The sequence below is a fragment of the Podarcis liolepis genome (assembly GCF_965112155.1).
Source record: "Podarcis liolepis genome assembly, chromosome: 3".
Taxonomy (NCBI): Eukaryota; Metazoa; Chordata; class Lepidosauria; order Squamata; family Lacertidae; genus Podarcis; species Podarcis liolepis.
This window is the reverse complement of record NC_139557.1, coordinates 22,965,258-24,118,690: the sequence shown is the minus strand read 5'-3', so window position 1 is coordinate 24,118,690 and position 1,153,433 is coordinate 22,965,258. Positions and strand designations below refer to the sequence as shown.

The following is a 1,153,433-nucleotide window of genomic DNA, read 5'->3' as shown; positions in this document are numbered from 1 at the left end:
CTCCTCCAGTCTCCAGAGCATTATTGGATGCTGGAAAGCAAGTACACGTATTAAGCATATAACATAAAGGATAAAGCGTAAAGGTACCCCTGACCATTAGGTCCAGTCGTGGCCGACTCTGGGGTTGCAGCGCTCATCTCGCTTTATTGGCTGAGGGAACCGGCATACAGCTTCCGGGTCATGTGGCCAGCATGACTAAGCCGCTTCTGGCGAACCTGAGCAGCGCACGGAAATGCCGTTTACCTTCCCGCCGGAGCAGTACCTATTTATCTACTTGCACTTTGACGTGCTTTCGAACTGCTAGGTAGGTAGGAGCAGGGACCGAGCAACAGGAGCTCACCCCATCAGGATTCGAACCACCGACCTTCTGATCGGCAAGTCCTGGGTCCCGCGTCCCATAGCATATAATATAAATGCATTCAAATGGCCATTGTATTTGAAAAACCTCTAAGAAAACTTCTGCAGAGCTGACTTTAGCCTTGTACTATTCTCTCTTCTGCCTCATTTGTTTGAAGCCTTTCAGATTGTTTACCTTTTAGATCTGGTTCATAAATTTGGTTTCCTTAAAATACAAGGTTGCTTCCAGCTTTTTAATTGTTTTTCCACACTCCTCTGATAGCTGACACTTTTAGAAGTGCCCCCCCCCCCGACACTGGCAAGTGTTCAGGATTTTATTTTTTTCCCACATCGGTGCTGAGGCTAACACAGCTTGTTTACTTGTTTGTGCACTAACTTAGGAGATAACATCAGCAGAAGCACGCAGAGTTTTGGAAATATGCTTAACAGGCTATCTTTAGGCCTTTGAGGACTGTAATGTCCTGTATAGGGCATGGTGGTTTTGCTTAAAGAAGAAGAAGAAAACATTCTGAATTGATTCTGTGTTTATTATGTTTGCATAACTATATTTATAATTATTTGTAAATACAAATGGACCTGCAATAAAATATGTGCAGTGAAGAGTGCAGCAGTTCAGCTAGCCATGCCTTATTTCAGTCGTCCCCCCACCCCCGTTTTCCTTCTTCTTCCAACAACCAGTCAGTATGCTCAGTCCCCATTGGGCTGCTGTGATTCCTTTTTTCTTCTTCTTTTTGTGCTTCTGAAAAATATGCATGCCAATACTGTCTTCGTGTGTGTGGATGGTACTGTTTTAGCTACATTAAATAAACTCCACACTTGGGGAATGAGTTTGCTTGCAGCTTTTTTTCAGCTGGAACTCAGTTCTGGCACCTCTCAGGTGGGCGCCATTGCCGTTCTAAGAGAACAAGGATGAGTTCTGGCACCTCTTTTTCTAGAAAAATAGCACTGAGTATATAGAATCATGGCAATCAATGATGGAGTAAAAGTTTGTTCATATCTTCTCAGGTTCTGAGGCCGTTAACGATTAACAGCAGGTAGCATCCCTGTCACATTTTAAGCGTGTTGCTTTCAGTTCTGTGCATACGGCTTGGGAGATTTTGTTTAAAGCGTGGGAGCTAAACCTAATCAACCTCAGAGAAACCCCCTGGAATCGCAAAATCGGGGACTGTGAAGTGCTTTAGTTGGCGTTAGCTGGGTCCTCTTCATTGCTGGTGTCACACAAGCTGGAAAAGACAGCCTCTGGCACCTCAAAGGGTTAATTTAATTCAGATACTAGAGAGCAACCAAAATTGTCTTTGGCAAAAGTTAGTCCTCTGTGGTCACACTGTCATGGTGCCAGAGGCTTTGGCCTTGTGGGTGACCCGCAGGCTTGTCATTCTCAGAATTACTATGGTATGAGGTTCGACACACACACAGGAAAGCAGGCTAACCAGATCTCACGCTGGTGCCAGGCTCAGAGTATCTTTGGCCCTCGTCATTCTTTTCTTTCTTACCCACATGGATAGGCAACAAACTGGCCTAAGCCTACGCATACCTGTTATAATTATACTTTATACTTGGAAAGAATCTGAGGGTCATTGCGGAGGTGGGGGGAGGCTCACCAAAAAGGAAATTGTTTCTCACTGCAGCAATTAGCGTCTTCTACTCCACTTACGGTTTGGTGTAGAAATCATAGAGAACAGGCTTTGCACAGTCTCCCTCAGATCGTGTTGCTGTTTTTGCAGGAACGAGTTGTTGGCTGTGGCCGTGGCCAGCTGTTTTTCTAGTTCTTCTATTGTGGAGTTCTGTCTGGACACGAGTGACTGGAGCTTATCTTTCTCATCTCTAATCGACTGTAACTGGGATGTATGCTTGTCTTCTATATCAATAACTTTTTTTTCCAGAAAGCTAAAAAAATTAGAGGGGGAAGAAAACACTGTTATTGGTTTAGTACTTTTACGTGGCTAAAAGGGGGGGGGGGGAGAGAAAACTGAGCCAGCTAAGGAACCACAAGTTTCCACTGTAGGTTCTGGTCACAAGTTACTTGCCATACAAAGTCTGGTGAGACACCCGAGTGCCTTTCCTGTTCCCCAGCTCCTAATGGTGATCAAAAGGTAAAGTCTTTTGCAAGCTTATACCATGGTTATTTGAACGTAGTACCTAATTCCCTGATCTGTTCCTTACAAATAGTAGTGGGTTTTGCGGTGGGAGGAGGCTCACAATGCCGTGTTTCAGAACATGAATGCATAATAATAATAATAATAATAATAATAATAATAATAATAATTTATTTATACCCTGCCCATCTGGCTGGGCCTCCCCAGCCACTCTGGGCGGCTTCCATAAAAACCAAAAATACAGTAAAACATCACACGTTAAAAACTTCCCTGAACAGGGCTGCCTTAAGATGTCTTCTGAATGTCAGGTAGTTGTTTATTGCTTTGACATCTGCTGGAAGGGCGTTCCACAGGGCGGGCGCCACTACTGAGAAGGCCCTCTGCCTGGTTCCCTGTAGCTTTGCTTCTCGCAATGAGGGAACCGCCAGAAGGCCCTCGGCGCTGGACCTCAGCGTCCGGGCAGAATGATGGGGGTGGAGACGCTCCTTCAGGTATACTGGACCGAGGCCGTTTAGGGCTTTAAAGGTCAGCACCAACACTTTGAATTGGGCTTGGAAACGTACTGGGAGCCAATGATGCGAATTCAGCACAATATACACAATAGCCTTTTATTTTGGTCAACTCTGCAGCTTTTAATTTTGCTTAATTCTGCAACTTTGCATTGTTTACTCTGATTCTGACAGCATACTGTAAAAGAGAATTGGGATCTGTGAAGGCCACTAAAGCCCTACCCCAATGCCTAGCAAATCTGATTCAACTGCCCCTCCGGCAGCTGAGATTCCAGCAGCCGTTGCAAACTTGCTTTCAAATGCATCTTCAGAACGCTGACGCTACACGGTTTTAGAACTGGGCAGGGGGGATGAAATTTGAGATTCTCACGATGCTGAATTCCGCAATCAATGCCACGTTTGGTTTTGCTGTATATGCATAAATCAAGCAGTCCTGCTGTATATGTCCTGCCCTGAAGACACCATATTCAAATAACTGCTGTTCAGCATCGATCGCGTGCATTAGAAGCTGTGTTGGATCAGCAGACCAGATTTCATTTTGCACTTCTCCTATGTACGCTGAGAAAATCTTTCACAACTCAGGTCCCATAGTATACTTGTTCTACCAAAGGACAAGTGTGTTCAAGTGCTATCCCTGCACTTGCCGCAATAAATCACATTGCAATAGTGAGCCCATATTTTCTTTGCTCCCCTTGAGTAAAGTATCTTGTTTGCATAAAACAAACCTTGCAGGAGCATGCACAAATATAGCAAGGGAGTGAAGACAAATATGAAAACATGCCCTTTCCCTTCAGCACTCATGTTTACCAGAAATGAAAGTCCTTTCAGCACAGGACTTCAACTGAATCATACAGCTTGGCTCATTTTACATTCAACCCCACATTGTACTGTTACAGGCACAGGATGGCAACCCTATGATTCGAAACATATTTCATCTTCACTTCAGAAAACAATTCCCCTTTCTCTGTAATATAGCTGTTGACACATCAGCCTCTCCCTGTGAGGACTGTTAAGCCGAACAGATGGGCTGTTTATGCATTTACTATTGAAAAATTGTGTCGGTAGCAGATTACAATCCAGTTTGGAGAACAGTAAGGTTGACTTCTCTTCCATGTGAGACTATAGCCAACTGCAGATCACGCATGAGGCTTATGGAGTAAGCAAAGTTCACAGTTCCCCCTCTTTTTTCCAGCTAGCCTGGTGATCCCAGCTCAGCAAGAAATGTTAACAGTTCTGTTGGCCAGCTGTCATTCAAAATGTTCTGGGTAAACAAAAAGAGCCTCAAAGTCCTTTGATGTTGTACGCTGAGCATGGATGCAAGCAGGGATCATGTCTGGCTCTCAATTAATACAAAAGGAAGCCAAGAGTGGAATCAAATACTTATCTCTTTGGTGGTTTGAAAATCACAGTAACATTTTTGCGGCATCCAGCGCAGCTGGGCAGCCAGATTTTGCCTGGCAATCAAATAAGCGTTCTCATTAGGAATGAAGGGTGAGTTTCCCCCCTTTTGGTGGGGGAAATGGTAAATAAAGGAGATTTCAAATCCACCATCTTGTCACGCCAGGTAGGTTTAGAATATGGCTCTAGCGAAAGACACACAGACAAGAGATGGATTGTTTTGTCCTCTGATAGGCAGGAACTCATTCCCATTATATTCCTTGGTATGATCAAGTGGGTGAGATACAACTTGGCACCTGTTGCTAAATAAATAAAACTGCCTTCTGAGTGGGAAAGGCAATGGGATGCCTTTAATGAGCTCAAGAGCTGATAGTCATTCCTCAGGTTCAAAGGAATTACACATGTTAGCTAGGTTGGCATCCATTGATTGCTTATTATTCTCTTACGGCTCCCATTACCAACCTGCCCCCCCCCTGCAAATTTTTTTAGACTGCAACTCCCATCACTTCAGCCAGCACAACTGTGGAAAGCTAGGGGTGATGGGGCTTGTAGTCCAAAATATATTGATTGGTGAAGGCCATCTTTACACTATTGCTGAAGTGACTAATCTGCGGAGCTATTCTCCTTTTCCAAATCGCATATCAGTTTTTGTTATTTGCTTATCTATAGGTAGGAGGAAAAGTGGGGTGTCCTAAAGAGGACTATAGTGAGGGTGAAGACTAAAAGCTACAGAGCTTTTGCAAGCAGGAGAAAACTTAGATCTTATTTTAAATGATGGTTATTTTCATTTCTTCGACAGGACCTATGTGCATGCCATTTTTATTCCATATAGGGCACACATGGTCTTGGGAATGAAGATTGCAGCCCCATAACTTCTGGCACATTTCAAATTCCATGCATACAAATAATATTTCCTGGTGTTAAGAAAGTCATCTCCATTTCTGTTGATTGAAACAAAAGGCTTGATGCTCATTTGAAATATCCTGAGGTCTGGCAGATGAAGGTGATGGACTATATGGAACTGGCAGAAATGACTGGCAGAATCCGAGACCAGGGAGAAGAGTCGGTGGAAGAAGATTGGGAAAAGTTTAAAGATTATCTACAGAAATACTGTAAAATTAATGAATGTTAGAATGATGTTGGATAGAAACTAAGTGATCTTTAGCTGTAATGCTATAAGAGAGTATGAGAAAATGGTTATTAATAGGTAAAGATTTAATGTTATAATATTTTGAAATTGAAGATTAAGATGAATGAAGAGGGGAGGGATTTGCTGAATTAACAATTTGAACTGGAATACAGAAAAGGGAGGCGTGAGGAGGTCCGGGAAATAAGCAAATGAAAGATATGTGATGGAAAGACTGAATTGTTTTTAACTATTTTTATTTTGTATTTTTCTTTTTTCTTTTTATTTTGAAATTTCTTGAAAATCTCAAGAAATATCTTATTAAAAAAAAAATGAAATATCCTGAGGTCATTTCAATTCGTCATCTCATTATAGATTTCCCTGCTGGGAAGAAAGCACATTTCAGAACAATAATACATTACCAGATAGGAAGAGTTATTACCTGTTTTTTTCTTGCAGTTTTCCTATCTCGCTGGTCTGATCTGAAATCTGCCTTTCCAGTTTGATAGTTGAAATTGAATGCGCCTGAAGCTGAAGCTCAAGCCTTGTTGTCTGATTCAGTACCTACATTTTGAGAAATGCAATTTTGGATCATGTTTGAGAGAATTCAGAATAATTTACAAATTAATCCCGTCCTAAAATACCTAGACTATCATCACTATTTACCTGAATGAAAGGAAAACAAAAACCTCTTGAAGGTTTGATAAAATGTAAGTGACATTTACTTATGTCTATGTTTGCAGAAGACAAGTTGCAATATATGTGGGCCGTATCAGTCTTGTGTGTCATGACCGAGCTGTTCCCAGTTTTATGAATGACCAAAGGCATCCACAGTTGTAGCCTCCTGGATGTGACAGCCACTTTGTGGATGTGGTGGTGATTTTCTAAGTTGCCACACTGACTGGAGTCACTTCTAGGTCACTGTGGGTGTACCTGCAGATAGGTTTATTTTTCTTTCTTGATTAATCATTCCATGGTTCCAAGTCAGTATGATATCTGCTGCTTATTCTTGAAGTCTCAAGAACAACATCTGTTTTTAAGAATGAGGCAGCAAAATTGTCACATGGACTGTTGCTTAGCATTCCATTCTGCTGCATGCTCCTCATTGTGTTTTAAAATAACTCTTTTAATTCATCAGAATTTGGCTTCAGTTGGCAGGAGGAATTTATTACTCACATCCTTCATGTTGAATGGTCATTGAGGACATGTTTTCACACTTAAGGGTATTTCCAAATTGTTGCAGAGGAATTCATTCATTAATTAGAAGATATTACACACACACACACACTGCCCTTTATCATATCAAGTTCCAAGGTAACAGACAACACAAAATATTAAGAAAAGAGAAGATGAAACTTCAAAACGTTCCAAAACTTGCACAATTAATTCACTAAAGTCTATTAAAATGCCTCAGAAAATCAAAATGATTTTGCCTGGTACCTAAATTAAAGCCATGTTGGTGCCAGTGATCTTCTTGAGGGGACATTCTATCACTGAGGATACACTGCCAAGGAAACCCTCTTCCTTAGTAATAATATTTGTCCCTCTGGTGAAAGAGGAACATAGGAAGGGCTTCTGTAGACTATCTTAAAGAGCAGCAACAGGTTGAAATGAAACACACACACACACGCTCCTGAAATTTGGGCCCCATACCATTTTGAATTTTAAAGTAGGAACCAACACCTTCAATTGGGCCCCAAAATAAACTGACAGCCAGTTCTGTTAAAACTGCTGTGATATGGGTAAATTAGGCCGCACTAGTCAATATTCCGGCAATCTATTCTAACTGAGGCTCCTCAAGCTTCTGAGAACTGTCTCCAAGAGCAACTCCACAAATAACACATTGTAGTAAACCATTTGGGAGATAACCAGAGCATGTGGCCAGAACTAGCGTCTTTGAAAGAGTAGTTATTTACTTAATCCTCTTACGTTGTTAATTAAACCCAGTACAAACCCAGTCACCAGCACAAATGTTCAGCTTCTAAGCTAATGCTGACTATAAAAGCATCCTTCAGACATATAAGTTTGCAGTAGTATGACATTGCACATGGTTTGAAACTGATTCACATGACTTTTCGGAAGCAGTCAAACAAATGTGTCATTGACTCTGCTACTCACACTTTTGACCTTGGACCACTTTGGACATGAATAATGGAATAAAGCGGGGATGATTTAGTATTGTTCTGAAGTAGAGATTTAAGTGTTTCCGTCTTTATAGGAAGCAACATTACAGTGCAAATATAGTAGTGATCTGAGAGTCATTGTGTAGCAGAACCCTTTCCCTGGTGTACTTAGTTTACCACATATGGTGAACTACTACGTTGGAAGATCTTTTGAAAATATAACCCCACACCGTGAATCTGAAGTGGTGCATTCCAGAATTTTCTCACCTTGTTTTTGGTCCTGTATAGAATGCTTTTGGTTTTTATACTAACCAATCGCTATGTGCTAACGCTAGGTTTTCCTCCCCAACCACCCTTCACTTTAGTTTAAAAGTCTGGAAAATAACTGTAACTATACACAAGCTCCACTCGAAAAGCTTACTTAGCTTATTCTAAGAATGTAAGGAGTTCTGAAATGAATTTATTATTTCAAAACATCTATATTGTTTTTTCTGTGAATATAATAGTTTGCGGTTACTCCATAATAACCATATTTTTGGATGAGATCTGACTTGAAATCTAAAATGAAGAGCAATTTTTGTTGTTGTTCCAATCTGAGTATGGGAATGTCTCTGTTCCCCACAATTGATTTGGGACTTGAACAACAACTTGAAAAAAATGTGACAATTTATTTTTCTTTGTAGCTTCCTGTTACTCCCTAACCTTTCTCCCACTCAGTTCAATCTTTTGATTTATCCTGCAACTAAATTATAACCATTGAAATGCTCAGGCTTATCCAAGTTCCATTGCAGACTATGCCTTGCATAAGGGGTGCATAACTTAGGTCACTCCAAGTTTTTGCAGCCTGAGTGCTGCAAATTGGACTCAGCTCTGAATTTTGATGCTAGTTCGGATCAGAACTTCTCGGTTTCAAACATTAGTTTGACCACTGTGCTGGTGAATAGGAATAACAGTAACCTTCTTGAAACACTTTGCAAATTAGAGTGCTATGTAAACAGCAAGCCTCCATCTGCAGTATACTTTTAAAGCAGTATCATACCATGTTAAACAGTCATAAAGGTAAAAGGTAAAGGGACCCCTGATCATTAGGTCCAGTCGTGACTGACTCTGGGGTTGCAGTGCTCATCTTGTTTTATTGGCCGAGGGAGCCGGCATAGAGCTTCTGGGTCATGTGGCCAGCATGACTAAGCCACTTCTGGCGAACCAGAGCAGCACACAGAAACGCCGTTTACCTTCCCACCAGAGCGGTACCTATTTATCTACTTGTACTTTGACGTGCTTTCAAACTGCTAGGTTGGCAGGAGCTGGGACCGAACAATGGGAACTCCCCCCGTCATGGGGATTCTACCCGCCGACCTTCTGATTGGCAAGTCCTAGGCTCTGTGGTTTAACCCACAGCACCACCATGTCCCACTGTGCTAGTGAATAGGAATAACATTAACCTTCTTGAAACACTTTGCAAATTAGAGTGCTATGTAAACAGCAAGCCTCCATCTGCAGTATACTTTTAAAGCAGTATCATACCATGTTAAACAGTCATAGCTTCCCTCAAAGAATTCTAGGTGCTGGGAGCTGCAAGGAGACCAGTTCCCCCTCACAGAGCCATAGATCCTTATGGATTCTCATAATTTTTATAATAGATCCCCTCAACAATTCACAGGTCTCCCCTGTGTCCAGAAATGTGTTCTATGATTGGTTGGTTGGTTGCTTTGTTATTATGTGAAAAACACAAAGATCCACGAAGATTTGTGATTAAGATCAGGATTTTTGTGGTGCTGTCAAGCGTTGGAGCTATGATTTATACTGCGCAGTCTACTAGTGTAAGTTTTAATTGACTGATTAGTAGGGCTGGGCGATAATATTGTCCCAAACTGGTTTGAAATCCATATCGTGATATTGGTTTCATAATTTTTGACCTGGCAATATATCGTGAATCATGAAGTTTGTTTGCCTTGCAAAAATCATAATGTTAGAAAAAAACATGAAGCCAGCCAATGTCTCTACATAGTTCTATCCTTAGTTCAGACATTGTGATACATCACAATGTTGGAAACCAAATATTGCCCAGCCTGACTTAAAGCATACAATATAGGGCACACGAGTCCTTTGAGTTCAGAGTTAGCTTCAGCTTGAACGACTGGTACTTACATGTGCTTCAACATCTGTTAATTTGCGGGTCTGTTCAGCGGTTTGATTTAGCAGATTTGTGCCTATTTCAATCATGACTGCCGTCTGGTTCTGCACTGCATTCTGCTGGATCTCCACCATTTCTTTTTTCATGTTATCCTGAATGTAGCTTTCGAGCTGCATGTCGGAAGAAGAAGAAGAACGTTTTATGTTCATGTGCTGTTTTGTTTATTTATAAACACGATTCTGGAGAGTTTGCTAAGCGTTTCTTAAATTACAGATGTTTCCCCTCCGTTTCGTGGGAGTGGGGGCGAGAGAGTTTAACAGGCAAAACAAAATGGGGAAGCCTCTTACAAATCAGAGATCAGCATCTGAAGATGCTTGAGCCAGCTCTGTCATTAGGAATGGGAAGCCTGTCCACTCAGGCAGCTGGTGCTGGTGTGTGCAAGACAACTACAGGCCCGCACTGTTCCCAAGGCCCCCTTGCACACCCATTGACAGCCTGTTGTTTTAGGTGGATGTGGTCTTGTTACCAGTGATGAGGTAATATGCAGCTACCAGTCCAGTTGAGTCCTATATGCAAAGCTGTCAACTTACAGATTTGAAAATAAGGGACCAGCAGCCTTGAAAATAAGAGACCAGCAGCCAAAATAAGGGATTTTAGTCAACCAGTTAATAGGGACCAGTTAATTTTGGAGAGCAGCGCCGGTTTTTAAGCCCTTCGTTTCCAGAGGTTGCTGCTCAAGACACCAGCCGATGAAACACTGCAATTAAATAACTACAAGCAGCAACCACTTTTCGCGCAAAACGAAGTCCAAGCTACGAAGATGCTGCTGCAGTTCTGTATCTTTTCCCTCATGCTCCATCTGCAGCTCTCAATTCCATCAGGTGGGGCGGGAGGAAGGGGGGGGGAATAGCGTCCAAAGTAAACCCGCAAATCAGACCATCTATGCTAGTCTACCACTACAAATCTATGGGAGAAGCGCTTGCGGTCCTTCCCTTGTAGCCCTTGGAACACCTGCCCGCCCCTCCGCCTCCCCCTCCTCTCTCTGAACTGCTTTCTCTATGGTTGCCCTCGCTCTCCTCTCAAGGCTCCTCATCAATTCATAGACCATGCCAGGCTGCCTATCTCATCTGGGTCCTTCGCGGCACATATATATATATATATATATTAAAAATGTGCTTATGCCTCAGCCTGAACTAGAGCTTTCCAGAATTCTTCAATATCTCCATGGAAGGGGAAACATCTTTAATCTCGTGTGCGTGCCTGTAAGTGCACAGATTATGGATGCAAGACAAGCATCATCAATTTAATGAAACAATAAGTAACCTGTGTTTCAGAAGCTTAGGCTCTTTTACAGTTAATACATGAAGCAGCAGGTGGTAAAGAGGGGTTGGTCACGTGCTGGTGCTCAGTGTGGGGATAGAGTTGCAAATGTACAGGTATATATTCACCCATGTGTCACTGGGAAGAGTGCATTGCTCACACACTTTGAGAAGTTTAGTAACTGACTTTTGATATACGGTTGCTTCCACCCATTGTCACCTCTGGTGGCCCTGTGCTGGTGTTAGCAACAGTGGGAATTTTATTTAGATATAAGAGCAGCTTAGACAAAGGCTTAGGAGTTTAGTCACCTTCCTGAACCGAGAGTTCAAATGTTTAAGAGCATCTTACACTTTCATTGTTAGGGATTAGACAAGAAGTCTGGTATGCTGTAACAATGCTGTTTGCACATTGTTGCTCAACTTTTAGACAAACAAAACATAAAAAGCAAGGGTGAGAAACGACGTCTTCCTTCTAGGGATGCCAAAATAACAATTGTTTCGAAAGGCTCTCCGGGCACGTCGGCATAATAACTGTTTAGCAGATCTCGCCAACCCCATAGTCCAAGGCTTTAATTAAGCTTTTTATTTAAAAGGAATAAAAATCCTTTTTTGTATTATGGATTAGCAAGTACAGTGACTTTGCTTAGACCTGAAAGTCTCTGAAAACTGAACACAAACACCATTTTATGATTTCTGAGAGATGTTTTAAGGTCTCTCCTGTCCCCAGCCAAGTTCTCAGCAGCTAGAAGCAGTGGTGTAGCGTGGGGGGTGCAGGGGGGGCCGGCCGCACCGGGCACAACATCTGGGGGTTAGGGTTAGGGGGCGCAAATCCACGGGTTAGGGGGCGCAAATTACTTGCCTTGCCCCGGGTGCTGACAGCCCACGCTACGCCACTGGCTAGAAGCACTCTCATCTCTCACCATTCAATTCCCAGCTCAAGCTAGTTATTCAGTAAAGTCTAATTCCTAATGGGAAATATTATGCTTAATTGTATCTCCTGACGATATTTGTGGGCCATGACCTTTTCTTCTCTCTTCCTTCCCATGTTGCCATTATCTCCTTTGAGCTCCTCTAAATAGGAAACTGTTCTTTATGTATCGTCTTATTCTAATGCCAGGGTATGCTGCAATGATGTACAGTATAAGTTTTTTTGCTATAAATCTCTGAATTGCATGGCTTTTATTTTGATTAAATTGGTTCTTGGGACTTACTCTTAAGCACGCAGTCCATCCTAATAAGTCCTTTTTAGTGCTAAATTCATTTCCCTGGATGCCAGAAGATCATATATAATCACTTTTTCTTCTCTGAAACCCAGATATCGTAGTTGATATCTGAGCTTAATTTAGACAGCTAGTTACAACTTTCCATCTGAAGACCCTGCATTTTGTCATTTACTGTTTCTACAAAGCTTACCAATTGTTCACCACCCCAGTTTTGCTTAACGGTAATTTATTGGCCTGTGGAAGTTGCCTTGTAGACTCAAGTAGGATGAGTCTCTTGTACTTTGTTACTTACAGGTGAACTGGGAGAGGTGACAGTGACTGGGGGAGTTCATCCCCAATTCAAAAGATCCGCCAGCTATTTCTCTGGGCCTTGCCTAACCTGAGGGAAATAGATGGCGTGGACTTGTGTGCTTTATGGTTGTTCAATCAAAACTGTATGTACTCAGTCTCAACTGCATGTTTCCTTTTATTTCCTTGCAACTGTAAGCAGTCCAGTCCCCATTCCCCTGAAAGTGTTGAGTTGATGTCTTTAGAGAATTACATGCCACTCACCTTCTCTCAAAAGACATCATCTTGACACTTTCAGGGGAATGGGGACTGGACTGCTTACAGTTGCAAGGAAATAAAAGGAAACATACAGTTTAGATTGAGTGCATACCATTCCTTGAACACCAGTTGGAAGTACATTATTAATCATTTTTAAAAATAAGAATGGATTTGCCAGTTCCTGTCTGAAATGAAGACTCTCCTTGAACCTTCTTGTTTACGTCTGTTTCAAAGAACAAGTCAGGCACCAGACTAACAAATGGGTTGTGCTTTTCTTGAGACATTTTAGTTGCTCATCCATGTGATTTATAATTCCACATCGGTGAGGAATAACTAAAACCTCGCATTTATGAGGACTGAGTTTTCCATATATATGCATTTTGTGTTCTTGGCAGAAATGATTGTTGTATGCGCAACTCTTCATTTTTGCCAACTAAGTGCCACCATTTACAGAAAAGTGAATGCTGAAGTACACGATGCAGACGGCTGGTGGGAGTCATAAAAATTTAAGCCTGAAAGTACTGAGTGACTTGGAGATAATTAGGCTGGAATTTAGAAGGTCCTGGGAATGTGCATTGGAATTTTTGACTTTTCTTTAAACAGCAGATCCTCATACACTCCTTCATGATGCCCAACGGCTTGAGGGGGAAAGCTGCTGTTTGAAAGCCCACTCCCTCATGTGAAACTAGTTGCCCATTTCCTCAGATCCCAGCCTGAGAACAAGTATTGAAGGAACTGCTTTAGGTACCCAAGCCTGAGGGTATTTGGTTCCAGGTTGTCTTGGAGATCAGCCTTTAAAAAGTGGGGGCTTGATTCTGCCTCCTTGATGCACTCTAACATGTCCCTTCTGTGGATTAACCGCAGAAGAGAATTGTGTGAATGTAAGGTCTAAGATAGGGGTCAGCAAACTTTTTTCAGGCTGATCCACTGTCCCTCAGACCTTGTATGGGGCTGGACTATATTTTGGGGGGAAAATATGAACGAATTCCTATGCCCCACAAATAACCCAGAGATGCAGTTTAAATAAGAGCACACATTCTACTCATGTAAAAACACGCTGATTCCCCGACCATCCGCGGGCCGCATTTAGAAGGCGATTGGGCCGGATCCAGCCCCCGGGCCTTAGTTTGCCTACCCATGGTCTAGGGTAAATGACAATGGGATGGATCACAGGCAGAGAGGTTTTCTTTCCTGGAAATCCTTTTCATCCCATTCCATAGCCTTCTCCCTCCACCTCCAGCTACCGCGTTAGCTTCCAGACTTTCACAGTGAGTAGTCCAAAGTTGCAACAGAGCTTGCATTTGAACCCAGATCTCCTTGGTCCTGCTGCAGCACCCTAATCATTACAGTAGAGATGAGAAGTGCAAGTATTAGCCCCGCCGAGGGGTGGAACATGGCAGTGGAGAGGAGAAAATGCTGCCAAATGTCATTTGCTCCCCTCATCCCTGGATTCTCAGCCTGTATCAACTGCTCTTGAAAGTCTTGTGAGTTTTAAAAGCTTCCATTGTGCCACACAAGGATGCAGTTGGGGTGGGGTGTGTGAACACAACCTCCCTTGGGCATGCAGAAACTTCAAGTAGTTCTTTGGTTCCTAGGCAAAGTTTATTTGCTGTATGTGGCTTTTGGTGCTTCTTCCTCTTTTTATCCTCATGAAACCCTGTAGGCAAGTCAGGCTGAGAGACGGTGAAAGGCCTAAGGTCACCTGGTGAGCTTCACTGCTGAGGGTTTCCTCAATCCTTACCCTGCATTGCAGTCTAACCGCTGTACCACGCTGTCACTCTGAAGCTGTATTCCAGTGAAGGCTTGTTTATGAGAAGTACTTTTTGGTGTTTTCATGAATCAGCTCTGGAGTGACCCAACTCCAAAAGATGGATCTGAGAGGCTAAGTAAACAAATAAACAGACAAACCTGGAACAAGATTACGAAGTGGAGTAGCTGGGTTCACTTCTACAGTGGTGCCTCGCAGGACGAAAAGAATCCGTTCTGTGATTCTCTTCGTCTAGCAGTTTTTTTGTCTTGCAAAGCAAGCCCATTGAAGGATTAGCGCTATTAGCGGCTTTTAGCTGCTTTTAGCGGCTTATCTGATGATCGGATCAGCTGATAAGCGGCTTAGCGGCTTAGAAAAAGGGGGGAAGGGGAAAAAACCAGCAGGAACTTGCAAGACATTGTCGTCTTGCGAAGCAAGCCCATAGGAAATTCGTTTTGCGAAGCACCTCCAAAACGGAAAACTCTTTCGTCTAGCGAGTTTTCCGTCTTGCGAGGCATTCGTCTTGCGGGGCACCACTGTATCTGCAATCTTATCCCAGGTTTACTGAGTTTTAGTATCACCAGATGGGTCCAGAAAAGTATAGCTTTGACAAAGTATATTCCAGAAAGTTCAAAACTACAATATAGTGGTACCTCAGGTTAAGTACTTAATTCGTTCCGAAGGTCCGTACTTAACCTGAAACTGTTCTTAACCTGAAGCACCACTTTAGGTAATGGGGCCTCCTGCTGCTGCCGCGCCACCGGAGCACGATTTCTGTTCTCATCCTGAAGCAAAATTCTTAAGCCGAGGTAATATTTCTGGGTTAGCGGAGTCTTTAACCTGAAGCGTATGTAACCTGAAGCATATGTAACCTGAGGTACCACTGTACCCATGTACTAATCACTCAGTAACCTTATTGTCTAATTTCTGCCTAATTTCATGCTGCGTGTCTCAAATTCAGTCCTGAGAAACCACATACCAGAACAATTTTGCATTATGTGGAAGAACGTACATGTAGTCTTAGAAAAATCTATGAATTTGCTATAGGTTACTATGATGAGTTGTACAGGAACAGCATGCCACAGTAATATGCTTGGTTCAATTAGAGGCTTCCCACCCCACAATTTACAGGTCATATAAAACCAGAGCAGACATATTAAATACATGAGACTTGGATAAACAAATAATAGTAAGGAAAGGTAAAACTACATAGGTGAGTTAAGGTCATTTAAGGTTTCGTTTCTTACTTTTGTAGCCAAAAAAGCACAGTTAATATGCCCATAGCATTTAACTACTGGCCTCTGTTTTCTAATGCAAAGCAGAATGTTAAAGATGTAAAAAGGTTTATTGAAATACAAAAAGCACAGCCCTTCTTTAGGGGCAGATCTTTAAAAAAAAAAACCCTATTAAAATTACTATGAGAGGCTTAATAGCATTCACATTTCTTTTTTCTTTTTTAATTGCAATTAGCCAGCAACATTATTTTAAAAACACACAACATGGTGGTGACAATTTATTATTCTGAAAGTGTTCACAATTGATTAACCGGAGTGGACTTTTTAGAAGCCTTCTTCCGTCTAGGAGGCAGGATTTTTGTACAATAGTAGGCATTATCATAATTGTGTGGGTTTTTTATATGTGCAGCTTGTTAGTTTACCATTCTGTAATGTTGTTAGTCCAACATTCTAGGGTATTATAAAGTTAATGAGGAGTTCATCATTTTTTTCCAGATTATTCCCCTGAAAAACTGTGCGGTTCAAACTACAGTGGTGCCTCGCAAGACGAAATTAATTCGTTCCGCAAGTTCTTTCTTCTTGCGAGTTTTTCGTCTTGCGAAGCACGGTTTCCCATAGGAATGCATTGAAAATCAATTAATGCGTTCCTAGGGAAACCGCTTGCCAGGCTGGCGGTGCGGAGAAGGGCTTTTCTCCGCACCGCAAGCCTTCAGGACAGGTACGGGAACAGAGGGGAAGGCGCGCAGCGCTTCTCCTCTGTTCCCGGGGCTTGCGTGGGAGGAGGGTTTTTCCTCCCCACCGCCAACATTCAGAACAGCATTCTGAATGTTGGCGGTGGGAAGGAAAACCCTCCTCCCACCCCAAGTCTTCAGGACAGCCATCCGATGCCGGGCTGCGGGAGGAGGCGTTCCCCCCCCCCCGGCATTGGAGCTTCGTTCCGATGTCCGTTGGAGGGAGGAGACGTTCCCACCCCGCCAGACATCGGAGCTTCGTTCCGATGTCCGGCGGAGGGAGGAGACGTTCCCCCCCGCCGGACATCGGAGCTTCGTTCCGATGTCCGTTGGAGGGAGGAGACGTTTCCCCCCCCCCCGCCGGACATCGGAGCTTCGTTCCGATGTCCGGCGGAGGGAGGAGACGTTCCCCCCCCGCCGGACATCGGCGCTTCGTTCCGATGTCCGTTGGAGGGAGGAGACGTTTCCCCCCCCCCCCCCGCCGGACATCGGAGCTTCGTTCCGATGTCCGTTGGAGGGAGGAGACGTTCCCCCCCCCCGCCGGACATCAGAGCTTCGTTCCGATGTCCGGCGGAGGGAGGAGACGTCCCCCCCCCCGCCGGACATCGGAGCTTCGTTCCGATGTCCGGCGGCGGGAGGAGGTCTGAGGACAGTGGGGAAGACGCGCTGCGCTTCCGCGCTGTCCCGGAGATTTCCCTATGGGCTGTCGTCTTGCGAAGCAAGCCCATAGGGAAATTCGTTTTGCGAAGCGCCTCCAAAACGGAAAACCCTTTCGTCTAGCGGGTTTTCCGTCTTGCGAGGCGTTCGTCTTGCGAGGTACCACTGTATGTGGACTCCCAATTTTTTATTGGTTGAACCTTCTGTGAAACATTAATAGCATGCCATCATCCTCTTTCAATGGTTTTCTTTTCTTCATAGCATGTTGATCATGCTGTGGGAGTTAGAAAACAATAAAACTAATCTAGAGATTTTCCTGAGGGGAAAATAGGATATTTGGCCATTTCAAGTGGTGTTCTAAAATTGCTTACGAAGTGCTATAAAAAAGAACAGGTGTGTGAATTATATCTTTATATTCCTATCTCAAAAGAGCCCAGAGAACATGGTTCCACTCCCTTTTTTTTCTATGCAACAACTTTATGTGGTAGGTCCTGCTGTGAGAGTGAAGTCACATCCGCCCCAGATATTTATAGCACATGGTTTCCCCTAAGAAAAATGAGAACTGTTGTCTACGTATCACAGAGCTACAATTCCCATTACCCTTAACAAACCACAGTTCCTAAGATTATTTTGGGAAAGCCCAAATATACGGTGTGCATGTGACCTAGAAATTTTTCCATGTCTTCGCTTTATCAGAAAAGAAATGATATCTTCTCACCACCAGCCATCTCCAACTTGTTTTCGTCAAGTCTTCAGTCAGAAGGGCCTTGGCAGATTATATTTTCTTGGCAAAGGGCAATGCGCAGTCACTAATTTGTAATCTATCCTTTCGGATAATTGTTGGTCTTGTCTCGGTGTTGGATTTTTTAAAGTCCACAAATCCTAGAGAGATACTGCGCAGGAGATACATGGAATAACTTGATTTTGAGAAGGGGCCATAACTCAGAGGCAGAGTGCATACTTTTCATGCAGACAGTGGCTTCCCTTAGTGGCTTCCCCTAATGCTAAAGTCACCCAGTTCTAGGAAGCTGGGCAGCGATGGCATGGGATGAATGATACTGTGGACTCCTCCTTCAGAAGCTTCTGACCTTGAAGGTGGTGTGGAAAAGTGCAGGATTACTAAGGTGATGTGAGAAGAGTGCCCAGGATGAGCCCCACTGAAAATCAAAGGGCTTCCTATGTATAGAGTCATAGCTTGGTGATGTGATTTATTTCAAAATGAAGCCTTGCATTTATAGTAAAAGTCTAGTTTAAAAGGATTGGCCTAGAGGGGCTGCCATTCTCAATGGCCTCGCTTTATGCCCCATTGCAGTGGGGATTCCAGCATTTGCTCGCTGTTATCATATACATCCAGTCTGATCTACCAGCTGCTTCAACAAGTATATTCTTAAACCTTCTGAATTCTGTTTGAAGTTCATAGGGTGAATTCATCCTAAACACAGAGGTTCTTGCTTCAGTAGCTTGTTGACTTTGAAAGGGGACACCATGTTTTAGCAACTATCTTTGGCCACGTCCCCATGCGATGTGGAGGGGGGATTCAGCTGCCATTTATTATTTCACGTGAACAGAAAAATATGGTTCTTAGCTTGCTGCTTAACTGTGTTCTCATTTTATATAATGTTTTAAAGACAATTAATGCCAGTGCTTTATTTACAAGAGTCCCCAGCCCACAAATCGTTTATGATATCCTCTTTAGATACTGGCTTTAGACGGCTGGGGAAGGGCATGGTTTTCCTAAAAGCACTGGAAGCCAGGCTTATGGGTTTCATTAAGGGCTTCCCTTTCCCCCTGAAGCAAATGTCACCCTCTATCAGCTTGCCTGTAATCCTTCCAATTCTCTTCTGCAAAGCCTAAAATTAAAAGAATTATACTTTCACAATTCACTTTTTTTTTCCACAAGAGCCTGTTATTTATTTTCTGTCTCTTGTTTTCTGTCCTCTTAGTGTTAGATAGATACGTGGATCTATTGACATAGATAGTTAGATTCCCAGTAACAAGAATTTAGTCTTGTGAAATTTGCAGCCTAACAAGTACATAACTCCAGGCTGGAAGAGAGTCAATTTAAAACTGGTTTGCTGCCCTTTATAGTTCGGGCAGGAAGTCCCTGTAGACCTCTGTTGTTTGTCAAGAAAAAACAATCCTCTTGAGAATGCAGATGGGAATGCTTGAAAAGCCTACAGTATTAATTTTATATACAGCCTGCTGAGAGCGTCTCTGTCAGTCCAGACCTCCAGCTAAGCTTGCCTCTCTTATCTCCTTTTCCTGTCAACAAACGAAAAAGGTGAAAGTAACTAAATGAAAACTAGCTAGACAGACATTGGGATAGATTGGAAATGCTCAGGGCAACAACCACATGTGTGTGGCATGTATATAAGCACAGACATATACCTTCCAGAAAGTTTAAGTGATAAGTCTTACAACAGTAAACAAAGATGGAAAGCAAAACGCTAGAGAGGGGATCGTCTTAATGAAAACCATTTGTGTGCTAAATTGAAAGGAAAGCTACCGTCTTTGAAGCCATATGTCTCAACTATGTTTGATTGGTTATTTGAAAATTCTTCTTTGCGATGGTATTCTGTGATTCCGAAGGCTAGAAAAGTGTAACTTGGACTTGCTATTTATTGGTTCTTGAAAGCACCCGTTGACCTTAGAGTTTGTTTTGGCAGTACTTGTATGCATTATGAAATTGTGGATCTACCCATACATACACTTTCTCTCTGCATAGTAGACGTCACTGCTCAGTATGAAAAATTCCTGGGGACGCTTAAGTAGGGAATAATCCCCACTGGACAGAAGAGATTTACTTCTGAAGTTGAACAAACATTCATCATCTTCACCAAAGGCCTTTCTCTGGCTACACTCCGTACCTTCAGAGGTCAAACAGGTGGTCTGTGGTTAGACCCAGACTGTGGAATCCTCTCTGTCAGCAAGTTTGCTGTGTGTTTTGTCTGCCATCTTTGATACACCAGTCAAAATCCATCCTATCATGGGTTTATTGTTGATTTTTTATTTATTATATATTTAATGTTATTTTACATTATTTTATCAGTTGTTTTAACTGCTGGCTCTGCAGTTTTGTTCATTTAAGTTTATTGTTCCAGGGTTTGTTTCTTACTTTATTCAGTTATTTCATAAAATTTATCCGCCGCTTGAATATTAAAAACAAAAACCTCAAGACTGTGTACAAGAATATAAAAATAAAACGATAAAATCATCAATAAGGAGAATTAACAACAATTACTGAAGACTTTCGAGAACATTAGATGCAGAACAGGGTATGGTACAGTATCTGTGTGAAAAATCATGACCTTTTAATCATTTCACAGCATTCCAAACATTTACAATATTTCTTTAAGGTTCTGCCTTTGGAACAAAACGTGTGTGAGAATTAGGCAGTTCTTAACAGCAATATGCCAGACACAGCATATCACATTTCCGTATGTTGTGCCCACAATGGCTTCTCCAGTTTGCAAACATGCCCACGTGCCCACGAAGTTTAGCAGCTCCTGTTTTCAAGCATCCATTTCACTGTGGTTACACGAGCTCTTAATAGAATGCTAGTAAGAAAATCCTGGGAGCTAGCTGAAGTCTGCTAATGCCTGGATATAGGATGAATTCCTTGGTTTGGATACTAATATGTCATAATCCATAATCATTTTCCTCGTATCAAAGAGTAGCTTGGTATATGTTTCACTTTTTCCTGCTGTTGGAATGAATGCTGTGCTTTTTACAGCATTTGCTTTTTCTTAAATTACTCATATAACTGAACCAGTTTGGGTATTAGCGTTGTGCCAAAAAAAATTATCCTGCATTTTTTGACATTTCTCCATCAGTTAATACGGGAGGGGGAACGTATTTGAAAATTAGCAACAGTGAGAGAAAAATGTCAGTGCAATTCTCCTGGGAGGGATGTAAGCTTTCTGTTGTGCCTGTGTTACTTTTGAGGTGCCTAAGGGATGTTTAAGGGACGTGGGTGGCTCTGTGGTCTAAACCACAGTGCCTAGGGCTTGCCAATCAGAAGGTCGGCAGTTTGAATCCCCGCGACGGGGTGAGCTCCCGTTGCTCGGTCCCAGCTCCTGCCCACCTAGCAGTTCGAAAGCACGTCAAGTTCAAGTAGATAAATAGGTACTGCTCCGGTGGGAAGGTAAACGGCATTTCCATGTGCTGCTCTGGTTTGCCAGAAACGGCTTAGTCATGCTGGCCACATGACCCAGAAAAACTGTCTGCGGACAAATGCCAGCTCCCTCCACCTATAGAGCAAGATGAGCGCGCAACCCCAGAGTCATCCGCAACTGGACCTAACGGTCAGGGGTACCTTTACCTCTACCTTTAAGGGATGTTTAGGAGCATCCTTCTTCTCATTCTCCAAATCACCTCACCAGTGATCTGTACTTTGAGGCTTTCCCAGGTTCCTGGGCCTCAGTTAAAAGCCCCTTATGAGGTAAACATGTCTCATGGGCCTTCTTCAGATCAGGAGGCATGTGGTGCCAAGGGCAGCTGCAGGGTACTAGAGAAATGTTCATGGCGAGTGGTGGAGAGACACTACACACCATCCCCAGCCTCTTCAGAACAACTGAAATTCTAATAATACTGAACTTTAAAGAAAGTGAGGGACAGGACAGCACTGGTATTAAGAAAATGGTGGGCACATAGTACATGCAACAAGTCAGAAAGCTGTTGAATTTTCCATTCTCTAATAGACTTTGTCAACCATCGTCATGTCTATGTCACTGGTTTATTTTTCCATGTAAAATTGATTTCATTCAGCTCAGTTTCACCATTAAGAAGCACTGAGAGATTCCACCTGGGCAGAGCTTAAGGTTCACTACGCACAACGTAAAACAGAATAAAGGGGAAACTCACACATAGACTGTAAGGTCAGCGGAACAGCTTCCCATCTGATGTCAAGGGGATGAGTAATTCTATCATCTTTAGAAGACATCTGAAGGCAGCCCTGTATAGGGAAGCTTTTGAATGTGCAATGTTTTATTATGTTTAATATATGTCGGAAGCCAGCTAGAGTGGCTGGGGCAACCCAGTCAGACGGGCGAGGTATTATTATTATTATTATTATTATTATTATTATTATTATTATTATTATTAAGCTGTGACCATTTGCTGCTCTCCATCATGTGTAATGTAGAAAGAACAGCAAAAAGCATTTTCTTATGCACGTGGGAAGGTCACATTCCTCGGCTGCAGATCCCCATTTCGCATCACGCTCAACATTAGAGCTTCTGGGGTGGTTTTGTGGGTGCGTATAGGAGAAAATTAGGGAGAAGGTTTAGTAAAGAATGTGAGTTGTGCAGAAATCCTTTCTGCTCGTGCACAGGGATCTTTGTATCCAAGCCACAATGCCTAATTGGCGAGTTGAGCCCCCTTCTATTTATGCATCACAGGATATAAATTGCCTTCAAAGATAATTTTATATGCCTCCAGCCCCTGACTGTGAAATGCCTCGCATTCTGCTGCTGCCTGTTTTTGTGGAAAGCCGCTTAGTTGGTTTGGCTTTTGTGCCTGTTTTTACACAGCAATAAAGGGACTGCTTTGATTTCCCAAGCATGCTGCTTGTGTTTTAGCTTCCTAAGGGTACCTATTTGTTGGTAGCCAAGCATTAGACCCAACTTAAACAGTATTGCACTTGAAGGAAATTGCTCTCAAAATAACATGCTTTGAAAGAATATAAATCTCTTTCTGCCTGCTGCCCCCTGAGCACAGCATTTCAGAAGCTACCAAACTATTCTTCCAAAAGTTCATATTGACCTTTCTTAAATATTCACAGGGGTTGTTACGCAACAGGTGGACAAACGTTTCTCAAATATCTGCAGTGTTTTCTACTGTGGATGCACATCTGCTATTGAATAAGAAACCTTTTTGCTAGAGAAGATTGGAGCAACTTGCAAAGGCAGAGACAGTTCGGTGCGAACCAGTCCTATATGTTCCCAGCTTCTTGGATTTATTCTGCCCGATAATCAAATTTAAGAACAGAATTGATAATAGCTTACTTTAGAATAGTAATATATTTGCCCAAGCACATATCGTAAGAGTATAAATTCAATATGTCATGAGAACCTACTTGTTGCATTCAAGTCTTGCAGAAAGTGCACTTCACTTGGAGCTAAAATGATTATTACTTATAGGCTGACTTAGACAAGTGATGTTCTACCCTCCACACTGCTGTTTCTTCCTTTCTTTCTTCTTGGAAACTTTTCCATCTGGCTAAGCTGCTTTAACTTCAAGAAACGGGTCAGTCCATAACCTACAGTTTCTAGGCAATAAATAATTTAAAAAGAAACGGGTCAGCGGTCTGATAGGATTCAATCTAATAAGGGAATAAGTGGATCTGGCTGTTGAAAAATATATTTCCTTCCCTAATAAATGCAAGCTTCAAAGCCTCCACCCAGTCATTTCCAATGGCATCTGAAGCCACACAGGCCAAGCAGAATATATAAAATTAATACATGTTAGATATGTAATGCAGGGTAATTCATAATGAAGTATGCTGTTTCCATTTATAGTAAATGGAAACTGTATACTTCATTATGAATCACCCTGTACAATAAAATCAGACTTTGTACACATTGTCTTGCCCTATATGATCATACTGAGTTACTGCAACAAAGTACTTAAGGTCATCTTTAACACCATGGATTATCAACTTAATGAAACTCCAAAATAATAATATTGTCCAGTTTAAAGGTTATTTACTGCTAAGTAGGAAGGTTACTAATTAGTGTAATAATGTTAGGATACCATAGGAGTAAGATCCCCACCACCAAGCTCCCTCAGTATGTTCTGATTATCTAAATCCGGGTCATCTTTGATACCACCTCCATGCATTTTCTCTGTCCAGTTCTATATGACACATTTGCACGATGTCAGACAGTGAAGCATCCTTGGCAATGTGGGGGAAATAGCACAAGTCACGCAGTGGCATAACCTTGGTGCTTCCTCCTAGAGCCTTATTTGCTTTGTAGATGCTTGTTGCATTGGACCATTTGCTTCTCAAAATCTCTGGTTGTGTGGCCAATTCAACAGAAACTAGGTAAAGTCAAGAAACTCTCAAAAGAAGGGATATGTGCCAATGAACTGAAGTATTTTTTAAGAGAGCAACTGTTTTACACAGGCTTTCTTATGCATTATGTATCTGTTCTGGGATTTTTTTACCTCTTCTTCACTTGGTCATCTTCTACCAGATTTTGCTAAGTTTTTATACTCCCATACCTTAAGAATTTGTACCTTGCTCTACAGCTCACAGACTCATATGTTGTGTAATGAGTCACCTAGATACCCTCTTTGTATAGATAGAGAGAGGTTTCTAAGGTCAAAATCTCCATCCACACCACTTGTGATGTCACGAACAAAAGCTGAGCATTTTCGTGCTATTGAAAACTATATGTGGTTGGTGGCATTTGATGGTACTGTCAGCTAGAGACAACAGTACTTTCTTTAACTGTGGGCCAGAGACCAGCTCAAAGGAAGCTTGGATAAAAATAATCACTAATGGTTTTGCATCACCGCGGAGGATTATTGGTAGACAGGGGAAAGCAGCGTTGCTGACATCTTGCTGTCTGACACAGCATCCAGATGACATTTGGGTGTATTGGACTAGGACCTGGGAAACCAGGGTTCAAATCTCCACTGAGTCATGAGGCTCACTGGGTGACTTTGTCCAGTCACCATCACTCAGCCTAATCAGCTTCACAGAGCTCTTTATGAGGATGAAATGGGAAGCAGGAGAATCATGTATGCCATCTTGATCTCCTTGACAGAAAGGTGGGATAGAAATAATAAATGGATAGTAATAACTTGCTAAGTTAGGCTTGCAAAGATATATAAGACTGAATCAGGTAAGTGCTGGAGATGCAAAGAGGTAGAGGGAATGTTCTTTCATATGTGGCGGACCTGTAAAAGGGGTAAAAGAGTATTGGGAAATAATCCATAATGAATTGAAAAAATGTTTAAAAGTACTTTCCAAAAAAAGAACCAGAATCCTTTCTGTTGGGGATAATTCAGAATGAAATTCCCAGGTGTCAGAAAAGGTTATTTGTGTATGCCACTACTGCAGCCCGTGTTTTGTTAGTCCAAAAATGGAAAATGAGCGAGGTCCCAACTAAGAAGAATGGCAACTTGAGCTGACGGAATATGTGCAGACTTAACATATAGAATAAGAGAATAAGAAGAACATACATTTAGAGAAGATTGGGAAATGTTTATTGAATATATGGGGGGGGGAATTGTTTACACTTGAAAACATTGGCAGCCTTAAGATAACTTCAACAGTGTAAATAAATTTTGATGGATGTAATAATGGAATACTGAATGGTTTAGTTTATGTAAAAGATGCAAGGATTTATGATATGCAAAATGAACCATGGAAAGAGAGGAAGGGAAGTCATTGATATTTTAAGGATGTTTAAATGAGTATTCTAAATTGTAAAACAGAAATTTTAAGAAAAAATATATATAAAAAAGATAGTAATAACTTGAAAACAGTACATAAATAGAAATAAATTTTGCTCCCTGAAGGAAGACTCCACCCACTAGAATAATTCCAAATCTCACCAAATTATTCGTACACCAATTCCTGCCTTCATCTATTTCTCCCACCTCTATGGTGGTACTTGAAACAGGTCACTTCTGCCTGCTGTATGAAATCTGTTATGCTATCTCTCATTCTTGTACACCAAACAATGGTTTGAAATAAAAACCATTGGAACTATTTTGTCTCATAGCTAATAAATTTTATGGTAGTGTGGAGCTTAACCAACAACGGATTGGCCTGTGGGGTCTCCTCACATCTCAAAGATCTCAAAATTATGTTAACACTAAAAATTATATTAACAGCTGTACTGTAACAGTGTAATAGCTGTATAGTATGGTATGTATTTTCTCCATTAGACTATTAAAGGATTTGAAAAGGTCAGTGATTTATTTACACCAGTTTTTTCAAAGCATCTAAAGTTTACCCGGTTAAGTGAGCCTATTCCACTCAGGAAGCAAACTGGCCAATGGACATTATACAAAGAGCTTAAAGTAAAAAAATATATAATATATATTCCAGGCTAAAACTGCTTTTTATAAAAAGGGCCTTCTGCTGTACACATCAGTTGTCTGGAATTTTTGTATGCAGCCGTTTTAACTAGAAGCTCTTGCACAACTTAACTAAAATACTTTTTGGAAAACAGAATGTTTTCCCACAAAGCTGGACAAGCCCAGTGGTCTATTTTGTGATCTAAAATAGGGTGTGTTGAACTTTGGTCCAGTCATTTTAGGTTTTGTCACAGGAGCTCCTTCGTGGAGCGCAATTGAGTGAGATGTTGCCATTGATCCATCTGTCTGAATGGCAGTTCCATCAATAATTGTAATAAATAAGCTCACCTTCCATGTGCAAAGTAACAGGGGAATGAAAAGTTTGCCGGAAGTTGTGCTTGTTCTCAGGTCTGTGCTATGGAACAGAACGGTCCAAAGTATGGCTGAACGCAGATGAACATGCCTGATAACTGAGTCAGAGCAGTTGTCTATCTAGCTCACTATGTCTGGTTTAACCAGCAGTGCCCTCTCCAAGGTCTTTCCCAGCCCTGTGATCTGAGATTCTTTACTGGGAAGTGCCAGTGATTAAATGTGAGACAGTGAAGCATCTACTCTACCACTGAACTGAAGTTCCTCCCCAATTGGCTGCCTGTTACTCTGAGCATGGGGAAATATTTCCAGATATTCCATGAAGCCAAGAATGAGTGTGCAGCCAGGGGCATCAGCTCCTGGGGGCTGCGTCCTTTTGGACTTGTCTATATTTCAGGAGTAGGGCCCCCTCATGCCCCAAAAGTACAGAGCCAACTGCGGCACAGCTCCAGTGGCCAGCTCCTTGGGTTGAAGCAGTCTCCTGCCAGTGATGGCACCAAGAGGAGGTGGAGGATGAGCCAGTGGGTGTTGAAGCTGCGTGGCCACCAGGTTTGGTTCTGTCCCTAGCTCCTCCCAGCATCCGGACACCATGTGTGTGAGATCACACACACCCCTCCTATTGCCCTTGCAAGCTGGTGCCTCTGGTAGCAGCCTTGCTTATTACTGCATTTTGATGTCACCTGACAGCAATACTGTGGTACCTCGGGTTAAGAACTTAATTCATTCTGGAGGTCCGTTCTTAACCTGAAACTGTTCTTAACCTGAGGTACCACTTTAGCTAATGGGGCCTCCCGCTGCTGCCACGCCACCGCCGCTCAATTTCTGCTCTCACCCTGAAGCAAAGTTCTTAACCTGAGGTACTATTTCTGGCCTAGCGGAGTCTGTAACCTGAAGTGTCTGTAACCTGAACCGTTTGTAACCCGAGGTACCACTGTAGTACAAGTGTGTGAGTGAATGAACGTCTTCTGGAGATCTGCAGGAGTCATGGGTCATGCTCCCTGATTTAAGAGTGGGCATTACCAGCCTGCCAGCTTTCTCAAGTGAGCTTGTTGCTGTCCATTTTCTCAACTGTTTAGCGAGCATCTCTAAACAGGAACAAGGCCTTTGGCATTCAGGAACACCAGGAGACGAGCCCATTAGAGATTCAGCATAGTGGTCCTGGTCTAGACTGCCAGGTAGCTGGGGAATGATGATTGCACATTTGTGTAGGACACTGCCATACCCTGTGCTTTGCATCCCAAATGCATGCTGTGTGGCTGCACACAGCGTCACCTGTAAAAGAACCAAGGAGATGGCCTGGGCTGTGTGGCAGTGTGCATTTGGTGACCTTGCATGCAGCTGTGTTGATGTCCCAGAAGTCATGCAGATGAACCAGCAGTCTCATTGCAGAACCAGAGCTTCATATGCAGTGGTCAAACAACTGCCTGTCCATCACAACCCAAGCCACCTTTCAGACAGGGGCAAGAGAAAGAGCACAGCAGATCCCATGGTCTCCTCTTTTCTCAACAATAATGAATATTGTCCTTATATTTTTCTTTTCTTAAACTCCCTTTATGCAGAAGGAACGCTAGTCAAGTACCTTTATTGGCATCACAATATAAAACGTTTCAGATCACTGGGATAATTAAAGGACAAGGTTGAAGCTATCAAGGGGTAGAGGGTCACACTATGGCCGTGTGCACTAGATATTCTGCTACGCTCGGTCTATTTCCCGAAGGGATGGTTCGTTGGGAACCCTTTCGGGTAAAATTGTGGCTAAAAAGGAAGCTACTAGAGCAGTGGTATCTTTGTCCCGATCTGCCAGGAGAAACCTCATTTGATTTCTCCTCGAGGTTGTGGGCCAGAGGTCCAACATTTTACTCAGCATCAGTTGGCGAGGTCTGCTACGTAAAGGACAATCTAAAAGAATGTGTTCCATTGAATCTGGTGCTTCTTGGTTGCAGGCACACAAATGGGCTTGATATGGAGTGTGTGAGAATCTGCCTTTAGTCACTGCAGAAGGGAAAGCATTTAATCTCGCGAGCATAAAGGCTCTTCGATGGGAAGGGAGTAGTAAATCCTTTAGGTATTTGGCACAGGTTCCGTAGGGTGTTGTAATACCTAAGGCCTCCAGAGAACAAGATCTCGGAGTGGAAGGAACTCTATTCGTGCTTAAAGGCACTTTGTCCTAGTTGCCAGGATGATTATAAACAAAAGCTGGCACAGGTCAATTGCATTTGCTACGGTGTTTGCATTTGCTATGGAGAGGGGGGGTGCATTTTAAAGCTTCCGGGAGGACCTGGCCTCTGAAATCTTACAGAAGACAGCAGTTTCTGCAAATAGCTGAATTCTCTATTCCCCGCTCACTGATCAGATTGTGAGCAGGGCTATGCCAGCTAGTCCCACCCCTGACATCAAGCATGCTGGCTTGTCCTGTCCCCTGCTGTCTGCGCATTTGGCATGAAAATCTGCATCAAGAAAGCTTGCAGATATATGTGAAGGCTTCCACACGATTGGGTTCCTGGTCCACTGAATGCAGAGATAGTTAAGGCAAGCCAGCATGTCTGGAGGTGGGGCTAGCTAAGCATGGCACTGTTCATGCGAAATGTGCTAAATACCTGACTATTGCCTGATGAGATGTAAGTGGTATTTAATGGATCCATTGCCAGCCCTCCTTCAGAAAGCCACTTTCATCACTCGGGGTAGGAGAGATACTTTGTGGAATATGAAACCAAGGTTGCGAATAGGCTAGGTTGCTCTCCCTGAGAGAGATCTCCCAAATGCTTCTCTCCTGTCAAAACTACATAGGAGAGCATTTCCAGCAGGGCAGCCCATACACAGCCTTCCTTTACCTTTGCATCGTCAGCAACCATTATGCCAGCCTCATCTTGTGCACTCCTTTGATTACAAGGCCCTGCACTAACTGACAAGCAGCTGCTGTGCCTTCCATGCCGATAAATAAACAGGTTCCCTAGCAACACCCACACCTCCCTTGAATACTACAAATACACCCCGGGGCTTTTAATTACATGCTCCCTATCAATGATGTTCAGCAGAGGATATAATAACGGGATGGAAAGCAATATTATTGTAATACACGTTAGGCTGTCAATATGCTGAGATGTTGGGGAGGAGGAAATGGCAAGAGCCTGGGTGAGGGGCAAAGATTCCTCTGTATAACAGACATGAGGGGGGGAAATGAGCCTACAGAAGTGAATGTGAATCTGCACAGCTAAGTGTCAGTTAGGGCAGACATGTCCAAAGTCCATTTCGGGGGCCTAATCCGGCCCATTGGTTGGTTCAATCTGGCCCCTGTGGCAGTTAATTTCCTGGGGTAAAATCCTAAAAAAACAACAACAACTTAACAACTTAAACCCTCAACAACTTCAATCCTAAAAAAGCTCAAAAACACTGGAGTTAACAACTTTAGTCAGCCCATTGGTCGGCCCTCACGGCCCTTCACTTCATCAAATCTGGCCCTCTTTGAAAAATGTTTGGACACCACTGGTGTAGGGTTTGGGGAAGTAGAGACATATTTGCCAGCATTTGGCCAGTTTGAGTGGATATATGTACTGTAAGCTTATGTACATGGAATAAAGTTTGTGTGAGAGAGTGTGCAAAGATTTCTTGAGCCATTATTTTGTGGGCATCTCCACAGTTGGTTTGCACGGTCCTTTCAGAACAGCTAGCGGAAAGTTAGTTTATTCTCCATCACAGATAACCTTTAACTATTTCATGCCTCTCTTGAGAGAGTAGCGCATCTCATTTGTCAACATTCCTAGCTGTAATAATGTAACTACACGACCATCAGATCTGTCAACCCCTTCGTCTGATATGTTAGGCTATTTCTGTGAAGCAGCTGTGAATCAAATTAATGGCTGTACCTGTTTGCAAACCACACCAGGGTAAAAGCCTCATTTTTCCATATCTTGAACCTACTGCAACTGTAATCTAACAATAGCAACAGTTGTTTCTTGGAAACAACATTATATTATCAAGTATTTTAGAAATTGATTACAAGGGAATGTAATAGATTGTTTAGCCTATAACGAACTCAAGCAGGCTTTGTTTTCCTCCTGCAATACTGGGAAGACTTAAATAAAAATGGAAAATTCCGGGGTTGTGGCAGACTTAAAAGGACTATTGTGGTGCAGAATCTTATATGCATTATAGGATTCTACTTCCTCTTAAATTGTGATTTGCTGGAACATACCGTATGAAATTAGCCTGTTCTTTTGGTACGCCAGATATTAGTTTTGCTCAGACGTCAGACAAATTGGTATTTTTAGAAAAGGGGTTTTAAAATATATTGGAAGATAAGGTGGTGTGCTAATAATAGTAATCTCATTTTAACTGCAAGCCCTTCCATGGTGGTTGTGGTTTTCTAGGAACGTCTGAAACACTGGCCTTGGTTTTCTGTTAGTTTCCGGAATGCACAGCAACTCTGACACCTTCCAGCTTCCTATTGTGATTGCGAGGCGTCCACAGTGATTTCCACTCTCTTCCATTCAGACAGTTTGGTGTCCATTCAGAAAGATAACATTTCCTTTTGATGACTGACTGAAGGTGGGAAATGTGATACTGTGTGAGGATGTAGAATGCATTTGAAACAAAGATTTTGTGCATAACTGGTGCTAGAAAGATTTTTATGCTGGCAGTGTTATTTCAAGCACCCTTCAAAAATAAGTGGTTCCTAGGGTTTAGAAAGGCTCACTAAAGGGAAAAGGGAAAATTAAATTTGTCAGATTTTTCCAGAACCAGTTGAAATGGTTACAAAGTGGCATTCAAGGTCATCCATGTGTTATGTACATTAATTTGCCTTAGCATAAATAAAAGAGTTTATAAATAATGAATTGGAATGATCCCTATGGATTTTTCTTCATGTTATTCTTATTTACTAGGTTTCATTAGAAAAACAATTTGGGACATAAGTTGCTTGAGGATAATGAGGGTAAGATAGCCTAAGTGCCATATGTTAAAGGAATGACAAGCCAAACACAAAACCAATGTCATCCAATAGAAAGTTAGGGTTTCGTTTAACCCAATGGACCTTACTTCTGCACAATTGCATTGTCAGTTGATAAAATGTAGAAATAGAATGTTTATTTGTTTTTCAAATGGATTGACTGACCTCCAAAAGTAAGTACCTGGTTTTAATGACGTTGCTAAATGTGCTTGTCATAAAGAAATTCCCAGAGATTTATAGGAAAAAGCAATAAATAAAATTGCTGACCTGAGAAATGTGTTGTGGCAGTCTTGCAATTGATCCTGACTCTCCTAGTTATTTTAGTTTTTTACTTAAAGTAAAAGGGTGGGGGTGTAGAAAGTAAACTTTTTTGTAATTCAGTGTTGTTATTTAAGTAAATATAAAAACAATGGACATAAACTTGGGTTCTGAAACCCATTTTCTATCCGTCTATCTACCTACCTTTCCTGTCTATATGAGTGGTGGCATGACATTTATGTTAAACATTTTGCAGCTTGAAGTTCAATCTTACCAATGCCTACTCAGAAGTAATGCTCATGATGTTCAATGTTCAATGGGATTTGCTCTAAAATAATCTGTATAAGATTGTAGCCCATCTATCGGGAAGTAATGTCTCATTTAACTCAATAGGACAGATATGCTTTTGAAAGGACATACCTAGGATCGTTCTGCTGGATACACAGCTATTTAAACAACCTTCCCCAAAGCATATTTTAGATTATTAAATGCAGTTTTAAATTCTCTCACATAACTGTTCAGTGTTACTTTATAATCTTATCTGCTTCTTATCATAGGAAGGTGTGGGACACATTAGTCTGCAATAACAGCTCATAATACATGTTTGATTAAAAGCTTCAAACAGGGCCTATATTGATTTTAATTTTTTGTGATTCTGCATTAGTGAGGTGTATTCTAAGTATTTGCAGCCTTATCTGTAATGAATATACTGAATATACTGAGATATTAAATGAGATCCTTTAAAGCTTCGGTCCTTAGCAAGGACCCTAGAGAATTAATCTAACTGAACTTAATGGGACTCACCTCTGAATCAGCAGGCTTAGGTTTTCAGCGCATGTATTTCATCCTCAGAAGACACGTCTTGTATCATGTGACTTTGCAAGGATATCAATGCAGCTAAGCAGCACTTTCTATTCAGTTTGTCTATGATGCCATCCTTTGCACACTTACTTTGAAGTAAACCCCAACTTCAGAGTAAACATGAATAGATTGAACTGTCACACAGTCTAGATAAACTGTTCGATAGTCTAGAAAGTGATTTTGTTAGCTTTTTTCATGTAGAATGCTTGTTCGCAAGTCCATTTAACCAATTATCACATATTAATCCATCATAGTCTAGTGGTGCAGGAATTACACAGAGACTTTTAGAACAAAACAATAGTTATCCGGATGCCACCCAAACTAACGTTATTTCACACACAAAACTGAATCCCTGTATCAAAGTCAGTAACTTAAGACATTCAAAATGATTAAAATAATATTCACAGATATATTCTGTACCAGTCCACAGAGCTGTTGTTCAAGAATACTGTTGCCAAAGTCCCATTCAAATCTTTGGGACTCAAGCATATCTCATTTTAAATCATACGTTCACACTGTAGGAAGCCACAATTAACTTTGATTCTTCACAGCCTCTACACAAGAATGATCCCCCCCCTTGCACATTATACGCTAGGCTATGGGTACACACAGTGTAAAACTGGGCTTCCTGCTATTTTTTCACGGTGTGAATCAGACCTTAATAATGCTAACTATTGCCTGCAGTGCTAAGCAAATTTAACTGGAAGTAAATTCCACGTATGAAACCTTCATATCTGACAGTTGCGTGCATGTGAGTTTGCACCCGCCACATGGCATTCTGAAAATATAATATGGATAGAAACAAAGAAGCTGTTTCTAGCTGTTCATAGCACACAGGTTTGAAAGCTTTTTTTTCCCCTCCCTGAAAAACATGGTGCAACATTTTAGAACAAATAAATCAGTTAGCCAGTTGCTCTAGTTCAGGAAACAAAATTCCTCACGCTGGATTTTTCACATGGCTGTAAATAGCATGCAGTCGTACTAAATGTTTTCGACAAAGTTATTTGTCAAGAGCAAGTGAATGAAATGTTCCGCAACTCAATGTACTCACTCGTCAAAAGAGAAAACAACAAATCAGCAAATTGCGCTGCTGCAAGAACCCACATGTAGGATAGAAATAATACAGGGGTTTTTTTTTTACCTTCATTAGCCATTGCGTGTTGTTTTCCAGGATGTTTTCAAGAAGTTGGAGCCTTTGTACGGAATCATCATAATCTAAAGGTGCATCCCTCTGCACTGCATTGGAAACGTAGGAGGTAGAGGAAGAAGAACGGCAATTTTCTGTTTCAGGCAAAAGGAAAGTGTAGCTGCACAAACCATGCTGGACTTGGTACTGCTTTTTGCCCAGGGTCTCTATGTTTTTCCTGAAGGAGTTGAATCCCAGAACGAGAGCGAGATTGCAGCTCAGTATAAAGCAAACATGCCGCCACATTTTCCCCTTTATAAATCAGAAGATCAAACGCTGTTAAAGAGCGAAGGTTATCTAGATAGCGTCTTCCAGCAGTCAGTGCCCCACTGACATGTGCGAATCTGGCAGGGGGGTGGGAGTTGAGTCCCAGTTTCTTGTTGAGTCCCAAGCTTGGTTAAAAAGTTGTCAGGCAGATCTGTCTCAGCTGCTGCTGGCTCTGTGGTCCATTTTCAGATGCTGCGTTTTTCTTTTTGAAAAGGATATAATCATCTGCTATTCCAAATTATGCAGTGTCCTTTCCTTCAGCTAGATTGAGAAGAGGACTTGAACATGTGCAGCTGGTAACATTCCTCTTTCTTGTATATCCGTTATCTTCCTGGTGAGGGTTGCGTAGTGAGGCAGCATGACTGTTTAGAGCATGCTGTTTTATGCATTTAGCGTCCTGCAGGAAGCCTCTCTGGGGGCAAAAATGATCAGCTAAAGGAGACTCATGAATTTCCTAAGCACCTCCCCTATCGAGGGTCTCCAGGATGTCTCATTCTCTCTGAAAATCTCTGTGTTGTGGGGTTGTTTTTTAAAAAAACTGAGACTGTATCTGTTACTTTTAATACTTTAAAATTTACAAACACAGTCACAGGCATTCCTTTGCTTCCTGCTGGGGAGATGTGAAAAGTCCCTTTTGAGCTTAATCTTAAAGTCAACATTGTATGGTTTGCTTAGCATTTTGTGCAAATGGAAATCTTATTTCCAAACAAAAGCAGACTTCGATACTGTTGGAAACACTTGAGTGAATATTTAGCCCAGAGTATTAAGAAACCTCGGATTATCTCTTAGGCAATACAGAATGCTGAAAATTGGTTTGGGACCATAGAAGCAAGACATTGAATATGTGTTGGCTCTGTAATAGGCTTTGTGATAATACACTCCCACCTCCCACTGCATTCTATTAATTTCTTTTTGGGCGAGTGCAAACCATAGTTTGCCGTGACATCCAAATCCAGCAAACTATGGTTTGCACAAGCTACAATCAGCACCCATGATTTCAAGTGTATTCCCAGTTTGGATGCAAACTGTAGTTTGGTCACACTGTAGTTTGTCACAATTTGGGATGCCTGGCACCCTGTGGTTTCTGTGAAACAAGAAATGAGTGTGCAGTAGGGAGTACATGAAACCCATGATCTTTTTGCTGCTTCCTTACCTAAATGACGATATGTTCCCCACACTTCCAACTTCAAACCAGAAGTTTGCTTAGGAAGCACATGTTATCTGTGCTTACATCTCATTTCAGTCCCAGAGTACCACGTTTTTCAGATACCTGTCAATGTATCCTCAAATGGCCCAGATATTCTGTATGCCACCTATGCTTCTTTCCATTCCCTCACTTGTACTAAAGCACAAGTGGCCACGTTGTATCCCATCTGACCCCCAATTTAATGCAACCCCTGACACCACATGAAGCTGCTTATTGTTCTTGTTCTGTCCCGTCCCCCCCCCCCACACACACTTCTTAAGTTTCCCTTCCCTCTTTCTGTGTAGTCTCAGGACAATTGGAAGGAGCACTATTGTGTTTGATAAAAATAAATTGATTGTATTTTTATGTTATTATTTATTTACATTTTTCCTGGCTGTATGGCTTGGGGAATAGGAATTTCTTTTTCTCCCAGCTGTCTGTTGAGAGCAAATAGGTAAGTTTCTCCCATTTATAAAAGTGTGTGTGTGTGTGTGTGTGTGTGTGTCATACTAAAATCCGAAAGGCATTACTTTCACTCACATACCAATATTAGTGTCATAAGTATAGGAAGCCGGCAGAACTTCTGCTGCCTTAAATTAAAATGGCATAAATTATCTGTTCAGAAGCAGGGCTACTGCCACCTAAGCCTGACCGGGGTGGGGTGGGGGAGTCTTTAAAAGGTTGGTGTGCACCACCCTTTTTTGCAAACTTAGACCTCTGGGTAACCTCTGAGTTACCAGGTCATGTGACTGAACTGAATGAAGTTAGGATCCAGCATATGCCCAGTCCCACTTCCACCCATCTTCCAGAGCACCCTCCCCCCCCCACCCCCACGAAGGGCTTACACCAGTATAAAATTCACCAGTCTCAGCTTAGGGGGCTCAGCCCTGGTTGAGCTGGGAGGGAGGTGCATCTCTCTGCCTGAGCCAGGGTGTGGGACTTATGGCAGCATAGCCTGACTGCGCCAGGTATTGGCAGCTGAACCAGACATCTGTTGGATCCCAACATCATTCCAGTGACTCTTTGGTTTACGTTGCTCCCTAAGTCTGCTGTTCCAGGGGAAACAACCATTATATACTTGCTTTAATGTAAGCCAATCAAATCCAGTCGGAGTTACTTTTGAGTAGACCTGCACAGGCCTGGGAATTCTTATCTGAGGTAGTCAGGGTGAATTAGCCAGTACTCGTTAGAAGTTTCCAGAGCAGTATCTTTGAGGGCAAGAGAATTTCGCACAAAATTATAATTGCAGTATATTTAAAGAAGCGCAAGAAATAAAAGAAAGAGCAGGCAAAGAGTGTAGAGGGCATCCAGTGATGTCTGTCTGCTTACACAACAGAAGTCCGCTTGAGCAATGGGATTTCCTGTTTCCCTTCATCTTTCCTCCCGCGCTCCCCCCCCCAAAAAAAAAACCCTGCTCTAGATGGTTCTCTGGAGCACATTTGTGAAAGAAAAAGCAATCATCCAAGGGCAAACTGCATGCTAAGTATCACATGCCGTTCGGACCTGAAGGTGGGACCATAGCTTCATGGAGAAGCAAAGGTGTTGCAGGTGCAAGATCAGGGGTCGGCAACCTAAGGCCCATGGGCCACAAGCAGCCCATGGGGTTGTTTAAGCGGCCCATGGACCCCCTGCCACCAGCTCGGGACCCCCCCCCCACCCGCTCGGTTGGCTCCCGTGCACTGCGCTAAACCTGTGCTGAGCAGAGCAGGGAACGCCTTCTGTTAGGGTTTCGTTTAACCCAATGGACCTTACTTCTGCACAATTGCATTGTCAGTTGATAAAATGTAGAAATAGAATGTTTATTTGTTTTTCAAGTGGATTGACTGACCTCCAAAAGTAAGTACCTGATTTTAATGACTTTGCTAAATGTGCCTGTCATAAAGAAATTCCCAGAGATTTATAGAAAAAAGCAATAAATAAAATTGCTGACCTGAGAAATGTGTTGTGGCAGTCTTGCAATTGATCCTGACTCTCCTAGTTATTTTAGTTTTTTACTTAAAGTAAAAGGGTGGGGGTGTAGAAAGTAAACTTTTTTGTAACTCAGTGTTGTTATTTAAGTAAATATAAAAACAATGGACATAAACCTGGGTTCTGAAACCCATTTTCTATCCGTCTATCTACCTACCTTTGCTGTCTATATGAATGGTGGCATGACATTTATGTTAAACATTTTGCAGCTTGAAGTTCAATCTTACCAATGCCTACTCAGAAGTAATGCTCATGATGTTCAATGTTCAATGGCCGGCTTCCCATTGGCTGCGGGAAGCTCCTGCAGCCAATGGGAAGCTGCGCACGCCTCCTCCGCACCAGAAGGAGTGCCGGAAATAGCGTTTGCACATGTGTTCGTGTGTGCGCACACACACACACACTGGCCCACCGCGGCGTCCGTGGGGCCACAAAAACTTTGCCGACCCCTGTGCAAGATCCCTGATTCATTCCCCAGAAATGCCATGGAAAAGAGGACCTCGCAGCCAACGATGGGAGAGAGGTGTGCCTGAGATCTGCTGCAAGTCGGATCAGGCAATACTGGACTGGACCTGACATAAGGCAGCTTTCTGAGGCAGATCCATAGGCATCTACATATTCCAACAAGCTGGCAAAACAGTGAGAAATGCCAAGGGAAGTTTGCAGTAACTTCCCATGTGTTCTTCTGTACTGGATGCAAGCTTGTCTAAACACGCCCTGTAAAAATTACCCCATCCTGTGGGAATCCTAAAATTATTATTCTCCCAATAAGAGGTCCTCTTGAGTAGGCGAGCATTCTTTATTGAGCATGGTCATGTTTTGCTTGGCCAAGTGTGTTGAAGTTTGTGGTGAAGAATATGTTTTGTGGATGTGTCAGCCCAATTACACGTTGGCTTCCTCCTCCTGGTGTCCACAGAATGCCCCCTTTCTCATCAGTGTCATTATTAGATCCCGGAGGGAGGGGGGAATGGCTGGAATCTCCCATAATGTCCAGGAATGTATCCTGCGATTTTTACCACAGGACGTCATTAGGGTAAGAACAGTGAGGCCCATGGGGAGTTTCTTGGCCATATTCTCCATGGTCATGGATGGATCCTTCCCTCAGCCATGTGGCTATTTTGGATTTTCTGAGTCACATATGACTTAAGCTCCCAAACTGGTATGCCATTGATAGACCCACATCGTGATCTTAATATAACATGGGAGTAATTCTGGTTTCTGTACATGACAGAGCAACTGCCTAACCGTCGTGCCCTCACCACCACCTCTGCAGTTTCACTCAACATCCAGCCTGGAGAATGCCTAAGCTTCCCTACTATTTTGTGGCATTTTAGTTGGTCCAAGTAAAGATAAATGGAACAATTTATTTAGCAAGTGCCCAAGATCTACTGGGGCATGTGTGGCCAACCTGTGGCATACCTACATAGGTAGCACATTTTGTGGCATGGATGGGCCAGAGCTGGAGAGCTTTGGGGCCAAAAGCACAATCAGACTTGCAATCCTGTCTATCTTCCTCTTGACACTTTGCTGCTTATTCTATATAGAGTAAACCCCATACATAGTGCTGTGCTTGATGAGTAGCACAGTTAAAATTTTAACTTGTGAAAGCAATGATTGGTAGAGGAAAGACCTACAAGTTCTGCCAATATACTAACTCTGCAAAAAGTTTTCTAAAATACCTGCAGCCAAATGTTCTTTAATATCCTTTCTCCACACAATTCAAAGGGTGTAGTAATGGTTTACTAATCAATCTTGTCTTCAACATTTCATTTAGCACTGACCACACCATCTTCCAGTATCATCTTGCCTCCTGACATCACTATATATGGAGGAAAATCCCCCTTACCGTCTTTGCAGAAACAACATTTGTCATTACCTTCATCTTATTGCCTTTTTACTCCTCCATGCTATTGTTCAGCTATTTTAACTTAATTTTATCTAACATTTGTTGCTATTATGAAGTTGGCACCAGTGCTGAATAAAAAATTTCGAAGTTCATCCAGGATTTTGTTCTGCAGCTCTTTTGCAATAGATCTGTGCTAGTCTTGGGAATTGTTTGACTCCAGTTCACACACACACACACACACACACTCATTCAAAAGCTACAGTACAGCTTTTTCCACTGCCATAATATCACAGAACGATCACTCCAGTCCTCAATCCCACATCACTGTCATGTTGGCTCGCCAAATACCAACTACCAATCTGGTTTATTAGACATTTTCTAATCAACTTTTCAAACATCTCCGCTCTGAACTCCTACCTTCAGTCTAATCTGTTTTTAAAAGATCTTATTTGTACACAGCATACTGAAATATGGGAAGCATTACTAACAATTTCTCTTTTGCTCATCCACATGTCTTTTCTAGACTTCATAGTTGTGAATACCATTCTCTTTCCATCAATCCCCCAAATCAAATGTCCAACAAAACTGAATATCTCATCCTCAATTTCTGATGCAATTGGTAATGTACCAGGTGCTAAATAAGGCTGTTATTTCTCATATATTGTTATACAGACATTACCTATAAAACTTTGCCCACTATTCCATTTTTCTTCTCTTTTTGGACATCCACAATATACTTCATACTGTAAATTCTTCTGTGGGTCTTTTTTGAACCAATTTGTTGTCCCTGAGAGTGTGCCTTTCTCATAACATCATTCCACATCTGGAATATTCAATCTGCCCCTTCCACAGTTCTTCTCTCTCCCAGTGATTCGGTCCACCCTTGCCTTCTTTTCTAACCAAATAAATAATGTTATCAAATTTTGCCATTCTAGTAGAGTCTTTTATTTGAATTGTTTGAATTGTACAGAACAGTATTTTCCGTTGGAGTGTGGAAGCATCGGGACGTCACTGTTAGTTGTCAGATTTTTGGTACACTGTTGTTGTGGTGCTCCTCTCCAGTCCTAGAGAGGTGCACATTTTTATACATGGTTCCTGCAGAACATTTAAAGAGAAACAGGATAGAATCTAGTCACTATTACCTTCTCCTTCTTTTAAAATGTACATTCTCTTTGCAGTGGGTAGAGGAGAAGCTGCCTCAGAGGTCTGTTACACAGAAAGGCAGGATATTTAAACATCTTAAAATAAGTAAAGTAAGAGAAATCAAAGCCTTTTCTTAGATTGTTTGCCTTTCAGGGATGGAACTACCGTGGTACCTCAGGTTACATACGCTTCAGGTTACGTACGCTTCAGGTTACAGACTCCACCCACCCAGAAATAGTACCTCGGGTTAAGAACTTTGCTTCAGGATGAGAACAGAAATTGTGCGGCGGCGATGCAGCAGCAGCAGGAGGCCCCATTAGCTAAAGTGGTGCTTCAGGTTAAGAACAGTTTCAGGTTAAGAACGGACCTCCGGAACGAATTAAGTACTTAACCCGAGGTACCACTGTATTAACATTAAGATGGGGGCAAGGGGTAGGAGCACCGCTGTTAGCTACTCTAAAGCCACAGATAAAAAGGTAAAGGACCCCTGACAGTTAAGTCCAGTTGCGAACGACTCTGGGATTGTGGCGCTTATCTCACTTTACTGGCTGAGGGAGCTGATGTTTGTCCACAGACAGTTTTTCTGGGTCATGTGGCCAGCATGACTAAGCCGCTTCTGGCAAACCAGAGCAGTGCACGGAAAGCAATGGAAGCTCACCCTGTCACTGGGATTCAAACCGCCAACCTTTCGATCAGCAAGCCCAAGGCTCAGTTGTTTAGACCACAGCTCCACCCACATCCCCGTGAAGCCACAGATATAGTGAAATAGAAATCAAGTAATTACACGATAAACCATTTTTGTTTTGTTTTCATATGTAGGTCCTTCCCAGCCCTCCGGTCATCTCTCCTCCTGGCTCATAGCCTATGATGAGCACCTAAACAAAGTCTTTTGAGTCTGAGTTCTTTAATTTGCTTCATATTTAATTGTGTGTGTGTGTGTGTGTGTGTGTGTGTGTGTGTGTGTGTGTGTTTCAGACATAATCTTTTCATCTTCATGTTCAGCATGTTCTTCAGATGGAACAGTCATTTTTTTTGTACTGTGATTTCCTGCTTGTTTTTGATTGATTAAACACTTTTAGACATAAAATAGCAAATACTGTCTCAGTATATTTAAAGCACAAATTAGATCTTTCCCATTTAAAAAAAAAAAAGTTAAAGGGTGTTCACTCAACATAACTCACCTTGTAAAAGGGATTAAAGATATAGTTTGCCAGATGTGCTTCAGGCATTTTCTTTCCTGGGAAACACTAATTTCCCCTTCCTTAGGCAGCCTTTTTTCCTCCCCTTTAAAAAAATCCACACAGTATATTACTTAGCTCTTTTAAAAGAGATGCCTGGATCCCACTGCTATTATCTTTTTACTTCCAGCTGCATAGCCTCTGTTTGACGGGCACTTCTGTGAGATCTTTGGTTCCAACACAGAAAGCATAAACATTTGGGAAGTAGTATAAAACTTGGCAGGCTGGGTTACATGCAGATCCTCAGCGTACCTCCTTGTAATCCGTCCCGTTGATTTTGAGTGAGCGTTCATTCCAGTAGAATTTAGGTTGCAATACCCTTCCCATTTATTTGTTTCTTTAAAACACTTCTATGCTGCTTTATATTCAGGAATTCCAAAGGGGTGTGATAAATCCTTTTCTAAATAAAAAAAATAAAACTTGGTACTAAGGTTAGTGGTCAGTAAGTGCCAGTTGTGAAGAAAGAGATTTAAAGTACAGTCGATGCTCTGGTTGCGAACGTGATCCATGCGGGATGCATTCATAATCTGCGCATGTGCTGGTTGCGCGATTCAGTGTTTCTGCACATGCGCAAAGCACGATTTAGTGCTTCTGCACATGCGCAACCGCCAAAACCCGGAAGTAACCCGTTCCAGTACTTCCGGGTTTGGGCGGTCCGTAACCTGAAAAAATGCAACCTGAAGTGACTGTAACCCGAGGTATGACTGATGGAGGATTGTTCCATTTGGAAGGTGCTGGCCTCTTCCAAGGTGGTTGTCAGATAGATCCTTGGTTGAAGACCCACCAAGGGGGCTTCATCTAAGAATCTCAGTGAACAGGCAGGTCTGTACGACAGGAGGCACCCTCTCAGGTAACCAGGTCCCAAGTTGTTTAAAGATTTATAAACTAGCAACCAACCTTTCAGCTTGACTTGGTATGAAATTGGCAGTCCGTGCAGTTCCTTTGTTGTAAGAAAAACTGCACCTTTTCCCTTATGGGGAATCCAAGAGCCCGTATAGAGTCCTTAAGTAGGTTCCCTATCGGAAGGAGAAAATAACAGAGGCCAACCAGAGAATATTGAGAAGCCAGGCAGCTAGTAAGCCTGATCTTTATTAACTGTTGCAACAGGGTGCTCACTGCCACACACAGGAGGCAGAAGGGACCCCAAACAATGGTGTGCAAACCCTTATATAGACTTCTGAAGTTGCCCACCCTGTAGCCAGAGGTCACCCCCAAAACATCATACATACATCACAGAAAGAAGCGGTCTACAACAGAAATTCTTTCTGCCAGGATACCTGATAATGGTCACTGATTTCATTACCGAGACAGCCCGGCCATTCTTTTGTGATGGTAAATACTTTAATTCCTGAATCCAGGTCACAGGCTCACCTTATTCACCCACACAAGTACACCCTTAAGACAGGTAAGCAAAAGACAATGGAGAGACTTTCCCATTTCCTTCCTTCTTGCAGAGAAATATTTGAGGTCACTAGGAGAGTCAAAATGAATTCAGGATTGTTCTCCTGTACTATTTTAGACACTTGGTTTATATACTTATGTATGTGTTTGCCTTGTAAATTTATGAACGTTTATTTTATATTTGGGACCTTGGAATTCTTTGTTGTTGTTTAGTTGCTTAGTCGTGTCCGACTCTTCGTGACCCCATGGACCAGAGCACGCCAGGCACTTCTGTCTTCCACTGCCTCCCGCAGTTTGGTCAAACTCATGCTGGTAGCTTTGAGAACACTGTCCAACCATCTCGTCCTCCGTCGTCCCCTTCTCCTTGTGCCCTCAATCTTTCCCAACATCAGGGTCTTTTCCAGAGAGTTTTGTCTTCTCATGAGGTGGCCAAAGTATTGGAGCCTCAGCTTCACGATCTGTCCTTCCAGTGAGCACTCAGGGCTGATTTCCTTAAGAATGGATAGGTTTGATCTTCTTGCAGTCCATGGGACTCTCAAGTGTCTCCTCCAGCACCATAATTCAAAAGCAACAATTCTTCAGCAATCAGCCTTCTTTATGGTCCAGCTCTCACTTCCATACATCACTACTGGGGAAACCATAGCTTTAACTATACGGACCTTTGTCGTCAAGGTGATGTCTCTGCTTTTTAAGATGCTGTCTATGTTTGTCATTGCTTTTCTCCCAAGAAGCAGGCGTCTTTTAATTTTGTGACTGCTGTCACCATCTGCAGTGATCATGGAGCCCAAGAAAGTAATATCTCTCACTGCCTCCATTTCTTCCCCTTCTATTTGCCAGGAGGTGATGGGACCAGTGGCCATGATCTTCGTTTTTTTGATGTTGAGCTTCAGACCATATTTTGTGCTCTCCTCATTCACCCTCATTAAAAGGTTCTTTGATTCCTCCTCACTTTCTGCCATCAAGGTTGTGTCATCTGACGCATATCTGAGGTTGTTGATATTTCTTCGCAATCTTAATTCCGGCTTGGGATTCATCCAGCCCAACCTTTCGCATGATGAATTCTGCATATAAGTTAAATAAGCAAGGAGGCAATATACAGCCTTGTCGTACTCCTTTCCCAATTTTGAACCAATCAGCTGTTCCATATTTATTACGGGAGTTACCTTCTCACAGTAAGTCGATCCACTCAGCAACCAAGCTGCTGTATTCTGCTCCAGCTGCAGATTTGAAACTGCCTTAATGGCAGCTCTGGGGCACGGGTGGCGCTGTGGGTTAAACCACAGAGCCTAGAACTTGCCAATCAGAAGGTCGGTGGTCATAGGCGCCGACTCCATGGGGCTTGAGGGGGCTCGAGCCCCCTCAAAAAAATTTTTGGGGGGGCTCAGCCCCCCCAATAATCTCGGGCGCCCTTCCAGCAGAGCGCCGCCGCCGTCCCCCGCCTCCTCCCCACCTGCTCCTTCGTCAGCCAGCCAGCCAGCCGCGCGCCCTAATGGCGGGGGCTCCTGCCTCGCTGCTTCGCAGCACCACCGCCACTGCCAAGGCACTGCCGGAAATCCCGCGAGAACAGGGGAATCCCGACTGGCCACACCTCCCAGCCAGCCAATCGGCTGGCTGGGGGGGCGTGGCTTGCCCTATTTAGGGCCGGAGCCACTTTATTTGCATATTCATGAGCTTATTAATTATTCATGAGCTTTCCCGGGCCCCCCCAATATTTTTTATAAGTCCGCGTCCCTGTCGGTGGTTCGAATCCCTGCGACGGGGTGAGCTCCTGTTGCTCGGTCCCTGCTCCTGCCAACCTAGCAGTTCGAAAGCATGTCAAATGCAAGTAGATAAATAGGTACCGCTCTGGTGGGAAGGTAAACAGCATTTCCGTGCGCTGCTCTGGTTCGCCAGAATCGGCTTAGTCATGCTGGCCACATGACCCGGAAGCTGTACGCCGGCTCCCTCGGCCAATAAAGCGAGATGAGCGCCGCAACCCCAGAGTCGACCACAACTGGACCTAATAGTCAGGGGTCCCTTTACTCTTTACCTTTAATGGCAGCTCCACATACAGAGCATTTCAATAATCTGGGCTTGAAGTTACCAGTGCTTGGGACACTGTGGCCAAGCTGTCACTGTTCAGGATGGCTGTAGTTGGTGTAGCAGCTGAAACACTTTTAGAAAAGCTTAAGTCAATTGACTGTGGATTAAAAAGAAATTGTGCTGTGTTTTCTCCACAACACCAAGCCATTTTTGTTGTCGATGTTGAATTATTCTTTTCCACTGGATGAGATGGCATTTTGCCCTTGCGCCAAGAGAGCCAAGTTCTCAAATATCCTTTGAGCTACTTGACAGAAACGTACAAAGATGCCCAAGAGAATGCACAAAGCAGCAGCAGAGTGCACACAAAGCCCCACTCTTCAAAAGAGAAGCAGTGCAAGAACTCAGGAGACATCTTGGTGAGATGGCATCTGTTGAAGGCGCTGCTTTTTTCACAGTGGTTAAAATAGTGCGCGCAGTTCCTAGCAGCCTTGTCATGTACTATAAACTGCATTAGCATTATTGCTATAGCAGGGATGCAGAATCCAGATGTTTGTGGACTTCAATTCCCATCAGCCCCAGCTGGCCAGCCAACATCTGGAAGGCCGCAGGTTCTCCCTTTCTGCCATGTTGCCCATGGTCTATCAGTCCTTGTTGAATTCTGTCTCTTTTTCCCATCTCACTCTGTTTTAGCTGTACAGTGGTACCTCGGGTTAAGCACTTAATTCGTTCTGGAGGTCCGTTCTTAACCTGAAACTGTTCTTAACCTGAGGTACCACTTTAGCTAATGGGGCCTCTTGATGTCGCCGCGCCGCCGGAGCATGATTTCTGTTCTCATCCTGAAGGAAAGTTCTTAACCTGAGGTACTATTTCTGGGTTAGCGGAGTCTGTAACCTGAAGCATATGTAACTTGAAGTGTATGTAACCCGAGGTACCACTGTATATCCCTTTGCACCTCATTTTCCTACAAGTGTGACAAGACCAAAGCAATTGCTTGTTTCTATTTCACATCAAAAACTGCAACTTTAACAAGATATGTCATCATACACAAATACTCTGAGGCAGTTAAATTGCTTTTCAGTATGTGGCACTGAAGACTATTGTATGGTTGAAACATGTTTGGGCAACTGAAAGTTTTGCTTATCAGTAGTAGGCTGTTGTTACTTTCTCTTCTAAGAGCATTCCTTGTAATTTATCACTTGGTACATAAGCTGTTTTATCTCATTATCTTTTATCTTATTTCAGGGCGACTGAAAATACAGTTTACCTGTGTAAATCTGTTAATGTTCTACTCCCTTCTATCTTTTAATAACCATTGAATTTTATCATTGTGTTTCTCAGCTGTTTCTTCTTTTTAAAAAAATAGTTATATAATTAATAAAATTTGCAGAATTTCTTGCATTTTGCTCTGGTGTTGGGTAGTCAAAAATTCTTATTATTCGTTTGATTCTAGTTTCACTTTTGCATGGCTTTACTAGGGTCTGTTTCCATCTACTCAAGAGAGTTAAAATGTTGTAATCCTGAGGTTTACTGCTCCGTTCTTTTAAAATACAGCATTTGTTCAGATGGGCTAAAGCAAATCTGTCTCATCTTTGAATGTCTCCAACATTATCTTGCTAAATAAGTCTCATGGAATTTACCTCCCAAAATACTTTCTTCACCTAAAAGGATTCCCTGATTCTGGATATTTCCAAGTGGTGCACCTGACCTTTAACCCCTGCTAGTTTCAGTCCTTCACCTCATAAGGAAATCTCAGAACAGTTAGTCAACTGCTGGAGAAACAGGAGGTTTGCCTTGTTGTAGACTTCCCCTGTTTTCTTTAATCTCCTGCACACCTCTGAATACTCCATATTAGTATTTATTTGTTTAAATATTCCTAGCAGTGCGGAATACAATGTACAAAATTACAATAAGATCAGTAAAAACATCAATAAATACTGGGCTGGAAAAATAATTCCTGTTCCAAATGCTGTTAATTAACTGGCGATGAATTAATGTTTATTGTCCGCATATATTTTAGCCATTTAGACTTAAGTGGCACAACTTTATGAATGTCTAGTAGGAAGTAAGGCACACTGTGTTACATGGGGCTTACTCCAAGGTAAATGTGTATGGGATTGCAAATTAAAACATAGGGAGAAAGAAGTTTTGTAGCATTAAGCTTCTTGCAGTTGTTTGGATGCAGGTTATTTGTATATTTTTTTTTAAAAAATGTATTGCTTATGTATCTATATGAAAATATTATAATACATTCCTGTTTTTAGATACGTTGGATGCCACTCGGTGTAACAAGTGACTTACAAGTCTCATAAAAATAAGATTCAGAATTGGACTAACCAACCTAAATATTTCTTGCAATATGTAAAATGGGTCAAAATACATGCAACCGAAAAAGAATGAAAATTCAAAGCAACACTTTTCATGCTTCCCCTAATCGTCCCAAATTTATTTCTGGTTTAAAACAAAACTTACCCAACCGAAAGGTTTTGGTCCTTAGTTTAGATTTAGAACAGATGGAGGAATGTACTTGAATGAGAAAACAAAGTGCTCTGTATTCAAAATAATTTTTAAGAATGTTAAATCTAAAAATCATTTGGCCAACATTATACAGAACAGGGGTGGGAAGCCTTTTTTAACCCAAGGGTCATGTTCCCTCACAGGAAACCTTCCAGGGGTCGCATGCCAGTGGTGGGCGTGGCCAGAGCAATGGGCGTGGCTCCTACCGTTGTATAAGACGCCACATTTCAGCCACACAAACTTCATAGGTTTAGATGCATGTGCTCAGACACCTCTCTTTTCAGTCAGGCAAGAGGCATTATTACAGTTCAATGACACATTCCAAGCTGGTTGGTGGGGTGTGGGGTAGCTTTGGAAAATAGGCATGGCAGATAGGTAGATGGATGATAGATAGATAGATAGATAGATAGATAGATAGATAGATAGAGATAGATAGATAGATAGATAGATAGATAGATAGATAGATAGATACGATTCTGTTAAAAGGGACGTGGGTGGCACTGTAGTCTAAACCACTGAGCCTCTTGGGCTTGCCGATCAGAAGGTCAGCGGTTTGAATCCCCACAACAGGTGAGCTCCCGTTGCTTTGTCCTAGCTCCTGCCAACCTAGCAGTTCAAAAGCACACCAGTTCAAGTAGATAAATAGGTACCGCTGCGGCGGGAAGGTAAATGGCATTACCATGTGCTCTGGTTTCCGTCACAGTGTACCGTTGCGCCAAAAGCGGTTTAGTCATGCTGGCCACGTGACCCAGAAAGCTGTCTGTGGACAAACGCCGGCTCCCTCGGCCTGAAAAGCTAGATGAGCGCCACATCTCATAGTCGCCTTTGACTGGACTTAACCTTTCTTGTAAATATAGAACTATTACGGGGTTTATTTTGTTAAGGTTAAGATCATTTTCAGTTGCTGTCGAAGCTGAGCATTATATTTTTGCATTTCAACCCAGTCTGGTAGTTTATGCATTAGGTGTGATCCAAGGTTTGCAAATACAGCAGTACCTCGGGTTACATACGCTTCAGGTTAAATAAGTTTCAGGTTACAGACTCCGCTAACCCAGAAATAGTGCTTCAGGTTAAGAACCTTCCTTCAGGATGAGAACAGAAATCGTGCTCCGGCGGCATGGCGGCAGCAGGAGGCCCCATTAGCTAAAGTGGTGCTCCAGGTTAAGAACAGTTTCAAGTTAAGAACGGGCCTCCGGAACGAATTAAGTACTTAACCCGAGGTACCACTGTATACAGAGGCTTCCCCAAGACTATCCATTGCCCATGAAACACTTTCCACTACTTTTCATAACACATAGCAGGGCCGGCGCTACCATGAAGCAGAACGAGGCAGCTGCCTCAGGAGGCAAATTCAGAGCGGTGGAAAGTGGCTAGAAAGGTGTACCATGTGGTCTTCCCTGCAGCCCCTAAGCTCTGCTTGCTGCCCTGGCATGACCAGTGCGCCAACAAGGCAGCCTGCCTTGGGTGGCATGCTTCTCCCACCCCACCAGGGTGTGGGCCTGATTCTGTAGGCGGGGTGGGGGAGCATCAGTAGCGCATCTTGCCTCAGGTGCCCAAAGCTCTCTGGCCAGCCCTGGCACATAATTTTACTTTTAAATAGGCCTCATTTCTACATTACGTGGTATATTTCTGTATTTAGGCCATTTAGGCTGCAGTGCTATCCTCACATTTTGGGAGCAAGGCTCGGGCTGATCTGAACCAAAATAAAATTGTTCTACAGCACTTTGCCTTCATGCATGCTACCTCTTAAACAGGTTTCAAGAGAGAGAAGACGTGCATTGTTTTGTACAGGCATGTTTAATGATGGATTTTAAAGTCCTTTCAAAGTATTTGCCTTTTTAAGTTGTTTTATTTCCAAACACCTCCATCTCCGCCGCTTAGGAAGCCTCCCATTTCAAGCTGGCATTCATGAATCAATCGGTATAAATACATGTTACCTCAACTCTGGAGTCACACGACTCATTAAAAACTGATGTCAGAGAAAATAAAAAGGAAGTGAGAAATTGGGTAAGAGGAATAAACAATGGTTTTAGAGCAAAGGACATTTGTGGCAACAGCAAAATAATTAGTTCCTGACATCTGTTTCCCTAACAGAAAAAGCAGTTGTATGTTAACCCCTTTATAAATGCAAGCAGTATGTTTGTAGAGAGTTCTGATATGGACGTACAAATAGTGAACAGAGTTCCTATAAACTAAACTTCTCATCACAACAAGTGAATACAGCCCCCGGCCCGATTCTTATCAGCTGAGCTCTGGTATTTTCTAGCCTGGCTCTAAAGTATAAGTACCAACAACATGTTCTGATGTACTAAACGTGCCGCGTTTGTATTGACCATTTCCTCCCTCTGTTTCCTTCATGTTGAATTTTAGATTGTAAGCACCTTGGGGCAGAGCCTGCTTTTTGTGTTTCCCCCAGGTAACTCTGTTAATACTCAGGAGCTTGTTTTATCCACTCTGGCTCACACCCTAATGCATAACAGTGTTCCTTCACAGTGCCTGAAATCCAAAAGACTGTCTGTAGTGCTCATATGTGCAATGGAGCTTTTCAGGGACCCCTTCCCAACACAGCCATTCACAAGGTTTCCCTGGGGTCGTATTCAATCAGCCACTGCTTGTAAGTTGTTTAAAACCTTTTCTTTAAAATCATCAATCTTTATTATGGTCCAGGCAAAATTTCTATGATCTCTGCTGTAGGTACCCAACTCCATACTTCTGTTAGAAGCTGGTGAATGCCCAATTTCAACTAAAGCATGGTGGGCTGCCCTGAAACATTGGCTCAGGATTTCAGTGTTTGATCTAGGGAAGGGTTTGTACCAACACCTGACCAATGAGGAATTTGTCAGCAAATGCAGAAAACCACGGCTAAAAAAGCCATCTCTATTGGTCTGTCACCCCACCCCCCAACTGTATTACCTGGGTTATGAAGGCGCCCTAAAGACGTTAAAGCAAAGATTATGGGATAATGCACACAGTGACTTGCGATCTTGATCACATGCAGTCTGTAGTCCGCTGGCAGTAGGAGTACAATATGGGCATGTCTTTAAGTTAACATCTTACATTAAAAACCTAACAGCCTTTTCTTTTTTAAAAAAAGTGTGTGTGTGTGTGTGTGTGTGTGTGTCTGTGTGTGTGTGTTAACCCACCTTGGGAACCTTGGGGTGAAGGGTAGGAAATAAAGAAACAATTCCACAGAATAAGGCCAAAACCAAAGTGGGATAACCAGAATGGGCATCCTCAAAACAAAATACAGTTAACCCATTTTAGTTTTCAGCATCCATTTATTTTCCCTTCTGCTTGCCCTGCTATATGAAGTTTCCACATTTTATCCTAATGTCCCAGGTTCAGTCCCTGGCTCTGGGTAGAGTAAACAAAAAGCTCCTCCCTAAATCCCCAGAGGGCTACTGCCAGTCAGTGTAGCCATATTGAATTGATCTAGGAAAGCCATGTGGTCTCATTTGGGATCAGGCAGATGCCTGCGTTCATTTAATGTTTGATATTTTACTAGGTTTTTATATATGCTGTAAGCCGCCCAGAGTGGCCGGGAAAACCCATCCAGATGAGCGGGGTATAAATAATAAAATTATCATCATCATCATCAGTGTGCTCTACGTGGGCTACCTTTGAAGGTGACCCAGAAACTACAACTAATCCAGAATGCAGCAGCTAGACTGGTGACTGGGAGTGGCTGCCAAGATCATATAACAATGGTCCTGAAAGACCTACATTGGTTCCCAGTACGTTTCCGAGCACAATTCAAAGTGTTGGTGCTGACCGTTAAAGCCCTAAATGGCCTCTGCCCAGTATACCTGAAGGAGCATCTCTACCCCCCATTGTTCAGCCCGAACACTGAGGTCCAGCTCCAAGGGCCTTCTGGCGGTTCCCTCACTGCAAGAAGTAAGGTTACAGGGAACCAGGCAGAGGGCCTTCTCGGTAGTGGCGCCAGCCCTATGGAACACCCGCCCATCAGATGTCAAGGAAATACCGTATTTTTCGCCCTATAGGACGCACTTTTTCCCCTCCAAAAATGAACGGGAAATGTGTGTGCGTCCTATGGGGCGAATGCAGGCTTTCCCGGGCTTCCTGCAGCTCTGCGCCACCCTCCGGATCCCGGCGCGAAGCCACGGGGGGCTCCGGAGGGTGGCGCGGAGCTGCCTGCGCTCCAGGGCTTCTTGCAGCTCCGCACCACCCTCCCGATCCCGGCGCGAAGCCGCGCGGGGCTCTGGAGGGTGGCTGCCTGTGCTCCAGGGCTTCCTGCAGCTCTGCGCCACCCTCTGGATCCTGGCGCGAAGCCGCGCGGGGCTCCGGAAGGTGGCGCAGAGCTGCCTGTGCTCCAGGGCTTCCTGCAGCTCTGCGCCACCCTCTGGATCCTGGCGCGAAGCCACACGGGGCTCCGGAGGGTAGCGCAGAGCTGCCTGCATTCTGAAGCCTGGTGCACGCTGAAGAGCACCCCCGGGCTTCTCTCACCTCTCCGCAAGCCTGGGGAGACCGGCGCAGCTCCCTAGGCTTGCAGATAGCAGATTGTTCTGGGGGCTGGGGTCGGGGGAAGCTTGGGCTTCCCCCACGCCTGCCCCGTGCCTGGAGAGGGGAAAAAACTTTTTTCTTTATCCCCCCCCCCCCAAATTAGGTGCATCCTATGGGGCGGTGCTTCCTATGGGGCGAAAAATACGGTAAACAACTATCTCACTTTTAGAAGACATCTGAAGGCAGCCCTGTTTAGGACAGTTTTTAATGTTTGATGTTTTATCATGTTTTTAATATTCTGTTGGGTGGGGTATAAATAATACATTATTATTATTATTATTATTATCATCATCATCACTATTTCTGGGCTCATGCCCAACTGAGCCACGATGCACCAGCACAATAGATAACTATTTCATTGATGAGTAAAGACAATTACATTAGTCTATAAACTACCAATTTTATTTTTGTGAGGTCTGAATTATTGCTGGTCTCTCATACATGCATGTGTGAACATGGGCGTGTAGTACTTTGAACCCCCAAGAGTTAAGTCTTGTAGCTCAAATCTAAACTCTCAGCTATTAATTCTGTTGTCTGTGCACAATTCTATTAGAATCACAATATGGTAACAATAAACAATATTATTTAGCAGGAACGGTTTGGGTGAACACTGCAGGGTAGCTGGAATGTACCAAATAGGCCACAGCAGGGAATGTCATGGTATTTGACCCAGTGTGAATGCAGCTGTTTCTGTGATGGGTATAGGACTCCTGGCAAAGGCTTTGCGCGCTCTCACTCTCTGTTTTGGTCTGTTTCAAATAATTTTTTATATTACAAGAAAGAATGATAGAAAGGGCAATGGCTGTTGGCCTGATCTCTCTTTGTTTATCGGAATGGAAAGTTACAGAAACATTTCCCAAACAGTTCTGACCTCATTCCAGTTTTTATGTATGTACAGAAAGTCACGAGGAGTGTAAATGTGAATTAATACCATTTCTGTTGGATGCAGAGAACTGATAACTTTTATGGTCAATTAATATGTGAGAAGCTTATTAAGCCTTGTGAACTGCAGTTCTCACTGCAACTACTTCGACACTTTGTCCAGAGGGTCGGCCACAAGTCAGTGTGACCTTCAGCAGACCCTCCAAGTGACCCTATTTTCCAGGAATGGTCCTGGATTTACAGAAGCCATCCCAGTTTCTGATCCTAGAATGTCCCTCTTTTCCTTAGAACGTCCCTACTTTCATCAGAGAAGTGTTGGGGGGTATGGTAAAGGTAATGGTAAAGGTACCCCTGCCCGTACGGGCCAGTCTTGACAGGCTCTAGGGTTGTGCGCTCATCTCACTCTAGAGGCCGGGAGCCAGCGCTGTCCGCAGACACTTCCGGGTCACGTGGCCAGCGTGACAAACTGCATCTGGTGAGCCAGCGCAGCACACGGAATGCCGTTTACCTTCCCGCTATTAAGCGGTCCCTATTTATCTACTTGCACCTGAGGGTGCTTTCGAACTGCTAGGTTGGCAGGTGCTGGGACCGAGCAACGGGAGCGCACCCCTCCGCGGGGATTTGAACCGCCGACCTTTCGATCGGCAAGTCCTAGGCGCTGAGGCTTTAACCCACAGCGCCACCTGCGTCCCGGGGGGGGTATGGTAGGACGTCCCTATTTTTGTTGGACAAATGTTGGAGAGGACACCTTTATTTTCACCAGAGAAATGTTGGAGGGTATGCCTTAGCCTCCCCAAAGGGTTAGCCAACCCTAGGCTAGAGAAATCTATACAGGTCAGAATCAGCCACATTATCAGCATGCTGGGCCCTGTGTACCTGTGGAATGCTATTCCATTTAGCTTTTAAAAAGTCAGATTTTCAGAACTGGGAGGGGGAATTCCAGAAGCCGAACATGGGGGGGAAAGGGGGGGAGGGTTTTTTGTTCATGACATTGTACAGGTGGCCCATAAAAAGTGTGTGAACAAAGTACATGCGCAGCACTGAATCAAGCTGAAGGGCTGCACCACCATTCATAAAAAGTAAAGGTGTGGGAAACCACATAGATGCAAGGTTCATATTTTAATATTTTCAAGTATAAAATATCTGAACAAATAAGGAATGATATGTGATTAAATCCCAGTGCATTTTGAGTATCACACTTCTTCAGCTGAGGAAGAAGGCTTGGCCAGGATCCAACCCATTATATTTAGCAGGGACAGTTTGGGTGAACACCGCAGGGAAGCTGGAAAGTACCAAAGAGGCCACAGCAGGAAATGTCATGGTATTCGACCCACGGCAAATGCAGCTAATTCTGAGATGGGTCTTTTGTTGGCTAAGCCATTGCTCCTTCTTTGTCTGTTTGAAATATTGTTATTATTTTAATTCTAGAAGCCCAAAAGAGTGATGGAAGGGGTAACTGGCATGAGTTCTTGGTGTATATTGGAACAGTAAGCAAAAAAAAAAAAAGTTTCTCAGCCAGCCCAAAAGTAGACTCATTTCTATCTCATTTCAGTTTTTATGTTTTCTGGAAAGTAAGCTTTAGTGAAATCCATATGGGGAATATAAATATTAATTATTGGTGTGTGCATTGAATTCAGAAAACTTAAACCTTGTAAGTTATGGCTAGTTAATGTATGAAAAGATGAGGTCCATGAAAAAAAGGGGGGGATAGTCAGGTTTCATATCAGGTATGTTGATTTATTGAGAAAAGAAGAAGCACTAAGTTAGACAAACTCCAAACTCCTTCAACCTGCTACGCCCACTACCTCCCAGTGAATGACCCTCCGGAACATTAGGGAAAGTGATGAGGGGTGGGGTTGCATCAGCATCATTTTTTTTCCCTCTCCTCAAAAAACATCATGCTCAAAGCGGCTTGAAACAAAGAAGCAAAGAATACATCTCAAGATCAACCATCGCAAGAACCATTTCATAATGGCTTGCTGAAACTGCAACATAACAGCAAATATAACATCCAAAAACAACATTTCAGTACTATAAATATAACAAGATTACACTGGCAACATTATACCTCCTGGCAACAAGGAAAAATAACAAGGGAGCTTGACACCTTGCTTTCGTCTTGGTCCTGGAAACACCTGTCCCTTGATGTTGCTCACAGTCCTTCTCCAGCAGCAGCTTCTTAGAAGACTTCCAAAAAGAAGACTTCCAAAAGCAGGGGGTGGGGTAGCTGGGAACACCCCTCCAAAGATGTTGCAGGAAGAAGGGGGAATCTGCAGAAAATCATTTTTCCCCTCCTTCCTCCAGCAGCAGCCTTCGCTGCATCTCAATCCCTTCGGTGAATGCAAAGAGCTGTTCGTCATCATCATCATCATCATCATCATAATTTATGCCCCGCCCACTCTGGGCAGCTTCCCAAAAGATATTAAAATACTGTGTTACATCAAACATTAAAAGCTTCCCTAAAGAGGGCTGCCTTCAGATGTCTTCTAAAAAGTCTGGTAGTTGTTGTTCTCTTTGACATCTGGTGGGAGGGCGTTCCACAGGGAGGGCGTCACTACCGAGAAGGCCCTTTGCCTGGTTCCCTGTAACTTGGCTTCTCGCAGTGAGGGAACTGCCAGAAGGCCCTCGGAGCTGGACCTCAGTGTCCGGGTAGAACGATGGGGGTGGAGACGCTCCTTTAGATATACTGGACCAAGGCCGTTTAGGGCTTTAAAGGTCAGCACCAACACTTTGAATTGTGCTCGGAAACGTACTGTTTCAGTTTTGCCGAAGATGAGCCTCATACCAGCCCGTTGTCTTTGAGGAGGTGTCGGATAATAGGCAAATCTTGTCTTGAATTGTTTTGTTCTTCAATGGCCGTTTTACACATGTGGGTCCCCACTTAAGTACTGCAGTCATTGGCAAAGAAGCATGTTTGAGCTCATCTCTCCAGCTCGGCCTGATGAGCACATAATAATAGATAACTCTTTACTGGCAAGTAGCAATTAAAAAGTTGATAATATATATGCATGTGTAACATGAATTCTTCTTCACTTGACTGTGGGTTACGTCCCAAGCTTTGAATTGTGTGAGATCTGAATTTTTGGCCCATCTCATATTTTGAACCAATGCAAGTTAAAAACATAAGAAGAATAGAATTGTAGAGTTGGAAGGGACTCTTGAGGATCATCTGCTCGAAGCCCCTGCAATGAAGGAATATGCAGCTGCCCCCCATACGGGGACCGAACCTGCAGCCTTGGCATGATCAGCACCACGCTCTAACCAACTGAGCTATCCAGAACACTGCTACATCACACCAAAGGCCCATCTAGTCCAGCATGCTGCTGTTCTTATAGTGTGCAAGCAGAAGGTGGTGGAAGCCAGCCTGAAAGCAGGCCTTGAGCACAACAACGCCCTCCCCATTTTCGGTTCCCCAGCAACTAGTGTCCAGAGACTTACTGCCTCCAACAGAGCAGCTAGTAGCCTTTGAATCTCCATTAATTTCTCTAAACTCACGTATGCTTGTAAAAGTCTTTCGTAGATTAGGTTCAATTCCAAAGACATCCACCTGAAAGTGTGTTTAGGATTGCAGCCTTAGCTTGTATTTGGAATACAATAATGCTGTAGTTAAATCAACTGCAATTCACTGTTTGTGTAACTTTACGCATCAGTCTGAGAAATGACCCTTCTTTACTTTGATTTTTTTAAATTTTACATGTAAATGAAAGGAACTTGACATTACCTTCAAATGTCAAAGCAGTATGCGTTAAAGCTTCTGATACAAAATGTGTGAATATGAGTGTTTATCTTTTGGGTTGAATCCTGGTTCCTTGGTTCTTTTAATAGCCTATATTCCACAATTTACTGCTGCTTTAGATAAACAGCTGGAGAAACAGACCTTCAGAGCTTACTATTTATAGTTGTCTTAAATCTTACAAGAGAAAAACCGTAGTTCGTTAGTGTTAGGCAGCTGTTTAGGAATCTTTATTGGCTCTTCCTTATCATTCATTTATAGTAGTATATCTAGCAATAAAAATGATCATAAATCTGCTTTGAATATTATGCGGACAAAATTGATCCCCCCCCCTTAAGATGTTAGTACTGTTTTATATGGAAGGGAGAACTGCTGAATATTTAGACTAGAAATCTGCCTCACGCTATAAATGTTCGCATATCTGTTGGACACTCACAAGTTTTGAATGGACAGAATTTCAGCTGTGAGTCTCTAGAGAATTTTCCCCCAGAAACTTATATGTTAAAATTCTAGACGCAAAGCTAACTTGCACTCCTTGTTCTACACACGAAGGGGGTTATTCTGTGGCAATTAATTATTCCTGTTGTTTCTGCAAGGTGCACAGAGATGTTTTCCAGCCCAAGACAGGAAGAACATTCAACAAATGCCTCTTCTCACTCATTGGCGATAAACAATGCAATAATGATAATGAATTTGCTGCCTCCTTCTGCCCAGCGGTGTTCTAATGTCCTATGTGAAGAGACATGTGCACAAACCAATAACAGCGCTCTTTATTTCTTCCCAAAGAGTATATAGCCCTATCTATATGCAGTTATTATTATCATTAATTTAATTTCTTGAGTCTGCCCTACACCCTGAGGTCCCAGGGCAGCTTACAACAAATTAAAATACAAAGAATTCCATTTCTAAGGCTGCTCATATAAGGTCTGCTACCTATCAGTTTCAGGCGGTGACAAATTTTGTATTCTTAGCTGATTATTTTCCCTCCCCCATTTCCTAACATGCTTCCCACCCATAGTTAGCTAGTATGAGGACCACTCATTTTCATTTGCTTGCCTTTTCACGGCTCCCAGCATTTGCAGAAAGCAGATTTATCTTTCCGTTTGGCATGCTTATTAACATGGACAGGATTCCTGTGCCTGGCAGGGGCTTTGCCTAATAAACAAGGGAGCAGCTCTTGGGTGTGTTCAGCACATATCTTCTCTGCATTGTGGGGCATGTGGAGACGTGGATCAGCCCAGTCCATTCAAATGAATGGGCAAGCCATCTGTGCTTGAAACAGTAAATTGGATTTGATAAAAACAGTACAGGGGGCAGTCCTTTTGCATGCATCAATTGACGCATGGCCGCTGACGTGTAGGTCCTTTTGAACCTGGAAGAGGGTGGAATGGAGAGGGCGAAACGGGGTGGAACTGGGGCAAAGCAGGCTTGTGCGCACTCTGTCAACATGTGCGAGGGCCAGGAATGGAACCCCCAGTCAAAATGGTTCTCGGCCTATACAGTGGTACCTCTGGTTGCGAATGGGATCCGTTCCGGAGGCCCGTTCACAACATGAAAAGAGTGCAACCCGCAGCAGCGCGTCTGCGCACGCGCGGGTTGCTGTTCTGCACTTCTGCACATGTGCGTGATGTCATTTTGTGCTTCTGCGCATGCGTGAGCGGAAAAACCTGGAAGTAACTGTCAGGGGTTTAGGAGCAGAGGCACGGGCAAGGGAGGAAACAGAGAGCGAAGGGGAGGAGGCAGAAGAAAAGATGAGTGATGACGACGACCCGAGATCTCCTAGTCTTTCCAGTGAATCAGAGGATTCACAGAAAGGAGCACCAGTGGCCAGGGCAAGGGGGGAGTCTAGGGGGGCACCCCAGGAAGATAGAGCCAGAGGGGACTCAGGGGGGAGCAGCTGGAAATCGGGACCAGCGTCACCGCCAGGGAGCAGGGAAGAGGAAGGGAGCCAGGGGGGAAGCGCTGGCAGCTCACCACAGGAGGGAGGGCATGAGTCAGGAGTGGCCACACCTCCATCGGGGAGCGAAGAAACGGTTAAGAGGAAAGTGGAAGGTTGGGCGCGCGCGCCAAGTTCAAATGCAGAGGAAGGCGGCGCAGTAAGCAGCCCCGAAAGGGAGCCAGGTCCTAAAGCCCGGCGCAAGGAGGCAGGAGGGTCCGGGTCAGCGTCAGAAGAATCCCGGAAGGAAGAAACCCCGGGGGGTAGAGGGACCCAGAGGAGGACAGTCAGGCGGAAAAGGTGGAGCAAGGCGAGGATATTAAGTTGGTGCACACGGGGCGGAGACTCAGACGGAGCTTCGCCGATCTAGCTACTAGACGTAGAGTTGCGCGCAGCAGCGTGAGAATGGAAACTGTAATTCAATAAAGACTTTTACTTAATGATCGCTGGCTAGCGTGATCCTCTGTGAGCTAGGATCTTCAAGCAGCTCTGACAGTAAGCTCCGTCTCACGATTGTGGGCATCTACAGCCTCGAGGAGGGGAGAGAAACAGGTGCCTACTAGCGAGCTCACGAACGGCAGACGACATGACGGCTGAGCAGCAGATAGAGGAACTCAGAAAAGCAGTGGCACAACTGAATGCCGAAGCTCTCGCATCCAGGAAGAGAGAGGAGGAGGCAGCTGCCGCCTGCAGGGATCTCCAGGTCAGGTTAGACGTGCTGACAAAGCAGACACCCCGGCAGGAGGGAATTGGGTTGGCGAGACGGACAGGCGGGCTGGTCTCTCACTTCGATGGGAACCTGCAACAGTATCCCAACTTTAGAGCCGACGTACTGTGCGCACTGCAACTGCTGCATAAAGACTTTAGAGATGAGCAAGAGAGAGTGGGATTCATCATGTCCCATTTGCATGGGGATGCTAAAGCATGGCTACGCAATTTATGGAGAGATAAGGATCCGGTGCTCCAGAATGCAGATGCCTTTATTAAAGCGATGGATGGGTGTTTTTTATCAAGTATTGACGTGGATCTTGCACGGAAGGAGGTGCATGGGCTGAGACAAGGGAGGGCCAGCGTCAGGCAGTATCATGCCCGCTTTTTCGCCTTGGTCAGTGCCCTGGAATGGGACAGAGATTCGGCTCCTGTAAGAGACCTCTTTTGGGAGGGGCTGCACAACTCGATTAAAGATGAGATCGCGAGGGGGGAGAGACCCCGAACCACCCAGGAGGTCGTTCAGAGGGCACTGGCAGTGGGGGTGAGGCTGGAAGAACGTCCGTGGAGCAGGGACGAAGGGCGTGGAGGGCGCGAACCAGCCAGGGGCCCCTCCTTCCTTCCCAGAGAAGCAGCGCGGGCGCAATCCACGCCTCCGCCAGGAGGAGGAGCCGAACCTATGGAGGTTGGAGGTGCAAGGGCTCAGTCAGCAACCAGAGCCCTAGCACCGGCAGCAGTGAAAGCGAAGCCTCCTAGAGGGAACAGGAAGTGTTACGTCTGTGAGGAGCCAGGGCATATGGCAAAAGAGTGTCCCCAGAGGCTCCACAAGCTTACTGCAGCCTCGGCAATGGTGACTGCAGCAACGCAGCAAGGAGGACCACAGCAGGGAAACGACGCAGTCTGGCTGGAGGAAGAGGCCCTGGGGCCCAGCCAGACGTGTTAGTGACGCAGTCCCCAGAGGTTTTACAGCCCGTGAACCCCCTCCCGCCCAAACCAGTGGTGAGGCTCACCGCATCTCTCCAGCTGCCCAATGGAATCACCATTGACGTGCCCATCACAGTTGACTCGGGCAGCAACGCGGACTTTATAGGGCAGGACTTTGTCGACAAGCACGCTATACAGTTGCTGCCGGCCACACTGCCCCTGCAGGTTGTCACGGTGGATGGCAGGGAGTTGCTAGGGGGGCAAGTGGTGAAGCAGACGCCGCCCATGGCGATGCGACTTGGAAATCACAAAGAAATCATCAGCTTCAATGTCACTCAACTATCGGATACGCCCATTGTATTGGGAATGAGTTGGCTGGACAAGCACAGCCCAACGCTGGCTTGGTACCAGAGGCAGCTGATCTTCGGCTCTTCCTTTTGTGCTGAACACTGCATCGTGCCCCGGCAGGAAGGAGAGGAAGAGGAGTCACAGCTGCTGCTAGGCACGCTGCAAGCGATTCCCCACAAGTACGCAGAATTTTTGGAAGTTTTCTGCGAGAAGGAGGCGGACAGGCTGCCCCCTCACAGACCATATGAGTGCAAGATTGACCTACTGCCGGGGGTGGCGCTGCCTAAGGGGAAACTGTATTCCATGTCAGAGGACGAGCTGCAGGAACTCAAACAGTTCATAGATCATAATTTGGAGCGCGGTTTCATCCGAGAGTCCAAGGCAGCGGGGGGCAGTCCAGTATTCTTTGTTAAAAAGCGAGACACGCCCCAAAAAAGACTGGTCGTGGACTATCGCATTTTAAACAATGGGACCAAGCCGTCGGACTTCCCCATGCCCCGAATCGACGACCTCCTGGCGAAGGTGCGGAAGGGAAAAGTGTTCACCAAGTTAGACCTGCGAGGGGCGTACAACCTCATTCGTATGCGGGAGGGGGATGAGTGGAAGACGGCCATGTTCACGCCACTGGGTACCTACGAATACAGAGTTATGCCCTTTGGATTGCAAAATGGCTCCCACATTTTTCAAGCTTTCATGCATCACGTGTTGGCGGGACTTCTCTACAAGACGTGCGTCTGTTTCTTAGATGACATCCTGATCTTTTCGGAATCGCAGCAGGAGCATGACAGACACGTCAAGGAAGTGCTGACCAGACTAAAGCAACATAGGCTCTACGCCAAGCTGGAGAAGTGCCAATTTGACGTAACGGAGGTGGATTTTCTGGGCTACAAGTTGTCTGACAAGGGGCTCGCCATGGACAGCGCCAAGGTTCGCGCGGTATTGGATTGGAAGAGTCCACGCAACCGGAAGGAGGTCCAGAGGTTTGTCGGCTTTGCGAACTTCTATCGCAAGTTTATCAAGGGCTTCGCTATGCAGACAGCGGCCATCACAGACACGCTTAGCTCCAAGAAAAAGAAGTTCGTTTGGACAGAGGAGGCGGAGCAGTCCTTTCAGGCACTCAAGCGTCTCTTCGCGTCGGAAGAGCAGCTGCTTCACGTCAACCCCAGCAGGCCGATGAGGGTGGAGACAGACGCCTCGGACAGAGCCGTGGGGGCGGTCCTGCTGCAAAAGGACCAGCAGGGGGTGTGGCGACCGGCAGCGTTTTACTCCAGGAAGCTCAGCAAGTCCGAGCAGAACTACACCATCTGGGACAGGGAGTTGCTGGCCATTCATGCAGCGTTCAAAGCGTGGAGGCACTTCCTGATCGGCGCCAAGCACACGGTGCAGGTTTGCACGGACCACAAGAATCTGGAGCACTGGCGCACGGCACAGTTCCTAAACCAGAGGCAGATACGTTGGGCTGAGTTTTTTGCGAACTTCGACTTCCGCATAGAGTATGTCCCGGGGGACACTAACATCATGGCAGACGCCCTCTCCCGTAAGCCACAGTATCTGGAGGACGCAACGCCAGCGGCCGCCATGCACATCTTCGCACCAACGGTATGGGCGTGCGCCGCGGCCACCGTGGACCTGGAGGCGGTGCGACGGGCGTTGCAGGATGACTCCTTCGCGCAAGCAAAGATGGCAGAGGTGCAAAGGGGCACGGCTGCGGCCGACGGTTTCCAGCTACGAGATGGATTGCTCATCCGTAAAGGGGCCATCTACGTGCCGGGAGACGACCTTCGCGCCAAGGTGCTGCAGCAGCTGCACGACGCGCCCACGGCCGGGCACTTTGGCAAGGAGAAGACGGTGGAATTAGTAGCCAGGGATTTCTGGTGGCCTGGAATGAGAGGGGAGGTCGCAGACTACGTGGCGAGGTGTGACACCTGCCAGAGGGCCAAACCAGTGCACAAACCGCCGGCCGGACTGTTGGAACCGCTGCAAACTCCGGTCGAACCTTGGTAAAGGGTGGCCCTGGACTTTGTCACGGATCTGCCCAGCTCGAGGGGCAAGACGGCAGTGCTGGTGGTGGTGGACCTGTTTTCCAAGATGGCGCATTTCATTCCGTGTGCTAAGGTGGCCACGGCGGAGCAAACCGCCAAACTGTTCATAGACCACGTGTTCAAGGTTCACGGTCTGCCACGGTCTATTCTGTCCGACCAGGGGCGGCAGTTCATCTCGAATTTCTGGCAGAAGCTGATGGGCTTCCTGAACGTCAAGATCAACCTGGCGTCGGCGAGACACCCGCAGACCAACGGGCAAGCGGAGCGGGTCAATGCCATCATGCAGCAGTACCTGAGATGTTATGCAAATCAACAGCCTGTGACGTGGGTGGATTACCTGCCGCTTGCCGAGTTCGCCTACAACAACACGAAGCACGTGTCCACGGGGGTCACGCCGTTCTTCGCCAACAACGGGAGGCACCCCAGAACCTTACCGGGACTGGAAAGAATGGGGGAGGGGGAGCCGCAGACAGCAGATGCGTTCGCGTCGGAGCTGCAGGAAGTCCACGATCAGCTGAGGCGCCACCTGGAGCTGGCCAAGCACGCATACAAGGTACAAGCGGACAAGCACAGAAGGGTTGGCGAAGAGCTCCACGTGGGAGACTGGGTCTGGTTAGCAGCCCACGCAGTGCCGGCCAGGTCGTTGGCCAAGAAGAAACTAGGGCATAAACAACTGGGGCCCTACCAAGTCGAAGAGCAGGTCAACCCGGTAGCTTTCAGACTGGCACTTCCGGAGGGTTCCAGAATGCATCCGGTATTCCACAGATCGGTGCTCACTCCCTACAAGGCACCGCACAGGTTCCAGGAACCCGGAACGGCGCCGAGTCCGGTCAGAGACAGAACAGGGCACGCGGGAGTGGCACAGAAGGAGCGCATCAACGAAGTCACGGAGATTTTGGACTCCAGATGGGGGGAAGAGGGGGTAGAATACTTTCTCGCCAAGGAGGGCACCCCGGCCAGTGCGAACAGCTGGGTGCCGGGCTACGCCTTGGACGAACCTCTCCTCAAAGACGAGTTTCATGCCCTCTTCCCCCATAGACCTATGCCAGCAGACTTTTTCGACGACTGGCTTTTCACGCCCACGCTTTCGGCCAGCACTTTCCGGGGGTTCGACTCGGACGAGGACCCGACACAAGACGTCCGTTCCCCGGAGGGGTCACCCTCGGGATCTGCATCAGAACCCTCGTATTGGTGGGACGATAGACCAGAGGAGCAGTTCCGCAGAAGGTGGCTGGAAGGCCCAGGACGAGCAACGCCGCCAGGAGGAAGTGAGGGAGAGACGGACATGGACGTTTTCGGGGACGACCCTGGTTTCGAGCACGGCGGCACAGAGATGGAAGCGGAGGTGACCGTTGTCGACGAGAGCAGGGAGGAAGACCCGCGAGACTTCAGATGGAGGCCCGCCACGGGAAGCGACCGATATCCGACGTTCGTCCCTTTGCAACAGCAGCCCCCAGCTCCAGCACCGGAAGGAGGGGAGGGGGGAATGGGGGACTTCGAGGGGGGGATGGATGTCAGGGGTTTAGGAGCAGAGGCACGGGCAAGGGAGGAAACAGAGAGTGAAGGGGAGGAGGCAGAAGAAAAGATGAGTGATGACGACGACCCGAGATCTCCTAGTCTTTCCAGTGAATCAGAGGATTCACAGAAAGGAGCACCAGTGGCCAGGGCAAGGGGGGAGTCTAGGGGGGCACCCCAGGAAGATAGAGCCAGAGGGGACTCAGGGGGGAGCAGCTGGAAATCGGGACCAGCGTCACCGCCAGGGAGCAGGGAAGAGGAAGGGAGCCAGGGGGGAAGCGCTGGCAGCTCACCACAGGAGGGAGGGCATGAGTCAGGAGTGGCCACACCTCCATCGGGGAGCGAAGAAACGGTTAAGAGGAAAGTGGAAGGTTGGGCGCGCGCGCCAAGTTCAAATGCAGAGGAAGGCGGCGCAGTAAGCAGCCCCGAAAGGGAGCCAGGTCCTAAAGCCCGGTGCAAGGAGGCAGGAGGGTCCGGGTCAGCGTCAGAAGAATCCCGGAAGGAAGAAACCCCGGGGGGTAGAGGGACCCAGAGGAGGACAGTCAGGCGGAAAAGGTGGAGCAAGGCGAGGATATTAAGTTGGTGCACACGGGGCGGAGACTCAGACGGAGCTTCGCCGATCTAGCTACTAGACGTAGAGTTGCGCGCAGCAGCGTGAGAATGGAAACTGTAATTCAATAAAGACTTTTACTTAATGATCGCTGGCTAGCGTGATCCTCTGTGAGCTAGGATCTTCAAGCAGCTCTGACAGTAACCCTTTCCAGTACTTCCGGGTCGCCGCGGGACGTAACCTGAAAGAACATAACATGAAGCGGACATAACATGAGGTATGACTGTACAGTGGTACCTCGGGTTAAGAACTTAATTCATTCTGGAGGTCTGTTCTTAACCTGAAACTGTTCTTAACCTGGGGTACCACTTTAGCTAATGGGGCCTCCCGCTGCCACTGCGCCACCAGAGCATGAGTTCTGTTCACATCCTGAAGCAAAGTTCTTAACCCGAGGTATTATTTCTGGGTTAGCAGAGTCTGTAACCTGAAGCGTCTGTAACCTGAGGTACCGCTGTACTAGTTTTGCCATATTTTGAAAAGCTTCTACTTTTAGCTATAGATCTCTAGGACGACTCTCATTCTACACACCCATGAAAGAGAGAGCATGTCCTGCAAAAAGAGGACATATGGCAAACCAAACTAGCTCAAACAGTGTAACATTCACTCAAATTCAGATGCTTGAAGGCTCCAATGCTACAGACACATATCTTAAAGTACACCTTTGTCAGTGTCCCTACAGTGGGACTTGCTTCTTAATAAATACGTGTAGGGCGATTGCTTTTATAGCCAATTATTTTATTTTATTTTCCCCTGCTGTGTTATCATTTGACTTCAGAAAAAACACATATTTAAACACACATTTAAACCAGCAGTGTTTTGGTTCCTGAATGTGGTAGATTGTAAAATTCAAAACAAAGATATTTGCACATGCTTCCTTGCTTTATGTTTTCAGGTGTTATCTTTTAAAAAAAAGTTAGATTGCTGGGCTTGATATCTTCTTCTTTCATCTACTGATGGTAGGGAAGTGTGTGAGAAAGCTGCTCCTGAGGGAGAAAAAGCTTGTGATTCCCTAAAACCACCCATCTCGCCTTACTCCTGAAAGGGATTCAAAGATCTTGCGTTGTACTAGATCACCTATTAGGAGTGTTCGCGTGTTACATTCAACAATAGTTGAACTGTGCAAATCAACAAGTATGCACTCTTTCACACAAAATGTGAACATTTGTAGAAATGAGTGCAACATGTGAATAAGCTGGTGGTTTTGTAGCAGTAGCAGTAGCAGTAGCGGTTGCAATTGCATTCCCTGTAGCTTTGCTTTTAAAAGAATGTGCCCCCATCTGCCACTTAAACCTAAAAGGAAAGTGACAATTTGTTCATACATAATGATTGCAATGTTATTTTTTTAATATACTCTACCTTGTATCCCTCCCCCTGCCCAGTTTCTGGTTAAAATGACTGACTATAGATCACTCACTCTCTTCCCTTTGGACTCTTCCACTCATCCTCTCAGTATGTTGTTTGTTTCCCCCATGCACCCCCTTTCCTTTCCTTCCTTCCCCTCTGTCTATTGTTTCCCACCTGCTGTGATTTACATCGGTTTGTGTCCCGTGGTATCCTACTGCTGATGCAAGCTTATTTCATTGAGTGGAGGCTTCCATCAGTGGAACAGGGAAGGCTGTGATTTTTGCCAATCTACCCTCCACCTGCCACTAATGCTTTCCCAAAGGGCCATCAAACCCTCTGAAATGGTGGTGCAGAGGGAGAAGGAATCAAACGAAAATCACCTCCATCCCTGTGTATGGGTTCCCCCTCCTTCGGTCTTGTTAAGTTTTTTGATGGTGTGAGAACAGTCTTTAATGTCCCGAGAATGTTGGGAGGAGGCAAAGCCCCCCCCCCACACACACACAGCTCCCTTAATCAGTTGTGGAGGAGAATGCTGGTTACCTTCTTTGATGTTGGACATTGTTTTGAGAAAGTGGGGCATTGGGAGGGGGGTGGCTAATGGATGATCTGCACGTCGCCAGTCTTGGAAGCCACACTGGCTATCTATAAAATTGGACGGTTTGGGCAGAGTTTCTTTGAAGCTCGCGCACGGACTGATCAGCCGCAGGGCCATGCAAACTGAGGCTACCTGGGGGAGTCGCTTTGCTGCTTCTTGAGGGCTTGCTTCAATCTTCTCACTCGCTTGTGTATTTTATATCGCTTCTGAACCACCATGCCTTTGGCAAGACACCCCGGTCTGTTGGTGGAGACCCCTGCTGCCTCTAAGAGCTTCCTATCAACAGGTTGCTAAAGGCTTTTGTCAACATGTGATGAAAGATACCCCTTGGAGCAAAGACCAGTATATGGCCTACTCAGTTCTGTAAGTCAGTGTATCGCATTTCTGGTGCTGAATAATAAACGGTGTTATAAAGTGTTCTGGGAGCATCTCTGCCTACCTAAAACAGAGGTAGCCTATGCCATTGCCTCCCAATGTTGTGGAATGCTGTCACCCACCATGACTAATGCTCAGGGATGATAGGAGTTAAAGTTCACAACATCTGCAGGGCGCCATGTTGGCTACACCTATTCTAGACCATCCATATGGCAAAAGTCATTTTCTCTTCAAATTCAATAAGAGAATTCGCCAGTGCAGTGTTCTTTCAGATGTTTGCTACGTCTGTGATGAATGATGCTTGTTTTTCTGGGCTCTTTAATTAGAGTGTTTCTACATTTGCCAAAGAAAATGTTGGAAGGCAGACAAAAACTGAAAATTATTGATGTAATAGCTTATTTGTAAAGGAAACTGAACTTGTTTGGTATTTTATTGAAACAGGAAGTTCAGCAATCCGTCCGCAGGACTAACAAAAAATTCTCAGGTGCTGGTTGAGTCATCTGTTGTTGAGCGTAATCACATTCTCCCCTGATTTGCTTTTAAAGTTCAGTGCAGTTTTTTAAGGAAGGAAATTAAGCGTGGATTTGTAAATCTGTCTTCTAAGAGCTGCCAGCTGAAATAATTCGGCACTGTAAGCACCATGTTGTATGGATTTCTGCTAGACCTTTCTGTTTTAATACATGCCAGGATTCTACAGGTTTTCAAGGTTTTTTTTGGGGGGGTGGAATTGCAAAGAATGCAAGGATTGGCTTTAAACTAGACGTCGAACTTGAAGTTTGAAGCTGGTTCTTAATCCTTTGCCAAAACTCATGTTTATTCATGTTGACCTTGATGCCATTGTTTCCCAACAGCCTCCAGTATTGAAAGACCTGCTCTCATTTGTTGCATGTCACTGTAGATGTAGTTTTAGCAAGAACACCTTTATTCAGAGAAGTAGCTGAATGACTTCAGCCTTTAGCTTGGAATCTGAAAACTTAAGGAAGGTGAACCTATGGTGGCTAAGGCCATCCTAAAGCATGAAAAAGTGGGGTATGGAGGTTTTTAAAAAGTTATTTGTAGATTCCCAAGAGGATGGTGTTCCCTTCCCATCACTTATTCTAACATTTGCAGCACAAATGATGCCTGAAATAAAAAGAAAATGTTTGGCACACTATGAGGTACTGTTACGCGTCTTAATGGCATCTCAGCTAAAATTAAAGAATAAAGAATGTACCCGGACTGTGCTTTTAATAATTGTAGTTTGTTTTAGATAGAACAGAAGGTCTAGCATAATGCGTATTTTTGGTTAATAAAACAAAGTGCAGCTCTTAATGTAGTATTCCATTTATGATGAACTTTGGGAAAGAAATCTTTGAGGAGCATGTTTGCCAGGCTTTCGCTTTCAGCAAACTCTCTGATAACTGTTATTATTGGAATAAAGCTCTTTCAGTTTCAGTGCACCACAGTAATAAACAAACATACAAATATTGTGCGGTAAGGCAACACTGAAAAGACCAAAAAAAAAGGTTTCTTCATTAGAGAGAAGCTCCCTCGCAATCGCCATACGAATTCTGAATTCATATATAGCTTTTAGAAAATCACTTTCAACTAGAATATAGGCACACGTACTTCCTTCTGGTAGAAATTGTATTGCTATGCAGGAAAAAGTGATTCAGACATTTTCAATATGAAATTGAAAATTTGCCAGACAATAGATTCATCTGCCAAACACTTTCGCAGAGTGTTCCCACTGGAAGGTTGTATTTCAGACAATTATCGAAATTAACTTTTCTTATCAGTGTGTGAGAGTATTAAGGCTTATCTTGCAACATGCAGTGGAAAGGCACATTTTAGTTAAATTGTCCATGCTCTAGTTTGTTCTCCCTCCCCTTTCTTCTAGGGCATGGAACATACTTGAATGATACAAACAAAGAGAAGCAATAACTAAGGGGGAAATACACTTAATATAGCACATTAGTTTTCAACTGGGAATGGACAAATGGTGGAACAGCACTCTTGTCTTCCCTTAATTTCTTATTTGTGAATTTAGCCTGTATACACCATGACTCAAGACTTTATTAAGTATTATAATGGATGCTGAAGTAATCTCACAGCTTTGCATTCTAGAACTGTAATATGTGAGTTACTTAATATGATCTGGATGTGCAAGAGAGTGGCGGGCCTTTTTGAAAGAACCTGTAAAAGGGTAAAAGAGTATTGTTATGTACTGAAGTTCTCACCCTGGGCCAGCAGGGGGATACTGTAGATAGTTTTCACTCAGGTCCGCATATGCAAATAAGGAATTGAAAGTGACGTTCAGTGATTGGATAGTTACAGAAAGTTGTTACTGTTGCTTTTGTAGTGGAGCTACAATTTCAATGAATTGAAAAAAAATGTTTAAAAGCACCTTTCCAAAAACAAAAACAAAAAACCAGAGTCCTTTTTATTGGTGATAACTCAGATGGAAATTTCCAGGTGTCAAAAAAGGTTATTTATGTATGCCACTATGGTGGCCCATGTTTTGTTAGCCCTAGAATGGAAAATGAGCGAGGTTCCAACCAAAGAAGAATGGCAACTTAAACCGATGAAATACGTGCAGCTTGCGGATCTAACTTACAGAATAAGAGAACAAGAAGAACATTTGTTTAAAGAATATAGGAAAATGTTTATTGAATATATGGGGGGAAATTGTGTACATTTGAAAACGTGGGCAGCATTAAGATAAATTCTACAGTGTAAATAAGTTTTGATGGAATACTGAATGGTTTAGTTTATATAAAATGTGCAGGGATTTATGCAATGCAAAATGAACCATGGAAAGAGAAGAAGGGGAGTCACTGATACTTTAAGGTTGTTAAAATGAATACTCTAAATTGTAAAACAGAAAATTTAATGAAAATTATACACACACACACACAGAGACAGAGTGGTGGGCCTTTTTGTATTGGACTCATTTGGGAACGTCTTACCAACCCAAGTTCGTAAAAGACACTCCTTCTCACCAAGGATACCTGTGGCTTCAGTAACCGAGCTAAATCCAGATACACCCTCACATTGCGCATTTGCTTCTTCGGGGAGAGCGCAACCCTATCCAGGGAACTGGGAACCACTCACCCCTGAGCCTCCATTTTGCCAGGATTCAGTATTTTTGCCTACATCCACCCCAGCAAGTTCTGGCTGAAACACTACTCTGGAGTTAGTGTTGCAGGAGGAGGGTAGACTGGAAAAAATCACATGGTTTGATGGGGCATTGGAAACGTCAAAGTGTCCAGCAAGCAACTCACAGAGAAGGTCTCTGAAGCAGTGGCGTAGCGTGGGGGGTGCAGGGGGGCCGGCCGCACCGGGCGCAACTGTCGGTATCTTCAGCTCACAGGCAGAGGTACCTGGCCTCCCCCGAGGCAATTGAGCGAGATACTGTGCTTACCGTCCGTCTGCGACCTCGGCAGGGGGCGCAAATCCATGGGTTAGGGGGCGCAAATTACTTGCCTTGCCCCGGGTGCTGACAACCCACGCTACGCCACTGCTCTGAAGTATCCCATCTTACTTTCTGTCTTTCTTGTAATTTGTGCTGGCCTTCATCATGCATGTAAAACATGCACAATAATAATTTTGGGTGTCATACATAGAATATCATACAAACAAAAAGTTGGCCCGGTTTTCAGTCCGTGGATATGCTACTGAAAATGATGCTATTTCACAAGTTACTTCCCTGGTCACTGATAGCACATAGGAATGACCACCAGACAGGGATGTTACAAGTTGAAAGAGGGTTGGTGGTGGTGGTTGTTTTCAAAATTATAAACTTAGGTATGTATGGGCAAGTGGACTAGTAACTTCCATGGGCATTTAATTTTGCATGTGCTTTTTTGAACGTGGGTGGAGGGCACCACACAGGAAACTTTTCTTTTCTGGATTTTCAATTTTTTAAATATGGCAACCCTAGCAAACCTACTCTTGTTGATGTCACCTTTTCAGGTGTTCATAGTAGGTGCAATATGGGAAAGGGAGCCTCATGCCCTGACCTACAGGTATTCATTAACATGTGTGTGAGAGTTCTCACAGCTAGAAGAATGGAAGTAGTTTAAAACACTATCCTAAACTCATATATATATATATATATATATATATATATATATATATATATATATTACTTGATTGCTGTTCCATTGATTTAATGGAGCAAGGAAGCATACATTTTTATTGCTTTTAAATGTGAACAATTTCTGTAGAAACTGAAGTGCAGTGTCTCTTTCAAAGAATCTGATTGCCAATTCCAGTTTCAAATGGACAACTCGCTCCATAGGCTCTGTTCATAATCTCAGCACTAGCCATCCCAGCTGTGCAGCATGTAAGTATTTAAATGTACAACAGCCCTTGACATCATGGTTTAGAACTTTTCCTCTCTGGCATTTCCTGATTTTACGTCTTTATTGTGAAACATAAAATAGAAGCCATTTCTTTTTCCTTGTTCAATTTCCTTGTCTACTCGAGTACATTGCCAGTACCACTGGAACCACTGTGAAAACAAAATGACTTTTTGTTACGACCACAACAAATAAAAGCTTTCAGGAACAATGCTGAACAAGCCGGAATACAGCAGGCCCTTTAAATCATGTCCTCCAAAATGTGTAAAACAGCAGGATTACAAAGCAAGTTACATTGTGTGTATGTTCTTTCTAACAAACTCTGGCTCTTGCTGGCTTTTAACATAAACAGAGCTTGTCACTTCTAATCAGTGTCAGGTTAGAAGCTTTAGCGCCACAAAAGCGATGGGACAATTTTAGCACAATCTGGTTTGATTATTAATTTTAGATAAAGCAAAGCTAGATTAATGTCTCTTGCAGATCGTTTTATTTCTCTTGGATTTTGCTGATTAGCCTAAATGTCTCTAAAGGCAGAGAAACGCTATTTCGTATAATTGAAAAGTGTATAAATTGCATTTATCCTGAGGAGGTTCTAACATTTAAAAGAGTGTGTACGTTATCCATGTTAACGTAAATGTTTAACCCAGGGTTGGAAAACCTGTGACTCTCCAGGTGTTTTTGAATTTCAGCTCCCAACACCAGCAGCAGCCACCAACCATCACAACATCTGGAGGGCTACCCCGTTAACCGTTTAACCAAGTCACTTTGTATTTTCACGAATAAACATTTTTCACTTTTGTTAAAGTCGTTGTAGAGACCTCCCTTTGGCAACTTGGTGCCCGCCAGAAGTTTTGGGCTGCTCATTAGGCCATAACTCTCATTAGGCTAAGCCAGCATGGCTGATGCCTGAAAGGGTGGAATAGATTTAGTGCATACATCACTCTATCAATATCTTAACCACAGCTTCAAGATCAGACTCACGTGCCTTCTCTGTATCCTCTCTCTGGTATGAATTCCAACTCCCTTCCCAGCCTGTAGCTCACTATAATACGTGCACTGGTACTAGCCATGGTTTATATACTAACAAGTATTCCCAGTATAGTATCTCAGGGCATTATGCATGGTTCTCTGCCTCTTTTTCAAAATATAGTCCGGCCCCCCACAAGGTCTGAGGGACAGTGGACCGGCCCCCTGCTGAAAAAGTTTGCTGACCCCTGACTAACACATTAGCTCCATCCACCTAAGGAATTTGTTAGCATTTGTGTTGTATTTGCATTGCAAATGTATTTCACAAAGAATAAATGGTATTGGGGAAGAAGGTGGCAGTTGGTTATTCTCTTGGTTGATTCTTTGACTCAGAACCTGGGAGTGTGGCGACTTCGACACTGCCTGGAGGTTTGTGAGGAGAGGCAAGCTGTGGATTAATAACTTGTACACAGTTGGGATGGAGTTTTGAAAACAAAAAGGACTAAACCCTCTCTTGGGTCCAAGGGAGAGAAACACATTGTATTCATTCATGTGTGTGTGTGTGTGTGTGTGTGTGTGTGAATGAAGAATACTTGTTGCTCAACTGTTGCCAACCTACAAGTAAAGATTTATCTTCAAGTCTTGTGTAAGGTATCTATTTTATCACAAATAAAATAGAATTCACCTTTCATGCCACACTAAATCTGTTGGCCTGGGATTCAGTTTATCCAAAGCCCACCCTCCTCCCCCAGCACTTTCCTAGACTGGATCCCTTAACTAACCAGCCTAAAGCAGGTTTTTGGGAAAGTGGTAGATCATTCGCTGCTTAACTCTCCACCCTCCGCTTCACTTAGGAATGTTCTGTACGGCCACAATCCTATCTTACCTGGGGGTAAAATTCATCAAGTGCAGGGGAATATACTCCTGAGCAAACACATATTGTACTTATTTATTTATTTATTTATTTTAAAAGGGGGCATTTTGGTTCATTTAAATATCGCTGTGTGTAAAATATTTTTTTTAAAAATGGGTTGGTTAATATCAATGTTGTCCTGACTTTGTTTTCTAAAAATTATAGAGCCCTCTATCAATGTCCTATGGATCTCTTCTAGTCTTAGGTATGAGACTTTGGTATATAACTATCACACTTATATCTCGGTTAGCTTTAACTCTAAGACTCTGCATTGGTAGACTTCATGTGCACGTGAGCTGTTATGCACAAAATTCAATTTCTAAAGAGTGCATCAGAATAGCTCCTTTTTTCTCTTCAAACAGATCTGCAGATTTCAGCGCTACCTTCCAAATAGAGAAGTTCACCAGAAACTCTTTTCAAATCATCCTGCAATGTTCATATCTCCTGCTAGTCAACCACCCTATAAGAAACTATGTGAGCTGGTACAGCTTTGTGGGGGGAAAGTGTGCAAAACTCCCCGTCAGGCTAAAATCTGCATTGGAGAATACAGGCTTAGAAATAATATGGACATACAGTGTTTATCCGAAAAATGGATTCTAGGTAAGTGATCTGATTATTACTTTTTAACATAAAACCATAGCTGTGTGTGCACTTAAACGTAAGCAAATCTGCACCTCATCCACTCCCAGGTTAACATGCCAGTATACAATACACACATAGAGCTGTCTCACAAAACTAGTTCTTCCTATGCACAAGAAATGATGATCCCTGCTCATCAATCGCACACAAGTCGTCCATAATTTAAGGGAAATGTGAATGTGTGAACTTGACAGTGCATAGATATTGCTTTTCTTATTTCAATATCCATAGTCAAACACCTTCCATTTTCTTTGTGCATAAAAATTCCTCTGACTATATCCACATAACACTTCAGCCCACAACGACATTTCCCCATCTGATCACACATGTGTGTGTGGCAAAGAAGAAGCCATGCCTGCTGGCACTTAGGAAAAACTGACTGTGTGACCCAACTGCTGCTATTTGAACTGCCTACCAGTCTAGTTGGGATGCGGGTGGCGCTGTGGTCTAAACCACAGAGCCTAGGGCTTGCTGATCAGAAGGTTGGTGGTTCGAATCCCCGTGATGGGTTGAACTCCTGTTGTTTGGTCCCAGCTCCTGCCCACCTAGCAGTTCGAAAGCACGTCAAGGTGCAAGGTAAACGCCGTTTCCATGTGCTGCTCCGGTTCGCCAGAAGCGGCTTAGTCATGCTGGCCACATGACCCGGAAGCTGTCTTCGGACAAACGCCAGCTCCCTTGGCCTATAGAGTGAGATGAACGCACAACCCCAGAGTCGTCTGCGACTGTACCTAACTTTCAGGGGTACCTTTACCTTTAACTTACCAGTCTAGCTGCATTACTGAGCCTGCCTATCCCTACGCATTTATGTGCATGGAAATTCTGAGTGGGCCTTACACTGTTCCACTTTCTTCTCAGTGTGTATAAAAGAATATTCAGAGTGAGGAATCCTACAGTTATCTGAATGCAGGCTCTCCTTTTAGCTCAGTCTTGAACCTACTAGGCCAGGTGGGTTCAACATCCAGGCTGAAAGGTGATTCTCCCATTCGGTGTGCAAATAGATCTCCCAGTTTAGTGTCTGCTTCTATGCAAATCTGTTGGTCCGCTCTAAATAATATCCTTCATTTCCCATCCCCACAGATTCAGTCACACAGAACAAGATCTGTCCGCCTGAAAACTACAAATTTCAGAGTAAGTAAACAACACCAGAATCTTTGGACTTCATCTAGCAAATCGAGCAATAAATACTTCACACTTCATAAATGTAATGAAACATGCTTACTTTTTTTAAAAAAAAATGCAAGAACCTTCAACGTTGAAGTGGCAAAGGACATCTAAGCCCTACACTCAGTCTGTCCAAAGATATGTGAATGAGCATCACACAGATGTAAAGCCAAACAGCAATGTGGTTTCACAACCACGTTAGCGTCACAAACGCTACAGTGGGCTGCAAATAGATACTTTTGTTTATGAAATCAAAGCCTATAAAACATGAAGACGGGGTAGATGAATTTCTAACTTTGCCAATATTTTTGCTCTTTATGCATATACAATTTTATTTGCTCCTTTCATACAAATGGCAATAGAAGACTCTCTGGAAACGAGGAACCACCTTTTACAGACAAGCATATGAACCCCTTTATTAGGAAACTTGCTGCCAAGACAGCAATATATCATGGACTGAAATAGAAATAAATAAAAAGTGGCATGTGAACACATGGTTCCCAGTAAAGAGCAGAATATGATATCAAAAATTATTCTTAAAAGTTTGTGTATCATGATCTCCTAGCCCTCTCATAAATGTTTTATGCACAAAAACCTGTCATCACTAATTTATGTAACCCAACATACCAAATTGATTTTCTCATAAGTTGTCTTGAAATGAAATTTCAAGTCATGTACAGTGCAACCTCCTGGGACAAATGTTCATTTTTATTAGGTGCATATGTAACAGACTTTACAGTGGGAGAATAAAGATATTTACAACAAACGTATTTAAATGACGGAGACTGGTCGTCTTTGCTTTAAAAAGACATTTTCTACTCACTCAATAGCTCTGTCAGGTTTTATGCGTGCAGCTTCTTTGTTAAACAGCTCTGATTTTAGCCAAATGCAGGAACATTTGACAAATTGGGAGTCACCAGAGTTTACACTGTTGGCACATGAGTGAAGAGCTTTTCTAATATATATGCAGTGGTACCCCGGGTTAAGAACTTAATTTGTTCTGGAGGTCCGTTCTTAACCTGAAACTGTTCTTAACCCGAGGTACCACTTTAGCTAATGGGGCCTGCTGTGCAGCCGCCGTGTGATTTCTGTTCTCATCCTAAAGCAAAGTTCTTAACCTGAGGTACTGTTTCTGGGTTAGTGGAGTCTGTAACCTGAAGCGTCCGCAACCTGAAACACCTGTAACCCAAGGTACCACTGTATATATTTGCAAAGATACTCAGAGATCCTTACAAATAAAAATCTCCTCCTGCAGGGAATACTTGGCCCATTTCACACATCGCACAGCAAGAAACCAGGTTTGCTGCCAAGCATACAAGGCGCTTTAGCCAATCTTAACTCCGTATTGACTGCATCTGTGTAACTCGTGCGTTTTTAAAAATACTGGTTTGTTGCATTCACACTTTCGCGTCCTTAAAAATGCAGTATATGAAAAGGTTCTTGGTTCTCTCCTGTAGATGGAGAAATTTGTGGAAACATTAATCCGGAATGCATAATCTTGTCACTCTCTTCTGCGCTTCACTGGGAGGGGGGCACTACAGTGAAAGCAATATTAAGGAATGTTCTTTGGCTACAACTCTCATCCATCATTATGGGCCATGCTGGCTGGGATGGGTGTTTTGGCTAAGTGTAGTATCTGTTCTTATCAGTTTAATGCTGGCTGGGATGGTGGGAGTTGGCATGCAATAACCTCTCAAGAGCCACAGGTTTCCCATCCCTGCAGTACAGCGTAGGACTTAGCGTAGGATCAAGCAGTTGGTCCCTTACCTTTCCCGCCCCGACCTGGCCACAGTAATCCATGCGACGATCACCTCCAGGCTTGACTACTGTAATTCGCTCTACGCGGGGCCGCCCTTGAAGCTGCCCCAGAAACTCCAGAGGGTGCAGAATGCTGCAGTGAGGCTCCTCACGGGGTCTCTGCCATGGGAGCATATTCACCCAGTGCTTTTCCAGCTGCACTGGCTCCCAGTGGAGTACAGGATCAGGTTTAAGGTGCTGGTTTTGACCTTTAAAGCCCTTTACAGCCTAGGACCCTTGTACCTACGGGACCAGTATGCCCCACGGAGGACCTTAAGGTCCATAAATAGCAATAACCTAGAGGTCCCGGGCCCTAAGGAAGTCAGATTAGCCTCAACCAGAGCCAGGGCCTTTTCAACTCTGGCTCCGGCCTGGTGGAACGCTCCGTCTCATGAGACCAGGGCCCTGCAGGATCTGATTTCTTTCCGCAGGGCCTGTAAGACAGAGTTGTTCCACCTGGCCTTTGGCTTGGAATCAGCTTGATCCCCTTCCCCTCTATCTTTTTTCCTCCTTCTGTGATGGAACTCCTATTTGGGGACTTCCTTGGCTTTTTTTTATGGCCCACGTAGGACCAGTCTGGATAGTTGGCTTTGGTGAAGATTTAATGTTTTCATCCAAAAAAAATTTTTGATTTGAGTTTCTACTGAAAAGAGGCTGCATTTTAATGTTGTATTTAAATCTGTTTTCAAGTTGTATTTCAATCAATTGTTTTATATCTGGCCCTGAGCCCGGTCTTGGCTGAGGAGGGCGGGGTATAAATAAAATTTATTATTATTAGAGGAATCCTGAATCAGTATTGGGGTCTGTGGAGTGAGAGAAGCATAGCTATTGGCCAGCAATCTGAGCCAATTCCCCAAAGCTGTCAGAGCGTCCCCATTTCCCAAAAGCTGGCAGAGCTTTGCATCAATAGAACACTTCATCAAGAAGTACGGCAAGGGATTTCAGTAGAGCAGAGCTGTCTACCTGTGCCTAGGCTGCCTTTTAGTAGGATGTTGCATTAGATTATGTTTGTATCACTGCTGTTTGCTCGAACGACAAAAGTGGGATATCGGAATCCAGTGGTAAGTTCTACCAGGTTATAGATACCTTTCTGAATGTTTTCCAAATAGGTTTGCTCAGTGCTTTTTTCTGGGGGGGGGGTGTTACACGGGGGTATGCATACCCCTAAACATTTTGTGAATCTAAGTTTGGCCTCATTGAGGAGCAGGAAAATGAGTAGGGAAATGAGAGTGTCCCTAAACATTTTTTAAGAAAAAAATGCATTGGGTTTGCTTTACATGTCACATATATATTCTTGCCATGGCAGTAGGATTTCAGTGCTATCATCAAGAGACATTAAGGTTATTACAACCCAGCACTTAAATATCATTCCCTGGATGAACATCATTCAAACACAGGTCAATGTTTGCAGAAATTCAAATAATTTCAATATATATTAGCATGTGGACGGCATGTAGCTGGTTTGGAGTCAAGGTTTTGCGGGTCCCAATAGCATGATAGCATTTACAGCTTTCAGTTTCTGGGGAAGGGAAAGCTTCTCTTTTTACAGTTCACATTTGGAGTCTGCCTACATGGCCAGGAGAAGGGAACTTCCATCATTCACCTTTCCTTAAGAAGACCATTATTTCCAAGTACCTATTTCCATTTTCTCAACATTATACTACTATTTGGGTTCATGAAGTTCAATAGGATATATAAGAAGTGCACTAAAATATGGCTTTGCAACATAATCTTGATACCAAAAATAAAACTCGTTTTTTCTGTTCAAAGCAACTATTATTATTTATTTCATAAGAATAAGAATACATTTATTGTCATTGTACAACCTGTGTACAATGAAATTAAACAAGCCTCCCTCCCACCACCCCCAACACTCAACCTCTTATCAAACAACACATCACCTGGCAAGTCAATTTCACTATGTTATTTTTCATTCAACAGCCTAACAGCCCACGGATAGAAGCTATTTTTTAGCCTGTTGGTACAGCTGATTATACTTCATTATATCTCATTTCTATACTGCTTTATATTTTAAGGAAACAAAGCTCAAAGAAAGCTACATTAAAATATCAAATAAAGCCATCCAGAATAAAACAGTACAGAAGAAAGTCAAATATAAAGTATAAATTGGGACTCTCCTGAAATAAACTTCTATATAGGCATCTCCTAACAAGCATATGTAGAATGTCAGACATAAGAGGAAATGCTACGTCTCTGCAGAAGGGATTGTTTTATTGTTTCTTAAATAAATGGCACTGTTTCCTGACCTTTTAATTCCCCATAACTGTTTTCCATAAAATATCACAAGAAGCAGAAGGTATTAATACTTAACCTTCCACCTAATCGGGCTTCCTGAACTGAAACCACTGTTCTGGGAAGACAGTGTTCTGAATGCCTCAATCCATACATTGTACTGAGGTCCTTTTCATCATAAAGAATAACTTCCTTCCACCCACAGCAGCCAGTAATAATGATAATGAGCTTGCCTGGGGATGTTTGATGGCAAGGCTGAAAACTAATAAGGGGGTGGAGCTGTCGTCTCATTTGTGGCGCAGGGTTTTTCCGTTCTAGAGGCCCCCAGGCAGCACATATCATGGATAACAAGCTAGTAAATGACTCTTTTACTAAAGTAGGAGGAATCTACAGCCTCTTCCCTGGGGCACAGATTTGTTTAGGTATGTATGCTCCCTTTTTCTTGTCGCGTTCTAGCCAAACCTTTGAAGCGATGGTTTCTACAGTAAAAATATTACTTGAGACTGCTGCTGTTTTGGGGATTCCAAAATAATATTACTATTACATTTGGGGTCAGGAATAATACCGGCACCCAGTGTATGGCTAAGCATTTTTACAAGCAAAACATCTGAACTGGAGGTGAGTTTCCAGGTGCATTCTGCAACGATTCTGGCATGGTCCCACCTTGTTCCGTAGGGAACAGTATTCTCCTATATACCTGTCTGCAGGTGCCTTGGGATAAATTATTGGAATGAGATGTCTTCCATCCACACTTACATGTATGTATACAGGGACTGCTCCTTATGGAATTGATTTGTCTTTATAGTGATTTCCTATGCCCATGTAGCTTAAATTTAAAATGAATCCGGAAATGCTTATGAAGATAAAGTCTGGAAAGCATAAACAGATGTGCTGCCTGATCGCTCTCTGCTTTAGCCACCACGCTGCAAGCCTCTGCAATGCGCTGGAACAGTTAATGTGGCACCCTAGGCAAATCAAGAGGGGCAGAGCAGTATCTGAGCTGTATAAGTAGTTGCTGAAATCATTATGACAGGGGGAACTTTAAAAAAAAAAACAAAAAAAACTCCCCAGCTCCAGATTAGAAAATAGCATGAAAAGCTTTCAGGCAATATGGGAAAAACAGTGGTCCAGGATATGACTTTTATAGCCTTCATTCATTAAAGAAAACACATTGCATGTACACGTGCATCACTTTCCATCCTGTGACCAGGCAGTCCTGTGTCAGTAGGAGCTTAAACTTGATATTCATATCAAGGAAGTTCTCCCACCTTTGTCCAGGCCATTTCCTCCCTGTTTGTAATCCATTTCAGCTGGGGTGCGTTTGATATTTAGATGTAAATATCCTGTGTCCTGTATCACGCAGTGGCATGAATGATATCATATTTTGAAAGTATGTAAACATCAAAAATTCCTCAATTGACTCATCACAAAATGAGCTCATTACTTTCTGTTTTCTGCATAATTTTGTTGCTGTGAATGAGCCTTGCTGGGATAAGCCGTTTACATTAGAACGTTGCTCAGATTTTCCTGGCTACCTCTGAGACATCTATAGCCGTATGAACCTAAATCAGTTTCCACATAACAATGTTGAAAAGTGAAAGGCCCATTCAATATAATGAAATAATTAGGAATTTCCTTATTGCATAGCTATTTAAAATTCCCAATCATTGCAATTCATAATGTGCTTATCCAGCACATTTCAAGCATTTAAAAGAGCAGGTACTATCTCAGTAATCCTTACAGCAGCCTTGTAAATGATTTCAGTATCCTGCACATTACAGAGGGAAGATTAAATGTGAGGAAATTTGGACTTTCAAAAACCCCCACAGTAGACTCATGACAAATAGGAATCAAACCATGAGTTTCCTTGTTCACATTCTTAGTTGCAAAGCTTTTACTAGTTTAAAGGGGGAAACCTTGTCAGGTGTCCAATGATCATAGCTGTCAAGTGTTCCTTATTTGAAGGGACAGTCCCTTATTCCAGCGCCATGTCCCGCTGCTGTCCCTTGTTGATGGATGTCCCTTAAATGATGTCCCTTAAATTTCAAAGGAAGCAGCTCCTCCCCCTTCCTCCCTGCCAGCCAGGGAGGAGGGAGGCTCCAACTGTGTTGCTTGGCTGTGTTGCTCACCCAATAAGAAGTCTAAGAAAGACTGGGGGGGTGGAGCTTGCATGCCGTTTGTGTGGCTAGTTAATGCAAGCTGAGGGGTTTTTTGAATGCTGGGCGCCATTTTGTTGCACGTGCTGCTGCAAACTTTGCAGTGCAAAGCCAGGCCAGGGAGGCATCTTAAGTTGTGGCTGCATAGGCCTTGTGGTGCATGTGATTCAGATTCTATTCAGTTGAACCTCTGGTTACAAAGTTGGTTGGACAGTGTTCTCGAAGCTACCAGCATGAGTTTGACCAGACTGCAGGAGGACAGGAAGACTGGAGTGCCTGGAACAGGTGAGGCTGCAGGTCCCTTGTTTTGGCTGCTGGTCCCTTATTTTCAAGGCTGCTGGTCCCTTATTTTCAAATCTGTAAGTTGACAGCTATGCCAATGATGCCAGCTCCTGATGTTGAACCTGAACATGCAGTCATACCCATTAAAAATGGGTCCTACTGAGGATCACTAGTTTAGAACCTAGTGTTTCTCTAGAGCACAGAGAACAGAAGAATGTGTGTCAGACCAGCAACTAGTAGGTCTTGGAATAAACTCACTCATCACTGCACAGAGCTTATGCACCGGAACAGAAAGAAGTGCTTTGGTGAGATACCTCCATACTGGCTGTGCAAGTCCACCCTTATAGACAGGCTTCCCCCTCCTTGTCTTACAACAGCTCATTTTAATTGTACACAAAGATTGTCAGTTGCGGAGCTGGAGGGCAAAATGCTGCTGCTTTTATGGCAGAGGATTTATATTTTCTCTGACATTGCCCAGGCAACACACACCCAATTACAAGGAAAATCAGAGTCTGGGAAGCAACGATGTTGTTTTGTTCCCAGTAAATTCCATATCTTATTTACAGTCTTTTTTTGTTTTTGTTTTAATGATGTTTCAGATATTTTGATATCCAGTGTAAAAAGTGTCACAATGCTTGATGACAGAAAGCAAGACAATTGGACTTTCCGAAGGAAAAAAGCTCTTTAGAGTTCCCTCTTCCACAGAGGTCCCTTCCACAGAAACAAATGCCACCCATACTCAGGGAAATAGCACTCATGATATTTTTCTACGTTGGTCATACATAGTCCAGAAAAGTAAGCCAAGGGCACTTTCCCATTCACTGATATATGAAAACTAGGAGCTAAATGGCACCTTCAACCTAGGTTATGGGCGCAACAACGGAATGTGCACTTTTTTTATAACAATAATACAAAGCTGAAAATGAACTGCAGCTAAAATATTATGTTCATTTTTCACATGGTCTAGTCCTTCCTCTGCTCACCCCCTAATATTCTTAAGACAGTCTCTTCTCCAGTCTTCAGAGAGTAGCTAGTAGTGAGGAGGCAGAAAAAAAGTCCTCCTTTCCTTCCACTCTGCCATTTTAATCTGAAATCTTAGGTGCAGTATTGCGCCCGGAGCTCAAAAACTGCTCGCGCTAATGAAATGTCCTGTCGCAAAATGCGCCCAGAACAATGGGAGTTTTGAACACTAATGTGGGTGCGTCACTTGATGAACAGTAACTGAGTGTGTGAACTGAGTCCTGAAAACACTTCAGGTGATATGAAAATGGTGGCGGTGGTGTTAGATCTGTGATAGTGTATTCACACATGAAAGCCCCCACCTGGTGCTGAAGATAAATTTGTAAACATGCCTCAGTTTTGCACTACCAGTGGTATTTCTCCAAAAAATGCAAGAGGCATTAGCTGTGTTTATGGTCCCTTACAGAAAATTAATGACAGCAGAGGTAAAAACCCATTGGAGGTTGAATGTGTAGACCGTGCTATTTCCATGCGCTTTGCGTAAATACAAAAAGTACTTTCCATATACTGTTTGTTAGAAGTAGTACAAATGCTACACTCCTCTATAGAATTACAAATGAGAGAAATGGGAAAACGATGGTGCTGGAAATCTGCCAGTCATCTATCAATGGTGGCTACACCATGTTTATGAAGTGTCCTAATCAATTGTATTTTACACCCTGCCTTTCCTCTAAGGAGCTCAAAGCAGTGTTCTCTTACTGCTGTTGTACCCTCATGGCAACCTGGTCACATAGGTCAGATTGAGAGAAAGGACCCAACCCAAGAATAACCTTGGGTGCAAACTTCAAGAATGAATAGGAATTTGATCCTGGTTCCGCTGAGTCCTAGTCTTGGACTTCAAGCACTTCAGATGTTACAGCAGCAGTGGGATCTCCTTTTATGTAGTATTGAGATACAGTGGTACCTCTAGTTAAGAACTTAATTCATTCTGGAGGTCCGTTCTTAACCTGAAACTGTTCTTAACCTGAGGTACCACTTTAGCTAATGGGGCCTCCCGCTGCCGCTGCACCACTGCGTGATTTCTGTTCTCATCCTGAAGCAAAGTTCTTAATCTGAGGTACTATTTCTGGGTTAGCGGAGTCTGTAACCTGAAGTGTCTGTAACCTGAGGTACCACTGTACAATATATCTGGCCTCACATGGGTAGGTCCAATCATGCAGATCTTTCCAACCTGGTCATTGACCAAGGTCCTAAAAAGATGGTTCCATGCACAAGAAGGATTCATTTAAAAGGTGCTGTGGGTGAAGTACACAGAAAAGCAACTTCCACACTCCTCCTTTAACATATTGAACTGATAGGAGCGCATCCGTTCCCCGTTATCCTGCCATCCCTTTTTCAAGTTGCTGGAATCCGAGGAATCAGCTGTATCTCAAGTTGGATCTTATACCGTACACAGACTCCAGAATCTTGGAGCTGGTTCTTTGTGTGTGCTGTATTACAGCTTTTAGTCAAGCTAAGTGAGTATTTTATAAGGGCTCTTTTGTTCTTGTAGTTTCTACATGGCTATCTTAATATCTTCTGGAAGGTTATCACTTGTAAGTGACTGATAAAAGCACATAAATGATTTTGGCTACAACTTTTTAACCAAAATAACCGCTATAAATAGGCAGATAACGTCTGGGATCTCCACAGCCTAAGTGCTATAAATAGTTCTTAACATTTTCCCACTTCATGCTTTTGAAAAGAACATTCTCCACTTCCTTTCTTCAAGAACCCTGGGGAATTATACTAGAGCACCACTGCTCAAATATATATATATATTTGGAGAGTTACAAAAACATGGTTAACGAACTTGATAACAGCCACTACAAAATCCATTGAAGGAGGTCAAGTACACTGAGCTAGCGCTGTTCAAGTCATCATTCATACTAAACTGTCTAACCCAATTATTTGTCTTCAGCTTGGTTGTTACTTTCTAACCTTTCATTTAGGGATTTCAGCCATAGGAATATGGAATGCAGTTGATGTTCTTTAAGAATTAAAACAAACCATCTAGACCACTAAAGATCTTCTCTTTAGAATGCCCTTCCTGGTGGCATCAGCCTGATTTCAGCAATAAATAACTCAGGTAGGAAAGATGGGCTGTACAATATTATTTACGTTTTCTGTACAGTAGTTGTCCAAGGAAAAAGACTCCATAGGTGCAGTCAAAATGCCTGATCGATAAAAAACTAGCAGCTGCCAAAGTTCTAGCACACCCTGCTGGCTGAGACATTAAGAAAAAAGCTGCAACAGATGTAAAACTGGGTTAAGGAACTTTGGGCAGGTTTTTCAGGTTTCGTTAGCATTCAGAAATGCGTGTTGAGTCATCGTATTGTCATGTGTTATAAACATGGCCCATGTTTTGCATTCAGACGTTCCCAGCTTCACCTCCAGCGGCTGTTGTGAAAGACCTTTGGCTGAGGTCCCATGCTGAGGTCCCGTACATTTAAAGCACTCTTAAACCAATTCCCCCAGAGCATCCTAGAAACTGTACTTTGATAAGGGTGCTTAGGGGTCTCAGCAACTCTCAGCACCCTTAACAAACTACAGTTCGCAGGATTCTCTGTGGCTGGCCAAGCGGTGCAAGAGTGCTTTACATATATGGTGTGGATGTGACTTTGACCCTGGACATCTGCTGCCAGTCAAAGCAGACAGTACAAGGCTAAACAAATAATCGGACGTGGCGTAAGTCCAACTTCCTCTGATAAGCCATCCCTGACAGTGCTTAAATGAATGTCGCTGCATGAGCAACAGCGGCTACAGAGGTGCTAGAGGTGGCAGAAAGTGAGCAATGGAGACAAACAGGAAATAGACACACAAGACTGAAATAGCCCACTGATTCCCATTTCCATCTCATAAAAGGGGTAGTGTGGGATTGAATGATGGGAAACTGAGAATAGGCCAGAGTGTGACAAGAACTCCAGATTTCCACACACACCCCAATACTGATGGACCTTGTAATAAAAAAATTAAGGTCTTATATATGTTCATAAATGTACCAACCAAGCACGTACATAGATATGTGGAGCACATGTCTGGAGCAGCACAGGAAGACCATCCTGAAACCATTTTGACTCCCCAACTGACCAAATGTTTTCTCTGCAAGGAGGGAGGGGGTGAGGGAACCTTCCCATTGTCTCAGGAATTGGGTAATCACCATCTCAAAGGAATGGGCAGACTACCAGGAAAGGCAATCAGATAAGGCATTATCAGATAACCTGGCAGACAGGGAAAACAACAACATTCAAATTTATGTTGTAGACCACCTTTTCTGTGATGTAGGTATGATGTTTGTGGGGGGTGGTCCCCCCTTCTGTGATAGATGTATGATGTAAGGAGGGGTGGTTTTGAGCTCCAGGGCAAGGAATTTAAAATGTCTATATAAGGGCAGGCACACCTTTGTTCTGGGTCCTCCTCCTGCGTGTGAAGAAAGCACCCTGTTGCAACAGCTTTAATAAAGATCAGGCTTACTAGCTGCTTTGCTTCTCAATATTCTCTGGTTGGCCTCTGTTATTTTCTCCTACCGATAGGGAACCCACTTAAGGACTCTATACGGGCTCTTGGATACCCCATAAGAGAAGAAGGGCAGATTTTGTTTACAACGACCTTTTCATTGAAAAGAAAAAGCAGTGATACCAACTGAACATTCCTCAGAAGCCTCTTTGCCTTAAGGCCCATATCAAAAGCAGTCCAGCTTTTTCAACTGTGGGTATGTCATGCTTCTCATGCTCCCCTTTTGTTGCAGCCCTATGCATCAAGAGAAATGTAAAAAGACTTGTATCTCCTGGTTTTCATTCATTGTTCACCTGTTTGCGCTTGTTTGCTTCCCCACCCCACCCCACCCCATGCTTTGTAAATAAAATTACTTTTGGTTTAGTCTTTGTTTAGGCCAACTCAGCCAGGACTCCATCACAGTCAATGCAACTTGTTCTATGTCAGTGGCTTGGAAAATTACTCTGAATGGCTTAATGAAGAAGCATCTGCAAATGCCATGCTTTGTCATCACACGTAATATAGCTGCTGGAGATGTTCTGTGCCTTGCATCTGTGAAATAATCTGGGAGGTGAAGAAGGCAAGGTTCAGTTCAGTTCATATCCCACCTTGTCTCCAAAGATATCAAGGTCGTGTCCATGGTTTCCCCTCTTTTATTTAATCCCCAGAACGATCCTGTGAGGTAGGTTAACCTGGGAGGCAGTGATTGGGCCTAATTCAATCAGTAAGCTTCATGGCCAAGAGGGGATTCAAACTCATTGTTAAGTTGTGGGTGAACATATCAGATGACACAGCGATTCTTCAAACAGCTCTTGTTTATTCACAGGCCAGAACAGAACTGAACTGAAGGATTCAGCCAGCCTGCTTATATAGAGCTCCACTAGAACGCAACAGTAACCATTTTCTGTAACTATCCAATCACTGAACGTCACTTTCAATCCCTTATTTGCATATGTGGACCTGAGTGAAAACTACCAACAGTATCGCCCTGCTGGCCCAGGGTGAGAACTTCAGTACATAACACCCATGTCTCCCAGGGCCCAGTAAAATACTCTAAACACTACACCACACTGGCTGTTAGGTAAATACAACCTGAACCATACTCTGTCCCATTCTGGTTCTGTAATGTACACAAAGTCCAAATTTGGAAATACAGCATTTTTCTTTGTCAAAGTTGAGATGTTGGAGGGCTAAGGATCTGATACAAAATTATCAGCAACCCTCCTAACTAGACTTCTCCAAGATTCATATGGCCAAGAAAGATTAGTAATGATATTGTTCCCTGTCGTAGTCTTCATACGGTAACCCCCTGTTATATCATCCATCTAGGACAACGGAGGGCATAGCTTGAAAATGCAGCTCAGTAAAAGCGAATCAAAGTGAAGCTGGCCAGGGATTTGACAGGTAACTGGTTCTAAAATGGACCCTTTTTAGAAGGAGAAACCAAGGAGGCAAAATTACCGTATTTTTTGCCCCATAGGGCGCACCGGCCCATAGGGCGCACCTAGGTTTTTTTGGGGGGGAATAAAGAAAATATATATATTTTTCCCCCCCCCCGGCGCGGGGCTGGGGCGGGGGAAGCCCGAGCTTCCCCCGGCCCCAGCCCCCAGAACAGGCTGCTATCCACAGCCTAGGGAGCCCTGCAGGAACTCCCCAGGCTTGCGGATAGCTTCCTGAAGCCTGCATTCGCCCCATAGGACGCACACACATTTCCCCTTCATTTTTGGAGGGGGAAAAGTGCGTCCTATAGGGCGAAAAATACGGTGTAATAATTTTAAAGCCTCCTGAGAACTGGTGCTAATTTAAATATAACTTATTACCACTTCGTCCATTTTTAGCACTGCATTTTGACCCAAGTATGAAGCAAATATATATTAAACCATTTATCTAATCTTGGGCAAATGGTTTATTGTCCATTGGTACATTGGAATGAAGTACCGGTACCAATATTCTGGTAAAAGGTGGCTTGCGGCTGCATGAGAGCTGAATTGCCGATCAAGCTTAAGATCAATCTAACTGTTTGCTGAAGCTTTCAAATTCAAGGATGAGCAAACATGCTATTAAAAGCAACGTATTAAACCCTTAATGCTGGCTTTGCTGAAGAAATGGCATGATTTGGCAGTTGTCCTATAATAGCAAAAGGATTATTCAGACATATATAATTATTTGGATCAAAATGGGAAACTACAAATAGCAAAAAGAAGCTGGCAAACAGCCAGATGTGGGAATGGACCTGAAAGATGGAGAAAGAGAAGTCTCAGTAAAACTTAAAACGTGGCTTATTGTAAAAGCAAAAGAAGTTGCAACTTACATATTAATAACAAGCTGGATCCAGACTTAATCACACTTAGTTGCAAGTAACATAAGTTCAGTTGATTTCAATGGGTCTGTTTTAAGGATTTATTTATTTAATAACATTTCCATACTGATTAATATTTTAAAATTCTCTAAACGCTGTAAACACTAAGTCTAGATGCTTTTTATGTTAGAGGAAATTATAAAATGGTGTCGTATCTTAATATCATGCAGTCCTATTCTTGCACACATTTAAATACAGTGGTACCTCGGGTTAAGTACTTAATTCGTTCCGGAGGTCCATTCTTAACCTGAAACTGTTCTTAAACTGAAGCACCACTTCAGCTAATGGGGCCTCCTGCTGCTGCTGCGCTGCCAGAGCACGATTTCTGTTCTCATCCTGAAGCAAAGTTCTTAACCTGAAGCACTATTTCTGGGTTAGCGGAGTCTGTAACCTGAAGCGTATGTAACCCAAGGTACCACTGTATTATATTATTTTTGAAATTTGTTAGAGGTCTTTTTTGCCTAGAGGGTGCCCAATTAAGCCTAGAAGATTTCCAATTAGTATAGAAACATATTAGCAGGAACAAATAGTCTCCACACACAAAAATAATATACATAGCATTGAGTTTTTCACATCATTTTACATAATCTTGGGTTTTTTGCGGAGACTGTATTAAATTTTATTCAATCATTTTTTTAAAAAAAGGAACATATAGAAGTTGCTCTAATTTGCCTCTGTGTATTTCAGTGTTGAGCAGCATACTTATTCTAATGTGACATTTACCAGTATCTTTTTCAGCCCTTACAACAATGTAAAGTATTACATGCAGTAACGTCAGAAATCATAGTTTTTCAACTTCCCACCCACATCTTGGCTCACATTGCTTGCCTAAATAACCTTAATTCAGCCCTGAGAAAACATCCAAATAGCAAATATGCGTCCTAAAAATAAAATAAAACCAAGTTGGCATTGATGGGCAAGGCTGTACTTTCTTGATGACTCAAGGCAGGTTACCCTAACTCGGTAATTTTTAAACCGTGATACAGTAAACTGAAAAGCGCACAGCTACCCTGTCTAAGGATCACAAATAGCTGAGCAGTATAGCATGCTTTAAAAGCTAGCCATTCCAAAGCAGCTGTTTTTGGCACTAATAGTAGCTGGCCTGGCACCCTAGGGGCTCTGCCCCATGCCCCCCACTGCTGTGAGCATGCTCTTTATTAGAGGAGAATGACAGGCAGATCCAGCTCAGGCTGAATCTGACATCATGACCTCATGGGAGGTCAAAACAAAGCATCAGTAGGTCTGGCACAATTCGTGAATGTGTGCAGTGCAGGTGTGAGATGCTCACGTCTGAATAATCCATGTAGACTTCGTTGTTGCTTTTTAATGTACCGTATTTTTCGCTCTAAAGGACGCACTTTTTCCCCTCCAAAAATGAAGGGGAAATGTGTGTGCGTCCTATGGAGCGAATGCAGGCTTTCGCTGAAGCCTGGAGAGCGAGAGGGGTTGGTGCGCACCAACTCCTCTCACTCTCCAGGCTTCAGGAAGCTATCCGCAAGCCTTTGGAGTGCGGCGGGAGTTCCCACCGGGCTCCGAAGGCTTGTGGATAGCAGCCTGCAGCCTGAAGCCCGGGGAGCACAGCTCTATTTATTTAGCTGGGCTTCGGCCAGCTAAATAAATAAATAAAAATTTCTTTATTCCCCCCCCCCCCCGCTAAAAACTAGGTACGCCCTATGGTCTGGTGCGCCCTATGGAGCGAAAAATATGGTACTTATATCCTGCTGTATTTTAAAAGGAAAAAAAACCAACTTACAACATAAAACAAAAATCAGTAAACTGCTTACAAGTGGTGTAAAACTATGCCTAAAGTCTATCTAAAATGTTTGAGGGTTCCTTTTCCTCTTAAAATATGATAACTCCCCCTGTTTTGGTGTATTTATCCAACCACTGTTGTATTTATCCAACCACTGTTTCTATGTTTTTATTAACGGGCAGAGCAGACACTTGGTTATGAGCTATCGGACAGTAGACTCTTAACTGAGTGGGGAAACCATTAAGATATCGGAGATGATCTGCCAAAAAAGCTGAAAAACATCTTCATGTATGCAACAACGGCCGCAAGAGTTTTAATAGCACAAGGATGGAAGGCTGAAGAAACCCCAACTAAAGAATCATGGCAAGAAAAATTGATGGACTTTGCAGAACTGGCAAAACTGACATACAAGCTACAGGACAAGGATAACTGTGACTTTAAAGATGAATGGGGACCCTTTACAAAGGATTTGAAGACACAACAAAGCGAACTGGACTCCTTGGCTGGTTTTGAATAAACATTCACAAACTTTTTATTGATAACAATCAGCTAAATAGTTTGAGGATCTATACAACTGTGTAACATGCAGAAAACAGCATTTTTAGAGAAATCAAAGACTGGAACTGAGGGAAGTCGGGGGGGTGGGTGGGTTCTGTGGGGGGGAGGGAGGAAAAATGGGGGGGAATAAGGATGATATGTTTCTGGATAATATGTTTTGTTTTAATTTTGAATAAAAAAGTTATAATTTTTAAAAAAAGATATCGGAGATGAAACAAATGTCTCTGAAAATTGGGATGATGGTCTTGAGCGAAGTGTGGTTGCAGGGGAAATGTTTTCTGAACGGGTGTCAGAAAATACACTGCAAGTTTTGCAGAAGTAGTAAAATTATGAAGCTAGCAGAATGCTTGATGCACGATGTCCCTGGGGTAGCAAGTAAGCAATCAGTACAAACTGTATTTTACACTTTGTGAAAGAATTAGCGAGTTCAGTTCCAAAATATTATTGGAGTGGGAGAAAAGAAATTTATAGTGGCAAAGATTCAATAAATATTAAATGTTCAGCTAGTTCATATAAAGGTTTTCAGAAACTGTGACTCTCCGGCTGGAAAGTAAATGTAAATAAAGGTGACAGATGTGCAAATATATAATAGCCTAAATTAATACTGTTACTGTTTGCTTAAAAGAAATTACATTTGTTGGTTGACTAGTCATCAGCATATGATGAATCTATTTCTTATTAGATTATACTACAGTGATATTTTAAAGTATTTTTCTGTTTTCTGCTTTGTTTTCATCTGAACGCGAATGGGTAGAGGTTGAAAGAGATTCTTAAAACACTTTAGACAAGGCCTTTGAGCCATAAATTGAACTTCACCGATTTCCTTTATGACACCAGAATAAATTACAATTTTATGCTCTCCTCCTCCCTGCAACTTTTCCTGAAGATTGTTTATATATTGATGGGAATCATCCAGCAAACATATGGGGTTCTATCCCAGCAAACAGCATTCCCTAAATCACTATCCATAGAAAATTCCTCAGAATATACAGGTAAAAAAGCATATTTGTTGCTGTATCTTTTCTACAATGTTGCTGTATTTTCTTTGGGCAAGCCAGAGAAGTGTAAACTTCTCTTTACTGCTATTCAACAGATAAAGTGGAGTCACCCCAAAAAAGTTTTCCATGATCCACAAAACTGTTTTTCTTTTTCTTTTTTGCTATGCAAATATTTGTTCTTCAGAGGTGATCCTCTTTCATAGAGCTCCTCAGATGGCACTTCTCCAACATTTATTTTGTCTGAGCTCCCCTCTTTGAGTGGAATTCAGTAGGCTGGTTTGTTACTGATTTTATTTTAATTTCCATGCTTTAGACTACATGCTGATGACTGGTAGCCACGTGAGTGAAGTAATGAGACCAAAAATGTTAAGAGGTGGCATGAAATAATATCTGTGGCAGTCCTAACTTCAGTAAAAAAAAAAATACTCTTAGGTGGGTACAACAATCCATAAAACAAAACTACAAAAAAATGTCAGCAGAAGTGTGGGAATGTTCAGGGAGGCAGGAGAGGATATATTGTTTAATAATATCCTCCCTAACTTGCGTTAGCAAGTTATATAACCTAGTTTTACATTCCCCTTTTAAACGCACAGCGGTTAGCTTGTTGCAAGCTTGTTTAAGTTTATCAATATTAGATTCCTGTTCATTTCCCCTTTTATCCCTCTGAAAAGAATAGACACAACACAATCTTGTGTAAAGTATACAGTGGTACCTCAGGTTAAGTACTTAATTCATTCCGGAGGTCCGTTCTTCACCTGTTACTCTTAACCTGAAATTGTTCTTAACCTGAAGCACCTCTTTAGCTAATGGGGCCTCCTGCTGCTGCTGCGCCGCCGGAGCACGATTTCTGTTCTCATCCTGAAGCAAAGTTCTTAACCTGAAGCACTATTTCTGGGTTAGCGGAGTCTGTAACCTGAAGCGTATGTAACCTGAAGCATATGTAACCTGAGGTACCACTGTATATAAAAGAGGTTTACTCACACATTCAGTTCACAGATGGATCTCTGAAGGCACTTCGTTATGGAGTATATACATGTGGAATCTATCCCATATGGGAATAGTCCCTTTGTCCTCTGTTGGCTAAAAAGCTGTTGCTCCTACAATGGACAAAATGAAATAGACGGTGTGTACAGCGTGCCTGTCCTTTTGTGTTACCTGGGCAGGTAAAGTCACACCCACCTCTAGTCACATGCAAAAGGAAGTATGTCCCAGTCAGGAGGAAAGTTTTCTACTGACTGGACCAAACATTCCCTGCAAGTTCACTCTAGGAAAACAAGGAATGCTGTACTTGACTGCTATCTATGTATCACATCCCACATGAAGTAGAATAAAACAGCAGGCTAAAAACAAGACTGCTGTTTTACAAAAAGATGTAACTCAGTGGCGGAGCATCTGGCATCAACAGAAAGGACTGGGAGGGACCTTGTCTGAAACCCTGGACAGCCATTGTCAGTCAATGGACAACACTGAGCTAGGTGGACCAGTGGTCTCTCTCCATATGTTCCCATGCCTGGGTCTGGGCCAAAAGGAAGACAGGCTTATTGGGAACGGCATTCCATTCCTTTTTGCCTTAGCCAAAAAAGACGGTATCGAGAAGTAGCAACAGGTACCACTTCATGCAACATATAGTCGAACTATGAAACTCACTCCCCCACAAGGCAGGGATGGCCAACAATTTGGATGGCTTTAAAAGAGGACTAGATGATTTCATGGAGAGGGGTATCAATGGCTGCTAGCCCTGGTGTCTCTGCTCTGCCTGCACAGATGGAGACAGAAATGCTTCCGAATACAGTGGTACCTCAGGAATTACTTTTATAATGAAATGATTTTAGAATGTTGTACTGTTTTATTGTTGTTAGCCGCCCTGAGCCTGGCTTCGGCTGGGTTGGGCGGGATATAAATAAAATTTATTACTATTATTATTATTATTATTATTATTATTATTATTATTATTACCTCAGGTTAAGTACTTAATTCGTTCCAGAGGTCCGTACTTAACCTGAAATTGTTCTTAACCTGAAGCACTTTAGGTAATGGGGCCTCCCGCTGCTGCCGCGCTGCCGGAGCACGATTTCTGTTCTCATCCTGAAGCAAAGTTCTTAACCTGAGGTACTATTTCTGGGTTAGCGGAGTGTGTAACCTGAAGCGTATGTAACCTGAGGTACCACTGTACCAGTTGCTGGAAACCATGGGAGGGGAGAGTGCTTCTTGCGCTCATGCCCACAGGTTCTTGCAGGAAATGATGGAGCTCCTTGTACCCATTTCAAACATGAACAGATGTTTCCAATTTTCCTCCTAATTCCACACCTGAAATCACATTTTCTGGTCTTCATGGTAGTCTGGTATTTTAGATTTCCCCACAACTTGGAACAATATAATAACAGTAACAACAACAATAATTTTATTATTTATACCCCGCTCATCTGGCTGGGTTTCCCCAGCCACTCTGGGTGGCTTCCAGAAGAATACAAAAACATAATAAAACGTCAAATGTTTAAAAACTTCCCGGTGCACCTGTGTCCCTGGCAAGAGATAAGAAAACAGCCACATGTGCTGAACCTTGAGTCAGTCCCTTTTATAGGAGCATAGCATTTTGAATACAGGCTTGCTCTTTTGAGACAAAGAAGGACAAAAAGTGCTGGGGCATAGTAGAATTGTTCCTTTTTGTTACCATCTGTATACAGTAGCCTAAAGTACAGTATGTGCTTCTAAACATTACACCATAAACAGAGTGCATTCCCAGAGGAGCTTCCCATGCTTGGTCCAGCAATGAATGTTGGATAATAATTTTTTTTTTAAAGCCCTATATGCCAGAATACAGTTGCTGGAGTGGAAAGGAGGCAAAGCAGAATGCTTTATCTGTTGAGTTTCTGCCTGTCTCTCAGCTTGTTAATTGCACCATAAACGCTGTGGGTTAAACCACAGAGCCTAGGACTTGCTGATCAGACAGTCGGCAGTTCGAATCCCCGCGAAGGGGTGAACTCCTGTTGCTCGGTCCCTGCTCCTGCCAACCTAGCAGTTTGAAAGCACGAAGTGCAAGTAGATAAATAGGTACCGCTCCAGCGGGAAGGTAAACGGCGTTTCTGTGCGCTGCTCTGGTTCGCCAGAAGCAGCTTAGTCATGCTGGCTGTACACTGGCTCCCTCGGCCAATAAAGCGAGATGAGCGCCACAACCCCAGAGTCGGTCACGACTGGACCTAATGATCAGGGGTCCCTTTATTTTTACCTTTTTAAACCTGCCAGAAAATGAAACCTAAGTTCAAACTCCTGCCAAGTTATGGATCTCCAGTATAGATACCTTAGATCACCATGTGCAAATCTCTCTCCTACCTTGCATGACTTGGGGGGGGGGGATACTTACAGTTGGTATTCTAATTTATCTTGAGCTCTTATGAGGGAAAATAAAAGGTAAGGAAATTATGAGAGAGAAATGCCGCACTGGTCTATTATAGCAAGGCAAAAAGTGGCACCGTGGTACAATTGCTTCTAGAAGCTTCAGTGTACACGAGGGATGAGTGACCCATAGTGTCCCAAATACTGATGGGCTACATCTCCCATCATCCTCAGCATTGGCCAGTGAGATTTTGAATGCCAACCCCATCCCTGGCCTACACAACTGAGACTATCACAGCTACTACAATCCAAAAAGTGTCTGTCAGCAGTATCCTTGTCAGGACATTTCCTGATTTTTTCTCTTGCATGACTGATTCATTTACCTTATGCAGTGCTTCCACAAAGGACTGCAGGACAGTGCATTTGAGTGTTTCCCCAATTTAGCCTCATAGCCTTGTTGATGTGTAGATCCTTCACACCACTTTGCTATCCGGTCCTTTTAACTTGAGGTGACAGGGTCTGAACATGGGACCTTTTGTTTCCAAAGTATGTGCTTTACTATTATCCCTCCCAAACATTACCCATTAAGTTTTATGGCCAAGTGCGAACTTAAAAACACAGGTCTCCTCTGTAGAAAAACCAACATTCTGACCACAGCAAATGGTTTTTGTAAGTGCCCGGCCAAATGAGACATCTATGTGAGCTTTACAGCACCATTAGTGTTTGCAATACCAACAGTCCATGGATAGTAAGCACATAATAAAGTCCCTTATCATTTCTTGAATTTATATCCTGATCTATTCTGTGGACTCAGTGCAGCTTATAGCTGTCCCCCCCCCCCCTCTCCCTCTCTCTCTCTATATAATATTTATTAAATTTTCAATTATACATCTCAAAACAAACATTTTACATACTGTTAAATATCCAACAGGGACGCGGGTGGCGCTGTGGGTAAAACCACAGTGCCTAGGACTTGCTGATCGCATGGTCGGCGGTTCAAATCCCTGCAGCGGGATGAGCTCCCGTCGTTCGGTCCCAGCTCCTGCCCACCTAGCAGTTCGGAAGCACCCTTAAGTGCAAGTAGATAAATAGGTACCGCTTTATAGCGGGAAGGTAAACGGCGTTTCCGTGTGCTGCGTTGGTGCTGGCTCGCCAGCTGCAGCTTCGTCACGCTGGCCACGTGATCCGGAAGTGTCTTCGGACGGTGCCGGCTCCCGGCCTCTTGAGCGAGATGAGTGCACAACCCTAGAGTCGGACACGACTGGCCCGTACGGGCAGGGGTACCTTTACCTTTACCTTTTTAAATATCCAACAACTTCCCTCCTTCTCCTTCCATGGTTCATTCTGTTTGTCTTTTGTTCCTGCAATATTTTACTATAACCATTTTATTCAGTTCTCCACTTTTACATCACTCAAGATTAACGACACTTGATTTTATCTTAATAAAACTTGACTTCCTTCCCTCTCTTTCTGCGGTTCCTTAAATATATTTTTTAATATCTTCCACATATCCAAATTAACTTAATTTGCTCATTTATTCATCTACTTTAAATAAATACTCTTATATATATATATTTTTATAAATATTTTTATTACAAATTTCAAACAAAGAAAAGTCACCAAACATCTACAATCCCTTCACCAAGAAATAACAAATAAAACCATACATAAACAAGAACATAAATCTAAAATAAAAAAAGAAAAAAAACATCATGACTGTTTATAACACATTTTTCCATACCCAACTAGACTTCCTCACATCTCCCTTCCCTGCATTCTCAATAATAAAGTTATAGACAGCAATTTATTACCTTGTTTCAGTTCTTAATTTATACTTCTCAAATATTTTGTCTCAAACTTCAAATAATTTTTGTCCAATACTTATCAGTTTAGTTCAAACATAATATCACTTCAAATTTCATCTTTTTCTTAAACATCACTTAGTCTCATATGCCTTTCAGCTAAGTTGCTGGTACCATGTTCTTTTCAATCGTGCAGTTTCTTAACATTCATACAGTTTATGCTGTTTTTGTAAATAGTCCTTAAATTTTTTCCAGTCTTCTTCCATTGTCTCTTCTCCCATTATAAAAATGCAGGTTATTACAATAATCCTGCCAATGTTCTTTTCTGTTTACAATTCATCTGTCAATATTCCATAAACCATTTCCATTCTTTTATTGAATGGTGGTATATAGAAGCACTGTTAACGAAGCAGCAACTAACAAAATAATAATCATCATCATCATCATCTAAACCCAGGGCTGGATTTACGGTAGGTTTGATGAGGCCCTAAGCTACTGAAGGTAATGGGGCCCTTTATATGTCCAGCTGTCCTCTGTCAACAACAAATTGTCACTGCTTTTGTGTTGAATATATGCTATATGGTAACTTATGAACCTAATAGGTATCTAAAGCCATTTGCACATGCAGAATGTAGGCACCCTATATATAGAAATGAGCAAACCAGTGATATTTTAGGGAGCAGGTGGAGCCCATTGCTTACATCCCAGGAGCCTGCACAACACAAAGCACTGTTGCTGTATGCAGGTTTTACTTTATTTGTTTTCTATCTTATATTTTGGAAATGTACATCCAATTTTGTTTTCTTTTAAAAAGTTTGGGGCCCCCAAGAGAGTTGGGCCCTAAGCTATAGCTTGTTTAGCTTATAAGTAAATCCGGCGCGCTTAACAGCAAAAAAAGACTAACGAATTAATGCGGCGTTTGGAATCTGCAAAACATTGACAGGAGGAGCAATTAAAAAAGATAATGAGCGAAGCCCTAAAGGCGCCTTTACGCGCGCCTTTTCCCTGCCGGGCACGAGAAGCGAGAGCGAGGCGGGGAAAGGCTCGCCTCCTCCGGGCAGGCGGGCGGAGCAAGCCTTGGCCAACCCCCGGAAGTCTCCGGCGAAGGGGAGGCGGAGCTGCCTGGTCGCCGGCGCCCTTCTCCTCCTCGGTGCGCGGCCAAGAGGCACGGGGGTGGCGGGCAGGTGAGGGCGTCGCGTGCGCTTCCCGAGCCGGAGGAGGAGCTCCCGCTGCCGGCTGCTCCTTGCTTCTCCGCTGCGCCCTCCCACGCTGCTTCCTGCCTGGGCCACCCGCGGGCCATGCGGCCGAGCTGCGGAGCCCTCCTCTTCCTCCTCGGCGGCGCCTGCAGGCTGCGAGGCGTGAGAAGAGGCGCCGCCTCCTCCTCCTCCTCCTTCTTCATGTGCTAGCGGCGTCGCGAAGCCCAGGAGCCAGATCTTCATTCCTTCTTCTTTCTTTCTCCCTCCCTTTTTTAAAGTCATCCCAACTCTGGCCGGAAAGATGCTGCTGTCGCTGGTGCTGCACACCTACTCCATGCGCTACGTGCTGCCCACCGCCCTGATGATGGGCACCGCGCCCACCTACGTGCTGGCCTGGGGCGCCTGGCGCCTGCTCTCCACGCTGCTCCCCGCGCGCGTCTACCACGAGGTGGATGACCGGCTGTACACCCTCTACCAGAGCATGGTGCTCTTCTTCTTCGAGAACTACACCGGCGTGCAGGTGAGGGCGGCTGCTGCTGGGGGCGGGGGGGGCTGGCGGAGGCGCCACGCCTCCTTAGGGGGGCTGGGGGAGATAGGAACCCACCCCCTCGTCACCTTTCTCTCCACCACCTCGCGTCTCTGGATGCCAAGGCGGAGAGGGACTCGGGCAACTTGGCTACAGGTGGGCGAGGCTGCGCGCAGGTGAGCGAGCGGAGGCAGGGGCTGCGCCTTCCTCGCAGCGCTCGCGCTCGCTCTCTCCCTTCCCAGCAGAGACGGGGGTTTCCCCCTCGGTTTGCTCACCTTTCCAGGCTCTGGGTGGCCTCGCAGGTGGGAGCGATCCTTCCCAGGCAGCGCTGGGGCTCTGCCTACTTCCTCGATGCTGGTAACACCTAGGTTGAGTACAGCACAGTGAAGGTTGCGCACAGCAAGCCTAATTTGCACTGGGGAGCCAGCAGAGTTTCATTCTGGGAGGGTGGAGGAAAAGGGACCCTTCTTGGTAGTCGCATCCGTCCTGTGGAACACCTTCCCACCAGATGTCAAGGAAATAAACAACTACAGTGGTACCTCGGGTTACATACGCTTCAGATTACAGACTCCGCTAAGCCAGAAATAGTACCTCGGGTTAAGAACTTTGCTTCAGGATGAGAACAGAAATCGTGCTCCGGCGGCACGGCAGCAGCAGGAGGCCCCATTAGCTAAAGTGGTGCTTCAGGTTAAGAACAGTTTCAGGTTAAGAACGGACATCCAGAACGAATTAAGCACTTAACCCGAGGTACCACTGTATCTGACTTTCAGAAGGCATCTGAAGGCGTATAGGGAAGCTTTTAATGTTTGGTGTGTTTTTGTTGGGAGCTGCCTGGAGTGGCTGGGCTAACCCAGTCAGATGGGCAGCATATAAATAACAAAGGTGGCACAGTTGGTCTAGTCTTCCTTGTAACTGTGGCTCCCAGAAAGAGGTGATCTACCAGAGGCGGTGGCTGCTCCTACCAGTGTCTGCCTCCTCATCATAGCTTATCTGCCATACCCCTTTGAGTGGCACGTTCAGTCCGATGCACCCAGCCTTTGCTGCTGTCCATTGTGACGGTGCACTTCTGCCATTCCTTTCTAGCTAGTACAGGGGTGAGTGATCGAGGAAGAGAGGTAGCTGTCAGGAACAGCCCTGCCTCGACTTGCTCTCCACTCTCTGTGGGTGGTAGAACAGGGAGGAATCTCTGCCTGTTGAACCCAGTCCCAGGTTGCACAACCTAGAGAGGCTGGCAAGCAAGCAGGTGGGAAATGAGCAGAGGTAGCAAGGAGCAACAGTCAGCTCTTCCTTTCCACCTCCATGCCTGGGCTGGGCTCCATTCTCAGCACAGAGAGAGGGCAGTTGAATGAGGATTGCTGGTGCTCTTTTGCAAAGGCCACTGTTTACCCACGTTGGTAGGCGAGCAGGTGAACAAACAGTATCTGAATTGGCAACCTTTGCCTTTTTCCAGCAAGACCTCCACCTCTCTAGGGTTAAAGGGGAGGAGCAGATTCTTCCACCCCAGCAGAGTCCGAGCCTTCCAAGATTAAATCCTGCCAACCTTGGCGGTTGTCAACTTGGCTTTTAAAAATGAGAGATTTGACAGGGTATCTTTAGGGCAAGTGCATGTAGTTTCATTGGAGATCTGGAAGTGATAACTTTTTTTGGCTGCCGAAACATCTGAGGGCCAAACCTCAAGGATCGCCTCTCCCCATATAAACCGACAAGGACCCTGCAATCATCACCTGAGGCCCTTTATTTGTGTCCCTCCATGAGAGGCCCAAAGTGTAACAACATGAGAATGGGCCTTTTCTGCAGTGTCTCCCTGCTTGTGGAAGCTCGCCTGGCACTTTCATTATATATCTTTAGACGCCAGGGAAAAACATTCCTCTTCCCCCAGGCCTTTGGCTAATTAAACATCTAATTAAATCGAAGGCCTCTTAAATTGGGCTGGGGCCCAGGGATATTGTTTCTGTTTTTTTGTTTTTTTATATATTTTTGTGTTTTTGTAAATCGCCCAGTGATCTTCGGATGAAGGGCAGTATATAAATTTAATAAATACATAAAAATAAAATAATAATACAAGACGTTTAAACAAACAAGCAAACAAAGATCTTTTGAGATGAATGCTAAATGGGATGGTAGTATCCTGATCTTTGGACATGCCAGTTTGGAAGCCAGTTCCAAGGAAGCTTGTAGTTGGCCAATTGTATTTAGGCAAATGTTTTCAAGATCAACTGTTCATTTCAGCACTGTTGCCAGCAAGCAGATGTTTCAAGCTAAGGGTACCAAACTGATGTTAGATGGCCCTTTCATTGAGTATGCTTGACTAAACTCGTCATCCAGAGGTCAAAGACTTCTGCATCCTGTTAACCTTTTCAGTTTTGTGCTTAAAGTACTTTCATCACTTTCTCTTCATTCATGAGGTAATGTTTTCCTGTTTCCTCCCCTGCCACTTCTATCTTTATGATAATAGCAAAATAAAAACCCAAACCTCTCTCACTTGTGTACCTTACCTCAATCAGGTTGTGTTAAGAAAAATATATTTTACATATTTGGATCCTGTTTGCTTTATAAATATGCATACATGTTTGCTACTAATTCCACAGGAAGATCGGGAGAGTGTGCTAAAGGGGTTTTATCTTTTAAAAGGGATTTCAAAGATGGAAGCTAGGTCTCTGTTTAAAGCATAATACATTCCCTCACGTGAAATAATTCCATTATTTTCACATGTTGGTTCTTGATCTGATCAGGTACTGATTGTTACATAGAAACACTTAAGACAATGTCTGCTGCCATTTTTTTACTGTTGCTTCAATGGGTATTGCGTATGACTTTTGCTGTAATTGTATTTTTGTTTTGTTTTGTTTGTAAACTGCTTTGAAATTCATTGGAATAAATAGCAGCCTAGAAATACTATGAATCAAATCAGTATTAAGACTTTACCTGAACCGCACTAACATGATCATGTCATGATTTTGCAAGATAAACTTTTTCTCTCTCCTCTCCTTGTAAAAGAATGATTGCATGTAAGAGTACACTTTTATAAGCCAATTTAGTTGTACATCCCTTCAGCTTCATAGACTCAGGTGAATGCTTAAGTTATACATGGTCATTCTGACTTCAGTAAAGTGCCACATAAAGTCATGGGTAGATTAAGTTGGGGCATCAAGGTGAAAGAAAGGGAAAAGGTAGTCCTGTCATAATGTGGGAATTGTTAAATCTTCTCTCTCAAGAGTTTAAATAAAATAAAGCTTGATCCTAGATTTTGTTGGTGTTCTTCAGGCTGTTAAATCAAGTACCTTTTTTCTTTCCTAGATAATTCTGTATGGCGATCTGCCAAAAAATAAGGAGAATGTGGTATATATATCAAATCATCAGTGTACAGGTTTGTATGCAATTTCCTTACCTGTAAGAGTTTTTTAATTAAATAATTATTAAAAGCAAAAACAAAAAGTGTTAATATAACCACTGAGAATGAAATTCTCTAGATATAGATACTTGGGATTGCATGTTAAGATTAAATAAACAAAAATACACGGTATGATCCTGATAGATCAGCAGGATAATGGGTCTTTTAAGCTGTTTCTTTGCAAAACAGCCCCCACATGCTTCCTAACAAGGTGCCTCGAATTTGGAAGTGCTTTTGAACCAACACAAACAGTTGTATCCAATGGCGGCTCTTGCACAAAGCAAGACACCCATTGGTTTTTTCCAGTCCTGCTCATGGCAGCCCACTGAAATGCCACCCCTAAGCTTGGGAGGAACCAATGGAAGAAGGTATTGTAACGCTCAAGAGGGATGCAGTAGGATTGGTGAAAAATGGGGGGGGGGGTTCTGCCTTTCATGAGCAAAAGTGATTTCCACTGGAAATCTGCGTACAGTGTTCAGTTTTAATTGTGTGCTGCTCATATTTTGCCAAGTGTCTAATATCTGTTTTGAACTTGGCTGATTAGCAAATTATATTACGCCACTTTTCCGTGTATAAGACAATTTTTAAAATTATAAATTAATGTTTGAGTGATTCTCAGCAATCCCCCCCCAAAAAAGCTCAGCAACTCTCAACTCTTTTGTAAATTTGGAGTCCCCCAAAATAGGGGTCGTCTTATACATGGGGGCACATTATACACGGGAAAATGTGGTAAATACTGGAACCCTGGGGGGTGATTTCAAGAAGTCCCATTAATTCTAGTTCTTCTGATTCTGGTTTTAAGGGCACATTACTTAACATGAAGGTGTATTTCTGGTTCGTTGTCTGTTGAGTCAGTGTTTCTCACCAGATCCTTCGAGATATGCATCTATTCTGTGTTGGCAGGAGATTAAAAGTTATGTAGTGGTATTGTGCAAACAGTACAAGCTTTGTTTAAAAAATGAAGAAATGTGTGCTAAAATACGAAAGGGTAATGGGGGAATATGATTGTGGAAAGAACTTACCTTGCATTGCCACTGACCGCAGTTCATCTTTCATGTTCATAAGCACTAGACGAGCATTAAATAATGTTGGGAAGGATTTTGACATTAGCCTAGGGACATAAATGTTTGAGTTTTGTTTGTTTGTTTTGCAGTTGACTGGATTATAGCAGATATGTTGGCCGTCAGGCAAAATGCTCTGGGACATGTTCGATATGTTTTGAAAGACGGGTTAAAGTGGCTTCCTTTATACGGGTGGTATTTTTCTCAGGTAAATCCTAATCCTTTCTCCACGTCACATGAAATAACTAGTACCTTCTGCTAAATTTTGATATGCCTCAATCCTGAGCATATTTACTTGGAAGTAAATCCCATTTATTTCAGTAAAACTTAGTCCCAAGTACTGTAAGGCATGCTTGAAGTCATGTCCATGCAATGATTCTGTCTTGCTAATGTGTTTTTGTTTCATATTTGAAACAGAATAGTGAAACTTCAACTCTTTCTAGTTAGCAGATTTTATCTGGTAGGGTTAGGAGGGTATCTTTGGCTCTCCAGTCAGGTGTTAAGCAAACTAAAAGTAACTCACTGAACTTGGGACAATGCCCGCTAAGATGCAAAAACCACCTGTCTGTGTCCTACACAATTAACAGTGCAATTCTGGCATTTATTTATTTATTAGAAGTAAGTGACATGGAGTTCTCAGGTAAGTGGGTCCAGGATGAACCCTAAGACAATTTCGTGTATACTGAATTGAGTCCCACTGAATTCAGTGGTGTTGACTTCTTAGTAACCATGTATAGGATTGCACTTGAAACATTTATCCTTTAGTTAAATTACTTACATATTTCAATCTGCCTTTAATCACATTTAAATTTGGGTTTGGGTTTGACTCAGTGCATGGATTGTGTTTATTTATGGGATAATATCCTTGCTGTTGCACATATTCATAACATGTTAGCAAAATTGGGTTGTGTTTCCAAAGAAAGCAAGAATAATTTGATAGATGTCTGCATATGCTAAAATTCACTGAATTGTGGCTTTTATGTCTTTGTCACCGTGAAGTTTCTGATTAAAAAAAAAATCAAGTAGCCCTTTAATGTCAATGACTTGATTTAGATATGTTCTTATATTTTCTTATTCTCTTTCCTTTTTGCTTTTTTGCTCCTCTAGTTGAGCTTCATATGGATTTTATCCTAGTAGGCTATCAGGGTGATCTAGTGAGCTGTGTTCCATTAGACACAATAGTTGAAATTCAGAAGATCTTTGGGAGACAAGGGGTAGTGTTTCTCACTAGGTGAGTGTGGTTCCATATCTAAACTCGTGCCATATATTTTAAGCAGAGAGAGATAAGAGCTATAATGACAGTTTTCCACTTCTCTGCATATGGTCCCATAATTCACATCTTGTGTCCCGAAAGTCACAAGATGTTGGTTCGCAGATGCAAAAACACAAGCTGCATAGCACATACATCCATTTTTTGAACGCCACTCTATACAATCACTTTAAATGAATGAACCCCTTCTATATTTGGAGTAAATCTGGAGTTGCTTTCTGCTGCCAGGTGGGGATGAGGGGTAGAATTTTCATACATTAGTTTCTTGTAGGTTCCCCTTTGTCATTCGTTCAGACTAGGCCTGCCATACATCTGGACATTACCGGGATTTCAAATGCGGAATTGATGTCTGGAGGGGGGTGGGATTACCGAAAGGCGGCGCTTTGTCCTGGATCTTAGGCAAGTCAGTCGGAAAAAACCCTTTGAAATATGGCAACTCTAGTTCAGACCGGGTAGTGACTGATCTTCCATGGGTGTGCTGCCATAGAAAATATTAATTATCAGGGTGAGTTGTGTTTTGCCAAATCCAATGTATGAAATGGCCACCATAAGAATCACTTCAAATGTTACTGCTTCTGTGTGAAGGCCACTCAAAAACTTGGCAGTAGATCCCTGGAGGGATCCAGCCTGATCTATGTGGTCAGTAAACCTGGGATTATTCATATGGTCACCCTGGTGGTAAGTAACCGCACACATGTTACAGTTCCCCCATAGAAACCTTTTTTTGGTTGCCTTCTCTTAAGAACCACAGTGTTTGACTCAGACCTACAAGTTTGGTGAATGGAAAATAGGTTCCCCCTGGAGGAAGCTTTCAATTGTTCTTCATGGCTGTTGCTTCTGTGGTAAAATCTCACCCTGCTTGCTCATAAACAATATGTGACTGCTCATTGAGTGTGTCACCGTGTGGATTGAAAAGCTTGAGAAATAAGATTGGCTATTTTTCTCCATAGCAATAAGTTTAAAAACAAAACAAAAAACTTCTTACGGGCATAAGAAAATTGACTCCTCTGTATGACAAGCGCTGCAGAGAATGATTTTGCAAATCATTCCCACATGGTTGTTAGTTGGTATGCGCCAGCATTTGATCTAGTAGGTGCACTGAGAGAAAAATGGACCTTTGGTACCTCATGGTAAACAATATGGCATGAACTGCAGTAATTTACTTGCTGGTGTACAAATCAGGCCTTGAGTTGAACCAGTGAAGTTGTTTTCCTTTGGCATAGGGACAAGGAAGGACAGCATTGTTTTTACATTGCCTCTTTTCCCTTGTTTCTCAATACAGGTGCTGCAATCCTGTCCAATTTATCTGTTTCACTCCAGAGATATTGAGCTATTTGCAGATTTTTAAAAATCTTGCAATAAAATCCAAAAATTAAATAGTCCCACAAATCCTCGAACTGCTTTAATAGTTCATAGGTTTTTCCCAAAGAATCCCAAGAACCGTAGTTTTAGGTCCTCACAGACCTAAAATTCCCAGCAGCCTTAACAAACTACTGCTCCAAGGATATGGTTCCCCACCTTTTCTTGTCCATGCCCCTCACCTAAGCATCTCTTAAATCCTGATTCCCCCCCACCCCCCCGTGACATATAATTCTTATTATTCAAAAAGTGAACTCCTGTTTACGTGGAGGAAACTAAAAGGCCATTAACTTGCTCTAACTCATTCTCAAATTGCCCCCCTTGAAAATCAAACTGCCCCCCCTGTGGGGCCTGTGCCCCACGTTGGGAACCACGGCTTTGGAGGAATTCATGTGCTTTAAATGTACGGTGTGGTTGTGACCTCAGGAAGTGGTTTTCAGGACACCCCGTGGCTATGTATTTTTCATCCTCAGGCTGAGACCACATTGTCCTCCTCCTCCTTGCTCTGTAGCCGTGTGATAACAGATTATTTCATCAGAATAATGCTCTTGTTGTTTTCTGGAAGGGAAGAGGCAGCAAATTAGCAACGCAAGAAGAGCCCTCCTGGATCAGGCCGAAAGCCTGTTTAGTCCAGAATTCAGTTTCCCACAGGAAACAACCAGCAGCTGTTGGTTTTCTTGCCAGTGGCTATCACCAGACTGAAAATGCCCATTCCTGGAGCTCCCTCTCCTCTTGGAAGCAACCCCCTTCCTCCTGACAAGCGACTAAGGCCAGGTGGTTCTTCTTCTGTCTTGTGCAATCACAGTAAATGATTCTACTTGCTGTCATTTTAGGATAGGTATTTTGTTTACTCCCCATAGTTGTTCAAGATCATTCATCCGCCGTTTTCCCAGTTAACTTCCAAAAAATACTAGTCTGCCGAGCAGTCTTATTCCCATGGATGATGAGGTGATAAAAAGCTGGGTTTTCCTTTAGATCAGCTGTTCTCAACCTGTGGGTCCCCAGATTTTGTTGGACTACAACTCCCATCATCCCTGAGCTCTGGCCTTGCTAGCTAGGGGTGATGGGAGTTGTAGTTCAACAACATCTGGCTGAGAAAGGCTGTTTTATATCATGGGTTGTGGATGCTTTTCATGCTGTGAATATGAGAATTCACTGGACACCTTGGCCAACATTCAGTGTCGCAAATCACAGTCTGCAAATTATGGCACTTAAAGGTATTTAAAGGGAAATTCTATTGATAAGGATATGCAAAGTATGTGGAGTCAGTTGGCAGGTATTCTTTTTTAAAAAAAATTCTCCCTGACATGCCAAATGGTACAAAAACAAAACAAAAAACCACTTCCTCCTCTTCCTGTTGATACTGTGTTGGTGATGTCACTCGCGCTCCACTAAAACTTTCCAGTGACAATTAATTACAGAATTGTGATGGAATGCATATTTCCTACCTCAGATAAACATCCTGTTGTGGAATATATGTGTGTAGGATCTGAGTATGTAGAAAGCAGAACACAACTTTTAAGGAAAACATGCTAGTAAACACATCTGTATGCTTCCTCCCCAAGCACAAAACACACTCTTAAAGCATTAGAGAATAAATATGAAAAAGCTAATATGGTATTCATCAGCTTCTTGGAAATGTACTCTAACACTCTATTGATTCTCAGTTTAATCTTGATTCCCAGAAAAGTCCTACATACACAACACAGTGCCATGAAGTGAACATGTATGTAGATAAAAAGTAATAGCTTAAAATGTGGCAGAAAAATATCACCTGATCCACCTGACTCTAGAGAAAATTGATCTCTCAGTTGAAAACATTTTTACTTGGAAGGAAGGCCTGAGGATTTCAGTGGAATTTAGAACTTGAAAACATGTAGTAACTTCATCAGAGGTGATGGTTTTAACATTTGTCCTTTGTGAGATACGTTATAGCTCCCTGTAATTATTTTGTTTCAACCCTCTACTTGTTGTTATTACATGTTTTACCCTATAGCTGGTCAAGCCCATTTATAATAAGTTTCCTATGTTAAAAGTTAGGGTTGTGTTTGGCAAAGTCATAGAGTAAATCAATGGACATGATAAACTTAAGTCCTTTGATTTCAGTGGGTCTGCTCTGAGTTTGACTTAATCAGATACAATCCAGTATTGTATGTGTGCCTGTTGCTTTTCTCTTGAGTAGGCATTGCACGCTGAGCCAGCTGTCTTTGTTTTGCAGACAAGGGCTGCTGAATGCTTTGAAGCAGTTGGCCAAGGCTGAAATTAGGGAACAAAGCGATAAAGTGATTAAACATTAGCAGCTTTTCGTCTTAATTGATTGTAATAATCATTTTATTACTTGTATGTGACACCTGAGGTCTGCTATAATCCTGATTCTGAGGCAATCCCTCTTGTATTCTCTACATCAGCCTTTCTCAAGCTTGGGTCCCCAAATGTTGTTGGACTGCAACTCCCATCATTCCTAGCTAGCAGAACCAGTGACGATTGGAGTTGCAGTCCAACAATATTTGGCAACCCAAAGTTGGGAAAAGCTATTACGTACTAAACAGGCCACATCTATGTCCAGTTCTGGGTGGTGTAATTTTAAGGAAGACATTGACAGATTGCAGCATCTCTAGAGGATGGTGACAAAGATGTTGCGGGATAAGAATTGCAATTTATTTGAGGAACAATTGAAAGAATTGAGTATATTCAACCTAGAGAAGACTACAGCGAGTCGTGATGGCTGTCTTCAAATACCTGAAGGGCTATCATGCAGAAGATAGAACAGTTTTGTTCTCTGTTGCACCAGAGTACTGTACCAGCAGGCTGGGGAATAGAATCCTTTAATGCCATACTTGAAATGTAACTCTTTTTTTGTTAACTTGGCACAATAGGACATTTTATTAATTAACTGTTATGCATGGATGTGTTCATGAATTCATTACAACTGCTTCTTTTAAGTCAAGGCATCTGGTATTAACTGAAGCCATCGGCCTTTCCCTTTCCTTCTCTCTCCTCTCAATTTTGCGCTTGGGGAACCAGTTCAAGAATTAGCCAATATATCTGCAGTTCTGAAAATGGGTTGCATTCAACGTAGCACTAAATAGTGCTTTGCACAAATAGAACAGCTTCTTCTTATCCCCCCCCCCCATGCCTCACCCCTAAAACTGTTCTGGATTTCCCCCCCACCCAACCTTCTAGAGCAGATTTGAGAGAGGATAGCCCAGGCTGGGGATGGAAGGTGGAGTACAGATGGAGTCCCATTGTACACTCATAAGTTATTGCACACTCCTGCATTTATTTAGTTGCTTACTGCCCACTGGTTTAAAATATTTCTAGCTTATATAGTGCCACCTTTTTTGGTTTTATTTCATTGTAAGCATGTCTATAAACATAAATGTGGGTGTGTTCAAAGGTGGGTTGCTTGGTTTAACAGCATTTTGTAGTGTGACTATGCATGCATCTAGCTCAGGGGTCGGCAGCCTAAGGCCCATGGGGGTCATTTAAGCGGCCCATGGACCCCCGCCACCTGCTCGGTTGGTGCCCTTATGCCACGCTAAACTGGCACGGAAGCTCCTGCAGCCAATGGGAAGCTGCATACTCCTCCTCTGTGCCAGAAGGAGTGCCGGAAATAGCGTTTGCGCCTGAGTGCACACACTCTGGCCCATTACGGCGTCTGTGGGATCGTGAACAGGCCCAAGCCACAAAAACTTTGCCGACCCCTGATCTAGCTGATATTATTTGCTTTGTATTCCATTGGGGGAGGGGGAAATATCATACTTAAATAACTTTTTCTTGGAATGTTTGATTAGCTGTGCTTTTAGAAGAATACAACCTAGGTGTAGTTCATGAAGCATAACTTGAAAGTGTGCTCCCATTTACGCTCCATCTGCACTCTACATTTAAAGTAGTGTTACAGTCATACCTCTAGTTGCGTTAGGTTCACATTGCATTTTTTTCTGGTTACGAATGCGGCATACCCGTAAGTGTTTACTTCCGGGTTTGCCACTATGCGCAGGAGCGATCTATCGCGTCACATGCAGAAGCGGCGCTCTATTTACAGACTTTTCAGGGTGCGAATGGCACCCCAGAACAGATCGCATCCGTAAGTAGAGGTACCACTGTACTTTATCCTGAGAGTCCCAGCTTGTTAAGAGTGCTGAGAGTTCCTAGGAAACCCCCATTCCCCCTCACAAAACCACATTTCCTATAGTTCCCTGGGAGGAGGGATTAGCTGTTAAACCCCTCTGAGAATTGCAGTTCTGTGAGGGAACTCGGGGTCTCCTAGCAACTCTCAGCACCCTTAACAAACTACACATCCCAGGATTCTTTGAGGCAAGCCATGACTGTTAAAGTGCAGGTGCAGCCTTAGACAAAGCTAAGTTGAGGAGTTTAGCAAGTTGACTTATGCTAGACTTATTTGTCCATCTAGCCCAATATCAACTATTTTGACTGGTAACAGCCCTCCAGGATTTCACCCTGGTAATGGATCCTTTTAACGGAACCTGCCAGGGATTGAACCTGGGGTTTTCTGTATGTAAATTATCCATAGTCCTTCACCTTAGCAAATGGCAACACAGCCTCTCTGCTTATCCCTCAGCTCCCTGTCAGTGTCCCAGCTCTTCTATTACTTTCCTGATTTCTCTGCTTTCTCTCTCTGGAACACTCTGTTTTCTTCAGGAGAGACTGAGCATCACCAATGAATTTTAGCTCTTTAATATCCTTGCTACAGTTTTACCTGTTGGTTCCAGTTTAAGCTGTTGTGTTCATATGGACACAAATGTGAGTTTTGCATTAAGTGTAATAACAGGGGTCTTTTTAGAGGGACCTTATTTCTATCTATTTTAAGAAATTGGCATTTCTAATTTCATGTTTTTTAGAGTATTGAAAATCTGTGTACTTTGTTTCATAAACTATTGTCATCAGTATATTTTCCTTCTTTCTTTGCTAGCATGGAGGAGTCTATGTGAAACGAAGTGCCAAATTTAATGAAAGGAAAATGAGGAACAAGTTGCAAGCCCAGATAAAGGCTGGAACTCCAGTAAGATTATATATTTCCCGTGTGTGTGTGTGTGTGTGTGTGTGTGTGTGTGTTCTAACTGCCATGAGAATGAAAGTGACAAGAATGCTTGTCTCATATGTTGCCCCAGATGCATGGGTCACCTTTCTTCCCCCTGCTGAACAGATGAGTGGCTGGATTGGGTTGTTCGTTTGTTTGTTTGTCTGTTGGTTGGTTGGTTTATACACCATGTGCATGCCAAAATGGCTTCCAGCATGGAGGAGTCTTATGTTTGCCTTACACACTTTCGTTTTCTGTGAACTGATGTCTTCCACATGGTTAGTAGATAACACTGTACCCTCCCAGAAAACTCTTGGTGTCGGAATATAAAACCTATTTCTGCAGTATCAACTTTCTCTGAATTAGGACTGGTGGTTGTTGCTGTTTTTGCAAATTAAATAATGACGCTTCTATTGCTCAGCTAATAGGAAGTTTCATATAGGCTAAAAAAGGAGGTGATTGCTGTCATAACTCCCAATAGAGTGTCATGTGGATTCTCAGTCTTACAGCTTATCTGGAACCTTGTAACCGAGTGTTCATCATACCCACCAAAGCATCAGTTTTTGCATGTTGGGATCAGGAAGAAATCAGCAGCATTCCTTCCTTCCTTCCTTGTCAGCTGAGTGTCATACAAAGGATAGCATGTTCTCTTTGCTTGCCAATACCTATAGCTGTCACATACCAAACAAGGTTTGCTAGCCAGGGCTGTTAGGTTAATTTGTTCTAGTTGAGAAGGCAGCTTGTATTTCTTGGCCTTTGTATTATTTAAAGTTGCAGTACATTCAGTTGCAGCTGGTTAGGGATCTCTGGACAGGATATAAAGAGAGAGAGATTTGCTCACTAAACTGTGTTGGTTTACTTTCTCTGACTTGAACCATTTAGTATGTTCTTACACACAATTTTTGTTGCTTCTGCTGCTTAATTTTCCCTTGAAAATTCGGATTCCTTGAATATCAAGATTGCTCATCTTAACTGAAAACGACTGTTATTGCATATCTTTATAAACATGTCCTCTGTGTTTTATCCAATCCTTTTCTCCCCTCCCCATTGCGTGCACACATACTGTGCACACATACTTTGCTGTCATACTGTAGCTTAGAGATCATGTTGTGATGCTTCCTTTTAAAAAAAAAATTGTGCATATAATTTTTTTTTAATTCCACAGATGTATCTTGTGATTTTTCCAGAGGGAACACGGTACAACCCAGAACTACCAAAAACCATTGCAGATAGTCAATCATATGCTGATAAGGCAGGTAAGGTGAACTTCAAAGAATTTTGGGAAGCAGGGAACTTCGAACAGATAACATTCACTGTTGCGTAGACGCAGCCCTCGGTTTAAGGATCACCAAGGAGAAAGGGACATTAGTTGAATAAGAGTGAGGCTTGACCATAGGTGGGTGCTGAATATACACATAAAAGTGTGTGGTCTTAGTGTTTGTTCCTTTTCATTGGTACTGCAGGTAGCACTAATGTTTAAAGTATAGTCAAACAAGGAAACTTCACAAGGGGTATGTCCTTTGAGAGATTCATTGCAAGCAAACTGTGCTTGCTTGCAATAAATATTGTGCCCACGCGATTCCTCTGGCATGAGCTTTGCAGAGTACGCAATGTCATTGGAAGCCAATTGAAGTCTGAACGCTGTCTGTCCTTTTGGACAATGAAGGAAAGAACACCTTGAAAGCTACAACTGGTGTTTATTGTAGTCAACAGTAATAAACACATAGATTACTATATACAGTGGTACCTCTGGTTACGTACTTAATTCGTTCCGGAGGTCCGTTCTTAACCTGAAACTGTTCTTAACCTGAAGCACCACTTTAGCTAATGGGGTCTCCTGCTGCCGCCACACCGCCGGAGCACAATTTCTGTTCTCATCCTGAAGCAAAGTTCTTAACCTGAGGTACTATTTCTGGGTTAGCAGAGTATGTAACCTGAAGCGTATGTAACCTGACGTACCACTGTACAGATACAGAGTATTAACAGCATGTACACTATCTTAGCAAACTGCCATTAACCAATCCCTCACACTATAACCACCACAGACAGAGAGACTCTCTCAGAATGCAGGCATATACATATAGCTGCTCTGTTACAGTATAACACTGATTGGCTGAGCGCTCTGCCAAGAATATCTCACATGTCCGTGTGCGCACATATATATATTTGAGTCAGTATTTTAAAAATGGCAACTAATCCAAAGGACAAGATTCACCTAACAGGACCTTCTAGCAGAAGCCTTCCCTTGTGGAACGGGGCTTCCCCCGCTGCACCCCCTGAAATTTGCTCATGAGGAGACTTGTTCCACCTCGCAAGCTGAAATTCTTACACAGATGAAACATTTATCATAGCGCAACATTGAATTACACCCAAAGAGCTTAGAGTAAACATTTTAAAATGCAATTTGCCAGGCATTTTTGGGTGACCATGCTCCTTTTTTAGAAGCTTTAATACACTGAATATTTCCACGCTTCTGAATATTGTTAACAGTTTTCGATGCTTTCGTTGAGATTCCTGCATTGCAAAGGGTTAGAATCCCTTCCAGTTCTGCGATTCTGTGATATATTAATATTATTATTTGCTGCGCTTAATTAGTCACTTATTTAATGAAAAGTAAACTCAGATGAATATAAACTGGACCAGGCTTTCCTGTAACAAACTCATGCACTTTGGTAGTTCAGAAAACAAGGTTCAACTTTCCAGGCAACAAACCTGCTACTTGACGTCTTTGTACGCTGAGTACATAAAGGCTTAGCTGCAAGTTCTGATAATCATGTATCGGTTTCAAGAATCACCATCTAGTTGGCAAGGCAAGAGGCCAGGCTCTCTTATCTTTTTAATTTTTCTGCAGTTGTAACATTCAGCCTAACAGTACAAGCTTTGTACTACAGAGCTTCATTGCTCTTCACTTAGAATATATTTTCAAGTGGAAAGAAATTGGAGCAACAGCGGCTGGTTATCGGACTTCCTTTCCTAGTCTAAACACAATAAAGCATTCAGAAACTTTTAATTGCTACAGAATTACTGCTGCTAGCATTTTGGCTGGGTTTAGGCTTTGAGAACATACTAAACCATTTTTTTGTCCTGCATTGAATGCTAATTGGCTTCTGGGCTGAAATCAAGGTGCTAATTTGACTTTTTAAAGCCAACTGCATTGCGATACCTTGGGTGTCTCATTTTTCTGCTTTGTTTCGTCTTGAACACACTGTTCAGGATCTGAGTTCTTGCTGCAGGTTCCACTAGCCTTGTTTTAATTATATGTACTACCTTAATGACTGGCACTTGTTTAAATTTGTTCTCTTCTTATGTTTTACTATTACGTGTTCTTATGTGAGCCACCTTGAATCCACCTTGTGGGAAAGAACCATTTTTAATACATAGGTGTCAGGGGTTCAGGAGCAGAGACGCAGAGAAGGGAGGAGACAGAGAGCGAGGGGGAGGAATACGAAGGAAGGATGAGTGGGGATGACGACCCGAGATCACCGAGCCTGTCTAGCGAGTCCGAGGATTCCCAGAAGGGAGCGCCAGCAGCCAGAGCAAGGGGGGAGAGCAGGGGGACACCCCAGGAAGAAGGGTCCAGAGAGGGATCAGAAAGCAGCGGTTGGAGATCGGGACCCACGTTCCCAGCCGGGAGCAGCGGGGAGAAAGGGGACCAGATATCGGGCTCCGGAGACTTTCAGAAGGAGGGAGGGCATGAGTCAGGAGTAGTCACGCCCACCTCGGGGAGCGAGGAAACGATCAAGAGGAAAGTGGAGAGTTGGGCGCGCGCGCCAAGTTCAAATGTAACGGAAGCTGGCGCAGTCAGCAGCCCAGAGAGTGAACCGGGTCCCAAAGCCCGCCGCAAGGAGGCGGAAGGGTCAGGGGGGTCCGCGTCAGAAGAGAGTAGGAAGGGAGAGACCCAGGGGGGCAGGAGGACCCAGAGACGGAAGGAAAGGCGCAGGAGGTGGAGCAAGGCTAGGGTATTAAGCTGGTGCGCTAGAGGCGGAGACTCAGACGGGTCTTCGTCGTTCTGACCTAGAAGAAGTAGGGCTGCACGTTGCAGTTTGGAAATGGAACCTGTAATCCAATAAAGACTCTTTGAAACTGAACGCTGGCTGACTTGGTCCTATGTGAGCTGGGACTGGGCGGCAGCCCTGACAATAGGCAAATCTGGTGGTTCACAAGGCTACATCACAGACGAAATAACATTAGGAATAAATATGAATATCAAGGTAAAACTTATTCAAACAGAAGCAAATAAACAACAGAATGTTTTGAGAGCCTCCATTTAGAACACCAAAAATTAAATGCTCAGTTCTCAACAACATGTTTGGTAATCTTGCCAGTTATTACGAAGGCACAGAGCTCTGTTAAAATTCACAGACAGCTTTCTGGGTCATGTGGTCAGCATGACTAAACCGCTTCTGGTGCGATGGGACACGGTGACAGAAACCAGAGCGCACGGAAATGCCGTTTACCTTCCTGCAACAGCAGTACCTATTTATCTACTTGCACTGGTGTGCTTTCAAACTGCTAGGTTGGTAGGAGCTGGGACAGAGCAACGGGAGCTCACCCCGTCGCAGGGATTCGAACCGCCGACCTTCCGATCGGCAAGCCCAAGAAGCTCGGTGGTTTAGGCCACAGCACCACTCGCGTCCCTTACAAGTATTATTTAGCAACATGGCAAATAATGGGGGGGGGGGTGATATCTACTTGTTTCCACCCACCAAGCACCCTTCAGAGCAGACATGGGGGGTTGCAGGGACAGGAGAGGAAAGGGAATTCCTGTCAAACAATTGGACATGGGTTCCTAAAATAATAAGCAGATGTTCATGGTAGTCAGTGCTTACTGCCAAATCAGGCTTGTAATTTGACTAGCACTTTGTGACGCATGTCCAGAACAGCAGTCCCATTCTTGCATCATACATCTGGAAGGCCACAAGGGATTCAGATATGTATGTGCTAAAGTTGCAAACCTGTTCTTTGCAAGTGAGGTACATATTTTTCCTTGGTTATGCTGACCTTCCTAGCCATTTTCACGTGTGGTTTCTTGTGTTATTTTGTGGATGTTTTATCGAAAGCTTGGGGCAATATTAGCCGAACTGAATGCTTGGTAATAAAAACAATTGCTGTCATAACACTGCGTCCGGCACACATGGGCTGGAACAACATCTCAGCAACACAAACACCGTGGCACTTTTGATAGAAAATTCACATGCTAAAAAGCTGTGTTAGGTTTCAAAATATTTGCATAGTCTTGTATTGAATAAGCAAACATTTCTGGAATGGCTGTGATGGACCTGACATCAGTGTTGTCCTTGGTTGTAACAAGTGTTGAAGGAATACAGTTTGGTGGAAGCAGTAAAAAGAGAAAAAGAGAAATATTGTTTGCAGGAAAGTTGGTTAAGAGATGCAGCACATTCCTGTTGGTGTAGAAAATGAACTGTCTTTTAACTACTCTGTAAATGGAGGATTTGAAGCAACCCTCTTTTATTCCAGTTGCTTTGTATGTAGTAGAATCATTGGAGCACTGAGCTGTAACCTAATATATCATGCTCACAGTCATGTTGTCAGATTATTATTTTTTACACAAAATAAGGGCAAGACTGAGACCTCCCTATTATTTTAATATTGATTTTGGATGGTGGCATTTTGTTAACAGCAGGATACTGGAATTCCAGTTAATGTTTCCAAAAATAAAATCAGGCAGTCTCTTCTTTAACTAAAGAACTTTTGTCTTGCTTTAGTTCACATTTTAAATTATTTCGTTTTCCTCTTGTTGAACAGGTTTTATTCCTCTCAGTTGTATTATGTTGTTTTATGTTTCTCTTGCTTAGGACTTGCTGTATTAAAACATGTACTGACACCACGGGCGAAGGCTACTCATGTTGCAGTTGATTCGATGAGAACCTACTTAGATGCAGTTTATGACATTACAGTAGCATATGAAGGTACTGTGGACCAGAAAGGACAAAGGAAAGTGGCTCCATCCATGACAGGTGAGTTGGTGATGTTGAATTAATTTAAGCAAGAATGGGGAGTCTGTTTTGGACAGCGGGTTGGACCGAATTGTGGCCAACCCTCCACAAGCCATATTTGACAGGTGGGCGGGGCCTAGTATACAGGGATGTGAACAAAGCACTTGTGGAAGGTTTGGGCCAATGATGTATCTCAACTCTTTAAAAACCAGCCAGAAGAGGTTGATTGGGTTGGTCTAGAAGTTAAATGCTTCTGTGCCAGCTGCCTTAAAGGAGGCAGTGGTGTAAGCCCTCAAGAGGACAGTCCTGAGGTTTGTGACAACTACTGCCCAGTTGCTAATATCCCCTTCTTGGGCAAGCAAACTTGAGATGGTTGTGACTGTTCACCTTCATTCAGTGCTTGGGGGGAAACTGATTACCAGGTGTCTGAATCATCTTCATGAGAGGTTTTTTAGCAGAGACTGGGTAGCAACAGATTTCCTGCAATCAGCAAGTGCGTGGCCTCTGAGGTTCTCTGACCAGGTATTTTAAGTTCATGTAGGCTTTTCTGCTCGTAATTTTTAGCTGTCTCAAAATGGGTTTTATGAAGATTTTGACTTAATCTTTTGTTCTGATTATTCTCATCCATGGGGATGAAGGATGGTCCAAAATATTTTTTAATATACTTCTTGTTCAGGAGACTGGTGGGAAGTCACACGCTCTCCCTGTTCTGATGTTAATTTTGGTACTTAATGTCCATCCCATTATTCCTGACTAGAACGTAATGTCAGGTCCATTTACCTCAGACCTGGGGGACTGTGGCCCTCCAGGTCTTGTTGAATTGCAGCTCCCATCAGCAAACATGGCCAGTGGTTGTTCAAGAACCTTTGAAGGGCCAGTGTTTCCCCACATCTGATTTATCTGAACCTTACCCCCCTTTTTCATTGTGGGTGATCGTGGGGTGATTCGTAGCATATTTCAATGTGGCAGTGATAGCCAGGGTGACTGCAGCATCTACCCTAACCTTGGGAGATTAAACCCTCTTTAAAGGATTGTGGATATCTGTCCCTATCTCCTGGGTCACTTCTCTGTCTCAAAATACTAAAAACTTTGAAATCATCCCTCTCTCCTATTGCACTCTGCCTTTGGCATACTTGCAAGATCTGACTAGTGTTCATTAATTTTGGAAAACAGCCCTTCAATCACCGTTTTGGATTAAAACCTACATGTCAACTCCTGGCCTGTGATGAAATCGGGTGCAGGGGCTACCAATATATTTAAGAATATCACCTCTTTTGTCAAAACAAATGGGTGAGTTAAGTGATTTTGTGTGTACTCCTAGGCGGGATTTTTCCTGTTTCAAAAAACGTAATGCATTTAAGCTAGTTTATATTTTAGTATTAGTCTTTTAATGTATCACACAAAACATAAACCCATTTGACAAGACTCAAACTACTACTTGTCTCTGAGCCTGTAACCTTTTGGATAGTTTTGTACTTTGCTTTCTTTTTATCCTTCTTTGGAGATAATGGATGAAGAACACTGTGTCACATTACGATTCATTCCCATTCCTCAGTACCAGTAGTAGAAACATTGTAGTGCTAATGGTTTTGGTGTTCTTGCCATTTAATCTATCTGAAATTATCTTAGTTTTTCCTCCCGTTTCTCATGATTATGGTACTTCTGCAAGCAAACACAGATGCTCATTGATGTTTAGTTTCTGCTCCTTTTATTTCCTATGACTGAAAGCTATCCTAGAAATAGTTCCTTTCAAGTTGGTTGCGCTTTTGTTCCCATGAGAATTTGCCTAACACATTCTAATCAGTTTCTGATTCACAGCAAGAAACTTGTCCCCAATCAAAAGCTTGAGGGGTAATGTATGATTCTTAATTATGTTGCTTCTTGCGGAGGGAGCATTTTGTTTTATTCGTCCTTCCAAGAATAGCCTTTTGGCAACTTTGGAAGAATTAAGCAACCCATCAAATGCTGGCATTTCAAGCCAATATTCCTGAAGTTGGATGTAATTTGTACTTAATGAATTGTTGCAATGGGGTTTGGTTTTTTTAGCTTAATTACATAAGCCTTTGGGGAGTTGAGCCGATGTGAAATTAAGGGTCATGGGACTACGCAACCTTTAGTGGCTCTTATGATAGAATCCAGCTGTTCCTCCGCAAAAACAGGAATGCCATAAATTGTTCTTATCCACTGGTAAGCCAAAGTAGTTACAGTGACATTGTGTCTTTTGAAAAAAAATGAATTAGTCTCGCTAAGATGAACTGCGTACAATTAAAATAGTTCCTTGGTCAACTGGATATAATCAAGAGTTTCGTTCTCGCAACTGCATTGACTATTCGTTTTTTTTAAAAATTAGAATGGTATTAAGGCTAAGGGTAACATAGTATGCAGAAGTGATAGTGGCAGTTTCTCCCACAGTGGTTTCCACACTTTGGACGAAAAGCTGGAGGACTGCCATGAGGCCGTTTTGATTTTATGTTGCGCCTTCCCTTTTGCTTTATCCCATGAGTACAGCACTGACACGGTTGAAACGGTGACCCAAGATATAATGCGTTTCAAGGATTTGCAGGGCAAATTGGCACTTGGATGGCGAAGAGCTAAATGAGATTGCTTTGCATTGCTTGCACCTGCCCAGGACCCTAAAATAACCTCAGCTAGGGCAAAGGCAACATTCAACTCTTGTAATGATCGATGCTCCTGACCTACCAGTGTGTGGCAGAAGTATGGAGAGGCACATACCTCAAAATACTCGTGCGAGTTAAAAGGGAAGGAGTGCAGAAGTCCCCAGTGTCCACTTTTCTTCCATGTTACATTCTGAATAAAATCAGAAGGATGCAAATTATTATTTATATTGTTCCTGCAGAATGGTATTTTGTGATTAATGGACATCCAAAACACACAAACCATCAATAAAAGTAAAACTAAGGTCATGGTTTAAAATCCTTTCAGCTGTGCCTAGTGCTCTTGGTATCAGAATTCACTTAACGGTACATACTACAGTTCTCGTGTTCCGTTTTCTGCATTCCTGAATTTCATTGCGACTTACAAGTCATATCTTGTTCCTGCTGGCTCTGAACTTTAACCCTGTGGAATTATTCGTGATTCTCTCCTCCCTTCCCTGCCGCCCGAAATACTACTTTATACTGTGATTCTCAAGATCAAATGGATCTAGTAGCTTTCATATGCGAACCTGAAGTTGGGTTTTGAGTTTGTGTGTGTTGATTTTCACAACTCCTATACTGAACTGTAAACCATTAGGCATCTGGTTGGCCGCTGTGGGAACAAAATATTGGACTTGATGGGCCTTTGGCATGATCCAGAAGTGCTCTTCTTATGTTCCTAACAGTTTCATATATTTGTGCAAGTTTTCAAAGAAGGTGGTGATTTTGACTTCAATAGCCAAAGAAAGAGAGAGAGAGAATGTATGCGTCCACTTCAGTGGCACTTATGAAAGTAACACTCCTACCCTCTATTTTTTAGATTGGAAAAGTATTTTAAAAGGGGGAAAATGCCGTATTTTTTGCTCTCACTTTTTCCCTCCTAAAAAGTAAGGGGAAATGTGTGTGCGTCTTATGGAGCGAATGCAGGCTGCGCAGCTATCACAGAAGCCAGAACAGCAAGAGGGATTGCTGCTTTCACTACATAGTGATCCCTCTTGCTGTTCTGGCTTCTGAGATTCAGAATATTTTTTTTCTTGTTTTTCTCCTCCAAAAAACTAGGTGCGTCTTGTGATCTGGTGCGTCTTATAGAGCGAAAAATACGGTGCATTTCATACATTATTTAAGGTTTAAGCAGACATGAATGTCTCTGAACATGGATGGAAACAGTGGTGTTATACTCTGCCTTGTGAGAGTACTTACCTTGAAAAGCAGCCTAAATTTTTTTTTTTAAATAAAAAAATAAATAAAATGAATTGTGATCTTGTTACTCAAAGTTCCGACCTTGGAGTAATTTTCAAAAGCCTGTTTCTTTTAAAGAATGCCAAATAACACTGCACAATTACTGGACTTGGCTTTAATTTTACTGAACGACAGTGGAGTTGCTGCTGATGGGACAAGTGTATTCATGATGCTCTTTTGGGTTTTGTAGACTTCCTTTGTAAGGAGTGTCCAAGAATCCATATTTATGTTGATCGCATTGCACTCAAAGATATTCCTGAAGAACAGATGTATATGAGAAGATGGCTTCACGAACGTTTTGAAATCAAGGATAAGTAAGTAAATACAGTGATGTGACACTGCTTCTGGAGCAGCATTAATACGGCTTGAAAGTTCCACAGAACTCAACAAAATCTTAACTGGTTATTGCATACCATCAGTGAAGGGTTGGATCCAGATTTTGCCTTCCATGGTTGAAAAGGCACCTTCTGGAAAAGCTTCTGATCCAGCAAAGGGGTGCTACTGGTGGAGAAGGTAGAGACCTCTTTTGCCTGTTCATCTAGCACCCCCTATTACGCTCTTCTGAAAGGTTGGAGAACCTTCCGGAACAAGAAAGAGGTGGTGCTCTATGCTACGGGAGGAGTAGGGAAAGTAGACTTTGCTTTCGTTCAGGGGGTACTTCTGCTGGTGGGAACAAAGTTTGGATCCAATCTAAAATGTTTCCCACAGACCTTTTGCTTATATTTTATAAATGTGTGGATGCCCACGAGTTAATATAGCCAATGTGGACAAGGAGTTGGATTTGGATATGGGAAGCAGAGCTTCAAATCTTGGTTCCTATAGTAAGCTTCTTAGTGGCTATGAGTCTGCTCACCTGCTGTCAGGTTAAATTTACTTCCATGGGTGTTTCGGAGTATAAAATTCTCAAGCACCAAAAACTACAAAGCACAATGTTTTTAGAGCATACATTTTAGGATAGAGATAAACTGTTGAATTGGGACGCAGGTGTCACTGTGGGTTAAACCACAGAGCCTAGGGCTTGCCGATCAGAAGGTCAGCGGTTTGAATCCCCGCGACAGGGTGAGCTCCCGTTGCTCGATCCCTGCTCCTGCCAACCTAGCAGTTCGAAAGCACGTCGAAGTGCAAGTAGATAAATAGGTACCGCTCCGGCAGGAAGGTAAACGGCGTTTCCGTGCACTGCTCTGGTTCACCAGAAGCGGCTTAGTCCTGCTGGCCACATGACTTGGAAGCTGTACGCCGGCTCTCTCGGACAGTAAAGCGAGATGATCGCCGCAACCCCAGAGTCGGCCATGTCTGGACCTAATGGTCAGGGGTCCCTTTACCTTTACTTAAACTGATGAATAGTGAATTATCTTTGCTTGCTATTCCAGGCTGGATTTACATGACCATTTGCTACATAGCCTACCTGGGCAAAGCCAGGCTGTTCTCCTCACTTGAGTCTATTTTGCCCACTTGGGAGGAAAAAAGTGTCCAATTCACATAATGAAGTTTGCCAGTCCAACAGCTGCCTCTGCCCAATACTATTTGCACATGATAACATGTGTGACATTTGTGTTCATCACGAAACTATGATAAGCCTGTTACCTTTTTTTTAATCCTTTCTTTGCTCCTAGGTTGCTAATAGAATTTTATGATGCAAAAGATTCTAAAAGAAGGAACAAGTTCCCTGGGAAATGTGTCCGTTCCAAACTCAGTCTCAAGAAAACTTTGCCATCTTTGCTGTTTTTAAGTGGGCTGACTGTTAGTATGCTGCTGACAGAATCTGGACGGAAACTCTACGTGAAAACATGGCTCTATGGAACTTTGATTGGCTGTCTGTGGGTCAGCGTTAAAGCGTAAGGTTCTGCACCTACAACCAGTGACGTTATTCTCCTGTCTTGCACATCACATCAAACTCTCTCCTGAATTTATAAAATGTAAATAAAGCCTTATTAATGGAACATTTGATGAATTGAGACTTGTGACCTAAATCTGCCATGGTCAGTGCGGAGAACATGTATATGTAATTATGCTCCTGATTTTTCCCCTCAGAAAAAGCAGCAGAGAGCCAGAATTATAATGCATTTTCCCTCAATGGGTGGATATCTATCTGCACATGATTTAATAGAACATGTGATTATAGATAAACAGCTGAAGTGGACCTCTGAATGTATTTACGGATATTACTTTAGGTTTATATATTTATTCCTGACCCACGTTCTTTAGTTCACTGTGGAAATTATCACAGCTGCGTCACAAACTAAAAACCAAAGCTAATATCTCCCAACACATTTGTTTTCTATTTTTTTTCCTTTTTAAATTGAGTTTCTCAAATTTACAAAGCAATTGGTAGAACATGAAAAGCTATTTTTAAAGAAAAAATATAGCTAAAAACTTCACGTGGAAATTACTTTAACATATGCATGATTTAATTATATAACTAGATGGCTTAGTTTTTGTTTGCAACATGTTTAATTTTATTCTCGAAAAGGCTTGTGTTCTTGATTTAAAACACCCTGTGTTGGTGCATAAATGATTTTATATATACAATATGTTCAATTAGTAAGTTGATAATTGAGGCTGTCTTGGTTGTAACCTACCTAGATTCGCAAAGAGCATATTGGTACATTTCAGCTACACAGTTAGTTTAAGTCATAATATGTGTGCCATAAACAGCAGTGCGCATTCCAGTTTCCTGTTACCCCAGGACCACTTCGCACGGGGTGTTTTGTCCACAAAGAAGATGATTGCTTTTATCAGGAGCAACCATATAGTGTTACTTGTGAATGTTCTGCTGTGAATACACCAGCTGGGAAACAAGTGTTGGTAAAATACTGACTTGTGTGAAGTGGTCCTGAACTACATGGAACCAAATGAATGTGCCTTGCCATGATTGATGCTGCTGTGCAGCTTGGAGTATATTTTATGGTAACAAGGAACATCAATGTGTTCTTGCCAAAATGTAGACTATGTGCCTTTTTAATCTACTGATCTTAAATTTAACCTAATATTTCACAGCCTGATCATTTAACACTGTAATTTTGGGGTATTTCCAAAGCTTTTCACAGTTGGCGTGCACTTGAACTTGAGGTATGCAGTTTTGCACTGTAGAATAATAGTGAGAGATGCATATTCTATTAGTATTTAATCCACTCACCAATGTGTTTTGTAAGAACCAGTGGTTCTTGTTGCTATTTGGTGATATATTGGGAAAATATTTCCTGTTGTCATGGGGCTAATTATTCTGTATCAACTAAGGGAAGGGATTCTATTTCGTATCTATTATTTTGTAAAAACAAAAAATCTAGATTCCACTATCAAAATGGAAAAAGATTAGAGGCTATTTTTATCTTTCTGAGTTTTTTTCACAAGAAGTTTCTGTTGGCCTTGGAATTGTTTAAGACCCAACATGAACTAAAATGCTTGTCTTAGATTTTTAAAATATTAAATGCGTTTAGCTTCAGCTATGATGAGTAAGAAACACCTTGTTCTTGCGTGTTCTCCTGGAAGTGTATAGTATACTTCATTTCAGATGTTCATCTACTTCATTATTCTGCCTTCTGGTTCCTAGAGCAGACTTGCTGGTTAATGGAATAATCTATGGAAGAACAATGTGTTGGGTTTGTAGCCTCTGAGAAAGGATATGCTGTCAATCTCTGTGTCCTAGACCTGCGGAATTGCCTTCCAGTTTTACTGTAAAGCTTTTTTTGTTAATGGTTTGCCTATCAAACCTATGGGTATCGTTCAACTCTACAACTAAAACAAGCTGCTTAAATTTAATGAGGCAGAACAATTCTTTGGAAGTTGAACAGAAACATTTTAACTGTTCACAGATTCCAGATTATCTGGGACACAAATCATCTCCTTCGTGAAGCTTTATTTTAAACTTAATATCTTTGGCAAGTTGATGTAGCTTCCCCCATGGTTTGTTTATTTAAAAATTGCTATTAATTTGAGGCATTGGCTGCTATTTCAGAACATAAGTAGATATTGCCTTATAATTTTTTAAAAGCGGTGTGGCAACCTACTGCCTGTTACTATTGTTTCTGAACTTTCAGAGTTTTAATACCTTACTCTATATAGACAGGTCACCACTAACCTTTAATGTAAATTGGGTCAATGAATATATCTTTATTGGATGTCCTGCTGCTACAGCAGTCGAGATACAAGTTTTCATCCGTTGGGTTGTAATTCTGCAAAAACAGAGAACATGCACACCCTTCAGACTTTCACACTGAATGGCTCTTTTGACATCTGAAGAGGGCCTTTGTAAGAGAACAAAACTAAGGGCAGACAATGTGATTGTCCCTTTGCCTTGCCTGACAGGTATACTAGAACTGAATCGCCTAATTTTGATGGAGCATTTATTTGTGGCAAGGCCACATTCCACATGTAGCCATAGACATATGGGAGTCGCTTCCTCATGGTGTGATCTCATGCTGCAGAGGTTTGTGTGAATCAAGGGACCATCAGATTGGCAACACTAACTGAGCCAGGAGCAAAGTGATTGGGTACGAAAGATGCACATAATTAGCCCCACCCCTATGGTGGATTGACCCTCATGCTTCTCACTAGCATGAGGTTACACCACGAGGAAGCAAGTCCCACACTGTTGCAGAGCCAGATGAGTTTTAAAGGCATGGATGCTATTGGCAACTTGGAGTGCAGTTGACTTAGTTGCCTGTTCTGCTCTGGATAAATCTTAGTATTTTTGTATTTCACATCATTTTTTAAAAAAAAATGGCTGTGAAAGCTTCAAAAGTCACTTTACCTGAGACCCCTGGTTCTAATTTGCTTAAATTCCTTTGAGTATCACAAAGGCATAATTAGAAAGGGGGTTGTAAATGTGCAATGAAAATAGGCTCCTTTGAAAATGATTTTTTCCCCGTGCCAGCATTACTCAATAATAGTTGTGTTCACCATATTCATTTGCTAATTGGTGTTTCTGGTTTGGTCTCAGTTGTTCGGAAAGAGTTTCACTCTGTAAATGGTTTCGAATATTGCACTTTTATATGTGCTGGCTGGTAATAAGTTCAAACTGCAAACTGCATTGCAAAAGCAATGAGGTAAAAGACAAGTACCAAAGAGCGGTTTGGTGATTTTGCATTCATAGAAAGTCTCTATTTTGAATTGGGGTAATTATGTAGTTCACAGAAATGTTTCTTGCCGCTCACATAAATATTTCTTTGGGAAATGAACTGACAGCTTCTCTTGTCAGTTTAAATGTGAAATCTCTCCCTCTCTCATTGAAAGGGTTATGATCTGTGCTTATGGAAGAGATACTGTTTGTTCACATTCTGGAAACTTAAAGAGTTGATGCCAGGATTAAATTAAACATACATTCCAGTAGAAACTTCTTTGAAGGATTATTTTATTGATTTTGAATGTATGTGATCGTAAGTAAATATTGAAACTGGAACAAACTTTCGCAAATGATTGCTGTGTCTGGCCCATTCTGTCATGTGAAAAGTCAGTCTCAATAGTTACAAGGCGTTGCTTGGTTTTAAAGTGCACTTTAAGCCTTTAACAAACATGTATATTGCATGGCACGGCTGTGCTGTTCCAAGGTATTCAGAATTTCTTTCATGGCCACTACATTGGCTGAACTTGGTTTGGTTTGGGTGTTTTCTTTTTGGAGGTGTTTATCAACTGTGTTGGCCTGCATAGTGTTCATCATTATCACAATTGTACACATCCACAATGTGAAGATTTACATTGTTTTATTCTGGTTCAGAAAGTGGGGCTTTAACAGAGTTTGGGTGCTCTAGAGCAGTGGTTCCCATTTAGGGATCTGGGGACCCCCGAGAGTCTGCAGAACACACTCAGGGGGTCCACGGCACCATCCCCTGCCAGGGACTCACTTTCTTTGTTAATTGCACAGTGAAAGCCACAACCTCACTCCAAATAAGTAATGTTTTTAACTAATTAATCGCTTTAAGCCTAGGATGAAATTTGCACAAATTAATAATAACAAATTACTACTATTAAAAGGGACGCAGGTGGCGCTCTGGGTTAAACCACAGAGCCTAGGGCTTGTCGATCAGAAGATCGGCGGTTCGAATCCCCGCGACAGAGTGAGCTGTTGTTCAGTCCCTGCTCCTGCCAACCTAGCAGTTTTAAAGCACGTCAAAGTGCAAGTAGATAAATAGGTACCGCTTTGGCGGGAAGGTAAATGGCGTTTCCGTGCACTGCTCTGGTTCGCCAAAAGCAGCTTAGTCATGCTGACCACATGACCCGGAAGCTGTACGCCGGCTCCCTCGGCCAGTAAAGCGAGATGAGCACCGGAAACCCAGGGTTGGCTACGACTGGACCTAATGGTCAGGGGTCCCTTTACCTTTACCTTACTACTACTACTATTATTACCAACATTACAACATTTCTCCTGTTTTCCACTCAGTCTTCACGAATACTTTATCAAGCCCTGACCATGCCTTCATCTTTGTCCCTGAAGGATCCCTCAGTTAGCAGAACCATATGCTGCAATGTTTTCCTAAGGTATACCATCTCAGATTACAAGTAAGGAATAGCATGTTTAATTTCTCATATAAAAAGCCTTCTACATACAGAACACTTACAAGTTGGGGACGCAATTGCTTTTCTTATTATTCCGTGAAGCAATGGAGACAAGTTTTTCCTGCTGCCTAGGGGTAGGCAATTTGTGGTAATTCCACAACTTTCATGGTCTGTTTTTCAGTATACCCAAAACCCTTTGCTTTTTAGGGGCCACCCCACATCTTCTTCAAACAATTGCTTTGCACAGGTAACTACCATAGAGTTATCAAAATTTCCAAAAGTAGAGAGTCTGTGGCTTGGTTTTTGGAAAAATAAGGGGTCCTCAGTAATTAGCTAATTGGGAACCACTCTAGAGGCATAAGTTGACTTGCAAAGGAAACATTGCTTATTAGAGCAGGAACCAAAGTAAGAAAGATGAATCTCCCAGAAAGGTTTTGTGTTCAGAATGGAAAGCTCCTTTGAATACATCAATGTAATGTTCCTGGGGCAGCTGGGAGAGAGCGAATAAAATGCTGTGGAAATTTCATTGTAAAAAAATCATCAATATTCTGAGGCAAGTGTTTCCTATCTTCAAAGTAAGTCTTTTAAAAAATTGTTTTGGGCAACCCCCTGCATTTCTACAACATCACCCTTCAAACAGTTACTTCCATCAGAAATGGACGTAGCATTCCTGCCTCCCCGGAACATAGGAAACATTTTGTAGAGAGCCCCTGAGTAGCTTTGAAAGCTATTTGTACAAAAAGTCAACCACACACTGCAATATCCGCCAACACAGCCAAGTGAAACTGCAGGGGAAATTAAGCAAGGCAGGATTAAATTTCTAGAAGAGTACTTCGCCAGAACACTGCTTTGTATTGTTGGCTTTTACAAAAAAAGGAGGGGAAAGTACTGTGCTATTCAGCTACAAAGAGATTCGAAGCTCTCCAAAGCAGCAGTCTGATTTTGGCACTTTGCTTTAATGCACCTCACATAATAGACATACATATTATTTTTATTATTTAAGAACTCCAATTCCTTCACAATGCACCCACACCATGGGAGTGCTGCTACTTGCATTGTGGCAGCGCCTGCAAAAAATCTTGCAGTTGTTATGTCAGCATTCTGAAATTAAGCTCCTTTAACTGCAAAAGTGGGGAAATGTTATTGGAGAGTAAGCCTTGTCTTTGGATGTTGACCCAGTTTGACACTGGGCTGCCATTTAATTGGAACCTATTAAGAGGACATTGGATTGCCAAGGCTTAAGTTTTGGCAAGATTGTTATTTTTTTCTTCTTCTAAAAGGAACAGGCAACCTGGATAAAACAATATATGCTTCAAATGCTTTACAAACTGGATGCGAGTTGACTTGCAAATATGGAACTGTTAAGGCACTTAGCATAAAATATGTTATGTTGTTGTTGTTTAGTCGTGTCCGATTCTTCGTGACCCCATGGACCAGAGCATGCCAGGCACTCCTGTCTTCCACTGCCTCCCACAGTTTGGTCAGGCTCATGTTTGTGGCTTCGAGAACACTGTCCTACCATCTCGTCCTCTGCCGTCCCCTTCTCCTTGTGCCCTCCATCTTTCCCAACATCAGGGTCTTTTCCAGGGAGTCTTCTCTTCTCATGAGGTGGCCAAAGTATTGGAGCCTCAGCTTCACGATCTGTCCTTCCAGTGAGCACTCAGGGCTGATTTCCTTCAGAATGGATAGGTTTGATCTTCTTAAATATAGTTCACCAGATAGCATTCGTACAAGCATTTAAGTAACATTTCCAGAATAGCAAATTCTTTCAGGAAGGAGAGTCTGGTATTCATTTTAAATTCTAAGGCCATGGAGGTTATTTCACACTGTTCCTTCCCATCTCCTCCTTGGTGAGCACTAGATTTTCATCACCTATTTATATAAGTTATTCCTAAATATTAGATTAGTTGATTGAAAAATATTGATATGGCTCTCCTTCATCCTCCTTGGCTTGCGTATCCAGTAAAATGAATATAGTGAATCCAATATGTTTCCTGGTTTTTGTTTTTTGCCCAGTGCAGCAGAACATCAATGTCTTAAGTCTACAGTGGTCTACCAGCGTCTTACAACCACAGCCTGGTTGCTCTTAATCGAGGGTCAGCAAACTTTTTCAGCAGGGGGCCGGTCTACTGTCCCTCAGACCTTGTGGGGGGCCGGACTATATTGGGGGGACGGACGAATTCCTAGGCCCCACAAATAACCCAGAGACGCATTTTAAATGCAAGCACACATTCTACTCATGTAAAAATATGCTGATTCCTGGACCATCCGCAGGCTTAATTTAGAAGGCGATTGGGCCAGAAACCGCCTCTGGGCCTTAGTTTGCCTACCCATACTCTTAATATTTCCTACATATAACTGGGTGGGTGGGGAGGATCCTATAGAAATAGAGTCATATTAGTATACTGCTCTTCTTCAGTCTTTTTAAATCTATTTCATACTTGGCACACATCTGCAGGAGAGTTCTTTTTTTATTTAGTTTTTGGTTACAGGGACCAGTCTCCTTCCCGCATTGTCTTTTGCCTCACAGACTGCCTCCCAACATATATGTGAATTTGGGGTGTGGATGGCGGGCTCCGTGTGAGTACAAGACCTTTTGTACTCTTGTGCACAAATGCATGAGAATTCAGGCTTGTTTAGTGCAGCTTTAAATAAATCCAGAAAAGATGTTGGTTATCTCCCACTCCCATGTGTGCGCACATCGTTAAATCAGCTCTGGGAGCAACATCGTTGGACAGATCTGGCACCACTTTTATGGCTTGCAAATGGACATAACTTATCAGGGAAGACTAGAAAATCCCTGTTATAAAGATGTAAATTAAGCTTCCATCAGCACGTTTTTTTGTTAATTCCCAATACCTCTTCCCTTGCGAATCCTGAATCTTAAAAGTAGTGATGGGAACAAATTGATACATTTAATCTATTGTCGTTCGCTTCCATTGCATCTCAAATGTTACTTAATGGCAGATTATTTCCTTCTTCTTTTTTCCCTTTTTATTGTCACGTCTAAAAACAGCCCCATGTTAGGACTGTGGCAGATCTAGCAACTTTATTACAACGTGTTCTGAAACAAAATTAATTTGGCTACGGGAAGACTAAAAGCGGCAAACCTGGGAGTAAGCCCCATTTAGCTCAGTGGGGTTTACTTCTGAGTAGGCGTGCGTAGAATTGCACAGACAATAATTTTTCAGCATGCCTTCCAAGGTTTTTTTGTAACTAGATACAGTATGTGCCCTCAGCTTACGGTCTATGCAACATAAAACTTGCACCGTAAAAAAAAAACTTCAGTGGCTCCTAGAACATTTGGTGTGGAGTTTGTTTTTGAGTTTAGGTGGGCAACAGATTGCCTCATTTTAGGCATCCTCCAAATACTTCTTTAATCTGCCCACTGGAACAACTTTTCTTGACTTTCCAACATTCTTTTTTCCTTGTTCTATGTAGTATCAGAACAATTGGAAGGGGCATTATTTCTTTATGATAAATTGCTTTTTCTCAGCTGTGTGACTGGGGGGGGGGGGAGTCCATCCGTCCTGCAGTCTGAGAACAAGCTGGCAGGCTTCTTTTATATGCCTGCGTGGCACATTAAAACTGGAAAGGAATTCCTTTCCCTTCCCAAATGGTATATGTATTTGTCAATTGTACTGATATATATACAGTGGTACCTCGGGTTACAGACTCCGCTAACTCAGAAGTAGTACCTCGGGCTAAGAATTTTACCTCAGGATGAGAACATAAATTGTGTGGCGGCAGCAGGAGGCCCCATTAGCTAAAGTGGCACCTCAGGTTAAGAACAGTTTCAGGTTAAGAACGGATCTCCGGAACGAATTAAGTTCTTAAGCCGAGGTACCACTGTATAAATTTTGAGAGTAACCCCATGGTTTACTTCTTAACAGATGTGCATAGGATTAGGAAATCTAATCCGAGATAGCCATGGAAAAAACCAAAGCAGGGTGTTATTTATTCTGAATTAATCCATGCTACTTTTGTCCCTAGATCCACCCAGCATCAGATCTGGCCTACCTACTGCCGAAATGTGACTTATTGCAGATAACCCCAAAGTAAATGCAGCCCTTGATGGGGAGAAGGAGGAGTTGCCCACAAAATGCAAAGCCTAAAGGGGAAAGTTGAGTTCTTTGGTGCATTATCTGACCAAGAAAACTTGACTGAATGAAAACCTTATTCCCCTCGGTGCCTTTTTGCCCTTCAGAGAAGGCATGCCAAGAAGCTATGTTTAAACCCTGGCTCTTAACACTGCTCAACTAGGGAGATCAATTGAGCTGTTTTCAATGTCAGTGAGTAACCTGATGTCTCAGCAGGCAACCCGTCAGGGATTGCTGCTGGAAAGAGAGATCATCCTCCAGTTTCTCGTCTCTCTCAGTTGTCACACTCCACTTCTTTTTGGAGCTGCTCCAAACAAGCAGATGTAATGTGGGAAGCATTGGTTTAACTGGCAAAATGCACATCCTTCACTGTGGAGTCAAAAACGTTTGCTGAAACTGAACTGAAACATCTCATAAACATCAGCTATCCAAAACTGCATTTTCAATGTTGGAAGAGCTTTAATGTCTCCTAAGGGCGTTCCCAGAGTTCTCTTCAGGGTTTTCTTCCTATTTGCTGTTCATACTTTAACTCAGCTTCCGCCAGCCTCCCGTCAGCTGCAGCAGATATGGCCAGGGCTGGATTTAGGTTTGATGAGGCCCTAAGCTACTGAAGGTAACAGGGCCCTTTGTCAACAAGCTGAAGGGTCCTTTGTCGAGAACAAATTGTCGCTGTTTTTTTTGTGTTGAATATACAGTGGTACCTCGGGTTAAGTACTTAATTCATTCCAGAGGTCTGTTCTCAACCTGAAACTGTTCTTAACCTGAAGCACCACTTTAGCTAATGGGGCCTCCTGCTGCTGCCACGCCGCCAGAGCACAATTTCTGTTCTCATCCTGAAGCAAAGTTCTTAACCCGAGGTACTATTTCTGGGTTAGCGGAGTCTGTAACCTGAAGCGTATGTAACCCGAGGTACCACTGTATGCTATATGGTAATTTATGGACTTAATAGGTATCTAAAGCCATTTGCACATAACAAAATATGTATTTTATCAAAGAAATTGTTGAACTGAAATACAATTAAGAAGAAGTATATTAATAGTGAAATACAAATTAGAAGAAGTATATTAATAGTGAAATAATTATTAAGCTCTAACTTAAAATGATTTTTTTATTCATAAGAAACTTAATAATGCAAACACATTGGCATTTGGCAAATCAAATGTTCCTTTAGAAACACAATTTACAAAGACTCATAATTTTTTTTGTGGGGGAGGGCAAGAGAGTGGGGCCCTAAGCTATAGCTTGTTTAGCTTATACGTAAATCCGGCACTGCCAGTGGTGAGAGATGAGGATAATGTAGACCAGCAACATCTGAAAAGAGCTAAAAGCAGCATCCCTCAACCGTGTGCCTATCAGAGGTCCTACTCATGAATCATTCCAGCATGTGAGTGGAGCCTCACCAAGTAGGGTGGCCTCTTGATTCCTGCATTGCAAAGGTTTGGCCCCTTCCAACTCTACAATTCTATGATTCTAATGCTGTTCAGTCTCACTATCCCCCTGATGGTGATTTCCCCCTGAATACCGTAAAATTGCAAAATGGAATATCTGTTAATTCGGAGTGATAAGTTGTAGGTTTATGAAATCCTCAACAGTTGCATATTTAAGGCAAAACTACCTTGCTAGGGGGACGCGGGTGGCGCTGTGGGTTAAACCACAGAGCCCAGGACTTGCCGATCAGAAGGTCGGCGGTTCGAATCCCCGCAATGGGGTGAGCTCCCGTTGCTCAGTCCCTGCTCCTGCCTACCTAGCAGTTCAAAAGCACGTCAAATTGAAAGTAGATAAATAGGTACCGCTCCAGTGGGAAGGTAAACGGCGTTTCCGTGCGCTACTCTGGTTCACCAGAAGCGGCTTAGTCATGCTGGCCACATGACCCAGAAGCTGTACGCCGGCTCCCTCGGCCAATAAAGCAAGATGAGTGCCGCAACCCCAGAGTCGGCCACAACTGGACCTAATGGTCAGGGGTCCCTTTACCTTTACCGTGCTAGGAGCAAACAGCTGAAGCTACCTTGTCCTGTAGAAGTGGCACGGTGTACTTCAAAATGCTCTTATCTATTTAGGGATTGAATCCATTGGACCCTAGTCCCATGGAGAATCTGTGACAGCCTCCATTATTTCATGCAGTCATGGAAAACTGTTTCCAGATTCTCTGTCAGAACACACATCTGGTGTGCCAAACAGCTGCTAAAAAATAAGTATTGGGGCAAGTGTTGCATTTTTGTTGGGAGTGCTGCAGCAGTGGAAGAAACAGCTACAAAGATTTGTGCCGATTAAAAACACTTCTCAGGGAACAACTCCTAAGGAGAGTACTCTTTGAAGAGAGAGAGAGATGCAGGAGGTGAGAAATAAAGTACCATGTTTCCGGTAAGTCTAGGTTTGAAAGTATTTTTTAAAGCATTTTAACGGAGTGGAAGTGAAAAAGAGACCTCAGGTGTAGAAATCACAGAGCTGTTATTCTTAGCACCATCTGGTGGTAAGCTACACATACAAAAAAAATAAAATTTTTGCTGAATTCCGCAGCCGACACAGCAGAAACATAACTATAATCTATGGTCTTCTTCTTCTTCTTCTTCTTCTTCTTCTTCTTCTTCTTCTTCTTCTTCTTCTTTTTCTTTTTGCATGAGAAAGTAGTAGGAAATTATGACATTGGGAACACATATTGAATTGGTCCAACATTGGGAGGTGGTGGTGCCCAGGAATGCTGGTAAAAGCTGGGAAGACAAAGGCCACCTTTGAATACTGAAGGGTTCATCACTTAGCTGATAGGAAGATGCCACAAATTAAATTAGGGTGATTAAGTGTTGCCATAGAAGTACAGCTCATCCATAGACTTGACACACATTACATTTACTTCTGGTAGATAGGGTTTTAACAAACGAAAAATCACCAGCTTATCGGAATGAGAAGGAAATGCATGCAGTCACCCTGGATCACATAGATATACAATGCTACCTCAGGTTACATACATTTCAGGTTACATACGGACACTGGAGGTCGTCTAGTTCAACAGTTGGTAGAGTGTGAGACTCTTGATCTCAGGGTCTCTTCCAACTCTATAATACTATGAATCCCTGTGCTCAGTGTGGGATTTGCAATGCAGGATGAAACTACAGCATCCCTCACAGAAGGCCACCCTTTGCTTTTGTTGTTCAGTCATCTTAATCGTGTTCGACTCTCCGTGACCCCATGAACCAGAGCATGCCTTGGAAATTCTCACTTTCTTCTCAAAACTACTCCTTTTTATGTCCTTGGAGCTTTCCTGGCAAAATACTGGAGTGGTTTGCCAGTTCCTTTTCCAGGTGGATCACATTTACAGTGGTACCTTGGGTTACATACGCTTCAGGTTACATACGCTTCAGGTTACAGACTCCGCTAACCCAGAAATAGTACCTCGGGTTAAGAACTTTGCTTCAGGATGAGAACAGAAATCACGCGGCAGCAGTGGGAGGCCCTATTAGCTAAAGTGGTACCTCAGGTTAAGAACAGTTTCAGGTTAAGAACGGAGGTCCGGAACGAATTAAGTTCTTAACCCAAGGAACCACTGTATAGATACTGTATACAAATACCCAACTTGAACTAGGGAATTCCACTGAATGTTCCCTGCAGGGTTGGCCCTACCATTGGGTAGAGTGTGGTGTTGATGGTCAGGACTGTGTGCCATGCGACCTGCCTTCTCCTTCCTCAGCTAATCTGCCTCCCTCAGCTGTATTAGGGCAGGGGTGTCCAACCAGTAGATCGCAATCTACCGGTAGATCCCTGGCTGATCCTGGTAGATCACAGGATCCTTATAGTGTACAAAAGTTACGGGGGGAAGCTAAAAAACTCTGTGCAATCCTCCCCCCAAAAAGCTCAATAACTCTGGGCAATCCACACACCCCCACACATGCTGCTGCTCCCTCCAATGACAATGGGTAGATCACTGCCAGTTTTTTTATACTGGGAGTAGATCACAATCTCTTGGGAGTTGGACATGCCTGTCTTAGGGGATGCAATCCCACAGCCGATGTTGATGTAAAGTCCAGTGGCTTCTGTACGTGGGATTGCCATTCACCTCAGGCAGCCAAATGTCTTGGGCCGGGCCTCAGTACTTAAGAGTTCTCTTTCCCACTGCCTTTTTAAAAAGCTGTTGTGCTTAATCTCTTTGAGAACAAGGACTAACACTATCTGCATGGTCTCTCGTATCATGGAGCCATCCCTCCCCATTTCCCCCCTATACTTTTTCTGATGAATTGCTTGCTTTCACAAAGTGCATAAGGGTTCAGGAATAAACTATAGCTTGAATCCCACAAAAGGTGCAAGCATACAATCAAGATATGGATAAAATTATTAAAATACAATGCTTTGTGATCTTGCCTATGCAGAATGATGCCTCAATATGTAACTGAAAAGGCAAGCAAAGAATAGATTCATACGATAGAATAAAAGCAGTTTGACTAAGGGGTCATTTTGAGTGGTCCAAAAACTGGATTTTGCAGTAAGAGTTAGCCACTTGGCTGAACTCTACAGATGATAAGGTGAACTGACTAACCTTTAAGTTACTGAGCACACGTGGTGAATATGAAGATAGCTGACAAAAAAAACTGGTGGTGTTTTGCTGCTAGTGCCTAGTCACTCATATATTTTGGGACACCCTCCAGATCTCAGATTATAGATTGCCAGTTATCGTGCATTCTGTAGAGAGAAATTGTACCATTCTAAATTTAATTCTTGCTTGCCTTTGGAGACATTTAGGTTAGGTTCCAGCCAATATTAGCCGTGTTTAGGTCCCTCATTGTTAAAGAGGCGGAGACAGACATGCCCAATGGGATATTAAGTGGTCAGCAGGGCTGGGTAGGGTCCTTTGTTTAAAGCTGCTCAAGCAAATTGCAGTGTCTGCACAAAGTTTATGTTCAGCAGGACACAGTTGCCTCTGTCGCCACACAGAGCAGCCTTTGCCAACCTGGTGCCCTCCAGAACTTTTGGACTTCAACTATCAACTGGGCTGGTAGGATGCTGTAGACCAAAAACATCTGGAGGGCAAAGGCTGTTGACACCTCCAGCAGCTAAGAGCATATTTGGAACAGGGCGAACTGTGGTCAAAAGCAGGAAGCGTATGAAAAGCGGGAACCATTCTTCGAAGAATGTCCCTGGATGATAAATCTAGGATAGTTTGTTTATGGAAAGACTTTCGGCCTGTATTGGACTATGCTGGAAAAGAAGAGCTCAAGTAACATGAGATCCCTAAAAATAGATGGCTTGCAGAAGAATTAAGTGCACTTACTGTGCCCTCTGACATACACAAACACTGCTTATCTTCATTTCCTTATCTTGTCTGTTTGACACCTCATTTGATTACATATTTATTCATTTGGCTCCACAGTCCACCTCCTGACAGTTCAGTACTGATACTGTTCGCAGCCTGAGGGAGGGGTCTTTCTGTTTAGGAGAGCAGGGGGTGGGGGTGGGTTTCTATTTTTGAAAAAAAGAAAAGAAGTAGGCAGATGCTCAGCAAGCATGGCAATTATTTTAGACGGGTACCAGCCTAGTTTTGCTGGGCTTTTGGTACTGCTCTTTCTTTTTCCTGTATGGATTCAGGGGCTTCAAAATGTGCTCTTCTGAGGCAAGACTTGGGACAGGGGCATACCTGAGGGTGCTTATTGGTGAAAGCAATGTATATTTCAGGAAGCAGCTTGCAAAAATCTATATTAGGTGCGCATTATGAGAAATGTTCACAAAACTTCATACACATTTCTGTGCAGTTTTTTTTAAAGACTCAAAACTGCTGCAGAAATTGACTGAACCGAAATAAAGATTGCAGTTCTCTCTTCGTTTGCAGTGCCCAAGAAGATTTGTAAACCATTTTGAGTGGGGGGGGGTTAATACAATCAAGCAGTAGTATATAAAATTTATGAAATAAATAAAATTAAAATGCCAAGTTGCTGCTTTGGGTGTTATTCGTTTCACTAATAACATTCAGTATTCACATCACCACTTACTCTGCTGCTAAGATCAGGGGGTAGTATGTCCAGAGCAGTCTAATCCCAAGATTTTTTGTGAGGGACATGGTCAAATGTTTCTATAGCTGCAGAATTCTGATCAGAGTTTCCAGCTTTTTTTCTGCCTGAAAAAGGCTATCCAGCCTCCTATTCTCACAGCAGCCAATCAAAGGCCCATGAGAAGTGCACAAACAGAAACTGAACACAAAATACTTATCCCTCCTGCCATTTCAAGCAACTGGTGTTCAGATGCATTGCTCAGGTAAGAGATGGCCCAGATTTCAATGTGCACCATTGTGCACTCGATCTATTTAGGAAGAAAAAAAATATGAGCAGTGTTATCCTTGTTCTACCTCTTTGGTACAGCAAAGAAGCTATTCAAATTCCCTCCAGCCCAGGCAGCTGATCAAACACCGTGTTGTTGAACTGCGGAAACTTTGACCCTGGCATGGCACACAAACAATGGGGAAGAATATCGCACCTGTGGCATCCAAAGCACCAGAAAACTATACAATACATGTGCTGTGGGAAACAGAAGAGCCAGCACAAGGAAAATCCATATAGTTCTGTCCCGGTAGACTGCCGCACAGCAGATCCAGGAAGTATTTATGCATTATGTGACCACAATTAGCAGCGTAATTAGGCACAGCCGGCTAAACCAACTTGTTTGTGCTGTAAGCAGACGGGGAGCTGTTACTCTCTCTCTGCATAATGTAGATGAGGAACTGCTGTAGATTTCAGAGCTCGCTCAAACATGCACACATGGGACTAATTTCTCTTTGTTAAAAGTCAATTTGAAGCGTGAGCACTTTTGCTTGAAGCAGAGTCCATTAGTCCACCCTAATCGGGTTTTGTGCAAACAAGGACTAGGAATTTTTACACCCTCTCGACCAAGGCGGTAGGTCTTAAAGGCTGGGTAAAGGTAAAGATAAAGGGGCCCCTGACCATTAGGTCCAGTCGTGGCCGACTCTGGGGTTGTGGAGCTCATCTCGCTTTATTGGCCAAGGGAGCCGGCATACAGCTTCTGGGTCATGTGGCCAGCATGACTAAGCCGCTTCTGGTGAACCAGAGCAGCACACGGAAATGCTGTTTACCTTCCCGCCGGAGCGATACCTATTTATCTACTTGCACTTTGACGTGCTTTCGAACTGCTAGGTTGGCAGGAGCTGGGATCGAGCAACGGGAGCTCAGCCCGTTGCGGGGATTCAAACCACCAACCTTCTGATCAGCAAGTCGTAGGCTCTGTGGTTTAACCCACAGCGCCACCTGCGTCCTGGGTAGGAGGAAGCAATTCAGCAGCTGTAGTTTTTGTGATAAAGGTAGAAAAGACTCTACAGCCTGAAAGAAAGAGATAATTCGCATACAGTAGTACCTCAGGTTACATACGCTTCAGGTTACAGACTCCGCTAACCCAGAAATTGTGCTTCAGGTTAAGAACTTTTCTTCAGGATGAGAACAGAAATTGGGCTCCGGCGGCGCAGCGGCAGCGGGAAGCCCCATTAGCTAAAGTGGTGCTTCAGGTTAAGAACAGTTTCAGGTTAAGTACGGACCTCCGGAACAAATTAAATACTTAACCCGAGGTACCACTGTACTTTTGTAACATAAGAAAAATTATTTTTTGAAAATATGTAAACTAGCATGATGCATTTGGGGGAACCTTCTGCTGATTGGGGCCCTGGATTTCTGCTCTGTCCTTTATACTGTACCACCAAATGAAAGACCTTTGATTGGGAAGTGAAACTGCTGCACGTAAGCTGTCAGGAGTTGCACTGGGATGACATCCTCGGTGTCTGGTTCCACCTCTGTATTACTGTGAGAGTCATGATACTCATGATGTGTCATTAGAGACCTTGCAGATGATTCAGCTGAAGTTTTGGCTTCCTGATCAGATGAACCCTGATGCAAATGTTACCATAGTGCAGAGCTTTCCAAACTGTGCGTCGCAACATGTTAGTGTGTCAGCAGCATTGTGTAGGTGTGTTGCACGAACGCTCCCTGCGCCCTTCCAGGGGGGCTGGAGAGGGGTTAGTTTAACCTCTGGTTTGCTAGTAAAACCAAATTACTGTGTTGCAATATGATGCAAAACTGAATTACTGTGATGCAGATGCGTGTAGGCTTGACAACCATATGTCAGGAGTGCTCTGATGGTGTTTCCTGCTTGGCAGGGGGTTGGACTCGATGGCCCTTGTGGTCTCTTCCAACTCTATGATTCTATGATTCTATGAAATGATGCATGCCCCAAAAGTGTGTCACCGACTTGAGAAGTTTAGAAAGCTCTGCCATAGTGTATTTGCAGAGCTATGCAAAAAAAAAAAAAATGGTGTTGCAGTTGTTGTTGTTAGCTCAAACTTTATTGACAATCTTATACAACAAATATAATGTATATCTTCTTAACTAAGACAAGAATAAAACCATATAAACAAAAAGCATATACAAGTAATACTCCATTTGTTTACAGACACTAAACTTATTTTATATTTTTACTATCTCTTATTTTCTTATCTATATATTTACATAAATTTAAAAAATGTCGTTGGACTTCCTATCATTTCCCGATGTGTATTTTCTTTCTGATGTTGAATGTACCTTACATTATTAGCTTATCCTTTGTTATGTTTTCTAATACATTCTTACAACAGTTTGCACCTTTTGATTTCTTTCGTTTGTGTTTCATTAGACAAGGTTCAATCAAATGCTGCCATAGGCAACATACCACTATTATGATTTTGTATATATCTCTTACATTTCCCCCATTTTTCTGTAAACACTTGCCTTGTATTGTCTCTCAAGCTGTTTGTCAGTTGCGCCATTTCTGCACATTCCTGTAACTTGCTTTGCCATTCCATTATAGCTGGAACATTTGTTTTAATCCTGTTATTAATCCATACCCAGAGGCAACTACATAGGCACTTAGGGAAGAAGAAAGTTTGAGCCAAACTTTAGGACAAGGTGGAGGTTAAAGAATGCATTTTGAAACATACGAATTTAATTAACAAAATGTTTGAGAGCAGAGAGGTACAGTGGTACCTCAGGTTAAGTACTTAATTTGTTCCGGAGGTTCGTTCTTAACCTGAAGCACCACTTTAGCTAATGGGGCCTCCCGCTGCCACTGCACCACCAGAGCACAATTTCTGTTCTTATCCTGAAGCAAAGTTCCTAACCCAAGGTAATATTTCTGGGTTAGTGGAGTCTGTAACCTGAAGCGTATGTAACCTGAAGCGTATGTAACTCAAGGTACCACTGTATAGGCCGATGTCCGCCCCACCCCCCCCAGTTCCAGCCCAGATCTGCAAGATCTGTACTGTAGCGGGAAAGTTGACAAGGTCAGTAATAGTAGATAGGGAACTGATGCCACAGACACCAATCTGACCTCTACATAGTCATTAGCACTAGTGGAATCGTTTCCCCAAGACCTGCCTCCCTCAGGTACCATTTACTAATGAGATCTTCAAAACCAAATCTCACCCACACGTATCAAATATGGACGCAAGGCCCAGAATGGAGACAAAAGTTCCCAGACAGCCTGCTGCGGAATATATCTCTGTGTAAATAAATCAAAGGGCTGTTTTTTAAGAACCATCAAACTGTCAGCAGGAGCTAGTTGTTTATTTTTAAATACAGTATATTTTACAGATACCCTGTTGCACCACTGAGACAAGAGATCTTGTTTTATGAATGTCTCTCAGTGGTGGGGATATGGAAATCTTGAATTATAATCTCATCTCACTGAGACCTGCTTGAGTTTCCGCAAAGACCATTAGCGGGAAAATCTCTCAACAATGTCCTGAAAAGGGCTTAGTAATTTCTTTGGAAATTCATCCCATAGGGGATTTAGACTAGACAATACAGAGACATACATATATTGCCTCTGTCATGAACTCAAATTGGTTACAAATTCCATCTGCATGATCCACGGCGTCTATTGACACTTCCTTGGTAACTTTTTTCATCTTTTGTATGTATACTGCTTGAAGATTTTTAAATGTTAAATTAACGTTTTAAATTTCATTAAGAAACATTTATTTTCTTCAACTTTAAAAGTTGGTAAATGAATAAATTTAAATGCATTTCTAAACCTCATAATACTTAAATGCATTAGTCTTTAAGGTGCCATGAAGCTCTTGGTATATCAGGATCCGCCCGGTCCCTGCATAGTATTGTTACAGATTTGTGGGTGCCCCGACTCCTCTGGCTTTCTGGGTGCCCTGCCCCCCCCCTAGATTCCTGGGTGCTGGGGTTTAATCAGTGTTTAGACAATTAAGGTGAGCTAACTGACGTTGAAATTAGCAGTGTAAAAATACCAGTTTTCCTGTTCAGGGGATCGGCTGATAGAGGTGCCATTAAGAAACGAAGAGAGGTGGTCATTGAGAGACATTGACAATGCAAATATTGTCCTTTTCCTTCCAGCCATGATTAGTGGGCAGAGACAAAAGAGTTGGGAGGGGAAGGCTGCTGGGGTTACAGGGGGCATGATCTTACCACAAGAAAATAGTGTCCTTTTGCATGAGGTTTTTGGAAGGAGCAAGAAGGATGGGAGGGGGCAGAAGTCCATGTGGGCTGGCTGGGATAGACTAAACACAGAGACCAGGGACCGTGGCTGGCTTCTACTTTGGACTGAAGCTATGGGAGAAGCAACAAGAGACACTCATGGAGTATAGTTCTGCACTCCCTCCATCAAGGTGTACATATGTGTAAATAGAGCCATAAATCTTAAAGACACTGCAGTCTCCTCTGTGCCTATTTCCCCTGCCCAAAGGGGAAACACAAGGCCTGGTTAAGTGCCAAGACTGCTGGGGTGGCCTGTAGAATATCTTGCCAGTTTCATTCTCTCCCACACATGGAGAGAGATTCTTTCACTTGAAGATGGCCAACTGATGTGATCGGTCAGGTCTGCTCCCTTGAGGGGGCGGGGCTTCCTGTTCATTCTGCTGAGTTCTGTCCTAAAGTCCTGTTCTGATGCCACCACTGCATTAAAAAAAATCTGTTATGATGGGGAAACTGCTCCTTGGAATGCCTGCAGTGGATGACCCAAACCCAGGGTGCAAATGTGCAATATTAGTAACTGTAATACGTATTGCCCCCCTCACCACTCATCAAATGATTGATCTATTTACTGGGAAGAGAATGGTTTGCACCCGCATCAGACTGCTGGGCTTCTCCTGACTCAGCACTGTTGAGATAGGTAGGTAGATGCCGTATTTTTCGCCCTATAGGACGCACTTTTTCCCCTCCAAAAATGAAGGGGAAATCTGGGTGCGTCCTATGGGGCGAATGCAGGCTTTCGCTGAAGCCTGGAGAGCGAGAGGGGTCGGTGCGCACCGACCCCTCTCGCTCTCCAGGCTTCAGGAAGCTATCCGCAAGCCTTGCGGACAGCAGCCTGCAGCCCGAAACCTGGGCAGCACAGCAGAGCACACCCCGGGCTTTGGGCAGCTCTCCGCAAGCCTTGGGAGCCCGACGCGACTTCCTGCCAGGCTCCCAAGGCTTGCGGACAGCAGCCTGCAGCCCAAAACCCGGGGAGCGCAGCAGAGCGCGCCCCAGGCTTCGGGCAGATATCCGCAAGCCTGGGGAGCCCGGCGGGAGTTCGGAACCCAGCTGCTTGCGGATAGCAGCCTGTTCTGGGGGCTGGGGTCAGGGGAAGCTCGGGCTTCCCCCACCCCAGCCCTGCGCCTGGGGGGGGGATTTCTTTATCCCCCCCCCCAAACTAGGTGCGCCATATGGGCCGGTGTGCCCTATAGGGCGAAAAATACGATAGATAGATAGATAGATAGATAGATAGATAGATAGATAGATAGATAGATGACAGATAGATAGAATGCCACTGACACCAAAATCTGAGGTGGGGGGAAGGAAACAAAATTGCTTTGCCTGGACAGTTTGAACCCCCAGTCTGAGGCTTAACTACACCTGGTCTACAGCATAATACTAGAATTAACGTCTGTTCTGAAATCCTGGAGGAGAAAGGCAGCCACTCTAAATGTCCCCGTGTTCAGGGAAGAAGTTGAAAAAAACTAATAACTGGGTGCAGGTTTTTTGGTGATAAGCATCAGTTTCCAATAGATTCCCCCCCCCAAAAAAAAAACTATTTTCAAGGAAGGGGCATCCATTTTAGGACAGTTAAAAGCTTTAGGATTTGGTTTTAGAATGTTAAGAGGGATTATTTTTCAAGTTCCCATTTTTGTGCCAAGGATTATATTAATAAATCAGATCAGCGGATGATGAGAACTCTTTTCCTTTCTCTTTTGTTTAGACCATTGCCCTAATCTTAAGTGTATAACTGTACTGGAAAGCTGGAAGGTCTCCAGAAGCGGTCCTTCCTCCTTAGACCACTTCCGCTGCCGCTCATTCGCTCAAGCCACGATATTTGGCTTGGGCCAAATTCCAGCTGAAATACATGACATGAAAAGCACCAACTGTCTCTCAAAAAGCAAACACTGTTCCAGATTTAAACTTGAACTGTAAAACGGGAATGTCAGAGAAATAGCCAAGGGAATTAACAGTAGTTGGGATAGGGGAACTACTTCCCTCCCACACCCCTCCTGCTGCTGAAAACAAGGGAAGATTTGATGCATTAAACGGCTTTTCTTACCTACTTAACATTTGTTTTCTTTTCCAGGTCTCTCTGCAGACTAATGAGAGGAAAGTATCTGTTTGCACAAAGACTGAGCCGCCTGGAACTTAGAAGTGTGTTTGAGGCTGCAGCCTCTGCGAATCAAGCTCTTACTATTTTCCATCTTGATTCCACAGCTGAGACACGCTTCATTCTATGCATTCTTCACGTATTGGAAAGAAAGACATGATAGTTGCAGCACAACCTCATAAATCTCCTCTGATTTCAATTCTGAGTCTATGAACTCCAGCAAAATTCTCATGAGAAAACAGTATCTGTCTATAAAAACTCCTGAACTCCCCATGGGAATTGGCTGGTTTAGAAGGGTTCAGGGGTTGAGGGCTGTGGCTTATTTGCAAAGATTTTCTCAGTAAATACATCATGGCAACACAGGATAACAACCACTGCACTCCGCGCGAGGAATGTCCATCCTTCTTTTTATAATGCATGAACTTTTGAGCCTTCCGACTGAAAAACAAACTTTGAGCAACTGGATTAAATGCAAGCATATCCTTTCAGTAGGAGATGCTCAAATTATTGGTCAGGGATTTGCTTCCTGTTACAAGAGAGCCTAATTTCACTTTGCGATAAACCAGATTATGAGAACGGATTTGTCAGCCAGATTTGTTTGGCTAAGACATGACTTATAGCAATTCTGTCAGCAGTGCTTATAGTTCTTTCAGAAGGGCGACGCTTCCACTAGCCATCCTGCGGTGACTCTCTTTCTGCCATGAAATGCACAGCCGATCCTAACAATGCATGGAACACATTAACTGGATTCTGTAAGATGTCCTAGGAATCATTTTGATCAGTTCTCTTGGTGAAGCCCTAGGCTGCCACCATGGCAAGCATGATCACAGGTTCATAAGAGTTGGAATGGACACTGGAGGTCGTCTAGTTCAACAGTTGGTAGAGTGTGAGACTCTTGATCTCAGGGTCTCTTCCAACTCTATAATTCTATGAATCCCTGTGCTCAGTGTGGGATTTGCAATGCAGGATGAAACGACAGCTTCCCTCACAGAAGGCCACCCTTTGATTTTGTTGTTCAGTCGTCTTAATCGTGTTCGACTCTCCGTGACCCCATGAACCAGAGCATACCTTGGAAACTCTCACTTTCTTCTCAAAACTTCTCCTTTTTTATGTCCTTGGAGCTTTCCTGGCAAAATACTGGAGTGGTTTGCCAGTTCCTTTTCCAGGTGGATCACATTTACAGTGGTACCTTGGGTTACATACGCTTCAGGTTACAGACTCCGCTAACCCAGTAATAGTACCTCAGGTTAAGAACTTTGCTTCAGGATGAGAACAGAAATCATGCTCCGGCGGTGCGGCGGCAGCAGGAGGCCCCATTAGCTAAAGTGGTGCTTCAGGTTAAGAACAGTTTCAAGTTCAGAACGGACCTCCGGAACGAATTAAGTACTTAACCCAAGGTACAACTGTAGTCTAAACTCTCAGCTATGACCTGTCCATCTTGGGTGGCCCTGCATGGCATAGCTCATAGCTTCTCTAAGTTATTCAAGCCCCTTCGCCACGACAGGGCAGTGATCCATGAAGGGGGGGCTCCACCCTTAGCCAGGGACTAATTCCATTTGCTGCTCTTAAACTATGCAATGTGACATGACACAAGCAGTCAAATACAACATTTCCTGTTTGCCCACAGTTGACACACAAGGGAATGTTGCTCCAGCCAGGAGGACTTCCTGGTCTGGAGCATCCTCCCCCTGCATGTGACTAGATAGATGGGCATGACCCTGGCAGACCCTATAAAGGGGCTACTCACGCAGCCATCTTCCTCTTCCTCTTGACTCTCTCACTCTCTTGACTATCTTGATGTTTTTTGCTGTTGCTGGCCCTCAGCCAGCAGCACATGGGCTCATTCCTCACAAGAGGATGAACTCACACCTTTCTCTGCAGCCGTAACTAAAATCTAAAGCCTGTCTTCAGGATCATACTGTGAACTGAATGTAAGTAAACCTTATCATTACTTTCTAAAGGAAGACCGCCGTGTCGTTATTGTTTTTAAGAGGGGACTAAAGGGAAAATTTGGGACTTGGGTGGCGCTGTGGGTTAAACCACAGAGCCTAGGACTTGCCGATCAGAAGGTCGGCGGTTCGAATCCCCGCGATGGGGTGTGCTCCCATTGCTTGGTCCCTGCTCCTGCCAACCTAGCAGTTCGAAAGCACGTCAAAGTGCAAGTAGATAAATAGGTACCGCTCCAGCAGGAGGGTAAACGGCGTTTCCGTGCGCTGCTCTGGTTTGCCAGAAGCGGCTTAGTCATGCTGACCACATGACCCGGAAGCTGTATGCCAGCTCCCTCAGCCAATAAAGCGAGATGAGTGCTGCAACCCCAGAGTCGGCCACAAGTGGACCTAATGGTCAGGGGTCCCTTTACCTTACTAAAGGGGAAATTTACCAGGAACAATCCAATCTGAAGCCAGACTGGATTGCTCAATTTATATGATTCCAGTGAACCCATCAACTTGCTTCTGGGAATGGGCTCTGCTATTAGCTCACTTGCATGTGTGAGGAAGGATACTATTTAATCAATATAGCCTCTTCTACTATCCTCAACGTTCCCACACAAACACCTGACTAGCACTGTTGTAGGCAAGGAGGTGCACATTTTGTGTGTGTGTTACCTCTCACACGTCACACACATGCGTGACAATGCGTGTGTGACACAAGAGGCTGAGGGCTCTGGAGGAGTCGGCCACTGAAACTGCATTGTGTGTTGCGCACGTGACTTCACACATGCGTGACGCACTAAGATTGATGTGTGGATTGGACTGCATCTCTTTGTTCTGAGAGGATGTTTGCAACAACACTGGGATGTAAAATTATTTGTTTTCTGCTTAAAGTTCAGTCTTATGTAATCCAAGGAATAACAGTGCCTCCTTTCTTTGACCAAAGTAACACCTTCACATCTTCGTGTCCCTGTTAATAAGATTTGTTTAGTCTCATGGATAAAAGACTGGCATCACATTTCAAAAAGCCGCTCCTAAGTACAAATCTTATTATTAAAAAGATTTACCTTTATCTTATTATTAAAAAATTCTTTGTCTCTTTCTGATCTTCTGATCTTAGCCCAGAACATTTAACTAAAGTCTAAGACCTGGATTACAAGGATAATTCGGAAATATTCAAGAAATCTTTTTTGGGGGGTGGGGAAGAGAGGGAGATGCAAGGTATTTTATTAGTAACCCATATTGCGCTGCACTGGAAACTCACAGAAATACAGGAGGCAAATATGATGTTCACTTTGATAATATTTTTATTATTTATAAAGGGCAGTCATATAGGTAATGCCGTTTTAAAATGTGTTGGGGGGTTATTGGGTTGTTTTTATTTTGATTATGTTATCTGTGGTTTTATATTCTGATATTTTTCTGCCCTGAGACCTGCATGTATAGGGCAGTATAGAAGAAATAATAATAATAATAATAATAATAATAATAATAATAATAATAATAATGGTGACCAAATTCATTTGCTGCTTCTCCAGAGGGTGAGACCTAAAACAATGGATCCACATTATGAGAAAGAGGATTTCCATCTATGTTATACTCAAAGTAGACTCACTGAAATTAATGGACCAAAGTTAGAAATCTGCAGAGCCTCAAATTAGTGCTTATAATGGAAACACTGACAAAGTATTAACTTTGGCATGGCAAACACAACATGCTAATTATACCTCTATTCTTAACTATAACTTTTGTGGCTGAAATTATGGCTAGAACATATTATGTTTCATCATGGGATAGTTCTGTCCTTAGCATACACATGTAGCTCCCAGATAAAGATTGTTTTGCTTTCTTTCCCAGCAAGACTTCCATGCATGGCACTGGTTTTATACTGGCCCCAGTTGGGTTTACTGCCAATTGTAGACTTTGCTGAATGCACCTACACACACTCATTTTTTAAAATATTGAAATAAGGAGTCTGAATTCATCCATACTAGTATTCTTCTAATACTAGATAAGGTGAAATGGGTTCTGTAAGACATTTAAGCAAGAAAATGTTCAACCAGACAACAGGAGCACTCTACAGTATTGACCTAGAAGGTAAAATGGCCTTGCAGAAGTACTGAATGGATGAGTTAGTTAATCATTTCCTTATTTCTTATCCTTTAAATTACTATCAGTATTCTCATGATCGCTGTTATATTACTGTGTTGGCTCCTTTGGTTGTGCCTAGTTTGTTCTCTTTTTCGATTCTAATTTTGCATTTCCCTGTAACAATAAATTATGAACCGCTTGGGCATCTTATGAATTGTGCCCAACTAATTTCATCTCATAGTAGGACGTTAAAATAATGGACCTAAGTTAGACAGGTCTGTTAATTTGAATAAGTCTGCTTTGAGTATGGCAAACACTGTATGCAATTCTATATATTTTTGCAGTGTTTATAACTAAAACACATCTGGGTACTTTTTCCTTCCTTTCTTTGTTTGTTTGTTAAAGACAACAATTTGAATACTTTTAGAAAGTGATCCCCAAGACTTGGGGGGGGGGGTATTTTAGGAGTACATTGTATTTACACACACTTTTAGAAGAAATGCTAACTTTGTTCCATCAATAAATATATATACATATATATATATATGTGTGTGTGTGTATATATATATATATATATATATATATATATATATATATATATGCTTTCGTAGATTTTCACGGGTACAGGAATGCAGGTTTTGGTGTCTTCGGGTGTCTTCCCGTGTAAGAGTTGGGGTGTCTAGGCGACGTTTCGACGAGGTCTCACTCGTCATCTTCAGGCTGGTGCTTTCGGCTTCTTGTTACTGGAACAGAGCAGGATCTCAGTGTTTGAGTTCCTATAAATACTGTTGAGGGGGTGTGGTGTATAGCCTCCAACGTTCTGGGCAGAGAGGAAGTTCCCAGGTTAGTGTGCCTTTTCTTCTTTTGTTCCTTAATTGCTTGAGGGACATCTTGAGTGATTTCTTGAGTGATATTCTGAGTACCACTTAGGTGGGTCATTAAGTGTGGATTAGTTGCTAAAGCTTTCGTGTCTTGACCTCTTGAGCTTGTGAAGAGTTTTTCTGAGAAGATGGCTGTACTGCACTTAGTTGTGCTCTGGCTTGGCTTCGTGTATAGGGGCGAGCTGTGGTTTTGTGCCCTGTGCCAGCCAGATCTGTGTAGGGATAGCAGGGGGGTGCAGCATCCGGAGGTGCCACTATGGTTTGGCTACTGGATGGTGTCTGTAATTTATCTGTGGAGAGGGTCTGGGTTTGGGTCTGGTGTGGTTGATTGGTGATGGCGTTCTGTGTGCCTCTGGTTCTGGTGTCGGTTTTTGTGGGGAGGGCTAATTTCCAGATGTCTGGCAGGCGGGACGTGTCGTCACGCTTGTTCATGTTGTGAGGGTGTTTCTCTATCTCGATGGCTTCCATGATTATTCTCTTGTGGTGATGTTCCATGTTAAAGAGCAATTTGGATTCTGCAAAATTAATTTCGTGTCCTGTTTCTTTCATGTGTTGGAAAAGAGAGGAAGTTTTTTCTTCTTTTTTGACGGCATTCTTGTGTTCTGCGATACGTGCATTTATTCGTCTGTTTGTTTGTCCAATGTACGTGGCTGGGCAGACTTTGCAGGGTATTTCATAGACCCCTTGGTTTTCCAACTGGATTTTATCTTTGGGGTTTCTGAGGATATTGGCTATTTTTTGGTTGGTGCAAAAGGCTGTTTTGATATTGTGTTTATGGAGGATTTTGCTAATTTTATCTGTAGTGCCCTTGATATAAGGAAGGAGGGCCATGCCATTGTTTTCTTCTGTGTCTTGGTTTTTGGGGGGTGTTTCTTTTTGGATTAGCTTCGTAACCCTGTTTTGCTGGTATCCATTGGCGATTAACACATTTGAGAGATTCTGTAACTCAGTTGTCAAGTGGTCTTTGTCAGCCAGGCGTTTGGTTCTGGAGATGAGAGTCTTGGCTACGGAGTTTATTTGTGCAGGGTGGTGGTGTGATTGTGCATGTAAGTAGCGGTTGGTGTGTGTTTTTTTCCGGTAGATAGTGTGTCCTAGGGAGCCATCAGGTTTTTTGTAGATTAGGACGTCAAGGAAGGGAAGTTGGTTGTTGGCTTCTATTTCCATAGTGAATTGTATTTTGGGGTGTAGGCTGTTGAGATGTGTGAGGAAGCTATCTAGTTTTTCTTTCCCGTGTGGCCAAATTACAAAGGTGTCGTCAACATATCTGAGCCAAAGTTTGGGTTTGTGTTCTGACTTGTCTAAAGCATTGGTTTCAAAGTGTTCCATGTACAAATTTGCGATGACCGGTGAGAGGGGTGATCCCATAGGTGCTCCTTCTATCTGTTTGTATCTTTGTCCATTGTGGATGAAGTACGTGTTGGTTAGGCAGTGGTTGGTCAGGTCCAGGATGTATTCGGGGGGATTGTATTTGTTTTGAATGGCTGTCAAGGCTTCATTAATGGGCACTTGTGTGAAGAGAGATACAACATCGAAGCTCACAAGTAGGTCATCGGGATGTAGGTTTTGCTTCTTTATTGTTTCTATGAACTGGAAGGAGTTAGTAACGTGTGAAGCGATGGATTCTGCATAGGGCTGAAGTTGCTTAGCAACTTCATGTTAAAATTGCTCTTTAACATGGAACATCACCACAAGAGAATAATCATGGAAGCCATCGAGATAGAGAAACACCCTCACAACATGAACAAGCGTGACGACACGTCCCGCCTGCCAGACATCTGGAAATTAGCCCTCCCCACAAAAACCGACACCAGAACCAGAGGCACACAGAACGCCATCACCAATCAACCACACCAGACCCAAACCCAGACCCTCTCCACAGATAAATTACAGACACCATCCAGTAGCCAAACCATAGTGGCACCTCCGGATGCTGCACCCCCCTGCTATCCCTACACAGATCTGGCTGGCACAGGGCACAAAACCACAGCTCGCCCCTATACACGAAGCCAAGCCAGAGCACAACTAAGTGCAGTACAGCCATCTTCTCAGAAAAACTCTTCACAAGCTCAAGAGGTCAAGACACGAAAGCTTTAGCAACTAATCCACACTTAATGACCCACCTAAGTGGTACTCAGAATATCACTCAAGAAATCACTCAAGATGTCCCTCAAGCAATTAAGGAACAAAAGAAGAAAAGGCACACTAACCTGGGAACTTCCTCTCTGCCCAGAACGTTGGAGGCTATACACCACACCCCCTCAACAGTATTTATAGGAACTCAAACACTGAGATCCTGCTCTGTTCCAGTAACAAGAAGCCGAAAGCACCAGCCTGAAGATGACGAGTGAGACCTCGTCGAAACGTCGCCTAGACACCCCAACTCTTACACGGGAAGACACCCGAAGACACCAAAACCTGCATATATATATATATATATATATATATATATATATATATAGGCATAATTACATAAAAATACCAGGTAGGATTTAAATAACGCTTAAAATTCTCAGCCTCTGCTGAAACATTTCAGAACAAAGGAATTGTCATATGCACACAAAACAAATAACAGGGACCGATCTTGACAAATATTTTCTCAGCTGAGTACAAATGGCTTCAGATGGCTCATTAAAAAAATAAATAAGAGGTTTTTAAGGGTTGGCTCTACTCTTTGTACTTTTGCCTGGCTTCTGCTTCTGATCCCCCAATTGCAGGAGGTTCACTAGTGAAATATTTACCACTATGTCAACATTTGCTACCAGAATTACTGTTGTTGGCAAGATAGCTCCTAATAACTGATGTGATGCTTGGCCCACCCAGAGGGAGTTCTGTGTTTCTTAGGGGCTTCTGGCTAACCACTGAATTCAGGATACAGGACAAGAGGAACCTCTGGTTTGCTCCGACAACACAGTTCGAATGCTCTTGCATGCCACCAAAATGGGTAGCATTACATGAGCAATAGTTGTGGATTGTTGTGGGAAAATAGCCCATAGCATTGCGTTTGCCTCAGAACTACCTGAAGTTCCTTCATTACAAGCATACAGAGAAATCTACTGTTCCAAAATGGGATGCGGGTGGTGCTGTGGACTAAACCACTGAGCCTCTTGGGCTTGCCGATCAGAAGGTCGGCGGTTCGAATCCCCATAACGGAATGAGCTCCCGTTGCTCTGTCCCAGCTCCTGCCAACCTAGCAGTTTGAAAGCACGTCAGTCCAAGTAGATAAATAGGTATGGCTGTGGCGGGAAGGTAAACAGCGTGTCTGTGCACTGTGGCTTCCCTCAAGCTGTCTGTGGACAAACGCCGGCTCCCTCAGCCTGGAATTTGACTGGGCTTAACTGTCCAGGGGTCCTTTACCTTTACCCTATTGTTCTCTCAAACAAGCAAAAGCAAAGGCTTATAGGGAAAGAAAGAACACACTTCCTTATCTAATAGTACAATGCGTTTTCAACATAAGAAATATCCTTGCGGTTACAGAACAGCCTGAATGTTCTCAAAACCTTATTTTCCTCATCGAACCTCCCACCCCTTTGCCACATACATAGTTGTCCTAGACTTCCCCACTGCGGAAGGATGTGCAGATCAGGAATTGGCCTCTACGGTATGGTTACCAGGTTTTTTTCAGTGAATCTGGGGACCCTTTTTTTTGGGGGGGGGAAGCTGAGTAGCAACAGGAAGTCAGGAGTGGGGATGGTGAGGCAAAAGACCCTGGGCCCAAGCATACATGCATATTGTATAAAGGTGCAAAGCCCTTTTGCGCCATGTGAAACATAAATGCACAGAGTTTTTTTAAAAAGCTGGGAGACGGCACACCGCCCGCCCATGACTCCCAAGCCTTCCCCGATCTCCTTCCCCCTTCGTTTTGACAGATCAGGGGAGGCTTGAGAGTCATGGGCGGGCGGTGTGCCGTCTCCCAGGGCCAGCCTGGTAGTGCAGTTGGCTCTGGCTGGCTTCAGGAGCTGCTCGCTGCCTGCTGCTGTGCCGCAGGGGAAATGGCGGGTGCCACAGCAGTGAGCCACTCCTGAAGCCAGCCAGAGCCAACTGCGCTACCAGGCTGGCTCCAGACTGCTGAGGCTGCCGCGGCCACATTTCCTGGGGACAGATTTGCAAATCCGGAGACTGTTCCTGGGAACCGGGGACATCTGGTAGCCCTACTCTATGGTCTCTTGCGGACAGACTGTTAAGACCATATCCATGGAAGCCAATCTTACTCGGCTATGAGTGATCGCCAAAGAAGATGGCCGAGAAGCAGCATATAGCCCTCATAACTAGTAGTCTCCACGAATGTGTCTAGCCACATCTAAGCTTGGGGCCACTGTGATAGTGTATTCCTCGGCTTAATAACATCCTCAAGGTCCCAGGCCTCAGAGAGGTTAGGCTGGCCTCGACCAGAGCCAAGGCTTTTTCGGCCGTAGCTCTGATCTGGTGGAACGCTCTGTCACAAGAGACTAGGGCCCTGCGGGACCTGACATCTTTCCGCAGGGCCTGCAAGACAGAGCTGTTCCGCCAGGCCTTTGGTCAGGGCGCAGCCTGACTCCCTCCTCTGGCAACCTGCAAAGAATTTTGCTTAATTGGTTGCCATCAATTTGATTTAATTAATTTTTATAATGAAATATTTTTAGATTGTGTGACTATTTGACTGTTTGATTATTTGATTGTTGTTAGCCGCCCTGAGCCCGGCTTCGGCTGGGGAGGGCGGGATATAAATAAAATTTATTTTTATTATTATTATTATTATTATTATTATTATTAATGATGTATTGTGCGAAGAATCATTTCCTTTTGCCAGTCCCGAATATCCCATCAGTCAGCTTTATTTGATGATACCAGCTTCCTTATTGTGAGAGAGGGAAGAAAACTTCACTGCATCCACTTTCTCCCTCCATCAACTTGTATAATTTTATTGTACAATTATTATACAATTATTATACAATTATTCTCTAATCCTTTTAGAGTTATTGGTGGTGGTGGGAATACAAAGAAATGGGGAATATAATTTAAAAATGGACTGCCAAGCAGAAACAAAGAGAAGAAGAAAAACACAATGTTTTTCTTTGGAAGAAAGATTAATTGACTGTTCTAGTTATTTTAAAGCATTTGCATCCAAGGCCTGCAAATATACCATATGCTTTATGGTCCGGACTCCAGGGGAAAATAATAATAATAGGGGTGCAAGCTTTAATTGGTATGCAGCTTGATGATGCATGTGTTTATTCATCAGCATTAATCAGCTGATTTATCAGAGAAGGCTGAGATGGAAATTATATTTGGAGATCTATTTTGGCCGTTTCATGAGCATATCCATAACACACACACACACACATTTTAACAGAGTGTTAGACTGCATAGAATCTACAGGTCCTTTTTCATAGGTGGAACATTATCTATTTTTTATATCCCACCACTTTTTCTCCAATCAAGGCAGCATACCTGGCTCTCTCTCTCCCCATGCTGTCCTCACAAGAACCCTGGGAGGTAGGTAAAGCTGGGAGACAGTGTTTGGCCCAAGGTCCCCCAGTGTGCTTCGCGGCCGAGGGGGGATTTGAACCCTGGTCTTCCAGGTCCTAGCCCAGCACTCTAACGATTATACCACACTGGCTTAGCCTAGGCTTGGCAACAGTCCTTCTCACCACTGACCATGGAGACGTGCCGTGGGATTGATATACAGTGGTACTTCGGGTTAAGAACTTAATTCGTTCCGGAGGTCCATTCTTAACCTGAAACTGTTTTTAACCTGAAGCACCACTTTAGCTAATGGGGCCTCCTGCTGCCGCTGCGCTGCCACGGCATGATTTCTGTTCTCATCCTGAAGCCAAGTTCTTAACCCAAGGTACTATTTCTGGGTTAGCAGAGTCTGTAACCTGAAGCGTCTGTAACCTGAGGTACCACTGTACTGAACTTGTTCAGCAAGGCACAGGTGGTATTTGCCCCTATTTTGCAGGGACTGTCCCGGATTTACAGAAGCCAACCCGATTTCTGATTTGAACCCAGAATGTCCCACTTTTCCTTGGGTAAAGGTAAAGGGATGCCTGCCCATTAGGTCCAGTCGTGGCCAACTCTGGGGTTGCGGCGCTCATCTCGCTTTATTGGCCGTGGGAGCCGGCATACAGCTTCCGGGTCATGTGGCCAGGATGACTAAGCCGCTTCTGGCGAACCAGAGCAGCGCACGGAAACGCCGTTTACCTTCCCACCAGAGCGGTACCTATTTATTTACTTGCACTTTGACGTGCTTTCGAACTGCTAGGTGGGCAGGAGCTGGGACTGAGCAACGGGAGCTCACCCCATCACGGGGATTCGAACCGCCAACCTTTTGATTGGCAAGTCCTAGGCTCTGTGGTTTAACTCCACTTTTCCTTAGGACGTCCCTATTTTCATCAGAGAAATGTTGGAGGATATGCATTAAGAGTCTCACCAGATCTCAACCTGTGACTCCCATTTACACTGACTTCTTTAAACTGACTTCTTTAGAACCACCTCCTTTTAGACTTGGCACTTTCGCTTTCTACTTTCACCCACGCGGTGGCACTGTTGCCTCGCCTTGAAACTCTCCGGCCTCGGTCAAAGGAGCAAAAAACCCGGGCAAGAAAATAAAGAGGACGTACTAGGAAAGGTCTCGGAATTACGCCCACCCTACCCCACACCGCATCGCAAACCCGCCCCTCCGAGGGCCGTTGCTGCCTTGCAAAGAGGCCCGCGAAGGCACACCCACCCATGAAGCCTCCCTCGCACTCTGGGCCAGTAGGAGGCGCGCAAGAGAGCGCAAAGATGCGGATGGAGGCGGAGGCGGATCCCGAAGGCGAGGGAGGCGCTGCCCGCACTGCGAAGCCAGGTAGGTGGGCAGCGGGAGAAAGGAGGTGGGCAGCGGGTGAAAGGAGGCCGCGCGGGGCAGAGGCTTGCTATGCGCCCCCCAGGGAGATGGGGGCCTGGGAGGGAGAGGGCCAGGTGGCGGCAGCAGCAGCAGCAGCAGCCTTTGCATGCCCCGCACCGTGCACCGGACTGACAGCAGGGCGCGCCAGCCCAGGCTGGAGCTCCCTCCTTCCCCTTCTCCGGTAAAATAGCCTCGCCTGGCCTATGGCAGCCCGCCGGGCCGCGATTGACAAGCCCGGCCAAGGCCGAGGGCCTTGCAGAGCCGTCACTTCCTCCTGCTCCGGCGTGGGCTGCTCGGGTGCCTCCCACTCCCTGTTGCTGCTCCGGGTGTCGTTTTCGCGTGAACTCTTTGCAGGGCAAATGGGGGATGCCTCGCATAGGCGCCGACTCCATGGGGCTTGAGGGGGCCCGAGCCCCCTCAAAAATTCGTTTGGGGGGGCTCAGCCCCCCCAATAATCTCGGGCGGCGGTGGGCGCGTCCGCGGCTTTTATAGGGCGCCCGGCGCGCACCAGCTCCATAACGGGCACCGGCGCGGCGGGGGGCGCCGGGCCGGGGGAGGGGGGCGGCCGGCCTGTCTCCTTGGCAACCCCATTGAGCAGCGCCGGCTCCCCCGGGAGGGCCACCCCCCCCCCGCGCCGCCGATCGCCAACACCGCCGACGCTGTGGCTGCCCGAGCCCGAGCCCGAGCCTGAGCCCGAGCCAAAGCCCGAGCCCGAGCCAGAGCCAGAGCCCGTCAGTCAGTCAGTCAGTCAGGAAGGAAGGAAGGAGAAATGGGGAGGGAGACGAGGGAGGAAAATTGCTCGCAGGGTGAAGAAAGGAGAAGGGCGAACGAGACGAGCTTCCAACCCCAAAAAGGGCTGGAAGACTGGGAGGATGAAGGATCGGGAAAGAAAGCGACGCCTTCCCCGCCCGCGACGTCGCCCGCTTGTCATTGGCAGCGCAGCGGGCGCCCAGAGGGGCTGGGCACCGGCGCAGGGCCGCTCCACAGCCGCGGAGGACAGCTGCGCGGCTAGCAAGGTGTGCCGCGTAGAGCGCGGCCCTTGTGTGGCCCAGTGGCCAGGCAAGCTCGGGCGGGGACCCCCATGCAAATCTAAGACGGGAGAAGAGGGCAGAGCAAAGGGGGTCCCTTCCCCAACCTCCGGCTCTGAGACTTCCCTGAGCCCCAGAAAAGCGAAAGGATTTTCTCTTCTTCTTTTTTTATAAATATTTTATTAAGTTTTCAAATACAAAGTTAGAAACATACACTGAAGAAAAAAGTAAAAGAACAAAAAAAGAAAAAAAAAGAAGAAAAGAAAACCAATCATTCAACACATTTTTTATATAACTAACTGGACTTCCTCGCATCTCCCTTACCCTGCATTCTTTATAATAAAGATATCAGCAAATTATTACCTTGTTTCGTACCTTATTTTGTACTTTTCAAATACTATACCTCTAAATTTAACATACTTTTCATCAGTTACTTATATCTTAAATTAAACATAGTATTACCTTAGATTTTGACCTTTTCTTACTTAAAATATAATTTCCTGTTTCCCAAATCTAATTGCTGAAGCTATAGTTTCCGAATCGTTTAAATTTTTAACATTCATACAACTTATATTGTTTTTGTAAATAGTCCTTAATTTTTTTCCAGTCCTCTTCCGTTGTTTCTTCTCCCAAATCTCGGATTCTGCCAGTCATTTCAGCCAGTTCCATGTAGTCCATCAATTGCGTCTGCCACTCTTCCAGTGTTGGCAAATCTTGTGTCTTCCAATATTTTGCGATAAGTATTCTTGCTGCTGTAGTTGCATACATAAAGAAAGTTCTATCCTTCTTTAGCACTTTCTGGCCAACAATGCCCAAGAGGAATGCCTCTGGTTTCTTGGGAAAGGTATACTTAAATACCTTTTTTAACTCATTATAGATCATTTCCCAGAAGGCCTTCACTTTTGGACAAGTCCATCAGAGGTGAAAGAATGTCCCTTCAGCCTCCTTACATTTCCAACATTTATTATCAGACAGGTGATATATTTTTGCAAGCTTGACTGGGGTCATGTACCACCTATAAATCATTTTCATAATATTTTCCTTCAAGGCATTACATGCCGTGAATTTCATTCCGGTGGTCCATAACCTTTCCCAGTCCTCAAACATGATGTTATACCCAATATCCTGAGCCCATTTTATCATGGCTGATTTGACTGTCTCATCCTGAGTGATTTTCTCTTCAACCTGCCCTCCATCCTCTTGCAGAAAACTCTTTGCCTGCCCTGCCCGTATCTCGTTTTTGCTTTTTAATTCCACACACGCACCCTTCGGACTTCGTGGCAATCGGGCGCGCGGGTGCGTTTCCTAAGAGAGTGAGGACCCCCGCCTCCTCCCCACCTGCTCCCTCGCCAGCCAGCCAGCCGCGCGCCCTAGCCGGAGAGCCCCGGCCGTCCCCGTCGCGCAATCGGCTGGATCTCCCTTCAGCAGGGCGTGCTCACAACTCGGCCCAGGGACCCCCAGCAGTGGATCTCCGGCTCAGCTGAAGAATCCGGCAACAAGCCCCCTCCTCCCCAATCGCTCCGCCGAAATACGCTCCAAAACCCCCCAGATAGGCCGCCGGCCGCCAAGTCTAGTGGCGCCCTGAGCGAGGGTCTCTCCCCAACACCGCCACCTCGAACTGCGTTCTCCCGGCTATCCGAGCGAACCAGCGGCAGGACCCCGGTATGGGCCCCCCCAATATTTTTTATAAGTCGGCGCCCCTGATGCCTCGCCCCCGCCACCGGGGATATGCGGAAAGAGCAAAGGGAAACTTGCAGGATTTGGGGGGTGAAAACCTGGGCTGGGGGGAGAAAGAGGCCCGGCGCGCCCAGATAATGCCTCTCAGCTGGTGGTCAAACATGGCAGGCGCGCCGCCCGTGTTTTCCAAACTGAAACTTTTGCACGCGCTCAGAAGATCGGCGGAGGTCGCGTTTTGCAAGAGGTGTCACATGTGTGGGTTATCTTCCTGCTGCTGCGCAAAGTCATCCTGAGTCCCGAGCAGCCTTTCTCAGCCTTGGGTCCGCGGATGGAACAGGCTCCCTCCAAACGTGGTGGGTTCTCCATCCAGAGGAGGTTTTTGAGCAGACGTGGTGGGTTCTCCATCCAGAGGAGGTTTTTGAGCAGAGGTTGGATGACACGGGTGTAGCTGGGGGGGGGGGGAGCTGCCCCGCCCCCTAAATAAATAAGAAATATTTAAGGTAAAGGGGCTCCTGACTATTAGGTCCAGTCGTGGCCAACTCTGGGGTTGCGGTGCTCATCTCGCTTTATTGGCCAAGGGAGCCGGCGTACAGCTTCCGCGTCATGTGGCCAGCATGACTAAGCCGCTTCTGGTGAACCAGAGCAGCACACGGAAACGCCGTTTACCACCGGAGTGGTACCTATTCATCTACTTGCACTTTGACGTGCTTTTGAACTGCTAGGTTGGCAGGAGCAGGGACCGAGCAACAGGAGCTCACCATGTTGCGGGGATTCGAACCGCCAACCTTCTGATCAGCAAGTCCTAGGCTCTGTGGTTTAACCCACAGTGCCACCCGCTAACTGACAAATCGTATTGCAGATAGCTCAGTTCTGCCGCACAGCCCAACGTTATAGATCCTGGCTACGCCCATGCTGGATGGCCATCAGTAATGGATGTTTTTGTTGAAGTTCCTTCACTGCAGAGACTTGGATCAAATTCCATGATTCTTTGACTACAACTCTCATCGTCTCTGGCCTCTGGTCTCGCTAGCTCTAGGGCTGATGGGAGTTGTAGTCTTACAATCGGATTCTGCAACAGGGCTCCCCGTTCTGGTCATTTTGGGAGGGAAGCTTGCATCCAAGGGCAAACTGAAAAAGTAAATAACAAAAACAATTTGGCCCTGGGAAACAGTAAAAAAAGTTTCAGAAGTTAAATTGCTAGGTAGGAGGTTGACCTCCAGGCTAGACTTTTGAAGAATGTTGGGTGGCCAGTGCGCAGCCTGGAAAAACTGCAAATTCTCCATGATTTGTAGGGCAAGTGGTTTAAGTTTATTATGCTCTGGAGAGCAGTTTGGGATAAAGGGCCAAGGCGCTTTAGAATTAGCTAAGAGCAGTGGTCGAATTTGGGCTTTCATATTTCAGCGGCATCCTGTGCAATGCCAAAATTCGTTGCCCTCTCTAGGCCCTCACCTTCTGTTGTTTGCCATTGTTGCAGTGTCCCCAGTGGCACCCTCTGACCTCAGCACCCCCCAGTGCTGACAAACCAGTCCTGCCCCCCCCCCATCGCTCTCCACTAAGAGCTAGTTTGCCCCTTAACACCTGCCACGCGGAGGCTGCTGTTACCATGTGGTGAGCAGTTTTGCGTACAGCGGCAGGACAGGGCAGACTGCACCATACTGTATTTATTCATTCATTCATTCATTCATTCATTTATACATGCTCTGGGCAGCTCTCAACAGTATATTAAAAACATGCTAAAACATCAAACATTAAAAACTTCCCTAAACAGGGCTGCCTTCAGATGTCTTCTAAAACTCAGATAATTGTTTATTTTATTGACATCTGATGGGAGGACGTTCCACAGGGCAGGCGCCACTACCGAGAAGGCCCTCTGCCTGGTTGCCTGTAACCTCATTTCTCACAGGGAGGGAACCACCAGAAGGTCCTCGGAGCTGGACCTCAGCTGAACGATGGGGGTGGAGACGCTCCTTCAGGTATACTGGGCCGAGGCCATTTAGGGCTTTAAAGGTCAGCACCAACACTTTGAATTGTGCTCGGAAATGTATTGGGAGCCAATGTAGGTCTTTCAGGACCAGTGTTATATGGTCTCGGCCACTCCCAGTCAACCAGTCTAGCTGTAGAGCTCGAAAACTCACTTTGTCTCTGGTATTTGTAATATGGAGACTGGTTTCTTAAGACAGCTTGAATGAAAGACAGGATTTCTTCTAATCCTCCAGTTTGCAGACCTGACCATGGGTGCATATTGGTTTGCTGGGTGGACAGAGCTGACCGCCATGTCCAGGAATGTGTTTTCCTTTAATTGTTGGGTGTTCACAAGAACACTGGGTCATAACTCTCTTTCCTCCTCTTTCCCTGAGTTTTTCTATATTCTCACTGGTAACTTGGTTTTCTGCCCTATAGATTTTTCATCATGAGTGTGGACTGGATTGGCTTTGGTTATGCTGCGGTTGTGGCTCTCGGAGGTGCTGCAGGATATATTCGCAAAGGTAAGCACTGGAATTGTAGAATACGCACACACAAAAATGGAGTCTTCTTTCCCACTTCTCCTTGGATCACATTCCAGTGGTGTAGAAAGAATCATGTGAAACACTTCAGTTTCCCGTTTAGGGAAGGTTTTAATGTTTGATGTTTTATCATCTTTATAATATTTTGTTGGGAGCTGCCCAGAGTGGCTGGAGAAACCCAGCCAGATGGGCAGGGTATAAATAATAAATTGTTGTTGTTGTTATTTATTAAATGACTAAATAAATAAATATGTAGGGCTGGAGGAGAGGGGGTTACTCCCCTCAGTGCCATCATGGTACAAAAGCTCATTTTCTGTCTATACTTTACCAGAGTGTTTGATGTGAGACGAGCCTAGTCATTTAATAATTCTGATTTAGTCTTCAGGTAAGGCCAAAAATCTAGTTAGTTAAGATACTTATGGAATCCAACTTGGTGGGCACCCCACCAGATTTTGAGGTTCTGCTGAACCTCAGCCAGACAGCTTGCTTTTCACTTCACTATAAAAAGAAACTAAATTAATACGTGAGCGTTCTCTCCTACCAAAAGTGCTCCTTCTTTTAAAGTTTTTTTTTTAAAGATGTCTTTGAATTTATCTTGTATATTTATTTTCTCTCACACATACATACATAGCACTTTTGCACAAAACTGGTTTCAAGACTGAAATCCATAAAGCCTTTCAGATTTCAACCAGATCAGAATAAAATCTTAAATCTGGTCTGGTCAGATTATTTGATTGATTGATTGATCTTAAATCTTGGAACAGCTGTAGAAAGGAATGGAGGGAAATCTTAACATGCAATATACATTTTAAATACAGTCATACCTCGGGTTGAAATAGCTTCGTGTTGAGCATTTTCGGGTTGCGCTCTGTGGCGACCCAGAAGTAACGAAACCTGTTACTTCCAGGTTTCGCCGCTTACACATGCGCAGACGCTCAAAATGACATCACACACATGCGCGAAAGCAGCGAATCGTGATCCGCGCAGACGCGGGTTGCATTCGCTTCAGGATGCAAACGGGGCTCCAGAACGGATCCTGTTCGTATCCAGAGGTACAACTGTAAATGTATTTTAAGTTTACCAAAAAGTGACCGTCATATTTCAAAAAGACATTGTAGAAGCATTTCCGTTTCTTTTTCAGTTTTCTGCATATTTCCTTTTTTTCCTCTAAGCTTGATCTATTGTGATGTCATTGTTACAGGCAGTAAAATCTCCTTGGTGGCTGGCCTCTTCTTCGGCTTGATGGCTGCTTATGGCGCATATTGGGTAACTCACGACCCCAGAGATATAAAGATATCGTTGTGTAAGTATCCTGCTTTCTGGAAAAGGCATTGCACGGCAAGTTTAACAGGAAATTGAAATCTTGCTTTGAATGTAATCATCCTAAAACAAATGATCATAAACTGAAAACAGATAGCCATAAAATGGGAAGTACCTTTGTAACAGCTGCAGGTATTGACTCAAAATAAGCAGTCACCTCCAGTTTTAACTGCTTCATTTGGCTCCAGGGGGCATTTGGACTTCCAGTGAGGAAATGCAACAGGCTGAGGTGAAAGCAGCTCCCCTGTTCTCTTTAATGTTAGGAAATGTTTCACATTTGGCACACTAATCGATGGCGCAGCTCTTCCATGTGCAGAGCTATAATCTATTTACATAGCACCAGGGTGGATTTGATTTAAATCAAATCAGTTTAAATCACGATTTAAATCACTAGTCAGTAAGATTTAAATCATTTTATTTTTTTACGGAAAGGCTCATTCTTGCCGGTATAATCTTAATATTTACAACCAGGTGAAGGTTTCATTTTTTGAATAATTAATTTTCAGAGTAGTTTTTACAGTTATATAAAAAATTACTGATTTGGTTATACATAGACAGATAATTATGAAGTTATTGTGAGGTTTGATAAGTTAACTGTTTGTATTTGGACAACTTTTCTGCTGTACTTTATTGGAAGGAGAAAAACAATCATTTCCTTAATAACAATTTAAACAATTTATTTAACTGAAACACTCATATTCTAGCATATTTATCCATGTTTGTTAGCTGATGTGGTTAAACATTTTTTGAAAAAACAAACAAACCTCAGACTGAGTTTTAGCACACATGAAAAACTTAAAACAAATCCTTATTTCCTGATGGATAGCCTTTGGACTATAATGTAACTTAAATAGAAAACTATCTTTAGAAAAAAAATTCCTCCGAAAGCATTTTATTTTAAAAATCCAATTTAAATTTTAAACTTCCAATTAAAATTTTTAAAAATCCAATTTAAATAAAAAAAACTGATTTTTTTAATTAAGAAAAACTTTGATTTTTATCACCCTGCATAGCACTCACCTGAGCCTTGCAGAGCTGTGCATCATGAGGATAGAGCAGTCTGGTACCCTCAAGATCTTTGGGACCACAACTTCCATCATCCTTGGTCACTGAGCACGCTCTGTTGTTCTTACGTTTTGTTGTTGTGAACCACCCTGGAAACATGGCTGAAAGGCAGCATTTAAAAACCCATAGAATTAATAATAACCTAATGCTTGTATGTATGTTTGCAGTCACAGCTTTCCTCCTGACAGTTGTAATGGGAGTGAGGTTTAAGAGGACCAAGAAGCTAATGCCAGCTGGAATCATAGCAGGCCTCAGGTAGGTAAATAAAGAGAGAGAGAGTCCCCTTTTTTACTCAGCTGCAGTCCAGTCAGCACATACCTGAGAGAGCAAGCATCCCTGAACACTGGGGGACTTACTCCAGAGTAAGTAAGCATAGGATTGTATTGCACACAACTTTAAACCATGGTCAGAGAGCTGCTGGTTGCAAATCTGTCTCTTGATTATAGAACTAGTTTTTAGGTGACAAAAGTCATGGCAGTTGCATCCAGACTGTCCCTTACACAAGCAGAAAAGGTCCATCTGTGAGGTCATGGCAGAAACTCTTGCCAGAAGAACAGGAGGCGATTTGGGTTGATCCCAACTTTTCCTCCGCAAGCACTTTTCCTTCCACACTGTTCCCTTCGGAGCTGGCTTCAGGGAGCAGCAGGATATTGGGGAAAGTTTGCCTCTTTCTGGTTGCAAACCACAGCATTTCATAGTTTTCTGAGACCAAATTCTGTGTGTTCTGTGATTTTGCAGCTACACTGAGGTACATGATCTTCTATTGGAGATATCGTTTCCAGTATAGATTTTATATTGGAGATATAGTTTCCTGACCTTAAAACAAACAAGCAAGTTTCTTGTTTTTTAAGAGTAGGAAGCTAGGATTGAGAGTGCATCATCAGTAGGTTGAGAGAATGTTATTTCATATGTGGTCAAAGAGTATTGGGCAGTGGCGTAGCGTGGGTTGTCAGCACCCGGGGCAAGGCAAGTAATTTGCGCCCCCTAACCCGTGGATTTCAGCAGGGGCAGAGAGCTGCGAGTGCGAGCACGCTCCCCCCCCAGATGTTGCGGCCGGTGCGGCCAGCCCCCCTGCACCCCCCACGCTACGCCACTGGTATTGGGAAATAATTCATAATGAATTGGGGGGGGGGAAGGTTAAAAGTACTTTTCCAAAAAAACCCACACCAGAATCCTTTTTGTTGGGGATAATCCAGACAGAAATTCCCAGGTGTCAAAAAAGGTTATTTATGTATGCCACTGCTGCTGCCCGTGTTTTGTTAGCCCCAAAATGGAAAACGAGTGAGTTCCCAAATAAAGAGGAATGGCAACTTAAACTGGTGGAATGTGCGCAGCTTGCGGACCTAACATATAGAATAAGAGAACAAGAAGAACAAACGTTACAAGAAGATTGGGAAATGTTTATTGAATATTTGGGGGAAATTGTGTGCGCTCGAAAACGTGGGCAGCATTAAGATAAATTCAACAGTGTAAATAAGTTTTGAAGGATGTAATAATGGAATACTGAATGGTTTAGTTTATGTAAAATATGCAGGGATTTATGATAGGCAAAATGAACCATGGAAAGAGAAGAACGGAAGTCTTTGATATTTTAAGGGTGTTTAAATGAGCATTCTAAATTGTAAAACAGAAAATTTAAGAGACAGAGAGAAAGAGACAGAACATCATCAGTGCCTTGTAAAACTGGGGAGAGGGGTAGGGGGGCAGTATTGGCCAGCCCCCCCCTTTTTTTTTGCTTATCTCTATGATTTGAAGAATAACTAAATGCACTAACTAAATAACCAAATGAATAACATTTGCATACTTTGTGCAGTTCACAGAATTCAGCTTTTCTGAGCAGGGACGTTGGGTTACCTTGGTGTAGGGTTTTGTTTTTTAAAAAAAGATTAGAGTATACATAGTCCTAGATATGGAAATGTATCTTTCACGTCTCAACTGGCAGCATGCTTGCTAATTTCACTCTCTCTCTCTCTTTTAAACATAGCCTTCTGATGATCTTGAAGCTTGTTCTTCACCTGGTATGAGAGACCAAAGCAGGAAGAAACGGCATTTGTATAATTTTACATGAACAAGAAACAATTCCTTTGTATTTTTCAATGTATATGTAGGAAGATCAAGCACTTTTGGGGTTAATGAATACTGCACAAAAGGCGGCGTTACTTTTTTGTGGATTTGGGGCTACATTCTTTAAGTTGCATTAGTGTTTTCTCTAAGTAGCATTTTCTTGGGCTGTGGTCCTATGCCCCTGGGAGCTATTGACCTCAATGGCATTTATTTCTGATTAGAAATGTATACGATTGTTTGTAATTTTTGTTGACATCTATGTTCTTGTTTAGACAAGTGATTGACTTGTCCTTTAATGACGATCCTAGTTATTATTTTTTTATTTCTTGTGGAGCAGTGAGATTTCAGTGATGCCTTACTCTTAACAGTAAGAAGTACACCATCCGAAATAATGGGAATCACAAGACCATTGAAACTCAGACTCCTGCTCTGTGGCATATGCTTTGAAATTCATCTGCAGCCCTGAATGACAATTTTGCAGACATGGAGATTTACAAAACACGAAATAGAGCATTGCGAACATGCATACCTAACAATTTTCATTATACGGATCTTCTTATGTTGTACTGAAGCTCCCTGATTAATAGACATATCTGATGCATATAGAACTAAAAACATTTTTTATTGCCGAAACACAGGAAAGCTTTGTTTCCGTCCAGAAATCCAGAATATGGAAACTGCCAAAACTGAAATAAAGAAGTTTAATATATTGAAGGCACGTTCCCTTGTCTTAATTGCTGACATTGAAAAACTTCTTGAATTCTTAGGATGATGAAGTATAAGTAACCAGAAGAGAGCTTTTGTGATTTTACTACTAGGTAAAGGTAAAAAGGTTAAGTCCAGTCAAAGGCAATGATGGGGTTGCGACGCTCATCTCACTTTCAGGACGAGGAAGCCGACATTTGTCCACAGACAGCTTTCTGGGTCATGTGACCAGCATGACTAAACCACTTCTGGTGCAACGGGGCACTGGCGGAAACCAGAGCGCACAGAAAAACTGTTTACCTTCGTGCCACAGCAGTACCTATTTATCTACTTGCACTGGTGTGCTTTCGAACTGCTAGGTTGGCAGGAGCTGGGACAGAGCAACAGCTCACCCCGTCGTGTGGATTCGAACCACTGACCTTCCAATCGGCAAGCCCAAGAGGCTCAGTGGTTTAGACCACAGCGCCACCCACGTTACTACTTGGTGTGACTTATGTTCTGTGTCCTTCAAATGTTGTATTGTCACCACTCGGGAGTTTTCAGGTGAACTTTGGAAGAGTTCAGAATCAGGCCATAGTCCTCACCAGTTCATCATCCCGTTGTCACAGTAATCAGCCAGATGCCTATTCGAACCCCCAAAACAGGAACTGAACACAAGCACTCTACTCACTTGCGATTCCCAAGTCTGGCATAGAGTTTGCCCTAAGTACCATGTATGCTTTTCACATATTTTGTTTAATTTTTTAAAAAAATAATACCATGTGGAGGGATCAGGTCCATGGCACACTGGAAGAGAATTCTCTCTGCTGAGTCTTGATGGAAACCCATTGCCACCTGCCAAAAGATGCTTCCTGCATGAACGGCATATGGGGGGCATAGTACCTCGGGTTAAGAACTTTGCTTCAGGATGAGAACAGAAATCGTGCTCCGGCGGCGCGGTGGCAGCAGGAGGCCCCATTAGCTAAAGTGGTGCTTCAGGTTAAGAACAGTTTCAGGTTAAGAACGGACCTCTGGAACGAATTAAGTACTTAACCCGAGGTACCACTGCACTCAGATTATGATCTGAAAGGAATTGTACAATTCCTTTCCCTCTTGTGTTTCTTTAACTTGAATTAACCACCCTGTTTTCTTGCTTGACTTAGACACACTATTTTCATTCTCTCCCCCCCCCCCATCCCAACCTTTCACCCAGTCAGACACTTGGTTACATAAGTGCCAGGTTGCTAGGCTAATCATTTGGTGCCCCACTGCAAAATGTCCCCCTGTGTCCCTTTAACATTCCGTGAACCTTTGCCCAGACTGTGCAGAGCAGGCCTCTGAAACCAAATGCAACCGTTTTGTAGCATCCAAACACAAAATGGCGGAACATTTATTCACTCTGCTCGGTCAGAAGCCCATTGGGTTCAATGGGACTTGCTCCTGATAAGTATAGGAAGGCTGCCTGAGGAGGCTCAGTCATGGAAATGCTATTCACCCCCCATGTTCACTATGTCGGCGTGACAATTTACAGTGGCACAATGACACACAGAGCTATATATAGTGGTCACCAGACATAAGCTTTGCCTCTCTCTCTCTCTCTCTCTCTCTCTCTCTCTCTCTCGTGTGTAAGTGCTCTCAGATTTATCTCCAGAATCGATAAACAGCAGTAAGACAGTCCTTTCTGCATTTGTTCTACAGCTTAATTTTAAACCAGCTATTAAACTGCTGAGTTGTACTCATTGTATCTCCAAGGCCAGAAAAGTTGATAATTAATTCATGCAGTGAGTTTTGCAACATTTTTTTGAAAAAGACAACAAACTAACTGGATAGGGTCAAAACAAAACAAAACAAAAATCCTTCCAGTAGCACCTTAGAGACCAACTAAGTTTGTTATTGGTATGAGCTTTTGTGTGCATGCACACTTCTTCAGATACACAGTGTGCATGCACACAAATACTCATACCAATAACAAACTTAGTTGGTCTCTAAGGTGCTACTGGAAGGATTTTTTTATTTTGTTTTGACTACGGCAGATCAACACGGCTACCTACCTGTAACTAGAACTATAGATAGGGTCAGCCACTAAAGTCTGGCAGAGCACCCAGTCATTTTCCCACTTTGCATAACAGACAGAACTTCAGCAGCTACAGTTTTCCATTACTTCATAGCGAATTTTGCAGCTGTTGAAGGCCACATATTTAATAATGTAAGCTGGCGTATTCCATGCATTATACTGAATGCACACAAGGCGGGGAGCGTGTCCACGGAACATGTCCGTGCTGCAGGTGGAGTTAGCTCATGTAGTCCTATTAAGCCATGTTCCAAAGATTTATGGCTCTAAATCGGGGTGGGAAGCCTGTGGCCTTCCACATGTTGTCAGACTCCAAATACTGTCAACCCCCATCCAGCATGGCCAATGAACAGAGATGAGGGGCGTTGGAGTCTGACAACTTCTGGAGGGCCATAGGCACAGAAATCACACATCAATACTTTTATTTCTTGTATTTATAAAGTGTGCAACCTACTTAGACATTCCAAGCCGACAGTATTATTGTAGGTCATGTGTAAGGTGGCAACTCTGGCTGAGGTAATTCCAGGATAGAGTTTACAAACTGAGATTGAATTTCGGCATCCTTTTAAATGCTGGTTAGAATTCACAGAATTCTTTCACCCCTTTAAACAGTAAACCCTGGGGAGCTACCAAGATAAAGAAGCAGCATAAACTGGAAGCTCCTAATGCTCTGGGTAAGTGGGGGAAAGGATAAACACAGGTTAAATGCAGGCCCAGTCTTGTTTGATGACACAAGGCTGACAAATTAACAAGGCTGAGAAGTGGGATTCTCTAGTTTAGTAGTCTAAAGCAAGTATATTCCATTACAGGGATTAATATAGTACTTCTCTGAAATGATCAGAGCAGTAATCATTTGCTTTGTGAATATTCCAGTTCTCATACTGTATCATCTATTTGGCTGGAGGGTGAAAAACAAGCCCAAGGAGTGGCTCAGTGACTGCTTACCCTGGTATAATACTGTTGTTTTAAACAGATTAGTTCCTTTTTAAGTGCCCATGGCAACTCTGGAAAACAAATAAATGTGGGAGAAAAAGAAAGCACTTTTCTTTACAATATTCTACTTCTAAGGCAAATCTACCGATTAAAACTTTTAAAGGCATGGGAGACGTGAAAGTTTTGCATCACAAGTGTAACACTCGTCCTCAGGCCCTTTTTGCAGAGAGGTGAGTGGTGGTCATGTACCCATTGCTGAGAATAGTCCTCTGTTTTGGGGGGCTGGGGAACCTGTGCCTCTCTGTACATCCAGTGGCGTAGCATGGGTTGTCAGCACCCAGGGCAAGGCAAGTAATTTGCAACCCCTAACCCGTGAATTTGCGCCCCCTAACCCTAACCCCCAGATGTTGCGCCCGGTGCGGCCAGCCCCCCCTGCACCCCCATGCTACGCCACTGTGTACATCAGCTCTTAACATCTCTGACCATCAGCCACATGGGCTAGGCTTCCCCGTTCTATTCAAGGGACTGACTAGTTCAAGCCCTTCAGATATAAAGAACCCTAAGAAAGGAGAGCAGGGATCTTGGAGGTGCCCATCAGAAGCTGGCACATGGGCAATGTTTCTCACTTGGCAGCACTCATTGATGGGGCTGTGGGATGTAAGAATCAGGTGCAGTCGAACACAACCTGGGTAGAGTAGACATGAAGGTTCCCTCAGTCCTCCAGCCAGAACTTCCTGCTTTCCAGGACTGAGACGAAACTTCCTATATGCAACTTGAGATGGGCGTGGCCTCTCCTGAAGTAGAAAGAACCAGAACCACAGGCTGGCGACCATCTTGTCTCTCTTGTCTTTATCGATGCCATCTTAACAACAGCACTACTAATATGCACCCTTGGCTCAGGGCCAAGAGAAAAAATAGGGGGCTTTCTCCCATAAGGCAATAGGTAAAGGTAAAGGGACCCCTGACCATTAGGTCCAGTCGTGACCGACTCTAGGGTTGTGGCGTTCATCTTGCTTTTTTGGCCGAGGGAGCCAGCGTACAGCTTCTGGGTCATGTGGCCAGATTGATTGGCCAATTCCAGGATTCTGCTGTAGGCCAGTCAGGTTGTGGATTCACTTCCACCTGGAGCTGGATTGGGTGGCTCCTGTGGACCAATCAGACTGCTGCATTTTGGATCCTATTCAACTCAGTACGTAACAGGTTTGCATGCATTTCTCTGAACTATATGGCTGATTAGATGACCTATATTCACTTGCCTGGGAGTACAGCCCACCAAACTCATTGGGATTCCCATTTAAGTCAACATGTATAGGATTGTGCTGTATGATTGAAAACAAACAACTGTCCCTTGAATTGCCAGCCAAATAGTTTTATTACTTGGGACAGAGATTTTCCATGCAGCTAGGGTTGCCATACGTCTGGGGAAAGCTGGACATGTCATCTTTTGGAGGGCCGACATGCTGCTGCCAGCCTGAGCTGAGGACTAAGAGGCGCATGGGTGTGGCGGCAGCCCCAGCTCAGACTGGCAGTGGCTCGAGCTGTCCTCCTTTTTGCTCTTCAAGATATGGCAACCCTAGATTAACATCAGAGTCTTGTGGCATCTTAAAGCTGCCTAGAGTGGGTCCATAAGGAGATAGGTAAAGGTAAAGGGACCCCTGACCATTAGGTCCAGTCGTGACAGACTCTAGGGTTGCGGCATTCATCTCGTGTTTTTGGCCGAGGGAGCCAGCATACAGCTTCTGGGTCATGTGGCCAGCATGACTAAGCCGCTTCTGGAGAACCAGAGCAGTGCACGGAAACGCCGTTTACCTTCCCACCGGAGCGGTGCCTATTTATCTACTTCGCAGGGACCGAGAAACGGGAGCTCACCCCGTCACGGGGATTCGAACCGCCGACTTTCTGATCGACAAGTCCTAGGCTCTGTGGTTTAACCCACAGCGCCACCCACGTCACCACATTTAAACTATGTTGTAACCTTTTAAGTCTGCCTTCTGGGAACCTTTGTGTGAACAGATGATCACTTGTGAATAAACGTTTTATGCTTTACAGAAGACTGGGTAGCGCCTTATTTTAGTGGGGATTAAATGGGGAAAATACCAGGAAATATTTACAGAGACTCTAAGGAGTCTGAGCAAGCTATCTGCTGTGGGAATGTTAACTCTGCTGATTTTGTTGAACTTGTAAAGACAAGTTGGGATAGGATATCTCAGACAATACATCCTCCCCCGCATCCCTAAACATTCCCACAGGGGCTGCCCCTTCTTGTACAGAGCTCAACTCCCCTGCACTCACCAGAGCCTTGCACAGCTTTGTATTCTCATCATTTCTGACCACTGGCAAAATTGACTCTGGCTGTGACTTGCAGGTTTCCTTTGAACTGTGGGTGGAAGGGAGATGAACACAGCTTCTCTATTCCAGTGTGGACTTTGACTCCCCAGCTGAATTGGGCAGCTTCCAAAGCACTTTACACTTGAGAGAGGCCATTTTCTAAAATGCCAAATTGGAGTCGGGACCAAAATCTGTGATCAGCACATACTGAAGCGTGTAAGATCATGAAAAGTAGGGAGGAAAACCATCTGGGTTGAGATCTAAGCATGCTTACGTGAAATGAGTAGGATTTCCTCCTAAAATCCATGTTTCACAGAGAGATGCATGCTAGTAAACAGTAGTAATAAATACAGCTCAACAGAAAAGAAAGAAATGCATTTTAATTGTTAAGGCAGTTATCCTTGGTAATGATTGAGCTACTACATAGTAACAAATTCAGTGCCTGAATAGATTTGTGTCGTAGGTCGAGGAAGACAAAGGATAATTTAGTAACATAGTAATAATCACTAACAGTACATGACATGATTCCTACATTTCTCCTGCTGCTGCTCATCTGAAGACATTCTAAGTGGCACATAACCAATTGTTTGTTGACCCTGGCAATGTTTTCCAACGATGGACAAAAATTTAATTTAAACATTTTATTGGTATATGAATGCATAAAAATCGAAAGGCCTCTGAGTAATCTGCCTAAATCTAACTGGATGTTGGGGTTGATATTATAGTACACAACAACAGATTTCTAAAAATTAGTACATAGCCCTGAAATTCGTGCAAAATGTTGTAATTCAATTTTAAGGCCTTGTTTGGATCTACCTGGGTTCTCAAGCATCAAAATCATAGACTCCCCACATGTTTAGCATAAATCCCTATTAATGTAATTGAACTACTTTTGCCACCAGCAAGTTCTATTTCTGAGCTAATACTGAAAACGTACTTTTAGTCTGGATTGAGCAGCATGAAGGGTCTATATAGCCCCATCATTTTCTTATCCCAAACTGGTTTGTACATTATTATTACCCATGATTATGCCAGGTTTCTGAAAGCATGCCCCCTTACCAGAATGGATTTAAAAGTTGAGTTAGATGTGGGAGTAACTTTTCACAGAATTTGTAATAAAATATCAAGGTGGCTGACAAAAAAATTAGCGAAGGTGTATGTGGAGAAGCAGTATAAATCAAGAAAAATAAGGCCACTGTTTGCAGTGATTGCCGTAGCTGAAGTGCTCAGAAGTTGAAAATCTTCCTGATCTGTACAATATACTTTTCATCAAATGGGGGCTTCCTCTGGCTGCCAGGCTGCAAGAATTTCTTAATTGTAGGGATGTTGCTTACTCTTGTCTTGAAGGCCTAGATGAAAAAACAAGAATCTCCTCTAAGAATAAGAAAAACTTCCCAAGATAGATGGGCTTACATTTGAGAAAAAGACCCCATCCATCAGCTTCAAATGTTTGCTTTCCTCTTCCCTCCCCATTCCACTTTCCTTTTGAATCATTGTGAACTTTGGGCAGGGTTTTTTAAAATGTTATATGTTTTCACATGCATTATTATTGTTGTTGTTTCTAGACATGTACAGTGGTACCTCAGGATGTGAACGGGATCTGTTCCAGAGCCCCGTTCGCATCCTGAACAGAAAGTAAGACGCAACAGCACGCATGCGCGTGTCGCGTTTCGCTGCTTCCGCGCATGCGCGTAACATCATTTTGACTGTCTGAGCATGTGCAAGCTGCAAAACCCGGAAGTAACACGCTCCGTTCATTCCGCGTCGCTGTGGAGCGCAACCTGAAAATACTTATCCTGAAGCGTATTTATCCCGAGGTATGACTGTACTGAAAATGGAATTCTTTGATTGTCAAATTCTGAGTGGTTGAAATAAAGTTTTAAGCACTATTATGACATGGGAGTTTTGAAAAGCAACCAATCTGCTTAATAATAAGCAGGGGCATATTTTTACAAGCATTGTAAAAGTATTCAGAGATAATTATAAACATGAGTCTAAATCAGTGGAAGAATGCATCTATGGAAAAAGATCTGTGGTCCCATGGTTGTTGAATCCACATGTGAAATCTGAACTTTCTCCATAGTCTTTCTACAAGGCCCCTTCCAACTTTATAATCCAGTGAGCCTTTTTTTGGTCAGGTTGTCTTGTAATGCATCAAACTAAGGCAAGTCTAGCCAGGAGATGAAGCACTTTTATCATCAAGCAAAGGAGATGCAGAAGTCTAGATGCCTGACATAAGGACATAAGACATATCCCCCAGATGGCCACTTGGACTTGCTCTCATACACCACCATAATCACCATCATAGAGATGCTGACATGCTAAGTGCGGCACACTCCTATGACTGAAGTTTATCCAGTTCCTGTATTTGCACTCTGTGAATACACACAGCCTTACAGTTTCCGTTCCATCTCATTTCTCAGAACATGTCCTAGTTCACTCACTTGCAGCAGAGGAAAGGCAGAAAGAACATCAGGCTTCATCTCTTCGACCATCAGAATAGCTTCAAGCAGATGGACATCTGCCCAGCTGAACTTCCCACCAACAAGGAAATCTTGTCCATGATCTTTTAAAACCTGTGGCATACAAAGAAATAGAAGTCAGTGTTGAGGGTTTGTAGACCCCTGGCTCAGACTGGGCCACAGAGGCTCCTTGTGGATTATTTCTGCTTCTTTTGTGTTTCAGACATGTAAGGCTGAGAGGCAGGCAGGGACTGTCCCATGAGAGTAGCCACTTGGCTTTTTCATTCAAATATACATTTTACACACCTGCATGTATCCCATTGAATAACACCGAAAGGCCATCACTGCTGTGATCCTCTGCTCAGTAGCATTGGAACTTGACATCTGGGGTGGGAAACCACATATTTGCTGGACTCCAGCTCCCATCAGCCCAAGCCAGCATGGTCAGGAATTAGGAGAGTTGTAGTCCACAAAGAAATGTTGGTAGACTTGTAGGTTTATTATTCCACATTTAAGTGCTGCTGCAGAATTTTGCTACTGCTATAGATGGTTCTCCCCATACACCTTCAGCAGTTACGATCTAACTGCATATTCTACGTTGCTACCTGACAATCCCTTACCTTTTCATAAACTGGGAAGTATCTGGTTGTGGACCTCTCAAAAATTAGGCTGGTCTGCTTTTCTTTGTTCTCAGGGGGCTGGAAAGGGAGCGACATTATCATCCCCATCAGATCAGTTGTTCCTTCCACGTACATGTCAATCCTGAAAGAAGCCATTAGAACAGTTACTTTTTTTTTTTGTTCTTCTTGTTGTTGTTGCTGTCAATCAAAATACAAGAAAATCAAAATATAATTACAGCATATTATACGCCCCAAAATTAGAAATACATTAACAATATAACGTATACAGTAAATAAAAAATAGAAACAGATTCAATGATGCTGTTTATCCAAACAGAAATATATATATATAATTACTTATGTGACTTTCACCATTCCTAAAAGTATATGCAGGTGAAAAATCATGGCCAGCTCTAATACATTTCAGCAGCCCTGTGGAAGGACATATATTTGTGCAACCAGTCAGTTGCAACCCAGCATGAATGATGGGATCTTCCACACATGTATGGAAGGTTAGCATATGGAAGGTTAGCAGGCATGATGCATGATGTGTTTGGCATTATCATGTTATTAGGCAGTTTCCCTCCCCAAGGAGCTTTAGTCTAAATGGTCTTCTAAGAATCACATTGTGACATATAGCTCTGGGAATATAGAGATGCATAAACAGAAAGATGATTGAATGTTTGCAGTTCAGGGCAGACATTCTGTGTTTTCAGCTTCTGTCAAGAGCTGGCGTTCTATTCAAAAATAAACCTAGAGTGAATTCTACATGTTCATAAGTACAGTGCTCTCTCCTTCAGGTCCTTCCCGTAGAGGTTGTGCTTTGCTGCGATGTAGCTGAGAATAGCTCGCGTCTGCACCATCTTCATCCCATCTATTTCCACCATGGGCACTTGCTGAAACAGGAGCTGTCCATCTTTAAAGGAGAAAAAGATGGGGGTGAATGATTCAGTTCTCACAAACTTAGTATTTCAGATTGATTCAGCCTGCCTTCTTTGAAAGTTAAAACTGAAGTACTGCAGTCTCTAATAAGGATCACATCTCGGCAGAGCAGCTTTCTTTAGGAAAATGTGGCTCCCCGTTGGTTTGTATGATTCAAATAGAGATGCAAAAAGACATCATTTTCCATTCCAGCCTGTATTCATTCATACACTGTTCCTATTCATCATTCATTTCTCTCTCCATTGTAATGGGTTTTAAAAGATTTTTTATTGAAAATTTTCGAGATACAATACAATAAAAGACAAAGTAATAAAAAAGAGGAAGCAAAAGGAAAACAAAATGACAAAGACAAAGAAAGAAAGAAAGAGAAAGAAAGAATACAAAGCCCTCTTTAGGTGGATCTTAACCTTTCTCTCACACAAAAGTGGATGGACCATCCCATCTCTCACCTGGGGACCCTCCTTTCCCTGCCTCTCACGCAGGATCATTCATCAGCAATCCATTACTTTCCCACTGTGATAAAATTATGTAACTTACAGAATTAGTTACATAGCTTACATTGGTGTTACATCACGTCATCCCATTCATTTTGGTGCAACCTAAACTCAACACAAATGGGGTGTTTGTAAGTACTTTCAAACTGTTTTCAATGTTGTGTTTTAATATTGCAACCCCCTCTTTGGGGCCATAGGGTGAAGAACGGGCAGGAAATAAATAAATATAAATTATGTGTCATTTGCGGACAGAAAGAAACAACAGTGAATCCCAGTCATATTAAGCGGATTGATTTCCATTCTGGACATGGGTAAATACACCAAGCTGGCAATTTCTGCTCCCACTTCCATTTCTGTTGAAATTCTATGACATCCCCAAATCCAAATTCCTTTGTGTTTTTCCTGTGCAAACGAAAACCAAACCATTTTATTTATTTTTTACCCATGAAAATAACAGTATTTGTAGACTCTGATGTGGATCCCAACACTAAGTGGTCTCTGAGGTTTTCATTTAAAGAATCAATGGGGGCTCCCCCTTAATTCTTTAAATATATCAGTCCCATGTAGAGAATACCTTCACCCATAGACTTACTTTTCCGTAATTTTTCCAAGTCTTCATTTGTTTCAATGAATTGTTCTTCAAACTGAAACAGAATAGAACAAACAGAATCATGTTTGTTTTTCATGTCCTAATTATCTTGAGAGAAATAGATGCTTATCATTTTCCTTGACTTTAAAAGCACCTGGAGTTTGCGGGACTGTTTTGAAAACCTGCAAAATGCAGTACAGCCATTAAATTCCTTTTTCCCTGCCTCACTGCTGTACCCTCGTATTGATTCATATTACAAAAAGGATGGTTGGGATGAAAAGGGCCCCTTTGTCTTGGCAGAAATCATGCGCTTGGTCAGTATACAATGCAGAGTTTCTTTCCTATGTTTATTTTCAGCGTGCCACACCATTCATACGGTTCTGTTGCTTGAAAGGACTTCAAAAGACAAACCGTCCAACCCACTGAAATAAGATCATGTTGAAGATTCTGAATCATTCCCAGAGACACATTTGTCTTGGCCTGCCCTCTGTAGCTGGGGAGTGTGATCCCTCTCATTTACATATAGCATTTTCTATTATGCCAATAATAATAATAATAATAATAATAATAATTTATTATTTATACCCCGCCCATCTGGCTGGGCCTCCCCAGCCACTCTGGGCGGCTTCCATAAAAACCAAAAATACAATAAAATATCACACGTTAAAAACTTCCCTGAACAGGGCTGCCTTAAGATGTCTCCTGAATGTCAGGTAGTTGTTTATATATTCTAAAATATACCCACAAGTTCTCTGTTTTTAAAATATACTCGGAGTCGAGAGTGGATTTCATGCTCTTTATTCAGGTCATAGTGGTGAGGAGGAATGGAAGCCCCCCCAGAATGTTTGCTTTATATACATTATTTACATAATGGGCCCCACGTGATTGGCTAATTCCGGGATTCTCCTGTAGGCCAGTCAGGTTGCGGATTCACTTCCACCTGGAGCTGGATTGGGTGACTCCTGTGGACCAATCAGACTGCTGCATTCTGAATCCTATTGTTCTAGGACCAATCAGACTGCTGCATTTTGGATCCTATTCAACTCAGTACATAACAGGTTTGCATGCATTTCTCTGAACTATATGGCTGATTAGATGACCTATATTCACTTGCCTGGGAGTACAGCCCACCAAACTCATTGGGATTCCCATTTAAGTCAACATGTATAGGATTGTGCTGTATGATTGAAAACAAACAACTGTCCCTTGAATTGGCAGCCAAATAGTTTTATTACTTGTGATAGATATTTTCCTATGCAGCTAGGGTTGCCATACGTCTGGGGAAACCTGGACATGTCCTCTTTCGGAGGGCCGACATGCCCATCCAGGGGGATTTTTACATTTTACAATAAATGTCTGAGTTTTGGGGGGGAGAAGGCTTGGGCTTTGGCTGCTCTGCATGCTGTGGCCGCTGCCAGCCTCAGCTGGGGTCTAAGAGGCACATGGGTGTGGCAGCAGCCCCAGCTCAGACTGGCAGTGGCTCGGGCTGTCCTCCTTTTTGCTCTTCAAGATATGGCAACCCTAGATTAACATCAGAGTCTTGTGGCAACTTAAAGCTGCCTAGAGTGGCTGGGGCAACCCAGTCAGATGATCGGCATATAAACAACAACAACAACAACAACAACAACTAATAATAATAATAATAATAATAATAATAATAATAATAATAATTTTAGTATGGCATAATTTTTCATAGACTACAGTCCACTTCACCAGATGCTTAAAACATTCTCCTGAGTTGCAGCAGGAGTGTATGTGTTTGTGTATACAGACACACAAACGTACAGAGAGAATTGTGTTGATAGCACAACATACTGCACATATATTCAGCTGTGTGTGCAAAAGAGGCCATTCATCTTAACTATTGCTAGTTCATTCATCCAGCGTTGCCTCCCCGCTTTTATGGTCACACAAACCTCCACTCCAGCTGCTGCAAGGAGCCAGCGTATAGATTCCATCTTCCCTCTCCCTCGGACATAGTGCAACTTGGGTTTCCCAGCCATCTTTTCAGCCTTCTACTTTGTCAAGTACTGCACAACTGAGTTTCGCAGTAGAACAATGTTATGGACTGTCCTAAAATGGAAGATACAGAAAACTGGGGATCAAACAGACAGAATATTGGAAGTGTTGGGATACAACTCCACTTGTATTGGAGGCTGGTGGGTCTGCACGGAGAAAAAGAAGATAGAGAGGAAACCTCATGGCTTCCTAGATTGTCCTTCCTTTAATATGTGCTAACCTTTCCTCAGGTGCTAGACTGATGCACTCACTCTAGCTGACCTCATTTCCTACGGCTCCCACTCTTATCTTGAGAGAGGAGACATTGTTATGTTTCTCTTGCTGAGAACAAAGAGCAGGCATGGCGCTCTTTTTCTCCCTCCACTTTAGTTAGCTAGAACTAGGATCTTTTCTATCAAGCATGTACTGTATTTTTCGCTCTATAAGATGCACCAGACCACAAGACGCACCTAGTTTTGGGAGGAGGAAAACAAGGAAAAAAATATTCTGAATCCCAGAAGCCAGAACAGCAAGAGGGATCGCTGCGCAGCGAAAGCAGCGATCCCTCTTGCTGTTCTGGCTTCTGGTATAGCTGTGCAGCCTGCATTCGCTCCATAAGACGCACACACATTTCCCCTTACTTTTTAGGAGGGAAAAAGTGAGTCTTATAGAGCAAAAAATACGGTATTTCCTTTAATAAACCTGTCTTTCCTAAACTCAGAGCCTCAGTGTGATTGCATCAAGGGTAAGGCATGCTCCTCATTATTAAGCTCAGCTTTTAATGATCATGCACTTAAACTCCGTCTCCCATCATTCAGCAGGTAGACTGCTCTGACTTTGTGCTGGGCGACAGTTTTATCTGTCGAATTTCCACCTCTCATACAGTTGTTAAAGGCACAAAGCATACAGTTATCTACCTTTCAGGCCTTGGAAATAGAATGGGGATGTATGACTAAGCAGATCTGAGCAGCTTAAAACTGAGCTGTTGAACAAGCACACATAGAATCATAGAATCTTAGAATTGGAAGGTACCACTAGGATCATCTAGTCCAGCCCCCTAAAATGCAGGAATCTTTTGCCCAACATGAGTCTCGAAACCACAACCCTGAGATTTAGAGCCTCATGCTCTACCCACTGAGCTTTCTCAGACCCTCTCTGCTTCTCAGCAGTTTCTTTGTTGATTTTGGATCTTTCTCTCAGGTCAGATACACAGAGTGAACTATGCCACCAACCCAAGTTCTTGTAGCTGCTCCCTCTCTGTCCTTCTTCCAGCTTTGGAGTGGCTATGGAGAGGGCCAGAATTTATCTCAGAGGCTTGCAGCTGATGATGAACTGCCCCGAGACCTCCAGGTATAGGGCGGTAAATAAATGCAATAAAGAAATAATAATGGTGATGATGATCTGTTAAATATAATCTGGATTTTAGTATGCTGCAGCATGACCTTGCAATTAAGTTAACCATTTACCTTAAGTATGGGTTTATGTACCCTGAACCATTTGATAGTGATAGCTGTTGCAACCAGAGCGGCCAACTTTTGAACTGAACACAAAAAGAGTTCTGCTGGATCAGGCCAATGGCCAGCATCTTGTTCTACAGTGCCTAGCCAGATGTCTATGAGAAGATTGCAAGCAGAACCTGGAAAAAAAAGTACTCTCCCCTCATATTGTTTCCAGTAACTGGTATTCAGAAACAGGCTGCCTATGACAGTGGAGGTAGAATTACCTCTGTGTGATCAGACCGTGGACTTCCTCTTGAGCTCACCTTTGCTTATTACATTGCCTGAACTATTGCCTCTGTGTGACCTGACCTTGGACTGTCTCTTGACATTGACCTTGCCTGAATTACTAGCTGGGTGTCCAGTACCTGGACTGCTTTGTGGCCTAATTAAGGACCCTTTCCAGCTGGGAGACCTGGCCTGGAACTCTCCCAGTCTTCAGCTTCATTGAATGTCCTCAAGTTCCAGCATTATGAGTGTGTGTGTGTGTGTGTGTGTGTGTGTGTGTGTGTGACTCCTCTATCCACTTTCTCTACACCATGCATAATTTTATATATGTCTATCATAATTTTATACACCTCCATTTGCTCCTGTAGCTGTGCCTTTAATGGTCACGTGATGTCCTATAATAGCACTACTCTCCTCTGCCTTGTATCCTGGAGTACTGTATCCAGTTCTGGACACCACAGTTTAAGAAGGTTATTGACAAGCTGAAACGTGTGCAGAGGAGGGTGGACAAGTTGATACAGGATCTAGAAAGAAAGCCTTATGAGCAGGCATAGGCAAACTCAGCCCTCCAGATGTTCTGGGACTACAACTCCCATCATCCCTAGCTAACAGGACCAGTGGTCGGGGATGATGGGCGTTGTAGTCCCAAAATAGCTGGAGTGCCAAGTTTGCCTATGCCTGCTTATGAGGAACAGTTGAGAGAGCTAGGTATGTTTAGCCTGGAAAAGAGAAGACTGAGAGCCCTTCAAATACCTGAAGGGCTGCCACATGGAAGATGGAGCAAAATGTGCCCAAGGCCCTATCAACTAGGGCTTGTCATTTGATATAGCATGCCTGTTCATTCAGCTTTCATTCAGTCTTGAACCCCTCCCGGTTCACTACAGTTTCAGCACTTTGTTGTTCTTGCAGTTTGCTGTGCAGCAGGGCTTGTAATCCATTTAGAAATGTTTGAGCCAACTTATGTAACAAGGAAGTGTCCACTTACGAAATCAGCTGGGTTCTGTAACCTGACTTCTCTGACTCATATCAGATGTGCATATATACTGCATGGGTTGCAATGTGAATATGCAGAATACCGTCTTGATACATTCCCCTTTCGTTTCCCCGCAACCTGCTGTCTGAGTGTGTTCAATGTGTTTGGTCCTTTGTGTTTTCTTTTTCTTTTTAATAAATATTTTTTATTAATTTTCCAGCATACATTTATAATATCCAATCTAAATTTATCACATATTTTCTCTTTTGGACTTCCTTCAGCCTCTCTAACAATCATCCATTATTCAATTTTTTAATTACCAGTACACATTTCCTAATTTTTATATTGCATTTCATATACCTTCCCCCTCTTATTTTTCTTCAACACAATATTCCTCAAACATTCACAGAGCTTCTTGATCGTGTTTTCTGCTTTGGGTTCAAAAGAGCACTTGCTATTCTTGTTGGAAGTGGTCTAGACACCTCAGGTTATTACAGCTAGCCAGTGGGGGACAGTTGCCCCACTTTTGTGGTGCCTATAGCCCCTCTGGACAGCAATCATATGGTAGCACTGGGAAAACCCTGCAAAACAAACTCAGGCTGAATAAACCCAACACGAATGCACTATTATTGTTTCAGAACATACTGCGCAATACAGCCACAAAAAACCACCAGCAGTCTGGAGGGGTCTCTTGTCTCCCAGGTCCAACACTTTAATCGCTACACCACACTGAAAGTTGTTTGTAAGAGAGGATTTTAAAAAATAAAAAATAAAGGGAGGGAACACATTCTTCCCCCACAGATTTATAGCTTGTACAGAACTATCCATTTGGTAATATGTATGTGTGAATTGAAAACTGTGCGCTTCCTAATTTGAGAAGAAATTAAAATTTTAAACAGCAAATAGAACTTCTGAAACAATTGGTTTCCTTAAAGGTCATGGAAGGAAAGTTTCCCCTCCTCCTCCTCCTCGCAGTCATCTGACACTTCCCCCAAAAGCTTCCAGGAAAAGTCATCCCTAACCGCTTCCCCTCTCTCTTGGCATATTACTATTGTCAGCTTATTCTTGTAGCAGTTGGTAAATTGTTCCAATTAATTCTCTGCGAAGCCCGCCTCACTTTCTTCCCTGCAACATACCACGAAACCCCAGAATAGTGGACCTTGTTTGCTTTATCCAGCTTCTTCCCCGTTCCTCTTTTTTCCCTCTCTGTCCCTCCCAACACCCTTCACAGCTCAGGAAAAGAAACTCCGGTGATCCAACGTCTAAGTTTGCAGTTATTTCCCAGCCACGATATATTCCCTATCAAAGCTGCCTATCCAATTTGCTTACCCAGCTAGATTTAATTCTTGCTAACATTTGCCTTCACCTTTTTAGATTCTACTTCTCGACTCTCTAAAATCCCTCTTTCCCCTTCCCCTTCCCCAGCACAGCAAGCTAGCAACATGCAAACTTTGGCAGATGTCAAGTTTATTTTAAACAGCTGAACTCCTCGCCCCATTTCCCCTCCCTTCCAGCCCTCATTTATATGGCAGGAAAGTAGCGTCTGATCCTGAACAGTTTCTTCCAAGCTTCTTGTTTTGACTTCCCTTCCACCCACTGTACTGTAGTTTCTGCATTCTGCTTTCCTTTTCTTTCCCTCCACGCTTTAAAACCCCACCGTCCTGCTTTCGAAAAGAAAAAGAAAAAGCCCTTGTTCTCCTTTGCTCATCTCTACTGCAGCTAATGTCTGCTAAAGTGGATTTTTTAAAAAATGCAAATCTGTCACCCTTGCTGCACTTCTCCCTGGTTTAAATTACTTCCCACATAGCTGAGTGCAGAAAGCAAAGCACTTCACATTTTCCAGTACTAACCTCCAAACCTGAATCCCCTTCCAGGGTCTAGGCAAAGAAACTTCAAAAGGCTTTGTTTGGTTTGGTTTTGGTTTTTGTTCCACCTTCTCTGAAGATTTGCACGGGGGGGGGGGGGTTATCCTGTGACAAGGCACAACGCCTACTGCACAGATCCAATCAGCTTTGCCTGAGTTGCCCACAACTTTCTGACACTTGAGTCTCTCTCGCCCACCCTTGCAGACGGGGAGGAGGAAAACTCTGCAGCGTCAGGACTCAGCTGTACAGTAGCCCTATAAAATTCCTGAGGCGTGGCTCCGCTCTCCAAGAGAATATTCTGGATACTAGTTTATTGTGGACAGAGTTCACTTCATCAGACACATTCTATGTTATCCTTATGTGTGTATAGTTCGTGTGTGTGTATGTGTGTAAAAAAGATAAAAATTGAAATGCTAATACACAGTGCTATTTTTGTAGAAAAACAGGTGCCGGAGCTCACCATAAACTTCCCCCCATGTTCTCTTAGAAGGAGGTTGGCACCCACCTGAGAGATGCTGGAACTGAGTTCTAGCAAGTTCTGGCTGCGGGAAAAAGCCCTGCTCATATGCTGATAAATTGTAAAATACCTCACTGCTTCCCTCTTCCAGCACCCATTCCCCTATTGCTATTGAATTTGTAATAAACAGTTATGTGGGTGAGAAAACCTGACTGACAAGACTTGTTTTGCAAGGTAGTCATTTGATTGGATTGGAAAATAAAAATATTGCTCAGAGAAAAAGGGAAGGGGAGAAGAAAGACCTTATAATCAAGGCTTTTTTGTGTTGAAGGTGCTTACTGGTATGGAGTAGTGGCCATCTTTTGCTGCCCGTGGCAGCCATTTTGCGCTGGCACCCATGGCACTTTTGTCAGTATATGAGTACTGGCACCTCTCTTTCTTTCTTTTTCAACCAAAAGGTTATGATACTACGATCCTACTACGTGTAGCCCCGCTGAATCCAGTAAAGCAATCTTGATTATTGAAAAAGACTCCTTTCATTCCTCACTTGAAACAGGCAGTATTGATCCCACCAGGAGGAAGAGAGGAGCAGAAGCCGGGACAACTGTAAAGCAGGTAAATGTTTTGCCACCATTTCTCTGCTTTGCTCCCTTCTGAAGGGAGAGGGGAGATGTTGGAGCATCCATGAAGGACCCTAGACCCAGATGTTAAGTTGTGGGTGAACATATCAGACGACACAGCGATTCTTCAAACAGCTCTTGTTTATTCACAAGCCAGAACAGAACTGAACTGAAGGGTTCAGCCAACCTGCTTATATAGAGCTCAACTACAAGGCAACAGTAACAACTTTCTGTAACTATCCAATCACTGAACGTCACTTTCAATTCCTTATTTGCATATGTGGATCTGAGTGAAAACTATCTACACTATTCCCCTGCTGGCCCAGGGTGAGAACTTCAGTACATAACACCAGACACTGCCGATTTGCAGCAGCTGGCCTGATGACAGACTTCTGGGCCAGGTTAAAGCGAGGGAATTGCTGGGTTGAAGGGGATTGCGGGATCTGACTTTCCATTTGCCTGCACCACATGCAATTGCATGTGGACCAGATAATGCACTACCATCACTGAACAACAGCTGTTCCTAGGCCTACCTCTTTTTGCCACTCCTAAGAGGGTATTTTCAGATGTCAATGTAAGTACTTTCCCCGTAATTTCATTGGTGTCGTTTTCTACCCCGTACGAAAATAGTAACAGGGCGTAATCCTGTGATATAATATTGTGGTCAGTGCAGCAATGGAACAAATCATGTGCTTTTCATGTGAAAATAAATGATCTGAGCATTATTTTTAAAAAAACAACAACCCATGCCTGTCATCAGGGATTTGGGTGAAGAGAACATGAAGGGTGTTTCACGCATGACGCAGAAGGAAGCGTCTGGCACCATATTTATACCTGGCAGGAAGCCACAGGTCCTTTCAGTCTGATAATAGTATAGAAGGTGTAGCTTTGGCATTTTAAAACTGAATGGTAAGACAGTGGAAAGAGACTTCACCAGAGTAGCTGGAATTTCCTGGGCTGTAGGACGTTTTAAGGCACAGTTTCTTTCTGTGTGGAGAAAGAGATCGGATAAAGCAAGTCTTTGCAAGAGGTTAGTACTGGATGTTTGAAGTAAGTGACTTTTTTCAGCCTTAGCATGTGCAATTCTATACAGGTCTACCACAAAGTAAGCTCCATTGCAGCCAGTGGAACCCAGTGTGGATATAGGATTGCAGTTTAAGATACTTTAAATTATCTGCTGTGTGGGTTATGAGTTAAATATTAACTTCAAAAAGCTACTGGAGCAATGCAATAATTTTTTGCAGTTTGCTGACTTTACAGTATGTTTGCAGAACTTTGACACAAGGAAAGAGGGGAGAATTAATTGCATTTTAATCTATGAAAGCAGGACAAGTGAAAATAAAGCATTGGGCGGATTAGCCAGGGCAAAGAGTGAAAGCACAGGATGAGGGAGAGGAAGGGAAGATAAAGAGCGGCTGAAATTCAGCAAAGAGAAGGGGCTTCGGCATGAAATGTGGTTCAGAATGGCATGTTTTGCTCTGAAGCAAAGCCACAGGTCAGAGAGGAATGTTCCCTCGTGGTGTGAGAAGGGGAATTTCATATGGTTTTCTGTTGCTGGAGGGAGCGGAAACATTGTTGGAGCTCTTGTAGAAGAAAGGCATTGCTGAAAAAAGCCAATTTGGAACATACTACCATCATTTTAGGGACGTGGGTGGCAGTGTGGGTTAAACCACAGAGCCTAGGACTTGCCGATCAGAAGGTCAGCAGTTCGAATCCCCGTGACGGGGTGAGCTCCTGTTGCTCGGTCCCTGCTCCTGCCAACCTAGCAGTTCGAAAGCACGTCAAAGTGCAAGTAGATACATAGGTACCGCTCCAGTAGGAAGGTAAACGGCGTTTCCATGCGCTGCTCTGGTTCGCCAGAAGCGGCTTAGTCATGCTGGCCACATGACCCGGAAGCTGTACACCGGCTCCCTCGGCCAGTAAAGCGAGATGAGCGTCGCAACCCCAGAGTCGGTCATGACTGGACCTAATGGTCAGGGGTCCCTTTACCTTTACCATCATTTTATGGGGCGAAATAAAGGCTGTAAAAATCCCACAACATACTTTTCTGGGAATAAGTACCATTGAATTCTGTGGCCCTTGTTTCTGTATAGGACTTGGCTGCATAAGACAGGAATCCCTAAGCACACTTTCCTGGAAGTGAGTGACACTGAGTTTCATGGGACTTGCTTCCAGGGAAACATGCATAGGATTGTGTTGTAAAAGGGGGGGGGAGTTGAGTTTCCATGTCACCATTTTAATATTATTATGCACCATTATTTTAAATCTATTGCAAAATGTCCTTAAATTCAGGATTGCTTTATGCATACAACAACACCTGTTGATTTGATGTCTGTACAGCTTGCAATCAATAAATAAGAAAGAATATGTTGATTTTCTGCATACTGGTAAATGCAGATAATACAAGAATGGAACATGTGCAGTTTTTGAATTTTTAATGCAAGCCAAAACAGCTCATGACCCCCCGAGAACAACTTGGGTCGCCCCTCAAGGCTCCTTTCAGTTGGCCCCAGCTGCAAATTTTCATTGTCCACCCAACCACCCATCTGGGTCCAGCTGCAAACCTCTGAATCGCATGATCTGCCAAGAAAGCATCAGCATGTGAAAACAGCTAAAGGCGAGGGAGTATTTCTTTAAGGTGAAATAACTAGATGATCTCAATGAAACCAACTTTACATGTTAAAAGAATGACAAGGCTCACAATTTTGCAGCTGCCGTACTGGATTTGGACCTTAACAAGTCCTAAACTGCCTGCAGGGGGACTGTTTGTATTGCCTTTTCACTTACAATTACATTTAACCTTTCTGTTGTGCTGTGGATTTCATTCCAGTCTTAAACGATGCGCTGCCTGGGCATGCAGAGCTGGTAAAGAGCTTTTGAGCTATGACATGTTTGCAGAACAGTGATCTCGTTCATTCATTTTTGAGGGCAATGGAAATCTTGGTGTTTGCTTTAGGTTAAGTTTTCATCAGCCTTTGAGCATTAATACCTGTGACTCAGCCTCGGTTGACTTGCTAACTCCCAAGTAAATCCCAAGCCGCTGTTCTTTTCTCCCTCCAGTGTTCTCCTTTGTGTCAAGTATAAAAAGCAAGATGATGTGGCTCAGACATAATGATATTGAGCTGAGAAACCACCCTAGTCATATTGTGTTTGTAAGCAGTGTTTAAAGCAGAGTTTCCCAGCTCAGACACCATGGGAACGTTGTTTAACGTGTCAGTATATAAGCACTGAAGGCAAACATGTGAAGAGAGGAAGGGAGGAGGAAATACACATTGCACATGCACACTGCTCATTCTCGAACCAGTAAACAATGGTTTGTTGTGTCTTTGTCGTTTGAACTTGGTTTAGGGGGATGGGGACTCAACTGAGGGTGCAATCAGATGTGGGGAATGCGCATTTGTTTTCCTGATGATAAGGCTAGCACTGCTCTCCCAAATTCTAAGGTTCCATTTATACTGCATTACCTATTGTGTTGGACGCAGGTGGCGCTGTGCGTTAAACCACAGAGCCTAGGGCTTGCCGATCAGAAGGTCGGCGGTTCAAATCCCCTCAACAGGGTGAGCTCCCGTTGCTCGGTCCCCACTCATGCCAACCTAGCAGTTCAAAAGCACGTCAAGGTGCAAGTAGATAAATAGGTACCGCTCCAGCAGGAAGGTAAACGGCATTTCTGTGCACTGCTCTTGTTCGCCAGAAGTGGCTTAGTCATGCTGGCCACATGACCCGGAAGCTGTACGCCGACTCCCTCGGCCAATAAAGCAAGATGAGCGCCGCAACCCCAGAGTCGGTCACGACTGGACCTAATGGTCAGGGGTCCCTTTACCTTTACCTTACCTATTGTGTTGTGCAACTGGCTTTTTGATTAAGATACCATCATTAAATTTTAAATGGGGGGGGGCTGTATCCCAGAATACTGCCTCAAATTTCATCCCGTGAAATTACAACACAAAGCTCCAGGAATTTTTTGAGTTAACAGGCTTGTAAATGGTTTGTTTCTGGAAGAAAATAATACAGAAGTGAGCACTGAACTTCTGCTAGTTTTCCAGAAGTGGCCTTTACACCTTGTGAACGATAATGTAAAATGTGGAAGTTAACAGGTAAGTACCGTATTTTTCGCCCCATAAGACGCACTTTTTCCCCTCCAAAAATGAAGGGGAAATCGGGGTGCGTCTTATGCAAGCCTCGCGCGCCCGGCAGGAGGTCCCACCGGGTGCGTGAGGCTTGGGGCGGCAGCCTGTCGCCCGAAGCACGGGGAGCCCTCGGGAGGGCTCCCCCTGCTTCGGGCGAGTGTCTGCAAGCCTCGCGCACCCGGCAGGAGGTCCCACCAGGTGCGCGAGGCTTGGGGCGGCAGCGGACTGCTTGCGCGCACCTAGAAGCTTGGGGCGCGCTGAGCTCAGCACGCCCCAAGCTCCTGGTGTAGCGCAGCGATCCGCTAGCCCTGGGAGAGCCCCGCGGCTCTCCCAGGGCTAGCGGACTGCTTGCCGGCACGCAGAAGCTTGGGGCGCGCTGACCTCAGCTTGCCCCAAGCTTCTGGATTAGCGCAGAGGTCCGCTAGCCCTGGGAGAGCCCCGCGGCTCTCCCAAGGCTAGCGGACTGCTTGCGCGCACGCAGAAGCTTGGGGCGCGCTGAGCTCAGCACGCCCCAAGCTCCTGCTGTAGCGCAGCGATCCGCTAGCCCTGGGAGAGCCCCGCGGCTCTCCCAGGGCTAGCGGACTGCTTGCCGGCACGCAGAAGCTTGGGGCGCGCTGACCTCAGCTTGCCCCAAGCTTCTGGATTAGCGCAGGGGTCCGCTAGCCCTGGGAGAGGCGCCCGGCTCTCCCACGCTAGCGGAGACCTTGCCGGCACGCAGAAGCTTGGGGCGCGCTGAGCTCAGCACGCCCCAAGCTCCTGGTGTAGCGCAGCGCACCTGGGGGGGAAATAAATTTTTTTTCCTTTATTTCCCCCCCCCAAAAAAAATCTAGGTGCGTCTTATGGGCCAGTGCGTCTTATGGGGCGAAAAATACAGTAAATGTTGGGAAAACAAAATAAATTGCTGTCTGAATGGAGATCAAGTTCCGTCCTGACCTACTTATTATAATTTAAAGCCTCTAATCCATGGGTAGGCAAACTAAGGCCTGGGGCCCGGATCCGGCCCAGTCGCCTTCTAAATCTGGCCCACAGACGGTCCGGGAATCAGCGTGTTTTTACATGAGTAGAATGTGTCCTTTTATTTTAAATGCATCTCTGGGTTATTTGTGGGGCATAGGAATTCATTCTTCTTCTTTCCCCCCCAAAATATAGTCCGGCCCCCCACAAGGTCTGATAGACAGTGGACCGGCCCCCTGCTGAAAAAGTTTGCTGCCCCTGTTCTAATCTGAACCAGCCTTCACCAATCCGACACCCTCCAGATATTGTTTGACTCCAATCCCATCGTCCCTGGCCCTTGGTCATGCTGACTGGATCTGATAGGAGTCATTGTCCGAAACATGTGGGAAGGACAGATCTAATCCATACAATTCAAGTTGTTTCCATAAATTTGTGAGCATCATTAGCATAAAGAATATAAACAAGGGATTGAATTATAATAAATGTGACAGAAAGCCATGCCACAATTTCAGACCCAACAATATCTACCTACGGAGCCCATTTCAACGCCAATGAGTTTGTAGGTTATTATGGCTAATGACTTTTGAGATTTTGTGCTTGGGCACCAATATAAGATATTATTTATTTCATAAAATGTATACACCATTTGATTGTAAAAACATTGTTTACAGTGTTCTCCCCTTAAATGTCCTTTGGACTATAGTCTTTGGAAATCAGACAATCCTTCCATGTCCTTTCCCTGTTGTAACCACAAGAATACTCAGCCTTTCCATCTGTGCATAATACATATTCTCTTCATTTTGCTCCACCTAATCAAACTTTTCAGCAAAATCATACCTGCATGGTTGTGTACACAATTTATTTAATTAACCTTTTTCTTCTCCCCATTAAATGGCACTCATCAGGAAACCAGCAGCTTGGAAATATGTCCGGGAAACCAAAACTGACGTATTTTGAAGGCAGAGGAAGAATGGAGTCCATCAGATGGCTCTTAGCAGCAGCTGGAGTGGAGGTTGGTTGCTTATGTTTGGAAAACTCCCCTTACACCAGATTGCTTGTGAAATTTGCACTATTGTGTGCTTGGAGCTTTGAACAGGAGATTTCACAATTCACAGCTCACTCTCTTAGCTATTTCTGTATCTACAGAAGAGCCAGTGCAGTACCTTTATGCAATGAAAAGAACTGGCATGACATAGGAATGAAAATAACTTGATCTGTTTTCCTGTCTTTTACCAGTTTGAAGAAACGTTTTTGAAAACAAGAGAACAGTATCTGAAGTTAATCAAAGGTAAAACTCACGGTGCAAACCTATATATGCCTATTCAGAGGGGAACCCCACTAAATTCAGTGGGGCTTATGCCCAGATAAGTGAACAGCTTTTTGCTACCCATGTATCTTTTCCTCCAAAATCTGAAAATACCATTTGACATGTTTAACAAATATGTCATCTGAAACGACAGTCAAACTCCATTCATTTGTTTAAGGATAACCTTGCAGGTGGCTTGCACGTCCCACTAAATCTGAGCAAATGCCTGAAGCTTTACTTATAACCTGGATTTAAAGCTGTTGACAAGGGGGTTAAATTGATTGTAACTGCACTATACTGTAAATGCTAAGTCTTTATCAGCATATATGGTGCAGCTATGATCAGTTAAACCACTAAGAATAGGCTTAAATCTTCCAGGTTATAAATGGCTTAAATCTAGGTTCTTAAGTGGATTGTTTGCTCAGATTTAGCTAGATGGCCAAACTACAAGATTGTCCTTGGAGAGGTTAGTGGAGTTCAACTGACTTGCCAGATGACATACTGACAAAGGGTACATGAGCAGCAAAAGCTACCATGGGTGGTTGTTTCCTGGCACCTTGCATTGCTTATTTTCCTTACTGTGGGCAACTCATGCATGCATCTGAGTTTTTATATTGAATGTTGGTGCTGTAGGTGCAGACAATGTTTCATGAGAACATTCATCTATAGATAACATGCAGTGAGGAATGCACAGAGATTGCTGCTGTTTCTCACAACTGTTTGACTCTTATGTCACTATTTTTATTTCAGCTAGAAGTAGGTATGTGGCTGAACTCTTGGGCTAGCTAGACAGTTGTTGAGTTTTTTTGAGAACTGAAGGTAGTTTGAGTGAGACCTCAGCATCCATAGGTCTGCACACACACACTTCTTTTGTCCCACTATTGTTACCCCTGGTCAAACAGGTTTTGCATGTTTTTCTGAAGCCACAAAATGTTTACCAAAGGCAAAAGAGCAATGCCCACATGCAAGAAGCAGCAAAAGAAGCAGAATCTTTCTTTTGTCCAGCCAAGGGTGTTTTCACACATAAAGCACAAGTCATGCTGTTGCCTCTTCTGCTCCTGAATGTCCCACATATAAAATATAAAATGTAAAATCTATATTGGTAGGAATATATTGGTAGGCATCAGGCTTGTTTACACATTTTGTCTACTTGAAGAAGCCATGGTCCGATCTGAAAAATACAAATATTAAGGTTACAAAACTATACAAATAAAGAAAATTTGAGCTTGCAAAACAATAATTACCACGTGGTTAGGGTAGAACAACGTGTCAGTATCCACTTGTCCCCAGTGTAAATATGACATATCGGCAAAAGTCGGAAACTGAAGGGTAATAGCATGTACACGAAAATCAATTTCAGATTATCAGCATTGAAAGAACGTATAAGAACAATTGAAAAATCTCATGCAACAGAAAATGAAAAAAAATAAATGTTGAAGATCTGGACGGGGGAAACATAATTAATATTCTCCCCAAAATGTGTAATATTCCTCAGTGCAAAAGATCTTTCAAATTTTATTGCATGTTACATAATCCAGGCTGCAATCCACAAGCTCTTCCTTGAAGGCAGTTTTAAATGAGCTTGAGTACCTGGGCTGTGGGATAGAATATTGTAACATGCCTCCTTGGAACAATTAGCTTTATTTTGCTTGGTGTATTCTTTGGGGGGTGGTAGATTATAAAATGGCCCCAGGATCTGACATTCAAATGGCCTGAGCATGTAGAAATCTGTCCAGATTTAAAGGTGTGGTTGATTCTTGGAATGCTGCAGAACCCATGGGAAGCTGGAGGTTTGAATCATATGCAAAACAGGGCCTGGGTTAGAAAATTTACTGCTTAGCAATGTTTTCGAATCCTTTCAATTATTTTAAGCATTGTTTAGCCAAAAAGGTTCCCAGAGTGGCTTACAGATCTTGAAAATAAACAAGACAGTTCCTGCTCTCAGGCTAACAGTCTAAAAGATGTGACACAAAAGGAAAAAGGTGTTGGGTAGAGAAGAAAATAAGCAAAAAGCTGATACCAGTTCTTGGTGCTACTAGGTAAAGGTAAAGGGTCTCCTGACCATTAGGTCCAGTCGTGACCGACTCTGGGGTTGCGGCGCTCATCTCGCTTTATTGGCTGAGGGAGCCGGCGTACAGCTTCCGGGTCATGTGGCCAGCATGACTTAAGTCACTTCTGGCGAACCAGAGCAGTGCACGAAAACACAGTTTACCTTCCCACCTAGTTATCTACTTGCACTTTGACGTGCTTTTGAACTGCTAGGTTGGCAGGAGCTGGGACCGAGCAACAGGAACTCACCCCTTTTCGGGGATTCGAACCGCCAACCTTCTGATCAGCAAGCCCTAGGCTCTGTGGTTTAACCCACTAGTTTCTTCTACAAAGCCAAAAGGAGCTGGTCTCTCTGCAGAACTAACATAGGAGCCCTAGCAAAGCACTTCTTGCTATGCTGAGCTGATTTCCCCCAACTCTGCAAACTGTGTAAAGTATTGGTTGTTTTTTCTATCTCAGGTTGTGAGCTTGATGCAATCTTGCGTTAGACACTCACACAGGTGGTATCTGGGAAAGGTAGGAGAGCTTATTCAGTGAGTCGAATGTTGGACTCATTAGTCACAATAGCAGGGAGAAGTCAGCTTTTCTTCTCTGACACCGGAAGAGCCTCCAGTCTATTTGGAAGGTTGCACACACATTCCAGGCATGAGATACGTTACTAAATGATAGTACCGTCGATTGAAATTTCTCTTGGCTGTTTGCCTTCTGGCATAAAGGGAGGCCACACGCTAGCTTTGAAAGTGCTTCACTGTGGAGGAATCTTGCCACATTTCCTTAATCTCACAGAATAGCTGTTTTGGAAAGATGGATGACTTTGCTTTCGCTTTTTTCCTTTGCTTTCCTAAAGATGGATACTTGCTGTTTGATCAAGTCCCTCTGGTCGAGATGGATGGACTGAAGCTGGTCCAGACCAAGGCCATCCTCAACTACATCGCGGGGAAATATAACCTCCATGGGAAGAACCTGAAAGAAAGAGCACAGTACTGTATCATGGTTCACCATACTGTACTTGATAGCTGCATTAAAAGACTCCAGTGGCGTTAACAGTATTTGCACATGCTCACAAATTTGCATTGCCTTGGAAAGAGGAAAAAAGTTGTGAGAGGAAAAGATATTCTGGAAGATTTTGGCTTCTTTTTCTAACACCCATCCGATATGTGTGTTCATCCGGTGTGTTACATTTTATGGGTGATGTCCAGTGTTGATCACACTCAGAATAGACCCACTGAAATCCATGAGCAAAAGGCCACTGATTTCAATGGTCTCCTTGTTCTTCTATGTATGACTAACCTTGGCTTTTACCCTAACATCCTACTGTTATGTGCTCTCACTTTAGAGTGTCAAGGAGCAATATTTAGAGGTTCAGCTTCTTTTAGGATGATGGAGAGGGAACCCTGGAGGCTTATGTAAATAATGGCATTATTTACATATCTAGGGAAGCAGACAGCCTTTCCACTAGCCAGTAGCAGCTCCCTAGGCAGCTATTTCTGCAGCTTCCTTGAAATAGCTCCTAGGTTCAGCTAATTCCACTTAGAAACTTCCAGTTCTCTCTCTCTAAGGGGGTTCAGATAACCGCTAAGCATTGAAATAATGCATGAGGATAGGTCAACAGACCACATAAGCTAGACCCACCTCCCACTTTTATGTTCCTGTTTTCCCAAGAAGTTCAATCTAGCAGATTAATTTTCCTTACCCATGCCTGCCTTGTCCTCACAGCATTGACATGTATGTGGAAGGAACCATGGACCTGATGGGCATGATTCTGGTGTATTCTTTCTCTCCACCTGAGCAAAAGGAGAAGCAGCTTGCTTCTGTTCTTGAGAAGGCCACTACCAGGTACTTCCCAGTCTACGAAAAGGTATGACAACAATGATTCCCATTCGTAGCTACATCAGGGATGGGGAACCCAAAGCTGAGTGACACATTACCCAGGACCAGCCTGTGCCTTCTAGATCTTTTGGACAACAATTCCCAACTGGCAGGGTATTTCAAGGACCAGTCCTTACCCTCTCCTTCCAGGTCTTCAAGAGTTTATTTGCTGTGCCTTGTCCAACTTTATGTTCCCAAATCAATGGTTGGACTAAATCGATGCCTAGGGTTGTCCCTTTTTTGTTTTCAACTTCATCACTTGATAAAGATTTGCATAGCTGGGAATATAGATTGCAGGGAGAGGGCTAGATTTCTCCCTCCAGGCATTCAAGTCCCAGCAGGCAGGTCTTCTCAGCCTTGGCTGCCAAGTGATGGCAGTTCCACCAGGCATCACTTCTGTCTAGTAAGTCTCTCTGTAAACTAATAGTGATCTCAATTCTTTGAGTGCTGGTTTTTACGCAGCCAAAATGGCATCATGCAGACATATGAGGGAGGTATCTGCATGCTTTGGGGAACCCCTGAGGTTTTCACAAAAACGAAAGCTCTTTAGGTGGGGGACACACAAAGGGAGTTTTTAAAAAAACAAAACATATTGAAACACCGAGAAGGGGCAAAGTGTGGTGTGCATGGTGTGTGTTTTTTTTGGGGGGGGAGCCAAAAATTAGAATGGGTGGCTGGAATCTTCTACCCTGCAAATTCTGATGATTCCCTCACAGCTGGGGGGGGGGTTCACCTGCATTATCTCTTATTTGAGCCTGTCTCACCTGGTCCAAATATGCCTGTAAGGGAGAGGGGTGGGGAGGAAAAGCTATCAAGTTCTGCTTAGCATATATGACGTTTGAATATAAGTCAGCCACACTTTCCCAAAATTCCCAAAACTATCAGTTTACAGCAAAATTAAAAGTACATTCTTTATTTTTGTTTTCTAGGCCCTGAAACAGCCTGGACAAGAGTTTCTTGTTGGCAATCACCTCAGCTGGGCAGACGTACAGCTGCTTGAAGCAATCTTAATGGTAGAGGAGCTAAAATCTGATGTTCTTGCACCCTTCCCTCAACTACAGGTAAACTGATGGTCAAGTGCGTTGCGCATAATTCTGCTCTTGTCATGTCTCAGAATGTGTCGGTTCTGACCTCTGGATTGACGTGTGTAGAATTCAGCTAAGGCTAAACTTGACCCTTCTTTCTTTCTTCTTTCTCTCTTTGGCAATCACTCGTAGCCGAGTAAGATTGTCTTCCATAAACACAGTTTTAACAATGAGTCCGTAAGTGACTGTGGAGGCCAATTCTGGATCCACACGTCCTTCCACAACGGGGACATTGGTTTCTGGGTGGGAGTTGATCACGGTGTGGATTTGCCAAGTATGCCTTCCTCTTAGCACATTTCTCTCTTGCATCCTGAGTTTGAGTGTCTTCAAAGCCCATGGCACCTTTGGTAAAGGCTGTTTTCCAACTGGAGCGCTGGCCTGCGAGCGCTCCAGTTGGAGAACAGCCTTTACCAAAAGCTTGACCCTTACACAAGGGTCATTACTATAATGATTCGCTATCTGGGCAACTGATTCCAGGAAGCTGCCTTCTAGACTGTCAGTCCATCCAACTCAGCTTTGTCTACGCCAACTGGCCAATTCTCCATAATTTCAGACAAGCGAACCTCTGAGCCCCACTTGGGGATTGAACCTGGAACCTTCTGCATACAAAGCAGAGGTTGTACCATGGATTTATGGCCCTTCCTGCTCCTTCCCTGCTCCCTCTCAGCATGTTGGATGAAGGACTCTGGGCAGGGTACAGTGACCTCTCTTTGCTCCTCTTCCTCACCCCCGCAATCTTTAGGCAATGTGACCATGGTTCACTGATTTTTACAGTGCTTGATTGTTAAAACAACAACAACAACCCTCAAAGCTGTCAACTCAGTGGTGTTGATGTGATGAAGCGAGCCAAGGGAGAAACCAGACCACTGTGCCCACCTTCGCTCCCCACACTTCTCAAGTCCTGCTGCTACCTTGACGCAGTGGCTCTCTGACACTGTTCTTGGCAGACTGGCAGGGCCTAAGTGCCAGTGGTGTAGCGTGGGTTGCTGGCACCTGAGGCGGGGCAAGTATTATACCCCCCCCCGGTGGACTGGGCAGCTGGTGTGGAGGCACATGCTGAGGTGTGTGTGTTTGCACAGAGCCTGCAAGGAGGATGAACGGAGCCCACCTCCAACAGGCTCTTTGCTGGCTGCTTCCATCCACCTGTCCTCTGAACCAACCCACCCACTGCCATGCCTCAGCTGCTAGGGCTCTGTGCCTGTCTTGAGGGTGCCTGGTTGTGCCCCCTCAAACATGTGCACCCTGGGCCACAGTCCCCCTGCCTCCCCCAAAGGCACACTCCACAGAGCTGCTTCCCTGGGCACAATCCCCATCTTGTACTATTATGTTTGCGTCTCGAGGCCCCAAGACCCACCCCCAAAATAAATACACAGGGACACTTATATTAGTTTAAGTTTTTTTGGCAAATTTTGACCACAACTTTATTGAAATACAATCACGTGAGTGGTATTGGCTTAGGCATTGACTCCCCACTATAACTGACTCCACCTCTCAGGGTGATCGACCAATGGGGTAAACCAAACGAGGGAGCAAGGTCGATGAGGACCAACCAAAGCTCACCCCCGGGTTCCTGTGGTCCTGGCATGGCCCTAGCCCCTCAAGCAGACTTCAGACGAGATCCAGGACCCCCAGATTCCTTTACCGGAATACCCTATTTCTGGAGGGGCAGGTGATGGCCGCACCTCCCCTCCCCACAATCCAACTGAGCCAATGCCTAACCACCATCTTACAAGTTGTGACAATTTGCTAAGGGGTAGGCGAAAACCAAATGGCTAAAAGCCAATCTGCCAAATGGAAAAAAAATTCCTACCCAGCCCCTGTTCCAAAACAGGCGACCCAAACCAAAGCAAGGCCAAGTGACTCTACCTAAACTAAGGAGGGTGAGCAGGTGTTCAGCCATGCAAATGCAAGTGCCCCACTTGTATAACACTGCTGCAATGAGCCTGGCATGATCCCAGGGGAATGGCCAGGACTTCCTGCTCCTTCCTCTCCACCACCATTTTAACCCTGTCAGGTGAGCTCTTGGGTCCTGAGTGCAACCAGGACCCTCTGTTATGAGGATCCCATTTACTTGTTTACAAGTACTGGCAAAGGAGCAGCAGGGGTTGAAAGAGGTCATGGTTAAAGGATCGATGCCAGCTGGCAAGGCAGCAGAGAACACCAGGTTGGTGGCATCAGAGATCAAGAAGGCAGCTGGATGAGAGGGTGTGTTTCTGGTTCAGACCTCACGAGGCCGACAAGCTGCTGTCTGTTCTGAATCCAAGTGTACGGAGTCATTTGGATTACTTCAGACCTTCTGCCTGAAAGGGTTTCGCGCTGGTTTGTACATGAATTGAACCAGATTATCTTCATTAGTGCTGTGAATCAAGACTGGAGTAGGGATAGATGAATCTGTTAGATTCAAGTTGTCTCTGTTTCTCAGTTTTCCAATCTCAAGTGGAGTTTGCTACCTTTCCAGGTTTTTTTCAGCAGGTTTTTTTAGTGCGCATATTTCTTAACATGGAGATTATTGTATCCAGTGTAGTAGCCTAATACGCCCACCTTTGCAAGTGATTTCCCCTAATAGAAATCATTTGGGGAACTCATCGTCACTTACAGTATATGCGATTTTTGTGCACTTTTCTCTAAAAATTCCATTTTTGTGGAGGGGAAAAGTTCATTTGGAAAAGCGCATAGCAAAATGCAAAGAAGTGCAAATGCTGAAGGACAGTTTCTTGTTTCGTGGAACATGAATTATGCTATTTATCCTTAAAATGCAAATTTCTCCACTATCCTTAGGACAAATGGGAGGGGGGGTGGCAGCAGGAACATGTACTCAGGAAGATACACCCTAGGGAAGTTCCCACATAGCTCCAGCAATGTGCCCAGAGGCTTCCACTTATGCAACTGATTGCAGCATCTGGTTTCCTTATCAAAGAAGTGGACCTTTTTGGCAGATTTAGATGTTGGCACCAAAGAGTGGGATCTATTCAGCAGGGAGCAGCAACCAGACCTTGTGGATATTAGCTTTTTTTATATGCAGGGCAAGTCTCTCTTTCTGATGGTTGCTTTATATTGACACAATTCCTTTCTAAACAGATCTTCAGGTTGTATTTTCAAAAATCCCTTTAAAAGGATGTTGCTCTATACTCAAGAAGCTATTCTGTTGCTTGGGGGGGGGGGGGACTTCTTTGCTTTATTTGTTCATCTTTTGCTCTAGGCTTTCAAAGCAAGGGTAAGCAATCTTCCCGCTATAAAGAAATTCCTGCAGCCTGGAAGCCAAAGGAAACCGCCCCCTGACGATGCATATGTCGCAACTGTGCGTGAAGTTTTCGCGAGTGAATAAGAAGCATCGCATCAGATTTTTAAGTCACTATGACTGCTGAAAACCAGTGGGCCTGTAAATTAAATGATTGTTGCCTCTCATGAAAAAGCAAGAAGTGACGACACGGAATGTTGAGCAGATGTTGTTTCTGTGCATGGGGGTAAATTGATTTAAAGTATGTAAAGTGCCTGCATTAAAATATTCAACAAGAGTGTGTTTTCTTTTGTACTGCAAAACGACACGGCTATTTATTTATTTATTTATTCGTGCAAATATTTATAGCTTCCCATCTAATGCATTCCTTTTACTCAGAATGGCTCACAATAGTATTTTTTTAAAAAAACAACAAAACCTTGACATCCACAATAAAACAACTATATACAGTGGTACCTCGGGTTACATACGCTTCAGGTTACATACGCTTCAGGTTACAGACTCTGCTAACTCAGACATTTTGCTTCAGGTTAAGAACTTTGCTTCAGGATGAGAACAGAAATTTTGCTCAGACGGCGCGGCAGCAGCGGGAGGCCCCATTAGCTAAAGTGGCGCTTCAGGTTAAGAACAGTTTCAGGTTAAGAACGGACCTCCGGAACGAATTAAGTACCGGAGGTACCACTGTATTCCAACAGCCATAAGAACAACATCAACATATTAAAATAGGACTCTAAACAGGGTTCACCATAGAAAACTTCATTTTTCCAGCACAGTAGAAGTGGGCGAGAACAGGAATGTGTTCAGCAACCAATGGAAAGCAGCAAGGGAGAATGTGAAAGGAACCTCATTGTCAGGAAACTGACATCAGAGCAACAGGAGAAGGAGAGGCTCTCCGATTCTGCAGGGGAAGGTACCAGCACTAGGGGGAGACGCAGCTTGATAGAGGGGGAAGGAAATCAGCGTAACACCAGGGAGCCAGGAGAGCAAATGGGAGAAGAGGTGGAAGGGCTCCGGGATTCTTCCTTGGAAGTCAGTGAGGAGAGCACTGGTCCTCCACTACCCACGCCCTCCCTGCGCAGGAGACTCCCGCACAAAGAGAGGCGGAGACGATTGGGTGTCAAACAGTTTTTATGCTGGCAAAGGTTTAAGAAACGCCCACAGACAGATTCTGCTAGCGACTGAGGCAGCCACGCTGAGATGGGCTGTGCAGTCAAGACGGTTTAACCCAGGCAGCCAAGCTCCCAAAAGGGGACAGTTTACGCACGAGTAACTCCAAACCACTACACTCATGTATTCCAGAATTTGGATGCAGCCACTCAGAAAGCCCTTTCTTTTGGCCCAGCCAGTTGTCTCTCCAGTGTGGGGAGATGGCAGTTGTCTCCATGCCCTGCTTTCAGGTTTCCCATTGGCCCTTGGTTGGCCACTGAGACAGGATGCTGGGCTAGAAAGGCCTTTAGTGTGACCCAAGCAGGGCCCTTAAACAGGCTCAGATGCTCCTTCTAGTGACCTAGTCATGAGCCGTTTAGCACATCAAGGTCGTAACCAGCATTTTGAATTGTGTGTAGAAAGGAGCCAGAAGCCAGTGCAGCTGTTGTGCTTCTTTGTCTGGCACAATTTCTGCAGATTATATTTTCCCTTCCTATCCCCAATATTACCTAATTACTACTGTTTATTAAATTCTAATATTCCCGATCAGGCTCTATAACGGTATCATAGCCCACAGATGCTGTGTGTTGCTTTGCATGCATGGGGAGTCAGATTCTGTGAGCAGAAAATAATGCATTTGAGATGGGCTAATCTTACAGAATTTTGCAGATAAGGTAAATAATAGTACAAAAAGTGTCTTGTGCATTGAGGACTAATTGACTAGAGGTTTTTTCTCCAGTGTCCGTGTGACTGTAGCACAGATGGATTTGTTTCTCTGTGTGGATACATATATTTGGTATTTTCAAAACTTTCCACAAGGGTCTTTTGTGCTGCGCTGTGCTGTGGAACAGAGTAGCATAGCTACGCTTCAGGAATGTGAAAAGGCCTGGCCTTGGGGGGACGTCCTCCTCCCCCTCAGCAAAAAGGTGGGCAAGGGAAACCCCCCTGATTTAGCAGCCAGGCAAAACTGCTTGGACTTTCTCAGTAGCAGCAGCAGCAGCAGCAGCTTTATTTAAATCTTCAGAGAAGGTGGAACAAAAACGAGCAAAGAAAAGGGAGAGCTCAGTTTCTTTTGCCTAGACCCTGGAAGTGGATTCAGGTTTGGTTGGAGGTTAGTACTGGGGGGGGGGGATTACTTACACACTCAGTCATCTGGTAATAATTAAAAAGAGGGATGAGGAACCAAAGGTGGCAAACTGGCATTTCTATCCAGTTTGGCACACCTTAAATGCAATTCGGTTGCACTTTGATTTTAGTGGAGGTGAGCGACGGAGAAGCAGGGGGCTTTTAGAAAGCAGAAGGGTCGGGCGTTGAAAAGAGAGGAAGGGGCAGAAGGGAAAGGGGTTTGAGACGTAGAAGTGGAATCCTGAAAGACAACAGGGGCAATTAGTTGGGTCAGCAAGTTGGATAGAGGAAAGGAAATACTGTGGGGAAACTGCAAACGGAGAAGTTGAAAGAAGCAGAGGTTGCTCTCCTGAGATGTGAAAAATGGTAGGTGGGAAGAGGAGCAGGAAGTGGCTAGATAAAGAGAACAACACCCACCATTTTGAGGTCTGGGGGATAAGCAGGAGGAGTCCAGAAAATGAAGCATTGCAGGAACGAGCTTACATTAATAGTATATCAGGAGACAGGGGTGAGCTTTCCCTGGAAGGACTATTGTACTGTAACTGCATGGCAGCCAGAAATTCAACCAGAAAGCCCATTGCTTTGTCAGTGGGGCAGAGTGAGAGAAAAGCTGTTGGTTTTCTGGTGCTCTGGCTGCCAAGAATAGAAGCTCCTAGTTGGCAGCAATCACCTCTGCAGATTAAGAAGTCTAAAAATAATGTGTTCTAATGCTGTGAAGCTTTGTGCGCACACTTGAGAGTAGCTTGTTCTAGTGGTACTTTCTTAGTGAATACACTTAACACCTAGGCTAGGCCTGAAAATTATTATCAGTTTTAAGAGGGCTGGTTATGCTTTGCCCGGCTTGCATTTGCAGTGCCAAGAGAAGAGGGGAGCTTTGATGTTTATATTGACTTGGATTCTAAGGCAGGTTAACTCAAGAGAAATTCCCTATCCCTTGTAGGTGGTTGAAATATACTCGGAGTCGAGTGTGGATTTCATGCTCTTTATTCAGCTCATAGTAGTGAGGAATGAAAGTTCCTCCCCGCAAAAAAAATATCTGCTTTATATACATTATTTACACAATGGGCCGCAAGTGATTGGCTAATTCCGGGATTCTCCTGTAGGCCAATCAGGTTGCGGATTCACTTCCACCTGGAGCTGGATTGGGTGGCTCCTGTGGACCAATCAGACTGCTGCATTCTGGATCCTATTGTTCTAGGACCAATCAGACTGCTGCATTCTGAATCCTATTGTTCTAGGACCAATCAGACTGCTGCCTTTTGGATCCTATTCAACTCAGTACATAAAAGTGGTGTAAGGGATGGAAGGATTAACCAAAATCAGACTTCAGATCTAAGATAACTTAAGGAAGTTGATGGAAGGAAACATGGGCATAGTCAAGGGGGGGCATAGTGAAGGGGACCTTCTAGGTCCACAAATAATATTGAAAAGCAATTTGGATGCAGCCTCTCAGAAAGCCCTTTCTTTTGGCCCAGCCAGTTGTCTCTCCAGTGTGGGGAGATGGCAGTTGTCTCCATGCCCTGCTTTCAGGTTTCCCATTGGCCCTTGGTTGGCCACTGAGACAGGATGCTGGGCTAGAAAGGCCTTTAGTGTGACCCAAGCAGGGCCCTTAAACAGGCTCAGATGCTCCTTCTAGTGACCTAGTCATGAGCCGTTTAGCACATCAAGGTCGTAACCAGCATTTTGAATTGTGTGTAGAAAGGAGCCAGAAGCCAGTGCAGCTGTTGTGCTTCTTTGTCTGGCACAATTTCTGCAGATTATATTTTCCCTTCCTATCCCCAATATTACCTAATTACTACTGTTTATTAAATTCTAATATTCCCGATCAGGCTCTATAACGGTATCATAGCCCACAGATGCTGTATTTTGCCTTGCATGCATGGGGAGTCAGATTCTGTGAGCAGAAAATAATGCATTTGAGATGGGCTAATCTTACAGAATTTTGCAGATAAGGTAAATAATAGTACAAAAAGTGTCTTGTGCATTGAGGACTAATTGACTAGAGGTTTTTTCCCCAGTGTCCGTGTGACTGTAGCACAGATGGATTTGTTTCTCTGTGTGGATACATATATTTGGTATTTTTAAAACTTTCCACAAGGGTCTTTTGTGCTGTGCTGTGTAACAGAGTAGCATAGCTACGCTTCAGGGATGTGAAAAGGCTGTAACTCAGCACTGGCCTTATTTTGAGCTGTTACAGTTTGTGATCTAAGCCGCTTTTGCAGCAATGAAAGCAAGAGATTAGGGGCTGTTGCATGCGAGGACCAGGAATCCTCCATCAGGAAGCTGGCAGGGCCCCAACTCCATAGCAGGGTCCACAGCTGATTCCTAGCCAGGGATCCCCTTGTTATTTCCTCAGCCCAGTCCTCTGAGTAAACATTGGGTGACTTTGTCTAGCTGCCATTTTAATCTTCCCCAAAGCCCCTCCTCCAGGTCGTTGTCTCCCAATGCCCAGGAGATGCTGAGGATGGAAGATGGGAACTTCTGTATCCAAGTATCCATGTATTGTTGGCAAGCGCCCCCCTCGGGAAAGGCTGACTCCTCTTCCCAGGCTCTGAGGCCTCTCTCTGGTGGTCTACCCCGGCTGGTCTTCGCTCAGTCCAGGGAGACCGGTGATAAGCGACACCTCCCTCTTGAGAGATGCACACTCACTTTCCCCTTGCATCTCAGCAGAAGAAAGAAACAATCTGAAAGTTGCCTAGCACTCTGCTTTATTCACAGACTATACACGGAGCTAGTCCAAACATGTCTGCTCTCTCAGCAGCCTCCGTACAACTCACTCCTTCCTCCTTTGCAGCAACAACAGGAAGCTCTCAAGTTACACTGAGAACACAACCCTGAGAACAGCGTAGGACATCCTGTCTCACGCTCAGTAAAATCAGAAACATCACATGATGTAAACAATGTGCTGCTATCACGCAGCTGGCGAGTACTCATATCCCAACATGCAGATGCTCTGTAACTGAGCTATTATTATTGTTGTTGTTGTTGTTGTCATACCTCGGGTTAAATATGCTTCAGGTTGAGCGCTTTCAGGTTGCGCTTCATGGCGAACTGGAAGTAATGGAATGCGTTACTTCTGGGTTCCGCTGCTCACGCATGTGCATACGGTCAAAATGACGTCACGCGCATGCGTGGAATCGGCGAATTGCAACCTGCGCAGACGCGGGTTGCATTCGTTTCAGGATGCAAACGGGGATCCAAAATGGATCCCGTTCGTATCCAGAGGTACCACTTTATTATTATTATTCAAATTTATATACTGCCCTATACCCACAGGTCTCAGCCCTTTGTCAAAGGGGCCAAGCAAAGAGCACACTGGCCCCAAATCGTCTTAACCTGGAGCTGGTCTTGCCTTTTTTCCTCATCTACTCTTCAGAAAAGCAGCTGACACAGGCCTCCAGACTGATCACATATCCTCCAATATTTCTCTGATGAAAATAGGGAAGTTCTGTTCAACAACAACAACAATTTATTTACACTTGACCCACCTGACTGGGTTGCCCCAGCCAAAATAAATCTGGGACTGTCCCTGGAAAGCAGGGACACTTGGAGGGTCTGTCATCAGCAGGGAAGTCCTGTCTACTTGACCTTTCCCTGTATTTTCTAGCTAGCAGCTGCAGTGACTTCATGCTCAATGATAGAAGGATTTGGGCTGAATATACCAAGAGCACAAATGTTTGTCTTCAGTGCACCTGCATACATTTGCCCAAAACTGAGTTGCATCATATTATACACTACAAGCATGAGAAAACTACTCCCATTTTAATTAACTGACTGATTGTAGGTGAAAGCTGTTACGAAAGGCAAAGCAACTGTTTATTTCTATTTAAACTAGGGCGATACAGATAGGCTGTTTTCTTGTCTCAGAAGGTGGAGCTTCTGAGCTTTTATAACCTTGAGCCACACAAATTCAGGCCTCATTCTGCTTGAGAAGAACTTTCACATGTCCAGCAGGACTTCCAGCAGGTTAGTATTCTAAGGGAGACAATTACTTTGGAGAGTCATAGCTCAAGAGCAGCACCCTGGACAGAGCAGTGGTGCAGGGACAATCCCCAGAGACCTCACCTCTGCCCAAAGGTTTTCTTCTTCTTACCAGCAGAGTACTAAAGGTTTGTGGGTTGGGGAGGGGGGATACTGTAATCCTCAGAACAGAAGCCTTTCCTTTTGGACAGACTAAAGGCAGGAGCTGGGCAGCAGACAGAGTTCTAAAAATTAAATAGGAAGATAGACTTGATTGCACTTCAGAGGAAAAAGGAGTTTTGGGTAGGCACAGGAGACTGGACTTTGGAATATTCCTATGTAGCACCTTTAGAACGCTGGGTGGCACTTGGATCTAAATACATTAATACTAAAGATACTATCGAAACAATAACATCATTTCAAATAATATGGTACCACATGTCAAAAAATATATAATTTTGACCTTTTCTCCCACAACAAAAACCCGTCTTTAAAAATCAGGAAGGAATTAACTAGAAAAAAAGAAATGGTCATATGGGAGAGGTGGATGAATTTGGGTATATTAATGTTAGACCAGCTGATAAATGAAGAGGATGAATTTTATACATATTCTATTTTAAGAGACAAATACAGATTACCTACAAAGGCTCACTGGCAATATCTCCAGACAAAACACCTGCTAATCACCATCTACGGACCAGCAGCTTTTACAGCCTCGGAGACCCCAGAGATATTGAAGCAGCTGATTAATTCTTATGCAAAAAAAATAAAAAAGCGATCCATCAACATAAATAAATCTTTGTTACTAGCAAACCAATTTGATATACAGGTATTGAGGGAGGAATGGAATAAAGAATTGGAAGTCTCAATTTTGACCACACAGTGGTGAACGTTTTAAAGTGCTATAACAAGGGTGTGTCTGGACCTTAAATTGAGGCTCATACAACAAAAAATAATATTTAGAATATACTGGACCCCATTATGTTTGTTTTAAAAAGGGCTATCTAAGGTATCTAACTGTTGGAGATTCAACAGGAATAATGCTTCTCTAAAACATATGTTTTTCCATTGTCCTATATTAAAATATTTTTGGAAGAAGGTAAATGAAACTATCAACGGAACAACTTTACATTTACAGAGCAAAATATCCACAAAATATTTTGTGACAATATGAGATGACTCTCTGTGCCCTTACCATGGCAAAAGGACTGATACTGATAATTGGGAAAAATAAAAACACGTCACCCTTCTACGATTGGATTGAAGACTTATACAAACTTGCAACATATGAACAACTTGCGCATGAACACAGACTTCCCATGGACAAATTCAACAATATTTGGAATCCATTCTTACAAATACTGTAATAGGTTAGGATCTGGTGAAGTACAACAACAAATTTGTAATTTGTTGTTTTGGGTTTTCTTCCCCTCCTCCCTTTACTTTCCCTTCTACACGGGTGCTGTTTCTCTTTCTCTGTTTATCTCTTTTCTTTACATCTCACCATGTTTAGTGCACATATTTTTTTAAAAAGGGGGAAAGGAGATGCAAGGCAGTTGATGGCCATGGCAATGGTGCGAGTACAAGGGGGGAGTTGCCATTTTGTTTCTCTAGGAGCAAAGACAATGGCCATCTGATGGAGGTTAAATAGTAATGGATGTTTGGGAGGACGGGTTTAATTCTTGTTTCCTATTTTATCTGTGCAATACTATGCTACATCTGCTTGCGCTTTGTGATTATGAAATTGAGGTGTTTTTTTAAAAAAGCAGAAGGCTTTAGTATGAAATCCTTTCTTGCTGCAAGCAATCACCAGAGCACCATTTTGAATAGTTGTCCTGCTCTGCAGTGGTTTCCCTATCAAACATGACCTCTCAATCTCTCTCTCTGTCTCTCATCATAACAGGAAAGCAAACACTTAGGAAGATGGCTGGGAAACCTAAGCTTTACTACTTCAATGGAAGAGGCCGCATGGAAACCATAAGGTGGCTGTTGGCTGCAGCAGGAGTCGAGGTTTGTTTGTCTTCAGAATTTCTCTGAGAAAGCACCTTTCTCCCACCCCCAAAAAAGAATCAAGGGAACTGTTGTTTGTTCAGTGTTGTTATGTAACAAGAATTGGGGTAAACTACACCTCCCAGGATTCCTCGTGGGAAGTCATGTGCTTTCCAAGTGCTCTAAATGTATGGTGTGTACAGAATCTCCAAGTGTCCCTGTTTTCCAGGAAGGTCCCTGATGTAGAGAAGCCATCCCGGTTTCTGATTTGATCCCAGAATGTCCCGCTTTTTCTTAGGACGTCCCTATTTTCATCGGAGAAATGTTGGAGGATATGGAGTTATCTGACTCCCGAACTGTCTGAAGGCAATCCTGTATGAGGAAGTTTTTTAAAAATGTTTTCTTATGTTTTTATATGTGTTGGAAGCCACCCAGAGTGGCTGTGGCAACCCAGTAAGATGTGGTATAAACAATAAAATTATCATTTATTGGTGTTTTGCAACTTTGACCTGTTGCAGGACCTCAGCCGGACCTTAGCAGAGCATACACAGAGTTCCAGAAAGCAATCAGTTGCAGGCAGAATGGACAAAGCAGGAACAAATGTTGCTACTAGTAACTAGGTTACTTTGATGTGTTTATTATTTACAGCAGACTCTACAAGTTACTATATACAAGAACAGAAATGGATCTTAACGGTCTCTCTCTCAGCAAGCTCCAAACGACTCTCAGAACACCACACTGACCAACAACACATTCCAGTCAGTAGGTCATAAATCATTATGCCTGTGTGAGACTTCAACCAATGGTAAAGCTGTTCCCAGGCTTCCATATCTCCAGGCAGAATTACTCCTTTCTGCTCAGTCATCCTTGGCTGTCTGCCAATTCTTAATTGACTCTGTGTGAAGCTGAACAGAATAACACGTAGTCAAAAATCCCAACATCATTATGGAATGGGACGTCCCTATTTTCATCGGAAGAATGTTGGGGTGTGTGTGCATGTAGACTAAGAATCCATTTCTGGCAGTTTCTAATTTTGGTTCCAGCCCTACCATTTGCCAGGGGGAAGCACCTGCCTCAGGCGGTTGATTTTAGCTATCCTGGAAAGGGCAGCAGATTGTTGTGTTATTTCCATTCATTATTATTGTACTTTTACTGCTAAGGAGGGAGAGACATGATTGTAGGATTTTTTACGCTTCGTGTGCTAAGGTAACGTGACCAGCCTGTAGTACTAGTATCTACCTTGATTTCTGCATGGGAAACATTTGCTGTTTTGTCCCAGACAGAAGGGAAAAAGCTGGCCCAACTTTCACACCGAGGCAACTGCTTTTTGTTCCCAAAAAGTTGACTGTGAAAGGGGAGAGTACTTAAAAGGTTTTCATCAAATTTCCTTCAGTAGTTTGGAAGTAGTTTGGAGCCTGAAATTATTTCATGATGCCCCTGAAATATTTTGCCTCTTTTGTTTTCTAGTTTGAAGAACAACTTATTGAGGTGAAAGAAGATCTAGAAAAGTTAAGGCAGGGTAAGTATGTCATCTGAATGTTATATGAGAGAGAGAGAGAGAGAGAGAGAGAGAGAGAGAGAGAGAGAGAGAGAGAGAGAAAGTTTTATATGTTATATGTTATAACCCAGTTGTGGACTGGGTATTTTCCTATCCCTAGTCAGATCAGAATAGACCTCCTGAAATCAGTACACATGACTAATGCAAGTCTGTTGATTTCAGTAGGTCTGTTCTAAAAACGACTTTATAAGATACAACCGATAGAAATGGGTATAATTTCTATTTATTCACCTCTCAAGACATTTACAGTGATAAGCACACAAACCTCAGGATTGCAGTGAAGCCCTACCTTCCTCCTGTCCAGGTTTATGGCAAACCTCCAAAGTTAATAGAGCAGGGTAGATTCTCTGTACAATATGAAGAACAGATAGCCAACTCAGAAAAGTCACTGTGCAATTTTACGTGTGCCTACTCACATGTGGACAACACTGAGTTCAGTGGGACTATCTTCCAGGGAAGGGTGTATAGGATCTCAGCCTTAGTAGCAGATGTTTTCTAAATATACTTGTTTCTCCAGTTCTGCATTGTGCAGTCTCAGTTATGTGTGCACACTTTAAGGCAAAAATATGTGTGAATACACTATTGTGATCTGGTTATATTACTTTTATATACAATGTTGTCATCTGGTTATTTTACCACTCAACTCTGCATTCTGAAGAATGGTTTGTTTCGGTTTTTTTAGCTAGAGAGCAGAAGTAGCTTAAATAACATACAAAACTAGTTTCCACTGTGTGCTTGCTGTACAGATTTAACACATGTTCTGCAAAAAGGTTTTGAGGGGAAAGCAGAGGCAAACATGATTATCGCAAAGGCACAATGTAAAAGTAAAGTCTCAAAATCAAAGCATGGCTTGTGAGATGCTCCTGAAAATTTACTTTCCATAGTAATTAGCTGGGAGGATGGACTGATTTTTCATCTTCCTTTCACAAGGTGGAGACCTGCTCTTTCAGCAAGTGCCCATGGTGGAAATGGATGGGATGAAGATGGTGCAGACCCGAGCTATTCTCAACTACATTGCAACCAAACATAATCTCTACGGGAAGGACATGAAGCAGAGAGTATGGTACTGTAACATTCCTTTAAGTTTGGTTCATAAATGCACGTTTTTGTTTGCTGTATATGATATAAGAGGAAATCTGTGCTCTGTCATATGATCTACTGATGACTTATGAGTCAGTACGTTTCATCTCTACTGTCAGATTGAGCAAGAAAGGTTCCAGAGGAACCGGCATAAGCTAATTCGACCTCTCAGTCCCAGCAAAGTTCATGTGGATTGGTTCCTTTGAAATCAATGTGGTTTCTCCAAAGTTCATACTCTAGTCTTTCATGTAATCCCAATAGCCTGGATCAGTGGAGGGCGTTGTATTTTTCTTTTGCAGATGTATAAATGTGAGTTTTGGCATATGGCGCTTCCTTAGAAAAAAAGTGTAGCCGTTGAAGATCAAAGTACGCCAAGAAGCACATGTATTAAAACACAGAGAGAGGCTCTTTCCAAGGAAAAATGCCCCTTCTCCAACATACCAGATAATTGCACCTGTTTAACTGCTGGGATATCACACATTTTGTGTCTGTGATGCTACTAAAATATCCCATGCCCCTCCCCTCCCTGTCAGGTTTTTGGCTCTGTTTGTTTTACATTATCATTATCATTACTGCTACTGCTACTGCTGTTGTTTTTCTTGTAATTATCTGAATAACTGAGATGAGGAAACACCTTTCTACTATTGACAAATGAGTTTTATTATAACCATCACATTTCCAACTTAACAAAGCAATTAGCCTGCTACTGAGTGATCCGGTCATGGCAACATTCTCTTTCCTACAGGATTGATACATACTGTGAAGCTACTATGGATATGAATAAATCAATAACAATGCTTCCTTTCAAACCAGCTGACAAGAGGGAGAAGGCATTTGCAGACATTATTGAAAAAGCCACCACCAGATACTTCCCAGTCTTCGAAAAGGTACGAGGCAAAGAAAGAATGAAACTTACAACCCTTTTAAGAGAAATCACCTAGGCTCAACTGTAATGTTGATAGGACTGCTTGGTCCAACATAAAAACATAGAAGCATAGAATTGTAGGGTTGGAAGGGACCACAAGGGACATCTACTGCAACCCCTGCAAAGCAGGAATCTTTTCCCAACATATGATTCGAACCCATGGCCCTGAGATTAGGAGCCTCACGTTCTTACTGACTGAGCTACCATCTCCAAACTTCTAATCGCAACTATTTAGTTTTAAAAAGCTGTGTGAGAGAAGACCAGGAATCACACACAGTATTCATTTATGACATGAACTTCTTATCTCAGAATCTGCACCGCCCCATGGAAACAAGATAAGCAGTGATTTGGGGAGAAGGAAGGTCATGCTCCATCTTCTCTTTGTTGGGCAGTGGTTTGTTGGAACTCATATGTCAGAACTTATACAAATCCTCTTCATCTCATGATGCAATATTATCTGGATGTTAGATAATTCAAAAGTGGTTGGAATACACATTCTTCTTTTTGTGTAGTTTTGTCTATTTACCTAAAGTGCTCTCAATATATTTCATGCTGGCCACATAACCCAGAAAGCTATCTGTGGAGAAACGCCAGCTCCCTCGGCCAGAAAGCAAGATGAGTGCCACAACCCATAGTTGCCTTTGACTGGACCTAACCATCCAGAGGTCCTTTACCTTTTCTTTTTTCCTTTTACCTTATTTCATGCTCTGTAGGTCTTCAAAGATCATGGGCAAAATTTTCTTGTTGGAAATCAGCTCAGCAGAGCGGATATTCAATTGCTTGAAGCCATTTTAACAGTGGAAGAGCTGAAGGCTGATATTCTTGCCAAATTCCCTCTTTTAAAGGTAAGTAACACCATTTCACAACTTATTATAAAAGTGAAAAGATAGGCAGTGAACAGGTTCCCTGGCTCTTGTAAGTTCTCATTAGCTGCCAGGTCAAGAATGTGAAATCCTCCAGATATTGTGCAATGCAGCTCCCATCCACCCTGATCATTGGGTTTCTACAAGCCATTTGTGAATTAAATGTAGACACATACAGGTTAACCCACATATGATTATAAGCCTACAATAGAGCTCCCTTTTCAAAGGGACATAATTGGGTTTTGAGTAGATATGAAGTTTCTCGCTTGTAGTTTCATTATTGACCATGAAACTGTTGTAACCGTAGATGACAAATGATTATTTGGGAATGCCACCATTTCTCCTTTTCTCTTCTAAAATATTTTGCTCTCTCTCTCTCTTAGGCTTTTAAAGAGAGAATAAGCAACATACCTACAGTCAAGAAATTTCTGCAGCCCGGTAGCCCAAGAAAACCACCAATAGATGAAAAGGGTATTAAAAAGGCAACAGAAGTTTTCCACTTAATTGACGACTAGCATCATAGTTGATGCACTATTGTAGCCACAGGCAAAGCGCTAAAACTGAAATAGGACAACGCTGTTTCGCCTCAGCAAGCTGTCCTGAGTTATAAAAGAGTCCTTAACTGTTGACAGATGAAATAATAGCTTAATGGGAATTGTCTCATTTCATGTTGTTCATTTACTTGGAGCACAACCTCAGTAAAGCCCTTTGATTCCTTTAATAACAGGAGTTTCTGCAATAACAACTCAAATAATTTTTTGCAAACACTATCCTCACTTAAGCACACATGATGCAGGCAATAAGAACTGTTTCTCTTTATTGTTTGTTGCTGTTGCTTCAACCATCAAGGTCATATCAATCACCAGAAAAAGATAAAAGAATATACAACCCGTACAATGTACAATATTAAAACACAATATCTATCTATCTATACAACTAATACAAATAGGGTGTTGTTGTTTTTCATGCCAAATCAATTGTTTACCAGTCCACCATGTTATCCTCAAGGAATGTTCTTCTCAGTTTTTGGGGACTATTCCTGATATAAAACAGAAGCTCCCCAAGGTTTAAAATGCCCGTGTGTGTGTGTGTGTGTGTGTGTGTGTGTGCGCGCGCGCGCGCTTTGGTGTTGGGGCACACAGCATTGCATGGCAACAGGCACTTCTCCCAAACCTGGACTTGGTTGTTTTATAGGTTGAGAAGTTCTGGAGCACTTCACTGTTGTACCATTAATTCAGCCAAGAACTATACTTGCATCTTCAGCCCCCAATTATATGGATGTGGTGGGCCACTCAGTATGCTTACTGAAGCATAAGCAAAGCTCTAGTATGGCACTTTTATTCTTTGCATATCTAAAACACCATTGTCTCTGGATTTCTATTGCAAAAAGTCTAAATCACATAGGAGGCCCACATTCATGGATAAGCCTTTTGTGAATTAAATTTAGACACAAACAGGTAACCTACCTATGATTATAGACCTGCAATGGAGCTCGAACGTTGACCTCCTTTTCCAAAGGTACATGCCTGAAATAATTGGGTTTAGTGTACGTATCAAGTTTGAGTACAGTGGTGCCCCGCAAGACGAATGCCTCACAAGACGGAAAACTCGCTAGACGAAAGAGTTTTCCGTTTTGGAGGTGCTTCGCAAAACGAATTTCCTATGGGCTTGCTTCGCAAGACGACAATGCCTTGCGAGTTCCTGCGGGGGTTTCCCCCCCCTTTTTCTAAGCCGCTAAGCCGCTTATCAGCTGATCCGATCAGCAGATAAACCGCTAAAAGCCGCTAATAGCGCTAATAGCGCTAATAGCGCTAATAGCGCTAATAGCGCTAATCCGCTAATCCGCTAATCCGTCAATGGGCTTGCTTCGCAAGACGAAAAAACCGCTAGACAAAGAGAATCACAGAACGGATTCTTTTCGCCTTGCGAGGCACCACTGTACACATAAAGTTTATCACTTGTAGTTTCATTATTGAAGCATAGTAACTGTAACTGACAAATAATTACACCTACTCTCACTCTCACACACATTTCAAAGTATAATATCCTAATAAGTGTAAATAAATGACAGCCTATGTTTTAGTTCCAAAGTTTTAACCACAACTTTTCATGATTCATCCTATCAAACTAAGATCAGCCCAATCCTCCCATTACATCAACAAGTACCACCAGTGCTATTTTTCTAGAAAAAGAGGAGCCAGAGCTCACCACGAACACCTCCCTTGTTCTTTTGTAATGGCAATGGTGCCCACCTGAGAGGTGCTGGAGCTGAGTTCTGGCTGGGGCGGGGGGAGCCCTGCATACAGATATACTCTGATTGAGATCTCAGTTCATACTGGGTTCTGATTGCTTTAAGTTGGACTTTGACCAACCTGAAACTTCCATTAGTTGAACCTCTCTTGATGGCTGCTGAACATTGCAGACAACTCTTTCCCTTACTGCTAATTCCTTAGGGTAATTGGCATTTGACTCAGGCTCCCATTTTCTTTCCAAGCTTGTCATATTATGTGAGATGTACCGGATTTTTCGCTCCATAAGACGCACTTTTTTCTTCCTAAAAAGTAAGGGGAAATGTCTGTGTGTCTTATGGAGCGAATGTGTGGTCCCTGGAGCCGAATTGCCCAGGGACAAAAAGCAGATCAAGCTTTTTTTTTTTTTTTTAAAGAGGGAAGTGGGTGTTGAAACAAAGCCACTGATTGTTTGCCGATCGGGGAGAAATATAAGGGATGCTAGAGATAAAAGAGGCTGCCTGGGAGGGGGGAGGTAAAGACAGCGAACTTGCAAAGGGGGAAAACAGGAAGACTAAAGCAATAAGGAGAGAAATTAGAAGAAAAGGAGGAGCAAAAAGCTGCTCCAGCTAAGGAAAAGACACTAAGGCAAACAAGAGGGAAGGGAGAGTTGAAAGGAAATAGCTGATCAGTGGGATCAGAAGAGAGATGAGGGTTGCTAGTGGAGGCTGCCTGGGAGGGGGGAGGTAAAAGCCCATGGATCCTCAGGATTTTTACATTGGGTCACCCCAAATTCACCATCAGATCACATAGCATGTCCACGGCTACAGCCTGCACCAAAAAAATCACGCACCCACTGTTGCCTGGGGCTGCAATGGTGCAGAAACGTGGTTACAAAGCACGGATCCACATGGATCCTCAGGATTTTTGCATTGGGCTACCCCAAACTCACCATCAGATCACATGTCTGTGGACACAGCATGAACCACAAAAATCATACATCCACTGTTTCATTCAGAATATTTTTTTCTTGTTTTCCTGCTCTAAAAACTAGGTGCGTCTTATGGTTGGGTGCATCTTATGGAGCGAAAAATACGGTATGTATTCTCAATTCATGACAAGTTCAAGACAGGCCAAACAATACCCCATCATTAAGCAGTATATAAATAAATACCTGTGCATGTTTGCTTTGATGCCATTTTACCCGTCGCTCCTGTGTACATACACACAAAGGCTGGGACACTCAATGGCCCCCCTCTTGCTCACCCCACCCCAACTACGGGACTGGGTGAGACTACTCAGTTAATAATAATAATAATAATAATAATAATAATAATAATAATAATTTATTTATACCCTGCCCATCTGGCTGGCTTTCCCCAGTCACACTGGGCAGTTCCCAACAGAATATGAAAAACATGATAAAACATCAAACATTATAAACTTTCTTGAACAGGGTTGCCTTCAGATGTCTTCTAAAAGTCAGATAGTTGTTCATCTCCTTGACATCTGATGGGAGCACGTTCCAGAGGGCGGGCACCACTACCGAGAAGGCCCTATGCCTGGTTCCCTGTAACCTCACTTCTCACGGTGAGGGAACCACCAGAAGGCCCTCAGAGTCTGAGCTGAACAATGGGGGTGGAGACACTCCTTCAGGTATACTGGGCCAGAGGTCAGCTTTGAAGGTCAGCACCAACACTTTGAATTGTGCTCGGAAACATACTGGGAACCAATGTAGATCTTTCAGGACAGGTGTGATATAGGCTGCAAAACCACAAATCAGGGGCTCTCCTGGAGCTCGAGCTCCAAATGTCTATTCCTTGCTGGTAGAAACCGGAAATTCCTTGCAATAGAAACTCAAAACTTGAGCACCTGATAAGCCTTATCTAAAAGTCTTATACTAACTTTCATCCAAGTCAGGAGATCACAAGACTCTAGTGTCAAATATCGCTACATGCCACCCAATTTCCAAGCGGTGTGAGTTTCCAGGTGTTGAAGGCATTTATCCAAGATTGTGCTTCTTTGTCTGGCACAATGTCTGCAGATTATATTTTCCCTTCCTATCCCTGATATTACCTAATTACTACTGTTTATTAAATTCTAGTATTCCCGAACAGGCTCTATAACAGTATCATAGCCCACAGATGCTGTGTGTTGCTTTGCATGCGTGGGGAGTCAGATTCTGTGAGCAGAAAATAATCCATTTGAGATGAGCTAACCTTACAGAATTTTGCAGATAAATAAAGTAAACAATAGGACAAAAAGTGTCTTGTGCATTGATGACTAATTGACTAGATGTTTTTTTCCCAGTGTCCGTGTGACTGTAGCACAGATGGATTTGTTTCTCTGTGTGGATACATATATTTGGTATTTTCAAAACTTTCCACAAGGGTCTTTTGTGCTGTGCTGTGCTGTGCTGTGGAACAGAGTAGCATAGCTACGCTTCAGGAATGTGAAAAGGGCTGGCCTTGGGGGAACTTCCTCCTCCCCCTCAGCAAAAAGGTGGGCAAGGGAAACCCCCCCTGATTTAGCAGCCAGGCAAAACTGCTTGGACTTGTTCAGCAGCAGCAGCAGCAGCAGCAGCAGCTTTATTTATTCGTAGATGCAAATCTTCAGAGAAGGTGGAATAGAAACGAGCAAAGAAAAGGCAGAGCTCAGTTTCTTTTGCCTAGACCCTGGAAGTGGATTCAGGTTTGGTTGGAGGTTAGTACTGGGGGGGGGGGGATTACTTACACACTCAGTCATCTGGTAATAATTGAAAAGAGGGATGAGGAACCAAAGGTGGCAAACTGGCATTTCTATCCAGTTTGGCACACCTTAAATGCAATTCGGTTGCACTTTGATTTTAGTGGAGGTGAGCGAGGGAGAAGCAGGGGGCTTTTAGAAAGCAGAAGGGTCGGGTGTTGAAAAGAGAGGAAGGGGCAGAAGGGAAATGTGTTTGAGACGTAGAAGTGGAATCCTGAAAGACAACAGGGGCAATTAGTTGGGTCAGCAAGTTGGATAGAGGAAAGGAAATACTGTGGGGTAACTGCAAACGGAGAAGTTGAAAGAAGCAGAGGTTGCTCTCCTGAGATGTGAAGGAAGATGAGCGGGAAGTGGCTGGATAAAGAGAACAACACCCACCATTTTGAGGTCTGGGGGATAAGCGGGAGGAGTCCAGAAAATGAAGCATTGCAGGAATGAGCTTACATTAATAGTATATCAGGAGACAGGGGTGAGCTTTCCCTGGAAGGACTATTGTACTGTAACTGCATGGCAGCCAGAAATTCAACCAGAAAGCCCTTTGCTTCGTCAGTGGGGCAGAGTGAGAGAAAAGCTGTCGGTTTTCTGGTGCTCTGGCTGCCAAGAATAGAAGCTCCTAGTTGGCAGCAATCACCTCTGGAGATTAAGAAGTCTAAAAATAATGTGTTCTAATGCTGTGAAGCTTTGTGCGCACACTTGAGAGTAGCTTGTTCTAGTGGTACTTTCTTAGTGAACACACTTAACACCTAGGCTAGGCCTGAAAATTATTATCAGTTTTAAGAGGGCTGGTTATGCTTTGCCTGCCTTGCATTTGCGGTGCCAAGAGAAGAGGGGAGCTTTGATGTTTATATTGACTTGGATCCTAGGACAGGTTAACTCAAGAGAAATTCCCTATCCCTTGTAGGTGGTGTAAGGGATGGAAGGATTAACCAAAATGTTATGTACTGAGTTGAATAGGATCCAAACTGCAGCAGTCTGTTTGGTCCTAGAACAATAGGATCCAAAATGCAGCAGTCTGATTGGTCCTAGAACAATAGGATTCAGAATGCAGCAGTCTGATTGGTCCTAGAACAATGCAGCAGTATGATTGGTTGGCAGGAACCACCCAATCCTGCTCCAGATAGAAGTGAATCCACAACCTGATTGGCTTACAGTAGAATTCCGGAATTAGTCAATCATGTGCAGCCCATTGTGTAAATAATGTATATAAAGCAGATACTGTGAGGGGACTTTCATTCATTCCTCCTCACCACTATGAGGTGAATAAAGAGCATGAAATCACTTTGTGACTCTGAGTATATTTCACAAAATCAGACTTCAGTTCTAGGATAACTTAAGGAAGTTGATGGAAGGAAACATGGGCATAGTCAAGGGGAGGGGGAGGGCATACTGAAGGGGACCCTCTAGGTCCACAAATAATATTGAAAAGCATTGAATGGACTCAGTTATCTGAGGTTCTGTACACACACACACACACACAGCAGAAGCCTGCCCCCTGCCGCAATGTCCTATTTAAAGGTAAAGGGACCCCTGACCATTAGGTCCAGTCGTGACCGACTCTGATGTTGCGGCACTCATCTCATTTTATTGGCCGAGGGAGCCGGCGTACAGCTTCTGGGTCATGTGGCCAGCATGACTAAGGTACTTCTGGCGAACCAGAGCAGCGCACGGAAACGCCATTTACCTTCCCGCCAGAGCGGTACCTATTTATCTATTTGCACTTTGACGTGCTTTTGAACTGCTAGGTTGGCAGGAGCAGGGACCGAGCAACGGGAGCTCACCCCGTCACAGGGATTCGAACCACCAACCTTCTGATTGGCAATTCCTAGGCTCTATGGTTTAACCCACAGTGCCACCTGCGTCCCATAATGTCCTAATTACAGGGTATTTAAACTCGTGATTTCCTAAAGAAAACTCAATAACTTTGGCTGCTCTGCCTTCTAACAAGAATCCTGGCTACGCCCATTAGAAGGAAAGTTTCTAGTCCTCTTCATTCCCACATCAGCCACTCTTGCTGGAGCATTGTGGAGGGACCACATTGTTTAAGAGGACCCTCTGATTCTCGTTAAATACTTTGGAAAGAATATATCTATAACTGCCAAACATATAGGATCGATTACAATAGCAGACATGCAAAGTTAACAATCTTCTTTAAAACTTGGGGAGAGTCAGTGACATGATTACCTAAATAAAGGTGCTTGCTTGGCAGAAGTTGTTCAGAAGTTGGCAGTCTAGTTGCAATAGCTATCCCTATGAAATGGACCAGTTCATACATGCATACTTCTGGTCAATGGTTAACTTATTGCAATGTCATGCTAAAGGTAAAGGTAAAGGGACCCCTGACCATTAGGTCCAGTTGTGACCCCAGTTGCGACGCTCATCTCGCTTTATTGGCCGAGGGAGCCGGCGTACAGCTTCCGGGTCATGTGGCCAGCATGACTAAGTACTAAGACCAGGACCAGTACTGAGACCAGGAATGTTTGCCCTCAGTGCAGCTGTACAGATTTACAATAAACCGAGTTGCATCATGTTACGCAAGCGTGAGACAACCTTTCGCATTGTGAATTATCTTTGAGTGACTGATTTGTTGTAGGTGGAAAGTCTCATGAAAGGCAGAGTAAGTGTTTTTTTATTTGCAATAGGGAGTTTCTGCTACAGATAAGCTGTTCTCTCGGAAGGTGGAGCTTCTGAGCTTTTATAACCCTGAGCCACACAAGTTCGGGGCTCACTCTGCTTGAGAAGAACTTCCACTTGTTCAGGACTTGCAGCAGGTTAGTATTCTAAGGTAGATGATTGCTTTGGAGAGTCATTGCTCAAGAGCAACACCCTGGACAGAGGAGTAGTGCAGGGACAATTTCCAAAGACCTCACCTCTGCCCAAAGGTTTTCTTCTTCTTACCCGCAGAGTACTAAAGGTCTGTGGGTTGGGGAGGGGGGATACTGTAATCCTCAGAACAGAGACATTTCCCTTTGGACAGACCAAAGGCAGGAGCTGGGCAGTGGGCAGAGTTCTAAAAATAAAATGGAGTTGTAGTTCAGCAACATCTGGAGGGCCAAACATTCCCAAAGCCTACTGCAGATCAAAAGCAACATTTTCTGGCAGTGGATCCTTATCTAGCCAAAAGAGCACTAGGTAAAGGGACCCCTGACCATTAGGTCCAGTCGTGACCCCAGTTGCGACGCTCATCTCGCTTTATTGGCCAAGGGAGCCGGCATACAGCTTCCGGGTCATGTGGCCAGCATGACTAAGCCGCTTCTGGCGAACCAGAGCAGCGCACGGAAACGCCATTTACCTTCCCGCCGGAGCGGTATCTATTTATCTACTTGCACTTTGATGTGCTCTTTTTGAACTGCTAGCTTGGCAGGAGCTGGGACTGAGCAACGGGAGCTCACCCCGTCATGGGGATTTGAACCGCCTACCTTCTGATCAGCAAGTCCTAGGCTCTGTGGTTTAACCCACAGCACCACCCATGTCTCTTAATGTCATGCTACAATGTGCTAAAATTCAGAAGGAATGAATCCTCAGTCGGAAGCCTCTAAAATTACAGGTGCCCCCCAGAGAGATTCTATCTGAGCCTCTCCCCATCCAATCCAAATCTGGAAGAGGGACAAGGAAAGAGCAGCATCTGTGGCATCAGGCTACAAAAAGTTGGATGGGGGGCATAGTTCACTCTGTGTAAAGATCCAAAAACAATTTTTGAAAAAACAGCAGAGAACCAGACATGTGCGCAATTGTTCAACACCTCAATTTTAAGGCTGTTGCTGCTGGTGCTTTGTGCATTGAACAGCTTCAGAAGAGGCAAAAACCCAATGGATAAATTTCACCCTCAGCATGAAGCTAAAGTAGTGGGGGAAAGTCTACCTGTTGAAGCATGAGAGTTGGAGTTTAACTGTAGAAGTTGAGCTTAAAAATAAATCTCTGTTTTGGGGGAGCATGTTTTACCTTCGATGCAATTGCACTGAGACTCAATGAGTTTAGGAAAATAAGAAAGCCAAGTTGATTAATGGAAATAATGCTCACTGGAAGGACAGATCGTGAAGCTGAGGCTCCAATACTTTGGCCACCTCATGAGAAGAGAAGAGAAGACTCCCTCACTGCGGGAGGCAGTGGAAGACAGGAGTGCCTGGCGTGCTCTGGTCCATGGGGTCACGAAGAGTCGGACACGACTAAACGACTAAACAACAACAACATGCTTGACAGGAAAGATCGTACTTCTGTCTAACACAGGTTGCAAGGAGCCTCGCTTGTTCTTTGTTCTCAGTAGGAGAAACATATAAAGATGTCTCATCTCCCAAGGTAAGGATGAAGAAGTAGGAAAATAAGGTCAGCAACCATGAGAGGATCAGTTGAGAACCCGAGGACAGGTCAGGTTAAAGAACAGTCTAGAAAGCTTGAAGCTTTCCTCCTTTTTTTGGATTATATTTTATTACATTTCAACATTTTTAGCATATACAATCAAAACACAATATCATATTTTTGTCAACTTCCAATGTCTTTTTCCATGGAGTTGTTGTTTCTTTCCTTCTGCTCTCTTCTATCTATCAAATCTTAACCGCAATATTGTGTGCAAACCTACCAGCCTTTAGTACAAGCTGTTCGACTCATGGCCATTTCCCCCTATTCTAATGCATCTTTCTCCCGCTTCCATTTTTAGGACAGTCCACAATACAGTTCTACTGTGAAGCTGTTTCGTCAATTGTGTTGTGCTTGACAGAGTAGAAGACTACCCAAAACGATGGCTGGGAAACCCAAGTTGCACTATGCTCAAGGGAGAGGGAAGATGGAATCCATCCGTTGGCTGCTTGCAGCAGCTGGAGTAGAGGTTTGTGTGCCCATAAAAGGAAGAGGCGGGGCAATGCTGGGTAGATGAACCAACAATGGCCAAAATAAATGGCCTCTTCTGCACAGGAAGCAGAAGATGCCACAGATGTCTTATCAACATAACTGTGGGTGTGCATGTTCCTGTATATATTCTTATATGCATTTATATATGTGTGCTTCAGCTCAGGAAAACTACTGAAGCATATGATGAAATAGAGTGTAGTCTTTCAAAAAATATTCTCCTGCTTATGTCACTCAAGCAGTGAAGCCAATTTCCACCCACTTTTAAGGGTGTGGTTTTCTCAATTCTGGGCGCTCATACGCTGTATGGGAAATATCCGTCCCCAGAAAGCAAACACTTTGGCTGACAATTAAAATACCATTTTTTCATATTGACTCATACAGCGGAAGCCAATGCATGTTCACTTAGATGTGAGTCGCACTCAGCAGATATAGGACTGCAGCATCAATCATCTGCTAGGGATCCTGCGGCTATATTTTAGAATATATAATTTCCAACGTAACAGAAATGTCACCAGTAAGAGAGAGGAATCATAATGCAGTTATACCTCAGAAGTCAAACGGAATCAGTTCTGGAAGTCTGTTCGACTTCCAAAACATTCAGAAACCAAGGCGCGGCTTCTGATTGGCTGCAGGAAGGCACAGAACCCATGTCAGATGTTTGGGTTCCAAAGAACGTTTGCAAACTGGCCAAATTGTTCAGCTTGCAAAGTGTTCGACTTCCAAGGTACGACTGTATTCCACAGCTACAGAAAGAGGGCCAGGGGGAATTGGATGTCTGGCAATGGTTCAGAGTCCTCCGTCTGGGTCTTATTTCAATGGGTTGAATGGCTTGTCTTTTGAAGCCATTTTTAGGAATATGCTTATATGAATAGCGTGGCTAATCTGCACAATGAAAACAAAAATAGTAAAGAAAATATGCATTGTGTAGAGTCTGAGCATATGATTTCTGTAAAGACAAAGAGCCCATTTTCACCCAACCACTGCTTCTCTAATAGAAATCAGTTCAAATGAAGGGTACGGATTAAGAAAAATGAAATTTAAAAGCTGTACTGCATCTTGCAGTTTTTCAAAAATTCCAAGAAGCATCAGCTGCTCTTAAACTAAAATAAAAGATAAGTATCTGTTAATTATTCTCTGCAAGGTCAGCAAAGACTTATAAAGTTAGGATATATATATATATATTGGCTGCTTTGTTTCAGTTTGAAGAAGAATTTATAGAGAAAAAGGAAGACTTGGAAAAATTACGGAATGGTAAGTCTATAGGTGAAAGTGTTGCCCGCATGCAACTGCTTTAAAGACTGGCTCTGCAGCAACTGAATCTGTTAAAAATAAAAACCACTTTGTCCTGGGGTCCATGTCAGTGTCTACACATAGTTATTTTCAGGGGTGAGATTGGTTCAGTCTTCTCTTGAACTAGAAAAACAATAGGGAATTTAGATTTAGGGATGTTGAAGAATTTCAAGCAAAGTGGAAATGGGAGGGGAAATTGCCAGTGTTTGCTTATTTGTCTCATGTCCAGAAGAGAAATCAAACCAGTTAATGGGATTAAGCCTGGATAGCTTAGTTGGTTAGAGCAATAAACCCAAGATTGCAGGTTCCCCGTGTGGGACAGCTACACATTCCTGCATTGCAAGGGTTTGGGACAAGATGATCTTCAGGGTCCCTTCCAACTCTACAATTCTATGATTTGTATACACTGTTGTTGCTTTCTGTCCACAGACAATAAATAAATGATTGTGCCATTCATTCATTCATTCATTCATTCATTCATTCATTTCCTACCCTTCATCATAAGGTCCCAGGGTGGGTAACAACATTGAAACACAACATTAAAAACAATTTGAAACAATGTATACACAGATGAAGGGACACAGGTGGCGCTGTGGGTTAAACCACAGAGCCTAGGACTTGCCGATCAGAAGATTGGCGGTTTGAATCCCCATGACGGGGTGAGCTCCCGTTGATCAGTCCCTGCTCCTGCCAACCTAGCAGTCCGAAAGCACGTCAAAGTGCAGGTAGATAAATAGGTACCGCTCCGCCAGGAAGGTAAATGGCATTTCCGTACGCTGCTCTGGTTCGCCAAAAGCGGCTTAGTTATGCTGGCCACATGACCTGGAAGCTGTACACCGGCTCCCTCGGCCAATAAAGCGAGATGAGTGCCGCAACCCCAGAGTCGGTTATGACTGGACCTAATGGTCAGGGGTCCCTTTACTGTTTATACACACATGAGATGTATACACACATGAGACACACATTTGTGTTGTGCTTCCTTTGCATTAGAAGGAATGAGATGGCGTAATATAACGACAATATGATTTACACAATGAGTTATGTAAGTCACGTAATTTCGCCAATGATGAACAGAATAGAAATAGCGCATGGAACAAATACAGAGTGGAAATAAAACGATGCCTTTCCATGTTCCTATTTGAGCTGTGCAGACCAAAAGGGAGGCAGATTTTCCTGAAGAAAGATCTGTATCAGAGACTTAATACAGTGGTACCTCGCAAGACGAATGCCTCGCAAGACAAAAAACTCGCTTGACGAAAGGTTTTTCCATTTTCGATTTGCCTCGCAAGACGAATTTCCCTATGGGCTTGCTTCGCAAGACGAAAACGTCTCGCGACTTTTTTTTCTTTGTCTAAAAACAAAGACATGTTTTGTTTATAAAGTTAATTTATTTTCCCTTAAATTTTTGAACTGCTCTTTACAGTATGTGTGACTTTAAAGAGCAGTTAATAAACTGTTGTTGTACCAAATTTGGCTTTGTTTGGACTTTTTTTGACCATAGGAACACATTAATTGATTTTCAATGCATTCCTATGGGATTTCGTGATTCGCAAGACGAAAAATTCGCTAGACGACAAAAATTGCGGAACGAATTAATTTCGTCTTGCGGGGCACCACTGTACACCATTTTTAACTTTCAAAGAAGGCAGTCTGAATCGATCTGAAGTATTGGTTTAAGCTGCTTAAGTTGGTATCACTTATCCCACACCCGCCCTCTTTTTTAAAGATGGACAGCTCCTGTTTCAGCAAGTGCCCATGGTGGAAATAGATGGGATGAAGATGGTGCAGACGCGAGCTATTCTCAGCTACATTGCAGCAAAGCACAACCTCTACGGGAAGGACCTGAAGGAGAGAGCACTGTACTTATGAACATGTAGAATTCACTCTAGGTCTATTTTTTTAATAGAAAGCCAGCTCTTGACAGAAGCTGAAAATATGGAATGTATGCACTGAACTGCAAACATCCAGCTATCTTCCTGCTTTTGCATCTCTGTATTCCTAGAGCTAGAGCTAGCTATGTCACAATGTGACTCTTACAAGGAAATTTAGGCTATAGCTACTTGGGGAGGAAAACCGTGCCATAACATGGTAATGGCAAGCTTAACATAACTGTCAACTTTCCAACCACGTATGGAAGATGCCAGATTGAATATCAGAAAATGGAAAGACATTGCATATGTTATTTATAATACAGTATTATTTATTCTCTTATTTCTGTGTAATTATGATATGCTCTAATTATATTTAGATTGACCTGTACTTTCACAATAATAATTGGGTGGTAATTTCTTGTCTGAGGATATGCAGCGTTAAAATGGGAAAATGGGAAGCCCCGGGGGGGTTATTGTTGTTGTTGTTTAGTCATTTAGTCATGTCCGACTCTTCGTGACCCCATAAACCAGAGCAGCCAGGCACTCCTGTCTTCCACTGCCTCCCACAGTTTGGTCAAACTCATGCTGGTAGCTTCGAGAACACTGTCCAACCATCTCGTCCTCTGTCATCCCCTTCTCCTTCTGCCCTCAATCTTTCCCAACATCGGGGGGGGGGGTAGGAAGTCTAATAGGAATAGATGGAGAAAATATGTAGAATATGCGTATATGTATTGAAACTTTGGAAAAATAAAAAATAAAATAATAGTAATAATAATAAAGCAAAAAGGAAAAGAAATAAGAGAAACTAAGAAAACAAACCCTGAAAGTAACTGTGCTAATGGCTTCTTTCAGGATTGACATGTACGTGGAAGGAACAACTGATCTGATGGGGATGATAATGATGCTCCCTTTCCAGCCCCCTGAGAACAAAGAAAAGCAGACCAGCCTAATTTTTGAGAGGGCCACAACCAGATACTTCCCAGTTTATGAAAAGGTAAGGGATTGTCAGGTAGCAACGTAAAATTTGCAACTAGATCTCGACTGCTGAAGGTGTAAGGGGAGAACCATCCATAGCAGCAGCAAAATTCTGCGGAAGCACTTAAATGTGGAATAGTGAACCTACAAGTCCACCAACATTTTTTGGGGGTAGTACAACTCTCGCCGCAACCCCAAAGTCATCTGCGACTGGACTTAACTGCCAGGAGTCCTTTACATTTACCTTTTTTACAACTCTCCTAATTCCTGACCATTGGCCATGCTGGCTAGGGCTGATGGGAGTTGGGGAGTCCAGCAAATATTTGTTTTCCCACCCCAGATGTCAAGTTCCAATGCTACTGAGCAGAGGATCACAGCAATGAGGGACTTTCGGTGTTATGCAGGGGATACATGCAGGTGTGTAAAATGTATATTTGAACGAAAAAGCCAAGTGGCTACTCTCATGGGACAGTCCCTGCCTGCCTCTCAGCCTTACATGTCTGAAACACAAAAGAAGCAGAAATAACCCCCAAGGAGCCTCTGTTGCCCAGTATGAGCCAGGGGTCTACAAACCCTCAACACTGTCTTCTATTTCTTTGTATGACACAGGTTTTAAAAGATCATGGACAAGATTTCCTTGTTGGTGGGAAGTTCAGCTGGGCAGATGTCCATCTGCTTGAAGCTATTCTGATGGTCGAAGAGATGAAGCCTGATGTTCTTTCTGCCTTTCCTCTGCTGCAAGTGAGTGAACTAGGACATGTTCTGAGAAATGAGATGGAACGGAAACTGTAAGACTGTGTGTATTCACAGAGTGCAAATACAGCAACTGGATAAACTTCAGTCATAGGATTGTGCCGCACTTAGCATGTCATAATCTCGATGTTGGTGATTATGGTGGTGTATGAGAGCAAGTCCAAGTGGCCATCTGGGGGATATGTCTTATGTCAGGCATCTGGAAGTTTCTGTGGAGCAGGCATCTAGACTTCTGCATCTACTTTGCTTGATGATAAAAGTGCTTCATCTCCTGGCTAGAATTGCCTCAGTTTGATGCTGATGCTAAGACAACTTGACTGAAAAAGGCTCACAAGATCATAGAGTTGGAGGGGGCCTTGTAGAAAGACTATAGAGAAAGTTCAGATTTCACATGCGGCTTGAGGACCATGGGACAATAGGACCACAGATCTTCTCCTTCCCATAGGTGATTGAATGTGAAAATTATTGTTACTGTGTTCATTAATCAGTCAGGATCTTTATTTGTTTGTGTGGGAATGTTCAGGGATGTAGGAGAGGCTATATTGTCTGATAATAGCCTTTCCAACTTGTGCTAACAAGTTCACAATTTAGCAGAGTAACATTCCCCTTTTTAAACTTGCAGCAGATGCGTTTGCTCAGGCTCGCTAAAGCCTCTATAAAAACTGTTCTGGTATTTCCCCCTCATTCCCTCATAAAAGATAAGACACGACACAGTCTCCTATAAAAGTATAAAAAGGTTTACTCACACATCATTCAGTTCACAATAGGATCCCAGAAGGCAGACTTAGCTTATCGTAGAAAAGTAACATATACCTGGAAACTATCTCATAAGAAAACAGTACCTTTGTCCTCTCTTGGCTGGAGCCAAGAGAGCATCTTTGGCTAAGCAGATGTTGCTTCTTCGATGCATGTAGTCAAAAAGAGAGGGAGATGGCTGCCCTGCCCTGTGCTTTTGTTGTTACCTGCACAGGTGAGGCCACACCCACTTCAAGTCACATGCAGAGGAAGTCTGTCCCAGCCCAGAAGGAAACAGGAAGTTTACCTGCTGGCTGGACAAACATTCCTCCCCATGTGTAAACATGTTCACTCTAGGAATCTTGTACTTTACTGCTCTTGTGTTTCACATCCCACAGTTTGAAGGAATGGGATTTCTATTATAATCAAACCAGCCTTTTACCCAATTTTATTTTATGAATCTGAAATAAATAGGGAAGGGAACAAATTGAGACCCCCCACACACACATTACTAATAACCCCATGTAGTATTTATGGGTTTTGTTTTTTAAAAACTTTTTTATTAACACATACTGCACTACTTCATTAATTTAGACTCATGGGCTTAATTTTTTCTGTATGGTTTTTGAATGCTTGAAAAACAAGGTACCCGCTTATTAATGAACAGATAGATTGCTTTTCAAAATTCCCCCATCAAATGACCATTTAAAAACTTTGTGATTTTAAACTTTTATCCTATGATAAAATAACTGCTTAGAATGACATAATCTTCAACACATGCACACAAAGCACTGCACACATATTGAAAGTAAAAATGCCCCTTGCCCCCAAGCTTGCAATGATACACATGATACAAAAGGAAAAAGGAATGGGGAGGGAAGAGGAAAGCAAACATTTGAAGCCAATAGATGGGGCCAGGCCCAGTGGTGAAGGAACCCTCTCTGGCACCTGGGGTGGCACAGCCTGTACAGACTGTGCATGTGTGGCATTTCGCGCGTGTGCACTCCTTACGGAATGCCACACACGCGCAGTCCATACGGGCTGCCACTTGCCCACGGCAACCGTACGGGCTGCCACACAAGCGGTATCCCGTACGGACAGCGCACGAGAGCGGCAGCCCATATGGACGGCACACGCCCTCTGCCGCTCTACAGCTGGGGGGAGGCAGGGGCCATTTTGTCACCCCTGCCAGAGTGGCACCTGGGGCAGAACGCCCCCTCCCTCCCCCTTCCTACACCCCTGGCCAGGCTGGTCTTCTTCTCCAATATGTGAACTGCATTTTTGTGTAAGTCCATCTATGTTAGTACCTTTTTCTTAGAAGTGCTTCTTGTTTTTCAATCTAGGACTTCAAGGCAAGGGTAAGCAACATCTCCACAATTAAGAAATTCTTGGAGCCAGGCAGCCAGAGGAAATTTGAATTAGACAACAAGGCTCTTCAAGAGATCAGGAAGATTTTCAACATCTGAGAACATCTGCTATGATGATCACTACAAATACTGGCATGATTTTAACAAATCTGTGTGACTTCTCTTTTACTAGTTGGAGGATTAACAGTGTAGTCCTATTCATGTCTATTCAGCATTAGTTCCATTTGAATTCAGCGTAGCTTACTTCTGGGTAAATGTAGGTATAGGATTGGAGCCTAAATCCGTAAAATAGTATTTCCTCTTGGTTCCATAATCTCAAATGCTTTTGATTGCAAACTCTTGAAAAATGTAGTAGATGAGAACTCTTTGTGAAGATTCCGAGGCCTCCTTTAGATATTAGTCTAATGCAACCTTCCCAAACCTGGTATGAAACCTTCCAGGGGTTTTGGACTACTGCTCCCATCAGCCACAGCCAGCACGACCAGCAGTCAAAGAATGAAATTGCTAGAGCCAGCAAACATTTGATATTGTGCAAGGATTTTTTTTCAGCTGGAACTCACTGGAACTGAGTTCCACCACCTCTCTGGTGCATTCCAGAGTTCAAACGCTACTGAGTAGAGGATCACCATAATGGCACTGTGTAAATCCACAAAAGGAGATGATGATAATACTGTGTGATGGTACAATAAAATGAAATAAAGCATTCTACAGCGTTTGTACTTCAGTGCCATGTTTTACTTGAGTAGTCAATAACATATCTGTTCTGTCATGACTAGTTCCTGTTGTGCTTTGTGTAGATGTGATGGGATCTGTGTGGTCTGCTGGATTAGAGGCAAGCAAAATATATCCTATTAACGTACTCCCTGCCAGAAAATGACCTGTTTTCATAGCCTTCTACAGCAATTAGACTGACCAGCCATAGCAGCAGTTCTTTACCAGTCTACCATGCTATCCTCAAGGAACGTTCTTCTCAGTTTTATGGCAGCAACTGCAACTGTCACAAATTTGTCAAAGCCAGACAACAAATATGTGGTTTTCACTTGATCATCCGGATCAGGTATCTTACATAACAAATCAATAATAATTTCTGGATTGCCTGTAGAAATCCAGTTTTGCATACCTTTAATGGTTGTGATCTAGTCGCCCCAACCCCCGTCAAAAGGTGGGTGGGACCAACAGGGAAGCCCTGTGTAGTTGACCTTTTTCTGTATTATGTGGCTAGCAGCTGCAACCAGAGACGGCAGTGGCCTCCAGCCCAGTTATACAAAGGTTTCAGTTGAATATACAGTACTAAGACCAGGAATGTTTGCCCTCAGTGCAGCTGTACAGATATACAATAAACCGAGTTGCATCATGTTACGCAAGCGTGAGACAACCTTTCGCATTGTGAATTAACTTTGAGTGATTGATTTGTTGTAGGTGAAAAGTCTCACGAAAGGCAGAGTAAGTGTTTTTTTTTTATTTGCAATAGGGAGTTCCTGCTACAGATAAGCTGTTCTCTCCTCTCAGAAGGTGGAGCTTCTGAGCTTTTATAACCCTGAGCCACACAAGTACGGGGCTCACTCTGCTTGAGAAGAACTTCCACTTGTTCAGGACTTGCAGCAGGTTAGTATTCTAAGGTAGATGATTGCTTTGGAGAGTCATTGCTCAAGAGCAACACCCTGGACAGAGGAGTAGTGCAGGGACAATTTCCAAAGACCTCACCTCTGCCCAAAGGTTTTCTTCTTCTTACCCGCAGAGTACTAAAGGTTTGTGGGTTGGGGAGGGGGGATACTGTAATCCTCAGAACAGAGACATTTCCCTTTGGACAGACCAAAGGAAGGAGCAGAGTTCTAAAAATAAAATGGGGTTGGTCTTTGTTGCACCTCAGAGGAAAAAGAAATGTTGGGTAAGAATGGGAGAGAAATTAGATTCATTTTTGTTATGTACTGAGTTGAATAGGATCCAAACTGCAGCAGTCTGATTGGTCCTAGAACAATAGGATCCAAAATGCAGCAGTCTGATTGGTCCTAGAACAATAGGATTCAGAATGCAGCAGTATGATTGGTCCTAGAATAATGCAGCAGTATGATTGGTCAGCAGGAGCCACCCAATTCAGCTCCAGATAGAAGTGAAATTTTTGCTAAAGAAAAATTCTATCCGCTTCAGGTGGGAATTCCCACAAGGACTGTTATTTGACTACAAGGCAAAGAAGGTGAAAATAAGGACAATTCAAGATAAAGACAAATTTCTGGCAAGATACCAGGAGGACCTACAGAAGGGGACTGTGGACGTACTTGCAGAACAGAGGAGAGCACTGGATATTCTGAATCTCTCGATTGGACAAAAACCACCACCATCAGAAGAAGAGCAACAACTTGGAGCTGTTGGAGGAGCCTCAGAAAAATAGCAAGATGGCTCTGCAATTCCTTAGTTGGAATTGTAATGGGCTCAATGGGCCTTTGAAGAGAAGACAAGTATTTCATATATTGAATAGAGAACAACTGGACTTGATATGCCTACAAGAAACTCACATAACCAGAGCCCACAGGAGATTACTTATAAATAAAAGGCTAGGACAAGAATTTATTTCATCAGACAAAGTTAAGAAGAGAGGAGTCGTAATATATGTGAAGGAGAAATGGGCTCCAAAAATGATATTCAAGGATGAACAAGGGAGATATCTGGCAGTGGAGATACAATTACAAGGAGAAAGATTTCTAGTGGTTGGAATTTATGCACCAAATGAAGGCAAATCTGACTTCTTTAAGAGACTCCATGAAACCCTCACTGACTATCTGGATTACAATATGATAATCATGGGAGACATGAATGGCGTGGTCTCCACCAACATGGACAAGGCACAAAGACTAACAGTTAGCAAGGAAGGGAGACTCCCTAAGACTTTTTTCGAAATGACAGAAAATATGGACTTGATAGACATATGGAGAACAAGGAACCCTCTGGAGAGAGAGGGAACTTTCTTCTCCCAAGCAATGATGACCTGGACCAGAATCGATCAAATCTGGGTTACTAGTGGAATGGCCCCAAAGATCAAGAAAGTGGAAATCTGCCCAAAAACTTGCTCCGACCATAACGCCGTGAAGATGGAGATGAAACTCACAATAACTGGTCAATTTAGATGGAGAATGAATGACACCCTCTTTCGAGATAAGGAGATTCTCACGAAGGCCCAAAAGACCCTAAAAGACTATTTTGAAATAAATTTGAGGACCGACGTGGAGAAAAGAGTGATCTGGGACGCAAGTAAAGCGGTTATGAGAGGATTTTTTATTCAACAAAATTCAATAAAGAGGAAAAAACAAAATGAGAAAAAAGAGAAGATTTTGGAAATGATAAAGGAAGGAGAGAGAAAATTAAGAACAAAACCAAAATCTCAGGACATTTTAAGAGAGATCAAGTTATATCAAACACAATATATGGAATTGATGAACCAAGAGATTGAATGGAAGATAAAGCAAATGAAGCAAAAGACTTTTGAATCAGCAAATAAATGTGGCAAACTTTTGGCATGGCAACTGAAGAAAAGGCAGAAACTAAATACAGTTACAAGCCTAGAGGTGGATGGAAAGAATATATCTAAACCTAATGAAATTAGAAATTGCTTTTTAAGTTATTTCAAAAAACTCTACACTCAAGGCCCGCAAAATGAAGAAGATATAGACAAATTCCTTGGAAAATATGGATTACAAAACATCTCTCATCAAAGTAAGATGGACTTGAACCAGAGAATCTCAGAACAAGAGATAGAGGCTGCCATTCAGAATATGCAACTGGGCAAATCTCCGGGACCAGATGGACTGACTTCCAGATACTACAAATCGCTGAAGGAATGGTTGACTCAACCATTAAGAGAAGTTTGTAATGAGATCCTTGAGGGAAAAAGGGCACCTGAATCGTGGAAAGAGGCATATATTTCACTCATACCAAAGTCAGAGACTGAAAAGACCCAACTCAAGAACTACCGCCCAATATCACTCCTTAATGTGGATTACAAAATTTTTGCAGACATTTTGGCAAAAAGATTTAAAAGAGTCTTGATGGAGAAGATTCATAAGGACCAAGCAGGTTTTCTCCCTAAAAGACACCTGGCAGACAATGTAAGGAATGTAATAGACATTCTGGAAAAGCTAGAGGTGAATATAAACACTAAAGCAGTATTGATTTTTGTGGATGCGGAGAAAGCCTTTGATAATATTTCTTGGAGTTTTATGAGGAAGAATCTTCATGGGATGGGGGTAGGCCAGGGTTTTGAGAATGGTATGGCTGCAATATATTCTGAACAAAAAGCTAAACTGATTGTAAATAATGTTGTGACTGAGGAACTTAAGATAGAAAAAGGAACACGACAGGGGTGCCCGATTTCCCCATTACTTTTTATTTCAGTTCTGGAGGTGTTGCTGAACATGATAAGAAATGACCAGCAGGTCAAAGGTGTGCAGGTCGGAGCTAAACATTATAAGTTAAGAGCGTTTGCAGATGACCTAGTATTGACTTTGCAAGAGCCAAACACTAGTACAAAAAAGGTTTTAGAAATAATACAACAGTTTGGCCAGGTAGCTGGATTTAAGTTGAACAAGCAAAAAACTAAAGTTTTAGGGAAAAACTTAACAGATATGGAAAAGGAGAAATTTCAAGAGGAAACAGGGTTGACTGTGGTAAAGAAGGTGAAATATCTAGGGGTTTACCTAACATCTAAGAATGTGAATTTGTATAAGGACAACTATGAAAAATGTTGGTCAGAAATTAAAAAAGATCTAGAAATATGGTCAAATTTGAAATTGTCAATGTTAGGCCGAATTGCAGTAATTAAAATGAATGTATTGCCTAGAATGTTATTTTTGTTTCAGACCTTGCAGATTCTTGACAAGATGGAATGTTTTAAGAGGTGGCACAAAGACATTTCGAAATTTGTCTGGCAGGGCAAAAAGCCCCGAATTAAATTTAAGATATTGACAGATGCTAAAGAAAGAGGGGGTTTTGCCCTGCCGGACCTAAAATTGTACTATGAGGCAGCAGCTTTTTGCTGGCTGAAAGAATGGATGCTCCTCGAGAACACGGACATCTTGGATCTGGAAGGTTTTAACAATGCTTTTGGTTGGCATGCATATCTTTGGTATGATAAAGTTAACAGTGCCTTTAAAAATCACATTGTTAGAAAAGCATTGTTTAATGTTTGGATAAGATATAAAGATCTATTGGAAAATAAAACCCCTAGATGGGTGTCACCAGTGGAGGCTAAAGCAGTGAAGAAGCTCAATATGGAGGTCGGATGGCCGAAGTATTGGGAAATTTTAGAACAGGATGGAGATAAGTTCAAACTACAAAGTCAGGAGAAATTGAAGCATAAAGTAGAAAATTGGTTCCAATATCGTCAAATAATGGAATTTTTTAAACAGGATAGGAAAATTGGTTTCCAGGTGGAAAAATCAAAATTAGAAACCGAATTGTTAGAACCCAATACTAAGAATTTATCTAGAATGTACAACTTGCTGTTGAAATGGAACACACAGGATGAAACAGTTAAATCGGCTATGATTAAGTGGGCACAGGATGTTGGACATAACATTATGTCAGCTGACTGGGAATGGTTATGGAACACCGGTATTAAATTTACGGCATGTAATGCCTTAAAGGAAAACATTATGAAAATGGTATACAGGTGGTACATGACCCCAGTCAAGCTGGCAAAAATCTATCATTTGCCCGATAATAAATGTTGGAAGTGTAAAGAGACTGAAGGTACCTTTTATCACCTTTGGTGGACATGCCCGAAGATTAAGGCCTTCTGGGAAATGATCTATAATGAAATGAAAAAGGTACTTAAATGTACCTTTCCTAAAAAACCAGAGGCCTTTCTATTGGGCATTGTCGGCCAATTGGTGACAAAGAAAGATAGAATTTTTTTTATGTATGCCACAACAGCAGCAAGAATACTCATCGCAAAGTATTGGAAGACACAAGATTTACCCACTGTGGAAGAATGGCAGATGAAAGTGATGGACTATATGACACTGGCCGAGATGACAGGCAGAATCCGTGACCAACGAAAAGAGACGGTGGAAGAGGACTGGGAAAAATTTAAAAGCTATCTTAAGGACTACTATAAACTTAATGAATGCTAAAATGTTGTGGTTTTCAGAAGCAAAAGGGTACAGGGATATAAGGCTAGACTATAAAAGAGGACTAAGATGATAAAGATTGGAAAGTAACAATTGGGAGTTGCTAGTTGAATTATGGACATTGGGATGCAGAGAGGGGGGGTATGGGGAAGTCCAAGAAAAGAGGTTTATGAAAATATGTTTGAAATTATACGTGTATGTTTGTCATTTTTAGTGTTTGTTTGTTTTTCTTAAAAGTGTTGTAAAACCAATAAAAATTTTATAAAAAAAAAAAAAAAAGAAGTGAAATTGCCCGGGCTCTCCTTGCACCTGAAGACGTCGCTACTGTTCCATACAAAACAATAATGGAACAGCTGAAGGGGCACTTTTCGCCTCAGCCCTCAGTGGTAGCTCGTCAAAATGCCTTCTACACAAAGCGGCAAGCCCCTGGGGAAACCATAACTGGGTTTGTGACCTTTCTCCACCAAGCCGCCTGGTTCTGCAACTTCTCAGAGTTGGAGAACATGCTTTGTGACTGCCTCGTCGGTGGCCTGAAGGATGAGAAGCTGCAACGACGCCTCTATGTTAAGAAGGACCTAACGTTCCAGGTCGCCCTGGAGGAGGCCCTGGCAACAGAAGCTGCCGAGAGGTCGACGCAAGAGCCACGACCAAGCCTGCCGTCCCAACCGAGGGTCCACCACGAAGACCTCACCGATGACTCAGGATCTGACAGGGAGGAGGTGCACCGAGTACAGCAGCGCACTCAAGCAGCACACAGACCACAGCTGCCTCGACGAGAAGGAGGGAACTGTGCAAGATGCGGGGAAAGTCACAAGAGGAGGACCTGCCATTTCCGCAACGCAGAGTGCAGGCAGTGCAGAAAATCGGGACACATCGCCCTGGTGTGTTGGGCTCTGCCCACCCGACACCAGGCATCAGATGATCAATCCAAGAGCCCTAGGTCCCAACGCACCAAGGCAACTCGACAGGTATACCAGTTGCCCCACCCCAACGTAGATAAAATTTATGTAGAGGTACAGATAGAGGGGGCCCCATGCCGCATGGAGCTTGACACGGGTTCAACTCTATCCATAATCTCGGCAAGGACCTTAAGGAAACGGTGTCCTAGTGGGGGTCCCAAACTCAGGCCGGCCCCATTCACCCTCCGGGACTTCCAGAAACATAAGGTCCCCACAATGGGGGTGGGGACCTTCAGGGTGCAATATCGAGGGCGGACGTGGCAACTGGACTTGCTTGTGGTCAAGGGCCCCTATATTAGCTTACTGGGATTGGCATGGTTTGGACCACTGGGGCTAGCCGTCACCGGGGTGAAACACTAGCTTACAAGTGGACGTGGACGCCATATGCAAGGAATTTCTGGGGGTTTTCGATGGGAATTTGGGACAGTATACGCCCCCCCCATTGCTCTACAGCTTGACCCCGCAGTACGACCTGTCAGGCTCAAGGCCCGCCAGGTCCCGTTCGCCCTGAAACCCCGTATAGACGAGGAATTCGACCGGCTCGTGGAGCAAGGAGTGCTGGAGCCGGTGCCTAATGCCCCCTGGGAAACCCCAATCGTCACACCCGTCAAGCCTAATGGTTCGGTCTGCATCTGCGCAGACTACAAATGTACCATAAACAAGGCCCTCACGACCCACGCATACCCAGTGCCAGTGGTCAGCCATGTCCTTGCCACCTTGGCTGGGTCAAAAAAATTTGGCAAGCTGGACTTGGCCCAAGCATATCAACAGCTGCCAGTAGATGAGGCCACAGCAGAGGCACAGACGATTGTGACGCACAGAGGAGCGTTCAGGGTAAAGCGGCTGCAATTCGGTGTCAGCGTGACACCAGGCATATTCCAGAATCTAATGGACTCTCTCCTTAAAGGGATTCCTGGCGTCACCCCCTTCTTCGATGATGTGTTGATTGCTGGGCCCACACCAGAGGAGTTTGAGGACCGCCTCTGCACCGTTCTGCACCGTTTCCAGACGGCGGGTCTCAAGGTGAAGCGGGAAAAATGTCTACTAGGAGTGCCTTAGGTGGACTTTCTGGGATTTATGGTGGACGCAGAAGGGGTCCACCTGACTGGGGACAAGGTACGGGCCATTTGTGATGCCCCAGCGCCCAAGAGCAAGACTGAACTTCAGGCCTTCTTGGGACTATTGAACTTTTACCATTCCTTCCTTCCCCACAAGGCAGTGGTAGTGAAGCCCCTACACAGACTCCTGGACAAGTGGGCCCCTTGGGTGTGGGGCCAGCGCCAGGAGGCCGCATTCCAGGCAGTCAAGAACTTGCTTGTCTCAAACTCGGTCTTGGCACACTTCGACGAGAGGCTGCCGGTGGTGCTAGCATGCGATGCCTCGCCCTATGGCATTGGCGCTGTCCTGGGACACCAACTCCCGGATGGAAGAGAGGTACCGGTGGCATACTTTTCCCAGACACTCAACGCAACCGAGCGGAACTACTCGTAAATCGACAAGGAGGGTCTGGCAATCGTGAAGGGAGTAAAAAAATTCCATGATTTCTTGTACGGGCGGCCCTTTACCATGATGACTGACCACAAGCCGCTGCTTGGCTTGTTTACCCCCAAAAAGCAGACCCCCCAAGTACTGTCTCCTCGTGTCCTCAGGTGGTCAATTTTCCTTGCCAGCTACCAGTATGCACTGATTCAACGCCCTGGGAAGGCGATGGGCCATGCGGACGCCCTCAGCAGGCTACCACTACTGGAAACAGGCCCTGATCCAGCACCTGCACAAGAGCTTATGAGCCTGGAGCTGCTTCCCGACCGTCCTAATCAGGCACAAGAGGTTGCACACAATTCCAAGAAAGATAGGGTCATCTCCCGGGTCCTGGACTGGGTGTGGAGGGGATGGCCCAGCAGCAGCCCCAGGCCAGAATTCGCCGGCTACACAACCCACAAACATGAACTATCGGCCCACAAAGGGTGCCTGTTATGGGGAAGCAGGGTCGTTGTTCCCCAGCCCCTCTGCAAAAGGGTCCTCACAGCCCTACACGAGACACACCCAGGGGTAGTGAGAATGAAGGCCCTTGCCAGGAGTTATGTGTGGTGGCCGGGGATCGACGGAGAGATAGAGGCCTGGGTCAAACACTGCCAGGCCTGCCAAGAATCCCACCCAGATCCCCCAAGGGCCCCAGTCCAGTCCTGGGAGTCCGCCCGAGCACCATGGTCACACCTGCATGTGGACTTCACTGGCCCCTTTCAGGGGAAAACATTCTTCATAGTGGTGGACTCTTACACCAAATGGCTGGAAGTCGCACTGATACAGTCCACTTCCACGTCCGCAGCCACCCGGGTACTACGCAGGCTGTTTGCAACCCACGGGCTCCCTGACACTCTCGTCTCAGACAACGGGACCACATTTACGTCAGGAGAATTCCAAATCTTCACAGCACAGAACGCCATCCACCACATCCGTTCAGTGCCATTCCACCCTGCCACCAATGGCAAAGCAGAACGCATGGTGCGGACCACCAAGGACACCCTCCGCCGCATGACGCAAGGGGATTGGGAGTACCGCCTTGCCACATTCCTTCTAGCACAGCACAACACCCCCAGCCCAACGACTGGCCGGAGCCCTGCTGAACTACTAATGGGTGCTTTGCAATCAGATTGGACCACCTTCACCCCGATAGAGCTCAGGATGAGGTAGTGGTGGGGGAAGGCAGGAACCCCCAGACCTTCATGGCCCAGGACCCAGTGTACGCAAAGAATTTTGGGGCAGGCCCAGCATGGGTACCCGCCACAGTCACCAGGGTCACTGGCCCCGTGTCGTACGAGGTGCTAACAGATGGGAGGCAATGCTGGCGCTGCCACTGTGACCAGATACGGCGACGATTCCCGGGAGAAAACCAGGAGGAGGAAAGGTCAGAGGAGTCCCAAGGGAACAGTGGGGCAATGAGGCCCATAGAACAGGAGGGGCCAGCAGGAGAGGCAGAATCAGTAAATACAGAGAGGACACGCGAGACCGAAAGGACACCGGAACCAGAACCACGACTGAGCGAGCTGGTTGCACCAGACCAAACGGCCCCATCACAGCCAGCATCCTTGGAACACGAGCCAGAATCTGAACCCCGGAGCAGGGAACACCCCAGGCCGCAACGCACACGTAGGCCGCCGGCGTACCTTGAGGACTATGAATGTGACCTCCCGGGCAGGACTGGAACTTAGAGGGGAGGGGTGTTATGTACTGAGTTGAATAGGATCCAAATTGCAGCAGTCTGACTGGTCCTAGAACAATGCAGCAGTATGATTGGTCAGCGGGAGCCACCCAATCCAGCTCCAGATAGAAGTGAATCCACAACCTGATTGGCCTACAGGAGAAGTCCGGAATTAGCCAATCACGTGCAGCCCATTGTGTAAATAATGTATATAAAGCAGATACTTTGAGGGGACTTCCACTCCTCCTCACCACTATGAGCTGAATAAAGAGCATGAAATCACTTTGCGACTCTGAGTATATTTCAATTTTTAAAATAGTAACTCACTAAATTTCATTTTCCAAAAAACATAGCTATCCCTTGAAATTTGACTGCAGTTCTCCAGCCAAACAATGTGCAAAAACACATATGGTGAGGTAAAATGTGCATATAAATGCATATATTATTGAAAGGAATGTAGAAAATGGGTGTGGTTCTCCAGGGTTGAGGAGGGTGTAGATGCCATCCAACTGTCTTAGGGACTCCAGTCTGGATTTGCTTAGGGTTTAATCCTTAGCCTTTTCTTCTTCCTAAGATATCCCACAAGGCAATGGAGGTTTAGGGTCAGAGGCTACCTCCTCCTAGATGGGTTACCTTCCCAGATTGATGAGCCCCACCTGCCCCTCACTTCCCTCTACAGCATGTGCAGAAACCGCCTTCTTGACCCTTGGACCCACTGTTGGTCTCATCCCTCAACCTGCCAGAGCCTGTCCTTGCGTAGAGGGGAGGTGCCTAACTCACATGGGTTTGAGACCCACCAGCTATCCTTACCTGGTTTAGCCAGCTAGTCAAAGAGGTGGTGCTTCAGATGTGATTCATCACTACAAAGTCCCATCATCCCTGGCGGCTGGCCATGGAAAGCCATGTGCCTGAGGAGATGAGAGGCAGCTGATGGCAATGGCAATGGTGCGAGGACGAGGGGGAAGTTATAATTTTGTGGCTCTGGGAACATGGACCATGGCTGTCCAAGAGGGGGTGATAGTCATAGATCATGGGTAGGCAAACTAAGGCCCAGGGCCCGGATCCGGCCCAATTGCCTTCTAAATCCGGACCATGGATGGTCTGGGAATCAGCATGTTTTTACATGAGTAGAATGTGTCCTTTTATTTAAAATGCATCTCTGGGGTTTTTGTGGGGCCTGCCTGGTGTTTTTACATGAGTAGAATGTGTGCTTTTATTTAAAATGCATCTCTGGGTTATTTGTGAGTGAGATGCCTGCTTTATTTGTTAAAAAATAAACCAGAAGGCTTTAATATGAAATACTTCCTTGCTGTAAGCAATCACGAGAGCACCATTTTGAACAGTTGTCCTGCTCTGCAGTGGTTTCCCTATCAAACATGACCTCTCAATCTCTCTCTCTCTCTCTGTCTCTCATCATAACAGGAAAGCAAACACTTAGGAACATGGCTGGGAAACCTAAGCTTTACTACTTCAATGGAAGGGGCCGAATGGAAAGCATAAGGTGGCTCTTGGCTACAGCAGGAGTCGAGGTTGGTTTCTCTGAGAAAACACCTTTCCCCCACCCCCCAAAAAGAATCAAGGGAACTGTTGTTTTTCCAGCATTCTTATATTTCAGGCAGTTTCCAAATTTGGGCCCAGCATTATCATTTGTGAGTGAGGTGCCTGCTTCAGGCAGGGGATTTTATCTATCCTGGAAGGGGCAGCTAATTGATGAGTTATCTTCATTCATTATGATTGTACTTTTGCTGCTAAGGAGGGAGGGGGAGATATGATTGTGTGGACAGGCGGAGTCACCCAAACCCTGGGCGGCCCCCGTGTGGAATAACGACTCAAGACAACGTGCTATGGGATTAAAATTGGCCACAACTTTATTATGTTTCAGATGTGGGTAGACCTTGGCTCAGGCAGTGGGCATTTATCCCTCCCAGTCCCCCGCTGGGGATCTGGGGAACATCAGGGTTATCCATGGGGGGGGGGAGGATGGGCTGGCTCTGGAGAACATATCTTCAAGCAGAGAGAGCCTGCCTCTGTTATGCCGCCGTCGCAAGGAAAGCAATGACAACCTCCAGGCGTACAGCCGAAGCCTCCCCTCAAACAACCCCTTTAACGGGGAACCCTGGTATCGCCGCTGCAAAGAGTAGGGGGGGCGTCACCGCTGAACGCCCCCCCCCATTTAGGGAAGATAGACTAAAGGATTCCACCCAAGGCCTGATACCACCAAAGTTGTGACGTTTTGCTATGGGAAAGGCAAACCTGCCAATGCAGGAGAATTCCTTTCCGGCCGTTCAACAGCAACCTTGACGCAGCAGCACCCACATACCTGTGGAGAAAAGGTTAACCTGCAAAAGAAGTCTTAACTGAGGGTGGGGAGGGTGGGAGAAGCTCTGGAGCCAACTGATGATTCCCAGGTAAGATCCTCCCCCTACTGTGTGGGCAGGTGGTCCCTCAGCAACTGGCTGAGGTAGGCAGAGATCTCCAGGTGTCCCACCTGGGGAAGGCCAAGCCAAGCCTGTGCTAATGGTGCCACATAGGGTCCAGGGGGCTTCACATGACCACGCAAAGAGCACCCCCATTTAATGTGGGGAGCGGTCATTGTGGGATTTACTGCTTCAAGTGCTAAAATGATATGACTAGCCTGTAGTACTTGATTTGTGCATGGGAAACATTTGTTGTTCTGTCCCAGACAGAGAAGATTATTGGGTGGGCTGGCCCGGAATTCGGCTGGGAAAGGGGAGTTTTCATCAAATTTTCTCCAGTAGTTTGAAAACTTGAAAGGCCCTGTGTCATTTTTGGAGCCTGAAATTATTTCATGAGACCCTTGTAATATTCTGCCTCTTTTATTTTTTAGTTTGAAGAACAATTCATTGAGACCAAAGAAGATCTAGAAAAATTAAAGCATGGTGAGTATGTTATCGGAATATCAGTGGGACTGTCTTCTAGTACAGTAAAGCCTTATAGTCTTAATAGCAGGGGTTTTCAAAGTGGACTTGTTTCTCCAGTTCTGCATTGTGCACACTTTCAGGCAGGAATGCATGTGATACACAGTTGTGATCTGGTTATATTGCCTTTCCCCCTCTTCTTTGAAAGAAAAGAGAGTTTATCCAGATACCCACAACACATACCACTCCACTCTGCATTGTGCAGAATGGTTTGCTTATTTTTTAGCTGGAGAACAGAAGTAGCTTAAATAACATACAAAACTAGTTTCCAATGGTTGATTGCTGTACTAATTTAACACATGTTCTGCAAAAGGGTTTTGAGGGGAAAGCAGAGGGAAACATGATTATCGCAAAGGCACAATGTAAAAGTAAAGTCTCAAAATCAAAGCATGGCTTGTGAGATGCTCCTGAAAATTTACTTTCCATAGTAATTACCTGGGAGGATGGACTGATTTTTCATCTTCCTTTCACAAGGTGGAGACCTGCTCTTTCAGCAAGTGCCCATGGTGGAAATGGATGGGATGAAGATGGTGCAGACCCGAGCTATTCTCAACTACATTGCAGCCAAATATAATCTCTATGGGAAGGACGTGAAGCAGAGAGCACTGTAACATTCCTCTACGTTTGGTTACTAAATGCATACTTTGGTTGGCTGTACATGATATAAGATCATCTCTGTTCTGTCATATGATCTACTGACGAGTTATGAGTCAGCATGTTTCATCTTGGGCAAGAAAGGGTCCAGTATGAGGTAATTTGACCTCCCAGTCCCAGCAAAGTTCATGTGGACTGGTTCCTTGGAAATCAATGAATTTTCATGTAATCCCAATAGGAGATTGGGAGGTCATTGTCCCTTCCCAATGTTTGGTTTTTGGGGTGTTTTTTCTTGAGAATGTATAAAATTGATTTTTGATATAAGGCTTTCTTTATAAAAGGTCTAACTGGTGAAGATCACTATACTGGCAAGCACATTATAGGGGCTTTTGTTGCATAGGGAGAGGCTTTTTCCAGGGAAAATGCCCTTTCTCCAACATACAGGATCCTTGTACTTGTTTTTCTGCTGGGTCATCACACATTTTTGCCTGTGACACTACTGCCCAATTCCCCCACAAGGTTTTGGCTCTGCATTATCATAATTAGTACTATTGCTGTTGCTGCTGCTACCACTACTGTTTTTCTTGTTTCAATTTTTTTTATTAAATTTTCCAAATTTTACACAACACAAAATAACAAAAAACAAAACATACAAAAAACAAAAACAAAAATACATTCAAAACTTCTTACAGATAAAGATCCAAATTACATTCCATTATTGAGAGACTTCCTCAAATCCTTCCTAACTGATTTTCATTAAATCTCATTTTAGCAATTTTCCAATATCCACTTTCTAATAAAATTAACCTGTTCAAATTACTAATTTCCTTTCTTTCCATATTATTCTTAATCCATAATCTTATACAACCACTACTGTTTTTCTTATTATTACCTGAGTATGAGAGAAGGAAACACTTTCTCTTTCAAATAGGATTGATATGTATTGCGAAGGTGCTATGGATCTGAATGAATTGAAAAAGATGATTCACTTCAAGCCAGCTGACAGCAAGGAGAAAGAGTTTGCAAACATTATTGAAAAAGCCACCACCAGATACTTTCCAGTCTTTGAAAAGGTATGGGGCGAAGGAAACTTACAAACCTTTTAACACAACAAAGTCACCTATGCTCAGCTGGAGTTGGCAGCTGGTAATGTTGATAGGACTGCTTGGCTCATCAGAAATCATTTCCTTATTCCTTGTATTTTCCAAGCTTCTGAGCTAAAAGTAAAAAAATTAAAACAAAAAATTAGTTGTGTGAGAGAAGATCAGGAATCACACACAGTGTTCGTTTGCCATGTGAACTCTGATCTCAGAATCTGCCCTGCCGCATTGAAACATAACAAGCAGTGGTTTGGGAAGAGGGAATGTAATGATCAAGCTTCTCTTTCTTAGCCAGCAGTTTGTTAGAAGACATGAATCAGAACTGATACAAATACTCTCGATCTCCTGATACAATATAATCTGGGAGCATGATATTCAAAAGTGGTTCAGATATAGAGTCTCCATTTTGTTTATGTACCTGAAGTACTCTTCGAACATTTCCTGCTCTATAGGTCCTCAAAGATCATGGACAAAATTACCTGGTAGGAAATCAGCTCAGCAGAGCAGATATTCAATTGCTTGAAACCATTTTAATGGCAGAAGAGCTGAAGGCTGATATTCTCTCCAAATTCCCTCTTTTAAAGGTAAGCATGCTTACTGAAGCATAAGCAAAGTTCTAGTATGGCACTTTTATTCTTTGCATATCTAAAACACCATTGTCTCTGGATTTCTATTGCACAAAGTCTAAATCACACAGGAGGCCCACATTCATGGATAAGCCTTCTGTGAATTAAATTTAGACACAAACAGGTAACCTACCTACGATTATAGACCTGCAATGGAGCTGGAATATTGACCTCCCTCTCCAAAGGTGCATGCCTGAAATAACTGGGTTTAGTGTACGTATAAAGTTTGAGTACATATAAAGTTTATCACTTGTAGTTTCATTATTGACTATGAAATCATAGTAACCGTAAGCGGCTGTCAGGGGCTGCCTCAGGTCTCAGCTCACAAAAGACCAACGCCAAGCTCTTCATATACAGTGGTACCCTGCAAGACGAATGCCTCGCAAGACGGAAAACCCGCAAGACGAAAGGGTTTTCTGTTTTGGAGGCGCTTCGCAAGACGAATTTCCCTATGGGCTTGCATCGCAAGACGAAAGCCCATAGGGAAATGCTGGCGGTCGGGAGCAAAGACTTTCGCCCACAGCCGGCCTTCAGAAGAGGACCTCTTCTGAAGGCCGGCGGGGGGCAAAAGTCTTTGCTCCCCCCCGCCTGCCTTCCCCCCGCCTGCCCCGGGCAATCTTAAAATGCTGGCGGGCGGGAGCGAAGCGTTCGCTGTCGACCCCCAGCATTTAAAAATCTCCAAGGGACAGCAGAGAAGTCTCTGTCCCGGGGAGATTTTAAAATGCTGGGGGTCGGCAGCGCTTCGCTCCCGACCCCCAGCATTTTAAAACGCTGTTCCGAAGGGGGGGGCGGGGACACCTGCCCCAGCCGCCCCACTTCGGAAAGCTGTTCCGAAGTGGGGAGGGGGGGCGGGGACGCCTGCCCCAGCCGCCCCACTTCGGAAAGCTGTTCCGAAGTGGGGAGGGGGGGCGGGGACGCCTGCCCCAGCCGCCCCACTTCGGAAAGCTGTTCTGAAGTGGGGCGGGGGGCGGGAACACCTTCTGAAGGCGGGCAGGGGGCGAAAGTCTTTGTCCCCCCTGCCTGCCTTCCAAGGGGCTTTTAAATCGCCCCGGACAGCGGAGAAGTCCTCCTCTGTCCGGAGCGATTTTAAAATGCCGCCCGCCAGCATTTTAAGATCGCCCCGGACAGCGGAGAAGTCCTCCGCTGTCCCGGGGTTTTTTTAAATGCTGGGGGTGGGAAGAAAAGCCCTTGTCCCCCCCCACCAGCCTTCAGAAGAGGTCCGGGGACAGACTGTCCCCGGACCTGGTCTGAAGGCGGTTTCCCTAGGAACGCATTAATTGATTTTCAATGCATTCCTATGGGAAACCGTGCATCGCAAGACGAAAAAACCGCAAGACGAAGAGACTTGCGGAACGAATTAATTTCGTCTTGCGAGGCACCACTGTATACAAGGATGTTTATTGCAGTTCATTATTGGTTCCACAACCGAGGCGCGCAGCCCCGCGTCTCTAACGTCAGACATTTGAAGTCCCCTCTGAGTCGGTCCCGCCTCTACACCAACTTAAGAGGCTTGTGCTAGACCACCTCTTCCTGTCTTTCCTTTTCCGCAGGGTCTTTCTGCCCCCCTGGGTTCCTTCCCTCCTGCTCTCTCCTGAAGCGGATTCCTCAGATGCCTGTTCCCCCCTCCTTCGTGCTTTGGGGCTAGGCTCCTCCTCCGGGCTTTCTCCATTTACGCGCGCCTCCACATTTGAACTTGGCGCGCGTTCGCTACCCCTGACCTTCCTTTTGACACTTACGCTACTCCCTGTACTACTCTCCGCCTCTTCCGGCAGGACGTCCTGCCCCGATCTCCTTCCCCTGTCTCTTTCCTGCTCCGCTCCGTGTGTCACACTGGGAACTCCCCTCTCTTCCCTTTGTTCCTGCTGGGAAGCCGGCCCCGATCTCCCACTCCCGCTCGGGGTTTCCCTGCTGCTTCCCTGCTCCTGGCAGGTCCCCCCTGTGACCCCCCTTGTCCTGACTAGGGGCGCCCCCTCCTAAGAATCCTCCGATTCACTTGAGAGACTCATGGAAGATCTCAAGTCATTGTCATCCTCTTCCTCACTGTCCTGGGATTCTTCCTCGTCGCTCTCCGTCTCCTCCCTCACCTGTGCCTCTGTCTCTGAACCCCTGACATCCATCCCCCCCTCGAAGCCCCCCCTTCCCCCCTCCCGCTGCTCGGGCGCAGGTTCTGGGGGCTCCGTCGTTGCGGAGGTCGCTGCCGGACACAGGTCGTCGACGTCGATCTCCTCTGCTTCCAGTTCATTGTTTGTGTACTCGAACCCATTGTCCTCTCCCAACATGTTCACGTCCTCCCCTCCCCCTGTTGCCTGGGTGGGGTCTGCTTGCCAAGGACCCACCTGCCACCTCATGCGCCAGTCCTCTTCTGGTTGGTCGTCCCACCAGTAAGAAGGGTCGGTGTCCACCCCCGAACACGATCCCCTTGGAGGGCTCGACTCTGGCGTCGTCTCCTCTGCGGAGGAGAACCCTCGGAAGGTGCTGGCGGAAAGTGTGGGCGTAAAAAGCCAATCGTCGAAAAACTGTGCTGGCATGGGCCTGTGTGGGAAAAGGGCATGGAACTCGTCCTTGAGGAGGGGTTCGTCCAAAGCGTAGTCCGGCACCCAACTGTTGGTGCTGGCCGGGGCGCCCTCCCTGGCGAGAAAATATTCTACTCCCTCTTCCCCCCATCTCGAGTCCAGAATCTCTGTGACCTCGTTGACTGGTTCGTCCTTAGGTGACCTCCCCCTCTTGGGCGACTCCCTGCTTGGTTCTGGTGCCGTCCCTGACTCCTGAAATCTGTGTGGGGCCTTGTAGGGGGTGAGCACCGACCTATGAAAGACCGGGTGCATTCTGGAACCCTCGGGGAGGGCCAATCGAAACGCTACGGGATTGATCCTGGCCTCAACTTGGTACGGCCCTAGTTGCCTGTGTCCTAGCTTCTTTTTAGCTAACGACTTGGCCGGCACCGCTTGGGCCGCTAACCATACCCAGTCTCCCACCTGGATGTCTTCCCCCTCCCTCCTGTGTTTGTCCGCCTGCACCTTATAGGCTTGTTTAGCTAGCTCTAAATGTCTCCGTAGCTCGTCGTGCACCTCTTGCAATTCTGCTGCGAAATGGTCGGCTTCCTGTGGCGCCCCCCCCCCCCGTCGTTACGAGCCCCGGGAAGGTTCTGGGATGCCTTCCATTGTTAGCGAAGAACGGCGTCACCCCCGTCGACGCGTGCTTCGTGTTGTTGTAGGCAAACTCAGCCATCGGCAGGTAATCCACCCAAGCCGCGGGTCGCTGATTGGCGTAACATCTCAGGTACTGCTGCATGATCGCGTTGACCCTCTCTGCTTGGCCGTTGGTCTGCGGATGTCTCGCCGACGACAGGTTGATTTTGACGTGCAGAATCCCTAGGAGCTTCTGCCAGAAGCTGGACACAAACTGGCGCCCCCTGTCGGACAGAATGGACCGTGGCAACCCATGCACCTTGAACACGTGGTCGATGAACAGTTTGGCTGTCTGCTCCGCTGTCGCCACCTTCGCGCAAGGAATGAAATGCGCCATCTTGGTGAACAGGTCTACAACCACAAGCACCGCCGTCTTGCCTCGCGAACTGGGCAGATCAGTGACAAAGTCCAGCGCCACCCTCTCCCACGGTTGCAGTGGCGTTTCCAGCGGTTCCAGCAGTCCCGCTGGCTTCTGGTGCACTGGCTTGGACCTTTGGCACGTGTCACACCTGGCGACGTACTCCGCGACCTCCCCTCGCATCTGGGGCCACCAAAAGTCTCTGGCCACTAATTCCGTCGTCTTTTCCTTGCCGAAGTGGCCAGCGCTGGGTGCGTCGTGCAACTGCTGCAGAACCTTCGCGCGGAGATCGTCTCCCGGAACGTAGAGAGCACCTTTACGGGTCAGCAGGCCGTCGCGTATCTGGAACTCGTCGTCCTTCGCTGTGCCCCTCCGCACCTCTTCCATCTTGGACTGTGCGAACGGATCCGCCTGCAATGCGCGACGCACCGCCTCCAGGTCCACGGCGGCTGAAGCGCACGCCCACGCCTGCGGTGCAAAAATGTGCTTGGCTGCCACCGGTGCCGCTGCCTCGAGATACTGCGGTTTCCTGGAGAGCGCATCTGCTATGACATTGTTGTCGCCTGGGATGTACTCTATCCTGAAATCGAAATCCGCAAAGAACTCCGCCCAGCGTATGTGCCTCTGGCTCTGTAGCTTCGCCGTGCGCCAGTACTCTAGGTTCTTGTGGTCCGTGCGGACCTGCACGGTGTGCTTGGCTCCAATGAGAAAGTGCCTCCACGCCTTGAAAGCTGCGTGGATGGCCAGCAACTCCCTGTCCCAAATGGTGTAGTTCTGCTCCGACTTGCTGAGCTTCCGGGAGTAGAAAGCACAGGGCCTCCAGTTTCCCTGCGGGTCTTCCTGTAAGAGGACGGCCCCCACCGCTCTGTCAGATGCGTCAGTCTCAACCCTCATGGGCCTGCCAGGATTCACGTGTAGCAGCTGTTCTTCGGACGCGAAGAGACTCTTAAGTCTCCTGAAGGACTGCTCCGCTTGGTCCGTCCAGGTGAACTTCTTCTTCTTGGAGCTGAGAGTGTCCGTGATAGCTGCCGTCTCCTTGGCGAAACCCCTGATGAACTTGCGGTAAAAGTTGGCGAAGCCGACGAACCTCTGGAACTCTTTCCGATTTCGCGGGCTCTTCCAGTCCAACACTGCGCGGACCTTGGCGCTGTCCATGGCTAGTCCCCTGTCGGACAGCCTATAGCCCAGAAAATCCACCTCCGTCACGTCGAATTGGCACTTCTCCAGCTTAGCGTAGAGCCTGTGCTCCCGTAGCCTCTGCAGGACCTCTTTCACGTCGCTCTCGTGAGCCTCCGGCGATTCTGAGAAGATCAGAATGTCGTCGAGGAAACATACGCACTTCTTGTAGAGGAGTCCCGCTAGCACGTGATGCATAAAAGCTTGGAAAAAGTGGGAGCCATTTTGGAGACCAAACGGCATAACTCTGTATTCGTAGGTGCCCAACGGCGTGAACATGGCCGTCTTCCACTCATCACCCTCTCGCACGCGTATGAGATTGTAAGCTCCGCGGAGATCCAACTTGGTGAAGATCTTCCCTTTCCGCACCGTCGCGAGCAGGTCGTCAATCTTGGGCATGGGAAAGGCCGCGGGCTTTGTCTTAGAGTTTATGAATCTGAAGTCTACGATCAGCCTCTTTTGGGGCGTGTCCTTCTTCTTCACAAAAAACACAGGACTGCCCCCTACAGCCTTCGATTCTCGGATGAATCCCCGCTGCAGGTTGTGATCTATGAACTCCCTGAGCTCCTGCAGCTCCTCCTCGGACATGGAATACAGCTTCACAGGCGGCAGCGTTGTCCCTGGCAAGAGGTCAATAGCGCAATCGTAGGGCCGGTGAGGTGGCAACTGGTCAGCCTCCTTTTCGCAGAAAACCTCCAAAAACCCCTTGTACTTGAGGGGTACTGCTTGCGCCATGCTGAGACGTAGCTGCTGCCCCTCCTCTTGGCCCTCCTCCTCCTGACCGGTCTGGATGCAATGCTGCGCGCAATAGGACGAGCCGAAGGTGAGCTGCCACTGGTACCACGCCATGGTCGGGCTGTGCCTATCCAGCCAACTCATGCCTAACACTATAGGCGTGTCTGACAGGCGGGTGACGTTGAAACTGATGACTTCTCGGTGATTGCCAATCTGCATCACCATGGGCGGCGTCTGTTGTACCACTTGCCCCCCCAGCAGCTTCCTGCCATCCACTGTGACGACGTTCAATGGCAGCGTGGCTGGCAGAAGCTCTATGCGATGCTGCTTGACGAACTGCACCCCCACGAAGTCTGCGTTGCTCCCACTGTCAATTGTGATGGGGACCTCCAGGGTGCGTCCATTAGGTAGCTGGAGGGTTGCAGTGAGCTGCACTACAGGTTTGGGTGGCAGGGGGTCTGTAGGCTGCAAAAGCGCTGGGGACTGCTCTACTGACTCGCCTGGCTGTGCCCCAACATTGCTGATTCCAGCCAGGCATTGTCGTTTCCCTAAAACTGCTCTTCATGCTGTGCTGCTGCAGTTACTGTTGCCAAGGCTGCAGTGTGCTGCCGGAGCCTCTGGGGACACTCTTTCGCCATGTGCGTTGCACTGTCACAGATGTAACACTTCCTGTTCCCTCTAGGAGGCTTCTTCTTGACTGTTCCGGACGCTGGGGCTCCGGCCACTGACTGAGCCTTTGCACTCCCCAGTTCCATAGGCTCCTCCCCTGGCTGCAGCTGAGGGGAGAGACGCGGACGTCCTGGATCTCTGGGAAACAAAGGAGGCACTCTAGACGGTGCGTGAAGCTGGCTACCCCCCTCATTGCGCCAAGGGCGTTCTTCCTGGCGCACTCCAATGGCAAGCGCTCGCTGCACCACGTCTGCCAGGGTTTTAGGTCTGTCCCCCCTAGCCAGTTCGTCCTTCACAGGGCCAGAGAGCCCCTCCCAAAATAAGTCTCTGACAGCCAAAGAATCTTTCTCCCATCGCAGCACATTCAGCAAGGCGAAAAAGCGAGCATGGTACTGACGTACTGAAGCCTTGCCTTGCCTTAAACCATGGATCTGCTGGCGTGCCACATCCACATCCACGCTAGACTGAAAGCAAGCGTCCATGCATTTGATAAATTCATCAGAGTCCCTTCGAGCAGGGCAATCCTCGCGCCACAGATTGCGCAGCCAAGCCCTCGCTTCCCCATGCAAGTGGGACACAATGAAACCCACCTTCTCCTCCTCATCTTTAAAGTCGTTGCGAAGCAAATGCAACGCATATTCTACGTCTGCTTTAAAACTGGGGTATTGCTGCAGGTTCCCATCGAAGTGGGCTACCAAGTTGCCCCCTCTTCTGCCCAGTGCTACTCCAGCAGCTTTGGTCCCCGGGAACCCCACTTGGCATGCATGATCCCACCTGGCTTGCAGATCTTGGCACCGCTTTTCCGCCTCTTCCCCCTTCTTCTGGGAGACCACTACCAAAGTGGTAAGCCGGGAGACTGCGTTGCGTAGCTCAGCTATCTGCTGCTCCATACTCATGGCTGCCAAACTTCGTGAGCTTTGCAAAAAAAAAATTTGCGTAGTTTGTGAGGGGACTTACTGTCAGGGGCTGCCTCAGGTCTCAGCTCACAAAAGACCAACGCCAAGCTCTTCATATATACAAGGATGTTTATTGCAGTTCATTATTGGTTCCACAACCGAGGCGCGCAGCCCCGCATCTCTAACGTCAGACATTTGAAGTCCCCTCTGAGTCGGTCCCGCCTCTACACCAACTTAAGAGGCTTGTGCTAGACCACCTCTTCCTGTCTTTCCTTTTCCGCAGGGTCTTTCTGCCCCCCTGGGTTCCTTCCCTCCTGCTCTCTCCTGAAGCGGATTCCTCAGATGCCTGTTCCCCCCTCCTTCGTGCTTTGGGGCTAGGCTCCTCCTCCGGGCTTTCTCCATTTACGCGCGCCTCCACATTTGAACTTGGCGCGCGTTCGCTACCCCTGACCTTCCTTTTGACACTTACACTACTCCCTGTACTACTCTCCGCCTCTTCCGGCAGGACGTCCTGCCCCGATCTCCTTCCCCTGTCTCTTTCCTGCTCCGCTCCGTGTGTCACACTGGGAACTCCCCTCTCTTCCCTTCGTTCCTGCTGGGAAGCCGGCCCCGATCTCCCACTCCCGCTCGGGGTTTCCCTGCTGCTTCCCTGCTCCTGGCAGGTCCCCCCTGTGACCCCCCTTGTCCTGACTAGGGGCGCCCCCTCCTGAGAATCCTCCGATTCACTTGAGAGACTCATGGAAGATCTCAAGTCATTGTCATCCTCTTCCTCACTGTCCTGGGATTCTTCCTCGTCGCTCTCCGTCTCCTCCCTCACCTGTGCCTCTGTCTCTGAACCCCTGACAGCGGCAAATGATTATTTGGGGATACCACCATTTCTCCTTTTCTCTACTAAAATATTTTGCTCACTCTCTCTCTCTCTCTCTTAGGCCTTTAAAGAGAGAATAAGCAACATCCTGACAGTGAAGAAATATCTGCAGCCTGGTAGTCAAAGAAGACCACCAGCAGATGAAAAGGCTATTGAAAAGGCAATGAAAATTTTTGCCTGAATCATGGCTGAGGATCACAGATGATGCACTATTGTATTCACAGGCAATGGGCAAAAACTGAAATGGGACCACAATGGCACAGTGTAAATCCACAAAGCTACAGTAGGAACCCAAATAACTAACAGAACAATAGGAAGTAGTGATAATACTGTGCTGCACTACACCAAAATGAAATAAAGCATTCTACAACTTTTGTATTCTGGTTGTTTTAGTTCCAGTATGACGTCATTTACATTAATCTTAAACAGCAGGGGAGCTCCTAAGCAGCCTTGTCATACTTGTTGTTGTTGTTGTTGGAATTGGAGCTGACCACCAACAGTTTACACCTACTCTCACTCTCACACACATTTCAAAGTATAATATCCTAATAAGTGTAAATAACTGACACTGTGTTTTAGTTCCAAAGTTTTAACCACAACTTTTCATGATTTATCCTACCAAACACTGCTGCAAGATCTACAAAGGTTGTAGATAGATCTTAGGTCCTTTACCATACTTCTTAATCTGATAGTTTAAGACGTAACATTGGTTTATATATTGGGCTAAGTGTGCATTTATGAATATTTATTCTATGATTGAGACCTTAAAATTCTTGTAACAATCCCCCATTTGGGGCAATAATTTAACTAAAATTGTTGCCCCACTAAACAACCTGATGTCCACTCTTCCCAAATGTTGGTACGGGGTATGTTTATGTAACCCTGAGGAGATTTGCATGTCAGGTCTCTCTTTTTTTCAATTTTTAAACAAACAAACAAACAAACAAACATACCTCTTAATTGTACTAAATCCAATCTTAATAACATTGTTAAGTGACTTTCTCAAATCCCCCTGGCTGAATTTCAGTGTATATCATTGTAACAGTTTTCCAAAACCAGTTTTCTTATAAAATTAACTTAATCACTTAACATCTTTCTTTCTTTCCCTTTTAACTTTAAACATGCTATTCTCTAACATTTCATATTTAAATCCTAAGCCTATCTGGTATTTGCAAGTTTTTCCAATTAAGTTATATTAACATATTTAACTAAATAGTCTTTGAATTTCATCCATTCCTCCTGGTAGTCCTCCTTCTGGTCGCGGACTCTTCTAGTCAGGTCAGCTAGCTCCGAAAAGTCCATCATTTTCATCTGCCATTCCTCCACTGTTGGGACTTCTTGTGTTTTCCAATTCTTAGGTAACAAAATTCTAGCTGCAGTTGTGGCATACAAAAACAGTCTAACATCTTTTTTGGCCAATTCCAAACCTGTTATTCCAAGAAGAAAGGCCTCTGGTTTCTTAATAAATGTATGTTTCAACATTTCTTTCAATTCATTATAAATCTTCTCCCAGAAGTCTTTCACCTCGGGGCAGGTCCACCACATATGATAAAAGGTACCTTCTTTTTCTTTACATTTCCAACATAAATTATCACTATTATGATATATCTTTGCCAATTTTACAGGAGTTAAGTACAATCTATGCATCATTTTCATAATATTTTCCTTTAACACCGTACATGCAGTGAACTTGACCCCTTTCCTCCATAACCTCTCCCAATCTTCAAACATTGTTATGTCCCACATCTCTTGCCCAGTCTATCATCACAGATTTAACTTGTTCATCCTTTGTATGCCATTCCATCAATAAATTACACATTTTAGACAAATGTTTAACTTTAGAGTCCAACAACTCCGTTTGCAACTTAGTTTTTTCTAAAACAAAACCATTTTTCTTATCTAATTTATACAATTCATTAATCTGATGGTAATGTAATGTAGCCAATTTATTTTATCTTTAATTTGATCAAATGGTTTTAATTTATATCCTTCTGTCAGGGGTTCAGGGACAGAGGCACAGGGGAGGCAGGAGATGGAGAGCGATTGGGAAGAATCCGAGGACAGCGAGGAGGAGGATGACAGTGGCCCGATGGATTCCATGAGCCTCTCCAGCGAATCAGAGGATTCCCAGAAGGGGGCGCCTGTGGTCAGGACAAGGGGGGTCCCAGGGGGGACGCATCAGGGACAAGGGGCCAGCAGGGAATCCCAAAGCGGCAGCTGGGAATCAGGACCAGCTTCCCCTCCAGAGCGTGGCAAGGGGGGGGGAGTTCCAGTGTGTCAGGGGAAGCAGCTCCGTCAGCAGGAATGGAAGGAAGGTCAGGACAAGCCATCCTCCCGGAAGGAGAGGGAAGCAGTGAAGGGAGTAATGTAACGATCAGAAGGAAGGTTGGGAGCTGGGCGGGCGCGCCAAGTTCAAATGTGCAGGCGCGCGGGAAAACAGAGAGCCCGGATGGGGAGCCAGGTCCTAAAGCCCGCAGGAGGGAGGGGGAGCAATCTGGGGATTCGGCGTCAGAGGAATCCAGGAGGGGCGAAACCCCAGCGGGCAGGAAGACCCTGCGGAAGAGGGAAGAAAGAAGGAGGTGGAGCAGAGCAAGGCTCTTAAACTGGTGCAGGGGAGGGACTGACTCAGAGGGGACTTCAATGGTCTAGCGTAACAGACGTAGGGCTGCGCGCCGCGGCTGTGAAGTGGAAAATGAACTTTAATAAACATTTCTGTATATAAAGAGAAACTGGCGTTGGTCCTTTGTGAGCTGGGACCTGAGGCAGCCCTGACACCTTCTTTATCTTCCACTGACAGATCAGAGTATCTCAACCACTTGGTTTCCATATTTAACTTTTTCTGGGCCTTTGCCTCCATTGGCGGAAGCCATCGGGGTGTTTTCCTCTCTAAGAGTTCTTTGTATTTTTATCCAAACATTATATAAGGATTTTCTAATTACATGATTTTTAAAACCATTATGGGCCTTTACCTTGTCATACCATAGATAGGCATGCCATCCAAACACGTTATCAAATCACTCCAAGTTTAAAACATCAGCGTCATGCATGCCGGGTCTCTTAAGGCTATTCACAAGTGTAGCAGTGCACATAGCTGGACATAGGATTCTGTATCATATAAAATAACACCATCTGGTTTTGTTCTATTCTTAAAATACTGGTGGCCTTCTAACACTTTGAGAGAAGACTTCTCTCCCTTTTCGCTTTTAAAATGAGGGTCTATGCTTTGCATTCCGGGACGTAGGTGGCACTTTTGGTTAAATCACAGATCCTAGGACTTGCCGATCAGAAGGTCGGCGGTTTGAATCCCCGCGACGGGGTGAGCTCCCGTTGCTCAGTCCCTGCTCCTGCCAACCTAGCAGTTTGAAAGCACGTCAAAGTGCAAGTAGATAAATTGGTACCGCTCCAGCGGTAAGGTAAACGGCATTTCCGTGCGCTGCTCAAGGTATGATCAAGGTAATCATAGACCACACCAAATAATTGTGGGGTGGGGGAATGAAAGCAGAATTTCTTCCATGAAGAAAACACTGTATATTTCCCAGACAATGGGTTAGATTCTACTAAATAGTTGCTATAGTGGGAGCTGGCACAGCGATTCATGCTAGCACAACAAGGATTCCCACCCCCCCACGTCCTCCATGCCTTCCCAAACAGCTCTGGGGGTAGGTCAGGAGAACATCAGGATGACACACAGAGGGAGGAGAAGGGAGGTCATTCTGTCTGGCAAGAAGCAATGTTTGTGTTGGCAAAATGATCGTAATAGCGCAACACTGAACTCCTCCCAATCGATTGTATCGAACCCTGCCATTCCACTCACAAAGCAGGAACAACTCCTCTCCTCTGCAGCCACCATGCAACCTCAAAATCTGCTCCGGGGTGCTGGAGGAACCTCCCAGAGCAGATTTGGGAGGGGACATAGGGAGAGGACACACATCCAGGGCACACACCCCTCTCTCCTCTTTTGACCCATGCAGAAAAGCTGAGAAGAGACATTATCACCCGCCCAGGAGTGGGAGGCCTCTTGGGCTTGCTGACCGGAAGGTTGGCGGATCGAATCCACACAATGGGGTAAGCTCCCATTGCCCTGTCCCAGCTTCTGCTAACCTGGCAGTACAAAAGCACACCAGTGCAAGTAGATAAATAGGTACCACTATGGCAGGGAAGTAAATGGCATTTCCGTGCGCTCTGGTTTCCATCATGGTGTCCCGTTGTGCCAGAAGCGGTTTAGTTATGCTGGCCACATGACCCGGAAAGCTGTCTCTGGACAAACGCCAGCTCTCTCGGCCTGAAGCAAGATGAGCGCCACACCCCATAGCCACCTTTGACTGGACTTAACCATCCAGGGGTCCTTTACCTTTAACTTTTGCTCTTCAGTAGAATCTAAAGGTGTTTCCAATAAACAATAAGGCTTGACTTCACAGGCTCTTGGAATGAATGAAAGTAATAATCTATTCTGCCTGAGATATTTGGCTTCAGGCCTCTGACACATTTTTATTTTATTTTAATATAATTATCTCTGCTTTCCTAGAGACTTTGTCCTCTGCTGTTGATGAACCATTATAATAGATCAGGATTTCACTTTAAAGCATAGCTATATACTCCAGGGAAGCTATTTATTTCCATTATCCCAAGACAGTAGCATCCCCGCTGGACCTTCCTGGTCTCTGCTTCCTGGGCTCTAGGCATTTAAAGGTTAGCTGTGCGAGTAAGCTGTGTGTAGATCAGAATAACATCAGCTCCAGAGAGCAATTTTCCTGCCTGGTTGAAGATAACCAACACTATGGTAAGCATCCTTTCCTATTCTCTTGCTTTGACAACCACAGCTAATGAAAGGAAGGGAGGCAGATATGTACAAAACGTATTCATGGTGTAGAGAAAGTGGATAGAGAGAAGCTTTTTTTGTCCCCTTCTCCTAATACTGGAACTGACAGCCAGCCAATGGAACTGACTGATGGTAGACCCAAGACAACACACAGCTCATTTATGGAACTCACTGCCACAAGATGTGGAGACATGGCCACTAGTTTATAGGATTCGGAGACATCATCACTGGGGAATGTCTTATCAATGGCTACAAGTCATGACAGGTATGGGGAACCTCTAAATTCAGAGGAGCATGTTGTTGAATACCAGCTCCTGGAAGGAGAGGGCTGTTGCCTTCGCACTCATGATTGTGGGCTTCCCAGAGGCATCTGGCTTTGCCATTTTGGAAACAGGACACTGAGACGGAAAGGACTTTTGATCTTATCTGGCAAGGCTCATTTTGCAATGTTATGTAGTAGCAGGCTAAAAAAAGAAAGGTATAAGGGCACAAAAGACTCTGTCATTCTATGTAAATGACTACAAAAGTCAGATGATTTGCCTGTCTGTCTCTTTCTCTCCAGTACGGATTCATCAACACTTGCCTGAAGTCTCTTCTAATAGAGAAATTTGGTGAAGAAACCTGGGAAAATCTCAAGTGAGTATGTGTACCTTTCCGACATTGTACAAGTGAGATTTGAAAACTTAAAAGTCAAGCAGGGGATAATTCTTTCAGTTATGGACACACTAGAGAGAAACACACAACAAAAGAAGATCCTCGTTGCACCTTAAAGACTAACAGATTTATTGTGGCATAAGCTAGTGTGGACAATTGTCCACTTCATCAGATTCATTCAGAAAGATGCATCTGACATGAAGCGAGCTCTAGTGTGAAATTTGTTAGGTCCACAAATATTTAGAGTGCCACAGTTAACATTTGGGAAGGATAAAAAAAAAATTCAGAATGAGTTCAGCAACATCTCTGGCAATTGCAGTGGTACATGCGCCCTATTTTTGTTTTATACAATGCATGCATGTTCATGCATGTTTCACAGTAGGCTCCATCTTAAAAGAGGCATTCTCTCCTGTTTGAGAGAGAAGGGGAAATTCCTGTTTTTAAGAAGGTGCCTGCCAACTGTGGGTTTGTAAGCACTTGAAGAACGATTTTACTGGGTTAAAAAAAACCCAAAAAATCTCTCTCTAATTCATTTTGTGTTCATTTTAAATGGTTTTAAGAAAATTATGCAAGTAACATTGCAGTCTTCCTTAAAAGTTTTGCATTGATATATTTTTAAGTAGATTGTACACATCGCACAATAAATCATGCTCTCCGTTTCGTTTTATATTCAGATGCTGATGTTAGTTTTGATGCTTTTACAGGACAAAAACTGGGATTGAAGACACCTTTATGACATACACAGTTTATGATGATGCTGTCACAATGAAGCTGGTCCAAGAAACCTGCAAAACACTAAGTTGTGAAACATGTTCTGGTTTCATTTATTATCTTTGCATTATTTTAATTTTGCCTTTTTAAAATTCACTTTCTCGCTTTTAATTTACTTTGATGTTATGTTTAACTGTATTATTTGGTTTATATTGTTTTATCTTATGGAATAAGCTTAGTTTAGGGACAAAGAATTGTGCAACCCAATTCTGAATGTGTTTTCTGCCGCCCTGGGTTCTTTGGGGAGGAAGGGAGGGATAGAAATACAATCAATGAATAAATAAAATACTGATGGACAAGTAAAACATGCAACATGATCCAAGGAATGTTTACTCAGAAGTAAGCTGCATTATGTTCCATTGGACTTAGTCCTAGGAAAGTATGTATGGGGTACAACTTAAATTCAATTGCAAATTGCACTTGTTTCTAGGCAAATGGGCATGCATATATATATATATATGAATGTCCTGAAAGTAAGTCCCATTGGACTTATTTAAAGTGGGCCTGTCAGTTTCATCAGTGGAGCATGGTGCCTCTGCCTTGACTCCAGATGAAGGCCATGGGGTATCCTTCCCATTCAGGGGTGTGGAATCTGTGGCCCTCCAGAAGTTGCTTTCATCCCTGATCGTTGGGTTAGCTGGCTGGAGCTGGCTGAAGTTGCCGTCCCATTACACCTGGGGGGGGGCTGCAGGTTTCCCACCCCTGCCTTAGCTAATCATTCAGTTCCCTCATCAGCTGCACTTTTTGCCCACCAAAACAGCTAAATGGAGCTCCTACTGAAATGCAAGAACTAGCCTTGCTATTGGCGTCTCTGCTGTCCCGCCCATTGCCCTGTGAGAACTGTACACATTTCTCTGAATGGAGAAATTTTGTGAAGAAAGTCATATGATACTGGGGGCATTAACAAATGCTAGGGTGTTGCGTTGAGGGGGGAGGGGAACAGGCAAGTCTTCTTCATGGGAAAAGGTATACTTTCTGTTGTGCACAGGTATGTCTCCTTCCTGTCCTCTGCCAAATGCAATATTAGTGTTATGCCATGCCACACACTCTCCTCACATCACCAAACAAGGGGTAGCATTATTGGAGAGGGTAAGGTAAAGGTAAAGGGACCCCTTACCATTAGGTCCAGTCGTGACCAACTCTGGAGTTGCGGCGCTCATCTCGCTTTATTGGCCAAGGGAGCCAGCATACAGCTTCCGGGTCATGTGGCCAGCATGATTAAGCCGCTTCTGGCGAACCAGAGCAGCACACGGAAACGCCATTTACCTTCCCGCCGGAGCGGTACCTATTTATCTACTTGCACTTTGACGTGCTTTCGAACTGCTAGGTTGGCAGGAGCAGGGACCGAGCAACGGGAGCTCACTCTGTCACGGGGATTCGAACCGCCAACCTTCTGATCAGCAAGCCCTAGGCTCTGTGGTTTAACCTACAGCGCCACCCGGGTAGGGTCGACCATACGTTTCCTGGCAAGAGGAGAAGAGATCTTTCTGAGCAGCTGAGAGGTCTCTGCATTCAGACTAGGACGTTGGCCAGGCTTGTGATCTTTTGAGAAGGTGTAATGGCTGGATTTTGCTCATGCTCAGTGCTTAAGAGCGATTATTCCAACCCTGTTATTATTTGTTCATCTCATTTATTTCCACTCAGAGCTGTCAGAAGAGGCAGTGCTCAAACTTTTTGGGGAATACTTTTTCAGTTTCTGTAAGATGTCTGGATACGACAGAATGCTACGGACCCTAGGAGGAAATTTGATGGAATTTATCGAGAACCTTGATGCCCTTCATAGCTATCTTGCCTTGTCCTACCAGGTACCTCCTTTGCTGTGTAGACACAATTCTGAAAAGCCCTTTTAAGAAAATACAAAATAAACAATTTTAGAAAGGGGGGGGGGTAAATGTGTGACCTGGACCTGGCCTGCCAGTCCCTGGCAAAACTGAGGGCTTCTTTTCCCTATCACAATGCTGAGGTGAGGGTAAAAGTTTAATCTGCTCATTCTACCTGGGATGATGTGATACAGCACTGTTCTCTACTGGGGCAGTTTGATAAGTTTAAAGTCCACCTCTCAGTTTAGTACTGCGACTGGGAAATCTACAATGACAATACAAGAATTACAATACAAGAATTGATCAGTCTGGACACTGAGGTCCAGCACCAAGGGCCTTCTGGTGGTTCCCTCACTGTGAGAAGTGAGGTTAGCAGGAACCAGGCAAATTACCTTCTCAGTAGTGGTGCCCAACCTGTGGAACTCCCTCCCATCAGATATCAAGGAGATAAACAACTAACTTTTAGAAGGCAGCCCTGTTTAGGGAAGTTTTTAATGTTTGATGTTTTATTGTGTTTTTCATATTCTGTTTGGAGCCGCCCACAGTGGCTGGTGAAGCCCAGCCAGATGGGCAGGGTATAAATAATAAAGTAGTAGTAGTAGTAGTAGTAGTAGTAGTAGTAGTAGTAGTAGTAGTAAAAGCAAAACTGAATCCTTTTTCATTCCTCCTCTTGGCCACACAAGAGAAAGAGAGTAGAGGGAGAAGTATGTGATGTAACATGAAACTGTGGTTAAGCATTACAACTGAACTCCACACAGGCATTTTGACTCTGAAAAGTTGCCTGGGAAGGGAATGTGGTCCTTGTTTGGAGAAAGCCCACTTCCCCCCCCCCTAACAGAATTGTCTCAGAGGCGCTTGTCCCAAGGATGTTAGGAATGCATCTTTTAAGAATGTTGAGCATAACTATTGTGTGTAGGATTCCCCCCCCCCCCCAGAAAATAAAGCAATGGTTTTTCTACTTAGGAAATGAATGCGCCATCATTCCGAGTAGAAAGAACCGATGGGATGTTGTTGCTCCACTATTACTCCGACAGAAAAGGCCTGTATCATATTGTCCCAGGTATACTACAATATCTTGTTCCTTGTCAGGTTTTGCTCTGGAAACCTTTCCATAGAGGGTAGAAAATATGTTTGCACTAATGAACTACTTGTTTCCTATTTTGGGACAATTCCTCCTTCCTCTCCAGTGGTCCTTATGGCCCATCCCACATTGTTCAACAGGGTTCCCCTCCCTGACTGCAGTCTCCATGAAGAGAATTCCACCTAAAAAGCCAGAATGCTTCAACCCTAATTGCTAGAGGAGAGGGAAGTCTGGGCATGTGTGAAGAAGGAAGTATGGAGCATTGTTTTCATCCAGGAGCACCTCTTGATTAATGCCAATTGTCCGAATTATGGAGGAGCCAACCACAAATCATGCCTGAGGTGGAGGCTGGTCCATGGCAGCAACAGACTCCCAGGCCGCACCCGCTCTGCCTTTCAAGTTGGCAGACACGGGTTAGTGTGGCACAGTGGGATGCAGTGAGCTCCCCAGACCCCACTGGGGAACATTGCCAGGAATTTTGCCTCATAAATCCTGGCTTTCCCCCTGCCTGAACCTGAGGAGCAACCACCATTGACTCATGACGTGACCGGAAACACAAACGATTATTCTTTCTTACACAGGAATCCTTGAAGCTGTGTCAAGAGATTTCTTTGACAGCGAAGTGACACTGAAGATTCTTCATCAAGATGTAGAAGAGGAGCGCACTGGGAAGAAAGAACACGTGGTGTTTTTTCTTTCGCAGGATGAGAAAGAAGCAAAGAATGGGATCGAAGAAAAAATAGCCTCTGCAGGTGAAGACTGTCAAGAGGATGAAAAGGTGACAAAATTGGTCCTGTCAAAAGTGGGAGGGGGGGTTAGTTTTGAGTTAGCAGAAACATTTGTGGCTTAGAGAGGGGGAGCAGCCTTGCAAGTCTCTTAAGATATTGTAATAGATGAATCACTCTCCATGTGTACAGCAAAACTGATGTATACAGATTTAATTATTGTGCTTTATACCTTCTATGGCAACCATGAGGTTGCTCTGTGTAAATGGCTTTAGAATATGAGCATGATTCAGTTAATCTTAATTACCACGATGTACCATTTTTCTACCAATGTTCTATTTAGAGACTGGGTGCTGCTTTCCAGAAAGGGAGGGAAGAATCTGTGTTGCACCAACTAGAAAAGAAATCTCACTGGGACATTGTGAGGCACATTGTGAAATTTAGGAGAGGTATATTAAATCCTTCTTAACCTCAGCATGATTATTGAAATGAAAGATGGGCCTCATCAGCATAAATTAGAGGTTGTCTTTGGATGTAAGTATCCTTACAGAAAACTGCCAGATGATATAATAGATTGGTATAATTGGAATGTGATGCCTTGCTGCTTCTCAATTACACTGATCTATGCTTAAGTTCAGGTAAGTGAAAGCCTGGAATTTTATTACATAGACAAAGATACCCACCCCTTCTGACTACACACACCAAATCTTGTGTCCTGCTCCAAATTTTGATGCCATGTTCTCCCCCCCCCAATAAAAATCAGATTGTGAATATGTTAGAAACTGTGTGGAACTGTTTCAGTCAAATTCTTTATTATCCAGCAAGTAGAGCTTCACAACCTCCAGAATAATGAATACCAAGGTGTAGGGGGGCTGCGGGTTCCTTAACAGCTACTTGTGTCTTCCAAACCAGAAATAGATGCTGGTCTGGCCCTACCATGCATTACCCCCCTAAAACGGTGAAGCATTATCCCACTACAAAGGGGGATAACTAAGGCAGGAATTGATATCCGAATGGTATAACAAGACGTTTTCCAAGCGTTGGCCACAGCAAAGGAAAGGATGTATCAATGGAGAATGATCAAATTACTATATACAGGTGAAATGTGGAAATTCAAGAAAATATTCTCTCTTTGTAAATTCACTCTGTGTGTTGTCTATCACTCTGTGTTTCATAGAGGACCTTATTCGTACCTTGGAGCCATTTTTTCCTGAGAGACTTTGGGTTGAGGAGAGAACTTTCTGTTGTGCGTTTCCTTTCCACATTGTGTTCGATGAAACAGTAAGTTATCCATTGGCCTGAATCCTTGTAGCTGGAATAGAGATGCTTGTTGAGTTGGTCTCAGACTATCTGTGGTTGAAGTGTATGCAAAGTTTTAAAATTACGAATATATGTTGGCAAAAGGTGCTGTTGTTTTTTGTTTAAAAAATGATGTAAGTAGGATCACACATGAAGGGTTTTTTTTGTTGGTGCTCAAGAGAGTTTGAAAACTTTCCTTTTAGTCATGAAATTATGCAACCTTTCTATCTGCTCCTCAGCTGACGATCAAGCAGGCTGGTGTGAACATTCAGAAATTTGTACCAGGCTTGCAGATCTATGGAACCAGATTAGATGAGTATTTCTCTATTGTTCACCCACAAGTTACATTCACAATCTTTAGCATACGGAAGTTCATCAACAGCCAGTTTGTTCTCAAGATACGAAGGGATGCGCTGCCTAACTTGTGGACGAGACGGCCCATGCTAAAGCTCAGAGGTATCAAACAAACTTGCTTTTTGCAGACATCTGAATGCTAAGGACCCTCATGCTAGCACTGTGGTGGCAAGGAATCTTGAGAGATGGTCACCTGCAGTTTTATATAAAAATGGTTGGATGGCTTTGGAAGACTCCCACATTTCTAGAAGTTAGTTAATCTATGTGATTCCATTGATGGATTGCTTCCCGTAAGTGTCTTGAAGTGATTTCACAGAAAAATATAGAGAGAGACAATTAAAAATAATTCCATATTTATAAACAATTTAAAAGTCAATGCAGAAATAGACAGGTATAAAAATAACTCCACTTAAAAGGCTGGCTGAGATACAAAGGTCTTCAATAGGCACCAAAAAGAAGAAAAGAAAGATGGCACCAGAATAGATGCAACCACACTAAGGGCCAGATTCATATATAGTAATGTAGTACCGGTAATTTGGGCCTGTAAACAGTTAATCTGAACAATTAAGATCTAATATCCATTCATTCTGAGTGGTGGTTGCACAAGAAACCAGCATTTAATACTTGGGAGCAAAGACAATATAGCCTGGTGTCTCCTGATCCTATGAAACTTACTCACAAATCATACAGAGACTTTCCTTAGCAAATGGAATACCACCATAACTGCTTGTATGCAAGGCAAAATACAGTGGTACCTCGCAAGACGAATGCCTCGCAAGACAAAAAACTCGCTAGACGAAAGGTTTTTCCGTTTTCGATTTGCCTCGCAAGACGAATTTCCCTATGGGCTTGCTTCGCAAGACAAAAACGTCTCGCGACTTTTTTTTCTTTGTCTAAAAACAAAGACATGTTTTGTTTATAAAGTTAATTTATTTTCCCTTAAATTTTTGAACTGCTCTTTACAGTATGTGTGACTTTAAAGAGCAGTTAATAAACTGTTGTTGTACCAAATTTGGCTTTGTTTGGACTTTTTTTGACCATAGGAACGCATTAATTGATTTTCAATGCATTCCTATGGGATTTCGTGCTTCGCAAGACGAAAAATTCGCTAGACAACAAAAATTGCGGAACGAATTAATTTCGTCTTGCGGGGCACCACTGTAAAACAAGGAAACAGATCTACATTTGGGGTGTACAGTATACATCTCTGCTATAAATTTGTGTCTTGCATTTACATATTTTATTAATATGGCAAATGCCAATTTAAAAAATGTTGCCCACCTCTCCCTTAGGAGCCATTCCTCCTTCCTTAACTCTTCAAGTGCCTCACAAAAGAATTCAAAATTCTGGACCCAAGTTCTAAACCTCTGTTACGATCTGGTGACGAAGCATTTGCAAGATTTGGGGGGTTCAATGTGTACAATAGGTTTGTGGTGGTGTTGCTGTTAGGGTGTGAAACCTAAGACGCTGGCAAGTTAGCAATGTCATGTGACTTTAAGTAGTCAAGCTCGTTAAGTTGTTAAGTTGCTCAGTATATAAAGAGTGTTTGTTTTCTCTGCCTGGGGGGCGTGAAGCAAAATGTCTGAAAGCTCCGGAGGTGTTTCTGTTATCTTTCTGCAATAAACCTGTCTTTGGAAAGACAGGCTTCCCTGTGTCGTTATTTCTTTGCTGCTGAGACTCTGAAGCCTGTACTGCAACAAGAATCTCTGCACTGGACTTAATTAATGCTCTGCAAAGAGAGCTGTTGCTGGTGGCGCAGCAGAAGCGTTTACTGGACCAGTACACAAACTCTCTTAGGTTATGGACCCCTTCTACATTTCTACAGCTGTATTGTGTGCAGAGAAAGTGAAAGCAGCATTCGGATGAGAGACCGGCTTGGTCGTAAATCCAGCTCTTAAAAGGCTTCAGAGGAGGCTGGAGGCGTCTGAAAAGTGAGTAAGACAAATCCCAAGGGGAAAGAGAAGAAAGGGCACACAGAGGGAGTAGCAGCAGACCCCAAGAATGGCAGTGGAAAATTTCCAGGTTCCCTTTACAAAGTTGAACTCTGCTAATTACCTGCAGTGGTCTAAGAGGGCTCAAGTCTGGTTGGAAGCCAAAGAAGTGTGGGCTGACTATGTCCAGAGGCGAAAGCCATTTGTGGCTGTTGCAGCAGATGCCACAGCAGAGCAACAGGCTGCTGCACATGCCCAGAACAGGGAGCATGATAAAATGGACACTAAAGCTAGATGCATGTTGATGGTATCGATAGACGATTCCCAATTACCTCATGTGGAAAATTTAAGGTCTGCATTTGAAATTTGGGAAGCTCTTAGGCGAATTCACCATAGAGCCACGCCCGGAGAGAAGGTGAACATTATACGTGCTTTGTATGAGTTGAAACTGAAGCCAGGGGATAGTGTGGTTGAACACACGTCACAGATGACTGAGTATTTCAACCGACTGTCATCTTTAGGTGTGAATTTTCCTGAAAATATTAAAGTTTATACTCTGCTTAGCAGCCTGCATGCAGGGTTTGAAAACTTAGTACTAACTTTACAAGTTTTGCCAGAGGACCAGCTGAATATGAATTATGTGACTGGTAGATTGTGTGAACAAGAATATCAACATCATCGAAAACGTATTGATAATTCAAATACCCCAAGGGTTGGATGTTCAGATAATTCCCAGCGTGGGGAAACTAGCAGGCAGAGCTGTAAGGAAGCCTCACAAGTGTCTGCTATGGCCAGCAAGTCATGTTTTCGATGTGGCAGCAGGTTTCATTTGATAGCAAAGTGTCCAGAAAAGCAACGGGAATTTCAACAGTCCAAGGCCAGTTTCCGGAGCTACAGGGGAAGACGACGTGAGAACTACAAGAATCAACGATCCAGAGGGGGAGCAGGTGCTGATAAGGGACTATCTGCAATGGCAGCACAAAAGAGTCCTAAAAGGAGCCAACAAACCTTGAAGTGGATAATTGACAGTGGAGCAAGTCACAGTTTAGTTCCAGCGACATCTAGTGGCCGCTTGATGAACTGCAAGACATTGCCAGTTGCAAAAACCGTGACTATAGCAGACAATAGTAAACGAGAAATGAACCTTAAAGGCACAATTTATGTTAACTGTTTGCAAACTAACCTTCCTGTTTTTGTTCTTCCAGGAATGAAGAATGGACTTTTGAGTGTGTCATGCCTGGTAAAAAGTGGTTTTAAGGTTGAGTTTGAAAATGATGTGTGCATCATTTCGAAACAGGGGAAGGAGCTAGTTAAAATTCCCTGTGAGGATGGGCTTTTTGTTTTGGATGAAGAGCAGCTAGCAGCAGGTAGATGTTCAACAGGTGAAGCGCAAGCTAAGTGTGTAAATAAGGCTCCTCATACAGGTTGTGCACATCTACTACACAGAAGGTTAGCTCATATATGCTTTAAGTATGTAAGCAAGATGCCAGATTTAGCTGAGGAGTGTAACATTAAACCCTGTCCAAATTTCCTGGATTGTTGTGCTTGTAAACATGCTAAGGTTAAGACATGTAACTATCCTAGATCTGATAGAGTAAGCAAGAAACCCTTTGAACTTGTGCACACAGACGTGTGTGGCCCTATGCCAGTCAAATCGCTTGGAGGTGCGAGATTTATGCAAATTTTGGTGGATGACTTTTCAAGAGCTAGTTGGGTTTTCTTTCTGAAAGAAAAATCACAAGCAGCTTCCATCCTGATGGATTGGATTGAAGAAGTCGAATGTAAATTTGACACCAGGGTACGTAAAATACAATCAGATCGTGGTGGGGAATTTGTGAACCACACGCTGGAGACGTGGTTAAAAAGGAAAGGTATAGTTCATAGACTTACCAATCCCTATTCACCACAGGAGAATGCAGTTGCCGAAAGAAAATTTCGAACATTACAGGAAGCCATTGCTGCTTTGCTGTTTGATTCTGGACTTCCACAGCGTTTTTGGGCTGAGGCTGCACTGTATGCGAATTATACTTTTAACAGAGTGTACAATAGCACAGTAGGCAACACTCCTTACTTCATGCTATTTGGAAAAAAACCAAAAATTGATCATCTAAGAGTTTTTGGATGTCGTGCTTATGTGCTGGTGCCTAGGGCACAACGTAGGAAAGGTGATCCTAGGTCTAAAGAAATGTTTTTCTGTGGTTATCAAGCAAACACAAAAGGTTGGAGATTTGTGAATGTAGAAGGCAATCAAACGAAAATCACAATCAGCAGAAGTGCGGAATTTTGTGAACAGGATGGTTGGAATAAAATTCATGGAAATCCTGACATACTATTTGATGTGGTGAACAGTAGCAATGAAACTCAGGCCCCAGGGCAGGTATTAGTTCCAGAACAGACTGAGAAATTTAAGTCTGAGGACGAGGGTGAGAAATCGTCTAGCTCACCCAAGTCTGTAAAGTCAGAATCTTCTAGCTCTAAAAGTTCACCTGTACAGCAAGAGAGACGTGTAAAGTCAGAATCAGAAAGTTCTTCAAATACTAGTGACAAACAGGTGACGACTAGTGATTCTGGGTCAGAGGGGGAAACTGAAGGAACATCGCAGGAACTGTTAAGGCGTTCTAAGCGTACCAACAAAGGTAAACCTCCTGAAAGGTACCAAGCTATTAGTGTTTGGGCTGGTTTGGCAAATTGCGAACCTGAAAGTTTTGAGGAGGTTGAGCAATTACCCCAGGAGGAGGCCAGTAGGTGGCGTGAGGCCATGCAAAAGGAGTTGAATTCTATGAAAGAACTGGGTGTGTTTTCCATCACCAAACTGCCAGAAGGTACCAAGGCAGTAAGTTGTAGGTGGGTGTACAGGATAAAGACAACAGTGATGGGGAAACCAGAGTACAAAGCAAGGCTTGTAGCTCGAGGTTTTACGCAAAGAAAGGGGTTACATTATTCCGAAGTCTATGCACCCACTTCAAGGAGTGAAACCCTACGGGCACTATTGGCAGTTGCTGCTCAGAAAGGGTTCAAAGTGAATCAATTTGATGTCTCTACAGCTTATCTTCATTCAGACTTGGCTGAAGAGCTCTATATGGAGCTACCGCCAGGATTGAAAGTTGGTAAATCAAATCAGGTGTGGAAACTACATAAATCTATTTATGGACTCAAGCAATCTGCTCATAATTGGAATGAGTGTTTGAATGACGTTTTGGTAGGCATTGGTTTTAGCAGGAGCAAGGCTGACAATTGCTTATATTTCAGAGGTTCAGGAGATGCTCAAGAATCTTTGCTTGTTTATGTAGATGACCTGATTTATACTTCAAAGACACAAGAACAAGTAAAAAAACTAGCCAAAGAGTTAAATAAACACTTCAAAGTTAAGAATCTTGGTGATGTGAAGGTCTATCTTGGTGTTCAGATAGATAGGACCAAAAATGGCAGTTTTCTACTGAATCAAAAAGGCAAGATATTGCAAATGTTGAAAAAGTTTAACATGACGGAGTGTGCAGGTGTTAGAACACCAATGGAAATGGGTTTTGTAAAAGACAATGAGTTCAAGGATAGTGCTGAATTCAAGCGTGCTGAAATCTTTCAGTCAGCACTGGGAAGCTTACTTCATATTTCGCAATGGAGTAGACCTGATATTGCTTACGCTGTTAACTTACTCAGCAGAGAAGCTTCGAAACCTAGTGTAAATGCATGGAAAGGAATTCAAAGAGTGTTAAGATATTTACAATACACCAAAGATTTTTGCCTTGAATTACCTGCGGAAGGACAAGCACAGATTACTTGTTGGGCAGATAGTGATTGGGCGAATTTAAAGGATAGAAAATCAGTGTCTGGCTGTGTAATAAAATTTGGTAACTCTCTGATTGGGTGGAGATCCAAGAAACAGAACCTGATTGCTTTGTCGTCAACAGAAGCTGAGTTCTGTGCCTTGTCTGAGTTATGTAGAGATCTAGAATTTTACAAATGCTTGGCACAAGAGATGTATGAAAAGGCCATCACTCCAATCACTGTATGGGGTGATAATCAACCGTGTCTTAAGTTAGCACAAAATGGGCAGTTTAAAGGTCGTACAAAACATTTGGATATCCGCTTTCAAAATGTTTGTCAAACGGTAAAAGCAGGAATTGTTAAATTAAATTACTGTCCCAGTCATGAAAATCAAGCTGATGGTTTTACAAAACCGCTTGGGTTTCAGCGGCATGAAAACTTTTGTGAAGAAATGGGTCTGAAGTAATTTTTGTTTTTTGTATTGCCAGCGAGAGGGGGTGTTAGGGTGTGAAACCTAAGACGCTGGCAAGTTAGCAATGTCATGTGACTTTAAGTAGTCAAGCTCGTTAAGTTGTTAAGTTGCTCAGTATATAAAGAGTGTTTGTTTTCTCTGCCTGGGGGGCGTGAAGCAAAATGTCTGAAAGCTCCGGAGGTGTTTCTGTTATCTTTCTGCAATAAACCTGTCTTTGGAAAGACAGGCTTCCCTGTGTCGTTATTTCTTTGCTGCTGAGACTCTGAAGCCTGTACTGCAACAAGAATCTCTGCACTGGACTTAATTAATGCTCTGCAAAGAGAGCTGTTGCTGGTGGCGCAGCAGAAGCGTTTACTGGACCAGTACACAAACTCTCTTAGTTGCAAGTAAGATTCAGCTTAATCAGTAGCTTTAAACACAAGGGAATATCATTCTGTAACTTATTTCATTTTTTTAAATGAAAAGGACAAATGATCTGGATGGATTCCATGAAGTGCATGATGTACTTGTGCTCACCCAAGTTGCGCAGTTTGGAGGAACTGGAAGAGCAACGGATGCACCTCTCTGACATTGCACAGCACGACACAACAAGGGATCTCATCCTCTTCAACCAGCAACGGCTGGCAGAGATAGAGCTATCTAACCAGCTAGAGAGGAAGAAGGAAGAGCTAAGGATTCTCTCCAAAAACCTGGAAGCGGAAAAGAAGAAATCGGAGGCTCTGCTCTATGCCATGTTGCCAAAACATGTGGCCAATCAGCTTAAGGAGGGCAAAAAGGTGGAAGCAGGTAAATGCTTTTTATTGTCCTTTCATGCTTTAGTGGCAGCGAGGATATCACTGTAATGTTTTGAAAGACTGGGCAGCTACCCAATTTCAACTGGGAAATTCTAATAAAGCAAGACAGAGGAGGTTCGGCAGATAGTCTGGGGGAAACTGGCTGATACTCTAACATTGCTGATTTGGCAGGTTTGGCCTTGGTTGGTTCCCCGAGTTCTGCTGGGAACTCAAAATTAGAGTGGGGTGTATGTCTCATAAATAAATATATTACAGTATGATGAGCTTGAGTGATTTCAGCTGGAATGTGGGGTTATAGCTTGCTGTTTAAAGTGTGTCAGAAGTACTGCCACCTAAGAGATTCACCTCAACGCAAAAGGATTCAGAGGATATGTTATTCTTTCTTTGCATATTTTTACATTAAAAGCAGATTTTGAGAACTGAAAAGTTCTGTCTGAATGCATCCTGATTAAAAGTGTCCAGGACCACGTGCAAAGGTTTGCTGCCTTCACTGACAAACCCAGTGGTTCAATAAAATGTAACACTAGTCTAAGCCACTTGAGTCCATCTTGAAACAGAAAGACTTTTCACAGTCTGAGGTTGCCAAGCTTTTTTGGAATAGAGGGAGCATTTTGAATTTTGAGAGGGTGCTGGGGACACAAGTCACAAAATGGCTGCCGTGGAGGGGGTGTGGCATAGCACAAAACAAAATGGCTGCAATTGGGCATGTAGCATAGCACAAAATTAAAGAGACAACCACCCCTGACTGCCTTATTCTTACCATGGGAAGTCAGCATGGTCCTAATGAAGGAGATTGCACATGTACCAATGGTGTTGCTGTCTAATGATAAGAAGGAATATTCCTCAGTACCAGAGGGAATAGTCAGGGTGGCCATACCACTATCATTTCACTTAGAAAGTGTTTGCATGTTTTGCCCCTGAACATCCTTTCTAGGAGGACTGGAGACTTCCTTGAAAGATAATGAACACTTAGAGTTTGGGGCACCAGCCAAGGGTACCACTGGAAGCCTTCATGGGCACCATGGTGACCATGGGCACCAGGTTGCCAGCCCCATGTCATGCAGGCAGCTGCTAGCTTCAGTGAGACAGCTGCTTCAGGCGGTAATCTGGGGACAGCCAAGAGGAACAGCCGACCTGGGCCCCTAAGGAGCACACTACTCATTGCCTCCTGAACTTGTCACCCATAGCCACTGCCTAGGAAGAGTGGGGCCATTACTGCCTTCTCCTCTCTGCTCTACTTTTCTCTCTCCTGCCACAGGAGTTTCCAGTCACCTCAGGCAGCAGCAGTGGTGTGTGCATGTGGCAGTGGAGGCAGCAGCGACAGGGCACCATTTTCTGCTTTGCCTTGAGCGGCAAAATATATTGGGCTGGCCCTGAATGTGGGGATTGGTTTTTCATCTCTACCAACAGAAGGACCGAAGCAAATGGCACTGTCAACTGCGTTGGCCTTACAAACAGAATGGTGTCTTGTTTTTGTGGCTTAAAATAAACAAAACAGACTTTCCAAAATAGCCATTCTTCTTTTAATTATTCCCTAGGAGATTTTAGTTGCTGCACAATACTTTTCAGTGATGTCGTGACCTTCACAAACATCTGCTCTGCCTGTGAACCTATTCAGATAGTGAACATGCTTAATTCCATGTACTCAAGATTTGATCGGCTAACTAGTGTCCACGGTGTTTATAAAGTAAGCGTTCTTGCAATTTACACACATTTTCATCACTTATTCTGCCTTTCCTGCTCATCTTGCTGTTTATAGCTGGTTGTATCAAGCCCTATCGCTATGAAAAATTGTTTTAGAATGATGGACACAAGTATGAGAATGAAAACTGAAGACTATTAACTTGTCAAAAACATTAAATTGGCAAGCCTTTCCAGACCAGTTTTTCCTTCATATCATTTCCCTCTGCAGCATGCCAGTATTCTTTCCTCCTTTTATTCCTGTAAATATTTCCCCTGCTACCTAGAGCAGGCATAGGCAAACTCGGCCCTCCAGATGTTTTGGGACTACAACTTCCATCATCCCTAGCCAACAGGACCAGTGGTCAGGGATGATGGGAGTTGTAGTCCCAAAACATCTGGAGGGCCGAGTTTGCCTATGCCTGACCTAGAGGATAAACTGCACTAGTGCAACCTTTTAATTGTGGTGGTGGTGATAATGTATTATGTTAACTATCCGGGACAAATTAATGTCTCCATCCAACATTGCCCACATAGAAACATAGAGTTGGAAGAGACCCAAGAGGCATCTGGCTCAACCCCCTGCAATGTAGAAATCCCAGCTGAAGCCTTGCTAAATGGGGCAACTGGCTGTGGGCCCTCATGAGAGCAGCCCCTGAGCTATAGGTGAAATATAGGAAGGACATCTCTCTGCGTGGGACAGGAAAGTGGGGAGCAGTCATGGCACGTGTTGGCCAAGGAGTTTTCTGTCTTCCCATCCCTACAATATGTCTCTCTATTGCCTTACAGGTGGAAACAATAGGAGATGCCTACATGGTTGTAGGAGGGATCCCAGTGCCTGTCAGCAGTCATGCTGAAAGGGTGGCCAATTTTGCCCTGGGCATGAGAATAGCTGCAAGAGAAGTGATGAACCCACTCACAGATAAGCCTATACAGGTACATTTGATCTCAACTTCAATTGCATGATTCTATGGATGCCTAACTCAGAAGTAATTCCCGCTGAATTCCTGCAGTTGGCAAGGCAGTTGGATGGGATGACCTCCCAGTTCTCTTCCAACTCTGGATCTCAGTTCCAGCACCTCTCAGGTGGCTGCCATTGACATTGTAAGAGAACACGGGAGGCATTCATAGTGAGTTCCGGCACCTCTTTTTTCTAGAAAAATAGCACTGTTGGAAGGTGTCACTATTAGTTATGCCTTTAATTGCCCTCCTGTGTCTGGTGAGACACTAGGACATTGTTCATGGAAGACAATCTTACTCGGCTACAAGTGATCACCAAAGAAGAAGAATCCCATATATTATTTTCCCAAACGTTCCGGAGTATTTCAGCCTGGTTCTTCCATTGTTGAACTATCTCTCACCATGCTGCAGTCAGTAGGAAGCCGACTAGTTTGCTGTGGTGCAGAAAGTGTTTTTGAATGATGGCCTTGCTAAATGTCTTGTTATACTGCAACAAATCCAGGAGGCTGAATGAAAAACAACCAACTATTTCTTTCAGAGCTGTAACACAGAACGCATTTTCCTTTGTTGTGTTTATGCCAGCAGATTAGAATTGGGGTGCACACTGGACCAGTTTTGGCTGGAGTGGTTGGGGAGAAAATGCCCAGGTACTGCTTGTTTGGCGATACAGTCAACACAGCTTCTAGGATGGAAAGCCATGGACTTCCAGACAAAATCCATCTGAGCCCAACAACGTTCAGGTAAGAACCTGCAAGTCAATCACAACACAAGGAAAATTCTCCTCTTGTCTTTTCTACATTGGCAGTACCAAGCCTATCAAATCCCAGACGTTTTGTGGGATCTGTGCTGTCCCTAGGACCACTAACATGCTCCACATCAATTATCAAATTATCTTCAGGGGTAGGCAGTGAGAACTTTTGTAGGGCAAAGCAGATGACCTACTGATGGGTACTACTGCCTTTCTCATATTCCAATTGTCCACTCTATATATCAGGTGTGGGGAACCTCCAGGTGTTGCTCAACTACAACTCCCACCATTGGCCGCGCTTGCTGGGGCTGATGGGAGTTGTAGTCAGCAACATCTGGAGGGCCAAACGTTCCCAAAGCCTACTGCAGATCAATAGCAACATTTTCTGGCAGTGGATCCTTATCTAGCCAAAAGAGCACTAGGTAAAGGGACCCCTGACCATTAGGTCCAGTCGTGGCCGACTCTGGGGTTGCGATGCTCATCTCGCTTTATTGGCCAAGGGAGCCGATGTACAGCTTCCGGGTCATGTGGCCAGCATGACTAAGTCACTTCTGGTGAACCAGGGCAGCGCACGGAAACACCATTTACCTTCCCTCTGGAGCGCTACCTATTTATCTACTTGTACTTTGAAGGGCTTTCAAACTGCTAGGTTGGCAGGAACAGGGACCGAGCAACAGAAGCTCACCCCATTGCAGGGATTCGAACCGCCGACCTTCTGATTGGCAAGCCCTAGGCTCTGTGGTTTAACCCACAGTGCCACCCGCATCCCTTTAAAAGAGCACTATCCACACAGAAAATGGAAATATCAGCAGGCTTGGGGGAATGGCAGAGTTTGCAGAAGCACAACCAATAGTTTGGGGGGACGACAGTAAAGTGGGGGGCAGGCATGCACCACATAAACAGCCAGAGAGGACTGAGAATGCTCAGGGGGAGAAAAAATGCTGATGGACGTGGAGATAAGATGGAATGGTGGACTTTGGGAGAGGACATGGCTCCACACGGCAACACTTGTTGCGAGTCCCACTTGTAATTTCTGTTAGGGCTGTGTACACCCTATATCTTTAAAGCACATTCTTTCCCTCGAAGAATTCTGAGCGCTGCAGTTTGTTCAGAGTTGCTGGGAACTGAAGCTCTACAAAGGGTAAAATACAAGGCCCAGAATTCCTTGAGTGGGGAAAAACACATTCTGAACATGCTTAAAAGGTATGGGCTGCACACATCCTTAGATGCATAAGCGTCAAGGAGGGTAGAATTTGGCAGCGTGGAATCGGGTGGAGGAGCGGGCAGTATCATGAGGGACAGAGGTGTTGGACACCTGAGGATTTTGGGAAATGGGTGAATTGTGAGCCCCACATTTGCTGTGCTTCTTGCACTCAACAGAGCATTATCACACCAAGTGTTTGAGATGGTGGAAAGGGGAGAGATACAGGTCAAAGGAAAAGGGAAAATGACAACGCATTTTCTGAGGAAAAACCTCCATGCCACCGAGAATGAAATAATGGGACGATTGGAAGAGACATCTGGTAATGGCAACGGCAATGGTGTGAGTCTGTCGAGGGACAGAGAAATTCTTACTGTTGTTTAATATTTATAGCATCATGTAAGGTGTCAGTTCTGAAATGAAATAGCTCTGCCACCATCTACATTGTGTGATGTATTTACACTAAGAGGGTGATGTATTTATCTCTATATTCTTGGATTTAGGTTCCATGGGCAGGCCTAGTTCTTATGAAATCAAGCGTTGTTTTTCCTACACTTTATTTTTGAGCCTCGCTGTGCAAAACTGCTTCTATTTGTAAATGAATCTACCAAGTTTCAAGGCCGCCATGGATTTGAAATAAGACTCCAGTCAAAAGCTCACGTCACCTTACAATTAGCCTTTTGAACGCACAAGATTCTTACTTGTCTTTTCCGTAACGGATTAATCTTGCTCATGTGCTTTGACTGGTGAGATACAAAAATGGAATCCTCAGCTCAAATTCAGAGAAAACCAAGCAAAAACTAACAGAGAAACAGGCATTCCAGTTGTTGTTGTTGTTTTTAAATGCAGTAATAATAATTCTGCCTCAATATGTTGGTGCTGGAATTTCCAAGCTGATGCACTTTTGATGGTTCTTAAATGCTTTAATTTTTATTTCATTTTTAGCTGTTTGTTTTGGTGCTTTGTTGTTTGCTCCCCTGGGCTCCTTTGGGAAGAAAGGCAGGATAGACTTTTAATAAATACTACGACAGTGGTACCTTGGTTCCCGAATGGCCTAGTTGTCAAACAAATTGGCTCCTGAACGCTGTAATTGTTCCGGTTTGCAAACATTTTTCACAAAGCCGAATGTCCAACGCGGCTTCCGATTGAGTGCAGGAAGCTCCCGCAGCCAATCGGAAGCTGCGCCTTGGTTTTCAAACAGTTTCGGGAGTAGAACGGACTTCAGGAACAAATAAAAGTTCGAAAACCAAGGTACCACTGTACCAGAGAGTGTGTATTATGAGGAGGTGTGTTAATTTGTATAGAATTTACACAATACTAGCCCTTTTCTCTTTTTTTGTTGAAGCAGACACTTTGGAAAGCCATCATCATGGCAAGAATGTTGTAATAATGAAGTATGCTGAAGATTCTCTTACAGCCAGGGACACAGAGCATAGAGAAGATGCGGCAGGTTTGTTACAATGTTCACCCAATGCACAGAAACTGTGGGATTAGTATTGGTTACCATACTCATGTTTTCCTCCCCAATTTTGGAGAGGGAGGGGGGAAGTGAATAAACTCACCATCCCTCAAAACTTCTAGCGGCCTCCAGTAAATCTGCTGCTATAGTGAATCCAGAAGGCTTGATTCAGTTGGTGCAATTCTATAAGTGCAAGGGCTTTTGAACCTCAATGGAAGAGAATGGGTTTTTTAAAAAATCAAGTATTAAATAAAGGAAACACATGAGATAAAATTGGATGGTATAATAGAATATGCAGCAGAATAAGGGTTGCATAGAATGCCATGGAGAAATGAACAGGGAAGTGATATGTGATGGGCAATGTATGTGTGACGAATGTAAAAAAACAGTGGAAAATGCACATTTAAGAGAGAGAGAGAATGGGATTTTTGCCGATTTCCCCTGCCTCTTGGAACTGTTGTCGCTTTGATTACCTAGATTCAGAAACATGCACATTCCCTTTCAAAAATGAGAGTTGAACTGAATTGGAGGGGGGGATATTGCGTGAACTATCATTACCCATGTGAATTACTGTACTCCCGTGCGGCAGCAGACAATAATGGGGCTACCTCTAGGATGGCTAACAAATTGGCTCTAAATTAGAATATTCCTGATTGTTTTTCTCACACCTTTTGTTTCCTTCTCCCTGGTTACCTGTTAGGGGCTGAAAGTGATGCTCCCCGCGGAGAGGATTCACAGCAGAAAAAAGAAGTCTCACTTCCTAATCTGTCAGAGAGTGCGGCTCCCTCAGCACTTTGCATCCTGTTTTAGAAAAATGGTCATATGAGGAATGAAAACTCAATGGGGGGGGGAGGAGAGAACTTCTGCATGTTACCTACACCACAGCTTGGAACGTAACCGTGTGTGATGAATTAAAGAAACGGCAAAGGAAGGGCAGGCAATGTTTTGCTGAGAACAAAGGTCTACTTCATCCTTCTCTTAAAGAGTTTTCACTCCTTACAGGCCAAGCATGAAAGGCTTCATTTCATTTGAAACTTCTTTCCTTCTTCTAATCTTTGGCCATATTGGATAGGATGAGAGAAGCCACAGGAAGCACAGTTCTCCTTTCTATGCAAAGCTATGTGATTGGGGGAGGGGGCTGTTTGTCTGTATGTGCATAAATACATAATTGATGAATGATACAGGTCTTATATATTATTTAATGGTATATTTATGATTGTTTTAAAAGGTGTTCTAAGTCGCTTGGAGACCTTTGGGTAACTAGTGACCAACAAAGAACAATAGACAATAAACTGTCCGTCAGAAACAGGGCTTAGCTTTAATCACCATTCTCACAATTCAAGATGAATTATCTCAAATTTATTTATATGAATAATCACATCTGACACAGTGGAATTAAATTATAAAGTAAAAAAAACCCCACACCCCTACTTTTTTATTCACAACAAAACCTCTGCCTGAGTCTTTCCTTAAATTGTTGTTGTTGTTTACTGCAATTATTATTACAATTATTACAATTTGTTATCCGCCCTTCACCCTAAGGTCTCATGGCAGGTTACAGCAATTAAAGCACAACATTAATGTTAAAATTATTATTATGCAATATTAAAAGCAGTTTAAAAATGAGTTAAAATTTTACAAAAATAAGGCAGGTCCTAAAATAAAAACATACATCTCAAGAGTCAAAACATTAGCAAGTCCCTTTTAATTGGAGTTGGCAAGTCTTTTCCTGATCAGCGATTTGGGGACTACAAAGGGCTTCATGCCACATGGACAACTTTCTCTTCAGGCTTCCTCAGGGAAGCTGCCATTAATAATCAGCAAAGGGCAACAGGCAGTGCACTAGCTTGCCTTTCAGGTGGCACTAGAGACTAAAAATCTCTCTCCCACCTTTCTTGTGATTCAGTATGCCCAAAACCTTTCCTTCCCAAAAGCCCTTGTTTAGAATCAGCATGGACCCAATTACCAGCTCCTGGCACTTTCTGAAATAAGATTTACCACTTCTGCTGGTGCTTGACGAACGATGAGACACATAGCTTATTGAGTTCTTAGAGCAAACTGCCAGCAATTGACACTGTTTATTTAACGCCATGACTGTGCCAGGTGTTCCTGGGGTGTTAGGCAAGTGAGTAAGCTGGTAAGAAGCTGTGGTGTTTCCCATTTCCTGAGGTAAATTTCAGGAGGAGCTGTACTCCTTCGATTTCTATCTCTTTTCCTCCTGGTGTGGGGTTCTGTACATAGTATGCTTAGTGGTAAGGTTTAGATTCATTATAAGTTATTGTAAGTTTAAGTTAGGTCTGCTGCAACTGGATTTCTTATGGACAGTGCCAATCCTGAATGTATTGGATTTGTGACCATTATGCTCATTTGCCTTCAGTAGCCGTAAAGCTCTGCTGGATTAAATATAATTGTCTCTGGTCTATTTGGGGGGGGGGGGGATTCTGCAATGTGTTTAAATTTTTACTCTGCTAATTAAACATTGGAATCTGTTCTGGATCAATAATGAGTAGAATTGCCTGACACAAACACCACTCTGTAACTGGAAAGATGTGCTGTGCTCCATGGTCTGTCAAAGCACATCTCACTTACATTTTGACTTTAATTTGCACAAGACACTTTTTGGTGCCTGATATACCAAGAATACTAGGCCTGAAATCCATTCTAAGAAGTAAACCCTCTTAACACAAGACATAGTTCTGTATAAATGTGCCTAGGATGATAGAGGTGTCCTATCAAACAGAGCCAGGACATAGCTTCCAAAAAACTGAAGAAAAATTAACCAGACACACATTTAAACAAGATGACCTGGTGGAGGACAATGGGAAGTTTTACGGTTTGTACTTTCTTCTAAATAAGGTACACCGGAGTTTGCTCGGGTAGAGGAACAGCATACAGCTTCTAAAAATTCCATTTTCTTCAAATAAATAATAATGCGATTTGAAGGGAAAGTGCAGTATCGCCACAACAAAACACCTGCCTTAAGGGAAGATAGGAATCATGTGTGGGGAAAGGTGCATCTTTATTGTGAAGGGAATAATCCAGGGTAAAGGGTTCTTTGCATAGTCCCCGGTTCATTAAACGACTTTTTAAAATTGACATATCAACTTTCAACAGAAGTTTACATGGCAGAAACCCAATAAAAAGTAAAAAAAACACACAAAAAACATTAACATTAAATTGCTAAAAATAAAGAAGAAGAAAAGCACACACCCAGCCATCAGAACAGTAGTACAAGTAGTGCAAGAAACAGTAATAATATATCAACCTTTCAAAGTTCAGGAAGTTAGTGAAGCAGGCACAAGCCAAGTATCTCTGAGTTTCTCCCAACCAGGGAACCACCACAGAAAAGGCACTGTCTCTTGTTGTCATCTGCCTCCATTTTGAAGGCAGAAACACACAGGCAAGTTTATTTGGGAGCAAGTGGTCCTTCAGTTACCTTTCCTCCCATAGGCACAAGGGTTAGATGTTGTGCTTTTTCAGAAAGGAAAATAAATTACCTATATAAGCCCTTAATAAGATTAAACAGTACAGTGGTGCCTCGCAAGACGAAAAGAATCCGTTCTGTGATTCTCTTCGTCTAGCGGTTTTTTCGTCTTGCGAAGCAAGCCCATTGACGGATTAGCGGATTAGCGCTATTAGCGGCTTTTAGCAGCTTATCTGCTGATCAGATCAGCTGATAAGCGGCTTAGCGGCTTAGAAAAAGGGGGGAAAGGAAAAAAACCCTGCAGGAACTCGCAAGGCATTGTCGTCTTGCGAAGCAAGCCCATAGGAGATTCGTTTTGCGAAGCACCTCCAAAACGGAAAACTCTTTCATCTAGCGAGTTTTCCGTCTTGCGAGGCATTCGTCTTGCGGGGCACCACTGTATTATCTAGAGCTTGCCCACACCAGAGTTTGCTGTAGGTTTGCGTTCACATGTAATTTGTGTAGTACCAGAACATTAACCTCAAATAATACAAATGTTGATTGGTAAATTGCTGGAAATTGGACTCCAAACCATTCCATTCAGGGTCACAGATAATTTGTTTTGGTAGTTTGGGGTGGATGGATCAATTGTCACTTTTGGCTAACCCCCTTCCACCCCACTGCTTCCTTAGTCTTTTCATTTCTTTTCTTGTAACTATTTCTGGTACATTCATGAAGGGAGGATATTTTTTTTCCTTTTGATCCCTCAGATTTGCACAAAACCAGAAAAATGTACAAGGAAATGGCACTAGCATTAGCCTCTCCCTCTTTGTGTGTGTATAATTCTGAACCATCAGGTTTGCTGAAAACTGCACAAGCAAATTTACAATTGCCTGGCTATGCCTACTGCACACTTCTTATGCAGATTTTTCAAATAAATAAAAAACCCAAGGTGCACAGCTATCTGTGCACGTTCCCTGTTGTTACTTAATTGGCATAATAACAAATGAGAAGACAGGTTCAAACAGAAAAGGCAACTCCTACCAGTATGAATGCGAAAGACTGTGGTTTCTCCTCAGAAACAAATTCAAGTATGCACAAGTGTGGAATACTCCAAGTTAATTTGGATGGGAAAAAGTGGATTAAGAGATAAATAATGCTCACATGTGGACAAGCCCCTCAATACATTTGCTGAAAGCAGACAGCAGTAAGCAGACAAGGTACACCAAGCCAGAAATGCTCAAAGGACAAGGAATAATTGTACTAGATCAAAATCTAGAACTTCAAGCAAGAGATCCCAACCTCATACCAGAAGGGAAATTGACCTCATCGAATTCCAGCTCTACCAGCGAATCTCACCTGGATAACAGTCTCTAACAATACAATTTGCATTTCTTTAAAATGGTTTTGGGAATGTTCCACATTAAAACAAGGCATCCACATTTCCTTTCATTCCCTTCATCTCTTCCTCTGGTGACGAGCAGACATCTAGTGAAAGAAAAAAGCACATCTATAAATATTATTACCCAGATGATTTGTTAACGAATGTATTTGTAACACTTTGATTTTGACAGTTCAGTCAGTTTAATAACATTTTTAAAAATATTTTTTACTGTTTTATTTTCTTTTATTGCTATTGAATTTTATTGCTTTTAGGCACCATTTTACATTTTTTTGTAACATTGTATTTCAAAGTCAGTTTCAAACAGCAAACTACTCTCTTTTCCCATAAGTATTTTGGTACATTTGGCGCAATTTTTAAAAATAACCTAAAACACACACACACACACACAAATGCCACCTTTTAGTAAACGAGGGGCTCTGCTGAAAATGGATTCATGACGACTGTATCGGTGTTCCTCTGTTTGAATGAACAGAGTCAGTTTAACAACATTGTTACTGGCTTCTGTTTTAACACACACACACACACCGTACTTTTCCGTCTATAGGACGCCCCCATGTATAAGACACCGCCTATTTTGGGGGACTCAGATTTAAGAAAATCGGGCGAGATGGCGGCATGTATAAGGCGCCCCCTAATTTTTGACATTATTTTTAAGGGGGGAACCTAGTCTTATACACAGAAAAATACAGTGTGTGAGTGTGTACACACCCACACCCATCTTTCCTGATAAATTTACTCCCACACAAAATGTGTGCCATTTTAGATTGGCAGGAAAAAAACTGTTCTGGAGGGTCCTCTAACCCGCTGGGACAGATTTTGAAGATGCACTGATGGAGGGAGGAGCTACAGGGGAGAGGAAAGTTCGGTTGCACAAGCTGTTTTAACAGAACAGCAACATTGGATGTGATCCACTGTCACTATATGGAAAATTATTTGGCCAACTTGTAGTCTTGCTGAGAGCTACTTTTCCATTCTAGCTAATTAGGAGATGTCTCCAAACTCAGCTTGTGTAACTGTATATGAGACTTTCTTCCAATAAGTGTCCAACTCTCTTTAATAAACTTTTATGTTTAAATCAGCAGACTCTCTAAAACGATGTCCCTTAAAATTATCCTTATTTCACAGAAAGAATCACTGATATTCTTGAAGCAAGGATCACTCACAACATGGAGAAAACATGTTTAATCATGTATCACATCACTTTTCTTGAGAAACTGAGATTAACCATACACTGAAGCATAACAGCTAACAAAAAATCCAGCTCACAAATGTAATAAGCAAAATGCTGCCATGTTAATGGCAAAGTGTATTAGAATTTGTCTAGTATTAGTATATCATTAATTCTTAAAACTGAAAAGTGATTTTAAAAAATGTGCTCTTATATCCTAATGACACTTATTTTCTTTAGTTTTTGTATGCGTTAGAAACTTATTTCCCCCGCACTTTGTATTTGTTAATATTTCGAAATTCAACAAAAACCATTTGGGGGGAAAAACCCAGTTCAGGTTTTTTTGAAAAAGGAGGAAACATTTGGCATTTCCCTAATCCCCATCCATTAAAAAGACAAGAAACAAGAAATATCTGTTTCAGAAATGAATTTATTTTACCTCATTACATTGCAATGTACACCTTACAGCTTAACAGTGCTAAATAAACAAGCATATTGGCTGATATGATAAATTACCAAAATTAGCTTTCCCAGTGGGAACTACAACAGGCTATCCTGACTTTGTTTTACACAATATTAACTTTCACAGTACTGTTTCTATTTTTGAGCCCTAACTTTAAGTAAGACTTGGGGGGGGGGGGGGAAGGAAGGGAAGAAATGAAAAAGAAGCTGGCCTATACAAAAATAATTACTGTATCAAAAGTCTCATTTTGTTGTTTTAGTTTTTGAACTAAAGAAAGAAGACATTGTTTTCATGCCACTCTTGTCAACTTTTGCCAGGGCCTTTTGAGCAGCTGACATCTTACTGTTTGCCTGGAAATAAGAACAGAGGAAAAAGTTAGACTAAAGTAAAGTTTCCACGCAACGTCACATGCCTATCAAGCAGAAACCACACATATCCTTTAGCTATTGTATATCCCTTCACACCATGTGCCTAAATATTTTATCTGGGGGATAATTTGATAAATGTAATCACATGGTTTGCAGATCTGGCTAATATAAAAAGTTGACATTTGGCCTGATCCGGACAACATTTCTTCACATTTAGATAGGTGGGATGTTTCATCAGTTAGACGGCACAAACATTAATGAAAACATCAGACACCAGAATCCTGATCATGCTGGGAATACATTGAAGTTAAATGCATGGTTTTTTATCCTGGAAACGCTACAGTAAAAACAAGTATTAATATACACATCTTTAATACACATCCACACATGCAGTGAACCGCCTGAGATCTTGTGATAAAGGATTGTATATTTTAAAAAAAAGGTTAAATGAAGAAGTAAAATTAGACTACTGTTGCTGCTTGAAATTCCTCACTTTGAAACTCTGTGTTTCTCAGGTTATCCAACATCTTTTATGAGTAAACTGAACTGAATTATGAGGACTACTCAACTCTTTCCACATCTTAAATACTGTACAATGCCTGCTCCAAAATTTTGTACTGTGTGTGATTCTCGAGTTCCTTTTTACTAAACTAAGAGTGTCACCTGTAAGCTACACTCCAGCCCTAAGCCTTGATGTCACAAACATCCTAACTGCTCGGGGTGAATATGTTAGAAAATTGTTCCTTAACTAGGGAGGCTTGCTGTCACCATCAATGGAATCAGCAGTGCTACGGCCTCCCCTAATGGGAACTCCATTGGGGCAACTGACCCCTGCTGAAAGCAGGACTTTGTTTTTCCTTTATAGCAAGGCTTGGCCTCAAGCTGTGCTATGAAGGAAAAATGGGTCACCTGATGTCATAGTGATGTCAGGTGACTGGCAGGTGGGCAGAGCCTCTCTCTCACACCCCTTGCTTAAAGTGGCCCACTGTGGGTGGAGGAACTCAGGGAATGGATTCAACATTCCAGGATACAGTTGTAGCAGATTTATTAAAAGCTTTACTAGTTCTTTAGTCCTAGATAGCCATGAAAGCCTTTTAAATTCCCGCCACCAATATTTTCACCATTTCTTGAACTAGTTAGAATATACTATTCTAAAAATTAATGGGTTTTTTTCCTCACATATAGAATTAGGAGGTTTTTCCAGCCAGAACTTCCTGGAACTCAATTCTGGCACCTCTCAGGTGGTTGCCATTGCCATTCTAAGAGAATGAGGGAGGTGTTCATGGTGAGTTCTGGCACCCCTTTTCTGGAAAAATAGCACTGGATAGAATGTACTGTACATGCTTAGAATATGCATTCTACTTTCTCCTGAGTAAAGTAGCATCCTACAAGAAAATGAGGCTGCTAGTCAAAAAGCTAGTCGGAAAAGCGATATACAACTCACCTTTTTGCTTTTCAGATCACTAGTATTAAACTTGGTGTAATCTTCTTCTGCTTCCACAGGGGCATCTGATAATTTCCTTTTCTGCAATGTTAGAGTGAGGATTTGCTCCATAAAAATCACAGTGTATTGCATACACCGATCTTCAGCGTAAACAAAAAACGTTCAGGCTTAATGTGAGCAATGGTGATAAAGTTATCCAAGGCAGTATCGCCTGTCCTCTAGATTAAGTGGGAAAGCCGACTGCAGAACATGCAAGCAGAGGTGGGAAAAATGCTGAGTGAGAATGGTTGGATAAAGGAAGAAGACTATGAGCAGAGGAAGCAGAGATCTGAAAAGTGGAAGTAGTATGGACCTGGGGAAGTGAGAGGCCAAGGACATTAATACAAAAGACACAAGTGTATTTTCTTATCATGCATGCATCCGTATAACTCTTGCTTTGAAAACCATAGGCATAATTGTAGCACTTCATTGCCAACATATACTCTATGTACTAGACAGCTTGAAAGGTCTTCCTCATTTGATTGGTGAGTAAAAATAATTGCACATTCTTCTTACATCTTGCCAAACACTGTGACACTGTTTCATGCTTTTAGCTCGATGCTTTAAAAAAGCCCAGTTATCAATGGGGTGGGGAGTTTGTTATCAATGGGAAAAGAAGTATTTCAGGACTTGACTTCCTCTCCTCTAAGGATTTCTCTGGTACAGCATTTCTTTTTCACCATCTCCAGGGTTCCAGACCATGGTCTGAAGGCTCACAATGCACCCACCTCGCTGAGGCTAAGCTCACCTGAGTCTGGCCAATGCCTGAACAGGGATCTGCCTGAAAACCCCATGCAAACTGCCCTCAAGTTCCGCGATGGAAGGAACGCAGGGCATAACTGCATGAAAACAATACGTATCCAGAAGTACCTAAATTTCCATTACCTTGGATGCTGGCTCCGCCGGAGGACTTGCAATCTGTGGGAGCCTGGAAAGCAAAACAAAAAAGAAAAGAGGTTAAGGTAATCAAATTTTAGAACTATCAAGCTAGAATATTTTATCAGTAAGTGCCTCATCTATTTATTTTGAAGTATTTGTGTGGGAGACAAGCAAGAGTGAGTTTTTATCAGGGTGGGAGCCTGGGGAAAGGGGGAAACTTTCCAGGTGGGAGCTGGGGATACTCAGTTTTTGTATGTGGATTGAAGATTAGGGTAAAACTGGAATATATATATAGCCCTGCATTCGAGTTTTACCCTAATCTTCAATCCTCTCCTTTCTTTCTTCTTTTGCCTTCCTCTCTTGGCTTTTGCTCTCTCTCTCTCTCTCTTTGACTTCGTTTGTTCTAGATATAATTTGATTGCATTGTGAAAACTTTAATAAAAACTTCTGGGCTAGAACAGCCATGCACCACAAAAAAAAATAATAAATCTACTTTTATTTCAAAGTTGTATTCCCTGTGTGTCAGTTCTGAAACAAAAATGCCAAAGCCAAATGACAACAAATATTAATTCAGATGCAACCTAATAATCAAATGATAGAAGCAGTGGGCAGGAAGACTAAAAAACATAAAAGTAGCATTAGGATAAAATGTAATATGTACAAAAAACATTCAAGTTGCGCTCCGCGGCAACCCGGAAGTAACAGAGCACGTTACTTCCGGGTTTCGCCACTTCGCATGCGCAGACGCTCAAAATGACATCACGCGCATGCCCAGAAGCGGCGAAAAGCGACGCGCATGTGCGCACACATGCCATCACTAGTTACGTTTGCTTCTAGATGCGAATGGGGTTCCGGAATGGATCCCGTTTGTATCCAGAGGTACCACTGTATGCAAAGCAAATGTGAAACTTAGTCATGGGTGTCATATTTTCTAAGTGCTGAATCAACTGAAAGTGTACGTACTTTGCAAATTGGAAAGAGAAAAACACACCCAGCAAAGGCAGAAAGAGCAGTAAGTAAAGCAGCAATTCCAGTATTTTATTATAATATTTTATGACAGTCTCAATGCCATCTGTACTTAACTAAATCAGCGATTCTCAAAGTTTGCGCCCCCGGGTTCCAAATCAACTGGCTGAAAATTACAGACACAGATGGATCCTTTCCACCTAATACAGTGGTACCTCGGGTTAAGTACTTAATTCGTTCCGGAGGTCCGTTCTTAACCTGAAACTGTTCTTAACCTGAAGCACCACTTTAGCTAATGGGGCCTCTCGCTGCCGCCGCGCCGCCGGAGCACGATTTCTGTTCTCATCCTGAAGCAAAGTTCTTAACCTGAAGCACTATTTCTGGGTTAGCGGAGTCTGTAACCTGAAGCGTATGTAACCTGAAGCGTATGTAGCCGGAGGTACCACTGTATATAAAGAGCTAAAGCATGGGGGGGAATCAGACATTGTCATCAAAGTTATCCTTTACAACATAAAGCATGAACACTCACCTCAAATACTGAGCTAGTGCAGTACTCAGCTCTTCAGAAATATATTCAGTTATTAAACCATGAGCATAGCGAATATAGTCCTCTGAAAGAAAAACAAAATAAATGCTGTATATTATTAAAACATCTCTCCTTTAGAATGTTCAGTCTCCAAATTAACACTGCCCCAAGTTTACCACTTCTATCTGTGATGAGTGATCAGCACCTTTAGTTTCGTGGTGTTCCCATCAGTGCATCTCACACACCCTTTGGCCTAAACCAGATGTGGGGAACCGCTGACCCTCAGCAAGCATGGCCAATGGTTAGGGCTGGCGGGAGTTGCAGTCCAGCAACAGTTGGGAGGGCCAAAGGCTTCTCACACCTACCCTAAACAGAATCAATACTTGCAAAGAGCAGGCACTGAATGCTATAGACAGCTTGCAGCATGCCAGCAGTACTTATGTCCCGAATGTCACTCATAATTAAAATGCAGCAGTGGTTGTCAGCTTCGTATTGTGGAGTTTGTAACTGACAGGGTTAAAACTCCGTGGTGTCCTGTATCTGGGAGGAGCTTGTCGCAGAGAAGTGGGTCACAGTCTGTGTCACTGTTCAGACTTGCTTTCGCTTCTGCCTAAGACGCAGCTCAGCTCAGAGGCTGCGTGTGTGCTTTTGGAGCACAGAGAATGTCGGAAGTTTCTGATGGATTTACTGCTTGTAAATAAACGCTTCTAGAGATAAGAACTGAACTGTCTCCTGACGTGATTTATCCCTCATCTCACACGGACGCAGGACCGCTGCTACTCTGCTCTTCCTGCCAGGTCAGCTCCCGAACAGAGTTGCACAGGGGCAGCCTGACTGGACGCAGGATTAATTTTCCCAAACGTATTGGTTGTGTCTTGGGAAAAAATAAAATTGGAAAGGGATGGAAAACCACACAGATGGCCATGCAAATGTTCCCTATTGGTTTCATAAGCCCAGGCAACCAGATGGGTTATTTCTCCTTATCTGACCTTCTCCTCTCTTCCCAACTGAATACTCCTGAAGGCATAAAACTGGCTATAAAGTTATGTAGCAACTATTATCTGTTTTGCCTCAAAAGGATAGCAGTGCTGGGAACATCAACTAGTTTTGGGGAGGGAGATGGGTGCATTGTGGCCTGATAGTGTTTAGCAGCAGTGGCCTGGTAACTATAAAAACACCACACACACACAAAAATTAAGAGAAACTGAAAATAATGCCTGGAAAAGCAACTAAGTGAAGGAGGGGAAAGTGCAACACACAAGCTGATGTCATACGGGAGTTATTACAGTAAGGAAAATGTAAATACAGTGGTACCTCGGGTTAAGTACTTAATTGATTCCGGAGGTCCGTTCTTAACCTGAAACTGTTCTTAACTTGAAGCACCACTTTAGCTAATGGGGCCTCCTGCTCCTGCCGCACCGCTGGAGCACGGTTTCTGTTCTCATACTGAAGCAAAGTTCTTAACCCGAGGTACTATTTCTGGGTTAGCGGAGTCTGTAACCTGAAGCGTTTGTAACCTGAAGCGTATGTAACCCGAGGTACCACTGTACTGCAAGAGAAAATCATATGTGCAAACAAATTAAGTACTGTACAAATCTTACCAGCATAAATTTATATTTCACTTGGGACCTAAATCCCCTCACCTTCAGTGGCATCCGTGTTCCGTTTGCCGCTGATAAATGTAGCAGACTGCACCTTTCCACCCACAGGTATGTCATTGTCTTTTAACACTTTGACAGTCTGGTCGACCTGACAAAAGCCACAAAACAGAAGGGCTTATCATTGCTGCCGTCGTGCGTACATGCAATGTACCACCAAAGCCAAACCCTGAACCTACGAACTGAAATCTAGCACACGTTTGTAGCTGCTACCACACTGACATGGGTCACAATCTTCTACGGTTGCCCAAATAAACCCCCTTTTGGTGGGATGAATGAGAATTGTGCAAGAAAAAAGAGGCACTCCTGAGACATTTCCGTTCGTGTAAAATGTAACTGCTCAGGAGAAAATCACAGAGGACTGCATTTGCGACATGCAATTTACTGTTAAAATAGCTACAAACTTAGCAAATTATTGATACACTTTTTAAAAGTTTTCCTAACCAAACTTTTTCCCTACTGCAGCCAGCAAAGGCTCCTGAGGTATTCAATTTGTAGAGCGATCACAACTAAGCTAGCATAACTACAGCAGAAAAAGTGGGGATTTTAAGCGGAGATTGGATGGCTGTCTGTCAGGGATGTTTTAGCTAAGATTCCTGTATTGCAGGGGGTTGGACTAGATGACCCTTGGATCCCTTCCAACTATGAGTCTATGAGTAAGTGGAACGCAGCTTATGCTGCTCACAGAAAATGTGAAGAGAGAGGGGAGAGGAGAGGGAAAATCCTGCATTATATCTGAATGCCCCCCTTTTATTTTCAGACAAGTAACTATGCAAAGCAAATGTGAAACTTAGTTCAGGGGCGTCATATTTTCTAAGTGCTGAATCGAGTGCAGCATGAGAGCACATGTACGTACTTTACAAATTGGAAGGAGGAATACACACCCACCAGAGGCAGAAACAGCAGTCAAGCAGCAATTTCAGTACAGTGGTACCGCTGGTTACGAACTTAATTTGTTCCGGAGGTCCGTTGTTAACCTGAAACCATTCTTAACCTGAGGTACCACTTTAGCTAATGGGGTCTCCCGCCGCCGCTGCACGATTTCTGTTCTCATCCTGAGGTAAAGTTCTTAACCTGAGGTACTATTTCCGGGTTAGCGGAGTCTGTAACCCGAAGTGTTTGTAACCCGAGGTGTTTGTAACCCGAGGTACCACTGTATTTCATTGTTATATTTTACGACAATCTCAATGCCTTCGGTACTTAACTAACTCGGCAGATCTCAAAAGTTTGCACCCCCATGGTTCCACATGAATTGGCTGAAAATTACGGAAGTCCGCCAGTCACAAAATGGCTGCCCAAGGGTTGAACCAGTCACAAAGCGGAGGCAGGTGGAGGTGGAGTTTCGGATAATCTGCAGGAAATTACTGACAACTACCGATATCTAATCTGTCCCAGAAATTACATAGGAACATGGGACACTTACTGGGAAGGTTCCTTCTGATCTGGTGTAACTAAGACATCCAATAGTGCAGGTAAAGAAGAAGAAAGTCCTTAGAAATCGGCTGCATCCTTATAGCACTGTTACACTTTTTCAGTTTTAACTATAGTCCCTTGCTTTTGTACAAGGCAACATGTAATATTCAGAATTCATCACAATAGAAAAGAAACTCTTTTAACATAAAGATACCTTCTTCTTCAGCCACTTCAGTGCTTTCTCCTCGCTGTATTTATAAAATTTTCTGCCACCTATTTCTGAGACAAAAAGAGTCGCCTCGTATTTAGGTTTGTACTTTCATGACATTTATATATTTATTTGTTGAATTTATACACCGCTCTGACATGAAATAAGACATTGGAGTAGATATGCTATTTCAGCATCTGTACAAGGTTACTAGTGAACACATTTATAAACACACACACACACACACACACACACACACACTGCTTTTTTTTTGTTAAAAAATGTTTAGGGGTACTCTCATTTTGACTCAAGAAAATCACTATTTTATAATCCAAATCGAGGTAAATAAATGCAGTAAATACAACGAAACCAACCAATCACCATGCTAGATTCCAACTCCTACTTCACACATTAAACGCTCACTTCCATCTGAGATTCAGGAAACACCATGCCAGGAAATGAGGCCGTCATCAGAGGTAGCAATGGAACTGATGGTTCACCGTGCTAGAGAAGAAGCTTTTTTTAAAAAAAAAAAATTGTTTCTTCTCCCTTTAGATTCACAAAATGTTTAAAGGTATGCGTACTCCTGTGTACCCCCAGAAAAAAAGCACTGTACATATACACACACACACACACACACACACACACACACACACACACAACCTTATAAGCATTGGTCTATTTTGCTCATTAACTGGCAGGGCTCTCCTGTATTTCAGAGAGGGCTCTCTTCCAGTCTTACCTACAGATGTCAGGGACTGAACCAGGGACCATGTGCATGCAAAAAATGTACTCTACTACTAATTAAGCTACAGTCCCTCCTCTACAACTTGGGCATGTTGAACACACTCAGAGTTTCAGCTTACATTCCTGTAACTCACAATTGCAGAAACTGTCGTGAAAGTGTGAATACCCTGCGTTCAGTGGCCTCTCTCACACAGACCCTCTATAGTTTCACATGGTTCACTGGGAGTTACATGTATGGCTTGTGAGGTCCTGGGAAGGCTGACTGTGACAAACCTTCACTGGCCTAACAGCATGAACTGACAAAGGACTGTAAAACCTGTATCAAATGCTGCTTGCTCATTTTATTTGTCAGATCTTGTACCTTTTTCATCTACTAGGTGCTGAACAGATTGCGAAACGTTCTTGCAATTTAGCAACATTGCACAGGAAGAGAACTCTTCGTCTACCAGGAACTGATCCAAAGGCTGAAACTTTCCTTGCTGGAAAAAGGGAAGATAAATCAAAATGGTGAATGGATTAAAGTGATTCTAAAATATTTTGCCAGAAATATATGTTTTTTATGGCCAGGTAATTTCAGCTAGAGATGGATGGATGACAGGTACTACCAAAAGCTGCTAAAAAATTAAAGAACAGCAAAGCATTAACAGTTATTTCAAACTGATAAAAAGGCAACAGAATTCTTTAATGAAGGGTGTTTAAATAAAGCTTTTTTTAAAAAAAAGTCAGTATTTTAAACTCCTAGTGACTCTTTGTTGTGAAGGATAAATGCAAGTTCTGCAAGTGAAAATGCACCAACAGGCAGACCAAAAGGCAACAAGATTTTGAACTCTCTCTTTCACTAGCAAGATTTACAGACAGAACTCTGGAATAGCCAATCTTTCTTCCTTGCAATACATGTTCCAGTTTGGCTTGAAGCCCTACAGGAGTTGTTTTCTACATGATTTAATAATTTCAAGTTACAGCCATGCCAACCTAACCAGCACATTATAATATGTAGTGGAGTCTACTGACTACACTTGAACACCTACCTACTTTAGAGCATTAATTTACTGTTGTTTTTGGAGAAAAGCAATATAATGTCATCCTTAAAAATTTCTAGTTACCTACCTCTTTCTCTGCCTTGGTAAGGTAAAACAACAAAAGAAATAAGGGATCCACTGGTGTAGCAAATAATAGCCGTCCATCTAAAAGTATATAAAAAAGCATCATTGTGACAATAGATAAATAATTCTAATGGTAATTTCCCTTGATAAAGACAATCTTCCCCTGAATAAAGAAATAGGTTCTATACCCCAAATAAAATATTGCTATATTTGATTTTGGGTGCACAAACCTATTTCTTTATCCAGGAGCAAATCCATGTAGACAATTTTGAGCCACGAGGCCTGACTTGGTGTAAGACAGCTTCCTATGTTCCTGTGTATATTCTTATACAGATCTGAACTGAGGGCAATGGAAGCATAAAGCTTCGCCCAGGTCGTTACATGTAAATGAGGATAAACTAAGCCGCAGTAGCTCAGGAATCTGTGTATGCCTAAAATCACGAGGAATCGCTGCTTGAAGATCAGGCTGCAAATGGGGAAAGAGGACACTGCTCACCATGTTGAACAGCTTCGCCTATAAACCACGACCGGTATTCTTCATGAAAAGCTTTCACTTCAAACACCTGACGGCCATCACTTCCGAACAAGTAAAGGGCTGCTTGTCCTGTTAAAACGACGACGACACAGGTATTGGTTTCGGATTTCTGAAGCTGCCAATAGCCACCCCCAATCAAAAGAAGAAAGTAAACTCTCAGGAGAATGCCGGACTATATGCAAACCTTAAGTGCAAAAGAAACTCAGACAAATAGAAAAGTTTAAGCATCACACTCAAACTAGGGATTGCCAACTCATGCACCCACAGAGACCTTCCCAGGGACCCGCTGAGTCCCCTCAGTCTGCGAAGAAGCATTATGTTGTAGTTAACAATTGGCTGCTGTGCACGAACGGGTGAAGTGGGGGGGGTCACCATTGTTTCCCTGCTTTGCAAATGTGCCCATGGGTCCAGAATGGTTGACAACTCCTGTGCCAACCCATGGTTTAGGAAGCTTAACTATCGTTTGGCAGGGATCACATCTGGATGTAATGCTAAATGTAGAGAGAAACAATAAGCTTTGGCGGGGAGTTGGAACACAAACACTGGTTTGGACAGAATGTCAAGCCAGCCAACTCTGTGGTTTGTTTCCTTGCTCCAGGAAAGGAAGAGGGAAGGAAGACTCAAACTGCGTGCACAAGCAGGCAGCTCATAAAAGTAAATGTACCCCTGACCGTTAAGTCCAGTCGCGGATGACTCTGGGGTTGCGGTGCTCATCTCGTTTTATAGGCTGAGGGAGCTGGCATTTGTCCGCAGACAGCTTCCGGGTCATGTGGCCAGCATGACTAAGCCGCTTCTGGGCGAACCAGAACAGTGCATGGAAACGCCGTTTACCTTCCTGCCAGACCGGTACCTATTTATCTGCTTGCACTTTGACGTGCTTTCGAACTGCTAGGTTGGCAGGACACAAGCTAAATTTGCTTAACGTGTTCCATCTGAATGTAAGCATCATGTATAAACTGGCAAGCCATGGTTTGCAGTCAGCCAGCAAAGCAAAACTGAAAATCATGACCTGAAGTAGATTTACAAAACCATAGTATTAACTATAAAAGGTAAAGGGACCCCTGGACATTAGGTCCATCGCGGATGACTCTGGGGTTGCGGCGCTCATCTCGCTTTATTGGCCGAGGGAGCCGGCATACAGCTTCCAGGTCATGTGGCCAGCATGACTAAGCCGCTTCTGGCGAACCAGAGCAGCGCACGGAAACACCGTTTACACCGTAGCGGTACCTATTTGTCTACTTGCACTTCACGCTTTCAAACTGCTAGGTTGGCAGGAGCAGGGACCGAGCAACAGGAGCTCACCCCATCGCGGGGATTCGAACTGCCGACCTTCTGATCGGCAAGCCCTAGGCTTTGTGGTTTAACCCACAGCGCCACCCGTGTCCTGGTATTAACTATAGTTTGGCATGATGTCTGAACCAAGTCTGTTACAGACATCATGTGAGATCAACGTATCAAGGTCTGTTGACCCTTGGGAAGTAATTTCAAAGAAATCTGACATGGATCTGGGCAGCCCAGGACTTCTATACACATTGCCCAGGCTTGTGGTGCTGCTAACACAGTGGTTTGAATTCACCCCCAGAGGCATACTCCATTGTCTCTCGAGACAGACGGATGTCAACAACAATATCCCTTGGATGTAGCCATTGTTTTATTAGCTCTGGGACAGAGGAACAGCTGGCAGCTTAACTCAGCCCCCCCAAACCCATGTATTTTACAGCAAAACACAATTCACAACATACAGACATAATCTTACAGAAAACATTTACTGAATAGACAAAAAGCCCTACTCTTATTAAGCACATCATTTTAAAGCTTCAGTCTACAAAGGAAATACAGTGGTACCTTTGTTCTCGAACAGAATCCGTTCCAGAAGTCTGTTTGAAACATTCAAAAACCAAGGTGCAGCTTCTGATTGGCAACAGGAGCTTCCTGCACTCAATCGGAAGCTGCAGAAGCCGCGTTGGACATTCGGCTTCCAAAAAGCGTTCACAAACTGGAATACTCACTTCCAGGTTTGCGGTGTTCGGGACCCAAAACATTCAGGTCACAGGTGTTTCAGAACCAAGGTACGACTGTAATTTAAATTTGAAGGGAAGGGAAGAATTACAATTTCAGACTTGCCTGTACTTGGATTACGCAGTTTTGTAAATAAAGGCTCAGAGCCCGGCTTCTTTGGCAGATTAGTAGCAGATTCTGAAAAAAGTTAAATTCCAAAGTGAGATATACCCTTCATATATTTAAAAATATTCACATCTAACTACTATTACTGTAAATATGGTTGAGGCTTCCGTTGTTACCTGTGGAGAGTAAGAATTGCCCCGAGGAGATCAGGTGAGCCCCTGTCTTCTGAATACAGTGGTACCTCAGGTTAAGTACTTAATTCGTTCCGGAGGTCCGTATTTACCCTGAAACTGTTCTTAACCTGAAGCACCACTTTAGCTAATGGGGCCTCCTGCTGCTGCCATGCCGCCAGAGCACAATTTCTGTTCTCATCCTGAAGCAAAGTTCTTAACCTGAGGTACTATTTCTGGGTTAGCGGAGTCTGTTACCTGAAGCGTATGTAACCCGAGGTACCATTGTACAGACTTCTATTAAACAGGGTTGCAATCTAGAAGCTGTGCACTCAGATTCACCAAGTCGACATCATCATCGCTCATAGGAATGGAGAGAGTATGTTTGAGCTGCCACAACATTTCATGCTACTCATCCTAATTTTACCTGAAAACATAGCCAGGCACAGCCATTGCTCTCTCTATGCTTTCTGAAGCTGGAAGGCAAAGCAGAAGAAAGGAGGAGAAAAGAGAGAGCAGTACAAAGCACAGCAACAGCCAAGATGAAGAGAGAAGAGGCAAAAAGCAGGACAGGGGAGCAGCCCTCATTCCCCACAGTTGTAGGCCTAGTTCACACATGCAACGAAACATAGCAATAAGAGTTGTGATGTGGTAAAATATTGCGTGGGCTTGAATGCCAGCTGACATAAAAGAAACTTCACACCAATGGGAAACATGTTGGACCACAACATCTTTCCCTGATGTGCTAGATCTTTCCTTGTGGGGATTTGAGTGTTTGTTTTGCCACATGGGATAACAGCCTTAACTGGCAGGCTCCCACTCCTGCGGTTTGATATGTTAAAGACTCATGGGCATAGCCAGGAGGGCAGGGGGGCAGCTTCCCCCCATCAAGTAAATGAATAATAATAATAATAATAAATTTTATTTATATCCCGCCCTCCCCAGCCAAAGGCTCAGGGCGGCTAACAACAATAACTAGCTGACCAATTGCATTGCAGATAACTTGGTTCTGCCCCCCCCAACATAAAGCCTGCCCCCCACTGAAAATAAATCCTGGCTACACCAGGCCATGTGTACATGGTCAGAATCCCATCTCAGAGGCAGATGAAATGGAGGAGAAAGAGGTCAGATTGAGAAGATCAGGAGGACACGGAAACTTGCGTGACAGGGGAAAGGCAGAAAGAGGAAACCCTTGCTTCCTGTGTCTCATCCTCCCACACTTTGTGTGAGATGGTTGTGTGTGTGTGTGCACACTCACACTCACACAAGTTGACATGCATGCACGTGCATGTGTGTGCCAGAGAGAAGGGCACAACTGTGAGAAGGTCCTCTCTGATCTATCTTCTCCACCCATTGCAAATATTGGCAAACCCCGTTGTTTTTTAAATCTGCAATGTCTGCATGTCACAGAAGTCAGTTCAAATGCTGCAGCATTTTAATAGTGGTCTCCACCGTTGCATTCAAAGAACTGGCTTTATCGTGAATTCCCACTCATGACTGCGACCGCCACAGAAAGACAAACCGGTATGATTATGGCTGTGATCCAATGAGATGCTAGAGCAAGACCTTAGGGATGCCCTTGTTGTTGTTTAGTCGTTTAGTCGTGTCCGACTCTTCGTGGCCCCATGGACCAAAGCACGCCAGACACTTCTGTCTTCCACTGCCTCCTGCAGTTTGGTCAAACTCATGCTGGTAGCTTCGAGAACACTGTCCAACCATCTCGTCCTCTGCCGTCCCCTTCTCCTTGTGCCCTCCATCTTTCCCAACATCAGGGTCTTCTTTTCTCATGAGGTGGCCAAAGTATTGGAGCCTCAGCTTCAGGATCTGTCCTTCCAGTGAGCACTCAGGGCTGATTTCCTTAAGAATGGAGAGCTTTGATCTTCTTGCAGTCCATGGGACTCTCAAGAGTCTCCTCCAGCACCATAATTCAAAAGCATCAATTCTTCGGCGATCAGCCTTCTTTATGGTCCAGCTTTCACTTCCATACATCACTACTGGGAATACCATAGCTTTAACTATATGGACCTTTGTTGGCAAGGTGATGTCTCTGCTTTTTAAGATGCTGTCTAGGTTTGTCATTGCTTTTCTCCCAAGGGATGCCCTTAGTATATATATTTATGCTCTTTCCACACACACACACACACACACACACACACACCAGCTCTAAACAGCAAATCCTCTGGGGCCATATCATAGCTGTGCCAACGTAGCACAGCAGTAAACTGAGGAAAACAAGTCCAGACCCCCTTGGACACGTGTAAGAGCAGCTCTTTGGATCGAGGCCTTTATCGGCCACAACTCATTTAAAAAAGCGATCATATTTTCATTATCTTGCTAGCAGGCTCCACCACCTCCCCCTTTTTTTTTTAAAAAAAAAAAAAGCACCAAGTGCTCCAGGAAGTGACTTCCAGTTTCGTTTCTGCAAATTCTCGCCGAGGTGTTTTCTGTTCCTTTGGCACTGATCAGATCCTCCAGAAATGCCTTTTAGGGGGATACATATATACATACATACATACACGCGCGCACAGAGACACGCGTTGCCCCAAGAGGGCAACTTAGCTTCAGGACAAGGGAGGGAAGATCCATCCATTCAAATGAAAAGAGATTCCACCCCCCACCCCAGAAAAGAGCCCATCCTTTCACAGCTGCAGCAGACCTCTCCCCGCGCTTCTTTGCAAGGAGTTCTTTACCTGGCGCAACGATCACCCATTGGCCGCCGCTGCCTCCGTTCCCCGCGGAGGCTTCCAAGAGCCGCTGCCTCCCAGCCGGCATGTTGCCTTCTGCTCGCTGCAGGCCCTCCCCTCGCTATAACCCTAGACATACAAAAACAAAAAGAGGTGCACAAGCGGGCCAGCTGGCGGGTCGCCGCATGGGAATGTCCTCGCTAGACTTCTTCGCTTGGCGTCCACGCGCAAAGACAAGTTTTATACATATTAGTTTTTTGGTCGGTGCTTTTTTTCTTCTAGGGAATGAAGTTGTTACACTAAAGGTGCCGGTTGAGTTCCCCCGGGGGGGGGGGGGAGCCCTGTTTTTGTTATATTTTCTAAATTTCTGATAATACTTTACTTTTATATTTTTAAGTCACTTCTTTTGGATAATTGAAGCAAGTCATTTGGCAGAGCAACAGCAGTGTGTATATTTTTATATACAGTATTCTGTATGTCACTTGGAGAACTTGGAGATCTTTCAGTGACAAGGCTGGGTATTGATTGATTGATTGATTGATTGATTAAATTTGTAAACCACCCTATACCCGGAGGTCTCAGGGCGGTTCACAGAACAAAATCAAAATATAAAACCACTATATATATAATCAAAATAAAAACAACAACCCAATAACACCCCCCCCAAAAAAAGGAACCAGATTTTAAAGGGGCATAGAATGTCAATCAAATCAAACAAAGACCTGGTTTAAAAAGAACGCTTTTGCCTGGCGCCTAAAGGTGTATAATGAAGGCGCCAGGCGAACTTTATACTGTTTCACTTTGTAAAATTTGGAACTTTACACATTGTTCCCTATGGGCAGGCAGCAGCTAACTTTGTCAGGGTGTGTGAGACATAGAAGGGACCACGAGGGTCATCTAGGCGAAGCTCCTTTTCACCCGACGTGGGGCTCAAACCCACGAACTCGAGAGTCTTATGCTCTACCGACTGAGCTATGCAAGCTAAGATCCTGGCATCTAAGGAACCAGACTATCTCATCTTCAACCAATGGAGTTATCAGTCTATCATTATTGCTATTGTAAGTCTGTGTTGCTGACTTTAGGCGGAAATCCAAAATTTCCCGCGCAGGCTTGGGCCAGCGACGCCTGGCGGAATAATACCCCCAAAGCATTTAATCGACAATACACTGTGCGGCTACCCTCTTGTGGCTAAATCATATCATTTCAGGCTTTCTGAAATATGTCTCTCGGAAACACATGTTTGCACAGTGCTCTTTACTTAACAAGCTTTGGGAGAAAGTGCTGGACTGTGTAACTATATGACTGTGCAGAAAAAGTTAAATCTTTCAGCGGAGAATATTTTATTGAACTATATACCTGCAGTATGGAAATTGTCAGCGGGACAACGGAAGTGGATTTTCCATGCCTTAACGGTTAAAAAAGAATGTTTTTGCCTGGCACCTAAAGGTGTATAATGAAGGCGCCAAGTAAACTTTATACTGTTTATACTATACTTTATACTAACCCATTGTCTGGGAAATATACAGTGTTTTCTTCATGGAAGAAATTCTGCTTTCATTCCCCCACCCCACAATTATTTGGTGTGGTCTATGATTACCTTGATCATATTTCATTTTAAATGGACCTTCCTGCTGAATGTAAAGCATAGACCCTCATTTTAAAAGCGAAAAGGAAGAGAAGGCTTCTCTCAAAGTGTTAGAATGCCACCAGTATTTTACGAATAGAACAAAACAAGATGGTGTTATTTTATATGATAAAGAATCCTACGTCCAACTGCTACACTTGTGAACAGCCTTAAGAGACCTGACATGCAAGTCTCCTCCGGGTTACATAAACACATCCCGTACCAACATTTGGGAAGAGTGGACATCAGGTTGTTTAGTGGGGCAACAATTTTAGTTAAATTATTGCCCCAAATGGGGGATTGTTATAAGAGTTTTAAGGTCTCAATCATAGAATAAATAAGCATAAATGCACACTTAGCTAAATATATAAACCAATGTTACGTGTTAAACCATCTGATTAAGAAATATAGTAAAGGGCCTAAGACCTATATACAACCTTTGTAGATCTTGCAGCAGTGTTTGGTAGGATAAATCATAAAAAGTTGTGGTTACAACTTTGGAACTAAAACATAGAGTGTCATTTATTTACACTTATTAGGATATTATACTTTGAAATGTGTGTGAGAGTGAGAGTAGGTGTAAACTGTCGGTTGTCAGCTCCAATTCCAACAACAACAACAAAAAGTATGACAAGGCTGCTTATGAGCTCCCCTGCTGTTTAAGATTAATGTAAATGACGTCATACTGGAACTAAAACAACCAGAATACAAAAGTTGTAGAATGCTTTATTTCATTTTGGTGTAGTGCAGCACAGTATTATCACTACTTCCAATTGTTCTGTTAGTTATTTGGGTTCCTACTGTAGCTTTGTGGATTTACACTGTGCCATTGTGGTCCCATTTCAGTTTTTGCCTATTGCCTGTGAATACAATAGTGCATCATCTGTGATCCTCAGCCATGATTCAGGCAAAAACTTTCCTTGCCTTTTCAATAGCCTTTTCATCTGTTGGTGGTTTTCTTGGACTACCAGGCTGCAGAAATTTCTTCACTGTCGGGATGTTGCTTATTCTCTCTTTAAAGGCCTAAGAGAGAGAAAGAGAGAGCAAAATATTTTAGTAGAGAAACGGAGAAATGGTGGTATCCCCAAATAATCATTTGCCACTTACGGTTACTATGATTTCATAGTCAATAATGAAACTACAAGTGATAAACTTTATATGTACTCAAACTTGATACGTACACTAAACCCAGTTATTTCAGGCATGCACCTTTGGAGAGGGAGGTCAATCTTCAAGCTCCATTGCAGGTCTATAATCGTAGGTAGGTTACCTGTTTGTGTCTAAATTTAATTCACAGAAGGCTTATCCATGAATGTGGGCCTCCTGTGTGATTTAGACTTTGTGCAATAGAAATCCAGAGACAATGGTGTTTTAGATATGCAAAGAATAAAAGTGCCATACTAGAACTTTGCTTATGCTTGCTTACCTTTAAAAGAGGGAATTTGGAGAGAATATCAGCCTTCAGCTCTTCTGCCATTAAAATGGTTTCAAGCAATTGAATATCTGCTCTGCTGAGCTGATTTCCTACCAGGTAATTTTGTCCATGATCTTTGAGGACCTATAGAGCAGGAAGTGTTCGAAGAGTACTTCAGGTACATACACAAAATGGAGACTCTATATCTGAACCACTTTTGAATATCATGCTCCCAGATTATATTGTATCAGGAGATCGAGAGTATTTGTATCAGTTCTGATTCATGTCTTCTAACAAGCTGCTGGCCAAGAAAGAGAAGCTTGATCATTACATTCCCTCTTCCCAAACCACGGCTTATCATGTTTCAATAAGGCAGGGCAGATTCTGAGATCAGAGTTCACATGGTAAATGAAGACTGCGTGTGATTGATGTTTTACTTTTAGCTCAGAAGCTTGGAAAATACAAGGAATAAGGAAATGATTTCTGATGAGCCAAGCAGTCCTATCAACATTACCAGCTGCCAACTCCAGCTGAGCATAGGTGACTTTGTTGTGTTTAAAGGTTTGTAAGTTTCCTTCGCCCCATACCTTTTCAAAGACTGGAAAGTATCTGGTGGTGGCTTTTTCAATAATGTTTGCAAACTCTTTCTCCTTGCTGTCAGCTGGCTTGAAGGGAAGCATCATTATCAATTCATTCAGATCCATAGCACCTTCGCAATACATATCAATCCTATTTGAAAGAGAAAGTGTTTCCTTCTCTCATACTCAGGTAATAATAAGAAAAACAGTAGTGGTAGCAGCAGCAGCAGCAATAGTACTAATTATGATAATGCAGAGCCAAAACCTTGTGGGGGAATTGGGCAGTAGTGTCACAGGCAAAAATGTGTGATGACCCAGCAGAAAAACAAGTACAAGGATCCTGTATGTTGGAGAAAGGGCGTTTTCCCTGGAAAAAGCCTCTCTCTATGCAACAAAAGCCCCTATAATGTGCTTGCCAGTATAGTGATCTTCACCAGTTAGACCTTTTATAAAGAAAGCCTTATATCAAAAATCAATTTTATACATTTGCAAGAACCCCCCCAAAAAAAAAAACATTGGGAAGGGACAATGACCTCCCAATCTCCTATTGGGATTACATGAAAATTCATTGATTTCAAATAAACCAGTCCACATGAACTTTGCTGGGACTGGGAGGTCAAATTACCTCATATTGGACCCTTTCTTGCCCAAGATGAAACATGCTGACTCATCACTCGTCAGTAGATCATATGACACAACAGAGATGATCTTATATCATGTACAGCCAACCAAAGCATGCATTTAGTAACCAAACTTAAAGGAATGTTACAGTACCATGCTCTCTGCTTCACGTCCTTCCCAGAGAGATTATATTTGGCGGCAATGTAGTTGAGAATAGCTCGGCTCTGCACCATCTTCATCCCATCCATTTCCACCATGGGCACTTGCTGAAAGAGCAGGTCTCCACCTTGTGAAAGGAAGATGAAAAATCAGTCCATCCTCCCAGCTAATTACTAGGGAAAGTAAATTTTCAGGAGCATCTCACAAGCCATGCTTTGATTTTGAGACTTTACTTTTACATTGTGCCTTTGCGATAATCATGTTTGCCTCTGCTTTCCCCTCAAAAACCTTTTGCAGAACATGTCCTAAATTAGTACAGCAATCAACCATTGGAAACTAGTTTTGTATGTTATTTACCGTATTTTGCGCCCCATAGGACGCTCTGGCCCATAGGACGCACCTAGTTTTTTGGAGGGAAAATAAAGACAATTTTTTTTATTTCCCCCCCAGGTGCGGGGCTGGAAGAACCAGGTCGGGGAACAGTGGGAAGGCACGCTCTGCCTCCCCGCTGTCCCCCGAGCTTGTGGGGCTGGCGATGGGGAGAAGTGCGCTGATCCCGGGACTGCAGGCAGCTCTGCGCCGCCATCTGGAGTGGGGCGGGACTTCGCCCCCGGCTCCTGGTGGCTGCGCAGAGCTGCGCTGATCCCGGGACTGCAGGCAGCTCTGCGCCGCCATCCGGAGCGGGGCGGGACTTAGCGCCCCGCTCCCGATGGCCGTGCAGAGCTGTGCTGAGCTGGGGACTGCAGGCAGCTCGGTCTCCCGAGGGTTGCGCAGAGCTTCCTGAAGCCTGGAGAGCGAGAGGGATCGGTGTGCACCGACCCCTCTCGCTCTCCAGGCTTCAGCGAAAGCCTGCATTCGCCCCATAGGACGCACCCAGATTTCCCCTTCATTTTTGGAGGGGAAAAAGTGCGTCCTCTGGGGCGAAAAATACGGTAAGCTACTGCTGTTCTCCAGCTAAAAGACAAGCAAACCATTCTGCACAATTCAGAGTTGAGTGGTATGTGTTGTGGGTATCTGGAAAACTCTATTTTCTTTCAAAGAAGAGAGAAAAATGCAATATAACCAGATCACAACTGTGTATTGACACATATTCCTGCCTGAAAGTGTGCACAATGCAGAACTGGAGAAACAAGTCCACTTTGAAAACCCCTGCTATTAAGACTATAAGGCTTTACTGTACTAGAAGACAGTCCCACTGATATTCAGATAACATACTCACCATGCTTTAATTTTTCTAGATATTCTTTTGTCTCAATTAATTGTTCTTCAAACTAAAAAATAAAAGAGGCAGAATATTTCAAGGGTCTCATGAAATAATTTCAGGCTCCAAAAATGACACAGGGCCTTTCAAGTGTTCAAAATTTGATGAAAACTCCCCTTTCCCAGCCGAATTCCGGGTCAGCCCACCCAATAATCTTCTCTGTCTGGGACAGAACAACAAATGTTTCCCATGCACAAATCAAGTACTACAGGCTAGTCATATCATTTTAGCACTTGAAGCAGTAAATCCCACAATGACCGCTCCCCACATTAAATGGGGGGGGGGTACTCTTTGTGTGGTCATGTGAAGCCCCCTGGACCCTATGTGGCTCCATTAGCACAGGCTTGGCTTTCCCCAAGTGGGATACCTGGAGGTCTCTGCCTACCTCAGCCAGTTGCCCAATCCCGCCTGGGGAGGCGTTGCCAAGGTGATCAGGCCAGTTAGGGGGAGGGACCACCTGCCCACACAGTAGGGGGAGGATCTTACATGGGAATTGTCAGCTGGCTCCAGAGCTTCTCCCACCCTACCCACCCTCAGTTAAGACTTCTTTTGCAGGTTAACCTTTTCTTCACAGGTATGCAGGTGCTACTATATCAAGGTCGCTGTTGAAGGGTCGGAAAGGAATTCTCCTGCATTGGCATGTTCTGCTTTCCTGTATCAAAACGTCACAACTTTGGCAGTATCAGGCCTTGGGCGGAATCCTTTAGTATATCTCCCCTAAATGGGGGAGGGGCGTTCAGCGGTGACGCCCCCCCTACTCTTTGCAGCGGCGATACCAGGGTTCCCCGTTAAAGGGGTTGTTTGAGGGGAGGCTTCGGCCGTACGCCTGGAGGTTGTCATTGCTTTCCTTGCGACGGCGGCGTAACAGGGGCAGGCTCTCTCCGCTTGAACATATGTTCTCCAGAGCCAGCCCATCCCCCCCCCACTGGATAACCCTGATGTTCCCCAGATCCCTGGCGGGGGACTGGGAGGGATAAATGCCCACTGCCTGAGCCAAGGTCTACCCACATCTGAAACATAATAAAGTTGTGGCCAATTTTAATCCCATAGCATGTTGTCTTGAGTCGTTATTCCACACGGGGGCCGCCCAGGGTTTGAGGGACTCCGCCTGTCCACACAATCATATCTCTCCCCCCCCCTCCTTAGCAGCAATAATAATGAATGAAGATAACTCATCAATTAGCTGCCCCTTCCAGGATAGATAAAATCCCCCGCCTGAAGTAGGCACCTCACTCACAAATGATAATGCTGGGCCCAAATTTGGAAACTGCCTGAAATATAAGAATGCTGGAAAAACAACAGTTCCCTTGATTCTTTCTTGGGGGTGGGGGAAAGGTGCTTTCTCAGAGAAACCAACCTCAACTCCTGCTGCAGCCAACAGCCACCTTATGCTTTCCATTCGGCCCCTTCCATTGAAGTAGTAAAGCTTAGGTTTCCCAGCCATGTTCCTAAGTGTTTGCTTTCCTGTTATGATGAGAGACAGAGAGAGAGATTGAGAGGTCATGTTTGATAGGGAAACCACTGCAGAGCAGGACAACTATTCAAAATGGTGCTCTCGTGATTGCTTACAGCAAGAAAAGATTTCATACTAAATAAAGCCTTCTGGTTTATTTTTTTTAACAAACTCTTTTTCATAATCATGGAGCACATTTTGAAAAAAATATATGAACGAATTCCTATGCCCCACAAATAACCCAGAGATGCATTTTAAATAAAAGGACACATTCTACTCATGTAAAAACATGTTGATTCCCGGACCATCCGTGGGCCGGATTTAGAAGGCAATTGGGCCGGATCCGGGCCCCGGGCCTTAGTTTGCCTACCCATAATCTATGACTATCACCCCCTCTTGGACAGCCATGGTCCATGTTCCCAGAGCCACAAAATTGTAACTTCCCCCTCGTACTTGCACCATTGCCATTGCCATCAGCTGCCTCTCATCTCCTCAGGCAAGTTGGGGCACATGGCTTTCCAGCATGGCCAACCGCCAGGGATGATGGGAGTTTGTAGTGGTGAATCACATCTGAAGCACCACCTCTTTGACTGGCTGGCTAAACCAGATAAGGATAGCTGGTGGGTCTCAAACCCATGTGAGTTAGGCACCTCCCCTCTACGCAAGGACAGGCTCTGGCAGGTTGAGGGATGAGACCAACAGTGGGTCCAAGGGTCAAGAAGGCGGTTTCTGCACATGCTGTAGAGAGAAGTGAGGGGCAGGTGGGGCTCATCAATCTGGGAAGGTAACCCATCTAGGAGGAGGTAGCCTCTGACCCTAAACCTCCATTGCCTTGTGGGATATCCTAGGAAGAAGCAAAGGCTAAGGATTAAACCCTAAGCAATTCCAGACTGGAGTCCCTAAGACAATTGGATGGCATCTACACCCTCCTCAACCCTGGATAACCACATCTATTTTCTACATTCCTTTCAATAATATATGCATTTATATGCACATTTTACCTCACCATATGTGTTTTTACACATTGTTTGGCTGGAGAACTGCAGTCAAATTCCAAGGGATAGCTATGTTTTTGGGAAATGAAATTTGGTGAGTTACTATTTTTTCAATGAATCTAATTTCTCTCCCATTCTTACCCAAGATTTTTTTCCCCTCTGAGGTGCAACAAAGACCAACCCCATTTTATTTTTAGAACTCTGCCCACTGCCCAGCTCCTGCCTTTGGTCTGTCCAAAGGGAAATGTCTCTGTTCTGAGGATTACAGAATCCCCCCTCCCCAACCCACAAACCTTTAGTACTCTGCGGGTAAGAAGAAGAAAACCTTTGGGCAGAGGTGAGGTCTTTGGAAATTGTCCCTGCCCTACTCCTCTGTCCAGGGTGTTGCTCTTGAGCAATGACTCTCCAAAGCAATCATCTACCTTAGAATACTAACCTGCTGCAAGTCCTGAACAAGTGGAAGTTCTTCTCAAGCAGAGTGAGCCCCGTACTTGTGTGGCTCAGGGTTATAAAAGCTCAGAAGCTCCACCTTCTGAGAGAACAGCTTATCTGTAGCAGAAACTCCCTATTGCAAATAGAAAAACACTTACTCTGCCTTTCGTGAGACTTTTCACCTACAACAAATCAGTCACGCAAAGTTAATTCACAATGCGAAAGGTTGTCTCACGCTTGCGTAACATGATGCAACTCGGTTTATTGTATATCTGTACAGCTGCACTGAGGGCAAACATTCTTGGTCTTAGTACTGTATATTCAACTGAAACCTTTGTATAACTGGGCTGGAGGCCACTGCAGTCTCTGGTTGCAGCTGCTAGCCACAAAATACAGAAAAAGGTCAAATACACAGGGCTTCCCTGTTGGTCCTACCCACCTTTTGGCGAGGGTTGGGGCGACTAGATCGCTACAATTAACGGTATGCAAAACTGGATTTCTACAGGCAATCCAGAAATTATTCTTGATTTGTTATGTAAGATACCTGATCCGGATGATCAAGTGAAAATCACATATTTGTTGTCTGGCTTTGACAAATTTGTGACAAATCATAAAACTGAGAAGAACATTCCTTGAGGATAGCATGGTGGACTGGTAAAGAATTGCTGCTATGGCTGGTCAGACTAATTGCTGTAGAAGGCTATGAAAACAGGTCATTTTCTGGCAGGGAGTACGTTAATGGGATTTATTTTCCTTGCCTCTAATCCAGCAGGACCACACAGATCGCATCACATCTACGCAAAGCACAACAGGAACTAGTCACGACAGAACAGACATGTTATTGACTACTCAAGTAAAACATGGCACTGAAGTACAAATGCTTTAGAATGCTTTATTTCACTTTATTGTACCATCACACAGTATTATCATCATCTCCTTTTGTGGATTTACACAGTGCCATTATGGTGATCCTCTACTCAGTAGCATTTGAACTCTGGAATGCACCAGAGAGGTGGTGGAACTCAGTTCCAGTGAGTTCCAGCTGGAAAAAATCCTTGCACAATATCAAATGTTTGCTGGCTCTAGCAATTTCATTCTTTGACTGCTGGTCATGCTGGCTGTGGCTGATGGGAGCTGTAGTCCAAAACCCCTGGAAGGTTTCATACCAGGTTTGGGAAGGTTGCATTAGACTAATATCTAAAGGAGGCCTCAGAATCTTCACAAAAGAGTTCTCATCTATTACATTTTTCAAGAGTTTGCAGTCAAAAGCATTTGAGATTATGGAACCAAGAGGAAATACTATTTTACGGATTTAGGCTCCAATCCTATACCTACATTTACCCAAAAGTAAGCTACACTGAATTCAAATGGAACTAATGCTGAATAGACATGAATAGGACTACACTATTAATCCTCCAACTAGTAAAAGAGAAGTCACACAGATTTGTAAAAACATGCCAGTATTTGTAGTGATCTTCATAGCAGATGTTCTCAGACATTAAAAATCTTCCTGATCTCTTGAAGAGCCTTGTCGTCTAATTCAAATTTCCTCTGGCTGCCTGGCTCCAAGAATTTCTTAATTGTGGAGATGTTGCTTACCCTTGCCTTGAAGTCCTAGATTGAAAAGCAAGAAGCACTTCTAAGAAAAAGGTACCAACATAGATGGGCTTACACAAAAATGCAGCTCACATATTGGAGAAGACCAGGGGTGGCCAGGGTGTAGGAAGGGGGGTGGAGGGGGCGGTCCGCCCCGGGTGCCACTCTGGGAGGGGTGACAAGATGGCCCCTGCCTCCCCCCAGCTGTAGAACGGCCGAGGGCATGTGCAGTCCGTATGGGATACCACTCGAGCGGCAGCCCATATGGACTCTGCATGTGCGGCATTCCATAAGGAGTGCACATGCGTGAGATGCCGCACATGCGTAGTCTGCACGGGCTGCACCGCCCCGGGTGCTGGAGAGGATTCCTCCACCACTGGGCCTGGCCCCATCCATTGGCTTCAAATGTTTGCTTTCCTCTTCCCTCCCCATTCCTTTTCCCTTTTGTATCATGTGTATCATTGCAAGCTTGGGGGCAAGGGCCATTTTTACTATCAATATGTGTGCAGTGCTTTGTGTGCATGTGTTGAAGATTATGTCATTCTAAGCAGTTCTTTTATCATAGGATAAAAGTTTAAAATTACAAAGTTTTTAAATGCTCATTTTATGGAGGAATTTTGAAAAGCAATCTATCTGTTCATTAATAAGCGGGTACCTTGTTTTTCAAGCATGCAAAAACCATACAGAAAAAATTAAGCCCATGAGTCTAAATTAATGAAGTAATGCAGTATGTGTTAATATAAAGTTTTTTTTAAAACCCATAAATACTACACGGGGTTATTAGTAATGTGTGGAGAGGGGTCTCAATTTGCTCCCTTCCCTATTTATTTCAGATTCATAAAATGAAATTGGGTAAAAGGATGGTTTGATTGTAATAGTAATCCCATTGCTGCAAACAAATAAAGATTCTGACTAATGAACACAGTAACAATAATTTTCACATTCAATCACCTATGGGAAGGAGATCTGTGGACATATTGTCCCATGGTCCTCAAGCTACATGTGAAGAAATATAAGTCAGTGTTGAGGGTATGTAGACCCCTGGCTCATACTGGGCAACAGAGGCTCGTTGTAGGTTATTTCTGCTGCTTTTGTGTTTCAGACATGTAAGGCTGAGAGGCAGGCAGCGATAAAACATCTGTGGCATCTTCTGCTTCCTGTGCATCTAAGGAACCAGACTATCTCAACTTCAACTAATGGAGTTATCAGTCTATCATTATTGCTGTTGTAAGTCTTGCTGCTGACTTTAGGCGGAAATCCAAAATTTCCCGCGCAGGCTTGGACCAGCGCCACCTGGCGGAATAATACTCCCAAAGCATTTAATCGACAATACAATGTGCGGCTACCCTCTTGTGGCTAAATCATATCATTTCAGGCTTTCTGAAATATGTCTCTCGGAAACACATGTTTGCACAGTGCTCTTTACTTAACAAGCTTTGGGAGAAAGTGCTGGACTGTGTAACTATATGACTGTGCAGAAAAAGTTAAATCTTTCAGCAGAGAATATTTTATTGAACTATATACCTGCAGTATGGAAATTGTCAGCGGGACAACGGAAGTGGATTTTCCATGCCTTAACGGTTAAAAAAGAACGTTTTTGCCTGGCGCCTAAAGGTGTATAATGAAGGCGCCAGGTAAACTTTATACTGTTTATACTATACTTTATACTAACCCATTGTCTGGGAAATGTTAAGTTGTGGGCGCACATAGCATATGACACAGTGATTTCTCCAGAGGAGCTCTTTATTGTAAGCTGGACAGAACTGAACAGCAAACAGCTCAGCCGGCCTGCTTTTATAGGCAGCCGGCTATCAACATTGTAGCAACAACAACCCAGGGTTTCCCGCCTAAAATAACTGATGTGGACCTGAGTGAAAACTATCTACACTATCCCCCTGCTGGCCCAGGGTGAGAACTTTAGTACGTAACAGGAAATATACAGTGTTTTCTTCATGGAAGAAAATAGATGGACAATGGATATGCTTAACGGTGACCAAAAGATTGATACTGAGGAATTGGAAAAATAAAGATATGCTATACCCTTCAATCAATGGACTGACAATATGACATCAATGGCAATTTATGAACAGACTGCTTACAGGGGCAGACTCTGTATGGATAAATACAATAGCATTTGGAATGAGTTTATGCGAAATTTAGTAGGCTATTAGCATTTACATAAGCACTAGGGCAGGCATAGGCAAACTCGGCCCTCCAGATGTTTTGGGACTACATCTCCCATCACCCCTAGCTAACAGGACCAGTGGTCAGATATGATGGGAATTGTAGTCTCAAAACATCTGGCGGGCCAAGTTTGCCTATGCCTGCACTAGGACAATAACACTATACCAATTTATATAAGAATGTATGGGAATATCATATACAGTGGTACCTCGGGTTTACATAGGCTTCAGGTTACAGACTCCGCTAACCCAGAAATAGTACTTCAGGTTAAGAACTTTGCTTCAGGATGAGAACAGAAACCATGCTCTGGCAGCAGCGGGAGGCCCCATTAACTAAAGTGGTGCTTCAGGCTAAGAACAGTTTCAGGTTAAGTACGGACCTCCGGAACGAATTAACTACTTAACCTGAGGTACCACTGTATTGCTACCTTTTTTGTATATTTTCGTTTTTATATGTATCTGTGTTGTTGTTTTTCTCCCTCTCCCCTTTCCTTCTTCTTTTTGTGTATCACTTTATTTTTTTTAAACTGAAACACAAAAGAATGGCCAGGCTGCCCAGGTAATATAATCAGAGACAATTATCAGATATCGACGAAACCTCAATTTTTACATCAAAAACAAAACAAAACAAGAATTACGTAAGTTCCCATGGACTTCCTCCCTCCCCTTTATAGGTTAACTTTTTCTCCTGCAGTAAATTGCCTCCTTCGGCTGCTGAGCTTTGGACTTAAGCAGCTTTTTCAAAAGAAGAAGAAGAAGAAGAAGGGGAGGGGAGGGAGAATCAGCAGCAACTGGATCCGCTCCAGATTATCCACCCCATCCCCAGCCACTCTTATGGCGGAGCGTCGGAAGTCAGACGTCATATCCGGGAGAGAGGCAAAGAGAAGCGGATGTTCCCCGCGCACCTTCTTTCGGCGCAGGCGCAGGACGCGGTTGTGGCTGTACTGAGGCTTCGCGGCGCTCTCGTTTGGTCAGTCGCGGCCCGGACGACGCTCCCGTTTCCCTCAGCAGCGGCAGCAGCTTCCCACAAAAGGCCGCCGCCATGGCGATGCAAGCGGCGAAACGCGCCAATGTAAGCTGGGACCCGCCTTTCCCTTTCTCCTGTGCGTGGCGGGGCCATTTTGCACGTCGGCTGCCCTTTCCTCGCTTCCGACTCCGCTTCTCCTTTCTGCCTCTCTCTCTTTCGCCGCCTTCCGAGTCTGGTTCTGCGCCTCTTCCTCCTCCACCTTCGGGACATTCAGGAGGGCGCGTCACGTGGGAAAGGGCGTGAAGCGGGTCCGCTGGGGTAGCCTCCTTCGGGCTGGGGGGTGCACTCCCGTATGTTGTGCGGCTGCCATTATTATTATTATTATTATTATTATTATTATTATTATTAGCCTTCTTCGGGCTTTGCGGGGCACCCCATATGTTGTGGAGCTGTCATTACTATTATTTATTAGCCTTCGGGCTCGGGGGGGCACCCCCATATATTGTGGGGTTGCCATTGTTATTATTAGTCTTCGGGTTCAGGGGGCACCCCTGTATGTTGAGGGGCTGCCATATTATTGTTATTATTAATTAGCCTACTTTGGACTGGGGAGGCACCCCCATATGTTGTGGGGCTACCATTAGTATTATTAGCCTTTGGGCTCTGAAGGGCACCCCCATATATTGTAGGGCTGCCACTGTTGTTGTTGTTGTTGTTATTCCTCACCCACTTGACAAGTTTGCCCCAGCCACTCTGGGTGGCTTCCAACATACCGTATTTTTCGCTCTATAACACGCACCCGACCATAACACGCACGTAGTTTTTAGAGGAGGAAAATCCGTAGGCATGCCACCCGTAGGCATTCCCTCCATAACACGCACAGACATTTCCCCTTACTTTTTAGGAGGAAAAAAGTGAGTGTTATGGTGCAAAAAATACGGTATATAAAAACACAATAAAAGATTAAACCCTCCACTAGGCCTTTATGGTTTTTCTCCCGAAGCATCTCCTCTTGTGAACAGATGCCAATTTTCATTTCAACTCCTATAGTCCTGTCCTCTATGCTAGTAAATGTTAATTGATTGATTGAAATAAAACATCTAAAAACTTCCCCATACAGGGCTGCCTTGGAATGTCTTCTAAAGGTTGTATAGTTGCTCTTTTCCTTGGCTCAGGAGTCGCATAACTACACACCCTCCAACCTTTCTCTAATGTAGAGACCAGGAGTCATGCTTTTTCTGTTAGCAAAGCTGGCTGGGGATGACCTGAATAGCACTCACAACAAGGCAGAGTCATAGAATTGCAGAGTTGGAAGGACCCCTGAGGGTCATCTAGTCCAACGCTCTGCAGTGCCAAAGTTAAAATTATTCTCTGATTACACATCTACATACCATACAAAGAAATCATGTTGCTAATTTGTTTCTGGTTTGTAATTTTTACCGACTCTAGATCCGTCTGCCCCCTGAAGTGAATCGAATTTTATATATCAGAAACTTACCGTATAAGATCACAGCAGAAGAAATGTATGACATTTTTGGAAAATATGGACCGATTCGACAAATCAGAGTGTAAGTCTGTTGTACGTTGCCAAACAAAGCATAGAAATCAGAATTTTCTTACTTATGTCAAGTAGCTTTCTAGTTGACTGACAGATCATTATTGCAGCTTTCAATGTAAAATAAAGCAGTTGGGGGTCTAAATATATCAGCCCACTTGATTTGAATTCTGTTTGGGGAACAAACCAATATAGGCAATGTACATAGAGACATAGATAATATGGGGGATAGTCCATGAGTGAAAATATTAGAATTATGTAGAGAGTTTGGGTTGTGTGTGTGTTTGGGTTGGGTTTTTTTGTTTTGTTTTTTTACAGGGAGGATAATTAATAGACCCGAAAGGGAGCAATTTGTTGTGAGGAAATTGTTACTTTACGCAGCCCAATCTAATGCACAGTTTCATTGGGTTCACCTCCAAGTGAGACAGCATAGGATTGATGTCACTGCCTTTCCTAGGGTCAGAATGTAACAGTGACTACAACAAAGAGGTGTAAATATTAACATGATTTTTTTCTTAACTTTTGCTAACATTAATTTTTTGTTTTGTTTTTTGTTACAGAGGAAATACTCCTGAGACTAGAGGTACAGCCTACGTTGTCTATGAAGATATCTTTGATGCCAAGAATGCTTGTGACCATCTGTCAGGATTCAACGTGTGCAACAGATACCTTGTTGTCTTGTACTATAATGCAAACAGGGCAAGTACAAGAGCTTTTCTTAAAACATTTGAACATGAGATTAACTTTTTTATAAGAACATTGTGAAAACAGTGCTGGAATAATTCAGTATAAATGAATTGGGGTGTTTCCTCTTTATTTGCCCTCAATAGCAAGGGCTTGTATGAAGGAAACAGGACTCTTCCAGTCCTGTTTATTTCTAATCAGATTGTGTGTCCCTTAAGGTTCTCTAAAGCAAATATCCTCTAAACTACTTCAGCTGAAAATTGAAGTGAATCTGTATTTTGTGTAAATCAAAAAACCTGAATCATTCTTGAAAAGTGTTTTATCAAACTCGGAACAGAACAAGTTCAATACAGGCTGCATATTCAGAGCAAGGTATTGACTGAATGCCCCAGCCAGAGTATTCAGAGTGGACGGGAAAATACACAATCTCACAGGATTTCCATACGTGTTAGGCTTGTCCAGCCCACTGTATGGACGAGGAACCAGCAGGCAGGATGGAGGCTTGTTGTTTCAATGCTTTAACTCACTGTTGCAGACTCTGAAATAACTTTGTGGGAAAGGTCTGGATTTCTGTGTACCACAGAAAGAAAATGAGCAAATGATTTGAATGGTTTGACTCCTCAGTCTAGCATCTTGGTTTTGAGCTGCTTTGGCTACTAACATAACTGGCATTTATGTTCAAGTCTCTCTTGAGGCTCAGAACAGGTACAAAGATGTCAGGATTTTAATCTGTGCATTGATTGATTGACTGAATCTGTGCAGATCTTGATATGTCTCTTAGAAGCCCTGCATCTGTCTTGTCTATGGGACAAATGTGGGGGTTTTCCGCAGAAGTTAAAATGCCAGCAAAAAGGGGGGCGGCGGAATGGGGGTTAGTTTAGTTGCTTGTACCACATTGATGTCTTAAAACAAAGAAAGGGATCACATTTCTTTCATCCAGTTCACAAAGCTTCTTTGCTTGGTTACTTGGAGGTGAATCTTTCCACAGATGATGAGAGGAGATGCCTTATAAAAGCCTGTTAACAGGTGTGCCTGGGGGCACCCAGTAATTTCTCCTCTGTTCCACCTCCTGATTTGTGAAAATCTTAGAGCAGCATGGGCACAACATGAGGCTGCTTATGCAGTATTATTTAGGGTCAAGCTGTTCTTTCCCAAATACCTTTCCTGAGGAATTAAATAAATGTGTTTTGGAACATAGTTATTATAAAGTGTCCGCTTTTCTTGGTAGCAAGGCAAGTTGCCAGTTTATCATTTAAACTGATAAGATAATCATTTAAATAAAAAAGTGAGATTGCTTTGAATTAAATAGATGGGATGAAGCTGTTTTGACTAAAGAGTGTTCTTTTGTTAATAATGTTTTTGTTTTTTTACAGGCATTCCAAAAAATGGATACAAAGAAGAAGGAAGAACAGCTCAAACTTCTGAAGGAGAAATACGGAATAAATACAGACCCACCAAAATAAAAATTATAACCTCTATGAGGAACTGGCTCTTTTGGACTTTTTTTTTCTTTTAAAAAATCCTATCGGTGTTTCTAAACTAAGTGCCCCACAAAATGTGCATGATTAGTTTGGAGCAAGGACATTTTGGGATGCTAGATTTAGTGCAAATATAGCTTTATAATCCCAGTTTTGGAAAGACTCGTGACTGCCCTGCCTTTGAAATTAAGGTTAGCCATAGAATTTGGTACACTTTTGTACAAATCTCCTACAGCTCAGAGCCTTATAAAAAGGCTTTTTGAATATTTAATCAATATAATCATTACAGTTGTGAGAACATGTAAAACATTCCAGGATAAAATTCTGTATTTAATCTGTTAGAAAAGTACACTTATTTTGTGTTTTGGTTTCATAAATGTATTTTCACAATTTGTTTTTTTTCAGTGGCATGAAGACATTCTTTAGAAAAGAGCTGCAAGTAGGGAATGAGGTTTGCAAGTGAGATACTATGCCTAGTGTTCATCTAACCTTAGGGAAAAATTCAGCTTAATAATGTCTGATGCAATTAGGGTAGTGAACTGGCTCCAAGATGTATTTTAAAGAGCTTTGTTACAGAGAATATCAGAGTTCATTTGGCATTTGCTGCAGTGGTCTATTTGCCTGGCCGTCTGTCCTACTATCTTGGGTTTTGAATCCATAGTTCATCTGCAAGGACAACTAAAACGACAAACTCATCTCTACAGTGAAGCTCTTCAAAAGATGAAAGAAGTTCTAGGCTTATTGTGTCCATCCAGAGACAGTGTCAATTTTTTTTTTTTGACAATGTTTTTCTGGTCTGGCTTTTCGTTTTGCTGTTAATATTGCTTGCTCTTCTAAGTGACAGAAATAACTTTAAAATTAAGTTTTAACTTTGTTCATTTGACAAATAAAAATAGTATGCCATTTTCCTTTTAATTTTTGTTACTATGTGTTTATTCAGATTTTAATGTTTCTTTGGCTCTGAGAATATAAAACCAACTGTTCTTAGTGCTGATTACTCAGCAAAGCAGTGTCTTTGGGGTTTCATTGACAGAGGAGATTCACAGATTGCTCTTTAGAGCTTATTTTAGGGGCCCTGTTTCTCTGTGTGCACACAAAGTAAACAGTTTTTGCTTTCCGCACAAGGATATGGAAAGCAAGTGCCTAGAGGGTTATTTGGATGAAATCTCTTCAATATTTTCCTTGTGATGCAACAGAATACAAGGAATGAGACCAATTTAAAAGGAATGGGGGAAAGGGTGGCTTGCCAAGGTATTAATGTCCTTGTACACTTCTGTTGATGCAGTTGAATTTAAGGTGTTTTTTTTTTTTAGGCTACACCAGAAACTGTGCCCAGAAAGTAGCTTATCCTTCTAAAATGCTTTTATGTTAACAATGGAAGGAAACAGAATTCCCCTATTTGAAAATTACACTGGCATAATTCAACAAAGCTGAGAGGAAAAGAGCACAAATTAATGCTTTGGTTGTCTTGATGAATATCATACTCCTTATATATATCTGCAACTTGTGACAGTACGTGGAATGGGGTGCACTGATATAACTAATCTAGTTGCCTAAGCTTAGCATTTAGGTAAGCCTCAGATCAAGAACTTAAAGATTAGCTCCTGACCCTCATGATTGTAGGGGCAGAATGCTCAAACCAGAAAGTTCCTGAACAAAGCTAATTTTTATTGAGAAAGCAAGCCAAAGCTTATATGCTAGTCTTAAGGCTTCTTCCTCCACGCCTGGCTCCTGTCATTTTATTGCCTCCTGCTTATTTGAGGCATCTATATACTTCTTAATTATTCACATTTCTAAGTGGTGTGCATCAAAGCAATCCACAGAAAATGGGACAAATACAAAAATGATCACACAACACTACGTTAAAATGCTGTTAAAACCTAAAGTTTAGCAAGGCGGGGGGTACCAGTCTCATCTCAGGAGAGCATTTCACAGCCTTGACCCCACTATGCTGGCTGCATAGGTAATAGTTACGGACTGTTAATCTGAGCCAGGGGGTGATCAACAACACAGACTCCCCCCCCCCCCCGAAGATCTTTGTGATCAGGCCAGGATATAAAAGATCAGGTGGTTTTTAAGATTTACCGCCCCCATGTTAAGGTGCTTGTAATTTAATTTTCCAAGAGGAAAAACCCGCCCCAAATCCTGCACAGGGATTCCACTCTAGCTTCTGTGTTTCTACTAACCTCAAGTGTGAAAGCTAAGCGGGTATCATTTTGGTCAGCCTGAATGGGTTCCATCACTTACAGATTGCCTAGCTGGGCTTGTATGGCATATGAGTTCCAAAAAAAAGAGCAGAGAGATAAATTCATATGGGAGGAATTGTAGCTCAACAGTATAAGAAGGCCCAGGTTACAATCGGGCACATCATCAATCAAAAGGACCAGATAGCAAGTAATGGGAAAGGACTCTGGCTGAAACCTCAAAAAAACACAGCTTGTCAGAACAGATGATGATGAGCTAGGCAAGTTGAGCTATCCTGTCCTTTCCCTTTCAGTACCCGCTACATGCACACCTCCCCCAAATCTTCTGGGGACATACAAGGGCCCACAGCTAGGAGAAAATAAAGTCTTGCTGTGCAGAAAGAAATCTGACGACACTGGACGTGGCCCATTATTTACAGAGTATATTTTGAGTGTAGAACACGGTATCCTTAAATACATTTTGTACAGAGTTTTAATTATTCAAATACAGGCAATCCTTGTTTTGCTCGCATTGGCAGGGCCCGCGTAAAGGGTTTGACCCTTTTAGTGACGTTTTTGTGTCATTTCCAGGTTTGGCACTAGGTGTGCATGCGCGATTGGACGAACATCAGTCGGTCTTTGCCTGTAATACATGAAAAGCACTTGTTTCTGGACTTCAACTACAGCACCGAAGCTCAGTGGCAGGACACGTGCCTTGCACGCAGAAGGTCACAGACTCAATCCCTGGCATCTCCGGGTAGGGCTAGGAAAGAGTCCTGCCTGAGAACCTGGCAAGGCACTGCCAGTCAGTGTAGACAATATTCAGAAGAAGAAGAGTTTGGATTTGATATCCCGCCTTTCACTCCCCTTCAGGAGTCTCAAAGCGGCTAACATTCTCCTTTCCCTTCCTCCCCCACAACAAACACTCTGTGAGGTGAGTGGGGCTGAGAGACTTCACAGAAGTGTGACTGGCCCAAGGTCACCCAGCAGCTGCATGTGGAGGAGCGGAGACGCGAACCCGGTTTCCCAGATTACGTGACTACCGCTCTTAACCACTACACCACACTGGCTCCCAGGTAGACCAATGGTCTAAATCAGTAGAAGGAAGCTGCCTATGTGCCTATAGTAAAATTTTGGTTATTAGATCTGATTATTCAAAAACTGGAGCAATATTACCAGTGGAGTGAGAAAGAATTCTTGCGCTTAAGTTTTTTAAACTGCTTAAAAAAACGAGAAAGCACAGAAATCCATAAAGTATCAAGATTTTATTTTTCTTCTTGGAAAGTTATCACGTGAGATGTTTTCTTTAAAACAGCAGCAAGCAGAACATACAAACTGAGGGGAAAGTGGCAGCGCAGGTAACTTGGTTTGGCTAATGCCCACTCGTGTACGAAATGCACACTGGATTTCTGAGCACCCTTGTGTGTGATTTTCTTTAAGTGTATAAGGCAGTGGTTTTTCAGTAAGTAAACTTTATATATTTATAAGTTTATATATATATATTTTTATATATTATATATAGTTTCAATCACAATTTTGGAGCTTCACATGCAAATTAAAATAAAATGTACAACTCAGATGTAACAGCCATCTTTTTTTCCTGTCTCTACAGCAAAGAAGCATCTAATCGGGGACAAATTCCAATACTAATAACAGTAAAAAAGGGAGGAAGAAGTGGGGAAAACAACCCTCAGACGAGGCATGGGAGGCATGAGAGCTTGAGTGAAAACGATGGAAATTCTAGTGAAGGGTGGTTATCAACAGGTGCTTTCAGTCAGTTGCCCCTCTTTACTCTATCCTAAGTAGCTCCACGTCAAAAATCAGAGTAGCGTTGGGAGGGATGACTCCGGGATGCCCCATGGGTCCATACGCCATGTCAGGTGTACAGGTCAACTTTGCTCTTTGTCCTAGGCTCATCTGGCATTTTTTTTAAACGAGAGCAAATGGGAGAGAGAAAACGAGAAGCAAAAGAAAAGATCAGAACATGTCAGCAACGCAAGCATTTCAAGATGTGCTGTAGGTTAAAAAAGAGTGGTTCCAGTGAGGAAGTCACAGGTCATAATCACCATCTTTTAAGTAATAGGGGTCAAGATACCATGCAGGAGGGGCGACTAACCTGTGGCTCTCTAGGTGCTGTTGGACTACAAGTCCCATCATCCCTGACTACTGGGCTGCTAGGAAATGGAGTCCAACAAACTCTGGAGAGCCAAAGGTTCCCCATGCTTGCCATCTAGCAACCAAACACCACCAGAAGAACGCAGGAATTTGCAGTAGTGCTATGCAGAATGGTACTTTGGCCAATCTGCCAACAGGTGGAAATAATATAGTAATGGCATCACAGTAATTCCCAATGCAACAATCCACTAGGTGGAGCCAACAGACACTTGACCAAGGCAAGCAATTAATTGAAGGATATCAATGAGAGGTTGGATGTCTTAGGATGGCAGAAACTGCACTCCTAGAAACAATTTCATTGGCGTAAGCATGACTGAACATAACGGAATGAACCTCTGAGTAAAACACACATGAGGGTGGAAAAGTGCCGTCTTAAAAGTAAGGTATTCCTCACAAACACTGAATAATTTTCTCTGCCACACTCTACCTGGAGGTTGTATATTTGGTAATATAGCAGCTTCAGGAATCTAAAAAGTAAAGCTCTGCTCCAGGAAGAGCAGAAGCAGCTGCAGAGGCACTCAGTTGATTTTACACCTGAGGAAGATACAATCATGAACAAATTCACTGCACTAAATTCAGACTTTGCCCAGGATGTTTAAGGCCTATTCACATTGGCTGTATGGACTCCCAGCTGACTGAGCCCGCAAGTAGGCAGTTGCCAAGCATGTTGCTTAGACTGAATTTACGATGCACCACTGCGAACCTAAATCACTGGTCGATTAATTTTAAAAGGTGCTATTTGAATTAATTCATTCCTTAAATTCCTTAAATTAAATTCATTCCTTAAATTACTGCAAATGTAGGTCCTGGAGCATTTTCAGATGTGCAGCAAAAGTTGATCTCTGCTGAATTTATGGTGATAGCGGGAACATAGCCAATTGATGCTCCGACAGGCTGAAGCAGGAAGTGCTGGAGTCCCCTGGGTTCCAAAACTTTAAAGGGCAATCCTAGGCATGTCTACTCAGAATCAAATCCCACTGAGTTAAACTGGACTTCCTATCAGGTAAGTGTGTACATAGGATTGCAGCCATATCCTGCTGAATGCTGTTTATATTCAAAGCAGCATACAAGTCCATGCACATTACGCTCCGCTCTGAGACTATAAATATGACACTCTTCCCACCCTCCCTATGATGTTAACCCCTCATTATTGTACTTGTTCTATCGGTTCTGAAAAGAGCATCAGCATAATCCTGCATACATACCTGTGCAGTACCTTCCTCAAATCCTTTAATGACCTCTTGCCTGCCGATCTTGAACCTGAAAGGCTTGTTTCGATCTCGGGAGGAATCAAACTTCTTTCCGTTCTGTAGCATTCCTGCCAGAACACAAAAACAGCTCCTGTTCCAGTCAAGCCTGCTGAGTTTCTGAGATGGTGGCACATTTGAAAAATGGCTGCCGAAGTCTGAACAAAACAGGTATGCTCTGCTGGTCTTTAAAGGCTAGGCTAGGAAACCCACATACGGAGGCCACTAAGAATTATCTGCAATATCCCCATGACAGTGGTTTGTTACTGTAGTTATCTGTGTGGTGGTAATTCAGGCCTAGAGGTCACTACCAAGCCTTGGGTCACCTAACGCTGGACACTAAAAAGCAATATTTTGCTCCCGGTGCTGGTCTGTTGCAAGACACTTCCAGCTGCACTATAACAGGACTGCATTTATCCTTCAAATTCCAGACTATTGAGGCATCAGGCATAAGCCTGCATTTTATTAATGTTTGATCAGGGCTTGTATATTAAAGAGGGCTTAGATTTTCAAATGTTTCATGCCAGGCAAGAAGACCAGCTGCTTAAGAAAACACTGGCAATGTTTTCTTCCTAGACAAGGGGCCCCTTGATTGATAGCAGAAAACAATTCTCAAAGTCGTAAAAGCTGAAATTACAGACTGAGTAAGGACACTGACCCTACATGTTACAGAAGATAACAAAGGCAGAGATAAATATAATTAGGAATGAGTAAATAGTAAAATAATGCCAATGTGCCTCCCAGTAAAATGAGCCAGATCTTCTTTCTAAGGTTAAAGACCAAATGGAGAAACATCTAGCTGGTAGAAAGAAAGCATTTTTTGGGAAGTCTTTTAAAGCTGTTTCTTTCTTAAACTGAGAGAGTTTAAGGGCAATAAATGTTGGGAAGAGCTAAGGGGAAAGCAGCTGGCTGAAGGGGGGGGTGTAAACTAAAGAGGTTTCTTCTGAAACTGTTTTAAACTGAGTTCCTTCTTTACAAAGACCTTATTCCTTTTAAGAGGCTACCTGTGTTGTGTATTAAATATATTGTCTTAAATGTAATTATGCAAAGGATTTAAGAAATGCTAGATTTCATATAGCTGTAAGAGTTGTATTTTGTAATTAAGTCAGCCAGCAGCCTAGCCCCCCTGCTAGACAGGAAGACGCCAGTCCTGAGCAGTCCTGATATATAGCTGTCAGACATTTGTTTAGAAACCTTCAAATGAAGGAGATCTTTCAATGTTGATGTGAAACTCAAGATCCTTGACATATGTTTAAGATAAAAATTTAAGATTAACCATTTGTTTTAGAAGGCAATAGGGCAGGGAGGGCAAGAGGTGAGCTGGTAATTAAGATTCCTTGTTGAGACACATGTAAGATATATTACTACTTATTTGTCATTTATAGATGTAACAATATATAGCTCTTTGTGTTCCATATAAGGACAGGAGAATATGGGTGTATCTTTTTGTGATTGGTTCTAGCAATCAGCCAATAGGAAATCCAACCAGGCTGATTGGACAGAGGCAGCCACAGGAGGAGCAAAGGGGGCTGGATTAAGGGAATATAAGGGCTGGCCATAATGGCAGGAGAGCAGGCCAGAGCTTGGTAACCATATACCACTGTGCCTCTCATTTATTTGTCTGACAAATAAATTATTATTTTAATTTCTCTGTTGCTGCGTTGAATATTTCATTCCAGCTAAGCGTTAACCACAAGCAGGGTGCTACACTATGAATGAGTGACCAATTTCTTACAATTGCGTAACCCTCCCAGCAATGCTGTTGCCTGAAAGACCCCCCCCCCCAGTGTCATCCAGACAAATTGGCAACTAGGGCAGCCGACACAAGACTATCCGGTTACAGACAAACAAGCTGCACTTTATATATTCAAGAGAAAAGATGACACAAGCAAATAAGTAAACAAAAAACAAAAGTTCTCAATATTACTACTTCCAATAAAACAACAGAGGCTTTTAATTTTTTAAAACACTGGAATATGAATTTTGTATATTTATGCCAAAACGCTTGGGAGCCATGATGGACTTTCTAATGTGAAAAGAGTTAAAATTCTAGGCGTCAGCCAAGAGAGAAAACAATGATAAATAATAATTTTATAGACTGCTGTCATGTCCCTCCCTTGCTTGCCTTTGTTCTAAACTAACGTGTGCGTACATTTTAATCAAATTGATTACATAGCAATACCGGCATGTTTCCCTTTCAAATAGCGCATGTTCCTGAAATCAAGAACAAATAGAAATTGGCAAGCCAGAATACACTCTGTAAAGTCTGACCTTGCATTATGCAGGTTGAAACAAAGCCTAGAAACTTCAGTGGACAGCTGCGTAATGTATAAACTTTTTCTACTAAAGGCCACACTCAGCATCACTAGAAACAAAAGAAATGTGCAAGAGAAACCAGTGGAAACACGATAAAATGGCACATACATATATACACAGCATAACAAACACACACAAAATATAACGACAGAAAAAAATAGGAAAAGGATTAAGGCTTTCATTAGCATTCCCAAAATATATGGGGTGTTCCTGCCAGTCAAAATGAGTGCCAGGTGAGCCTCTGTGCCTGGTGGAGCCAATAAAAGTCTTTTTATCTAAGCATAAAATGAATCATACCTAATCCAAGATAATCTGCCATCACTTAAGGGAGATCATCATTTAAGTGGGGAAGCATGTTCAGTCCAAAGGGGCCGCATTCCCTTGTGGGCAACTTTCTAGGGGCCACATATCTGTGGTGGGTGGGGCCAGAGGCAAAATTGGGTTGAGCAATGAATGTAAACTTTACCTTTCTATATTAGAGTAGTTTCTACGCATATTCTATCCTCCATTCAGGAAAGCAAGAGGCATGATCAGAGCAAGGGTAATTGTGTGGCCTAAGGGGAGTCCTGAGGGCCAGGCAGAGAGGCCTGAAGGGCCATGTTCAGATTCCAGGTTCCCCATGCCCAACATAAAGGCATGGAAATAGAGGTTTCCCCAGCTGCATAGTGGAAAACTTTGCTGTGGGAGATATCGGGTGATGCCCTAAAGTGGCCCGGTTCTGGATGGGTCCTGGGGAAATCCTTAAATTTCTCAGCTGCTCATGCTTTACTCAATTATATTCCAATGCTGTGGGCCTTAACGAAGGGGCAACCTAATGTTCTCTGCACTCTCCCACCTGAAAAAGCTATCCTTAGCAGGTGGCATAAACAGAACAAACATTTGGACATTTGAGATCCATACTTGGAATTGTCTGAATGAAGTAGAAGCCCAGAGGCTCTGCTGGAGCCTATTCCGCGCCCTTTCCGCCTCCCTTCAAACAAATGTCATGGCAAGAGACTAGAAGAAGCAAGAGACTAGAAGAAGCATAGGTAAATATACCTCACCAAGAGCTTCCAAAATTAAGTGGAACTTAAGAGTCAAAATAGATGTGACATGGTAGCCCCACTGGTGCCTAAAGAGAGGGGTAATGCCTCTCAGTTCATTCATAGCCCACATTTCCAACAAGGAGCTCAAAGGGCATACATAGTTCTCCTTCTCCCCATTTTAGCCTCAGAACTACACTGAAAGTTAGTTTAGGGAGAGACTGTGATTACCAGACTACCAACTGCGTCACCCAGTGAGCTTTATGGCCTAGCAGGAATTTGAATCCTGGTCTCCCAGGCCCTAGTCCAACACTTTAACCGTGACACCTCGCTGGTCCATTCTACTCTGAAAGATATCTATGGCCGAGGGAGCCAAACACTCCCTCATCTTACCTTCCTGGCTAATGTCATTCAATAAAAAATTTCTCAAACATGGTTCCAGTGCTAGACTTGAGCTGGCCTTGGAAAAAAGCATCTGGGGTGACAGAATGTGAAGTAGTAAGACAGGAAAATTTCCACTCCACTCATCCACACATCCCTTCCTTGTAAGTGAATGGAGCATGCTTAATATCAAACACAGCAGCGCCCCCTCCCCATCACATCTTGCTCAGCATATGACTAATTCCTTAGCTAATACTGTCTTCTGATAATATGGCTGAAGGGCAGTCACACCTCAATTAAGGCTGAGATGCTTAACTGTACCAGATACAGCTGCACTGGTGACATGCTGACTCATCCCAGAAACTCAGAAGCTCAAGGATACTTGAAAAAAAATTATCTGCAAAGAGACAGTATGAACATCTGCCAAAAATCCAAATATAGCTGCAGCTGTTTTGAACCACAGTCTAAAGGAATGTAGGAACACAGACCTTTTTGCTTCTATTCTGAATACCGTGAGTACGTGCTTTACCTGGTCAGGGGAAGTTATTCACTCATGCTGTTTCCAGGTAAGAATCTCATTTTTGCAAATCTCAATTGCAATAAGAATACATTGTCGGTTGTGATTTTGGGAATGACTATTCTGCCACTTGCTATTAATAGTCCTTGCTGAGAGCCAATCAGCATTTTAACAACCCAATATGGCTTCGGCTTCTGAGTTGCTTGTCATCTCCAGCACAGACAGTCACCGAGTGCAAGTTTTTGCAAGGCTTGCAAGTTAAATGCTCCTGCTCATGTCCTCTTTTGATCCATGCAGCACGTAGGGACTTTACATTGAGCCTGTGCCTTTGGCTGCTTTGACAACTTTGCTTCAGAGACATCAACCAGCAATCCTGCAGCACTGGATAATGTGTCTGTAATTAACATTATGAGAGGCCTTGGGACATTTAGGCGCTGAAAAGGGAATATGATGAAATTAGGTGGCGGTAGAGCTCGCTTTACAGAACAGGGTTTCAAATAATTCACCAGGATGGTCAAAATATGCTTAACATTGCTGCGTTTCCAGTCAATTTGATATTACCTTCCCTTTATTTATTGAAAAAAAGATTTTACTCTCCTCAGTTGATTATATTGTGTTCATATACGCATAAACAATCCAACCCAATCTTTATAATGATCACTTATCAGCCACTAAGTTACAGTCAAACAAATATGATTATAAATTGCAATTTACCAGTCAATATAAGAATATTAGAAATTAACAACATAGCAAAAGAGAAGGATATGTGTGTGCATTGTCACACATTCACAGTCATACTTAGAATGAGTTATTGTGTGCTAGTATCGTTGGTAAGAAGATTTAATATAAGCAGTAAATGTAAATATAAACTGTGGACGCCCCACTACCCCAAGAAAATAAGTGAGGCAGGGGGAGAAGAAATAAGAGAGAGGTTGCAGGTCTCGTTCAGATGACAACATGTTGCCAAGCATCTCAGGAAGACTCGGGTATGCTTTCTTTGAAATATTCTTGCATTTAGCCCAAGACAGGACACATTTGACAGATCACATAAACCTTGACTTAAATTGTTTTTATACATTATTTTCCCCCATTTTGAGGGGGGGGGGGGAGATCAAGCTGGATTATGAAAAATCAGGAGACAAGTAAAACCAGAAACTAATCATATAGAGGAGGAGGAGTTCAAAGAAACCCCTAGCATGTCAACACCACATGTGAGAAGTCTGCAGAATCATGCCCCTCACTGCCCATTTTGCTCCATTTGCATTCAGCTAGGCTGCAGAGGAGCCCTATAGACAGGCCTACATTTATGCATGGAGTTCTCAAGGCAAGGGGATTCTGGGTTCTCTCACGTGGAAGAGAACACATTGCACACACAGTGGTAGCTGCTTACTTTGGGTCTCTTCTCACGTTGGCTGAATGCCTAGTGGGGAACACGGCCAGAGAACGCATCAACAATGGGCAAAGTTAACACACAGCTCCAGAGCCCTTCTTTCTCATGTGCTTTTAAAATGTGAATGGGTGAATCAGAACTTCTGCCTGCTATATAAAGATGGTCGTGTTGACACCTCCATATCCCTGGCCAGAACTGATCGTGCAAGGACTAAGAAGTCCTACCCACCTTGCACACGGCTGCCATTTAAATTTTAGTGATGGTGCTGATCCCTTGTTAGGGCAGGGGGAGTTTAACTCAATCACACTCCCCTCCCACTACCGAATCAGGGACAGGTCTATTTAACTATATGTAGCACTGCTTTGTTCATGCATAGCTGCCATGAAATGACAAGTTGTGGCAGAGAAGTAAAGTTCCTTTGACCACTGTGTTGAATCAAGCACCATGAATAAGCTACATAGCAATGAGCTGAAAACTGGCAATACCAGATTTTAAAGGGAAAGTATTTGTTATTTCACCTGCCAACTTGCCCTTTGCTCACTCATCTGTGAGGCCATTGGGTTGGGACAGGGAAGAGGATGTGAGTATGGTGACAATGGAGGGAGCTGCCATCTTTTCTCTTGGCACTGATAATGCCTACAGTCTGATCAACAGAGCTGAGATGCTCTTTTACAGCAGGTTTGTCTGGGCAAATCAGGCCTGAGTACCATGTTTGCAATCAAACCCACAGTAATAGTAACAGTATTTTATTGATCCTCCCAGACTATGACAGTCTCCAGTTCTCTCTAGACCACATGCAGTAAACAATACCAATAACCAGCTGGACTGATAGTCCTCTAGTCTGATATCTATTTAACGTATCAACAAAAGTTGTTGACTGACAGTCTTGATTTGTTGTACACAGCAAACAAGCAACTGGGCACTTTAAAATGCATATGTGGTATGCACAGCTGATGAGACCAGTTAAATGGATGACACCTTCTATTGCAGTGTGAGCACAGAGTGGTAGTTCGGTGGTTAAGCAAATTATGAGGTTATTCTACCTTGAGCACTGATGCAACGTAACTGCCTAAAAAGCACAATCTGGGAAAGAGTTTAGTCACAATCAACTCATCCAGGGGTCTCAGGTAAACCATGATATCTAAGCCATAGCCCCTACTGTCTTCTGCAAGAAGGGGATAATATGATCCTACCTGAAAATGTTGTTGTGAGAAATAATGAGATTATGGAGAATGTTTTGAAAACTCAGGACTATATTAATGTGAGGTATGAGTTATTGTTACTGAATACTGCTTGTGGCATGATTCAGAAATGTGATTTAACCCTTGCGACATTTTGCCTTGCTGCAATCTGTATTTTCATTGTTGTGGTTATAAGCAGCTGCTGCTCGGTTATTTATTTATTAGCCTAATGGATTCCTAACCATGTAGGAGACAGTTACAAAGCCATGCAAGACACACACTTTAGTGTTTCAGGAAATCCTAATCTGCACTGCCAGAAAACATGATGTTATAGACCATGTTTTGCAAATATGCAAAGAAGGAGCTACACTTTTATTTGAACCTGCCAAAATTAGAAAGTTCAGTCTTTTCCATTTCTCTAGATAATGATGTCAGTCAAAGCCACATATCAGAGTCCTAGGTGGTCTATTGTTTCCCAGCTTTAATGCAATCTCTGGGTGGGTATATAGCAATTTCACCACACATACGCATGCATTTGATGAGGGCTTCCAATCTCTCTAACTATTTGGCAAGATAACACAGGCAAGCATGCTATCCTGAGGTTAACAAGCTCACAGGGGGAGGGGGTGAGTATGCCTAAAAGGTAAGTAAAAAGAGGAGAGTTTGTATTTTGGAAGGATTTTTTATGTCCTTGACAGACAGACATAATCCTCTCCAGGGATGAACTTTGGGAAACAGCTTCTGCTACTCTAGATGGCCCTTTCACCAGAGCAATTTTGTAGCATTTTTAAAATGTGCTTTCATTATTTTCTTTCTTTCTTTTTACAAATAAGATGACAAATGATTTTTGTTGTTGCTTAAGATGAACAGGTGTGTCATTTTAATAATAACAAAAAAGAGGACAACAGCCCACCTGAAAAATGAAGGAAAGGGCAAGGCAGACTACATAACCAGAACTGCTGGAATGTATCTCAGCCAGAGATATTAGGAAGACAGGAGGGAGGCAAAGCGGAGCCAAACTATCACTTTTGTATCTTACTTCTCACCCCAAGGAAGATCAGACCTTCATACAAACTTGTGAAGTAGTAAAGTTACCCAAAGATATATAGCCATTTCCAGAGCTATCCTTTCACAAGCAAGAATTGGGAAAGAAAATAACCCCCCTGATTTGTTAATGAAACAATTTCTTTGATTCAATTCACACAGGAAGAAAAAAGCATGTTGTGTGGGAGATCTGTGACTGGATCTCTCAACACTGTGAACTGCATCCTTCTCACAGACAACGGTTTACCAAAGAATGAGACAAGGGTTTTTGTGTAAGGAGTTACCATTGTCTTTTGGGCTTGCTAATAGGGAATACTGCCTGCAATGGTTTGAATGGGGAGCTAAAGGTGTCACTCAAAGGTTGACTGGGCAATTTCATCCAGGCACTGAACAGACCCAAACCTGCTTAGCTTCAGTAAAATATCTTCGGGTTATGCTGCTGGCCTGGTTAAGAGAAGGAATGAACCATAGGATTACTGTTAGGAGGTCATGGGTCAATACTGGCCCTTACTGGGCGAGTCTATTCAGAGGCTGCTTGAATGTCATCAACTGGTAGATCACCAATACAACTTCTGCTTCATAATAACACCAATGCTACATCAGGAGATTGGCAGCTTCCTGAAGACAACAGGAATACAAAGACATTTTCAAATGACTAGGTTTCCCAAAATGGCTGCATACACATTTGTGGGAGAAGACAACAACAGTACACACTGTGGGTAGTGAAATACTAATTTTCTTATAATAACTGACTCACATGTGGGGGTGACACAGCGGCATAGCATGGGTTGTCAGCACCCGGGGCAAGGCAAGTAATTTGCGCCCCCTAACCTGCCGCCACTGCCAGCTTCTTCTTGCTGCTGCCTGGGCTGGTCTGGTGTGGTTCTCTCCCGCGCTCAGCGCTGCACTGGGCGGCCGCTGCACTCAGTTGCGTAGCGTGGGTTGTCAGCACCCGGGGCAAGGCAAGTAATTTGTGCCCCCTAACCCGTGGATTTGCGCCCCCTAACCCGTGGATTTGCGCCCCCTAACCCTAACCCCCAGATGTTGCGCCCGGTGTGGCTGGCCCCCCCTGCACCCCCCATGCTATGCCACTGGCTGCACTGTCCCTCCCCCAGATAGTCCCTCGCTCTCTCTCCGCACCGCAGTGGCACCCCCTCCACAGTGGGCGGCAACCCAGCGGCTCGGATCGGATTCACACAGCCAGCACTGCAGTGAGAGAGAGTGAGTGAGCCAGGTAGGGGCAGAGAGCTGCAAGTGCAAGTGCCCCCCCCCGATGTTGCGCCCAGTGTGGCCGGCCCCCCCTGCACCCCCCACGCTACGCCACTGGGGTGACATTCAATCCAGAAATTCACAAGCAGAAGGTGTTGTGTTGCATTTGTCTCATTCACAAAAATACTCTAGACTTGACACGAAGATGTTAAATCTATGGATCAAAGCTACTCTTATAATTCTCAATTAGCAATCTCTCTCGCAGCTGCCACCCTTCCTGGTGCGTCTAAATTATACACAATTTCAGCTCATGTGCAAATCATCATTTCAAGCTTTGCTTGATTCGGAAGGGGGGGGGGGAGGTGTAACCACAGAACTCTGAAATGCCACCTGCCAACTAAATGGCAGATAAATATTTTAACAGCAGCCACTTCATGCTGGGAAACTTGGCATGGCTGTTGAAGACAATCAACAGCACCATGACAGAAATGTGCATCCTGTATGGATTAGCTGAAGAGGCATGCTGGAGCAGGGCGGGGGGACTCTGACAAGCAAGACAGGATGGCGTGTGCTAAAATGACAGAAAACAAAGTACCCTCTGGTTTACAGCAGTGGCAAAAGCCTGTCTTGTGGAAATTCCTGCCTAGCTTAAAGAAAAACATCAGTTATTACTGGGGACGGGGTAGGGGAGAATCTGCCCCAGGCAGTGAAAGAGGCCAAGATGCTTAGGTCTAGCTTTCACTGGCACAGAGCCATATATGCAATGAAAGGCTTAAGAGAACTTTCAGCTGGTGTCTCTGTGCCAACAATAGATATGAGCAGCAAAAATATTTACAGAACTAAAGTGGGATGAGACCAGAAGGTGGGAAGTCATGCTGGCGCTTAATATAAACACAAGAGCACCATTAGAGAGCCTAGTTGTAACCCATGTTGGCTTACCTCAACCTGTGGGGAGCGTCTGCACAGGGAGCCCCGACAGATGGGGAAGAATGACTCAATCCAAAGTTCATGTCACCTCCTAGCACAAGATCTCTTTTCACACATGCTGTTCTGCCCAGGCCACCCCTTGCCACAAGGGATATATTAATAGCAACATGTTCATACTGTACATACTGTAGAAACGCAAGCACTTCCATAGGAAGGGTGAAGTCAGAGCTGTAGAAACTAAAGCAAACCATTTTTTTTTTTAATGGCACGAACATCCTCCGTTAGAATCTCCCACCCCAACCTTTTGATGTGCAATCCAGTGCTTTTTCAAAGATGGCTTTGCATGGAAAGGAAATCCAAAAAGCTCAATAATGTTTTGCTTTTGGAACAAGCAGGCCAGGAGGCAGCTGTACAGCAAGCAACACTAGAAATGTCTATATGTAGTGTTAGAAACTGGGATAGAAAAGCTAGGGGGCCAAATGGCTTCTGGGACCTGAGTTGTGGGTGCCAAAGCATAATGTCTAGTCACCAGTGGGGGGGCGGGTGTCAGCAACACTTTTTATTTATTATTTTGATAAACATGAATTAATACCCAATTCACATAAGTGACACATTGTTAATATCACATTTTAGCAGAAGTTGTTAATACATGTTGAATTTGGTGTTTACAATAAAAATATTGGTACCGTACTTTAGTTTTCAAATCATTCTACTCTTTATTGTTAAACTCCTTAACGTATTGTTTATCCTTAACATACACTTCGAGGCTTCAAAGCACATATATTTCGGTAATATTTGAGTATCGGCCAGGTGCAAAAAAGGGCACCAAGACTTTTTGAGGTTCTTGCAAATGAAGACTCTTTAGGCACAAAATGCGCCTGGCACCCTGCTGATTTCGAACCCTGTCTATATGGCATGCTATTCTCTCTTAATTTTTGTTGATTTTTAATTTTTTTGGGGGGGTCAAACACGTATCACAATATGCCAGTCAATACCTACAATGGGAGGCCTATGCAGGAAAAGGGCCTTGATTCAGTGACAGAGCACATGCCTTGCATGTACAGTGGTGCCTCGCAAGACGAAAAGAATCCGTTCTGTGATTCTCTTCGTCTAGCGGTTTTTTCGTCTTGCGAAGCAAGCCCATTGAAGGATTAGCGGATTAGTGCTATTAGCGGCTTTTAGCGGCTTATCTGCTGATCGGATCAGCTGATAAACGGCTTAGCGGCTTAGAAAAAGGGGGGGAAAGGGAAAAAAACCAGCAGGAACTCGCAAGACATTGTCGTCTTGTGAAGCAAGCCCATAGGGAATTCGTTTTGCGAAGCACCTCCAAAACGGAAAACTCTTTCATCTAGCGAGTTTTCCGTCTTGCAAGGCATTCGTCTTGCGGGGCACCACTGTAAAAGGTCCCCAGTTGAAACTGAAGCTCCTGTTATTTTTGCTACTGGATGCTGAATGTTGTAATCTTGTTACTTTTATAGCATTGAAATGTGGGGGTTTGTGTGTTATGATTGCTATAGGGATTCCACTCCAGATTTGTGTAGGGCTCTCCTCTCCTGAAGATCTCCCGCAAGGCAGCCGAGGTTTAGGGTCAGAGTTTTCCTTGTCCTAGATGGACTACCTTCCTAGGCTGAAGAGCCCCATCTGCCCTGGCTGGATGGTGCCCTGTATGCCTCCTTCGGGCAGCTCCTGTAGCCAAGCTGGTGCTGAACGTATTGCTCTGCTTTCCTTTGAACCACATCAGCAAGGCCAAGATAGGAGTCTTGTCATCTGGGCAGCCCAGGACCTCCATGCACACTGCCTAGCCTTGTACCCCGGGGACGTCACTTTGATGCTACTATCACAGCAGTTTGACTTCACCTCCAGAGACACACTCCATTCCCTCTTGAGACAGATGGATGCCAACAACAAAACAATTGTTTTGCTACATAATTATGAAATTGTTACTGTGTTGTTTTGCAGTATATTACAGTATACAGTGGTACCTCGGGTTACATACGCTTCAGGTTACATATGCTTCAGGTTACAGACTCCGCTAACCCAGAAATAGTACCTCAGGTTAAGAACTTTGCTTCAGGATGAGAACTCCGTGCTCCGGTGGTGCAGCGGCAGCAGGAGACCCCATTAGCTAAAGTGGTGCTTCAGGTTAAGAACAGTTGCAGGTTAAGAACGGACTTCCGGAATGAATTAAGTACTTAACCCGAGGTACCACTGTATTGCATTGTATTTCATATATTATTATGAAATTGATTTGTAGTGCTTGCTTGAACTATTTCCCTCTTTGCTTTGCTGTAAGCTGCTGTGAGCATGATTTATTTTGGGGGGTGGGGGCGGAAAAGCTGCAGACACATAAAATCAATGAATGAATAATCTCTGGTAGACCTTGTGGGTTAGTAACTGGAAAACCATTGTCAGTGTCACTCTATATTTGGCAGTTTCCAATGCTTCACATAAGCAGATTCCTCTATGACTAAGGACATGTGCAAGGACTAGTCATGCTCCACTGAAGAGTAGCCTTCTTGTACCTCTATGGGGAAAAGCAGGCTACATGGATCTACAGTATATTTTTAAGGCCATAGCAGCCAAGCACTGCAGTGTGAATGTAGCTGCATGAGGGCTATGAGAAAAATGAAGAGGAAAGACTGAAGTTAGGGGAGATCCCCTCTTCTACACGTAGAGGAGAATGGGTCATGCCCAGAGTTATGCAGTGCTGACTATAAGGGTTAAAGCCACACAGTCAAATTCTTGCCTTAAGTTTCCCCACAAGTGAACAGATGTACAAACAGCAATAAAAGGTAAAGGGACCCCTGACCATTATGGCACTCATCTCTTTACTGGCCAAGTGAGCTGGCGTACAGCTTCTGGGTCATGTGGCCAGCATGACTAAACCGCTTTTGGTGAACTAGAGTAACGCACGGAAACGCCATTTACCTTCCCGCCAGAGCGGTACCTATTTATCTACTTGCACTTTGACGTGCTTTCAAACTGCTAGGTTGGCAGGAGCAGGGACCGAGCAACGGGAGCTCACCCTGTCACAAGGATTCGAACCGCTGACCTTCTGATCGGCAAGCCCTAGGCTCTGTGGTTTAGACCACAGCACCACCTGCATCCCACACAAACAGCAATAAATGCCACTTATTAAAACTTTGTAAAACAACAACAACACATGCACAAAATTAGGACTGCAACTTTTAAAACAGAGAAATCTGTCAAGTCAGCAGGTGCCAGTTTTAAATGACGACAACAGGTTTAAATTGGTGGAGATGGGAGCTAGGATCACACTTTTAACAAGTTAGTCATGTAATGCTGCTGTAAAAACAGGGGATTAAAAACAAAATATTAAAGATGGGGATTCAACAAGAGGCGGTGTGTTGCAGGAAAAAAAGGTGCAGGTAGTGCATACCCTTGAGTACTCCCAGAAAAAGCACTGGATTAAAGCAACTCAAGGATAACTATACCGCAAGAATGCAGAATGCTGGTTATTATGATGCTAAAAGCAATATAGAGCAAGTAGAACCATAAGAATTTATAAAATCTGCCAGTGATTCTGGAGCAATATTTCATTTTAATTAACCAAATTATAGAAATATGTGTTTCACAGGACCCTAATATATATACATACATTCCTAATATACATATACAAGTATTGCAAGATAAGCTTAGCCGACACAGAATTTTGCTCAGTTTCTGCACCATGAGATATGCATGGTGACCACAAATTACACAAAAGCTCTAGCTACCTTTAAAACTGCAAAAACCCTGAAGACATATTATGTAATACATTGTCTTCAGCAAAGCACAGCATCAAATACAAGGAACCGCTTTGGAGGTCCATGCAAAATATGATTCCCACTAAAAGTACAATATTGTTTTTCAAAAGTGGTTATTTAGATACACAATCCCCACCCACCCATTTTATCCTCACAACAAAACCCAGTCAGGTAGGTTAGGTTGAAAGTTACTACAAAAATCTCTGTGGAGAGGATACTTGAATTGACAATGCATAAATAAACGTATTGCTTGTGTACTGTGTACTGCATATCCAACTTAATAAGAATGTACCACTGGACAAGTTACTGCAGCTATATGTTGTTCTTGTATTTACCTGAAAATCAATAAAAAATATTTGGATTTTATTTTTTTAAAAGTTACTGGCCCAGGATCATTCAGTGAGCTTAGTGGATCAGAAGGGGGAGGGGGGATCAACCCAGGACTCCCAGCTCCCACAATCCATCATTCTATAACCACTACACCACACCATAGACAGAAGGATAATAAAGCCTATTCCTTTTTATTGTTTGTTTAATCCAGGGTTTCCCAAACCTGGGTCTCCAGCTGCTTTTGGACTACAATTCCCATCATCCCCAACCACTAGTCCCACTAGCCAGGGATGATGGGAGTTGTAGTCCAACAACAGCTCGAAACCTATGTTTGGGAAACTCTGGTTAATCTACACTTCACAGAAAAAACGGCAATGAGTAATTTCCACTATCTGCCATGTTGATTGTCCATGCTCAGAAACAAAAAAAGACCCATTCATTAAAAAAAAAAATCCTCACCCCCAAACACAGCTAAGAAAGTGAAAATGACGGCAGGATCAGAATAATTCCGTCTCATTCCTGTTGGCCAGTATTAACTTCCCTTGTTCTACTGACTCAGTAGTTCTGCGTGCCATATTAGCAGCTGTCCATGCTAGCTCTTCAGGATGAGAGACAGATTGATGCACCAGGAGATACTTAATCGCACCAGTAATTATTCACATGTTATCACCTCTGTGACTTATTTCCAATCACACATAGATACATTTCACGCTGTGATATATTTTTCACACATAGGCTGCCCCGATGGAAAGAGCATAAGGGACAGCTGCCAGCTCCACAGCTAGAGAGGCCGTCTGTCTTCTGGCAGGGTTCCTGTACACTGAAACAGCTGCACAGACAGGCAGAAGTCCAGCAGGTACAGTTTTACCCGGCAAGGAGACGTAGCGAAAGGGGAATCGGCAGCCACTGAACTGTGCCTCGCATGCTGCTGTTCAAGCAACCCTGACAACGTTGCAACCTTATCCACAGCTCACCCCCAGTATCTCAAATGTTACAGCAGCATCAGGACTGATTGCTTAACACTGTCTTTCGCACTTACAATGTCTGATACAGTATCCAGGTCTAAAATAGAACTTGGATGTGATGTGGTTAATCAAACCAAACACAGTTGGTGCAGGGCTGGCCCCAGACATTTTGCTGCCCGGGATGTAATGGCATGTGCTACTTCTCTCCCCGCCCCCCGCCCCCGCCAGCTCGAAGGGCACAGCACCAAAGGCTTGCCAAGTCATTTGGCACCAGTGGTAGAAAATCCCACATTTCAGGAGTAAAAACACAACTCTTTTATTCATTCATTCATTCATTCATTTTCTATCCTACCCATCCTCCTGAAAGAGCCCAGAGTCACAAATATGATGATGATGATGATGATGATGATGATGATGATAACAGTTATCCCAGAGTGCCCAGGAAGGGTGTACTGTAGCCATCAAATGCCTGGGTAAACAATAATCTTTTTAAATTTCTCCTGAAAGTCAATAATGAGACACATGTCACCAGAGAAGACTTTCCACAAATGGAGAACTGCCACTGAAAAGGCTGTGTTACAGGTCAATGCCTGCCAGGCAGCTGCCAGTAGTGCAACGTCCAAGATGGTTGATGCTGGGGAGGGCACTCTTTTTATGTAGGTTCCAAGATATTTAGGGCTTTGTATACTAGTACTAACGCTCTGAATTGGTCCTCACTGGCAGCCAATGCAGCTTTCAGGACTGGTGACACAGGTTCCACTGGGCTGCCCCACTTATCACCTGCAAGATCATCTGCAGCCTCTGGGCCCTCTTCAAGGGCAGCCCTACATATAGCCAGTAGCCAAGATGGGAGCTCACCAGAGCACGAGGAACTGAGCTATCACAGTAGCTGGAGAATCAGCTTAGGTTAGGCATAAGCACTCCTAGTTACAGAAGTCGCTTGAGACCCTAATGACAAGTTGGAATCCAGAAGTACTTGTTTCTTCAGTGGGGAGCTGCAAACCTTCCAGAACAGGTTGTACACCTTAATTTCTGGACATGGGAATCACCTACCCGCAGTGCTTCTGTCTTATTGGGATTCAGCAGTAATTAATTGGCCCCGATCCAGCCCTTCACTGCTTCCAGACACCTGTGGAACACTTCACAGTCCCTCCTGATTGTGATGGAATGGAGCTAAAGCTGTGTGTCATCAGCACATGGGTGGCACTGTGTTCCAAATCCCCAGGTGACAGCTCCCAACTGTTTCATGTAGATTTTAAATAGCTCAGGAGACAGAAGAGACACTTGTGAGACATCAGAGTCCCAAAGCCACTGAGCCGAGCAACAATCTCTGATTACTACTTTCTGGTAGCAATCCTATGGGTAGCAGCAGAATTACAGTAATACGTTACCTCCAGTTTCCACCTCCTTGGGTTGCTCCAGAAGAACACTATGTTCAATGGTGTCAAAAACCACTGAGATGTCGAGGAAAACTAACAGGTTCACACTACCCTGTTTTACTCCATTTGAAGGTCATTTATAAGGGTGACTAAGGATGATTCAGCATCCAAACCAGAAAGGATCTTGATAATACACTTCTTCCAGGCAACTCCTCACCAGATTACTTCAGACAGCTTAGTCAGGGAGGTAGTTGGGCAGTAGGGAAGACAGTATACCAACATGACTTGCCTCCCAGCACCAAGTATAAACCCTCCCATCCAGTTCCCAGATGGACTGACCTCCTGGTGAGAATGATAAAACTTTTATGGGTCACTGCCCAGTCGCCTCCACATCTCTCTAACCTTGACTGAATCTGTACCTTCAGGACACCTAAAATGAGCTGCCTGAGTGGCCACTCCACTCTACCTCATGGTAGGGTTTGGCCCTATGAGAAAAACTTCAGCCTTCACCTTCCGTAGAAGAAAACTAGATCTAATCTTCACCCCCCAAAAAATTAGTTTCTTGGTAGCTGATTCAGGCACCAGCATGCTTATAGTTGCAGAAGCTCAATAGCATGGCTCACTCACACATATATACATCCAGGGTCGGCTCAAGACCACAAAATGCTTCCTTCCACCAGGGAAGAAGGAGTGAGTGATGATCTACATCAGGAACAAGGCGGTAATAAAGATCTACACTGAGAAAGATGCGGGAATAAGGATCTACTTTAGGTACGAGAAGTGGGGGAAGGCCTACTTTGGGGGGAAAGGGTGGGAGAAGACCAAGAGTGCTTCCTGTCCACCAAGAGGCCACTCTAGAGGCAGCATTGATGGGGGGATGCCAAGGAAGAGGCAGATCTGGCCTCCAGGAAGTGTATCACAGCTGTCACTGACAATGTAGCAGTGGCGAGGCATTCCTTGGAGGCTGGATCTGCTGCCACTGTGAATCCTGCCACCCAAGGTGATCACCTCACCTTCCCTCATGGGTGGGGTCAGCTCTGCATGCGTCTCAAGGCAATTTACAAGCATACCATATAACCAGTTTAGAAACAGTACAAAAGACAACCGAAGAGAGGTTGGAAAAACAGTTCAAAATGAACACCCAAGGCAGAGCCCTTTTCATCCAGCTGGAAAAGCTTGTCAAAACAAAAATGCCTTCAACTATTTTTCCAGGAAATACAGTGAGTGGATGCCTGTCATATCTCATCAAGGATGCTGCTCCACATGGTTTATCATGCTGTATATTTCCCCACCTTCATACCCTATTATTGGTGGGAGGGAAAATGCCCAACATGACGACGCTGAGACAGGGGAAGTTTTGCTACACTATGATGAGGGAGAGGAAGCCTGAGACACAGTTGCTGCTTGGAATATTCAGAAAATACTTGGTTAGAATCAGAAGACATTTATGGAGTGAAAGACATGCTACTCTATACTTAATGCAGTGCAGAAATAACTTACGGTACATTATTTCAGGAATACAGAACAGGAACTGGAGGAAAAGAAACAACAAGGAAAAGAAACCCACAACAACAGGAGCCAGTGAACAATCAATGAGCACTCTCACTTACGAAATATTGCCAGAGTTGTCTATTTTGAACAAAATCAATTTAGCCCAAGGTGCCTTTCCATAATGAACCATTCACAGACAGTGGTCTGCAATTACTTTCTTTTCTGGTGGCACAATCAATAAACAGTAATGTTTTCTAATAAAGTTGCCTTCCTTACAATTCCTAATTGGTTGCAATTGATGGGCAAATTTTTCCCATTAAAGTCAGTGTCTATGTTTGGTGGCTCCTTTTTTCTAATCTTAAGTGCACCGTCCCATTTCCACATTAGCTTGCAGTAATCCTTTTTTAAACTCTGGACAAAAATATACACAGACTGGGGTGTAACAGGGTAGGGCATACTTATGTGTGCTCCACCAACACGCACAGGGTCTGGGAACGGAACCCCAGCACAAAATGGTAGCTGCCTGTATGTATTTTTATGTATGGTACATTTCTCCCACACATTTTTGTATGCAATTTTGCCTCGTAAATACATTTTTGCACAGTATCGAGTGTGCACCCTTTCCCCTCAGATAAAGATTTGGCATTTTTAATGTTTGGCAGGTTAACTGCATTGCAAAATTCAGAAAAAATGTGAATTCCTGTCACATTCCCATGGGTGCCAGGAGGTATAAGTCTCTCACCAAAGCATTCACTAAGGATACCATTGGGGGGTGCAGTGTAGTGCAGTGCAAAGAAACTGGGGACAAACACAAGGTTCAAAACATGATCCAGAGACAACCCTCCCAAGATCAGTTAACACAGGGTGTCCCAGCACCACGTAGCTTAGCAATCATAGAAGACTAGGTTTAGGAACGAAAAGCCTTTCCTCCAACAATTGGATGGCTCAAGAGGGAGACCTTTAATACTGCAGTCTCCTAAACTACATCCTAACCTCAGCAGCTGATAATGAAGCAGCTTTGGGGATTATTTACTCACAGGGAGACACCCTCACTCGCAACCCAAGGTCCATAGATGTATACTATGTTGCTGCTCTTTGTCTCAAATCTTTTGGTTTGGGCATTCTCGAGAACTGTGGAGGGTGACTCCACCTCTTCCTCTGCTCTTCGGCAGGTCTTCCCACCACCAGGAGGCCCCTCAAGGAGACCCTTAGCACTGTTTCCAAGGGACCCTGCCTGCTCCTCAACACCCTTGACCTGTGTGGAGTCTGAGCCATCCTTTCAGGACTCAGTGTCTGGTACCAGGTCAGTGCCAGGCTTGGCAATTTCACAGCAGCAACTCCATTCTTACGTGGATTCAGGGACTACAATTTAGGTGGGCTCAAATGGAATGAATTTCTACTTCATCCGTACTCAGAAGTTCTGCTTCTGAGAAGTTCACGCCATCACCACCAATACAGTTTCTGGTATTGGACTTTACGATTAAAATGGCGGCAAATAACACAAGATACCTAAACATGAAATAAGAAAAAGTTTATTTATCCAGAAGATTTCTGTGAACTCAAGTATGCTGAATTAACACAGCAAGCTGCTGAATACAAAGGTCACTGGATTAACATGGCAGCAGATTTACAAAAAATCAAGTTGAGTTTTACTTATCCAAGTAATTGTTCACCTGTCAAAGTGTGAGTCACAAAAGAAGGGGTAAAGAGCACTGTGGAACTGAACAAATTCACCCATGCCGCCACATTTCTGTAAAGACATTCAGAGTAATCTGGTTTAAATATGTGGTTAATAATAAATTGGTATCTCTGCATTTTGGGTTGGTTTCCCTGCCCCACTTTAAGGAAATTCTAATATGGTAGCCATGTAGCCTGAAGTCTTCTAGTCTGCTCCTTCTTTCCATTACCAGAATGGTGATAAATATATCATCATAGTCATCTCAAGGGAGAGTTATTTTTTGCCACTTCTTGCAAGTTTCTGCCAGTTATTGCAATTATATTAATGGCCACAGCAGCCAAGTTTAGCTCACTTTACAGTGGTTCCCAGAATCAAGAAAAAAGCCGGCTAAAAAGGGATTATAGGATCATAGTACAAGAGTTGGGTCTTTGTATAACTCCATCAGTAATGACATCTCAGCATCACACACATACTATTCTCCAGCTATGTCAGAAGCGAGGCACCTCCTCCCAGATCATCAGAACTTCTGCTGCATGGAGACAGCACTCAGATACCTTTTTGGAGAGCAGTTCTTACTCTTTACTGACTCTGACTGAACCCAGTAAATACAACAATAATCTATGAATCATTTCTAAATCCCGATTTCATTCTGTGCTGAGTCAGCGGTTTTGGTAATAAGAACAAGCAGTTAAAGGCACACAATATAAAAAAACCAATTTCATTAAGAACCTAACAACTTGAGGTTGTTAAAAAGAAGAAGCAATGCTTAAAAATACTTCTCTTTATGTCAACATTTGTCAAACGCGAGATATGGTTTGCAGTGGCTTTACATGACAGAATTCCTGTTCTTCTCTTAGTGACATGGTAATTTTCAGTTGTCTCACAAGGACACACTTGCAGAATTGGGCTTCAGAACTGAGCAAACTTCACCACCGTTGTATTGTCTTCTGCCAAGTAATGTTCCACAAGATCTTTCTGCGAAGCAACTGTCTGGGGGTTGGGGTGCTTTTCTCTGTGTGCCACATTATAATGGCAGGAAACCCCCCCCCCCAATCATCTGGATCTACCTGCGGTTGACTTTTGCACCTTTTTCCAGAAAAACCACCGGCGTACATTCAGCACAACGCAGCTTCCTGTTTTCTGCCATTGCAGCAATCACAGTTCACAACAACACATGCAGAGCCTGCGTGAAAACAGTTGTATGTGCATGATGGCCAGCTCTTACTCAGTGCTGCAACACTATCAGCTCTTACTCAGTGCTGCAACACTATCAGCAGCAGTAACAGAGGTGGGGACAGACAAAGGTGGCTCTGCAATCTCTGTGGGCTACTACCTGCACACTCACCGTCCCCAGGCACACACATTAAAATTGCCCTACCCACTAACATGACACTCCACTTCTTCATGCTGGTTTTCTTTTAACACTCTGCTTCTTCAGACTGCCTCAACCCACCCCAGATTCTTGGGTTCCACCCTTTTTAATGCTGGGCTCTGCCCTGTAGCCTATGGCCATTTGAAAGCAAGTCCCATATTTCAGGTTGGGATTACAGGTGAGTCCCAGCTCTTAGTAAGCTGAAGACCACTGCACCTGAACACTGACAGGCTTTCTAGCTACTTTCCACAAATAACATCATAAGTGTTCAGTATGTACTGAGCAGTAGAAGAAAGGGTAAAAAACAGCAAGGCAGGAGTGGAGTCATTAATGCTGTACTGAAGAAATCAAGCTTCTGCTCTGCTTTCTGTAGTGATGACAACATGAATAGCTAGACTACAACCTCTGGTCCTTTTTATGAAATGGGTGGGGAGAGGGAGAGAAAAGCCAGAAGGGTCCAGGGTACTTCTTTTAGTATAATAACCTGAGCAACAATTATCTGAATTCATGTAAATCAATAGCATTTTGGATAACCTGAATGCCGTTATACAAAGACATCACGAATCAGTATGGAGAAATAAATATGGTTGGACTGCAAACAGAAAATAACAATCTGAAAACACAAAATGGTCTATTCATAATGGAACTCACCTGTATAATGGACCACACATGTCTGGCCTTTCTTTGGAAATGTCCTTCCTGTTTAAAAACATGAACAAACGCATACGTTAAAAATGCTGTTGAACATCCTTTTAGAAAAGTGCATGTTTAAAAAGAGTCAAAGCAGAATAAACTCATTCATATTGAAACCTACATTAAATACAAGATAAAATGGAAATTGAATAATTTGGGTTTTCTGTGTTAAAAACACCGACCAGTGTAAGAAAACAAAGGTGTAGAGGCAGAGATGGTGTCATGTAGTGTGAATGACATTATAATCACATACCTGTAGCTTATGCTAGTCTCACCCTCCCAGAGAGTGGCTTATATGTGCCATTTGGAAAGAAGGGGGAACAGGTTTCAATTTTCAGTGACCATCAATTTAAACGATACAATTGGGATCATTCTTTTACTACTGTGTTTTTTTAATTAAATGACAACCATGCCTAAAGAGGGCCCACAAATATGATTTCAAAGAGCAGTGACCAAAAGCTTAATTTCGGCCAGCTTCTAGTTTGCTTCATCACAGGACCATTTTCAACAAAGTTATCAGTGACATGGGGAGGCAAACAGCAGAAGAATGTGCCTCATATTGGGATCACGGTGCCTTCCACTTTGTCCCTGTAAAATCCTTTTGTTGAGCATCTGGTCCACAAGGGATACACTTACTTTGTATCGGCTACCTTGTGAACAAAAGAGCAGCCCTGCTCATTCAGACCAAAGACCTAGAATAATAGAATTTTAGACTTGGAAGGGGACCCGAGGGTCATCTAGTCCTCTGCAATGTAGGAATATTTTGCCCAACGTAGGACTGGAAGATATTTCAAAAAGTTCCAAAGTTGTTGAGCAAAAATACAGTGGTACCTCGCAAGACGAATGCCTCGCAAGACAAAAAACTCGCTAGACGAAAGGTTTTTCCGTTTTCGATTTGCCTCGCAAGACGAATTTCCCTATGGGCTTGCTTCGCAAGACGAAAACGTCTCGCGACTTTTTTTTCTTTGTCTAAAAACAAAGACATGTTTTGTTTATAAAGTTAATTTATTTTCCCTTAAATTTTTGAACTGCTCTTTACAGTATGTGTGACTTTAAAGAGCAGTTAATAAACTGTTGTTGTACCAAATTTGGCTTTGTTTGGACTTTTTTTGACCATAGGAACGCATTAATTGATTTTCAATGCATTCCTATGGGATTTCGTGATTCGCAAGACGAAAAATTCGCTAGACAACAAAACTTGCGGAACGAATTAATTTCGTCTTGCGGGGCACCACTGTAAATAAACTGGAGCTATTTTTTCAGGTATGGGACACGGGTGGCACTGTGGGTAAATCCCCAGCGCCTAGGGCTTGCCGATCGCATGGTCGGCGGTTCGAATCCCCACGGCGGGGTGAGCTCCCGTCTGCGGTCCCAGCTCCTGTCCACCTAGCAGTTCGAAAGCACCCCTAAAGTGCAAGTAGATAAATAGGTACTGCTTTATAGCGGGAAGGTAAACGGCGTTCCGTGTGCTGCGCTGGTGCAGGCTCGCCAGAGCAGCGATGTCACGCTGGCCACGTGACCCGGAAGTGTCTCCAGACAGCGCTGGCCCCCGGCCTCTTAAGTGAGATGGGCGCACAACCCTAGAGTCGGACACGACTGGCCCGTACGGGCAGGGGTACCTTTACCTTATTTTTTCAGGTAAATGATCAGAAATGACACTGCCGACATGACTTGCCATGCATCCGGATTTCCCCGGACATTTTTAGTGATTTCTGCAACAGACACTGTTTCCAAATGTAGTTTTCCGGCTATGTCCAGGAAATTCCAGAGGTATGGCAACCCTACTTGAACCCACAATCCTGAGATTAAGAGTCTCGTGCTCTACTTTCTGAGCTATCTAGTCAAGCATCCTTTTCCCATGGTGGCCAATCAGATGTCTCAGGCACTTACTCACCTGCCAAAATCTGTAGACTATTGTCCACAGTAATTATATTCACCAGTCAGGGGCTGTAAATCTGGTGAAACTGAAGAGTTATGCCTGGCTGAACACACTGTAACCATTTTAGAATGAGCAGAGCATTTGAGGTTTTACAGGATTCTTCCTCTGTGCTGTGAGCTGGGCTAAACTGCCATCGTTCTATTGTATGTTCTCAAACCGAGCTGCACCCACAATGAAGACTTCTTCAAAGTCAATGTCTGGCTAATGACTAAGTGGCACACATTTCCTTCATGGCAAAAAGCTATCTCCACTTCATGGCAAAAAGCTATCTCCACATGTTACTGTCTGCCACAAAACCCTGCTAAATCCCATTCACCGGTCACCCCCACCCCGTAAAAACAGGAGTTCTTTGCTTTGCTAGCTCTGCAGTTGCAGCAGCGGTCTCTTCAATAAGAGCCTTCTCCAGGTTTTCACAGAGGAACAAGCCTGAAGCCTGAATGGAGAGGCTCACATTTTAAACAGGGAAGTACAGCGTACTATAATTTGCTCTTGTTACTAAATTACTTCACTGCGCTTGGATTTATGCAGCTGTCAGCAAATGCCATTTAAATATCCCTAATCGCTTGTGGCTGCCGATGCTGCTGCCAAAGAAACAGAAGACTGCAGCCCACCGATCCACAGAGCCCTCTGGGCATTTTCCCTCATTATGTTGCTCGGGACAGGCACCCTCCACCATATTCTAAGCCAGGGAGTCTCAGGTTTCCCCCCACCTGACAGGAGGAAAACACCGCTCCCATCCCCCACCATATATATATATATGTAGGTATATTTGCATTTAGCATTTTTTCCACGCATTTTGCATTTTACAATTCCTGTTCCAAATATCCTGTAGGTTCCACTTTCTCCGATCCTCCCTGATTCAATCTCCTGAGACAGCCAGAGAAAGAGACAGTCACCTACCCATTCAGCCCTCTGACCTCAAATATCCCTCTGAAGTGATAGGAAATCCAATCCCTTCGTCAGCCGCAGTTGGGCTGAAATATACTTTACAAGCTTGGCAAGGTGGACAAGAGTGATGGCCAAGGCAGGAGAGAGCCGAAGAACCACAGGGTACTGGCCAGGGTGTGGAGAACAGGAGGACGCGCTGCACCTCAAATAAGGTACCCAGAAACCCTGAACACACACCTGCATTGCACCGAGCTGGCCATTAACAGCTCCGTCGGTGGAGCCTGAGGCTCTTAAATCTCAGAGTCGTGGGTTCGAGTCCCACGGCGGGCAAAAGATTCCTGCACTGCATGATGATCGTTGGGGTCCCTTCCAACTGGACAATTCCAGAACTGATGTTGCTCCACCGTTACCAGGAGCACCCCTACTTGGTACCACTCCCTGGCCAAAAAAAACTCCCCTTCCAGTTCATTCATCGCCTTCTCCCAACCAAATCTCCTCCTCTCCTCTTCTGAGCAGCCAGAGGCTTCACCACCACCACCACCCTCCTTTCCCCCATAGGCACCCAGCTCCTCCTGCAGCTGCTTTGCCCTGCCGCCCCTCTCTTCCCCGCGCCCCTCAGCCCGAACCCGCGGCGAGGGGGGCACCGCACCGTCTCCCGGCGTGATGGTCTCCACTTCCACCCCCATGGCCGCCGTGCTCCCGACGCGGCGCGCTCCCGCTTGGCAACCTGCTCCGCGCACCACGCGCCGCCGTCCTCCTCGGCCGGTCCCGGCTTAGCGAGACCCTCCAGCCGGCGCATAGCTCCCCGCCCCTCTCCGCAGCTGACGGACAAGCGCCTCCGGAGCTGCCCATCAGCCCACCCGGCCAATGGAAAAGTGGGGAGGGGGGCTGCAGGCGCCGCCGTCGCCCAATCCCCCCGCGAGGTGGCGGAGGGGAAGGCAGGGCGAAAAGCCTCCCGTGGGGAGGAGCTGGGCGGCGGAGTAAGAGGGCGGGGGACCGCACAGGCAGGCAGGGTGCGCAGCTTGCGGAATGAATGCAGTCCTGTTTCCTTGGGGGAAGCAGGCGCTGCTCCTTTGGCAGCGCAGAGCCCGGCTTGCCAAACGCGGGCGTGGAAACAATTCTGCATTTTAAGTGGAGGCTGGGTGGCCATATGTCATGTGAGATCTCTGCATTGCAGGGGGTTGGGCTAGATGATCCTGGGAATCCCTTCCAACTCTGTGAGCCTAAGATTCCAATCGAGGGCTTTTATGCACTTTTTTTTTTTTTACTTTACTTTGCTCCGTTCTATGCTGAGTATCAAGCCCCGTTTCAGAGGCGGAGCGCTAAGGTGCGAAGTTGCTCCTGTAAGAGGCTGGTTCTACTCAAGGGCCCCATCTCCCCATATGAACCAACCCAGACCCTGAGATCTTCCTCGTGTGCTTCCTCCACAAGAGTTCTGGAATGGTAAAACAAGAATGGCCATTTTCTGCAGTGTCCCCCCTCCCCTGTGAAATTCTCTCTCCAATGAGGCTCACCTGGCACCTACATTAAATATATTTAGGCGCCAGGTGAAAACCTTTCTCTTCAACCAGGCATTTGGCTGATTAACATTCTGTGGGCTTTAAAATGTGTGAATGGGGGAGGGAGGGTTATTGGTTTGGTTGTGTTATGTACTGAGTTGAATAGGATCCAAAATGCAGCAGTCTGATTGGTCCTAGAACAATAGGATTCCGAATGCAGCAGTCAGATTGGTCCTAGAACAATAGGATCCAGAATGCAGCAGTCGGATTGGCCCACAGGAGCCACCCAATCCAGCTCCAGGTGGAAGCGAATCTGCAACCTGGTTGGCCTACAGGAGAATCCCGGAATTAGCCAATCACATGGGGCCCATTGTGTAAATAATGTATATAAAGCAGACATTCTGGGGGAACTTCCATTCCTCCTCACCACTATGAGCTGAATAAAGAGCATGAAATCCACTCTCGACTCCGAGTATATTTCAGTTTGCTTTTGTTTTATTATGTATTTTGTGTTTCCATTCTCTATTTTTATGTTGTGGACTGCCCTGTTATCTTTGGATGAAGGGCGCTATACAAATTTTAAGAATAAAAAAAAAATACCACAGAGTAAGGATCCAGGCCTACCAAACAGAACTGAAAAAGCTGCAACCACGAGACTCGTTTCCAGAGAAACCCTCTCTGCCTGCAGCCTCAGGTAATAAAGCAACAAGGACCCTGCAGCTATCATTATACTGGACAAGAATAGAAATGAACCTGTAGAAAACAGGGGTGTTGTTTTTTTTAATAGGGAGGCACCATTGCTCAGCAGTAAAGGCAGCAGCTTTGACTGCAGAAGGTCCCTGGGAAAGATCCTTCCAGTTGCAGAACTTGGGGTCTCAAATTTCAGCAGCGCCCTGTGCGATGCCAAAATTGGGTGCACACCCCTCACACTCACTTCTAAAGCATAGTTTGCGCCTCTGGCAGAGTCCCCAAGGCTTCATGCCCAGTGCAATTGAATCAGTTGCATTCCCCTACATCTGCCTCTAATCCTCTGCCTAAGGCCCAAAGAGCAGATGCTTGGTGAGGAAAAGCCTTAGCTCAGCGATGGAGCATTTGTTTTGCATGCAGAAGGTCCCAGGTTCACTCTCCAAGAGCATCTCCAGGTAAGGCTGGGAGAGACTTCCTTTCTGAAGCCTTCATGAGCCACTGCCAGTCAGTATAGCGCCAAATTGGAGCAAATGGCAAGAGATTGCTGTTTGTTCCGATTTAGCGCTAAAGAGCAGGTTTTCTGGGGGAAAGCAGTGGAGGAAAGGCAAAACAACTCAGAGCCATACCTAGAAAGCACAGGACAAGTGGAAAACTGCTCAGATCCATGCTTTCTAGTCACAGGGCAAGCGGAAGTGCGGGTGAGCCCTAAGTGTAAAGCAGTTTCCTAAGAAACTGAGAAAGGAGCTCTGCTTGAGCAAATCAAGGTTTCGTCTAGTCCTGTTTGAAGTATTGGTGCACACTATAATTTCTTTTTTTTAAGGAGGAGGATAAGGCTATCAATGGCTGATAATCCTAAAGGCTATATACTGCCTCCATGATCAGATGTACTGCACCTCTAGATTCCATTTGCTGGGGGACAACAGCTAGACAGAGCATCTGACTGGCTATTAAGGAAAACAGGATACTGAATTACACAGATCTTTGGTCTGATCTTTGGTCTTTTTGTATGCGCTTATGTTCTCTAACCAAAGGTTTTTCAAGGTTAGAATTGCTTTATATATAAGAAAGCAAAATGCACAGAATCCTATGGCAATATCAAGCTTCATACAATTCCTAAGCACAATAGGACTATAACAACTGTATAATGCAAGTGACATATATATGTAATAAGTGACTCAGATTTCTGCCTTCACTATTTACAAAGAATTAATGCTGGAAATTTCCCCAACCCTTCTCTTGCTAGTTTAATTTAATTTTCACTAAATCAATTAAAGAAACAGTCCACAAAATCACTTTGTTTTATTCTTATTTCTTTTAAATCACTGTCCAGGAAGATTTACTTTAATATATACTGTTTACTTGCAAAAATGGTTTGGAAACAAATACTTTTATTCCTCCATCCAATTCCTCCCCCCCCCCCCCAGTTCAGTAATTCAATACTGTAAGGTTTTGAGGTCCTCTCGGGGTCTGCCCCTGGCACTCTTAAGTGGTAGAAAGCTTTGAGACAGATCTAGCCCAATACATTTTGCTGCCTGGGGTGAAGGACAAGACGACAGCTCCCTCCCTTCCTCTTCCATGTACTGAAGCCTGCTAGACTTGCATTTGGATATTCCTTCAGCCCTGGTGATGGGACAGTATCAATCACGACATTAGGGCAGCAGGCTAGCTTAGGGGCTGGAGAGCAGGTCACATAGCACAAATAGCTATGTTGTTCACCTCACTGTTGCCGCCTGCCCATCACCACCTGCCACTTGAGGCAGATGCTTCACTCTACCCAGTGGTAGGGCTGGCTCTGCTTTAAGAGACAGTGAAAGGAAGGAGATTAGATAGGATGAAAGCCCCCCATTCCTCCAGGAGCTGTTGGCTCCACACATGCAGAATGAACTGGCATGGGAGCACTTTTTGACAAGCAATCCCCCTCTCCCTTATTTAGATGATGTAGTTCTTTATGGGAAACTGTCTTCAGGCACCACACCCACTAGGGTAAAACTCTGTATTACAAAGATGTCTGCAAATGTGGAATGAAGGCTGGCAACATCAACTCCATGATGCCTGGAGACAGTCAGGTCATGTATGCATAGCAGTGATCAGAGGAGGAATGACCACTGGGAGGAGCTTCATCCACCCCAGCTGCAACAAAACATGTCTCCCCCCGTATGTCTACATGTCTACAGCCACAGAAGGCCCTGTAACCTTTCAAGTTTGACTTCGCCCCCCAAGGCGCACTATGCTAACAATTTATGTGGAAGACAACAGCACCATCTGCCTTGCTTAATGTCTGAATCAACTTACAAGCACTGAGTCATTTATTGGTGCATTTGGATTTCTTTCAGCATGTCCAGTCTGTGACAGACAGACAGACACACACACAAAACAAACAAACAAAATACACAAACACACCCTCCAAGGGTAAAAATGCTGAGAAAATAATTTGGATGTGAGAATGCTCTCTCAAGTATTGTATTGCAATATGTAACCTTCTACAGAGTGACATAGTTTTGATAGCCCACATTCTGCACAATGCACAGACATACACACACAAAGTATTGTGCAGGAAGTGGGGGCCTGAACAAAATGTGTTTGCTTTCAAGTTCTTTTTGTAACTTCACAAAGAGATCAAGGCCAAGCTGTGGAAACCATTGTAACAGCCCTTAATAAAAAGGAAAGTGTCTAGCTTAATTTACAAGTCAAGGCTGCAGTCTGATACATGATTTACTGACAAGCAGCCCAATGTGTTGAGGTTTTGTGTATTGGGCTTATATTATTATTATTATTATTATTATTATTATTATTATTATTATGCATTGTTGCTATATTTCACCTATGCATTATTTTACGCATGTGATACTGTATCTTTGAACTGAAATTATGTTCACAATATTTTTTGTGAATACATTAAAAAAAACAAGAAATAAAGATTTCAGGTAAAAGGCGGAGGAGGGTTGAAGTACTTCTCTACATTTCTGTGAAATATTGGTAGTATTCAGCTGCTGTATTGGTAGTATTAAATTTGAAGTTGCAACAAGGTTTATGAGATCTGAGCCCAGCTTAGCCAGGGGAACAATTGTGAATTGGAGGAAACCTGCCCCCCCCCCCTTTTCAGGTCACCAGTGTATGCCACAAATAACTAAAACCATTCAAGTATTTTGTGAACAGGGAACTTTTGCAGACATGTCTGCTAAAAGGCTGCTTTAATTGTGCCTGTGAAACTGTCAGAGGCGCCATCTGGTGGCTGTTTCTACTTTTGTGAATTGATGTAGTACTCCAGCCAAAGATACAGAATTGATGTACAAGCCATAATGGGATCTTGGATGAAGTGCATTTCATGTGGTATTCCTTCTGCTCTGTTGTGGGAAAGAACAGCCTAACTGCTGCACTGGGTGCCTTTTGTGTCAGTTAGTGGGTACGTTCAGCTCTATGATTCTATGAATCTATTATTCTAAATAAGGTCAGCAAGATGGGAGGTAGTTGAGACAAGGGAGTAATGTAAAACATGGACAAGAGATGAACTGCACCGCTTTGAGTTGGCTTCTACAATATCTTATTCATAGCAAGAAAGAAATTCATTGCAAAGCCTTGCATCTTTTAATCATACAGTATTGTGAACATTTATTTCTCGTATTCCTTCTAAATGCTGGGATTCAGCACTCAAATGTGTGAAATAAAGCTAATAAAGATAACAGTGTTTCTGAGCATGTGCAGAGCACATTTCCTTCACCAGAAAGTAATCACAGGTAGCCCATAAGCATCTTTAATTACCATCAGTGCTTCAAGATAGTATGACTCAGGCTTGAGGCCCAGATTTTCTCTTTTTATGACCCTTCAGTTTGGATTACAGAATAAAGTGAGAAAAGAGTAAATGCAGAAGAAGAAAAGTCTGGAATCAATTGGTCTGCCACTCACAGAAACCAACACCTTATTTCTGTTGCTCTTGCTTTTGTTTCCTGTCACTCCCATTACTTGGTTGGAACTACTGGCAAAACTGAATACTGCCCTTCTTTCCTTATACTTCAAGAATGTGATTAAATATTCTTAGTGTTCCCTTCAGGGGCTGTGAAAGAAAAAGTGTCAGGTGATTATTTCTTGCTGCAGCTGCATTGCTTCTAGTGCGTAAGAGCTTTCCTCCATTCAGTGAAGAGACCGTTATTCACTGAAGGTATTAAACTGCTATTTTAAAACACAGGCCCAGCCCTTAAAGAGTTAAAAATAGGCTTCCAAGAACATGTCATCTCAGAGAACAGTAATTAGCTAAACCTTATTAGATGTCACATGTGTCTGTGAGAGACACAGAGAGAGAGAGCACCTCCCCAGAAAAGAGTATGGTTAGAGCAGCTTTGATGTAGATCTATACATCAGCAGAGCTACGTCGCAGAAGACGCTTGAAAGAAAGGGCATTGCCATAGGGAAATCGGTCTTCGGTCAAGGAGCATTTGCTTTGTCAAGCTGTTCTGATGAATCCTGTGGAAAATCAACTTTGGATCCAACCACATTAGCGAGGAGGGCTGAATAATGGAACTGGGGAAAGCGAAGCTGCTGAGAACAGGCCTTAATGCTTTGCACCAGGCCATACACCCTGTGCATGGGATTGCGTGGACAGATGGCAAGCAGGTGGCACTGACTGGCCTGCACTTTCACAACAAAGAACTGCGGCTTGGCGACTCAACTGTTATTGGTCAGTTTGAACACGTCCATGGACTTTACTGGAGCCCATGTTACTCGGCTGACATGCCAGCTCTGCTAGCTGTTCAGCATAAGAAGCATGTCAGCGTTTGGCAACTGAGCCACGTTGCCTCAGAAAAGAATAAGCTCCTGGTTTCTCAGACCTGTGAAATTGGCGAGCCTTTCCAGTTGCTTCCTCAGGGATGTGTGTGGCACCCAAAGAGGGACGTTTTGTCTGTACTTACCAAAAGGGATGCTTCTGTTTTATATGCCGTTCGTTCAGACAACTCCAGGATTAAAGCAGATATCAAAAGCAGTGGTCTCATCCACTGTGCTTGCTGGACTAAGGATGGCCATCGCTTAGTCGTTGCTATAGGCAGCGCTCTTCACTCCTATATATGGGACGATGCCCAGAAAACATTAAACGCTTGCTCCTTTTGCCCAATATTTGACGTTGGAAGCTACATTTGTGCTATTGAAGCCACGTTGGATTTTCAAATTGCTGTGGCTACCGAACTCCCCCTTGATAAGATTTGTGGCTTAAATGCAGGCATCACATTTGAATTGCCTGTAGGAACGGAAACGGGTTCTTTAACTTCGCAGTCTACACTGGTGCTTGGGGATGAGGAATACTCTATGGATCTGCGAAGAAAGTCTATAGATTCGGACAAATCAGTAGCCGTTGATTCAGTAGCTTCATCTTCCTCGGGCCCAGTTGATTTAACCCACATCCTTTCAAATCACCGGAGATCTGATCCCAGTCCTCTCATTCCTTTGAGAAGGAAGGATTACCCTTCAGGAACTGGCCAAGATTCGTCACACTTGATCTTAGTGACTTTTGAAGGAAAGGTAACCACAACCAGGAAAGTCAGCATTCCAGGAATTTTGGTCCCTGATATAATTGCTTTTGACCTTAGAGCTCAGATTGTGGCAATAGCTTCTAACACTTGTAACATTGTTTTGGTCTACTCAGTCACCTCATCCTGCATGCCCAACATTCAGCAAATCCAACTAGAGAAAAGCGAACGACCCAAGGGTCTGTCCTTTTTGACAGAGAAACTCTTACTAGTTCTGATAGGGAAGCAGAAGTTCACTGACCCCTCACTTATCCCATCATCTAATTCTGATAGATATATCATCCGACTGATGATCAAAGAATTAATATTTGAGGAAGAGCCATCAGCAAAATCTGATACCGCTCACAGTCTGCCATTCAGTTTTGAGTCCTCTGTGAACATTCCTGGGAAAAGAAAGTATTTTGAGAATCTTGCTGCAGAGGATCACATTGTAGGGCGGGAGCTCTTAATCCCAGGCAGAACGATTATTCAGTCACCTAGTGGCAGGAGACGAATGCTGGAAGAAGTGAAGAGTCCTAGTTATGAGCAAAGTTCATCATCTAGTGTGAGCGATTTTGATGAGAAAAGAGTCTTAGGTGACCCATCCATTGCACTGGAAACTTTGGATGCAGAACCAATTAATCGGTCAGTAGCCCTGTTTGGTCTTGGAACGCCTACCAGGTTTTCCAATAGATCAGTTTCTTCTAAAGTGATGCAGGAAACTTTGAATTCTCCTAAAAACAGCAGCTTGGCTAATGAAAAAGGAGCCAGTCAAATATCCAGGAATTTGGAAAAATTGTGTGGCAGCTTCAATGACTTACAGTTGAGACTTCTGGAACTAGTAGATTTCACAAAAAATGGAAAGAGACTATCTGTAGCTTACCCATCTTCTCAAGAACCACCTTTTGTTCACATCACCTACCAGGTAATTGATATACCATTCTCCAAAGTAGTTTGTTCTTAGAAACTTCATTACAGATCTTAGAAACTTCATTACAGGATTTTGCTTAATTAGTAAGTTTCACATGAGCTTCATGCTGTGCTTGATTTAAATGGTGAAATGATAGTTATTAGGAGCAATGCTTATGTCTGATATTCTGCAAAGGAAAATCCAGACCTGTGCTTCCTTTACTGTTCAGCTTAATTGTCATTGATGTATTATATATGTCCATTTGTTCTAAGTCATCTGTTTCCAAATCTTAAGGCATTTTTTTTTACTACAAGAGATAACTGGCAGCTCTATATGTGGCTTTTGAAATGCTTTGAATCTTTTTAGAGAAAGAAGATATCAGACCAACTTCTGTAGATAAGAATATATAAGCTTCAAAGGATCATGGGTCCCACAGCATAAAAGCATTCAGGAAATATGGGATATTAATATTTGATTACATAATGAAGCAATTTAAGAAAATCAAAATCCATGGATTAAGGTTCCTGTTTCCTCAACAGCAATTCTTTTCTCCTCCCTTGCTTTTTCATGAAATAATTGTCACTATTTTATTAATTTGATTGCTAGTCAATGTTGTAGTGTTTTGTGGTACAACACTAATGGCAACAAAAATTAGTCAATAATTTAGATGTGCTGCATTAAGCAAGCTGGAGCATAAAAACCATTATTTGTATTTCTTTAATAATTCAGAGTACCTTCCATTAATATATAAAATATAGTGCAGTAGCAAGGCACATATCTATCTTCCTCCTTCCACTCTTTTCTAAGAAACTTCTGTAGAATTGCTATTGATTTTTTCCTAACAAATTATATTATTATTATGAAGCAATAGTTTTTTTAAAAAAAATCTCTATGATATGAAGCTTGACTCTGCACTCTCTTATTCCGATGACCCAGGCAAAAAATTGTGGTGTGTTGAGGATTTGGGGGCTGCTTTTAGATTAGAGGTATAGCAGTGGAATGATTTTACGCTTTTTGTTTTGCTGTGAGTTAATTTTATCTAAACCAGTCCATCCAGAGTGTATATGAGATATTTGGTCTGGGAGCTGCTGCTGCTGCTTTCGCTGCCATTAATCCTTCCAACTCATGGTTGACTTTTCAACTACTGTTGTTGCCTTCCTCTTCCATTCCACCCCGTTCCACCCACACAACCACTCCAGGGGTGCATTTTTCAGGCCTGGATAAAGTCACTTTGCCAGCCTTTAAGCACAGCTGCTTTTAAAGCAGAAGCTACTCAAAGAGTAGGGCTATGTACCTGTCATGGGGGTGCCTTATTGCACCCCCTCAAAAATATGCAGCTGGGGACATGCCCCCCGGCTCTCCCCCCCACTATGCCTCTGTTTCCCAGTGACCAGGCTCAGCCTTGCACATAGGAGCCAAAAACCCACAAAACTTTTTTGAGGGGGCCAAACCCCCACAAAGTTGATGGGCATTCCCATTCAAATGGTGTGTGTGTGTGCACTGCGTCATGTGATTGATTATGTAGAGTGGGGCTTACCTGGGCCCCCACAATATTTTATTTAAGTTGGCACCCCTGACCTTGCCATAGCTGTCAACTTTTCCCTTTTCTTGCTTGTGAGGAATCCTATTCGGAATAAGGGAATTTCCCTTTAAAAAAAAGGAAAAAGTTGACAGCTATGGACCTTGCACCTGGAATAGGTATAAATAGGAACCTAGATACATCGGGCTGGTCTGCACCGATGGCTCTTTGATGCAGATTGTCATGTCAGTAATCTCTAACGTGCTTTCCCCACACTGAGTTGTGGGTTGTCTTTTGGCTCAAGTAACTTAAAAATAAATAAATGAATACATAGATGTAGTCTAATACAAATTAACGCTTTGCTGATGGTAAAAAAGGAGAGGCCTTGGCAGTGGCGTAGTGTGGGTTGTCAGCACCCGGGGAAAGGCAAGTAATTTGCGCCCCCTAACCCTTGGATTTGCGCCCCCTAACCCTTGGATTTGCGCCCCCTAACCCATGGATTTGCGCCTCCTAACCCTAACCCCCAGATGTTGCGCCCGGTGCGGCCGGCCCCCCCTGCAACCCCCACACTACGCCACTGGGCCTTGGGGATCTCTAGGAGTCATGGTTGTACAAGAACCCCCTCTCTCTCTGACACAGCTGTACAAGTTAGTGGGGATTCCTGAATGGGTTGGATGTGAACAAAATAAATTGTGGAGTGTGCCTGATAGTCAAGGAGGAGGGCTGAAGCAACGGCTGAAATGAAATGAAGGGAACTGCAATAAGTTTTTTCCTCCAATCTAAAATACAGAAGCCTGCAATACAGATAATAATACTTAATGCTTTTTGATGAAGACTTGCAAAGTATGAGAATGCTCATTCATGGTGGGCCGTGAATGCAACAGACATGTACTTTTCTGTATGTAAATAGCAGCCAAGAATCTTGATTCTGCCTGACACAGTTCAGCAATATTGTGGGAGAGAAAGAGCTAAATTCCTGCTCTCTTCCACTAATGGTCCCAAGCCTGCTTTGCAGTGGTTGCATATGTTAATTGCCTTCATGCAGTTAACATCCCTTCAAGTTTGGCCCTTAAAAGCACTATATATATAATGGAAGCATGCTGTTAGTCCAAATGGACTAACATGTTCCCACGTGACATTAGACCTCAGTGAGCCTACTACCACGTAGTGTAAGCTTCTAAGATGGGTTGCTGTGGAAGGGCTGCGTAGGTGCCCATCGATGCAGCAAAACCCTGTTACCCACTGCTGACTACCTTGACCCTGTTAACCCACTCATCTCACTCCTTGATGGACCCTTGGACATGCTTTGCAGGTGGGTGGGGTGGTAGTGCTTGGCTCCAATCCTGCCCCATCTTAACCACACTGCAATGGCCAACCCAAAGGCCCAGGTGAGTGACTAGTGTCAGAAGCATGAGTTACCAGGGTCACACCATTAAGGAATCAGTTCTTCTGACCAGATTTTCCCCCCCAAGCCGGAACGCACCAGAACTCAGTTCTGGCACCTCTCTGGTGGGCGACATTGCCTTTATAAGAGAACAAGGCACCTCTTTTTCTAGAAAAATAGCACTGCTTCTGACCATGCTGACCCCTTAGGGTAGACCTGCATACACAAGCAGTGGTGCGAATGTGAAACATATATGGCATATCTTCTGTACCATTACTTCGCCTCCCAACGTAACATTCAAGAGTCATTTTACATATTGTGTAGAATGATGACGACGATCGTGCTTGTTCACTGCAGGGGAGCATTAAAAAACATAACTTGCCCACTTGCTGTCCAATTTTTTTCACTTAATTTAAAGTGCACCTTTATATTATTTGGGAAATCTGTAATTGTGATCTTCTAATAGCAGTCACAAGGGCCCCTGAATCAGATTGGGACTCTTTAAGGAGCGCACACAAACACACACACATTTTCTGTTTTCCCAGTTACAATACAGAAAGGGGGGGGGGGGAGATGCCATTTGCCCTGCAGGACAGGCTCACAACATTTTGCAGTCTACTTTAGAAATAAAGCAATATTTCTACAAACATATTCTTTTAACCAAAGCATCTAAATGAAAATAGCTAATTATTTTGTGAAAATTTGTTTCCTACTTAGCAGCCTCCTCCCCAATCTGCAATCCTAGGATAAATAGGCTGGCCTGCCTTGTTCCTGTAATGTTAAGGGTTGTTGAAGCTATGTGTGTAATCACTATATAAATCTTTATTCTCATTGTGCAGTTCAGTTAACATGGAAGTATAGTCCTCTCCCACACCTTGTATCTAAGCCTGAAACACAGGAAGCAACCTTAGATAGAGTCAGCATCGGGCTATGTAGCTCAGTATTTTTCAGCTAGAATATATTAATATATACAGTGGTACCTCAGGTTACATACGCTTCAGGTTACATATGGTTAGATTCCGCTAACCCAGAAATAGTACCTCGGGTTAAGAACTTTGCTTCAGGATGAGAACAGAAATCGTGCTCCGGCGGTGCAGCAGCAGCAGGAAGCCCCATTAGCTAAAGTGGTCTTCAGGTTAAGAACAGTTTCAGGTTAAGAACGGGCCTCTGGAACGAATTAAGTACTTAACCAGAGGTACCACTGTAAAAGTAAGAAATTTTGCATATGGAAGGTGAGAAGTTAATACACAGATGATGTGATCCCTGAATCATCAGAGGTGCATAGTGGTTTGGCACTATTTTGAAAATTCAAATAAAATCCTTTACTTACTTAAGGGAAAGTAAATTACAGACATGTATAATATAAGATGATACTAAAGAACCAGGGGAGGGAATCAGAAGTGAAGCAACCTGTTCCAGTACTGGATCTGAGACCTTTTGCATGCAAAGCATGTGCTTTAAGGTGTGGCCATTCCCAAAGGATGTGGGGAATCAGAACTGGACACAAAATGTAGTGCAAACCAGTGCTACTCAAAGGAGTGGTCCGTGGACCGGCACCAGTCCGCAGGCTATTGGCTGCTGGTCCCTGGTGAATACACCACAGCCTGAGTGGGATGTTTCAGGGACCAAATATGGTACTGATCCCTGGTACATTGGGGTGGGGTGGGGGGAATTGCTGGTCCACAACATCAAATAGCTTGAGAAGCACTGGTGCAAACAACACATGCTAAACACAACAATAAGCACAGAGGTCCAAGCAACAAGTGCAAGCACACAATTCAGACTACACATTAGCCTGATTACTGCTTCTTCCTTATAATGGACCCAGCCACAGGATGGGGTGATCTATAGCAGAGGGGTGCTTAGCCACCCTTGCTGGTGCACCCTCATTTCATGCTTTGCTGTGTCTTGTAGAGTGCAAAGCTTTCGTTAGGGAAATAAACAAAAATCAGTGTGTGTGATGAATTAATTTAGGAGAAGAAGAAACAGTTGTGGTTTGGACAAAGATGACAGAGTTGGGAATAAGTGTGTGTGCCATGAGCAACTGAGGGAAGTTATTGTAATAATGCATGTCTCTAAGTTGGTAAGGTAAAAGATATTTGGTATAAACAGCTATTACAATGTCCTATTTAAGAGACACCGAGGAGCTGAAGACATTTAATGTACAGCATCAAACCCTCTTTTTGTGGCAAAGTGATAATTTGCTCCACCAACAGTAAATGAAACAGAATAGGAAGGTAAATTTAGGGAAGCGTGTTAAATGTACACAATAAAGTTGAGAAAGATAAGAGGCAAACCTGTGATAAACAGTGAGAAAGTAGAGGACAGAGAGGAAGGAGAGACTGGAGAAGTCAATAAACTGAGCCAAGGAGCAGGTGAATCATCACAGAGGTCATCTTTAATAAATCCACAAACCATTCTTATAATCGGGAAGGCAATTTTGAACTAGATTGAAAACATAAAAGGAGTCGTGAAAACTGATGAAAGATGAGGGCGATATGGCTCAGCTTTATAGTGTGATAGACTAGTCAGACAGTTTTGAAAGCAAGATTTAAAAAGCCTGTTAAGAAGTAGAAATGCAGTAGTCAAAACAGGGGATTAATGCTTGAAGGCATTAAAGCCCAAGAGGACGGGGTGAAGAAAGGGCACATTCTAATAACGTTCTGATGAGACTGAGCACCCACAAATAGAAATTCTGAATGAAAAACAGTACTCTGTATTTCGAAATTAGAAGCACAGACTTCTCACTTCTGTGAAGGTCCTGGTTACTAATTCTATGATGTTCTATAAAAGTTCCTTCCTCTCTGGTTGGTAACCTGATTAATCATTCAACTAGACTCTCTTCAGGGGATAATAGTGTTCTGTTTGGTAAAGATCCCCATTACTGTGATTTATGGTGTTAATAGCCTGCTAACTTTTGCAAATGAGGGAAGAGTCCTGTCTTTGAAGCTAAACAAGTAGAGTGAAGCAGGAGAGATCTTTAAAGAATGTTACAGTGGGTAGATTTGAGGGGGGAGCAGGAGGGAGCCGAGGGGGCCACCCAGCACAGCTGAGACCTGACACACATGGTGGTGGCATCGGTCATAGTGCAAGAAACGTGTGACGAGCCATGCCAAGGCACCGAAAGGGGTGGGAAGCAAGAGGGTGCTCCACCCCATCAGAGGAAGGCCTGACCAGCTGCCTGCTCTCCACGCGCAACCCATAGCCACCCAGGGGCCGTGCATGCTGCACACACTGCGCAATACCAGACCAGAAAAGGGAACCACCTCCCTCCCAGCCTCATGGCACCTTCGGGACTTCTGCAGCCCAGTTGTGCCTGGGCCAACAGCCCCTGCTGCCCGCCCCCCATGCTACGACTCCAATTATATTCATTTGCCAAGCATTTTCTGATCAGTTATAGTCTTGTCTGCTGTATCTGTACATTGCAATTTGTTTAATGTGGTTTGTTTGAATTGTTTCATATTGATATCGTACACCACCGTGATATTTTCTTTTGAAAGAAAAGTGGTATAAAAACATTTTAATAAAAATAATGATAAAATTGCATAGGATATGGTAGAAATGACATACTTTTTTGGTTACTTTTACTCTTGTTATTCAAGAGGTTATGTTGATATAAAAATGAAATGAGGAGGAGAAATTTAAGGTGCCACACATAATGCCCATTCCACATTTGTAAGATCAACCTTTTAGTGTTGCAGCACTGACACTTTGGAATTTCCATCCATGTTGACATCAGGAGATGCCATCACTGTACGCTTTTTGGTCACTGCTAAGAACATTTTTGTTTAAACGAGCCTACTCAGATATGTTGATTTGTATTTTTATCTGTTTTCAGTTGTTGCTTATCTGAATTTCTTTGAATGTTTTAAATAGTTGCTTCTGTGTTTACTGATAATTTTATTGTTTTATTCTTTTTGTAAACTGCTTTGAGGTTTTTTACACTCAAGCAGTGTATAAATTTTATGAAATAAATAAATAAGAAAAAAAGTGTACTATCATAAGTAAGAAAACACAGTATTACTGAAATCTAACAGTGACTCTGGGTGATTGTACTGATGGTATAGCAAGATATCCTTTGATGGCTCATTCTTGATGGCTTGTGCTTCTGATGCTATTGGGGCAGTCATACATGATCCCGCTGGCAATAGCATTTGCACCAGCAAAGATTATTTATTTCTTTAGAGCATTTGTGCTCTTTGTCCAAAGTCTCCCAGAGCAGCTTACATACAACAAAAACAAGACAGTCCCTACCTGCAGGCTTGGGGGAGGGGGGAAAGCGAACACACAAATGGAAAGTAGAGTTGCCATATGTCCGGATTTCCCCAGACATTAGCGGGATTTCAAAGGCGGAATTGACGTCCAGGGGAATTTCCGAAAGGTGGAGCTTTGTCTTGGATCTTAGGCCAATCAATTGAAAAATCATGTAGGTTTTCCTAAAATAAAAATAAAAATTGGGGGTCTTCCTAAAAATAAAACAACCACTCAACAACCTTCAGGGTGTCCTGGTTTTTGAAACATGGCAACTCTAAGGGAAAGGGACAGGGAACAGAAGAGGAAAATCAAAATTCAGGCACCCTATTTGCAAATACAACCAACCTCTTTTAATCAGTTGCTTTTGATAATTTATACAACATTTTGCGTGTTAAGAAAGCCCAAGCTTAATGGGTTTTTCCTCCTCTATAAATGCACAGTCCGTCACGTAAGAAAAAATAAGAATCTGTGCCAAGGTAGTGGTTATTACCTGTCCCACCCTCTCACAGAAAGTAAAATCTTCAACCATTCATGGTTCCTACCTCCCCTTTCCTTTACAATATTTCTATTCAGAATGTATAGTATGTGGTTAAGGTTTCAGTCTGAACTACTAGAAAAGATTTGGATTCTGTTTGCAGAAGCATAAAGCCAGCTTCTAATGAGGTGGTGAAGCTGTTGGTAAGGGTAACAACATAATGGTGTATTCCCACATGAAAAACTAGCATGCAGTGAAGGATAGGCTTTTGATCTCAGGTTCCTTCCCTATGTACACAATATTTATTGTACAAAGGAGCATTCAACCATGTGAGACCCTACCTGCTTATGAAGTAGTATAAACCAGACACAGATTTACCACATTTTCCTGCTGTTTGTGAGAAAACACAAATATAAAAATGGCCTTTAAGTGAAAGAAAATGCACATAAGAGGAGGGTGCTTATAGGATTTTGCATGGTGCGTAGGTGCCCATTGATGCAGCAAAACTATCTAAGTCGCTGACAGAGCAAGTGAACCTGAGTAGAAACCAGCACCTGTGCACTAAAGGAGATTAGGAGACATTTATTTGTACTGAAGGTTAATTAAGATGAGGAACAGATTACTAAAAACAGAAACAGAAGATGCAGCTGTGAGTCTGCTGAAAGGGAATGTTGGTATAAGTTTTCAGTATCAGGATGGAAACACTGCAGAACCACAGCAGAATGAGATCTATATTACTTTGATGGTCCTGATTATTTTCCCGTTAAAATGCCTGTGACACTGCATTTTATTTCTTGTTTAATATCTGGAGGACTAAATAGGATGTTGGTGTGATTTACGGTTGGTGCTAAATTGAGAAGTGTTGCAAACAAATACCAATTACTTAGTGGTGAGGGAATAGGATGAGCCCTGGATTGGTTAGGAAGTCATGGAGTGAACTCCAAACAGTGTGATCCTCAGCACTTTTACTGAGAATCAGAGCATGTTGACTGGGGACTACCTTGTGTATTTAATGCTGAAGCCAAAATGAGTAAAGACAGGGGAGGAAGATTTAATAACAAAACCATTCTTTTTATTTCCAGGCAGGAATGTGTGGGGTGTTAGGGAAGGGGAAGTACTTCTGGTGGGGAATAGGTCATGCTACTTCTGGAGTAGTTTACCCACCCTGCACTCAGCTCTCACCTGTGGCTCTTGGAAGCTGTCAGTATGCAACAGTGGCAACACCGCAGAAATGACTTTGTCTGGCTAAACCAGGTGGGGGTAGCCAATGGGTCTCAAACCCTCCACGTTACTGGTCCAGAACATCACTACATTTACACACATGCTCTTGAAGTCACCATCTCTAGCCTGAGATGACTGAGCCAACAGCATTCAGAGACTCACAACAACATCTGAGTGGTCCTAGCAGGGTTGTAGCCCCATACTTTGGGAAACCGTGAACCTTTCTTTAAAAAAAAAAAGAAGTATCTTATAAACAAGTTGTTTTTATGCTGTCCCACCCCTTACTTTTGGGCATGTGAAAATATGGAAAGCAGAATTCATGAAAATTGCTGATTCATGGGGCTAATTAACAATAATTAATGTAAATGTGACCAGTATTCTAACATGATGTTTATCCCAATATGTTTATGTGCCTGAAGAAGCATTTTTCAAACGGAGCTATAGCTGAAGAAACAAGAACTGTTCTCCTGTGTGATGGCAAGGTTCATCTGAATTTAGTCCAACGACTTTTTGATCTGCCTATTGTTGAAATGAAACATGGTAAGTTCTCAATTACTATAATAATAATAATTTTATTATTTATACCCCATCCATCTGACTCGGTTGCCCCAGCCACTCTCTCTCTCTTTTAAAAAATGCAAGTGTTTATTATAATAGGTAGTACTTTGGGGGAATATAAGTTGTGCTATTAAGGGATTATTTACATGTACATCCTCCAATGTGATGGAAGTTTAACTGAGTTCTATTCCCTCTCCTGGCAAGCTTATTCTCCTCCTGAGTACATCTCAACACTTGCCTGACACTGATCAAGCCCTACTCAGTTGGTTCACAGGTATCATGACCTATACCTACAATAGATGGTCAGTTTAATCCTCATGTTTTTTCAGCAGAATGTTGTTTCTACCATTGATAGAGACCTTCTTGTTTTGTCTCAATGTCTGTCCTTAGTCATATATTAGTTGACTATGTCCAGAAATATGCTACATATTAGTAGGCTTCCCTTCTTGCAGCAGAGCACCCAATCAAGCTACTAATTCTCACCTGGGTCTAATGTCATGTATCATAAATGGGGAAGTTTAATATTTAGCATGATTGTTCAGCAACCCCACAACCAAAGCAGGCTGGTTGCTGCCTTTGCTTACTGGATTAAGTAAGTAAAAAAACAAAACTCCTAGGAAAGATTTCCTAACAGGTGTGCTGACAATTGAATGCCTTTCTGTATCAGATACAGACACCATATACTCAGTGATACTTAAAACAGGTGTATCAATTTGTTATGCTCTGGATTAGTTTAATCTACGCTGAGAACAGAAGGAGCTCACCAACATAATCTTCCAAACTCCCACCTTTGATTTACTTGTGAAGGTAGGGAGCAGTCAGAAAGATCTTTATACACAGCTTCTTTGTTCGTGCCTCTATGTATTCAATGATTTAACAACTTCAGCAGCAGCTCAACCATTTTCAGCCTATAATGTTTTCTGCTTTATCATATACTGTAAATATATACTGTAAATATACTGTAAAAAATATACTGTAAATATACTGTAAAGTAGCTTTATCATATACTGTAAATATATACACAATGCATTGAGGACACAGGGATTGTCCACACTTTTGCTTGTTCCATACCTAGAATGGGTCTAAGCGGTTTTCTACTTGCCCCATGCTTTCTAGCACGGGTCCAAGCAGTTTTGTCTTTGCACCACCACTTTCCCCCAGAAAAACCCACTGTTTAGCATTAAATTGGAACAAACAGCAATCCACAGATAAGTTTATAGCTGTTTGTTCCAAATCAGCACTAAAGATCGCAAAAGAGGTGGGGCAGATGGAGGTGTGGAAAACCCAGGAGCCCAGCGGGGAGGGGGCAGCTGCTTCTCAATCAAGTAAATAAATAAGAATACTTGACTGACCAACTGTGTTGCAAATAACTCAGTCCTGCCCCCCCCTAAAATAAATCCTGGCTATGCCAATGAATAACCCCCAAGAGAGAAAAGACAGAAAGAGGAGAAAGTGTAACTAAACGGTAGGGCATATAGGAAGGGGTTAACATCACTAGTTTTTGCTACTGTACATCATTTATTTATTTAGTATACTCAAGAGATACAGTAAAATTACCCACTCTCAGAGAAGCCTGCCCTTTCTGTCTTGGAATGAGTAGTTGCTCTCAGCTTACCTCCAATGAAGTCACGAAGCATCATGCTTACAATAGTAATAAGCATGGACAAAAACATTCTCTCAGGCGTTTGGCTAATTATACAATCTATGTGGCCTTTTAAACTGTGTGTGGTTTTTTTGTTTTGTTTGTTACTATGTTATGTATTTTCATGTTTTTATATCACAAACCACCCTGCGATCCTCATTGGGCAGTATAGAAATCTAATTAATAATAATAGTAACTTGAAGGGAAACATAGGGGCAGACACTTTTAAGATTAGGTAACTTTTGAGTGTTTTCATAGCTTTGCTTTTTGAATGCAAGTGAGAGTCCAACTTTAATTAAGAAAAAAATGTATATCTTTAGGAAACACTGCCCCAGCCCCATACAAAACACAATGTGAAGTTGAACATATCATTTTGAATTTAGTTTTTTTACTAAAAAAATGTAATTCATTAAGGAAAACTGTTCTTTCCTCCTTTTTAAAGAGTTATGTGAGCATTTAATCACCCATACTTTCATATACTATGGCTTAGATCAGGCATAGGCAAACTCAGCCCTCTAGATGTTTTAGGACTACAACTCCCACCATCCCTAGCTAACAGGACCAGTGGTCAGGGATGATGGGAGTTGTAGTCCCAAAACATCTGGAGGCCCAATTTGGCCATGCCTGGCTTAGATATTAAGATTAACTTTCATTCAACTTTCTTTACCCCATAACAAGCCTCTCTGAAGGAGAAGGGCTGTTCTTAACAATGTTGAGAGCGGCAGGGTTGCTGGAGGAGCGGAATTGCCCCAAACTGGGCAAAAACTGGTAAAAGCCACAGTTGTCCAACTCAGACAACTAATAAATCTAGCTCTTTAGTTATACTCTGAAATAAAAAATAATTATTGATATTATATTCTTATTAGGCCAACCATGTTTAGAAATTACTAAAGCTTTTAACCCTTCAGTCATATTCTTGTCCATCCAGATATGCTTCAATTTACAATCTAGATTTGTTAAATGCTTTCTCCCTGCTAAACGAATTCTGTACATGCCAACTCAGAAGCCAGCTGTACTCAGTTCAATAGGACTTACTCCCAGGAAAAGGTATATAGGTTTGCAGCCTTTGTTATTCTCTAGTAAGTTTACAAAAACACGGTTTACTCTCAAGTGAGTTGATTGCATTGCAGGCATAATAACATTTATCTGTACCCAATGCAGAGTGTTAAACTATTTTGGAAGAACCCCCCCCCCCATGTTTTACATATAAGGTTAGCGATGTAATTGCGTAGGTTTACATGACACACACTAACACCCAAGCACAGGGTAGTTTATAGAATCAAAAGTCTGTCCAGAATTAGAAAGAAAGCATTAACTGCAAAAGATTAAAAGTTCATGCTTGGTAACAGTAATCTTCTTATGACGCGGCAGACAACACGAAACAGCAAAGCAACATGTGTAGGTGTTTAATTAATAGATTTAATGAAAAGAACTTTCTGTACTTTCAGATACAGTATTATAAGGAAACAACACATTTGTTTTGCTTTAATTGGTCAAATTGGAGTGCACAGTTTATTATTTCCCACCAAACCTTATTGGGTACAAGATACCATCATCTATAAAAGGTAGCTGTTCTGATTCTAGGCATGCACATTAAAAACACACACACTTGCTCTTGGTAGAAATTAAAGCTACTGAAGTTCTAAAACACAAATGTCTTAGCTCCTTTGTTTTAAAATTCAGAAATTAACTTGAACTGTGAAATGGATAGATTTGACCCATGAATAAAGCAGATCAATTGGCTTGGTTTGCAAGTTATGGTAAGCCATGGTCTGAAACAAACAATGTCTTAGGGCTCACCCACATTTCTGCTTGTCCTGCCACTTTCCTCTGGGAAACCCACTCTCTACAGCTGAATCAGAGCTAACGTCAATAGGGTTTTCCATTGATTGACACTTGCTCCGATTCAGTGGTAAAGAGCAGGTTTTCTCAGGGAAAGCAGTGAAGCAAATGGAAAGCCGTGCACAGAAAGCACAGGACAAGCAGAAAACTTCTCTGGCCCTTGCTTTTTAGGAGTGGGACAAGCAAACAAGCCCTTATTACCATGACAATGTGCTGGTGTAAACACTTCAATTTTTGTCCACTCAGGTGCTCCCTTTGCAAAGCCAGGAGTACAAAAATAACAGCAATGCCCTAGCATTACATGCAAAGCAGCACTCATTGTTTGTTTATCTCCAAACAAACCACAGGTGGCAGCCAAAGTTTGTTCTTGAATTACCTGCACATAAATTATGATTTCACATGCAGAAGTTTCTCTAAACACAACTTGACTTCACTTGCATGTCCCTGCATGAGAAAAAATTCCACATGCCAAAGAGGTTTCTGAGAGTTTAACTTGAGAAAGTGTACAAGGAGCCTTTGAGTTCAATCTACCCCGCACACACACACCAATTCTCCATGCAAAGCTAGTGGAACAAAGATGGTAAAACTATACATGTTCAATATTTTTACTAGGAAATCATCCTTGAATGTTAAATTTTTTAGTTAATCCTAGAAAAGTCTTGATATGTGAGTTGAAATCATGGTAAACAAAAAACATAATAAACTGGTGCTTCATTGTCAGTTTTCCCCAGGCCCTTGGTGTACACATTTTCCGATTATGAGGTTTAGTTGTTCCTTCTCCTGCCCCCTTCTCCATTACCATGCCAGAACAAGTGGAGCCAAATGAAAATACCAAAAAGGGGAAAAAAAATACTGAAAAATGGTTTGTCCATCTTGGTTCAAAACCTACATCAGCATGGTAACCCATTGAGCTTTGCAACACTGTAGGAAGAAGAACCTATGAAAAAGACATGAACAAAGCATGAATTTAGGGTGAATGCTAACATTTACGTAGGCAATTGCATTCCCAACATAATAATGATTATACATATATACACACTGATGCTTTCCTTTCCTTTCCCTTTAGGTTCTTCTTGGATTGTTCTTACTGCAGATGGTGAAGGTTTTATACCATTAACATTTAAGGCAAAGCAAGAGATCATCATAAGGGAGGGGAGTGATAGTTTGGAAGCCTGTGGAAGTCACTCCTTCAAAAGAAACATTTCTTCGCAACCACCGAGCAGCGTGACATAATGAGGCAAACCAAAAAAAGATGTACTTCAACATAAATAACTGCATGAGTAGAAAATGATCAGCAGGGTTTTTGACTGCATTTTAAACTATAACTCATGTGGCTTGTGTTCCATGGTAGCTAGTCCTCCTCACAGTAATCTACTGGATCAGATCTAGTATGTCATGTCTGTATCCACTGAGGCTACAGACTGAGATTCCTGGCACTGAAAAGGAGAATACTGAACTAAAAGTAATGTCACGACAATGGGTAAATATTGCCATATTCAGATTTGGTATATATTCTGTGCATGAAAAGTTAGCATTAATGAAGTTCATGTTTGCTAAAGAAAGGCTAAGTTTGGTTGGCTGACTAACTGGCCCTAAGGATTCTGGGGGTGTGAAAAACATGCATTAGTTTGGAGTCTATACAATGCCAAGATACTGGTGCAGAATGGTTTGGTCTGTTTTAATTTTTCATGTGGCAAAGCTTCTCCCTAGATTATACTCAAGAACACCAAGAAACAACAAAGCGAAGAAGAAGAAAATACAATGGTGTGTTTACTAACTTCCAGTGAGTACAACTCATTCACAGGAAATGCCCATTGGCAGAAAGAAATGGAAGCAGATTTCACCAATATCCCCTTCCCACAGCAGCCCCCTGTGCCCTCTGTGGTGTAGTGGCTAGAGCGCTGGACTAGGACCTAGGAAAACCAGGGATCAAATATCCACTTAGCCATGAACCTACCAGTCACTGTTTCTGACCTAGAAGAAACATGAGCACCTTTGAGGAAAGGTGGGATATAATGGTAACATTAAAAAATTGTGGGACCTTCTGACATACAGATTTGGGCTGCAGAGGAAAAGGAGAACAGGCAAAAAACCTCCCCCTTTGGCCTGTTAGTTCTGCTCTAGGCAACTCTAAATCCAGTCCATATGTGTTTATTTTGCCACAAATGCAGTGAGATTGACACATGTGCATTTATTATACATGACATAACAAAATGTATGTGTTCTACCTTTTTCCTACATGAAACCGAATTATGAAGCAATTATTAGACTGTACAGTGTTAATTAATTAATTATTTTTTTACACAATGCATAATGGTTTCTGTAAACCTTTTCTTTATTCCTGACAACCGCATACAGTCTACACATACGATGAAACACATATGGCAGAATATAAATTGTTGCTGAGAATCTTCTTCCGATTCTTATTCTAGCATTTCAAGTTTCTCCCATATGTAAGACCAACTGGCCCATATTTCCACTCTATGAGCCAAACTGAATGTGACATGGAAGATCTCCTTTGATACTTGTATGCTTTTCCACAGGAGACAAATCAACGCTTTGAGTGATTTAAATTAGGAAAATGATGTGTGGAGAAGGATTAAAAAGTAAAACCCTTCTCCTAGCACCACAACCACAGTCCAAACTGGGGTGAGGGTGGGATTTACTGCTTTTAATTAGGAAAAAAGATGGAATATCCTATTATCATCTCTCTTACATTGCATCTAGTTTGGCTCTTAGTCTAAACTAATATCCCCCCCCCAACAGATGGGGGGCGGGAAATATTTTCTCCAGAGTTCAGTACAAAGGTATGCTTACATTACAAGCTTAAATTGGTTTCAGTGACAAGCTTCCCTCCCCAGAACATTGGAAATTGTAGTTCTGTGTTGCTGTGAAGGCTGCCACAGAATGTCTGAACCCTTGGAAGAACATTTCTAGAGTTCTGTGGCCAAAGTAAGGCCAGCTAAAAGCAATCAACCAATTTATTTCTACCTGTAGCATTATACTGTAAAACAAGAATTCTGTGGATCTTGAAATTAAAAAGAAGTAACTTTAGATTATTATTTTTTCCAAAGCTTCTATTTTTGGACTTTTGATATGAAGGCAGCTTGCTTTCGATTACTGAAGATGAGGCGCAAAGGTGGCACTACCAGCCTGATTATGAACGAACTGCCATAATTTATGAGAGACTTTACATATATTGTACAATGTGACATTCGCTAGCATATATATATTTTCTCTACTTGTATTATATTTACATAGTTAAAACAGAATTTTCAAGAAGTAATGCTGCATCTGTGCCAGCAAATATATATATTTTTATAAACACGAGAGATGTATCGACAGACAAATATGCAGATTATTAAATGTGTTTAATTCATGCCATGGAGTTATTATGCTCGTTATTTGGAAGGAGGGACTTACTCATTTCCTTAAGTAGTGGATTGCTGCTTTTAAAAATATGATCCAGTATATTACCTGTGCTGGTTCATCCATATAATTTGGGATACATATGGGGGAAGAAACTAGCCCTTTCTCTTCTAACTGTAATTCTAAGTCTTACCTCTTCTCCCTCATCGTGGCTTATTCAATATTTGCTCGGAATATTGTTCTTCCTTCCGCTACCGTCCCTTTGCTCCACCACAAGCCTCCAAGAGTTCTTGGAATAAGGCTGCACCTTTTCACAAAACAAAACTGACAGGGGGTTTCATTCTGACATTGATCTGATATTATTTCTAATCATTTTTAAACAGGGAGAGATGCGTTTAGTCTCTTGCCACAAGAGCAAGAGTCCTGCAGCCCCTTAAAGACTAGCAAATATCTTATGACATAAAATGTTCGCCATCAGATTGTTATCCCCTTGTTACAGGTAACACAACATACATGGTAATGTATGAAAATGTATACACGGTACGTGTGTGAAAAGAGCTCAGAAGTACTGAAAAAGCACAGACAGCAATAAACCACGGGGATTCATAAACGCACAGGGAAAGTCAATTCATCTGAACCCGATCTTATTAATAGCAAAAAGGTGAGAGACCTTCATAGCTTACCAAAAAAGGGGCCAAGACAAACAGGAAAAACACCCAGAGCTCCTTCATTTAAAGACCTCCCAGAAACCCAAAGACTGCACATATGTGTCTTCTTATTTGCTATACACTTGTTTATTAAATTCAGCGGTTGTTTTTTACCAGGACGAGAGTTTCAGAGGCAGAGCTAGCTACCTACACATGTAACCTGCTATTTCTACGAAGAGGTCGGGTTATACTCACAGCAACCTTACGCGCTAGGACGGAGACTAGCGGCCTGCGCCCATGTGCATATAAAGTCCAGGACTTGCCCCCCGACCCAGAAACGTGGGAACGGTAGCTCTGGAAGGGGGTGAATTATAGCTTCTGACATTCTTGGTGGTGGTGTTTGGTGCGTGTGGGTAACCTCAGCCTGACGCGCTTCGTGGCCGAATGGGCGTTTGAGGCAGGCTTTCAAGCCGGAAAACGCCACTACTGTATATATATACTGTATATATATAGAGAGAGAGACCTAATGGTCAGGGGTCCGTTTACCTTTATATGTATAAATAAAAAAAATCCTTCCAGTGGCACCTTAAAGACCAACTAAGTTAGTTCTTGGTATGAGCTTTCGTGTGCATGCACTTCTTCAGATACGTATCTTCAGTATCTGAAGAAGTGTGCATGCACACGAAAGCTCATACCAAGAACTAACTTAGTTGGTCTTTAAGGTGCCACTGGAAGGAATTTTTTTATTTTGACTATGGAAGACCAACACGGCTACCTATCTGTAACTTTATATGTATGTGAGTATACACACAGAGCACTTGTTTTTATTGTCAGGCACATAAAGTGTATTGAGAAGCTTACGAGCTCCTAATGAACAAACAGGGGAAGGTTGCCTCATAACGGCCAACTGAGGCCCCGAGGACGAGGCGGGACCAGCGCGTCTCCTGGCCCCGCCTCCCTGTCAGAAATTCTCCTCACGAACCGCACGCGCCGCCTGCCACCCAACCGCATAGGAGAAGCTTAAGCCACGTGAGAGAGGCTTCAAAGAAAAAAAGGGGGAGGGGAAAGCAGCTCCATTGTCGCGAGAGGGCGTTTGTTAGATCATAGAGAGACCCATTGGTGGTAAGTAGAGCGCCGTCGACTGAGGAGCGTAGACAAGGGGAGCTGACGCGAGGCGCCCGGCTTAAGGCCCCGCCCCTTTTCCCGCCTACTGCTACCACCGAAGGCCTCCCGCAGGCCAGCCAGCGCCCCTGGTGGCGGCTCGGGAGCCAAGCAGCTCCTCCTCCTCCGCTCGCGAACTAACAGGAATGAACAGAGCGCCGAGCGGGTGCGAGAAGAGGCCGATGTCGTTATCCCGATTGGCGACCGAACCGCGTTCCCTTATAAGGTAAGAGCCTCCCGCGGCGGGGCGGGGGCGGGCAGGTAGGCGGGGGCGATGGAGGAGGAGGGGGCGGGGCCAACGGCCCGAGGGGAAAACCCCAAGGCGCTGCGGTTTTATAGTGGGTGGGTGTGTAGCACGATTTAGGCCGCAGTCCAGTATGCCTGCTTGGCGTGAGTCCCGTTGAACTTCAGTTTAAAGAAAAGCAAACCCACGCGGACAGTTCTCCTTTCATGGGATCGGAAGGGATCCTGAGGATCATCTAGTCCAACTCCCTGCAAGGCAGGAATAAGGCAGCGCCGGTCCCATACGGGGCTCGAACCTGCGACCTTGGGGTTATCGGCATAGCTGTCAACTTTCAGATTTGAAAATAAGGGATCAGCAGCCTCACCTGTCCCGGGGAGCCTCGAAAATAAGGGATCAGCAGCCTCACCTGTCCCGGGGAGCCTTGAAAATAAGGGATCAGCAGCCTCACCCGTCCTGGGGAGCCTCGAAAATAAGGGATCAGCAGCCGCACCTGTCCTGGGGAGCCTCGAAAATAAGGGATCAGCAGCCTCACCTCCGAGGGTCATCTAGTCCAAGCCCCTTCAGTGCAGGAATCTTTCGACTCGGGGCTCGAACCCACAACCCTGAGATGAAGGGTCTCGTGCTCTACCTGACTAGGCTGCTATCGTGCTGGAAGAGAGATTTCTGCTCTCATGCAGCAGAGTTAAGCGTGACTGCGGTTGCTCCAAGCGCATTAAAAACTGTCAAATTGGAAGGGACCCCATCTGGTCCACATTTTGCCCAGTGTGTGGGGCTTGAGTCTGCAACCCTGAGATTTAAGAGTCTTACGCTCTGCCAACTGAACTAGTGAAGAAGCAGGCATGCGGGTTCCAACAATTATGTATGCTTGTAAAATGTTTTGTTTGGCTATTGTATGCACTTTACAAGTTCCCTGCCGCCAAGCAACTGGGTTTTTGAAAGACTTAACAATGATACCAAGGCCAGTGCAGCGTAGCATAACAAATCAAGCTGGAATTGTGTCACAAGCATAAAGCAAGAACTATGTGCAGACATCCCTGCTGTGGTCTATACATCAAGTCTCACACATGCAGCACTAGTTTAGTTTGCTGCCTGATAGGTGACAAAACGGGTTCTGGGCCACAAGTGTTTATGCCACAATTTATTACTTCGGCACCCCAAGACTCTTTGTTATATGTGGAGTGTATTGTCAAGTAATCACTCCTCAGTTGTCTCCCAGGACAGATGGATGCATTTAGAAGACATACTAGAAAACATACCCATTTCACAGATGGGATCACTAAGCCAGACTTGGGACGTATCACTGGCTTGGATCATTTTGAGTGTTCTGCATGTGTTCTGAATTCTCTACCGTAGATACTCACTTATTCACCTTTAGCGAATATCTATAGGACAGGGAATACAGAACACATGCAGAGCATTGAAACTAATCCAAGCCTATGGCAGGAAAGGCACAATCTGCATTATATAGTCAAGGTTTTAAGCTTTTACCAAATATTTTTCTGTTGCACACTTCTCCCAGCCACTACAAACACTTTTTTAAAAAAAAAGAAATGGGAAAGCAGCTGTACCCCGAGCAGTAGGGCTGATTATTTTTCACTCAGATGGTAAACTTAGTACAAAGTGCCCCCTCCTCTCCCCAGCTTCTTATATTTGCCTTATGCAAGGCAGATTTGGGCTTGACATGAAGTATATACTTAGCAGGGAGCTGTTACCAATCTTGACTGTGGGGAGAGTACCTGTCTGACATAGATGTCAGAAAACACATCCCACCCCTCCCAAAGAATTATGGGTACCGTAGTTTTGTCAAGAGTTGCTGGGATTTGTACCTCTGAGGGATAAACTGCAGTACCCAGAATTCTTTTGAATGTGTTTCAAATGGGCTTTAAAGCTATAGTGTGTATGCAGCCTTAGAGATAAAAATGGGTAATGTGAGAAGAACATCAATATTCTAGCATTTGTTAAAGTTGTTATTGTCTATTACAGTATTGTAACAAAATAATATAAATATTTTTTAAAAATTGCAAATAATACCTACTGATACACGGGCCCCTATATTCTTGGACTTTGTTATTTTAACCCATGTGCAACTATACTCATTCCATATGCCTATTTTATAGTTTTGCTTTTCATCTTTTTATTTTTATTCATTGTTCTTTTATTACGTATATACATTGTAAAGTGAAATTTAAAAAACTATGGAAAAAAGATACATGAACCTCAGTTGTATACTGTGTTTACTTTACTCCCCTTTTTGTTATTGTCTCAAATCACTAAAGAATTTTTTAAAAAAAGATGAATGCTAGAAGAAAACAAGAAGCCTTGATGGATATAGGCAGAGATTCATCCAGCATGCTTTTTTCAACAGTGAGCCCCAAAATGTTCCTGGGAATTTACCTTTCGTATTTGTGTCATTATATGGCATAAAGACAAATTAGCAACAGCAAAAATGTTTCAAATAATGATTTTGTTTGCTTGCTTTATAGATGTATTCCTTCAGAACATAAACATGGAGTTGGGGAAAGGAAAATTGCTGAGAACTGGCCTCAATGCCTTATACCAGGCCATACATCCTGTGCATGGGATTGCTTGGACTGATGGAAAGCAAGTGATCCTGACTTCGTTATATCAGCATAATGGAGAACCTAAATTTGGCAACTCGAATGTTGTTGGCCAGTTTGAACACGTTCACGGACTTTACTGGGCTCCATCTTGTGCCCCAGATCTCCCTGCACTCCTTGCTATCCAGCATAAAAAACACATCACCATGTGGCAGCTATGTTACAGTGTTTCTGAGAGAAACAAACTGATGGTTTATCAAATCAGCGAAATTGGCGAGCTGTTTCCCATACTTCCTCAGGGCTGTGTGTGGCATCCGAAAAAGGAAATCTTGGCTGTGCTTACTACGCGGGACACCTCTGTGCTACACTCGGTTCGGATCAACAACTCCAGAATAAAAGCAGATATTAAAAGCAGTGCGCTCATCCACTGTGCTTGCTGGACTGAGGAAGGCAACCGCTTGGTGGTTGGGATAGGCAGTGCCCTCCATTCCTTTATTTGGGATGATGAACAGAAAACTTTGAACGCATGCTCTTTTTGCCCAATATTTGACGTGGGAGGCTACATCTGTGCAATCGAAGCAACATTAGGTTCTCAAGTGGCGGTTGCTACCGAACTTCCACTAGATAAGATATGTAGCTTAAATGCGGGCATTTCGTTTGAAATGCCATCTGAGGCTGTCGGAAACTCTGTTCCCTCACAAACTTCCTCATCAGCCTGCAAAGAAGAGCTCTCAGTAGACAGTGGGAAAAAGTTAACAGACCAAGAAAAACCTGGGTCCATTGTAACTTCTACATCTTCGTCGGTGGATCTAACCCACCTCACTGCAAGCAAGCAGCAGTCTGATAACAATTCTCTCCTTCATCTAAGAACTAAGGATTACTTAACAGGAAGTGGCCAAGATGCCTCACACCTGATCTTGGTGACTTTTGAAAGAAAAGTGACAGCTACCAAAAAAGTCAGCATCTCAGGGATTCTGGTCCCAGACATAATGACTTTTGATTCTAAAACTCAAACTGTGGCAGTGGCATCCAACACTTGTAATATAATTTTGGCTTACTCTTTGTCTTCATCTCACTTGCCTAACATTCAACAAATTCAACTGGAGAAAAGCGAAAGGCCAAAGGGATTGTGTTTCCTGACAGAAAAGCTATTGCTGATCCTGGTTGGAAAACAGAAATTAACAGACCCGGCTTTTCTTCCATCGTCACGCTCAGACAAGTACATTCTCCGTTTGATGGTCAAAGAAATTGTGCGCAAAGAAGACTCTCTTGCCTTTTCAGGGACTACCCAGGTTTGCTTTGCAAACGTACCAGTAAAAAAAGAGGGCATAGAAATTCATTCTTCAGAGCCTCATGTCCTGTGTGATGGATTGCTGATGCCAAGTAGCACAGCGATCCAGTCTCCTAGAAACAGAAGAAAACTCATAGAAGAAATTAAGAGCCCTGCTAATGAGCAAAGCGTGCTGACCAATGCAGTTGACTTCCAGGAGAAAAAGATTTCCAGGGACTTCCCTCAAGTCCTGGGAAGTTTGGATGCTGAACCAACAAATCGTTCACTTGTTCTTCAAGGAATCGAAACCTCTTCAGGATTGTCAAACGTATCCATTTCACCAAACAAGCATGTGCATAGTTCTACGGACATGTCAAATGCCTCAAAAACAAACTTGCTGCAAATTGAAAAAGAACCCTCTTACACCTCTAAGCATCTGGAAAGGCTGTGCTGCAGGTTTGCAGAATTGCAGCATCAGCTTTTTGAACTAACTGAGCTTTTGAAATCGGGGAAAAAACCTCTGCTGGGATATCCATCTTCGCGTGCTCCCTCTTTTGTTAACATCACTTATCAGGTACCTTTCGAACAAAAAGTACATGTATTCATGTGCTTTATTGTTACCAACTAGGCTTAAAAATACTAGCAATCTTGCTTCCTATCTCTGGAGAGAAGCAACTTTTGTATAGCAGCATGGGCTAACACAAACTCACTGAAGGGAGGCAAACTATTTTACTGTCCAAAATTAGCTGTGTGACACTAAGAGCATCTAGGGATGGGAGCCTGTGGCCTTCCAGACATTGCTGGACTACAACTCTCATCATCCCTGGCTATTGGCTATGCTGCCTGGGGCTGATGAGGTTTGGGAGTGCAACAAATCTGGAGGGCCACATCCATAGAGCAACAGCTGGGAAGGAGACCTCTGGAAATTCACTGGGCATTCAGACATGCTTGGAATTCTCGTGTGTACAAACAATGCATAGATCTGTTGCACTGGCCTGCAGATCCTTGAATGCAGTCCCAGACTCTGGGCATCTGTTTGATTTTGGCAAGTGCTGTCCAATTTGAGTGCTTCTGCTAATTACCTGTAAAGGGCAAATCAGCAAAGAGGTGGCCTGGATATAGTTCCCCCGCTCCTGGGCCAAGCAGGTGATCAGCACAGGCTGAGTTGGAACATTCAGCAAATTTAGATGCATGCAGATCAGATTTGTTGCAAGGTGCCTAGGAATGGGGCGAAATAAGTCTTGATCACGCTAGTAGTTTGTTCTTAATTTACAGAAGGATTGTTCCGGAACTGTTACACCTGAGAAGCGAGCTGTTATCCTCTGCGATGGCAAACTTCGTCTAAGTCTAATTCAGCAGATTTTCAACCTGGATCTTGTCGAAATGCAGCATGGTAAGTTCTGTTTGTCAGAAATATGGTATTTAGTGAAAATATCTGATTGATCTGGAAGGAAGGCAGTGTGCCAGTGGGAAAACAGTTGTGCCTTTTATTGTGGGTGTTACATTTGGTTTACTTTAGAATTCAGAAACAGAAGTTGCTTTACTTTTTTGTTTACAAGAGGTGAGGGTGCCAGAGCCATTGTTTTCAGCTAGGGTTTGTGCTTATTAGAAGAACATTTGGGCACTCAGATACCATTTGGGAAATCAGAGAAGGAATACTGATTTCTTCTGCATAACTTGTATCTTCTGTGTCATTTCTCACAATATCACCTATGCTTTAGAGGAATGTTTATTTCAGTAGCAAGTGTAAAGAAATATTTCTGAGCATTAGCTCTGCTTTTCCTCATAGGGAATTTCATTTTGATTACCCTTTTCCAGCTCTACAGTATCCTTTTTGAGGTGCTATGACCAGAATTATACTCAGCATCCCAAGTAAGGTAAAGGGACTCCTGACCGTTAGGTCCAGTCGTGGCCGACTCTGGGGTTGCGGCGCTTATCTCACTTTATTGGCCGAGGGAGCCGGCATATAGCTTCTGGGTCATGTGGCCAGCATGACTAAGCCGCTTCTGGCGAACCAGAGCAGCACACGGAAACACCGTTTACCTTCCCACCAGAGTGGTACCTATTTATCTACTTGTACTTTGAAGTGCTTTTGAACTGCTAGGTTGACAGGAGCAGGGACCGAGCAACGGGAGCTCACCCCGCTGCGGGGATTCGAACCGTCGACCTTCTGATCGGCAAGTCCTAGGCTCTGTGGTTTAACCCACAGCGCCACCCACATCGCTTCAGCATCCCAAGTACAGTTGCCTAATTGCAGACATTTTACAAGTTAACAGCACTATCAAGGCCCAGTAAAAAAAACCCAGAGTGCACCCAATTTAGCAACACCCCGTTCCGTACCCAGTGGCTTCAGCACGCTTCATTTGTTGCTTGCAAGAACTCCCAAATGGCATTTGGAATAATTTAAGAAAATTCTTACCGTTCCGTTCAAATAGGCAGTTACATTCTTGCTATCAATAGTGATTTTCAGATTGATTCCCCTTACTCAATTATGAAAGTAAATCTTATAAATTGCGACTTGCCCTGATTTTACGTGCACAATTTCAGGGTGGGTTATTAACATGTCTACAATGTGTTACATATACTGGCTCGTTTAACTGTGCCCGCAGAGATATTTTGAAAGTCTTGTGCGGCATTGGCCTTAAGTTGAGTTCAGATAAAGCATTAAGCAGAAAGATTAAAAGTTCACATGACTGTAAAGCCTCAATCTTCTCATGATGTCACTTGCCGCATAGTGTTACATAACCCACAAATGGAGCTGCCAGTAAGAATTGCATTTCTAGCAGTTCCTAAAATTGTGGGTAGTGAATGATGTCGCTGTGTCGATAGAAAATTTGCGAAGTACTGCATGATTGCTAAAAGCTGACGACACCTGTAATCCAGGAACAGTTTTACAGTTTGGAACCAAGTTCCTTTGGAAAGGCTGCTTTACAAGGTGCCGGCAGAACTAGACATTTGGACCTGCCAGTTTTCGCCCTGATTGTGCTGCAGTCCTTTCAGGCGGAGGTGGTTTGGGAAAGCTGTTTACTGCCCTTCCTGACACCTTTTACAATAATGCCCCCCTTGCATGTCTGCGAGTCTGCCTCCCTGTTTCTCCTGAACTGCTTTGCTGATGCTGGTATTATTCTATCCATGCCCTACCCCAACTCAAGCTGGCATGTACTGTCTGGTTTTACTCCCCTTCCCTATTTTACCTCCTGCTTTTTAAGCCTGTGACCTGAAAAAAGCAAGCCTCCAAATGCCTCTTTAATAATGATGATGATGATATATTATTATTTATACCCTAAGGGATGCGGGTGGCGCTGTGGGTTAAACCACAGAGCCTAGGACTTGCCGATCAGAAGGTAGGTGGTTCGAATCCCTGCGACGGAAAAAGCTCCCGTTGCTCGGTCCCTGCTCCTGCCAACCTAGCAGTTTGAAAGCACCTCAAAGTGCAAGTAGATAAATAGGTACCGCTCCAGCGGGAAGGTAAACGGCATTTTCGTGCGCTGCTCTGGTTCGCCAGAAGCGGCTTAGTCATGCTGGCCACATGACCCGGAAGCTGTACGCCGGCTCCCTCGGCCAATAAAGCGAGATGAGTGCCGCAACCCCAGAGTTGGCCACGACTGGACCTAATGGTCAGGGGTCCCTTTACCTTTATTTATACCCTGCCACCTGGGGTATAAATACTTTGGAATGGCGTTGGGGGAAATGGCTGCTTCTACCTGCTTTAGGAAAGCAGAGGCATGCCAAATGTTCTTAGTTCTATCAAGGCTAAGATCATCTCCCCAGTGTTTCCATGCACATTCCAGGAAGAACACCCTCCACAATCTTTAGGCAGCTCACTAACATTGCTGTATCAATGGGCTGAAACTGAGATGAAAGGGAGGAGGGCCCTGAACGGTACAGCTAGGTAGATATAGACCTTGGGCTTAACAGTCATTTCACACCCACCCACCCTCCACCATTTCATTCTTTACTTCCAACATTCCTGCTGTGTTGGAAGAAGGCGGAGGGACGGGACCCCAAACCAAAAGCAGTTTGGTTATCCTGATTTTTTTTAGAGAAAAATACTCTCGAGCATCTGCAGCATTGCATTTTCAGACTCAGCTAAATTGTAGTGCCATCAGGACTACAGGGAAAAAATGGGAGTTTGTTTCTGCTGCTCAGCAAGAAACATCTGAAGTCATTGGCAGCCAAGCTACAGAACAGTGGGGTGTGTGGCCTTGCTTGACAACAGGAGGGACCCTGGCTACAGCATAGAATCCAACCTTTGTTGCTGTTTAATTCTCCAGTACTGAAGTGCTGCATGCTTCTCTGCTCACTGGGCTACAAGCTGAACCAAGACATGGATGGCTGTCAGAGTGGAGTGGTCACCCCCAATTTCTGTTTGGTTTGCTAGTACTATCCCTTCCCTTGGGAGTGTTCATGTCTTACTAAGCTTGTACCAGCCATTCAGAGATTATAATCACTGTATTGAAACACCACCATTTTCAATGTACAAGGTAGAAGCTGCAATGCAAGAATTGTTTGAATTAAATGCTTCCAGCCAAGAATTGCCCAAGTGTCATTTTGATACAATCGCATTTTAAAAGTTGTCTGTGACTTGGAAGTCATGTCAAGATGACTTGCTGCTTTCTGTGTATGCAAAAATTAATCTAACATTGCTAGCTAGAAGCAGGAGTTCTAGCTTGGTCCCACGACCATGGATGCCCGGGGCAGTGGGCACCCTTCATGGGGAATTTTGTGGGTGCTCGGGCACCCAGGGCCCTGGGGAATTGGCACCTATGGCTAGAAGTGTATTGCATAATTACATAACTGTTGCGTCTGATACCGTTAAGCTAAATTCTGAATTTAGGCCAGCCAGCCAGCTCCTGTCGTTTTATATCGCAAACAGTGTAACAAAGATCACTGTTTTTCTGTTATGCTCGTGAAAAATTGTATGTATCTAATGTCTTCAACAGGTTTGTCCTGGATTGTGCTCACTTCAGACAACGAAGGTTTTATTCCATTAACATTTGATGCCCTGCAGGAGATAGTCATAAGGGATGCCCACTCTAGTGATATTGCCAGCTGTAACGATAGCAGCACTGATTCTTCCAAAACACTGAAAACTATCAGTTCCACAGGTGGTGGATACAGGAAGATTTCCTCCCAAAGCTTGGATCGTGATAACAGTTCTATGGAAGTAATGGGAGAACATTCTTCTCAGTGTCTGGTACAGAGCAATTCTTCGGGCCAAACCAGTACGGCTTCATAACCAAATTAAAGTCGTTCCGTCGGGACAGTTTGTTAGTTGTCACTTAGACTGAAAGTTTTTACTGCCCATAATTAAAAGTTGCATTTTCATGGGGGGAGGGGGGAGGGTTCCCTGCTTTTACACTCCTATGGTGTTTCACCATTTTGTACATCTTACCTTGTCGGTCTTTTTTAAAATATAGTTTACAGCTCTGCAAACTTCAGGTTATTTTAGTAATGGATCCTGGTATAGTTCTGGAGACCACATCCACAAGTTTACTCAGTCTCTTATTTTATTTATTTGTTTATAAAAAGTATATACTGCCAGGGCAGTGTACAGCAACAACCCTGTTTATTAACAAATTTATATTTTCAGATTTCCTCACCAATTATGTTTCTCTACTAAACACAAAAGTCAAATTTTATCCAGAGCATTGGTCTTCAGGGGGTTTTGTCATTAGAATTTACTCAGGAGATATCTCAGTGGCATGAACACACTGAAAACTATGTTACTGGTGGTATTTATGATTCTAGAAGCGGAAATCAAAACTGGCTCATATTTATTGCTGTGCCATATAACACACTCCTCCTGCTACAGTTTCTGTATTGTTATACTAATGTATTTGTATTTTACCAGTGCCTGGAAATTCCTATGCACTTGAACAAGTGATTATTTAAATCCACTTACAGAACTAGTCACTAATTAGAATCATGATAAGAGTAACTGCATCTAACCTTAATGTATCTCAACTGAAGTCTTCCTTCAAAATGTCGAAGAGTATGCATGTATTGAAGATAAACAATTCTAAGCTATAATAAAAAGTAGATTTGTTTAATTCATAACAGCTATGGAGACTGATTGCTGGGTATTCTAAAGTGATATCACATACCCTAGGAGGTGAGGGGCAGAGTTAATATTTGGGAACTGGAGATCTCAAACATGATGTTTCGCTGCTTTGCAGTGCTGTTTAGACCTTACAGGTGAGTGGGTTGGTGGATGTTTCAAGAAAGAAGACTAGGAAAGGGGCATATAGAACATATTAAAAACCCTAATCCATTTTTATAAAATCCTGGTTAAAATAAGATGTTAAAATAATAATGGAGAAACTGTTAACTTGACAGCTAATATTGCCAGTATATATTTTCATTGCACTGCTAGCTATTATCTTACATATACCAAAATATTTTTTAATAAACTGATTCAGCTTCTCCAAAAAGCAGCAGCTGCTATCTCTCCTATGCTAGTCAGCTGAACAGCATGTTTTCGTTCTGGAATACGGCATGTCCTATTATAATAGTAATTGTCAAAAATATCCTCTGTGGCATTTGCAGGTCTATCAGCAGTTTGAGATGATTCGATTATTTATTTAATTTCTATACTGCTTAATAGATTAGACTTTTCTCTAAGCGGTGTACAAAAATCTGAAGCAACAACTTAAAATATTGCAAAAATACACAATGACATATTAAAATGTTACAGAAATACAAAGTTGTGAATATATCCATAAACCAGTATCAATTCATTTTCCTTCTGACGCACCCTTCAGCCTTTGGGTTCTCACCCAGGGTCCAAACAAACTCTCAGCTCAACAACAAAAGTCTCACAATTAGAAGACTTCCTGGAAACAGCAGGCATGTGAAGTTTTAAAGGTTTAAAAAAAAGTGCCTGAAAGGCAGTTCAATAATTTACCGTATTTTTCTCTCTATTAGACGCACCGGATGATTGGACGCACCTAGTTTTTAGGGGAGGAAAACAAGAAGTAAGAAAGGAACGCAAAGCATCCTGAGCTAAGAGGCTTTGCGGTGCTACCCCTGAAGCCAGGAGAGCAAGCAGGATCGGGCACACCGATCCCTCTTGCCCTCCTGGCTTCAGCGAAAGCAAGCCTATTGGCTTTCCTCCCGCAAGAGCCGTGCACTCTTTAAAGGGAGTGCGGCTCTTGGGGACTTTTCTGGGAGGTGGGGGAAGGGACAGAGCCGCAAAAGCCAGGGATAGCCGCACGAAGCCTCTGCAGGGCAGCGGGATGAAGGCTCCCTGTGCCCTGCGGAGGCTTCGCCCGGCTAAGCCAGAAGCTAGAACAGCCAGCGGGATCCCGCTCGCTGTCCTGGCTTCCTCTTTAGCCACGCGCAGCCTCATCCCCCTGCCTGGGAGAGCCTGCACGCGACTAAGACTCCCCCAAGAGCTGCACTCCCTTTAAAGAGCGTGCGGAGCATGTGTGCGGCTCCTGGGGGCTTTTCCCCGAGGAGGGAGAAGGGCAGCCCTTCTCCCTCCTTGGGAAAAGCCCCCAAGAGCCGCACACACACTCCACGAGGCTCTTTAAAGGGAGCGCTGACAGAGCCTCCTGCCTGCATTCGCTCCATAAGACGCACACACATTTCCCCTTACTTTTTAGGAGGGGAAAAGTGCGTCTTATAGAGTGAAAAATACTATCTTCCCTTGTAGTGTTCACCTACAGGGGAGTGTTGAATGCATACTGGGGCGTGCTTTCAGTTCCAGAAGGGTTTTCACAGGTTTAAAAACTGGTATGTGGCTGCTAGGGATGTATTAAGACATCGTTTTCTGTTGTGTCTTGTATTTGTGGCATCCACTGCAGCTTGCCTTGCACCAAAAGCTTTACTCATATTGCTGTCCGCTGCAGCAAAAATACAGAGCCTATGTGATTTCTGGAATAAATTACTTTGTCATTGTTATTCCATCCCATTCATTTTAATGCAAAGCAAGCATAATGCAAACGGGGGGAAATATAATCAAATACATGTTGGTTGAAGACTAAAAGCATCAACAGTGACATACCATTCGGGACATGGGACAAATAAGCAAACATGATACTGATTTCCCCTTCAGCTTCTGCCAGAATTCTCTGACATCCCTTGTGGCTGCACAGAGACCGTAAAGGAGGACAAGCTTTCTTGGCAGCAGAAAGATTGAAATTCCTTGGGTTACTGTGTCATCTTTGAGACCCTTAAACAATACAGTGGCCTAGTCTCGTATTTTGTAGGCTTAATTTCCACTATCTAATGGAAGAAGCGTTTAGTTTCCACCACCCCATTCAGCTCATATATAGCTTGACAACTCCCAGGTACATTAGGCTTCAGGATTAGATACAAAAGCAACTTTTTTGCTTTGTTGTGAGGTATCACGGCAAGCAGTGCCAAATAGCATACTTTTTAACATTTAAATCCTCAAATCTACTCATTCATTGGGGCCAGCTGATGATCTGCTTTCAATGGGTTGTGCTCCAAAATAACTTAAATGTGCCCGTTCTAAGTGTTCAGAATTTTCCCCAACCCTGTGAAAGCTTTTAAACTTAAACTTACAAACACTACAGTTCATTAACAAAAATACATTCTCCATTTCCAAATACATTCAGCTATACACTCTAGCCATTAAAAGTCTAACATGTACCAGGTCAGACTGAGAGAACCTGCTCTTCACTGTAAAAATAGTGCAATTTCTCTGCCGACAGCTAAGTGTGATAATGGGAGTTTTGTACTTCATCATATCCAGCCAACACTGGTCACAAAGCCTGCCATGTACCATATAATCTGCCCCCCGCTTAGATTTCCTAGCAATGCTACATGCTGCATTGGATATTTTTAGCTCACTAAGAACGTACCTGGAGAGTCAATTTACTTGCAAGCAGAGGAAGGCAACACATGTAGCCGTGTGCTCTGCTTTTGTACCTCTTTCTATGTGTGGACTGGCTTCAAGTTGAAAGTTTCATTAATCTGGATGACAGTTACAGAGTGACATTGGGAGACAATAACTTAGCACATTGTGAAAGAGAATTCCAATATTCTGTGTGCACAGGCAGACACAACACTGACTAATCACTCCTGTCCCAAGCATTTGGCACCTGAACGGATAATTATTTACATTATCTGGAAACTTCTGTGGAATCTGCCGCGGAGCTCATGAGCAGGTGGTGTTCATTTGGAGATGCTATTAATAGGAACTGGTGCCTCCATCTGAAGGCTGTATGCACTTCTGCTGCAATTAGAGTCCTAGCAGCTCAGAAAAGCGCCATAGAAATTACCCAAATTGTGACTCCAATATGAAGGTGCCAATTCAAAACAACAACAACAGAACCTCCACATGAACATCTGACTACAAAATCAGTGGTGGACCATGTGGTACTCCCAAAGAGTGTCAACTATTTTGTGCAATAACCTCTGAAAGTCTTGACTTTCAGAATGTAGCAATCAAAAGGGTTCTCCCAATAATATAGTACCTGGAAAAAATATGGTTTTCACCTGATTAGTTATTATTTAAATAAACTACCTCCAACCCTCTTGCACACACTATCATACCAAGAAATGCCAAAAGTAATAATGCAACGGAGTGGCAATTGTCTGAACCCTTGATTTTGAAGAGCCACACTCAATATTATTATCTCCAGGTAAATAATCATGGAGCTAGCCGTTCACTTAGGATAGCAAATCTCCAACATTTTACAGGAGCAAATACACATTTAAAGGTTTTGCTCTTTTCTTTTCTTTTGGAGCATCGTGCTGGATTACAGATGCCCTTGTTTTGTCACAGCCTTAATTTGATAGTTTAAATATGGGCTTGAATTTAAAAAGCACATGAAAAGCAAGCCTTTCTATTTGGCAATATGTTTTTGCATAGAGCCACTTTTAATGGGACATAACCAAGTGTCTATAAAAGTCTTGATTTAGATAAGTAGAAGGTGAAAAACATTACATTTTAAAATCATGAAAACATGCCGACACTTTGAAGGGTTGATGAAGAAAAGAAGATCCCCCCATTTTTATTTTTGCTCTAATCGGTTATTTATAACAAATTGTGAAAGGGGATTGTTTGATGAACAGAGAGTCTGCGTAGGCATGGATAACGTGACCTCTTAGTTGAAATTTTGAGGACTACCCATCCTTGGAGACAGACCATCGGGCAATACTTAGAAGGCAGCTTGTTTTCCAATCTTCAGTATAGCTGTAGATCAGTGGAAAGAGCAGCAAGCAGTTTCCCCAGTGTTCTATACATACAAGTTCTAAGCATTCCTCTCCAAACTATGCTCCAAGTTACAATGTGTTTTGAATTCATTTAGCCTTGATAAATAGATGTGTGTATCATCCGTGAAATAAAGCTTCGGTGGAATAAGGAACAGCCTTTTATCCCACAAAGCACTGCTGCCTGGTTAGGTTTTCGTTACCACAAGCTATTCGGCTTTCAAAGAGGAGTGATTTCTTCATTCTCACGGAAAATGCTTGCACGATGCCTGTTTTAAAAAATGCAAAAGAACCACACATGAAGAAATGTGCTTTCTGTGGTTGACATAGTAACATAGGTGCTAAGACAATGACATCTAATAAAGGTAAAAAGTAAAGGATTCCTGGATGGTTAAGTCCAATCAAAGGTGACTATGGGATGCGATGCTCATCTTGTTTTTCAGGCTAAGGGAGCTGGCATTTGCCCACAGACAGCTTTCCGGGTCATGTAGCCAGCATGACTAAACCGCTTCTGGTACAATGGAACACTGTGACAAGTGCCAGAGCGCACGGAAACGCTGTTTACCTTCCCGCCACAGCGGTACCTATTTACCTACTTGTACTGGTGTGCTTTCAAACTGTTAGGTTGGCAGAAGCTGGGACAGAGCAACAGGAGCTCACTCCGTCACATGGATTCGAATTGCCGACCTACCAAATGGCAAGTTCAAGAGGCTCAGTGGTTTAGACCACAGCGCCACCTGCATCCCCGGAACCCAGCCTTTTTGAAGTGTTTCGTTTCAGTTATGCATCATCTGAGATTGTTCCTGAGGCACTGGGAACCTGGCAACTATTCTTCCATGCTTTTGTAACTTTCAGGGCGGTTACATGGTCCTGCCCCTTTGTAGTATTTGAAGTGGCAGCTTGTAGCTCAGAGGTGGGGAATGCTTTTGGACCGGTGGGGCCTCTCCCCTACTGCTGCTTTAGAGTGTTGATGGACCCTCCAGAACACTGTAGGAGGTGGCCCTGAGAAGTGCAAGGCGAAGGGGCAGTCAACAAAAACCACTTCCCTTTGCACTTCCCTTTGCAGCTTTGCACTGACATTATTAACAATGCAAAAATGCAATAGCAGGGCATTACATCATACCATAGGGACGCGGGTGGTGCTGTGGGTAAAAGCCTCAGTGCCTAGGGCTTGCTGATCGAAAGGTCGGCAGTTCGAATCCCCGCAGCGGGGTGCGCTCCCGTTGTTCAGTCCCAGCGCCTGCCAACCTAGCAGTTCGAAAGCACTCCCGGGTGCAAGTAAATAAATAGGGACCGCTTACTAGCGGGAAGGTAAACGGCGTTTCCGTGTGCAGCTCTGGCTCGCCAGAGCAGCGATGTCACGCTGGCCACGTGACCCGGAAGTGTCTCCGGACAGCGCTGGCCCCCGGCCTCTTGAGTGAGATGGGCGCACAACCCTAGAGTCTGTCAAGACTGGCCCGTACGGGCAGGGGTACCTTTACCTTTACATCATACCATATGGAAAGCCTATAGAGCCTCTGCTGAAATGAAGCCAGAAAATGCTGGTAGTCAAGCAATGTAGTAAGATTTTCAAAGTAAAAGGCTTTGTTTTCTAGGTCAGTAAAGGGGTTCTCTGTATGCAGCGTAATACAAGGGGTTTGCTTTTGAAATAGCCTCTCTCTTCCATAGTGAGCACTAAGAGAATCTGTTGTAGGTACATACTTACCTTCGTCTTTCAAGGGCATGTTTTGTTTCCTGTCGAGTTTCTTCATTGATTGGATAGAAAATGAGTATAAACAAGCCTAATGGCACGAGAATAGATGGGACTGCTCCAACCAAGACTTTCAGCATGATAACAACACTGTGAGACTGTTTGCAAACCCCTGATTTGAAGCCTGCAAGACTATTAAAAAAATAAATACAGATGTTACAGTCGTATCTTCATACTACTATTTACTCTGTGTGTGTGTGTGTGTGTGTGTGTGTGTGTGTGTGTAACCTCTCCCACCCACAATGTAGAGCCTTCCCCATAATTTTTTCCCCTGGGGTTTCACTGGCTCCTTGATATCATCTCAGCTTCCTTGGAGATTGTTTTTCTTGCTGATGCCAGATCTGAGTAATGAAGAAGGCAGGGGCTTACAGATGAAACAGAGTCATGAAACAGACCTTTCGCTGTGGTCAAGACTGAAGCAATGAGCCAATTATTACCTACATTCTGTAGCCGAAATCTTCGGCAAACCAGTTTCACATTGTGGAATTAATTTATTTCACCCTGTACAAGGACATGTATTTATTAAACTTTGTATCCTATGAAACTTTTTTGACATTTTTAAGCAAGCAGAATGCAGTAGAATTCATTATCTGCTAGAAATTCTGTGAACTATAAGTTCCCTGTCTGCAGACACTAAACAGGAGTAGAGCATGTTCACTGCATTGAGGCAAGACTTCATTTTAAATTGTCTTGCACTAAAAATTGCATGTGGAGTCTTTGCTACTCACTCAAACACTAGCTGGATTTTGTGACTTTTTAACTGATGCACTTCCTATTTCACATCAAAATGCACATTCAGGCAGTTCAATGGAGCTCTGATGAAATTTGCAATATAAATGCACAGGGGTCCACAAACTTCAGGTGGCTGTGGTAGCAACCAAAAGGAGCAGAGACTTTACCCAACTTCAAACTGCATCTCGGAAAAACACAGTGCAGGATTAAGGACAGTCCTATTTCCCTCCTCCCTCTCTAAGCTTGGGTATAGGGAAGGTGTAAGGAATCACCTTTGCAGTTACACAGAGCTTCTGGAGGCCTCTGACCAGCTCTGGGGCACAACATCACTGTTGGAACAATTCCTACACACTTGGGAGCGGATCCGTTTGATAGAGAGGACTGAGGCTTGTAGTTTGTGCTTCATAAGCCCAGTATAACTGTGGGGATGATACCCAACCCCTTTCCCCACTTTCAAGGTCAGTAGGGAAAGGTGAGACTCATCATACTAGCCATGGAAAGTGGAATTGTACATCTGTGCAGGTTCGCACAGCACCCCCAACAACAATTTGTACATGTGAACTGCTTTGAGGTTTTCTACAATCGAGCAGCATATAGATTTTATGAAATAAATATAATTTGACATGTAGGAACTTGTCTCTACACACTGCTTCCAAGCTGTTAAATGAGTGGTGTTGTTTTCAACCCTCATTAGGAAAGAGCCAAAATCCATAGCTTGCATATTCCAAGTAGGTTGAAAACTAAGCAGGACTGGCTTTGGATTCCAAAAGGCTTTTTGTATCAGGTAAACAAATACTAATTTTCACATTTAGATTCCGCTCAGAATGTCATTCGAGGGTCTCCTGCTGCCTATTTTTACAACATGGCAGGTTTGCAATCTGAGAAATTGAGACTCGCCTAAGGTCATCTAGTGAACCTCTCTTTTTGGTATTTGTTTGTTTTTCTTTTTGCCCAGCAAACCTCATGGTGAGGATTTTAACTTGGATGCTCCTCAGACCTAGTTTGACTCTTTAGCCACCTCACTTGACTGGCTCTCACTAGGTTTGATACTCAGAGATTCACCACTTCCTGCTTACTGATACTCCTGGGTGTGGATGCTGGTTCTAGTGGTAATAAGAGCCTTGAACTATAAGTGATACTGAGAGTTTAACTGAACAAACCCCACATTAGTTTACCATGCCCTGGGTTCCTATGTACCTAAAAGAACCCAGATACTGACACATGGATATTTATAATGTGGTCCTATATCTATGTCTGGAGCAACCATGTGTGTGTGCGTGTGCACACGTTTTACTCACTTCAGACTAGCTGCAGAAATTCCTAGTCCAATCCCAGCTGACATCTTATGAAAAAAGGTATATGAAGCATAAAAGATGGTTTCATGTCCTACTGAATTAGGATTTTGCACCCGAAAGTAGTCGACTACATCAGGCAACATGGACCTTTAACCAACCAATGAAAATAATTACACATCCATTAGATATTTCTGGAAAAAGATGTGACATTTTAATGAGCAGCATACAGTACTTTAAAAGAAAGACGTTTTCATCTTTTGTGGCACAATTAATAAATATTATACCACTTATGTAAAACATGGAGGGTTTACAAACTAATTAGGTCAGGTCAGGTAGGAATCCCGAAGCAATTAATGATCTCGCAGGTTAATGGATAGAAACTTAACACTGGCAGAGGTTTGCTATTCTGGAATAAGCATGAGGGAGGGAGGCTGGGACTGCACTCTTGATTAACATCAAATTTAATTACTTCTGCTGATAGGTTAGTGATGTCTAGAACAACAGAGAATAAAACTGAATGTGTAGCATATTCCCCAGGAGGACTTTTGTAATGAGTTACAGTAAGAGACATTTGTAAAACCTCTCAAGCCATAATGAGAGAGACAGAGAGAGAGAGGTCCCAAATATCTATGCTCCTAACAAGATAGCAGATTTTCAAAGCATCTGCAGGTATTATACTGGCTGAAAACACCACTGCGACTCTCAAGAAAATTCATTCCTCTGTTTGAACAGCTCTTTGATCTGCTCTCAACCAATACAAATTATGTTGTACGTTTATTATTATGTTCCCATAAACCTTTTTACAAATGCAGTAGCCATCTTAAGGTGTGCTCTCTATAGGAGATGAATAAATGTAAGTTTAAGTCCTTCTTAGTGATGACTAACATTTCAAGGAAGTATTAATATGGCAGAGGCTGCTTCTCCTAAGGTGAGGATTAAAGAGAGAAACAAGACATTTGTGCAACTCTTCTCACATCCCCTTTTGCATATTTCCACACCCAATCCCTTATCTATGCTAGGGGGAAAATAGCATGAAAAGTGGCTTTTAACTTCAGCTTAGGAAGCTGCTTTCACTGCGTGCAGGCGAAAAAAGAACTGGCCTGTGAGTTTGGGCGAGTAAATGTCTGCTGTGATACACTGCTCTTTTTCTTAGTGCCCTGATACAGGGCACAGGTAGGGCATAAGCGCATACCTTACAGAAACTACAAAGTCTGATGTCCCGCACATCCTACTGTGTAACAGATATTTCCTTTTAAATGCTGATAACTGTTGGTTTTGTACCTGGTACACATACGTACACACACACCTATAAGACTGTCCTACCATGGCAACAGCAAAGAGGCTGCAATGCTAATCCCTGAAACACCAGCCGAAAGGTAGGCAACAGCCGGTTCTGGAAAGAACACCAGCAAGGTCGAAGCAGGAATCATCAACTGGAAGAAACGGAAATCGGGAGAAATGTGTATGGTTAGATCAGTGTTACTTACTGTGGAGTTGAGAAGCAGGAGTGGGGGACCTGGCTCCCATTTGGCCTGCAACGCTGTATCCTACAAATGGTGCTCACCTGCCTCATACCTGCTATGTCTGATGTGGATCAGGTACGGACTTTGTTATAAAGGAACAGCTGACAGCTTAAAGGGAGCTTCTGATTTGTTCCTTTGCAAGCAGGGCTCCCTGCCAGTTCCCATCAGCTGAGCAATGCCGACAGGGAACTCCGCTGAGATTGGGTGCGCTAAGAAGTTCCCTGTTGGGAACTCCCTAGGAGAGAGCCTGAGGAGGCTGGAGGATGCATTCTGGGTCCAAAAGGCTTCTTCCAGCGCTCTGAATCCAAACCGCTTTCCCTTGCACCTGCAACCCTGCCCTCGGTGGTGGCATGGGTGTTTTGGTGGAGGCTTATATCGTCTGTTAGTGGACCCCAGTTCCTGAGGACGTCCCTTGGATCGTGACAACTGCTTGCTTTTTAACCATTTAGTCTTAAATTTATCCAAGCATGGGCACCTGGACCTTAACTACTCTAAATCGAAAGGCTGACTACCTTCCCTGCAAACAACATCCAGAATTACTAAGCCCAGTCTTGCACCAAATGCAGTATTGTCAGCCTAAGATCAGTTGATGAAAACCATACATTTGGTTTGCAGTTCATGAAGCTTGTGTTTTTTTCATGGAACAGGGTGGGCATTCGGGGAAGACCCTGGTTTTCGCGTCTGTATGCAGGTAGAAATATGACCTGCTTAAAGCCTTTTGTCATTTGGAAAGACAATTACGGGGAGAGCTTCACCTGTTGACACTCTGAAGTCAAACCTCTTATTACATGTATTTGGGCCCTGATTTATTTTGGGGCCCTCTGCCCCACCTGCAGAAGCTATAAATCTGCACACAACAGACACACTTGTGCTTTCTATATGCAACATGTGGTCATCCACTCAAGAGGTTAAAGATGCAGGCTGTGTTTGCTGCAGGGGAAATCATGGACTTCCTGCCTCTGCCTCACACAGTGCATCTCGTATCCACCACAGTGTAGAACACACCCAGTTTGCTCTGTGAGGAACATATCTGCCAATCCATGTTGACACCATATCTTTCTAATTTTATAATTTCTTACAGGTGTGCATGGGCCAGACATTTCTGGCTCATGCTCCCCATGCTATGCAAGCATCAAATATATACAGTCGTACCTTGGATCTCAAACACCTTGGGTCCCGAACAAACTGGCTCCCGAACGATCAAAACCCAGTAGTTAGTGTTCCAGTTTCTGAAAGATTTTTAGAAGCCAAACATCCGGCGCAGCTTCCGATTGGCTGCAGGAGCTTCCTGCAGCCAATCAGAAGCTGCACTTTGGTTTCCAAACATTTTGGAAGTCAAGCGGACTTCCAGAACAGATTCTGTTTAACTTCCAAGGCATGACTGTACATAGCTGAGCAAGCTCTGCTTAGAAGCGCTGCCTAATCATTCATAAGCAGACACTCAGCTAGACAGCTCTGCCTATAATAACCAGTGTTTCTAAAACGAAAGAGTCAACAATCAACAGAACTCTGAATGAGAAATACACACACTTGAATTAGTCTGTAGTGCTCAGCAATAGATCTTGTTTCACCACAAGAGAGCACTCCAACAATACAAGATTGCCATGTGCACACATTAAGCACAGGAGCAGTGTTTACCCACTTGGAAGCCAAAGCACCCAGATATTTATAAACCAATAGTGCCATAAAATGGGATTTTCTTGTAAAGAAGGAGTATGACCCAACATTCCAGAGGCTCACACTAATATTCTTAAAAGCTTTGCTAGCATAAGCAGAGAAGCAGGAAATAAATTCACGGCTGATGTATCTATGCTCTTTGCAGACAAATGATTGTAGGTAGTGCTTGCTCTTAGCCTTCTCGTTAATTGTAACAGAAAATCTGCACTTACAAAGTATCTTCCTCCCTGACACAGTTCAGGAACTCCTGATATGCACAGATTTTATAATTAGCTCATTTGGGTAAGCAATTATATGATATTCTAAACCAGAGTGGTGACAGAGAACCTTGATTAAAGGCATGAGAGAATAAGCCCTTAGGAAAATAAAATGCTCTAAGACTTCATGTTATAAATTTCAGAAAGATAAAAGTACCAGGTTGACCAATTTAAGAATGTTCTAAGCGTGCTTTATACTATACCAGCCAAAATCAAGCAGTTTGCCATCGTCAACATTCCCTGTGGTTAAAATTAATCAAGATTTCCCTTTTACTGGATTAAACAATGGCTTCAAGGGAAACACTGGGTAGTCTCTTGAAGACTGCAGGAAAGAATGCAATGTTACCAGAAGTAGCCTTTAATTAACCTTGCATTATATAATCTACATACTACCTATCAAGGCAGAGTATAGCCCATAGTGTGAAGGAGAGAATGATCCAATCCAAAGTAGGAGGGAATGCAGGAAAAATGAAGACAAATCTGAACGATAACCAGAAATTGGGAGCCTATGCTGGCCTGGCTAGGCAAAGAAACACAAAGGCCAAAAGGGGGGAGGTGTCTCAAGTTTCAAAAGCATTGTTAAAAATGTTTGGTGCAATCCCAGAAAAGGCTATTTCTAAAGTACAAAAATGCCAGCTTGCATTTAGTGCCTCAGTTGCTTACTTACTGATATCCCACCCGCTGTAGTCTTTTTGCCAAACTTGTTCAGAAACCATTGCCAGCATGGAACGCTCAGTGCTGCAGATATCTATGAATGATGAGGAAAAACCATTACAGGAGAAAGCATGCTTCATATCAAGGGATTCAAGGAAGCACCATATGAATAACTGCACACATCACAAAAAGGGAGGGGCACAAACTAGGCCTTATGGGTTCACCACAAAGCAGTTCTCATAGAATCACAGAACTGTTATCTACTCCAACCCCCTTGCAATGCAAGAATCCTGCCCAAAACCATCCCTGGGTGGGCTCGAACCACCAACCTTCTGGTTAAAAGCCAGACACACTAACCCACTGCACCATCTCTATCATGTGAACTCGATAAACATGGGTCAAAAAGCTGATCAGAGAGTTAGCAAATCATGTTTTTAAAACGCAAATCAAACTCAATGAATTTCACACCCTGTCCAACTTCCTAGCTGCAATCCAGATCATTTACTTGCCTGATGACATGAAATTAACCCTGGGTGTGGCATGATCCAGGGTCTAAATAGTGATATGCATACCATATTATGAAAATAAGAGCTTAAGAGCAACATACTTTGCAAGGAGGCTCTGCTTTGTCCACATGCTTACCAAGACAATCAGCACTAAATAATCAATGTGGTTGTGAAGATTAGTTGCAGCAGAACAAAAGAGGACAAAGTTGTTTTGTACAACCTGGAGAGTTGAAGACAAGAGGAGGAACAAAACGATAAATTAGTCACAAAGCAAACGTGGAGCAGGGTTGATTAATCAAGGCCATTTAAATGGTTTAAAACCAGATTTCCCATTTACAAATGCTGAACAAGAGCGCATGTGAACTGATTGCTATAATAATTAAACACATGCTGGCTGGCAACAAGACAAAGCTGCTACTAGCAGGGAGCATAATCAAAATCTCTCATTATGCATGCCATTTAAACAATGCAAATATATATACATGCACTTTTTGAATATATTAAAAACAACAAAATTTGTTCCAGTACAGGTACATCCAACATAAACTAGCAGTTGTGCAGTTAGGTAATTTTAGACTATCTATGTACAGTTACATACGCTTCAGGTTACAGACTCCGCTAACCCAGAAATAGTGCTTCAGGTTAAGAACTTTGCTTCAGGGTGAGAACAGAAATCTGGTGCTCTGGTGGCGCGGCAGCAGCAGGAGGCCCCATTAGCTAAAGTGGTGCTTCAGGTTAAGAACAGTTTCATATTAAGTATGGACCTCCAGAACGAATTAAGTACTTAACCCGAGGTACCACTGTAATGGTCTTATAGAGAGTTTCCTCTATAGGTGGTAGTGGATTAGTTCACTAACATCAGATAAATAACCCTTCATGTGTGCAGCAAACAGAGGGTTATCACTGGCTTATCTCCCAACTTTCATCAAAATGCCCAAAGAAATACAGCATAGTGAAAAGGTGAGACCTGTGTCTTCCAGGCAGAGGCTGCCCAGTTTATGTCACTGATAATTAACATCTTTTACTCCAACGAGGATATATTTATGTGGGAGATCGTTTCCAGTGCCACCAATGAACTGGACAAGATCCACTATAAAAGTATGACAGACCCCTAAAGTCAGTCCACAATGACTGGCAGTGTCTTGCCAGGGTTATTGCAGATTGCACAGCTTGAAGCAACTGGATGCATAACAACTGGTTCATTTTGGAATAAGCCGTTGTCCAGACCCATGTTTGATTCAAAGCTTTACATGCAGAACTTTATTCAAAACAGAACAAAACACAGTAAATGATACATCCAAAATATCCATACGGTCATGTGCAATGGCCAGCACAGGCTCAGCTTCTTAGAAATAAAATAACATAATCAGAGCTGACAAACATAGCTCTCTCTCAAAGACTCCATTAGCCTGTATTCCAGCCCCAAGGCTGTTGAGCTCATTTACGTATCCCTACCCCAAGGAGTCTGGGAAGAAAGACCAAAGGCCACTCCCTTTCAAAATGGTGATTTGCAATTCAATACCTCTCATGTGATCTAAGGTTAAACACCAGGTGTTAGCTAGCAAGAGAAGAGTAACAGTAAATTATCAACCCATCTAGGAGCTTAGAGAGCTTAATATAGCCCCATGGAAAATCCCCAAGTTAAAGCGTTCAGTAAAACTCACACTCTCCTGTGTGAGTGTCTGAGGGCCCTGCTCCTTCCTGCCGTTTACCACCTGGCCCGGGGGGCCCCTGAAGCCTCATAAGGACTGCCGCGCTCTGCTGCCCAGGAGGACTCTCCTGTGTGAGTGTCTGAGGGCCCTGCTCCTTCCTGCCACTCACCACCTGGCCCGGGGCGGGGCCTGAAGCCTCATAAGGACTGCTGCACTCTGCTGCCCAGGAGGACTCTCCTGTGTGAGTGTCTGAGGGCCCTGCTCCTTCCTGCCACTCACCATCTGGCCCAGGGCGGAGCCTGAAGCCTCACAAAGACTGCTGCACTCTGCTGCCCAGGAGGACTCTCCTGTGTGAGTGTCTGAGGGCCCTGCTCCTTCCTGCCGCTTACCACCTGGCCCGGGGCAGGGCCTGAAGCCTCATAAGGACTGCCGCGCTCTGTTGCCCAGGAGGACTCTCCTGTGTGAGTGTCTGAGGGCCCTGCTCCTTCCTGCCATTTACCACCTGGCCCAGGGCGGGACCTGAAGCCTCACAGGGACGGTTGCTGTCACTGCTGCTGTGGCCCAGGGGGATCCGGAGGGGCGCAGAGTTCTTTTTAAAATGTTTTAAAATTTTCCTTTTCCTTTTTATTTTATTTTTTTGTATATGCGGGGACGGGGATGGGGTGGGATGGATGTTTAGTTGCGAATTTGTTTGATTTTAATGGATTTGTAATTTTTATAGTTTTTTATTTGTATTGCTTTTTGTTTTCTGGGGTTTTTTGTTTTGTTTTGTTTTGTTTTTTGTTTTTATTGTTTTAAGGTCTTATTTTGTTCTTAAGGGGAGGGGTCAGGGCTGCCGGGGAGTGGTCCCAGCCAACAAAATGGCTGGGGCATGTTCCACAGAGGGGATGCGCTGGGACAACCGATCTCAGTGATCACGGGTAGGAGGAGGAGTTACGCTAAGACCAGACCATGTCATTACAGAGGAGGCAGGTTTAGTCGTTGTCTGAGGACTATCCCTGCCTTCGGGTCTGGTCCTGACCGGACGGATACTAGAATCAGCAAGGGATACCCACATGACCTGAAGGTGCTGCTGTGCAATGCCAGGTCAATGATTCATAAGACCACTGCCATCCATGAATTGATCATGGATGGAGGATTTGACCTGGCATGTGTAACAGAGACTTGGTTGGATGAAGCAGATGGGCCTGTTCTTGCCGCTGCTTGTCCACCAGGTTTCTCTTACCAACAGCAACCCAGGCCTTGTGGGCGGGGAGGGGGGGGTTGCAGTGATTTTTAGGAAGTCATTAGTTTGCACCAGGCGTCCTATTGGGAAGACCCAGCTCTCTGAGTGCATGTTCTGGAAGTTGGGCAATAGGGGCAGTACAGGATTCCTTTTGGTGTACCGACCTCCCCGCTGCACCAAGGATTCCCTGCCCGAGCTGCTTCAGGTCGTGGCGGATGTTCTCCTGGAGACACCTAGTTTGGTTGTCCTAGGGGATTTTAATATCCATGCCGACACAACCTTACAAGGGGCCGCTCGGGACTTCGTGGAAAGCATGGCCTCCATGGGGCTGTCCCTGAATAGGTTTGGCCCAACCCATAGCCACGGACATGCCTTGGACCTGGTGTTTACCTCCATGGATGTTGGTGATCTGACACTAAGTAAAAGTGAAACGAAAGAAGTGCCATGGTCAGACCACTTCCTGGTGCAACTTGACTTCTCCGCGACCCTTCCCCTCTGCAGGGAGGTAGGATCGATTCGGATGGTCCGCCCCGCCACTTAATGGATCCGAATGGTTTCCAGAGAGTGGTAGTGGATGCTTTATCCCATGTTGATGGCCTTTCAGCTGATTCCCTGGTGGCCCGCTGGAATGTGGAGTTAACCAGGGCTATTGACTGTTTGGCTCCGAAGCGCCCTCTCCGATTGCATGGAGCCCGGACAGCCCCGTGGTTTTCCACGGATCTGAGGGCAATGAAACAAATTTTGAGATGGCTAGAGCGCCGGTGGCGGATGACCCATTCTGAAGCTGACTGGACACAGGTTAGAGCTCAATGTCGAGCTTACCAAGTAGCGGTAGCGACGGCAAAGAAGACTTTCTTCACCGCCTCTATTGCATCTGCAGAAAACAGCAGCAGGAGACTTTTTCAGGTGGTCTGCAATTTAGCAGAACCACCTGCTACATTGGTGCCCAGTACGGGCCACATGATCTCCTGCAATGATTTTGCAAAGTTTTTTGCAGATAAAGTCGCTCAGATTCGGGAAGAGGTAGACGCCACCGTGGGAGCAGGGCCGGGGCGGGAGAGTGCTAGAGTCCTCTCTAGTCAAATTGCGTGGGATCAATTCCAATCTGTTACCTCCGAGGATGTGGACAGGCTGCTTGGACGAGTGAAACCAACCACCTGTCTCCTTGATCCTTGCCCATCCTGGCTTATAAAAGCTAGCCGGGAAGGGCTGGGCGATGGGCTTCGTGGGGTGGTGAATGCTTCCCTCCGTGAGGGAGCCTTCCCAGACCCGCTGAAAGAGGCGGTTATTAAACCGCTTCTTAAAAAAACATATTTAGATGCGGCCACGATGGCCAACTATCGCCCAGTCTCAAATCTTCCATTCTTGGGCAAGGTGATTGAGCGAGTGGTTGCTGAACAACTCCAGGCACGCCTGGAAGAAGTGGACCATTTGGATCCCTTCCAGTCGGGATTCAGGCCTCATCACGGGACTGAAACTGCCTTGGTCGCACTGGTTGATGATCTCCGGCGGGCTAGGGACAAAGGTGAGAGCTGTTTCCTAGTTCTGCTGGATCTCTCAGCGGCGTTTGATACCATCGACCATAACATCCTTCTGGACCGTCTTGAGGGGCTGGGAGCTGGGGGCACTGTCATACAGTGGTTCTGCTCCTTCCTCCTGGGCCATGTTCAGAAAGTGGTGGTGGGGGATGAGTGTTCAGACCCCTGGGCTCTCACTTGTGGGGTGCCTCAGGGTTCTGTCCTCTCCCCCATGCTTTTCAACATCTACATGCAGCCGCTGGGAGAGATCATCAGGCGGTTTGGGCTGGGTGTTCATCAGTATGCGGATGATACCCAGCTCTACCTCTCTTTCAAATCAGAACCAGTGAAGGCGGTGACGGTCCTGTGTGAGTGTCTGGAGGCGGTTGGAGGATGGATGGCGGCAAACAGATTGAGATTGAATCCTGACAAGATAGAAGTACTGTTTCTGGGGGACAGGAGGCGGGCAGGTGTGGAGGATTCCCTGGTCCTGAATGGGGTAACTGTGCCCCTGAAGGACCAGGTGCGCAGCCTGGGAGTCATTTGGACTCACAGCTGTCCATGGAGGCACAGGTTAAATCCTTGTCCAGGGCAGCTGTGTACCAGCTCCATCTGGTACGCAGGCTGAGACCCTATCTGCCTGCGGACTGCCTCGCCAGAGTGGTGCATGCTCTGGTTATCTCCTGCTTGGACTACTGCAATGCGCTCTACGTGGGGCTACCTTTGAAGGTGACCCGGAAACTACAACTAATCCAGAATGCAGCAGCCAGACTGGTGACTGGGAGCGGCCGCCGAGACCATATAACACCGGTCTTGAAAGACCTATATTGGCTCCCAGTAAGTTTCCGAGCACAATTCAAAGTGTTGGTGCTGACCTTTAAAGCCCTAAACGGCCTCGGTCCAGTATACCTGAAGGAGCGTCTCCACCCCATCGTTCTACCCGGACACTGAGGTCCAGCACCGAGGGCCTTCTGGCGGTTCCCTCATTGCGAGAAGCAAAGCTACAGGGAACCAGGCAGAGGGCCTTCTTGGTAGTGGCGCCCACCCTGTGGAACACCCTCCCACCAGATGTCAAAGAGAACAACAACTACCAGACCTTTAGAAGACATCTGAAGGCAGCCCTGTTTAGGGAAGCTTTTAATGTTTGGTGTATCACAGTATTTTAATATTCTTTTGGAAGCCGCCCAGAGTGGCTGGGGAAACCCAGCCAGATGGGCGGGGTATAAATAAATTATTATTATTATTATTATTATTATTATTATTATTATTATTATTATTATTATTATTATTATATACATAGGCATTCTCCATTTCAGTGTGAATTGAACAATTATACTTAACAAGGGTTTCAGGCAGTGGACATTTCCAGCCCCACAGGGAGATGCCAGGTATTGAACCTTGGACCTTCTGCATCATCATCCATCGCTGAGCTAATTGGACTGCTTTTGGATAAGCTGTTGTTCAGTTATTGTTATATTTTAAAATGGTATTTGTATTTGTTAAAGATCCAAAGAATGAGTTTGGTAGAAGGAGCTCTTGAGATGGTCCAACCATCTTGAAGTGGGGGAAAATCCACTACAGCTTCCAACTTAACGCCAGTGGTTTGTAACTAACTAACTAACTAACTATATATATATATATATATATTTGCTTTCGTAGATTTTCACGGGTACAGGAATGCAGGTTTTGGTGTCTTCGGGTGTCTTCCCGTGTAAGAGTTGGGGTGTCTAGGCGACGTTTCGACGAGGTCTCACTCGTCATCTTCAGGCTGGTGCTTTCGGCTTCTTGTTACTGGAACAAGAAGCCGAAAGCACCAGCCTGAAGATGACGAGTGAGACCTCGTCGAAACGTCGCCTAGACACCCCAACTCTTACACGGGAAGACACCCGAAGACACCAAAACCTGCATATATATATATATATATATATATATATATATATATATATATGACCATGTTTCTGTTTCACAGTTGATGTGGGTTCTTTCATAGTTCAGGTACAATCTATGCTGCTGCAAATCCTCTTATGAACTAGAATTACCTGAACAGCTGTTGAAATCAGGAGAAATGATGCTGCAAGTTTCACATATGGTCCACACATCAGTGCAAGTTTGTGTCCCTTAAGGAAGGGAATTTGTTGGTCTGATTTTAAGGCATAAGGATCTATAACGGGTGGAATAAATAAATAAATAAATAAATATATAAATGCATATCTGACACCTTGTTTTTAAAGTAGGAAAGAAATGTATTAGGAATGTTTGTTGCGATTAAATAAACTCACCTACTTTTTCTCTCACTCCAGTGCAAAGGGCAATAATGCCAATGATGTATAATACTGATATTGTTCCTCCTGCAATCATGTAGAGTTTTTTGTTCTAAAAAATAAAAATAGGTTGTAGTGGTGATGTGGGGTGGAAAAAGGGAATCAAATTTCAATAAGACTATATAGGTGAAAAAATGCTTGATACAAACAAAATGATTTTATATATATATATATATATATATATATATATATATATATATATATATATGAAAATCTATGAAGCACAATGGGTAGAGGGGCGAAAGGATTAGTTTCTAAATTGTACTCTGTTGCTTAATGTAACTTACGGATCTATGGAACCTCTTAAAAAGATATGGGAACTAGATACTGGCACATAAATTTTCCCCAAAGATTAGAATAAAATTTGGGATTCACAACCCTTAAAATCTGTTTCCAGTTTTCTCAGAGTAAAAACCTTAAAATTGTTACACAGATGGCATCACACTCCTTTCCAAATGTCAAAAATGTTTTCTTCTGTATCACTTAACGGTTGGAGAGGTTGCAATAAACTTGGCACATATTATCATTTATAGTGGGAATTGGTACAAGATTTTTGGAACATAAATTTGATAGAAATGATAAACATTACTAAATAAATTGTTGTTTGCTATCCGAAATTAATATTACTGAGTATTTTTTATGATAACAATGTAAATATATTGTCAAAAGAATTGGTCTTATATATCATCTTGGGAGCATGAATAGTAATTGTAACTTAATGGAAAACAACCCCAAATCTTAACACTGGACACTTCGTACTGATCACTCTGGAATATAGCTATAATGGAGAAAATCATGCAGAATCTGAGGTTTTGACAAAGACTAGAACCTCAAGAAACATTTTATATGATTTGGCTTTCCTTTATGACATATATAGTGCAACGGAACCATCATTTTAAATACAATCCTTGTCACAAGCCAGCAAATCTGGAATTATACTTGATCTGATAAAGTTGATAGTCTTTACCCAGACTTTATTATTTTAACTCATGTACAACTACTCATTCTATTTTATATTTTAATTTTCATCTTCACCTTCCAATTAAATAAAAAACTTTACACTGAAACTTTACTTTACTCTGAGCCAAAATTCCACCTACATATGTAATCTATAAAGTTGTGGCCATTTTAAATCCAAATTGTTGTCTGTTTCAGTTTGTTCTATCACACCTCACTTTAGTCACTGCCTAGGGGAGGGTGGCACTGCGACTGGGACCACAACTCCCAGCACACATCAAATGCCAAACATATTTTATTTTATTTATTCAAGATTTGTGTGTGTGCACACACGCACACACACGCACAAACAAACATAGTGTGTGTGTGTGTGTGTGTGTGTGTAAACCAAAGCTCAGTGGTGTTGAACAGATAATTGAAAAAACAAGATTAGCAGACAATAAATGAAATACTAAACATCCCTCAGAAGTAATGAATCCCACTATCATGTTTAGGCTCAAAGTTCATTTTAGTAGGGTTACCATATTTCAAAAACTGGTTGGCAAAGATGTTGAGCTTCACCTTTTTTGTCAAAGTGGTTGAGCTTTTTTGGCAAAACTGCCCCCCCCCCCCAGTGACAATCTTGAGCTATTATTAAGGAAAATCAGCAAAAACAACACTGCTGACATAAGTTGCCATACGTCTGGATTTTCCCAGACATTTTCCCAATTTCTGCCCAGACACTGCTTCCTACTACAGTATTCTGGGTACGTCCAGCAAATTCCAGACGTATGGCAACCCTAATTTTAGGAAAGTTCCTGTCCCAATTCTATTGCCATTACTATTAAGAAAATCAGTAACATATCTAGACAGTAGGATGGTGAAATACAGGATGATCCCTTCCCACCTACCCCAAATCTTTTGAAAGCTTTTCAACTTACTGGCTCAGACATGTCTGGAACACTGGAACTGTTTCCGTACAGATTGGTGGGAGAGTCCATGTTATCCACACTATCGTTACAGTGGTCAGAGCTGTGAGCATCGGAGACCATACTGACCTGGAGTGTAGCTCCAAGCAATGTTCCAAGACCTTCAAATCCCATTCCTAAAGTAGGGGGGAAAGCCCACTTCTTTTTAAACCTGAAATGGTGGAACAGCTGCCAACAAGGCTCAGAAATAACTGAGCACTCCCCTGTTGTGATGTCAAAAGGTTTTTGTGACCCCCCCCGCCACAAATATTGCCTTTTACATAAAGAAATAAAACTGCCCCAGCTATTCTTGCTTGGTGACACCCACTAGGGGCTAGGAGGGTTGACCATGTGTCAATGTGACTCTTAGCTCAAAAAAGAAGCAGCTACCCACCCCTCCCTTAAAGATTATGAGCTCCTATAGACAAGAACAGACTTTCTGGAGTCATCTGTCTTCCAATATACAGTGGTGCCCCGCAAGACGAATGCCTCGCAAGACGGAAAACCTGCTAGACGAAAGGGTTTTCCATTTTGGAGGTGCTTCGCAAAACGAATTTCGTATGGGCTTGCTTCGCAAGACGAAAATGTCTTGCAAGTTCCTGCGGGGTTTTTTTCCTCCCCCCCCCCTTTTCCCCAAGCCGCTAAGCCGCTTATCAGCTGATCCTAAGCCGCTAAGCCGCTTATCAGTTGATCCGCTAAGCCGCTTATCAGCTGATCCGCTAAGCCCACTAAGCCGCTAATAGCGCTTATCCGCTAAGCCGCTAATGGGCTTGCTTCGCAAGACGGAAAAACCGCAAGACGAAGAGACTCGCGGAACGGATTCTTTTCGTCTTGCGAGGCACCACTGTAGTTCAAACTATGTTACTAGAGGCTACATTGAGCCATGATTCCTCCTCTCCCTCCATCTTCATGCTTCAATTCCTTCCCTGCATCTGAAACAGGGGGAAACAAAACTGAAACCAGCTTCAAACCATGACTTCCAGTTCTAATTTGGAGGGCAAGTGTTAAAGGAATTTGCTAATTTGGATATAATAGTAGCAACTGTGGTTTGCCTGAAACATTGAGGCAGGGAGAGAATCAGGGTGTGAAAGGACAGGAAGGAAGGGGATGGGGAATCATGCAATTCTGAGGCTTGCTTACAAAACACCAACCCATAGTTTGGCAACACAAGAGAACTGAGCTTTTCTGTTTTTCAACACTAGTCTCCACCCCTTTGCCACAGCTCCCCCAATATGTTTGAGGGGAAGGGAGTCTCCAGAGCAGCATGTTACATGCAGCATGCTCAGTAAGACTCACGGTATGCCGTTGCTGAATCTCGTTCCTTCTGGTCTGCGCTCAAAAACATGACGAGAGCTGTATATGGTACATGGAATAGCTGTAACGAAAGTACACACACACACACGTTAGGAAAATGCAGTGCTTTTTTCTGGGGGGACGCAGGGGCACGCATACCCCTAAACATTTTGTGACTCTAAGTTTGGCTTCATTGAGGGGTAGTATTTCAATATGAGTAGGAAAATGACAGTACCCCTAAACATTTTTTTAAGAGGGGGAAAAAAGCACTGGAAAAATGTATCACTTTAGCATGCTGCTTTTCATCGTAACCAGAAGGCTTGCTATGTAGTTAGGCCCAGTAACATAGGCGCCGACTCCATGGGGCCTGAGGGGGCCCGAGCCCCCTCAAAAATTCATTTGGGGGGGCTCCGCCCCCCCAATAATCTCAGGCGCCCCTCCAGCAGAGCGCCACCGTCGCCCCTCCCCCAGCCCAAAATGCACAGGGTCGGGCTGCATGCCTCCTGCCCTCCCTCCCGAGCAAAAGCTCCACCCAATTTCCTTCGGAGCTGATTAATAGGCGCAGCACGCTCTCCCCTATTCGCTCACGAGGAGGCGGCGCCACTTTATCTGCATATTCATGAGCTTATTTATTATTCATGAGCTTTCGCGGGCTCCCCCAATATTTTTATAAGTCGGCGCCCCTGCCCAGTAATCCTGCTCCTTATGAGGCATGCTGTACCTTTCTCCTCCAACCTTCAAATGTGCAATAGCTCAAAAAGGAAGTAAAAGGAGCCTTAGCCGTCCTTGGAGGCAGGAGTTTCTTCGCTCAACTCCCCGACAATTTTTTTCTGGTCCCCAAAGACCTCACTCGTTTTGACGGTTGTGGCTGTAGGATAATCAGCCTCATATAACCAAAATTCTTAAGTGTAATTAATGCACGAAAGGGTTAGTGCCAGAATAAGCTGTCCTGCCGGGCTTAGCTAGGTCACATACACCCTACTTTGGCAGAAAGGAAGTCTAGTCTATTGTTCCCTCAATCTACCATGCGAACTCTGGTGTGTAAAGAGGTCTGAGCTTGGTTCCTACAAAGCCATCTTTGTGTATCTATACAAATTATTTAGGAACTTCCACCACTTTGGAACTAACCTAAGTCTTTACTGCCTGTGTTTTCTGAATGCTGTATGGAAAAGCACATGATTCTGACCTTTGAAGAGTTTGTAAGTAAACCATGTTAACTTACCAACGGATGGTATTTTTTTATTCTAAGGGAAGTGGGAAAATTTGGAAGGAACTGAGAAGGGCATATTTTAAAGGTATAATGGCCTGTATTTCCGTGCTTTACCTTGCTGCATGTTTTGTGATTTTAAATCACACCAAAGAGTACTCTCACCAAAGAGTACTTGCCCCAAACCTGGGTCTGGACATCCAGGAATTCTCCTTTTTATACCTATCTTTTCCTTTCCCAACCAACAGTGGCAAGGTAAATAAATAGACACAGTGCACTGTGCACAGTCAAGTGAACTGATGGGGAGGTAGATCACCCCCACCCTGGTCTTCAAGGGAATCATTTTGTAAGTGGGGACAGAAAGATACCCCCCAGCTGCTCTGCATGGCTCAGTTGATGCTTTGTGTGGCAGAGTATGGGTTGGCCACACGCTTCAAAAGCATATATCCCCTCCCCCCCCCGTTGCAAAAAAGAGGAGTTGGCAAAAGGTGAATGCAGCCCTTAGACCAAAAATGGGTTAGCTACCCCTGCTCTAGAATTTCCTGAAATGCTGCTCTGCAGGAGGCACAGATCCCAGGTGTCTTGACAGAGGTCTCCTAAACACAGGATATAACCTACCAGGAAAGCTCCACTGCTCATCCTTGATTTAAAACTTTTAATATTTGAAGCAAGCATTTATGGTAAAAAAAAATGACAACATTACTATTCAGAAAAATTAAGGGCATTTCCAAATATGAACTAGAAGAATGTTCTGCATTTCTTATGCCTATAATGCTAATAGAAAACCTGCTCTAGCTAGAACTAAGTACCCATTCAAATTAAAAATTGGCCTTCCCCTTTCTATCCCGATCAAGCATGCACAAAAATGATGAGATAAATACAGGGGTGCTGTTGGTATATATCCGAAAATGCCCACGCATTGCCTGGCAAAAGGGTATGAGGAAGTTTCTTATTCTTAATTCTTTTTTGTAAAGATGAATATTTTACCCCGGATGACTTTTCTGTTCCAGCAGATTCCCCCGCCCCCCACGAATCAAAGAAGGAAGCTTCAGGATTGGCAGAAGTGTTAACTGCTGAGATTAAAAGGCCCAGAGCAATATCCCAGAGTCCTCTTAGATAGCAGTCAGGCTGTGGCACCCCCTTGTGAAAGTACAACGTTTCCAAAACCTGAATAGGTTCTATGGAGGCCTTAAGGAAATGAGTACAACTAAGCACAAATATGGGTACAGAAAGTATAATAAGCTGTGAGGCATATTTGTACTGTGCGATGAATAGCATTTCGCGAGGGTGGAGTGCACCTTCATCCTAAAAGAACAACAAAAAGTCACTCTAATGGAGGGCATTGTTGTTTGTTGACCTATTTCCAAACAGATTTATAGCAAGGCAACTGAGTAAATATCTCAGATGAATAAAGAAACACAAACTCATCTCTTACTTCTAAAAGCCCATTGTTACAGTATAAAGGCATGAGAATTTAACAGAATTTAACAGCTGTACTGAACCTCAGGCATATATGCTTATATGTTAACTAAGAAAGCCAAACAATCACTGGTGGCTCCCAGCAAATATTTCTTTGTCTTTGTGACATATTATTTCACGAATGTTGTCTCACTGATGCAATAGGATCTAGAGTACTGTTTGTATCTTTCCAAGATATGCAAAAAAGCCTTTGCGATGTGGTAGCAGATCTACATTAAAATATGATGTACAGCAGCTTTCATTAACTGGCCTGCTGAAATCCCTCTGTACTTTCTAAATTATTCAAGTTACACTGCAGAGGTGCAGTTCCTCACTTCCTAGCCTATATGACCAAATAGTTGTCTCGTTCTATATTAGAAATAATTGTGATCCAACGGATGCGATGTCCAGAAGCATCTAATTGCAGAGGAAAAGGGTGTCAGTATTGATCAACTTACTGTACTCAATGCCTGGAAAAGGCAGAAGAAAGCCATATACCATACATCTTTTGCTTCTATAACGCTTGGGCAGTACCACAGGAAGAAGTAGGACACAATAAGGAAAGGTGTAGTACCCAGTAACCTGGAATAAAAACAATACGGTGAATACCAAACATATCTATGAACCATTTTGATTGTTAAAAAGCAAAACTAAAAAGGGGATAAAATCTGTCCGGTTCAAATTCAATACTGTATTGTCTGCACCATCTCACTTGTCTAATTTTTTTAATATTCTCTATGGGCAGGGTTATTATTATTTCTTTACATATATTTTATACAGCATCTAACAAATTTAGTGGCTTAATAAACAATATGATTATTTTTACTACTACTACCTCACTCTGCTTAAGACACAAGAAGGGCTCACTATTGCTCTATTATCTATTAATGTAGACGAACAGCCGTATAAGAGACGAAAGCCTTTCTATCACTGGCACCTAAATACGGTCCCTCTTTAGTTATCCCTGTGTTTTACGATGCTGGAAGCGATTCAGCTGTCATTTATTTAAATGGCAATGACTCCGAGGAAACACAGACCAGCCCTTCAATAGTAAACATGGTTCTAAAGGCAACCGGTAAAGTGACACTCAGGGCTGATAAGCTGCATGTCATTCAAGGCTTGTGTAAAGCTGGGAGACAGAATCTAGTATATTCTAGCTTTGTTATGTGCAAGTGATGGGCAGATGCAATTAATTCCACAGAGTGTGACCTCTAACTACAGCAGAATTCTCCAGTGTACTTGTAAAGCAGCCGCTACACAATGTAATTAGATGACCACCGACACTATTAACAAAACCCTGAAACGAACAGACAACACAGATTAATCCTTTCAGAAGAGTGCTATCTGCACAGTATTTTCTTATACATTACATGAATGGGACTGGGTATGTCAGCTGATGATTTGCAGCAGGGGATTGGCGAGGGGGAGGAAAGAGGTGGAATGCACTAATTCAGTATAATAGCTCTTCCATTCTGTTGTAAGGGATACAAAGGCATTGTTAGAGGCTGGCAAGGAAAGCAGCCATGATGTGGAGCAGGGCACTGAGGTTAGGTCAGGGTGGATCATTAATCCACCACAACTAAGTGTGACAACACAGCATTACTGTATCCCATTCTAGATTTGCTAGCCCAGCAATTCAGAGGGAAGGCCATGTATTTTACAGAAATACATAATTTCCACAGTTCAAGTCATGCTCACGGCAGCTTACATCATGAAAAAATACATAACTACAACGTGACAAAAGTAGCCATCAATAGTAAATACCAAAATACAAAATACAAAACCAAACTGAACAATTTCCACATAAATCACAGCAAAAGATACCAAAAAAAAAAAAGCAGCAACAAGAGCAACAACTCCCTCCCCAACAACACCTCAGCTGCCTCAAGGCCCTGCCCTCCCAGGTCAGGTGTAAAAAGGCCAGAACTTTGTGGGATGCTCATTTCCAGTAGAAGAGCCAGTCTGCCCAGGTTAAATACCTTAAGACAAGGGCCAGCATCAAGGATCAGCATGAGTGGCATCTGCTGAGGGCTCACACTCATGCCACACTCATTTTACAAGGCATTGACTGAACTTCCTTGCTTTGGTCACATTTCTTGTGCTATTTTTGCAGAGCTTTTTTTTCCAGCTGGAACTCGCTGGAACTCAGTTCCAGCACCTCTCAGGTGGGCGCATAGAAAAATACCACTAGCTATTTGGATGCAAGTTATATTTAGGAATAAGATGCAACATTTATCTGGTGATTTAAAACAAACAACACATAAAACAAATAATCCAATATAAGATTATGGGACAACAACAACAACCTACCAATACCAAATCAACACTGATCATGCAAACAGCAGTACTAGTTGGCACTCCTGTCAGAGTGGGTGCCACCAGCTACCCACTGAACCTTATTTGGCAGTAGCATCTGGAACAAGGCCTCAGAGACTAAGTGGAGAGTACAGGGAGGAAGATATCTAAGATGGTGTTCCTTAAATACCAGGTTCCAAGCCATCTGGGGCTCTAAAAGTTCAAAACAGCACCTTGAATTTAGGTTGCAGTTACAACAGAGCTAATAGTGGGAAGGGAAGAATGAGAACATGTTTTTCTTGCCTCTCTCTCAGTTTGTTATTTCACATACCTGAAATGCAAGTGCAGAACTTAGCACATGGTACAGATCTTTCTGGGCTGTATTCCCCCGATTGTTGTTGCAACTTCATATGTAAAGAAAATTTGCACACAGAAACCTAGCACATCTGGGAATGCTAAGACAGAACCCTTCTCCCTGATTTCCCACCAGTTGCATGTGTGAGAAGTTAAACTCAGGGCGCATACATGCTGCAGGGTAATGTGCATTCAGCGCTAGATGGTAGTGACATTTGGGGATGCTACGCACACAATGCCATCCCCATTTCGTCCCTGCCCCACACTATTTGTCAATCTAGAGTGCAATCTGCTAGAAGAGCTATAATCCGCTCTGTGTTGAGAATGCACTTCTCAAGTGCTTGGTGCATACATGTGCAGCCTTGCATCACTCCCGTGTTCAACTTCTCCATGAATGAAACAGGCAAAATTGGAAGCAGTAAAGTAACTTAGTCGCTTTTGTATATCGATACAATGGAACCTCGTGTTACGTACTGTCCTCCTTGCGAACACTTTGGTAGATCCTCCCGGTTGCAAACTTTGCCCCGGGATGCAAGCGGAAGTCGCGCACCAGTGGTGCGCTGGCAGCAGGAGTCATTAGCGAAAGTGCGTCTCATGTTAAGAACGGTTTCAGCTCAAGAATGGGCCTCCGGAACAAATTAAGTTCGTAACTGGAGGTACCACTGTATACATATCCTCGGCATATCATCATACCGGCTTCCAGGCTTTCAAAAGACTGTGAAAAATACACATATTTTTAAAAAGTCTATGTAAACTATAATTGAAGGAAGGGGGATAGAGAACACCATTGTCATATGCTAGTTTGGAAAGATGCCCACCTGTGTACAGTCAACATGGATAGTAACTGCCACTTTCAGATGATTTTATCGCACAAAGGTGTATACAACGACACACACACTACGAAAGCATACTGCAATAGGCTACAAAGAGCTAAATTTAATGATGGCTCTGTTTAGCTCAGCTAAATTATAGACTGGCTGAAACTGGCTTCAACCGATTCAAACTGGTCTGAACCGGTTCCAACTGGTCTAGACCGGCTGAAACTGGCTTCAACCAGTTTAAACCGGTCTGGACTGGCTGAAACGGGTTTCAACCGGTTCCAGCCGGTCTGGGCAAGTTCCACCTGGTCTAGAAAGATTACAACCAGCATGGACCGGTTCCAACGGATCGAGACTGGATGAAACCGGGTTCAACCGGTTCAAACCGGTCTAGACCAGTTCCAACTGGTCTAGACTGGTTCAAACCAGCTTCAACCGGTTCAAACCGGTCTGAACCAGATCCAACAGGTCTAGACCAGTTAAAATCGGCTTCAACTGGTTCAAACCGGTCTGGACCGGTTCAAACCCGTTTAGACCGGTTCAAACCGGCTTCAACCGGTTCAAACCGGTCTGAACCGGTTCCAACTGGTCTGAACCGGTTCCAACCGGTGTAAACTGGTTCCAACCAGCTTGGACCGGTTCCAACCGGTCTCAGCCGGCTAAAACTGGCATGGACCGGTTCCTACCAGGTTCAACTGGTTCTAATCGGTTTGGACCCGTTGCAACCGGTCTAGACCGGTTCAAACCAGCTTCAACCGGTTCAAACCGGTCTCAACCGGTTCTAACAGGTATAGACCGGTTCCAACCGGTCTGAACCGGTTCCAACCGGGGTAGACTGGTTCCAACCAGCTTGGACCGGTTCCAACCGGTCTCAGCCGGCTAAAACTGGCTTGGACCGGTTCCTACCAGTCTGAACCAGATCCAACCGGCTTGGACCGGTTCAAACCAGCCTCAACCCGTTCTGACTGGTTTGCACCAGATTTAACCAGTCTAGACCGGTTCCAACCAGCTTGGACCGTTTCTAACCGGTCTAGACTGGCTGAAACCGGTTCCAACCGGTCTAGACCAGTTCCAACCGGTCTAGACCAGTTCCAACCGGCTTCAACCGGTTCAAACCGGTTTCAACCGGTTCAAACCGGTTTCAACCGGTTCCGACTGGTTTGCGCCATATTTAACCGGTCTAGACTGGTTCCAACCAGCTTGGACTGGTTCCAACCGGACTAGATCGGTTCAAACTGGCTTCAACAGGTTCAAACCGGTCTGAACCGGTTCCAACTGATCTAGAGAGGTTCCAACCAGCTTGGACCGGTTCCAGCGGGTCTAGTCCGGCTGAAACTGGCTTCAACCAGTTCCAACCAGTCTGGACCGGTTCCAACCGGTCTAGATCAGTTCAAACCGGCTTCAACAGGTTCAAACCGGTCTGAACCGGTTCCAACTGATCTAGAGAGGTTCCAACCAGCTTGGACCGGTTCCAACGGGTCTAGTCCGGCTGAAACTGGCTTCAACCAGTTTAAACCGGTCTGGACTGGCTGAAACGGGCTTCAACCAGTTCCAACCGGTCTAGACCAGTTCCAACCGGCTTCAACCGGTTCAAACCGGTTTCAACCGGTTCCGACTGGTTTGCGCCATATTTAACCGGTCTAGACTGGTTCCAACCAGCTTGGACTGGTTCCAACCGGTCTAGATCGGTTCAAACCGGCTTCAACAGGTTCAAACCGGTCTGAACCGGTTCCAGCTGGTCTAGACCGGTTCCAACCAGCTTGGACCAGTTCCAACCGGTCTAGACTGGCTGAAACTGGCTTCAACCGGTTCAAACAGGTCTGGACCGGTTCCAACCGGTCTAGAATGGTTCAAACTGGCTTCAACCGGTTCAAACCGGTCTGAACCGGTTCCAACAGGTCTAGACCGGTTCAAATCGGCTTCAACCGTTTCAAAGCGGTCTGAACTGGCTGAAACCAGCTTCAACGGCTCAAACCGGTCTGGGCAAGTTCCACCTGGTGTAGAAAGGTCACAACCCGCTTGGACCGGTTCCAAACTGGTCTAGACTGGCTGAAACCAGGTTCAACTGGTTCTAATCAGTTTGGACCCATTCCAACCAGTGTAGACCGGTTCAAACCAGCTTCAACCGGTTCCAACCGGTCTCAGTCGGCTAAAACTGGCTTGGACCGGTTCCTACCAATCTGAACCAGATCCAACCAGCTTGGACAGGTTCAAACCGGTCTAGTCCGGCTGAAACTGGCTTGGACTTGTTCCTACCAGTCTGAACCAGTTCCAACCAGCTTCGACTGGTTCAACTGACTTCAACCAGATCAAACCGGTCTAGACTGGTTCGAACCAGCTTGGACTGGTTCAAACCGGCTTCAACCGGTTCAAACCGGCTTCAACCAGTTCCAACCAGCTTGGACAGGTTCAAACCGGCTTCAAGCGGTTGCGGCTGGTTTGCACCAGATTTAACCGGTCTAGACCGGTTTCAACTGGTCTAGACCGGTTCAAACCGGCTTCAACCAGTTCAAACCGGTCTGAACCAATTCCAACTGGTCTAGACCGGTTCCAACTGGTCTAGTCCGGCTGAAACCGGCTTCAACCAGTTTAAACCGGTCTGGACCGGTTCAAACCAGTCTAGACCCGTTTCAAACAGCTTGGCCTGGTTTCAACTGGACTACACTGGTTCCAACCTGCTTGGACAGGTTCAAACCGGCTTCAACCGGTCCAGACTGGTTTGGAACAGATTCAACCCGTCCTAACCGGTCTGAACCGGTTCTAACCATTCTAGACCGGTTCCAAAGAGCTTGGACCGGTTCTAACCAGCTTGGACCGGTTCCAACCAGTCTAGTCCGGCTGAAACTGGCTTCAACCAGTTTAAACCTGTCTGGACCGGTTCCAACCAGTCTAGACCAGTTCCAACCGGCTTCAACCAGTTCAAACCGGTCTGAACCAGTTCCAACTAGTCTAGACCAGTTCCAACCAGCCTGGACCGGTTCCAACCGGTCTAGTCCGGCTGAAACTGGCTTCAATCAGTTTAAACCGGTCTGGACCGGTTCAAACCGGCTTCAACCGATTCAAACCGGTTCCAACCGGTCTAGACTGGTTCCACAAAGCTTGGCCCGGTTCAAACAGGCTTTAACATGTTCAAACCGGTTAAGACCGATTCCAACCAGTCTAGACCTGGTCCAACCAGCTTGGACCGGTTCCAACCGGACTATGCCAGTTCCAACCTGCTTCAACCGGTCCAGACTGGTTTCGACCAGATTCAACCGGTCTGAACCGGTTCCAACCAGTCTAGACCGGCTCCAAACAGCTTGGACCGGTTCAAACCAGGTTGGACAGGCTCCAACCAGTCTGAACCGGTCTGAACCAGTTCCAACCAGTCTAGACCGGTTCTAACCAGCTTGGACCGGTTCCATCCGATTTAGTCCCGCTGAAACCAGCTTCAACCAGTTTAAACCGGTCTAGTCCAGCTGAAACTGGCTTCAACTGGTTGAAACCGGTTCAAACCGGGGTGGACAGGTTCCAACCAGCTTGGACTGGTTCAAACTGGTCTGAACCGATTCCAACCGGTCTAGAGAGGTTCCAACCTGCTTGTACCAGTTCCAACCGGTCTAGACCAGATTCAACGGGTCTAGACCTGTTCCAACCAGCTTGGGCCGGTTCCAACCGGTCTAGACCGGCTGAAACCGGCCTGGACCGGTCTGGACTGGTTCAAACCAGTTTGGACCAGTTCCAACCAGCTTGGAGCGGTTCAAACCAGCTTCAACCGGTTCCAACTGGTTTGGACCAGATTCAACCAGTCTAGACCGCTTCCAGAAAGACATCTACTTCTGCTTCATTGACTATGCAAAAGCCTTTGACTGTGTCAACCACAGCAAACTATGGCAAATTCTTAAAGAAATGGGAGTGCCTGATCACCTCATCTGTCTCCTGAGAAATCTCTATGTGGGACAAGATGCTACAGTTAGAACTGGATATGGAACAACTGATTGGTTCAAAATTGGGAAAGGAGTACGACAAGGCTGTATATTGTCTCCTCGCTTATTTAACTTATATGCAGAATTCATCATGCGAAAGTCTGGCCTGGATGAATTCCAAGCCGGAATTAAGATTTCCAGAAGAAATATCAACAACTTCAGATATGCAGGTGACACAACCTTGATGGCAGAAAGTGAGGAGGAATTAAAGAACCTTTTAATGAGGGTGAAAGAGGAGAGCACAAAATATGGTCTGAAGCTCAACATCAAAAAAATGAAGATCATGGCCACTGGGCCCATCACCTCCTGTCAAATAGAAGGGGAAGAAATGGAGGCAGTGAGAGATTTTACTTTCTTGGGCTCCATGATCACTGCAGATGGTGACAGCAGTCACAAAATTAAAAGACGCCTGCTTCTTGAGAGAAAAGCAATGACAAACCTAGACAGCATCTTAAAAAGCAGAGACATCACCTTGCCAACAAAGGTCCGTATAGTTAAAGCCATGGTTTTAATACAATTTAATATAATATTTAATACAATTTGATTTTATCCAGCACTAGAAAAGCTTCCTACAAATGTGAAGGTAGTTTACCAGGAAAGGAAGAAATTCCCCCCTTATCCCATTCCAAACCTTGAGTAAGCTAGAAGAGTATCAATGTTGCAGCATCTGTTTCCTGTCAGGGCCTCATATATTTAACATGCTCTTGGCTCTGGTGAATTTGTCTAAGCAGAGATAAACTACTGGACACATCTATTTTGGCAAGCCATCACCCTTACCCACAAAGGGTCTCTTGGCCATATATGCTTTGCTCTATGCAAGGCAGATGTGGAGGTTTTTGGGTTTAATCTACAAGTCCATTTTCTAACTTATTCTCAGTCTGAAATGTAGAAAGAAAACATTTTTTATTTTTTCCTTCCCTTTCCATTGGCCACAACTGGATAGTTTTGTTTTAAGCTAGCACCTCTTTCTGTCTGCACAAGCTTGTTTAAAAAAGAACCTGGAACTAATACAGTTTCCCCAGGGGCAAAAAGAGATGTGCAAGAGTTAGTTTGTTCTGCAAGAGGCTCATAAGAATGAGCATAGCCAGCGTAAAAGGTAGACAAATGCCAAACTTCAGCAAGGATGGCAAGTACCTGGCCACCAATTGCTGCTATGCAGTGTACTTTTCCTTTTGCAAATGTGAAAAATGGATAGGTTTTACAATAACATGTTCATAAAAATAAACCGTCTTAGGGATCGGGCATGCATGTAGAATACAAAGGAAAATATGTCATTATAAGCAATCAGCAAAAATCAGCTTACCAAGGCATAAGTAGGCCCATTTTGGTCCGTTTGCTTTTACTAATAAGATAGCCGGCAACAGGGTCTGCTACTGCCCCCCATGTTTTGCCAATAAAAAGCATCAAAGAAGTCTGAAATGGAGTAATCTGAAAAACAAAAAAGGACACCTACCTTAAGAAAGGCGTAACCATTACAAGAATCAGAGAGCACAAAATAACTCTCCAAAAATGTACTTCAATACATTATATAAAATGAGGGAAGAATTCTATCACTGTATTTTGTTGCTAGAGGTTTCATTTGTGCTACTGCTAGTTGGTTTTACTGTATATTTTGGCATCATTCTAGTTGTATGGAAGCTTGATTATATTTTAAGAAAAGTGAGATAGAAGATTAAATAAACATGGACACAACACCACATGCCGGTTGCTACTGAAGGCATCAAATAGATGACTCTCCATCATCAGTGAGGAATAGCAAGCTAGCACTATGCTGATAATGAACAAAATAGCACAGTGATCCATAAACTGTGCTCCATGGACAGCTTTCAGGTGGTCTGTGAAATGGCACCCAAAATAAAGAGGTAAATTTAGGCCTTTCCAGAACAAACAATGACAAATACTTTTAAGCATTACTAGCTAGTGACTGGGCAGTGATAGAGTCATGAATGTTCTGTCACTGAAATTCTGTCAGGCAAGAAGTTACAACTCAAAGTTCTTCTCCAACCCCAATGTACAGCTTCACTTCAAAGAAATTGTGTCACAACCCAGAAGACTTTCAGGAAGTTTTCTACATAATGTATGCAATTACGGTGGTCTTCAAAGGATAGTCTAATCTATTATAATAGCACTGTTAAGAATTACTACTACACAGCATTTGAGGGCTGATGCAAACATTTTCACAGCAGTGCAAGGGGTGTTCCTATAAGGCTGAATTCTGGCTGCATCTGCATCATACCTCGGGTTACGAACGCTGCGGGTTGCGCGTTTTTGGTTTGTGGACCACACCGAACCTGGAAGTACCAGAACGGGTTATTTCTGGGTTTTGGTGCTCGCACATGCACAGAAGCGCAAAATGACATCACACACATGTACAGAAGCGCCAAATTGCATCATGCGCATGCGCAGATGCGGTGCTGCGGGTTGCGAACGCTGCAGGTTGTGAACGTGCCTCCTGCATGGATCATGTTTGTAACCCGAGGTATGACTGTATATGCAGTAATCATGTGGCTCATGCAACTGGGGAAAAAACCAGGAATAGACTGCAGTTTACATGTCAATCACTCATTTGACCGTTTAATCACAAATTTGTCCAAAGGTCTGAAATGGCATTGGGGGGTAGAATCAAGCTCTCCTGTGGAGACAGCCGCAACTTCAAATGATTTGAACTTTACATTTTAAACTTTACATCTTAAATGAACCTTCACCACATGGCTGTTAGGTGAGCAGTGGTCCATAGAAAGGGTTAAACAAAAATCCACAAAACTGCACACAGGTACGTGAATTATCCAATTCTATATACAAGCTGTGAGACATATTTGTGCAACTGCACTCAGGAGACATGGCTTGGGGGATCCATGCTAGCTGAGCATGCTGAACCAACCCAAAGTCCTAAACAGATTACCGGAGGCTTGGTTTGGGCTGAAGAGAAATGGCATCCTGCGACTGTTCAGGGGGTGGAAGAGAGGGAGACAGGCTGGTTCACCATCACTTTGCTACCTAAATGATTTTGGGGGAGGAAGTGGGGATTTGGCTCCCCCTCTAACAATCAGTATATTGTGGGATGCGAGGCAAATATTCTTCATGCTCTTTTCCTCCCGTTCAACAATTCTTTGGTAGCTCCCACTCATTAGTAAGACTTTTTACTCCTAACGAGTTCAGCAAGTGCTTCCACAAATTTTCCTAACTGGAGATGTGTAAGAGCAAAGAGAGATGTTTACAAGCTCAATTATCTCAATATTATTAATTTTATTTTTTTAATACCACCCTATACTCGCAGTTATCAGGGTGGTTCACAAGATAAAATCACTACAGTGGTGCCCCGCAAGACGAATGCCTCGCAAGACGGAAAACTCGCTAGACGAAAGAGTTTTCCGTTTTGGAGGTGCTTCGCAAAACGAATTTCCTATTGGCTTGCTTCGCAAGACGAAAATGTCTTGCGAGTTCCTGCTGGTTTTCCCCCCCCCCCCTTTTCCTAAGCCGCTAAGCTGCTTATCAGCTGATCCGATCAGCAGATAAGCCGCTAAAAGCCGCTAATAGCGCTAATCCGCTAATCCTTCAATGGGCTTGCTTTGCAAGACGAAAAAAACGCTAGACGAAGAGAATACAGAACGGATTCTTTTCGTCTTGCGAGGCACCCACTGTATATAAAAACACAAAGTACATAATAAAAATTAAAACCACCACCACAATAATCCAATAATCCCCTGCAACACATTTTAAAAGGGTATCGGATGTCAATCAGCCAAAGGTCTGGTTAAAGAGGAACATTTTTACCGGGTGCAAAAAATGTACAATGAAGGCACCAGCCTAACCTCCCTAGGGAGAACATTCTGCAAATGGGGAGTCACTGCAGAAAAGGCCTCCACTTGTGTTGCCATCCTCCAGACCTCTTGTGAATACCAAGTTGACACACATGACACCGGCAAGGATGACATTCTCTAACTTGTGCCTGGAGCTTACAAAACTACTTACCATGGCTATATCTAAGAGAAAGATTTGCAGAAAGAAAGAGGTGGCACTGCTAGCAGCCTGGTTTGGAGCCCCTCCAATGCCATAGCACAATTTGCTGCACACCGAAAGCTTGTCTTCATTGCTGAGCTGAAAAGGTGAAAAGACAGGCCAAGATCAAGTACAGAAAGAGTGGCGATCAAATTTCAAAAAGTTATGAATAGATTCCAACCGCTTGCTTGCTCTCTCTCTCTCAACAGAATGTATCTGCTCACCTAAAAAACAACTGACAGAGAAACAATAGGTCTGAATCACCTTTAATCAGGAGCCCACAAATATGGTTGCCATGGAGATCAACTGTGCACTGCAGCTCTGTTATGTACTGAGTTGAATAGGATCCAAACTGAAGCAGTCTGATTGGTCCTAGAACAATAGGATCCAAATTGCAGCAGTCTGATTAGTCCTAGAACAATAGGATTCAGAATGCAGCAGTCTGATTGGTCCTAGAACAATGCAGCAGTATGATTGGTTGGCAGGAACCACCCAATCCTGCTCCAGATAGAAGTGAATCCACAACCTGATTGGCTTACAGTAGAATTCCGGAATTAGCCAATCATGTGCAGCCCATTGTGTAAATAATGTATATAAAGCAGATACTGTGAGGGGACTTTCATTCATTCCTCCTCACCACTATGAGCTGATTAAAGAGCATGAAATCACTTTGCGACTCTGAGTATATTTCAAGCTCCTAGCCATAAGAAGGAATTTGTCTGCCCTTTTTTGTTTGTAAAGAAAATGTTTAAAATAAATTTGCCAGACCAGACTCTCCTACTGTCACTAATCTCGCCACACCTGTTTCTGTACCACCCCTTGCTGAGCAGAAGCAGCACTGTTTTCAAACAGGGGTTTTTTTAAACAAATAATGAAAATAGTGGCAATTGCAAACCCTAATACATATATTTAGTTTGTGTATTTTTGAAACATTGTTACCAAGGAACTATACATAGACGGGGTTATTTTGAGCTACTGATTTCAAAATCTGCCAGTCCCATGTTGTTGCTGTTTCATTATCAGAAAGGACCAGGATTGAACCAGCAGAAGTTTGAAAAGAAGGAAAAAGAACTACAAAACATGGGACTCAGAGATAAAGCTACAGGCTGGCCTAATCAATGAGAAATGAGCACTGGAAATTTTGACAAACTCTCTGAAATTATCTTGTGAGCATTAGTTGGTTTCATGCTTTCCAGCCTTCTAAAATCCAACCGTTTCCCATTCTCTTTGCATGTACAGTACTTGTTGCAATCCACAGAATTTCCAGTGTTCCATTCCTTCCTCGTCTTTATTTATCTATTTCATTGTTCTAAGGAACAAACTGGCTTATTGATGGATTAACTAAGTGGTTCTCAAACTTTTTTCTCTGGGCCACCCTTTTAGAATAAAAATTTGCTTGCAGTTTTTTTATTGATAAGAAATAAATTGGGAAACAACTAGGAATGTCCTCAGTATCACATGATGCTCTTGATGCATTCAGTAATACTGCATTGCACACAACACTCCTACAATTGTACTATTTCAGGGACAACGCTTTTCCAGGTACTAGACCTAGCATTCAGTGCTGCTAAATAAATATTGAAGCACACCTGCTGTATCCAGCTCCTTCCGTCTCTGAACAGTGAAAACAGGAGGGAGTAATAGGCAACAGGACACAGTGGGAAGGACCATTGGTGGTGTGGAGAAAACATACTAGCCAAGAGGAATGTTGTCGGGGGAGGAGAAATAATTGTATCTGAGTTAGTTTTACTGTTGTACCTTGGATTTCAAATGCCTTGGCTCCCGAACAAATCGGCTCCCGCACAATCGAAACCCAGAAGTGAGTGTTCTGGTTTTCGAAGGATTTTTGGAAGCTGAAAGTCCGGCACGGCTTCCGTGGCTTCCAATTGGCTGCTGAATGTTTCTGCAGCCAATTGGAAGCCGTGCCTTGGTTTTCGAACAGTTCCAGAAGTCAAATGGACTCCCAGAACGCATTCTGTTCGAGAACCAAGGTACAACTGTAATTTACTTTAAGGATTATTTTGAATTAGAAGGTGGGGTAAAGTTAATAAATAAACAAATAAATATATATTTTTTGCAAGAAAACAATTGAATACAATATCTTTTGAAAAAATTGTACATTTTGCAAGGAGTGATGCTTTTTATATTAAGTTGTTTGCTCAATATTCGCTTCATTTGGAAGTAACCAGAGCATATTTTAGGCTGCAGTCTGATGCACATTTATCTGTCCCAATAAACTCAGTGAGGCTTATTCTGAGTAAAATGTACAGGATCGCATATTGTAAGGAAAGTGCAGGTTTTGTACTGCAAGGCTTTTTCTTCACATTCTCTCACCTACTCATTGAATGAAAGCAAGACATTTAAAAGCCGCTCGCTCTCCTTGCCCCACATTATTCTTCTCCTTCTTTTTCTTCTTCTTCACCTTTACTTTTCTCTAAGTTTGCAGGGGTTTGGATTATGGGTGTGTGATGGTTTATCACAGAAGAATGGGCAATTCTGTAGATGCATATTGTTTGTATTGCAATGTTAAACCAAAAAGTCAAATAAGGTTTACATTTTTAAAACAGGCACCTATCTATAATATTTTGCAATAAATTTAATTTACAGAATGCAGTATTTTAAATTCAACTGGAGTTTCACGCCGTGTGATCTTTTTGTTTTGTTCATTCTTATTCTTAAAACTTCTCTCTATACTCAGAAAAACCTTACGCAGCCTTCACAATAGGCTAGCTACCACTTCATAAATCAGTTGGTTCACATTGATGGTAAAAAAAGGCTTCCCCACTCCTGCTCTTTCCTTACACGTTTTGAGTGAGAAGAAAAACTATATTATTATTATATTATTATATTATTATTATTACCCTTTATCCATAAATGTCAGAGTAGTTCAGAGCATTTTGAATACCGATCAAGAAAGTCAATAACTTCCGCTGGCTTAATTTAACCTTGAAGTTGTGATCTTCAGAATGACATGTGAAGCTATGTTTTTGTGAAGAAAGAGATGTGGGAAATTTATTATTATTATTATTATTATTATTATTATTATTATTATTATTATTAGCCTTCGTCACTTCTGGCTTAATTTAAGCTTGAGGTCGTGATCTTCAGAATGACACATGAAGCTACATTTTTCTGAAGAAAGAGATGCGGGGAATTACTATTACTGTATTTATTATTATTATTATTATTATTATTATTATTATTAGGCCCGCCTTTATCCCTGACGGGACTCCAGGCGGCTTACGGGTTAAACAAAAACAAGTCTTGCCCCCGGGTTAAATTAAGTAAAAGCACTTGATGGTGAGACTTCGCGGTGTTCCCTGCCTCGACGTGGTGTTTTTTCCTCCGAGGGACGGACGAAAGCGCAGGCAGCTCTCCCCTCGGGGCGTCCCGGCCAGGCGAGGGAGCCGGGACGCCGCTCCGGGTGGAAGAAGGGAACTTTCTGGACTCACCTGTTCGTCGCAAGCTCCCTCCAGCCTCGGCTCGGACAGCAGCGCGCCGCTAATTCTCGCGCCGGCCGTCGCGCCGGCCATCGCGGCGGCGGCAACGGCAGCCCTTCGACAGCGGAGCCCCGCGGGCGCTGGTTCGGCCAGGGGCGGGGCCGCCCGCCCGGCGCTCTAGCCTCCCTTCGCCCGGGCGGGCAGGGAGAGAAGCGGCCCACCGGGTGGCCCCTCGCCGCTCAGCAACCTCCCCAGCAGCACCTATCAGATTTTACCACGGCAAAAAAGACTGATACTGATGGACTGGAAGAATAAAAATGGGGTTCCCTTGTACGAATGAACTGAAGATTTACACAAACTCCCAACATATGAACGACTTGCATATAAATGCAGACTTGCCATGGACAAATTCATCATCATTTGGAATCCATTCTTACAAATACTGTATTAAGATCTTGTTAAGTACAGTAACAATTGTAAAGTATAGAGTTTGGGGTCCCCCCCCCCTTTACTTTCCCTTCTACACGGGTGCTCTTTCTTTCTCTCTCTTTTATTTACATCTCACCATGTTTAGTGCACATATAATTATGTACTTCTAACTTTCAATAAAGATGTCTGATAATTTTTTGTTTTGTTTAAAGACGTATCAAATTTTAAGCCATGTGTGAATTACAAGGACAAACTATAGCCAAAGACAATTCAGGCTTGAAACAGGGCTTTTAATAGTATTCCACCACCCTCTCAAAAAACAACCACCTAACAACTTTTATAAAAACAAATAGTTCTACAAATAGCCCCCTATTAATATTGTGCCTCATCTTTCCAGTTCGGTACTGTGCTGGAAATATGTTTCAAAGTAAAATCTTCGTATTGTGCTTAAAATCATAACAAATGAAGAGTTTAAACTGCATCCAGTCTAAAAATTGCAGCTGCAACCTAAGCACACACCAGCTCCTTTTGAGAAGAAGCTTGCTTTGGTGATGGCATGCATAGTGACTGCGCTGTGTATCCTGCGTCTGTAGAATCCCATTTTCCAGTCTTCAACTCTCTGGATGCCACAGTTCTCTGGCTGCAAGCCTCTAACACACTGGGAGCAAGTCCCGTTGAACTCATTGAACTTACTTTGGAAACAACATGTATGAGAGAGCACTGCACATTGCTATTTCTATGGTGATCTGAACAAATGGGTCTGTAAACGGGTTTGGGCTAACCATGGTTGACACAGCTAACCACAGTTGCCTCCAAAATTGAAAGGTGGTAGGAGAGTAATGCCTGCAGGATTGTGTTTGCCTGCTTTTCAGCTCAGCAAGTTAAAGCAATCCTTATGTCTCCTACCACTTTTTAAGAACTGTAACAGGAAGGTTATTGCCTATGCTAAGTCATTTTCCAGCAATTTTAAGAAATGCACTAATTAATTTGCTTTATCATCTAAAATTGAACGCCCAGCTTCTTGAAACAACACTGCTCATCTCTTATTACCAGGCCATTTTGACTTTGCTGCATATTATGATATTAAGGCACTAAGTTCAAACAAGTATTATTATACTGGAACACTATGAAACAGATACTGTACGTGTGATTTTCAACATACTGTATATAAAGTTGATGTTGTTACTGGATTGGGTGTCCTACAGTTCAACGCATAGCTACGTAAAGGTATGCATATTAATTAACGTCGACAGTTCGGTATCAATACATAACTTTTTTCAGGGGGAAATACCATCTGGTTCTTTTAATACTTCAAAAAAACAAATCCTTCTCGCATGAAGAAAAAACAATATTAGCAGGCACTTGCTTTCTTAGGATCTACGGTAAACAAGACACAACAATGAGTTGCTTTGAGAAATATATACAGCATTCCATGTAGCAAAGATCAGAGAACACTATCCAGATTTTCTAATCACTAAAGCAATTAGTAGATTGGATAATTCTATATATTGTTCCATGCTTCACTAACAAAATACGCTGTTTCTATGAACAGTACAAGTGCATCATAGTAAACATACAAGAAGATTGAATATATAACTTTGTGCATGTGTGTTTGTATGTGTGTATACACACACACAAACAAACATACATACTATATATCAGGAGGGCCCATGAACACACTTGCAAACATCCTGGCCATCACACACTCTGCAACTTATACTATTGGCTACAATAGAATACTTCTTTCAAGCCTAATTTCAATGGGAGAGGGTAAGGGGAGAAGAACTGAAGGGCTCCATGGGTACTTGTGTACCCACCTCACAGGCAAATATAAATGTCAGCATTTATTTATTTTTTAGTGGTTTCGTGCAAATTTGGGTGAGCTTTTGTAACGAAAAACGAATGTCTCTGCGTGTATAAGGGCTGCTTAACACAAGATGAAATATTCCACATGGAAAAAGGAAAGTGTGAAAGTCTTGTGCGAGGTTCCATCAGGTATAATGAACAGACATGTCTATTTTACTGAGAGAGTGTACAGATTGGAAGTCCCCATTAACGCACTCCAGTAAAACACATTTCCATTTTTATACAAAGAAGGTAACTGAAAAACTGTCAGAAATGCGATTTCTCCTATTCGTTCTTTGATTTTTTTCCAAAAGTGCAGACAAATACAGTCAATACCGTTTAAAAGAAAATAAGGACTTTCAAAGAGAGATTTCTCTTAAGAGATGGTGTTGACAATAACACTTAATGTCCATTAGTTACGGCTCTGTTATGTTTAATCTTTTTAAAAAATATATATAGAAAAAACATTATTGGGGTATGTGTTTAAATAAATAAAAAAATAAAAACCAGTTTAATATTCCAAGAGGCTTTCAAACCTGAAGGCAATATAAATCTACATTCATGGCATTTAGAGCATTCCAGTTTAGCTTTCCTGAAATGAGCTAAAAATTTAAGTACTCATCTCCCTGTACAAACTCCATGTTGGCTATGGTAATCAGATCAAACCCTGTTCTATTTCCTTATTACAGAAAAAATGACTAAGAGCAGTGTTTAGTTAGCTGAATAATCTGGAATGACTCACCTAGTGAAGTCAGAAAATGTGCATTCCTGATAATGTTCTGGTTTTAGTAAAAATGGTATACAAATATCAATAATAATAATAATAATAATAATAATAATAATAAAATAATAATAAAATAATAAAATAATAATAATAATAATAATAATAATAATAATAATAATAATACCATTTAAATGCTCCAGATATTTGGAGTCAGGGAAGGGAGATCCTTTGAGGCTAAGGCATGGTTAAATTACAGAATGACCTTGTGAAAAATACAATAGAGTATATAGGCCTTCATGGATCTAAAACAGAGTTGCATGGAGAACAAAAAAATAAAATAACTGTACCCTTCAGTATGTCTGAAGAACCCTTTGACAGGTGGACCGCCCACCAAGAATGGCAACTCACAGATAAGGCTGTTTCCCATCCTCCAGTAGTATCTGTTTGCGACAGTCTTCAGAACCAAGATGCAGATAAGCAGCGCCCTCAAAATGCGATTGCCACCTGTTTCTGACAAACATTCCTATAACTAGAAGATGAGAACTAACGTCCTCGTTGTTCAGTGCCCTTCCTGCCACAGAGTGGGATGGGGATAAAAGCTGCTATTTTTGGAAATCAGGCAAATTCATCCTATAAAGATACATAAGCCTAAAAAACCCGAAAACACCTTAAAACTCTCCTCTGCTTCCTGCATACGTCTGGTTGTATCTGCACTGTGGGCGGGCAGGTGAAGAAGAAGAAGAAGAAGAAGAAGAAGAAGAAGAAGAAGAAGAAGAAGACGAGGAGGAGGAGGAGGAGGAGTTTGGATTTGATATCCCGCTTTATCACTACCTGAAGGAGTCTCAAAGCGGCTGACATTCTCCTTCCCCTTCCTCCCCCACAACAAACACTCTGTGAGGTGAGTGGGGCTGAGAGACTTCAAAGAAGTGTGACTGGCCCAAAGTCACCCAGCAGCTGCATGTGGAGGAGCGGAGACGCAAACCCAGTTCCCCAGATTACGAGTCTATCGCTCTTAACCACTACACCACACTGGCTCTGGTGAGACGCCATGGCTTGACTAGGACTAACATGGCTCTTTGTTTCCCAGACCTGTCTTCTTCAATGACCATTCCACCGGGTCATGAAGCAGCTGTGAAGAATTAATACCTGAATTTCTCTCTATCTCCTTACCATAGGGCAGAGGTTTTCAACCTTTCTGAGTCCGCGGCTCCCTTGACCAACTACATTCTTTCTGCGGCACCCCTGTGTGGCTCAGGAGCCCAGTTAGGTCACCCCTTGCCTGCAGAGCTGCCAGCCTCTCGCCCTTTTTCGAACACCTTCCCTTGTGGAGGGTTCCCTCAGTCTCCTCTCCTCTCCCCTCTCCCCTTGGGAGTCCTCTGGGCAGCGGCTGCTGTCGCCCCTGGTCTCTGAGCTGCCCCCCCTCCGCCCCAAAGAGAGGTGCCTCGTCACACTGACCCACGGGACTTGTTTGTCTCCCTTGCTTGCTTACTCCGAGGCCACTTCAGCTCCTGGCAACCAGCACCCCCTGGACCTGCCCCAGAGGCAACATTTGCCTGGGGAGTTTGTAGCCAGGGCTGCTGCAACAAACAGCTGTGCAAGACTTTGGGTGGCAGAGATGCGAGAGGGCATAAAAGCAGGGAGGGAAGAAAAGAGGGACAGAGGCCATTGTTGCCTGCAGCACCCCTGACTATCATTCAAGGTAATTAATTAAATTAAATAATAATAATAATAATAATAATAATAATAATAATAATAATAATAATAATGTTCCCTCCAGAGGAGGGGTGTAATCCAGCAACACCTGCATTCTAACTCTTAAAAAGCAACATGCTCAGATAAGCCCATGCCAAATATATCTGATGGTTTTAAGACAAGCTTCAAGGTGAAAACATGTTCCTTTTATTCAGTGAGACTATTCAGTTGTGACACGGTACAATCTCACAATGAGAACGTACCATTTCATAATGCATGTGTGATTAGTTGTGGGAAAGTGCCCACAAAACTTCCTGACCTGTGGCAAACTTACAGCTAAACTTTTGCATTAATACTTCTCAAGACAATTGGTTGTTCATCTCATATACATACTTCCATCTCACTAGCTAAAACTACTATCCCAAGAACATGAGTGCAGAAGTTCTATTGATATCAGTGGAGTTCAGTTTCAAATAAATTTTTCAAGACTGAGCATAATGTATGGATCTAATGGCACAATACGAGATTAAGGCTGCAGTCCTACACTCACGTAAGTGTAAGCCCTGCAGAACTTTTACTTCTGAGTAGAGATGTATAGGATCGCATTGTAAGACATGAATCGGCAGATATGTTTTCAAGGAAGGTAGCAACTACTTCAAAATTTAGAAACTACCGCCTCAGATGTTAAAATTAGTTTTAGCTTTAAATGTTAATATTAGCCTCCCATAAATTTTGCACTGTGGCACTGAGGAAACAATAAAGCATATTGGGCTATAGCAGAAAGCAAGAATAGTATCAACCGGCAGTACCTTTGAAAAGCAAGGTGCATTTTTTTTTCCAGTTTGTAACTAAAAGTGCGAACAAAAGCCTAGGAGTTTCTCTAGAATGCCCCTTTGCAAGACTATCACAGCTATCTAGCTGACAAAACACACAGCTTAAGATGGCTGGCCTGGTGAATTATTGCCCGTTCTATTCTAGTTAGGTTGATAAATAGAAAAAGAGAGAATGCACTGGAGTCAGTACAGCACATGCTATATGACTTTTCCAACAAGCGCTGCAGATGTTATACACCACACCACAAATATTGCTATTGATTTCTTTTGGGGGTTACATACACCTCCTGAGCTTTGGTAAAACAAACCCAGCCGAGCAATTGTTTGGTGGGTACCATCTGCTTCTTCTCCAAGACTCCACCGCTAATGTATCTTAGGCAATCTTCAGAAAGGATGCTAGGACAAACTCTGAAAAGGCTCGCCATTTTTTTTAAGTCTCTGAACAACAACAGCATTTTTTAAATTAGCCTCCTCTAAGGTGAGAGATTCATTCAGCAGCTCGTGAAAAGGAAGCGATGTGGTCAGCGTGAAAGGACTTCTTCCTTGATGTCCTTGGTAATTTGCTATGAAGTCTCTGACGTGCCATATTCTAGGAAGAAAAGCAAATATATATATATTTAAGTCTGTGGGTGGTATTCAACGAAGTTCTACTCATCGAGTCGACATATTAAAATTAATGAGCGTGAATAAGTTAGGTCTGTAAATTTCAACAGGTCTACAATGGTAAAAACCAAGCTGTATACCACCGTTATTTTGAATCATTTAGGGTACAAATACAGTAAGGAAAGGGTGGTTCAGGGAAACAAGTTTTTGACAGAACATTTACATTGCCCAGTGAGTGGCATGTCCACTCAGAATCTGGTTTGTGTCAACTCAGCCTCCTTCACTGCTAGGTTAAGTGTGCAAAATGTTTATGAGAATAAATTCATTAAACATTTGCCAGTTGGTTCAATTGAAGAGAGAAGCTCTGATCTTTGGCAATTCTCATAAACTATCCAAACTGGTATGTAAACAGCTTAGAGATTTCTTCTTTCTTCTTCTTCTTCTTCACTTTATAAATTTTGTTAAATAAATAAATAAATAATCCAAATGAACTAAGCTGCATACTGATGGATTTTACTGTAGAGCTGCTAGTGTCGCTCTTTGAGAATATGCCCAACCATTAATAGCAAGAAGGATAATCCTTTATCACACTCAAATCTATAGATTACCCTTCCCATATAAACAAAATTTTGCCACTGCTTTATGCACAATAATCCAATAGGAAATGTAATAACGTGTTTAACCTAAAGTAGACAAAGTGCTTTTCTTCAGAGCCTCTTCAAACTTTCAAATAGGCTGATCCTACGCATGTTTATTCAGAAATCATTCCCAGTAGGTTCAACAGGACTCTCTACGTATGCATGCACAGAACTTCATACCAAAGTAACTAAACTAAACCTGAGAAATAATAGGAACAGGAGACAAGGGGAAAGTTTTGTTCTGTCTGCAGTAGAGAAGAGAATTCTGCCAACCAGAATTTTCATTGTTAATAAACATAAGTCTTCTGGTACAAGCATGCTTGCAATCAGGGATATCTGTTCATATAGTACCCCCTTCCTTACCCTGCAATACTTGTAAGATGACAATAGATGGTGTGATCTGAACAAAATGATGAAATGATGATGGCAAGGCAAAGCACTGTTAGTCCTTATGTGAAACTATGTAAAAACAAGTTCTTGGTGTTATGAAACCAAGAAAGCAGGGTTTGCAACACTGGATATAACCAGAACATTGAAAAATATATGATTCTAAGCTGTCACAAATCCAAAGACTTTGTGCTAACTGGCCAGCACAAAACAAAACAGTAAAGGTAAAGGGACCCCTGACCATTAGGTCCAGTCGTGACCGACTCTGGGGCTGCGGCGCTCATCTCGCTTTATTGGCCAAGGGAGCTGGCGTACAGCCTCCGGGTCATGTGGCCAGCATGACTAGGCCGCTTCTGGCGAACCAGAGCAGTGCACAGAAACGCCGTTTACCTTCCCACTGGAGCGGTACCTATTTATCTACTTGCACTTTGACGTGCTTCCGAACTGCTAGGTTGGCAGGAGCAGGGACCGAGCAACGGGAGCTCGCCCCATTGTGGGGATTCGAACCGCCGAAAACAAAACAGTACTGTACTACAAATTTTCATTTTGAAAACTATCATGTTTGGGACTTAAGAAAAATGGTATTAAGTCAAAACTAAATGTCTGGTCTTGATGACTTCATTCTGAAAACCCAGATAGATCTGAGATTCTTTCCATGGAATTCTTTCCATGTTACAATCTCTTCCTCTGTAAGCCTATATGAACATTTACCTGGGAGTCCTGTTGAACTCAACAGAGTATAATTCTAAATAGACATGTACAGGATTGCATTGCACTTGTAAGGGTGTGAGTTAATACGATCAGTTCTTACCTATGAGAAATATTAAAGTTTTGTACTATCCTTGTTCCATCTGCTAGCCAGATCTGGATACTAGTAATGGGTTCTGAATGATTTAATACCACTGTTGGTTTTCTCTTTTCAATTTCTTCTACATCTCTTTTTACTTTAGAAATTATTCTTGGTGTGGCACTGCAAAGTAAAAGAAAACAACATGAACTCAAACAAGGTGATATCACTTCTCCAAGAAGGGTCAGGCCACACACTGGCTAGTCTTATTTTCTGATGACTTCAAAATGCTTCTAAAGGCTAGATAGCTTTAATCCCGTCAACAACAAATAGATTAAACAACAGCATTTTCATTACATTCTTAAAGGATGTTTAAATTAAAAGCAGACAGAATTTTTCAATCTATTTGGTAATGTTAAAAAAAAGTGCATTTGAGGCTGGCAGAATAACTCAAGAATGAATATGTAAAAACTGCTATCTCATTAAAATCCCTGTTCTGCTTTTAAGCTAGTAGGCACTCTAATATTCCAGTTCCCTCTTCACGGGAGCAGTGATTTATAATTTGCCTCTTTGTGGCTTTATTGTTTGAAATAGATTCTCGTTCTACCTTGTCACGGACTTTATTTGGAAAGACAAAGATACTGTATCACTATTTTAAATAAATATATCATAATATATTCAAGAAATCTGAATGGCAAAACTATGCATGAGAAAAAACAATTTCTAAAAAAAAGAGAATAAGCTCTATCAATTGATAAGATCGTGTCTACCTTCCCGAAACTTTGAAATCAGGGAGAACTTGTGTATTTTTTTGATAACCCCTTCCAGTAAAAGGAGCACACTTGGGTCTGTGCCATCGTCAAGTACAGAATGGCTCCCAGAAGTAGCATTTTAACATTGCAACCTTCCTTCCTCACCATACAAACTTCATTTTTAATGGAAAGCATAGGACAGGTTCGCACATGTATGGTGGAGCCGACCTGTTGCCTTGTACATGTAATGGCAGAGGACTATTTCCTAATCAGAAGTAGATCTCCTCCCCCACTATAAGTCATACCTGCGACATATTTACAATGGGACACAGTCCCAATGGATCAGCATAAGGGATTTCCCCCCCCCCCCAAGTGACCTGGTCTGGATAGGGTTCAATATCTTCCCAACAACAATGGCTAGTCAAATAAACAGGTCGGGTTAACGCGGCTAATTAAATATTGTCAGAACAGCAGGACCAATCAGGCATCCTAATGAACTCTTGCCCTGCACTTTGAAAGGGAATTTGCACAGTGGTGATTGATAAAGGAGCTGTTCCGTTGCTACGGTTGTTGCTATAGAAGTTCTACATTTACTGTTCTTTTTGGCGTCAATCCTGTACTCACTTTGCTAGGAATATGCCTCATTGGACTCAGCAGGAGTCTGCTTCTGAATAGATGTTTAGAATTAGACAGTTAACATCATTACTAATGATTTGTTAGTTGCTGGTAAGGTAAAACCAGGCAGAGGGCCTTCTCGGTAGTGGCGCCCCGCCCTGTGGAACGTCCTCCCATCAGATGTCAAGGCAATAAACAACTACAGTGGTACCTCTAGTTACAAACTTAATTCGTTCCGGAGGTCTGTTCTTAACCTGAAACTGTTCTTAACTAGAGGCGTGCTTTCGCTAATGGGGCCTCTTGCTGCTGCCGCGCCGCCAGCACATGATTTCCGTTCTCAACCTGGGGCAAAGTTCTCAACTAGAGGTAACTCTTCCAGGTTAGCAGAGTTTGTAACCTGAAGCGTTTGTAACCTGAGGCGTTTGTAACTCAAGGTACCACTGTATCTGACTTTTAGAAGATATCTGAATGCAGCCATGTTTAGGGAAGTTTTTAACGTTGGTTGTTTTATTGTGTTTTTAATATTCTATTGGGAGCTGCCCTGAGTGGCTGGGGAAACCCAGCCAGATAGGTGAGGTATAAGAAGTTGTTGTTGTTGTTGTTGTTGTTGTTGTTGTTGTTGTTGCTGTTGTTGTTACTACTACCCTGTGCTAGTCTAAGCCGAATGCAGCAGTAGCCACCATAAGAGGGCTAGGTCTTAAAGAAAGTTGCCTGTCTCTCATTTACAAGTTATAATCAAAATCCTGAGAGGCAGGAAAAACCTATGAAAAAACCCTGTTGATATTGTAATCCTATGTATGTCTACTCTGAAGTAAGCCCCACTGAGTACTCCCAAAAAAGTGAGTACAGTGGTACCTCAGGTTAAGTACTTAATTCATTCCGGAGATCTGTACTTAATCTGAAACTGTTCTTAACCTGAAGACCACTTTAGCTAACGGGGCCTCCTGCTGCTGCCGCGCTGCCAGAGCATGATTTCTGTTCTCATCCTGAAGCAAAGTTCTTAACCTGAAGCACTATTTCTGGGTTAGCGGAGTCTGTAACCTGAAGCGTATGTAACCTGAAGCATATGAAACCTGAGGTACTACTGTATTGGATTGCAGTCTCAAAGAAGGAAGCAAGAGCATTATAATTATTTCCCCAAACCATTTTTTAGTTTTATAGAAATATCAGGCTCTTCACCTTCCTAATCTGTAGCCTTGTCCAGAGAAAGGATGGAACGGTGGCTTCCTCAAAGCATACACCTCGTTCTTCTTATCGTCTACCTTAATGTCCACCTCTTCTTTATCACAAATCTTCTGCAACTCAAGAGGCAGCTCCCTTTAAAATAAAGAAGATTTTAGTTGAAAGGAAAAACTCACGATAGCCACTGTTATAGGAATTCTAAGGTCTCAAATATAGATGTTTATAATTGCACAAGGTTAATTGCACACATACATAAGTACATAAACCATGTCTAAAATAGTACAGGAGAGCAATCCAAAAGCCATCTTTGCTCTCCTATTTCCTCTGCCTCCTTAATTTCCCTTGCCTGAGAACAGATAGCAATCAGGGGAAGTTCCTGAAAGGATTCCTCTCTTATATCTTTGAACCTCTTTCGTATTAATTGTCATTGTTTGCTCTGCACTGAGGGATGTCTGACCAGAATCCTGATTGTCTAATCAAATGCTGATGTTTTGTGTAAATTGTGTCTGGAACTATGTGAAACTCGCTAAATCCTCAGGAATATCATACCTTGGCCTGCCTGAGCCACAGTAACCCCACCTTATGTGTGATGTAATTTCTGACTGTTTGTAGAGGGGATGCCCTTCTTCTCCGTGCCAAAATGCAAACCCTTAGAAGAGATGTTTCTTCTTGGTTCTGGGTCTCTCTTGCCTCCTTGCTAGGAGGGAGGGAATTCTGTTGCAACAGAATTTGCTGCATCCTGTCTCCAACAATTCATTTCTGACTGACCGATCATGGACTTAGCCAACCAACCCTATTTTTCTATATCACCACAATCACATAAGAACAACAAAATAGGCCATGGTTTATGGCAAACATGGGCTCATGGTTTGCCCCCTTCAGACAAACTATGAGCTATAATCATGGCTTATTCCTGGGTTCACAGTTCACAGTCTGTCTGGAGCAAGCCCAGGTTCATACATTACACTAATCCTGGAGTGGGGGACTGTCCAGGCACACAGCAGGCATTCTCAGAGTTCAATAACATATTTCAACAAGGCAAAAACATGTGAAGGCAGGACAGTGAATGGCATGACCTAGGGAGAGGGTGCACATGGCTGGGGAGGTGGTATGGTCTAGGAAAAATCCCAAGGGCCAAATCTGGAAAGCTGCATTTGCCTCCCAGGCCTCCTCATCTCTGTGCTAAGCCAGAGCAGAAACAAAGCTGTGCTTGTGCAATTTGGCTCAACATACAAAGCTGACTTGCCCTTTTTTAATCGAGTCCAAGAAACGCCTGTTTGCAACATCTGTGTAGCTTCGGAGCTCGCCATCATTCACCGTGAACCCATTTTTCCATAATTTAATTGTTGTATCAACCTGCAATGCAAAATAAACTCAAATGAACATTATATCACAACAAGCAAGCAGCAGGTTCATAAAACATATCCATTTAAAACAGAGGAGAGTAGCACAAGAAACAGCCTTATGCCAAGTCATTCACTGGCCCACCAGCTCAGGGTTTATTTACACCAGGGGTCAGCAACCTTTTTCAGCCGTGGGCAGGTCTCCGCTGTCCGGGGCGATTTAAAAGCCCCTGGGAAGGCAGGCAGGGGGGACAAAGACTTTCGCCCCCTGCCCGCCTTCAGAAGGTGTTCCCGCCCCCCGCCCCACTTCGGAACAGCTTTCCGAAGTGGGGCGGCTGGGGCAGGTGTCCCCGCCCCCCCTCCCCACTTCGGAACAGCTTTCCGAAGTGGGGCGGCTGGGGCAGGTGTCCCCGCCCCCCCTCCCCACTTCGGAACAGCTTTCCGAAGTGGGGCGGCTGGGGCAGGTGTCCCCGCCCCCCCGCCCCACTTCGGAACAGCTTTCCGAAGTGGGGCGGCTGGGGCAGGTGTCCCCGCCCCCCCCGCCCCACTTCGGAAGAGCCCCAGCATTTTAAAATCTCCCCGGGACAGAGACTTCTCTGCTGTCCCTTGGAGATTTTAAAATGCTGGGGGTCGGCAGCGAACGCTTCGCTCCCGCCCGCCAGCATTTTAAGATCGCCCGGGGCAGGCGGGGGGGGGGGAAGGCAGGCGGGGGGGAGCAAAGACTTTTGCCCCCCGCCGGCCTTCAGAAGAGGTCCTCTTCTGAAGGCCGGCTGTGGGCGAAAGTCTTTGCTCCCGACCGCCAGCATTTCCCTATGGGCTTTCGTCTTGCGATGCAAGCCCATAGGGAAATTCGTCTTGCGAAGCGCCTCCAAAACAGAAAACCCTTTCGTCTTGCGGGTTTTCCGTCTTGCGAGGCATTCGTCTTGCGGGGTACCACTGTACTTGAATTTGTTCAGTACAGAATAATGTTTATTCTGGATGGTTTTGTTTGATATTTTAATGTAGGTTGTAAACCACTTTGATCCTCCCCCCCTAAAATTATAATGCGGCATAGAAATGAAATTAAGAAGAAGAAAAAGACAGCTTGTAGTACTGCATACGTTAAAAGAAAAACTTTAAACAAAATTGTACACAACAATTGTAAACTCACATACTCTGTTTTTAACTTGAGACTGTTGCGTGCATACAGCTCCAAATTTCTGTGCTTCTTCAAAAAGGTCATCAATAAAAAGATCACAGCCTTTCTGGTCTGCACCATCATGAATTTGGTCATCAGTTCTAGGTTTGCAAGCCCTGCAAAAAAGGGAAAAGGGGGGGGAAGGAAGGTGCATATGAAACACATTGCTTGACTTAAACCACATGTCTATTGGCCTGTCAGTTATGTTAAATCTGAACCAAACATTCTTGTAAGCATTCCAGAAAATTATGAGTGTGCACCTTGTCCTAAATAGTGCGCAGTAAGATAGGATAGTGTTCTCGAAGCTACCAGCATGAGTTTGACCAAAGTGCGGGAGGCAGTGGAAGACAGGAGTGCTTTCTCCCTCTTCCAAAATAAACTTTTTATAGAATGACGTTTGGTTAAATTGGTTTTTTAAAAAATAATAATCTCAGCTTGACTCTGAGGCTTCCCAAACCTGCATGGTTTTTTTCAAGGAGTCACCAGAAAAAAGCAGCCACTGCCAATGAGTCTCTGCGGCTGCCCTTGTTACATGTCCTGCCTGGTCTGCTCCTTTGGCTCCTTGTCAAAAGAGCATTTTCCTCCTGGGGTTGATCTTGAACCCTTGCCCCAGGAGGTCTTTGCGCTCTCTCTGCAGACCCCCTGCCTTGGGAGCTATGTGTGTGCCACATTGTGTAGGCCAGCCTTTCTCAACCTTGGGTCCCCAGATGTTTTTGGCCTACAACTCCCATCATCCCTAGCTAGCAAGGCTAGAGCTCAGGGATGATGGGAGTTGTAGTCCAACAACATCTGGGGACCCAAGGTTGAGAAACACTGGTGTAGGCTCTCCTACCTCCTCTTTCTATATTGCGTTCACAGAACAGCGGCTAGTAGGGCCACGGGTAGATTCCCACTAGGAATGCTGTGGCATTGTATGTTCTGCATGTTGTGATAGAGGAGGCAGGCTGTGACGGTTGACTAGTTAAAAAGGGCCAAAGCTGCACTTACCCCAAGTTTCCAATAATTTATTTATTTATTTTTATTACAAGCAAGTTACAGGGAACCAGGCAGAGGGCCTTCTCAGTAGTGGCACCTGCCCTGTGGAACGCCCTCCCACCAGATGCCAAAGAGAAGAACAACTACCAGACTTTTAGAAGACATCTGAAGGCAGCCCTGTTTAGGGAAGCTTTTAACCTTTAACACACCACTGTATTTTAATACTTTGTTGGAAGCCGCCCAGAGCGGCTGGGGAAACCCAGCCAGATGGGTGGGGTATAAATAATAATTTAATTTATTTATTTATTATTTTTATTATTATTAGGCAAAGGAAAGGGAAAGAAGCCCTATGCGGTGGTGTATCCAGCTAAATAGTTCCACTAGTTCAATGACTTCCGTGCACCACCCCTAAATATTTTCTGGGATTTCCTCCCACTCTTTGAAGCAGATTTAGGGGTTGTGCAGAGAGAGAGGAGAAGGCAGAGAACATACATTGTTCAGCTCCAAGTCCAACTATGCAACTGGATACCACCCCTGATCTTTCACATTTACTTGCAAACATATATGCGCAATTACACAAAACATTTAAGAGAGCATTTAACGCTCCTAAAATATACTGCATAGGTACAAGTGCTGGGTGCGTGGGTGGGGGTGGGGTGGGAAAACCCATTCATCTGCTCCACAAACAAAAGCTGTTTTGGAAGGGAAATGTTGCTTTTGCAAAGCAAAAGATCAGAAGAGAGCAGCTTTGTTCTTTAACAGCAAGCTTACCTCGGCACTTTATTATAAAGGAGAAGGCTTAATAACGTGGCATGACAGAAGCCATAGCGCTCACTTCAGCCTGCAGCTGCAGCAGCTGTGTCCTTCAAGAGGAGAGGAAACCGTGAACAGGAAGCAAACTAGCCTGACAAAGCATTTAAGGCTCTGCAGGACAAAGGATTTTTAGGACACGCAATGTATTCAACATTAATGATTAAGGCCTTGTTTCAGCCAGGGCAGGTTGAGACTAACACGACTAGCAGCCTGTCTCACAAATTTAGATGTCATAGTATGGGCAGAGTAGCCAAATCATTCAAATGCCAGTGTTTCCCTTGGTCTAGAATCTAGATATATTTATATCAGTGGGCCGATCAGATGGACAGAACCTCTAGGCCTGGATCTGTCCGCTAGTCCCCAAGCACACCCCCAAATTCAGGTGTTACTCAGAGTAAGCCAACTGAAATTAATGGACCTAACTTAATTTCAATGGGTCTGCTGCTCTCATGGGGGCTTAGTTGGATACCACCAGAGCTTTTTTTCTGGGGGGACGCAGGGGTACGCATACCCCTAAACATTTTGTGAATCTTTGTACTTTTGTCCATTTACTGTATTTATTTCCCCCGATTTGAACTATAAAATGGTGATTTTCTTGAGTCAAAATGACAGTACCCCTAAACATTTTTTAAAGAAAAAAAAGCACTGGATACCATCCTTCAGCTTTCATTCAGGCACCCAATCTCTTCCCTGTAACAATTCCCCCCTCCCTCTTATTCTGTACACAAGCTCCTTCCCTAACAGAAAACCCCTCTCGCCTAGCCTTCCATGGTAATTATTGTGCCATCAGTTCCAAGTTCTCTATGCTATGGTTCATCTCTGCATGGGCTGGATCTTCAGTTCCCAGTTCTCATGAGTTGCTCCCACTGGTTAGAGGATGTCCCCCTGGTTAGGGGATATCTTGCGCTGCCCCTTATATAATGAAGCAAGAGAAAGATTTTTAGCACCTATAATGACAAGGTCCCCTGGCCAGAACCCCTCTGACATGATTTTATATCTCCTCGCAGACACAGATAAGCATGTGACCTGGCGTGTAGCACTCTTTGCAACTGCCGCTAGGAAAACTAGAGCAAATTATATAGCCAAGGTAGCCACCAACTGTAAAGGAGATGAATTTATTTGACCCTATCTACATCAAGCTATAGTTTATCTTTATCACCAAACTCCGAATATAATTGCGCATTGTATTAATTAACATTATTTTTTAATATATTAGTGGCCATGTGATAATTTTAGCTTATAAATTTTATTGTTTAATGTCTTAACTTGTATATTAAGGTACTTTTATAGCTCTGTTTAGAGTAGGTAATGTCTTGATAATATAAATGTTTTAAGTTTTTTGTATCAATCCAGTATATTTTCTTTTAATTGTTGAATGATTCTGTGTACACTGCAGCAGTAAAACTATGTACAATAAAACTGACTGACTGAATGCTCCCACTCGTGGAAGGTTGGGTAAAGTTAATTTATATTCATCCCTCCTTCCTTCAACAGCCCTACTGTAGATAGTCCATCCTGGAATAAAGACAGAGAGAGAGAGAGGGAGACTTCTCTATATGCCTGATGTATCTATGTCAGAATCTGTCTAGACTTTTGCCACCAGGGCAAAAAGCAACACTCCTCTGGAAGCACGACACGGACCAAATCAATAACAATGCCTGGGTCAGGGCCACAGCCGCCAGACAATTATTCCCAAGAACAGCTGGCATGATAGCAATTTGAAGCCCCCAGCGGATTTGTCCCTCAAAGTACGTGCCTCAAGAATCCGTTCCAACCTAAGCAATAATGGACCCCTAATTGCCCCACGGGTCACATCTCGACTCCATTACCAAAGGCTTATCTATTAATAAAAAATCAGTTTCGTTGTAAGACCGTATTTAAAAGGCATGAGATCACAAATGGCAAAAATGCAACGTAACCGAAAAATACCCACCATTCTTGTTTCAAAGTTTCAGACTTGTTGACTTCTTGCATTGTGCTGCACCTAGCATTGGGGTGAGAGAGAGAAAAATCGATAAAAGCCAAGCAACAGAGATTTTCTAGACTGAGTAAGACTTTGGAACCATTGAAGTAATTTGTTTGAAATACAGATTGCTTTTCCCACAAAGGTGTCCGATTCTTATGTAATTTGACAGGTGTTGACTTTAAAAAAGAACAGGAAGACACTTATGGGTCCAGGCGCTGGAACTACTCTGCTAGTTAACAAACCACCAAGTTCATTATTAATGTCAACCGTCCCTCCCAAAAACATTCCCAACCATAGCTGGGCATGTGAGGGACTGGAACACAAATGGGTACATATGGTGTTCTTTTAGAACATGTGGAAATTGGGTAGGGGGCAGAGGAGGGTGCCAGGCAACTTGCTCCCATTTAAACCAATAATAGCATTAGATCCCACACAATGCACATACCATAAAAGGGAGGCTTGCCTGATGGGCAAATCCCAGTAAACTCCCACTTTGCACTCAGGCAAGAAGCAATATGATTACCACACGTTTGGTTCATTGACACTGATAGACAACCGCGACTAGAGACAAAAATTCCCTAAAATATGTTCCAATGGAAAACATATATAATGCTCCACCCAATAAAATTGTTTCTCTCGGTAGTGGCTCCCACCCTGTGGGACACCATCCCTTCAGATGTCAAGGAAATAAACAACTACAATGGTACCTTGGTTCTCGAATTTAATCCGTTCCAGGAGTCCGTTTGACTCCCAAAACTGTTTGAAAACCAAGGCATGGCTTCCAATTGGCTGCAGGAACTTCCTGCAGTCAAGCGGAAGCAGTGTTGGATGTTCGGCTTCCGAAAAACGTTCGCAAACCGGAACACTTACTTCCGTGTTTGCGGCATTCGGGAGCGGATTTGTTTGGGAGTCAAGCTGTTCAAGACTAAGGTACTTGTACCACTGTATCTGACTTTTAGAAGATATCTGAAGTCAAGTTTAGGGAAGTTTTTAATGTTTGGTGTTTTATCGTGCTTTTACTATTCTGCTGGGAGCTGCCCAGAGTGGCTGAGGAAACCCAGCCAGATGAGTGGGGTATAAATGATAAAATTATCATTATTATTTATCATCATCATCATCCCTGACAAATGAATCTCAGTCCAGCAACTGAGCATATACAAGGAGAAATAAGAAGACGGTTGCTGTGATTCTTGCATTGCAGAGGGTTGGACTCGATGACCCTTGGGTTCCCTTCCAATGCTTCAATTCTATGATTGTATGGTTATATGACCAAAAGTGTAAGGAGTGAAGTGTGCAGAAAGCAGTGGCGTAGCGTGGGGGGTGCAGGGGGGGCGGCTGCACCAGGCGCAACATCTGGGGGTTAGGGTTAGGGGGTACAAATCCACGGGTTAGGGGGTGCAAATCCACGGGTTAGGGGGCGCAAATTACTTGCCTTGCCCCGGGTGCTGACAACCCACGCTACGCCACTGGCAGAAAGACAACTCTCTCACACACCCCTTAACACAACCATTCCTTTTTCAAGTGCAAACCACTGAGTGCCATTACAGTGGTACCTCGGGTTACATACGCTTCAGGTTACAGACTCCGCTAACCCAGAAATAGTACCTCGGGTTAAGAACTTTGCTTCAGGATGAGAACAGAAATTGCGCGGCAGCAGCGGGAGGCCCCATTAGCTAAAGTGGTGCTTCAGGTTAAGAACAGTTTCAGGTTAAGAACAGACCTCCGGAACGAATTAAGTACGTAACCAGAGGTACCACTGTATTAATGTGCATCCCACCCCCTCCCTGCAAGTATCCATCCACTACTCATAAACATCCTCTAATTCAGGGGTCAACAGTGTCTCCAGCGCCGACTGTGTGGCGGGCCGGAGAGCGCGTGCCCATACGCTATTTCCGGCCACTTCCGGGTCGGAGGAGCACCGAAAATAGCTTGTGCGCATGTGCACAGGCCTCCTCCGACCCGGATGTGCACAGGAAATAACGCTTGCGCATGCATACAAGCTATTTCTGGTCTCCTCCGACCCAGACGTGGGCAGCTGCACAGTGCAGCGCTGGTAAGAGTGGGCAGCGGGCAGAGCTGCAGGCTGGATAAACAAGTCCCTTGGGCCTTATCCAGCCCATGGGCCTTAGTTTGGGGATCCCTGCTCTAACTGATGCCCTATGCATATGAGAAGCATGGATCCAAAAAGAGACCAAGAAGTAAAAGTAGTGAGTTGCCAACCACACAGCCATGATATTACTGTACTATCAGTGTCATCCTCTGTGCAAGTGTGTCTTGTCTGAGGGTGAAACTATGATGAATAGGATAACTGCTCCTGTCTTTCTTGTTCTTTGAACATTAATATGTGTTAAGTTGCTGTTGCACAAGGATAGGCCATCAATTAGAGTCTGTCTGTGTAGCCAGCTGCAACAGAAGAACCAGCAGATTGGAATTGGCACTCTGTCCTTATATGTGACAGATTATTTAAAATCATCGTGCCAAGCTACATGGTATATAGGAGGTGTGTGGCCAGAACTCTCTTTTAAATGAAACATAGCCATGGGTGGTTGCTGATTTGACCAAGAGGAAGGGGATGTTTCACTCCCCGGGGCAGTTTTCTCAATCAGAACTGCCATCACCCCTCAAAGATTCTGTAGGTAAAACAATACATCTCCACTCATGGCAAACAGAAGCTCAGGTTTGGAATAAATCACCATCATCATAATATTAATAAAGGTACTTTTATAACTGATAGGTGGGATATGGTAGCATGCACCAAAAAAGTACAATAAAAAGAATGAAACATCTATTAAAATATAAATATACACGGGGAAAGCACCCTGATATTGTCAGCTCCCTGTGGCTCCATTTCATTAAAAAAGAAAACATTGGGGCATCCAGCAACAGATCTTCCACATGGTACTTTGGCCCACTGAAAATTTAATACCTTGGTAGCATGAGAGTCCACAATGGCAATACCTACAACAGTGGAAACCATGTCCTGTGCCACCACAGCTGAAGTCTAATTTACCAACTGTTTCCCTGCCAACATGGAATGGCTGGCATAGGTATGTGTCTGCCCCAATGATTATGCCCATGGACAAGGGAGCTACTGTCTCTTCTAGCAATGCACTTCCACACAGAAGCAACACTTGCATTTAGCTCCTAGGTACAACGCTAGGATTTATCACCCATGTGCCTTCTTACGCCATTGTCCGGAGCACACACTGTGGTGTTTGCGTGGCAGTAGGCTTGGGCCGTATATTTCATCAATGGTCTTTTCTGTCTCTCCAGGCAGAAAAAAAGCTACAATACAACACAGAGACCGCAGGATATCCCTTGTACATATAATTGCAAACACAGAAATAACAGTGTAATCCAAACAAGAAAGTATGGCATCTCTCCAAAACATGCAGGGACCATGCCAGAAATAGCTTACATCTTCATCTGATCGGTATTCATACGGCCAGGAAGAAAATTCTTGGTTATCCATAATTATAAGAGAAATCTGCTACTGGGCCCATAAATGAACGGGAGCTTGCTGTGCTTTCCAGAACATTTTGCCCAAGGCATGGCAAGCCAGGAGAGCTTAGGAAGCGGCTGCACTTCAAATTTCACAAATTAACAGCAGCAAGCTAAACACACGCACAATAGCTAATCAGAATACTATTTTGTGTTCTGGAATCCTGTAGGCCGGGAAAGGTGCTGTGCAGAAATTAACCCAAATCAGGTCAAAGGAAACTGGTAACTGCTTGCATGTACAGTCGTCTTGAGGGGCTGGGAAACAGAATTCCCATCTATCTCCCTAGCCCAATCCATATGTGTTTTCATGGCACCAATAGGCAATGTAATGCAGCTAGACTTGGTTCTCTTAGCCCGGAATGGTCTAGAGAGCACTCTTCTAGATAAGCCTCTGGCAGATGTAACACCCACAAAAGCAAGAGCTTCCTAGAGCCAGTGTGGTGTAGTGGTTAAGAGCGGTAGTCTCATAATCTGGGGAACCGGGTTCGTGTCTCCGCTCCTCCACATGCAGCTGCCGGGTGACCTTGGGCCAGTCACACTTCTCTGAAGTCTCTCAGTCCCACTCACTGTTTGTTGTGGGGGAGGAAGGGAAAGGAGATTGTTGGCCGTTTTGAGACTCCTTAGGGTAGTGATAAAGCGGGATATCAAATCCAAACTCTTCTTCTTCTATTCCTTGGGTTGGCTCCGTTGCTGCGAAGCGCGAAAAACATCCTTATTCTAAATCTAATCAGTTCAGCAAAAAAGATCCGTAGAAGAATTAGGGCAGGTGCCCCCAAACTCGGCCCTCCAGCTGTTTTGGGACTACAATTCCCATCATCTTTGACCACTGGTCCTGTTAGCTAGGGATGATGGGAGTTGCCTGAATTAGGGTAAAATTCCGAGAAGGCCCACGTGGGAAAGAAAGAGCAGGATTTCCACCTGCTAAAAATAGTGCCGCTACTACCAGGCACAGCGTTTTGGCCAGTTTGGTACCAGTGCGAGTCCCACCGCCACCAAGGCTAATTGCAATGTGAGGAAGCAGATTTTTGTTGAAGTCAAAGCTGGGGAGGTAAGGGTTAAGCCTCTCCATCCTGTGTGCTGTGGTCCCAATGAAAATCACCCCATGCTTAGTATTAAACAGGAAAAATCAGAAGAAATGCCTGGTTTGGCCCTTTGGCAAACACCATGTTTGCTTTTCCCTACTTGTTTGAAAACTAAGCACTCTTAATAAAAAGAGCCTGGAACACAAGACTTTTTTAAGTAGCGAAAGAATATTCTGAATTAACAGAAGCCATTTTTTTAAAAAAATAGACTTACAACTTTGGGGCTTTTCTCCCCCCCCCCTTCCATTTCCTTCTCACTACAATTAGATTCATCCATCCAAATTTATATTTGCTGTTTTGCTGCTAGGATGCTTAGCAGCAGTTCAGAGACATGCCATCAGCACTGCAACACCAGCCAGTTCCCCTCTTAAAGGCACACCTGTCAATAAACCTGGGTATTGAACAACCCTACTAGATAACTGATCAAAACATTTCCATTTTCAAAATAATCACGTTCAAGCATAACACCTTCACCAGGTTAGCTACCGATAGTGGAAGCCCGATTACTGAGATGGCAAACTTTATTTCTGACATTACCCCTAATATGCTCAATCTGAAACACGTCAGGATTTGACACTTGCTCTCTAAGAATTTTGATACTTACTTAACAGCACAATTCTGAAGGCACATAGACACACTGCCTTAAGTAGGGCTGACCCGCTAGTAAGACTGACGACCTAAGAGTGCTAGCCTATACTTGACTACCTATATTTGTCTACTTAGAAGTAAGCCTCGTTAAATTCAATCAGACTTATTGTGAGGTAAGGATTGCAGTCTTAACTGGCTTTTCTAGATCATACTTGATGGTTTAGGTTTATATCCTTTTGGCTCTTTCTGTACTTTTACTGTGAAATATTTAAATTAGAAAATGTCATTTTATTCGGCATTTATTTCAGCAATTCATCATCTCCCCCCCCCCCTCTGCAGGTGGGGCTTGAGGCAGAGACTGGCTTACCTAGCCTACTTCCCAAAATCATAGCAGACTCCAGATCTGAACTGGGATCTTCCCGATTCATAGCTCAAGTTTCTGAGCTACAGCACTACATTACTTCCAATCAGCTTTATCATCAGCAGGTACTGACAGATCTTCCAGGTGTCAACAAAAACGAATTATGGCAGAACATGCTTCCAACATTTATAGACAGATGAAATGAGTTAAGTAGTACAAAGTAGTCTCTTCCCCCCAATGCCATGCATTTGTTTGTTTTTGTAACAAAGCAAGGCAAAAAAGTCAAGCGATAGAGCGCAAATATATGATAATCAAATGTGTGCTTGATCAACCTTTCCATAGAACTTTCTCTATCCATTTCCGGCACCTGCGGCAACCAATTTGTACAGTCAAATTTGCTGAATTCCAGTTTGGTAGCATTACATTGAAGTCTTCCTTTGAAACTTATTTTTTGGTTTAAGAATATCCTGTTGCTGGGATGAGGAACCTGCAGGTCTCCAGGTGTTGCTGGACTCATCTGTTCCGGGCAGCATGGACAACAGAACGGTCAAAGATCCATGACTGTCTTAGAGAGAACGTCTCAGAAGACTTAAATGCTCTCCTACTGGCTTCTAGGTTTAAGCATTTTTAGTCTAATTTGAGTCCATTTAACCTCTTCTACAAAAGATGGCCTGCAGCCTATGGGGCATCCTACAGAAGCTATAGACTGCAATCCCCATCACCCCTGGAGAATCTTGGAAGGTACTGATGGGAGCTGCAAGCCAGCAACATCTACAACAGCACTATGTGGCCTGCCAACAGGAGGGAACATTAGCGGAGAATGGCCTGCATCCATGAGCGTAACCTTGGCTACACCCATGCCCTGCATCACAGATGAACCAACTCCCAACGGCATGACTGGTGTCATACGGTTCCCCAAGAGTGTTGTGCAGCAGATAATGTGTTTCAAACAGCATATAAATCAGGCATGGCCAAACTTGGCCAGCCAGCTGTTTTGGGACTACAATTCCCATCATCCCTGACCACTGGTCCTGTTAGCTAGGGATGATGGGAGTTGTAGTCCCAAAACAGCTGGAGGGCCAAGTTTGGCCATGCCTGATATAAATAAAGGAACAATAATACCCCCAGCAACTCATTGCATGGCCAGAATGCAGGCTACGGTGTGACCAAAGCATCATGCAGTTCCTGTATCTTGTCATGTTTGCAGCTACCCTGACAACGATGAATCATGTGCAAAACAACAACATAGAAGGGAAAAGCAGCAAGTTGTCATGATTCCCTTATATGTCTTTCGCCACACATTTGCATTACTTCTACATCTGTGCAAAGGTTCTCGGAAAATCCCACTGCCATGTCAACAATCCTGTTTCCAAGCTACACGAGAGAAATAGCTTTGCCGCTAAGGTTGTTATCCAGCCACCCCCTTTAAAGATGTGGCTATATGAGCCTTCTGGTAAAAGGCAGAAGGGACATGGGGACACGATACCAACTTCCATTTACCAATCTAACCTGTTAATGTCTACACACTAACTAGTAACAGCTCCTCGGGGTTTCAGATAGGGGGTCTTTTCCAGCCTTTCCTGGAGATATCAGGGCTTGATTCAGGAACCTTCTACACGCAAAGCCCATGCTCTACAAAAGGCACCCCCAAACTAGGTCCTCCAGCTGTTTTGGGACTACAACTCCCATCATCCCTGCCTAACAGGACCAGTGGTCAGGGAGGATGGGAATTGTAGTCCCGAAACATCTGGAGGGCCAAGTTTGGGGGTGCCTGCTCTGTAACTACTGAATCATAGAACTGTTGAGTTGTAGGGGACCCCGCAGGTCATCTAGTCCAACCCCCTTGCAATGCAGGAAACCTGCCCAAAGCTATCCCTGGGTGGACTCGAACCACCAACCTTCCGAGACACAGCACTAGCAGGCTGTGACAATTTTTAAGTAGTCGGGCATGACCTCGGGTTAAGTACTTAATTCGTTCCGGAGGTCCATTCTTAACCTGAAACTGTTCTTAACCTGAAGCACCACTTTAGCTAATGGGGCCTCCCGCTGCCGCCGCACGATTTCTGTTCTCATCCTGAAGCAAAGTTCTTAACTTGAATCACTAGTTCTGGGTTAGCGGAGTGTGTAACCTGAAGCGTATGTAACCTGAAGCATATGTAACCCAAGGTACCACTGTATTTTAATACTACAACTAAACAGATTATCCTCAGAACGGCAGCACATTGTCATAATAAAGGACAATGCTGCTGGCTGCCACGTCGAAAATTTTCATAGTAATACTTAGCATGTATATTTTAGTACTGCGACTGAACAAACTGCACACATAATTGCAATAACTCTTATCGGTAGGCTATATTGCCATCTGCATGGAAGAGGCAACCGAGAAGTTTTGAAGCAGCTGTTGTGACTGCCGCCGCTCCTCTTCCAAGCGCCATTAACAGTGCTGGTTTTTATCCGAGACTACAACTCCCGTCACCCCTGACCACTAGTAACGCTGGCTGGAGCCAATGGCAGATGGAAACCACCATCTGGAGGGCCCCACGTTGCTCATAACATCTAGCTGAAAAATTAAAAAAAAACTGACAGCAAAAAGGCCACAGATGCTTGAACTTTGCACCTAACAAGGAAGCGCAAACAAGACAGGATTATTGCGTTGTTTTTATTTTGAGGTTTTATATTTTGATTTTGTTCTGTGAACCGCCCTGAGACCTCCGGGTACAGGGCGGTATAAAAATTCAATCAATAATATAAGTGAATGTGTATAGTGCTATAAAACCTCCGAAAACCCCAATGATCAAAGCCAGGTGCATTTATACCCAGATCCGAAGTTTGGTGCCTGCAATCCTATTTATTATGCGCGCTTGGGAGTAAGCGCCGCGTAACTCAATGGGAACGACCTTTAAGTAGACGTAAGGCGAGGAGGATCGGACGCTACAACCAAAACACATTTACCGATTCACTGAACGGGGGCGAGGGGGCTTACTCGTGAGCAAACATCCTTCCGGACCTGCCTGTAAGGGTTTGTTTTTTGGGGGGAGGGGGGACACTGGGGGAGAGACAGACAGCTCCTTGCATAACGCAGCAGACGCTATAAACTTTCTGGAACTTCAGACACCAGAACCTACAAACCCGACGGGGCGATCTCGGCGCAGCCCAAGCAGCCGCTCCATGGTCCCCGGCGCACAAAAAGGACAGATCGCCGTCGGCCCGGTGGGTGCCCACCCAAATCGCCCAAGTCTCTTCTCCCCCCCCACCCCGGAAGCCAGAAGCCCCTACCCCGCCTCTCCGGTGGAACATCGACCCTTCCCGCCAGGAGAAAAGAGACTCGCCTTCCTCGCTTGCGCGCAACTTGGCCGAACCCCCGAAGTGCCAAGTCATGCTGTCGCCCCGGGATGCGCCAAGTCCCTGACCCCCGAGGGCACCGGCGGGAAGAATTCTCCGGAGCTCCGTAGAGGGTGGAAACCCCCCAAACCCGGTTGTTTCCTCCTCCGCCTGCGAGAGGCCCGCGATCCCTTCGCTCTGGCCCTTACCTGCCGCCCCCTCTGCGGGAGGAGAGCAGCCCGATCCCCGCCGAAGCGGCCGCCACGCTGCAATGTTTCCCTTCGATTGCGCTATAGCGCCGGCGGACAGCGAGCCGGGCAGGGGCGGCACCGGCGGCTCCTTTTTTCCCGCCCACCAAAGAGGAGGGCCCTGGCGGGGGCGGAGCGGGAGAGGCGGCGCCAGCGGCTCGGGGGCGCGGCGCCCGTCATTGCTCAGGTGTCAATGGCGCGGGGGCGACGCGCCCCGGGTCGCCCCTTGGCTGCAATCGGCGGCGCGCGCAGCTGCTGCTGCACGTTGTTTGCAGCCAGGGATTTGTGAGCAAACATTCATAGGATCGCGATTTCTTCCATAGGAAGGGCTCTCGTGGGCAAATCAGCGGAGGAACGGTGGAGCTGTCCCCCATAAAGAGCCTGTCCTTCCTTCCTTGTTTATTATCCCCACGGATTTCCACAGGAGTCATTTAGCAACAAGGTGCAAGGCTCAAGGTTTTTGGTGAAAGCTTGTCCTGGAGATTGGGGTGGGAGGAAAATCCCAGTTGCACATTTATGTGACACAGTGAGCAGCCTTGACTTTTGACTCTACAATGTTTTGTAAAAACTACTGTAAAATAGACTAGATGCAGCTCAGATTAAGAGAGACAACAAATTAGTAGTGTAATGGAATATTGGTTGAGTTAGCATTATGAACCAATGTACACCTAGTGTTTCTGCACAAGAACTCTCTAGTTTGTGGGGAAAGTTCTACACTGTGTAGTCATATTTTTATAGATTGTGTGGTGTTGGCAGTCACTTGGCTGCTTATGTAAGTTATTACAAACTCTATTGAGATTTTTCATAGAATTGGAAGGGGCCACTAGAGTCATCTAGTCCAACCCCCCCACAATTCAGGAATCTTTTGCCCAACATGGGGCTCAACAGTGTCAACAGTGTGATGCGGCAGCAAAAAAAGGCTAACGCTGCTTCAACAGAAGTCTAGTGTTCTGATCAAGGGAAGTAATAGTACAGCTCAGGCCACACCTGGCGTACTGTGTCCAGTTCTGGGTACCACAATTTAAGAAGGATACTGACAAGCTGGAACATGTACAGAGGAGGGCAACCAAGATGATTAAGGGTATGGAAACCAAGTTTAGCCTGGAAAAGAAGAGACTGAGAGAAGGTATGATAGGCATCTTCAAATAGCTTAAGGGCTGTCACATGGAAGATGGAGCAAGTTTGTTTTTTTCCTGCTCTGGGGCGCAGGACTCAAACCAATGCCTTCAGGTTACAAGAAAGGCGATTCTGAGTAAACATCAGGAAGATCTTTTGGACAACAAGAGCTGTTCGACAGCGGAACAGATCCCCACGAGAGGTGGCGGACTCTCCTTCCTTGGAGGTTTATAAGCAGAGGCTGGATGGCCATCTGTCATGGATGCTTTAGCTGAGATTCCTGCATCACAGGGGGTTGGACTGGATGACCCTTGGAGTCCCTTCCAACTCTACAATTCTATGAATAGGTGGGTCACTGGTCTGATCCAGAAGGGCTCTTCTTATGCTCTTAGGTAGCTAGTTTGCTTACAGCAGCAGCTGGGAACCTGAGACTCAGGGACTAAGTAGAGACTGTCCCCAGGTGTTATGTACTGAGTTGAATAGGATCCAGAATGCAGCAGTCTGATTGGTCCTAGAACAATAGGATCGAGATGCAGCAGTCTGATTGGTCCTAGAACAATAGGATTCAGAATGCAGCAGTCTGATTGGTCCTAGAATAAAAGGATCCAGAATGCATCAGTCTAATTGGGCCACAGGAGCCACCCAATCCAGTTCCAGGTGGAAGTGAATCCACAACCTGATTGGCCTACAGGAGAATCCTGGAATTAGCCAAACACGTGGGGCCCATTGTGTAAATAATGTATATAAAACAGACATTCTGGGGGAAATTCCATTTTTCCTCCTTACCACTATGAGCTGAATAAAGAGCATGAAATCCACTCTCGACTCCGAGTATATTTCACCAGGTCATGCCCATCTCTAGGCCACACCCTCCACTGGCCTTTATTGCTCCTTCCTTGAATGTTCTTGTATGCCAAGAATGTGTTCTTGAACTGTGCTCATGCCTCTTGTTTGCCTGTGTGAAGAGATGTGTGTGCATGTAGAGAGCTCTGGCTTTTACATAGCTGGAATGTGGCCTATGGTACAAAGGTACATGTTGCTCCACCCACTTTTGTCTCTGGCTCCGCCCACCACTGGCATCTACCCCAAACCCACACAGACCTGCATGAACTCATCAGCCAGGGTGCAGAAAATAAGTCCTAACCCTTTTTACATGTCTCCCAGTCATTCAGAACACGGGAGGAAAAGCCAGCTATTAAGAAGAATCAGCCAACCTCCTTTTCTAAAATGAGGTCCCTGGCAATTATGCCAAGACTGATAAAGGGAATCTCCAGCAGTACCTCTGTTTCCATTAATCCTGTCCTGTCTAAATCCGTCTTAACAACAATGTCAATATCCATGCAGGTTAAAATGCCCGCTAGAGCCTAACAAGAGTATGTTTCAGTAAAGAGGGAACATTAGGATTTTCTAACAATCTGTTCGACCACAAGCACCTGAAGAATTGCACGAAGTTGCAGGGATTGTCATAGCTAAGTTTTTTTGTTTTCTGCGTCAGGAAGGGGGGGAAAAAACCTAGATTCTTATCCAGTAATGTGGAAAAAATGATCTACCACACATTTTAAGGACTCCTTTGTTTTAAAACAAAAAGCAGGCTGTAGTCAAACAGAACACAATACTGGCAAAAAACAATTATAACAGCCTATGAGATCACTAAACTCTGGGCCCATCAGTTTGTTTCCAGACTGCTCAGAAAATGATTCCCCCCCCTCACCATATGTTTCTACTGCTTTAATACACAGATTCCTAATCCTGAAAGGGCCTCTGGGCACTGTTCCAATGCATACTGCTTGCTTGAGAATTTGGAATACATGTTAAAGAGATTAATGTGCTTTTTTAAAAAAAGAAAGAAATATAAATCAATGCTAGGATCTAGTAAGGTAAAAAAGGTAAAGGATCTCTGGACGGTTAAATCCAGTCAAAGGCGACTATGGGGTGCGGCGCTCATCTAGCTTTCAGGCCGAGGGAGCCGGCTTTTGTCCACACACAGCTTTCCAGGTCCTGTGGCCGGCATGACTAAACCCCTTCTGGCGTGATGGAACACCATGACGGAAACCAGAGCGCACGGAAACACCGTTTACCTTCCCGTCACAGCAATACCTATTTATCTGCTTGCACTGGTGCGCTTTCAACTGCTAGGTTGGCAGTTGATCTAGTAAGACTCCAAGTGAACCATCACCAGCATAAGGTTGCTTGCCACTACCTTACACTGCTGCTACTAAGGGGTATGGAGCTCACAGTAGTGCAAGGGACTTATGTAGCACTGCTGTACCCGTGTAACTGTTCTAGCATGCCCTATGCAAGGATTTGCACAGCTGAGAAATGAGCAGAATGTCATGGCTTCACCTGACAGAGCCAACAATAATGTTAAAGGTAAAGGTACCCCTGACCATTAGGTCCAGTTGTGGGCGACTCTGGGGTTGTGGAGCATATCTCGTTCTATAGGCCGAGGGAGACGGCATTTGTCCGCAGGCAGCTTCCGGGTCATGTGGCAGTATGACTAAGCAGCTTCTGGTGAACCAGAACAGCGCATGGAAACACCATTTACCTTCCCGCCGGAGCAGTACCTATTTATTTACTTGCACTTGACATGCTTTTGAACTGCTAGGTGGGCAGGAGCTGGGACCAAACAACAGGAGCGCACTCCTTCGCAGGGATTCAAACTCCTGACAACAATGTTATAGCTACACAAAAGGTAAAGGACCCTTGGATGGTTAGGTCCAGTCAAAGGAGACTATGGAGTGTGGCACTCATCTTGTTTTCAGGCCAAGGTAACCGGTGTTTGTCCACAGACAATTTTCTGCATCATGTGGCCAGCATGATTACAACGACGAGTGCCAGAGCGCACGGAAACACCACTTCTCTTGCCACCGCAGCGGTACCTTGCACTGGCGTGCTTTCAAACTGCTAGGTTGGCAGGAGCTGGGACAAAGCAACGGGAGCCACCGACCTTCTGATCAGCAAGCTCAACAGTGGTTTAGACCACAACGCCACCCGCATCCCTATACAGCTACACAACACATCCATGCCAAGCACTTCCAAAAGCAAAGCAGCACTGATACACACACACACTATTAAACAAATAACTCTCTCTCACACACAGTGAACACCACAGCACAGAATTACAGCGTCATTCCTCTTACTGTGTCTGATTTTTCTATAGTGTAGGTTATAAAAAGACTTCGTCACCTTGCAGATATTACCTTTCAATGCGTTACTCTGACAACCCCATGTAGTGCTGTTGTTGCCAGGGTGGGGGGAGGAGCACATTCAGTAGATTTAATTCACAGATAATTCATAGATCGAACGCAGGATGGTAAAGTGAGGGGGATTGCCTCTCAGGTTCATTCTGGAACACTTGGGAATTAACTGTACTAAACCCAGGCCAAGCCTGTGTGAACCTCCTGGGAACAACTAAACTGTACATATGTGAGACAGGAAGCCAAAGTAGGGGGGTGTTTTTTGTTGCTTCCCCAGTACTGTACTTCACAGTCTTCAGCTTCCACCTATTAGCAGTTGTAATTGTTTTCTTGGTCATGCCATCTCAGGCATCAGTCCTGGGTAGCCCTATGCTACTTATACGTTTAATTGGAAATAAGTATCACATAGAGTTTAATGGGGCTTACCCTCACCTATGGGACGCGGGTGGCGCTGTGGGTTAAACCACAGAGCCTAGGCCTTGCCGATCAGAAGGTCGGCGGTTCGAATCCCTGCGACGGGGTGAGCTCCCGTTGTTCGGTCCCAGCTCCTGCCAACCTAGCAGTTCGAAAGCACGTCAAAGTGCAAGTAGCTAAATAGGTACCGCTCCGGCGGGAAGGTAAACGGCGTTTCCGTGTGCTGCTCTGGTTCACCAGAAGCGTCTTAGTCATGCTGGCCACATGACCCGGAAGCTGTATGCCGGCTCCCTCGGCCAATAAAGCGAGATGAGCACCACAACCCCAGAGTCAGCCACGACTGGACCTAATGGTCAGGGGTCCCTTTACCTTTACCCTTGCTTACGTTTGTCGAGCAGGGGTGCTGAATCGGCCCAAAATACATCACAGACAACCTCTTGGGGGACCACATACTAGTAGTGCAGGGGACCAATGGCAAAATAGTGCAGAGCACCAGATGTGACTCTAAACTGCTCGACAAGAAACTACATTCCAGATGTAAATGTAAAGTAAGGAGGGCGAGGGAAAAGGGGGTTTAAGGTGAGAATGGGGTTGCAAAAAAAAAAAAAAAAACTGACTGGAAGTGGGAGTGGGCCCGGCTGACCATAAAGGAGGGGCATAAAAGGGTTTGCAAAACAGAGAGGGATAGTGACTTCATAATTAGGTGGAAAGTGGAATGGGTGCTTAGTAACAGCAATGTGTGGAAGGAGGAAAATTGAGGTTACCATGGGGTGGTAGTCTGTGTGTTAGTGGGGGTTGCACATAAGGAAGGGAAGGCAGTAGCAGCATGGACATAGGAGTAAAGATGAAAGCAGGGTGCCAAGTGGGGCTGCAAAATAGAAAAATAGGTTCAGAAATGTGGTTGGAAAGTTGAAAGGGGAGCTTAGAGGTTGTGTAGGGTGGGAAAGAGACGGTCTAGGGAAGCAATTCCCAAACTTTTGAGTTGCGGAGCACTTTTCAGGAGAGAAATTAATCACAGAGCATTATCACTGCCCTTATGCCAAAGAAACATTTGTGCATTTTTATTTCCAATCTCTTTGCAGGGCAGAGTTTGGAAACTGCTGCTTTAGGGGGTTAATGTGGGCACACTGAGAGCCAGTGTGGTGTAGTGGTTAAGAGCGGTAGTCTCCTAATCTGGGGAACCGGGTTCGCGTCTCCGCTCCTCCACATGCAGCTGCTGGGTGACCTTGGGCCAGTCACACTTCTTTGAAGTCTCTCAGCCCCACTCACCTCAAAGAGTGTTTGTTGTGGGGGAGGAAGGGAAAGGAGATTGTTAGCTGCTTTTAGACTCCTGAAGGGGAGTGAAAGGCGGGATATCAAATCCAAACTCTTCTTCTCTTCTTCTCCTTCACAATGGCAAGGGGCTGTCCAGCAGACACAGCAGGGGAACAGACCCTAGTTATTGTGTGTTTCTAGAGCTTAATGCCCTGTCCTGGCATCAATGGAACTGAAGATGGCCAGGGTATAAATTGGAACAAATAAAATAGGTTGGCCACTGCGGGCATAGAATCCCTTTAGTGTGATCTAGCAGGCCTTGTCTTACGTTCTTATGATATAAATAAACATGTATATGATCAGGATGATTAGTGAGTTGTTCATTGGTTCAATTTTATTTATAATGCATTTTAAAAAAGAAAAATTGTATGCTGGACCAGAGTAAATGAAGGGGGGCAATTTCCTCTCATGCCTATTTCAATGAAGGCAATGAAGACTTACAGGTGAAGCAGGGATTCTTTCAGGTGAATTGGGGATTCTTATCTGTATTAGTTGTGAGAGCATTACTGGTGAGTTGAGCAAATTATCCCAGATTAACTAACAAGGAGCAGGAGTGGAGAGTGGGTTATCCTGCAGGTGGCCATAATCTGTATGGATTTTCTCCTGGGTGGGTGTGAATACTTTCCCTAGGAGGAATGAAAGGAAAGAATTAGATTTGGGGGGCTTTATTTCCTTGATCAAAGAACTACAACAGGCCAGCAATATTTCTTTATCGGAAAGGTGAAGAACCTCCCTCATCCATTATTTTGCAGCCCTGCCACATTCACCACAAAACACTGATTTTTAAGAGGACAGGGCTCCTGTACTTTTTGAGCTGCAGCTCTCCGTTTGTGGAATGCTCTCCCCAGGGAGGCTTGCATGGCGCCTTTGTTACCTATATTTCAGGTACCAGGCAAAATCTTTCCTTTTCACCCAGGCCTTTGGCCAATTAAGCAACTGATGGCCTTTTAAACTGCTGGCGGCAACGGCGAGGGGCAGTTTGCTTGTAACTATGGCACATGCTTTTGTGTTTTTATAGTATAAGCTGCCCTGTAATCGTCTGAGGAAAGGCTGGAACGGACTTTGGTGATATGGTGCTCTGAAAGAACACAAAATTTGAGGGTGGGCCCCCGTTATATATTTCTTATTTTCACAAGAATTGGTTTTTGTACAGTTGCTTTGTAAATGGATCTTCTCAATAGTTACCTATACAAAAATATAGGTGTGATGGTGATGTGCCCCCTCAGCTTGGTGCCCAGTGTGGGGCAACTGCCCTAAATCTGGGGTTGGAATAAAATAATAACAACAACAATAATAATCACTATGCAGAAGAGGGGTTTTAGGCAGCAACGAAATTGCCTCTGCCAAGCTCCCCTTTTCTGCATAACTACTGAGAGGTGCAGGAGCTCTGCCCTCTTTTGCACCTGGCCATCCCATCAAGAGACAAGGAATTTGTGCATGTGCTTTTGTTTATTACGTTTATAGACCATATTTTATTCCCAGAAGCAACAACACTGTGAGGCTGGTTAAGAGGCGGCGATCGTCCCAAAGTGAACCAGTGTGGTCCATGACTGAGTGGGGATTGCAAAAACCCTGGTCTCCCAGGTCCTAGGTCTGAAATTGTATTTTATTAAAAAGTATAAAAAAGTTAAAGGGACGCAGGTGGCGCTGTGGGTTAAACCACAGAGCCTAGGACTTGCTGATCAGAAGGTCGGCGGTTCGAATCCCCGCGACGGGGTGAGCTCCCGTTGCTCGGTCCCTGCTCCTGCCAACCTAGCAGTTTGAAAGCACATCAAAGTGCAAGTAGATAAATAGGTACCGCTCTGGCGGGAAGGTAAACGGTGTTTCCGTGTGCTGCTCTGGTTCGCCAGAAGCGGCTTAGTCATGCTGGCTACATGCTGGCTCCCTTGGCCAATAAATCGAGATGAGCACCGCAACCCCAGAGTCGGTCACGACTGGACCTAATCAGGCCTCATCATGGGACTGAAACTGCCTTGGTCGCACTGGTTGATGATCTCTAGAGAGCTAGGGACAAAGGTGAGAGTTGTTTCCTAGTTCTGCTGGATCTCTCAGCGGCCTTTCATACAATCGACCATAACATCCTTCTGGACCGTCTAGTGGGGCTGGGAGCTGGGGGCACTGTTATACAGTGGTTTCGCTCCTTCCTCCTGGGCCGTGTTCAGAAAGTGGTGGTGGGGGATGAGTGTTCAGACCCTTGGGCTCTCACTTGTGGGGTGCCTCAGGGTTCTGTCCTCTCCCCCATGCTTTTCAACATCTACATGCAGCCGCTGGGAGAGATCATCAGGCGGTTTGGGCTGGGTGTTCATCAGTATGCGGATGATACCCAGCTCTACCTCTCTGCCTCAGAACCAGTGAAGGCGGTGACGGTCCTGTGTGTCTGGAGGCGGTTGGAGGATGGATGGCGGCTAATGGATTGAAGTTGAATCCTGACAAGACAGAAGTACTGTTTTTGGGGGACAGGGGGCGGGCTGGTGTGGAGGACTCCCTGGTCCTGAATAGGGTAACTGACCAGGTGCGCAGCCTGGGAGTCAATTTGGACTCACAGCTGTCCATGGAGGCGCAGGTCAATTCTGTATCCAGGGCAGCTGTCTACCAACTCCACCTGGTACGCAGGCTGAGACCCTACCTGCCCGCGGACTGTCTCGCCAGAGTGGTGCATGCTCTAGTTATCTCCCGCTTGGACTACTGCAATGCGCTCTACGTGGGGCTACCTTTGAAGGTGACTCAGAAACTATAACTAATCCAGAATGCGGCAGCTAGACTGGTGACTGGGGGCGGCCGCCGAGACCACTTAACACCGGTCTTGAAAGACCTACGTTGGCTCCCAGTACGTTTCCGAGCATAATTCAAAGTGCTGGTGTTGACCTTTACAGCCCTAAACGGCCTTGGCCCAGTATACTTGAAGGAGCATCTCCACCCCCATCGTTCTGCCCGGATGCTGAGGTCCAGCACCGAGGGCCTTCTGGCGGTTCCCTCATTGCGAGAAGCAAAGCTACAGGGAACCAGGCAGAGGGCCTTCTCGGTAGTCGCGCCCGCCCTGTGGAACGCCCCCCCCCCCCCAATTAGATGTCAAAGCGATAAACAACTACCTGACATTCAGAAGACATCTTAAGGCAGCCCTGTTCAGGGAAGTTTTTAATGTGTGATATTTTAGTGTTTTTTGGTTTCTATGGAAGCCGCCCAGAGTGGCTGGGGAAACCCAGCCAGATGGGCGGGGTACAAATAATAAATTATTATTATTATTATTATTATTATTATTATTATGGTCAGGGTCCATTTACATTTACCTTATAAAAAAGTTATTTAATTTTCAGATTTTGAAATTTACAAATGTCAAGCAATCAAAACAAGAAGAGAATTCCGTAAATTCCCACGGACTTCCCTCCTCCCCTTTTGCGAGTTATGTTAACTTTTTTCCTCCTGCACCATCTCTATGAATCTCCAGTACAACCATAGCCCAACAAGTATCATTCCAACACTACTCGTAATTTTAATGGTTCACAATGTTGTGCTTTTTGAGGTAAATGATATATTTCCCCCGTTCCTTATTTAAGATGTTAGTCTCCCTGGTTTCTAATTCTTCCCCTTTTTTCTTTTCTTTTTTGCTATTTCAGTATAACCCATCAGTTTAATCTGCCATTCTTCTCTGGCGGCGACTACCTAGGTCTGACCGCTCTAACCACTACGCAGCACTTCCTCTTCCTGGGGGGGGGGGAACGGGCCTAGCGACCCCAATGGAGCCCGACCGGGCGGCGCGTTCAGTCGGAGGAGGCGGCGGCTGCCCTCCGCGAAAAACGGACCCGGCGGGCCAACCCTCCTTTGCGATTGCGCCCCCCCCCCCCGCCAACAACTCCAGCACGCCAGGCGGGCCTCAACCATAGAGATGCGAAAGGGCCCTTCCAACGTCGGCCGGAAGTTCCGGGCGCCGCGCGTCATCACGCTCTCCGTCGATCTCTCCCGCTCCCCCCCCTCACTTCTATGTTGCCAGGGGTAGGGAGGAGGCGGTGGAAGAAGAGGCGGCCCTATGAGCGGCGGCGGCAGACCGGCGCCCCTCAGCGGCAGCGGGCCGAGGAGGAGAAAGGGGGAGAGGGAACCAAGTAATGGCGGCCAGTTAGTGTGTGACTGAGCTAGAGGAGGAGGAGGAGGAACAGCTCCCCGCGTCCCTTCGAGCCCTTGTTCCTCGCCCGGCGGCGGCGGCTGAGGCGCCGCTCCCCAAAGCAGAGGCGGCGGCGGCGGCGCCAGAGACTGAGCCTCCCTCTCCGGGGCGGCTGAGGAGGCGACGGCGGCGGGAGGGGGGCGCCATGGTGAACACCCGAAAGAGCTCCCTGCGCCTCTCCCGCAAAGCGGCGGCGGCGGCAGGCTCCGGGCCCGGCAGCCATTTCATCTCGTCCAGGACCCGTTTGTCTAGGACCAGCGCTCGGGCAGCGGCGGCGGCAGCAGCAGCAGCAGCAGCGGCGGCCGCCGGTCAGGATGAAGAGTCGGCCCGGGTCAGTGGGGGGAGAGGAAGACGAGGCGGGTGCCGAGGGAGGGGGACTCGGGGCAAGTCCCGTAGCGACGGCGCTGGCGGGGGAGAAGAAGGGGCCGTTGTCGGTGTGGGTCGGCCATTGGGGTGGGGGGAGAGGGGCGAGCTTGCGGGGGGGGGGTGCGCTGGCTCATTGTCCCGCTCCGAGGGGCTGAAGTGCAGCGGGACCGCAGTGCCTCAGAAGGGAACCCCCCATAGAACCGATCCTGACCATGCAATGACGGGGACTTTCTCCCGGAGGGTGGCAGCAGGGGAAAGAGGTTGGGGAGGCTTTTCTGTGGTGGCTCCCCATTCGTGAGAGAGGCTCGCCTGGTACCTTCATTGCATAAATTCGGGCCTGGGCGAAAGCAATCTTTTCTCCCAATTAAACCATCTGTGTCCTTTTAAACTCTCGATGTGTTTGTGTGTGTGTGTGTGTGTGTGTGGGAGGGGGTGTTATCCATTTGTTGTTTGTGTTCCGCTTTAATTTCGCATGGTTTTTCTGTTGTGAAGCGCCCTGGGATCTTCGGGTGAAAGGGCAGTCTACAGATGTAATGAACAGGAACAACAACAAGAGGAGGGGAAGGGGCTCCGGCTGAACTTCTCCAGGGTGACTGACTGCTTGCGTGTTTTGCATGCAAGCACAATATTGTGTTTTTTTGTGGGGCTTCTGCTGCTCTGTATGTGTGCGGAGGCTTGTCTGGTTTGTGGGACTAAAGAAAGGCACGAGAGTCTGGAAAGGGGGGTGGTCCTTTACTTGTATCCGAGCTGGCCGCCTTGCTTTGGTGTTGTGCCAGAGTGAGGGTGGGTGGGTGGAAAGCATCGGGGCCTGTCTGGCTCTGTTGCAAGAGGTGGACGTGAGCAGCGAGCCGGGAGGGAGCTGGGGGGGGGGGGTTTGCAGCAGCTCTCTATGCGAGCGAGTGAGCGAACCGAGGTCATTTGAGGTAGGACGTGTTGTGTGAGCTTGCACAGCTGAAGGAGGACGCTGCTGGCTGCGGCCAAGAGCTAAGCGGGGGCAAAGTGTGGCTGGTTGGGCGGCTCAAGAAGTAGCTGTAGAGGCGGTTTCGGGCGAAGAAGGGGCAGTTGATAAGAGAGGGGAAACAAAAACCCCAATGTGCGCTCTTGCTCTCTTTCCTTCGTGCGTCTCCTGTATGTAGGAGGCGCAGATAGACTGGCAGGGTCTGCTGTGCCAGCCAGGTGTCTGGGGCACGGCGAGGCTCCCCCGCTGGCCCATGCTGGGACTGCATTTTAAAGGACAACATGGGGAAGAAGAAAAAAGTTTAGGCTTAGAACTGCCAATTTTGTAAATTTCTTAGAAAACCTAAATGGAGTGCAGTTTTCTTTATTAAAAACTGTTTCCTGTTTGGCAGGGTAGGGGAAACTGGGTAATTCTCTGACAATTTTGGATAGAGATGCAATTATTCCTCTGAGGAACGTATTGATAGCTCAGTCCGGCAGAGCATGAGACTCTTAATCCTAGGGTTGTGGGTTTGAACCCCATTTTGGGCAAAGGTTTCCTGCATTGCAGAAGGTCGGACTGGGTGACCCTTGTGGTCCCGTCTAACTCTACAATTGTATGACTCTATAATTAGTTATTTGCCTACATTGCCGGATATTGTTTTTTAAAAAATAATAATAATGACAATCAGTAATGTGGATAGGTTCTTCATCTACTCATTTATTAGTTTTCATTGGCCATGCACTACGTAAATGAAGGAAAAATCATTCCCCCCCTTCTTTGTCCCACATCTCTAGTCCCACACCTTTCTCTGCCACCCCAACCTTATGCTTACGATAGCAGTGTTTCACACTGAATGTAACTGACCTGTAGATAGTACTATGTGAATGAAAACAGCAACACTATATGTATCTTTGTTATCTATTAAAATCTATTAATGAAAACAATAAAAAATGACAAGCAATCATGAACTTTTAAAAAGAATCACAACTGAATCTTCTTATACCCTGTTCAGGGTACCTTATTCTAAATACTGTATGTGAGCTTTGTCTGTCAACCTTTCAAATATGAGAAATTATAAATTACTGGCATGACACATTCAGCCAATCCGTTGTTCCTGTAGGGACAGACATAGATGTATTAAAGTGTGTTGTTTCTGTTGCTTCTTTGTAAAGTCACAAAGTAGCCTGATCAATGGGTCACCAAAACTATTGTATAAGTACGGTATGTTATATATAAAATGTTCCAATTATTTTTAACTTAGAAAGAGCAGTCAAGTGATTCTGTCTGATAGCCTTGGACACTGAAGCACATCTTTTTGTTCTACTTACATAAACTAATGGGGTTTAGATCTGAACCTATGAACTAGTTTACAATGTGTGAATATGGAATATCTTTCCTAAAAGAGTTAAAAAAAACCTATTGAGTTAGCAGTTTACAGTGCTTTTTTCTGGGGGGATGCAGGGGTACGTATACCCCTAAACATTTTGTGAATCTAAGTTTGGCCTCATTGAGGGGCAGTATTTCAATATGAGTAGGAAAATGAGAATATGGCTAATTTTTTTTCTTAGAAAAAAAGCACTGGTGGTTATAAAGAATGCTTAAAGTCCCATTTAATAAAACAGCAGCATGATGCTATGCATGGCTACTCAGGTAAATCCCACTGAGTTCATTGGGACTTACTCCCAGGTAATTGCTATAGAACTGAAGCCTAAATTTAATCATAAGTATTTAAGATTGGTGAGTATGTATAAATTTGCTGACAGTGAAAATGTTAAAGATGTTTGCATCCATCTGTGATAACATGGAAAACTAATTTCAGATATATGCCTTTAAAATTGATTGTGTGCCTGTTCATATTTTTAGGACAGTTATGTACTTTCATAGTGCACCTAATATTTTCTAACTTTGGTCTCATAGAAAGAGATGCATATGATTGTGAAATGCGCCTAGTACTGCAGATATATGTATAAGTGTTCGAAAAATGTCTTTCAGGCCAGGCAAGTGAGTCTCTTAAGTATTCTTTCAAAAAATACAGATGCTATTTTTGAAATATTTGTATTGGGAACTAGATCCTGAATATTAGCCAGCTGTTTTAATGTGCTTATGGAGCTTTGCGTACATGCAGGGATTTTCTTGTTCTAGCCTGAGCTGTTGGGGGAATCCCCATGCTGTCTTCTTTCCATTGAAGAGGAGGGTTCTTTGGAAGTGCATCTTGGATTGTAGTCGTTTCTTGCCATTCTTCCTTATCTGTTCCTTGTTTGACAAGTGGAATGCTTCACAATATTGCCTTTTTTGTAGGCTTATTTCAATATTTTTTAAAAAAAGTTCTTTGCTTAGAAATATGATGATTCTGTTCAGCATTGTTTTCTGATGGAATATCATGCAAATTACATGCACTACTTATGTTCATTGCTGTTAAGTCTTATGTGCCTGTATGAAAGGGAAAAAATGCATAAAATGCGAAGTGTGATCATTTAGTAAAACCACTTAGATAATAGTTGTTGCCCCCCCCCCCCGTGAGATACCATACAGAACAAAGCTGACCTATTAAAATTTTCCTTAGAACTTGTATAATAGTTGATTGCATGCAGACATTTTGAAGCCAGATTCCAGGAAAAAAAACAATACAGTACATATAATAGTGATTGTTTTACAAATAGCACCTTGCTATTTTTATTCTGCCATGAGGTCATAATCCTAAGCATACATGCTTCAAAGTCAACTCTAGTGAAATTAATAGGATTTACCTCTGTAAATATGATTATAATTGACATATAAGCTTGTGCAACTTCTTGCTATATGCTGTTGAAACATTTTTGTTTATCTAGAAAAGAGATCCTTAGCCATTTTTGTTAGATACCTGGGAGGTGATTTTAGTGTTGGAAAAAGTAATGTTTAGTTGCAGTAGCCTAGGTTACAGATAACAGAATGAGGTTTTTCCCCAAGTGGTATTGTTATTGTATATTTGGTAGTACAGGAGTATTGTTCAGATTGATTACTAGTCAGAATGTTGCAGTTAATTTCTAAAAGTCATAGGGTTTTACTGTGTAATTCTAATACATTGTAAGTTCTGTCCTTAATTGTTAGGAAAAACAATGGTTTTAGCTTTTCATTCTGAAATACATTTGATTTTTAAATTGTTGTTACGCCCCTTGCCCCAGTACTCTGTAGTCTGATGAAGCTTGCGACTTCGAATCATTCAGCACATGCAATGATTTTAAAGCTTTTATCATTCTTGTAGCTTTCTTCTGGGCTGTGTCAATATTACAGATTAGGGGCCACTAACAATTTTTGGGCGGAGAGAGAGATGAAGTTATTCAATGCACACAATGCTGGGTTCTGCCCAGTATTACCTTGAAGAATATAACATTTAATGTCAGTGCTTAAGACACGTCACATAGATTGTGCAACATCCTTACCAAAGCAAGTCCAAGCTAGTCAGCTGTAATTTAAATTGAGCCCAATAGTTTCACAACCAGCTTTTGCCAAAATATTTTGTAGTCGTCTCCTAAGAATAAAAAAAAATGACTGTTGACAAAGGACTGTTAAGCTGTCTTGAAACAGTCATCAGAGCTAAACTAGAAATATATCTGGAAATCATTGTAGCTTGTGATAATTTTTTTTAAAGCTTTGTGTTTAGAAATACTTGTTTTTAATTACACTGAGCAATAAGCTGGTTGCTAAGTGTCTTCAGGCAATGATGCAACAGTTTTTCTGCCTTGTCTGCTTTAGCTAGTTCAGATCTCCCATACCACTCAAAAAACAGGTTTCAAACCAGTTGTGTAGCTTCATTTTCAACTCAGGACAGAATTACTCAGTATATTTAATAAAGGATTGGCCTGTGTCACTAGTATACTTCATTAATAGTGCAGGCACACCTTTGGGTTGTTCACACAGCGTGTACAAACATGGCTGTGGTCTGGTAGCTTACTGTTTAATATTTTAAATTATATAGTGAGTTAAATTTTTTTCTAAATTAATTAATTCTGTTGTCTATGTTCAGTATATTTAGTTTACAGCTCCGTGCAGACTTGATAGCTAAGGAGCAGTCAAAGCATTTATTGTAATGGTGTTCAAACTATATTCTGTGGAATTTGGAGGTTGTCAAGAAGATCACTAACAGCGCTTTTCTATTTTAAAAAAAGATAGCATGTCAGCCTTTCAGAAAGTCTTGAGTGTATTCCAAGGCACTTCCTTGGTTCTTTTTGGTTAAAGGTTTTTCTGGTGCCCTGAAAAAACTGAAAAGTATGTCTGGCATGGTTTTCACAGGAGAGGGATCCACAAGGAAAGAAGACCCTGAGGTTAGGAAACTTGAATTTTGTTGGCTTTGCAGGGAAATGAGGACTCTGAATTTCAATGGGATTTGAGAACTTCAAAGTACAAGTCCTTAATTTGTTTATTGTTGTAATTCATTGAAACCTTCAAAAAGGTTTTAAATTCCCAGTTGCCAGTAACTATTCTTCAGAAGCAAAGAAAAGCCATTTCAATGATAAAGAGAAGAGGGTGTGAAAATATTCTGCAAAAGTGATTTTCCTTGTTAGCTTGCAAATTATATTATTAATTAAAGGTTTTAGAGCATTTATGACCTCTAAATGTATCATGTGCTGTTTTGGGATGTATTGTAGTTTGATCAAAGGAAACGTTGGCTCTCCTCTCCTCTCTAATATAAATATTGGAGCTTGGTGAAAAATCTGATGCAGCCTCTGGAGAAAGATGTAAAGCAACTCTTTCATTTTCCTCATGTCTTCTTCCTACGATTAGATTTCAGTTTTGGCTTGGGTATTTACATGTATTTTGTGAAATTCCTGTGGGTTCACTAAAAGTAGTACTACAGTTGTCTGAACAGAAATGAATTGCCCATCTCTTTCAGATATGGTCCCTGAATGTTTCTTTACCGATGAGAGGTGGTTTAAAATCAGGTGGTTTAAAATGAGACTATCAGCTTGTCTTTTTCTTTCCCTCTTAGAGAGATGATGGTAGTGATGGTAGCTTGAGTGATAGCCACATATCTCCTCCAGCCAAACGTACCTTGAAACATGCAGATTCTGTATGCAAAGACAAATCAAAATCTCGCAGTACTGGGCAGCGAGAGGAATGGAGCATCTCAACTGGACAGTCCCGGTAAGAATGCTAACAGTATTCAAATATTTGTCTAATAGAGTTCTGCCCATTTGCTTGAACCCTGTAAATCTCTTGATAAAATGTCAAATCTCCATCCTTTTGCAGTGAAACATGTTACAGAAAAGTGCATCTACTGCTCTAACAGCATCCCCTTTAAAAGTTTTCCCCTTCCATAGCATAATAAAATGAGTCCTGTGTCCTGATCTTATGGTATTAATGCATTTCCTGGCAGTTAATTATGCGGTGCATAGACAATGCAATGAAAATGGGGATTATACCTGGAGGGGAAGGTGATAACTAGATTTGGAGTGTGTGTGTGCTTTTGCCGGTAAACGTGGATTTCTTATAATCTGTATAATTTCTCAATCAGTCACGTGCTAACGGAAGCTTCTTTGTTTAGAACTTTATAATAAAGAATAAAAATAAAGCTGAGGCTTCTGACTTCATGCATATGTCCATGAGACACAGCTTGTTCCTTCTCCCTCCACTCGACCACTTTATTTCAAATGACAAGCTTTGTTTGTGGAAAAACATCTGTTGCTTACATTTAAACATCTGCAATTCCTTGTGCTGTAAGTGCTGTAATACATTCCGTAAGATGAACTAGTTTAAAGCTCTATGCCTTAAAGTAGAAAGAATGTTTCGATCTCTCCCCGTTTGCTACATGACTGCCTGTCAAGGACTCCTCCTTCAGTCATTCTATGCTGAGCCGAGCCATTATTTGTCCTAGCGTGTTGTCCAAACCTGGGCTCGTATTTCAGCTCTCCCAGAAAAATCACAACTTGTAACTAATGTTTGTCCTATGCAATGAAGTCAAACAGGAGAAAGTTTTCTTGGTTGTATCAGCGTAGGGGGAAAAAAAACACTGTACAGAGATGATATATAAAACATTTCAATCACTCTATTTCCCACAAATGTTACTAGCCTACAAAAATGTTTACTAGCCAGCTGGGAGATGACAGAAGATGTGTGAAGAGCTGTGTCCCTCTTGAAGCAGCCCATTGCATTTCTGTGCGGGACATAGAGAATGCCGTTTTCCTCCTATGGCTTGGTTTATATGTTGGGCATGGAGGGATAGAGTACTCTGTCCCTCTCTTGCTAGTCTGCTCACTCGCCTGCATGCAGTTCCATGTTGCCTACGGCTACCAGTAGCTAGTACTTAAGTACAAAGCTGCTCTGTTTTCCTATTTGGTTCCCAGGATTGCAGAGATAGATGATAATTCCTTTGGGTTTCTGAAGTTAAAGTTTAAATTGAACTCACGGTCTCAGATGTCCGAAAATTGCACATCTGATATACATTGTTATTTAAGCTGATAAATAACTATGCACTGTTTATGCTGGTTGCAGTTGACATATAAATATCCTTATGCTTTTCCCCTACTTCGCCAAGGGAATAAATCGAAATACTGTTGCACACCACCACAGTAGAGAAGATCCTCCAATGCTCTAGTTGCAATCTTTAGCCTATCTTCAAGGGAAGTTCAGTATAAAGCTCATTACAATAGTCTAAACATAAGGTTACATGAGCACGCATCACAGTGGCAAGGTTATCTCGATCCAGGGCAAGCTTACAGCACATAAAAAATTGTAAAACATTAGACGTAAAAAATTTCCCAATACAGGGTTGCCTTCAGATGTCTTCTAAAAGTCGGATAGTTTTTTATTTCCTTGACATCTGATGGGAGGGTGTCCTACAAAGATGAATTAATAATAATAATAATAATAGTAATAGTAATAATAATTAATATATTTATACCCCAGCCACTCTGGGCAGCTCCCAACAGAATATTAAAAACACGATTAAACATCAAACTTTGAAAACTTCCCCAAACAGGGCTGCCTTCAGATGTCTTCCAGCAGTCAGATAGTTTTTTATTTCCTTGACATCTGATGGGAGGGTGTCCCACATGGTGGGTGCCACTATCGAGAAGGCCCTCTGCCTGGTTCCCTGTAACCTCACTTCTTGCCGCGAGGGAACTGCCAGAAGGCCCTCAGAGCTGAACCTCAGTTTCTGGGCTGAACGATGGGGGTGGCCCTGGAAAACCATTTTTGGACACTTAGCAGTAATGGTGTTGGTGCCCGTTCCCTCTCACCATTTTGTAGTGACACCAGTGGCTCAACAGGAACACCAGTAGTGTCAACTTGAAAATCCCCCAGAGCATTCAGGAATCCTGGTTCCATAATTCTTTGCAAATGGACCATCTTAACTGACCCATACCCCCAGCAGTGGAAAGTGGGGCAGAACCTGCTACCTTTGGCCTAAACCTGACAGGAAGTGGCTTATCCATGTTTGATAGAACATCTCCTAGCATCTTTACTTTTACTCTTTGGAGAAATATTTTAAAACTGAATGCCTAATGGTCCTGCCAGTCATTTCCTGTTCCAGAATAGAGTAAATGCTTCAGTAATTTTTCTGGCAAGAATCTTTTCCATTTGTCTACTGATAGCCTTATCATACAGGTGAAATACCGTGGTTATTTGTTTGCCTATGACCCATTTCCTTTGGGCTACATTATTTTGGAAAGTACTTCAAATTTGAAATATATTCTTACTTTTTATAATGGAAAATTACAGTTCTAGAGAATCAATGTACAGAATATTTATGTCTTATGAGTTTTTGAGCTGATCCATAGAATGGCTGTAAATTTTGTTATTTAATCCATTAATGAATAAAGCATAAACCTACAGTTGGTAAGAAGAGATGTAGTGTGTTTTGTAAAATCATTGTTCAGCTGATTCCCACCATTACTTATTAAATAGTTTTAACCTAAACTATGAGCTAATATGTACACTGCAGCTTAGCAAGACTCTTAAAAATCAATACAATTTGTTTTTTGTTTTAAAAAAAGACTAGGGAGGAGCACAGTGACTATGAGCCCCTCTATTGAAGCCTGTATGTATGCTAACCATGTTTTGTCATGCGAGCCAGGTCTATGTTTCACATTGCCTACATATTGGCTTTTGAGTCAGTTAGCTTTTGAGAGCTAATGTTCTGCAGATAAGGAGACAGTCTCATTTCATTGCTGATTCCCTGGGTGAACTTGGGCAAATCTCTAGCTCTGTCTCATTTCCCCATCCACAGGTGTTGAAGAATAGTTATCTATTGTGAAAGAGAGTGAGATAAAAAACTACTAATCCCAGAAGTAGTTTACTATGATACTAGCAGTGGTCATATTCAGTCTGTAACATTTAGGTGTAATGCAAGTTATGTGTGGCTTGTAACTCTTAATAGAACAAATGAATATATTTTGCAAATTTAATTATTTTGTAGGTTAACTTCTCAATCTGGTGCTACATTACCAAATGGACGTAGTTTATGTAAGTACTTCATTTTTTACCTATGACCTTTCCAATTAATAGTGGGGGTTTTTTTGTTCCCTTGTGTCTTCTGTCTTTCAGTGTCAGGAATTTGTTGTTTTTTCGCCCACGCAAACAAATGAATTACCAATAAGATTCCATGCAGCATTCTTTGCCATGATTTTCTTCTTATCACATTCACACATTATTATAATTGTCATCTAAAAATAGTTGCTACTCTAAAGAAATGAGGATAAATATAAATCAGTAGTGAAGTGGGAGGCTATGAAATGAAAAGAAGTGATTTTTACAAGGAAATTGCTTGTTTATATTATGAGCTCGAAGCAGAATTGATAAGGTGATTTTTACTTAAATAAAATAGAAAAAGACTAAGGATTTATTAAGGCTAAAAAATAGCTAGAGGATATTGCAGGAGGAGGAGAAGAAGAAGAGAGTACAGTATAGTGATTAGGATCTTGGGAGTCCATGGTTCAAATCTCCACTCAGCCATGAAGTTCACTGGGTGACCTTGGGCCAGTAATTGTCCCAGCCCTAGCCCACCTCACAAGGTTGTGGTTGGGATTAAATGAGGAGGGGGAGAACCATGATCTCTACCTGGAGCTCCTTGAATAAAAAGCGGGGATATGAATGCAATAAATAAATAAATAAATAAATAAATACATAAATAAAATAAGCAGAGAGACAAAGTGACTTACCTGAATTTAGGCATGTGGCTGATCTGTCAAGTTGGAATATAATAAAAGTGATCCCGCAAGGAAAGTGAGAGGGGACAAAGTATCTTCCCAGCTTTCTTACTGTGCTGTACTTGTACCTTTCATATTTTAAATTTATCATTATTAGCATATAATTCTTATTAAAACATTTAAAATCATTTCAGCTCTCAAAAGCAATTCTCTTCGTGGGGAGAAAAAAGTTGATGGGGACCATGCCTGTATAAATGGAGGTAGAGAAATCAGAAAAAGTTGCCGATCCAGAAAAAACAGATTTGAAAGTTTGAATCAAAGTTTACTATTTGACCAACTGGTAAACAGGTATGTGGAAATTTCCCAATAATGTTTTCTAGATTACTGGCTTTGTTGACATATTACATTTTGTTTTCAGATTGTGAGAATACATCCTTTAGCCATTCCTAAATTGCCGCTAATTAGTTTCTGATTTAAGTGTTTGATATATCATTAACAAATATATCCTAGTGCAGAACTGTTGGTCAAAATATTGAAATTTTTGTTTAATCAAACACAACCATGCATACAAATTGGTTTCCTTTCTGGATTATTTTAGTCTTAACTCCGTTTAACAGAGATTTTGATCTTTTTCTTCAGCTTCTAACATCCTATGGTTTTTGCAAAGTTATTGAAATTACAGATGTCAACAATGATGATTGAATCTACTATATAGTAAATTTCGTGCTTGGACATTATTATGCTCCAATTTTTATCACGGTTTTATTTCAGTGTAACTACTGAAGGCAGGCGCCTTTTATTCTCTTTGTGACCTATAAAGCAGGGGTGGCTATTTTTTTTTATAAAAAAATGCTATGGGCAATTGATAGCCACCCCTCCCAAGTACCAATGCCAGTGGTGTGCATGGCCAATATATTTGCAGACTGCACATGCAGCATTCATATGCAAAAGAGACCACAAAGTACATTTGCACATGCACACTCATGCAGTGCGCATGCAGTCATAGACTGTCTCTCACACACTAGTAACTTAGCTAGATTCTTATATGGTAGAAAAGGCACTAGCATTTCTCATCATATTTTCTTCTCTCAGAAATTTAGGCCGAGCTAGCATCCATTATTCATGCTCATGCAATTTATAACTGATTAGGTCATACAGCATTCCATGAGTACCTTGCATTCACAGAATACCCAAATCACAAAATCGTCATCTCACAACTTACTGCGTCAACACAGATGTTAACACAGAGCACACACACACACACTCTTTCTCTGCAGGATGAGAGTTATTATAAAGTTCTCCCCACCCTAGCAGTAAGGTGGTGGTGGGGAAAGTGAACCTTTTCCTGTTCACAGTAGGGCCCATGGAGTGTTCCCAAGACACCCTGTCCCCACATACCTGTACTAACATGAGGAAAATGCTGCTTTTTATTCTTCATCTCTAGAGAGCAGGTCGAAGGCTTTATCACCTGATCTTAGAGGGAGATGAAGAGATAAAGCACCTTTTTGCTTTCTCTTGATGGAGCAATTTCTAACAAGGATGCAGAGCTCTTAATCTCAGTGCTGAGTGCTACTGTTTGCATAGTAAACAGTATCACATATAATTTAAAAACAATGTTCATGTATTACAGCACTGCTGAAGCTGTTCTGCAGGAAATGGACAATATTAACATCAGACGGAATAGGCGATCAGGTGAAGTGGAACGGTTGCGCATGTGGACAGATACAGAATTTGTAAGTTCAAGTTTCCAGACCTCAAGTTATAAAAATACACCCTTTCAATTTTAAACATTGTGAATATGTTGTTTCTATGCAGCGCTTTAAACAGATGAATAAAATATTGACTCTTCTTTTAATTATAAATTAATATGTTTGATTCATTTGCAAATAATCATGACAGCGATGGAGCAAAGAGGGAGAGGTATGTGATATAGGCTTATATTAAAATAGCTATCAATTTATATTGTGTGTGTGTGTGTGGCAGGGGGTGGAAATCTAACAGCAGTAGTATACCGTATTTTTCGCCCCATAGGGTGCACCTAGTTTGGGGGGGGGTGAATAAAGAAAAAAAATGTTATTTCCCCCCCAGGTGCAGGGCTGGGGCGGGGGAAGCCTGAGCTTCCCCCGACCCCAGCCCCCAGAACAGGCTGCTATCCGCAAGCCTAGGGAGCCCGGTGGGAAGTCGCGCCGGTCTCCCCAGGCTTGCGGATACCTTCCCGAAGCCCGGGGTGCGTGACTCAGCGCGCCCCAGGCTTCGGGATGCAGGCAGCTCTCACCGCCAGCCTCCAAACCAGGTTGTGGAACAGCGGAAAGGCGCGCTCTGCCTCCCCGCTGTCCCCCGAGCTTGGGCTGGCGGTGGGGAGAAGCGCTGCTTTCCCCACCGCCAGCCTCCAAGCCAGGTCAGGTTTGGAGACTGCTATCTGCAAGCCTTGGGAGCCTGACGGGAACTCCCGCAGAGCTCCCAAGGCTTGCAGATAGCTTCCTGAAGCCTGGAGAGCTAGAGGGGTCGGTGCGCACCGACCCCTCTCGCTCTCCAGGCTTCAGCGAAAGCCTGCATTCACCCCATAGGACGCACACACATTTCCCCTTCATTTTTGGAGGGGAAAAAGTGCGTCCTATAGGGCGAAAAATACGGTAACTTCTGGCAAAACTGAATACAAATTCTGTGCGTAGCACATATTTGGCTGATCCATCTTTGGGTTTGCAAAGTTAATATAGACCAGTTCAGCTGTTGTTTTCTTCTACTGTTGAGTGGTCAGGGCCTGTATTGTTCCTGTGATTTCTTGAGGCCTCCCTCAAACAGTACAACAGCACATTTGAAAACTAGTAATAGCTCAGGGAGTTGTCTTAGTTCCCATCTGCCACAACTCAGCAGACTTGCACAACTGTTGAAATGCAATGGCAAATGGCTTGGTAAGTGAAAGCCAATTGATGAGGCAACAAGGCTTCCTCTTTTATGAGCTGGCTAAGTTGCAACAGCCCCACCCTCCCAAGCAACCCTATTGGCTACTGGGAAGCTGTAGCTCTGTATGGTGGAATCCCAGAGTCTCTGGCTCATTTCTGTGGCTCCCAGCCTTTGGGCAGCATCTTTGTGGGTGTCCCATTGCTGTATGGTGGCAAGAAGACCAAAGAATTTGAACAGAATAATTGGGGGCACTTGCACTGTGCACCACCTGTAAGTTCCAGAATGCTGAATGTGCTCCTTTCCCCAAAATGTGAACGCTTGTTCAATAGCAGCTGCTCCACTATTACAATAGCAAATATTTTTGTATGGCATAAATTTGTGAAGATAGATGCTGTAACAAATTTGTTTTGTTGGTCTTGATGTTGCTGTAGTAAGGAAATGGTAACATGCTCACTGTGTCTTCAGTGTCAGTAGCTGATTTATAATTGCCTATAGTCCCAAGCAGCACTTATTTCCCACCTTCAACACTTCCCTGATGATGTGCATTTCTTGTTTTACAATGCAGATCATGCTGATATTATCTTTATTCCAGGAAAACATGGATATGTATTCACGTGTCAAGAGGAGGAGGAAATCACTGAGGAGAAATAGCTATGGAATCCAGAACCACCATGAAGTTTCCACAGAAGGGGAAGAAGAAGGTAATGACAGAGGTTAGCTAGCTACCTTTGTAGGTGATATTGAAAATGTTTGTGTAAAATAGCCAATATAGGGGTTACAAGATTATATAGTCATGGAATTGCTGATATCTTTAAATTTGTTTGGTTATATCCCACAGACCAAAATAATCTCTGCTCTGAACATATTCAGTCAATTTACTGAATCTGTCATTACACTGAACAGATTGATTTTAAATTCTTTATCACCTGTGATAAAATTTATCCTGATATATTATAAAAATACTGTTTGTGACCAAATTTTATCTGTCTGTCTATCTATTAGAATCATTTTACAAATTAACAGGAATCCTTTTACAAGAGTCTGCAATGAAGTTGTATAAATTCTTTATTTGCTTTTTATTTCTAGAATCTCAAGAAGAAGATGGAGATATTGAAGTGGAGGAGGCAGAGGGAGAAGAAAATGATCGTCCATATAACCTGAGACAAAGAAAAACAGTGGAGAGATACCAAGCGCCTCCTATAGGTAAGAGAGAAGCATAAACATGCACACCACTCTTCCTTAACCTTAGTAGCTGTCAAAATAAAAAATTCCTTCCAGTAGCACCTTAAAGACCAACTAAGTTAGTTCTTGGTATGAGCTTTCGTGTGCATGCACACTTCTTCAGATACGTATCTTCAGATACGTATCAGATACGTATCTGAAGAAGTGTGCATGCACACGAAAGCTCATACCAAGAACTAACTTAGTTGGTCTTTAAGGTGCTACTGGAAGGAATTTTTTATTTTGACTATGGCAGACCAACACGGCTACCTATCTACTACTTAGTAGCTGTGTTGGCCAGGCTGTCTTCAATGTATAGCAAGAGAAATGGTACCTTTTTACCAGACTATTTTTTTAACTGCTGGAAGCTCAAGTTCCTTTCGTAATATTTTTCTTTTTGCACTGGATGTTCTTTGAGACATTATTGCCACATTTGCATGTTGCACTACAGCATAGTATAAGATAATAATCAATGAGCTTAGGCAAGCCTCGAGCTCATGTGCTCTTCCTTCTGAATGAATAGCCGGAAGGAGGTCAGGTGCTTTTTCGTAATTATGGCTTGTTTTAACATCTTAGACTAACAAACCATGGTTAACATAGACTGGTTTGTTTGAAACCATAGCTTCAAGTTAATGCTAACTTGTTGGTTTGGATAAAATGTCAAACCACAGTTAAGAAAAAGAAAAAAGCATCTAACCTTCCAGCAATTCAGAATGAATTATGTATGGTACTAACTGTGTGTCTGTTTCACTTACAATTCTTGTACAACCTCTGCCATTTAGGTATGATGAGATTAGGTATGATGAGACTTTGCTCTCCTGTGTGACTCCTTTTCTCTCTGCCCTCTTGATGTGCAGCAATGGTGGGAAATCTGTGTTCCTCCAATTGTTGGACTCCAGATCCCATCAGCCCCAGCTAGCATAGCCAGTGCTCAGGGATGATTGGAGCTCATAGTCCAGCAACAGCTGGAGGACAACAAGTCTCCCACCCCTGGTAGAAAGAACTGGTAGAGCCCACAATAAATTTGAATAGGAAATCTGCATGGTTGCACCTTTTAACTTGTATTTATACTTGTATATTTTGGGAGCAATCCAGTGGAAGTTGTAGTACATACGTCTTAAAGAAATGAGTGTGATTTGAGTAGTGATTTGCCATATGCCCAGAATTTCCCAGACATACCCAGGATACTGCAGCTGCAAGCAGTGTTCAGGCAGAAATTGACAAAATGTCTTGGGAAAATTTGGACATATGGCAGCCCATGCCAGCACTGTCACTTTTGCTGAATTTCCTCAGAAATAGCTCAAAAACATCAAATTTCTTGGCAATTTTGCAAATAAAGCTATTTTTTGAAATATGGCAACCCTAGATTTGAGAAAACTGGTTTGGAGAGAAGAAGAGGATGCTGGAGGTTTTTTTAAAAAAAATATTTATTTATTTATTTATCGCCTGCTTGCTTGCTTACTTATATAAAGGTCTCAGCTTTGCATAAAGGTTGTGACCTTTAGCAAGATACCTAACAGTGAGCATGTAGTTGTTTGTGTAAATCTGTAAGAAAATAAAAATAATAGTACGCAAATTTGTATTGCATTTTTTTCCAAATTGGTTTGTCTTCTCCAGTGCCCGCACACCAGAAGAAAAGGGAAAATGCATTGTTTGACATACATAGATCTCCTGCAAGAAGAAGCCATATCAGGTAAATCAGGGGTCACCAATGTTTGGGGGCATATAGGTACATTTGGAATTTTGAGAGAGTGCCATGGGCACCACTTTCTCTTCCCCAAGTCACTTCCCCCAAAAGATGTAAAGAGACAATGTTTCTGTGACACACACATAGGGGAGCAGGAAGTACATTGGCGGTAATAAACTTGGTCAAATTTATCATGGTTTATTAGATCAAGTCACAACAGAACCAGGCCATAGTGAAACATTTCAGATATAATTATAAACTAGAGCTTTAACTTCTGCTGTTTTGAACAAATCTTGCTTAAGATTAACCATAGTTAGTTAGAATTCGATAAAATGTCAACCTGCAGTTAATAAAAATGGAAGTAAAAGCTTCCAGTCTTGCATGCTGATGAAGGAGGGGGTAGTGTGAGGCTTCTTGTAACTTAGTCCTTTCACAAGAAACTGGTTTATCGTGACATCTGAGCTAGTTCAGTGTATGAAGATAAGGTGGTTTTCTCTGCTTATTACATTTTGTTGGTGTTCTTAAACTTTAGCATTGGAACGCTGAATACATGCTGTTCTTCAGTGAAATACTTTTGTTGCTTCCATAGGAGAAAGAAGCATGCTATTCATAGCAGTGATACAACCTCTTCAGATGAAGAACGCTTTGAAAGAAGAAAATCTAAGAGCATGGCAAGAGCAAGGAACAGGTAAATTTTTTTTGTTCTTTTCAATTTGGGGAATAATAGCTTCACTATACTTGGCTTGGTGAAGCTTGTCAGACATGCAAAACTCCCTTATTCTGACTCAGATAATTGGCTCATCTAGTCTAGTATTCTCTGCTCTGACTGGCAGCATGTCTGCTCCTTAAGTGTTTTTTAAATTAAAGATGCATGGGATGTAGTCTGAGACTTCGTTTGTAAACTATGTGGTTCATACTTCTTATCATACAGATTTTGTATCTTTGCATGTGTCGTACTCGTACTCCTTATTGTAAATTAGTCTTTTGGTTCTTTGTCCCTGACACATAGAGACACTTTTCCTCATGGTGGCTGAAGTTACTAGTATTATGTTGGGACATATTGAAACATCATATGGTTTCCCCCTTGACATACATCCATTCATTGGATGGCAACCCTGCTCACAATGAAATTGAATGTGACCTAATTGGGTGCTGTTTTTGTATCTGTATTGAAACAGATGTCTGCCTATGAACTTCAGAGCAGAAGACTTGGCCTGTGGAATCCTGCGTGAACGAGTGAAAGTTGGTGCAAGTTTGGCTGATGTAGATCCTATGATTCTTGACAAATCGGTGCGTTCCATCTATTTGTCTTCATAACTATACATCTATTTTACAACAAACTAATTGGAATTGCTAATCTGAAACTTAAATAACTGCATAATGAGTTGCCTAATTAAATCAGCACTCGTTGTGTTGTATATTGCTGACTCAAAAACAAGCAAACCAGGAAACCATAAATTACACTTCTAAAGTTTAAAATAAATTCATAGTTTAATAAACCTGGTTGTGAATGCCTACCTGTTCCGTACCTGACATAATACGTTAGATATAGGGCAAGTGGGAGCATGGGTACCAGAGAACAGTTGGGAGCCTTAAAATGCTCCTGTTTGTACCTTAGCTGGGGGGGGGGGGGCTTGCTGTCAGTGTCAATCAGCTGATCAGTGGTGACAGCAAGTCTACAGCAGTCAGCTGAGCTGCGGAGTACCCCATTGGGGCTGACAGTAAGCCCAAGTTGCCCTTTGCAGTGAATTGAATTGAATTGAAACCAACAATGCCAAAGGATCTTCTTCTATAGGTATGGCAGGTGCTGTACCTGCAGAATTTTTTTTCCTTTTGGGGTCCCTTGATGTCAGATGACTGACACTTGGGAGGCCCTGCCCACCTGCCAAAATGGCCATGGTGGGGAATGATCCGGGAGGTGAGGATCCGACCCACTGCCTGGCTCCTGTTCCTCACCCCTGTTCTAAGCTTATGTTGATTATACATGAAGCCAATAGCTAAAAAATACTATTTATCTCCCTTTTAGGTGCGCTTTGATAGCATAGGTGGACTGAGCAATCATATTCATGCACTTAAGGAAATGGTTATATTTCCTCTTCTTTATCCTGAAATATTTGAAAAATTCAAAATTCAGCCACCAAGGTAGGTAGTTTTTTTCCTTCATATTTGATGTACAGTATATTGTTTTAATATATTGTGCTTGAGAAGGAATTTAGCAGACTCTGGGATGTACTATGCCACTTTCCCCTAGATTGTCAACACAGAGGTGAAAGAAGAGTGATGTTGAAGGGAATATTTGGCAGGCTAAGTGCACCCTTCACTTATTTCTTGAAGAAACCATTCAGCACAACTAGTTGTAAAGTTCAGATTAAGTTAATTCCAATACATACAATTAGAAGAGCTATGTATTTGGTTTGATCCAATTGACTAGGAGCTGTGATGGGGTGGTGATTGCAAAAGTAATTTGAAGAGTGTACAACTTTTTTTTTTTAGTTTAGTTTGCTTAGAGTCTTAAATATGCCTAAGGGATTTTACTGGATAATGGTCAGGACCTCTATAGCTTGTTGCTGTGGTTAAAAAAGGAGAGTTAATGTGGAAGGACTGCTGAACCGAACATTTGCTTTTCTTTTGCGAATGTCTGTGTCAGGCCCTTTCTGAAGAATAAAGCAGAGGAGGCTTTTTATGTGTGGTCTAAAAAGCATAGTAGCATTTTGGATTTAATCTGACCAGTGAAAGAAGTTACTGCATTTTTGAAGATTCATGCAGTGATGTCAGTAGAGATGAGATGTGTTATTCAGAGCCTTTAAAATAACTACAAGAAGTTGGCATAAAAGGGTTTCATGACATGGCAAACTTGTGCAGCAGGAGAGACACAGCTTTTATAACAGAACCAATATGTTAAACCATAGAATCAACACTCTACTTTTCCTCTTGTGCCTTAATTGATTTCCTCTGCCCTTTCCCTCATTTTGTAAACTGCTTTGAGGTTTTTACAGTAAGGCGGTGTATAAATTTTATGAAAGAAAGAAATATTGGGTAGATTTGCATAAGGGTAAGAGAACTTGAGAGAGAGATGTTTGAATTGTAAAAACTTTTCCTCTTGGCAATCAGTCTTTAGAAATATATCTAATGCTTATTTTAATCTGTGATAATTGCACTATAACCCACTGACCTGGCAGCTGACACATCAACAAGAAGTGATAGACTTACCTTTCTCTTTAAATGATTTGGAACAGAGAGAATAATTATCACATTCTCAAACAAAAAATGAACATACATGGTGGGAAATGTTGGGCGCATCATTATTGGCACTTGTGCCATGTGGGTAACAAATACTTTCTGCATCGAACAAGAAACAAAGAAATAGTGATTACTATATTTATCCATTTGTCTTCAGGGGCTGTTTGTTTTATGGTCCTCCTGGAACAGGTAAAACCTTGGTAGCTAGAGCTCTGGCCAATGAATGCACACAAGGGGAGAGAAAAGTTGCTTTTTTCATGAGGAAAGGAGCAGACTGTCTCAGCAAATGGGTTGGTGAATCTGAACGGCAACTTCGACTCCTCTTCGATCAAGTTAGTACATAACATTATCTCTTTGATAGTTTCAGCCAAAACAGGATGGGAGCGCTTGTCAGAAACGTTTTCGTTGGAGGCTGTGATTCTGGAGGCAGGGATGTTAAAAGGTGGTAAAAATTCACCTATTGACACAGGGAGGGAAATAAAATACAGGGAGCATTGCTCTTGCTCTGAACGATCTTCTTTTGCAGTTGGTGAGGTCACGTTGCCAAATCGGATTAGCTGCATAATGTCATAGCGTCATCATATTTTCTACTGGAACTTTCGCTGAAATCACTGCAGGAAGAGAGGAAAAGGTTTTTTATTTAAGTAGCAGCAAAGTGTAGGCAAGAATGGCTTGATAAGCACAAAAAGGACATTAAAGCCAATTCTCCTATGTAGGTCTACTCAAAGCTAAGTCCCATTGAGTTTAATGGGGCTTACTCCTAATAAAGTAATGGTAGGATTTCAGCCTTAAGTTTGGGACACATCCTCCCCCTACAATTGCTTTCACTCTGTGAATCTCAAAACAGGCATAATTTCTCATATCCCTAGTTTCTTATAGCAGTGCTTAATTGCACTGTGTTGGCAGATGATATAAAAAGATACAAAGGAAACATTATATTATCTAGATTGTCTAAAGCTTTTGTTCACTAGCATATTCAATGTACTGATGGAACTCAGCAGTATGGAATGGAGCCTAATTTCTTGCTACATAAAATGCAGGATCTTCTGTTTACAGAAGGGGTCTTCCCAAGAACAGAAGCAATTATTCCATGAGCAGAGTGAAAACTAAGATCAAACTCTATAATTGTCAGATTTTGTTAGAAATAGTTTAAGTAAGCTATCGGGTTTTTCTTAGAATACCAAATGACAAGATCACTTAGGTGAATTCCTAGAATAGAAACGTACAAGAGGACAAATCATGCTCTGTGTAAATGAGAATTTGAGGCTTGTTCTCTTTTCATAGTGTGTTCATCAGACTTTTCTTTTTGTTGGATTGGCTGGGTGTACCTGCTTGGAAACAAATAGGAGCAGGTTGTTTGAGCAAAAAACTTGCTGCAGCTTCTTTTCACCTTGAATTAGAAGATGAGGGACGTTACCCTGACTGTTCATACCTCTCAGCTGAACACTGGAAGAGTTGCACTGCAGTGATACTCTGGAACATCTCATATGAACCATAGACCAACAATTACAATTCCCTCCAAGCAGATGAACTGTTGAAAGTGAATCTTCGCTCTCACAAAAAGAAAATATTTAATGGCACTTGTATGACTGGCATGAGACAGGAGGTAGACTTACGAATGTAATCTTGCAGAATTTGAGAAACAACCTGTTTATTTCCCCCTCTTTTAACAACATCCTGAATGTGTACTATTATTACTGTTGCCATTTAGTAAAATGCGTTTGATCAGTGAACACCTTTAGTGGGTGAACTTTAGATTTGTGACCAGAGTGGGTTTACCCAGAAGGACAGCAGTTCAAGTTAGACATTAATTAAAGGTACAGGTAGGCTTAATCCTTGGCATTATAAACAAATGCTTTTCTTGTGCTTTTTTAACTAATACTGTTTGTTGCTCACCAGGCATACCTGATGAGGCCATCCATAATCTTTTTTGATGAAATTGATGGATTGGCCCCAGTCCGTTCTAGCAGGCAAGACCAGATTCACAGGTAATCCTAGTGTATTACTTCTGAATATCTTGTGTTGGCTCCACAGTTTTGTTGTTCACACAGTGGTAGATCCGACACCTTTTCATATGAAGTGCATAGGGTGGGATTCAGGGGAGGGCTTTGTCAAGCACAAGGATTTCCACTTGCACAGTTGAGTTTTCCTGCACGCTCCCTGTGCCTTCCACAGATCTTCTGTGGAGGGTTGGGGGACACACCAGAACAGATTTAAGGGGTTTGCGGGGAGAGGAGAGGGAGGGGAAATTCTGTTATGCAGCCAAAGGTTCTTGTGCTAGTGGAAGCACTTTGTTGAATACCACCCATAAATATTTAGGTCAGTGAATATGATAAATAAAACGTAACATGAAAACTACTAGTAAGGAAATTGTCAGGAGAACGTTCTAAATTGTTTAACTGGATTCCCCGCACCCCAACTTTTATCTCCTGTGAACAAAATACTTTTTGTTAGCTTCTGCAAGGTAAGCTTCATTTTAATTCTAGCAACTTACTTGATCACTGATGTATAACTGATACAGGAATTGTGCACAAAGTGATGTGGCTGTGCTCCCTGGATGCTTATCAGTGGTACCTTATATGGTGGAAAGGGCTCTGGGGCTCAAATGCAGCTGTCAATAGATTGAAAATTCGCCCTGCAGCAGTAGTGATAGGCAAAAGGTGGCTGGTATATCTCTTTGGCTATGACAGTAAAGAGAAAGCTTTTCCTTCTTTTTTATTTGGGAGAGATTGAACAACAACAACAAAAGGTTTTCTCCAGACTTGGTGTAGGTGGGCAAGGATCAAACAGAAACTGGTTAAGGATTGCTCTTTACGTTGCTTCTCTGTGGAGCATTGTCAGGGCATAAAAGAAACTTTTCTTTGTTCAGTAATGGGATACGACATAACTTTGGGAGAAGACATATTCAGAATTATTATGCCTTTTGGGATCGAATGCTTGTCACTTGCATACTTAGGCCTTGTCTGTAATTCATTTCAAGTGCTTCACTATAGTGTTCATAACTATAGTGTTGCTAATCTTGGCTGGGATCCAGTCTCTCACAAGCAGTGTTTAACTCTGAACTCTCCTGCTGGTAGAAGGAGCAGACGATGATTTTTCTGACTTCCCTTCACAATGAAACAATTTCATACCCTCTGAAAATCTTCTGCAGAGGGTTAGGGGACCCAGCAAAAAAAAGGGGGATTTTACAAGAGAATGATTCTGAATTGCGTTCCCCTTTCTGCCAGCAGGATATCTCTGCCAAATCTTCCAAGGAAAGAAGGAACCCTTCCATTTGTGAATGGCTTAATTTGGTTCTGCCATACATGTCATGGTTATCCATGTCTTTTATTTAGGATGGTTAAAAACATTTTTAATGACTGTATTTACATATTTTGAACATATTTCCCCCTAAAAATGCGGTTGAAATATTGTTTTAGCTCTATAGTGTCAACTCTACTTGCTCTCATGGATGGACTAGACAACAGAGGAGAAATCGTTGTCATTGGTGCTACAAACAGACTTGATTCTATAGATCCAGCACTCAGGAGACCTGGTCGTTTTGACAGGGAATTTCTTTTTAGCTTGCCTGATCAAAAGGTAAGAATGTGAAGTTCTTATTTTATTTCTTATATCCCACCCTTCCTCTCAAGAGCCCAGGGCAACATTAGAAGCTAACTGAAAGCACAATACAAAGTACAGCAAAATAAGTCAGTGTTAAATGATACAAATTCAAATAGGTAAACCAGGACTGACCAGAGACATTTTGATGCCTGTTGCAGGTCAGTAAACAGCAACGGTAACAGTTTGCTGCCCTTCCAAAGTTTTGAGGGAACTGCCTCATCTGCCTAATGGTAGGACAGGCTCTCATGTAAACAAATTTTTTAAACTAAGAGAACCTAGTAGTGCCAGATAGTCATTTTGTATTACATTTGAAAAAAACCTTTGTAGGTAAACTATATCAATAAAAGTTTATGGCTTCCTTCATGCCAGCATTCTTATACTCAGCTTTTGTCTGAGAATAAATATAATTCACTTCTTCCTGATATGAATGGGTGTACATCTTAATAGAAATAGCCAGCAACATATATATTTATTTTTCCAGAATTATATTCTCCTATATTCTTTTGCATTAACTTATCTTTATTGAAGTCCTCCTTTGACGTATTCGTTTTCTATTATACTGTCTGAATAATCGTGTTCGTGGTATTTTTCTGCAGTAATAAACTGCTTGTTAAAAATTAAATGGGGAAGCACATAATTAGTTTGGATTAAATGAGAGGGCATAAATTAACTGATTTGCTTGTAAAAGTCTTTATATAATCATCCCAAGATTTCAGTTACTTTGGGAACAAAAGTGAGCTTGGAGAGACAATCTAGGGCAGTGATGGCGAAACTTTTAGAGACCGAGTGCCCAGACTGCAACCCAAAACCCGCTTACTGTATTTATCGCAAAGTTCCAACAAGGCAGTTTAACCTGAATACTGAGGTTTTGGTTTAGAAAAAGCAACTCATACATCTTTTGTCTTAAAAGAAAAACACAATAACAGAGCTTTCAGTGATACAAACAACTTTTTATTGAAAGGTAAAAGTTTGCATTAAGATGATCCAAACAAAGTAAGGAAAGCAATCCCAAATGCTTTCATTGACTTAAAATTATTTCGCAGAGAATTCCACACTTTAAGAATTCCCTGCTTTTAAGCTCCAGCCCAAGCAAGCAAGCAAGTGTTCTTGGTGTGGCCCTCTGAGCACACGCAGAGTGGTGCCCCCCATCACACCGTCCCCCTCATCGTGCTGCCGTTTCCTGAAAGGACCCTGGGGGCTGCCCTGTGTACTAGCCCTGCTCCCTCGCCGAGCCCCGACCAGCCCCTATGCAGGGTGTGTAAAGCCTCAACCTAGCAGGAGGAGGAGGAGGAGGAGGAAGGCGGCTGTTCAGAACTCTTGGCGGTCCACCAATGCTGCGCCCTCCCCACCCACAGCGGAGGTTCCCCAAGGGAAAACGCGCGCCCTGGGGGTTGTGGCTGTCAGCATCGCCCTAGAGCCAGTGCTCCGACTGGACTCATGCACCTCAACCCCGACTGGGCTAGGCGAGCTGGGTAGCACCGCCAGAGACCTCCTTTCTCACAGGAACAGGTCACAGTGCTGTGGACTCACAGCTTAGAGCTGAGAGCACCGGATTCACTGTCTCAATAATACAGGCGTTGCGCAGCAGAGTTTTGCAGAGTCTTGCAGAGTATAAACCACTCGGAGAGCAGCTCTGTAGAATATCTTCCTTTTATTCTATAACTACAACTATGATACAAAACTATATACAGAGCTGAATATTCTAAGCATAAATCAGTGCTACACTGAGAGTCTGCAGCTGCTCTTAGCAGCAATCTTATCTCTAGGATCTCTAACACTCTCACTCTCTCCGATACACTGACTGACTGACTTTCTCTCACACACAGAGAGATGTTGCTGGGCAGAATAAGTAGATAGGCAGGACACGCCTCCTCCTCTCTGTGGAGAGTCAGCAGAGACCATCAGGAGATGATCAGGAGATTCTTGGGTATGGGAGGGGTGAAATCTCCTCAGTGGCTCTGTTTTGTACCCCCCAACGCCCCATCTGAGGTGCTTCTATTCAGTCACAAGTCCCATGAGCCACGCCCAGCCTCTGAGAACAACATGAGCACCTGCTTGGGGATGGTGTCGTGTATCCGAATGAGACCAATGCCCCACCCTGCCCTTCCCTTTGCACCTCTCTGGCCACGAGGGCGCCTTCTCAGTCTGGGCATCCTGTGCGGAGCGGCTGAGCAAAAGGAGCCCTAAAGGCGCTGCAGCAGACGGGCCATTTTGCGGGTTTTGGCTCTTTACTGTCCTGCTTGTGCAGCACCCAAAACTGAGGGCCCACCATAATCATTGCCGGTGCTATTTCGCAACCCGCTCACACAAAATACTAATGGCCGCAATATGCTCCGGAAGCCTCCGCGCAATTGGGCGCACTGAACAATTGGGCCAAAGAATAGCTGCATCCCCCATTTTGGAGAGAGTCGGCGCCCTGATGGGCATCGCATCCCACTCCTGCCGCATAGTTTCCTGCGCCGACCTCCCGCACACATGGCACTCCTGCTGCCCAAGTTGAGCTGAGGACTCAACGCACCACCCTTGCCTTCTGACGGCTCTGTGCTGGGGCAACGGCGCACGTGCCCGCAGAGAGGGCTCTGAGTGCTTTCTCTGGTACGCATGCCGTAGGTTCACCACCACTGATCTAGGGATTGGGTCTTACCCATGCGTTTGCAAACTAAGGGCCGTGATCTGGATTAGGCCCAATTGCCTTCTGGATCCGGCCCGCGGACGGTCCGGGAATCGCCGCATGGATCTCCAGCCCGAATGTTCTTTTCCTCTCCGTCACACTGCGCCTGCGCCTCCTCCCTCCCTCCTCCTAGCTTCTCCCTGCCTTCCTAGAGGAGGAAGGGGGCTGGGCTTTGTTAGTGCCAGCAGCAGCAGCGCTTGAGCGGCTGCCATTTTAAGCAGCCCCTCTCCAGAGCTCTTTCGTGCGCCGTTCACCGTCCCTCCACCACTGCCAGCCCCTGCCTCTTGCAAGACACAGGTAAGCAGCCACCGGGGCTCGCGGTGCTCTTGCATCATCCCCCCTCCAGCCCCCCAAAAGGTCTGAGGGACAGTGGACCAGCCAGCCCCCTGCTGAAAAAGTTTGCTGACCCCTAGTTATCAATAGGCCAATAATACCCATATCTGTCTCTCCCTGTCAATTAATGCCAAGGAGACTGTGGAAGCTGTGCAGTGTTGCCTGGAAGCAGTGAAGATAGAATGCGGGCTAACAAGTTGAGTCTTTGTCTAGAGAAGGTAGAGATGGTTTTGGCCAGTAGATGGGCTAATTCAGGACTAAGAATGCATCTTGTCCTGGATACTTTTAAATTCCTATAAAGGTTCAGGGTCAGTTTGAGAGGGGGGCTCCTGATGTTCAGGTAACTTCTGTGACCAAGAGTGCCTTGTCTGATTCACTGGCTGCATCTCTTCCTGGAGAAGTTGGATCTGGCCGCAGTAATACATGCATTGGTCACCTTCTGGGTAGATTACCTCAACGAGCGCTGTGTTGGGCTGTCCAGTGTTCAGTAACTGTGGCTGATTCAATCTGCAGCCACCAGATCACTGAACTATATATATTAGATTAGAATATTTTCAGACTATATTACACCAGCCTTATATAAACTGTACTGGCTTCTTATTTGTTTGTGCTGTGACCTATAAGGCCCTAAGCGACTTAAGACACAATATTTGAAAGACCATTGCCTCTCGTGTGAACCTGTTCATAGGTTGAGATCATGAGCCGAAGTTAGTCATCCCCATTAACTTAAATTGATCAACTCTTGAGAAGAGCACCACTTCCTTTTCCCAGCACAATAAAGGATCTGGTTAGGACACGAGATAATGTCTTTTCTGTGGCAGCATCTCTGTTATGGAATTCTTTTTCTAGAGAGGTTAGACTGGTCCCTGAAGACTTTTGGGCCAGGAATAAAAGCATTGTACATTTCAACTGACTTTAAGCAGCTTTTAATTTTGCAGTGAAGATTTATACTCAGCTATTCTTGGTTTTAATGTTTTGATTTAAATCTGCTAATTGTGTACTGTATCCCCCCCTAAACCTAATGGTGGTTCTGGCCTGTAAGAGTCAAAAGGTGTTATAAAAGTAGTGTGTTAATAAAGAATAATAAGAGGGGGGTGTATATTTAAGTTAGTTGATTAACTTGTTCATGCAAGTGATAGGTTTGATATATTGTGATGCAGCTCTTAATACTGAATTTATTCTTTCTTTCCAAGGCAAGAAAGCACATATTCCAAATACATACCAGGGACTGGAACCCAAAATTGTCAGATCATTTTTTAGGAGAATTAGCGGAAAAATGTGTCGGTGAGTGGTATTATATTAGTGCTTTCACTTTAGATGTCTTTGCTCTTGAAAGGTTTTTTCCTTTACTTTGTAAGAACCCTTAATGTGTGCTTTTTAAATTATGTACATATGTCCTGTTAAAACATAGTAGAAAATTGAAATATATACTAATTTATTGCTCATATATTATCTTAACTGATGTTTCCTGTTACCACCACAGATCCTTTATAAGACAATTTATATGTTGAAAACTTTGGCATGATTGATTATCCCTTTATAGGACTGAACATGCAAAGCTACCCAGCTTATGGGATACTGGTCTTCCAGAGGACAATGGCAGCTCTTTTTATATTACAAATAAAATAGAAAAAAACCAATTTGTTTCCCTACATGTGTGGATGCTAAAGAGTTCTGTCTTTTTTATTATTGAAATGGTTTTTGGAAGGCAACTGAGCTAAGAATCCTCAAGACTTTTAAAAGTATACTAGTTACAGAATAGGTATTTCTCTAAAGTTGGACACTGGATATCTGAAACATACTATGGAGCACCAGACATGAAATACTGAGTAGTAGATTGGCTGTTCAAAATAAAAATAAGCCTTGCCATACTAGCAACTATACTATAAAATCAGTAGGTTAGAAAAAGTGAGATGTGTTAACATAATAAATCAACCCTAAACAAATAACCATAGCCTCTTCCAAACAATTTTTCATCTTCTGTCCATCTTATGCTGCTAGTCAACAATTTTTAGGAAAACCACAACATCAGGTCATTGGGTCTACTACATCAAAACAGTAAAATTTTAAATTGAACACCATCCATTCAGTCAGCTACTGTACATCCGAATTATCCTCTTCATCCACAGGAACACCTACCTTCGAAGCAGCATTCCTCCACTTTTGATCTGCAAAGACCCCAACATCTTCTGGTGAGAAGAAAACAAAATATCCAGCAAATGACAAATTAAGCTTTGCCTGGTGTAAGAAAGCATGTGCCAAACCCCATTTCACATAGATTCTTCTAGAGATTCTGCAAAAACCATTTAGTAGAAGGTAGATGATAACAAAATAGAATTTTGGTCCCTTCATGTTGTGACCATATTTCTATTTGAAAAAATATTAAGATTGCAATGACATGGCTTGGATATCTTATAAGAAAACGTGCCCTTTACTGTGGTGTAACCAATTGGATTTGAAAGGGAAATCTGTTTAATTAAACCGGAAAAATGTCCCAGAGCTTATGCTCTGCTTTTTCCTCTGAAATTAGATTTATATTTTAAATCCTGCAGTTGCAGTTCAATTGTTAGATGTGAAACTTGAAAGCTGTGGTGGCAGATCAAGTTAGACAAGAAATCTAGTTCCTATCATTTGCAAAGAGGTTGTCTCAAATTTTTCTCAAAAGGGCTTGGAAGGTGTAGCCTATTTATTCAGCATTTTCAAAATTCATTGGGACCATTTAAACACATGTTTGCTTAGCCCTTAATTTGATGCAGTTGCTAAACACTTTGCAGTTCACCCCTTGTGGGGTATCTTAAAGACAGAACTCTCCCAACTTTGATAGCATAAAGAAGAAAATGATGACTGAATTATCTGAAAACAATTTTGCTCAGCAGTCATGGATTGGGAGCATTCACTAGCATTAGGCTTAGACATCTTAATGCTTAGATTTGTTTTGAGATTTTGAATTCCAGGTTCTGTAGTCATCAGGGTTGGTTTCTTGAGGCTAACATACTTTGGTTATAAGCAGCGTTTGATTTGGGTTTTGTTTTTGTTTTTCAAGCTTGCACTTCAGAACTTTTATGTGGGACATTTAAGAAAAATAATCCAGTTTCAAGAAAAATAAATGCAAATTTGTGTGAAATCGTTTAAAAAGCCAATTCTGTCAAAATAAAGCAGAAGTAATCAAGTGGCAATCTGTCTGAAGACCAATCAAAGTATTTGAGATAGGGATCAGACTGGAAGGGATCAAAATACATTATCAAGCCCTGGACCTCTCAGTGTCTTTCAGCAAATTAACCCACCATAATCCTAGCCCTGCTAAGCCGCTGTCAAAACAGGTTCTTCAGAGGGCATAGCTCTAAAATGGCTCATGCAAGTCAATCAAGCCATACATTTTAATGAAAGCTGCAGTAACACTGTGGGTTTTTAATCAGTTTGGCACGAGGAAAAAATGTTCCTGCATGGATTTGGTCACAAACAAGCCTTTAGAATAAATTTATAAATTATGTTTCAATTTCTGTACCCAGCTCTTTTGAAAGCAGGATTTATTACTTGCCCAACGGTTCTCAAGAAATTATTCTAGAATTTTACACTTCAAATAGAAATCACTCAAATTAGCTCTAAATTTTATTTAATAATTAATTTATAGACATTAGTTTTCATAGTACAGATATCTTCAACTGAAATGTTCCTCTAATCTGTTTGTGGTATCATTCAGGCGTATTCACTGCAAGTGAATATCATCTGTGCCTTTTTTCGAACTAAGCAATCAATAAACACTTCTGCACTTAAAATAGATTAGAATATAGATAATCAGTCTGGTTGCTCCAGTGTGCAATAGCTTATGTTGGAATTGATCTTTCTTAATTTGGTACCAAAGCTAGATGTAAATATTTTTGCCTCGATAGGCTTGTTTTTTAGTGCATGTTCATGTGTTGAATTAAGATCTCATTTCCCCCCTGCCTTCCACTTGATAACAATGTTGTCAATTCTTTTTAACGCATAGCTTCAGTTTACTTCAGTTATTCTAGTTTCTGAGAACATCTGCTTCATCCTGTATAATGCCATTATGCTTCTCTATATTTCAGTGAGGTGTGGCACACAATAGGTCCTAGAAGCTGCTATGATCTAACCCTTGAATCTTATGTTAGCTCTCAACTTCATCAATGCAGCCCTCCTTCCTCCAGTAGGTTGTGAATGAAAATGGAATTAAGTAGCGTACAAAGCTGATCATTATGGAATTCTAATATTTGGATTTTATTTGTTTGGGGTGTTTGTAACTTTACATACTGCTCTTATATCCCACTTGAAGATGTGAATTACTTTTGAAAAGGTGCTTTCTCACCCTGGCATTCCAACTCAATGGTGTAATGTTGGAAAATGTCGATCATTTCTCCTACCTAGGCAGTTATCTTTCCACAATGGCCAGCATTGATGCTGAAATCCAGCATCGCCTGAGCTCTGCAAGTGTGGCTTTCTCCTGATTGAAGTGTAGATTGTTTGAGGACCAGGACATTCGCAGGGAAACCAAAATGCTTGTTTACAAAGTTATTGTACTGCCAACATGTACTGAAACATGGACCACTTATAAATGCCATCTCCAACTCCTTGAAAGATTCCATCAATGGTTTCTCCGAATTTTTTTTTACACATCATTTGGGAAGGTGGGCGAACTAATATCAGTGTACTGGAAGAAGCAAAGATCACCAGTGTTGAAGCAATGATTCTTCAACATCAACTTGGACTGGTCATGTTGTGCGGATGCCTGATGATCATCTTCCAGAGCAACTACTCTATTCCAAACTTTAAAATGGAAAGCGTAATGCTGGCGGTCAACAAAAGAGGTTTAAAGACTGTCTCAAGACAAATCTTTAAAAATGTAGTATAAACACTGACAACTGGGAAACACTGGCCTGTGAGCGCTCCAGTTGGAGAACAGCCTTTACCAAAGGTGTCATGGGCTTTGAAGACACTCAAACTCAGGATGCAAGGGAGAAACGTGCTAAGAGGAAGGCACGCTTGACAAATCCACACTGTGATCAACTCCCACCCAGAATCCAATGTCCCCACTGTAGAAGGACATGTGGATCCAGAATTGGCCTCCACATTCACTTACGGACTTATTGTTAAAACTGTGTTTATGGAAGACAATCTTACTTGGCTACAAGTGATTGCCAAAGAAGAAGAAGAGAAAATTCTTTTTGTGTTTTTATGTGTACTTGCCACCAAAGATATACTAACTAGTCCATAAATATAACTGCCTGGACTGCCTTTATTCTTCTCATATAGCTTGGCTGTCATTCTCTGTTCCTCCTTTAAGATTTTTAAGATACTTTATTGAGTGAAGATGTCTCAGCTTCTATTCTGTTCCACTTTAGGCAACTTTTTCAGAGTGAAAGCATTTGGTGCTATTCTTAATAAGCACCAAAGTGAAGTAACATTCAGTTCATCCTCCAAAGCTGCATGAGTTGGATGACTCGAAACATGCCATGATCTTGCAAGTGCTCCTATTATTAGCTTTTTCATCTGGTGCTTTTGTATGATAATCTCCCCCACCCCACCATACTCTTTCTGTGATGCCTGAATTAGGCTAATTATGTTATATGTGCTAACCACAATTGCCTGAAAACCATGTTTTCATAACCCACCAAACTATTGTTTCAAACCATGGTTTAGAGGTTTGCTTGTTTTTGAATTTCTTAGCAGAAATCTTCTTGGAAGAAATCAGGAAGTGAATGAGGAAATTGTCATGGTGAGGGTAGGGAATGTAGAATGTAATGTCCAGAGCGTGTTCGCTGTTCAGTTTACCAAACTATGGTTTGGAGGTTTGAAATAAGACATCTGAACTGGGCCACTTAGCAATTTGGTCATAGCCAAATCATTTGAAATAGATTTAATTGGCACAAGGTTTGGGTGTTCCAGTGGCCCTTTTGCTCTGTTGTCTTTATGCTCTGTGCAAAACTGATTCCACTTTTAATGTTTTAAAATATTTTCTTTCTACAGTACATTACATACCATATTCTGTGCAGATGTCTTCTATATTTCTACAGTGGTGCCCCGCAAGACAAATGCCTCGCAAGACGAAAAACTCGCTAGACGAAAGGGTTTTTCGGTTTTGCGTTGCTTCGCTAGACGAATTTCCCTATGGGCTTGCTTCGCAAGACGAAAACGTCTTGCGCTTTTTTCTTAAAGCCGCTTGAAGAGGCGCAGTTGCGACGGACCGTGCTTTGCAAGATGAAAAACATTGCAAGACGAAAAGACTCGTGGAACGAATTATTTTCGTCTTGCGAGGCACCACTGTATTTGCGTTCTGTCCGTCCCCCCACCCAAAGTCATCTTCGAAAATTTCCACATTGCATGATATGCTTTTTGTCAATAAATTTCTACACATGATCAGGGTACTATTTAAGCTCCATGTTCAGGCTCCATGTAATGATTCTTTTAGGGCAGCTATCTTCAACTTTTTCAGACCCAGAATCCGCTTTTAGCACAAACATGCCTTTGGGGACCCATTTCTTAATCTTACCTTATATTTGCAAGGTGGTAGTACTCCTGTTGTGACATACTTTGCATCAGGCTGCAGCCCATCTGATAGATGTGCGATATATATATCCCAATGAATACTCTCACATATTCATATCCCAATGAATACTCACAACCAGCCTTTGAACCTTGCACTTCCCCATTGAAATAATTGGTCACTAGAGATCTAAAACAATGTCCCTATTCTTAACCTGTTTTGTCCAACTTCTCTCACTATTTTACTTCCTTATCTTATCAGATCTCTCTTCCATAACCATATATGACTACTCTTCTGGTTTAAAATATGTAAAATTTGTTTGTCTTCCAATGTGAGATTATTCTCAATAATGAGATCCAACTTTCTCTATTGTAGCCTATATGATTATTTAGATTATTTAGAAAGCAGTTGATTGGACCATGTTTGTAATGGATACACCAAGCCCAATATCCCATAATAGCTTAAGGTGTCCAAAACATGCCTATCTAAGAATTGTTAGACATAATTCAAATTAAGACCTCAAACTAGCACACAGGGGTGTTTTTTTGTTTGTTTGTTAAATTGAAACTGTTCCCTGTCACTTTATGAACACCTTTTAAGAATATTTTTAATTAGCTGAAGTCTCCTACTAGCAGTGGTGACCTTGTACTCCAGTAAGCTGAGCTGAATATTTTTTTTGGTTTTAATATGTTTGAAGCAAATTGCATAGGGAATCTATTTCTGTACACTCTAGATCATAAGACATCTAGGGTGATGCAGCTACAAACAGTAATGGTGGAATAATTAACTGCAATCTTTTCCAAGATAAGCCAGTATATTTTCCTTAGGGAACTAGGAGAACTGTCAATGTTTCAATGTTTTAATATAGAAAATAAACAAATTAAAGCTCCAAACTTAAGTTTGTGCACAGGCCCTAAGTTGATTTAGTCCAGTGATGTTCCTTTTAAGTAGTAAGTAGCTCTCCCCTCACCCCCCCCCCCGGAATAACCTGTGTAAGAAAGCAGAATGGGCATTTTAATGTGGATTGTGTTTTAGGTAAGGAACAGTCTTCTCACTGGCTCTGGCTAGCCTAGATAGCACGTTCAGTCACAGAATAATGCTGATGGAAGAGGCTATAACTACTCTGTGTGACAATGGACAACAGCAGCCACAGTGTCTTTCTTTTACTAAGAAGCTTCTAAGTAGGAGCAGCCAATCAAAAGCAGAAGCTTCCAGTCTTGTGCCTGTCCTTGTTATGGTAAATCATGAGATGAGCATTAAGTGTATTCCACTAGGTATTCAATAAATTGTTTTGGTGAGTTCCTGGGAATGCAAAAAAAATAATGGGGTGTTTAGGAGCTGGGGGGTCATACTGCATTGCTGTTGAGCTACTTTTCACGCAACAGAGATGCTGCTAAAAACTCTGATGGTTAGCTATCACTAACACAGCAATGCATTTAAAAAGCGCTTAACAAAGGCAACATCAGTATCATGGTGGAGGCATGGAGACTGTAAATATGAGGGCAGGAACCTCCTAGTAAGCAGTTGTAAATGCTTAACAGGACAGGGATTGCTTGCCATTGGAAGTGAGCCCCCCCCCCATTAACTGTATGATATTTCAGACAAAATAATTTTTCTTGGTACTTTAGAAATTCTGCTTATGTGTCTGTTATATTTTTATGAGCAAAATAATTTTCACTTTCTGATTGCTGTAGAGCAGGGTGGCCAATTTTCTTGGGGAAGGGAGAGAGCGAGGGTCGCACCAACTGAATCACCCATGTCAGCTGCACCAAATTTCCCTAACAATTTACTGTATAACTTTAGACACATCAGCTAAACGTTTTCACATGCAGCCAACATTTTGCAAGAACAAAACTTACAGTCAGATCCAGAGTATGTTAGTGGCACTTACATGCCACTGACATTAATATTGACTAAGTAAAGTTACACTGATTTCATTAGGAGCTAAGTTCAGCAAATACGCAGAGTGACCATTCATAATATAGAGCATTCTGTACCGAATCTTGTAGAAATGTTCTGAATAGCACAGCTGTCTATAAGGCAGGATCACAGTAGTTTTGGCTGCTCAAAGAATGATGTGGAAAACCTGGATACCAGCACAGAGATTGTTTCCCAATCTCCTTAGTCATGATGGTCAGTTTACTTTCCATGGAAGGAGAGAGCAGGAATTCCGCAATACATGGAAGGTTTCTTCCCTGAAAGCCAGACCCAACATTGTTTCTAGTGAGTCTTGAGCCGATGCAGCAAGTACTTCCTGTCTTTTCACGAGGACTTGACTTTTTTTACCTCAGCGAAGGCTTTATTTCTTAGTTCCAATCCTCCTGAGATTGGATTCTGTGCTTACATAGTGTTCCTGCACGCCTGAGGTCCATACACCACTCGGGTAATGTCGAACAGTAATGTATTTACACTTGCCTTTGTCTCATAGGTTCTTTTGCAATGAATTTTTTTCAGAGCCTTGGTTATTCTTAAGAGAGAGTTTTAACATTTGCTTCTTCAGTTGCCAGCAGGTGGTTTGATTTATATTAAAGCTGCACATATTACTAAATGCACTGTGAATGAATCTGACAGAATGCTGCTGGCTGCTTTCGGCTTCAGGCGGGTGCTTGACATATGCAAAACATTGGTGCTGCTTTATGGAACCTTTGTACGTTTTCTTTCTTCTTTCCTGTGCCCTAGGGTATTGTGGAGCCGACATAAAAGCACTTTGCACTGAGGCTGCCTTGATTGCCCTGCGACGGCGCTATCCTCAGATCTACGTCAGTAGCCAGAAACTGCAGCTAGACGTCTCTTCAATAGTTCTCAGCGCACAAGATTTTTACCATGCAATGCAGAATATTGTGCCTGCCTCTCAACGTGCCGTAATGTCTTCAGGGCATGCACTATCTCCCATCATAAGGCCACTTTTGGAAAGAACCTTCAATGACATTCTGGCAATTTTACATAAAGTGTTTCCTCATGCCGAGTTCAGCCAGGCTGACAAAAGAGAAGGTATTTCCATCTTTTCACTCCAATCAGTCTTGTATCAGATTAGAAAACAAAACAAAAACTGTTTTAAAGTAATGTTTCGATGAAGACTATGGGGCATTATATTAAGTATATTCTTGCAAAAGGTTTCATTTCCTCCCTTTTAATTACAGCTTCCTTTTATCTTGGCCAAAATATATTTTAAGCACCCGTTTCATAACGTTTGAGGGAGGTGTCAGCTAACGTATTAATCGGCCTTTAATTTTCATTGAACAGATGCAACTAGTCTAATTTTGGACGATAGTGAAGATGAGCATGCTTCATCAATATTTGAGACAAGTTGCCAGTCGGGATCACCAAAGAAACATTTATCAGCTGCTGTACACAAACCTTACCTTCATTTTACAATGTGAGTAGATGTTCTGATAACTTTATCATCAAGACTTACACAGGAATAGCTGCTTGTAGTGCCTGCATAAGTTTGTGATTTGTGGTACTACTCTGGTATAGTCTTTGGTTTGCTCTGGTGTATTCTTACCCTAAAGCTTTCTTCTAGAGAGATTTATGGAATCAAGCAATAAAGATTCTTTGTTTATGTTTGCTTCTCTTGCAAGCCTGCCCCACCCGCCACCACCCATTTCCCTACACCTGATAAACCCCCTCTGCTAAGCTGACTTAACTCCCTGCTAGAGTGTCGGGCATGATAATTGCAGGTTTGTTGCTATAATTCATTCAACTTGCCCACTAGGAAGCGCTTAACGGTACTCAATGTATAGTAAATTTAAAAATTCATGGTAAAAACAGATCAGGTCTAAAACAAATAATGTTTTTGTTTCAGGTCAGCTTACCATCAACCCACCTCTTACCGGCCAAGATTACTGCTTTCTGGAGAGAGGGATTCAGGTCAGACTTCGCACCTTGCTCCAGCACTTTTGCACTCGCTCGAAAAGATTGCTGTGCACAGATTAGATCTGCCAGCACTTTATTCAGTCAGTGCCAAAACACCTGAAGAATCATGCGCGCAGGTTAGTCTGCCTTTATATCCCTTTTGACCTTTGACGCAACATGTCGCACGCAGAAAGTTTCCCATCAGCTTTCAGTGAAATAAATGTCAATAAGGAATCCCTCTTTGCAAACATACCATGTGGATAGGAAATTTTAAGTGTTCCTAGAGACACAGATAGGGGTTTCTGTGTGAAGCAGAAGCCTCAGTTAAAGCTGTGTCGGACAACTAAAAGGGAATCCTGTACCCATCTCCCTTTCTACCCAAGTCCACAGAATTAAACAGCAATGAAATCTTAAGGTGCCACAATACATTTCTGCTGAAGCAAGAAGCGTCACTACCAAGCTATGCATGCTTCTTCTCTGGTTTGAGACAAAGTATTTCCAGTCACCAGCTTTCAGAAAGAGACTGAGCTTGGTGGAATTTGTTAAAAATGTTTAAGATTGCTGTCAATTTATCTTGAATGGTGAGATCGCTACGTCACTTGCAGGGTGAGAAACTTTTTAAGTTTCAGGGCTGCCTTTCTTCTTGGTTCAACCATCCACCCTTCTTTTTACAGACTTGTAAAAAGCATTTTAGCTTTGGCATCAACAAGAGGTATTTTCAGTCCTAAAACCTGGGAGGGAGAATTTTGTGGGTTGAGTGGGGAGGGCTGTCAGTTCCCTATTCCCAGACCGCTGGGTTCTCTTTTAACTTACCTGTTGAGGTTGGATTAAATCTCCGCTTTGCAGAAACCAACATATCTTCTATAAAAACACTTCAGAAAACCTTCAGCTTCTCCAAATGTTCTTTATTTTTAGGCTGCACATGTAAGCTCTGTCATAGCATTCTCTGAGCCAAAGCCATGGCTGTACACTGAATATTTAATATTATTGGGGAGGGAATTGGCAATTGTTTAGTCCAAAGACTTCATTGTTAACTGTCATCTATAATCACAACCCTGCTATCTCATATCCATTTAAAGTATAGGAAAAACACAGAATGATATGTTATGGAGATGATTTTGAAACATGCCGCCATGCTATGTCTGAAGTTATTGGCAAGATGCAGAGCAACCATTAATTTCAGTTTAGTTAAGCGGTGGCATTTCAAAATTGAGAGAAAGCAATGTTTGAGAATATTATACCATTAAAAAAAAATAATCAGAAGAAGCAATAAAAAAGTGCCGTTTAATGTTCTTATGCAAGTTAGTGATTTTTGTGATGATAGGTATTAGAACAATGCTTTGTAGTTCTACTAATCCTTACTCTGGAGCCAAGTGAGGATTCCCAGGTAAGATCCTCCCTCTATTGTGTGGGCAGGTAATCCCTCCCCTACCTGGCCTGGTCTCCTTGGCAACGCTTCCCCCAAGCAGGATTGGACAACTGACTGAGGTAGGCGGAGACCTCCAGGTATCCCACCTGAGGGAAGGCAAAGCCAAGCCTATGCTGATGGAGCCGCTCCAGATCCAGGGACTGCGCGCGTCCACACAAAGGGCGCCCCCCCGTTTTTAAGCGGGGAGTGGTCATTGTAGTTTTACTAAGACAAGACCGAGATAATTTGGAGCCTTAACGTGAATGCATATGGAAAATAGCTATTTAAATCTAACCTTTAAGAAAGATACAGTTGAAAATACTACATTCTTAAATGTTTGTGTGCATAAAATACAAATAATTTTTTAAAAATTATTTTCTTAATATCATTTTAACATTGGTATCCTCTTAAATTAGATCTTTCGTGAAGCGAGAAGAACACTACCGAGTATTGTTTACATGCCTCATATTGGCGATTGGTGGGAAGCTGTCAGTGAAACTGTGAGAGCTACTTTTCTAACTTTGCTGCAAGACATACCATCATTCTCACCTATATTTCTACTCTCTACCTCTGAAACCATGTATAGTGAATTGCCTGAAGAGGTGAGCATGGCGTGATTTATTGAGAAGTGGAATCATTGAAGGGAAGAGTGAACCTGAATCAGAGAGGGACTTGAAATGTGCATGTAGGGATGTCCACTTGGAGGGAAACCTACCCCAATGCTGAAGTATCTTTTTATTCCTGAGGGTGTTTAACAAACCACTTGTACTGTGGCAAGAATGGGGGACTGCGTGTTAGTAAGAAACTTGATTGTGTGTATCGTTAGATTGGGATAATGTTGCTTCCTAACGTAAATCAAACTTTGGAAGCTGGCATTGCAAAATTAATTTCGTCTAGGTGGTGGTACCGCTGACGACGACACTTTAGAAAAATACCCTAAAACAAGAAAGCAAATGTTTCCCGTTCTAATTTGGAACTTCTGTCCAATGTTCTTTTCTTGCCCTGACACTGCCTTAATTGGTCCGCTAGACTCAAGCCCCACCTCTGTGATTGTCAGACTAGTTGTTTTTGTTAAATGCTATTGAAACAATGCTGTTTTTGATCCTAGTGTGTTCTTTACTTTCCTGCTGAGGATGTAACCAATTACTAGCTTCTGCTAGGACCTAACCAAATTGGCATGTGCAATTTAGCTACCCCATTTTCAGGCAGTAAAATTCTGAGGGTCATTTTGTCTATTTTACGTAGTGGGAGGGGGTGGTGTAGTAAAATTTGCTTGTTTTGTTCAATTAAGTAGCTTGATGAGATTTTCAGCTGCCTAATTCTCATTGATTTTATGTAGGTGAAATGTATCTTTAAAATCCAGTATGAAGAGGTTTTTTATATTCAGAGACCTAGTGAAGAAGACAGGCGCAAATTTTTCCAAGAGCTTGTCCTCAATCAAGCATCTATGCCTCCTCCAAGAAGGAAACAAATTGGTAAGTTAATTCTCTGTAAAGTCCAGAATGTATGTAATTTTCCACCTGAAAGCAGCACTACTTGTGTTAATTTTGAAATAAGATTAGAAATAGCAGTCGTTGGTGGTGACGGTGCATAGGATTAATATCTGCATCCACACCATGGTGTTACATGTTCATTGAATGATGTGGAATTAAGGATGGGCAGCAAAGTGACTAAGTTTGCATATGACACCAAAGTATTCAGGTTGGTGAAAATCCAAGATTGTGAAGAGCTCTAAAAGCAAAGTAACAAATTGAATGAAATGGGCAACAAACTGGCAGATGAAGTCCAATGTAAATAAACATCAGGTGATGCACATTTGAGAACAAAACAAAATCTTAACTTCCCATGTACACTGATAGGGTCTGAACCCTGCAGTGACACCAGGAACTCTTGGGAGCTGTGTTGGATAGCTATGGAAAGCCGGTCTGAAGCGTGTGACAGCTGTGAAAAAGGAACGCCACAGTAGGAATTATTACAGAAGACATAGACAATAAAAATTCTGGTGTTGTAATTAGTATAGAGTGCAGCCATATTTGTGACACTAAACCAAAAACAAACCTCATGGTTAAATGGTCGCATACCTTAGCTTTTTCCGATATTTGTAACGTTATGCAGTTCTGATCATCCCAGCTCCAAAATGATATTGCAGAGCTGGAAAAGGCGCAGGAAGAGTAGCCACAATTAACAGGAGGCTGGAGCAACTCTTCTACAAGAAAAGGGGGGGGGGTAAAGAAGGGTGGCTTTTTTTTAGTTTGGGGAAAAAAGACAAAATTGGTTGAGCAGGCCAGTTCCACCACACTCCCTCAGCTCCATTTTTTCTCTCAGCTATTACCTCAACATACATCCTGGAGGCTGGTTGGTTTCCCGAACGTGTTAGAATTAAAGGCAATAAACGGGCTGAATAGGCTGCCAGAATAGCATCTCAATGTGCCAACGAGCACCCATTTATATATTTTTATAACAGTCTTCATATCTAAACAGGTGGTAAAATTGTCAAGAGTTGTGGAATAGACTTCGAAACGGATAACAGCTTTGAGAGAAAGAAGGCAGCATGAACTGAGCAGAAATTTAGAGAGCTGCCCGAAACAGCACCCAATCACTAGATTCTGCCAGTGTGGTCTTGGATTTTCCTGCACCAGAAACTTTTTTACCCCTACCCCCATAGCCTGCTTATAGAACCTCCTAGAAGCTTGGCTGTATGTAAATCTTAAGGGGGAAAGACAGACAGTTTTTGTAGTGGCTTCAGATTAATTGGGGTTTGGGATTTGGAACATTTTCTTTGGCACTGAAAGGAAACCCATATTTCGGTGGGAGATGACTTACAACTTGGCAGGCATTAGTTGTGCTTTCCTATAGACTGAAGGAGCCAAAAATATATCTGGCTCTAACTTTCTGATAGCTGTGATAGAAGGCCAAGCAGGATCTTGAGATTCCTGCCACCCTGTCTCTTGTCAACCCCTCTTATTGAAGGAAAGGTGTCTGGTGCTGAGCAGGCTGTCGTTGTTCGCAGTAATTGTAAAGTCTCCACAATATGGTTACTTCAGTTTGGTGTGCGGAGCAGAGATAAGGAGTGCAGAGTTCTTGGCATTATCAAGTCTGATAAGGGTAAAAAGTAGGAAATTCACTGGGCCGTGTGAAATGTTCCAAGGATGTAATCTGCAAAGCCTGTTTTGCCTGACTTTTTGATTATTCTTATTTTTAAAGCTCTTTCTGATATGGAGGTGCTTCCTCTTGCACTACCATTTTCTACTCGCCAGCTGTCAGAGGCAGAAAAGCAGCGAATGGAGGACCAGGAAGAAAACACACTGAGAGAACTGCGGTTGTTTCTCCGGGATGTTACCAAAAGATTGGCCACAGACAAGCGCTTTAACATCTTCAGCAAACCGGTGGATATTGAAGAGGTCTTGTTTCAGTAACGTGCAAACAATGAAGTTGACCTTATTAGTGATTAATTAAGAATACATATATTAGTTGTTATTGCAGATATCCCTGATCTAACCTGTTTTGCATATTTACAGCAATTGTGGCTTAATTTTAACATTTGAAGCCATTGCTAACTTATTTCGGCAAGAATGCTAACCTATAGAATACTGTATTGTTCGAGCTGCTTCCATTCTGTAGCAAAAAATTATTTGTTCACAGGAAGCAGATGCAAACTGTTTTATCTGGAGTAACACTACGTAGCCAATGGGGATGTTGAAAGAAATTTATTGAATTGTAATGCCTCTGCCAGAATATTTCACAAATTAAACTATCATCTCTTTCCCCTTGCCTGTTTCTGGTCAAAGTGAAAATTGAAAATTTATAAATCTGTAATGACACCATTTGATCTGACAACTTGTAGTCAGCTACAAATATAGTTTTATGAAAAATAAGACTGAATTTGGTGACTTAAGTTTGAGTCACTGTTAAATTTTCTGGGCTTTGCCTTTAGAGTAAAAAAATAGTTTAATGTTCTGCATAAAATTAAGCAGTGAATGGCAAAGCTGCATTAACTATCTCTTGTTTACTAGAAAATCACTTTTAGTTCATGTTTACAAGCAAATTTGTGACAATCTGTCCGATTTTCGGTCAACTTCAAAGCTCAATTTTGCACAGATAACTTGAGAAATAGCCATTTGTGGTGATGTGCTTATAAAAATGTAATTTGCATTGTGCTAGCAATTGGGGGCTTGATAGTTCAAGGAATAGCTCTATCAAAGGTGCACTCTTTCAGATGGTCTACATGCGATCAATTCAGACCTCTGGTGATGGCAGTCTGTTTGGAAGGAAATGCCTGCTTTTTGTGCATTCTGCAATTTCCTCCTCCAGTAGCTCACTGGGTAAAAAGAAGAGAGCATGGAAAGAGAAAAGGAGGGGACAGAATTACATGGAGTGGCCCCATCCGCAGTTGTCATGAGACCATGACAGATTACCAAGGGAATGTGGCCGTTAAAAAAGAATGGTAGCCCATCCCTAGTCGAAAAAGTACTGTGGAATAGTAAATTACTGGCTCCATTTTGCAAATTTGTAACTGGACCACTGGTTAGGTTTCTGAGTGGTATCAGAGCAGTGGCAGCTATACTATTTAATATGAAAACACAGCCCCCAATCTAGACTAAGAGCAGTGAATATTGATATAAATTTATTGAGTGAGATCTAATGTTGTGCCAGCAGGCATGATGATAGAACTTACACTCCCTCTTTTCAAAATTGAAGCTCCTTGGCCCCATCTTTTGTTCTGGAGGGTTCCCCAACTCTCCACAACAGATTCTGAATGCATGCAGGAGACTACAGGGGAGAGGAAGAAAAGGGTCAAGTCCTGTTTGTGCAAGGGGCGGCCGGGGATGACGACGACGGATGGACGGGCACCACAGTTGAATATTGCCCTTTCTGTGCATTTGCTGTTTTCGAATACTACCTGAAATGTTTCAAGGTTCAAAACATATTCCTGTGTTGAGCCCTAGCTCAAATCAAGACTTGGATTATCACTTTAGCCATTAGATTTTTAAAATTCTGTATATGTAACCAATTTATTTCTTGTGCTTAAGAGGTGTTTTCTACAATACATTTTTAACATTACATGAGCACTATAGCAAGTCACTCCTGTCTAAAATTGTAAACTGACGAGTTTACTGATTTATTTGAAAATGTAAAAAATAGAAAATAGTTGATTCATGGGCATGAAGCAGGTCCAAGAAAAGACAAAAAAGCTGTGCTCGGAGGAGGACTTTCAGACAGGGAGGAAGGGACCAGTAGAATTCCTCAGGGACATTTTAAAAGTGATCCAGAGATTCACAAATGCACTTTTTAGTATGATTTAGTTTTTATTCCAGGGTGTATGTTTTTAGCATCCGCCCCAGCCTAAAGTGAGAGACAGGCAGGGTCTTGTTTCCCACATTGCACAGGCTTTTATATGGGCATTCAGAAGTAATGGAACAGTATTGATGCTTCAGAACTTTGTCCAGACCTCGGTGCAACTGCGGGGACAAACCTCAGCCCTTCTCCCCAGTGGTGGGAGCTCATTCCTTTGACTGCATGGAGCTCCAGAGGTATGCCAAAGTACTACAGCATTAAAAAAAAATCTTTTATTCCATGATTGCGTTTCACCTGCTGTAAAGGCCTCCTCTCAAGTGAGGATTACATACTGTGCCCTATTTGATAGGGGCACCTGTAGAAGGGCCTCAGATGCCTGGGTAGCTGTGTCTGGGCCAAAGCTATCTTCAAGGCTCTTTTTATTAAGAGTGCTTAGTTTTCAAACAAGTAGGGAAAAGCAAACATGGTGTGTTTGCCAAAGGGCCAAACCAGGCATTTGTCTTTAGCAACTTCTTCTGATTTTTGCTGTTTAATACTAAGCATGGGGTGATTTTCATTGGGACCACAGCACACAGGATGGAGAGGCTTAACCCTTACCTCCCCAGCTTTGATTTCAACAAAACTTGCTTCCCCACATTGCAATTAGCCTTGGTGGCGGTGGGACTCGCACTGGTACCAAACTGGCCAAAACGCTGTGCCTGGTAGTAGCGGCGCTATTTTTAGCAGGTGGAAATCCTGCTCTTTCTTTCCCATGTGGGCCTTCTCTGAATTTTACCCTAATTCAGGCACCCCCAAACTCAGCCCTCCAACTGTTTTGGGACTACAACTCCCATCATCCCTAGCCAACAGGACCAGTGGTCAGGGATGATGGGAATTGTAGCCTCAAAACATCTGGGGGGCCGAGGTTGAGGAAGCCTGGCTTAGAGTAAAGGCAAGTAAGTCATGATAGAAGCATACATAATTTATTCCCAGCATGAAGAAAGTGGATGGATAAAAGTTTTTGTCCCTCGTAACACTAGAACTCATGAACATCCATTTAAGCTGAGCTGTGCAAGACTCAGGACAGATGGATGCAGTAATGTTTCTGAATACCAGTTGCTGAAAATGGCAAGAGGGGAAAGGTGCTCTTCTGCCTGGGCTTCTGGTTGGCTGCTTTGAGAACAGGAAGTTGGACAAGACAGGCCACTGGCATCCAGCAATGTTCTTATGATTCTGACTGCAGGAACTTTCTAGTAGTTGTGTATGTCTTGGAAGCAGATGTGTGAATAAGGTCTTCTTCATTCATTGTGTTTGAAAGGTCCTGCACTTTTCTCTCTCTCCAGAATATTAAAAAATGAAAATTACTTACATATACAGAACAAAAGAGCTTTGACAGGAGTTTTCCTTGCCAGTTAAAAATCAGAGTGATGACTCTTGGGGTGAACAACTGTTGTTCCAGCATTAGTTCTTATCATGGTTTCAACTGTTTAGCATTACTGTGTTCGAAAACAAAATGATAGTGCTGAGTGTGTTAAAGTTAGCATAAATCTCTGTGTCACTTTTGTGTCACTCTGTGTCACTGTTTGATTATAGGTTTCAGATTACCTTGAAGTTATCAGAGAGCCGATGGACCTGTCTACAGTAATAAGTAAAATTGATAAGCACAATTATTTAACTGCAAAGGATTTCCTAATAGACATAGATCTCATATGCAGCAATGCATTGGAATATAATCCTGACAAAGATCCTGGGGGTAAGGATTTTTAAAAAAATAATAATCTTAAAACTTGACATCACATTTAATTGTGTATTCCGTTGCAGTTCAACTATTTGTATAAGCTGTGTCTTCTAAATACAAACTGGTTAAAAGCTAACATTACTCAATATTAGTTACTGACTGACTGAATGTAGCAGCATAGGCTACATCCTGCACTGTGAGAAAATAGAGAAAACTATCCAAATGACCTCCTGGGTCCTCACTGCTGTCACCTTCACTAAAACAGCTTTCTATCCTGTGTGATTTTGTTATTGCCCTACCATTGCACTATACTGCTGGTACGGCAATTAGGTGTAGGATAAAAGTCAATTATCAGACCAAAGTTAAGCCAATATCAAATTTCGTTTGTACTAAAGGTTTTAAAACACAGCTGCTGTTGTAATGCTATTTCTAAGGAGGTAGGTGTAGGGAGGTCTTAAGGCACTCATCTGTTTTTGCTTTTAGAACTGTTGGTGCTTTCTCAAGCAATTTCTGTTACGGAGTCTTACTGTTTAAGGAAAAAAGTAAAAAAAAAAAATCAATGAGCTCACCTAAATTCTTTGGCATGCCTAAAGAAGCATTTGGATCCCAATATGTATTTATTTAAAAGCTACATCTGATTGATTTTGTTGGGAACCTAAATGTGTAGGAATGCAGACATAATATTTAAACCCAGGTATTCTAAAGTAAAGTGTTTATTAGGCAAACTGGAAGCTGGAAGTATGGATTTTTTTAAACAAAAAGCTTTCAAGACAAAGCTGATAGAACTGATACATACATACATACATACATACATAAATAAATACATACATACATACATACATACATAGACACATGAAGTCTTTATAAATCAGACCTGCACAGCTTATGACCCACTGGTCTGAAGGTACCATGTATTTTGATCTTCCAGTTTTACAGAAAACAGTTCTTCACTGGCAGTTGAGTAGCATAATGAAGACATTCAGCTTAGAGTGCAAATTGTGCAAGCATGATACATATCAGTATGCCTGCTAAGCAGCACTAATGTTAAGTCTTAGAAGGCTGATTAAAACATATTTGTTCCACAATTGATTACTTATATGGATATTATTTATTTTATGGCTCTTAATTTAACTCTGAGCTGTTTTAAAAATTGTTTTCTCTTTTATTTCTGTCATTGTCTTGAGCGGTCCTGTTACACAAAGACAATAAATAAAGAAATAAATTAGATGTTTTTTATTGTTAAAAATGAAAATTACGTTGATTTTCCAGATAAAATCATTAGGCACCGAGCCTGTACTCTGAAGGACACTGCACATGCTATCATTGCTGCTGAGCTTGATCCAGAGTTCAATAAAATGTGTGAAGAAGTAAAGGAAGCAAGAAAAAAGAGAGGTATTTTTATAATTCTTTTAAAATACATTGACTATATATGATACACAATACACAAATGGCAATTGAATTCTTGATCAATAAATAGACAATCTCTAAGAAACCAATTATCACCAGAAAAAATCTGATGAAATGTTGCATTTCAAGGTTCCCGTTATTTAGATTTAGATTCTTTAAGTCCAGTTTGTAAGTTTTGGGGCCAGTTCAAGAAACTTTTTATTAACCCACATTTAGTTGCTCATAGCCACATTTTTAGTATTAATCTTCCTCAGATAGTTGTCAAGAAAAATAATGATAAAAGTGTTGTAAAATGTCTTGTGTACTGTAAATGCTATAGAAATTAGAATTCAAAGGAATAAGTAAATACGGAAAGTAAAACCATTTTGGAACGTTTTTTTAAATCAAAATTGAGTTCCATGTATAAGACTAGGTTTTCCCCCTAAAAAATAATGTCAAAAATGGGGGGGGGGCGTCTTATACACAGATACATCTCCCCATGTTTTAAAATTGGAGTCCTCCCAAATAGGGGGGCATCTTATACATGGGGGCATCTTATAGATGGAAAATAAGGTATGTTAGGAACCTTGTTGAGTTAAGTATTTAGCAATGCAAACTTCTCCAGATTTATTCAGAACAAAGTGTTTGAATGTAACCTTTTCTATAGAATCACTTGATGGACCTAGAGGTAATCTACCCCCCCCCCCCGCCACAGCCCCCTATCTGCATGACATGGTTAATAATACTGACCTATCCTACAGGGCGATTGTAAGGCTTGCAGCATAAAATAGTTGTGTTTGGACTTCAGGCTGATCCATAGGAATGAGCAGCAGCAAGCCTCAGATTCACATGAACCCACCTGCTGTGCTACCAGGAGTTCAGAAATTTTAAGGTCGGGTTGTTTGCAACCATTGTTTGCATGACATGTGAAACCACAGTTAAGAAAAGGCAGAAGCAAAATAACTCATCACAATTGCGAGGGGAAAGAGGCAAATAAGAAACCTTGTTCAAGCCCAAAGGCATGTTGCTATTCATTCCTGCTCTCATACACGTCACACTAAACTAAGGTTTGGCATGAGATGTGAAGGTGGTTAATTTTTATGATGTGCTGTGAACACTCTTCAAGCAGTGATTCTCAATTAGCTAAGTACTGGGTACCCTCAGGTTTTTCAAAAGCCAAGCCGTGGACCCTCTACTTTTGAAAATGTTGATATATCTGTGGTAGTTTTTATTATGTGAATGGTGCCACTGACCCCCTGGGGTCTGCAAGCCACCAGTTGGGAAGCCCTATATAAATGCTAAGTAGAATTTTCTTTGAAATAGAGAAGTTTGAACTGTCAGGTTTCATACTGCAGGTCTCATACATTCCGTTGTTGGGGAAAAAGCAAATATTCTTGATGTAGATGTTTGGGAGTATCTGCTGAAATTAATTTAATCACCGGAAGTTTTTAATGTTATACTTTATTCCAGGCTGCTTTTAATAACTCAGGCAGTTAATACTGCTGGGATTATTAAAATAGGTATGCTTATCTTCTGTACACAGGCTTATCAGTAACGGCAGACCAAATAAATCCTCATGGTTCCACTGTACAGAAAACAGAAACAAGAATTGAGGAGGCATTCCAGAACAGGCAAAAAAATGCAATGTCAGTTTGGCACAACTCTGCAAATAAATGTGCATGTGAGTATTTCAGACCATTTTATCCAGGCGATAAGCATAGCTCTAAACAAGATGAGTATACATATGGCACACATTTCCTATTACATTTTTTTTTAATGAAGCATTCACCTAATTGCTATTACTACTTCAGCTAGTTTTTATAAGATAGCCAGAATAGTACTCATCCGTTGAGTTAGGTGTCAGTTTACTGAAATTCCTTATGAAAGTGGATTGGAAGAAGGTTCGACTGAAACAGTTTTTCACTGAACAATTTCAGATATTAGAATTAGTATGAAAAATATTTTTTAAAGAAGCATGCTGTCCTGGTCTGGTAGTTAGTGTGGGTGGAATCTAGTTGGTATCCTTGCACTTATGAGAAGGCTTTTGAGCTAGCAGAGACATCCTCTAATGGAAGAGGATGGCCAAACTTGGCCCTCCAGCTACTTTTGGACTACAGCTCCCATCATCCCTAGCTAACAGGACCAGTGGGTAAGGGATGATGGGAATTGTAGTCCCAAAACTGATGGATGGCCAAGTTTGGCCATCACTGCTCTAATGGAAGAGGATGGGAGGCAACTTTTGACCATTTCCCCAACAGCCTCCCATGAGACCCGTTCTCTGATATCATCATCATCATCTCTCCAGATCCTGAATGGGGCTTTGATTCAGCAGGAGTTCTCCATTCAGTGTAGTGGGTCCAGTTCACAGAACCATAGAACTGGGTCATTGGAAGGGACCATGAGGATCATTTAGCCCAACCCCCTGCAATAGAGGAATCTTTTGCCCAACGTGGGCCTTGAACCCATGACCCAATGATTAAGAGTCTTATGCTCTACCAATTGAGCATGCATTTCTAACGGAGCTCCCATTAGAAATCAGGCAGGCAAAGTCCCTGCTAAGTTTCAGAGATCAGGTTAAAACGGATGTATTTTAGGAGACCTTTTGCACCATGAATGCTCTTCTCATGTTCTGATCTCTGATGTTTTAATCTGTCTTTTAAATTTTGTATATTGTGTGGTTTAATGGGACATAAGGGTGAAAATAGGGATGCAGGTGGCGCTGTGGGTTAAACCACAGAGCCTAGGAATTGCCGATCAGAAGGTTGGTGGTTCGAATCCCCGCGACGGGGTGAGCTCTCGTTGCTATGTCCCTGCTCCTGCCAACCTAGCAGTTCAAAAGCACGCCAAAGTGCAAGTAGATAAATAGGTACCGCTCCAGCGGGAAGGTACCGTATTTTTCGCTCTATAACACGCACCTGACCATAACACGCACATAGTTTTTAGAGGAGGAAAACAAGAAAAAAATATTCTAAACGAAACAGTGGGTGTATGATTTTTGTGGTTCATTCTGTGGCCACAGACATGTGATCTGACGGTGAGTTTGGGGTAGCCCAATGCAAAAACCCTGAGGATCCATGCTTTGTAAGCACGTTTTTGCGCCATTGCGGCCCCATGAAACGGTGGGTGTGTTTTTTGGTGCAGGCTGTAGCCATGGACATGCTATGTGATCTGATGGTGAATTTGGGGTGACCCAGTGCAAAAATCCTGAGGATCCATGTGGATCCGTGCTTTGTAACCACGTTTTAAGTGGGGAGGGAAGGAAAAACACTCAAGGGACAAAGAGCACGCGTGGGGTGTGTGGAGAAGGATGCTGCTAATAATGCAGGAGAAGCTCTTCTCCGGCTTTGCTCCTTTAAAACAAGCAGCCTCTGCTTCTCTCCCTCCTCCCCAGCAAGGAAACCACGATAGTAACCACTCTGAGACAAATCAAGAAAAATTGCGACCAACACTCTCCCCCAACAAGCGCAGTGAGGTCAAAACACACACACGCAGAGAACCAGCCCTAAAGTCGCAGGGCACTGGAAGTCGCAGGGGCGCTGGGGGAGTGAACGGGAACCAAGAGAAGGAGAAGGAGCCCACACACACACACACACACACTTGTTTTAAAGCAGCCAACTCCCACTCTGCTTCTCTCCCTCCTCCCCGGCTCCGCTAGCTGACAGGAGCCGCTTACACCCGCTTTGCTGTTTTAAAGCGAGCCACGGACTGCTCACGACTGCAGCAGATTCCCCCGCCATCTGTAGGCATTCGCTCCATAACACGTACAGACATTTTCCCTTACTTTCTAGGAGAGAAAAAACGTGTGTTATGGAGCGAAATTTACGGTAAACGGCGTTTTCCGTGCGCTGCTCTGGTTCGCCAGAAGCGGCTTAGTCATGCTGGCCACATGACCCGGAAGCTGTATGCTGGCTCCCTTGGCCAATAAAGCGAGATGAGCGCTGCAACCCCAGAGTTGGTCACGACTGGACCTAATGGTCAGGGGTCCCTTTACCTTTACCTTTAAGGGTGAAAATGGTAGTGTGTAAATTCCTTAAAATAAAAGCGAAACAGGTCTAGAGCCGAAAATGGGAGCTTCTGGAGAGAACCAAAGCTCTCTCTCATAATAAAATTTCTTCAGTGGTTTCACTTGCTATAAAAGCTATACTTAAGCCTAGACCAAAGATGACCTGTTGGACATATAACCATGTTGCGTTAGAATATAGCCCTGTAAAAGGAGGGATGAGGCTGCATGGATGTTTGTGTCTGTTGCCAGTTTGCCTTGCAAACCATTAAAAAATGAATCAAAGACTGTGGTCGCATTTGACCCACATGGAGGTGTTTTTACACAGGAAAGGCAGCATTGCCCGCACATGTTTTGAGAATAGAACATGTTGAAAATGAACTTTTAAAAACATGGGATTGTTCCTTGCTGTTGCCAGTAGATGGTGTCAAAAGCACATTGTTTTGCATCTTTAAATGGGTTACTTGATAGCTGTATTCAGTAGCTGTCTCTGGGAAAGATAGTTGTTGAACTACTACTTGAACATGCATTGTTCTATTAAATTGTTGAAGCGCAGTGACCAAAAAATTGTACTATTTATGTTAAGGCCCGCAGAATTGTGTTGCAAGAAATAAGACATGCTCCCAATTTTCTCCTTAGGGAGGCTTAACTCTCTCTTGGGAGGAGTGAATAGCCAGTGTGAGAGAACAACAAGGGTCTGCAGAACATTCCTTGGAATAAATGCCCCCTATAAACAGTCTCTCTCAGACTTGGCAACTGTTTAATTGCATAGTATTTAGATAATCCAGATAGATTTGGAAGGGCAAGGTACTGAAATATTGCTCCGTAAACACTAGAAATCTTTGTCAGCATTTCCCATTTATGTCACAATAAATCTGTTGGTCTTTTTATGGGCCCATAAGACTCTTTGTTGTTTTATGAAATGGATAAATAAAGTCAGAAACTTTTTAACATTTAAATTTGTTACTTTTTGTAAACTCAAATATACAAATGTTACAAGCATAAACAGGAGTTATAAGCCTTAGAGGGCTGTCTGTCTGTATTAGGAGTTTGTGTGCATGTGTTTTAAGAAAATGTTACTGTTGTATTTTTATGTTGTTTTATATCATAATTTGCTGCCTTGGGTGACCTTTGGGCCAGGCAGGGTAAAATATTAAAATAAATAGACTTGATTTTATTGATACCTTGCCCGTTGCTTACTAAGCAAATCTTTGCATCTCTAATGGAAACTTTTATCTCTTCATGATTCAGTTCGATTAAGGAGGAAATCAAGACGACGTTCACAGTGGGGCAAAGGCATTATTAAGAAGAGAAAAGTGAATAATTTGAAGAAAGACGAAGATGATGCCAAGTTTGCAGATGATGAAAACCAAGGGGAGGACAGCAAGATGCTGGAGAACGGGGAGCTTGAGGGAAGTACAGACTGCATTGAAGAGAATGGAGAGGAAACGGGCGATCTCTCTATGACAAATGATGAGTCGTCTTGCGATATCATGGATATACATGGAGAACAGACACTGAACAATGGGCCAGTCGGGAAAGAAAACAGTATTCCATCCACAGAAGAGAGCTCAAATGAGTCCCTGTTAGTAAGTAAGAAGATCACTCTGACTGTAGAAAAGGAATCCAAGGAGGAGCCCTTGTTCAAGGGGGACCATTTAAACGGCCAGGCCTCTGAAGGAGCTGCTGTCCCAGGGTGTCGGTATGGCGAATGTGAGTCACCGAATGCTATTTTGCCTCCCGCCATCCCTGACGTGTCCATTCCCAAACAAAATGCAACCGTCGATCCCCAAAAGGAAAAACCCGACGCTTCGAGCGACAGTCCCGACGAGGAACAATTAAAACAGTCTGGCACCGAGGTACCACAATGCAGCAATAATGAGAAGAAATTGCAAGGCCTAGATACTGAAACTAAAGAAGCTGAATCATCAGATAAAGAAGGTATGCAGTGTATTCATCATTTATCCCTGCTCTAATCCTGTAGTCAAGTAAATCTATACTACTTTCATTGAAACAGATGCTTCCTATTTTGGCAGAAAGCTTGTCTGTAGTGATTTAAAGCAACATCAGCTCGCTATTTGTTGGATAAAGATGTTTCCCATCCTGTGTTCTTGGAGCCACTTGAGACTTTGAAAATAAAAAAATTATTAATGGACCACATGAAATTTAACACTGCTGTTAATTGTTACCTTATGTGTCCTGATTTTTGATATTTGCTTTTTATAATACTTCAGGTACATTGAAAAATAAGAAACCTCGCAAAGTTGCTTTGGCGCAGGTTCCAGAGGAGGAGCAATTGGATCCCATACCTCCTGTCATTGTTGACCATGACAGATTAATGGTAAGGGTGGCTGGATAGGTAATCTTAAATCTTTAATAGCATTTCTTAATTCTTTATCCTAACACTTCCTTAAGTGTTTGAAGGAAATCTGATTCATACTTACCTTATAAATTTCACCCTGGATTATTGCCAATATCTCTTTATAGAATTTACTTGATGTGTTGGTTAAAAAAAGCGATAACCTGACTGTTGACCAGCTTGAGAGACTATACGCCCTCCTTAATCAGTGCATCTATCGGCATCGTAAAGATTATGACAAGTCACAGCTTGTAGAGGTACGTTTGCACAACATTTTAATGATTATTATTTTTTGTAACACGCTTCTTTAGTCAGTGTTGCTTCAGAGGCACCAAAATATCTACCAAAAGTCCTCTTTAGTTTCATTTGTTAGTGATTTGAACCACTTTGGGGAGGTCACAGCATTTGGCTTCTTGACCAAATTTCCCTGTGCAGAAGCTTTTTGTCAAGCCCTGGGTTCAGCGAAAGCCTGCATTCGCCCCATAGGACGCACACACATTTCCCCTTCATTTTTGGAGGGGAAAAAGTGCGTCCTATAGGGCGAAAAATACGGTAATTCCCTCTCATTTGTTGCAATATTAAATATTAAAACCTGCATATAGGCAATACTTGTAGAGAATAAATATAAAGATAATAGAAGGCAGATAAAAAACTAACCATAAAAAGAAAGGAGAAAATAGAGAAAGATAAAAAGATTCTTCTACTTCTCTATCGGCCAATTATATATAAAACAATTATTCAAAATATTTGACATGTGCACTCCAGAATAATTCTGACTGTAAATAATATTCTGCAAGATGGTATTTTCCCAAATTATCCCCCCAGGCCTTCTTCTTTTGTCACTCCAGAAGTCCAATATGCCTCTTCTTCTGATGTCCCAATTTAATATTTTTTCAGCTCTTTGTGACATATTTCTCTTAAGGTTTCCAACAAACCCTTAGTGCCGTATTAATCCACAGCCCGTTGTTGTTGTTGTTGTTGTTGTTAAACTATTTCCCATTCGTCATTTTCACTGAATAACCAATGCTCTGATTTCCTCTCAGGAGATGGAAAGAACGGTTCATATGTTCGAAACATTCCTGTGAACTCTTCAAGATGTGCAGGTTTTTCTTTTCATAAGCTGCTTACAGGAGAGCAGCCTACTGAGCCATTCGATTTCCAGTTGCACCAAGTATGTGCAGAGCCTTGGTCTTAACACGCTCGCTCCTTGTCTCGCTTTCTGTTATGAATTTGGTGCTATTGTCTCAGGTACCTGAAACCAGCCAGCCTACAAGAACCAAACGGAACTTCATAATATTTGTATCTTGATTATAAATAAAGAATATAATGCCACAACTTGGGAGATTTTTGGTGCTACAGAAACTGCTCTCATTTCTGCTGTCTACATGCATTGTCTTGTGAGAAGCTTCAGGCAAAATGGAACAGGCCAACAAACTGGATAAAGCAGATGTAATTGTTTTTAAGTGGGCAACTTTTAAAAGAATTTTACTTTTCCCTTTTTCTCTGAGGTAATGGACAGAAGCCTGTTTTTAAAGCTGGCAGTGAAAGAAAAAATTGTGGTTAGAAAAATGAATTAACTTTGGTATACAATAATGTGAAGATGAGGCTCTCTGGAGCTGCCTTCAATGTGCCTTTTTAGTCAGTTGAGGAGGAGGACAAGGCTATTAAAATGGTTGGGATTGTAGCCAATGACAGAGTTAGAAAGTTCTTTTCAAAAGCCTGTGTTCCCAAAGAACAGTTTCAGGTTCCCACACTGTCAAAATGGCAGCCAGTATTACATTTTAACATGTCTGTGTTGCTCTCTGGAAACCTAAATTATGGAAATAACCATGTTATCTAAAAATGGTAAGATGCATTTATTCCACATGTACATTTGTTTATCAAACAAATTACACTGTGAGGCTTTCACAGTAATTATTCAAAGTGTCTGTAGTTTATTTTTTTAATGTTCCATTTTATTTCTTCAGAGTTCTTAAAAACAGGTTTCTTTCTTTCTAAACGTCCATTATTTTGGAAGGTATAAGACTGGCTTCCATTATCTGGGAATGTAACTTGCTGGGTGGCCATAGGCAGAGAAGTGGCAGTTTTGCGCTTCAGTCCTTTAGCCTTTTTTTTAATGAATTACGCCAGGCTCATTCAGTAGAATCCATATGGAGCAGTATTAAGTAGAAAGCAACTGACCGGCCTTTCATTTTGTTTGATTTGGACCCCTGGAGACTGCAGAACTCTAGAGCTGAATGACATGACAACAGTTTGAAACATTTTCTTCTTTGGCAATTAAGAGGAGACACTCTTAGGCATCTCAAAGTCTGTTGCAAAAGGCCCTGTGCTCCACAAGCCCCTCTCAGATCTTTTAGAGGAACGTGGAGAAGATCAGGTGGATTTATGAGCTGATAAGAGGTAGTTATCCATTTATATATACATCTATATAATCTGAAAGAGTGTCTTCTCCAAAATACGAAACCCAGTAGGTTTTGCTTTAAGTAAAGAAAGACAGCCTTGGACTACTGCAGAGATACTCAGCTACCTCAGCTTTTTGTATTTTACTTACCACCAGTGTTTACGGAAGGCTGTAATCCACCATTTATGTGCCGAAGCGAAGGTACTTTGTCACTAGACCACTTCATAGTAACATGCTTGTGCTCTGAACCATACTCTAGCCCTGGGCTACTGCAGTAATCCAAAGTTTCCCCCCTCCTTCCCAGTCAGAATGTACATGCAAGCACCCTAATTTTAGCCAAGCCTTCTCCAGGCCCCCCTCAAACGCCACTTGTCTTCATTCCTAATGTGCATTTTAGTCACACCATTTTAAACGCGACTCCTGTAGAAGTGCTGTATTTTTGGTGGGAAAGTGCGATTAAAAATGAAAAGCATCTTGAACTAGTTCTTTCATTTTAGAAATTTGATTGTGGGGAACTTTTCATCTTTTAAGTTAGTATTTATTGCCATGACACCCGTCTAGGATATTTTTGCCGCCGTCAAAACCATTAGCATTTTGTATTTTGATGGAAATTGTTACAAAACTTTGAGATTTGATGAAATGAAATGTAGCAGATTTTTTGTAGTAAGTTTCTGGTAAAGCTATTTTTTTGCAAGTCTCAGGTTCTTGCAGCATTTTTTAAAAATATTGTAGTTTAAAGGTTCTTTTGTTCAAGTAGCAGCAGCACTTGTGAAAAGAGAGACTACATACATTTTTAACAGGTTACTAAATTTGTACAAGTTTAAATCCTTTAAATATAGTTGTCAGATAATTTGAAAAGAGTATCTTAAATTCAGATCCAACATTGAAAATGCTTCCAACTGGTCAGTTAAGGAGAAGAGAGAAAAAACTTTAGTAGTTTTGAATGTTGATAAGAAAGTGAGGACTGCTTCCTAAATGTTAGGTTTTTCGGAAGAATTAGCTTATATAAATGTGTTAGTGGGCAACATTAAAATTATATAGTCACCCTTTTTGACTCCAAAACCACACTAAAACATGTATTGCTTTTCTTTACTAATAGCTTAGTGGTTGTAGAGTTAAACCTGTTAATCTATCCATGTTGTCAAGTTGTTTACTCTCTGTATTTTTGTTACTATTATTTTGCCACATAAAATTGGCAATAATCTGTACAAATCAATTCCTGTTCCTTGTTATGAATATTACCAATGAACTCCTGTGCAAAGGCCTTTTCCTAGGGCCAGATGGAGGTTAAATTTCTGTGGGGGTAATGATGGAACTGCTCTAAGATGAACATGGCTGTGGAGTTAATTGTATTTGCAAGCTTGAATTTCACCTGTGATTAATTTATGTTTTGTGTCCTTGGTATTGTTGCTTGAGTTTTCTCATATGCCAATGTATTTATTATAGGGTTTTATTTTGGTTTTGGTTTTCTAATACCTTGTCTTACCATACTTTTTAAGTTGGAGGGTCATTTCTGGCTTCGTTTGATATTCCGAATGGCAGGTCTTGCAGCTGGTCATCAATTCTCCCTCCCTTTTTTGTGTGTAAATTCACCTTAAGCTTGAATCTGGGCTCCTTCTACCTGCTTCTTTTCTGTATTGTACATTGGTTTACTTAGGCAGTGCGGGGGTGTATTGTTGTTTGCTTTCATTCATGTGCGTCGGCTTTTTGATTAAGTAAGCTTACTTCATCAGCTATGATAAATTTTGGATTCTCTTATAAGTTGTGTTCAGGATTGTGTTTCACTTGATCTTTTTTTTTGCATCTTGACTTCATTCTGCATTAGTTAAGTAAATTATTTAATTTTTTTTTGAACTTTTGGATATTTTGGACATTTTACTGTAATTTGTAATATAACTGCTGTGAAATACTTGAATAAAGATGACAAGTAAAAATTCTGAGTTTCTCTTGATACTCCTTGCATTTAATGAAATGCTAATCTTGTGATTAAACAGTTTCGGCAGCATAATTTGTTATTGGAAAGATAATGGCCACTCTTACTTAACAAAATAATGTGGAAAAATCCAGTTGGCCGACATTCAGTGTGTGACTTTAGGCATATTGAAGGGCTTGGATGCACTTAATGGGAATGTTATACTTCTTTTGAATTTCCATCTATCCTCTCAACCTCTTAAGTTTAGAAAATGCCCTTTGTTGCAGAGGTTTTCCATGTGTCACTGGGGCTCGCTTGCTGTTTGAAATGTGTTGCTTGAGCTTGTGGAATTAGTCTTGCAGTTCTTTAGATCTATGTCGTTATGTATTAACAGCTGGAGATAACTCCATGAACAAAAGACTGCTGGATGATTGCAGAAACTCCAGGTGAAAATGTTGCCCTGGCATTCATCTCTGCCAAAGAAATCTTGTGCCACCTGTACAGCCAAAGTGCCTTGCTCTGAACTTGTTTCTGCTCTTAGGAGATTGTGGTACACATACAAAGTGAATATCGTAGCAACAGGGTACAACTGGGTGTGTGTGGGAGAATAATGTATGCTACCTGGAGCTAGTTGGAGGAAGGACAGGATATAAACGTAGTTGCTCCAAACAATTGTATGAGAAATGCTTCTTTGTGTAATGACTTACATTGGCATGTGGCCTCATAAAGGATGCGCAGTGTTCAGATAATGGCGGTTTACCATTCATACACTGACTTTCCCCTCCTTACTTTATGGTTGAGCTGTGTGAATGTGACATTGTAATGGCCATTAGTTGCACTAGACTTCTAGCTATGTAGTTATTGAAATTATTCGAGTAACACCTGAACTTTACTGAGCAAGGACTTTGAGTTCCCTGATCTGGAAGCATGTCAGAAAACGTACCTTCTGGAAAGTGGATGAGCTGGCATGGACTTCTTTGGAGCTTTAAGTGACTGCATTGCCTGGCTTCAAAACATATTTAGGGAGTTTACTCTCCACCATCAGTTGTGGCAGAGATGTTTGGAGGTGGTTTGACTCATACTTGCATGAGAAACTCACTTTACAGTGTAATGTATTAAAATGGTGTTGTGGAAGAGTTGTGTGGCTGGAGGACTTTTTCCCAGGATCAGCAAAGAGGGGACTTGTTGCCTTTTTCTTTTCCAAAAGATCAGTTTAAGCTCCCGTCTTCAGCCTAACGGCAGTATGTACAGTTGCAGCTTTGCCCGGTTTCTATCTATGGCTTGGTAGCTTTGAGTGCTTATGAAACTTTAGATTTGTTGCAGGACCTGATAGCTTCTGTACAATTCCAGAAACCCCCTGAAGGAACAGGTACGACTCAGCCCGGGAGTGCTTCTGGATCCAACTGGAGGCCCAGGTAACTTTAGCATCTATAAACACCTTTTACCAGTTGCAATTGTTGCAACTGCTGCAACCTGGACTTGTAACCTTGATCACAAGGCATTGATTAATTCAAGGTTTGATTATCGCAACACACTAGTGCAGGAACGAGCACTTCTGTTCAGATTAGCACTGGTTGCTCATTGGCTAGCAGGCCAAGTTCAAGGTGTTACTATTCATCTCTAAACCCCTTAATCACTTGCAACCAGTTTACTGTACCCCTAATCCATGCCCACTTTATTGCTCTGTTGGAGGTTCCTTCTGCACTTGTAAGTAACAAGACCACCACCTGTGTAAAAACATTTCCATTTAGGCAAGCCTACGAGACATATAGAATTTACCTTTACCCCCACTTCTTAGCCACTTCTGATTTTAATAACCCTTTGACTGTTTTTAAATACCTTAATTTAAAAATCAAGAATCGTAATGTGTTTCAGTTTTGAAAAATGCTCAGAAGCTTTGTTTCTATCAAGCATTATATAAATTTTGATAAATGTGTGGTTAGGAACAAAATCTCTGTTCTAGCTAAACTTGTCCAGTTGTGCTATACCACCAAACCTCAGAGCACTTTGCACAATCACATTAACAACCTACCATGACAAATGTGATACAACATTCTGAGACTTCCTGCTTGATGACAGATGAGTTGTGCCAAACTGTGAAGAGTACAAACAACCTTTTAAAGGGTTGTGCGCTACTCCTGTAGTAAAGGAACGGCTGGTGTCAATAAAAGGTGAAAAGATGAGCCAATCTATGTTTAGAATTTCTAAAAGCTTTTAAGGAGATTGCTTTTGCATCTCGTAGCAGATATGTGCATATGATTCATTTATCAAGAGGCTTTCCTCCAATTTCCCAGAGGAAACCCAGAATAATTTGCACATACAAGCAAAACTAAAATGCCCTCTGCCTTGCTCATCTTACCAAGTAGTATTGACTTGTGCTGAATAAGACATCTTCTCCAGTGTTGATAAGGTTGGCAGCTCCTTCAACTCACCCTGTATGGTTTCAGCAACTGAATTGAAAACACAAGTCACTTTCCTGGTGTTCCAGTTGAGCCGTGACACAAAACAAAAATGATTTAAATGACTGCAGGTTAAGATCTCAGAGTTTCACACTGTCTGGAGACTCACATTTTCCTTTAATGAAGAAACCAGACCTAATCATCTTACAAAATGTTCCACTGCTGAAAACAGCCTGCACAGCTAGAGAGCTTCTTGGGACCAGTTTATTGTACTTGGCTGGCTATTTGTTCCCACCTAGCAATTTATAGCTAACCTACAATGTTGAACTGAACAGGCAAGAAACCAAAAACCTGTTTTAAAGTTCGCAGAGCTGTGGGTTGCAATTACTCTGAGATACTGAAAATGTTTCACCAAATGGTAGAAGTGGCTTCCAATTTTAGTGTATTATAAAACAAGGTAGTACAAATCTGTGGGTATAGAAATGTTGACAAAGCTTGATAAGATTGTGGCAGAATATGTGTTCTAGAAGTTAAAGGAAAAGAATGCCAAAACAGCAGTTGTTTCAGCAGCTAGAATCCAGGTTAATTTCCAAGAGCTGTAAAGGGTTTTGTCACCCGTGCCTAGAAAGAAGCCTGATTAAGAACAACATAGAGTTGATCCAAGTGTTGCTGCTGGGTTTTTTAAACAAAAAATAGTCCAATTAATGCTGAATCTAGATCTAGAAATAGATTTATTTTAACAAGAACTTAACAGTAAACATATATACAGTATAATTACAGAAAACCCTGTGTTTTTAGTATTCACAGAAATAGCCAGATTTGTTGCAGTGTGAGAAAAGAAAGAAGATAAATTTGGAGAAGTTGAAATGCTTAGCAGGGCTTACAAGCTAGCGCCTCCTTTGGAGGCAGACACACACCAATGCTAAAAATCAACCTGCCCCAGGCAGTGAGGAACTTGTGCGCCAATCTTTTAGGTTCACACTTTGCACTATGGTTGACAAAAATACTTCACATGACTTTCCCCCCTTCAGAGAATAAGACAAAAACTGCATAAATTTGAACACTTGCTGTCCATTTCAGAGAGCTTAGTCATTTTATAGATTTGCTGCCTAGATGAGCATTTATTCTGAAATATGGCAAGTTACGAATTTCATACTAGCATCTGCATTGTATAAATTTATTCTTAACAAAATAATGCAATTGGCCAGCCAGCTTATTGTATGGTTATCCAAAACTTCCCAATTAAAAAAAACAACAAAAAACTTTTTGGGTATCAAAATCAGCTAGCCATTGGCTGCAGTTCCCTGGCTACTTAGAAGTCAGAGTAAGGCTGTGATTCTAACCACACTTTACTGGAAAAGGTCCACTGTAACCGACGAGACTTGTTTCCAAGTTAAGGTGCAAGAGTGAGAGCAGCTCTTGCATCTGACTTTGGGATGCTGCCACAAACAGCATCCTCTCTCCCCTTGTCCTTTTAGGGTTCAGGCAATTGCTGCATTGTGCATTTCCCTGCCCCTTCTAGCGCTGGTAATATAGCCCAGAGCAGGGAAATGTACAAAGCGACACACTGTTGCATGGGAAGCATCCCAAGTGTTACCAAGAGGATGCTGGGTTTTTTTGGATAGCTACCCATTAAGTTTGCAGCAACTTACTAGGTCACGTCCCCTTGGGAGTAAAATCTCGACGTCACTGATTTCAATGGCAAATATTTGAATGAAGATAGGATTTCGCTCTGTGATTACAGTATGTGGCATGCCGCACTTCTGATGTAAGTTTTCTTTCTAATGGCCGTGATGAAGTTTGGTGAAAGAGCATAGACAGTTGCGCCCATTCTGTTTCTTCCTGGCTGCTGCAAAGAAAATCGGCGCTGGCTCCGGGGTCTTCATAAGGTATGTTTACTGTTAGTATCGCAACCCTGTTGTCCCAGCTTTCTCCCATCTCACCTGCTCCGCTTTACAGTTTTATAAAGAAATGTCCACGTCACAATGCTTCTCTGAATATACAATATTTTAATATGCATATAAAAATATAGCCCTGCTGTGTATATACTTACAACTCTACAGAACCTTTTCCCCCACACACCCCCTCTCTAAAGTAGGAAATAACCTGATGCGTTTCCAATTATAGTTGTTAAACCTGTGCAGTGAGAAAGCTGCAGAAGCGTTTATTCCAAGAAAAGCAGCCACTGAAAGCCTCTTGGGGAGAGAGAGGGTTTCTTTTAAGACTCCCACATATACTTGGGAAAGGGGAGGGGGCAGAGCGAGAGAGTTTGAAAAAATAGATAGGATCTTGATTCATCTGACAAAAATATAGACAGTGGCATATATCCTGGATAGTGGACTGTCGTTCAGTGGCTATCTTAAACCCCCAATAAAAGGCATTGCCTTAAATAACTGGCTCAAAATAGGGAAACCCAACACAGAATATTCATTCTAAACTTTGAATAGATAAATAAAAGTTTAATAAAAGCTCCTAGATGCCTCTTGCTTTACAGAAATTTAGCTGTCATTTTGTTCATACAGTAGAAAAACAGTAGAAAGGGAGAAACAAGCCCTCCTCACGACCACACATTCACATTGGCATACAATTTCAGAAAACCTTTTCATTAAAAGGACATGGAATGCTAGTAGACAGACAGACACACTTCTATCCTTTTATTAGCTGTGCTCTAAGGAGCCGTAATAGACATCTGCTCTGGTGGAAGACTGACCTCAATCTACGCAGTCTGTCCCATAAGTTCTATCTCGGTCATTGGTATTGAAAAGCATATGTTGGTTTAAAAAGAAAAATGTTGCAATCAAAGTGGTAAGGACACTTTGACCTTCCTTTCACATAGCCCGATGCTTAATGTGTAATATAGCAAAACCTAATCAGTTGTTTTAAGAACCGAGCTTGCTCTCTAGGAGTGTTAACGCCGACTCTTCCTTTGCCCCTAGTTAAACAACGTATGGGAAATGCTATTATTGCACCTGGGTAAACCGAAACTCTGTCTGTAACAAGTGCCACTACGACATCTAGTGGCACACTTGTGTTAAGTCACACTATCGTACATAGCATGGAGCTGTCCGCTCCTTCACCAAAAGGTGAGGATGAATTTCTACATTCAATGTAGAGATTATTCCCAATTTTAGACAGGTTGTTTGCCAGTTATTCATTTCCTCGGTTTTTCTCTGTAGGACAGTTTCTTTTTCTTGCCTACTTTCCGCAGGCGACAGCCTGTTTGATATCCACGTCTTCATGGCCATCAACCACTCTGAATGTACTTTTTAATTACTACGCAGCCATGTCGGAAGACAGGGCATGGCATATTGGGCAGAAGCGTCCATGTGTTTGTTTTGGGGTCGTACGCTTCCATATTTCCCAGAGCAGGACCTTCGCTGCTGACAATTCCACCCGTGGCGTAAATTTTTCCATCCAGAACCACCGCACTGGGCAGAGAGAAAAAGAGAGACATGAAGTAAGTCATATTTCACTGAAGCACTCCTTGAACCCATTAGTCCAGCCTGCTGTTTGGAAGAAATGTTTACACAGCTTAATTATTTACCCAAACCCTTCTGTGCAAAAAAGCTCTCTTAAGTTTAAATATGGGGACAGCAATTGGTCTTGAGGATGCCCAGTGGGGAATAAATAGGGCATTCAATGTTTATGTGACTAAGGACTGCATCACACTTAATGTCACCAAACTGAAAAGCAAGGATTGCCTTCTCTGTGTGCTGCTGGCAACCAATGTTCCAATGGGGATGGCTAGTGGAGGACCAAATTTGCTCCTTGCTTCTGCTGGGGAAGTTGTTGAAGACCTACTTCTAAATAATAAAATACGTGGCTTTCAAATGTGCCGCACAAGAATGGAAGTCTTGTGTGAGGTACACAAGCACAGGATTACGGTGCATCTCCAAAGCATGAAGAATATACACAGGGAGCATGAGTTGAGCCACACACCCCCCACACACTTGCAGCATCACCTTGCAACCATACGCTGAATACAAGCAGCGGAGGGCTCTAAATCAGCATAATATTTGTGTGTGTGTGTGTGTGTCCCAGAATTTAGCAGATTGAATCTGTGCAGAAACCCCCTATTTAAATGTTACTTCAAAGTGTGTGAGTGTAATTGGCCCCGAGTTGGGGAAAGGCAAACAAAACAACCTAGCTTCCTACTATGTATAATACTTTACAACAGTTACAGATAGGTAGCCGTGTTGGTCTGCCATAGTCAAAACAAAAAAATTCCTTCCAGTAGCACCTTAAAGACCAACTAAGTTAGTTCTTGGTATGAGCTTTCGTGTGCAAGCACACTTCTTCAGGTATCTGAAGAAGTGTGCTTGCACACGAAAGCTCATACCAAGAACTAACTTAGTTGGTCTTTAAGGTGCTACTGGAAGGAATTTTTTTGTTTTGACTTTACAACAGAGCTTTCCAAACTTTTCATGTTGGTGACACACTTTTTAGACACACGTCATTTCGCGACACAGTAATTCAGTTTTCCTAGCAAACCGGAGGTTAAACTAACCCCTTTCCAGCCTTGGGGGGAGCGTTTCTGCGACACACCTACACACTGCAGCCGACACATTAATGTGTCGTGACATGCAGTTTGGAAAGCTCTGCTTTACAAAATGCGGAGATACTTGTGAGCGTGTGAATTAATGATGAAGATGAGAAAAAGTTAGGAGTCACGAAGAATAAACTTAGAGGAGTGCTGAATCATTTAAACACAATGGTGTTCCAAAACTAGAGTTCAACTGCATAAGCAATCTGAGACTGAAGGCTAAGAAACTTATAGACACAGAGAAGGGAGGAAAAAATAGAAATGGCAAAGTAAATGACACAATAGGTTGTTAAACTATTTGGTGAAAGTTTGACCGAAACACTAGATTAGTATGAATAGGCAAGTGGGACATTACATTGCCCCAAGATTTCAGTGGAATCCATTGAGTGACAGTAAATTTGCGTACTTCATGAAGGAAGTGGGAAGTTGTTTTTTTGGGAGAAGAAGTCAGAATAAGCAAGCTAGTTACTGACCCTTCTCCCAAAGACTACAGAGGTGATTGCAGACAACAGTTACTTATTTATGTCTTCAAAGACTCTCTTTTTGCCCCTCTCACCATGCTTCCACTACACATTTGTGTTTGGAAATTAGCATCCCTCCTTCACATTTGGAAACTATTCATTAAGCGTAAGGGGGTCAGTCTGCTTTCTGAAGAGGCTGTCCCTCATCAGGTGGAAAGCACACAGATGAATGCCCCGTAGGCTGCTTGGTGATTATTTTCCCCTAATAGGATGAGCAGATGAAATAATTTTAACTGCTCACAGATTGGGCTGGCTGGGCTAATAAAATTCAGGAGACTGAGCACAACCTCATTTTAAGCACCGTCACCTATTGGAAAACAGAAGTATCTATATGCCAGGGGGTGGCAAACCTGCTGCTTGACTACAACGCCCATCATCCCTGAGCATTGGCCAAAGAAAGAATTGGACCATGATGGGTGGGGCTAAGGCCTGCTAGGACCTGCCCTGGTACAGCCACATGAGTCCTTTCTTCAGTGGTTTCATGTAAACTGTCCTTTCAGTGTCACTGTTTAGTCCTATAGTTTGTTTCTAGGATTTAAGTGAGGAAGGAGTGACAACACACATTGAAAATGTTTTCCGGTTGCTATTAAGTGGTTGATTTTGGACAATGGCGCAATTAATTTAGCATGTATTTCTGGAACTGGAACTGCTGAAAATCTGCAGAAAGCTGGTAACCAGTTAGAAAACAAGGCCTAGACGAAATAACTGATGCTTCTTCACCAGCAGTTGTCAGACTATGCAACTCCCATGACTGTTGGCCATGCTGGAAGGGATTAATGGGAACTGAATTCAACATACGTGTAAACAGGTTGCCAAGCCCTGCTCTACATGCTGATATATAATGAAATGGAGGAGGAGGAGGAGGAAAGTACCAGTTATTTCCCTCTAGAAAGATGCAACTTCAACATTCTTCCATTAAAGCAACAACACTTTGGACCCTTGCAAAGGCAATATTGGTGGCTGCCATGTGAAGACAGTAACTAGAAAAATCAGGATCCAAGTTTGTTTCTTAGTTCTATTAGTACCTGTTGTCCCATAGAGGGGAAAGGTTAAAATATATATACCGTATTTTTTGCTCTATAAGACTCACTTTTTCCCTCCTAAAAAGTAAGGGGAAATGTGTGTGTGTCTTATGGAGCGAATGCAGGCTGCGCAGCTATCCCAGAATCCAGAACAGCAAGAGGGATTGCTGCTTTCGCTGCGCAGCGAACCCTCTTGTTGTTCTGGCTTCTGAGATTCAGAATATTTTTTTTCTTGTTGTCCTCCAAAAACTAGGTGCGTCTTATGGTCTGGTGCGTCTTATAGAGCGAAAAATACGGTATATTATTTTTTGCTTTGTATCCAGAAGACAAGGTCCCAAGCAGTGGGGGATACCAAGGCAGTCAGGGAAATTGTAACAGGGCTGAAGTGATTTTTGGGAACATATTGTCTTTTTAGAAAGAGATGGAAAGCACTCCCTACCCAACAGTGTAAAAAATATTAATACAATTTTTGACAATTCTTCAGGAAAGGGGGTGGATGACAAGTTCTGAAGGAGTCTCAATCTCTCTCCTCTTTTCCAGAGGCAAAACTGTTTTTTTTTAATTCTTCATTTCCACCCTTCCCCCTAGCCTAGCAAAGATTGCTTCAATAAAAATAGCACACAAAATATGAATACATGCCAAATGGACAGTCTGGAAAAGATCCCCATCTACTTGATCTTTCTCTGCCTCCTTGGGTTTCAAATATCTTCTGCAAGCTCTAAGTGCCCAGCAACATAGCAGGAAAGAACAAATGGGCCTCACAAATCAAAGACCTCCCGTAACAGGAGCCTCAACTCTGTGCCTCTTGACTTCACTATAAAAAAGCTTTATTAGCAACAAGCAACTTGATGGCGTTTTTATCATGGCCCATAAGGATGAATGGGTATGATACAGTGCTTAGAAATGTGAGCCCCCAATGGAGATCCCAGCAGCCATGAACGTAGCAGGCAACTAGCTACCATCAGGTTTCCACCTATATTATGTGGACAATAAAACTGCCCCACCTCACAGTGCTGTTTTAAGAATTACAGAAATAATGATCAGAAAGCGCTTCCCGGCGCTGCTCCAAGATGAGTCAGCCACTGTCCCCCCAAGGGATTGGAAGTGAGCAAGCATTACCTGGAGTGAGTAGGTGTTCGTCTCCACCAGCTCACTTGCAGAGTCTGCCGTCAGAATTATGGGCACCAGCCTATGCCTACCCGGTGTGAATGGGGTGGTAAGACTGCTGCCTGGGGTGAGAGTTGCCTGGCAAGGAGGGCACCGTTGGCCCTTGTAGTTACAGGGCTAGATGTATCATCAGTTGAAATCAAAATTTGCCTCGCTGCAGCTAGTGCCACCCTAGACAGCATTAACCAGCATTGATATGTTCTGTCGCTACTTGTAATGTTCTCAAAGAAAAAGGAAATGACATCAGAGGCACATATTACAGTGGGGGAAAGATATATGCACCAAGTATGTATCAAGAGCATGAGCCATCAGGACACAACATCATCAAAGCTAGAAGTCAGGTCATTCGTTATTCAGGTCTATAAATTCCCCACATTACTTTCTCATGCATGCTCTTTTGGGGTGGGGCAACTGGTTCTAAATTTGGTTCCTGTGTTTTGTTTTTGCAGGGTTGGTGTTTGTTAAAATGTTTAGCTGGTGTTGGTGGTTACAAACTAAACTATTATTGTTATATAATTATTGTTATTCTTGGTTTCTACTGATTTATTGGTTTGTTTGCTGCTCGTATAGGATATTCTGTTTCTAATGCCTGATGCTTTTTTTATATATGTTGTAAGTCGCCCAAAGTGGATGGGGAAACCCAGCAAGATGGTTGGGATATAAATTTTATTATTATTAGTCAGTGAACTGACCTTTCTGCTTTAGAACCCAGTGCTAATTCCTGCAAAGGAGTTATTGTCTGGACACAAAAATGCTCTAAATCTATTGATTTGATTAAGCAGGAGCTGTTCAAATCTACAAACACTGTTCAAAGAGGAGAAAGCAGTGGTTTACAAAATGTATACTTTTAGAGAAAGACAGATCTACAAGTTTAATGCCTGTCTCTTGGTGGAAATTATGTTTAAATTAAAGCAAGTGCGAAGCTGTAATGTCCTCTACCTTTCTGTTTTATTTGGGGGGGCATAGTGATTGGGGTATTTTGGAAATCTGAACAGTGCAAAGAATCTGGCATCCACAGACAGAGGCTGAAGCAAAACTTAAAACTCCCTTGTTCTGAAATGCCATCAGTGAAATATAAGAACTTGGGAATGCTGTCTACAGTTTTGACGCTATAAAGGCCATGTCTGAGGAGAATATCACTACTCTTTCTTCAAAAAAACCGAAATGCATACTGTTCATAATACAGTGGAACCTCGGGTTGCGAACATGATCTGTGCGGGAGGCACGTTCGCAACCCGCACCGCCGCGTCTGCACACGCGTGGGACACAATTCAGTGCTTCTGCACATGTGCAAAGCGCAATTTAGCGCTTCTGTGCGTGCACCAAAACCCGGAAGTAACCCGTTCCAGTACTTCCAAGTTTTGGCGTGTCTGTAACCTGAAAACGTGTAACCCGAAGCGTCTGTAACCCAAGGTACCACTGTACTAAATAAGGTTGTGGTAGTTGTTCTTTCTGCGATTTTTGATCAGCTGCTTTTGTCAACATTGACAACATTTCTCAAAATTGTCTACAGCACCCTCTCCCAGGCTGGTGCCCACCTGATGTCACTGACTCCAAATCACATCAGTCCCCAGCCAGCATTGCTAATGTTCAGGGGTTGTGGTGGGCATAGCCCACATCTGGGCAACATTTGGAGGGCACCAGGTTGACTACCCACCCCACTCTACAATACTGTAGAATAACTTGAGATCATATAATAGGGAGGTCAAAGGAAGAAGCGGGAAGTGCAAAAGTCCTGAGAGATGTTTTGCATCTGCAGTTCAGTCTGAAAGCTACACATCCATTAATTATCAGCCTTCCATGATCTTGCTTCACATTTCTGCCGTTTCAAATCCAGGTGAGTTCCCAACAGACATTAACATTGTCGTTTCAACGAGGAACATTGCATGATATGCATTGAACAATGGACTACACACATGGCAGAGGAAGCAAAAATATGGGAGCTTAACTGGGCAGGCTATAAATTACTGAGTGACAGTTCTGCTTGGGTACTGGCTTTTCAGAGGATTACTGCAAGGTCTTTCATTAGTGACCACTGAAAGCTACTGTTTTTAGACCAGATGCGATAAAACTAGCACTTCCAATGCCGAATGCTCATCAGCATCTGGTGAGGTGTTTTTCCTTGATGCTGAATCATCAGTATCAGGTTCACCTGGATCATTGGCGGCTGGTTATGTCTCAGTGGAATTCCTTGCACTGGCACCAAACATTCTTTACAGCCAAACCTCCTTCAGAAGCTTACTGCTGAGGGAACTTTTGCGATCTCAGTTTGACTTGGCCGTAAACATTAATCCTTGTCTAGATACAACATTTAAATGAGGAAATATCTTCTCTAGCTGTCCTTGAGGCTATAAAAGAATGTTTAAATGACTAAATTAGCATGCTCGTATGCACCACATTCTTCCTAATTCTCGCAACTAGTTTTAGTAACTGAAAACGGGCACGACGCCACACATACACTAATTTATCTGGAGCGCCTCCAAAGAGCTGTGAAAAAACAAGCCAGAGATTTCCTTTTAAAAGTTTCCTTTTAGTGTATTTACAAGAAAAAGCCACCCACAAATATTCCTGTGAACTCTGACCACCCAGGAAGAGGAAATTCAAGCTTCAAAATTTCTGAATTCTCTCTCTTCTCTTTTCATTTTAATTCTATGCCACCACCCACTTCTGTGTTGTAAAAATTCTGCAACACCACTGTCTTTCTGTGCTGAAAGGCAAGGAAACCCTGTAGCTATTGCTTCTGCCTAGTAGTCTCCTTCAAGATGTCAATGCTGAAAGGTATTCCCCACCTTCCTGTTTGCAAGCCTTTCGTGTGTTTAATATTTTGCACTAATGCCTGGAGGGTAGGCACCCATGATCTACCTCCAAAGCAATGTTCACATTAGCTTGATAACAGGCGTAGAGGGTAACCATTTATGCATTTTGCTGTGCTGTTGTGCCAGTGTTTTCGCCTTGTGTATCCTGGAGTATCCACTAATACAGATACGGCAATCATTTAACCCTCAGTTGCTCTACAGCAGCCACAACTCCAGCAAAGCCTTTCCTAAGCCGCATTTTCTATTGTCCCATCCCCACCCAAATCGCCACCTCCCCCCAGCCCCACTTTTCAGTTTCTGTCTTGTCTCAGTCTTACCCTATGCCCTGGTCTTGCCCACATAATGCAAGCCATCTGGGAACAGATTGCATCTGTGTGATACACATATCAATGCTAAACAGTGTTTGCTGTGGTGACAGAGCAGCCTTGGAGGTGCGTCAACTAGGAAGTGTGCCTGGTTCTCATACCAGCTGACTGCATGGCTCTTTGGCGCATAGTTCATTTGTGCTTGAGGTCACCGCAGTACATCTGAGGATGGTGGCAATTGACAGCGTCTACCCATACTTCACCATCACCATTATATACTGCAGGAGTCGGCAACCTGTGGCCCTCTTGGACATGCTACTGAAGGGAGTTGGAGTCCAGCAATAGCTAAGGGTCAGAACGATGGGAGTTGGAGTCCAATAGCATCTAGAGCACAATAGGCTCCCCACCCTTGTTCTAGTGCAATCCCAATGGTGGTGATGTTGCAACTGTCATTGGACCTCAACGCCCTATACTCACTGCCTGGCAGAGCAGCTCTTGGGAGTAGAATTGGCTATTCAAAACAAAAACTACACCAATTTGGGTAGGCTGACAGCTGCATTTTAGAATACTAGGTGGATGGCATAGCTTCCTTTTTAAAAATCCCATTTTCACACCTCATTTTTGAGTGGTTTTAATTGTATACCACTTTGAGATTTGGGGGAAAGAGGTATTTAAAATAGTATCAATTAAGTGAAATGGTGTATGTCTTAGGTGCCCTTGCCTTTGTATTAACTAGGAGTGCTGACTCGAACTCTCTGGGGATCTGGCCGCAGCCTACAGACATTTTCGTTAGTATCATTTATAAAAGTGACTAAAATACATTTAACTATTAACAAATTACAAAACCATGAAACAAGAGCAGAGGGGAAATCTTTGCGCTTAGATGGAAGACATTAAGAGCAGCAGAAACGTTAAAGTACAGGATAATTAATGTAGATGAATCAAAGGAGTCAGGCAGAACTTAAAAGGAATAATGTTGATGAGTAACGTTCATCACACTTGCACACCTTTCATCCACCCCCAAAACATACCTGCAAACGCTCCCTGGCTGCTCATTCTCTCTCATTTACCCACAAGGGACCAGGATGATAGATGCAAAGGTGACCTATTTTTCCACTGAGAGCCAGTGTGGTGTAGTGGTTAGAGTGTCAGACTAGGACTTGGGAGACCAGGGTTTGAATCCTCACTGTGCCATTAAGCTTGCTGGGTGACCTGGGGCCAAGCCAGTAACTCCCAGCCTAACCAACCACACAGAGTGGTTATGGGGATTAAATGAAGAGGGGGAAGAACCATGGATGAGCTCCTTGGAGGAAAAGGTGAGCTATAAATGCATTAAATTAAGCATCATCCCATTTTCTAGTTCACCTTTGCGTAAAAAGAACATAGAATGTGTTTCCTGTGCGTAGTCATAGCCTGGTTTGTTTAGGATTCAGGCAGCATGCAAATAGACCTGGGTAGCAAGAGATTGCTCACAGGGCGTCAGCAGCAGCCATGCGCTAGCGTGAGCAGTGCTCCCAGGGAAGATAATTTAGAACCAGCAATTCCCAGTTGAAGGTACCTTTCCCCCCCTCTGACAGCTAGCCTGGCAGATTTGTCACCCGGTCCTTCCAAATGGAACTCCTTAATAAAAAACGGAGGTTCAGGCTATACCGCACAATAACAACAGTGTGTGTATGTGAGATTTTTATTTCCTTTTTTTAAAAAATATTTGTTTCTGAACAGCAAAGCACGGCGAGTGCTCTGCTTCACTAATAGTAGGCGCTGCTAGCCCCCACCGTGGGCTGCTGATCTCCAGCTAACTCATTTCCTTATTATTACAAAATCAGGATAAGCTGGAGGCATTGCAAAAGGTAAAAGTAGATGGCTTGTTGAGAATGAGTGTGTAATCTCCATATGGATTGTGCTAGGAAACACCAGTTCTTAACAGATACCGGGTGTTGCTCAAGAGTAGGGTTGCCATATGAAGAAGAAGAGGAGGAGGAGTTCGGATTTGATATCCTGCTTTATCACTACCCTAAGGAGTCTCAAAGCGGCTCACAATCTCCTTTCCCTTCCTCCCCCACAACAAACACTCTGTGAGGTGAGTGAGGCTGAGAGACTTCAGAGAAGTGTGACTGGCCCAAGGTCACCCAGCAGCTGCATGTGGAGGAGCGCAGACGCGAACCCGGTTCACCAGATTACAAGTCTACCACTCTTAACCACTACACCACACTGGCTCTCTTTCATGGGTATGTAAAATGAGAGTCCTAGCGATCCATAGTTGGAAATCGGCAAATGTGTCCTCTTTTTTGCTCTTCAAAATACAGCATTCCTACCAAGAACCAAAAATTCTTCTTCTCTTCCCCACTCCTTTATTGCATTTACACCTGAACTTTTTCTTCATGGAGCTGAATGGTTCTTGCCCTCCTCAATTTATCTCCGCAACAACCCTGTGAAGCAGGTTAGGCTGAGAGGCAGTGTGATTGGCCAAAGGTTTTTAATCTTGGCATTTAGGTAGTGGGATCTACATCAATGGGTTTCAGCTCCCTGTTTTAATTCAGGTTCATATAACATTGCCGCTTGGCCCCCTACTGTAGGAAGAGGTGACCCTTTGCAGCCTCCATGTCGTTGAGGCCAGAGCATCGATGCTCCCCATTTCTATGCATCCTGGGAAAATAACATCCTTGGGATTTTAAGATAGTGCTTTGGCCATCCAGATGCTGAACTACGGCTGCCACCATCCCGAGCCTTTGGCAACGCTTGCTGGGGCAGAGGGGAGCTGTAGTTCAGTAACTAACATGACTGGGAGTGGCCGCTGAAACCGTATTACACTGGTCCTGAAAGACCTACATTGGCTCCCAGTACGTTTCCGAGCACAATTCAAAGTGTTGGTGCTGATCCTGAAAGCCCTAAACGGCTCGCACTCGCAGCTCTCTGCCCCTACTAAAATCCACTGGTTAGGGGGCGCAAATTACTTGCCTTGACCGGGTGCTGACAACCCACGCTACGCCACTGGGCCTTCTCGGTAGGGGCGCCCGCTCTGTGGAATGCCCTCCCATCAGATGTCAAGGAAATAAACAACTATCTGACTTTTAGAAGACATCTGAAGGCAGTCCTGCTTAGGGAAGTTTTTAATGTTTGATGTTTTATCACTTTATTATTATTATTATTATTATTAATATTCTGTTGGGAACCACCCAGTGGCTGGGGTAATAATAACAATAATAAATAAAATAAAAATACATAAATAATAATTTATAACACATGTTTTAAGAGGAAACTGTGTACTGCCTCCAGTCCTTGGGTCCAGTTATGCTGCTTCTATTTTGAAGTCCACTCCTAATTCTACATAATTTTGGCTTAACATTGTCATTTTAAAAAATCCCTGTTATTAATATCTGTTGAAGGTCCATTACATCATTATCGTAGTTGAGCAGAGGTTACTGCTATGCGAGAAGGGGAAACAAACATGTAAACAATGCTAACTGCTGCAAACATTTCAATGGACATTTAAGTATTGTTGTGCACATGTTTTTACTGGAAGGGTAGAATTTGTTTATTCCTTCCATTCCGAACATACAAATGGGATTGTTTCAAACTGCTGCAGTTTTGTCAGGGGGGGGGGGATATGTCTCTCAAACGTTGGATAAAGTCTGCCATTAGTGGCCAGATCCTAGACTATCAAGTGATCTTGGCCAAAGAACTGTAGTATTAAAAGCCTTTTACATGAAAGTAATTTTAATGTGGTTAAAGAAAAATTGTTTAAAAAATAAAAAAGATCCCACATAATTAATGCAATGAATTACCAAGGGAAGTTATGTCAGTTGTACTGCACTGTTTGCCTCTGGTTTACAATCTTGAGAGAAAAAATATAATTAACTACTGCCTGGACACAGTGGGGTTCTCCTACATTCAATTTCACTCTTGTTAACACAGAGGAACAATGAAAATCTGTAATTAGCACAGAAGCAGCAGGAACATAGTAGCTTTGGCTGGGATTTGGCCTGTAATTTTTTTTAAAAAAAATATGTAATGTAATGTTAGCTCCAGGACAAGATTCTCTTGGCAACCAAGAGAGGGCACTCTTTAAATAAAAAAGGAGATTCAAATATATAAATTCTGTTTGTGATGTATGGTTAAATACTAGCTTTATTGCCCATTCTACCTCCATTGCTGCTGCTGCTGCTGCTGCTGCTGCTACTACTACTACTAATAGAGGACTTTTGCTTAACTCATTGACTAAGTATTGCAGGTATGATGAATATTGGGATAAAGATCTAAGTAAGTTACTGGAACAGGTGAAAGAAAGTCAGGTTGCCACTGGTTCCCTTGCCTCGGGATTCTGAAAACTATTAAGGAAGGTTATTACATACCCTCCAACATTTCTCTGATGAAAGTAGGGACATCCTATTCAATAATAATAGTAATATTTTTTATTATTTATACCCCACCCATCTCACTGGGTTGCCCCAGCCACTCTGTGTGGCTTCCAACATTCATAAAAACATAAAAATAAACACTGAAAAACTTCCTTATACAGGGCTGCCTTCACATATCTTCTAAAGTTACTAATCTCCTTGGTTCGGGGGGTCACATAACTCCATACCCTCCATCATTTCTCTGATGAAAATAGGGACGTCCTAAGGAAAAGTGGGACATTCTGGGATCAAATCAGAAACCGGGATGGCTTCTGTAAATCCGGGACTGTTCCTGGGAAATAGGGACACTTGGAGGATCTGTTATAATCTGATAGGAGCTGCAGCTGCTATTAGGACTGCTGAAACCAGCAAAAGGAAAACGAGCGCCTTCCGAAAAGTTAAGATGCATTAAACTTTAGCCTCCGTTCCAGACTTTTTCCTTAGATCTCAACTCAGAAAACTTTTGTATGCCGTGCTTGCTCTCAGGTCTCATTCAGGCCCCCTTAAGGCCATCTTAGTGTTATGAGAATGCACTACACATTAGGCTTGTGCACTCCCAGCTCCCCTTCTTCTCTCTCCCGTACTTGAGGGGAGGAAATCTGAAGCTTCCAGTCAGAATTCAGAACAAAACACAACCACCCATTTCAGCTGAATAGGGGAAACTGTGGTTTGTATGAGTCATAGTTAATTAACTAGCCTAGGTATCAAACCAGTGTTACTCCCGGATTTAGCCAAACCAGGAAACTTCCAGCTGTCACAGAAAACTTTACATTTTGTTCCCTCATATGTGAAGGTTTTGTGGTGTGTGAGAGGCTGAGGCTTACTATGGGATGGGACCATGATGCCAAAACAAACAAACCATGGTTTAGCATTCCATCGGATGGTTGCTTCAGATTTTCCGTTGTTTCCCCTATACCGGTTGAAACACTTTACTCAGCAGAAAGCTAGCTACATGGAAATCACTATATACAGTCTTCACACCATTTCCTATACTTATAGCATATCCGTATGGCAAAAAGTGCCAAATAATTTTGTCAAAGGTGATACACTGTAAAAAAAAAAGGCATATTTTGTATATATTGACCATTGCAAGGGTTCTCTATTCTAAGAGCATGGAAAAATGCTTATAAGCCAAGTTAAAATATTTAATTTTTAAAAGTCTGAGAACTATCAAATCAGGGACACTAAAAAATGGAGAACATTATAATGAAAAATGGAATTGGGAATAACAGGTGTTGGCACTGGACCATTTATTCTTGTACAAAGTGATCATTTTGTGGGAAAGCTCTATTGGTGTAAATAATCAAGTTTTCTGGTTTTAATATTGAGTATTTATAAAAATTATTAATCAAATAGTGTTATAAGCATGTCTAATTTTATGCATATGCAGTTTATGATGTATAAAAATGTTATAACCCCATTCCAAAGACTTAACGCACATATATTGTGGATTTTGTGGATTAAAGCTCACTTTACCAGATTAATGAAATGTCTACTAAATTAATTGGCTTACATACACATAGGTTAAAAGGGAAAAAAGTTTAATACAGTTGGAACAAAAGGCAAATAATAATAATTGCAATTTGTAACAAAGCAGAGATTGCCTATGCCTGCCAGATGGGAAATTAATCCTAAATGGGAATCAGCTCTGAGCTGTCCAGAGAACAAACTGGCTCTTCCCCTGCCATTGTACAACAGGGATGCCAGATTTCATCTTTCTCTAACATGCTGTGACATAAACAGCAATCCATGAGATCAGTGATGTGCTTGCATTAAAGCCGCATTCACAGCTTTGATACAAGTGTTAAGCATGGGGACGAAATCTTAACACTTTCTTCTGCCTTGCTCGCATTTAATGTGAGATTCTACAGGTTCTATGAAAAAAGTGTGTTTTGTCCTCGGTCCCAAACACAAACCTGCTGTCAAAAATATTGCAGAGCGCACATCACTGGAACTTTGTTTATCTGAATTTAATTGATGCTTCTCGTATTCATCTTTAAGCAGCAGTTTCCCCCTGATTTTCTAAACATTCTAGATGTCCTCCAGGGCATTTTGGTGCATAACATGGGTAAGCAAGATAAGCTAGCAACCTATATGTAACTCACAAAGCTTCCTTCAGCCTTCACAGTCCTCCTCTGCTTCCAGATAGTGGTTCACCTGCAGTTATTTTGGTTAACCACTATAGAGTGATTTTTATAAGAAGCAACACTTGGTTAACGTGTGTCCATCTTATGCTAACCCCTATAACGTGGGTATCACTAGCCGTGTTTCAGATTTGGACAAAACACATGCACACCCAAGTCTGGCCTCCAGTTCTTAAGTATACAGTACAGTGGTACCTTGGTTTAAGAACAGCTTAGTTTATGAACAACTTGGATTAAGAATGCTGCAAACTAAAGAAGTAGGTGTTTTGGTTTGTGAACTTTGCCTTGGAATAAGAACATGTTTCGCTTCCTGTTGAGTGTGTTCCATTTGTAAATTGAGTCCCCCGCTGCTATGGGAAAGCACGCCTTGGTTTAAGAATGCTTTGGTTTAAGAACGGACTTCCGGAACGGATCAAGTTCATAAACCAAGGTACCACTGTACATAACAGGGCCTGTCAGTCTCACACCAGAGAGATCTTGATGTTTAGATACCAAGGGAAAGGATTTAGAGCGATGCATAGCCAGGTAATATTTCTATTAGTGTAGCCCAGAGAACACTAAAAGTCTTAAACACACATGCACTTCCATTCCCACTTTAACGTAATAATTTCCTCCAGAAGAAAAAAACATATTGAGGTGCTGGTAATTCAATTGTTTGTGTGTGTTTGGTCTTACCTGCAGAACTGCCTGGAGTGGTTCATGTTGGGGCCTGCTTTGATATTGCCTTTTTCCGGGTCATAGATGGTGGTCGCTCGTGCATAAGCTCCTCCAAGAATAAAGATGAAACCATTGAGAGTGACTGCAGGAGCATATTTGTTATCTGTCAACGGAAAGCAACACGGAGATCAGTTTACAAGCTTGGCGCTAGAATCCCTTTTTTTAAAAAAATAAATTCCCCTTATTTATAGATAAGTCACGTTTCTTGAAACCTCCAAGGCCAGAGAAAGAAAAATGAGGAAGTATTTTTGTTGCCTTTGTTGCTGTTTTTGTTCTTCACTCCTAAACTTCTCAAAGGCACTTTTAAAAGTTGATTGGTCCTCCCCATTCCTAGCATACACCAGCCTGCAATCCAGGATCATTTCCCCCTTCCCATCTAAAATTATACATTCTTGTCTTCAACATATTCCTCACCTAAGTCTGGTCCTTTGAAAGCACTTCTTTGCAGCTTAAAACGAGCATGCCAAATTGTTTCAAAACCGCAGCACATTTCAACACAACATTATTAATTCCCAAGCAGCAGATTCATACAGAAGTCTTCTCTGGTTGAAAATAGTGTTTATTTTGGATATTCCATCCTTTGCCTATAGGCGAGTCTATATCTGCTTTCTCATCCCACCCAAGGCACAATTTTTAACCTCTATTTTCCCCCACACACTGAGAGCTCAGCAGACAAGAACAGCTAGCCAGAGCAGCTGTGCTGGCAACAGCTAACGGGAGACGCAGTTTGAAACATCTGGAGGACATCAGTTTGGTGAAAGCTGGGCTAAGACATCTTTGGTTGATCAACTGGTGCTAGGACTGCTCATGTATTCATCTGTGTCAAAGTGAATGCATGGATGGGGGAGCAGGACAAGTTCTGCTTACAGATTCACCTGAAATAGGGATTTTCATGTGTGCATCCTTCTAAAAGTGAGCATGTGGAGGAGGCGGCTGATGTTGCTCCCCAGCCTCCCTTTGTTGACCTCCATCGATTCATCATTCTTTAAAGCTCAACGTCTGACCACACTTGAAACTTCCATCTGGAAGGGTCTGAGAAGTCTGTAATGAATCTGTTTCTGCTAAGGTTTCTTTCTAGGGGTGCAGCAGTTTAATGCCAATAAATCACCACCAGAATTTCTAAGAGGTATCTAAGTCAGGAACACTAAATTATTTCTTAATCCAAACAATCTGCCCTTACAGCATATGCACCAGAACAGTAAACGAACACAGAGAGCTTTCCAAGCTCTTTCTCTAGTGACTTACTCAATGTGAAGACACATGTACACACTGGAAACTGGCTCCCTGCTGCTTGCAATGCAGTAAGGTGAGAGCACAGAATGCATTTCCATGGATTCACATTGTTTTTCAATGCTCCAAAGATAGCTTTATGTCCAGTATCCTTTCTATATAAATTATGATAGGGCTCAGTATACACTAAAGCAGTCTTCCGCAACCTGGTAACTTCCAGATGTTTTGAAGTACAACTCTCATGCATCTAAGGCAGCATGGTCAGCGGTCGAGGAATATAGCCCAACAGCATGTGATTGATTGATTATATGTATATGCCACTTTCCCATAATGAGTTGTGCTCAAAGCGGCTTACAAAACATCAAAATAGAGAACACTGGAAATATAAATACACAAAATACTGAAAATCTCACTAAACTCAAAATAACAAAAAAATAAACAATTTAGCAAACAATAAATTCAACATCTCGAAAAAGAAACCATCTAAGCTAAAGTACATAAATTCAAAGCAAAATGAAAAGCCGACAAAAATGTTTTCATCTTGCTGCACTCTTAAAATACAGTCTGGAGGGGAGGGCTAGAGGGCATTCAGCTGGCTCCCCCATCTGACAGCAGCAAAAGGCCAATGTATGGGAGAGCAACAATGGTAAGTCTCTTTCCCAACCCCCTGGAAGTATTATTTAGGTAAAGTATGATTATTTAGGGAAGTTTTTAATGACTGATGTTTTAATGTATTTTTAATCTTTGTTGGAAGCCGCCCAGAGTGGCTGGGGAAACCCAGCCAGATGGGTGAGGTATAAATAATAAATTCTTATTCTTATTCTTACTACTACCACTACCAACTGCTGGAGCAGGTCACCACATTAGAGTAGATTGCACTAACCGCCACCCAATAAATCCATGTTTTTCTGCCAGGAAAGGTTAAAGTCTCATGCTCAGTGCCAATGATGCAACTCTGCATCATAAAAATGATATGCACAGTTTGCTATGGTTGCCAATATTTAGGTTTATTTAGAGTATTTTGGCAATGGTAGAGGGTTGGAAAGAAGAGGTAGTGTGAGCTGTTCTGGGTGGGACCAGGACAATCAGAGAATGAGGAGCATATATTTCGGAGCGAGACAGAAAGCACTGCAGGGCGCAGAAATCCATGACTCCAGCCTTCTCCAGGCAGCAGATACCGTTTACTCCTTTTAAGTCTGTAACTTGAAGATCCAGAACTTTGATTGCAAGGAAATCAAATTTCACCTTGGGTTTGTTTCAGCATGGTGCGTAAGAGGATGTGCATAATATAAACAATCCTCTATATATGCAAGGCTAGTCCAAGATATTTTGCTGCCTGAGGCAAAGTCAAGGTGGTGGCCTTCTCGTATTCCAGGTACAGAGGCCAGCCAGACTTGAGAACTGAATCTTGACTTCAACACCAGAGGCAGGACAGCGTCCTCCACCACATCCAATGACTGCAGGATAGCTTAAGGCAGGGTTGGCAACCTAAGGCCCATGGGGGTCATTTAACCTAAGGTTACCAGACCAGTCCCCGGACATCAGTCCCCATACAAAATCCATTGAAGTTGAAAAGTGTCCCCAGATTCATTGAAAAAAATCTGGTAGCCAAAGTTTAACCAGCCCCTGAGCCGCCCCCGAAACAGGAAGAGGCCAAATGTACACACAGGTCTGTCCTCCAGCCTCTCGATGTCACACGCTACCTCCTGGCAGTTGCCTCGTTCCAACAATATGTTTTCCCTTGTGTTTCTTAATGCAAACAGATCCAATTACTCTAAGAAGAGAATGGCTGCTGTCCACTGTAAATCTTCTTACAAAGCACAAACCATTAAGAAATACATTTGAGCACGTGGTAAGCACACCATGTACCGTATTTACTCGCGTCTAATGCGCCATCAAATCTAATGCGCACCTCAATTTTTCACAACCTTGAAACCAAAAAAAGTATTAGCTGGCAAATGTAAACCTTCCATTGACTCCAATGCACACCTTAATTTTTGCAACGTAATTTGGGCAAATAATGGTGAGCATTGGATTCGAATAAATACGGTATGTCAGGGTGTGGAAGCTGTGGCCCTATGGACATTGCTGGACTAAAATTCCTATCAGCTCCAGCCACAGATGACCCATCTCTAATGTACACATACATGAAGCTGTTTTTCTAAACTAGACTTCTGTTTGCTTCTCACTTAAGTCAAGGTATATGTGAGAACATGATGCGCATCATTCATATATTGGATTTAGGAGTAAGTCATGCTTTGGCAAAGATGGACTTGGGTATTTCAAATTTCAGTCTCCAGGTGACGTTACATCTCTGGGCATGTGCGAGAAAGATAATATCTTGTGTATCACTCAACACCAATCTCCCTCCTCACAGGACTGTGTGGAGAGAGAGAAATTACAAAAGACAAGAGCCCACTGCTAGATAAACTACACATAGAACACATAAATCAAAAACATAAAAACATCAATGAGGAGAACGCTGTGTGATTCCTTAAAAAGATAAACAGGGATTGAATCACCAAAAAGATAAAAAGCAAGAAGTTGGTGTTTCCCCCCCTCAACTACACCATGACTAAAATCTGACAGTCTTCTGAGTATCCTGTTCTTTCTTTACTGCTTGCAGAAATCAAAACTGCCTATGTCTGTTTTTGTTATTGACACAAAGAGCTCTCTCATGTGTGAACCCTCCTCGTATGCTGATCACATTTTCACAGACTCTTTTGAGCTAACACGACTTTTTGGAAGACACACTAATCTAACAAAAGAAATCTTGAAACTTAACCTCAAAAGTCCACAGGGATATTCTTCTGGGCTACCTCAAGGCAGAAACAATAGCTCCTCAGGAGGCCAATTCCCTGCCTTCATATGCCTTTGTTCTATAAAAGAAAGAACATCTCCCTTTGGTGTTTTAATAGCAGAATTTTGCTTTCATTTCTTATAAGCAGTTAGCATGGGTTCTCTGATTCCTTTGTAGAGAGCTAGCATTATGCTGGTTGTGATATCCTATAACTGTTTCTAATGTTCAGCCCATGTGCTTCCCCCAATTTCAGCTCTCTTGAAGAAATTTCTTAGGAAACAGTGAGAGGGAATGAGATCTCACTTCTTGCTTTTAGGAAGGAAGAATAGTTTATAAAATGACCTCTGGTCAGGACTTTTAGATTGCCAAAAAAAAAAAATGTGAGCAGGGCCAGAAAGACAGCACATTTTCCCTCCTTTTTTTGCTATTGTGGTATACAGTGAACCCCCCCAGATGCTCCAAATCTTATTTTTAATTTCTTCACGAAATTATGCCCACTTTCCTGGGAGAAAGCCCCATGGAACCCTACTTCTGAGTATAGGATTACAATGTAAGGCACATTAATATTAAAAGGTTTTGCAGTATCTATCTTAAGTTGCCCTCCCAACAAATTACACATCTCTATTACTGCCACTGAACAAGAGGGCGAGGGAGTGAATTGGAGCACAATTCAGTGCCCCTCAATCCAGACTTAACCCTTTACTTAGCCCTTCTGTTATTTTAGGCATTCAGTTGGGAAGAATGCGTCAGGTTCCTAGTTGTCAATAGGCAATAACCATAGTGTCAAAGTGTAAGGTTTAGGGAGCTGAAGCCCTACAAAGCACTTCCCACTGGTGTCAAGTTGGTTTGGAGCTTTGGGAGCCAAGTGAAGGAATTTCAACAAGCTTCCCCCCCAATCAGTTTTCTACTTTCATAGATTGCTTTTACTAAATGATTGCTGCGGCTCTCTCTATTTAAAGTAAATAATCTGAACTGCACCGACATTTACAATGGAAATTGTTTAAAGAGGATTATGCTGATTATCCCTCCAATGCATCCAAAAGTAAGCACTCTGCACAACCCCAAATATCTGCTCTGGAGAGTTGAGAGAAACTCCAGAATAGCCTGCAGTGGGAAGAGAGAGGAGATCCTTCGTTTTGGCAAGCAGGAATGCTTGCAGCGACAGAACCACAGACAGAATGATTGTGTCAGCATGACAATGAATCCCATTGGCTAAGTCTGGATTCGACTCTCTCTGTCTCTCTGCTTAACAAGACTTTGGGGGTGCAAGGGCACCCATACCTGCTAGAGTTAGTTCATGCTAGAAATCAATAAATGGTAGAATTTAGATAATATAGGGGTATTGAAGGGAAGATGCCAGACCAGTGAAAAATATATAGGATAAGCTTATTTTCCAGGTTAGGGCTTCGTCTTAAGAATGACTAAGAATGACAAAAGGTGCTGCGATCAAGTCATTACCCCATCAGTGAAAACCATCATCAAAGCAAGAACTTCCCAGCACAGAGAGGGGAGAATTCCCATGGTTACTGTGGGAGGAGAAAGGTTTAGGACTTCAGTTCCTATGACATGGGAAAACAGGAAAGAGTCCCTGTCATTTTACTTGAGACTTGGATCCCGTTGTGTCCCCCCCGCAAAGGTCTTTGGAAAGGAGAAGGCTGGAAGAAGAACTCCAGGCAGAGGTCATACAGGGACAGGATCCTCTTGGCAGCGTGGGACAGAGGCATGGAGATGGCGCTCAGGATGTCTTCGGAATGCAGTGCTGCACTGCTGGGGGAACAAGCCCCTCTTGAGATGTAATTCTCTGAACTCTCTTCACTGAAGACTTTACGTGTAAATATGTGTAAATAGGTAAAGGTAAAGGGACCCCTGACCATTAGGTCCAGTCGTGACCGACTCTGGGGTTGTGACGCTCATCTCGCTTTACTGGCCGAGGGAGCCAGCGTACAGCTTCCGGGTCATGTGGCCAGCATGACTAAGCCGCTTCTGGTGAACCAGAGCAGCGCATGGAAACGCCGTTTACCTTCCCGCTGGAGCAGTACCTATTTATCTACTTGCACTTTGAGGTGCTTTCGAACTGCTAGGTTGGCAGGAGCTGGGAATGAACAACGGGAACTCACCCCGTCATGGGATTCGAACCGCCGACCTTCTGATCGGCAAGTCCTAGGCTCAGTGGTTTAACCCACAGCGCCACCCGCGTCCCATGTGTAAATAAGACCTGGGTGAGTGCCTGGAGTCCCAGGAATCTCATGAAGCCACTTGGTGGAAACTGGGGTGACATGTAACAATATAACCATTCTGTGATGGACCGTTATTAATTAATTAATTAATTAATTAATTAATTATGAAAATCTGTTTGCAAAAACAAAGCAAAACCTCAAAGTGGTTTAGAAAAAAGAACATTAACAATGAGATTATCAGCAAAAGCAGTTAAAAACCAACTGTTCGAAACATTAAAAAAAATAAAAATCAACCGTGAGCTCAAAAAAGAGAAAAGATTAAAGCACATGCTAGCGTTCTACATATCAGACAGGCTTGTCAAAACAAAAATGTTTTTAGCAGGTGCTGAGAAGTGTTGTGTAGGCACCTGCCTGATGTCAACAGTTAGGGAGTTCCACGACATCCAAGTATTATATTTATATGAAAGAAACCTATAATAAAGAGGAAACGCAGAAAAGTGACTCTATATCTGCCTGGAGGCCAGACAGAATCGTAAGACAACCTTAGCCAAACAACCGACAGTAATGGGGGTAAGATGACCCTGGCTACTAGCTGTGGGACGGCAGCCCAATTCCTAGCATAGCTAAGAGAGGAATGAACTGCAAATAGGATAATTAGTAAGTGCTTCTAGGATTTCAGGCAGCTGGCAAGAGCTCTGGCTGCTCACTGAAGCCAAGACTCAGAGAGACCAGCTAGAAGCCTCTTGAAAGGGAGCACCCAGCATCAGACAAACGGGTGGGGCATTCCAGTGCATAGCAAACCACCCCCCTGGAATGGAAGCAGGAGAAGCAAACAATCAGACCAGTGGAGTACAAGGAGCCAATACTATCTGCACACAGAAGAAGGGGAGCTGTTTATTCACTTCCACCTTCCTCTCCCATCTGAAGAACGAGTGTGCTATCTGGTTTTCTGCAATTTAAGGGAATAGAAAATGACCCAGAGGCTTAAAACAAAAAAGCATCAACAACGTAAGCCCTCCATATTACTAGCATTCATAATGTTATTTGTGTGTATTTTAATGTGGAAGTCTATTATTGTAAATCCCATCTGGAATACTTTGTTTACTGAACCATATCGACTCCCCCCCCCCCAAAGAATTGTACACAAGGCAGTCAAGGGGCTTCCAGAGAAATACAACAAAATAAGGAAGAGAAGCCTTAGAAGAGAACACCACAAGTGGGATTTTTTTGAAAGCATAAATGCTAAAAGGTAAAATTCAAGGAACCAGACTTTTTTTTTTAAAATGTGGAACACGAAAGCAGGACAATGCTAGCAATAGCAATTTTCTGATGGCATCAGCTTCCTTTGATTAAGTTACATACTCACTTTTAACATATCACTCAGCAACAAACCACTGTCCAGGCCAGGAGTGGCGGTGATCCCAAGAAATTACTACCTTTTAAAGAGGTACAAAATAAACCTCTCGGTTTCTGGATTGCTTTTCTGCACAGAATTTTGGCACTGGCCATTTCTCCTATTTGCATTATAGTGCATTTGGTAGGAGTAATGTAGGAGCTACCGAAACACAAACTGCACCTTCCTTCTTTTTCAAAAAATACTCTGTGCATAACATAATAATGAATCACTGCAGTTGAACTGGAAAGGCAAAGATGGTTACAAAGATGGTAATTATCACTCAGGTGTCACTCAGGTGAAATTCATCCCTCACAGTGGAAAGTAGGAGAGTAGCTAGAAGAGCAGATAAATTTAGGGTTGAACGAATTCTTGTTTCTGAAGTATGGGGAAAACTCTCAAGGCAGGGATAGTGCATGATTTGCTGAACTGAAAGCTAAGAGAAGGTGCAGAACAATTATTATTACACACCCTAACCATCTGGACCCCTCACTTTTGTGTGTGAAACTGTATTTCTACACTCCCTGGTATTGTTGTATAGTGAACAGAGTGTACCTGCCTCCACCCTGCTTGGGCCAATAATATAGAACAGCAGTGGCAAAGGACTGGTCCATGGGTCAAATTAGGCCTTGGATGCGGTCTTAATGTGGTCTGATGTTTTTGTGCCGCCATGTCCACATAATGGACAGCACAGGTAAAGCCCCAGCTGCCTATGAGAAATCAGGAGAGCATGAGTGTCTAAATCCAGCGTCAAATGCAAGCCCCACTGCTTTCCATAGGGATCAGGGATTCTGATCGTATGACGGCAGCCCACAGAGAATAGGTCGCTTTTTAATCAGACCCGCCTGATGAAAGTTGTTCCCCACCTGTGATACAGAAAGTGAAGGGTAATGGGAGTTGGGGAGATCATAGCAATTTTGTTGTGTCTATCATCATGCATACCAGGGATGCGGAACCCCTATTCCTTTGGATAATGCCAGACTTCCAGCAGCAGCAGCCACCATGGCCAAAGGTCAGGAATGATGGGAGTTGTAGCCTAGTAACATTGAGAGGGCCATAGGTTCCCATCCCAGGTATATGCTAAGAAGCAACCTCAGTTTGCCAAGTGCTAGCCCTTATGAAGCCCAAACTGCAGCATCCATGAACATGAGGGACATATCAGAGGGATGGGAAACCTTAAGACTTACAGAACAACAGCAAAATCTTTGGGGGAAACATCCTGGAAGGAAAGCCCCCTCAAAAGCACTCCAAAGAGGACTGAAAATGCTCACTGAGCACTGAATGTTGGCTGACTGTTGGTGGGAGGAACAGGAAACTGGAGGAAGGGAAACAGAACAGAGCGGCTGGAACCTTCAACATGAAGCAATTCGGCGCTATAACATTTTGTTGCAAGGCCCACTTATCTAATTCTAGCAGCACATCCCGTTTTCATGGGAATGTTTCATTAAACTACATGGAAAAGTTGCATCAGGGTATCGTTTTCGAAGATACAATCCCATCACTAAGAACCAATATTCCTTTTTAAGATCCTGATTTGAAGACTGTCTATAGCAGAATTATAATGCGTGCTGATGCAAGTTTCCCATATGCACTTGCTGAAATGATGGCTCCAATGTTTATTGCAAATGAGCCCACAATATTGTGCAAGGGCTATTGCACTGTTGATAAGAAGGCTTAGGGGTAGGAGTTAGAGGACAGGACAGATGTTGCAATGAGTGTTCAGTGTGCTTATATTGCCATCACAGAATATTTATAGTGAGCATGCACAGAAATAGCCAGATAATTCTCTCATATGAAGTGGTAATGGAAAACGCAGGAAACCTGGTATTGGAGCTCTCAGTGGAATCTAAGCTGCTATTTACACAGGTCTCAGCATATTCTCACACACATCAATATCCACCATGGGATCAAAGAAATAAATAATGCCAAGTGTACCATCAGACCTAAATGCAAATGTCTTAGGCTAGCAGCTTCTCTGCCCTTTTTTAAAGTTGAGAGTAAGATCCAGCAACCCTTAATACCTAAAGACCCCCCTGAGAGGCAAGCTGGAATTACAGACTAGAATGCCAGCCACCCGTTAATGCATTCCTTAGCTGTAATTACTGAAGTGCCACACAACAGACTGGGATCAAGAAATGCTACTGCACAATTTCATGTTATTTAAGTGTTATACTAGTGGGAACTCTGACAAGGACCACGTTTCCTGGAGTGGAGCTTTAGGTGTCAGGAAATGAGGACTAGTCTTTTATTTTCAATAATACGCTCCTCTCAGTGTGAGCTCACCTTTTACATTACACCAGTCTTCTGCTTAAGCATGTCTTTTGCCAACTGCTCTTATTCCTGAAGACCAGGAGCAAACCCAAACCACCACTTATTTCAATGTGGGGCTGCACACAGTACAAAATGATGTAGCTTGGGGTGCATAGGATTCATAAGCAGTGTGGTTTATTGACTGCTTTGGATGCCTGTGCTGGTAAAATACAGTGGTACCTCGGGTTAAGAACTTAATTCATTCTGGAGGTCTGTTCTTAACCTGAAACTGTTCTTAACCACTTTAGCTAATGGGGCCTCCCGCTGCCGCTGCACCACAACCGCGTGATTTCTGTTCTCATCCTGAAGCAAAGTTCTTAACCCGAGGTACTATTTCTGGGTTAGCGGAGTCTGTAACCTGAAGCGCCTGTAAACTGAGGTACCACTGTACCTCTTGCTTGCCTGGATAGAGGATAGAAAAGGATATGTGAGTATATAGTTTGGGACCGTAAAAACTGAAGAATTCTGTCTCCCCTCAATGAGATCTATAGGAGAGACTATGCACAACCGACTGGCAAAGTTATTTCTTCAAGATTTTTTTTTGTACTTCTGCAATCCTTGGGCTTCATAGAACTGGAAGAGTTGGAAGGGACCCCAAGGGTCATCTAGTCCAACCCTCTGCAATGCAGGAATCTCAGCTATAGCATCCATGACAGATGCCCATCCAACCTCTGCTTAAAACCTCTGCCCATGTGAGGATGGTGCTGTTTCAGCTATAAAAATAATAGAGAACTGAGAGCACTATTACTATCAATGATGTATGCCACCCCAACTGTGGCCCTCCCTTTTTAAGGACCCCTGACAATGGCCAACATCTGTGTGGATTTTGGTTGTGCTCTTTTAAAAGTCTTGATTTATTAGTTTTTGGTTCCGTGTTTTATAGTTTTTATTATGTGGGTTTTATTTGAATTTTACTGTATACATGCAAAGCATGTTAAATATATGTCATAGATTTTGTTCTAGAATACCTTTTCCATGCTCTGGATTGCTGGTTAGGCCAAGATCTCAGTCAGTGTTTTCATACAACCACTGCTGATTCATCCAACAGAGCGACCTTTTAGGTCAAGAGTTCTCAAACGTTGCCATATGAAGCATCTTTAAACATTTTAGTTTCTCCAAGTGCAATGCAGGATCAATCAATATTTTTCTCAGTTGTGGTTTTTATCCTTTTGATTCTCAAAACTACGCTGTGTAGGTTTGGTTAAGTGGAAAAAGTTCCTAGCCCAAGGTCATCCAGTGGCCTTTGAGATTAAGGGAAAACTTTGACACTGGTCTCCCCGTAAAAACTCAGTGGTCTAAAATACTATGATTATTATGATTACTATGACTATTGTTCTTATTTTTGTTTATCCCCCTGTTCTTTCCAATGGGAGCCCAGACTGTTGTACAATATAATAAATACAAACCTTACAATAATTAAAGGTTAAGGCAAAGGGACCCCTGACCATTAGGTCCAGTTGCAGACGACTCTGGGGTTGCGGCGCTCATCTCACTTTATTGGCCAAGGGAGCTGGCGTACAGCTTCCGGGTCATGTGGCCAGCATGACTAAGCCTCTTCTGACGAACCAGAGTAGCGCACGGAAACACCGTTTACTTTCCCACCAGAGTGGTACCTATTTATCTACTTGCACTTTGACATGTTTTCGAACTGCTAGGTGGGCAGGAGCAGGGACTGAGGAACAGGAGCTCACCCCGTCACTGGGATTCGAACCACCGACCTTCTGATAGGCAAGTCCTAGGCTCTGTGGTTTAACCCACAGCGCCACCCGCGTTCCTTACAATAATTAAACACATTTTAAATTTCATGCCTAAAACCACACAAAAAATACATAATGCACAATAACAACAATTCACTGAACTTCCCAGGCAACCATTTATGACCGCAAAGCCCAGGCTGAAAAAACATGCATTTGGTTTATGTCTAAAGCATTATCAGAGTGCATATTGGGTGGAATTCAACATAGTGTTAAGTAGGGTATGTGTTAGGAACGAGGTCTGCTTGTACAATGTGACTTCCATCCTCCTTCAAATCTGTTCTTTGGGGTCCCTGAACCCTCAAGGGCAGAATAAGGAGTGCGCGCAGCGGGGAGAAAAGAAGGAAAGTCCTGTTCCAGAAGCAGAACTCATTCTGCACATTCGGCAGCTTAGCTGAATCCCACCCACTGGCTCTCATGATGAAGTTCAGTCTTGCTGTGTTTCAGCCTGTCTCCAAACTGTAACTCACCGTATTCTCAGAAAAATTCTAAGAGGAAGCTAAGCAACTGTGAGTTGGAGACATGCTGAAAGAATGAGATTACTAGGTCACCCTTTGGGGAAAACATCTCGGGCAGACTCCATACTACGTGAAAACAGTAAGTCAACAGACTTCACTACATACAAAAAAAAAAAAAGAGCATTAGTTCAGGTGAATTTAATATTCTAGGCCAGGAATTGGGTACACACACATTTAAGGAAAAAAGAGGAAGCAGAGCTCATAGAACTCCTATAGAATGCCATAATGTCTCCAAGATATAAACCTATGGAAAGCAAAATGTCTGCCAAAAATACCAGGTGTCTTTCGGTCAAAATAACCACAGCAGTGGGAATGGGATTTCTACCTCTTGGCCAACTCCAAGAAACATTCAAAACTGGTGCAGAAGCTTTGTGAACAAAATGAAAGTATCATTGCACTGTATTTTACTTCAGCACCCCTTCCCCAATCATCTAATAGCTTTAGGATCCCTTTTTTATTGCAACGATCACATTCCTAGTGGGAGGTTTGTCATCCTTGCCCTTACAATTTCTGAAGACGATCAATTTCTGATGACGATCATTGAAACTATGTATTCCACCTGTTGTCGTTTTTAAATGCAAATCAACTTACATTTATTTATCTTTGGGCAAAACAACAACAGCACTGAAATGTTTTCTCCTTCCAAGTATTGTACCGACATTAGCTAATTAGCTACTTTTATTCCAAGGAAGCATAAATCTCCTTTCATTATCTGTAATTCTGACATATTTTTGTTAGGGCATAAAGCTATTTATTTGCAAATGTACTTTGGGACAGTTGGAGAGTATTTTTCCCCCCAAGCCTGTATGGGCTGACAACTGCTAGACACTATAACGAGTCTAGGGAATGAGCTGCCGATTTCTGCAGCTCTTCTATTATTTTGGTAAGGAATAAGAACATCCCCCCCTGCTCAGAGTACACGAAAACCTCATAATGTCACTCAGTGGATTATATGAACAGTGGCACTGTATGCATGTGACAGAAAGAGCCAGGAAATGGGTTTGTTTGCACTGCTGTAATACATAAACATGACTGCCAGTGGATAACGTCCTCCTGCTGGGTGTTTCATACTGCATCATATGCCGGTCATGTCACGTTAGGCTGAACAACAAGAGCAGCCGGGGAACAAGAAAGGGCAATGTTACACCCGCAAATCGATGCTACAAACAAGCGCCAAATTGCTTCTTCCACAGCATCCGAAGAAAGGATGACAAGAGTTAACATAAGGACACGGCTTACTTTAGTTCACAAGTTTCAGGACTTCCATTTAACGCTTTGGAACTTTTCTGAGGACGGATTCATACAGCCATTGGAGGGTGGGGGCAGAAAGCAACTGTTATGTGGTATTTCCCATAATTGTAATGTGGAAGCCCACCTTCATGAGGGGGAAAGCAACATTATTATGTACGGAAGCATACCGTATTTTTCACTCTATAAGATGCACCAGATCACAAGACGCATCTAGTTTTTGGAGGAGGAAAACAAGAAAAAAAATATTCTGAATCTCAGAAGCCAGAACAGCAAGAGGGATTGCTGCGCAGTGAAAGCAGCAACCCCTTTTGCTGTTCTGGCTTCTAGGATAGCTGCGCAGCCTGCATTCGCTCCATAAGACGCACACACATTCCCCCTTACTTTTTAGGAGGGAAAAAGTGAGTCTTATAGAGCAAAAAATACAGTAATATCACATGCTACCCTTGTTTGAACGCAAGAGCTTCTAGATTCTGTTGTATATTGAACCCTTGCATTTTAACAGAATCTAGAAGCTCTTTCGTTCAAACAAGGGAAGCATGTGATTTTCCAGTATTACTGTGCCTAAAGGTCTGAGTGGAAAGAAAAGAGAAGTAACATCTACATAAGCTCAGGAAACACCTCGTGTTATAATCATATTATATTCGTACAGTACTTGAGTTCGCTTTCTTCACCTCTCCCACTTGGAACCAATAAACTTCAGGGAGTAACTAGCAGAGCTACCAATTGCACTAACTGAACTGCAGTTCGGCTTAATATGTACTGCTAATATCATAGACCCCCATTGCTTGCATATACACAAATTTGTTAGCCTGATTGATAATCCTGATTGATAACCTTACAAAAAATAAAATTGTTTCCATCATTGATTTCTGTAATCACATTAACCTTCGAAGACATCCTTTGTGAAATGTTGACCCCGTGTGCAGCTGCTGTGAAAAAAATCCGTCGACAGGGATTGAAAATAAAGCCGCCAATGTCATAATGCCATTATAAAAGTCCCCTGGTGCGAACACTCTTGGAACACTGGGAATGGTTCTGGTCAGCACATCTCAATAGGGATATTGTGGAGTTGGAAAATGTGCAGAAAAGGGCAACCAAAGTGATCATGGGCCGAGAGCAACTCCTCTTTGAAGAAAGGTCACAACATTTGGTGCATTGTAGTTTAGGGAAAAGGGTAGGAAAAAGAGGAGAGATTACAATTATGCATGGTATGAAGAAAAGAGATGGGGAGGGAGTTTTTCTCTCACTCTCATAATACTAGAACCCAGAATCATCCAATGAACAATTCTGGATGTTGGGAGATTCTAGACAAATCAAAGGATTTTTAATTGTGCTTAGCTAAACTATGGAATTCATTCCATAATGGTGGCCACCAACTTGCATGGCAGTTTAGGCATGCAAGGTAGTCAATGGCTACTAGTCATAGTGGCTGCATGATACCCTCCAATACTGGAGGCAGCGCGTCTCTGAATATGAGTTGCAGGAAATCATGGTTGGGGAGAGCTGTGCTCAGGTCCTGCTAGTGGACAGACATCTGATGGGCTGCTGCAAAAACAGGATGATGGACAAGATGGGTCTTTGGTCTTACCCAGCAGAGTTCTTCTTTTGTTGCTAGCAATTCAGTATCACGGTACTCATTGCTCTCTCCCCCCCCCAACCCCCAGTTATAAATTGAAATCTGTTCCGTTTACCTATCATGGGTGACTCTATAAAACTCCATGTATTAGTCTGAGGGACGTATGACTGAAGGACTCCAGCGGCACGGCCAGCCTCATTTACTCCGCCAAACACATAGATCTTCCCACCGCAAACGGTGGCAGCTGCAGAATGCACAGCCTTTGGCAACGGAGCGACTGTCTCCCATTGATTGGTGATAGTATCGTACCTAGAACAGAAAGACATATGAATCAGCCTAGATGCTACGGTGATTGGCACTTGCCAACGGCTAGTCAGGAAAACAGCTTTGCAAATACGTCTTTGCTCTAAACCCACGGCAATGGACAGAAGTTCTATATTCTCGGTGCAGACAGTGTCAAAGGAAGCAAGGAGAGTGGGAAAATAATCCAAACCTATTAACTATGTATTATCTCATTATATCCCAGGATTTAAAAAATAAATAAATCCAGGATACCTTCTTATTAAGGTGACTTCTACCAATTAATTTCTGCTAATTAGAACAGAGTGAGATTATTCTTGCAAATCAGTTCAGCGATATTCAACGGCAACTGGAGTCAGGCAAGTGTTAAATGCACTTACAACTGTTTAGGTTGAAGATCATCTGGTTTTCAGACATAATGCAACATGATAGCTCTCTCTGCCCTGGTAAACTAGCTATTTAATGTGCATGCTGGGGATGCACAAGTTGCCTCTGTTTAATTTTCACTGTGTGGACAAAGCTACCACACTTCACTGCAGGTTGCTGCAGATGTTGATGGGAAATGTGCAGCAGGAATAAGATTTCGCCGCTGCATCCATTTCCCCATGTAGCACCGAAGATAAGAATATGCGTTAGAGCGCTAAATTAGTTCTAAGGTCATTGGTATCAGATTTAATTAAGCCATTGACCATAAAGATGTACAGTTAATAAACCATGGATGAAGATTCATTTTAGACAATGTCACCAGTGCAGACACCTATTTTTTAAGCTAACATGGCAGTGATCCAAATAACTCCCGCAAAATGAGCTTGGGAGACAGTAAAAAATGATATGGTTGTTAGGCATCAATATTTCCATGGAATGGCAGCACATCTAGTTAAATAGCAGATTCGTGAACATAATAGCTAGAGCAGTAGATTACAAAAATAAATTACGACTCTCTCTCCCCAAACCGCTTCTCTCACACACACACTTGCACCCCCCCTAATGTTACTGAGAAATAGCAGCTAACAAACATTAAAATTGTTTGGATTCATGTTTCCTGACTCAGGATGATTTTTGTAATGAATTTCTTTATTGTTAATAAATACTTTATTGATTTTAGGTAAAGGTAAAGGGACCCCTGACCATTATGTCCAGTCGTGGCTGACTCTAGGGTTGCAGCGCTCATCTCGCTTTACTGGCCGAGGGAGCCGGCGTATAGCTTCCAGGTCATGTGGCCAGCATGATGAAGCCGCTTCTGGCGAACCAGAGCAGCACACAGAAACGCCGTTTACCTTCCCGCCAGAGAGGTATCTATTTATCTACTTGCACTTTGACGTGCTTTTGAACTGCTAGGTTGGCAGGAGCAGGGACCGAGCAACGGGAGCTCACCCCGTAGCAGGGATTCGAACCGCCGACCTTCTGATTGGCAAGTCCTAGGCTCTGTGGTTTAATGGTCAGGGGTCCCTTTACCCAGTTACCTTATACTATATTAAGTTTCTTGTAGGAAAGGTGGGGTACAAATGTAATGTACACATGGCCTACTTGCCTGAATTCATACAATAAGAAATCTAAAGTGTCCCTGATCCCTGAATTAAAACTTTCTTGATATTACAGTATTGAGAATGAAAATCTCTTTTCACTGCAGATGACACTACTAGTCAGATGTGAAGCAGCCTGTGTCTCTCCCCGCCCCCCCGTATCCCAGTGGTATCTAAATTTTCCAAGCATCCTGGCACTCATCACCAAAGCCCAACTTTGCTTAAGCCTGGTTTGGACCTAACATTCTTGGGTTATATACTTAGGCACATTCAAGGGCAGCATCAGGTTTATTTTCAGCAAAAGATCTCACCCCTCTTTAGGAGGTGTTCTTAAAGGAACATGTGGGCAGCAAATCCACAAGAGTGTTCCCAATAGATGTGTGCAATACTATTCATCAGGCAAGATGTTTCAGAAAGCAAGATGTGTGTGTGGCTGGGGAGTGGGAAGGAATGGAGGAAAAGCAAAAAGCTGAAAAGTACAAAAATTAGGTTGGATGTTGCTATCCATAAGGTCATCTTGTAAATTCTATTCCAAGATGGAGACTGCAGATGTTATCATAGGGGTAGAAGTTCCCTTTTCAGTACCTGCTCCTCCATCATTATAAAATTATTTTGATTTCTGCAAACCTTGGGATTCCCCTGGGAGAAACTCTGGGACAGCGACCTGAAATTTACAGCATGTTACTGACTGAAAGAGAATTATCTGAAAATGATTCATAGATGGCATTTAACTCCAAGTAGGTTGGCTAAGATTTATAAAACAGAATCAGATATGTATTGGAAGTGTGAAGACGTGGAGGGAATGTTTTTTCCACATGTGGTGGACATGTATAAAAAGGTAAAAGTGTATTGGAAAATGATTAATAACGAACTAAAAAATTTTTTTAAAACTACTTTCCCAAAGAAACCAGAGTCCTTTGTGTTGGGGATAACACAGACTGAAATTCCTAGGTGTCAGAAAAGGTTATTTATCTATGCAAAAACTGTGGCCTGTGTTTTGTTAGCCCAAAAATGGAAAGGGAGAGAGGTCCCCAGCTAAAAAGGATTGGCAACTTAATTTGGTAGAATATGCAGAACGTGCAGATTTAGCATATAGAATAAGAGAGCAAGAAGAACATTTACTGAATATATGGAAAATAACTGCATACAGCTGAAAACGCTGGCAGCATTAAGATAAATTCAACAGAGTAAATAATTTGTGATGGATGTAAAAGTGGGAAATGATTTGAATGGTTACAGTAAAATATGCAGGGATGTGTAAAATGAACCATGGAAAGAGAAGAAGGGAAGTCACTGGATATTTTACAGTTTGCAAAATGTTTATTTGGAATTGAAAAATTGAAAATTTAATAAAAAGCATTATTTTAAAAAAGCCTTGGGATTTCCCCAAGCCTATTGATACCTTTCTCTTGTGCATGGGTATCAAACAACAGCACTCACACCTGAACATAAGAAATAGAAAGATTTCTGTTACTACTACTACTACTACTACTACTACTACTACTACTACTTTAATAGCTTCAGTCTCTTTCCCCTCATTTCTGTCATTTTGTGTTTCTCTCTTTACACAGTCTTACTGTTAAAGGCTTTTTAAAATTTTACTCTGCAGCTCCCGCTGAGTGGGAAAGGGTCTGTGCATTATCAACCTCTCTTTCTCTCTCCAAATTGTATCTCAACACACATCAATTTTTCCTAGCCTTCTCCTCTTAATTTCTCTCTGTCTAGGTTAACAGCTTTATGGGCGAATGCTTTAATTTACTTCTGTTTCAAAGCCTTTGCACGATCATTATCTAGAGTTTATATATTATACCTTCACCATTATTCAGAGTACAGCTTACAGAAAAGCAGTCATGGAAAAATAAAGCTGTATTGTGTATCAAGGTGGTCTTTCCCTTCCCACATGACTAGTGACATTTTAAACCTTTGTCCTGACCGATTCAATTTTCTGTACGCTTTTCTCCTCTCCTTTCAAAGAATCTTCTGCCTGAAGTGTTACTGGTCAAGAGCTGTTTATAGAATTCTTTCTGAGACATCAAGGTAGCAAAATATTTGTTGGGAGAGTAATGAAAACACAGAAACACTATAAATCCCTTTAAGGGCTTCAGTCCAGTTCTGCATAATAAACTGAAGCAATCACAGCTCATAGGAATCCCCAGCCCAGTCCAGGTGCAGATCTTTATCTGATCTTACTTTTCACAAATCACACCATAGAAAGCAAGAGAGTTGAAGAAATCCCCATCAAAAGAACCTGCCCATCCCTGCTGAAGGAGAAAGCCTGTTTTCCTGATGGATAAGCATGCAGAACGTGTTTGCACTGAGCTTAGAATTTTATATTAATAGAGCCAGAGACATACTTCAATGCTGAAATATATGTATATATAATCAGGACTGAGGGATCTTCATCAAAGAGAGAGCTGGTACAGCATAGTGGGCATATCATTCCTCCAAGGATCTCCAAGCAGCATACACCCCGCCCCTTTCATCTTTACATCCACCCTGTGAGATAGGTGAGGCTGAATGTGCAAGTGACTGGCCCAAGGATACCCAGGGAGTTTCATGGCAGAGTGAGAAATTCATTCTGGGTCTCCTCAGTATTAAGGCCGACATTCTAACTGCAGCATCACACTGGCTCTGTATAAAATTTCCCAGTTCTAATCTCAAAATGCGGAGTAAGGGACAGGCCCTTTAAAATTTTCAGACAGCTCTCTGGCAAGTGGGGGACAGAGCCGCTGGAAGAGATCCTGCCTGTCTTCAGATCACTCTGGTCATTTACTGAAACATTGTTTTCCAAAGCTCAATCAATAGGGTTCTCTGCAACTCTCCCAGCCTGACCTGGCCTTGGACAATCTTACCACTTCTCCAAGAGCAGAACAGGGAAGCTAGCACTACTGACCTACCCCAGGGGTGCCAACTTGAATATAATCAATCGCATGACATGGCACACGGACACCATTTGAATGGCATTGCCCATCAACTTGGCCTCAAATATTTTATGGGAGGGTGAAAGGACCTTGGCCCCTAGGAGTTGGCTCCTAGGCAAACCTCATAGGGATGTTGTAAGTTTTGGAAGAGGATAATGTCTGCAAAGCGGTCCGAACCCTCTGCTGTACTAACAACAACAACAATAACGACAATGACAAACTCTTCAGAATGACTAAACTCACTCTGCCTGAGGAAATTTACATTTATATTAGCAACTGGGACTCCTTATTTTCAGGTCTTTCGCCAAGTTATGGTTCAGTGAGCATTTATTTATACTGAATTCTGCATAAAGAATGTGAAATGATGCCACTTTTCTCAACAACATTACGAATCAGCCGCGGGGGACGGTACATTAATGGAGCATCTTTACCTCTCCACGTGATCAACGTTGCCTGCTACACCAAGGCCTCCAATGGTATATATTTTCCCGTCATACACCAGGCTGTTGTGCCGACACCTCGGGACTGTCATTCGGGAAACGAGATTCCAGTTATCGAGTAGTGACATGTAACACCAGACGTCAGAGAGTGTGACTCCAGACTCCATGCCACCTGCCCTCGGTATGTAGAAGGGGAAAAGAACCAGTGACTTGGCGGGAAAACAGCTCTTGGAGCCTATTACAGTACAAGCCAGTTGCAATGCAATATCTTCTTCCAAATGACACTTGACTAATTAAAATAAATCACCCTCAATTGCAAGCATCTGTTCAGATGATGCAGATTGGTGTCATTTATTCATGTATCCCAAAGGGTTTTATTTTTATTTTTAAAGGCTGTCATGATATCAGACTAGGCAGGACATTTGCATATGGGAATATGCCCAGGCGGCATTCATAAATAACCTGCAGTCTATTCAATTACACATCCAACTGGTATGAATTGACTAAGCAGCTAGCTAGGCGCTCTCTCGTTGGAAACAGCAAAGTGTCACACCACTTAGAAAAAAGGATGTACAGAGGGGCCCTTCTCAACACCCCTGATACTGACACAAAGTTCGATAAGCGAGAACTTCCTTGAAGAGTCACATCCAATGCTATAGTGTATGCAAGTAAAATTATGCTACTTATAGAACATATTGTACAAATCAGTCGTCTAGGTGCTTGGAAAAAGGGGAAAATGTCAAGCACTGTGTTAATGAACTCTGCCAGTGACAAGAGTTTGTTCATTTTCACCGGAACCAAGAAGAGGGTTGCAGTTCATTTTCAACAAGAGATTTCAAAGACGAACCTCCTTGTAAGCAAATATGGTAAGTGTAGGTCAGGTATGCAACAGCTCAGTCAAACAGATTCGAGATGCAGAAACCTGTCATTTAGATCCAGCGCCCGCCAATGTTTTACAATGCGGTTGCAATAGCAAGGGGAAACTTTTCGCATGCTTGACGGGGTGTTGAGCCTATCCTTTGCAGGTTACAAGTGCCGAATGCACTGGGGAGGAAATCTGAGCTGATGTGAAATGGAATGTGATAAAAGGAAGTCTCTCTTTTCCCAGCAAGCTGGCACATAATTCATCCTCGTTTGGCCTGTCACACAGCCTTCCAAATAGACAATGCCCTTCTCACCACTGCTCACCTGAGAGATAGACGTTGTCTCCAGCGCTCACCACGCTGAAAAACTCCCTGTCATAGAAGGGCAGACTGGCCAGGGGGTACCATTTGTTGCTCTGAGGGTTGAAGCACGTTACTGCTGTTAAGGCGCGTTGATTCATCCCGATCATTTGACGTCCTCCGACGAGAACTATTACTTCAGCCACACCTAGGATGTAAAATGAAATATATGCATTTACGGTTTTATATGTCTGTAACTTGCCTTGCAGTTCATAACAATGAAGGGCAGGATAGATACAATATTTCAAACACCCCCCCCCTTTTAAAAATAGGTTATTGCTAACATTGAAAGAAAAAACAACAGTGATATTAAGGCTGTAATCCTATACCCAGTTTACTGGGAGTAAGCCCCATTGAACTCAATGGATTTACCTCTGAGTACACATATATAGGATTGTGCTGTAAATCAGCATAAGAGATCACCCTCAAGGCTAAAAGTTCTTTTTTATTCATTTAATAATCAATTTTTATGAAAGGTTTTCAGCGTAAAATACAATAAAAGCCAAACTAAGCTAAATAAGAAAAATATTGAATTGTCTTTTCCTTTCTGTTTTCTTCTGTTTGCTCTTTTTATATTTTTTCTAAAAGTTCTAAAGTACTATGCGATCGTTCCATTTTTCACCATCCCAAATGCAGATTTGAATAATTACTTCCTATTTACTAATAATGCAATCCTATGCATAATAATTCTGTGTTGAATGGGTTCACTGCTTAGCAAGTGTGTTTAAGTGCCTTAAGGTGCAACTGTGAACCAGCTTGTTAGAGAGTGAGCTTCTGGGTCAGGATACGTAGGTTTGAATCTAAATAAATGGAAAGTGTTCTGACAGGTATCTAAACCATGCAAAACGATCTAGTGAACTTCTTGAGACGCCAATGTGACCTTAGATAGCATAGGAGCCAACTCCTAAGGTCAAGGTCCTTTCAGGCCCCCAATAAAATATTTGAGGGGGCTCCCCCCCCCAAGTTAAGGGGAATTCTGATTCAAATGGGTGGGTGGGTGCCATATCATGTGATTGATTATGCAGGGCAGGGGTCGTCAACAACAACAACAACAACAACAACAACAACAACAATTTACCGTATTTTTTGCTCTATAAGACTCACTTTTTCCCTCCTAAAAAGTAAGGGGAAATGTGTGTGCGTCTTATGGAGCGAATGCAGGCTGCGCAGCTATCCCAGAAGCCAGAACAGCAAGAGGGATTGCTGCGATCCCTCTTGCTGTTCTGGCTTCTGAGATTCAGAATATTTTTTTTTCTTGTTTTCCTCCTCCAAAAACTAGGTGCGTCTTGTGGTCTGGTGCGTCTTATAGAGCGAAAAATACAGTATTTATATGCCACCCATTTGACTGGGCTACCCCAGACACTTTGGGGAGCTTCCAACAAATTAAAACACAAATTAAGACACAGTAAGAATCATAGAAGGCAATTCTAGGGGGCCGTGGATGCTTGGGCACCCACAATAATATAATTGTGGGGACTAGGCACTCACAAAGTCAATGAGAAAAGCCAGTAGGTAGCAGTGGTACTGCCTCCGAGAGAGAAGGAGTTTAGCTCCACCCTCTGCAGCCAGCCAGTGAAGCACCCTTTTCCATGGGAATGGGCTCAGACTCAAGAGACAGGGTCTCTCTGCCTCTGAGTCTGAGCCCCTCCCTGAGGAAAAGGGTGCCTCACTGGCTGCGGAGAGGAGAAGGAAGAGGAGACATGGCTGCCACCCGCCACAACGCAGATGTGTGACGTCACACGCACTTGCACGTAGTGCGTGCGATGTCACACACACTACGTGCAGGCATGTGTGTGTGTGATATCGCACGTCCGCGTTGCAGTGGTGTGCATCCACAAGCCTGAAAGCAATCTGGCACCCCTGGTAAGAATCAAACATTCCTGAGCTCACCTGCCTCCCCTCCCCCATATTTTATTCAAGTTGGCACCCCTGATGCAGTGCCAGGTACAATTTGCCCAGTGGGGCGCAGTCTCAGCAACAGTCTGTTACTGAGAGGGTGAGGGGCAAGGCAGCAGCAACACTGGGACTGTGTGTTACACCACTACACCATTAGAAATGCTGGATTGGCTGTGCTGGTGCACTGCACGGCCCTGACTTTGCCCCCCCCCCCCCATCTTGTCTGCCCGCCTCCCAGTAAGCAGCAGCACTGCTGCTTACTGGGCCATTCTGGGCCATTCTTACTGCATGCTTACTGGGCAGGCCATTCTCATGCACAGCTAGGTTAAGGGGTAAGAGGAAGACCAAAGCAGAATGTACTACAGTGGTACCTCTAGATGCGAACGGGATCCGTTCCGGAGCCCTATTCGCATCTAGAATGAAACGTAACCTGTGTCCGCGCGTCTGTGCAGGCCATGTTTTGGCGCTTCTACACATGCGCATGACGTCATTTTGAGTGTCTGCGCATGCGCATGCGGCAAAACCCAGAAGTAACGTGCTCTGTTACTTCCGGGTTGCCGCGGAGCGCACCTTGAACGCGCTCATCCCGAAGCATATTCAACCCGAGGTATGACTGTACTTATTGCAAAAACTGGAAAAAAAAAAAGTCAAGCCAACTGTCCAAAAATACCAAATGTATTCTAATCAAGGACAAAACATCTTCAGACATAAATCATTCATTGCACTGATTTCTTCAAACACTTTACAGTGGTACCTCTGGTTACGTACTTAATTCGTTCCGGAGGTCCGTACTTAACCTGCAACTGTTCTTAACCTGAAGCACCACTTTAGCTAATGGGGCCTCCTGCTGCCGCCGTGCCGCCGGAGCCCGATTTCTGTTCTCAACCTGAAGCAAAGTTCTTAACCTGAAGCACTATTTCTGGGTTAGCGGAGTATGTAACCTGAAGCGTATGTAACCTGAGGTACCACTGTACTGGCTTTGGTTGCATGAAAGTCAAGACTTCTATGTCATTCCTCCAAGGGTTTCAAGATGGAAGCGTACATGGATTTCCTTTCAATGCATCCTCATGACAACAACCCTGCGAGGAGGAGAAGGCTGCAAGAGAATGACTGGCCCAAGGTCATCCAGCCTTGTGACTGAATTGTGCAATTGGGGGTGGGGTGCTAAAAATTATGTGGGTCTAATGGTTAACCCAACCCTAAGAGCATGCACCCAAACCACTGTTTACAGTCTTTGTCCCATATATGTCAGAAACTGGAAAAGCAGATTTCTCTTGCATTATATTTGCATATGTCTTATGAGAACATAAGGAGATCAGGAACATTTTCAAAAGATGCCCATACATCCTCTGGTAGGAAGATGTCTATGTACTATTATCCTCTATGCATTTAATCACTTTGTAAAGTTATATATATATGAGAAAATGGCAGGAAAAACTCATCACCTGTGCCAAATCTAATGTGATTGTAATGAATGACCTCAAGAGGGCATTGCAAATACTGCAATACTCACAAAGGATTTAAATACCTTTTGCAAGTACATTAACAGTTCCACATAATTGGACTTCGACCTACAAAAATAATCACTCCTTTCCCCTTATCCCTGGAAAATTACTTTTCTTTAATCAACAAGCTTCTGAAAATAGCATGCATTACACCTATAATTTTATCTGCAAACATTAAATAGGCACTTTTCAAAAATACTTTCGACCAATAAACCTATTAGCCAACCCCTGCTAAAGGGTTTGAGTGTGGGCAGTTATTGAAAATCCTATGTGTTTCATATTTCCCATATATTCCCTGATTAAACAGTGTCTCTACAAACTAAAAAGGATGCAACTTGACATATAATTTCCTGCCGTTCTGATTCTGCTAGGCAGGAGAAAGCAACTTCGAAAAGGCGTTCTGTATTCCTTGCACATACAAATCTACCGTGCTATCTTCCAATTTAATAGGCGCACAGAAAAGTTTAGCATTGCTGTGGTAAAAACTGAGTTGTGTCTTCATATTCCCGAGAGAATAAGGCACGGCAACTGAAGCTATTCTCTTTTTACTGATTTATTTTCAGTATTTCTATCCTGCCTTTATATGAAAATATATTCAAAGCAGCAAACAGGTAAGAGGGGGGAAAATTAAAATAATATATTAAAAATGATAAATTTTCAATAACAGTAAAAACAGAGTTAATGGGGTGTGGAACCAACAATTGCTATAGAAACACCAGCAGTCAGAAACCGGTTTAATAAACAGTATCTGAAAATGCTGGCTGAAAAATACAAGTTTAAGTTGCTTGCTGAGAGGCGGAACTATTGCAAAGTGTTGAGCCATAATCTTCCTAACAGTGCATTTCTCTGAAGGTCTACTCTCAGATGAATGTCTACTCATACTGTAAATCATTCAACAGACTACTGAAAAAAATGATGGAGGAGAGGGCTATCAGCAGCTACTAGTCACAATGGCTATGCTCTGCCTGTCTCTCATTGATGAGTCTCTTAATCTTAGGCTTGTAGAATCGAGCCCCATGTTGGGCTAAAGACTCCTGCATTGCAGGGGATTGGACTAGATGACCCTCAGAGTCCTCTCCAACTCTACAGTTCTATGATTCTATTATACGCATATTCACACAGAAATAAAACCTATTGAAAAACGAGGCTGCAACCCTATATACATTTATCTAGGAGTTAAGTCCCATTGAACTCAATGTGGCTTCCATCTGTGTAAACATGCCTAGGTTCAGTCTGTTGTGTATATTAAGCATAACGGCTGGTTGTTTTGTACATTAACCACTCCACGACCCTAACATGCACTTTATAGGTCTAGATATTATAAGCATTTCTATTAATTGGCTCAGTTGGTTAGCGCATGGTGCCAATAACGCCAAAGTTGCAGGTTCGATCCCCATATGGGACAGCAGCATATTCCTGCACTGCAGGGAGATGGACTAGATCAGTGGTGTCCAAACTTTTTTCGAAGAGGGCCAGATTTGATGAAATGAAGGGATGTGGGGGCCAACCAAAGTTGTTGAGCCGGATTAAACCAACCGACAGGCCAGATTGGGCCCCCAAAATGGACTTTGAACATGACTGGACTAGATGATCCCCAGGGTCCCTTCCAACTCTACAGTATGTGATTCCATAATATATAGTCCATGACCTCCTCTGGCCCCACTGTTGCCCTCCTCTCCCCCTGCTCACTCCCCCATTCATGCCACTCCTTCCTGCTATCTATCTATCTATCTATCTATCTATCTATCTATCTATCTTCTTTCTTTCTTTCTTTCTCTTTTTTCTTTTTCTTTTTCTTCTCCTTTGCTATGTGATAATGGCACAATATAATATCACCAAGGCAACTATCTGTAAATAAACATTAAATGTCCATAAAAATGGCAAAAGTAGTTTCTTTCCCAAATAGGTTTTATCTTAAACAAGCGCAAATGCAGTAGATAAAGAGTTCAATTGTGATATACCAGTGGTTCAGTGCTTGGATGTTGTTCCGGTAATCCGACGTTTCGTCACTAAAGAGCTTAGTCTTCGAGCTTTGTAGTAAATAATATACAAAAGAAGATAGTATGCAAACGACTTAAAGCAGGGGGTATATCTGTCCCCATCTGCATGTTTCCATCAGGAGGAGCATAGGAAAGAGGACGATGGCCTTCAGTTTGTTAAACCTCCTTCCGTTTGTTTGTGACTTCTCCAGCACCTTGGCTCTGAGAAAGGGCCAAATGAGTGCTCTTCTTCAGAATGAGGTATGCTGGACAAGGTGGCTAGGAGAACGTTTGCATCGCAACCACAGTTTGCCACAACAGCTTCTTAAGCAGCTATTCTTTAGTGTTGACCTTGAATGGCCTCGGCCCTTTCTCCACCTCCATCATCCAGCCCAGACACTGAGGTCCAGCTCTGAGGGCCCTCTGGCGGTTCCCTCACTACAATATGTGAAGCTACAGGGAATCAGGCAGAGGGCCTCCCATCAGAAGTCAGATAAACAACTATTTGACTTTTAGAAGACTTCTAGAAGACATCCCCTGTTCAGGGAAGTTTTTCATGGTTGATGTTCTATTGTGTTTTTAATATTTTGTTGGAAGCCGCCCAAAGTGGCTGAGGCAACCCAGTCAGATGGGCTGCATATGAATAACAAAATCACTATTACTGTAGACAGCTTTCCTAACTGCAACAGCAATCAGAGGTGGTGGTGCAAGTATTCTCTTGGCCACAACACCTGGAATGCCAGGTTCTGAGAAGAAATGTACTACTGGCTTTTCCTCAGAGGGTCCCAAATGAGGCAGGAAGGGGAGGCAGGTGGTTAGACAGCAGTGTCTGCTCACCACTACCTGGGCCCAGCAGTTTGCAAACTGCTGAAGAGAATCCCTCAGCCAGTGCCTGACATGAATGACCTCTGGCACCGGACCTGTATGTAAAGAATATATGGTCTTGTTTAAGACAAACTTAGTATCTTCCATGATACAGGGGCTTTGAAAGGGGATCAATACCAACAATTGGTGTCTGACAAAGCAGCAAACATAGCTCTCCCCCCAACTAATGGCGCTGAGCTGTTTTGAAAATATGGCCGATTTGTGAAAGAAAGCCAACTGCTGGTGACTTAGCACCTGATTTGTGGTGATGAATGATCCCTCTCTCTGCCGCAGGGAGAATCAGTGTCAGAGCCTGAAGTAGAACTGCAGGGTTCCTGATTTCACAATCTGCAACTCAGGCTGTATCTTGGAAGTGCCACGGAGAGAGCGCGAAAAGGAAGTAATTTAATCTGGCAACCATATGCAGACTGTAAATAGTCCGCCTGACCTGTCCCTGTCCCATCAATAACTGCAGGGGGGAAAAAGAGAGAAAGATAGGCCCCAGAGTTTCAGCTCTGAAGCGAGCTGAGCTGTACCTGCTGATAACCTGGGTCGGGTTCTTGGAGTCTGCATCTCTTGTCGGGCGTGAGGCAGCATGTGATAACGCTTCGCTTCATTCACTAGATCCCGGCAGGCCTCTGAAGACTTTATCAACTCCTCATTGTCAACAACGTTTAGCAGATAACTGGGATGGATGAAGGGTAGGCGGACCACTGCCAGCAACTCAGGAGCATACTGCAAAAGCAAATGTAACAACTACTTTACACAACTGGGTTGTCAAGGACTCTTCGCTGCCTTTCCCCCTCCTGTTTGGGACAAGGTGACATTCAAACTGACCCCACCTTCAACTTTTGTAAAATGCATTTTCCGTGGCTCCCTCTTCTCAAAAGGCAATTCGGAGTCAGTTGAAGACAACACTCCCCCCCCCCCAACGAATCTTTCTACCTCTCTGCTTCACTACCATCAAAGCCTTTTTAGGTCTCACAGTGGAAAAATAATCTTCAAAAGATAGCAGCTCTTGTTCTACACTCCTGCACACATATATTTCAAACTAAAAACGGATGGTGAATTTATGCTGAATTTATACCCCTTACACAGAGGAGACCTGCTGTAATCTTTCCAGTTTCCTCCGTTAACCTTGAAATTTAAGACCGGCTGCTTGGTTTCAAACAAATAGCTATTCTAGTGGCATTTTAAATGTCAAAAAAGTTTATGTTTATAGAAAGTCTAAGGTGAATGGTTGAATGATGACATCGGTTTTGATAAAGCATGGGTTTTTGTTCACTGGCAAAACAAATATGTTCTTCCAGGTTTCGCTAGAAGTCAAACTCCAGGAGCTAATAATCAAATGCAGATGGCATATCTCCATCTTTCTGCATAAATAAAATAAACTTTATAGTGCAAAGGACATTTAAATGGCTGAAAACATCCATCACCAGCCAAGGCTTAACAGAAAGCAAAAGCACAACAGAGAGAAAATTGCACGTTATAAAATGAAGAATTCATGGAATGATTTATTTTTCTAACTGTTCATTCTCCTAAATATCACATACTGCCTCAGAGCAAAATGCGCACAGCATTTGGTGAATGTGCTGGCAGACAGAGCACAGGAAGAAAAAGCAGATTGGGACAAAAGAGGAAAGATGATTAAGAACAGTCAAGGATGTCGCTAGGACAATGCCCTGATGCACTGGAAACAGACATTTCTTTAAGGACCCCAGAGCTGCCAAACGAGCACCTGTGATCTTTAGGCAACTGGGAACATTCGGTATAATTCATAACTCCTTCCTTAGATAATTGTTCACCCTTAGAGAGAGGTTGACTTTAATGGAGAAAGGATGATAATGACTGAGAGTTGAAGAAGCTGAAAGATTTGTGAGGAGTGCAAATTAGTACCACACCTAATGCCCCAAACATGCATAATTCCAGTTTTCTAGACAGTGATTTAAAAATTGGATTCATAAGAAGTGTTCTGCAAATATGTGGTTAGTAGCTGCCGCCACCATTGATCAAGTAATTCCAAAAATAATTTGAATTCCCTCCCCGCAATAGGACATTAACCTCTCCATTTCCAGAGCTCCAATGGTCTGATTACAAACTATATTACTACAAGTAATAATTGGCTCAGTGAGACAGAAAGAAGATAGTTGGATACCTTTTTTAAAAAACAACAACACCCAAATAAATCCTGTTTAACAAACTGGCTGAGATGGAAATAAGAAGGGATTTAAAATGCTGCTTCTCAGGTTTTGCACCAAGCTAACACCCAAGTACTGAAACCTCTGAAAACCCACTTATTTAATTATTTGCCTATCTAACTAATAACACAAAAATGATCCATAGGACAGAATAGTGTCTCACCTGCCATCTTGCCACTGTAGCTGGAAAAACCTGCTGGGATTCAGATTTTAAAATCCCTTTTCAGAAGCAGGAAATGTTGCAGCACAAGGAGCAAAATAAGGACCCGATTCTGCATGGAGTTACTTCCTAAATGTACACAGTAAAGGTAAAGATACCCCTGCCTGTACGGGCCAGTCGTGTCCGACTCTAGGGTTGTGCGCCCATCTCACTTAAGAGGCCGGGGGCCAGCGCTGTCCACAGACACTTCTGGGTCACGTGGCCAGCGTGACAAGTTGCATCTGGCGAGCCAGCACAGCACATGGAAACGCCGTTTACCTTCCCGCTAGTTATCTACTTGCACCCGGGGGTGCTTTCAAACTGCTAGGTTGGCAGGTGCTGGGACCGAGCAGCAGGAGCGCACCCCGTAGTTCCCTGATTTGTAGGGCTCCAGAGACAGCATCTTTAAATCGTCTCACTACAACCTCTTCCAGGCTAATGGAACAAAGCCATCTTTCAATGACTGTTGCTGAAAGCCCACAAAGGATGTTCTCTGTCTCTTCTTCCAGTGTTAAAACAATATAGCCACATACTGCCTGGGATAAACTCTGGCAACAACTGCTGAAGCAATCAAGAAAAGAGCTCACCCAACTTTGTTTAATTAGATTAGTGAGGAAAATTCATCCTGTTTCTCTCCCTTTGTGTGAGCTTGTGCCTCATTGCGAAAATAATGATAATAATAACAATAATTAGAACATGTTGTTCTGTTTCAGTGTTACTTGTTTGAAGCTAATGTCATATGACTCTGATCTCCCTTGCTCCTGCGCAGTTTCTAGCAGTGATTGATCAATCTCTTAAAAACAAACAAACAAACAAACAAACAAACAAACACAAAGGTGTTTTAGAATATATAATCTCACTGCCCCTGAAAGAGGACAAAGACTTCTCTCATATATATATATATTATGTGTGGCATTGTGTGTTTTCTCCTTTCGGCTAGCTCTTTTAACCAATAAGGTTGAGGACAAATTTCATTTGGCTTTACTGATTTAAATACATTCATACGAAGAAGGCATTCCATAGCTTATTTCTCTCCATTCCTGACCTATGATTGCTTTTTTAGGGCTCAGCTGGCTTCAGTGGCTAGGAACCAGCTCTTGATGGTTAGGCAGCTATGAACCCTATTGGACCAAAATGACTTCATAATCTGCTAACTTCCAGATTGAATAATTATGATGTGTTCTATGTGGGGCTGGCCCTTTAAAACAGATTACTGGCTAGGGTTTCCCTTTAGTCCTCATATAACCTGTTTTAAAACAGCTGAGATGTGTACTTTAAGGACCCATCTTATTTCTGTGATTGTTGTATTAAATTGTTTCTAGCATTGTGTTTTAATTGTAACCCGCCACAGGACCTTAGGATGAAGGGTGGGTAAATACTACTACTACTACTAGTACTATTACTACCTACGTTTTGTTAGCTATGTATTAAATATCTTGTTAGCATAATTATTCTTACTGAAACCTGGAGTAAGCACTGTTTAGCATTTCAGCCTCCTTGCCATCTGCCACAACTTTACCATCACTCTCTTCTGTTCTTTCCTACGAGAGCTTAGTTTAACATGCTTTTCTTTACTTCCCTCTTCGTCTTCTTCTTTTTTTAAAAATATATTTTATTGAAAGTTTTCAGTGAGAAAAGAAAGGGAAAGAAAAGAACGGGAAAATCAAAACAACCAAACTGAAACCGTGATACAATTTTCAAAAGAGGATTTTGTAATATTCCAAAGAGCCTCCATCTTATGGATGCATTTTTATGTACTTAAGAAATCAACATGTTTAATTCTATATTTCACTGGTTATCTATATGCAGGTTGAGACTGGGTGTTTAGGGACCTGCAAACAATTAGGTCGTGGGCTACACAAAAATTAGGCTTCAGCTTCTTCAAAGTTCATACTAAAGTTCAGATAGGGCCTTGTTTCGAGGAATCAAACCAATTAATAATAATAATAATAATAATAATAATAATAATAATAATAATAATGCCCATCTGGCTGGGGTTCTTTGAAACAAAGAAGAAATGCTATTTCATGAGTACTAGCAGGTAAAGTTTCAATGAGCTCCATGTAAACCAATGCAGAAGCAATCTAATTAATGACATCAAATACCTTTTTAAAATCATTCTAAGATTATTTTTCTTTGCATTTCATAGCTCCTTTAGGCTACAGATCAGTAAGCAGTTAAGCATTCTTGAATCAGCATGACTTCAAAAACAACAATCATGTGCCAAATTGTATCTTCAATGTAGATTTTGTTCTTGGCAACAAGCCTAATGAGCTATGTTTACAATGGGATACTATACTCATTTTTGCAGTGGAATAGAAAACCGAGACATGGGCGTTTTCTCATGACCACCTCAAGGTGCTATGACTGACTGGGAGATATGAGCACAAATAGTCTTCCAAATAGCATGCAATCTAACCATCAGCTGGATTGGGCAACTTTTGTCCCTTTTTTGTGCAACTCTTCTAGCCATCCAACTCCCTAATGCAGAGATTCCCAAACTGTGGTCCACTGTGTGTCAGTGGATTTGTGACTGAAGAGATTCATATTGATTTGCATTGTATTTTTATTGCTTCTTTTATTTCTTATATTGTACTTTATTGTATTGTAATCTGAATTCTATGGAATTCCAATTGTAATAAAGGTAACTTGCACCTTATACAGGGGTTACTTTACTTTTTGCATCTTCAAATTTCCTATGGCTTAATATTACACTGGAAAGCTATTAAACTTTTTGACACTTTTGGCAGTTAATACCCTGAAAGGTCAAACTAATGTTTCCCTATTGTCTTAAATATCATCTCCCTCTCTCTTTTCTTTTCTACAGCTGCTATTATTCCATGCAAAAATGACCTTTGCTGCTGCGGGACTAAGCAAACATTAAGTAGCAGTCAAAAAAGCAGAAGCTAAATTGCATAAAAATTTACATTTTTATGTTTTACGTGACTACTGGTTCAGTTGTTTAGGCATTATACAAGGAGGCAGTTAACAAAAATTAAACTATGCTAGGGATACGGATAATCATAGAGATAAAGAAAACAAAAATACTATACACTTAAAAGATTACTCTGACCATTCCTATGGAATTCAAGTCCGTCCAAAACATTTGAAAACTGAAAACTCGATATGGAAGCCTCAATACAGAAAACTGAATACGGAAAACTCAAACTGGAAGCCACCTCGGAAATTTGACTTCTGAGGCACGTTCGAAAACGGAAGCATTTACTTCCGGGTTTAGGTCGTTCGCGTTCCGAAATGTTAGTCAACGGAGACGTTCGAAAACTGAGGTAGCACTGTATGTAGATGCTGGCCCTAATCCCTGTTTGTACTGCTGAACAGAGAGAGCTTTTCAACAGAAGCTGTATATTATCTAGATAACTTTCCCTAAGACTTTCTTCCCTGGTTTGAAATGGATAAATTAATAGGACATGAAGAAATGAAGCCACCTAGGTATACCTGGCTCTGGCGCCAGCTGTTGATTTCAACACCAACTCAGTAAGCCCTGCCCATAGATGCCACCTGTTTCAAATAAACCTTTCCATATGATTGTGTGTTAGGGAAGGACCAAGTAAAACATCTGTTCTCTATTTATACACTCATCCTCAACTTTATTTACTATTTATTGGCCTCCAGAATGGTTTCTCAAAATCGAGAGATTATCTCACACCAACTTCGGTGGTATCACAGTTTGAAGCGATATAACACAATGAGATGAATAGCTGGCATCAAGTCATGTTTGCCTCACCTGGGCTTAAGGAGACATCACTGAAAAGAGTTGTGCGTATAAATCTTAGGCATAACTGCCACATCCTGTTCAAATGAAGCTATAAGATGGCTTGTTAGTAGCAGCACAGATGACTAAATACAGCATTTATATGGAAGGAGCTGCTTTCCTGCTATTCTGCTCTCCAGGCTCTGCCTATGGCAGCACATTCATTTATATTTCTGGTACTAACTTGATGGGGAAAGGATTTTATTTTTGCATTATTATCATTAATACAAAAAAGAAGGGTTCATTCACTACGCTGTGGAGGATATCATCATCATCATCCCCCCTCCCAACTTTTCTCTGATGAAAATAGGGATGTCCTATATGAATAATAATAATAATAATAATAATAATAATAATAATAATAATAATAATAATAATACTTATTTGGCAATTACTTGTAGCCGAGTAAGATTGTCTTCCATAAACACAGTTTTAACAATGAGTCCGTAAGTGACTGTGGAGGCCAATTCTGGATCCACACGTTCTTCCACAGTGCATAGCTGTCAACTTTTCCCTTTTCTTGTGAGGAATCCTATTCGGAATAAGGGAATTTCCCTTTAAAAAAAGGGACAGCTATGCCACAGTGGGGACATTGATTTCCGGGCGGGAGCTGATTTCAGTGTGGGTTTGCCAAGCATGCTTTCCTCCTAGCACATTTCTCCCTTGCGTCCTGAGTTCGAGTGTCTTCAAAGCCCATGACATAATAATAATGCACCCATCTGACTGGGCTGCCCCCGCCACTCTGGGCAGCTTTTTAAACATTAAAAACTTCCCTATACAGGACTGTCTTCTAAAGGCTTTATCTCATTGGCTCGGGGGTCACATAACTCTATACTCTCCAATGTTTTTCCAATGAAAATAGAGATGTCCTAGGCAAAAGTGGGACATTCTGGGGTCAAATCAGAAACCAGGGCAGCTTCTGTAAATCCGGGAGAAGTCCCTGGAAAATAGGGATGCTTGGAAGGTCTGCATCGTTGGTTTAAAAAAAGAAGGAAGACCGAAACTTATTTTCCTTCTAAGCACGCAATGCACAAATTAATTTCCATACCCTGAAATTAAGCACAACGTTATTGCTTCTGAAAAGATGAAGCAGAGAGCTAGGCCAAAGCTATCTGCATAGATAAGGTATCAGGCCTGCACTGCTTTGACCTACTGAGCTGATAAAAAAAAATCTTGATTTTGCTGCCTACCTCGGAAAAGGTAAAGACGGCCGTTTGTCACGCACCTGGCAGGTCACACTGCGTAGCTGCCGCAGTGCTGAATTTAGTGAATCACAAGCTAGGCAGGCCTGCTGTTGGTTAAATGTCTTCTGAAGGGCACCACACAATGGCAACGGTAATTTTGCAAGCACCCAGGGGAATGCATGAGGGCAACGTTGCAATCATCTTATATTTTTTTTAAAAAAGAACTTGTCTGGATTAGCTGGGGTGAGGGTACAATGGGTGAAAAAATAGATAGGCCAAATTCATTATGTGTTGTGAATGGAACTGGGTAAGGAATGAGTCTAGAGTAGGTGAAAGGGAAATCATAAAGTGGTTGAAGAGAAGGCCATTATTGCCTTCTCCACTTCCTGTGGCTACTCCATCAACTGGACCGAACCTTCCTTTCTTCCACAGCAGGCTATTTACGAAACAAACACACCTTACTAAAAAGTGGGGGGGAGGGAGGTAGTTCAAGAATTGTCTTCTTCGTTATCATTTTTTAAAGCATTATGGTGCTGATTAGAATTCTTACCTGCCGTTTACTCAAAGTTCTATAAGCAGGTGACATAAAATACAAAATAAATATAATAGATATACAATAAATATAAACAACTCCACAGTAGACTACTTGGCAGGACTCAAAAAAGCAAAGGGCAAGTGGTTAGGGTTAAAACAACTTTCCACCCCACCATTTTTTTCTCTTTTGTTGTGTATTTGCGATCTCAGAATTGAAGAAACAGGTGAGCAGAAGTAGAATGTTTGTGATGGAGAGAGCAAGTTGTTCTGGGAGAAGGGGAATAACAGCACGGGGGGGGGGGGGTTAGCTAAGAGAAACCCTGCCCTCCTTTTTTTCCTGAAGGCACCCACCAAACCAAATATTTAGACTGCTGCCTCTTTGAGGGTATAGGTGTAAAATGACAATTAACCTACCCTGGGATAATCCAGGTTGTAAATAAAAGAAAATATCCCACCTCACCCCCCGCAAACAACAGAAAATGACTTGGGAACAAGGTTTTGGATATGTTGATATGGCAACATACAGGATAACCTTGCTTCTATTTCTCTCATTAATATAAAATAGAAGCCCGTGTTTGGGGGGCAGTTGGGAAAATAAAATAAATGACTAAAAACAAAATGAAATTGTCTAATTTTCAAGCACAGCATCTACTCTGTGGCCATGTACTCACTTTTCAAAATTAGGGTTAATTAACTCTCACAATTATTTTCAGAGTGGAGAGAACCCTCAAAAGACATAGGCCAGAATCCAGAAAACAGGTACACTTAAGATGATTTATTTTAGGGGATTAAATAGCCTCTCTCTGTTGGATGATGTTCCACACTCAGCAATTAAGGCAGCAATCCTGCCCAAATTATCTGTGGAATTAATTGGCTTCCAGTTATAAGTCACAAATATGCAAATGAATTCTGTATTCATCATGAGAAACTTTAGAAACACTGAATTGTATTTAACTAAGTCATCAGAGGATTTGGCTAGCTTAAGTCTATTGATTTCAGTGGGACTTCTTCAAGTTGGTTGGATACAACCCATTATATCCATATGTAGTTGCGGTGGTGGAAATATGGAACTAATTTTTGTAAGTTACCACTGTATTCCTCTATAAAAAAATCAAATATGATTTTTTTAGCATGACATGTCTATTTTATACTTTTTGTAAAGCTGTGCCACACACACACACTTTTGCAAAATATGCAGGTTGTGAAATAAATTTACCATTGCGGATGTGAAAAATACATTATTTTCTAGCAACAAAGTATCCCTATCAATTTCTACGCATCTGCTTCTGGAGACAAGTCTTCTGAATATTCAGTAGGTCTGAGATTATCCATTCCCCCCCCCCCCATCTCAGATCTGTAATGATCGGAGGAGAAAAGCACAAACGTTTCTGTTGTGCATCTAAATTACTGGAGAAAAGATGTTGCCTGTATGTAGAACTGTACAGTGGTGCCTCGCAAGACGAAAAGAATCTGTTCTGTGATTCTCTTCGTCTAGCGGTTTTTTTCGTCTTGCGAAGCAAGCCCATTGAAGGATTAGCGGATTAGCGCTATTAGCGGCTTTTAGAGGCTTATCTGCTGATCGGATCAGCTGATAAGCGGCTTAGCGGCTTAGAAAAAGGGGGGGGGGAACAACCAGTAGGAACGCGCAAGACATTGTCGTCTTGCGAAGCAAGCCCATAGGAAATTCGTCTAGCGAAGCACCTCCAAAACTGAAAACTCTTTCGTCTAGCGAGTTTTCCGTCTTGCGAGGCATTTGTCTTGCGGGGCACCACTGTATGTGGTTGGTGGTGATGATTGGGTGGGGGGCAACGGGAAGGAGAATTGTATGCATCAGGAAATGACTCCTAGACTGAAGTCCCATCTTTTCTTTTTAACTCCAACTCGCATGGTGCAATTTACTGCTGGCTCGTTCCTGACAACTTGAGAACAACTTATGAAATCATGATTACAGCAATTCTTATAGGAGCTACATAAATATGACAAACGTGGAGACAGTTTATGTTCCCATAATCCGTGGAAGTAGCTTTTCCATGAGTGTAGCTGGCATAAAAATGAGTCAACCATACAGGCTGATTAATTTGGATCCCAACAATGGGTGTGATACTCCACTAGGTTGGGGTGCCAAAGAAGAGACATATGAGTGACCCCAACCCACATGGTCAGAGCACTTAAGCATCATCCCAGCTGCAGAGGAGGAATTTATAGAAAAGCAGTGCCTGACAATCTGGTCCTTTCAAAAGACCATCAAATTCTTCTCATGTGAACTGACGTAATAAAAACATGTCTCCCAGAGTGGAAGGATACTGAAGGAATGATAACGGAAGAGGAAGAAAGGAAAGCAGTACAAGAAACATAAACAAAGGAAGAGAGTTTAAAAGCTCCCTGCTTACTTAATTTATTAAGTGCCGCTGCTAAGGATTGGGGAACATTTAGACAAGAATTACAGCTGTTTACAATAGAAAGCCTGGTTAAGGACATGTCAGATATACAAAAAATAGCAACATCCTTCAGCCCTGTGAGGACAGACACTTATCCATGCTTTCATTAACCTGAACACTAAGGAGGTGGGTAGGTGAAACCAAGTACAAAGCTCTATTCCTTAAACTTTAGATAGTTCATCCCTGTTCAGATGGTCTTTGTACACATTTGTTTCTCTAGATGTGCAAATGTGATCATGTCTACTGATAACATCCTCCCAAACCCAGTCTCCATGCACTGCACATCATATCAGCACAGTAGGTTACAAGAATACACTCCAGCTTTATAACTGCAATCTTGAAAATGGAAGGCACAGACTGCACAGGTGTGATTAGGGTTTGGGATGTTATTCCAGACCCTACTCCCACTCCCCACATATACAAACATTTGTTGTACTGCCTGGATGTCATCAAAGTGAGACAACGAAGTAGAGATAGAAGAAACTTAAATGTTCTTTCAAGAGCTTACTGGAAAGCAGCTTGTCAAGATGTTTTAGGTTATTATTATTATTTTCTAGAACTAAGGTCTGTTTTGAGCTTGAATAAGTTGTAACTATGGGACTGGCTCTTCTAGATAGAAAGAAACCTGCAACTAATTAGAAACATCAGTTTTCCTCCTTGGTATCTGCTCTTGGGAACAGAGCATTTTAGAGCTAGCTATCTGACCAAACTCTTGGTAGTTTCCTTAAAAAATGCCTTTATTGATCTGTGTTTCCAAGAGATGCCTATTACAGCATTGGATGGTCACTACAACAAGCCCCATACGCAGACAGACTTTGTATTTGTGGTCAACCTCAGGTGGAAGACATCATTCATTAACTGTTAGCTCCTTTATATAGAGACCCAAGAGATTGTTTTCTGAAACCTTTGGTCACACAAGCAAGCAGGGACACCCCAGTAAAAATGGTTGAGTTTCTTTTGAGTGAAAATAATAGCTTCATAACACACCAAGTGGCCCTCTATGCACTGGCTGCAAAAAACAAAACAAAACATAGAAATCAAGCTGGATTTTAGTTTGTTGGTGTCTCTGTTAACTTCTCTCTTTTACCTGAAGAAGTGTGCATGCACACAAAAGCTCATACCAATAACAAACAAACTTAAGGTGCTACTGGAAGGAATTTTTTAATTTTGTTTCGACTACAGCAGACCAACACGGCTACCTACCTGTAACTTCTCTCTTTTACATCATGGATGTTGGCAAATTGGATTTGCCTTGTTGGTCTCTCCATGTGTTGGGTGCTGGTGGCAGAGCGAGCAATGACAGTTTCACCCTTGTGCCTCACGGGGCTGGGGCCAATGCTCCTTCCTTTCAACACAGCAATGTATAACTATATCGCAATGTTGAAAAGCCTCGGCCCAGTATACCTGAAGGAGCGACTCCACCCCCATCGTTCAGCCTGGACACTGAGGTCCAGCTCTGAGGGCCTTCTGGTGGTTCCCTCGCTGCGAGAAGTGAGGTTACAGGGAACCAGGCAGAGGGCCTTCTCGGTAGTGGCGCCCGCCCTGTGGAGCGCCCTCCCATCAGATGTCAAGGAGATAAACAACTATCCAACTTTTAGAAGACATATGAAGGCAGCCCTGTTTAGGGAAGTTTTATTCTGTTTTTAATGTTCTGTTGAAAGCCGCCCAGAGTGGCTGGGGAAACCCATCCAAATGGGTGGGGTATTATTATTATATATTATATAATTATATAATTATATAATTATATAATTATATTATTATATTATATTATATATAATATAATATATACTATATTATTATTATTATTATTATTATTATTATTATTATTATTATTATTACTATATTGCCCAGCCCTAATTATGGCTTGCAGCCATTGATAAACTTATCCCACATGAAAGTGGTTCAATGTTTTGTGCACAAAATGGGGAAAGAGGGAAGTTTTCTGGAAGATAGCTGCCTTGAGAATCAGCAGTAGTGGGAGTTGGGGAACAGATATGAAGGAGTGCCTTGTAGCATAACAAAGTGAGCAACCAAGCTAAAGAGGTACGATGAACTGACTACTTGAGGGCTCTTAACTGATTGTTATGTATCATTCCAACATCAGTTTTGCCTCAATTTCAAACATGTGGTACTCCTACTCTCCCTGACATAAGCAATTTGATTTTCTTGGACTTTTATCTGTCATGTTGCCAAGCCAGGCATGTTCAGTTCTTGTAATCCTTCTTTTCAAATGAGCTCCTCGTATCCTTTAATCAATCACTTTGCTGTTCTGCAAATTACCTCCAGTTACTTTGCAAACTTTTGTTTTTCCTATGCCATTATGCTACTGTTTATACAGAGCCCTCTTGAAGGTATAGGATATCATAGGAAGTTCATTAATATGTTTTATTGCCAAACAATTCCATTTTATAACTGAGCATTTTGCCTTCCCGTGGGGCTTTTCAAAAGCCAAACGTGAGTGTGCACATAGTTCAAACCCAAGTGGGAAATTTCAAAATGACCATATTGCATTTATTTATAACCCTGTTCTCTAGGTGGCTTACAACAAGTAGAGAATCTGACAAAAAAAACACGTACATAAATAAAATGACAGAAGGAAAACAAAGCCCAGATAGGAATAGGAAATAGAAACTGATGAAATAAAAATAGAGGAAATTTTAAAATGCTCTTCACTTGGCATCAAAATGACAATAAGACAGGCAAGTCTCTCTCGGGGAAGGCATTCTATAGCTGGGGTGCTGCCACTGAAAAGACCCGTTCTTTTGCAGTTTCCCACCTGGTAAGCATAGTCAGGGATTATGGGAACTGGAGTTCAGCAACATTTGAAGACCACATTGGCTACTCCTAGTATAGTAAAGGTAAAGGGACCCCTGACCATTAGGTCCAGTCGTGAGTGACTCTGGGGTTGTGGCGCTCATCTCGCTTTATTGGCATACAGCTTCCGGGTCATGTGGCCAGCATGACTAAGCCGCTTCTGGCGAACCATAGCAGCTCATGGAAACGCCGTTTACCTTCCCGCCGGAGTGGTACCTATTTATCAACTTGCACTTTGACGTGCTTTCGAACTGCTAGGTTGGCAGGAGCAGGGACTGAGCAACGGGCGCTCACCCTGTCGTGGGGATTCGAACCGCCGGCCTTCTGATCGGCAAGTCCTAGGCTCTGTGGTTTAACCCACAGCGCCACCCGCGTCTCAACTCCTAGTATAATACTCCTAGTATAATCTGATGCAAAGTTGTACCACGTATTACATTCTACATTGGGGTGATTGATACCCTTGAGATGGTGTGGATTACAACTACCATCATCCCTGATCACTAGCCATGCTGGCTGGGGCTGATGAGATTTGTACACCCAACACCCAGAGGACCACTGATTCCCCACCCCGTTCTACACAATTAACCCACAGTGCTTTGCAAATTGCAATATCCCTTGACACGACGCCATAAATATTGCCACCCAGTCTTCTCACCACATCCATGAGCTTACCGGGGGGGAGCTATCTCTCAGTTATAAACACTTGCCATTTAAAATGGTGAACAGTAGAAAAACACCAAACACAGTCCTTCTAGAAGTTCCAGTTAGCTACAGGCTTTCCATTGCTTGCCAAATAATAAAAGGAATGACATCCAGGCAACAGTCTGCTCTTCCTACCACATGGCGCTGCCTAGCTAGCCTGGCAACAAAGCATTTAAGAGGTAGTTGCTTCCTCTGATTTTTTGTTGCCTGCAAAAAGAAAATTGAACAATCAGGGGTGCTTAGGTAACTCCAGAAATGTTACTACGTGCAGTTGGTATTCAGTTCCAAAGCACTGGGATATAGTTATTTACAAAGCATTAGCTTAATAAATATTGAGTTCTTATTTATTCTTCTACAAGCAGATTGATGACCTTTGAAAGAAAGCAGCAATCTCCCTTCCAAGCAACACCCAGCTGCTGTGCTATATAATAGATTAGGTCTCTCTTAAAACAGTCCAACACAACTCATGTAAATAGGATCCTCTGGACACCTTACGGCAGCAGGAAGCCAGATGTAGCTGGACTCCAGTTTCCACCAGCATGGCCAGTGCTCAGGGATGATGGCAGTCGCTTGGAGACTTCCCTTGCCTCAAGGTACTGGCATCACACATGGAACCCACATGGGTCAGAACAAGCCAATATGTAGCTGCTATGCAGATTCTGGCTGTGCCATTCATGGATATTTCTACTTGCAGCAAACCCTTTGGATGCCAAGGCCTTGGTTGAGAATCCTCTATACCCCTGCCACATCCAACCCCAATATTTTGCAGAGGGTTCTGGGGCATGCAGAGCATTGGCCAGACATGTACACCATGTATGCTGAGAGTGTAACAGAACACACCCAAAACCTTTCTGTGGATTCACACAGGCTACAGGGGAAGATTGGCAATGGCTGACAAGCCACCCCTCAGGAAAGCTTGCTGGCCGTAACTTCTTTACTCATCTGAGGAATCCCTTGGGTCCACTGCAACACAGTCTGAAAGCCACTAGTGTACAACCATCGGGCGATTCCCGCCTTTCCTCAACACACACACACTACTGCAAAAGGCCAAAGAAGATTACCAATCAGTATAGTAATTTGCTGTATGCAAAGAGCAAGCTGCTGCATGGCATGATTTAGAATCATAGAGTTGGAAGAGACCACAAGGGCCATCGAGTCCAACCCCCTGCCAAGCAGGAAACACCATCAGAACACTCCTGACATATGGTTGTCAAGCCTCTGCTTAAAGACCTCCAAAGAAGGAGACTCCACCACACTCCTTGGCAGCAAATTCAAAGCAGGTTTAAAACATGGCTGCACTAACAAGTGCACCAATGCTACTTCACAGCAGATTGGTAAGTGGCCCAAACAGAAATCGTGGCTTCCTACTCAAGATCACAATAATAGTTTGCATGAATCAACATATAAGACAGCAGGGGTGGCTTGTGTTCGTGCTTGAGGCAGGTAGAAACACTAACCACACTCCAGCATTTCCTACAGCTTTAATCTCAAATAGGAACTTGCCCTAAAACTCTACCTTCCACATCATGCAAGGTTACAAGGGCTTTGTAAACTGACTTGCAAGCTGTTGTGAGGCCTGATCATGTGGGTTGTTTCTTGCTGAAATTGGATTCATTATACAGAAGAAGAAATGGCTTTATGTCTTTTTGGCGGAAATCCCATGCAAAAAAACAAAACTGTAATAACCTGTACTTACGTAAGTTTAAAAGGTGTGTCAAAGAAACCACAATAAATAACCCTGGCTATGCACTGAATAAAACTTATGGGTTGTATACAACTAAGTTTTACTCAGAGTAGACACAGAAGACTTAATGGCCCCAACTTAGCCATGTCAATGAATTTCAATTGGTCTACTCTGATAGGGTTTTACAATGAATACACTTATAAATGCAGTAGAACAAATGCTCAAGCATTTCTTATGGCATGGATAGAAAAGGTGAGTGCTATTCTGCAAGGCACTGCACTGCCTCTGAAAAGTACAGTTGTACCTTGGAAGTCGAATGGAATCCGTTCTGGAAGTTGATTCGACTTCCAAAATATTCGGAAACCAAAGCGTGGCTTCTGATTGGCTGCAGGAAGCTCCTGCAGCCAATCGGAAGTCACAGAAGCCCCATGGTATGTTTGGCTTCAAAAAATAGTTCGCAAGCTGGAACAGTCCCTTCCAGGTTTGCAGCATTCGAAAGCTAAAACGATCAAGAACTAAGCTGTTCGAAAACCAAGGTACAACTGTACTGAATTCAGAATTCTAAAGGAGCACAGAGTTGCTCCACAAGTATCAGTGCTAGTCTTTGAACTGTATTTTCTGTTCACAAGGAAATGTAATTCATATACCCACATAATTCTTTTTAGCACACATGTTCAAGGATGTTGAGCTTGACTTTATACAAACACACACAGAGAAAAAATCTCTTCCTGAGTTCCTGAACCAAAAGATGCCATTATGAAATTTTAAAGGAAGACTTTTTCATGGAAGCATTCTGAAAAGGAACAGCTTCTATGTTTAGAAAATAAGCATCTGTGTGACTAGGAAGCCTATTACAAACCAGCAGGATACCGGGAGGTTGCGGGAGGAGGGAGTTAGAGCAGTCACCCTTGAAAGCTGATCTATCTGTGGCACATGAAAGCAACCAGCTACCCGTATTTAAACAGTAATTTAACTGCAAAAACACTTCTTTCTGGAGAAATAGATACATACACACATACACAAAATTTTGTGCTCCACAAAAAAAGTAAAAAAGGCAATTCATGAAACCAGATGCAAGGGCAAAACAAATAAAGATGCCATCATAAACTGAAAAAGCACTTCAAGAAGAAGAGGTGGAGAATGAAAAGCATTGCCGAAAAACTGTCAGGGCAGCATGAAAGGAAGAGTGGGGAAAGCGACAGTGGGGGGGGGGGAATGAAAGCCACCTCTTAACACTTAAATGTATGAAATCACCACAGCAGGAAGCAGGAGGGTATCGGCAGCCTTGAAAAAAACAACACCGTTTGCACAATGACTCTCAGCCTCAGTTTGCTCAACCCTATGCAAGCCTAGGACTTGCTGATCAGAAGGTTGGCAGTTTGAATCCCAGTGACGGGGTGAGCTCCCGTTGCTCAGTCCCTGCTCCTGCCAACCTAGCAGTTCGAAAGCACGTCAAAGTGCAAGTAGATAAGTGCAAGTGCAAGTACCAAGTGCAAGTACCACTCAAGCAGGAAGGTAAACGGCATTTCCAAGCGCTGCTCTGGTTCGCCAGAAGCGGCGTAGTCATGCTAGCCACATGACCCGGAAGCTGTACACTGGCTCCCTCAGCCAGTAAAGCGAGATGAGCGCCGCAACCCCAGAGTCGTCCATGCTGGACTTAACGGTCAGGGGTTCCTTTACCTTTACCTATGCAAAAAATAATCCCCCCCCTATAGGAATTCTTGCTGTTATCGATCATGAGAAAACCATCAATGGCTGATTAAATTCAGTAAGGACCTCTTCCAATATCACATCCATGGAATCAGTGGCGTAGCGTGGGTTGTCAGCACCCGGGGCAAGGCAAGTAATTTGCGCCCCCTAACCCGTGGATTTGCGCCCCCTAACCCTAACCCCCAGATGTTGTGCCCGGTGCGGCCGCCCCCCCTGCACCCCCCACGCTACGCCACTGTGTGGAATGCAAGTCTCAAAAAAAGAACAAGGTGCAACAAGAGTCATAGACAGGTTTCACTGTTATTCCAGGAGAAAGGGAGAGGGGCAGGCAGGCGCAGACCACCTCAGAGCCTGCACCATATTGACCCGCACGGTGTAGGGTTGTTCTACTGTGGGAATGATCATGATGGCTTTTAAATATGTTACTATTGTGTTTTTTAAAAAATGTAATTTAATGTGTTACTTTTAAGTTCCCCCCAGAAGGATTTATATTCTGAAAGATAGAATATAAATAACGGCAATTAATCACTCATTAAAATAAATATCCAATGGTGTTGTGAAATGGGAAATATATGGCTCAGTGGTACAGGGTGGGTGGGTATTGATCTGCCTTGTTTTATTCTTGTTTTTATTAAGTATTGTGCCTTTTTATTTTGTATTTTTATGCTGTGAACCGTCCTGAGACCTTTGGATGAAGGGTGGCATACAACATTATTTAACAACAACATTCATTTTGCATGAAAAAGGTATCAGCGCTCATCCCATGGCATCTTTAAGCTGGATGGATAAAGATCTGGAAACTTGTAGAACTGCCGCCACTCACATGTCACATATTCTGATCGGTGCCCACGACACATTCTCAAAATACCAAACTAAATGCAGAGAAACCTAAAACTGTAATAGCTGTTCATAATTGTGTATTGAAATTAAAGTGGATGTTCAGGATCTCAGAGATGAATGGAGCAGACACCACAGTGTCTCTAGAGGAAGAGATGGGTAAGTTCAGATAGATGTTGGAAGTATAGCACTGAAAGTGCCTCTTCAAGACATATGATGCAGGCATGTTTTGCAGTTTCTTTTTTATCTTGGAGAAATCATTGATATTTGCAGATGTTCAAACACTCTGAAATCCTATTCCTGTGGTGTCAGGACTAACAGATCAACAACAAAAGTGGGTTTTCTGTGAACCGTTATGGTGGCTACGAGACATATACGGCAAGGTTGGGAGGTCAAACAGCCACCATGTATCAGCCAGTGGTTTGAAGATCTCACTGCCTTTTTAAAGACTGAGTGCATGGATTACAATTGACAATTATATTTATATGTCTATTCATATCATAGAATCATAGAGTTGGAAGAGACCACAAGGGCCATCGAGTGCAACCCCCTGCCAAGCAGGAAACACCATCAGAGCACTCCTGACATATGGTTGTCAAGCCTCTGCTTAAAGACCTCCAAAGTAGGAGACTCCACCACACTCCTTGGCAGCAAATTCCACTGTCAAACAGCTCTTACCGCCAGGAAGTTCTTCCTAATGTTTAGGTGGAATCTTCTTTCTTGTAGTTTGGATCCATTGCTCCGTGTCCGCTTCTCTGGAGCAGCAGAAAACAACCTTTCTCCCTCCTCTATGTGACATCCTTTTATATATTTGAACATGGCTATCATATCACCCCTTAGCCTCCTCTTCTCCAGGCTAAACATGCCCAGCTCCCTTAAGCGTTCCTCATAAGGCATCGTTTCCAGGCCTTTGACCATTTTGGTTGCCCTCCTCTGGACACGTTCCAGTTTGTCAGTGTCCTTCTTGAACTGTGGTGCCCAGAACTGGACACAGTACTCCAGGTGAGGTCTGACCAGAGCAGAATACAGTGGCACTATTACTTCCCTTGATCTAGATGCTATACTCCTATTGATGCAGCCCAGAATTGCATTGGCTTTTTTAGCTGCCGTGTCACACTGCTGGCTCATGTCAAGTTTGTGGTCAACCAAGACTCCTAGATCCTTTTCACATGTACTGCTCTCAAGCCAGGTGTCACCCATCTTGTATTTGTGCCTCTCATTTTTTTTGCCCAAGTGCAATACTTTACATTTCTCCCTGTTAAAGTTCATCTTGTTTGTTTTGGCCCAGTTCTCTAATCTGTCAAGGTCGTTTTGAAGTGTGATCCTGTCCTCTGGGGTGTTGGCCACCCCTCCCAGTTTGGTGTCATCTGCAAATTTGATCAGTATGCCCTTGAGTCCATCATCCAAGTCGTTGATAAAGATGTTGAATAAGACCAGGCCCAAGACAGAACCCTGTGGCACCCCACTAGTCACTCTTCTCCAGGATGAAGAGGAACCATTGATGAGCACCCTTTGGGTTCGGTCAGTTAGCCAGTTACAAATCCACTGAGTGGTAGCATAGTCAAGACCGCATTTTACCAGCTTCTTTACAAGAATATCATGGGGCACCTTGTTGAATGCCTTGCTGAAATCAAGGTAGGCTACATCCACTGCGTTCCCTTCATCTACCAGGCTCGTAATTCTGTCAAAAAACGAGATCAGGTTAGTCTGACATGACTTATTTTTCAGAAATCCATGCTGACTATTGGTGATCACAGCATTCCTTTCTAGATGCTCACAGACTGTTTGCTTAATGATCTGCTCCAGAATCTTCCCTGGTATTGATGTCAGACTGACTGGGCGATAATTATTTGGGTCCTCTCTTTCCCCCTTTTTGAAAATAGGGACAACATTTGCCCTCCTCCAGTCTGCCGGGACTTCGCCTGTTCTCCAGGAATTCTCAAAGATGACTGCCAGTGGTTCTGAGATCACATCTGCCAGTTCTTTTAATACTCTTGGATGCAGTTCATCTGGCCCTGGAAACTTGAATACATCTAAACTAGCCAAGTATTCTTGTACTATCTCCTTAGTTATTCTGGGCTGTGTTTCCTCTGCTGAATCATTTGCTCCAAATTCTTCAGGTCGGGCATTGTTTTCTTTACCGGAGAAGACTGAGGCAAAGAAGGCATTGAGGAGTTCTGCCCTTTCTGTGTCCCCTGTTTGCATTTCACCATCTTCTCCTCTGAGTGACCCCACTGTTTCTTTGTTCTTCCTTTTGCTACGAACATACCCATAAAAGCCTTTTTTGTTGCTTTTAACCTCTCTAGGAAGCCTGAGTTCATTCTGTGCTTTAGCTTTTCTGACTTTGTGTCTACATGTGCTGGCTATTTGTTTGAATTTCTCTTTGGTGGTTTCCCCCCTTTTCCATTTTTTGTACACATCCTTTTTTAATCTTAACTCAGTTAAAAGTTCTTTAGATAGCCACCCTGGCTTCTTTAGGCACCTTCCATGTTTCCGTCTCATTGGTATTGCCTGAAGTTGTGCTTTTACTATCTCCCTCTTAACAAACTCCCAGCCATCATGAACTCCCTTTCCTTTTAGTATTACTGTCCATGGGATCTCACCCAGCACTTCCCTAAGTTTTATGAAGTCGGCTTTCTTAAAGTCAAGAAATTGAGTCCTAGTATGCTTGGCTGCTCCTTTCCGCTGTATAGTAAACTTCAGAAGAGCATGATCACTCGCGCCTAATGATCCTTCCACTTCTACCCCACTAACCAGGTCATCAACATTGGTTAGGACCAGATCTAAAATGGCTGTTCCTCTTGTTGCTTCTCCCACTTTCTGGACAATGAAGTTGTCTGCAAGGCCAGTGAGGAATCTGTTTGACCTTATGCTCTTGGCTGAGTTTGACATCCAACAAATATCCGGGTAATTGAAGTCCCCCATTACTACTATCTCCCTTCCTTTTGCATGCTTGGCCAACTGTTCCAGGAAGGCATCATCTATGTCCTCCGTTTGGCTTGGAGATCTATAGTAAACTCCCACAATGAGGTCTCTGTTATTCTTCTCTCCCTTAATTTTGACCCAAATGCTCTCACTTTGGCTTTGAGGTTCTAAATCTTGGATCTCTTCACAGGTATACACATCCCTGACATATAACACTACTCCTCCTCCTTTCTTGTCTGGTCTGCTTCTCTGAAATAGATTGTATCCCTCCATTATTACATTCCAATTGTGGGACTTATCCCACCAGGTTTCAGTGATGCCTATTATGTCATATTTAGTTTGCTGTACCAAGAGCTCAAGCTCATCTTGTTTATTTCCCATGCTTTGCGCATTAGTGTACAGACATTGAAGTCCATTAATCATCCCCCCGTGTCTCTTATTTAAGGATTTTTTCCTCCCACCACTAGGTCTGCGTGCTGTTTGCTCCATTTGGTCTATGACATTTGGATGATCATCTTCATCAATTGATAGACTCCTACCTTCAGGAGCACTGTCTCCCTCCCCCACATTAGTCAGTTTAAAGCCCTCCTGATGAGGTTTCTGAGATTTTTGGCAAAAACATTCCTCCCAACTGTTGTGAGGTGCAGCCCATCACTTGCCAGAAGTCCATCTTCAAGAAACTGCAGTCCGTGATCTAAGAATCCAAACCGTTCCTGTTTACACCATTTGCGAAGCCAGCTGTTCACTTCCACTATTTTCCCCTCTCTCCCTGGGCCACGTCGTTCAACTGGGAGGACAGATGAGATGACTGTTTGTGCATTTAATTGCTTCAATTTCCTGCCCAGAGCCTCGTAGTCTCTTTTGATCTTCTGGAGGCTATTGCTTGCAGTGTCATTGGTTCCCACATGAACCAAGAGGAAGGGGTATTTGTCAGTGGGCTTTATGATTCCTTGCAGTCGTTCAGTTACATCTTGGATCTTAGCCCCGGGGAGACAGCACACCTCCCGAGACATCTTGTCAGGCCCACAGATCACTGCTTCTGTTCCCCTCAGTAGGGAATCCCCTATCACCACTACACGCCTCCTCTTAGGTTTGGTCGGGGTTCTTCCGTGAGCTGTCCGTTCCAAGGTCGCCTGCACATTCCCCGAGGACTGACTTTGCTGCTCGTCTTCATATACCTGATCGGCTGTAATGAGGGAGAGATCCTCAAATGGAGTCTGTTCTTCGTCTTCCATGCTAGGGGAGAGGACTTCAAAGCGATTGTGTATTTCTAAACAATCAGAGCGAACCCTGGGCCTCCTACTTCTTTGAGTCACGTTTCTCCATATATCTGGCACCTGTGTTGGTGAACTAGCCTCCTTCTCAGGGGTGTCCCCTGTCTCCTCCTTGGTGGAGACGGTGTTCTCTGTTGCTTCCAAGAAGAGCTCCAGCTCTCTAATTCTTTGGAGCGTAGCTACACGTTCCTCCAGTTGCTGGACTTTGTCTTCTAAGAGGGCAATCAACATACAACTGCTGCAGGTAAAGCTGCCTGCAACCTTTGGCAAGATGGCAAACATTGCGCAGGAACCGCAGGCAACTGCAGCTGTTCCCTCACCCTCCATCTTAAAAAGCGTGAAGACAGGACAAATAACCCCCCCAAAAAAACCCTAGGTCTCCCCCAACAAACGTTTGAGACTAGCTCCCCTAAATCTAAAAGATGGATCAAACTGCGCACGCCGCCCTGCAAGCTCTGATAAGCTCCTCCCACAGCTAATCACCTGCCTCAACAGAAACCCTGCCCCGTCTGACCTTTGCACAGGGAGAACAGCTAACCAGCCACAAAGAAACACACAAGAAAACCCTTTTTGCTCCTTCTTCAACTGCTGCCCTGCTAGCTCTGATAAGCTCCTCTCACAGCTAATCACCTGACTCAACAGAAACCCTGCCCCCTCTGACCTTTGCACAGGGAGAGCAGCTAATCAGCCACAAAGAAACACACACACAAGAAAACCCTTTTGCTCCTCTTTCAGCTGCTGCCCTGCAAGCTCTGATTTGGACTCCATATATGTTTAAGGATTGGTTTATGCACTGCTAAGGTAGTGCTGGATTATACATGTAAAAATACTGTACAGCAGCAGAAATCTAGAAGAAAAACATCTGTGTAGACACCCAAGGGTTGGTAAGGGGTCTTTTGGGATTTGTTTGTCTTGGTCAACTCTGTTTTAGCAACAGAACCAGCACAGATATTAAAACTCCTGCTTGTGAATCTGCAGGCAGAAGAGAAGAGGGATTCAAAAGTCAGCCAAACAACTGGCAGAGTCATCTTGAGGCTGCTCAACAGGTGCTCTAATAAACGTCTAATTGTTGACATATTGCAGTTAAGGCCTTGCATTTATTTCTTATTGTTAGTTGTGAAAAACCTATTTTCTTCCTGGCCTCCGCCAGCCGGGTCTAAAATGTTAAATGAAAGGTTTAGGAGGTTTTATAAGACATCACCTGGACCACCAACACAAATATTTCGGGGGCCATAACATTTTGAATGGTTCACCTGGACTGTGACATAGCCAGCCTGCTGGTAAGTGGCCTTTGTAAACTCCATGCTGGCTACACTCAATAAGCTTTAACATGGAAAGGGAAGGCAGATGGAAACTGGAGGGTGGGATGGGTAATATCAGGAGAGGATGCTTGTGTCAGGAAGCAACAGGGGATGTCTGTATGGTTCTTCAAAAACCACATGGAAAATTCTTTTTTACCTCCTTGCCCCCCCCTTCATAGATTACTTTTTAAAAATCTCTAAGCAATGCACATAAAACTATATTGAATAATTATCACACACACACTGTTTTATTGAACTTAGCTGGCATCAAGTTGGCACTCAGCCCTCCATATTCAGCTGAGAATTTCCGTCTCTGTGCATTGTGGACGAACATGCACCAAGGTGACCCAAAGCCTCTTTATGATAGGCCCTTGAGGGTTGGATTGAGCCAGCCTCTCACTGGCCACCACTGGAGAGATGAAAGCAATATTCTGCATCGTTGAACTCCTTCTGTGTGGGCAGGAGGAAGGCCTGCTGCTTGCATCCCTGGCAGCAGAAAATCCAAAAATGGGATGTGCTACAAGGGCGGGGAGGCCCAAGCCAGCCAGCAATCCACTAGATCCCTCCACTGTTGCATGGTGACATCAGGTCTGATCTTCCTGCCCTCTACACCTTCCACTACCTCAGCCAGGGGCAACTTGGCTGTGGATGTAGTGGTTGCTCTACTAAGCTGGCTGTTTAGTCTTTAGTCCATCTGGGGACTGAGTCTCAAAGTGCCCCCTGCCTGGATAATTATATTCTATATTCCATGCTATGTCTGTTTCCTCCTCCTTGCTTCAGAGTGTTTCTCACAATATTTTCCCCTCCTGTATATTCTCAGCTAGTAGAATATATAACCTGAGATTACAACTCATTGTGAGTGATGACTAAATTGCAAGATGTGATGGAATAGGTTTGATGTCCTAGAACCATCTAACAATTTGACAAAAGCACAGAGAGGAGGCTACTTACAAATAAATGATTTAAAATTAAAAGATCATTAGCACTTATCTTAGAACGATGAACTCTCAGCTCTTTTATACATTGACAACCATTCAACTATTTTGACTCCCCAGTCAACAAGAATGCAGAAAGATATGAAACAATATGATTCCCTAATTCTAGGTGGATATCAAAAGAATCCCCACATTTTTATCCTGTAAAAATTATGAAGGTCATTGCTACCAGCTACATCCTTGACTACCAAGGAATCCCAGAACAATGAGAGCCAGGAATATATGTTCTGACTACTTCAAATTCCTACTAAAAGTTCTTCATTTCTTTCCCAACTATTGTACAATTAATCAACCAGCTTCTTTCCTGCCACAGGGCTTTCCACAATCCTCAATAAGATTGTGGATATGGTATGCATGCTTCCCAGCACTATTATTCAATCAGTCTAGTAATAGTGGTATCACACTATGAAAAGATTTCAGGAGGATATTACATTTGCAGCTAATTCTGAAACTCATAAACTGCATCTAACTGGATGACACATAAATTGCCTTCTATGTAAATGAAACAAGAATCACAGAGAATTGTAACTACAAAGAAAAGCTCAACAGTAACTTATATTTGGGGTTACAGATGGGTAGCCGTGTTGGTCTGCCATAGTCAAAATAAAAAAATTCCTTCCTGTAGCACCTTAAAGACCAACTAAGTTAGTTCTTGGTATAAGCTTTCGTGTGCATGCACACTTCTTCAGATACACTGAAACAGAAGTTGCCAGATCCTTCTATATATAGAGAAGGTGGGGAGGGGTATTACTCAGAAGGGTGGTGGGAATCGGAATCCCAACAGAACACTGACCACCAACTACCACTGAAAAAGTGTTACACAAAAAGGGACTCCACATGGACCCCTCCTGATGGACGCAATACCACACTGGACTTGTACATTGACTGCTTCCGCCACAGAATCCAAACGGATGTAACCAGAAAACACCATCGCTTACAACAAAATCTAAACCATGCTGAAAGGAGAGCCATTGATAATCTCAGAAACAACCCAAACATTATAATTAAAGAAGCAGACAAAGGGGGAGCTGTCGTCATCATGAACAAAACTGACTACATTCAGGAGGCTCACAGACAACTTTCCAATACCGCCTTTTACACAAAATTGGACTCAGACCCCACACAAGAATACAAGAAAGAACTGAACAAGATTGTTAAGGAGCTACCCCCACACATCCAAGAACAGATCCTCACCAACACACCAACAGAACCTCGACCAGGAACTTTCTATCTTCTACCTAAAATACACAAACCAGGAAATCCAGGACGCCCCATCATTTCAGGTATTGGCACTATTACAGTGGGTGTCTCCGGTTATATGGACTCTGTTCTGAAACCATATGCCATCAGTGCTCCCAGCTATGTACGTGACACCACAGATTTTCTGAGGAAAATACAATCTTTAAATAACCTTCCCAACAATACCATACTAGCTACTATGGACGTGGAATCTCTATATACCAACATCCCACACAACGATGGTTTAAAGGCTATAAGGAACACCATTTCAGATAAAACCACAGCGGACCTTGCCACCAAACTCTGCCAATTTGTCCTTACCCACAACAACTTCAAATTCGGTGATGACCTGTTCCTTCAGATCAGCGGCACAGCAATGGGCACCCGCATGGCCCCACAGTATGCCAACATCTTCATGGCAGATTTAGAACAACGTTTCCTAAACTCCTACCCACTCAAACCTCTCTTGTACCTGCGATACATTGACGATATTTTTATCATCTGGACACATGGTCAACAGACCCTGGACACCTTCCACCAGAAATTCAATGATTTTCACCCCACAATCAACCTTACAATGAATAATTCTATGCAAGAAATACATTTTTTGGACACTACTATAAAAATACAGGATGGACGCATAGACACCACCTTATACCGTAAACCAACTGACCGACAAACATATCTACATGCCTCTAGCTACCATCCCAAACATACCAAACAGTCCATTGTATATAGCCAGGCACTACGTTACAGCCGCATCTGTTCCAATTCTACAGACAGAGACTCTCACCTAAGAGATCTACAACAAACCTTTTCAGAACTAAAATACCCAGCAGATGAAGTTAGACAACAGATCAACAGAGCCAGACTGATACCCAGAGAGAACTTGCTGCAAGACAGACCCAAAAAAGAAAATAACAGAACACCACTAGTCATCACATACAGCTCCCAAGTTAAAACAGTTCAACGCATCATCAGAGATCTACAACCTCTCCTGGACAATGACAGTTCTCTTTCTCAAGCTCTGGGAGGAAGACCTTTCATTGCCTACAGACAGCCACCCAATCTTAAACAACTCCTAACCCACAATAATACTACAACCAGACTTAACACGGACACTGGCACCAGAGCCTGCAATAAACCCAGATGCCAACTTTGCTGCCACATACACCCGGACAACACCATTACTGGCCCCAACAACATCACACATACCATCTCGGGACTATTTAATTGCTCATCGTCTAACATTGTGTATGCCATCAAATGCCAACAGTGTCCTTCAGCTCTCTATATTGGACAAACAGGCCTAACCTTACGCCAAAGAATAAACGGACATAAATCTGACATCAAGAATCACAAAACAGAGAAACCAGTAGGAGAACACTTCAATCTCCCAGGACATTCTATACAAGATCTCAAAGTAGCTGTTTTACTACAAAGGAATTTCAGAAATAGACTGGAAAGAGAAGCTGCTGAATTGCAACTCATTACCAAACTTAAAACAATGGAGAGACCTGGTCTGAACAGAGACATTGGATTCTTATCTCATTATACCTGACTAAGCCATTTCTCACCTCCTCACCCCTTGCCTTTTCCTGTAAGACCTATTACAGTCGTTAAGAGTCGTCAACAGGCTCATCAGGCTCATCTCAACCATCTGCCAATCTCCGATTCCCACCACCCTTCTGAGTAATACCCCTCCCCACCTTCTCTATATATAGAAGGATCTGGCAACTTCTGTTTCAGTGTATCTGAAGAAGTGTGCATGCACACGAAAGCTTATACCAAGAACTAACTTAGTTGGTCTTTAAGGTGCTACAGGAAGGAATTTTTTTATTTATATTTGGGGCAATAGCTCTTGAACCTATTAGCATTTAATTCATATTCAGAATGAATTAAATTTTGAAAAGCATTTTTGGAGGGAGTGAGATGCTAAAACACAGCAAAATGCACTGAGAGTAAATGGAACACTGTACACAGGTATATTTATTCCTTCCTATAAAATACCAAACACTCTTAAGAATATCACTTCACCAGTTTATCCAGGAGTTGAACTGAGAGCAAGAGCAAATGTGGAGCTGAACTGATAGCAGCTCAGATGTGGAGACTGCTTGATCACTGAGTCAATTCTCCTGCCTTGGGTCGATAATGTGTGAAGTTCGTTTGCTACAAATCTTAATCAGCTAAAGCAACTGGCAAATTTACGTGCTGCAGTTGCAATTCTTTCAGCCCAAGGACAACATTTTACTATAGCTGTCCACAAAACCAGGCAGTATTTATAACCGTTATCTGAATCCTTATCTCCGTTAAGGTCAACTGCCTAGCAGAGTAACAGTCTAGAGCAGGTAGCCCCAATAAATATTTACTGGCATCTGCACAGCCAGCACAGGAATAGTGAATACTCCTCTCAGTATACTGACTTTACAAGGCAGCCACATTATTAGTATTCCATGTCTAGAGCTCTTCTGATGATGCTTGCTTCTTGCCATTCCTGAATGCACATCATTTCTTTTTAAAGCTGCATTTATTTATTTTTAAGGCACATTATCACACAATACTAATCCTTCAAGAGCCATCTTGGACCAAGCTATTTTTAGTGAGATGCATGCAGCAAATGCAAACTTTTCAATTCTAATCAGACATGGGGATTGGGTGACAGAATTAAAGGAAGTTTCTGCATAGCCTGGATTTTCTCTTGGCTAACCAGCTCCCCCCACCCCACCCCGGTTTTGCTTTTCTGGTTAAGGGAAAAGTTGGGCTTAAAATGGCACAGAATAGCATTCCGCTATAATGAGCTATTAATGGAAGTGAGAAAGAGAAAACAAATGTCTAAGAGGAAGGTCTCACCCACCCTCTCCCTCCTGCTTACCTGGGCTCTGACCGCAGCATCTTTTTTAATCCACTTTATCACCGTTTCATAAACCAGTTCTTCCGTTTTTGTGTTCAGGCTGTCATTGGACATATAGGAAATGAAGTCGTCCTTCGAGATATTAAGAATCTCCTCTTGATTTGCCACCTCCGGAAAAATCTGCAGGGCATAGGCCTTTGCCATGTTGTATAGCTCGCTGCACTGCATCGCTTCAGCCATGGCTAATATTCCTAAGCAATTGCTAGCAGTCAACTGTTTTTCTACAATGAACATAGGAAACAGAAAGGGATGGGGAGAATAAGTCAAAAATCCAGGGCACCTATTTCCTGGTTTTGCAAGCTGTAAACTGCCACCTAAATTTGATAGGTAGGGTAGGAGTACAAAGGAGTGAATTAGATGACCTCTGAACTGAAATATGCGTAATAGGGAAACAGTAACAGCATAAATACAGAAATAAACACAATCCTCTTTTGACACCGAGAGCTCAATGCAACTTTTTCTTTCAAATTTTGTTCCCATAGAAATCAATGGGACAAGTTAGTCGCAATTTCAGTGCTACTGAATAAGATATCCAGTGATTAGGGAACGAACTATAAGGAAACTATATAACTGCTTTGGGACTGTAAATGTGTGTAATTGTAGCAGACCCGGGGCTAACAACAATTTCCCCCCAAACCTCTGAGCTTATCAAATTAAACTAATTAATTAAACTGAAGCCAAATTAAGAGCCTCGTTTTTTCTCTTCCAGTCATCTAGACATGTGGGTGTGCATGCCTCAATATTCCTTACATAAAACCAAATTTCCATTTGCCAGCAGCATGTGTGTGTAGTGCAGAGGTTCAAATCTAAAACCCATATTAATGTGATAAAATAAAACAGGGTTAACTGTGAGGAAACTGGGTTGCCTGAAATTCAAAAAAGCAAAAGAAGGGACGGTGTTTTGAACACATTTTGTACTTTCTAAATATTAGCAAGGGGAGGTTAAAAGGAGTATAAAACCATCACAAAGGATGTCAAGGCATAGTATACCCTGACAATCTCTATGAGGCTCAAGCCTATTATTCCAGAGAACTCCATATCCAAAGACTACAAAAGGAAGCTCAGACACCTCCCCTCACAATATTACAGACTCAGTTGTAATGGGGACGGGGGAGAAGCCTTCTGAATCAGGAAAATGGATGTCTACCCAACACACCTGGGACACAAACTAATGGAGCTCTTATAAAACTGGAACAGTGAGAGCTGTTGTGAACTGCTAGTGAGGGAAACTCCATTTTTCCTAAGAGGCATATTTCTCCATTTTTAGGTCCCTGAGGCCGTGGGCCATCCATTTCTGACTGGTAACATGGGATCAACATTTCATGGTAGATACTTTCTTTGCGAAAGTCTGGCCAGTTTCTCCCAGTCCTTACTTAGGTGACAGATGCAGCAATCCACATTTCTCCAAGACTGCCTGTCTCCTCAAACAGAGTTTGGCCCCTTTTAAAATGTCAACTGTTCATAGAAGGACGCCCAAAGACATCATAGCCAATGTAGGCCCAGTTTGCCACAGAGACATAACCTGCATAAAATATTATCCATATGCATAAAGAAAATAACCAACAAAGGGCATAAGTTAAGGGTGAGGAAGTGGGGAGTCCGGGATCATCTAAGTCAGTGTTTCTCAACCTTGGGTCCCCATATGTTGTTGGACTACAACTCCCATCATCCCTGAGCTCTGGCATTACTAGCTAGGGATGATGGGAGTTGTAGGCCAAAAACATCTGGGGACCCAAGGTTGAGAAAGGCTGCGCTAAGTGAACCATCCTGAGACCTGTGGGTATATAGGGCGGTATACAAATTTGATAATAGTAAGTGTACAGTGGTACTTCGGGTTATATACACTTCAGGTTACATACGCTTCAGGTTACAGACTCCGCTTACTCAGAAATAGTACCTCGGGTTAAGAACTTTGTTTCAGGATGAGAACAGAAATGTTCTGGCGGCTCGGCAGCAGCGGGAGGCCCCATTAGCTAAAGTGGTGCTTCAGGTTAAGAACAGTTTCAGGTTAAGAACGGACCTCTGGAACGAATTAAGTACTTAACCCGAGGTACCACTGTAGTACTACAACTTCCATCATCCCAAATCACTGGCCATGCTGGTTTGGCCTGATAAGATCTGGAGTCGCACTTTAAAAAGACTTGTAGCATTTGTATTGTAACAGGGAACTTGGGTGAATGTTTTGCCAGCCAACACATCATCCTGTTTGAAGTAAAGAGTTGGGGAAAATGTGGTTGGTGACTTGGATGTTCTTACTTGGCCTCTGCTTGCCAGTATTAATAACAGAACATTTGATTAAGATTCAAGGCAGGACATCTCAAAATGAAAAGGAAGATACGTCCGTCACACTAACAATAAATAGCGTGCGGAAATGATTATCCACTTGCTCATAAACAGCTTGTTCTCCACTCTCACAGCAGCACAATATATTCTGTTTGCAAGGCACTGTTTTATGTTAGAATGCTTAATAGGTCTCCAAGTGAAATTTCAGAAATAATGATAAAATATGTAACTTACTAGTCCTCGGGGTTGCTAAGGTGTTGGGTTTTTTTTTTTTTGTAGCACTACGGAAATGAATCTTAAATGACTCTTAAATAAATTAATTTAATTCTCCTGACCTCTTTCTACGATTTAAAGAGCCAGTAGAGTTATAATACTACCAGTCTCTTAACAGATTGCACATAGAGCAGCATAATCCCTCTCCTCCTACTGCTTTTTCCCTCCCTCATTTAACCCCTGGTTAAACTTTACGTAAATGTCAACTGTGGTTAATCAAAAGTAATTAAGGGAAAAGGTTTGGAAACATCATCTTAACTAGGAAGGTAATAAGAAGGGTTCTTGTTAGTGCTAACAGCAGTGCCAATGTAACACTTAAAACATGGTAGAAGAAGATAGGAAGAATTTGTGGAGGAAGTAATGATGTTAAAATGGTTAAAAGACAATAAGCATTTTATCTCTAGGGGCCCACAGTCAGCAATACAGTGGTACCTCAGTTTTTGAAAGTCCCGGAAGCCAAATGTTTCGGTTTTTGAATGCCGAAAACCCAGAAGCAAATGCTTCTGTTTTCAAACACACCTTGGAAGTTGAATGGCTTCCACTACGTGTACGGGTTATTTCCCCCCCCCCAAGTTTTCTGCAGACCACCCTTTGCTCCTTGGCTTTCAAACGTTTCGGAAGTCGAACAGTCTTCTGGAACGGATTACGTTCGAAAATCGAGGTACCACTGTACCAACTTCTGAAGTTCCTTGCCCCCCACTGGTCACCATAGTCAAGAATAAAGGTGGCATACTTATTGTTTCTTGAAGCTGTCTGCACTAGTTAGTATTATTATTTAAGTTATTCAACTTTTTTCTCGCCGCAGGCTACTCACAGTGTCTTTACAAAAACAAAACAAAATGAAAGGTAAACAAAAACCCATATGCTCAATTAAAACCAATGTGAAATCCCCACCCTTCAGATTATGTTATTTCTTCCCTCCCCCCCCACCCCAGCCCTCCACTTCAGGGTTTTCACTCGATTTATAGTCAAAGTTTTCATGGGAAAGTTCATTATCTGGGAAATCATGGTTCTTATTCCCCCCCAAAAATGTGCAAAATGCAAAACGAAAACAAAACACCAAACCAATCAATCTCTAGGCCAATTTGCCTCTATGACATACTAAGAACAACAAATGAGATTTTCCACAGGTGGCTCTTAGAAGAACATTAGAAATAGTGGTTTGCTTGTCTTTCTGCATTGTAAGATTCTTGGCTAGCCCGATGCAAAAATGAAAAATGAGGCCAACTGAAAACTCCACTATCTCTGAAGCTTAATCCAGTAAGAGCTATAAATAAAAATAAGCAATTATATTTTATGAATTCTCTAAATGAGAATATAAACCTCTAGTTCCCCATATATAATGAAACTTACAGCCAACTCTCCCAATTGCATAACCATAACACGGTTCACTGAATTCACATATTAAGTATTGGAAAAGGAAAATCTCACATTGATTTAGTGGAAATAAATGTATTTTGTTATAGTAGCTGAATCTTTAGAGATAATGTGCATGGATATGTCTGTGGATCATTATGAAAGCCATAAAATCTATTAATTTAAAACACACTGGAGGGCAGCTATTAAAGGAAATCTGCACCAGCACAGCAAATGCCATCTAATATCCAGTTTTGGAATAGATGCACGCAATTTGGACAAAACAGATGTGAGGGAAACAGGAAGCGCAAGGCCCTCAATCTTCTATGCTCACATCAGAAATTGAACGTTTGGATTATCCTTCAAGGTATAATGTGCTAGCGCATGATGGAAGGACAGTTTGAGCATCTCCCACCACAGGAGATATCAGAGGTTCACATTTAATGTTACAGAGCTATATCAGGAAAAGGAAGTTGGGAGTGCCTTGAAATTAGTGATGCCAACAAAGTACATGATTGCTTGGATCATAACACAAACTTGTCCCACTCATAATGTTTGGCTGTGGTACTAAGGAAAATCGGGAGCCTTGAAACTGGGATGCAGCAAGGAGCCCTGGGGTGCAGTGGCGTAGCGTGGGGGGTGCAGGGGGGCCAGTCGCACCGGGCGCAACATCTGGGGGTTAGGGTTAGGGGGCGCAAATCCACGGGTTAGGGCGCGCAAATCCATGGGTTAGGGGGCGCAAATTACTTGCCTTGCCCCGGGTGCTGACAACCCATGCTACGCCACTGCTGGGGTGTGCAGTTCCCAGGGAATACCCACTTGTAGGTTAACCCAATTCCAGAACTCTGAAGAAATTACATTTCTCGGGACCTTGAACAGAGGCCTTCAAATAGTCTGCATGGCTGGTACCACTGATGCCAAGTAAGAAGGGGGTAGTAGCAACGTGTGGGGGAAGTTATGTCTGTGTGCTTATGTAGTTGAGGGAGGCCTTTAGACCTCATTTTGTTTCAAATGATGTCATCTGCAGCGTGAGTGAGCCCACATTTCAGAATTAGCACCAATTCTAAACGGGATGTGGGTGGCGCTGTGGTCTAAACCAAAGAGCCTAGGGCTTGCCGATCAGAAAGTCGGTGGTTCAAATCCCCATGACGGGGTGAGCTCCTGTTGCTCAGTCCCTGCTCCTGCCAACCTAGCAGTTCGAAAGCACGTCAAAGTGCAAGTAGATAAATAGGTACTGCTCCGGCAGGAAGGTAAACAGTGTTTCCGTGCGCTGCTCTGGTTCACCAGAAGCGGCTTAGTCATACTGGCCACATGACCTGGAAGCTGTCTGCGCACAAACGCCGGCTCCCTCGGCCTATAGAGATGAGCGCCACAACCCCAGAGTCATCCGCAACTGGACTTAACTGTCAGGGGTCCCTTTACCTTTTACCAATTCTGAACTGAGGTGGGGGAGTTCACTCATCCAAACCTGTTATTCCTTGCCCCAGTTCTGCCCTAGCTAAAGCCATTCCGAAGGGCAGTTCTAGCATCTTAGAAGCTGCTCTGGTTTGCGGGGCAACCTACCCTATTGGTTATGGAAACCAACCTTGAGCTAGTTAATTAGCTCTCCTCCCTGCATATCTCCAGCCTTTAAGGGTACAGCGAGCTAAGTGGGAAGGGTATTTTTTTTTTTTAATGGAGATCACATCCCAGGGACAAAAGAACAACTCAATAATAATAATAATACTCAATGCACCAAGAAGACCCCGGTCACCTGTATATATTACGTGAAGTAAACATAATTTACTCTTCAATTTCTTTATGTTTCTGGCAATTAAGGGCTAAGGACATATATGCAGGACTCTGAAACCCCATACCTAATCACTGGACATCTTATTCAGGAAGTTATTCTGCATACAGAGATTATATTGGACATTGCCCATAAACTTCCTAGCATATTAGCAAGGACCAGACGCTTGTATTTTCTTTTCTATGTGAGTTGAGATTCTTGTGGAGGATGCCCAATAGCACATCCAGTGCTTTTTATGTACTTCTGCAGCCTCAAGGCGTGCACCCAGCCTTGGTAAAAGTCCACAATTCACTCAAGACAGCAATACTATTTGCAATGCAGCACACCATGATTGGATAGTAGCTGTACTTCAGGTGCCGTGATTTTAACAAGACCACACTGCACCTGAAGTACAGCCACAAACAAATAGTGGTCTGTCCTATTGTAAATGACATTTAACCACAAATTTTATAGAAGAGTTGCACATGGTGGGAAATTCTGAGGTTCGGAATCAAGAGAAAGAGAGAAACAGCACGAATTCTTACCTAGAAATGACACACAGACTTTGCAGAATGTATGAAATTGGAACTTGCTGGCAGCTTCCAGAAGAGTTTTGGCATTGACGGAATCTATTACTAAGGAACCTGTATAAACAAACTCCAGCAGTAATTCCAGGACATCCGCCGTGAGATTTGATAATTCCAACTCCAGCTTCTCACTGCTTCTGCTACTGTCCCGGGGTGACCTAGCAACAGCAGACAATGAAATTCTTACAGGATATTAACTTTCCCCCAGTGGTTGCCACTTACTGATGGCTTGAAAATCATACAACAATTCACTGACACAGAGTTTTGTTGTTGTTTAAGAATTGAAAAATACTGTATCTTTAAAAAAAATAATCAATGAACTTAAAAACACTTTATTACTGGATCTGAAAGAGAAGAGTCTTGCACACCCAAAAATACCAACACAAACATTATTGCTACTCTGCATATTCATGCAAAAAAATAATAATTTGCAAACCAACCAACCAAACAAAAATTAAGAAGAAGATGAGCCAACATTAATGAAAATGTGGAATAGGATTAACTTTCAAAGGGAAGCAATACATTTTCATGTTTACATTCTGTGTCTCTTCATCGTTGGATAGTGAAAACAAAGTTTCCTGTTTTCAAGAGAAAAGGTCACTTGTTTTTCACCCCCAATACTATATCCTTCATACAGAACATGGGACAATACCTTACAGGGTATTTAGGGATACATTTATGGACCTTTTCTATAAACCAAAGTAGGAGAGGAATAGTTGTTGTTCTGAGTTTGACATTCGAAAAGTTGTAAACTTTTTGTTTTATTTCAAACCCTATAAATTTTGTGTGCATATTTGTTTGACTTCAAAAAAATATATTGTTCCCTTTTAGGCACTAAAAGAAAAGAAAAACAAAAGAGGAAGGAAGGAGACCCCTCATGGAATTGCTTTGAAAACTGAATACAAGACAAGATAGACAGACAAAATGGTTAGAGCGAAAGAGGGAAGGGTTTTTTTTTGGAACAACAACAACCAGCTCTGCCACAGGAAGCCAGCAGCCATCCTCTCGAAGTTTCATGACCGTGGCCTACCGGTTTTTCCTGCATAAAGTGCTAAACAATTTGGTGATCAAAATATCGCCTGCATTTGAATTGTGCATTAGTGCTTGTGGAACTATCAGACAAAATATATAAATAAAAATAAAATAGATACATGGAGTGGGTGGTGGGTGGGAAGGGTTCAGTTCCTAACCGCTGGTTCAGGGTATAGCTGCAAAACACTAAAGTCGGGTTATACCTGAAAGACAAAACAAAACAAAAATAAAAATGCATTTGGTAACGTCAAGAAAAGGGGAGGAAAGACTGTTAGCGCAGGAAAGCAAATGCCTTTAAAATGGTTAGAGCCGCCAGGACCTTCTTTTGGAAGCGTTACACTGATCTCAGTGGAGGTACAAAATCCAGTTACTCCGCCACTGACACCCATTTCAGAATTCACACCAAAAAACTGTAAGTCTTGTTAAACTTTTCATAAAAGGGTCACAAAAGACCAGTTAGCTTTTAAGAGAAGCATGGAATGCAGCGACTTCGCAAGAGCCTTGTTTTTGAAGGTATGTATCTTGCTAAATAACTTTGACCAGCTTATCTCCAAAGAGTTGGGGCAAGATGAAGAAACATGGATCCTCCATCTTCTTCCTCCCCTTTCCACTTGTTTTTCCTCTACCCAGCTCCGGACTCAAAGCAATGGCACGAAATACCTCAGACATATGGATAGCCCTTTCTAAATGGAAGTTTGGTGGTTCTGACACAAAGGAGTCTCTGTTAAGCCATGGATGCTGCAGAAACTCACACACAGCTGTAAATGTGTGAATTAACAGTTTAGACCATTTCAACTGCTTGATAAAACTAAGTAAGCACACGAGCCTCTGAAAATTCCCAAAGCTTTGCAAATTTGCTAAATTCAGGGATGGAAAGGCACCTTCACTGGAGGCTGCTGCATTAGCAGAAATGGGCCGTGGCTCCTCAACCCCAACATGTCTCCACTTGTCTGCTTTCTCGTTTACAAACCAATCAGGGATGGCTTTGGCACCACTGCTTCCCTGCAGGTCCCAATGTTCACTAGCTATCCCTGGTTACCTCTAATGGGGATCTCTATACCTAACGTCCCCTCACCGTGAACTCTCATTTATTGGTGAGCATACACGCACTGAATGCATATCGATGGTGCAATATTAATTTCAACAATTTGCTTAGTATTTGGTTGTTGGGTTGCAAGTTGATAAATCTGCAGCAGTCCTTCCCCTCACTCAGCAGTGAAAACATGGGAGAGACTAATCTTTGCGCAATACTCAGAAAGTCTAAAACAGAACAAGGATTTAGGTGAAGGGCGTCTCTACTGATGCTCTAATCACGAGACCATCCTTAATGTTTATGCAAGTTCAGAGTACTAATAAGTAGTTGTCCTTGCTAAGCTTTCTCTGGAGATAACAGAAGCTAACAGCAGCGAGGAAGCTGTTAGCAGCCTTAGCTATGATTAGAATAAAGAAAACACAAATATTAGAGACAACTCCACCCTGGAATAATTCAGTGATAATCTCTTCTCCTTTGTAATACACCAAGCTTTAAACGGCTGTTGCAATTGATTAAACACCAAAACAAAGCTAAGGTGTTTAATCAATCACAAAAGCCTCTTATGGAGAGCATAATACCCAGCGGAGATTATTGATGTTACACAACCTGCCAGAAATGGAAAAGAAAATTGTATCCTTTTCTTCTTCTGGTGACAGTTTTGATATTGGCAAGATGCTGCAACCGGGATGTTCGTGCAGCATACAGATCATGGTAGGCACTGCTTAAATCCATGATTTGGATTCAAATACCGAGAAAGGGTCTGCCTCAGCTACCGCCAGAGAACAAGTTCAGGTTTCATGATGGTGAACTGACTTGCGCAAATTTTGATTAGATGCCAGATGAGTTACTGGCTGAAATTGTCCCTATGAGATGGGGAAAAGGTAGAGACACATTTCCCCATCTGCATCTATACTGGAATTGTTTTTATCATGTTTTAATTGTTTCGTTGCTTGTGTGTTTGCTACCCTAGGCTCCTTCGAGAGGAAGGGTGGGATTGAATTAAATAAATAAAATAAATGAGTGAATTTTCAAAAGGAGCAGAAAAGTTTTGTGTGCAAACAACCAGGACTAGATAAACTCTTAATTTGCAAACTCAGTTAAAATGTACATCTGTAAACAGAATTAACTAGGGGCTGGTTAACTGTTCTCTCTCAAACAGTTGGGTTTAAATTTCTTAATTTGTGTACAGGTCAGTGTGCTAAGCAGATTTCCCATTAATACATTGGAGGGCATGTTCTTCTCTCAAGTGAGAAAGTGAAACAAAATGGCTTTGTTGTCCTCAGGTAAGCAGCAAATGGAAGCAGGGCTGTAGTGACAGAGAACCAATGAAATGCTGCCAAGCACATGACAAACGCCCACCCCACCTCCAAAAAGCGCTAAGGGGAATCCACATTTAACAATGACTCTGGATGATAAACAAGTTATTTTTGCTTATCGGATTATCTGTCTAATGGAAAAATCCATATTAAATTGGGGGTGGGGGAGAGAGAGTACAGGCTGGTGTTTTGATGAGGATGCTACAAAAAACTTGCATGCATGAGTAGCACTAAATCTACCGTATTTTTTGCTCTATAAGACTCACTTTTTCCCTCCTAAAAAGTAAGGGGAAATGTGTGTGCGTCTTATGGAGCGAATGCAGGCTGCGCAGCTATCCCAGAAGCCAGAACAGCAAGAGGGATTGCTGCTTTCACTGCGCAGCGATCTCTCTTGCTGTTCTGGCTTCTGAGATTCAGAATATTTTTTTTCTTGTTTTCCTCCTCCAAAAACTAGGTGCGTCTTGTGGTCTGGTGCGTCTTATAGAGCGAAAAATACGGTACATTAAATTCCCATATGGACAAGCCTGGAGAGAAAGAGTAATTGCTAAGTCACTGCCCTGCTGCCACTGGAACACAGAGCTCTGCTTGAAATACAGAACTATAAGAGATTCTTGAACAACATCTCAATAAAACAGCAGTTGGACATTCCTAAGCTGCACAGGAAAAGTTTCAGCTACTTTCTGTTAATTCTGGCTGCACTAAATGTTTATTTCACTACACAGGAATGGTACCCTATGAGTTTTTCAATTGTTGTATTCATTTGGATTCAGAACTCCTTCCCCAGTCACCTTGCCTATCTAGTATGGAACTTGCTATTTGTGGAAACTATTAGTCACCTTCCCCACCCCTTTTGCTCTATGAAAATCAACTCAAAGGAGCATACAAATATATTCCGCTAGTTAGCATACTTTCCCCTAACACGGAAAATGTCGCTCATTGGTTCTGGGGCAATTTTATCAGCAAGATAGCTAGTACTTTCAATCCATCCCCATCTCCATCCTTTCGGACAACACATGTCCACTTAGGCCTCCAAGCAGGAAGATGTGCGTCTCTGGAAGACTCATCCCCTACCTCCCCACCTGCAATGTGGGGCTCTCACTGATTGAGAGGGTTGGTGTCCCTTTAAAAAGCTGTTGCCTGTGCTAGCTGAAGCTTCTTTACAATCAATTATGGGATTTCCCCCATCCTTCCTCCAAGCTGCAGCTGCAGCCTCCGTCCATCACTTCCTTCTTCTCTGATCGGCAGAGGTTATTGGACAATTGAAGTTATCTGGCTGCAGCTGTTGAGAACAATCACATTAGAAAATAAGAATTGGGGGGGGGTGGTGGAGGCTGGTTTGGCTGCCCTGAGGGTCTATTTAGGGCCCCAAAAAATCACTTATAAAAATCCTTACAAGTGTTGTAAATGTGGTACTATAATGCTGAAACGGGAAAAGTGCTGAAAGCCTTTGGTCTCCAAATATAAGTCCGCATTCTCCTGAATCACTAAATGCCAATTATTCCTTCTTAATACTTCATGGAAGATATAATGAATGCCAAGTTTTACAGTAGCAAAACATTGAATAATGTAGGTAGACATAATACACTCAGGAAGAAGAAGAAATGTCAAAAAATGAAATTTGTTTCCATACAATTTTATATGTCTCTGTTAGCTTGCATGTTCCAGAAATCAGCAGATGCATAAATGGGAACAGCTGATCAGTTTTGCTCTTTGCCCTAAAGGTTTAAATAGAATGATGTCATTTATTGGGCTTGTAATCACTGCTCACATTATAAAGGTCAAACTTTTCACGCTGCGGCAGGAAATCAATCGTTTCTCCCAACAACCCATGGGAAAAGAAAGTTTTGCTTCTTGAGAATAATGTGTAATAATAAACAATTTTAGTCTTTATCAGCTTGGCAATCTTGGAGAGTGAAAAGCTGGCAAAGCCTGATAGATAAGCTCATTAAAATTAGGAAGTGATTTAGAACAAGACTCAAGATTTATCAGGAGCTAAACAGCAACACAATTTGTTTAGGTTGGTGCTGAGACAAGTTAGGAGGAGAGCTTAATTTTATGTAGGCTGTCAGGGAATTCTTTCAGAATTGGAAAACGTGGAGCCTACAGTGGGTGATGGATACTCTCACGGTTGTACCAGAAAGAAGCAGATAAGATATATTACATTATAGCCCTGCTGTAGATCAGAGTTTTAACTATCTGGAGAATGTTATGTGGGGGCATAATCTGACTAAAAATAAATGCATTTGTAACATGACCTGCCCACTCAGGCTGCAATCCTTAACCCCACTTACCTGGGAGTAAGCCCCATTAAATTCAATAAGCCTTATGTCTGAGTTGACGTAGTTTAGATTGTGCTATTAGTTAAACTAAAATAATGCGGGGGGGGGGGACTTAGAATAGAAACAAAATATGCAAATAAAACTTCTTGTGCAAAGAAAGGGTCATTTGTTATACCTAATCCATAAGGCCCAAGCGGCTACACTTTTCCCATTCTCCTTTTATCAGCTTATTTGAAGATAAAAGAACAAAATGCTTCAAAGGGGTGGGGGGGGGTGGGGGAGAGAGAGAAGATTTAGATACAGATCTAACAAAGTGTGTTTGCAACCATCTTAAGGTTCTTGCCTTTAATTTATGCCTGACATTGCTTCTGAGATTTAACACAGGCATATGGTCCCCTTTTGATGATTGATGGTGGTAGACTGTCTTCTCCATCTTCCCTTAGAAACCACCACAAAGTCAAATTTTGCCTTTCTGTATGTGCTTGTACACAAGCACACACACATCAACATATTCCGTCAATGATTCTCCCCCCTTCAAGCAACAATATAGCTCTAGATAATAAAAGTCTCCTCCACGATCAAGGTGACATTTGGGGAGATAGCTGTATCCATCAGTCTATGGATGGGCCTTCCACTGCTGCCTCTAAAATCCCTGAAGTTTCTTTTGCTATGGCAAAGCTACTTAGGCCTCATTAAATCCACTAACCATATTTATTTTGGCTGATTAACCATCTGATTGTCTTTTGAAGATTGGCCATATTCTCTCTCCAATTCTTATTACATATGGAAAGCTACCTATACATATTATAGACAGCTGTCTGCTCTCTAGTTACATGCTTGGGCTAACATTAACAAGTAAAAACAAACTGAGGATGTTAAAAATGAAGCCATCTGCCAGAATAATAAGTGTGAATAATGTGAAATGTGTTATATAAGCCCTGCAACTTAGAATAGTTGGTCTGGCGTCATTTCATAGTGACACACCACCAAACTGTGAGAGGTATTCTGTGCATGTAGAACACAACAATAATCACACATATGTAACCTCCAAACCACACCTCTAATTAAAAATAAAAGTAATAGTGCTGGGGGGGGGGGGATACCGGCTAACACACTAGTCAGGCTGAACATTGTATTTGAGAACTTTAAGTCACTGTCCTGTTCAAAGCTGCAATTTTAACGGTATTTTATTTCAACTGGCTAAAACCAGGCAACACCAAACAACCACAGGTACAAAGCACAAGTAGTTCATATGAGATTAAACTAATTTTAATTAGTAAAAACTTGTTTGGAATTGCAGTAGGTAGACTCATTGAAAAGATGGAGCAGGCTGGACTATAATCTATAAATCCACACCAGATAATTTCGTGAAGAACACTGGGCTACAGGAACAAACAATCTGAGGAACGATTGAGTCTTTCTTGCCATCATGTGTTTCAGAGGATCATGGTTCACTTGCCAGTATGGTAGGATTAAGGCACCACCATGAAATTTCACTGTTACAAAAACACTAACTATGTCCACCTTACAAATAAGTCCATCAACATTTTTACTAGCTTGCCTATCATCTGTCATATTCTGCATTCAGGCTGCCAAAGAAGAAAAGACTTTCCCTATTGATAAAACCGTCTTTGCCTGGTTGCCTGGAAGAAATTTTGACTTGTTGCAGCCAGCCAGCCAGGCAAGCAAACACAACACCAAAAAACACCTGAACTACAGGCTTTCATGCTCTGGGTTTCAGGACCATAGCAAACGTACATATTAGATGTCCTGCCAGATTCTTTTATTAACAGAGAATGCCTCTGCCAAACTGTTGAGCCATCTTGGTTCTGGCTCAAAAGTCAGTGCCCAATCTTTTGTTGCAACATTCTCTTTCACCTCTAAGTCAAGGGCCTCTCTGTAATCCCCCTTATCCCGTTGTTACGGCTGTGAGTTCCATTAGCAGACAGTAGGCAATGAATGGCTTCTCAGGCATGCTGGCCCGACCGTTGCTGTTCATGCCCATATTGCTAATTTAAATTCCAAGCGTCTGCCCCACCCTCACAATCAGACTACCAAATGTAGTTTTCCTTGGCTCAGCTTCCTTTTGGTGAGGGACGTAATTAACTTTAGAATAAATAGTTGTTCTCTGTATCCACTTAAAAGGAAAAACAAGGATCTGCTACCTAGATCAATGGAATAAACAAACAACAATAAATTGGTTGCCTTTTCTGGATGTCTTGTCTGGTTCTAACAGAAACAGGAAATCCAAGATTTGAAAAAGCAGAATGAGATCGCAAGTGGAGATGAAGTTCTACTTCTTTATTTTTTGTTCTTAACCTTCGTAAAATTGTTTTGGTTGGCAAGCAAAGGACACTATGGACCTCATGAGGCTCATGGGTCTGATACTTAATGCAGTCATACTGTAAGAATTCTGTTGAAGTCTTGCGCAATGTAAGCTGAATGACTTTTTGCAAGGAAAGAATGGTCCTCAAGGAATTGAAAATTTCAGGCGTAAAAGAACAAAGTGAATTTTAAATTCCCATTCTTTGATTTTTCTATCCTCATTAGTTTTGAACTGGCCCCCCTGCATGTTTATTATGGGATCAACAACAGAGAAACAAGGGATCAACAACAGATAAACAAGGTCCATCTACAATTCACTCCCAGCTATGAAGAGACACTGTGTTTACTTCAAGGAAAATATAACTTGCGTATGAGTCTTATTTAAAATTCCTTATGAGCTCATGGTATACAGCACATCACAAGGTACATCACATCCAAAGCAATGAATTTCCACAACATGCAATATGATATGACCTACACATAATATAGTTAATTGGTTAGAGCTGCAGGATAATTAGTCAAGTAATTTAGAACCCTTCCAAAGCAACATTGTAAAATGAATGCCATAAAGCATATGTAATATCTATAACAGACTTTATTACAGCTTGAAAATTATATTATGGGCTTTCCCCAATAAATAAGTGCAACGTATTATATTTATCTCATTACATGATTTGGTGGGGAAAAAAGTTTTTTCTGCTTCTATATTTAGCACCATTTAGTACTATATTTAATTAAAAGCTTCATGTATTTGTCAAAAATGTGACATACCTGGAAGAGCAAATTGTTTTTGTCGTATCTGTTCTTTTCTATGCTGTGGATTTATTTATTTGCCCCAGGAGATGAAGATTTGGGAATTCTAGTATAACATACCGGGAAGGGAGAGTCTTTTGGCCTATGTTTACAACTGCTCATCTTCAATAAGATTAAACTTTCAGTGATGCAAATCTATTTATTCAATATTCCCTGTCAATCTGCTGCCCACCACTATTATTGTCACATCAGTGATAAATGAAAACCAAGGCAAATGGCAAATGCTACATGCACAAGAGAGGATGCCAGAACATTAACTAACAGAAACGATATACGTCCAGATGAGCTCATAATGCCATTCAAAGGATACGGCATAATCTGAATTGGGATGAGCTTAGCATGTTAGACAAGCGTGTTAGTAGCTGAACTCACATACTGAATTACAAATCTGTTTCCCCGCTCTGAGCCTTTGGGTGGGAGGCAATGGGAGAGGAAAGGTTTCAAATGTATGGCTTAAACCAAGGGCAGAAGAATGAGTCAATTGTCCTTGGAACTACAACGTTCCTTGACCTGCTGTTCTTCCTTTGAAAACTTAAGACAGAATGAGCTCCCTCAAGATAATTTTCTGTAAGAACAAAGAGCCTGGGCCAAAGAAAAGTGTTGGCACAAATCCGCATGAAAGCATTTCCAGAAGCCGGTACGTCTACTACACTACACAATGGCCCACTTGGCTACAGAATTATGTAAACATTAAGCAGCTGAAACGTTCCCAAGGGCTCATGGAACAGCAGAGGATGGAATAAATAGGATAGAGAACGTAGTTACCTCCCTAGAAACTAAACACGTTACCTACTTCATTCAAGCCTGATCTCGTTTAATCATATTTGCTGCACAATAATAGTAAGAGCCTAGAACACAGCTGTCATTGTCTGATGTATTTCACTCAAATGTGGCAAAATGTATGTAAGTAGATTCATGGAAATGTCCAGAAATAGTTAACTATTCTCCAGAAAACTGAATTTTGTAGACTCTGTCATTCTCATATATTATCTAAGTGATATATTTTCATTATTTGCCAAGTTTAGGTATGAAGTATTTCTAAATACCTTAAATCTTTCCCTTAAGAATTTATTACATGCATATCTTGCCTAACATGGGGCTCCCAATGGATTTATATTCAAGGGACCAATCAGGTCTTCACTTGCTTACTTTCAGCTTCTTGATCATTCGGTTGTTTCCAGAGCTTGTGGGTTTATGTCTCTTTATATCAGCCAAATATATGCACTCACAGAGTGCTGGTGTGTGTGTGTGTGTGTGTGTGTGTGTGTGTGTAAGAGCAACATAAAGTATAATAGAGTCAAATGCAATTAAAACACAATTATGCAACACTCAAAGGAAATGGGCCTAGGATTTTAATGATTGGATTTTAATGACAGTTCTGCTTTGCTCAATGTTTTCAGTGGGAAAGGCGCGCATGGAGGGATTGTCATAACCTATACAGCTAATCAATCTGAGTATGTGATGATATAATGAATGAAATGTGAGGAGTTTCATTTCATAGCCCTGCTGAAGCACAAAGCCCACTAAGGGGACTTGGACAGCCTAATGTTTGCTTGGGATATCTGCTCCAAGACTCCTGTGAGGATAGGCGAGTGAAGAATTGTTGACCACTTTGTACAATAGAAAGTGCTAGAGCAGTTCTTAACTATAATGTACTTCGCTTACTATAATCTACTACTATACTATATAGTACTATACTATACTACTATAATCTATCGCTTCAGGATATTTTATGGGAAGCAATTCATACACGACATAAATAAAACTTTTCTAAACTGAGTCTAGGGATTCCCAATTTTTTCTAATGAAAGGGCGTCACCACTAGAAACTTCTGTCTTCTTTTGGGACCCATCCTGCTGATTCATCTACTAAGGTCATGTGTGGCGCTGATCTCCTGCTTCCATTGATGGCAGCCAGAAGTCCTTCAGCTCTAGCCCAGTCTTTTTTAAATGAGGAATAATTTATTATATTTATATAGTGCCTGTAACCAAAGGAAGCATACACATCTGCTTCATCCGAAGGCTTACAATGTAAAGCACAAATAAAAGGGAAGGGAAGTAGGTATGAGAGAAGGGGAAGAAGCAAAGTTAGGCAGGCAGGTGAGATGACATTTTGAACATTGGAGCCATTAGGACAGGACTTTGGGAACAGAATGAGCCCTGACTCAGAAGAATGAGTAGGAAAGCCTCCCAAATGCAGGAGGCAAATGTGGACCACATTTTGACATAAGGAATACAGGCACCCAATCTCTTTGGATGTTATTCACTTAAGACGACTATGTTTTAAGTCTAAAATCACTTAACTCGCCCTTTTTGGCAACTTTCTGAGCTTGTTTTCTATATACACTCACACATCCTTTTCTATCCTCTATCCAGGCAAGCAAGAGGTACAGTGGTACCTCAGATTACAAACACCTCGGGTTACAAACACTTCTGGTTACAGACTCCGCTAACCCGGAAGTAGTACCTTGGGTTAAGAACTTTACCTCAGGATGAGAACAGAAATTGTGCTGCAGTGGTGTGGCAGGAGGCCCCATTAGCTAAAGTGGTACCTCAGGTTAAGAATGGACCTCTGAAATGAATTAAGTTTGTAAGCAGAGGTACCACTGTATTATTAAAGAGTTCAAGGATACTTTCTAGTCAGACTAAAGCAAAAAAAGGAGGGTGCAAAGTAGGGCAGATGAGGGGTCTGGCCTGGGTAGTGTGTGTGGATTTGGGAGAGTCCTAACAGTAACGGCTATGTTCACACCTGGGCCTGAGATTTCCCACCCCTGGCTTAGTGGAACCCCTGGGGGATAGTGAATCCCTGCAATACTAGGCAAGAGAAGGTTCCACAAAAAGAGAACTCCGTGAGCGCAAGGCCATGAATAGGTTGATGGAGCAAGCTGTACAGAGAGAAATAAAATGCCACTAGAACACAAGAGTTGAGGAAGGTCACAGAAATATACAAAAGAGTAAGCAACATAAAAACTTACTGATAAAAACCAACAGTTTGAAGGGAAAGCACGGAGGAAGAGATAGACAGTGGATGATATAATGGGTCAAAGGGAGGTACAGAAGGCAAGTGAGCAAACTGTAAAATAAGTGTAAGGTAAGAAACGGAAAGCCTAGAAAGAAGGACTGCCTTGATGTAGGCAACTGAAGAGTGCCTATAAAGGCTTTGCAATTATATTGTACATAATGAAGTGCGCTCTCTCTCTCTTTCTCCCCAAGACATACAGTGGTGCCCCGCAAGACGAATGCCTCGCAAGATGAAAAACTCGCTAGACGAAAGGGTTTTTCGGTTTTGCGTTGCTTCGCTAGATGAATTTCCCTATGGGCTTGCTTCGCAAGACGAAAACGTCTTGCGCTTTTTTTTAAAGCCGCTTGAAGAGGTGCAGTTGCGAAGGACCGTGCTTCGCAAGACGAAAAACTTCGCAAGACAAAAAGACTCGCGGAACGAATTATTTTCGTCTTGCGAGGCACCACTGTATCTGAGTCCTACAACAGCTAAAGCCATGGAGAGCAACATCTGAATTATCTTAATGTTCAAGAAAGACATACTTCTGAAGACATTTTAAGGGAATCCATCTGAACATTTGTTTGAGTTTCTGCATCATGCTGCTTTTGCCCTCTACCCATTTAGATATAAGTGTCCCTCATTTAGATAACTATTCCCTTTTGCCCTTGCTTATCAAGTCCCCAAAGCAGCCAGGATCAAAAAGGGCCATGAGATGTGAGTAAATATAGCTAGGTCGTGCAAATCACCTTGGCAAAGCACTGTGTGACAGCCGTGTGGCTCGCTGCAGTCTAGTCAGAGCAAGAAGCAAGGATTAGTCTGTCAATTCTTGGATAAGATTTGCAGTTCCATCTAAAGCGAGTGAAAGACCTAACAGTAAAAAACAAAAACACACACAATAAAACAATAAAAGCTCCTAAGGAGGATGTACGAATTCTGTATCCATAGCTTGTAGCATTCACAAAATGGATGTCAACTTGAGAAGGGTCGTGAGGTTTGAGAACGATCCTGTCTACTTTGATTTGCCAGATTTTGCCTGCTGAACAGGTTAACGTTCTTTCCTGTGGCACTTCAAAGTAAATATCCAGCATAAATCTGACAAATTCGGTAATTGCTGCCAGGGCTGTCAACCAATTAAAAAGTTATTATACTCAATTAACTGCTTTGTTTTTAACTGGCTGGATTTATAATGTAGCTAATTAAAATAAATATGACACTATCTCAGTATACTGTGCTATTGTGACACTGATATTACATGGTTTGCACTGACAGCATCCAAGCTCCTCCTTGTATGCCTGCCTGTATGATCAGTCAGGCTGGGGAGAAGAGAGAGGGGGGAGAAAGCTTTTTTGGTGGTGGCCTCACAATTATGGAATTCACTCCTTCTTTGCCAGCCTTTATTTTGGAATGCAAGTCTCATCATTTGTTTCAGATGGCCTTTGAGTAAAGATGCTGTGGTCATATAGAGGTTTAATTGGTTGGGAGGTCTGTAAAGCTTTAGCTGATTCTAAACTGGTTTTATTAGGTCTGAGTCGATTCTTTATAGTGGCTGGTTTTAATGATTTTGCAGGAGAGAGGTGATATTTTGTAACCAGCTGGTTCTTGCTTTGTATTTTACTATTAAATAAAAGGCTTCTTTGGGAAGATAGGTGTCCTAAAAGGTGGCTTATAGCTAGTTTGAACAAATAAAAAACAAATCTCAACTTAAGCATTTTCGCTGTCTGAAGTTACAAAATGAATGTGTTGCTGCTGGTGGAAAAAAACAACCCCTCTGTCTGAATGAAGAAATATACAGAGGTGATTCAGCGGCTACTTACATACATAGGAACTGTAGCATGCCCATAGAGCTTCTTTCTCCCTGTTCATTTTAATAAAAAATAAGATTCCACCAACACAATGTGCTCATTGTAGCACCCATGACCATGCTTTAGCTGAGATTCCTGCATTGGAAGACATTGGACTACATGACTCATGGGTTCCCTTCCAACTTGACAATTCTGTGATTCTATGGCAATTAGGACTAGGCTTGTGGTTTGCAGTTACCACCAGCACTGAATACTTTTACTGGCACACATCTCTGATCAAAGTTATAATTAAAACCTTCCATTCAAATATTCTTTCAGCCCTGTAGTCCAAGGCAGTCATCAGTAAAAGACAGGCCAACTTCCATTCTATACTTTTGCTCTACGTGGAAAGAGTTAAACGCTTTTGGAACTATCAGTGCATTTTATCCAGAATCCCACGAAAATATGTTTTCCAGAAGTCTGGGAGTTGTGCGACACCAGACCTAACAGCCAGTTAAAATGTTAAGGTGGGATATGTGCCATGCTTAACAAAACAAAGCATAAGTACCCTCAAAAAGGAAACCACCAATAAGAGCACAGGACTTTTTTCCATGCTAGTATTTCATTGACTTAAGTAAAAGAAAAGGCATCTTAAGCATTCTTTGCACCTCCCCTCAGCTGTAAAACAAATAGTACACTTTGTTCTTTCCATCAAGCCCACCCCCTGGATTTTATAACGGGTTTAGCAGAAACTGTTGACAATATTCCTCTGGCTGCGGAGCACAGGTTGGATGCTAACGGAGAAGTCATGGAATCTAATTTCTCTTCTCATTTTGAACGGGGAGTGGAAGAAAGAATCACTTCACAACGCCTGTTTATCTCCTTGTGTCTGAAGGAAGCACCTTATGAATATTCAGTCTGCCTTCTCCCTTACGGAGCTAAGGGGAGTCCTCCTGGCAAGCGGCAGGACTTTAAATGCCTAGCAGATTCCGTATCTAGGACAAGTTAGGCCCCTTAGAAATAATAATTAGAGAGAGCTGTTTATTATCACTTGCTTATTTGCTCCCTCCTTGACTTTATGCAATGTAAACACCGACCAAAAGAAGTCCTCTTTCCAGACAAATGCATGGTTTTCTGAGCTTCCACTCTCCTGCAGTGAATGTTCTCAGCAACTGGATGAAGCTAGCAATATCGACAACAATGTCAGCAGACCCTCACCAGATGTGTAAAAACAGAAGAGAAGTAAGAGCGTGACTTTGAGAATTAGGGATGATTGAGAAGTTTGTTGGGTTCACATTTTAATATGAACCTACCTAATTTGCAATTGTCAAGCTTGATAAGACCTACTGGGGAAGGTCTCTCAGCTGCATCTCTTTCAGCTGAGGTCTGCTACCTGGTTACACAGAGGGAAAGCCTTCTTAGAGACTAGAATAATAATAATAATAATAATAATAATAATAATAATAATAATAATAATAATAATAAATTTTAATTATACCCAGCCTTCTGGAACTCCCCCCCCCCCCCGAGATATGGCTGGTACCAACACTTCCTAAATTTTCAATGCCAGCTGAAGACCTGAATATCTAACCATGCTTTTGTTGGAGTTTATTTAGTGTCACAATTGATGTTTATATTTTAGCTTATCAGCCTTCCTTTTTTCAATTTGTAACGATGTTTGTGTAAGTTGGGCTTGTTTTAAATTATAGCTCAAGTCTGGAGTTGCATTTGCAATGCACAGTGGGAAAGGAATATTTTAAATAAATAAACACATAAAATATGTGATTTGAAATCTAGTTATTCTCCAAAACTTACACTTGCCTGAATATTGCAATGCACTTCTCCAGCCCAAGAGGTTTTTTTTAAAAAATGCACATATCTGGGGACACAAACATCAAAATGTGTATATTTATGAAAACAACATACAAAACTGAATTATATTAGGGAAAATTGCTTGCAAAAATTTGTATTCAATGCATAAATTAAGAGAAATGTGAATGAAAATCATTAATAATTTTTGTGCAGCTTTTTTTTTTTAATACATACTGATGTAGAAGCAGGGTGAACGGACAATGAAATTGACAGTTTCAGTCATGCCTACTGTGAGTACGCTGTTTCTCTTTTAGCTTTTCCAAGCACAGAAGTTTAAAGAAGAAATGTCAAAGGCACAGCTGCCACACAGTTTCACAAATAAAATAATTAAGGAAGTGGAGTGCCCTTCTAAAAAAGAACAATTTGGCCTTGGACTCATTAATTTCTAATCAAAACATACATATGACAAGGGAAAAAAAGTTTTTGCTGGTATTTCACACCAAAGCACCACTGTTTTCAGCTATAAAAGTCTGCAAATGTTTCCATTTAGGTTAACATTGAAATAACATACCAATACCAATACAGGCAGCAGTAAGAAAAGGTTTGGAAAAAAGACATTCCATTACTATGAAATTGTAGACACTCAAGGAGCTGAGCTGGATGTGAATATTGAGTAAACCCGCCAAATGCACAAAAGAGAAAAGCACTTGAGAGGTTGAAAAGCAGCCAAAAAGGGGGGGGGGGGAACCAAAACAAAACGCCACGCCACAATTCGGAGCCTTATAAAGAGACTAATTTTAGGTTCAGGTTACGTTCCACAAAAAGTTTGCAGACAAACTATTTCAACTCTAAGCTTCTATGAACAGCAACAAGGATGTGCGTGTGACAGGCAACCCATTTGCCTTACTGTGAATAACACAGTAGGCAAAACACACAGCTGATACTTTGATAAAATGTAGCGTATTTTAATCAGTCTTCATATTTTGGAGGGTACTTAAGAAGTTGGGAGACTTGGCCAGAGTTCATGTCTAAGAGCTGTTTTACTTGACACATTCTGAGGAATTATTATTAAATTTGCCTACCACCCTTCACCTGTACACCTCAGGGCAGTTCACAGCATAGAAATACAAGATAAACACACAAAATACATAATAAAAACAAGAACAAAACAAACCACTAACCCCCCATTATCAGTTCAGTTGAAATGTGTATGTGGTAAGCTAGCTCTGAGTTCTGCAAAGAATTAATGATGGGCTGTTGGCATAACAGTGATCATTCTCAGGGCGGTCAAATTACTCATACCAAGTGGGCCACAGGAGTATTTTGACCTAGAACCCACAGGCCACACACTGCCTTGTTGTGCAGGGTGGGGAGCAAGGCCAAAATTTGACCCCTCTCCCAGCCCTCACAGTGCGCTTTGAGAAAGAGGCACCGGGTTCTGGCAGGGTCCTAGAGTCCTTAAGCCTCTTTCTCAAAGCTGGGAAAGAGCTAACTAAGCTTTGGGAAGAAGGTAGGAGGACTCTAGGACCCTGTCAGAGCCCTCGTGCCTCCTTTACAAAGTCCAGCGCCTCCCTTAATTGGCTTTGGGAAGACAGTGTAAGGGCTGCAGGAGGCATAGGGCCACCAAAAAGGTCTCAAGGGCCGCATGTAGCCCTGGACCACCCTGATTCAGATGATCCAAGAAGCTGAAACTCGGCTGGCGTACAACTACCAGCCTGTACTGAAATAAGCCTAAAAATAAGTGTATATTGGCTCGAAAATGCAAATGAAAGATTTCTTACACTTCCAAGCAACTCAAGTCTTGTTCTCCTGGCCCAGTCTTAAGATGTTTTTCTTGCTCAAAGTTAGTAAAGACTGACACTAGATTTCCTTAGGGCCTATCTTCTAAGTCACTGATAATCCAGAAATGCCAAATTTAGAAGGAATGAAGAACGGTTGAATTTAATGGCTCTCCAGAATTATACTCAAATGCAGTACCACAAAGTGGGAGGGCGGGGAAAGGAAGTGGGATGGTTAGAACAGACTCAATTGTGTTTTTCCTGAACAGAAGTGGGATGGTTATAGTTAGGCCTGAAAAGAAGTGGGGTAACATCTTACACTGCTCCCTTCCAGCATTGTATGACCAATGTCAGAAAATGGGAGTTCCTGAGCCTCTGGTGGGTGGGGGAGGAGAGAGAAAGGCTGAGGGGTTGGGGGAGGCGAGAAAGTGAGGAAGAAGGCACTTTCAGGTGAGAAATGGAGAGGGCAGTGCAACTCCCAGTACCGATTTCCTCTAACCTTTTATTTATTTACGGTGGTACCTCAGGTTACATACACTTCAGGTTACATACGCTTCAGGTTACAGACTCCACTAACCCAGAAATAGTGCATCAGGTTAAGAACTTTACTTCAGGATGAGAACAGAAATCGTGCTCTGGCGGCGAGACAGCAGCAGGAGGCCCCATTAGATAAAGTGGTGCTTCAGGTTAAGAACAGTTTCAGGTTAAGAATGGACCTCCGGAATGAATTAAGTACTTAACCCGAGGCACCATTGCACTTACACACACACACACACACACACACACACACACACACACCACTCACTCAAGCTAGCTTGAAATCCAATACACAGCCTGAGAGGACAGAAAACAATGTTGGGGGAGAAGTTGTGGAAGAAATATTAACTCACTAGCCTGCCCTCCCACCTATCTACCCACAAATACATCTCTCATCCACAAGCCAATTACTCAGGAAAATACATTTGGGAGTCTGCGTTTGCTGATCTAATGCGCAGTTCTGGCTTAAAAGCAACTTGTTGCAGTGGTGCTGTTGTTAGTGTTTAGCCCCTTCCACACCCACCATTTGGGCTCACAACGTCAGCTGCATGTCGTTTTCCTCCCATAAGGATCCAAAAGTATAATAACTTTGCATGCTGTTTTGGAAACCCTGTAAGGTATTGGCGCCTTCTGCAGTGCGCAACTTGGGAGCCCCAGAAGGGAAAGAATTAAGCACATTTGCCACCCTCCTTTGCTCTAAAGTAACTCTCTTCTTAAAGCTGCTTTCGCTTTCAGAATGGCCTTGAGGCTCAGTCCTACATGTTTACCTGTAGTGTCTACTAAACCCTCCCAAAACAAAAGTCAACAAAATCCCCTCTTTATTCCAGACTAGTCATGCTTTCAATAAAATATTTGAGGTTGTTATTATTGTCACAAGTGAGCAAGTTGGCTATTGAAACCTGTGGGCTCCAGCTGCTACTCTGATACACATAGAGATAAAATATGCTTGTTAACAAGGTCACAGCTGGAGCAGTGGGGATTGTGGAGGTACCCACAAACCTCTGGATCCCTCTTAACCATACATCCATTTGGGAGAGGTCACATAGTTCATGGTGGCAGAGAATATACTGCACATGCAAAAGGTACCCACACTGAATCCCTGGCATCTTTTATTTTAAAAAAATCAGGAAGCCCCTTCTCCATTTCTGCAACTCTTTAGTTCTCTACTTCGACACAATAGATAGGGAAATCCTACATTCCTGTTTTTGTAAATGGCTTCCTGTTTATTTGCCGTATTTATTTATTCCAAGAACATTTGTTATATCTAAACTTCCTGCTAAAACGTCCAGGATGGCTTACGAAAGTGAAAAACGACCAAGTCCCGAAGGAAAACAGCGATGAGAAGGTTGTTTGGAGGGTTCTCACTTGTCTGACTTAAAGTGTACCGCTTATGGCTTTATTAAAGTTGCAATCAGCCTGCAGTTCATCTCCATCTGACAACTATCCAAGATGAATATAATTACCGTCCCTGATTTTCTCCCGAAATAGACAGCATCTGACGGTTTGACTAGCAAGAAAGAGGCTTCACAGCTAAAGTTAATGAAACCGCACGGCCAGTCAATTACTGGGTTTCTATAAACGGAGACTAAGACTTGCCTTCCCTGTAGATTACGCATCTTAACTCTGTGAGACGCATATAATGTAGCCTTAACTAGTAAGCGATAATGAGCAGACAGGAGACAGAGCGGCTGAAGCCAGCTATCATTAGATTTGTGGAAGGGTGGGGTGGGGTGGGGGGAAACATGCCACCAGGCCAGCTTTTTATGAATATTTGATAAAGCAGTCAGCACAATTATACGGCAGTTCTGTAATACCGGCACAATTAGAAAAACAAGCTTTCAAGCAAGAGGACATAACACACTGAAAAGAAGATGCCACCAAACATGCCACCCTGGAATAAAATACAGTCGCTATTGTGTTAGTTGGCAACATTTAAATGCACAATTTGAAAGCAAGCACAATGTTCTGTTCTGTAATCCCCACCCACCCCAATGTTCCCCACCCCTTTCCCCCCTTTTTTGCACAGTCCAGGTTCAGAGTTTGGGAAAATACTGCAAGGCAAAAATACTGCAAGGCAAAAATCAGCAGCCACATTATTTTGTTGATGATTGAGAGAAATGTGGAAATTACTCTTGTGGGTTTCCCCCAATGTTGCTACACTGACTTATTAAACAACATAAAAATAGCAATTTATTTCTACGTTAATCTATAATGTAGACATTTTTTAAACAAAAACAAAAAACCCCGAAAGTAATGGAAAATTTTAAAAAAACATGCAGCTTTTAGAATCAACCAGCTAAAAACGGAGGGAGAAAATTGCAAAGGTGGAAGATCTAAGTAAGAAAGAAAACATCTTAACCACTACTCTCAACTAAATTTCTATTTCCAGGGGCAGAGAAAAAAAAGGTTTCTAGAAACTAAAATTTCCTTGGTCCTGTTTTCCTTTTAAAAAGGTATGAGTTGAATGCTGGCATATAAAAGCATCTCCCAATATTTTTATTTTTTTGGCTTCCAAGAGCCAAAAAGCATTAGGTGCCCAGAATTTCATAGGGTTAAAAGTAGTGCTACGTAACTCCATCCTTGTTTGTATTAGAATTCAGCATCTTTCTATGATATGCATGTGGGTTACTGCAGCCTGAGGGAAGAGATAGTAGCATATCTTTAAACTCCTGAACTAACATTTGTGCGTTTTGGGATTGGCATCATTCATGACTTGGTTTGAGGTTAAAATGCTCCGTTGATAAGAACATTCCCCTCCAGCCAAAAATGTGCAACTAGTGGGATCGGGAATTCATACAGGTCAGGTTATGTGTAACAAAGGAATCTGAGTGTTTTGTTAAAAAAATAAATAAATAAAAAGTACATTCAGAGTAAGTGGAAAGAATGGCTACTGGCTCTGTGACAGGAGAGTCAAATCTTCATAAACCTGAAAGAGAGGGAAGGGAAAAAAAAGCGACACAAATGCTCCCCTACAAAAGAACAGACCAGATCACAGCTGGAAGGAAGGCAAACCTTTTAATCAGGTCCTTGAAATACAAGCTGCAGGAAGCTAGAACATTTTGGTGGACTTCAAACTCTTTGCCTTCAACAATAATTTTCAGGTCTGTAAACTCTTTCGCTCTGCGTTGCTGGTTCAACTCCTTCAACATTTCTGCAGAACAGAGAAGACAGACAGTGCCAGGATTCCCATTAAGAGGTTTTTTTTTAATTATTATTATTCTTTAGAAATAAATAAATAAAAAACAAAACAAGGAAAGTAGAGAAATTGGAAACGCTTGATATTCTTTGTTGGCAAGAATGGCTCAACGTTGACAGTCAAAGAAATCACAAACATAATACATATTATATAGGCAGATATATGTATATGCTTTATGCAAGCAAGGAACAGTAGGAAATAACTCAAAACCCTACATTTCAAAGAGAGAGAGAAAAAATCATTTTCCTGCATCAATAAATTGGAAACACAAATAATACATTACCACGGTTTTTTAAAAAAATATTGTAAAAGGATGCAAGAACAAGTGCTTTATTATCTCCAAACATTAATGGTTTTTTAAATGTACTGGAATTAATACTGAATAAAAACATGACACTTATGATGCAGTATGAACTTGACATGTTTCAAAGAAAAAAAATGCAAAGCTTGCAAAAATCCTTCTCTTGGGCATGCTATAAGAAGTCCTTGAGCCTTACATTTAGCAAAATACAATTGCATTAAACCCGAATAACATTTATTCTAAAATCAACCTACCATCGACAACTGGAAAGTTCTCAAAGCAGGAGGGAACACTTCCTCACACATTGAACGTTTAATCAAAAACAACACCCAAAAAATTAATTAATGCCTGCTTTTCGATACCTGCATTTGCATATATTTTTTAAGCCTTGAGTTTTTAGAATTCATTTATGGTAGCAATTCATTTCAACACAAATACACAACCACCTCTTAAGAGTCTATTTCTTGCAATAACTCACTTACCGTACATAACCTCTCCAGGCTCTTACCTCCTTTATACTGGGAGAGCAAATCAGCAACGTGCCTTGTTTGTGATCGTGAACATGATAAGCAACACCATGGCAAATTATTTGCTAAACTAACGTACCAGACTGGCTAGTAAAGTGGACAGTACACGGTTTTGGTAAAAGTGTGTTTCAAATGACTTATTCTGTTGATTTGGTATTTTGTCTACCATTCTTCATTTGCAATAGGCCAAGAGCTTTGTTTTCCTCAGGAACAACCACCTGTATAGTTCCATTCTCACAACCATCTTTCAAACCTTTTAATTGTTTTTATTCACCTTAGTTGCCGTCAGTTTCCACTGCTCTACCAGTTATAAAAGGTGGCCTTACACCTGGAGTAGGGAACTTCTGGTCCTCTAGATCAGTGTTCCCCAACCTTGGGCCTCCAGCTGTTTTTGGACTACAATTCCCATCCCTTGCTAGCGAGGGATGATGGGAGTTGTAGGCCAAAAACAGCTGGAGGCCCAAGGTTGGGGAACACTGCTCTAGATGATGCCCGATTCCCAACTCCCATCAGCCCCAAAGAGCATGGTCAATGGTGAGGGAAGCTGAGAGTTCAGCAAGACTTGGTGCGGCGGTGGCCCAAAGGGCCACAATAAATGTGATAATGTGTACCCCTGGAAATCCTTGAGTGCGCTTCTAATAGACAAGTTATGGTAACCTGTTGCTTTATGAAACTGATGATTTTGCAAGTTGCTGCCCCCCATTGGGCCAGGAATACAACTAAAATGTGAATCACAAAGATGCAAAGCTAGAACATAAATTGCTACATGGTGCAAATGGTTGCATGTAACACAGGTTCCCAACATGCACACTAACACAATGTAACAGCACATCAAAGCTTAGTCAACAGAAATTGGTGAGAATCAAACCTGAATCAGCATAAATTGCTAGTGCTTATTGTGCATGTGTATTAAACATAAAATGAGGTAATGATGTACATGACTGGTGAAAACTGAGATGCTTTGTTTGAAACTTTATAAATAACACTGCCTGGACCACTGGGTGGGGTTGCAGTTTTGCAGAACTATTTGACTGTAACCTATTGCTTTGCAATAAACACTGGACTCCTAACTCCTCACATTTCTGAGTTTTATTATTGGTGTAAACTCAGAAGATAAGCCATTGGCCACAAGCTTCCCATCCCTGACTTACGTCTGTCACATAAATGTAAACGGACCCAGAAAACCAGGCCAAAAAATTCATGCTTTGTTTGTAATCATGCCACTATCAAAACCATACTCTGCCAAACATTTACAGGGGAAAGAGCAGCAATTAAAAGCAACAACAACAAAAGCTTGCAAACTTAACATATATTGAAACAAAATAAAAAAATTCCTTCCAGTAGCACCTTAGAGACCATCTAAGTTTGTTATTGGTATGAGCTTTCATGTGCATGTACACTTCTTCAGATACACCAAAGCTCATGCCAATAACAAACTTATTTGGTCTCTAAGGTGCTACTGGAAGGAATTTTTTTATTTTGTTTTGACTACGGCAGACCAACACGGCTACCTACCCGTAACTTAACATATATTGATACCATTCAAGTGATATCCCAAACCAAGCCCAACCTAAACAACAACATTTTTTTCCAAGGCAAAACAGCAAAGTGTCAACTTGCATGTTTGTGTCAATGTAACAGAATCACAATGGTCTCTGAAAGGCTAATTATTCTGCACTGAAATGGGTCAGTGTTCTCTGGAGAGCAAGCAGATCATTAGAGATGGTACGGAAATAACAGCAGGCCTGTGTCAGATCTATATCAGAGGAAAATAAACCACGGTGTCCTTTGGGTGCTATACAAGCAGCTATTTTTAAAGTATCCATTTGAGTTAAAATGCCGTAACGTGTCTCAAATACACATAAACTTAAAAGAAGGTGAGACAGGGTCAGATGGTGGGAAGCTTTGGAAGCCCGGAGTAAATCAGAATTTAGAAGATTAAACTTTGCTTCAACAAGTTCAATTTAAAGATTTAGCTGGTCCTCACTATAAAGCATTATCACACATACAATTGTCCCACTGAGCAGTGGACATCGCTTCCTGCTGAGAAGTGGAATTAGCTGGCAGACGGAGAAAATAAGATTTTGCAAAACCAACAGGTGAAGGTGGAATAGTTAAAAATACACATGTTGCTGCAAGGAGAGGCTCTGGGTACATTTCAGTTCACTATATATAACCTGAAAGTGTATTATTTTAAAGCAGAAACCAGAGCAGAGATCACTTAACATGCCATTTTTATTCCTGCCTGCCACCAATTTGGCCAAACTTGTAAACAGACCCTAGATGGGTTGCCTGCAAGGCTTCCAAGAAAGTAAGCAGTTTTTGAAATCCGGAAAATACGTGAATCCTTCTATCATCCCTTTCATGTGCACCAGATCAGGTGCCGATTAATACATGTGTTACAACAGGGCACACCGTTAATGATTCTTCCTTCCTGTTCCTGGTACTTGTCGCATCTGAAACAGAGCTTGTGTCCACACACTCATACATGCTTGTGGTGAGATATTCAAGCAACTTCATCTTCCTTGGGAAGAGGCAGTAGCTCTTCTTCAGATGTCATTACCAGGCACAGAGTACAAGAAGTGTGAGCCACTTCCATACCTTGCCTTACTCAGTGCCCACTTCCTATTTCCCATGAAGCAGCGCGGGAAAGGAAGAGCGGCGATTGGGTAAGCAGCAGGGTGGGAGGGGCCAGGGGGCACCACAGAGCTAGGAATAGTAAAAGAGGACTTAATATGGAGTTAATTTTCTATGGTGCCGGGGAGGGGGGTGAGGAACAATAGAGATCTCTTAATCCGGGACTTTCCACGATAAAGACAGAATTCGTCGTTACTGAAGTGTGACAATGATTGTCTTGACACATTAGTGACAACTGGAGGGTATGATCCATAATGTATGAATCCACTTTAGTAGGGGTGCCACACATCCGGAAGTTCCCGGAAACATCCGGAATACTGTAGTCGGCAGCAGTGTCTGGGCGGAAATTGGAAAAATGTCCGGGAAAATCCGGATGTATGGTAGCCCATGTCAGCAGTGCCTTAAAAAAATTTTTTTTTGCTGGTTTTCCATAAAAATAGTCCCAAAACAGCATATATATTTTTTTGCGATTTTGCCAACAACTTTGGCAAAAAAACCCCAACAAAATGGCAACCCTAACTTTAGGCACATCTGACATTATTAGAATTCTCTATCATTTCCAACCCAATAAATGTTTATCCAATCTCCGCTTAGGACCATTACACGTGGCAATGTCTTTGGGTGGTTTTACTCAGAGGAGATCCACTGAAATCAACAGTCCTAGAAGGTTTATTAATTTCAAAGGGTGTACTCTTGAGTAAAACTTAATATAGCCCTTATTTATTTATTTTTTTACAAGCACGAAGCAGGCCGATTCCTATTGAAGATGCAGTCTACAGTGAGGGAGAAGCTTACCTCTTCACTGCTTGGGCCTGATTATGTTGGAAACACCATCCTGCAGCTAGGAGCCTTAGTGTCAGAGGAAACTTGTCTCCAAACAATTCTAGCCCTTTGTGGGAAGGATGGGAGATAGCACTGGAAAGTGAAGAAGTCAGCCTCCTCTCACCATGAAATTGGTTTACAATAAGAATTAACTTTCACTGTGCCTATAGTTTAATTACCCTCAAACCAAGACATAGCTACATGCCATGCATTAAATGTAACATGTATTCTGACCCTTAATAAGCAATTAAGAGAAGCCCACTAGTTTAGTCAGCATGCTAAAACTTTAAACTTATTTCCCCCTCTGTCTGTGCCCCTACTGAACAGTTGTTCCCAGCCTTCATGACGGTGTCTTATAAAGTACTTTAAGGCTGTTGTCTGCTCTGCTTTTTCTCTAAGCTAAGAAACCCTATTCTTTCCTTACCTCATGTGTCATACATCCATCTAATCTCTTCAACAGAAGTCAATTCCATTTATAACTGCCTTAAGAGCGGTGACCAAAATTAGGTACACTACTCCCAACAGAGAACTGAAATCCAGAGGAAACTTCAGGCCTTAAATCACCCTGAAGCTTCTGAAAATGCAAACGTATTAATACTTACAGGATTTGCCAACCACCACACAGCAATTCAACTAACAGATTCAAGAACAAAAGCCAGGAAACCCAATGGCTAACCTTTTGACAATACAACAGCTAGCATTCTCCCCCAAGGAGAAATTAAGACACCAAAATGAAAAGCACAAAACAAATGATTCTTTAAGGTATTCACACAGCCCCTTATTCCTGCATTTGAATAGCACGCTAAAGAATGGGAATTAACCAGGCTCTATATACTATGACCACTTTGGGCGAACTATGCATTTCATAGCATACAAACTATTCCTAGAAAAGTGTTTGCTACCTGTGTGAGCTGGCTGGTCCACAGTGTCTGCAGGGTGGTGAAGGCTGATGTAGATCCTTTCCTTTCCAGATGTTAAGGATTCTTATGATGTTTTCTGGATGTGTTATGTTCACTGCTTGGATACTCTGTGTATTCTGATGTCAAGACTGTGCCTCTCCAGGGAGACCATCCTTTGGATGCAGCCATATAATACCTGAGATATTATGTCCACATTAAGTGCCACTTTATGGTTGCATGGACTTTGGCCCATGCTTCAGCTACTTTACCTACACAAATCAATGGAGGTATCTTAATTCATGGACACACTGGAACATATATTTCATCCTTCAGAACCAGTGTGGTGTTGTGGTTCGAGTGTCAGTCTAGGACCTGGGAGACCAGGGTTCAAATCCCCACTGAGCCATGAAGTTCACTGGGTAACTTTGGCCCAGTTAAAGGTAAAGGGACCCCTGACCATTAGGTCCAGTCGTGACCGACTCTGGGGTTGCGACGCTCATCTCGCTTTATTGGCCGAGGGAGCTGGCATACAGCTTCCGGGTCATGTGGCCAGCATGACTAAGCCGCTTCTGGCGAACCAGAGCAGCGCACGGAAACGGCGTTTACCTTCCCGCCAGAGCGGTACCTATTTATCTACTTGCACTTTGACATGCTTTCAAACTGCTAGGTTGGCAGGAGCAGGGACCAAGCAACGGGAGCTCACCCCGTCGCCGGGATTCGAACTGCCGACCTTCTGATTGGCAAGTCCTAGGCTCTGTGGTTTAACCCACAGCGCCACCCGCGTCCCAGTTGCTGCCTCTCAGTCTAACTTACCTCACAGGGTGGCTGTGGGAATTAAATGAGATGGGGGAGCACCATGAACATTGCCTTGAGCTCTATGGAGAAAAAGGCGGGATGTAAATGCAACAAACAAAGAAACAAACAAACAAACAAACAAATCATTCGCAGTATGTATCCACTGGGGCTTCTCCATATGGTGGTATCAGCCTATGACTATTCAAAGTGTGGTTTCATTTCAAACATAACTGACATTTCATAAAGAACATCAGTTCTTTCAACATACCCACAGTCTCCCTCTCCTCCCTGCACCCAACATTTGTAGTAATGGTAATTAATGTTAATGCTGAAAGGAAACGTTTGCTTAACAAAATCACCACAGGATTTGCTACATAATGGACATTTTGGAATATATCACATGGAAAATCCTACTGGGTATCACAACAGGAAACTGTTATGTAGAATTACTGGGGAAAACAGAAAACCTATTTGAAAATTACAAAAGGTAACTAGCAGCTTCATGTTAAAGTCAATTAATCTGTCCCAGAATTCAATACACACCAGTACATTTCTCCTACTGTAGGAAGGAAGAGAGTGTGACAGAGAAAAAGGCCCGAAGTATTATTGTTATAATATTGGGGGGGGGGGGTATTGATCTGTCTCCCAATGAGCTGCAAAGTAGATTTCGATAGAGTTCCTCTAGGGAAGGAATTCTAAAAGACAGAATCTGCAACAGAGAAGACCCTAGAATGTAGGTGAATGTCCTCCAAAAGAGACATTGAGTTGAAATCAATAGCCAATGTGGTGCTCTCCATATGCTGTTGGGCCAGAACCATCAACTAGAACCATCATCCCTGACTGCTGGCCATGTTGGCTGAAGCTGATGAGAGTTGTAATCCCAATGACATATAGACAGCACTACATATCCCTGCCTTAAACCATACCCTGAAAATTGCAAGTAGACAACCAAAACCACAACAAAAGGCTCTGCTTGCCATTTTTTTACCAGCTGTAACCTCCAGACAATCCTCAAGTGTAGGTTGTCTAATGTACCCCACCAAGCAAAAGCAAATGAGTTATTTGCTCAGAGGTCTTTCCATTCTCTCCTCCCAGATCTCAGTAGCTCACAATAGTCTTCCCACTTATTTTGAAAGATATGTCCCAACCAAGTTGAAAAGAAGTCAAAGGCTTACAACTTACAACACTGAAGTGATACAAGGGGCTCATCAGTAATGGTAAAAGGTAAAGGTAAAGGACCCCTGGATGGTTCAGTCCAGTCAAAGGCGACTATGGGGTTGCGGCGCTCATCTCGCTTTTAAAGCCGAGGGAGCTGGCGTTTGTCCACAGACAGCTTTCCAGGTCATGTGGCCAACATGACTAAAACACTTCTCGGGCAACGGGACACCGTGATGGAAACCAGGGCATACAGAAATGCCATTTACCTTCCCGCCGTAGCGGTACCTATTTATCTACTCGCGCTGGTATGCTTTCGAACTGCTAGGTTGGCAGGAGCTGGGACAGCATGATGGGAGCTCACTCTGTTGTGGGGATTTGAATAGCTGACCTTACAACTGGCAAGCCCTAGAGGCTCAGTGGTTTAGACCACAGCACCACCTGTGTCCTTTACCTTCATCAGTACTGGTGTTCTGCTAGCTCCTGAAAATACACCCGTTTATATAAGCATTTCCGTCATCTCCTCACTTGAATCTCCTGCATTGTTATGCTGTTAATGGGTTAACCACTCAGTGGATTTGTAACTGGCTGACTGACCGAACCCAAAGGGTGCTCATCAATGGTTCCTCTTCATCCTGGAGAAGAGTGACTAGTGGGGTGCCACAGGGTTCTGTCTTGGGCCCGGTCTTATTCAACATCTTCATCAACGACTTGGATGATGGACTCAAGGGCATCCTGATCAAATTTGCAGATGACACCAAACTGGGAGGGGTGGTTAACACCCCAGAGGACAGGATCACACTTCAAAACAACCTTGACAGATTAGAGAACTGGGCCAAAACAAACAAGATGAATTTTAACAGGGAGAAATGTAAAGTATTGCACTTGGGCAAAAAAAATGTGAGGCACAAATACAAGATGGGTGACACCTGGCTTGAGAGCAGTACATGTGAAAAGGATCTAGGAGTCTTGGTTGACCACAAACTTGACATGAGCCAACAGTGTGACGCGGCAGCTAAAAAAGCCAATGCAATTCTGGGCTGCATCAATAGGAGTATAGCATCTAGATCAAGGGAAGTAATAGTGCCACTGTATTCTGCTCTGGTCAGACCTCACCTGGAGTACTGTGTCCAGTTCTGGGCACCACAGTTCAAGAAGGACACTGACAAACTGGAACGTGTCCAGAGGAGGGCAACCAAAATGGTCAAAGGCCTGGAAACGATGCCTTATGAGGAACGGCTAAGGGAGCTGGACATGTTTAGCCTGGAGAAGAGGACGTTAAGGGGTGATATGATAGCCATGTTCAAATATATAAAAGGATGTCACATAGAGGAGGGAGAAAGGTTGTTTTCTGCTGCTCCAGAGAAGCGGACACGGAGCAATGGATGCAAACTACAAGAAAGAAGATTCCACCTAAACATTAGGAAGAACTTCCTGACAGTAAGAGCTGTTTGACAGTGGAATTTGCTGCCAAGGAGTGTGTTGGAGTCTCCTTCTTTGGAGGTCTTTAAGCAGAGGCTTGACAACCATATGTCAGGAGTGCTCTGATGGTGTTTCCTGCTTGGCAGGGGGTTGGACTCGATGGCCCTTGTGGTCTCTTCCAACTCTATGATTCTATGTTTCTAACTGTTAAGCTGTTTTATTAGGCTTGTTTTACTATGCACTTTAATTACGGTTAGCTGTATTTTTATAATTGGTTTTATTTTTGTTATTTTGCTGTTGGACTTTATTTGTTCATGAACTGTCTTGGTATTTCTTCTTGAAATGGAAGGCATTATATACACACTAATATTTTTATATGGTTTTTACTGTATGATTTTGTTTTATTGCTGTAAACCACATTGATTTTTTTTTAAATGACATAACAGTATATGAATATTTTTTAATAAATAAAATAAAACAAAAATACCCCTATTAAAGTAACGGATATGAGGCATATGAACACATTACAAATATTAACATCAAAGCCAAGCACAACAAAATCCCAAGCAACCAGAAAAACTTGTCACTCAGCAACCACTGGAACTGAAGCTGAAAGCTTGTGTGAAAGCTTTCATGAGGAAAACTGAGCTATCTACTTCAGATGACAGATTTTGGATGCCATCATTAAATGGAGGTGAGGTCAGGTGTCTGTTCTACTTCAGGCATAAAAACTCCAAAGATATAAAATACAATTTCTAAAAAACGTTATGAAGAACTATATTTTGCTATAACCCAACATTAAAATGCATTTTAATTGGTGCCAGAATGTATCTCAGTAATCAGTGTCATGCACAGTTACATCTCAAAGGGCCTTTTCTGTCCCCTCCAAAAAAATACTGAATGTCATCTGCACATATATTATCTTAAATATTTTTATTGTCTACTAGTTTGCTCAACGTAAGTGATTTAAGAAATTCCCCTTTTAAAATTTAATGTACGGTAATCTCTCTTTACCTTGTGCACATGTTGCAGTGATCAGATGTTTCATCGTTTCCAGTTGTCCCTATTTCCCAGGGGTGTCCCTGATTTAGAGAAGCTGTCCCAGTTTCTGATCTGATCTCGGAATGTCCCTCGGAATTCTCTTTAGGATGTCCCTGTTTTCACTGGATAAATGTTAGAGGGTATGGAGTTGCCTGAGCCCTGAGCCATCTGAAGGTTGTTGTTTTTTAATGTTCAGGCTTTTATTTTGTTTTTATATATGTTGGAAGCTGTCCAGAGTGGCTGGGGCAACCCAGTAAGGATATAAATAGTAAAATTATCATTATGGAATGAGACGTCCTTATTTTCATCGGAGAAATGTTGGAGGGAATGGAAGCATATCCCACAATTTACAGTTACTTGCTAGGTTAGATTTGCAATTCACTCAAGTCTATTAAGACTAGAAATATTAAAAATGCGGAATCTCCCTCTTTAATGTGTATATTTACATCTACTTGCTTTTAAATATATTCCTACCTGTGCATTATTGTACATAATGTTAATATTCAATGAATATATCTTAGAAAAAAGAAAACCAAAAGTAGAATAGCTGTTACTACTGTTTTTAGTATTTTAATGGCATTGAAATTGATGAATGATAGTTTCGTTTTGTTGTCAGCTGCCTTGAGATTTTTTATGAGGCAATGCAGGGTATAAATGTTTTAAGTAAATAGTAGAGGACCAAATTGATTCCTATTAAGTCACGCAATTGTATCTGTTTTTCTGCAACAGGGAAACATGTCATGTAAGGAGCCAAACATCAGCCGGTATGATTCCAACAGGGAGTTGAAAGCACAGGCCTGTTCTTAGTCAATGTTTTCCTAAGCCCTCAAGCCAATAAACAAACACACAGAAAGCTGAGATTAAAGAGCAGTGACAAAATGTCCTAGTATTTATACATGCCACAGAGATTTATGTTATACAATGCTACCATATTCCATGGTTGAAAATGACTCATTTGCCAGACCCACACGACTACTTCATGGGAGAAAGCAGGATCCACAGCCAGGTTGAGCATTTATAAAAACGCTACTTGCATTAACTGGCATCTTTGTGCAGATAGATGATGCACTTGCTGTGATTTCTGGTGCTGTTGTTAGTGGCCCTTGTCACAGAAGCAAGCAAACGGCATCGGAAATCTGATCTGAACTGGATATGGACGTTCCACCTGGCGTAATACAGAATTGTCTTTTGGAGGGTGAAGAGGACGATTTAGCTCGCCAGACCCAGCAGGAGGAAAAGAAGAAACACCACAGAAAGGGCAGGGAGGTCACAGCGGACTCCTGAGACGAGACGAGAATGAATAATGAATGGCTGGGACTCCGCACTGACTGGAGAAATGCTACAGACGTATCATGCAGTCCTGTTAGATAGATCAGTGGGAAAATCCTCTTATTAGTGCCAGCCACGTATTTATTTCCAGTGCTTCCCAGAGCACATAGCGATGCAGGATAGGGTCGTAGAAGCAGGCTGGTAGGATGGGAGCAATCTTGGATTCATCTTTGTCACTAGGGGCTCAGATGACCTCAGAGGCTATGGTTCCAGGTTATCAGCTTGGGTTGGTAAGACAGCTGTTTCTGGACTGGCAGAGCTTTACTGTCTTCCACAGGCTAGTAACCCCCGACTGGATTACTGCAATGTGCTGGTTGGGCTGGCAGCTGCAGCTCATGCAAAATGCAGTGACTCAAGAGATTGCTGGGGCAGAATATTGCCAGCATGTTACAATGCTGCTGGAAAAAAATGGTACTGGCTGCCAATTTGCTACTAGGCTAAGTTCAAGGTGCCGATATCAGTGTATATAGGTTGCGACCAGGGTACCTAAAATATTGGTCCATCCCTTATACCCCCTAACAATTGCTGCACTCTGTAGGAGTGGGCCTCCTGCAAATATCATCTCATCATGATGTATATTCCCTATAATGTACCAATCAGGCCTTCAGTGTGGTAGCACCTACCCACTGGAACTCCATCTATGTATGAACATTATCAGACAGGTGCTGTCTGTTACCTTTATGGCACCTGTTGAAGACCATCATTTTTTCAACGAGCCTTTTAAAGTGGAGATTTTTTACCCTATCGTACATTAGACTTAGGGGCGCAGGTGGCACTGTGGGTTAAACCACAGAGCCTAGAACTTGCTGATCAGAAGGTCGGTGGTTTGAATCCCCGCGATGGGGTGAGCTCCCGTTGCTCAGTCCCAACTCCTGCCAACCTAGCAGTTCGAAAGCACATCAAAGTGCAAGTAGATTCCGGCGGGAAGGTAAATGGAGTTTCCGTGTGCTGCTCTAGTTCGCCAGAAGCGGCTTAGTCATGCTTGCCACATGACCCAGAAGTTGGACGTTGCTTCCCTCAGCCAATAAAGCGAGATGAGCGCCGCAACCCCAGAGTTGGCCACGACTGGACCTAATGGCCAGGGGTCCCTTTACCTTTACGTTAGACTTAAATTTTTTAAAATATATTTTTCTTGTCAAAAAACCACTGGGATGTTCTATGGGAAGTGGTCAAACAAAATTATAGATATAGATACAGCCAATTTGCTTTGAATACACTATTATTTAAGCTCCACGTTCTACAAACTCTGAGTAAGCCATCAAACTTGTTAATGAACTCAAATTTTCTGTCTTTGAATATCCTTTGTAATGACCAATGCCTATTTCATCTGCTGTACTTTAAGAGATGACATACTCCAAGAGACTAAAGCTTTCAAGGCTTGGGTGAATAGTGGAATGAAAGTTACTGAAGTGTTGGTAAAATTTCTTAAATGATCTCCTCTCATAGGTAAATGTTTGAATTAGTACTGAGAATTGTTGGTTACCTAGAATTACCCATTGTTTCTGTATGTGAACTTAAGATGAATAAAACCATGCGTGCTACTGCTGCGGCGGCGGAAGGCGTTAAACCATGTCTTCAGTTTCCCTTTGCATACAAGAATTAACCCAAAGTAATGTGACGCGGGTCACAAAGTAATAGGGACGCGGTGGTCTAAACCACAGAGCCTAGGGCTTGCCAATCAGAAGGTTGGCAGTTTGAATCCCCGCAGCAGGGTGAGCTCCCATTCCTTGGTCCCTGCTCCTGCCAACCTAGCAGTTCGAAAGCACATCAAAGTGCAAGTAGATAAATAGGTACCACTCTGGTGCGAAGGTAAACGGCGTTTCCGTGTGCTGCTCTAGTTCGCCAGAAGCAGCTTAGTCATGCTGGTCACATGACTCAGAAGCTGTATGCCGGCTCCCTCGGCCAGTAAAGTGAGATGAGCGCCGAAACCCCAGAGTCGGCCATGACTGGACCTAATGGTCAGGGGTCTCTTTACCTTTTAATGTGATCTAAGTCTAAAGTCAATGTCATAGTTGGCAGTTAAAGTACACAGACCAGAAGGCTTAGGGTTGAGCTCAGTGTCATGCCATCATGAATATTCTTCTTCTGCCCCTACGTGCTGTTCTGGGGGTTCTCTAGAAAGGGGAATAGAGGGAGGAAATCCCCATTATGCAAGCCAAAGTCCTTGCACAGGGTCTCTGCTGATGGAGCTCATTAGGGACTCAGCTAGATTGGTAAACAAAAAGCGATTTATATGCGTTGCGTATGCAATATAACATTGTGTCACCAGATGGCGCTGAGGAGTACTGTTTTTCTCTGCCTGTTTTCCCTGTTTAAATTTACAACGTGTTTAACTGAAACACTTCTTTGATGTGTCTAGATCCTGCCCTTAAATAAAAATAGTCGGATGCATCTGGTGTCAATACTGCATGCACTCTTCTTAAAGCATGTTTGACAAATGCAAGTTGTCCAAAATGACCTTGAAATCATGTATTTATCTAGCATATTCTCCTTGCATCTTATCCAAAGTAGCATAGTAATTAATTTATCTGAACAGCCCGAGAATATCCAATATAACAGGTTGGGTTTGGAGGAAAACAAAAACAAACTTTTCTTAAGGTTTTTACATTGATTTGGAACATACATGGAACACAGACAGTGAATTCAGCTAACAATTTTTTTTTGGGAGGAGGATTGCTACTGTATTTCATTTAATCTTATTTTTTTGTCTGGTGTTAAGACAAAGAGTGAAAGGAATACAGCCACAACGTCCAGTTTTAAGCAGAAACCTAATCCCGATTGCTTTAATTGCCAGAAGACAGGTCTGAAAAAATCTAAGAGATGCTTTAGGGAAGGTTAAAATATTTATTACAGGATGATCTGGCAGGAATTCAAATTTATCCTAATTGCTTTCAGCAGAAAGCTAGCAGATAGCTTTTAGACCTTTTTGATCTCTTCATGTTGCATAAGGCAGCTACTAAATGTTCTTGAGTTGTGCAAGTTTTGAATAAGCAGTATCCGTGGGGTGGAACTGAATGGCTAATCAACAGAGCTTCCTCTCAAATGTCAGCATTTGTTGAAGGCTGACCCAGTCCGGTGAATCAAAACAAAGCACTAAATTTGATCTTGGAACGTATGGATTCGGCAAAGCTTTTTTTAATAACATTTTTTTAAAGTAAATCACTAACAGGAGGAGCTTAGTGGAAAGTAATGAAATGCCATTTGCACTTGCGCACTGTCTGTGGCCAGCTTTGGCTGTGTTAGTTTCAAGTCTTACATTGCAGATTTATGTAAGTAAGTGCTGTAATAGTGGGCCCCATGTGCCTTTGCAACATCTTTCAACAGACAAATTAAGGTCTTTATCAGAAAGAGACAGAATATAGGGATGTATTTAGGATGAGCATGCATGTGAGCAGATGTGGAATCTACCACAAGAGTCATCAAGGGAAGTTTCAGGCGTCAGGTTTTGTCTAAGTATTAAGCTTTGTTGGTGGTCGCGTGAAGACTGCATGTTTAGTACATGCAAGTTGGACGCCGCTAGAACAAATGTCCTAGCAGTGATCAGCAAAGGAAGACCAACCATTGCCATGCAAAAGCAGCAAGGTAGCTTCAATCGCCCCAGAAAACAAGCAGCAATTTTGTGAGGTGTTTCTTATTTCACTTCCTGCTTTGCTATTAGCAAGCAATTTCCAAGCCAATAAATTTCAAGAGGCTGTGAAATCCACTGCCCTATTACTTCTGTGCCAAGGAACCTCTGTTTTAGTCATGGGCCCCTTCTAAGTAGCGACAGCTTTTTCTATTAAGTTTTTTTTCTGATGTTACTCATAGAAGCAAGCTGGTCCTTAAGGGGGGCGGGGGAAGAAGAGAAGAGAGAACACTGACTCAAATATATTGCACTTCTGTAATACGCTATATTGTTGTACCACTTTGCTAGCAATTCAAGCATTTTTGGTATTCCTCATTTGACTTTTCAGAACCTGTGAGGAACGCGACAGGATGCCCTTTCACAATGCGACGCATAGCAAGACTAATTCAAGACGTGTTTCCCATCCCGTGGTGGAAACACCACCGATATTTCTCCACCGCTCCCCGCCTTGCTGCTTTACAAAAACCTCTTTGGAATTCCTGAAGCATCCTACTTCCTGCCGGCTAAATCATATATAGAGTTTGCTTTTTATAACTGCTTTCAAAGTGGCTGTCATTATGCACCCAGCTGAAGCTCATGTATATAGACGTGGATGCAAGCACTTTCTCTTAATATGTGGAACTCAGTGGACACCAAAGAAAATGGCAATTCTTTTCATGGACTACAATGGGGTTTTAAAACGTCTGCATGGAAAACAGAAAAGAGGCAATTTCCAGTTCAAGGTACTATTTGCACGATGGCTTTTTAATTCCGCAAGCCATTCAAACAGTGCATGCCTCCTGAAGTGTTGCTTCCGAGACAACTCAGACATATGTTTTATGCCCTCCGCAAACAATACAATTCACATGTTCTTCTCTTTGTATTTGTAGCTTACGCATTCTTCAGTGGTTGCTGTAAGGTTGTTTTTGACTATATACTGAATGTACGGTATGATTATGTGGAACGCACAGAATTTTATTGACACAATACCAGGTGTCAGGAGGTGCCAAAGTTCTTACATCAAACTTCAACTGGTAAAACTTAAGAGAACAAGATTGTCCCTAAGTAAGTCAGTAACACCTTCTCAAATGCATTGATTTCAGGGGATTAATCACAAATCAAGTTCATTACCAACCAGAGGGCCCTAAAGTCTGTGTTAAGCCCTGAATGGCACTATTACTCAAGAGTTGTCTTAAGCCAAAACCCCAAGCTGGCACTGGATGTGTGTGTCCCCCCCCCCCGGGGGGGGGGGTAATGCCATCTACAAGAGAAGAGATGGCAGAAAACCTGCTACGAAATCACCCAAAGCACTTTCCTTATCTCACAGTAAGCAGTATGCTGACTTCCTCTCAGGGAAAGGGGCTAAACGGAATTTTTAACAAGCAGATGGATTTATATATGTACCCACTAAAACTGTAGCATTTAAAATCTATACATGTGTGTATGTGTAATTTAGCCGTATACAGCAAGAAGCATTGCTGCTTTGAACTGAAACTATTTCCCTCTTCAATGGCAATTTTGTTTTCCTTTAAATGCCAGTCCACTGGCAATTTGAAATTCATGTGTTCGAAAATGATTTAAATATTCAAATGAGAAGGTTCCTCACAACACACACACACACACACACACACACACTGCAGTAAGCTATGCCAAGCCTTTGTCCCACAAGTTTAGTAGAACTAACACCAGCTTGTGAGTGTAGACAATGTGTTAATCAGACAGATTACCGAGAAAAGCAGGGAACAAATGCTGGTGCTTAGATTTTGCATGATGCGAAAGGTACTGCGCTAGGTGAAACTGAGAACAGGCTTGGCTTCTTGCTACTGCAATATGTTCAAGGCTCAGCAATGCCAAAGTCGATGTGAAATGCTATCAAAACAAGATTAAGGGGAAAGCATTGTTTTGCTGATACTTTTAGGTACTTTGTTGTTCTGGGCGCTGCTGCTTTCAAGTCAGCTAAATATGGGATTTCTCTCTCTCCCCCCCCCCCCCGACATTAGAAGTGTTAGATCTTTATTTCACAACTCCCACTTGTGTGCTTGTTATTTCCTCCTCACTGTTTTCCAAGGTAGCAATATACCACAGCAGAGCACAATTAGGATCATCTGGTACATTCCTCATGACATTAAACTGCTAAAAGGCTGAAACAGAATCTTGAGTAGGTTGAGAGAGAGATTATACCAAAAAAACCCAGAACATATTAACACCAGAAGCACTGAATAAAAGCTGAATCTCATCATGGAAGCTAGGTGACGAGATGCAGGATGAGTTGCCGTCAGATCACATTGATGATGAAGCAGTCAGATGAACACTCACTCTGATCCAACTCTTTCTAATGGTACCTGAATTGTGCGTAGCTTTATAAAAACAGCAGGATACTACATGGCCTGAATTTTAGATAGTTCAAATGACTAAGGAAGGCCTCTGCAGGTTAGAATAGGCAATGGGTTGAATCCAATGGTATCCATGTGTGGGTAGAATTGATTTCAGCTCATCTTATATGATTCCCTCTTCTTCTCCACCCTCTTCAGATTCCCCCCTCACCCCTAAAATCTGCTCAGGAGGAGAGAAGCTGCATGTGGGTGAACAGCAGGGAGAAGTCCTGTTGTGCAAGCAAAAATCTATACTTGTTTAGATTAGCCAGTGGTCTGATTTGACATAACAACTTGATAAACTCAAGCACTGGGTATGAAGAGATACCATGATTTTGAGGACAACTCTCTCTTCCTTCCTTTGTCCTTGAAACAACATTAACCACCTGACACATACTCTGAGCAGAAGAACTTGGACTTAAGCCAGTTCTGCCTTGTTGAAGTGGGCTAATTCCAAGTACTTGGCCTCACTGCTTTGTGGATAGGAATGCAAATCACTTATATAGGGTAATATTTACATTCGTTACAACTATAGCAGAAGTGGCAGGCACAGCGGGAGCTTTAGCAACAGAATGGGCAAGATAATGCTTCAAGAAACCAGACAGAAGTTCATGCAGACATGTGAACCATCTTGTTAACTGATGCCGGGACTCACTGGATCTTGAATCTGTTTTCAATGCCTCGCCTTTGAGGCTAGTGAAACAATAATAAATATAATGCCTTTCTATGTGTGCAGTGTGTAACTTCATTCAGCTCCAACACAGTTGAAATCGAAGAAAGGGTTGTGGAATGGGAGGATACAACTTCAACAAAACCCTAAGCCTTGACATGACTCATTCAATACTGGATTGTTTCACTCTCTAGAATGGATCCTAAGGAACCCCAGACTGACCCGACTACTAGAACAAGCACATACTAGGAATCTCAGGAAATTTTCAAAGATGAAAATGCATCTAACAGCAAGAAAAAACAACAACCAAGAAATAGTTTCTATCAAGGATTTGATGAGATAATTTTTGCCAGAACAATGTTCCTCAGGAGATAATTTATGGAGTGGTAAAGAGGTTGAGGTGATGCTATCTGAGGGATGTGGGAGATGCATTGCAAAAGCAAGAAAGGCTTTGCAAATTTGTAAGGAAGACAGTCACACCAGCAAAAGATCCAAATATATTGTAACGGTAGCATTGCAATGGTTCATGTCTTTGTCGTCCAAGGAAAAAAGGTGTTCAAACCCAATACTGACAGGGCTTCTTGAATGACATAAAAAAAAGAAAGTTCTCAACTCCTTTGGAACTTCCTCAAAGAGACTACTTCTTCCCACAAAAAAACCCAGAATAGTAAATATGCAGCTGTGGCAGATGTTAGTGTATGAATATTTATATATCGAAAGGCCTGGCGGACATTCTGGGCTACCCCACTAGACACGTTAATATTTGAACAGATCAATCAAAGCCCCAGGTTCATGAGACAATGACAGGCACAGCCCCTCCTTTCCCTCCTAGTTGAAGAGGCGGTTCACATTCCAAACAGACTGACTAGCTTTAATGTACTCTGTACAAGAGCTTGAGTCTCCCAGGCTTTCTAAGATGAAGCACTATGTGTGTTAGAAAACCACAGCGTCAGACTTCTGGTGACAACAAAAGCAAAAAAACTTTTTTTTCCCATGCAATGCTAATACCTATGGATAACTTACAAGAAGATTCACTGTGGATTTAAAGCCTTTTTTAATAAAAGAAAAGAGGGGAGAAAAGAATACACTTGTAGAGAATTTCCTAGATATGGTGGTAAGTGTATGTTTGATGTATATAGGATTTGTTATGTGGACAACATTAAGAAGGTTTTCAGACATTGGTGGTTAGTATGGATAATTACCAAATAATGCTGGATAATACAAATTGATCAATCCTGGCCCAACACCAATACTGGCCTGATTGCACTGGCTGTCAATTAGCTTCCAGGCTCAATTCAAAGTGCTAGTTTTGATCTATAAAGCTCTAAAAGGCTCAGGACTGCAATACCTCAAGGATCACCTCTCCCCATATGAACTGATGCAGACCCTCTGATAATAATCTGAGGCCCTTCTTTATGTCCCCTCTCTACTAGAAGTCCAGAGGCTGGCAACACAAGAACCTGGCCTTTTCTGCTACGGCTTCCTGTTTGCGGAATACTCGCCCCAGGCAAAAACTTTCCTCTATAACCAGGCCGTTGACCTTTAAGTATGTGTGGCCTTTTAGAAGTATGAGGGATGTTTTTTATGTACTTATTTCCCCTCTTGGTTTTAATATATCTACGTTGGGTTTATTGTCCATTTGGTTGGTTGGTTGTAATTCACTTTTGGTTGCTTTGGGCAAGATCTGACTTTCAGAAAACATCAGAAGGCAGCACTGTATACTGACGTTTTTAATGTCTGATGTTTTACTGTGTTTGATGTTTTAATTTGTTGGAAGCCACACAGAGTGGCTGGGGAAACATATAAACACTATTATTATTATTATTATTATTATTATTATTATTATTATTATTATTACAAATCTATTAACTAAATTTTTTTAAAAAATCATTTGTACTTTTTGTTTGTTAATAGGCATAGACCTCTTATCAGTTTTTATACTTTGGCAGGTCAACACAGAGAAACCTGATAGTGCATGAAATCCTGTTGTGGAGAGAGGTCTGTTCTGCGTATCAGCTCTGTATGCATTTATTTTTGAAACCGTGTGATTTGCAGCTAGGAATGTAAGCAGGCATGGATTTTCTGGCCCACCTCTTGTCACCTGCAGCACTGTTTCTGAGGGCTTCTGACAAAAACTACAGGCAATCCTCATTTTGCAAGGAGGTTCCATTCTGGATCCCCTTGTGTGTTGGCAGAGTGCCAACTCTGCCCTTTTTATGACATTTTGGGGCTACTTCTGGGTTCAGTGCCATTCGTGTATTTGCGATCGGGTGTCATTTGGACGCGCCTAAATCGGGAGTTGCCTGTATGCTACTCGTCTCACAGTTTGCTAAGGCAAAATTTTGCGTAATTAATCACATTATTCCACACCCTGCATTTCAGTGCAAAGGAAACAAAATGCAAATTAGGTGTTTGATGTATCATTATGCATCATGTGTGGACTGAAAACAACAGCAGCAGCAACAGTAAATACCAATTGTATTTGCTAGACTGATTTCCATTCTGAACATGGAATTGTTAAATGAACATTGTCTATTTCCACTCCCATTTTCATTTTTGTCAAAATTTTCTGACATCCCTAGTTGCAGCTATTATAGTGGCGTTGAAAAGCAAACATATCACCCACCCATGTCTCTTCAACACAAAGACATTCAGAAGTGAATTTTATATTATTGTTATAAGTGGAAGGAAAAAAAGAAAACTTCAGAGGTGGCTTCCAAGAAACCCTCTTTTTGATAGGGAGTACAAGGCTTCCACAGCTTTGGTTTCTTCTGCTTGCTACAATCCACTAAGTAGTAATAATAACATCAGTCTTTCTACACATTAACAAGGCATCTGACATTCAGAGGTGCTAATTCAGAGAGCTATCATATTACCTTTAGTTAGCACTGATGACAATTTCATCCTTGAGGTAAGCTGGTGATATTTATAAAACATTGGACAGTAAGCCTGCTCGGCACAATCTCTCGCTCCCTTTCTTGCCCCATCCTCAATGTCCTGTGGAATGTGTCCATTGGAGAGCGACAAAGACAGTGAGGGCCCTAGAGAACAACTCCTATCAGGAGGCAACAGGGTAGTCATCTTCAAATACTTGAAAGGTACTTGAAAGGCTGTCAGGTGCGTGATGGAGCAAATTTGTTCAGTGTTCAAATCACAAGAGATTTAGATGAAACATTAGGAAGTTCTTCCTGATGGTACAAGCTATTCAAAAGTGGAGCAGGCTGCTGTGGAAGGTGGTGGGCACCACATTGTTAAGTGATTTGTAAGCAAAGGTTATATGACCATCTACCAGAGCTGCTGCTGGATTTCCTGCATCACTGTCAGGGGGTTGGACAAGATACCTCCCAACTCAATAATTCTTCAGAGCAGTGGGTATTTATATACATTTCATGTTTTCTTCTCTTAGACAGATAGATAGATAGATCTTCCATCACCAGAACTGATGTACACCCAAACGCCCTGGAACTCAGACATTTTGGCTCCCGAACGCCACAAACCCGGAAGTGATTGTTCTGGTTTGCCAACATTCTTTTGGAACCCGAACGTCTGATAGGGCTTCTGTGACTTCTGATTGGCTGCAGGAGCTTCCTGCAGCCAATCAAAAGCTGTGATTTGGCTTTCGAACATTTTGGAAGTCGAATGGACTTCTGGAACGGATTCCGTTCGACTTCCAAGGTACGACTGTGCTGTATACATTTGATCATTTGTTTACTATGTGTATATCTTGCCATTTCTCCAATAAATTCAAGGAAGCATGCATGGTTCTTTCCCCTCCATTTCACCCTTACAAACCTATGAAGTATGTTAGGCTGAGGGGATAGGGCAGGGCTAGCCAAAGTCATTCAGCGAACTTTTTGATTTCTGTATGCAATGAGTTCTATCTGTCCCATAGAGCTGCAGAACCGAGGCTTATGTTATTCCCAATCCTCTGTCAGCAGAAGGTTACCCATTGGAGGTCCCTGGGCAAAATTCCAACCTCTGAGAGATGCAGACGGGCCTGTCAGTTGCCATGCCTAAGTCCATGAAATCAATGGGTGTACTCTGAGCATGACTTTATTGGATACAACATTCAGTGTTTCCTTATGTTTTGAACTTAACTTTTACTTCTTGTGAAGCAGCAGTAGAACAAAAAAAGATTTATTAGCAGTTCATCTGGTAAGTAGGATGAAGCAAAAGTGAAAGGTTTTCAAATTAGATGGTTGCAAGCATGAGCAGAGATTGAGGTGCCAATTACAGAAGGGTTACATGATAACATACCTATATGCTGTTTTTATAATGAGGCAGTAAAAGCATTTTAGAGAAGATATCAGTTATTTTAATAAATTTATCATCAGGGGGAAAGATGCAGGAATTGGCTTGTATTCACTTTGCTTTTGACATGGCAGTGGCAAAAAAATAAACTCATCTTAAATACAGAAGGAAAAAATGTATTTTACTGAATTATTCTGTGTTTGATAAGTATCTAGGCCTTTCGGTTTCAAAATCTCTGTTGAATTCTAATTCTGAAGAAACTGAAGACCTACTCTAATATATGTCCACCCAGTCTCCTCTCAGTGGCCACACAACCTCTAAAACTGAAAAGAAATATGAAAATCCATGATCCCAGAAGAGGGCAAGTATAAGAGAAGTAAACTAAACATTATTTTAATAGGGGAATTAGCAGCCATGCCTGGTTATTGTTTTAAAAATAAAATGCCAGGCATAAGAAGCTATTTTAATCAGGACCACAACACACAGAGTGGTGGGGTTGAGACTATATTCCCCAGTCACCACCCTGTCCCCAAAAAATTGCTTGTGCTGCAGCAGTTATCCTTCTAAAACAAGAGAAGAGGAGAGGAGAGGAGAGGAGAGGAGAGGAGAGGAGAGGAGAGGAGAGGAGAGGAAGAGCCTCTCATTGGCACAATTTGGAACATTTTTTTTTCTATGAGTGATTACCACATGGGGCAATTACTGCGATTCTGGGAAAGATTGGTCCTAATGAAAATTAGGAAGCTTCTTGCCTTGTTCTTAACGAAAAACAAAACAAAGCATAGGGTCACGAATCATGCAATTAAAGTAACATCTGAGGTGCAGGACTGAAGTAATAAAGCAACCTTCATAAATTTATCTAGTTTATCATCTGGTTTCAATCACCTGAAAGCTGCGATTCTGAAACAGGCAAACAAATGGAGCCCAAATCCAGCAGATTATAATGAAACTCTTTGTTGCTAGACATTCATTTTATCTCCTCTGTCTCTAGCAACAGCCTCCACAAACACGAAGGAAGGCATTTTCAATTAGACCATAATCCTGACAGGCATTATGAAGCTTTTCATGGTCAGCAATTTTCATCTGTGTGTGTGTTTGTGTAAGTGTGTGTGTGTGTCTGTGTCAGAGAGAGAGACAGACAGACAGGCATCCCACACTATATTAACTTTTGTTAGTTTTAAGCTCTGACAACACGTAAGCAACTGATGGGCGCCATGGTTCTGGCATTTAAATTTGAGCAATACCCAAACGCAAACCACAAATTAAATGTTTCCTATCTCATTGATAGCATATTTAAAGAAAAATGAATCATTAAGAAGCAGTCAGATTTGGAAAACATTTTCCTCCCTGACATACAGTAGGAGATTTAAAGCTATTATGCTTCTTTGTTGTGATGAAACTTACACAGTATAAAGTATTTCTCCCAGACAGCTGTAGAAAAAACAGAACATGGTGCTGCCATTGTTCTCTTAAGTTAGTGTTTCAGAGGAAACACCGGTCTGAACTGAAGGTGAATGAGACCTTTTTCATAGTGAAAATGGGAGTAGGTTTTATAGCAGAATGCCAATTTCATCCTATTTGTCTTTTATAACAAGGGAACATCTCAAGAGAAATCTACTGAGTGTTTGCAGTATTTACACGCTGTGTTTGTCACTGCTGATACTACAGTTAATTGTTTAAAAGCATACACAAAAGTTCTGTTATTTTTAAGTACAGCTATTCAGATGAATGCAGTCACTGACGCTCATGATGCTTGATCATTGCCAGAAAGCAGTTGGTACCAAGAGCTATTTATTAATCACATCCACATAAATAACAATGAAGGCTTTTAGGGCTGGCAAATCACTTCTCCATCCTAAAAAGCCATTGCAACATTTTCAGAAGCCTTAGAAATGAACTAGTCCTGAGAATTAGTTGTGAAAAAAATTAAAACCTCCAGCCCAATCCTGCGCATAGCCCATCTCCTCTCTCTCTTCCGAAATCCAGATGCCCGCAACTTATCCTATAGGGCTTGTCAAATTTTTAAACACGAATATTCTGATAAATATTCAATATTCTTTGCAGGTAAAATTCAGCATCTACACCTTTTAGCAACTCCTCCTGCTTTGTGGAATCAAAGAGAATTTCGGTTTGGCAGGACAATGTGATGGGGGTCACTGGGACACAGCAGTGCCCTGCGTTTTCAACTACAAAAAGGTGAGCAAAAGTTGCCAGGAAATAAAGTACTATCATAGAGAACAAATGACATTTCTGAAGAGAGCAAAGACCTTATTTTCTGATTCTGTATTTAATCCCAGTAGAAAGTAGTAGGGGACAAAAGTGGAGGAACTGAGATTCTGGAAAATGCTGCAAATGAATGAAGGCTAAGGAACTGAGTTCTTCCGTGGCCACAAGGCTTATTACCAGCAATTCAAAAAGGCCAAAATATAAGTGCTTACCAGGAAATACAAGTGCTTACTGGGAAATGTGTTTGTCACTGCTGATACAACAACAGTGGTTATTTGCTGCAATGGCTAAATGCAGTCTCCACATAGAGAAGCAAATACTTTTCTGATTACCAGGTGGAAATCTCAGTCCCTTGCAGCCTTCCTAGGGGCAGTCGGTCAGCTGAGTACTAATGGAAGTGGCTAGACCGACCCATGGTTCAATCTGGCAGAGGCAGCTGTTATTAATCTGCCTTTTACATAGGTACAAGTTCAGTCTATTGCCCCCTCCAGTTCATTACTGTCTCCTCTGACTGGCAGCTGATCTCAAGGGTCTTTCTCAGCACCTGCGGGTAGTCTCTCTCAGCACCTACTATCCTAAAAAAAATTAACTGGACAAGGTGCTCCACCACTGAGCTTTAGCCCTTTTCACCAAGGTTGCTAGATGCTTAAGAGCTTGGTAACGCTGTATGCAAAAGAAGAGGAACAGGGAGCCAGAACTTGAGAAAATTCACCAGAACTTGAATACGGGCCAAAAATCAGATGAAAGCGACAACAGAGGATTATAAAAAATGAGGTAAAGGTAAAGGTAAGGGGAGCGGGTGGCGCTGTGGTCTAAACAACTGAGCATCTTGGGCTTGCTGATTGGAAAGTCGGTGGTTCAAATCAGCATGATGGGGTGAGCTCCCGTTCCTCGGTCCCAGCTTCTGCCAACCCAGCAGTTCAAAAGCACACTAGTGCAAGTAGATAAATAGTTACCGCTGCGGCAGGAAGGTAAATGGCGTTTCTGTGTGCTCTGGTTTCCGTCACGGTGTCCCGTTGCACCAGAAGCGGTTTAGTCATGCTGGCCACATGACCCGGAAAGCTGTCTGTGGACAAATGCCAACTCCCTTGGCCTGAAGCTAGATGAGCGCCACAACCCCATAGTCGCCTTTGACTGGACTTAATCATCCAGGGGTCCTTTACCTTTATAAAAAATGAAAGAGCTTGTCGATGGGTCCTTTCAGAGATTTCAAGTGACTGGGGAATATGATATGTTGTTTAGATGTTCCCAGTACCACTCGAGCTAATCTACACAAGTCCCAAAGTTGACCTCTCTAAAGCTGACACCACTCCTTTCATGTCAATTAATGAACTTCAGGAGGCTTTCACAATTGATTTAGAAAATGGCAACAGCACTCCAGCGTCGTGCCAAAATAATGTTCACTGGAGAAGACCTGGAAACAACCTACTCCTCAAAGAGGGGAGCAGAATACATCCCTCTCCTCATGCTGATAAATCTAACACTGGTTCTTTGCACAGCTTAAAATGTAGGACGCTGCCTGTGTCCACAATGACTGGCAATGGCCAAAACACATAGGTCATTCCCACTCATATCTGGAGATGGATTGAACCCAAGGTCCTTTATTGATGATCTATAGCAAACACTTCTCTGGGACATTTAGCTTGCTTCAAATGGCATGTTCTATGTGTAATTCACACACCGGTGTCCCTGCCTCCTTTTTGGTGGCTTACGTAGAGAAGATTCCTTGGCAAGGTCAGGCAGGAAACACTTGTGGCGAAAGCCATTTAAGCTGTTTTCCATGGCCAAATAAATGCTTTTCTTTGTTTTGCACCTGGAAGCAGAAATACCTATCCCTGGCTCTTCAGTCGGTGGAAGTACCGTCAGCTATGCCTGCTTTGTTTAATATCTCCATTCTTAAAACTGTGCAATGGGCACATAGAAACCAGCCTGCGCCCTCTCATCTGCGGCTATATTCCTACCTAACATATAAAAATGCACCACTGAGTTTCATTGATTTCAATTAGATTTAAACACATGAAGCTAAGCGTAAGATTACAGACTAACCCAACAAAGCACTGCAACCTAATATCCTCTTTCCTCTTCAATTGTTCATATGTAGCACGGTAAATAAATTGGCACAACTAACGTCTGCCTCCTGGATACAGGAAGCATCCTTTTTTAGTTTTTGCAGATGGTTTGCATTCTTAGGCCAGCCAATGTTTATGGTTGCTTTCTGAGATAACTTCTGTCCTTGTAGGCTACCGTATGCTGCAGCAAATCATCCTGTCTGTGTCTGTAGCTTTAAGGCATTTATCTTCCACACACACATATATACTCACATTTTCCTCAACCTATCCCTGAAATCAATATTTTTTGGTCTGTTTGGACTAAGATTTTAATTAGAAAATAGAACCTCCACAGGATAAAAAAAGTTTAGAGGTGCTTTCTACAATATGTAATCTTTGCAAGAATCACCCAGCATCTGTTTTCTCCCCTTAAAAATAAATGTGTTGCAATTAATATCTCCTTCCTGCTGCGGTGTTGCGGCTCTCAGGCTCTAGGTATTTGCTGCAACTTTAGTTTTCTATGGAACCTTGTCAACGGATCAGCCAGCACCCATATGCTATCTCAAGGGTGGCGAACCTTTCCCAGCCTCAGAACCACATTCCTTTCTTGGCAAACTCCTGGGGGTCATGTGCCAGTGGTAGGTGGGTGTCAGTGTCTCCGTCACTTCCCACTTTGTGGAGTCAAAACATACACCGTCATGTGACAGACAACAATCCTATGACTGCAATCACGGAGCAGGAATTCTAACAATGGGTAGGGCCAGAGCCATGAATTTTACCTTTGTACAGTAGGCTGGTTTCTACACACATCTATATTTGAGCAAGTAAGCAGCATTATTAGAATTCAAAGAGACATTCCAGCCGGGCAAAAGCACCTGATGAGAGTTGCAAGCATGACTAAATAGCGAGGGGTGTGGCTCAGGAGCATTTATGGCCTGATGAGAGTCCCAGGTGCCAGATAAGAGGCCTGGAGAGCCAAGTAAGGCCCCTGGGCCTTGGCTCCCCATCTCTTTGCTATCTGAACTTCAAAAATTAGTGATGCCGACTTTATTTACAATTAATGTCATATGAAATGTACATCACATAAATATTACATATTAAAATCAATTACTAAAGCCATACGGTATCTCTGTACAGCAAACATATTGCCCCCAAGGGAATATTTATAAACGTATGATGAATGTAAAAGGATGATAATTGATCAAAGAAAAGTGATGGTAATGTTTCAATATAAAGCTAATAAACTCTTTTTTTTTAATCAGTCAGATCTATAATGCGTCCGATATTATTGAAGATTGATGGCAGCAATCTCTAGGATTTGATTACCGTTTTAGTTTCTACTACTTTTATTCTTCTGTAGCTTATATGGTGTTTTGTGATTTTATTTATTGTTATTAGCTGCCCTGAAGTCTTGTGAAGAAAGATGGAATAATGCCCCCCATACTTAATGAATTGGAGTCTCCTGCAGCCTCCATTACCAGGAATGTTTTGTACTGGAGACAGCAGGAATCTTTATGTGTGGTATGTGCTCTGTCCCTGAACAATGTCTCCTCCCATCTGCTCTGTATTCCCATAACTTGAGTTAATAATTCCTGTGCTCAACAAATTCCTACCAGGAGCTCCTGCAACAAAACTTCTAGCTCACAATTGTACTGCATCTGTTTGACTGCTCTCTTCCTGATAAAAATCAACCTAGAATTAAAATTTGAATTCCTGTAAGTTTAACCACATTACACCATTTGATACTCTTGCAGCGACTTTGGATATTACACAGCACTGGGCCACTCCTGTTTCTGTGTGAGAGAGAGAGCGGGTACGAAACACAAGGCAACATTTTTGCCCTTCATGTACAGATGACCAACCTCCTATATCTCTCTCATGGTGAAAAACTTGAAGACCAGAGGTGTCTAAACTGTGGTCATTCAGATGTTGCTGGCCCTGTTGGGAGCTGAAATCAAACAAAATCTGGATGGCCACAGTTTATCTGCCCCTAATATAGAGGTGATACCAGGGAGCAAATGCTTCTGAATTTTTTGTGCTTATTGTGTAATGGCACTTTTGCGTACACCAAAAGTGCAACAAATATGGTGCAAGTACCTTCCTCTTCTTCCCCACCCCCCTTTAACCATTTTCTTGTAATGTGTCAGTAACAACTGTGGTCATTTTTTTGAATGCCCTCTCCTTGGGCTTGATGTCATCTTTGTGACACCGATGACCATTTATTTGTCCAACTCCCACCTTTAATTAATTAACTTTCACTTGGTTGAAGGCGCAAATGAAAGTTTGATTCATAGCTTTGGCCTTTTCCATCTACAAATAGTCCAATTTCAAAAACACAATTGTTTTGAAAAAATAATGCACTGCATAATTTAAACGGATTTTAAAGGTATATTAGGATGATGATTAAAAAAAAGAAAGCCAGTGTCTTCTTGGTAAAGATGTAAAGAAATAACCATAATGTTTTATTAGTGTGATCCTTTGCTTCGATTCACAGCTGTGCTAATCATTTCCAGTGTATACAAGGGGAACAAACTGTTTAAGGTGTGTGTTGTGGTGGGGGTGAGATGATAAATGAGCTGTAAAGCTGAAGAGAATTCATTGCACATCCTGACCAATACAGCAGTAAAAGTAATCAATCCATTTAGCTCTCTACAGAGAGAAACGGCAGTGAGATAAGAGGATAATGAATGCCAAGCAGAAAGCACAATACCGATAAGAGGAGCGCTTGAAATGACCAGCCTGAATATATTTTGTGTTTAAGAGTCCTGACTAAAACATTGACAGTGAAATAATTTATTCTTGGCATATTGGCCTTTGCTGTGTGAATAAAGGTAGCCATTTAACAGAAGTTAAAATTTCCTAACTAGGTGCCAGAAGGAAAACACCAGGTATTATATAATGTGTTTCTCATATATAACATAAAGGGCACATATTTGGTTATTTCAATTTTTTCCACCTTGAAAAAGCAGGTGGAGGGTTGAAGAAACCTTGGAAATCATGCATATGGATGCTTGCTTCATGGGTTGCATTATACATATAGTGTGACTTCTAGAGGTGACGGACACTTCAGACATATAGATAGCATTTTTTTGCTTTCAAACATGAACCAGCCTTAAATCACCTTTGCAAATATGAAAACGTGATGTACACATTTCAGTTATACCACTGTGCAAACTGGACAACCACCCAATGCCACATGTGTCACAAAACAGATTCTTTCAATACAGCCAGTGCCTTTTTCTGCTATCTGCAAAATTATTGGTATAGGAACTCAAAAGTGGCTTGTGAGAGCCATGTGGTCTGAGATGCAGCAACCAGCTCAAAACCTCTCCACACTTTGAGATTCTCAAATAGAATGAAGAACAACAGAAGCTTGATTACCTAGTTCTTCCCATAGTGAGGGGAAGTGGACTTAGCTAAGCCTGGCAGGACAGCTTATTCTATGGTATTAACCCCTTCATGCATTAATTAGACTTAAGCATGTTGGTTATATGAAGCTGGTTATCCCACAGTCTGAAAAAATACCCACCACGTTCTTTGAAGCTATTTCTCTATGCAGCATCACCTGAATCAACAAAAAGTACCTTGACTCAAAAGGCAATATTAAAGTTGAACAAAACAACCACTCTCCAAAATCACGGATGCAGGAAAGAGAAGAGACAAGGTGGTAGGTCCCAAATGAACGAAGAAACTACTCTCTGAATCCAAGGAAAACCTGATACTAAGTCTGTCCAAAATGGTCAGAATCTCTGTGCCCAGCTTTTGGCTGTGATAATATAAAGCCCTATGTCACAGCATATTGGCTTGTCTAGATTACTGTTTATTATTGCTCTGCTAGATAAGAGAATAAGCTTTTAAAAAGGCTCCTATTCAAAGATTTGTATAAGCATACTGATTACAAAAGTAAAAATAACATCAAAAAGATAAAAGTACAAAAAGGGTTCATTCTGCAATATCATAAAAGTATACTAGTATCATAAAGTCATAATATCGTCATCATCATCATCATCAAGTACACTAGTGAAATTGTCTTGTCTGAATAATTGCAATATATAATGCACAAATAAAAAAACCTCTTAGGTATCTTAATACTTGAAAAGCAACAAATATGAAAGGTAAGGATCCACCGAGTAAGTGTGTCCTGAAATGAATACTCAGTGTGCTATTCAAACCCCTTAGGGAATTTCGGATCTGGGTCAGCTGCAAGGCAGTTTATTCTCAAGCTTGCAGATACTTAATTTCTTCATGACAGCTTATTAATAGAATAACATTTCACACATTACTGCACAAGAGTTTTCCAGCCTACGTAAGCTTGAACACAGAACATGTGCATACCATGGTGGGTGGAGCAGTAAGGAGAAGTGGGTTACTTCTGCTTTCTCAGTAAGAAGCCATTTTAACGGCATTTGTTCCTTTTGCTAACTTTGTAACCTGACACTTAAACCAACACAAGCTAAACTTGGACCAGGCATAGGCAAACTGGGCCCTCCAGATGTTTTGGGACTACAACTCCCATCATCCCTGTGGCCTGTTAGCTAGGGATGATGGGAGTTGTAGTCCCAAAACATCTGGAGGGCCCAGTTTGCCTATATTTGACTTATACTGAACAAGTGGAACCCCGTACATGAACTTGTGTTTTCAGAACCGGAGAACAAATGTTTGTATTTATTGGGTGTCTTTCCACCGTGAAAAGTTGGCTATGCTGTTGAAAAATCACCTATCAGCACCAGCTCTGTAGAAGTGTCCTCTATTTCCTAAGACGTTTCTAGCCTATCTCAAAACTTTGAAATACAAACTAGCCTCAGAGGCAACCCAAATGCTGGGAACATATAGCAGGGGTCCGCACAGGCCCCAAGATCTGCATTATATCTGTATCTGCACTTAAAAAATAAATTCCAATTTGATACTGAGTCGCTCTATGCTCTGCCTACCTTCAATCACCAGGACACAGTGTTCAACAGCTCTGGCCCCCCTCCATTCCAAAGCTTTCTGTTTTATGGTGCAGTATGACTCTAATTAACTATAGAAACCTATGAAGAAGGCAAATTGATTGCTTAAGTACCCACCCTCAGGTATCCTCTTTCTTCTCTCTAAAATGCATTGTATGCTGGCACAAGAAATAGCTATTATCTATCCCTTAACTCAAGCTGGTTGACAGCTGAAGTAAGAGAGTCAGCCATTATCTCATCAAACTATGTTGACATTGGCAGAAATGTTTTGCCTCTGTCTTCAGGTTTTGGAGAACAATTGCAAAGATTTGGGCTAATGATGCTATGGATGCGTACCGCATAATTATGCCACTGTATTGGTGGTAGTGATTTCTTTTTTCCTTTTCTTTAATCATTTCCAAATATCTCTTTAATCCTCTGCTCTCTCAAGTGTATATATAATCACACCAAGTGGCCTTTAGAAAACAATGCCTCATTGCAACCATTAGGAAAGAGAATTCGCATCATTAGATACAGAAGAAAATGTCATCTGAAGCACCATTGCCAGAAAAGTCATTCAAAACAAGAAGCTAGCTTCTTCATTTACCAACAGGTTGCTGGCTATTAGGAAACAGATCACTCATGTGCTTCATGCAAACAGGACCCAGAGAGCTGGGAAATGGCAAACTTGTCTGGCGCTCCTTTTGCCAGGTGACCCTGTAGATGCAAATGTCTCGGGAGATGCCTGGCACTCTGATCCTGAAGACAGCTAAACTGTCAACATGCCTCAGCAACTGGAGAAGCCTTTGAACAACATGAAAGCATCCCAACATCTCCTACTAACAAGGGAACCAAGTTTGAAAGTTTCACTTCAGAGTACCTCGGGTGACAGCGTTTGGAAGGTGGGGAGAAAAACATGCTTGTCCTCCTGATTTTGAGTGTCATCCAGGTGAGGAAAGAGGACCTCCAGAGATTGCAACCTCTCTCTGTCTGTCTCTTTCAACAGTGTTCCTCAGCTGTGAGCAACAGGAGGAATGTAGACATTAAGTATGCATTCCAAATCCAAGGACCCAACACACCTGTCATAACAAAGAGATCTCCTGTCATGCTCCTCTGCTTATCATAATTAAAGTGGCACAAAAATTAGAAAACTGGGTGGGAGGAAGGATGGGAGACAGCAGAGGGAAGCAGATGGATGGAAGCCTGAAATGCAGATCTGGCGGCTTCTCTTCTGTAGTCAGAACACAACGGAGAATTGTGCCTCTCTTTCCCTTCCTTTCCAAGCCAAATAACTAAATGTCCTTTTTGCGAAACCTGTATTTTCCTAGTGGCAAAAAACGCAGTCATTTTATAGATCGTCTCTGCCTGGGAATTTCCTGTGTTCCTCGTTCTGCACTTGGGCTCAGAACCACAAATAAAGGGAAAAGATGGCATGAAATGGAATACAAAAATCTATGTTGATGTTGCTGCTTGCTCAGTCCTTGCTACTGATGCTGCCTGCAATGCACATCCACTTTAGGCAAAGGTGAGCTGGACAGAAGATGCTGTGCTGCTTGTGGCGGCTAGGAGCTATGATCCAAGCCTATCCAGTTCTCCTTCAGACCAGCTAATCTCAAATCATATGAAGACATATACAACCACTTCCATATTCTACAGCATTTTATGATTTAGCACTTTCTGGTAACAATGCAAAAAGCCGAAGACTACGAAAAGGTCCTTCAAAATGCTGTTTGGAAGGTTGTTAAAAGATGAGTTGCTAGAGCACTGATAATTAACACCTGTAAAGGAATCAGTTTACTAGTTTCATATCACCAGCTTTCAGACTCTTCAGAAGGGTAAAAAGCCACCCTTTCATCATCATCAACTTTCAATCCAATGCATTTTCCCACTTGTTATTTCCAAATTGTCATTTAGGTTCCCCTGTCTCCCCATTTTGAATTATTTATTCTGCTCAAGAGGTGACATGGAGCGGATTTTGAGGTTATTGAGTTAAATCAAAGTGCTTTTTGTTGTGGAGAGACCAGGATCTGTCTCTTGTTCCAGCAGATGCACCTGCTCGACATTTTCACATTCCTGCACTTGTGTGGGTTGTATGCAAGTGTGTGTGTGTGTGTGTGTGTGTGTGTGTGTGTGAGAGAGAGAGAGAGAGAGAGAGAGAGAGAGAGAGAGAGAGAAATTGTGGTATCCTAACTACATAGAAATAAGTCATACATAGAAATGAATGGATTTTATTTTCAAGATATAATATTTATTTATTCACAACATTTGTGTCCTGTTTTTCCTCATAAAAATCCCAAGTTGATTTTTATAAGATAGACTAAACATATACAGTAGTACCTCGGGTTAAGTACTTAAATCGTTGCGAAGGTCCGTTTATAACCTGAAACTGTTCTTAACCTGAAGCACCACTTTAGCTAATGGGGCCTCCTGCTGCCGCTGCGCCGCCGGAGCACAATTTCTGTTCTCATCCTGAAGCAAAGTTCTTAACCCGAGGTACTATTTCTGTGTTAGTGGAGTCTGTAACCTGAAGCGTCTGTAACCTGAGGTACCACTGTAATGCTATTTTTCCTCCTCTTAGTGGAAAACTATCATAATGGTGTGACATCAATTGTAAACTGCAGAAAGTACTAATAAAGCACCTTCAGTTACGCCATGGAACCTTACAGCACCCTGTGAAAAGAAGGCTCTGTCCCAGGAGTGGAGAACCATTGGCACTCTAGATGTTATTAAGATTCCATCCATTGTGGCCAACCATTGGGGATGATGGACTAGTTGGCTAACAACACCAGGAGGACCACAGGTTCTCCACTTCTACTCTTTCCTCTCTGCTGTACCCTAAACTACTCATACTTTCCTCCCCTTGTGTTTGACCCCAAACCACCAACCAGGGGACTTCACTAAACCTGTTGTAGGAGGAAGACTACTGTATTGTATTTCTAACAAAATAAAAAATAAAAATCAACCCAGCAACCTTTATCCCATCGGTCTGAACGTGTTGTTGTTTTTATACTTTGTGCTAAGTTATTTCTCTACATACTTGTGCTTTGAGCAGCAGCAAACAAGACTCTTGCTGAAGAGGAAAGTGTGGTTCAATGTCCAGTTTTCAACTCCGGACAACTGCTTCTTCATTAAATATTTCAGTGGAGTCATTTTATATGCAGCCTTTGTTGAACCCTAAGGCTGCTTTTGACTTCTAGAGCGCAGAGAGAATGTGAGGTACACTCTGCTCCATTAATTGAGTTGAAACATAGCTCATGTTAAAAGTCCCAGGGTATGGTTGAAAGGCCCTCACTGAAGCTGCACAGATATGGACCTGGTCAACACCTGAAAGGGAGAGGGCCTGGAAAACCCGATGAATGCTACCTTGAATTCTGTGAAAACAACAGATAGCATATAAATGTAATGTAATGTAACGTAATGTACGCTTGTGTGCTTGCAGACTCCAGGGGTGGCCAATGTGGTACCTCCAGATGTTCTTAGGACTACAACTCCCATAATCCTGGCTACTGCGGCCTGGGGTTTCGTGGGAGTCCAGCAACATTACAAGGGCACCATGTTGCCTATTATCGATGGAGACAGTTAGTAAGTCACCTGCCAAGAGGAAAGGAAGTGGCAAAATTATTGGTTCCTGATGGCATATAACAGGGGTCAGCAAACCTTTTCAGCAGGGGGCTGGGTCCACTGTCCTCAGACCTTGTGGGGGGCCGTACTATATTTTGAAAAAAATAAATAAAAAATGAACGAATTCCTATGCCCCACAAATAACCCCAAGATAAATTTTAAATAAAAGCACAAATTCTACTCATGTAAAAACACCAGGCAGGGCCCACAAATAACCCAGAGATGCATTTTAAATAAAAGGACACATTCTAGTTGTTTAAAAACACGCTGATTCCCGGACCGTCCGTGGGCCGGATTTAGAAGGCGATTGGACCGGATCTGGCCCCCGGGGCCTTAGTTTGCCTACCCATGGCATATAACAAAGGACAAGATTGCCACACTGCCACCACAAGCTTAAGTTACCACTTATATTTATATGTTACCATTTATATTTTTATCTTCAGTGATGACCACAGTCATGCTGTTCAGATGGATGCTGCCTTGCACAAGTCATGCCCTCATCTCCCAATTTGTTCTTTGGCCTTCAGAGATTCACCTGGCTTTCATAACCCACAGCTGGCTCTTTATAAATAATGCATCACATTTATGCCTGGCATCTTCGTTTACAGACTTTCTAGATGCATAAGCTGGTTCATAGTCTTGCAAATTATTTAAAGTGTATGGCCAGGAACCAAAAACTATCAACTAGAGCAGGGGTCTGCAACCTTTAAGACAAAAAGAGCCACTTGGACCTGTTTCCGAAGGAAAAAAAAAAACTGGGAGCCGCAAAACTCGTCATTATAAAAATAACTTTTTTGTCACTTTTTTATTATTTCTTTGTTTGACCCCTCAGAATTACTTCTCCTCATAGAAATAAATGTTAAATTAACAAGTTACCTTTTTGTGTGTGTGTGTTCTTCACTCCCCTTCAAAACAGTGACCAGCGTACATGCCCCCTTTCAATGCAGTGACCAGCGTACATGCCCCTTACAATGTAGCGGGAGGGCGGGCGGGAAGGTGACGTCGGGACGGTGCGTGACTAACGCACGCACCGCCCCCATGCGACGTCACAGCCAGTACAGCGCCCGCCACAGTGGGGAGTGTCAGGGCGCACAATGCGCCTCCTCGCCTCGCTAGTATCCGCCCCGGAGCCACGGCAAAGGTGTAAAAGAGCCACGTGCGGCTCCGGAGCCGCGGGTTGCAGACCACTGAACTAGAGTTTCTCTGAGATAATCTCTCTCTCTCTCTCTTTCTTCCTCTCCCTCCTAAAATTTTATGGTACATTATGAATTCCACTCATTGCATTTACTGATGAGAAAGGCAAATTGATCTGATTGTTTAAATTGGTGGAGCTTAAGTTTTCTTAAGTGCCCAGCCAGAGACATTGTCATCTCTCTCACTCACTTGATCTCATGTATGAGTGTAACAGAGACTCTAACAATCTATTCCTTCACATGGAAAGTTAATCTCTACACAGTACGAGAGTCAGGAGTCTTGGTTGATAATCCCAGACATGCTTTGGGTTGATGGGGCAGAAAGAGATCAGTCAGTTTTACTGCAGCATATCACAGCCAGACATTTTCGTGTATATCCCCCTTGTGGGAGACATTTTCAGAAAACTAGAGAAGCAATCTGGGATTTGTGCCCTTGATCAGCACCAGGGACATAGTTCAGAAACCTCTGAACCTTGGCCAAAAAGCATGAAGGCAGGAATACCCACTGAAGGGAACTAGTTACATTTTAAGTACCACCAACAAGTAGTACCACCTATACAGGGGATCACACTGAACATCACGAGAAGTCATTGATTACGTTGAGTAACATGGGATGAAATGTTTTACTAGCCCATTAAAGTTGTCCAGTAGCTCAATCTTTCCATATGGTTATTCCATCAGCTGAAGCATTCTGGCAGGAGAGCTTGGGGCTTTGCACCCGGGGCTCTGTTGTTGGTCCAAATTTGCTAAGCACTCTAATTTCAAGAGTCTATGTTAGCTGCGACACAGCAAAAAAATGGGACAGGGTAGACCTACCAGTTTAGCCTGGATAGTCACAAATTTCAGAGTCCTGTCTTAGGGATCTACTGTCCAATTGTCTCAACATTTAAATGGGGGGAAAGCTACAAAGTCCTATGCAGCTGAGGGATTCAATATTTCAAAGGGCTGCCTCTTCCCATATAAGCCTGCCCATCCAGGTGGTGCAATGGTAATCTGAGGCCCGTCACTGTGTTCCAGGTCCAAAAGAAGTACTGAAGGTGACGGCTAGAGAACAGGTCTTCTGTGTAATAGTCCTGCATCTCTGGAACACTCTCTGCAAGCACCAGCTTTACTGATATTTTCCAGGTGAAAAACATTCATTCTCCTGAACATTTAATGATAATGTTGTTGCAGTTAACTCAATCTTTAGTGTAAATCTTATAATATATTTTATCATATTTGAATATATTTGTGTGTGTGTCTCTCTCTAACAATTTGAGATTATTATTATTTTGCAATAAATAAGTACATCCAAAGATGTACTGGAACGTGTCCAGAGGAGGGCAACCAAAATGGTCAAAGGCCTGGAAACGATGCCTTATGAGGAACGGCTAAGGGAGCTGGGCATGTTTAGCCTGGAGAAGAGGAGGTTAAGGGGTGATATGATAGCCATGTTCAAATATATAAAAGGATGTCACATAGAGGAGGGAGAAAGGTTGTTTTCTGCTGCTCCAGAGAAGCGGACACAGAGAAGCAATGGATCCAAACTACAAGAAAGAAGATTCCACCTAAACATTAGGAAGAACTTCCTGACAGTAAGAGCTGTTCGACAGTGGAATTTGCTGCCAAGGAGTGTGGTGGAGTCTCCTTCTTTGGAGGTCTTTAAGCAGAGGCTTGACAACCATATGTCAGGAGTGCTCTGATGGTGTTTCCTGCTTGGCAGGGGGTTGGACTCGATGGCCCTTGTGGTCTCTTCCAACTCTATGATTCTATGATTAGGATTAGGGCCATGGCCCATAGAATCATAGCCTTGTAGAGTTGGAAGGGATCCTGAGGATCATCTAGTCCAACCCCACGCAATACAGGAATATGCAGCTATTCCATACAAGGCTCGAACCTGAGACCTTGGTGTTATCAGCACCATGCTCTAACCAACTGAGCTTTCCATGTACTTGCTGCATTTGTATCATGCCTTTCCTAGAGACAGGGGCGGAGCCGTGGTCTAAACCACTGAGCCTCTTGGGTGTGGTGATTGGAAGGTTGGCGGTTCAAATCCATGTGACAGTGGTCAGCTCCCGTTGCGCTGTCCCAGCTCCTGCCAACCTAGCTGTTCGAAAGCACACCAGTGCAAGTACAGTGGTACCTTGGGTTACAAACGCTTTGGGTTACAAACGCTTTGGGTTACAAACTCCGCTAACCTGGAAGTAGTACCTCAGGTTGAGAACTTTGCCCCAGGACGAGAATGGAAATTGCGCGGCGGCGGCGCAGCGGCAGCAGGAGGCCCCATAAGCAAAAGCGCACCTCAGGTTAAGAACAGACCTCCGGAACGAATTAAGTTTGTAACCTGAGGGACCACTGTAGATTTAATAGGTACTGCTGCGACGGGAAGATAAACGGTGTTTCTGTGTGCTCTGGCTTCCATCATGGTGTTCCATTGTGCCAGAAGCAGTTTAGTCATGCTGGTCACATGACCCAGAAAGCTGTCTGTGGACAAACGCTAGCTTCCTCAGCCTGAGAAGCGAGATGAGCACTGCACCCCATAATCACCTTTGACTGGATTAACCGTCCAGGGATCCTTTATCTTTACCTTACCATGCCTTTCCTACAGGGAGCTCATACTACAGGGAGCATATACTTCTTCTCTGTTTTATCTGCACAACCCCTATTAGGTAGGTTAGGCTGCAAGATAGTCACTGGTTCAAGTTATGCAGCAATCTTTATAGGTTAGTGGGTATTTGAAGCCATTATTCCCCAATTCTGGTCTGACACTCTAACCCAGGGGTCAGCAAACTTTTTCAGCAGGGGGCCGGTCCACTGTCCCTCAGACCTAGTGGGGGGGGCCCGGACTATATATTATTTTTTGGGGGGGATGAACAAATTCCTATGCCCCACAAATAACCCAGAGATGCATTTTAAATAAAGGGACACATTCTAATCATGTATGTAAAAACACGCTGATTCGTGGACCGTCTGCAGGCGGATTTAGAAGGCAATTGGGCCAGATCCGGCCCCCGGGCCTTAGTTTGCCTACCCATGCTCTAACCACTATACCATGCTGGCTCTCTCTTGTGTAGCGTTAGAAAGATAAAGTTGAACATCTCAGTGCACCAAAGCAATAGCATCCAAGTTGGATATATGTCTCTGTGCAGACTGTGTGCCATTTAAATGTATAAGCCAGGCAACAAAACAAACAAAATGATATACCCCTTTTTTGAAATGATTTGTTGTGGTTTCTGACTTTGAATAATAAAAAGCATCTTACGTCATCCTGGGTGTTGTTTAATCTAAATGTCATGTTAAGTTAAATGTTAAGTAGTTCAAGAAATATTACTCTCAAATTCTCGGTCCTTCTCCCTGTTGCTTTGATATATACAGTTATACAGTAAGTGCTTTATTACATACATAAAGATGCCCCATGCTACAATGCCAGGTTTATACTGATGTTACATGTCCTCACTCTGACATATGCACCAGACTCCCAGGCCATTGTGAGAAGAAACTACAGATCTTAATAATTAATGTTTCAAATTTTTAGCCAGAATTATCAATGACAGGCTTTGAGCTTTTTCTTTTAGTAATATATCATGGTAAAAATGCACAGACAAGCGATGTGTCAGTCTGATTTTTTCCACCTGATTCAGCAACCCAAAATTCAGACGCAGCAATTTAAGCCGCGTTGCACACTGAAGAATTTAAGTCTAAGCATTTAATCTGTTCTTTCCATAAATTTCTGCTGCTTGTGCTATTATAATGATGCTACGGGTGGAAGTTTATTTATATCACAGAATTCCGGCGTCAGCACATTTGAGATACAACAGCAATCATTCAGTCAATAGTTAACAGCAATACAATATCACAGATACCAAAGGAAATCAAATATACATTTAGACAAAAGGCAACTGGAAATAGTCACTATGAGCCAGGCAAGGATTTATCAAAACAGAATAAAAAATAAATAAAAATGATTGTTGCACGATTATAAGTACACATGCTTGCAGCAGTTCTATTGTATCAATTTCCCATCCTAGTTTTAAACACTCTACAGATAACTTGTAATATCTATCTATCTATCTATCTATCTATCTATCTATCTATCCTCAGGACTCTTATGATGTTCTCAAAGTTTGGTCAATGGAACAAGGGGTCAGGAATCCTACTCCTCTCTCTCATCAAACTCAGGGCAGGGAGAAAGAGACTAGCTGCTGTTTGCTAAACACATGTAGGGAATAGGAACATTTCAAAAACTTATCAGTTACTTACACAATGTTTTAGGTATCCAAGGGGAGGGGGAATGATGTTGTCTCAAGCTGAAAAGACCTGAGCAGATCCTATTTCTTTAGTCTGGGGGGAAAGTGTGCCATGCCCTAAATATGCACTGAAACCTGGTTCAGCTTCACGAAAGCGTTGCCCCTGAGGTGCAGGGTTTAATTTTTTTTTTTTTTTTTATGCTGGATTGGAGGAGGAGCCAAAGAAGATGGCGGCTGTAACAACTTCTCCTTCGTGAACCCTCCGGATTACAAACCTTTTATTGCCTTTTATAGCCTTTTACAGCCGTCTTTATAGCTGTTTTTATTTGACTTTTAAATTATTTTACCTCTGTTGGAAGTTTTTAATTGTTTCACTTCTATGGTTGGCCTGTCGGGGCCATATACGTATCAACAAGGATATTCAAACCCCCTGCTGAGAAAGCCTGCTGCTGATTAGTAACGCCGCCTTGAAGACTGGGTTATGTTGAGCAGTGGACGAGGAGTAGCAGAGGAGTTGCGTCCATAAAGATAAGTTCTCTTTTATCTCTTTTATCTCCGTTTACCTCTACTTTGAACCTTCGTAGTTAGTGAGTCAGCGACAAATGGGTCATGGCAAGCGACCAAGATCTGCTGAGAAAAGTTGTTCACCTCCAAGAGCAAAGCAGTCAAAGCTTGAATCTCCCCCACCATCTACTAACAATAACAGCAAAACGGAGCAAGTAATTGTTTCTGCGGTCGAAACATACAACCGCTTTTGGCCTCTGCATGATCAAGGAGAGTTGGAAAAGCTAGCTGATCCAGCGGGGGATGGAAGCCATAGGGAAACCCTCCTCCCTGATACCTTAATTACACCTCCGTCACTGAAACGGGAAGCATTAGGGCAAACTGCCCATGAATTAGTACCTGATCAAATACAACTGGTAATCAGGACTTTAAGCTTCATCTTCAAGAAATTGGAGGGGATTTCTTCGTCATTGAATAAACTTACACGGGCCTTTCTAGCTCATCTACCTTCCTCAACTGAGCTATCTAATTTGCATCAATCTCCTGTGCAGCTTGTGAGTACCTTAAAGAGACAACTTGACCAGAAATCTCTCCTTAAGGGCTCAAGATGCAGGCTACCACTGCCCCAAAGGAATAAGCAATCCTTGATTTTTCAACCTAATAAAATATGTCTATCCATTTTTTCCCGTGACGCCCCCAGACTTAGGTGGAATAACCTGTTGATGGCTAAAGGGTACCTACGTGATTTGTTAAATATTCCTTTTTCCCGGATAGATCTTCTATCTGTAGTACCCCTAAATGCCACGCCCTGGCCAAGGAAATTTATGCTCTCCTTCCAGTCTGCAAGGATCCCACATCTTCTTGCAAGACAAAAAGATCGGCTGGCACCCTGGGAGATTGTAACAACAAGAGTCTTTAAGGACACGAGTGTTAAACCTCTTTTCCCCAACATTTTAACCGGCAATGAACGCCCGTTTCCTTCCTCTGTCCCTATAATAAAGGGAAAAACACCTAGCCGGGTACCCCCTGTTCCACCTGTGACTGCAAGTGACCATCTAGCTAAGCTGAGGAGTGATCCAATTGCAAGCGGAGATTGGAATATCCCTGAAGAGAGAAATCTTATCTCCTCTTATGGAAAACTCCCTTCGGAAGAACAGCAGGCTATTCTCGATAGATTGGATCTACTCAAACAAAGACTCCTATCGCAAGGGGACCCCTCTATGCCGATGAGAGAGGAGAGCAGGTGCTCCACGTCCCACAAGGCGTCTCCATCAAATACCTTGATAATCTCTCAACCTGTTACTTTGTTACCCCCTACTGATCTGAATCAGCAGTCACCTGTTGAACAACAGCACCATTCTACCGTGGAGGAAGTTGATAAACTCAATACTCCCGTTTCAGACCTTATGCCCAATCAAAATATGGAGGTTGATGATTCCTTTGCCTCAATGCCTGAGCTAGAATCATCCCTGCCTGAAGATCACCAGGAAATGACTACGCATGCACAATCCCCACGTTCACGTCCTTCTATACATCTGCGTGATAATTCTTCCCCATCTGCGCAGCAACTACAAGTGATGGCTGGAACACCTCTTAGCGCTACCCTGGTTAAGACTGACAACTCCGACGGATCTACTAGTATAGCCCATCAAAGACTTGCTACTACTCACCTCAATGAACAGCATCCAACCTCACCATCTTTGCCTAATTCTTCCTCCCCGGCAAAACCCTTCCTGCCTGTTAATGTTACCAAATCATGGATTCAATCAACACAGAAGAAGACCTTATCCACACAAACTAAAATTACCGATTTTCTTATAGGTCCTCGTTCTACCTCCAAGAACCCATTAAACAACTCAAAGTGACAATTACCGGGACAGCACAAGGACCCGACATTATCAATACTTAGCTGGAACATCGCTGGTTGGAGAACCAAAAAATCAGACCCCGAATTCAGGAAGTACATAAACTCATTTAATATCATTCTATTCCAAGAAACGTGGGATGAGGAAGAGATTATCATAGATGGCTTCGATCTTCTAACACTTCCGGCCTCCCCTTCCTTGAAAGGAGGTCGCCCCAAAGGGGGTCTTTTGATTGGGATCTCACTCCAACTTCGCGCCAAATTCACTCTGGTACGGGCTTCCCCGCCTTTTGCTCTATCTGGACTGATCACAGAAGGGAAGTCCTCATTACTAATTACTAATGTTTATCTCCCCCCCGAAGGCTCAGCATCTGATCTTGATTGGAGATGGGAATCATTTGAAAATCACCTATTGTCATGTCATACCAAATGCCCTAACTCGTATTCCTTAATTGGGGGAGATTTTAATGCTCGTATTGCCACTAATTGGGACCTACTAACCAAGTCCAAATGGTGGACTCCCCCATGTTTGGACAACTTTGACTTGGAACATACTAGAATTAGAACTTCAAAGGACAACAGAGTAAACAAAGCAGGAGTGACCCTTTACCAAATGGCCATTCGCTTGAATCTAGTATTCTTGAACGGCACCTTCCCCCCCGATATACCGGGGGAGTTCACTCACCTGGGACCAACATCTAACAGTGTTATCGATTACTGCTTGATCTCCGCAAATTTGGCCGTTAATGTACTTTCCTTCCAAGTTGAAAATCAACATTTCAGTGATCACCTTCCAGTAGTGACCACTTTGTCATTGTTCCGGCGCCAGAAGGACTATAAACACTCAGTCCTTCTGGAAACCTCATCATCGGTCCAAATAAGAGGGATCAAATGGTCGGAGGCTGTGGCCCAAAAATACCAGGATTTTTTCCATAGGGAAATCACTGCCTATCTACCTCAAATAACTACTGATTTACAAGATTCCAATTCGGTTTTGAAACTTTTTAACCTTCTTACAACAAACCTTACCACTTTTTTTACATCACCTCCTCAAAAGGCGAAAGTGGCGCATTGCAGTGCTGGGGCCCCTTGGTTTAACACCTCTTGCAAACAAGCAAGATCCCTTCTTCGTTCCATCTATAATGAATACAAAAACTCTAATGCCCAAGCTCTACCATCCTCCTATTTACAAGCCAAAAGAGCATACAAACAGACTTTAAAGCTAGCCAAACGCGAGTGGCATCAAAAGCGTTGGCGAGCCTTGATAGCGGCCTCTAGATCCCGCAGACCACAGGAATTTTGGGCTCTGATAAACATAAGAGGAAGGAAGTACCCACTGACGATTATCCCTGCGCCCACATGGGAAAAATTCTTGAGTAAATATTTCTCCTTGGCAGAGGAATCCAACTCATCCACGGAATTCCGAGCCGACCATCTACCTTTGTGGCCCTCTACCGACCCAGACCTGATAATGGACTTGATATTAGATCTGAAAACGGGCAAAGCCCCCGGGCTGGATCTAGTCCCTGCTGAGGCTATTGTTGCGCAACCGAGGTGGTGGGCTGAAATTCTGGCCAAAGTCTTTGACGCAATTAATTCTACGGGGCTTATCCCTAGGTCATGGAAGGAGGCCGTGATCGTGCCAGTCCATAAAAAGGGTCCCCCTGCTGACCCGGAGAACTATCGGAACATCAGCCTTTTGTCTATCATCGGGAAAATCTATGCAAAATTTTTGCTGTCTAAGCTGTCTCATTGGGCAAACGACTCAAATCTGATTGGCCATGAGCAAGCGGGCTTTAGGAACAATTACTCGACCTCTGACCATATGGTAATTATGTATCATCTTGCCAGAAAATATTCTGCCCCGAGGCGGGGGCGCCTATGCGTCGCTTTCATAGACCTAAAGGCCGCCTTCGACAGTATCCCAAGAAACTGTCTATGGAAGAAACTAGAGAGATGGGACATAGATAGAAGACTGTTATGGCTTATAACCCAATTACACCACGGGTCATCGGCTAGAGTGAGACTCACACCTGCGGGAAACCTATCCAACGAGGTCCCAATAAATAGAGGTGTGCGCCAAGGCTGCATTTTGGCTCCACTCCTCTTCAACCTGTTTATTAGTGATATGAAGCTCTTTCTGAATGAGTCTCAAGCCAACATTCATGCCCCCCGCCTAGCCGATTTTCGCTGCCCTTTGCTCCTATACGCCGATGATGCAGCGATCCTTTCCTACTCTAGAGTCGGTTTATGCAGAGCTCTAAAGATTTTTGCGGCTTATTGCAAACTCAACCATCTGACAATTAATCATGGGAAATCTAAAGTCCTGGTCTTTACCAGGTCTCGGAAAACTTACAGCTGGAAATTAGATGGAGTCCAATTAGAACAGGTTTTCAAATTTAAATACCTGGGAGTCTTTTTTCACTACAACCTAAGCTGGAAGCCACAGATACAGTATTTACTAAACAAAGGGAAAACAATACTTTATGCTCTACTCCAATTTTTTGCGGCTGACGGAGCCTCCCACATCCCCTCTGCATTGAAGGTATACCACGCAAAAGTGGTTTCCACCCTCTGCTATGCTGCCCCGCTCTGGGCCCCTGGGTCCAATTTAACATCGCTGGAGACATTGCAGAATCAGTTTCTCCGTCGCCTCCTGAAACTCCCCATGTGTGTGAGCAACGCAGCCATACGTCTGGAGTTAAGGATTGCAACATTGGAGACTGTCATCTGGAAGCGAGTCTTTGGCTATTGGCTGTCCAGCTGGCATAGGCTTCCCGACCATTACCTTTTTCAGTGCCTCTGGCGGGACGAATTTGTTAATCCGTGGGTAGGAAAAATCCATGCCAAACTTCTGAGCATCGGAATTTCCCCAGCGGACTCCCTAAAGATGAACTTACGCTCAGCTAAAAGCCTCATTGAGCAAAGATTAGCAGACATTGAAAATCAACACAACCTTGCCAGAGGTGGGGGTGTCTGCTCCCCCAGGTATCACGGAATAACCCCACCACTTGACCTTCCATCATACATGTCATCTCTTTCATCAGTACCACACCGACTTGCATTTATTCGTGCAAGGTTCAATGTCCTTCCATCGAACCTGCTGAGCCACAGATTTTCCAAGGGTTTGGTGTCTCCGCTATGCGTGTGTGATGGGAAAACTGTTGAATCTCTTCCACATATAATGTTCAACTGTCCCCTACATACCATAGCCAGGACTAAATTCCTGGGCCCTGCTTTACTGCGCTTGGTTAGCAGGCCTGTTGAGTCACACGCCGCACTGCTTTTGCAGGATACAGATCCTTCTGTTACTCTGCAGGTGGCGAGATTCCTGAATGCGGTTATCTCACACGCAAAAACCACCAAAAAACAACAACATCAAAATCTAATCGGACAGTTATGATGAGAGTGCATGTCGGATCTCGTCTTCAGTTTTCCTTTTCTGTGAACCGTCCCTTGGAGCTCTCCGGGCCACATCCTGTTACTTGGCTCTGCCCAATGACCCACCCTTGCATCGCAGTGCTCACCTTCTGTTGTCAGATATTTCGGTTTTTAAGCCTTTGTGCTTTTTATGTTTGTACATATTTTATGGGCTAATAGCCGTAAATAAATAAATAAAATAAATAAATTTTTTATGCTGTCAGATAACAGGCCAGACCTGTTATCATTTTATTTGGAGCATATTATTTGCTACTGCGGAGTTATGATCCATGCACTGCAACCACGGCGGAAGAAAGCCATGTGGCTAGGCTAGCTATAAGAACATCATGTCAGAGACAACGTAGAAAAACCCCACATTCTTAAATAACTGCCCCATTATGAGTAAACCCAGCACAATTTGAAATAAGAATGCCATTCACCTTCTAGTAATAAAAGGCATCTCAGGAGAGGCAAGATTTGTACAAGGCTCTATGCATGTTTGTTTTTAAACTATTTATTTATACATGTGTGTTTGTTATCAAGTGTTCCCATATCAATTTTCTAATCTGCTCTCTCACATATCTCTCAAACACATGCAGTGGTGCCTTGGTTTCTTGAATGTCTCTGTTGATGAACGTTCTGGAACCCAAACGCCAAAAACCCCGAAGTAAATGCTTCCATTTTCAAAGGCGCCTCGGAAATCAAACAGCTTCTGCTGCATGTTTTTCAATTTTCTCAATTGATTTTGCAAACCACCCTTTGCGCCCCCGGTTTTTGAATGTATCAGAACTCGAATGTTTTTATGGAACTGATTACGTTTGTGAACTGAGGTACCACTGTAGTATGACTGACCTTCTCCCATGAAAAAGGTGGCTCGTGGCTATGACACCATAGGCATTTCGTTGGCATGTGAAAGCTGGGGCACAGAGGAAAGTTATAAAAGGAATCAACAGTGGCAAACTCTGCCCTTGCACCAGTGCATAAGTATATTATTAAATGATTGCTTTAAAAAAACCCCACACACCTTCAGACTCCCTCTCACTCTTCTCAGTTTACTGTTGTTTCAACACTAAGGATCTAATACTTGAGCCTTCATGCCAACCATCTGTGAAATTTTACTTTATCAAGCTATTTCACAGAGCCATTTCATGCAACTGCATCCATACCCTTTAAAAACAACAACATTGCACTTAAATAAATAAATATTGTGGAAGGAGAGGGCTGGAATTACTTGTAGCTTACAGCTAAGCAGCTTCATTTGGAGGTGTGAAAACTACACCAGGAAGCCAGTAATATTAAAGACAAGCACACAGAACAACTTTATACCTTCCCTGCTACTTCAAGATGAAAACCCAGATGTTATATACTCAAGTTGCTAGATTTTGTGCTGACATGATGGATATTTGTCACAGGATGGTTTGTGCCACAAACCAGGCTCAAAATGCAAGTCCTGTGCTCCTTCACACTCCCTCCCTTATAGCCGCTTTTAACTGTTTGCTGTTGTTTCTCTCTTTTTAAATTATGTATGATACATTCACCTTTTAACTACTAGTTTTTAACCCCTTACCTATTTTAAGTCTTATTTCTTCAGTTTATCTGTACCGCATGTTTCATCTTATGCCAGTCTGTGACTGAAATAACGTTTGACACTGATACTCTTACAGACAAGTCTTCATTACAGCCAACCAGTATTTTGTGAATGGCACTTCGGGGAAGCAACATATTTTTTGGCCGGAGACAGAGAAAGGGGAAGGGGAAGGGAGGCCAAATATAATTTCTTGGACATCTGGCCTGCTACCCCCTAAGCAGAAGCAAATATTTCACTTCAGCTGGAAAATTCTAAACAGGAGTTCAAATGGAATATTGTAGCAGGTGAAATTGAAAACTCTGGGTAGATAAGTGGCTGCATAGCATACATTCCCCTCTGGCACTTTTTAATCAGGAATACAGGACTCTTAGGTAGAGGTAATATCACAAAGTTACATTGGATTATATGGTGCAAGTATTAACCTTGCATGGGTAATAAATTATTTTTCCTCCCATTTAGAACACAGACATCTGTGCTGAGGGGTATGCCTGGATATTTCCACATGAGGACACGTGGCTAATATAAAATGAGCAGCTAACCCCCTGAGCAGCAATAACCTAAGACAAAGCCTATCTAATAAACCAGCTGTAAATATTCAGAAACAGCAGACAATGCACTGAGCCATGTATGAAATTAGCTTAATACAAGCCAGTGGATTCCGGTGTGGATACCAATGTGAAAATCATCTTAGGAAGAGGACAAATACTGAAAGCAGGAGGGGCAGATGGTGTTCATGAACAAGCAAAACTGAAACACAGTATTATGACTTTTTTGTTCACAGGAAAACTCCAGATAATAATAAAAAAGGCACCCTGTGTTGTGTTTAAAGTTTCAAAGCCCGGTCTCCCTCACCTGGGCTTATGTAACTGTGGCTTTACTGGTCAACATCTAGCAAGGTATGTGGCAGCTTCTTAGATTTCTATGTACCGGCAGATTTTAAGGCTACAGCCAAGGAAGAGCAGATGGATGCTTTAGCCGAGATTCCAGCAGCTTAGGAGGAATAACCACTTTTTAATATTATGATCCTTTCAACAAGCTAGGTTAAAATAAAAGGCGTGGCTACCCACTCAGTTGCTTTGATCTGCTGAACTGGAAGTGTTGCAGGTGCTACATAATGCCTGTTGTGCTCTTGCACAAAAGCAATTAGTAAGGTAGCACCTACATTTTGGAGTTCCCTGCCTGCCTACTGACACCAGGCAGGTGCCTTCACTGTACTCTTTTTGGTGCCTGTTAAAAACAATTTTGTTTTGGCAAGCCTATCCAGGCATGCAGAAGCTGACACATGTTTGAATCTGTTTTTAGCTTAATTGTTGGTTTTATTTATATTTTGGTGTTGCTGTTCTTGTTGTTGTTCAAAAAAAAGCACCTGTTTTAAACTTTGTCTTTTACTGACAATTTTACCGTTTTAGAGGTAAATAACTAAATACATAAACCACTAAATAAATAGAGTCTAAAGCATTTGCAGCATTTGTAGGTTGGGAGGGGGGAGACAACAGGAGGATTTCAGCACCACCCTGACTCATTCCATCTGCACAAGCACTGCAATGTGCACAGACAGAACTCTCTCTCCCCCCCCCCCCACGTGTTGCTGCTCTGCAGGCACTCCCAACCCCTTAGAGCTACTTTGGGGGCGCATAGAGGGAGGAGATGGAGAGTGAAGTCCCATTGTGTTAGCCGTAGCCCTTATGCAAGGCTATCACAGATGGGACTTCTTGGGTGAATCCCACCCAACATGGATGACATTATACAGGTGTATAAACGGGGGCGGGGGACAGGAATTCAGGGGGACTGAGTTCCCCTTACCTTAAAAAAAATAAGTAAATATTATGTTTGTGTGGGGGATATACACCCAATGCCTGAGCCAAAAATCCACCTATATCTGTAAAGTCGTGGCCATTTCTAATCTACCTATATCAATAAAGTTGTGGCCATTTCAAATCCAGATCATTGTCTGCTTTAGCTTATTAATCACATCTTACATCTAGCCACATGGGACGCGGGTGGCGCTGTGGGTTAAACCACAAGCCTAGGACTTGCCGATCAGAAGGTCGGCGGTTCAAATCCCCGCGACAGGGTGAGCTCCCATTGCTCGGTCCCTGCCCCTGCCAACCTAGCAGTTCGAAAGCACATCAAAGTGCAAGTAGATAAATAGGTACCGCTCCAGCAGAAAGGTAAACGGTGTTTCTATGCGCTGCTCTGGTTTGCCAGAAGCAGCTTAGTCATGCTGGCCACATGACCCGGAAGCTGTACGCCGGCTCCCTTGGCCAATAAAGCGAGATGAGCACCGCAACCCCAGAGGCGGCCATGACTGGACCTAATGGTCAGGGGTCCCTTTTCCTTTACCTTTACATCTAGCTATGGCCCGGGGGGGTGGGTGGAATAGCACTGCGACTGGGCCTGCATTAAACAAACAAACTTTGTGGTGAGCCCCCCCCCCCACTTTTTTCCAGAAAAAAAGAACAGCTTATAAGGTTATGAATGGTGTGGCGATACTGGCTAGAGAACTTTCTTTCATAAAAGAACTTGGAATCAGCCAATGAAATTGATTGGAAGTTATGCTCAGAAGAGACGAAAGGAAGTACTTTTTCATGTAACCTGTAGTCTCAAGTTCCACTGCTTTTGAGGTGAACTGGAAATGAGCCACAGGCTCACGAGACATTTTTCTTTCCGCATCAACAAGCCATGCTTCCAAAACCAGAATCAGGAACCCACCTTAAAACCATTGCTTCTGCACCTGGTTTGGAAGGCAAGAGCTAATCAGATGCTGCCATTTCAAATATTACAGTATATCTATGGTTACCATGAAACTACTAACTGAAGCCATGTGCAAGAGGGGAGGAAGGAGACTGAAACCTATTTCCAATTCATCAAACCGTGTTTTGAGGGAACATTTAAATTGAGCTGTCATTAGCAGATGGAATGTTCTGTCATAATGTAATAATTGCTGCTAGTTTGCGTGGCTTTTTTGATACGGTAACCAAAAGTTATGAACATTGGGCGGGGGCAGAGTTTATTAAAAAATAATAATTAACTGAATTTCTGTGCCATCTATAGCACCAAATGGCCAGTTTTCAGATTTTACATTCTTTTCCACTGTGCAGAAGGCATAGAGCTGAATAACTAATGGAGAAAATTCTCCACAAAGCAGACTGCTGTACCAGATACAGATTTTCTGAGCAGTTCATAATTCAGCTCCCATGTTAAACAAAAAGAGACAGCTGTGATAATGAAAAGGAGACCCCCTGGGGGGGCGGGGACACAGGTATGTAACGGGCATGACTAGCTACTTTGTATTATAGTTGCTCTCCGGTAAGGAAAGACAGTATGCTTTTGTTTTTAATTTCTGAGTAAATATTTGTGCTTGTAGAGCTTATTTGCACACACACACACACACACACACACAGACACAGACACAGACACACACACACACACACACACACAGCTAGAAACTACCAAGCCTATATCTATTCTCACCCAGGGGACACGATAGAAAGCTAGACCATGAGCAAATACAGACAATACACTTTATAACAGAGAAACCATTCCAGGAATGAAAGATATACAATGGTACCTCGGGTTACAGATGCTTCAGGTTACAAACGCTTCAGGTTACAGACTCCGCTAACCCAGAAATAGTACCTCGGGTTAAGAGCTTTGCTTCAGGATGAGAACAGAAATTGCGCAGTGGCAGTGGGAGGCCCCATGAGCTAAAGTGGTACCTCAGGTTAAGAACAGTTTCAGGTTAAGAACCAACCTCTGGAACGAATTAAGTTCTTAACCCGAGGTACCACTGTAATCAGCCTGACTAGAAATTACAATAAAAGACTAGCCTATCAGTCCAAGTGACACCACACCACAGCATAAATTTTCGCAGCACGACTGTGGGTGGGTGAGTAGGACTTCAAAATCTGAGTTTTAAAACCTGTGATATTTTCAGCCACAACTAGTAAACTTTCAGTCAAAGCTAGGATGGGGAAGGGAGGGGAGAGAGTGTTAAAGCAAAACACCCCAGTTACTTCAGAGGCTAAGTGTATAGAATTCACTGGGAGATATTTGCATCAGTATTTGAGGTAAACACACACAAAGGCACAACATAAAGGTCCACACATTAGCCTCTAAAAGTGGTGTCATGGTTAAAAAGCCTCTGTACAGACGACAACAACAACACCACCAACAACAAACATTATTACGGTCGCAGACCAGCACAGCCCGTACAGAAATTTACACCACTTGATAACTTGTGATATTAGTGATAAACTTCTTTAAAAAATAAAAATGCTTTGTTTTGTACATCTCACTATTTCTGTGTCTTTATGCCACACTCTCACCATTTTTGTGCCTTTATACAAAAACACATTTCAGAAAGGGGAACGCTTTCTGGAGCCAGCTATGCTTATCATACAATAAGCAACAGAAAATGATAAAATTCAGAGCACATAACATCTCCAGAGATTTAGCAGAAAGAATGCCATTTTTATACTGCTCAGTGTATAAACAAACTTTTAACCAGAATAGATAATGCCTAATGCACTTCTTCTGCCCATTAGAATTAAGTTAGCTACTTCCTTCTCCGCAACATATGCAGCTCTTAGTCTGAAATGCCAACTGCATTCTGACACACAAGGGAAGATCCTGCACAAATAATAATAATAATAATAATTTATTATTTATACCCCGCCTATCTGGTTGGGTTTCCCCAGCCACTCTGAGCTGCTTCCAACAAAATATTAAAATACAACAGAGCTACCTTCATTCTCTTAGTCCAGGGGTCAGCAAACTTTTTCAGCAGGGGGCCGGTTCACTGTCCCTCAGACCTTGTGGGCGGCTAGACTATATATATATATATTTGGGGGGGATGATGCAAGAGCACCACGAGCCCCGGTTGCTGCTTACCTGTGTCTTGTGAGCGGCAGGGGCTGGCGGCGGCGGGGGGACGATGAGCAGTGCACGAAAGGGCTCTGGAGAGGGGCTGCTTAAAATGGCAGCCACTTGAGCACTGCTGCTGCTGGCACCAACAAAGCCCAGCCCCCTTCCTCCTCTGGGCAGGGCAGGGAGAAGCCAGGAGGAGGGAGGAAGGAGCCGCCACCACTACCACCACCGCCGTGTGAGGGAGAGGGAAAGAACACACATGTCGGCGATCCACGCGGCGATTTCCGGACCGTCCGCAGACCGGATCCAGAAGGCAATTGGGCCTGATCTGGCCCGCGGCCCTTAGTTTGCTGACCCATGTCTTAGTCACTTCAGCACAGGGAGTCAAGACCACAGACTGCATCCATCCACACAACAAAATGTGTATTGTGCCAACTGGTTGAGGCCAGTGGACAGTGAATCCAATCCTCTGGTTCAAATGTGGGCTGTGAACTCACAGGGTTCATAGCTCACAATTGGCCTCAAGAACCACCCAGCACACTGACTTAGAGAAGAGGTGCCAGGAAGTTAACAAAATAGGAACAGATTGCAAGAATGCATCCTCCAGGTTACTTGGGGGTGGGGTGGGGACAGAGATTGGAATAGGTAATCAGAGCAAGAGATGAAGTAAGAGCTCAGTATGAGTTGGGAGCTTGTTGGAGCAAACAATGTTTTTCCTAGGAGCTGTCCCAGGTACTGAAGAACCTGGGCTTGCATTAATATGAATACAACTTGCTGCTTCTGTGTGTGAGTTTGCAGTCTGTGGACCAGTGTTTTTAATCTCAGTACCTGGTATTAAACTGGATGGGGATCCAGAGACACTTCTGGACAGGTAGGACAACCTGCATTCTCCCTTCCCATTCACCTTCCCAATGGGAAGCTACAGGTTTGTGCAGGACTAGCAGTGAGGAAAGAACACACATGCACAGATACACTCCCGTGCACAACCAGTCGACCATCAACATACCTCTTTGCTGGGTTTTAGCTCTTCAAGGTTCTTTTTTTTGGGGGGGGGATGTTGAAAGAGATGCAATTTTTTTGGCGAGGACTAGCAATAACATATATATAGAAATGACGAAGGAGTGGGATAGGTCAGTTCAGTTCTACTGTTAAACCTTGAGAAACTTGCAGTGACAGCTAGCTGGATTTTACAGTCAACAAGAGTCGTCAGATGGAAAGCTATCTAAGAACTGTAGTCAGAAGCTAGTGTTTGTTTCTAAATGCACTTTCTGAAGAAATTGGATCTCAACCAGCCTGTCCTAGGGATTTTAAGCACTTTATTTGTATCTTGAAATTGATTTTGGGGGCTCTGTCTCTGTTCCTTTAACAACGGCTGAACACAGAAATTTAGCCATCCTTTCCATAATAGGAAAAGCTCTACCAGTTTACCAGTAATTTCTGAGTTTTAGGCTACTTTTTAAGACACGTGGGCAAAAACATGCGGAATAAAGATAAGGTTTATCTCATTCACACTCTCTCAAAAGTACAACTTGATCCTATGCTTCCTTACTTAGCTGTAGGGAGGTGTGCACAAGATTGTGACCTTTAGTAATAATCATAGTAATATATTTGCACTTGCCCATCTGACAAGGTTGCCCCAGGCACTCTGGGCAGCTTCCAACATATATAAAAACACAACAAAAAACTAAAAAGCATTCCTATACAGGGCTGTCTTCTAAAGGTTATATAGTTACTCATCTCATTGCTTTAATAGGGGAGAAAAATTAAGGATCATATTCAAATAATTTTGAGGTTGCATGAACTTACCTTTAATGGCAAAGTGACCAAGAAGTATATTTGTTTCTGTGTAACACTCAGCAGTGTGGTGCTGCTCCCTTTGAAGATTTGGACAGAAAGTTCCATAATAATTATGCTATAAAATGACGTAGCATCACTTTGTGGGAACATTCGGTCCAAATTGATACAGGGAAGGCTGTCAGGCTGCTGAGGGCACCCAAATTGCAATGGTGTCAAAGTTTCCTCCTTTTTTTTTTTAAAAAAAAAGGGGGGACACCTTCAGGAACTTCATCTGTAAATGTAAGCCCACCCTCACCTGAAAATTCTTAGATTCTCCCTAAATATTAATCCAATATTCAGGCAGGGGCGTTCTCACCTTATCCCCACCTCTGAAAGTAATGAAAAAGTCTGGGCTGATTGCTTCTCTGCCCAGCACTACAAAATGCCCTTAGGCGTGTCACTTCCATATGAATGTGGTTCACATAATTATTTCTGAAGTGCTGAAATCACCAGGAGATGATTCTCCTAAATTTTCATGGAAGCACCCTATGCAGTAGAATCATAAGTTACTGTGCTGAGTAAGCCAATTGCCATTATTTTAAACATTCTTTATTCATTTCTACACTGCACTGACAATATATGTGTGTGTGTGTGTGTGCAACATACAGAATCTCAAATGAAACCCAAACAGCATAGCAAATAAAATCAAGCAGCACACACTAAAATAAACCAAAACACAAAATGGGTCATCTGACAAGGATATAAAAACTGTATGTTATTTTCTTAAGAGGGCTTGTTGAAATTAAGTCTCAAGCTGACATGGTAGCATCGTGTGCCAGTACTTTCACAAAACCACTTTACTATTTTTAAAAATCTCAAGAGGGGGAGGGAAGTCATGTGAACGAGCCATGTCACTGAATGCTAATTACCTAGCTGTTACTTTGCTCGTAATACAGAATCTATGAAGAAATTGACAGAGGAGAGCAGCCGGCTCATTCAACCTCCAGCCATTTAATCCAGTGCAATATGGGACTCATTACAGGAATTAATATCTTGCACTCTTTATTCCTCTGCCCACAGCGGCTGGCCTACTTATGTGAATCGAATATGTGACACTGCTTGTTTCAAGTCTCCCTCCCTCATCTTTTGGATATTAAGATACCGTACATCTAAACAATTAACTGCTTTAAATTTAGCTTTCCCTTAAATTACTTTCTTTCTTGTACACATACAGTATTTCTATATCCCCCCCACTGTCTTTTGTATTTTGCAATGGCAGCTCCACTAAAAGCTTATTATACAGGGGGTTCAGGTTAGAGGGGGAGAGCTAGGTGGATTGCAATTATTCCTTCAAGGGATGAGTTTTTGTTGCACAGGCTGTACAATTAAGTGGAAGTTCCTGTCTATATTTTTCTCTTGTACTCATGGAGAAATCAATAAGAAATAAGGCTGCTTGTTATTTAGTGACCTTTAATTGTCCTGCAAGTATCAGGGAGTCTGTATCCACCACTAGTTTATTAAAATTTGTAAGAGTGGCTGGCAGTAAGATATGAAGTGTTCTAAAGGGGGGGAAATGTTTTGAAATTGAGATCAGGGCATTAATACAGGGAGATAATGGTAGAGGACTCAGATTATGCGATAAGAAAGCAACGGCATTTCCTTTAGAAGTTTACATACTTCTTAACAAATCCTTTGTTTATTTTAACATGATTATTCTTAAGACGAAGTATTATACTAGTTAGTTAAGACTCCAGAGTGACGTATTTTCAACTGGAACACATTTCATTTTTAAGTGACATAGGCGCAATAAAAGGATGCTATTAACTAATTATTGTCTGAAGTTTAGCACCAGGTTATCTACAAGAAGGAAAGCAGTAATGTGTGTTAGTGATTTCCTTCAGAAGATATTACCAATATCCTGATGCAGAGTGTACATTCTGTTGCTATCAGTAGATGAAAATGATTCATAAGAAAGCTTAATATTACACAAAATAAGATTTAGCATTTCAATAAAGATTCAACTAAAAGACTTCTGAGATTTATGAAGAAACATCCTAGACTGCAAGTTTCAGAGGCACAAGAGTCCTTCTTCAGAAAGCATGTTGTTAAGACGAAATAAACATTTAGTTTATCATGTATACACACAAGCCATGTTGTGAAGTTCAGAGTTTAAACTACAACTTGCTGCACGTTTAACTAATCACTCCAAGTTTTTATTAATTGGGCGTAAGCAATTTCAATATATTCTCCCTAATTAAATTGATCATAACGGACCAAAGAGTGCTACATACTGTACTGCTATGATCAACGACAACAATGAGACCTGGAGGTGATGCTGTTAGAAACTGAACTGAAAAATGACAACAACAAATGGCCATTTAGCTACTGGCTAAACATATTCCGCTTTCGTGTCAGTAACGTTTTGGACAGAGAACTTTGCAAATGAAATTGAGCTGAATGCATTGATGGATTTCCACTTCGTGAATCCAATGTTTCCTCTGTTGATTGAGGACCAAGTACATAGCACCTAATGTTGTGTAAATGCTGATCACTCATAGGGAGGGAGGATCGACTCCAGCCCACTATGAACCGGTGATCAGCTGTGGCAAAACTGATAGTGCTGACCATCTGCGCATGAAGTGGATCTTTGGATCAGGGACTATAACTATAAATCCTAGCTTAGATTATAGGAAATATAGGAAATATAGGAAATAAAGTGATCACAATACAGCAAGGTTAACTTGGGATCACAGTGGCATACCCGTTTTTCAAATGTTCTGCTACAACTTGTTTTGAATGTACATATTTATTGTCAGATAAAGATGTCAGACCATACAATAGATTCTCCATTATCTGACGTGATTCTCCAGAATTCATGGTGCCTTTCATGTGAGTGTGGTTAGATGTAGTGCACAGAGTACTAGGCCTCAACATAGGATAAAGGTAAAGGGACTCCTGACCATTAGGTCCAGTTGTGACCGACTCTGGTGTTGCGCTGCTCATCTCACTTTATTGGCCGAGGGAGCCGGCATACAGCTTCCGGGTCATGTGGCCAGCATGACTAAGCCGCTTCTGGCGAACCAGAGCAGCGTACGGAAACGCCGTTTACCTTCCCGAAGGAGTGGTACCTATTTATCTACTTACACTTTGACATGCTTTCGAACTGCTAGGTTGGCAGGAGCAGGGACTGAGCAACAAGCGCTCACCCCGTTGTGGGGATTCAAACTGCCGACCTTCTGATCGGCAAGTCCTAGGCTCTGTGGTTTAACCCACAGCGCCACCCGCGTCCCCCAACATAGGATAAGCAGGTTCGAATCTCAGCTCAGCCATGAAGCTCACTGGCACACTTGTGACAGTCACTATCATTCATCCAGAGGCAGAGTTAGGGGCGCACGACCAGTTCGGTCGCACTAGGCACAGAGCCCATTGGGATTTTTGACTATGGGCTATTTGATACAGCTTCCCACAAAGCAATTAAGGAGCTGGCCAAAGGCGAAGAAGACTGAGCAGAGGGAGTTTTTCTGCCTAGAGATATGGAGCCTTGGATACAACTCTGCTATTGGTCAAGGTCTCCACACAGGCATGATGACTCATGACCTTCCTTGTTGGTTAGTTGGTCGGTCAGTGTGTGTTCTGAGAGTCGTCTGGAGTTTGTTCAGTGAGAGAGTTAAGATCCGTGTCTGTATCCTGTATATAGTAACTTGTAAGTCTGCTGTAAATAATAAACACCTATAAGTAACCAAGTTGTAACAGCGTCTTGTTCCTGCTCCATTCTACCTGCCTGCAACTGATTGCTTCTGGAAGTCTGTGTATGCTCTGCTATATTCAACAGGCTCTGGCTAAGATCCTGCAACAGGTTAAGGTTGCGAAACATCAATAGAGCCTTGGGGGCACCACAGCTACAATGTATAATGGGAAATGAGAGGCAGGGAGACCAAATTTTGGCATCACACGGGATGCCGCTGAATTTTGAGATCCCAAGGTCGGCATTATGTAGACAAAGTGCTATGTTATGGTGACCATATATGCATCCCTGAACTCCTTAAGAGTAAGGGCGGGGTAAAAATGTAACATAATAATTTCTGTGTGAGCAGCGTTCCCACCTGAATGTTTGCAAACCATAGAATTTAGATGACAATATAGTCAGTTGAAAAAGAAGTCACTAATTCTATGGTCTTTCAGGGATTGCCATCAGAATATTTATTCACATCTTGTAAATATCAGAATCCCTGGTATATGCTGTCAGCTCTTGGCAGAGACAAACATGCACACAACATTCTAAAATTTGTAGCAGAGATACTTAAAACCTCATACCGTGACAAAATGTATAAGGAAAATGCAATTGTCCCTGACAGAAGCCACTGTAACATCACTAACAAGAGCCTTAGATTGACCCATATGCTATAAAATATCCCACAATCACTCTTTGTGAGGTACATTTCCACTGGCTTTTGAACAACGCCACAACCTTCCCAACATTATTCCTAAATTAGAGAAACTCAGAAGGATGGTGGAAAGGATGAACTGAACCTTCCTTCTTTTATGCATGTTTTTTTGAAGCAGAATGTTTTAAAGCGGAGGCACATAGAATCCAGCTTTGGCTTCATGAATTTTTCATCTTGAAGGCCCACAAATATTACCAAAAGTCATGTTTGATTTTTTGTGCGATGAATTTTGAATTTCCTCTGGTCAACAAACAGCAACTTGGTAAGAGGGCTTCCCTTGGAACTGTTAAAAAAGCACACTAATAGCCAATGTTTAGATTTAGCTCTGTTTACATATTTGATAAGGACTTCTGTAGGAGAATGAATAAAGCTCCAATTTCTTCTGTGGGAAGATTAGCCAAACATAAATGATCTGTAAGACAAGCATCTATAGAGGGGGTTGTGATGTGCCACTATCAATATATTAAAATGCTTAGGCCTTGCTGACTCATGAACTGATGAGGATATAAAAATGAACAGACATCCAGAACAGTTACGAAGCACACCTGCATTCGAGGACAGTAAGGCCAACAGTGGAATATCTGTCTATCAATCTCTCGCCTTTGAAACCCGGGACATGGAAGTCACACTCATAACAGTGCCTAGATGCAAAACACAGGACGCTGGGCTGGTGGAGTGATGGTACTCAGGGACAAAGAATCCATTAAAAAAAAATTTTTGCCTGGGGGCAGCAAAAACCTTGGATTAGCCTAGATATGCAAACCTCTTTCCTCCGCTGTCCAGTCCTGTTTCTTGCCTCCCTTTCTGTCTAATTGATTCCAAGCTTGAACAGCTTTGGAATTAATTAAAACTGCATGGTATCATCATCATAACTAGCATGACAGGCAAAGACAGCATGAACAGCCTTGGCCCTGCGTGAAAGGAAACTGGTGGGGTGAAACCAGAGCACAGCAGCCAGATGTCATTGTAGGTTGGGAATGGAAGCGGGAGCACACCTGCCCAGGCACCCACCAGTGACTCTTCAGTGTGCCATTGTTTAGTGCAGCAGAAGAATAATGTAAGCAAACACTCAGCAAAGACAGAAGTTTTACTGATATGATTTTATCCCGCCTTTCCACATTAATTTGCTAGAGACGTGGATCATTCCATATCCCCCTCTCTGCATTTCTAACATATGATGCAACAACCACCTCCAAACTTTCCTGGGAATACATCAGAAAAAAGGTGGTCTATACAGACAATTACTGCAGAAAAATACGTTTATACTCAGAACATAAATAAGACTCCCTTTCAAAACATTGGTTAATCTTGCTGGCTTTAACTTTTCCCAGTCCCAAACACTAGGTAAAACTTGCAGAATAGAAGGCTTGATTTAAGGAGGGAAATCCCAAGTACCGTATTTTTCGCTCTATAACACGCATCTGACCATAACACCCACGTAGTTTTTAGAGGAGGAAAACGAGAAAAAATATTCTAAATGAAACAGTGGATGTATGATTTTTCTGGTTCATGCTGTGGCCACAGACATGTGATCTGACAGTGAGTTTGGGGTAGCCCAATGCAAAAATCCTGAGGATCCATGTGGATCCGTGCTTTGTAACCACGTTTTAAGTGGGGAGGGAAGGAAAAGAACTCAAGGGACAAGGAGCTTTTCTGCGGGGAGGAGGGAGGGAAAGAGCACTGTTGCTTTAAAGGTATACTTAAGGTATTTGCCCTGTGCCTGGGTTTTTTTTCCCATTTAACAGTTTGCAGCCTTTTCCTTCCGCTCCTTGTTTTGAGGCGGAATAGATTTGAGCAAGTGAGGAGGACTTGGATTGCAGCTGTGTAAAAGTGCTCCTCCTTGCAGCCTGAAGGATAAGCAGCCAACTGCAGCAATAGAATGGAGCACAAAAAAGCGATAGGGGCACTAGGACCCAGACAATGCTCAAATCTATCCTGCCTGAAAACAAGCTGCTCCAGCCCAGCCGATCAGCTGAGACGCGGGGATTTGCGAAGTTTTCCCCTCTCCCTCAAGCCCTCCCCAGCCTTTTTTTTTACTTCCTGGTTTTCACTGCGCTCGAGGTTGGTTTTATTTTGCTGCTGGTTGCTTAAATTTTATCTTTCCTGCCGTCTCTCTGCAGCCTCATTGCTCTGTTTAGAGAGCGCGCAGACCTTTGCTAGCGTCTGTCCCTCCTCCCGTGTAAGCGGCAGCCGGCTTTGCTGCTATGGCTCTCCTTCCCTCCCTCCTTCCTGGCTCCAGGTCGCTTTAAAGAAAGCAAAGTGAGAGCCTCGTAGAGCGTGTAAGTGGCTCCCGCTTTGCCTGACTGACGGCAGCCATGGCTCTGATCCGTGCATTCGCTCCTTAACACGCACAGGCATTTTCCCTTACTTTCTCGGAGCAAAAAAGTGCGTGTTTTGGAGCGAAATTTACGGTACTCATTTAAGCGTTAAAAAGAAAGGTCACATTTAGGATTTTTTTAAATACAAAATCAAGACAACTCAATCTCATTTACTGCTGAAATTCCTTAGAACTGCTTGTTCTAAATGTGCTCAAGGCAAAATCCAAGGCATTTCCTAAAGTGGTTCTTTAGAATTTGTTTACAAGAGCCTAATGTGGGTTTCCCCCCCATATTTAATTAGTTGTACTCAGGAGAGACTCAATGAAATTAATGGACATGACTGAGGTCCATTAATGTCACTGGATCTACTCTGCAAAGGATTAACATTGGATAGAACCTTTGGGTAATGTTACATAATTCCTGAGCAAATAAGATTTCGATCCGAGAACTGCAAAACAATAAAAAATTCCTGAATAAGTGAGAATGTCACAAGGTTCTTTTCTGAGTACCACCTCAAACCGAGGTATGGAGGGTGATCACATGAGAAATAGCCTTTTCAGTAATGGCCCCCTGGCTGTGAAAATTCCGTCGTCAGGACAGCCTCACCTGGTGTCTACCTTAATGTCTTTCCAGCACCAGGCAGAGACCTATTGTTTCAGAGGTCTTCTATCTATCTTATCTATCTATCTATCTATCTATCTATCTATCTATCTATCTATCTATCTTTCTATTTTTATTTAATTAATCTGGGCATTTATACTATGGCTGTTTTAGTTTTGTGGAATTTATCTCTTTGGCTTTCTGTTGCAATCAAAACTGTTTCTGTGATGATTTACTCTCTAGATATTTGCTTTGGAATGGCTATACAGTGGTACCTTGGGTTACATACGCTTCAGGTTACAAACTCTGCTAACCCAGAACTTTGCTTCAGGATGAGAACAGAAATCGTGCTCCAGCGGTGTGGCAGCAGCAGGAGGTCCCATTAGCTAAAGTGGTGCTTCAGGTTAAGAATGGACCTCCGGAAGGAATTAAGTATTTAACCCGAGGTACCACTGCATTGTGAACCTCCCTGTGCTCTTCAGAAGAAGGGTGGTATACAAACTTAATAAATAATAAAAAACTAGACTGTTTTCATAGTTTTATCTGTTACTTTATCGGTATTTGTTTTCTTGGAATTGTGGTTCTTAATCAGTTTGATTTTCAGTATTGCTCAGAGAACTACTGTTCTTGGGCAATGGACAGATGAAATGAATGAATAGAATAACTTAGAAGACTGTCTCTAACTAAAGTTGTACGAAGAACAGACGCTTTTAACAGGATTCTACTACAGTAAAATTCGGCCAGATAATTACATTTTCCAGAAGAGATTCTGCTCCTGTGTGACATTCCTGTCTTCTGCCCAAGTATTTTGTTCTAAGCCATGATGCATCAAAGCATGCCTTTAAATAAAAATAGTCAGATGGGTACTCTTCTAAATTCAGTCAACAGGCGGCTCTAATTTTCAGCCTTGAAAAACGTGTCACTTACTTACTTAAGCTTTCTACACTTCCAACCCCTTTCTAAATCCAGAGCTGTTTTACAAACACAACCATGTACTTTAAGCAAACTGCAAGGGCTGCATTTCTCAGCTGTTGCGATCTGATGTGCGTCTTTTACTGCTCCATCTAACCTAGGTTTGTGTCTTGGATTTCCTTTGATACTTTAAAGTGGTAATGTGAGAATAAATGATAAAAGATGTCACTGAAATCCTATGCTGTTCCGCATCTGCCGAGGACAGCTCTAATCCACGAATTATTGGACAAGATAATGGCTTCATTAGCATGCACTTCAGGGCCCTTAATACATCCATTAGTGACAGTTTTGAAGTAGCAGTGCTATGGTGTGTCATTTCCCACTGAGGAAAGCTGAAATTAGTGGGACTCCGAAATGTACAATGGGTGTCAGCTAAATGCCCTCTTGATCATAGGATTGGGGTAGGGGGTTGATTGGAGGAGTGTGGAAAAAGATCTCCAAAGCTCCTTCTCAAGTAAAGTTTCAGACCTCCACCACTCTCCCCCGTCTAGCCTTGACAAGCTTTCAGTTAAAAGATTATTGTCAAGACCCTTGAATGATGTCTCTTTTGAAGGAGAAATGGCAGATGTGTACATGCACACATAACCACTCCTATCATCATCATGTCCGAATCCTGTCATTGTATAGAAAGGCAGGTCACTGCTCTTCTCAAAACGGACGGGCCACTTAATTCACAAATGTCTGTGCCACCTGCTCTTGCTTCTCTGTTACAAGATAAAAAGGACATGCTTCTTGGAGAGGGCTCGCAGATCACGCATGCTGCTCTGGAAGGCTTCCCAACACTGTGTAGTGCATAGCCTCCAACATGTCTCCAATGAAAATGACCATTAGGTCCCTGACCATTAGGTCCAGTCATTCATCTCGCTTTATTGGCCAAGGGAGCCAGTGTACAGCTTCCGGGTCATGTGGCCAGCATGACTAAGCCGCTTCTGGCGAACCAGAGCAGAACACAGAAACGCCGTTTACCTTCCCGCCAGAGTGGTACCTATTTATCTACTTGCACTTTGATGTGCTTTCGAACTGCTAGGTTGGCAGGAGCAGGGACCGAGCAACGGGAGCTCACCCCATTGCGGGGATTCGAACCGCCAAGCTTCTGATCGGCAAGTCCTTGGCTCTGTGATTTAACCCACAGTGCCACCCATGTCCCAATGAAAATAGGGACACCCTATTCAATAATAATAATAATAATAATAATAATAATAATAATAATAATAATAATAATTTTATTATTTATACCCCGCCCATCTGACTGGGTTCCCTAGCCACTCTGGGCAGCTTCCAACATATATAAGAACATAATAAAACATTAAGCATTTAAAAACTTCCCTATACTGGGCTGCCTTCAGATGTATTCTAGAGGTTGCTTCTTGACTCGGGGGTCACATAACTCCATACCCTCCAACATTTATCTGATTAAAATAGGGACATCCTAAGGAAAAGAAGGACATTCTAGGATCAAATCAGAAACCAGGACAGCTTCTGAAATTCCGGGACTGTCCCTGGAAAACAGGGACACTTAGAGGGCCTGGTAGTGGCTTTTCAGAAGGCAAAAGGGGGCTGGAATACATTTCTGTAGAACAGCAGAACACCACCACAGGTGACTGAGGCCGTATTAAATAGTACATTTTACACAATTCTTCAAAGGCAGCATGTAATTCACCATCCAAATTAAAACCGTCCAACCATCCAAATTAAAACTGGCTAGTACAGGAATAGGTGCAGTTGGCACATCATTCAAAGGTGTGTGGAGATGCTCCAAGACAGAGGCGCTACCTGATATTCTGAAAGCTAGGTCCAGGAGCACTCCCAAACTACAAACCTAACTCTTCAGGTGACGTTAGCCTCAGTTAAGGAAGGTAGAATCCCCCATTTAACTACTACAAAACACACACACAACAACAGTTAAGAATACCCAGCCTTTATAGTCTGTGAGCTGGATATTACATGGCTAACTTGCTCAGGGGCTGAACTCTCCTGGCCATTACGCCACTGCTTTCTCCCATGCACAGTAGCTGGAGGTTCCCCAGGCTGAAGCACCCTGTCACACTAACTGAGAGGCGAGTAGTGGTGAGCTTCACATTTAAAGTCATGCCAGCTTACTAGGGAAGAAGCCTGAGAGCAGCACTGCCTTTCCCTGGCCAGAACATCCACCTCATCTGCTGCTACTACTTCCCTAAGCCTCCTGCCCAACTTTTCTCCTGGAGGTCCAAGTGAGATTATTCTCCCAGGGGCCTCTGCAATGTTCTCTCATTCTGTGAAGGGTGCTTTGCTGGCTGAGAAGTGGTGCCTGGATACGGTGCTACTGACTGGGAGAGTACACGGCGCATACTGGTCTTGCCATTTTGCACAGGGTGCTCACTTCACTAAGTTAAATGGGATTCACTTAACCCCCCTTTTAAGTACCTGGCCAAGATCACAGAAAGTCACTAGCTAGAAATCTAAGGCAGATTTGTTTCAGAATGATCACTATCATCAATGATGACTGCATCGTAACAGCTTTAATTCTTCGTGAACTTTTTAAAAAAATGTCACCCATTTTGTTTGAGGTGCTTACAATACATTTTCTATTATGCTAGGCTATCAGGGCTAAAAGGTATCTTACATTCAAAAGGCATGCAAGAGTGGGCAAATAAATGGCCCATTTTCTGCTAGAAAAGTCACTTCAGATATACAACGAATTAAAGAAAATGTTCCATTTAACATTTGTTAAAAAACCTGAAGCATTTTTATTAGGGATTGTAGGGAAAGATCTGCCAAAAAAGCTGAAAAACAACTTCATGTATGTGACAAGGCCTGCGAGAGTTTTAATAGCATAAGGACGGAAGACTGAAGAAACCCCAACTAAATAATCATGGCAAGAAAAATTGATGGATTATGCAGAACTGCCAAAACTGACATACAAGCTACGGGACAAGGATAACTGTGACTTTAAAGATGAATGGGGACCCTTTAAAAGGATTTGAAGACACAACAAAGCGAACTGGACTCCTTGGCTGGTTTTGAATAAACATTCACAAACTTTTTATTGATAACAATCAGCTAAATAGTTTGAGGATCTATACAACTGTGTAACATGCAGAAAACAGCATTTTTAGAGAAATCAAAGACTGGAACTGAGGGAAGTCGGGGGGTGGGTGGGTTCTGTGGGGGGAGGGAGGAAAAATGGGGGGAATAAGGATGATATGTTTCTGGATAATATGTTTTGTTTTAATTTTGAATAAAAAGTTATTTAAAAAAAGGAAAAAAGGAAAAAAAGAAAAGTCACTTCAGGAGAGGGTGGGTGGGAAAAGGCATAGCAACGTACGGCTGACACCACCATGAAATAATCTGCGTGTTTTTATCTCCTCTGAGTGACGGTTGCCACCTGAAGTTCATCCATCGGGAGACGTTAATAACTCATTAACATGGTATAAACTGCTCACCTCAATCAGAATTATCACACACTAAAAACTAAAAAGAAACAACCAACGCAGGTAGGGCTTGACCCATCAGATAAGGCATATGCTGTCACAGAAAAATACTAAATTCAAAACAGTAACCATAATCCTTTGTGCACTTACGTGCACACAAGTCTCTACAGGGTTTAAGTGGAGCTTCATTACACAAGACTGCAACCATTAAGAAGGCAGCATCTAATTTAGGTGTTCCATAATGTTTCCGCCTGTAACATTAATCTTTTCCTAAGTTGCTAGGAGCTGAAGGCAAAAAGCAAAATAATTTCCCCCTGGATTTGACAAACTTAGACATGAGATATTCATGTTCTTCCCCACCTGCAGATAAATAAATATTTGCAAAAAAAATGTAGAATTCCAGAATACATATGGATAAACATGTATTATTGGTGCTCATTAACCTATAATATATAATTTCTTTCCTTGATGATCTTCATTTTGTTATAAGAAGAGCCTCATTAACTGTATTATATTTCCCAACGTTTTTATAAGCATCCAAAGTTATTCTGCAATTAGAGGAGGAAAGTCTGGGTCTGTTGCAACAGCTACTTTCCAAAGTAAAGAAATTCTGTTTGTTTTAAATTAGAACATCTCACATCAACAGCTCCCAATTTTGGTGAGAAATGTGTTATAGCAGCAGCTGAATAAAACAATTCTTTTTCTCAAAATGTCTTTAAGCGCATTGTAAAAAAGTTATAATGCAATACCATGCCCACATACTGCCTACTCCCGATACCTACTACATCGCTATTCTGTTTGTTAGAAAACACAGGGCCTACTGTATTCCAGAAGGAGATTGTAGAACTTGCCCTTAGAATGCTTCAGTTGGTTCCCTCGGCTGTCAAACTGTAGGCTGTCAAACCCATTTTATTTCACCCAGCTTCCAGTTTGCTTTCAAATGTTTGCGCCCCTCCATTTTATTTTCAAACGTTTCATTTATTCTTTCAATATCTAAACGGTTCTTCCTCAGCTTTGATCTGAGGGTAGTTTACAGTCTGGACAACAGTAAGATGCCAATAACAATTTAAAAACCATTATTAAAATGCGCCCATAATGAACAATGTAGGAAGTAGACATTCATCAGTTCACAGCTGGTCTCATCTAGATTAAACCCCTCCAAAGGCATGGGGGGGGAGGCACACCCTTAAATCATTTAACAACATTTTAAAAAGTTTATATTATTAGGCCTCTTGGTTCTGAAGTCCATAAATATAGATTTCTGAACTTGGTTTTATTGTACTTTGATCCTCTTCATTATAAACCATATCAGAGGCCATAAGGAGTGACATATAAAAACAATTAAGAGTCCAACAAGATGGCTTCCATTCTTTTAGGCAATAGTCATGCTTTAGTCCAGAGAGCAGGGACTTGACAGCTTACCCACCACTACTGATCTTTCCCTGCAATGCACAGACAAAGCGCACCTCCCCATGACCCAAGATGAAGCAACCTCCTCGAGCAGCAGAATCCACAGGGGCAGCAGATCAGCTGCTGCTGCTTCTTCTGCAGCTGATGTCCATTTCTGACAAGCAAGCACAGTGTTGCTTCCTGCCCCCACATCCCCATCCCCATTGCGGAGAGAGACCAGCAATCAGAACCTTTCAGGTGTCGCCCTTTCAGCTTAGAGTCCTAGCAAAAGGCAGCCACCCCTGCCCAGCATTGCTTCCTGGTTTTGCAATCATCAAACACAATTTGCACTTATCACTTCCATCCTTGTGTGTGTTTAAGCAAAGAGGTTCACTTACAAGTAAGTGTGTGCACCAACGGCACACACTTCGCTTTCATTTATTGCCTTGGTTTGGTCTTCTGCTTCCCCCTTCTCTCCTGCTCCTGATTTCCCCTCATTTGTAAATAAACCTCCTGCATTTCAATTGAATTACTTCCATGTGCAGTGTTTGCTCTCGCCCAGATGAGGAGCATTCAAGGCTTGCTGTGCCGGTTCCTCCACACAAACCCCAAACCCCACCTTTGTATTCTGTGTTTTGCACATCAGCTGTAGCCTACACGAAGAGGGGAAACCCCTCTCTGTGCAGGCTGCCATTGTTGTGCAAAATGCAGAAAACTAAGGTGAGGGCCCCTAGCACTGCATATTGTTTTGAACTGTATATCGAGTGAGAGAAGCACTATATACAGCAGCAATGCAGTTTATGCCAAAGGCTTTGCTCTAAGAAGCAGGCACAACTCTTCCTTCTGTTGGTCTGGGTGTGTAGGACCCTTAACAATCTACGGTTCTCGGGGCACAATTTTTAAAGTTGCCTCGGGTGCCAAAATGCCTCAGGCAGGCCCTGTGCACAGGAGAATGGTTGTATACTCTGTTCACATGGGGTGCAGAGACCCACAACATATACCAAAGCCTTCTACAACATGCAAGATTCCACAGTAGGTGTTCAGAGATGTTCCTCAGCCTCCACGACGACTTGTTCCCTGAAGGCAGAATTTTGAAAATGACTGCTTGAGAGAAAGGGAAATGAAGAAACTACTAAGAATCTGTCATTACCACTTTCAGGCTATTCTTACTTTAATTAAACACATACAATATGCATGTGGCTAGTTTTTGTTTTTTTTAAGGGAAGAGTTATTTTTTCATATTATGGAGGCTGGAAGCAGCATCTCACAGATGCAATGCTTTCATTATTTCCAAAACAGAAATGATACTAATTATATCATCTGTCTTCATTATAAAAGCTAAACAAAACTTTTCATTCATAGAGAACTGCTATTTAGTCAATTAACAGGTAATGACCCATAATACAAAGAAGATTGAAATTGGGAATTACATTCATGTGAGTTTGGTTCCCTGGCTCTCCTCAATTTTGTTCTTTCAGTGAGTGGGAAGAACTGTCTCTTCACTAATTCTTTTCCATTAATGGCTTCTCATAACCCTTGGGAGTTGGTCCAAAAACCAGTAAAACCCAAATGAGAACAAAATTGACTTTTAAAAAGATCATTCACTCCAGTGATGTAAACAGCTTACTAAATCAATCTGCCACACGGGCAAGAATTAACTTGGCAGTGGAACAGAAATTACACATTTCAAAGTTCAGAATTTCTCAAACTGCATAATCATACACACACAAAATCTCCAGGATGGTCTTGAGTTCAGCAGAGCCATGCATTTTAAAAACATGAGACCCATATGCTCAAAACAGGGATATCTTTCTAATTGAGGAGAACTGCTAACAGTGCACGCCTTGTATTGAAATCTGATCCTTGTGCAAGCGGCTCTCTGCTTCTCCTATAGTCATTAAAGCAAATGACTTCAATGAACATTAGGACCAAGGAAATCTTTTAAAGTACCTCCAAATGTTTATAGAAACATTGCTAGTCATTCATTAGTGCCTTCCATGCTGGCCATTCATTAGTGCTTCTAATTTCTGAATCAAAGGGAAAGAACACCTCCAAATTATCCCAGAGACTATTATGAAGAACACGTTCTAATGAGAAAAGCCATCACTGTGGTTCTCCCCACAATGAACTGGACCAATGTAAAATGTAAGAAAAAAGAATCTCACTGATGCATTGCAAGACAAGCCCTCACATGGACAAAGGCATTTTGATGCTGGAATCAAAAGTCCAAATGGCACCCCAGCTACTAGAGCCAACACTTTTAAGAAGTCCAGTTGCAGTGCTCAGAGATCAATTATCATCTACCCCAACTTAAAATGCCACCTGAAGCTTCACCCTGCTGCAAAGTAGGACCGGTCTAGACAGAGGGAACTTTCCAATGGGCCTTCTCAAACCTGGAGCCGGTCACGAGATTAGTCAGAAAAGCATTGCCCTAAAGCAGTAAATCTCCCAAGGGCTGGCCCAAAAGTTTTAATCCACCCAGTCTGAAATGTGGAAGCCAGGGAAAAAAATGTTTGTGTGATCATGTTTCATGAAAAGGCTGTAACGTTTAAACCTAGATTGGCACCTGTTGGATAAAGACCACTCAGGTTTCTAACGCTACTGTGCAGAAATGGTTTTTTTATCTGGGTTTCCACATGGACAATTATCTGCAAACCCTTTTCATGTGACTCAACTGGCGATGTAAAGTATCTTCACCAGTAAGATTTTAGGAAATTCGGGGGGGGGGGGGCGTGTTATGAAATTTATGTTGCACAATTATTTCTAATCACATCAGATTAGTCTGGAACAATCTTCATTTGCTATCATCTATTATCTCCCATTTGCAGTCTTTTTCCATGCCCTTTTCCCATTCAATATTTGTTCCTCTAAGCTCTTACATGATTTTTTCTGAAGTTAATAATATATTTGCAGTTACCGGGTTCGTTTTTCTTCCTTTTCTTAGGCCGCACTATATCTGCCTGTCTTTGAAATCTACTTGCAGTTAATCCATTCATTTTAAAACAACCTTGCTGTATGACCTGCAATTTCAGGAATCAGCTCCTATTTTATTCCTGGACGGAGATGATCTATGCCCCATTTTTCTCACTCCATGCCAATTTGAGCACATTAAGGAGCTTTTAACTGTGCCTCAGGATTAAATACAGCAACTCCTTCCCCCATGCTTGTTTGCATCAGCCAGCCTTTAAGCCTGACCTCTTTCAACTTCCTCCTTACTTATGCCATGCCAAACTTTATCATTCTTCTTTTCTCAACTGTCCTTGTGTAGTGTTTCCACTTGTCCCCTTACAACCTGATCCTAAACATATCTACTCAGAAGATCACAATTTGACTCATTTCCAAGCTGGGCTGCCATTACATGTGCCTGGAACTAACTGGTTCCTACCTCAGCTTTGGTCACCCCTGTGATGTCCCGGAATATGTAAAATGATTTTATCCTTCATGGTTCTGCTCAGGGGTGGCTTTTGCCCATGGAAACTGGCAAAGTGGAAGGCAGGGAGATCAACAGTAGCTGTGACTAGAGCCAGGCAGAGCCAACTATTTTGTCCCCATCCTCCTTCCTGTTGAGTTATAAAGGGCAACATAAAGACTGAGAAGGAAGCTGGCAGTAAGAAGGCAGGCAGGTGTGAGTTGCCCGAGGGCAGACCTGAGGTTGGTGAGGCATAAATTCTCTCGGGGGATTTATAGCATTGGCCAGAGAAAGACCAGCTGCAGGAAACTTGCTCCTTCCTTCCCTGACAGAAATAACACCTGGCTCTCACTGTAGGGCACCTAGTGTTCTACTTTACAGAGAATAGTCCTCTATTTGGAGGGCTGTCTGGTCTGAGTCTACTTGGAAGATGAAGACCTTACAAGCAAGAGGTGTGTGTTTGTGGTGGTAGAGTTGCCCGTTTCATTTTACATATTTGTCAAAAGCTGAATGTGGAGTAAAACGTAGCAACTTAGTATGTAGTGCCAGTTGAGAGTAGTGTCAGTTGAGTGCTGGTGGTTGCTAGGTTGTGGAGATCCTTGTGACACGCCCTTCATTGTGACACCTCCCTCTGCTCGCTCCTTGGTCACTAGGGCTCTAGAGGCATAGCCATCTCCTTTGGTTTGATCATTCAGCGAGCAAGAGAGAAAGTGGATGGAGATGTAAGTAGACTTTCTCATCAGCATCTACCTTCTGTGCTGGTATTGCTCCCTGACAGTCTTAGGGAACATTTAAAATAGGGAGGTCCTAAGGAAAAGCAGGACATTCCAGGATCACATTAGAAACTGGGACAGCTTCTCTAAATCTGGGACTGTCCCTGGAAAATGGGGGCACTTGGAGGGTCTGTTACCTGGCCTTTGACACCAGGGAGTTGTATTTTCAAGACTCGCCCTGTTGACACCCAATGCCCTTTTGTGTTGGGGGGGTTATTGGGTAGTTTTTGTTTTTATTATGTATTTTGTATTTTGATATTGTGATCTTATCCTATGAACTGCCCTGAAACCTGTGGGTATAGGGCGGTATACAAATTTAATTAATAACAACAACTATAATAATTTTAGATGGTTGTAACCTGCCCTGGGACCTGTTGGTGAAGGAGGGTAATAAAATGAATAAATATCCAAGGGGTGATTTCTGGTTTAGCAATATAGGACCAAAGAGGCAGATAGTAGATTAGATAGCTAATGCTCAGTAAGTGCAGGAACAACGGAAGCTTGAGTATAAAGGAATAAATTTCATTTTATATTTTATATATTATATATATATAATATATTATATTTTATATATTTGTATAAAATATATTATATTTTATATATTTGTAAAAAGCTGAATGTGGATTAAAACTTAGCAACTTAGTAGTGTCAGTTGAGAGTAGTGGCAGTTGAGAGTAGTGTCAGTTCAGTGCTGGTGGTTGCTAGGTTGCGGAGGTCCTTGTGACATGTCCTTCATTGTGACACCTCCCTCTGCTGGCTCCTTAGTCGCTAGGGCTCTAGAGGCATAGCAATCTCCTTTGGTTTGATCATTCAGCGACTGAGAGAGAAAGTGGATAGAGAGGTAAGTAGACTTTTTCATCAGAATCTGCATTCTGTGCTGGTAATGTTCCATGACAGTCTTAGGGAACATTTAAAAAATTAAGATCAGGAATGATTTAAATGCTTTTGGGCATCTTTATGACTCCACCCATTGTTTTGTAACAGTGAATGGAAGTGACTGTGGATTCTGCTTACACTATAGGAAAATAAAAATTAATAAGATATCATGCCTTAGAAAAGGGTATTCTTTTTAGGCTAGTGACACAAGAGTCACTTGATAACTCACCATGGGAGCATTAAGCATGCCCTCTGGAGAGGGTAGCATCTTGCATTGTCTTCCTCCCCTTCCTGCCTCCCAGGGCCCATCTTTCAAAGGACAGCCAAGGTACAAATCCCTTCAGCATGCTGATGTTTCTTCTATAGTATTATTAGTATGTGGTATTTGATGTTTCCCTTTTAAACATCCCTTCTCCACACTAAGCAAACCCACCTCTTTCAATGAGATGATGAGAATTGTCTTATAATATCCAGAGGGTGCTATTCTGGCTACAGTATTCAAGCACTCTCTTCACAGGATACCCATTGTGATATGCCTAGGAAAGTGAATTCATCTTGAGCTTTGAGTCCTGAATGCCCAAACCAGTTTAGGGATGTAGAATAGGAGAGTACTGTGAGTCCTCTTTCTCACATTTTAACCCTTTCTTCCTGTTTTGGTCCTGAGGAAAATCTACTCTACAAATCTGGTCTCTGCACTGAGAGGAAATTACCCAAGTGCGCCAATGAACATTCAGACGGCCACCATCTTCCCCCCACTATGGTGAAATGAATATTTAGTTCAATAATTTCCAGTGCTCTAACAACAGAAGGGTTGTCATACGGGCTCAAACCTAGTGTCCATTTCCACAGATGCTATCCAAATGACACTGGAAATTCACCACCTGGATAATGGGCCAGAAAGGACTCCGACTAGAACAACGGGGCTTACCCCATTTCTCCTTCATCTACTTATCTCCTACCTCCCCAGAATTCACCATGAAAGGTGGGGAATACCCCTAGAATAGTGCATGGGGACAGAAGGGGGAGGGAGAGATTGGCGGAATTATAACCCTAACGCTACACTGAATCGACACATAATGTATATACATCCCAGAACAAAGCAATTAGAGGTACACTAGGTAGCTTGTTCCTGAAGTAGAATTATTATCTTTATTTATATATTACCTGTTAGAGAGGCCATTTGTTCTAACACTGTGACATTTATCCCAGTGGGCATGAGTTCCACAGTTTAAGCAAAGCTCTTAATACACAAAAAGATACAGTTGCTGCATGAGGTTATGCCTCAGGTCTGCATATTGTTAACAGGCAGCAAATGACACCCCTTTCTTAGAAATTTCTTGAAGAATATCAAAAGAGAGAGGTTGGTTTCCTCACAAATTAACAAGATTTGTTAGAAATTAAAATACACTGAAAAGCCTTCTTTTATATTAATTGACCTCGGATTCTGCTCCCCACCAGTTCCTGCTCTTTAATTCCAAGTGCTTGGACTGGGGGGGGGGGGAATGGTTAAATGATTTCCTGGTTTTGATGAAACGCAGAACTGTCTTAATCCTTAAAGTCAAGAGGCATCTTCTGTGCCACTTCATCATTGTGAAAGTGAATTAAAGAAACCTTTGATGGATAATGCTAAGAGTTCACTTCTTCTTGAGATCCATGGTATGTCAAAAAGACAGCCTATAGAGGAAAGTAAAATAATGATTCTGTACCAAAAACTAAATAGCCTTTTGTCGAGTGTTGCAGAGTTCGGTTATGCTTTTATAAAATGTATAAATCTCTCCTATGCTGCTATGTTTGTGTGGAAATGCCATCATCCTTAGCAACATGCTAATACAGTGATATTTTATTATTATTTATTAGTGGGTACTGAAGACATTTTTGTTTGAGAAGTCTTTCCCTGAAGCGTGGCTCAGTCGCTTTATGGAATACTAATTGTATAATAGTAGCAATCTTTTTTTAAAAAAATCGATATATTTTGTATTTTACCTCATTTTATCTTATTGGACACCACTCTGATAACTTGGGCTGCGAAGCGGTTTATAAAACTGTAACATAAAAATAAAGTTCTATTGACGTTGATAAGGGTTGTGCAACTGCAGAGCTTAGTACTGTAAAAATATGTCCCACTATGATGAGAGCAAGGAGTAACAAAAATAGAATTTCAGTTTAGTGTTTATATATGGAAGCAAGAAATCAAGATGCTAGCATTATGATCACTGCTGATGTATCTGCTAGTACTTCCATATTCACTTTATTTAGAAAAACAGCAGCAGTTGAAATCTTTTTCTTTTTCCTTTCCAAGGGCAAAATATGCATCCAAATAATTACTGGAGAGGAACAATATCATCTATTTTTACAAAACTAAAAATATGCATCCTCCCAAGACCAATTATGTATCAGAAAGGAAAGGCCTGCAGTCAACAACTTCTAATTTCCCAGTAATGCATCTGATGAATTTCATATAATTATCCATCAACCAAGTTTTATCAAATCTCTCTTAACTTACCTTTTCTACACATGGAGCAGTTCACAGACACAACTTGAAATGTAATCTTGTTTATGTAGTGAATGGCTCTTCACCAAGGGGAGAATGGATAATACAACACAAGTACAGAGGAAGAGGAAACCAAGCTGCCTCAAGAGTGGACCGTGGAATAATTAAATCTGGTTTATACAGAAACACAGGTGGGCATGCATATGTCTCAGCATGCGACACAATGTATACGCCCACTGCTCACTCACCTCTAAAAGGAATTAAAGGGCTATAGCAGGCTTCCTCAACCTCAGCCCTCCAGATGTTTTTGGCCTACAACTCCCATCATCCCTAGCTAGCAGGAGCAGAGATCAGGGATTATGGGAATTGTAGTCTCAAAACATCTGGAGGGCTGAGGTTGAGGAAGCCTGGGATATAGACATGAGGCCCTGGCATGAGGAGTTCTATATGCATATAAAGGTAAAGGTAAAAGGAACCCCTGACCATTAGGTCCGACTCTGGGGTTGCGGCACTCATCTCGCTCTATAGGCTGAGGGAGCTGGTGTTTGTCCACAGGCAGCTTCCGGGTCATGTGGCCAGCATGACTAAGCTGCTTCTGGCAAAACCAGAGCAGCACACGGAAACACCGTTTACCTTCCCGCCGGAGCAGTACCTATTTATCTACTTGCACTTTGACGTGCTTTCAAACTGCTAGGTTGGCAGGAATATGCATATACCCCATGCTTATTTAACAAGCAAATACTGTATTCTGAACCACTGACACTGCTGAAATGGTCCAACATGCAATTCTTGGAGGTATTACAAATCAATGATAATTTCTGAGTTCTTCAACTTAGAATGTCAGACAAAAATCTGCACATGAAGTCCCTCTCAAGGCTAATTTGTAGGTAACAAGAGTAAAGGTTTGTTCAATGAAGAAGAAGCTTTGACAGCAAAACACAAGTCTTAAGTGATTTGTCTGAGGCATGCTTAGTGTCTAGGAGTGAGCTGTGCAAAGGGTGAGCTTAAGTGTACAGGAAATGGCTTGTGTGCATTTTGAAGGAAGCAGTGGAGTGGCATAATCTCTTATCTCCTTGTGACCAAGTTTAGCATCATCTTGGCTGAGCCATTTTTTTTGTAGAAGGGGTGGCGAACCTGTGGCCTTCCAGATGCTGTCAAACTCTAACTGGTTTTTCTTTTTAACGAAACAGTGTGACACAATCAAGGCACCACCCAACTACAATTCATCTGGCAGAACTGGCACTACTACAGGTGCCACATTTTTAAGAACTCAGTTGTTTAGTGTGGGAGCACCTACACTTTGGGACTCCCTACCAATTGAGATAAAGAAGTTGTCTTCACTGTACTCTTTCTGGCGCCTGCTAAAAACATTCCCATTTAGACAACCCTACCCAGATGTTTGGGACTTGGGTGGTGCTGTGGGTTAAACCACAGAGCCTAGGACTTGCTGATCAGAAGGTCGGTGGTTCGAATCCCTGCGACGGGGTGAGCTCCCATTGCTCAGTCCCTGCTCCTGCCAACCTAGCAGTTCAAAAGCACATCAAAGTGCAAGTAGATAAATAGGTACCACTCCGGTGGGAAGGTAAACGGCGTTTCCGTGTGCTGCTCTGGTTCGCCAGAAGCAGCTTAGTCATGCTGGCCACATGACTCAGAAGCTGTATGCCGGCTCCTTCGGCCAATAAGGCAAGATGAGCGCCGCAACCCCAGAGTCAGCCACAAATGGACCTAATGGTCAGGGGTCCTTTACCTTTTACCCAGATGCTTAGGAAATCCAGGTAAAAATTTTAATCTGTATTTTAGAATTTTAACTTTCGTATTTGGGTTGATTTTACTGTTTTATGCTTTGTAAACTGCTTTGAGGGTTGTTGTTTTTACAATCAAGCGGTGCACAAATTTTATGAAATACCCAGTAAATAAATATGCATTGGAATGTAGAGTAATGTGCTGCAGATTATTTCACATTACCATATTCCAACAGCCCATTGCTGTTTCTTTCCCTCTTTCCTATAACCAGGGACTGATTCAGGCCACCTGCAGAGTTTAATTTTCTTTTGAGAAGTGAGTGCTTGAAGCCCAGTGCATGGTGTAAAAATCTATTAATTAAACAAATTATAGACCTTGAGAAGGATGAAAAGGAGGTGGTAGCTAACACCAGAAACACCCAGTAAAATGAAACATAAGGAGCTGTTTTCTGTTATTTTCGGCATCCAGCACACTTTTTCTTTCAGATCCAAAACCTGCCAGTTTTTGCTTTTGGGTTTCAAGGAAGTTCTTTGTGTGTTTTGTGTAGCTGGTTACATAAAACAGATTTAGGAGTTACTTTGCCAAAATTAAGTGGTCACTTGATTTCCACGAATTGCTCTGATTAACCAAGACCTTATGTAGCTGGTTGGCGGAGCTAAACCAAATCTAACCATAATAAAGTCTCTTTTAATGAGTGAAAATACTGAAAGTATGATTTGCTATTAAAACTGAGTGAACCACACATTATGTTTGGAATGTTCTTTCCAGTTTTCCAGCACTCTGTGACTCTAAAACAATGGAAAGCTTTCGCTGATGGGCAGGAATCCACATATTCTGTAATTGCCCAGCCTGATTATAAACAACTCTTAAAAGATGTACATACGTTCTATCAACATTGTACCATTTGATTATTAAATTAATGTAACTTGCACCATTTCCTCAGGATTCTCATAAACATGCCTCTGAAATATATAAATATATTTGACGTTATCCTGCTGATTAAAAAGAAGAATTAAACCATCCATCTACCCTAATTTTCAGTGGGAATTAAACGTGCAATTTTATCTGAAATGCACTCTAGTATGGATGTCAATGACACTTATAATGGAGACACAAGCTTACAATGGAGACACAAGCTAATCACTTAAAAGCTGTCAATATAGCATCTGAAACGGTGTGGGGATGTAGTCATCTACACTCTCTAATCATGCTATTAATCCCAGTGCTATCATCTCTTATCTTCCCTAGATTTCAAGTAGTGGCAGAGAACTGCTATAAAACTGGGCTTAACTGCATGGTAGAAGGTAGACTGTCAAATCATTTCCACTCAGGGGTAAAAGCACCAAATAAGCTATGTGAATCCACCCTTATTGTATATATAGCATCTCATAATGATGGACCTTGCCTTATATAAAAAAAATATATACTTGGAAAGAGCTACCAAGCATTTAATATAGAACAGCATTATTTTTAATTTAATTAAAAATTGCATATTTTTGCAATACAATTCTTTGCAGTAATTGACAAAGTACCAGTTTCCCAATGTTTGCAAACAGGCTAATCTTCAACATTTTCACAGCATTAAAAAAAAAAAATCATTTAAAATTTCTCAACATCTCTCCTCAATACCAGCATCACCAGCAGCTGTAAGAGACCAATTAAATCTTCATTTGGCACATGGAAAAGAAAGGAATAAAGACTGAAAGATAGGTTCCTTAAAGTATAACAAAATACAATGTAACTGTTACTACAATTTAAATAATATTAAATAGACTTGGCTTAATTTCAAGCTGTATGTCAAAAAATACCATTGACCTATTGCAAATGGAATATCTTCCGCATAACCTTTATATATTGGGTTGAGATTGTTATTATTTTTGCCATGTATTTGTTTACTTGTAAAGCAGAAACAGGCTATTAAGAAGAAACATTTGAGTAAGTGCATTTCTAGTGCAGACCCTGCAGGAATACAGCTCAGCCAAATGAAACATAATTAGGGAAAACAAAATGTGAAATTTTAAATCAGTTCACTAATGATGTATAAAAACATCAGTATCCCTTATTTTGACTGGCAAGATGTGTTCTTTTCATTTAGGGAATTGTGAAGTAATTACTCCATACCAGGCGGATTGTCAAGCAGAAACAAAAATGGGGCTAGCGCGTGTCTGTGTGGTGGGAGGAATAATGATGGGAATGTAATGAAAAGGATCTCAAAGCACATCTGCAGCAGAACTTCCTTGCAACACCGGCCAGGGTTCACCCAAAATGAGGCAGAAAAGCTCGTTTCAAAAACTGATAGTGAAGCAGCTCTCCCTGCATGTTTGAACCATTTTGACATTGCGTCGCTGGGCTTCCAATCTCCCTATCTGAGAGAAAGCTGTCTGTCACACACAACTCCGAAATTAGCCAGGCTTTAAAGCCACAAAGCCCCTGAGAGAGAAATCAAAACACTCTTCTTATGAACTTGAGATGGTTTATACGAGGGATATCTCATGCTAAACATGGCAAGGGTTTATAGTCTGCCTTGCTGGACTGAGGTTTTCCTCTATTTAAGGAGATTTTATATCCGCTTGTTCCACATTAGACCTGACAATCACAATTATAGTGTCTAAATGAAGCTTTTAAAGAATGAGAATTTCTCTCCCTCTCTGGGTGTATATATGTTTATTTACACCAGGGTTTCCCAGCCTCCAGTTGTTGTTGGACTACAACTCCCATCATCCCTAGCTAGCAGGATCAGTGGTCATGGATGATGGGAATTGTAGTCCAACAACAACTGGCAACCCAAGATTGGTAAACCCTGATTTATACACACGCACCTATCAACCTACATAATAAATCATATATGGATGTTTCACTCTCTCTCTTTATCATTAAACAAATAAATCTGATAAATAAGAAGATAGTAAAATCTAACAGGGAAACAGCTGCCCATCTTACAATTTATGCAAAACTGTAGAGCTAATTCATTGACAGCTGTCAGCAGTTAAAACTAATACCTGCTTTCATCTCTACATTTGAACTCAAGACAAAGTACATGTGGTTTCGGGGGGGGGATGCACCGTTTGGGCACTATCCAGACCCTGATTTGCTTGGCATCAGAAAGAGGATAGCCTCGTGTTCCTTCAGACCATAACCTTGGGCCTATAGATGCCTATAGATATTTATGGTAAAAACCACGATGGGAATCATGATGACGAACCCTCAACTTTAAAAAGAATGGATGGGCAAATTATTTATCTCTAGGAAAGATTTCAACACTTGGAGGCTGCTCCAGGCTGCTTTTTCTGGTCAACCAGTAATAAATAAATTAAAAACTCTAGAATCAAAATGAGGCACCCTGCCAAAATATTCAATATTTTCTTTAAATTTTGGATTGTGAAATCTCTTTAACATTTGAAACATATGGTGTTATATTTAATATTTTTTACTGAGGAAGGGAATAAGGTATGAACTTAATTTTCTTGGAAATAATAAGAAATATATGGAGAGCAAAGACCCTTCAAAGTCACTTCATCTCATATTTTTTAAGAAGTAAAAACCTGAAAATACTTGAGTACTTTGCTTTAGAAATCAGGGTGTGAAGCAACTGTTCTTAAAAGCTGGGCAATTGGAATGAATTTCCTCATATGCAAATGAAAGGTATTTAATAGTAATGAAGTTTCTTTGGTATCAAGCTACACGAAAGATTTTAATATATAAATTAAACATGGGCACTGTTCATGTGTACGATTAGCTTAGCAGACTTAATGGAGCCTTTGTGGTCTTCTATACTGACTTAAGAGATTTTTCTTAAGCTCCGTTCTATTTCAGTTTCATATGGGGAACACTAAATACTTGTTAAGGAGAGACAGGTTAATTTGAAAAATAAAACAGAGCACACAAAGATTAAATTAAATCAGCACTCTAGTGCTGGGAGGAAGAATGACTTTCCAAACACAACACGGTTGCATCTGATTTCTGCAGCACCATTAAAGAGCTGTCCTAGCATTCACAGAAGCAATGCAAGTCAAAGCACCTTTTTGCTTGTTACCTTCCAGGGGGTAATCGCAACCTAGCATGAGATACAGTCGTGCTTTGTCCCTGCGGAAACGGCTGCATGTAACAGGTGATGTGAGCTGCTCTGTTTTTTTTTTTAAAAATAATGTAGCATCATCCCACAAGCCTAACCTTCCCTCAGAAAGCAAATGCATTTTCAATGACATGGTCAGCAAGAGCCACTGTGTTCATATCAGACTGAGAGTCGCCCAGAGAACATAACAAGGGAATGCTGTAAACTAAAAGAAACTTACCATGCAATGTCACACTTAATGTTCACATAGTGGACTGTCAGCAAGCTATATGCAAAGCACTATACAACAACCCACACAATTCTACTTTCCCCCCCTTTTTTCTTTTTTGGTCCCTGGGGCAGATCTGAGGGGTGGGCTGTGAAGTCAATATGAGGGAAATAGAAATGTGCGTTGGGGAAGCATTCAGAACACCTTTGGGATTTTCTAGTGCAGATTCCCTGCCATCCTAATTTCCCAGCATGGATCAAATGCATTCGGTTCTATGGATCAAATAACTACTGCTCCTGGCCTGATAGTCTCTTGGAGAGTTAATACCAGATCACAGGTCAATTACAATCAACACACTCTGAAGTAGCACCTTAGAGGCTCTTGTTGGGTTGGCTAACCCTACCCAGTGTGCAAAGCCAACTAGAATGTTAGCCCAGTCCACACACACACCATGCTGAATAGGAGGAAATTATCAAGTGTCATATAACTGATTCAAAAGCCACAACTTAACCTAGAAAGACAGTGGGGTGGTTTGTACGTAAGTGTTCCTCACAAGGGGGGGGGGGAGGACTCTAAGGCAACGAGCGACAGCTGTCTCATGCACTTTGAGATGTGTATCTTTGCTTGTTTGAGGTACCCTAGAAAGTGTCATTCAGTGCTGAAACCAGTGCATAGTTTTCCCCGACTTCTCAGAGGAAGCCATTTGTCATCTTTATGAAAAGCTGCCACAGAACACAAGACAGGAAACTGGTGCTGGAATACTGTCAGAGGAACACCAGCACTGTGGACACTCTTAACTGGCAAGGTCGCCTCTTATGTAGGGGTTTTGGCAGAACTTGAACATCGTTGACACATTACGTCCCCAAAGTACACATAATCCCAAAGTTGTCGTTTAGTTGGGTCCGACTCTTCGTGACCCCATGGACCAGAGCAGGCCAGGCACTCCTGTCTTCCACTGTCTCCCACAGTTTGGTCGAACTCATGTTATATCCCAAAGTGCAAAGTACAAAGCATGGAAAGCATGAGGAATTCTGGGCTAACTTACCTTTTGGGTGCCAAGGATCCGTAAACTCGTACTTTCCCACACCAACCGTCCGTAGCATCTGCACGCCATTTGTGCTGTCCTGACTGCCCGTCTGGTTAGGAGGAAGCTGAGGAGCAGCCTGCCCATTGGTAGCCGGAACGCTATTAGGTAGGGCGGCTGAAGGCAAAGCAGGTGGTGGTGGAGGCAGGATAGGACAAGTCATATGACCGTTCCCTACTGCACTGTGGCCCGGGTGAGTCACCTGACCAACCCCGGTCATAGAAGACATTGTAATGGGCTGGCTGTTAGTGTACAGAGGCTGGCTTTGCAGGTTCACAACCATGTTACTCAGAGGCTGTGAAGGCTGCTGCTGAAGCTGGTAGTGAGCTGGCATTAATGGAAGCTGGGGGGTAACGTGAGGAGGGAGTGAGGGTGTAACTCCAATGACAGGGGCTTGGACGTTCACAGCTGGGCTGAAGGTCGGAGGTTGAGTCATCCCATAAGAATGAGTGATAAGAGTTGGCTGGCTACCTGCTGCAACTGTTGTAACCCATGGAGCTGTACCTGGAAAAAGGAAAGCTAGCAATAAGAACAATTTTGGGAACAGGAAGGCCCAATACTCTCTCTGTACAATGCTGCTAATACAGTGGTACCTCGGGTTACATACACTTCAGGTTACATACGTTTCAGGCTATAGAGTCCGCTAACCCAGAAATAGTACCTCGGGTTAAGAACTTTGCTTCAGGGTGAGAACAGAAATCGTGCTCCAGTGGCACGGCAGCAGCAGGAGGCCCCATTAGCTAAAGTGGTGCTTCAGGTTAAGAACAGACCTCCGGAAGGAATTAAGTACTTAACCCGAGGTACCACTGTATTCAATTTCCCCTGTTAAGCCCGTCCCTCCTGCAACCCCAAAGGAAGTGGGGGGAGGGATCTGGAACCACTCCAAACTGGCAAGTGCCTGTAAGGACTATGACATGGCAGGAGAGTGCAAATGTTGAAAATAGCGATCAGCTAGCAATACAGAATGTTTACAATGTTATGCGCTTTGCAGCTTTGTGTAGCTTAAGTATATGCTTCCAAGAAAATTATCCTCTTTCCCCAACGTGTTTTCATGGCTCCCTGACAAACACTTGGCGCGTATAATAACCGTGTTGCAGCCACTACAAAGAGATTGTAATTAGGCGTCTGGCATAGCTGCACATTGTATGATATGTGTCTGGAAGCTGGAAATCATTTCAGGTGGCTCTGGACATAAAAGGAGTTCTTAACATACTATGCAGTGGCGAGTTTTTTGTTTGTTTGTTTGTTTGTTTGTTTTCTACCCTGGTGGAGAAGGGAAAAGAAAACGCTTTAATGAACTTGCAGGCATCTTAATACATTTATATTAACCCTGACATAGGAGTAACCTGAGGGGGTCTTTACAACTAGAAAGAAAAGCCAGCTGTAGCATGAAAAAAGGACTCGTGATAAAGTCTTATTTAGAGAGGTAATTGGAGAAAGCATATTGAATTTGCTTTGAACAATCCCTCCACCCACCCACCCAACAGAATTACAAATAAGGCTGAAAGAATACCTGGGTTTTCAGTCTCCCTCATCTGTTTGGATGGGGGTTCGTCTGTGTCCCAGGGGGTAGACTGATTGATGGGTGTCTGTCCCCACCTGACGCTGGTTGCTAATCCTTGTGGCTGATTCTCTGTCTTTGAAATGCAAGGCGTCTGTCAGGGAACAAGACAATAGATTGCGTATTTAGACTAATTATATATATGTTGTTGTTTTTCAGTATCACAGTACTTTAAAAAAAATCATAAATTAAATAATAATAAAAATGTGCACCTGACACATTTCCTGACACACCTGACCACAGAGACCATTCCATTGTAACTATCCAACCTCCCAAAATTTCAACACCTCTTGCGATGGTTTGACCTCTTTCTGTTTTAACAGCACAAATTCTACAAACACCCTCCATATCTCCTCAAAATCATTTCTCCTGCCATATTCCCTGTCTTACCTTAATGGCACATGTTAATTTATCATTAATAGCTATATCCTACACCCCTTTATTTCCATTCTTCCATTTTATAGTCTGCTTGGTCCTTCTACTTCCTAGCTATAATAATTTGTGCCACTTTCATTAAATTTGTGAGCAAGTCCTTCATAGCCTGTGAACCTTCCACCCTAACATAAATTGAAAATAATGCTACCTCTGGACTTTTGGTTAGCTTTAACCCAGTAATTTCTGTTATCTCCTTAAACACCCTTTGCCAAAAAAAATAGTACATATTTACACCCCCTTTAGGGTAATATAAATGGCATCTGTATAACTTTTCACATGTTTTTGTAATAGTTTTATATATATATATATATATATATATATATATATATTCATATTGCATTTAGCCAGACTTAGATACAGTGGCAAAACAATTATAACATTTACTTTATGGAATGATTAATATTTATAAACAACACAACCACAATTGCAACAGTAAAAAAAATCTAAACACTTGCCACAACTTGTCAGCCTACAATTCGCTACAGTATTTTGACAATGCTGGTGCAATGTTTCTGATACTGGTCTGACACAGAAGTCCATATGCTTCATATCTAATTATTGATTTACAGTGGTGCCCCGCAAGACGAATGCCTCGCAAGACGAAAAACCCGCTAGACGAAAGGGTTTTCCGTTTTTCGATGCGCTTCGTAAGACGAATTTCCCTATGGGCTTGCTTCGCAAGATGAAAACGTCTTGCAAGTCTTGCGATTTTTTTCGCTTCCCCCCCTTTTTCTAAGCCACTAAGCGCCTTTTAGCCGCTAAGCCTTTAATAGCCGCTAAACCGCTAATAGCGCTAATCCGCTAATAGGGTTGCTTCACAAGACGGAAAAACCGCTAGACGAAGAGACTCGCGGAACGGATTATTTTCGTCTTGCGAGGCACCACTGTACTGGGGACTTCATGTTTTGCCATCATACATCATGTTTTGCCATTTAGGTTGTGTCCAAAACTAGTCATGCTCAGAGTAAACTTTGAATTTAATAAACATGGCTAAACTAGCACCATTAATTTCAATAAGTCCATTCTGAGCAGAAGTTAGTTGGATGCAACCCTTAATTTCATGCTTCCCATTAAATTACATTTTGAAGCTTGAATATATGTTCAGACAAACAAGTTCTGCTTGGTTCCATTCCAAAATGTGAAAACCAAAATGAACAAAGCCCCAAGCCCATCGCATTTGGACTTTCTTGAAAAGTGGATTGCGACAAATCACTGTAAAAGAGGTCTTAGTATTTAATGCTCAACAATCCCTAAAACTGAACCAATAAAAGCAGAACCACCCTATAGGATTTGGCTGCAAAAGTGCTTATAATGGAAATATTTTACAGCTAAAGCTGTTAAAAGAAACTGTAAAGTGTTGAAAAGGGCAAGGTTCACTAATCATGAAGTGGCGGCATAATCAGAAAGACAGCTCTGTATAAACAATCACACAAAACTAAATGTTCAACATGATAACTGCTGGGTTTTCCCGCTCTTCCCTGTATATTTGCCAGGGGGCAAAAATAGGAGGCTTTCAGAAATGAAAAAACAACCAACCAAGTCCTTTTTGTAAAGCTACCAGTGAACTATGTGAACATGAATGGTTTGGTTCCGTTGGTTTTGCTCCTCCTAAGCCAGAAGGCAGACACTGGCCTAGTTCATGTGATATGGTATGTCTAGGTAATTTTGGCATATAAGCAATATATAAATTAATAAAGAATATACAAATGATAATAATAAGCCGAACTATGGTTTGCTGGAACCACACGAGCCTATTGGCTCCCAAAGAGAAGCTCCCAATTGCTTTGCTCCTTTTAGGTCAATGCTTTGCAGCAGCTAAGCCAAGGTTTAGTTTAGTGTGTCATCCAAGCCCACAATCACAGTGAAGCTCCTCCTTAACCATAAGCTTGTTTGTTGTTGGCTACATATAACGGTTAAGGAAAACTATGAAAGTGATGTCCCGGGGGGGGGGGGGCAACACAACCCCCCAAACCCCAACAACTTGGGTTTTTTCTATTAAAAAAAAAGTTCAATTTGTTTGTGTCCTGATTTTCACTTCTTGAAATTTGGCAACCCTAGTTCAACCACAATCTTGGGTTTGGATGACACATTAAGCACCAAACTGAGCTGGGAAGACTGGGGAGGAGCAAAGACCCTGGGAGCCAGCATGTTTGTGCTAAGCCATGGTTTGACAGAACCTTATGTGCGAATGAGACCATTATAAGTATACACCTTTAACCAGGGGTATACACCTTTAACCAGGGGTCGGCAAAGTTTTTGTGGCTTGGGCCGGTTCACGGTCCCACAGATGCCGTGGTGGGCCGGAGTGTGTACGTGTGTGCGTATACGCACAAACAAACACTATTTCCGGCGCTCCTTCCGGCACGGAGCTTCCTGCAGCCAATGGGAAGCTGCCCAGCGTCGCGGAAGGCGGTCTCCGCTCTGCTCCGCCCCAGTTTAGCGCGATGCACAGGATCCGACCGAGGGGACAGTGGGGCTCCATGGGCCAGTTAAACAACCCCCATGGGCCGCTTGCAGCCCCTGGGCCTTATGTTGCCAACCTCTGCCTTTAACCATGAGAACACCACATTTAGCAACTCATGGTTTTATACAAAACTGATGCAGCTCAAAGCCTCCAACAATCTGAATTTGGCTTCAGTTTACACATCTGAAAAAAAAGTCACTCTAATAATTAAACATGGATTTTGCGTGTTTGTGTAAATTCATTTTCCAAATTGGTGCATCCGCTTTCTGAAGTTACAACCCCAACCAACTTCAAGAGGCACAGAACCATGTAACTAAGTGCTGGATTCCTATTCAAAAATACGCCTAACACATCTATATTAGTGTGTGGTTTCTGATCTGGTCAGGGGCTCATTTCTGCAGAGATGATATTCGCTGGAGTGGCAAATAGGAAATAAGGACATTCTATGCATGAACCAAAGTTTACTCTTATTTCAGGCATGCATCTGCACAGAATGCATCACATATCCCGGGTCTTAATGGCTCAGTAAACTTTAATACACATATCTAGCCTATTAGAATCCTAAGCTAGTATGTATTCAACCAGAAAGAAGCTACATACTAAGTTAAAATAAAATCATAATACCCAATAATGGAGTTCAGTACCAGGCGCTACAACTTGGGAGAAAGAACAACCTTTGTAATGTTCCAGTTTATCCTATTTTGAAGCTTAAAGAAAACAACACCCTGGTTTATTTTTGCTACTAAACAAAATGCTATTTTGGAATAGTTACTCATCTCTTGTCTTGATTATATAAATGCTTGCTTTGTATTTTCAGAAGTCTTAATTATTGAACATTATAAAAAGGGAACATTATGTGCACATTGGAACACAGTAGCACCCTTTTTAGATCCAATTATGTTACGTTCATTGACCACTGTAAAGAGACGGGCTTCATAAAACACTCGGCAAACATCACAGAAAGTAATTGCATTATGCTGTACTTAGCTTTCATGTTTCAGATGCTTGTTTGAATTAAACGAGGAACACATGAAAGAGGTAACTTGCTAGAAACACTCACTCAGGTGTGCATTTCAAAGGGGGGGGGGGGAAATGGAAAGGTGAAATGTCTACTTGCTTGAAAATACAACCTCTCAAGCTTGTGTGTGTATGTGTGTGCGCGCGCTATTAAACAAAAACACACATCTCAGAAAGGAATAGGAAATTTTAATACAGGGGTACAAAAATATAGTCCTCTACTGACATCATGGTATGGAGGTCTGGTAGCATCTTCTAATGAAGAGGTGGCCTTGAGATGCTGTTGGGTCTCCAAATCCCATCAGCACCAGCCACTGCGATAAATGGTTGGGATAAAGGGAATGGTGATAGAAAAGCAAACTGATCTACTTAAAGCAGTAAGAAAATATGGCTAAACTTGAAACTACAACTTCTTTTTGCAATTGGCACCTCTTTATTTTCTCTGATGGAAAATGGTCAACAGAATGCTACCCAACCCAATCACTGTAAAGCTGTCTTATCTTACTGAACATAGGTAGCTTAACACCTGTGACTGACTTGTTGGCACTGTATATTTGGGAGTGATTTGTTCTCATGTGTCTATTATTATTTCCCTTTCTCCTTAGCAATCATATGTTTTTGTATCTTGTTATATTATTTCTGCGTTGTTGAACATGCTAAAATATAATAATCATCATCATCATAAGTGGGACCTGGAAGTTATGTCCTAGGAAGGATAAGTGTCAAAGGGGGGTGGGGTGGAAACACAGCTAGACCCACTTAGTCATATCTCGGGTTGAAGTTGTTTCAGGTTGAGCGCTTTCGGGTTGCGCTCCATGGCAACCCGGAAATAACGGAACGCGTTACTTATGGGTTTCGCCGCTCACGCAGACTGTCAAAAATGACGTCACGCACATGCGCAGAAGCGGTGAATCACGACCCGCGCAGACGCGGGGTGTGTTTGCTTCTGGATGCGAACAGGGCTCCAGAACGGATCCCATTCGTATCCAGAGGTACCACTGTATTTTCAAAGCCATTCAAGATTGAGAAAAGGACGTCTACCTTTCCCTTGTGACATGAATCAATTAATACGGGATAAGCTGAGACTGTAAGAGGCCGGCTTTACAAAAAGCTAATGGAAGCTTATTTTAAGATGGGCTGATTCCTAAAGCTAATAAAGAGCGAGTAGAATCAGGCACTCATATGGAATCATTAGCCATAACAGGAAGATAGAATTTCTACCCGACATGTCTTTGGGGAAGCCTGACTAGTTCCCTTCGGTTGTTACCCAGGTTACAGACACAGCAATACACATACCAAGCAAGACAAACTAGGTTTGCCGACTACCAAAATGGAGCTCAGTTTGGGCACTTAAAAAAATGCAGTAGCTATGTCAAGCAGGTGAGAACAATTACTTCTTGGTGTTGGAATAGCAACCAAGCTGACAAGTTAGGCCCCTGTTAATATTTGTTTATTCAAAGTATTTTTATATTGTCAAGAATACAATACAATACCAAGATAGAATCACAGAATTGTAGAGTTGGAAGAGGCCCCCATGGTAATCTATTCCAAAGTATCCATGACACATGACTGAATATGCAATCCTGATGGCCTTACATTAGTTTTATTTTTATTTTTTTTAACACATCTACCAATTTAACACATCAACCAATTCACATTTTAGCACATTTTAATATGGCCTGCAATAAAACAATTCAATAGAAAACAACAGCTAAATATGCAATAAAAACAACATATTATAGTTACCGTAGCTTGAGGAAATAGATGCCCCCCCCCCAAGAGGTATCTAAAGAGGTGTGCATGCACATGAAAGCTTATACCAAAAACAAACTTAGTTGGTCTCTAAGGTGCTACTGGACATTTTAAATATATATTTATATATTTTGACTGCATCAGACCAACACGGCTACCTACCATAACCCCAAAGAGATATTAGAAATTAGAAATCTGCAGTTCCAGATGCCATGTGACAGGGTCCGTTGGGGTTAGACTCTAGGAGAGGAGTAATAATGACAAAACAATGTCTTGGAATCAAATTGGCCACAACTTCTGTTTGCTGGGTGACCACCACTGCTCGTTGACCCAGTAAGCAGGTTTTGTTCCCAGTAAGCACTCTGGATCCAGAGTGGTTTTTCCCCAGACATGGACACACTACCATCTTCTCAAAGCTGGCAGGTATCACTTAACCCTGCAATGAGACACCCAGTCAGCCTTTTTTCATTACCTCGATTCAGCTGTGATGTGCCATGGGGTTGGCTGGACAGCTACAAGCACACTGTCCACATCCTCAGGCCACAAGAGCTGGAACTGGTCCCATAAAGCCCAATCAGATGGTGAATTGGAAGCCTCCCCTGTCCTGCTAATATGAAACAAAACTCCCTGGGATGTAGTAGGGGGGTAAGGGAAGCCAAGAAAAGGATGGTTCCTGTGATATCCTCTTTCCCAGGTAGTTAAGTCAATTTATAAATCTCAAAGTTGAACTCATCCCCTGCACAAGAAGCCCCCTGCAGTAAAAAAACAACAACCTATTTTCCCTTCTTCATCACGTGAAATTATATCTGTCCATTTATGACCCCATCTGCTAACTTCTGTCCACACTTTATATTTTTTTCTCCTTATGATATGGCATCTACTTTCAGTAGGGAATATACTGGATGTTGGGATTATAAGAAGCAATTTGGTGAAATTAAAAATAGCCTTTGCATACAAGTCTAATTTTTCTCGAGACCCTAGAGAACGTTTTTAATTTACCCGAGCTTAGTATCTGCAATGTAGCATGCAGCAAGCCAGAATAAAAACAGGAGCAAATAAAAATACGTCAAATGCACTATTATATACTGTTACGTGCTTATATGTACATATCAGTGTACTAATAACATATAACAGTAACCACAGCAAATTTTTGAATAACTAATTGTCCACTATTCCCACATTCAATAATGATACGGTTTGTTTTTTTTAACCACAGACCTTCCATACATGAATTTCTTGCTCAGATTTAACCAAACTGTGCCTGCTGCTCTAAAATTAAGAAACCATTTTAAATTGCTTTTGTAAATTACTGAAAAAACACGCACTCTAAATAGAACTCTTGATGTACTACACACAGAGATGTTACTGAAAAGATAGACGTGGCAGCTTAAACTGAGCTTCTTGGGAAGGGAGAGAGAAAAAATGTTGCTACCTGAGAGACAGAGAGAGAGACACAGAAAGAGATAATGGCTTGCCTCTAGAGAGATGCTCAAAACGTGCACAAGAAACAGGAAGATGGAATGAGTGGAGTTGCAGCCTGGAGGTAGAAGACATCTGGCAGGTGTTTCAGAACTACAATATGCTCCCTGACACTTTTTCTTTTCTTTTGTTTAAACTTGGACTGAGCAAAATATCTGTTCCAGAACTGAAGCCACTATTGAGGAAAGATGGGGGAAGAAGCAGAATGAAACCTAATTACATCTGCCTCAGATTACATAATAATCCTGAGACTTCTGCAGAAGCAAAGCAGCTCTTGGTGGCTCTTAAAGACGAATGCACACCTCTCTTGTTTATATATTGCATCTAAATATCTGAACTAAGATCCTTAAAATAAGAATGGTGACGTTCACCACACTATGGAACCATGACAGTGTGTGAGTGAGTGTACATATGTGTGTGTATATATGTGAGAAGAGTCAAAAAGGGGACAGGCTGCATAGAGGGACCACAAGAGTCATCTAGTCCGACCAACTGCAATGTAGGAATCTTTTGCCCAAGGTGAGGCATGAACCCACAACCCTGAGATTAAGAATCTTTTGCTCTACCACTCTGGTAATTTGCACTTCCGCTGTCTTTTGGACTACTTATAACATTGTTTCGTTTTGTAGTATGAAAAAGGAACTACAAAAGAAAGCCATTCTGTTCACAATTAAGGCTGCAATCCTAACCGCCCTTAACTGGGAGTAAGTCTTGCTGAATTGTGGTATCATCTACAACACACATGCCTGCTCCATGCATATTTGAAATTGGTGGGGAGCAACAGCATCTCACAGCAGAGAGAAGAGAGAAACAGTGGTAAAATGAGGTGCCCCAGATATATATGGCTACTGGGGAGACGCAGCAAGAATCAAAACAGAGTGGAGACTAGCTGAGGGACACCAAAGAGGTGAAATAGCCATGTTGATCACAGTCATCAACAACATCCTGCCCCCAGATTTAGGTTCTCTACATGAGGGTTGGAAAGTGGCCAACCATATGTCAGGAGTGCTCTGATGCTGTTTCCTGCTTGGCAGGGGGTTGGACTCGATGGCCCTTGTGGTCTATTCCAACTCTATGATTCTATGATTCTATGAATTGGACAACTTTACTAAAAACGATCCAGGAAATTGCAGACTTGTTATTATCTGTTCCAGCAAAACTGGTGGAAAGCATTATTGAAGATAGAATTACCAAGCATACAGAAGAACAAGTCCTGCTGAAGCGGAACCAACATGGTTTCTGCAAAGTTCTGTCTCATTAGCCCCCTAGACTTATTTAAGAATAAACGTGGATACTGATGAGCCAGTATACAACGGTCTGTTTTGTATGCCAATATCCCAGGGAGGACCTTGCAGCTGCTTAGCTCCTCCATGGTCATTTCTGTTCCTACACCACACTGAGTTAAACCAGGGTGTGGCTCAGCATGTTCTCCAAACACAGGCTTGTGGTTAAGTTCTCTTCTCATTAACAACTAGCTGTAGAAGAGGGCACATTAAGTTTAGCAGATACCATTTGACAAAGTAGCTGAGCGGCAGTATCTAGCATATTGAAGGCTCACGAACTACTCAATGTATGCAGCAGCTGTGAGGGTTTTAGATTACATTTTGCGTATTTAGTTCTATGGTCATTGTTGTAATTTACTTACATTTTTAAACTGTTACATGCCTCACATTCTCATTGGAATATGTGAGACATTTCAAACTGGAAGGGAAGGCATTCCTAAATCAACTGTAATCAGCTGTCCGTATGAAACTTGATGAAAATTATACTTGCCTAAAATAACAGTACGCTCTGCGTGTGTGAAAAGCTGACATTTCTCCATTCTCTACCTGAGGTAAAACCTGCATGCACTTAAAGATCAGTTGTTTGGAAATTTAGTCTACAGTGTCAATAACCATTGTCAAGAAGACAAGCCTCCATGATGTTTCAATAGTGTTACCCTGGAGATAACTCTGAACTTTATAATTCTGTAATGAAATTACATCTAGCATGGGGGGGGGAGCCCTTTTTTAGTCAATGAGAAAACAGTATCAGATGTGACTAGTAACACCCTACAACACAGTGTTTTAATTAATATTAAACTTGTAAAAGGCACCTAAATAAACAACTAAGAGATCAACCTTATCAAGCATGTAACCTTTCTTTAAACTAGGAAGAGGGAACTTGTAGCTCTTCAGGCATTGTCTGACTACAATTTCCACTACTTCAAACCATAGGGCATATCTGACTAGAGCTGATGGGAGTTGGGGGTATTACAAAATCTGAAGGGCCACAGGTTACCCAACTTTGCTGGAGATCCTCTCAGGAGAAAAATAAAGTACAGTGGTACCTCGGTTTTCAAAGATCTCCGTTGATGAATGTTTCGGTTTTCGAATGCCGTAAACCCGGAAATAAATACTTCTGTTTTCGAACACGTCTCAGAAGTCAAACATGACATGTGGCTTCCATACAGAGTTTTCCGTATTGAGTTTTTGGTTTTCAAACGTTTCGGAAATCGAATGGTCTTCCGGAACGGATTACAGTGGTGCCCCGCAAGACAAATGCCTCGCAAGATGGAAAACTCGCTGGACGAAAGAGTTTTCCGTTTTGGAGGTGCTTCGCAAGACAAATTTCCTATGGGCTTGCTTCGCAAGACGACAATGTCTTGCGCGTTCCTGCTGGTTTTTTTCCCCTTTCCCCCTCCTTTTCCTAAGCCGCTAAGCCGCTTATCAGCTGATCCGATCAGCAGATAAGCCGCTAAAAGCCGCTAAAAGCCGCTAATAGCGCTAATCCGTCAATGGGCTTGCTTCGCAAGACGAAAAAACCACTAGACGAAGAGAATCACGGAACGGATTCTTTTCGTCTTGCGAGGCACCACTGTACGTTCGAAAACCGAGGTACCACTGTATAAGCAATTTCCAAAAGGGTTTCTAAAGTTGCTGATTAAGTGCGTTAAATTAGGATTTCTTTCGTACAGTTTTCATTGGATTATTATTATTACTATTTAAATTTCTTAGTTGCTTTATCTTGCCCAGGACCACCCAAAGTATTGTATTCCATGTTAAGCATCTGGAGTAATTACCACTGTCTGGTTCCCATATGTACAATTACTAATGTGAATTCCTATTTCACTCATAAAATAGAATTCCTATTTCACTCATAAAACATATTGAAACAGTGAAGGAAAAATCCACCCTTTTCAACTCTTGACAGTGAACAGCGTGTGTGCTAAGTGGTGCTGGATATATAACCCCAAAATGATGGAAGGAGTGATAATTATCTGATAATTCCTTCAGACAGCCTTTTAATTGTGCATTAATGATTATCTGTGCTCATGGTGATATCAGGACACTTATATACAATCCTGATTTCAATACTGTTTCAGGATAGACTTTACTGAAAACTGTAGTATGGAAGGATTGGATGGATGCAGGAATTATGACTCTGGATCAATTGATAGATGAGGAAGATCAATTCTATACATTTGCTGTGTTATAAAGATAAATGCCACTTAGGAGGTGGCCCAATGGAAATATTTGCAGTTGCAACATTTGTTAATAACCCTGTTTTGACCAACAGCTTTCAAAGGGTCTAAGACACCAGAGATAATAGAACAATTGGTTTAAACCCTTTGAGACTAAAAAGCTGGTGACTACTTTTTATAGATATTTGGTATCAATAAATCAATTTGATATGCAGATTCTAAGAAACAAAAGGAATAAAGAATTGGAGGTTCCTATATTACCTAGACAGCGAAAGAGTGTTTTAGCTTCTGTAACAAAGGTGTCAATGGGTTTTAAATTACATCTTATGCTAGAAAAACTATTACTTCAAATTTATTGAACACTGTTACATCTACAACAACATGCTGTTGGAGATGTGAAAATGCTTCTTTGAAACAAATGTTTATGCAGTGTTCTACACTTATGAAGTTTTGGGAGAAAGTACTAGATTGTATAAATATTATTTTGGGGGGAAAGCTAGTACTGTATTGCCAGAGGATAGTATTACTACTATATGTAATTTGACAGCTAGTCAACATAAATGGATTCTCCACGCCCTCACTACAGCTAAAAGACTTATATTGATCCTCTGGAAAGATAAATATGTGCTCCCCTTTAATCAATGGATAGGAGATATGACAACTCTTGCAATATACAAACCAATAGCTTATAGACATAGACTGCATATGGACAAATATAATGACATTTTGAAGGTATTCATTTAAAATATATAGTAAGTTATACGTAAATGTATATGCCTAATAACAATAATTTTACTTATATACCTTTGTATTAGACAACTATATAAAGAATTATAGATTTTTTCATATTTTTATTAGGGCACTTTTTGTTTCCTTTTATATTTTTTCATTTTATTATGTTCAATTGAAATATTTTAAAAGGATAGACTTAATTGTTTCGTCCCATAACTTTTACTGCCTGAAATTCTCAAACCTTTTATACCATAAATTTTCTGGGTGGCTGCTGTTCTGTCCCATTTTTGATGCTCAATAGTGCAAGAGTGCCCCTCCATTGCTAGAGAAAGAGATCTATATATCTAAGCAATCAGTTTGAGAAAGGAGTAGTGCTCAGGTGTTTGTTCCCAGCTGCACGACTAATGAGTGAAAGGTGCTACAGAGCAAATCCACCCACTGGCAGGTATGAAATAACTTGTGTCCAGTTTTGCAAGGAAGACAAACCTTCATTTTCAGTTGAAGATCAGTATGTAATTTTCATTGACAATAGAAATAATCTGTGATATTTTACAAGGCAAAGTACTCCTCTCTCAGCAACAATGAGTGCATAAAAGAGCACAATCTCCATTAAAAAAAATAAAATAGCACATTAAGAACTGCTTCCATTTCAAGATGTCTGGCCCAGGTCTTTCACATGACAGACTAAAAGCAGCAAAATTGCTGAAGAGCAAATAATCTTATATGGTCATACTATTACTGAGTGCAAAGGTCCAAGGAATAGCTTTCAGTCTTGGTGATTCAGTTTCATGATTTTGTTATTTCATCTACTGAATAACCATTTCCATATGTGGTGCCATATATATTGCATCTTATAAAAGTATTCAACAGGATAGTAGAGATACCTGCATGTTATAAATCAGCATCTCACTTGTTAATTTGAGATGTTAATTAGGAAGGATGAATGTTCCATAAACATAAGCAAAACAATTTAGGTAGGTTATTTTGTGAATAGTCTGGTTTATAACCATTTTTCTTATGTGTAAGTATGGCGTGCTTCCACATATCAATTTACTTCACCAATTTCAGCTATAAACCATGTGAATCCTCTTATGAATAAGCACACTCTCTTTGTTAACACCATCATAACATTTTGTTATTTTCCCTCTCTAGTCTTTCCTCCATTCTCACCAGTATTACTTTCTCTCCATTCTTTCATCTGTTTCATTTTTCATTCCTCCCCACCCCTTTAAACTCCTTTCCTTAATATGACATTTTCTAGGAAGTTAATCAGATATAGTTTAACGACACCCTACCTACAAAGCGTGAATGGGCTTAGAATTAGACAAAATGTGTTTACTGATTCATACAGTTGAGATACATTTCGCATGAATTATTCCAAGAACAGTAAGTATGTCAAGGACATGACATACAACGTCAAAAATACAAACTCTAATTATATGTAAGATTCAAAAGAAAATATCTATATTATATAAGTGCTTATGAGCTCCAGTTATTGGTAGGAACACAATTGTATAAAGCATTTCACAAGCAGCTAACTTTTGGGGGGGGAAAGTATTATGCAAAGAAATAATTTTAAGAATATATAGTGTTACAAGGCTTTCAGAGCAGGGGGTGGGGGTGGGGGTCAGTTTTCATGATATCCATGAGTCTCTTCCAGGCCACTGATTCAGTATCTGTGAGGTTTGGAATTTAGTAGAAGCCACTGCTAAACCAGTCAGACCAGTTTCTGTTATGCTAATGGCCACAGCGCTTAGATAAGCACCATATTTCTGCATGATGAAAGAGTGGGGCATGTTGCCATAGCAACAAGTGGAGGTGCTGTCCGCCATTCACCTGGCTGGATGCTACATCATCCTAGGAAAGAGAAAAATAGGCCAGGGGAGGATACTTTTGTGAGTGAATTCAGGCAGAGGGTTTTGACTCTTCTCCATGGGCTGAATCCTAAAGCTATGGTTTGGGGTGGGGGCTTCTATAGAAACCTAATTGGGAAGCAAGATATGTCAGGGTGCTAGTGCTCTGACCCCTTCCTTCCTGAGCTCAGGTTGTAAAAAGGTAAAGGTAACCCTGACCGTAAGGTCCAGTTGCGGATGATTCTGGGGTTGCGGGCTCATCTCGCTCTATAGGCCGAGGGAGCCGGCGTTTGTCCACAGACAGCTTCCGGGTCATGTGGCCAGAATGACTAAGCCGCTTCTGGCGAACGAGAGCATAGCACGGAAACACTGTGTACCTTCCCACCGGTATGGTACCTACTTATCTACTTGCACTTTGATGTGCTTTTGAACTGCTAGGTGGGCAGGAGCTGGGACCAAACAACGGGAGCTCACCCCATCACAGGGATTTGAACCGCCAACCTTCCAATTGGCAAGCCCTAGGCTCAGTGGTTTAGACCACAGCACCACTCGTGCCTCGTGCTCAGGTTGTATATATGTGTAAATATAAACATATATTCTAAAGACACCACAGTCTCCATTGACCTTCATTCCAAGTATATTCACCTGGTATATACACCTGAAATCCCAGGAATCTCTTGATGCTTGGAGACTGGGGTGTACACAACATTATTATATTTGGTCCTGTTAAACCAAGAGTGTAGGAATTAAACTACATTATTACATGCAAGATGGAGCACTGCACCTGACGAGGCAATTTAACTGCTCTCGCAAGCTAAGCAGAACTGAACTAGCTCCCCAAACCACAAACCTTTATTCAGCAAGAAATGTCACTGATGAAGTAGCACTCAATTACTTCAGAGTTGTGAAGCAACGTTCTCGCACAGCCCAGAAGTGCTGAAAAGTTTGTTTCTATGTTTCGATTTTTAGCAAACAGTATCAAAATGGAAGCAAAAACACCTACAGAGACAGGTGGGTTGTTTCGTGTGTGCATATATTAAGATATGTGTGTCCTCGGGGTTTACGCAAACAAACAAGAACGGCTTCCATCTTCAACGGTAACTAAATTGGTTTAAAAGGATGCATGCTTTGATGACAACCTGTCTAAAGACTTCAAAAAGGAAATAACTGTGTACTACTTTCTACTTTCCCAAGGCCTTGACTAGCGAAATCAGCTGGCTCCAACAACACACAGGTGACAGACCTGTAATTTTCCAACGACAGGTAATTTGGGCAGTAGTAAGAATTTGATGCTACAAGGTAAAATATTTGCTACTATGCATTCTTAAGTTGGTTAGGACATGTTTCTGATCCGTAAATTGCTTTACTGTGTGTCTGACCGGTAATGCTACTAATTTAATAACAGAAATTGGCTGCTAGGAGATGGAAAACACCCAAAATGCAAGGCAACAATACAGCAGTAGTCAGCCACAATCAACTACCGTATTTGTCGCTCTATAGGACGCACTTTTCCCCCTCCAAAAATGAAGGGGAAATGTGTGTGCGTCCTATGGAGCGAATGCAGGCTTTCGCTGAAGCCTGGAGAGCGAGAGGGGTCGGTGCGCACTGACCCCTCTCGCTCTCCAGGCTTCAGGAAGCTATCCGCAAGCCTTCGGAGCGCGGCGGGAGTTCCCGCCGGGCTCCCAAGGCTTGCAGATAGCAGTCTGCAGCCCGAAGCCCGGGGAGCCCGAAGCTCACGGCTAAAAAGGAAGCCAAGACAGCCAGCAGGATCCATCCCGCTCGCTGTCTTGGCTTCCTTTTTATGGATCCCGCTGGCTGTCTTGGCTTCTTTGATCTTTGGGGCTGGGGGGGAAAATAATTTTCCCCCTTTATTTCCCGCCCCCAAAAAAACTAGGTGCACCCTATGGTCTGGTGCGCCCTATAGAGCGAAAAATACGGTAAATATACAGATTGAGTGATAGCTGAGCAGACAAATGCACTGCCCCCCGTTAGATTTCCAGAGAGAAGCAGACACCTCTCCCCCCAAAAAGGTACTTCCCAGAGCCTGCTCTTTCCTTGTCTGTCCAGCTGTGTATGACTCAAAACTGTAGTCTCTCCCCACAAGTACTTATATTGCTTTTCCTCACATGCCTTGCTTGCCCCCTTCCTCTGGCTTAAAGGAGGTGGGGACAAAACGAGAAATGTGACTGACAATTTCCCCACCAACCATTAAGGATCATTTGTAGGCATTCTGTTGCAATGAGCCCTCCCCCTCTCTGACCACCCTCAACACATGTGGCGCTGTGGTTGGAATGTTGGACTAGGACTCTGGGGACTTGGGTTCGAATTTTGCCAGCCATGATGCGGACTCCCTCCTGTCACCATCTCTCAGCCTCCTTTTACCTCACAGGGTTGATTTGTGTATGCTGCCCTGAGCTCACTGAAGGAACAGAAGCAGACTATTCTGGCAATGATATAACAACTTGTGGTATGGGGCAGCTATAAACATTCAGTTATTGATTAATAAATATGCTGGATTTGATATGTTTCCATTCAAATGCTTTATGTGAATTGAGATTGAGTCTAAAGCAAATTACACACGCCATAGCATCACGTGGTGTAACCTTTCTGGGAATATACTGTCTCGGACCATAGGTGCATCTCGTAGAAAAGCATATTTAAACGCTCCTATTGCAGAGAAAATAAATCTCTTAAGGAGACAGGTTATAAAGGGGGGATTGTTTTTGTTTGTTACTATGCTATGCATTTTGTGTTTTTATTTTGCAAACCATCCTGTGATCCTTGATGAAGGGTGGAGTAGAATAGAATAGAATAGAATAGAACAGAAATATAAAGTGCTTTCCCCCTATTATACTAAGGTATTTACGAGCTGGGAATTGTTTTCATGTGGAATAACTGATATGCAATTTCCTCAGTGATCCATTTCACATTGGGCTTTATGTATGCATTGTAACTTCAGTTTATGCTCAGAAATCACGAAAGCCCTTATCATTCTCTTGATTTCCATAGTTCATTCTGTTGAGCACTTTTGCTTATGTTCCCAATATAGCACCAACCCATGCGTAAGAGAGGGATCTCAGCAGACTTGGGGGAGCTGCAAATCCGGCATGCGCCGTCCTACTAAGTTTCAGGTGCCTGGTTAAAATGGCTGTATTGCACCATGAACGATCTTTTAGGAAAAGAGCCATAGCATAGTAGAACATCTGCTTTGCATGATAAAGCAGATGTTTTCCTATGCATGCACTGGGTCCCAGGTTCACTTCCTGGTGCTTCCAGTAACAGTAGAAAAAATTCACCACCTGAAAACCTATAAAGCCACTGCAGTTCGGTGTAGAATGAACTGAGCTAGATCATCCTATAATAATAATAATAATAATAATAATAATAATAATAATAATAATAATAATAATTTATTATTATTATTATTATTATTATTATTATTATTATTATTATTATTATTATTTATACCCCGCCCATCTGGCTGGGTTTCCCCAGCCACTCTGGGCGGCTTCCAAAAGAATATTAAAATACTGTGATACATCAAACTATGTTTCCTATGAATGCTATCTTGATGTTTTCATCACTGGTTTTTAATTTATGCTTTAAATTCTGTATACAGTATTTATTTGTTTTTTGTTTTTTAAAAAGCATGTTTGAGATGCAGATGTGGCAAAAAGTGGGATATAAATCTTTTAAATAAATATAAATAAATCAGGATACAAGTGGAGGGGGAGACCATAAAGCAATTGGACAAGGTATGGAATGTTAACTAATAATAATAATTTTATTGTTTATATCTCGCCCATCTGGCTGGGTTGCCCTAACTGGGTAGTGGTAGTGGGTGGGTGTGGAAAATCAGAGGAAGCAGTAGCTGAACAGCTGTACTGAACACTTCAGTATTTCATTATAAAGGTAAAGGTTAAGGGACCCTTGACCATTAGGTCCAGTCGTGGCCGACTCGGGTTGCAGCGCTCATCTCGCTTTATTGGCCGAGGAGCCGGTGTACAGCTTCCGGGTCATGTGGCCAGCAGGACTAAGCCGCTTCTGGCGAACCAGAGCAGCGCACGGAAACGCCATTTACCTTCCCGCCGGAGCGGTACCTATTTATCTACTTGCACTTTGACGTGCTTTTGAACTGCTAGGTTGGCAGGAGCAGGGACCGAGCAATGGAAGCTCATCCCCTCATGGGGATTCGAACCGCCGACCTTCTGATTGGCAAGTCCTAGGCTCTGTGGTTTAACCCACAGCGCCACCCGCCAGTTATTCATAACAAATTCTGCTGACTTTCTTGGAACATTAACTAATAAACACACTGAAGGCTGATCAATGTTGTAAGCATGCATAACTGAGTGCAAGGCCAAACATTTAATCTGAGGCACTTAACACACGTCCTCGACTTCAGAAACACACCTACACAATTCTATAAGTACCTGCAATACTAATTTCCAACTAAATGCATTTGTAGGTCTTTGTGCAAAATGCTTAATACCAGGCAAACGACTGTAACCTAACATTCATCGGAAGCTTTTATTATTTGCTCTTATTTGCTTTTAATTTTTGAATTCACCATTATCACAATATTTCAACGTTAATTCTAACAGCAAAGATCCTCTGCAAGACAGAACTGTACAGCATTAAACAAAGCAGACAGAAAGGGTTGACATTAAAATTGCTCTGCTGCCTTTGGGTGGAAATGATTCTTTCATGATGCTTTCGGCTCAGGTTGGAAAATTGCACCTTTTTTTCAGGAGCTTGCATGTTTACCGTTCCTGCTCTCACAGTCACATCTGCAATAAGAGTAATCATGTTTGCCAAAATGTACATGCAAATTTCTATCCATGGCTTCATTTTTAATTTTATTATTGCTATTACTCTGAGAGTTATACAAATACTGCTTTTTATATTAGTATGCTACATCAAAGCAGTTATTTAGTGCCCGAGGAATTCATTAAATGCATTTCCATAACAGATATATTTGTCTAGATGTGATTTAGCTTGCCTTAAATTAAATCTACCATTGAAAGATCTTCCAGACTAATAAAGAGAAGATACCGCTGAGTTAGTCGGCTTGCCAAAGTAGTTTTTTTCTGAGAAAAAAAGCCAAGCAAGGAAGTCAGCCACAGTAAGCACACATCACCCCCTCCTTCCCAAGGCAAGAAATAGAACAGATTAGAAGGAATTCCAGTACATCAGGGGTTTTTTGTAAAAAAAAATGTCCTTGGACAAATGTATAACATCAACACCCTCTTCATTTTGGCGAGACTGATGACCCTAATGGGCTGAAGCCCAGGCGGACTGGCAATCATTCAAGTCTTCAAGCCGCCACTGTGCCTCTGGCTTATTTCATACTTCGCAAAGAACCTCTAAACCTTTAAATTACGCTTTAATTCTACTAACTGGCAGATTAATATAGGAAAATAAATTTGTAATGGCATGAGTCTCATTTCCCCTTTTAAAAGAAAAGAATCCACGAATTTGTTTTTCTTTCAGCTGCTGATTTGAATGAATTTGATCCAAACGTACAAGAAGGAATTCTGAAGCATATATTAGCAAGACTTGTGCCATAAGTAAAAGGAAGGACCAAGTTCCAATCCAAAATTGGGCTTTTTTCCCCTTTTCTTTTTTTTTTTGGCACCTGCCCCCAAAGCAATATATAAAGGTCCATCGTGTCGCAGGCCACAACGTCTTACACTATATTTCTATGTCACTAGAAATTTAATTCCATATCCTTTCCATTACTTCCCGAACAATTCTTCGCACAATTTGCTGGCAATGTTATTAACTCCCCAAAGAAAGGCATGCGCTTTAACTACGAAACAGATCCATTTAACCTGATATACACCTACAGGCAAGCTCCACAATATCAATTGGTCTAGTTCCTGGACACTTCAGACACAACAACAAAGCACTAAATGAGCGACGGGGTGGTGGTGCCGACGAATTGCATTTTTGCATTTTTAAAACAGTAACATTTCCCTCAAATTCCTCTGTCGTCTAAATGATCCAACTTGGTGCCCTTCAGAAGAAGAAAAAACCTGCCCCATGCTTTAAAATAAGAACGAATCTGGCTGGGAAGAGAATAAAATTATTTATTCTACAACACATTTGGAAAAAAAAACCTCTGAACAGCACTCTGTGTACTCAGGAAACTAACATTCTATGCCCAGATTTATGCTAATTAAGTAAATCTGCATATATCTGCTAACTCCGCAAGTTATCCCGCTTCCAAAAATATGGCTTTATGAGAATTTAGTGTTTTGTTTTGCAAGGATTAGCAGCAGAAAAAGAGGGAAGTTGCTGAAAGAGAGTCACTTAAGTTGGTAAGAGGAGTTATGTGAGCTAGGGTTACTTGTATGGAAAACATATGGAGATGTATGGAGACCTGGAAGTCCAAAACACAGACCACTGATTTATTTCTAACCTACTTCTGGTTTTTCAGCATTCCTCAGATACTATCCAAACATATCTGGTTTCCTCTTGTTTCAATGAGTACTAGAAACTTGTAATATTATCAGTTAAAATATTGGATTCTTCCAATGCTAAACTCATTGGCAAGTGACAAGACAAGTGGAATGTACAACACCTACACTATGAATAATTCCATTATTCAAAGACCTGGAAAAATACTCTTCCTGAATAATTTACATGATAGGCAACAACATTATTATATTCATCAAATACATAATTCAGCTAAAAGTGCTCAACCAGTACTAATTAAAAGCACAAAAGCTGATTTTTGCACACAGGCAGCTTGGACTGTGATTGAAAGAAATGCTATCTAAGGTAGTAGTGCTCCTTACAGCTTTCTATTGCACCATTATTGATTAAGGCAAACATTTTTTCTGTCATGAGAGGTGCACCTTAATGCTACATGTATACAGAACAGTTTGAACCAGAAGATTATGTTTGGCAGCCATTGTGCATCTGGAAAGCCCACTCCAGGTTCACCTAGGTTCAAATTTATTAATTTGCAAGGCCCTTAATGACTTGGATCCAGGATACCTCAAGGGACTGCCTGATCCCTTGTATACCTGCTTGATCTCTGAGGTCTTTGGAAGAGCCACTGTTAGTGGTCCCCATCACTCGTATTGACAAGGAGCTATCTGCTTAATACTGTGGGCTCCGTTTTGTGGAACTCTCTTCCAGTTGGGCAAGCCCCCATCCTGCTGAAGTTCCTTTGCTTACTGGAGACATATATATATATATATATATATATATATATATATATATATATATATATATATCTATCTATCTATCTCCAGCAGGCTTTAAAACAGATTTTAGAGTTTTAAATGTGCTAGATGTATTGAAACACTACCTAGGTTTTCACTATACTGTTTGTTCTACAATGGACTTTGTGGAAGCCCCTTTCTTGGGAGTTTACGGATACACAGGTCAAGTCTAATGCATTCTAGTACAGTCGTACCTTGGTTTTGGAACAGCTTAGTTCCTGAAAATTTTGGCTCCCAAACGCCGCAAACCAGAAGTGACTGTTCCGGTTTGCGAACTATTTTGGGAAGCCAAATGTCTGATGGGGTTTCCACAGCTTCCGATTGGCTGTAGGAGCTTCCTGAAGCCAATCGGAAGCCACCCTTTGGTTTCCGAACATTTTGGAAGTTGAATGGACTTCCGGAACGGATTCCGTTCAACTTCCAAGGTACTACTATATCTGCTTTTGAGTGAGCATAAGACAATGCAGGAGGCAGAAGAAAATTCAGAACTGAAGCTACTCTTTCCTGGACAGCTGAAAGATCTGCACCACCCTGTAGTATAACAAAAGCTGACTCCTGCCACTAAATGGAGAGTGGTCCTAGCAACCTATTGAAATTGAAATCAATACTTTACATAGTACATAATCCCCTGCATTGGGCTTCTTATTAAGTCTCAAGAGCACCTCAACAGCCTTTATTTTTTAAACCTATACAAGGGTCCATGATCACTGCAGATGGTGACAGCAGCCACGAAATTAAAAGACGCCTGCTTCTTGGGAGAAAAGCAATGACAAACCTAGAGAGCATCTTAAAAAGCAGAGACATCACCTTGCCAACAAAGATCCGTATAGTTAAAGCTATGGTTTTCCCAGTAGTGATGTATGGAAGTGAGAGCTGGACCATAAAGAAGGCTGATCACCGAAGAATTGATGCTTTTGAATTATGGTGCTGGAGGAGACTCTTGAGAGTCCCATGGACTGCAATAAGATCAAACCTCTCCATTCTGAAGGAAACCAGCCCTGAGTGCTCACTGGAAGGACAGATCGTGAAGCTGAGGCTCCAATACTTTGGCCACCTCATGGGAAGAGAAGACTCCCTGGACAAGACCCTGATGCTGGGAAAGATGGAGGGCACAAGGAGAAGGGGACGACAGAGGACGAGATGGTTGGACAGTGTTGTCGAAGCTACCAGCATGAGTCTGACCAAACTGCGGGAGGCAGTGGAAGACAGGAATGCCTGGCGTGCTCTGGTCCAAGGGGTCATGAAGAGTCGGACACAACTAAACGACTAAACAACAACAACAACAACATACAAGGGTGTTTTCACGAAAGGTGCAGCTAGCTGTGGTTCCTTGGATGAGTTCTCATCCTGTTTAATGTTTGTATTATCATAGGCATTTTCTGCTACTCCAGAAAAGAAGTCAAGCTTACTGCTGGAAGCAGGCAGAGGTTATCAAACTTAAAACCCCTGGAATTTGGAAATTACTTTCCATTTGCTTTAATTCCTCAGCAGACGCTCTTTATATCTTTCTCCGGCAGCTCCTGAGGATGGGCAGGGGGAAGCAAATGCTTGAACTGTCTTCAGATAATAAAGGCCCCATGAATAAAATGCAGAGGCCAAAGCATTTCCAGTGCACTAATACCAATTAGAACAACATCTCTTCTTTAATTTGTGTTAATAAACTAGGCATACGCCGTAAGAAACCAGTTCGCTCTTGGCTCTCATCCTCTATCCACGTTTTGATCAGGGGGTGGTTGGGATTAATGTGACGAAACACAGCACAGACGGTAAAATTTACACTATTTGAGAAGTAGCGGGTGACATTTACCAGTCACTGATTTCTCATGCCATGATTGATATCCAGCTATAAAACAAGGAAGTGAGTACTGCCGAGGGTGTCAAGCAAGACTGCTTGCTAAGAAACTGCTACACACACACACACACCAGCAGCTGCACAAGAAACTTGGTCTACTGCAGAAGTCTTCTCCAGCTAGGAGGACTTCTATTTCTGAGCTTAAGAACAGTGCGCCTCACAATCCAACAAGATATTTAATAATACAGTTGTACACCACACTAATCTCTGAGTGGTGTGAGATTCCAGGGGTTCCACGCTTCCTTTGGGAATGAGGCACAGCGGTGACGGCAGTGATTTTATGATATATGGTTTATTTACAGATATGTGCAACCTGAGCCTATAGTGGAGGGTTTCCCTGCATTAACACCTCGAAGGGGCCTTGTTTCTCCCATAGCTGCAGCCTTGGATTCAAACAGAAATCAAACACTGTGCTCAAACCTTCTTGCTTGCTACTTTACCTCTCTGCTCTCCCATTTGTCTCCTTTCCTTTGTTTCCCCTAATGGCCCATCACCCAGGCTATCACCTTAACAGAGGAAGTGAGCCATATATATCACACTTGTTGGAGCCAAGGGTTAGAAAAGTCTCACATGCAGTTTACTTCCTTGCCCAACTCAGAACAATACTAAGCAACAACGTGTTAAATTGGTAAGCTTCCAGCTTGAATGATAGAAGCCTTACTATGATTCAAACGTTCTGTGCTTACCTTTCTCTGTCGCTTTACTATTAATTTATTGCTTCTGGAACAATTTATCAAAACAGGTTTTTATTTTAGATTTCAATAGCATCAACTCTTGCCTTTTAAGTGTAAACACTGAATTAGTCTCCATTTGATTCCCCAAGTATAAATACAGATTATCTGGAATTGGTAGTAAGTTGGCTGAACACAATTCAAGGAGACATGGACAAAGATAAATCAGCATATTAAAGACATCACAATGAAAAAAGGGGATAGCACAAAATGATTGGGGCATTAGAGGAATAAAAGGCTCCTATTACTCTCAGCTACTTTCCCCCAAGTTGCATTGAAAATATCAAGTTAAATGTCTTCAATAGAAACATGAGGGGTGTCTATTCCCCCGTGCAAGGATTTCCTTCTCCAAAGTGAAGGCTTCTGTAGGAGAATACATGACTTACATTCATGCCTGCCTTCAATAGCTGATGATTTATGTACAGAACGCAAGGCCTGTTCCATTCTTACTTTGCCCCAGAGATTACACCTGAGGAGAGAAAGCAAACACACCTCAAGCCTCTGCACTCTCACTCTGTCTGTCCATTCCCACAGGGACTAGGTAGCAGGTGCAGGATTTATCTCACAGGAACAGATAAATTCTGGGTTCAAATAAATGTAGCATTGCCTGGGTCTGGGTCTCTCAGAACTATCTTTTCTTTTTTCTTTTTTCAAGCTGTGCCATCAAACAGGATTCAAGATTGTCTAAAGATGATTGTTCCTAAATGATTGTTCCAATGGACACTTCTGAAGACTTTGCCAAGTTGCAAGAAATGATAATTGTGGCCTCTGTAAGACCGGGAAATCTTGTTTTTATTCTAGATCAGCTTGCAGGCAGATTCCCAAACAATGGCTATTTGCTACCTTAAATCAATTATTATTAAGTCTATCCCATATTCAATTTGCAAATTAAATAAATCACCAGAGTTCTCTTTGCATTTGCTGATTTATTCATTCATTATTTATTGGCAAAGGTTTTTCTGTATCGCCATCTCATAAAATACCAGAGCAGTGGACAACAATAAAACACAAAACGCCATTAAATACAAAAAAAATCATTGAAGTGACTGGCTAATTAAACATCTATAAAGGCCTGTTGGCACAGACGGGTCTTCCACAGATCCCTGAAAGTCAAAAGTGAGGACGTTTGCCAAATATCTGTGGGAAAGGTGTTCCACAGCATAGTACCAGAGGCACTAAATACCCAACTTTTAATTAGTTTCCCTGTCACTGCTATTCTTATACAGTGGTGCCCCGCAAGACGAATGCCTCGCAAGACAGAAAACTCGCTAGACGAAAGGGTTTTCCGTTTTTGAGCTGCTTCGCAAGACGAATTTCCCTATGGGCTTGCTTCGCAAGACGAAAAACGAAAACGTCTTGCAAGTTTGTTTCCTTTTTCTTAACACCGTTAATACAGTTGCGACTTGACTTCGAGGAGCAACTCATAGAACGCGATGTGGTAGCCTTTTTTGAGGTTTTTGAAGACTTTGGTGATTTTTGAAGATTTTCCAAAACTTCTTTTAAACTTTTAAAACTTTTTTTGGGGGGGTTTGGATTTTGGGTTGGGGTGTTTGGAATTCAAGGACTTGGTGTTGGGGAGGGGTTTGCAAGAATCTGGAAGCTTGTGTGGTTTTTTTCTGCATTTTTATGATTTTCTGTGACCATTGGGCCACTCTGCTGTTTTTTTAAAAAAATTCTGGATTTGAATTTCTGTGTGGTGGGAGGCTGGGGAAACAGTTGAGGAGGGGGTTCTTCAGCAAAAAGCAAAGAGTGGAAGAGGAACCTTCTTCGAGTTGTCCCCCAGAGTCTTAGAAAATGTACTGTACACTTTGTTGATTTTTAAATGTTTTTCTGTCATGTTTAGAAACTTAATTTATTGTTCCTTCAATTTTTGAAATGCTCTTTACAGTATGTGTGACGTTAAAGAGCCCTTAATAAACTCTTGTTGTACCAAATTTGGCTTTGTTTGGACTTTTTTTGACCATAGGAACGCATTAATTGAATTTCAATGCATTCCTATTGGATTTCGTGCTTCGCAAGACGAAAAATTCGCTAGACGAAAAAACTCGCGGAACGAATTAATTTCGTCTTGCGAGGCACCACTGTACTATTTTCTTGCTACCCTCCCCCCAGTCCCAACTTTCATTGCAAACTATTCAGGAATCTGTTAGATTGTATTCATGCATATAGCAATGCCAGATGACTCACCATCACAATTTATTGAAGCCTACAATTATACAGTGTCTTATTAAAAAAAAGAAAAGAGAGAGTATTTTTGTACCAAAGTTCAAAAAATTATAAGAATTAGGGGTATAGATGTGAAGTGACAGTCTACTATTAAACTGCTTTGGTTCTCAAACACCTTGGTACTCCTATGTTTTGGCCCCTGAACGTCAAAAACCCGGAAGTGTTCTGGATTCTGAACGTTTTTCGGAAGCCGAACGTCTGACACGGCTTCTGCTTGAGTGCAGGAAGCTCCTGCAACCAATCGGAAGCTGCACCTTGGTTTTCAAACGTTTCGGAAGTCGGACGGACTTCCAAAATGGATTACTTTCGAGAACCAAGGTACGACTGTACCATCATTTAGCAAGAAGTATCCAGCAATATATTTCCTTTCACAAAAGTTAGTCTAGCCTTTCCTCCACAGGGTTTTTGTACCAGTTTTGTTACTATAGAAGGATATTAGTCTGCCTTATTCCCGACGTCAGCCATATGCAGAAAGGTAGCTGTTTCCTCCAGGTGTAACACTTTTCACTACTAAACCATTCCATACTTCTGTAGAGTTGTGGCTGTGAATATCCACATCTGATACCAGTGTCGTGCCAATAAGAAGCAGCCAAGCTATGCAAATTTAAGGACTTAGAAAGTAAAAGATTTTACAAGACCTACCTTGTAAAAAGGTAAAAGTAGGGACGCAGGTGGCGCTGTGGGTAAAAGCCTCAGCGCCTAGGGCTTGCCGATCGAAAGGTCGGCGGTTCGAATCCCTGCGGCGGGGCGCGCTCCCGTCGTTCGGTCCCAGCGCCTGCCAACCTAGCAGTTCGAAAGCACCTCCGGGTGCAAGTAGATAAATAGGGACCGCTTACCAGCGGGAAGGTAAACGGCGTTTCCGTGTGCGGCTCTGGTTCGCCAGAGCAGCGATGTCACGCTGGCCACGTGACCCGGAAGTGTCTTCGGACAGCGCTGGCCCACGGCCTCTTGAATGAGATGGGCGCACAACCCTAGAGTCTGTCAAGACTGGCCCGTACGGGCAGGGGTACCTTTACCTTTACCTTTACCTTGTCTTGTAAAAGGGAAGAATGGCAGATGAAGCTGATGGATTACATGGAATTGGCGGAAATGACTGGCAGAATCCGAGACCAGGGGGAAGAGTCGGTGGAAGAAGATTGGAAAAAATTTAAAGTATATTTACAGAAATATTCTAAAATTAATGAATGTTAGAAGGATGCTGGAAAGAAGCTACATGACTTTAGTAGAAATACTATAAAGAATTAAGTATGAATAGATTGATATTGGGTAAAGGGGCAAATTTAAGGCTAAAATGTGTTAAGATAAATTATGGAACTAAATTTGAGAAAGAGGGAAAGAACTTGCTGGAATAATTAATTGAACTAGAATACAAAAAAGGAGGTGTGAGGAAGTCGAGGAAATAAGCAAATGAAAGACAGGGGTATGAAAATACGGGGTTCTTTTTATCTTTGTTTGCTCTTTTTTGGGTTTATTAAATGTTTTTGTTTTTTCTTTTTTGTATTGTTGATGTTTTGTATTACCGTATTTATTTTTGTTTCTGAGGTTTTGTAATTGTTTATTGCTTGCATTTCTTTTTTGTTTCTCTTTTCCTTTTTTTTCCTTTGTAATGTTTAAACTTTAATAAATATTTTTTTTAAAAAAAAAGAAAGTAAAAGATTTTAAAATTAGTTCCATGATTAATGTCCCGTTTAACTTGGGTATTTGCGGCTTTCAGCCGATCAAAACACCCCACGCTCATTAGTTCTATTTTTTTGCAGTATTTGCGGTTTTGAAGCCATAGGGCCTAAATAATTTCAGTCCTGCCAGCAAACCAAACAAACAAACAAAAAACCTGAGCAGCTGAAGATAAATTAATCCCTGCTGTGCACCCATTGAAGTTACAAAATGTCACACCAAGCGTGGCTGACTCCCCAAGATTCTTCCGACAAGATTTTATAGTAGACCTTTCAAGGGTGAGTGACTAGTGTAAAAAGGCTACAAACAATAGCTTAAAGCAACTTTAAAGGAAGAACTGCAAACATTTCCGGGGTGGGGAGGGGGGTCTCATATAGGGAAAGCAGCTTTTACAGCAAATTCGCAAACTATTCGGCTTTCCTTTACTTTGTCTGCTGAGCAAGGAAACATAAATCGGCTGTATAAAACGTCCCTTTATCATATTCCCCATGAACCCCATTTTATATACAAGGCTGCTACATCACTTATTAGCAAAAATTGCTAAGAAGGTACCTGAAAATTTTGTTGCATAACTTTCTAGGAGGGATAGAGTTTTGTACTTTTTTTTCCTTTTCTTTTCTTCAAATTTTAAAATATAAGCTCAGAGTATGGAGCACTGGCCCAGCACCACCACTGGAAGTCTTCATGAGTTGGCAACAACCATTGTCTCCATGCCTGTGCAATACAGAAGCATTGTGCAAAACAAACATATATCTTCCAATATGAAATGCTGTTTTGGGAAAAATTGCCAGTGCAGGTAGGCTCACACACCATTTCCTGCTTCCTCAGCTCTGTACTAAAACCAAACAGATGCTTAAATACGACCATTTCCCCCCTACAACACTGGCAATTTTAGTTGCCTCTACGTAGGATGATTTAATTAATGTCCGGAGACTGTTCAGATCTCAATAACTGCTCTTTAAAAGATTACACTTTTGTATTCTCTTAATTCAGTGGTACAAATCTAGATTTCCTCCTACTTTTTTGGCTTATGTTAATGGACTGACTACAGATTCTTATCTACAGTAGCAATGGAACACATGAATCTAGAGAGGCTATTCCAGTTTAGAAGTTAGTTTACACCAAGTCTCAAGAGACCTTCTGTTTTTGTTGAAACTGCAAATAAATTATCAGGGGAAAATCTGTCCTTGAGTGTGTGTCTGTTCTCAAAACAGCTGGCATAAACCAATATATGTCTTGTGGGCTGCATTTTGCTTTGTGGGTCATGCTGCTAGAGGGAATGGCTGGATGTCCACACTAAAAATACACCTCTTTAGCATATAGAACTCTTAAATCCCTTTTGGCCACTCCTGTGCAAACAACAGCTTAGGATCCATCTAAGCATATTTCTCTTACCTAAGCTTGCGAGTTCCAACACACATATGTGCTGATTGTACAGAATTTACTATTCTGCTAATCTCTTTAGAAATGCAGTATGGAAAACAGGAAGAATTAGAATTCCAAACAAATCATTAATCAACTACTGAAAAACCCTGGAGTGCTTGCAAAGGGGGGAAAAGAGCATTTGATGACTTAGTGCAAATGTAGATAACGATTTGCATCTTTTGGTGCTTGAATGAAAATGCTTCACAATGTCGAACAGTTCTAGAAGAAATTTACATGCTGGCTTTAAGGAGGTGTTCATAATTCTCACATTTCTTTGCCTATGGAAAATGAAATATTCTAAATTTTGGGCACAGCAAAACTGTTTGGGGTTCTACGGTACCAGGAAGCTCAAAGCAGTTATCTTTTAAGTAAAGCATAAATGAAAATGCTACCCCTAAAAATATGGTTAACAATAGCACAATTGAACATTTTTTGCCATTTCCTTCTCATTCCCAATGAACCTTTCATAGATCACAAAATGCTGAAATTTCAAAGTGGCTTTGAAATAATATGCGCTTGAGTAAAATAAAATCTGAGCAGCTCTGAAATTTAAAAAGCTGGTCATATTTTTAGGGTCTTTTCACACATTTATTCCTCTGAAGATCACTCGGGAACATGGATGTTTCCCTTCCCAATGATGCCTATGATGTAGAAAGACGGACAACTTACACTTATACAGAGATATCTTGTAATATTCCTTTGAAGACCATCCACACTACTTCTATCAAAAACAATTTCCGCGCTTCCACATCTGACAAATAACCTTACAACATTTCTTAAAAGCAGTATAGAAACCGATGGCCAGCCAGAAATCTCTCTGACCTTCTTATCTTCATGCTTGAAGATATCTATGAGGATCACTTACTATTTTTAAGCTAATGGAAGGATATGTGGAGGGGAAGACACTTCCCTTTCTTACCTTACGCACACATAAAAAGAATGATCACCGGCTCCTTTGATGTAACAATTCCAAAAGTATTAAACCTGGATTCTACCGATTTAAAGTCATCCATGTCAATATTATTTCCAGTCACATCAATGACCACAGCCTCAAAGTAGGATTTCATCAAGCAGAGAACAGCATTTAAAGTCGCATTGTGTTTGGTTGTTTGGAATGTTTATTTCCTAGCCTAGCCTTCTGAAACTGAGTGCTGTCCACATGTTTTAGACTACAACTTCCACCAGTGCCAGCCAGCAGAGCCAATGGTGAGGTAGAATGGGAACTGAAGTCCAACAGCCTCTATAGTGTACCAGGTTTGGGAAGGCATTCCTGGGCAAGTTTACATATTTTAACCACCACAAAAAGTGGCGGATTAATTAGTTCTACGTAGTAGCCTTGGTGAGCTGTATGTGCAGTTCCCTCCTTGGTATCACAAATCTCTTTTGGAAAACTGACAGTACCACAGTAGAAGTACAGGGACATCTCACGCCATGGCCAGAGCTATATTATCCCTAACGTTTAAGATTAGAGTTAGTTACGTTAAACGACAATTCCAATTTAAGCGGGCAAACTAAAATATCTTGCGTGTTAATTCCAAAATATTAAACCAATTAAAAGGTAAAGCCCAATTTTCCCAAATAACCTAGGAAGTGTATAATCACTGAAATAGTGATTATAAACAATGAGTGACACAGGAAGGGGAGATCTTAGGAAACAGTGGCCTGGTTTGCATGTAACATCAAACCCAAAATTAAAAATAATAATGCTTAATGTGAAGGTTCAGCATGCTAGTGAATACTACTGAAAAAATTCTCACTTTTCTTCCTGCCATGCCACCAGCCCATAAATCAGAGTCTGACTTGTTGGGATGTTCACCTGGGTTCATGTTTTGTTTCCTTCAATCACAGCACACACATGCTAAGCTAAAAACACACACACACCAAAATTTGCATACCACTTGTGGTTTGTTTGCAGAGAAAGGAAGCACAAACAAGACTCTGGCTTGTTTCTGAGTAGCAGAACAGGACTGGAGCAAGAACCTTTCGTGTTCAACATTAAAACACAGTTTAACTATGGTTAAATGCAACCAGTCCAGTGACTCTAGTGCAAGAATGTTTGGCCACTGCTTGCACCATTTATTTTAAAATGCAAGAAGCAAGACTGTATAAGTAGCACAGCAATGGCAGTTTTTTTCAGTCCTGCTACTGGATCAAATTGTTGTTCATCAATAATCTTTGCTTTGTTGGTTACATTTATATACAACCTTTTCCTCCAAGGAGATCAAGGTGGTGTACATGGTTCTCCCCTCCCCATTTTATCCTCACAACAACCCTGTGAGGTAGACTAGACTGAGAAACAGCGACTGGACCAAGGTGAACCTGTGAGCTTCATGGGAGAGTGTGGATTTATCAATTCACACTTTTCTATGTTTTAAAAACAAACATACAAATTAAATTCTACTGACTATATTTTCTCCTCATCATTTGTACAAAATTGTTTTCAAGCACTAACAATATCCCCATTTTAGGCAACTAATAATAATAAAAAGGTAAAGGGACCCCTGACCATTAGGTCCAGTCGTGGCCGACTCTGGGGTTGTGGCGCTCATCTCGCTTTATTGGCCAAGGGAGCCGGCGTACAGCTTCCGGGTCATGTGGCCAGCATGACTAAGCCGTTTCTGGCGAACCAGAGCAGCGCACGAAAACGCCGTTTACCTTCCCGCCGGATCGGTACCTATTTATCTACTTGCACTCAGACGTGCTTTCGAACTGCTAGGTTGGCAGGAGCAGGGACCGAGCAACGGGAGCTCACCCCGTTATGGGGATTTGAACCACCGACCTTCTGATAGGCAAGTCCTAGGCTCTGTGGTTTAACCCACAGCGCCACCAGTTTGTTTTAAAAAGGGAACCAGGTCTGCTAAAATGTAGGTTCAATTACTGGCTTCAGCAACTCAAGCATAGTTTGCAGGTGATGTGAAGAGAGAACCCTGAATGAAAGTTAATACAATGTCCTGCTCCATCCTTGTTTGAGCCCTAACAGGTGAGTAACAACACACAGCGTGCACTGGAGAAAACATTACATCATGTACCAACCCTAGTAGAAGCTCCCCAGACTCCACAGATGAACAATGCAGCTGTAGCAAAATTGGTTCTACCTACAGGGATCCAAATTGTAGCCTAAAGGTGCCATCATGAAACATGATGTAAGCGATTATGGAATACACAGTATACAAAGCAGAAGTGAGACGATGGGCTGAAATGTCTCCCAGATGCCTTTCGAATTATTCCGAGAGGGCAATTTGGCCAAATGTATTATGAGAATATTTTTAGTTCAATAAAACTGCTACCTTTGCTGGGATTAATTCAGACAGATGTTTCAGCAATTATGAATCACTTAACTAATTATCCCAAATACCTTTCTGGCCATCACTGACTGGGATGATAAACACCTCAAGCCAAATTGCACAGAGCAAGGCACACTGAAATTGTGTGTATATATATATATATATATATATATATATATATATATATATATAACCTGGCTTTGGGGAAAGACATGCTAGTATTTAGGATCTGACAATTACTTTAATCAGTATTATAATGATTCTGCTGAAGTATATATAAATTTTTGTTGCTGACATTACATTATTAGATAATTAAGGTAATTTAAGTAATTACTTGCTAAAAAGACTAATTTTCCTCATCATCATAAAAGGTCTCAGAGCACAGTAATAGAAAGGAATTAAGACTCCAATATGGCAATTTTGGAAGAATTAAAATCTCTGAAATGGAAGCTGAAGGATGCTATTAAAGGAACGAGAAAGCTATTCCTTGGTTAAATAGAAAGGAATTCCCTGTGTCATGATACATACTTTGCACCATTTCATATTATGAACAAATATTTATTTTAGTAAAGCATTTAAAAAGTTTTCCACTTGTACACTCATATATAATCAGCTAAAAATAAGATAAAAATTCTCTTTGAAGAAAAATAAATGACAAAAAGTCATTCAACGTAACTTGAGCAGTAAGCTATATGTGATTTTTAAAAAGAACCTCTAAATTTACGAGGGATGGATAATGGTCTCAATAAACCCAAAGAGCTAATGCAACATGGCAGCCATCTTGAAATTAGAAGTTCATTAAATCAACAAATCACCATATTTTCCCCATTTGATTTGTGACCATTTTTGTATAAATGCTCCTAACAGTTTGGATAAACAAATGTTTACATCAATATGCAAGGCAGAGCAGAAAATATAGACTCTGTGATTAAGATGCTATATAATCTGAGTCTTAAAAGAAAGGCCTATTACACATTTTTAAATAAATATAGTGGGGTCACAACAAATAAACTTTTTATTTTAAATCAAATGTAAAGGAGATAAACAACCATACCACTTAATTTATTACTACAGAAACAAGTAATCCTGTCAAAACAACCTAAACTGATACACCTGCTACAACCTTAATAAAAAGGGATCTGTGTCACCAACTCTCAGATTAGAAGACGAGTAGATTAACAGGACCACACTATAAACCTTGGGAAGACAAACTAGCCCCTATCAGTACCTCAGTTTCATCTGCATTGAGCTTCAGTTTACTCTCCCTCATACAGTTCACTACTCAGGGCTGGCTCAAAATAATCTGGCACCTGGAGCAGACCCTCACATGGTGCCTTCCCTCCACGCCAGGGAAGAAGAGGTGAGGCAAAATCTACATCCTGAACAAGGGGGGAAGAAAGAGAGACTACTGTCCTTGTGAATCCTGCTGCCTGAGGCAGTTTGCTCACCTTGCCTCCTGGGTGGGCTGGCCCTGCCATTGCCACATCTAGGCACTGACAACACTGCTACTGCTTCACCTGGGTCTAACAAAAAGGAAAAGCAGAGTCAGGCACCATCCATTTATTGATGGCACCTCATTCCAAATCACTGCACTCAAGGATTTAGTGTAGCAGTTGAAGAAAATACTTTTATTTTCCACATGGTTCTATATTCCACAGTTGTATTTCCTATGTTTTCATCTGGGATCTGCAATATGAACTTTCAGTCTACAGAAAAACACACAAATACGTCATCTATATCTGGAACCAGTAGTTGATCCGTTAAGTTTCTGACAGATCCTTGTTGAACTCAGGAGGATGCAATAGGAAGATATAATGCAGGTGTAACCAGGATTCCTGGTTTAATATGCATGCATATTACTGAAGTTACCATAGTTAATGTCTATACGGTTGAAACATCCAGCACTATTTTATGTGAATCTGAGTATGAAAGGAACAAGGCTTGTGGTATGGGTCAGAGAGGGGATTCTGCAATCCTTCCATTTGATTAAGGGATGCCTGGTGTTACGTCTGCACTGGCCCACAGAGCTTTACCGAATTTGTAATTTTATTTTACTCTGGAACACCAAGTGTGCATCATGTTCACAAATGCCTGGACCTGGATACAGCACATCTATTTGAATTCATTCTTAAGAATTCTAAAATAAAACATTTGCAGAAAGAGAATATTCCCTTTTCCATGCAGTCTTCAAAGGAGCACTTGAAAGTATATCTAAGAGCCCAAAGAGAGTTATAAATACTCTTCTGGCATCAATATATAATGCATACAACAAATGAATTGACTGTTCCCGCTTAGAGTGCTCTGACCTTGATCGTATGAAGGATACAAAACGTAAACTAAAATTGTGCCGAAGTGTTTTGAAAAGCCAAGCACACAACACTACACTTTGTACAGTCATGCCTTAAATAACACCGGAGAGGAACTGAACCAATACACTCCTTCCTCTGAAGCCAAGCAAGAAAATATCATAAATTTTTCATAAAATGAAAAATTGCTTTTTATTAGAGATAATACTTTATTCGGTCACTTCCCCAGGAAAATTCAAATACACCCAAATGAGAAAACTAGTAAAAAAGGAAAGAAAAGAGAAAGAAAGAAACAGCTTTGCAAATTTTAATGTGAATCTATCATTTGGCAAGTCAAAAAACTGAATAAGTTAGATGCTAGGACCAAGAAGCAGCCTAAGTCAATACACTGGTGCTGACATCATCAAGGAGCTCCCAGGCTGTGATTGGATTCATAAGGCTGGGCAGTCTACTGTTTGAGATGGCATTCTGCAAACTGAAGCAGCGGGCAAGTCAGTGAGCCCTCATCCAAGTATATCCTTCCCAGATAAAGTGGCACCTTGGTTTAAGAGCAGCTTAGTTTATGAACAACTTGGATTAAGAACGCTTCAAACCTAGAAGTAGGTGTTTTGGTTTGTGAACTTTGCCTTGGAATAAGAACATGTTCCGCTTCCTGTTGAGTGTGTTCCATTTGTAAATTGAGTCCCCCACTGCTATGGGAAAGCACGCCTTGGTTTAAGAATGCTTTGGTTTAAGAACGGACTTCCAGAACGGATTAAGTTCGTAAACCAAGGTACCACTGTGCTTGGCTGCCACTTCAACAGACGCACTTGTATTTAAGTGTCGCACTGCCTCAGAAACCTAAGAGGCACAGGTTGCTTACGAGGGCAATGTCGCGTGTATGATGTCAGGATGTTAAGAGGAGCTGGGGCGGAGCCTAATGCGGCTGCGCAGCTTCAGTGGCCTATGGCTGCTCCTCTATCTACTCCTGCCTCTGCCCCAGGTGGGAGGCGGATTCAACCCTTCTTCCTATCTGCGGCAGAAGGAGGAGAAGGCGCCTCTGCCCTTTTTGGATACTGGAGGGGCCCAGCCCCATCTTCAAAAACATAGAGGGGCCAAAAGTGCTCAGCCTTGTGCAGCTGCTGCCCTTTCTTGGAGGTCATAAGTAACACAGTGTAGTATAGTCATGATTTTTATCCCATATCATCCTTTGGTTCTTAGGCTATAATGACTCTAGATAGGCATAGGCAAACTCCGGCCCTCCAGATATTTGGGATAATAATAATAATAATAATAATAATAATAATAATAATAATACATTTATACCCGCCCATCTGGCTGGGCTTCCCCAGCCACTCTGGGCGGCTTCCCAAAAAAATTAAAATACTGTAATACATCAAACATTAAAAGCTTCCCTAAACAGGACTACAATTCCCATTATCCCTGACCACTGGTCCTGTTAGCTAGGGATAATGGGAATTGTAGTCCCAAACATCTGGAAGGCCAGAGTTTGCCTATGCCTGGTCTAGAACCATGGTTCCCAACATGGGGCACATGCTCCACAGGGGGGCAATTTGATTTTTAATGGGAGCAATTTGAGAATGAGTTATTAACAATTAATGGCCTTTTAGGCTTCCTCCACCTGAATAGGAGTTCACTTTTTGAATAATAAGAATTATATGTCACAGGGGGTGGGATAAGAATTCTAGAGATGTTTAGGTGGCGCATGGCCAAAAAAAAGGTTGGGAACCACTGCTCTAGATGAACCAAAGGAGGATTGCAATCTGTTCCTTATTTCACACAGAGCAGTTCCTAATACAAGATGCTATCCTGTATGCTTACATGCAAGTGTATCCTCTCATGATGAACACACGGAGACATCCTTTCAAGTAGGCATGTAAAGAATTGCATTGTTTGCCAAACTAAGTTGACTACAAAATAGAGAGCTATTCTTTGAAATAAGCAACAGGTGTCAACCCTGAAATCTATTGCTCACAAGTTCGCCAAAGGATTGAGAGTGGATTTGTGATGAACTCAAAGACAGTTTCTCAGATATGCATACATTACAGACAGGAACCACATCAAGGACAAATTTCTTCATTTCTGAAATTTATATCCTGCCTTTCTATATAATTATGAAGGCACCTAACTTATCATATACACAATAATATGCTTTTATGTTAGAAAAAGGTCACATTCAACTGAAATCATAGCCGCTACCACCAAAGAGAAGCAGCAGCAGCACAATCCCAAACAATTGTTTAAATGACAAATGGGGAATAAAACAGTGAAATCCTGTGAGTACTTTTAAAACATTTACCAGAAAGAGGATACAAAAAATTGAAGCCGGCACTTGTCCTACTACCAATGAACTAATAAACTAAGTCATTGCTGTGGGTTAAATATTGGTTTATGAACCTATTTTATTGGGATACTGAAACATAGTTATAACAGGGTTTTTTATTAACAAGTGTAAAACAGCAAGCGTAAGCCACCTATGGTAAGCCTAAGATTTAATTTGAATGCACAGTACTTAATTTTTATTACTTCTTTAAACAAATCAGTTAGTTAGAAGAATTAGTTAAAGTTCTACCCTAAAACATTATGTGGAAGTTGGTCCTGTTGATTTCAATGAAATTCTCATATAGGTGTATTTAGGTTCCTAGCCTTATGCCTTATTACCACAACTACTTAACCCTAGGGCAGGGGTCAGCAAACTTTTTCAGCAGGGGGCCGGTCCACTGTCCCTCAGACCTTGTGGGGGGGGCAGACTATATTTTGAAGAAAAAAATATGAATGAATTCCTATGCCCCACAAATAACCCAGAGATGCATTTTAAATAAAAGCACATGTTCTACTCATGTAAAAACAAGCTGATTCCCGGACCTTCCGTGGGCCGGATTTAGAAGGCGACTGGGCTGGATCCGGCCCCCGAGCCTTAGTTTGCCTATCCATTCCCTAGGACAACATTCCCTTTATTCGTTTTGTTCACTTTAGCTAAGACATTCAGCTTACTTGGGCCTATAAACCCCTGAACATATAAATTAAACAAAGCAAATAAAATTAATATTGTTGACCCATTTCTCCTTCTATCCCAAGATATGGAATCAAAGAATTATAGAGGTGGAAGGGAAACTGAGGATCATGGTTAACAGCGGTGGACTCGTAATCTGGGGAACCGGGTTCACGTCTCCGCTCCTCCACATGCAGCTGCTGGGTGACCTTGGGCTAGTCACACTTCTCTGAAGTCTCTCAGCCCCGCTCACCTCACAGAGTGTTTGTTGTGGGGGAGTTTGGATTTGGATTTGATATCCTGCTTTATCACTACCCGAAGGAGTCTCAAAGTGGCTAACATTCTCCTTTCCCTTCCTCCCCAACAACAAACACTCTGTGAGGAAGGGAAAGGAGAATATTAGCCGCTTTGAGACTCCTTAGGGTAGTGATAAAGCAGGATATCAAATCCAAACTCTTCTTCTCTTCAGGAATATGCAAGCTGTTCCATAAAGGGACTTAGCCTGCAACACTGGCATTTCAGCACCACACTCTAACCAATTGAGCTATCCAGACTAACACGTTCACATGAACAACAACAATATTAGTTCTGGTTGACAGGGGTACCTGGAGGGGAGAATTCCTTGCTCACTTTCACCTCCAAGTGGTATGTGAGCAAGGAGATATGGCAGAAAGCCCTTCACATTTCTACTTCTTGCAACAGACATTTCAGCTTCAGGCGCACCAACCACCTTTGAAAATCAACTTACGTTTCTCCACTCAACAAGTCCCAAGATGCTATTTTATCATCTATGACAGTGTTTCCCAACCTTTTTTGGGCAAAGGCACACTTGTTTCATGAAAAAAATCTCGAGGCACACCACCATTACAGCCCCGTGACGTCAGCGCGCAGCGTCACGCCGGGAGGGACATGAATTGCTAGCAAATTACATAATCACCTCATTGAGGGCTGGCTCATCTTCTCCGAAGGCAGAACCCCATTAATTAACAGCACAGACTCACACCATAGCCAAGACGAGGGGCGAAAACCTCAGTCATGCACAGTCATGCACATGTGGGGGCTAAATGAGGACGAAGACCGGGCAGAGAGCAGGGTTCAAATCACCCCACCTGGCCAGGACAATTCCTGGGTGCTCCCTTGGGCCACTCGCCTGACCCACCTCGCAGGGCTGTTGTTGCGAGGATAACACGGGGAGAACCACGCGCGCCCCTGGGAGCTCCTTGGAGGAGAAAGCGGGCGATGAATGCAATGCACGAAATATATGAGAGGCGACCAGGTTTTGCAGGTGAGGGGCCCCCGCCAGCCTCCGCTTCCAACACCCGGCGTAACGACGCCGAAGTTTCCCCCCGGGCTCGGCTCGGGGAGCAGTGCTGCTCCCCCCCCCGGCTCCCCTTCGCCCTCCCGGCTCTCTCTGCCGCCCACTGGGGACCCCCCTCACCTGCCAAGTCCGGAGCGCCGGTGGAAGTTGCATGCATGCATGCAGGGCGCCGCGTTGCCATTGCATTGCACTGCACTCCATGCAACGCCTGCACGCATGCATTGCCTTGCACGCCCGCCAAGGGGTCTCCCAGCGGTCCGATGCGTCCCCTCCGGCGCGGATGCAGCATTGCAAAAATAACACCCCCCCGACGCAGCCCTACCTGGGGGGCAGCCTCCGCCTCCGCCGCTCCGCCTCCGCGGGGATCCCCGGGCTCCATCCTGCCGCCCGATCTCCGCAGGGGCGCAGGCAGGCTGCGCAGGGTCTGCGCGGAAGAGCCCCTGCCCGCCCGGCCGCCACCGCTGCGCTCATTCCATGGCCGGGAGAAGAGCGCTTCAAACAAAACGCCCGGCCCTCCAGGCCACGCTGGGAAATGTAGTACGCGCACCCCGCGCGGGCGCGGAGCCCAAGGGCGAGGGGACTATGGATCCCGGCAGCCCCCGCGCCGGGGACGGAGGGGGAGAGGCCGGGTGCAGGGATGGAGGGACGGGTGGGCGAGTGAGTGAGTGAGTGGCAGCCGCCAAGCCTTGGCCGAGAGCCAGGAAGGGCCTCCCCGGAGGAGGGAGGCGCAGAGCGGGAGGGAGGGAACCCCAGGGGTCATCTAGTGACGGCGCCCCAATCGAAAATTTGACTTTAAAAAAAAAATCTTTTGAATTTTTTAATTTTTCCTGCGGCACACCAGGCAACATCTCGCGGCACACTAGTGTGCCGCGGAACAGTGGTTGGGAAACACTGATCTATGACAATGGAGTCCAACAGGCAATCACTAGATTCCACCATTTTGAAAAAGTGAATTTTGAACTTTCACAAACCACTTCCTAACAAACAAGCCCAAGGAGGTTTAGCTAACTTCTTGCCACTGGAAAAAAAAGCCTCGTCCTATTCTTAATATGTTTCTGGGGTAATTAGAAGTGAACCTTTTTAATAAACTAGTGCATTAGCTTCCTTAGGGGAATATGAACCTGTCCTTTGTTAGGAACATTCAAAAGCTACCATTCTAAATAGAAGCTTTTCATAAGGAGCTACTACATATTTTATTACTGTTTTCTTTAGATGTGTTTCTGGTAGAACACTGAGAGCATTGATCAATTCAGGTGCTCTGACTTCAACGCATCTCCTTCCCCTTTATAAAAGGTCTATAAATCGTTAACAATTCAGCCCATTTATTCAATCTAACAATTGAGCCTTTATGTGAGAAATTTCCAGGTCCCTGGGTAGACTGTCTCATCTGGACAATGCTCTTGGCACCTGACTACCAATCTCTTCAATGGGAGAAATCATAAAGGGAACACACACACAAAAATGGGATAATAGACTTTCAACAGCAAACACCAAAAGCAGAGAAATGAATTGGTCTACCTGGAAGTGAACAAAAGGATATGACTATGTGGTGCAGTAACCCTCTTGTCAGGTTCATGTCTCTAGGGCAGGCACCCCCAAACTCAGTCCTCCTGATGTTTTGGGACTACAATTCCTATCATCCCTGACCACAGGTCCTGTTAACTAGGGTTGGTGGGAGTTGTAGTCCCAAAACATCTGGAGGGCCGAGTTTGGGGGTGCCTGCTCTGGGGCTTGGGGAGCTGTGGGTTTCCAGATGCTACTGGATGACAAGTCCCATCATCCCTGACCACTGACCATGCTGGCTAGGGCTGATGGGAGTTGGAGTCCAACAAGGTTTGCAGGGCACCCCTGTTTATTTGGTTCAATTTAAATAACTGTCTGGACTCAGTGTTTTATCCGAGAGTAACGGGTTGGTGGCAGCGGGGAAGCGAGCAGAGTGGTGGCACAGGGATCAATAGACCGTTAAACGTCCGAGGACCCTGTGTGATCGCCACACATGTATTCTGGAGTTCCTGCCACTGGTGCGAAACAGTGCCACCACTGCTCTCCCTGGATTTCCAGTGAAGAAGCAAAAGGTAAAAGGGGGTGCTTCTAAAAGCTTGATTCCCTTTCCTCTGTTCCCAGCCATTTTTTTCCATAACACTGCAACTATGATCCAGAAAAGAACGGTGGTGACGAGTATGCGGTGGAAAAGCTAAGCACACAACAGCCCTGACTTTTCAGCTGCAAATTGGGAGGGGAGAAATGGGAGTGCCGAGATAAGTTTTGGCAGCTGGGGGGTTGATGGATGAAAGGTTAACTTTCTGCATGCAACAGCTTCCAAAAAATATACTAAGAATACTCTGATCAGTCACTGAATATAACAAGCCCCGCCAACTTGGGAGTGGGGAGACTTGGAAAACTGGCCAACTGAAATTCCAATGGCTGAAGTTATTCTACTGCAACTGCTGTTCTGGCACCAAGTGTTGTGAAAAGGAGATGTACAGTGGCAAAAATATTTGCAAAGTGTCCACCCATTCAGTTCTACGTCCCCTATCAGTTTGTGCACTTGTAAGAATGAATTTTCACTCTACAAAACCAGTCAAGGCAAAGGAAATTCTCAGGCTCAATCAAACCATAAAACATGTAGCAGGTAACATACAGAAAGGATAATTTGTTGGAATGTCTCTAAGGTCACGTAATATATGACGGAGACTCTGTCTAGAGAAAAAGGATGCACGTGCAGTCTACCCGATGCATTTATTCTGCCATAAATACACAGAACTGGAAGCACAAAGTTTTGTACTTTCTGTAAGGAGTTATATTTTGTTATTTTCCATTACATATGTTCCAGCTCCAAACAAACTAACAGATGGGATTAAGGCCACCTCTTCAAGTCTGCCAAGATGTTTATTGTGTTAGGAGAGAGCTGGGCACATCACCTGTTGACACATGGTATTACGTAGCCATTTGTCAAGGCATCTGACAATAAGAATTTCTGGAGTAGCATGATCTTCGGAGCAAGAGGTGATTAAGGCTGGCAAAAGAAACTGGAGTGAGTGGAAGGGAAGGGCTGCTTTTTGTTCTCAGCCCTCTGCGGAATGATCTGCTTTTAAAACTGCAGCTTGTTTGTGTTTAACTGATGTTGATTTTGCTTGCTAAGTTTGCTTTGCTCTGTGTTTTGTTTTTAGGCTATTTAATTTTGTGTCGTCCATTTTGTGTAAGCTGCCAGATGGACTTTTGCAGAAAGCTGAGGTATAAATTTATAAACAAACATGTCTCCCAAGCCCAAACTGAAATTGTTATAGAGGATGGAGAAGGAGAAAAGGGAATAGGTAAGGGGGTAAGTTACTCCAGTGCACCCAACTGTTTAATTATTGGTTTGGATCCAGCTTTAGTCATGATGACAGTTGAACCATAGGAATCAGTGAGTCTAACGTAAGCATGATTTAAGTCTGTATCTGTTCATTGTTTCTGGCCTATTGGGTAAAGATGAAGCTACATTAGGCAAACCCCTTGCAGCGAGGAAAAGAGCTGACAGAATGTGAGAGACCACAGCCCAGTTCACATGTAACGCTAAACCAAACCATGAACTAGTGCAAATGTGTGGGCTCCTGGTGAGAAGATTGTGACCACTTGGTTTCTCCTCTGGTTCTCCTGCTGCCATGATGCCGTGACCTAAGCCTTGGTTGGCTTAGTTACAGCCAAACCTGAACTCCCTTTTGCAGGGCATATATCTATGCTTTTATTACGTAGTATTCATCTTCGCTATACAGGCCACTCACAACTTCTGCGCATTTAACTTGTGCAAATTCAGCTTTACATGCTTGCCTAAAAAATAATAAAGGGGGCGGGCGTCGGGGAGGGGGGGATTGGCAATCCTGCCTGCTATTGCACTCACATTGGGGCAGGGTTTGGTGGTACAGGGAGAGTGTGTTTTGAATATACAGTGGTGCCTCGCAAGACGAAATTAATCCGTTCTGTGAGTCTCTTCGTCTTGCGAAGCACGGCTATTAGCGGCTTAGCGGCTATTAGTGGCTTAGCGGCTATTAACGGCTTAGCGGCTTTAAGAAAAAGAAAACAAACTCGCAAGAACTCGCAAGACGTTTCGTCTTGCGAAGCAAGCCCATAGGGAAATTCGTCTTGCGGAACGACTCAAAAAACGGAAAACTCTTTCGTCTTGCGCGTTTTTCGTCTTGCGAGGCATTCGTCCTGCGAGGTACCACTGTACACAATTTTGGTTTTATGTGCTATGCCTGGAACATAGCACACACACACACACACGGCAATAGATTGAGAGTCAACTGTAGTTTGCATCTCTGGGGCTCATTTGCCTGATCTGCACAAACAGGGGACCAGTTACATTATTTTTGTATGGTACTATTTCAGCCTCCAGTGATGGTGGTGGTTTTGTGGGGAATGCATATTTGCCTACTCATCTAAAGAACCCCCCCCCCCAATTCCCTAGCATGTCAGAGAATGGATATGGTATAAGCCTGTACCCAACTAATTATTTATTTGTAAGGTCTTGGGGGGTGGGCTGTGCAAGGGTGGATATTATGATACCTCCTTCTCTACCCACAAAGATTGCAAATACTATTGCTCAGGAACTCTTATTGTATAATCTTCTACTGGCATAAGCTAGGCCCTAGTATCTCTTTTATAAACCTCCTCCCCGCTTGTATCCTCAGCTTCATTTTTAGGGTTGCTTTTTTAAAAAAGTCAGAGTCTGTCTAAGATGGCATGACATAAAAACCTGACAAGAAAGAATGAAAGAAAAAAACATTTTCTAAAGCAATCTCTCTGGAGAATCGGGTCAAAGCCCTCCCATTGGCTTTTAGCAAGCGGAAGACTTGAAAGAAAGCTTTATTTTAGAAATTTAGAGACTGTACACAATATTGATAATTGTTTCCTTCTGTTGTTGCTGTTGCATTGATTTTAATCCAAGATCTGCAGTGCATCAAAGAGAGGTTTGTACAAGTTCCTTTAAAGGAAAGTTTTGATCTTTTTTGGGTTTTTTAAGTCTCAGAAACTGCCTGGAGGAGTAGCATCCACAAGAAGAGCCAACAATCGTGGAGTATAAAACAGAAAGACGTAGAATGTCAGAAGACGACTAAAGAACTTTCCTCTCTGGTACACTGAGATAGTCAAAGTGGGATAAAGGGGAATTAGCAAAACACTGTATTCCACAAGCATGTGGGCCTTAAAAGGAAAAAAAATCCTAAAAACTAAAAGAAGAAGAACCTTGCATTGTTTCTGAAATGTTGATGTTTCATATGGTACTAAACAACACGGAGTTCACAAAATCAATAGTGCCAATAGAAAAAGTCTCTGAGCTCTAAGCGAAATGCAGCAGCGACTTCAGCACAGTATTTACAAGACCTTGGATGGTGAAAAGCAAGCCAACTTCTGTAGAATTTTAAAACAAAAAAGTGACATTTGCAAGGAAACTGAATAAATCTAGCAGGTACTCGGGCCTTTCTCCAGCACTAATCAGAACACAAGGGATCCTTGTGAGTAGTTGGAGGGTTCTTAACTCCCCAAAGTTGAGCTTTAGAATTATTGCTCTAAGCAAAAGAGGCAGCATTTAAGAAAGTGTGCATGGTTGTCAGGTACGAGTCCAATTCTAGTTTTCCTCCAGTATATGTCTCTTGACAGGGATAGGAGGCAGAATGCTAATCCCACTCCTCCTATCTCCTTGGCAATGCAAGAAAAGAAGCAGTATTCCTTATTTCAACTGCTGCCTATCAATGAGGCCTTCTGCACTGGCAGGTGATCTACTTCAATACAATCAGTGTCTTAAGCATGTTTCCATGACCCGGGACTGATTCCCGGCCAAGCATACCTGTATGCGTTTGTTTTGCTGTAGATATTTGGAGAAACTTGAAAAGTCAGTTTGTACAGATGGCTCATTATGAAGCTCCAAGTAACAGAACTTGACAACCTGTTCGCAGGCCTCCTAAATGTCTGCACAGCCAAAACCCCACAGCCATAGTTACCCTTGGGTATACATTTCATGCAGATATAAGCCGTTCATGGCATGGAGATAAGAGAACAGAGTAAAAGAATGGGGAGATTGTGTTTGAAGTAGTACTTTTGGTAAGCATGCTGACACAAAGCTCTGGCCTGATGTCTGAAGTCTGATTTTTACTTTTCCAATTGTTTTCCTTGAGATACAGTTCCCATTATCATGGTCTTTTTTTTGCTCAATGCCTTATAAGGCATGTTTTATTTATCTCAGAAAGATCCTTTATGCTCTTGTGTGAATTCCCATTGTTACGGCTCATTTTAATTTCCTTTAAAGCTCTTGGCTATTCTTCTGATGGAAGTATAGCGGCCTTTGCTAAGTTCTTTTCCACGGTGCTATCTAGTGTTTCTCTATGTAGATACGCAAAGCTTCAAAACACAAGCAAGAGTCAAATTAATCCATCTCTTTCAAAGCTAGCATATACATAGAGAGTGTATCTGTCAGAAATTATAAATCTTTTCATTTTATTTCAACCACTTGGGTTACTAGACCATAGCCATGGCAGAAATAAATACTTGAATTAACCCTAAGGGCAGACCCTCCAAGTGACCCTATTTTCCAGGGACAGTCCTAGATTTACAGAAGCCGTCCCAGTTTCTGATTTGATTCCGGAATGTCTGTCCCTATTTTCATTGAATAAACATTGGAGGGTATGGAGTTATGCAACCCCCGAGCCATCAGACGGCAGCCCTGTGTAGGGAAGGTTATTTTAATGTTTAATGTCTTCTTATGTTTTTATGTATCTTGTAAGCCACCCAGAATGGCTGGGGCAACCCAGTCAGATGGTTGGGGTATAAATATTATTATTATTATTATTATTGAATAGGACATCCCTATTTTCATCAGAGAAATGTTGGAGGGTATGTAAGGGCAGGATTAATCTAACCAGCTTTAAAAGTGGAAGCCCTGTGCAAAAACTCTGCTTGCATAATGGGGCCCTCCCCCATGCCCTTGCCTCCTGAAATTGGCTGGGGGGGGGGGAATCCTACAAAAGAGCACGTGGTGGTGGGGAGAGCAGGTATCATAGACTCATAGAATTGTGGAGTTGGAAGGAACCCAAAGCAGGAATCACAGCTTCTAGGTAAAGGTACCCCTGACCGTTAAGTCCAGTCACGGATGACTCTGGGGTTGTGTGCTCATCCCGCTTTATAGGTTGAGGGAGCCAGCGTTTGTCCGCAGACAGCTTTCAGGTCATGTGGCCAGCATGACTAAGCCGCTTCTGGCAAAACCAGAGCAGCGCATGGAAACACCGTTTACCTTCCCGCCGGTGCGGTATCTATTTATCTACTTGCACTTTGACGTGCTTTTGAACCGCTAGGTGGGCAGGAGGTGGGACCGAACAACGGGAGCTCACCCTGTTGCGGGGATTCGAACCGCAAACCTTCTGATTGGCAAGCCCTACGCTGCTTCTACATATGCACAAAGCCAAGGTAAGGAAATGCCTCCTTATTAAGTTGTGTGACTTATAAAAAAGTTGGAACTACCTCCTTCTGTCTGGTAAGCTGCAGTACTTGCAAAAATAGAACGACTGGGAGAGTGCACCATTGAATTCCACTATATATATATATTTTTAAAAAATCTAGATTACGTTAACACAATCTATTAAGCCTAGATCACTGTATTCAAATATCTGAGAGTGAAATTTGGAATAAACCAATTAAACAGAGTGTTTACAGACCTAATATAAAGACAGTTTTCATATGCCCTCCTTAACAGTTATGCCTACTTGGCATCCAATTCTATTTTGCTCTCAAGCTCTTTCTATAAGGAAAGGAGCACATTTTAAATGCCCTCATATCTCTCTTTCCATGCTGACTGTGGCAGATCTAGGCAACGGAGCAATGAGTTGTTTAAAATAGCAGACCTTGAAAATACAACTCCCTGAAACATTAGCAAGTACAAATTTCTCAGTATATGGTTGTCACTGTAGATCAAACATCACTTACCTTTGCGGAAAAGCCACACTAGTATTGTAGATCACAAAAATGTCTCAGAAGATGCCAAAAGGAACATGCCTGGCTAGGTGTAACCCACTATTAAGAAGTTTCCTCAGTTTTCTGAATACTGAATACAGACCTTAGTAAAGGTAAAGGTACCCCTGCCCGAACGGGCCAGTCTTGACAGACTCTGGGGTTTGTGCGCCCATCTCACATCTATAGGCCGGGGGCCAGCGCTGTCCGGAGACACTTCCGGGTCACGTGGCCAGCGTGACAAAGCTGCATCTGGCGAGCCAGCGCAGCACACGGAACGCCGTTTACCTTCCCGCTGGTAAGCGGTACCTATTTATCTACTTGCACCCGGGGGTGCTTTCGAACTGCTAGGTTGGCAGGCGCTGGGACCGAGCAGCGGGAGCGCACCCCGCCGCGGGGATTCGATCGGCAAGCCCTAGGCGCTGAGGCTTTTACCCACAGCGCCACCCGCGTCCCACTGAATACAGACCTTAGGATGCCACTAATACTTGAAAGTGGCACATTTTTCAAAAGAGACAATGCCTCCATTTTTGCTTCAACCTCATAAAATACTGGGAAGAGACTACTACCCCAACACAAATGAAACAAAAGGGCAACAGACTATTAAACATGGCCACATACATGCACGGTGAGGCTAATTCACACTATCAGTTGGACTAGTGTTTATCCATTGTAATAATTTCTAAAGAAGGTTTGACCATGCAAAAATATTTCACAATTTTATTAAACTGTGTCCTCCTCCCAGAGAGCACGCGTTGCAGTGATCATCAAGACTGACCTCACTGCTGTTGTGGGTGGGAACAATTGGATAGCCACAATAACCCGATTGGTGGTCCCTCGGTTGCTGGGGTAAATCTGGCCAATGGGATCATTTCATGCATTAACTGAGGGACCCATATATACCGCTGCATGTTGCGCTGAGCTTCCTCTTTTTCGCCTCGTGCATTGGATCACCCACCCTCCCTCCCTATAGTTAGGGTTCATCATGGCCTTGCTATGCCATTGTGGGTCGTCTGCTTTTGGGGCATGGGCCCGGTAGGAATTTTCCCATTTGGCTGATTGGCTGGTGCTACTTGGGTTTCGCCTGCCATGTAGCAAATCATCACAACTTTGCAAGGTTTGGCGGTTAGGCATTGGTTCAATGGTGGTGGAGGGGATGTGGATAGACTGTGCCCGCCCCTCCAATGCTAGGGTATTCCGTTAAAGGAATCCAGGGGCTCGCCTTGCTTTTGTCCGATCCCCTACCAGGGCTTAGGGCCACGCCAGAGCCCCTGGGAGCATTTGGGGTGAGCTTGAGTCTGAACCTGGTCCAATTCTCCCCCACAATGTTTTCCCTTACTGACGTCTGCCAGAGTCCCGCTGCCCTGCTGAGGTCAGGTGCAGCTAGTCAGGAACCAATGCCCAAGCAAACCACTCACAATCTGTAATCAATAAAGTTGTGGCCAAAATTATGCCAATAACCTTAAACTAAATTCCGTGTCAAGTGTCTCTTTATTTATTGGTGGAGGTCTTGGGATCTTAACACGCTTAGTACTTCTATGAGCATTAGCTTGGCAGTGTTCCTCATTTTACAGATATAGAAAAGAAAGTTCACAACTGAGCAAAAAAATCTAACCCCATGCCAGCTGAAGGCATTTTGCTGCCTGAGGCAAAGCACAAGTCATTCTCTGCCAAGAAAGAAAGAAAGAAAGAAAGAAAGAAAGAAAGAAAGAAAGAAAGAAAGAAAATTGTGAGCATACTGGAAGAGAGGCCCATAGCCAGACTGCTGAATTGATAAACACAAGTAGAGCTTAAACTCAAAACAAATCTGGCATTGTGTGTGAATGTGTGTACAGTGGTACCTCTGGTTATGTACTTAATTCGTTCTGGAGATCCGTTCGTAACCTGAAGCATCACTTTAGCTAATGGGGTCTCCCGCTGCTGCCGCGCCGCCACTGCGCAATTTCTGATCTCATCCTGAAGCAAAGTTCTTAACCTGAGGTAATATTTCTGGGTTAGCGGAGTCTGTAACCTGAAGTGTCTGTAACCTGAAGCATATGTAACCCAAGGTACCACTGTATATCTACATTTATATGAAACTCACAACGCCTTTCTCACTAGAAGTCACATAGGCAACAAAGCACACACATGGAAGCAGGTTCAAATGCCATACAAAAGATAACAAAAGAAATTGTTAAAATCAGATTTTGTCCTGCACTGTTATGTAAATGTTGGTGATCAATCAGGTTAGACTTCCAAGGGAGTAAGCAACAGGGTATGTGCACTTATGCAAGTAAATATATAAATGTCCCACAAAGTTTTAGCAATATAATAGTGATGTCTTCATTATTCTCAAAAGCAGACATGACATTATGTTCTAAAACATACCATCAAAATGCTACATTATAGTATTATATTATATTAAAGTGAATATTGATTTTTTAAGGAGTATCATTCATCTTAGTGTCTGAAGACTCCCTGAACTAGTGGTTTAATGCCAACAAACGATGCACTAGTGAACATAAAGAGACTATAAATGTTGCACTGCCAGATCCATAGGCATCTTTTTGTGATCTCCGCGCTACATTGCATTACTACGATTCCATTTTTGAAACCATTGCTGTTATGTGAAATTTAATCCTCAAGCTGTAAGGGATTGTGGCATTTTCAGTGCTTTAGAAGCTTACTGGGAAAACTCAAAGATTTTCTTTTTCTTTTTCTAAAAAGGTCCTGACCTTTTCAGGTCTGGTTTCCCCTTTCGTAAATGCACTATAGATCTTTTTTTTTATGACGTAATAGAAAGAACAGATGACCAATCACCAACGGGAGGCAGAAAACCAAAGTTTACTCTGACAAAGATGGCGCCTGATGCTCTAATCAGGTAACATAGGAAGCACTTGAAGTTGCAGCTCCCCATTATGTTATCTTGGATATGAAAAAGGGCAAACATGCCACATTTCACATTATAGGCGCATATAAATGTAAAGGTAAAGGGACCCCTGACCATTAGGTCCAGTCGTGACCGACTCTGGAGTTGCGGCGCTCATCTTGCTTTATTGGCCGAGGGAGCCAGCGTACAGCTTCCGGGTCATGTGGCCAGCATGATTAAGCTGCTTCTGGCGAACCAGAGCAGCGCACAGAAACGCCGTTTACCTTCCTGCCTGAGCGGTACCTATTTATCTACTTGCACTTTTGTGCTTTTGAACTGCTAGGTTGGCAGGAGCAGGGACCGAGCAACGGGAGCTCACCCTGTCGCGGGGATTCGAACCGCCGACCTTCTGATCAGCAAGTCCTAGGCTTTGTGGTTTAACCCACAGCACCACCCGCATCCAATAGGTGCATATACATGGCACGAAAATGTGCATTAAAGTGCTGGATGTGGCATCATTTTGGGTTGCTATACACACAATGTCATTCTCACGTCACCCCTGTCCCATGCTATTTGTGACGAGAATTCACTTCTCAAGTGCTTACTGCCTACATGTGTAAACAGACAGCGTCTTCTCAGCTGACCTCCTGTCAGGGGTGCCAACTTGAACAAAATATTTGGAGGCCCCAGGTAAGCCCCCCCCCCTCGCAAAGTGAGGTGCATATGCACATTTTGAATGGCAATGCCCATCAACTGGGAGGGCTGCCCCCAAAAATGTTTTATTGGGGGTGGCAAAGTGACCTCGGCCTCTAGGCATTAGCTCCTATGCCGTTGTTGGAAAAAGCTAACAAGAGAATTTGCCTTGGGATTATGAAACACAGACTATGTAGAGATAATAACCCTTACCAGAACCTCTATTGTTCAAAAATGTTCTGCATACTTTTAAAGAGCAAAACAGTTCAGACCATAAATAAAATTATTTCCATGTGATTTGTATGTACATCTTAAAACTTAAGGCATTTAATGGATCTAATATAGTCAAGGAAGAAGGCTCACCAAGAAGTAGACACAGGTAATGACTGTGGTCATGAGGAAGAAACTACTGCAACAGAAAGAGGGGATAAGTAGACAGAACCCTGCTTCAGAAGTTGCAATGGAAATTGAGCAAAGCAAGCGGGAAATGGTACAGGGTTTCCCTGACCCATCAAATTAGCCCTATTTTACATGTTTGGGTATCTTGAATTTGTCTTGTATTCACTTTTATATGCTTTTATATTGCTGTTTTTAGGTTGTGTTTTTGTTTTAACTATATAATTTTTTTTTAGACTGCATCCCACTCAGAGATTTCTAGAACATTAAGTGGTATATAAATATATTAAAGCAAATATTGCATTGTTAAATCTATATTGAAAGTGTGTGATTTGATCACTGTTCTGTATTCTTTAAAAAAACTGCTGTTAATTGCTTTGGGACTTTTTTTTAGTGGGAATATATATTAAATAAATCTAAACCCAATAAACCTAACTGTGATCCTAATAATTGCATGTGCAACTGGTTCTTGTTGGTGTCAATGTTTTTACATCAGCAATGTGAAAAACCATAGCATGGGTACTCTCTTGAGGGATTGCTGCTAACCTATATTTTATTTGCAAGGTCAAAATAGTGCAAAGACTCACGCTCAAGCAATTTCCAAGCTCTGAACACTTTGCTCCTGTATTTATTGATTTAAAAGATGGGAGTGCTGGTACTGCTATTGATAAAACTACCTTTGTTTGAACTGAGGTACAGAGAGAGAAGAATCTGAAGTGTGTCTGATAATTGGCTGAAAATCAACAGATAACTACAGAATCTTAATAACTGGAAGGTCAGCTGTTCCAACCCCCTTCCCTAAACTCAGGCACCTAGAAATAAAAAATGCTCCATTAGATTTTGGAGGGTAACCACCTCTTCAAAAGAGTTTGTCACAAGCCCAAGAGAGTCTCATCCCTGCCACTCAGGGAGCTACTCAGAGTTGCACTTCCTACTTTTGCTTAAGAGGAGATACGAGTAAAGCAAGTTGCCCTTGCTTGCAGTGAGGAAGGTGGGTGGGTTTATAGTTGGTCATTACCTCTTTGAGGTCAATAATTGGCTTAAACTCTGGACTTCCTGTCTGCCCCAGTATGGGAAAAGGGGAGGAAGTGGCAGAAACCTTAAAGGAATGACTTTCATCACAACCACACACTCATGGAACACAAGTGGCTTGCTATACACCAGGACGCCAAATTAAAATTTAAGAAAAATCTCCGTTGCTCATGAAGTGAATGAGGCAAGTGCTTTGGTATTTACGAACAGACTAGGGTTTGAACAACTGCTTAATGTCAACTGTCTTGTAAGTCTCTGAAGAGGCGCATCTGAGACTACTAAACCTGCACTGGTTCCCTGCAGAGTGTGGAAGGGTAAGGAGTGACAGAGGAGCTGTGCCTCTCCTTAACTGAGCGAGCCACTAGCGTGGTTGTCTCGTTTTGGAACATTCCTTCTTCTCAGACATTTCCCCTACTTGTTTTTTTTTTACCGATTTCCAAACCATAGCCATAAGTTAAAAAAAATACCACACAACAAGCCACATTTAATTTTCATAAATGAACTGATAGAAGTCAGCAGTCACAGCCTCACCCACCCTTTCCCTGTTTCCAGTCGGTCTGTGAATCAATCTGGATAAAAATGAGGTACAGTGGTACCTTGGGTTAAGTACTTAATTTGTTCCGGAGGTCTGTTCTTAACCTGAAACTGTTCTTAACCTGAAGCACCACTTTAGCTAACGGGGCCTCCTGCTGCCGCCGCGCCGCCGGAGCACGATTTCTGTTCTTATTCTGAAGCAAAGTTCTTAACTGGAAGCACTATTTCTGGGTTAGCGGAGTGTGTAACCTGAAGCGTATGTAACCTGAAGCGTATGTAACCCGAGGTACCACTGTAGTCAAAGTAATCTAGTTAAGAACTAACTTTCTAGCAAAGCCGGTAGTTTAACCTATACAGTATTTTCCACATACAACCCTGACACTGTATCCATTGCATCACAAGAAGTTATTCTTCAAGAAACCAGTGTTTGCAAACCAACTGGTATAAAAACAACTGAGGTGTTAAAAAAACCAGAACCCTGAAAAGAAATTGCCCTATTAATATTTTATATGACTTCTGTTTTCTTTCTAAATGGCATTTGCACTGGCAAGAGCAAATCTGTTCACCAACAATATAAATGCCTGCATCCTATCTACAGTCCCCTATGCCTTTAGATGGCCAATATCTGACACTTAGGTTCACTATGTAAACAAAGAGAGGCAATTTCAGCCAACTTCTGAAGTTCACAAACTGGGTTCAGTGGAACATATTCCCAGACAAACACATATAGCATTACTACCTTAATTTCAGAAATTCAGCAGATGCAGGTATTGCCCCTGTATTCTTACTGGTTTTTCAGAACATATCATCTAATGAAAAAACATGGCGCTCAAAGCATGTCAAAGCAACAGGAACAAGACACATACACACGCAAAACAACAAAAAAAAAAAGAACAGAACATTGTCATAGGCATGTATGTTTCACAAAGAAATAAAACAAAATACATGAATATTTCTTGAGAGAATGATGGATATCAGCTCCAAATAGAATAAATTGAAGACTTAATGCTTAAACATTTAATAATATTTGCAGATTTGCCAAGCTCGTATTGCTGGTTGTCTGTAAAATGTACTAAACACCATGAAAATAATAAAAGGATGCCAAACCATATAAAAAAGAGTGTGGAGACTCTTGTCCTTGTATGGATTCTAGTTGGTGTGTGATCCTTCCCTTACCACATAACTGGTATACTCCATAATGATTAACACCATATATCCTGCAAAAGAACTTGGGTTGTTCCCCATTGACTAGCAACAACCAAGCAAGCTGCCAAATAAGTTTGTTTTTTTAATACAATTTTTCAGTATAAGCATCAAAAATATTCAGCAACATGAGGTAAATTGAACAGCTATTTTAAACAGCTGGCTGTGAATGGGTTAGTGTCTATGCAGGCTAGAATTAAAGAGCCCTATATATTATGGGGTGGGGTTAGGAAAAGGAGCACAACAAACTACTTTCATCAGCTACCTTAGAAACAGGTAAGAGGAGATTTAATAGATTCTAGACTTGTTGAGGCTGAATAAATATCTTGTTCTATCCCACAGTAGTGCTTCAGGGTTAAGCATATTCAGTGTCCTTTATAATCAAGTTGTCAATATACTGCCTTGGTGCTATACATTGATTTTCTGCCAAAATACAAGGAAGTTATCCTTGTGTGTTCAGTGGCTTGGCTGCAAGTTTATATTTTTAGACAATAATCTTTCCTATCACCCACACACTACTGTTTCACCACACTCAACTTCTTTAAAAAAAAAAATCCCTGTTAGCATTTAGAAGCATAGATGTAACTTTAAAGGAGCAGTTTTAAATTTATGCAGCTATTACCACTGTGCATTCTAACCTTGGGAAAGGACAGTCTAAAACACTTGAATAAAAAAAAATGTACACATTAAGCTTAAAACAGAAGATTTCCCTTGCACACCCAGCTTGACAAAATGCTTCACTAAGGAATGGCAAGAAACTTCTACCTGAGGCAACAGAAACAACATTAATTACAGAATGTTTATGAGAGCATTAACCACATGAAATGGGGTATGAAATACACCAAGGGTGTTCAGAAAAGAAAAAATAGCATAGACAGTTACACAGTCTACAAGCATTCCTTTAGAGAAAGTTTTGTCTGAATCCAGGAATGAAACTTGTAATGCGTAACTTATGGAGCAGTCACACTTAGAATACCATGCACAATTCTGGTCGTCCCTGGCCCTCCACGAGTACCTCATTCCTCAATCTGAAACCGAATGCCCCCCACCTTGTGTAAAGGTAAAAGGTAAAGGACCCTTGGACGGTTAAGTCCAGTCAATGGCGACTATGCGGTTGAGGTGCTTATCTTGCTTCGGGCCGATGGAGCCAGTGTTTGTCCACAGACAGCTTACCGGGTCATGTGGCCAGCATGACTAAACTGTTTCTGGTGCAATGGAACACCATGACGGAAGCCAGAGTGCATGGAAATACAGTTTACCTTCCCGTCGCAGTGGTACCTAGTTATCTACTTGCACTGGTGTGTTTCTGAACTGCTAGGTTGGCAGAAGCTGGGACAGAGCAACAGGAGCTCACCCTGTCACGTGGATTAAAACCGCCAACCACCTGATCAGCACCTTGAGTATTCCACTTGAATTTACAAACTTTTGACGTTCTTTAAAATACTGAACCTTCCACCTCACTTCCAGTGAGGAGCACCAGAGTTTGGAAGTTCAAGTGGATAACTCAAGTTGGGAGGGGCAGGGAGATTCATTTTCAGACAAAGGTATGGGTTCCACCAGTTCCAAATGGCCTGGCAGAGAAGGCTCTGTCCCTTTTTCTGCAAGCCTGCTGTATCCCTTTCCTGGCTCTGACGCAGGAACACATCCCACACAATGAACTATTACAACGACTGGAGTTCTTTTGGGGGGCAGTGGAGATGAGTACTGGGGGACTGCATTATCAAGGCTTATAAAATTACACATAGTGGTTTTTTGGGGGGGGGGGATTTTCCACCAACTCACTCAACCTGAGGTCATCCCATGTAGCTAATTAGTGGGTGCTTCAGGACAATTTAAGAAGGATATTGACAAGCTGGAATATGTGCAGAGGAGGGCAACCAAGATGATCAAGGGTCTGGAAACCAAGCCTTATGAGGAACAGTTGAGGGAGTTGGGTATATTTAGCCTGGAAAATAGGAGACTGAGAGGAGAGATGAGAGCCATCTTCAAATACTTTAAGGTTGTCACATGGAAGATGGAGCAAGCTTGTTTTTTTCTGCTCCAGAGACTGGGACCCAAACCAAGAGATTCAAGTTGCAAGAAAGGAGATTCTGACGAAACATCAGGAAGAACTTTCATTTGTCATATATATATATTTATTAAAGCTTTTTTGATACAAGATAAAAAAGGAAAGAAAAGGGGATCGGATTCTGTCTGTTACATAAAAAGAATTATTCAAAACATTCACTCCACGACAGCATCCAACAAATCCACTTTCTATAAACCGGTATTTTTCCAATCTTCAAACCCAAATATTGCAAGTTCATCTTCCCTTTCACGCAAAAAGTCCAAAAGGGGTTCCCAATGACTAATACTGTTAAATGTCAGCAATAGCTTTTCTCCAATTAAACGTATCGACTTTGCCTCCAACAATTTCAGCAACCATGCCTTCATATTAAACAAGGGTAAATCTTCCCCTCTATGTGCATATAAGAGTGTCTCCGATGTAAACACACATTGAGACAATGTTCCCTAATCACTGGTCCACACTCAGTTCTGTATCTTCAACTTCCATCAGGTTGAACTTTCTGACAGTAAGAGCTGTTCGACAGTGGAATGACTCCCTTAGGAAGTGGTGGAGGTTTTTAAGCAGATGTTGGATGGTCATCTGTCATGGATGCTTTAGCTGAGATGCCTGCCTTGCAGGGGGTTGGACTATATGACCCTCTGGGTCCCTTCCAACTCTACAATTCTACGGTTCTATGAAATCAGTAACCATGGACACATACAGAGAAGTGTAAATGTTTTAAGACCAACCTGGGTAAAAGGAAGAAAAAGCAGGTGTCCATAATGGCCCACACACTATGGTGGTTGTTTTTTAAGGGGAAAATTATATTGCTTGACTTTGAAAGAACAGACAGATTTGATGCTTGTATCTTGAAAACTTCTTAACCTTTGATAAAAGATGCATGGGCCAGGAGAAAAATGTTTGAGCAGCAATGAAAGGCTATAAAACATGAGACAAAGAATAGTTATAAATGTGAATGAATGTAACAAGCTAGCCAAGGTGTTGAAAATCAATATTAGTACTTGGAGCCATCATCATTATTTTTACTGCTCCTGTAAGTAATCCTGTCGTTCTAATTCTGTCAGTGATATGAACTTGGGAAGCAAAGCAAATAATTAACGGAGAAGGTCTGAGGTAATTGAAACACTTGACCTGTTTAAAAGGAGAATGCAGCTCAACACAGAGATGGAAATTGCAATTGCCATCATTCCTGAAGAAGAGAATGGATAGATATTTTGTGTTCAGGGAAAATGAGCCTCAGTGGCAGCTTGTGTAGCTAGAGATTCAGAAACTGGTGCCACGGCTGAGAGGGATATCAAGGGGCAGGAACCTGATACTGGAGGATAGTGTGAGATGGTAGCATGGGGGTTAAAAAAACTCAGCACTATGCAGGCACAAGTCTGCTAATTGACCATTTTTCTTCATTTATTTTACACATGTGTAGTCTGCCTTTCTGAACAAAGTCCTCTCACGGATGCAAAAATAACTAGCAACATTACATTATATTAAAAACCAAAACCAAAAAGCTAAAAGCGAGCAGCAGTATTTTCAAGTATCTTCATCAAGCCTATACTGTACTAAACTGGGCAGGGGAGCTGAGCAATGAAGGCTTGTGTAATGTTGTCTTCCACAGGTAATCCAAGAAGATCCCCAAACTATGGATCTGTGCATTCACTGGTTTTCTCCTAATGTATTTTAAATATTTTTTTTCCAAGTCTGTGTTTTGCTCTGATGTTCTTTTTTCTGTGGGACACAGCCTGTGACCACAAGATATGCAGGTTTAACAAGACGAGGACTATAACTCTGTTAATGCTGTCAGTTTTGAAGCTTGTGTAATAAAAAAGGTTGTGTTGGCAGAGGTTCTAAATTTAAAGCTTATGATCTGTGCAAGTTTCTAGTATTTTGGTTTCTTTGATAGAATTTCAATAGTGGCTTTGTGATAGTTGCTCTTTTTTTACAGAATGCAGTTGCTGTTAGTATACTAAGCCAGTGAAAAGATACCACTGCCACTATTATTATCATTTATATGCCGCCCATCTGACTGGGTTTCCCCAGCCACTCTAGGGGGCTTCCAGCAAAATATAAGAACACCATAAAACATCAAACATTAAAAACTTCCCAATACAGGGCTGCCTTCAGATGTATTCTAAAAGTCATAATAGTTCTTAATGAGAAGAAGCTTTTAGAACGAAATGCCTCTCTAGTTTTCCTTTGTTATCAACAGTTTCCTAATATTTTTATCTATGAAATTATTTTCATCTATACTGATCATCTATATTATGAATAATAGATATATTTTTCTATTGGTCTTCACTGCCACAAACTTGCAACAGTTTGACCTCACTTCCCAAAGATGAATTCCTCCATTGTCTCCTGAGACAGACAGATGTCTACAGTCAACAATGGTCATAATGGTAATTGGGATGCAGGTGGTGCTATGGTCTAAACCACTGAGCCTCTTGGACTTGTTGATCAGAAGGTCGGCGGTTCGAATCCCCGCAACAGGGTGAGCTCCTGTTGCTCTGTCCCAGCTTCTGCCAACCTAGCAGTTCAAAAGCACACCAGTGCAAGTAGATAAATAGTTATCGCAGCGGCAGGAAGGTAAGCGGCGTTTCCGTGTGCTCTGGTTTCCGTCACGGTGTTTCGTTGTGCCAGAAGCAGTTTAGTCATGCTGGCCACATGACTTGGAAAGCTGTCTGTGGACAAATGCTGGCTCACTTGGCCTGAAAAGCGAGATGAGTGCCGCACCCCATAGTCGCCTTTGGACTTAACTGTCCAGGGGTCCTTTACCTTTACCTTTTTATAGTGGTAATAATCAGCTGTGCTTTCCACAGTATCAGAAATTATTACTTATTATTTCAATGGTTAGCATTCAAAAATGTGTGTGTGTGTATATCACACACAGAGTGATATTAAAAACCAAAATGCTTTGTGTTGACAAAGTCTGTCACTTCCCAGGGTCATTGTAAATAATGAGAACTTTAAAAAATCCACTTTCCCAGGGAGAGTGGGGAAAATAAGTTGAGAGTAATTGGGGCAGGGGAGGAAAATAATAATAATAATAATGAAAATGAAAATGAAAATCGGGGAAACATGAATGGTTTTTAAAGATATTGCAGTGTCTCTGAAATATTACTTGATAATAAGCTGCAATGTGGCATTATTCCCCTTTAGAATTTAAGTCTTTCTACATCAACAAGGCCCCTGTAGTATCTGAATAATAACCCTTCTTTCTCAGGAAGGAAAGTATACTGAATCATCACACACAATACTGTAACAAATTGGGGAAGCATGTGGTGGGGGGAGGTAGAAGGGGATCATATTATAATTATAATTTATAAGGTTCTACAGGGGAATTTAATGATAAAGTCACAGTAAGGCACACTGAACTTCTATTTCTTTGAATCATTCCCAGCAGACAAGGGAAAAGGTGAAACTGCTTCTGCGTCTGTCAGCTCTTTGCACATTAAAATGAACAGTTAATGAAGTCAATGCAGCTGCTGAACAATATGTGTTTATAATGAAGCTGCTGTAGTGATCTGACCTGCAGGTTGGCAGACCTAATATGCTAGACCCATTGACAGAAAAGCAGATAATGGTTCCCCAGCACTCCTTATCTCCATTCAAAAGACAACACTGGATTTCACTAATCAAGGGCTTGTTTGCCTCTAGGGCAGATTAAGCTGCTCAGAAATTAACAAATTTGAAGTCAGCTTTCTAATTAAAAGCTTTATAAAGAACCACTCTTATTCTGTATAAGCAATTCCCAATTAAATTTTCAAGCTACAGCACATGGCCATAATCTCAAGACAGATGACTTTCCACGGAAAGCCAACCTTCCCCAAATAATGCATTTTTTGTACTGTCCAAATGTAAGGGCCATCATGATGCTGATCTCCAAGAACAAGCAGGTACTTAAAAAGCAGCTCAGAGATGATTTATTTTTGCACTGACTGGGGCCTATGGGAATTGGTCCAACAACATATGGAGGGCTACATTTATTTATTTTATTTATCTTCAGAATTTCTATATCCTTCCCCCTTCATCCGAGGATCACAAGGTAGTCTTGAATATAAAAGCACAACAATGCATAACATAAAAACAATAAAAACACTAGTTTTTCTTGGGGGAAGAGGAATGTTTTCATCCGGCATCTAAAGATATGTAACAATGGTGCCAGGCAAGGCTGCCCAGAGAGAACATTCCACAAGCAGGGAGCCACCACAGAAAAGGGCCGCAGATAATGATTGCAGGTTCCAGGATTCTTCCTATGAGAAGAGGCAATCCTTGAGGTATTGTGATCTTGAGCTGTTTAAGGCTTTATACAGGTCAAAACTAGCACTTTTGAATTGGGCCTGAGATGGTGTTATATATATGTTCGTTGCTAGACTCAATAGATCAGGCAACAGTTGCATTGGGAGCCATTTCTTCATACAAATGTATTCAAATACTTATTCCTAGCTCTCTAATGCTGACATTCTGTTTTACTTTTCCACAATGGATATGATGGAGAACTTCTGTAAATGCTGAATGGGGTGAACCCTTCCTTCCTTCCTTCCTTCCTTCCTTCCTTCCTTCCTTCCTTCCTTCCTTCCTTCCTTTTATTTGTATGCCTCTTTTCCACAAAGAAACACACACACACACACACACACACACACACACACACAAAATCACGCTCAAAGCATCTTACAATGAAGAAAACAGAAACACATTTCAAACAAACACTGCTAAAACAATTTCCTAAAAATATATGGCAAAACAATAACACAGTAACAATTCCGTAACATAGCAAAACAATCATTTCATAAGAACATAGCAAAACAATCGCAAATATAATAACATGCAAAAATGTATGTTTCAATACTATAAATATAACAATAAAATTTAAACAATACACAGTATCCAATAGCAAAAATAAAAAGGAAGCTTCAGTTTCACCTTAGTCCTAGAAACATCCCTCCAGTGATGTTGCTCAGTGTACCTTTCCTGCAGTAATTTGCAAGGTTTCCAAGGGCACTGGGTGGTCAACATAATGTGGCCAACTGAACTCTGGTTTCAAATATCTTAAGAGCTTTTCTTATGAAATAAATATTTACTGATCAGATTATTGACTCGAAAAAAGCTATCTTTTGTTGAAATGTTGCCATTTATTGTGCATTTATGTCAGCCCCCATGGCTTCCAAATGACCCGTATTTCCATGCCTTACTTAATATAGAACTGCTTGTCATTCAGTGGTGCACAATACCCCTTTGTAGAGACATAAATGCCTAGCAGCAAGGAAAAGCCTGACAACGACACCACGGAGCCAGCCGCGCTTCCTACCAGTCCTCTTTTGTACAGGATAGTGCAGGATGCCACCACCTCTCTGCTCTGCTTTGAACGGAAGCAGACGAGAGTGCTTCTGTTCAGAGGTCAAGCCACCCTAGTAAAAACAGTTTCAGCGAAACCTGTCAAGCTGTAAAACAAAAATGCAAGGGAGAAGCAGTTGCTGTGAAATGCTTCTTTGATACTACAAACGGCAGTATTCATGAAACACGCAACTTCTTCTTCTTTTTTAAAAGACGTTCCAAAAGATCCAATGGTTAGAGTGAACATTTTTAAGTCCTCAAAGGGGAGGGGAAAAGGTTGCATGCTCAATTCTCATGCTTAAACTAATACCTGGATGATCCAAAACAGATGTCTCTCTTGGAGCTAGCAGCTCCCAAAAATTTTTTTGCAAGACATTTCTGGGCACAGCGGCATGCACTTAAAATTCAAATCCATTATTTATAAAGCGCAATGAAATTGTCTGAATACATGAATTGGGAATGTGGGTGAGCTGTCCAACAGTAATGCATTTAAATAGCAACACCTGATTTGTGACAAACATCCATTAATTTGGGGGAAGAGGGAGAGTCAACTTGCAAGGCTGCAAGAGACTGCCTTTCAGATTCAGCTTGAGAAAAAAACCAAATTAGATTATGAAACAAACCGATATTTAACTAAACCTTAGAAGGGTAAAAAAAAAAAAAAAAAGCCAAACCAAACTTACACAAGGTGCACTCTTTTATCCCAAACTAATCAATCTAGAACACCACCCCAGACTTTATCCTAAGAAGTCATTAGCTTGGATTAGAATCCCCATGCCACCCTCTTGAAAGAATTAATCCTTCACATAATTCCATTTATTGACACAGTCAAGGTGATGAAGAGAAGCAGCACGATTTTGCTTCCTGTCCTCAAAAGCATACCCACAGTCCTATATTAATTGTGGTTGTGGTTGCTTTACAGTATATTAGCTTACATGGCATGTTCTATAAACTGATCCACAATTTTACTGCTCCTTGGAATATCCACCCCTCCCCAATGTGGATTGCGATCCATCCATCCATCCATTTTTCATTTAGCCTACCTCACTCTGTGGTAGGTGGTTCAAGTATATAATTAATAACAGTAACTTAATCCATGCTGAGATACAGTGAACATACCGTATTTTTCACCCCATAGGGCACACCGGCATAGGGCGCACCTAGGTTTTTTTTTGGGGGGGGAATAAAGAAAAAAAATTATCCCCCCCCCAGGTGCGGGGCTGGGGCGGGGGAAGCCCAAGCTTCCCCTGACCACAGAATAGGTTGCTATCTGCAACCCTGGGGAGACCGGCGTGACTTCCCGCCGGGCTCCCAAGGGTTGCGGAGAGCTGCCCGAAGCCTGGGGCAAACTCCACTGTGCTCCCCAGGTTTCGGGCTGCAGGCTGCTGTCCGCAAGCCTTGGGAGCCCGCGGGAGTTCCCGCCCAAGGCTTGCGGATAGCTTCCTGAAGCCTGGAGAGCGAGAGGGGTCGGTGTGCACAGACCCCTCTCACTCTCCAGGCTTCAGCGAAAGCCTGCATTCGCCCCATAGGACACACACACATATTTCCCTTTCATTTTTGGAGGGGGAAAAGTGCATCCTATAGGGTGAAAAATACGGTATCTAAAAATGAGCTCACAGTTGCATGATGCAGGTCATGGGGAAGCTGACAAGACGACAAGCGTTTACACAGCCAAAAATAAGAACATTTTATTTTTAGAATCGTTTAATTTCCTTACAGCAGCTGTGGGGAACCTTTGAACCACAATTCCCATCAGCCCCAGCAAGCACTGCTAATGGACAGGGGTGATGGGATTTGTAGTTCGGCAGCATCTGGGAGGTCAATAGTTACCCATATCTGCCCTACAAATTACTGGGTGCCAATTCTAACGGAAAGATTTTGCTTATTTGTACAGGCCACATTCATATAGGCCTTTGAACTTCTTAAAGGTCAGAAAGGAAACACCGTCATTCTCCACAGCTTCATACACATCTGCCACAATCTGTAACATTCACTACATGATAAGCCAAAAGTGGGACTAAGAGACCAAGTAGCAAGGGTAACTGAGTGGTTGGATGAACATGTACACCCATATAGTTGAAGTTTAAAGGACTCCCCTAGACCAGTAGTTTCTCAGTCAGCCAGAATAATCACAATTAAGACTGTATTGCCTTTGGTTGACTTGGCTCATCAGGAGTGTTTTCAGAGGCAATTAATCGTGAACTGCCATCGTAGTATTCTATGTCAGATTGGGCAAAGGTCAGCTGGACTCATTCCTGAATGTGCTTTAAGAGACATCCAAGCTGTGTATAAAAGAAGCCTCCAGAGGTTTCTTTCAGAACTCCCAACTGAATCAACTGTAGAAAAGACTAATGCTCGGGCCTCAACCTTGCAAACATTTAGGAAATGTTTAAATTTTTTTGTTGTTGTTGTCCTCCATGTCTTAAGACTTGTTGTCAGTCCTATGAGAGATCACTGGGATATCAGCAGTGGGGCTCTAAAAGCCTTTAAAAGGGATGCAAATACAAATAAATTAAGCCAAAATAAAGATTCCAGAGGAAGTCAGATGTTTACAACACTGCTTTATAAAAAAGTAAAGTTCATTGTATTGCCATTGTTTATAGAGCATTTGCATCAATTGCAAGACAATTAAGTTGATACCAATTCCTCTCAGCTCTTAACATTTGCTTCTAGTTGTGGTTTGGGGAAGAATCCAATCTGGGACCAGCCAAAAATGGAGACTACCTCTGAAATGCAGAAAGTTTCTGGATTTTATCTTTTGGGTCAGAGGAGTATGCAAGAAAATGACTGTGACTTTTACTGTATCCTAAAATAACATATGAAGACAGGAGTGCCTGGTGTGCTCTGGTTCATGGGGTCACGAAGAGTCGGACATGACTAAATGACTAAACAACAACAACAAAATAATATATATTAGACACAGTTAGTGAATCATATGTTCTGTCTTAATTCAAGCTCCAAATTTTACTCCTCTTCAATCGGGACCAAATTGTACCAAGTTCCTAATTTTCCATGGTGAAGTCATGACAACATTTTGTTGTTTTTTAAAGGGAAACATTGCATTGGAGGCAGCAGAATCCAAAATATACCTTAAATAAGTATATATAAGTGCTCATTCTTACAAAAAGGTATTTAAAATTATTTGTCTAAGAGATGTTTCAGTGTTCATGAGCAATTCTTCTGAGACACTCAGAGAGAGGGAAATCCGTGATTTTCTTGATTCACAGTCCAGTTTGCAATAAATGGGTCTCCAAGGAATAGGCTGACCAAAACGCTGCCATCTTGACACAGAAAGGCATTCAGACCCCAGTTGTCCGCTGCAAACAACATACATTATCAGACGATAAAAGGAACAATGATTGAGGCATGTCCTGCTGTGGGCCCAAAGGTCTTCAACATTAGCACAGAGTTTCTAATCCTTTACCATTTTCTCTAGCTCATTTCCCCCACTTCATATTTGTAACAATGATTCTTTTTAGCACATGCCAGTATGAGTAACTTTATTCTTCCTTCTGATCTGCTTTTATAGAGAGGCTTGTGTTACCCGGGCGGCCTATAATTCATTAAGCCAAATTTCCTTCCATCTGGTGGAGGCTTACACAGTTGTTGAAAAGCTGTCACTATAACCTATTGTCACCGCAACCTTTTATGAACCAAACTACATTTTCTTGTCAAAATGCATTTCAACGGTCCTGCCAGTGCTTACTTTCAATTATTTCCTTTATCATCAGATTTTGAGCACTGGAGGACTTGAGATCATGTACTGGAGATAAATTTTCCCATGACCATCCAACGATTATCTAATATGCAAACACGGCTGGATATTTTAATGGAAGCTGCGTAGGAAGGTTCAGATACAGTAGGTGCACTTCAGGAGGCATTAGAGAACAAATCTGCACTATTATTTATTGACTCCAGGCGTAGAAATAGAAGAATTCTAAATAAGTATAATGGGAGGAACCATCACCATCTCTTTCACTTGCAGAGGAAAGGCAAACATGGTGTTCCTCATCACTGTTTTATGAAGATATATACACATGAGAAACCAACTGAAACACAGCTTGCAGTTGTAATTTAAGAGAGAATGTGTGGAAGCCTTGTGGAATTTGTTTCGTTTAGCAGAAAAATGTGCAATACTTGAATCCCAGTCTTGTACTGATACTGAAAGGGTGCAGCTGCCACCCTCAAACTCTAACAAGTTAAGAGAAATGTTTCGCAAAGAAATGATGTGCAGGTTATGCATATGACAACTGACAATGCTGTCTGGTCAAAGGTTTCCATTATACTACATGTTCGGCTAAAATCATCCATGTGGTTTTTATTGCTGTTGGCATCCATCTTGAGAGACAATGGAGTACACCTCCAGGGGTGAAGTGGAACCGCTGTGTTAGCTGCACCGAAGTTACCTCCCCGGGGCACAAGTCTGGGCAGTGTGTATGGAGGTCCTGGATTGCCCAGATGACAATATCCCCCTCTCAGCCTCACTGATGTGGTCCAAAGGAAAGCAGAACAAGGTGCTTGGCACCAGCTTGGCTGTAGGAACTGCTGGAAGGACGTGTATAAGGTGGAATCCAACTGCCTTAGGGAGTCCATTCTGGATTTGTATATGGTTTACTCCTTAGCCTTACCTTCTCCCTAAGATACCCACAAGGCAGTGGAGGTTTAGGATCAGATATTTCCTTTCCTAGATGGGCTACCTTTCCAGGTTGATGAGCCCCATCTGCCACTCACTTCCCTCCTACAGCATGTGCAGAAACCCCCTCCTTGACTGTTGGCCCCACCATTGGTTTATTCCACTCAATCTTCCCTAACACCCCATACGCTCTATGTTTTTATATGATTTGGTTAATTTAAGGTACATCCAGTCAGATTAAAAAGTCAATCCTCCGGTTAGGACAAATTTTGTACTAATTTTCAGAATTTGTTGAATTGGGATGAGAATGGGTGTTTTGTTGTGGTCCTCACTGGGAGATTAGTTACTTACCTCAGAATAGTTTTTTATAGTGGAATCTTGCCTTCCCTTCATATTTCACTACATTTAACTAATGGATAAAAGCACAGTAACTTAATAGGGTAAGTTCAACAATCACTTTCTAACGAATTCAGATTTATTTTTAGCAATAGCCTGTACAGATTCTAATACCAGTCATTTTGAGAAGAGTATAGGATTCAAAGCTAATCTGAAATTAGTATGCATTTAAAGGATTATACCCTAAATGATGACAACTGATATGTTTCTTTAAGAGCAATGTTCCTTAGCTGAGTATCTTTGGAACATTACGATCATAAGCCATGCTTCTGAACATTTTTACTCTGTTGCCTTAAAAACATACTCCCACAGGGTGCTGTTAGCCTATTGCCATAGGCAATGAGAAACTTTTTTTTTAAAGTAGACTAATGCTTCAGAGTCTCACAGGCTTTCCTAGTAATTACATGTACCCTGAATTTCTTTCACATAGAAATATGCATATAGATGCCAAAAATGTATTCTATGAGCACCTGGTGTATAAAACACCACTCTTTTAAATTACTTATTGGAGGGCGAATTTAAAGCTGCTCTAGCAGAAGTCTTAACACAAGTACTTACAAAATTCAAACTTGGAATGAAGAACTAATACTGCACATATCTTAGCTATATGGCACAAAAAAAGTTACCTAAGAAAAACAGCCATGTCACAATGATTAATGGAGTGGGGGAGGGGAAGAAGGGCAAGACTGTATAAACAATCAATGGCTTTTCCATTTACTGGAAGGTCAACTACAATACACTCACTGATTCTATTACAAAGCAATGTTACTACTATTGTTTGGAACAATTCTGAGGGAACGGAATGGGAATCCTTTAAAAAGAAATCTATGTATTTTTTGTATTTTTTTTTTAAAGGAAGACAATACAATTGGGAATAAAACGTTCCTGGGTCGTGTGCAACTGTCTCATATGCTATATGTTACAGTGTCCAGAATACGAAAGACCTACAATCTTTTTTCATTCATACACACCAATACTTCGCATGTATACCTGACACATCTGATCAGCCTGGACAGGCTTTAATGCGGCACCACCACCCGTCCCAGAATGCTGTTGGGCTCAGGACTTGCTTGCTGGCTCCCCATAGGCAATCTGGTTGGCCATTGTGACATCATGATGCTCGACTAGATGAGCCTTTGGCCTGATCCAGCAGGGCTCTCTTATATTCTTATGTGATCTAGTAGTTTTTTAAAAAATCAAAATAGACTGGCAAAGGCACAATGGGGAAGCTTGAAAGCAAGACCTTGGGAAATCTTTCTGGGAACTCCTACTCCTCATGAATTATTGTTTTAATTTCTTCAGCTTACCTGGTATAGATCTTTGTGGAGTTTAAACAACACTCATTAATAATACAGACCACAAGAAAAGTTGAGTAGCTTGAATCTACAGAGAAGTGCACAAGTAGCACACACAGAGAGAATTAAAACCATATGGCTCATGGTTTTAATTGCCGTATTTTTCCATGTATAAGGTTCCCCCCCCCTAAAAATAATGTACAAAATTTGGGGGCATCTTATACACAGATAGATCTCCCCCCGTTTTCTTAAATCGGAGTCCCCCAAAATAGGGGGTGTCTTATAGACAGAAAAATATGGTAATTTGTCGTGATTCTTAGCTGGAAAATGGTATTAAGTCCATATCTGGCTCCTCATGTTTGCTATTTTACCAGTTCCTAATGGAGAATTACAAGGGAACCCAAACCACAAAAACTATTCTTGCAGTAAGAAGAGAAGAAAAAACATTAGGAAACCCAGAAAGCTAAAAACCTAACTGGAATGTATTCCAAATACCTTTTATTCAAAAGCATGCCAGTGTTTTAACCAGTATTCCTGTGGATTTCAAGGACCAGTGAAGCAGAAAGAAAAAAATCTAGTGAGACTTAAAAGTAACAAATCTCTAGGACCAGATGTATATTATTAGAGGGTATTAGAGAAGATAAAGAAAAAACTTTTGGCTACTGGCATTCATCATTTTAAAGGTCTGATAAAAATTCAGATGGAATTAAAAAGAGAAATCGGGAAATCCTGTATATTAGTATTAAATGAGATAGTTATGTTTAATGTAAAATTAGCAAACAATTTAACAATATTTCACTAAGCTATAGCAGAGGGACAGGATGCTGTATGGCAGCAATGATTCCATCAGGCTACATAACAGAGGAAGAGATGGGACGAAATAGTGCAGAAAAAGGGCAACCAAAATTATCAAGGGGTTTGAACAACGCCCCTATGAAGAAAGGTTACAACATTTGGGACTTTTTAGTTTAGAAAAAAGGGCAACTGAGGGATGGCAACATAAAATGTGGAGTTGCATAAAATGCATGCATGATGTAGAGGAATGGATAGGGAGAAATTTTACCATCTCATAACACAATAATCCAGGGCCATCCAATAATGTTGAATGCTGGAAGATTCAAAAGAAAGTACTGTACTTCTTCACACAGCAGATTTAAACTATGGAACCCATTCCTGTTAAGGATAATGCTTTGATTTCCTGAAATGGGAATGTTTAATTATGTTGAATCGCTGTGTATTTTTAGAATGGTCCCGTCCCCCCTTTGGCAATAGCTCTCATGTGATTGACTGACCATGAGTCACATGAGGGAGGCTTTACATTCTGTTGCGACTGTTATTCTAGCAACTGTCACTTTTAACTGTTTTCTGTTACCTCTCTGTGTGTAAGAGGGAGAATGGCTGCTGAGAGAGACTTCTTAGGATACTGCTGAGGACAGTGTGTGGCTAGTGTGAGCTGTCTGAAGTGAAATAGACAGAGGAAGATCCCTAAAAGTTAATAGGGAGAAATCAGTGCAGGAGCTCTCTTAAAGGAACAAAGGGAATAAGCACGAGATTGTAAATATAGTCTTCTCAGTTATATGTTTACAGTGGTACCTCAGGTTACAGATGCTTCAGGTTACGCGCTTTCGGACTGCACACCGTGCCAAACCCAGAAGTACCAGAACAGGTTACTTCTGGGTTTCGGTGCTCGCGCATGCGCAAGAACACTAAATTACGCTTTGCGCATGCGCAGACGCACCGAATCACAACCCACGCTTACGCAGACATGGTACTGCGGGTTGCAAATGTGCCTCCTGCACAGATCACGTTCGCAACCTGAGATTCCACTGTATTAAAGTAAAGGTGTGTTTTTCTTAAAAGAGAGAGCGCGAGTCTGAGCATATATATTTTTATATATCTACACAACAACTCCCACAGTTTGTAGCGATGACCACCAACTTGGATATCTTTCAAAGAAGACTGGAAAAATTCATGGAGGATGTGGTTATCGATAGTTATGAGCCATGATGGCTACGTTCCACCTACGTTCCACTGTCTGAGGCAGGAAACCTCCCAATACTGGTCGCTGGGAACCACAAGTGAGTTGCGCACAGGTCCTTCTTATCTGGTTGGCTACTGTGAGAATTGACTAGATAGACCTTTGGCCTGATCCAGCAGGGGCTCATACTATGTCCCTGCATTAGTTCTGCTGAGAGACCACTAATTTTTGGCTATTGCTCTCCTTGAACTCTTTCTGGTCACTGGCTACAAACTGTACAGTGGTACCTCCGGTTACGAACTTAATTCGTTCCAGGGGTCCATTCTTAAGCCAAAACCGCTCGTAACACGAGGCGGGCTTTCGCTAATGGCGCCTCCCACTGCTGCCACACTGCCAGCATGTGACTTCCACTCGCATCCCGGGGCAAAGGTCACAGCTAGGGGCATCTACTTCCGGGTTAGTGGAGCTCGTAACCCGAAGCATTCGCAAGGAGGACAGTGCATAACACGAGGTTCCACTGTATCTAAGAACTAGTGCCACAGTTCAGAGAATATTTTTTATCAGGTGGAAAGTCCACATATTACATATTACAACTGACTGACATATTACTCTTCATATTCATCTCTAACACTGCCCAATCCAAGGTGAGATTACACAGAAGCAATGCCATGTTGAATTTAATGGGCCTTCCCCCACAAGGAAACATGAAAAGATTGCACATTACTACACTGGTGTAACTAGTCTGCTTCCTTTAATCTTCTTTGTCTTGAATTATGCACTACTTCAAAGAAGAAAACTATATAAATGGGAGAAGAACCAAAGGAGGACAAAACAAAATCCCTGTTAAGTTATTTTTATGCACACTGACTCTAACCTTTCATTCACATTCATCATTAAATTTCAGTTCTTTTACTGAATCTAATAGCTGCTGCTTCTGAATCCAATCATGATCAATAATGCCTTCACTCTCTCTTCATTAACTTACTCCTTTTCCATTTCGCTTTCAAGAATTATTTTTGGTATCAGTTCAGGAGCATTGGCTTCTACCAAGTTTTCAGTTATATTAGATATAGAACAGATCCTACAGGGTTGAAGCATATATTCACTGGAGAGCAATAAAGTAGTGCTGTTTAAAAAGAAATAAATCTGTAATATTACATATTAGCATTACTACAGCAACAACTGATGGGAGAAAGGAAGGAGTCAAGTTGGAAACAAATCAAAATGGGCAGAATACAAGCTCAAGAGAGTATGTATGAAACACATAAATATGTGTTTGAGGTCCTGCTATTTAAGATTTGGGCCACCTATTCCTCCCAAAGTATTTACACTGCCTGCTCCAACATGCAATCCTTAATCAAAACACAAACTTGCCCACAATGAATTAAATAAGTTGCTAGAAAAGGAATAAGGGAAGTGGGAGGCTGACATCCACATGTATCTCATTCCATTCCTATTATAGCAAAATGCTCCAAAACTGTGGCCATAGTCTTATCTCGTTTTGCTCTTCTGTAGAAAACCTGCCATTTCTGTAAAACCAGGAATGTTTGATTCTCACGCAGCCAACACTACCTTTTTAAGCTTTCTGCGCCACTCTAGAAATTAATGCTTGCAAACACTTAGAAAGTGTCTGCATTGCAGGAAGAGAAATCAGGTGTGTAGGGCAAGTGATCCCCATAATGGGATTGAAGAAGTTCAGAAACTGGTCAAATGAACTCTGTTAACGGCAAGTAGATGCATAGTAAAACTGACACTACTACTAAATATGACACAATACTACTGGAAGCAGGGGTGGTGGGTCCTGTTTCACCGCTTGAGGCAAAACAGAAAGTGCTGTCCTGCTGGAAGCCTGCCTGCCCCACAAGGATGCCTCCCATCAGAAAACAGCAACAACAGCAACCCATAACCACGTGTAAATTCATTAAAATGCATGAGTAAATAAAACTTACTGTGCTGCACCCAAATTATAGCCGTGTTGGTGCCAGAGCAATCACTTTGAGAAGGGCATTCCATAACTGAGGCACCACCACTGAGAAAGATCTCAGACTCTCCTGTCAAGGATTTTGGTAATAAGCCACACAAGGTCCAGAAGTGAACGGGCAGCTGGTTTAAAGTTGGTGTTTCACACGGGTGAACCCAGCCACACCAGTGAAATTCTGAAAACAGTACAGTGGTACCTCGGGTTACATACGCTTCAGGTTACAGACTCCGTTAACCCAGAAATATTACCTCGGGTTAAGAACTTTGCTTCAGGATGAGAACAGAAATCATGCAGCGGCTGTGCAGTGGCAGCAGGAGGCCCCATTAGCTAAAGTGGTGCTTTAGGTTAAGAACAGTTTCTGGTTAAGAACGGACCTCCAGAACGAATTAAGTACTTAACCCAAGGTACCACTGTATTCAGTACTAAACAAGGATGGTACAATGGCTGTGTATTCTGTCAATGTTTAATTTGTATGAGAACAGTGGCCTGTCTCGAAATGACAGAAGCTATATCATGAATTACTCTTAAGGCCACGATATACTAAATACCTCACTATTTCTCTTCTCGTCTTATTTTAGCTTAAGATTCCATCCTGAAGAGGGCGACTCCACATGAAAACTGTACCCGAAAATAAGATTCAGAAAAGAACAAAGCCGCTTTGGGGATTATGGAGCAGAAGCTATAGATATCAGTTCAAGAAGCTTAATTTATATAGCTGAGAAAATACATGGGGAAAATCTACTTAATAAAAGCAGTCTTTAAACGACAAGTACAAAGTCACTGGAGGAGAACAGAAGAGAAGCTGTCAGGTTTGGTGATATTCTATAAAACTGAGGCTGATAGTAAATGACTCAAAGACCACTTGGTCTTGAAGAGATGAAGGCCTGCTTAGCGCAGTTTTTTCCTGACTAGTTCATACTGGCACATGTGTGGCTATTTGTGCCCATGGCAGGGATGCAGTTCGCTGTCACTCATCTCCACCAGCCAGTGCCACCCCAAGACATTTTGGCACCTGAGGCAAGCCACAAAATGGTGCTCCTTGCCTACCAGAGAAGAAGGGGGGAGTGAAGATCTACATCAGGAACAAGGGGAAAACAAAAACGGAAAAAGATCTGCATTGGGTTCTGCTGCCCGTGGATCCTGCTGCCTGAGGCAAGTCGCCTTGCCTCATGAGCAGGCCGGCCCTACCATCAGCCATATAATACAAGCACTGTTTCCTCCTTCCAGTGTGAGCCAGTGTGGTGTAGTGGTTAAGAGCAGTAGTCTCGTAATCTGGGGAACCGGGTTCGTGTCTCCGCTCCTCCACATGCAGCTACTGGGTGACCTTGGGCTAGTCACACTTCTCCGAAGTCTCTCAGCCCCACTCACCTCACAGAGTGTTTGTTGTGGGGGAGGAAGGGAAAGGAGAATGTTAGCTGCTTTGAGACTCCTTTGGGTAGTGATAAAGCGGGATATCAAATCCAAACTCTTCTTCTTCTTTCCTCCCCGCCCCCATGCTTTTGATGGCAAAGAAGAAGACATAGACAACATTATGCCCTCCAGATGTCACTAAATTACTGTTCTCATAATTCCTGACCACCTGCCATGCTGGCTAGTGCTAATGGGAGTTGGAGTCCAACAATATAAGGTGGGCAGCACATGGTCTCTACAGCATATCATGAGAAGCGCTGAAAAACATGCAGTACATGTCCTATCAGCATTAGACCATATCAACTGTGTGATGTCCAGCTGGCTCCTAAAAAGTAACCTGATCATTCAGTTGTCTGGAGTGGTTCCAACAAGCATACTGTTTATTCCTCGATATTCCTGGAGTCTCTCACTTGTCATTTTATTTCTAAGCAGAAAGAGAAACAGGCTATAACAAAAAATAGGCATGGCCACATATGGAATATGAATAAACTTAAATTTATGTCAAACATTATTTACTTCACCTTGCAATGCAGTACTCTGAATCTTGATTCCAGCACACCTGGAATTGCTTAGCAGTGTTCTCAAATCAACTCTCAAGCCTAACAGATTTTTAGCTTTTGATTTAATATGTGCATTTACTTGCCTCTGTGTTTTTCACCCTAATTGAGAGAAAAGGCATCACAACAACTTTGGTAGACTTAAGAGAAAAATAAGATCTTGGAAGCTTCCAATAATTTTAAGTCAAAAATATATTCTAATATATATTTTAGACACAGCCACATACATTGGGTCAGTTGAAATGCAATGCCAAACTAAACTTTACCACTATATAAATGAGCCCTGTGCTCATGTTTTCAGTTGTCTGTCCTCTTCCTCTCTTTGCACACTTAGGTTTCTTCTGTTATTTTTAATTAATAGTGCAGTTCAGAGATTGAGAGTGTGTGGTCTTCCAGGTGTTGTTGGACAACAAGTCCCATCACCCCTGATTTCTGACCATGCTAGCTGGGTTAAGCATTTCCTGATATGGAAATCCAATTATGGGGAAAGCTTCATCTGTTCACATTCTGTCTGTCAGACATGTGTGGCCACTTATTTATTTTTGGGCCTTCTGTTCCACCTGAAAAACAGGGCAAGCTTTGCTTATGACACAAAGTACACACAAAGCTTTTGCAAATCTGCATCTTTTTTGTGAGTGGGTTAGAGGGCCCATTTCACTGACAGGGTACTCAGTCTGAAAAAATACTGTTGACATCCCGAAGAGCGACTAATGAAGTGAAACCAGGAGCTGGGACTAACCTCTAGAGGTAATCTTAGGAAAACAGTTGGAAGTCATGCAAATTTAGTGGCACATATTTCTTGCATGACTAAAAAAAGACTTCATTTTTCTTCCTCTGTCAGAACAAGCACACAAAAGCTCATTGTAGCTATGAAACACAAAGTTAATGTATAAACTCAAGGAAACAGAAATTAAGTCATGTTGCTTGTAAACAAAGTTCAAAAACATTGATAAGCTACACCAGCTCAGTTAGCCTATTCAACAATGGCCCTGGAGAATAAGCTAGGCACACTTACTTTATCCCTCATACTCTTAAACCAAGGTCCTCCCTGCATTCCCTCAACTGGGTAATAATAAACCCTAGCTCACATGCATCTTTGGATGACAACTCTGTGGCACCGGCTAGTTTTAAATGCAAGTTCAACTGTCAACCCTAAAGTTTCCATCCAACTCTCTCATACCTGCTTGAAATGAAAACTTAAAATAGCACTAAACATCAAGTTCGAAACTTTTTTTCTGGATATTTACTTTTGAACTTCACTTTTATTTACTTAGGGAGTAACACTGATGTTCAAGACAATTTCACATAGTAGAGCTAGATTATTGTAGGAATTGAAGAAATGAGTGAACTTCTTGCCATGTAACTTTGTGCATAATGGTACCAGAAGAAATCTGGCTTGTGCTAACGGTTATTAGAAAGAAAGGGAGTGGATCACAATGTTGTTGTTTATAAGGAGGTCATCTCTAGAACTCAACCAAATTACATAATAGCTGACAACAAAGTGCAAAATAAGATACCCACTCAAATCCCTTAAAATGTGCATGCCTTTATGATGTGAAAAGGGTGCATAAACATTTTCTCATTAAACTATGTTGTACCCTCCTTTATGTTTTAATAATATGACAACATGAAAATAATTACTTGTAACTTCACTTGCTTGCAGAGTTATGGCTAGAAAATTACGCTGATGAAATTGCCCAACCAATTTGATGTGTTTGATTTATAAGGAAAGGCTCATAGACTAAGATGTTTACGAGTATCATAAAAGAATGCAGCATTACAGAAAGGTTGAAATCCATTGTTTTCTTTAACTCATAAGGATTCCAAGAGCATTTACAAAATGTTTAAAGGCTTAAAATCAAAACACATCTCAGTAGAAGAAATGTTTGAACAAAAGGTCCTCCTTGATTTGTCAAATACTGACTTCAAAGTTCTTGTTTCTTCGTCTTGCTGTTGCGGATAAATCATGAAAGCCGAAGGCCATGTAAGGTATGAGCTTCCCACTTTGTTGTCAAATTTTCAGTGATTCATCAGTGATGACTGAAGAAATAAAGGAATCCAAACCTTGGTCTTGGCAGGTATTAAGTCACCCAATAGAAATTTCAGAGTAAGGCCAACCAAACAAAAACATCTTGGGGGAAGGCGGTGAAGCCAGGATAAAAATAAACAGACATTAAGCACAGCGCATGAAGGAGTGATGAATCTGGGCTGCGTATCATGGGATGGATCTGTATCTAAGGGCAGGTTTGCACACACATGCAAATATATCAATTGGTGAATGTAGCAGGCTGTGACTTGTGTGCGTGTGTGAATCAACCACTGCAGATTAAACACCAAAGAAAAAACTTCCATATTATTTCTTATCTACCTCAAACAAGCGGTCTGGCGCACATATTCAGCTATCAATCACCAGCTGCCTGGTTATCTGTATGCATGTGTGAACAAGACTTTAGAGTTGTTTTTGTCACATACTATGTTTTAAAATGCTTACACATCTTAAATCTGTAGCATGCCTGTGGAGTGGGGGGGGGGGAAACAGCGCATACACAGAATCATAGAACTGTAGGAAGGGACCCTAAGGGTCATCTAGTCCAAACCCCTGCAAAGCAGGATTCACAGCTAAATGTATTACATGAGCACAGAAGTCTGCCTTGTAGCAGCTCCCTGCCGAGTACATACAGTGGTAAAACACAACAGGTTGTAGCCAACTACATTTGACTCAAAACAGACCGACTTGAAATTAGTCGGCCATGTCCATTTGTTTCAATGAGCGCCAGTGTGGTGTAGTGGTGAAGAGCGGTAGACTCGTAATCTGGGGAACTGGGTTCGCGTCCCCGCTCCTCCACATGCAGCTGCTGGATGACCTTGGGCTAGTCACACTTCTCTGAAGTATCTCAGCCTCACTCACCTCACAGGGTGAGGAAGGTAAAGGAGAATGTTAGCCGCTTTGAGACTACTTAGGGTAGTGATAAAGCGGAATATCAAATCCAAACTCCTCCTCCTCCTTCTCTTCCTTTTCTTCTTCTTCTTCAATGAACATACTTTGAATATGACTAATGTTGGCTACAACCCACACTTTGAATTATGTGCTTTAAAAATCTGTGAAATCAGCCTGCTCCTTACAATTTATTAATTGTAGCCTGAAAAGAAAAGGCTTGGGAAAAGGTTACTCTTTTGACAGCACAGCCATTAGAAACTAAACAAGAGGAATTCAAGTGTTTATTTCTTTCTGTATATTGAAGGGAGGGAAACAACAAAGACATCAACCACACAACACTACAAATCACGCTGGCTGCATTAATTATGGAATGGCACCTCTCTCTCTCCCACACCCCTCAAGCGTTCTGAAAACAGTTTGATGAAATAACCTATTGTGAGTAATCAACAGTAATAACATTACTCAGGCAGGCCATAAATAATAATGAAATGAGCATCACCGGAATAATATTTGCAGCCATACAGACAAAACAAAACTAGCAGAAAACCCATCCAGTAACTTCAGCATATGGAGAAGAGATGCAATAATGAATGAACAATAGTGAGGAAAAGGACTCCAGGAAAGTTACATAAAAAACCTTTTCGCATGCCAAATCCATCCCATCTAGTAAACAAACTGCAGGTGTCCTAATGGACAATGTCAAATGTATTGCATAACTTTGCTTTGTACCCTAATTTTCAGGACAGCCACATAGCAGATTAATGCAAAATGATGTTATTGTTCAAGAGGCATCTGCCAAGTGCATCCAGAGATGCCCTTTGTCATTTTCTACCGAGATCAACTGCTAGGCAGGTTAACTGCATCTGCAGCATCACCAAATCAACACGCCATGCATGAAATCAACACATTTCACATTCAGCAATTTGCAATATCTACTATTTTGATCCCGCACTCCTAATTTCTAATTTATATCGGACTGTCAATTAAAAAAGCCAAACTGGGAGGGGGTACATCCTGTTCAGACTTGGGTTGCAGTCCCCATCATAGGAATTTGTTCACCCCCCCAATATATAGTCCAGCCCCCCCCACAAGGTCTGAGGGACAGTGGACCGGCCTCCTGCTGAAAAAGTTTGCTGACCCCTGTCTTATTTGATGTCATATGAGAGAAAGCAACACAGCAGCATAGTGCCAGCTATGTAGAACTTTTCTTTAGCTTAGTTTAGTTTAGTTATTTTTGTTTAAATAATACAGAAAAACAAAACAACAACAAAAAAGAAAGAAAAGAGGTTGAAAAGATACAACCCAAAACACTGAAAACAGGTATTATATACTTATCATATAATACTCCCCCCCCCCTCCACAGTTTCCCTCCACCACAATTTGACTTCTTTAAATCTCTATTTCCACATTTACCTTTGCATTCTCCAAATAGGTTTCTTTATAGGGCTTAGGTGCCCATATTGCATTCCACTTAGAAAAATATATTTTTCACGTGTAGGTCCTTCTCCCAGCTAAGTTTGAGACCTTCTAACGGGCCCATAGAAAAATCAAGTCTCCTTATAAAGAACAGAAACCAGTGCTCTACCCTGATGACTCAGAAGTAATAAAAATTCTTCAGATTTAGTAGGGGATCTAGTAGCTCATGCCTTAAGGGCAGGATGAGCCAACAGATGTTGCAGGTAGAAATACACACCCAATTAAAATCTGGATCTCCTACAGATCTACTACTCAACAGAAATTGGAGTATCATTTTTACAAAAGCCACATAACCTGAACAAGCTATTCTTCTCCCAGGATAAAACTACCGTATTTTTCGCTCTATAACACGCAGATTTTTTCTCCTAAAAAGGAAGGGGAAATGTCTGTGCGTGTTATGCAGCGAATGTGTGGTCCCTGTAGCCGAAAAATAAGGCAAAAATCAAACCGCGCTTCAGGGAGAAGGGAAGCCTGAAGAGAGGAAGTGGCAGCTTCCCTGCATTCTGCCTCAGGGTCTTACTGCCCACCCTGCTCTGTTTCGTTGCTGTGTTTGCTCAAACGGAACAAAGAGCAGGGAAAGCCCCTCCCCTCCAGGCAGAGAGAGAGGAAAGCAGAGCGTCCGAACAAAGAGCAGGGAAAGCCCCTCCCCTCCAGGCAAGTAGAGGGGAAAGCAGAGCGTCCCTCGCTCTATCCTGTCCCTGCTCCGGAGGGAACAATGTTTGTGAAGGGAAGAGAGATTACAGGTTCGGCTTAAAATTCTGATTTGACTTCCTGCTTTTTGTTTTTGGAGACACACAGCATTCAAATATGCTTTCTTCCATTTAAAAGGATGAAATCCTTAAACAGTGGCTGGCTTGTGTGGGTGGGTGGGGGAAAACTTTTGCCTTCCTTTCCTCACGTTATAGCCCTCTCCTGCATTCTTAGCCTTCTGTGTTTTTCCTTCCCTCCCCACTTAAAATGTGGTTACAAAGCATGGATCCACATGGATCCTCAGGATCTTTGCATTGGGTCACCCCAAATTCACCATCAGAGCACACAGCATGTCCATGGCTACAGCCTGTCCCCCCCCAAAAAAATCACACACCCATTGTTGCCTGGGGCTGCAATGGTGCAAAAACGTGGTTACAAAGCATGGATCCACAGGGATCCTCAGGATCTTTGCATTGGGTCAGCCAAAATTCACCATCAGAGCACATAGCATGTCCATGGCTACAGCCTGTCCCCCCAAAAAAAAATCACGCACCCACTGTTGCCTGGGGCTGCAATGGTGCAAAAACGTGGTTACAAAGCATGGATCCACAGGGATCCTCAGGATCTTTGCATTGGGTCACCCCAAATTCACCATCAGAGCACACAGCATGTCCATGGCTACAGCCTGCCCCCCCCCAAATCACGCACCCACTGTTGCCTGGGGCTGCAATGGTGCAAAAACGTGGTTACAAAGCATGGATCCACAGGGATTCTCAGGATTTTTGCATTGGGTCACCCCAAATTCACCATCAGATCACATGTCTGTGGCCACAGCATGAATCACAAAAATGATACGTCCACTGTTTCATTCAGAATATTTTTTCCCTTGTTTTCCTCCTCTAAAAACGATGTGCGTGTTATGGTCAGGTGCGTGTTATAGAGCGAAAAATACGGTATTCCCTGCAATTTCATACCTCTAACCTGTGGGTGGCTGTCTAGTGGCCACAAACAGGAACACACTGAAATAAGATGTAACTGCTATTCTCCCCTCCTCTCCTCCAGATACTCAATGTGCTTAAAGTGCAGATTGTAAAGCATAAAGTGTAAAGTTGAAAAATGACAAAATTCGGGTTATGTGATCTGGAGGATATGCTTCGCTGACTCAGTTATATTCAGATAGAGGGAGAAACTCAACATAGTGCTCTGGTGATTGTTCCATCAACGGAAGCATTTCAGATCCCTGCCCTTCACATGCTGTTCTGGGGGTTCCCCTGACCCCACCAGAATCAGGTTTGGTGGGCGCACAGGGAGAGGACAGGTGGGTAGCCCTGTTGCATAAGTCGAAGCCAATACACTGGCTCTCTGATGATGGAACTCATTAGGCAAATCCTGCCCAGAATTCCCAAGCAGCAGTCTTCCTGCAAAAACAGCTGTCCCCTGAGTTGTTGCTGATGTGCAAGAACAATGATCAGAATCTAAAGAAAAGAAAGTAAGCTGGCACAATCAAGATTATGATGGGACCTTTAATGTTCAGCACTTTTATTGTGGCATATACTGGTTCTCAAAAGTGCATGCCACAACTCATTTGTAAGTCTTTAAAGGTGCCATAAGAGACTCATGTTAGTATTTCACCCCTCTGAAAAGAAGCTGATGATTATCTGTTAAACAGCTGAAGGGAAGAAAATGTCACACCAAAAATGCAGCCGATTTCTACAGCTGATGCACTCCAAAAAATTATTCAGAGGTTCCTGACTCTGATTCTCCCATAAAGATGGCGCTGATCAAGTGGCCGTGTGCTCATGCAGAAGATCCATTTGCACACATCACATCCCTGTTCCAATTATAATGCAATGTTCCTGTATGAAGGTAATAGAAGGAGTTTGCAGTACTGCAAAAGTTCTGCCAGGAAACATTTCAAAATGTTTATGAAACACAGGAGTAGTGCTGAACTGTAAGCACTGTTAGCATCACACTCCAGTGGAGGGACAAATGACAAATGACAAGTAATGTCTGTTCCAGATGATCTTCCCAAGCACCAAACTCAGTGAAGGCACAAAAGGAAAAACTTAGGCTTGTCCTCTCGAAGTCCGCCCCCCTCTAAACTAACACCAACTAATCAACAGTTACACAATGATTACACACCAGCATTTTAGTATTATACAAAAAATGTCTGTGAGTTGTAGTTTCTACTTTAAAACATGAAATGTGAATGCCAACTTCCCTGACCCAAGTTGATTATTTTAATGTTGCATTATAAGTGAGGTTAAACATGAAAAGTGTCTCGTTCCAACAAAATTATATAGCATTCTTATAACTGATGTTGCTCTGCAGGGCCACTTTCTGTTTGTAATAAGCTGAAACTCAACTTGGAATACAAACTGAACTAATCAATTTCCCCTTGAATTAATCAAATCATTATCTATAATATTTGGAGGATTTCATTTTTGTTTATGTAACAGCCACATCTTGGATAATTTGTATTTTGTATACTATATACATATACTTGAAATATGTTGACATGTTTATGTAATGATCACTTCTACTTTATTGATAGTTGGGTTTCTGTGGCTTCGTCTTTTTGTTACTTACCGACTCAATTTGCGCTGGAAACTAGTATGGAATTGTCATGAGAGTGGGAGTGTCATAAGATCAGGGTAGAAATATACACAGAGATGGGCAGACAGAAGCTTGGACACAATACCCTGAGGTTTCACAATATATGAATATAATTTGACCTGGGAGTTGTTTTGATTTTTTTGTAGCGACTCTTACCAGCTATCGGCCTACATAAATCTGTGACTAATGTATGCAGCACTCCTAGATCCATTTTAATAAAACAATTACGTAAAAACTTCTTAACAGCCCACTTCAGTCTCATCATATTAAATAATGGATAACAACTGTCTCGTAATTTCTAACAATCCAAAGCAATGAAGCTTCCATCACACCCTCTGAGCATCTAAGCAGACATCACTATTAGATTATCACTAGGAGTTTTAATGGTCCCCTGAGGTTTCTCCAGTTCTTAACACCATCTAGCAAATTCTGGATCTCTGAACTCCCATCACTTCAATTAAACCTTAGGAATGGCTTTCACAAAAATCATGGATTGGGGGGGAGGGGGGAAGTACTTATGAATCTTGTATGCCCTGTTCTCCCACCCATTAAGAGTGGGATTTTCTAGAGGTTTACTTGAAGTTAAACCTAAGCCCAGATACACTTTGATCACCAGAACATTATCTCAGCATGCATTGGATAGTAACCAAAGAGCACAGGAATAAATTTCTCACACAAAGGTATCCAGAAGTACCCAAGGTTACCATTATGAGTAACCTCCCAATATAAGTTATTATCTCAGGGGCTGCCTATGCATGGATCATGTTAATTAGACCTAAAATAATAATATAAATGGTTGCTTATACAGCACCAACTAAACGTAGTAAAATCGTTTGTTCACAGGATCACAATCTAAGGATAAGTCAACAAAACACAGGCAAGACAGTCTGAGAAGGATGGGGTAAAGGAAAGAGTGTCTATGATGGAAAAAATACATTAAAAACCATTTTACATATAGGATGTGATGGGACCATCCATCCAGAAGGGAAATAATGCCAAAGAAATGGAAATAAAGGCAAGAAGCAGTATAAAGTCAGTTCAAATGATCCTGATAGGAAATGAACCATTGCCTCTCGTATGCAGCTTATTTTCAACTTCTTGTTTAGTGCTAATAATACTCAGCCACGACCTATAAATCAGAAAATTATGGTCAGCGCTCGCTCATCTTTCAAACAGGAATTATAAAGTACAAACGATGCTTTCCAATTTTGGCTTGAAAGATGAGCAGTAGAAACAATTTCCTCATTTGGAAGACAGAGCAAATTACTACCAGAAGCTACAAGCTGCAAGGATGTTGCACATGAAACCGGAGGAAGGAACACAAATTCCCGTGGCTCAATTTCAGTTCTTCAGTCTCCAAACGAACGCTCCTTTGCAGCATGCATTGGCTCAGGGGTTCCCCAACTGTGATCCACAGGACCCCCCCCCCCCACAGTGGTCCATGAGCTACATTCAGGTGGGCTGTGGCATGTCTGTAAATATACAATTAAAAATCATACCACATCTAGCACAGCACTTTACAATCACTGCGATGGGCAGAGAGATTACAAAGTGGTCCTCCAAGACTCCCCACAATTCTCAAGTGATCCATTGTGTGTGGGGGAGTTTAGGAACCACTGCATTTGTTAATATGTGCCAAGCATAAATGCTCAGTAAAACAAATTGGTTTCTCAAGATTATAAAACGGCAGGCTTAGGAAATCAGGAGATTTTTAATTTTTTTTTAAAATGATTCAGGCTGGATTCCAGTTGGTGCTCATTCCCATGCTGACAATATTTCTCAAGGTCCTCATTCCCTGTACCAGTAAATTAGGACCTTGAAGAAGCAGAGGGTCATAGTGGGAAAGAATGGAGAAAACCCCTGGTTGTTGGAAGCTTACATCCTCTTGCGCCAACAAAACATCTCTGGGGATTGAAGTGAGAAAGGTTCCATGTCTGGGAGATGGGCTTTGGACAGCGATGTTTACAGTGTGACCCAGCTGCCATGTGTGAAGGTTGTGGATATCACACATACTTTCTAGTACACAACACCACCCCATTACCATGGAAAATGTGTTGGAGAGGTCCTGGATGTCAAATCTAGGAATGCTAGGCAAAAACCCCCCTAAAGTCCAAGACCCCCCCCATTCACTCAATTTAGAGAGAGCCTTTTAGAACTCCTCAGTTTGCAATGGATTCCACTATCCTGAATAGCATGGCACCATCCAAAAAATTACCACCTTCATTTATCAGTGGCTTGAGTTCATTTATTAATCATTTATTTATTTATTTATTTTTATTTCACAAACTTGGACCCTACTGTTCCAAATCGGTTTTCCATTTGTCAATTAATCCTAAAAACTTCATCTCATCACTGTCATTTGACTTAGTTCTTTAGATGCACTCTTCAACAAAGAAACAAAAGGAAGCAAGTAAAATACATTAATTAATAACCAAACCCACAATGGTTCATGTGCTGGTATCTGTCAAACTTCTTTCACAGTGAAAACTCATGCAAGAAATTCATTCAGTGTTTCAGCAATCTCCCTGTCCCTCTTTAGCAATTCTTTAGCTTTTTGGTAACCCCCTGGTACAATTGCATCCCTGGATGGTTCCCTGTTTCCAATGTATTTAAACTGGCTTTGGACTAGAGCAGGGGTGGCCAATTCCCAAGAGACTGCAATCTACTCAGAGAGTTTAAAACTGGCAGTGATCTACCCCCTTTTGGGGGAGTTCAGGTCAAAGTTGTTGAGCTTCTTTTAGGGAGGAGGAAAGCCTCATTTTTAAGGGGTTCAGGTCAAAGTGAGCTTTTTTTAGGGGAGCCAAAGTTGTTGAGCTTCTTTGGGGGGAGCCAGTGATCTACCAGTGATCTACCACAGATGTCCAGTGATCTACCGATAAATGATGATCTACCTGTTGGACATGCCTGGACTAGAGGAACTTACATCCACTCAGGTAACACTGGGCACTCATTTTCGCATTTTCCCTCTGCCTACCTCTCACAACCTATTTCCAAGAGTTGGGATAGGAAAGGCTGCAGAGGGTTACAGAAAACAAGGGGAATCAACAAAAGGCAAGAGTCCCCACCCCAATGTGCAAGCAGGAAAGCTTTCCACTACCGCAGTGCTACCATTGGATACAACACATTTTTCTTTCTTTAATATTTTAAATAATATGCTCCTTTCTTCAACTGCCTTTCGCCAACTCACATTAGTTTTCTGAAAAGCTGGGCTCCTTTTTTGTTCTCCTTTTGGGAAGAGTTTCACTTTCTAAGCTTTATCGTGGAAACTTTCCTTGCTTCTACAGCTTCCTTGAACATTGTTCGTTAATCACGCTGTGCACTTACCCAGTAGCTGATGTCACCCATTACCGCAGTGAATTTTCTCTTGACTGCCTCCCTGATTTCTAACTCAATCTCAATCTCAATCTCAATCACCCTTCCCAGAGTTCTGGGGTGTGGGATAGGTGGGGGAGGATGGCATCCCCTTAGTATTGTTTACATATCTTTTTCTTTTCGTTCCACTGCCCCCAAAACAGTAAACAGCACATTAATACAATAAATCAATCATCAAAACAATGTAAGACAGCAAAATCACAAAATATCTCATAGCGGCCCACTTACGCAGTGGCCAAAACATGATGGTGAGTGACAAACCCGGCGCTGTCTCCCTCAACCAAGTCACTGTTTTTCACCACAACCTTCAAATCTATGATGACTACCTTCCTCTCGCTACATTCCTTCCCCAGTGACAAAGCGGATGAGTTATTCCTCTTATTCAGATTTCCAGCCAATGCAAAATCCTGGACTATGATGCGCCTTAACACCTTTCAAGACTGTCAGGAGCAATAAAAGCACAAACTGGAAGAATGATATATACAACTGCCAGGCTTTCCCTTATCTGCAGTTTCAGTTTAAGAGACTAAGGGTTTCTCTCCTCTAAATTTCTTTCAACTGAACATAATTATTACAACCAATGTCACATTCATTTCTTCATCTTGATAACAACTGAATTAAATCTGTCACTTGACCAAGGATCATGCAGTTGCTTTTTCAATGATAACTCACAGTACATTGATGCATGGGAGAGAGAATGGTGGGGAAATCCATATCCCATCAGTGTAAGGCACAGATTTTGTGTCAAATCTTTGCCACGAACATCCAGGCAAACACAATATTAATCAGAGGGGCTATTTCCTGTTGCCCTTCTGTATCGAAATGCATCTGCTTTCCATGGTCTACTAGATAAAACTATGAAGCAGAACCTTACTGCCCATAAACTGCAATCTGGGAGCATTTTTATTTAAGTGTTGGGAGGTACAGTGGTGCCCCGCAAGATGAATGCCTCGCAAGACGAAAAACCCGCTAGACGAAAGGGTTTTCCGCTTTTCGATGCGCTTCGCAGGACGAATTTCCCTATGGGCTTGCTTCGCAAGACGAAAACGTCTTGCGAGTCTTGCGATTATTTTTGCTCCCCCCCTTTTTCTAAGTAGCTAATAGCCTTTTAGCCGCTAAGCCGCTAAGACTTTAATAGCCGCTAAACCGCTAATAGCGCTAATCCGCTAATAGGGTTGCTTCGCAAGACAAAAAAACCGCTAGACGAAGAGACTCGCAGAACGGATTATTTTCGTCTTGCGAGGCACCACTGTATTCGTAACTGGAATGATGAAGTGCAGTACAGAAAATTATAGTTTATGAATAAGCTTCCGTTTTTATCGACAATGTACTCCAAGACTTTGATAACGAATTTTAGTTCTTTCAAATCCCCCTGTCCACAATTTATTTAGCCCATTTATAGCGCTCTTTTCTCCTCTCGTGGAATCCTGAGGCAGGATAAGAGGACCAAGAGGATCATATTCCCTCATAGCGAATGTTTGATATCAGTAAAAGATATCGGAGAACAATCTTATGACAAGGCAAGGCTGTGACAAGGTGCTGTGACCAAAAGAGTGGGTGGCACACACATTATGGATGGTGGTCCATCTTTTCTGGTCACATACTTAAGCGCACAGGGGTCTCTTGAGTCCACCAGTACATGCCCAGTATCCCATGTTGTGGCAGAAGCACCATTAACCACAGACATTAGTCATAGAGAAGATATAGTTATTTATGACAAAACATATCTGGAATATAACATTATTATTTTTCATAATCTCATGGCTTTATTATTCTTATTTGCCTTATGTTGAGTTACTCTTGGAGAATGTTTCAAGATTCAGCATGAGGAGAGCGTACCAGTTTGCCTATTATACTGGGATGAATTGTGAATACGGTATTACATCTTCACTGTTTCCCCCCTATATTCTTGCTGCAGTTCGAGGTTATGGGGTTACATACAAGGCAGGCTTTCTTTAAATCAAAAGTGCATATTCTCTTTATAGTAATATCTGTGTGGCACATTTAAAACAGCAAGGTATTGAACAAGCTTACAGAATCAATTCAAGATATACAAGAAATAAGCTCAATATTATTTTTGCAAAATTTAAAGGTTTTGGGATAAAAGGCGCTATTTTTTTTAAAGAAAGTAACGATGGGAAAAGCATTAAAAATGTAAGGGAAAAGATTGAAACATTAGCTGATGTAAGTGCACAGGTTCTGAAAATGAAGAGAAATCTGAGATTTGTTACTATTTGTTTAAGAGAATGAAACATCCAGTATAGATGGGGAATTTGTTCAAATGGACAAAGAGTGAGTGGTTGTTTGAAGTGAAGAAGAACTATATTATTGTTGTTACAATTTATTAGGCACCCTTTGCCTTAAGGTCCCAGGGTGGGATACAATTAAAACACAGTATTCAGAACAGTTCATATTATAAATATATACAAACCCTAATGAGGGGAAAGTAGGATGGAAACAATTAATTAATATTGGAAAATAAATAAATAAAATTATTTTTAGTATGGTGTTGAAATCAATAAAATAAAGATTTCCTCTCTTAACGTGCAAGGAATTGATCATGTAATTAAAACGAACAATTATATGGAGAATTAAGAAAAGGAACTAGTCACCATTTGCTTACAAGAGATTCACATAGAAAGGGCATGAAAATTTGCTTAAAAATAGAATTCTTGGAGCAGAATATGCAGCATGCAGTGAAACACGTACAAGTAGTAATATATGTTAAAGATTATAAATGGCAAGTACAACATCAGTATTTAGACCCATATGGCTGATTTATTGTGTTAAATGCTGCATTAGGAAAAGATTGTCTTAGGTATAGTTTATGCTCCATATATGCAACAGGTTGCTTAAAAAAACATTTCCAAAATTTTGATTTTGATTTTTTTAATCATATTGTTGGGAGTTACTGAATGAGGTGTTACAACCCAAGATATAGAGTCATTACTAATTTGTGGACAGAATGCTTCTATGAAGTCTAGATTGCCAGCCAGTGTAAATCTAAATATGAAATCTCTTTCATTAACAGACCGTTGGAGGTATTATAGAGGCATCGCAACAATTATATCTTTTATTCAATACTTTATGATCACACTTGAGAAATGATAAGATCTGTATGAAGGGAACATCAAGTGGCACAAGCAACAAGTACCGTATTTTTTGCTCTATAAGACTCACTTTCCCCCCTCCTAAAAAGTAAGGGGAAATGTGTGTGCGTCTTATGGAGCGAATGCAGGCTGCGCAGCGATCCCTCTTGCTGTTCTGGCTTCTGAGATTCAGAAATTCCCCCCCCCCCTTGTTTTCCTCCTCCAAAAACTAGGTGCGTCTTGTGGTCTGGTGCGTCTTATAGAGCGAAAAATACGGTATATATGTAGATCATAATTCAATGCTGGTAGAGCAAAATAATGGAAGGAAAACGAATACTCGATGAAGATTTAAATGAATTTATTTCAGCAAATTCTGAAGTAAAAACAAATGTCAAGAGATGAGGAATTATATTTTGTCTAATCAGTCAGATGATCTCTTAGAACCAGTAGCCCAGAATGTTAGTAAGGTGTAATTTTGAGGGAAATTCATATAATAAATAGGTTTCCTTCCTACTCACACTTGTTTGGCGCTAAACCCATCGTGTTTACCTCACACCTGACTGATACAATGGGTTTAGTGCCAAAGAAGTGTGAATAGGAAAGAAATGTATTTACTTATTGTCAAGGATTTTCTTCAGTCTTAACTCAGTTCTGGCACCTCACAGGTAGGTGCCATTGCCATTCTAAGAGAATGAGGGAAGCTTTCATGGTGAGATCCGCCACCTCTTTTTCTATAAAAATAAAACTGCTTATTTTGTTACATTTATATCCCACTTTTCCTTCAAGGAGCCGCCTTCTTCTTCTTCTTCTTCTTCTTCTTCTTCTTCTTCTTCTTCTTCTTCATTCTCATGACAACAAATGTCAACAGATGAACCATGTCTGAGTGGGGATTTCACATTTATTGCCTCGACCTTTCTTGCCCAACACAATAACTTGTGTGAGAACTCACACTGTAGCAGTGCTAAAGTTTCTGCTGCACTACAGAGCTGTGCTCAAGCAAACTAAGCTTTTTGGTTTTCATTTCATTCCTTGTGTGGCACAGAAGACTCCTTCCACGAGCAGAAGAAACACAAGAAAAGTCACTTTTAGATCCAACCTAATATATGCGGGAGGCAGTGGAAGACAGAAGTGCCTGGCGTGCTCTGGTCCATGGGGTTACGAAGAGTCGGACACGACTAAACGACTAAACAACAATCTATGTTTATAATCCATTTTTAATTTGGAAGGGGGAATTGGTTGATTTTACCAGTGCTATTTTTCTAGAAAAAGAGGTTCTGGAGCCCACCATGAAAACCTCCCTCATTCTCTTTGAATGGCAATGGTGCCCACCTGAGAGGTGCCGGAACTGAGTTCTTGCAAGTTCCCGCTGGAAAAAAGCCCTGATTTTACCAAATAATTGTGGTGGTTTGTAGTCTTAAATTGATGCCACTCACCCTTAGCTCTTCAAAAGGAAGCAGAACAAGAAATGAAACAAAATGAAGTCAAATAAGGTTTAAGAAGCCAACCGATAGTTGTTAAATCAAAACACTAAAATGAAATATGGCCATTCATTATAATGCCACACAATACGTTTTCATGAGAAAATTATAAACAAAATACTACAGTGTAATGCTTAAACACCACAGTATTTCATTTTAGTTAGAAGGAAGTGTTTTACTACAATGCTTAAAACATAGACTGAATAAAGTTTATTAAATTAGAAGGCCACGGCATTTATGAGTTCCATAAATCAGATCAATGGAGCACAGTCAGCTCCAGAAGGTAACTACTGGGCCTCTACAAATGGACAATCCAAGAGACTTCAAGGCCCAGCTTCGCTATAAATTATTTATAAGGAACACAATGTGGCATTGTGGTAGAACCTAATTTGTAATGTCTTTTTAATGCTTTTACAGCACAACATTTGCACTCATTTCTAATCTCAGCAGATGACAGGTTGCTATTATTGAATTCCCATTAATATGAGTTATAGGAACAATATATTTTATTCAATATCATTCACCCCAGGCTGAGCATGAGTCCACAATAAAACATCAAAATCAGTACATTTCCGAAATAGAAAGCACCGACATCCATCATAAAAATCAGACTTTATGTTCAATGCTGTACATTTGACCTTGACCCTATGTATGTCTGATTGTGCAGAAGACAACGAAGCCAGTCAGCATCCGTATTTACCAACTCAGCCTCATGGTGGTGCATGAAATACTCTTGCTGATTCCTATTCAACAAAGCAATTAAGTCCATACTTTTAGCAAGCGGAGTGTTTTGTTGACCCCAGTAGAATTAATGCATGCCAACTTAAAAAATTAGTCACAATGAAGACTTGGCACAAAGCAAATGCTCTATCTTGTTATTTGTCTGCTGTCATGGAAGAAGTAACACAGGCTGAACAAACACAGAAAATAAGCATCAGTTTCATATTATGTATTCACTGGGGGGGGGACACACAATTCAAGCAGATTAAATAACAAATGCATAGGAACTGGCCACCATTTTACTCACAGATTTAAAAACTAGCTGTTGAAAATTTCATTCTGAACTCTCTCTCTCTAGTACTTCTGTTTAATATTTGCACAGGATGCTTTATTCTCTATACCAGGCATGTCCAACAGGTAGATGGTGATCTACTTGTTGATCATGGAGTGTTCTTGGTAGACCTTTGGCCCGTCAGTGATCCCCCCCCCAAAAAAGGGGGGGGAAAGGTCAACAACTTTGGTCCATCCAACGACAATGGGTAGATCACTGCCAGTTTTTTTATACTGTGAGTAGATTGCAGTCTGTCGGGAGTTGGACGTCCCTACTCTATACAGTACAGGCAGCCCACATTTTAAGCACGACCAATATGTGTGCAATTGTGCACACACGGCAAACCTAGAAGGGACCCGGAAACGTCATAAAAGACATGACTAAAAGGGCAGAACAGGAGAGGAGCAAAGCTGAGTGTTTCAATTGTATCTGATTTCACGCAAACGCACAATGACCCAGAAAGCAAGCCCTGCATAAATTAGGGAGTTGCCTATGGCCACATGACCCGGAAGCTGTACGCCGGCTCCCTTGGCCAATAAAGCGAGATGAGCGCCGCAACCCCAGAGTCGGCTACGACTGGACTGTTGAACTCATTAGGACATGGACCTAATGGTCAGGGGTCAGGGGTCCCTGACCTGGTCAGGGGTCCCTTTACCTTTACCTTATATTCCGAATATAAAATAAAAATATCTCTTGCCCCTCCCCAGCCACCAAGTACTCTTGATGCTTTTCCTACTTCCACTACGGCCAGTGCTTTAAAAAGCCTTCCTGAACCATTGGCATACCAATTCCTGCCTTCATGTATTGCATCCTTATGGTACCCCTTGAAACAGGTTGCTTCACCATCCTACGCAGCAAGGGTCATCCCTAGCTATGCAGTTCTTTACTGCTTAATCAAAAATGGCATTTTCTTTTTGTTCCTTTCAGAGGACACTTGAAGGTACTTTTTTGCATTTAAATATCACCCACAGTTTTCTTTGCAGCTCTTTTAAAATGGTTCCGTTCTGATTTATACACTGGAAAGGAACTTCAGAGTGGTAGAAAGAGGAATCTTCAAAGAATTACAACTCTGCTTACACGCTGTACCATACAAATGTCTATCTGAAGAAGGATGAGAATTTTATAAATCTTTGGCACAGGTTTACACACGTAAAACTCATATTAATAGAACTAGTTCTTGCTCATTATATGAACACAAATCCCATTAATAATTCCATTAAGCTTCCACTTCAGTTCATTATTTTACCCATTCCCACTCCACTATATTCACTGTCAACATCTGCTGCTTCTCTTGAGGAGAGAGAGGGCAAACAGAGCACACACATGCTTTTGCACTCAAAGCAGTTGGGAGGCAGGCAAGCAACAATGATATAAAGCCCATTACACTCTCAACTAAAGGCTGAATGCATCACCTTACAGCAAGCCAGCTACCATCCCAGGATGCATTATCCAACATCCATGCCTGAATTCAAATTACCTAATTATCAGAGCTACTCAACATGCTTGCCGAATGCTTACTAAGCAGAAACTTTTAAGTAAAAATGATGCAACTTAAGGCAAGGCGACAAAGACAATGGAGACAAAGAAGAAGAAAGCACATTTGAAAAACAGCTACAAGTGAAAAATCACATGTTAAGCATTTTAGGAAGTCAAATACTACACATAAACTCAGCGAACCAAATGTTTGTGTTGCAGAAACAGAAGCTACTACAAGGCTCCTTGGTGAAGCTTTTTGGCATAGAGCGAACATGCTGACTTACGGGACAAGAATCTCAAGGTAAGAACAACAACACAGGATGTTTTCCAAGTATTATGCTAAATCACCATCACCAGCTCAATATGCTGTATTTCATTTTACATTTGTGACTCAATGCCCTACAGACACCAAAAAGAGCAGCATCTCCTGGTGACAATTCAAGCTGATATTCTGGAGCCAGAAAAAGGCCGAAAGACCAGGCAGGACCAGGAAAGCCAGGATTGCTCTGGGGAAACCGAAGTGGCATGCTAGATTTTGCTGGTATTTTTGTATTTTAGGGTTGCCATTGGCGCCACTACATAACCCCACATGCAGAAACATTTTTGGGAGAAGAGGTGGCTGAGCAGCCAGTACTTTTCCAGTTGGCTCAGGGACTATTACACTTGAGTCTGCCGTATAAAAAGGGGCGGCAAGTACCCCTTGGGCACCAAAGCCTACTCTTGACCAAAGGAGCCTTCAGCACAGGGATCTGCTAATCCATGGAGGCGGCAGTTTGGGAGTACATTGGCACTACATTTAGCAGCAGCCCTGCAGCAAACATCTCTTGTAAGGATCCAGGCCAGTGTTGCACCTTTATCAGCAGGGCTGGGTATTCATGGTGATGCAGAGAAAGGACAGGGCCAGTATGACACTTTTCACCCAACTGAGATATTTCTTTCTAAGTTTAGCACAAAGCAAGGAACTGAATCTTCTCTTCTCCTGAGTACTCTGTGCATAGCATAGGAGAGGATCCTGGCAGAGACAACTGCAAGTGTGAGAGCCAGTGTGGTGTAGTGGTTAAGAGCAGTAGTCTCGTAATCTGGGGAACCAGGTTCGTGTCTCCGCTCCTCCACATGCAGCTGCTGGGTGACCATGGGCTAGTCACACTTCTCTGAAGTCTCTCAGCCCCACTCACCTCACAGAGTGTTTGTTGTGGGGGAGGAAGGGAAAGGAGAATGTTAGCCGCTTTGAGACTCCTTAAAGGGAGTGAAAGGCGGGATATCAAATCCAAACTCCTCCTCCTCCTCCTCCTCCTCTTCTTCTTCTTCTTCTTCTTCTTCTTCTTCTTCTTCTTCTTCTGCAAGAACCTGGCTGGCCTCAACAATGAAGGACAGCCAACCTCTACAGACAGATCATGAAGCACCTGTTGCAGTTATACTTTGTGGTTGACAGCTGGTGAATGAACCCATTGACTATGACTTAAGGAAATCCTTCTGCCTGGCTCTACCACAGGGTTTCCCAAACTCGGGTCTCCAGCTGGTTTTGGACTATAATTCCTATCATCACTGACCACTGGTCCTGCTAGCTAGGGATGGTGGGAGTTGTAGTCTAAAAACAGCTGGAGACCCAAGTTTGGCAAACCATGCTCTAGCCGCTTCTTCAGGGAGCTACTGACATAGTAACTTCATTACCAGCTTCATGCCAACAGGACTTGAAAAGTTTAAGAATTGAAAGTTTAGTGTTCCCTTTGGGGCCTGCTATGCTGCCAGCCCCAGTATTCCCAAATCCTCTTCCTTCCAGCTTCTTCTTCTAGGATTAAGCAAACTTCTCTCAGCAAGAAGTCAGCTGTAAAAATGCTAGCAGCAGCAGGAGCCCTCCTGTTTTAACAACCTCCTGATGCTAATGGGACTCAGGAGGCTTAATTATGGAAGGTGATGGTGGTGGTAAATTAGGAGGAATCATGCAGATTCTTATGTAGCAACTGCCAAAGCTTTCTGTGTCAGGCACAACAAGAAACAATAGAGAATGCTTGGGTAAGAACGTAGGAAAAGCCCTGCAGGATCCGGACAACACAGTGGGTAACCAGGCGCCTATGGGAAGTCTGCAAGAAGGACCTGAGCACAATAGCATCCTCTTGAATGACGACTGATATTCACTCAAGGAAAAGTGTGCGCTCCATAACATATGGTGGTGAGAATGGAGTTAGCAACTGGCCAGTACAGTAGAAGCAGAGTCAGTGTTTAGTTCTTTTGGCTGGTTGTCATAGGTCATGACAACCTGAAATTAAAACAGTTACAAAAAAATACATTACATAGATTTGATAAAGCTTCCAGTTAGAGGATGGATGGTGAAGGAAAATCCTATCAGCCAGAGATAGTGCATGCAAGCACACTTTCACAATGCATGAACAGGATCGATTCACCACAGAAAAGGATAACGTACTTTAGTGGAATGGCACATGCATGTGCTCTGTGCATATAAACAAACGCACACGAGCCACTCAGTTTATAGCAGAGCCCAAGCCCTGACTCTAAATCAGCCACATCAACGTCTGTGGAGCTACCACCATTCTACCGAAAGTGCAAGCTACCAGCTTCATTGGTAGACTCAGATACTGGATGTATGCAAGCAGGCAATCTATACCATTTTGTGGCAAAGTACTTCTAATCTCTTGGCCAGATTGTCAACCAAACTACACCAAGGGCAAGAGAGTTGACCCCAATGAAGACTGTCAAAAATTGCTTAGCTGTGAATATCTTGTTTGGGTATGTAATTAGGAGGCAAATGTGCATAAGGGTTTCTTACTGTAGCAACCCAGACAGAACCATTATTCACTCAACATCTCTGCTATCATTAGCACCCATATTAAATGAGTAACTTGTAAAGCTGTCCTTAGAGAAGAAAATAGTTCTAGAGTTGTCTGCATGGGCAACAACATGCAAGTGTTTGTTGGTAGCTATAGTTTGTCATGTTCATAAAGTGGAACAGACGAGCACAGAACTCTTAAGGATAAATCAGCATGTGTGCATGTACATGCTTTCTTTCAACACTACAAAGGGCCCAAGCAATGCACTTTGAATCTACCTACTCACAGAAATTATGGCAGTTTAGCAAATGCACATTTACTGGGTGCTTTGAGGCACTTGAGTGCAAAAATACAACAACAACAACAACAACAGCAAACCCTGTCCAAAAAATGCGAGTTAGATTAGTTTCCACCAGAAGTGCATATAAATGGTAGAGTAGGGAAAATTGTACTTTTGAAGAAATATATATATCTATATATATTTACGGGGCCTAGCAATGGCAGGGAAGGGACTTGCTCTTTCTTTTTCTTTTTTTTAATTCAAAGCTATAGCAGAAGAGACAGTGAATAGACAATCCGCTAAGTGAAAAATCAATTGTGTGGGTAGTGAGAGACAGTTCCGCTTCAACACTTAGCAGATAACACGCTCTTTCATGTTAGGGATGTGTCACCATTCATTTGATAGCCAACTTGCTCCTTCATTTCCAGTGCCACGATTCCATTTCCTGGATCCAAAATCTATAGTGACCCACACACTGTTTTAACTCTTAGTTGCAAAACATGAATAGTTGCAAAACATGAAACTATGTAGGATGTGAAGTTCCATGAAGGTCACTGATGAGATGCTGCAACAGGAAGGCTATTCCCAAGTGGTTTATGCCCTGGCTTATTAGGTTACATTTAAGGAGAAAATTGCCCTCATGACTTCTTTCTGTTGCAACAGTAATCACGATGCTCAACCAATCTGTTCTCCAGTCAACAGTATAAAGCAGCATAAACTGAAATAAGAATACCCTTTACACTGTGGGATTATTTTAAATTAAAACACCCCAACACCCTAAAACCACAAGATCCACTCGCGACAATTATTTATTGGACTCTTGATGTGGATAAACAAATCCCCATCTGAGTTGCTAGAGGGCAGGGTTTAAAAGGGAATGCTAAAATTTGCACAAGGATCTGTTAAAATGCAACAACAATGTTTTACAGACACGGAACACCAAAGTTGGTAGTTTGCACAAGAACTGCTGTGATAGAGTGTTGCGTTGTTGTTTTTTTGTTGTTGTTTTTGAAAACTTGCTGTTGTTAAAGACAGAAACTCTCTGTGATCTACTGCAAACTCCTAGAGGATTGTCTACCAATAGATCCTAAGCTACCTTCTCTACCTCCCTGACTTACATGTTCAGTTCAATTTCAGTGTGTGCCAACATGCTGTAATGCAAAACTTCAGTGGTTCGATTCATGCCTACGTACTCTCAAGATAGTATCAAGATTAGCACTGACAGACAAATGGGTAAAAAGATAGGTATATAGGAAGGGAGTGGGGGTGGGTTGGGGAAGTAAAAAGTAGTGATTCATGATTCATATTTCAGTCCCAATTCCATTTACTGTGGATTGCGCTCGCTCGCTCTCTCTCTCTCTCTGCTTTTTTTTTTTAAACTCACCCTATTTTTGAAGGGTGTTATAGCAGTAAATGATTCACAGCAAGTGGCCTACATAAGAGTGATTGCCAGATTATAATAGTTTAAAATCGTTAATTTAGCCTTTACTTTAAAACTTTGTTATTTAAAGGCATCCTTCAGTTAAACTCTGGTCCAGGAATGGGCAATCGGCATTGATCTGAATCAAGGAAGAAAAGTGTTTAAATGGGGGGAGTGGGCAGGAATTCCACCATGTGCAGAGACAAGCAAAGTGCATGTCGACTAGCCTTCCGCAACCTGATTCCTTCCTTTTGTTTTAGACTTCAACTCCCATCAGCCATAGCCAGCAGCAGCATCTGATGGTCACCAGTTTAGCGAAGGCTGATGTAGGTTACATGACCTCTTGGATTTTCTTGCCAGACTATATAAAGGTTCTCCCTAGCTGCAGACGAACCAATAAATCATAGCAGCCAGGTTGTATCCATGCTTGTTCAGGAGATATATTAATTCCACAAAGGGAAACTGAATCTCACTCACTGATTTAAATCAGTCTCTCCTACTACGTATTATACTATTGTCCACACAGAGCCTGATTTGGGACTGCAATAAGTCTGGTGTACAGTCATAAGTGGGATGTTACACGCTTTATTTATGAAAGGGCCTAGATTCCTGCCATCTGAAAGTAAATCGGGTCCTCCCCTTAAAGAGGGCACATATTGCAGTGAGACCTGGACAACTGATACCCTGTGTTGTGGGTGGGTACATCTGGTCAGCCACAACACCCAATTGGTAGGTCCCTCGGAGCTGAGTGCAATTTGGCCAATGGGACGCAGTCCAAATAGTTTGAGGGACCTACTGTATTTATGCCCATGCGCGTGACCCAGAGCTTCCTCTTTCGGCACATACATTCGGAACACCCGCCCACCTCTCCCTACTTTTAGGGCTTGTTGTGCTTGACCTTGCTATGCCGTCGTGGGTCGTCTGTCATTGGGACAGGGGCACAGCAGGAATTTCCCCCACTTGGCTGATTGTTTGTTGCCATTTGGGTTTCACCTGCCGCGTAGCAAATTGTCACAACTTGTAAGGTTGCAGATGATAGGCTCTGGTTCAGGTGATAGGGATGGGAGAATGCTCTCGCCATCCCTATGTGAAGGGTATTCCGTTAAAGGAATCCAGGGACTCGATGGTTTGGTCAACCCCTGTGAGGGGGTTGTGCCCGCGCTTGAGTCCAGGGGGGCATTTAGGTGGCGGAGATAGCCTGTGCCTGGCTTTCCGCTTATCCAGGTGTTCACCCTTGGCTGACCTATGCTGGTGCCCTGGGTCAGCGCTACCTGCATGGCAGGGAGCTAGTCGAACCAGAGCCTATGCAACCAGCCACTTTCTGTAATCAATAAAGTTGTGGCCTAAATTCTGCCAAAAACCAAACCAAAAATCTGAGTCAAGTGTGTATTTATTTAGGGGGGAGGTTTCTGGGTCTGAACAAGTAAATAACCCTTTCTGGAATCCTATGTATAATCCTATGTTTGTCTACTTAGAAGCAACTCCCACTGAGTTCATGGGATTTGCTTCCAGGTAAATGTTTATAGGACTTCAACTTCATTTACCTATCAGAACTCAAAAGCAACAGAAAAGAGGATCTCACATTACAGGGGGTTGGACTACATGGCCCTTAGGGTCCCATCCAACTCTACAATTCTATACCTCACATTATTTCAGTCAACAGCTTTTTTTGAACTGTACTATATTAACTGTCAATATAAGATACAGCCACACTGAATGCTAAAGGTCACTGTGACAAGCAAGCCCTGAGTTTGCCTCCTGATGACCCAGCAACCAATGAGAGCTGGTGAGAACAACAGCCAATTAAGAGAGAGAGAGTATGGAATTTAAGTTATATGATGACAGTATAAGGGGCATTTAGGGGCTTTCTGACTAGGTAGGCAGATGAGCTCTCTGACTGTCTCAGTGGGCTCAGATAGGGATTATCTGTGGGTTAGACAGGGACCTGTGGCAGATAGGGATTTGACTCCCAATGGGAGAAGGACCAACTGTCAGTGTGGGCAATTGGGGTTGAACTATTTGAGCGGGGTTAGCTAGACAGGGCAACCCAGCTGCAATTCCCTGTGGGGAAGCTAAATCCATGAAACTTGGTTTGATAAAGAGTGCTGTTAAAATATATATTAAACTGATATTCTGGAAGTTCAGTTATAAAGCGATGTTAGAATTTGTTAACGTCTTGCTTTGCAAAACGGAACTTAGGGACGAGGCTTTTAAAAATGGAATTCGCTTTTCCCTTGCGGAAGAAGGGTGACGGAGAAAGACGTCTGGTTTCTCTGAAAGCAGACAAATGTAGATGACAGCCGTGTCTTTTATATGCAGACAATTTCATTTGAATCAACAGATAGATTAAAGAATACTTAAAAAGAAAACCTGAAGATACATGCAGGGAGAAAAAGTGAAAAAGATGTAAAAGATTCAAAGTAAATAGCTCTTGGCTAACACATACTTTGACTGACTTGCCGGATACTACAGCTCTCTCCCCTTTCTGAAGTCAAAGCATTTTTGATCCAAGTGCCAAAGACTGGAAACAGTGTCTTTGTATACCTAAACATGTCACACTTGTGATCTTCTAAGTGCTTCCTGATGTAAATTGGTGCTTGAAACCAAGGGCTTTCATCTTCAAATAGGGCTAGGACTGGAGTATGGACAGGCCTTTTGGTTCTTTCAAACGATGATAAACACATTGCAAGTCAACAAAACAAGCATATATAAATTAATTGGAACATCAGTTCTTTGAGTTAATAATCAAAACAAACAAACAAAGAAACCCTGAGGTGCAGAGGAAGTTTAATTTATCAAGCACAAGCACAAACCTCTAGATGTTTTCATTTGGCTTAAAAAAACCCAGCCTTTTCAAGTACAGGCAAAAATTAAAGCATTATCCGCTATAAAATATACAGCTGAAATCCAATCCAAACCCCCGTAACATAAGGCACAAATAATTCATAGGCTGCTTAAGACAGAGATAGTCAATGTGGTGCCCTCCAGATGTTTTTGACTCCAATTCCCATCAGCATTAGACAGCAAAGTCAATAGTCCAGGATGATAGGAGTTGTAATCTAACAACACCTGGAGGGCAACACACTGGCTATTAGGGATTTAAAGACATGTCAACCAAAAGTAACTGGTTTTCAATTTGAAAGGTCAATTGCTTGATAGAGCAATTAAATATGTTGTTTGAACAATCTGTACAGCTGTAAACATGTGAAAAGAAGCAACCCTAGGAAGAGATGAAAACCATAATCACATTGCCTTCCAATACCAAGTTTCCAGGACACATTAGTGGCCCACTGTAGAGAAAATATTCCAAATACCAGCTGCTGGAAACCACAGGAGAGCAGAGTGCTCTTGTGCTCATTTTCTGCTTCTTGGTTTCTCACAGGCCTCTGGTTGGCCTAGATGGGCCATTGCCTGACCCAGAAGGCTATTTTTATGTTCTTATAAAATACTTAGTGAATTTGTTTTTCATAGGTAAGGTGACATTCAACGCAGAACTAGGCAATGCCCCTATAACGAGAAACAACAACAATAAATCTCATCCTGAGAGACAGATTCATCCTATCAATTGTTAGGATGACTAAGCAGTGTAAGAGCTGAGAAAAATCTGTAATCTGTAAAAAGATGAAAAACTTGGAAACGAAGAATGGCTACCAAAAAATAAAAATAAACCGGCTATCCCCAATCTCCCTATGGGGAATCCAGACTTCCAATGCATGCGTGTACATTTTGAAGCATGACATCAAGTCACTTACAAGTGGGTGGTCTCAACCCACCTGTCAGTTGGCCTGTGGCGAGCTACTTAGATGCTCCTCCTTTAACATAAGCAATTTTCAATCTGAGATTTGGTCAGTAAACACAGCAGGAAGCCACACAAGCTTTATGTTGAAACACGAACAAGTGATAATCTGCTTCTCTCATAATATTTTCATTTTAATTCCCAAGTGAGCATGCTAATGACAATAGTGTGGTGACAATTTTTTGTATGTGAAAAGCTCTTCCAAGATTACCATATATTGCTTATTATGGAAAGGGCTTTTTTTTTTTTTTGTCTGAAGAATCACAGTTTATATCACTAGCTTCTTTTTGAAAACAAGGGCAGTGTTTATTATCACAGTTCAGCCTCAAAAAGGACTGAAACATCTGGTGCAAAAACAGATCAACAACAGCCAGCAGATGGACTCTATGTACAATATCCAGGAGCAGAGGTCAAGACAAATGAAACCACTGTGTTGGCTTTGCAACTTGACTTCTAATCTTCTCCAGACTAAACACATCCAAACAGCAACTACATAATGTCCCAGCTTAGTGAAAGAGTACTTCAGTTTGGCTGTTAACAAATGGAAATAATGTCAAAACGCTTTGGTCATTTTTAAGAAAAGATGTCCGTATTATAAACCTCAGCCAAAATGTTTTCTCTACAGTATTAGCTTATTTCTTTACCGTGGGTGGTAGAACCAATGTGGTATGGAAACTCAATAAAAACCTTTAAGCTTGACTCTGGCTTTCTTTAAATAACTTTATTGTCTCCCTTTCTGGATCTGTTTCATTTGGCACTTAGATTTATTTTAAAAAATGTTAGGAAAACATTCTGTTGATCACAAAGTGAAAAAAACAGGGGCACATATGGATTCCCATTCCACTGCTAAAAACCTTCTAAAAACCTGCTGGTTTTCGTTTTATTCTTCAATATGTTTTTTTTAATAACTTTCTTATCCATTTTTATAAGCTAGAAAGGAACAAATAAGCCACTGTGTACTAATTAAAATCAACAACTCTTGGCTTTAAAACTTTTTAACCGAGGAAGCCAGGAAAACTTAGTAGCAGAACAAATAGGAAAATTAAGAAATCGGCTTTCTCGTTTATATTTTATTCTCTTATTGTTTCTTATAATTGTTGAATACATAATGTTGACTTATTTTTCATATTTACTTTGATTGTTCTTTTTAAACCACTTAGAAATCTGTCAAAGTAAGTGGCATATAAACTTTGCTAAATAAAATATATTTAGAAGGTGGTGCCTGCTAGTCTCTGCAATGTACTCCTCACCCTACCGCATAAAAAACATGGAGATGAAACTATTTCTTCTAGCTTGATTTATAAATCTTTGGCATGGAGGGGAATACTATATGTTGTTCTTTCCCTGCTAAAGCGTGACACTGACCATATCCACCACAGGCATCCATTCATTCTTCTCCAGCCAATACACTTAAAATATTACACATGCATCACAGGAGTTCAAGGAGGGTATCCCCACACCAAGCTATTCCCACAACACAACAAAAGTGGTGACACCATGTTACACAAATCTATAAAGAAAAGCTCTGGAACTATCATTAGAGAAAGAAAGAAAAAAGCTCAGAGAAGGTCCTCAGTGAAGGTTCACAGCAGACAGAAGAGACAAGCTGTTTGTCCACTCTCCTAGAGAATATGCAGAGAGGACAAACCCCTCTAGTGGGTTTATCCAGATACCTGCACAGGCACAGAACTCACATGGAGTATTGAAGACAACCAAAAATACTAAAGTTTGCAGAGATAGTTCAAAAGATTGGGACTACTTTTGCATGGCAATCAACAACCGCAAAAGCAGAAAACATGTGACAATGAGCACCCTGGAAAGCACATTTATGAACTATGGGGGAAACTGTCCCAATTGCCTAAAAGTAACGAACTAAAAATGGAATCTCCCTAACAGACAGGTTGCATATTCCTCATGGAACTTTGCACTTTCTTTGCAAGCCGCATTTCAATTGCCTCAAGTGTATGTATTGGTAAAATATGACAACAATTGCAGAAAGCTGTTGCTTAATGGCACTGACATTTCAAACTGAGTGCCAGGGTGGCCTTTTCCTCCTATAGTTGAACATGAAAATGGTGGAAACTGTTTACATGAGCCACAATTAGAACGTGGCTGGGGGTTTTGGGAAGAAAATGAGCTATGAAAGAGGACAAAGTCAAGAGACATGGCAATAAACTTGGTGCAGAATAAAATGTTGACCCCCCAGCTTAAGAAGCTGGGAGATAACAGGATCTCTGATAGCAACAGGAAGTTGTAAAGGGTTATTGATATTAAGATAAGAATCTGTGTATCTGTTGGGGAGAAATGTCGATGACTTGTGCTCACAAGTGGTACCTGGGCTTTTACAATAGGCTTTAAGTAGGAATCACAAAGTAGTAAAACAGCTAGTATTTACACTTTACTGTATCCTATTCAGGCCAAGAAGGTAATCATTCTCATTGCTTAAGTTATCCTGCAACATAAAGGGTATGAGCAGGCAACTAAAGAAGAGAACAAGAGAAGACAGCCATATATATAGGAAGGGGAGGGTAGTGATGTACATTTTATGCTTATGCTCAAGACAGTTTCCCTTTTTAACTACCAACCTTTGCAATGTTTAGACAATATAAGTTTACCAATGCACAGTAGGGCTTACTACTCAGAGAAACTATATAAGGAAGCTTGAAGGCATCAATGGCACTGACAAGCAAAAAAACAAAATCCCAGTGCACACTGTCAAATACCTTATCAGAAGCTAACATGATCTGAAAGGAAAAGGTGGTATCTTCTCAAGAGGTTTTCCTTAGCTAATACAATAGAGAGTACAAAGATCTCCTTCTTACTTTGGTTGTTGCAGCTGCAGAAGAGTTGGCCACAAGCGTGGTTATCACATCACTGTTCACCGTGGTGCAAGCAACTGTGGCTGGGGCATGCAGCCGCGAGGGTACAATTGGCACAGGCAGAAGCCCTGGTCTATTGTTGCTATTGCTGTTCACTGTGCTGTTGCAGTTACTGCTGTTCACGTGGTTCCCATTGGTGCTCCACTCCCGGCGGTCCCATCCTGTGCGATAATCTCTTTCAAACCGGCTGTGGTGCCGTGACATCTCGGCCAAAGGAGGCTTCCGCCTCTTCTCAAAGGGATTTTCAGAGGTTGCCTATCGAGAACCAAGACAGGAAACAAAATGGTTTTATTAAACTACCGTATTTTTCACTCTATAAGACGCACCCGACCATAAGATGCACCTAGTTTTTAGAGGAGGAAAACAAGAAAAAAAATATTCTGAATCTTTTATTTCTGTAGAGCCTCTTTTCAAAAGCTTGATTTTGCAAGTGAATAGAAGCATTTTAACAGGCATTAGTGCTTGGATTTCATTCTCTCACAGAAAGCCCCAGGAAAAAAAATGGTATCATCCGGCTGTTTGGAGAGATAGAGAGAGAGGCACATGGTTTGGGCAATGATGGAATCCAAGACTAATTGAAGAGGGAAAACAAGAATAATGTTCTCCTGTCTGTTTGTCAAGTTGCTCAGGGGGCTAAACAAGGGCTATCACACAACAACCTCACAACAACCCAGTGAGGTTAAGGTGGCCCTCTCTGCGCAGCTCTCCATCTCTACGCAGCACCTCTCTCGAGAAGCGGGAGGAGAAACGGAGCCCCTTCCGTTTCTCCTCCCGCTTCGCTGAAGAGGTGCTGCACAGAGAGGGAGAGCTGCACAGTGCCATTCGCTCCATAAGACGCACACACATTTCCCCTTACTTTTTAGGGAGGGGGGTGCGTCTTATGGAGCGAAAAATACGTTAAGTCTTGAGAAAGAAACAAGTTGTGCTAAGTCATCACGCTCATTTCTTTGCCTTAACATGTTGGGCGTGACAAAGGAACCGAAGAATTATGTTGTGTGCCTGGCTTCAAACTGCATTTCAGGAAGTCCTAATAAGGAAAATCCAAAACAAAGGGAGGAAAAAACAGAATGAATCTGTAGTGGGGAGAATGGTCTCTCTGACCCTACAAGGAGGTTCCCCAAACTACCTAGTGAGTTATCAGATGACAGTTTACGGACAATGAAACACCACGCTTCAAGTAATCTGCCACTTGAACTCTCAATGAGGGATTAGCTCTTGACAGCAGGATTATATTTCTAACAGCTTCCTAAAAATACTCTGTCTGGATCTTGCAACATAGAAAACATGTTTGTATGATGTTGGGGGAAAGTAGTATTGTGTAGGAGTGATGCACAGAATGTGATTCACAACAGCAATTCATTTGTTTCACTCCCAAACACAAGAAAAACAAAAGTAGTTTGGGAAAGATGAAGCTCACTTTATGATCTAATGAATGGATTACTAATAGCACATGAATGTTCTATATTTAAATATGAGAACAACACTTTCCCCACCAAAGAGTGGTAAACAGAAATCTTTTTGTGGCCCTGCTTATAATTTAGTTTCAAGCAAATGGTAAAATGAAAGAATGTTGATTTTTTTATCATTACTTTTCAGAATTAAGGAAATATATTTCATTATCCATGGAACTGTGTCACCAATATAGGGAAAATAAAGGGGTTTTTGTATATTTTTATGAATAAAAATTAAAAACGTAGTTTTAGTAATTTATTTATATAATCATCAAAACAACATACATTCAGACATTAAACTTTTAAGTTACCTGCCCAAAATGGACTACTCACTAAAAGAATACTTTTGGCATATACATGGGTTCTAAGCATACTTATATTTTCCACAAATTTTATTTCCCATAATAGTAAATAATTTCTTCACCTACAACAGGGATGGAGAACCTTTGGCACACCAGATGTTGTTGAACTCCTACCCGCATCAGTCCATGCCAGCTGTCAGGAATGATAGCAGCTGAACATCTGGAGGTCCAGAGGCTAGCCACCCCTAACCTAAAAGAGTAATGTCCATGAACTAAATGCCTAAGGACACACTTTTTTCATATTGCATCATCTTCAGCTGATACAATTTGATGAAGAATTCCCTGCTTGAAATGTACCCAGTGTAATGCTTTTACTTTCAACCATGTTCCTAAAGCTCAGTCTCCATTCCTGGGGCGAAAAATGATGCAAGCCATGTTCATTCTGACCGTAACTGTATTAAAAGATTGTCTGTTATAACTGTCTACTGTGAGTCTGTAATAGTTGTTTTTTAAGCAATTCATTTTGATTCTGACACTATACCTATAGGTTAAAGTAGAAGAAGAAGAGGAGTTTGGATTTGATATCCCGCTTTATCACTACCTGAAGGAGTCTCAAAGCAGCTAACATTCTCCTTTCCCTTCCTCCCCCACAACAAACACTCTGTGAGGTGAGTGGGGCTGAGAGACTTCGGAGAAGTGTGACTAGCCCAAGGTCACCCAGCAGCTGCATGTGGAGGAGCGGAGGCGCGAACCTGGTTCACCAGATTACGAGTCCACCACTCTTAACCACTAGACAGAACCTCGAAGCTCAGCTAAAAAACAAACAAAACTCAAACCATTTCTATTATTATTTCTGAAGCATGCTCTTTTTTAAGAAGTACAATACTCACAATTATCAGGACAATTATCAAACAAAAAGGAATGCTGGGTGTGTGGACATATGAGGAGTGTGTTTTAGACATCAGAGCAGTGTGAGGTGATGTGCCTGATTTTCAGAAATCCCACCCACGCACCCCCAATCCCCTCCTCCACCCCCTTCCACATAGTTCAGGAACTTCCCCCCAACTCTCTGGAAAGGCCTTGAGAGGTGCAGGTGGCTGCAGAGAAGGAGAAAGAACAGGAAACTCTCCCCCTCACCGGTTCTACAAGCTTTAAACGAATGAAATAAAAGAAAGCAAATTCCAGTTTTGACAGGCTGCAGCTGTCACCATCCCCGACTACTGGTCATGCTGACTAGCATTAGTGGGAACTGGAGTACACCAATATCTAAGAGGGCACACCAAGCTGGGAAAGGTTGGCATAGGTGATGGAACAGCCCAGCCTTGGTTCTTTGTGCCAGAGAAGCATAAAGTACCTCCACAAAAAGTATCATTTTTAGAGAGCTAGGAGTGTTCTTCCCTTACTCCCGGAGCAAAAATAGGACAGGCACACACCCAGCTTTTCGGAGCGGGGCCCAAGAAATCTATTCTTCACAATTTTGTTAAGGGAGCTGCGTGAGGAACCCCCCAAAAATGCCTCTAGAATTCAGAATGGACATTTTACTCTGCTTCAAGATCAAGGCATCTAACTTCGTAGTACAGTGGAACCTTGGTTCTCAAACGTAATCTGTTTTGGAAGTCCATTCAACTTCTGAAACGTTCGAAAACCGAGGATCAAAGGGACACCAGCAAGTTCAATGGGGGAAATTGAGAAACGCGCCTTGGAAGTTGTTCGACTTCCAAGGTGTGTTCAAAAACAGAAACATTCACTTCCGAAACGTCCAGCAGCCGAGACGTCAAGTTTGGCTGTACCTATGACACAACTGATGATAAAAAAGGAACATACAGTGGTACCTTGGGTTAAGTACTTAATTCGTTCCGGAGGTCCGTACTTAACCTGAAACTGTTCTTAACCTGAAGCACCACTTTAACTAATGGGGCCTCCTGCTGCCGCTGTGCCGCCGGAGCACAATTTCTGTTCTCATCCTGAAGCAAAGTTCTTAACCTGAAGCACTATTTCTGGGTTAGTGGAGGCTGTAACCTGAAGCGTATGTAACCTGTACTTTCAGTCCATGCCTGGCCATTTTTAAAACATGGTTGTTTGCTGCAGTTTGGCAAACCGGAGCAAATAATTTGTGTAGCAAATATGTGACCTTTTCAGAAGAAACCAGATACAAAGCTACCTTTTCCAACAACCTCTGTCCCACCATCAAGTGCTTTTTCTTTTTAAAGAAAAGCACTAAAGCACATATATCTTTGAATACTTTTCTGCCATGCCCCACAAAAGGTACAGTGATTTGCACAGTGACTGCAGGATCCATGACCAATGCACAAAGGGGACATTCTCGCCTGTTTCCAGGAAACACTGAACACATTCATAAATCTTTATTATAGGTGTGAATTGCAGATCTGTCCCAGGCCAATTCCAGTTGGAAGTTAACGTTTCCTTGTATTTATTCTAACAAGCTTCTATCCCTCTAGAAAATGCAGGTGCTATAGTTATATTCAGAGATACGGCAACATAAGAAGCAATCCTTTCGAGGAAAATGGCACATCTTTTTAGCAAATTAAATTATATTTAATCCTGAATATTTTGTTAATAACTTTTATCACATTCATCTTCCTCAAACTAAATCTCCCAAACTTACTTTTGGTAGAAGTACTACTTCTCCATCATTTGCCTGTCCCTTGAAGTACTTTTTCACTGGGCTTCCAAAGTTTCTATCTTTGGAGGTATAAATGCACAGAAAAATAGGCTTTCGGCCAATACAGAGCTGAAGAATCATATTTCTCACACTAATAGGGATTCAGCTTCATTAAGTGACTTCAAAAACAAATGCCAGCCCTTTAATTAAATTTTTCTCTAATGAAATACATTTAGATTTCTGTTTCTATTTACAAATGTGGACACAATACAAATACGTATGACCACAAATAGTTTTATGGAAGCAGCTTCTTTGTTAGAAGTTTGAGAGTAGAGACTCGTGAAAAAAATGGACTGTAAATTTGCAGATAAAACACTTGCATTGCATTCAAAGTTTTCAAGCCAGGCATTCCAAACTGCCTGCCTTTGTTTCATATTCTAAGGGAGATTTCCACAAAAGGGGAGGTGGGGGCGAATGCCTGTAATTAGATCTAACGCCAAGTACTGTGTCTGATAAATATGAAAAACATTTTCATACTAAGGCCAGTATCGCTTCAAAGAGATGTCAAGAAGTAAATAGATGTAATTTTATCAGAGAATGTCAGCACAAACTAAAATAGACAACACTAAAGACCAAGATATGTGCTATATTTACACAAAATGTGCTATATTTACAAACACATGATAATATTTTTGTTCTTGGGTGGTTGCAGCACATTAATTAATTTTATATTTGATGAATTCCCTCCCCCCCCCTTGCTTTTAGAGTTTGTATGTATGGTCTTATTATTTTGGGGATCCTGAACTGATTTTATTGTTCTTAGAACTTGTGTTTCAGTGTTCTGTTTTTGCTGTGTACATCGCTCCAATGGCTTTATGAATTTGCATGACAAGTATAACCCCAAAGCGTGAATTTTATTGTTACTTACATGCAAACACCTGGGGGGAAAGCTTAGGTTACAGATTGTGGTTTGCCTGGTGTGAGACAAACCATGAACCCAAGTTTGGATGACCTGCTAAGACAAACCATGGCTCAGTTCAGAGTACAGCAGCAGAGGATGACTGGGAGAGGAGCACAGAACATCTTTACCATTGTATGTCCACACTAAACCATTGCTTAGCTTATTGTTACAAGTTAACCAGCCTGGTCTGTGTGTTGAGGTATGGATTTTACGTAAACAAGCAAAATAATGATCTTTAGCAAGCATTATTTTATGTGCTATTAAAATCAGAACTTTGTGCTAAACCACAACAAAGTTAGTTATGTTGCAATCGTTGGCCTTTCCATGTGTTTTGTACTCCAGACGTTGAAAAAATAATTTTTATGTAGACTCCTCATTAGTATTAGGAACTTATTTTCTAAGCCAGAGACTCATTTTTCCTAGATTGATCTGTAACATAGTTCTAACTTAATTACATCACATTTGTTTTTCATAAGGTTCTTACTGGAACATTTTGAATGGACTAAAAGCACTAATCCTTGGCTGCTGCACAATGGTAATATCTATTAATGCTAAATAGAGCTTGTCTCTATGGAGCTCTTGGTGGATTGGGTAAATGGCATGGATGTCACTAGTACAATGATGGGATTCTGAAATAGCTGAACACGTTTTACTGAATAAATGTAACAGTAAGCTGAGCCGCCCATGTGAGTGAGATGTTTGGATTCTTATATTACAATTGTAAAATAAATTACTAGGGAGTAAGCCCCCATTAAAACACAATGGGACTTGCTCGTGAATAAACATGCAGAGATTTGATGTGGCTGTGGTATACTACAAAGAACAATGGGGGAATCAAAGGAAACCATATTGCAGAAAAACAACAATGTAATGGCTTACTAAACAAAAAGAGGCTAATATTACATTTCCCACCATAAGCCAAGCATGAATGTTCTTGTGTCGTGTATAATTTACAATGGCTAAAATCCCAAAGCTGTAGAGCTGTGTCCTTGTGTGCTCCTTGCCTAGAACATAGGTGAGATTGAGAAAAAGTTCTTGGATTTGTAACAACCTTAAAGATTGTCATCAATGGAACATAAAGAAGATAGCAGCCTCTTGGTATGTAGGACTAAACTGTATTTGGAGCTTTTATAGCTGAAAAAGAGAACAAATTTTGTCTTAGAGAGTGTCATTTGTTCAAGTTATTTTTGGAAGTAATTCTGCAAAACTGAAAACACACTTTTTGTAGTATGATTATCCTCTCTCTCTATATATATATATATTCTGGGGAAAATAAAAAATTCCATCTAAAATTTTCAGGTCTATACTAATATAAAGTACAGTCCCACTTGGAATATTACATATTTCTGTTCTCAGCATCTCAAAAAGGGCTATTTTAGAGTTGGAAAAGATGCAGAAAAGATGCAGACCCCATGATCCAGAGAGCACCTTCACTACGAAAAAAAACAAAAAAACATCTGGGGCTGAAGAATTGGGGAGAGGAAGAGAGACATGGAGATTTATCATGTTGTTCATGGTGTTGGAAAAAAACTTGATACAGAGTGGTTTTTATCCCACTCGTAATACGAAAGCTCAGGATCATTCAGTGAAATTGACTGGTAGGACAGCACAGACAAAAGGAATCATTTCTACACACAGCACAGAGCTTAGAGACAGAATAAGCTACCATAATATATTTATTTATTTCACAAAATTTCACATACTGCTTGACTGTAAGAAAAAAAACCCCCTCAAAGCAACAAGTGTAATGTGATGATGATCACTGGAGAGTCTCTCAATGGCTACCAACCCACTGCAGGAAGTCCACCTTTGTTTGGCAGAGTAGAACTGCTTATCCTAATTAATTACATTTAGACCCTGCCTTTCCTCCCAAGGAGCTCACATACTTCTCCCATTTTACTCTTGCTACAATCCTATGAGGTAGGTTGGGCTGAGATACTCATAGCTGATTTGAGATGTGAACCTGCACCTCCCCTTTAATACTCCAACACTTCAAGCATGACACTGCAGAGGCTCTCTAGGTTACTTTCCTCTAGGACAGGCATAGGCAAACTCGGCCCTCCAGATGTTTTGGGACTACAACTCCCATCATCCCTACCTAACAGGACCAGTGGTCAGGGATGATGGGAGTTGTAGTCCCAAAACATCTGGAGGGCCGAGTTTGCCTATGCCTGCTCTAAGACCTTTTAGGTCCAACAGATATCAACTAACATGTGCCTTTACTTTGATGCCACCCTGCATCGCTCCCACACCCACCTTAACTGTGCCTTTCACCCACCCATCTCACACAGGCTTTTCTTACGCACAAGCCTTGGTAAAGAGAACCAGACCGACCAACACTATCAACTTGCTTAAACCTCTGGATCCCTCTTGCATCCCTACCCTCTCATGTTGTTGTTGTTTAGTCGTTTAGTCATGTCCGACTCTTCGTGACCCCATGGACCAGAGCATGCCAGGCACTCCTGTCTTCCACTGCCTCCCGCAGCTTGGTCAAACTCATGTTCGTAGTTTCAAGAACACTATCCAACCATCTCGTCCTCTGTCGTCCCCTTCTCCTTGTGCCCTCCATCTTTCCCAACATCAGGGTCTTTTTCCAGGGAGTCTTCTCTTCTCATGACGTGGCCAAAGTATTGGAGTCTCAGCTTCAGGATCTGTCCTTCCAGTGAACACTCAGGGCTGACTTCCTTAAGAATGGAGAGGTTTGATCTTCTTGCAGTCCATGGGACTCTCAAGAGTCTCCTCCAGCACCATAATTCAAAAGCATCAATTCTTCGGCAATCGGCCTTCTTTATGGTCCAGCTCTCACTTCCATACATCACTACTGGGAAAACCATAGCTTTAACTATACAGACCTTTGTTGGCAAGGTGATGTCTCTGCTTTTTAGGTACCGTGTATACACTGAAAACATGCCTGCAATATTTATTATTCCCCACCACCTTTCACTTGGTTGCCTTTGAAATATGCAAAATGAAGCAGAAGGAAATGGAGGAACCAAACTACAGAGTGCAGCAGTTCAAGTACTGGCACCCACTGTGCATTCTCCGAACTTGCAGAAGGTTGTGTAGTCAACATGACCCTCATGGGAAACAGAATCCTGAAACCACTCTTTCTTGAACGGTCTTTCCTTTTACTGACCCATCCATATTAGTAAGACAAAAGCTTCTGAGATTGTTTCATGCAGCTAGCAGATTCAAGATTTTGAAGGTATGACTCAAATCAGGGCAATTATGTGGAATTGTCTAAAAAAATAATGAAGGGCTAATGAGGATGGGCCCTCCCAATTCTCTCTGCCTCTCTTGACAGCTGGCATTGCCTCAGACCAGAGGGTTTATTTTGGCAACATGCCAAGGCCTAGGCTGGCGTTTACAGAGGCCTTTAAAGAGAATGAGTTACACTCAGGAGCTGGGGATTTCTATGTGTCAGATTGAGGCTACGCTGTACTCAAGATGAAAGGAACTGCTCATGGGAGCAGTAAATCAACCCGGGCAGTGTCCTGTTAAAACAAATTAGTCCATATGTTGCAGTATCCATCCCAAATAGGTAGCCAGGAAAAAAATCCATCAGAATCTCTTCATACCCTAAAATATGCTGAATTAAAACATTTTTGCTCTATTGATTTGATTTATCAAGCCTTTCCTGCCATTGGCCATATGTCATATAACTCAGCTACACAGTGGACACTTCTACTAGTCAAAACCACACACATTCTGGATGTTGCTTTCCTTTATTTCATAGCTTTTCCTGAGAACTGGCTCTCATCAGCTTTCCTTCTCACTTCAAAACAGTAAGCCTGTGTCACTTCTGTTTCTCCTAGGCATTCATTCATACACACCGAAAAAAGGAACAAGTACGTACAGCCTTTCCTCACGGAGTAAAAATACAAGGACAGATCTACTGGACCAGATCCAAAGGTTGATGTAGCCCACCATCGTGTATCACCTTGCCATATAGTGGTACCTCTGGTTAAGAACGAAATTCGTCCTGGAGGTCCGTTCTTAACCTCAAACTGTTCTTAACATGAGGTACCACTTTAGCTAATGGGGCCTCCCGCTGCCACTGCGCTGCTGCCGCCGCACGATTTCTGTTCTTATCTTAACCTGAGTTACTACTTCCGGGTTAGCGGAGTCTGTAACCTGAAGTGTCTGTAACCCAGGGTACCACTGTATATTAGATCAAATTGTGGTCTACAAATATTTAAATAAATAAACAAAGCTTTCCCCACGGTGGTCAGCCAGAAAGTTACAGGAAATCCACAAGCTGAACGTGAAAGCAATACCGTGCCAGTTGTTTGTGCCACAACAATAGCTGGTTTATAGAGATACCCTGCTTCTGAACATGTAAGTTAAATTAGCGACCTTGGATAATGGCTTCTGTTAAATATCTGTCCCACTGATTTATTTAAGCTAATTTGGAAACGTCAATGGATTCATATAAGCTCCTTTAGAAAGCATCACCACATATTGTGGCAGATAATTTTATAATAATGAATTAAGTTCTGTAATAATATGTTATATTAAAACATATATTTGTTTGTCCAAAATGTGCCTTCTAATTAATTTTACGGCATGACACTTGGTTCTGGTACCATGAGAAAGCAAGTCCACATGCCTATTAAGCTCAACCTGGGGAAAAACAAACACAGACAATGGCCATATCCAACTGTTCTGTTTACAAACAAGTTGCAAAACGCACCCTTTTAGTACCATGGAATTAAACTGCCAGTCCACTCTCCCTGCCCAACCCCAAACAGTATCACATGTAGTGTAGGGTTTCTGGAGACCATTATATTCTTCCAGCAGTTATTAACAGGAAAATGAGAGTATCAGTCTACTCTTTGAAAGCCTAATCTATGGAGAAGCCAGGGGAATAAATGAAACATTAAAAATAAAAGTTTGGGCTTTAGGGGATATTCAATGATAATAGCAAGGCAATCTCAATAATTCATATATACAACTGAATGAACAAGCAGAATTGTTTTTTGGTTATCAGATGGATGCTTGTAGTTTTAACATCTACAGTCATCAGTTTTATTCCCGGTCTGTGTCAGTGTGCAGCTGGCTGTTAACTGTACATATTCAACCACAGATCATTACCTTTTTATTGATCTTACTACCCTCTTATTTTAAGTCAAATATGGAAGGGGGAAAATAGTATTGATTTCACCGCCTAGCTATTTTTGTTTTGACCTGAAAGACAATGCCTGAAGAACATCAGGGTCATTGCCAAATACACTAATGAATTAATATCACATCCCCAATTGCAATATTAAGCATTTCTCATCTGACTCCAAAGCATTCCTCCACCGTTTGCTGAAAAGCAATCAGACATGCCAGCTACATTAGGTCTTTTATGCTAAATAGGTCAACCCACTTAAGTCTTCTATTTGAAATATTTACTAGCATATGCACTATTTAAAAGTAACACGATACTAATCTTTTAGAACCCTGAGTATCTCAGGTCTCCATAACATTATCTATGAAGTCACAAGGACCAGCTGCCAGACACATGTAACCTTCTGCTTTCATCTACTCGCACTGGATTTCAAGATACTCAGAATGCTTACGATTCCGCAAACTTAATTTGGGCGCCTGAAATATTACAACCCAGAAATTCATGTTTGAAAATATTGTTATTTATCCTGAATGAGTTTAAGTCAATTAAAATCTGTATCCGACTGAGAAAAGCAGCATGAAGCTGCTGGAAACAACACAAAATGACCAATATGGTACTCTGTACTTTATGATTTATTTCCTACTTACCTGGAAGAAAGAAACGAAAAGAGGTAAGTTCATGTTAACTCTCTTTCTGTACTAAGATCTCAAAACATGTCATGCCTTGGGAGTTTATTTATGTCACACCATAAGAGCATATGGATGTCATTGTTAACATTATGAAATCAAAATTAAAGTTGTGTTTTGGTTTTGTTTTGTTTTGTTTTACAAAACCCAATACATTCAGCAATTTGCAGCCTTGCACTGACTTTAGCACATTCCCTGGTTCTTCTACTGTTGCAGATATGGTCACAGGGGCCCCACCTGTACACAATGCTACACCTCTAAAAGAGGAATGTTTTTTCCATCAATATGCTACAAGTCCACCAACCTGGTGAGCCTCTTGAGGGAGGGGGTTCCACAACATACTCTGCTGCCACTGGAAAGGCTCTTCTCCTTTTCACCATCTTTTTTACTTCTGAATGAGCAGGTGCCTTCCCTGATGACCTTAGGCATTCAGGAGGTTCATTACAGGAGAAATACCCAGGTCCTACACTATTAAAGCCTTTAAAAAGGTAAGCATCACCATCTTCAACACAAATTGATGCTAACCCACAGCCATTGGAGTCTCTGTTAGTAACAGCAATCTAAATTTTGTCCACTGTCTTGTGACATCTAGCCACACACTTATAATTCAAGGACAGATGTGTGGGATAAGAAGAGGCTTAGAGGTCATCCAATTCACTGTACAGTGAACCTGTACACTGTACCTCAGGTTAAGTACTTAATTCGTTCCGGAGGTCCGTTCTTAACCTGAAACTGTTCTTAACCTGAAGCACCACTTTAGCTAATGGGGCCTCCCACTGCAGCCGAGTGATTTCTGTTCTCATTCTGAAGCAAAGTTCTTAACCCGAGGTACTATTTCTGGGTTAGCGGAGTCTGTAACCTGAAGCGTATGTAACCTGAAGAGTATGTAACCCGAGGTACCAGTGTACTAAGGTAGAAGTCTTAATGTCTGTAGGAATCCAAAAACTCTGCATCATCCAAACTACTATGAATCATTTCTGGTATCATTTCAAACCATGTTTTCCTTAAAAGAAGTTTAACTAGGATTCAAAAAGACTTACGAACCAATTATGGTCTTCATTCCATCTCCAGATGTTGCATCACCAAGGAGCGGACTTACAATGCAGAGAAGGTGCAAAATGAAAGAAAAGCAGCAGTAATCTATGGTTTACATGAGACACATTTGGAAGCTCAAGCCATGGTTGGATTCTAGTCTCTATGACTACTACAACTCATGGTTTGGTTTGATGCCCACATTGAGCCCATGTGTGATATTCAAGGGATCCTCTTCAAGGACCTAGCTGGAGGTCACTCATCAGGTCCATGGAATCCAGATTCCATTCAGACAAACTCATAATACACTGCTGCTATCACCTACTGAGTTAAGAGAACTCAGTTTATATCTATGCAAGACATGTGGAATGGGATATACTTATGGGAACACAGGTCGTTAACAATGAGCATATATTCATTTAGAGAACATATCAAAATTAAGTACAGAATAGGAAAAAAAGGTTCTAACATCCCAGATTGATGTTAAAGCTATCCTAACCCTTTTAATTAAGGGACACGGGTGGTGTGTGGGTTAAACCACAGAGCCTAGGACTTGCCGATCAGAAGGTTGGCGGTTCGAACCCCCGCAACGGAGTGAGCTCCCGTTGCTCGGTCCCTGCTCCTGCCAACCTAGCAGTTCAAAAGCACATCAAAGTGCAAGTAGATAAATAGGTACTGCTCCGGTGGGAAGGTAAACGGCGTTACCGTGTGCTGCTCTGGTTCTCCAGAAGCGGCTTGGTCATGCTGGCCACATGACCTGGAAGCTGTACGCCGGCTCCCTCGGCCAATAAAGCGAGATGAGCGCCACAACCCCAGAGTCGTCCGCGACTAGACCTAATGGTCAGGGGTCCCTTTACCCCTTTACCTTTAACCCTTTTAACCTATGCTTCCATTCTCTCCCTCATCTCATTCTTGCTCACTATCTCAATTCTATCCAACTCTCTTACTCTCCAACTGTCTTTCACTAACTTCACCCATCATTCTATCACACATCACGTATCACGCATGCCAGCTGTCTATATTTTGCAAAATTGCACCCACTTTCTGCCTTGTGTATTTATCAAAGAAGCAGGGATTTCCCTCTCCACACTACAGAATACTACTAAAAACACCAGCAAGAAAGATGGAAAAGCAAAACATACCAGCAGCAGCTGTTCTTTGGAATTGCTTTTTCCCGGAAAATGCATTATTGTTACACCTAAATTGGTAATTTTAAAAAGTGCATTTGGCAACAAACAATGACACACAATGAAGAAAAATGTGTGCAGAGTAACAGCAAATGAGCTGAATGCCCACAGATGAATTTGATGTACTGTATACATTACTTATTGACTTCCAAATTAACTCAAGTGGCGGCAACACACAAATTATATGTTACCTAATTTTGACGTGCAAAGTTCTACGTGAAAATGGCATGCTATCTTTGGCAGGCAAAATGTAATGCAGAGAATGGTGTTAATATAACTTTACCTACATGAGCATTTCTCGCAACCAATCAACTCCCTTAGGGGTACAATGTAATTTAAAGCTCACTTCATGGGTCTTGCTCCTGATCGGTCAATTATTCCAAATCAGGCAGAATTAAATGTGGCATTTTTGGGATGTGGAATGATGTTAGCCAGTGACCAAAGTGAAACTAATAAACCAATTTCACTCACTGCCCTAGGCTGTTCTCAAAAATTGAAGTCTCAGAGAAGAAAGACTGCTTTATCTGTTTGTTGCCCAAACCCTCTTGCAATTTATTATCTTTTAATTCATTTTTTTTCCAGTGGATAATTCTGGCTGGGGTTCCGATGAGAATAAAGACTACATCAGAGTTTACAGCACTCTATATGGCTTGAAGCTGCAGAGAACAAAAATTTTTTGAGGAAGGAAAGAGGAGCTACTTTCTTCCACCATGAAATACATAGCATTTGCCCCGTCAGTTGCAAAATTTATCTTGTAGATGTCTGTGCCGCCAAAACCACATTTTAAAATCAACCTTAAACATCAACTGCAGCCATTCCAATTTACAGGAGTGGATCAGGGTAGTTTTAATCTTGGGCGACATGAAATATATATGGCCAGTCTTCTGTTCCAATATCTTTTAGCACAGGTTTCAGAAGAATTATGTCACAGATATTCATTCTTCCTGCCTTCCAAAGAGGAAGCCCTCTTAATTTACCATGTATTTCGTTATGTTAAGGATAAATTTTAAGAAGAATTTGGAAGAAATAGGAAGGGAAGGTATTGCTTGAAGAGATCCAACAGAAAAGTTGCCGTTGACACAAAACGACCATAATGGAGCTTAAGCAAAAGATGGCAGCTGATTGTGTAACTTTCTTCCACCAAGCTGAGTTTCATTAACTTAGAATACTTACCTGTGATTCTCAGGTTAAGACGTACTTGCCCATATTTGGGGGGCTTCCTTTCCACATTGCCGTTTCTGCTTAAGGATATTTGGTTAGAAACATTTTAGTGTTGTTATTTTACGCATTCCACTAAATCCATTGCCAAGTTTTAGCCATGCAAAAACAAGGCCATTTCTGTTGACATACTCTGCATACTAGCAAAAATGCCTGGCTGTTTGAACAGCTTGTGTGTGGAAAATGAAAGCATAGATTTCTGTTTTCTTTTTGTTTAGTTTTAGCTAAGCCATGTATTTCTGTTCACCACTGTTTATATTTGCTTCTGAGAATGCAGGTGTTGCGTCTTTTATGCAAAGGACTGTTTGGCGTATTTACACCATTGCTACCTACTAGACTTGGCTCCCTTACAAACAATTAAGCACTTCCCTGTTTTGTTTTGTCTCTGCTTCCACCCAATACAAAACACTTTCCCTCTACTCTAAAGGTAAAGGTAAAAGTACCCCTGACCGTTAGGCCCAGTTGCAGACGACTCTGGGGTTACGGCGCTCATTTTGCTCTGTAGGCCAAGGAGCCGGCGTTTGTCTGCAGACAGCTTCCGGGTCATGTGGCCAGCATGACTAAGCCACTTCTGGCGAACCAGAGCAGAGCACGGAAACACCATTTACCTTCCCGCCGGAGCGGTACCTATTTATCTACTTGCACTTTGACGTGCTTTCGAACTGCTAGGTTGGCAGGAGCAGGGACCGAGCAACAGGAGCTCACCCTGTCGTGGGGATTCGAACCGCCGACCTTCTGATCGGCAAGCCCTAGGCTCTGTGGTTTAGACCACAGCGCCACCCGAGTCCCTTCTTCCCTCTACTCTACTCTACTCTACTCTACTCTACTCTACTCTACCACAATGGCCACATTCCCACATCACAGTGAGATATAAACAATGTATTTCCATGAAAAACTGAATGGCAATCACTTCATTCCTCCTGCTCACAATGGGAGCAAAGAAACCACAACCCTGGCTTAGCATTACGTCCAAACCAGAGATTACCCCAACAAACCGTGATCAGTAAACCAGAAACAAACCCTGGATACATATTGTGATTTGTTGGCAGCAATACAAACCATGATCCTAGACATGAACCAGGCGTAACATTAAGCTAGGATTTGCAGTTTGCTTCTTTTCGGGATGAACGCAATTCATTTGTATACAGTAAACCATTGTTTATGAGCGACTTGGGTGTGTGAATGCAGTCCATGTAAAGAGATCCATTCAGGGATAACATTCAGATAATGTCTAATTCCAGAACAATATAGTCAGAATATGTTGACAAAGTTAAAAACATTCTGAATTCTCATTATATATTTATTTATACCCAGTCTTTCCCCCTGCTGTTGAGAAAAAGGAGAAATGCCGTATTTTTCGCTCTATAAGATGCACCAGACCACAAGACGCACCTAGTTTTTGGAGGAGGAAAACAAGAAAAAAAAATATTCTGAATCTCAGAAGCCAGAACAGCAAGAGGGATTGCTGCGCAGTGAAAGCAGCAATCCCTCTTGCTGTTCTAGCTTCTGCGAAAGCTGTGCAGACTGCATTCGTTCCATAAGACGCACACACATTTCCCCTTACTTTTTAGGAGGGAAAAAGTGAGTCTTATAGAGCAAAAAATACGGTACCAGCACGTTAAAATGTGTTTGTTATGTGGACACCAATACAAAAACATGGTTTATATTGTACCCAAGTGAGAAATATAAGAAGGCTGCCTTAAGAAAAAACGAAGATTTGATAAGTACTAAGGTTTCAAGGCTTCTTATACCCAAACTAGTCAGACTCGAGGGCTTTTGTACTGCAGGTGTGCATAAAAAAGGAGAAAACCAAAGAAGAAATTTGTGGCCATGTTTGCATTTTGCCACGTTTATTCATTTACAGGGTTTTGCTTCTCTCTAATTGAAGGAGGAGAAACTACTTGCAGATTTGCTACTTAAGGCTGCTCATGTTACTTTGGGTCTTATGTGACATGTTTCAGACCCTTTGTTGTATTGTTTAATAGGGCCACAGCATTATCCACCGAGTATTATTATTGCAACAGCAATAGAGGATCATGGTGCTGTTTCTCAACTACCTACATAATGATGCAGATTAATTTAATGAGCGTCTTGTAACGATGTGAAGAATTGATAAGTTGATGTTTGGTACTATTAAGACTCATTAGCTGGTAAACCTTTTAAAGTCATTTGACATCACAATGTATAAAGTAGCAACAAGAAGAGGGGGAGAAAGTCTTTTCTTTGAAAAGCATGGTTGTTTAAACAGTTGATTCATTTTTATATAATAATTATTCCTAGAAGCTTCAATTGCTCTTCAGGATTTTACTAAGCTATAAGACAATAATTAGAAAAGCATAGAGCCAAGTAATAAAAATCAAGAAGAGTTTCCTATCCAACTTATTTCTTTTCTTTTCTTTTCGAAGGCTATGTGACCTCTACTTCTTCAGGTTTCCAAGCCAATCCATTAAACTCCATTTTGTATAATCAAGGCTGAACAAAATGTAGAAGGTATGCTTGCCAAAGGAGACAAAAGCAGCAACCCGTTGCAAGTTTTCTGGCAATGAAACTGAGCTGTGACGTTTGGATCGACAGCTCAAATTATGGTAGGATTAAAATGCAAGAGAGAAAGGACAGGTTGCGGGAGGGAGAGGAGGCAACTCAGCAGGAAGGACTGACAGCCTTAGACCCAATCATTCTAAAGCAGAAAGCATAATGGAGCAAGCTCTTTTGCAGTTTTTGCTGTGCCAGAAAGCTCTTTCCTGTAAGTATACCAGGAACGCGGTACACTCTAAAAATTCTGGAAAATGTACAATGCATAGGCAAAAATGGCAATTCATAAACCTGTGTTTTACGCATCGGATAGATAGAGGGGGGGGGAAGTATTTGATCCCCTGCTAAATTTGCCCATTGATAGGGGATCAAATACTTATTTCACTCATTGTAATGCACATCAATCTCGTGACTTTTGTCTTCTGGGTTTCTGGGGGTTTTCCTGTTGTTATTCTGTCTCTCACAGCTACAATAAACCTAACCATTAAAATTATGGACTGGTTATTTCTTCGCCAGAGGGCAAACAGGCAACTTTAGCAGGGGAGCAAATACTTTAACCCCCCCCCCCATTAAGGCTTTCTGGGAGATGATATATAATGAAATGAAAAAGGTATTTAAATATACCTTCTTGAAGAAACCAGAGGCCTTTCTCATGGGCATGGTCGGCCAATTGGTGCCAAAGAAGGATAGAACTTTCTTTATGTATGCCACAACAGCAGCAAGAATACTTATCGGAAAGTATTGGAAGACACAAGATCTACCCACCTTGGAAGAATGGCAGATGAAGGTGATGGACTATATGGAACTGGCAGAAATGACTGGCAGAATCCGAGACCAGGGAGAAGAGTCGGTGGAAGAAGATTGGAAAAAGTTTAAAGACTATTTACAGAAATATTGTAAAATTAATGAATGTTAGAATGATGTTGGATAGAAACTAAGTAGTTTATAGCTGTAATGTTATAAGGGAATATGAGAAAATGGACTATTAATAGGTAAAAATCCAATGTTACAATATTTTAAGATTGAAGGATAAACAAAGAGGGGAGGGATTTGCTGAACTAACAAACTGAACTGGAATACAGAAAAGGGAGGCGTGAGGAGGTCCGGGAAATAAGCAAATGAAAGACAAGTCATTGAAAGATTGAATTGTTTTTAACTATTTTTATTTTGTATTTTTCTTTTTTTATTTTGTCATATTTTGAAAATCTCAATAAATATCTTTAAAAAACAAACAAACAAATACTTTAATCCCTCACTGTAGATAGATGATGGTTAGACACATATATACATATGAGTTTCTCATGTTGCTATTAAAAATGAAGCCTGTAAGTAATTAGCATCAAAGCCACAACAGTATCTTCAACTCCACCTCCTAGCATGCTAAAGTCAGTAACAACTCTGCCTCAAGACTCAAGAGGATCATGTTTTAAATACCACCTAAGTTACCAACCCTCTGATCATACCATCTGAATTATGGATGAACTAACAGCTTTGAACTCTGAATGATCTCTCCATACACTCCGAGGTCAGATCCTTGCCGCTGTTTCGTAAGGTTTAAAGTAACCACTTTAAAAGCGTGTAAAATACACCAGCAACGAACGTCTCCATTTGTGGTACACATGGGGGAAACCCGGGTGGGGGAGGGTGGGGAAGAGGAGCAAAACATTGTACAGGAGGACTGCAATCTTGTTCACCTATGTGCAAGTCTCTTCGGGATTTAAAGGGCATGAATACGATGACTTGTTCAGCTTGGAAGTAGAAGCAATTTTGCAGACTGAACAAATGGGACACATATAGGAAGGTAAAGTTTTCGTTTCGTATCCATTTTAATTGTTTTCAATTACTTGTTTTTAACTCCCATTATTGATAATTTTAATATTTCTTGTAAACTGGCATACGCGTTTGGTTAAATTAATTAAATAAGTAAAAATAGTTAATCACAAGCCAGAACTTCCAACTCTGTGGTGAGCAACACACTGGGCCCCTAGTCTGCAGAAAACATCTTGTATCTAGAACTTTGTGGATACAAGACTGTATGTAACAGGGCGTCTCTTTCTAATGCAGGCATAGGCAAACTTGGCCCTCCAGATGTTTGGGGACTACAGTTCCCATCATCCCTGACCACTGGTCCTGTTAGCTAGGGATCATGGGAGTTGTAGTCCAAAAAAACCAAGTTTGCCTATGCCTGTTCTAACGGCAGCTCCTATCTGCACCAAAGTGCACGTCAAACACTTGGATCAGAATGGAACACCCAGATGACTGGTTGTTCCTTGGGGTTGAAGATGGCAGGTTATTTCTGAGGACACAACTGTGGGTGAAAAATGTGCCCGTGTGTGCTGCATTCCTGTTACCCCACCCCCCAAACCAAAATTCTGGAACACAGAATATTGTCAGAATAAAATTATGGCAGTTTACAAAAATTTCAATTTAATTTGCGTACTTTGTTATGTTTTTTGAGAGTCTGAGTTTAAGAATCATGTCTTCAGATACCTACAAATTTCACCACATGCCAGCTTGTGTTTCAATTAAGATGTGAAAGCAAATCTCGGTAGTACTTTTGAGCCCCTGTGAATTTAATCGAGGATCCTTGGGAACGTGACTACCACACAAGGTTGTCTGGAAAGCAGGGATAGTACAAAGACTCATTTATTCTGCCTCAGGACACTGGAAGAAGAGTATACATGCATTTAAAATATCCAAATTGCTGCTAAACAAAATAACTAAGGATATTAAAATTTGTTTCTCAAAACACAAGCCCTTTGTACTACTTGAGGCCACCACATCTACTGGCCCTATGAAAAATCCAAGGTCCTCTGAAAGTAGAAGAACAGTTAGGACAGGCCTACATTCACTTTCCCTTCCCAGTTTAGTCATGGGATAGGTTGCCTTCAGGAGAACAATTCAACTTTCCATTTAGATAAGATAAATAAGTATAGTACATAACCCACCAGTATAAAATACTGCATGATAACTAATATAAAGATTTAGCAAAGGAAGGAAGTTGTCTTTTTTTGCAGACATATTGGTTAAATGAAAGGAACTGCTGAGATACAATTTCCAGATGGGTAGTTGCTTTAAGTCTTCTGCAGAAAAATGAACACACCTTGAAGATGTAACAGCTGTACTGTATAATAATTTAAGATTTCATAGACTTCTGTCGAGTTCATCAGGTACATAAAGTGTTATCCTAAATTACTAATCCAGCAAGTGCTTTTTTGACTGCTGCAGAATCAAATCTAGCAAAGGCATTAAGTGTATCACTTTATTTGCCTTGCTGGGAACTTTAAGAGAACTAAAATTAAACATCAGTATTAAATGTCAGCAAAAAATAAACAAAATCAAAATCAAATTATGTAGGTGATGCATTTGGTTACATACTGATAGATCTAGCTCCTGCGTCACAGAAGTGTTATGTCACAGTACAAAAGTTAAAAAAAGAGAGTGTGAGGAACAAACAGATTTTCTGAGAGAGTTTTGAAAAAATGAGCCTTACAAGAAAGAAAAGATCCACATAAATGTTTAACTACCAGTTTGTTTTTACTCAAGCTAGGCAGAGTCGCTGAATGTTCCTCAATTTTACAAGTATCCTTCATTTATAAAAAAATAAATATTATTTATATGCCATCTAACTGAGTTCTGGGTGGCTCACAATGAAATATTAAAAGCACAGTAAAGCATCAACCATTAAAAACTTCACTGAACAGGATGGCATTCGTATGTATGTTTACTTAAAAGTCAAATAGTTGTTTATCTGTTTGACATCTGATGGGAGGCCGTTCCACAGGGCAGGTGCCGCTACTGAGAAAGCCCTCTGTATGGTTCCTTGTAGCTCCACATCTTGCAGTGAAGGAACTGTCTAAAGGCCCTCGGAGCTGGACCTCAATGTCCAAGCTGGACGATGGAGATAGAGATGCTCCTTTAGGTATAAAGGTAAAGGGACCTCTGACCATTAGGTCTAGTCGTGGCCGACTCTGGGGTTGCGGCACTCATCTCACTTTATTGGCCAAGGGAGCCGGCGTACAGCTTCTGGGTCATGTGGCCAGCATGACTAAGCCGCTTCTGGCGAACCAGAGCAGTGCATGGAAACGCCGGTTACCTTCCTGCCGGAGTGGTACCTATTTATCTACTTGCACTTTGACGTGCTTTCGAACTGCTAGGTTGGCAGGAGCAGGGACCGAGCAACGGGAGCTCACCCCGTCGCGGGGATTCGAACCGCCGACCTTCTGATCGGCAAGTCCTAGGCTCTGTGGCGCCACCCACGTCCCCTTTAGGTATACCCTTAGGGTATACAGGTATACATTTTTGTCATTTGTCTCTCAGGAGTGGAACTGTTTTTTCCCCAGTCATTATATGGGCTGGGCCAAGCTATGGTCCTCATGATGTTGCTTGGTCCCTATAAATCCCACCAGCCCCAACTGATATGGCCAGTGGTCAGGGATCATGGGAGCTGCAGTCCAACGACATCTGGAGACCACAGCTTAGCTACCCTTTCATTAAAAGCATATCCAACTGCCTTCCTTCAAAGAGAATTCTATCCTGAGTGCTCATACATTAATACATGCTAAGCTGAACAGACAGAAGATCAAGAGGTTACATTTCAGATGCATGATCATTATTTGACATGTCTACTCAATACTTCCTTCTGTGTTGTCTAAGGCAGCTGCCTCACCTTAGCCTACAATAACAGGCAAGCTGTGCAGGAAAAGGGTACAGGTGTTCATTTGGCAGATCTACCTTCTCCCTCTCCTAGTAATATCCTTGCAGCAGATGAAACAACTTCTTGTGCTAATTACAGCTTGCATAGCAGCTGATACCTGGCTTCCATTGACGACTTTAGCCCTTTACTTCTGGCCAAATCTCATTTTAGACAATTAGTGCACTTATCTAGATTTTCCTCTAAATTCTGACACTCTAAATCTTCTCCAAATTCTGGTACACTCCATTAAACTAAACACATTCATACTTCAGAAAATCCTTACTTTGTTCTTCTTGTATTTCTGCAGTAGTTGAAGCCAATGATTTTCTCTCTAAAGTACTTTAGAGGAAAAGCTAACACATATAAACTGGGTTTGTAATTTAAATAGATAGCAAGGGAGATTTGTAGGCGCTTTTAATTTCAAAGACAGGATGCGCCGGCATCATTATCTAAAACAACGAATTATGCACTGAGATTAGACGTGGTGTAGCGTGGCATCAATATAAAACAGCAACTCCAACATCACAAAAGGCTTATCCACATCTCTGTTGCCTCACCACTTTCCCGTGTGGAAACCCAATCTTTAGTGCTGAATTGGAACAAACTGAAGTCAGGGTTTCCATGCATTGCCGTTTGTTCTGATTTAGCGCTAAAAAGCAAGTTTTGTGGGGCAAAGGCAAAACCATTGAGACCCATGCCTAGAAACAGCACGAGGCACCCATGCCTACAAACTGCTCAGGCACGAGACAAGCAGAAGCATGCATGGACGAGCCCAAACATTCCTTATCAGTACATCTTTTTGGAAGGAACCACATGCCTTAAATGAAATGTTGGATTTCTCCCCACTTGCAAGGAAAGTAGAATAATCTCCCTCTGCTGCTCTGATGCCAGTAAATTCAGCTTTGCAAAAACTCTATGCAACTAATTTGTTCTTACTTTCAAAATAAATAGCCATCTTCTCCAAAGAATGCCTGACAAAACAGAATAAATAGAACATTTATTACTGCATTATGCTACTGTTATAAACATGCCATATAGTAGTGCAAGAGAATAAGGATTAAGCTTCTAAGGCATTCAGAAATACAATGACTACCTGCCACGTCTCAAATTCACTTGTCTTAGTTGTTTCTTATATGAAAAGCACTTCTAAAAGGAACCTTCATTACTCTGAGAAATTGCATTCCTAGTGGGAGTTAGGCAAGGCGAATACTTACAAAAAGTATTTAAGAATATCGAACAAGAAGGGAAAGAGCTACTTCCAAGAGTAAATTTGGCAGGAAGAACCACACATCCAAAAAAGAAAGCCAGAACTTCAAGCCCAAGAAGCTTCCGTTCCAATGTAGAAGTGGAAAAGATAAATCAGATGCACAATACATTTGTAGCTACACAAAATAAAATCTGACTGTGGAAATATCACACCAGAAATTGAATGAATGAAGGAAAGTTATCTAAAAACATACAAATGCAGATACTGAATGAGGCTGCAAAGTTACATTTACCTGGGAGTAAATTCTACTGCACTCAATGAGGGTTTATTTCTGATCTGACATAAAAGGACTGAATTGTTAATTTATTATCTACTATAAAAACAAGGGTTTTAACTGCTTGATATCAAGGAAAGAGTAAAAACCTAGAGTAACTGAATGTGAAATAAGAGTTGGTCCTTACTGAAATTTATTAAACTGACATCTTGGATAAAAGTTAGACAAGAGAAAACTAAGTCAGGTCAAATAATGAATTAATATTTTTATTGCAGAAGAATCCAGAAGTAAGCTGGTATGACCTGATTAACTATTAAAAAGGTAAATTTGTATAGAGCAGTGAAATTGTCTAACACAGAATGAAAAGTGGTATAATATTGAATATATGTAAATGAAGAAGACAGATGAATCATTTTCTTTTTTTCCTCATCTTTTTATTTTTGTACTTTAAATACTCATCTGCAAAATCTTTTATATTATTTTGTGGTACCATTGGCATCCGTCTGTCCTGAGAGACAATGGAGTGTGCCTCTGGAGGTGAAGTGAAACCGCTGTGTGAGCAGCACCTTGGGAGCAAGTGACCTCCCTTGGGAGCAAGTCTGGGCACTGTGTAGGGAGGTCCTAGTCTGTCCAGCTGACAAGATCACACCCTCTCAGCCTCATTGAATGTAGTCCAAAAGAAAGCAGAGCAATACATTTGGCACCAGCTTGGTGCAGGAGTTGCCAAAAGGAGGCGTAACAGCTGCCATCCAACCACCTTAGGAACTCCACTTTGGATTTGCATAGGGTTTGTTCCTTAAACTTTTCTTCTTCCAAAGATATCGCACAAAGCAGCAAAGGTTTAGGATCAGGGTTTTCCTACTCCTAGATGGGCTACCTTCCCATCTGCCCCTCATTTTCCTTTACAGCACGTCTAGAAACTGCCTTCATGACTGTTGGATCCACTGTTGTTCTTGTCAACTCAATCTGCCGGAGCCTGTCTTCGCATGCAGTAGAAGTCCTTAGCTCACCAAGGGGATAAGATCCATCAGCTACCCTCACCTGGTGAAGCTAGCTAATCAAGGCCATTTTCCAGGCTGTGGCCGCTGTCACATGCTGAGAGCCGAGTGCTTTCATGGTATGTTTACTAGAATCCTTTTTGTAGTAATTGTAGTATGTTTACTACAATTACTACAAAAAACAATGCTTTTATTCCAAGGGGGACTCTCAAGGGTACGCAGTACCAGCACCTCTTTTTTTCGGTTAAAAAGTATAGCACTTACTGTAACAATTTCATGGTGAGTACCAGACCTATTTTTCTAGATAAAAAGCACTGCTTAAAACTAGGTACTGTATTTTTCCATGTACTGGACAAGGTTTTTTGACACAAAAATAATGTCAAGAAACTGGGGACGTCCAATACACGGATAGTGGCATTGGGGGGGGAGGAGAGATACCGCTGTGCGCAGGGAGCAATCTGGGGGCGCTGGCTGGAGGCGCACAGCTTCCCCTGATGTTGCTGCGCATGGGAAGCACTCCCTGGATAGTTTTCTGTACGCAGCAGCATGGGGGAAGGTGCCAAACAGCTGGCTGGCTGGAACGCAACTTCCCTCGATGCCGCTGCGCGAGGAAAACACTCCCTACCTTCGCGTGGGAAATGATCTAGGGCAGGGGTCTGCAACCTTTAAGACAAAAAGAGCCACTTGGACCCGTTTCCAAAGAAAAACAACAACTGGGAGCCGCAAAACCATTGTGACATTTAAAGCATGCGCGCCGCTGCCCTCTGATCTGACAGCGGGCGGGAAGGTGACATTGGGACGGTGCGTGACTAACGCACGCAACGCCCCCATGCGACGTCACAGCCAGTACAGCGCCCGCCACAGTGGGGTGTGTCGGGGCGCACAATGCGCCTCCTCCCCTCGCTAGTATCTGCCCCAGAGCCGCGGCAAAGGTGTAAAAGAGCCACATGCGGCTCCGGAGCTGCGGGTTGCAGACCCCTGATCTAGGGAGTGTTTCCTGCCCGCAGCTGCGTGAGGGGAGAGGCTCCACAACTTTGGGCCATCTCCCCTCATTTTCTTAAAATTGAGTCCCCCAAAATAGGGGGGGTGTCCTTATACACAGGGGCATCTAATAGACAGAAAAGTACAGTATTTTTTTTTAAGTACAGTTAGCCAGCTCAGTGACACCCCTCTTATTATAATGTGTGCTAGCATATATATCTGGCATTAACACCCTGATTTACCAGAGCAAACTACATCCCTCTGTGGATGAAAAGCTCCATAATCCAGCAGAGAGAGGGCATTTTTGTGAGTTCACCCTTTCCCCTGTAACCCCCCGTTCACCCAATCTGCTCCAAAGAGTTGTGGAACCTTTTGGAGCTGCAGGGTAAGTGGTGCAGGGAACTGTAGAAGAAATAATAAATTTAAGAGAATCACCTCCCACCCCTTTATCCCACTGGAACAAAGAGCCGTGCATAACCAAAAGAACACAACTAGATACAACCCATTATGCAGTAGTGGTCACCAGGGTGAGACTGCTTATCTGACTTCCTGGCTTACCATGAGGAGGAGGAGGGAGGTGGTGGTGGTAAGGTGCAAACACGGTGGTGAAGGCAATCTGGTGCTCCTGCCAGTGCATTTGCACTGTACAGACACCACTGCCCCCCTTGCCCCTTCCAGAATACCACAATGATAGTGAGGATGAGAAGTCAGGTAAAAAGTGCCACCCCCGCCAACCGCTGTTGCCACAATATAAAGCAGCCCACTGTGGTATCATTCCTCGTGTTATTCTTTTTTTACTTTAGAATTTCTACCTATTCCGGGGAACTATGAGAATACAGCCTTTGGGGGCTAGCGTGTTTGCAAAAATGATCTGCTATTGGAAGAAGATACCATGGTAAGGGGGAGTAGGCCGGAATATGGAGTGTTGCCGTCTCAGTAAACTTTACACTTCACAGTAGATGGTCAGGGGGCTTAGCTAAATGGGACAATTTTCCGGGCAGTTGGTTCCAATTCCTGACTTTTGTTAACAAGAATGGGGAAAGGATGAGGCTGCTGCTGGCAGAAGCATTGTTACAGAGAGACACCAAGTTAATTGCAATCATTTTGTAACATAGCTCTGGAACTCGCAACATCAGATACACATTGTTCTGCGTGGAAGAGTTTAGTAAACAAATTTCTCTGTACGCTTGCAGGTTCTGGTTCTTGATTATTATTTGTAAAAATAAAAAATTCCTTCCAGTAGCACCTTAAAGACCAACTAAGTTAGTTCTTGGTATGAGCTTTCGTGTGCATGCACACTTCTTCAGATACACTGAAACAGAAGTTGCCAGATCCTTCTATATAGTGAGAAGGTGGGGAGGGGTGTTACTCAGAAGGATGGTGGGAATGGGAGATAGGCAGATAGCTGGGAGAGCCTGTTGACGACTCTTAACGACTGTAATAGGTCTTACAGGAAAAGGCAAGGGGTGGGAAGGTCAGAAATGGTTTAGTTATGTATAGTGAGATAAGAATCCAATGTCTTTGTTAAGCCCAGGTCTTTTCATGGTTTTAAGTTTGGTAATGAGTTGTAATTCAGCAGCTTCTCTTTCCAGTCTATTTCTGAAATTCCTTTGTAGTAAAACAGCTACTTTGAGATCTTGTATAGAATGCCCTGGGAGATTGAAGTGTTCTCCTACTGGTTTCTCTGTTCTGTGTTTCTTGATGTCAGATTTATGTCCGTTTATTCTTTGGCGTAAGGTTTGGCCTGTTTGTCCAATATAGAGAGCTGAAGGACACTGCTGGCATTTGATGGCATACACAATGTTAGACGATGAGCAATTAAATAGTCCCGAGATGGTATGTGTGATGTTGTTGGGGCCAGTAATGGTGTTGTCCGGGTGTATGTGGCAGCAAAGTTGGCATCTGGGTTTATTGCAGGCTCTGGTGCCAGTGTCTGTGTTAAGTCTGGTTGTAGTATTATTGTGGGTTAGGAGTTGTTTAAGATTGGGTGGCTGTCTGTAGGCAATGAAAGGTCTTCCTCCCAGAGCTTGAGAAAGAGAACTGTCATTGTCCAGGAGAGGTTGTAGATCTCTGATGATGCGTTGTACTGTTTTAACTTGGGAGCTGTATGTGATGACTAGAGGTGTTCTGTTATTTTCTTTTTTGGGTCTGTCTTGCAGCAAGTTCTCTCTGGGTATCAGTCTGGCTCTGTTGATCTGTTGTCTAACTTCATCTGCTGGGTATTTTAGTTCTGAGAAGGTTTGCTGTAGATCCCTTAGGTGAGAGTCTCTGTCTGTAGAATTGGAACAGATGCGGCTGTAACGTAGTGCCTGGCTATATACAATGGACTGTTTGGTATGTTTGGGATGGTAGCTAGAGGCATGTAGATATGTTTGTCGGTCAGTTGGTTTGCGGTATAAGGTGGTGTCTATGCGCCCATCCTGTATTTTTATAGTAGTGTCCAAAAAATGTATTTCTTGCATAGATTGATTCATTGTAAGGTTGATTGTGGGGTGAAAATCATTAAATTTCTGGTGAAAGGTGTCCAGGGTCTGTTGACCATGTGTCCAGATGATAAAAATATCATCAATGTATCGCAGGTACAAGAGAGGTTTGAGTGGGTAGGAGTTCAGGAAACGTTGTTCTAAATCTGCCATGAAGATGTTGGCATACTGTGGGGCCATGCGGGTGCCCATTGCTGTGCCGCTGATCTGAAGAAACAGGTCATCACCGAATTTGAAGTTGTTGTGGGTAAGGACAAATTGGCAGAGTTTGGTGGCAAGGTCCGCTGTGGTTTTATCTGATATGGTGTTCCTTATGGCTTGTAAACCATCGTTGTGTGGGATGTTGGTGTACAGAGATTCCACATCCATAGTAGCTAGTATAGTGTTGTTGGGAAGATTATTTAAAGATTGTATTTTCCTCAGAAAATCTGTGGTGTCACGTACATAGCTGGGAGCATTGATGGCATATGGTTTCAGAACAGAGTCCATATAACCGGAGACACCCACTGTAACAGTGCCAATACCTGAAATGATGGGGCGTCCTGGATTTCCTGGTTTGTGTATTTTGGGTAGAAGATAGAAAGTTCCTGGTCGAGGTTCTGTTGGTGTGTTGGTGAGGATCTGTTCTTGGATGTGTGGGGGTAGCTCCTTAACAATCTTGTTTAGTTCTTTCTTGTATTCTTGTGTGGGGTCTGAGTCCAATTTTGTGTAAAAGGCGGTATTGGAAAGTTGTTTGTGAGCCTCCTGAATGTAGTCAGTTTTGTTCATGATGACGACAGCTCCACCTTTGTCTGCTTCTTTAATTATAATGTCTGGGTTGTTTCTGAGATTATTTATGGCTCTCCTTTCAGCATGGTTTAGATTTTGTTGTAAGCGATGGTGTTTTCTGGTCACATCTGTTTGGATTCTGTGGCGGAAGCAGTCAATGTACAAGTCCAGTGTGGTATTGCGTCCATCAGGAGGGGTCCATGTGGAGTCCCTTTTTGTGTAACACTTTTTCGGTGGTAGTTGGTGGTCCGTGTTCTGTTGGAAGGGTGGTTGTTGTTCTCCAGTGGGTTGAGAGGCGTTGTGTTGTGAAGTTGATGTTTGTTCTGATTTGTCTTGTTGTTGTGTGTGTTGAAAATACTCCTTCAGGCGTAAACGGCGGAAAAATGCTTCCAAATCCCCGTAGAATTGAATCATGTGTGGGGATTTGGCAGGGCAGAATGACAGTCCACGTGAAAGGACTGATTCCTCGGCTGGGCTGAGTGCTTGTTGTGAGAGATTGACAATATTGTTGATCTTGTTTTGATTAGTAGCCTGTAGGTTGGAAAGGTTGGAGAGTTTCTTGTTTTTCTGTTTTTTCAGTAGCTCCAGTTGAGAGTGGTAAATGTTTTGTTTTTCCTTTTGAAACTCTTGCCAAGCTTGGTGGTTCCTGATAGAGTTGTCTAATACAAGGAGTTCCTCCTTTATTAGCTTCTGTTTAGAGTAGAGAACGCTGATCAGATGTTTGAGCAGCTTCTTAGAGAAAGTGTTGCATAGTTTTCTTGCATATTCAGTGGGATATGTGGATTGTAGAGGGTTCTTAATTCTAAGACCCTTGGGTATAATGTCCAGGTTCTTGCATTTAGTAAGAAAGAAGATATCAGTCTGTACCTGTGCAAGTTTCTTGGTGAGGTTGATGGACTTCCATTTCATGCGGCTCAATGTGGTGCCTTCCATGGTTCCAGTAGTAGATAGGTAGCCGTGTTGGTCTGCCATAGTCAAAATAAAAAATTCCTTCCAGTAGCACCTTAAAGACCAACTAAGTTAGTTCTTGGTATGAGCTTTCGTGTGCATGCACACTTCTTCAGATACACTGAAACAGAAGTTGCCAGATCCTTCTATATAGTGAGAAGGTGGGGAGGGGTGTTACTCAGAAGGATGGTGGGAATGGGAGATAGGCAGATAGCTGGGAGAGCCTGTTGACGACTCTTAACGACTGTAATAGGTCTTACAGGAAAAGGCAAGGGGTGGGAAGGTCAGAAATGGTTTAGTTATGTATAGTGAGATAAGAATCCAATGTCTTTGTTAAGCCCAGGTCTTTTCATGGTTTTAAGTTTGGTAATGAGTTGTAATTCAGCAGCTTCTCTTTCCAGTCTATTTCTGAAATTCCTTTGTAGTAAAACAGCTACTTTGAGATCTTGTATAGAATGCCCTGGGAGATTGAAGTGTTCTCCTACTGGTTTCTCTGTTCTGTGTTTCTTGATGTCAGATTTATGTCCGTTTATTCTTTGGCGTAAGGTTTGGCCTGTTTGTCCAATATAGAGAGCTGAAGGACACTGTTGGCATTTGATGGCATACACAATGTTAGACGATGAGCAATTAAATAGTCCCGAGATGGTATGTGTGATGTTGTTGGGGCCAGTAATGGTGTTGTCCGGGTGTATGTGGCAGCAAAGTTGGCATCTGGGTTTATTGCAGGCTCTGGTGCCAGTGTCTGTGTTAAGTCTGGTTGTAGTATTATTGTGGGTTAGGAGTTGTTTAAGATTGGGTGGCTGTCTGTAGGCAATGAAAGGTCTTCCTCCCAGAGCTTGAGAAAGAGAACTGTCATTGTCCAGGAGAGGTTGTAGATCTCTGATGATGCGTTGTACTGTTTTAACTTGGGAGCTGTATGTGATGACTAGAGGTGTTCTGTTATTTTCTTTTTTGGGTCTGTCTTGCAGCAAGTTCTCTCTGGGTATCAGTCTGGCTCTGTTGATCTGTTGTCTAACTTCATCTGCTGGGTATTTTAGTTCTGAGAAGGTTTGCTGTAGATCCCTTAGGTGAGAGTCTCTGTCTGTAGAATTGGAACAGATGCGGCTGTAACGTAGTGCCTGGCTATATACAATGGACTGTTTGGTATGTTTGGGATGGTAGCTAGAGGCATGTAGATATGTTTGTCGGTCAGTTGGTTTGCGGTATAAGGTGGTGTCTATGCGCCCATCCTGTATTTTTATAGTAGTGTCCAAAAAATGTATTTCTTGCATAGATTGATTCATTGTAAGGTTGATTGTGGGGTGAAAATCATTAAATTTCTGGTGAAAGGTGTCCAGGGTCTGTTGACCATGTGTCCAGATGATAAAAATATCATCAATGTATCGCAGGTACAAGAGAGGTTTGAGTGGGTAGGAGTTCAGGAAACGTTGTTCTAAATCTGCCATGAAGATGTTGGCATACTGTGGGGCCATGCGGGTGCCCATTGCTGTGCCGCTGATCTGAAGAAACAGGTCATCACCGAATTTGAAGTTGTTGTGGGTAAGGACAAATATAGCCAGGCACTACGTTACAGCCGCATCTGTTCCAATTCTACAGACAGAGACTCTCACCTAAGGGATCTACAGCAAACCTTCTCAGAACTAAAATACCCAGCAGATGAAGTTAGACAACAGATCAACAGAGCCAGACTGATACCCAGAGAGAACTTGCTGCAAGACAGACCCAAAAAAGAAAATAACAGAACACCTCTAGTCATCACATACAGCTCCCAAGTTAAAACAGTACAACGCATCATCAGAGATCTACAACCTCTCCTGGACAATGACAGTTCTCTTTCTCAAGCTCTGGGAGGAAGACCTTTCATTGCCTACAGACAGCCACCCAATCTTAAACAACTCCTAACCCACAATAATACTACAACCAGACTTAACACAGACACTGGCACCAGAGCCTGCAATAAACCCAGATGCCAACTTTGCTGCCACATACACCCGGACAACACCATTACTGGCCCCAACAACATCACACATACCATCTCGGGACTATTTAATTGCTCATCGTCTAACATTGTGTATGCCATCAAATGCCAACAGTGTCCTTCAGCTCTCTATATTGGACAAACAGGCCAAACCTTACGCCAAAGAATAAACGGACATAAATCTGACATCAAGAAACACAGAACAGAGAAACCAGTAGGAGAACACTTCAATCTCCCAGGGCATTCTATACAAGATCTCAAAGTAGCTGTTTTACTACAAAGGAATTTCAGAAATAGACTGGAAAGAGAAGCTGCTGAATTACAACTCATTACCAAACTTAAAACCATGAAAAGACCTGGGCTTAACAAAGACATTGGATTCTTATCTCACTATACATAACTAAACCATTTCTGACCTTCCCACCCCTTGCCTTTTCCTGTAAGACCTATTACAGTCGTTAAGAGTCGTCAACAGGCTCTCCCAGCTATCTGCCTATCTCCCATTCCCACCATCCTTCTGAGTAACACCCCTCCCCACCTTCTCACTATATAGAAGGATCTGGCAACTTCTGTTTCAGTGTATCTGAAGAAGTGTGCATGCACACGAAAGCTCATACCAAGAACTAACTTAGTTGGTCTTTAAGGTGCTACTGGAAGGAATTTTTTATTTTGACTATGGCAGACCAACACGGCTACCTATCTACTACTGGAACCATGGAAGGCACCACATTGAGCCGCATGAAATGGAAGTCCATCAACCTCACCAAGAAACTTGCACAGGTACAGACTGATATCTTCTTTCTTACTAAATGCAAGAACCTGGACATTATACCCAAGGGTCTTAGAATTAAGAACCCTCTACAATCCACATATCCCACTGAATATGCAAGAAAACTATGCAACACTTTCTCTAAGAAGCTGCTCAAACATCTGATCAGCGTTCTCTACTCTAAACAGAAGCTAATAAAGGAGGAACTCCTTGTATTAGACAACTCTATCAGGAACCACCAAGCTTGGCAAGAGTTTCAAAAGGAAAAACAAAACATTTACCACTCTCAACTGGAGCTACTGAAAAAACAGAAAAACAAGAAACTCTCCAACCTTTCCAACCTACAGGCTACTAATCAAAACAAGATCAACAATATTGTCAATCTCTCACAACAAGCACTCAGCCCAGCCGAGGAATCAGTCCTTTCACGTGGACTGTCATTCTGCCCTGCCAAATCCCCACACATGATTCAATTCTACGGGGATTTGGAAGCATTTTTCCGCCGTTTACGCCTGAAGGAGTATTTTCAACACACACAACAACAAGACAAATCAGAACAAACATCAACTTCACAACACAACGCCTCTCAACCCACTGGAGAACAACAACCACCCTTCCAACAGAACACGGACCACCAACTACCACCGAAAAAGTGTTACACAAAAAGGGACTCCACATGGACCCCTCCTGATGGACGCAATACCACACTGGACTTGTACATTGACTGCTTCCGCCACAGAATCCAAACAGATGTGACCAGAAAACACCATCGCTTACAACAAAATCTAAACCATGCTGAAAGGAGAGCCATAAATAATCTCAGAAACAACCCAGACATTATAATTAAAGAAGCAGACAAAGGTGGAGCTGTCGTCATCATGAACAAAACTGACTACATTCAGGAGGCTCACAAACAACTTTCCAATACCGCCTTTTACACAAAATTGGACTCAGACCCCACACAAGAATACAAGAAAGAACTAAACAAGATTGTTAAGGAGCTACCCCCACACATCCAAGAACAGATCCTCACCAACACACCAACAGAACCTCGACCAGGAACTTTCTATCTTCTACCCAAAATACACAAACCAGGAAATCCAGGACGCCCCATCATTTCAGGTATTGGCACTGTTACAGTGGGTGTCTCCGGTTATATGGACTCTGTTCTGAAACCATATGCCATCAATGCTCCCAGCTATGTACGTGACACCACAGATTTTCTGAGGAAAATACAATCTTTAAATAATCTTCCCAACAACACTATACTAGCTACTATGGATGTGGAATCTCTGTACACCAACATCCCACACAACGATGGTTTACAAGCCATAAGGAACACCATATCAGATAAAACCACAGCGGACCTTGCCACCAAACTCTGCCAATTTGTCCTTACCCACAACAACTTCAAATTCGGTGATGACCTGTTTCTTCAGATCAGCGGCACAGCAATGGGCACCCGCATGGCCCCACAGTATGCCAACATCTTCATGGCAGATTTAGAACAACGTTTCCTGAACTCCTACCCACTCAAACCTCTCTTGTACCTGCGATACATTGATGATATTTTTATCATCTGGACACATGGTCAACAGACCCTGGACACCTTTCACCAGAAATTTAATGATTTTCACCCCACAATCAACCTTACAATGAATCAATCTATGCAAGAAATACATTTTTTGGACACTACTATAAAAATACAGGATGGGCGCATAGACACCACCTTATACCGCAAACCAACTGACCGACAAACATATCTACATGCCTCTAGCTACCATCCCAAACATACCAAACAGTCCATTGTATATAGCCAGGCACTACGTTACAGCCGCATCTGTTCCAATTCTACAGACAGAGACTCTCACCTAAGGGATCTACAGCAAACCTTCTCAGAACTAAAATACCCAGCAGATGAAGTTAGACAACAGATCAACAGAGCCAGACTGATACCCAGAGAGAACTTGCTGCAAGACAGACCCAAAAAAGAAAATAACAGAACACCTCTAGTCATCACATACAGCTCCCAAGTTAAAACAGTACAACGCATCATCAGAGATCTACAACCTCTCCTGGACAATGACAGTTCTCTTTCTCAAGCTCTGGGAGGAAGACCTTTCATTGCCTACAGACAGCCACCCAATCTTAAACAACTCCTAACCCACAATAATACTACAACCAGACTTAACACAGACACTGGCACCAGAGCCTGCAATAAACCCAGATGCCAACTTTGCTGCCACATACACCCGGACAACACCATTACTGGCCCCAACAACATCACACATACCATCTCGGGACTATTTAATTGCTCATCGTCTAACATTGTGTATGCCATCAAATGCCAACAGTGTCCTTCAGCTCTCTATATTGGACAAACAGGCCAAACCTTACGCCAAAGAATAAACGGACATAAATCTGACATCAAGAAACACAGAACAGAGAAACCAGTAGGAGAACACTTCAATCTCCCAGGGCATTCTATACAAGATCTCAAAGTAGCTGTTTTACTACAAAGGAATTTCAGAAATAGACTGGAAAGAGAAGCTGCTGAATTACAACTCATTACCAAACTTAAAACCATGAAAAGACCTGGGCTTAACAAAGACATTGGATTCTTATCTCACTATACATAACTAAACCATTTCTGACCTTCCCACCCCTTGCCTTTTCCTGTAAGACCTATTACAGTCGTTAAGAGTCGTCAACAGGCTCTCCCAGCTATCTGCCTATCTCCCATTCCCACCATCCTTCTGAGTAACACCCCTCCCCACCTTCTCACTATATAGAAGGATCTGGCAACTTCTGTTTCAGTGTATCTGAAGAAGTGTGCATGCACACGAAAGCTCATACCAAGAACTAACTTAGTTGGTCTTTAAGGTGCTACTGGAAGGAATTTTTTATTTTGACTATGGCAGACCAACACGGCTACCTATCTATTATTTGTAAAGATACAATAAAAAAGGTAAATCACAAAAGAAAGAAACAGCTATTATTCTGATATATTTCTTAGGTTATACTTGCTTAAAGGGAGGAGAGAGAATTAATAGCCTTCCAGAAATGGTCAGATATTTATCATCATAATTTTAAGTGGTACCAACTAAGCAAAATACAGTTCTATCCAACTGTCCTCATTGTAGTGCCAGTTGTACAGTTTCCTCAGGCATTGGTAGCTGGTCAGGACTAATTAGTTTGGTGATATACTGAGGATTCAAATTGTATAGGCAGTCCTTGTTCCCATTTGCCATGCTTCAGAGGACAAATTGCCAAAAATTGAAGAGGAGTCAGATGTTGCTTCTATCCTGCGTGCCCCAGCCATCTGAGCTGCTGTTTCTGCAATTCATCAGTCAGAAGAATGGGACTTGCCATTTGGTAAACACTGAAATTAGATAGTCGTTTAAAACACCCAGAATGTTGCAGAAGACCTCAGCTGGAAAACAGCTAACTGCTGCTTCAGGACGGCCTGCAGCTTGAGCTATAAATGTGCATTTAGCATCACAGGTTCAGCTCTCGAGTGCGATGATCAAGATGGCAGATGTCTCACTGATGTATGCAGATGTATATAAAAGAAAGCTATTATTAACTCTAGATTATTTCAAAACATGGGCACGCTTAAGGCAAATGGGAGTGACATTTGTAATTATCACCTTCCTGTCCCAAAAATGCATTTATCCACAAAGTGGCAGCAGTTATTAAAAACAGAGCTGCTGTGGTTAAAACAACTAGAAAACCTCCAGTGGTAAAAAATTGAAATATTTCCCCCTACCGCTGCCACCTTGAGCCTGCCTTCTTCTCACTTCCCACATATCTTTTTCATTTATATCCTGTCACATATAGACACTTTCAACACTTAAAAAAAAAAAAGCATACGCCATGCGTTTGCAGAAAAAAAAAACATTTTCCAGAACAAAAATGTTAGCATTTATTGGGAGCAATGCACTTTGTGGTGTGAACAATTCACTTTCCCTAAGTACCATATGGCTGCCCCTAGGAAATGCCAACATGTTTCAACTCTACAGCTGGGCCCCGGTTCCTTTTATTCATCATGCAGATGGCTGCAATTCACACCACTACTAAAACAGGTCTCAAGCACTTCCATACGATCATTAAAGTAATTAGTTATTAAGTACAGCTACCACTTTTAGAAAGCAGGTCTTAATGCTCAGCATTATATATATATATATATATATATATATATATATATATATATATATATATATATATATATATGTTTTCGTAGATTTTCACGGGTACAGGAATGCAGGTTTTGGTGTCCTCGGGTGTCTTCCCGTGTAAAAGTTGGGGTGTCTAGGCGACGTTTCGACGAGGTCTCACTCGTCATCTTCAGGCTGGTGCTTTCGGCTTCTTGTTACTGGAACAGCGCTCTGTTCCAGTAACAAGAAGCCGAAAGCACCAGCCTGAAGATGACGAGTGAGACCTCGTCGAAACGTCGCCTAGACACCCCAACTTTTACACGGGAAGACACCCGAGGACACCAAAACCTGCATTCCTGTACCCGTGAAAATCTACGAGCGCTCTGTTCCAGTAACAAGAAGCCGAAAGCACCAGCCTGAAGATGACGAGTGAGACCTCGTCGAAACGTCGCCTAGACACCCCAACTTTTACACGGGAAGACACCCGAGGACACCAAAACCTGCATATATATATATATATATATATATATATGCGCTATTTGGCTGCAGTGGGATAGATTGGGTAAAATCATAATAGGGTAATGGGTGGGAAAACTTATGCAAATGCATTAAGAGTCCTGGAAGTGGGTAGGTGAGAGAGAACCCTAACTCCTTGACCTGTGGAAAATAGAATGACTATAAGAGGGCGACTATGACAAATCTTGGTTTTGTTCACACAAATTCCATATATCGTAGATACTATGTAGGAAGTCGGTCAGTCAATTTTTATGCCTATATATAGGTCCCAGGTAGGGCTGAGTTGTATACCGTATTGGCCCAAATATAAGCCGCACCATTAAAATTGGGGGGGGGGAGGGGAGAGAGACAATATCTGAATACAGTAGTACCTCGGGTTAAGTACTTAATTCATTCCAGAGGTCTGTTCTTAACCTGAAACTGTTCTTAACCTGAAGCACCACTTTAGCTAATGAGGACTCCCATTGCCGCTGCGCTGCTGCTGCACGATTTCTGTTCTTATCCTGAAGCAAAGTTCTTAACCTGAGGTAATATTTCTGGGTTAGTGGAGTCTGTAACCTGAAGCGTATGTAACCTGAAGCATATGTAACCCGAGGTACCACTGTATAAGCCGCTCTCTTAAAATTCCGCAGGCACTCAGCAGCGATATTGTAAAAGTCAATTTTTGTAAGGTCACAAATTTAAGCTGCACTTTTAACTTTTCACAGTCGGAGTTTGGAAAAAAGTGAGGCTTATATTCAGGCCAATACGGTATCAATATATTGTTTGAAGTCCATATCATGGTATCCGTTTCATAATTTTTGACCTGGTAATAGATCATGAATCGTGGTGTGTGATGCAAAAATCACAATGTGGGAAAATCCATGAAGCCAGCCAATGCTTTTCTTGATTCCTGCAGCCCGTTAACTCTGCCAGTTTAGCTCTCCTCTGCCTCATGCAGGGTGCATCAAACCACAAGAGCAAGGTCTCTCTCTCTCTCTATATATATATATCAGTTTAGCTAGTGACGTGTCACAATGTTGAAAACTAGGTATCGCCCAGCCCTGTTGTTTGCCTCTACATTAAGGACCCCTGACCGTTAGGTCCAGTCGTGGCCGACTCTGGGGTTGCGCCGCTCATCTCGCTTTATTGGCCGAGGGAGCCAGCGTACAGCTTCCGGGTCATGTGGTCAGCATGACTAAGCCGCTTCTGGCGAACCAGAGCAGCTCACAGAAACACCGTTTACCTTCCCGCCGGAGTGGTACCTATTTATCTACTTGCACTTTGATGTGCTTTCGAACTGCTAGGTTGGCAGGAGCAGGGACAGAGCAACGGGAGCTCACCCCGTTACGGGGATTCGAACCGCCAACCTTCTGATCGGCAAGTCCTGGGCTCTGTGGTTTAACCCACAGCGCCACCCGTGTCCTGCCTCTACATAGTTCCATCCTTATTTTAGACATCGTGATATATTGTTATATCTCGATGTTTAGCTAGTGATAGATTGTGATGTTGAAAACCAAGTATAACCCAGCCCTAGTTCTGGGTATAAACTAGGCAGTACACTCATTTATACACAACTATATTCTAAGATTACAAATTTAGGAAAATGAATGCAATGCAGAACCATCTAGGAAACTCGGAGCTGTTAAGTAGCAATAAGAACCCAAGGGTTGGAAACAGCAGATTCACCACTGTACGGTATAAATATCTAAGGCTTCCTTTCTCCCAAGCATTGAATGAAAACAACAGGCAACAGGATGCATATACAGGAAGATATTGCCAACAATTAAGGCTTCATGTTTATAATATCTTCCATTGATAGAGAACTGAGATTTGATTCCCTCAGCTTTTCTGGCATGGTTTGCTCATCACAGCAAACCATATTTTAAAACGAAGTATGGTTTAAAGTGAATGACCAATGCGCTGGTGCATGCTTTTCAAAAAAGTTCTCTCCCTTCGCTCCTACTGCTGCCAAAAGAAACAAGCCAGAGTTGGAGTCATCACAATCTTCAAACCCAGGCTCATCATCATCATTTCATCATTTTTAATTTGTATGCCGCCTTTACATAGTGAAAACAAGGCGCTTACAGCATGGCAAGATTTACATAATTACCAACATAACAAAAGTCATAAACAATTTAAAAAGCACAGTAAAAGGGACACAACCAAATGAAAAACAATTTCCACATAAATCGTAAAATCAAAAACTAAAAAAATACAACATTAATATCAATAACAGTTTAAAATGCCATAGATTTTTTAAAAAACAATTCTAAAAAGGATCCAGCTCTGTTGAGCAGCAGCAGTCTTTTATGGAACCCTCCAGGTTCCGCCCTAAGCCAGGTGGAAAGAGGCAGGATGGGGCCCTCAGGCTCCCAGCAGCTCAGTCCTGGGCACAAGGACCAAACAAGCCAAGAGCAGTAAGCCAAGAACAAACTTGGGTTACCACCTGAGGGTTGTTTGCAGAGAAATGCGCCTTGATTTGAACACCACATCAAGACAGAGCCTAGCTTGTGCAATGAACCTTCCCCCTCTCCTCTCCCTGAGAACTCTCTAAGTTTCTTCTGGGTTCCCCCCCCCAACCCTCCAGAGTAGATTTGGAGAGGGTGCAGGACATACACAGGCTTGTGGGATCAGTTCAGTTGTGCAAGTGGAAATGGTTGCGCTGCACAAAGTTAGCTGGATGCCATCCACTACTTCTTACCAGGCTGTTCTAAGGGTTACCAAGCTCATGTGTGTGTGAATAATGCTGAACGCACTGTAAAGAAATGTTGTAGGAAATGCTTAGCATTATTCCAAGTGTAGGCATTTTGAGTATTGCCTTGCATTGTGAGAGGCAAAGATTGGTGGGTTGTATATATAAAACTGGATTCTGAATTGTCTTTATGTAGTTTTATCTGCTGTGACCCTGTCTGTGATCATTTTATGTTGAATGGTGGAATATAACTTTTACAAACAAAACAAACAATCAAAACACTAGTACTAGCCATGCCCTGGGTAGCGAAATTTCTAAAGCAGAAGCAAAACAAAACTGAGAAAGCATAAAGGCACCCTCAAAGCTATTATCTGCATCTATCAGGAACCGAGAGGTATATTCATTGTTTCTTCTTCAGGCTGCAGAGATGTAGCAGTCAATTATATAAAAAGCATTATTCTTTATTGCATTGCAGAAGAGAAGGAAATAAACCAAAGGAATAGATTAGAAGGAAGTGAGACATGAATATTTTAGGAACTCGCAACAAATGAATCTTCGCAAAAAGTGTGTTTATTTATTAATTTAACAAAATGTTAACAAAATTTGTATGTATATTATATAGACACACACACACACACACACACACACACACACCCTCAGTTCAAGCCCCATGGCACAGAGTTGTGGTTTTAATTTCTTGATCCAAACAAGATTTTTGCTATTGCAAAAAAAAAAAAATCTGAACTAGTAGTAGATGCATGAGTGAAATAACTAAAAAAAAAAAAATCTCTAAAATGTTATTATAGGTACCTTTCTAATGTCAGTAAGAAGATGTTAGGCTGTTATTCCACAGATGTTCATTTGCACACATACAAGAACACAAGCAAATCCCACAGGGTATCTAACTTCATGTGGAGAATTACTTGGACATTAAAAATTCTTCAGGCATCACACTTCCCGCCCATCCCTGTCCTACTGTAACAACACACTGAAATGGTGGTGTGCAAATTTCTTTTTAAGCAAATGTAGTATATAAAAAAGCATTGTGCTCCAGAAATTACACAAGTAAAGCCACACTAAAATTACAGCAAAATTGTAGCTTGGACTGGGGACAGTAATTATTCTTGAACATTACAGGTGTGCCTAAACCCATCTGTTCTACTAGATTTTTCTCCCTCTTCCAGGAGAACAGAAAGCAATTTTGCCATCTAATTTCCATCTTTTGAAAATAGCTGAGTATTTCTTTTATAGGCAAAGAGGCAAAGCACAACAACTGAGAACACACACCCAAACCCGCCCAACAACCCCCTTAAACATTACTTTCCTCCTCTTTTTATTTAAAGAAATAATAGCAGAGTGAGATGAAATGTTCTCCAGAAAGGTCATGCCTCCCACAGAAGGCCAAGGCAGACTTCTAACCCATTACATTTTCATGCAGTGGACATTCATTATACTGTGCATGTGAACCAAACACAGCAGCTCATGTTTGCAAGGAAGCCATTAGTTTCTGCTCTCAATTATCTACTTTTTATATAAGACTAATTGCACTTTGCACCTCATCTGATCTGCATAAAGCTAATATCACACATTTGCAGAAATGTGTAACCTCACGGCATAAGTGGGCTGCAAGATGACTCTGAGTTTGCCCCCCCCCACATACTTAATCTAATTTTTTACTATTCTATTTACAGTTATTGTGAAATGAAGAAGAAAATACAAATTTGCTGGATAAAAGAGAAAAAAAGTTATCATTAAAGCACATGCTCTTTCTGATTCCAAAACAATCACTCAAGTTGGCTAATAAAAGTTTGTACCCAATTATCATTGCTCCACTAACAGAAGCTTCTTAGATCCAGTGCAGAGGACAGAGGTGATCTTTTGAGAACACCCCTCTACCCTGCAGCTGCAATGGATAGCAGTATAAAAGCATGTAAGGCTGTAGGGGACAGGGGGAACTGTTGAAGATGACCCTGCCATCTATCTTCAGGGTGCAGCATAACACAGGAAACCAAAGGCAGGCACCAGAAGCCACAACTTAGAGACCTGTTGCTATTCAGCTGGAATCTGAGGATGAGCCACCACTGAAGATGGGGTGAGTAAGAGGTACGGTAGGTAGCTCATCAGCTGTAAAAGCTGCTGGGAGGGAGGCAGAGACGAGGAGTTATAGTACTATAACAGCCTTTCTCAACCTTGGGTCCCCAGATGTTTTTGGCCTACAACTCCCATCATCCCTGACCACTGATCCTGTGAGCTAGGGATCATGGGAGTTGTAGGCCAAAAACATCTGGGGACCCAAGGTTGAGAAAGGCTGTACTCTAACATAGTCTGTGTGGGGCTGCCAAGGTTCAGAGGCAGCTACTATGAACCGTCCTGAGACCTCTGGGTAGAGGGCAGTATATAAATTCAATAAATGATAATAATACTGGGGCAAAATGTGGTGGCCAAGATGTCTGTTTGTCTGTTAAAGGTTTCTATTAAATTTTTCTTACGTTACAAAACAAATAAACAAACGAAAGTACATATAGCATCTCAACAGGCACTCCCAGCTGGCTACACAGGTTCTAAAGGAGCTGTACTAGTTGCCAGTTAACTCCTCAGCTCAGTTCAAGGTGCATCTGAGAACCCAAAACAACTTGGGCCCCAATTTCCAAAGGAACGTCTTCTCCCATACAGACCTGCCTGTGTGTTAAGATCTTCAGGGGAGGCCCTGCCAGTAGCACGTTTAATGGCCTCCTCTGCAGCAACCTCCCACCTTTGGAATATACCGTATTTTCCCGTCTATAAGACGCCCCTATTTTTGGAGGGCTCTGATTTAAGAAAATGGGGGGAAAGATATCCGTGTATAAGACGAGACCCGATTTTGAACATTATTTTAGAGTAAAAAAACCATAGTCTTATACACGGAAAAGTACAGTACTCCTCTGAGGTGCGTCTTTTTACTGTTTGTCAGCACGTGAAGAGGCACTTCACTGCACAAGTCTTTGGAACAGGGTGAGGACCTACTGCCAAAATTGCTATCCTGCGCAGTTTGGTATAGTTTCGATGCTCTTTATATTATTGCCCATTTAATTTTATATTACGTAATATTAGTTTCGTTATTATGTATTATTTTAATGACACACACACACATTCCTGTACTGGGACCTTAAGGAGAAGGGTGGGTTAGAAATCCTGCAAATATAATACGGAAGGAGAAAGGACCAGAAGGCAATACGGCTGAAAAGTTTTAGAAGCAAGTCCGGTAAAAAGAGTGGAAGCTCACTTACCCCATTGAAACAGTTGGCAGAGGGCCCCATAGAAGCATATATTACTTGCTTTAGGGACATCTACCTGTTTCAGATGAACTGGGCAATAGAGCTTACTAGAATAAACAATGCTTTAGGTCTGAATGAGAGCATCAGCAGAGGGCATCACATACCTCAATCTCTCTTCTATCAATGAAAGACACCGCTGGCCTTTGAGCCTTCCTTCAGTGAAGGGGACTTAACTGGATACAAGAACACAGCACACCATTTGACATATTGACCATCACTCTGCCTCTGTCCAGAGGCTGCTGGTTCATGGAGGCAGGAGTGAACTTGTGAAGTTCATACATGGAAAATGAGAGCAGAGAAGCAGCTTTGAACAACTATTTATTCATAGCACAAAGGTCCCAACTCCCTATGGAAACCAGTCCTCACCAGTGTCCTCCTGGCTGACTGGCTTATTTTCCCAAGGACAGGGGAGATCCGGCCAATAAAATCAAGCACTCTGAAGGGCTCCCTATGCCTAATTTTTAATTAAAATGCAACTCTACAAAAACAAGATTTTCAGTCATTTCCAAGACAGTCAAATCACTTCCTTGGTAAGCTAGGAAGGAAATTACAGAATTATAAAATCACTGATGTTTGCTCTGCAGGATATCCAGACATGATGGGAAATTCTAGGAAGTTTGCTCAGCAGGGCATGCAATAAAATACAGAGAACAACTGTCATGGCAGAGCCACTCAACAGATACTCCAGAGACTTACTTCCATATTGCATTCTTGCTTTACAAAAGCCTCTTATTACTCGAGATTTTGCAAACAGCTACTTCTGAAAGAAGTCTGGCATAAAGAGTTGCCAGAGCAGTTTCCTATCTTACGTTCATTTACGGATATAGCATTCCAGAGTATCGGATCCCAGCCCAGTCCTGCAAACCCATTTCCCCCCTTAATCAAGAGGATAGCCTGCCCTAACTGATTTCACCAAGTCGAGAAGTGTGCTTTTGCAACAATTTTAAAATGGTGGCATATTTCATCCACTGCTGGAAGCCATTCAGAAAACTGAGACATGATAAAATATGACTGCCAGTTTGGCAGACACAAATAGATCACAGAACAAAAAACTCCCTTGCCTTGCCTTTCCGTGACTAGAAGCTGCTCAGGATAAAAGTTCCTTCAGTTGCCAAAACAACACCATCATTAGGATTTAGAACTGATTAGTGGTAACCTTATTCAAATAGTTACTATAAACTCAATGGAATCTACCCTGATCTCAGGGGATATCTAACTATGGATTTGTAAGCCTAATGTGCGAGCCAGGCATGTGCAATGTCAGCTAGGACAATTATCTGAGAGAGATATTTATACTTGCAATAAATTCAAGACTAGTCTTGCACAATGCAGCGTTACATGTTAAGCTTCATATGTCTGCTTTTCAGTCCTGTGTCATGGTTTGTAGTCTTCTTGTATTAAGCTAGTGTGACAAGACGTTGCTTTGGAAAAAAGAATGCTAAATTGCAGTTTAAATAAACAATGGATGATCAATAAGTTATATAATTCTATTGAGAATCCTAAAAGCCTCCCAACAGAAAGAGTAAATCCACACACCAAGGGTTATTAACAGAGGCCACTCATACAAATGTCTTCAGGCAGCCTTTTAATAAAGGGCAGATTATATTAGATATTTTTAATGTTCAAATACGTACATCATACATCTTGCAAAACTGATTTGCAACCCAAGTGCTTGTTTAATAATGAAAGTGGATTTAGGTGTAATTTTGATTCATCTTGCCAATGTTACATAATTACAATACTGTATAATATATAAACTGAGAAAGAGAAAATATTTATGATGCAGCAAATAAATTAGGAGACCAATCACTGACCTAGATGGTCTAAAACTGAATAAATTGTTCTCATATTCATTCAAACTTTTTGTTCCGTCTTCTCCTATTCAATTAGATTTAATTAAATCTAAAACACCAACCAAAGTTTCGTTGCCCATTTTCTATTAAGCTTCTACAGTGGTACCTCATGTTACGTACTTAATCCGTTCCAGAGGTCCATTCGTAACAGGAAACCGCTTGTAACATGAGGCAAGCTTTCGTTAATGGCGCCTCCCGCTGCTGCCGTGCCACCGGAGCGCGACTTCCGCTTGCATCCTGGGGCAAAGGTTGCAACGAGGGGCATCTACTTCCGGTTTAGCGGAGCGTGTAACCAGAAGCATTCATAAGGGGGCGGTACGTAACACGAGGTACCACTGTATATTCCTGGCTGTGTAACAAACATTGTTCCTTGGTAATAAGGACCAATATTTGATGGGCTCCATCTTTCTGTCAATTTTTCCCTTTGGAATTTTTTTTTTTTAATAGGCTGCTCACACACTCACATCTTTCCAGCTTAGTAACACTGTTTAAAAAACACTGCAACGATTTTGAACAATAGCTTTAGGATAGCATTCATTCATTTTGATATTTGAACATTGCCATTAGTTGAGGAAAAATGGTTCATTAGTGCAAAATGTGGCTCTCTAATGAAGCCAATGAGGCATTTTGTTTTGGGTCTGAAAGGGAAATAGAGTAATTCTTCTGTACTGTTTGGTGCAGAAAGTTGTGGTACTTGCCCTGGGCAGCACGGGAAATGGGGCAGGGCTGCCAACTTGAATAAAATATTGTGGGGGCCCAGGGAAGCCCTGCCCCACATAATCAATCACATGGCGCAGTGCACACACATTATTTGAATGGGAATGCTCATCAACTTTGTGGGGGTCCGATCCCCTCAAATATTTTATGGTGGGGGTGAAGCCCCCATGGCCCTAGGAGTTGACTCACATGATACAGGGTAGGAGTAGCAATTTAGCACTATATTTTAATAACCTTAGACTTCTGTACATCTACAACAATGCCTCTTTTTACCCCACCCACTTTCACACCCCTGTGCTTTCAAGACTTTGTTGTTGTTGTTGTTGCCACCGTCATCGCCCTTGTCTCTGATTGGGCATTATCAATACTGACATCACTACTACTACTAATTTCAATGCATGCTTGACTATTCTTGAAGTGCTGTAGGCAAACTGTAGTCAAAGTCTGTCAAGGTTACCAGCTTGGGCTAGACAATGCTGGGTTTGGACACAGCATTAAGCCCAAACCACTGCTTAACTCTTGAGTAATGCAGCAGGAGAACTGGATAAGGAGTGAAACAGCCACATTTTTTTCATTTTTTCATTAGTATTACGTGTGAAGTAGGCCAGGGTAATATAGGTCTGTATTATTATCCCCATACTGCACATTGGGTGGTGGTAGTACTGAGGCCGAGAGAAGGGCTGACCTAACGCCCCCAATTGATTTCTCAACAAAGGTGAGGTTTGCTCGAGACACTTCATGACTCATCACAGTTTCACAGCTATCACACCACACCAGCAACAAATCTTAACAGTTTTCAGCACAGTGGTACCTCAGGTTACATACGCTTCAGGTTACATACACTTCAGGTTACAGACTCCGCTAACCCAGAAATAGTGCTTCAGGTTAAGAACTTTGCTTCAGGATGAGAACAGAAAGCGTGCTCTGGCGGCACGGCGGCAGCAGGAGGCCCCATTAGCTAAAGTGGTCTTCAGGTTAAGAACAGTTTCAGGTTAAGAACAGACCTCTGGAACGAATTACCATATTTTTTGCTCTATAAGACTCATAAGGGGAAATGTGTGTGCATCTTATGGAGCGAATGCAGGCTGTGCAGATATCACAGAAGCCAGAACAGCAAGGGGGATTGCTGCTTTCACTGCGCAGTGATCCCTCTTGCTGTTCTGGTTTCTGAGATTCAGAATATTTTTTTCTTGTTTTCCTCCTCCAAAAACTAGGTGCGTCTTGTGGTCTGGTGCGTCTTATAGAGCGAAAATACGTAGGTACTTAACCTGAGGTACCACTGTATTTCATCTATGCTGAGGCCATGAGCAAGCACGTTAGCAAATAAGCCTTCAAAGGACAAACCATAAAGTAAAAAATGTGAGGAGACCGACCCTCTCTCTACTTCTGGCCATGTGTATTTGGAAGGTCAAAGGTACAAGCAATGGCATTTGCGTTAGAAACCATCCATATCTATTTTGTGTATGAGTATATTTACTAAAATATAAGCAGCAGAAAAACAAACAGCCCACAAAATAAATATCACTGTCAAACATCAGTAAAGTCAAGACAGGCAGGTGGGTACATTTTATTAAACTAATACTCAAAATAATTTAAGTATACTATTTCCTAAGAATAATTAAAAAACAAAACAAAAGGATCCAGCATCCCCAAAAAGCAAAAATATGAACACATCTTCTCCCCATCCACCCCTATCTCTTAGGAAATGGCCTCATAAAAAAGTGACAAAACAATAATGAAAACATGTTCTGTGAAAAGCTCTAGGGACTAAAAGCTAAGGTACCAGGCCAGAACCTTTGGCTCTCACTATTGTGTTTTCTTGTCACACTGTTGCGCTCTGGGAGCTAGTGAGGATGATACTCTTAAATCTTAATCTCTAAAGCACTCTATGACAGTGCTCCAGAGAACAGGATCTTAGCCAATTTCATTCAACTGATATTAGTGCACAGCGGCAGCAGGGAGAAAATCCTATATATAAAAATGCGAGGGAGACTTATGCTTTCTGGTGATTCAGAAAGCAGGCTATAGGGAGCCAACACGAGATGAAAGGTAATGTTTCCAGGGGAAAACAAAAATTAAAAGGGTAAAAAGAGCTTCCTCTCCCAGCAGTACTACAGACAACCAAGTGCTTGTATTTTCCCTGAGAAAAGTGTGTAACAGGTAACAACATTCCTCACTTGTTTCAAGTAGAGACCACAGGTGCACCGAATCTGTTGCCTGACCCACGAACTATTCACATAAAACACACTCTTCCTATGGCATATGTGACCCATCATCAGGACCGCTCATTGTACTATTGTTCCAGATTTGACACTGTCCTTTGAACAGTGGTACTAAAGGATTCTGATGGCTGTCCAGTATCAATGCGCAAATGGCACGACTAAAATGTACCTAGGGGGTTACAATCTATCTTGCTTGCCCTCAGAACAACCTTGAAAGGAAAGTCAAGTTACTCCAATTTTGCAGATCATGAACAGAATTGGAGGGACTTCAATGTTCCCACCAGCGCTGGCCCAATACATTTTGGTGCTCCCTGCTATGGAAGATGGGTTGAGTGAAAATCTACATCAGCAACGAGAGAGGCTTAAATCTCCACATTTGTCTCTGACGTCCCTGTGGATTCTGCCGCCTGAGGCAGAGGCCTCACCTTGCCCCATGGCCTGACCCTGTTTCCACTGCGCTGCATTTGAACCTAAGTTTTTCATTCCAACCCCAACACATACCCATTCACTACTGGTCAGTGGAAATTAGCACTCCAGAACCCACTAGAACCTCGATTTGTGTAGCAATCCATATTTACATCCATAGATGGGCTTCCTACATTGATAGCGTTATTATGCTAAGAGGTTTGTGGGTGTTATGCCAGGTGTTGTTTACATCAGCTAACGCGGTGGCGACAGGTCAAGAGAGCATTTGGGAAGTATTAGTATTATGTGCTGGTAATGCTCTTAGAAGTGAAAGCCTGTTGAACTTTGCCCCTCGAGAGGGTTTAAGACATGACATCAGCTGCCCAGTGAGCCACTGACCCAGAGTGCTTATGTGATTTCTCGTCAAAATACTGATGTCTTATGACAAGGCATCCTACGAAGGAAGGCCAGACTCATTCTGTGTGTGCAGATGCTATGTAGTCAAAAGAGTACCAGCTGTACACAAAAGGAGAGCATCAAGAGGCTAGGGGAGTATTACAGAAAATAAAAGAAGATGCTTAAGGGATAGAACGTCCAAGACAACCAAATGCCTGACTGTTTGTTGTAGGAGGCTGGAGGGTGGAGAGTGGACGAGCGGGCTTAGCAAGAGCACTCCACACTACAACATATCATTGATTTACTCTAATTGCTAGATATGTGTATTTCATGCATGCCAACCAATGCACTTGTTCAAGATGTTCAATTCTACTTGATACTCAAGGAGTAGGAAGTGCTGTGACTTCACTGATTTGGAAGCCATGATGAGATTAGGACCTACAAAACAAACAAGCAGTATTACAGATCTCAACAAGATGGGGAAAAGAATGTGCTCTATTATAAAACAATTATGAATAGCATTTGTCTGATTTCCACACAAGCATCTTTTCAATGGCTAAGATTCTGATCAACAAGGAATACAGTGGAACCTCTGGATACAAATTAATTTTGTTCCAGGGGTCCATCCGCAACCCGAAAAGTTCGTAGGCAGGGGCGTCGCTTCTGCGAGCGCACGCACACAGCGCAACTGAGCACTTCTGCGCATGCAGCCGTGTTCGTAACCCGAAAGTTACGTATCCAGAGCAGTACAAAACTAGAGGGTCCACTGTACTTGCACATCTTGAGAACTTAGGACAATCAGAGACAAAATGGAACCACAGCTGAGAACGTAAGAGCTTTTACTATAGGGGTTCATGGGTAATCTGAGTGCAGTTCTCAGTAAACAATCACTTTTAGCTACTTGTTTGCCTGCTTCCCCAAAAACAGAGTGAATATTCAATCTAATTGAATCATATACTATATCCCATTATAATTAAGTCCCTACACAACAAATATCAATAGAAGGGTGTACATCTGACACATGGTTCTAAAGATGTAGCCGAGATATGGATAAATGTACAAATTACCAAAATCCCACTATGAAACTTAGTAAGATTTATGGGTATTTATTCCTGTGTATTGCTGTCTTTATTCTCATATTCGTAAGCTAAGGGGAATTGAATGTACAACAAAAAATTAATGTAAGAAGTCACGGAATTGAAAGTTATAGTTCCCCAAGTAACTGTAATTCTGTCATACTACACACATATTAAGGGATAAATTTCACAGCAAATACTGTAACACAAAGACTTTCATCTGCCAAGAAAGACTTGAGTTAAAATTGTAGTGAGTTATGTTTGTGTGTGTGTGTGTGTGTGTACACGCTCTAGTGCATTCAGATTATCAGACCAAACCTTTCATTTGCTTGTTTTCGTTCTCTTATTATTGCTATAGAAACAACTCCAGCTAATAACCACCAATGTTAAGTATAGATCTACACAAATATATACCAGTAATATACTTATGAGTATGATGATTGCTGGCAAGATCAGTTTTTCTGCAAGTACGCTAGAGCATAGTCTGACACTCTGAGTTTAAGACTGGGCTCACAGGAGTTCTCTCCCTCTACTTCACCCCTCTTACAAACTGTTTTCTGTCCCCGAAATTGTTAATTCCTATACCACAATTATCTACTTCCTTGACAGTAACACATGCTCAGAGGCAGGAAAAAACTGTAAGGAACAGCCCTTGGAGAAGCAAATTTCCTTTTCTCAAGAATGAACAAAATCGGAAAACACTGAATGATATCTCCTCTCTACCCAGTAACAATTGGTAACAACAATTTTTTAAGTGTTTGAACATCATACTACTATATTGTTTTAGGTGTTTTTTTTGGGGGGGGGGTCTTTTGCCTGTCAAGTAAAGATGGGGAAACTTGAAGTATGACATAAGGAAAGTTATTACAGGTGATAGAGAAGGAAAAGCTGTGGCTCTACTGCAGGAGCTACAATCCGTATATTTTTGGGTCCTGTCTCTTTTTCTGCTCTTTAAATGTGAGGTGTGACCTAGCACAAAATGGCTGCCATGACAGCCATTTTGTGACTGGCACCCACATCCCTTTCTCAAAATTCCTAATGTACTCACTGGCCCACTAAAGGGTGTAACTCCCGAGTTACTGTTTTTTGTTATATCCAGATATACTCTTATGAGGGACATCTAGTTCTACCCTAAGCGTAACTTGTCTTCCAGGATTAGGGGTTTACAATGGTATGATACAAAACAGAGGGAGTAAGCATCTGGTGTGTGGGTAAGACATTTTGATGAACTCTCAATTTGGCTTATTTGTTTGACCTTCTGGGTCCTGCAGCTCATTATATTCATTTGTTTTGTATGCCCACACTCTGCTAGTCAGGCTTTGCTCATAATGCTCACCTGTTGAATGAAAGAACCACAGCATGGCTGCTGGGATGCTAACAGTTTAATAACTAGACTGCAGAAGGTCTGAAGGCATATATCATGGAAAATCTCAAAGCTACAGAGATCAGGGCACTTCATCCAGAAACAAAACACACTGCATGTTCCTTTTTTAGAATATTGGCACTGGATATCAATTTCCAACCAACATTGTATAAATTATTCTAGTTAAACACTTAGCTCTGGCAGCTAAAGAAATAAAAAATAAAAAAGAGAAATAATAACCAAATCCTTAAGAAAGTAGTGCTAACCTGTTTCAAATGTAAACAATGATTTAAGCAATTTTATTACAGCGAGCACTATCTGATTGCTAGCAGAACCTGTGTTTATTGCTTTTGTGCATTACAGTCTCTTGTCATTTTAGACAACGAAAAATTTCATTCCTTTTGTACAGCATTTGTGAGAATTTCTAAGTAGCGAGGCATCTATAATGACATTGAACGGAGCCTGAAAGTTTCACAGACACAAAATGAAATTGCTAGCTCTTTCTTCCGAGCATCTTCTGACATTTTTAATGCATCTCTTTTGGGACAGTATTAATGTTCACTTCTTGGGTTAAAGCTGGAGGAGTAGGCTTGAACATGCCATCTGCAGAAGTGTCAAAACATGGTTACTCTCATGTACACAGCAGAAGCACAGGTGGCATATCTGGGGCTCTCCAGATGTTGGTAGACTACATCTCCCACCATCCTGACCACTGTCCATGCTGAACGTTGTTGGATCCGGTGGAAGGCCACCCCTGGATTAAAGGGCAGTTTACAGCTAGAGATGGTGTTGGGTCTATGGATAAAAGTTCTGACCTAGGTATCACTTCACCATAACATACATTGATATGTTTAAGATCTGTTTGAATAAAGCTGGGTTCTGGGGGTTTTGTTTTTGTTTGAGTTACTGTGTGCTTGCTTAACCATAATAATGTAAAGCGAAGAAATCCAAAAGAATGTATATTTGAAAAGCATTTCCATTTCTGTTAAATTGTGTGGCTCTTTAAGATGGCATTTCCATTTTGCATAGTATGTCTATTTTTATTTTTTTTAAAGTGTAAAACTGCTGCTCAATCAGAAACCTTTTAGTTTATCAAAATATGTTTTAACTGATAACCCTGATCAAACAATTTGTTATTGCAGCCCTAATTGGGAACTATAGAGGACAACTTAAAAGTCTAAGTCTGGTTACTCAATAAAATTATATTTCACAAAGTCAAACTGCTACAGAATTATGACCGGTTTGTTCACAAAGTTTGAGGGAAACAAAAATTAAGCAAAAATCCTAAAGTTAGCAAGACTACTCAAAAGGGAATGGCTATACAAACATCTAAATCCTAAATCTTAGTTCTATGAGGGAAGAGTGACAGCTCTGGTTCCAGTTCTAAGCACCACAATTTAAGAAGGATATTGATAAGCTGGAATGTGCGCAGAGGGGGGCAACCAAGATGATCAAGGGTCTGGAAACCAAGCTTATGAGGAACAGTTGAGGGAGTTGAGTATATTTAGCCTGGAAATGAGGAGACTGAGAGGAGATACGATAGCCATCTTTAAATATCCTAAGGGCTGTCACATGGAAGAGGGAACAAGCTTGTTTTCTCCTGCTCTGGAGGGAAGGACTCGAACCAAGTTACAAGAAAGGAGATTCTGACTAAACATACAAAAAAAACTTTCTGGCAGTAAGAGCTGTTTGGCAGTGGAACAGAGTCCCATAAAAGGCACTGGACTCTCTTTCCCTGGAGATTATTAAGCAGAAGTTGGATGGCCACCTGTCACGTATGACCTAGTTGAGATTCTTGCTTTGCAAGTGGTTGGACTAGATGACCCCCGAGGTCCCTTCCAACTCTACAATTCTATTATTCTAAAATTCTTTGAGAGGTTTTAAACATGTTTAATGAAAATCTATACTAGAGGCCCACATTACAACTAACAACAATAAACGTATTTTTCGCACCATAGGACGCACCGGACAATAGGACGCACTTTGTTTTAGAGGGGGGAGAACAAGGGGAAAAAAATCCCCCCTCTCTGCCCAGCACCTCTTCAGCGAAGCGGCAGGAGGCGCTGCGCAGAGAGGGGGAGAACTCTCCCCCTCTTGTTTTCCCGCTCTAAAACAAGGTGCCGTTTAAGGTGCGTTCAGGCGGCTACCTTGGAAGCCTGGAGAGCGAGAGGGGTCGGTGTGCACCGACCCCTCTCGCTCTCCAGGCTTCAGGTTCCTTTCAACCTGCTCTTTGGGGCTGGCGGGGGGAAGCCCACCACCAGCCCCAAAGAGCAGATCAGGGAGCAGCGGAAAGGCGCAGCGGAGAGGCTCCTGCCATAGCCGCACGTCACCTCTCCAGCCGGGAGAGGGTCGCGGGGGGCTGCTTTAGCCCCGCGCGCGCTCTCTCGGCTAGAGAGGTGACGCGCGGCTGTAGAGGCTCCTGCCATAGCCGCACGTCACCTCCCCAGCCGGGAGAGGGTCGCAGGGCTATGGCTTCTTCGCTCCATAGGACGCACACACATTTCCCCTTCATTTTTGAAGGGGAAAAAGTGCGTCCTATAGAGCGAAAAATACGGTAGCTCCTTTGGAGAAAAATTACAAAGATTCAAAAGACTGGACAGAAGAATAAGAGAGTCACAAAGGTGACTCTAATGCAAAGGATATGTACCATCCCGTCCTTGTTCCTTGAGATCATGGTTAGGTCAATGTCCTACCATAAACTATGAATTCCTCTTTCGACTTCTTGAGTACCTCCTCTTTCATTCTGAATATGCTAGGGCGTTTTCTTCAATGGGCCACCATTCCTATAAAGATGTAATTACGATACTGCCTGTAACTCAATCAGGTACAGTGGCACCTTGGGTTAAGTACTTAATTCGTTCCGGGGGTCCGTACTTAAGCTGAAATTGTACTTAACCTGAAGACCACTTTAGCTAATGGGGCCTCCTGCTGCTGCCACGCCGCTGGAGCACAATTTCTGTTCTCATCCTGAAGCAAAGTTCTTAACCTGAAGCACTATTTCTTGGTTAACGGAGTCTGTAACCTGAAGCGTATGTAACCTCAAGCGTATGTAACCCAAGGTACCACTGTAGAATTCACTGGTAGTTCTTCAGCACAAGCATCCAGACTTTACTCCACAAGTCTTCCTTAATTGACAATTAACTTGCATATCCATTGCTACGCTGCTGTTTCACCTTGGGCGTTAGCCATACTGGAACGTTGCCATTTCATATTTTCTGAATAAAGTAACTGTCACTCCTTACACTGACAGTGAGTCAGATGCATTGTAAGCTAACTTGTTGATGCATTTCAGACGGGATCTTATAACTAAGCAGGCATCCTTTTTTCCAAGCACACAGTGGAAAAAATCTCTGTAATTGTGTCTCAGGAGCAAAGTAAAAATTCTGTGCTCCTAAATAAATACTTCAAGGGGAGTTACCAAAGACATAATGCTTCTGGTCAATAGTCTTGGCATGTTCTCGAGATATTTTTCAGCCTTTAAAAGGGATTATGTGTACCATTCCTTCAGACACCTTCCTTCTACTCTGCTTAAAAAGCGAAATCAAAACAAACACTGGGCTGGAATTTAATAACCTTTAAAAGCTATGAGCTGTGATAGAGAAAATTATGAATTCCCAATTGTTTTTGTACACTTGTGTGGTAGAGACTATTGTCTTGGGCTAAGTAACACCAACACTGCTGTGCCTTAAAATCTGATTTATAAAATATTGCCCTTAATTAGAAAAAAATACACAAACAGAAAAAACAAGGGTTCTGGCCAGCATACAAAGGCACAATATATGGCAAGTACAATGAATGTATTTGTCACAATGGGCCTGCTGTTACCAGGCATGTAGTACATACAAGTGGTACTCCTGGATCATCAAAATAAGTACGATATTACAATTAATGATATATTTTCATTTCTCCGACTCAAGAAAATTATTGGAAGCGTCAGAGCAGCTGTAGCAAACAGGACTGGAGCCCGGTGATCCCAGTTTTGAAGAGAAACTCCTTCTTCAGCTGACAATATAATAGAAAATGGTAGCGACCCAAGGCAAACAATATAATATAACGTAAACTTTTCCAGACCCTGAGCAGGCTAACTCACCCTGTGAAGTTAACAAGGTCCCACATTGGGTACAAATTGAGGCAACTGCTGCATGCTGGCTGGCAGAGCAGAGGAAGCCCAATAGTGGATATTTATGAGTAGAAACTGTAAAGCACCAAGGGTTTATTAAAGAGGTATAACAAGAAACAGCCCAAAGCAAAAGATGTATTCAACCCATGAGGTGCTTGTATTGAGAAGACGAATTCACTTAATTTCTTGTCTGAAGAGTACCTTCTCAGTGTTAATTCTGTTGTATGGGTCAGACTTCAGTCGCCAAATGGTGAAAAATTGTATGTCTGTGTTACTGTGCTTTTTCTGGAGATAAATTTCAATTTATTGCATGTGGTCAAATGTTCTAATCCGTTCCGGAAGTCCGTTCCACTTCCAAAACGTTCGAAAACCAAGGATCAAAGGGCTGCCAGCAAGTTCAATGGAAAAAAATGAAAAATGCACCTCGAAAGCCCTTTAACTTCCGAGGCGCATTCAAAAACAGAAGCATTCACTTCTTGGTTTATGGCTTTCAAAACGTTCGGCAGCCAAGACGTTTGAAAAATGAGGTTTGACTGCGCTAGGATTGGAGAACACAGACCTCACATTAGGAATGCTGTGACAAGTGCCCCTCTGGTGGAAAACTATCTCCAGAAAAAGCACAGTGACACTGACGTACGTGCTTTGTAACAGTGGGTAAAGGGACCCCTGACCATTAGGTCCAGTCGTGACCGACTCTGGGGTTGCGGCGCTCATCTCACTTTATTGGCCGAGGGAGCCGGCGTACAGCTTCCGGGTAATGTGGCCAGAATCACTAAGCCGCTTCTGGCAAACCAGAGCAGCGCACGGAAACACCGTTTACCTTCCCGCCGGAGCGGTACCTATTTATCTACTTTCGAACTGCTAGGTTGGTAGGAGCAGGGACCGAGCAACAGGAGCTCACCCTGTCGTGGCGATTCGAACCGCCAACCTTCTGATCAGCAAGTCCTAGGCTTGCCATATAGTGTGTATCCGTTGTACTTTGCTTGCCATATAGTGTGTCTTTGTATGCTGGCCCGAACCCGTTTTTTTCTATTTGTGTATGTTTTTATACAGCGGATTCCTTATTTTTTTGCTTAATTTGTTTGCAGCTGAGGTATAAGTGTAAATTCAGCTACTCCACCTACAATAAATCTGAAAAAAATAATCATTGCATAACTTGTAAAGAAACAGATTCATAGTTGAATTCAAAGCCACTGGGAGGACATCAACATCAAACATTTCTTTTTGACAGGTGGAACGATTATTGTGTTTCTTGCCCTGCGCATTGCTCTGTGGTTTCTCCTAGCTCTTCAGAGCAAATTTCGGAGACATGCAGGGAAGCCCCATGGTGCTAGCAAAAACCCTTGCAATGGCCTCTGCTAGCAAGCCAACTTAACTGAATCCAACCCACTTATCTCATTATTGCACAGGTGCTATGTGTTAGTGTGGTTTTTAGCCTCCTCTGTAAGTGGCTGATCCTCCCATCTCTACATTTCTTTTATTTCTGGTCACATGGACCCACACCTATAATGCCAGCATAAAAATTGGAGTAAGACTAGAGTATCTCAGGACACAAAGATTACACCATAGTTATGTCTGGTGAATGACACGAAAAGTGTTGGTTATTAGTGCTCAAACAAATGCTCCTTTCATTCACTACATTAATCTTGTAACACACAAAACACAGTAAGAACACTAGGTACCATTTACTGATTTCAGATTGTCATGCACTCTCTTGGAGAGCCAGCAGTCCAGAACTGAACAGCATGTGGAAATTATGATTAAAAAAAGAGGAGTGCAAAAATTTGGTGGTTACTGTGGAGCTAAAGACAAATGCAGTACAGTCATACCTCGGGTTAAATGTGCTTCAGGTTGAGTGTTTTCAAGTTACGCTCTGTGGCGACCCGGAAGTAACGGAGCGCATTACTTCCGGGTTTCGCCGCTCACACATGTGCAGTCGCTCAAAATGATGTCACACACATGCACGGAAGCGGCAAAACACAACCCGCGCATGTGCGGATGTGCAGTTGCGTCTTACGTTTTACTCAGGATGCGAATGGGGCTCCGGAACGGATCCCATTCGCATCCAGAGGTACCACTGTACTTCTTCTCCACTGCTTACTCTAGATGTAAATAAAACAGACTGTGTTTTATTTGCCTCAAGATCACCACATCCACCCAAAATGTGGGTGTTACTTTTGTCATGTAAAGATGAACTAATGCAATAGGCACCATTTCTATTGTCTTTTTGGTGCCTGTTGAATACCCCTCCCCAGCGCGCACACCCCAGTATTTTAGCTTGAGATCTTTATCCCAGTCTGCATCTATATGCAGTGCTATTTTTCTAGCAAAAGAGGTGCCAGAACTCACCATGTACACCTCCCATGTTTTCTTATAATGGCAATGGTGCCCACCTGAGAGGTGTTTGAACCGAATTCCTCCTAGTTCCAGTTGGGGGAGGGAATCCCTGTCTATATGTGACTTTGTTTATATATATATGCAATTGTTTTTATTGTTTTTATTATGAAGTCACTTGGAGATATTTTATGGGAACAGCAACAAATAGATTCAAATAAAAATAAATGAAATGGCATAGTCCTTCCTCCTCCTTCTAAAATGTAGAATTTAAATATGCATAGCTCTCCCCTGTAAGGCTTACCCAATACAGATCCTTTATCTAAAATGCAAGTTTCCAGCAGGCTGAGTGGTTTTCCTTGTGTATACCAATCCATATTGACGTTTTAAGTGATAAGTTCTAAATGCACAGTCACATGTGCAGGTCGCCCCCCCCCCTTTTTTTTACTAAGAATAGGAATATGATGGAAATGGAAGAAGAGGCAAGGAGAGAAACAGAAAGAAATTGCCTCAAGTCACATTCCTACATATAGTTGGCATGCATCCAGTTTGTGGTTGCGATAAGAAATATGTAATCCTATTATACGGAGTAGAGTCAGAATGTACAAATAGTTCCTGGAAATGGAACTTCTCCAGTAAGATTATTCCTTTTTGGCATAATAGTTATACAAGTAGATCTAGGCTATAAGTCTTGTGACAGTTGACTGTCAGAACAATTCACCACACACAACTGTGGTGTCTTTGTCAACCAGACACAAAGAGTGTACTGCATATGCATTAACTTGCAATTTAAATGTTAATATATATTTTTAAAGCAGAGCTCAAGCCATGATATGAGGCAGGAACAGGGCCATTCGTCTTAAGTTTTAAGGGGGAAAGATTGAATTGGCACAATTGCCTATTGCAGGAGACTTTGCTTTTAAGACATCAGAATAATAATCTTCTTGTGAGGTGATGGGAGACTTGCTATGCTCCAGATGTTGTTGAACTCCAACGCTCAACAGTCTTGGTCAGCATGACCAATGGCCGGGGTTAATGTCATGACCTGGAATTAGATTCCCTTTTTGTCAGAGGAAGATACAGAGCAGGGGTTCCTAAACTGTATTTCCATGAGCTTCATTCGGGTGATCTGTTGCACGTCTACATTAAACAGTCATTGTTATTTTTAATTGTATTTTCATTGCTTCTTTTATTTCTTATATTGTATTTTATCGCATTACAATTTGAATTCTGGGCTCGTTCTTAGACTCAAGATCCACACAGACTGTTGCTATCATACTTCACATCCATGAATCAATAATGTAAACTGAGCAATCAATAGTGTAAGGAATCAATAGTATAAACTGTGGCGTTCAGCCTATCAAACATGATAGACCTTAAAAATCTGTTGTTTTTAAGTCTTTCATTTTCCATGGAAAAGGACAAAATGTGTAAAGAATATGTCTGAGCTGGGACAGTTAAGGCAACAGTGACATTGTGTGATTAAAGAACACACACTATGTCCTGGAAGAAGGTGGAAAGGAAATAATAAATAGAATCAACAACACAAATGTTAAAATTATTACTTCTAGGAGCACTATTTATTTGAAAATGGTCTTGAATGCACACACAATCACATACATATATTATACACAAACGCACTCTTGATACAATGGTTCTGAAAATAGGATGGTTGCTGCTTTAAAGAAATGCGGGTTTTTAAAAAGGCTACAATTCTCTCAAACTTGGCTATCAAAATACTATTTAATTTTTGCTTTTTGTCCAAAAGAATTAACCATGAATTTTGAAGGTAACCCATTGATCGGCCCACAAAAAGATGGAAATCTGCCACAAATTAAGAACAGGTGAAAGGTGAAAATGCTACGCTGTGTCTTATGCCAACTACCCAAGCCCAGTTATCAAATTATAGCAACTTAACATTTAAAAATTGACATTTATTTCACGGAAAAAGCAGTGTTCTGCCCAGTAAATATCAGTCCTTGCTTGGGGAAAGTTTTAGACACTTATTCAATGGTGAGCCTTCAAGCAAAATTTCAATGAATGTTCAGTGCTTAAAAAAACACACCTAGGTGCTTAAGTGTTAAATCACCAGCATTGTCTGAAGGGAACACAAAAGTTCAGGAGTGGAGAGGATATTGAGGTAGATGCAGCCCTCGGTTTCCCTTCCCACTTTTCTTCATAATCAGTACTAACCAGCCTAACTTGAGGGGGAAAACAAGGGATTATCTCCCCCCTCTGACCATGTATTTCCCCAATATTTGCAGCAGTGTCCTAGAGGTATAAGTGCTATGCTACTATGAAAGAGCTAATGGATCCATCAATAAGATTTATGGAGTCCTTCCTGTTTCCAGCAGCTAAGTATGGCACTGTCAGCACAAGTGGAAAACCGAAGGGGAGTATTATTTTCACTTATGTCAGTCTTTGGAGCAAGCAAGCTGGCCAGATTTTCTGAGCAGTAATCTCATCTGCACTGTCCCCATTAGTAAAGTGTAGAAAAAAAGGAATGGGGTGGGGGTTACTCTGACCAGTTAGGAGACAGCAGGGTTGTTGAGGTTTTTTTTTGGGGGGGGGGAGGAGTTAATAGTTTGCCTTACCCACTACTTGGAATGGTTAGGGTATGTAATCCTTCTACTAGATAGAGTTGTTTATTGTTGTTTCAACTACCATGGTTGTATCAACCACAGAAATACACACACTAATACAATACTGAAGAACAGCATCAACTGAAATATATCTTTACATTAATATACACCATTAATCAGTACCATTTTTCTAGAAAAAGAGGTGCCGGAACTCACCACGAACACCTCCATTATTCTCTTATAATGGCAATGGTGCCCACCTGAGAGATGCCAGAACTAAGTTCTGGCTGAAAATAAAGCCTTGTCAATAATTAAATTAATAATAATAATAATAATAATGTTTTTAAAAATAAATTAATATGTATGTGTGTGTGTGTTGCTAACATTCTTTTGGAACCCGAACGTCTGACGGGGCTTCCGCGGCTTCTGATTGGCTGCAGGACCCTCCTGCAGCCAATCAGAAGCCTCAATTTGGTTTTCGAACATTTGGGAAGCCGAACAGACTTCTGGAACGGATTCTGTTCGACTTCCAAGGTACCACTGTGTGTGTGTGTGTGTGTGTGTGTGTGTGTGTATATATACACACACGAAATGTAAATATATATATATATATATACGAAAGCAAATATATATATATATATATATATATATTAATAATAATAATAATATAAATAAAATATATAGGTTAAAGAAACTAATCTGAACTTAAAGCAGTGGAACTGACTGTTGCGGAGAGTGGGGTGATTAAAAATCACTCACCCCATCTAGAATATTCCACCATTCTTCAGCAGAGTTTCCTTTCTTTCAACAAAGTAAGCGACTCATGTATATGTCAAACAATAATAAAGAAAATTGTATTACAATAACATACAATCTGAGAGAAACAAGAACAACATGAGAAGGCAAGAATGACAGTTGGCCTCTCTAACTGAACACCCAAAGGGAGCGGCCGATTCCAGAGAACAACACAAAACCCCCACCCACCAGACGCCAGACATTCTACTCATCTAATTAGGCCCCAGTGTTTTTCTTACAGAGACGCTCCTTCTTTGGAGGTTTTTAAGCAGAGCTTGGATGTATGCTTCAACGGATTCCTTGGAATAGATGATCCTCAGGGCCCCTTCCAACTCTACAATTCTATGAATCTATGAGAAGTTTTACACATTTTAATGGCAATCTATACTAGAGGCCCCCATTACAATGAATTCTTTACTCAAATTATTTCTCAAACAAGTTTATGCACACTATATTTTGCCAAGCTGTCAAGCAATATGTGGCCTTCAGTGGCTGTTCCAATGACAATACCTGGAGCGAGTTTGCTCACATAAACCTGCACTAGAAGAGTAAAGAGGGAGTACTGAACACAAATGAGATCACCATCTATGTTTAGCAAACTGCAGAATGAAGATTTCAGTTCACTGAAGGGAAGGCTGCATTGTTTTCCTGTGCAAGTCATGCAGCTCACACGATTCATAGAAGTCTTGCTTCTGCACACTTGTCTTTCTACATCTCATTAGAACCAACCTTCTGCTTGTTTGAATAGAAGGACTCTAGGGCAAGGGGAAAGACACTTTCAACATTCATTTCCCACTGAAGAAGCCGTTCCCTTTTCAGCTGATGGGCAAAGTCAGTCTTTCTATGGGCTCGTCCCCACTTCTGATTGTACCGTGCCTAGGAAGCATGGGTCTGAGTAATTTCCCCCTTGCCCTGCTCCTTTCCAAGGGAAAACGCACATTTCAGCAATAGATAAATGGCAATTGTGGAAGTGTGGATAAGCCCTATATCTGGGTGCAAGTATTTCCACTACTCAAGTCAAAATGTTAGGAGCAGAAAATGATTTTCCATGTTGGTTTTCATTCTGCTATTTGCCTCCTGATTCTTGTCAGCAGCAGAATTCTTGATACTAGAAATTAAGGTAAGTGTTAATTAGGGAGGTGAAATTGGTGCTTCAGAAATCAATAGTAAAGTATTTTAAAGTATTTCAGATGGGATATTCATCACTGCCTCTCCTGAACTGCTCAACTCTGAAAGTTCAGCTGTGACCCCATGTTCCTTTTTTTACTTAAGAAGTACACATCTGAGCTCAAATTCCATGTATTTCTCTCATTAGTTTGGGGAACGACACAAGCAGCAAAATAATTCACATCCATGTCTAAAAACTCACAGTTACCTTAATTTTGCTCCTTGAGGAGATGCTCCAATTTGCTTATTCTAAACATGATTTATTCTAAAATCAAAGTATGTGCTAAAAAGGAGACAGGTTGTTCTGTACTGAATGCTGTGAGAACTGCCTGAATAAACCATGCAGTAAGGGAAATAGAGTGAATTTGCCTGCTGTGACAAAAGTCATACAATCAACCCTTGCTCAAAACTTTATTATTTCCTTTTTATATATTTTATGGGCCTTGTCCATCATTTTACAATCTGACCTTTATGTCCTTTACTAAAGCAAACACAGCAGCGATTATGGAAAACTGACTTTAGAACAGCAATAAAGCAAACTGAAAGAGCCTTTATGTATAACACTGGGGCTTATATTTGAACTGTCAAATCAAATACACGAATTATAAAAAGGAAATATTTTTAAAATCCAAAAGTTTCTTACTGACCAGTTCTGTCCTTTGTTACCTGTATGTTAGTAAGAATGACAGATGAAGGAGTACCTACAAATGCAGAAATAGAAAAGCAATTGTTTCTTTAGAAAGATTAAAGCCCCCAAAAAGCCCAATGGGGGATTCTGCTCATATCACTGATATTCAGACTTAGACAGATGGGAAAACGCAAATGAGAATTGGCTTACACTGCAACTATTCAGCTTCCATCAGAGCAAATGTGTCACTTATTTTGCCTTCAGCGTTCCTATATTTATCCCTTGTTTATTGTTTTGATTAATTGAATTATTAGGATTATTATACTGTCAGACAGATATTGTCTGCAGATAATTACTATGGCAGTTTGCCAGTAATCTTGTGGTCACCGTGTCTCATCTCTCCTTGAATATGAAACTCTCAATGGAGAAGGAAGTGGGTTAAAAAATAAACTTTGTACAACAGCAATCATTACAAAGTCAACGTTCTTCATCCTTTTATGCACAGCAGTACCCAGTAGTCTGTTTTCCTTTCATGTTCTAGAAACTGCTGGAAGATGCAGGCCTTTTAAACAGCAGCGCAACAACATTCCAATCAAAGAACCACACGGCCAATTTGAGGACAGGAATTTAACTTCAAGAAAAAGAAAAGGAAAGGAAAGGAAAGGAAAGGAAAGGAGAGGAAATGAAAGAGTAGAGTAGAGTAGAGTAGAGTAGAGTAAAGTAAAAGCCTACTGGGAGATTACTTGGCCTCAAAGACATTATTATTATTTTTTAAAAAAATTATTAGTATTTTCCACACACCAACATCACGAAAGATATCAAAAAATAACAATACACAACACACAAAAATCAACATTCGAAAACTAAAAACAACAACAAAAATCCATATCTTACAAGTTAATATTATAAACACTAAAACAACAACAAAACATTGACTTCCACCAATCCCACAGGACCTCCTTTATCTCTCATTGTGTTTTCCTGTTTTCTTTATCATCTCTATCCTAACATCTAGATATAAATCCTTCTTTCATATCCTTTCACTTCACAAGGTTATTCCAGACTCAGCCAGATTTCTGCCCTCGAACCTTGACTTTTCAGGTATTCATTTAGGCACTCCCATTCTTTTTTTACTTCACTTTTTGGTTTTTGTCTTATTATGTCTGTCAATTTGGCTAATTCTACGTATTCTGAGAGCTTACATAGCCACTCTCCCCTAGTGGGTAACTGATTCCCTTTCCAGTTGTGAGCTCTCTCCCCTCATGACAGTTAAAAGAGGAAAGTTCCACACTAAATATCATCCATTATACTACACATAAAAACCACCCCTTGGTGTTGTGGTCACTATAGACATTCAAGGTATTCGATTGCCTGGAATGGTGATGTTATTAAAAGTGCTACAACACAATCAAATGGGCAACAAATTCATCTACGCCATATTGAAACTGCCAATTCTTCCTTGGTTCACACTAATTTCACCTCAACCACCATTGATAGGGGTACTAAACAAGGATGACCTTTACCACATTTGTTCTTCATCCTCTCCTTGGTAAAATTTCCACCTATTCCAAGGTGAATTCTTTACATCAAAATGCAGTAAAAAGAACTGTAATATTTGTAAGGTTCTCACAGTGGAGGGAAGTAGAGTGCATGTGTCCAGCAGAGCCTGCACCCAACCTCAGGACCCTAAATGGCTGGCAGCCTGGTTACACAGAAGGTATGGTCACGTGGGAGGAGGTAAATATCCCCCCGCCATCACTAAAAGCCTGGCAGATGGCAACGGGAAAGACTTCCTGTGTTAAACTGTTCTGGAAGCTTTGCTAACGCCACCTTGGTAGTCAAGATAACCCCACAATTAACTGGTAGCTGCTGTAGCAATGAGCTCATATATGTTTATATTCACTTGCTTTGATATATGCTAATTAGCATGCTTTGATGTTATCCTTATCTGTGGGCTTGGAGTGCTGGGCTCTGAGCCCAGAAAGAGGAACTACCTGTAAGACTTGGGTATTTGCCACCTGTACCCTCATCTGGGCAGGTGAAGTAATGGGAAGTCCTAGACAAAGTGGTGTATGCTGCTTTGTGCACAGTGGTGCCTCAGGTTACATACGCTTCAGGTTACAGACTCTGCTAACCCAGAAATAGTACCTCAGGTTAAGAACTTTGCTTCAAGATGAGAACAGAAATCGTGCTCCGGTGGTGCGGCGGCAGCAGGAGGCCCCATTAGCTAAAGTGGTGCTTCAGGTTAAGAACAGTTTCAGGTTAAGAACGGACCTCCGGAACGAATTAAGTACTTAACCTGAGGTACCACTGTATATAGATGATAGTCATTGGCTGAACAGCAGCAAGAAAGTGACCTAAACAAAGAGGCCTACTAAGATGGACCAGCACTCATGCTTCTCATAGCTCCAAGGTCAGATATCTTAGATGGCTCATCAAGAATAAGTTATCACAGGGGGAGCACTTTTTTTTTAACGGTTCTTTAAAGCTGTGTACACATTACCGTTTATTCTGGCTCCAGTGCACTCCCATTGCTGGTGCTTAAAGCTGTGCACACACGATGCTAGTTACAATCCATATCTATCTTGTGGCGCCTTGAGAAATACTGCTGTTTGACGTGTTTTCACTCAAGGCATCTTCCAAATGTGACTTGAAACACAGGAGGTGGGAATAACCTTGCTGTATTTCAAGCTGCTGATGTGTACATAGCCTAAGCTATTTCTTCTGACGATCAAGTATATTCTGTTGGCCACAGGAACAGAACAAGAGCACTATGGAAATGGCCTCATTCAGAAGGTCACCCCATTCAGATGTTTTGTACTTCAGATATTGCAATAAATGCATTCATATGGCAACAGCTATGGAGGGAACGCACCTGCAGAAATTCCTATTTTTATCTCATAGTAACAAATGAAGAGCAAACTATTTATTTATTTATTTATTTATTTGATTTGATTTGTATGTCACCATTCAACCAAATATCGTAAGGTGGTTCACCCAAAAAAACACATACACAAAAGATAACAAAATACAAAACAATAACCCCCTTCCCACACAAGGCCACAAAATGTTTAATCAGCCAAAGGCTTGGTTATAGTGAAACGTTTTCGCCTGGTGGCTCCGAAAGATATGTAATGAAGACTCCTCGCAGAGAGCATTCCACAAATAGGGAGCTATCACAGAAGGGCCCATTTCCATGTCGCTCCCCTACAGACCTCTTGAGGAGGGGGTACACGAAGAAGGGCCTCAGGTGACGGTCACAGGGTCTGGGTCTGTTCATATGGGAAGAGGGTTTCTATGAAATACTGTAGTCCTGATCTGTTTAAGGCTCTCGGGTTACAGACGCTTCAGTTTACAGACTCCGCTAACCCAGAAATAGTACCTCAGGTTAACAACTCTACCTCAGGATGAGAACAGAAATCGTGCGGCGGCAGCGGGAAGCCCAATTAGCTAAAGTGGTACCTCAGGTTAAGAACAGTTTCAGGTTAAGAACGGACCTCCAAAACGAATTAAGTTCTTAACCCAAGGTACCACTGTATAGGTCAAAACCAGCGCTTTGCATTGGGCCTGGAAACCGGCAACCAGTGAAGTTGGGCCAGGATCAGTATATTATGCTCAAATTGCCTTGCCCCAGTGAGCAACATGACTGCCACATTCTGCACCAGATGAAATTTCTGAACTGTCTTCAGAGGCAGGACCCTCATCTCACGGCCTGAGTGAGAAAAATACTTTATAGCCACATGTATGCGCCCTTTATAAAAACTGGCACATTACGCCCTTGCCCTACAAACATAACCTCTAATACACAGTCTTATGGCTATTTTCTTGCAGGCAAAGGTTATGACAATGATGTTATTAAAAACATGAAATACACTGGGACAAGTATGAGACTTTTACATGCTACAGAATCAACTACCACACAAGTGTAATCACTACCTCCGATTCTAGATCAATTGAGTCAGCCATGTCACCATGTTTGCAGAAAGATTTTTATGTTTCCCCTCTTAAAATTTAAAATGATTAAAAGTGATTTCTCACAGCATTTTGCTAGCCTGAGGCTTTGATGCCCATCAATGTTCAAAAATCCCTTCCAAAAACCCATCCCCTCCTATTAAAAGCAAGATGTGCTTCTAAGCCATGGGACAAAATTAATCAGTTGGTTGAGTTACCAAGACAAAAGGAGGAGGGACTAAATTAAAGCAAATTTAGGCCTCACCTGCCATATATCCTTTGGCATTAGCCCACATTATATCCCCAGTCTCTATCAAATGGGGTATTGATTTCTGTTTTTCTTTTTTTCCCCCCAAAGCACATATTGTAAAAACTGGTTTTTTTGCCAGATGGAACAAAGCTGGAGACAGAAACAGCTTCATCAGTACAACATGCATGTTACAAAGACAGAGCTCAAAGCTTGGGCTAAAAGATGAAGGATATGAAAGAGCCAATTTCTTTTACATCAATCAATTATCAACATGATACTCAGTTGTAGGACATCAAAAGGAAGAGATTTTCCCATTTAGTTACAGCGGGGGTGGAGTTGGGAGGATGCTTGACAAGTAAGTTCTTTTCTTCAGTCTTTATAAAAAGTGCATGCTGCGTTTATGTTCTCCATCGGTGCCATTCAAAAGGCGAGAATCATTGCAGATATTTGACATCTGCTAACTTGGAGCCCTTTTCCATGAACCACACCCCCTCCCCAAATGCATACCATCTGCACTTTTTCGTTTTGGCTTAGTACTGGGCTTGTTCCCATTTTGATTATATGAAACAAACCAGGCTCATCAAACAATGGCTTCATGAAAATTTAGTGGGGAAGATGTCCAGGCTATTTCCTTCACAGGTAATTTTAATCCGCTGGAACCAGCCTGGTAGATCTCAAGTCTCAGGTAGATGCAATTGCTAATAAGTCTCACAAGGCTGTAACACCACACGCAGACAGACAGACACACACACACACACACACACACACACACACACACTGCTCCCATGAGTTTAATCTATTCTTAACATATGAAGTATCTGCTAGTGAATCTCTTGAACATCATCAAGATCTTAAACACAACTCCTCCAATATGAAATGTATGACTGCCATCTAATTCCCACCCCCTCCTCCACCTCCATTCTAGTGACAGCAGCAAATAAACAACCCTTCCGAAGATGTAAAATTAGAACCAGGATCATCCTCTCTACAGTTCCTCTAGATCAGATCTCATTTCATCCTCCCTTCCCAAAGCTGAAGGTGCTTAAATTCAGAATAGCAAGGCTCCCTGCTGGAGTTGCACAGGCAGCCTAACAGGTGTGCAAGCTTTCCGCTGCAGGCATCTAGCTATGAAGCCTGATCTTGTGGCTGCTGGAGTCCAAGCAGCGTAGGAGAAAGCACAAAATGCAAGAGAATACATAACACACAGGCTTGCTGTTGCTTTTAGACACAAAAGCCCAAAGGCTGAACTCAAGACAGCAAATTTCCTAGCAAACTTATTCTTCTTTTCAAAACACAACTAGCTTGTTTTATGTACTTGTTTGTCAGCACCATATTTGTAAGAGCACACGCTTTGCCTCTTTAAAGCGTGAAGTTTCCAACAATTAAAATGACTTGCCAAAAATCTCCCTCCGATTGATCCCCATTTTGCTTGCTATGCAATTAACAGGGAACAAAATAAGCGCAGTCCAAGATACCTTCTCGTTTCATAATAGCAGGGACATAGCTACGAAGGCCGTATCCTATTTTCCCTTCACAGTATCACAGGCAAGACTTCCATTTTCTTTATCTGAATGTGTAAACTAAATACCTGACTGGCTTTACATTGTTCTGAAGGCATCATGTGTTCTCACCCCAGAGGGAAGCATCTTTCCGTACCTTTCCTTTCCTCAAGAATTTGCATACTTAATGAATTGGACACCAAAGGTTGGGAAAGTAAAAGGCCACTCATGCAAGGATCTTCATCTCCACTTCATCTCCCCCCCTTGCAAAGCCTCCCAAGATACTTCTGGTCAATTTAGAGTACCACCCACCCACCCACCCAATGCAGACCCACCATCAATGTAAAGCCCTCTTAACCCTAGAGTTGCTTTTCAGGAGGCAGAAAATATATTTGTGCACGTAGCCTTCTCCTTGTCCAACATTTGAATCCAATCCTATGTTTGTCCTTAAGTTGGGTTTTTTTTTAAGAGAAGTATTAATCTATAAAAAGATGCTCCCACAAAAACAAGGCCAGTCTTGAACAGTTATGCATAAATAAACGTTTTAGACTAATTGAGGGGAAATGTTTTAATATTAGAACACTCTATAGAGAGAAAGATTAATAATATATATGTTCATGAACTGCTTTTCGTTAAAAATGCTCAAAGCTGCTTACCGTAAAAGAGTACAAAAATGAAACCACAACAAAGACCACTAGCATGCATGCAACCCTATAGTGTCATTATTCCCTTCCCATTTCCCTTTTCCTTTTATAATTTGTAACTGCCTATGTATATTGACAGCACTGAATAATGACAAACCGTAACACATTTACCCCTCAGTTAAAATAAGCCAAAGCTTGCATAGTGTACACCTAGCCTCTCTGAAAACTACCAAAACACAGTCAAGCTCCAGATAGATAATCAAGACATTGAACAAACCTGCCTTAGGTAGTTACCAAGCACATTTCTCTACATTTCTTCTGTAGGGGTCTCAGCTGTCACTCTCCTTTGCCTTGATTTGAATTGCTGTTGACAGCATACCAGTAAAGACTTCAGTGATCAGGATCAAGTGTCTCCCAGCACTAGCAGAGGTATTTATACTGCCTCTGCAAGATATATAATATCTACAATGACTGGGAGTAGTTTGGGTGAATGCTCATGAACCATATATATATGGATTTTGTCACAAATCCCTTAAGCATTATAGTTTTAGTTTTCATTTTTAAGTACAGGTAATTCTAATAATGCGGGGGAACATCTCAGTTTGTCTTACAGAATTTTAAGAAAAGAGTTCTTATGACCTCTTGCTGCTTTGATGGTTTCAAATGTTCTACTCAATGTTGGGGGAGCCTCACCCTGCCAAAAAAAACCCCCATTAAAGTCCCCCTGGTACCCAGGAAGTCAAAATTAGAAATGTTTATTTTCAAAATGCTACCAAATGTAGAACACTTATTTGGCCCAATCTGGAAGTTCAAAGAAGCATTATATTGCTCCTGCAACGTAATGACAAAGTTATTTGCACAGCCAATCATGTGTAATAACTACACAATGTGCCCATGTAAACAAAATCACTGTTTTGGTAAAGTCACACCTTCCACTAATCAAGTTCAGGGATAACTTCTTGCATGCTAGCCAGATTTTTTAAGAGAGGATATTTTATTAATTTGTAGTAAAATTGATCAATTCCAACAAAACCTGCAGATTGTTACATGCTCATATCAACAGCATATAAAAAGAAGAATTGAGTTGGGATGCTGTCAAATAACTGAATCATTGATTACATCATCAAAGCTGCCACCTATCTGTGACTTCGCCAGCCAGATTCAACCCCAAACCAATCTTAATGTGATATTCAGTGGATATACCAAATTCTACAGGCTTGAAAATCATTCTCAGTTTAACTTGGAAAGAAAGAAAATGTCCACACATTTAGTATGTACAAGTATATCTTTATAGGGAATGTCTGAATGCATGTGCTGTAGAATGGCAAGATGTTTGTTAGCTTCGTTATGGGACTTGAACTTATGAGGCTGGTTTGTGCAGTAAAATACAGTCTGATCCCTGGAAGGCTGCCTGGAGCCCAGAGTAACCCCTAGGAATACAGAATAACTCCTGGCCCTCCTTGATCCAGACTGCGCAACTTCCTTTGTCGCTGCAGCAGTATACACACCAGAACGGGCACACTTGCATGGCTTTTGCAGAATCAAATGAGATTTGCCTCCTCTAAGCCTGTCAAACCCAAACAACTCCTGGCATGCAGACAACTGTATTGGCTTTCTCACAGCCCGATTTGTCAAAGTGCTTTACCAGAGCAAGTCTCAGTAAAGTCAACAAATCTTCCTCTATCAGTGCTGCATGAAGACTGCATTTTTAATATACTAAACTGAGCCTAAACAAACCACCCAACTGTGCATGGCTAGAAACTCAATAAGTTGAGGGTGGGATGGGGATAAGGACAAGGGAGTTTTGTTTTTCACCATAAAATGAAAGATATAATTGTTCATGTCGTCGTTTCCTGAATTTGTGCATGCCAAAGCCTTTAGGTGACTTGCACGTAAAAAGCAATAAATGTGAATGCCTATGATCATCCATAACCCAAGCATCCTTTCACATAGCTATACTAAAAAGGTTCCCTACCTAAAACTACAAGAACAAAGATTCCCCATCCCCACACCCTAAAAACCAGCCTCCTTGGTTTCAGGTATGGTTTTAGGAGGGAGACAAGCAGACCTGCTGCAGACCATGCCAGTCTGTGGCAGAGGTTAGGAAGTGACCCTGGGCAAATCATAGTCTTTAAATCCAACCTGCCTCACAAGGTTGCTGTGAGGATAAAAGGGGAGGAAGAGCTCCCTGGAGGAAAGATGTCCTGAACCCCTGGCCTACCTGGCAGCAAAGTCAGTATGTCAAGTCCTCAGTCCAGGGTCAATCCACATGTCCAAAGTGAAGCACAGTTCTACAGAGATACTGGAACTGCCACGCTGAGGCCCATCAAAATGGGCAATACAGCTCTGTTGTCCTTTTATACTTTTCATGCTGATTGCAGCACCTGGGCTTGATGAGGCATGTGACCCTCACCTGCTCCAAGCCTACTCCAGCTGAAGAATCACACACCTTCTCCCAGAGCTAGTGAGCCCCACCTGGTCAACTGCTAGTGAGTTCAGCATTAGTAGTCTGCTTCAGCCTCCTAGAGTGCCCTGCCTGTTGCTCCCTACATCTCAGAGCCCACCATGTTCGTGGAGTCAGAACATAGCTCTGGTAATGGGTCCCACTGCTCTGGTTCCTGTGCGTTGAACCCCTTCCCCTCATCATCCTCCGTCTCCCCACAAGTACTTCCTACACCAACTTCTCCGTCCCGGTCCTGGCTACACCCCTCTTCCTCCTCCCTGTTGTCCTGCCAGTTCATGACAAAATATTGTGGCTTGAAGATCATAGAATCATAGATCTGTAGAGTCAGAAGGGACCCCAAGGGTGATCTAGTCCAACGCCCTGCAATGCAGGAATATTTTGCCCAATGTGGGGCTGGAAACCACACCCCTGAGATTAACAGTCTATCCAGCTATATACACGTGACAAATAAAGTATAATAAAATATTAAAACTGTCATTGGGATCTGGCACGGTTTGGCAGCCCCAGCCAGAGGAGGAGTAAGGAGAAAAGGAAGAGGGGAGAAGCGAATGCTGCCACCTAAGGATGCCGGTTCTCCCCCTTGCAACTCTACAAGTTGGAGGGGAGAAAGCAGATCTGCAACTCTCCCTTCTACTTCTCCTGCAGGGAGCAGAGCCTCATTGCGGAGGGGGAAGTACTTTGACCAGCTGAGTAGGAGGAGGTGGCAGCAGAGCTAAAGTTAAAGGGGCAGGACACAGCGCTGTCACTGAGAACCAGGTGCATCCTCTGTAGATGAGACCAGACTAGAGATGGGAAGGCCTGGGGGGAAAAAACCCTGGAAAAAATGGGGGGAAACCCCAGGTTTTTTCCGTCCCCCCCCCCTGGAAAAATGGGGGGGAGCGTGTGGAATATTCAAACTATATCAAACTGTTTTTTCTCTCTTGTTTTTTTCTGGAAAAAACGGCTTTGGAGAAAAACAGGGGGGGAAACCTGCCCCCCCCCCAATTTTTCTGGGTTCTTTCCAGGCCTTCCCATCTCTAGCCCAGACAGAACCCAAGCTTGCACATGAGAAAGTTCTGTGAGTGAGCTTGCCCCACCATGTCTTTAAAAGCTTTGCAAGAGGGGTGTGGCAACTGTTGGGACATCTTTGCCTGCTTCAGTTCAGTTCTGCATCTCTCTGATGCTCTCAAGTAAGAGCCGCTGTCGTGTTTTGATACGAAAGCGTGACATTATCATACAGTTGACACAATCACGGTGATTAATGCAGGTTTCACACTGCTAGAAGGATTGGAATGAACTTCCAGCTTTACAGTTAATGGTGTTTGATCTGTTAGGGTTATTGACTCGTAGTGAGCACAGGAGAAAAGATTAAGAGAGTCTGGCTGACAGTTACACACACACACACACACACACACACACACCACTTAAGATTTGTATTAGCATACTGTACCAAGAATTCATTACTCTAAAATCATCAAGCTGAAGCCCAAACAGATGTCAAAATGCCCAAAAAATGAGTGTAGTTAAACACAAATCCTGGTTACCTGGATTAATGTCTAGGAGCCTGGTTAGCCCAGGTATTAGAAAAATGTCACTGGGCAATTAAAGTTTTAACTGATGGCTGCTGTGTGTGTATGTACACGCAGAAGCTAACAGCACATTTCCCACCTCCAGCATTAAATAACTTTTATAGTAAAATAACCATTTAACTTTCAACTGAGTACCACAGAATTCTTTTGTGTGCTCATCCCCTGTGGGGAGAACACCCCATCCCTTCCTTACATTAGCCTTTTCAGCTAAAAGAGGCAGTCGCCTGCTGTGCAAAAAGCAGAGCTTCCTTGGAAATGTTTGTCTTTCACCAGGAGACAACAAACCCACACCTCCCACTTGGGTATCACAGTTCACCAAGATGGAAGGAGGAGATCTCTTTTCCTCAATTTCTGACAACTGTGGAAATCAGTTTTGAATTGAAGGCGGCGGGGGGGGGGGGGAGGCTGATGGTTGGATTTCAGCATCTGGTAAATTGTGGTAACACTGCTCCCAAACCTTGAATTTACTGCCTACAGGTCTTATTATGAAGCCAAAGACTTTGTGCTGTTGCAGTTATTTAAAAGTAACCATACTCAAATTGCGAACAAATAGACCAACAGATCTTAATGCTTTTAAACTGTTATGTACTGAGTTGAATAGGATCCAAAAGGCAGCAGTCTGATTGGTCCTAGAACAACGGGATTCAGAATGCAGCAGTCTGATTGGTCCTAGCACAATAGGGTACAGAACGCTTTGGCTATCATGGCTAATTGTTACATGATATCTGGCAGATACAAGTATTTGGCCAAAATAACAGAATTCAACACTCAAAAGAGAACAGACCAGATTACTGATCTAATCAGCAACCTCTGCATTTTAGTATATCGTTCTTAGTTCCCTTGTTACCAAGCTATAGGAGTCCTGAGATGTTATATAAAGATGTTACACATCTCATTTCCAACTAAATAAAGCTTAAAAGCAACGTTATTGGCAACTGCTATTAAGCCTTCAAAAATCATCCAGGCAATTATTTTCTTAATTAAAAACAAGTTTACGAGATTGGCTATCCCAAACTTTTTATATGAATGATTAAGCAGTGGGGGAAAGGCTTTTTAAAGCAGATGGAGCATAGAGCTTTCCACACAATGTTTGGGTTGAAAAAGGAGAATTTTGGAAGCGAGCTTTTGCGACTTATTTTGTCACAAGTTATTTATACCAACTACTGACTGGAAGATTTGCCTTATGTTAGATGGCTCTCAACAACATGAGTCACTATTCAGTGCTACTGAAAAACATGATGTACCACTGTTCTCCTTCTCACTACTCTAGAGGATACCCAGCTTGTTGCCAAGCACAGTGTTACATGTAGGTAAATCAATTTACATTTATAGCCTGCTACCCAAGGCTCAAAAGCAGGCAAGATTTCCTATGAGACTGGGCACAAGTTATTTCTGTGCTAGAGATGGGGAACTGGAACCGAGACAGAGATTTGCCCCAGGAGCTGTTAAGTACAGATTTGGGATCTGAACCAGAGCTTCAAGACACAATGCAAACACGAGGCCTTGGAGCATTGATGTGGAACAGATTAAGAATTCCACCTAAAACTAGGGCTGAAATTTATGGTGTCCAGATGCTGTTCTGCATAACACTCTGTAAGAAATCAGCTTCTGGAATCGTCTGACAGAACCTGATGGTTCCCTGACCCCAAGGAGCACGCCTGGTTTTTATCACTAAAGAAATACTAGCAAATGCTGTTTTTAAGGACACTTGCAAACAAGGCAGCTGCTTGCACATGGCCAAAAAAAGGAGAAAAACACACAGATGAGAACACAGATTTGCATATAATTAACTGCTCTTATCAAGTGTTTGGTATTGTTTTACATTGTTTAACTTGACCTTATTAGGGTTTCAATGTACTACTATATTCTGTTTCAATCATTTTACTGGAAACTGCTCCAGGATTGCAATTTGATGAAGGGAAGTTTGGAAATGAGATAAACAAACACAAACTAATATATGTACAGATGCGGATTAATTTTGTTAAAAAATAAATTTTATTATAGGAAAAACGGATTCAAATATTATTATCTTTGTATCAAAATTAAAATGTTAATCTAAATAAAAACAGAGAAAAAATAAAAAATAGAGAAATAGAAAAGGACAGAGAGAGAAGGGATAAAGGGGAGAATGGAAGCAAGAGAAAGAGAAAAAACATAGAAGTTAAGAAAATAAAGAACTTCTGATTCTTTGCCTGTCCTCAATATATAAACATTATCCAACTCAGCCACTCTTAATATAACACCCAATAAAACCACTTTCTATAAACCAACATTATCTTCAGTCCTCAAAACCAAATGTCATTAGTTCATTTTCTTTTTCACACAAAAAGTCGCTGAGAGGTTTCCAATCTTCAGTAAATGTTAGCAATGACTTTCCTCTGATTAAACATGTCAATTTCACCCTCTCAGCTAAGTCCATTAATTTTAACAACCAATCCTCCATAGTTGGGAATGATGAGTCTTTCCATCTTTGTGCATATAAAAGTCTCACCACCATAATCGTATATTGGAACCAAGTTCCATAGTCTTTTTTCCCCTAATTGTATATCCATATAACCTAGAGTTTACCAGAGTGTAGACAACAGAAACTAGGCATTCCCTGTCCAGGCAGGGTTGTAGCTGATAGGAGGTGTTCTGCAACCACTAAGTTCGCTTGTGCCTCCTCAGGTAGACATACAGCCAGACATACCCCCAAACCGTGCACCTGCTCCTTTAGAGGGATTGCAACCCCATTCAGAAGAGGTTGAACTAAACAGAAACAGTGCCCTGGTCTAATCTGGATTGAGCTTCAGTTTATTGGCTCTCATTATGGAAGCCTAACACTGGTCTGATAGATCCTATGCCACACCTCCTGAAGTACAGGAGGAACTGAGTTCCATGTCCTAGGCATATTGATAACAACACACTCCAAATTCCTGGATGACACCACTCAGCAGCTTTATGTAGACGTTCAGCAGCATGGAGGATAAAACTGACCCACATTGGAGGATCCAAGAATCTGAGCATCCTCTTCCAGGTTCCACCCTCTGGAGACAGCCATCCAAGTAAGACTGGGATTTAGAGGAGTCAACTCCTAGGGGCTAAGATCCCTTCTACTCCACTGAATAAAATATTTGAGGGGGCCGCTCCCCTCAAAGTTGATGGGCATTGCCATTCAAATGGTGTGTGTGTGCCACATCTTGTGATTAATTATGTGGTACGGGGCTTACCTGCACCCCCAATATGTTATTCAAGTTTTCACACTTGCTGGGACTACTCTGAAGCAGTACTACCCTAATTGCAGACCAGAATCCCCACTTTGTAAACAGTTTTGCACTAAAATCATAGTCCACAATGCACCCTTTACAAGCCCCAGTAATAGCAATGTGGGTAAAAGGTGCCAATGAAGCACAATGTGTGGTAAAGTATATTATTTTCTTCTATATTTTCAGCACTTGATTTGAGGGTGGAGGAAGAAGAAAGAAGATGGTGGGCAGACTAGCATGAATTGCTAAATGAGGAAGATGAAGAATTAAAAAGAATGCAACTCACATGCAACACTATATAGCAAGAAGATGTTTTTCTCCTTTAAAGAACTACGGAGTCCAATTTTTAAAGAGCTCAAAAATTCTCAGATGAAATTATTCTTTTACAAGCTCCTTATTTGGACGGCAGCCATATGAAAACACATACATCAGAGTTACTCCTATTTATTTCTGAAGCAGATAAATCAAGGAGGCACCTAGCTGATCTGCCACATGGTGCAAGCAAAAGGAAGTAATTTGATGGAAACAGAGGCAGATATATAACAGAATCTTTGCTCACAGCAACAGATTTGGTGTACATTTGGTTCTACATAAAAAGCAACTAACTCTTGCCTCATTTAACTGATGACAACTCTTCCACTCAGTGTTAAATTATTCTGCCACGGACAGCAAGAAGAATATATAGTGGACTTCTAAGTCTACTGAAAACCTAGAATCTTGAACAACTATTCTCAAAACAGAGCCCAAACCATGAAGATGGCAACTGTTTTACAGTAGTATAAACCCTTCATTTTAGCTCCTTCAAAGGTTGATTCTGTATTAGAACTAGACAGGTCTTATCTTAGAATGCTATAAACATAAACATCACGAACTACATGCACTTTGCCAGTTCTACACTGATAAATTAAATATACAGCCAATCAACCATTTATTTTTTTATATTAAGAGGCAATTCCAATATTCAAATTTAGCTCTTGGAGATTTTCTCTTGGTAGGAATGTAAAAAGAAGTTCTGAGTAGGCTTATGACTAGGGAAGTGGAAGATTATAATCTCGCTAAGATCCTCCTACATAAGTAATGCTGCCAAAAAGGGGGAGGGAAATCTGCCTCTTCCATTATAAAGAGAGTGTGTGTGTAGGAAGGTGCTAACGGGCTTAAGAAAGATTAAAATATTTGTGTATAAAGGATTTAAGAAGCTGCACACAGCACTTAATGGCGTTCATCACAGACTTTAACAGCCAATGCCTCCCTTTTTTAAAACAAGCTCTCTTAAGTAGCTGCTAAAGCTTAAGAACACACTATATATTTTTGCATCTAAAAGTTGAAATTTCACTCAAAGGAAGGTAAGGTAGATTTCTGAATTCAAAGCAAAGGTAGGCAAAACCATTCAGGATTCATTATGAACACAATCTGTCCTCTCAGTAGCCTTCAACTCTTCCTCTCTTCAAACGCTACATGAACACAGAAAGAGTGACTAAAAACAATTTACCTTTCAATAATTCATGTCTCCGCAGTCACGTCTAGCTTTGCAACAAAGTTCATTCATAGTGCAAGTCTGATTTAGCTGATTCAAGCAGCATTTTAAACCCTCCTACAAAGAACTGCTGGTCAAAGGAGGTTGACAGGAAAGACTGGAACAGCTGTGTTTGTAGGGAAGCTTTTGAGGTGCATCATCATGTGTCAGAACTGTTCCCAACCTCAAAAAGCTATGGCCAAAGAGACCCAACAACAGAAATCTCCCGCTGGCAAATTGCAACTGTTTTTGCAGAAGAAAATATTTTTAATACATTCATGCCTATACAACCAAGTGGGTGGATGTGTGTGAATTTTGCATTCAAAGGGATGGATGGCACGAGCTGTCAAAAGGCAACCATGTAAACCAACATTTCAAAAAGGCTAGACCAAAGGGTCTGCCTGCACGACAAAATGGCAGAAATTAAGGGGCAAATTATGAGAGTTGATAGGGAGTAGCGTAATCAACGAAAGACTTAGCTGGATACAATCCTAAATTCAGTATTCAGACTAGGCCCACTGAACATCAATCAAGTCTATTAATTCAGTCGGTCTGCTCAAAGTATGACTTGCTTGGATATGGCCTGTATATTTAAAGAGATGGTACTCCAGAGTCACAGTGGTCCTCCCTCTGAAGGTCCATGTATTCACTCAGAGGTTCTTTGATACATCTATGTCACAAGAGGACCAAGCCAGGAAGGCTTTTTACCACTTCCAGAGGGCACACTGGCTACAACCACAGTCAACCACTGGCAACAGCCTGACCACATTGGTTTACGCATTAGTAACCTCAAGGCTTGACTACTGCGATGTGCTTTATGTGGGTCTGTCCTTGTCTGGGAGTGTGAACTAATGTAAAACACTGTCAAGAGCTACATCTAAAAGCAAGCACATCTTCATTGCGTGTTCTAAGGAACATGCAGTCATTACGGCCAAGTAATGGCCTTGTAGGATCTGGTGTTACCATATTACTGAAATTAAGAGTTGGGTGGTGCAGACCTGATCAGTTTTCTCAATAGGCAACCCTTGGGAAGCCTCATGAAAGAGCAGGGTATGCATATACCGTATTTTTCTGTCTATAATATGCCCCCATGTATAAGACGCCCCCTATTTTTGGGGACTCCAATTTAAGAAAATGGGAGGGGGAAATCTATCTGTGTATAAGACGCCCCCAAATTTTGGACATTATTTTTTAGGGGGGAAACCTAGTCTTATACATGGAAAAATGTGGTAATTTAAAAATCAGTGGTACAGCATATATGCTTGGTATGCAAATAATTCCACACTCAAATTCACACATCCTTGCTTTATGTTTTTAAGCTCAGGTAAAAGGGCTGAAATGAATCTCAACTCAAAGCCTTGAAGGGAGATAGGACTGCAGTTTCATATTTTCATAAAAATTGCTTTCCTTGGAAAAAAATGTTTGCTTTCCTTTGAAGGTTTTCATAACACACAATGCAGTGTTTACATATAAGAGTACAGAAAGTCACAGAGTACTGTTCCCACAAAAATTCCATTAATAGCTCAGTAAGGAAAGTGTCTGGTGTGTGGTGCTGAATATGTATAAATTATTTCTAATCCCAAAACAAGACCAAAAGTTTCTGAAATAGCTCATGGGAATAATAGACTGTTTAGTAATACGAACAGAGTAAATCTCATTTCTGATCCCTTCTAGCTGAAGGCATAGTTCTCACTGCTACCTCAAAGTAATTCATGTTTTATTATTAACTTTTAGAATCTCAATTTGTTTTGTTTGTAATAACAGTTATTTTGATAGTTTGGGGAAAATCTCAACATTGTTGGGAAAGAGAGCACATGGGCACACTGACCTTTAAAGCAATGCTCTTTTTGACATTACAATTTATTTTCTAGTGACATGAGATAATCTCTTTAGTTTCAGTTGGAGGGAGAAGGAGGGGGCAGTGTTCCAGTAAAAAGCGCACACTGATCAATAATGTTTTCTTAAAATATATTAGCTTTAATTGAAATCATTTTTCATCAGGAGTTTCAGGCTGCACACTAAATGAGATACTGCAGAGTATTTCTATGAAAGTATGATCTGTCTTTTTTGAAGTAGCTTCAAAAAGCCTGTCAAATGTGTACAACAGTTGCTTGACAGCTCAAATAAAGGAAATGAAATAATCTATGGGCTAGTTCACACAACATTGATCCAGCCAAGGATAGTCTCCGAGTCACAGCAGACTGAGCCAAAGCTTCCCTCATAAAAACGTAACAGATGACTCAGGCACTCCATTTAAGACTTGGTTCACATGACACCTCCATTTTTTGGGGAATCATAAGAGGTAGAAGGCATACTGCATCAGTCAAACAAGCAGGTATACGCACTGAATATATGGCTTACAGTGGGACGCGGGTGGCGCTGTGGGTTAAACCACAGAGCCTAGGGCTTGCTGATCAGAAGGTCGCGGTTTGAATCCCCGCAAAGGGGTGAGCTCCCGTTGCTCAGTCCCTGCTCCTGCCAACCTAGCAGTTCGAAAGCACAGGCTTCAATGTACAGTTAAGCTCTTTAAATCTCATGGTGTTCAACGGGGATTTAGTACACCAGTCATTTTCTGGATTGCACTGATGGTTAAATAGAGTTCACTCTTTTAGGGAGACTGCTCTTTTTTTAAAAAAAGGGTTAGTGCATGTGCTAGATAAAACTTGGAAAGAATTTGGCAAAATGCCTGTAAAAGAAGGTGAGAAATGAGGTTGTTATGCTAGCAGCACAGATGGACTGGAAGACATATGGGAAAGGTAGCTTTTTAAAGTTATTTTCCTCAAAAACAAAGGAACTTTTATTAGCATAAAAGCTTTTAAAGTAAGGAAGGATTTTAAAAAACACACACACCCTAAAATCATACCAAACGTGGGGGGGGGGGGAGAACCCTTGAGAGCTTATTTTCCACTCATTATTCTTTCTGGCTTTTGTGAAAGCATGTTACATTTGCAAATAAAGGCATGTTTCTAATATCTGTTCCCAAGATCTGGTTCTAGTCCTAACGCTCGAGTGCACAGAATCAAGGCATCCTAACCTTACTGTATCTCACCTTTGATTTTCAAGCAGCAATTTAGATTCCCACAAGGTAATTTTGATAAAAGCATCTCATTTTGTTGCACAATATTATACGCCATTCTTTTTTAAGAAAAGAAAAGCCGGACAGAGAGAACGGGAATCCCAACCAAATAAATGTTCTTTTTGCACCACTTAAGAGAGAGAACATTAAAACAGACACTTTGCAGAAGTTAGAAGCCTTCCTGTAACACCTTTTTCTTCCAAGTGTTTTTTTGCTTACTAAGCTACAAGGAAAGAGACGCACTGTTGAGAACTTTCCTGAAATATGCTTTTAATAACCTCACTGATTCAATTGTTCAGTACGCAAGCCTCTTAATACTACATGGGCAATTGCTGTTTCACTGATAGCTTACTAGCTATCTCACATAACTTCCCCAAGGTAATACACAATTGCATCACAGCTTTAAGTTCCAGTACTTGTTTGTTCCTACCCTGACTATAGAATTCAGATTTCTAGCAGTGCATCGGAAACTAACGTCTACTTCAGGAAGGGGAAAGAAAAGAAGATAGCTATCCTTTACTTTATATTATTGGAATAACTATACTGTTTCTGGACTGCAATTTATAAATGCTTTGCAGCGTGAATATGTTTCAGAAGCCCACACCAAGATTGTGGAAAAAGAAGAAAATGTACAAGCACTGGCAGTTGGTTTTTATCTGTATCTGGTTAATTTTAAGTCTCTTTGTTTTCAGAATTTTGTTTTTTAAAAAAGAATATTGTATCTTTTTATGCAAGCTGCTTAGATTTTTTAAAAGCACTATTTGCATCCTGCCAAATAAGTTTCTTTTATTATTATTATTACAAGGAATATAAGGGTTTTCCCCCCCAGGAACAAAAGTGGTCAAAAGCAAGCATTTCCTACCATTTCAAAGCAAGGTCAATTTACAGCAATGGGCAGAAAGAAATAACCTGGGCTCATACATGGCACAAACTATGACCATTAACGAAGGCATGGACAGGAGGGGATTTGCTTCCCCTCGTATGTCAGTAAAGCAGTACTTGTACCAAGTACTGGAATACACTTCAGTGAATTTCGCAAGATTGGGGGATTGCGGATTTACAACTGAAACAAGCTGATGATATGTCTCCCCAGGCTGCAGAACTCTTGCAAGAATACTAGCCTGCTTTGAAAGCATGGTTGAAGAAGGGTTGACATCAATACTGGGAGCCCCCAAACTTGGTATGTTTAGGTTTGCAAAGCAATGAGCAGAAGAGAGGTTACCAAAACAACATCTCAGAAAAGGTGTGATATTTTCCCCCAAACAATTACAGAAGCAGATTAAATACCAATATTGTAATCCCACACCACTAACAGCAGAACGAGTAGCGCTTTTAGAGCCACTCCAAAAATGGTTACACTAATGGAAAAAACTGCTCTGATATAAAAGTAGTAAGGCAGGCATTGTTGCCTTGCAACAAACCAATTGGTGCAGCAGTTTAGCGAGCAGATTAGCTACAGCAAGAGAGTGTGCATCTTTGTATATCGTTGCAAGTCACCCCAGATACAGCTTCTGAGGCAAGGAAGGAAGGGCTACCCCTATACTATCCATATAACCAGTTATCAATAATCAATATATTCAATATATATTCACATATGCTTACACGAATCAAGGATTACAGTATTTTATAAATCCACTTGAATCAAAAGGGAAGCTGTGCCTTAGCTAAAAATGCAAACTGCTTGGAACAGCAAGTAGGAACCGACCTTTCCCCTAGAAACATCTGTGAACCCCGGACAAGACATGAATCAGAGATTCTGGTACAAATTCCCCATCAGGAACAGGCTAAATAAATCCTCAGAACAGGAAGAGCAAAACCACAGAATGTCCAAGCTCCCTGTCCTGTCATAACTAGGGGAAAGGTTAGACTGAGCGTCACTGGGAGCATTGGAAAGCGGAACTTGAACCCTGTGCTGGACCAGTGCTATACCAGTAGCTAGGAGCGTGACAACTGCTTGCTGATTGGCTGATATTTTGCTGACCAAGTTATGAGTCCTTCATGATTGTCTTATGATCTATGATTTGCTGTGATTTGCTCAGGTATAAAGACCCCTGTATTTCTGTCAATCGGGGTCCCAGTTCTTTGGAAGAGATTCCAACTGGGTCCTTATTGCCTGGCAATAAACTTCACCTTCTTATTCTCCATTGCTGCGTCTGGCTGATCCTTATCACTTGCTTCACTTCGTGTGCATCAGTCTTTAGCAGGCATGGTGAACTAGGTAACGTGACAAGCAGCCATAAATTCAGAAGTTGGCACCATTTAAAAGGCACATTTGTGACAAAACAGAATACACTCTGCTTTAAAAGGGGGGGGGGGGAGCTTACCTTACAGTTCCCAGAATCTGTATTTAAATCAATCTCTTGCAATCAGAAGTAACCACAAGATTCCAACTCCTTAAAGCAAGGGGTCTAAGAAACCAAACCACCTAGGAAGGGAAAAAGAAGAAAATGTAAATTTCTGAAAATGAAATTCAACTGAAATATATAAACAAATAAATTCATGCTAGCAGAAGTTTCATATACAACGCTTAATTTGAAGGACAATGATTCCCCCCACAAGAGAAACAAAAATATGTACACAGAGAGCCAAATAGTTTGTTTCGTTGCCTCCATTACTTACACAGAACTAAATCTGACAACAATGCGCCATGCTATAATATCGCTAACAACAGTATTTTTACCAAAACTTTGGGCTAGTATTTTTACCAAAACTTTGGGCTGGATGGGTGAAATCATTCACGCATTTAGCCAGAATGGAGCAGTAAATCTTTTGCTGGATCATACCATTTTAGTACAGCGGCAGGGAGAATTCAAACAACCCTACCACCTGCAGCCTGGAATGATATAGTCCACAAAAAGCGAGGTTTAGTCTTTACTGTTTTGATTCCACTGGCAGATTTTGAGCAGGATAGCAAGCTGTTTCCTTCAAAAGGTGTAAAAACACCCTTAAAATACTACCTGAAACCCAAGGTGGTATTGAACATATGACATAGTGTTCAAGAACAGCATGAGAAGGAATCTATGCATAATAAAGGAGGAAACTATAATAATAAACTTTTGCCCTTAAGGAAACATGCTAAAGTCACAGTTCAATGGGTGATATTCACCTAATTTTTTATACAGAGTAAACCTACTGAAATTGATTAATTTCACTGGGTATACTGTCAGTAAACCTGAGTTGCATACTGACCATTTTTATTTTTATTTTTGAGTACGGACAATTTTGGTACCCAGTTATAAAAGAACATCAAGACAGTTTTATATCCATGTGCTCTAGCTCAGATGTAATAAATGTGGAAATAATCCTAAAGACAGGAGGTGGCATGCATTCCTACAAAATGAACTGCTGCCATTACCTCAGAATCAATATAATTTTTTTTCTTTTAAAGTGAATATAACACCACATATTGATTTTGTATTTTCAGTACATCACATTTCAGCCTCGTGTAACAAAGATTTTAAAGAGACGGGAGAAAGGAGTCCTGCAAAGGTAAATGAGATACTAGATAGTTTAGTAGCTGAAACTGAGAGTCATCTCACAGTTACGCTTCTCCGACCTGTGTAGGAAAAGAAAAGCAAAATCCATATGTACAAGTGAACAAGCCACGCTTTTCACCGTGACACATGCTAGGAGACTATGTTTTGACACCTACAGTGCAGCGCTCAGGTGCAATACCAAGCCATTAACGGTGGTTAAGCTAAGCAGCAAAAATCAGCATCTGTTTGGCTTGGCACTGCATTTGTGGCTTCTTAAGTTTAGAGAAAAGGTAAGAAAGTAGGAGAAATGAGAGCGGTTTCTAAAATCATGCATGATGTGAAGAAAGCCAGCACTGGGAGGAATGAAGCAGTGGACTGATTCCCATGTAATGCTAAGCCATAATTGTTGATCAAACCATTGCTTGTCTCACAGATGAACAAACCATGGCTCGTTCTCTCTACTTTGTGTTGTTTTCCATTAATCACATGTAACAAAGGCAATTCAAAATACAATAAACACCAACACAATCAGCTAGTTTGTCATTTCTCGGGGGGAAAGGTACAATAGCTTAAAGTCAGAATCACTACTTTGTTGTTTAGTCGTGTCCGACTCTTCGTGACCCCATGGACCAGAGCACGCCAGGCACTCCTGTCTTCCACTGCCTCCCGCAGTTTGGTCAGACTCATGTTTGTAGCTTTGAGAACACTGTCCAACCATCTCATCCTCTGTCTTCCCCTTCTCCTTGTGCCCTCCATCTTTCCCAGCATCAGCGTCTTTTCCAGGGAGTCTTCTCTTCTCATGAGGTGGCCAAAGTATTGGAGCCTCAGCTTCAGGATCTGTCCTTACAGTGAGCACTCAGGGCTGGTTTCCTTCAGAATGGATACGTTTGATCTTCTTGCAGTCCATGGGACTCTCAAGAGTCTCCTCCAGCGCCATAATTCAAAAGCATCAATTCTTCGGCGATCAGCCTTCTTTATGGTCCAGCTCTCACTTCCATACATCACTACTGGGAAAACCATGGCTTTAACTATACGGACCTTTGTTGGCAAGGTGATGTCTCTGATTTATAATGCCTATTAAAAACTAATCCAATAGGTCTCTCTAGATGTTTCCATGAGTGTGAGGAGGTTGTCTTGATCAACTGTTGCTTTTCATATGGTAGAGGAGTGGATGTTGGGTGTTGTAAAGGATAAAGGACTCACCTTGCCTCTGGCTGTCCTGACCTGGCAGGTCAATCAGCCAAAGCTGTAGACCACACCTGAGCATACCAGGAATCTATTGACAGCCCTGGTGCAGAGGGCAAACATTTAGTTCTTTCTAAGCAGGCAGTTACCAGCAAAAATATCAACATCTCCCAATGAGATTTAGCTATTGTATTGATTTAGCTATTATTCCTAGCAAGGCTAACAAAGCAGTTGGGTTTATCATAATATTACAAATTGCTCCTATTTCTTCGAAGACTGCTGACTAAAAGCAGTACAGCTTGTCACAGTGCCACCAAAGATGTAGGAAAGTCCCTGCGGTATATTGCAACCCCTCCAACATTGGGCGCTTAATGGACTTTTTTGCTGTTTAATTGTCATTCATCCAATAATAAACATTTTTTCTCCATCAAATTATTCCTGAAAGCCTAGCTCCAATAACAAAATTATACCACATAGTAACCATTCAGCATTTGTAAGAACTAGATTGTTTAGTGTGACAGCATCTTCACTCTGGAACTCCCTGCTTATTGAAATCAAGAAGGTGCCTCCAACTATACTATTTTTGAAACCTTGTAAAAACACTCTCATTTAAACAAACCTACCCAAATGCTAAGAAAGTTGAGGTAATTTTAATCAGTTTCAGTGTTTTAACTTCTAAAGTATGGTTGTGAGTTTTTCTTGATTTTTAAAAATCTTTTTGTAAACCACTGCAGGTGTTTTTGTCGTTGTTGTTTACAATCAAGAAGTGTAGATATTTTATAAAAACAAACAGCAAACAAACAAATAACACCCCCCCCCCGATAAATACCTAGAGAACACTAGGGGTGGTAGAATCAATATCAGCACTTATAAAAACAAGCCGTCTTAAAAGAAAATGTTCCTATGCAAAAAATATGCAGACAAAAGTAAACCTTAATCGATCATCAATTGATCGTTTTATTTATACACGGCCTTTCCAAAGTCAAAACCATGCTCAAGTTGGCTTACAATATATTATTATTCCACTTATGGCCAGACAGGAACACTTTGGTTTGATAAGAATTAAGTTGTTGTTGATGTACCAGGATTTATGTTTTAATTAGCAAAGATAGATACACACACACACACACACACACACACACACACACACACAGTAATACCTCCGTGAACATCTGCCTTGTCTAGCGTCCATTCCAGCAAACGTCCACGGCAAATCCAGAAGTACCAGGACGGGTTACTTCTGGGTTTTCCGCTCGCGCACACGCAAAGCGCAAACCACTCTGCATGCATGCGCAGACGCAGCACTTTGCCCTGCGTCCATTTCTGCTAGCAGCTGGGTCTCCAGAACGGATCCCGGTCAAAATAAGGTATGACTGTATATTATATATTTTTATAGCCTTAGAAGCTTAACATTAAGAGACAAAAGTTATTAACAACGTGGCAGGTGCATGATTTTCTGTTCTTCTACAGGGTTGCACTTTCCCTGCATTACACTGAACACCGGGACTGAAAAGGAAGGACAACAGCAAGATCATATATACCACCATATATATCATATATACAGTGGTGCCTCGCAAGACGAAATTAATCCATTCCGCGAGTCTCTTCGTCTAGCGGTTTCTTCGTCTTGCGAAGCAGCCCTATTAGCGGCTTAGCAGATTAGCGCTATTAGCGGCTATTAAAGGCTTAGCGGATTAGCAGCTAAAAGGCTATTAGTGGCTTAGCGGCTTAGAAAAGGGGGGGGAGCGGGGGAAAATCGGAACACTTGCAAGACATTTTTATCTTGCAAAGCAAGCCCATAGGGAAAATCGTCTTGCGAAGCAGGACAAAAACGGAAAACCCTTTCGTCTAGCGGGTTTTCCGTCTTGCGAGGCATTCGTCTTGCGGGCCACCACAGTACCACCCCCACTTCCAGCATCTATGAAATCAGTTTAACTCATTCACATTGCTGTGTAATTAGAGTGGCTGGGGAAACCCATCCAGATGGGCGGGGTATAAATAATAAATTGTTATTGTTATAGAAATCCTTTTCTAGGGTTCGCAACAGGCCGAAAGGACTCCTAAATTGGATAAGCAAAAGAGCTAGCTGCCCATGTATTAAGCTCAACACAGGGACATTCAAGGCAGAGATTATTTGAGTAAGAAAATCAAAATTTTGTACAAGTAGAGAAGCATGGTAACTGCAACAGTTCATAATTACAGCGGCACACAAATTCTTTTGCTAGCAGCTCTTTTCTTTCCATGCACAGTTCTCTTTGGACCCAACCCCAATTCTTTTATATAAAATGGATTATATATTCCCCAAGGGCACATAAGGTGTTTCTGTGTAGTTCACATAGCAAATTTCACAAAGGCTAGGAGACTAAAGTTGGCTATCAAACACTCATTTATAGCTGGATTATTCTACCTTTTAAGAGAAATGAGAAGGAGTGGCACATATACCACACCTAAAATGTAAGGAAAAAATAAAAGAAAAATATCCTATATAAATATAATCTTGTGTAATAAAACAGCAACTGTTGGCAGGGTCAGTTTAAAAAAACAAAAACAGGAGGTTTATTAAGTATGAAAGAATGTGCTATTTGCTAAATGTGCATCTTACCAATACTCATATAATATAAACTTAAGAAAACCAAGCCTATCTAATTATTTAACCTCTATTTTGTTTTACTATAAATCCTAATATTTATGTGAGATAACTCTCCATTAAGCAAGATAATATGAGCAGAAGGGGAAGCTTAAATAGTCCCCCCCCCCTTCTTGGCGTTTTCTGTTCCTTATCTTTTTTATTAAATTTTAGGCAAAAAGTTTGCAAATTGTAGAGCTAAATTTGCTAATAGAATCTATGTATAAAAACTCTGTATATGCCAACTTGGCATTTATTAACAAGTTTGAAATTTAAAATAAAGTAAGATCACACTGAGGACAGAAGTGCCTGGCGTGCTCTGGTCCATGGGGTCACGAAGAGTCGGACACGACTAAACGACTAAACAACAACAACAACAACAAGATCACACTGCAATATCATTTGCCTTTCGTTTTCTCTTCTCTGCCCAAGTAGAGACAGGCTCAAGCTAGATGAGTATTATTGCTGAAGGATAAAACGAACTCTTCTCTGGGTATTTCAGTGCTGCACAAAGCAGTGTGAAAATCTTCTCTTCCTACTTTGGTGTATTTTAGCGATTGATGTATTACTTATACTACATAAAATACCACTGCACATTTGTAGATGGCAATGATTTACTTTTTCCCTATCTTAGAGGTGTGTGTATAACACACTATCTATGCTATTTTCTAAAAAAAAAAAAAATTAGTCGCAAAAAAAATCAAGGCAGCATACAACAATATGCATAGGTACAATAAAACATAAGGTAAAGGTAAAGGTACCCCTGCCCGTATGGGCCAGTCGTGTCCGACTCTAGGGTTGTGCGCCCATCTCACTTAAGAGGCCGGGGCCCAGCGCTGTCTGGAGACACTTCCGGGTCACGTGGCCAGCGTGACGAAGCTGCAGCTGGCGAGCCAGCACCAGCGCAGCACACGGAAACGCCGTTTACCTTCCCGCTAGAAAGCGGTACCTATTTATCTACTTGCACTTAGGGGTGCTTTCGAACTGCTAGATGGGCAGGAGCTGGGACCGAACGACAGGAGCTCACCCCGACGCGGGGATTCGAACCGCCGACCATGCGATCGGCAAGCCCTAGGCGCTGAGGTTTTACCCACAGCGCCACCCGCGTCCCACAATAAAACATAAGGTATCATAAAAAAGCAGAAAAATCACACAAAATAAGTGAGTGGCTCATCTTCAGAAAATTTTAAGCAAATGGCTTTACTTTGTTAAGTAGGTCTGTTGGCATAATGAGGTCTTCAAAAGACTCCTGAAAGTTAGGAGTGAGGATACCTGCTAAATCTCTGCTGGAAGAATATTCCACATTGTGGGACTGGCAATATTAAATACTCGACTTGAAATCAGCTGGGCTTCTGTAACACTGAATACAACTAACAGTGCTGCTACAAAGGACCTCAGTGATCAAGCTTGGATGTAAGGGCTCAGGTATCCTGGACCCAAGTCTTCTGGGCTTTGTATATTAACACAAGAACCTTGAACCTCAACCAGTAACATAGGGGAAACAGATATTTTCGCAGAGGTGTCAAATGCTGTCAGCTGTCGACTGTCTGCTGCCATGAGTAGTTCTGCACTTGCTGGGCCTTCCAAATCAGCCCAAGGGAAGCTCAAACTGAGTGCATTGCAGTAATTCAGTCTTGAGGTTACGAATACGCGGGACTACAGTGGTCAGGCTGTCCCATTCCAAACATGGCTATATCTGGTGCACCAGGCGAAGCTGCAAAAAAGGCATTCCTAGCCACAGAGGTCACTCTTGTGTTTCTAACAACCAAGATGCATCCAAGAACACCTCCAAGCTACATACATGCTCCTTTAGAAAGAGTGCACCCCTGTCCAGAAAAGACAGTTGGCCTATCATTCAGACATGGGAACCACCTACCCACAGAGCTTCCATCTTCTTAGGATTTAAACTACTGGGTCTCATCCAGTCCACCATTGCACTAAGGCGCTAGTCCAGGGCATACACAGCCATTCCTGATTCAGATGTTACGGCGATATAGAAATATGCGTCACCAGCATACAGATGACACTGTGCTCCAAGAATCATAATGACCACGCCCAACACCTTCATATAGATGTTAGATAACACTGGAGACAGAATAGTGCCCCGTAGAATCCCATAGCCAGGTGGCCAATGAGCATCCCCCACATGCTACTCCCTGGACATGATGACACAGGTAGGACTGGAACCTTGGTAATACAGTCAAGAGTCCTCAATACCCATGCGGAATAGTCAGCTCAGGAAAGTATCATGGTCAATAGTAGCAAAAGCTACTGAGACACCTAGCATGAGTAACAGGGTCACACTCCCCCATCTCTCTCCTGATAAATCTCAGGGGGATCAAGGCTAATTCAGTCCCCAAACCAGCCCTCAACCCAGATGAAGTGGACCCAGCTAATCAGGGTCAACTGGGAATACTCTGCAGTTGTTCAGCAACCACCTTATCCGCTGCCTTCCCCACTGTCAAAAGTGATGCTGGCAACTGCCTGGTAGCTATTACACAGCACTTGGTCTAGGTGAGGCTTTTTGAAGAGCAAACACCACCCCTGCTTCTTAAGAGCAATGGGCACCCCCCCCCATCGTGCAATAATTCGTTTACATACACCTGTACCAACTTGGTCGGCCTGTTCCAACTAGCTTTAAACCAGCCAGAGAAGGCAGGTGTCCAAAGGGCACGTGGTCAGATGCATTCCTTTGATGACTGCCGTGAAATTACAGGGGGTAAATTAGCAGCTTTTATTTTTCCTTCAAAACTTTCCAACAAACACTGGGTGAAAATTGATGTTGTGATAGATGTAAAGCTTAAAAACACCAGTCTGTGTGACATATTTGGATGGAAAATTAGACACTCAGAAGTTTGGTTGTTTTCAGGCACACAGAGCTTTCAAGATTGCTGCCAACACTTTCTGACATTACTGCAAGCTATATATTTCCAAGAGTCCTAAAATCTTATTGTGGGGGGGGGGGTTTGGGGGGGGGTCAGATTTAAGAGAGAGAGACAGAGAGACTGAACAGCTTCAATAGCAAGATGTTTAAACATTAGCAATGGGGGAATCACAGATGCAAACCCAGAAACGCCCCCTTTAAAAAGCACGATGTATGTTTATTAAACAGGAGCTTGCAGTCTTACACTTTTTTGTTTTATATGCGAAGTAGGAACCCCCCGCCCCAAATCTTTGCACAGTGTGAATGAACGAATACAGTTGCCAACTGGCTAGGAAAAACAAAGAAACAGTAATAAATTCCTGAGGTTTGGCATACGGAAATTATAAAATAATTTCCAAATTCTTCCCTGCTATTTCTGCATCGCTTTGAGGTGGCAAATCTGTGTCTGGGCTGTACTACTTCAGGTCACAGATTCAGGGAAACATAACTGATTATATTTTTTTTACATACAAATAAGTTCTTTTCACACAGGAAGCTTTATTTTTTGTATGGAGAAGCATTTGGTCGTATCAACCTCCACCTGTAGCCTGACGTATAGCAAGATTTACGTTCGAATGATAACCCAGCCCAAGCCCATGAGGGGGCAGCTCTAGGAGCCAGTTCATAAGACGGCAACACAATTCAAAGTGTTGGTGCTGACCTTTAAAGCCCTAAACGGCCTCGGTCCAGTATACCTGAAGGAGCGTCTCCACCCCCATCATTCTGCCCGGACGCTGAGGTCCAGCGCCGAGGGCCTTCTGGCGGTTCCCTCACTGCGAGAAGCAAAGCTACAGGGAACCAGGCAGAGGGCCTTCTCGGTAGTGGCGCCCGCCCTGTGGAACGCCCTTCCAGCAGATGTCAAAGCGATAAACAACTACCTGACATTCAGAAGACATCTTAAGGCAGCCCTGTTCAGGGAAGTTTTTAACGTGTGATATTTTACTGTATTTTTGGTTTTTATGGAAGCCGCCCAGAGTGGCTGGGGAGGCCCAGCCAGATGGGCGGGGTATAAATAATAAATTTTTTAAAAAATGTGATCCACCCAAAGTGGAGCAAATAATCTGTTTCACTGAGGGCAAGGCTTGTTGGATCTACTTTGTTTTTTACTCGTCCACCAGCCAGAATAGGGTGCAAAAAAAATACAGTTGGAATTAAAGAACACAATACAATGTGAGCCAAAAAATTGTTTTCGGTACCAGAATTGAGATACATGAGGTACAGTCATACCTCATGTTACGTTTGCTTCATGATACGTTTTTTCAGGTTGTGTCCCGTGGTGACCCGGAAGTACCGGAAAGGGTTACTTCTGGGTTTCGCCACTCTTCACCGCTCGTGCATGCGCAGATGTGCAAAATGACGTCACGCGCATGTGCAGAAGCAGTGAATCGCAACCTGCACATGCGCAGACGCCCCGCTGCAGGTTGCGTTCTGCTAATGTTGCGAACGGGCCTCCGGAACGGATCCCGTTCGCAACCAGAGGTACCACTGTATTGTTCACAATCCTTCCATACAAAAGTCCACTTCTGCATAGTCCCCTCCCACATTTCAACAGTCTTAATTTAGAACAGAATGAATATGAAGGCTATCTAACTATCCCCACAGGTTTATGGCTGAGTGTGCAACCACTCATTATCAATATTGCAGTCCAATCTGTATTATAACTCTTTATGGTCACATCTACTGAATTGCAACAAACTCAATTAATATAAAGTCCCAGGGTAAGGTTCACACATGCTCTAATACACACAGGTGACACAAAGAGAAATTAATAGATTTGGTCATGATCAGATTGGGATTCCATTCCCAAGGTCACAGGCAAGGTGTCTAGTGGTCATTCCTATCAGACCTTGAATTAATGACAGAATTAAAATCATCATCTTCATTGATTAAGTGTTTCTCACCAAGGGAGAAAGCATGATCCTGAGAACTCTTGATGAAGCAGAGATTCATCCCATGCTACTCTTGGATGGACTCTATAAAGACACAATGCAGGTACATTAACCTGAATGACACTGAGGCAGTCTTTCTAGCAATTTGGCTTGCTTTATTTCCACCGAAGCCTCTTCCACCTCATTTGAGCGAGTGAGCACACATTTTAAATCACGATGAGAGACTCCAATTTTCACATCTTCATGGATGCAGTGTCAAATATATTTGTAATGGGTTCATCTATTATCTGTCAGTGCTGAGCAAACTAGGTGAGAAAATAATGGTTAGTGGTACATTAGGTGGAATCCATGCCTGATGAAAATGAACACAGTGTTAATGGAGTTGTTAAGAGTTTTGTTTGTTTGCTCAATCCATGCAGCCCATCTCAAGTTCATAATTGCATCTCACATAGGAGCAGGGGGTTTAAAGAGCTGGGTCTCTTTTTTGCAACATAGCTCTTTTATTTTAGAGGCAGAAATCTGATAGATATGCTCAAACGACTGCACCATAGTAGCTTTGTTGGCAGTAAATGTTAGTTTATAAAAACGCAGGAAGAAAGGAAAAGAAATATGAGCAATAAACGGAAGTTACCATATAAAAGCATGGAAGAGGCCCTGACAAAAAAAATGCTTGATAAGGCACTATGATTTCTCAGCTCAGATTTGTTGGTGCCCAGAAAAGCACGCAGGTTTTCTGAGGATATAAAAAAAATGAAGAGGCTTCCATTTCGATATTTGTAAATCAGGAATTGCTAAATGAGGGGCATTGCAGAGGTGGAGTGGGAAATGAGAATCAACAAATAATCTAAGCTAGCATTCCTCCCTCAGACACTCACAGTTAGAAAATGGAGGCAATATTGGAGTCCTTGTGCTGGAGAAATGGTTTCCAGTTTCCTAACAGACTGATCACAGTGGGGAATTACTTCTCTGGAAGCATGCACAAAAATCTGGCTGCATGACAATATTAAGCTGCCTGCACTGGACTGGATCCAAAAGTCAAAGCTAGCCACCCAACATCTGGTCCAATGAAAGAAAAGACTCAAAGCACTTCATTTGCAACATGTTTTTATGAGTCTCGTTTATTCATTATATGTGGAAGCAATGCCTTTGATCCAGTATGTGTGATATAGTCCCCACCAATACCTGCCTCCAGCTGTAGCTCTCTGGGCAACATCCTACACCATCAATGTGTCACCTGACCATTCTAGGTGGCTTTTTATTGGGTCCAGTGAGTTGCAGCACAAAGTCTGTGCGAATCCAAGCCTGTTCCTCATATTTTCTATGGAGAAAGTAGTGCCAAGAGAAAGTCCATCCCTGAGATCAAATTTTGAACCAGACTTTTACTTAGACATATATATATATTATCTATTTATTTAATTCTGTGTACCTAAAAATGCTCTGGTGAGTCTCCGGATCACAAGTGTCCTATAATAAACTGCATGACTCATCACTTGACAATGGAAGAGGATATTATGCAATAAAAATAGATATAAATTTAATGCATCTAATCTCTGATGGATGAACAGAAGTCTATCGTTTTATTTTTCCAAGTTAACATTAATGTTTAATATACTGGAGAGAACTGCTTCACAGAGTTCTACATTATTCAGTAACTTGTGCAATCATAAAGCGGCTTTGCACATCATTATTGTTCCAAGACTGTCCACTTCCTACAGACTATCTTGCTTAGGCAGCTGTGTACCTTGTAGGTAATGGACACTTTTGACACAGAAAAGTGAAGGTGCCCTAACAGTCAGTTGTCATTTCAATAGAACTCCACCCACTCTGCATCCCCCCCAGCTAGGTAACACGCAAATTATCTGTGCTGGCCTCTGCTTAATTGATAGCACACCTCTATGTCATAAACCAATTATCAGCATTTGACACAATCAGCACTTGCTAGTTTGAAAAGTAATTAAAATTTCTGGGCTGTCTCCTACAATAAAAAACACAATCTGAAGTAGCACTACTGAGAAAGTTGTTACGCTCAGCCCATCATTCCAATTCCACCTCTATCAATCACGGTAGGCCTCAGTGAATATACAGAGCCGAGGCAGATAAACAGCAATGTTTATGATGTGCAGCTGGTGGTACTTACCATTAACAGCAAAAGGAGCTTCAGTTAAATTAACATTCTTCATTCTTTCATTGCCATTTGTGGTTTGACAGATATACCTGGAGCCCATATAAATGACTCCTAGGAGCATGGATGAGCTGTCTGAATGCTATGCCATAAACTAGACCCCCTTATGGAAGCCACCACTGTAATTAAAACTCTGGAGGAGAGAGTTATGCTATTAGAGGTATTGAGTGGAGGTAGTGTGACCTACTTTAAATTTTAACAACCAGTCAACCACCAAATACCTCCATATTTACCAAACTAAAAATCCACAATGTTCTGCCCAATAAAGATAGTTGACATTTATCACCTTCTTCCATAATTTCTCTTGATGATGGGTTGAGTCGCTTAAGTATGAGTTCATCTTGTGCCCCACCCACTGAATTCCTTCCCTAAACCCTGTTTGTTCACAAGCTTTTATTTGATGGAGAAACTGCAGCAGCTGGTTCTGCTGGCAAAACATACAGCATCATTTAATCTCTTGGATCACCAAAAGTCAACTGAACTCTGCAATGTTAAAGTCTCACATAAGACTTGGTTTGGAGAACAGGAAGACTATTGTTGTACGTTCACTTGGGGCCTGAAGACAGAGGGGTTTAAAGTTGTTGTTCAGAGCCAATCCACACACTCAAGAGAAGCACAGAGGAGGTTCAAAGACAGAATCACTTCAGAATTCACGCTGGGTGTTGTATGGTCAAATGTTCCCATACATTAAGAAAACCCTACACTAGGAAGACGAAGAGATGGAAAGTAAGAAAATCAAGGAAAAGTGCACTTTCCGTGTCCCAGACTAACATTGAAAAATCCTATAAAATGTTTCCTGTTCCTGAATGAGCAACATTATCTAAATTGCATAAAAGGCACATTAATGTCCATGTTCTCTCTAGAAACACATGCACTTCTGTTTTAAGCCATAGCTTTCCTTTGCTTACTACCATAATGATGCTTTCCATTTTCCACTCCCCAAGTATCAATCTGCAAAAAGATATGTTTAGTTAGCTTACACCACATTTACTTGTAACTTCCATGTCCAGCACTGTATATTGGTGTGTTTCACTCCTTCAAAATATAGGATAATTCTACATACTAAAGTTTGGTTGGAATCAGTCTGTCTCGGGAGACAACGCAAGAGTGCGCCTTCATGGGAGAAGCAAAAATGTTGGTGAGTTACAGCATCTGCTGTGGCTATAGAGATGGATGTGGGAGAGACATGTTTGGTTGCAGGTGGGGCAGATGGGCTGATACAGGTCCACCATGACAGTTCTTCACTCTGCTCTGCCTTATACCAAAGTAAAGCCATTGGTCTATCTAGCTTAGTACGGTCTACACTGACTCACCAGTGTTCTCACCTGGCTCTCCGTGGTTTCAGCTTGGAGAATTCCCTCACCCACACATATCAGGGCCATGACTTCAAGAACTTCCAAATTTCCAGAAAAGTTATATTTAATCCCCTACACACATTTCCTATGCTGGAGTTCAGAGGGCAGAATTTCAGCCCAGATTTGACTCAGACATCATAGCTTTACAGATTTTAAAAATAAACAAAACATGCAGCAGCATCCAGACATTCAATTAGCAAGCTGAGGTTTTATGGAGCATCAAAAAATGCTGCTGTAGAAGTAGTTACATCAATACTACACCAGAGGCAAAAAAAACAACAACCAAAAACGAAAATGTGCAGGCAAAGAAAGCAAATGATGGTATTCAATAAGGTAGTACAATAACAGTCTTTGTGTTATTAATAATGTATTTTTAACGGTATGCTTTGAAGAATTTATAAATTCAGATTATTAACATGACCTAGAGTGAAAAGGTGGATTAACAAAGGTCTAAAGCTAATATTTATTGCAAACACACACACACACACACACACACACACACACACACACACACACACACACAGTCTATGTTTAGTCTGGGGTTATAAAGACAATTGTTTGCAGTGAACTGTGCTTTTTTTAAATAAAAAATAAAACTTTTGTGCTTCAAACACAGAAGCGCTTGTTGCAATATTGCCGCTTTTGATCCCAAAACATATTTTTAAAACAATCCCTGACTATGAAAATATACAAGAATCAGTTACTTCTTTCCTAGCACAAATCCAGGCTAAAGGAATTTCAACACCCACCTAGGGCAGTAAGGAAGACAGTAAAGTCTGAAAGTCTCTACTACCAATTCCTCCTGAAGATCATTACATCCCAAAAGTGTACCAATAGTAGGCCTTGTTATTAATTAAAAATGGCTCCCTTGGCTAAGCTTCTATATTAGAGTGAGCACCTCTCTAATGGCCACTGAGGCCACACACATATCTGCTAGAAGACAAGTGGAGTTGGCCTGGATAAAGTGAAACAGTGAGGCCCCTTTCCTTAGGTCTGCTGAGACCGATTGCATTTTACACTACTTCTGTTAGTCTTCTAAATAATAAATAAAAATGTATTGAGCCGAACGTTGCTGAGGCAGAGTTTGGGGAGCTCACAGAGTTCATTCTGCTTGACAGAATACAGTAGGTGCTTCAGAAAAAAAGCTTACCAAGGCACCTTTTCCACACAAATAGCCTGAGGCAAATACTTAACTGCACACCTGGTTAATACTTCTGCCAAGGTTCATGGGAGTGCGCAATAAGGGGTTCTAATGCTTTCTAGTTTTAGAACATTCGACTTGGCAAACTAATAGGAGTTTTTTTATTAAAAAAAGAGGTAAGGTAAAGGACACCTGGACGGTTAAGTCCAGTCAAAGATGACTATAGGGTTGCGGTGCTCATCTCGCTTTCAGACCGAGGGAGCCGGTGTTTGTTTGCAGACAGCTTTCTGGGTCATGTGGCCAGCATGACTAAACAGCTCCTGGTGCATGGAGGACCATGATCAATGCCAGAGTGCATGGAAATGCCCTTTATCTTCTGACTACAGCGGTACCTATTTATCTACTTGCACTTGCATGCTTTCAAACTGCTAGGTTGGCAGGAGCTGGGACCAAACAATGGGAGCTCACCCCGTCGCGGGGATTCAAACCGCCATGCCCAAGAGGCTCTGTGGTTCAGACCACAGCACCACCCGTGTCCACAAACTAAGAAATGAAGGCCTACACCAAAGAGCCTAAATGTTGTATGTCAATCGAAAAATATGTATTGTGGGGGCCCAAGTACTACGATAGATACATCTTGTTACTTTTGAATTTAGTTTTGTGGCAATTTTGTCATGAGGGAACTGCTGCTTCCATTCTGGCCTTCCCGTCAGGCCTGCTAAGATCAGCAGCCTCTGGTGAGGAGAATTGAGTCATTTTAGGCCTTGTTCCCTTGCTGAGCTGCAAAAATGTCTGCCCCCCCCCCCCCACTGGACGCTCTGTGGTGTGGTTCTGACTTCTAACACCATGTCTAACAAGCACCAGAGACTTCAGTAGATTAACAGTAACCTTTATGGGTCCGTATAGTAAAGCTATGATTTTCCCAGTAGTGATGTATGAAAGTGAGAGCTGGACCATAAAGAAGGCCGACTGCTGAAGAATTGATGCTTTTGAATTATGGTGCTAGAGGAGACTCTTGAGAGTCCCATGGACTGCAAGAAGATCAAACGCATCCATTCTTAAGGAAATCAGCCCTGAGTGTTGACTGGAAGGACAAATCATGAAGCTGAGGCTCCAATACTTTGGCCACCTCATGAGAAGAGAAGACTCCCTGGAAAAGACCCTGATGTTGGGAAAGATGGAGGGCACAAGGAGAAGGGGACGACAGAGGACGAGATGGCTGGACAGTGTTCTCGAAGCTACCAACATGAGTTTGACCAAACTGCAGGAAGCAGCGGAAGACAGGAGTGCCTGACATGCTCTGGTCCATGGGGTCACAAAGAGTTGGACACAACTAAATGACTAAACAACAACAACAACCTTTATTGTCTAAAAGTATCTACAACAGCCTTCAGAAACTCGCTACTGTAGGTGTTAGTTGTCCTTCAGTCCAACATTCAGTTTCCATCCCATATTATGCTAGGCGTTGCCATACCTATTTAGGATCACACTTCATCACAATACGCCTGAGCTGTGTTTCCAGGGGCATGGAAGAGATAACACAAAAGAAAGGCAATATCTAACAATGGTCGGCATACGTGTGTCCAAAGACCAGACACATACATCCTCTTCAAGAGGGAGTGGCATTCAAGGAGGAGCTGATCAGCCACTACAGTACTTAAGAAACATTCCTTGGACACTGAAGAGCTTAATAACTAAAAATCCATTAGTTCCTAATATATCCTTCATGGGTATCATGCTTGAGCTGGTAGTGGTCCTGCAAGTCTAGTGGCTCTTGAATGAAACTTATCCGAAGCCACTTCAGTTAGCCTTCATGCCTCAATTTTCTCTCTAACACACACCCCACATATATATATATATATGCTATTATCTGAAGCCACGTCAGTTGGCCTTCATGCCACAATCTGGTACATACCTTTATTCCTCTCTAACACACAACCCACAGAATATTTTTTTAATAGCTATACTATGCATACCTACACGCACCCTAAGCCATTAATTTAAGTCAGTATATCAATGGTTTAATTGTATTTAATGCTATTTAAACCATTAATGGGTAATAAATTCTGTTCCGCTTCCTCATGCGAGCCTTCGTGCTGAAGAGAGCAGCCCTTTGTATACAACTGTTCTCCTTATCATAAATCCCCACACATGCTTGTTCTGTTTATCTTCCATTAGGATCTTTCACAGTACTGTGCCTTAGATCAATCCAGATGCTTTAACAGCACCTTCAGAAAGCACAGGCCTAATGCTAACAGCCGTTTACAGAGACCAGGAATGCTAGTTATACAAGGTCATAACACAATGCGGCTACTAAAGGCTGGTATCTGATGAGGCCCAAGGGACGCTTGCTGATGTGCCTGGAAACATTTCCTTCACCAGGTGCAGGCCTACGAAAGACAACAGAGCATCGTGTAAGAACCGATCAGCTCTTGGGAGCAGATAAAATTAATGCCTAGCTGTAGTTTGGATGAAAAGAATGATAGCTCAAGCGAGGCTCAGAAGGAGGAACAACAACAACAACAACAAAAACCAGTAGCAGAAGCTACACTGCACAGGTTCTTTTTTCCACCGAACACATAGATTAACAGTATGACTCAGCCACCCTCTCAAGACTAAAGAGATTCAGCAGTATGCTATCTATAATTTCTTCACCATTCGTTCGCATGCGCCAAAATGCAACCCACTCTGCTGTGCATGGCAAAAGGACACATCAGGTTGCGGTGGGGGAAGCGATGCAACAACTTCCTCTCTGAGACGGCATAAGTGGATAGACACAAAAGGGGGTGACTATACCCAGTTTCCAGTTTAAATGATGGTGGGGAGGATGTACAGTGGTACCTCGGGTTACATACGCTTCAGGTTACATACGCTTCAGGTTACAGACTCCACTAATCCAGAAATAGTACCTCAGGTTAAGAACTTTGCTTCAGGATGAGAACAGAAATCGTGCTCCGGTGGTGTGGCAGCAGCAGGAGGCCCCAATAGCTAAAGTGGTGCTTCAGTTTAAGAACAGTTTCAGGTTAAGAACAGACCTCCGGAACGAATTAAGTTCTTAACCCGAGGTACCACTGTATAAGATAGACAAAAACAATGGAATTCAGAGGCATTTGAACAGGCAACCAGCACACAAGCTTCAAGATACCGAAAGAGAAAAAGACAATGACATTTGGTATCCCAATTACAAAAATGGGTTCTCAAGGTGTAAGCATGTAAGATTCTGACTGGAGGAATTCTAAAAATGAACAAGGAATTAATGAGGGACAAACAACAGAATTGTTAGGCAGTGCAGAGAAAGGTATCACAACTGTGTTAAGCATTATTTCACACAAGCCACTTTACCTCAGTGCCTGTTTTTATGTTTTATTTTGTGCCTTATGAGAACATTGCTGAGAGAAGGAAGTGAAATGAACAAGAACAAATTAGAAAAGCTACTGGTATTTTCGTAATACCTATATTATAAACATGCAAGATCCTACTTGCTCAAACATTACTAGTGATTAGCACCAATTCTGTAACAAGCTCTGCAAAGAGATTATGGGGTTTTATCGAGACTTGGGTGGATGTGGTTGATTTCTTAATTTAACAACTTGCACACAGGTCTTCCAATATCTAACACCACAGCATGTGCCATGATTGGTATAAAGGGGTTCATAAGTATTCCTTCAAACAACATGATTAAGGAGAACAATAATGACTGCACATAGCGTTAAATAAATAGGCTCCAAATGGATCAAAACTGTAAGTCTGGCAGTGCAGAGATCAATTTTAAGTTATACAAACTATTTGAAATGCAGCCTTCTTTCAATAACACTCCTATGCGCCAAAGGAAAAAATGAGCATTTTTATGCATTTCAGACACAGAACCCTTTGAAGATCTGAAGATAAACTACTTCTTTCAGATAATTTAGATTTTTATGGTATTTCCTGGTCTTGCCAGAGATGAAATACTATTTTAAAAATCATTGCTTTATACAATTTGGTTTGCATAGATTTTAGTTCCGAGCAAGACATTTACAATTCCATCATGCAGAACGATGGAATAGAAAAGGTAAGCTTCAGCCATGTATTGTTTTACTGTGACAAAAATGCTCTATTTTTTCAAAATGATCTTGCCTCTACTGCAATCATTTTCTTGATTAGATAGTTTTCTATATGAGGTAAGGCTGGGGGAGGAGAATAGCTACATATATTTTCTGGATTCATCTTCCCCTTGTTGACAAAAAAAAGTATGTTTAAATTCAGTTATCTTCCCTTTCCTAAGCTCCTTTTATAGCAGTCTCCAAGAGATGGATGGTGGTGGAACATAGACAAGGTGGAAGCCCTTTCCTTGAACTTCAAAAGCAATGACTGAGAACTGGGTTGCTTTAGGCTGTCTTTGGTTACAGCAGTCTCATTACTACATCATTTTGGTTCTCCAATATGCCAGTACAAAGTTGGGGAAAGGAAGGTAGTGGCTATGGATATTATATGGTCTTGTGGACAAGGTGCTTAGATCCATCTGGGTGACCACTAGCAGCATGGGGGGAAGGGGACAACTGACTGGGCCAGGGAGGTGATTAATGTGGACTTGCAAGAGAGAGTGGTCCCTGCCTACTTGAAGGAGGCAGTGGTAAAACAAGAGACTCTCCTTGGATTTGGAGAATCTAAGTAACCGCTGGCCAGTGACCAATTACTCCTCCTTGGGCAAGGTTCTTGAGCAGGTGGTTAAGCACCAGATCCAGGTCCTCTTGGAGGAAACTGCTTTTCTAGATCCCTTTCAGTTTGGGTTTAGGCTAAGCTTTGGTACAGAAACTGCTTTGGTCACCTCTGTCGGCAAAGACATAGGTGTCCTTTCATTCTCCTTGACCTTTCAGTGGCTTTTGATACCATCTACCGTGGTATTCTTCTGTAGCAGCTGTCAGAGTTAGGGGCGGGTGGCACCATTTTGCAGTGGTTCCAGTCCTACTGGGATGGTTGCTTCCAGAGGGTAATGCTTGGGGAGTGCTTTCTAGGCCTGTGGAGCCTTCAAGGTGGGGTTCCTCAGGGTTCAATTTTGTTCCCCATACTGTTTAACATCTACCCATCTTCTATGATGCTGAACTCAGTGTTAATGGTAAAACACTTTGCAAAAGGAAGCTGAACTGTATAAATCATACTACAGCACAGTGCAATGTCTTCAGCCATGTCTCCTTTTAATTCGAATCCTGTTTCCAACTGCATGACTCCAACACTAAGGATGAATGCTAATTAATGGGCAAACAGATCAGGTCACCTAGGCCATTTTTAAAGATGGTCTACTTACATCTACCTGCAGGGTAGAAAGAGCCTGTGAAATTGGTTTTACTAGCTTGAGTATGAGCCAAGGAGAGAGTTTTTAATTAGAGCTGCTTTTTTCTTGCTGGACTAAGTATTTAGCGATTCCAGGGCTGCTGCATCTGATTTGACACTAACTGTTTAGCCGCTGCTTGTTGGCGATACCTACTGCAAAACCTATGTGTTTATAAAGAAGATATTACAGGACATAATTTTTTTTTTTTAAAGTATTCAGCTGTCTTACCTGAAAAGTGAGCTCCTGAATGTCTGACTACTCAGGAAACCAAGTGGAACCACCTGTTAGCTGCAAAACGTGGCATCTGTTAACAGACAGGTGCCTATGGAAGCTTCCAAGTCTGAAAAGAATTTCGGGTCTTGGAATGTCTTGCATTAGATAATATGAGCTAAGCTGACATTACAATTACAGAAATAGATAATATTTAACTTAGAAATAAAGAACATTGCCACAAACTGAACCTATCTATTCATTTTTGCCACATTAGCATAGTCTCAATCATTTGAGAGCTCCACATTTCTTACCCTCTTCCAAAACACTTTTCAGATTAATAAACTGTTTAAATTGAAACAATAAGTACACCGCCCTTATGTTGTAGTTACTTTACCACATAAATACTTCATATACTCTGTTAGCAGCTCAGCTAGGCCATTTTGTTTTCTACATTTTAAAGCTGTTGCTATGATATTCACAGTCCTTTTTTAAAAAACTGAGGCTCCAACAGCATTCTTCATGTGAGTGACCTAAATATTCTCCTTTTCAATACAAAAATTCTAGTAACTGGTTCACTGAGAACAGCTTGAGGGAGAATTTTTTCCCCTAGTATAAGAGGAATACAGTCCAGACATTAAATTAGAACAATCCTCTGCGGCTGAGGAATCCCTACTTTAAATTTCTTAAAAGAAAATTAACTTGTGTTCCCAGTCTGAGCTGCTTTACCTTGGTTTGCAGAACAATGTTTTGTTCCCAGGTTTTTGTTTTTTTAAGTAAACAGCATTATTTATCCCTCCTAACATAAAGAGTTACCACCTCTAACAAAATCAATATTTCTCAATCATAAATAATTCCCCATTCATTAATAATCTCCCACCGTATTGGTGTTGTGCAGATGATTTCTTGCAGTTTACTGTGGCTTTAGCTAGTTTGCAACCCAGAAGCATGGTTAAAACTGATAACAAATAAGGACACAGAAAGATGAATGTTTCCAGTGCAAAAGGGACCCTTCACAAGGTCCAAAGTCATCCAGGATTTAATGTCTGGATCTCTTCTTCCAAAACAAGCTATCCTACCCCAGAGTTAAACTAAATCAGTACTGATATCATACCTGGCTTGGCACCAGCCAAATTCTGAAAAAAAATCCCATTTTGACTGGATATATTTTTGAAAGGAAGGGGCAAGGACACAATGCAGAAGCTATGCCTACATAGCCAAAGATTGCAAAACTATAATCTCACACACCAATATAAAGACATTTTAATCTGAATAACTGTATCTACCATTTCAGAAGGTCTTGAAGTGCTTTTGTTGCGTGTTGAGGACCCCCAAGAAACCCCTGAATAAAAACACGTTCACACATCATTTTTGTTTTGGTTTTTGGCATAATTTCGGCCACAACTTTATTGAATTACAGTAAGTGAGTGGTTGCTTAGGCATTGGCTAGCAACTATCTGTTCCCACTTGGAGGTAGGAACAGAACTGACAACCACACCCGGGCGGAAGTCAGTAAGGGTAAGCAATTTTGGGGAGAGGAAAAGCTGGGTGTCAGGCTCACACCGTTCCCCAAATGCTCCCTGGGGCTCTTGCATGGCCCTAGTCCTTTGTCAGGGATACAGACAAAAGCATGGCGAGCCCCTGGATTCCTTTAACGGAATACCCTTGCAGCAGCAGGATTGAAGGGGCAGGCACAGCCAAGCTCATCCCCTCCACCAACCAAAAAATTAACCAATGCCTAACCGCAAGTTACAAGTTGTGACGATTTGCTACGCAGTAGGCAAAACCCAGCCAATCAGCCAAATGGTAAAATTCCTACCAGGGCCCTGCTCCAAAGCAAACGACCCCATGACAGGCATAGCAAGGTCAGCGCAAACAAACCCTAAATAAAGGGAGGGTGGGCAGGTAATCCGATGTGTGCAGTGAAAATAAGCAGCTCAACGCTGCGCACAGGGACCTATATAGCACCCCCATCAATCAAATAAAATTGCAACAATCAATTTTCCCCAGCAACATTGGAGGTGCCCAATCAAATCCGTGGCCATCCAAACGAACCCACCCAGCAACAGGGAATGTCATGGTGGCTCCCACCGCAACACGTGCTCTCCATGAAGGTGAACCCGCTATCTCATAACATAGCTGAGAACATCTGTCCTCTTTCACACACATATTTTGTTGTGCAAGGGCACACAAGTCATCTGACTACTGCCATTCGCTGCTGAATTGCCGCAGAAGTGTAAAGATGAAAACGAAACAGTTGCATGACATTTTATTTTAAATTGTTTGTTCAAGAAAAGGAGAGACCCTCTTCTCCACCAGCACCCTTGGCTAAAACAAGTGAACAAAACTCCTTTTAGGAGAGAGTCGAATCCATTTCCTCTTCAGGCTGTGTTATTTGACACTTCGGCACTCCAACGTTTCTCTTCAACCAGTGTGTTGCTAATCTAATCTATTGCAGCCCTGCTGTGCTATGGATATGTTTTACAATGCAAACATGATTAGCCGCACAGAAGTGGGACTTTATATGCATGGTACTCTTTTGGGAGAAAAAAAAGTGTGTTATAGTGACATGGGCCTCCTTCATCAAATCTGTCCTATCAACACTTAAACAGTAAAGTGTTTGCTTCGGGTTAATCCTTAATCTTGAGAACTACTTATTCTCTCCTCTCCTTGTGACTATGGAAAACTTGTAACAGGAAGGGACCACAGCTGCGTGCAGAAAATCCAGGTTTGATTGACAATGAAACCGGCTGCATTCCATTAGTTGTGACAGTTTGCTGGAGGGGGGGGACACTGTTAACATTTGGGGATGGGAGGAAGACACAAAGCAATGCAGTGAAAAAGCAGGAGAATAAATATGGCAAAATCCATCTTTAAAAACAATTTTGGCTCGCCTCCAGGAAATTTCCCTTAAAATTATCTTTTGGTGGCATCGGACCCACACAACACACCTTGCAAAGATAAAACTTTTAAGCTCACCATTATGCTGGAAAGGCTGTGGAGAATGAGGGTCCAATATTCATGTTCGGTGGGAGTGTACCATGGTCCACACCTTTGGGGAGAGGGAGGTTTTTAATCCAACCTCCAAAATCACTGAACAATCTATCCCTCCTAATTCGGCACTTGCCTTATTATCATTAGTTTTTACCCTAAATTCTACACTTATAGCTAAAGAATAAATTTCTTCCTGTTCACAGCAGCTAGACTAGTTATTGCCCAACAATGGAAAGAAACTTCTAAAATACCAGTAGATGATTGAGTTAATAACATCTAGAGATGTTATCTAGATGCTCTATCAGAACTCCTCACATACCATCAGCGACTAATCAAAGGCACCTCCAAAAAAGATAACCCTGGCACGGTCTGATCTCCCCTTTTCTCTTTTATTGAAGAACAGCAGGATATTTTAATGCCACTATCATCACAGAAGTGTCTGTGGAGAGGATAGATTGATTGAAAATATATTGTGTTGTAACTATATTGTAACTTTTGAATAAATGTTTTTTAAAACAACAACAAAGCAATACAATGTTATGAGCTGTTGTTGTACAATGGGGTTGGGGAACGTTTGGCCTGCAGCTCCAATCAGCCCCTACCACACTTCCTCAATTGGTTTGGCTAACCCATGCCCAGTCCATAAATTATGTCAGGTGTAGGACAGGCAAAGGTGGGGGTTGGCCTTGGACAGACGTTGATTATTGTGCTTGTGAAGCACTGAACACACTCTTTTGCCTGCACAGTTTGATTTCAAGCTGTGTGGGGACAAAACACACACACAAACAGGTTGCATTGTGATGTTTGGTGACTGACATGTAGGCAACCTTGACCACTTGTCCAAACAGACCTGCATGTGTTTATGTGGTGATAAGCAACCTACTCACTGGCTGAATTCAGTCCACCTCTCTTACTACACAACATTTAGAAGCTATTATGAGCCATGAAGTAACAAGCTTTGGAAGAGTAGTTACCTAAGCTTTGCAACAAATACTAAAGCAATGGACATAATTTAAGGGCCACGCTACAATATACAGTGGTTCCTCTGGTTACGAACTTAATTACGGTAATTCCAGAGGTCCGTTCTTAACCTGAAACCGTTCTTAACCCGAGGTACTACTTTAGCTAATGGGGCCTCCCGCTGTTGCTGTGCCGCCGGCACGCGATTTCTGTTCTCATTCTGAGGTAAAGGTCTTAACCCAAGGTACTACTACTGGGTTAACGGAGTCTGTAACCCCAAGTGTTTGTAACCCGAGGTGTTTGTAACCCGAGGTACCACTGTACTCCTGGATCTTAATTTCAGCAGGAAAAACTGCTTCTGACCATTAGTTCATGATCATTTGCTACAGGAGAGAGTCAGTATAGAAGTAAGGAGTGAGAAATATTCAACCCAAATCCATACCCAACTCTAACTTAGCTGAGCTGACAACTTTTCAAGCATATCTCTTTCTAGGCTATAAAATATTTAAAGTAGGGATAGATAAATCTGTCATTTCTGGTTTCTCTCCGTTTCTAATTTTAAATTTCATTGTCAGTATTTCCACATCAGCTCGTCATTAAGAAAACAAAAAACTCTCATGAACTCTCTAGTATTCTAGCAAACAATTACCAAACATTTCTGTTAATATATACCTTTTCGCAAGCAATTTTCCTGAATATAATGCAATTGTGCATGTTGTTGTTATTATTATTATTTGGCTAATATATGCATTTTTATGAGCACTTAATAATAATAATAATAAATTTTATTTATATCCCGCCCTCCCCAGCCGAAGCCGGGCTCAGGGCGACTAACAACAATAAAACAGTACAACAGTACTCTATTGGGCACTTTTTCAACATCTGGCAGAAGAACTGCAGTCACAAAATGTTTAGATTACATGGAAATACTACTAAAAGCTCTAATCCAGTCCAAAACAGTGTGTGTCCTGGCCTGGCAAAGACAGGCTTTCCCAAGCAGGTTTAAACTTTTTCTAAACTGAAAGCATTTCTCTTTAAGGGTACCTCTTCCAATAAATTATTAACTTTCCTATGTACAACTAGGTGGGCTTGTATTTTTTCTGTAGATCTACAAGGCTATTTCAGATATACATTTGGCTACCCTGCCTCACTGATCTCTCTCAACTCCGCTCTCATTTTTGAAAGTTTATGAAGAAGCGCTGCAAGTATTATAACTTAACTATGCAGACGATATACGGATGAGAAACAGGTTTCTACGGATGAGAAACAGGTTTCACAGAACCCTGAAAGCAATTGCCAAGATTCAGTGTTTGCCTAAACCACACATCCATATCCAAATCTGAGAAATTGCCAGCAATGGCTTTCTAAGAGCCAGTATACCAATAATAGTGTTTGTCTTCTTTTCCTTCTCTCCAGTTTTTATACAAAAGTTTACATAAAGTTGCCTTAGACAATTCTGAAGGGGAACAATAATTATATGGGAAAAGGGTAGTACTAACACACACCTTTTTAATAGTCCTATCAACTAATAACATGGATTTTAGTAAATTTTATATGGATGCAAATTAAAACAGTAGTTCTAAACCAAAATTGTAAAGCACAGATAGCCACGCATCTCCCTTCTGTCCCTGCCAAGCATGGTCACTGGTCAGCTATGATGGGAGTTGCTCAATAACATCTGAAGGGAACCAAATTGGCTACTGCTACTTAAGATGATGGCGGTTGCGTGTATGATAGTGAGCATCATCTTAGACGAGACACTTCCTCCTTTTGTGAAGAAAAGTTGGAACAATGTTGGATGTTGCTTAAAAGCATAAATTTAGGGCTGCCGTATTTCAAAAGTGAAAATCCAGACGCAGAAGTTATTGAGCAAAGTTGCTGAGTTTCGCAAATGAAGTTTTTGAGCTATTTTTAAGGAAATTCTCCAAAAATTCAACACTTCCGACATGCAGGGCCGGATTTAGGTTTGATGAGGCCCTAAGCTACTGAAAGTAATGGGGCCCTTTATATGTCAAGCTGTCCTTTGTCAACAACAAATTGTTGCTGTTTTTGTGTTGAATATATGCTATATGGTAATTTATAGACCTAATAGGTATCCAAAGCCATTTGCACGTAACAAAATATGTATTTTATCAAAGTAATTGTTGAACTGAAATACATTCCATACAGAATGTAGGCACCCTATATATAGAAATAAGCAAACCAGTGATATTTTAGGGAGCAGGCTAGCAGGCAGGGCCCACTGCTTACATCATAGGAGCCTACACAACACAAAACACTGTTGCTGTATGTAGGTTTTATTTTATTTGTTTTTTATCTTATTTTTGGAAATGTACATCCAGTGTTTTTTTCCCTTTAAATTTTTTTGGGGCCCCCAAGAGAGTGGGGCCCTAATCTATAGTTTGTTATCTTATACGTAAATCTGGCACTGCCAACATGGGTTGTGTTACGTCCGGGTTTCCCCAGACATTCTTGTGATGTTTGAAAATTCCACCTAGTCGCTATTTCCAACGGACGAGTCCCGGGTGTGTCCGGGAAATCCCGGACATATGGCAACTTTACACTAATTAGTTTGTTGCCCAATCAGGGCATTAGTTAAATTTTTAACTGATTAACCTAGCTGATTTACTATAAACATTTCAGTCCCTCAAAGCAGAGAAGAGAGACAAGTAGGGGAAAATGATGGATACCTTTACAGTGCAATCTTATGTCCACTCTGAAATTAAGTCCCATGGAGTGCAATTGTATTAGCAAGATTAGGATTACAACCTCCACTCTTGGTAAATGGCTTAGAAACTAGAAAAACAACAACTCGAAAACTTGAAAATAAATAGCTGACTGGAATTTTTAAAAGGAGTGGTCAGGTAAGATTAAGGAAGCATGAAAACAGTTTATTATATTGTCTAAAGAGCTAAACTGTCAATAAAATTGAAGGGATACTTTATTAGAATGTTTAAAATTCATCTGAATAATATGGTACAGCAGGAAATGAATTCATGGTCAACCAATATAACTCTTGCCAGGCAGCCTAAATATAACATTTCTCTAGCAAATGTCTGCCTGATATTTTAACAAATACCACCACGGAAATTATTCTGCACCCCCACAACCACATCTCCCTTACTGAAATAACTTTAAAATTAGAAAGTGTATGCACAGGGGAAATTTCTTGCCTTATCCTCAGAAGACAGCTTCTTCAAAAACCTTTTGTTACGTTTGAAAATTGGTCTGTATGTTCCCCCATAAAAAGCTGTTTTCTTTAAATCCTCACTTCCTTTACACTTTACTCAAATGACACACCACCTTGACCAGGCATTAAAAACTTTTGGCCTTCCAGATGTTGCTGAAGTATGGCTTCTAATTGCCTTGGCAACCATGGGGAATAACCAGGAATGATGGGAGTTGTACCCCTGCAACATCTCCAGGCCCAGATGTCCCCCTAGAGCCTTTATTCTACTCCTAGCATTGTTTGAAAAGCTTTCCAGTTACTGAGTGTCCTCCTTGGATTGTGAATGCAGGACTCCGGGCATAGTATTATTAGTACCAGATGTTACTTTTCTTCCTGCATCAAGGAAAACAATGGTTTTGTTGATGTAAGTCAAAATAGCACTGGGTAGCACATTTAATCATCATAATTCCTTCCATTTCTGATGCTCATGCTACAAGCGCTATTGCTTACGAAGACAAAACAGCACCACCTATTCACAAGAGGGAGATATCAGCATGCCTGGTTTGTGTAAGTACAAACGAATATTCAGAAAAAAATATTGAATGGGGAACTCCCCCAAACTTGACCAATGAGGACGAGGATGCTCAGTGGCCACAAAATGCCAAATGGTTGCTAGGGGGTGAGGGAATGGAATAACAGAGGAGGAGGAGGAGGATTAGAACTAAGTATATTGGAATCCAGAAGATGGCAATGTTTTGCTGCCATTGCTACTGACAAACCTTCATAGTGAGCTGGCTGTGATGATATTGATCCTGAGGAATAACTACATATGGTCTGAAACACTTGGATGGGGTACAATTACCCTTCCTGAATAAAGGCCCTGGGTGGTTCCCTGTGCAGTTCAAGACTGGAAAAATGAATTAAATGACAATTTGCTACCCTTAATGGACGCTCCATGGTACAGCCTGCCACTATTTCGAGCATAAGATAGAGAAAACTGAACAACTGTGAGACTATAATCTCACTAAGACTTAGCTATGATGAACACACCATAGTTTTGTTTGCCTTTTGGTTCATCTTGCTCATTCCACATGCCTCTTGTCTTCATTATACAAGCCTCTTGTATTGCTTCAGAAGTCCACAAACAATTCTCTATTATATCCCAGGACACATTTCATTGCTTTCAGTCTAAAATCACAAACACCTATAACATTTTCCTGGTTTATATATTGTTCTACAATTCTGTTCTTAATACTTCTAGTATATCATTGCATCATACATTCCACCCCTTGCCAGCCATGGTGTTTCACGGTTCTTACATATTTACAGTCTGCACCAAGAACTTATTTCATTTATATACCACCTTTTCCTTGAAAGAGTTCAAGCAGGTATACATTGTAAGGGTAAAAAGGGGAGGGGAAAACAAACAACCCTGTGTGGTAGGTTAGGCCACCAGACAGTGAATGGCCCAAAGTTACTCAGTGAGCTTCATGGCAGAGTGGGGATTCAAACCCTGGACTCCCAGGTCATAGTTCACAGCGAACAATTTCTTAAAGTTATTACCAAACCATTGCTATTAAAAATCTTATTACCATTTTTCACATTGTGGTTCTGGTTCTCACATAACACACATAATGATTTATTAAATCATGGCTTAGCATTATGTTCAAACTTGGTCCAAACTATGGTTTATTTCTTGTCAATAAACTAGGAACTGAAACGGTGGTTTGTTGTAATTATGGCTTCATCTTGTGTGCGAACCTAACACCATTCCTTAACCATGGTTCATCTGAGTACAAAGTCACGCAAGTACCTAAGCATGAGAAAAAGAGCAAACTAATGATAGAGAGACAAGCTTTGGTTTGTTTGATCATCTGTGGGACAACGCCTGTTTTGTTGGCTTAAAAAAAATCAATGGTTCTGCATTATTTGCTAACCAGGCCATTGCTATCATATCCAAAGTACTCTGTTTAAGAGTGTGTAAGCTGTATCAGATAGCAAAACCTACAGAAAAATAAATAAGTGCCCAATCATGAAATAAAGGTAAATTGTGTGGGCTTACAGTATGACTTCTTTCCACTTCATGTATAAATGCAACAGTTGTGTCCCTGCCTATTGAACTGTGGTGTTCAAAATACAGGGAGGAATCTAATAAGGTGTTAAGACAATTGTTCCATCAGTGCAAGGATTTCTGCTTACACAGTAGAACATTCTCCCACTCTTCTTCCCATGCGTGCCGCCCTAAAGATTCTCCCAACCCTCTGGAGCAGATTTAGGGAAAGTGCAGTGCGAATCTCCTCTTGCACAAGTGCAAATCCTTGCACTGATGGGATCCATTAGCAGAATGCCACCCACAGTGTTTTACTGTAGTCCAATCATTTAGGATTTCATTCTGATCTGAAGAACTACCTTCGGTTCAGCAGAATGTTATTTATTCTTTCAGAGTTTTCTCCCCCAAAAGAGGGCTCAACACTCAATTCTTTCTATCCTTCTAGAGCTTCAAAAAAAAGTTTGTTTCCTTCCTTGGCCTTATGCATTCCCTCAGACACAGAAAAAGCCAGAGGCGAAAATATTCTAAGACACCTTAATCCACCAGGGCCCTTGCCATGAAGCTGTGACCCTCAGCTCCAGGGATCTAGCACTGCTTTGTGATAATGCCAGCAGACATGCCTGTCATCTTTCCTTTTGGAATTCTTTTTTTAATAATAAAAAAGGTAGTGTTATGTCAATTAATGACAGATACAACTAGTTACACCCAATTCAGTATGATTATAATGTTCATTACTGAACCTTTCTAAAATAGATAATTACGCTTTACCGAACTGTTATGTTTACTACTGAAAAAGCAAAAACAAAAAAAATTCCCCTGAAAATGTTAACACTGACTCCTTGGTCTTTGTAAAGAAACAAACATATACACTTCAGAAATCTTTATATTTCCTACTAGATTCTTTGGAGCAGTACGACTAAATCATAAGAGTCATTTTCCGGGCCTTTTTTCCCCAGCCAAAAGCTTTTTGTCTTTTAAAGAATTAAATCATATCTATAGGTTAGTTATAGTCCTCATGTATCATAGCATAAGGGAAACAGAAAGTTTCTTGGAGTTCAACCTGCATAGGGTTTTAAAATGTAAAATAAATTTACAAAAAACCCCGGGGGGGGGGGGGATATGTTTAGAACATCACTAGTGTACATCACAACACTACATATACACCAGTATTTACTCACATATAATATTTAGTCATTATTTTAGAAAATTTAGTCACTGTTCTATCAGAAATACTAAACCACTGAGCGCAGCAGAAAATGAAGAAAACTTCCACAAGACAAATAGAATTGTGCCTACTTCTTCTGGGACATTAGACAAGTCATGTAATTTACAGTGGTACCTTGGGTTACATACGCTTCAAGTTACATACGCTTCAGGTTACGGACTCCACTAACCCAGAAATAGTACCTCAGGTTAAGAACTCTGCTTCAGAATGAGAACAGAAATTATGCTCCAGCAGCGCAGCAGCAGCGGGAGGCCCCATTAGCTAAAGGGGTGCTTCAGGTTAAGAACAGTTTCAGGTTAAGAACGGACCTCTGGAACGAATTAAGTACTTAACCCGAGGTACCACTGTATTATCATTCAGCTCTTTAGGGCAGGGATCAGCAAGGTTTATCTTGCCAGAGCCTCTTCACTCCAGCAGAGATTCCTCCGTGGGATGCAATTTCCGGCGTCCGCGCATGCACAGACACAATTTCCAGAGCCACAGAAGTGAGTCCCCATGCCGCACTGCACCGGGTTAGTGTAGTACAGGGGGGGGACTCGCCAAGCGGGTGGCTCGGTTCAGGGGTGGCTAGTGGGCCAGTTAAATGACCCCCGTGGGCCGCTTGTGGCCCATGGGCCTTAGGTTGTGTACCCCTGCTTTAGGGATTATAGCACCAAGCATCTGAATTATATACAGAAATGACCCAAGATGATGTAGTCGCCAGTGCCACTCCCACCTCACAAAGCTTTTAATTAAATGCCCATCATCAGTATCCTGGTTCACAGGTACTGGTTCACAGGCCATTGTTTATTTGATCGTCCAAACCTGACGCAGAAGCTTAACCATGGTTTGCTAACCATCAGCGAACCAAGCTAATAAACCAGGGGTTGTTATTGGTTTATAAAGCTTGGCTTATGTTAATCATAGCTTAGTGTTACATGCGAAACCAGCCCTCATCCTTAACCATGGTTTGTATACCATTTCTGCTCAAAAGCTACAGAGCCATGAGCAAAGCGTGGTTGAAAAACTAAACCATTCCCAAGTCTGATCACCTCTCATTAGCACTTTTTCCATCTTCCAACTCTCCCCCATAACCCCCATACCCTCTAATGCAGCAGTTCTCAACCTGTGGGTCCCCAGATGTTGTTAGACTACAACTCCCATCATTCCTGAGCTCTGGCCTTGCTAGCTAGGGATGATGGGAGTTGTAGTCCAACAACATCTGGGGACCTACAGGTTGAGAACTGCTGCTCTACTGCATGGGCTTTGTAGCTTCATATTGTTTCTGCTTTGCTGCAATAAAAATAAATGAAAGGGACCACTCTGGCCAGGTTTTATCTATAAAAGGAATAATGCAGAGGTGACAATGGAAAATGAAAGCTGCACAGCAAGAAGTTAGTTTAAATGGCTTTTATTAAAGTGGAAGGGGGGAAATAAAGCTGTTCACCCTTTTTAAGAAAAGAAGTCATAAGAAGATGAGACACTTTCCACACAGCCAAAATACTGATGGTTTTAGAGCACCATACTTCCTTGGGTACCACAGCCAAATCTAAGACGGGTAGAAAACATTTCAATCAACACAAAAGCCTAGCCCAGCATGTTGCATTTAAAAGGCTGTTGATTGCAGCAGGCGACTTAAAAGGTAATTGGTACCTTTTGATCAGGGATGAAAAAAGCAACTCTATGGGTCTTGACTCATCCACATTCCATCGGTGATTATGTGTCTTGGTTCTTGGTATATTTTATTCGGGATTTTCTTGTTTTACAGAAGTGTAGTGCCTCGTATTTTATTTTTTTTCATGTAACATTTTTACAAATCCGTTTCATTTGTTGAGGCATTAGGGGGAGAAGAAAAGAAAAAAGAAAAAAGAAAGGGGGGTGGAGAGAGGGAAGATGGATAGGGGTGGGGTCGGGTGGCGGTGTTTCTATTATGTTTAATGTATGTAGAGTTTGGTGTCAGCGTTGCTTGTGTTGTTCACTTGTGTTCCTTTGGTGGTGAGAGAGGTTGGGGTTGGCCTAGGGTGTGATTGTTTGCTTGTGGTTGGCTGTGGTGATCTTTGTTTTCGTGGGTGGGTGAGGTGGGTGGGTGTTTTGGATCAGGTTAGCCATATTGATTTGTATGCTGTTGGTGGATTATTGTCACTGTCCTGTTGGGCTGTGTATGTGCCTTGGTGATGAAGAGATTTCCCCACCCTTCCCCTTGGCTCTGCCCACTTTCGGGAGAAGCACTCAAAAGCTACTTCAAACAGTGCTTTTGAGAAGCAACATAAGACAGCCCCTACACTTAAATTTCATCTGAAACAGGAGCAGGAGCCAGGAGGTAGGGGCTACGTTGAGATTCTTCTCATCTTGTTGGACTACAGCTCCCACCATTCCTGACTATTGGCTATGCTGGCTGGGGTTAGGAGAGCAATCTTGTTCCTCATATCTGTGGAGCAGGTAGAGAGGCTCTATGAATTCCCACCTCTTTCCTCCTATTTGAAGCCACATCTCAACATCCCAGATGGTATTATGGACCTCCCTAAGTTAATGCCTCCTTTGGAGCAGTGGGCAGTAGTGGGGAATGGTTCTGCCCACTAGCAGAAAACCTGAGTGCCAGGAAAGCAGAGCAACAAAACACACCACGAAACATTCCAATTAAAAAGGAGAAAGTTGTTTATAGCAGTAGAGGCAGCCAAGCATGTGATCCGAAGCAATGCTTCCCTCTTGCATACACAAGAGTTCCTTCCCCGTTTCCAAAGGTCATTATTAGCTTTTTCGAGCAGCAGAACAAGACTGACTTCATTCCAATCAGCTTTCACTGCTGCAATTCCATAGACTGCAGGGGGAAATCTAGCATTTTTTGAAAAGCAGCTTTTACTAAGAATCCAGTCAGAAGCATACACCGATCCGATCTGCCGGAAGAGAAGTTAAGAACTCCTTCCCCAAGTGCTTGAAACGGACTAAGCAGAAGGGGAGGGGGGCAGGATGGCTATTCTCACCATCTCCCTATGCCAACATTATGGCAAACAAAAACCTAAGCTTAAAAACAAGAAAAGTGTGTTGCATTTTCTGAAAAAAAATCACAGCTAAATATTATATCCTCTCAGGGTAGCTTGCAGGAAGGCGATCACGACAATACACAGGTGAAGGACAAATCATGTTTTTAAATTTAGAGGCTGCCCACAGAACTATTTATAAGTGTGTGGATTTTTGTTAAGGGGTTGGTGGTGGGTGAAAGAGCTCACCCCCGGTCCCCACAAAAAAAAAAAAAAGCAGAATCGAAGTCAATAATGACCCACTGCAAGTTATCAAGCTGTGAATCAACAAGAGTGTGTTTAAACAAGACTGTGATGTAATTTTAAGTTAGAAACGAATGCCTCTACTGATTTTGCATCAATACTGAAGTGCGCCCAGAGTTCTATATATTTAGGAGACCACCTAAATTTGGAGGACATACGGAAACAGAACCTATAACTGGTTACAAAGCAACACAGAAGTAGTCAGATGTGCTGTGTTGGACTGTGGGAAATCCTTTTTGTTGTGCTAGTGAAGGATGTGCAGTTCTTTTGATCAGACATTTAGTAGAAATGAATACAGCACACATATAGGAAGACATAGTACTTTTTTTTAAAAAAAAAGTACGATCATTTGAATGGACTTGCTAGAAGTAGGATTTAACAACAACAACAACACTATATCCTAAATTATCTCTGATTATGTTTGACAGTGTACACTATCCCCAAGTACTATTATAGAATGACACAAACAGTCCCACAAAATATAAGACACAGATTTGTGGTTTGTTCCATTTCTGCATAACATTTAGCAGATATTCAGCGCTTTGCAAACAACATAGAAATATTTCATTTCCAAGACTGCTATCCAAAACCCCCAATCTTCCACACTGAAGGGCTTGGATGTGCTGAAAGTTTCCCACACCCTACCTCTGTTGGCTTCCACACACAGAATGATGCTGGCATTGCTCCTCTGGTATGGAGCTCACCATTTTTCTTGTGGAATTCTCACCAGCAGTAGTAGCCTATGGAAAGCGCCCAACAGGATTTTGCCTGCCCCAACTTTAGCTCCAGAATGTGTAGTGGGCTTTCACATGTGGCAGTGGTTCCATCGTGCCCCACTGCTTCTTAGTTGGGGTTAGGATTGCTCTGCCTATATGTTACGGTTTAGGATTTGGGTACTTATAGAATAGTTGCATTTACCTTTTCCTCCTCTCCCACCCAAAGACTCTGAATTTCTGGATGGTCTCTGGGTTGAACTAAATGGGAAGGACCATTTGAAAAAGGCGAAGTTTGCCATCACCATTATCCAGTGTTAGAAACTCATATAGGCTAGGTGCCAAATGGCTCCTTAAATCAGGGTTAAGTAAAGGTAAAGGGACCCCTGACCATTAGGTCCAGTCGCGGCCGACTCTGGGGTTGCGCCGCTCATCTCGCTTTATTGGCTGAGGGGGCCGGCGTACAGCTTCTGGGTCATGTGGCCAGCATGACCAAGCCGTTTCTGGCGAACCAGAGCAGCGCACAGAAACGCCATTTACCTTCCTGCTGGAGCGGTACCTATTTATCTACTTGCACTTTGGCGTGCTTTGGAACTGCTAGGTTGGCAGGAGCAGGGACCGAGCAACGGGAGCTCACCCCATCGCGGGGATCCGAACAGCCGACCTTCTGATCGGCAATTCCTAGGCTCTGTGGTTTAACCCACAGTTCCACCCGCATCACAGTCACCAAAATGGAATGCCCAGGTGCCATTTTTTAGGCGAGATGGCTCAAAAGTCGTATTTTTCAATACGACTTTTTAGTTCTTGGAATTCGTTCTCATTGCTCATATGAAAGACAGTGGATGGAATTCTATAGGATGTGTTGCTAGTGTGTGAAAACAGTCAAGATCCAAGGATCCTCCAGATGGTGGAGACATCAGGTGTCATCCTGGCACCCGGGCATCTTCACTTGGTCACAAGCGGCTGATGGTCAGGTAACCTGAAGCCAGACAAGACAGAAGATTTCTTAGTTAACAGACTTTCCAAACAGGCAAGAAAGATGTGGTCCCATTTGAATGGGGTTGCACTGCCCCTTTTAAGAATCAGGTTCACAGTTTGTGCACTCCCGGATGCAGGACAAAGGAAAGGTGATTGTGAATAGGTGGTTGTGCTTTTAGCCAGCCGAATCTCCACAGCCTGAAAGGTTTTGTATGAACATCCAGCTGGTTCTCAAAATGATAATACAACAATCATTGCTTGGGGGGGGGGGCAGATCATAGGTAATTTAAGATAATGTTCAGACGTTTTCACAAGGTAATTTTCCAAAATAGGGGGTAATTTTTCTAATGTGATTTATTTCTCCAGAGCTATACAATTGTTTCATTTACTGAAATCCAGCTAGTTGCTTAGCATGTGTTCTGAACAGTCAGGCCTGTCAGCATGACCCTGACTCAGAACAAACAACCAGGACCTGAAGTGACAAGCAGAAATCAAAGCCCAACTAAAGGGGGAAAGAAGTCTTTGTATGTGTATTAGAAATTCCCATCAGATTATGTTTAGAATATGGCAATGTCTATCACTAGCCCAGGTCCCAAAGTCTTCATGGTATACTTCATAGGGCCCAAAAATTCAAGATATTGCAGGTTTTGGGGGGCTTCTTCCCCTCCTCACATTGAAACCAGACTAAATAGGGCTCCAAACACTTTCTAATGCAACTTGCAGGCCACCTTTGAAAATCCAAGCCTACTAAGTTTTCAGAGGAACAAAGTCAAGCCTTCATGAGCTGAACAGAAGATTCAGCCGATGCCTATTTCACTGCATATCTCGTTTTATCATAAAGCTAATCGTAATACATTTTGACCACCACTTTAAAATTATGAGGTGTCTTGTGGATTCAAAGGGACACCCCACAATGATTTTATGTCCATCACCTACCAAGGTAACAACGGGATAGAAGAGACCAGTCACAGAAGCCAGCCACTAGAGGGGGCCTGGTTACATATACCAGGCCTATTTATTAAAATCTCTCCCAGTCTAGGCTTAAATGATTGGAGTCGTCATGCTTTTAGGGTGCCTACTGCTATTATCTCTACAGACGCTTTCTACTAAACTTGGGAGTTAGTAAACAGCAGGACTGGGCCCCACTTTGTTGCAACAACAATAATGAGCAATACTCGCCTTACCAACAGGAGAGATCAGCGTCCAGTTTCTCCCTGTCAGATTCCAGCAAAGTGAAATATGCTCCCAATAGCCCACCCCCCAAAAATGTGGCAGCTCTTATTGCTACAAAAAGTTGAAGCCAGCACACAAATACAGAGGCATATCAGCCAATGCCATATACCAATTTATACAGATGGTCATATATTTATTGGAAAGAAAACCATGTTGCATACCCAAGTTGTAGACAAATGCACAAATCGATCAATTTAGTCCATACTACTGATTCTCTGTTTACACTGCTATGAAATAACTGAATATAACACAGCCAGCCATTTGCCAAATGGTAATTAAACACAGCATGAAAATACTGCTATGGTTATGCATTTATTGAGTGCTTTATAAGTGCAAATGAGTGCTTTATATGTGTGTAAAGCTTTCCTCCAGACAGTCAGGTATGTGCACACAGACATTCACATCAAAATATATAGGCATAGCACACCATTGTGCTGCCTGATGCTCACACTGCAGTTTCAGTGTTGCTTTCATACCAGCAAGGTTCGGTATAAACAAACACGCTTCATTTAACTCCTTTCTACATGATGCTTAGTACTTTTATGTTTTTAATTTGCCAACGCTTCCCAAAGTTAATAAGGGGCTGTTATGTATTCAGTTGTTCTACCGTATCAATTCAATCTTCACCTGAAGTCTTATTTCTAATACATGCCGGTAAACAAGAAGCCATAGTAACATTTTCAGCTGAGAGGGGGATATGTTTAAAAAAGAAAAAGTCACAAACTACATTCCTCAAGGTGCCAAAACAAACAAACCGTGGGATACATACCTACTTAAGTTAATAGCTTAATTTTTAGCAGAGATGAAAAGGGACAGGCTGAGATTTACAAGAAACCAATGTGACCATATGGCATCCGCCAAGAGTAGTTTTTAAAGCTGATCCTTTAATTAAAATGAATAAATTTTAGTGATAGGCTTCTTTACCAGGGGACTGGAAAGAAGCCAAATATAACAACATTTAAGGTGAAATCCAAGGTTGGGGCGAACTCTTATAATAGGCCAGGAACTGACAGCCTTGTCAGCTTAACTTATGTCCCAGGCAAACTTGCAGAGGGAATTACTGGTATTATTTAACATATGAGTTCGAATCCAGACTTTGCCCTCCATAGACTGAAATTCTTGTTCTGTTCATGAGGTATTTTGATCCAGTGGGGAAAACAATTGCCACTGCAGCACCTCCCATGCTTATTTCCATACATCAAGAGCATTGGAAGGTAGAACTGGGGTCTGGGGAGGAAGGGGGAAATGAAGAAAAGCTCCCCTCCTCCATAGAAGGGCTCAAGTCTGGATGCAACCTCTAGGGGGGGAAATATAGTTAATTCAGCATGGCTCCTGCAGAAAGAAGTCTAACTCCACTACCCTTGAAAATTAAGATTGAATCTGGGATCTGCATGCAAAGCGAACACACTACCACTGAATTATGGCTGTTTCCTATTTTAGAATATTGATTGCAAGTTGCAATATGTATACCAGGACAAGGAAATCGCCACGAGAATGGAGCCTCTTCCCTAAGCGGCAGCTCGGCCTTTTAAGCTGGGGTGGGGGGGGGCATATGCCCTTGCTACCATCTAGCAAAATGAATTTTATTTTGCTTTAAACCAAAAGACAGAAAAAACCCCACAAAATACTCTTCTCAGCTCCCCTCCACCTTCAAATCAGTAGCTACTATTTCTACGCAGGTGTTAAGCACCTAAAGCAGGCACCCCCAAACTCGACCCTCCAGCTGTTTTTGGACTACAACTCCCATAATCCCTGACCACTGGGTCCTGTTAGCTAGGGATGATGGGAGTTGTAGTCCCAAAACAGCTGGGGGGGCAAGTTTGGGGGTGCCTGGCCTTAAGCAACCTATGTCTTCATAAGACATGGAATCACAGAACTGTAGAGTTGGAAGGAATTCTGAGGGCCATCTAGTCCAATCCCTACAGTGCAGGAATCTCAGCTAGATCAAACATGACAGGTGGCCATCCAACCTCTGCTTAAAAACTTCCAAGAGAGTCCACCACCTCTTGTGGTGCTGTGGAGCTGTCAAACAACTCTTAAGAGTTGGAATAAATTGGCTTAAACCAAATTTACTGTAGATTGGCTTTATTAGTTACCCCACAAATTACTTTTGGAGATAGTTTGAATTGTTAAGAAGACAACATCAGGAGTACAAAGATTACCAAGATTCCTATATATTAAGGAGCCAATCAACTATACACCATCAACATGACGACTGTCCCCATGAGGGGGGGGGAGGAATAAAGCCTTCACAGAAATAGGAGAGCATAGCGAAAGCCTAATTTGGACACTTCAAGAGGAAATGCCTTCCTTCTGCAGATTAAAATTTACAATTGTCACTCACTTTGAAGCTGCATTTCAGAATGTCAGAAGCAATCAACATCTCATTTAAATTGGTGCTTTTAAAAAACAAAGCAAGAAAGCTACTTAAAAACAGGACAACAAAGATTTTAGTTAGAAATATTTTTGGAGAAGCAAATCAGCCCGGCTCCAACAAATTTGTTTTGTTTTTTAAGAAAATTTTCAATTCATTATTTAAAGCCATATTAAAATGAGGAGCACATGACATCTTTAAATGCTTCTGTTAGAGCAACCTACATCATGAACAACACACTAGTCTGAAACAGATCTTAGTCGCTTGTACTTAAGAGAGCTAGCATCTCCACAGCAATTAAAAATTACTTTCAGGGCACTGCCTGAAAACAAACAAGGTGTGTGTACACACAACTACTTCAATTATTTTATCTTGTCTCAGTACTAACAGAAGCCATCATAGCAGCACCTGTATTCTGAAAACAATGACTAGGGCTCTAGCTAAACAAAATATTTTCAGTATTAGGCTGCCATAGTGATGCTCTCAGAACACTTGTCCACAGTGAAGTAGGAGATATAAAGGAAGCCAGGATGTAGCATTATCGCTAGTTAGCAGGCCTATTATGAAAGTATTATACAGTGGTGCCTCGCAAGACGAAAAGAATCCGTTCTGTGATTCTCTTCGTCTAGCGGTTTTTTTCGTCTTGCGAAGCAAGTCCATTGAAGGATTAGCGGATTAGCACTATTAGAGGCTTTTAGTGGCTTATCTGCTGATCGGATCAGCTGATAAGAAGTTATACTGTTCTTTGGGGTTTACTGTGTGTGACTGTATTAGTGTGTGGATAAGTGTTCTGTACAGTGCAGTTGTGTTCAGTGGCTAAAGGAGTAAAAAGCTGAGTCTCCCAACAGGTAGAGAAGCAAGGAACCATTCATTTGGCAGAGAGGCAATCATGGTGGTTGATGGGAGATAGCCTTATTAATGGTCCAAAGGAGAAGAAACAGCATTGCCTCTTGCTGCCCATTTTCAAGCTGTACAGACATCTTCTGGCATCATTAGATTCTTTAACCACAAAGGGTCAGTTCAGGGTACCCTAGAGAAGATTCTACCAAATGCACTCCATCTCTAAGAGAAATGTGCAAAACACATATAAAGGTAAAGGGACCCCTGACCATTAGGTCCAGTCCTGGCTGACTCTGGGGTTGTGGCGCTCATCTCGTTTTACTGGCAGAGGGAGCAGGCGTACACCTTCCAGGTCATGTGGCCAGCATGACTAAGCCGCTTCTGGCATGGAAGCGCATGGAAACGCCATTTACCTTCCCGTCGGAGTGGTACCTATTTATCTACTTGCACTTTGACGTGCTTTCGAACTGCTAGGTTGCCAGGAGCAGGAACCGAGCAACGGGAGCTCACCCCGTCGCGGGGATTCGAACCGCCGACTTTCTGATCGGCAAGTCCTAGGCTCTGTGGTTTAACCCACAGCGCCATCCGCATCCCTGCAAAACACATATAAATAATGATAAAATAACTACCATCTGAAGAGAGTCAACAAAAACACCAAGGGGTACCCCGTTCCCACCCCCCCATCCCATCTAAATGGCCACAAAATCATACATGAACATACCCATCAATGGGGGGGGGGGCACCTAAATCAGCCACTGCCATGTTTGCCCACAGAGAGAAGCTGTTCGCACCTGTTCTGTGTCCAGAATGAAGAGACACTGGATGTCCTGTCCTGGCATACAATGAAAGCAGATATTTTTAAGAGAGCACATTCACTGTAGGAGATGCAGAGCCAGTCCAAGCAGAAACTGAGTAGAAATACCACTATGTGTTTCTGAAGGAATGTTAACAGAGACCTTTTGCAGGTAACATAGGACTTACTGCAGCAGACACACAGGCACTCATGGGTACTATGCTGTTGACCACTATACTAGAAAATGAACAAAATGCCTTCTATAATAGTGTTATGAAAACTGAACTTCACTGCCAGAATGTGAAGAGCTACTTTAGGAATGCCAAAAGACAGTGGATTATCTGACTTCTCCCATCCTTGAAGTCTCGGAATAGAGCATACACACAGAGAGAGACCGGCACACCAGGCAATTATCTCAACTTGCTTTCAGAAGTGCTCTCAGTTCCAAAAGCAAAAGGCCATGTGTTTCTTGAAGAAGAGTTCAAGTAACAGAAACATGAGCCCGACACCTCCTTAGGCATGCAGAACAAGTTATTTGGATCCCAGCCAACAAGTGGTATAAAATAAGGAAGAGACCCGTGGGGGGTGTGTGTCTTAAGGGTTAAAAAAAGAAAAGTTTCTTTATATACAATGCCCCCCTCACTGCAGAGTATTTACTTGATATTCAGCGGCTTTCCTAGTTGGATGAATTTTCATTTGCAAATTCCAGTCTCCTACACAGCAAGATTCCTGAATTGGTGCCTCTATTCAAGAGCGCTAAAGAGGAGCATATAGCATATTCTAATACGTTGGAATAATAACTCCAGCATATACAGCTGCACAATTTTAGAGGCAAAAGAATAAAGCTTCGCCTCTCCACATTTAGCGCTTAGCCACCCAGTAGTGCGTAAATCAAGGGGAATTTTTTTTTGAGAAATCCGATCTTTAGCACAACCAATATGGGAGAGGAAATCAAGTTTTTCAAGCCTATACCCACATACCCAGGAATAATTCTCATTGAACTTAGACTAATTTCTGAGTAGGCATGTAAAGAATGTGCTAGAAATTCTATAAGAATGGTTAAGAAGCTAGACACTGTTACTTGACACTATCACACACACACATATATATATATATGTTTGCTCTTTTCAGATCCACATGTTTCTTAAGAGTTTATGAAAAATATATTTGTAGGTAAGACCATCCCTCAAAAACAGAACCCTTTTAAATGAAATATAACAGCACAATAAGAAAAGAAATACTGTCGGTAACAGAAACTAGTTTGTAGTACTCACAGCTGCAAGACATCAAGGTAATCAGCTGCCTAGAAGATTCCTCACAGCCTTGTAGAGGAGGGAAACTGAAAATTTTTAAGGGGAAATCTCCCCTCAACACACACACAAAATGGTACTATGGCCAATAGTATTACAATATTGTTTAAAAAGACATTACATCTCAACATCAGCCTCAGAGCTTGTAGGTACACTGTTCAGGTCTAGACTGGTAGACACTAGAAAAAGGATATTTCCACTGGTGACCCATATAGTGCTGTCTCCCACTTCTCCCACTGTACACACACAATCCCATCTCCGTTAGCTTTTAAAACATACTGCTGAGCTTTTAAGCTGCTGCTTTTAATTTTGTGATTGGGCTGTTGACACATCTTTATTCTATACTGTTTAAATCTGTTTATAGCTAGCTTGGAGAGTGCTTTGCACCAGAAAAGAAGCACAAACATTTTTCATGGAAGTCACCTTTATATTTTAGGGTCAGGAGAATACTGCGGCAAGAGCTATATTAGCTTCAACTAACCTGTCATTTATAGGATGCCAGCACTAAGACCAGGAGTGCAAGTTTTAAATACTTTTTTAAAAAAAATCACTGGATATAAATTGCACCACATTTAGCAGAAATTTGAACCACAAACGTTGTCTACCCTGCCAGAGTGTAGAAGACGTTCTTCATACTGCAGAAAGCCCTTTAGATTCTGGCACAGTTTGATTTCAGAAGAACCCATATATGGTTCTAGTAATTCCACAGAAATTCAGGAGACCCCTTTTCCATTTTGGCCAAAATTACCTGCTATTCTTTACTGTAACTTTCTGTGATCTGATGGCACAGCACTGCTCCAAACCAGCCAATAGTCTTTAGTCAAAGTTGAGGACTGGAAAAACAAATGCTTTCGCCATAGGTTAGCTCATGATGGCTCACTGGAAACTCCAATTATTTTATGGTATCAATATTTCATTGAGGATTTGTGGGAGCTTAGGAGCAGAGAGCATGGTGTCCTTAGACACTTGTCTCCACTAGGAGAGGACTTTCCAACAAACAGGGGCAGAACCAGCAACAAGATTTTACTTAATTTGTTTTCTTTAAAAAAAAATGGGTGTGCTGTCTTGGCACTTTGATGTTTGCTGCCCTGAGCTCCTGTGGGAGGAAAGAGAGGGGAAACAGACAGACAGACAAACAAATAATAATAATGAACCATAATCAACTAAATCATTGCACTAGTGGATGGAAGCCACAAAGACTCACACCCGCACAACAGGAATTCTCTCCTCTTCCCCACCCCGCAACATCCTGTGTCACCTCCACATGTGCTCTAGAGGGTCAAGAGGAAACCCAGAACAGAGTTAGAGGGCCCTCAGGGGTGCTGAAGGAACCTTAGCACTACACTGAATACAACCCAATCAAAGCAACATTTTCTTTGATTGGCTTGTATTCAGTCTTCATCCTGCCTTTGACATGTTCCAGCTACATAGAGCTACACCCTATTGATGTGATGGGAAGTGTATAAGATCACATCAGTCTGAGTGAAAATTCCCTTCTGGAAGTGAGGCACCACCACACGAAACCAGACGATGGGACAACCACATCGCCAACAGATGTCTGGTGAGCATCCCCTAGGCTTACAACACTCTGCGCTGAACAAGCCCAAATCAAAGACCCAATGAAAGCATTTGATGGCTATCTCCGTTTGTCCTCAGCATCTGGTCCTCAAAGGTATACCACTTCTGCAGCCTGCTATCTTTGCTAATGTGGTTCCTCCCTGCTAGGGTAAAACTAAGACTGCGTAGAAGAAGACCAGAAAAATTCATCATTATGAATTGTACAGTGCACACACTTCACTTATGCCTAACATAATGATCATTCTTAGAAATCAGTCCACATGACAATTGTTCATATTGATAAATGTGTATATTACATTATTATGTGTATATTAAATTGCATTATCCATCCATTGGACCGTATGAAATCTGCAATTAAGCGTTCCACAATGTCCAATTCTTATTTAAACTACAGGAGGGCAACACAATTGGATCCCTGATGCATTGTGAAGAAAGGTGCACTATACAGAACAGGGAGAGACACTCCTTTGGCAGGGCAACATTGCAGAACATAACTGCTGTTATGAATAAACCCAACTTTTGTTCAGCAGAAAAAAGTTAATCCAGTAACACTTTGCTGCTCAAGAAGCAGAAACAGTATAGTCCCGGGTCAACCAGTTTGCTCCCTAAAGGTTCACACGAAGGGACTGATTAATCATTCATCTATTCTATTTCACAGAATTGCTATGATGTGGGTGGTTGTGGGCCTGTTTCCATTAAGGAGTATTATACAGGCTGTAAACAATTTGTGTATTTTGGTTAAACACAACAGGATTCCATTTATGATTACTGAGTATGACAAAGATTATGGATGCCATTCCTTTACTCTTTTTATATGCTTACCCTTTTGCCTACATTTCATTTCTGTGTTTCAGATAGTTGGGTCCCTTAATACTAACAAGTATCAAAAAGGTTTAAATTGCATGCAGGGATTTAACTCTAAGCAACCCAGTGTTTTTCTTGTCCATCAATAAAATGCCAGTAGTAGATTAAATAGTACTGAGGAACATGCAAGTAAGCACACCATTGCCTGATTCAGATGTAACATGCAAACCAAAATTTCAGACTTCAGACAAACTGGAAACTAAAACTTAGAACAAGCCATGAGCTTTAATCCTTCTCCAGAAGCTTCTACAGCTCCAAAATGCAGCCCTTCATTTTACACATTTGAGGAAAACCGCTTCTATTTCTCTGCACCACATACCATCAGTTTGCCTCTGAAAAATAATGGCTTGCGCATTCTTCAGGTGAAAACTTGTTCTGTTCATGAAAAGACTACTTTTCATGAAAAGATCAGATTTGTCCACATAATCATAAAAACTGCATTTTAAAAGTTAAGGAAATAGACAAAGCTATTTAACTTTGAAAAAATACTAATTGTTGCTTTCTGAGATTATCCAGGACACTTGACAGAGTTGGATATGAATCTATTTATTTCAACAGATTTAAACTGCATAATGTGCTTGGGCAATGTGTATGTGAAACTCATGTGTACTGGAACATTTTTCTAAAAAAAAGAAAAAAATCTATTCCAAGGCCAGTAATTACAATGACAGCCTTTACACAAAGTTCTGAGCCATTATTGAAAGGCAAAGATGCATAAGTATTTTTAATCATTCTCACATGTCTTAGGAACCTTGAATATTGTACCGGGAGGCTGGTGAGGTAGAAACAAAATTGCAACCATTCTGTCCTTTTATGAATAGCAATAGGAGCTCCAAGAACTGTTAGGGCAATCAACACCAGGATTTAACTTTTAGCATGCTCTGGTTATCTCTCGCTTGGACTACTGCAATGCGCTGTATGTGGGGCTGCCTTTGAAGGTGACCCGGAAATGACAACTAATCCAGAATGCGGCAGCTAGCGGCCGCTGAAACCACATAACACCAGTCTTGAAAGACCAACACTGGCTCCCAGTACGTTTCCGAGCACAGTTCAAAGTGTTGGTGCTGACCTTTGAAGCCCTAAACGGCCTTGGCCCAGTATACCTGAAGGAGCGTCTCCACCCCCATCGTTCTGCCCGGACACTGAGGTCCAGTGCCGAGGACCTTCTGGCGGTTCCCTCGCTACGAGAAGCCAAGTTACAGGAAACCAGGCAGAGGGCCTTCTCGGTAGTGGCACCTGTCCTGTGGAACGCCCTCCCATCAGATGTCAAACAGAAAAATAACTACCAAACCTTTAGAAGACATCTGAAGGCAGTCCTGTTTAGGGGAAGCTTTTAATGTTTAATAGGTGATTGTGTTTTAGTGTTCTGTTGGAAGCTGCCCAGAGTAGCTGGGGAAACCCAGCCAGATGGGCGGGGTATAAATATATTATTATTATTATTATTATTATTATTATTATTATTATTATTATTATTATTATTATTATTATTCCTGAGAGGCTTCACTAGTAGGCCAAACCACAAAAGAATATTCCCACGGGGCTGTTTTTCTTCCCCACAATGACCACAAAATCACCATGAAACATTGTAAAGATGATGCTAAACCTTTGGGGGCATTGTAAAGCTCCTTCAAAACAATTTGGGGTGGGGGGTCCTTCCAGGTTTCCTGAACTACATCTTCCATTATTCCTAACCACTGGCTGTTATATACGAGGGCCATTTGTGGGGTCCACATGTCAAATACCATGCTCAGCTCTAATCAAAATGTTCAGACCAAGTGAAACTCCAGGCTGAAACCTCTGTTGAGAAAATAAAAAACTATCAAAAGGGATTCACACGTTTTCACACATAGGCAGTTTTGTCTGTTGTCAGTGTCTGGGGACTGGAACAGGTTTAGCACAGATCCTAACCTACTAACGCAATGTCTGACAGATGATACCTTCCTGCATATTTTATTGCCTGCTGAGTTTCTTCAAGTACAGCTGCAGCAACAGGGTTTTAAGACTTTTGGCATTCCGTTCTAGCTGTATTAGAAGTCAGCAAGTAAATATTTAGCCTTTTGAATTAGTGATGTCTGCCTTCTCTCTCTGAGGAGGAACTTATACATTCTGAGGAGGAACTTATACATTCACTTAAGGGTGAAGACCATGGGTAGGCAAACTAAGGCCCGGGGGGCCAGATCCAGCCCAATCGCCTTCTAAATCTGGTCTGTGGACAGTCCGGGAATCAGCATGTTTTTACATGAGTAGAATGTGCCCTTTTATTTAAAATGCATCTCTGGGTTATTTGTGGGGCACAGGAATTCGTTCATATTTTTTTCCAAAATATAGTTGTCATCCCCACAAGGCCTGAGGGACAGTGGACCGGCCCCCCGCTGAAAAAGTTTGCTGACCCCTGGTGAAGACAGACAACTTATAAAGTAGAAGCAGTTTGAATACTTATTCAGCGCCCTGAAAACAAAGCAGAAAACAAGTCTTACACCAACTTCCATCACAAGATAAATTTTGTTGTAATGTATTACAATCTGTAAAAGCCAAGCAACCTGTGTCTGACTTAAACAAGATAATGGGGGAGCAGGGGGAGCTGACAATTTGACAAGTCAAAAATAACTTTTTGCTGTGTTGTATATACATTACTGGGACGCAGGTGGTGCTATGGTCTAAACCACTGAGCCTTGGGCTTACCAATCAGAAGGTCAGCAGTTCGAATCCCCGCAACGGGGTGAGCTCACATTCCTCGGTCCCAGCTGCTGCCAACCTAGCAGTTCAAAAGCACGTCAAAGTGCAAGTAGATAAATAGGTACCACTCCGGTGGGCATTTCCGTGCACTGCTCTGGTTTCACCAGAAGCGGCTTAGTCATGCTGGCCACATGACCAGGAAAAACTGTCTGCAGACAAACGTCGGCTCCCTCGGCCAGTAAAGCGAGATGAGCGCCGCAACCTCAGAGTCGTTCGCGACAGGACTTAGTTGTCAGGGGTCCTTTACACACATTACTTACTTCAATGTTCTGCAGGTTTGCTCTGTTAAGGTGGTATGTCTGTTTCTACAGGGAGGTGGGTTGTGTTTCTGGGTACAACAGTGCAGTTCTTATTAGGGTAAGCCACCCAATGTGTCAGAGACTTTAGAGCTTATCTAAATTAATCTCCTACCTTCCTTTAAGCTGAACATTATTTATAAATCTTGAGTTATACAGCAGCCAAATATATACGACTGTCAAATAGCGATAGATTACTGAGCTTGATAGCCTATGATACTTGCAACGGTGTTGTGTAAACTTAGGAATCCAAGACCAACTCTCCCCTTCCTTTATCAAACAGGAATACAAAGTCTGCAGCTTCCAGTCCTTCTATGCAAAATTATTTATGAAGATGTCTATGACCACCCATCAATAAATTTAGATGGCTTACAAACGCAAAGCAAAAAGCAGCCATGCAGTATTTAAAATACATCAAAACAAAATGAAAAGGCATAAGGCTTCTCTAGCAGACACAGAATAAAAACTATCCTTAACAACAAATTATTGCGATCTGGATGAACATAAATGTTCACAAATGAAACAAAAATTATAGAATCGTAGAGTTGGAAAGGACCACAAGGGTTATCTTACCTGGGAGTAAACACTACTGAACATAATTGGGTTTACTTCTGAGTATACACGCACAGAGCTTGAAATCCAAGTAACTTTGGTGACAAGGCTGCAGCACATCCTATACTTATTTCAGAAATGATTTTTTTTTTTTAATTTAACGATATTGTCCTATAGAGGAAGCTCTCTTGTGCAGAAGCACATGCCTTTCAAATTATGGGGAAACAACAAGTTTAAGGCAGATTTAGTTCCTAGAAATGGGCGGTGTATGTGGAAGGAGAGAAACAAGAATAGCCCATACATTCATTTATTATTCTGGATGCTTGTTTTTCTACTGGTCTCTCAGAGGCATGAAGAAGGTATGCTCTGCTTCCAATACTTTTTTAAAGTAATGCAATGTCCTTGATGGTCAGATTACCCCCCCCCAAAAAAAAAACAACAACCCAGGTGATTCTGAAATATCTCAATTTGACATGAATTATTCAATAAAGAGAGACAGAAGTACTTGCAGAAATGAATTGTGAAGATTTTGGTGCATTTTTTTTTTAACATACCAGTCATTAAACACGCATGTTCAGTGAATCAGAACAGCTGTGTTCATTTTAGCATTACAGCAAGTTAGCATAACATAGCTTTAAAAAACGTTCATTACTCTTTTGTAGAATTTATTTCTTTTGGATGCGCCATATAGTTACGCCTGCTAAGATACAGTATGATGACATTTGAGTTTTATGCATTCAATGCTGTCATTAAGGAGCCAGCAAGATGAAATACTGGAGTGAAAGGAAGCTTTTATTTCAGTTTATGGCATGCTGCTATTTTCAAATCCACCAGTATAGAACATCAGTCCGTCTGTCCACCCCCCCAAAAAAAACCATCACAAAATCTTGTAGCAAGGTGTGAAAAGGCATATCTCCTTGAAAATCAGACTATGCTCCTCTGTTAATTACTGATCACTAAAGACCCCGAGAGCCAAGCTCTTAAATTACCTAAGTCAAGGGTGGTTTTTACAGGCTGCATTGCGATGCTAATCATGTTTGTTAGAGTGAACACTGATAATGAGTCTCTTGTAGGATTCAAAAATATCAATAGAGATATGATTGAAGCCCAACTCAACAAGATTAGGTACATCTCTTGAAATCTGCAGTGTCTGCACTCTTGAAGCCGTATGTTTGTCTGTGCTTGACAATTATTAAAAATTTATACTTTTGTATTGAATAATTTAAGTTTTACAACAACTTTCATTATACTAACAAAGACACATATAATCGAATTAAAAGGGAAGGGGAAAGGGTGTTGGTCAGGGTTATTATTAAAAATAAAAATAAACAAGCTTATCACATATTAAGAGGCCATCACAACATTTGGTGAAGCACACATACAGCAGAGCATATATTTAAACTGCTGATTCTTCAGCAGTACATTGTGACCAAATATTCAAAATTGTGTCCCTATATTGGCAATGCATGCTGAATAGATGAAACAGGAAGAAGCGGGCAGTAAGAGGCACACTCACGAACCAAAAAGTGCACCCAGGTATTCTGTACATTGATACAGAGGGGGTGGTCTTTCCAATCCTGTAAAACAGGTATTTTCACCACCAAAAGGAGTGACTTCTGGTGGCCATCTGACAAACCGCACAATATGGGAATATAGTTCAACACCATATGTACGTGTTTAAGACTAAGAAGATGTTTCAGAAACCAAGATTAAGGCAAACAAAAAACATAGACTAAAACAATACAAAGGAAGCAACATATTATATGTACCAGGTGTACCTTCCTTCTTCTTGCATCACCAACAGAGTGAGTCACTACTAGTGAGATTTCTGCCAATGTAGCCTAAGGGGTGTCCAATTACCTGACAGCTCTTAATGTAATACTTCAGATGTTTTCCTGACTTGAAGTAAATATTTCCAACAGCAAAACCGCCTACATTTCACTGGAAGTTAGATTGATATATTTATTATTACTCAGACTTATTACAAGTCTGAATTATTTCCAGAATGTAGGAAGGGAGGGTCGGAACCGCAGAAGGGAGGTGATTTGTCGTGGAATAGTGTACCCAAGTTTGCTAGTCGTTCTTTTTATTCAGACTGTGCTTGCGGAGAGATCAAATGCCTTCTAGTATACAAAGAGAGCTAAGACACACACTGGCAATTTCTTTCCTCGTCACAAGTTACTGTTTTCCAATCATGCAACATTAATGACTCTCCACTACCAGCCATTTCAGGCCATCCTAACTATGGCAAAAGGCATTTAAGTTTCTCTTATCTGGATTTGCTTCATCCAAACAGTATGTTGTCATCTGTAGCCTGTAGGCCTCCTTATGTTTGCCTTTTGTTTTATAAACAAAAGGCAACGAAAACAAGTCCTGGTAACTTGATCTTAGTGTTTAGAAGCTAGAGGTAAACTGATGTAAAAAGCAGGCAACACGCAACTTTTTTGTATTAAAAAACTTGGCAAATTTGTATCTTGATTTTTGAAAATAAAAAATAAAGCTTGTATTCCCACCCTTTAATATACAACTGAGAATCCCAGGGAAGTTTACAAGAAAGCAAAAGAACACACAAAAACACTACAAGCACACAATAAAGCAGAACAATGCAAGGTTGTAACTCCAACCAATAAAAATTTAGAGCAGCTCAAGAAATATGCAAACCCCCAAAAATTATTGACTAGAAAAAGCACTAAAGAGCAAAAGCCATACACAGGTCATCCCTAGTTTGAAGCTCAGAGTGGTTTCCGCTGTATTTTCACACACAAGCTCAGTGCTCAACTAAACTTTTCCCAGAGACATCCTTGCTGATGTCTTCAGGAAGATAGGAAATAGTAGCCAACTTTGGATATGGAGAGAACATTCAGACACATTTCCACACTCATTTCTTTAACTGCACAATTCACTGTTTTGAGTCCCAAATGGGCTGGCCTCTCCTAATGATTCTAAGATACCGCTTCGTTTCCCAAGCCCACTAAAACAAAAAAGCACCTTCTTGACAGTAGCATGCAAGTTCCATATTCTGACCAGAAGGGCAGCGTTACTGAGGGGTTCTTTCAGTGACTACCCAAAAATGGCAAGCAACTTTCGGATCTTTCTCTTTGGACTAGCACCAGGCATATTTATATTATCATTTTACACCTTACAGCCTTAACATTTTAATGGGATTCAGAACATCTTTTCTTAATGTATTCCATAGCCTTTGCAATATATGCAAATAAGTGCCTAAATAGAAAGAGTGGGAGACAGAAGAATAAGATTTGCTGACTTGCCTCCTCATTCTGAGGAGTTCAGATTCTCAACTTTATTAAGTTTTCTGTTTTTCTACATCCTGTTCTTAAGACAATTGATTTAATGAAATATTGTGAATGGAAAGTAAAATAAAGTAGCAGACTTAATAGTAAAATAAAAATACCCAACAACTTTATTTCAATTCACAGGATTCAGTTCAGGAAGGATTGATATGGAAGTTTTGAGCAATCGGAACCAGCACTCTGGCAGACATGTGAACCTGGTTCTTTGATTAGAAAGAACTGTCTCCTTAATTTCTAGATATTAGGAATAAAGTCATTAAAAGGAAGGGGAGGGACGCAATAATAGGACAAGGCTGAACCACAAGTGACCAAACACATGCCTAGAGTTGGTGCCATGGACCCAAGAGAATCAGCATCCTAGAGAGCAACTACGGTCAAGAAACACAATCTAGAATTAGGCAAGTTTTTCAGTGCAAGCAGATGTCCAAGAACAGATGGCAGCAGTGTTACTAAACTGTAGGCAATAAAGACACTGCTTGGGTGTGCTGTTCTTCAACACATGTTAAATGCTGAAAGAAAGGGGAGGAAACCACCACCATCAGTATGTCCACATATTTCCAAAGCAACAAAACTGCTCTTAGCATGGTTCCACACACGTTTTCAGCTGCTTGCTGCTAAGGTCAGTTGCAGCTTTTCACCCTACTGTATTTAATGTAGTTACTTCTTACTCCTACAACAGCCTCTAAGTCATTTATAAAAAAAATAACAGCCGCAATACATGGAGTGAGAACAAGCAATACAACTGAAAAACCACAGTGCAGACTAAAACAGCAAAGTCCCCATCCCCAAAAGTAAAACACAGAAGTTGAAAACATCTTAAGAGTCAGGGATCCCCCCTCTTGCCATCCTAGCTCACAATACAAAGCACTTGCCTCAGTAAGAAATCCACATCACATCTAGATTTTTCTCTTCCATCTACACCCAACCAATTTCCCTAAAACATGAACATAAAGCATGTGGTACCCACTATTCATCCAATTTAAGTCATCCCATTCTATTCCCCATACCTCAAGCACATCCACCAACGCACACAAATTCACCATCCACCCCATCGGTCCAACATCTCCCTCTTGAACAAGCGACTATCCCCAACCACTCTATCCACGCACTAAAAATGCACTGCACATGTACATCAGGGCACTATGAAGCCACTCAGCGAATGAAACCTATAAAGTATCGAAACACATCCCCTTACATCAGTCACACTGTTGTAGACATCCATCTCTCACCCAACACTCTCATCCGGGATGCAATCTTAGCATGCTGTGTATTATTTTCCCCTTCTTAACCACCTGTAGCAGAGAGTGCTCCAGTTTATCTTGGCTATTGTGTACGGAGGGCTCGGCTGGATGCTCTTCTGCTTCCCTCAAGTCCCGTTACTGTAGGATAAGCGGGATGAATCTAGCAAACAAAAAAGAACGCTTTACCTTCTCCAGTTTTGGAACGTTAAGGGTTTGAAAAAGGGGGGGACGACTTGAAACCAGATTCAATGTTTTGCATTTATTGGGCACCTGAAGTTTGGCTATCATTCATCAGAGATATAATTAAAAGTAACAAAAGAACTTGAATTCTACCCCCTTTTCCACTACTGCATTTAGGTGAAAACCAGCAACCATTGCTCTATTTGTAGCCATGACAACCATAAAATATTCTATTCCAGCAATAATTCACACTGAACGTTTGTTCTTGGGTTCTGTTGCTCCAAGCACTGTGAACATACTTCTTACGCTTCACAAGACCAGTTAACACTGAAAACTTGGGAGCATAGGAAACTTTCAAGCCACATCAGTTCACTCAAATCTACATAGAAGAGATTTGAGTTCTCCGTGAAGCTGTCTATACAAAGTGCTCGTTTTAACTTAATCCTCTTCAAATAAGGATCAAACACCACTATGAATCTAATAGCTTAGACAAAAGTTGTAGAAAAGAACCATTTGTCCAGATTCATTATGTTGACTGCAATAACCTAACTCCCCATCCTCTGAAGGTGTAGTCCAAAGCACCAAGTTTACATTAAAATAATAACAATCCCATGAAACATGGTAGTAACTACATGCACTGATAGTTATTTCACTTATATAAGCGATGCTTCATTGCAAGCTGGGAAAAACCCTTCCGCAGACAGCCACAGTGAGGGGCAGGTTATACAGAGAAGAATAAAACCTTGTTACTCATTCAAATAAGAGTAGGTAGCCCACTGTGAATAACTAAAGTTTCAAACTGTTGAATAAGGCTAAAACATGGTTGTACTTCACTTTGTGAAGTAAATGCCATTACCAGCTTAATCCAGTTGTAACAGAGTGCCACAGATGCCTTTTTTAAAAGGAATAGGAGGAACATAGTAATGCTTCTCTCATACAATCATATATATGAAGGGGGGGGCATAATTTAACAATTTGTTGAAACTTAAAAGATGGTAGTGTAGTGCTGCTATCGGCAATCTGATTGATTTGGCAGAGGAGACTCCCAAAATGATTTCTGGTGAAATGTACACTAACAATATTAACACAATTTCTCAATAACAATTTGCTTTTTTCCTCTCCCCTCCCCCGACAAACTTTTAAACTTTATATTGATTCGTCTATAACTTAAGGGCTTCAATAAGTATCAATGATATCTATATTCACTTAGGCTTTATTAACCTTTTAACAGCATAATCCTATAACAGGTCTTGAATTCAACGGGACTTGGTCCCAGGTAAATGTGGACATAAACAACAGCCTTGATCACAACAGTAGATTTTAGAGGTCAGTCGCACTTTTCAAAATGCACATGGAGCAAATCTTTAAAATGTATGCAATCAATCATTATCCCAAAACGTAACTGTTTGCACTATTACACAAACACCAAATCCTTTACCCATCATAAAAACAAGGCAGGAGAATTAAATGTGGAACAGGGTGATGGAGAGAAGGAAGAAGAGAAACTATAGCTCATGAAAACCACAGCCGATACAACAGAATCAAGTCTTCCAGTCAACAGAGATGTGTTATTTGAAAGTAAACATGCATAGGCTTAGGTAAGTCTCATCTGGTTCAATAGAACTTCCTGAAAGCCATGCCTAGGACTGTACACTATAAATGGTTCCTGGACACACCTTCAGTATAGAACTATTTATATTCTGCCAAAAGGCTACAAGGCACTCTACAATTCAGCTGCTGCCCAGAAACCTGACAACCTACATTAGGCAGACAGGATATATTTGGGGGGTAGCGGTTGGAGGCTTGACAATGAGTAGCAGAGACTGGTTAAGGGGATGCAGCAGCAGAGACTAACACACCTAGAAGTTACCCAATCTATTCAAGCTGTGTTTCCCCCGTGAGGGTCAACGCATTTTGAAACAAACTAAGAAAAGTCAGCCAGGGATGCCAGACCTGCACCAAGATCCCTGCAGATTTCATTCCGAGGTAGGCGACTGTCATTTTTTATTCCTTTCCGGACAGTTTTAATTAAAGATAGCCTCTGCCTTCTGGTGATGATGGATGATTTTGCAGTGGTGTGTGCTTTTAAACGAGGAAAGCCATCTACGAAACAGAGCCTTGTTTTATTATTTACCAAATTAAAAAATAAAAATACACACGCAGTGCCAGAGGAAAAAATATATATGACACACTGCGTGGTTCCCTGCTCCTCCATTCAGAAGAGAGAGAAGTCAACCACCTTTGGAACTCATGCTCGGTGGGGTGAGGAAAGGTGCCTTTTAACCCTGGCGAAGAGAGAAAGGTGCTGGTGGTGCTGGGAGAGAGTGACCGACGCGGGCGGAGGAAGCAGGGTGGGTGGCTGCCTCTCTCCCCGCACCTCACCCCCTCCGGTTACCTCAGAGCACCCCCGCGCTACCGAAGCTGGTCTTGCACCTCACACACACACACAAAACACCCAAGCAGGAAGTTTTCCCAGGCAGGCGGCGAGCGCAGGCGCGAGGGGGGATTCGCCTTCGCCCGCCGCTCAACCCACCCGAGGCGACTTACTCCAGGCGGTGCCACCACCACAAACAGCGGCGGGGGCCACCAGACGCCACCTAGGAGCCTCGCTCCGCGGTCCTCCCTCTACCTTGCGTCGCGAGCTCCCCCTCCTTCCCCCCCCCGCCGCCCCACATTGGCTCTTACCTTTCCCCTCTGGGCGGTGCGCGCGCGGGAGAGGCGAGGGGGCCCCGGCGCCGGCGCGTAATTACGCGCGTCCTTGGCGCGCGAAAGCGGCTGCTGCTGCTTCTTCTGGGTTCTTCTTGTTCTTGCTCCTCTTCTTCTTCTTCTTCGTCCTCCCCCCCACCTTCTTCAGGCAGGCGGAGAAGGAGGATGCACAGAAACAGCGGGAGGAGGAGGGGGAGAAGGAGGAGGAGGGGGAGGCGGCTTCGGCATCGCAGCCTCTCCGCCCTCCCCCCCTACCGCAAAGCCCCGCACCACCGCCGCTGCTGCCGCCGCCGCCGCCTCCGGGGCTGCCCCCTCAGCCCCTCCGGAGGGCAGGCGCGAGGCGGCGCGGGGAGGGAGCGCGCGAGAGGCTGGCGGAGCGGGCGCGACTCGGGCAGACGGAGGCAGCTGGTTGCGGCGTCGAGACCATGCTCCCTTCTGGCTCGCTCCTGCTCGCACACTGGCCGCTTTAGCTGGAGAGGGAGGCGGCCTCGCAGCCCGGGCGAGGGGCGGGAGGAGCCAATCGCGGCCGCGGGGGGGAGGGACGAGGGCGGGGACGGGCTCCCTTTTCTGGCTCTTTTGCCTCCCCCCTCCTTCTTTCTCTCTCTCTTTCTCTCCCCCCCCTCTCTGCTCCTCCCGTGTGTCAACCCAGCCCAGCCTCCCCCACGGGGAGGGGTTCGGAGCGGGCAATTTGCACACAAGAGCGAACAGCACCGCCGCGGCTGCCTCTGCCCGGGTCGCCCTTTTATTTATTTCATTCGCCGCCGCTTCTCCTTCCCTCTCTCCAAGCAGCCGGCGCTGTTCTTGGCGCTTCTCCTCCTCCTCCTCGCAGGCAGCAGCAGCCAAGCGGCAGCAGCAGCCGGCAACCGCGAGCTGACGGTGCCATCCTGCAGGAAACGGAGCCCGCAGGCAGGGAGGTTTGTTCTCTTCCCTACGGAGGATGCAGAGCGCGAGGAGAAAAGAGATCAATGGCACCACTTCTGGTAAAGTTACACACGCACACGCACACAGGGAGAGAAACAGCAGCTACCGTGGAGGTTGCAAAGAGACAGAAGCGGCCACCTGATCCACTGTTTATGCTGCTTCCCTCTTCCACTAGCTCTCTGACTCATACGTGCTTTATATAGATGCGCTTGTACTGTATTTCCCTGGACTTTATAATCCGGCCGCGCTCACGCAGCGTTGTTGTGCGCATCTTTTCCGGGGAGGGAGAGAGCTGGCGGTTTCTTCTGGCGTTTCCATTCCTCCTGGCGACTTGCAGGCTAGGAAACGTGCTCGGGTAATGAAGCCCCGCCGCGATTGTCGAGGAAACTGCATTGACTGCTGTTGCTGCTACGGTCTTATACGCTCAAAACATATATGTGAGGCACTGGGGGGGCGACTAACACACTCGCCCCCCCACCTACCCCCCGGTGCAGCAGTGCACATCGTGCCCTTGCCTACATTTATAAATCAATTTAACTCAAGTGCTTCAGCACAACGAGAATGCAACAGCACGATCTCGGGTCCATTTGCTCCCCAGCAAGCTCCACTCAGTTCAATAAGGCTTGCTCCCAAGTAGCTCAAGGGTAGTAGCCTGGATAACTTTCGACTCATAAATAGGTGTTCCCCGTAGGCCTGAGTCTGACTCCCACTGAAGTCACCAGATGGGCGTTTCTCTATTGATGTGAAGGGGCAATCCATAATATCATTTTAAAGAACCAAATTGTGTATTGTCTGTAGAGGACTGGATATGAAACATGCATAGCCAAGATCCAGTGCAGTTAAGTGCATTGGAACCCCTTTATATTTAAGACCGCCCAAGTCTCCCTTGGATTGTGGCCCCTGTTTATCTCTCTACAGATGCTTTCTGCTTACTTTCAGCCTGGGCAGACCTGCCTCTTCCAAAACACAGCCAGTTTGTTGACTTCGGTAGACCTTCTCCAGAGTAAATGATTACAGCCCTTGATTTAAACATTATCCAAATCATGCTTTGAAGAAGAAGGGGTGAAAGCAATCCACATGCTTGAATGTTTGCCACGGACAGATGTGCTCTAACATGCTGAAAGTAAGCCAGCCATCCTAAATAACAGTCATAATAGCAATCACAGCAATGATGAGCAGGAAAACGAAAGCACGGAAATCAGCGCCTTGTTCAAATGGGTAATGAAAGTGAAGAGTGAGGTTTAAATAAAGGACAAACGCATTCTAATGTGTGGAAGGAAACGAGATGGCACTGGAAAGGAAATTTCCCTTTCATCCACACTTGCCTTGCACACACACATATTGGCATGATTGCTGCTAGTACTATCGGAATTATTTTAGCTGAATATCCACACAGCCTGAAACAGGAAAACATGATCAATTCCTGGAGTGGATACACAGAATGCCTCTACTCTGAACTTGCCTGATTTCTGTACCAAAGTGTGATGTGTGGGTTCATAAGTTCAGATGTGTTTGAATGTGAGTTATTTCACACCCACCCACCCACATCACTCTCCCAAGTCCTAGGCCATTTTTATCACAGGCCCTTTTAAAGAGAGAGCAAGAGAAGCAGACTCTCTCTTTTTTTTGCCCATTGCATCTGTTTGACCTAGAATCCAGTGAGAAACCTCCCAGGGACTGTTGACCTGATAAGTAGCATGGCAGTCCCTCAGAGGCGTTCAAATGTTCACAGAATGACTTCAAGGCTTTAGAGGACATGGAGTGGAAATTCTTTAGAAACCACGTAGGGTCATGCAAAGACCGTGTGATCTCAGAGAACCTGCTTGCTTTTTTGCCAGCTTATTGTTGTCTGACCTTTATGACACAGCCTAAGGATTACAAACAACTCTGTTTGCTTATATATATATATATCTTTATTTAAAAAAACACAACCCAAAACCAGTTTTAAATGGACAGGTTTACTGTCACAACAGCATCTCCTTCAGGAACATTGCAGTAGCAGTAACACATTAGTCAATGAAACCAATGAATCAAAATAATATAAATTAGAGCAAATGACAGTTATTTCAAAAATCCCAATATAAGAAGCAGGGATCAGGGCACTTCCAACAGATAAGCAGATAGGTAGGCTAGTCCATTAATGCAAGAGTGTGCATTACCTTTCTGTTGCAAGAAGTGACACAGACGTCTTGTCCATGTGTTATACAGAAGCTATAATGGGCTTGAAAATGCATGAAAGGACATTCTGCAGAGTTCTGGTGATCCTTTCTCCAAAGATACTGCAACCCTGGGCAGAGTTATTTACAACATATTAAAACCACTCATCAACAGGTTAACAATCCATAGACATGGCCTGAAGGAACATTGAGAATACCACCTTGCAGATCTGGGGCCTGTCAGGACCTAGAAGGACTGAGGACCACATGCATGGCACCACACATGAAGGAAGAATGGGGGAAATATCTGGCAATTTGCAAAACCTATGAACCAGTAAAGTACAAAAATACAATCAAATAGCACAAGGTCATGACATATATTAAAAACAACAGTACAGCCAATGTAAACCCATCATACACCATCATTAAACCTGTACAAAGCCAGTATACGGAGAAATTGTAAGTGCCAAATATCTAAAATGAATGAAAAGCATATCTGCAAAGCCTGTGCCCCAGCGACCACAGTGGAGGCGCTAGGCAAGCTTCTCTCCCTAGTAAGCATTTGACTCACCTTATTTGGCGAAACCTCCAGAGGAGATCCACCGATGAATATCTCAAGAAGCAGAGAGACATTTTTGAGGTCATAATCTTAGTGCATGTAAAATAGCTGGAAACAAGGCTAAGTCTTGGTAGTTACCCTATGTGATGATGATGATGATGATGATGATACCCCATCATCTGGCTGGATTTCCCCAGCCACTCTGGGCGGCTTACAACATATATAAAAACATAATAAAACATCAAACATTAAAAACTTTCCAATACAGGACTGCCTGTTATTCAAATATTATTCAAATAAAATTTGAAATGGTGTGGTCACCCTGCACTGAAAAAACAACAGCAAAGCATTTTGTTTGTGAAAAAAATGCCTTCATAAGACAAGGCAAATATGTTGAGATTAATATATATTGTGGTTTGGAATGGCTGGGGCACCAGATTGACTGGGGGACATCCATTGTTCCACGGAGAATATCATCCGACAGAGAGAAGCAGAGTAGCAGCTGCTGGTAAAGGTTTTTCGCCATCTCTTCAAAATGAGCATACCACATATGTCCTTTCTTATAATGGCACAATCAGGGACGATGGTTCAGCATTTGGATCTTCATCGTCTGATGGCTACAGCATCAAAAAGTGACCGCTACGTGTGGGTGAACCAATACAGGCCAAACAAAACTTTCATATCATTTCAAAGACTGGGTTTTTTCAGTTGTGGGCTATTTTCAGCTGGAAATCATTAAGTGTTGCTAAAGCAGGGAGATTATGTTCTGTCCCAGGCAGTAGTCCCAGGTTTCTAGCACAAGTGAGAGCATGTGCTAGACACAGAATCAATAGGACACCAGGCAATATGTCACTAGTTTCAGTTCCAAATCCAGGCACCAAAGTCTGACCAAGCACAGATCAGGGTCCAGCAAGGCAAGGTCAGATGAAACAGAGGTTAAAATCCAGATAAGTCGAGCTGGGTAAAACAGAAGACAAACTTGCAAATTGGGTAGAACCTTGGACAGCTCCAAGTGGCATCTGGAGTGGAAGTCAGAAAAGTCCAGCTTGACTGCTGCTTCAACCAACGCAGAATGTGTCTTAAATAAGACTGTAGGATCCTCTGAGTAGCTAGTCTCATCTACTCTTAAAGAGGCCCAGCTTGTTTTACTGCTGACTCTTCAGGTCAAAGCCTCTTCAGGTCAGAAGGATCTCTGGTGCTCAACCTCCTAAGGATCCAAGAACTTCAAAGGCTAGTTTAGAAGGCATGTTCTCTTCCTGGTCTGAGGCGCCTTCTCATGGGCTCCTGCCCTGAAAACTGGAAGTCCCGACCATTGCAAAAAATACTGGAAATACTTGAAAGTAACCAATATCACATTGGTACATTAAAGCATGATTTGCTGCTGTAGCCAAAATAAAGACAAAGTGTATTTGCCATTTGTTGCAATGCAATTTGGTCCACTAATATGGTACATGTAAATTTGAAACTCATGACATCAAGCCGTGTTGGAAGTAATGTAGTTCAAGTTTTCAGCCATCTAACAGAGACAGTCACACATATTACATGCGGAGAATGTCCCAGTCCTCAAACTGGGCACTGTGCTGTAACTGAGTTATGTCAGTAGCACCAAAAGTGTTACTAGGGGGGACAGGACACCCTGTGGTTTCTGATTTTTTTGTACTTTATATCTCTTTGTTATGTTGTCTTTTATAATAAATAAAAACATTTTTTAAAGGGCATGTGGAAACAGAACAGGGCCTTCTCCATGATGGTGCCCCATCTGTGAAACTCCCTCCATAAAGGACCATGAATGAGTATGACAATGATTGGCTTCTGCTGCATAATGAAGACTTCCATACATGTTCTCCAAGGTTTTGGAGCCCGTGTTTATTTTATTTTGTAACCTTCTTTATTATATAATAGTGGTTGTGATTTTTTTTCTTGGTTTTTTAAATAGCTTTTTATAATATGGGCTTCTTATTGGTAATTACTGTCGATATCATCCTATTGATATCTGAGGTCCTTTTTAAAAAATGAAAAGTGGTATACAAGGATGCTAGATAAAATTAAGAGATGCAAAAGCATGGGTGAACCGGTTTTGTGTTCGGCTGCTGGAGGATGCTTTTATCACACAGTAAAAGAGATACATGTTGAAGTCAACAAGAAGACGTGTCATGTCAGTGAGTATTCCACAATTTTATGCATTTTGTGGAATGGAGCCTTTCAAAACTTCCAGGCTTCAACTCCTGGCCCCAGCCAGCAGATCAGCAATTATGGGAGTGGTAGCTCAGCAACATAAGGAAGGCAAATGTTTAACCACTACTTCTTTAAATATTTTTTTTTTAAATGCATAACAGGGTAAACATCTCATAGTATGACAAAGCATACCCTCTGCAGTAATAATCTAAATTTAGGTATGTTGAGTGCAGAAATTCTCACCCATTAAAACAAATGCAAAATGAGGGTTTTTGATTCAGCCACTGTTAATATTAAGGATTATTACAACAGGCAGATATTTTATTTTTATGGTAAATCAATGATGTATCTTCTTCTGCTGTAAATTTTGTTGCAGCCTTTGAAACACCCGATGTCATTGCAGCCAAACGAACTATTGGCAGTACGAAACAGGTTTCAGTGGAATGATAAGCTGTGGTATTTTAACAAGACTTCCACCAAACAGTTCCCCATATGCCATGCAGTAATAAACCCCTTGGCTTAGGTTACAATGTGCTAGCAGAAAGGGGGAAAGCAGCCCTCTCCCCACAATTTCTGCAGCAGACATGACCATGGAATTGTCCCAGTTTTGCGTTAAGATTAGGCTATAATTCCATTATTGCATACATGTGAATAAGACTGGTTTTGACAAGCAGGTCTCAAGAAATACTATTTATTTAGGGTCTTGCTTTGGATAAAAAACACTGAGTTCTTGAGAAGCCTGTCAATTGTTTCAGATTTCCCGGGCATGAGGGAACTGTATGGTATTTTGTCTCCTATATTTACTTTGACGGTATTTGTGGAGGGCATGCAAGCTTAGCTTACCATTGATTTGCATAACTGGTTGAAAACCATAGTTTGCTAATTGACACTATGTTGTTGTTGTTATTCAGTTGTTTAGTCATGTCCGACTCTTCGTGACCCCATGGACCAGAGCACGCCAGGCACTCCTGTCTTCCACTGCCTCTTGCAGTTTGGTCAAACTCATGCTGGTAGCTTCGAGAACACTGTCCAACCATCTCGTCCTCTGCCGTGCCCTTCTCCTTGTACCCTCAATCTTTCCCAGCATCAGCGTCTTTTCCAGGGAGTCTTCTCTTCTCATGAGGTGGCCAAAGTATTGGAGCCTCAGCTTCAGGACTGTCCTTCCAGTGAGCACTCAGGGCTGATTTCCTTCAGAATGGATAGGTTTGATCTTCTTGCAGTCCATGGAACTCTCAAGAGTCTCCTCCAGCACCATAATTCAAAAGCATCAATTCTTCGGCGATCAGCCTTCTTTATGGTCCAGCTCTCACTTCCATGCTTTCCACAAAAAGAGGAAGTGTCTAATTAACTCTGTAAGGGAAGGAGGGAGCGTGTTTGAGCACAAGGCTTTGTTTCTGTAGACCCAAACCATGGTTGGTATTATACGTGTCTTGTATCTTGATGAGACAAACAGCAGAAGATAAACATAAGGGCTGTGCAAGCCCCTCTCCTCCAATTCAGTTTTGGGCCCAGTTCAGCAATTTAGACCAGATCATGATTCTGTTCTAATAAATTTAGATTTGATCAGACCCAATAGGAATCTTTGGTCCTCCCATTGGCTCTAGAAAGCCTGCCTCCATTTGAATCGATTTGTAGCTGCCTGGACCCAATTTAGATTTGGCCCAAATCGGCTTGATTTGGTTCAGGATTCAGGTTTGCACAGCCCTCATAATTGCTGCTGTCATTCACTTCCAATCTGGTGGGCCCCTATCAGAGACAGGATGATAGAACCATTGGTATCATGACAATTCTTATATGCTGATTTTCTGCAAGAAACCTGAGTTCCATAGAGGAAGGAGAAACTCACTGACTTGATTAAAGTTTTCTGGCCTAAACCCATCGTTGTTCTCAATGCATTGATACATTCCTTATCATATAAGTACACATTTAAAGGTTCCAACCCACAAACGGCCATTCACCCCCCCCCCACTTGGGATTCTAGTAGTGCACTCCTGGGATAGCCAAAAGACCTTTTCTAAAGTTCACATATCATATTTCCTACAGCACAGAATTAAATGCCTTTTTCTTATTTACATTAAGCCTCCTTTACACCATAGGGGCAACTCAGCAAAAGTGCAGATTGCATTTGCAGCCAGTTTAATTTGAAACCGTATTTAGGAGCTGATCCATTTTCACCTATCCCAAAAGGTGAAAAACACCGGGAAACAGCTGGTGGACGTAATATTCAAGTAAAGTACAAAACTGGATCCATTTTTATAATATACAAGGATCCGATGCAAGGAATATTTTTTTTAAACACACACACACACACACACACACGAGAGTCTCTATTTACAAAGCCACAAACTGTCCATATGACTTTATACTCTGCCAGCCCTGTGTTAGCCTATAGTCATTTACACTAGTTGTTTTCCAAACTCTAATGTAGCTAACTTCAAATACCTTTCTTCTGAGGACTGCAGCATCAACTAGTAGAATAGTAAGTGCATTGTTTGGTATGTATCATTTAAAGTCCTCTTTTCATCCTCCCTCCTTGCGTGCTATATTTATATCCTTCCCATTTTTTATATTAAAAAAGAAACAGGAAGCGATATTTAAAAGTCATTTTTTTGTGGGAGGCTAGCAGTTTAAAATTAGCTGCATAAAACTGAATAAAAACAGTAGTTCAATATTACTCTGTCATGAGTGAAGGTGGCAGATTGTTGGCGCCACATGAAGGAGCCTAACATCTTAGCCCAGGGATTGAGAAGTAGGCAATCAAGAGATGTTATCACAATGCCCCGTCTGAAACATATGTTTGTTCATTGTTCCATACTTCCCAAGTTTGTGGAGAAAGTACTGGACTGCACAACTATGACTGTGCAGAAAAAGTTAAATCTTTCAGCGGACAGTAGTCTTTTGAACCATATACCTGGTTGTGTGGAAATGAAAAAACAGGACAACGGAAATGGATTCTATGCACCCTAATGGTGGCCAAGAGACTTTATACTGATGAATTGGAATAATAAAGATATGATACCCTTTAATCCATGGGTAGGCAAACTAAGGCCCGGGGGTTGGATCCGGCCCAATTGCCTTCTAAATCCAGCCCGCGGACGGCCCGGGAATCTGTGTGTTTTTATATGAGTAGAATGGGTGCTTTTATTTTTTCAAAATATAGTCCGGCCCCCCACAAGGTCTGAGGGACAGTGAATCGGCCCCCTGCTGAAAATGTTTGCTGGCCCCTGCTTTAATCAATGGACCGACAATATGACAACAATACTCCCAACTTATGAACTGACTGCTTACAGATGTAGACCTTGTTTGGATGAATATGACAACATTTGGAATGAGTTTATACAGAATGTAGCAGGCTATTAACATCTACTTATTTATTTGGAGAGTAACACTAGATCAATTTATATAAGAGCGTATGGGAGTATATATACATTGCATTTTTGTATATATAGTTTTCTTATACACATATTTGTTCTCCTCCCCTCACTTTCCCACTTTCTTCTCTGTATCACTTTATTTCTTTATAACTGAAATTCTTCCAATAAAAATTACAAAAAAAGATATTATCACAGTTCCAAGGCACATTCCAACAAGGCAACAGCCCTTGAGCAAGTCTGTGAGGGATGTGCTCTAGGGACAGTCCCAAGGAAGAAGAAGAAGAAGAGTTTGGATTTGATATCCTGCCTTTCACTCCCTTTAAGGAGTCTCAAAGTGGCTAACATTCTCCTTTCCCTTCCTCCCCCACAACAAACACTCTGTGAGGTGAGTGGGGCTGAGAGACTTCAAAGAAGTGTGACTGGCCCAAGGTCACCCAGCAGCTGCATGTGGAGGAGCGGAGACGCGAACCCGGTTCCCCAGATTACGAGACTACCGCTCTTAACCACTACACCACACTGGCTCTCAGAACCACATACAGAGGCTCTAAGGGCTGCATCTGGCCTCAGGACCTGGGGTTCTCTCAGCAGCGGAGCAAGCCGATCAGGCGCCTGAGGCGGCGCGCATGCCCTGTGCCTAGGGGTGGAGCCAGCTGCCTGTGGGGGCAGGGCCAGCCGTCTGCAGGGCGGGGCAGGTTGCTTCGCAGGGCCTCCAAGGCGTCTGCCTGCCTCCTCCCACTCAGCAGCCCTACAGCTGAGGGGGAAGCAGCAGGTGGACCATTTGGGGCAGAACAGAGACTGCAGGCACCCAAGCCACCCATCACTCCAAGGAGAGACGTGTGGCTTGGGCGCGCTGCAGGCCCCACGGTGAGTGCTGCCTGGCATTTTGTCACCCTCCTCAGTGGTGACACCCAGGGCAGACCACCTCCACCGCTGCTGCCTCCTCCTCCACCCTAGGATTCTCTGTCCCTGCCTTAGTCTGAGTTGACATGGTCACTACAATTTAAGACCAGTGTGGTGCAGCAGATATTGTATCTCAGCTGGTAAAATCTATTAAAATACCTGTTTAAGCTGAACCAAGAAGCCAATGAACTGCATTGGGGCAGGGATGTTTTCAGCACTGCTCCTGCTGAAAACATTAAGTGTGCATCTCTTTCTCTCTCCTCACCAATAGTATTATGAATGTGTGACATGACATCTTTGTGCTGTGAGTTTCACTCAGGGCTAAGTCCAGGGTGTGTGTGTGTGTGTGTGTGTGTCTTTGGTTTGCCTCCCCATGTCACATCACACATTTTGTGTTATTAGATGTTACCAAGAGAGAGAGAGAGAGAGCAAAGAGAGGAGAAGACCTGGGGCTGCTGTTTTCAGCAGCAACAATTTGTCTCCTGTCATTTCTCGTTCTGGTCTGAGCCACAAAACTCACTGGGATAAAATGCCTCTATTTCCCAGATTCATTTGCTCCCTCAAAGTTGTAGTGATGCTTAAATGGAAGAGCTCTGTGAATGTTTCTGCAGGTCTTAAGAACATGTGGGGATGACCCTGTGGCCCCCTAGATGGTGGTGCTGGGCTCCCATAAGCCCAACCAGTATGGTCAGTGGCCAGGGATATTAGGAACTGATGGTTGGTTGGCATCCCTCTGTCTCAGGAGACAATGGAGGAGTTGCACCTTTGGAGGTGATGTCAAACTGCTTTGTTGCAGCTGGGGCAGATTAAGGCGTCCTGTTGTGCTGCTGTAGGTGCATCATGGTGTTTCTTCTCTCTGTGCTCCTCCCAGCAGTTACTCCTCCTCCGGGCACTGTAGTCCAACAATACCTGGAGGCCCACAGGTTCTCCATCTAAAGTACAGAGAGATTTCATCTCCTGATCCCATCACTGAGCAACACAGTGCTGAGATCAGGAGAAAAAGATGCCTGTGCACTCTGTAAAGAGCAGGCTGAGTGCTTTGTTGACCAGTCTCAGCACAGAGCACCACAGCACTGAGATTGGGATAGTGTCCAGCTGTGAGCAGACACTGCCAGGGCTCAATGATATAGAGCAGGACTCTGACATTCCTTCAGAAACAGTCAGCCTTGGACTGAGCCCTGTATAGAATTAGAAGTTCTGCCCCAGCTCCAAGCTCCATCTTCACTGAAAGAGTGCAGTAGACTCTGGTTGTATTGGGGGCTCTGCAATGGAATCTTCCTGTTATGTACTGAGTTGAATAGGATCCAAAATGCAGTAGTCTGATTGGTCCACAGGAGCCACCCAATCCAGCTCCAGGTGGAAGTGAATCCGCAACCTGATTGGCCTACAGGAGAATACCGGAATTAGCCAATCACGTGGGGCCCATTGTGTAACTAAGGTATAGAAAGCAGACATTCTGGGGGGAACTTCCATTCCTCCTCACCACTATGAGCTGAATAAAGAGCATGAAATCCACTCTCGACTCCGAGTATATTTCACTTCTGTCAGGGAACGGCCATCAGGGTCCGAGGGAGAGAGCAAGCTCCAAAGGGATCCCAGAGAGCGTCCCGGGAGTGGGAGAGGCAGCCCGCCTTCTGGGGAAGAGAATCAGCATAGCTCCAGTGGAGAAGAGGGGCAGATGGGGGAATTGGAGAGGCGGTCACATGACTCCTTGCCGGGGACCAGGGGGGGGAGGAAGGGTCCTCTGCTGCCTACGCCCTCTTTGCGCAGAAGGCTTCCGCGCAGGGAGAGTAGGCAGAGACTTGGAGTCAAAGAGCTTCTTTGCTGGAAGAAGTTTAAGAAACGCCCACTGACGGATCCTGCCAGCGATTGAGACAGTCACGGGTGAGTGGCTGTCCGGACAGGAAAGGTTCACTCAGGCAACCCAGCCAGAGGTTGGGACGAGCTTACGCACGAGCAACCCCTAGAACCATTACAACTTCCTAATCAGAAAGCCACACCTCAGGCAGGAGAGGCACTGGCACCATGAGCTCGCCTTGTGGAATTGATTCTGAGGCAACCCTACTTGCAGTTCCCCCTCGAACTCCCAGCCCCCAGAGGCAGATATAGGGCAGCGTGGCCCATTCCCCTTCACAGGGCTGAGGGGTCAAGGGGGCATCTCCTCCCCTCCTCCCCAAAGCCTGGTAAGCACTGGACTTTGGGAAGGCGGTATGAGGGCTCTGACAGCTTTCTAGAATCCTCCTGCCTCCTTTCCAAAGCCTAGTTAGCATTTGCCTAGTTTGAGGAAGGAGGTGGGAGGACTCTAGGTCCCTGCCAGAGCCTTGGGCCTCCTACCCAAAGTCCAGCACCTCCCTTACCTGGCTTTAGGAAAGCGGAGCGAGGCCTGGGGTATGTGTGTCCAATTTTGGCCTCGCACAGGTAGCCATATTACCAAGGTCCACCCCTGCAGGACCTCAACATGTCCTGAAGAACAGGAATCTGACTCCAGAGTCCTGGCAGAGATATAGCTGTAGGGGCTGGTGGGCCACTTCCAATCAGCAATGGAAGCAGCGATGGGAACCTATGCTACTGCTGCCCACTGTAGGTGCACGGGTGTGGCACTCACACAGGGTCCCCGGACGTTTAACGGTCTATTGATCCCTATGCCACCACTATGCTCGCTTCCCTGCTGCCACCAACCTGTTACTCTCTAGCAAAACACTGAGTCCAGGCAGTTGTTAAAAGTGAACAACAACAACAACAAAAGTTTATTTTACAAACATTAACAAGTTTATGGTTTCTCAGATAATATTCCTGTCAGTATCTTAACTTTAGTTTCTTTACCGTCCTATACCTTCCTAATACCTTCTGAGTGATTCTCTCAACTGTTTGACTGACTCCTCTTAACAAATTCTCTCCCTCTCTCACACCAGACTAGCCCAACCCACAGACTTATCTTCTCTGTCTCTTCTGACTCCAGACTGTCTTCTCAACCACCCTAACTCCTCCAAAAAACCCGCTCTGTGCTTAAAACCTTATACACAGTTAACTCCACCCCTTGGGTTCCCATTGGTTAGTAATTTTACAATTAGTTAACCCTTTCCTTATGAAACCAGTATGATGTCACACACCTAGGAGGGCAACCGCCACAACAGGCAACCCCTGAGGATATGGGAGCATGGAGGGAGACTGCTACGCTCCCAGGTCGGATCTGACGCAGGAGTGGAGCTGTGGCCAGGCAAGAGAAAGTTTCCTCAGCAGCTTCCTTGCTTGCCACAGCCCAGAGAAGTGGGTGGCAATGTTGCTGCCGACTCTCCTCTCTCCGCCCCGATCCCAGGTCAGGCTTGACCTTGGAGAAGAGCTGCAACTGGCGGTGTTGGGCCACTGCGCGAGGAAGCTGTTTCCCCAGCTCCCTTGTATACCACAGCCAGGCTCTGATGAGGGAACCTGTCGTGGAGGCGCCTGGTTGCGCCCCTCAACAAAATGTACAGCCCCGGCCCCCCACCTAATCCATGCTACAGCACTGCTTCCAATGGCTTGATGAATCCAGCCCATAGGTTAGTCACCCCTATTGTAAAGCACTTACATGAGTATCTGGTGCCCACACTGTACAGTGGTACCTTGGATTAAGTACTTAATTCGTTCCGGAGGTCCGTTCTTAACCTGAAACTGTTCTTAACCTGAAGCACCACTTTAGCTAATGGGGCCTCCCGCTGCCGCCGCACCGCCGGAGAACGATTTCTGTTCTCATCCTGAAGCAAAGTTCTTAACCCGAGGTAATATTTCTGGGTTAGCGGAGTCTGTAACCTGAAGCGTATGTAACCCGAAGTACCACTGTACATCGAAAAAGTGTACAGCGAGCAATTATATTTGCCTAATAAGGTATGGTTCTGGCTTTAATCAAAATGCATCACACACATGGCTAATTCAAAGATGGCCTATTAACCCAGACACTGGAACTTGGATAGATCCAGGTCACTGTGAAGCTTGACCGATATTCTTTTGTACAGCTGCAGAGAATTTTGTGTGTGTGTGTGTGTGTGTGTGTTGCCAAAGATAGCTTTGAGTCTGATTTTGGCTACATAAATCCCCCATGCACTGAAGACTTGTTTGCGTTCCGTCTAAAGATGGATCCTTTATTTACCTGGTCATGTTACACCAGGGAAGACTGACAGTGAAGTAAGTGATGAAACGTTGAAGGGGAAAATGTTTAGGCTGCAGTCTCTAAATATGGATTCCGTTAGTGCCCAGGGCTATGAAAGCCCTTAGGTAATGGCTGAGTATCGGTTCCTCCCCCTCCCTTTCTCATTGTGGGAGGGGGGGATTACAGTTTTCGTATGTGTTAGCCCTAGGCTCCTTTGCTAAAGTTGATACTGATTGTTGATGTTGGTTTTACATTTCGTGAACAGCCAAGTCATGTTCAAGAAGCTGGAAACCGGCCTCAGACATGACAAAACCACTTGAGGCACGGAGAGAGTGACAGAATCACCTCAGTCTGACAGCAAACAGGAAAGGGCACCTTTTCTTGAAGTTTGTCAGCAACTTTCAAGGGCTGTGTGTGTCCTGTATTAAGGAAAAAACTTGCCTCTATACTGATATCCTAATCTGGATATGAAACTATGCACTTTTTGAGAACATAAAACAAATGCTTTAGTTAGATTTTAAGAAACATTTTTATTCATTATTCATTTGAATCCTAAGTCACCTAACTGCCCCCAGAAAAAAACACACACAGACAAGATATAGCTCTATAAATCTGTCTTGGGAAACTTCAGAATGGATGAATCTGTCTGTTTTAGTTTCTTTCAGTTTATATTTCTTTCCCAAACTTAAGCTCAGTTTGCTCCTTTTCTGCACCAGTTCATGAATTTTATTATTAAAAGGTTGCATGAAAATTTACATGTATTTTTGTGCAATTCTGATATATGCATTTTTACAATCAATTTCCCCTAATTTGGTGCATCATTTTCAGTAATATATGCAATTTTGTTTGCACTTCCCCATTCTGTATCCATTTATTTTTGCTGGAGAAATTAAGAGAAGTGCTATTACAGCTGTATTATTATTATTATTATTATTATTACTATTGCTATTAACCACTTATATGCAAAAATGGCTTCTAAGTGGTTTACAACTATAAAATCAATTCATATTTAAAATACACCTCTAGTTTGGGAACTGCAGATTAGGCAGATCCACATGAAAATGCAATTCTGAACACATTTCTCCCCCATCTTTAGCCAAACACCTCTCACTCGTGAAGATGTCAGAAAATTGTATAGGAAATTAATCCCGCACTTGACTTTCAAAAAAACAGACAATGTTCTAGGTGTCCCCGTGAGACCAGAGTTCAGATGAATCCAGCATTGACCAGGAAGCCATGTCAGAGGCTACAGTTTTGTTGACTAAAGAACCAGACCAAATTATTGGTCCTTATCTTGGTGACAAAGGACCACTGAGCCCATGGTTGGCAGGCAGGAGCCTACTGCCACCAGAGCTGTTAGAACTGAGCTAGGACCCTCTGGGGTGCCTTACTGTAGGCTTTCTCCCCAGCCCAATGGTGCAGAAATTGCAACACATGAGAGGCCGTGGAATACAGGAGAGAGGCCTATCTTCAGGCCAGAGGGTTGGCCCCCTTGAGAGATTCAAAAGGGGTGGAGCCTAGAAGAAGTGAATTGAAGGCAGAGTCTTAAAAGACCTTGGTTCATTTCTAACACATATTAGAGCAAGTAGCTCTCTAGGAGCTCTCCATGGTGCTGCCGTAGTCTCCTCTGCTGAAGTAGAACGGGACAGTAGAGCTGATAGCTGGTGGGGAGAGCTGTCCTAGGATTCCCAACGCATGAAGACTCAATAGCAAACAATAAGCTCCACGACTCACCTCACATCTATAAAGAGGTTCCAGATCAGGCTAAGCTCTGGACTTGGTTAAATCTGATACTCAGAGAGAGGTGCAACAGTTTGTATGTGATCTGTGTGATGAAGTAAAGGACACTGGCAGCACAATCCTATGCATGCTTCTCAGAATTAAGTTCTTGAAAGAGGCTTGTGCCCCAGTACGTGTTTAGGACACCGGCCTGAAAAAAATATAATAGGTATAAAGGAAACTCCTACATTTCTCCTGGATCTCTATGCTGAAAAAATGAGACTAGTCGCACAGTGGTCAATGTTTAAAAATCTGAAATAGACTGCAGTCAGTAAACGGAAGATGGTTCTAGATATGTCAGAGATGAGGATGTTTAATGGTGCTCATTTTCTGGGAGTTGTTGCATATTATAGATCAGAGATGGGGAAATATATATCTATATATCTATATACACATACATATCATTTTCGACAATCATTTAACATAATTTTTTATCTTATACAGTGTTTTAGACTTCCATCAACCGCATCTGAAGATTTTTCAGTCTTTATCACTTAGTCTACATTTCTCAATTTATTACTTTTAATTGTCCTTAACTAATAACTCTCTCCATAGTCTTCTCTGCAATATTGCGCATAGTCCTCCTAACAAAACTTCTTGCAATCCTACTAGCGTAATCTGTTTATTGCAATTGCTTTTCAAATAATTCAAATATTTACTCCAGTCCTCTAAGAATCTCTGGTCCCGCAGGTTTCGAATCCTTCCTGTCATCTTATCTAATTCTACATAATCCATTAATTTCATTTGCCACTCTTCTTTCGTAGGTAATTCTTCTTGTTTCCATTTTTGTGCCAATAATATTCTTGCTGCCGTTGTTGCATAAAAACAGTTTACTGTCCTGTCTGTTAATATCCTCCCCTACAATGCCAAGTAAAAATGCTTTTGGTTTTTTTTAATAATGTATATTTTGACATCTTTTTCATCTCGTTATATATCATTTCCCAGAAGCTTTTCACTTTCTTACATTCCCACCACATGTGATAAAAAGAGCCTTCTTTTTCTCAGAGATGGGTAACCTGTGGCTCTCCCAGATGCTGGCTTGACTCCATCTTCCATAAACTCCAGCCACCATGGCCAACAGACGGGTAATTCAGCAACAACTTGAAGACCACAGGTTCCCCATCACTGTTCCAGGCAGACTTTCATTCTCCCTGATGGAACAAGTCTGTAATCTGTTAGTGCTCTTTTCAGCAGATTGTAGCAGTAGTAAAATAAAGAAGGAAAGCAGAGTAAGAAGCGTTGGTACTGACTTTTCCTGCAGCTTGTTGGCTATAGAGTATAGCTCAGCTTCTTTACTTACATTTAAACTGTCAGCTTAGATGCCTCCAGCAACATGATGATCTGGACTCTCTGGTACCTGTGCATTTTACTCAGGAGGTGGCTGTGATTGATGCTGTATCAAGAGCAAATTCACAGTAGAGGGAAATACATTTATGTGAAACTTCCTTTGGAAAGTTTTCCTCCCCCTCTCCAAAGTAGCTTTTGTGTAGCAGAAGCTGGTCCTTCACAGCGAGTAAAGCCTTAAATACAAGTAGAATTGAGCTATTGAGTGGTAGATGTTTATATGTAATGTATACAGAACATTACACGGAGGCAGAATCCCAGTATGTGCCATAGTGTTCAGAAAATGAGATTCAATTATATTTCTGGAGAATATTTCTGTACTTTGCTGCTGTTGTGTATTTTTGGAGGCACAGTGGTATTTTTATGTCTTGAGCAATTTCCTCTAAAAAGTGGTTTTCTGCCAATTTAGTTGCTTCAGAGATGGTGTCTGGTATAGCACTATCTTTTCACTTAACTAATAATACACCATTTTCTATAAGGATTTAAAAAACCCCACGTTACTTATGTGATTCCTTCCCCAAATTGCTTACTTGTAAACACCCATCTTGATTTTCGGACCTCAGGTATGGTTTTCCTGCAGGAGGCTACCAAGCAACTTCTGGTGGGGAGCTGAGTAACAGCATTTCATAGGCACTGCTCTATCATGAGAAGGAACAAAGAAAACAGATGGAATATAATAATAATAATATTAATATTAATATTATAATAATTTATTATTTATACCCTGCCCATCTGGCTGGGTTTCTCCAGCCACTCTGGGCAGCTTCCAACACAATATTAAAATACAGTAATGCATCAAACATTAAAAGCTTCCCTAAACAGGGCTGCCTTCAGATGCTGTCTAAAAGTTTGGTGGTTGTTGTTCTCTTTGACATCTGGTGGGAGGGCATTCCACAGGGCGGGTGCCACTACTGAGAAGGCCCTCTGCCTAGTTCCCTGTAACTTGGCTTCTCGCAGTGAGGGAACCGCCAGAAGGCCCTCGGCGCTGGACCTCAGTGTCTGGGTAGAACGATGGGGATGGAGACGCTCCTTCAGATATACTGGACCGAGGCCGTTTAGGGCTTTAAAGGTCAACACCATCACTTTGAATTGTGCTTGGAAATGTACTGGGAGCCAATGTAGGTCTTTCAAGACTGGTGTTATGTGGTCTTGGAGGCTGCTCCCAGTCACCAGTCTAGCTGCCGCATTCTGGATTAGTTGTCATTCTCGGGTCACCTTCAAAGGTAGCCACACATAGAGCGCATTGCAGTAGTCCAAGCGGGAGATAACCAGAGCATGCACCACTCTGGCAAGACAGTTCATGGGCAGATTGGGTCTCAGCCTGTGTACCAGGTGGAGCTGGTAAACAACTGCCCTGGACAGAGAATTGAACTGCGCCTCCATGGACAGCTGTGAGTCCAAAATGACTCCCAGGCTGCGCACCTGGTCCTTCAGGGGCACAGTTACCCCATTCAGGACTAGGGAGTCTTCCACACCTGCCCGCCTTCTGTCCCCCAAAAGCAGTACTTCTGTCTTGTCAGGATTCAACCTCAATCTGTTATCCACCTTCCATCCTCCAACAGCCTCCAGACACTCACACAGGACCTTCACCGCCTTCACTGGTTCTGATTTGCAATCCTGACCATGTCTACTCAGAAGTAAGTTCTATTGAATTCAGTGGGATTACTCCAAGGTCAGTGGGGCTAGGACTGCAGCTTTAGTTTCGTAAATACTTTTAAGTATGATAATTTGTAAGAAAGACAAACAGTTATTCTATAGGGGGGCCAACATCAAAACTTGGCATCATTAGGTACTTCTCAAGGTACTTACACCCCTGCAGGGGGCCCTGTGCTCCTGTAATACAACTGTAATGCACAGTCATTTTCTCACTCTTTTTTTACTGCATATTTTAAAGTGGTTTTTGCATCTAAATTACCTAGCTGACTTGAGACTTGCATCATTGACAATGGTACATGAGTGCTCTTCCTAGCAAAAGCACATAGACAAAAAGAGAAAGGGCTCCATCACCTAAAATGAACTGCAAAGCCTTGCCTTGGAAGCGGCTTAGGCATGCTGGCCACATGACCCGGAAGCTGTACGCCGGCTCCCTCGGCCAATAAAGCGAGATGAGCGCCGCAACCCCAGAGTCAGTCACGACTGGACCTAATGGTCAGGGGTCCCTTTACCTTTACCTATGTGTAGCTTAACAACTGAAATATCTGAGAATGATTCAGTATTTTTAAACACCTATATGGTCTGAAAGAAATATTGGACATTTGGACATCTCTCTCTCTCTGTATGTGTGTGTGTGTGTACACCCACACCCATCCATCCACACACACACACAGACCGTATTTTTCCATCTATAAGACGCCCCCATGTATAAAATGCCCCCTATTTGGGGGGACTCAGATTTAAGAAAATACACCCTTGCCACAATGTGTATAAGACACCCCCTTAATTCTGGGCATTATTTTTAAGGAAAAAACCCCTAGTCTTAAACACAGAAAAATATGGCATTTCACTGCACATTTTTATTTACTTCAACACATGATGCTTTGAATCTGCAATGTCGTCTGGTGTGCAATCTGAAATACAGAACAAAAGACCCATTGCGAGATTAAGAGCCAAGTGATGGACAAATATTCACTGTCCTTAGTCTGAAGGACTATTGTAATTCAGAATGGGAGAAAGGGAGAGCAGTGCACTGTGTTGCACCACCCAGGAGTTGTGTTCCTTTGGAGAGCTGAAGATGCGGCGGAGACTGCTGTAGCTTTAAGAAATATGATTTATTCACATATTTCCACCTTCAGTCTGCATGGAAGGAGTCCAGAATTTACAGCATGGTCATATCAAGAGAGACTTGTTCCCCACAGCAGTGCAGCACTGGAGTGAAAGGCATGTCTACTAGCTAGCCTTCAGCCAGCCTGCCCAAGATGGATCTGCCCCTTTGTTCTCCCCTCCTTCTTCCCAGCACACCTTGCCCTAAAGGCTCTCTTTTCCTGCCATCTCAAACACACACCCCATCACCATGGCAACCTCTGTCTTCCCAGGCCTAAGATTCCTCTCAGATGGACCATCAACACCATTCTTCATGTTAATGCCTCTATCCCAGGTGAGACACCGGCTTGGAAGGAAACTTAGCCTGTATTTTTCCGACTGGCCTCCAATCTTCCCTTCAATACTCCAAATAATCAAAATCCTACCATTTATTAATTTCTAGGGTTGGGGGGGGGGTGTCCCTTCAAATCTATAACAATATGGCATTTGTTCCCCTCCTGATTCATAAAAGGCATTCATTTGCAATGGCTTGGCTCATATTGTTGTGAATGCGAAGTTTTTCCTCTTTGCTGTTTAGTAAAAGATAATAAAAAACACCAGTCTAGTAATTGTATCTCTTCTGTGAAATACCCTCCGTAATTAGGCAATAGGAAATGAAAGGCTGTATATTTCAGAGTGATTATAGCACACCTCATGTTGTTTTATAAGGCTTGAAATCTAATGTAAAGTGACCACCGGAGAATTGTAGTAATTGCCCTAAAAACACATCTTGGAAAGTCAGGTTCTGGTTGTTATTATGAAATGCAATATGCAAGTAAAAATTAGTACAAGTTCTTAAAAGGCCCTGTAAGCATTGCTGTGGATTCACTAGAGGAACAATGAATTAAGCTGATATCCTAATGTTCAGATGGTTACTTTTATGCCAAAGAGGTTCTCAAAATGTGTTCAATGGACCGCAGGTGGTTTGCAAGCTCCATTCTGCTTTTCCACACAGCTCTCTGTTCTTCCAAATTTAGAAGCTGGATGAGTTCTGAATTTGATCTGAGGCTAAAGCTGAGAAATATTATATGTGACTTATAGCAGTGGACAGCAGGATGGGGCTGAACTACTCACCTGATGTCCATCTGGCTGAGTCACTGCAGCATACTGGGACAGAGAGGAGTGGTGTTTTAAGATATTCTTTAAAGATAATCCATTCCTTATTAACCTTTTGTACAATTTTTCCTCTAACTCTCCCTGTTATTTTGGCGATATGTAAGTATTCAATTATTTTACATAGCCAGTCTGTTTTTGTGGGGACGCTGTTACTTTTCCAATTTTGGGCAATTAAGATCCTTGCCACCATAGTTGCATACATAAATAATGGTCTATTTTGGAATCTTCAGAAAGATTCCGGGTTTTTTCCAAATGTAAATTTAAACATTTTTAAAAGTTCATTATAGATGCTATCCCAGAATCTTCCTATCTCTTTGCACTCCCACCACATGTGTAAGAAGGTGCCTGCCCCGTTGTTACATCTTCGATATCCATCCCTGCAGTTTTTATACGTTTTGGCCAACCTAACCGGGATCAGATACAATCTGTACTGCATCTTCATTACATTTTCTCTTAGATTGTAGCATGCCATAAATTTCATATCCCGTTTCCACAGCCGTTCCCATTGACTCATAAAGATGTTTTTTCCTATATCCTGGATCTTAAAAACTGCATGGAGAAAGTAGATCTCATGACAGATATTGAATGAATCTAGGAAATGGAGAAAAGATAATGAAATTAGAATGGAGAAAACTGAGTGAAGAGATTTTTCAAAAAGAAATGCCTTTAGGATTAGGCCAATTAAACATAAATCAGTACAATAAAAAGGGTTGGAAGTCAAATCACTGTGGGTGTGTTCTTGTGGGGTAGGTAAATAGAATTTATTGTATAGTATAGTATAGTATGTATAGTATAGTTTTGTATTATGGTGTCAATATTATATAGGTCTGTATTTTAGTATATTGTAGTGTATAATGGTGTATTGCATTGTGTGTTTTGTGTTATATGTTATATGTAAAGTAAATCTCAATAAAAAAGTGAGGAGTGGTGAGGTGGCGGCAAGCCTGATATGGTGCAAATGTTCTGGCAGAGACCATGAGGCACTCTTCCCATTGTGTTTGCACCATGCTGACTTCACTGTCACTGTGCTCCTCCCCCTCCCATGCCCTGTAAGCTCAGCTGTGCGAAGGTCAGATGAGTGGTGTGGCCTCACAACACCATCCACCACAACACAGAACTTTGCTTTTAAAAAAATACAAAATCTGTTGCATTAGAAAGCTAAGAATATTGTTATGAAAACATGAATCATGTAAGTGCCTTGATTTGTGAAACAAAAGAAAATCTGGTGTTGTTGTTTTTAATAAAAAAATGGATCTAAAAAAAAAGTGTGAGCACCTTTGTCTTACGGAAATTCTGTTATGTCTTAAATGAAAAAGGGAAATCTCTTTTTCCTAGTCACCAGCATAATTTCAAATAATTTCAACTATTTATATATGATGGTTGGCTATAATAAAACACGAGAATGGGAATGGAAGAGAACCCATGAACTACTCTCTTGGATCTATCTAATCCAATCCATGTCTTCAACATGTCAGGGGAAATGAATATGGTATTGAGTAATCAGATTTGCACTGCTCTCTAATCCTCTAATCCTGTCACGGCTTGTAGCCAGTGTCCCCCCCCCCCCCCAAAAAAAGAAAAATAGCTCAACAACTTTTGTGTCCGGATTTTCATTTTTTGAAATATGGCAACCCTACCATAAATGATTTGGAATTCTGTAAACATTTAATTGGATTCACCTTGCATTCTTAATATATTTGCTATACCTACCACCCCTGACCATTGGCTATGCTAACTGGGGCTGATGGGAGCTGTAGTCCAGAAACATCTGGAGGGCCACAGGTTTCTTACCCTTCCACAGAATGTTGTTTCCAAGTTATGAATTGTTTCCAGGCTATGTTCCTCTGTAAATAAGGGGCCCTTACAGGTGCCTTTTTAAAAATTGTGCTTTCGTGACAATTTTCGCTCATGGTGATGTTGGGATGGTGGTTATATGCAATCCGGCTTTCAATGCGGATAGTGCCTGCAACAATTTTGGGACAGACATATTGTTTAGTTTCTGCCCAGTACGTTCCCTGTAGCTTCTTGCTGAAATCCTGAAACTTTTCATTTGGAAATGTTCCAGTCTTCTTTTTTGGCCCCACTTATTAAAAATTGTATTTTATTTAGAACATTTATATACTGCTTGCTTATATATATATATATATATATTTGCTTTCGTAGATTTTCACGGGTACAGGAATGCAGGTTTTGGTGTCTTCGGGTGTCTTCCCGTGTAAGAGTTGGGGTGTCTAGGCGACGTTTCGACGAGGTCTCACTCGTCATCTTCAGGCTGGTGCTTTCGGCTTCTTGTTACTGGTGAGACCTCGTCGAAACGTCGCCTAGACACCCCAACTCTTACACGGGAAGACACCCGAAGACACCAAAACCTGCATATATATATATATATATATATATACACACACACACACACACACACACACACACATATACACAGTGGTACCTCGGGTTAAGAACTTAATTCGTTCCGGAAGTCTGTTCTTAACCTGAAACTGTTCTTAACCTGAAGCACCACTTTAGCTAATGGGGCCTCCCGCTGCCGCCGTGCTGCTGCCGCACAATTTCTGTTCTCATCCTGAAGCAAAGTTCTTAACCTGAGGTACTATCTCTGGGTTAGCGGAGTCTGTAACCTGAAGCAGTGGCATAGCGTGGGTTCTCAGCACCCGGGGCAAGGCAAGTAATTTGCGCCCCCTAACCCGGGGCAAGGCAAGTAATTTGCGCCCCCTAACCCGTGGATTTTAGCACTCGAGTCTCTTCCGCGCCCCCCCAGATGTTGCGCCAGGTGCAGCAGGCCCCCCTGCACCCCCCCACGCTACGCCACTGCTCCCACCACAAGTCTTCAGGACAGCCATCCGAAGGCTGGCGCGGGGAGAAGGTCTCTCCGCCCCACCGCCAGGCTTCGGAGCAGCCTTCTGAAGGCTGGCGGCGGGAGGAGGTCTCTCCGCCCCACCGCCAGCCTTCGGAGGAGGTCCGAGGACAGTGGGGTTCCTGCTTCCTCCAGGAGGGCCGGCCAAACGCGCCCCCCCAAATGTTGCGCCCGGTGCGGCCGGCACCCCTGGCACCCCCCACGCTACGCCACTGACCTGAAGCATCTGTAACCTGAAGCGTCTGTAACCCGAGGTGCCACTGTGTGTATATATATATATATATATATATATATATATATATATGTGTGTGTGTGTGTGTGTGTGTATATCCAAGCAGTGTGCTATAATTTTGCTGTGCAAAAGACCGCCCCATCAGACAGTAATAATGCGGTGAAGTTGAGGAAGCATTGCAGAACCATTAGTAACGCAATATAATGTGTGGATGGTTCAGTACAAAACCATCACTAATGCACATAAATTAACTGACTTTATTACAGGTTGCAGTAAATATCCACCAGCCTCCCCACCCCCCAAAAAAGTCTGGTGGGGCCAAGGATTCCCCTTGAAATTTTTAAAGAGACAAAGAGACAGTGAATATTTTGGACATGCACTTTTGTTATCCCTCCCCATTCCCCCCAGAAAACCCCACCCTCTGCTAAGACTTTTCTTCAAAATGGAAACATATTTGATGTATTTTGCTCCCTCTATTGAAATCTGAATTAATCTTATAACAGCAATCCATAAAATAAGCCACAGCAATAATATACTGATTTTATAGAACAGCATGCATTAAGCGAATATAATTGATTTCCAGGGGGGAAAGAATGACCCCTTACCTATGTTGCATTGCAGTGCGTCTTGCCCCGGTGAGCAACGGTTCACTCCCTTTATTAATAGGAAGGACTTAAATCTTCACAAAAGCTGCAATAAATGCTTCTCTTTTTATTAATAAATTCATATATCATTGTTTAGTAGCCACTCTGTTCCACTGCCATACTTTTCCCATTCACTTTTATCAGGGTACTTTTATGCAAAGTTAAAATATTATTATTACTATTATCGGCATTGAATCTAAATGGGAAAGTAATTGAATTTAAACAGGAGATGCCCTCAATTTAAAGCCACAGGGGGAAATGATTAAATTTAATAGAAGGCAAGGTTTCTAAACACAGGCAGGCAGGAGTTTGGGCAGAGTTTTGAAAGTGAAAGCTAATGTCCTTATCTGCACTGCAGCTTCAGGTGTTAATGCTGCATGGGAAAAAGTTTATACTGTAAGGCAGGGGAAGCCAACAGCGCGCCCTCCAGACGTTTTTGGACGCCGACTCCCACCGGCCCCATATATCAGAGCCAGAGGTGGCTTGTCAGGTGGGGCACAGCTGTCAATGCTAGTTCCCCAGCAGGTGGGTTGCTGTTACTTACTGGGAAGAAGAAGGGAAGGCAGTGGTGTAGCACGGGTTGCCAGTGCCCGGGGCCATGTGGGAGAGAGGGAAACGGATGGAGTATGCATGCACATTCAACTGCCTAACGGCGTCCACATCACCCAGGAGATCGCAGCGCCACAGAGATAAGAAAAAAAGAGTTGTTCTGTTGTCTGGAGATGTCACTTCCTGGTTCACATGGAGAAGTCGCTTTCAACAGACCCCGGTGACAGAAGCGTGCAACTGTATTGAGGCAACACCGGCTGTTAAAATTTTGTACCCCCTAAATTTTTTGTGCCCGGGGCAACCGCCCCTGTGACCTTCCCCATGCTATGCCACTGGGGGAAGGTGTGAGGCAGTAGGGAGGTCAGCATGGTGCAAATACAATAGAAAGAGTGTTGGATTGGCTTCACCAGTGTATTTGCTCCATGTTGACTTCCGTGCCACCTCTCCCTTTTGGCAAGCAACAGCAACCCTCCTGCTGGCAGCCTAGTGTAGCGGCTCTGCCCTACCTGGTGAGCTGCTTCTGAGCATGGCCAATAGCCCAGGATGATGGGAATTGTAGTCCTACAACATCTGGAAGATGCTATAGCTCATATGGCTTAAGAGATGAAATCAAACCAAATTTACACACTGTGACAGAGAAAGAATAGATTCTGTTTGAAACTGTTTACATTCCCATTTGATGTTTCATTCATGTGATCTCCATTTTGTGTCTCTCTTTTTTTTGTTTCATTCTGGGCACAACCATTGTTGTTTTCTTTTTTCCTTTTTGCAAACAATTACGTGTATTTGCATTTTGGAATGTAAAAGTCAGAGGAATCAAGGCATGTTCACTTAGTGCTCCTCAGATCCTCTCTTTCGTGCTTGTTTTTGTTTGAATGCTACGTCTATTAGCTTCCCTTGATACTTTCATTTCCTTTCATGCCACAATTGCTAATCCTTTTCCTCGGCTTTGGTAACTTAGGCTCTCCTATGTACACAGACCTATCTAAATGATGGACTGCGCTAAAAAGGTAAAATAAAATAACCTGATCAAAGTCACCTGCATGCATACAAAAAAGAATATTGTATTGTTTAATCTAGCAGCTTGAACAGACCATTGATGTTATTCTATAGAAGCATGGAGATGGGGGAATTTTTTGGGATGTTTGGGGGAGTAGATTAGGAACTTGATTGATTTATAATTTCTAAAATACATGGCTGGCCTTATTTGCAGGCAGCAGCACCCGCAGCAAGTGTAAAAGTAAGCAAAAATATGGTATTCAAAGCAGTTCATAAAAATATTAAAGGAAACAAAGTAATCAACACCTGTCACTAACCAAAACAGCATAGAAGAAGGTGGTTCTCCATATCCAAGACCCATCAGCTGAGGAAATGAGCATCACTTAATTACAAGAGGTGAGCTGGGATGGAGGAGGGTGATTTGGAATTTGCCAGCCATCTTGTCAAATGGAACATACCATTAGGGGAAAAGTGTAGGGATGCAGGTAGCGCTGTGGTCTAAACCACTGAGCTTCTTGGGCTTTCCGATTGGAAGATTGGTGGTTTGAATCCCCGCAACAAGGTGAGCTCCCATTGCTCTGTCCCAGCTCCTGCCAACCTAGCAATTTGAAAGCACGCCGGTGCAAGTAGATAAATAGGTACTACTGTGGAGGGAAGGTAAATGGCATTTCTGTGTGCTTTGGTTTCTGTCACAGTGTCCCATTGTGCCAGAAGCGGTTTAGTCATGCTGGCCACATGATCTAGAAAGCTCTCTGTGGACAAACGCTGGCTCCCTCGGCCTGAAAGCGAGATGAGCACCACAACCCCATAGTCATCTTTGACTGGACTTAACTGTCCAGGGGTCCTTTGCCCTTTTTTACCATACCATTAGGGGAAATGGTCATGTCTTCTCTTTATGATTTTGGCCACCAGAGGGAGAAACATTTTCCTGTTGTCTGTCACAAAATAGACCTACATGGCACTGAATGAACAGTACTTCTCTATTTTAAGAAGCACTTGGGTTTTGTTTGATCTTTCCTAAGATTTCAGGTTTTCCATGTGGAACAATGCAGACTACGTTGTCTAAAACATTGTAACATTTGTTGGAATTTATATTATTTTACTGCAAATTAACAAAATACTATATATATATATATGTGCACTATTTCTAATTATCCTGGTTTTAAATACGTACGTATTTTATATAAATAACAGTATATATTTAAACACTTTTTATACATTTAGATGGACAGACAGACAACCAGATAGATAGATTCAACTGGAGTTGAAACAGTATATAAACAAACATATTTAGTGTACAATTTTTAAAGCACAGATAAAAATAACATCTATTCTGGACATACTTAAATGATCAAATAAGAGAAATATCTACATGGTGGCTCATTTAAAGTAGTATGTGACCAATACTTTTCATTGTCATGCTATTGTCTTTTGTCCCATAATAAAGGTAAAGGTAAAGGGACCCCTGACCATTAGGTCCAGTTGTGACCGACTCTGGGGTTGTGGCGCTCATCTCGTTTTATTGGCCAAGGGAGCCGGCATACAGCTTCCGGGTCATGTGGCCAGCATGACTAAGCCGCCTCTGGCGAACCAGAGCAGCGCACGGAAACGCCATTTAAACGAATGACCCTGGAATGACTCTTCATTGCCTGAAAAATGAACACCTATGTGCACATATTTTTAATGGAAGCTGTGCTAACGGATCCCTTTTTTGTTTCATATAGATATTAGTGATTGTGTGCTCTCTTTTTAAATGTTACTGAAATGATTGTCTGAGTTGGTGCTCCTAACTCATCACTTCATCACAGGTTAACTCAACCATTCTTTGGGATGCCAAATAGATGCCAATAACTGAAGGTTAGAGTTCATCACTGTTCATGTAAAATCCCGTTTCTCATGATCAGCAGGTGATATTGTTACTGTTAGAAAATCAAAAAGGTTGGGTACCTATTGCCAGTGGACCGAGGTTTGGTTTTAGCCATTCCTACGTGAAAAAAAGCCATTTGGAGGAAGAAAAATATTTCCACTCAAAGATGAGACAGGCTTTACCAGATGTTGTAACTAGTTGCCTGAATTAATGAGATGTTGTCTAGGAACAGTCGGCTGTAGTAGAACGCCTCCAATTAAGTGATAAAGACTAAGGTCATGATGACAGAAGAATGCTGGTACTAGGGACTTCCAAAAAGAAAAGAAAAAACCACAATGCTGACAATGAACCTTTTCTTCCAAATATGAGTGGCTAATTGGCATTGCAATAGTCCAAAGGTGTAGACACCCTTCTTGCTTAAGTTAATATGTACAAGAACAGCAAAGGCTGTTTACACACTGGAGATGAAGAAAACACTTTAATTCTAATCTGTGTCACTTTCCATGTGGTCCAAGAAAACAGAGGAGGAAAGAGAAAAATGGAACAGCTGAAGCCCAGGTAAGCTCCAATGCCAGTGTAGGGAGGGTGGCTGTGACCTACCATACTGGCCACTACAAACATTTTCTGCTTCTAAATGCTGCCCTTTGATTGTTTTCACTTGCTCACAGCAGCCAGATTATGATGCATTGCCCCGTTAATTGCCCCTTGACTAGCTTTCCTCAATTCTTCATTATTGTGAATTTTCTATTCCTGGCAGTGGGATGGTACTAGGGAAATGTGTTCCAAGTTAATCAAATTTCATTTTTTATACATTAACCCCCCCTCTCTCTGTGTGTGAAATCATTAACATTCGACACTCCTGCACAGAAAGTGAAACTAAGGGACATTTAAAAGTGGCTATTTAAGGGAGGAAATTTTAGACTACAGTGGTACTTCTGGTTAAGAACTTAATTCGTCCCAGAGGTCTGTTCTTATCCTGAAATTGTTCTTAACCTGAGGTACCACTTTAACTAATGGGGCCTCCCACTGCTGCCGCACCACCACCGCACAATTTCTGTTCTCATCCTGAGGTAAAGTTCTTAACCCAAGGTACTACTTCCGGGTTAGCAGAGTCTGTAACCTGAAGTGTTTGTAACCCGAGGTACCACTGTATTCATCAGCAGTCCCACTGCTATGCTCAATAGGAATTGTAAATGTGACAGAACAGAAAGCTTTCAATGAAGGTTGAAAAAGACTTTTGCCAAATGAGACAGGCCACCTTCATACCATACATTTATAGCACTATGATATCACTATAAATGATGGCTTCCCTGAAAGAACGGCTCAGGATCGCAATACCTGAAGAACCGCCTCTTCTCTTATGAACCTACCTGGTCCCTGAGATCATCTTCTGAGGCCCTCCTTCGTGTGCCTCCTCCTCAAGAGATCTGGAGGGTGGCAACACGAGAACGGGCCTGCTCTGCAGTGGCTCCCCGTCTATGGAATGCTCTCCCCAGGAAAGTTCGCCTGAATGTGGATTAAAAGCCATATAAGCAAACTTAGTAGTGTCAGTTGAGAGTAGTGTCAGTTCAGTGCTGGTGGTTGCTAGGTTGCGGACCTCCTTGTGACACGCCCTTCATTGTGACACCTCCCTCTGGGGGCTCATTGGTCACTAGGGCTCTAGAGGCATAGCCATCTCCTTTGGTTTGATCATTCAGCAAGTGAGAGAGAAAGTGGATGGAGATGTAAGTAGACTTTTTCATCAGCATCTGCCTTCTGTGCTGATAATGCTCTCTGACAGTCTTAGGGAACATTTAAAATAGGGAGGTCCTAAGGAAAAGCAGGACATTCTGGGATCACATTAGAAACTGGGACAGCTTCTGTAAATCTGGGACTGTCCCACTTGGAGGGTCTGTTACTTGGCCTTTGACACCAGAGAGTTGTATTTTCAAGACTTGCCCTGTTGACACCCAATGCCCTTTTGTGTCGGGGGGGGGGGTTATTGGGTTGTTTTTGTTTTTATTATGTATTTTGTATTTTGATATTGTGATCTTATCCTATGAACTGCCCTGAAACCTGTGGGTATAGGGCGGTATACAAATTTAATTAATAACAACAACTATAATAATTTTAGATGGTTGTAACCTCCCTGGGACCTGCTAGTGAAGGAGGGTAATAAAATGAATAAATACCCAAGGGGTGATTTCTGGTTCAGCAATATAGGACCAAAGAGGCAGAGAGGTAGATTAGATAGCTAATGCTCAGTAGGTGCAGGAACAACGGAAGCTTGAATATAAAGGAATAAATTTCATTTTACATATTTGTAAAAAGCTGAATGTGGATTAAAACTTAGTAACTTAGTATGTAGTGTCAGTTGAGTGCTGGTGGTTGCTAGGTTGCGGAGGTCCTTGTGACACGCCCTTCATTGTGACACCTCCCTCTGCTGGCTCCTTGGTCACTAGGGCTCTAGAGGCATAGCGATCTCCTTTGGTTTGATCATTCAGCGAGTCAGAGAGAAAGTGGATGGAGATGTAAGTAGACTTTCTCATCAGCATCTGCATTCTGTGCTGATAATGCTCCATGAGAGTCTTAGGGAACAGTTAAAAGATTAAGATCAGGAATAATTTAAATGCTTCAGCCAGCCCTTCTGGGCATCTTTATGACTCCACTCATTATTTTGTTACAGTGAAGGGAAGTGACTGTGGATTCTGCTTACACTTTAGGAAAAGGAAAAGGGCGTTCTTTTTAGGCTAGCAACAAAAGAATCATAGAATCATAGAGTTGGAATAGACCACAAGGGCCATCGAGTCCAACCCCCTGCCAAGCAGGAAACACCATCAGAGCACTCCTGACATATGGTTGTCAAGCCTCTGCTTAAAGACCTCCAAAGAAGGAGACATCAAGAGTCACTTGATAACTCGCCATGGGAGCATTAAGCATGCCCTCTGTCTTCCTCCCCTTCCTGCCTCCCAGGGTCCATCTTTCAAAGGACAGCCAAGGTACAAAACCCTTCAGCATGCTGATGTTTCTTCTATAGTATTATTAGTATGTGGTATTTGATGTTTCCCTTTTAAACATCCCTTCTCCACACTAAGCAAATCCACCTCTTTCAATCAGATGATGAGAATTGTCTTATAATATCCAGAGAGTGCTATTCTGGCTACAGTATTAAAGCACTCTCTTCACAGGATACCCATTATAATATGCCTAGGAAAGTGAATTCATCTTGAGCTTTGAGTCGTGAATGACCAAACCAGTTTAGGGATGTAGATCAGGAGAGTACTGTGAGTACTGTGGCTCCCTGTCTGTGGACTGCTTTCCCCAGGGAAGTTCGCCTGGTGCCTTCATTATACACCTTTAGGCGCCAGGCAAAAACGTTCCTATTTAACCAGGCCTTTGGTTGACCTGATTGACATCCTATACCCTTTTAAAGGTAAAGGTAAAGGACCCCTGACATTTAAGTCCAGTCGCAAACGACTCGGGGGTTGCGACACTCATCTCGCTTTACTGGCTGAGGGAGCCAGCGTTTGTCTGCAGACAGTTTTTCCGGGTCATGTGGCCAGCATGACTAAGCCGCTTCTGGTGAAACCAGAGCAGCACACAGAAACACTGTTTACCTTCCTGCTGGAGCGGTACCTATTTATCTACTTGTACTTTGACATGCTTTCGAACTGCTAGGTTGGCAGGAGCAGGGACCAAGCAATGGGAGCTCCCCCTGCCACGGGGTTTTGAACTGCCGACCTTCTGATCGGCAGGCCCAAGGCTCAGTGGTTTAGACCACAGTGCGCGCGCCGGGGGGGGGGATTGGTTTACTGCTTTTGGTTTGATTTTGTATGTTGTGGTCTTGTTGTGAACTGCCCTGAGACTTCTGGGTATAGGGTGGTTTATAAGTTGAATGAATGAAGAAAGAAAGAAAGAAAGAAAGAAAGAAAGAAAGAAAGAAAGAAAGAAAGAAAGCATGCATTGTGGGAGCTCTTGTTTGTTAAGGGTGCTGAGGGGACCCCCATTCCCTTTAGAGCTACAATTCCCAGACTTCCACGGGATGAGGGATTGAGTGTAACCTACTCTTGAGGGGAATAGGCATCTCCTAACAACTCCTACTGGCACAATTGGTTTCTGGACTTTGAACTGGTGAAGCGTTGTCTCACTTTTTTCCTCAGAGAGCAAAAAATGTATTGGTCCGGCCTTGTCCATCTCTAGTCTGAGGGAGTAAAAGGCAAATATGAGCTGCATCATGTGAGATGCATCGCTCAGGTCTAATAAGAGCTTCGCCTGACAGCTTTACCACCATGTAGCATATTATTATTATTATTATTATTATTATTATTATTATTATTATTATTATTATTTATATACCACCCTATACCTGGAGGTCTCAGGGTGGTTCACAGAACAAAATCAAAATATAAAACCACAAAATATATAATCAAAATAAAAGCAACAACTGAATAACCCCGCCCACCCACCCACATTTTAAAAGGGCATAGGATGTCATTCCAATCAACCAAAGGCCTGGTTAAAAAGGAACGGTTTTTGCCTGGCGCCTAAAGGCGAGTAATGAAGACACCTTCCCATTGCCCCAAATCCTTGGAGTATAAATAAACAAACAAACAAACCCCCAGAATGAAAAGAGCAGAAGCATAAAGGCTGGCACGCAAGGAAACCTGGGCCAAGATAAATGGGGATGGGAAGGGAGAAATGAAGCTATTACAGGCTGGGATTTTTTAAAGATCTTTTCTCCCAGTGAGTTGCCTTAATTCCAAATGACAAGTGCTCAAGCCTCCCCAAGTGTACCTTAGGACCGCAACCCAAAGAACACTTAGGCGACATCAGCTTCCATTAACTCAATGGGACTTGCTTCCCAGGAACGTGTCTGTGATCAGGCTGAAAGGCAAAAACCCTCCAGTCGCATTCAAGGGTTGGTCTGCTTCTGTGAAGTCCTAGTAGATACGCTGTCATTTAAGGTTGTTAATACAGCTGATTACCATGGTTACCACACAGATGCATTATTCACCTTGTTTGTAATTTCAGCTGTACACTTAGGAAGGGAACAGGAGAAAGTCAGAAAGCACATTTGAGAATTGTACACTGTACTTACTTACTGGCCTCATAGGAGACTGCTGGGGTTAAATTAGCTAATTTTTTCTCCAGAACTTTAGAGATGTAAAGTGCCGTTTAAGTGCCAGGTATTAGCATTATTATGGCTATTATGTGTGTGCACAGGGGGGAAATGTACTATTTGCAAACTGTCAGATTTCTTGAAAATATTTCATTTGCTGACCTGTAGCAGAAATATTGTGTGGCTCCTTCTTCACAGAGAAAAGGGTATCTTGCAGACTGCCACCCTGTACCAACTTACCTGGAAACAGTGCTATTTTTCTAGAAAAAGAGGTGCCAGAACTCCCCATGAATGCCTCCCTGGTTCTCAAACTTAATCTGTCCCGGAAGTCCTTTCCAAAACCAAAGCGTTCCAAAACCAAGGCACGCTTTCCCATAGATAGTAGTGCAAAATGGATTCATCCATTCCAGACTTTTAAAAACAAACCCCAAAACAGCAATTTAGCATGAATTTTACTATCTAACGAGACCATTGATCCATAAAATAAACAATGAACAATGTACTGCAGTCACACAATCAATCAATCAATCAATCAATCAATCAATCAATCAGTATCTGAACTTGATTCCACACAGTCACAAAAGCAAAACAAAAGCCACAAAAACGCAAAATAAATAGCAAAAACAGACAGACCCCAGTGTAACACTCAAATCGGAAGCGTAACACTCAAAACAGAAGTGTGGCACTCAAAACAGAAGTGTGGCACTCAAACTGGAAGCATAACACTCAAAACAGAGCATGTTCGGCTTCCGAAAAAAGTTCGCAAAACGGAACACTTGTGGGTTTGAAGTTTGGGTTACAAGTTGTTTGAGTACAAAGGTGTTTGAGAAGCAAGGTACCACCGTAATGGCAATGGTGCCCACCTGAGAGGTGCCAGAACTGAGTATCTGGGAGTAAGCTGCAGTGAACTCATTGGTACTTACTTTTGAGTAATCATGCATAGGATTGTACTGCAAGTCTGCAGTATCCACTTCCCTGGGTGTAAGCCTCATTAAACTCAGCAGAACTTAACTTCTGAGCAAATGTGTGCAAACATTTCCTTGCAATGAATGCAGGACATAATTCCAGTGATTGCAGTTCAGGACTCTTTCACTTGCAAATTATTTAGCATCCCTGAATATTGTAGCCAGAGTCCGTTAAAGCTGCAACTAAAGGGTCCAACATTCTGTCTCCGGTATTCTCTCTCGATAAGCAATCTTGGACTGCAGTGCCAGACAACACTTTTGCCTAAGGCCTCGCTGCCAAACAGGCTAGACAGCATTGTGTTAGATTTATGTGGTATCTGTTTCACCTTCCACTCCAGCGTTTCTCTCTGATGATGACAGTCCTGCATGGTTGCGAAGAAAGTCACCCCAAAGCAATCTGTTCTTTACTTGCTGGCTTAAAAAAATAGCAACCCCCTCCCACACTCTGTAAATCTTTAACAGTAATGTTATGCAAATGATGGTGTGTGTGTGTGTGTGTGTGTGTGTGTGTGTGTGTGTGTTGCTAGATGCACAATGGTCTGGAGGGGAAGAGGGTTTCCATCCTGGATACAGCCATCTGCATAAAATCCTTGGGCTTCATAATGGTGGACTTCACCCCATTTTATTTATTTAAAATTAAAACAAATAAGCAGTCTAATTAGGAAGATCACAATCCTGTTATCCATGCTGTGAATATTTGCATTTGTAGCTTTCATGCCTCACCCACACTGCCTTCCTCAGGAGGAGAAATTTGATTTCTTTTGCATTTAAAGCTGAATTTATCAAATTCATACATTCAGAAATAATATGAGAAGCAAAACACAGCCATCCTTGAAAAATTGCACCCCTCCAAATCTTGTGATACATTTTTTCGAACCAACCAATGCTACAAAAATGCATACATTTGGTAAAAGTTTGTATAAAAGCCAAAATATTCATAAAAATAACTTGCAAGTCCACTTTATATTAGGAAAAAATTGTTGCAAAAAAATGTACACATTGGTCAAGACTGCATACAAAAATGTGTTTATTAGAAGAAATTAGCAGTAAAATGCTGATTAATTTTCATGAGTATTTTCAACTCTGCAAAATTATTGCAAAATGTGAATTTAGGAATGGAAAAATTAGAAACTGAGAGAACTGAAACTCACTGATTCTCACATCCCTACTGAAGAGCAATATGTCATGCAGTGTCAGCTCCTAAAGTATATGAGATATCTTGTGTTCTTCTTTCTCGCTCAGAATATAATTATCTTTTTACTTGATCTTTGATGAACAGGACTGTCAAATACTCAGCCCCACATCAGATCTCCACAGGGAGGCTGACAGTTATGATGCTTTGTCTGTAAGGCAGACTTGGACTGGAGAGCTTTTCCAGTACAGAACAGCTTCAAATAGAGGACTATCATCTGAAAACCTTTCAGACAGCCCTTCTTTATAAATCAGGACACGGGTATTGTCAATCAGAAGGTCGGCGGTTCAAATCCCCGTGTCGGGGTGAACTCCCGTTGCTCAGTCCCAGCTCCTGCCCACCTAGCAGTTCGAAAGCATGTCAAATGCAAGGTAGATAAATAGGTACCACTCCGGTGGGAAGGTAAACGGCATTTCCGTGCACTGCTCTGGTTCGCCAGAAGCGGCTTAGTCATGCTGGCCACATGACCCGGAAGCTGTCTGTGGACAAACGCCGGCTCCCTCGGCCTATAGAGCGAGATGAGCGCGCAACCCCAGAGTCATCCGCGACTGGACCTAACGGTCAGGGGTACCTTTACCTTTACCTTTTTATTCTAGGACGGGGCTGGAAAGGGTTGTAGTCCAAAACAGCTGAAGGGAACTGGGATGGTGAAGGCTGGTCTTGGATGTGTTATCAACGCTACAAGCTGCAACGAATTAAGCATATCAGAACCGTCTTCTTCACCCCCCCCATCTTCATTACACAAGACTTAGCAGTAAAAACCCAAACAATTTTACTTGCTGCATGCACGTTTAACAGTAAACAGATACAAAAGCAGAATTGAAAGGGGGGGGAATGCCCCAGAGAAAATGCATGAATGAGCTTGGAAAGGACAAATAAAGCAGCAGAGACATTTATATTGGTCCCTACTGCTCTGAACAAAACAATTATGAGATAAGAGAGGCACGAATAGGAGGAAATTCTTTCATTTTTCACAGTGGAAGCTAGCAAGATCCAACAGCCTGTTTATGAAGAACAATAAAGAAGATACATGCACTTGGTAAATGGTTTGTTACAAATATATGGAGCTATTTTGAAAAGCCAGGAGTGGGGTGGGCAGATGGGTGGGAATTGGCATTTTTCTTTTGTTAAAAGCTGCACTTTTAAGGGTACCCCCCCTCATCAAAGAACCATTGGCAAAAAGACTAACTGCTCTTATTTAGGCTTTCGAAATGCAAAAAAAAGAAAGAAAAGGGAAAAAAGGCAGATGGGATTTTGAATTAAATGAAGCTTAAATAAACTGGAAGAATTTCAGCTACTTTAACAATCAAAAATCCACCAACTCCACCAACTCCGAACCTCTTACTCCCGGTTAATTTGAAGTTATATATAAAAAAGAAAAGACAACATAGTTTCAAGTAAAAGTGACAGTGTAGTACACTGTTGTGTTAATTCAAGTCCCCATTTATTTCAGCGGCATTTAAACACACTTATCCATTGCTTGTTGGATTGTGGATCAAAATTTAACACTGTATACGGAGTCCTTAAGCATGCAAACCATAATATTGTCGTCTCTGCGGATGACTGCATTCACATAGTGACAGGACGTTTTATAACCTTCATAGCAGACGCAGGTAATTTCACTAAACTTCAAGGCGTATATTGTAGAATAGGCCAGAAATCAGTACAATCAACTTTCATGGCTGCACAGCTACTTTATGGGTCATGTGATCTGGTTAGTTTCACACTGCGTTGATCCTGTGCAGCATTTGAGACTGAAATCTGGGAATTAAAGGTGGGGCATATTCATCTGAATAAAGGATTAAGTAAAAATCTGTGTAGGGCGGGTCAAATACCTCTTTTCTGGATATATATAGCACAGAAATGGGGAATGATGATTTATGGTCAAAGGACAGCATCAAGCATTGGATTACTGTTATGCACTGGTGAAGTGACAATCAGGTTGACAACCACTTTGGGGTGGATTGTCACAGGAGGAGGAGGCGGTTCCTGCTTTCCTACTATGCAATATTTGATGGCAGAAGAATCTGAGCTGATGGGAAGCTGGCACAGACCAGTGGCAATCGCCTCTGTATCCTGCTGTCTCTCCATCAGCACTAGTGCCTCTTGATATTCTCCCAGTGGCATATTCAGTGCAGGCAGGAGAAGACAGTAGTAACTGATCACAGCTGCAATTTCCCCAAATGTACAGTAATCAAGCAATAGCCATTCTGTTTTGGCCTCTTATGTTGACCCAGTGCTTAGACATATTGGCTTGGGTCCTGAGTTGGCCTTTTGCAAAATAACATGCTCCTCTTCTTGGAAGAGGCTCCCTCACATTGGGGGAAGCAGAGACATAGGAAGGGGTGGGGATGTTAGAATTCCTGCTCCCTGATTGCAGTCATGGGGTTTTTGTCTATCACATGACAGTATATGTTTTGACTCCACAGAGTGGGAAGTGACGGAGACAGGATGTTTGTGTTACTGTGTTCCGTGAAGTGGGACTATTGTCCTTTGTTTTCATTCTCTTTGCTGTCTGATGCTAGAGAGAGAGGGAGCCATGTTGCAGTGCTCCGTGTGTGTTTATATGTAAATAAAGTAGATTAGCCAAAATGCTGAGTTGCTGAGGTCTGTTACGCAACTGCGAAACTCTGCGGATCCCTAAGTGTGCCAGTGTCTGTTGGCATCAGTCGCTGTGATGTTCGGGCAGAAGAAAGCTTTTGAAGCTCCCGAACGAAAGACCAGGAGGCAGGGAACATGCCAGTCGGGCATGTGTCTCTGCCAGGGTCCTACTGGAGAGTAGGACGAGCTCCTGACGGGGGTGCAGAGTGCATTGCCCTGGGTGTCATCGCTGGGGGGGGTGACATTTGACGCGCCGCCTGCCCGCGACTCCCAAGCCTACCCCGAGCCATCGGGGGAGGGGGTAGCTGTGCCGCTTTGTCGGCGGCGTTCCCCCCTTCCCCCTTCATTTTGACAGCTCTGGGGAGGCTTGGCAGTCACGGGCAGGCAGCTTGCCCAGGGGTGACATTCGGCATGCCACCTACCAAAACTCCTAAACCTACCCCAAGCTGTCGATGTGGAGGGGTGACAAATAATTTTCCGCACCGGGTACCACCTGACTTTGCTACGCCTCTGGGGGGAAGAGGTCGTTTTCACCAATTTCCCCCTCTAGTGTTCCAGAAGGTAACCCAACCCTTTGCAACAAGACCTGTACCAGCAGCTAGTACTTCCAGGCAGCTGGTGAAGAGCTTGACAATCATTGCTCTCCCTTCCCTTTTGCTGCTGTCAGATTCCTCTGGAAGAGACTTGTGGGAGCCAGCTGTGCGCCATCTATCCCTCCCCACTGAACTGTATTTAGCCAGGCTCCTTGGAGGACAGCAAGACCAGTACAGTTGTACCTTGCTTCTAGAACTTAATCCATTCTGGGATTGTCATTCGGAATTAAGGCAACTCACTTGGAGAAATTAGAGGATATATTTTTGTTGTTATGGTAGAAGGGATAAAAGGTAGCATGCAGCAGAGGGGGAGAAATTAAAAAAAAACATGGAAAATGGGGTGAGAAGGAAATAAAATAAAATAAAATGAATTTATTATGTATTGAAACGTATATGTTACACTGCTGAAAATGCAATAAAATTTAATATAAAAAAATAAGCATTTCACCTAAGACATAAAAAAAGGAATATGTCTCTCAGGCTGAAAAATGTTCCCTACCACTGTTCAGTGTACAAGCGATCTAAAACAGCGTCTATGGCCCCAAAGATTAAGTCATACCATATTTTTTTTTGGTTTTTATACATTTCCTGCATGTAGCTGTTATAAGAAGATGGAGGAATGGAGAGAAGAGGAGAGAGGATTGCTTTTTTAAGTGTTGACCAGCTGGAACAAAAATGCTTGGGATACACCTTCCTTGAAGGCTTCATTTTGCCTGGCTCCTCTTCTTTCTCGAACAAATCCTTAAGGAAAGAAAGCTTTTTCCCCCTTTTCTTTTTCCCCTTTTGTTCTGCTTTTTTTACAGATTGTCTATTTGTTATAGGTATGTGAACCCAATTAACCCAGATAAGGCTAAAGCAAGAACAAAGATAAGGAAAAGCGTTTTTATTTAATTTGATCAGTCTTTTCATGCCTGCTTAATTCTGAACAGGTGGAAGAACATCAGGGGAAAAAAAAACATATGCAAAGAAATGTGGGCTGGGAACATGGTCAGAGTTGCTTCATTAGCAATGTAGGAAGAAAGAGAGAAAGAGAGAAAGAAAAAGAAAGAGAAAGATAAGGATTCCTCACCTCTATACACACCTCTCCAAACGAAAATAAAAATAGGGCATGATCCAGCCATGGGAAACACTTTTACTTTTTAGATTAATATAACCAACTTTTTTTTTGGGGGGGGCAACCCTTTCACTGGGATGCGGGTGGCGCTGTGGGTTAAACCACAGAGCCTAGGACTTGCCAATCAGAAGGTCAGCGGTTCAAATCCCTGTGACAGGGTGAGCTCCCGTTGCTCGGTCCCTGCTCCTGCCAACCTAGCAGTTCGAAAGCACGTCAAGTGCAAGTAGATAAATAGGTACCGCTCCAACAGGAAGGTAAACGGCGTTTCTGTGCGCTGCTCTGGTTCGCCAGAATTGGCTTAGTCATGCTGGCCACATGACCCAGAAGCTGTCTGCGGACAAATGCCGGCTCCGTCAGCCAGTAAAGTGAGATGAGCACCGCAACCCCAGAGTTGGTCACGACTGGACCTAATGGTCAGGGGTCCCTTTACCTTTTAACCCTTTCACTGGAATTTTTTGGGGGCCCCTCACCTACCAGCCCTCCCTTAGTTTCCCTGTTATATGCCACTGATTGTGCCACAACGAACATATATGGTAACTTCTCTCTCTCTCTCTCTCTCTCTCTCTCTCTCTCTGTGTGTGTGTGTGTGTGTGAAGAGCAACATTTTTAAAAGTGCATCTCTGCGGAAAGAGTCCTACATTGGCATCAAGTGACAGTAGATGAATTAATGCTCCTCCAGGGCCTTTTTTCTCTAGCAGTGATTGACAAAATAATTTTATTCATGTACTTTAATAAAAGTGTATACATTATATTACAGAGCCAATTATGCATCACATGACTTATCTTGTCACAGTCCCTGCTATCTGAACAATACATTAAAAGCCATCCTCTCTGTTCCAATTTGCATATGTGGGGTTTTTTTTTTTTGGCTTCTTAACTAGATCTCTTTAGGGAAAGAAAATTTAAAACATATGTGTGCAGCTTATAAGAGCATTGTGCAAACATTCTTCTCTGCTCTTTGATGGGGGGAGGGAAGATTGTGAAGGGGCAGAAGACTTTGTCCCATTTGTGGTCTCTGCTGAATAGTGACCCACATATGTGACCTGTTTGCGGCAAGGTGTGCATGTCCGAATGAACATTCTGTTCATTGCAGTTTACAAATAAAACTGTGATAATGCAGATAGGGAGCTATGCCAATTGTCCTTGTGCAAACATACTGGGAAATAATACTTGGTCTTAACTTCTTGGGTGGGTGGGTGGGTGGGTGGGTGGGTGGTGGAGAACATTCTTTTCGATGTGCAGGTGGCATAAGAAAAAAAGATGCAAATAATGTTTATTTCAAGGTGGGCTTCAGGATTCAAGGGAGATGGTAAGATTTGTGGTACGAAGCACGAACAAGCCATTGCATTTGGCAAAGATAATGTGGCTTAGTATATCATGTAAGCACGGAAAAAAATGTGTTTTCACCATTGGTTTTCTTGCTTTTAAGCACTTTGTGAAATGGCGCATAACAGGTAAGTACACTGCCATCGCTTAGCAACTTCAGTGCACATTCCCCCCCCCCCCAAAGTCCTGGGTAGTCTTGTTGTGGAGATGTTTCAGTGTATTTGTGCAGTTATATGCAGCAGCAATGGCTAACAATGGAAATCAAATTCCCTGAGAGGTTTGCAACGGTTATTGGAAAAGCTGTCAAAGTAAAGGCAGTGGCTACAAGCGATAGGTCCACCTCGGTGTATTTGGAAATGAGTATGATCAATGAGAACATAACTGGAACAGGTAAAATAGATCACCCAACATCTTCACCCTGGGATGCAGCATATCTTAAGCAATTCCTACAAGAACATTCATTTCGAAATAGGAATCAACACCAAGTCTGTCAGCCATAGGTAAAGGTAAAGGGACCCCTGACCATTAGGTCCAGTTGTGACCGACTCTGGGGGTGCGGAGCCGGTGTACAGCTTCTGGGTCATGTGGCCAGCAGGACTAAGCCACTTCTGGCGAACCAGAGCAGCGCACGGAATCACCGTTTACCTTCCCGCCAGAGCGGTACCTATTTCTCTACTTGCACTTTGACATGCTTTCGAACTGCTAGGTTGGCAGGAGCAGGGACCAAGCAATGGGAGCTCACCCCGTCATGGGGATTCGAACCGTGACCACCTGATCGGCAAGCCTTAGGCTCTGTGGTTTAACCACCCATGTCCCTGCAAAACACATATACATAATGATAACATGTGGCTATTGTACATTTGAGCCCCCCACCCAACATTCGCATGGTGCAAACAAGAGACATGGAAGCTGCAGTGCTCTAGATGTTGCTAGTGTTAGAATTCCTGATCCATGATTGCAGTCATAGGATTGTTGTCTTTTACATGATGGCATATGTTTGACTCCACAGAGTGGGAAGTGACAGAGACAGGATGTTTGTGTTACTGTGTTCCGTGAAGTGGGACTATTGTCCTTTGTTCTTTTTCTCTTTGCTGTCTGATGCTAGAGAGAGAGGGAGCCATGTTGCAGTGTTCTGTGTGTGTGTTTATATGTAAATAAAGTAGATTAGCCAAAATGCTGAGTTGCTGAGGTCAGTCACGCTAACTGCGCAGACTCTGCAGATCCCTAAGTGTGCTGATGTCTGTTGGCATCGGTTGCTGTGATGTTTGGGCAGAAGAAATCTTTTGAAGCTCCTGAACGATCGACCAGGAGGGAGGGAACATGCCAGTCGGGCATGTGTCTCTGCCAGGGTCCTACTTGAGTGTAGGCTGAACTCCTGACAGCTAGGGTATAGCTTTCATCATCCCTAACTATTGGTTATGCTGTTTGGGGCTGATGGGAGTTGGAGTCTGGAATTATCTGCGGGGGCCACACATTCCCCACCCCTGATGCGAACATTCTGGAAAGCCACAGCTAATCATAGGTTTCCAGCACATGAACACATAGTGAAAAAAATCGCGTGGTAGTTTATGACATATTACAGTCAGCGTGATCTGAGCTTCACACTCATTTGCACTCGGAAGTGCTTTCTGTATTGAAATTTGGTAATGCATGAAGCAACACTTGTCTTACTGGAAATACAGCTAGATCTTAGTTTCTTGCAGAATCTAAACACCAGCAAATGTGAGAGTTTTCATATCTCTTAATCTTCACCAAAGCTGTTGCACCTGGAAGTGGGGGTGGAGACTGCAGGTGAATGAGGAAGCACCATCTACCTTGGGTCAACAAGCCTAGAGAGAGTGATGTCTGCTTTTTCCAGGAACTCTTCTCGTTGTGAAACTTTTGTGGGTGAGCTGAGATTTTGTTCAGACCCTGGGTGAGAACCCCAAGGCTAAGAGGGAGGGTGTGTCAGAAGGAATACAAATATTTGTATTAATGTAACATTTCTATATGCAATTGTGTACAGTGGTACCTCGGTTTTCGAACGTAATCCGTTCTGGAAGACCATTCGAGTTCCGAAATGTTCAAAAACTGAAAACTCAATACAGAAGCCTCAATACAGAAAACTCAGTGCAGAAAACTCAATATGGAAGTTGCATGGCATGTTCAACTTCCGAGGCACGTTCGAAAACCGAAGCATTTACTTCTGGGTTTACGGTGTTGGAACTGAAATGTTCATCAATGGAGATGTTTGAAAACCGAGGCACCACTGTATTTTTATAATATTTAGTTTAAGTTGACTATTGTTTTGGTTTTCTGTACACTGCTTAGAGATATTTTTAATATATTATGTGGTATAGAAATTAATCAATCAATAATCAGTTGGGCTGGTTATGACAATAAGAGGTAGGAGATGCAAACCTCGCATATTCATACTATGGTTCTAAATGTGTATAATAGTATATTGTTACTATGATACTTAAATTACAATGCCCCACCCCTAAAGCAGACATTAAACTTTGATGAGAGTAAAGATAAAGGGACCCCTGACCATTAGGTCCAGTTGCGGATGACTCTGGGATTGCGGCGCTCATCTTGCTTTACAGGCTGAGGGAGCCGGCGTACAACTTCCGGGTCATGTGGCCAGCATGACTAAGCCGCTTCTGGCAAACCAGAGCAGCACACGGAAACACCGTTTACCTTCCCGCCGGAGTGGTACCTATTTATCTACTTGCACTTTGTGCTTTCAAACTGCTAGGTTGGCAGGAGCAGGGACCAAGCAACGGGAGCTCACCCCGCCGCCGGGATTTGAACTGCCAACCTTCCAATCGGCAAGCCCTAGGCTCTGTGGTTTAACCCACAGCGCCATCCGCATCCCTCATTTTGATGAGAGTAGGCTTGCTTATTTATTTCAATGGATGGACAGCTTCGGTTGTCTGTAATTTATTTGTGTGTGGATAGCTACCCCCTCTATTGAGATGAAAGAGGAAGCTGCAGTAGACAGGCCAGCTCTGTGTGTACATTGGACGTCCATATGTCAGTCCAGGTGATTGTGTTTTGTAGGATTGGATTGATGCAGTGGTTGATGTGACCTTTTTGGAACACTTGCATTTTGGCTTAGCGAGCCTGATATAATGGCTTTTTTCTGTTAATTTGCCCCACTGGATAGAAAATTTCATTAAGAATCAGTTCTAAAAATGTACCTTACTGTTACAGCCTGCTATTTGAATAAAATAATATATATATTTTCATATGCCGTCCTTGAAGTCTGAGTGCGTACATCCTTAGCACATACATCTTTAATTTCTTCAATTAAGGAAAATAAAAGGCCAAACGGAGTTAGATTTTAATTATTCATAGTTCATTTGAGAAAAAATGTTCACAAATGAGAGAAAGTAGAGCTATGCTATCTGTCAAAAGAGGGGAAAAAAGAATGGATAAAAAAACACCCACTTTATGAACTATTTAATAATATGTATGCTTCTGCTTTCATTAGATACTGTATTGTGTGGGAAAAGATGTTTCTGGGAAGAACTTACCATTGGGCTAGAGTCATATTATGGAAAAAGGCAGGCTACATACACACATACATACATACATACATACAGTCAAACCGTGGTTGTTGAACGTAATTCATTCCGGAAGCCTGTTCGGCTTCCGAAATGTTTGACAACCGAGGTACGGCTTCTGATTGGCTGCAGGAGCTTCCTGCACTCAAACAGAAGTCGCGTCAGATGTTCAGCTTCCAAAAAATGTTTGAAAACCGGAACACTTACTTCCAGGTTTTCAGCGTTTGGGAGCTGAACCATTCCAAAATGGAGGCGTTTGGGAACTGAAGTTTGACTATACACAAATGGGCTGATGGGACTGAGTTTCTTCCACTCATCTCTTCAAAGCTCCAGGTAAGCCTAAGACATCTAGAGGGACCGTATGAACATTTGATCTAGAATTTACAGACAGATCCATGTCAGATCCACTACTGTGAAAACGTTAGCGACAAAGAGAAGTCAACATGGTTATGTTTCTTGGTGTTTTCAGGCCCCAATCGGTGACCTTTAGAAAGAGATTTCCCCAGTTCTTTATCCGTTAACCCAGCTTTTGAAAAACCCACTTAGCACAATGCAGTCGGGCACCTGGGGTCAAGGAATGTCCTTCAGTTGCCATTAATATAGATTTTCAAGCTTTTACCTACTGGCATTGACTAACCTAAAAACATTCAAGCTACAGCGCTAAAGCAACTGAATGCTTGTATTTTTGTAAGGTGATCCTTTTATTTATCACTTTTAAACCTTCATTATAGCCATAGGTTTCATAGCCCATTACTTTAGATGCAAGATAGCAGAGTCAGAGACCGGCGTCACCGAGGTCACTGTGAGTGACAAATCAGGACCATTTGCACAAGAATTGTAGTAAATGTATGGTTAAAGAGCAGCAACAGGAGCAGAATCTGGAACTCTAATTGCAGGAAATTTGGGCATATGCAAATAAGGTGCATGCACATGTAAAACCTCTAATTTTGCTGATTAGGAAGAGAGAAGGAAGGAATGGGGGAATTGAACTGTGTTTCGGTCCACCCTTCCTTCTTCCCTCTTACTAGCTACACACAGACACACATTCTTACCCAATTTGGTCTCTCTACTGCTGCATTGGGATGCAGGTGGTGCTGTGGGTTAAACCACAGAGCCTAGGACTTGCCGATCAGAAGGCCGGCGGTTCAAATCCCTGCGATGGGGTGAGCTCCTGTTCCTCGGTCCCTGCTCCTGCCAACCTAGCAGTTCGAAAGCACGTCAAAGTGAAAGTAGATAAATAGATAATGCTCCAGCGGGAAGGTAAACGGTGTTTCTGTGCGCTGCTCTGGTTTCACCAGAAGCGGCTTAGTCATGCTGGCCACATGATCCGGAAGCTGTATGCCGGCTCCCTCTGCCAATAAAGCGAGATGAGCGCCGCAACCCCAGAGTCGGCCACGACTGGTCCTAATGGTCAGGGGTCCCTTTACCTTTACTGCTGCATTGGCTCAAGTAGTAGCAACAGTTACAACCAAAAACTGTCTAGAAATGAGTGCAATCCTCTGGAACTTGGTGTGGAGCTGGGGCTATAAGATTCTGCTGAAAACTCAGATCAGGGGAGGTTGAAGGCATAGCCCCCCACACTATAAACTACAAGGCAGGAGAAGGCAGGTCTTAATAGTGCTTGGCTTCAATCTGTGGGCTGTATCTTTTTCCTCCTCTGCTCTATCTACCTAGCATCTGGTGGGCTGCTATGAGAATAGGATGCTGGATGAGACATTGGCCTGATCCAGCAGGCTTATGTTCTATGGTGGCCATGTGTCCTACTTTACAGAGGGCAATCCTCTGTTTGAAGGATTTGAAGACCAAATCTGGGTTAACAGATATATAATCATAAGAAGACAACTCTGAGACCTTTTAGGTGTCCATCAGCAGTTAGCAGCTGGGCAGCAGACTAAGCATGTCTTTCTGATAATGATTAAATGCACTGCATTCATATTTTAAATGTTTTAATCCTTTCTAAAGTGGCACCTGTACATATAAATCAGCACATGCTTTGGTTAATTCTGATTTCAAAGGTTGACAGGAACTGGAAACTGTGCTTCCCTGCCTCCCTCCCCCCATTCAACTACAGGAATAACATTTTGAAATCGTCTGTATACAAATGTTTGCAGGTTGAAGCTTGTTAGACATATTTGCATAGAATTGCATTACCCATCCTTGTCCTTGCCTTCCATATTATCCTTCTTGTGTTCTCACCCAACTCAAAATGCATTTTAGGACTCTGCCTTTGCTTCTGCAAGACCACACATCAGGTCACACTCCAATTGTCCGATGGCCAAATTGAGATGGTTAATTAAGGCAATTAACATGTCTTACCCAGGAATTAGCTGACGTCTCCTCTAGAAGGACTGGGCAGCTGTGGTTTCCAAATGCCATTTGATGCCTGTAATATTTATCTCCTCCCTGAATTAGTTCTGCTGCTAAAACGAACACTATACGTTGTGGAAAGCTGCACGGATGCTGTTCTTCGCCAACTTGGTTTGTGCCTCCCTATTATAGTCTTAGTGTGAAGGTATCAGTACACAGTCACAGCTGGTATTCATATCCATGATCATGGAAGTTAGGACTAACTGCCATTATGATGACAGAAATATGTACCGGGTTCTGCGTATGGTATATGCACATAGTATGCTTCAAGTTGAAGTTCTGCCACACAATTCTGCACAGGGGAAGGAGAGCATGAAACTATTTATCTACTGTATTTTTTATTATTTGGTCCATCCTCCAAAGAACTCAGGGAAAGATCGAAGTCAATGAAAATCTTGATGTCAAGCTTATCTCCCTCCCCCCACATCCCTGCCTTGCTCCTTGCTCTTTGTGAGCAGCTAGTTATTTTTTTATAGGCTCTGCTAAAAATAGAGTAATTCTTGCACATTACCTGCATTATTATACCTAAACTATTATACACATATGCGCTCCAGGTTTCCTGAAGTAACCAGCACATTAGCAGATACATACAACAGTGCGTATAACTATACAATATGCTTACATTTCAATAGTGATAAAATTGTGCTTTAGAAATATAGTAACACATGAGGCTTGACTGTTGTATATGCATGGTATTGTTATGTATTTTTGTGTATAATTTTCCATTTAATTAGCTGGGTTTTAAAACGAATGCACAAGTGGCTCACACATAAGTGGGCACTCGATGCAAGAGGCAGTTCAATGTGGGCAAAGCTTGGAACCATCAAATTCCATGTTTTGACCTTTAAAGATATATCCTTCATCCCAATTCAGGGTAATAAATATAGGTCTTCACAGCAGTGCTGTGAGATAGACTAGGCTGGCATTACCTAGTGATATCAGCTGATTGAAAGTGAATGTGATTGGGGGAAATAGCCAGGTGGGCCAAATTGACCCTGGTGGGTCAAGACTGCCCTGCTGGCCAGAGGTTCCCCACCACTGTGGAAGAGTCACATTTGTCAAAGTTAAAGGTAAAGGGGACCCGTGACCATTAGGTCCAGTCGTGACCAACTCTGGGGTTGTGGCGCTCATCTCGCTTTATTGGCCGAGGGAGCCAGCGTACAGCTTCCGGGTCATGTGGCCAGCATGACTAAGCTGCTTCTGGCGAACCAGAGCAGCGCACAGAAATGCCGTTTACCTTCCCGCTGGAGTGGTACCTATTTATCTACTTGCACTTTGACGTGCTTTTGAACTGCTAGGTTGGCAGGAGCAGGGACCGAGCAACGGGAGCTCACCCCGTCATGGGGATTCGAACCGCTGACCTTCTGATCGCCAAGTCCTAGGCTCTGTGGTTTAACCCACAGCGCCACCCTCATCCCTGTCTTGTCAAAGTTAGGGTTTAGCAAAGGGAGACTTGGACAAAAACAATTCTTGGTTGGCACGATCTGGACTCAGCTGCTAGAGCAGAATCTGTCAGGAACTAGGCAGAGAAGTTCAGGACCTTGGATAGAGCACTGGCTGATGGCTTCTCACCTGTGACAAGGGGAACTGTTGTTTCAGCAGGATGCAGACACCTTTTGAAATCTTATAAAGGCACTCAGGTGGTGCAGGCCTGCTGTGCATTGGGACATTACCTGGGAACGAAAAGGATCTTGGCTAACCCTTTCGATGAGTGGATGATGGACTACACCAGGAGACAATTTTCTGATTCTGATGGGTCAACCTAAGCCATGTCTTCTGGTCTGAAAAAAGTATGTGTGTGTGTGTGTGTGTGTGTGAGAGAGAGAGAGAGAGAGAGAGAGAGAGAGAAAGAGAAAGAGAAAGAGAGAGAGAGAGAAATGAAGATGCCTCATCTAGGTTGTGTTCTAAGTTGTATTGAACAAAACACACTGATAATTTTAATTTAGTAGGGTTGTTTCCAAGGTTGGCCCACCAAAACTCTCTGGGAACTCACAAAACAGGCCATGAAGGTTACGACCTACAACACTGCTTGTTACAAGCATTCCATACTCAGAAGTATATTGCCTCTGGATTTTAATATTTAATTACCATTCAAATGAATGAGAACATGAACGTCTTGCACAGATCATGCAAATCCATTGAGTTGTTGCAATGCTGGCTACATGCTAATTAAGAACTGATCCATGAGCTCCACTTGCAGGTGCTGTGCTGGCATCTGCATGGGGTTCAAAGTTGGGGTTCCCCACACCATGCTGTCCCTGTTTTTAAAGGGACCTGTTATTCTGGAGAACCATCTTTCTACCTCTTGCCCTGTTGGGTACTACAGGGACAGCCTTCAGCAGCCTTAGAAATTCCAGTTAAGCCCCAGCAGTAGAAAACTATCTCAAAACTAGGTTAGGTCTCAGGCAGTGAGATTGCTTTTGGCAATGCAAAAGTTCAGTGAATAAATACACTCTTTCTCTCTGACTCTCACATGGAGAGCAAGTAACAGATATAACAGGAATCCCACTGCTAGCTAGTGAAAAATGTCATATTTCATGCCTTTCACATAATAGCCATCTGTTCTGAAAAATGAAACACAATGTCCAAATGTCAGCTTACTGCAGGTATCTTCAAATCTGTTTTTTTGTATGTGTGTGTGTGTGGTTGTTGCTGACATTCTATCCACTCCCCCCCCGCCCCCCGCTGGTTTCTACTTGCTGTGATATTGTGGCATTTGATTTTTGTTCTTGCCAAGAGGCCAAGGTGCTCAGCTCAGTCTTAGCTACCTTACAAGTCCATGGATTTGCTGTTAAGACATTGTTGATGATTAATGTAGCCTGGTGTAATACCTTGCATGGAATAAGAAGAAGACATCACCTCCATTAGGAATTCATTCTCTGGCTGGCTTGGGGCCAGAAACACAAATCTGTTCTCAATGTTGACGTCTTGTGTCTTTTTGACCCTTGGGCTTAGTAGATTATTTTCCCAGCTTCCTTATTTTTTCTTATTTAAGGACATTATCATTTTCTTCATTCTCCTGGCTTTCATATATTCTTCCCATGATCCTATTAAAATTAAATCTGTATTCGTTTGTGCAAGACCAAGTGTAGCTTTTTTCAGCCCTATAGGACTTGCCTGCTACCACCCTAGTAGATCTTGCATTTATATATCAAGCCACCTTCTCCCCCTCCCTCCTTTCCTAATGGAAAAGTAAATGTTTATTCTCCCTTTTACCTGATGTATGACTTCAGTGCATTGCAAAGATATGAACCTGATGGAGTCCCTAAATTATAAAGCAGGAGTTCTTTTTCTATTACTGTGAATAACAATTGGATATCTGGTTCTTTACAATAAGTTATTTATTCTCCATTTTGAGGTTTTATCCTCACCCCAGGTGGTGGCTATGTATATTTCAACAGGTAGTGTACCACAGAGGCGGCTGGACTGCTCTCGTGCTGTATTAGATTGTATCCAGTGGAAATAAATGAATTTGAGAGCAAGACATATAGGCTGATGGGGAGAAAAAATCGAAGTCTTCTCTTGTTGAATGTGAGATTTTCCATTTGCTTCATATCTGTTATCAGCATCGCCGTCATGTAAATGCATATTTATGATCTAGCGCACACAATATATCAGGGAGAGAGAGAGGATGCAGGTGCCTATACTGTCTTTAGTACATTTATAGGAGCTTTCCCAATATTCTTAGAAAATAAAAACAAGGTGAGGAGGAGGTGGGTACAAGGAGTCTCGTTGCACTTGTGTTCGGGCTCGCTCCCACAAATGGGGGTCAGGGCTGCCAAAGATGTTTTAAAAAATAGAGATGATCTGTATCAATGCAGCCTGGTATTTACACTAATGTATTTTAGATGCCAGACCAATGCATTTAAAAAATAATAATCCTGGGCATTTTAGGGCCTTTTAAAAAATCTGGATTTTCTTTATTTCAAAGCAGTTGGGGAAATATGGCCGTTGTCCCCCCCACCTTCCCACCAAATATTTCTTTTACTTATGCATTTTATTTCTTGTACTTTTAATTCTATCCATTTTGTCTTTCATGGTTTTTTTCCCCTTTGTGTTGTTAGCTGCCTTAGGAGCTTTGGGAAGCTGAAAATGTGGGGTGCAAACAGTGTAAAAATAAATCAGTCACATAATGTTTAATTAATAAATCAAGTGGTTAATTTTCCCATGCTGTGGAGGAATACCACTACGCCCAGTGCTATTTTTCTGGAAAAAGAGGTGCCAGAACTCACCTGACTTGTCCTCTTATAACGGCAATGGCGCTCACCTGGAACTGGGCTGAAAAAAACCCCTGACTACACCCAGTGGCGGAGCAACATGCTGCAGCCCCTGGAGCGGAGAACAGGTGGGGGTGTGGCTGGCGCACATCCTAGGGGCGTGGCATGTGTCCTGGGGCGTGGCGCGGTGCCTGCATGAGCATGGTGTGTGTCCTGGGGGCGGTGACCATGTGGTGTTAGGTTTCTGTTTATGCCACTGTGCAGTTTTTGGAGTCACAAGACTCTGTTTACATTCAAGACTGTTGGAAGACTCATGGGAGACGGATGTTGATGTTACTGGTTTCCTGTTTCTTTGTTCACTGACTCTCACAGAGAGCAGATGCATATTCTTTTCTGTCCTGCGTAGTTAGAAATAAACATAGCGATGGAGCACATATTTCCATCTCCTTCTGCTGTTTGGATACTCTGCGGGATGGTGGAATGTGCCTGAAGTCGCATCAAAGGCTTAGGTTGTTAATCATCGTCGGAGGAGGAGAGCCTGATGGATTCCGAAGTACGTCGTGGAAGAGAGCTATTTCAACTCGATTGTACGGAACCTCCGACAGATGGCACCCTTTCCCCAAATGGTACCTGGTGCGGTGCGCTCCCCCTGCCCCCCTCTATACGCCAGTGACTACACCTCTTAACTGTAAAAGAACCTTGTAGTATTTTTCAGGTTGTAAAGGTCACACTTGATGTGATTCTCCCTTCTTTCTGCATAGCCCTTGAGAGACAGCCACCATGAAAGGCTTTCAGAAATGGATTAGAGGTCTTTTTAGTGTTGAGTAAGCACTATAGATAATTCTGTGAAATAAATAAAACAAAAGAGCTTATGATGAGGGCCATTTTTGAGGAAGTTACACTGGAAGGCGTATGCCACCTTCCTGCTCCTTAGTGACCTTCTGTCAGGTCCTACTTCCGGAGAAGATACTCCTTTATGCTCTTCTGTTGGCCCCATGTGAGAACCTTTGGTGTGCCTCAGGACCAGATTTGGACTATTGGACTTGGACTATCTTAGTCCAGATTTGGACTATGAAGAAATGAGAGAAAGGTAGAGAGAAATGAAGGAATGTTGGGGCAAAGGGTTCACAAACAGGGGAAGAATGATGATTTAACTCACTTTCTGTGTTCTTTCTATGATCACTTGGAAAAATCCCAGGGTTGGTATGTTTTAAGTGCTCACAAGGAAAGGCTGCAAGAACTGAGTGGAAATTAAGGCAAGCCCCAAAGGAGTTCGCACATCCTAGCAGGAAGTCATGCTGTTAAGTGGCAGAATTATCCTCTAATGTGGAAAAGTTCAGAAAGCATCTTTTGTAATGCCGGCAAATTTTAATTTTAACCCCCAGACACTCCTTAATAAGGATGAAGACAAAGGAGAAATTTGCTATTCTGAGTAGCAAAGAAGAAATTAATGTAACAAAAAAGTGTGCTAATACAGAGCTATGAAAATATGTTCATCTCATAAATACCACTGTGTCATCCAAAAAGAACTCTGTCCTTGACTGCAGAGTTTGATTTCTCTATTGCAATCTGCTGCCCTAGGCCAAAAACCTGTTTTGCCTATGGCTAAAGCTGGTCTTAATTGCTAGCAACATGGAAGTGGTGAGCATATGCATTTCACAGGAAGGAAACAAGGGTAATTGACCACATGGACACAGCTGGGATCAGACACCTCTTTCTATTATATTGCTGAATATCAAACAAACGTGTGGACTTCTGCCAAGGTGACTCACAGTACAATCCTCTAGTCTTTACACTTCCATTGAAATGAGTAGACCCGAATAGGCTTGCACTGCCAGGCTGAGAGCCATTGCACACCTTGCTGCTGACTCTGGAAAAACCTGCATGAAAGACCACAAACTTTTTCAAGCAGGGAAGTCAAGTGGGCAGGGCGAAGAGGTACTCCGGTAATGCCAGAGTATCTTTAGAGTTTGCTACAGGGCTTCCTGCAACAGGACTTAATTCATAACCTTGTTTATTTGGCTGAGGATAGGATAGCCCTCTTTGCAAGTTCACTGTAGCTCATGGCTTCCATCCTATTTTATAGCTCGAGGAGGGGGTCACATTTGGAAATCTAAAAAACTATCATGGGCACCACAACATGCCTAGGAGGAGGCAACAGGATCTAGGAGTCTTGGTTGACCACAAACTTGACATGAGCCAACAGTGTGATGCAGCAGCTAAAAAAGCCAATGCAATTCTGGGCTGCATCAATAGGAGTATAGCATCTAGATCAAGGGAAGTAATAGTGCCACTTTATTCTGCTCTGGTCAGACCTCACCTGGAGTACTGTGTCCAGTTCTGGGCACCACAATTCAAGAAGGACACTGACAAACTGGAACGTGTCCAGAGGAGGGCAACCAAAATGGTCAAAGGCCTGGAAACGATGCCTTATGAGGAACGGCTAAGGGAGCTGGGCATGTTTAGCCTGGAGAAGAGGAGGTTAAGGGGTGATATGATAGCCATGTTCAAATATATAAAAGGATGTCACATAGAGGAGGGAGAAAGGTTGTTTTCTGCTGCTCCAGAGAAGCGGACACGGAGCAATGGATCCAAACTACAAGAAAGAAGATTCCACCTAAACATTAGGAAGAACTTCCTGACAGTAAGAGCTGTTTGACAGTGGAATTTGCTGCCAAGGAGTGTGGTGGAGTCTCCTTCTTTGGAGGTCTTTAAGCAGAGGCTTGACAACCATATGTCAGGAGTGCTCTGATGGTGTTTCCTGCTTGGCAGGGGGTTGGACTCGATGGCCCTTGTGGTCTCTTCCAACTCTATGATTCTATGATTCTAATTTCACAGAAGAAAAATGGATGCTTAGATTCCCTTTGCCCTCCCCAAAACAGGCAAAACATCTGCATGAACCCTAAAACACACAGAGAGACAGACAAAGGATCAGGACCCTTCCCACAAACACCACACAAGCCTGCAACCACCACAACTGGATTTAAAAAATAAAAATTGAGAGGGCAAGGGTGATAGGCTTCAGTGGGTGTCTGAGGGCAAAGTGGCGCCCATGTCCACCACATTAGAGCAGGGGCGGAGGAAGGGGGTGCGGTGTCACCACTGAGGGGGATGACAAAATGCCGGACGGCACTCACCGCAGGGCCTGCAGTGTGCCCGAGCCACATGTCTCTCCTGGGAGAGGCGCGGTGGCTTGGGCGCACGCAGGCTCAGCGCTGCCCAAACAGTTTGCCCACTGCCTCCCCCCAGCTGTAGGTCGGCTGAGTGGGAGAAGGCAGGCAGACTCCAGAGGCCCTGCGGTGCATCCCGCCCTCTTCCTGCCCCTACGGGTGGCTTGCCTCGCCCCTGGGCACGCCGCCCCAGGCACCTGAGTGGCTTCCTCCACCACTGCATTGGAGATCTTAGCACCATGCAAATAAATTCAAACCAATTGCATTGCAGTAAGGACAGTGGTGAACCATAGTCTGGTTGAACAGCTCGTACTTTGCATGTCTGGCTACCCCTCGTGTCTCCAGTTGAACAGCAACAGGCAATAGGAAATGCATCCTGCTGGAAGCATATGCAGAAAAACAAACCAAAATGCAGATTAACTAGAAGAAGAAGAAGAAGAGTTTGGATTTGATATCCCGACTTTCACTCCCTTTAAGGAGTCTCAAAGCGGCTAACATTCTCCTTTCCCTTCCTCCCCCACAACAAACACTCTGTGAGGTGAGTGGGGCTGAGAGACTTCAAAGAAGTGTGACTAGCCCAAGGTCACCCAGCAGCTGCATGTGGAGGAGCGCAGACGCGAACCCGGTTCCCCAGATTAGGAGACTACCGCTCTTAACCACTACACCACACTGGCTCTCAACTAAAACAAGGCCCTAACAGTGTCTCTTATTGTGCAGTCCTATACACATCTACTCAAAGGTAAGTCCTACTGAATTACAATGGGGCTCACTCCCACGAACGTATGTATAGGACTGCAGCCTTAGGCAGTATAAACGGCCATGTCTTCTGAAGCTTTCTGAAAAGCACTGGGGAGTCAGGCTGGTGGACTTCATCCAGAGCAAAGAATACTATAAATTCTACAAACTGACATTGTTGTTGATTTCACATAGTAACAGACCATCCAAGTGTCCCTGTTTTCCAGGGACCTCCCAGATTTAGAGAAGCCACCCTGGTTTCTGATTGGACCCGAGAATGTCCCACTTTTACTTAGGATGTCCCTATTTTCATTGGGGAAATGTTGGAGGGTATGGAATTATCCGACCCCTGAGCCATCTGAAGGCAATCCTGTATAGGGAAGGTTTTTTAAAAAATGTTTTATTACGTTTCCAGATATGTTAGAAGCTGCCCAGAGTGGCTGCAGCAACCTAGTAAGATGTGGGGTGGGGGTGGTGTATAAATAGTAAATTTATCATTATGGAATGGGACGTCCCTATTTTCATTGGAGAAATGTTGGAGGATATTTAGCAGGCCAATCAAATGTATCAGATGCAGTTTTTTCAGTGTGGACACACTATTTGCTTTGCAGTGGGAGAAGTAATACAGCTACCCAAGGCAGCCCCATCTTGGCTAAAGTTAGGCGCTGTGTCTGAACTGCAAAACAGCTGAGTAATGCAATGGAGGAGAAGTTCAGGAAGGTTTTTAGTGTGTGATGTTGTGTTGTGTTTTTACTATTTCTTGTTGGCAGCCGCCCAGAATTGCTGGGGCCACCCAGTCTGATGGACGGCATATAAATGAATGAATGAATAAAATTATTATTATTCCTGCAATAAGGTAAAGGTAAAGGGACCCCTGACCATTAGGTCCAGTCATGGCCGACTCTGGGGCTGCGGTGCTCATCTCGCTTTATTGGCCAAGGAAACCGGCGTACAGCTTCCGGGTCATGTGGCCAGCAGGACTAAGCTGCTTCTGGCGAACCAGAGCAGCACACAGAAACGCCGTTTACCTTCCCGCCGGAGTGGTACCTATTTATCTACTTGCACTTTGACGTGCTTTCAAACTGCTAGGTTGGCAGGAGCAGGGACCGAGCAATGGGAGCTCACCCTGTCGCAGGGATTCGAACCGCTGACCTTCTGATCGGCAGGTCCTAGACTCTGTGGTTTAACCCACAGCACCACCCGTGCCCCATTCCTGCAATAGTGGAAGGCAAAGATATAAATTTCTCCTCATAGCCATTCGATGCCCCTGTTATCTCTGCTGAACTTTCCTGATCAGTTTCTTTCTAGTGCGCTTTTCTTTACCAACCTAAGATTCTTGGGTATCTTGGTTGCATGAGATGTGTTTTAAAAAACCCCACAAAGATTCTTCCACTTGGGCGTGCGATTGCAGGTTAATCACCTGTCAAGAAAAGACCCAGCTGTGGCACCCAGAGGTTGTAGGGGCTCAGAGCAACGGCTAATAGATTACAACACTAGGATATTGAAACACATTAGGATGGATAAGAGCACACAAGGGAAACACAGTGAAGGACGAATGGGTACGCCGGAGCCGATTTGTATGCTATATTTGTGCAAGTACAAGGCTTAGGTTAAGCTTGAGGGGGAATAGGAAGAGGGTTGATCTCTGTGAGGGGCAGGTCATGAAGTGATGCAGAACTTCAGTTGGTCTCAGATGAGAGTGACGTTCATGAAGAAACTGGCCCATGGAAAACGTGCTTGTTTGTTTTTCAAGTTGCACTGATTAGGTGTGTTAGCCTACTGCCTCCTAGGCTGCACACACAATACATTTAAAGCACATTTGATGCACCCCATGGGTGTGGCCAGAATTTACGTTGGGGCAGCAGGACACCCACCTGTCCTCATCCTCTGTCTGGCTCTGTCTAGCAGATTCAGAATGAAATGTCTCATATATATATATTTCACGTGCTTCATATATATAAACTTAAGAGTTTTCATTTAAATAACCTTAAAATATCAATGACTTCCCTTCTTCTCTTTCCATGGTTCATTTTGCATAACATAAACCCCTGCATATCCCCTTCTCCTTGTGCCCTCCATCTTTCCGAACATCAGGGTCTTTTCTAGGGAGTCTTCTCTTCTCATGAGGTGGCCAAAGTATTGGAGCCTCAGCTTCACAATCTGTCCTTCCAGTGAGCACTCAGAGCTGATTTCCTTCAGAATGGATAGGTTTGACCTTCTTGCAATCCATGGGACTCTCAAGAGTCTCCTCCAGTAGCGGGTGGAATTTGCCATTCTGCCTCAGGCGACAAAATGTCCTGGGCAGGCTTTTTTTGGCAGCAGCAAAGCTACAATACAGTGACAGGTCCAGCTTTGAGGGACCTGCTTGTATAAGTTACCCTTCCCTGTGCGGTCGTTGTTTTTCTACAGAGCTCTATTTTTATCCAAAAATGCTGTGCACTTGATATATTCTGCCTGTGAATGCTGTCCCTGCTCCAACCGTGCTGGCTTTCTCTGGTGTCCCAATCAAAGGCTAACATCTTCTTCCCCTCAGCTATATGAGGCCCTCACTAATCCCCTATAGATCACAAGGATAAAGAAAGCCAAAGTGTTTTGCCATTCTCTACGTGTCGCGGAGCGCTGCCTCTCTCCTGTTATTCCAGTCGTTTAAATTGTTCTGGCCTCTCAAGATCATGGAGCAACTTGAGGTTGCTTATAGGCCTTTCAGCTACTGCCATTAAGTACTTTAAACCTTTTCTCCCTGCCTGGGCTCAGTTTATCTCATTAGACAATTCTCGCCTTGAGCTTTGCGAGGTAAACTGTGGTGAACTCCCAAAGTTTCATAATGGTTCTCATATTTGGTGTTTTATGTGATATGATACTATGTCCCTACGCTCTCAAAGCTTAATATAACTGAAGTGTTCTTTCTTAAGTGCAGGACAACTCGACACCATAAATTATACTGTCTTAGGAAAGGTAAGATAGTGGCATCTTCCTGGCTGTTTGGATATATTTCATCTATCTATCAATCCCCCCCTCCCCACCTAACGCTGGCTACTTCAAGACCGACTGTGACTCTGAGAGGAGACAGAAAATGCACTTTATTGTAATTGAAATATAGGCAGGCTTCCAGCCTGTCTGTTGCTCCTTCAGTTTTAATGGTCAGTCAAGTTAGACTGCAATTCTAACCTCATTTTCCTGGGCGTAAGCTCCGCTGAATTCTGAAGGGTTTGCTTCTGAGTAAACATGGTCAGAAGCAGAGACATCACCTTGCCAACAAAGGTCCGTATAGTTAAAGCTATAGTTTTCCCAGTAGTGATGTATGGAAGGGAGAGCTAGACCATAAAGAAGGCTGATTGCCGAAGAATTGATGCTTTTGAATTAAGGTTGCTAGAGGAGACTCTTGAGAGTCCCATGGACTGCAAGAAGAACCTATCCATTCTTAAGGAAATCAGCCCTGAGTGCTCACTGGAAGGACAGATCGTGAAGCTGAGGCTCCAATACTTTGGCCACCTCATGAGAAGAAAAGACTCCCTGGAAAAGACCTGATGTTGGGAAAGATTGAGGGCACAAGGAGAAGGGGATGACAGAGGACGAGATGGTTGGATAGTGTTGTCGCAGCTACCAGCATGAGTTTGTCTAAACTGCGGGAGGCAGTGGAAGACAGAAGTGCCTGGCGTGCTCTGGTCCATGGGGTCACGAAGAGTCGGACACAATTAAACGACTAAACAACAACAAACATGGTTCAGGATTGCACTGTAATAAGATACAAGCTGTTTTCTTTGCTCCTTCTTATGAAAGATCAGATCCTGTGGAATCTGTGGCACTCACTTCCCCACTGGAAGTTGCTTGGTATATATCCTGCAGGAAAGCCATACTTCAAGGCCAAAAATCCAGATGGGTGTTTGCAAGTAAGCAATTTTGGGGAGAAATCACACAAGTAACAGTCTTTTTTCTTTTTTAAATGCTTGTAGAAAATGACACATTATTAGTTAAGTGAAAAGATAGCACTACACTAAACACCATCTCTGAAGCAGCTAAATTGGCAGAAACTGCTTTTTGGAGGAAATTGCTCCAGACATAAAAATACTCAGCAGCAGCAAAGTACAAACAAATTCTCTAGAAATATAATTAAATCTCATTTCCTGAACCCTAGGGCATAGGCAATGAATGCAGTAGAACTTACTTCTGAGTAGACATGTTTGGTCAGCCACTTTAGTCACAATCATCGCAATGTAGTTGCCTTCCCTTGTGTCTCTCCCTTAATAACACTTGGCTCTTCAAAAAGAAATCAAAGTACTTCACTTTAGTTATAATTGAACCCACATTTCCTGGCCTCCTTGAATGACAATATCTTCTTCGGTGAAAGGCAAGCAATGGTTTATTCAACCACTGCAGTGCACCATAGAGTGAACCAGAGAGAGGAGTATTAAAAACACACACACCATTTTAATGCATTGTAGCATGCATCTCATTCAGTCACTACCCATACACTCTCAACCAGGCATGAATAGCTTTGTGTTCGCTCTAAGAAAATAAGAAGAGCCCGGCTGGACCAAAAAAGCTCATCCAGTCCAACACCTTGTTCTGACAACCAGATGCCCACAAGCAAGACAGGAGCTCAACAGTACTCTTCCTGCCCCCTCATGTTCTGTAGCAATTTGTATTCAGAAGCATATTACGGTACTTCCCCAGTACTGGAGGTGGCACACAGGGATCATGACTAGTAGACATGGATAATCTTATTCTTCATGAATGTGTTTAATCCTCTTTCAAAGCTATCCTTTAAAACCCTAAACGGCCTTGGCCCAGTAAACCAGAAGGAGCATCTCCACCTCCATTGTTCAGCCCGGACACTGAGGTCCAGCTCTGAGGGCCTTCTGGTGGTTTCCTCACTGCGAGAAGTGAGGTTACAGGGAACCAGGCAGAGGGCCTTCTTGGGAGTGGCACCCACCCTGTGGCGTGCCCTCCCATCAGATGTCAAGGAAATAAACAATTATCTGACTTTTAGAAGACATCTGAAGGCAGCCCTGTTTAGGGAAGTTTTTAATGTTTGATGTCCCATCGTGTTTTAATATTCTGTTGGAAGCAGCCCAGAGTGGCTGAGGAAACCCAGCCAGATGGGTGATGTATTATTATTATTATTATTAATAATAATAATAATAATAATAATAATAATGGAAGTCAGCACAGTCCTAATTACATCGGGGTAAGCTCTGGAGCCTTAAGGAGGGCTACCACTGGCAGAACTGGCAGGAGAGTGTGGGTGTGAATTTCGAGGATTGGGCCCTAGGTCACATGACCAAGCTGAAAAGGGTTTGGAATAGATGTAAATCTCTCCTTGCCGCTGCCCCCATGCCTCCAGAATGCCTCTTTTTAAAAAATTTACCCTGGTATAAATTATGCCAGCATAAATTTTGCTGGCTGAGCCCTGGTTGAGTATCTCCAGCTCAGCCTGAGTGAGGGATTTATACTGGTACAGCCCCAGCCGAGCCCCTGCCTCAGCTGCTAAAGCCCAACACCCACCAAATCCAAACACTCTCATCCCAGTACAGTGGTACCTCGGGTTAAGTACTTAATTTGTTCCGGAGGTCCGTTCTTAACTTGAAACTGTTCTTAACCTGAAGCACCACTTTAGATAATGGGGCCTCCTGCTGCCGCCGCGCCGCTGGAGCACGATTTCTGTTCTCAACCTGAAGCAAAGTTCTTAACCTGAAGCACTATTTCTGAGTTAGCGGTGTCTGTAACCTGAAGCGTATGTAACCCGAGGTACCACTGTATATAATGGATTAAAACTGTGCTGTAAAACTGTGTGGAGGGGGTCACAATCTGCTTGACAATTACTTTTTTTCATGATACGCATGAAAGTAGTAGCTTCTTAAACCTTCTACTCTCCTTTCTTTATTAGCATTATGTAAAACTGACACTGATATTTTGACTCTGCTGTTATTGTGGCTCTGGTTCTGTTATAAGGTGGTTTTAGCTTTCCATGTGAGGAAATATGAGTGTTGTTAGTTTGGTTTTTTTAACTGTTCTGCTTTGGCTTTAATGTTGGTGTTTGTTATTGTATTATTTGCATTTTTGTGTTTTAAATTTAGTTTAAAACTTTTATTGTGCACTGACCAGAGAGTAATGTTATGGGGAGATTAATCATATGTAAATACAGACATACATACCGATTAAGTAAGATTGTAGGTAAAGAGCTCTAAGTATGTGGTTAAGTTTTTTGTTATGGTAATGATGACAATCATTTTATTCAACATAATACTATTACTGCACATGTCAGAGTAACATAAACAAACATACACGAAAAGCTTACAAGCTCAAATTTGACCATGGAGGAGAAAAAGTGAGAAAAGAGAATAAAAGGACAACAAGGGACATGTTTGAACAAATCATGGATTATTTATCAGCAACCTTTGACAGAAATATATGTTTAGTTTGTCACTTAATCCTGGTATAATTAGTCAATCTGAAAAAATGTTCACAACATGACAGGGAATCACTACTAATTTTAATTACTGCAATAATATGCTTCATAAACAAGCCCAGTTTGACTGCCTTATCATGTGCATTCCATTACTGACAGTGATAAGGGATCTTTACAGTCTTAGTGCCATTCAGTGATTTATTTTCTTCTTCTTTTTTGCATATCAGCAGCTGAGGCAAGTGACCAATTTGTATTTCCAGTTGTTCTAGCTTTCCTGAAACAATCTCCAAGCTTCGATGCCTCCTTTGTTCCTGCATTCTATCTCTGAGAGCATGGATGCTCACAAATTCATCTATTCCCGCAGACCCATTTGGTATCTCTGAGAAATATGAGTCTAGATCCAGATTTAATCTTGTTTAGAGAGATTCACTGAAATCAATGGGATTTAAATTAGTCACAGCCTAATCTGGACTAATCCATAGTTAAATGTATATATATTTTTTTAAAAAAATTCTAGAGATATACTTGAAGGTAGGGATAGAAATAAATAAGTAAATGCATTTTTCCAGACATATAAATGATCATATTAAAATGAGGAACCTGTGTAACTTCAGATCTGGCTTTAAGATACCAGAAAATGGTGTCTTTTCAGTTTTTTTTTTTTAAAAAAGCTTGAGCATTTTGAAATCGAGTATTATCTTGATCAAGGACAGACATGTAAATCTTTACTGAAGGTGAGAATTCAGATCAACAGACACTCACAGCAAGAAAAGCATTCAAGAGATAAATAGAATTTATCTGACAGTGTAAGTTCCAACTAAAATCTAAAGTGATGCAGTGAACAATGTTTAACAAGATTTCAGTGACTCCTGTTGCCTTTATAATCTGCCTAGTCTTTTGAAAATGTCTCCTATATAAATGTTTAGCCCAGCTGTCTAGCGAGATTAAGAGCTTTACTTCTGCCATGTTCCCCTGACAGACCCAGGGAGACTCTTCACAGAGCATCCTTCTTCGGTCGCCATGAAGTAGTGATAGCAACTGAGCCACTTACTACGGAATTGCCCCACCAAAAGCCAGTGGGACAAGTACTGAAGCAATTACTTTGAGGGCTGCAGCTTAAAGGCACGATGTGCTGAGCACAAAATCTCGGTGGAAATGAGTGAAGGAGCACTTTTGTCGATTTTGGGCGGGGGCAGATTCGAAAGGTCGCCCGTGCTGCTCTCTCGACGAGGCATGGACACATGGATTGCCATGTGCAGTTTGGCAGGAATGTATTCTAATACTCAACGGTGTGGTATTTTAGAGCTCTGCCTCTGAGCACGTTGGCACATGCTGTTTGGTTTCTCTCATTCCATATTATTCCGGTTTATAGATCATAGAATTGGAGACTTGGAAGGGACCCTGAGGATCATCTAGTCCAGGCATAGGCAAACTCCGGCCCTCCAGATGTTTGGAACTACAATTCCCATCATCCCTAGCTAACAGGACCAGTGGTGAGGGATGATGGGAATTGTAATCCCAAACATCTGGAGGGCTGGAGTTTGCCTATGCCTGATCTAGTCCAATCCCCTGCAATTCAGGAACATGCAACTGTCCCATACAGGGCTTGAACCTGCAACCTTGGCATTATCAGCACCTAAGAAACTGAGATATCAGTTCAGTTTGCCACATTTCCACGTAGTTTTGCTGTTTTATTTTATCTTTTAAAGGAATCACCTCAAAAACTTGCCAGCATTTTAGTGTGCGTTCCTCCTATTTTTGCAACCCACTGTCCCCAATATCATGCATTTTATATGTTCTTGTCATCACTAAATGCATTTTAATGCATACTTTCCTCAGAGATAACAGTCTTTAATTAATTGGGGGGGGGGAATCCATATAAGGGTTTAATGTATCTGGAAATGGGGGCCTGGTGGCTTTCATGAGTTGTGAGCTTAGTTCAGTTTCCCCTTTCTTGCCTGTTGTGTTCTAACACATAATGGCTGATCATCTTAAGTAAAGACACGGGTTTAAACCTTTTATTTGTGCCTGTCTTCTTTGGAATAAGACAAAAGAATCCACTCTGTAGCAACAAGTGATCACTAAGTAACATTAGCTTTTATACAACCAAATTGTTTTCTCATTGTCTCCCAACCCCTTCTCTGTCTACAGTATGTGTGATAGGCCAATAGTTATTGGTTTTATGCAATGAGGGGTTCAGTAAAAAAAACAACCACTGGCACTTCTGGAGTTAATATCTCCCAAACGCTCCCTTCAGCAAATTACTGCTGATATATACCATTTAACTCAATTTCATTCTTTCAAGATTTCGCTATCACCGGCAATTGCTGTGCTGGAGCTCCCTTGAATCTGAAATTGTATAATTGTACTATTGAACTGATGCCTACCTCTCAAATTCTGGTGGGTCAGAGTCCAGGAGAGTTGCTCTGATGATGTCTTTTTCACAAAGCTCCCCGACAACTCCTTAATTTTTTTTGTGCTGATCTGTATTTATTTCTGGCCCCCTTCCTGCCCTACCTCTTTGGAACAACAAAAGAGCTGATTTTCTTTGAGGATGACATGTCTAATTTATAGAGCTGCTTTTATTCTGGGTTTTCTAAAGACCTGATAAGTAGCAAACCTCATGCCTCCTCCTTCATCCCTACTGTTTATTGTGAGGTGGCTGAAGATGGAGTTTTAGTTTCCCTCCGTGCCAGGGGTGGGCAACCTGTATCCCTCCATATGTTGTTTGAACTACAACTCCCATCATTCCTAAACAATGGGCATGCTTACTGGGGCTGATGTGAACATCTCTGTGGCAACACACCAGCCTTGTATGCAGAATGTTCTAAGTTCAATCCCTGGCTTCTCCACACAGGGCTGAGATCCTGGTTTGAAATCCTGGAGAACCATGGTCAGTCAGTGTAGACAACACTGACCTAGAGGGACCACGGGCCTGTCTCAACAAAAGGCAGCTCAACATCTGGATCAGGGTTTCCCAGACTTGAGTCTTCAGCTGTTGTTGGACTACAACTCAAATCATTCCTAGATAGCAGAACCTGTGGTCAGAGATGATGGGGATTGTTGTCCAAAAACAGCTGGAGACCCAGGTTTGGATCTGGTGGCCTGCAGGTGTCCTTGCTCTTTGCCTTTACTGTACTGAGCACACTTAAGAAACTGGATTGGACTATTAATATGAATTACGGCATTTGCAGCCTTGTGGATGGATAACTACCCAAAGCAATTTGATCCTGCCACATTAGGTAGTGCAGAACAAGCAGAAGTGTGTGCAACAACAAGCTGGGGAAACATTTTGTCCCTGGCAAACTGAGCAGACCCATTTAGCTCTGCCTAAGGGCCTATTCGGACTATTCCCTGAACTCAGATCATCATTCGGACCTGATGCCAGGATCAAGATATACGAGCGCGGATAGTTCACTCACTCACTCACTCACTCACTCACTCACTCACTCACCATTTGGACTTAAAGCCCACCCTTCTTCACCAAATGGTTCCATAACGGGTTACACAAATGTCGCAATGAAATCAGGTCCCATTTCCTTTAAGATTGTAAAATGAACTCACAAGAGCCAACGATGAAGTGACGAAACAGCAGCACAGGACAGCAGTACAGGAGGAGGGAAGACAGCCACTCAACCAAAGGCCTGGGGAAAGTTGTGTTGGCATATTAGAAGAAACCTCACTGGAATGATGAAATGTTAAGTGCCCCTTTTCATTTAGGTGGAGGGCATCTGCATCACTGCAAAACATGTCCTCTGAGAAAAGAAAAAAGACCTGGCTTCTCTAGAGAATGGAGAGGGAGAGAAGTTTGGACTAAGAATGACAGCAGAGGTGGGTTTAGGAGAGTATGACTTGTTTGCCCGCACTGGGTGCCAAACCGAGAGCGGGGGCGCAACTATGATGACCAACAGAAGGCAAGAGGTGGAGTGGGGCACACTCCAAATTTTGGGTCACACAGGGTGACCCAAATGCAATTTTTAAATCCCAAAGTTTGCCACGAATTCCCGAAGCTTAGAGTGCCCTTAGCAATCCCTCTTAATAACAGGGAGCGATGAGCAACAAGTCCTGGAAGCCTAGAGTGTCTTCCTTAGCAACTCTTGCCTCTGAGCCCAGAAAAACTCAGTAAAATCTGAGTAAGCACAACCCAAGAGTGGACAAAGAAATCTGGGCTTTCTGAAGAGGATTGCAAGGCAGAATTAGAAAGCGCACAAATATGGACCCACCAAACAATGAAAGTCAGGATTTTTCTGACAAGTATGTGTTTGACCTGAACATCTTTAGCACTAATCGGAACTCATATGTATCTTGTAAGTCATCTTTTCCCAACATGGTGCCCTCTGCATGTTATGGGCTAAAGTCCCACCTTCCCTGGCCATTGTCCATTGATTGGGGCTGATGGGAGTCCCACAACATCTGTAGGGATTTATCTGATTGGAGAAGGCTCTGGTAAGGCAAAGAACAGAATTAAAAGAAAAATATGGCATTTCTTAAATGAGCAAAGGTGGACATTACTTTTAGAAAACACACCAGGATTTTGAACTTAAATGCACCCCCTTTCAACTCTGTCCTTTTCCAGCTCCATTTGTTCTAACACATTATGATGTAACCATAACCCAGGGCTGCTAATGTTTCAACTGCCTTTTTGACCCGGCATACAGAAATTAAGTAGGGAAAGTGTTTCCTATCATGGAAATAAAGCGATGTGAATGGTTTCATCCGTTTTATATTCTGAGTCAGGCTGCTATTAAAAGAACTGTAATAGGGCCTGTTGGCAGTCTACCTATAACCTGTTCGACTTCTAACACCTGTTTTTTTGATGCCACCTTTCGATTTTCCAAGGGAGACAATGGCTTATAATTGTGACTCATTTGCATGCCTTTATCACTGTCTCGAGATGGGGGGAAAGGTGGATTTTTGCACCAGCATTTTCACACATAGAGCAATACGTCTGAACCGAACCAAGTTGCCCCACGGAGTTGGTGCAGTGGCTCAGATTTGGGATCAGCCATGATGGGATTAGCCTTGAGGAATCTGCATGTGGGCAGCTGCTCTGACCAGGAAGGAATTTTTGAGAAGCATGTTTGAGTGTCTAGCGATGGAAGTGCGGGATCCTCCCGTGTGCTGATCTATTTGCTTTATTTTGCTCTTGTCACTCAGTAGTCTTATGCCATACTTGCCCCCTACTTTTTTTTTTAAGGTACCCAAAATTTCACTGTCTTGAAGGACCCAGCTCCCCAAACAGCAGTCATTTTGACAGGACATGCTGTCCCAGCAAAGCTTGCTCTTTTAGATTTAGGCTCCTGGCTTTACCTAACCCACCCGGGGCACTATGATATAAATATATTGCTCAGTTAACAATGAGCGTGCCTGGAGAGCTCCCTGTCAGCTTTCCCTGGCCTCGCCTTGGGCTCCTTGAGGCTTTCACTGTGAGCACGAGAGTCTGCTCATCTCTATCTCTAATCCCTAATGCTAGGAAGCAGAAAGGGACATCTCGGATGCTTAACATACAATCTCTTTGAAGCAAGGCGTTCCAGTGCCAAGGGGCTTAATAATGGAATGACCCGGGGCTAGTTCATAATGTCAAATTCCTCCATGCAAGTGTGTGGGTGGGTTCATGGCTGTATGGAAAAAGGCAAGCAGTCGCCAGGCTGTAACCACAAGGGAGCCATTTTGCAATTGCTGATATGTAAGCTAGCAACGCTTCTGAATACCAGTTGTTGGAATCCACAGGGGGGAAGAATGCTCTTGCTTTGGGTACCGCTTGCAGGTTTTTCCACAGGTACCTGGTTGGCTACTTTGAGAACAAGATGCTGGAGTAGTTGGGCCTTTGGCTTGATCCACCAGGCTCCTCTGGATTGCATGGAGCAATGTGAGAGTGTGAAGCCGTCTGAAATGTGAATACAACTACAGCACAAACCTAAGTTGCTGTCTGATAATGAATTTAGGAACTGTAAGGTGCTTGAGGAAGATTGTTGTTTAGTCGTGTCTGACTCTTCATGACCCCATGGACCAGAGCACGCCAGGCACTTCTGTCTTCTACTGCCTCCCGCAGTTTAGTCAAACTCATGTTGATAGCTTCAAGAACACTGTCCAACCATCTCGTCCTGTCGCCCCCTTCTCCTTGTGCCCTCCATCTTTCCCAACATCAGGGTCTTTTCCAGGGAGTCTTCTCATCTCATGAGGTGGCCAAAGTATTGGAGTCTCAGCTTCAGGATCTGTCCTTCCAGTGAGTACTCACATTGAGGAAGATACTTGAGGGGAAAAGGTGTTGAAGCGCTCATTTTCAATCCTAACAAGTTTATGCAACTAATCTCGGTGAAAGTAGAATAACCCAGTTGGGCCACTTCTTAAATAATCCCCCTCAGCAACCTCATGGTTATTAAAATAGCATACAATTGTTTCAGGGAATAGTCCTCTACATCAAACTCTGTCACCTTTCTGGCATTTTAACTATCGAAGGGCAAAGTGGCAAGTTAACCATCTGTACTGGGAATTTCCCTCACAAGCCGTCGTGTCCACATTTCTGTTCTCATTCGAATATAAATGCCTCAGAAAATCTGGGTCAGTGATGTCTGAAGTGCTTTTCACTTGAATCTTTAATTGACTAAGCTTTAAACAAGCCCCTTTGTGAACCTGAGTAGACTGCGTTGACAGTAATTTCATTTGAAGAAAATGTCAGCTCTCCAGCTTTCAAGAGGAAAGCCATAACACATATTGAACTTTTAACTGTACCCCATTTTTCCACATTCACATTTGTCTTCTGATCTCCAAGAGTTGGGGCTAGTTTGGTGTGGGAATCCACATTGTAACCATGACCTTCTTTGTACAGGAAATGTTTAATTTCTTTGCAAATGGAATGATTTTCCACACACACTGTTTATAATATGCCTTTAGAGACTGTTTGTGCTTGAGAATGGAATGCATCACTAATATGAACACTCACATTCATAATATTAACATCTCATTCCGATCATCAATGCAGTGCAATCCATTGGCCCTTCTGGCTTGCCATACCAGGAGCTCTCAAAGACTTATTGGTCTGACAAGCCAGGAGGGTCTGTACACAACGCCAGTCTGCTACATGGCTTCACTCCCTCCTCTCCTTGTAACTGAAGTTTTTGTTGGCATAGCACCCTCTGTTTTCTGTTTCTTCATCCTACTTTGTGCACAAGTTTTGAAAAGGGCAGCATGAGTGGCCAGGAAGCAAGCCCCCCCCCCCGTTTCTTCTGCAAGTAAAAGTGAAAAAGGACTTCACTGCAAAGGAATTAAATGTTTCCAGAGCTACCCATTTTATCCTTAAGCAAATCATAGGAAACTAAGCCGCCTTAAGTCAGCTGGATATTTAAACGGATACCAGTACACAATGTTTGGCAAGTGAAAAAAAGGAAAGGAAATGTTCCCAAAGGATGCTTCGGAAATGCTTAAACTTCTGGATCCAGTCCTTTGAGTGACGATAACCAAAGTCATTCAAACATGAATGCCATTTCTCAAGGCTGGCTTGAACATCTGGTGTGCTTGAGTAGCAGCTAGGCCTCCCAGTATCCAGCCAAGGCCCATAGCTGTTTCAGATGTAGACTTCCCTTAATCTCTAATAATCTTCCAGACAGGATCTAGCTGCCATTTCAGTTGACCGCAAAAGTACCCAACATAACATTGTTCAAGGGCATTAAGGAAAATTACAATAATAGCGAGACCCAGCTGCCTGGCAATGCTCAAACCATTGCATGCCACGTTCAAGGGAGATTTGGATGGTGGTGGTGATAAAAAATGGGCCTTTTCTATCTATGGAATGCTCTTCCCAGTGAGGCCCACCTGGCATCAACTTTGTCATTGTTTTGGAGCCAGGCAAAGCAGTTTTTGTTTTCCTGGGCACCAAGGAGTCAACGTATTTATTCTGATTATGTTTTTCATTATGTTCATGTATTTCTAATACAATCTTGTTTTGTAGATCAATTCAGGGCTTTTTGTCGTTAGAAGTGATTTATAGATCTAATAAACTAAACAATGGTTTTCCCAGTAGTGATGTATGGAAATGAGAGCTGGACCATAAAGAAGGCTGATCGCCGAAGAATTGATGCTTTTGAATTATGGTGCTGGAGGAGAATCTGGAGAGTCCCATAGACTGCAAGAAGATCAAACCTCTCCATTCTGAAGGAAATCAGTCCTGAGTGCTCACTGGAAGGACAGATCCTGAAGCTGAGACTCCAATACTTTGGCCACCTTGTGAGAAGAGAAGACTCCTTGGAAAAGACCCTGATGTTGGGAAAGATTGAGGGCACAAGGAGAAGGGGACGACAGAGGACAAGATGGTTGGACAGTGTTCTCGAAGCTACCAGCATGAGTTTGACCAAACTGCGGGAGGCAGTGGAAGACAGGAGTGTCTGGCATGCTCTGGTCCATGGGGTCACGAAGAGTCGGACACGACTGAACGACTAAGCAACAACAAACTAAACAAACTGACTGCTGCTACACATTACTGCTACATACACTACTGCTATGCCCTGCAGCAAGATCATACCCTCCAAGTGTCCCTTTTTTCCAGGGACAGTCTTGGATTTAGAAAAGCCTTTCTGGTTTTTTATTTGATCCCGGCATGGGCTTCTTTTCCTTAGGATCACTGGTGGACAAAGGTGGGGGCGGCCTGCCCCAGGTGCTATCTGAGGGGGTGACATTGTGGCCGCCCCTGCCCCCTGGGATGCTCGGTGCTCACCGCACATCCCCGGGACACTTGCCGCTTGCCGCGCATGTCCTGGGACGTGCGCCGCTTGAAATAAGGGACACCTCATTCCATAATGATAATTTGACTATTTATACCCCACAAATCTTACTAGGTTGCCACTCTGGGCAGCTTCCAACATATATAAAAACATAATAAAACATTAAACATTTTAAAAAACTTCCCTATACAGGATTGCCTTCAGATGGCTTGGGGGCCAGCTAACTCCATAAACTCCATACCCTCCAAAATTTCTCTAGTGGAAATAGGGACATCCTAAGGAAAAGTGAGGGACGCGGGTGGTGCTGTGGGTTAAACCACAGAGCCTAGGACTTGCTGATCAGAAGGTCGGTGGTTCGAATCCCTGCGACGGGGTGAGCTCCCGTTGCTCTGTCCCTGCTACCGGTGAGAAGGTAACGGCGTTTCCGTGCGCTACTCTGGTTCGCCAGAAGCGGCTTAGTCATGCTGGCCACATGACCCGGAAGTTGTACACCAGCTTCCTCGGCCAATAAAGCGAGATGAGCACAGCAAACCCAGAGTCATCCGCTACTGGACCTAATGGTCAGGGGTCCGTTTACCTTTACCTAAGGAAAAGTGGGACATTCCGGGATCCAGTCAGAAACTGGCACGGCTTCTCTAAATCCCTGGAAAATAGCGACACTTGGAAGGTCTGTGAGAAATGTTGGAGGGTATGGAGTTATCTGACCCCTGAACCATCTGAAGGCAGCCCTGTAAAGGGATTTTTAAAAAAATGTCTACTTTTAAAATGTTTTTATATATGCTGGAAGCTGCCCAGAGTGGCTGGGGCAACCCAGTCTGATAAGCAGGATATAAATAATAGAATTATTATTATGGAATAGGGCGCCCCTGTTTTCATCAGAGAAATGTTGGGGGGCATGCAAGGTAAGCCCACCAGTCCTCACTGTCAGAGGAAGGGGCTTGCCATGGCGCATTTTTCCTAGGACCCCTAGAAATCTGGGGCACCTTCTGGTTTCCGAAGGGGTAGAGACAAATACGTTTGCGCCTTTTTTCTTTCTGTGGGCAGTGCCAGATTAAATCCTTTGGAGGCAGCTAGGCAGCCGAAATCTTATAGCACCCCCTTGCAAATCATCTCCTAATGCATTTTCTTACAAGATCAAATCAATATTATTTTGATCCATTGTCGCAGGGATGGAGCTCATAGGCCAGTGCCTATTTTGGTAATCCGGCACTGTCTGTGGGTGTCAGACTGGGAGAAGGAGCGGGGTTTACATCCAGGCTCAAAGACCTGCTCTTGAACAGAGTCAACATTTAAAGTGCAAAAAAAGCTGGGCATGTTAAGAAAACACATTTTAGTTATTTTAATACCTTATTATAATATTTGCACTTCTCAGGGATAATTGCACAGTCTGAAACATTGGTGGCGATGGCACTATTCCCTGGTTTCTCAGAAAAGAGAAGTCCATGTGGTGGATTTATAGTATGCGCAATATGCGCAGAATTGGGACCCTCAAGTTATTAGTATGCATTGTTAACTGAAAGGATACATTTGAATTCTACTTGTTTAGTTTGTTTCATTTCTCCTACCCCCTGGCATCTTAAATATACACCTTTAGGTGCCAGGCGAAAAAGTTTCTCTTTAATCAGGCCTTTGGCTGATTGACATCTAATGCCCTTTTAAATGTGTTGCAGCTGGGGTGCAGTTTCTTTTTGGTTTGTTCTTATCTTCATTATGTATGTTGTGTTAAAATTGAAATTTTATGTTGCAAAAATACCCTGATATCTATGGATGAAGGGTAGTATACAAATGTAATTAATAATAATAATAATAATAATATTAATAATAATACTCCCCAATTAAAGTTGGTGCAGGCTGCTCCTTTAGAGTGGGGGCCACCAGTGTGGTGCCCCTGAATAGGGGTGCGACTCTGAGCTTTCTTTTTTTTAAAAAAAAAAAAACTTAAGTCTCTAGCCTTTCTAGAAAGAAAGTTATGAAGTATATTGTGCAGCCAACCTTCTAAGCTGTGGATTGCGAACCTAACACAAATGCTGAGATTACTATAGTACAACTCAGATTGCTTGATGGAGTTCAGACCCACCCCCTCCACTTCCAATGCCAATTAACTTTGAATCCCCGCGACGGGGTGAGCTCCTGTTGCTCGGTCCCTGCTCCTGCCAACCTAGCAGTTCAAAAGCACGTCAAAGTGCAAGTAGATAAATAGGTACCACTCCGGCGGGAAGGTAAATGGCATTTCTGTGCGCTGCTCTGTTTCGCCAGAAGTGGTTTAGTCATGCTGGCCACATGACCCGGAAGCTGTACGCCGGCTCCCTCGACCAATAAAGCGAGATGAGCTCGCAATCCCAGAGTCATCCGCTACTGGACCTAACGGTCAGGGGTCCCTTTACCTTTACTAACTCCTCCACACCTTCACTTACTCATTAAATTTATTCGGGTTTCCAAGCGACCCACATTGAAAAATATATATACATAAATACATTATACCATAGAAAAGGGGGAAGCTAAATCGCATAACACATGGATATTCCATATAACCTACTGGGGGAAGAAGAAAAAACTAAACACCTGCCCCCACATAAGGGTGTTAGAAAACATTAGCAGCATGCAAACAGTAAACGTAACAACACTCCCACCCACTAACCAGTGCTTAAAAATAACAACTCAACATCAGTACCCCCTGCCTAGCTCAAAAACAATTCACATCAATCCAGCATTTTTTGTTTAAAAAATCTCCCCACACCACCCAGAAGTGCAGTGTCAAGGCCAGCGGCTGTAAAACAGTGAGGGGCAGGTTTTCCAGAAATGGCCTGACACCTCTCCTCTCCTTTCAGAGACAGCAGTACCAAAAGCAGAGCGAGAGGGGAGGACTGGTACGGAATAATAGCACCCACCATTTATTTATTTATTTGTATTTTTAAAACACCTTTTGTTTCCTTTTTAAATTTTTTTCGCTTCATGTTGCTGAATGGAAATATTTCCAACAAAATATAAATATTAAAAAAAAAGAGAGGCTCCATTCTCATGTTGCCACCCTCTGGACCCATTTGTCACGAGAGACTTCTCAGACCCTGCACAACTGGTTTCTGTAACACTTGTGGAATCGCACCCCAGCTGGCAGTTTTAAGAGCGTATTGTGTGCTAGCTGGAGGAAGAAATTTATTTTCCATTTTGTAGCTTGAGCATGGGGGTGTGGGGTGGGAATGAAAGCACTTCGGCAGCGAGAATGATCCCAGACAACAAATGAGGAACAATTGTGCGTTTACCACACGCCAAATGTAAATGGGCAGGATATACTGTCACCCTTCTCTCTCGTCTCTGAAATGCGTTTTTGAGGGAACAAGAAAGTCAGAGATTCCTCTTTGCGAGCGGTTCTGTGGTGCCCGTTGTTTCTGCAGCCTATGAAATCTTAAGGGATGCTTTTCAGTCTCCATATGGAGGTCATGAAAAATACACTTCTGTATAGCGGACGTGTAATCAGAACTGAGCAGAGATTTTTCTATGTGGTCAGGCCGGAGCATGCAGGAAAAAAGACAACAACTTTACAGACGCCGCAGCTTACTGTGGAGACTCCAGGTGGTGGCTGTAACATTTAAAAATGGGCTCTCAGAGTCCTACTCTATCAGCACATTTTACAAGCGACTTGATTTAGCATATGCCCCGCACACTTTGTAAGAACACACTGGTCAGCGACTTCTTATGTTACGTCCCCCCCTCCCCTATTTATTTATTTATTCATTCATTTATTTATACTTTTCAAGTTCATACATTTCACCAATTTTATACATTTCAGTAATTTTACAATCATTTTGACATTTCCAAACTTGGCTTCTTTCCCCCTCTTCCTGCAGTTCCTTAAATTTGTTTTTAATATCTTCTGCACATCCAAATTAACTTCATTTACTCATCTTCTTTAACTAAATACTGTATACTCTTATGAAACTGCAGGTTATTGCAATAACCCAGCCAATGTTTTTTATCTGTTTATAATTTATCTGTAAATATTCAATAAACCACTTCCATTCATATATATATATATATATATATATATATATATATATATATATATATATATATATAATATATATATAATATATATATATAAATTGTTATCTTGATTTCTTATTCTTTCAGGTAAGTTTCGCCATTTCTGCACATTCCATAAGTTTTTGTAAGATAACATCATGCCTGAATTTATTAGACCTGGTTGTCCCATCAGCATATTACTTTGGTACGATGCAGATCTGTATCTACTCTGCATTATTTTTAATTCTCTCTCTCTCTCCCCCCCCCATCATTGGGTAAAGCTCTCCAGTTTTTATCAGTTAGTTTCATACTTTCCTCCACTAAATTTGGCAAGCATAATAAAGGCAGTTCTTCAAATTTACATGCTGGACAGGCAGAGATACTCTTTATCTACTCGCTCAGTTAAATTACTGTGGCTTCTCCCCCTCTGCCCCTTCAGATTACACTGGGTGTGAAACACTGACTGCCTGAAAGATAAGATTCTGAAGGTTTTAAAAATGCAAATAATATGCTGAGATTTCTGGAACCCTTCTAAATGCCAAGCAGTCACTGGTGCATGCCTGCTACAGTCTCCCCTAAACTGATGCCCTCCACATGCTGCCAAGCCATGGTTAAAACAAATCAAGGATTATTTTTTTTAAGCCAACAACTCTGAAACCTATGAAGTGTCTTCGTACTGAGTCAGACCATTGCTTTGTCAAGCTCAGTATTGTCTACACTGACTGCCAGCAGCTCTTGAGGGGTTCAGACAGGGAGACTCTCCCAGCCCTACCTGCAGATGCCGAGGATTAAATTTGGGGCCTGCATAAAAGGGAGATGTTCTGTCACTGAGCTACTGCTGTTTCCTGTGAAGTTCAGATCATGGTTTGTTGGCAGTAAACAAACCATTGGTAAGCTGCGCAGGTGGGTTCTGGGTTCAGACATAACACGAATCCATAGTTTAATAAGCCACGGTTTAATAAACCTCAATTTAATGTTATGTGTGTACCAGGCTTCTGTGAAAAGATGTACTTTCCTTTATCTGTCCTGACACCCCCACCATTAAGCTTCAGAGAGGGAATAAAAAAACTGAGGGAGACATTTTAAGACCATGTGGCAAGGTGAAACAAACATTGTTCTTTTTAAAAGAAAAATAAATTTAAAAATATTTACATATAAATTCCAGATTCCAAATTTGTTATACATTTCTCTTTAAACTTTGACTTTTCATCTTTCCTTCCATGCTGTTCTTAATCCCATCTAATTTACATACTGCATTATTCGCCTAAAACACAGTGCCCTTTTTCTAAAAAAAGATGTTTAGGGGTACTCTCATTTTCCTACTCATATTGAAATATTGCCCCTCAATGAGGCCAAACTTAGATTCACAAAATGTTTAGGGGTATGTGTCCCCCTGCGTCCCCCCAGAAAAAAGCACTGCCTAAAACATATTCTTCTGTTTCATATATTGTGAATTTTCTACCTCTCTCATATTTCACATCCTGCTCGCAATTTTGCCTGGTTATGATATTTTTTCAGATGTTCCAAAAAGAGCTTCCATTCTTCCATAAATCGTCCATCACCTTGGTTTCTTATATTTTGCTGTTAGTTTCACCAGCTCTGCAGAGTCCATTAGCTTTAAAGTTCATTCGTTGTTGTTTTCTTTGCTTTCCGGTCCTGCGCATGCAACATTTTAGCCGCTGTTGTTACATACATAAATAAAATAAAAAATTCCTTCCAGTAGCACCTTAAAGACCAACTAAGTTAGTTCTTGGTATGAGCTTTCGTGTGCATGCACACTTCTTCAGATACAAGAACTAACTTAGTTGGTCTTTAAGGTGCTACTGGAAGGAATTTTTTATTTTGACTATGGCAGACCAACACGGCTACCTATCTACTACTGCATACATAAATAAGTTAATCATCTTTCTTTGAGGGTTTTTTATGAGTTTTCTGAACCTGTTATCCCTAAAATAAAAAGGCCTCAGGTTTCGGGCGAGGGGGGGGGGAGATTACCAGTTTAAGAAGGTGGTGAAACCAACATTGTGAGTCAATTTAGAAGAAACAGGATTTGCCAAGCACTTGATAGTACACAGCACATGGTTGAGAGGCTGCTGGAAACAAGCTCAGGATGTGGTTGCAGGCTCCCCGCTCCCTTCCACAAGATAATAGTCATTTAATATGCCACATGTGAAATAGTCCTAATTCTGCTGCAGCGTGATATTAGGGGGGGGGGAGACCTGCAACCATACAGCCACTTCCGCCCTTCGGAGGAGGTGGGGTTGCGGGCTTCACGGCTCCTCCACGCGCGCGGTGGGTGGAGGCCAGCCCTTGCGCGATTGTGCGGATTCCTGGCCGTATCACCCCCTGGCCGGCCAATTGGCCGGCTCAGGGGGCGTGGCCTGCCCTGTAAAGGCAGGGCGCAGCTGGGGATCTCCCTCTTTGCTGCTCATCAGCTGTTCTGTTTTCCCACCCACCCGCCCTATAACGTTTTCGTTCTTTGACCTTGCTATGGAGCTTGGTTGGTCGCCATTGAGGGGCCTGGTAGGAATTTTTTCACTTGGCAAATTGGCACCAGCCACTTGGTTTCCACCTACTTCGTAGCAAATCGTCACAACTTTCTGGGTATTGGCGGTTAGGCATTCCTATATTTCTGTTGGTTTTTTTTATAAGATATTTATAAAGATTTTTTTAAGATATTACAATACAAAAAGAAAAAGAAAAACAAAACAAAATAAAAATGATTAAAAACCACTCTATTTTTCTATTACTTATTTTCCTTAGCTTGTTTCCCGGACCTCCTCATACCTCCCTTTTTTGTATTCCAGTTCAATTTGTTGGCTCAGCAAATCCTTACCCAGCATTGCTATATTTCTGTAGATGGAAGAGGGGAAGTAATGCCATCACCTGCCCCGAATATTGAAGGGTAGTCCGGGAAAGGATTCCGGGGGGGGGGGGCGTGGCCCTGTCCGAAGTCTAGGGAAGTGAGGGCCTAAGGCACACCCTCTATCGGTGACCCTGGGGGAGCTCCTAGATGATGTGCATCAGCAGGACTCCCTCTACTGGTGGTTAACCTTTCCCGGACTTCAAGCAGATGGGCTGAAGTTGGATATAGTTGGTTAGGACCAATGCCTAAGCCAATACCGCTCATCACCTGTAACCAATAAAGTTGTGGCCTTTTTTAGCCCATTAACTTTAATAATTGTGTCATGAGTCATTATTTCCACCGGGGGGGGGCCCGCAGGAACTTGCCACACAACCCTTCAGCCTCCCCAAATGGCCACTGAGGCCATTTGTACGAAACAGCACCCACCCACCCAAGAGCTGACTCCTTACATGGAATATTTCAAAGGCACAATTGGTAGCCTTCCAGAATAACGAGCAGGTGTTTAGTATTTGTTCCTCCCGCCCATTGTGTTCCTTTCCTTCAGGGAGATGCATCACCTCTTGCTCTTCTGTTTATGCAGTTCTTGACACAATGAGGTTCCGATCTTTGGCCTCTTTGTTGCTGAAATACTATTAATAATCACGATACGTCTCCTTTAAAGCCTGTGTTTACGGTGGGAGGGAAGCTAGTCACTCTGTTAGACTAACAAAGGAAACAACCTTTTCAAAATCTTAGGAAATTAATTATGGCCTTCAGTTTTATTGAAATACAGGGCTGTTTTACAGCATGCTGTTATAAACAGCTGTGTGTACTTTTTCCTTCTTTTTTATGCATATTTGCAGTTTTCCTACTTAGTTATTAATGCTTGGAGGAATAGACACAGAGCAGAGGGACGTGTAGAAGGAATCGAAAACTTTAATTCTGTATATATTCTCATGTAAAATAAAGCAGCTTCGACAAGAGGTTGCACTCTGAGGGAAAAATGCCAGCTAACTTTAAAATTACAACTTGAGGCTGCCAACCTATATATACTTAGCTGAGAAGTAAGCCTCACTAAACTCGAGACTTACCTCTGAGGAGACACGTATAAGATAATGCTGTGAGCGATGTTTTTATTGGAAGATTGTTCTTTCTTTCTTACTTTTGCAGGCCAGATTCATCCCTCCTTCCCGTCAAGTTGGGTAGAAGAAACATTCTATTCCAGCATGACTCGTAAACTCATAGCTGGAAGATTTTTTTAAAAAATTATTTACAATTTTGCTATACAGTACATGTTGCTGGAATCCTTATTGTTCTTCTATATTTAAAAAAAAAAAAACAGATTTCAGAAAGCAGGGCAATATCCACCATCAGCAATGGTCCTGGGAATCTGGAACTATACATATTGGTTCAAACTATATCACCAAACGCTTAATAGCCTTTGGGATGAGCCATTAATTGCCCTCAGTTTCTATTCCCCATTTTAAAATAATTTCTACAGCATAGTGTGTTTAAAAGTCAATAACCGGGAAAGTAGATGAGGTCCATCTGGAGGCTTTGTGCGGCAAACATTTTGTAAAGTGACTTAAATGTGGGCCCCCATCCACCCCTCCTCTTGCATTTTGGTACCCAGAAGACCTCATATGGGAAGAGGTTAGGGGACTCAATCCTTCACACGCATCCATCACTTATTATCCCTAGTTTGCACAAATCAGGACACATCTGCCTCTGAGATGACACATTATCAATAGCTGCTGAGGTCCTGAGACATCTTTATTAGAATTAAATATTTAAAATACTGCTTCCATGCTCATTAGTTAGTGACTCAAGCCAGCCAGGCGCCAAGACGTTCAGACACCAGGCTGATGCTCAGTCCTTAGCTAATTGCATCCAAAAGCAAGCTGTTTCAATGGGCTTCATGTCATATAACGCAAGGGAGGAATGTGGGTCTGTCTTTATCTCATCACGCCACAGTGGGGAAGAAAGCCCCAACAGAGGACGACAGAGAAAGGCCATCGGTCTTCACATTGATTTCATTTTGTTTGTGTCACTGCCATAACATCGCTTAATTGCAGCTTTCAGATGTCGCGAGTGCAGCCTTTCAGCATCGGGAAACAACTCTAGTCAGATCCTTTTCATCTTCATGGAGATGGTAACAAAAGCTGAAGAGTGGTGTGTGTGTGTGTGGGGGGGGTTATTTGTAACTTGTGTGTGCCAAGCTCATACTTAGCATAGGCAAAAATGCCAAGATCTTGCCTGCTTTTGCTTTAGATAGTACCGATAAGACGCCCCATTTATATGACAACCCCTATTTTTGAACTCAAAATATTTCTTAAGTTGTTGAGCTTTTTTTTTGGGGGGGAGATCACCCCAAGTTGTTGAGCTTTTTGGGGGGAGGCTATGCCAGTTGCTCATCTGCCCACCTACTTGCCGCCAATCGCCCATTCACTATCCGTGTATAAGACCATCCCCATTTTTTTAGCAACGAACATCTTATACAGTGGTACCTCGGGTTAAGAACTTAATTCGTTCCAGAGGTCCATTCTTAACCTGAAACTGTTCTTAACCTGAGGTACCACTTCAGCTAATGGGGCCTCCCGCCACCACACACTTTCCGTTCTCATCCTGAAGCAAAGTTCTTAACCTGAGGTACTATTTCTGGGTTAGCCAAGTCTGTAACCTGAAGCCTCTGTAACCCGAGGTACTACTGTACATAAAAAAATACAGTATTTAATGAAAAGAAAAAGCTTTTGAAAAAGGTATCCCACATTATTTAATATTTCTCCTATTTTCCCCAGAACTACTTCTGGAAGGAAGCATATTTCAGCTTCTGCCACCAGCCAGGACACCAAAGGCTACTGAAAAGCTGGCTTTCCTGGTTTTTTTCCTAGGAAGAACATCATAGCAAGGGGAAGCTTGCCCATCTCTTGGCCAGTGATGGAGCAGAAGCTGCTTCATTGCTTGCTTTCCTTTTCTCTTCCCATTTCTTCCTTCCTTTGCATTGTGATTATTAGATTGTGAACAGTCTTCTCTTTTAATATGCACTTCTAAAAGCAAGGGTAGAGCATCTGTTTTGCCTGTAGGAGGTTCCAGGATCAGTCCCCAGCATGTCCATGAAAGGCAGAGAGAGACTCCCTGTCTGAAACTCAGGAGAGCTGATGCCAGTCACTGGGACAATAGTGAGCAACATGGACCAGTTGCCTGACTCAGGATAAGTGAGTTTCCTATGTTTCAGTGCTGTTGACTTGCAAGTCTTTCCAGACAATTATGATAGTGAATTAGGTTTCTTACCTGCCCTTCTTTATGGTCCAGTGAGAGCTGGACCATAAAGAAGGCTGATCGCTGAAGAACTGATGCTTTTGAATCATGGTGCTGGAGGAAACTCTTGAGAGTCCCATGGACTGCAAGAAGATCAAAGCTCTCCATTCTTAAGGAAATCAGCCCTGAGTGCTCACTGGAAGGACAGATCCTGAAGCTGAGACTCCAATACTTTGGCCACCTCATGAGAAGAGAAGACTCCCTGGAAAAGACCCTGATGTTGGGAAAGATTGAGGGCACAAGGAGAAGGGGACAACAGAGGACGAGATGGTTGGATAGTGTTATCGAAGCTACCAGCATGAGTTTGACCAAACTGCGGGAGGCAGTGGAAGACAGGAGTGCCTGGCACCGTGCTCTGGTCCATGGGGTCACGAAGAATCGGACACGACTAAACGACTAAACAACAACACCTGCCCTTCATCACAAGCTTCCAGGTCAGGCATATGCAAAAATACATTATTGAAATCAGTTACTACTAAATGCCTCCCCCTTCTTACTTCATGTGTTCCAGCATCACTTTGCTTGCTCTGCCTTCATTTCAGCTCGGTGCAATCAGCTGCTATTATTTTACTTATTTTGTTGTTTAGAGTGTTAGTTCTCTCAAAATCTGATTTACTTATATACAACAGTATGAGCTATTATTTAGGGAACAGTGGCAGCTTAATGAATAAATAAAAGCTTTTGTGGTTGTTAGCAGTGTTTTAAGTTGCTATCATTTAGATTCTAACAGTGTGGTAGCAATTCCACCATAAGCATAGCTTCTGCATGAAAGAATGATCTCTTGTAGAATGTAGAAAGAATGATCTCTTGTAGATCTTTTGTAAATTGTCAATCAAGATCTCTTCTCTATATGCTTTTTGTCCCATATAGCTCAATTCCCACCTAATCAGGAAATTCAGGACAAGCAAGGAGCTGTCCAACAGTGGCCACAACAAGATTAAAAGTTGCTTCAGTACTAACTGGGCTTCAGCTGTGCAGCCTTATAGATGCGCCAATGTCCCATCCTTTCCTGAACTGTCATTAGGGTCTTGAGTAAGAGTGCATGTCTAGTCAGGCATCTTTCTCTTGAGTAGGGCTCAGGAAGAATCAACTGCGCCACTGGCTCTAGGCTGGCTCTAGGCTTCCATTGGATACTCTGGGCCCAGGATCGCTCGGGGGGGGGGGGATCTTGCTCGAACAGAAATGAATGGACGAGACCACTCAGGGTATAACCCTTCATTTAAAACAGCACCCTTATTGAGCCAAGGTACCAAGAAGGTGGTGGTGTCATGGATTTAGACTTCTTTAGTGTTATCAACTTACTGTTCCTGTCTTTAAGAAGACGTGGGCTGCCACTATGCCATCTATGTTCAGTTCAAAAAAGCATACAGCTATAAAGGTTTTTGATAGTGGGTTCGGTTTTAGTTTGGTACCAAAGATTCAAGAGACTCTTTGAGATAATTTTCTATTTCTATGAAGAAACATACACTTCTAAAAACTCATATATCAAAATATGAAACATATAGCCTAATTTAGCTATAGTTCAAAAAGGACAGAACACTCCATGCTCTTGTGTAAGATGCTACCAGCCACTTAGGTACAGACAAGATACCTTTAGATGACAGAAAGCTAATACGTTCAGACTTCAGAGCATATTTATACAGTGTCTGTGAATCTTATCATGTAAAGATAATCTCACTGTCCCACATATCTGGCTCACAGTCTTAACCATCTCTTTGTTAAGCTCACAAATGAACCATCTCATTTTTTCTTGACATTCCCAAGTGATTGAAATATACAAAAGGCTTACACCTACTCTGTAAATTAGTACCCTTAAACATTCCCAAAATGTTAACATAAGCAGGAAGCATATGTATATATTTCTTCCAGACAACGTAAGCTCTAAATACACTTTTGATAAATCTCATAAAACCAATACATCAACTTTTGGGACATATTTATCACGACGCACATCTAATCACCTTATCCTGTTTTCATATTTCTTAACTCAAAATTCACCGACCATTAACTGAGGAGCTTCAATTAATGAGCAAAGCTGTAAACATGCCTTTGACCTTGAGTGACAGACTTCCCATCCAACACGTATGGGCCATTGCCCCATAAGTACAATTTAACAAAGCAAAAACAAAAAACCTTCCAGGTTGTCTTACTAATTTATTTATTTTTCCTATCCCTTCCAGTGGGATCAGGAAAGAGATCAACAGTTTAAATGAACATGACAGGGAAGCCTTGCAGGAGACATCTCCCCAGGGCTTAGAATTCCAAATGCATTCATTTGTTGGTTCATTCATTAAGTGGTGATTTTGAGGTAATTTATAAAAACATAATGGTATATAAAAGTCAAGCAACGTAATAACAGATTGCAGTGTCCAGTATGCCAGGGCCTTGGAAAGTTGCCCAGAATGACCAGTATGGTAGCATTTAACTCCAAAAAGGGGAAGGGGAGGACATCAAACACAAGATTAATTAAAAGGAAACTGAGCCAAGAGGATGAAATCTTTCCAAGTCACTTGGAGGCTATTTACAATCATGATAATAAAAACTCAGCTAGAACGTATTCCACAGATTAGGAAACTCACCCAGCAAATCCAGGAGGATGCTAGTGTGGTTAATGAGCATAGTCAAGAAGGCTATAAAAGGCAAGAACATTAGTGATTGGGTCATAAACAAATGTTAATAAGTAAAACAAACAGCAGTCCTGGGATTAAGAGGATCAGCTGATAACTGGTTAGACAATGAGAAGCCAAGAGTAGGAGAAAATGGGAAGTTCTCAGAAGAGAAGACAGGAAGATGATCTCCAAGGAGTTGCACTACCAGGACTCAACAGAAAGGGAAGGGGCAGAGTCCCTGAGGAAGGGTTCTAGGCGCCAGATAACACAGAATTGTAGCGTGGGAAGGGACCACATCTAGTCCAACTCTCTGCAATGATAGAATATTTTGCCCAGTTTGGGGCTCGAAACCAGAACCCTGAGATTAAGAGTCTTGTGTTCTACCAGCTGAGCTATCCGTTGGAGTATGTCTGAATCTGCAGCACAGCAAGCTCTTCAGTGCCCTTCCATTAAAGGCTACGATGACAATAGGCCAACGAATGGTTGGGGAGTCAACATAAAGATTAGTTATTTATTTATTTCAGCCACAGGCATTCATTGGCTTTGATGAGGCTTAACACCCTGACATTAGCCACCAAGAGACATAAATAAGCCCCATTGATTTTAGTACAACTTCCAAATTAGCATGCTTCAATGCACTGCCTGACTATATATGAATGGGAGCTGCGGCAATGACATTGCTAAGCAGCCCGTTTTCTGCTACGCAAATAATTAACACACATGTCAGGACCAGGAGCCTTTTCCTACAGCCACTGACCTTAGTATGCAGGGCCGTTCCATTATTAATGCCTTTTCTGCCAAGCCAAACTTTATGGTCGCAATAAATGTATTTGATGGAAGCAGTCAAACAGTTCAATCAGGGTCTATCTCCTCGGTCTCCCTGCTCCACTTTCTAAGACGTATAGATTCCCATCTTCCCAATTTTAAGCACGTTTATTTCTCTGGAACTAATTTTTATTGGAATGGACTATTTGCTTGAAATACGTGGCATAGATAACTTTACCTTCTATGGAGATGAAGCAGAATTCTAATAAATTCCATATATCAACAGCGAACATTGAGACACTAGTGGCGAGGTGAATTGGAAGCCTTAGTTTTACAGAGCCATGTTACCATTGATTTATTCTTTGCTTTGGGCATGTCTCCTGGGCTGTTTCCATTTGAATTCTATTTTCAGTAAACAAGATACTTATAAAACATAACACAGGTGAGCAAACCGGGAACATTTCTTTCAGTGGATCCTGTTTCCTGTGATGTGCCTGGAATTACCTAGCGATACACATCTTTGGGCAAGAAAAAGACTAGCCAGTCAAATAAGTTATTTTTATTTTATTTATTAATGCTCACTAATGAATCAAAACCTAGACGTGCTACACTGCAGGGTTCAAAACATTTGCTCAACACCAAGGGATCATGCAACCTGTCTTACGCAGCAGCCTAAATATTTGTTTGTGCATCCATGTATTAAGAAGCCAAGAGACAAACTTACTACAGGTGGGGTTCAATGGTTTCTGTACAAGTCTGAATGGTGAAAGGCAAAGATGATACCAAAATACACCCACCCACCCCACACCCAGAGGTGAATTTAGAGCAGTGTGACTGGTTCCACCACACCGGGTGCCGAGTCTAGGGGCTGCTGCAGGGCGTTGCAACTATGACATAGTGAATTGAGCAGAACGGAAGGTGAGAGGGTGATGAAATTTGGGTCGCCGCTGAAATGAGAAAGGCCAAAGTCTGTCCCTGCCACATGATACCACCCCTTTGCAAAAAGTCCCTATTGTACATCATATATAGAACGGCAGTTGTTTTAAAAAGGGGCAGGGGGTAGAAGAACATATAGACGCCCGCCTCCATAAGCCCTGACACGTTTAAGGTGCTGGTAAATCTGTTCCCTAAGAATGTAAGAATTGCCTTACTGAGTCAAACTATCTACTCCTGCAAACTGGGTTCTAACAAAGCAGCGTAGGCTTATTGACTGCTTGGAGATATTCCATCTCAGGTGGGAAGAGCACAGCACCAGCTGTTGATAGCAGAAGACAGGTCACCTGTCCAAATATTCTCCTCCTCGGTTTAATTAGTTGATTATTAAAATGACTGATGTGGGGGGAAGAGAACTGAGATGCGGCTCCTGACTGTGGTACTGCGAGTGCCTGGTCTTTTCTCTTCCCAGCAAGACTTGCCAGTGTCCAAACCTAACACAGTTCTACGTTGACACACATGAGAATATCTGTGTGTGAGTTCTGAGGGACACCTGGAGAGTGTCTATACCCTGCTGTATCCGACTCCTGACTGCCGAGTAGATTCATATTAAACCCAAGAACCGAACCAAATTTCTCCCCCATCCTTACTGCTGAGTGACTGAGTGTCAGAATGCTGCCAGCGGCTCCCGGCTGGTTGCCCAGGAATTATAAAGACAAGGAAAAGTTTCTTACAGCCTTTTTAAAATTTAAGTCTTTACAGAGAGAGGCTATAGAACCCAGCCTCTTGGATAACGGCGTTGTCCTGAGTGAATCTCCACCCTCCCCTGTCCCTCATTCGTCATGATGATCTCCTCTACGGGTGCAGCTATGTGCCCTCTGTCTTTGAGCTCTTTGCTCTCCTACTTTTAAGGCTTGCCGGGTTCTGGGAGATGGAGGGTCTGGAATGCTTTCTAATGATGTGTCAGCCAGGTGTTGCTCTGGCTCTCCCATGATTTCCCAACTTCCCCCCTCATCTGCCTGTGAACTGCGACCTCCCTCAAACCTCTGTTGTAATTGTCTTCCTCTTCCTCCTCCCTGGAAGGCTCAGGATGGGAAGGTGGTCTTCACCATTCCTCCTCTGCCCAGTCCCAGACGCTGAGTGAGAAGTGATACTTTTAAAAGAAAGTTAAAAGAAACAATTTATAGCTGAAGCTCAGGTGCCAAACAGTATTTTAGGAATCTCTAGAAGATGGATACCAGTTTCCCCTTATTCATTTATCACCGTTATTTATACCCCACCTTTCAGGATACATATCCTTTCAAGGAGGTTTTACAAGTTACATGAAACTTTGAACAAACCACCATAAACAATAAGAACATTTGAAAAGTCCCAGGGATTTCCCCCTCAGGACAGTTGATGGGAGAAGAAATGGGAGTTCATCTGCGGCAGGCCCCAAGGCGGTCCTTGCCTCCCTTCCTCTGCTGGAATCTGACCTAAAGGCTGCTGTCCATTAGAATATAAAATAATGAGCTAAAGAGACAAGTAATCTGACCAGGTTTAAGGCAGGAATCTTGATCCAGAGAGTCTTGCTGCCTTCCCTTCAAAAACAGCCTTTAACACCAAAAAACAGACCGCTTTTGGCAGCCTGCATCACTGAGTGCTGTCGTCATGATAAACCGCCTTTGCATCCATCATACATTTTGTATCAATGACCTTAGTAAACAACTTCTGCAGGTATTGCATCTCCCATAAATAGATTGCTCCCAGTTTATGGGATACCTTCAGATCTCAATGACACAACATTTTTTTCATTGATAGAGAACATAAAGAGCTGGTGATGTACGGGATATTATAGAGCCTGGCTACTTGCATGTTTGGATTTATCGATGAACTCCTCCATCCCTTAAAAAATAAATAAAAAATCCCAGCCGTTCAAAACTCAGTAACAGCGGCTCAGGTGATAATCTAAATGCCAGTTTTATACTTACTTGCTGCAGTTGCAAATGATTCCTTTGTTGCGTTTCCTCAGCGTGGTGCAGATATATGACAGAAAATTGATTTAGGCAGGTATTTATTGATTTACTTTCTAGCAAGAAAAAATGTACATTAACATGAATGCACTTGGGTTCTCCTCCTCTTCCCATCTCTTGTTGAATTCCCTTCTGATATGGCCATTCCCTAAAGGAAATAACATGTTCCAGTAGGGGGTTCCAGTTCTTCTACTATGACTTTGACATGTGGTACCCAGGCAGAGGAAGTCAGGAGAACGAAAGTGTGGGGGGATTTGGTTCAGTTTGCATTTTAATGAAAAACTACATGGCATTATGGTTCTCAGGGAAGGGACTTCCTGTGATGTCACATGACATCAGCTGTCAAACAGTTTGTTGTGAGGTGCTCACTTTTTACTACAGTGGTACCTCGGGTTTCATACGCTTCAGGTTACAGTGGTGCCCCGCAAGACGAATGCCTCGCAAGATGAAAAACTCGCTAGACGAAAGGGTTTTGCGGTTTTTGAGCTGCTTCGCAAGACGAATTTCCCTATGGGCTTGCTTCACAAGACAAAAACGTCTTGCGTTTTTTGCAAGTTTGTTTCCTTTTTCTTAACACCGTTAATACAATTGCGACTTGACTTCGAGGAGCAACTCATAGAACGCGGTGTGGTAGCCTTTTTTGAGGTTTTTGGTGATTTTTGAAGCTTTTCCAAAACTTTTCCGACACCGTGCTTCGCAAGACGAAAAATTCACTAGACGAAAAAACTCGCGGAATGAATTAATTTCGTCTTGCGAGGCACCACTGTACATACGCTTCAGGTTACAGACTCTGCTAACCCAGAAATAGTACCTCGGGTTAAGAACTTTGTTTCAGGATGAGAACAGAAATCGTGCTCCGGTGGCGCGGCGGCAGCAGGAGGCCCCATTAGCTAAAGTGGTGCTTTAGGTTAAGAACAGTTTCAGGTTAAGTACGGACCTCCGGAACGAATTAAGTACTTAACCCGAGGTACCACTGTACTTTCTTAGCATTGACCAAAACAAATGCATGTATATTGAAATGCAGCTCTTCTTCCAGATCTGCACTTCTTCACCCAAATAATGCATACACATATTTGCATATTATGGATGTGTGTATAAATATTAGTGAAAACAAACATAAACGTGCATTATAGTATAGGAAACTGCTTGTTAAAAATGTATATAAGGCAAAGTTGTGTACAAAAAATGGTATACTGAATATGTGTGGAAATGCTGGTGAATTTTCATGGGGTCTTTGTAAATAAATAAATCTGTAAACTGATGCTCAAATATGGAGAACTGAATGTAAGATAGTAAAAATGAGGTACTAAGAGAAAGTGAAATTGACAGATCCATTCATCCCTAGTAAGGATGATGTATAAATGGGTTACTATACAGCTATAAATGAATGAATTCATTCATACAGCTATAGTAATTGCATGTTTAGATGAGCTAAGACTAGTGCCACTTACTAAAGGAGCTGAAAACTGTATGAGTGACAGTTCGTATTCTGATAAATCGCCCTGAATGAATTTTTCATCCGTTCCCTCCCTCCCCCCCTTGTTGACAATCATGTTCATAAACTAAGTGGAAGGATAATCAGCAATTACTGGTTGATGTGAGGATGTAAGGCTAAGAGGAAATAAGAAGCGTCCGACTGCACTGGTCTGACTGCACTGGCTGCCAATTAGTTTCCAGGCCCTATTTTGACCTATAATGCCTTAAATGGCTCAGGACAGCAATACCTCAAGGACAGCTTCTTCCCATATGAACCTACCAGGACCATGAGATCATCTTCTGAGGTCCTTCTTCATGCACCTCCTCCTTGAGAGGTCCAGAGGGTTGCAACATGTGAACAGGCCTTTCTTTGCCATGGCTGCCCTTCTGTGGAATGCCTGGCGCCTTTATTATGTACCTTTAGGAGCCAGACAAAAACGCTCCTCTTTAACCAGGCCTTTGGTTGATTGACACCCAATGCCCTTTTAAAATGTGGGGTTTTTTTTGGGGGGGGGGACACATTATTGGGTTGTTTTTATTTTTATTATGTATTTTGTGTTTTTCTATTGTGATCTTATCCTGTGAACTGCCATGAAGTCTGTGGGCATAGGGCGGTATACAAATTTAATTAATAACAACAACAGTAATAATTTTATATGGTTGTAACCTGCCCTGGGACCTGCTAGTGAAGGAGGGTAATTAAATGAATAAACACACAAGGGGTGACTTCTGGTTTTCCAGTGTTCAGCAATATACGACGACACCGAAAAGAAGGATGGGACTACTTGAATATAAAAGAATCCATGTTCAGCTTTTTGCAAGTATGTAAAATGAAATTTATTCTTTTATATAAGCAAACTTGGTAGTATCAGCTGAGAGTAGTGTCAGTTGAGTGCTGGTGGTTGCTAGGTTGCGGAGGTCCTTGTGACACGCCCTTCATTGTGACACCTCCCTCTGCTGGCTCCTTGGTCACTAGGGCTCTAGAGGCATAGCCATCTCCTTTGGTTTGATCATACAGCAAGTGAGAGAGAAAGTGGATGGAGATGTAAGTAGACTTTCTCATCAGCATCTGCATTCTCTGCAGATAATGCTCCCGACAGTCTTAGGAAACATTGACATCCTATACCCTTTTAAAATGTGGTTCTCTTTTTTGGGGGGGTGTTATTGGGTTGTTGTTTTTATTTTGAATATATGGTGGTTTTATATTTTGCTTTTGTTCTGTACCACCCTGAGACCTCTGGGTATAGGGTGGTATATAAATTCAATCAAACAAACAATCAATAAAAATTAAGCATCACTAATGACAGTGAAAAATAGGAGGTTTTAGTCTAGTGCAGGGATGGTAAGCCTTGGCCCTCCAAATGAACTCCAGAACCCATCAGTCCCATTTGGCATGGTCTATGCCCAGAAATCATGGGTGCTGCAACCCAGCAACATCTACAGGATACACCTGACCTCTGGTCTAGTGCATAAACCCAAAGGACCTAGAATTCAGTTTATACTGGGGCAGTCCTAGGTATTTGCGCCACAGTAATATTAATGACACATCTTTTCATCAGCACGGCCTGCGGAGTTAGCAGCTTATTCTAAGTCCAAAGACCACAGAATCAAAATACCCGGCAAGACACATCGTTCATGCCAAGGCTGCTTCATAACTTACAATTATTGTGCGCCCCTGTATTAGCCACACAAAAAGAGTAACAAATATATGTTTTAAAACGTGCACTGCAGATGCGGATACTCAGAAAGGAGGTCCCAAATCTCATCATGGTCCACCTTTGTTGGGAAAGGGTAAGTAATGTTTTTGAGGCTGTATCATGTGAAGTGTCCCACATGACAGGAAGGATGTTAGAAGCATGACCAGTAACTAATCCTATGGCTCTTGGTTAGCAATCCAGTGTCCTTCTTTCTATATCCCTATAAATACAACTGGTTAAAAACAATGGAATGGCCAGTATTGGGCCAGCTCATGTTCATTTAGGCCTTGAGGAACAGCATTTGACTCTGGAGCAATTGAAGGAGTAATCTTTAACAACCTTGCAGGGTTTTCTTTCCTTCCTGAAGGAGAAAAGAGCTGATTAAGTTAAGTGATTGCCAAGTGTATTATAAGTTTAACAAAGCTCACATCATATTTCCCCCCTTACATGCCATACAGTAATTGTGCAAAATGCATGATTTTACTTTGGCAGCATTATTCAAACTTAATTACAGTGCTAAGAAGCAACCACAACTGAAAGAGAAAAAGCTACGTTGCTCCAGAGATCAGCGTGGCATTTCTGGCTTAAAAAAACACAGTTCTTTTGTCAGGGAAATAAACTGTGTGGAAAGAACTTTTTTGCTGTATAGAAAGCACATTTAAAACAAACTTTAAACAGAAACCTGAATAGATTTAAACAGCTACTTGGTCCGTAGCTTTTAAGATAACACTTCTTTCATTGCCTTCCCATAGTTCAGTCCTCTATACACAATAGACACTAGACATCTTTTTAAGGCCCTGGAGGTAGATTGTTCTCTTAAGTAAAAGAGATGTTAAATAAGGAAATGACAGAAGGCCATGCATTTCAGCAGTGGCATAGCGTTTGTTGCCAGCACCCGGGGCCGCATGGAGGGGGGGTGGGAGGGAGGGAAACGGACTGAGTACACATGCACATTCAACTGCCTAACAGCATCTGAGACAGACACCCAGGAGATGGCTGCTGATAAGAAAAGAAGAGTCGTTCCATTGTCTGCAGAGGTCACTTCCTGGTTCACATGGAAAAGCTGTTTTCAACGGAGCCCAGCAATGGAAGTGAACAGCTGTACAGAGGCAGCACCGGGTGTTGAAATTTTGCCCCCCCTAGCAAATTTGGGCCTGGGGCAACCACCTCTGGGCCCCCCACCACTACATTTCAGTCAGGTTGGTCAGCAAGGCACTAATGTTTGCTACCTGGACTATTTTAGCAAGGACATGTATTTGAGAGAGAAAGAGGTTTCACCTCTTTTTTTCAGCCTAAGGGATTTTGCCCCTTTGAAGCAACCTTCTGTGGGCCACATCCCCATGGAGGCAGTGGCGTAGCGTGGGGGGTGCAGGGGGGGGGCGGCTGCACCAGGCGCAACATCTGGGGGTTAGGGTTAGGGGGTGCAAATCCACGGGATAGGGGGCGCAAATTACTTGCCTTGCCCCGGGTGCTGACAACCCATGCTACGCCACTGCATGGAGGGCAGGGTTAAAGGCAACAGCAGACTGAGCAATGGATGTGAATTTTACCTTTGTACATAGGTTACTTTCTACACCAGGGGTTGGCAGATACCGCGCACGCACACACACACAAATGCTATTTCCGGCGCTCCTTCCGGCGTGGAGGTGTGCGCAGCTTCCCATTGGCTGCAGGAGTTTCCTGCAGCCAATGGGGAGCCGGTCAGCTTTGCGGAAGGTGGTCCCTGCTCTGCTCCGCGCTGGTTTAGCGTGGCGCACGGGGCCGACCGAGTGGGCGGCAGAGGTTACCGAGTGGGCGGCAGGGGCCCATGGGCCGGTTAAATGACCCCCATGGGCTGCTTGTGGCCCATGGGCCTTAGGTTGCCGACTGCTGTTCTACACACACTCGCACACCCGTCTCTGTGCCCCATCCAGACAAGAAAGAAGAATTACCAGAGGTCAAGGAAACATTCCAGCCAGGCAAAAATGCCCAGGATGGGGAACATTATTGGTTGGCTGATGTAAGGAATTTGGAATTCAGCTGTGGAATTTTGTGTTTTTAGGTGTATTTCGAAGGAGCTAGATCTAGATCAAGTCATGCTTAGATTAGATCCGTGGAAATGAAGGGATTTTTTAGTTATAACCTAAGCCCCCATGACTTCAATGGGTCTACTTTAAATGCCAACTAAGTCTGGCCACAACTCAATAGCATTTCCTTAAGAAGAATGGAATGAGGTTCTTGAATGAAGAGCAGTCTTTTGACACATATGCTGCTGGACTATCCATTGATGATTTTTTTAAAAATCCTTTCCCAGGCACAAATCACAGTAGCTGTGTGCTCACAAATTGAGGCAACTGGTTTTGACAATCAGTGCCTCTGCATAAGTGCAGACTGGTTGTAAGCACAAAGTCACCCTATACTTGTTCCCCTGTGCAGTTTATCCCAATTGTGAGTCGCCACTCAAGTGTAATTTGCATTGAAACAACAACTACTTCTAAAACTGGGTGTGAATGGGCGCTGGACTGCCCAGAACCGTGCATTTATTTGTTTCTGTTTCAGTTATTAGCTCTGGTACACCTGTGCATTATGGGGGGGGGGGAGTTCAGGGCATTGTGATGCAATGTGTTTGCAAGTGTCCTGTGGCTCATCTGTTTAGCAGGGCTTTAGGGAACTGCTGTTAGAACAGCAGCTCAACATGATCCATTTAAGCAGCTCTAGAACTGGAAGGTGAGACCGATAGACGATCTGCAGATGTACAAATGGATCAGAGGGAAAGAGGGACACTTGCAAACAGAAGCATATCGAGACCAAATGCTTTGGGGATGTGACATGGCGTGCGATCTACCTGGCCATTTAAAAGGCACAGCTAACTCCTTCTTGACTTCTGCTAAGTCATCACAAGCTCACTAGCTGTTCCTCAAAAGAGTGCTCAGCATTCCCTTAAGGTCAGTCAAATGGGAGCAAAATGCACCGTGACCCTCCCTCCAGCCTCTGTACTAGAGAAGTACAGAAAAAGGCACTTACCTGGTGTTGATAATAGAGTGCTCTGCACTTTACAAGTGCTGTATGAATGATGAACAGCAACACCTAATGGAACAACAGCTCCGTCAAAATAAACTTGCCCTTAAAATGTGCTGTGGGTGGCCATGGTGCAGAATGCAAAGGTAAGATTATCACTGGAGGGGGACGCTTAAAATGTTGAGGAATGGTGGCAAGCAAAATGATTTCTTTCTTGTATCTTGCAGATACAGCTTTGTGACTCTTCAGTTTTATCTTCATGCACCAGTGATGGGGAACCTGTGGCCCTTCAAATGTTGCCAGACTCCAGCTACCACTATCCTTGACCACAGATCCTCCCCCATCCCTGTCCTACATGCTTGGGGAAAATGCTAAACTATCATTTGCTTAGCCAGGACATACTTATATTCAGTAAACACCAAGGAAGTTTATCTTGGTGGAAGGGCACAGGGGTTACTTTTGCCCTTACAGAGGATGTTTCATGTGCTGTCATTTGTTTGGATTTTAGCAAGCTCAGGCATGGAGAGCTGCTTGAAATTACCTTTCCACCCTAAGTCGGTCTGGAACCGGTCCAGAGTATTTTCTTTCTCTCTAGGCTGCCTCTTAGTCAAATCCTTTCCACCAAAGGAGAATGAATAAGGCAACTTAATAAACAACCTTGCACTCATCCGCTGGAAGGAGGGGGAAGAGTGATCCAAGGATGCACATCTCAGTGGCAACACAAGGGCTGAGAAGGATGCAGACTCTGTCCATGATGAGGACCTAATGTGAAAGCTGGAGCTATTAAACCAGGAAAGGTCTAGAGGACACCAGGACACATATCTGCCAACTCCTCCTTCCCAAAGTCATTGTTTGTGGCTGAATCTTCTCCCTCTTCCTGAATAGGCCCTTTCTTACAAGGAAATATCTGTTTTCAGCCAAACAGTTTCTTCTGTGGTGACTCTGGGCTTCCCAATGCTGCTGTCTTTGTGGTCCAGGAGTGGTGGTGGTGAAGGGAGAGAATCAGGGATTGAGGAGGGCTTGAGTTGGAGGGTTATGGGTAGGGTCCATGCAAGGTGTGCATTAGACAGGGTGTGGCGATCACACAGGGTCCCCAGACGTTTGACGGTCTATTGATCCCTGTGCCACCACTATGATCACTTCCCCGCTGCTACCAACCCGTTTCTCTCGGGTACACACTGGGTCCAGACAGTTGCTAACATTAAAACAAATAATCAAGTTTTTTTCATAAGCATGAACAAGTTTATGGTTTCAGTTAATTTTTCTTGTCAGTTTCTTAACCTTAGTTTCTATACCGGCCTATACCTTCCTAATAACTTCAAACTGATTATCCCAACTGTCTATCTGACTCCTAACAGTTTCTCTCACTCTCTCACAACACAACTTGACCAACCCACAGACTTATCCTCCCTCTTCCTTCTCCCAACTGACTTCCCAACAACTCCAACTCTAACTCCTCCCCTTGGGTTCCCACTGGCCAATCACTTCACACTCATTTAACCCTTTCCTTATGATCCACCTAGGAGGCAAACGCCACACAGGGCATTTCAGGCGGTCTTGGGAACAATTGTGGGTTCCTCCAGGTCTTCAGCTGTAGGGGGTTTTCTGCAATCTTCCTAACCCTTTTCTTTCAAAAAGGTCTTCCTGGGGTCTCGGTTGGGTGGGATCTTGACAGGCACATGGGAAGGGCCACATAGCTCAGTGGTGGAACTCATATTGTGCATGCAGGTTCAATCCCTGGCATTTTCAGGTAGCGCTGAGAAAGATCCCTGTACCCTAGAGAGTGCAGACCTGGGTTGCTGGATTCCAATTCACATCAACTCCAGGCTGCACTGCTAATAGTCAGAATGATGGGAGTTGTAGTTCAGTAGCATCTGGAAGTTCGCCATCCTTGGTGTGAGACTGTGCTGGTCCTGGGGGTAAGGTACCTTGGGTGTAGCAGAGTCCACACGAAGAGGGGCAAGGTCTGAGGCAGAGAGCCGGGCGGGGAACAGGTACGCTGGAACAGGAGGCTGTGCAGGGAACAGGAACACCGGATGGTCGGGAACAGGAGGCCGAGCAGGGAACAGGAGTACCGGATAGTCAGGAACAGGAAGCCGAGCAGGGAACAGGAGTACCGGATAGTCAGGAACAGAAGGCCGAGCAGGGATCAGGAACACAGGAAGGTCCGAAGCCAACAACGACGTTGCTCCCGCAACCTGGGGCCGGGCTGACTGGGCTTTTATCCTCTTCTAAGGCCAGGGGCGGTCCCGGCCCCCAGGAGCCCCGCCTCCTCTGGCCTTAAGGCGAGCACTCCTCCTGGGGGCAACCAGTTCCCTTCGCCTCTCTGCCCTAAGCCTCTCCAGATCAGGAGAGGCCGAAGGGTTACTGGGCCCTGGAGGAGGCTCACCTGTGGCCACTGAGTCGTCAAGCCTCTCTGGGGCCAGAAGGGTTTCACCTGGGGCCAGCTCCTGATGCACTGCCACAGGTGCAGGTTCTTCAGCATCTAGGCCTTGCCCCAGTTCAGCCGGCCCTGGAGGCGGGGACTCTTGTGCAGGCTGGGATTCCTCTGTTTCATCCTCCGAATCGGAATCCCAGGCCATCACACCATCCCCCCTCCCAGGCCCCCCCCTCAACCGAGGGTCCGGACCCGGCTTGCCGGGGTACGTCGCATGGAACTCTCGGAGGCAGGCAGGTGCGTGGACGTTGGCCGCTGGTTCCCAGGAACGGTCCTCCGGTCCGTACCCCTTCCAGTCAATGAGATACTGCAGCTTTCCCCTGCAGTATCAGGAGTCCAGTATGCGTTCCACCTCGTACTCAGGCTCTCCCCGAACCAACACTGGCTGCGGTCGGGGACGGTTCGGGTGGAACTCGTCGCGTGGGGCCACCGGACTCAAAAGGGACCTGTGGAAGACCGGGTGAACCTTCAGGGTTGCGGGTAACCGGAGACGAAATGCCACAGGAGAGACTTGGTCTACGATAGGGAACGGGCCGGTGAAGCGGGCGTCCAACTTCCGCGAAGGTCGAGAGGGGTGGAGGTGGCGAGTGGAGAGCCAAACCAGGTCACCGACGCGAAGTTCCGGCCCCACCTGGCGGTGACGGTCGGCCTGGGCTTTGTACGCTTCCTTGGCCTGGTGCAGTTGCTCCACCAAAAGCTGTTGCTGGGACTGGAGCTCTTGAAGCCACTCCGTCACCGCCGGGACCGCGGACGCCGGCAGCACCTCTGGAAACAGCCGTGGATGATAACCATAACTGGCCTGGAACGGGGTCTGCTGGGTGGACGCATTCACCACGTTGTTATAGGCGAACTCTGCCAATGCCAGGTGGTCGACCCAGTCATCCTGCTGGTAGCTGCAGTAACACCGGAGGTACTGCTCCAGCACCGCGTTCGCCCGTTCCGTCTGGCCATCGGTCTGTGGGTGGTAGGCTGACGAGAGGCAGACCTCTGTCCCGAGGGTCTGGTGTAATGCTTGCCAGAACCGGGATGTGAACTGAACGCCCCGGTCGGACACCACGCGCTCAGGTAGGCCATGCAAGCGGAAGACATGCTGAAGGTACAGCTGAGCAGTTTCCTTGGCTGTGGGTACGGATGGACAGGGAGCGCAGTGCACCATCTTGGTGAAATGGTCGGAGAAAACCAGAAGACAGGTACAGCCACGAGACGAGGGTAAGTCCACTATAAAGTCCAATGAAACCGTGTGCCAAGGACGCGGTGGAACTGGCAATGGCTGAAGTAGGCCGGGGGGTCGCCCGGTAGGTCCCTTGGCACGCCGGCAGACATCACAACCAGCAACGTAGCGAGCCACGTCAGCCTTCAGGCGGGGCCACCAAAACTCTCGACTGACCAGATGGGTGGTCCGATACCGTCCAAAGTGCCCCGCTGCTGGGGCATCATGGGCCATCCGGAGAACCTCCAGCCGTAGTGGCCCTGGCGGGATGTACAGACGACCGTGATGCAGCAGAAGGCCCTGATGCAGGACCAGTCCCGGATACTGTGGGCTGGACCCTTCAGCCAGCTCCCGGAGCCGATCCTGGGCCCAAGCGTCGACCCGCTGCTGTTCCCGCACCCGAACCTGCAGTGGCTGCGCCTCCTGGGTGGCCAGGAATGCAGCCGGAGGTAGGATCGTGGTGGGTTCTGCTTGCTGTACCGTGTCTGCGTTGTCTTCAGGTTTCCGGGACAGGGCATCCGCCTTCTGATTCTGAGAGCTAGGGATGTAGCGGATCCGGAACTGGAACCGGGAAAAGAACAACGCCCACCGGATCTGTCTTTGGTTCAGCTTGCGGGTGGTCTGGAGGTACTCCAGGTTCCGGTGGTCAGTTCTCACCTCCACCGGATGTCGTGCCCCCTCAAGATGGTGGCGCCAGACCTCAAAGGCTACCTTGATGGCCAGTAGTTCCCGCTCCCACACAGTATAGTTACGCTCCGCTGGTAGGAGCTGGCGGGAATAGAAGGCACAGGGTAAGAGTGGCGCTTCAGCCCCAATCTGTTGAGACAAGACGGCACCGAGAGCCGTACTGGAGGCGTCGGTCTCCACCACAAAAGGTCGAGAGGGGTCAGGATGTTGTAAGATTGGTGCCCTCTGGAAACAGGCCTTCAACCCCTGAAACGCCTCCTCTGCCTCCTTGTCCCAGGAAAACGGCGTCTTTGGGCGCAGTAGCCGGGTCAACGGGGTGGTGCGATGAGCATAATCAGCGATGAAGGTCCGGTAGTAATTGGCGAACCCCAGGAAACGCTGTAGGTCCTTGCGGTTCCGGGGTGCCGCCCATTCTCGAACCGCTGTCACCTTCCCCGGGTCCATTTGCACCCCATCTGGAGAGAGCCGGTGACCAAGGAAGTCCACAGTCCGCTGATGGAACTCGCACTTGCTGAGCTTTGCGTACAAACGGTGCTCACGCAAGCGCTGCAGCACGGTCCGGACATGTCCCTCATGGTGAGCCGGGTCACGGGAGTAAATCAGTATGTCATCCAAATACACCACCACGTACTTGTCTAACAAGTCCTGAAACACGTGGTTGATGTAGCGTTGGAACACAGCAGGCGCGTTGCACAAACCGAAAGGCATAACCAAATATTCGAACTGCCCGTACCGGGTCCCAAACGCTGTCTTCCACTCATCCCCAGCTCGGATCCGAATCAAGTTGTAGGCCCCTCGGAGGTCCAGCTTGGTGAACACCTGTGCCCCTTGCACCCGCTCCAGCAGCTCCGAGATAAGGGGTAAGGGGTACCGGTCTGGGACGGTAATTTTGTTCAGGGCTCGGTAATCATGGCAAGGGCGGAGTTCCCCACATTTCTTCTTAACGAAAAGCACTGGTGCCGCGGTAGGCGAGGTGGAAGGCCTAATGAACCCACGCTCCAGGTTCTTGCGCAAGAAGTCCTGCAAAGCCTCGCGCTCTGGCTCTGTTAGGGAATATAAGCGACTCACTGGTAAAGGCGCTCCGGGTTGGAGGTCTATGCCGCAGTCAAAAGGCCGATGCGGCGGCAGCTGGTCTGCCCCCCGTTCCTCGAACACGTCCTGGTAGTCCTGGTACACGGCTGGGAGCGTGGGTGCTGCCTCCTCTGAGGGCGCGGCCGCCAGCGTTCCGGATTGAGCATGGGAACATGGGTCTGGGAAGTGCACGGTCCGTTTGACCCAGTCAATCTGAACGTTGTGGGCTTCCAGCCAGTCCATCCCGAGCACCAGGGGGAAGCGGGGCATAGAAGCAATGTCCAAAGTTCGCAACTCCCGGTGCTGCTGGAGACACAGGACCAGGGGCTGGGTCTCCTGAGTAACAGCACCTGAACGCAGAAGTCGTCCGTCAATCGCTTCCACCTGGATCGGTACTGGCTTGTTCCGAAGTGGCACCTGATGATGGGTGGCAAAAGCAGCGTCCATATAGGAGCGGGTTGCCCCTGAATCTACCAAAGCATGGGTGAGGATCCAGGGCCCCCCTGGAGGGTATAAACGTACCGAAACCATAAGATGTTGTAAGTCCATTGGTGCGGGCCCATTCTGTACGGTTTGGGACCCCCGGTAGCTAGGGCCATCAGCTACTGGGGTTGGCGGTTTCCCTGCGGCTGGCGTTTCTCAGGGCAGGACCAAGCGAAGTGTCCACTTCCGCCACAGTAAAGACAGAGATTTCCCTCCCGACGCCGCGCCTTCTCTGCGGGGGAAAGGCGTGGCCGCACTGCCCCGAGCTGCATAGGCTCCTCCGTTAAATCAGTTGTGACCGTGGGGCTGCCGGAAAAAGCTGGTGCCGTGAACTGGGAGTGTCGGCGACCCCGGGCCTGACGACGATCCTCCAACCGGTCGTCTATTTGTAGACTCCGTTGAATGAGAGTGTCCAGCGTGGTGGGGCGTTCCATTGTGGCCAACTGGTCCAGTACCTCGTCCGAAAGCCCTTCGAGATACTGGTCCCGCAGTGCCGAGTCATTCCAGGTCAAGTCCTGTGCCAACAGCCGAAACTCCGTGGTATATGTGGCCACCGTGGACTTGCCCTGTTTCAAACGCCGAATCGCCCGGTTGGCTTGACTCTCTTTCTGGGGGTTGCCGAACGCGGCCTCCAAACGATTGCAAAACCCCGTATAGTCTGCCAGCAAGGGGGAGTCTTGCCTGAGTAGCGGCAACGCCCACTTGGCCGCCTGGTCCTTTAACAAACTAATCAAAAAGTGCACCTTGGTGCGGTCGTCAGGAAAGTTCCGGGCTCGCCCCTGAATATACAGCTTGGCCTGGGCCAGGAACATGGGAAAGCTGGCCGGGGCTCCATCAAATTTCTCAGGCAAAGCAACTGGGTACTTGCCCGGAGCCGGGGCGTCGGCCCCAGGAGCCGGTAGGGCTTCCAAGCGTTGCTGAAGTGCCACAACCGCGTCGCTGAGCTGCTGCACGGTGTGAGTCAAGGCCTGGTTCTCCTGGGCCAAAGCCACCAGTGCAGCCGCCTGTTCAGCCATGGCCTCTGGCTCTTCCCGAACGCACCCCTACGAAGGGGGAGTGCGGGTGTGGCGGGAGCAAACTGTGCTGGTCCTGGGGGTAAGGTACCTTGGGTGTAGCAGAGTCCACACGAAGAGGGGCAAGGTCTGAGGCAGAGAGCCGGGCGGGGAACAGGTACGCTGGAACAGGAGGCTGTGCAGGGAACAGGAACACCGGATGGTCGGGAACAGGAGGCCGAGCAGGGAACAGGAGTACCGGATAGTCAGGAACAGGAAGCCGAGCAGGGAACAGGAGTACCGGATAGTCAGGAACAGAAGGCCGAGCAGGGATCAGGAACACAGGAAGGTCCGAAGCCAACAACGACGTTGCTCCCGCAACCTGGGGCCGGGCTGACTGGGCTTTTATCCTCTTCTAAGGCCAGGGGCGGTCCCGGCCCCCAGGAGCCCCGCCTCCTCTGGCCTTAAGGCGAGCACTCCTCCTGGGGGCAACCAGTTCCCTTCGCCTCTCTGCCCTAAGCCTCTCCAGATCAGGAGAGGCCGAAGGGTTACTGGGCCCTGGAGGAGGCTCACCTGTGGCCACTGAGTCGTCAAGCCTCTCTGGGGCCAGAAGGGTTTCACCTGGGGCCAGCTCCTGATGCACTGCCACAGGTGCAGGTTCTTCAGCATCTAGGCCTTGCCCCAGTTCAGCCGGCCCTGGAGGCAGGGACTCTTGTGCAGGCTGGGATTCCTCTGTTTCATCCTCCGAATCGGAATCCCAGGCCATCACAGAGACAATACTGAGTTAGATGAATTAGTGGTCTGATTTGGTAGGAGGCAGCATACCATGTAGGACTGTTTAGACTACTTCTGGTGTGGTTTGAAATGCCTGTTCTGGCTTCAGTATCCTATTTGGAGATAAGGAATCTTGTTTTCTTATCTCAGCCATTAGCTCAAAAGTCATTTTAAAAGTACTTTTATGATGAAAAACCACACATAGATCATTACTTGTCACAACTGGTATCTGAAGAAGTGTGCATGCACACGAAAGCTCATACCAATAACAAACTTAGTTGGTCTCATAAGGTGCTACTCGAAGGGATTTTTTTTTTATTTTTTCACAACTGTGTGTCCATCTCTTTTGTTACACGTACAGATGTTGGAAAAAACAAAATCAGGCATGGATTCCCAGCACAGAAGCAGCCTCTTAAAAGAATAGAGAAATGCTAAACAGCTGGAGTCACACTCAATTTATCTGAATACCCTGACTCATTTGTATTATGGCCTGCTTACTAATACATCCTGATTGATTCATTTCAGAAACGCAGTGCAGCTAATAAATCTCATTACAAATCGTAACACATGACAAATCAATAAACCTTCCACTATATTAAGATGCAAAAGCGCTAAATGCCCATCAGGCGCAGCAGTTTATGCTGTAGTGCGGAACACTGACAGGGCCACCAATGTAAAGGCTCTGCACTGTAGTTTCTGAAGATTTGCTCCCAGAATGGATGGAAACCTGACCCTCTCTGGCATATCTTAATGGACTTTTCAGCTTATATAGGGCTAAAAACACAGAGCTCCGCATGTATTTTTACTCATTCCCCCCCCTACAAGGAAGTGTAGAAAGAACCCCTCCCCATACCCTGCCCTCCAATGTCACCTTCCCCTCAGCAGGGTTCTGATAACAGAAGCAAACTTGGCTGCAAGGAGGACCCATTGGATTTTGTGGTGGGCAGGCAGGGAGTGCTCCCCTGTGTGACCTTTGCGATCTTTCGATCAGCTGCCCTCGCCATATTTTGCCATTGTCGCATCTAGTATTGCTCTCAAAGATCAAACATTAGAATTCCAGCACTGGGAGCACGAATAACTTGCAGGAAGGCTGGATAAGGTTTTCCTGAAGCCTTCATTTGAAACCCTGCCAGTTTGTCTGAAATACAGATGTTATTTTCCCTCCTCTTATGAATTTCTCTACACACTCTGTATACAGTGGTACCTCGGGTTACAGACGCTTCAGGTTACACACTCTGCTAACCCAGAAATAATGCTTCAGGTTAAGAACTTTGCTTCAGGATAAGACCAGAAATCGGGCTCCGGCGGCGCGGCAGCAGCAGGAGGCCCCATTAGCTAAAGTGCTGCTTCAGGTTAAGAACAGTTTCAGGTTAAGAATGGACCTCCAGAACGAATTAAGTTCTTAACCCGAGGTACCACTGTACTGGCGCATCCAGGAATTGAAGTAAGGGGCTATTTCAAAATATCCCTTACTGGGCGTGAGCTGAAAATGGAAACATTCCACCTTGCTGTCACTTCCCAGGATTTCTGGGTGGCTAATGTGATGGCAATCAGGCTCAGAAGAGCCACTACCAAGGATGTTGCCCAGTGTGCCAAACCATGTGTTCAATGACCACTTGCTCTGTTTTGTGCTGTAAGAACTGCATGGCTGTTTCTACGATCCAGAGCAGATTTTATTCGGTTGTGATGGGATGCCACCATAAGCTGGCCTTTGTGGAAGTACTTTGATCCCCTTGCCCCTGTGCCAGGTTCTTACTGATGTCCACAGCCCCTATGTTGTTATGGGCCACCATGTGGAGACCACTTTCAGTGCAGTCCCTGTGGCATTAATAATGTGCACTCCATTTCTAGGCAAAAGACACCAGATTAAACATTCTGAGCATGTCTGGCCCCTGCTGCCATGGTTTTCTAGCTGCCTGTTCTGCACGTAGACAAAAATCTATTGAAGTGCATATAGACTATATTACATCTCCTTGCTTGATGTAATTAGTTGAGTCTCTTTTGGTTTGAGAGAACTTTTTCCCTGGAACAAAATTGATTTTTAAGTTATCTGATTTGTATTTAATAGTGTATTCAAATCTCCTTTCCCAGAATCCACAGACCATCTTTCTGACCTGCATTGACTGAAAATATCTCAGAATAGTTTTTAAACCAAATGCACTTACTCTCAGCGCAGTTTTCCTTCCTAGCAAAAGAATTTAATGCTCCTTCTTTGGGCTGGATTCTTTCTCCTCCCCCCGTTTCATTGTTTAAAGCCAGGTTCTCATTTTCTGAGATCTCCTGTCTCCAGGTTTGAATGTGGGGCGAAAAGACATAGCTGGGAATACAGATTAATGTATGTAAGCATTACTGAGTATTTACAGTGCAGATGTGCGGTTCTGCTTTCATAAAAGCGAAACCCACAGATGTTACGCTTCAACATGACAAGCCATTTTTATTCTGGTTAGGAAAAGATCTTCCGTTTAAAAGAAAAACAATGCCACAAAGGAGACGATGCTCTTGGGATTCAGCAACCACAGCAGCTTTCAGAAGCCCCCAAACTCTTCAATTCAAAGGAAAGCTAAGCTCCTTTCCTCCAGAAATAATCCTTTCTTTAGCAGGTGTGTGTGTAAAACATATGTCTCTGAATCCTCAGCTGGTGTAATTTCAAAGATGAAGTCAATAGAACAGTGTTGATTTAACTAGACTTGAGATACAGCCTACAGAATTTAAGGGTAAGGAGTCCCATACACACAGCTATGGCTACAGCTGGGCTTCTCGACAGGTGTTGCAGGGCTTGAAGTGGGAGATGTGAGAGAGGCATGGATCAGAGAAGGGGGACTGCAGGTAGTTCAAGTTAAGCTACTAGCATCACAGCACAGAATTCTCTTGGTCCTGGGAATCAGGTGATACCAGAGAGCCAATCCTGTGCAGCTGGCTGCCGGCTGGTTGGCATTGCCCTGTGAAAGGGTCTTCTTGGTGATGGTTCCCTCTTTGTGGAATGCCCCCCCCCCCCGGTGAGGCGCATCTTTCTCCCTCATTCTTAATGGGGCCCCTCTGTCAGTGGGTCCTCCCTGCAGAGACAACAGCCTAATCAGCCCTGAGCGTGTGACGAAAGTTCCTAAATTATTGGTATAGGAGCTCAAGAGTGGCTTGTAAGTGCCATGCCGTATGAGCTACAGCAACCAGCTTAGACCTCCTTACACGCTGAGTTTCTCTGGTAGACTGGGGGGTTGTGGTAGATGGGAAGGACAAAGACTTGATGACCAAGTCCCTCCCAAGGTGAGCTAAGCCTGGCAGGACAGCTTTCTCTATGGTCTTAACTGTTTCAAGCATCAATTAGACAGGTATGTTGGTTATATGAGACTGATTATCCCCCACAAAAAGGAGCGTTTGAGAGAGATGGCATTGTGCAGGTGATCTGGGAGACAGTTCCAAGAATACAGAGCAGCGAGGAAGAAAGAGCAGAGACTTCTCAGGAAGGAGGAAAATGCTGGATGGTGGTGGCTTATGGGTGAGGAGTTCAGAACCCTCCCCATGCCAGCTTGTCTCTCACTGCTTTCATTTGCCCTTTCTCTTGAGCTGAACTCATATACCAAGAGTGTGCTTGGCTGGGAGAAAGTGCCATAGGCAGGCTCACTTCATGTAAACATCCCTTTTGCTGGTTTTCTCAACACGGCAGTATGTGCGATCAGGGCACGACCTGTATGCAAACATACGAGCCTGCCAACACCGCATCTCATTTAGCCCCGAGGAGAAAGAGAAGGAAAACACAGCCCACAGACAGCAAAGGGACAAGTCTCTCTGTATTGTCATATGACGCTATACTTTCAGAGGATTTCTGCCTTTCTTCTTCAGTATGCACAGTATGGGTGTTCTGTACTTGGTACAAATGGCACCTTGCCTGCTAGTTCCATGAGTGATTTCTCCTAGTGAGTCAGGAGCATGCTTCAAAATATTTGGCTTTGAAGTAACAGTGATATAAGGCTCTGGTATGCAGGAATCGTTGGAGGAAATAGCTTAACATATTTTAAGACATTTAAGGAAGTTTTTTTATGTTTAATGTTTTATTGTTCTTTTATATATGTTAGAAGCCGCTCAGAGTGGCTGGGGCAACCCAGTCAGATGGGTGGGGTACAAATAACAATAATAACAACACTTTATGATGTAAACTTGAACTGTAGATTCTCCCATAGTTACACTGTTAGGCACTTATATGCCAGTAGTGAATGGCTTTCTTCCTTTCTTTTCCAATACTGCTTTAATTGATAGATCAATTGCTTCCCCTCTCCCCGCCTGCAAGGCCAGCCACACACAGAACTGGAAATCAGGGAGTTGAACCATTAAAAAAATGGGGATGGTTCCAAATTGTTATTTATATTATTTATTTTTTTAACAAACTCCCTGATTTGGTTTCTGTTTAGACATTTCAAACTGGTTTTGAACCAGTTCAGAGACACTGCTTGCACACTGACATTATAAAACTCTTAGGCTGTGATCCAAACTCGCCCCCTTCTGTAGGGGCTATGGGGGGTTTGGAATGAGTGGAAGCATCTCTCTGCTCACGTCTGCCAGTTCAGCAAGCCTTCCACTGTCTGTTGAATTGGTGGATAAGTGGAAGATCCACCAGTGATGGGCCAGCCAGAACAGCCCAGTTGACAGCTGCGAAATGGAGTGTTCTGAGGATGGGCCAGGGCTGAGACAGCCTGGGATCCACTGGATCCTATATTGCTGCTCTCAGGGATTGGGACTGAATTGCCTCCCCCCCGGCAACCTTCCATTGTTGCCACAAAGAATTAGGTAAGCTTGCCTTTAAATGCAAACCAAATCATGATTTCTCCGTTCCCTAGTTGTGATGCAGAGGGGTATTGTGGGTGGGCCTCTATCATTATGAGTTCATTGGTTCCCTCTATTTGCAGGTATCATGCTGGGATCATAAGTCAGCGTCCTTGAATGGTGGACAGTGGGAGTTTGCAGAGACGACTGCGGCCTTTCTTGGGTTTTTTTTTTTTTTTACATCTTCTCATTGCACGTCTTGGACACGATGGCGTGAAAACGTAAGCAGCAATAGCCATCATCTTAGATGACACTGAAAAACCTTTGTTAGACTTTCATAGGTGAATGGAGAATGCACACCCAGCACCAGTGGACCTCTGAGGGTCAGAAAGGAAAAAGGGGATAGTGATCATACCCTTCCTGTGAATTCTGAAGGCAACTAGCTGGCTGCTTCTGGAAATGGGATGATGTACTTGACAGATTGTGGTCTTTTCCAGCAGGGGATTTCTCTCATTTCTATTTTCAATTTCAATGAAATTGAAAATTTCACCAGAGAAACCATGCCATTAGTTCCCTAGCAACCACCCACAGCCGACTTTCTGCTTCTGGGGTCATCAGAACGAGGTTTCCCACAGACTGAGACACATTACCACAAAGGATAACATGGCCTTCTTTTACGCATTATTAGCAACTGTATAAAAACAGAATGGTGCGTCTAAAGGGCTTTTCAATATAAAGAACATAATGATTAGACTACTGTTCATCTTCCACTTGTAATCCACGCATTGAATGTTTCAATGACAGAAACAGAAACTTGTTATGCCCTTTGCTATGCCATCCATCCTAGGCCTGGGGACAAGAGGTCTTCATAGGATCTTCTTTTGGACATTCACAGTCAACCAAGACAGAAGTACTGTTCTTGGGGGACAGGGGGTGGGCAGGTGTGGGGGACTCCCTGGTCCTGAATGGGGTAACTGTGCCCCTGAAGAACCAGGTGCGCAGCCTGGGAGTCATTCTGGACTCACAGCTGTCCATGGAGGCACAGGTTAATTCTGTGTCCAGGGCAGCTGTCTAACAGCTCCACCTGGTACGCAGGCTAAGACCCTACCTGCCCGCGGACTGTCTCGCCAGAGTGGTGCATGCACTAGTTATCTCCTGCTTGGACTACTGGAATGCACTCTACGTGGGGCTACCTTTGAAGGTGACCCGGAAACTGCAATAAATCCAGAATGCGGCAGCTAGACTGGTGACTGGGAGTGGCTGCCGGGACCACATAACACCGGTTCTGAGAGATCTGCATTGGCTCCCAGTACGTTTCTGAGCACGATTCAAAGTGTTGGTGCTGACCTTTAAAGCCCTAAACGGCCTTGGTCCTGTATACCTGAAGGAGTGTCTCCACCCCCATCGTTCAGCCCGGACACTGAGATCCGGCGCCGAGGGCCTCCTGGCGGTTCCCTCATTGCGAGAAGTGAGATTACAGGGAACCAGACAGGGGGGCTTCTCGGGAGTGGCGCCCACCCTGTAAAACACCCTCCCTTCAGATGTCAAGGAAATAAGCAGTTATCCTATCTGAAGGCAGCCCCGTTTAGGGAAGTTTTTAATATTTAATGCTGTATTGTTTTTAACATGTGATTGGGAGCCGCCCAGAGTGGCTGGGGAGACTCAGCCAGATGGGCGGGGTATTAATAATAATAATAATAATAATACCTGTGAAGGTTTGCAGCTTCCTGTGTAGGTTTCTTTTTGCTTTTTTGCAATGGGCAGTGGCAGCCAATGCTGTGCATTTCTCAAAAAAAGGAACGTCCCTCGCATCAGGCCGTTTGTGCTCGGTCACGTGGGCAGAGATATTGGGCACTGGAAGGCCGGAAAGGCTTGTGTTCTAATTAGAGGTGGGTTTGTTGTGATTAGCTATCATGTATGCCAGGGAAGCACCTCATGCTCCCGTAAGGATTGGGCTCCAACTGTGCTGAGTGATTTTTATATGCGCATGCATATGCAACAGTTCAGGGAGAGGAAGGAGACAAGAACGAACATAAGATGATCAAGGTGATGGTTGGCATATGATGTCGGTGGCATGTGTTGCTGTTGTTTGTATTCATCGGCCCACAAGCAGATGGTCATATTTACACATTTGGTTGTTGCCTGAAATTGTTCCATGAATATTTTGTTTAAACATTTTTTTTTTAATGCAAACCTTTTTGCCATTTGTGATGCCAAACTTGAATACTTGAATCCTTGGCTCATCAAACTTGGGTTTCTTTCTCTTGGTTGGCAAGCAAAAGTTTTCTGTGTTACTCCTTTTACCTTGAAATAGTTTTATTTTATTTTATTTAAATACTTTTATTTAGCCCCAAAATTCCAAAGACTGTACCCTCAATGCCTAGTGATAAAAATCATGCTGTTGTTTTAATCTTTTTTAGAAAAAGGCCTAATTATCCTAAACCATCTTAAAAATAACCCCTTAAAAACAGAGGTTAGATTGTATGTAATTCTAGCTATAGGATCTATTGAATTTCAAGTACAGTCGTACCTTGGATCCTGAACACCTTGGTACTCGGACGTTTTGGCTCCTGAACGCCGCAAAGTGAGTGTTTCGGTTTGTGAATGTTCTTTGGAACCCAACGTCCAACAAACCGCACTTTGGTTTCCGAACAGTTTGGAAGTCGAACGGCCTTCTGGAACGGATTCCGTTCTGACTTCTGAGCTACCATTGTTGTAGTATTTCATTTCATTTCATTTTTCCTAAGGGAACTCAAGGGAACTTGTTAAAGTCTTCCTTGATTTTTATCCCATTGTGGTAGAGTAGTTTAGAACACCGGTCTTCAGCTGGTGGGTTGTGGCCTGATCCAAGGTAGGTCGCAACAGGAGCACTATTACCGTGTAAATCATGGTAAAAGATTAAGAAATGGACCCCAAATGCATGTTTGGGTTAAAAGGGGCTTCCGGGTCTTGAAGATTCCTGGTTTACAGCCACAGACAGTCAGGCAGAGTTGCTGGTTGCCTGCAAGTGTTTCAGCAGAGCAAGCCAAGCAACATTCAACATGGGAAGGCGAAATAAAGAAATTTAAAAATCCAGGATCACAAGACAAATATTCATGTGACATGTACTTGAAGCAAGAAATGCAACATAAATTTTGAGGGCTTGAGCAGAAAGGATGGAAGGTTAGGCAAAGAGTTAAGAATGTGAGGAATGGAATTGTCAGGGTGGCTTAGAATTCTGTACCTAAACGCTGTGATTGTCATCTACTGTATATCACAGGCTGGGGTTCCATAACCTTAATATGTTTACAATTTTGGTCATACTATTTCTGGGGTAGAGCTTTGCTACATTTTGAAGGTTTGCCATAACTGAGGGCATGAGATGCGGAGCTCACTGGACATTGCAAGGGTGTTGGTGTGCAGAGTATGTCTCAGGAAATTGGAAATTTCCAGGCGCTCTGCAGCCTTTGGGCTAGAAATGTTCAATAAATATAGAAATTCCCCAAAGAAGCTGCTGTGTTCCATGTTTCACAGTTTGCACTGGAAGCCAAGACTGTGCAATACATATCCCTATAAGATTTCCAGTACTCCTGATGAGGTGCTATTACCAAGTATCTCTGAAAATACAATATGGGTGGGTTTGGGGGGAGGGGGAGGGAAGAGATTTGAATACTAATGCCAAAGGTTCAGAGAATTGCTATGTGTACCTTCACCTGCCTTATATGACTTATTAATGAATCAGCAAATGGCATGTTTTATTTTTAGTGTACAGTATTAGAAGTAATTTGTAAGCATTAAGTGAGTTGTGAAAGCCTCTGCAGCATTTTGAAAGTGTGAGCATTTGTTATTAAATTAGACGAGGCTCATATGGAGAACATAATTTCCTCCTTATATATGAGCTGCCAGGGAGACAGGTTGCTTAGCACGTCAGACCTGATCCTTGTTTTCCTTTGCACGGGAACACTAGGTCACCCTTCTGTGTCTCATAGAATATTTCACACCATTATCCTCACATATATCTCATTGTTATTCCTCATTGAGTTGCCACTGGGAGAGTTCAGCTCGAGTTCATTTTTCATCAGTCCTGGGTTGCTTTTCCCTTTTGGAGACGTGCAAGGCTCTCTTCAAATTTATGGCATACTTCCCCTGAGAAACTAGCTGAAGCGAGCAGTCTTTCATTTTTAGCAATATTGGCAGGGTACAGGATGATGCCATTTATGCCTCTAACGCAACCCTCCAAGTATGTGGCTGGTCCAAAGTCACACAGTTCCTGCACGGCCATGAAGCCAGGTCTATTCGACCCAAATCTAACGACACACAGGACACCATAGTGCAGACTTGATTTCCCTTTTAGAGTTAAACTGGCAGCATCACACTTCCTCCTAATATGTTTACTAATACCGTAAATGCATTGCAGAATTTTCCTGCCCTGATCACTGCCTTTGATCAGATGAGAATGGTCAGGGTGGCTGCATGTGCCGGCAATATTTATGCTGAACAAGGTAGATTTGCACCAGTGTTTCTAGAATAAAACAATGCACTATTGCTTTGCATGCAGAAGCTCCCAGGTCCAGTGTCTAGCACCTCTGCAAATAGTGCTAGGAAAAACTTATGGCTGAAACACAGGAAAGCTACTACAAGTCACTGTAGACAAAGCTGAGATTGATAGACAAATGGTCTGATCTGGTATAAGGCAGAGCCCTCTGTTCTTAAGAATATCCGTTTCAACCTGGTGACTTAAGCTCTCTGAGCATTTTTAATACTGCAGCAGATTCAAGCCATCATCATTTTTCAGAAACTAGCATCTAGAAATCGGAAGACGGTTGCAGCTAAACGATGACGCTCTTGAGAAGACAAATTCTCGCAGCCAAATTAAGTGCTGCTACTGAGCCTCGTTCTTCAGTGTGTTGCACCTCACTGTTCTGTCAATTATTCCTCTTAAAAGAGCATGGGAAATGGATTTTAAAAGGCTGTCACCTGTGTACATTGGTAAAGATTTCCAATTTGGCACTGTTTTTAGTTCCAATTGGCACACGTGCTGCACAAAATGGCCTAAGCGACAGAACCTCCATTTCTGAAAAATGCTGAAGACCCAAGAGATCAGGGGTGCTGAATTGGACCCCAGATTATGGGTGCCCAATGGCACCCATGACGTAATGTGACGTCATGTTACAGCGGCACGCCAGATTGCCTATTGATTTGAGGCATCATTTTGAAGTAAATCTACATTGTAGGGGGGAAAGCCCATTCTCAAAGCAGTGTGTTCTGCTCTTATGTGTGGTGTGGAGAATTATAATGTTCTGGTCCTTCATTCTTCCTAGTCTGTTGGAGGGAGAATCTAATAAAGGAGGTTGTGTTCCTACTTAAGATCATGGTGATGTGTCTCTTCATGTAATAGCTCTACTGGATCAGGCCAAAGGCCCATCTAGGCTGGCATCTGTTCTCACATTGGCTATTCTCTCAACTTGAAGGAAGCGCCAGCTGGGGAACCCTCAACGGACACCGCAGGGGCGAAGGCCCAGAGCCAGGGGATTGGTGGTGGGATGATGATGAGTGGTCAGAGGGAGAAGAAGGAGCACATTGGGAGGAGGAGGTGTCAGAAGCTGAAGAGGCCGCAGGGTTTAGTGAGCAGGAAGAGGTTGTGGCAGACAGCAGTTCAGACTCCGAGGCAGAAGCAGAGGCTGGAGAAGAGGGGGCCAGGAGACAGAGGAGCAGGCTACTGAAGAATCCAGGGTGTCTCTCCATCCTGCTGCGACCAGCTCCTCTTCCTCAGTCTAGGACACACAGAGAAATGAAAAGAGCAGAGCAGAAATTACTTGTGCGGAGATGCAGTCTGAGATTGCTTGGGAGAGGAGAAGTCTCCTTTGTTTTGCTCTGATTGCTGACCTACGCTTCACTCCATCTCCTGACAAAAGTTAACTTTGTGCTATATGAAGTATTTTGTCTGTCCATCTTCCAATATTCATCTTCATTCAATGTCCTTGAGTTCTAGTATCATGAGAGGAGAACAAACTTCTCCCTGATCACTTTCTCCACACCACATAACGTTAGACATCTCCCTTGAGTTCACCCTCTGAACTAAAAAGCCCCATGTTGTAACCTTTCCTGCAGCCCCTTACATAGGGGATTATAATTTCTTGTTTTTTTAGTTTAAAAGACACTTGTAAAGTATAAGTTTAACAAGTTTGATGACTAGCAACCTTAACATTAATGACTTGTGTCTTTGCTGTAATTCATTGGACCACCTGCTGTCCATGAACATCTGCTAAATTATTGAGTTCCACGCACTTCTATCATGCAAGAGAAAGACTGGCATTTGCAGTTTCCTCCAGTGACTGGAAAATGGTAAGCAAATGAAGGAAAATTGGCACATGCGATCTGTTTCTACTGCACTGCTTGACTTGGTACTGATAATTCAGCAAACTGACAAGCTGTGGCTTATGAGAATGGCACAGCCATGTTAAATTATCGCTTCTGGACTAAGATGCAGATTGAATACAATCCCCCCCCCCCAAAAAAAAAGGTAGAAGAGGGTTGTAATCACATGTCCATATGATTCTTTCTCTAAAATATCTAATTTGGGGCTATAGCATACACCTCCTACAACAGTTTCATTCCATAAAGTCATTCTTTCTGATGAAAGAGATGCAGTTATTGCTATTTATGAAAATGTGCTGTCAGTTTTGCCTAAGTCCATTTCAGACACTTTTGTCTTAATCCTAGACCCTTAGCCCAGATAAAGCTTAAGGTGCCAAGATAGTCAATAATTTAGAAACATCTCCGTATTTGGGATACCAGTAATCCTTACTTAGAAATTGGTCATTAGTGGCCATGCCCTGAGGGCCATTGGAGCAGAGGAAGGCCTGATGGAGATGGGGCCATGGTTCAAGTTTTATTGTCAAATATCTCATCCATCAGAGTCCCTCCCATCTGTACAATTCTATGATCCATCCACCCATTATGTAGGCTCATGTCAGGGACAAGGTGTGTGATGGAGGCAGGAGGGCTGGAGGTGGCCCAAGGAGAAGTTTGGTGCCATCTGATTGGTAGGAGCCAGGGAAATGGAAGGCTATGAGCCACCAGAGACAGAGACAGAAGTTAAAGATGGGTCAGAAGCAGAGGAGGCTGCTCAGGTGGGTGAGCTGGTCAAATCCCTGCCGTCCCCTGCTCTGCTGCCCCCTAGAACCAGGAGGTGCTTGAAGAGGGAAGTACAATGAAGACTTCCATGCAGGAAGTCTCAGGTTGCATTCATGCACCCCATCAGATGAGGGCACATAAGCCGTGGAGGTGTGGGGCATGGCCCCACTGTTGCTTCAACTGCTCTGCTGGGCAGTTGGAAAATAGCCACATACTGTAGATGCTAGAAATGCGCATCTATGCTGTAAGTGCCTGCTTTTGTCAATAAAGAATTCCTTCCTTGGCTGGGTATGCACAGGACAGCTGATACGTAATAAGGGGCAAGCTTTGTAGATGAAAACCACTGTTAGTCAATGTAACTGCACCCAATATTCCAGGCTATAGCACTGCATGTGTGCATGTCCTCAATGTTCTCCATTTGAAACATTTTTTGCTGAATTTTGTCCTGAGGATGCAGCCGCCCTAGTCTGTTATGGCAAAAAAGTAAAAAGTCTTGTGGTACCTTAAGATGATATTTAGTTGCTATTTTTATTTATTTATTAGATTTAAACACCACCCTTCATCATAAGATCTCAGGGCGGTTCGCAAAATAAAATGCAGGATAAAAACAAATAATGAAAACAAAAACAGCAAAACAATAACAACAATATTGTTAAACATCTGATGAACTGGGCTCTTTTCCATGAAAGCTAATGCCACAATAAATCTGTTAGTCTTCAAGGTGCCAGACGCTTCCCCTTTTTGTGTGTGTATGTTGGCTGAATTTCATGATCACGATTTTAAAAAGAAGGGCTAGCCAGTCCTTTTGGCTACTTTGCATTTTCTCCATCAGTTTGAAACTTGTCTCATTTCTCTATCTTGTTCCATCCTAAATAATAGAAATCATGATTCTACTTAATGCACTAAATGAAAGCAAGATGGAGCCACAGTTGGCAGCAACTAGAAAAGATAATGCAGTCGAAGTAATCAATTTATGTTTTATTGGCTCCTTCCAGTGAGCTAATGAATAAAGGTACCCTTATGCATGCTTTGCTCAAGGCTGATTAATTATCTCGACAAAATTTGCTTTTTTCCATGTACAAGTCACATGAGGTTAAATGAATCCCTGGGCGTTTAATTTTGCTTGGGCCTATTAAAGGAAAAGATGCTATATTGATCATTATATTTTAGAATTATAATGCTTATGTGTTATATATATATATGTATGTGTGTGTGTGTATATATATATATATATATATATATATATATATATATATATATATGCATGCGTAGAATCCTTATATGGAGCCCTGTAATCATTATGTGTATAATCCTTACATCCATTCACCTATGTACTTACGTAGTCAACCCTGCCTTTCTGTGTGTCTTCATATAAACCTGGTATCTGTATGAAGAGAAGGCTATAAATAGAATCTATCTATCTACACTGTGTTTATCCATCTTTATCTATCATCTATCTATCAGAATGTATCTCTGTTTGTTTATCTAATCTCCTCGCGTTATTAAAAACAGGAAAGCTCTTTAATTCAGGGCAAACATGCTGAAATATCTGCGCAGAAGAGCTGGATCTTGTCTGCATACTGTGCTACTTTACTACTGCCACACTGGTGCTTTTAATTAGCTCTCATTGTCTCACTACTTGGCTGAGTGGTTTTTACAGCTAACCTGAGAAAAAGGTAGGATGCAGAAATCCTTCGTCCGATACATCAACTTAATTAGAAGCAGGAAGCATGACTTCTCCCTATGACTTTTGAGGAATAAAAAGCTCTTTAAACCAATATTGAGGTAGTTTTCAAGCACAGTAATACCAAGATATATATATATATATATATATATATATATATATATATATATATGCAGGTTTTGGTGTCTTCGGGTGTCTTCCCGTGTAAGAGTTGGGGTGTCTAGGCGACGTTTCGACGAGGTCTCACTCGTCATCTTCAGGCTGGTGCTTACGGCTTCTTGTTACTGGAACAGAGCAGGATCTCAGTGTTTGAGTTCCTATAAATACTGTTGAGGGGGTGTGGTGTATTCTGGGCAGAGAGGAAGTTCCCAGGATAGTGTGACTTTTCTTCTTTTGTTCCTTAATTACTTGAGGGATATCTTGAGTGATTTCTTGAGTGATATTCTGAGTACCACTTAGGAGGGTCATTAAGAGTGGATTAGTTGCTAAAGCTTTCGTGTCTTGACCTCTTGAGCTTGTGAAGAGTTTTTCTGAGAAGATGGCTGTACTGCACTTAGTTGTGCTCTGGCTTGGCTTCGTGTATAGGGGCGAGCTGTGGTTTTGTGCCCTGTGCCAGTCAGATCTGTGTAGGGATTGCAGGGGGGTGTAGCATCCGGAGGTGCCACTATGGTTTGGCTACTGGATGGTGTCTGTAATTTATCTGTTGTATCTCTCTTCACACAAGTGCCCATTAATGAAGCCTTGACAGCCATCCAAAACAAATACAATCCCCCCGAATACATCCTGGACCTGACCAACCACTGCCTAACCAACACGTACTTCATCCACAATGGACAAAGATACAAACAGATAGAAGGAGCACCTATGGGATCACCCCTCTCACCGGTCATCGCAAATCTGTACATGGAACACTTTGAAACCAATGCTTTAGACAAGTCAGAACACAAACCCAAACTTTGGCTCAGATATGTTGACGACACCTTTGTAATTTGGCCACACGGGAAAGAAAAACTAGATAGCTTCCTCACACATCTCAACAGCCTACACCCCAAAATACAATTCACTATGGAAATAGAAGCCAACAACCAACTTCCCTTCCTTGACGTCCTAATCTACAAAAAACCTGATGGCTCCCTAGGACACACCATCTACCGGAAAAAAACACACACCAACCGCTACTTACATGCACAATCACACCACCACCCTGCACAAATAAACTCCGTAGCCAAGACTCTCATCTCCAGAACCAAACGCCTGGCTGACAAAGACCACTTGACAACTGAGTTACAGAATCTCTCAAATGTGTTAATCGCCAATGGATACCAGCAAAACAGGGTTACGAAGCTAATCCAAAAAGAAACACCCCCCAAAAACCAAGACACAGAAGAAAACAATGGCATGGCCCTCCTTCCTTATATCAAGGGCACTACAGATAAAATTAGCAAAATCCTCCATAAACACAATATCAAAACAGCCTTTTGCACCAACCAAAAAATAGCCAATATCCTCAGAAACCCCAAAGATAAAATCCAGTTGGAAAACCAAGGGGTCTATGAAATACCCTGCAAAGTCTGCCCAGCCACGTACATTGGACAAACAAACAGACGAATAAATGCACGTATCGCAGAACACAAGAATGCCGTCAAAAAAGAAGAAAAAACTTCCTCTCTTTTCCAACACATGAAAGAAACAGGACACGAAATTAATTTTGCAGATTCCAAATTGCTCTTTAACATGGAACATCACCACAAGAGAATAATCATGGAAGCCATCGAGATAGAGAAACACCCTCACAACATGAACAAGCGTGACGACACGTCCCGCCTGCCAGACATCTGGAAATTAGCCCTCCCCACAAAAACCGACACCAGAACCAGAGGCACACAGAACGCCATCACCAATCAACCACACCAGACCCAAACCCAGACCCTCTCCACAGATAAATTACAGACACCATCCAGTAGCCAAACCATAGTGGCACCTCCGGATGCTACACCCCCCTGCAATCCCTACACAGATCTGACTGGCACAGGGCACAAAACCACAGCTCGCCCCTATACACGAAGCCAAGCCAGAGCACAACTAAGTGCAGTACAGCCATCTTCTCAGAAAAACTCTTCACAAGCTCAAGAGGTCAAGACACGAAAGCTTTAGCAACTAATCCACTCTTAATGACCCTCCTAAGTGGTACTCAGAATATCACTCAAGAAATCACTCAAGATATCCCTCAAGTAATTAAGGAACAAAAGAAGAAAAGTCACACTATCCTGGGAACTTCCTCTCTGCCCAGAATACACCACACCCCCTCAACAGTATTTATAGGAACTCAAACACTGAGATCCTGCTCTGTTCCAGTAACAAGAAGCCGTAAGCACCAGCCTGAAGATGACGAGTGAGACCTCGTCGAAACGTCGCCTAGACACCCCAACTCTTACACGGGAAGACACCCGAAGACACCAAAACCTGCATTCCTGTACCCGTGAAAATCTACGAAAGCATATATATATATATATATATATAACACGGCACTATTTTTTTCTTAGAAAAAGAGGTGCCGGAGCTCACCACGAATGCCTCCCTTGTTCTCTTGTTATAATGGGAATGGTGCCCACCTGAGAGGTCCGGCTGAAAAAAAAGTCCTGTGTGTATGTCTAGCTCATATTTGAGGTCAGGCTGTAATTGCTGCACCTTAGACGGCACCTTAAAAAGCAGAGACATCACTTTGCTGACAAAGGTCCGTATAGTTAAAGCTATGGCCTTGCCAGTAGTGATGCATGGAGGTGAGAGCTGGACCATAAAGAAGGCTGATCACCAAAGAATTGATACTTTTGAATGAGAAGAGAAGACTCCCTGGAAAAGACCCTGATGTTGGGAAAGATGGAGGGCACAAGGAGAAGGGGACGACAGAGAATGAGATGGTTGGACAGTGTTCTCGAAGCTACCAGCATGAGTTTGACCAAACTGCAGGAGGCAGTGGAAGACAGGAGTGCCTGGCATGCTCTGGTCCAAGGGGTCATGAAGAGTTGGACATGACTCAACGACTATCCTTACCATTCTGGAGCCGTGCGCCAAGCAGGCCTTGCAAACACACCCACCCCAAGCTTGATGGGCTCCAGGATGCTCTTGCACAAGATTTCATGGGGCTGTCCAAGTTCCTGCGAGATCTCGGGAGACCACCCACAGCCTGCACAAGAGCACCCCAGAGCCTGGAAAGCAAGGAAGGCGCAGAGCTTAAAAGATTTTTCCGTGCCTGGAAAACCCTGCACAAGAAGAGCTTTTAAGCTCTCCCCCTTTGCTGCATTTAATTCATGTAATTTCAACCAGCCAGCCTTCGACCACATCAAATTGATATCACACATGTTAAATACGTGCAAGTTGCAATTTTACTGTATTGAAGAAGAGAGGCGGTATCGGAAACTTTGGTTTCATGAATGCAGGAAATCCATTCCCTCTTAGCTTGGCTTCATTATCAATCGATGGGGAGGAGGTGTGGTTGCCTTATACTTATTTATTTATTCATGTAAAGCGTTTCTTAATTGCCATTCGTCAAATGATCCCAGAGTGTTGTACAAAACGGTGAATAAAATTAATTCACACATCGTATAAATACTGATTACAAACCAAGCAGCAAATTACTCGGGCCTTTGCCAAGAGCCAAGGGACCGAGTCACTGAGAGGCTGTGCCTGCTACCTCCCAGGAGCAATGTCAAAGCAAGTTGGAGACCAGCTTGGCCTTGTCCCTTGGCCAGAGAAGAAGCAGCAACAAGGAGCTTGCTTCCCCCCTCTTGATGACCTTGCTCGCTGGACCCTTGCCCCCATTCTTTTATGTTCGGCCGAAAAGAATGGGGAGCCACTGCCACCTGGGGGCCGAGAAAGGGCCAAATGGGTCCTTCAGAGTGAGGAATTTGGGGCAACGTGGCTTGGGAAGAATGCCTGCCATGGCTCTGCAGTTACAAACACTTTTTAAGATTAGATTCTAAAAACTGAAGGCATTTTCCTGGGCCCTTTTCCTGAATACCTGGCTCTGGGAAGAAGGACCTCCTTTGTCCTTTCGCATCAGCCCAGATAAGGCAGCAAGAAGGCCAAAGGTGGAGGTGGGTAGCTGGCTGCCATGAAGGGGAATAAAGTTTAGCTCCTAATTAGATGGTGCCTGCACATAGATGGCAAATAGATGGGGAAGAAATGGAGGCAGTGAGAGATTTTACTTTCTTGGGCTCCATGATCAGTGCAGATGGTGACAGCAGTCACGAAATTAAAAGACGCCTGCTCCTTGGGAGAAAGGCGATGGCAAACCTAGACAACATCTTAAAAAGCAGAGACATCACCTTGCCAACAAAGGTCCGTATAGTAAAAGCCATGGTTTTCCCAGTAGTGATGTATGGAAGTGAGAGCTGGACCATAAAGAAGGCTGATCGCCGAAGAATTGATGCTTTTGAATTATGGTGCTGGAGGAGACTCTTGAGAGTCCCATGGACTGCAAGAAGATCAAACCTCTCCATTCTGAAGGAAATCAGCCCTGAGCGCTCACTAGAAGGACAGATCGTGAAGCTGAGGCTCCAATACTTTGGCCACCTCATGAGAAGAGAAGACTCCCTGGAAAAGACCCTGATGTTGGGAAAGATGGAGGGCACACGGAGAAGGGGACGACAGAGAATGAGATGGTTGGATGGTGTTCTTGAAGCTACCAGCATGAGTTTGATCAAACTGCGGGAGGCAGTGGAGGACAGAAGTGCCTGGCGTGCTCTGGTCCATGGGGTCACGAAGAGTCGGACACGACTAAACGACTAAACAAGCACATTGTCAGCTGATGCTGAATGATGAGATGTGCTTTGGCCAACCATTGGCTTGCCCACACCCTACACGCCCATCTCAACTAAGACAGCAGAAACAAAGGGAAAGGATACTCTGGCCCCATCCATTGGCCGAAGGGGTAAGAGCATCAACTGCTGTTTAAGCAAGAGCACCAGCAAAGGAAGATCAGCTTAGCCCAAACGGGATAATAATGCCCATGTATAGCTCACCACTTTATTCTCATAGGCTGGCCCTGTAGCTTCTTGGGAGAGCTGGAAGTTTTGCTAGTGAATGACTATTGCTTTATTAAAGCAGTAGTTTTAACCAGGGAAGCAAAGGAGAACTCAGTGTGCAGAAATGATTTAAAACAGGCCAGAACTGCCACCACTGCAGTGTAAAGTTTCTGGCTGGGAAGAAACTTAATAATGTTGACTTCTCCAGGCTTTTTTTTTTTAAAAAAAATATTACTCCCCCAAACTGTGATAATAATGAGATTTCACATTTGCAACATCCCTGTCTCCCTGGATAAATTATGAAGAGATCAATTTCCCCCCATTAGCTTCCTCCTCATTAACAACTTGGCTGAGGTCAAGGAGCCCCTTTGCTTGCACTTAATGGTGAACAACCTTTCTCTTCGGATAGAGATTTTTCTTTGTCGAGATGAAATGGAACAAAATCAATGACTCTTATTTAAAGTTCAAAGTGAAATAGGTTTTCTTAAACAACAAGAAAAAGCCACACATAACACTCTCACATATATGATATGCACAGATTCTGACTAGGGCAGTATATATTATTAATCTCAAACCTGATAGAGACTGTATGAAATGGGAATATAATTTGCTGCCCTTTCATGAAAGTCAAACTCTGTTGCCTGAGGCGGCTGCCTCACTTTGCCTAATGGTAGAGCTGACTGAAATAAGAGTTTTGAAAGGCGGAAGCAAGTTGGCAAAAGCTTGAGCACTCTCTAAAATCTGATGAACAGATGCTGGCTAAAAACAGTGCAGCTGAGCTCAGTAACCTGAGGAAGACAGCATTTTTCTACTTGCAGGTCAGTCCCCTTAGTCAAAGGAGACAATGTTCAGGCAACGTTCTGTTTGCCACGTGTTCAAAGGTAAAGGTAAAGGACCCCTGGATGGTTACGTTCAGTCAAAGGCAACCATGGGGTTGTGGCGCTCATCTCGCTTCTCAGGCCAAGGGAGCTGGCATTTGTCCACAGACAGCTTTCCGGGTGATGTGGCCAGCATGACTAAACCACTTCTGGTGCAACAGAAAACCATGACAAGTGCCAGAACGCCATTTTACCTTCCCACCACAGCGGTGCCTATTTATCTACTTGCACTGGCATGCTTTTGAACTGCTAGGTTAGCAGGAACTGGGATAGAGCAAAGGGAGCGCACCCCATCACGGGGATTCGAACTGCCAACCTTCCAATTGGCAAGCCCAAGAGGCTCAGTGGTTTAGACCACAGCGCCACCCACGTTCAATAGCATTCTTATAGCGTACATAATATCCTCCAACATTTTCCCAGTGAAACTAGGGACTTCCCATTCCAGAATTATAATTTTACTATTTATACGCCACACATCTTACTGGGTTGTCCCAACCACTCTGGGTGGCTTCCAACATATATAAAAACATAATAAAACATTAAACATTAAAGGTTCCCTGTACAGGGCTGCCTTCGGACGGCTCAGGGGTCAGATAACTCCAGACCCTCCAACATATCTCCAGTGAAAATAGGGACATCTTAAGGAAAAGTGGGGCATACCTGGATCAAATCAGAAACCGGGATGGCTTCTCTAAATCAGGGACGTCCCTGGAAAATAGTGACACTTGAAGGGTCTGCATAAATGCCTATTCATTCAAACTAAGATTCCTAGAAATGCCCAGGCTTTCAGAGAGGCTGCTCTGTTTCCAGAAATAGTCTCGCAGGCACTGGTGGAATAATGGCTGCTGTTGCTGACAATTTCGGGAGGCTGAAAAAAAACTATAGTTCACAAGTTGCTTCTTGTCACCTGAAAGAAAGGGCAGAAGTAGGGGATTTCATAGGTAAGAAATTGTACCTACTGGGTACCAGGTTGCTTTTGCCTCATAAGAAGTCTGCTGACAGACATAACTACAGTAATTATCATGTTACCACATTCCCTGTAAAGAGTAAGAGTCAAAATAATTTTGCTGGTGAAAAGCATATTGGAAAGCCAATGAGAAATCAACTTATTCTAGGATAGCACTAAGTGAACTCCAGTTGGAACAAACGCTCCAGTGGGCGTTTGGCTCATATTGAATTAACAGCATTTACAACTGTCCTACTAGACCAGTGTTTCCCAACCTTTTTTGGGCAAAGGCACACTTGTTTCATAAAAAAATCTCGAGGCACACCACCATTACAGCCCCGTGACGTCAGCGTGCAGCGTCACGCCGGGAGGGACATGAATTGCTAGCAAATTACATAATCACCTCCTTGAGGGCTGGCTCATCTTCTCCGAAGGCAGAACCCCATTAATTAACAGCATAGACTCACACCATAGCCAAGACGAGGGGGGAAAACCTCAGTCATGCACAGTCATGCACATGTGGGGGCTAAATGAGGACGAAGACCGGGCAGAGAGCAGGGTTCAAATCACCCCACCTGGCCAGGACAATCCCTGGGTGCTCCCTTGGGCCACTTGCCTGACCCACCTCGCAGGGCTGTTGTTGCGAGGATAACACGGGGAGAACCACGCGCGCCCCCGGGAGCTCCTTGGAGGAGAAAGCGGGCGATGAATGCAATGCACGAAATATATGAGAGGCGACCAGGTTTTGCAGGTGAGGGGCCCCCGCCAGCCTCCGCTTCCAACACCCGGGGCAACGACGCCGAAGTTTCCCCCCGGGCTCGGCTCGGGGAGCAGCGCTGCTCCCCCCGGCTCCCCTTTGCCCTCCTGGCTCTCTCTGCCGCCCACTGGGGACCCCCCTCACCTGCCAAGTTCGGAGCGCCGGTGGAAGTTGCATGCATGCATGCAGGGCGCCGCGTTGCCATTGCATTGCACTGCACTCCATGCAACGCCTGCACGCATGCATTGCCTTGCACGCCCGCCAAGGGGTCTCCCCGCGGTCCGATGCGTCCCCTCCGGCGCGGATGCAGCATTGCAAAAATAAACCCCCCCCGACGCAGCCCTACCTGGGGGGCAGCCTCCGCCGCTCCGCCTCCGCGGGGATCCCCGGGCTCCATCCTGCCGCCCGATCTCCGCAGGGGCGCAGGCAGGCTGCGCGGGGTCTGCGCGGAAGAGCCCCTGCCCGCCCGGCCGCCGCCGCTGCGCTCATTCCATGGCCGGGAGAAGAGCGCTTCAAACAAAACGCCCGGCCCGCCAGGCCACGCTGGGAAACGTAGTTTGTGCACCCCGCGCGGGCGCGGAACCCAAGGGTGAGGGGACTACGGATCCCGGCAGCCCCCGCGCCGGGGACGGAGGGGGAGAGGCTGGGTGCAGGGATGGAGGGACGGGTGGGCGAGCGAGTGAGTGAGTGGCAGCCGCCAAGCCTTGGCCGAGAGCCAGGAAGGGCCTCCCTGGAGGAGGAGGAGGAGGAGGGAGGCACAGAGCGGGAGGGAGGGAACCCCAGGGGTCATCTAGTGACGGCGCCCCAATCGAAAATTTGACTTAAAAATTTTTTTTCCGAATTTTTTAATTTTTCCCGCGGCACACCAGGCAACATCTCGCGGCACACTAGTGTGCCGCGGAACAGTGGTTGGGAAACACTGTACTAGACAACCATAAATACTAGTATTTATTTGCTTATTACAGTTGTTTTCTAACCTTCTAAAGAGCTGTCAGCTGCACACAGGGGGCTTTTTCTTATTTTATTCCGGCAACAAATGTAAAGCTTAATGGCTTTGGGCTTAGATCATCCTAGACAAACTCCAGAACTCTATCCCAGGGATAGCCAGCAGACCACCCTCCAGATGTCAAGCATTGCAACTCTCATCATCCTTGCCCAACAAGCCACGCTGGTTGAAGCTGATAAGACTTGCTTAGGGCTAGATCGAGGTAGCAAATGTAGTGTCTTCCAGAAGTTGTTGGACTCCAACTCCCGACAATATCATAACACTACTTCATGGCTGTCTATAGAAATAGACCCTTAAGAGAACACAGAGTCACTGTACAGTACCATCTGAACTTGTATCTATTGCACGTTTATTAATGAGTGATGCTAAACGAGTCAGGTGCTCAGAAAGGCTTGACAGAATAGCTTTAGGAATGCTCAGAAAAAAACAATTATCTAGACCCATTTCAATTTGGCTTTACGCCTGGTTTAGGGACTGAAGTCCTGGTCAATGGCTGCCTGCCACCAATCACCATTGTTGGGATAGAGATAGGGGGAGTGCAACCATGTTGATTCTTTTGGACTTTTATTAACATTGACCACAGCATCTTTGGGATGAGCTTCGGGGAGTTGGGGACATTGCTTTGCGGTGGTTCCATTCTTGTCCCCAAGGGTGCTTTCAGAAAGCAGCATTGGAGACTTCTGTTCAACCCTGTAGGAACTATCCTATGTGGTCCTACGGTCATCAGGCATTTTACCTGTGCTGTACATTATCTATATGAAGTATCTGGGAGCAACAATCAGGGGATCTGAAGCTAAGTGTCATTAATATGCTGGTGACACCCAGCTCCATCTCTCTGTTCCATCAGTATCAGGAGGGGCAATGAAAGTCCTGAATCATTGCCCATAGATGGTAGTTGGCTGCATGTGGACTGATAAATTGAAACTAAATACAGATAAGATTGAAGTTCTGTGGTTGGATTTTTACTAAATGTGGAATTTGGTGGAACAGCCAGTTCTGATTTGGATTACACCGCTCTTGAAGGAGCTGGTTCATAGTCTTAAATTCATTGTCCTAGAACCATAATCATCACTCCTCAGTATCTAGCCATTCCTATGCTTGGTTTTGGATAGCGATGCTATTTCCCCTCCCCTCTCCATCATGTGTGCGCTTTACACACCATTGTTGTGTGAACAGGGCTTCTGCTGTAATGTATACTATTTACAGAGACACTTTGCTCAGAATGGTTGGAAGCGCTTCTCTCCTCTTGGTACTATGTCAGGGCGCTGGGTACCAAAATGGCACCCAGCTCTGATGTGATGGGACTGCTCTGGAATACCTGCTGCAAAACTAGCAATGCATGTTTAACATATTGTTTTAATTCTGTTGTAAAGTCTGCCACCTTGAATATTTCTCCTGTAGAGGTGGGATATAAATCCTAAACAAACAAACATCTTAAGCGCCTTTAAGCTGAGGGGTGCCCCGCTTACTGGAAGCATCCATGCTGTCTTAACAGCTGCCATGATAATGTCTATTCCAAAAATTGAAAAAAGAAACAGATTTGCAGATTTCCCCTTTCAGCCAATATTGTATGCATTAGGGACATTCTTTAGAGAGTTAAAAAGACAAGGGAGTTATCTCCTACAAATCTTTAAGCTAATGCTTGGCTGGAGTCAATAATCACTTGCCTGCTGGACAGATGTTCACTGATATTAACTGCTGCCGAAGAGCTGCCAAAAAAATGGAAATGAGGGGGAGGGGGGGGAACCCACATTTCTTGCCCAAAAAGAAGGAAAGAATCAGATGAAAGCTGTCTTTTCAATTAGTATTGGCTGCATATTGTATGTGATGGAGCCAACTGATTTACATATGTTACTTATTAAATAATTCTTAAGGCAAAAATTCACCTGACTACTGTTTTGATGCCAGTGAACAGAAGACAGTTTTATAATGTCTATATTGATAAGGATGATAGAATGAAATGGAAGAGAATCTACAAATGGTCATTGGACAGGGGAATCGGGTGAATGAACACAACATGTGGATATATGTATATATGTGTGGAAATACCCATCAGTGCTCACAGTATGACAGTATTTGTTTATAGTGAACATCATTCGTAATAAGAGTATTGATGCATAGGATAGGCCCACCCATGAGGCAAGGTGAGGGGACTGCCTCAGGTGGCAAGATTCACAGGGGCAACAGATTCTGATGTAGATTTTTATCCCCCTCCCCCCATGTTCCTGATGTAGATCTTCACTTACCCTTTCTTCCCTGGGGAAGGAGGCACCATTTTGTGATTCACCTCAGGTACCAAAATATCTTGGACTGGCCCTGGGATAGTCACAAGTGGATAAAAGGGGGAAATTATTACTGCTGACCTAAATGTTCACCAGGAAATATTTTTGTAGCAGTCAAGGAGTTTGGAAGGAGTTTGAATGTTCCCCAATCCTCTGTCTCAGTGCTCACCCCCACCTTGACATCAGCTTTAGTGCAATTTTAAAAACACTGTCATTTTCTTCATGCTGTCTTTGTGAGCCCAGCCAATGAGGAATTAAATAGTATGCCCTGGTACCATGTAGCCAATTAGATTTGGACATGTGACAATGTTGCAAAGCCAATTCAGAGTGACAGCATAAATCATCCCCCTCACTTTGAATATGTGAACAGTTTTGTGTTTGTTTGCCACTCTCCTGAGAAAAGAAAAATCTGTCTAGAGGGTGCTTTTTACAGGGTTGGAAACTAAAAGCCCCCTCAATTCTTAAATAAAATACCATACAAGTTTTGGGCGAAGCAGGCAAAAATATGATTGTTTGAGAGTATTACTTTCAACCTGGTAATGTTGGTGCTACAAAAGCGTTCCATGTACCAGAGTTGTTCAGGGCTAAAATGATTCAAGAAATAGGCTGGCTGAGATTGTGTCAGCTGAAGAAGGACAGTATTTTCAACTAGGCACCAAAGTGAATTAGCTTTCCACTCACAACTGGTTTTCAATATTTCCTGAAAAGATATTAGCAGATGAAAGATGTAGGGAATTCTGAAGGAAATAGCACAGCTGCAATGGTTGTGTGTAGCCAAGAATATCAGCGATGCTACTGTAAAACAAAGTGCTCCCCTAACAATATCGTTTCTGCACCTAAAGTGGGGGCACATTTCCACTCCCAGCTTAACTCTAATCTAACATATTTACCTACATATTTAACACAATACATACTATCACATACAGGTTTACCAAAGTTACTCTAACATTTACAAATTTCATTTACATATACAAACATACCTCAGATATATTGGAGGTTTGGTTCCAGACCACCACAATAAAGTGATTATCACAACAGAGTCACACATTTTTTTGTTTGTTTCCCAGTGCATATAAAAGTTATTTTCATACTATAATGTAGTCTATTAAGCCAGGCCCCCCTGGCTGCAGGGGCAAGAGTGTAACCCCCCCCCCCAGCCCTAGCTAGCTCCTGTCAATTTCAATTTATCTTAGTGTTTTGTTTTTATAACCAAATTCAGTTCTCCACATTTCCACATCAGGTTTTTTTGTTTTTAAAAAATCCTTATGAAGATACATTGGCATTTTAGGGCTGATTTCTCCTAATATATAAATGCTTGTCTGCAATTCTGCCTAACATATATACATTTTTGCAAAGCAGTTTCCACTAAAGCAACAGCTAAAGGAACACTTGTTTGTACAGTACTTTGACTAATACATGCATTTTCACACACATTACTTGGCTGGAGAACTGTACTGACTGCAAAAATTCAGAGAAGCAAGAATGTCAAAGGATGGTTGTATTGTGCTCTAGTGTGAATTAGGTAGATTTGTGCTTAAATTTGAACCTAATCGAATTTCTGTTCTACCCTTAAAGTTGAGTTGTACTGTGGGGTGGGATCCACGAGTGAACATGGAGAGATCAGATCAGTGAGCAACCCCAAAGCCAGTCGTTTCCTTCTGTTGACTGCCCAGGTTAATCTGTCCCAGCCTGAAGACTTTATAGCTTTTCCTATTGAAGAGAGCCAATGATGAAACTGGGCAAGTGGAATCGATCTGGTACCTGTGAATTCTTTGATGCCTAGAGAGAATCACCAATCTGAAGCTCAGGGGCTCACAAGAGCCAGGGATTTCTACTTCTAGCTCTAACAGCACCTAATAATAGCATGCTTTATAGACAGAGAAAGCTACAGAAAGGTATTCTCTGCAAATGGACTAGCTATACTGAAAGTAGTGCCAGATTTGGCCCAGCCTGTGGGATTTTTGAAATGGCGGGAAAACATGGCATCTGAACTTCTGACTTGACCTTTTCCTACTGCTAAAATGATTTAAGTATAATACAAAGTAAAATATACGTATAAGAAGGATAAGCAAGAAAAGAAAGATAACCCAGCAACATGCTGAAACTATAATTACAAACCAAAGATTTGGTTTTAAGAGTGGGAGGGTGAAAAAGAACTAGCTGTACATAGGAAACACAGCACACAGAGACAGACAATAATATTTATGAAACAGGTTGGGTATTTTGACAAATGCACATACACCCTCCTGCATTAATTAATGTGTGTCCTGCTGTTAATTTGGCTTATTTTGCTAGTAAGGAGGATGATAAAAGAACATAACCAATTTATTGACAGGTACAAACTGGCAACTGATAGATTGTAGAAATCTATCAGAGTCCAGGATATAGCTACTATGATTAACAGCGTAATTCTAGCCATGTCTGCTCAGAAGGAAGTCCTATTGAATTCAGTGGTGCTTATTCCCAGGTAAGTGGGGTAAGGATTGCTGCCCATGTTAACCAATCTTATATGGATTAGGGAATAGACAATCGTTTTCTAGAAAAATAGACAGGTGTCTCCAATAGAGGCTGGTTCATTAGGGCAACCAAAGCTCAAATGAAATAGCCAGCTTTAAAAAAAATAAAAATAAAAATAAAAACAATCTTAGAGCCACACTCCTGTCACACATGTACTTCCACAATCCCTGTCAATGTAGAGAGAATCCTGGATGCTTTTCTGTCAATTTCCTGTTCTCTGGCCAATTCTCCTAGACTCTGGAGCCTTCGCTTTTTCTTCCTCACCACGATCTGCCCAAGGCCATCAATTGTCAATTTATCCCACCTCCATAAAGGAAAGACAGTTACTTCAGTCATGCTTACATACATACATACATACATGTTCAGATATTTGTGCTTCTTTAACTTTTTTTTTATCAGGGTCTATGGAACTGTAGAGCGCTGCCTAAAACGGGTAAAAAGTTACATTCGAAACATGCAGAGTGAAGACCGGCTTTCCCAACTTTCTCTCATATCCATCCAAAAGTCTCTTATAACTGAACTGCAAAGTCAAGGAAGCTTCTATGATGCACAGAAAGGAGACAGGAGAATTGCATTAGCTTATGAATGAAGGTAAGATCAACTGCATTTGTTTTATTAGCATGTTATCATATTTAAGTGATTGAGTGCTGGGAAGGTGTGATCACTCTGTTCTAATACTTTTACCTGCCAAATATTGGACACACTGAATAGTGTAAAAGCAGCTCCACTGTATGCCAACAGTTGGGTGGAGCTTGTAATTGCTGGATACTATCCAGTGGTGTGGTTTTCCCAAGGCAACTAGCCATAACTGTCCCCTTACAAAAAATGTCACTGCACACCATTGAATGAAAGCCTCCTTCCCCACAGCCACCCTTGCTCAAGCTTAGAAGCTTTGGTGTGTGTGGCCCAGGAGAGAGTATTCCCTGTGGCAGCTCCCTGGTTGAGGAATTCCCTTTCCAGAGGTGCATCTGACACCTTCATTACATAGTTTCTAGCATATGCTGAAGACACACCTCTTTACCTGGCCTTTGGCATCTGAGATATGTGTTTTTAGGATTCAAGCTGTTCTGGTGACTGTAATTGGTCTTAACTATTTCAATGCATAATTTTAGATGGTTGTAACCTGCCCTGGGACCAGCTAGTGAAGGACGGTAATAAAATGAATAATATGCAAGGGGCGATTTCTTTGTTTCCAATGACACATACAGCAATACAGAATGACATTAATGCTCAGTAGGTGCAGGGATAACTGCAGCTTGAATATAAAGGAACAGGCACATTTTACATATTTTTAAAAAGCCGAACATGCATTAAAAGCCATATAAGCAAACTTACTAGTGTCAGAGGAGCTGCTAGGTTGTGAAGGTCATTGTGACATGCCTTTCATTGTGACACCTCCCTCTGCCAGCTCATTGGTTACTAGACATGTCCTTTTTAATATATATACTTTATTGAAATTCGTAGATATCAGAACCAGAGGAGTCTCAGTCTGCACCGGATCCTTTGCCTCTGAACCAAGTCTGGGGCCTGATCCTGAAGAGTCCCAGTCTGCACAGGTTCCCCTGCAACAAACACCAGCGGGGCCGAGTCAGGGGCCTGAGCTTGCCCTGGCTCCAGATTCAGGGATTACCTCATTACCTTCAGCTGGGCAATCACTTACAGCTGCTCTACTACCAGTTTGGTCAGGGGAGGCTGAGGCAGCCCCTGGGTCTAATAACCCACTGATGTTTTTGCCTGCCTGGCCTACCAGAATGCTGGTAGCATTCAGAACGATTTCTGATTGTGGCGCTCAGTTCACCTCCCGTTTCTGGCATGGCCTACATCAGGCTCTTGGGACAGAGGTCTGTCTATCATCGGCCTACCATCCACAGACCAACGAACAGACCGAATGGGCGAATGCGGAGTTGGAGCAGTACCTCCGGTGCTACTGCAGTTTCCACCAGGACGATTGGGTCGACTATCTGGCATTGGCCGAGTTTGCCTACAACAATGCAGTGAACGCTTCCACCCAACAGCCCCTGTTCCAGGACAACTATGGGTACCACCCGCATTTGTTCCCAAGCGTGCTGGCGGTGTCTGCAGTTCCCGCAGTGACGGACTGGCTGCTGGAGCTCCAATCCCAACAGCAACTTCTGATGGAGCAACTACGCCAGGCCAAGGACACCTATAAGACCCAGGCCGACCACCACCTATAAGACCCAGGCCGGAACTCCATGTTGGTGATCGTGTGTGGCTCTCCACACGACACCTGCACCCCTCTACAGCCGAGTGCCTGTATCAGACTCCAGAAGCCACCCGAGGGACCCAGTGAGGCACCTCTGGCGGGGGCCACATAAAGAAGGGAAAAAAGTAATATGGATGGAATAGTACTTGACACACTAGCAGTAATTCCAACATTGGTAGACAAGTAAGTGCTTCTGAAGAGAAATACTGCCATGGATGTACCGTCCTTCTCTTGTAAATTTCTGTGCTGCAATCTGGAGACTGCTCTAACGTCCCCCCCTCCAGTGGCATAAAAGTGGACAACTTTGTGTTAGAATTGAAAATGTCTACAAATGTTTCAGGAACGATCCATGAATAAGATAGTGGATTCCTCTTGGGATACAGATCAGGAGAGTGCTCTGGGTCCCATTTGTCTCTTTCTTTTCCAGGCTTTCAAGATTGCAAAAAGTCTTATCCCGCTTTGGGAAAAGAAGTAAGGTCTCACCCCTCCCAGAGACCTTCCCCTCCCATTCTCCCTCCCCTTCCTGCCTCCCAGGGCCCGATGTGGCGTTTGCCCCTTCCTTGTGATTATGTTTGTACAGGGGGATGGAAATAGTTAATGTAGATTGACCAATGAGAAGGCTCAGAGGCGCAGCCTACCTGGTTTTGAGGCTCAGCCCAGGGGTTTTACCATTGGGAGATAGGGGAGACAAAGCCAGTAAAAGTCGAACTTAGCAGTTGTGAGAGTTAGTGGGAAACAGGGATAGAACTGAAGGAGAAGTGTGTGACAGTGTGAGATAGTGCCACATCTAGTTAAGGGCACACATTTGAGAAACCATTCTGAACATATTTAAAACTTGTTCGTTCTTCAATAAACTTTAATCTTCATTGTTGACTTTACAACCTGACTGAGACTCAGTATTGCACCAGAAGAAACCTGGCTGCTGGCAGCGGAAGAATAAAGCAGTGGTGTACAGGTCAATAGTCTGTGGAATGACCAGGGGCTCTGTACAAACACCACAAAATTGGCAGCAGCGGTGGGATAAATACACCTGTGAGGGGAAAGGTAGATTGAGGAATGACCACCTTATCCTGGGTGAGAAGACATACTGGTGTATTTGTGGAAAACCCAGTGTGTGAAGTGAGGCCAAAGTAATAAATCGAAAAGAGAACTTGAAGCTATTCTGGCAGAGGTTTAGACTTGTGGTTGGGTGAAGTGAGCTTGCAGGGTCAGTGTGAAGACCCAGTGCAGGACTTCTGGGCCAGAGTCTAAAAGGAAACCTAGCTGGAGGGAATAAGGTAAAGGTACCCCTGCCCGTACGGGCCAGTCTTGGCAGACTCTAGGGTTGTGCGCTCATCTCACTTAAGAGGCCGGGAGCCAGCGCTGTCCGCAGACACTTCTGGGTCACGTGGCCAGCGTGACAAAGCTGCTCTGGCGAGCCAGCACCAGCGCAGCACACAGAAAGGCCGTTTACCTTCCTGCTATAAAGCGGTACCTATTTATCTACTTGCACTTAAGAGTGCTTTCGAACTGCTAGGTGGGCAGGAGCTGGGAGTTTTACACACAGCACCACCCGCACTGGAGGGAATAGCAGTGGGTTAAAAAAAAAAATCTATCTGACCCTGTTTTGCTGTCAAATCTCACTCAAAATGCCACCCAAAAAGCCTAGAAATCCTGTTAGGGAAACTCCATATGAAAGCTCTGAAGGGGGGTGGTGGGTGGTGGGATGGGAATCCTCAGGAAGAGGGGCAGATTTTAGAAGAAATATTAGAAATTCCCTCTGAGGCAGTAGAGCTTTAAACTCTTTAGAATTTTAAAAATGGAAATTGGAACAGGAATACAAATTTAAATTAGAGAGACAAAGCTGAACAAGAAAGGGAGCAGTACCGCCTGAGGGAAAAAGAGATGGAATTCCAGTTAGAAATGCGGAGACTGGAACTAGCAGTTGGGGAAAACCAAAATAATAGTAATAGTGCAAGTGACCAAAGCCAGTTTAGGGTAGATCTCAAGTAGTTCCCTGAATTCAAAGAGAAAGATAATCCAGAGGCTTTCCTCATCTTGTTTGAAAGAGCATGCAATGATTTCCAAGCAAAGGATGAGGAAAAAATGGTAATATTAAGGTCTAGAATATTAATGGTAATATTAAGGGCTAGAACCTTAGCAGAAAGATATGCACAAATGCCAGAAGACCAGTCCGGAAACTTTGACATGTTTAAACATTTAATCTATACACAATTTGGAATCACCTCAGAGCAGCTAAGGGAAAAGTTCAGAAGGGTCAATGGTTTGACAAGGATACATTAAGCATGTATAATGTAAGTATTAATGTGTTGTTTTGCTGTGCATGTCAGATGCAGTTTGATTAGGAGTGTGACTCTGTTCAGTTATCCATCCTGAACCAAAGTTTTTTAAGGGGGGAGGGATGTGGCGTGGTGTACAGGTCAATAGTCCGTGAAATGACCGGGGGCTCTGTACGAACGCCACACCCATCTTTCAAAGGACAGCCAAGGTACAAAACCTTTCAGCATGCTGCTGTTCCTTCTATAGTAGTATTAGCCACTAAGGTTGCTTAGGAAAGGTATTTCAGCCAACTGTCTGAGGCCTATTTCAAAGTTCAGAAAAATAACAATCTATTTGGAGACAATGGGTGCTTGGGAAAACTAAGAAGGGTAGTAGGGGAACCTCTTCCTTCCTGCTGGCTCTATGTCTGTGTCAGTAAAGGAGAGCCAGCCCAGAAAAAAGCACAGCTGGGTGAAATGAACAGGGACACAGCACTGAGAAGGTAGAGGCTTTCCTCTGGATAGCAGAGCAACTGCATAAGTTTTTCCAGGTGTGAAATAGAGCTGTGACTTCAGAATTATGCCAGAGCTGGTGTTTTTATTAAAATGCAACAGCGGAAAACCTGGCAGTTGAGTTATTGGACTATTCCAAATGAGAACTGTGATGATAAATGGGACCTAGAATCATAGGCTCTAGACTTGTGCCTACAACCACCCAAATGATTGGGATGCCTGGTTGCAACATTTCCTGTTTGGGTACAGGGAGCTACCCAAGAAAGCTCATAATTCAGCCCATTTGAGTTGCTGTTTGGAAGACAACTACGTGGTCCTTTGGACACCTTAAAAGCTGCATGGACAGACCAAGAACAAATTGAGAGCCAGGATGTGATGGCATACCTACACGAGCTCCAGGATAACCTTAAAGAACTGAAGGAGTTGGCAGTAAGCGACATACAGAAAGCCCAACAACAGCAGAAAACATGGTATGATGCCAGAGCCAGAAACCGAGAGTTCAAGCCAGGAGATCAAGTGCTGGTGCTGCGTCCCAGATGGAAGAGGAAGCTGGAAGTTTCCTGGGAAGGTCCCTTCTGTATTGTATTCCATTGTAATAAATTTGATGTTGATTTTCCACTCAAAAGTGAAATCCGTAAACTTAAGCTCAAAGAACTTAAATCAAAATTAGCTGCTCAGCAACAGTTATGGGCAAAATCCAGCTCACATTCCAACAATGCAGCCATCTTATCCTTCAAGGTGAACAACCTGATCGCTAAAAATTGCAAACCTTTCACTGAAGGAAAGTTTGTAAAAGAGTGTTTTCTTGCAATAGCCGATAATCTTTTTTGAAAGCTTTAAAAATAAAAAAGATCACAGCTGCTATCCAAGATCTTCAACTATCAAGAAACATGGTCGTGCGGCGAATGGGGAAAATGTGTAAATATATAAATGAACAGCTGTTGAAAGATGTGTCCAATTGTGCTGCTTTCTCAGTTCAACTGGACAAATCTACAGACATCAGTGACACGGCTCATATACTAGTTTTTATTCATATGGTTATTGAAGATTTCAGCACCAAAGAAGAACTATTTGGAATGGTTTCTTTAAAAGAAAGAACTACAGGTCCGGAAATATTTAATTCTTTCTATTCCTTAATGTAAGCTTAATGTACCATTACACAACCTTGTTGCCATCACTACTGATGAAGCAAAAGCCATGACAGGTCACGCTAATGGATTTATTGCCCTTTGCCGACAGCATGGCGATTTCCCTGACTTCCTTGCATACCACTGTATCATTCACCAGCAAGTTTTGGCAAGCAAGAGACCGAACACAAAGAATGTCATGGACATAGCTTTTAAAATTGTAAACTCAATTTGTGGAAAATCACTTCAAAGGCTGCTTTTCAATCTCACTCTTGAGAAAGGGCAACTTGAGGAAGTAATTTTACACACAGATGTAAGGTGGCTCAGTAGGCACAAATTTTTGCTCAGATTTTGCAGTTTGTTGACAGAAATAATATCCTTTTTGAAGGAGAGGGGAGATGATTACGCTCAGAAGATGAGGAGTGGTTGTTTGATCAGGCTTTCCTTGCCGATTTCACAGGTAAACTTAGTGATATGAACCTAACACTACAAGATAAAGGTAAATGCAATGGAGAGACGGTGAGCATAGTTTCATCCTACAAAACAAAATTTAAGCTAGTGATGACTCACCTTACAATTAATTTTCCCAATATGCGGGACCATCTTGAAAAAAATCCTGACTTTGTTTTTCAAATAGAGAAGTATGTGGCCGAAATTTGTTCTGTTATTCGGGAGTTTGAAAAGAGATTTGGTGACTTTCCCAAAACTGAATCAATTGTAGAGTACATGTCACTTCCATTCAAATCTGATTTGGACATATGAAATTACAGTCATTTTCCGTTAATATTACTCATTGAGCAAACCATCTCTTGAAAATGAGATATTAACTCTGAAAAATGACATTTTTCTGAAGGCCCATGCAGGAGAGTCATTTTGAAAGTTTGTGCCTAGACAAAAATTTCCAAATTTGAGAAGATGCATTGAAATTCTACTCATGTTTCGATTCAAATTATTGGTGTGAATCTGAATTTTCACATCTAAAAATGACAAAGAGTAAGGAATGTTGCAACATGACAGATGAACACCTTAAGGGCTCTGAATCTGGCCCTCACCCAGTAATCACTTGATATTCAACAGATGGTGAACAAAATCCAGACCCAAGTGACACACCAATGACAGAAGTAAGCATGTATTTTTTAAAATATATTGATTTATAACAAACCTTTCAGGTTTTATGGAAGCGACGATCATTTATTATTTTTATCATAAAGGTAAAGGTAAAGGTACCCCTGCCCATACAGGCCAGTCTTGACAGACTCTAGGGTTGTGTGCTCATCTCACTCTATAGGCCAGGAGCCAGTGCTGTCCACAGACACTTCTGGGTCACGTGGCCAGCGTGACAAGCTGCATCTGGCAAGCCAGCGCAGCACACGGAACGCCGTTTACATTCCCGCTGGTAAGCGGTCCCTATTTATCTACTTGCACCCGGGGGTGCTTTTGAACTGCTAGGTTGGCAGGCGCTGGGACCGAACGACAAGAGCGCACCCCGTCGCGGGGATTCGAACCGCCGACCATGCGATCGGCAAGTCCTAGGCGCTGAGGTTTTACCCAAGGCGCCACCCGTGTCCCTCGTTTTTGTTTGTTTTTTTATCATAAGCTTGGCCAAATATAGTATGTTTAAGTTGAATAATGACAATGGGAGAGTGTTTTAGATCACTACCAGTCTTTGTTTCTGGATAGTAGATCACAGCCTACTTGAAATTGGACATGCCTGGTGTACAGTAATGCTTGCCATTACAGTTGATGGAAGGAAGTTACCGGCTTACATTTTTTTCAAGAGGAAAGCAATCTCTCAGGGTAAGTACAATTCCCCTGCGGAATTATTGTGCAAGTGCAAGCAAAGGGTTGGATGGACTTAGAACTCATGGCTGACTGGATGAAAACCATGTGGAACATAAGACCGGGTGTGCTATCAAAATATAGGTGCTTAATATTACCCACTGATATGCATGTGGGTAATTCTGAGTTGGGACCTCATACCACAAGAAGCAGTCATCAAAAGCTTCAAGAAGATGGGAATTTTGAACGCACGAGATGGATCTGAAGATGACAGACTGAGTGACGACGAAGACAACGCATCTGCCATGAGTGGCGCAGAAGGAGGCGTGTTGTATTTGTGCTGTTGTGAGGGATTCTATTCACAAGGTTGAATAATAGTGAGACCGGAGAAGCTAATATAAGTTGCATTTTCAGCTGAATTTGAGGAAACCACTTGAAGCATCCGTTGTGTTGAGCTATTCAAATTGCTTTTGTTTGATTTGTTCATTGCAAACAGCTGAAAAGTCTGTAAATTTTGATAATAACCTTATTTGCAACAGGGGTGGGTGTGTTGAATAATTTTGATTGCAACTGTATGAGTCATGGGGAAGGGAAGTGTTTGTGTGTGATTTAAGCAGTGCTTGTTTTTGGCTGTTAGTTTGTTAATGTTGTTAATACTGTTTTGTGGATTTGAGTACTGTAATGTACTTTGCGTACTTTGCTTCAGGATGAGAATAGAAATCGTGCGGCGGTGCAGCAGCAGCGGGAAGCCCCATTAGCTAAAGTGGTACCTCAGGTTAAGAACAGTTTCAGGTTAAGAATGGACTTCCAGAACAAATTAAGTTCTTAACCTGAGGCACCATTGTACTCCATTTTCAAACTCCGGCCTTTTTGCTTCCAAGAGCTTTCTCTCATGCTTTCCATGATGCCCTTTTTTCTCTCCTTTAAAGTTCAAAAAGTCGTCTGTCAATTTTACTGACCTTCCCTCTTCTCTTAGTCATTTATTATAATTATAATTTTCCTTTTTCAATAGCTTCCTCTAGGCTCCATACTTGCTTTTGAAAAAATGTATGGCAGGCTTCCTCTGGAAATATTTAAACCTTTTTGAGGGACAAAAGGTAACATTCTATTTCTTAATTGCTCCAGTGATATAACCTCATTATTAAGATTCAAAAAGTCTGACAGAGTATAGATATCTTGTCTTCCCCATTCTCTCATATCTCCCAGTTTCTCCATTTGTCTTATTTGATTGTTATAATTTCATGACGTACAAGGGGACAATCCAGGAGCATTCCTTTTATGCCTCAGCCATACATCAAAATGGATTGTAAACCTGGTTTTTGTTCTTCTTGGATAATTGATTCCCCCCCTGTATACGAAATCAAATCCTTCAACCCTGGATATGATCTTCTTTCAAATTCTTCCATTTCATCTGATGTCATGTACTCTGATAGATTGTTAATTCGGCATGCATAATATAAGTAAATATTAGGCACTGACAGGCTTCCTCTTTTTCCAGGAGTGCATATATTATTTAGAGCAATTCTTCATTTTTTTTACTGTTCCATACAAATTTTAAACATAAATCTTGCCATTTGTTCAACATATTTTTCTTTACAGCTAATGGAAGATTCATAAACAGAAATAACATTTTGGGAAACAGCTTCAACTTTGTAGTTCATATTCAACCCACCCAAGAAAGTCCACTTCTTAAGTTTCAGGGATATCTTGTCAATAAACTTTGAAAATAGTCAGCTATTTTTTTCATCCCTCCACTTTTTGAGCCTCTTATATGTCTATCTCAATCCGATTTTAGGGCCAGGAATGTTTTTTTTCCTGTCTTGAGAAACTTGTAATGTCAAAACTATGTTGCCCACGTATAATAATAATTTAGATGGTTCTGTATGCAACTTAACTCCAGTTTTAGATCTTAAAGGTATAGCTTAAAGGCTCCATCATAATATAAATATTAGCATACCTCTAGAGAGAATAAATTCATATGAGAAACATCCATTGACTAAGATAATAGCTGAAGAGTGTTACAGATTATATTTATCATTTGTCTGTGTATGGGACCAAATCCCTAAAATTCCAATACTGCTTTTAAAAATGGCCATTCAGTGTGGTAAGTTTCTCAGCATCCATAAAAAGAATGCTTCGGGGTTCTTTTTAATTTTTAACCTTATAAATAACATTAATTTCCTTGCACTCTTTAGAAAGCTTGATTGTTCTTTTTCCATATATTGATACCCTATTTAGATGGTTAGCTTTGTCTTTAGCTCATATGTTTAGATAACAGTGAAGCAACTATATGGTCTATATCAGGCACATCCAAGTCCCACGAGATTGCAATCTACTCCCAGTACAGTGGTACCTCGGGTTAAGAACTTAATTCGTTCCGGAGGTCCGTTCTTAACCTGAAACTGTTCTTAACCTGAAGCACCATTTTAGCTAATGGGGCCTCCTGCTGCTGCTACGCCGCCGGAGCACGATTTCTGTTCTCATCCTGAAGCAAAGTTCTTAACCCGAGGTACTATTTCTGGGTTAGCGGAGTCTGTAACCTGAAGCGTATGTAACCTGAAGCGTATGTAACCCGAGGTACCACTGTATATAAAAAAACTGGCAGTGATCTACCCATTGCCATTGGAGGGAGGAGGAGCGTGCGTGGGGTGGGTGAGTGTGTAGGATTGCCCAGAGTCCCTGAGCTTTTTTCAGGGGGGAAAGGCCAGAGTTGTTGAGCTTTTTTGGGGGGGAGGGGAGAGTTGAGCTTTTCTAAGCGGGGGTACAATGCGACTAAACGACTAAACAACAACAACAACAACAACCAGAAAGGGGTAGTTTTGGCTATGTGTAAGGGATGATGAGAAAGGGGAAGCTTTGTTGAGTTTTTCTGTTTTCAAAATTGCTTTGTTTTTATTATAATCAACTGCATTACAAAGAAAATATTAAAATAGCCCTTCCTTATCAGGTTCCTAATCTCTTACTGTCCTTTAAATTTGGCTTTCTACATTTCTACAGTTCTTGACGACCTTACATTTAAATGTTAGCGTTGATCTTTTATGATGCAAACCTTTGCATTTAAGTTTTCTGCCTCCGCTGTGTCACTATTGATATGTAATTCCTCAACACTTCCAGGAATTTCTTGTTTCCCCTCATTGTCTTAATTGCTATTTGTTCAGATGGAATGGAAAACCCCTTTTTACTCCAGCGAGTGATGCAGAAACTTCAAATCCAGTTCTCGTTGATGTTATGAGGAAAGATTCAGAAATAGACTAACTTCTGAATCTTTTATTACCATTTTTTGTTCGGAACAGAAAAGATCAGATACTATCTTCCATGATTCCGGCCTCTGTCTGGCTGAGCCGGGGAACCTTCAAGCGCTGCCCTTAACAAGGTGCAAGCCACACAGTTTATGGCTGCTCAGCTCACTTTTAACACAGTGGTTCTTTCTTTCAGGGCTGCTGATACTCTTTATAGCTTCCTGCTCAGAAAAGCTCCAGACTTGAGCAGCTTGGACAGTGTATGCTGTCAAAAGGGTCATCTGCTTCCCTTAAAATCTTGGGTTATTGGTCTGCAGACCACCTTTCTGTCTAAGGGCAGGCTTCTCCTCCCAGGGAGTTACTTGACTCCCCGCATCAATCAAGCTACACCATCTATTAGACAGTTCTGTGCGCATTCAGCAGTTGATTTGGGAATGACACCACCCACTTGGTGAAACAATGTAAAGAATTTTTTAAAATTACTTAAGATGGGACTGTGCAATTCGGCTGCTGGGTTCTCCAGAAGTCAATTCTCTTCTCTGATGCACTGCCCACCCAAAGGGAAGATAGTGAGATATTTTCTCGCAGGCTATTGTTTTTAAATGCTGGAAGACTTTGCAAAGGGATAAAACAGTTGCCTGGTTCCAGCCTTCCTTCAAAGCCACCAAGAAGCCGAGGAAAGAATGATCCATACAGCCAGCTTCTCTACAAAAACCAATATTGGACTAGTAGTAGGTCAGTCTAAAGTGGGATAGGAAATCCTAAAACATGAACTGGTGAATGGAAAAGAAACTGCAGCTGGTATTCAGCTGCACAATCTTGCCTCTCCATCAGGAAATCCTTGCCTCACTGGCACTGTTACTATTTCTCAGCTCACTCCAGTCTTGCTGAGAAGTACAGTCATACCTCATGTTACGTTTGCTTCAAGTTGAGCGTTTTCAGGTTGCGTCCCGCAGCGACCTGGAAGTACTGGAAAGGGTTACTTCCGGATTTCGCCGCTCGCACGCAAAATAACATCACGCGCATGCGCAGAAGGGGCGAATCACGACCCGCACAGATGCGGGTTGCGTTCTGCTCATGTTGCAAACAGGCCTCCGGAACGGACCCCGTTCACAACCAGAGGTACCTCAGTATTACAAAATCAAGTTCAAGGGAAAACAGTTCTTTTTATTGATTGATTGATTGATTGATTGAACACATCATAGTACACCAGTTATACAATTGTCATTGTTTATCTTACATTCTTTGACTTCCACACCCACCCCTTTTTGGAGTCTTATTTAATCCTTGTTGAACTGCATCTTCCCTCTTCTGATTTTTAACTGTTGCTCATATATCTAACCCCAGTTGGAAATTTATCTGGTTGTTATATTTCTCTAAATTGGGTATTTCACCTGCTGCTAAACAGTTCTAACGCATCTCCTCTCAAGTCTCCTTGGAACTTTGACCTTGTTGATATCCTTCATCAACCATCAGTGGAGGTGATGCCCATTACTGAATGTGCTGCAAACTTTGAGCCAGGAAAACCCAGACAATAGGGTTGTTGTGTTTTCCCTAAAACTACTTCTACAGTACTTTCACTAGAGCCACCTGGTTGTCTGTTTTTTAAAAGTGCATCGACAGAGCAGACGAAACAGATCTTACCCTTACAACCAAAATGCACGCCAAGAATACTCCTCGCATGAAGATCCAAAACTCCAAGAATCTCCAAAGACATAAGACCTACAGCACAATATTCCAAAAAGATAGCAAGAAAAAATGTGGCATAGTGATGAAAAGGCCAGCAGCTGCTTGGATCTTGTGAAGGAAAGGGCTTTGCCTGACAACATATCAAGCGCTTCCTCACAGCTGGAAGGCACTGCAACAAAGGACATTTTTATGAATGTGTTTGGTGACCTATTTTGTAAAACTTTTGAGTTTATAATTTTGAATATAAATTCCTTAGGGATTCAGTATTGAAAGTGGTACAAAAATATAAGTTAATAAATAAATGTGACTTGATCTTAAAGATGCAAGGCCTGTCCGGGTGATACTTTGGCCTCGTGCTTACAGACTCACTTCCGGGTGCTTGGAGATAGGATGCTGGAGGTTGGAAAACACACGCAACTTTCACTGGGACTTGCTTCCCCCAGCAACAAGCTCCATCTTGCTTCTGCAACTGCCTCTAGCCACACACTTGTTGTTTAGTCGTTTAGTCATGTCTGACTCTTTGTGACCCCATGGACTAGAGCACGCCAGGCACTCTTGTCTTCCACTGCCTCCTACAAACTCATGGTCAAACTCATGCTGATAGGTTCAAGAACACTGTCCAGCCATCTCATCCTCTGTTGTCCCCTTCTCCTTGTGCCCTCCATCTTTCCCAACATCAGGGTCTTTTCCAGGGAGTCTTCTCTTCTCATGAGGTGGCCAAAGTATTGGAGCCTCAGCTTCACGATCTGTCCTTCCAGTGAGCACTCAGGGCTGATTTCCTTAAGAATGGATATGTTTGATCTTCTTGCAGTCCATGGGACTCTCAAGAGTCTCCTCCAGCACCATAATTCAAAAGCACCAATTCTTTGGCGATCAGCCTTCTTTATGGTCCAGCTCTCACTTCCATACATCACTACTGGACAAACCATAGCTTTAACTATACAGACCTTTGTTCGCAAGGTGATGTCTCTGCTTTTTAAGATGCTGTCTAGGTTTGCCATTGCTTTTCTCCCAAGAAGCAGGCGTCTTTTAATTTCATGACTGCTGGTGACAGCAGCCATTCACTACAGCAAGCAAATACAAGGCTTTCATTGCCCACGGGTGATGCCTCTCCCAACATGTTTGTGCATATTTATTACTACATATACCAAGGGTGGGGGGACTTGATCTGAATAGCAGGCCAAATCCTTATGCGCCGTGAGTAAATTCTGACAGGTAGGAGGGGCCAGTCACCGTCTGCACCGATGCCATTATCTGTAACAACAAGCCATGTAAGAAACTCAGACAAGCGCCCATCCTTACACGAGTATTGATAAAACTGAAATGTTTAAGTCTCCACTGTTTCTGCGCAAAAGGGGAAGGATAGAGAGAAAACCAGAACAGGCAGAAGCCACTCAATGTTTCTCCCAGCAGGGAACAAATTGTGACTGCAGGAACCCCTCCTGAACCAAAGACATTTGTCAGTCTAGTTAGGCACTAACTATTTTGAACGTAACTAAGAGACTCTATGATCTAAAGAGAGAGATACTTGCACGTTCTTTTGTAATTCAATATTTTTAAAATAATTTTAAACACCTCCACCCCAGCAATGCTTATCACTGGCCACGTCCCCATGACATATTTGTGCCCTCCTCTCTGATATAGTGAGCACCATTTGCCATTGAGTGTCTTGCAGATCCATGGGCATAAAACGGCTCATGCAGACATAACTACCCCTCTCCTAAAAGAAACTTGCTGGATTTGTTGAAAGGGGAACTGTGGGCATAAATCAAATATACTTTCAAGTCAGCATTTCTCCCAGGAAAATGGGGAATTAACTTTTCCGGGAGTGAGGGGTAAAGCCCTTTCTTTGCACTTGGCAAATGTGGATCCAGACTGCAAGGTGCCTTAGTTAAAAAGAAACGTGTTTAGCAATCATGGCCATATATTGAACTTAAGGTTTAATTAAAATTAGTTGCATTTACATCTGTCCTGTTTCATGTAATTTTGCACGTCTGTTAATTAGCTTCTTTGATGCAGCACCACTCAACTTCAGTTGCTTCCTATGTATCTGCTAGTTTCGGTCCTTCAAATTACAGTATATAGTTATTAGTTCATTCACCTGACCAGGCAGAAGACAACTTATTTCAGAAAAGAAAAGCTTACTCAGTGATGAGAAAGGGTGCTGACCTGCTGTTGTTGTGACTGGAAGTAGCCAGAGATTAATTCCTACTTTACAAATTGATGGGAATGCCGTAGGTGCCAATATTGTTTTCAAAACAACACATTTTTGTTGTTAGAAACACGAAGAGAATTTGTGTCGCGTGTGTGTGTAGAAAATTACCAAGTCCCTTGTAAATCTGGCCTTAACAAATCTTTTAATCCTAGCTCTCTTTATTAGGCAACATTAGCCTGCAATCTGGTACAATTTTATGGCCTGGAAATACTTGACTGAAATATGTCACTGAACCCAACCTACTGACCCTGGATTAAGAAGAGAGGGAAGGATGGAAGACCGCAATATCCTTTCTTTTCTGATCAAAATGAGTCCATTTTGTATTATAAATTAGTGAGCCCTCAGGGTCCCAGTACTTATATATAAATGGGAGAAAAGATGGACTAATGGCGCTTGAGAAGGGATTTACTATAGAGCTACTTAGCACTATTATTTTATCCATTCTTGGCTCACAAGCCGAGCCTTGTCATCCCATTTGGCCAGGTGTCCCTTTGCTGTGTTTGTCATGCTGTGCATTCACTCTAAGTGCATTTCCCTCCTCATTTTGCTGTTGCTAAGATTGCTCTTTATGTTCATCATGGCTCCAAGTATTCTGGCTTGTGGTGGTTTTTTCTTTTAGACGGGGCCATGTTTCCTTATTATTTAATATTTGGGGATTTGAAGTCCCTGCTCTCTTTTTATTTGCTGGGTGGGTTCCAGGAGTTCCTTGGTGGATGCGAATTTTGATACACTTTTAAGGGTACACTATCTGGTACAAATGAACATTTGCGTGACCAGGCGGCGACAGCCCCAGCTCCCAGGGTTCATAAGGAAGGAATCAAGACGTTATATGGAATTAAAATTAGGCCACAACTTTATTAAACTTCTGAATGTAGGAAGACCTTGGCTTAGGCCTTGGACGTGTATCCCTCCCAGCCGGGGGGGACTGGGGCTCATCAGGGTGAATGGGATATGGGGGTGCTCTGTGAGACGTAAGTGTAGTAGGCAGCCAAGCCCATATCCCCGCACGCAGGGTAGGACACTGACGACCTTTCAGTGTATGGCCAGTGACAACCATATATATAACCCCTTTAAGAGGGGGACCTTGGAATCGCTGCCGCAGGGGGGGTGAGTCCCCACTTCATGCCTCCCTCCCCCCATAGGGAAGAAGAAGAAGAGTTTGGATTTGATATCCCACTTTATCACTACCCTAAGGAGTCTCAAAGCGGCTAACATTCTCCTTTCCCTCCCCCCCCCCACAACAAACAGTCTGTGAGGTGAGTGGGGCTGAGAGACTTCAAAGAAGTGTGACTGGCCCAAGGTCACCCAGCAGCTGCATGTGGAGGAGCGGAGACGCGAACCCGGTTCCCCAGATTACGAGACTACCGCTCTTAACCACTACACCACACTGACTAAAGGATTCCACCCAACGCCATAACTGCCAAAGTTGTGACGAATTGCTACGGGGAAGACAGAACCTGCCAATGCAGGAAAATTTCTTCCATGTCCTTCAATAGCAACCAGTCAAAGACCGTAGCAGCGCCCGCTAAACAGGGAAAAAAAAGTTAACCTGCAAACAAGAAACATGAAACAAAGGGAGAGTAGGGAGGGTGAATGTCCAGAGCCGACTGCCTGGCTATTATCGGCTCCACCCCCTATTTATAAATGGGTCTGGCCCCTCCTCCCAGCAAGAAACTTGATTACTGAGGTTGGGCGTGAACCTCCGAAAATTCACTGAGAAGCAAGCCAGGCCCTGTTTGCCAGTAAGATCCCTGGGAACTGTAGCACCACATGCGATCCTGCAAAGGGCACCCACAAGTGTGAATGCTCATTCTCTGATTTTACCAAATTGAACTAATTTATATAGCTTGAGTATCTTGTCAACAAGGCTTCTGAAGCAGCGGAGGGGGTCACCTCCTCTACACATCATTTTGTTCCATGAACACGGTCCAATAAGTGGTGCAATCAGAATTGATCTTAGGTATATCTATGCTTGAAACAAAAAGTCAGAATGACACCTTCCCCACTACTCATTCTGTGAGTGCAGAGGTGGAGCTTGCACACAAGAATATGTCTCCTCCTCCATCACCACCACAAGTTGCCTCCAGATGTGATTGCTTCTAGCAAGAATGATCTTATTGAGAACCATTAAAGTCAACAGCAGTTTTGCTATTGATTTCTTTGGGGTGTGAATTGCACCTCACTAGGAGGCCTGAATACTTGCTGAGTATCTGCTGAGTAAAGCAAAGCAGGAGCACACCCCAAAAAAGACTTCTTTGGGGGAAATAATTATCTCACTATATATATATATATATATATATATATATATATATATATAGCATCAAAGTACAGTGGTACCTCGGGTTAAGTACTTAATTCGTTCCAGAGGTCCGTTCTTAACTTGAAACTGTTCTTAACCTGAAGCACCACTTTAGCTAATGGGGCCTCCCGCTGCTGCTGGAGCACGATTTCTGTTCTCATCCTGAAGCAAAGTTCTTAATCCGAGGTACTATTTCTGGGTTAACGGAGTCTGTAACCTGAAGCGTATGTAACCTGAGGTACCACTGTAGTCATCATGGGAAGAATCAGAACTTTGCTAGACTTCCTTAAAATGGTAAAGGAAAAGGACCCCTGACAGTTAAGTCCAGTCGCAGATGACTCTGGGGTTGTGGCATTCATCTTACTTTACAGGCCGAGGGAGCCAGTGTTTGTCTGCAGACAGTTTTTCCGGGTCATGTGGCCAGCATAACTAAGCCGCTTCTGGCGAAACCAGAGCAGCGCACAGAAACGCTGTTTACCTTCCTGCTGCGGCAGTACTTATTTATCTACTTGCAGTTTGACGTGTTTTTGAACTGCTAGGTTGGCAGGAGCTGGAACCAAGCAACAGGAGCTCACCCTGTTGCGGGGATTCAAACCACCGACCTTCTGATCGGCAAGCCCAAGAGGCTCAGTGGTTTAGACCACAGTGCCACCCGCATCCCTCCCTTACCCTCCCCCTATTTTAATGTTCTCTTTTTATTACTTTCTTTGAATTACATTGTGGCACCATAATCTTTCCAGTGCTTCTAAAGTTGCATGTAGTCAGTCTCCCCATGTGGTTAAAACTGTATATGGCAGGGATGCGGAACCCATCCAGCTTTGCCCACTCTGACACAGCTCCGCTGCTGCCTGTCTCAACTCTCCCACCCAAGGTTAGGGGGCAAACATCAACTCCTATGCCGTAGAACCTTCAGGTAGGATTCTAAAATGGTGCAGTGAGCATCCGTGAGTATCTCAGGCTCCCCATGGCACACACGTGCCTTCCAATGGGTGGAGGTCAGTGGGGCTGGCAGAAGTGACACAGCAGAAAGGCCAGAGCTTGTTCCCATTCTCGCACCCTTATTGTGTGAGAAGAACGCCTGTATAGGTCTTCTATTCCAAAGGAAACAAACGCAGAACTCAGAACACATCTGCTGATTTGCCAGGGCTTTTGATTTCTTCGCTAATCTCATGCATACCCAACATTTCTCTGATGAAAATAGGGACATTCTATTTAATAATAATAATTTTACTATGTATACCCCACTCATCTGACTGGGTTGCCCCAGCAACTCTGGGCAGCTTCCAACATATATAAAAACATAATTTATTTATTTTTAAAAGAAAAACCTTCCCTATATGGGGCTGTCTTTGGATGGCTCAGGAGTCCGATAACTCCATACCCTCCACCATTTCTCCGATGAAAATAGGGATGTCCTAAGGAAATTATGTATTTTTATATTGTGATTTTATCCTGTGAACTGCCTTGAAATCAGTGGGTATAAGGCGGTATACAAATTTAATTTATAACCACCACCACAACAATTTTAGATGGTTGTAACCTGCCCTGGGACCTGCTGGTGAAGGAGGGAAATAAAATGAATAAATACCCAAGGGATGATTTCTGGTTCAGCAATATAGGACCAAAGAGGCAGATAGTAGATTAGATAGCTAATGCTCAGTAGGTGCAGGAACAACGGAAGCTTGAATATAAAGGGATAGATTTCACTTTACATATTTGTAAAAGGCTGAACATGGATTAAAAGCCATATAAGGAAACTTGGTAGTGTCAGTTGAGTGCTGGTGGTTGCTAGGTTGCGGAGGTCCTTGTGACACGCCCTTCATTGTGACACCTCCCTCTGCTGGCTCCTTGGTCACTAGGGCTCTAGAGGCATAGCCATCTCCTTTGGTTTGATCATTCAGCGAGTGAGAGAGAAAGTGGATGGAGATGTAAGTAGACTTTCTCATCAGCATCTGCATTCTGTGCAGATAATGCTCCATGAGAGTCTTAGGAAACATCTAAGAGATTAAGATCAGGAATAATTTAAATGCTTCAGCCAGCCCTTCTGGGCATTTTAATGACTCCACCCACTGTTTTGTAACAGTGAAGGGAAGTGACTGTGGATTCTGCTTACACTTTAGGAAAAGGAAAATGAATAAAAGGGCGTTCTTTTTGGGCTAGTGACACAAGAGTCACTTGATAACCAGGGGCGTAGGAAGGGGTGGGGGTGGGGGTCGCCTCAGGTTCCATCATGGAGGGGGGTGACAAATTATCAAGGAACAATTCAAGTGGTACCTCGGGTTAAGTACTTAATTCGTTCCGGAGGTCCGTACTTAACCTGAAACTGTTCTTAACCTGAAGCACCACTTTAGCTAATGGGGCCTCCTGCTGCTGCCGCGCCACCGGAACACGATTTCTGTTCTTATCCTGAAGCAAAGTTCTTAACCTGAAGCACCATTTCTAGGTTAGCGGAGTGTGTAACCTGAAGCGTATGTAACCTGAAGCATATGTAACCTGAGGTACCACTGTACTGCCCTATGATGGCGGTTCATAAAAAACCTATCTTACTACACTAGGGATTATATAGCTATATATGAAATTTTATGAATATCAGTTAATATCTTGACCCTCCTCCACAAAAATAGCTGTTTACTTGGCCGTTTTCCTATGTAGTTAAGGCTGAAATTTCAATTCAGTGGAGCAGGTCCAACTCTACAATTCTCTGGCGCAGGCTTGTGCAGAGTTTTAGGTACAAGTTGGAAGCATAGGATTGCAGCCCATCTTATGCACCATCGGCTCAGGAATAAGTCCCACTGATCATGATGGGACTAGATTGCTGCAGTGCACTCCTGTTTTTTAAATAAATGTTTTCCTTTTCAGATAATACAGAGCATGGTGAAATCACAATAAATAAAACCTCCCCTTCAGTAGTTTCAAGCACTACTACAGGTTCCACATAATATCTGTACTGCATTGTTTACTGTGACAGAACCTGCACTTTGGAACTCCCCGCCTATTGCAACAAAGCATGTGCCTTTGCTAGAGGCTTTTCGGGCACCTGCTAAAAGCATTCTTCTTTAGGCAAGCATACCTAGATGCTTAGGAGGTTGAAGTAATTTTAATTTTTTAGCTTTTGTATATTTTAAGGTAGGGTAGGATTGTTATTTTTTCTTGATTTTACTGCTGTGGGTTTTTTTTTGTTTTGGTAAACCACTTTGCAGGTTTTTAAAAATAAATTAAATAAAAACTAAAAAACTAATTAAGATTTCACGCCTTGTAAAAGGGCATTCTTTTTTGGCTAGTGACACAGGAGTCACTTGATGACTTGCCATGGGAGCATTAAGCATGCCCTCTGGATTGCATTGTCTTCCTCCCCTTCCTGCCTCCCAGGGTCCATCTTTCAAAGGACAGCCAAGGTACAAAACCCTTCAGCATGCTGATGTTTCTTCTCTAGTAATATTAGTATACTGTATTTGATATTTCCCTTTTAAACATCTCTTCTCCACACTAAGCAAACCCACCTCTTTCAATCAGATGATGAGAATTGTCTTATAATACCCCGAGGGTGGTATTCTGGCTACAATATTCAAGCACTCTCTTCACAGGATACCCATTGTGATATGCCTAGGAAAGTGAATTCATCTTGAGCTTTGAGTCCTGAATGCCCAAACCAGTTTAGGGATGTAGATCAGGAGAGTACTGTGAGTCCCATTTCTCACATTTTAACGGGCCTTCTTTGCAGTGGCTCCCCATCTGTGGAATGCTCTCCCCAGGGAAGTTTGTCAGCACCTTCATTATACACCTTTAGGCGCCAGGCAAAAATGTTTCTATTTAACCAGGCCTTTGGTTGATTTGATTGACAGCCTATGCCTTTTCAAAATGTGGTTCTTTTTTTGGGAGTGTTATTGTGCATATTTATTGTTATTGTTGTGTCTGCCCATGCCCCTCTCCTAAGTCCTGAGACTTGGACATTCAAACCTCCAAATGGCTAATGAAAGACTGAAGTCAGGCCCACCAGATATTTTGCAAGGTAAATAAGGAGCAAATGATTGCGGGGGGGGGGGGGGGAAATGCCTCTTAAGAATTAATTAGCAGGATTTATGATGCCATCTGTGTAACTATAAAAAAGTAGGAAATGGCAAAAAGAGAGAAATGGTGTTGTCTTTGCTAAACTGTTCTTCGTTAAGGGCAAAGTTGTAAATTATTTGCCTTTCGTGTGGAAAAGGAGGTATGTAATCAGACTAGGGAAGCAGCGTTTATCTGAAAAGTCATAGGAATTCTATGCTGAGCATATGAAAGAGCAAAGTGATTGCATTTGCTGAGCATTGAGATATTTCAGGTGAGCTGTTAGCAGGAATGGTTAACTGGAGCAGCAGCAGCAGCAGCTTCTGCCTGCCTGTAACATGTGGCCTCCATGAGACGGAGTATAAGTTTATGGGCAGAAAAACCTACACCATATAACCTATTCACAATCACAGGGCTACAATGACCTTTAAATGAGGAGCAGTTTAACAAAGGCAAAGGGGCTTATTACTTTCTGGCCTCGTTAGGCTGCAATGCTGTGCAGGCTCCGTGAGACTTACAGGAAGATAGCATACCACTCTTACTAGAGTATACCATGGACTGGAGATGCGAAAGTGAAATATGGCAATGGCAATAATAGTATCAACCGTAATCATTTCCCAGTGCATCGGAAACTAGGTGCCAGGGAGAAAGTCTTGAGATGTGATTTATTATTTGGGTACACTGGTGGTTTCTTTTGAGTAAGCATGCTTAAGAATTCTAAAACAACAAGAACCCCTGGGACAGCTCAGTTGGTAGAGCATGAGACTTTTGATCTCAGCGTTGTCGGTTCAAACCCCTCGTTGGGCAAAAGATCCCTGCATTGCAGGGGGTTGGACTAGATGACTCTCGTGGTCCTTTCCAACTCTACAGTTCAATGATTCTATGTTTAAGTCATCCCCACCCCTGTCAGGCTTCAGGGAATCCTATCTCTCCCATGGTGGGATGCCAAGAGGCAGATAAACAAGAAGAGTTCTTACCAGTATTCAATATTCACATAGAGAGACAAAGGAATGCGGTCTCCCGCCCCCTCAATCCCTCCTATTCTATGTTACCCCTGCGCCAGCTGATCTATGCTTTCTGCCTCTGAGCTTTCTGTTCTACTACTCTTAAGGCACGCCTGGTCCTAGGAGAGGAGGGGTGTCAGAAATGCTCGCCAGAGACAGAGTCTGTTAGCTGTCTCTCCCCTGGTGCTTCTTCCCAATATTTCCCAGCTTCTCCCCTCTGCAGCCTATGAACTATGACCGCTGTTCTAAATCTATACTGTCCTCCTCTTCCCGAGAAGGTGCAGGAAGGGGGGGCAGTCCCCACCATTCCTCCTCAGTCCAGCCTCTGACATCTTCAAACCCCCCTCCCCACCATCAGTGATTTTGCTGATGATCTTGAAACAATGCATGGTTCATTCAGCCGCTACAATGGTAAGCTGCAGACTTCGTAGTGTCTTACTGTTCATGCATATGCTTTTAGTAGGATGTGCACTGGAATCAAGAGATATCCATTCTCCCTTCTGGAGTTTGTATCTAAGAGACACTTGGAGAATCACCATTATACCTATTTTTGCCTTTGGGGGAGTGGCTTGCTGGAACGTTGTTAGTGTTAAGTGCTCATGGTGATTTACTAATCACACCAGAAAATTGAGACCTGTCCCTGCTAAATAGGGGGAGTTTTGAGCATATGTGATATCTTCACATCTGTTAGTGGCGTCAGCAATGCAGATTTTAATTTGGATTCCAGTTTGCCAGATGCGGAACTCCCACTGCCGTCACGGGAAATTCTCCACAAAAGCTCAGGGAGAAACAGAATCGGTATGTAAAGTTTGTCAAATGCCCTGGGATCACTGGATGAAAGGCTCTATTTAAATGTCACTTGTTATTATAAGTAGGGTTTCTTGCATGATTTGACAAAATAATAAATGTTTGTTTTAGCACAATGTGCTCCAATTTCTTGATTTCCCCCTTTCATATTAATCTGAAACAAAGAGACAAAACAATAACACTTTAAGCATCTGGCAGTGATGATTTAATTTAATTTATTTTTTTTAAAAAATGTTTCAGTACTTGGGGATCTGTTGAAAATCAAAGTGAGGGAAAATACTTGCAAGTCAGAATAATGAATGTTAATGACGTGAATAGCAGAGCAGATTTGGTCGCAAAAAGAGAGGGCACAATTTACTATCATCAACAGTGTATTGGATATACACACACATATATGGATAGGCTATATTGTTGGGGAAGGAAAGTTAAATTCAGTCTCCTTGGAATAGCACACCGACGTTTTTAGAATGCATAAGCAAGCACCAGCCATAAAAAGTGTAAAAAGCTAATTCCAGGAATTTCTATAGGCACACGTGTGGCTTGAACATTAAGAAGTACCCTTGAGAAGGAGAAGGGAGGGGATGAACCAGAAGGAGCAATTTTATGTTTATGCATCATAATGGCTCTGTTGAAGAAAAGCAAAGAAGTGAGACTTAAACTTGTAGCTAAGAATTTGCCACATGCAAGCAACATCCTTTGTTTGCAGAGATGGAATTTCATATGGCATGACTGCATGCTTAAAGGGGCTTGATTCTAACACACCAGCTTTCTACATTCATGCCGCTTGCAGCAAGGCAGTTTGGCATCATGAAACAAGAAAATATTGGCAAGGTACTGCCATGGGCAAAATTTGAATTCCATACAACTGGTTGGACAGCACATAGGAACATAGTAAGCGGCCCATAGTTCCATCTAGCACAGCACTATCTATCCCAACTAGTAGCAGAACTCTCCAGGGTTGTGGGCAGGAATCTTCCCCAACCATGCATGGAGCTGTTGGGAATCGAACCAGGAACGTTTCTTTCCACAAAGCAGATGCTCTACCACTGAGCTAGGGCCCTTTTTGAATTTGATGCTATTCAGCGTCTGGTAAGGGGATCTTGTTTTGTTCCCGTTAAATCTGTTCCCTTATAGAGTTGTTGTTGTTGGCAGGGGCGAAGGAAGGCATCGTGACACCTGGAGCAGGCATCATGACTTCGGGCGCATGTGCGACGTCGCTACATATGACGCATGCACTGTACGTAGTGATGCCACACATGCACTGTATAGCGGTTTGCCACTGGCGCCACTCCAGCCCTGTACAGACAGTGCCAGGATCCCTCCGGTGATAGCCGCGAGCAGAGGATCCCGGCACTATCTGTACGGCGCTGGAGGCAAACCGCCATACAGCGCATGTGTGGCGTCACTACGTACAGCGCATACATGCGGCGCTGCACATGCGTTGTACTTTGCGGTTTGCTGCCGGCGACAGGATCCTCTGCTCGTGGCTGCAGCTGCGAACGGAGGATCCTCCGAAGGCAGCTGCGGCGGCACGATGGTTGCTCGCGCAGCTGTGAGCCCCATGGGGTGACTTGTCACTCCCGCAGGCATGGAACCTGGGGCATACCGCCCCCCATGCCCTCCCCATTGTGATGCCACTGGTTGTTGGCACTCATCTGTTCCGAAAGACAATGGAGTGTGCCTCTGGGGGTGAAGTCAAACCGCCGTGTTAGCAGCACCTAAGTGGCCTTCCCAGGGTATAAGCCTGGGCAATGTGTATGCACACCCTGGGCTGCCCAAAGGACCCACCCACCCCACTTTTGACCTCACGGATGTGGTCCAAAATGTTTGGCATCAGCTTGGCTGCAGGAGTTGCCGGAAGGAGGCGTACGAGGCGCCATCCAACCATCTTAGAAACTCCACTCCAGATTTGTGTTGGGTTTATTCCTTAGCCTTTCCTTTTCCAAAAGATATCCCACAAGGCAGCAGAGGTTTAGGACCAGAATTTTCCTTTTCCTAGGTGGGCTACCTTCCCAGCTAGATGAGCCCCATCTGCCCCTCATTTCTCTCTACAGCACGTGCAGAAACTGCCTTCTTGACCATTGGACCCACTATTAGTCTCATCCACTCAATCCGCAGGAGTCTGTCTTCACTTGCAGGGGTAGTGGTGTCTAACCCACTGAGGGTTTGAGACCCATCAGCTATCCTCACCTGGTTTAGCCGGTCAGACAAGGCTGTTTCCCAGGGTGTGACTTCTGGCACAAGTTGACAGCTTCTAGGAGCTACAAGCAAAAGCTGAGTTTTCTCATAAAGTAATGCACACTTTAAAAGGTTTGTGGTACGTTAGATTAAAAAGACATGTTGATATATTTACCGGTATATCCTGCCTTTGGGGCCCTCACAAACTACTTCCCCAGCATATACGGCTCTCAGAAAGCACAGCATTCAATGAAAACAACATTCAGTTTAAACAATAAAATGAAACAAAAAGTCACATGCCAGGGCTGGATGTTAAACATACACAGGAGGGGAGAAAAAACCTAAGCAAGAATTTAAGAAGTATTAACAGAGCTCCAGGAAGGCATTAGTGAAGTGAGGGAGCCTCTTAAGGTACAGAGCTCCACAAACTAAGCACCACAACTGAGAGCAGCAGCCAAACCTCTGAGGGCAACAGGATGCAGAGCCAGACTTCAAAACAGTGCTAGCCCAATATATTTTGCTGCCTGAGGGAGAAAAGCAAACTGCATCTCACCCCTAGTAATCAAAGTACATATAGGACTCAAGGTCAGCCAGGTGTTTTCTGGTACCTTAAGCCAAAAATCCAAAAATGATCTCTCCCACTCCTTGGCATATAAAATAAAATCTAGGGTGCAATCTGTTTTTCTGTTGATTTTCATTTTCTAGCACTGGGTCACACACACACGTGCATTACTTCATTTCTCTAAAACGCGATTATATTGTACACTTAACAAATGGCAGTTGAAAATGTGATTTGACTCCATCTTGTTTAAGGCTGTATCTGTAGTGGTAGATCTTTGATGGCCTATTCACACAAACACTTGATGTTCACACATCCACTTGATACTGCAGCTGTCAAGTGATGAACATTTATGTGGGAAGTCAACCAGTACAAGGAAAGGGTCAAGAAGAAAATTCTCTCTAAGTCTTCAGAGATCTTATGCTTATTCATTTGTAAAGTGTAAGTGCAATTCCTGGCAAGGAATAAAATAGCAACTGATTCTACTAAGATCTTGCCATCAGACTACCCAATGTAAACATTCTTTATCATTGCAAATCAACTTATCCTTTCAAAATATCTGAAATTTAGCTGCATACATTCAAAACATTACAGAAATATTTTTCTAAGCGACGGGCCTTTTCTTTCTCACTGAACCTGAAATCTAAATGTATCTATTTGTGCAATTTTCAGTCCTTTGTTTCACTGACCTTTAAATAGCCTTCTGTACTCAGAATAATTATTTGACTTCAGCTGTCTATGAGAGCTACTTTTTCTCAACTCTTGATTGTTTTACTGGGCATTAGAGTGGAAAGGCCATTTCCCACAAGATGTGCTCCTCTCTTGAGTATCTAACCGTTGAATTACTTTGTACAATGAACACAATTTTGATAACTTACGTGAAGGAAACAACATCTTGCAATACTGAATTCTTATCTCCCCTGAAGCCTTCTGTGGCAACTTTACAATATACCTACACGTGGTTTACCAAAATATTGTATGTTCTACTTTCTTAAAGGCATTGGGAAACATAATGAAGTGATGGAGACTTTTTGCTAAAAATAGCAGAATGTCTGGGTGGTTTGTCATCACTTCTATAACACATCGATATCACTAACGGACCCACATAAATCCACGTGAGCCTATGAGTGCTAGTGATCATAACATAATAGGATTTACAAACTTCATCCACTTGGCAATACTAGGAAGATAAATAACTTTGGTTCAGAATTTGAGCTAATGGTAACTGGCAGGGATTCACAGAAGCAGAAATAGGTATTCCACATCTGAAATTACTTGCCAACTTTGATTTGATCGGGAAATCTTAAGGATGGATGGCAGGTAGATAAGAACTAGATTTGCTGGTGGTAGGAATGACGGAGAATTCTGATAGAAACAGATATGGAAATGGCTACCATTTGCCGATTCGCTCATTGCCAGGACCGCATTGATTTTATATAAATGCAAGTGGCAATTGTTGACACCGAATTCAGAGCTGTTGACTATGTATGACTAACAGGGATGTAAAAAGGTGTCAATTTAGTCCCAATGGTGTATTTGTTTAAAAATATATATATTCTCCCCATTTTGGGTGCTCTTGCATTTCATGTAATGAAATTCAATCCATGGCTTTTTTCAATGGCAGGTCTTTCCAGTAGTAAAAAATGTCGTCATGTTTTCCTTTCATATTGGACTTTAGAGACAGATATATTTCTCACCCCCAGGGTCTCTGTGTGCGTGGGCTGAAGCTTCTATCTTCCTAAATCCTAACAATATCTACTCAGATATGTCCTATTGAATTCAGTGGGTCTTCCTTCCAGGGGAGCCTTTGCATGTAAAATAGTCTGTTCAGCACAGTGAATAACTATTGCCTAATTAAAGTTTATGTCAGTATAGCCTTGCAGTACAAACCTAACCATGTCTACTTTGATGTAGGTCCTATTGAATTAATGGGGCTTACTCCCAGGTAAGTGAGTTTAGGAATGCAGCCTTAGCGTGCATATGCTTACTCGAAACCAAGTCGCAACCTCAAGTGTGATTTGAAACCCACATCCCTGCAATTCTACACACAAGAGTCACTTCATCTTCTCAGGAATATGAAAGAGATGCAATTTAGAAAGGGAGTAAGGTGTCAAAAGCTTGGGGAAACTCCAGATCATAGGAAGTATTGCTTCAAGAAAAAGTGGGAACTCCAGGGAAAGCAAAACAGCAACTGCTTCAAGGGAACAGAGTTAAAACCCAATCGTATGTATCAAGATTTACAGGGCAATCCTATGCATGTCTACTCAGAAGTAAGTTCCACTAGGTTCAACAGAACTTGTGTCCAAGTAACGTAACCTGAATGCAAGTTATGTCTAGGCAAGTCCCTCAGTCCCCACTGGTCTGGCTGATATTTGTATTGCAAAGACCATATTTAATGTTAATACCTATTTGTAAAGAACACTAAGCCCTAACCTAAAGGTAAAGTACCCCTGACAGTTAAGTCCAGTCGCGAATGACTCTGGGGTTGTGGCGCTCATCTCGCTTTACAGGCCGAGGGAGCCGACATTTGTCCACAGACAGTTTTTCCGGGCCAGCATGACTAAGCCACTTCTGGCGAACCAGAGCAGCACACAGAAACACCATTTACCTTCCTGCCGGAGCGGTACCTATTTATCTACTTGCACTTTAATATGCATTTGAACTGCCAGGTTGGCAGGAGCTGGGACTGAGCAACGGAAGCTCACCCTGTCGCAGGGATTCGAACCGCTGACCTTCCGATCAGCATGCCCTAAGCTCAGTGGTTTAGACCACAGCGCCACCCACGTCCCAGCCTAGCCTAGCATGTCCCAATTAACTTACAAGCACTTTTTCATAGCAATTGGGTAGCCATCATCTGGCCATTTTCTCAGTTCAACTGAGATAGCTGCGTTATATAGCATTTGTTTTCAGAGGACCTAATTCTGGCCTGTAGTATTTTCACTCTACTCTGGTTAATTATAATTAGTGATTAACCCCCACCTCCTGAGATCAATGTTCGGCACTTTCACATATTGAAGATCAATAGTAGGCACTTTCATATATTGAATAAATGTGCAGCACCGAAACAGAGCTTAGTTTGCTTGTGAGGATACTGCTAAAATGCTTTTCACTGAAAAATGGCACCGTGACTTTTGTTGTCTCTCCTTTTTTTTTTAATCTGCAAAGTTAAAAACGCTAACATTTTTAATAAAAAAAATCTAGACCTGCTACCTGATTAAAGAAAGCTTAGGGTATTGCTTATATGAATTTTAGCTGATTAATTCCTTAAACTTGCATAGATGTTCAAAGGAATTGAAACAACAGTTCCGACTCAAAAAGCATATCCACCCTTTGTTCATAGTTGACGTATGCTTCAGTTGAGATTCTTGCATTGCATGTGGACTAGATCAGTGTTTTTCAACCTTTTTTGGGCAAAGGCACACTTGTTTCATGAAAAAAATCACGAGGCACACCACCACTGTGTGCGGAGAGGGAGATGTCAGAGCCCCGCTGCTCTCTATGGGGAATCGGATGAGAGCGGACCGCCTGTCCGCTCTCATCCGATCCCATCCGATCTGATCCCCACCCAGGACGGATGGAAAATAGGGTGGACACAGTCCGGCGCCCGCCTAGTGGGCGAAAATTTGACTTTTTTTAAAAAAATAATAATAATAATCTTTCGAATTTTTCCCAAGGCACACCAGGCAACATCTCGCGGCACACTAGTGTGCCACGGAACAGTGGTTGAAAAACACTGGACTAGATGACGCTTGAGGTCCCTTCCAACTCTACAGTTCTATGCATGTGACGTAGCAAGAATCATCCTAGAAGACCCAATTCTGTGCAAGAGAAATTGGAATGTGTTTTCAAAGTCAGTGCTCACGATCCTCAATTTTTTGGGTAGCATGTACACAAATTATGGGACGTGGATGGCGCTGTGGTCTAAACCACAGAGCCTATGGCTTGCCGATCAAAAGGTTGGCAGTTCAAATCCCCGCGACGGGGTGAGCTCCCGTTGCTCGGTCCCAGCTCCTGCCCACCTAGCAGTTCGAAAGAACGTCGAAGTACAAGTAGATAAATAGGTACCGCTCCGGCGGGAAGGTAAACAGCGTTTCCGTGTGCTGCTCTGGTTCGCCAGAAGCGGCTTAGTCATGCTGGTCACATGACCCGGAAGCTGTACACCGGCTCCCTTGGGCAGTAAAGTGAAACGAGCACCGCAACCCCAGAGTCGTTTGCGACTGGACCTAACAGTCAGGGGTCCCTTTACCTTTTTCACACCTTATATAAAGGTAGAACACACCCAGTTTCCATTCTTAAAGCAAACTGTCCAAACCATATTAAATTATCATCTTCTTTGGGGCTGGGACTGTCACTTCTTCACCGTCATCTCTGGGCATGTAAAACTACCAGCTGCTGGAAACCTCAAGAGAATGCTCATGTGCTTGGGTCTCACTTGAAGGTTTCCCTCAGGCATGCGGTAGGCAACTGGTGAGGGGATGCCGAACTAGATGAGGCATCAGCCGATTAATCCAGCAAGCTCTTCTTATCTTCACTCTGTCACACCCTTGTAAATACTGTAGTCTTGAAAATACTTCTAAATACTCCCCTCCTTTTTTTGCACTTGTTTGTTAGTGAACTAAGACAGATTCATAAATGAATCTTTATAGTATAGTAGATGGGAATGGCTTTATAGTAGATAAGAATGAGTGACCACTCTGGAGAAAAGGTAAAAAGGTAAAGGACCCCTGGACAGTTAAGTGTAGTCAAAGGTGACTATGGGGTTGTGGCACTCATCTTGCTTTCAGGCCGAGGGAGCTGGCGTTTGTCCATAGACAGTTTTCTGGGCCATGTAGCCAGCATGACTAAACCACTTCTGGCACAATGGAACACCGTGACAGAAACCAGAGCACACGGAAACACTGTTTACCTTCCCACCACAGTGGTACCTATTTATCTACTTGAACTGGCGTGCTTTTGAACTGCTAGGTTGGCAGGAGCTGGGACAGAGCAACAGGAGCTCACTCCACCATGGGGATTCGAACCACCAACCTTCCCATCGGCAGGCCCAAGAGGCTCGGTGGTTTAGACCACAGCGCCACCCCGATACAGGGCATAGGCAAGGAAGAAGCACACATTGGGTTTGTTTGGTTTTTATTCTTTTAGTGTGGGGTGTCTTATGAGGAATATGTGCAACTGAGAAATCTGCTTTGAAAAAAACCCAAAACCTGTTTGACACAATGCATGAAAAAGAGTGTGAGATGACAGGAAACTGCCAGAATCAGAAAGCAGGCAGGTGGCCTTTATTTAGTTGATCCACCACTTCATGGCTCTAACTATAGCTCATGACTTGTTTGATTTGCATATTAGTAGAATGTCTGACCGTTTTACCACCCGTGAGGGTCAGCAACGTTATACCTGCATTCAGAAATGGAAATAAAATATAGCTTGACACTTCCAGATTGATTGCTTTCATTATATTTAACTAGAGTACTCAAAAGAAATGTAACGAGAATTTAATTAGAAGACTGGCCTATACTAGTGGTGGCACAGAGCTGTAAACAGATATGGTGGAATGGCTGAGGAAATAGAAAGAAAAATTAATTATCTGCCCATATTAAAATAAAACTCCCTTGACTATATCATGAACCTCTTGATGTAAAGAATTGTGGCATCTCCGTGAAACACTTTACCCATCTACTCAGGAGTTTCTGCGATGCCTCTATGAAATATTCTGCAGAACAAAAACTTAGGAAAGATCAGTAATGTGTGGCTCTCTCTGTGTTACTGTACTACATTTCAGCATGGAGTTAAAATATTTGTGGTGGATTTTTTTTTTGGCATAAAATGGGCAGTGAAATAAAACCTATGCAGTGGTTTCAATCTGTTTTATACCACAAGGACAAGGCCTTTCTGAATATGGTTCCCCGTATTCCTTCATCGGTTCCCCATTCATGATTTAGAGGCAGTTTGGAAGAGGCCTTAAACAAAGTATCCTTTGACTCTCTCCTCTTATCAGGGGATATTCTATGTAGGATATTACACCTCATGGAATCAGAGACTTGTAGAGCTGGAAGGGATCACAAGGGTCATCTTGTTCAAACCCCTGCAACACAGGAATATTTTGCCCAACGTGGGGCTCCTTCACAACCCTGAGATTAAGAGTCTCATGCTCTACCAGCTGAAGTATCTTAGCTTTCCCTTTACAGTTTTGAGCAGCCATGTTTGTTTTTTGTTAAGTGCATATTTTGTGGTTATTAGGTGGAGGACTGTATTGTTCCTTAGATATTACAAAACTAGATGGTTCTATCCATGCTTACTTATATTCCTATCATAACTAATATACATTTTTTTAAAAAAAATGGCTCTCAAAGAGACGATACCAAGCCTTCCATAGTTGGCTCCTATGAGAACAGGGTGCTGGTCTAGGTAGATTATTGGCCTGACTCATTTTATGTTCTTATAGACGTGGGTGGTGCTGTGGTCTAAACTACCGAGCCTCTTGGGCTTGCCGATCACAAGGTCGGCGGTTTGAATCCCCGTGGAGTGAGCTCGTTGCTCTGTTCCAGCTCCTGCCAACCTAGAAATTCAAAAGCATGCCAGTGCAAGTAGATAAATAGGTACCGCTGTGGCAGGAAGGTAAACGGCATTTCCGTGCGCTCTGGTTTCTGTCACAGTGTTCCGTTGGCCCAGAAGTGGTTTAGTCATGCTGGCCACATGACCCGGAAAGCTGTCTGTGGACAAACACTGGCTCCCTCGGCCTGAAAGCGAGATGAGCGCCGCAACCCCATACTCGCCTTTGATTGGACTTAACTGTCCAAGGGTCCTTTACTTTTTTTTTAGACAAGAATTCTGTGCACATCCTAATATATACAGTATGATCTCAGCCAAGTGAAAAAAACTCACAAGGGGGAGGGAGCCCAGATGAAATTATATATTATTTATATGTACAGAACACAAATGCAAGTAACACATTCATGAGTGTGGTATTCGGCTATTAGGACACTGGTGTCGAGGTCATTGTCTAGACTAGGAAATCAATAGATCATTAGTGGAGCCGCTATAGTTAGCTGCTAGTGCACTAGACCTAGTGTTCAAATGCACGCTCACTGACAAATAGGGATAGGGGAGACATTCTATTCAGATTGCATTTAAAGGCAAACCTACCTAATCCACAATTTCAGAACCAAAACACAGCCAACCTTCAAAATCCATTGGAAATTTTACAGTAGTTTTTCAGCCAAGTAATGCATTACTAAAATATAACTGCTATGGCAAAGTGTGCATAAGATGCATATATTGGTGAAAGACAAAAAATCATTATACTAGGGGAAATGGTTTTGTGAAAATATGTTTATTCGGGTAAATTGATTTGTGAATTATGAGTAATGCAAACTGAAATACTGAGGAATTTTCAGGAGGATTTTTTTGAAAAAACTGCAAACTGATGTGGAAATGGGAAGAATTGAACTTAAGGGGAAATAATGAGAAACTGAGAGACAGGTTCACCCATCCTTACTGCTAAACTTGCTAGATGGCTTCTATCTGAGTGGCAGCTTTCAAAAGCAAAACAAAATTATATTTTGAGATGAAGGTGAAAATACAATCAACAAAAAGGAACAGCACCACATAACAATACAAAAAGATCAATAATTGGGAGGAAAGGGAGAATCAGTTATTACAGTCATTATATTTTTGTTAATTACAATTATTAAAACAACGCTATTAAGGTGGGTGAATATATTCTGCATGTTGTAGATGGGCAGCTGAAAATAGGCTCCGAAGTTTTCAGTTCAAGCAACTGACAAAGCGGGTTTGAGCCCATGGAAGTTTATGCCATAATAAAATTGTTAAGTCTTTAATATGAAGAATGCATTGGAAAAACACCAAGTGGCCTAATCTTCTTGGTCATATTAGAAAGAAGGCTTCCTTCCAAAAAATGGAAGACTTGTTCAAATGAAGAGAACAAAAAGAAGCAGAAACCTTGGCAAAAAAAGGTGCAAGCAGACAGTAAGGGATGCTAAAAAAAAGGGGGGGAAATTTGAGGAACACATGGCTAAAAACATTAAGAATGCAGCCATCACTTGTTGTATGTTGCATTTAACAGAATTTCTGAAAGCAAGTAGATGTCCCTTTCACTTGCTTATTTTGTTTTTAATTCTGAGAGCCAGTGTGGTGTAGTGGTTAAGAGCGGTGGACTCGTAATCTGGTGAACTGGGTTCGCGTCTCCGCTCCTCCACATGCAGCTGCTGGGTGACCTTGGGCCAGTCACACTTCTCTGAAGTCTCTCAGCCCCACTCACCTCACAGAGTGTTTGTTGTGGGGGAGGAAGGGAAAGGAGATTGTGAGCCGCTTTGAGACTCCTTAGGATAGTTGATAAAGCGGGATATCAAATCCAAACTCTTCTTATGTTAGCATACGGTTAGAGTGCATTGAAGTCAGTTGGGTGGCTAGCCATCACTTTCATGTTCCTTGCTCATACAGTCACTGAATGCGTGAGCAGTTTGTGTGAAAGGGACTTTGATGACTTGCAGATGAATGTGTGAACTGACTCCACTGAAAAGCATTGCATTGGAACGCACAAGTTCTATCAGTGGTGTTAGATATGTGGGGGCTCTTTCACACATGGAGATTCCCTGCTTGATGCTGCAATAAACCAGCCCTCAAACCTGATAAAATAAAATTAATGGGGGGGGGGAATGGAGAATCACTTGGTTCTGTGCATTCTTTAGTCTTATAACTTCCCTTTTATCTTGATTTTGTAGGCTGCAATGAAATGCACTTAAAATGAATCCTCTCAAGGTTGTTGTTGTCACAAGACTTTGTAAACACACGGACAAAAAATAAACCTTAAATAGACAATCACTGTGTATTAGGTGTAGAAGGTAAAGTGATATCAGCATTAGAAAGCACTATATCACAATACCATGTGTAAACATTAACAGGTGAACAATTTTTTTGCGGGGGGCGGCGATGAAAATCAAAATTGTAAAATCAATGCAATGCAACTTCTTACTCAAGCTGAAGAAAATCTTTGCATTTAGTTCCCCCTTTTTGCGCAGCATTAGGGGAAAACCTTTTAAATCATACCTTCCATTAGTGGAAGATGCCTTCTGAATGTGGAAGTAAACAGCAGGATCCAACCCCATGTTGTTTGGATCTCATTTTAGTGCATGCAATTTCACTTTAACTGCATCTGCTGAATATATGCTAGAACCATCTGCTCTTTCATCTGTGTAAAAATGAACGCATGTGGAATGACGAGATCATAACCTGGCTCCTCTTTTCTGCCCTCCACAGCTTCACCCAAACCTTTGAAAAGGGTCTACTCATGTACAACAAGTATGGTCCCCAACTGCACAGAGTTGACCTTATTTGTTACAATTTACTTATTTAATAGACTTTTCAAGCACTTTTTAGACCAAATTGCATCCCAAAGCAGTTTTCCAACAGTAAAAGGTAAAGGGACCCCTGACCATTAGGTCCAGTCGTGGCCGACTCTGGGGTTGCGGCGCTCATCTCGCTTTATTGGCCGAGGGAGCCGGTGTACAGCTTCCGGGTCATGTGGCCAGCATGACTAATCCGCTTCTGGCGAACCAGAGCAGCGCACGGAAACGCCATTTACCTTCCCGCTGGAGCAGTACCTATTTATCTACTTGCACTTCGACTCGCTTTCGAACTTCTAGGTTGGCAGGAGCAGGGACCGAGCAACGGAAGCTCACCCCGTTGCGGGGATTCGAACCGCCAACCTTCTGATTGGTAAGTCCTAGGCTCTGTGGTTTAACCCACAGCGCCACCCGCGTCCCTTTCCAACGGTACATGGCCATAAAATCCAACACTAAAGAAATGTTTTAAACAGCCAGTTCTGTTCAAAAATATACAGATCAGCCTTCCGTATAATAAAAGGAAAAATTATCCAACTAGCTCTAAAACAGCAAGCAAATTGTAGATCCTATATTAGTCCTGTTTAAAAAGGCTGCTATGTAAGGATGTGTCTTTATGGCATATATAAAATTAACAAGTGATGGGGCTTGTCTGATCATACTTGCAGACAAGTACCATAATTGATGGGATGGGGCACATTTGATAAGGCCCTGTTTTGTTTGCCTGCCAGTATCCATACAAGTTGAGTCTGGATGAATGTGGAAGGACTGGGGTTGCCGGGTGGCAGAACAGTGGCAGGACCAGCCAAAGGTATTTTGCTTCCTGAGGCAGAGCAACAAATAGTACCTCTCCTGCAAAACCAAGGTGTATAGTACTGAAGGCCAATCCAATTATTTTGGCACCCTAGCTAGAAACCCCACAAGCATTCCCCCCACCCGCAGTAAAAATGCAATAATCATAGAAATAATAATTATTTTTCTGCTCTTCCTGATGCTTATCATCAGCTGCTGCCTCATTCTGTCTAATTGTAGGGCCGGCACTGAACACCGGGTGTTCATTGCTGCACAAGTGACACTTAGGAACAGTCCTTCTGACAGTTTGCTTTTAACAGCTGGATTTTGGTCGGGTTTTGTTAACAGTCTGTTCTGGTGGGTGCACAGCTGTGCAAGTCCTTGTTTGTTCCAGTACAGTTCCTGTCTTCCCCTCTTTAGCTTCTTTGCTGAATGACGATGAGACTTTGGTTGTAATGATAAAATATTTACAGAAAACTCTTAAACAAGATTACTAGAGGAAAAGAAGTCTACTTATGCACAGAATTTGGATTGTTCTCTGCAATTACATATGTCAGGAACAGCATGGGATGGGGGTTTGCCCAAAGATGGGAGTGCAAAAACAACCCTTTCTGAATTTAAAAAACCAACCAGACTAGTTATTAGAATTTTATTTTAAAAATGTAAATAAAACCAATCAGGCTTTGTCACTGGCATTCTGTCTGCCAAAGTACAGTCTGGGTGAAGGCCATTTTTCCTGTGAGATGAGCTCCTGCCAAAGGTCTGAATGCCTAATGGATTGCTAGGCTCACTGCCCAGGCATACACTCAAACATAACGCCTTTATAATCTGCCACATTACTAATTCAGTGGGAGACAAATCCCCTACCTTCTCAACACATCATCCCTGACAGTAAGAAAACATGTGACATCACAGAAGACTGCTGCACCATCTATCCTTCAATGTGGCGGAGCTGGATAAGAACATTTCTTACATTCATCATAAGTGAACCAGGGGAAGGCTCTGCAGGCTGTATAATCAGTGTGCGGTAATTCTGGCATCTAACTAGAAGCTCTGTGTAAAAAGAGCTTGATGAGAAGATGACATTTGGGGAAGTGATCTTGCTCACCCCTTCTCATCTAAGAACCTTGGAAATCGAGGGCAGGAGGAATTCATAGCAGAATGAGCATCATAAAAAAAATGTGGTACAGAAGGAAACAAATGAGTGTACACACACCTTTTGAATCAGACACAGGGTCCACTTAGACTATTTTTCTTTTTTCTGTGTAATAAATGTGGGAATCCCACAAGCAGAGTGTGAAGCCAAGAACCCTCCCTTGTTGTTTGTCCCCAGCACTGAGTATTCAGAGATAATAATAATAATAATAATAATAATAATAATAATAATAATAATAATAATAATAATAATTTATTATTTGTACCCCGCCCATCTGGCTGGGTTTCCCCACCTACTCTGGGCGGCTTCCACAGAGACCAAAAATAAACTAAAATGTCACACATTAAAAACTTCCCTGAACAGGGCTGCCTTAAGATGTCTTCTGAATGTCAGGTAGTTGTTTATCTGAGGGGAGGGCATTCCACAGGGCGGGCGCCACTACCAAGAAGGCCCTCTGCGCTGGACCTCAGCGTCCGGGCAGAACAATGGGGTGGAGACGCTCCTTCAGGTATACTACCTGTCCGAATTTCTGCAGTGGGAAAAGGAAGGATAGAATCAGGCCTTTCCCCCCCAGGGTGAACTCACAGGAACTCAGTTCTGGCACCTCTCAGGTGGGAGCCATGGCCATTCTTAATAGAACAAGGGAGGTGTTAATTGTGAATTCTGGCACCTCTTTTTCTAGAAAAATAGCACTGGATAGACTCAACTTAAATGAAAGCATCTCTAGTAGAACAAAGTGTAGCGGAAAGCTGTCTTAAAGGCAAATCTGTGTACATGTGGCTCACCAAAATATCAAAGGTGGAGCATAGGCATTGTCTCTGGGCAAATTCACAATGAAGACAATCTTCCCTTGAATTCCATGCCAAGTAGTACTGGACAGAAAGAAAGAAACCAGCAGGTTGTCTCTCAAATATCTAACACCCAAACACACCCACATCACATCTGACACTGTTTGGCAAAATTCCTGGATTTCCATCCTTTATCCTTTGGAAGTAGCTCACAAATGCTTTTCAGAAAATGGAATTTTGTAAAGCAGAAAAGAGGAGAAAGAGAATAAAAATGTTTTTGTTCACTCATTAGCGTCACCCTGCAACACAAATTAATATGATGCTTAAGTTCCTTTTGGATAATCTCTGTATTCCAGAAGGAAATAAAACAATTTCTTGATTAGTCTTTTTCAAATGTGCCTGGATAACTGACTCAATCTAAATGGTTTTTCATAAAAATCAGCTATGTAAATAAGCCCACAAAAGTTGCTAGCCTGCAAAATCTTCAAGTGGGAATGACAGTGGGGATTGTAGAAAGAAGAGGGAATTAATGAATTTCTCTAGTGGGAACCTCTGGTGGGTCTCAAAATCTCTCCAGATGACTTGCTTTTTGAACGTTGATTCTGATTTGCTTGCAGGGAGGTTATATGGAAATGAGCATTCATTCTGATTTGTTTGTGCAGTGTTTTTCCCATTAATCATTTATTGCATACCAGAAATTTCTGGTATGTCCTTGGATCCCTCTCACAATATTCCCTGACTATGGAATGCTCTCCTCAGAAAGGTTTGCCTTGCACCATCATTAAATGTCTTTAAGTGCCAGGCAAAAACATCCCTCTTTACCTAGGCCTATGGCTATTAAATAATCTACAGCCCGTGAAAGTGTGAGGGACTGTTTTATTATTTGTCTTTCTGTCAGTATGCTTTTTACTATGCTTTTATTATTGATGTTCTGGAATGCATTTTTAATGTTGTACACTGCCCTGAGATCTTTTGATAAACGGTGGTATATAAATTGAAGAAACAACAACTCAACCGATTATTACTAGTAAAAAGAAAAGTGATTATGCTAAGCAGCAGCACCAGAAGTTGTGCATACAGCCACAGAAGTTGAGGTGAAACTAGCAAAATAATTTTGTCCTGGCCTTGGTATGGAAAACATCACTGGAAGCAGACTTGAAAAGGCTGTGGATTTTCAGTACACAGAGCAAACAGGACAGCCCCTAACACCATAAAGTACAGTCATACCTCGTGTTGCATTAGGTTCGTGTTGCGTCTTTTTGGCTTGCGAACACGGCAAACCCAGAAGTGTATACTTCTGGGTTTCGTCGCATGTGCAGAAGCGTTCTACTGCGCTCCGCGCTTGCGCAGAAGCACCGCTCTAGTTGCAGACTTTTTGGGGTGCGAATGGCACCCCGGAACGGATCGTGTCCACAACTAAAGGTACCACTGTATTCCCGTTTGGGTATTTGTGGGCTTAGGGTTAAATAAATAAAGCTGTTCTCCCATTCCCTAGTTCCTGACTAAAAATACAGTATAGCACCAGACAGAAACCTTGGCTTGTGCTTGTTCCTAGCTAGCAAGAAACGCCAAAAAAACAAACAAACCCCCAAACAAAAACAAAACCTGTCTCCATCAGTGGCAGTTCTCCCCTGCCTTCCAGCCCTGTTTTTTGCTAAGTTACTTAAGTGATGATTCACTGTTAAGTTCTCACAGATTGAAAAATATTACAGGACAGGCCCCAGATCTTTCTGCAGGGCCTGCAGGTTCCTTATTGCCTTCCCTTCTCCTTTTACGTTGATCAACTGATTGTCTGAACCCCCCCCCCAAAAAAAAACCCCAAAAAACCCTTTAGATGAAATATTGTCTACTGATTTTTGGCCTTGCATTAGAGATATGTTCCAAAACAAAGCAGCAATAAACTGCCTAGTTTGCTTCTTCACCCAGAGTCAGATTGGTAGCTGTTTACCGTGTGCTATGCAACTGGCAGGATGGCCTACTCAGTACCCTCTGCCAGAGTATTTTGTACTGTCTGCAGAATCGAGTTGCCAACCAGCAAAGCCTTTTCAGAAGGTTCCTATACAGTCTGTTACAGACTCAGTGCAGGCCTATGATTGGTCAGGACCATCTGACAGGCCGGAAAGGAGGAGTTGAGTGAGCAAAAGCCAAAGAAGCAATTATAAACTGATAGTAGTTCTCTGATCTGGCTTATTAACTGAATCTCTTCTGCCTCTCATACCCAGCAGAAGCCCTCTGTGTTTGTGTTTGTTTGTGTGGAAAAGAAATAAAAATTGTAGTGTAGCACTCCTCCAAGAAAGCAAAACATAAATAAATATGTTTCCATTGGTGAAATATTGGTCACTGAGTGTGCTGAAAGAGCGGTGCGCTCCATGGTTTTGCAAGACAAGGACAAATTCTTTGCAGGGTTGCAAAATTACAAGGACACTGCGATGATCCTTGGCTGCATACTCACTGCCAAACCCAGAAGTGGTGGCATTTAGAGGCTCATAATTCAAGTGCTGTGCTCCAAAGTGAAAGCAAGGCCCGACTCTCCGTGGAAACAGAAAACTTCTACCTTTAATTCCATTATAATATGCCACCATTGGCTGCAAAAGAAGGAACATAGCGTGAAATATAGCCTTAAGGTGCTAACTTTAAAGGTATTTACGAGATTGAAGTAGAGGAGAAGAGAGAAGTAGAGGAGGTTCTGGCCATTAAAAAAAATGGTTTGGGCAATTTAAGTTCTTTTAAAACAAACATCTAGCATGTTTGATTTCTCCCCCTCCATTTTTCCAACAGCACCTCCCCCTTGCAAACTGCACATTTTGTGTCCAACTGCACACTAACTTTCCACCCAGATGAAACAAGCTCGCTGGCGATATAGGCAATAAAGCAGTGAACAGTGTCAAGATAATATAGGGATCCTACCCCGTAGCACAGCAGAATTTAAGGGGAAGGCTGTATATACAGCCCAAAGTCCTTTCAATAGGGTCAAATGAAAGTGGCATTTAGTGGCATGGGAGTTCTGGTGTAAGAAAAGCCACAGGCGTGCAACGCATGGTGCCTGCAAAAGGCAGAAAGCCACGCTTCTGAAGTGGCAAGAAAAGAAACACAATTTGCTTGGGCCTCATTGGGCAATGGACCACAAACGACCAGCCAAAGGTGAGAGAGCAAACCGTGAGCAAAAGCAGCAGCAATAAAGGTCTCATAGGCCTCTAAAAGACCACAGCCATGAAACAGGCTCAATAAGACCTAGCAGAGATAGTGCAGATGTCGTCTTTGGTGCCGAACTAGCTGCAAAAGAGGCTGGAAGATGGCTCCGTGCTGACATGGTTCCTGTGAGAGATAAACGATGTTCGTTCCTAAGGGAGGTGGAACAAGGCAGCTCCCACTGAAGCATACTCTCCAACATTTATCTGATGAAGATAGGGACGCCCTATTCAATAATAATAGTAATAATGATCATAATAATATTACTATTTATACCCCACCCATCTGACTGGGTTGACACTCTGGGCGACTTCAAACGTATATAACAACATAATAAAACATTAAATATTTTTAAAAACTTCCCGATACAGGGCTGCCTTCAGATGGCTCGGGACATCCTACTGAAGGAGGTGAGGACAGGTGCCCCACCTAGCCCTGAAGTCACCTCCCTCAACCAGGCCTCAAAACTGTCCAAAATTCCTTTTCTCTCTTCTAAAAATCCATAGCTAAAGTTTTCCTCTGCTTTTCCCACAAGATGCTGTTGCATAGGCAAACCGTTACTTTTATTAGTACGAGAGAAGCTTCAAAAAGGCTAATGAATAGACTCTGTCAATGCCAAGAATACTCAGTCCTGGGAACTGACTCTTATCTCATTCGGTTGTAACACATCTTGAACACGCTGAACCGGAAGGCTCCTCGACCCCCTTGGCTTCTCACCCCCTTCCCTGGGAAGGGCGCCAAGAGTCCAAAAGAGTCCCAAGTCAGGAGCTTTCTCAGGAAACTCATTCAACATGGGGCAGGGCTCCCGAGGGGAGGAGAAAGGGGAAGGAACTGTATATGCTCTGTGCAAATGGCTGTGAACTCGTGCTTGTTTTGTGAATCTATCACACTTGCTCCTTCTACCAGCCCGGATGGTAGAAATAAAGCTTTTTCTCTGAAAGTATTCCTTGAGTGTCTGTTGACTCCCATTTCCCCGTCCTGGGCGCAAAGGTCTTCTCACCCGAGGCTAAAAAGGCTACACTACCATACCCTCCAACCAGTGTTTTTTTTTCCTGCGGGGAACACAGGGGTACGCATACCCCTATACTTTTTGTGAATCTAAGTTTGGCCTCATTGAGGGGCAGTATTTCAATATGAGTACCCCTAAACATTTTTTAAGGAAAAAAAAAGCACTGCCTCTAACATTTATCCAGTGAAAACAGGGATATTCTAAGGAATGGTGGGACACTTGGAGAGTCTGAAGTTTTGAAGCAAGATTGATAAATTGACCCCCCCTTTTTTTTTTTAAAAAAAGAAGAAGCTGGGGAAGTAGATAATACGATACGTTGGGTAAAAAAATGTGGTGCCGGTATTCGTACTGAGGCATCAGGCATAAGCCTGCATTTTATTAATGTTTGATCAGGACTTGTATATTAAAGAGAGCCTAAAAGATTTTCAAACGTTTCATGCCAGGCAAGAAGGCTAGCTGCTTAAGAAAACACTGGCAATGTTTTTCCTAGACAAGGGCCCCTTGATTGATAGCAGAAAACAATTCTCAAAGTCGTAAAAGCTGAAATTACAGACTGAGAGTAAGGACACTGACCCTACATGTTACAGAAGATAAAAAAAAAGGCAGAGATAAATATAATTAGGAATGAGTAAATAGTAAAAAAAATACCAATGTGCCTCCCAGTAAAATGAGTCAGATCTTCTTTCCAAGGTTAAAGGCCAAATGGAGAAAGCATCTAGCTGGCAGAAAGAGAGGCTTTTTGGGAAGTCTTTTTAGCATTTTTGGGAAGTCTTTTTAAAGCTGTTTCTTTCTTAAACTAAGAGAGTTTGAGGAAGAGATAATGGGAAAAGCAGCTGGCTGAAGGGGGGGGGATGTAAACTGAAGAGGTTTCTTCTGAAACTGTTTTAAACTGAGTTCTTTTTTTCTTTCTCTCTCTACTTTAAAAAGGCCTTATTCCTTTTAAGAGGCTATTTGTGTTGTGTATTAAATATATTGGCTTAAATATAATTATGCAAAGTATTTAACAAATGCTAGAAGAGTTGTATTTATCCTGGAATTAAGTCAGACACCAGCCTAGCCTCCAGCCAGACAGGAAGACGCCATCAGAGCTGTCCTGATATATGGCTGTCAGACATTTGTTTAGAAACCTTCAAATGAAGGATATCTTTCAATGTTGATGTGAAACTCAAGATCCTTGACATATGTTTAAGATAAAAATTTAAGATTAACCATTTGTTTTAGAAGGCAATAGGGCAAGGAGGGCAAGAGGTGAGCTGGTAATTAAGATTCCTTGTTGAGACACATGTAAGATATATTACTACTTATTTGTCATTTATAGATGTAACAATATATAGCTCTTTGTGTTCCATATAAGGACAGGAGGATGTGGGTGTATCTTTTTGTGATTGGTTCTAGCAATCAGCCAATAGGAATTTCAACCAGGCTGATTGGACAGAGGCAGCCACAGGAGGAGCAAAGGGGGCTGGATTAAGGGAATATAAGGGCTGGCCATAATGGCAGGAGCCAGGCCAGAGCTTGGTAATCATATACCACTGTGCCTCTCATTTATTTGTCTGACAAATAAATAATTATTTTAATTTCTCTATTGCTGCGTTGAATATTTCATTCCAGCTAAGCGTTAACCACAAGCAGGGTGCTACATTTTATGGTGCGCCTGTGACTCGGATCAGTGGTCTGCTGGAACGCAGCCCCTTCGCCCTATTGGGCAGGGTACAAGAGAGAGGATCTCTAAACTGCTTACCCAGCGCGCACTGGTAAATTTTTCCAGGGGGAACGCAGAAGTCTCGTCTGTCTGATACCCTGCTCACTGGCGGCGACGGACCGGGGGGAAACGGAACCAACCAAGGGTAAGTGCACAAAGGGATTTTTGGCCCTCCAATTAACTGGGAGGAAGAGAAGTCTTGATCAAACTTCTGCGTCTCAGTAAGTGGGAACTGAGTACGCTAGGTGGTTGGATACATCAGATGGTGATCTGGTGGGGGAAAAGGGAAGAATGGGAGGTAGTGTGTGGTGAAGTATCTAGCGCATTGTATGTGTGAGAAAGTACAGAGCAATCTGTAGCTGACCTGAGTGTGGAGTGGGCAGTACTTCGGTTCCTGGTAAGGCGACTTCACCAGGCAAGGAAATCCACGAAGCGTGTGTGTGAGTGACTGAGTGGATACTTCACAGGGCCATACAATGGGAGTTGGGGGTTCAAAAGGGGAAAATACACCTCTTGAATGTATGTTAAATAATTTTAAGAAAGCCTTCTCAGGGGCGTATGGAGTCAAAATGACGCCAGAGCGCCTGAGAACGTTATGTGAATTAGAGTGGCCGAAGCAAAATACTGAATGGCCATCTCAAGGAACCTTTGATATAAATTTAGTAAGCAAACTTTGGTCTAACATCGCCAAAGAAATTGGAGGGTGCCCAGAACAATTTTCATATATAGATTCCTGGCTGAGCACATTAAATAAAAATCCTCCATGGATAAGGGAATGCAAAGTCCAACGATGCAAATTATTGGCTGTAAAAGCCGAAGCTAGGAAAGGAATCTTGCCAAATAAACTCAAACCCATTTTTGAGGGACCAGAGGAAGAGCTGCTTCCACCTCCACCTTATGCTCCACATCGAAGGGAGCCTAATCCAAACACTCCACCAGTTGTAACCCCAAGGCAAGAAAGTGGAATGAATAATGGGGCTGGAGTCACAGAACTTGATTCCTTGATAGATTATGAAAAATATTTTCAGGAGGCATTGGAGTCCTATAATGAAGCCCAAGCAGAAGCGGTTATTCCATCTGTGAGTCCCAGTAGAACTCCATCTACAGTCTCTTTTAGTGGAACAACTGATTGCCTACCCCAAACTCCTGTACATCCAAGTCCTAGAGAATTATTACAGAAGTTACAGGGAGACCTTAATCGGTCAGCAAGCAATACAGCCAGGCGTATAAAGCTGCTAAAAGAACGCCTTGGGACAAATACCATCCCCTATGATTTGAGGCCCCTAGAGCAAAGCGAAGAGAAAGATCACGTAGTAGCCCCTCTCAGAAGAGTATTTGATGCACTTGAGGAGCCTGTGCTGGTTAACGGGCAACTCGGACCACGGCCACCTCGAACTTCGACCCTGCAATATATTCCATTCACAACTACAGATCTGATGAATTGGAAAACACACACCCCATCTTTCGCAGAAAAACCTCAGGCTATGATGGACTTGGTGACTTCAATAATAAATACTCATAGTCCTACTTGGACAGATTGCCGCCAGCTCCTGAATACTCTGTTCACCACTGAGGAAAGGAGAGACATAATTGAAAAGGCACAGATATATTTGCGTGAGCAGGCCAGAGTGGGAAATATTTTTAATATTGACCGTCATCTCCAAGACAACTTTCCCTTGGAAGATCCTAATTGGGATCCAAACAATGTAATTCACCTGGCCAGACTTACCACCTACCGCCAGACGCTTGTGCAAGGTATCCGCAGGGCATGCCAGAAGCCCACTAATATGTCTAAAGTCTCAGAAGTAGAACAGAAACCAAATGAGAGTCCAGGAGACTTTTTAGAGAGGCTGCAAGAAGCCTATCGTATATGGACTCCTTTTGACCCTGAAGCCCCTGAAAACAGCAGAATGATTACTGCTACATTTGTGGCCCAGTGCGCTTCTGACATTCGTAAGAAAATTCAGAAATCAGAAGGATGGGAAGGGATGCTGATGAGCCAAATTATGGCCATTGCACGCCGAGTTTATCGGAATAGGGATGAGGCTGAGAAACAAGAGAAGAAGAAGTGGCAGAAGGAAAAGATGGTAATGCTAGCCACAGCAGTGAAGCAAGACTACCGCCCCTTAAATGGAGGAAGAGGGAGGGGAAGGAATCCACCACTGGGAAGGAATCAATGTGCGAATTGCAAGAAGGAGGGTCATTGGAAGCGGGAGTGTCCTGAACCCCTGAGGTTGGAAGAAGTACGCCCGGGCCCAGGCCCAGGCCCAGGCCCAGGCTCCGGCCCAAGAAACCAGGGACGGGGACGGGGAATGATCCGAGATGGAAGATATCAGAGACCTGGACAAGGACGGAGTAGGGACAATGTCATTGGACTGGCAGAGGAGGATTTTACCCAAGACTAGGAAAGACCGGACTCCATAAAGTTAGGCTTCCAGGAGCCCACGGTCACGATTCAATTGGGAAGCCATTTAATAGACTTTATGATTGATACTGGGGCTGAATACTCAGTACTCCCAGAACTATTGCAGAAAAAGGCATCCAAAAGTGTAGTCATTAAAAGTGCCACTGGTCAGTCAGCTAAGAGGTCTTTCCTCCAACCTTTGGAATGCCAGATTGGGGGACATCGTTTAACCCATCAGTTTTTGTATATACCTGAGTGTCCAATACCTCTCTTAGGTAGAGATATGCTGTCCAAATTGCAGGCCCAAATCACCTTCACTCCTCGAGGTCCAGAAATGAAATTGCCATCAAAGGCAGCAGGAATAATTTCCCTCTCAGTACCTAAGGAACAATCATGGCGCCTAATGTCAGCCCTGCAAGTCCAACCCACATTGGATACAGAGTTAAACAAGCTCCTCCGAACTCTACAGGTGCCACCAGGAGTATGGGCTGAAAATAGCCCACCAGGAATGGCCAAGAATATAGCTCCAATTGTAGTAACCTTAAAACCTATGGCTACCCCTGTATCTGTAAAGCAATATCCTTTACCCCGGCGAGCAGCAGAGGGCATCCAGAAACATTTGGACCGCTTATTAAAATATGGTCTGCTTAAGCCCTGCCAATCAGAATGGAACACACCCCTTTTGCCTGTTCGAAAACCTGGGACAGATGAATACAGGCCAGTGCAGGACTTGAGGCTCGTAAACCAGGCTATCGAGACCTTGCACCCAAATGTACCAAACCCATACACCCTGCTGAGTTTGATCCCACCAGAAGCAACATTTTTTACTGTATTGGACTTGAAAGATGCATTCTTCTGTTGCCGGCTGGCACCACAGAGCCAACCTATATTTGCCTTCCAGTGGGAAGACCCTTTAACAGGAACAAAAGGCCAGCTAACCTGGACGAGATTGCCCCAGGGATTCAAAAATTCCCCAACTTTATTTGGCACTGCCTTGGCGAAGGATCTAACAAGTTACCCCTCAATACCTGGAGAAAAGGTGGTTCTGCAATATGTAGATGACCTTATACTAGCAGCAAAGGATTTTGATACCTGTAAAGAAGGTACAGAGGAACTGCTCCACTTGCTCTGGGAAGCTGGCTACCGAGTTTCCCAGAAAAAGGCACAGTTATGTTTAGAAAAGGTCAAATATTTGGGCTTTGACATCTCACACCAACAACGAGCATTGAGGCCAGAGAGGAAAGAAGCTATTTGCCTTATCAAGGAACCTACCACAAGGAAACAACTCAGAGGATTCCTGGGAACAGCAGGGTTTTGTAGACTATGGATACCTGATTTCAGCAGTCTGGCCAAGCCCTTACATGAAAGCACTCGAGGTGCAGAAAAGGACCCATTCGTATGGGGACCTGAGCAGCAACAAGCCTTTTTAGTTATCAAACAACGACTTATGGAGGCCCCAGCCCTTGGACTGCCTAATTCGGAAAAACCCTTTCAGCTGTATGTACATGAACAGAATGGGATTGCAGCGGCAGTCCTGACCCAGAGATTAGGAAGTTGGAACCGTCCAGTAGCTTATTTGTCAAAACAATTGGACTCAGTAGCAAAAGGATGGCCTCCATGCCTAAGGGCAGTAGCGGCCACTGCCAGCCTTGTCAAAGAAGCTGATAAATTTACCTTCGGCCAGATGATGTATGTGAATGTACCTCATGCTGTTCTGACACTCATGGAATATAAGGGTAGTTATTGGCTAACGAACCCAAGGATGGCTAGGTACCAAGGCCTATTGTGTGAAAATCCCAGGATTCATCTACGAGTAGTGAATATGCTCAATCCAGCGACTTTGCTGCCCCTATCAGAGGTAGATGATGAAGAATCACATGATTGTCTCCAAATAATGGATGAAGTTTATTCCAGTAGACCCGATCTGAAAGATGAACCATTGAAAAATCCAGATGTTGTATATTATACTGATGGTAGCAGTTACCTGCATGAAGGTGCCAGACGAGCAGGATATGCTGTGGTCACCAATGAGGAAGTTGTGGAAGCTGAAGCTTTGCCTGCTGGCACCTCAGCACAAAAAGCTGAACTTATAGGTTTAACTAGAGCTCTGCAATTGGCAGCCGGATGTAAGGCAAACATCTATACTGATTCTAAATATGCCTTCTTAACCCTGCATGCACATGGTGCTTTATGGAAAGAAAGAGGTCTAATAGGAGCCCACGGGAAGGCCTTGAAATATGGACCTGAAGTAGAAATCCTGTTAGAAGCAGTATGGGCTCCAGAACAGATTGCTGTAATGCACTGCAAAGGTCATGGACGAGGAAGGGATCCAATAACCAGAGGAAATCATGCTGCTGACAAAGCAGCCCGAGAGGCAGCCCAAAAGCCTGTGGGAGGATTTATAGCAGCCCTCATACCAGAGGTAGTTCCAGAAGAAGTTAAACCTCACTATACCCCAGAAGAGAGGAAGTGGGCTGAACAGGAAGGAGCAGTTGTGAAGGACGGTTGGATGATCCTGCCAGACAATAGGATTTATGTACCTCATCATCTAGCAGGCACAATTGTAAGAAATTATCATGAATCTACTCACCTTGGCGGTACTGCAACCAGAGAGAGTCTCAGTCGGAAGTTGTATATTATTAATCTATCACAATTAGCAACTTGCATTTCACAGAAATGTGTTCTTTGTGCTAAAAACAATCCCAGGCAGGGACCGGTACAACCTCCTGGAATCCAACATGTGGGATATGTCCCCATGGAAAGCCTAATTGTGGACTTCACAGAGCTGGTCCCTTCTAAGGGATTCAAGTATCTCCTTGTGTTTGTAGATACTCTTACCGGATGGGTTGAAGCTTTTCCCACCCGAACTGAAAAGGCACGAGAGGTAACTAAGAGACTCCTCACTGAATTGATCCCGAGGTTTGGATTACCTAGATGCATTGGAAGTGATAATGGGCCAGCGTTCATTGATCAAGTAGTACAAGAAGTATGTCGAGTCCTACAAGTGAAATGGAGACTGCATGCAGCCTATAGGCCTCAGAGTTCAGGGAAAACTGAAAGAATGAATCGGACTCTGAAAACCCAATTGGCAAAATTAACCCAGGAAACGGGATTGGGATGGGTAGATGTGTTACCCATAACACTGTTTCGTGTTCGGTGTGCACCCACAAAAAGACTTAAGTTGTCACCTTTTGAGCTCCTGTATGGGAGACCGCCCTCCTTTGTTCAGGATATTTCAGCTGATCTTAAACAAATAGGAGACCATGTGACACAGGGACAAGTGCAATCTCTCTCCCGTGTTTTTGTTTCTCTTAACAGGTGGGCCCTCGAGCGCACGCCGTGCAGCATTGCCGAGCCGATTCATCAGTTCCAGGCTGGCGATAGCGTATGGGTGAAAGAGTGGAAACGTGATCCACTTGCACCTAAGTGGCCTGGACCTTACACCGTCTTGCTCTCTACTCCAACAGCGGTGAAGGTAGCTGAGGTGACCCCCTGGATTCATCACTCCCGTTTGAAGAAGTCCGAAGGCAGTTGGACGTGCAAAGGTGACCCCTCTAATCCTCTTAAACTGACTCTCTCCAAAAACCCCTGTATCTAGCCCTACCGGGAATGGGCTAGGTCACGGGCAACATTAGACGACCGGCCTGCTGCAGCCACAACCTGGAAGCTGGCTGACCTGCGCACGCCTGAAGCTTGAGGAGCATCTGAACCAGCGATTGTGAAAGGAAAGATTCTCTTATACAATTAATTGACTGCCCCCCCCCTTGTGGAACAATTATCAGAGATATTACTCATTGGGGATCCTCGGGATATATGTTTTGGTCTTGGTGGTTCCCCATTTCTGTCACTGGGGGAATTATATTGGGACTAATATTTATTTGCTATCACTATAAGGTAATCTTTTGTGGAAGGAATGCATATGCTAGACATCAACATGATTTTATTATTAATCCTGATCCCTTGGGAAGGGGAAGGGTCCTTGAATCTGGCCAAATTGACTAAATATGGATTCCACCATGACCACAATATGTGGGTAGGTTTAGCTGAAATGGTAGCCAATGTTGCAAATAGGACCAATTGCCTTGTTTGCTCTCTTGGGCCAGATGATTCAGAGGGAGGTATGCCCTTATTACCGATACCATTAGATGCCATTGGTATGGTAAGCGAAATACCACACCAAACAGAAGTACAGAATTTCCCCGGATGGAACTCAACTAAACCATTACGAGTTATACCTGTACAAGGGGAATTCTGTGTACATAAATCATCAGATGCAGCTGATTCTACCATGATAGGCTCTTCTCATTGTCACTATACCTGGGATAATATTAAGAATACCTGGGCACACGATACTACCTATCGAACTCGGAATGCCTTGCCCTGTGCACCTCCTTTTATTCATGCATGGAAAGTGGTATGGAACATAACTGTGACAGAAAAAGGCAATCTAACATACTGCACTGTGAACTCTCTACCTCTTTTGCTATTTCGCCTTCTGTACTCCACGTACCAAAAACCTCAGACCCGATGGTTGTGGTGGATATGTGGAGAATGGGCATACAAGAAACTCCCCTCCAAATGGAGTGGGACTTGTTTCCTGGGATGGGTATTACCACCAATGTGGATTATGCCTACTAATTTGGCCAAGCGTACACGAAGAAACGCTGATATTTCTCATATAGCAGGAGGAAGTACCCAAAGTTGGAGCGGTACTGATGATTGGCCACCAGAGCGCATTATAGCCTATTATGATCCTGCCTCCTGGAATCCTGGTGAGCTCATACAAGGGGCACGGGATCCTATTTATAATCTAAACAGAATAATTCGATTGCAAGCAGTAGTGGAACTTGTAACCAATGCAACGGCCCAGAGTTTGAGACTTATTGCACAACAGTTGGATGAAAGTAGAGCCGCCATTTTGCAGCTGAAAATGGGAATGGATTATGTACTTGCCAAGCAGGGAGGCCTATGTGGAGTCTTGAACTTGACAGGGAATGCCTGTTGCTTTAACATTTCAGATAATGGTGAGGCAATCCGTGTGTTGGCCACAAAGATGGAGAATATAGCACATGTCCCAGTACAAACATGGGAAGGATGGGATATGGGATGGCTCACCAATTGGTTACCTAATGTCACAGGACTCAAAGGGATACTATTGTCTTGCTTGTTTTTCTTGACAGTAGTGGTAATGGTTTTATGTATGATGCCATGTATCATTTCATGTTTTAGAAGTACAATTAGCAAGATGGTTTCAAATGAAACTCTACCTCATATCATGGCCCTATACAGAGCTTTACCTCAGGAACATGATGAAGGTCAAGCTATCAAGGACACTTGGGACGAAGGTCCTTGAGCTTGAAAGGGGGGAATGAGGCATCAGGCATAAGCCTGCATTTTATTAATGTTTGATCAGGACTTGTATATTAAAGAGAGCCTAAAAGATTTTCAAACGTTTCATGCCAGGCAAGAAGGCTAGCTGCTTAAGAAAACACTGGCAATGTTTTTCCTAGACAAGGGCCCCTTGATTGATAGCAGAAAACAATTCTCAAAGTCGTAAAAGCTGAAATTACAGACTGAGAGTAAGGACACTGACCCTACATGTTACAGAAGATAAAAAAAAAGGCAGAGATAAATATAATTAGGAATGAGTAAATAGTAAAAAAAATACCAATGTGCCTCCCAGTAAAATGAGTCAGATCTTCTTTCCAAGGTTAAAGGCCAAATGGAGAAAGCATCTAGCTGGCAGAAAGAGAGGCTTTTTGGGAAGTCTTTTTAGCATTTTTGGGAAGTCTTTTTAAAGCTGTTTCTTTCTTAAACTAAGAGAGTTTGAGGAAGAGATAATGGGAAAAGCAGCTGGCTGAAGGGGGGGGGATGTAAACTGAAGAGGTTTCTTCTGAAACTGTTTTAAACTGAGTTCTTTTTTTCTTTCTCTCTCTACTTTAAAAAGGCCTTATTCCTTTTAAGAGGCTATTTGTGTTGTGTATTAAATATATTGGCTTAAATATAATTATGCAAAGTATTTAACAAATGCTAGAAGAGTTGTATTTATCCTGGAATTAAGTCAGACACCAGCCTAGCCTCCAGCCAGACAGGAAGACGCCATCAGAGCTGTCCTGATATATGGCTGTCAGACATTTGTTTAGAAACCTTCAAATGAAGGATATCTTTCAATGTTGATGTGAAACTCAAGATCCTTGACATATGTTTAAGATAAAAATTTAAGATTAACCATTTGTTTTAGAAGGCAATAGGGCAAGGAGGGCAAGAGGTGAGCTGGTAATTAAGATTCCTTGTTGAGACACATGTAAGATATATTACTACTTATTTGTCATTTATAGATGTAACAATATATAGCTCTTTGTGTTCCATATAAGGACAGGAGGATGTGGGTGTATCTTTTTGTGATTGGTTCTAGCAATCAGCCAATAGGAATTTCAACCAGGCTGATTGGACAGAGGCAGCCACAGGAGGAGCAAAGGGGGCTGGATTAAGGGAATATAAGGGCTGGCCATAATGGCAGGAGCCAGGCCAGAGCTTGGTAATCATATACCACTGTGCCTCTCATTTATTTGTCTGACAAATAAATAATTATTTTAATTTCTCTATTGCTGCGTTGAATATTTCATTCCAGCTAAGCGTTAACCACAAGCAGGGTGCTACAGTACTATGATAAAAGTGGTGTGGGTGCGAGCACAAAATGGCTGCCGTGGGCAGCAAAAATAAGGTGACAGTATTCAGAGTTGATTCTTTAGAGTGAGTCGCACACAGTAACAGAAGCAGCTGTGGATGAAGAGATAGACTATATACAGAAGCAGAATCCTTTTGCTTTGTTCGCTCATCTGGAATATTTAAATCATAATACATTAGACATTAAAAACTTCCCAATACAGGGCTGTCTTCAGATGTCTTCTAAAAGTTGTTTAGTTCTTTATCTCCTTAACATCTGAAGGGTGGGTGTTTTACAGGGAGGGTGCTGTTACCGAGAAGGCCCTCTGCCTGATTAAACTCATATAATCTATGACCTATGGACCTTAAGCAAGGCTCTCCTTTCTTAGCCTCAACACCCCATCTGCAATCTGGGAATAATAATACTGACTTATGTTACTGGTGGTTTTTTGGGGGGACAATTTATATACCACTTAATTACGATCATTTCTAAGTGCTGACCATCTTTGAGGTGTGCTAGAGTGTTGTTATACACTGTTGTTACAAACAATCCAAAATAATCTGAATATACTATGTAATTGCTTATTGATATTATTGCACCCTCAATAGCTTACAAGTTTTCAAATAAGAAGTGCATTTAAATATAAGAACTAAACAAATGTGGTAGGAAAAATTTGCAGATGGGATTTCTCATTTAAACTTGTCATTCTTCATAATAATAAAACAATATCTGTTTCATACCTCACTTGTGGGAATATCATTTCTGGATCAAGTTAATATATTGGGGCCCACCATATAAATAGCTCAACTGGAAATAAATTAATGGCTTTTGTGATCAAATGGTTACTTCTAAAACTGGAGATTGCAAACCAGAGATTCTAAACTATTTTATTTTTTTTAACTTGCCTTGAAATATTATTTTGATAGGTTATAAATTGTTATGCTCCTTGGTATTAAGCTATGTGTATTCTTGGACTTCAATTTTCATCAGCACCAGACTGCATGGCCATACTCAGGAACGATGGGAGTTGCAGTCCAGCAAAAACCGGACTGTCAGAGGTTAGCTACTTTTGCTTTAAATAAAGAATGAAACAGCTATTTAGCCACTTAGCAAAAAGGAAAGGCATGAAGACTAAGATATCGAGATGAAGTGCCTTTCCAGCTGAAGAGCTAAATATCAAATCTCCCCCTGAGGTCAATGAAAACTTCAACCTATTTTAGAAGCGCTACGATTTCCCTTTGAAACTTCCTTTTTAACAGTTAGGCACTATAGAAGCAGACAGATAATATATGCCCTGTAGAGCTTATAATATGAAGACTGCTGTACACATTATACTTTTCACTAATGCAATCCCCTGTTGCCCTCGCATTGTTGTATAAGCTTGAAGTTACATTTGGTTCTGGTGAATTCTATACACTACGTTATGCGGCTACTGAGTGGAAAACATAGCAGCCTCTTCATGCTACAGCAATTAAGTGGGGAAATCTATTGTATGGGCAAGCCTTGAGGCCACAGATCACCTGTATCCCCTGTGGTAAATTCTGCGTGCCCAAGAATCTCTACTTTAGGTTTTTGGCAGGCAGCATGGCGGGGGAAGAAAGTGGCCTTGTGTACAACAACCTGTTTCCCTGCACATGCAGCTAAAGCAGTCCTATGTACGCATGGACCATTTCCTGGAAGAGGGGTAATTTTATCCTGATTTTTTAAAAGGATTTGGATGGTAAGAGTTATATGCTAGAATTGGTTTTGCTTGTAACTTAGTGAGAAACATGGTAATTGGCTTGTTGTGGTTTCAGGACATTGATGTGTGTATATTTTATAGAGCCCGAGGGGTGTAATGGTTAAAGTGTTGGATTATGACCTGGAACATCAGGGTTCGAATTCCCACTCAGCTATGAAGCTCAGTGGGTGATCTTGGGACAGTTGTTTCTCAGTCTAGCCAACCTCACAAGGCTGTTGTGAGGATAAAATGGAGAGGGGAGAACCATATACACTGCCTTGAGCTCCTCAGAGGAAAGTGTGGTATATAAATGTAAGAAAATAAACAATAAATCACTTGCATGCATATTTTGTTTGCACAAATGAGAGTTTAATACACACTTTTATATGGAACTGGATCTTGTGAGTGGTTGAATTGTGCCAAAAACTGGGCAAAAATATGCCATCATTATTGGATTCGGTGCTGTTTTTCTAGAAAAATAGGTGTTGGAACTCATCTTGAACTCTTCCCTTGTTCTCTTATAATAGCAATGGCACCCACCTGAGAGGTGCTGGAACCGAGTTCCAGTGAGTTCTGGCTGGGGAAAAAAAGCCCTGATTAGATTGTGTCAATGGCTGTGGTGGTTGCTCGAGAGTAACCAGGCAGGACTCTGACCTGTCTTTTACAGGCTTTATTCTTGGTGCAAACTATTTACAGTGAAGAGCGCCGTAAGTTCATGTCTGTCTCAATCACTAGCAGAATCTGGGAGTGGTCGGTTTTTGTACCTCCCCCAGCACAAAATCCGCGTCACTCCCAGTCTTTTCCGCCCCTCCCTGCGCCAAAGACTACTGCGCAGAACGGGTGCTGGCAAGGGCGCGCTTCCTGCCTCTACGGCTTGCTCAGGCCCAGTGTTAAGGTTCTCCCTAGCATCCTCTTGCCCCTGCACTTCTTCTCCACTGGAGGTGGGGCTTTATTCCTCGCCGGAAGAGGAACTGCTTCGCAAGATTTTCGGAGGCTCCCTATAACACAACTGCCCTTCCATCTCTCGTCTCTGAGCTGATGGCTGTTCCGGGACAGATTGGTTTGTTAAAACCTGGTCCATTGTAACAATGATCAAATAACAAAGATGATGATGATGATGATGATGATTAGCTTACAGCAGATCTAAAAACATAAAACAGATTCATGGAAAGCTGTTGTCTATTTGTCAGGGCTTGGAACAACAAGTACCATGATAACGCACAACTGTATATTGTCTTTGTTTTATTATAACTGTGCATGTCTGACTCATGTACACAATATGAAGATTGTATTATTATTATTTAAAAAAAATACTTTCAATAAATAATAAATACTATTACAACATGATTTTAGGCATTCGTGGCTGGTAATAAGCGACCGCTGAAGATGTTCCCACCTTCTGTACCATGTGTAGGGCCTCCAAACAGGGTGTTTTATGGATCTTTGTGTTCCTCAGAGAGGGGTCCAATCTTGGGCTCCCTGGGTTGACCCAGCCTGGAGCTGGATTAGCTACAGGAATTGAAATGTAGAGATCTGCCAGGTTTTGAGCCCTGATCCAGAGCATATTTTCTACAGCGTTTATATTTACTTACATGTAAGATTGGCTTGTTAAGAAATTGAACTGCATCCTTCTCATATTAATTCTTACAAGTCTGGCTGATGAAAAATTGGCTGATGAAGCATTGAACGAAACAGATTGGTTATCCAGAAACTCTGTTCCGGCGACATTTGGTGACAGATTATGTATATATCAAACTTTTGAATTATTCTACCGCGACTGGTGAAGAAGATTTAGAGACATTGGTTGCAATTTCTGATCATTTGTATTAGTCTAATATAGTGTTTAGTGCCATTGTTATTGGCCATCGTGTTGTGTTATTTTGTTTATGTTTTGAAGCTTGACAAAACCAACCTCTGGAAGGGTTTGGAATGTGGCAAGTACAACTGCCCTCCTTCAAGGGACTTGAATAACTCAAAGAAGCTTTGAGCTATGCTGTGCAGGGCCACCCAAGATGGACGGGTCATAGCCAAGAGTTTAGACTAAATGTGATCCACCTGGAGAAGGAACTGGCAAACCACTATTTTGCCAAGAAAACGCCATGGACATAAAAAAGGAGAAGCTTTGAGAAGAAAGTGAGTTTCCAAGGCATGCTCTGGTTCATGGGATCACGGAGAATCGAACTAATCAACTAAGATGACTAAAGAACAACAAAGTACAACTGCCATGTACCTCACTTGACTGAGCACTGCTCTGTCAATGCACCAAAAAGCCTGACTTGGGATAAGGCACCTTGATATGTCTGCTCTGGAATCTTCCACAACTTCAGACGTGGCATTTTGCTGGGCAGCTGTGTGAATAAGAGACTCTCAGTGTCCATAGTTCACACGGGGTTCTTTTGAATCCTACCACATAATTTACAGTGGATGCTCGGGTTGCGAATGTGATCCGTGTGGGATGCACATTCGCAACCCACAGCGTTCGCAACCTGCAGCGGCGCATCTGCGCACGCGCGGGTTGCAATTTGGCACTCCTGCGCATGCACAAAGCGTGATTTAGCACTTCTGCACATGCGCGGCTGCTGAAACCCGGAAGTAACCCGTTCCGGTACTTTTGGGTTTCGGCGGTCCATAACCCCAGAAAACGCAACCTGAAGCGTCTGTAACCCGAGGTATGACTGTACACTGATATAATTTTGCGGCAGGGAGAGATTTCAAATCAAGCTCCAGCCCGAAGGAACCATAGCGCAAAGAGATTTGCAGGCATATCGCTAGTTTATATCACCAAACTATTTGTTATAAATAATTCAGACATCTTGAATATGAATCCGTTGCCCTCAGTCAGCTCATTTTGCTTGTGCTATGCTCAGTCACGTTATCACAAATGCATCAAATGTAAACATGGTGTTTTATAATTCAGTTAGGATAAGAAACCCAGCAAGGGTTTTATGCTGCATTACTTGTTTTAATGCAAGACTTTTATGGAGTTCACTCATATCACCGAGCCAGGCTTCTTGGATTATTGTGAAGTAATGAGAGGGCAGAAAATGAGATTTATTTATTTTTTGGAAAAGAAAAGAAAGGTGACTGAATTCTGTCAAAGGAAGACAGGAAGAAAATAACCCACTTGGGATTTCAGATGCTCATGAGGCACTGGAATCAGAAAAGAAGCTTCTGCTGTAAAACAATAGCAGATGTTTTCTGGTAACCAAGAAGGGACAAACCTTCAAATTTTGAGTCGTGGTCTCCGTTTCAAATTAATGTGTGGATAGGGGAGCATAGGAATGAATAGACTTTACTGAAATGAGGAGTTATTGCATTGTATGCCTAATTGGTTCAGCCTACCTATCAGTCATTAATTATGAAGCAACACCAGGACACCATGCTGATTTCAGATGGACCTTCTGGTCTGACCCGGTAAAGCAAATTGTACCCTCCTAATATTTCTTTTCCAGGTGTAAATTGGTTGCTGCTGACACCAGTTGTCATGCGGGGCTCTCTAGGTTAAAATGTAATTTTCAATGAATAGAATACTAATATTAGAAATGAGACCTTTGTCTCTTGAAATTAAAGTGCTTGTAAAGATGAAGCTGGCAGCTCCCTTTATTAGATCCCAAAGAGATAATACACTGAATCATTCATTTCCTTTTCCCATTCTTTTTTTGCTTTCCCCAGAAGCAGTGACTATTTCTATTTCAAGTCATTTCAGCCCTATAATGAATTTAGCACTGACTGGCTTATTGTCATGCAAGATCTATTTTCAGATCACATTTGCATAAACTCAGGACATGTGTTCCTTTTCTCCATTTTGGAATCAGTGTTCAGTGGTTTTTGGCATGTCAAACTTACGTTGATGACGCTTTATCAGTTATTCAGTCCCCTTTCTAAAGAAGCTTAAAGTCATGGCTAATCATGTCACGTCAAAGCACATCAAAGTGCAAGGAAATTAATAGGTACCGGTCCGGCGGGAAGGTAAATGGTGTTTCTGTGCGCTGCTCTGGTTCGCCAGAAGCGGCTTAGTCATGCTGGCCACATGACCCGGAAGCTGTACGTCGGCTCCCTTGGCCAGTAAAGTGAGATGAGTGCCGCAACCCCAGAGTCGGCCACGACTGGACCTAATGGCCAGGGGTCCCCTTTTCCTTAATCATCTTCAATTTTATTAATTTTTTTTAAATTCAAAATTATAACAAGACATATTATCCAAAAAACATATCATCCTTGTTTCCCACCCATTTTTCCTCCCTCCCACACAAAACCCACCCACCCCACCCCCCGACTTCCCTCAGTTCCAGTCTTTGGTTTCTCTAAGAATGCTGTTTTCTGCATGTTACAACAATGTATAGATCCTCAAACTATTTAGCTGATTATTATCAATAAAAAGTTTGTGAATGTTTATTCAAAACCTGCCAAGGAGTCCAGTTCGCTTTGTTGCGTCTTCAGATACTTTGTGAAAGGTTCCCATTCATCCTTAATGTCACAGTTATCCTTGTCCCGTAGCTTATATGTCAGTTTTGCCAGTTCTGCATAGTCCATCAATTTTTCTTGCCATGATTCTTTAGTTGGGGTTTCTTCAGTCTTCCATCCTTTTTTTATAAGATATTTATTGAGATTTTCAAAATATTACAAAATAAAAATAAAAAAGAAGAAAATACAAAATAAAAATGGTTAACAAAGTAGAAAAAGAGAAAAACAAACCACTTCCAATAATTCGAATACAAATTCAAAATAAGAGAAAAAAAACAGAAAAAACAGAAATACACCACACACATTTAAGAACATTTAAAAACAAATTCATTATTCTCAAATCCTCAACTGTCATTACCTTCTTTCTTTGACCTCCTCCTCCTCCCTTTCTTTGCATCCTAGTTATTCATTATCCCAGCAAATCCTTTCCATATTTCATAATATTCTGTCATTACATTACCTTAAACTGTTTTAATCTTATCTTTCTATATAAAAAAACCTTAAAACTTAAAGCTTAAATCTTTATCCTTACCAACTTCTCATAACCATAGTATTCTTTCATAATTCTTTAAACATCTTTACTAAAGCCGAGTAATTTCATTCCAACATTTTTTAAACATTCATCAATTTTATAAAACAGTCCTAATAGTAAAAAAAGAAATATAAACAGATGCAATCTTCATCCAGCGTCCCTTCCTCCTGGTCCCGGGTTTTGTCAGTCCTTATTATCCCATCGATCTAGCGCATTAACCTGGCAACCTTATATCCGAGGCTCTCAAGTCTCTTCCATGTCCCTTCCGCAGCTCTTCTTCATATTTGTAACTGTATTTTCCCTTGTCTCCTGCTCGTTGTAACTCCAGCTTGGCAATATTTTTGACCCTTCTCGACAAATCAGCCCCTTTTCCATATTCAACACTACATTCCATGTGGTATTTAAAAACATGTTTCAAAAACCCTCCAAAATTAAGAGCCCCCACCATCCCAAACATCTCGCGACCCATTGCCAGATTTGGAAAGTCCAAACATCCCAGCATAGGGGGGTCAATCCAGCCCCCCATTTCCAGGCCAAACCAAACTTTTTCTTTCCAAATCTGGCTTTTTCCAAGTTCATTTGTCAAATTCAAAAGCTCATATTCCTGTTGTGCCTGTTCTGTCAGGACACACTCCTGATTTAATTCCTGGGTGGGCTTCACATATTTTCCCACTGTCTGTTCAAAATTTCCCACTGCCTGTTCAAAATTTCTAGTCGAAGTCGCCATCGAATTCATCTTCTCATGTAACTGTTTCAGTAGGGCATTTGTTTTATAGAAAGCACACAACAGAGCTTCTGAATACATTGTCCTGCAAGGTCAAATGTCTATTCCCACGATTGTAATCTGTAACAGCTGCCGGCTCCCTGGAATTGGTTACAGTTCCACAGTCTCCCTCTAGGGGGAAAACTTCTATTTGTTCTTGCAACAAAGTTTTCCTTTTTAAGATATTTTGTCAATATTTGTTCCTTTAAAATGCGAAGGGAAACAGTGGAATCACTATGTTTCTCTTCTTTTAGCTATCTGTCAAAAACGTTTGTCTCTGGACAATGAGCTTCAAATGTCAGTCCTGACACCCCGCTCCAGGATCAGGACGGTGGAAAGTTACTTTACTTTAAACTCACTTTAAACAGTTCGAAAAAGATCCCCCTTCTTCTCCTGCTGTCGAAGGGGGGTTCCACAATTTTAAATGATGAAATCCAATCCTTTAAAAGCGATTTTCTGAGCTCTAGTTTACATTGTCTTTGCTTTATTCTGTCTACAAAAGAACGGAAGGCTGACTTCCTGTTTAGACCTTTCCCATTCAGTACCAAATTGAGATAAGTTTTTAAATCCAATTCCTTTCTGCTCGCAAGTCCTTATTTAAGATCCAGTTGTTCAAAGTTTAAGTACTCACGGGTGCTTATTTTAGAGTCCAAATTGTTCCAGGAAAAAGGCAGCGCTCTCCGGCAACGGCTATGCGGCTTCGCTCCATGGAAATAGCAAAAAACAGATTAATGCAAAAAACAAATTCAGGAGATGAATGGGAAGAGATGTAGGACACAACTTTGTTAAAAAGGTAAAGGGACCCCTGACCATTAGGTCCAGTCGTGGCCGACTCTGGGGTTGTGGCGCTCATCTCGCTTTATTGGCCGAGGGAGCCGGTGGGTCATGTGGCCAGCATGACTAAGCCGCTTCTGGCGAACCAGAGCAGCGCACGGAAACACCGTTTACCTTCCCGCCGGAGCGGTACCTATTTATCTACTTGCACTTTGACGTGCTTTCGAACTGCTAGGTTGGCAGGAGCTGGGACTGAGCAACGGGAGCTCACCCCGTTGCGGGGATTCGAACCGTCGACTTTCTGATCGGCAAGTCCTAGGATCTGTGGTTTAACCTACAGCACCACCTGCGTCCCTAACAACTTTGTTACTTACTCCTTTAAGAATGTACATTCCAGAAAAGAAGGTGGTTGGGGAAAAAAGAACGTTATTTTTAGGGGTGCGATTTGTAGAGAATAAAAAAACTATAGTGCCCCAAATTTCCCATCAAAACTTTGCAGCTCCTTCAAGATCTCACATTCAGGGCTTCTATCAATAATTAAAACCAACTATAAAATACTATATAATGAACACATTAAAGGAACACAATACAATGAAAATAAACAAGTGTATTATATAAAACAGAGATACTGGATCAAATGAATTATCTAACCAAAAGCCTGCTTACCGAAAAAGGCTCATTGTACAGTGAAGTACCATAAGAGAGGGACCCAACCAAGTCTCATGGGGCAAAGAGAAAGTTCATATCAATCAGAGTTCAGATAAGGCTATTGGTTAGAAGCTGCCTTTGTAACAGAGATACATGAGTTGCCCCTGTACTTGCTGTGAAAGGGACTAATCTTTTTGTGTGTGTGTGAGATGTCATTTACATAAAAGCCCCTTAAATTATACTGGGTAAGGATGGTAAAATATGTCACTCTTGGGTTTTCTCAACTTCTTATTTTGCTAGTCTTAAAATCAGTTCTCTACTGAAGAAATAAACACAGCAATTATATTTTTTTAAAAAACCAACCTCATGAAAATTCTTAAGTATTTTAATGCTCACTTCTCTTAACAAACACATTTTTGAACAGTCTTAACTAACATATATATTCTTTGCAAGCAATTTCTCCTAATGTAATGCATTTTGGTATGCTATTTTCACAAATATATGCATCATTATGCCCACTTCACCCCAATATATGCATTTTTTGGTACAATTATTGGTTGGAGAAGTGCATTGCGAAATTCAGAGAAGTGCAAGCTTTAAAAGATGACTGTGTTTGGGTTTGCTTATAGTTCGGAAAAATGTGCATTAGGTAGGTTCACTTTTAAACGCAAACGGAATTGTATCACCCTGCCCATCCCAAATCCTAGGTGCCAATATATATATATATATAATCAGATCTCTGTCCACCAACTCACAGTTTTAACACATGAGACAAAAGGAGGGGGAAAGAAACCAAAAGGGAACCAAAAAGGAACCAAAAAGGAACTAAAGAGAATGAAAATAAAACCTATACAACAATTAACAATGGAAAAATAATAAAAGAAAGGAAACAGAACATTAGGAAGGAAACACAATTTCTTCAGGAAGAACAGAAAAAGCAAGCTGAATATTGAAAGCAGGAGATCTCACATGTTGGGGGGGCTGAAAGAGAAAATGCATGGAAATGAGAAATCGTGCCGAAAGGTGGGATTGCCAGGGACTTGGAGCAACATGGATTCTTCAAAATTTCCTGTTAGGAGAGTCCACCTCCCACCTGTATACCTAGGATGTCCCTGTTTTCATTGGAGAAATGTTGGAGGGTATGGTAAAGGTAAAGGGACCCCTGACCATTAGGTCCAGTCGTGACTGACTCTGGGGTTGCGGCACTCATCTTGCTTTATTGGCCGAGGGAGCCGGCGTGCAGCTTCCGGGTCATGTGGCCAGCATGACTAAGCCACTTCTGGCGAACCAGAGCAGTGCACGGAAACACCGTTTACCTTCCCGCTGGAGCGGTACCTATTTATCTACTTGCACTTTGACGTGCTTTCGAACTGCTAGGTGGGCAGGAGCTGGGACTGAGCAATGGGAGCTCACCCCGTCGCGGGGATTCGAACCGCCAACCTTCTGATCAGCAAGGCCTAGGCTTTGTGGTTTAACCCACAGCATCACCCGCATCCCTCCTGGAGGGTATGGTAGGAAGTCCCAATTTTCATCAGAGAAATGTTGGAGGTTATGGTAGGATGTCCCTATTTTCATCGGAGAAATGTTGGAAGGTGTGCCGTTTTTGCCACCAGACAAGATTTTGGCTGATTTGAGAGCACTTGCCCTGGGCTGGATAAGTGCTCTGCCTTCATCACTGACATTACACTGGCAACAGATCTATTCATACGTTCAAAAAACCTGCAAAAGAGTTTAGATTGGGGAGAGGGAGATGGTACAGTCACTCCACCCCCAACCGTCTCATGTTGAATAGGAAGGCCAAACATTCCTGATTGCGAGGTGGCTTGGAAGTGTACAGTGGTACCACAGGTTACAAACACCTCAGGTTACAAACAGCTCAGGTTACAAACACTTCGGGTTACAGACTCCACTAACACGGAAGTAGTACCTCAAGTTAAGAACTTTACCTCAGGATGAGAACAGAAATCGTGTGCCAGCGGCACGGCGGCAGCAAAAGACCCCATTAGCAAAAGTGGTACCTCAGGTTAAGAACGGTTTCAGGTTAAGAACGGACCTCCAGAACGAATAAAGTTCGTAACCAGAGCTACCACTGTACTCAGTTTATGAACTTCTCCCAAATCTTCGCACTTAATGCAAGGCAGTTAAGGGTGTTCTGGTTTTTATTTTTTGAAACCCTACTTTATACTTGCTATTATTGAACAGCGGTGTATGCATTCTGAAGGAGAAACTGGCTCGTAACTATATAAATAAATAAGCAAACTTAACATTTAAAGGATACACCTCTATCTGGTGTTCAAGTTTAGCTGGTCTGCTGTTCGCCCCGAGGTGTGTTGCTCTGGAAAGTTTGAAGAAAATTGATTCAGCTATTTTCTACTTAGCCAAGTGTTTTTCAGCTGTTAAGAAAATTGGTTCAGCTATTTTGCGCTTGACTAGCTCGGTCTTGTTTAAAATGTCAAGGTTGGTATAGCTGTAGTTTTGAAGCAGGGACTTGTCTTGTGTCCTACTGAGAAGATGAAAGAGGACTATCAAAGGCGGGTGATGGACCCATCCTATGGCTCATTTGCATATGTTAACACAACCCACCTCCCCTGCACATTTAAATCTGGCTAAGCTTAAGGGTGATTAAAACTTCCAGCTGAGTGGGTGGGTGGGTGGAAACCCAGTTGGAAAATATTTGGCTTTGAAATCATGTTGTATATAGCAAAGGAGGGGAACCTGTGGTCCTCCGTATATTATGGGACATCAATCCCCTTAGCCCCAACCAGCAAGAGATTGTGGGAGCTGTATTCCAGCAAAATCTAGAGGGCACAGATTCCCTCACCCATACTTTATAGCATGGGCATAGCCAAGATTTTTGTTAGGGGAGGCAGAATCTCAGCTATGTATTTTTTTATTATTTTTATTGATGTAGGGCGACAGCTGCCCCCCATTGGCTACACCCATGCTTTATAGGTAAAGGTAAAGGGACCCCTGACCATTAGGTGCAGTCGTGGCCGACTCTGGGGTTGCTCATCTCGCTTTATTGGCCCAGGGAGCCGACGTACAACTTCCGGGTCACTAAGCTGCTTCTAGAGAACCAGAGCAGTGCACGGAAACGCCGTTTACCTTCCCGCTGGAGCGGTACCTATTTATCTACTTACACTTTGACGTGCTTTCAAATGGCTAGGTTTGCAGGAGCAGGGACTGAGCCACAGGAGCTCACCCCGTCGTGGGGATTTGAACCGCCGACCTTCTGATTGGCAAATCCTAGGCTCTGTGGTTTAACCCACAGCACCACCCGCGTCCCATGCTTTATAGGCTGGTTTTAATGTTCTCAGGCCCACTTACAGTGTTTGCATTGGAGAGCATCAAATCCCAACAGCTACTACATACCAGACATCAGTTATTGTCAAGCACAGCACAAAAGCAGCCCATGAGCTGGTCTCTTTCTTTTCAAGGATTTAAGTGGAAGTCAGAAGTGTGATTACTTGCATTAGCTATTTATCTGAATGCCCTTTTTTAGAGCACAGTCTGGATGCTCACAGATCCGTGTACTTTACAGGCATTTGCGGAAGCTGGGCCTAATTTTCAGTTTCATTGCCCAGATTGTTTTCTATAGGCCAGAACAGTTTAAGACCACTTTTACTCTGGCCCTAGATAGTGCTGAAGCAGCAATCTCTCCCACTTTCCACAAATTAGGCAGGAAAGCTGCTGAAGCAAGTAACATCTTTAACTATGCGAGAAATAAAATATAACAAGCAAACAGCTCTCTCTCTTTTTAGGCCAATTATAAGTTCTGCTCTCCCTATTATGATGTGGGCTGCCTGGCAATTTCTTTCAGGGGCAAATTGCTCTGTTTGAGTCAGGAGTTAACCGGTTGCAAGTCGACACAACGGCATGGGGTTCTGACTGAGCTATTTTTTTTTATGTAAAAAAACGCCAATTAATAAGTGGAATGTCTGTCATTTGTATAATGAAGCTGGCCGTCTGACGGCAGGTGGGTGTTCATACAAAAGTCCTCAAGCACTTCTAATGCTAATTAACCCACATACCTTTTTGGGGCTGCCGTTTAAGAGACCAACCAAATCCCTATGGGAAGTGCATTGCACACTGCAGGGGACAGATTGTGCTGGAACCACCAAGGCACAAACTTTCCCAGATGCCTTGTTCCCCACCACCCTGGCTGGGACCCTGAGAAGGAAGAGCTGCTGCTTCGGGATTTACTCTTGCTCCCTCTAACAACTGTTTGACACCATCCCCCTAACAATTGTTTGACACCGTTATTGTTTGATAACCTCCACACAAGCCTCGGGCAAACAAATTAGAACAGATGCTCAATAAGCAGGTCAACTTGAAGTGATCCTTGATTGCAGAACTTCCAAGAGTTCCTATTTTCCAGGACAGTCCCAGATTTACAGAAGCCTTTTCAGTTTCTGATTTGATCCTGGAATGTCCCACTTTTCCTTAGGACGTCCCTATTTTCATTGGAGAAATGTTGGAGGGTACAGTATGTGACCTCCGAGCCAAGGAGATAAGTAGCCATACAACCTTTAGAAGACATCTGAAGACAGTCCTGTACAGTCGTACCTTGGATCCAGAACGCCTTGTGAGTCGAACATTTTGGCTCCGGAATGCCGCAAACCAGGAAGTGAGTGTTCCGGTTTGCGAACGTTCTTTGGAACCCGAACGTCCGACGCGGATTCTGATTGGCTGCAGGACCCTCCTGCAGCCAATCAGAAGCTGCAATTTGGTTTTTGAACGTTTGGGAAGTTGAACGGAGTTCCAGAGCGGAATTTTTTTAAATGTTCAGTTATGTTTTTAATATATGTTGGAACCCGTCTAGAGTGGCTGGGGAAACCCAGTCAGATAGGCCAGGTGGTAATAATAATAATAATAATAATAATAATAATAATAATAATAATAATAATAATAATAATTTAGGATGTTCCTCTTTTCATCAGTGAAACGTTGAAGAGTTTGACTCTCAGGTAAATAAGTTTAGGACTGCAGCCTTAATGTTATATTTATGAAATACAAACTTCGAGAGAGGGGGGAAACATATTAGCAGAGAATGAAGCTTAACAGCAAACCATAAAGGAAGAAGTGAATGTATATAGGTTTGTAAAAGTTTCTTCCATTACATGCATAGCTGTAAAGGAACCTGTGCCTGGATGAGGACTAACTGCCCAAATCCCCATCAGCTGTGACCATTTTGACTTGAGTCTGTGCTGTTTTTCCCTCTGCAGCCTTGGCAGAAGTGGTTGCTGGCTCCCAACTTCTCTCTGTTTCCTTGAAATCAATATAAATGACCGTCATAAACTGGGTTGCTGAAACCACTCACTCTGGAGCACACAGGTGGGAGTACTCTAGTGTAAGTGGTTTTAGGACTGCAGCCACCGTGATTATTTATTGGCATTGCTACAGGACACAGTGGCCTTAATTATTACCGTGCCAAAAATCATGCAGATACCTCATCTGTTGTTGCCAAAAAATGGTCATCCAAGGAGTTTGGGGGGAACGCTGCATTTTATTTCTCAGTTGCTGTATCAATTAGTAACTGCTGTGTTTTTACAAGGTTTCTGCAAGTGCATTTACTGTTAATTATGCAGTGGCTAAAGACATTTCACTAGAGGCTAATGAGAATGGGATGAGCAAAACAATCAATTTTGGTTTCTCTTTTTTCTAGTCTTCAGTTCTTCAGATCTGCACATCTGTTTCCAGATTTTTATATATATATATATGTTAATCTCTTCTAAAATACACATCTTTTGCAATCTATTTCTCCATATATAATGGATTTTTCCATGTTCTTTTCCTATATATACATTTTATACACACTTTGGACTAATATAGATATTTTTGTACACATTACTTGGTTGGAAACCTGCATCGGAAAATTCATAGTAGTGCAAATTTGAATTTGAAGGATGACCTGCATTTCAATTTGCATATTGATTTCAGTAAGTGTGAATTAGGCAAATTCACCTTTAAATGCAAACAGAATCAAATTTCTTTATCATTGCTAGCCGGCACATAACTAAACCTGTTCTGAAATCAGGAACTATTCTTGAGAACTTGAGCTCTGTCCTGGCCTCCCTAGAGTGAATTCCTCCTTCTGCCTTATTGGGATAACTGAGTCAATTACCTATTGAAACCCTTTAGTATGCAAAGTGTGCAGTGTCTGGCCTGCAAATTTGGTTAGAGAGTAGGCTTCACTTGTTGCAATCACACACACAGAAATGCTTGTAGGTAAGGAAATAATCAAGTTGTTTATGGTAGGAAATAATAGCTTAGATGGAAAAGGGCTCTAGTTCTAGTCTAACTAGCCTGGAGAAGGACAAGGCAGCCAGGCCTGCTCCTTTGTTCTTCTGAGGATACGGAGATGACCTCTCATCTTGAGGTCTGAGAGAGAAGTGTGAGGAGGAAGCTGTAAACACTAAGCAACCTAAGAGGTATCACTCTAAACAACAAAGAAAGAAGTCAGCATATAGACACTAATATGCGTATATGGGTATAGCCAAGGAATGTGGAGGTTCCTCACTCTCTGTCTTGTTGTTGTTTAGTCGTTTAGTCGTGTCCGACTCTTCGTGACCCCATGGACCAGAGCACGCCAGGCACTCCTGTCTTCCACTGCCTCCGGCAGCTTGGCCAGACTTATGTTCGTAGCTTCGAGAACACTGTCCAACCATTTCAACCTCTGTTGTCCCCTTCTCCTTGTGCCCTCCATCTTTCCCAACATCAGGGTCTTTTCCAGGGAGTCTTCTCATGAGGTGGCCAAAGTACTGGAGCCTCAGCTTCAGGATTTGTCCTTCCAGTGAGCACTCAGGGCTGATTTCCTTAAGAATGGATACATTTGATCTTCTTGCAGTCCATGGGACTCTCAAGAGTCTCCTCCAGCTCCATAATTCAAAAGCACCAATTCTTTGGCGATCAGCCTTCTTTATGGTCCAGCTCTCACTTCCATACATCACTACTGGACAAACCATAGCTTTAACTATACAGACCTTTGTTGGCAAGGTGATGTCTCTACTTTTTAAGATGCTGTCTAGGTCTGTCATTGCCTGTCTATCTTACCTCAATGCAAGTCCCTCTTTGCAGTTTGAGATGCACCCAAAATTCCAACTTAATCTCAGTGTGGTGGGTTTGAGCCCCACCTTGGCAGGGACTAGATGACCCCCATGGTCCCTTCCAACTCTACAATTCTGTGATTCTGTGCCTTAACCACAGTTAAGTAAAATATTGGCACCAATGTTAACTTTGCTTTACAGTAACCTGGGTTCTTCTTAATCCAGGATCTGAACCCTAATTTTAACCATGGTTTCAGATCCTTGGTTAAGCATTATCTGCAAATTCTGTTTGATGTCAGTGTTATCCTTAGTTGTGCTTGCGGGATTTGCTCCAAAGGAAGGAAGGAGTGGAGGAATGGATTGTGCCCCTGAGCTGACGGTTGTAGTATGATATTTGCACCCGATGACATCACCCGATGACATCTGACATGATTGGAGGGGAAGTGGCTGCTTCCCAAAGATTCCTGCATTGCAGGCGGTTGGACTAGATGATACCCTCCAACTCTACAATTCTATGATGCTGTGAAATGTATTCATCTGTAAAAATTGTGCAAAAACATTGTTGCTGTCATTCAGTGATTCCTAATATGAGTGCAGGAGCTCTGATGGGCACCAACAGCATTCCCTTTGTGAGGGCTGCTCCATTCACTTTGACAGAAAGGGCATGAGAGAGAGAGAAGCTGCCCACCTTCATTGAAGTAAGTGGGAAAGCTGAGAAGAACCTTCCATCAACACTGGGGTACGTGCAAAACTTTGGTTCACGGATTCCATTTCTGATCAAATATCCCAGGACCACAAAGCTATGTTCTGTGGATATACCTAACACCCAGCGCTTGCTTCCATCCATTATGTTTTTTTTTAAAATCATATTTATTAAAGTTTCCAAAACACAAAAGATAGAAATACAAAGAAAAAAGAAAGATAAAACACACTTAAAACCTTACTTTCATTGCCAACTTTCTGGGACTCCCCCATCCCCCTCCCAACTGTATTCCCCTTTCATTAATTTGGTTCTACAAGCTCTTACTCCCAATTTAAAGCTTAATTTGTTTAACCCACTATTCAATTTAAATTATACGATCATTCCGCCATCCCTCATCATTAACAGAAAAAAGTTTTTTTCCCCCAAAGTCCACCCCAGTTTCCTTCCACGAATTCCCTTTTTTAATAAACACGTCCAATCAAAATAAAGTGGTATACAAAAAGATATAAAAAGATATAGAAAATAAAGGATATAAAAAGATTCAAAAAATAGTTACACAGCCTTTGGATTCCAAATCCCCCCCTCTTCCTCTGATCCAAAAGTCAAATTGTTATTCCTTATTTTCAACAGTTTATATCCAAATTATAGCAAATTGTAGCAAAATTAACCAGCAAAGTCCTCATGGCAAAGTCCTCTTTATATTTTCCAACTTTGACAGCTACTTTGACAGCTGTCAAAGTCTCCGTCTCTCTCCACCAGGCTCTCTCACAAATCGCCCCGGTTCCCTGGGGGGGTTACATTTTCATTCTCACCCTCCACTCTTCTCCTCCAGCACAGTTCTTATAATTTCCCATCGTGGAATTAATAATTTTTAAGCAAAAATACGCTTCTCAACCTTGGTTACCCAATCCTTGTTTTAGAATGTTTACAATGGGGGGGGGGGGACTGACTTCCTTTTTGGATCTCCCCCGCTCGTGCCGAATCCGAAAAAAATTCTTTTTTTCTCCTTTTAAACCCGGTTTCCAAATTACTCATGGGTTGTTGTTTATAGTCCGAATTTTCAATAGAAGAAGTCAGCGCTCTCCATGAATGGCATGCGGCTTCGCTCGGCAGGGAAAGCAGAGGACTCACAGCACCACGCCACTCCCCGGCACCCGTTCCGTAGCCTTTAAAAAGGCTCCTTCACGAGTTGGCTAACGGTGCCAGCCGAGTCACCCATGTCCACGGGCTCCGTGCCCGTGGTTTTTAAGGGTCCCCGCGTTGCCGGCGCGGTAGGACCCAGCCCCTGCCGAGCAGACTCCCTCCGGAGCTCAGAGGGAGTCCGCCATTCGGCGATGGCGCCAACCCGGAAGTCCTTGCTTCCATCCATTATGTGGAAGGAGAGGCCACTGGGATAAAACTACCACCTTCGTATACCCCAGTAAAACGGCAAATGTCCCAAAAGTGACATTAGAAATTAGCCTGCCCTTTTAACCTGTCCTTCATTTCTATAAATACCAGGGCAAGGTAAAACAGGTTAAATAAACAAAACGAAACAGGGCAATACAGCAGCACATACCTTGAAAAGTTGGGAGATATGTGCAGTGTTACTCTCAAGCCTGCCTTTCTTTGAGCAAATTAGTAGTGGCTGCGACATGTTGCACAATTGATTTGTGCTATCAACATAGTGCCATATTTTGGCTGGAGACTGAATTGGCCTGGAATGCCCTGTGCAGTTCTGTGGATCCGACTCTTTGCTTTCTTACTTCTTAAAGGCTACTTTCAGAAATATTTGGATATAAACTAACTAGACCAGTATTCAATGTGCTTTTAGAAATGTTATTTTTTTTAAAAAAAAATTAAGACAAGGGGGTTATTCCTGGGGATATTCTTGGCTCTGCAGCTAGTTCTCAAATTTATTACCTTGAACAATTCATTTGTCATCCCTATATGGTTATTTAATGCTGCTCAATGGCTGAGTTAATTTGTCACCTATGCATGATTATTTAATGTTGCTTGCTGGCACAGTTAATACGTTACCTGCTTGTAAATATTTAATACTCTAGGGCGGTCGCTGTTAAAATAATATAAGTTCAATTAACTGATATGAAAACATGCCATATAACTTTTTTTTTTAAACACACTTTGAAAATTTCCAGTTCTAAGAAAATTTTGCCCTTCTGGACTTGTCATTTAAAATATTGCCATCAGGGTTGGCTGTTATCTTACTTACCTGGGCTCGAAGCAATTAGCCCAGAACAAATCTAGAGAAACATGCAGTGGTGACTGGTGACCGCTGGACCTAGTGGGGTGCTAGGAGGTCACAGAGGTAATGGAGATATAGCCAAGTTCTGATTTTCTTCCCATCCTCCTCCATCTCAAGGTTACTGCGGACACTTCAGCACTGCAGTTTTACAAACAGCAGCTGAAAAATTTGAAAGTGTCTTACTTTTCTTCAGAAAGGGGCCCTGTTATCACAGTTGCTTCTCTTTTGGGATAAAAGTTGCATGCCCCCTCAACTTCTCTGGTTCTCTGCCTATCCTTCTTAGCAAAGAAACAGTGGGCACTTATACATTGCAGTTTTATTGATACTTGGCACCCAGTGGTTTTACCTTGCTTCAAGAAGGGTCCTGCTATCACAGTTTTGAGCCTGGGTTCATGTCACAATGAATGTACATTACTCTGAAGTAAACCACACTGAATTCCATGGGGATTGTTCCCTGGTAAGTGTGTAGACAGCATTTGAAGGACACAAGGTTGGCTGTCATTGACATAGGAGGTGTTTTCCATAACAGCAGATGCACAGTTGTTGCTGCTGTTGTTTTAACATGGGGTATTCTTTAGGAAAAACATTAAAAATACAGGCATACACGCAACAATTCAACAGGATTACTATGCAAAACTTAGCAATTACAGTCTTTGTGGGTCAAAGTTATAAAGCCTTGCATGGCTCAGGACCTCAATACCTTAAGGCTCTCCTCTCCCTGTATGGACTAGAGAGGGCCCCTGAAGAACAGAGCTCAGTTCAAGAGCTTGGCTGTAGTAACAGAACACTGAGAGCATCGGAGGCACTGGCAGAGGAAGAGGAGTGAGGGGGGAGGTCACCGCCCCTGGTGGCGCAATCCCAGCAGGGTGCCATCGCGGCTGTCCCCCTGCCTGCCCACACTGGGTGCCCCGCCCCCTCAGGCAGCGTGCCCCACCCCCAGGACACACACCAGCTCCATCCCATCTGCTCTCTCCCCCCTCCCCGTTCCAGAGCAGTTAAGAACTTTGCTTCAGGATGAGAACAGAAATCGTGCTCCGGAGGCGCGGCGGCAGCAGGAGGCCCCATTAGCTAAAGTGGTGCTTCAGGTTAAGAACAGTTTCAGGTTTAGAACGGACCTCCGGAATGAATTAAGTACTTAACCCGAGGTACCACTGTACATGGAACAGCAACAGAATAAGTGCGCTATAGGTTTAAGTGTGTAGTATTTCATCATGGTCAATTCATTATTGATCATGAATGCAAAGCCACCAGGGAAACCTATTTTAATGGAATGCAAACGCATCACAGCATCAAGATATTACAATAATAGCTTCTATGAAAGTTTACAGTTTGTACAAAAAGAGACAAAGGAGCAAAAGTTATGAGAACATTTGCACAATTAAAACAGAAAGTCCCTTAGTATAATAATTAATGAATCATTTGATATTTTAACTGGTAGCCTCCTTGAACGTCTTCTTCCTTGCTTTCATTTAGGTGAACTTATCAATTAAATTGTCAAAAGAGATTTGGCCAGCAATCTTCTTTCCGCTACGTGCATAATAAGGTGATTTAGCCTTAGGCGAACAGTTTATAAAAGGTACACTCACCTGATGCAGCTGATATGGGGAATCAGCTGGGGATTCATCCTTGGGGTAATGTGCACTTGCATAAATAGATTTTGCAGGCCTTTGGCATAAATTTGGAGTGAAATGGAATCAGGGTGGAATTCTAACTAAAAATGCAGGCAGGCCCTGCAACCCCCCGCCAATAGATGATCTTACACTCCACTTTCCATCTCCCATAATCTAGACTGATATATAGTAAAGCTAAGATTAGTTTTAAGGGCCGTGAGTGAATCATTGACAAGAGAATTGAGTCAAAACGCACAGATCTGTCAAGAATAGTGAATCGAGAAGCCACAAGGCCACCCATCAACTCCACACGTGCATTTGGCCAAGGAATTAAACTTGTCAATCCAGAAGCAGAGTTGTTAGTGCCCAAATACTTTATTTCACTGCCTGAATGGTTTAACCGAGGCTTCACTTACTAGAGAATATGCCCAAAGATTTTATTTCACTGCCTGAACGTTTTAACTGCGCTTGACTTACTAATTTACTTGCAGATTTACTTGCCTTAAACCACAATGTTCTTAAAACAATAATGCAATGAGGCTGATTTAAAATGCATGTACGTGATTTCTTAGAGTAATAATGAGGAATATCCATACAACTATGAGAAGCAAAATTTAATTGATGCTCAATAATCTGCCCTGATGTTGTCCATTTAACAGAGTAGCTGGCTTCTCCCAGCAACCAGTTAGTTCCTCCAAGTCCTCCTGACTTTACCTGGGATCAAAGGTCCAAATGTAATTCATCCCAAGCTTTAAAAGTGCTAACTGAACAGTACAAAAGAGCAAGACTCTTCTTCTGTATAGATCCTTGAACCCAGCAGCAGCTGGTAACATTTTGACTTTGTACTGCTATAATTTTTAATCTGGCTGTTTACATCACAATAGGACCTGCACAGCACTTACTAAGAAATGTGTGCCATTACACATGTGCAGAGTGACAGTGTCTCTTGACTAAAAACAACTATTACTCTCTGCATGTCTATGGCTGTGGAAAGAGCTTCCATTTAAGAAAGCCCAGGTAGGATTTCTGGACAAGACTGGCTCCTGGATTGCCAATTGTACATATGAAAAGAATTGAGGGGTCTAAGTAGACCATGATCTAGGGGTCTTAGTAGACCATGAGTCAACAGTGTGATGCTTCAGCAAAAAAAGGCTAATGCTAGTCTAGGTTGCATCAACAGAAGCAGAGTGTCCCAATCAAGGGAAGTAATAGTTCCTCTTTATTCTGCCTTGATCAGATCACACCTGGAGTACTTTGTCCAGTTCTAGGCACCACAATTTAAGAAGGATGTTGACAAGCTGGAACATGTACAGAGGAGGGAAACCAAAATGATCAAGGGTCAAGGATCCTTTTGAGGACCGGTTGAGGCAGCTGGGGATGTTTAGCCTGGTAAAGAGGAGGTTGAGAGGAGATACAATGGCCATCTTGAAATATCTAAAGGGCTGCCACATGGATCAAGCTTGTTTTCAAGCTCCAAGAAATGGGATTCTGACTATACATCAGGAAGAGCTTTCTGACAGTAAGAGCTTTCCACAGTGGAACAGACTCTCCTTTCTTGGAGGTTTTAAAGCAGAGGTTTGATGGCCATCTGTCATGTACAGTACAATCTATCAGAGATCCCTGCATTGCAGAAGGTTGGACTGAATAACCCTCTGGATCCCTTCCAACTCAACAATTCTATGAGTCCATATCTCTTATTTATAAATTAAGCCATACCACATGACATAAGTTTCCAGAATCATGTATTGATTGCACCCTATGATGGCCACTTCCCAACCACCCTGAGTCACATATAGTCTGAGTGGCATTCCCTTCTACTCAGTCCACCCTTTTCCTTTAGACAGCTATCACTGTCACCAGATAAAGGGGAATTTATTTCTACAAGTTTGCCCTTCATCCAATCAGCCTTAACACTTTCCTGAGGTCTATCTGAAGCCTTTCAAGATTGTTTAGTCTATGGCTTTTAGGCATGGGGGTGTTGAAAATAAGATGACAAGATCCCAAAACAAAAGAATTAATAGGACCAGTTTCTCAAGGAAAAGTTACAGAAAACCAGCAGATCCCCAGTGAAGCAAAGGACAAACAAGGAGTTGCAGACAATCCTCTATCCTTAATGTTAGAATCCTAGATTTCTTTGTTATCCTCCCAGTATGCATTTCTTTCACCTTTCTCCCCCAGGTGTACAAAAGCCTTTGATGCCTCAGGAGTTCTGCCTTAGACTGATGCCTCCAGGCTGGTTACCTGTAGATGTAGCCTTATCAACGGGTTCCTTGCAATTGACAGGAAACCATGGAGCCCCTCAGACAAAAGACATGTCAGCTTTCACAAACACAATGGAATTCCTTCTTCCCACAGGAAGGGCAAGGCAGATATCATAAATTAAGACCATATTCCACGAATGAACAGACAAGAAAAATGCACATTCCTATATAAGGCACAACAGGCCATATAAAAGCAGAGTCCACATAAACAGTCAGTTTCAGCAATCCCTTCACACATACTTACACATCAATTGCAAAACCCCCCTAAACTATGTGAAGGAGGCTTGCTTCCTGTTGCATGTTGGATTTCTCACCCCACCCCAGCTCAAATTTAACTTTTCATTATCCAGAACACCTTTTTTCTTTTTTCTATTTTAATTTTTTTAATGGCAGTATTTCATTTAAACAAAATAAAAAAATGAAACATGAAACAAAAGGAGCTTAAAAATAGAAGTATTAGACAACAATGTACAGAATTATAGTGGATTTAGGTTTTTGTGTGTGTGTCTTAGAATCATAGAATTGTAAAGTTGGAAGGGACCCCAAGAGTCATGTAGTACAACCATATTACCAGCTTCCTCACAAAAATATCATGGGGCACTTTGTCATAAGCCTTACTGAAATAAAGATATACTACATCCACAGTATTCCCCTGATCCACCAAGCTTGTAACGCCATCAAAAAAAGAAATGAGATTCGTCTGGCATGACTTTGTTTTTGAGAAACCCCTGCTGGGTCTTGGTAATCACAGCATCCTTTTCTAAGTTCTTGCAGACCGAATTATCTGTTCTAGGACCTTTCCTGGAATCAATGTCAAGCTCACCAGTCGGTAGTTTCCTGTCTTATAAATACCTATCTTTTTGCTTATGCTTTCTCTGACCAATAAAACATTATTAAAAGAGTAGGGGGCATCTGCAGAGTACTCTTCTTTGATCACTAAGTACCCAATGCAGTTCTCAAACAATTAGAATTAGAGATAAGGGCTTAAATGCTGGTGGGAAATGAAGCACAGCTCAAATGGTGGCAGACTTACCCCAGAACCTTTTTCATTACAGCGAGGATTTGCGGAGCATCACTAGATATTACTCCTACTATTGCTAAAAAAGACTCCTTCTCCATTAAGTTAACTCTCCCAAGCAACTTGGGGAGAGAGCTATCACTCCCAGCTGTATTGAAAAATAAAAGAGTATGCTTCCTAGCAGTGCTATTTTTCTAGAAAAAGAGGTGCCAGAACTCATCATGAATCACTTGTTATCTTATAATGACAATGGCTGCCACCTGAGAGGTCCTGAAACTCAGTTCCAGCGAGTTCCAGCTGAAATAAGCCCTGCTTCCTAGATACATACTCACCCAGGTAACTGGTGGTGTTTATGTTTATTTATATACACACACACACACACAAACACACACATATAAATATGTATTTATGTATATAACCAGCCAACCACTTTAAAGAACAGAAAGGGTAAAGGGACCCCTGACCATTAGGTCCAGTCGTGACCGACTCTGGGGTTGCGGCATTCATCTCGCTTTATTGGCCGAGGGAGCCGGCGTACAGCTTCTGGGTCATGTGGCCAGCATGACTAAGCTGCTTCTGGCGAACCAGAGCAGTGCACGGAAACGCTGTTTACCTTCCCGCCAGAGTGGTACCTATTTATCTACTTGCACTTTGACATGCTTTCGAACTGCTAGGTTGGCAGGAGCAGGGACCGAGCAACGGGAGCTCACCCCGTCACAGGGATTCGAACCACGACCTTCTGATCGGCAAGTCCTAGGCTCTGTGGTTTAATCCACAGCGCCACCCTTCTTAAAGAACAGAGTAATTGTAATAAAAAGATATAATTCAGTGTTTTTTAAGCAAAGACTTTGCTGGGCAACAGTGTGAGTGAAACTGCATTCCAGTGTAATTGCCCCTAAGAGTAAACCCCATTTAACATTTCATCCTGTATTTTTATCTTGTGAACCGCCGCCCTGAGATCTTCGGATGAAGGGTGGTATACAAATTGAACAAACAAACAAGCCTTACTTCTGAGCAGATAGATATAGGCTGAGGCTGCAGGAGACTTGCAGAGAGCTCTTTGAAAACGTGGGCAAGGTTGGAAAAAGTAAAAGGAAAACACCTCTACCTCTCCCTTTTCCACAGAGACAAAATAGAAAATGCTTAATTTTAATTATTTTATTTGCTTAGGGGAGGAAGAGCCTGGGAGGGATTCTTCACCGCATTTGCACAGTTGGTGGAACAATTACTTAGCAGCCAGAGAAAGCTGAAGAATTTCATTATATTCAACATTTGGTGCCATCAACCCCTTCATTCTCTCATCTGTTGCAAACAACCAACCAAAACAAAACAACAAGCACTCTCATTCTCCACCTGAGACACATACCCTGGGGTAAAAGGGATTATTGCAGATTTTTTCTTTTATCCCCAAGGGCTATGCATTAACACTCATACACATTCTCAATCTCACACACAAACACAACCAGGCAGTAAACTACTACTACAGCTAATAATAAAAATAATAAACAGCTATCCACATGGCCCACATGCTCAGCCAGCTTCTCTCTGATCTCAACCAATACATAACTTATATACAATAAAAGAAGACCACTGGCTGTCCACATGGTTCCTTCCATTTTGCTGATCATGTACTTTCTAAGACCAGCTTCCTCATGCAACTCAAACAGGCAAAATAATGCAACCAAATGTGTCTGTAGCGGGGACAATCAGGTCTACTATATCTTCATGCTAACTTCTGTGTCCTGAATTGGTTATATTTTGATAATCAGGAGAAGATACGTCTAAATAAAGGAGAGTTGAGTAAGGACATCCTACTTCAGGGGTAGGCAACCTAAGGCCCGGGGGCCAGATGCGGCCCAATTGCCTTCTCAATCCGGCCCGCAGACGGTACGGAATCAGTGTGTTTTTACATGAGTAGAATGTGTCCTTTTATTTAAAATGCATCTCTGGGTTATTTGTGGGGCATAGGAATTCGTTCACCCCCCCCCAAAATATAGCCCGGCCCACCACATGGTCTGAGGGACGGTGGACTGGCCCACGGCTGAAAATGGTTGCTGACCCCTGCCCTACTTAATCAGCCCCCCCCCCGGAAGCAAAGTATTTTAGTTTTAGGGTTTTTAGAAATATGGCTTCTCCAACCCCTGAACTGCCAACTCAGATTGGATGCAGTGAACTCGCCATGGTTTCCACCAACCTCTGACTAGAAGGAGGGCCTCCCATCCATTATTAACCTGCCGTCCTTGTTACTCCCGGATGGTGGTTTCTGATTTCCTCTCGCCCAACAAAGAGCCTACCAGTGGAGCATAGGGGTGCTTCTCTTGCCCCTAGTTGCCAGAAAGACCTTTTAATTTCCCTGGGTCTCTCAACTCTGCCTGGCTCCCAGTCCATTTCTAAGCTCAGCTTAGAAAAGTGTTGGTGCTGACCTTGAAAACCCTTCATGCTATCAGTCCCTGCAATCTGTTAAATCTCCTTTGCTCCCTTCACCAGTCCAGGAGATCACATCTGATGCTAATATCTGGGGTTCCCCATTTGCTGAGATATGGCATGTTGTAAAAAGAGAGAGTCTGTTGTGCTTGTGGCATCCAGCGAGGCTCACTTGGCACCATATTGCTCTCTTTTCAGCACCTGGCTAAGCCTTTTCTTCTCTCTTTTAGCTATTTTAGCTTTTGGGTCCCCTGAGACATAATAATCTATTTCATCATCTCTTTTAAATGTTTTAAAATAGCCTTTCAGGGCCCATTGTCCTCCCTACCATTGGCAGTGTAGAGAAAAATCTGTAGCAAAACACAGTATAATATAAGAAAACATCAAGTTATTGTGATTTTTATATTTAAAACTCTCCTTTATTTATTTATTGGCACCGTATTATTTGCTGCTGTTTGTCATTTTATTGATTTTTATTGAAGATTTGTATTAAGTTCATGCTTTGTTTACCTGCCCCGGGGAGCTATTTGCACCAAAGATGTTTAATAAACAAAGATCTAAACAACCAAGGGCTGTTTTTTTAAGGCACCATTTATCTGTTGTCTTCTGGTTCTCAGCGCTGTTGCAGCCTGTATTCTATTTACTTTGTATTTCATTCTTTTGTCTGTAAACCACACAGGAAATAGTTATACTGAAGTGGGGGGGGGGCATATAAATCCTTAAACCAAACAAATAAAATAAATATTCGATGCCATCTTTTTCATTTTCCGTATTTCAAACAACCATCTCTGTGATTTGCACACCAATCCTGTATCCTGATGAAAAGGTAAATGAAGTTTCACAGCCGGGCAAAAACAGGTGCTGAAAAATAAGTAAGGACAAGCTCACAGAGGGGCCTGCACATAATTTGATTTCTTATCAATTGGTTTCCTTGGCACTTGAATGACAAAGAGACTCGCCACACGTTAAAGACTAACGAATTTATTACGGAAAGAGCTTTTGTAGATCACAGCCCACCAAATAATAGATTTAATGGGATTTCTTTTATTCCATGATTTCTTTTTATTTACAGAAAAAAATAGTAAATTGCTGAAATTTGGGGCCACCCTTTTCTACCATGCAGGTGACCATCAGATAGTATAATTATGCTACCAGTCTGCTTCTGTGTAACTTCTGCAATAAGCAATGACCACGAGAACTCTTATTTTCTGGGAAGACGGTTATAGACTAAGGGGCCAATCCCAACTCCCCCATTTAGCATGGGGGGGTTATATGGACTATCATGTACTGCAGCCGCCACCAGATGCTGGAATGTCAAGCATACAAGTGCACAGTGGTACGCCTGTAGCTGAGTGAGCAGGGACAGCCTGAGGCGTTTTGGCCCCTGAGGTAAAATGTCCTGCTGTGGGGGCAAACATTGTATGAGCTTTTCCTCCTTCATGGGAAGCCCTTGTGGACACTCCCGTACTGGGCGGGGGGAACAATCCTTTCAGGATGCTCTCCCACCCCTGGAAGCAGAGCTTTGCATTGGCTCCTCCCTTCAGGAGAGGCCGCCCACACTGCTGGATGGTGGGGAGTGAAACGTCCCCTGCTGCCCCTAGGCAAAGCTGGGCGATAGACCACCTCCCCTCTCCCTGACTTAGCAGGAGGGGAGGCATTATGCAAAGCAGCCCTCTCTGTGCCTAGATACCAAGCAGCAAAAGGGGGAGGGCAGAATGGGGGCCACACGCCTTGGAGGGTGCTGCTTGAGGTGGCTGCCTCACCCCACCTCATGGGGCGACCAGTTCTGTGAGATACTAAATCGGGCATAGGCAAACTCGGCCCTCCAGGTGTTTTGGGACTACAACTCCCATCATCCCTGACCACTGGTCCCGTTAGCTAGGGGTGATGGGAGTTGTAGTCCCAAAACATCCGGAGGGCCGAGTTTGCCTATGCCTGTATTACATGCAACAAGAACAGTGAGAACAAATAGTTACAACCAGTGCTGTTTTTCTGGAAAAAGAGGTGTCAGAACTCACCATGAACCCCTCCCTTGTTCTCTTAGAATGACAATGGCACCTGAACAGAGTTCCGGAGAGTTCCTGGTTACAAAGCCCTGGTTACAACTAATTAAGATGGTGGCGTTGGTGCTAACAGAAACATTTTGTGGCATTGGTCAGCTAATTAGCACAGGATGGAAAAAGCAAACAAACATACCATTGAGGTGAATTGTGTGTGGATGGACTGCCGGGTCATGAAAAGTCTCTTGGTGGAGTTGGATCTAACAGTGAATCAGCGATGGGTATGCATGTGCAAACAAGGCTGTGTAAATTCCAGGGCTGGCCCTTTAGTTAGGCAAGGTGGGGTGAAACCACCTCAACTAGCGGATGCTGGACGTGTGGAAGAGGGGAAATTGCAGTGGCGGCATGAGCCCCACCCCCCCGAACCCTGGCTCTTCCTAGCTGTTGGAGAACAGAGCTGTGAGTCCCTTCTTGACCTGCCATGTACCTCTTAAGCAACTTTATTGCCCTCAGGTAGGGTGGAGGATGCTGCCCCGCCAAGCAGGGCTGAAGTAAGATTGTCTGATCTGTTACTGCATATGAAATGGGGATGTTGGGAGCATCTTTTGTCCATCTCAGGCAGCAAAATCCTTTGGGCTGACCCTTAAAGTTATACCACATGTTTTCAGATCAGGCCTCTTTTTTGGACAGGAACGATGGGTGAATAGCAGGTGCTGGCAGATGCAGGAAAGTACATGTGGGAAGAGCTAATAAGCCCCACCTTACCCTTTTGAGCTCAAACAATTCCTTCTGGACAGAATCCTGCTAGCAGACTATTTGTAGGATCTGCTCACAGCATCAGTGCTGGGGAAAAGAAAAAGTTAAGCCAGCTCTTAACCCGTTCCGCCATAATTTTCCAACATGTGTGTATTATTCACAGGATGACTTTCAGAATTAATTGTGTAAGCACGAAATGATACATCAGAATGAGCCCCCAAGAACGAGCTGTTAAAAATAAGTATCTTATGTGTCAGAGAAAATTATTTGAGCAATAACCATTCATCTGTCAAAAATGCAGAGCAGATGGTTGGTTCATTTCAAAACGACCTAAAAATGATTGCTAGCCAGGTAAAACGATACTCCTTGAAGGCCAAGCAGAGCTTGCATCTTTCATGGTAGAGGTTTGGTAAATGCTATGATGCTGAAGCCTTTGAGCTGCAAAGCCCCCTTCATGCAGCAAATTCCATTTTCACCTTGGGTGGCAAAATGATTGCAGATACAGGCCAGTAAGCAATGGGGATCTGGGCCTGGATTTGTGAAAGTGGTGCACAGAATGTCCTTCTGTCTTTAACTTTGTTTTTTATCACACTAGTTGTGGTCATCAGTGGGCTCATTCGGTTGATTATGTTCTCATAAAGTCCGATTATGTTTCCTGTTTCTAACAACATTAATAAAGCAAATTCATGGGAATCCAGGATCTGAATAATTTTTTCTTGGACCTGTGCATTCCATTTTAACCTTGTATTTCCAAGTATCAGATATTCCGTTTCATCCAATAATTTAGGAAAGGCAGGAGAAACGAATGATGTCAGAGATAACTCAAGTGGAAAGTGGTCACTTTCAGCTCTGGGAATTATCCTGAAGGTATCTTGGTTAATTGGCACATTATTAGATGTTAGGATAGAATCCATGGTGCTAGTAAATCCTCTGGGGGAGATAAGAATGTCCTCCTAATTCACAGGACATCGGGCATAGCATATTGTTGTGTCTGCCAAGCTGTGTTGCTTTTAGCTGTAGCAGGTGTGGGAACCTTTTTGGAATGCTTTCTGCTCATGCCTGGAGACCTGTACTGATTTCTGTGTGCCCCACGCATGTGCTCAGTACACAGAAATGTCCTATTATATGGAGCAAGGAATTTATTTATTCCTTGAATTTATATACCGCCCAATTCCTGCAGGTCTCAGAGTGGTTCACTCAGCGGCATAGCTTGGGTTGTCAGCACCTGGGGCAAGGCAAGTAATTTGCGCCCCCTAACCCGTGGATTTGCGCCCCCTAACCCTAACCCCAGATGTTGCGCCCCGTGCGACCGGCCCACCCTGTACCCCCATGCTACGCCACTGGGTTCACTCTACGCTGAGAGAGAAAACAGTTCAACGGTGGGCTGCCCTAAAACATTGGCTCAGGATTTCAGTGTTTGATCTAGGGAAGGGTTTGTACCAACACCTGACAAATGAGGAGTTTGTCAGCAAATGGCAGAAAACCATGGCTAGAAAAGCCACCTCTATTGGTCTGTCACCCCCCCCAACTTTATTATGAAGGCGCCCAAAAGATGTTAAAGCAAAGATTATTAGATAATACACACAGTGACTTGCGATCTCAATCACACACAGTCAGTTGTCCGCTGGCAGTTGGAGTACAATATGGGCATGTCTTTAAGTTAACACCTTACATTAAAAACCTGACTACCAAATTATCGAAGGTTATTCTCCAAAGCCAGACTAAACGTCTTTCCTTCTGCGGTGTTGGATGGCAGGTTGAGAGGAGTTCCCTACCAGGACAGACTTGGCTCGTGTGCTCAAGACATCGACTCTATAAAACATATTTTGCTGCACTGTGCGAAATATGAGCAAGCTGAACTGATATTACCCTTGTTGGTACCTTTCCTGGGAAAATCAGAGGCTCACTATGTCAGGTTCCTATTGGAAGACCGGACAAATGCTAGAACATTAGCAGTGGCAAAGTATCAGTGGCTGCAAGAACCAATGGTCCCTATCTTTAAGTCTGAACAAAATGCTTGTTTAACCTGGAGGTGGGCTGTCTGAATTGTGCATTGCTTCGTAACAATTTGTTGGGTCTCTGGACCGTAATAAAGATTGATTGATTGATTGATTGATTGAAAACAGTTCAACAGGGATATTCAGATCCACTTCAAACATCGCAAGGTATAGTCCTATCAGACAGCTGTGTCACCAGAGAATGCACCCAGGCGTCACTTTCTTTGAAAGTGGCTTTATGGCCACAGGGATATTCAGATCCACTTCAAACATCGCAAGGTATAGTCCTATCAGACAGCTGTGTCACCAGAGAATGCACCCAGACGTCACTTTCTTTGAAAGTGGCTTTATGGCTTCACCCCACTCAGAA

General features: G+C 42.8%; 20 protein-coding genes and 12 long non-coding RNA genes across 54 annotated transcripts in view; 19 read left to right on the top strand and 13 right to left on the bottom strand.

Moving 5' to 3' along the window:
• The window catches only part of ANGPT2 (angiopoietin 2), a 47,309-nt gene extending 12,658 nt beyond the window's left edge, over nucleotides 1-34,651 (bottom strand). Inside the window, exons 1-5 of the mRNA XM_083495649.1 lie at nucleotides 33,809-34,651; nucleotides 9,758-9,913; nucleotides 5,929-6,050; nucleotides 2,012-2,244; nucleotides 1-30 (exon numbers count right to left, since the gene is read on the bottom strand). The exon at nucleotides 1-30 is cut by the window's left edge and continues 101 nt beyond it. Of these exons, the coding sequence (XP_083351775.1) occupies nucleotides 1-30; nucleotides 2,012-2,244; nucleotides 5,929-6,050; nucleotides 9,758-9,913; nucleotides 33,809-34,099 (832 nt within the window). The 5' untranslated portion in view covers nucleotides 34,100-34,651. The remainder of the gene's footprint in view (nucleotides 31-2,011; nucleotides 2,245-5,928; nucleotides 6,051-9,757; nucleotides 9,914-33,808) is intronic.
• MCPH1 (microcephalin 1) overlaps nucleotides 1-75,760 on the top strand; it is a 113,540-nt gene extending 37,780 nt beyond the window's left edge. The window contains exons 13-14 of the mRNA XM_083493894.1: nucleotides 73,553-73,790; nucleotides 74,907-75,760. Coding sequence (XP_083350020.1) covers nucleotides 73,553-73,790; nucleotides 74,907-74,965 — 297 coding nt within the window. The 3' untranslated portion in view covers nucleotides 74,966-75,760. The remainder of the gene's footprint in view (nucleotides 1-73,552; nucleotides 73,791-74,906) is intronic.
• A 22,098-nt stretch (nucleotides 75,761-97,858) lies between these two features.
• Nucleotides 97,859-125,801, top strand: AGPAT5 (1-acylglycerol-3-phosphate O-acyltransferase 5). Of its 2 annotated transcripts, none has more exons than XM_083495660.1 (9): nucleotides 97,859-97,959; nucleotides 98,250-98,491; nucleotides 101,795-101,864; nucleotides 103,042-103,157; nucleotides 110,512-110,601; nucleotides 111,785-111,875; nucleotides 116,436-116,597; nucleotides 120,660-120,783; nucleotides 122,083-125,801. In XM_083495660.1, the coding sequence occupies exons 2-9, from the start codon at nucleotides 98,273-98,275 to the stop codon at nucleotides 122,306-122,308; spliced, it is 1,098 nt and encodes a 365-aa protein (XP_083351786.1). In that variant the 5' UTR covers nucleotides 97,859-97,959; nucleotides 98,250-98,272; the 3' UTR covers nucleotides 122,309-125,801. The 2 variants fall into 2 exon arrangements, with proteins under 2 accessions (XP_083351786.1, XP_083351787.1); XM_083495661.1 differs by having other exon boundaries at nucleotides 97,872-97,925.
• Nucleotides 125,802-155,179: 29,378 nt separating this feature from the next.
• TMEM14A (transmembrane protein 14A) lies at nucleotides 155,180-165,810 on the top strand. Of its 2 annotated transcripts, none has more exons than XM_083495803.1 (5): nucleotides 155,180-155,399; nucleotides 160,544-160,629; nucleotides 161,849-161,950; nucleotides 163,200-163,287; nucleotides 165,017-165,810. In XM_083495803.1, the coding sequence occupies exons 2-5, from the start codon at nucleotides 160,554-160,556 to the stop codon at nucleotides 165,054-165,056; spliced, it is 306 nt and encodes a 101-aa protein (XP_083351929.1). In that variant the 5' UTR covers nucleotides 155,180-155,399; nucleotides 160,544-160,553; the 3' UTR covers nucleotides 165,057-165,810. The 2 variants fall into 2 exon arrangements, with proteins under 2 accessions (XP_083351929.1, XP_083351930.1); XM_083495804.1 differs by lacking the exon at nucleotides 155,180-155,399 and adding an exon at nucleotides 158,280-158,496.
• A 2,446-nt stretch (nucleotides 165,811-168,256) lies between these two features.
• Nucleotides 168,257-169,308, bottom strand: LOC310703030. Its single transcript, XR_014523907.1, has 2 exons — nucleotides 169,259-169,308; nucleotides 168,257-169,081 (listed from the first exon to the last, which is right to left on the bottom strand). It is a non-coding gene; the product is annotated as an uncharacterized lncRNA (long non-coding RNA).
• Nucleotides 169,309-171,472: 2,164 nt separating this feature from the next.
• Nucleotides 171,473-182,979, bottom strand: LOC310703400 (glutathione S-transferase-like). Its single transcript, XM_083495765.1, has 7 exons — nucleotides 182,764-182,979; nucleotides 178,135-178,291; nucleotides 176,222-176,273; nucleotides 174,977-175,109; nucleotides 174,195-174,336; nucleotides 173,557-173,688; nucleotides 171,473-172,461 (listed from the first exon to the last, which is right to left on the bottom strand). Exons 2-7 carry the CDS (start codon nucleotides 178,219-178,221, stop codon nucleotides 172,339-172,341), a joined length of 669 nt encoding a protein of 222 aa, XP_083351891.1. The 5' UTR covers nucleotides 178,222-178,291; nucleotides 182,764-182,979; the 3' UTR covers nucleotides 171,473-172,338.
• A 1,654-nt stretch (nucleotides 182,980-184,633) lies between these two features.
• LOC310703398 (glutathione S-transferase-like) lies at nucleotides 184,634-198,760 on the top strand. The gene is made up of 7 exons (XM_083495762.1): nucleotides 184,634-184,885; nucleotides 189,842-189,948; nucleotides 190,173-190,224; nucleotides 193,139-193,271; nucleotides 194,008-194,149; nucleotides 195,090-195,221; nucleotides 198,445-198,760. The coding sequence occupies exons 2-7, from the start codon at nucleotides 189,862-189,864 to the stop codon at nucleotides 198,568-198,570; spliced, it is 672 nt and encodes a 223-aa protein (XP_083351888.1). The 5' UTR covers nucleotides 184,634-184,885; nucleotides 189,842-189,861; the 3' UTR covers nucleotides 198,571-198,760.
• Nucleotides 198,761-200,648: 1,888 nt separating this feature from the next.
• Nucleotides 200,649-228,654, top strand: LOC310703401 (glutathione S-transferase-like). Of its 2 annotated transcripts, none has more exons than XM_083495767.1 (7): nucleotides 200,649-200,740; nucleotides 220,754-220,921; nucleotides 222,144-222,195; nucleotides 223,961-224,093; nucleotides 224,958-225,099; nucleotides 225,690-225,821; nucleotides 227,912-228,654. In XM_083495767.1, exons 2-7 carry the CDS (start codon nucleotides 220,835-220,837, stop codon nucleotides 228,032-228,034), a joined length of 669 nt encoding a protein of 222 aa, XP_083351893.1. In that variant the 5' UTR covers nucleotides 200,649-200,740; nucleotides 220,754-220,834; the 3' UTR covers nucleotides 228,035-228,654. The 2 variants fall into 2 exon arrangements, with proteins under 2 accessions (XP_083351893.1, XP_083351892.1); XM_083495766.1 differs by lacking the exon at nucleotides 200,649-200,740 and adding an exon at nucleotides 215,788-216,060.
• LOC310703395 (glutathione S-transferase-like) lies at nucleotides 204,590-211,792 on the top strand. 2 transcript variants are annotated; one of them, XM_083495754.1, is made up of 7 exons: nucleotides 204,590-204,720; nucleotides 206,618-206,724; nucleotides 208,171-208,222; nucleotides 209,192-209,324; nucleotides 210,087-210,228; nucleotides 210,980-211,111; nucleotides 211,513-211,792. In XM_083495754.1, the coding sequence occupies exons 2-7, from the start codon at nucleotides 206,638-206,640 to the stop codon at nucleotides 211,642-211,644; spliced, it is 678 nt and encodes a 225-aa protein (XP_083351880.1). In that variant the 5' UTR covers nucleotides 204,590-204,720; nucleotides 206,618-206,637; the 3' UTR covers nucleotides 211,645-211,792. The 2 variants fall into 2 exon arrangements, with proteins under 2 accessions (XP_083351880.1, XP_083351881.1); XM_083495755.1 differs by lacking the exon at nucleotides 204,590-204,720 and adding an exon at nucleotides 206,060-206,084.
• A 739-nt stretch (nucleotides 228,655-229,393) lies between the features above and the next one.
• On the top strand, nucleotides 229,394-251,738 carry LOC310703403 (glutathione S-transferase-like). The gene is made up of 7 exons (XM_083495769.1): nucleotides 229,394-229,540; nucleotides 239,638-239,744; nucleotides 241,064-241,115; nucleotides 241,629-241,761; nucleotides 242,680-242,821; nucleotides 243,301-243,432; nucleotides 251,426-251,738. The coding sequence occupies exons 2-7, from the start codon at nucleotides 239,658-239,660 to the stop codon at nucleotides 251,543-251,545; spliced, it is 666 nt and encodes a 221-aa protein (XP_083351895.1). The 5' UTR covers nucleotides 229,394-229,540; nucleotides 239,638-239,657; the 3' UTR covers nucleotides 251,546-251,738.
• A 4,802-nt stretch (nucleotides 251,739-256,540) lies between these two features.
• On the top strand, nucleotides 256,541-279,419 carry LOC310703306 (guanylate cyclase soluble subunit beta-2-like). 2 transcript variants are annotated; one of them, XM_083495589.1, is made up of 15 exons: nucleotides 256,541-256,819; nucleotides 257,542-257,636; nucleotides 259,253-259,413; nucleotides 260,392-260,488; nucleotides 261,091-261,287; nucleotides 261,578-261,683; nucleotides 262,412-262,515; nucleotides 262,773-262,989; nucleotides 269,521-269,841; nucleotides 271,388-271,536; nucleotides 272,319-272,465; nucleotides 273,075-273,229; nucleotides 274,618-274,760; nucleotides 275,784-275,888; nucleotides 276,598-279,419. In XM_083495589.1, the coding sequence occupies exons 2-15, from the start codon at nucleotides 257,570-257,572 to the stop codon at nucleotides 276,705-276,707; spliced, it is 2,079 nt and encodes a 692-aa protein (XP_083351715.1). In that variant the 5' UTR covers nucleotides 256,541-256,819; nucleotides 257,542-257,569; the 3' UTR covers nucleotides 276,708-279,419. The 2 variants fall into 2 exon arrangements, with proteins under 2 accessions (XP_083351715.1, XP_083351716.1); XM_083495590.1 differs by having other exon boundaries at nucleotides 256,542-256,819; nucleotides 275,787-275,888.
• A 343-nt stretch (nucleotides 279,420-279,762) lies between these two features.
• On the bottom strand, nucleotides 279,763-297,341 carry RNASEH2B (ribonuclease H2 subunit B). Of its 3 annotated transcripts, none has more exons than XR_014524098.1 (11): nucleotides 297,207-297,329; nucleotides 294,347-294,418; nucleotides 292,184-292,291; nucleotides 291,692-291,768; nucleotides 290,946-291,063; nucleotides 289,844-289,908; nucleotides 288,202-288,307; nucleotides 286,562-286,643; nucleotides 285,073-285,115; nucleotides 280,273-280,788; nucleotides 279,763-280,121 (listed from the first exon to the last, which is right to left on the bottom strand). XR_014524098.1 is itself a non-coding variant. In XM_083495716.1 (11 exons), the coding sequence occupies exons 1-11, from the start codon at nucleotides 297,286-297,288 to the stop codon at nucleotides 282,579-282,581; spliced, it is 942 nt and encodes a 313-aa protein (XP_083351842.1). In that variant the 5' UTR covers nucleotides 297,289-297,341; the 3' UTR covers nucleotides 282,286-282,578. The 3 variants fall into 3 exon arrangements, 2 of the variants coding, with proteins under 2 accessions (XP_083351843.1, XP_083351842.1); XM_083495716.1 differs by lacking the exons at nucleotides 279,763-280,121; nucleotides 280,273-280,788 and adding exons at nucleotides 282,286-282,686; nucleotides 284,149-284,229 and having other exon boundaries at nucleotides 297,207-297,341; XM_083495717.1 differs by lacking the exon at nucleotides 279,763-280,121 and having other exon boundaries at nucleotides 280,135-280,788.
• Nucleotides 297,342-299,534: 2,193 nt separating this feature from the next.
• Nucleotides 299,535-305,926, bottom strand: LOC310703402 (glutathione S-transferase-like). Its single transcript, XM_083495768.1, has 7 exons — nucleotides 305,742-305,926; nucleotides 304,215-304,321; nucleotides 302,816-302,867; nucleotides 301,591-301,723; nucleotides 300,826-300,967; nucleotides 300,251-300,382; nucleotides 299,535-299,847 (listed from the first exon to the last, which is right to left on the bottom strand). The coding sequence occupies exons 2-7, from the start codon at nucleotides 304,299-304,301 to the stop codon at nucleotides 299,728-299,730; spliced, it is 666 nt and encodes a 221-aa protein (XP_083351894.1). The 5' UTR covers nucleotides 304,302-304,321; nucleotides 305,742-305,926; the 3' UTR covers nucleotides 299,535-299,727.
• Nucleotides 301,015-305,882, top strand: LOC310703474. The gene is made up of 2 exons (XR_014524168.1): nucleotides 301,015-301,954; nucleotides 302,534-305,882. It is a non-coding gene; the product is annotated as an uncharacterized lncRNA (long non-coding RNA).
• A 4,456-nt stretch (nucleotides 305,927-310,382) lies between the features above and the next one.
• On the top strand, nucleotides 310,383-314,207 carry SF3B6 (splicing factor 3b subunit 6). Its single transcript, XM_083495792.1, has 4 exons — nucleotides 310,383-310,588; nucleotides 311,933-312,051; nucleotides 312,599-312,737; nucleotides 314,096-314,207. Exons 1-4 carry the CDS (start codon nucleotides 310,559-310,561, stop codon nucleotides 314,183-314,185), a joined length of 378 nt encoding a protein of 125 aa, XP_083351918.1. The 5' UTR covers nucleotides 310,383-310,558; the 3' UTR covers nucleotides 314,186-314,207.
• Nucleotides 314,208-317,633: 3,426 nt separating this feature from the next.
• Nucleotides 317,634-370,793, bottom strand: FKBP1B (FKBP prolyl isomerase 1B). 6 transcript variants are annotated; one of them, XM_083495799.1, is made up of 5 exons: nucleotides 370,677-370,793; nucleotides 369,343-369,456; nucleotides 341,426-341,473; nucleotides 319,764-319,876; nucleotides 317,634-318,300 (listed from the first exon to the last, which is right to left on the bottom strand). In XM_083495799.1, the coding sequence occupies exons 4-5, from the start codon at nucleotides 319,872-319,874 to the stop codon at nucleotides 318,172-318,174; spliced, it is 240 nt and encodes a 79-aa protein (XP_083351925.1). In that variant the 5' UTR covers nucleotides 319,875-319,876; nucleotides 341,426-341,473; nucleotides 369,343-369,456; nucleotides 370,677-370,793; the 3' UTR covers nucleotides 317,634-318,171. The 6 variants fall into 6 exon arrangements, with proteins under 6 accessions (XP_083351925.1, XP_083351926.1, XP_083351927.1 ...); XM_083495800.1 differs by lacking the exon at nucleotides 370,677-370,793 and adding an exon at nucleotides 370,052-370,146; XM_083495801.1 differs by lacking the exon at nucleotides 370,677-370,793 and adding an exon at nucleotides 369,833-370,013.
• On the top strand, nucleotides 350,860-368,553 carry WDCP (WD repeat and coiled coil containing). Of its 2 annotated transcripts, none has more exons than XM_083495581.1 (3): nucleotides 350,860-352,900; nucleotides 362,161-362,278; nucleotides 366,847-368,553. In XM_083495581.1, the coding sequence occupies exons 1-3, from the start codon at nucleotides 350,990-350,992 to the stop codon at nucleotides 367,011-367,013; spliced, it is 2,196 nt and encodes a 731-aa protein (XP_083351707.1). In that variant the 5' UTR covers nucleotides 350,860-350,989; the 3' UTR covers nucleotides 367,014-368,553. The 2 variants fall into 2 exon arrangements, with proteins under 2 accessions (XP_083351707.1, XP_083351706.1); XM_083495580.1 differs by having other exon boundaries at nucleotides 362,158-362,278.
• A 17-nt stretch (nucleotides 370,794-370,810) lies between the features above and the next one.
• On the top strand, nucleotides 370,811-380,293 carry LOC310703299 (WD repeat and coiled-coil-containing protein-like). Its single transcript, XM_083495578.1, has 4 exons — nucleotides 370,811-371,183; nucleotides 373,685-375,603; nucleotides 376,305-376,422; nucleotides 379,973-380,293. The coding sequence occupies exons 2-4, from the start codon at nucleotides 373,708-373,710 to the stop codon at nucleotides 380,266-380,268; spliced, it is 2,310 nt and encodes a 769-aa protein (XP_083351704.1). The 5' UTR covers nucleotides 370,811-371,183; nucleotides 373,685-373,707; the 3' UTR covers nucleotides 380,269-380,293.
• A 4,693-nt stretch (nucleotides 380,294-384,986) lies between these two features.
• MFSD2B (MFSD2 lysolipid transporter B, sphingolipid) lies at nucleotides 384,987-421,317 on the bottom strand. 2 transcript variants are annotated; one of them, XM_083495631.1, is made up of 14 exons: nucleotides 421,069-421,317; nucleotides 417,590-417,715; nucleotides 414,921-415,045; nucleotides 406,644-406,767; nucleotides 403,524-403,602; nucleotides 402,201-402,364; nucleotides 400,282-400,375; nucleotides 400,042-400,163; nucleotides 393,745-393,828; nucleotides 393,116-393,196; nucleotides 390,315-390,424; nucleotides 388,995-389,138; nucleotides 386,920-387,096; nucleotides 384,987-385,483 (listed from the first exon to the last, which is right to left on the bottom strand). In XM_083495631.1, exons 1-14 carry the CDS (start codon nucleotides 421,147-421,149, stop codon nucleotides 385,435-385,437), a joined length of 1,560 nt encoding a protein of 519 aa, XP_083351757.1. In that variant the 5' UTR covers nucleotides 421,150-421,317; the 3' UTR covers nucleotides 384,987-385,434. The 2 variants fall into 2 exon arrangements, with proteins under 2 accessions (XP_083351757.1, XP_083351758.1); XM_083495632.1 differs by lacking the exon at nucleotides 421,069-421,317 and adding an exon at nucleotides 419,951-420,141.
• Nucleotides 421,318-425,930: 4,613 nt separating this feature from the next.
• UBXN2A (UBX domain protein 2A) lies at nucleotides 425,931-446,962 on the bottom strand. Of its 2 annotated transcripts, XM_083495790.1 has the most exons (7): nucleotides 446,880-446,962; nucleotides 437,785-437,835; nucleotides 434,041-434,179; nucleotides 432,786-432,899; nucleotides 431,541-431,674; nucleotides 429,019-429,177; nucleotides 425,931-427,168 (listed from the first exon to the last, which is right to left on the bottom strand). In XM_083495790.1, exons 2-7 carry the CDS (start codon nucleotides 437,823-437,825, stop codon nucleotides 426,976-426,978), a joined length of 780 nt encoding a protein of 259 aa, XP_083351916.1. In that variant the 5' UTR covers nucleotides 437,826-437,835; nucleotides 446,880-446,962; the 3' UTR covers nucleotides 425,931-426,975. The 2 variants fall into 2 exon arrangements, with proteins under 2 accessions (XP_083351916.1, XP_083351917.1); XM_083495791.1 differs by lacking the exons at nucleotides 437,785-437,835; nucleotides 446,880-446,962 and having other exon boundaries at nucleotides 434,037-434,146.
• LOC310703443 lies at nucleotides 426,155-437,958 on the top strand. Its single transcript, XR_014524123.1, has 2 exons — nucleotides 426,155-426,296; nucleotides 437,346-437,958. It is a non-coding gene; the product is annotated as an uncharacterized lncRNA (long non-coding RNA).
• Nucleotides 446,963-453,041: 6,079 nt separating the features above from the next.
• On the top strand, nucleotides 453,042-456,668 carry LOC310703510. Its single transcript, XR_014524206.1, has 2 exons — nucleotides 453,042-454,585; nucleotides 456,259-456,668. It is a non-coding gene; the product is annotated as an uncharacterized lncRNA (long non-coding RNA).
• Nucleotides 456,669-456,898: 230 nt separating this feature from the next.
• Nucleotides 456,899-514,059, top strand: ATAD2B (ATPase family AAA domain containing 2B). Of its 5 annotated transcripts, none has more exons than XM_083495416.1 (28): nucleotides 456,899-457,446; nucleotides 463,388-463,542; nucleotides 466,814-466,860; nucleotides 467,738-467,891; nucleotides 469,174-469,276; nucleotides 471,040-471,148; nucleotides 471,534-471,650; nucleotides 473,286-473,361; nucleotides 473,945-474,043; nucleotides 474,534-474,645; nucleotides 475,382-475,497; nucleotides 476,753-476,927; nucleotides 478,495-478,583; nucleotides 480,015-480,174; nucleotides 484,396-484,486; nucleotides 492,384-492,695; nucleotides 492,948-493,080; nucleotides 493,510-493,696; nucleotides 495,384-495,569; nucleotides 496,307-496,442; nucleotides 498,172-498,368; nucleotides 501,835-501,994; nucleotides 503,249-503,371; nucleotides 504,909-505,046; nucleotides 508,617-509,306; nucleotides 509,600-509,706; nucleotides 509,853-509,981; nucleotides 510,768-514,059. In XM_083495416.1, exons 1-28 carry the CDS (start codon nucleotides 457,261-457,263, stop codon nucleotides 510,807-510,809), a joined length of 4,329 nt encoding a protein of 1,442 aa, XP_083351542.1. In that variant the 5' UTR covers nucleotides 456,899-457,260; the 3' UTR covers nucleotides 510,810-514,059. The 5 variants fall into 5 exon arrangements, 4 of the variants coding, with proteins under 4 accessions (XP_083351542.1, XP_083351543.1, XP_083351544.1 ...); XR_014524044.1 differs by lacking the exon at nucleotides 510,768-514,059 and adding an exon at nucleotides 510,369-510,738 and having other exon boundaries at nucleotides 456,937-457,446; nucleotides 498,172-498,353; nucleotides 509,853-510,185; XM_083495417.1 differs by having other exon boundaries at nucleotides 456,937-457,446; nucleotides 498,172-498,353.
• Nucleotides 514,060-517,148: 3,089 nt separating this feature from the next.
• KLHL29 (kelch like family member 29) lies at nucleotides 517,149-941,830 on the bottom strand. Of its 2 annotated transcripts, none has more exons than XM_083495560.1 (14): nucleotides 941,338-941,830; nucleotides 886,022-886,122; nucleotides 802,905-803,216; nucleotides 701,003-701,144; nucleotides 699,451-699,993; nucleotides 617,431-617,569; nucleotides 596,671-596,870; nucleotides 590,407-590,666; nucleotides 562,265-562,463; nucleotides 555,450-555,632; nucleotides 554,253-554,433; nucleotides 549,193-549,386; nucleotides 534,027-534,171; nucleotides 517,149-519,864 (listed from the first exon to the last, which is right to left on the bottom strand). In XM_083495560.1, the coding sequence occupies exons 3-14, from the start codon at nucleotides 803,163-803,165 to the stop codon at nucleotides 519,681-519,683; spliced, it is 2,631 nt and encodes an 876-aa protein (XP_083351686.1). In that variant the 5' UTR covers nucleotides 803,166-803,216; nucleotides 886,022-886,122; nucleotides 941,338-941,830; the 3' UTR covers nucleotides 517,149-519,680. The 2 variants fall into 2 exon arrangements, with proteins under 2 accessions (XP_083351686.1, XP_083351687.1); XM_083495561.1 differs by lacking the exon at nucleotides 941,338-941,830 and adding an exon at nucleotides 940,606-941,050.
• On the bottom strand, nucleotides 686,038-689,472 carry LOC310703451. The gene is made up of 2 exons (XR_014524135.1): nucleotides 689,153-689,472; nucleotides 686,038-687,316 (listed from the first exon to the last, which is right to left on the bottom strand). It is a non-coding gene; the product is annotated as an uncharacterized lncRNA (long non-coding RNA).
• Nucleotides 713,403-724,913, top strand: LOC310703446. 2 transcript variants are annotated; one of them, XR_014524128.1, is made up of 3 exons: nucleotides 713,403-714,287; nucleotides 715,215-715,544; nucleotides 724,716-724,913. It is a non-coding gene; the product is annotated as an uncharacterized lncRNA (long non-coding RNA). The 2 variants fall into 2 exon arrangements; XR_014524129.1 differs by lacking the exon at nucleotides 724,716-724,913 and adding an exon at nucleotides 717,295-717,348 and having other exon boundaries at nucleotides 714,211-714,287.
• LOC310703483 lies at nucleotides 745,392-767,787 on the bottom strand. The gene is made up of 2 exons (XR_014524177.1): nucleotides 767,384-767,787; nucleotides 745,392-745,660 (listed from the first exon to the last, which is right to left on the bottom strand). It is a non-coding gene; the product is annotated as an uncharacterized lncRNA (long non-coding RNA).
• Nucleotides 868,353-881,478, top strand: LOC310703461. Its single transcript, XR_014524150.1, has 3 exons — nucleotides 868,353-870,043; nucleotides 872,156-872,260; nucleotides 879,295-881,478. It is a non-coding gene; the product is annotated as an uncharacterized lncRNA (long non-coding RNA).
• On the top strand, nucleotides 883,558-889,920 carry LOC310703489. Of its 2 annotated transcripts, none has more exons than XR_014524185.1 (3): nucleotides 883,558-883,706; nucleotides 887,122-887,186; nucleotides 889,829-889,920. It is a non-coding gene; the product is annotated as an uncharacterized lncRNA (long non-coding RNA). The 2 variants fall into 2 exon arrangements; XR_014524186.1 differs by lacking the exon at nucleotides 883,558-883,706 and adding an exon at nucleotides 884,535-884,877.
• A 15,541-nt stretch (nucleotides 941,831-957,371) lies between the features above and the next one.
• On the bottom strand, nucleotides 957,372-971,343 carry LOC310703487. Its single transcript, XR_014524183.1, has 3 exons — nucleotides 971,132-971,343; nucleotides 959,220-959,327; nucleotides 957,372-958,203 (listed from the first exon to the last, which is right to left on the bottom strand). It is a non-coding gene; the product is annotated as an uncharacterized lncRNA (long non-coding RNA).
• A 59,390-nt stretch (nucleotides 971,344-1,030,733) lies between these two features.
• LOC310703464 lies at nucleotides 1,030,734-1,071,578 on the top strand. Its single transcript, XR_014524153.1, has 5 exons — nucleotides 1,030,734-1,030,836; nucleotides 1,031,523-1,031,582; nucleotides 1,047,038-1,047,175; nucleotides 1,068,923-1,069,695; nucleotides 1,070,569-1,071,578. It is a non-coding gene; the product is annotated as an uncharacterized lncRNA (long non-coding RNA).
• Nucleotides 1,071,579-1,147,606: 76,028 nt separating this feature from the next.
• The window catches only part of LOC310703484, a 10,544-nt gene continuing 4,717 nt past the window's right edge, over nucleotides 1,147,607-1,153,433 (bottom strand). Inside the window, exon 3 of the long non-coding RNA XR_014524178.1 lies at nucleotides 1,147,607-1,149,171. This is a non-coding gene — a long non-coding RNA (uncharacterized lncRNA). The remainder of the gene's footprint in view (nucleotides 1,149,172-1,153,433) is intronic.

Excerpts from the sequence above, each read along its gene's own strand:
- AGPAT5 (XM_083495660.1), top strand. The coding sequence starts at position 98,273 with ATGCTGCTGTCGCTGGTGCTGCACACCTACTCCATGCGCTACGTGCTG. Across the intron at positions 116,598-120,659 it reads AGTGGCTCCATCCATGACAG|ACTTCCTTTGTAAGGAGTGT; the intron begins GTGAGTTGGTGA and ends TGGGTTTTGTAG. Across the intron at positions 120,784-122,082 it reads CGTTTTGAAATCAAGGATAA|GTTGCTAATAGAATTTTATG; the intron begins GTAAGTAAATAC and ends CTTTGCTCCTAG.
- TMEM14A (XM_083495803.1), top strand. The coding sequence starts at position 160,554 with ATGAGTGTGGACTGGATTGGCTTTGGTTATGCTGCGGTTGTGGCTCTC. Across the intron at positions 160,630-161,848 it reads TGCAGGATATATTCGCAAAG|GCAGTAAAATCTCCTTGGTG; the intron begins GTAAGCACTGGA and ends TCATTGTTACAG. Across the intron at positions 163,288-165,016 it reads GGAATCATAGCAGGCCTCAG|CCTTCTGATGATCTTGAAGC; the intron begins GTAGGTAAATAA and ends TTTTAAACATAG.
- LOC310703400 (XM_083495765.1), bottom strand. The coding sequence starts at position 178,221 with ATGGCTGGGAAACCCAAGTTGCACTATGTCCGAGGGAGAGGGAAGATG. Across the intron at positions 176,274-178,134 it reads TTGCAGCAGCTGGAGTGGAG|TTTGAAGAACAATTCATTGA; the intron begins GTTTGTGTGACC and ends ATTCTGTTTCAG. Across the intron at positions 175,110-176,221 it reads CTTGGAAAAATTACGGAAAA|ATGGACAGCTCCTGTTTCAG; the intron begins GTAAGTCTATGG and ends TCTCCTTTAAAG.
- LOC310703398 (XM_083495762.1), top strand. The coding sequence starts at position 189,862 with ATGTCCGGGAAACCAAAACTGACGTATTTTGAAGGCAGAGGAAGAATG. Across the intron at positions 193,272-194,007 it reads AACCTGAAAGAAAGAGCACA|CATTGACATGTATGTGGAAG; the intron begins GTACTGTATCAT and ends TTGTCCTCACAG. Across the intron at positions 194,150-195,089 it reads ACTTCCCAGTCTACGAAAAG|GCCCTGAAACAGCCTGGACA; the intron begins GTATGACAACAA and ends TTTGTTTTCTAG.
- LOC310703395 (XM_083495754.1), top strand. The coding sequence starts at position 206,638 with ATGGCTGGGAAACCTAAGCTTTACTACTTCAATGGAAGAGGCCGCATG. Across the intron at positions 209,325-210,086 it reads GACATGAAGCAGAGAGTATG|GATTGATACATACTGTGAAG; the intron begins GTACTGTAACAT and ends TCTTTCCTACAG. Across the intron at positions 211,112-211,512 it reads CCAAATTCCCTCTTTTAAAG|GCTTTTAAAGAGAGAATAAG; the intron begins GTAAGTAACACC and ends TCTCTCTCTTAG.
- LOC310703401 (XM_083495767.1), top strand. The coding sequence starts at position 220,835 with ATGGCTGGGAAACCCAAGTTGCACTATGCTCAAGGGAGAGGGAAGATG. Across the intron at positions 222,196-223,960 it reads CTTGGAAAAATTACGGAATG|ATGGACAGCTCCTGTTTCAG; the intron begins GTAAGTCTATAG and ends TCTTTTTTAAAG. Across the intron at positions 224,094-224,957 it reads GACCTGAAGGAGAGAGCACT|GATTGACATGTACGTGGAAG; the intron begins GTACTTATGAAC and ends GGCTTCTTTCAG.
- LOC310703403 (XM_083495769.1), top strand. The coding sequence starts at position 239,658 with ATGGCTGGGAAACCTAAGCTTTACTACTTCAATGGAAGGGGCCGAATG. Across the intron at positions 241,116-241,628 it reads TCTAGAAAAATTAAAGCATG|GTGGAGACCTGCTCTTTCAG; the intron begins GTGAGTATGTTA and ends TCCTTTCACAAG. Across the intron at positions 242,822-243,300 it reads ACTTTCCAGTCTTTGAAAAG|GTCCTCAAAGATCATGGACA; the intron begins GTATGGGGCGAA and ends CCTGCTCTATAG.
- LOC310703306 (XM_083495589.1), top strand. The coding sequence starts at position 257,570 with ATGACATACACAGTTTATGATGATGCTGTCACAATGAAGCTGGTCCAA. Across the intron at positions 257,637-259,252 it reads AGAAACCTGCAAAACACTAA|AGCTGTCAGAAGAGGCAGTG; the intron begins GTTGTGAAACAT and ends ATTTCCACTCAG. Across the intron at positions 261,684-262,411 it reads CATTGTGAAATTTAGGAGAG|AGGACCTTATTCGTACCTTG; the intron begins GTATATTAAATC and ends TGTGTTTCATAG.
- RNASEH2B (XM_083495716.1), bottom strand. The coding sequence starts at position 297,288 with ATGCCGGCTGGGAGGCAGCGGCTCTTGGAAGCCTCCGCGGGGAACGGA. Across the intron at positions 291,769-292,183 it reads AGGCGAAGCTGTTCAACATG|ATGGACGGCTATTATTTGCT; the intron begins GTGAGCAGTGTC and ends ATATACTTTTAG. Across the intron at positions 289,909-290,945 it reads GCACCTAGTAGATGAAAAAG|AAATAGGTGGCAGAAAATTT; the intron begins GTACAAGATCTG and ends TTTTTGTCTCAG.
- LOC310703402 (XM_083495768.1), bottom strand. The coding sequence starts at position 304,301 with ATGGCTGGGAAACCTAAGCTTTACTACTTCAATGGAAGGGGCCGAATG. Across the intron at positions 301,724-302,815 it reads TCTAGAAAAATTAAAGCATG|GTGGAGACCTGCTCTTTCAG; the intron begins GTGAGTATGTTA and ends TCCTTTCACAAG. Across the intron at positions 300,383-300,825 it reads ACTTTCCAGTCTTTGAAAAG|GTCCTCAAAGATCATGGACA; the intron begins GTATGGGGCGAA and ends CCTGCTCTATAG.
- SF3B6 (XM_083495792.1), top strand. The coding sequence starts at position 310,559 with ATGGCGATGCAAGCGGCGAAACGCGCCAAT. Across the intron at positions 312,052-312,598 it reads CCGATTCGACAAATCAGAGT|AGGAAATACTCCTGAGACTA; the intron begins GTAAGTCTGTTG and ends TTTTTGTTACAG. Across the intron at positions 312,738-314,095 it reads TGTACTATAATGCAAACAGG|GCATTCCAAAAAATGGATAC; the intron begins GCAAGTACAAGA and ends GTTTTTTTACAG.
- FKBP1B (XM_083495797.1), bottom strand. The coding sequence starts at position 344,980 with ATGGGGGTGGAAGTGGAGACCATCACGCCGGGAGACG. Across the intron at positions 341,474-344,943 it reads GACCATCACGCCGGGAGACG|GAAGGACATTTCCAAAGAAA; the intron begins GTGCGGTGCCCC and ends GTTTTTAAACAG. Across the intron at positions 318,301-319,763 it reads TTGAGGAAGGTACTGCACAG|ATGAGCCTAGGACAAAGAGC; the intron begins GTATGTATGCAG and ends AAAAAATGCCAG.
- WDCP (XM_083495580.1), top strand. The coding sequence starts at position 350,990 with ATGGAACTGGGGAAAGCGAAGCTGCTGAGAACAGGCCTTAATGCTTTG. Across the intron at positions 352,901-362,157 it reads TTGTTCACATCACCTACCAG|AAGCATTTTTCAAACGGAGC; the intron begins GTAATTGATATA and ends ATGTGCCTGAAG. Across the intron at positions 362,279-366,846 it reads TATTGTTGAAATGAAACATG|GTTCTTCTTGGATTGTTCTT; the intron begins GTAAGTTCTCAA and ends CTTTCCCTTTAG.
- LOC310703299 (XM_083495578.1), top strand. The coding sequence starts at position 373,708 with ATGGAGTTGGGGAAAGGAAAATTGCTGAGAACTGGCCTCAATGCCTTA. Across the intron at positions 375,604-376,304 it reads TTGTTAACATCACTTATCAG|AAGGATTGTTCCGGAACTGT; the intron begins GTACCTTTCGAA and ends CTTAATTTACAG. Across the intron at positions 376,423-379,972 it reads TCTTGTCGAAATGCAGCATG|GTTTGTCCTGGATTGTGCTC; the intron begins GTAAGTTCTGTT and ends TGTCTTCAACAG.
- MFSD2B (XM_083495631.1), bottom strand. The coding sequence starts at position 421,149 with ATGGCCGGCGCGACGGCCGGCGCGAGAATTAGCGGCGCGCTGCTGTCC. Across the intron at positions 406,768-414,920 it reads ATGGGCCTACTTATGCCTTG|GTTACTGGGTACTACACCTT; the intron begins GTAAGCTGATTT and ends TTTTTATTCCAG. Across the intron at positions 387,097-388,994 it reads ATTTCTGCAGCTAGTCTGAA|TCTTGCAGGCTTCAAATCAG; the intron begins GTGAGTAAAACG and ends TTTTTTTAATAG.
- UBXN2A (XM_083495790.1), bottom strand. The coding sequence starts at position 437,825 with ATGCAAGAAGTCAACAAGTCTGAAACTTTGAAACAAGAATG. Across the intron at positions 434,180-437,784 it reads GAAACTTTGAAACAAGAATG|GGCTTGCAAACCTAGAACTG; the intron begins GTGGGTATTTTT and ends CCTTTTTTGCAG. Across the intron at positions 429,178-431,540 it reads CAAGGCTACAGATTAGGAAG|TGCCACACCAAGAATAATTT; the intron begins GTGAAGAGCCTG and ends TTTACTTTGCAG.
- ATAD2B (XM_083495416.1), top strand. The coding sequence starts at position 457,261 with ATGGTGAACACCCGAAAGAGCTCCCTGCGCCTCTCCCGCAAAGCGGCG. Across the intron at positions 466,861-467,737 it reads ACCAAATGGACGTAGTTTAT|CTCTCAAAAGCAATTCTCTT; the intron begins GTAAGTACTTCA and ends AAATCATTTCAG. Across the intron at positions 496,443-498,171 it reads TCCAAGAAGGAAACAAATTG|CTCTTTCTGATATGGAGGTG; the intron begins GTAAGTTAATTC and ends TTATTTTTAAAG.
- KLHL29 (XM_083495560.1), bottom strand. The coding sequence starts at position 803,165 with ATGTCACGGCACCACAGCCGGTTTGAAAGAGATTATCGCACAGGATGG. Across the intron at positions 701,145-802,904 it reads CTGCAGCTGCAACAACCAAA|ACGCCTTGCATTTCAAAGAC; the intron begins GTAAGAAGGAGA and ends GTTCCCTGACAG. Across the intron at positions 562,464-590,406 it reads ATGCTGCGGTCAGAGCCCAG|TATGCTCCTGAGTTGCTGGC; the intron begins GTAAGCAGGAGG and ends TTGCTTTTGCAG.